Below are 1153433 nucleotides of genomic sequence, written 5' to 3' on the forward strand. Positions count from 1 at the left end.
TCCCACGTTTCTGGCTGGTACAACTAGCTGGTCAGTACATAGTTCATTCAGACAGGGAACACTGGACAAAGAAAAGGTGTGGGAGAAACTGTGTGTTCAGCCTTAGGTATGCTGAATTTGAGGTAAGACACTCAAGTGGAACTATCCAATAAGCAGTGGGGTATGCAGGTTTGAAGGTCAAAAGGGAGGTATGGCCTGGACATGACTATTTGGGAGTCGTATCCAGCACCAGTCTATCTACTAGGCATGGGTAGGCACATTCGTGCCCCAATACTCTTAGGGCTCCTCAAAAAAAAAATGCTTTAATCTCCTTTAAATTAGAAAAAAAGTTTATTTTATTTTATTTTTTTAAAGACACTTCTATTTCTGTTTTTTTTTTTTTTGGCTGCCTTGGGTCTTCGTTGCTGCGCGTGGGCTTTCTCTAGTTGCGGCAAGCGGGGGCTACTCTTCGTTGCGGTGTGCAGGCTTCTCACTGCGGTGGCTGCTCTTGTTGTGGAGCACAGGCTCTAGGTGGTGGGCTTCAGTAGTTGTGGCTCGCGGGCTCAGTAGTTGTGGCTCGCGGGCTCTAGAGCACAGGCTCAGTAGTTGTGGCTCATGGGCTTAGTTGCTCCGTGGCATGTGGGATCTTCCTGGACCAGGGCTTGAACCCGTGTCCCCTGCATAGGCAGGCAGATTGCCAACCACTGCACCACCAGGGAAATCCCAGAAAAAAAGTTTTAATAAAGATGTTTTAATAGATAATATTAATATATTCATCTTTACACCAATGCCGTCATAAAACATAATTTAAAAAGAAATTGTTCTTCTGTAGGAAGGGGCCCACAAAAGTCAAAATGCTGCCCTGGTTATATTAGTAAGGATGCTTTCCACCACAAAATATCAGAAAGCCCACTCTCAATAGCTTCAGCAGTGACAATATTTAATTTCCCTTGTTCAGCATTAGGGTGGCCTCCAGGGATGGCAGGGCACTCATGCCTTCAAGGACAAAGACTCCTTCCAGCTCTCCACTCTGCCATCCCTGCTGTTGGCTCCATTCTCAGCTTGGGAGCACACCAGCTGCAGTAGGTCCAGGACATATCCAGACTTGACAACATTCCCAGGAAGAGAGCCACTGGGAATGTCGCTTCCAGTGATTCTCTCCTAGGAGTGAGAAAACCTTTCCCAGAAGCCCCCCAGCAAATGTCCTCTTAGTCTCACTGGGTATAACCCCGTTCCTAAACCAGTTACTGGTAAGAAGGAAGGAATTTATACGATGGGCTCAGACTAATCATCTGGGGTGTGTCAGAGGTTAGGGAGTCAACCATAATGCCTTCTCTAGAAGTCTTCCTCCAGGAGGTGGGACCTGAAGCCAAAAGCAAGGATGAGCTCACCCAGGGAAGAGTGTTCAGAAAGAGAAGCACAGAGGACGTAGGAGCTTCAGCATTTCCATCTACTGAGGGCTAAAGCAGCAAAGGTTGAATCAGTCCCTGCTACAGAGGGACTTCCTGTTTAATGGAAGAGACGCATCATTAAACACAGTTGCAAATGGACTGGAATGTGAGAGCAGACTGGGTTGGAGACCCAGCTGTGTGTTAATACGTATGTGACTGGGTAGGTTTCTTAAGCTTTCTGCCTCAGTTTCCTTTTTGTATAGTACCCTACACATAGTAGATATCAAATAAACGCAGCCATCATTGTTTAATTATCACCCACATTATTATCATATATAGGCGGCAGGAAGCCATTGGAAGGGAATTAACGGGCAGATTTGTGTCTAGGTTAGACGGCTTAGGCAGGTTGTGCTCTGTCCCTGCTCTGGGTTTCCTCTTCACTAGGTCACTGTGAGCAACTCACTGAGTTTCCCTCTGGCTGCCCCCAAGGCTGAACCCCACCAGAAACCTCCAGGCCCCAGCAGCATCTCCATAAAATCTGTGTGTTGGTTTCAGCTGCACTCCTGTGCCTTGGAATCAGGATAAAATACTATCCCTCCTTTTACCCCTGTCTGCTTACATTGTTGCCACTCAAAGAAATTAATCAGGTTTATTAAGCATGACCTCTCTTTTGTAAGCCCTGCTCCGGGTTAGCTGATATGTACCTGTCTGCTGCTCTCCTAGTTTAGTTCCAGTTGGAGAGGCCTCAACCTTTCTCAGTGCTCTGGTGGGGGCACAGACAGGCAGCCGAGTGGCCACATCTTTTGTTATTTGCAGAGACTGATGTACTGGGCTGGATCGGACAAAGACAGGACGCTCTGCTGTAGTGAGCACAAGGCCCTTTGTTACCATGGCTGTGGAAGAAATAGGAACAAAAGGGATAAACGTTGCGTCCAAATATGCTAATAATTAACACTTAACACCATGGATATAAAAAGCATTTAATACTAAATTACTATGATCATAATAGCTATTCCTTATTCAGCCCTACTCCATATGGCATCATGACTTGGTAGTTAAGTACATGTGAACTGGAGCCTGACTGCCTGGGTCCAAATCCTGGCTCTGCTACTTACCAGTGTGGGCAAGTTACTCACGTTCTTTGAGTCTCAGTTTTGTATCTATAAAGCACGGACAATGGAAGTACACAACTCATAGGGTTATGTGAGTTCATATTATGCTTATAAAGCACTTAAACATGACCTACCACAAAATAAGCACTCAATAAATATTATATTTTTATATACATTGGTCAGCAAATTTAGACCTCAAAACAAACATATGATGTAGACATTATCATTATTATTATTATCCCTATTTATCAATTGAGGAAATCAAGACTCAGAGAGGTTGAGTAACTTTCCCAAGGTTACCCAGCAAGAAAGTAACAGAATCCAATTCTGACTGACCCTAAAGTCTTGTGCTTTCCACTGCACCAGGTCACTGTCTTCCATGAGCTCCTGGCAAGAGGTCCCACATCAATGTGATGGTACAGTATTGGTGACTTTCACAAGTTCCTCCTCCCTTTCGTCACAGTTGGAACAAACTAGGTATTTTCAAAATGAAGGAAAGAGGAATCCTGTGGACAAGGCAGCTTAATCAAGGTTTCTCTCCTCTCCGCCCCTGCTTTATGCCCAGATCCCCAGCCTTCCCTAGAATGTACAAGGCCCAGTTCTCTAGTGGAAGCTGGAAGGCCAGCTAGGGGAGAGCCGAGACATGGCCCAACTCTGGGTAAGGCTTGCTCAAGTACCACCCATCTGATGGCTTGGCTGGCAGAGTAGAGCCACAGGGAAGAACCTGGCCATGGGGTACCAGGCCATACCAGTGCCAGGGGCTGGCAGGTTTGAGGCCAAGATGATCCAGGACAGATCTTGCACCCTAAAAATCTTTGGACATCACCAATAAAATAAAGTAAAACAGAACAGCCCAAAGCACCTTCCTGCCAGAGAACTTAAAATTCTTGAAGGATGCCTGCATTTTGTTTTTTAATGTAAAGGAATCCCAGAGTCTGGCTTATCACACCTCCTGTGGAGCGGATATCTGGCTGCCAGACCAATAAGCGTTCATCAGGGCTCTGACCACTGCACAGCCTAGTCAGGCCTCTGCCCATTCTTCAACACAACCAAAGTCAGGCCTCTGCTCATGCTTCTACACAAGCAACTCTTGTTTTGTATTCAAAAGCAGTTCAATTCCTAAACAACCATCTGGGCAAAAATAAAACTCAGCCTTACAAATATCTCTGGGAAAGAGGGGCAGTTGGCTATCTCATTAATTGCAACCACTCACTGAGCCTAAACTCTGGGCGAGGCACTGTACTTACCATGACCCTTGTCACATCCCCACCCATCCCCCCACCCCTCACTTATCCCTTGAGTTTATGGCTAGCTCCTGATGGCCCCTCCCCTGTGCCTCTCTCATGTCCAGATGTCCATTTGCAATCAGATAAGACCTGGCTGGGTTCATCCTGGACTCTGGGAAACACAGCCCTGGCTTCTCGATGAATATACAGCCTGGTGTCAGGATGACAGCCTGTGAAGGGGCCTCCCTAGAGTCCCCAGGCTATGCCCACACCTAGTTCAAGACAGCAGAGACTTCTCTGATGTGGACAGGCAAGCTGTCAATGCTATGTGGATCCCCTACCCCCCACTCAGGCCCTGATCACAGACCCTCTTCCTCAACCCTTTCCACCCACACCTGCCTCTTGCCTCCTACTCACACTCCTGGGGCTCCCAAATGGTGACTAGAGAAGGAAGGAAATGGCCAGGCTAAAGATTCAGTGAAAATAGCTGAAGCTTTGTACTTGGACAGATAAGGGCTTGAATTTCACCGTATTACTTAACAGCTGCGTGACTTGGGCTGGTTACTTGAGTCTGGTCTCTTGAGTCTCAGTTTTCTAATCTCTGAAAGGAAAACAATCTTCTGTACTCTTAGGGTTTCTGTGAGGATTAGAAAAGATATGTATAAGTATGTTATGCCCAGAGGCACTGAATAAATGGTAGACATTGTCAGACATAAGTTGGTCTCTTTATATTCCTTTAAAGTATATATACTTTCTCTCCCTAAATTCTTACAACCACCAGGCTACAGGGTCAGCCCACCAGTGGTGTTGCTGCAAGGAGCTTGGCTGGGTTGGAGCCAGCTCTCCTGCTGGGCCTGGACCTTAGTCTAGTGCATTGGTGGGGGTTTCAACCCCTCTGTCCATGGTTCAGTGACCAATCCTCCTGATTTGCCTGGGATTGTCCCAGATTTATGACTAAAATTTCCACATCCTGGGAGCACAGGCAGTTCAGTCTTGGGAAAACTGGTATGATCGGTCACCCTATCAAGCCAGCTGACCCACAGCAGATGGAGAACGTGTCAGACCCAGGAAGTAGCTGGGCTTCCCATAACCTTTCCCAGTTTGCTGGATGGATGGGCCAGGCTGGGCATCAAATCTGCCCTTCCTTCTGGGTTCCCAGCCAAGACCTGGTTAAGTTGAGGCCAAGGGTGACACCCAGAGGTCATGTGAAAAACTGCAGTCTGGTAATCACCCACCTGGCCCTTGAGGCCTTGGCTTGTTCATTAGTAAATATTTATTGAGCTCTCAACACATGCCAACCCTTGTGTTAGGCACTGGGCATACGTCTCAGGGTCTTGGAAGGCATCCTCAAACAAGTTAAATTTATGCTGAGACCTACTTATTGAGAAGGTGTTTGCCAGGTCAAGGCAGGAGGGAAAGAGAGAGTATTCCAGGCAGGAACGAACAGCAAAGACAAAAACTCTGCGTGGGAAGGAGCATAAAACATTCAAGAAACTAATTACAATATGAAGGAGGGGGTTAGTAGTGACAACAGTTGGTGACTAACCATTGTTAGTGGTGACAACAGTTAGGTTGTCAAGGCCTAATCAGCCAGGGGAGATTTATTTGTCTTTACCCTAAGTGCAATCAGAACTTAGTGAAGGGTTTTAAGCAGGACTGTAACATAATCAGATCTGCATTTTTCAAAGCTCACTCTGGCTACAGGGTGGAGACTGGTTTGGAGAGTAGTAAGTCTAAAGCCAGGGAGGCAATTAGAAGGTCATTGCAGTGTGCAGGTGGTACACAGTGAGGACCTGGACTTGGGTAGTGTGGGGAGATGATGAGAGATGTGATGGTTTGAGAGATATTATGGAGAGAGAATGGGCAGGGACATGGTGACTGACTGGAGGTGAAGGTTGAGGGACAGTGAGGTTCAAAAATGACTTGCAGGTTTCTGGCTAGGACCACTGGACAGCAGTGGAACAGCTGCTGAGAAGGGAGCACCAGAAGGAGGAGGATGTTGGGCATGTTGAATCTGAGGTGCCTGTGGGACATGCACGTCAAGATGGCAAATAAGCAGGTGGATAAAGATTCGGAAGAAGGAAACAATGTGGGGGTCATCTGCATGCAGATGGTAACTGAAGCCCTAAGCAGCACCAACATTCACAAGTGGGCAGAGGAAGACCAGGCAAGTACGGTATTATAAAAGCCAGGGCAAGAGTGTTTCAGGAAGGAGAGAGCGGTCAACCTCTCCTTAGATCCTTTTAAAGTGAAGTGGTGGAGAGAAGCCAAGTTAGAGTGAGTTGTGCTGTAAGTAGGAGGTGAAGAGGTGGAGAAAGCAACTGTAGACAACTCTTTCAATAAATTTGGCTAAACTATCAAAGTTATCAGTGAGAGTGTAATTAGGTACAACTTTTTTGAATGGCAATTAGGCAGAATTTATGAAAATTAAAAATACACACAGCCTTTACCCCAACAATTCTACTTCCAAGAAGTTAGCCTACAAATGTACTTCACCCATGCACAAAGACTTACAGAGAGGATGTTTACTGTGGCATTTTATAAATAGCTAAAGTGAAATACAATTTGCATACTCATCAACAGGAGGCTGGTTAAATTAGATATAAAACAGCCACACAACAGGATACTATATATCTGTTAAAAAGAACATGCTGGGGGGTGGTGGTGGTGGGATGAATTGGGAGATTGGGATTGACATATATACACTAATGTATAAAATAGATAACTAATAAGAACCTGCTGTATAAAAAAAATAAATTAAATTAAATTAAAAAAAAATAACATGCTAGATTTACATGTATTGAAATGGATGCATCAAGACTGGATGCATCAGGACTTCCCTGGTGGTGCGGTGGTTGGGAGCCCGCCTGCCAGTGCAGGGGACACGGGTTCAAGCCCTGGTCCAGGAAGATCCCACATGCCGTGGAGCAACTAAGCCCGTGCGCCACAACTACTGAGCCTGCGCTCTAGAGCCCGCGAGCCACAACTACTGAGCCCAAGTGCCACAACTACTGAAGCCCACACGCCTAGAGCCCATGATCTGCAACAAGACAGGAAACCGCATTGAAAGGCCCGCGTGCCCCAATGAAGAGTGGTCCCCACCCGCCGCAGCTAGAGGGGGCCCGCATGCAGCAACAAAGACCCAATGCAGCCAAAAATAAAAATAAATAAAAAACAAATTAATAAAAAAAAAAAAGACTGGATGCATCAAGGAAAAAGGACAGCCATATATGCTTGTATAAATGCATAGAAAAGGCTTAAAAAGGATACACAAGAAACTCTTCACAGTGGTTATTTCTGCAGGGTAGTCAGCGTAAGGAGAATTTTACTTTTCATTTTATGTTTTTTCATGTTTGGATTTTTTTAAATATTTATTTATTTATTTATTTGGCTGTGCCGGGTCTTAGTTGCAGCATGCGGGATCTTCATTGTGGCATGTGGGGTTTTTAGTTGAGGCATGGGGGATCTCGTTCCCTGACCAGGGATCGACCCCAGGCCCCCTGCATTGGGAACGTGGAGTCTTAGCCACTGGACCACCAGAGAAGTCCCTATATGTTTGGATATTTATTGCAAGCATGTACAGTGAAATTTTACATAATTTATATGTCTTTAAAAACTAATTTTCGGGGCTTCCCTGGTGGCGCAGTGGTTGAGAATCTGCCTGCCAATGCAGGGGACATGGGTCCGAGCCCTGGTCTGGGAAGATCCCACATGCCGCGGAGCAACTGGGCCCGTGAGCCACAACTACTGAGCCTGCGCGTCTGGAGCCTGCGCTCTGCAACAAGAGAGGCCACGATAGTGAGAGGCCCGCGCACCGCGATGAAGAGTGGCCCCCGCTCACCGCAACTAGAGAAAGCCCTCGCACAGAAACGAAGACCCAACACAGCCAAGAATAAATAAATTAATTAATTTTTTTAAAAAAAACTAATTTTCAATGGGCAGAAGACCTAAATAGACATTTCTCCAAAGAAGACATACAGATGGTCAACAGGCACGTGAAAAGACACTCAACATCACTAATTATTATATAAATGCAAATCGAAACGACAATGAGGTACCACCTCACAATGGTCAAAAATCAAATCATCAAAAAGGCTACAAACAATAAATGCTGGAGAGGGTGTGGGGAAAAGGGAACCCTCCTACACTGTTGGTGGGAATGTAAATTGGTGCAGCCTCTATGGAAAACAGTATGGAGGTTCCTTAAAAAACTAAAAATAGAGCTACTGTATGATCCAGCAATCCCACTCCTGGGCATATATCCGGAAAAGATGAAAACGCTAATTCAAAAAGATACATGCAGGGAACTCCCTGGCAGTCCAGTGGTTAAGAAGGCACTTTTACTGCTGTGGGCCTGGCTTCAATCCCTGGCTGGGGAACTAAGATCCCACAAGCTGAGCGGCGCCAGCGGTGGGCGGGGAGCTAAGAGAATAAATGCACTATAATGGTTAAGAGACTAAAAATTTAAAAATAAGCCAGATTTGAAATTCCATCCTCTCCATTTACCAGCTGTCTGCCTTGTGCAAATTATTTAACTCTTCTTTGCCTCAGTCTCCCCATCTACAAAGTGGACATGATTATAGTATTTTTGTTTAATGAGTTAATGTATGTTAAGCATAGAAGTCTTTGTTCTTATTACAAATAGCCATTATCCATAATTAGATTAAAAGTAGGGGCAATGCCAAGTGTGTGTGTGTGTGTGTGTGTGTTCTTAGCAGATAGCAAAGTTCCCCATACATAGTATGAGTAAAACAAATATTTATTAAATAAATGAAATACTAGAAAGAAAAAAGTACTTGGAAAATCATTTTTTGTTCTCAGACACTCTTTTTTACTTTGTATATGTTAGTTCCATGAAATAAAATGTTAAATTTAAAAAAATCGTGGTATATGGGACTTCCCTGGTGGCGCAGTGGATAAGACTCCGTGCTCCCAATGCAGGAGCCCGGGTTTGATCCCTGGTCAGGGAACTAGATCCCACATGCATGCTGCAACTAAGGAGCCCTGGAGCCGCAATGAAGGAGCCTGCCTGCTGCAACTAAGACCTGGTGCAACCAAATAAATAAATATCTTTTTTAAAAAATGTGGTATATATATATATATAGTGGAATATTAGCCATAAAAAGAATGAAATATTGCCATTTGCAGCAACATGGGTGGACCTAGAGAATATCACACTAAGTGAAGTAAGTTAGAGAAAGACAAATATATATCACTTATATGTGGAATCTAAAATATAACACAAATGAACATGTATATACAAAACAGAAAGAGACTCACAGACATAGAAGACAAACTTATGGTTACCAAAGGGGAAAGGGACGGGGGTCAGTGGGAGAATAAATTAGGAGTGTGGGATTAACAGATACAAACTACTATACATAAGATAAATAAGCAACAAGAATTTACTGTATAGCACAGGGAACTATATTCAATATCTTGTAGTAACCTATGAAGGAAAATAATCTGAAAAAATATATATATATATATATAACTGAATCACTTTGCTGTATACATGAAACTAGCACAATATTGTAAATCAACTGTACTTTAATTGTTAAAAATTCTTATTTTTATAAGTTTGGCTGTGAAGGGTAAGAGAATTATACAAAAATAGTTGTAGAAGTAAGCAGGATAGAGGGAGGGTTTTTTGGTTTGTTTTGTTTTAAGATGAGAGAGACCTGATGACCTCTCTTAAAAGGGAGAGAATGAAGATATATAAGAGAGAGAGGAAAATCAGTAAAGCAAGCTCACTGATGATGTTGAGTGTTGGTGAGACCCAGAGCCCTGGTTAGTCTAACCCAGGTGGCATTCTTACTTCTTACTTCACAGTGACAGGGGAGGAGAGGGTGGTATCAGCAGGTCTTCAGAGCGCCTGTAGAGGCCCTGCCCTATGGAAATGAAAATACATCTCTTCCCCAGGAAGCTCCCAATCTAGGGGTTTAATGAGCTAACCCTTGAACAACGTGGTGGGGGGGTGGGTAGGGTTGGGGGCCAACCCCTGCACAGTTGCAAATCCCTGTAAAATCTGCATATAACTTTACAGTCAGCTCTCCACACCTGCAGTTCTGCATCCTCGGATTCAATGCACTACGAATGATGTACTACTGTAGTATGTATTTACTGAAAAAAACCCTGCATATGAGTGGACCCGCATGTAAGTTCAAACCCGTGTTATTCAAGGGTCAACTGGGACTTCCCTGGCAGTCCAGTGGTTAAGACTCCGCACTCCTACTGCAGGGGATGCGGGTTTGATCCCTGGTCTGAGAACTAATAAACTGCATGCTGCGCAGTGTGGCCAAAAAATTTCTTTTTAAAAAGGGTCAACTGTACTAACAATTGCCAATCAACTACACTTGCTCTCACCTCCACACCTTTGTATAAGCCGTGTCCTCCACCTGGAACACTTCACTCCCAACCTCCAACACATAAAGGTACCCCTCACCTTGTCAATTCCTACCCAAACTTCTGGTCTCAGATTCTCCTGGGAAGCCTTCCCTAGTCCTCCAGACAATGTTAGAAGCAACAGTCTCTTCACTGGCCTCCCCATTCTGCCCTTGCTCCCCTCCACCCTATTGTCAGCTCAGCAGCCAGCGAGGTTCAATAGAAATGTGGAGTCTGATCCGGTCACCCTTCAGCTTAAACCCTCCAGTGGCTTCCTATCGTGTTCAGAGTAAAAGCCAAAGTTTGCCTTATGGCTACTATTCCCCCTCCTCCCTATCCTATTCCAGCTGCACTGGCCTTTTGCTCCAATACACCAGCCCCATTCCTGCCTCAGGGCCTTTACATTTGTTCCTCTTGCCACCTCACTTCCTTCAGGAATTAACTCAAAAGTCACCTTCTCGCAATTCTGACATATACTACAACATGGATGAAACTTACAGGCATTATGCTAAGTGAAATAGGCCAGTCACATACACACACACACACACACACAAACACTGCACGATTTCACTTACATGAGGTACCTAGAGTAGTCAAAATCATAACAGAGATAGAAAATAGAACAGTGGTTGCCAGGGGCAGGGGGAGGGGAGAGTGGCGAGCTATCTAAAGGGTACAGTGTCAGCTGTGGAGGAAGGGTTCAGAGTATGGATGAGGTGATGGTTGCACGACATGAATGTACTTAATACCACTGAACTGTACCTTAAAAATGTAACGTGGTGAATATTATGTGTGTTTTACCACACACACACACACACACACAGAGTCACCTTCTCTGAGGTCTTCCAGGTCACTCATAAAAAGTCAAGGGCTCAAGGAGAAGAACGGAATCACATGGAGGTAGGGCAGGGACAAGGCCAGACAGGAGGGAGCATCCGCGGTCGCCTCCGGGATGGGGAGGGAGCTCCGGACGGGCGCGGCCAGAAAGGCGGGAGTTTCCGGGAGATGATTTCAGGGGAAGGAAGGAAGGAGGGAACTTGGGAGGGGCGGGGTCAGGTAAGGGAGGGGTGGGGAGGGGAGGGGAGAGGGGAGGAGAAGGGGAGGGGAAGGAGCGGGTTGGGAGGGGGGCGGGCGGGCAGGGGTCAGGATTTCTGCAGGGGCAGAGTGTGCCTCGGGTAGCCGCCGGCCTAGCCTGAGAGCTCTGAGAGTTCGATTCCTCCGCCCTCCACAGCCCTTGTCGTTGTAGAAGGCAGATGTATAGGAGAGGCGTCACCACCTAGCCTCTCGGACCCGCGCGCGCCCTCCAGTGGTATCGGCCGGTTCCCTCAGGTCTCGACCTGCGCGCCCACCCTCCTTATCAGTAGCGCCCACCCTCGTTATCAGTAGCTCCAGGAGGAGTGCAACCGCGGCCAGGCTCGGAGGACCCATCTTGGGAAAGTTCCGCAAGGTCCTGATCGCAGGAGGACACGAGTCTGATCCCAGGAGGTCACGGCCAAGACGCCAGCAGGGCTGCAGGAAGTAGAGTCTAGTTCTCTAACCCCAGCTGGTCTCCAGAGCCCAGTCTATGCACTGGGCCAAAGTCAAACACAGTGCCCTTGCAGGGCAGCGTGCCCCAGACAAGGTCACCCTTTTCTTTAAGACAACCCCCACTTAGCTTCTGGAAATCTACCCTCCCCCAGGTCAGAAGTGATTGGTCAGGGGTCCTGTTTCTGTTCCCTCTGTCCATACCTGGAGCCCTTGAGTGGAAATTCCTTCTCCCGGACCAAAGGCCTGGAAGCTGCTCCCTTGGGGCCCCAATCATGATAGCTGGGGCAGAGCATTGCCTTTTCTGTACCAGCCCACTCAGATCCCTATTCCCAGGGCCTCCTCCCCCAGAATCCACCACCAAAGCCAGAGCCCTCCCAGTGCCTTCCCAGTGCTCAGGACTACGGAGGAGTAGTCCTTTGTATGCCCTGACCCCACAGTCAGGCCCAGGTTCACAGGCTAAAACCTGGATCTCTTTTGCCAGGCTGCACCATATACTATTTCATTTAATCACAACAATCCCATGAAGTAGGTACTATTATTATTCCCATTTTTATAGATGATGAAACTAAGACTCAGAAGTTAAGCAATTTGCCCAAAGTTATACATGTGCTAGTAAGTGTTGGAGGTAGATTTTTAAACCCAGGTCTGTCTGGCTTTTGGAGCCCATGTTCTCAAATTCACTGGAGTGCAGAGTAGCACCAAGTGCCTTTCACCACTGCTGACCCGCTTCGGGTACTGCCTTCCTGGCTGTAGGCCTGAAACACCCAGCCAGGTGTTTTTCTAAGCCCTGTCCCCTCATCACATCCTTCTCCCTCCTGCCAATGAAACTCAACAGTAAGTCATCACACCAGGCTGCCTGACAAAGGAATCTCTTTTGCATTGTCTCAGACCACAGGCATCCATCCCAACTGTCTCCCCAACATTATGCTCCATTGCTCCTCTGAGGGTTTGGCTCACATTCCTCACTGAGCTTTTTCTTATGCCATTTGCCCTTCTTGGAATGCCCTTCCAAACCCTTCAAGAGCTACCAGGTGAAGTTCCAGACGACTCCTAATTTCCTCAATCCAGTGATCTCACACAGTTCTCAGTGGCAAGGCCAGAAATGCCCCCAGAAAGCTCCTCTGGCCTAATACTCAATCAGGGAGCTGGAAAGAGCAAAGAGGACTTATTCTAGTCCTAATAGAGTCAGGAGGGTGAGAAAGGATGCCCGTGCAGCTGTTCCTTTCAGATCCTGAGCCACTGTTTTTTTCTCCAAATCTTGTTTGGGACAAGGGGGTAAAAAATGTTAAGGGAAAAGTGGGGTTGAAAAGGAGCAGCTGAGAGATTTCCCAAAAGAGAGATGCATTTAGGAGCTATATAAATGGTCTATCTTCCTATAACATAAATTTCTCTGGACCATTTTGGGGAAAGAGTGAAAATCTGTAATTTAAAGCATTTTATTCTATTTTAAGTTTTAAAGGAACATTAGGAAATTAAAAGCAAAATTCTCCAAAAATTTTAAGCTAAAACATGAAATTGCTAAGAAAGTCCGTGCTTGTAGAGGGAAAATTCGGACTGTTCCCCCAACTAGGGCTGATTCCCTTTGCTCTGAGGTTGGGGCATGAGTGGGAACCCAGTGCCTGGCACCTAATGAAGGCAGCTATTGTGATCTCCAGGGTCCGGGGTTGGGAGGCTCAGTGCCCAAAGGTGTGTGGCCCAGCCAGAGGCCGTGGGAAGGTCAGTGCCCAAGAGTGAGGCCCAGCCAGAGGCCATGGGAAGGGTCAGTCCTGTGTCCCCGGTGTACTCTCGGCGACACAGGCTGAGCGAGAGGGTGGAGAGTGGCAGTCACTGGCTCCGCCCCCTCTCTCTCGCCCCACCCCTGCACTGGCTCCGCGTGGTTCTCTAGAGCCGCAGCTCAGACTCGGCGGTCTCCAGGCAGCTTCAGTTTGGCGTGGTTCGGCAGAGGGAACCGCAAGCCCCCAAGTGGTCCGTCTGTGGCTTCTCCCCGAAAAAGATCGAGGAACGCGGTCTGCCGGCAAAATTGGACTCCACCGGCTTCCGACGACAAGCCAGGGACTGACAGTCTCCGAGTCCCGAACGACAAGTGATTGTCCCCAGGGGAAGGACAGGCCGGGGTCGCCATCCAGACCGCCATGGCCGCGCCCGCCCGCCGTCTGTGCCATATCGCTTTCCACGTGCCCGCGGGGCTGCCCCTCGCCCAGGATCTGCAGCGCCTCTTCGGCTTCCAGCCCCTGGCGGTGCGGGAAGCAGACGGCTGGCGGCAGCTGGCTCTGCGGAGCGGGGACGCGGTCTTTTTGGTGAACGAGGGCGCGGGGTCCGGAGAGCCGCTGTACGGCCTGGACCCGCATCATGCGGTGCCCAGTGCCACGAACCTGTGCTTCGACGTGGCCGACGCGGGCGCCGCCGCCCGGGCGCTGGCGGCACTCGGCTGCAGCGTGCCGGTGCCCCCTGTCAGCATTCGGGATGAGCAGGGCGCCGCCACCTACGCCGTGGTCAGCTCGCCGGCCGGCAACCTCAGCCTGACGCTGCTGGAGCGCACTGGCTTCTGCGGGCCCTTCCTGCCCGGGTTTAGGCCTGTGCCCTCCGCACCTGGCCCGGGCTGGGTCAGCCACGTGGACCACCTGACCTTGGCCTGCACCCCCAGCAGCTCCCCAAAACTGATGCGCTGGTTCCACGACTGTCTAGGCTTTCACCACCTGCCACTGAGCCCAGGTGAGGATCCGGAGCTGGGCCTGGAGGTGGCAGCAGAGTCCGGGCGTGGGGGGCTGAGGCTCACCGCCCTGCAGGCCCCTACGGGTAGTGCTGTCCCTACCCTCGTGCTGGCTGAGTCCCTGCTGGGGGTCACCAGCCCACAGGACCAAGTGGAGCAGTTCCTGGCCCGGAACGGGGGACCTGGGCTGCAGCACGTGGGGCTATACACACCAAATATCACTGAAGCCACTGAGGGGGTGGCAGGGGCTGGGGGTCAGCTCCTGACTCCTCCTGAGGCCTACTACCAGCAGCCAGGCAAGGAGAAGCAGATCCTGGCTGCAGGGCATGAGCCTAGCCTGCTGGCCCGACAGGGGGTCTTGCTAGATGGTGACAGAGGCAAGTTTCTGCTTCAGGTCTTCACCAAGTCCCTCTTTGCAGAGGACACTTTCTTCCTGGAGCTGATTCAGAGGCAGGGGGCCACTGGATTTGGCCAGGGCAACATTCGGGCCCTGTGGCAGTCTGTGCAGGAGCAAGCTGCCAGGGTCCAGGAAGCCTGAGAAGGGCTGAAGCTGGGTGTAGCCGCCTGTCCTGGAGCACTGGGGAGTCCAGCACAGGGCCTGCTGGAACTCAGAGACACCCACAGAGGCCTGGAGTGAAAGGTTTTGTCTTTAGGGACCAGGTGTGGCCTCCATCTCATCGTGCCAGAAGTTGAATCTCACAGGGGTCCAAAGAGATGGGATTTTTTTTAAAACTGTGAAACGTTTCTCATATTGTCTATATCTAACATATATGCAAAGTGTAAAGAATAAAGGAATTACACAATTAGGAAATAGAACATAACCAATATTTCTGAACCCTCCTTGTGTCCTTCTCTGACCCCATTTCTCTCCACCACACCGCCAATATTATGATTAAAAACCCTCTGCTTTTCTGTATTGTTTCACTGCATATGTAATGTACCCCTAAATAAATGATTTATTATTTGAGGTAGGAGTCTAAGACAAAACAAATCCTCCTCTGTGATTCCCCTCTCCCTAGGGACCAGCCACTGCAGGTGGGAGGGGCTGAGTCAGGGCTGAGCTCAACCACCTGCTCTAGGGTGATAACACAACTCCAATCAGAGCTGACCAGAGACATGGACTGAGAGCGCTGGATGTCAGCCACTGGCAGGGGCTCCCTGCAGCTGCCTTCTTCTCTTCTGGGGCTGGAGGACACATCACTCAGGACAGAACACTCCCCTCCTCCATCTGCCCAGGGCTGGCTAGGAGCTCAGCAGTGGAAGTCAGGACCAAGCAGGACTCTACCACTTTCTGGGTCCCTCAGAGGTGAGGAGGGAGGGGGCTAAGGAGAAGGTGGAAAGTCTCCAGAATGACTACAAAAATCAGCACTTTATTAAACACGATTCTCAGGGGGTGGGGGCTTCCAGAGGCATCACTGTGTTGCACTGTTGAGGCTGGGTGCATCAGCAGGGGATGTGGGGCCGAAAGAAACTATCCAGGACTTGCTGGCCTGCGCTGGGCTTTTTCCGTCTGGACAGGGTGGACACCTGGGATCTTTTGGAACCCTGTGCAGAAGCCGAAGGAAGGAGGTACTGAGGGGGCAACAGAATCTTCTCCTTCCACCCCTCCCCCCACACCACTGATCTAGCTCAGATTCTAGCCTTAATATTGTAAAGCTTCCATCCTGTTACCAGTATCTAACTCTTCGATCAACTCTCTAAAAGGCAGCCTGAGGACTTCCCTGGTGGCGCAGTGGTTAAGAATCCGCTTGCCAAAGCCGGGGACATGGGTTCGAGCCCTGGTCCGGGAAGATCCCACATGCCACGGAGCAACTAAGCCCGTGCGCCACAACTACTGAGCCTGCGCTCTAGAGCCCGCGAGCCACAACTACTGAAGCCCGCACACCTAGAGCCCTACAGCCCGTGCTCCGAAACAAGAGAAGCCACTGCGATGAGAAGCCCGTGCGCGCACCGCAACGGAGAGTAGTCCCCGCGCGCTGCAACTAGAGAAAGCCCGCACGCAGCAACGAAGACCCAACGCAGCCAAAAGTAAATAATTAAAAACAAAAAACAACAAAAAAAACGCAGCCTGAGGCAGTCTTCCTAAGACGTAAAGATGACTCCTCTCTCCACCTAAAATGCTTCAGTGGCCTGGTGTTCACGTCCCTGACTGGCCTGGGCAGGCCCTGCTCACCGCTCCAACTAAACCAAATGCTCACAGCTCCTTGAGTGCTGCAGACTGTACTGTATCCCACCTTTGTTCACACTACTCTTGGGCCTGGAAAGAACATCTTTACAGCTGATTCCCCTTCCAAACCTGGAGAAAATAATTCATTTCTAGGACCCAGGTTACCAGCCACTCCTTCCAATCAGCCATTCCTGATTCTTGCCTCCCAGATAAAAATGATAGCTCCCCACTTCATATCCCACAAAATCTTGTACAAACATTTCACACACCTGTGACACTACTGTCTCCATCATTTGCTCTTGTCCCCTCTCTACCCTGGACCCAGATTGTGAAGCCTGGTCAAGAACTATTTCTCTCGCCCCAGTGAAGTCTGTCGTGGAGACTGTTCACCCAAACGTGTGTCATTTACCTCACTGAAAACCTGTGGATTTGGTCCTGGAGAGAGATGGCTGGGTGAGGGCCAAGACACTCACCTTGCAGGTCCCTGGCTGTTGGCCCTCGTACATGCGGAACACCTAGACAAGAAGAGAGTAGGAAAGTGCAGGGCTGGCATCTGACCCCAAAGAGCCCTCAACTTCATACCCCAGCACCTTTGTTTAAAATATGCTTTTTTGTTTGCTTACATAGTAACCGGTTCACTTAGAACATGTAGGAAACACAAAAAGTACAATGAAGACAACAAAGGTAGTGCCTTTTTCATGGCGGTGGAGACAGCAGCAGTGTGAAACTCCTCCCGGGTCAGCCAGCGAGCTCCAGGTGGTACGATGGTCTCTGGGGTCTGTTCTTCCAGGGCCAGACCGTATACTTGATATGTCAGCTTGATGTGAGAGAAGGTGTGGACCACCTGGGGGGAGCGCCAAGAGGCTGAAACAGACCTGTGGATGTGGCCACAGAAGCCATCATTCCTGGCCCCTCCCCTGCTCACTCACCTGTCCCAGGTGCCGAAGGCGGGTGGCCGGGAGGGGCCCAACCCAACTCTGCAGTTCCCGCAGCAGGGCCTTGCGCTGGTGCTGCCCTGAGGGCTCTGCGGTCACACATGGGAACTCCCACAGTCCTGCCAGCAGACCTGAGAGGGAGGGCAGCCAGGTATCGGTTAGGCTTTAGCTACTGATGCCTCTATTTCGTCCTTGTTGCTCATGCCACCTCCCTGCACTCCCAGGATCAAGGTACCTGAGTTGGGCCTCTGCACCAGCAGAATTCGGGCATCCCCAAGGGCCCTGGGCTGCTCCAGAACACAGGTGGCAGAGCACTCCTCCCTGGGGGGCCTGCGACTGACCTTTCTGGGAAAGTTGGCCACTCCCAGGGTCTGGTCCCAGGGCTCTGTGGGAGGCGCACACAGCTGGCACTGTCCAGTGTTGGGAGCTGGGAACAGAGATCCAAAAGCCCCACTCAGGCCAGGTGGGCTTAGGTGCCAAGCCCAGAGAGCAGGCCTTGGCCCAGCTCTGTAGAATCTTACTCAGACTGTAGAATGAAATGGAATGAGGCGGCTACAGGCAGCTCCTCGACAGTGCAGGGAAGGGCTAGGGCTGGCACTCACCACACTCCTCCACGTCACGACTGCCTGGCAGGCTCCGTGAGGCTGAGAGCTGCTCCCGCTCCACCTGAGAGGCATAGACAGGGCAGGATGTCACGGGGCAGGGGTCACTCCCTAGGACCCCTGACTGCCCCTTCCCCAGATGGCTCACCCTCTGGCGTGCCCGGCACAGGCTCTGCACAGGGCACTGGCTGCAGAGCGGGCGCTGTGGGGTGCACACTGTGGCCCCCAGCTCCATGGCTGCTTGATTAAAGTCCCCTGGCCGGGCTGGCTCCACCAGCTGCTGGGCTAGGCTCCTACAGGAAGGGAACGTTGCTGTGAGCCAAAGATCCTTTGGAGACAACTCTCCCAATCTCCCCCATTACTCCAATATCCTACCAGAGCTGCTGGGAAACAAGGGTGCTGCTGGGATCAGCACCAATGGCTCGGACACGGCATAGCACCCGTACTACGTTCCCATCCACCACACCGGTTGCCTGGCACAGAGGAGTCCAGGAGTCAGCCTGGTCTGGGAGGAAGGAAGGCGGGCACGCACAATATGGGGGTGGGCTATGGGCTCACCTGGCCAAAGGCAATGGAAGCAATGGCTCCGGATGTGTACCGCCCCACACCAGGCAGGAGCCGCTGCAGGGTCTCTGCTGTACGTGGCATGTGGCCCCCTAGCTCCTCTACCACCTGATTGGGATGGGAAGGCTCAAGGTTATAAGATACCTGAGGCCCTGGGGCTCCCACGCCCCCCGCCATCCTCTTACCTTCCGGGCTCCTTCCTGTAGCCGCCGGCCTCGAGAGTAATAGCCCAGGCCAGCCCAGAGCTGGTTTACCTCCTGTGGGTGGGGTCAGAGGTCAGAGGGATCAGAGGTCGGTCCTCGGTAGTCCCCATTCCCCCACCCTAGGGTGGCTCTCACCTCCAGGGAAGCACTGGCCAGGTCCTGCAGCGTTGGCCACTTCTACAGCCCGAAGGCAGGCAAAAAGAGATGAGGCCAAAGGTGAAGGAGGTGGAGGAAGCCTTCTTTATTCCCACCCCAAAGGAGTCATCTGGGGTCTGGACCATGACCCTCCCCTTCGTTCCCTGAAGTCACCTGCATCCATCGGGTATAATAGTTGATCACCGTGGCAACCTGGGTCTGCTGCAGCATGACCTCTGAGACCCACACTGGGGAAGAGGGGTTGGTATGAGGACACTGCTAACCAGCCCTGCTCCTAGCCCACAGACCCAGACCTGAGAGCGTCCAGGCAAAGCAGCCCTGCTCTCAGGAGATGTACTCACCAGCGTATGCCCGCCTGTCCAGGTCCACCTCACCCTCCACCTGCCAGTGAAATCCCAGATGGGCAGTTAGTGCAGAGGGGGCTGGGCACCAGCCTCCCCCACTCCACCGTCCCCGTCCCTCACCCACCTACCCACTTTCTCCAGGGTAGGTCCCGCTTCTCTCGGTCATACCAGCTCAGCAGGCTCTTCCGGAAGACTGTGACCTCAGCTGTGTCTCTGAATAGATGGTACGGGGAGACAGGGGCCTGCAATCTCACCTCCTCCTGCTGCCTGGCCAGGCCTGCTGGAGCCTCAGAAAACTCAGGGATCGTCCTTGCACAGGCTGTGCACCAGCAATCTGGGGCACTGTGGCCTGGTTTCAGTCTGTTCCACTTAAAGCTTCCCCCACCCCCAAGCCCTTGCTTGAGCTTGGGACCTGGAGCCTCTAGCCCTGGGTAGCCTTAGCCAAGTTTCTGGCCTTCATTTTCCCAGGGTGATACCCCTGGCTCCTTTGTCTCTGGGTCATAATGAAAATCCAAGTTTCAGCCAAGCACAATATATACCTGTGCAGGGCCTTCCCACTTACAAAACACTGACAGGCTGATAAACTCATTTGATCCCATGAGAGCCAAGTGAGGAAGGAAATGCACAGACTACTACGCCATGTCACTGGTAAGAAAGCAGCTATTCAGAGCAATTATCCCAAAGCCACAGAGCAAAGTCAGAATTAGAACCTTAATTAGTTCCTTAATGCCTTGATACATACCATGCTCCCTTCCCAGCCTGAATCTGTCCCCTTTCATGGCCAATTAAACCAGCCCCTGAGTCTCTAAGACCAAGCTCCTCACCGTCAGGTGCAGAGGGCTTGGCCTGGCTGCTGCTGAGGGCACGTTTCTCCCTTCCCTCCTGGCTGGATGCCTGCTTCCTGCAACGACTTCGACTTCCCACAGCTGCTCGTGGCTTCCTCATGATTGACTAGAATGGAAAGGCCCAGCCAAAGTAGTCAGTCGCCATGAGGCTGAATCTTAGGGCCCCGCAGAGGGTAAAGCTACCTCCCTCCCCACACCATTCATATAAAGTGTCTAGCTCTTCTCCAGGCACTCCCCAGATGCTCATGGGTTTGTTCTTGGCTGGCTGTGGCACTGAGGTATGACCAGTAGGGCTGAGGTTCTGCAAGTGGCCTCAGAGGGACCAGCATTAGTATAGTCTTGGAGACATAAACAAAATAAGAGGCCAGGGCTGGGCTGAGTCAAGGACAAAAGCCTCCTATGTGGGAGCACCTGTGTATCCCTGGGAGTACAGGTGTAGGTAGGAGGTTTATCTGCTTAGAGATGTAGCACATTTACACTGAAACAGCCTTTAGTAATCATCTAGTCCAAACCCTCATTCTATGGAAAGGAGAAACCTCTGTGATAATGATTTATAACATAAAATGCAAAGGGGGGGAAAAAAAAAAGGAGAAACCAAGGATCAGAGAGGGGAAAGATTTGCCTGAGAGAAGATGGCAAACTGGGGGGGGGGGGGGGGGGGGCGGGGCGGGGCGGGCACGGAGATGAGCTATTTTTATTCCTAATCTTCTCCTGATTTAGTAGATCATAGCCGCCTATCCATTAGTAATGAGAAAACACATCTGGTTGATCTTCACTCTTCCCTTACTGTTCTGGCTGCCTTTAATCTAATATCTAAAAGTAGCTAACAGTTAATGAGTGTTATATGTCAGACCCCATGCTAAGTGCTTTACCAGATTTCTCAATCTCCTGACAACTCCGTGAGGTATGTTCTAGGATTACCTCCATTTCAGTTATAAGGAAACAGGCTTGTGATTAAGCAACTTTTCGATTCAAACTCCGAAGGTGTGCCTGCAGAGTTTGCACCTGGCTATACTGCAGTCCCTGCTGAGCCTCTGGTTCAAACTCTCTCCTCAAACTTTTTAATTCACACCTCATTTTCATCAAAAGAGATTGCTTCCTCCTTCAGAGAAAAGAACGAATGTACAAACGTACCTCCATCTGCACTTTCCTTCTCGTTTATCCCATTATATGGAGGAATGTTCCCTCCTCCTCCTCCAATCCCTTCCACAAGACCCACCCCCTCCACTTCCTAGCCAAACTTCCTTAACCAAACTCGCTGACTTCCATCATTCATTCTACAATCCGTTCTCTGAAGACTAAAGCAATCTTTTAAGACATGGTCATGTCACTTTTTTACTTAAAACCTTCAACAGCTTCCCATTAACTCATTAAACAAATATTTATGGAGCAGTTTTAGGCACTTGGAATACTTCAGCAAATAAAACATCAAAGGTTCCTGGAGCTTATACTATTATTATTTTTTTAATTTTATTATTTGAAGTCTATAGACGGTTTGTTTTATTTTTTGGCCACACTGTGTGGCATGCAGGATCTTAGTTCCCCAACCGGGGATTGAACCCGTGTCCCCTGCATTAGGAGCATGGAATCTTAACCACTGGACCACCAGGCAAGTCCCAGAGCTTATGCTCTAATGGGAAATAAATAATGCATACAATCAGTAAATTATATAGGATGTTAGGTGATAAGTACTAGCATAAAGAGGAAAAGTAGAGCAGTGAAGGCGATGAGTGGGTAGGGGTTTGGGAGTGTTGCAATTTTAAAGAAGGTGCTCAAGGTGGGCCTTATTAAAGTGATATTTGACCAATGACTTAAAGCAGTTGAAGGAGTTAGCCATGTGAATGGATACCTGTGGGAAAGGCATCCTAAGAAGCTAGTGCAAAGGCCCTAAGGAGGCTGCCTGGTGTTTGTAGAACAATGAGGAAGCCAGCATGGTTAGAATGGAATGAGGAAGGGGGGAGGAGTTGATGAGGTCAGAGAGGTAAAGAAAGTGGAGAGCCTAGGACTACAAAGTACTATGTAGGCCACTGGGGAGGGCTTTGGCTGTCACACCCATTGCTCTTAGAAGCCAATCCTCTTAATATAAGCTTTGTAGGCTCCAACAAGCCCCATCCCCCTCGCTCACTATGCAACAGCCATGTTGTCCTGAAATAGTTGGTTCAAATTCCCCAAGTGTCTGTCCTCCTTGAGGCCTCACCCAATCCATTTCCTCTGCTTGGAGAGCTCTTCTATGTTTTACCTAACAGTTACTCATTTTTCAGGTCTTGACTTAAATGTCCAAATCAGATCCCCCCAGTCTTACCCTCTTGTGTACTTCTCCATTGTTGCTCTTATACCAATTTTAATTTCATATTTATTTGTGATTCTTTGATCAGTGTCTGCTTCCCCCACTTAACTGTAAAACTCCATGAAAGCAAGGACTGGGTATCTTTTGTTGGCTGTTGTGTCCCCAGAGCCGAGCACGGTGCCAGGCAAATTGTATATAATACTTGCTAAACTAATTTGGGATGAGGGATAGTAAAAGGAGGTTCCCCTTTTTCCAGAATGGGAAAAATCCAAACAATTCAGAATAATGAGAAGACTCAAGAGAAAGGTTGAAGATGAACTGGAAACAGCAAGTAAAGAGATAAAGGGCTGAATCCTTGGTGGGAAGCAGAGCCCTTGGGAAAGGGCTACTCTACGGTAGGGACAACTCTCACGGTAGCAGGAATCATGTCCAAAACCCCTCAAGGTCAACTACATCTCCTAATTACTTACAATCTGTCCCTGCCGGAGGCTTAATTCAAATCCTTATTATCACGCGCACGGATTGTTTCACAAGTGTTCCTGCTAGCCGGTCGCTCTCACCCTCCGCAGCCTCATCTCCTGTCTCCGTCCCGGCTTCTTTCACTTCCTGGAACGCCGTGAGCTCTCCACCCTCCCTGGCAGCTTGCCCCTTCCCAAATATCCTTCTTTCCCCTACAGTCCCCGGTCTTTGTATAACTCCTACGCGTGCTTTAAGCTTAGCTCAGGCAGCGCCACATCCTCTGGGGATCCCCACCCCGGGGCCGAATCGATGAAGACAAGGTAACGCGAAGGCCCACGGTCCCACTGCGTGGTACGCAAAGAAAAAATTACCTCCCGCGCGATCTCCAGCGCCCAGCTCCCTGACGAACTCCAGGGGGCGTGGCTCCGGCCAATCCGGGCGGTGAACCGGCCCCCGCCAGCCAATAGGCTCCTAGCGCGCGCCAGACTGGCTTCACCGCGCCAGACCCGGGAGGTCTGAACGGAAGTCCGACCAGTCGGCGACTCCGGGGGCGAAGCCCCACCCCGTCCCCGACTGCAGGAGCGGAGTGAGGAGACGAAGAGGAAGTCCTGCGTGCGCACTGACTATACAAGCGAGGGACCTCGGTGTCATGGCCGCCGACGGTGACGATGGCGCAGCCTCAGCTCCAGCCGTCTCTGACGGTGAGTGGCTTCCCAGGGGCCGCTTTAAAAGCCTGTGCGCTCCCGGGGCGGGGAGGGTCTCGGGCTCGTAGTTCTAAGAAACCGATCTCAAGTTTCAGAGGACTAGCGCCTTCTTTCTGAACCAGCCACGAGGAGACTACAAGTCCCGGTGTGCACCGCGGTTCCGCCTGCAAAAGCCTGGAGTCTTGGGCGCAGGGCATGTGGGGGCATGTCGGGAGTTGTAGTCTGGAGCTCATGGCTCTGTTAAGTGGGGGAGGTTGGGAGTTGTGGTCCACAGGAAGTGGGACGGATTGGGGCGTTATTTATCATGCTCTGGGGCATACTGGCTACTGCCGCCGCTTTCGGCCATGAACGGTAGTATAGAGCCTTTGAGATATTAAAGGAGCCGAAGTCCTCAAGCCTTGCAAAATATTTCCTGCAGGATGTGAGGAAAAGGAACCTCACAGATCATCTAGTCCTACCTTCCTCTTTTACAGGTTTTGATGCTGAGGGGGAAGAAATTTTCCCAGAGTCTCACATAAGCCACTGGAAGACCCAGGCTTTCTCTCCCCAAATTCAGGACACTGTTCACTCCAAGGCCTGTGTATAGAGCATATGTGATACGCTTGAGGAGAAAGCTGCCATTTCTTGCCTTGAGGGAAACTGCCCCTGCCCCCACCCCCAGCCATGGCCTAGCTTGGTATCTTTCCTCTTAGGCCCTTGCCTGAGCATTAACATCCATCACCCTCCTTATCCCCAGGTGGTGCCAGCCAAAGCACAAAATCTGGGGAGGAGCTAGTAGTCCAGGTTCCCGTGGTGGATGTGCAAAGTGACAACTTCAAGGAGATGTGGCCATCCCTCCTGCTGGCCATAAAGACGGCTAGCTTTGTGGCTGTGGACACGGTGAGAGTTGGGAGTTGGGAGAGCAGGTGGTTGTGAGAAGGGCTGGTACTGTGGACCTAACACAACTCTCCCTTTACTGCCCCATAGGAACTGAGTGGGCTTGGGGACAGGAAGAGTTTGCTGAACCAGTAAGTATAAGCCCTGATCTCTGTAGTCCTAGCCTTGGCAGGAGGGGCAGACCTCAACCCTGGAGTGGAGGTCACAGTCCTGGGTGGTTTGGGTCTTTCATGAAGCTAACTCCCAGCCACAGCCACCCCCAAACCCAACCCCAAGGTGCATCGAGGAACGTTACAAGGCCGTGTGTCATGCTGCCAGGACCCGTTCTATTCTCTCCCTGGGCCTCGCCTGCTTCAAGCAGCAGCCAGACAAGGTATGGGCTGATCTCACCTGCATCCCAGGTCTGTGGCTGGGGGGAGGAGGGTTGAGATCCTGGGGAACATCAGCTATGAGGTTTTTTTCTCCCAAGGCTGGATGTAGCAGAATCTCTTCCTCTCCCAGGGTGAACACTCATACCTGGCCCAGGTGTTCAATCTGACCCTGCTGTGCATGGAAGAGTATGTCATAGAACCAAAGTCTGTGCAGTTCCTGGTACAGCATGGCTTCAACTTCAACCAGCAGTACGCCCAGGGTATCCCCTACCACAAGGGCAATGACAAGGTAGGCCTCCAGCCTAGAGACTGCCCCTTCTGTGACTTCATTTCTTACTACTCTAGGCTGGGTGCATGGGGAGGATCTGCTTCTTGGGGAGTATGGGGAATCACTAGTGACAGAGCTAGGGAAACAAGACTGTTACACTGGTGAATAGCATTGAATTAGGTGAAAGCAAGGGAGAGCCTTCCAGGTGAGGGAGCCTGGGATAAGTGTCCTGCAAGGCTCCCTAGGGGACTCTGTCCTTCCTGATGACCCCTTTCTTTCCACCCAGGGTGATGAGAGCCAGAGCCAATCAGTGAGGACACTGTTCCTGGAGCTAATCCGGGCCCGCCGGCCCCTGGTACTACACAACGGTCTTATAGACTTGGTGTTCCTGTACCAGAACTTCTATGCACACCTGCCTGAGAGCTTGGGAACCTTTACTGCTGACCTATGTGAAATGTTCCCAGCTGGCATTTATGACACCAAATATGCTGCTGAGTTTCACGCCCGCTTCGTGGCCTCCTACCTAGAATATGCCTTCCGGAAATGGTGAGGAACTGGTTGAGAGAATGGGGTGGGGCTTGGTATAAATTTGACTATTTCATTCACTTAAGATATTTAGTGAGCACTTATCATGTGCCAGGCACTGTTTTAGGTGCTGAGGGTTCAGCAGTGAACAAAACAGACAGAAACCCTTACTCTCATGGAGCTTATATGCTAGTGAACCGATACCCTCTTGCGATGTTACAGTGAGCGGGAAAATGGGAAGCAGCGGGCAGCTGGCAGCCCACACCTCACCCTGGAGTTCTGCAGCTATCCTTCTAGCATGAGGGCCCATATTGACTACCGCTGCTGCATGCCCCCTGCAACCTACCGTATTCATTCCACCAGCATCTGTGACAACTTCTCGGTGAGAGCACCTGCCCATTTCCTGGGGGAGGGACGTTTGATGCCTGGAACCCCTCTCTAAGCTTTTTTCCTACCTCTAGGCCTATGGCTGGTGCCCCCTGGGACCACAGTGTCCTCGGTCCCATGACATTGACCTTATCATTGACACTGATGAAGCTGTGGTGGAGGACAAGAGGCGACGGCGACGACGTAGGGAGAAACGGCGGAGGTCTTTGTTGGGCCTGCCTGAGAAACAGACTTCTGGGGAAACTGAGGATGGTCCTCCCACCAAGCAGGTCTGTAGGGTTGGCCTCAAGCCTGAGGAAATTGAGCAGGAGGTGGCTGAGGATGAGACTGGGAACCAACCTGGCTCTGAGCAAGGTCACAAAAATGACTTGGAGATGGAGCAGAGAGCAGCAAGGCCTGACACAGCTGACATGGCCAGCTCGGAAGCTCCAGAGAGTCAAGTCAGTCCTAACCCAGTGCCTGGGGATGGACTGCATCGGGCTGGTTTCGATGCCTTTATGACGGGTTACGTGATGGCCTATGTGGGAGTGGGCCAAGGACCCCAGCCCTGTAACTCTGAACCATGGCTACCTGAATGCCACAACAAGGTATACCTGAGTGGCAAAGCTGTCCCCCTCACAGTGGCTAAGAGCCAGTTCTCCCGTTCTTCCAAAGCCCACAACCAGAAGATGAAGCTGGCTTGGGGCAGCAGCTGACCCAACTTCACTCAGCGCCCAGGAAGAGAAGCTGAGGGTGGAACAGAGGGGTCTGGATCCCTCTAGCCTGTGAGTGTCCTACTCCTAACTACTAGGGGGTGGGGACAGGGTCCTGGCAGAGATACTGCTGCATCACTCCTGGACCTTTGCCTTTATCCCAGAGGATGAGGAACAAGGATACAAGTAAGAAGGCTGACCAGCACCTGTAACACAGACTTTATTCATTTTTAAATCTCAAAGTGTCCTGGGAAAGTTAAAAAAAAAAAAAAATCAACAGAAACAAGATATGAAAATATTTGACCAGCTTCATCTTTGGTTATTTCTTATTGCGGCTCTATAAGGACAGACTCTTCCCATAGCTCCGGCTGTAGCAGAAAGGGAAGAAATCAGTCCACGTATAAACCATTTAACCAACTGGGTGTATCACGTGTTGACATATACATAGAGCAGGCCCTAGGGCCTACAAAACCAGCCCTACTCCCAACACAAAGTTGAAAGTTTTATAGGGCAGAACATTAAGACTCCTTCATAAATATGAAAATAGATTAATCAACTGGAAAAGATCTTTGAATAGGTTAGCTGAGAGCCATGACCACCACTCTGCCTTGCCCTCCCCTTGCATAGAAATGTAGTGACGTGGTCTGACCGTGCAGTAAGTGCAAACAGCAATTATTCAAGTGTCTTAAACATTCTGGCAAGAAGCACCCCAGTCTTCAGGTCTGAGAAATAGCCATGCCCTTTATGGTCTCCTGGTCAGCTCCAGGTTGCATCCATTTTAGCTTGTATGCCCCAGGAAAGGAAAGGAGACAGACCTGGGATAGGAGAAGAACCTGGGGTAATAGCTGCCTGCCAGTGCACACTAGAACTAGGAGTCCTCTGGTCCTATCTGGGGAAGTCTGGGTGAGGGCCAGAGCTCCTTGCTGTATTTCAGAGGCTTGGTATTAGCTGTTTGCCCTAACTAGGAAGGCGTCTCACTGCTGCCTCACCTCATACACAGCCATTGGGCACTGGGAACCCCAAAGTTGAGCCTGTCTTGGCTTAGCCTGCCTGCTCTGTGGGCCCCAGGGAAGAGTCAAGGCTCTGCAGCAAGGGGGCCCTGTGGCTTCAGCTGAAGGTCCATCCCCAAGGTGAGGTGGGGATTAACGCCCCTCACCCATCCTGCTCTCCCTGGGTTTTCAGGCCTATGCCTGAGACAGAAAAGGGGACTGGAGCCAAGTCTCTTGGCCTTTCTTCTACCTCCATCTCCTCAGAGGCACCTGCAAGGCATGGACTGGCCCCCTGAGACCTGGGCCCAAAACCGTTTTTTTCCTGGGGACTGGAGCAGTCCATGGCTTCATGGGCTGGAGCAGCTGGTAGGGCAGATGCTCGGAATGGTGGGATCTCCCTTACTCTGTACTTGTGACTACTGAGGCGTGGTAGGGGCCCATCAGATAGTGATTCTTCTCGGCCCATAAATGGACAAGCCTCTTGATGCAAGAACTCTGGTGAACTAGGCAAAGAACGCCACCGGCGAACCGGTGGGGCGAGGGGCTCCTGCCAATCAGCCATGGGCATAGTTCCAGGCCCTGGTGCATCCAGGTCAAATACCAGGGAGATGACAGACTTGCTGGGCAGGTCAAAGAACTTGACCTTGCCACCTTTGAGGTCCTGGCGAGCACTGAAAGGGTTGATTTTGGGGGCTCGGGCAGCATCACCTCGTTGTGGCTGGTAGTAGGGGTCCAAGACATTCACTGTACGTGGGGGCTTACTGGAGAAGATGTCTGACTGGCTTCGAGACAGCCAGATAGTACGTCTTGGGCGTGGGGACTTGGGAGGGATCTTGTCATCCAGTAAGCTCAGTCGCTTCACCCCAGGTCCTTTCTCCAAGAATCCTGAAGAATAGTGAGTCAAGTCAGGGTTACTCTCACTAGTCATAAAAAATAGAAGCAGCACTTCATACCACAAAGTGTCACCACTCAGGAAAGCAAAGTAAGTACCATTGCCCATTGCACCAATGAGAAAACAGACTCAGAAGGGAGGCAATATGCCAGCCCACAGCTCCAGGACTTTTTCAATCATCCCCTGCTCCTTTGCCTTTCTTCTGGACATGGGATCCTGTAATCACAGCCCTAGAGGGAAATCCCCCTCCCCCACCATCCTAATATCCTCCCTTGGGGTCAGGTTGGACACTCTGGTCTAATCTCTTACCTTTGGCTGTGGACTGCAGCTTCCCGTCCCTCTCCAGCTCTTCCTCCTGTAGGCGGCTCAGAAGTTCCTCCAAGATCTTCCCAATCTCCACAAAGGATGGGCGCAGTTTGGGGTCCATCTGTAGTCATCCACACCAGCCATTAGCCCTGCCCTCCCATCTTCCATCCCAAGGATGGCATTTGAGTCTGTCTGGCATCTTTTTGAGATTCAGATGTGCATCTAAGAGATCTTTTCTGAAGGCCCCAGACCACAAGAGTGAGTCCCAAAATTAAGGTCAGGGAAGATGCTATTGTCTAATATCCTCCCCTATCTCAGCAGCCTTTCTGTATATGTCTTATCCCCTTGTTTGGCAGAGAACCCTCCAAAAGGGTATGTTCACATTGGTTGGTTCTATTCTTTGTTGAGTTCTGCAGCTAACATGTTTCTGGAAGCTACCTGGACAAGGCCCAGCTACCCCCTTAGTCATAACAGGTAGGTCCAACCCCAGAGCTATATAAAATAAAGGCTAACAAGAGCTTTTCTCACGGGTCTTGGACCAGCTGGACACACAGTCCAACTAAAATCTGACCAGAGCTCCATCAATATCTAAGGCAAGGGGTGGTAGGTCTACACTACAAGCTGAGGACAGGATAATACAAAGCAATTTTCCTTTCCTTGGTCCAAGGCTCTGGACCAGAGTCTGGCAGGCCTAAAGGAGGGAATGTGGGCACTGTCACTCATCAGTGAAAAACAGGTCCCTGTAAGGCTAATTAGCAGCCTCTCCCTAAAGTCCTAACCAGGTGAACAGGGTTCAGCCAGCCCCAACCAAAGCCAGGAGGAAAAAGATACTCACATTACAACAGTTGAAGGTGAGCTGCAGAAAGTCTGGGGGACAGTCTCCCACCATGTGCTGGAAAGCGTCATAGTCCAGCCCGAAATTCTGTGGATGGGTATAGAGGGGAAGGACCAGGGGACATTGGTAGCCAGGTCATGAATCCCTCCACCCATCCTGGCCTGCTCAGGAGAGTCTGGGAACTGCCCCAGAGAAGTAACCACAGACTAAGTTCCAGCAACTCCACCCAAGAAAAAAACAATTCCATGGCCTCAAAAGCAGCCCCATCCCAGTGGCACTGATCCCCATCCTGGAGCTCACCTCTGTTCGGGGAAGATAGTCTGGATCAGCCTGTATGCGGGCGATGATCTCACAGAGGATGATACCATAAGAGAACACGTCCGCCTGGTGGGAATTGAGATCTCAGTTTCCCTCTCAATGGGGTGAGAGGTGGGGTTTCTGCCCCTCATGTCCACTAGCCCAGGCCTGGGCCCTATTGTCCATATTTCATTCAATTCATTCACTAGGCAGCTGACAGGTACCAGCCCTGTTTCTGGCACGAAGGATGTAGATCCTCACCCCATACGTGAAGTGTGACTCAGGACACTTTCTGCTAAGAATGGATTCTACAGAGAACCAGACCTTGGGGTCCCCAGACTCACCTTTTCATTGTAGGGCTCATCTCGGAGAACCTCGGGTGCCATCCAGAAGGGTGAGCCCACCACAGCCAGCTTCTCACTCCCCATGCTGTGGGGTGAGATTACATGGAAAATGAGCTTGCCACTGGCAGGTGCAATGAGATATCTGACCACTGGGAATTCCTCTCCCCCAAGGATGGGCACACACTAGAATTGACTGAATTTAGGGAGCTGAGGTTGGGCTGTGACCAAGTCCTGGCCGCTGAGGAGGAAGCTGGAGTCTTCCCTTTGCCTCAGTCCCTTCTGTGACCCCAGCACCCATTAAGGCTACCCACCTGACATCAGGGATCTTCTCAGCCAGGCCAAAGTCACCTACCACTGCAGAGTAACCATTCTCATCCCTCTTTATCAGGCAGTTCTAGGGTTCCCAAAAAAGAAGACAATGTGGCTCAGAAGTGGGACCAGCCAGCCATAGACTTTACCACCACCCCTCCCTGCCACAGGGCACCTTGTCCTCTGCTCCTTGGTGAAACCACACTCTTGGGCTGACCCCCGTGGTCAGACTTGGGGGCTCTGATAGCCATGTGAGATGAGTTAGGCCTGGATCTTTGGTGGCTGCCCTAGGACTATATCATGCTCCAAACAAATATTTATCTTACTTTCTATGTGCTAGGCATGGTTCTAAGTGTCTGAGATACCTCAATGAACAAAAACCCTTGTCCTCTTGGAGCTTACAATCTAGTGGAGGAAGACAGGCTATCATCAGGCCCCTGGCCTCCCTTCATCCTTCCCTCAGAACACAGAGACCCAAGGCCAGGTCTGATCTTGCCAAGTAATGTAAGCACAGGACAAGTGCCCAAGCCTACACCAACTTTCACTGCCCACAAGATCACAACCAACCTCTTCTCTGGCGTTAAAATTCCATGATCTCTGGGACTTCCCTGGTGGCGCAGTGGTTAAGAATCTGCCTGCCAATGCAGGGGACACAGGTTCGATCCCTGGTCCGGGAAGATCCCAAATGCTGTGGAGCAACTAAGCCCGTGAGCCGCAACTACTGAGCCCACGTGCTGCAACTACTGAAGCCCGCGCACCTAGAGCCTATGCTCCGCAACAAGAGAAGCCACCGCAATGAGAAGCCTGTGCACCACAACGAAGAGTAGCCCCTGCTCGTCACAACTAGAGAAAGCCCGTGCACAGCAACGAAGACCCAACGCAGCCAAAGAAAAAAATTCCATGATCTGGCTCTAACCAACCAGCTACCAACCTCCCCGTGCCTTGGTGCCCCTATGTACACATCTTCATCCAAACTTGTAACAGACAAGCTTGACTTGGAAAGCCTGAACAGGTCCTGCAAACCTTTGCCTTTGCTTATACTGTTCCCTTCCATTTGGAATGTTCTTCCAATTCTTTTCACCTCAGAAAATTTTGTGTTTTAAGACAAGCTTACCTTTCCAGTCCTGACCTCTCCAGCTCTCACCTTCATCTCTCTCTCATCTCAACTCCCTTAACCCCTCTGTGCCACTCCCTCTTACAGCCTAGCAGAGGCCATCAGCTCCTCAGGAGCAAGTTTAGGTTTGGGCCTGCCTTCCTCACAGTATTCAATTCATGAGAGAGGCTCAGGACAAGCTCATTGAACAAATGCTGCTGTCTCCAGAGAAAGGATGACCCACCCAAGTGACTTGAAAATAAACACAAAGCAGCAACAAACTCTCCCCAAATAGCTGTGTTCAAAATGGCCCTATACCACTCTGGCTCAGGAGGCAACTCACTCCACCCACCTTCCTCCAGAGGCAGCAGGGAGCAGGGATCCTTGGCTCCCATGGACATTTCTGGGGCCAGCAAGGCCCTATATCACCAAACCAGCCCTCCCTCTTCCTTGCCTTGGCGTCCAGTTGCCAAGGCATTGCCAAGTCACCTGCTTACTCCACATCAGGTACAAATTAGTCCCTTACTCTGGCTTTGATGTGATCACACTATTCTCTCTTTCCCTGAGTTGGAAGGGAAATGTGATTTCATGTAATGTGATTTCATTACATCCTCTCCTACCCTTGATTCCTGGCAGACATAAGTGTCTCTGGCTTCTAAGCAGGACCGTCCTTGTGCTTGTCCTGGCTTTGGCCCTCCCATCAGTCCACTGGCTCAGCACTCCGCCACCCCCACCCCAGCTCCCTGACTTTACTGTCTGTGAGAAGACGGGCTCTAGGCCAGCTTGTCTATTAGACAGTCAAAGCCTAGGCTGTTGGGCACTGGCTTGTGAGGCAGTGGCACCTCAGATCTGTCACTTGTTTTTCTCCCCTCCTCCTCCTCTTTCACCAGCAACTCAGGTTCCTGTCTCCAAGGCTCAGTCTGAAGTCCTATTTACTATTTGCTTTATAGCCCACAGAAACAACCCTGTTAAATTCAGCTTAGATTCAGCAAGTAAGGAACAGAACAGGACCACAGTATGCTGCCCTTGTCAAAGCTGTTCAGTTTCTGCCCCATCTTCACATTCATGGAGACCTCTTGTTCACTCATTATAAACCACCCATCCAGGAGGAAGTGACTTCATAGTAGCTTCTCTGAGCAGCTAAGAAATGACTACAGCAGGGATGATCAGGGCCCTACAACATGGGGCAAGCCTGCCTAGCCCGGTCTGCCTCTGGTCTGGAGTGTGACCACTGCCTCTCTTAAAGCTTCCCCACAGCCAACAGCTGGGCATTAGAGCCAAAGACAGAGACGGAATACTGAAAACCAAAAGAGCAAACTTTAGGAGTCTGTATCTGAGGCGAGAAGGAAAATGGAGAGCAACTCTGACCAGGATTAGTTCCTATAGGGTTTTTCAATAAACTCCTGAGCCTGCCTTTAGTGGGGTCTGGGCTAGTGAAGTTTGGCTGGCAACACTTGCTGTTTTTAGTTCCTTATCTCCCATTCCTTCCTCACTGGCTTCTGCTGGAAGTGTTCTCACTGAGGATCCCCATGAGTTCTGTGGCATTAAGCTCAGTAGACAAAATCAGTCCTTTTATTACTTGATCTTGCTGCTGTTGACATTGCTGCTTATTTTCTTCAGCACTTTTACATATGATTCAGGAATCATATTAGTACTGGGCATGCAGAGACTAAGCCGTTGCGGTCCTGGAGCTAACAGACTAGCCATTAGAGGCTAGTTACAGGCTATTCTTGTTCCTTTTGAATCTTCTCTCCTGGCTTCTGTGACACTATGGATTTCCTCCTCCACCTTTACACACTCCAATGCAGGCCCTAATGAGGATGATGGTCTCAGGGTTCTATCTTGGGCCTACAGCTTGTGCTCTATTGTGGAGGCTATTCCACATTTCTTTTCTAATTACCACCTCTGTGCTGATGACTCCCAAATGTATATCCTCAGCACTGACCTTTATCCTCAAGCTTCAGCTTTGCACATCTCATCTATTTCTGGACATCTCCTCCTGGATTATTCACACTGAACTCCATACATGCAAACTTGAACTCATTTTTTTTCCCCCAAAACTAAAACTCTAGCTATATTTTTATGTCAACTGGAACTGCCATTTTCCACCCAGTTTGCTAAGCTAGAAACTTGAGATTCAGCCTAGACTTTTTACTCTTACTCCAAGTAATTTTAGCTTCTAAATGTTTTTCAAATCGGTCCCTCCCTCTTCATCCCCACTACTATTACCCTAGTTCACATCCTCCCCTGAATACTGCAATATTCCAACTGGTCTCTGTGGCTTGGGCCAGGCTTGATCTCCATAATCCACCTTCCTCATTTCTGCCAGCATGATCTCTGTAAAATGCAAATCTGTGTTACTCCCCTACTTAAAAGCTGGCAATGACATATTGTATGATTCCATTATATGAAACGTCCAGAATAAGCAAATCCATAGAAACTGATAAAAGATTAGTGATTGCCAAATGCTGAAGGGAGAGGAGAACAGGGCATCGGGTTTTCCTTTTGGAGTGATGAAAAGTTTTGAAATTAGTTAGTGGTGATTACTGAATATACTAAAAACTACTGAAATGTATACTTTGCAAGGGTGAATTTTATTTTATGTAATATCTCAAAAAAGCTGTTACTTTAAAAAAGCCACAATGGTTCTTCATTTCCTATCTAGAAGATAAAATCCAATTAGATAGTATATGATCAGACTCCTCTCTTTTCAATTCTTATCCCCTACCACTTCAGCCTCACAGTCTGCACATCAGACCGTTTATGCCTCTATACCTTTGTTTATGCAGTCTGGTCTGGTCTGGAATATAACCCCCCTCCACACACACAATACTTACTAAGCAGAATTCAATTTTCAAGATTCAGCTCAAGCAGCACCTTCTCCAAGAAGTCTTCTCTGTACCCTCAGGCTGGGTTAAATATCCTTTTTCAAAGCACCCTATGCTTCTCCTCTCTCTAACCTTAGCAGTTGAGATATTATAATGAAAGTATCTGTTTCTATAGTCCCTTCCTACAGCTATAGACTGTAAGCTATAGACTATAAGCTTTAGCAAAGCAGGGATGTCTTAAGAGGGAAGTGGCCTAGAGGAAGTGGCCTAGAGAATATTTCCTAGCCCCTTGGGCAAGGGACAGATTGTCTACTTCTGTCTGTGTGGTACCTTACGAATTAAAAAACATTTTTCATAAACATAATCCAAGTGATTCAAACAACACTGTCAGGTAGGCAGATCTGAGATTTTTACATTTAAGATGAGAAAAGTGTAGCTTACAACTATAAGTGGTAAAGACGCAGGTCTCCTGATTCTAAAGGGATCCCTCCTAATGATTTTGGCCTCTCCAGAGGAACTGGCTGAAAAGCTTTCCACTAGAGACAGCAAGGCCATGGCAGGAACAATGTAGTCTTAAGATAGCAAAAGGGGGCTTCCCTGGTGGCGCAGTGGTTGAGAGTCTGCCTGCTGGTGCAGGGGACACGGGTTCGAGCCCTGGTCTGGGAAGATCCCACATGCCGCGGAGCAACTGGGCCCGTGAGCCACAACTACTGAGTCTGCGCGTCTGGAGCCTGTGCTCCGCAACAGGAGAGGCCATGATAGTGAGAGGCCCGCGCACCACGATGAGGAGTGGACCCCGCTTGCCGCAACTGGAGGGGGCCCTCGCACAGAAACTAAGACCCAACACAGCCAAAAATAAATTAATTAATTAAAAAAAAAAAAAAGATAGCAAAAGGGGCCAGGGCCCATGGAGAAGGCAGCACTGTTTGTGCAGGCAATACAATAAGACCCCTTCATCTGGGATGCTAGCCCCTACCTCCAACGTTGGTTAATCCAAGGGCACCTAGTGTAATGCTTGCATTTCTCACCCAACTTGGACATGGCCCCAGTACAGACTATTTGACTCCAGAGTACAAAATATGAAGCTCAGACCACTGTGGGGTTCTGAAGAAGCCAGACTAATTTTCAGGCTGTGTGGGATACAAAGTCCACTAAATAGAGGATGAAGAATGCTTTATTCAAAAGTATGCCTGGAATAAGCAGCAGACATAAGAAAGGCCCAGTCAGACTTCCCTGAGGCGACAGGTGACCTTTTCAGGTTCAAAGAGGGGCCCAGGCACTGCTGCTTCCTGGCTCCCATTCTTCTTTGTCCTACTCCTATTATAATACATCACACCGTAGCAGAGAGACTTACATGTTTGCCTCGTCAAGGGCAGGGAATGATCCCATTTATCTCTGTATCTCTAACCTAGCACAGACACACAGAAAGAACTTAGCAAAAGTTTGTTATATGAAAGCCTGGATAGATGACTGAAGCTTCTTTCAAAAGCAGGTGAAAAGGCATACACTAATCATACATTCGACTCTCCATAATGGGGACTGAGCTGACAAGACTCAAAAGGTGGCCATGAATGCATTTCTGGAAGCCAACACAAATCCTTCAGAACTGGGCCAGAGTAGACACCTAAGAGCAGATCCTGAGGTCTCCTAGAACAGCTGCACAGTCAGTATTGGCACTGAATAAAACCATCTGAGCGGAGAAATGCCAAGTCCATTTGTGAGTGTTAGCTCTAAGCTAAAGCTATTTCTAGAACAACAAAAAAAAGGCTTTCCATGTGCCAACACCTCTCTCCACTTACCATCAACAAATTCACCCATAAACCCACTTAGAAAGAAAGTACTGATTCTACATCTCAAGAAGGGTTAAAAGTTTCTTTTCATACCACAGGGAGATCAGAGACTGAATTGCCCTCCTAAATGTCCCAGAGACGGCTGCAGTCCAAGTCTCAAAAGATTATCTGGTTTGCTGTAATGTGTCCCATCCCTTCCCTTCCCCTGCATCCCACCATGTGATCCCTTCTCTTTTCTATAATTCTTGGGAAATAATCTACTCACATATCTGTCTCTCCAACTTGACTAAGAGCCCAGGGATGGTACAGATTGCATTCTAGTAATTTCTATGTCCTCTAGTAGCACAGTATAAATGGTTCCCAAAGGCTGTTGATGGTTCTCTTTATAAAAAATGACTACAGGGTGCCCTAATACACACTCTCTACCTCCCCCCAGCATTCAACTTTGTTTCTAATTCATGCTCTCTTCAGTCTCTGAAAATTGGCATTTTCTGTTCCTAGTTGTGGGGTTCCTAGCCTAAGACCACAGCTAGATAGGCTTTTCACTCTAGTGGAATGGCCAGAGTGGATTCTTTGGAGTTAAAAACAAAAAACAAAAAAACATTCCCACCCCCCAAAAAACCCAAAACAAACAAACTAACTAACAAAAACCCAGCAACCAAGAAGAGAGGTACAATTCATAATTCACACTCCTAGGGGAAATCCAAAAAGACTAGTGGTGCTTGCCTGATCCTGGGCAGTAACAGTATTAAGCAGAAAGAAACTGCTCTCCCAGCTGCCCCTAAGAGCCAAGGCTCACATACAGTTGTACCAGCCACTCCTAGCCTGTGTGTGGCTGTTGCCATTTCTTGATGGAGCTCAAGAATGGAATGTTTTTAAAGCCACACTGCATCACACTTGCTTCTAAGTAAATCATCAGCATCGCAATAATTACAAAATTAGACAGAACAGCTATATCTGACAGACTCTTCACTCTTGAAAACAGTATTGCAGTAACCACTGATGTGTGAATCCTACAAAGGCAATACTGCTTTCAATAGGCACTCTGATTGGAAACCAGTGATCCTCTTTGCCGCTACCATAGGCTCAGGATCAGTTGGAAAAAGGCATGTGCTTCTCTCTATCCTGGTATACCTACCTGGAACACGCTCCTACTACTTTAAATCCCTCCTGTTAGCTCTGGCCTGAAAAGCCCGGACTGATCACTCCTATGAGGTCAATAGACTGGGGACACTAAGGACCCAAGAGCACTGAGGTCATTTAAAGAGGTGGGACAAAACTGGGTGTGGGACTCAAAATCTCAGTTCTCAAGCAGATGTTTTGGCCTCTGTGCCATCAAGCACATTTTCTGAAAGAGGGCCAGGAAGCCCCTACTCTGACAGGCTCTATATGTTAGGTGCTAGGAATAAAAAGGTGAATATGAGCGGCATTTGAGAAACTCATGTGTTGGTGGGAGACACGGACACAATAGAACCATCAAATAATAGGAAGTGTACACGCTAGAATATAAGTAAACCTTTTATTGTCCTTAAAGAAATCAAACTCAGACCCAAGGTGGACAATAAGGAGATAATTTGGAAATTTCAAAGCCCTACTCTGTCCCTTTAGACTTCTCCCTTGGGCTTCTCATTCTTATGGTCACTGTCACCATCACACAGGTCTCCTGGGTGGGGCTGCTCTGGTCTAGGTGGGGACACACAAACTTCTCTTTAATCTCTGCAACACTATGAAGATAAAATATTTAGACAAAACTTTACCAAAAGCTCAGGGATGATAAAAAGGGCAATGAAGTTTTTCTTCAACTTGAGATTCCCTAGAGTGTACTTCCCAGCCTGTCTCCAGGTTGCAAAGTCATTTGTTCTCACCACGCCCTAAAGTTCAGACCCAAGAAAGTACAGCCCAGTGATACCAGGGAGTTCTTTCTCCTAAATCCCTAGTTTCTCATCTCAAGCCAACTGACATGGGAATACCCACTCCCTATTAGGAAAACCAAAGGACAGTGGTTTTACCCTATAGTTCCAAAAAGGTTAGTCATTTTTACAATACATACACTATGACAATCCCAGACAGAATCACACTTGGACACTAGCACAATGGGACAAAGTGTTTTGGGGGCACTGAAGAGAATATGATGAGTTCTTAGGAACTCATTGGTAGTGGAGGACTTTCCTCCAGAAAGCCTAGCTACCCTAGCCTAGTGATCTTTCTTTTGTCTGAAAACCTATAGTCTATAGCTGAACACTCAATTATAAAATGCTATGAACTATTCTTCAGTTATTTCCCAACAAGACTACCTCTGGTCAGAAATTATCTTTTTCAAATATCCCTTCATTCATGGTACCAGGGACCGGAGACACTCATGTAGGTGCACAGGAAATACCTGTGTGACTGACAGATAACTTGCCATGGCCTCCCTCCACCTTAGAAGAAATGATGCTCTCTGAGTAGGAAGCAACAATTTGATTTTTTTTTTATTTTTACTTATTTTATTTATTTATTTTTGGCTGCGTTGGGTCTTCGTTGCTGCACGCAGGCTTTCTCTAGTTGCAAGAAGCTGGGGCTACTCTTCGTTGCAGTGCACGGGCTTCTCATTGTGGTGGCTTCTCTTGTTGCAGAGCATGGGCTCTAGGCATGCAGGCTTCAGTAGTTGTGGCACGAGGGCTCAGCAGTTGTGGCTCCCGGGCTCTAGAGTGCAGGCTCAGTAGTTGTGGCGCACGGGCTTAGTTGCTCCGTGGCATGTGGGATCTTTCCGGACCAGGGCTCGAACCTGTGTCCCCTGCCTTGGCAGGCGGATTCTTAACCACTGCGCCACCAGGGAAGCCCCAGCAACTTGATTTTAGTTGCATGCCTAAGGTGAGAGTATACTACCAACTTAAGGCAGTATCTAAGTTGATACAACCCCACCCATTTGCCTGGAACAAGTGCAGTTTTCTAAGTTTTGAGTTTCTAAAACATTCTAAGGAAGGAGAAAAGTCTGAGGAAAGGAAATGATACCACCTTCCAGGTCCCAGCTGTCCAACTGTCCAGTCCTTGCTTATACCAATGAAGATAAAGGACTCCTCACAACTAGGTCTCAGCTGGTCACCAGATTCCACCTGCCAGTCTTAGTGCTCCTTCAGTAACAGTGCAGCTGACTACAAATGGCCCTGCCACACCTAGGGGCCCTACAAGCACCTCCCCAAAGCTATTTTCTGTGTAGTACTCACAAACCAATGGCCAGGGTCCCTCGGGGACAGTACTGCTGTTTGGAACACCAGAACCATTCTAATGTGAGGTAGCCAGGGACTCACTGCTCTAGGCCTTATTGGCTCTGACAGCACAGCCTGCTTTTGTTCCCTTCGCAAACTTTTTCTTGTAACAGGCTCCCATACCCCTCATCCATGACAGAAGGGCTGTAGGAGTATGGGTATGCATGTGCGTGTGTGTGCATATGTATGTGTTGAGGGTGCAGAATGAAATAACAGCTATTCTTGGGCAGGTACAAAACTTCTATAATACCTCCCTAGAAGACTTTAAATCAGCTCTTGGACAGAAGTTATATTAGATGATTTATAGTTCCCATATCAATGATCAAACAGTACTATTTTATATAAGCCTTGTCACGTGATGTCCTGTGCTACTTGGCCCTGAGGTGTCTGCCTTGTAGTATGGCCAACTTCCTCTAAAAGCAACTCTTTTCTAACCTGGTCACACAGCAATTTGGACAGCAAGAGAATACTACAGAGACCAGCTGACGCCAAAGAGGAACTGGCAGGATGGCAGAAACTCAATCACACAGAAAGAAAATGGGTCAGTACATTATGGCTTTCAAAACCTACACTCAAGTGACTAAAAATCACAGAACTCCTGCTGGAGGCCATGGGAGAAAACACTAAGAGACAGGCTCCCACATTACCTTGACTGCTGTCACTCCTATAGGGCAAGAACCTCTTAAGTGTCCTCATGCCATCTACTCCTGCAACACACATTCAGGACCTGAAGCCAAGAGTGAAGGTTCTCAAGATGTATGTGTTGCCAGACTCAGCAATGAAAGGTACCCGCTGTGAGCCGAGATTGGCTTTCTAAGGACTAGGTGTACATAGTAATAAGTTGTATCCTCTGTGACTGAATGTTGAATTTATAAGAGATCTCCATCATTCTCAAGCACATTAATGACTGGTTTCTTAACACAGTTTTCTTGGTAATGGAAGACAGTGTCTCAAAGAGTAGTGCATGTAAAGCCTTCGTACCTTAGATGTGAGGTCCCGATGGAAAATGCCTTTGAAGTGAAGGTAGCTGAGGCCCACTGCTATGTCATAAGCCAGTTTCACCCTCACAGTCCAGGGCAAATGCAGGTTACTGTCTAGCAACTGTTCCAGGTTTCCAGAGTTGATATACTGCAAAACAGAAGGAAAACCCAGCTACCATTTGTCAGGAATGCTTAGGGTGGTGGTGAAACCACTAGAGAGTAGACACCTAGAAGATAGAGACTGTATTTTTTTTTTTGAAGTTACTGAGGGCTTATTCTGCATCCAAGCACTATGGTAGGTGCTGCACCTTCCTTTGAGAAGATCACAATCTATTAAGGGATATAGACAAACAATATAACGTAGTAAATGCTAAAAGATGGCTTTATATAGGTACGACAGCACTGTGCAGCACAGAGGATAAAGTTACTAACTCAGTCTAGGCATGTCAGAGAAAGCTGCACAAAGGAAATAAAGGAGTCCAAAGGATGACTTGGGGGAGCAGGAAAGAAAGTCCACACAGAGGGAGCCGCATACGTAAAGTTATAGGTGAAGAGCATGGTGTATTCAGGAAACTAATTTACTCAATAGGTTCAGAGTGCATTAGAGGAGAGGCAGGTGAGGCTGATATGCTTTGCTAAGGTATATGGACTTTATCCTGTCTATAAGGAACAAAAGAAGCCTTTTAAGCAAAAGAGCAACATGTTCATATTTGTTTTTTAAAGAAAAGATTATTTTAGCAATGGTATGATACATGGATTAGAGTGGAGAATACGGAGAAGGGAAAATAGGTTAGGAAATTATTGCGATAATCCTGGTGAAAGAAGAATGCCTGAGTTAAGGCAATAGTGGAGGCACTGGAATAGAGCAAGATTCAAGATTTAGATGGCAAAGTCAAAAAAAACTTGATGAATGCTGGATGGGGGGGATAAGGGCAATGAAAAGCTCCTAGGTTGATCGCAGGCTACTGGTCCCTGGGTGCCATTATTAAATATCCAGAATACAGGGAGAGGAGCAGGTTTTTAGAAGAGGCAATGTTAAAAGATAGTGAGTTTAAGTAGGACATGTTGGGTTTAAGGGCATGTGGAGATGTCCTATACAGAGTCAGTTTGAAGTTTAGGAGCAAAGTCTGGGCTAGAGACTAACATTTAGGAGGCAATGACATTGAGCTGAAGTAGTCCCTGAGGCTAAGGAATGTATGGAACTGCCCAGGGGTTAACATGTAAGGTGGGAAATTACCAGAATCCCAAGCAACTGTAGCATTTAAAGGAGTAGGCAGAGGAAGAAGAAGCAAGCAAGAATGTCACCACAGAAGCCAAAGGAGGAAAACATTCCAAAGAGGAAATGACCAATAGTATCAAATGCTATAGATCAAGTAAGATGAGCCTGAAAAGTGTCTACTGAATTTGCAACTGAGAAGTCACTGGCAACCATGGCCAGAGCAGTTTCAGTAAAGTGGTTAAGACCAGAGTAAGATCAAAGTGAATTGAGGAGTGAGTAGGAGATAAGGCTAAGGGGAAACGACATGAAGATGTACTCTTTCAAGAAATTTGGCTGTTCGTCATTCCTACATACCCATGAAGAGCTGCTTTGCCCTTTTTTTTAAAGAGCAAATAAGCCTATTTATATAGAGATAATAAATAATAATAACAAAAATAGCAGCAGCAGCTGCAGCTAATATTTATTTACTTGGTACTTGCTTTGTGCCAGGCACTACTCTGAGAACTTTCCATTAATTACATCACTTAATCTTCATATAACCCTAAGGTAAGTGTACTATTATTCTCACTTTACAAAAGGCATTTAGAGGTTAAGCAGCTTGCTCAAGGTTACCCAATTATTAAGCAGCAGAGCCAGGGTTCAAACTCAGGCAGTCTGGCTCCAGAGTTCATGCTCTACCCTTACATTACATTGGAGAGCCATGGTGTCTGGGTACAGAGAGCCTCATGCAGTACAGGAGCTCAAAATTTTTTGCCAATTAAATTCATGAATTTATTCAAACCTTACATGATGTATTATCTCCCTCCTCTTTCCAAGGGAGAAAAAGGGGCAAATTCCTCTAAGCCTAAAATTAAGCTCTTAATACTTTTTTGGAGTGGGGGTGATATTGAATTTACAAAAGACTAGGGAACCTAATGGGATAGAAGGCAAGAAATCTGAATTTTAGGGACTTCCCTGGTGGCGCAGTGGATAAGACTCCACGCTCCCAACGCAGGGGGCCCGGGTTCTATCCCTGGTCAAGGAACTAGATCCCACGTGCCTGCCGCAACTAAGAGTTTGCATGCCACAGCTAAGGAGCCCGTGAGCTGCAACTAAGGAGCCCTGGAGCCACAACTAAGGAGCCCACCTGCCACAACTAAGACCCAGTGCAACCAAATAAATAAAAATAATATATATATATATATATATATATATATATATATATATATATATATATATGTACACACACACACACACATTTTAAAATCTGAATTTTAGTCCCAGTCTGCCTCAACAGCCATTTTACTTTGGACAAATCAACTAGTAAGGCTACCCTTCAGCTTTCCCACATAAAAAGTAGGTATGATAACCCATGATCCATATACCTCACAATGTTATTATAAGAATGGAATACAAATACATGAAAGTGCTAAGAAAAAAATATAAGTTCCATATAATGAGATCTTCTGATGTGGTAACATAAGCACCAAAAAGAACCAGTTGGGGGCAGCACGATGCAGCACTTCAGATCCTTGGATGAAGTGGATCAGGTCTGGCAAGGCAGAGAGAATGGCTAAAGATACGCCAAACTTCTCAAAAGGGAAACCTGTTGATCTGCTTCATCTTGCTTGATAATCCAGCTTTGGAAATCTCAAAACGAGGCATAACGACAGCATTAGCATAGTGCCCTCGTCTCTTCACTCTAGTTGAATCTGTTCACAGTTTATGTCTGAGGTGCTCATTTGCTAAAAAGAAACTGAACTTGCAAATTCCAAGCTATATGGGGGCAATGAAGCTGACAGCTAAACATGCAGACAAATTTCTTTAGCTCTGAGAGTGAAAAAGATATGAAGAGGTGGTGGTTCACTTCTTTGGCGTGGTGACAGTGTGACATGGAAGGCCTGACTTTGGGAGCCACTCAGGCTTCCTCCTGAGGGCCAGGCAGAAAAGACTGGTGAAAAGCCTGTATGTGTATTCTCTGTGGGCCAGGCTAAGCCAGAGACTCTTGATTCTGGTTCAGAGAAACACATGTTTATTACTCTGTCCAGTCATGTCTCTGAAAGCCTGAGAAATCCACAGACCAAGCCACAGGGTGGAGAGCAGAGGAGAGAGGTGAGACAAGGTGAGGAACCACACTGGCTAGTAGGCTCTGACTTTTCCTGGCAAGATGGAAAAAGCACAAACCAGATCCAGAGAGGGAAACCAAATGGAATTTATTGTTACAACCCACTTCTCTTGCCTGCCTTCGGTGAATACTTTGGTGGAGCTGATAAGCCTCTGGGCCCTCAGAAACCACAACTTCTCAATGTCTCAAGACCTTTGCATGTATGAGGAAAGGAAGTTTGAGATCTGCCAAGAAGGAAGATTTCTAAGTTGCTACACTGTGTGCCCATTAGTCGGAATGTCCACTTCCCTATAAGCAACTCCCTGTGCAGACTCAGCTGGTGTGTGTTCTGAACAAATCCCTCTGTGGGAAGCAGAGGCAAGAACAACTGTTCCAGCACATTCAGCTTTCCGGGCTGGGGATAACAGCTGCTTTGCTTTCATTTTCTTCCAGACCACTCCCTTGGGAGCTCTACAAAACCACCTAAGGCACCGGCAACACATTTAAATACCTACTAGAGAGAGAAGATTTTACAACTTTTATTGTTGTTCTTTTAAACTTTCAAGTTCAGAAAACTATAGTATCAGCCAATCAAATGTGTTATAGGTACTTCAATACCTCTAAGTGACTGTTCCCCAACTTTACCTACACCAAAACCTCTCCTCTTCATGGTCTAATAAAATGTTAGCATTTCTGCCATTTCATTTGTGTTTGATACTTGATTTCATTAAAGACTCTTTTCTTAGAAGGCACTCAGTAAACAAATGTGTGTTTGGTGACTAAACAATATTACTATGTATGTAAGAAATCATATGCCAACACCCTAGAAAATCATCAAAGGGACGGGTAAGTGGACACTTAATTCTCCACTCAGAAATATCAATTCAGGGAATTCCCTTGCCATCCAGTGGCACTTTCATTGCCATGGGCCCAGGTTCAATCCCTGGTTGCCGGGGAACTAAGATCCCGCAAGCCTCACGGTGTGGCCAAAAAAAAAAAAAGGAATATCAATTCAGGTTATTTCTACAAAGATTTATTAAGCGCTCCTCCCATTCTTGTCACCCCCTTATGAGAGTAAGAACCTGTCCATTTACATCAACATTATATCTCCCAGTGATTGGAAGAGTCCCAACCACATAGTAAATGTAGGTATGTAAACACTCAGTTTACACCTTAAAGAAGTTCAATGAAAGACACATAGGTAACTAAATAATACTAATAACCCTTTAGCAGAGGTAAATACTTGGGTATGAAAGTAGATACTGAGGAGTTTAGAAAGTTTCAGAGAAAAAGTAATACCTGAGTTGGATCCTAAAAAGATAGTTAAGAGTTGTCTAGGCTGAGAGATGGTTCTTCCGACATACACCCTATAGGCTCTGACAGTACCACTCAGACACAGACAGACACATAAACATGCCCATACAAAGAATATTCTGGAGCAGGACTAGGCAATACTTACTTCTCCCTGAAGTAACATTCACTACACCCAGGGCTCCTGTTCTCAATTCTTGCTGATTCTCACCATAACCTCACCCAATCATAACCAGTCAGAAGAACAAGGCAAACGGTTACCTTTTTTTTTTTTAACTTTGAATTATCAATGTACTGATACCTGTAATCAAACAAACATCTATGAACAGTGGTTCAAAGACGTATTTGGAGAGGTTCTGAAGAAAACATCAACTGTAAGAATTATTGTACCTTTTTTGAAGAATCTACCCAAATAGCCTAGAGCTAGGGCACTTACCCAAGGCAGATAAATGTGCTGCCATCCAACTAACAGAGATCATTTGCTGCCACTTAATTAGCACAGTTGTCCTGAGGTAGACCCATTCATCTATCCATCCACCTACACAAACACTGAAAACCTACTACATAAAAACATAAAACTAAGTGGGGCGAGTCCCTGCCCTTAGTTCACAGTCTAGTCTAGTCGAGTTCACAGTCCAGTAGAGATGACATATAATCAACTAACAATTTTTTTTCATACAGGACAATGATCAGACATGCTTCACAGAAATATCATTCTAACAGTAATAATGTAAAAACTGTACGGAAAGGTCAAGAATTGAGGCTGGGAGAACAGTTAGGAGGCTTCTGGAATCATCCAAGTGAGAAGTAACAAAGGCCTGAGAAAGACAATGGCAGCAAGAATGGAAAGGAGGTTAATATCTGAAGACATCTCAGAGGTAGAACCAATAGGATTTGGTATTTAATCAAAGGTAGGGAATAATTAAAAGAGATACGGTATACAAAGTATGTCTAGCACAGTGCTTAGCTCACAGTACACAACTCATTCTCCCCACTAGCAATATCTAATCATCATCATCCCTCCCCTAGGTTATGCCATTAGCTTTCTAACTAGTCTTCTTTTCCCCTTCTTTATTTTTTTTTTTAATATTTTCTGTACCTCTTAGGGTTGTGATTTTTTTTAAAAAATATTTATTTATTTATGGCTGTGTTGGGTCTTTGTTTCTGTGCGAGGGCTTTCTCTAGTTGTGGCAAGTGGGGGCCACTCTTCATCGCGGTGCACAGGCCTCTCACTATCGCGGCCTCTCTTGTTGCGGAGCACAGGCTCCAGACGCGCAGGCTCAGCAATTGTGGCTCACGGGCCCAGCCGCTCCGCGGCATGTGGGATCTTCCCAGACCAGGGCTCAAACCCGTGTCCCCTGCATTGGCAGGCAGATTCTCAACCACTGCGCCACCAGGGAAGCCCCTTTTCCCCTTCTTACATCTTGAACAGACTTAGCTCTCATTCCAATCCATTTTCCTTAATACAGCCAAGATTAACCTTCTAAAATGCCAACTGAAGCCACTCCCTTGTTAAAATTATTCACTGATGCCCTATTACTCTTAGGATAAAATCCACAATCCTTAGCATGGCATACAAAGTCTTTCACTCCTGCTTATAAGGGTCTGACCCCTCCTTACTTGCACGTTTGTGCACATTGCTGGTCCCTTTACCTGGAATACCTTCCCCCACATAGGCCTGGCTAACCACCCATTGAGGATTCAGTTCTGTTTCCTGGAAGCCCATATGTAGGGTTGGGAGTAAAAAAGACATTTTATGCATAAGGAACACAAAGATAAAGTGCAGAGATTAGTAGTTATTCCTTTTTGTTTTTCTTTCCCTGCATAAAATATAAGTAGGGGAGAAGGGATAAAGCTAAAAAGTAAAGCTGGGCAGTACATTATAGTGGTGAAGCCCACAAACTGCAGAGTTAGACTGCCTAGGATTGAATCTCATCTCTGACTAGCCGTGTGACCCTGGGTTAGTTACTCTTTAACATTCATCTATAAAATGGGAATAATAATAGAACCTAATCCATAGAATTATGAAGATTTAATGAACTGATGTGTAAAATGCTTAGAACAATGTCAAAGGAAGTTCTCAATATGTTAGTTGTTATTATTGCTATTATTATTATATTTATTGTTAGTGTAGAAGTTCTGTAACACCAAGATGAAACATCTATAGTTAATTTAGCAGATCATGGGGACCACTAAAGGTTTATAGGTAAAGGTATAATATAATCTATTGTGTGTTGAACTATGTCTCCCAAAAAGATAGGCTCAATTCCTAACCCCTGGTACCTGTGAATGTGACCTTATTTGAAAACAAGGTCTTTGCAGATGTAATCAAGTAAGATGAGGTCCTATTGGAGTAAGGTGGATCCTTAATCCAGTATCTTAACAAAAAGAGGAGAGGAGACACAGACATACAAGGAGAATGTTATGTATCGATGGAGGCAAAGGTTTGAGTGATGCATCTGTAAGCCAAGGAACACCAAGAGAAACTAGGAAGAAGCAAGGCAGGATCTTCCCCTAGAGCCTTCAGAGAAAGCAAGACCCTGCCAACATTTTGATTTCAGACTTCTAGCTTTCAGAACTATGAGGGAATAAATTTCTGTCTTTATAAGCCACTCACATTGTGGTGCTTTGTTATGGCAGCCCTAGGAAACTAATACATGACCAAAACTACATTTTAGAAAGCTCATGGTGGTAGCAGGATAGAGGAGGAGCTAGAGGGAGGTTTGAAGGGTACTGCATCAGTCCAGAAGAGAGACGACCAAATGCCTGACTTAGAATGCTATCATAGGCATGAAAAAGTGGGCTAGAGTTAGAATAAGCAGAGGTAGAATCTAAAGGATTCAGCAACTGAGTGGTAGATATGAGAACTGAGGAAAAAGAGTCAAAGGCAACTCAGAGATTCCAAATAGATGTGTTGAGAGAAACAAGGGGAAGAGATCCTACAATCTTATATACCAAAAGTAAGTCAGAAGCCCATCAGAAACCAGCATCAATGCCAAATAGCCAAATCAGTGGCTTGTCAAACCTCTTCTCTGGATGGGCCCTCTGCAGAGGAGGGCCTGGGCCCCGACCTAGTTTTCACTGAAGCCCAACAATGCCATTGTGCTGGCCACTGTATATTTGTTGGTTGGCTCCAAACACAAAGGCTAGCAGACATCCCATCCTGCTGGCTTGGTTTAAAGAAGAAAAGAAAGCTTTGTTACTGCCCTGGGTAATTCTGGGACAGGCATCCCAAGAGCGCCCTGTGGGAGGCTCATGCTCCAAAGGAGCCTCCTGTTCTCAGCTCGAGGTTCCACAGCCACTGCAAGTGCACATCCACACATCTGCCAAGGCCTGAGTTTGCCACGGTTCAGCCTCCACTCCAGGAGGTCCACCGGGACCTGCCTGACTCAAACAGTCAGTAGTAATGAACTGATTCAAAGAGAAAGGGAACCCAAAATGTGTTTCAGAATATTTAAATGTTTCACTCTCTCTGCCTTCATATATGTTTACTGCCCAGAATACTCTTCTTCCCCTTCACAGCTTTGCTAATTCTTATTCATCCTTCTAAACCCAGCTTGAGTCTCTTATTTTGGAAAGCATTTCCTGATACCCCATCCCATACTTTGTGCCACTTTTGTCCCCTGTATGTATTTCTACTATTGCTTATCATGTTGTACTATAACCTTGATGGCAGGGACCAGATCTTTCTCAACTCTGTAAGCCCAGTATCCAGTGACACAAACAATAAATTGTTGAATTAATAAATGAATGATTAAGTACATTTAAATAAATAGAGGCAGATTTTAAGTTCCCTCTTTTATTTGAAGCCCTCCCAATTCTGTCATTAATGTAACTTAAGATCAAAAAGAGAAATGTGCTTTTAGAGGAATTTTCTGATAAATATCATGCAAAACAAACATTTAATAATGCTTACTATATGGCAGATACTATGGTAGCAATGAATTTAAAGCAAAATACAAAACAGTGTGTTTGGCCACTCAGTAATATGAAATTAAGGATCCTTTGACACTGTCAGCAGATTCCTTAAAATGGTCAGAATCATATGGACTTAAAAAATATATCTAAGATCTCCTTTTGAAAATTATAGAGGGTATTTCTTTTATCAGTAGCTGAAAGCCAAGTAGAAGAGGCCATAAAGATATTGCCCCCTCTTTCCTCACACTTCCCACAGACACTTAGTATAACCCATTCACCACTTTAAGAACATGTTTGTTTAACGCACCTGAAGTAGTAAGAGTGTTTTTCTATGCACGTAAACTACCATAAACAACAAAATGACTGTTTACCCACAAGATTCAAAAAAGTATGACTGGGACATCCCTGGTGGTCCAGTGGTTAAGAACCCACCTTCCAATGCAGGGGACACAGGTTCGATCCCTGGTCGGAGAACTAAGATCCCACATGCCGAAGGACAACTAAGCCCTCGCGCCACAACTACTGAGCCCACGTGCCACAAATAGACAGCCAATGCACCACAACTAAAGACCCTGCATACCACAAAGAAAGACCCCGCATACCGCAACGAAGATCCTGTGTGCCCCAACTAAGACCCAACACAGACAAAAAAAAAAAAAAAAAAAAAAAGGAACGACTAAACTTTTCCCACAGATTTTTAATTCTTACAGCAAACATCTGATAATCAAAATCAAATTTGTTTAAATAAACATTAAAAGATAAATCTGTAAAACAAATCTTCTCAAAGAAATGAACTAAGATAACAATAAGACTATTTTCTTTGCCCCATAAAGCTCTACTAGCAATCGATGGTTTCAGACATGATTTACGATCAGCCCAGGGCTCCTGACTACTCCATCCAGCTTGCTTTCCTATCCCCAAATCCATAATATCTCTACCAGCAACATGGATATTAAGGTCATGTTTAAAAAACATTCTTCCCTCCAGCTTGCTACCCCACATCTACTACAACCCCACATTCTCCAGCTTCAGACAGGAACCTCTGACATTCACCTGGTGATTGGGCTCAGAGTTAACAAAGCAATCTATTAAGGAAGACAACACATCTTGCCTCCCCTTAGCAGATCTCAGGAGTAAGGGCTTGACAGTGGACAAAATGAAAAATGGAAACCAAAAGAGGTTAAGTTTCTAATTAAGGTGATTTATATCAAAGGAGACTCTGTCCTCAAATAAGCTAATCATTTCTTCTACCTCTTCTGCCCATATCAACACACTACTTGGTCTCTGGGTAAGGAAGAAGTCAAGCAAAAGTTAGAGGCAACTATAAGCTCAAATGGTATCTTCTAGTGGCAAACGGTAGGTAGGGGGGTAGAAAGGGAGGAAAGGTTTCCAATTTGCTATGTGGAAGACAACTTCCCAACCCAATAGTCACTCCAAGTACAGGCAGAAATCTCCTCTGAAGGCTAAGGGTCAGATAGGTAACTAATTACCCGCAAGTTCACAAAAATTCACAAAGACTAGTTGGAGTTATCAAAGGAAGGGGTGGAAACAGAGGACTCAGCCAGTTCTGGTTCTACTGCAGAGAAAACAGACTTGAGGTCTGGTGTATACATAAGTATCTACAGCTGTAAGGAAAAAGAGAGAGCCTTTTCTTTGGTTTCAGACCATCTCAAGTGTCAGAATGATGTGCCCTCTGTAATTCCCTGGCGGTCCAGTGGTTAGGACTCTGCGCTTCCAGTGCAGGGGGCATGGGTTCAATTCCTGGTTGGGGAACTAAGATCCTGCATACTGCATGGCCAAAAAAAAAAAAAAAAAAGAGAGAGAGTAAATGAGAAAAATCAGATGATTAATCTTGAGTGAAGTTAAGTCTAGATTTATTTTACCAACATGTTCCAAATTATCTTTCCTCTATCAGCCACTGGACTCTCTGGGAAGCAGCTAATGCTGGTCTAAGGCCAACTCTCAATTCAAACAAAGCAGCAGATCTGGATATCATGTCACTCAGAAGCGTTCTAGGGATGCTAAATTCTAAAACATTTTTCTAAATGACTAAAAGCAGAGAATGACCATATCACTGAATTCTAAACCCTTTGCAAATAAATTCAGGAAGTCCTAACGCACAATTAACTTCACTTCTTGAGTTCACCGAGAAGAGGTTCAATGCCATTCCTAGATCAGTGTCTAGCAGAATAAGCCCCAATAAATACTAATTGAATTAATGAAAGAATTAAGTGTCCCTAACTACATATAGAAATCCCTTCTACACTCTCCATGAATCAGCTCTCATCAGCTACCTCAGTCTTCAGACCTTAGGCCAGAAAGCTCTTGTCCAAGGAAGGGCTTTAAGATGTAGTGATGTGTTATCCCTGAAAAGCTCAAAGACTGAGTCTGGTCTTCCGTAGCGAAGAGACTATGCCGATTACAGTGTTATGTTAAAAAAAAAAAAAAAAAATCCCAGGTAATACACACACAGCTGAGGAAGTTCTCCAGCAGCACTCTCCAAGTTTTCCACATCTCAGTAAATGAAACAACCACCCACCTAGAAAATGGGCATCGTTTGATTCCTCACTCTTCTTTCTTACCTAAGTCACAAGACCTTGTCTTTCTATTTCTAAAACAGATCTTTAAAAATCTTCACAGATACCACCGCAATTCAAGCTACCCACATCTCTCATATAATCTATAAGTTTCTCCTCACTGGTCTCCTTGCCCTCACTTCTGTCCCTCTACAGTCAATTCTCCAGAGCAGCCAAAGTGCTATTTTAAAATGCAAATTGTATCCTACTACTCTCCTGTCTAAAATCCTTCAACTGCTTCCTGCTGTATTTAAAACAAAATTCAAAATCCTCACCATGGCCTATAAGGCCCTATGATGCAGCCTCTTTCTCTCTCTCAAATTTTTAATCTTCTTCTCCCTAATCTTCATGAATATCTCCTTTTCTTTTAGGTATTCTCAGAAAAGTATTTCTATGACCTTATGTACAGGATAAGCTAGTCAGTATCAACATATATACATTGTCCTTACTTATCTCATGGATGGATCAACAGTTTTTTCAAAGGTACATACTCATGAGGAAAATAATGCCCAAGGGTATGGAATAACAATATAATATGATGGGATAGACCTGAAAGGCAGTCCATTCTAAGCCCCACATCATACAATTGAAGTCCTTCTATAACATCCTTGCCAAGGGGCCAAAGTAACCCATATTAGCTTTATGAAGAGAATTGTTAGGGAAGAGAATAATCATACTAAACACAACTGTCCTCCTTAACTGTGGTGCCCTCTAACCAATACTCCAACTTTCCAACATCTAAGAATGTGGTCTTTAGCTTCCTGAGCTTAATGTAACGGCAGTGCCTGAGGAAGCCTGCTACTTCCTCCACCAACCCCAAGCTCTTCAATGACCTGTTACCTATTTGTTGCTAGTGGTAAACAAAACAGAACATGGTCCCAGTCCTACTGGAACTGACATATGAGAGAGACAATAAACAAACATTCAAATAAATGAAGAACTATATGTTATGAGATGTGCTACCATGAAAAAGGAAAGAGTGCTATCAAAGAGAATAATAATCTAAGTAAAGACCTAGATGGAGGGAGATCATTGGGAAAAGCCACTATAGTAAAGTGAAAATTTAAACTAAGACTTGAAAATTGAGTTAAGTAGGTAAAAATGGAAAAAGAGCTTTTCAGCTATTATTTAATCTAATCCTTAGCTTCTTTTTATATAAAATAGCAATCATAATAGCTATACCTCACAGGGTTGTCATAGGATGAAAAAAGAAAATGCATGCAAAACTTTACATTCCATATATATTAGCTATTTCTCTAACGAGCATGTATGATTTTATAATCAGAAAAAAGTTATTTTTTTAAAAAAGTGTCCCTGATACTGCCAAGTACAATAAATTATTGGTTAAAAAAATGAAATATTTTCTCATCCAAACACCTTAGTTGACTTAAAGACTTATCAGGTAAGTAACATGTCTGTTGTTTTATTTGTAAGTTAGTGCTCGGTTCTGTTCCTTCTGGGTGTACCAGAAATGTATGTTTGATTGACTAGCTAATCTGGGTAGAAAAGAAACTGTTGAGCAAATTAGTTACAGAGGAAAAGGATGACTATGCAAGAGGCCTTACAATTGAACAATGTAAGAGGCCATTTAGAAATTACTCCATTCATGAGGCAAGAGTTCCAGCCATTCATACAGGTACTAAAATGCATTGGAAAATTTACCTCAACTTCACTTTTTAGATAACATAAAATGTTTGTTGTTTGCTTCCTTTCTCCCTATCCAATCATTCAGCCAATGTCTATAAAAGAGTGTCCTAAACACAAGGTACTGCTGGGAGATTAGGAGCATACAGATAAGTAAGACACTATCCCTGCCATTATATAATAGCCAGCAACTGGTTTTACATAGCACTTTCACAGTTACCTCATTTGAACTTTGCAAGATCTTTAAACATTCTGTCATCCTTTTCTTTTTGTTCTTTTAATAAATTTATTTTATTTATTTATTTATTTTGGCTGTGTTGGGTCTTCGTTGCTGCGCGCGGGCTTTCTCTAGTTGCGGCGAGCGGGGGCTACTCTTCGTTGCGGTGCGCGGACTTCTTTTGTTGCCGAGCACAGGCTCTAGAGCGCGCAGGCTTCAGTAGTTGTGGTGCACGGGCTTAGTTGCTCCGCGGCAGGTGGGATGTTCCCAGAGCAGGGATCGAACCGTTTCCCCTGCATTGGCAGGCAGATTCTTAACCACTGCGCCACCAGGGAAGCCCTGTCATCCTTTTCTTATGAATGAGGAAATCAAGCCCAGAGATTTAAATAACTTGTCTATGGTTATTCAACTAGTAATGGTGGAACCTGGATTTGTACCCAAGTCTTTTGACCCTCAAGCCTGGGTTCCTCCTCTAATCTAGGAGCTTACACTTGTGCAGGGAAACTAAAGCAAAAATAACTTCAATATATGGCAAAATGTTTAATAAGAGGTGCCAAAAAAACTGTAAGAGAAGGTCGATGGAGGGAAACATTTTGACTACATAACGGAGAGGTAGGGAGGTTTAGCAGTGGCAGAGAATCAGGAAAGGTTTTATGGAGGAATAAGTGGACTTTGAGCCAAGTCTTGAAGGGAGGGAAGATTTCTATAGGATAAAGGGAAAGAGTGTATTCTGGGCTGAAGAAATAATATGAATAAAGAGGCAGGAAAACACACAGTGTTTAGTAAACACATTAAACCCAGTTTGCCTGAGTTACAGAGTACTTGTTAAAGAGGAGGAGAACTAGAAAAAAAAAAGGCAGGATGATGCTAGAGCACAGAGGACCGAATATCAGGCTAAGAGTTTATCCTGAGTTCCATGTTTTAACACTAGCTGTGCATCAAAATAACTTATGGCGCTTTATTAATTTATTTTTAAAAACAGATGCCTGGTCCTCACCTAAGACTTTAACCCAATAGGCCTTGTGTGAAGTCCTGGCATCTGCACTTTCTAAAAAGCTCTTAAGCAATTCTGGTAAGCAATTAAGGTTACAAAACTATACTGTAATCAGCCAGGAAATCACTGAATGCTTTTGAACCAGAAAATGCCACTGATTATTCATTTATTCATTCAATCAACAAATATGATAAGGGACTTCCCTGGTGGTCCAGTGGTTAAGACTCTGTGCTCCCAATGCAGGGGGCCCAGGTTCAATCCCTGGTCGGGGAACTAGATCCTGCATGCCACAACTAGAGATCCTGCATGCCGCAACAAAGATGCCACGTGCCACAACTAAACCTGGCACAACCCAAATTAATTAATTAATTAATTAAAAAATTTTAAAAGATGGTATTAAAAAATATATATGATAAGCAGCTATCATTGTCAGGCACTATGCAGGACCCAGTGGATGTCAATGCAAACAAAACAGCCCTTGCCCTCAAGGAATTTATAAACTACATACACAAGCAAACAGTGAATTAAAGTCAATGATAAATACTATTGTATTATGGGAGCATGTAGGAGGGGTACCTAACTAATCTTGGGAGATTAGAAAAGGCTTCCCAAAGATAGTAATAGCTAAGCTGAGTCCTGAAGGTTAAATAAGAGTTGGCCAGACCATTGGGAGATGGAAGGATTGTGTCCTAGGCAGAGGGAAGAGCTGGGGCAGAGACCCAGAGGTGGAAAGGGTCACATCCCATTTGTGGAACTGAAAGAGAAACAGGTTCAGTGCAGCTGTAGTGCACAACTGAGACAAGAACCAACAGGTCAGAGAAGAATGAGCAGTGAGGCCACAGAGATAAGGAGTACCAGGATTAGATGTTTTGACTTTACCCTGAGGGCAATGAGGAGCCATAGAAGGGTTTATGCAAGGAAAACAAAATTAGATTTGTATTAAACACTGTGGTGTTGGCAAAAAGACAGACATATAGACTAATGGAATAGAATAGAAAGCCCAGAAATACACCCTCATGTATCAAGGGGAAAGGATAGTCTCTGCAACAAATTAGAGATGGAGAAATGCAAATGAAAACCACAGTGAGATATCACCTCACACCCATTAGAATGCAACTATTAAAAAAAAAAAACAACCCAGGAAACAGCAAGTGTTGATAAGGATGTGGAGAAATTAGAACCCTTGTGCACTATTGGTGGGACTGTAAAATGGTATAATAGCTATGGAAAACAGTATGGTGGTTCCTCAAAAAATTAAAAATAGAACGATTATATCATTCAGCAATTCCACTTCTGGGTATATATGCAAAAAAACTGAAAACAGGGTCTCAGAGAGACATATGCACACCTATGTTCAAAGCAGTATCATTCACAATAGTCAAGAGGTAAAAGCAACCCAAATGTCCATCGACAGATGAATAGGTAAGTATAATATAGTACATATATACTTACAATGGAATATTATTCAGGCTTAAAAAGGATGGAAATCCTGTCACATGTTACAACATGGATGAACCTTTAGGACACTAAGCTAAGAAAAATGAGCCAGTCACAAAAAGACAAATACTGTGTGATTCCACTTTTCTGAGGTACCTAGAGTTGTCAGAATCATAGAAACAGAAAATAGAATAGTGGTTACCAGGGACTGGAGGAAGGGGGAAATGGGGAGTTGTTTAATAGTATAGAGTTTCCGGCTTCCCTGGTGGCACAGTGGTTGAGAATCTGCCTGCCAGTGCAGGGGACACGGGTTCGAGCCCTGGTTTGGGAAGATCCCACATGCCGCGGAGCAACTAGGCCCGTGAGCTACAATTACTGAGCCTGCGCGCCTGGAGCCTGTGCTCCGCAAAGGGAGAGGCCGCAATAGTGAGAGGCCCGCACACCGCGATGAAGAGTGGCCCCCACTTGCCACAACTAGAGAAAGCCCTCGCACAGACACGAAGACCCAACACAGCCATAAATAAATAAATAAATAAATAAAATGCAGTAATTAAAAAAAAAATAGTATAGAGTTTCATTTTGCAAGATGAAGAAGATCCAGAAATCTGTTGCACAACAATAAAAACATATTTAATACTAACTATTGAATTGTACACTTAAAAATTGCTAAGATGGTTAAAAAAGAGATCTGTATTTTAAAAGGACCACTCTGGCTCGCAATATGGACAGTATGGATTTAACGTGAGGAACAAAACTGACAGGGAGACTAGTTTAGAAGGTTGTGGCGAAAGAGATGGCAATGGCAGAAGGAACTGGCCTAAGGTAAATGCATTCAGGGTAGTAAGAGGTAAAATGGTCAGGTCATGGTGACTGATAAGATGTAGAAAATGGGAGAGGTCAGGGATGAAGGAAAAGAGAACTATCATTTGTAGAAAAGCTAAGCACTCAACTAATACTTTTACAAGTTAGTAATTCATTTAATAAACATGTATGAAGTAGCTACTTGTGCCAAGTACTACAGAAGACTTTAGACAACTTTTCTGCCCCTTCACAGGACAACTTCTCCTTTTTGAAGTTCACCTAAACTGGCCGTTGACACAAAGTGTCTGCTTAATAATTATTTGTTGAGTAGGAAGTAGACACAAGCAATTACTATGAGACGGTGAAATGAGCTAAAATGAGCATGTTGAGGAAAGAAAAGCTTATGATTCACTTTGGAAATCACTGATCTAAGAATTTACTATATAAGCAAGCAATGGTGACCATGATAACAAGAAAAGACCAACATAAAGAGCAAGTAAACACAGAAGGTACAGACAGTAATTAGGTATCAGGTGTAGGAATGCTGAAATGCCCTTGAATAGTAGGAATGTGTGAGAGGTATATTGGGAGACCACCCTCCCTCCATTGTCCTACTTGCTACAGAATCCAAAGCAGGAAAAGCTGTCAAGAGCCACCACAGACCCAATTCCTATGAATGATACCACTTACCAAGTCAAGAAAAACATACTTGTCAAAACGTCTGTTAGAAACAGGTTTAGCCGAAACTCACAAAGAGATCTATGAATTCAAATGCCACACTAGTTTCACAATCATGGGGAGGATTAAGAGAAATATTAGCTAGAAATCTCGTAAACCATTTTCTAAATCCTTCTCTGTCCTATCACTATCAACACTGTGAAAAGATTCATCAAATGGCTGGCCTAAACGACCTTGAAAGAGGCAGATGTCTTTGTGGCTAACAGTTTAACTGCTGGAAGCTCAAGTGTTGGGAAGCAGTTTTCATTCATTCATCCATTTGTCCATTCACCCAACTAACATTAATTGCATGCCTTTATGTGCCAGTTACTGAAGATTCAGCAGTGAACAAAATAGCCAGGATCAAGGAGCTTAAAGTCGAGTAAACTGGATTACAGTCAGGTGGAACTTGACTCAATCCCAGCTCCACTACTTAGCTAAGAGACCTCAGATAAATTAATTTCTCTCTGAGCCTCAGATTTCTCACCTGTAAAATGGGGAAAATAGCACATATTCCATGGGATTGTACGCTAATTTATCCCCACCCCCACCGCCAAGGGAGAGGCTTAGCAGGACCTGGCACACTGAAATAAGAAAAACGACTTAATGATTTTCATTATTATTACTTGGGAAGTAATACAGCAGTTGAAAAACGCCTCCTTCTAAATCAATAAAATATTTTCTAGTGAAAAAGCTGATAAACAGAAACAGGAATGTGCAGAAGGAGGGTATCATTCAGAGTACTCCCTGGAATCCCAATGCTCTATGAAGTTATCTCCACTTGGAGATAACTTGAACTTGAACAGGTTCAAACTCAACCTGTTCAAAACTGACCTCTTGATCATTTCCCATCTTGTACCTCCTGTAGTCTTCCCCATCTCCATTAACAGCAACTCTATCCTTCAGATGCTCAGGCCAAAAACTTTGGTTATCCTTGAGTTATTTCCTCTTCTCAAACCTCTCACCGAATGCATCAGGAAAGCCTGTTTTCTCTACTTTCAAAATAGATCCAGAATCACAAGGTCCACTGTTACCACTCTGGTCCAAGTTACCATCACCTCTCACTTTTTTTGGCATAGTCTCTATTTATTGCATGGACTCTGTTGCAATAGTCTCTCTTAACTAGTCTTCCTGCTTTCAACCTTGCCTCCTTTTCAGTCTATTCACCACAGAGTAGCCAGGGTGATTCTGTTAAGAGGTAAGTCAAAACATGTCACAACTCTACTCAAAAACCTCCAAAGACTTCTCAATTCATCCTGAGTAAAAGCTGAAACTCTTACAATGGTCTGTAAGACACTATGTGCTCTGGCCTATATTTTCTCTCTGACCTTCATCTACTACTATTCTTTTTTACTCCCTCTGCTGCGGCCACATCACCGGCTTTGGAGTTCTGCGATCACATTCAGCACCATGCATTTCTGCCTCTATGCCTTCGCACTTACTGTTCCCACTGCCTAGAACACTCTTTCCCCAGATATTCACATAGCTAGCTCCATTACCTCCTTAATTTTTATCTCTTCTGTGATACTTCCCCTATCCACATATTCAAAATTGCAAACCCCACAGCACATAATACCATATATATTACAGTTTGTTTTCCTGTTTAATCTAACTCCTCTGCCCACCCCCTGCTCATTACAATGTAATTTCCATGACGGTAGAGATCATTATTTCTTCATTATTATATTCCCAGTACCTGGAATAGTGCTGGACACATAGTGAGAGCCAGTAAATTTTTTTTTTTTTTTTTGAATGACTAAATGAGCTAGAGGCAAGCTAGCAAGTCAGGAGAAAACTTCTTTAAGAATAAAGTAAACTAAATGAACTCTTCTATTATTTGTGGGTTAAACTGCCAACCGCAAATTCTTATTTCTCAAATGTCTTAGGGAGTTACTAAAAATACGGGCAGGAAACATGTACCACAATTTATTTAGAGATTTTTTTATCACTAAATGACCAAACCAAAAAGTTAAACAAAAGCTACTTTTTTCAAAAGTAAAGAAGATGCCAACATGCATTAATAGGAATGCTTTAGCTATTTTTACAAGTATAAATGAAATAAACTTCTAATTGTGAAAGGACTTGAGATGTAACATTTCACACTATTTTTGACTTCTGGCTCTTTCCACTGGAGTTAATTCAGCTTTCTTATATTCACTATGGGCCCAGCCACACAGGGCATTATACAGACCCTATTTAAGAGACTGAGTTCCACTAGAGGGATTTGACATAACTTGGAAAGTGGAAGGGAGAAGAGAGACAAGGGCATCCCAGGTCCTGGAAGGCATATCTAAGGCCAGCATGTGTAGAAGACAGCAAAAAAACCCACCCAACTAAAGGGAGCGATTTGAATTCTGAAATCCAATTAGAGAGAGTCTAGAATGCTAAACAGAAGTTTTTAAACAGAAGCATCACATTATCAAAGTATGCCTAATGAAGATTACTCATGTAGTAGCATATCAAATTGAAGCAAAGACATATTAGGGACAGGAAAAGCAGCCACATGCTTGAAAGATACGGTATGGGTATGCTGCCAAAGTTAACCCAAGGCAGGCACCAGACAACTTTGCATTTGGCTCAAGGTAAATAAGGCCAGGAGAATACTCTGTACTGGGTCACACAAAAGCAAGAAAAGCAGCAGGCAAAACTAATGGCAATATCACTGCACACCAAGAAACTGGAATCGGGGTCTGGCTGCTCATTTTTATAAATAATGCATGAGTTTGGTCACTGAACCCACAGAGTTTCCTTTCATTGTAAGCTCTCTGATTATATAAGGCTTCTTACAAGTCTGACAGAAACCGACTCAGAAACAACACATATCAACCCACATAAACAAGGAGTTTCCAAAGTAACTCTTCTTTAAGAAAGAAGGTATAGAGTTGGGGTGGAAATGGTGAGTGAGAAGAGGATGAGGGCTATGTGACTTAAAAAATTCTCTTCAGCCACCTGCAGGGCTGACCATTCCCTCATGAGGGAAGAGCATTTCTTTCAGTACCAAGTATCTACCTGGCTGAGGTGACTTTGCTGCAAAGAGGCCAAGCAATTGCTCTGTTTATAGCTAAATAGTTCTCATTGCCACAGTGGAAAAAAGAAGTTTCTCCATGGCAGAAATGGCAAGAAAGACCCCAAAACATCCTACCCGCCAAGCAATTTTTTGCTGACTCCCTGGACCAGAGTATTGTCACTTGAGGACCCTGCCCCATAACCTTATACCCTACTCATCCCCCAAATTCCCAATCTTCTAGGCACTAAGAGGTTCTGCACAAAAAGGTTCCCCGAACGGTTTGATTATGAGGATATTTCCCTCTTTGTGCTTTTCTTAACAAACTAAAAAACAAGAATAAAAACAAAACAACAACAAAAACAAAAACCAAGCACAAAAAAACATTATGAGATGTCGTATAATCTGTCTGGAAGCATCTCTCTCTCCTCTCTTTCTTTGACAGCCCGTCCCCCATCTTGACTATAGAAGAGAAAACATATAGCATGTAAGTTGGTGGCAGCCACTTTTTGATTATGAATGACAGCCAACCTTAGGGTGAAGCTGACAATGTAAGCACAGAACAAAGAGATGGAAAGAGGTGGGGGGGGGGGTCCTCTGGATAACATCTATTTAGCTGTTGAATTAAACCAACCCCTAACCTAATAAACTGCTGGAATTCCAGTATACATGTCCTTTTGTTGTTTAAGGCCATTTAACTATTTTCTGTTACTTGTACCCAAATACATTCTAATATAACCAGTAACCAGAAAACAGCTTTCCCAAATAACCCAAAATATACAAAGTTAGTCAGAATCGAATTCTACAAATACTACACATGCTACACATACAAGAACCTGTGCTCAGCACTATGGGGAATACATACGTGAATTAAGGACATCATGTTGTAATGGAAACAGTACAGGCTATGAAGTCAGATGAACCTGGATCTAAATCCTACTTTGGGGAAATCATTTAATTTCTCTAAGCCTTAGTTTTTTCATCTATAAAACAGAGGAAATAGGACTGTAGAACTGTAAGAATTATAGCTAATATATAAAACACCAAGCATAGCACTTAGCCCATAGTGGGTGTTTAGTAACTGGTAGTTATGATTTTTAAAATGAGAGCAAGTCTTTACCCTCAAGTAGGGTAGAAAAGACAAATAATTATGATGTGCTGACTGGGATATTTATAGGGTATGGGAAATTGCAAACAAAGGTTCCAATTCTTCACCCCTTACTGAATCAAAGTCCTTTGACATGTAACTTTGCAGTATGCTCCCAGTGTGGACTCGGGCATGTGACTTGCTTTGTCCAATGGGATGTTGGCCAAGCAAACTTGAACATAAGCAGAATCATGAAAAGCACTTGTGCAAATGGGCTGGCATACTCTTGCTATTCTGGTTTCATCTTAAAAAGGACATGTCCAGGTTAGCCCACTGGTCCCAGAAGATAATGAGAAACAGCTGGAGCAAAGTGCCCCACAAAGCCCAGCCTAGAGCAGACCACCAGCTGACCTGCAGATGCATGAGTGAGCACAAGTGAGAGCAGCAGAACTGCCCAACTGGGCCCAGCTCAGCTTAGCTGAACCTGCAGAGGTATCAGAAATAAATGTTTATTGTTGCATGGTTTTGTGGCTGGATATTATACAGCAATAGCTAACTGACCATACGGTTATATTTTCTGTCTTTAAAAACCAAAGATTTCCACTTCCTTGATATTTGTGACCAAACGAAAGATAAGGTTAGGTCTTCTGAGTCAAAGACACACTTTTAGATTCTTTTTTTTTTTTCATGAACAGTTGGGTTTATTTCAACAGCAAGTTTGAAACTCTTGCTTCTGGCAAGAGTACTACAGTAATTATATTAGGAATAGACAATTTCCTACACTGTCAAATATATAAAAGTTCCTTCTGCATTTTCCTCAACACTGATCAACAAGCAGATTCAGTCCACATTTGCTTTCATCTACTGAGTGTACCCAAGCTTCTTCTTCAGAGATTCTGGCATCTCAGGTGGAGGAGGGCGAGGGAGCCTGAAGTAGACCTTCACGGAGTCATAGATGAACCACTGCAGCGCAGTCAGAGTACCGATCATGATGATACGGGCAAAGAGTCCCTTCCATACACCTCTAAATCCAAGTCTCTGGAGGACCAGAGACGCACTGCTACCCTTCTCTTTATTCAACACAGACACCACAGAATCAGCAGGGTGAGAAACAATGGCACAGAAGACTCCAGCTATGCAACCTGCCACAAATGTGACAACCAGCTACTCTGGCTTTGAACATTCACTTCGGGGTTTGGGAAGCACAAACTTGTACAATGCTTCAACAGTACGTTCAAAGCAGGCGAACTTCATCATGGTGTATGGTATCTGTCTCATCCAGAGAAGGGCAACCCCCTTGTAGAATGCCTTTAAGCCTTCTTCCTTACACATTTTGGGAGCTGCATCCCTCAAAGTGTTAGCATAGCCTGGTTGGGTTTGAATTCGAAACTTAGCAGCTTCCATAGGAGCCAGAGCAATGTCAGCAAAGAATTCAGCACTGGCAGAGGCAGCCAAATATAGTGATGTGCGCCAGAGACAGGCATTCTCCTCTCCAAGCACATTGCTATACAAAACTTTGAAGACTTCATAAAAGCCAAATTTGCAGAGCCCTTGCATAGAGTAGCCAATGAAAGTCGGAGCCCATCCTTTGGCCAAACCACGAACACCATCTTCTTTGAGTGTAATTGAGAATCCATTAAATATGCCCTTGTACTCTTGTGGGTCCACCTGCATACGGCATTTCACTAAATCCAGAGGAACAACAGCAGTGTGTGTCAGACCACAACTTAAGACCCCACCAAAGCCACACAGTGCGTAAAGCTTCGCAGAGCCATATTCACAACCGTACTCTTCCACAGCGGCGGCTGCCAGCTTGCGGGAGCAGCGGGGTGGGCCCGGGGGCCCGGCGGGGTTGCTGCGGGGGCCCGCAAGACCATCTTGCACCAGCTGCAGGTGGGGCGCGTTGAAGGGGTTCGCCCGCGCCAAGTGCGCCACGGACAAGAACATCTTCTCCCTAAGATGGCGAACACACCACCGCTCCCTCTGAAAGCCTGGGGCTCACAGAGCTAGATTCTTAATTCAATTTATTAAACTCAAAAGGTTCTACACCTAACCTTTTTTTTTTTTTTAAAGGGACATTTATTTAATTATTTTTTTTTGGCTGCGTTGGGTTCTTGTGGCTGCGCAGGCTTTCTCCAGTTGTGGTGAGCGGGGACTACTCTTTGTTGCAGCGCGCGGGCTTCTCATTGTGGTGGCTTCTCGTTGCGAAGCATGGGCTCTAGGCGTGCGGGGTTCAGTAGTTGTGGCACGCGGGCTTAGCTGGTCCGCGGCATGTGGTATCTCCCCAGACCAGGGATCAAACCCGTGTCCCCTGCATTGGCAGGCGGATTCTTAACCACTGCGGCACCAGGGAAGTCCCTCTACCTGATATCAACTTCCTTCTCTTTAACAAATACTCATTTGCTTAAAAACTTAGAAGTCTATCCTTACTAAAGGTAGTTTAAAAAAACACACCTAAATGTCTTACTGTTCCAAGTTCAATTAATGTCTACAATTACAACGAAGACTTGTGAAAATGGCTGAAGCCCAGAAAAGTCTATTATCACCATTGTATATGAGAAATATTCTTCTTAATAATATCAATACTTTATAGGCATTAATAAGACCTATGCTTGTCTACTGTAATTACTGGCAAACTATTTTAAGAGAAATAAGGAATGGTGCTCACATTACTGTGGAGGGCAGGCATTCTGCCAACCAAGAAATATTTACTAAATATCATCCAAGTTCCAAGCAGTATGCTTGATGTTATTAATAATTTATTTTTATGATACTTAGTGAAACCAATAGCTGTGCTGTCAAGTCAAATTATAAGGCAATTAAACCTAGGAGTCTCCAGAAATCTATGGCATGATGGCCTTTGCTGATCCCCTTCTGAAAACAAGCAAGAACATTTGGATATTTGGGCTTCACGGCCTTCAGCCTATTAACATCATAATAAAGATTATTAATATCATAAACTATATCAATATCTCATTAATGATACTGGAAATATACTCACAAAGCACTTACTATATGTTGTATATGGCTATAAACAAGCTAATAAGCAACAGAAAATATTCTTTAAGTGCAACATGGCCAAAAGAATGTTGCATTATGATCATACATTTCTGCCATTTCTACTACACCCACTTTTAAACTTGAGACATGATCAAAGATTTCAAAGCATGTTCTTCTTTGTCAGTAAAACCGACGCACAAGCCCTTCCAATGAACTCACATTTCAGAAAACAGTGATATAAACAGAGAGTGCAACAAATACTTTTACAAGTGTTTATTAGTTTATTAGTGCCAGAGCTTTGGTGGATAGAAGGCTTGAGAGGAGACAGTTTTGTCTTTGAGGAATTTATAGACTTACTTCTGAGAAAAGAAATACACAGAAAATGTTTCTTGATCCAGGATGCTGGTTATGGGTGTGTTCATTTGTGAAAACCTAGTGAGATGCACACTTTTCATGTGTGCTTTTCTGTTATGTTATACTTTGTAAAATTTTTTTAAAATTTAATGACATTAACAGCAGTACAGAACTAAGTACCAAATGAAAAATACAATTCAAGGAGCTCAGGAGGGACTAGTCATCGTTAATAAAAGCTGTAATACTTAAAATGTATTAAGCAATCACTACATGCCAGGTACTGTGTTAAATAAGCGTTTTACATTTCATCCTCACAATATCACTGTGAGGTCATGATCTAACCAACAGTTATTTGCCACAGTTACATAATTACTCCTTCCTCCTTGAAACCCCTTCCTTTCCATTCCAGGCCAACACACTCCTGGGTTTTCTTCCTATCTCCCTAGCTACTCTTCGATCTGCCTTTTACCCCAGACTTTTAAAATTCAAATACTTTAGGGCCCAGCTATAGTCCTCTTCCCTATCTAGATTCCCTGGGATAGGTACTACTATCATTATTCCCGTTTTACAAGTGAAAACATTGCAGCACAGGGAGATTCAAACCTAGGCAATCAATACTACAGAGCCCATGCTCTTCACTACCTCACTAACCCACTTTCTTTGGTCTTCCATACAAGAGGCAGGACATAGCTACACACATTTCACATTCCGGTATCCTCAGTAATTGAGAAAAAAGACATAGGGTAAGGCACACGGCACCCTCCTTGATAAGATATTAATGATTAATACCAGGTACCAAGCCAGCAGGAAACCAATGCTCTTGCAAATTCTGTTAAACAATTTTCCTTCCTAAATTTCTTCACTTTGTATTTTGGTACTTCTCAAGGAGAAATGTGAAAACATTCTAGAACATAGATTCTCAAATCTAGGTGCTCATTAGAATAATCTGAAGAGCTTTCAAGAATACATATGGGCCCTCTGAAGACCTACTAAACCTAGAGTATTCCAGGAATCTGTGTTTCTAAGAAGCACTCAAGCAAATTCTGAAGTTGGTAACCCAGTACCTGAATTTGGGAAGCCTTTGTTCCAGAGAGAATTCTCTGGTCCTCAGAGGCTAAGTAATGACTACCGCATATTTACCTGCCTATAAGAGGCTGAAAATGAAATGAGAATAAAGATGTAAATTCTCCAAGGAGTAGTTTCCTTCAATCAGGAAACTAGAGCAGCAACAGTGGAATTTTAGATCAGGACACCACAAATTTCTGGGTAGCCTGGGAATTTGTTGCCATGATAGAGTTTGCAGCCAGGTGATGCCATCCTTTAGTTTAGGAGGGGGTCATCTGGGCAGCAAGAACCAATATAATATTTGAGCACTCATTTCCTGAGAACTCACCACGTGTTATTAGGGAATCCAAGAGTATTAAGAGATATGGCCATTGTCCCCAGGCTACAGAAGAAAACATTGTTAACATGCCATTTTTGCATAACCATAAATGCACACATATTTTGCGTACATATGCGAGTAACAATTACAGTGGAACCATACATGCTGAAACTAAGGCAAAGAAGTCACTTCAACACGCGCATTGAAGTCTTACCTCTGTGAGTGCATGCAATTGTCCTTGATGTACACACACACCCATGAACCTACAAAACGAAACAGATTTTTTTTTAAACAAATGAAAAGGACATGAACATAACTAGTGTAGTTGCACATGCGAGACAATCCAATACCTGTGAAGTCTACTGGGTTCCTGTATAACAGCGGTCCCCAACCTTTTTGCCACCAGGAACGGGTTTCGTGGAAGACAATTTTCCCGGGAAGGGGGTGGGGTGGGGTGGGGAGGGGGGGAATGGTTCAGGTGGTAATGTGAGCAATGGGGAGTATTGGGCCGCGGCAGATGAAGCTTGGATCGCTCGCCTGCCGTTCACCTCCTGCTGTGCAGTTCCTAACAGGCCATAGACCGGTGCTGGTCCTCGGCCCATGGGTTGGGGACCCCTGCTGTATAACAAACCTTGATAGCACTCCTGTAACTTTCTAAGTTTATCATGAAACATCTGGTTACGGCAAGACCTAGTGGTAAAAAGCAATGGTAGAAGAGGGAGGGGAGCAAGCCTTTAAAAACAGCATGGTATAATGGAACAAGCACCAAACTGGAAGCAAAGAAACCTGGTGCTGGTTTAGCTCTGCCATTATCTGACTACGTGCTCACACACACAGAAAGGTCACTAACCCTATGGGGCTCAGTTTCCTCACCTAGAAAGTAAGTAGGTTGAACTACCCAATCTGATGGTCTGTAATTTACAAACAACAAACTGGGGTTGGGAGCACCCGCATTGGCTGGATGACAAAGGGCTAACTTCCTTGACATAAAAAGAACTCTTCTAAATATGTAATTTTAAAAAGAACCCAGTAGAAAAATAAGCAAAAGGTACGTGTATAACTCACACAAAAATAATAAAGGGCTAATAATATCAAAATGTACTTTAATTCTCTCATAATTAGAGAGATGTACACTAAAACAGGAGATACTACCTTTTAAATCTATCAATGAACAAAGGTTAAGAATGATAATGCTTGGCGAATTCCCTGGTGGTCCAGTGGTTAGGTTGAGTCCCTGGTCAGGGAACTAGGACCCCGTAAGCCGCGCGGCACAGCCAAAAAAAAAAAAAAAGAATGCTAATGCTCAGTGTTGTCCAGAAGGTAAGGAAACTGGGATAGAAAACACTGTTGAGCTCTTGGCACAACTATTTCAAAGGGTAATTAATTGATCACATCTAGCAAAAACTTTAATTGCTCCAACAATTCCACCTCTAGAATTTATCTTACAAGTATACTCAATTTGGATGAGCAAAAATTCACATAAAAGGACATCTACCTCACCGGTGTATGTGAATCTAAATACCCACCAATAAAAACTTGTTAAATATTTATGGTATAGGGCTTCTCTGGTGGCGCAGTGTTTAAGAATCCCCCTGCCAATTCAGGGGACACGGGTTTGAGCCCTGGTCCAGAAAGATCCCACATGCCGCGGAGCAACTAAGCCCATGTGCCACAACTACTGAGACTGTGCTCTAGAGCCCGTGGGCCACAACTTCTGAGCCCATGCAGCACAACTACTAAAGCCCACACGCCTAGAGCCCGTGCTCCACAGCAAGAGAAGCCACAGCAATGAGAAGCCCGTGCACCGCAACAAAGAGTAGCCCCTGCTCGCCCCAACTAGAGAAAGCCCACGCGCAGCAACGAAGACCCAACACAGCCAAAAATAAATAAATATTTTTTAAAATTTATGGTTTTATTCATAGATTGGAATACTATATAGCATTAAAAAGAATGAAGTAAACTTTATGCACTGACATGAGAACATACCCAAAATATACCATTAAATGAAAACATCGAGCTTTAAGATCCCATTTGTGCAAAAAAAATTTTGTATATTAATAGAAAATGTCTAGAAGCATTAATAAAAAATGGTACTGAGGGAGAAAAGGGTGATTTTTATTTTTTAGTGCACATACTTATGTCATATTTGAAGTTTTTTCAACCAACAGGCTACATTTATATATAAAAATAATTTTTAAATAAAAATCATAAATCAATTATTATGACTGATGATGATTATAAAGTAGGAGAAAATAAATGACATAAAGTCAGTGACACTTGGGGCTTGGGCTGTCAAGAAGGAAGTCTCATTAACAATACCCACAGGTCCCAAGTAAGCTCTAGTTTAGAAGGGCAAAGGAAAGGGAAGAGACTGACTAAAGTAAGAGTGAAGGCACAGCAGTAACTGTGCTGGAAAGGACCATAAAGTTCCAGGAAGGCAGAGTCCAGGTCATATTCTTCCCTGTGCTCAAGGACCTAACAGTGCCTAGCAAATAGTTTGCTCACTCAGTAAATAACTGTTGAGTGAAAAGAAAGTGAGGGAGAATGCCTGGTCGCTGTAACATCACAGCAGAGTTTTAAAGACGTGCTGCTTCAACCAAAATTACTAACGTGGAAATTTCAGAGTTTCTCCAAGAGGTGGTTTCTGGACCACTGGTTTTCTCTAAATGCATCCAGAGACACGGTGGGGACTTGAGAAAGGAAAGAACCCAAGGAAATATCTAGGTAGTACGGAAAATAGGATGCAGGTTCCAATGACTAGCTGAAACTTACCTCTGGCTTGGGAATAAATAGGAAGCGAAATAACAGAGTAGTTAAAAGAGCTTTAAAGTTAGATGGTGTGGGTTCAAATCCCACCTCCACTCTTTACTAGGCAAGCATTAGTTTCCCTCTCTGTAAAATAGGACAATAGTGTCCACAACGTAAGGTTGTTGGAAAGACTGAATGAAATAATGAATGTAAAGTTCATAGCACAGTGACTGGTACATAGTAAGAGTTCAAAAAATGTAAGCCATTTCCATAATTATAACTTAGAAGTGGACCAGGTAAGAATCCAATTTGGTCACAGGTGGCTGGGCAGAAGCTGGTTTCTACGTATGCCTACTCTCCCCTCCATTCCCCATCCTTTGTCCCTACCTCCATCCCCTGCTTTGTAAAAGTGGGACATTTAACTTTATTCATCTGTCAGTTTCTTTACTATGAAACTCACTACCTAATACAGAAGAGAATGAGGGGAGGAATGTGGGACAGGTAAAAGTCTAAAGAATAATGAACGTAAGTAACACAGAGTGCTGGAAGACTGAATCTGGACTCCTGAACGTTTCTGGCCAGCACAGTATAGCGTCTATAAGCTATGCAGATAGAGCATCTGAGAGTTTCAGTTAACATCAGAAACTAGTTGGGTAAGATAGGAAGCTGTACTAGAGCAAAGGAAATCCAGGCAAGATACATGAGAAAACAATCAGTCTAGGGGAGATGCAGTTGTAGAGGTATCTTCTTTTTTCTTATTAAAGACATTTTATTTTATTTTATTTTTTTGGTAATAACATTTTTATTGAAGTACAGTTGATTTACAATGTTGTCTTACTTTCAGGTGTACAGTAAAGTGATTCATATATATATATACTTTTTCAGATTTGTTTCCCTTATAGCTTATTACAAAATACTAAGTATAGTTCCCTGCGCCATATAGTAGGTCCTTCTTGGTTTTCTATTTTATATTTAGTAGTGTGTATATATTAATCCCAAACTCCTAATTTATCCTTCCCCCACACCCTTCTCTTTTGGTATCATAAGATTATTTTCTACGTCTGTGGGTCTATTTCTATTTTTGTATATAAGTTCATTTGTATCATTTTTTTTCACATTCCACATATAAGCGATATCATATGACATTTGTCTTTCTCTGTCTTCATTTAGTATGATAATCTCTAGGTCCATCCATGTTGCTGCAAATGGCATTATTTCATTCTTTTTTACGGCTGAGTAATATTCCATTGTGTATATATACCACATCTTCTTTATTGTAGAGGTATCTTAAAAATAGGTCACTGTTCTCTAAGTGTTCGTACAACTCCCCAATCACTGAAATTACGAGAGTCAGTATTCCATTCATTTATTCAACAACTATTTATTGAATGGCCACTAATTGTAAGGCATTAGGGACAGGACAGTGAATAAAACAAAGTCCCTTCTCTCACAGAATTTTCATTCTAGGGGTAATTCTGTTGGAAAGCAATTGTAATAAAAGGTTAAGTGGGTGTTTTGCAGAATGTGGTTAAATTGTATGCATAAATAGCGTTTCTAGGGACTTCCTTGGTGGCATAGTGGTTAAGAATCTGCTTGCCAAGATGGGAATAAAGACACAGACCTACTAAAGAATGGACTTGAGGATATGGGGAGGGGGAGGGGTGAGATGTGACAGGGTGAGAGAGTGTCATGGACATATATACACTACCAAATGTGAAATAGATAGCTAGTGGGAAGCAGCCGCATAGCACAGGGAGATCAGCTCGGTGCTTTGTGACCACCTAGAGGGGTGGGATAGGGAGGGTGGGAGGGAGGGAGATGCAAGAGGGAAGAGATATGGGAACATATGTATATGTATAACTGATTCACTTTGTTTTAAAGCAGAAACTAACACACCATTGTAAAGCAATTATACTTCAATAAAGATGTTAAAAAAAAAAAAAAGAAAAAAAAGAATCTGCTTGCCAATGCAGGGGTGACGGGTTCGATCCCTGGTCCAGGAAGATCCCACATGCTGTGGAGCAACTAAGTCCATGCGCCACAACTACTGAGCCTGCGCTCTAGAGCCCATGTGCTGCAACTACTGAGCCCATACACCGCAACTACTAAAGCCTGCGCACTCCAGGGCCCGCATGCCACAACTACTGAGCCCGTGTGCTGCAACCACTGAAGCCTGCACGCCTAGAACCCATGCTCCACAACAAGAGAAGCCACCACAATGAGAAGCCTGTGCACTGCAACAAAGAATAGCCCCCGCTTGCCGCAACTAGAGAAAGCCCGCGCGCAGCAACAAAGACCCAATGCAGCCAAAAATAAATAAAAATTTTTAAAAAATAGCTGTTTCTAGTGAACCTCTTACAGAAATGATGCTTCTCTGAGATTAAATGGTATTCCTACCTAAGGATAATTCTATTCTCATTACTCCTCCATAGCAAAAAGAGGTAAAGTAAAATACAATAAGCTATGTTTCTTCCTTCACTACAGCTTTCTAAACTATAATGGGCACTAACAGGGGTTAATAACTATGGCCTACTACTCGTTTTCATAAAGTTTTATTGGAACAGACATGGTATTTTCTATGGCTGCTTTTGTGCTACAACAGCAGAGTTGAATAGTTGTGACAGAGACTGTATGGCTTGCAAAGACTAAAACATTTACTATCTAGTCCTTTACAGAAAGAGTTTGCTCACCTTTACACTAGAGCATAGAAATCTATCCATATCCACCTAGGGGAACTTAAAACAAGTTACTTAACCTTTATAAATCTCCATTTCCTTATCTGAAAAAAATGGACCTGAAAATAACACTACCTTAAAGGATTGTTAGGAGGATTAAATGGATATTTCAGGGACAATGTTTAGCAATGTCTAGCCTATGATCAAATAAAGGTTAATTGTTTTTTATTTTGTTATTATTAATAATTCTAAATTATGCCATCCCTTACATGGCTATTAGCGTTACCTTTTCAAAACACGAAATATGTCATTTCCTTCTTTATAAACCTTCAATGGCTCCCTTCTGCCTATAGAATAATGTCAAAATTCCTTACCACAGCACTTGAAACTTTCCATGATTTGCTCCAACTTATCTTTGGAAGCTCACACTTTCCCATGAGCCTTATTCTTCACCCATCTCTCCCTTTCCTCTGGTTCTATCCTACAAATATATTTAAATTTACCCATCTTAAAAAATGCTTCCCTTGTCCCTCTCCCTAAAATATGATCCTAATACACTCTTTGCACTTGTGACCAAACTTTAAGGTTACATACACTATCTACATATCTTTAACCTTCCTTCGTTTCTAAATTCATTATAACCTGCCTTCTGCCCACATTACTCTTTTGTAACTTTCCTTACTGTGGAAGATTCAGAGTTTTATTTATCTCTGTATTTCTAGCACCTAGTATAGTACCTTGCACACAGTAAGGAAGCTCTCAGTAAAGATTTGTTGAAAGGCATGAATGATTTTTATGACCTGGAAACTTAAGTTAAAGCTCCTCCCTGAGCTGGAAGACTTCATTTACTTACTGAAAATTATCCTTCTAGGATCAGCTAAAATTTCATCTTCTCTACAACGATCTCCAGGATGCCCTCAGTAAACATTAGTACTCTTTCTCTCTCTTCCTGCCCCCCAGTACTGCTAACATCCTTCTTTGAAAGATTGCTCATTAGCATAAGTGAAGTAGTCCAGGGTGTGGAGTCAGACTACTTGGATTTGAATCCTGGCTCTGCCACTTACTGATGACCTCTCTGTATTTCAGGGTTTTCCACATGCAAAATGGGAATGTTAATATTACCTAACCTATATGGTTATTGTGAAGATAAAATGAGACAACTTGAGCTCCTGGAACATAGTAAGCACTAGAGAATGTTAGCTATTCTTCTCTTAACCTTTCTGACTTTTTCTCCAGACTGGAATATAAGAAAGGTTTTTAAGAGTACAGATCTCATCTAACTTATTTCTATATACAGTGCCTGACATACAATGCTTTGCACGTAAGATGCTAAACAAGCATTTCTTGAATGAAAAAGCAGTAATCACCAAATTAGCTTCACAATGTAAACTCGTTTTATAAGAAAGAACATTCAGAGGCAGGTACAAGGCTGGAAAGCCAAGAGGTGTTTACTTTATTTAATCAAATATTTATATAGAAGCTAGGCAATAGGATTCTACTAGCAAAACAATGGCTACATTCTAAAGTTATGGATCTCCTAGAAGCTGAAAGTATTTGGTTTGGGTGTGATACACCCTTGCTTCCCTTCCCCCCAGATCCACCGTCACTATGACCACATCATCCACAGAGATGTCACAGACGACACATTCAGGCAGGCACTGGCTTCATGTGACAGTCTTCCCCACTTCCTACTCACATCGCCACATCACAGTGGTGTCGCACAATTCTACCGTTATGTGAAACTTTTCTGCCAGACCTCCTCAACCTCACTTCTTTTCCAGCACCACACTTCCTACTCACACTTCCTACTCTCATCACCACATCACAGTGGTGTCGCACAATTCTACCTCTATGTGAAACTTTTCTGCCAGGCCTCCTCACCCTCACTTCCTCTCCACCACCACCATGTCGAAAATGCTGTTACAGAGCTGGCAAGCTGAGACAGGCATTAGCTTTATATTGGAAGAAGAGCTTGAGCAGAGTTAATCATTCCAGTTGCTATAAACAGAATATACTTTAAAAGGGCAATATTACTCATCCTTAACAGGGAAGTGATTTATGCCTAGAAAAGCATTTAATATCAACAATAAGTTTTTACTGAAATTTTTATTGCTTCTTTAATCAAAATCTAAACTGTGGCTGAAGCTTAAAATCACTTTTGGTAAGAGACAGGATCTAAAAAAAGTTACATTCTGATTGATTCTTATTCTCCACTACCACCACCCAAAATCATGCAGGATAAAATTACTTAGCTGGGGAAGGGAGCACTTTCTTAATGGATATGCTTGAGAGTGAGTGATTGATTACTCAACTTTGTTATTTTTAATTTCATATTACACACACATTCACGTTGCTTTTGATTTTTTAGACCAGTGCTTCCTAAATTTTAATGTGGAAACAGATCGCCTAGAAATCATGTAAACTGCAGACTTAGATTCTATAGGTCAGGGGGGACTTGAAATTCTGAATTTCTAAAAGCTCCCAGGTGATGCTAATGCTGCTTGGTCTATGGACTTATATGTTGAGTGGCAAGGCTCAGTGTAGACCAAGGATAGCTAGCTGATCACTACTCTAAAGTTAGTAAGACTACAACAGGAAACTCCCAACTCTGACACTACTGGTAAACTAGACTTTGACCAGAGACTTTGGCTCCCTCTAAGTAGAAGTATTTTTGACCGAGCATGCTTCTGAATTACCAAGGCACTCCATCAACACCACACTGCTACAGCATCATCATTTTCTACCTTTAACTGTTTTATAATATGCCTTATATCTCCCCTACTAGACTATAAGCTTCTTTTTTTTTTTAATAAATTTATTTATTTATTTATTATTTTTAGCTGTGTTGGGTCTTCGTTTCTGCGCGAGGGCTTTCTCTAGTTGCAGCGAGCGGGGGCCACTCTTCATTGCGCTGCGCGGGCCTCTCACTATCGTGGCCTCTCTTGTTGTGGAGCACAGGCTCCAGACGCGCAGGCTCAGTAGTTGTGGCTCACGGGCCCAGTTGCTCCGCGGCATGTGGGATCTTCCCAGACCAGGGCTCGAACCCGTGTGCCCTGCATTTGCAGGCAGACTCTCAACCACTGCGCCACCAGGGACTCCCGACTATAAGCTTCTTAATAGCATTCTCTTGCCTGGCATATGACAGTATATAAACACTTGCTGGATAATTTAAAACACAACTCTGACCACTCAAAAATTACTGAGTGCCACTGTGTGCCAGGCACTGGTAATGATCATAATAATTATGATAACAACTAACTCAAAGCGCGTTTACCATTGTTCTAAGCACTTTATGTTATATTCATCGTTGTAATAAATTTATTTATTTATTTATTTTTGGCTGTGTTGGGTCTTTGTTGCTGCACATGGGCTTTCTCTAGCTGCGGCGAGCGGTGGCTACTCTTTGCCTCGGTGCGCTTTCTCATTGCGGTGGCTTCTCTTGCTGTGGACCACGGGCTCTAGGTGCGTGGACTTCAGTAGTTGTGGCACACAGGCTCAGTAGTTGTGGCACACGGGCTTAGTTGCTCCGTGGCACGTGGGATCTTCCCGGACCAGGGTTCAAACCCGAGTCCCCTGCATTGGCAGGCGTATTCTTAACCACTGTGCCACCAGTTAAGTCCTACGTTGTATTCATTTAATTCTCACGATAACCCAATGAAGTAACATTTTTATTAACCTAATCATATAGATGAAGAAACAGGCTCAGAGAAATTAAGTAACTTGCCCAAAGTCATAACAGCTAATAAGTGGCAGAGCCAGGAGTCAAACCTAAACAGTGGGTTCCAAAGTCTGTGCTCTCTCTCTTTTTTTTTTGGCCACACCACGTGTCATGCGGGATCTTAGTTCCCCAAACGGGGCAAACCCGCACCCTGCAATGGAAGCGCGGAGTTTTAACCACTGGACCACTAGGGAATTCCCAAAGTCTGTGCTCTTTTTTTTTTTTTCCCAAAGTCTGTGCTCTTAACCACAATGTTATATTACCTCTCCATATAGTTATAAAAAGGATATAGGGGCTTCCCTGGTGGCGCAGTGGTTGAGAATCTGCCTGCCAATGCAGGGGACACGGGTTCGAGCCATGGTCTGGGAAGATCCCACATGCCGCGGAGTGACTAGGCCCGTGAGCCACAATTGCTGAGCCTGCGCGTCTGGAGCCTGTGCTCCGCAACAAGAGAGGCCGCGATAGTGAGATACCCGCGCACCGCAATGAAGAGTGGCCCCCACTTGCCGCAACTAGAGAAAGCCCTCACACAGAAACGAAGACCCAACACAGCCATAAATAAATAAATAAATAGATAGATAGATAGATAGAGAGATAGATAGGATATAAAAATGATTAAGACACAACCCCTCCACTTAAGAAGCTATTGGCTACTCAAAAAATTGTTGTGGCAGCTCACAGCCCCTGATCAAAGTCCAAATTCTTTAGCGTGTTATTCAAGAGTCTGAATGATCTGACCCCAACCTCTCTTACCTTATCTATTACATCGACCTGCATTCTCTACATTTTAGTTATATAACCTGCCTCTCCTAAATATGTCCTGAATTCTCCCACTTCCACTTTCATTTTGTTGCTAGAAGGAGTCCACTTTTCTAATCAAAATTAATCTTTCTCTTCCCTATACACTCATATCACTCCATTTAAACTTCTATTGTAACACTTATCAGGCCTGCCTTCTACATGTTTTAGCTATGTCCACCTCTTCCACTCAATCAGAGGATTCTTGAAGGCAGGGATGTTATGTATGGAAGGGAATGGCTACTTGTTCACTTCCTTTTTCCTCCTGAAGTAGACTACATTTCCTAGTTGGTTAAGACCATAACACTGAGTTCTGGCCAGCGGTATAGGGGCAGAAGGGATGATTTCCAGGCCTGTCCCATTAAAAACCTCAACACTGTCCTCCATACTTTCTTCCTTCATCTGCCAGCAGATGCAGAAGACCCAGTAGTGGAAACTGAGGCCCTGTCCTAGGTTAAAAAGAGCTCCCCTTCAACCTCCACGCAACATGCACTGGACTGGAACATGAGTAAGAAACAAGCTTTTGTGTCTCTATATATACTTTAAACACTGCCTTGTTCATAGTTACTGCTCAGTAAATATTTACTGAATTCAATTAAAAGTTAAAATTCTTATTCCAAGGCAGGACCTTTCAAGGCCCTACTATTAGCCAGCAGTCTCCAAAACTGGGGAATGAGCAAGACTGAAGTATGGAAAGAAAATTAGAATTTTTACTTTTTTTTAATATGAAAAAGAGAAATTAAGTTTTACTAATATTTAATAAGGGTTGATCGTAGCACCTGGGGATGTGCTCAAAAATGTTCTCCTAATGGGATACTATGGTAGACAGAAGATATCCAAAGATGTCCATGTCCTAATCCCTAGAACCTGTGAATATGTTATGTTGGTAGGCAAGTAGAATAAATTAAACTGCAGATGGAATTAAGACTGCTAATCAGCTCACTTTAAATTAGGGTGATCATCCTGGATTAGCAAAGTGGGTGCAATGTAATCACAAGAGGTATTCAAAGGTGGAAGAGGGAGGCAGAAGAGTCAGTATCAGAGGGATACAATGTGAAAAAGACTCAACTGGTCTTGGCTGGCTTTGAAGATGGAAGGGGTCTACAAGCCAAGGAATGCAAAACAGACTCTAGAAGCTGAAAAAAGTAAGAAAATAGATTCTCCCCTAGAGCCTCCAGAAAGGAACATAGCCCTCCTTGAATTTAGCCCAGTAAGACCCATCAGACTTCTGACCTACAGAACTGTAAGATAATACTTTTGTGTTGTTTTAAGCCATTAGGTTTGTGGCAATTTGCTACAGCAGCCATAGAAAACTAATAATAGATACATAATCAAAAAAATTTATGGGTCACTATTCTATGTTATAATGCTCACAGATCTATGATAGACTTTGGGATTTGACTCTTTCTAAACAAGCATAAGGAAAATAATAATGTTATTATGTTCCTTTGTGGCATTTACATCCAGTGGGTCAAATATTTATTGAACTCTCAGTTATGTATAAAGCTCAGAGTTAAACATTAAAGTTTAAATGTTATCCCTTCTCAAAAGTTTATTACCTAAACAGAAGAATGAGGGAGAGGTGTGATTACAGTCTAAAACACATCTATCTATCCTTATTCTGAAAAACAAAACACTGACACTACTATCAGACTTGGACCTCTTCAATTCTGCATAATAGGACCTAGTAAGAGGTCTGTGGCCATTGTATCAAAGCTGTCAAGAAAATTACTACTTATTGCTCACCTACAATATACCTGGAAACTGTGCTAGGTGTTTTATAGGTACTACCTGAGATGAAATTACCCCCATTTTAACATCAGGAAAATGAGGTTCAGAGTATTTAAGTGACTTGACAAAGATTAGAGGAGGTACTGGAATCTGGATCTATTAGGCTCCAAAGCCTATGCTTTGTTCTGTGACAATCAGTATGGAAGAAAAAGGCCAGTGGTTCAATAATAATTTCATTTTTGATTCATAAAAAACTATCTATCTGTAAACTAATGAAAATCTTACTGGTTAGCTTTATAAGCCTTTCTACTGCCAACTTTGAGCAATAAAAGCACCATCCATATTGTAAGAGTTCTTCTGACCTGTACTGGTCTTTCCAGAAAAATGTCTGACTCCAAAGTTTGGTAAAAAAACAATTAAGAGGCCTGAAATAAACCTATAGTAAAATATTAAAATGTGGGGCTTCCCTGGGGGCGCAGTGGTTGAGAATCCGCCTGCCAATGCAGGGGACACAGGTTCGAGCCCTGGTCCGGGAAGATCCCACGTGTCACGGAGCAACTAAACCCGTGCGCCACAACTACTGAGCCTGCGCTCTAGAGCCCGCGAGCCGCAACTACTGAGCCCGTGTGCTACAACTAATGAAGCCCGCGCACCTAGAACCCGTGCTCTGCAACAAGAGAAGCCACCACAATGAGAAGCCTGCGCACCACAACGAAGAGTAGCCCCTGCTCACCATAACTAGAGAAAGCCTGTGCGCAGCAACGAAGACCCAACACAGCCATAAATTAATTAATTAATTAATTAATTAATTAAAAGATAATAATAAAAAAATAAAATGAACTGCTTTGTATTTTACTCCCAAATAAAGCAAAGATACCAACGCTCTCTTAGACTAGAAAAAATTACCAATAACCAAAAAGGAGAAGAGAGGGAAATTGCTCAGAAGTCAAGTCCCAAAAGAGCTATGAATTTAGATCCATAAAAAAAGGAGTACTATCCTTGGGTAAGGCTTGCTGCAGTTCAAACGTGTTTTAGAGGTATTACATCATGGAAAACTGGTTGTGCGAGGTCATAGATACGAAAACTCATAAGGAAAACTCAGCTGAACAGACATTAACCACCAGAGCCTCACATCAGGTGACACTAAGCAGAGCTGGTTCAGTCTGTCTTTCTCTTTTCTCTCCATGGTTTTTATAGTCCAATTTTAAGATAACTAAAGGCAGAATAAACATTCCACAGCCATCACTAGATCATGTCAATAGCACTATATATAATAACAAAAGGACAAATCAAGTTCATGGTCAAATTTTACTTTTTCTTAGTGAAACAATACAAATATCTAAAAAGTTTAAATTAGATCTGCTTGCTTATAAATATTAAACCAGTTTAATAAATATAAAAATATCCTAGATTTCTGAGAGAAAAATATCCTCTATCTTGAATAACAACTGAAAGTAAAATGAGACTAAGAATGAATTCATTCTGTATTTTCTTTATTTCATAGAAAATTTTAAACCACATTGCTCAAAACTGCCATGCAAGCAGCAAAATACCAAGTCTCCTGACAAAGGCAGAACTATTAATACATATATGTGCAGTGACTTTAAATGGTCCCAAAATGCTTTTTTTTTTAAATCCAGGAAGTTCAGAAGAGAACTAAAATCCACAAACCCAAGTATATAGATTGTCTCCCCAAGCACTGAAAAAGCTTCTTCCCCCTTCCCAAATTTATCCTTTAGTCTACAATTACTCATAAACTCACACCAAAATAGCAAAATATAAACACAAACTTAAAATTCTGTGAGCATACTTCTGAAACACTCTCCCAAAGATTTATTTCTTCCCCAATTCAATCCAGCAAGCATGTATCAAGTAAATACTAAGTGCAAGGTTTGTACTCTCCATAGATTAACAGAACACTTAAATTTTTTTTTTACGACCTGTCACATATGTACTAAGCACAGTGCCTGGCAATGAGGATCAAGTGGGGGCCATAGAAATAAACATGATGGTTCCTTCTTTAAGGAGTTCACAAATAATGATAATAGTAGGTAACATTTACTGAGCACTTATAATGTGTCAGACACTGTTCTAAATACTTTATAGGAATTACCTCATTTAATCCTTATGAAGACATTATGTAATAGGTACTATTACTCACTCCGTTTTACAGATAATAAAACTGAAGACAGATTAAGTGGCTTCCCCCAGGTCACACAACTAGCAAATGGCAGTCAGGACTGGATCCTTAACTCTTTTTTTTGCTTAACACGTTATCTGTTTATTGTTGTTTGGATCCTTAACTCTTAAGCTTTATGCTATACAGCCTTATTATATGATGCTTCAGATGATTATAATAATAGCAGCATCAATAATAAAAATAATATCTAAGATTTAGTGCCTTGCATTGTGATAAGTTCTTTTTTAAAAAAATAAATTTATTTACTTTATTTTTGACTGCGTCGGGTCTTCGTTGCTGCGCGCAGGCTTTCTCTAGTGGTGGTGAGCGGGGGCTACTCTTCCTTGTGGTGAGGTGGCTTCTCTTGTGGAGCACGGGCTGTAGGTGCACGTGCTTCAGTAGTTGTGGTGCGCGGGCTCTAGAGGGCAGGCTCAGTAGTTGTGGCGCATGGGCTTAGTTGCTCTAGCAGCATGTGGGATCTTCCCCGACCAGGGCTTGAACCTGTGTTCTCTGCAATGGCAGGCGGATTCTTAACCACTGCGCCACCAGGGAAGCCCCATGATAAGTTCTTTATGTATGTTATTTCATTTAATCCTCCCAGTGAAACCGAGCAGGACCCTGTGGGGCTCCTTGGCACACAAGCCTTTCAAACATTTGCTGATCTGGGAAGGGAGAGGATGCAGAGACAAGGGAGGAGTAGTCAAGAAACAAAGTGCAGGGGACTTCCCCGGTGGTCCAGTGGTAAAGAATCATGCAGGGGACGCAGGTTCGATCTCTGGTTGGGAAACTAAATTCCCACATGCCGCGGAGCAACTAAGCCTGCACGCCTCAACTAGAGAGCCCCTGTACCACAACTAAGACCCAATGCAGCCAAAAATAAAAAATAACTAAAAATAAAAATAAAAAAACAAGATATTCGTTAAAAGAAAAGAAACAAAGTGCAGTGTTGCTGCCCGAGAACAAGACGGTCCTGCTGCGACAATGTCGTCTCAGTACAGCAGCCACTGGCCCCAGACAACAACAACTGTGAGGAAGGTGAACAGTCTCTGCCCCAACCAGCCGGCCTCAGCAGTTCCTGGGTGGAGCTCCCCATGAACAGCAGCAACGCCAACGACAATGGCAATGGGAAAAATGGGGGGCTAGAACGTGTACCCTCCTCATCCTCTATCCACAATGGAGATATGGAAGATTCTTTTGGATGCACAACATGAATCTGGACAGAGTAGTTCAAGAGGCAGTTCTCACTGAGATAGTCCTTCCCCACAAGAAGTTGGGCAGATCATGTTTGATGTGGAAATGCACACCAGCAGGGACCATAGCTCTCAGACAGAAAAAGAAATTGCAGAAGGAGAGAAAGAAGTGGATTCTTTGAAGAAAATCGTAGACTGGGTATCCGACTGGTTCAGTAGACCTGAAAACGTTCCACCTAAGGAGTTCCACTTCAGGCACCCTAAACATTCCATTTCCTTAAGCATGAGGAAAAGTGGAGCCATGAAAAAAGGGGGGATTTTCTCTGCAGAATTTCTTAAGGTGTTCATTCCATCTTTCTTCCTCTCCCATGTTTTGGCTTTGGGGCTAGGCATCTACACTGGAAAACGACTAAGCACACCTTCTGCCAGTACCTACTGAGGGAAAAGAAGAGCCCCTGGGAAAGAGTGTGACTTGTCAAGTGGTGTACTGTCACAGTAGTTTATTTGAACTTGAGACCATTGTAAGCATGACCCAACCTACACTCTATTTTTACATATCCAAGTTCCAGTAACTCTCAAATCCAGTATTTTATTCAAACTCTGTTGAGGCATTTTACTAACCTCATTCCCTTTTCGGCCCGTAAAACACTTTAGAATTTCCTAACAGAGTTTACTGTTGTTTAGAAATTTGCAAGGGCTTCTTTTCTGCAAATGCCACCAGCAGATTATTTTTAATTTTGTCAACAATGCTGTTGTCTCCTTTTAGTACCATCAGACTTAGACCTGCATCATTCATGGTATAAATTTTACTCTTGCAAGGTAACTCCCATCTTTCTCTTAAAATGAGACCAGGTTAGCAAATGATATAAAAGCTTTATTGTTTTGTTTTTCAAGACAAAGGCAAGCTTCTCTAAGCTTGAATTTACAGTTATTAAAAAAGAAAACAAAAACAAACAAACAAAATAAGACACTAGAAAAAAATACCCTGGGCAATAAAAAATTATTTTAAACCAAAAAAAAAAGAGAGAGAAAAACAAAGTGCAGCCTTGGGGCAGGGCCCTGGTTCCACCTCAAGGGATACACATAACAATATCTTTGAGCTCTTCTACAGAACTAAAACCCCCAACAAATGGAAGACGTTAGCATTCTTCATTCCAGAGAAGATCACAGTTCGATTAACCTCAAGAAGCTCATCAGGAGACCACCTAGGCCAGATTAAAGGCATGCAGGCCCTGTACACACCCTGATCCTTATCAGCAACCCCGCCCTTGAACCACTGCTATAAAACTCCTCACCAAATCTCCCCAGGTTGGGACACACAGTTTTTCAGGGCACAAGCCCGCTGTGTCCCCCTTTGCCTGGCAAAGCAATAAAGCTATTCCTTTTCACTTCACCCAAAACTCTGTCTCTGAGATTCGATTTGGCACCAGTGCAGGGAGGCCAAGTTTTCGGCATCACCATCAACCTGGTACAGTAGTACTATTATTATTCTCTACTTCACAGATGAGAAAACTGAGATTACAGAGGTTACATAACTTACCTAAGGTCCCCTAACTACTAAGAGACACAACCATCATGAACCTCTCCTCTGAATTCCAGACTTGTTTACCCAACTGTCAACTTGATATCTCCTGATCTCCCGTCCCCAAACCTGTCCCCTATTCAGTCTTCCCCAATGTAGTTACTGGCAATTCAATTCTCCCAGTCATTCAAGTCAAAAACCTAAATAAGAGTCATTCTAGATTCCTGCTTCCTTGTGCCAATATCCCACACCCAGTCCATTAGGAAATTCTATTGCCTCTACTTTCAAAAATATCCAGAATCCAATTACTTCTTTCCACCTACACTGCTACCCATAGTCCAAGCTCTCTCTAGATGACTGCAATTGCCTCCAAACTTAATTTTCCTCAGTTATAATTTACAAAGCTTCAAATAGGTATATAATGAAAATAGAACCCAGGGCTGCCCATATCACCACTGAATCCTACTCCCCTGAGTAAGTAACAATTCTTTTACTGTTTCTTCTATTTACCAACACAGCTCTAGCTAACTAACATACTTATACTGCTATTTCTGACCTTCTACTGACTTTCCAGTGTGGAAGCTGAGGTTTCCAACCCTCTTAAATTACTTCCTTTCCAATACTGGGTAAAAGACAATTTTGGGTAAAATCAATATTTAGGAGAAACAAAAACTCAGCATTTACATCATTATGACTGATTATAATCACTACTAAGCCAAGTAATATATTATGATTACATTTTATTTCTTGCACAATTTTTAATGTTTTGCCTAATTTTTCATGTGCTCAGTTACTATATGCCTACCATTAATTCTTCCCAAAGCCTCCAAGAGAATTGTAAAATTCTTCTGAATATGAATGTCCACCATGTCAAACACATCTGGAAATCCATGAATTCTTTCCTTAAACCCCACTCCTCAATATTTCTCCTGGAGTTCTTGATCCCCCCGCTCCAGTTTGCACTGCTTATTCTCTAGACTGTTGTCCAGCAGTCACCCTGGGTCTTGCTATCACCCTTCTTTCCAGATCTTACACATTCCTTTTTATTTTTACTTAGTTGTTTTGTTTACCCCCTTGTTTTTGATGGGACACATCCTCCAGAAGCTTCAAAAGAAAAGGCTCATGAGAGGCAAAGTTTTCAAAATGTTGCATGTCTGAAAATGTCTTTACTCTCATGCCTGACTGGTAGTTTGACTGGATATAGAATTCTAAGTAGGAAATAATTTTCTCTCAGAAAGCATTGTTCCGTCAGTAGAGCTTCCAGAGCTGGTGTTGAGAAGTCTGATACCATTTTAATTTTCAGTCTTTTATATGGCATCTCGTTCCCCCCCACCCCCACCCATGGAAGTGCTTAGAATCTTATTTTTATTGCCCATATTATAAAATTTCATAATCATATGCTCTGGGGTGGGTCTTTTTTTTCATTCATTGTGCTGGGCACTTGGTAGGACCTTTCACTTTGGAAGTTCATGCTCTTCAGTTGTAGAAAATGTTCTTGTATTAGTCAAAAACAGACTTCCTAGATTGATCCTTTAATTTTCTTATCTTTTCTCTCTTATTTTCCATCTTTGGCTTTTCTCCATTAATGGATGATCTCCTCACCTTTATCTCCTTGGCCTTCTAGTCAAATGGTTTAAATAAAACCATAAGTAAATAATCATATAGAACCATATATAAATAAATAATTATATTTTAAAATTTCCAAGAATCTTTGAGAATCTTTGTGGTTCTCTAATTATTACTATTTTATAGTATACCATTCTTGTTTCATAGATGCAGCTCCTTCTCTAACCTCTCCTGGAAGGATATATATTTAGAAGATAGTAATTAGAAGGTTTTTTGGTAGTTACATTTTAAAGTTTTCTTCTTTTACTTGGGGCTCTTCAATTTCTCCAAATCCACCGATTTCCTGGCAGGTGGTGGGGGTGTGGGTGGGAGGCAGATGATTCCTACCTGCTTAAGAGCCATGTGATAGAAGAGGACTAGAAGTCTCAAGAGCCTCACCATTCAGTATGCAGACAATCCCTTCATCTCCCTCTTCTCAGTATAACATTCCTTCCCCATCTGCTGTCATTTTAGATGCTTACCTAGTATGAAGGTAGGTAAGCATTCTAACATTCTGGTTCAATTTTTTCCCCAAAATAAAAATTCATTTCTTGTCGGGGTGGGTGAGACTTAACTGATTAGTTGCAAAGAATGGGGATGGTGACTTTTAGGCCCAGTTATCCCTGAAAAGACTTTCAATAGTCCTCCTATTTTCAGCCCAAGCCTGACATCCACCTTCAGATCCAGAGGTGAACTGTAAGTTTTGTAGGTTTCTGTGATGCAAACTGGCTTGCTTCTATGTAGTACCTGCTTCTATAGATACTATTTTATAGGCACTGGAAATATTGGGTTGGCTAAAAAGTTCATTCGGGTTTTCCATAAGATGTTACGGAAAAGCCCGAAAGAACTTTTTAGCTAACCCAATACAGTGGTGAACATTATAAAGTTCTACCCTCAGGGAGCTCACCCTACCCTGGAGGCTATAAACAATAAGTAAACAAATGAATAAATAAGATATTTTCAAAGATGATAAGAACTATAAAGACAAAGCAGAATGAGGGGATAAATAGTGATATCGGATGGCTATTTTAGACAGGCTAGCCAACAGAAGTCTCTATGAGGAGGGGATATGTCAGAAGAAGCATGCCAAATGATTCTGGGATAAAAACGTTACTATAGGAAATGGGAAAAGAAAGTACAAAGACTCTGAAGTAGGAAAGAGGTTGGTGTATTTGAGAAACAAAAAGGTCAGTAAGGGTGGTGGTTAGGATGGTGTAAGCTACAGGAAGAGTGATCAGAAATAAGGTCAGAGAGGCAGGAAGGACAAATTAAGGCCTTGTACATCAAAGCCCAGAGTTTAGATTTCATTTCAAGGGTGACAAAAAGTCACAGAAGGAAATTCAGCAGTGGGGGATGGTATGATCTGATTTACCTTTTTAAAGTTCAATCTGGCTACCATGGGGCAAGAGGGGAACTGAACTAGGATGCTGGCTTGTGGAGGTAGTAAGTAGTAGGCAGACAGGGCATATTTTAAAGATAATGCTAAACTACTTGAAGGTTTGAAGTAGGGTGCAAAGGAAAGATATTAAGGATGACACCTAGGTTTTTGGCCTAAGTAACAGATGAATGGCAATTCCATTTGCTGAGATGGGAGAGGTCTAGAAAGTAAAAAATGGGGGCGGGGTAGGAAAACGATCAACAGGGGTCCATAATATGTACTCAGTAAATGGTAGCCACTGTTCATATTAAAAATCATCTTCCATTATATGTCAATTATATCTCAATAAATTTTTTAAAAATCACCTTCTTTCTGGGGTTGTACTACTTCACTCTCCACAGACGATGACATAAACAGTATTGAAGCTTATTCCACATTTTATTTTACAGAAACTTTCTGGTTATATGAAATTAGAACTTAGACTCAATTCCTAAGTCATTAGACTTTCTACCTTAGTACAGAGAAGAGAAAACAATATTAAGACCCCCCCTTACCAATATGCTAGTATTATAAAATTTGCTTTGAGGGCTATATCGACACACTTTCACCTAGTTACTCACTAGGATTACAATGATAAAATCAAAAAGATGCACTTTAATCCATCGTTTTTATTTATTTATTTATTTAAAATACTTTTTAAAAATTTATTTATTTGGCTGAGCCGGGTCTTAGTTAAGGCATATGGGATCTTCGTTGCAACACACAGGGTCTTTCAGTTGCAACATGTGGAATCTTTAGTTGCGGCATGTGGGATCTAGTTCTCTGACCAGGGATTGAACCTGGGCCCCCTGCATTGGAAGCACAGAGTCTTAACCACTGGACCACCAGGGAAGTCCCAATCCATCATTTTTTTTTTTTTTTTTAATTTAGTTTTGGCTGTGTTGGGTCTTCGTTTCTGTGTGAGGGCTTTCTCTAGTTGCGGCGAGCGGGGGCCACTCTTCATCGCGGTGCGCGGGCCTCTCACTATCGTGGCCTCTCTTGTTGCGGAGCACAGGCTCCAGACGCGCAGGCTCAGTAGTTGTGGCTCACGGGCCCAGTTGCTCCGCGGCATGTGGGATCTTCCCAGACCAGGGCTCGAACCCGTGTCCCCTGCATTAGCAGGCGGATTCTCAACCACTGCGCCACCAGGGAAGCCCCCAATCCATCATTTTTAAATGCTTCCCATTTATTCTGAACAGCACACACACAGACACAGACACACACACACACACACACACATACTCTGAGATAATATATTTTTCAAGCCTGATCATTTAAAAATTATTCAAGGACTTCTCTGGTGGTCCAGTGGTTAAGACTCTGTGCTTCCAATGCAGGGGGCCTGGGTTCAATCCCTGGTCAGAGAACTAGATCCCACATGCATGCTGCAACTGAGACTGCATGCTGCAACTAAGAGTCCACATGCAGCAACAAAGATCCCACGTGCCATAACTAAGACCCAGGGCAGCCAAATAAATAAATAAATATTTTAAAAATAAAATAAAATAAAAAATAAAAATTATTCAACATGAACTCATTGTGATTTCTAACCTGGTCCATTCCCCTCTTTCAACAAAAGGAGAAACCAAAGCCCAGAGGTCAAATAACTTGTCCAAGAGAACACAATTAGGAAATCATGGAGTGGTGTTAAGTGCATAAGAGGAATATTTGAAGATAAGGCTGAAAAAACAGATCAGACATTAGCTGTCAGCCTAAAGAATTTTTGACTCAATTCTGAAATAAATGGGAGCCACAAAAGGTTTTTAAGAAATAAGCTATACAATTAGAGCTATGTATCAGGAAGAGTGAAAAGGTGGGCAAAAAGATAGGAAAAATAACTCACTCTAGGCAAAAGTGAAGAGGACTGAACTACAGATGCATAAAGGAAGGAACAGATGCAAAAGTCTTTGAAGATTTAGAATCAAGAGCTTAGCTTCTGATTAGAAGCAAGGAATAAAAAGAATAACCAAAGATGACTTTGGGATTTTCATAATGGGTAACTGGAAAGAGTGCTCTCTTAATAGCTGAGAGTGGGAAAATACCCTGCCGTATCCTCATAGCATTAGCGGATATTAATCTGTTTCTTAGATGTACAGTTTGCTTCCTCAGGAGACTGTTTGGAAGACAGCCCTCTACTTCTCTTCTATTCACCATGATATTACCTAGCACAGGGCTGGACTGAGTAGTTCCAAACAAATATTTGGTTATTTGAAAGCATATTCTTCATTTTAACAAAATGGCAATCATATTGTTGCAAATGGATTCTGAAGGGAAGCTCAAACAATTGTGAAAAAAATTGGTAGATAGGAAAATAAATTCAGAATGGGGCCTAAAGAAAAGTAAGCATGAGAATGTGAACAAGGAGTCTAAAAGAAATATTAAATTTCTCATGGCATGAAGAATAACAAAGAGGTATGAGAACAAATCTTGGTACAGGTCCTCAAAAAGGCCATTGGGGAGTGGAAGTGAGCAAGGCATGGTATTGGGTTACAGATCTTGAGCATAAGACTTCCTGGCATAAACAACCTTATTCACAAGAGGCCCAAACTATCAGTCCCTGCACTCAACAAAGCACTTCATTGTTCTTTTTTTTTAACTGATAAATTAGAGCAACTGATGATAAAACAACCAATCTTAACTGTATCCATGTATTAAAAAAAATACATACACACAAACAAAATATACACACCTACTTGCCTCTATGACTCATCAGGCCCACTCCTTTCCTTCCAACTAGAAATCTTAGGAGGGAGAAAGATAAAAGGAAAAGAGGAAGTAGGGAGGTTGGGGTCAAGAAAAAGAGAGAAATAAAACTGCAAAAATTCAGCTCACTCACTCCTGCTGGGCACAAAATAGCTGTGCCAGCAGAGGACCAAGCCATGCCCAGAGGATTAGATGCCCACCATCTGGCAGGTCATGCAGATACCCTTTTTTCCCAAGTAGGCCTTCAAAATCACTAATGCAGCAATTTTCAACGTTTTCTTTGTTTTTAAGTGGAGATCTTTTCTTCAAAATTCTTATATGGAAGTTCAATATAAAACAGATACAAAGTGAAGCTACTCTGGCTGGATGAAGCAAAAATGGAAACCGAAAGCCTCATCTGCTCAGCAACCTCCCTCCTGGGGTCAAGCCCCTGAGGAGGCATATCTGTGAAAATCCTAGGGTTCCAAGAGATGGATTCGTCCCAATTTAAATCTTATAATCTCAGTATGAGGGAAAACTTTGGTTCATACTTCTGCCTCAGCTTTTGCACCTATAAAAACTAACTAACCTATGCTAACAGCTTGAAAATAGACTAAGAGCCATACTAACAAACAGTAACAAAAAATTTGAATTATAAAAAATATAAAGTATTAACAATAAATTTCTAAGACAACTTGAAAAGCATTTAGGGAATAAAAATTCTAAGAATTTTGAGACTGGAACATAGTTATGCGTAGTTGATATTTAAGGCATCCTAGGGAAGTATAAAAAATGCTTCTACTGCTATAGTACTCCTCTGGGTAACAAAAGCCAAGAGGACTCTGCTTGCTCTAGGCCCCTGGTAGGATAATTTCCTTTTGTTGTATTCAAAACATACAATGAAAGTAAAGACACAAAAACATGAAAGATATAAACAACTAGAACTTCTTTAAAAAGGTAATCCATGTCCATGCTTTTAACTGCACTATATTTGAGACAGATGGCTTATGCAGAACAAAAAAAGTCACCATCAGAGTGCAAACCCACCATGGTTAACAATAATCATAATAATTTTCATGCTTACTGTGGATTATAACAGATCCATAGGCTTTACGTACATTATCTCATTTGTTGGTTTATTGTGAAGATCAAGATAGAATTAACACTACCTTTTACATATTAGAAAACTTAGCTGACAGCAAAAAATATGATTTTTTGTATAAAAGGGAACGGTGTGTCATTCCTGAGCAAAAGAGATAGGCTAAGAAAGTAGATCAAGGTGACATCAGAATAGGAATGGTATTCATCACACCACCACATTTCCAGGCTGAAACACATATATATTTAGTGAAACAAGAGCAAAGATGTACATGGACTGTAGGCCAGGATGTCCAATATAGTAGCCACTAAGCTTCATGGGGTAATTTAAATTTAGTTCGGTGTTTGTACTAGCCACATTTCAATGCTTATTAGCCACATGTGACTATTGGACAGCACAGATAAAGAACACTTCCATCATTTCAGAAAGTTCTATTCTATTCAACAGCATTACTCTAGCAGAAAACCCTTGAATGTATTAAAAACAGCTGCAGGACCTCCCTGGTGGTCCACGGGTAAGACTCTGCGCTCCCAATGCAGGGGGCCCGGGTTCGATCCCTGATCAGGGAACTAGATCCCTCATGCATGCTGCAAAAAAAATAAAAAACAGACCCCGCATGCCGCAATGAAGATCCTGAGTGCCGCAACTAAGATCCACGGCAGCCAAAATAAATGAATGAATAAATTTTTTAAAAAACAACAAAAAACAGCAGCAGACCCTCAACAAATGCTTGGTGAGTGAATGAATGATAAAAGACAGACGGGATGCAATGAGACATTTAAAAAACTAGCCAGAGGAAAAGAAACTAATAATAATAGCTAACATTTACTGGGCACTTAACACAAGCCAGGTGCTTTATATGGACTAAATTAATCCTCAATAACAACTCTATGAGGGATTTACTGTAATTTACCTCATTATAGATGGGAAAACTAAGGATCTCAGAGGTTAAGTAACTTTCCCAAGATCCACAATTTGAATCCAGGCAGCTTCATCTAGAATCTAGAGCCTCCATTTTTAATCATTATACTATACTATTCTACTTCTTATATAACAATTATATATATATATATTTTTTTTTTTTTAGATTTTTTTGACGTGGACCATTTTTAAAGTCTTTATTGAATTTGTTAAATATTGCTTCTGTTTCATATTTTGGTTTTTTGGCCATGAGGCATGTAGGATCTTACCTCCACCACCAGGGATTGAACCTGCACCCCCTGCATTGGAAGGCGAAGTCTTAACCACTGGATCACAAGGGAAGTCCCTATAACAACTATATTTTTAAATTTTGCTGTCATGGAATAAAATTTGTTTAAAGTCAATCTTCCCATGCAATCACCAGTCAAGTTCATAGTGAAGAGAATAAAAAAACAGAAGTGGTGAATAAAAAAGATGGGCAGGGGCTTCCCTGGTGGCGCAGTGGTTGAGAGTCTGCCTGCCAGTGCAGGGGACACGGGTTCGAGCCCTGGGCTGGGAGGATCCCACATGCCGCGGAGCAACTGGGCCCGTGAGCCACAATTGCTGAGCCTGCGCGTCTGGAGCCTGTGCTCCGCAACGAGAGAGGCCGCGATGGTGAGAGGCCCGCGCAGCGCGGTGAAGGGTGGCCCCCGCTCGCCGCAACTGGGGAAAGCCCTCGCACAGAAACGAAGACCCAACACAGCCAAAAATGAAATAAAATAAATAAATTAATTAAAAAAAAAAAAAAAAAAAAAAGATGGGCAGGAAATACACCAAATGTTTACACTAGTTTGATCCCTAGATGCTGAGATTAAGGAAAATTTTTATTTTCTGGTTTTTGCTAATTCTATTTTCTAAATGTTCCACAGTGATGCTGTATCCCTTCTGCAATAATAATAAAACAATAAAAATACTACTTTTTAAACAAGATGAAAATATAATCAGCTTAAGAATTCCTAAGCAGGGACTTCCCTGGTGGCGCAGTAGTTAAGAATCCGCCTGCCAATGCAGGGGACACGGGTTTGAACCCTGGTCCAGGAAGATCCCACATGCCGCAGAGCAACTAAGCCCATGCACCACAACTACTGAGTCTACGCTCTAGAACCCGTGAGCCACAACTACTGAGCCCACGTGCCACAACTAGTGAAGCCCACATGCCTAGAGCCCGTGCTCCACAACAAGAGAAGCCACCACAATGAGAAGCCTGCGCACCACAACGAAGAGTAGCCCCTGCTCGCCACAACTAGAGAAAGCCTGTGCGCAGAAACGAAGACCCAACGCAGCCAAAATTAATAAAATAAATAAATAAATAAAATTACTGGCTGAACGTTTTTGTAGTGGACTAGGAAGCCAATAATTCTATACAAAGGTATAAAGTTTCAAGTAAGCAGTATAATCTAATTCCATAATTTTCTACCACTGACCACACATGTAAGTCATACTTAAGTTATATGATTTCTCTTTAGTCCAATATAAATATTAGCCTTAAGCAACCCTAAGTAAATTGCACTTTTAACTTTTCCAACTCTCTTACACAGATGCCCTACTTTAATATATATTGACTTAAATTTTCTTATTTGGTTTCATTTAGAAATACACTCACCTCACTAAAAAGTCAAGATAGGGACTTCCCTGGTGGCGCAATGGTTAAGAATCCTCCTGCCAATGCAGGGGACACAGGTTGGAGCCGGGGTCTGGGAAGATCCCACATGCCGCGGAGCAACTAAGCCCTTGCGCCACAACTACTGAGCCTGCACTCTAGAGCCTGCATGCCTAGAGCCCGTGCTCCGCAACAAGAGAAGCCACCTCAATGAGAAGCCCGCGCACCGCAACGAAGAGTAGCCCCTACTCACCGCAACCAGAGAAAGCCTGCGCACGGCAAAGAGGACCCAATGCAGCCAAAATAAATAAATAAATTTATTTTTTTTAAAAAGTCAAGATAGAGTGAGAAAAATTCATATACAGTAACCCCTTGGTATCTGCAGGGCATTGGTTCTAGGACCACCCCACCCCCTACCCTGTGAGGATACCAAAATCCACAGATGCCCAGATTCCTTATATAAAAAGGCATAGTATTCACATATAACTACACACGTGCATATACTCCCATATACTTTAAATCATCTCTAGGTTACTTACAATACCTAATACAATGTAAATGTTATACAAATAGTTGTAAATACAATGTAAATGCTATGTAAACAGTTGCTAGGCACAGCAAATTCAAGTATTGCTTTTTGGAACTTTCTGGAATTTTTTTCCCAAATATTTTCAGGCTGTGATTGCTTGAATCTGTGGATGCAGAACCTGCCGATATGGAGAGCTGACTGTAGTGATTACTAGAAAGTAATGATTATATAACCTTATTATACATACGAATAATTCTCCTTTAAAAAGGTAAACTATGTCTCCTCAAGTGAGTGCTAACAGTTAAGAGTAGATAGCCTGGGACTTCCCTGGTGGCGCAGTGGTTAAGAATCCTCCTACCAATGCAGGGGACACGGGTTCGAGCCCTGGTCTGGGAAGATCCCACATGCCACGGAGCAACTAAGCCTGTGTGCCACAACTGCTGAGCCTGTGCTCTGGAGCCTGTGAGCCACAATTACTGAGCCCACGCGCCTAGAGCCCGTGCTCCACAACAAGAGAAGCCACCGCAATGAGAAGCCCACGCACCACAACGAAGAGTAGCCCCTGCTCACAACTAGAGAAAGCCCGCATGCAGCAACGAAGACCCTACGTAGCCAAAAATAAAATATAAATAAATAAATAAATTTTTTTTAAAAAGTAGATAGCCTGGGGGCATAATTTTATTTTTATTTTCACTGATTTAATTATGATTCCTCCTAAACCAATTTAAGAAAATTAAATAACCACTAAAATTATCTCTCTTGGATAAATTACTAATTCAGCAATAGGTAACAACTGTTCTAATGAGCTGCTACTAAGAGTAAAGCAATTTGAGAGACATAAGGAAGTTGCCTTATTTTTTAAAAATATTTTATTTATCTATTTGTTTGTTTGTTTATCTGGCTGCGCTGGGTCTTAGTTGCGGCACGCGGGATCTTTTAGTTGCGGCATGTGGGATCTTTTAGTTGTGGCATGCGGGATTTTTAGCTGTGGCATGCGAACTCTTAGTTGTGGCATGTGGGATCTAGTTCCCTGACCAGGGATCAAACCCGGGTCCCCTGCATTAGGGGTGTGGAGTCTTAGCCACTGGACCACCAGGGAAGTCGAAAGTTGCCCTATTAAATGCAGTTAATTACCAGAAAATTAAGTCTCAGTAGGTAGAAAAAGACCTAGAGCACAGCTAAATCCCAGCAAGACAGATTTAGCATGAAATCTTGAATCCCTCTTTTCAGCTTTTAATACTATTCTAACAAGTCTCCAATAATGTTTCGGCTTTCTCACTGATCCCCAGAAGGAAGGAAAAGCCATTACCTAAGGATGTTGGGATGGGAGAGTCTATTCATGAGCTGCACTTCTTTCAGCATGTTTGCACGGTTACTGCTCAACGTGTTCATCTTAAGAGCCATCACCTGGCCAGAAGCTCGGTGGCGCACCTAGAAAATAAAATGGGACAAAAAAAGAGGCTCAAGGGCGGCAGCTAAATATGAGGTCAAAGCCTCCACGTGTAGAACATGCCAAGATGTTTTACTGCCAATTTAGATAAAATAGACATGGTAAGGGATGTTTTTCTATAAACTCTGATTACATTAGGGTCTCACTTCCATTAACAAAGATAGATTTATTCCATCGAAGACCAAAATTGTTTCACATTAAGCTGGCTAGAAACACATTGTTAATAATACCTCAAGAAATCATGTCTTTAAAATTTAAAAAAAATACCTTAGGAAAAAATGGGGAAAATTTATTAGGTTGGTTTCTTAAGGCCAACATTGCTGAGTCTCAGCAAACTGAAAGGAAAAAGTCTCTTTTGTGGAATTTTAATTGTGCACAGAAAAGATTCATGCATAAGCCTTATATAACACATAATGAACGATAAAACTGTCTTTATAGGACACTAAACCCACATCCTCAAAATCTCCCCCAAGCACCATAAAATGTATATCTATAAGAAAAAAACGCATTGCATGTTAAATATAGAAAGAAGGCAGTGAATCCTTTGGAGCTAATACTGTAGTAACCCAACACAAAGTACCTTATAATTATTTATACACACTCAAGTCAGATATAAAAAACATGAGCCACACCACTCACACTATTACCCATATGCACAGAGCAAAGTCTACTTCTAAAACATTCATTCTCTGTAGATTCAATCTATTTTACATGTAAAAATATTATTTTATAATTTCAATGCACACTCAACAGGTTTAAAAAAAAACACAATACTTGCAAGAAAATTAACTATGTTTTCAGCCTCTAAATCTGGTGTCAGTAGTAGCAAAATGAGACTATCAGAGAAAATATTTTGCCTTACCCAAAAAAAGCTCAATTATTCACTTAGATATGTGTTTCCTACTGAGAAATTATGAATGAGGCAGTAGAACAGTTACGAAGTACCAAGGACCTCATTACTTTCTGGTTAAAAAAAATTCATTTCAGGGTTTCCCTGGTGGAGCAGTGATTAAGAATCCACCTGCCAATGCAGGGGACACGGGTTCAAGCCCTGGTCCGGGAAGATCCCACATGCTGCAGAGCAACTAAGCCCATGCGCCACGACTACTGAGCCTGCGCTCTAGAGCCCGCAAGCCACAACTACTGAGCCCGCGTGCCACAACTACTGAAGCCCACGTGCCTAGAGCCCGTGCTCCACAAAAGAGAAGCCACCGCAATGAGAAGCCTGCGCACGGCAACAAAGAGTAGCCCCCGCTTGCTGCAACTAGAGAAAGCCTGTGTGCAACAACAAAGACCCAACTCAGCCAAAAATAAAACAAATTTTAAAAAAAAAAGAATGATTAAAAAAAAATTCACTTCAGATCATGCACAACAGGCACTTGCTATGCAAAAATGTCATCATCCTATGGACTTTCAGAGTATTGTTTCAGTATATTATTTCCAGTTGACCAAGTGGAAATTCCAGTAGAAATCATGACAATCTACTTAATTCTTCAATCTCCAGAAATTCTTTGACATGACAATAGCCCCAGAAGTTTAGTATTAATATAGAACAGACATCACAGCTTATCTTAAAATTCAAAGAAACAATGCTTCAGAGTGGCCAGACACAAGAAGGGGAAGGAAGAAGCAAAACACTCAGAGCCACAGGAACCCTGATCAGAAGAACTGAGGCAGAACACTGGCTGTCTCTCCACTCTTCTAGATCACTTAGTGAGATTTGGAACCCAACTCTCTTCCTAGTGCATCAATGATTCTGTTGTCATGTACCTCGTGATTGATGAAATAGAAGTGGTTTTCCTTTTCAGATCCTGCATGGATAAGTTAAAAGAGACATTTATATACAAAGAACACACTGACAGTATTTTTCCAACTCTATTTACAGAAAACATCTGTGTTGTAATAAGGGCTCTCCATTCTGAAACTCACTCCTCTTTTTTTTTTTTTCATCATCTGAAAACTATCACTGAGTTTTTTTTTTTAAAAAGTCTGCTTTTAAGAAAGTTTAATATTGGGACTTCCCTGGTGGCACAGTGGATAAGACTCCACGTTCCCAATGCAGGGGCCCTGGGTTCGATCCCTGGTCAGGGAACTAGATCCCAAATGCATGCTGCAACTAAGAGTTCGCCTGCCACAACTAAGGATCCCATGTGCTGCAACTAAGGAGCCGGCGAGCTGCAACTAAGGAGCCCTGGAGCCTCAACTAAGGAGCCCGCCTGCCACAACTAAGACCCGGTGCAACCAAATAAATAAATAAATATACAAATAAAAGAAAGTTTAATATTAAAATAATGTGTGAAATTTAGGGATAAAAATCTGTTTCAAACTAATCATAAAAAACCTTACTTCCTTAAACAAGTGATGAACATGTCCATAACATTGTAGCTGTCTTTCATTTGCATAAAATATTTTTCTTCTTTCTTCTTAGCCCCTCAAATTCTACCTATCTTTGAAGGCCACACTCAAATATCCCCTTCCTCTCTGAAGTCTTCCTTGACTCTCTCTAGGAACTATTTGTGGTATCCCTCTTTATACTGCCTCAGAACAACATTCAGAACACCAGTATACCACTCATCACATAGTTCTGTACATAAATACCTCCTCGCTAGGCTATAAAGCATCTTGAGACCAGGCTCTATGTTGTATTAATCTTTGTCTTGCAGTGCATAGAAGGCCTGGCACATCATAAGGGCACAGTGAAAACAACAGGAACAACAGTTAGTTAAATGATACTTCTAATGTACTTTCTAAGGCCAGTGAATCATTTATTTATCCAGGTAATTTCTTTGGGGGGTGGTGCTTTTCTTTGTTTTTCTCTTTTTGGTGGCAGAGATTTGGGGGGAGGATGCAAACAGAAAAGTAGTGTAAGAATTGGCTTAAATTTTCTGGAGTTTACCATCTAGAAAGGGACAAACAATAAGCTATATGACTAGTCAGATTAGAAAGAGAATAAAGAATCAAATACAGCATGAGAGGTATTTATATGAATGTTGATGCACTTAGGGAAAAACTTCATAGCACTTCAGTGACACCTCCAAGAATTAATAGATTTGGACAGATTTTTTAAAGTACAGAACAGACTACAGGTGATAAAGAAAAAAGTACCATCAAATTTAGAGGTTCACAGAATATAGGGAACCTACCTAAATGCAGGAGGATCTTCAGTCCAAGTTGTCAAAACCACAAAAATTAATTAGCCCTCAAATCTACTTAGATTTTCAGATTAAAGGGAAGGCCTATTTCTGCCTAAGTTTGTCCTCTACACATAGATCATTGTTACTACTACTAAGAGGATTCCCAAGAGATTGATATCTTTAAATATCTTTAATTTTTTTTTTAATATATAGAATTGCCATATGATCCAGCAATTCTACTTCCAGGTATATATCCAAAATAATTGAAAACAGGGTCTTGAAAAAATATTTGTACACCCAAGTTCATAGCAGCATTATTTACAATAGCCAAAAGGCAAAACCAATCCATCCATCGACAGATGAACAGATAAACAAAATGTGGTATATACCATAATGGAATATTATTCAGCCTTACAAAGGAAGGAAATTCTGACACATGCTGCAACACGGATGAACCTTGAAGATATTATGCTACGTGAAGTAAGCCAGTCACAAAATGACAAATACTGTATGATTCCACTTATATGAGGTTCCTAGGGTAGTCAAACTCATACAGAAAGAATGTAGAATGGTGGTTGCTAAGGGTTGTGGGGAGGGGAGGAATTTGGAGTTGTTTAATTGGTACAGAATTTCAGCTTTGCAAGATGAAAAGAGCTCTGGAGAGTGTAGCACAAAAACGTGAACTGAACTATACACTTAAAAATGGTTAAGATGGTAAATTTTATGTTATATATACTTTATCACAATTATAAATAAAAGAAGGAAGGTAAGGAAGAAAAGAAAGGAGAGATGGAGAGAAAAGAGAAGAGGAGATGTGAGGAGGGAAGGGGAAGGGAGAGGATCACCAAGGTAAGGAAATTACTACCTCTCCTTGACTTTTAAACTCATCTGATGCTACCACAGGATCTTCAAATCCACTTTCTAAAGAAGAGCATAGCAGAGTGGTGAAGTACTCGAGCTTTGGAGATGAGCAGACCGAATCCAAGTTTTAACACTTAAACAATTAGAGTGACTTCTCATTGAAGTCTTCTGTTGTAAAATGAAGAGAATATTAGTCTCTGTCTCACATGGAGGATAAAATGATGTTGTTATGTTAGATAAACAAAATAATGTGTATAAAATACTTAACACAGTGCTTGTCACATAGTAAACATTCAAATAAATAGGTGTTGTTTTTAATAAAAATAAGAAACTATATGTTCATAAGAATTTAGCATATCAGGTGAGTTTGAGATGATATAGGAAATGTACACTTGTAATTTTAAGTAAAAATAGCAATATTCAAATCTGTATATGCCCCTGAGATTGTTTATTTATTACAAAGGGGAAAAGATACCTTTACAATGGAGAGGTCTGGCGGCTAGCACTTAACCAAGGGATCTTATTTAGCATTACCAAAAGTAAGACATGCAACATTATCGAAAGTAAGACATGCAACATTATCAACCTTCTGATACAATGTATTATACTTGCCAAAATGTTTAACTCAGATCTAATTATAAGAAAAAAATTAGACATATTCAGAATATCTAAAAGACAACTGGATGGTACTCTTCAAACAAACAAAGTGTGGGGGAATATTCCAGATTAAAAGAGATTAATAGTCATAAACACTGAAATGAAATGCATGAAACCTTGATTGGATTCTGGGTCAAAAAAAGCTGTAAAAGACTTTTTGGAGGCAAACAGGAAAAATTTTTTTTAATGGAATTATTTATTTATTTATTTATTTATTTAATTTTTTGCTGTGCCCTGCGGCTTGTGGGAATCTTAGCTTCCCAGCCAGGGATTGAACCCAGGCCCCAACAGTGAAAGTGCTGAGTTCTAACTACTAGACCACCAGGGAATTCCCAGGGAAATTTTTAATAGGGACTGTGTATTAAATTATTTTACTGAATTAAGGTTAATTGTCTAAGGTATAAATAGTGATACTGTGGCTTTGTAGGAGAATATATTCTTGGAAGATACATACTAAAGTATTTAAGTGTCATGATGTCTGCAATTTGCTTTCAAGTGGTTTGCCAGAAAAAATACAGAGAGGTAAAGCAATGTAACAAAATATTAATAATTGGTGATTGTAGTTGAAGGGACTTACAGAGGTTTATTGCATTAGTCTTTCAATTTTCTACAGATTTTAAAGGTTTCCATGGGACTTCCCTGGTGGCGCAGTGGTTAAGAATCCGCCTGCCAATGCAGGGGACATGGGTTCAAGCCCTGGTCTGGGAAGATCCCACGTGCCGTGGAGCAACTAAGTCCGTGGCAACAAAGCCACAACTGCTGAGTCCGAGTGCCACAACTACTGAAGCCCGTGCGCCTAGAGCCTGTGCTCCGCAACAAAAAGCCACTGCAATGAGAAGCCCACGCACCATATACCCTGAGAAAACCATAATTCAAAAAGAGTCATGGTTCAAATTCCAGTAGTGGGTCATCCTACAATGTATCTGACCTGTTGTCCTCAAAACAGTCAAGGTCATCAGAAACAAGGAAGGTCTGAGAAACTTTAATAGCAAAGAGGGGTCTAAGGAGACATGACAACTAATTATAATGTAGCATCCTGGACCAGAAAAAGACATTAGACAAAAACTAAGGAAATCTGAAACAACTAGGGACTATAGTTATTAATAATGTGTTGATGTTGATTCATTAATTATAACAAATGTACCACACTAATGTAATATGTTTGTAATAGGGGAAACTGGATATGAGGTATATGAGAACTCTCTGTACTATCCTCTCAATTTTTCTGTAAATTTTAAAATGTTCTAAAAAATAAAGTCGACTGAAAAAAAAAAAAAAAAAAAAAGAGTCATGTACCACAATGTTCATTGCAGCTCTATTTACAATAGCCAGGACATGGAAGCAACCTAAGTGTCCATTGACAGATGAATGGATAAAGAAGATGTGGCACATATATACAATGGACTATTACTCAGCCATAAAAAGAAACAAAATTGAGTTATTTGCAGTGAGGTGGATGGACCTAGAGTGAAGGTCCATACATACAGAGTGAAATAAGTCAGAAAGAGAAAAACAAATACCATATGCTGACACATATATATGAAATCTAAAAAAAAAAAAAAGGTTCTGAAGAACCTAGGGGCAGGAAGGAATAAAGACACAGACGTAGAGAATGGACTTGAGGACATGGGGAGGGGGAAGGGTAAGCTGGGACGAAGTGAGAGATTGGCATGGACATATATATACTACCAAATGTAAAATAGATAGCTAGTGGGAAGCACCTGCACAGCACAGGGAGATCAGCTCGGTGCTTTGTGTCCACCTAGAGGGGTGGGATAGGGAGGGTGGGAGGGAGATGCAAGAGGGAGGAGATATGGGGATATATGAATATGTATAGCTGATTCACTTTGTTATACAGCAGAAACTAACACACCATTGTAAAGCAATTATACTCCAATAAAGATGTTAAAAAAAAAAAAAAGAAGCAGCCCACGCACCGCAACGAAGAGTAGGCCCTGCTCACCTCAACCAGAGAAAGCCCGCGGGCAGCAACAAAGACCCAATGCAGCCAAAAACAAATAAATAAATAAAACTAGAGTTGAAGATGACTTCAAGGTCTACAAACAAAGGAACAAACCACAAACTAAAGGTCAGTCAAGTGGGTGCATGCAGCCTGTAAGTAACTGGAAGTAACTGATAATCTTTCATTAGACTTTTCAGCCACATTCAAATAATAGCAAATACTATCTATCATCTTCTATATACAAGGCACTGTGCTAGATGTTGAGAAGGCTCTTACAGATCAACATGAGACATCAGTCTGTCAGCTCTTCCAGCAATCTTTGCCCCCAAATTGCAAAGTTATCTTGTTGCTCTCCAGCTTAAAATTCTTCAATAGCTCACCACTACCTGGGGAATAAAGTCCAAACTCCTTAACAAAACTAAATCCATCTTCTGCTCCCTGTATATTCCCACCATCTTCTCCCCCTACCTTTAGTTATTACATACTAATATTTGTAATTCTTTCCAAAGGTATCACCCTCTCCACACTTACTTGCCTTGACACATGCTATTCTCAATGCCTTGATGTAATCTTAACCCCCTGAGCCCTATCCCAATCTCCCTTCCAAATTCCCTTCAATTATTCAAGATATAAGAAACATCGCTTTCCCTGGGAAAATCTTACTTTATTTCAAGAAAAGTTGGATGGCTCCACTCTGTTTTCTTAGTACTCTGTTCTTATTTATCTCTGTTACAGCACTTGCATATTGTATGCTGTTAGTCTACCTATCTATTTATCTCCAATATACCTAAGGGCAGTTCCAATTCAAGGTGGCAACTAGGAAGATCCTGAACTTACCTCCACCCTGAGACACAGAATCTACAACTGCATATGGAACAATTTCCTATATGCCTAAGAGCAAAGACTGCCTTATTCATTTCTTTATCCCCAGAATAGTTATTCAGCTCCCCCCCCTCCCCAAAACACACATTCTGACAAGCAGGACTTCTTCTCATATGGACAAATCTAGATTTTTGTCAAAAATTGTTAAAAGGTAAGCAGGAAAGAAAAGCATGGCAATTATTACATAACTATCAACAGACACTAGTAGACTCTGGAATAGAAAAAGCAGATTACAGGTTACATACAATCCTATGTCCATTAGCTACTACTCTATCCATTTTTATTCCATTCAAGTAAGCATATTAACATACAAATGAGAGTGACAGTAAATATAGGGGTGCCTCTAATTCAACTCTAATTTATATTTTTAAAATTAAATTATTTGCATATGTTGATAATTTAACCATTTTATTTTTTTTTATTTTTTTTTAAATTTATTTATTTATTTTTGGCTGTGTTGGGTCTTCGTTTCTGTGCGAGGGCTTTCTCTAGTTGCGGCAAGCGGGGACCACTCTTCATCGCGGTGCGCGGGCCTCTCACTATCGCGGCCTCTCTTGTTGGGAGCACAGGCTCCTGACGTGCAAGCTCAGTAGTTGTGGCTCACGGGCCTAGTTGCTCCGCGGCATGTGGGATCCTCCCAGACCAGGGCTCGAACCCGTGTCCCCTGCATTGGCAGGCAGACTCTCAACCACTGTGCCACCAGGGAAGCCCAATTTAACCATATTAAATAACAAATCACATGCAATAACTTCATCCTTTAGCAGTGTGGTATGAAACCAAACTGAGAATCTCTTCTCTGGCAAAGTGCCTAGTATTTAGTAGTTGACTGCTCAAAAAATGTTTGCTGAATTTAAATGGATAACTTGAGTCAGGATGGTTATTTTCTAGAGCGGGAGAAAAGCATAAACCTCTGACCAGCTCAGAGAAGTAATAAGGGGAGAATTAAATAACAAAAAAGGACAACAAGGTAAGAACTGTAACAAAGTAATTAATCATAAAATTAACTATTAGATGAGTGGCTTAGGACTTCGAGCCAAGAAGTCACAATGAGTGTACAATAAGTATACAGTAAGCTGGTATAGCAACATTAGTATTAGGCAAATAAAGTTTAAAGCAGTAGTTTTCAAAGGAGGCTGTAACATCTCACTTCAGAGGTGTCTTTGAAGTTTTCAGGTGAAGTGTTTTGGTTATAACAATGATTGGGGGCAGGGAGTGTTGCAGGCCTGAGATGCTAGACATCCTGCAGGTACAGGACGATACCGCACAAGGAAGCATTGTTCCATGTCCAGTATGAAATGCAAATGTCTTACCAGACATTCATGTAAATAAAGAACATATTTATTATTACCTAAGCTTGGATTCTAACTCCATTTTACATAAAAACAAAGTCATCTTGCATAGTTTTAAAATAAACTGAACTTCCTAGGAATGTAACTACCTGTAAATTGAGGAAAATTGCTTTTTTGTTTTGTTAAGAATATCATTAAGAATTGGTCAACATTTCAGAAGATCAGACCACCAATGGCAATGCTGCTTCTGAATCCCAATATAACACATCTGTATCAGAATCCATTTATAGTTTTTATATTCATGGTGATTTATTTAGCCTTTATTTAAAAAAATCAAATATATAAATACAAAGTGGGGAATCCTGGCGGTCCAGTGGTTAGGACTTGGCACTTTCACTGCCAGGGGCCCAGGTTCGATCCCTGGTCAGGGAACTAAGATCGCACACGTCGCATGGCCAACACGAAAGTACAACATGGATAAATAAGAAGTGTGTTTTTGCTTTGCCCACAAATAAAGTTATCAATGTGACTATTCTGCCAACTTTTTTTCCTGATGGAACATTCCGGTTAAATGAACATTTAGAAAGAAACACTCTGATAAAGTTGGCAAAGATATATTATACCTCCCTGTTTTCTCTCCTTAATCAATCTGTAGTTTGTCTTGGCAAGCTATTCCTATTTCAGCTGAAGTTACCTCTTTCCCTTACCACATACAAATAAGTCTGGCCTGTTATTACACTTTTATTCTAATATTCACTGGCATCTCTGCTCTTTAATTTTTCCCCTTTCGTGGAGTGGCTTCTGTCGTCTCTTAAAACTAAACCTGTCATGTTTAAGAAGGTAAAAGCATCTAACCACTTTACTATGTCTTCTAGCATTGTCAGGCCCCAAAATGTGTATATTGAAATCATTTTTACTAATTTAATTTTCTTCTACTTTTCGTTTATCATACAGTTAGGGTATCATGTCGATGTTATATAATTATAAAGCAATACCACCAAAGTTACCTATCGATTTCATTTCAGGGTAGTTAAGAGTTATGTTTTTAAAAATTGCTATAATAGCTAAATTTATAGCACTTGCTACATACTAGGTTCTGCTGTGTAACTGCTTTAGATGTATTAACTCAGTTAATTCTCAAAATAATTCTGTGAGATATGTATTATTAATATTTCCCATTTTACAGCTATGGAAACGGAGGCAAGGGGAGATTAAACGACTTTTTCAAGATGAGAGACCTAGTAAATGTCAGAGACAGAATTTGAACCCAGATCATGCAAAGAACATTCGGCCTGACAGGGTTGAAAACAAGTGGGCTAAGGAAAAAAGCACTGCGCGCACACTACATAATAATTATTTTGTCAAGAAATAATAATCATGATCTTGTATGTATCTAACAATGTACCCTTATAATATACCAAACAAAAACTGACAAAATAAAAGGCAAATTTGACAAATCCAGAATCTTCACAGGATATTTTAACATACCTCTCAGAAACTGAAAGCTTAAGCAGACAAAAAATGAGTATGGATATGGTATATTTTAATAACAAAACTGACATGCTTGATCTAATCTTGTCCCAACAAAGGCAAGTTTTGTTGATTTTTTCAAGTGTACGTGAAGCAATTTACCAAATGCATGGATACTACATCATAATGGTTGAATCACATTCTCAGACCACTATGAAATAAAATTAAAAGTCAAAAATAAAGAGATAATTAAAAATAAGCATAGTGGGCAATACTAATTGTTTACCCAACATCTATTTTCCCCTCTTCTTGACTGACATAACTCCAATTAGGTGGCATCGTGCTTAATTAAAACATTCAATCTGGCTATCTGCCTTGCAGCTAGGGTGGCCAGATGACAATAGTCCTAGTAAGGAGATGTAAGTGGGAATCGCTTGGTGGGGGATTCTGGGAATGCTAATGTTTTCCTGATGAAATTGTCCTTTTTATAGCCTGAAGCAAAGACGTGGTGCTTGCATCAAGAGCAGCTATATGTAACCAAAAGGACAAAAGCCGCACACTAAAGAGAGAGCTAGAGGAAGCCTGGATTGTTGATGACTTCCTCAAGCAGTTGTAAAGCACAGGAATTTCTCAAGATTTCCTGAAAAAAATTAATATATTATTGAAAAAGCCACTGTGTTCAGGTTTCTGTAGCATACTGCCAAAGACAATCCTAACTGATCTGTAAAAGGTTAAAAATAAATAATTTAGAGTTCAACTAAAGATTCTACGGAAAAAAAGTATAATAAAGATAAAAACAAAACATTAATGAAATAGAAAATGAAGAAACAATAAAGAGGTTCAACAAAACAAAAGTTGATTTGGGGGAGAAAAAAACTAATAAAATAACATATCTACAGAAATTTTTCATTTTCGGGTCCCTGCCTACTTCTCTAGACTCATCACAGGCTTGCCATTTCTTTCCATGCACCCACCAGACTTGAACCAAACCTAATTTCTCACTCACCATTCCGAGAATATTCCATGCTCTTATTCCTCTGTGCCTCTGCGAATGCTTTTCTTCATGCTTGAAATGCCCTTTCCCTGCTTGTCTATCTGACAAGCTCTTTCTACTCCTTCAAGAAAACTCAAGGGTGACCTCTGGGAAGCATTCTCTGACCCCTTCAAACAAGGTTTGTACTGGTGCCCCGTATTAAATCCCTTAGCACCCTATGCATACTTTCACACACTCAGCAACTATCTATTAAGCAATTTGAGGCTCTTGCTAAAGGTTCTGTTTCAGCAAATACTGTATTTTAAATACATTTCCTGTCTTCCACCCTAAGCAAAGAGCTCTTTTAGGGCGGGCTTTTATTTATTTCTCTATCCCTAGCACTAGCTCAATGTCCTACACCTAATGAGCATTAACTAAATATTTGCTGAGTAAATGAATGAATGATTAAGATAGCAAATGACTGAAATGTTTATTACATGCTAGAACAGAAGTATCAGCAGAGTGCTATGAGGTCTCAAAGGGGAAGCAACCAACCCTCTCACTTGCCTCACTGCAAAAATAATACACTCTAACATCAGCTTTTTATAATACCTCTCACATGCCTTCACATATATCATATCATCTACAGAAATACATCTATGCACTGAGTGAATCCAAGCTGTACATACAACTTGTGTGCTTCCAGTTTTTGTTTTTCCAGCTGGATTTTCAATTAAGGTAAAGGACCTTGGGAGATACTTTTGTATAGCAATATGCACAAAGTAAAATTTTCTACCTGATAAATTATCCCTTGATGTCACCTAGTGCTGAGCTCACCCCACAGACACATCTGCAAAATTCTTTACTAATTAGCAGCCCAACTTTCCACATCAGCTCTGGAGGAAATAGTAAATGTACTGAATATGGCCAAAAGCTACAATCATACACTACTGTGTGTAAACCTTAAGAACACATGTGATACAAATAATCTCCTTTAAAACACATCACTTCACTCCAAAAAACTGAACTTACCCATGACAGCTCCATCTCTGAAACCCCCTGTACCTCAAAGAGGTTGCAAAACCAGATAAATGCAACATGGAAAACAACAGGAAATTTAGCAAGAAGCAGTTTTGACAGACAAGGATATGCAATAAAGACCATTTCCAAGGTGCAGAGCCCTAAGAAGCCTTGGACTGCTATCATCCTCTTTCTCCCAGGCTTTTCAACGCTAAACTCCTTTTTAAAAGGTGGTGGGAGATGGGAAGGAAGTTCTTTCCTCTCTATTCTCTCTTTTGTACATCTCCGTAATATGGTGTCAGCCCCTTGAAATTTTTGTTTGGTAGATTTGGTAGCTTCCCTGATCTTTAGGAACCTGTCTCTAACTGCTGCCTGTCTCTTTTTTCTCCACATCCTCCCCAAGTAAAGGGACCTGTTTAGATTCAGTCCTTGCTGCTCTAGTCTTCTCTGTCCATACTCTTTTCCTTAACTGTTTCTGACATTGAAAACATTCTCTGATGATTAAAAATGTGCTCAATTCCTATAAAACACTGCATTCATGCCAGAGTAATATTGTACAATTAAGGGTTTTCTCTACATTCATTCTCCTTTAATTCCATTCTTTATATTGAAGGTTATATTAATTCTCTAACTACATGGGGTAGTTTAATTCTGAAACGGCTGGTTTGATATGAAGAGATAAACAGACACACACACACACACACACACACACACACACACACACACCCCACACACAAATCTTGCTCATGGAAGTTTTGGAGTTGAGGGTGATTCACATCACTCCCAGAACTCACTACTTTGTTCCCCAAATGGCCTTGGTATAAACTGACATCTCAGTCAGAGCAAAAACTCTGAAAACTGGTAACATCAGAAATACCTAATAGGCTTTCTCCTAACCTTCATCTTCAGGTAGAACATGTACTGCCTCACATCATCCTCACTGTCCAATTCTTAGTCATCTTACAAAAGCTGCCTTATACACCTCTAAGACTATAGAGCTTAACTCTTTTCTGATACAGTAATTATTAAAACATACAGGCACTGCATCTTATTAGAAGAGTCACACGCAGTACTGATGAAAACACCATTTACAGTGAGGTCTCAGAAAGGCATATAGAGAAGCACAAACACAACCGTGAAATAAAATATAAACAATCTGGGAGTTCCCTGGTAGCCTAGTGGATAGGATTCCGGACTTTTTCTGCTGTGGCATGGGTTCAATTCCTGGTCGGGGAACTGAGATCCCACAAGCCACGTGGCATGGCCAAAAAAAAGGATAAAATATAGACAGTCTGAGAAAAATCCTTAAGTACTTGTAGATTCAGATTGCAACATTTAAAAGAGAAGATTCACTCTCATGCAAATTTCACAAGTTATAGATTGAGAGGATAAAAAATTATAGTCACTTGGGGCACTGAGACCACAGCAGCAACACCAGCAATATTGAGATCCAGTATCTTACTTTTCAGACAAAGCAGACAAGGCTACCAGAGAACACAAAACCTTTACATTCCCAAGCACAAAAATAAAACATCCCAGAACAAAATAACATTCACATACTAAAATGTTTCCTTTACTTTCCATATACAACTGTTCACCCTACAGATTTAAAGTTTGCATGACAAACTCCATGTGCACTAAATAATAAATGTACAGCCATGAATGTGAAAAAATCCGTTTTTCAGTACCAAGCAGACGGCAGATATCTGGCTCTTCTTGTTTATAAGTTTACTAATCTTATGGCTTAGCATTTCTAGATACAGTGCTGTCAATTTCAGAAAATATACCAAGGATAGAAAGTGGGAACCTAAGCCTTTGTCTTATCCTTTTTTTAAAAAATTTATTTATTTTTAAATTTTTGACTGCGTTGGGTCTTTGTTGCTGCCCGCGGGCTTTTCTCTAGTTGCCGCAAGCGGGGGCTACTCTTTGTTGCAGTGCACGGGCTTCTCAGTGGGTGGCTTCTCTTGTTGCAGAGCACGGGTTCTAGGCGCGCGGGCTTCAGTAGTTGTGGCACTCAGGCTCAGTAGTTGTGTCTCACGGGCTTAGCTGCTCCGCAGCATGTGGGATCTTACCAGACCAGGGCTCGAACCCATGTCCCCTGCATTGGTAGGCATATTCTTAACCACTGCGCCACCAGGGAAGCCCTGTCTTATCTTTTATACCTCGTTATATATTATACTTGCCACATGAATTTAATCAGGTTGAACTCTATAAGAAACTCTTATTATATATGCTATCATAGTCCAGAAATATATCATAAATACATAAAAATTAATAATAAAATAATCTATTTCTTGTATACCAAATCAAAATTAGATGCAATAGTCCATTCATCAATTAGGTAGATAGGAATTCAAATCCTAGTTGTTCCATTTACTTGTTGTAATATATTTGGCAAGATGCTAAATATTTTTAACCTCAGTTTCCTCATTTATATAATGGAAGTCTAACTACTTATAGGATTGTTGTAGTCATTTTAAAAGATAACGTGTATGAGTTCTTAACACAGTACTTATCACAAAGAACTCAACAGATCTTAACTATATATAATAGAAATAGTAACTAGCCCTTATATAGGGTGTATTATGTGCTAGACATTATTCTAAGCATTTCATATATACTAGTTCATTATATCTTCTCAACAACACCACTATTATTATCTCCATTTTGCAAATGAGGAAACCAAGGCAAAAAAGTCAAGTAACTTGCCCAAGATCAGAAAGTTTATAAGTGGTAGAGCCAAGATTCAAACCAAGGCAGTCTAGCTCCAGTCTCTCAGCTACTTTGCCTCTTAATGTATTCTTATAATGTATATATATATTTTTTTCTCATGCAATGAATATTTAGTGAGTGCCCTCTATGTGGCAGTCTGCGTTAAACATACAGACATAAAAAACACAGGGAGTTTTGATCTAACAGAGAAAGGCAAACATGTAAACAAAAATGTATCATTGCTCTGATAAAGTCTGTACATGGTATATAGGAGGCATAAAGAAGGGAACACTCATTCATGCTATGAAAAATATGATACTAATGGTAAGAAAAGAAGGCATCTGATTTCATATAACCTTCAAAACTGAAATCACATCTAAAAAGTAGTAGGCTGATAAAAAAGAATGAAATAATGCCATTTGCAGCCACATGGATGGACCTAGAGATTATCATACTAAGTGAAGCAAGTCAGAGAAAGACAAGTATCATATTATAACACTTATTTGTGGAATCTTTAAAAAAAATGATACAAATCAACTTATTTTACAAAACAGTAACAGACTCACAGACACAGAAAACAATCATATGGTTACCAAAGGGAAAGGCGGGTGGAGGAGGGATAAATTAGAAGTTTTGGATTAACAAACTACAGATACACACTGCTATATATAAAATAGATAAACAACAAGGACCTACTATATAGCACAGGGAACTATATTCAATATCTTGTAATAACCTATAATAGTACAGAATCTGAAAGAAATATGTACGTATGTATAACTGAATCACTTTCCTGTATACCTGAAACTAACACAACATTGTAAATCAACTATACTTCAATAAAAAATTTTTAATAAAATAAAATTAAAAATAGTGGGCTGACCTAAGATCAAATTTGAACTGTTGTGTAAAACTGAAATTGAGAAAATAACAATATCAAAAATCTTAAAAGCTACTATTTGCTTGATGGACTAGGCATTGTACAAGGTGATCTACATATTTCATTTGATCCTTCCAACACTACAAGTTGGGCATTGTTATGCAGGGTACAGTGAAATGAACAAAAACTTTGTGTTCATCTTAGGTGTGAATTTCTTCATCAAGTCTCACTCTTCCACTCATTCTAACACACAGATACACACATACACACACTGCTTCTCTTATCTCTGTTGCTAGTCCTATTTAGACTCCTTTGCCAGCTCTTCCTTCCTCTACACAACCCTTAAATGTTGGAGTTCCTCAATGCTTGGTCCCAAGCCCTCTGTATAATCTCATTCATATCCATGGCTTCAGCTACTCTATGTAAATGGCTCTTAAATTTACATTTCCAAACAAGATCTATTCTCTGAGCCCTAGATCTTTATAAGAAACTGCTTATTGGGACTTCCTGGTGGTCCAGTGGTTAAGAATACACCTTCCAATGCAGGGGATGCGGGTTCGATCCCTGGTCAGGGAACTAAGATCCCACATGCCATGGGGCAACTAAACCCACACGCTCTAGAGCCCACGTGCCACAACTAGAGAGCCCTCATGCCTCAACTACTGAGCCCGCACGCTCTGGAGCCCATGCGCCACAACTAGAGAAAACCCCACATGGTGCAACGAAAGGCAGAGCATGCTGCAACAAAGATCCCACATGCCGCAACTAAGACCCGATGCAGCCAAATAAATAAGTATTTTTTAAAAAAAAAAGAAAGAAACTGCATATGGATCATTTCCACATATAGGTCTCATAAGCACCTCACACCAATCCAAATTTAAAATCATCAAATGTGCTCCTCCTTCAGGGCTCAAACATCCAGCTGCGCATACTTGAAATCATCTCTCTCTTTTTTTTTTTAATTAATTAATTTATTTATTTAATTTATTTTTGGCTGCATTGGGTCTTCGTTGCTGTGCACAGGCTTTCTCTAGTTGCGGCGAGCGGGAGCTACCCTTCGTTGCGGTGCGCGGGCTTCTCATTGAGGTGGCTTCCCTTGTTGTGGAGCACAGGCTCTAGGTGTGCAGGCTTCAGTAGTTGTGGCATGCGGGCTCAGTAGTTGTGGCTTGCGGGCTCTAGAGCGCAGGCTCAGTAGTTGTGACGCACGGGCTTAGTTGCTCTGCGGCATGTGGGATCTTCCCAGACCAGGGCTCGAACACGTGTCCCCTGCATTGGCAGGAGGATCCTTAACCACTGCGCCACCAGGGAAGTCCCATGAAATCATCTTTGATTCCTCCTTCCTCTCACTATCACATCCAATCATTCACCAAATGCTACAGATAATACCTTCTAAATCTCTCTCCATTTTTTTTACAAGCATACTTAAATTGGTAAATTAAAAAGCATGTCTAGTATTTCAAATCATTTCATTCTTCTCCACCCCCATTGCCACCACACAACACCTCCACCACAAGTTACACATTACATCTTTCACCTGGACCATTGCCAAACTGAATCCATTCTTACCCTCTCCAATTCATTTGATATTTGCAGCCAGTAATTTTTTATAATGCACATCAGAACATATTACACCCTTGAATAAAAGCAAGTTTCTTAAGATAAAATCCAAAATCCTTACCTTTTAGGACCTCTACAGATGATGAGGTCCTCAACAATAAACCTCTGCTTACATCTCTTACCAATCTCCCACTGACCCTCTGCTCTAGCCATTCTAGACTTCTCTCAAATCCTCAACTGCACCTCAGACTCCATTCACTGGCCTATGAATAGACTGTTCCTTCTCCTAGAAATGCTCATCTCCAACCTATTTCTTCACTTGGCTAGTTCCTACTCACCCTTCAGGTCTCAACTTAAACTTCACTTTTTCAAGAAGACCATCATCCCTCTTCAAATTAAGCGTATGGCTTTTTTGTAGCCCCACTGCAATCTGTGTGTGGCGACAGACTCTAGGTTGGACTCTATAATCCCCGCCTCCTGGTGTCATGCCATTATGTGATTCTGTCCCCTTGCCCCTGGGCAGGATCAGTGACTTACTCCTCACGAATTCAATATGGGAAAAGTGACTTTAATGTAAATTAAAACATTAAAGAAGAATTAACTGCAACCTAAATATAATGATGTTACATAAGACTGTTACCCACATCTTGCTCGGAGACTCTCTTGTTTGCTGGCTTCGAAGAATCAAGCTGCCATATGGAGAAGGAAACATAGCAAGGACCAGAAGCCCTCAATTCAGCAGCATGCCAGGAATTGAATGCTGCCAACAACCATGCAGGCTTAGCAGCAGATCCTTCCCCATTTGAGCCTCATGTAAAACGGCCGCCCCAGCTGACACCTTGATTTCAGCTTTGTGAGACTCTGAAGCAGGGCACCCAGCTAAGTCATACCTGGACTCTTGAACTACAGAAGCAGATATAATAATATGTGTTCTTTTAAACCACTGCATTGGTGGTAAACTTGTTATGCAACAATAAATAATATACTATGCTTCCCTTTATGTGGCAATTACCCTTGTAATTACTTAATGTAACTGCTTACCATTAGATTATAATTTCCACAAGGTCAGGATTAACAAGTTTTAATCATCACTGTATCTCAGCACTTTGCACAGTGCCTGGTATTTAGAAAGACCACAATATATTGAAGGAATGAATGGATGGATAGATGGATGAATGAATGCCTACTCTATTCTAGGCACAGTGCTATATCTTGGAGAAATGAAGGTAAATAGGACATGGTCCCTGTTCTCATGGAGCTTAAAGCTAAGTGGGACGACAAGACACTTTAAACAGATGATTTCAAAAGAATGTAATAAGGTAACATAGGTTTCTGTGAAGACACAGAATATGGGCATTTAACTCAGACTGCAAGGGTCCAGATATGGGAAAGGAGAAAATCTCCCAAAGAGTAGTAAGACAAACTAGGCTTTGGGGGGGATGATCAAATCAGTACTAAGAGTACCACTCTCTCAAGACTGACATCATTACCAATAACACCTTTAGAATATAATCTGGTTCCAAAATGACAAAGTATTTGATATGGTGGGCTTAAAAACAAGGAGCCATACCTCTTGTTATGTGAGAAGACACATTTTAACTGTATTAGTTAACAAGAAAAGCTGATTCCAAAGAAATTCAATTAATCTTCTAAAGGAATGTATGTTTGGGGATTGATTCTCAAGAGATCACTTATGCAATCAAGATTCATATTGATCAGGCAACATGATCTTGTATATAGAAAACTCTAAAAAAAAAAAAAAATCCACACTACAAAAACTATTAGAACTAATAGAAGAGTTCAGCCAGGTTACAGGATACAAGATAAATACATAAAAATCAATTGTATTTTTCTACACTAGCAATAAGCAATCTGAAAATGAAATTAAGAAAACAATTCCCCCAACAACAAAACTGCTAGAGGGACTTCCCTGGTGGTCCAATGGTTAAGACTCCACACTCCCAATGCCGGGGGCTGGGTTCGATCCCTGAACAGGGAACTAGATCCCGCATACCGCAACTAAGAGCCCGCATACTGCAACTAAAAGAGCCTACATGCCGCAACTAAAGATCTCGCATGTGGCAATGAAGATCCCACGTGCCGCAGCTAAGACCGGGTGCAGCCAAATAAATAAATAAATATTTCTTAAAAACTGCTAGAAACTAAGTCCTATCCTTAGAACCCAGGGTAGCTAGAGCATTCTCCTTACAGCACATAAAGTTCTCTTCTAGAGGAGGCAAAAAGATTGCAGCTCTGCCTGTGTTTTTCCCTACAGTATACCCTTCTGTCACTTTGGAAGACACCAGCTGGCTTTGGCCTGACATTGGCATTCTTAGTTTGATCTCAGCCACTGCATCCTTCCAACACTTCCACTGTTGAAGTTAAAGAAAGAGTCCTCATTGCATGAGAATAAGAATCCTCCCAAGCAAAACACCACTTTCTTAGTTTTCTTTTTAAAACCCCTTTCACTGTAGTCACTTTTGTTTTAAAAAAATATTCCTTTTTTTAAGACCCAGGAAGGAAGGAAGGGAGGGAGGGAGGGAGGGAGGGAGGGAGGAAGGAAGAAAGAGAGAAAGAAAAGAGAAGAAAAGAAGACAATTCCATTTACAACAGCACCAAAACTTAAGAGCTAAAACTACAGAATTCTTAGAAGAAAACATTAGGGAAAATCTTCATGACATTGAATTTGGCAACAATTTCATGGATATGACATCAAAAGCACAGACAACAAAAGGAAAACTAAAAATTGAATCTCAACAAAATTAAGAACTTTTCTGCATCAAAGGACACTACATAAAAAACTCCTACGACTCAACAAAAACAACCCAACTTAAAAATGGGCAGGGGACTTCCTTGGTGGCACAGTGGTTAAGAATCTGCCTGCCAATGCAGGGGACACGGGTTCGAGCCCTGGTCCGGGAAGATCTCACATGCCACGGAGCAACTAAGCCTGTGCACTACAACTACTGAGCCTGCGCTCTAGAGCCCGTGAGACACAACTATGGAGCCCATGTGCTGCAACTACTGACGCCTGCGCACCTAGAGCCCGTGCTCTGCAACAAGAGAAGCCACTGCAATGAGAAGCCCACGCACCGCAATGAAGAGTAGCCCTCACTTGCCACAACTAGAGAAAGCCCGTGCGCAGCAATGAAGACCCAACGCAGCCAAAAAATAATAAATAAATAAATAAAGTTCTCTTTAAAAAAAAAAAAAGGGGCAGGGAATTCCCTGGCGGTCCAGTGGTTAGGATGCCGTGCTTCCACTACAGGGGGAATGGGTTCAATCCCTGGTCAGGGAACTAAGATCCCGAGTGCCGCACGGCATGGCCAAAAACAAAAGAAGTTAAAAAGAAAATCGGCAAAGGCACAAAAACAGACATATGGATCAACAGAACAGAATAGAGAGCAGAGAAATAATGGGTTTATTTCTCTCACACCTATGGTCAATTAATATTTGTCAAAGGAGGGAAGAATAGGGAATTCCCTGGTGGTCCAGTGGTTAGGACTCGGGCGCTTTCACTGCCAGGGCCCGTGTTCAATCCCTGGTGGGGGAACTAAGATCCCACAAGCTGTGGGCCTGGCCAAATTAAAAAAAAAAAAAAAAAAAAGAGGGAAGAATATACAATGGAGAAAAGACAGTCTCTTCAGCAAGTAGTATTGGGAAAGCTGGACAGCCGCAGGTAAATCAATAAAATTAGAACACTTCCTCACACCATACACAAAAATAAACTCAAAATAGCTTACAGACTTAAATATAAAACATGATACCATAAAACTACTAGAAGAGAACATATGCAAAACATTCTCTGACATAAATCATACCAATGTTTTCTTAAGTCAGTCACCCAAGGTGATAGAAATAAAAGCAAAAATAAACAAATGGGGCCTAATCAAATGTAAAAGCTTTTGCACAGCAAAGGAAACCATAAACAAAACAAAAAGACAACCTATGGACTGGGAGAAAATATTTGCAAACAATGCTACCAACAAGGGCTTAATTTCCAAAATATACAAACAGCTCACACAACTCAATGACAAAAACACAAACAACCCAATCAGAAAATGGGCAGAAGACCTAAACAGACATTCCTCCAAAGAAGACATATAGATGACCAATAGGCATATGAAAAGATGCTCAACATCGCTAATTATTACAGAAATGCAAATCAAAACTACAATGAGATATCAACTCACACCAGTCAGAATGGCCATCATCCAAAAGTCTACAAATAACAAATGCTGGAGAGAGCGTGGAGAAAAGGGAACCCTCCTACATTGTGGGTGGGAATGTAAATTGTTACAGCCACTAAGGAAAACAGTATGGGGGTTCCTTAAAAAAACAAAAATAGAGTTGCCATATGATCCTGCAGTCCCACTCCTGAGCATATATATGGAGAAAACTCTAATTCGAAAAGATACATACACCCCAATGTTCATAGCAGCACCATTTTACAATAGCCAAGACATGGAAGCAACCTAAATGTCCATCAACAGATGAATGGATAAAGAAGATGTGGTATATACATGTACACACACACACACACACACACACACACACACAACAAACACAATGGAATACTATTCAGCCAAAAAAAGGAATAAAATTATGCCATTTGCAGCAACATGGATGAACCTACAGATTATCATACTAAGTGAAGGAAGTCACTTCACTTAGTGGGGAGGGATAAATTAGGAGTTTGGGATTAGCAGATACAAACTACTATATATAAAATAGATAAACAGGGAAGGGATTTCCCTGGTGGCACAGTGGTTAAGAATCTGCCTGCCAATACAGGGGACACGGGTTCGAGCCCTGCGCTGGGAAGATACCACATGCCATGGAGCAACTGGGCCCATGTGCCACAACTACTGAGCCTGCGCTCTAGAGCCCATGAGCCACAACTACTGAGCCCACGTGCCACAACTGCTGAAGCCCACACGCTTAGAGCCTGTGCTCCACAACAAAGAGAAGCCACTGCAATGAGAAGCCTGCACACAATGAAGAGCAGCCTCTGCTCGCCGCAACTACAGAAAGGCTGCATGCAGCAACGAAGACCTCCAACGCAGCCAAAAAAAAAAAAGACAACCTACTGAATGAGAAAATATTTGCAAATGACATGACTGATAAGGGGTTAATATACAACATTTGTAAACAGCTCATACAACTCAACATCAAAAAAACAAATACCCAATTTAAAAATGGACAGAAAACCTGAATAGACATTTTTCCAAAGAAGACATAATGTGGCCAACAGGCACATGAAAAGATGCTCAACATCACTAACCATCAGGGAAGTGAAAATTAAAACCACAAAGACATATCACCTCACACTTGTCAGAATGGCTGTCACCAAAAAGATCACAAATAACAAGTGTTGGCGAGGAAAAAGAGAAAAGGGAACCCTGTACACTGTTGGAAGGAATGTAAACTGGTACAGCCACTGTGGAAAACAGCATGGAGGTTCCTCAAAAAACTAAAAATAGAACTACTATGAGATCCAGCAATTCCACTCCTGGGTATATATCCGAAGAAAAGGATAACACTAATTCGAAAGAATACATGCACTCCCATGTTCATAGCAGCATTATTTACAATAGCCAAGATATGGAAGCAACCTAAGTGTCCATCAACAGACAAATGGATAAAGAAGATGTGGTATATATACATATACAATGGATTACTACTCATCCATAAAAAACAATGAAATTTACCATTTGCAACAACATGGATAAACCTGGAGGATATCACGCTTAGTGAAATAAGTCAGACAGAAAAAGACAAATACTATGTGTTATCACTTGTATGTGGAATCTAAAAAAAATAAAATTAGTGAATATAACAAAAAAGAAACAAACACAGATATAGAGAACAAACTAGTGGTTACCAATGGAGAAAGGGAAAGGGAAAGGGGCAATATAGGGGTAGGAGATTAAGAGGTACAACCTACTATGTATAAAAATAAGTTACAAGGATATATTGTATAGCACAGGGAATATAGTCAATTTTTATAATAACTATACATGGAGTATAACCTATAAAACTTTTGAATCACTATGTTGTATACCTGAAACTAATATAATATTGTAAATCAATTATTATCTAAAAAAAAAAAACCCACGAGATACTACTTCACATGCACTAGGGTAGTTATAATAATAAAAAAATTTTTAAATAATAAAGAGATAGAATAACAAATGTTGGTGAGTTTTACAGAAACTGGAACCCTTATACATTGCTGGTAGGAATGTAAAATGAAACAGCCACAGTGGAGAATAGTCTGGTAGTACCTCAAAAAGTACAATGAAATTACTATATGACCCAGTAATTCCACTTCTAGGTATATACTCAAAATAACTGAAAACAAGTACTCAAACAAATACTTGTACACAAATATTCATAGCTGCACTATTCACAATAACCAAAAGATGGGAACAATCCCAATATCTATCAACAAATGACTATATAAACAAAATGTGGTATTATCCATACATTGTAATATTACTGGGCCATAAAAAGGACTGAAATAGTGATACATGCTGTAACATGGATCAATGTTAAAAACATTATGCTGAGTAAAAGAAGTCAGTCATAAGGGTCACATATTGTATGATTCCATTTATATGAAATGTCCAGAAGAAGCAAGTCTATAGAGACATGAAGTAGAATACTAGTGGTTGCCTGGAGATGGGGGAAGGCAGGAATGGGCAGTGACTATTAATAAGTACAGGATTTCTGTTTAGGATGATAAAAATATTTTTAAATTAGACAGTGGTGAGGGATGTACAACCTTGTAAATATACTAAAAACCACTGAATTATGTATTTAAAAAAGGAGAATTTTACGGTATATGAATTATCTCTCAGTAAAGCTCTTATTAAAAAGAAAAGAAATCACATTGATACTTTGTTCTAGAATGGGATTCCAGGTTTTACAGGTTTCACAATACATACTAAAATAATTCTGTGTTTTAGTATCTCATGGGGTACTTTAGTTATCTCAAGAGACAGGAAAAGTCATCTTCCTAGAAATCTTCCTTCCAATTATATTCCCAAACAAAACAAGGACTAGTATAAAAAGAAAGTAAGTGCTTCCCTGGTGGCGCAGTGGTTGAGAATCCGCCTGCCAATGCAGGGGACACGGGTTCGAGCCCTGGCCCGGGAAGATCCCAACATGCCGCGGAGCAACAAAGCCCGTGCGCCACAACTACTGAGCCTATGCTCTAGAGCCCGCGAGCCACAACTACTGAAGCCCGTGTGCCACAACTACCGAAGCCCGCACGCCTAGAGCCCATGCTCCACAAGAGAAGCCACCACAATGAGAGCCCGCACACTGCAACTAAGAGTAGCCCCCGCTCGCCGCAACCAAAAAGAAAGCCCGCGCGTAGAAACAAAGACCCAACACAGCCAAAATGATAAAGAAATTAATTAATTAATTTTTAAAAAAAAAGAAATTAAGAGCCTTCTACTGTATCCTACCAGAAGCACTCTTAATTTAAAACACTGAACAGGTTGTCAGCCACTGCTACACTACAGCTGAATATATTTTCCACTTACCAGAAGGTAAGAGATTAGGGCCATTGTGCCATTTGGTTTTACATTCTTTTCTCTTACTTTACAAATGTACACACAAACACTCATGTCATCTCTTCTTACACATACCTCAGTTCTTCCCTAAATAGGTTTCACTAACATCCAAAATATTCTAAGTCATTTTCCTAGAAACAATGAAATTATCCTAATCTGTTTTATAGTTTTTAAAAACGTGAAAAAGAAAAGATTAACAATCAAAGGAAACTCTTTGAAGCTCACAAATGGTTTTAAATGTAAATCCAAACTGTTTTGTTTCTAAAAGTATATTTTTCCTAAATTCAGTAACAGATGTTATACTTTCATCTTTTTAGTGCTTTTAGGCCAGGGATTTATAACCTCAGCACTGTTAACATTTTGGGCCAGACAATTCTTTGTTGTGGAGGGCTATGCTGTGCATTGTAGAATGTTAATGGCATCACTGGCCTCTACCCACTAGATGCCAGTAGCACCCCCTGCCCAGTTGTGACAACCAAAAATATCTCCAGACATTGCAAAATATCTCTTAGGAGGGCAAAACTGACCCCAGTTGAGAACCACTGCCCTAGTTCATCAGTCTTAATTATTTCCTAAGAGAGCAAACTAGCTAAATTCATCATGAACCTTAAAAATAAACACACTGGGGCTTCCCTGGTGGCGCAGTGGATAAGAATCTACCTGCCAATGCAGGGGACACAGGTTCGATCCCTGGTCCAGGAAGATCCCACATGCTGCGGAGCAACTAAGCCCGTGCTCCACAACTACTGAGCCTGTGCTCTAGAGCCCGCGTGCCACAACTGCTGAAGCCCGCGCACCTGGAGCCACTGCTCCGCAACGGCAGAGGCCACTGCAGTGAGAGGCCCGTGCACCGCGGCGAGGAGAGGCCCCGCTCGCTGCAGCTAGAGAGGGCCCACGCACAGCAGCAAAGACCCAACGCAGCCAAAAATAAATAAATAAAATAATTAAAGAAAAAAAAAAAGAAGTTAGCAACTCATTAAAGAATAATACACCAGGAATGCAAAGATAACTCACTATTAGGCTACCTACTAATATAATTCACTTTACTAAGAGAGCAAAAGAGAAAAATACATGTATTACCATATGTATCAGAGTTCTTCAGAGAAACAGAACCAACAGGATATATACAGAGACAGAGAGATTTATTATAAGGAACTGGCTCACACAGTTATAGACTGAGAAGTCTCAAGAGCTCCAGTCAGTAAGCTGGAGACCCAGGAAAGCCACTGGTAATTTCAGTCTGAGTCTGAAGGCCTGAGAACCAGGAGAGCTGATGGTGTAAGTTCCAGTCCAAAAGCTGGCAGGCTCAAGGCCCAAGAAGAGCCAATATTTCAGTTCCAATCCAAAGGCAGGAAAATACGGATATCCCAGCTAAAGTAGTCAGGGAGGAGTTCCCTCTAATCATAGGAAGGTCGCCTTTTTGTTCTACTTGGGCCTTCAAATGATTGGATGAGGGCAACCCACATTAGGGAGGGCAATCTGCTTTACTCAGGCTACCGATTCAAATGATAATCTTATCCAAAACTTTCTCTCACAGACACACCCAGAATAAAATTTGACCATATATCTAGGCACCCCCGACCCAGTCAAGTTGACACATAAAATTAACAATCATACTACAGGCTTTGAAAAGACATACGGTAAAAATTCCACATCCATACTGCATAAAAATAATTACTCACAAAACAGGAGATTTTATGTTAAGATTTTGAAGATCCAATAGAAAAAGAGATATCTACTTCAGCCCCCAAACCATATCATGTTTAATTAGGAAACACTACAAGTATTCCCATTAAAGTCAGGAACAACACAAAGATGTCAAATATCACTATTATTTAACATTTTAGGAAGTATTAATCAATGCAATTTATTGAGAAAAAGATAAGTGAGATATAAAAATGGGAAATAAATTTATCTTCACAGATATGACTGTATGTCTGGAAAATCAAAGTGAATCAACTGAAAATCTATTGCAAACATTAAAAAACTCAGCATACTAGATGCACCAAAAATTAATATGTAAAAAATTAATAGTCCTCATATGCAAACAACAAACAGAAGATATAATGGAAGTAGAGTTCCCAATTACAACTGCAACAGAAAAAAGAAAAAACTAATACTAAACATCACAAGAAATGTGGAAGACTTTTTTAACTTTTTTTTTTTTTTTATAAATTTGTTTACTTTATTTATTTATTTTTGGCTGTGTTGGGTCTTCATTGCTGCGCGTGGGCTTTCTCTAGTTGCGGCGAGCAGGGGCTACTCTTTGTTGCTGTGTACAGGCTTCTCATTGCGGTGGCTTCTCTTGTTGCAGACCAGGGGCTCTAGGCACGCGGGCTTCAGTAGTTGTGGCTTGCAGTCTCAGTAGTTGTGGCTCACGGGCCCTAGAGCACAGGCTCAGGAGTTGTGGCGCATGGGCTTAGTTGCTCCACAGCATGCGGGATCTTCCTGGACCAGGGCTCAAACCCGTGTCCCCTGCATTGGCAGGCGGATTCTTAACCACTGCGCCACCAGGGAAGCCCTTTCTTTAACTTTTTAATGTCTACAAAGGGACACAAAATACTTGAACAGATGAAAAGGCACGCCATGTGCTTATATAAAAAGACTCAATATCATAAAGATAAAATTCTCTGTAAATTAATCTATAAATTTACTCAAATCTCAATAAAAATGGCAATAGTATATTTTTAGAAACTGGCAAACTCATTCTAAAACTCACATTAAAAATAAGGAAGAAATGCCAAGAAAATTCTGAAAAGGAATAATAATGATGGAGAACTAGACTAACCAGATATTAAAATAAAGCTGCAATGCTGGTATATGAATAGACAGTTCAATGCAATAGAATAAAGTCTAGAAAGAGACCAAAATACTTATGAAAATTCAGTATAGAATAAAGGTGTCATTTCCAATCAGTGAGAAAAATATTAAATATTGATATACACTAAATGTTGCTGGCAGAACTGAGTACACATCTTAAAAAATAAAAGATGGATCAAATATTTAAACATAAGTAGTAATACCATAAAAGTGATTAGAAAAAAATTATGTTATTTATAACAAAGGAGTGCAGACAGCCTTTCTAAATAATAAAAGAAACAGAAGTCATGACAGTAAAAAACAAAATGAACTATTTCTACATTGAAAAATTGTTAAAAACTAGCTTAAAAAGCACTACAATCTTGGAAAATATCTATAATTCATAGCACAGATATAAAGGAGTCCCACAAATCAGTAAGATACAAGAAAAATAACCTTGTAGAAAAATGGGTACTATGTACCAAATAGAATTCTAGGCACTGAGGATACAGCAGTGCACAGAGATAAAAAGAGATTAAAAAAAAAAAAATCCCTGGGACTTCCCTGGTGGCGCAGTGGTTAAGAATTCGCCTGCCAGGGCTTCCCTGGTGGCGCAGTGGTTGAGAATCTGCCTGCTAATGCAGGGGACATGGGTTCGAGCCCTGGTCTGGGAAGATCCCACATGCCACGGAGCAACTGGGCCTGTGAGCCACAACTGCTGAGCCTGTGCGTCTGGAGCCTGTGCCCCGCAACGGGAGGGGCCGCGATAGTGAGAGGCCCGCACACCGCGATGAAGAGTGGCCCCCGCACCACGATGAAGAGTGGCCCCTGCTTGCCACAACTAGAGAAAGCCCTCGCACGAAACGAAGACCCAACACAGCCAAAAATAAATAAATAAATAAAGTAGCTATTAAAAAAAAGAATCCGCCTGCCAATGCAGGGGACATGGGTTCGATCCCTGGTCCAGGAAGATCCCACATGCCATGGAGCAACTAAGCCTGTGCGCCACAACTACTGAGCCTGTGCTCTAGAGCCCGTGAGCCACAACTACTGAGCCCATGTGCCACGACTACTGAGGCCTGTGTGCCTAGTGCCCATGCTCCGCAACAAGAGAAGCCACTGCAATGAGAAGCCCACACACCACAACAAAGAGTAGGCCCCACTCGCCGCAACTAGAGAGAGCCCGTGTGCAGTAATGAAGACCCACTGCAGCCAAAAAAAAAACAAAGAAAAAAGAAACCATAGTCTTTAAAAAAAATACATAAATAAATGAAAAATAAAAAGGGTAACAACCAGACTAAGAATTAACTTATCAGCAACAATAGAGGTGAACTACAAAAAGAAGAAGAAAAAGGGGAAGAGTAATTTCAAAGTGCTGAGGAAAATAACTACTGTCCTAAATTCTATACTCATTAAATTACCATTTAAGAGTTTACTCAGTATAAAGACAGAAGCAATCACAATAAATGTAAACAGATTATAATCTCTCTCTTTATGGGCAAATTTAATTTTGGATCAAAAAAACTAAATATAAAACTGTTTCACAGGACACACATTAAAAATGTACTATCAGGGCTTCCCTGGTGGTGCAGTGGTTGAGAATCCGCCTGCCAATGCAGGGGACACGGGTTCGAGCCCTGGTCTGGGAAGATCCCACATGCCGCGGAGCAACTGGGCCCGTGAGCCACAACTACTGAGCCTGCGCATCTGGAGCCTGTGCTCCGCAACAGGAGAGGCCGCGATGGTGAGAGGCCCGCACACCGTGATGAAGAGTGGCCCCCGCTTGCCGCAACTAGAGAAAGCCCTCGCACAGAAACGAAGACCCAACACAGCCATAAATAAATAAATAAATAAATTTAAATTGTTTTAAAAAAAAATGTACTATCACAGACAGAATAAAAATAGAGATGGAAAAAGACATACTGGGAAATAATAACCAAAACAACAGACAAATGCATACAGTGAGGAAGAAGGTACACAATATTGATATCAGATAAAGTAGAAATCAAAGCTAAAAGCATAAGGTGGGATAAAAATAAAAAACTAGCATTTATAAAATATACAATCCATCTATAGCATACAATCCAATAATAATCATGAATTTCTATTAATATCTACTTCACAAAATGGCCTGTAAATAAATAACACGCTGAGAGAAATACAAGGAGAAATCTATAAACACATTAGGAACTATTAATAGAACTTTTTCAAAGAAATAGATTAGACTAAAATAAAGAAGGCCATATAACATCTGAATAACACAATACAAAAGCTTAATCTAACAGAGGTATATAGAACTTTATGCAAACAAATAGGAATTCATATTTGTTTCAAACACATTTGCAGCACTCAAAAAAATCTGATCATGCATTACACCAAAACAAAATCTAAGTTATACTCCAAAGCCAGACTTCATATAAGCCATTTTCTCTGATCATGATGCACTAAAATTAGAAATTAAATATCAAACAATTACCAAAAGAAAACTTACTGTGTGGAAATTTTAAAATCTCATTTTATATAATTCTTAGATTAAAAAGGAAATCAGGTGGGAAGGAGACACAAGAGGGAGGAGATATGGGGATATACGTATATGTATAGCTGATTCACTTTGTTATAAAGCAGAAAGTAACATACCATTGCAAAGCAATTATACTCCAATAAAGATGTTTAAAAAAAAAAAAAAGGAAATCAAACCAAATTACACTAGAAATGATGACAGCACATAGGGACTTCCCTGTGGTCCAGTGGTTAAGAATCCACCTTCCAATGCAGGGGACACAGGTTCGATCCCTGGTCAGGGAACTAAGATTCCACATGCCGTGGGACACCTAAGCCCGTGCACCACAACTACTGAGCCTGTGTTCTCTGGAGCCTGAGCACCACAACTAGAGAGAAGCCTGTGTGCTGCAATGAAAGATTCCACATGCCACAACGAAGATCCCACATGCCACAACTAAGACCTGAGGCAGCCAAATAAATTAATTCATTAATTAGTTTTTTAAAAACCTCCTGAAACTAATAAACAATTATAGTAAGATTGCAAGATACAAGGTTAGTACAAAAAAGCCCAATTACATTCCTATATACCAGCGATGAATAAGTAGAATTTAAAATTACAAATTACTATTTACATTAGCAACCCCCAAAATAAAATATTTAGGTGTAAATCTAACAAAATATGTACAAGATCTGTATGAAGAAAACTACAAAACTCTGATGAAAGATAACAAAGAAGAACTACATACATGGAGAGGTATTCCATGTTCATGGATAAGACTCAATATTGTCAAAATGTCAGTTTTCCCCATTTAATCTATAGACTCAATGCAATCCCAAAATCCCAGCAAGTTATCTTGTACATATCAACAAACTGATTCTAAAGTGTATATAGAGAGGCAAAAAACCCAGAATAGCCAACTCAGTGTTAAAGAAGAACAAATACTTGACCTCAATACATATTATAAAGCTACAGTAATCAAGACTTTGTTGTATTGATGAAAGAATAAACAAACAGATGAATGGAATAGAATAGAGAGCCTAGAAATCCACATAAATAGAGTCAACTGATCTTTGACAAAGAAGCAAAGGCAATAAAACGGAGCAAAAATAGTCTTTTCAGGAAATGGGGCTGGAAGAACTAGAGATTCACATACAAAAAAATGAATCTAGACATAGACTTCACACCTTCATAAAAATTAACTCAAAATGGATCACAGACCTAAATATAAAATGCAAAACTGTAAAACTCCTAGAAGATAACACAGAAGAAAACCTAGATGACCTTGGGTATGGCAATGACTTTTTTTTTTTAATAAATTTATTTATTTTATTTTTGGCTGCATTGGGTCTTCGTTGTGTGCGTGGGCTTTTCTCTCGTTGCGGCGAGCGGGGGCTACTCTTCGTTGTGGTGCACAGGCTTTTCATTGCGGTGGCTTCTCTTGTTGCAGAGCACGGGCTCTAGGTGTGTGGGCTTCAGTAGTTGTGGCACATGGGCTCCGTAGTTGTGGCTCGCAGGCTCTAGAGCGCAGGCTCAGTAGTTGTGGTGCACGAGCTTAGTTGCTCTGTGGCATGTGGGATCTTCCCAGACCAGGAATCAAACCCATGTCCCCTGCATTGGCAGGCGGATTCTTAACCACTGTGCCACCAGGGAAGTCCCTAAATAAATATTTTTTAAAATAAAATAAAATAAAAGCATTATCAACACTGGCACATATGATCAATTGATTTTCAACAGGGTACCAAGACCATTCAATGGGGAAAGAACAGTTTTTTTCAACAAATGGTGCTGGGAAAACTCAGGACCATTGAATGAATGAAGTTAGACCTTTCTTTTCACCACATACAAAAATTAACTTAAATGGATCAAAGACATAAATGTAAGAGCTAAAACTAAAAAACTCTTAGAAGAAATCACTGGGGAAAATAATGATATTGGATTTGGAAGTTATTTTGGGGCATGACACCAAAAGCACAGGCAACAAAAGAAAAAATAGGTAAACTAGACGTAATCAGAATTAAAAACTTGTGTGCATCAAAGGACACTATAAGACAGTAAAAAGACAACCCACAGAATAGGAGAAAATATTTTCAAATCATATATCTGATAAAGGATATGACCCTTACATATAAATAAAATCGAACTCAAAAATGGACAAAAGACTTGAATAGATATTTTTCCAAAGAAGATACACAAAAGGCCAATGCAAAGACGCTCAACATCACTAGTCATTAGAGAAATGCAAATCAAAGCCACATGAGAGGGACTTCCCTGGTGGCGCAGTGGTTAAGAATCTGCCTGCCAATGCAGGGGACACAGATTCGAGCCCTGGTCTGGGAAGATCCCACATGCCACGGAGCAACTAAACCCGTGAGCCACAGCTACTGAGCCTGCGCTCTAGAGCCCGCGATCCACAACTACTGAGCCCGTGTGCCACAACTACTGAAGCCCGAGCGCCTAGAGCCTATGCTCCACAACAAAAGAAGCCACTGCAATGAGAAGCCTGTGCACCACAACGAAGAGTAGCCCCACTTGCCGCAACTAGAGGAAGCCCGCGTGCAGCAACGAAGGCCCAACACAGCTAAAAATAAAAAGAAATAAAAGAAATAAATTAAAAAAAAAAAAAAAGCCACACGAGAGGGCTTCCCTGGTGGCGCAGTGGTTGAGAATCTGCCTGCCAATGCAGGAGACACAGGTTCGAGCCCTGGTCTGGGAAGATCCCACATGCTGCGGAGCAACTAGGCCCGTGAGCCACAACTACCGAGCCTGCGCGTCTGGAGCCTGTGCTCCGCAACGAGAGGCTGCAATAGTGAGAGGCCCGCGCACCGCGATGAAGAGTAGCCCCTGCTTGCCACAACTAGAGAAAGCCCTTGCACAGAAACGAAGACCCAACACAGCCAAAAATAAATACAAAAATAAATAAATAAATTTAAAAAAAAAATTCACTCCCTTTAAAAAAAAAAAAAAAAGCCACATGAGAGATCACTCCATACCCACCAGAATTGCTAATATCAGGAAGAAAGAAAGAAAGAAAGAAAGAAAGGAAGGAAGGAAGGAAGGAAGGAAGGAAGGAAGGAAGGAAGGAAGGAAGGAAGGAAGGAAGGAAGAAAGAAAGAAAGAAAAAGAAAGAAAGAAAGAAAGAAAGAACAAGTGTTAGTAAGAATATGGAGAAATGAGAACCACTGTACGTTGCTGGTGGGAATGTAAAATGGTACAACTCTACAGAAAATATTATGGTGGTTCCTTAAAAAGTAAAACAGAGACTAAGTGAAATAAGGTAATCACAAAAAGACAAAAACTACATGATTTCATTTATATAGGGTATCTAGAGTAGTCAAACTCATAGAAACAGAAAGTAGAATGGTTGTTGCCAGGAGCTGCGGGGAGAGGGAAGGGAAGAATTATTTAGTAGGTACAGAGTTTCAGTTTTGCAAGATGAAAAAGTTCTGAAGATTGGTTGCACAACAATGTGAATATACTTAAAACTGTACACTTAAAAATGGTTAAGATAGTGAATTTTATGTTATGTGTATTTTACCACAATTTCTTTAAAAAGCTAAACACAGAATTACTATATGACCCATCAGTTTCACTTATAGGTAAATACCCAAAAGAACTGAAAGCAGGGACTCAGTTACTTGTTCATCAGTGTTCATAGCAGCATTATTTACAATAATCAAAAGGAGGAAAAAAAAAAAAAAAAAAGGAGGAAACAACCCAAATGTCCATCAGCAGGTGAACGGATAAAGAAAATGTGGTATATACATACAATGGGATATTATTCAGACATAAAAAGAAATGAAATTCTTTTTTTTTTTTTTTTTGCCTTGCCGTGTGGCTTGCAGGATCTTAGTTCCCGGACCAGGGATCAAACCAGAGCCCCGGCAGTGACAGCACCAAGTCCTAATCACTGGACCGCCAGAGAATTCCAAAGAAATGAAATTCTGATATATGCTTCAACATGGATGAATCTTGAGGATATTATGCTAAGTGAAATAAGCCAGGCATAAAAGGACAAATATTGTATAATTCCATTAATATGAGATACCTAGAATAGACATATTCATAGAGACAGAAGGTAGAACAGACATTAACAGGGGCTAAGGGTAGTGGAGGGAGTTATTTTTTAATGGGTACAAAGTTTCCATTTGGGATGATGAAGAATTCTGGGGGAGTGGAAGAGGCTCCTATATTATTTTAATTTTTGATCAGCATGTAGTATTTTTATAATTAAAATAAATAAAATATCTTACAAGTTAATAGATAGCTCAAGAGGACAGTTTGTAACACTGCTCAAGATCCATAGCACCCTGACAAGCCAAAGCCTACGTCTTAATTAAACACAGCTGTCAACTCTGCAGTGAAACTGACCATCAACAAGACAATATGAGAAAAACTGATGCATCACTCACCTTGAACACTTCAGAGAAGAAGCCAGACCCTATTTTTTCACAGGTGAAGTCATCTAAACGTGTCAGTCTGGAAAAGGCACTTATAAGAGCTCGATATGAAGAGGGCCAAACTCTTCCCACCTGGGTCATGCTCCCATCCCCTCCACCACCTCCTTCAAAATCTTCAAGACGCTCCACACGTGGAGGAAATCCTGCAATTGAATTCCGTTTGCTCCGATCCATAGTCTCAATAATCACTTTTTTTCTTCTTTTAGGAATGAATTCCACACATAGTAAATTTCTGTTGAGTTTTACTTCTCTTCTGGCTTGTCACTAAATAAGAGATTAAAATGATATTTCATTAAAACCATTAATGAATAATAAATACAGGCAACAGTACACTATCAATGTAAAAATATTTCCTCTTTCATATTCTAGCTCCTGATTTTCAGATCTAAAAAACACTTTATGCTTTTACCTTCAAAAAGCGGTGATATATTATTCGTTGAGTACCTATTATCTAGGAAATATACTGTAAGAGTTATGCATATGTCATGTCATTTGATTCTCAAATAATCCATGATATAAGGATTATTATGTTCATTTCACAGAGAGGTCAAGCAATCATACAGTCACCAAATGGTACAGATAAAGTTAACATGCCAGATTGTCTGATTCAAAAGCCTGTGCTCCTGCCAATGCCCTTCACAGCCTCATATAATTTTCTATTCATTTGAAAAGTCATTAAGTCCAAATATATAAAACAAGGATGACAAATATTTTATACTATAAAATTGTATAATTTTAAAAGAAGAAAACTATATCCAAAAGCAATTTAAAATTCCACTCTTGATTAAACAACCCAGTCCAGCAGAAGTGACTACAGAAGGCTCCATCCCATCTGGTACCTAAGAATAAAAACAAAAGCCCACTTTTTCTTTTAGCCTGTCTCCCCTTACATCTACTTTTTCCACAAGAATCAATTATACTTAGGTCTCAAATCCATTTTTTTAAAAGATTTATTTATTATTTATTTATTTATTTTTGGCTGTGTCAGGTCTTAGTTGTGGCATGCGGAATCTTCATTGAGGCATGCGGGATCTTTCATTGCAGTGCTCAGGCTTCTCTCTAGTTGTGGCATGTGGGTTTTCTCTTCTCTAGTTGAGGCACGAGCTCAGTAGTTGTGGCGTGCGGGGCTTAGTTGTCCCGCAGCATGTGGGATCCTAGTTCCCTGACCAGGGATCGAACCCGCGCCCCCTTCATTGTAAGGTGGATTCTTTACCACTGGACCACCAGGGAAGTCCCTTTAATCCATTTTAAGTTTATTTTTGTGTACGGTGTTAAAAAGATGTTCTAATTTAATTTTTTTTTACATGTAGTTGTCCAGTTTTCCCAGCATCTATAAAACTCTTAGAAGGGACTTCCCTGGTGCTCCAGTGGGTAAGACTCCACGCTCCCAATGCAAGGGGCCCAGGTTCAATCCCTGAATAGACATATCCCTGAATAGACTAGATCCCGCGTGCATGCCGCAACTAAGAAGTCCGTATGCTGCAACTAAAGTTCCCACATGCCCCAACTAAGACCTGACACAGCCTAAACAAACAAACAAACAAATACTAAAAAAAAAAAAACTGTTAGAGGAGAATACAGGCAGAACACTCTTTCACATAAATTGCAATATCTTTTTTGATCTGTCTCCTAGAGTAATGGAAATAAAAACAAAAATAAACAACTGGGACCTAATTAAACTCAAAAGCTTTTGCATAGCAAAGGACGCCATAAACAAAACAAAAAGACAACCCACAAAATGGGAGAAAATATTTGCAAATGATGCAACTGATTTCCAAAATTTACAAACATATCATGCAGTTCAATATCAAAAAAACAAACAACCCAATCAAAAAATGGGCAGAAGACCTAAATAGATATTTCTCCAAAGAAGACACACAGATGGCCAACAGGCACATGAAAAGACGCTCAACACTGCTAATTATTAGAGAAACACAAATCAAAACTACAATGAGATATCACCTCACACCAGTCAGAATGGCCATCATCAAAAAATCTACAAACAATAAATGCTGGAGAGGGTGTGGAGAAAAGGGAACCCTCCTACACTGTTGGTGGGAATGTAAATTGGTACACCCACTATGGAGAACAGTATGGAGATTCCTTAAAATACTAAAAATAGAGCTACCATATGATCCAGCAATCCTGCTCCTGGGCATATATCCAGAGAAAACCATAATTTGAAACAATACCTGCACCCCAATGTTCATTGCAGCACTATTTACAATAGCCTGAACATGAAAGCAACCTTAATGTCCACCGACAGAAGAATGGATAAAGAAGATGTGGTACATATATACAATGGAATATTACTCAGCCATAAAAATGAACAAAATAATGCCATTTGCAGCAACATGGATGGATCTAGAGATTGTCATACTGAGTGAAGTAAGTCAGACAGAGAAAGACAAGTATCATATGATATCGCTTACATGTGGAATCTAAAAAAAAATGGTACAAATGAACTTACTTACAAAACAGAAATAGAGTCACACATGTAGAAAACAAACTTATAGTTCCCAGGAATATGGGGGGAGGATAAATTGGGAGACTGGGATTGACACATGCACACTTCCATATATAAAACAGATAACTAATGAGGACCTACTGTGTAGCACAGGGAACTCTGCTCAATAATCTGTAATCACCTAAATGGGAAAAGAATCTGAAAAAGAATAGATACATGTATATGTATATGTATATGTATAAATGAATCACTCTGCTGTACACCTGAAACTAACACAACATCATTAATCAACTATACTCCAATATAAAATAAAAGTTTTGGGACTTCCCTGGTGGCACAGTGGTTAAGACTCTGCGCTCCCAATGCAGGGACCCCAGGTTCAATCCCTGGTCAGAGAACTAGATCCCACATGCATGCCACAACTAAGAAGCCAGCAAGCCACAACTAAGGAGCCGGCGAGCAGCAACTAAGGAGTCCATGAGCCCCAACTAAGGAGCCCGCCTGCCACAACTAAGACCCAGTGCAACCAAATAAATAAATAAATAAAATATTTTTTAAATAAAAAAATTTTTTTAATAAAAATAAAATAAAATTAGTATTGAAAAAGATTTTTAAAAAAGAATCAATTATAAGAGTCCTATGCAAAATACAACATTGTGATTCTACAATTAGTGAAACACTTCCATAAATGTGATGAATACCCAACCCAGACTACCTCTATCACCTCCAATCATGGAGAATTAGCAGCAGGGCTTACAGGGCCATCCTTACAATATGACCCTGCTGTAGCCAAAGTTGGTAGCGTTCTACCCAATATGGACCAATCACATTTCCTTTCCGGGCAATTTGGAATTGGAATTAAGATATTCCAGCCTCAGTCTGGTTGCTTTCTAAAATGGAAACCATGTAAACTCAGGAGCTGTTGGCCATGGCGATTTTCTACCACGCAGGCTTGAAGGCAGAAAAAGCCAAGGAATTGAGGCAAATTTGCAGAGGAAAAAAAGGCACAGACAATCAAGAACTTCTTGATTTTCCTAATGTGCTCTAATCCCTGATTCCTGAGGCCTAACTGCATCCTGGCTTAAGGTTCCATGAGATATCACTGTATCTTTAAAACAAATTATTTTTGCTTAGCTAGTGTCACCAGTCTTCACAGAAGGAAGAATAATCCAAGTTCCTAAAGAATGAAACATTTGCAACTTTCCTCATGGTCCAGTGGTAAAGAATTCGCCTTCCAGTGCAGGGGACACGGGTTCAATCCCTGGTCGGAGAACTAAGGTCCCACGTGACACAGGGCAACTAAGCCCATGTGCCACAAGTACTGAGGCTTCAACAAGAGAGCCCGCATGCTGCAAAGTACAGAGCCCATGCACGCTGGAGCCCACGCGCCACAACTAGCGAGAGAACCCGCATGCCACAACTAGAGAGAAGTCTGCACGCCGCAACTAAGAGCCTGCATGCCACAACAAAAAAAAGATCCCACGTGCCGCAACTAAGACCTGACATGGCCAAAAAAAAGAAAAAAAGAATGAAACATTTAAGTACCTCTATTGAACCTCTGCCAAAAAGTGGCAACAGATCACCACATCAAAAATTTAGCATTATAAGACCAACATTTTTAAAATTTTACAGCCAGTAGACACCATGAAGTTCATTTTATATTTTAGGAAACACAAGGACCAGAAAGCGTAAATAATGTGCCCATAGCTATAAGGTATTTACTAGCAAAGTTAGACTTAGAACCAAGGATAATGCACTTCTAAAAGTGTGTCTGTTGATCAACTGCTTCAAAATTACCCAAGGACTTTATTTAAAACTCAGATTCTTGGGTCTCAACCTTGACCTACTAAATCAGAATCTCTTGGAGTGAGGCCTGGAAATTTTACCAAGTTTCCCAGTGATTCTTATGTACACTAAGAGTTGAAGATCCCCTATAGCAGGGAAGGGGAATATTAATAGCTTTAAAAAAAAAAACACCAAGAATTTCACGGGCACTTTCTCATTTAATCCTCAAAATATACCACCAAGGCAGGTATGGTCCCCATTTTACAGAAAAACAAATGTAGGCTCAGGAGGTTAAGTAACTTGTCTAAGGAAACAGAGCTGGTAGAACCAGAACTGGAACAAAGGTCCACCCAGCACCAAAGCTCAAGCTTTTTCCATTTCATTATTACTTAGTTCAGTGTTTTTCCACTATGAGAGTTGTAAGGAGTTAAGCTAGTCATGTGCATATAAAAGAGGATCAGGACTTGAGTGCAGAGGAAGGCCAGGCCAATTACAATTTGGACAGAGATGAAAAAGAAAAAGAAACTTTAGAAAAATACAGAATGGGAGAAAATGTAAAATAAAGCAACCAACTTAGTGTACAAAAATATTTGTAAAATAAAGCAACCAAACCAAGGGATTAATCTCCAAAATATACAAACAGCTCATGCAACTCAATATCAAAAAAGCAAACAACCCAATCAAAAAGTGGGCAGAAGACCTAAACAGACATTTCTCCAAAGAAGACATACAGACGGCCAACAGGCTCATGAAAAGATGCTCAATATCGCTAATTATTAGAGAAATGCAAATCAAAACTACAATGAGGTATCACCTCACGCCAATCAGAATGGCCATCATTAAAAAGTCTACAAACAATAAATGCTGGAGAAGTTGAGGAGAAAAGAAAACCCTCCTACACTGTTGGGGGGAATGTAAATTGGTAGAACCACTATGGAGAACAGTATGGAGTTTCCTTAAAAAACTAAAAATAGAACTACCACATGATCCTGCAATCCCACTCCTGGGCATATATCCAGAGAAAACTATAATTCGAAAAGATACATGCATCCCAACGTTCATTGCAGCACTATTTACAATAGCCAGGACATGGAAGCAACCTAAATGTCCACTGACAGAGGAATGGATAAAGAAGATGTGGTACATATATACAATGGAATATTACTCAGCCATAAAAAAAGAATGAAATAATGCCATTTGCAGTAACATGGATGGACCCAGAGATTACCATACTAAGTGAAGTAAGCCAGACAAAGACAAATATCATATGACATCACTTATATGTGGAATCTAAAAAGAAAAAAGAGAGAGATACAAATGAACTTATTTACAAAACAGAAATAGACCCACAGACATAGAAAACAAACTTATGGTTACCAAAGGGGAAGGGGGGGGAGGGATAAATTAGGAGCTTGGCATTAACAGATACACACTGCTACATATAAAATAGATAACAAACAAGGACCTACTGTATAGCACAAGGAACTATACTCAATATTTTTTAATAACCTATAAGGGAAAAGAATCTGAAAAAGAATATATACATATATATATATATATATGTGTGTGTGTGTGTGTTTATGTATAACTGAATCACTGTGCTGTATACCTGAAACTAACATGACATTGTAAATCAACTACATTTCAATAAAATTTGAAAAAGAAAAAAAAAGGATACATACACCCCAATGTTCATTGCAGCACTATTTACAACAGCCAAGACATGGAAGCAGCCTAAGTGTCCATCAACAGATGAATGGATAAAGACAATGTGGTATAATGTGGAATCTAAAAAAAGGTACAAATGAACTTATCTACAAAACAGAAATAGAGTCACAGATGTAGAAAACAACCTTATGGTTACCAGGGGGTAAAGAGGGAGAGGGATAAATTGGGAGATTTGGATTAACATAGGCACACTACTATATATAAAACAGATAACTAATAAGGACCTACTGTATAGCACAGGGAGCTCTACTCAATACTCTGTAATGACCTATATGGGAAAAGAATCTAAAAAAAGAGTGGATATATGTATATGTATAACTGATTCACTTTATTGTACAGCAGAAACTAACACAACACTGTAAATCAATTATACTCCAATAAAAATTTTTAAGAAAAGATGATGTGGGGCTTCCCTGGTGGCACAGCAGTTAAGAATCCGCCTGCCAAAGCAGGGGACACGGGTTCGAGCCCTGGTCCGGGAAGATCCCACGTGCCGCAGGGCAACTAAGCCTGTGCGCCACAACTACTGAGCCTGCTGCGCTCTAGAGCCTGCGAGCCACAGCTACTGAGCCCGTGCGCCACAACTAGAGAGAAGCCTGTGAGCCACAACGAAAGTTCCCGAGTGCCGCAACTAAGACCCGATGCAGCCCTAAATAAATAAATAATTTTTTTAAAAAACTGAATTCAAAGCAATTTTTAAGAAGTTACCAAAAAAACTGTAGGACCATCCTACAGGATGATACCATTTTAATTAAAAAATGTATTTTTTAAACATATACAATAACATACAGAGAGGCAGGACAGCATACTGATTAAAGGTATAGCCTCCAGAACAAATCTGGATTCAAATCCTTGCTCTGTAACTTGCAGCTATGTGAACCTGGTCAAGTTATTTCAGAACCTCTCTGTATCTCCAGTTCCCCATCTATAAAATGGAAATAAATTAGTACCTACATTATAACATTTTATATGTATTAACTCATTTAATGCTTACAATCACCATAGGGTATTGATTAAATGAACAGTGCCTGGCAAATAGTAAGCATTCAAGTACTGCTGCTTATTATGATTATTATATAAAGATATATATTTATAGTAAATGTCTAAAAGCATGAACTAGGGGGACTTCCCTGGCGGTGCAGTGGTTAAGACTCCGTGCTTCTGGGGCTTCCCTGGTGGCGCAGTGGTTAAGAATCCGCCTGCCAATTCAGGGGACACGGGTTCAAGCCCTGGTCTGGGAAGATCCCACATGCCGCAGAGCAACTAAGCCCGTGAGCCACAACTACTGAGCCTGCGCTCTACAGCCCGCGTGCCACAACTACCGAAGCCCGCGTGCCTAGAGCCCGTGCTCCGCAACAAGAGAAGCCACTGCAATGAGAAGCCCGTGCACCACAACCAAGAGTAGCCCCCGTGCACCACAACCAAGAGTAGCCCCCGCTCACCGCAACTAGAGAAAGCCCACGGGCAGCAACGAAGACCCAATCATCCAAAAATAAATAAATAAAATAACACATAAAAAAAAAAGACTCCGTGCTTCCAATGCAGGGGGCTCGGGTTGGATCCCTCATCAGGCAACTAAGATCCCACATGCCGCAAGGCGCAGCCAGAAATAAAAAAAGATAAAAGCATGAACTAGAAAGCCAGCCACTAAATTCACTGTAGTAGTTGCCTTGGTGGGAAAGAAGAAAAATGAGATAAGGAAGGGAAATAAAGGGGACTTCAACTATAACAATAATGTTTTGTTTCCTTTTATTAAAAAACAAACCTATAACAAACACAAAATGGTATGTTTGCTAATTTTCTTATTTTTTTCACTAATTAATATTTGTTAATTCTGGGTGGTATTATATTGTACTCTTTTCTATATTTAATTTTCCTAATAAAAAAAGAATTCTAACAGTTGTTTTCTTTTTTTTTAAGTCTATTGCCGATACAACAGCCATGCAGTATGCTCAGCCCAAAAAAACTGAAAACAATTTGGCAAATAAATAGCATCCCACTGTGCAAGCCAAGTCTCAAGATTCTCAAACTTCTTTTCTGCAATAGTTCGACTATAGTTTTTGGTCCAAGGAATATTTATATCTTAGCCTAAAAACTCAAAAGCATTGGGAGAATTTTTGGATAACCTTACTTATTCAAGTCCACAAACTTAAAATATAAAAGCACTCATGACAAACACTGATATTTAGTTGTAGAGCCCCTATTATATGCTAAAGCAATACTAATTACTAGACAGTTGAGGGATTAAAAAGTACAGTCCCCTTATGGGAGTAAGAACTTTATTAATCCATTTTGGAAAAGTGCTGAGCATGGGAAAACTTCCAAACCATGCCTTCTGCTCCCTTGGCCAGCATACTGAATGACCACATTTTAAATGAAACCAACCAAGTTACAAATAGCTTTCAATTTAATCTGATAAATTTTAATTAGCCATAAGAGGCAGCAAAGGTGTGTATGAACAGACTCTAAAACCATACCCTACTTTTTTTTAAATCTGAAAATAACTAATTTTAAAATCAGACAATACATTCTTTGAAACTTATGAGATTTTATGCTGTTTTCAGACTCTGGATTACCTCTCTTGGTCTCACTTATGGAATATTACCTTCTGATACAAATAGTGCCCTTTAAAGTATACATTTTGGGTGGAACAAAAAAACAACTACAATTACTCTCGCTGTAAGGAGGCTATTTGATTCAAGAGACTACACATTGTTGATCAAGAATTTTAAGCTTGTAAAAACTTGGAATTCCTAAATGGAAACTGATGATACTGTGAGCTGCTTCCCTAAAAATATCCCAGCGAGAGTCCCAGTGGTTCTCAATTAGGGTCATGTGAAGATTTAGGCAGAAGGAGGTTCTTGTCAGGGAGGAGCTATTGTCACAATGGTGGGGGTGTGGGGTGGGCACTATTGGCATTTTAGTGGGCAGGGGCCAGGGAAGCTAAATGTCCTACAATGCACAGAACAGTCCTGCACAACAAAGAACTGTCTTGCCCTAAATGCCAATAGTGCCCCCGTTAAGAAGCACTGTGTCAGAAAAGCTTAATCAGTTTTGTTCTTAAACCAGGAAACAGCCTTCAGTAGTCTTTCAAAAATGCCAAAATTATGTTGCTTACAAGGACACAAATAATTTTTTGGTAATTGTGTTCTCAATTTCAATATTTATAAACTGGAAAGTTCAAAACTTTTTTCCTTTCTTTTCTGCATAGGAAGGTTTGTCTTTTCAAAGGCTAATTTTCTCTTACACTGGGATTGATTTATTTTTCCCAAAGAAAGTACAATTAAAAGCTTTGATTGGAGAAATTTGAAAAGCTATCAATAAAAAAGTCAGTGAACTAAATATCCTATAACCAATATTATATATTTTATCTTTTCAAAGTAGGAATTCCACAAATCATTTTCCAGAGAATCAAGAAACTTTTTTAGGACTCCCAAGTAGACCATATGCCCATCTGAAATGCTTCTGGAAATAATAACAACTGCAGCCACCATTTACCATAGGCCATGCATTCTACCAAATGTTTTTGCGTTTTTGATAACCTTTATGACAACTCTGCAAGGTAGGTGTTATCATCTCCAATTTAAAGAGAAAGAAATTAAAACACTGAGAGATTAAACTCAAATTCAAACAACTAGTGACAGACTCTGGATTCAAATCAAGAGTTCCAAATCCAAACACTTCCCACTATGACATGTCTCCTCCAGAAAAACAGCTAAATTTCTGTGAAAAATTACAGCTTACTAGCTAGGTACAAAGCTACTACTATTCTCCTCCCTAATTTAACAACAGAGACTAAAGAGCATACAGATGATAGCTCCACCAGCCTCTGAAGCAAAAGCCTTTAGTCTCTTCATCACATTCTATAGATCAAAAAATTAGCATTGGGCTTCCCTGGTGGCACAGTGGTTAAGAATCCATCCGCCAATGCAGGGGACACGGGTTCAAGCCCTGGTCCAGGAAGATCCCACATGCCGCAACTAAGCCTGTGTGCCACAACTACTGAGCCTGCACTCTACAGCCTGCGAGCCACAACTACAGAGCCCACGTGCTGCAACTACTGAAGCCCGCACGCCTAGAGCCCGTGCTCCACAACAAGAGAAGCCACCGCAATGAGAAGCCCACACACTGCAACGAAGAGTAGCCCCCACTCGCCGCAACTAGAGAAGGCCCGCGCACAGCAACAAAGACCCAACGCAGCCAAAAACTAAATAAATAAATAAATTAGCATTGGTTTAAACAGACTATTTAAAGAATGGATGCCAAGCTGACAGGAAAGATATGCCAACCCCCAATCAGCCCTTCTTTTCCATTCTAATGTACAGTATTAGTTGTTTCTTACACTTTCATTCCACAGGAATGAAGCATATGAAACTTCACAACAACGTAGATGCAAATAAAATCCTGTAACGCACTGAACAGCTATCAACCAACAGGTAACAGGATATGGCAAAGTGTCAGCCAGCAACCATAATCTTCAACATCCCTCCAAATATGGAATCATGTGTGTACAGAGTTGGTAATGAAGTCCCACAAGTGAGTAAAAAGGATTTCTGAGAGTTCAGTGGACTTTTATACCCTGGGTATAAAGAGTAAAAAAAGAATGCAAACATAATATCCTAATATCCTAATCATACTTTGTTTTCTTTCTATCATCATAAAAATCCCCTTTCTAATTCAAAATAAAACAAGGATTCATTACTGGTAAGATGTAGCCCAGAAAACTGGCCATTTTCCTGAACAGGAATACTGATAAGTACATTAGCTGTATATCACGACCAACCACATGGCAAATCTACATCACAGTCTGCTCAGCTGCTGTCCTTTCTATGGACCAACATAGCAAATACAGACACATTTCAGGATGACTGCCTAATTAAAAATAAAAGCAACACTGCTGAACTTGCCATCCTGTTGTGAAATAATGAGTTGCAGTTTCCATTCAAACCAAAAGCAATCTAACATAAAAACTGGCATCCCCTATTTAATTAGCCATGAGTATACACAATGGCATACATTAGTGCCAGACAGATCAAAAGCCAGTTCTTAAAACTGTTATTATCTCTTTTGGATATGCATATTATATGCTGTTGTAACTACAATCCACCAGGCCCTAGGTCATGACATAAAACAGAAACTTAGGTTGAAAGTTGAAAAGGCATTTAGAGGTTAACTAGTCCAATCTTTTGGCCAATTCCAGAATCCCCTCTGTTAAAAAATCAAATGTTAATTGGGTTCCCACTAGGTACAGGGCATTACAAGTTTGTTTTCTTTTTTTAATATTTATTTATTTGGCTGTGCCGGGTCTTAGTTGCGGCATGTGGGATCTTTTTTTTTTAGTTGCAGCTTAGTTGCAGCATGCAGGATCTAGCTCCCTGACCAGGGATCGAACCCAGGCCCCCTGCATTGGGAGCACAGAGTCTTAACTGCTGGACCACCAAGGAAGTCCCAAAGAAGTGACTTTAGAAAGGTGAATAAAATGGGAATTCCCTGGCGGTGCAGTGGTTAGGACTCGGGGCTTTCACTGCCGTGGCCCAGGATCAATCCCTGGTTGGGGAACTAAGATCCACAAGCCTCGTGGTGCAGCAAAAAAAATTGAAAAGTAAAAAGAATAAATAAAAAATTTTTAAAAGGTGAGGAAAAACCCAAAGCAATCTACAGATTTAATGTGATCCCTATCATTACCCGTGACTTTTTTCACATAACTAGAACAAATAATCCTAAAATTTATATGGAAGCATAAAAGACCCAGAATTGCCAAAGCAATCCTGAGGGAAAAAAACCAAAGCAGGAGGCATAACCCTCCCAGACTTCAGACAATAGTACAAAGCTACAGTAATCAAAACAGTGTGGTATTGGCACAAAAACAGACATATGATTAATGGAACAGAATAGAAAGCCCAGAAATAAACCCACACACCTACAGTCAATTAATCTTTGACAAAGGAGGCAAGAATATACAATGGAGAAAAGACAGTCTCTTCAGCAAGTGATGTTAGGAAAAGTTGGACAGCTGCATAGAAATCAGTGAAGTTAGAACACTCTCTCACACCATACACAAAAATAAACTCAAAATGGTTTAAAGACTTAAATATAAGCCATGACACCATAAACCTAGAAGAGAACATAGGCAAAACATTCTCTGACATAAACTGTACCACTATTTTCTTAGGTCAGTCTCCCAAGGCAATAGAAATAAAAGCGAAAATAAACAAATGGGACTTAATCAAACTTACAAGCTTTTGCACAGCAAAAGGAAACCATAAACAAAATGAAAAGACAACCTACAGATTGGGAGAAAATATCTGCACACAATGCGACCAATGAGGGCTTAATTTCCAAAATATACAAACAGCTCATACAACTCAATAACAAAAAAAACAACCCAATCAAAAAATGGGCAGAAGGGCTTCCCTGGTGGCGCAGTGGTTGAGAATCTGCCTGCCAATGCAGGGGACACGGGTTCGAGCCCTTGTCTGGGAAGATCCCACATGCCGCGGAGCAACTAGGCCCGTGAGCCACAACTACTGAGCCTGCGCGTCTGGAGGCTGTGCTCTGCAACAAGAGAGGCCCGCGCACCGCGATGAAGAGTGGCCCCCGCTCGCCGCAACTAGAGAAAGCCCTCACACAGACACGAAGACCCAACACACCCAAAAATAAATAAATAAATTTATTAAAAAAAAAAAAAATGGGCAGAAGACTTAAATAGACATTTTTCCAAAGAAGACATACAGATGGCCAATGGGCAAATGAAAAGGTGCTCAACACTGTTAATTATTAGAGAAATGCAAAACACTGGTCAGAATGGCCATGATTAAAAAGTCTACAAATAAAAAGTGATGAAGAGGGTGTGGATAAAAGGGAACCCTCCTACACTGTTGATGGGAATGTAAATTGGTGCAGCCACTATGGAAAACAGTATGTAGGTTCCTTTAAAAACTAAAAATAGAGTTGCCATATGATCCAGCAATCCCACTCCTTGGCATATATGCAGACAAAACTCTAATTCAGAAAGGTACATGCAGACTTCCCTGGTGGTGCAGTGGTTAAGAATCGACCTGCCAATGCAGGGGACACAGGTTCGATCCCTGGTCCAGGAAGATCCCACACACCGCGGAATAACTAAGCTCATGCGCCACAACTACTGAGCCTGTGCTCTAGAGTCCGTGAGCCACAACTACTGAGCCCACATGCCACAAGTACTGAAGCCTGCGAGCCCTAGAGCCCACACACCTAAACTACTGAGCCCATGTGCCGCAACTACTGAAGCCTGTGCTCCCTAGGGCCCACGTGCCACAACTAGAGAAAGCCTGCATGCAGCAACGAAGATGCAACGCAGCCAAATTATTTATTTATTCAAAAAAAAAAAAAAAGAGGCCAAGGGAACATCAACATATAAAAGACAAAAAGAAACAATAGAGGTAAGAATAAAACCAAGAGGAAGTAAGTCACACAGGTCAAAGGTGGGAAAGACAGGGCTTCCCTGGTGGTGCAGTGGTTAAGGATCCACCTGCCAATGCAGGGGACACGGGTTCAAGCCCTGGTCCGGGAAGATCCCACATGCCGCGGAGCAGCTAAGCCCGTGAGCCACAACTACTGAGCCTGCACTCTAGAGCCCACAAGCCACAGCTACTGAAGCCCGTGTGCCTAGAGCCCGTGCTCCGCAACAAGGGAAGCCACCACAGTTGGAAGCCCATGCACCACAACAAAGAGTAGCCCCCAACTCGCCACAACTAGAGAAAAGCCTACACACAGCAATTAAGACCAAATGCAGCCAATAATAAATAAATAAATTTATTTTTAAAAAAAAGGTGGGAACGACAAACATATCAGATGTCACAAATCCATCAAATAATATGAAGAAAAGTGTCCACTGGATTGGACACTACAGAGGCCAGAGTTAACTCAGACTACTGAAACAACACCACGAACAACGAGCTCACTAATTCCTCCATGCCTGTTCTATTATTGAAAAGATCTGATCGTTACTAAGCTTCTTCTTTCCAAGGAAAGGAAAGCATAGAGAAAGCACAGTACTATATTCAAATTCTGACTCTGAAGGAGAATTAAGAATTTTAACAACTAAATACAAAAATGATACTTTATTGGATCTTGATTTGAACAAACTAGTTGTAAAAGAGAGCTGGGGAAATTTTAATAAGGACTACTATTAGCTGATAATAGAAAGTTCTATTAATTTAAGTGTGAAAATGATATTAAGATTGTATAAGACTTACTTTTGGAGATGCACACAGAAATAGAAGTGAAATATCATGTCTGTACTTGTGTTAAAATATATCAGAAAAAAAAGATGTAGTAAATTTTACAAAATGTTAATTGTTATATACAATTGTTATATGGGTAAATGGGTGTTTGTTACATTTTTCTCATAATAATAACAAAAAAGGCTTCAGAAACAAAAGATGATAAACTTTTTGTCAATTAAAAAAAAGAATCCTGAAAAACTGAAATCATTTCCACTAAGATCAGGAACAAGACAAGGTTGCCCACTCTCACCACTACTATTCAACATAGTTTTGGAAGTTTTAGCCACAGCAATCAGAGAGGAAAAAGAAAAGGAATCCAAATCGGAAAAGAAGAAGTAAAGCTGTCACTGTTTGCAGATGACATGATACTATACATAGAGAATCCTAAGGATGCTACCAGAAAACTACTAGAGCTAATCAATGAATTTGGTAAAGTAGCAGGATACAAAATTAATGCACAGAAATCTCTTGCATTCCTATACACTAATGATGAAAAATCTGAAAGTGAAATTAAGAAAACACTCCCATTTACTATTGCAACAAAAAGAATAAAATATCTAGGAATAAACCTACCTAAGGAGACAAAAGACCTGTATGCAGAAAATTATAAGACACTGATGAAAGAAATTAAAGATGATACAAATATATGGAGAGATATACCATGTTCTTGGATTGGAAGAATCAACATTGTGAAAATGACTCTACTACCCAAAGCAATCTACAGATTCAATGCAATCCCTATCAAACTACCACTGGCATTTTTCACAGAACTAGAACAAAAAATTTCACAATTTGTATGGAAACACAAAAGACCCCGAATAGCCAAAGCAATCTTGAGAACGAAAAATGGAGCTGGAGGAATCAGGCTCCCTGACTTCAGACTATATTACAAAGCTACAGTAATCAAGACAGTTTGGTACTGGTACAAAAACAGAAACATAGATCAATGGAAAAAGATAGAAAGCCCAGAGATAAACCCATGCACATATGGTCACCTTATCTTTGATAAAGGAGGCAAGCATATACAGTGGAGAAAAGACAGCCTCTTCAATAAGTGGTGCTGGGAAAACTGGACAGCTACATGTAAAAGAATGAAATTAGAACACTCCCTAACACCATACACAAAAATAAACTCAAAATGGATTAAAGACCTAAATGTAAGGCCAGACAGTATCAAACTCTTAGAGGAAGACATAGGCAGAACACTCTATGACATAAATCACAGCAAGATCCTTTTTGGCCAAACTCCTAGAGAAATGGAAATAAAAACAAACATAAGCAAATGGGACCTAATGAAACTTAAAAGCTTTTGCACAGCAAAGGAAACCATAAACAAGACCAAAAGACAACCCTCAGAATGGGAGAAAATATTTGCAAATGAAGCAACTGACAAAGGATTAATCTCCAAGATTTATAAGCAGTTCATGCAGCTCAATAACAAAAAGCAAACAACCCAATCCAAAAATGGGCAGAAGACCTAAATAGACATTTCTCCAAAGAAGATATACAGATTACCAACAAACACATGAAAAAATGCTCAACATCATTAATCATTAGAGAAATGCAAATTAAAACTACAATGAGGGGCTTCCCTGGTGGTGCAGTGGTTGAGAATCCGCCTGCCAATGCAGGGGACACGGGTTCGAGCCCTGGTCTGGGAAGATCCCACATGCCACAGAACAACTGGGCCCGTGAGCCACAATTACTGAGCCTGCGCGTCTGGAGCCTGTGCTCCGCAACAAGAGAGGCCGCAATAGTGAAAGGCCCATGCACTGCGATGAAGAGTGGCCCCCGCTCACCGCAACTAGAGAAAGCCCTGGCACAGAAACGAAGACCCAACACAGCCAAAAATAAATTAATTAATTAATTAATTTTTTTAAAAAGTTTGAAAAAAAAAAAACTACAATGAGATATCATCTCACACCAGTAAGAATGGCCATTATCAAAAAATCTACAAACAATAAAGGCTGGAGAGGGTGTGGAGAAAAGGGAACCCTCTTACACTGTTGGTGGGAATGTAAATTGATACAGCCACTATGGAGAACAGTATGGAGGTTCCTTGAAAAACTAAAAATAGAACTACCATACGACCCAGCAATCCCACTACTGGGCATATACCCTGAGAAAACCATAATTCAAAAAGAGTCATGTACCACAATGTTCATTGCAGCTCTATTTACAATAGCCAGGACATGGAAGCAACCTAAGTGAACATCGACAGATGAATGGATAAAGAAGATGTGGCACATATATACAATGGAATATTACTCAGCCATAAAAAGAAACGAAATTGAGTTATTTGTAGTGAGGTGGATGGACCTAGAGTCTGTCATACAGAGTGAAGTAAGTCAGAAAGAGAAAATCAAATACCATATGCTAACACATATATATGGAATCTAAAAAAAAAAAACAATGGTCATGGAAAACCTAGGGGCAGGACAGGAATAAAGACGCAGACCTACTAGAGAATGGACTTGAGGACACGGGGAGGGGGAAGGGTAAGATGGGACAAAGTAAGAGAGTGGCATGGACATATATACACTACCAAATGTAAAACCGATAGCTAGTGGGAAGCAGCCACATAGCACAGGGAGATCAGCTTGGGGCTTTGTGACCACTTACAGGGGTGGGATAGGGAGGGTGGGAGGGAGGGAGACGCAAGAGGGAAGAGATATGGGGATATATGTATATGTATAGCTGATTCACTTTGTTATAAAGCAGAAACTAACACACCATTGTAAAGCAATTATAACTCCAAGAAAGAGGTTAAAAAAAAAAGAATCCAGGGCTTCCCTGGTGGCACAGTGGTTAAGAATCCACCTACCAATGCAGGGGACACGGGTTCGAGCCCTGGTCCGGGAAGATCCCACATGCCACGGAGCAACTAAGCCCGTGTGCCACAACTACTGAGCCTGCGCTCTAGAGCCCGTGAGCCACAACTACTGAGCCCATGTGCCACAGCTACTGAAGTCCACACACCTAGAGCCCGTGCTCCTCAACAATAGAAGCCACTGCAATGAGAAGCCCGCGCACAGCAACGAATTGTAGCCCCCGCTCACCACAACTAGAGAAAGCCCGCATGCAGCAACGAAGACCCAATGCAGCCAAAAAATTAATTAATTAATTAATTTAAAAAAAAGAATCCAGCAAATGAATACAGCATAGAGCTCACAAACACCAATGACAGAAATGAAAAAACCAAATGGTCTTATGTTGTGTGAATGAGTACTTGTTGCTTGGAATAAAATTTCTAATAAGTAGCATATACATATTCAAAAAATACTCTTTCTGAAACAGCTTAGAGGACTTCCCTGGTGGCACAGTGGTTAAGAATCCACCTGCCAATGCAGAGGACACGGGTTCGATCCCTGGTCCAGGAAGATCCCACATGCCACGGAGCAACAAAGCCCATGCACCACAAATATTGAGCCTGCGCTCTAGAGCCCGCGAGCCACAACTACTGGAGCCCACCTGCCACAACTACTGAAGCCCTCGTGCCACATCTACTGAAGCCCGCACGCCTAGAGCCCATGATCCGCAACAAGATAAGCCCCAGCAATGACAAGCCCGTGCACTGCAATGAAGAGTAGCCCCCACTTGCGACAACTAGAGAAAGCCCACGCACAGCAATGAAGACCCAACGTAGCCATAAATAAATAAATAGCATCACAATTAAGTTAAAAATCTCAAGATCTACTAAAAAAAAAACTTGCTACAATAAAAAAATAAAAGAGCTTAGAGGGAAGAGCAGATGATATACCATGGCAAACTGTGCTAGATAATTCAGAAAAGATCTAGTGATGGCAAAGATACTGAGATGGAAAAAGCATGTAAAGACAGATAAAATTTCATGAAATGAGAGCAGAAAAAAAATTTTTCTAAAATAACACTGTTACATATTATTTAAAACATACGTATGTGACCAAAATAAATTAAACAAGACAAGTTTAAAAAATTCTGATTCCAGCTAAGTAGCTGAATCACCTTGGGCATGTTACTTAACTTCTCCCCTCATTTATAAAATAGAGGTAAATATTAACTGTATCTCACTGAGTTATAATGAGAATTAATGACACACACTAAAGAATTAAAGGATAAAAATGCATAAATGAAGCAAAAGGCAGGGTGCATAACACACAGTAAGCATTCAATAAAAATGAGTTCCCTTTCCTCTCTCTTCCCCAGCCCAACCTTAATCCTAGTTCTGGATGCTGCAAGTATACAACAAATTAAGTCTGGTTTTCTTCTTTATGATACCTTTTCAGTTACCAAGTTTTCTCCAGGGCAAATATACACAAGTCTTTCAAGTTTCCCATGAAACATGGCATCAAGAGCTCCCTGGTTATCTTCTTTAAAGTTTAGCCTTAATTGCCCTCCAAACTGTCAAAGCTCCTCTAAAACACAATAGCAAAAAAACGTACACAATATTACATATATGATCTAACTAGGACAGAATTGAGTAGGATTATTATTTCCCATAATCTGGATATAAAAAACATAGCTTCTGATCTTCTAAGTACACTAAATGTATCTAAAACTTTTTATGCTGGAACATGAAGCTTGACACAAGATCAACCGATTGATATTAGACACATTCAAATAAGCTGAGATGCTAAAGTACTAAGAGGATTATGAATTTCCAGGATAGGACTTCCCTAGTGGTCCAGTGGTTAAGAATCCACCTGCCAAGGCAGGGGACACGGGTTCGATCCCTGGTCCGGGAAGATCCCACATGCCGCGGAACAACTAAGCCCGTGTGCCACAACTACTGAGCCTGCACTCTAGAGCCCGCGGGCCGCAAGTACTGAAGCCCGCGTTCCTAGAGCCTGTGCACGACAGCAAGAGAAGCCACCACAATGAGAAGCCCACACACCTCAACGAAGAGTAGCCCCCATTTGCCACAACTAGAGAATGCCCACGCACAGCAACGAAGACCCAACACAGCCAAAAATAAATAAATAAAATAAATAGATAGCAATCCCACTACTGGGCATATACCCAGAGAAAACCGTAATTCAAAAAGACACATGCGGGCTTCCCTGGTGGCGCAGTGGTTGAGAATCCGCCTGCCAATGCAGGGGACACGGGTTCGAGCCCTGGTCTGGGAAGATCCCACATGCCACGGAGCAACTGGGCCCGTGAGCCACAATTGCTGAGCCTGCGCGTCTGGAGCCTGTGCTCCGCAACAAGAGAGGCCGCGATGGTGAGAGGCCTGCGCACCGCGATGAAGAGTGGTCCCCACTTGCCGCAACTAGAGAAAGCCCTCGCACAGAAACAAAGACTCAACACAGTCATAAATAAATAAATAAAAGAACGTGAATTTCTTAAAAAAAAAAAAAAATCCTGCTCCCCCACTGCAGACCAGTTGAAATCAGATCACTGGGGTAGGGCCCAGGCATCAGGGATTTAAAAAAAAAAAAAAAAAAAGACACATGCACCCAAATGTTCATTGCAGCACTATTTACAATAGCCAGGTCGTGGAAGCAACCTAAATGCCCATCAACAGACGAATGGATAAAGAAGTTGTGGTACATATATACAATGGAATATTACTCAGCCATAAAAAGGAACGAAATTGAGTCATTTGTTGAGAAGTGGATGGATCTAGAGACTGTCATACAGAGTGAAGTAAGTCAGAAAGAGAAAAACAAATATCGTATATTAACGCATGTATGTGGAACCTAGAAAAATGGTACAGATGAGCCGGTTTGCAGGGCAGAAGTTGAGACACAGATGTAGAGAACGGACATATGGACACCAAGGGGGGAAAACTGCAGTGGGGTGGGGATGGTGGTGTGCTGAATTGGGCGATTGGGATTGACATGTATACACTGATGTGTATAAAATTGATGCCTAATAAGAACCTGCAGTATAAAAAAACAAACAAACAAAACAACTAATACTAAACTTTCATTGGGTTATTTGTATGGAAATATGTTAATATAAATGTTTCAGACATTACATGAAATTTCTAAAAATCTTATATTTGTATTTGTATGGAAATATGTATGGAAATATGTTAATATAAGTGTTTCAGACATTACATGAAATTTCTAAAAATCTTATATGTTCTGGTATAATGTTATAAGTAATAATCCTAGTTATTACTTTAAAATGTATATCTCAGAAATAACTAATTTTCTTGTCAACTGCATTATTATGAACTTTCATCAAATCTTTAACTGTGGTCATTTTTAAGTCTTTTGTCATTTACAGACAGTTCTGGGTGTACTCTGATGCTTTTGCAAATATGTTCCTATAAAACGGTTTCATCTTCAAGAAATTCATGGAAAAGACTCTGACAAGTACAGGTTTCTGTACTGCTGAACTGAATGAATAAGCATTTTCAGAACTCTAATGAAAAACTGATGAACTCATAAAAGTGCTAACAAAAGATCAAGATAAAAAAAAAATTAATTACATGGGACTGAGTGAACTGATGAGGATGAGTATAATTTTTGTGACTTTCTGTCTGAATTAAAAAAAAAAAATCCCACAAGGACTCAGAGGCAAAGAATATACAAATCAATTTTCACTGCAAAGTAAAGGAGCTGTTAGAGTGGAGGATTACTGGACTGAATGTCAATATTATGACATAGTATGAGTGTGTTTCATGTTTGGTAATTGCAATCATTGTTGCTTTTGTTGTGGTCATCCATGTACAATGCTTGGTGTCAGTCTATTTATCTCTTGTAAAAATAAAATACAGTGTGTGTGTGTGAAAAAAAAAAATAGATAGATAAATAAATTTCCAGGATAATCTTTATTTTGATAAATTTTCCTATTTGATTTTAAGAAGACCACCTAGGTCAAATAGGCAACTCACCTCTTCTGATAAAGTGGTTAGAAGTCTATTTCAGAGGCTGGGAAAGAAAGCAATCAAGAGAAAAAGAAAGTTAGATTCCTGGGGTTAGGGTAGGCTCTTCTATAGTTTACATTACAAAGGTCAAAGGAGGAATCTGATAAAAGGCAAAACAAAATTAATAACATGAAGTATTGTCAAAAAATATTCACCAAAAAATATTTTTCAACCTTATTTCTCTCTCAAATGTATTATTTCCACTAAAGGGAATATTTTATAGCCATTAAAAGTGAGTTACTATAAGCAGACATAAGATAAATGTACAAGAATGTATTAACTTACATGTTGTCAGTAACAGAAAAAAACTGGAGACAATCCAAATGTCCATCAATAGGGTAGGTTAAATAAACTGGAGTACATCCAAATAATGTATTATATAGTCATTAAAAGAATGAGGTAAATTCTATATATACTAACATGGAGAGATGTCCAAGTTTCACTGTCAAGTGACGATACCAAGATATTGGTATCGTCACTTGACAGTGTCACTATTAGCAAAATAGAATGTATAGTGCAATCTTATTTTTATTTTTTAATATAATAGTAAACAGTATATATCTAAAAAAATAATTTAAAGGAATGCATATATTAAACTTTATCTTGGTGGAAGAGGTGATTATAAGAAAGACTCTTTTTTTTTTTTTTTTAATTTATTTTTGGCTGTGTTGGGTCTTCATTGCTGCATGCGGGTTTTCTCTAGTTGCAGCAAGCGGGGGCTACTCTTCCTTGCAGTGCGTGGGCTTCTCATTGCAGTGGCTTCTCTTGTTGTGGAGCACAGGCTCTAGGCACGCGGGCTTCAGCAGTTGTAGCATGTGGGCTCAGTAGTTGTAGTTCGCGGGCTCTAGAGCACAGGCTCAGTAGTTGTGGTGCATGGGCTTAGTTGCTCCCCAGCATGTGGGATCTTTCCGGACCAGGGCTCAAACCCATGTCCCCTGCATTGGCAGGTGGATTCTTAACCACTGTGCCACCAGGGAAGTCCCAAGACTCATTTTTTTATGGAATACATTTCTGTTCAGTTTTTTTACAATGATCTTGCATTACTTTTGTTTAAAAAATGAAGATTAAAAGCTTAGAACAACTAAAAATCACCCTTTCATCCCTCCCACTACAATAGCTTAGACTACATGAGATGAAATTTATATGTTAAGTGGGAAGAGGGAGGGGCAAAAATACAAAAATTGAATAATCAATGATGATAATTATATAAAAGTATGCACTGGAAAAAATAAAGGAATTATACCAAAGTGATAATGTTATTTTGGGTAGAAAATTTATGACTTATTCTTTACTCTTATTCTAAACTTTCTGTAATGTTATATTGACAATAAATATAGCAAACTGAACATAATTTCACAATCAATGTATAATGAACATGAGTCTCTTAAAGCATTTAATTATTAATATACAGAAATACAAATACAAAAGCTGAGCTGTAGTAATTCAACCAAATTCATATTAACTACAGCATACTCCCTGGCATTTCTTTAACTTTCTGGAAGGGGTTTGCTTCCTTAAAATGTTTTCTTTCTGATTTAAATTCAGGAAAAAAATTCCAATTCCAGTTAAAAATGTATTCTCTAATGTAACTATGGAGCTTTAAGAGGACTTTTAATGTGATTTCCTTATACTTTTTGTAAAGCTTCAACAAGACCAGAGCCTTACCATGCCAGAGAGTTATCTGGTCTTAAGAATCCAAAGGAAAGAGTACATAACTATTGTAAAAGGTATTTTCAAACAATGCCTATTTTCATAGTTCTTTAATATATATACACATATATACTTTTCAAATAAAGGGTCATATTCCAGTCTGAAATTTCACTTCTGTTTAAATACAATTGTCTTTGATAATATCTCTACTATTTCATAAGCATGAAAGATTTCAACATCATTTCAGACTAGTGGGAAGGAAGCAAACTGCAACCTGTAACAGTTCACATAACACACATGACAGTTAAAAAAAAATTCAATGGCAGCTTCCCTGGTGGCACAATGATTAAGAATCCGCCTGCCAATGCAGGAGACACGGGCTCAATCCCTGATCTGGGGAGATCCCACATGCTGCGGAGCAACTAAGCCCATGCACCACAACTACTGAGCCCGCGTGCCACAACTACTGAAGCCCGTGCGCCTGGAGCCCGTGCTCCGCAACAAGGGAAGCCACCACAATGAGAAGCCCGCGCACCGCAACGAAGAGTCGGCCCCGCTCGCCGCAACTAGAGAAAGCCCATATGCAGCAACGAAAACCCAATGCAGCCAAAAATAAAAATTAAAAAATTAAAAAAAAATTCAATGACATTTGTTGCATATAAAGTTCCTTAGCTTGGCATTCAAAGACTTTGCTCTACTAAAACTGGCCTAATCATTATCCCTCAGACTTAACCCTCCTTTCAAGCGTAGCTTTCCCCTCCTAACTTGGCTTAAGTGATGTTCATCTCATTCCAGCTGTTGTGCTTAATTAAAGTCTTCTTGGTCTTCCTACCTTCACTCTCACACCTCTCCCAATCTATTCTTCAAAATAAGTAAACTTTTGAGAACTTTTCATGTGTTATACAAAGGCTCTTTCTTATCTGGCTCCTGCCCACATCTCCAGCCTCATCTATCTCTATTCCTCTACCCACAGACACAGTCTGCTCCAAACATAGAGAACTACTTGTAGAGTCCTGCTCATACTTCAATACCTAGAAGGAATATTCCTTCTCCCTGGCATGTTCTTCTTGACCTCTTCTACATGGCTCTCCAGTGATCATCTCATATGGGAAGTGTTCTCTGACCCCTCAATCTCTTTTTTCTGTGTTTTGATAATGCCTTCCACAAAGCTCTGTTATTATAGTTATCACACAGTATTTTAATTGTTGCTTATCTGTCTCTTTCACTGGACTCTGAGCTCCGTGAGGGTTAGACTTGAACTTACTCACCTCCAAGTGAATTATGGCATACAAATTTTAATACTACTATATGAATCAAAATCTACAGTGGATAAAAAAATGAAAATAAATAAGACATTGAGATTCCATACTTCCTGTGTAAAAACATATTCATTCTTTCATTCACTCAGTCAACAAATATTTATTTAGCACCTACTAAGGGCCAGGCACTATGCCAAACCCTAGAGAGTTGGTAATGACAATACAAACACATACACAAAAAGAATCCTGAGAGCCCAAAATGTTAACATTGGCTATTAACTCTTTGAATCTTGGGGAGATTTGAATAATTTAAAATCATCTCTATTCCCCAATTCCTCCTTAATGAACATGCATTAATTTAATAATCTTACACACACACACAAAAGTGAGGGGTCCTCCCAAATTACAAATTCCTACCGATCAGTAGGAATACAATACCCAAAGTAAATAATGTGCAAATTTGTCAACCATAGCTAATGTGAAAGCAAAACAATTTTTGAGAAGTTTTAGTCAGATTCCAATTATACCTAATACAAAGAACAACAAAGACTAAAGTATGTAAAAATACTTCAGGATTTCCACTGTGCCTACTTTTGAAAAAGATCCCATGCAAACTGTCCAAGAAAAACACTGACCACAAGATCAATACCACCCTAGTTTCCCACACTGTAGAAAACAAAAATTTGTCATCCTATTCCATTTAATGCAGGAGAAGAGATGACAACCTCTATACAATTTGTTCAGAAGACAAATTAATAAGTAACACATTTCATCTGTATAATGATTTACAGTTTACAGTTCACAAAGCACTTTGACCTTCACAATAATTCTATTTTCTTGTTCCCACTGGATAGATTAAAAAACTAATGATTGAGATGAAGAAGGTCTTTCTAACTATGACTCAAAATCCAAAAGCCACAGAAGACAAGATTGATAAGTCTGTCTACATAAAAATCTAAAAGTTCTGCATGGGAATAAAAGAAGTCAGAAGACAAATGTCAAAGGAAAATATTTGCAATACATACCCCAGACATAAAAAATTTATCTTATCACATGTATATATGATATATATACATATATAAATACATATATATCAATACATAAATATATATATTTATATCATTATAAAAAGAGAGAGAAACTTAGAAATCAATAGGAAAGAGACCTATGACTCAAAAGAAAAACAGGTAAAGAATTTAAACACGTAGTTTACAGAAAAGGAAACATGAGTGATCAAACAATATAAAAAGATCCTTAATCTTAACGTAATATTTTAAAACTTAAAACTACTCTGAGGTATCATTTTTCTCTATCAGATTGGCAAAAATTCAAGTTTGATAACAGTAAAACATAATCTTAGTAACACCAATCCTGAAGCCAGAATACTTGGTTTGAATTTCTGCCACAGTAACTGTGTGATTTGGGCAAATCACTTAAAGTCTCTATTCCTCAAATTATTAATCTGAAAAACGGAGATAATAACAGTACCTACCTCAAAGGGATGTTATTAAGATAAAATGAAGTAATGTATATAAAGCACTTAGAACAGTATCTGGTACACAGTAAGTACCATGTAAGTATTAGCTATGATACAGCTAATGTTGGTGAGGGAACAGGCAACACACATTTTGGAGCAATCCCAAAGGGAAGCAATTTGGCAACATATTTCAGTTATAAATGCATATATCCTTTGACTTAGAAATCCCACTTTCTATAAAGTGATCCCACAAATATCCTTGCACACATGTAAAATGACACATGTTCAAGGGTCTCCATTACAGAATTGCTTATAATATCAAAAGAGTAGAAGCAACACACATGTACAACAATAAAGAACTAGTTAAATTATGATACATTCATTCAATGAAATACTGTGCAGATTTTTTGAAAAAAAGCAGAAACTCTCTATGTACTGATTTGGAAAGATCTCCAAGATACATTAAGTGAAAAAGCACTTTGGGGGTAATGGGTTGAAGGTGCAGAACAGTGGGGATTATGGACTAACTTTTGCATGAAAAGTAGGAAAAATACATTCATAATTGTAAGCGTTTGCCTAAAGAAAGTCTAAAAGAGTGTAAAGAAACCAGTAAAAGTGGTTGGGCAAGGGACATGGAACTGCGTGGATGAGGAATAGGCATAGGAGTGAGACTTTCACTGTTTATATAAAATATATAAATATGCAACTATTTATTAAACCATTTGAATGTATTACCTATTCAAAAATTAAATTAAAAAAAACTAACGCTCAGAGGATAAAAAATTTGCCTACAATCATATAGCTAATCATAACAGGGTTGATGACAGTTAGGACTTGCATTTTTTTCCTTATATCACACTGCCTTTCTGAAATTTTCAGGAATGTAAGATTTAAAAATTATCACAAGTAAGCCTTTCTCTGAAACAACCACTCCAAGTGCTCAGCAGAAATAACACCAGGGAGACCACATTGAAGTCATCTCCATATGATGACTTGGAAAACAGTATAATACTCATTGTTGGCCCAAAACATTCACCATCACCCACACTATACAATGTAATACTTGGGCTTCATTTACCAGAAGGAGACAAAATTCTCATAAAAGCCCTTATCATAGATTTCAAATTCCAACACAACATTCATTTTGCAGAAAGAGGAAATGTACGACACGAAGATTATATATATAAACACTTTCACATAGAGAAAAAATCATTAAAGCAACTCAGCTTCCTACTCTAAATAAGCCAGGGAATGAGTACATGAAAATATGTAAATGTGTAATTTACTTTTTACAAATAACGTTAAGTACAAAATGTCATTGGAGATACTGGGTTGGAGATTCCCTAGTCTAGCTTCTCAGCACATACACTTTTAAACAGAACTAAACAGGCCTATCATATTCCAAATCACAAAAGATCTGTGTTTGAGACCATCCCAAATAGACATCTGTTTGAGAGAATAATACATCATACATCCACGGCATCAAGTATTTGAGGATCTCGACATTAATTCACACACAAATATCTGTACCACCTAGTACTGCTTTTGAACAAGTGCCAAGGAATGTCCAACTCAATTCTGGGTCCCTTAGTTCTGAGCAGCCCCACATATAGGACCCAATATCTTCTCTGTTCCATTTCCCGCTTCATAGTGGGCAACTATGACATCCATATTGATGACATATCAATATCCTTTATAGCCCCTTAACCTCCCACTACTTCAATAATCTATACCTCTATTCCCCTTCAACAGCACTGAGACAGTTACACTCTGGTTTTTTTTTTTTAAAGTTTATTTATTTATTTATTCATTCATTCATTCATTCATTCATTTTGGCTGCATTGGGTCTTCGTTGCTGTGTGTGGGCTTTCTCTAGTTGCAGCAAGTGGGGGCTACTCCATTGTGGTGCGCAGTCTTCTCACTGCGGTGGTTTCTCGTGTTGCAGAGCATGGGCTCTTGGCATGCGGGCTTCAGTAGTTGTGGCTCACAGGCTCTAGAGAGCAGGCTCAGTAGTTGTGGCACACAGGCTTAGTTGCTCCGCAGCATGTGGGATCTTCCCAGACCAGGGCTCGAACCCGTGTCCCCTGCACTGGTGGGCGGATTCTTAACCACTGCGCCACCAGGGAAGTCCCTACACTGTTTTTTGTTTTACCTTGAAACTATTATTTATACTGAACTCTCAGCTTTCTCATTCTGTTTTTCTTACAAAACCTAGTCTTCAACCACATTTCTGACTGTCTCCTTATTCTCCAAGTACACCAGCCCCAATGAAGGTTTTATTTCTCACAGCCCCAGCTCTGACGCTCAAAGTGCATCATACCATCATACCTCCCACACTATCACTAGCAATGTGAAGTTACTCTCCATTTTACCTTTCTTTCTTGTAAATTCCAGTTCTGGATCAACCCAATCATCTTTTTTGCCCTCTTGCTCTTAGGCTGCTGGAGAAGTGGCAAATGCATGCTCCTGGGCCCCACTATAAATATATATTTCTAATTTTAACTGGGTTTAAATGTGTCAGCAAACTTTTTTATTTAATCCTTAATCCAGGGACTTCCCTCCCTGGTGGCGCAGTGCTTAAGAATACGCCTGCCGGGCTTCCCTGGTGGCGCAGTGGTTGAGAATCTGCCTGCCAATGCAGGGGACACGGGTTCGAGCCCTGGTCTGGGAGGATCCCACATGCCGCGGAGCAGCTAAGCCCGTGAGCCAAAACTACTGAGCCTGCGCGTCTGGAGCTTGTGCTCCGCAACAAGAGAGGCCGTGACAGTGAGAGGCCTGCGCACCGTGATGAAGAGTGGCCCCTGCTCGCCACAACTAGAGAAAGCCCTCGCACAGAAACGAAGACCTAACACAGCCAAAAATAAATAAATAAATAAATAAAAATTTAAAAAAAAAAAAAAAAAAAAAAAAAAAAAAAAAAGAATACGCCTGCCAATGCAGGGGACACAGGTTCGAGCCCTGGTCCGGGAAAATCCCACATGCCGCGGAGCAACTAAGCCTGTGCACCACAACTACTGAGCCTGCGAGCCACAACTACTGAGCCTGCACGCCTAGAGCCCGTGCTCCGCAACGAGAAGACACCACAATGAGAAGCCTGAACACTGCAATGAAGAGTAGCCCCCGCTCACCGCAACTAGAGAAAGCCCGCGTGCAGCAACGAAGACCCAATGCAGCCAAAAATAAAAATTAATTAATTAATTTAAAAAAGAATCCTTAATCCATTCCTCTTTCATTTTCCATTGAAGATTTCCACGGCCATAATACTCAAGCCAGAAACTCACCATAGTTCCCTCAGTCTCCAAAGATAATTGACGTCTCCACAGATAACTGATCACATCAACAAAATAAAACCATCTTTTAAACTCTCTCACCTTCTTTCCCTCCTACCACATTATTATCCATCTCGATGTCTATCCTTTTGGTGTCAAAGAATGAAATGCCCAACATATCTCCTAAATAAAATTTCCCCTCAACCTACCATACTAAAAAGAAAAACACACATGTGCCATAGTGGAAAGAACACAGGTTTCAGAGCTAGACAGACCTTTTTCAAATTCTTGCCTATAGCCTTCCCAACTGTAAAAGAGGGATACTGATACATAAACAAGGCTGTTGTGATCTATAACGCATCTTTATACCTGGCATATAGCATAACCTCAACAAAGGTGTTTCACTACTAACAGCTCTCCTTCACAACCACAGTTGTTGAAAGAGTAATTTTACTCCACTGTCTCACATTTGCTCCTCAATCCATCACGATCTGACTACTGCCATCATTCCTACCATCACGCTATCTAAAGTGTCTTTCAAAGAAAGCAAGTGATCTCCTAATTACTAAATTCAGTGGTTTCTTCCGAATTCTCATTCTACTGGTCATACACCACATCATACACTGATGGTCGCCCTCTCCCTTCTTAAAACCCTTTCTTCCTTTGGCTTCTATCATAATGCCATTCTGTTCTAATTCTTGTCCCACTGTTTTAACCTCTCTTTCTCAGTGTCTATTACCCTTCAAACAATGATATTCCTTCTGGTCCACAGCCCTTTTCTTCTCTTCTTTCAGTATTACCATCCCATACTAAGGCTTCAAATATCCCCCATATACTCTTGGTTGACTATCAAATATATGTATTCAGTTCCAAACTTTCTCCCAATTTTCAGACCCAAATTTCCATCTACCCACAATGATACCTGAAAAACACCTCAAACTAAACTTGTCCAAAACCACATTCATTACCTTCCCTCAAAATTGCTTCTTTATGTTCCCTATTTCAATTAACACTACCAATCCATCCCATCAGCCAAGTTAGAAATCCCCTAATTCTCTCAACTCTATTTTGAAACCTCATGGAACTGCATGCCATTCTCTTCATTTTCCTACCACTATTCCCCTCTGACCTGGATTAGCACACTACTTTCCTGCCTACCTAGGCTTTCTGCCTCCACGCTCTTCACTTTGAATTCTTCCTCCATATTTTCACCAGAGATAATCAACCATACCAAACTCCTGCTTAAGAGCTTCAATGGCTCCCCATACCTACAGAATAAAGTCCAAATTATTTAGCAAAGTTTTTTTCAGAGGGATACATTGAAAGGTTTTTAAATTCGACAAGCCCGGTTTCACTTCTAGCTAAATCTGAATACTGGCTTAGTCCAGAGTGTTCAAAGTGAAGGGTAAAAGGCAGAGGAGGGAAAAGGAAAGATGCGGAGAGGAGGGATGACAGGGGAGGAGGGAAAAAAAGGAGCCAGTAGTGTCTGAGGGGAGGGAAGTATCTTTCGAGGGTAGAAGTGGGTGTTTTCGAGGGTGTTACGTTTGAGAAAAGTGAAGGAGTCCAGATCTCTGAGCGAGCTGACAGGGTGGAGCTGGAGGTCTCAGAAACGGGAGTTCTCCAAGGGAATGAAGGAGTCCTGAGTCTCTGAAGTGGGGAAAGTGCCTGAGAGGAGTCGGGGACCAGGTCCCAGATATGAAGGAACTTCTACGAGTTCCGGGCCTCTAAGGTGGGGAGGGAGAGGCGCGGGGCGGGGGTGGGGGAGAGGAGCCGTCCCGGGACCCTGAGGGAAGTGAAAAGAGTAGAGGAAGGGGTCGAGGAGTGTCCCCAGCCGCTGAGAGAAGGCTCCGGGAAGCGAGGAGTCTTGCCAGTGCTAAAAGACCGAAGCACCAATGCTTCGAAGCCCAGGCGGGTGGCAGCCGCGCACGCGGGCCGGGGTGCCCCGGGTTAGTGCCCCACGCGCTCTCTTGGCGTTACCTGAGGCGGGACTGAGCAGCCAGAGGGATGCCTGCGCGGGCGGGAGGGGGAGGCGGAGGCAAAGAGGGAGCATAGTAGCCCTCACAGCTCGGAGGCGGCAGCGGCTCTTAGCCTGCGGAGGCGGTAGGGCTCCCTCGCGCAGAAGCCGGCGACTCGGCTAGGCCAGCGGCGGCGGAGGACGAGGAGGCTACTGCCATGACCCCGCAGTCGGGGCCGCTCCCTCCGCCTGTTCGGCGAGGCCAGGAGAATGATCCGGCCGGCGAGCCAAAGAGCGCAGCTGGAAGCGCCCTGGGCTGCCCGGCCGCGAGCGACTGAAACTCCTGCCCAGGCGGGCAGGGAAGCTAGGGGCGGGGTTTCAACAGTCACGCCCCCTTCTCAAGCCCTCCCTCAGAGCAGCCAATCAATCGTTAATCCTGGAAAAACGAGCTTGTGGAATTGCCCAATTAGCACTAGGAAGGCCACGTGGTATGAGGGTGGCCACAATGGGCGTTCAGAAAAGCCAATCATCAGCCCAAAGCGCCAACTCTGGAGGACGAAGGGAACCAATAGGAAGGAAGTAGAAGTAAAAACAGAAGAGGCAGTGTGCGGGAAAGGCGGAACCAAGGGCGGAACCAAGGAGGAGGGAATACACCTGGGGAAAACCCGAGCCCAGGAGCCTCTCAGAGGGCGGGACAGTAAACACAAAATGGGCCAACCAAAATGCCAAACATATAAGCGCTTAGTAATTGATAAAGGCAACAGAAAATGGATTCTACTGGCGCGGCTTTTGGCTTGGTGAAGATATAGCTGAATAAGGACTTGAGTAGGCAAAAGCCGTATGAACGCAGAGTCGGACAGGATTTCACTATAGTGTGGAGGGAAAACTGAAATAAACAATTATTAGCGACTTTAGATATTAAGAGCAATGGGTATAAATGCTGAGCGAGCAATACATCTAAACTAAGAGATTCGATTTGATGAAGCCTTCTTCCAGGAGGTTAACACTTGAGCTGGCTTGAAAACAGGGTAGGGAATAAGAATGCTATTCAGCTGTTCAACAGGCACATATTTCCTCATGCTTTCCATACGCCTGGACCTCATGCCATCAAGGCATGAGCCTTGATGATCTCATGCCTGAGCAGATTGAAGCTTGCAGGGCAAGAGCAGGCAAACAGTGGAGTATGGCCTTCCTGCACCCACGCTCCCTGGGGTTAGAGACCTCCTTTCTGCCACCTTTAGACTTGCCTCCTGTTGGAAGGGTCTTGACAGATGAGTGGGATTTGAACAGTTGGAGTATAGGTGGTGTGCATTTTTGGTGGCAAAGTTTAAGAAAGATGTGTGGTAAGAGATAGAATGGAGAGAGAAGAGGTTAAATGTGGGTTCAGCTTAAATGCCAAACTTGTCCTTCCTTTTGTATGCTGTGAGAATTATTAGAGGTTCTTTAGCAGGAGAGTAGCCTTTACAGGACACTGTTTTAGGAAGATTGATAGCTCACAGGATCTCTAAAGGGAGAAAAGAAGTCACCATCGCCCAGTCCCCTTGGCCCAAAGCCTTTTCTGTATCATTCTCCTGGCAACAAATCATGTGCTGCCACCTGGTGACAGTTCAAATACCATTGTTCCACATTGCTATTTAATGTTTCTGTTGGAGCCCTGGCACCCTTGCAAACCTGTCTTCCACAGACATTGATGCAAAGTAGTTGATAAATAAGTAGAGCACTGGTAGCAAGTAGATTAAATAGTGCCATTATGCCAGATATATCACCTGCCCAGTAACAGATGTAAAAGACAGGGGTTCCTTGTACCTGCTTCAGCAGGAAGATGAGCCTTGATGGGAACTTTTGGGTTTTGTTTTTTTGAACAGGTTCTGTTTGACCCAGGTCTCATCTCTACCATTCCATTCTCATCAATCTCCCTAATGCTGAGGGAGAAGAAAACATGAGGATTGCCTTATAGCTATTCAGGTGTCAAAGGCCCACCCTTCATGACCTGTCTGCTGATTAGGCCAGGGCCTTGAATGTACCCCAAAACAGGAAGTAGTTCCTGCCCTACTCACCCCAGCCTTTTATTATGCTTTTATTTCAGATAACTGTCTCCTCTTCCCAGCTAGACTGAGCTAAGAGATGGGAGTCCACCGCACATCTTAGCTTAGGACAAATATATACCAGGACTGGTATGTATTATGCTCAATAAACATCCACTTGGTGGATAAATGACATTATTTTTTGGGCTGTATTTAGCACTGGAAGAGACCTAATGAGACCTCAGTGACATGCTGCTACTTCTAGGAAAATCCTGGACTGCACTGTCTAGAATACAAAGCCCAGGTAAGGAAAAAGTAAAGCTTCCCTTAGTCTACCTAGGAAGGTATACTTCCAGAGAGCAACCAAGTGGTGGAAGGATCAGAACCAATAGCCACAAAGCATTTTAAAAAATATAATAGGAAATGTCAGAGTGCATAACTCTTAGTAAGAATAGTATTGAATCATAAAATTTGTTTCAGTTAATAAATACATAAATTTATATTTACTAGGCTACAGTGTAAACTGTATTTCTTACTGGAGGTCACAGTTAAAAAGCCCTGAACGCCATTGGACTAGAGATAGAGACTGAAAGAAGAGAGACTAAGGAGGAGACTGCTGCAGAAATGCAGCCTGGACTGCTGAGGATGAAGAAATATGGATGGGCCAGAGTGAGCCTCAAGAGGCAGAAGCTGAAAAAAAAAAGGAGGAACCCTTCTATTTGCCAGGTCAAGGGCCCACCAGAGTGTCTTGCCCTCCTCTGCATCCCCATAGCAGTACTGCCCCAGAGCATTGTCCTACCTGATTCTACCCACCAGAATGGGAGCTCTTCCTTCCAACGTCCACTGAGCACAGGGCTTGCACTCAGAAGATACAGTTATAAATGTCTATGAACTTGGATTTCAGAGAGAGAGGTGGCAGGAAGCAGTCAAGTCACAGGAAGAAGGAAAGGTACAGCTGAGTCTATCCCATGTGGGTGCTGATTCACAGAAAACACATCATGGAGAATTAAACCATTTTATTGCTTGTGGGTAAGGATGGACAGGCAGTGACAAGCCTCAGTAGGGAGGGCAAACACCAGCTAGATCAAGAGGGGAGGGGAAGGGGACCCAGAAACAGGACCTTGGAGGGGAAGGTGAGCAAAGAAGACATCATCCTACTGCCCTTACAAGTCCTTACAGTCACTCAGGAGCATCTTGGGGCCCTTAAAGTATAGGGCTCTGGGCCTGGAGCTGAAAGCTGCTGGGCTCCAGGTTAGAAAGGGTATGCCTCTGGAGATCTAAGAGGAAAGAAAGGGAAGAGAGAACAAATCATCAGCAAGCACTGTGATACATACAGACCTAGGCTGTGGGCCCTGATGGGGAGGGACATAAAGGCCTGACTTGGGATAAGGAGCAACAGAGGTTGATGGATTCACAAAGAAAGAGGCAGAGACTCCATTCTACCCAATGTCAAACAATTAGGCAGCTGGCATCCAGGCAACATTCAGATTCAGCTTCCCCCAGATCCATGCCTTACCCCCACCTAGCTACCTTAAAAGTTCCCAACTACTGTTACTGTCTGGAAGACTGACTTCAGAGCCAGATGAAGAAAGAGACATGGCGAAGGTGGCAGCCAGGGGCAGCTTAGACTGGAGGACGTGAACGGAAGTCCTGCAAAGGGGAAAGAATCAGAGGCAGAGATGGTGATGGTGGGTCAAGGGGGCCCTCCCAGCACAGAACTGTCCTCCTTCCTGAGGCTAGGACTCCAGTCCCCTCCCCCTTTATCCTCCAAATATATAGAAATACCTCGGTGACTCTGTGTCAAGTAAAGAATGCCCAGTACTGCCCGTATGGGCTGCAACCCCTACCATACCACCCCTACCAGCCCATTTCAAATCTAAGATAGCTGAACTTTGGTCCCTAGTGCCTGGTCTCTGTGAGACAAATCCCTTCCACTACCACAAGCACCCATACTCCCTGACCTGAGGAGGTCGTGCTCCCACCGGGCATCCTGGACCTGTCCTGGCAGCCTCCAGGGTGTGACTTTTGCCCTCCTGGCCACTTTCCAGCTGATCCAACATCTGCCAGACCATGGGCCCAGGTAGGACCAAACCTCTCCCTCTCCAGGAGCAGCTCCCCCTCCCCACAATTAGCCTCTTCAGCATACTTGGAACCCTCATGTGGACAAAGATAGTTTCTCATGGCCTGGAGCAGAGGGGTTGGGAAGAAGAGCTTTGGAGGCAGGTGGAGTCAGCACAGGGAAGAGAAGGAAAGAGATAGGGATAGGAGAGGGTATCCTGGCCCGCCTGCAAAACAGGATAGACATAGAAAGGAAGGGGCCTCTAAAGGGAGATGTGAACAGATAGGTCCGATCCTGGTCCTACCTTCCAGCTGTGGGCCTGAGCTTGCCGCCCCTCAGTCATCTGTTTCAGCAGCAGCTCCTGGTGCTGGCCTGTGGATAAGAGAAAATGTAAGGGGGATGTTCTCCAACTTCCTTCCTTCCCCTTCTCTGGCACTGAAAACTAGGACAGAAGCATTCTGGTCCAGCTGTTGAGAAGTTTCCAAGCTGACTGGGGAGACTAGACTCACACCATGAGAGGTTAAGACAAAATATTTGGCCAGATTTCTAGGAAGCTCAAGCAGTCGGAGCTAGGGTCATTTATTAGGAAAGCAAGAAGGCTTTCCAGAAAAGGGAACAGGTGACTTCATACCCACCCCCAATCTTTTACTCACTCAGCTGGTCCCGCAGCAACTTCAGTTCCTCCCGAAGAATCTCTGACTCCTCCCACAGCAGTTGCGGACTGCAGGGATGACAGCAGTGTCATTCTAAAGCCAATTAACAAGCCCAGAGGAGGCTACCAGAGTACCAGGAGTTCAGAGGCCTGAAGAAGGCGAGGTTTTGCCCATCACTTACTCATTCAGCAGCTCTTGGTGAAGGCCACTGGTAGCACTGCACTTTTGTGGTCCTGTTTGTATTTGGGCTCGGGCCTGTTCCTGTACCTGGCTTCGAAGGCCCTGCAGTTCCCTTCTCAGCCCCTCCAGGCGTTGCTCCAGGAGAAGGACCCTTTGCTCTGGGCCCCCTTGCAGCAACCTTAGTGATGCTGTAGTGGGACAAGTTGGGGATCAGCCCCTCTAAGAACTTCACACATGAGCCTAGAGACTCCACTTACAAATCAAGACACAAGCACACACACAACAGGAGTGAAACAAAATGTGTTCACACATATGAGGCTGTGTATATGAAGAGAAGAACTGATCAGATACCTTCTAGCGCAGAGATCTGGTACTTCTGCTGCTCTCGCTCTTCCAGCAGGCCCTGCACAGCCTGCCTTAGTGCCTCAGTCACCTACCCAGGCAGAAAAACCACATGAGCTACTGTGTAAGGGGCTCCCCCAACCCCTGGTATCCTCATCTCACGCAAACCCCAAACATACTCACCTAGGATTCCATGCCTCACCTGAGCCTGGGATCGAAGCTGGGATCGAAGAATAGTAATTTCATCCCAGAAAGAAGATGCACTACGGACCTCAGCCCAACTTAGTCTCTCTGGGACAATGGGAGTCTCTAGAGCCCAAGGTTGTTGAGCTTGGACTCCGGACTGGGGAGGCAAGTAATGAGGGGAAATCCAGGTCCCAGTCAGGTCTCCTGCTGAGGGAATAAGGAAGGGACAAGTGCAGAGCCTATTGGGGGGGGCGGGGGGGGGCAAAATGTTTGTTCAGGAAAAGAAAAAGCTGGAATTTGGAAGGAATAGTGGACGGCATAGGCACTGGAAAAAGGCAGATTCTGGAAAGAGAAAAGGCTGAGGGGTAGGTAGAAAAAGGGACAATACCCGCGGTGGAGACTCCAAGGGGATACAGCCTTTGCTACAAAAAAACAAATGCACAGGCCAATGAGTTCTGTCTTGCAGTCCCTTAACCCACATCCCCTAAACCAGAGGGCGGGGGACTCAGGCGCCCCCTCACCTTAATCCTGGCCACATTTCCGTCAGTAGCGTTGAGAAGCGCGTCGAGCTGCTCAGACCAGCTCAGGCTCCTACTCATAGCCTGCGGCAGGGGTCTGGCTCCCTGGCATCTTGTGCCCTTGCTCTCCCAACTGTGGACACCCAAGGCACAGCCCAGGAAAGACCACAACGTCAGATCTAAAGAGGTGAGTGGGGGATGCAATACTAAAGGTAAGGATGCAGTATCAGACCAAAACTGCGCCTCTGGGACTAGTCAGGGGAGCAGCGTCCTTGGGGAACTGGAGGAAAAGCGGGAGGCCCTGATATGCAGATATCAGGTGGGAGTTAAAAGGTACCGAATCTTGGTCGAGACCTTTCCAGACGCACGACACTTGCGCCATCACACCGAACCTGTGCCAGCGACTACTGCCGCCGCCCGGTTCAAACCTTACGGTAGGCCGGGAAAGCCCGACTGCGCACTGGCCTCCGCAGCGCCACTTGGGAAACTGAGTTCACCTCTGCTGGAGACAGCTGGCGATGCAGGCTACCGAACTACGTTTCCCTGGAAACAACACGCGCAGTCTCTCACACACACACACACACACACACACACACACACACTCACACACACACACCACCGTGAAGCTTGCCGGGAAACCGAGTCTTTCTGCTTCTATAGTGGCTGTCTCTAAGGACCGAATGAACTACGTGTCCCAGGATGCATCGCGCAGAGCCAACGAAGTCCCTCTGCCGATCCCAGTAGTTCTTGGGAAATGGAGTCCAAGCTGCCTCAAAGCTTAACGTCCCGAGTTACCTTGAGACTCCATTCCCCAGCAGGCTCAGCGTGTAGCGTGCGCTATGGAGCCGCAAGTCGCAGAGCTGAAGCAGAAGATTGAGGACACGTTGTGCCCTTTTGGCTTCGAGGTTTACCCCTTCCAGGTTGGTTTATCCCTACTGTGGTGCTAGGGCGAAGTGTATGGTTGGCTTCGGTGCCACCGGCGTGAGGCCCGGGAGTCCTCTGAACTTTCCCGAGCTCTTCTGGCCCCGTGTTCGTTTGACGTATCGGGACAGGGTCTCAACGGGCGCTTGGGTTAAACGGGTAGAGAACTGTTGCAGGATTGTCCTTTTACCCTCATACAATGCCGGATTGGTGAATAGGAGACACCATATGATCCAGTAACCCTGTGGCTTTGTCACCTACGTAATTTACAGGAAGAAAGGTACTGTGGGGCCAGAGTCATTTTGGAAGCTTCCCGAAGGAGTTGGGAGGAGGGCAAGGTCTGGAATGTTTGCATGGCTAGAATTTAGGTCAACTGATTAGCGAAGGGCATTCATGGTGTTGAACAACCAAACAATTGGCTGGGTTGTTCCATCTACCAATAAAAGGTTACATTCATGATGTTGCCAATCACCAGTGCTGGGCTGGGTATAGAAACTATACACTTGCCTGACACAGAAGTCTGGCATCACCACCTACCCTTGTTCACATAGGTCCATTTCCCCATATCCAGTGCCCCCTGCACTGAGCCCTGTGCTTGGAAACAAAGCTAAATCAACTCAGCTTGAGCCTTTTGCCTGATGCTTAAGAGGCAGCCCACGTCCACCCCTTCCACTGAGTGGCACACAGCAGTGCTGGGAGAGGATTATAGAGGAAGAGGTAGGTTGGATCTAGCCTCAGAGAGGCTTCCCTGGAAAAAATGGAGTTGAACTATATATGAAAAGAGAGATTGGAAGGTTATGTACATCCCAAATATCAGGAAGAGCTTGAGTAAAGATGTTGAAGTAGTAGTGGTGGATGGCAGGTATGGGGGAGAGTGGGGATGCCTAGCTGGTGCAATCAGGTAGGCCTGGATAGGGGGAGCTATGGTATTGAACAGTGCCATATACAGCCCTGCCAGTCATCCTAAGCTCCTCCTTCTCTCACCTCCCTAGCTCCACATACAATCAGCCACTGAGACCTTTAGCAATCTGTCTCCTAACTATCCCAGATCCATTCCCTTCCATTCAACCCATCTATGCTCTTGGTCCAGGCCACTATTTCTCATTTGAATTTCTGCAGTAACCTCCTTGCTGTCACTTTGCCTCCATTCCATCCTCCACACTGCAGCCAGACTGATCTAAAACTGATCATGTCAGTTTACTCCTTCAATCTTCAATGGCTAGCCCCTCATTGTCACCAAATTAGACCCATGTTCCTCAAATTGGTAGTATTTAAGGCCAGCCAGTCTTACTCCTACTGATCTCTCCAGCCTTCTCTCCCTCTGCTCCCCTCTACAGATGCTTCACTTCTGTCAAACTAGACAATTTGCTGTTCTCCAACTATGCCTTGCACTTTTTACCTCTTTGTTTATGCTGGGACCTATTTAAAACACACACCAGATTCTCCCTCTCCACGTCAGCCTGTAAGTTTCCTTCCTAGCCTTCAAGACTCAGCTTCCAAAAAGCCTTTTCTAATTTCAGAGGGCCTTCACTGGCCTTGTTATTGCACTAATCACAGTATAATCAATTTTTTTTTTGTTCTTAGTTGTTTATGAATTCTTTGCCTCTCTATTGTAACTCCCTGTCAGATTCAGATGCGTCCCCATAAACACACATCATACATCAGTAGAATTTCATTGATTAAGATGGAGGCTGGGCAAGATGCATGAAGCCTTGAATGCGAAGCTAAGGTATGGGCCTAGCTAAGGCCTAAGTTGGCCCTCTTGTGTGGCCTGAATTTTCTCTCTGTTCCAGGTGGCATGGTACAATGCACTCCTGCCTCCAGCCTTCCACCTGCCCCTGCCAGGACCTACCCTGGCCTTCCTGGTACTCAGCACACCTGCCATGTTTGACCGGGCCCTCAAGCCCTTCCTGCAGAGCTGCCACCTCCAACCACTGACTGACCCTGTGGACCAGTGTGTGGCCTACCACCTGGGCCGTGTTAGAGAGGTGAGCAAGGCTGGCTGTAGCCTTCCCCAGCTTCAAAACCTGCATCTGCTTCCAGCTCCTCGAAGCTTAGTGCAGGATCTAGACCTGCCTAGGGCTAGGAGCCACTTCCCGGGCAGAAGGGTATCCTAAAGCCAGCCTTGACAATGTGATCTCTCCCCATTCTGCCTTCTCACCCCAGGTTTGGCCACCTCCTCTAGCAACCCCCCAGGTCTGAAATCAGTCTCACTCACCCTTCACTGATGGACAACTATATGATCAGATTTCCCTTGGCCTCCAAGTGAAATGGGAATAAGCCCAACATTCCCCACGCATCTCTCACCTGTCTTTGCCCTAGACCTGAAAGCTTTATGCTGTCTTTGGGGTCTTTTGAGGACAGAATACTCCCCCACTACACACTTTACATGTATACATACACACGTACACATACACTGGGTCTCCCCAAAGCTGGGCCATGTCTTCCTCCACATTGGGCCTTTGGAGGGCAGAGCCAAGTCACCCCTCATAAAGGTTTCTGAACAAGACTTTGTGTATTTCCCTTCAAACATGGGCCCTCCTAGACACAATATCGTTTTCTTCATGCTGGAGCCCACAACCCCACTCCAAGTTTAAGGTCATGTTTCCCCTTTAAACATGACTTCTGAGGACAAGGCCGTGTTGACACAACTTAAGGCTCTGTTGGACATGGTCATGATTCCTCTTGTGCTAAAAGCTTGCATCTTGTTCTCTATCACAGAGCCTCCCAGAGATGCAAGTAGAAGTCATTGCTGACTATGAGGTACACCCGAACCGGCGCCCCAAGATTCTGGCCCAGACAGCAGCCCATGTGGCAGGGGCAGCTTATTACTACCAACGACAGGATGTGGAGTCTGACCCCTGGGGAACCCAGGTCAGAGGGCAAATATGAATAGGGGCTGAGAAAGAAAAGGAAAGGAAAATCCCTCAAGATTTCAAGTCCTAGGAGTTCCCTGGTGGCCTAGTGTTTAGGATTCCGGGGTTTCACTGCTGTGGCCCGGGTTCATTACCTGGTTGGGGAACTAAGAATCCTGCAAACCACGAGGCACAGCCAAAAGAAAAAAAAAAACATTGCAGGTGTCATTCTTCCACCTCCCCTGGGTAAAGGAATTGACGGGTACAATGCAGGACAAAGGTGCACCATGGTCAGGTGTCTGGTTCCTAGGGACACATGACGTCAGAGAACTAGTCTGTTTGCTCAGTCTTTGTGACAGAATGGAGGGGGCAGAGCTGTGATTAGACCAGTGGTGAGACTGGGAAGCTAAAGTTCAGCTTAAGGAACCTTTCCTTGTGGTCAGTGACTTCATGAAAAAAGTTGTCCAGGAGAGGGAATAGAGGAGTCCAGTCAAAGACTGACAGAGGCTCACATGTGGACTCAGAATGAGAAATGAGAAAGAGTAAGTGAACAAACCTAGCTTGCATTGCTGGTAGCTGGATTTGGTGCCAAGACGACCTCCATGACTTTTTTTTTTTACCCGCTCCCCAGCACATATCAGGTGTGTGCATACATCCCAGATTTGGGGGCTGGTTTGCCATCCGAGGGGCAGTGCTGCTGCGAGGAATAGAGGTGCCGGATCTGCCACCCACCAAGCCCCTCGACTGTGTACCTGCAAGAGCTGACCGGATCACCCTGCTTGAACGCTTCAACTTCCATTGGCGTGACTGGACTTACCGGGATGCTGTGCCACCTCAGGAGCGCTACTCAGAAGAGCAGAAGGCCTACTTTTCCACTCCGCCTGCCCAACGCTTGGCCTTATTGGGCTTGGCCCAGACCTCAGAGGAGCCTAGCTCTACATCCCAAGAGCTTCACTTTACCACATTCATACCCAGGAAGCCTCAGAGAGGAATCCCAGCAGAGGCTGGCTCAGCCCCAGGGTCTCACCACCTGCATCCCCTGGCCCTTGATACCCTCCCTCCCCTGTGGGATCCTCATTTATGACAGTGGCACCTGCTGGGACTTATTTGGCTAGATAAGATTTTACTGGGTACAAGATGATCATTTTTGATAAAGAATTATAATAGAGATCTTAAATGAAGATAACAAGGCTTAAAGAAGTTTGGTCAAAAGACCAAAGCAGATCCAGACTTGCCACCTGCCTTGGAATATGGGATTATTACCTGTTACCATTTCTCTGCAGTGCTTCAAGATGCTACTTGTTACAGGGCTTAAGAAGCAACTATCCCCTAAATAACGGTACCTGCCTCAGAGAGTTATTATGGAGACTGAATAAATACGAAATAGTGCCTGGCATATAATAAGCTATTATTAAAGGCCCCAGGAATCCTATACTGCTGCTCATACATAGTTCTTGCTTGTCTGAATACTGGAGGGGGTAGGTAGGCTGGGGTAGCCGTGTCTGGAAGGTGTCTAGAAGGGCACCACATGATATGCAGAAGGATTCTCAGTCCTGAATCTGCCCTAGCCTCAAGAGCCCAGGAGGAATCCACCTTTGCCCCACTGACAACCCTCCCTCAGGACAATGATATGAGGATAAGAACTACCCTTAAATCAAGGATAGAAACCCAGGGAAGCCAAGAGATGCTCAGCACTGTGCTTTTGACACAGAAAGCCTACCCTATGAACACCAGCACTGTGTTTGTCTCCCCCTCCCCCTTTTAGTTCCAAAGGTACTGAAGCCTCTAACTCTGATCTTTTTACAGAACCAGTACCAGGCATTTATCAGAAGAGGCCAAGCTTCAGGTTTTCATACAGCCCTCCCAGTAGTGTAAAAGTAAATGTCAGTAATCTCATTGGGCTCTTAACCTGCAATCCAGCCTATAGCATAAATTGCAGTGCCTTGGTCAGTACTGTAGTAGGCCTTGCTCTTCTCCAGATATGGTGAAAGGAAACACCTTGCTTCGAGGTCCATTCTCTGTATCTACTTGCATTTCCCCTCAATATAATTTCCTGATTCTGAGGCACTCTCACGCCTCATTTTCCCCTAAAGAGGGAAAGCAAAAAGTAAATTCCTCTTACACTCAAAGGCTAATGTCCCCCTAAAATGAAGAATCAACAAGGTCTCAGCTCAAGTTTAATAAAACTACAAAAGACCAAAAGTGATACCCTACTACTATACACGTCAGTTTGCCTGCCCCATAATACAGCTCAGGCCATTCCCTCCAGAGGAAGAAAGGCTGGCCTCCCCAACCCCTGCAGGAAAGGCCTGTCCTGTCCCACAGCACATCTGGGCTGAGTGTAAGGTCTTGTGTTTTAAGCATGACAATAGTACAAAAGAGGTTTTGTTCTCATGGCCACCTACTGCAGCCTGGCCCTAAAATGGCCCAGTGCTCACTTCTGCTTAGAGAAATATTCTTTGCTCTTCTGGACATCAGGCTTGATGGTATCACTGCCAGGCTTCCAGCCAGCTGGGCACACTGCAAGAGATAGGGTACTAATTAATAACCTGATCAGTGATGAGCTCCACCCTCCCAAGGACAATTGGATGCCTCAAAACCAAATCTGAGCCCTAAAAAGCTTCAACATTCAGGCACCAGGAAGCCTACCCTGCAGTCTGAGATCATTCAGCCTTTTAGTACAGAACTATAAATATGTAATTTAATCCTCACCGCAGACCTAATTACTATGATACCTAATTTGTTCACAGGGTAAATGAAATATAAAGAAATTAAGTAACAGCTTCAACTTTATGCTTTGTTCTAAAAATAATCTGTCTAAAGCATGTACAGCAAAATATTACTATTTTGTTAACAGTAGGTAGTAGGTAAATGGGTACTCATATGTTCTCTGTAATTTTATGTATGCTTCAAAAATGCACCTTTTGAAAAATAAACTTAAATGCTCTTCAACAGATGGTGCTGGAACAGCTGGATTTCCACATGTAAAACAATGAAATTGGACATCTATTCATACCATACACAAAAAATTTACTCGAAAATGGATCAACAGCCTATATATAAGAGCTAAAACCATAAACTCTGAAAAAAACACAGGGTGGTCAAACTTCATGACCTTGGATTGGGAAATGTATTCTTAGATATGATACTGAAAACACAAACAACAGTAAAAAACATAAGGTAAATTGGACTTGATCGACATTAAGGACTTTTGTAGATTAAAGGACATTATCAAGCGAGTGAAGACAACTCACAGAATGGGAAAAAATATTTATAAATCATATCTGATAAAGGATTAATAGCCAAAATTGAAATCCAGAACTCCCACAGCTCAACAGACAACCCAATTCAAAAATGGGCGAAGGACTTGAAAAAAGACATATCTCCAAAGATATACAAATGGTCAAATAAACACATGAAAATATGCCATCACTAGTCAAAACTACAATGAGATACCACTTCACATCCCCTAGGATGGCTACAGTTTAAAAAAAAAAAAAGGAAAGTAAATGTTGGGAAGGATGTAAAGAACCCTTGGTATTGCTGGTGGGAATGTAAAATGGTGCACGTGCTGTGGAAAAGTTTAGCAGTTCCTCAAGAATCTAAACATAGAATTACCATGTGACCCAGCAATTCTACTCCTATATATAGCCCCAAAGTAACTGGAAACAAGGATTCAGACACCAGTTCACCAATATTTTAGCAATATTATTCACAATAGCCAAAAGGTGGAAACAACCTGTTAACGGATGGATAGACAAAACTGTGTGTGTGTGTGTGTGTGTGTCGGAATATTATTCAGCCTTTAAAAAGAATAATGTTCTGATACATACTACAGCCTGGATAAACCTTGAAAACATTATGCTAGGTGAAAGAAACCAAACACAAATGGATAAATACTGTATGATTTCACTCACATGAAATACCTAGAATAGGCAAATTCATAGTCACAGAAAGTAGAAGTTACCAAAGGCTGGAGGGAAAGGGGAATGGTAAGTTATTGCTTCATGGTTACTACTGCCTGTTTGGGATGATGAAAAAGAGAAACAGTGGTGACAGATGTACAACACATTGAATGTAATGAATGCCACTGAATTATGCACTTAAAAAGGTAAATTATATATAACCACAATAAAAATTGATTAAAAAAAAACTTCAGTGACTTGCCCCCATACCCAAGAAAAATATAAGCTAAAAAATGACAAAGCTAGGACTGTGTAAACCCTAACGCTAAGCTGCTTCTTCCCTCTAGCAGCCCTTCAGAGATCTGAAAGCAGCAAGCAGTTCGCCTTCTCAGTGTTCCTTAACTCTGCCAAACAAGAATGCCTGAAATAAGGGGCAGGACCTCCACAGAAGGTCCTGCTTGTTTCACTAAGTAACTGTCTGCTATAGCTTGGTAAGCAAAAGGTCCAAGTTTGAATCTTTCGCATACTTTATGCAGAAAAGCATAACCTTTCAACCTTTCCAACGATCCTGAGTTAGCAATGCTCCTTGGGCAAACCTGAGGAAAGTGAGGCAAGGGAACCAATCTCTGATTTTCCACTCTATTTGCTGTTTAGTCTTCTAGGAAGCATGTAGTCACCAAAGTCCAGTAATGGAGCAGCAAAAATCTCACTTGCTCAGGTGAAAGAGGGGAAGCCCCTTTCAGTCCAAGGATATCACAGCCTCAGATGTCAGACACTGCAAACAGCAGTCTGGGAACAAGGTATGGATGGAACAAGCACTAAATGGCAAACCCAGCTGCTTTACAAAATCTCCATTTGATTGTTACACAGTCATTAGCTTTAGTGGCACCAAAGGATTAGAACACAGGTCCTAAGCATAAACAAGCTTCCAAGAATAAAAAGCAACATAAAAGCAGAGACCAGACCCAGAGCCACTCCGTAGTTTGCCAGCAGGGAAACCAAAGATTCTTCTGTCCAGGAATACAAATGATACAAAGATAGGAGGAATAATGAACCAGAAAGAAGGACCTTGACAATTTAGTCTCCTTGGCACTAAAGCCTCTTGGCACTTAAGACTGTACCAATAATTAATGACAGGACAGAAAGATCCACACTTGGATGTTTCACTCATACCCAACAGTGCTGGTTTTTCAGAATCAATATGGAGCCCAGAAGAACTGGCTGAGTCCCACATTTACCAGCTTTCAAGTGCAGCCGAAGTACCACAACTCTCGCCAACACAGAAGGCCCTAAACAATAACTTTTTCAGCATTTTAAATTACTTAAGAAAAGGAGGGCTTTGAATTTGGATCCCAGTTCCACCATTAACTATGAATATATGCTGTGTTTAAATATTGGTTTATTTGTCCTTAAAAATAAGAACGTAGGATTTTTTCAGTAAAAAATTTCTGTGGTATTTGTCAGTTCCACCCTTCTCTCTGCTAAAATGTAATGTAGTTCACTTAAAGACCCCTCCCCCCCAAAAAAGTATAAAATTCAAGATCAAAAAAATTTTTAGGTAAAAATAGGAACATAGGATATACAAATATAAGGTCATTATGTTGTACACCTGAAACTAATATAATGTTATATGTCAATTACATCTCAATTTTAAAAATAGGAATGCAGGGTTATTTGTCAAATAAACAGCACATGACAGCACCTCATATAGACTGCTTGGTTGGTATTTACATGCTCTCAAGCAGGAACTATCATATTATAAGCCATAAAAGGCTGCGCACAGAAAGCTGTGCCTGTTCTAATGGGATGGGAAGCAGCAGAGAACAATAGAGTGTGAAGAAGCAAGCTTCACAGAGTCATGAAAGCTTGGGTTCAAGAGTCTATGCAAGGTCCTACCAAAGTCCAGTAAAGGGCCGACTTGGCCACTCCACAGCTCCTTCCATCTTTGTACTGAACTTCATTCTCCACCAGGGGGCAGTCTCAGCAGCTGTCTGCTCCTTTGATCCAGAGTAAAGCCCACACAGGCTTCTGCAAATGGTGCCTTCTGATTCCCATTACCTATTAGCCTTCCACTCTAGTCAAGCTAGCACTTTTGGGTCCCCCAAACAAACACCACTAATCCAGACTCTTAACTTCCACCTCCTTTAACTCACAAGATCAGAGCTGAAATGAGCCTTAGAGAGCTAGTCGGAACTACTTATTTTCTAGAGAAAGAAAATGAGATGTAATAAGACAAGAAATTTGTTCAAGTCCACCTGTACACTTGATACCAGTAGCACTTGATCACAACCATCTTACCCTCAATTATATTAAGCTGGGGTGGGGGTGGGGTTCAAGATCCCCTTCCCCTACATACCCAGCACCTGCAGCAGTCTGAGGAGCTAAGTTCTTAAAACTCAACCCAGTTGGGATAAGGTTATCTCATTCCAAGCAACAACTACACTGGGCGGAGGTGGGGAGCTGTCAAAAGCTAAAGCCTTATAAACTCAAAGGCTGGGAGCACGTAGTTCAGGATTTTATCAAAACACTGCAATGAGAGAATATATAAGGAGAGAGGGGCTAGAGCAGTAAGAAGGACCTGCACTCTAGCAAATGCTAGATAAAAACCGTAAATTGAATCTACTCGGTCATGTTCAGACTCACAAAAACATCATCTTTCATCCTGAAACTTCTAACGAAGAACCTTGGTATTTCATCTCAAACCCTTCAGCCCTAACCCCTCCTTCCTTAAAAAAATTTTTATATTGAGCATATATATAGTTTGGTATTTGTTGATTATAAGTCTTACAAATACAACCACACTGCACCAACAGAATGGATTTTTAAAAGATAAAAATGTATTAACTGTTTCTACCTACTGTCTTTGGATAAGTTATCTTAGTCCTATCTTCATTTCCATTTTCCAAAACTGGTTGGACATTACCTTTTTAAAGATTTTTTTGTTTGATGTGGACTATTTTTTTTTTTTCACACACACTGTATTTTATTTTTACAAGAGATAAATAGACTGACACCAAGCATTGTACATGGATGACCACAACAAAAGCAACAATGATTGCAATTACCAAACATGAAACACACTCATACTATGTCATAATATTGACATTCAGTCCAGTAATCCTCCACTGTAACAGCTCCTTTACTTTGCAGTGAAAATTGATTTGTATATTCTTTGCCTCTGAGTCCTTGTGGGATTTTTTTTTTTTTAATTCAGACAGAAAGTCACAACAATTATACTCATCCTCATCAGTTCACTCAGAATGTGGACTATTTTTTAAGTCTTTATTGAATTTGTTACAACATTCCTTCTGTTTTATGTTTTGGTTTTTTTGGCCACAAGGCATGTGGGATCTTAGCTCCCCGACCAGGGATCGAACCCACATGCCCTGCACTGGAAGGCGAAGTGTTAACCACTGGACCGCCGGGGAAGTCCCTACCTTTATTTTTTAAAACCCCAATGAAACAAATATGGTCTACAGGGATTAAGCTCTCCCCCCAATAAACACTTGTCAAGAGCAGCATGGTTCATGTCTAGGTGTGATTCCCAGCCTTTTGTTTTGCCCTTAACATACCTATGCGATCCTCCTATACTCTTTTAATAAGTTGAATCTGTAGCAGTGAGTGATACTAAATGATCAGGGCAGAAGCTGGGAATACACGGTTGGAACAAGCAGCCTTTATATTCTCCTCCCTGGGCTTTTCCATTGCCCCACCCCCACAACCCACTATAATCCAGTGATGGCAACTTCTTGAAGAGACATAATCACCCTTTTCTTGTCTGGTAGACTTTGTTCCTACCATCTTTCCCACTCCGCTGTCCTGTCACCAGGGAGACTGACTTACCTTCCCCATGTTTGTCAGTAAACTGGAAGGCCTGAACTAGTCTCAGTGTCTCATCCACAGAACGGCCAACAGGAAGGTCATTTATGGTGATCTGTCTAAGGATACCTTTATCATCAATAATAAAAAGGCCCCTGGAAAAAAGTATTAAAGGTTTGAGAGAGACGGTACAGTTTTAGAAATTGCTTTCTTAGAATAGAGAAGAAATGGAAATAGTCTGGTCTCCCACACTTGCGCTGGCCTTCCCCTTAGGCCCTGCATAAAAAAATGAAATGAAACCATCATGCCATACACCTTAAACTTACACAGTGATGTCTATCAATTATTTCTCAATACAACAGGAAAAAAAATGAAATGAGAAAAGTCTCCACAGATCAGGGCTCTACCTTTCAAATAAAAGGTCCTCAGCCAATCAGATAATTCTCCTGATGACTGTCAGCCCCCCAGCAGGTATATACCTGAATGAGATGCCTTCATCGGCCTTTAAGACCCCATAGTCCTGAGCAATGGTGTGCTTGGGGTCTGATATCAAGGGAATGTTCATGGGTCCCAGTCCTCCTTGTTTCTTGGGTGTGTTGATCCTACAGCAAAAAGCACACATACAATCACATTCATTCGAATGCTTGTGTAGCAAAAGCATTAACTATAACTATTCCTTCTCCTGTCCAACATTCCTAATCTAACTCCCCAAAAAACTTCAAACTTTTTCCAGCAGTAAAATAACTGGCTGAGGACAGTTAAGGTCACCAGGGTACACTCAGCTGTAATCCAAGCTGCTTTTCCTCTGCTGCCAGGCAGTAAGAACAAGAGAAGTCAGAGCATTTGTACTCCTTCTATGAGGAGCCAGAAATCAATACTTGAGAAAGTCTATTGCCAAAGCCTCCCAGTCCCAGTTGCTGCTTAATTTAAAAGTCCATATGCCTGGACTTCCCTGGTGGTACAGTGGCTAAGACTCTGCGCGCTTCCACTGCAGGGGGCACAGGTTCCATCCCTGGTCGGGGAATTAAGACCCACATGCCACACAGTGCGGCCAAAAAAAAAAAATAATAGTAGTAATTTAAAAAAAAAAAACAAAAAAAAAACCTCCATGCCAAATGGACCAAGATGTTTACCATGCCAGGTGACAGAAGTGAGAATCCACAGAAGCACCAATCACTTGGCAGTTGAGTTTCTTAAATTCTTCTGCCCTATCACTGAAAGCAATGATCTCCGTGGGGCACACAAAGGTGAAGTCAAGAGGGTAAAAGAAGAACACAACATATTTTCCTGGGGGGAAAAAAAAGCCCAAGTTAGCCTTTGCAACAGACTTCCTGGGACTTCCCTGGTGGTGCAGTGGTTAAGAATCCACCTGCCAATGCAGGGGACACGGGTTTGAGCCCTGATCTGGGAAGATCCCACATGCCACAGAGCAACTAAGCCCATGTGCCACAACTACTCAAGCCCACACGCCTAGAGCCCGTGCTCGGCAACAAGAGAAGCCACCGCAATAAGCCCGTGCACCGCAACAGAGAGTAGTCCCCACTCGCTGCAACTAGAGAAAGCCCCGCGTGCAGCAACGAAAACCCAACGCAGCCATAAATAAGTAAATAAATGTATTTAAAAAAAAAAAGAAACAGACTTCCTTGCTTTATAGAGAATGTAAACCTGAAGACATTTTCCTATGGAAAAAAGGCTTTTTAAGTTGATGGCAGACACATTTGTTAAAATGCCAAGATGCTCAACAGAGAAGACTCCTTGCAGCTACTGTCAGAACCTCTTCCACAAGAAAAAGTTCTTCCAGTTTCCATGCTTTATTTTCCTGCCTCCATGTTAGCTGCCAACTACAGATAAACACTGTTCCATCTAATTTTGATCTTCTTTGGATAGTCAAAATCAGCACAAACACCAAGTTCTCCAGTGAAGAAAAAAAGCAAAGATGCAATTATCTACTGGACGGTCTAATGCCAATGCTTATATAATCAGTGCCCAGAAAGAGCTGAATTGCTGCATTCTCTAATGCAAGGCAATAAGACCAACAAGAGAAAGTCAGAACCTCTGCAATTCTTCCACAACGAACCACAGTAACGTGATGGGTAAGATTTGTTTATTTATTTATTTATTTAGGCTGCATTGGGTCTTCCTTGTGGCTTCCTTGCGGCACGAGGGATCTTCCTTGCAGTGTGCACGGGCTTCACTCTAGTTGCAGTGTGCAGGCTCTGTAGTTGTGGCGCACGGGCTTAGGTTGACCCGCAGCATGCCCGCAGCACGTGGCATCTTAGTTCCCCAACTGGAGATTGAACCCACGTCCCTTGCACTGGAAGGGGGACTCTTAACCACTGGACCACCAGAGAAGTCTCTGATGGCTAAGGTTTAAGTGATCACCTGAATAACCACAAACATGTTTCAAACAAGCCTGATAGGACAAGCAAAGAAAAAATTTATAAGGCAAAAGTTCTAACAATTCTCCTGGTAGGTAACAGAATTTCTAGTTGCAATTTTATGAAACTCATTCTGATTACCAATTGAAGTATTCTAGATCTTCAACCTGAGGGCAGCTTCTCACCATACCTAATGGGCTGAGCTATTTGGAACAATTCCAAATATTCACTTATTTCCAGATAGCAACAATGTTTGAAAGTCAAAAACAAGCAGGTCCTTTTGACATTCACTTTGAAAGCCAAAATCACTATAAACACACTCACCTAAACAACCTTCCTCAGGAGCTTTGCCTAACAAGCTCCAGCAGATCAAGCCCTGGAGGGCACAGAATAGCTCTTCCTAAACCTCATGCCTCTGCCCTTGGGCCAGGGTCACCTCCCTATGGTGCGCTACCTACCTTGTTTGCCAGGAGGAGCTTCTCTCCATAGGGCCCCACTTATCTGCTCTCATTCCAACCAATATGTGTAATTTGTTAAGAAACCTAGTCACAGGTTCTACCCAAAAGCTGACTCTAGGAACCGACTGCTACACCACCAAGAAAGGTATACTGGACACCTGAGTTTCAGGTTTGTATTCTAAGGAATTTGTATTTTCAATTGTCCCAGAAGACCCTGCTGCTCCAAGACTGCAAAGTAAAAAGAGCCTCATTAGAACTTGCTAGGTGTCTACTTGAAACTATTTAGCAGAAAGGAGAGTTATTCTAATTGTGACATCAATTTTTCTCTGGGGGCAAAATAGTCAAGGGAATGTGCCTAACCCCTTTACCTAATACAGCAATCATGACACACGTATTTCTTTTTTTTTTTTAATTATTTATTTATTTATTTTTGGCTGTGTTGGGTCTTTGTTTCTGTGCAAGGGCTTTTCTCTCGGTGCGCGGGCCTCTCACTATCGCAGCCTCTCTTGTTGCAGAGCACAGGCTCCAGACGCGCAGGCTCAGTAGCTGTGGCTCACGGGCCTAGTTGCTCCGTGGCATGTGGGATCTTCCCAGACCAGGGCTCGAACCCGTGTCCCCTGCATTGGCAGGCGGATTCTCAACCACTGCGCCACCAGGGAAGCCCAACACACATATTTTTTAAACTGAACTGAATATACAGTCTCACAGCTCCAAAGACTTGAGGTCTGAGACTTTAAATTGTTGAAGGCCTTTTATAACACAATAATGAGAATATCTCCAATAATATAATTGAGGAGCAATACTGGAAAGATAATAAAGATATATGTCCAGACTTAATGAAGCATGTGCTTTCTCCAGAAGCAGTTTGGCCTTAGGATATCTACCCTATGTTCACTGATGATAATCACCACTTCAATTCAATAGGAAGACAAAGCCTCTTACCCTAAAGACACAGGAGATATAAAAATCATTTTACAATCAAATATAACAAGAGATACAGAAAATGAACAAGCCATTCCTAGACTGTAACATAATTCCATATTAATGAACCTAACTACTCTTACCTTTGTAGTCAGATAGGCTGATATCTTTGAACTGACCATCTGGCATTACAGCAGTTGCTTTGAACTGGGGGGCATGGTGCCCAATTTTGGCATTTCCTGAAGACATATTGTGATCAGCTGGAAAAGATAAAAGAGGAAGTCAATTAGAAACAAGCCTTACCTTTCTAGATAACCAGCAACTTTCATCTACTTAGAGACTTAGCTGTAGAAAGTGTCCAGTGATGCTGAATATACAATAAATTTTATTTATACTTATTTGGCTGTGCCGGGTCTTCGTTGCAGAGTGCGGGATCTTTAGTTGCGGTATGCGGGATCTAGTTCCCTGACCAGGGATCAAACCCGGGCGCCCTGCATTGGGAGTGCGGAGTCTTAACCATTGGACCACCGGGGAAGTCCCTACATTAACTTTTATAATAGTAAGAAGCATGAACCAAGCTTTCCAACTTTTCAAACAAAAATATTACACATCTCTGAATCTCAGCTGTTTTCATTTTTTTTTGTGTTGTGCATTTGAAGTTTATTTTTGTTTTTACTTTTTTACCTTTTATTGGAGTACAGCTGATTTACAATGTTACGTTTTCATTTTTAAATGGAAATTTCTTTATCAATTGGAGTAAACTCTTACTGTTCCTGAACCATCATTTGTACAATTGCATTTTCTTCTGTACTTTCATTACACACATGCAGAGAGAGAAAGAGATGGAAACTCTCAAACCTGGACCCAAATGCACAATGCCATAAACACTGAGCATCTGACTCCCAGAAGCTGCCATGCTGCCCTTTCCCTGGACTGCACCTCCATCTGCCTTCAGAATGTGGTAAGCACACTTTGACCTTTCTCCAGGTAGATTTGCCCAAGACAGCACATACCCTAAAGCCAATCCAACTTTTTCAAGGCGCAAGACCAAGATTTATGGCGTCGGCTCTATTTCAAAATTCTAGGTGTTGTGTTTAAGGCCCAGAAGTCCTTTCAAAAGTGGGTTTCTTACCTCGGGGCCAAGATCCTGGGGCAGTAATAAGTAGAACAAGAGTCAATTTATTGCCAAAGAGTAATGTTACACTGGATTCACCCAGGTCAAGACCAAGATAATAAGTTAAGATTTAACCCAGTAAATCATCAGTTTGAAAGTGCCAAGAAACTAACTTTTCAAGTCCCACAGTTCTTGGTTCATAATACCACAACCAAAAGAAACGTTGTAAGCATCGATTGTCACAAACTTTTTACCGCTTAACACCTTTAATAGCAAACCAAAAAACCAACCAGCAAGGCACAAAGCAACTTGGCAACCAAACACAGGATGTGACCCTAACATAAATGGCTTTCTTGTCCAAACCTGATTTTCCAGGGGGGCCCCCATGACCACTAAAGCACAACCAATGGTGGGGAGGTGGGAAGCTGCTGGACTTCCAGTCGGTGTGTCCCCTTCAGGAAATCTCCCCTTGAACTTCCCTGGAGGAAGCCACTCCCCAAAAACTCACTTCAGGTACCCTCCCTGCCACTCCCATCATCACCCCCACCCTAGCACTTAAGAAAGCACCAGCAGAAGAGTGCGCAGTCTTCACCGAGGGCATTTAGGATCACCACAAACCCCATTCTGCAGATAGAGAACTAAAGACGGAGAACGGAATCTTAGTATCTGAAGCTCCACTGCTAGTCACAGCTCAGGACCGAGAACAGCATTTCCCCCTAATACGCGACAGACGGACAAGTATCCTCAGTTCCTAATCAGTTTGCAGATCCACTCTAGAAGCTTCCCGAACCTGCCCCCCCACCCCACCCGCAGGAGACCCCATCACCACCAAGCCACGGCAAGCCAATCAGCGCCCTCTGCTTTGGTTGCCGAGGGAAGAGGATACTCAAACCGCCGTTAGCCTCGGGTTTCAACCACGTTCCCGCACCCACAAGGGGGTCCAACATGAGGGCCACCTCGCCCGGCCACCTTCTCCGTCAGAGAACCCCAGTTGAGCTGAGCAGGCCCCGAGGAGGAGGAGGAGGAAAAGGCGACGAGCGGGGCGTGGGGCGCTGCGGTCCGCGGAGGCCGCGCTGCCCATATACTCACCACTCCTAACAAGCCACAAAAGACAGTCAGGAAGCACACACACAAAGCGTGCGCGGGGCGCTAGCCTTTATATCCTGTAAGGCTCTCGCGAGAGTCAGGGCGAGCCAGGGGTGCGAGCGGGGAAGAGGGAACGGGGGTGGTGGGGGGGAATCTGGCCCGAGCACCGCCCCGACCCAACGCGCCCAGCCAGTATGACTCAGCACTTTCCCTCGCTGGGGGCGGTCTCGCGGACTACCAATCCCCCCCCCCCGCGCCGCCGAGGTTTGAGGCGTTCTTTTGATCACTTCCAAACCCGAACGCCTCCGCCTTGCTCTTAAGGCCTGAACCAGAGTAAGGGTTCTAGCTGCTGCCCACGGAAGACCACGTCTAACCAAGCCCTAAGAACTATCTCTTCAAATATTTCTCAAATATTACCCCCCTACACCGATTCCCGCAGCCTCTGCTCTAGTGCTGATCCTCAGTAACCCTCATTGCTTAGAGAGCCTCCCTTTTATTGTTCTGATTAACAGGGTTGCTGCTCTCTATCTGCTATCCATGAGTTCCCATTCCATCCATTCCACGGCGGCTGGAGGGAATCTTTCCGAAATCTGATTTTGTCACTCACTCACTCACCCCTCTGATTTGTGGGTCATAAAAACTGGGGCTCTGTATTCCTGAGTTAAAACTCTTCATTGTTATTTTATGTGTGGCCTTCATAAAAGAGTCTTAATCCATTAACCTCACTTTTCTCGTCTGTAAAATGGGAATACTATTCTTTGTTGAAATCATCTCTGTAGTTTATTTAGCACAGTACCTAGTTCTTATTATACACTAGAAATGTTAGCCATTGTTACTACTGTAACTCTTCCTTGCTCCTATATTGTAACACCCAGAGCAGAGTGTAGCTGTTTTAAGACTTAAGGCTTTTGTTCAAGCATGAGGAACCCATTCTCTCTTATTTGACCTACAGAAAACATGTTTGAAGACTCAGCTGAAGCATTACTTCCTCTGAAATTCTTTCACTCATCCTCAGAATTGACCGTTCCCTCCTTTCTGCCCAAACAATAGACTGTATAGCAAAAAGAAAACTTTTAAGCTATTTTACTTGTTTATATGTCTATCTCTCCTTGTTAGACTGACTTTCTGGAGGGTAGGGTTTGGGTCACAACCATCTCTGTGTCCCCACGTCACAACGTAGCACCTGATATAAAATAGGAGTGTTTAATAAATAGTATTGTGTCCCCATTCTGCCCCCAACCCCCACTATCCTCCTAACTCCCTTGGACATTATAGCAGGATAAGAAATAGGGAAGTGCTGTGTCATGCTGGCTGAGCACCTCGAAATTTTTTGGCATTTATCATCCTACCATCCAACAGTAGTGATTTTTTTTTTCCTTCTCTGCCTGAGACTGAACAATTATTTGGCCATTACTCATCTTCTTCTTGAGGACTCAGGGGAGACAGACATTCAGAGCTTAATAGTGGATGGTTATTGCTGTGAGCAGGTTAAACCAACAACACACAGTCCTACTTCAGCCAGAAGAAAATTACCATTTATTGTATCTACCATGTGCCAGGCCCTGGGCTGGGCACTTGAGCTTATTTGTCTCATTTAAGAACCAAAAGAGTTATCCTGGCCCAGGGAAATATTAACATCCAATCCTCGTGGGAATATAAAAAAACAAAATAGCAGAACAATTATGACAAGAGAAGAAATCTGTTGAACACTTGTGTGATTAAGTGATCGTAGAATCTGTTTCCTCAGAGAACAGTAAAGACTTTGGAAATGGGGGCAGGGGAACTTTATCCTTCTACAGGACCTTTGTCCTCCCTTGTTCACCAAGGGAAGGATTTTATGTTTTATTTATATTTGTAGTACCAGAACTTGGCACACTAACTGGCCTAGGAGACGTGCTTCATTAATTTTGGAGTGTATTGCAGATTTTTGAGATGTGGAGTTAACCTACTTGAACCACATTTTAGGAAGATGATTCTAGCAGCTGTGTGATCAATGTAATGACTAGGAGACAACAGGCAAAGAGACCAACTGGGAGGCTACTGCAATGGTCCAGATTAGAGAAGTCTCAGAACTGTAAAATGACATTGGCAGCAGAAAGGGAAGAAGGAGAGAAAGAATATTTCTACAGGCTTTTGGATTGATTGCATTTAGGGTGAGATGAAAGAGGAAGTTCAATCTGATTCCTTGGTTTCATATCTTGGTGCCATGTGAGTAATGTCATTAACCAGTGATGTAGGAAACACTGGAGGAGGAGAAGTTTTGAGGTTAAAAATAGTGATGAGGGCTTCCCTGGTGGCGCAGTGGTTAAGAATCCACCTGCCAATCCAGAGGACACGGGTTCGAGCCCTGGTCCAGGAAGATCCCACATGCCACGGAGCAACTAAGTCCGTGAGCCACAACTACTGAGCCTGTGCTCTAGAGCCCGCTTGCCTAGAGCCTGTGCTCTGCAACAAGAGAAGCCACCGCAATGAGAGGCCTGCGCTCCACAACGAAGAGTAGCCCCTGCTCACTGCAACTAGAGAGAGCCCCACGCGCAGCAATGAAGACCCAACGCAGCCAAAAATAAATAAATAAATAAAATTTTTTTTAAAAATGATGAACATTTATCGAGCAGATAAATACTGCTATAATACTGCTAAAATACTACCTATTTTATAGATGAGATGCCTGATGCCCAAAGAATTTAATTATCTAAAGTAACAACTAATAGTGATACCAAGCAGGGCCCTGTGGGGCTTCTGGACACAAAGCCTTTCTGTGTCCCCCATTCCTTTGATTACAGGAAATAGCCTTCATTCAGCCTCCAGGACCTTCCCTGAGTTCCAATGGGCAGATTCAAGCAGTTTTTAATTAGGGAAGGGAGGGGATTCGACAAGGGAGAAACAAACAATCAAGAGAAACAATAATGCAGCCTTGGGGCAAGGTCCTGGTTCCCCCTCAAAGGATACACACAACAATGTCTTTGAGTTTTGCAGATTCTGAAACCCCCTCCAGGTGGGAGAAGTTTAACAATGGTATGCTGCCCACAGGCACATAGACCCCAGACCAGTTGGAACTTGAAGGTTGATGATGCTGACTCCTGCTTACCTCACCACCAACCAATCAGGAGAATGTCCACAAGCTGATCATGCCCTCGGTGAACCATTACTATAAAACTTCTCACTACCCTCTCCAAGTTGGGACACATGGTTTTGAGGGCATTAGCCCACTGTGGCCTCCTTTGCCTGGCAAAGCAATAAAGCTATTCTTTTCTATTTCACCCAAAATTCTGTCTCCGAGCTTTAATTTGGTGTCGGGGTACAGAGGCCGGATTCGGCTTCAATAGGTTTTGGAGCCAGATGCCATCCCAGGCCACAGAGTCATCATGTTGCACACTATGCAGGTGTCACATTTACATAGATTGGGACTTCCCTGGTGGTCCATTGGGTAAGACTCTGAGCTCCCAATGCAGGAGGCCCAGTTTCGATCCCTGGTCGGGGAACTAGATCCCACGTGCACTATGCAACTAAGAAGTCCGCATGCCGCAACTAAAGATCCCGCATGCCACAACGAAGATCCCACATGCCGCAACTAAGAGCTGGCACAGCCAAAATAAATAAATAAAATAAATAAATAAATATTTAAAATTTTTTTTACATAGACTATAATGGAGTTGTGCCTTATCGTGGTTTGGCCAGGCTGACTCTGGAGTCTAACTTATTACTGACTCCTCTCTTAAAGGAGAAGATAATCAGTTTGGTTTGAGGAAAACATCATTGAGATGCTCACAAGACATCCAGGTAGAGGTATCCAGAGGTCACTGTTGGAGATGTAGATTTGAAAATCAGCAGCACAGAGGTTTAGTTATATATTTATTGTTCTTCTATTTACAAGAGGCCTATTCTCTGCTAGGTACCAGACATGCAAAGATGAATAAAATACCAACTACTGAGGTGTTTTGAAGGATCACTAAAGAGTTAGCTAAGGAGAAGAAAAGTGTGGAAAGAGCTCCAGGCAGAGAAAACAGCAAAAGAAGTGGAAAACAATATATGTTTGGGGAAGTACAAAAAGTTGAATATTAGCAGAATGTAAATGCCAAAGACTAGAATGTAGAGACAAAGAACACAGATTGGTTATGATGTACCCCATAAGCTTGGCTGAGGGGTTTGAATTTTATCCCAGGGGGCAAAATTGAATATGGAAGTACAGAAAGAAAGTAAGAGTTTTGAATAGGAAAATGACATCAGGTTGTATTATTTATCATTCTGGCAGCTGCAGTGAAAATAGATTTAGGGGAGCAAGAAGATATAGGATAAGGAGACCAAGAAGGAAGCTACTGCCATGATTGGGGGAAAGAGGTCAAGAGCCTGAGTGAAGGCAGTAGTGCCAAGTGTGGAGAGATGGGATCAGATGGCAGAGTTTGTAAGATCTGGGCATCAGTTATGAGAATTGAAAGAGAGGAAGGAGTCGAGGATGAATCCCAGGGGAATTGGATGAAGATGGTGCAATTCACAGAAATGTAATGAAACAGATTTTGGAGGAGATAATAAGTCCACTTTGGGACATGCTGAATTTGAGATTCCAGCAGGAGATAGCCAGGAAGAAAGTTGGAAATGTGGAAACTTGAGTGTAAGCCTGTGGGAAGGCAGGGACCCTGCCTATCCTGTTCATCAAGTTATTACCCTAATACTTATCAGCATGGTTCCTGGCACATGATAGGTACAGTAGATATTTGTTTTTTGGTTTTTGGTTTTTCTTTTAGTTGCGGCATGAGGGATCTTTAGTTGCGGCACACAGGATCTTTTAGTTGTGGCATGTGGGCTTCTTAGTTGAAGCATGCAAGCTTCTTAGTTGCAGCATGCGGGCTTCTTAGTTGTGGCATGCATGCGGGATCTAGTTCCCCAACCCCCCTGCATTGGGAGCAAAGAGTCTCACCTGCTGGACCACCAGGGAAGTCCCTAGGTTTTTGTTTTGTTTTGTTTTGTTTTGGCTGCATTGGGTCTATCGTTGCTGCGCACGGGCTTTCTCTAGTTGCGGCGAGCGGGGGCTACTCTCCATTGCGGTGCGCGGGCTTCTCATTGCGGTGGCTTCTCTTTTTGCAGAGCACGGGCTCTAGGCGCGCGGGCTTTAGTAGTTGTGGCACGTGGGCTCGGTAGTTGTGGCTCGTTGGGCTCTAGAGTGCAGGCTCAGTAGTTGTGGTGCACGGGCTTGGTTGCTCCGCGGCATGTGGGATCTTCCCAGACCAGGGCTCGAACCCGTGTCTCCTGCATCAGCAGGCGGATTCTTAACCACTGCGCCACCAGGGAAGTCCAGTCCCTAGGTATTTGTCAAATAAATTAATGAATTATATTTTTTGACATCAGTTGTAATATCAAGGATACTTGAAACTGTAGGAATAAATGAAATCCCTGAGAAAGTGGAAAGAGGTGAGCCAAGACCAGAACCTCAAAGATTTTCTATAAGGGTAAGAGGAGGGACAAAAACAATTAAAGGCAACTCAAAAAAAACCCAAAAAACAAAACAAACAAAAACAAATAAACAGGGGCTTCCCTGGTGGCGCAGTGCTTGAGAGTCTGCCTGCCAATGTAGGGAACACGGGTTCGAGCCCTGGTCTGGGAGGATCCCACATGCCGCGGAGCAACTAGGCCCGTGAGCCACAATTACTGAGCCTGCGCGTCTGGAGCCTGCGCGTCTGGAGCCTGTGCTCCGCAACAAGAGAGGCCGCAATAATGAAAGGCCCGCACACCGCGATGAAGAGTGGCCCCCACTTGCCGCAACTAGAGAAAGTCCTCGCACAGAAACGAAGACCCAACACAGCCATAAATAAATAAATAAATAAATAAAAATTGTATAACTTAAAAAAAAAAAAACAGATTTAAAAAACAAATAAACAAAAAAACAAAACCAAAAACAAAACAGCAGTTTGTGGGCAAAGGGTCACTCATGAAGATGGACTGTTTCTACCCAGAATAATTTCCTTTGATCTCCACCATCAGCACTGAAGTTTATTGCACTTGGGAAAGGGTAACAAAAAAGTAAACAAAAATGGAATGAGTTAAGAAGTGAGTCAACTTGTAGATATATAAGCTGCCACCTGTGAGATTTACTACCGAGTTTTCTCTAAAATCCTTTAAATTAAAAAAAAAAAATTCATTACTAAGTTGCTGGTTGCTGAGGGCTTTCAGTGGGTACTTAATATTTTGATAGGTTACCCCGGGATGCAACATTGAATATAATTTAAAATACTGTTTCAAAAGAGGAAATAAAATACTGCTTCCTGAAAATGTTTTTCTTGTTAATCACTACTACACTTGCTGCTGATGAATTATTGCCAGTTGCAATATGCAAGATGAGTTTCATTCAAGCAATACCCTTCATGAATATGGTCCTAATACTGTTACAGTTCATCACCCCCTGGGTTCTACATACTTATACTTGCCAACACCTTGTGTTGATGACTCAGTTCTCCCACAACCTTTATCTGTTCAATCTAGCCATGAAACTTTGGTTCATACAGTGTTTTTTGACATCATCTCGCCCTCACTTAGCTTAAAGTGGTAGTTATATCACTGCACTGATTTGCTGTGGTAGACACAGTTAACTGACACACCTTCTTCATAACTAACTAGATGCAACAGGTAAGACAATTCAACGTGGGTATAAAGCAGATGTCCTAGAGCAATGATCATATTAACATTAGAACTTGCTAACCTAAGAGCAGCCTGTCATAAAATTATAAACCATTAAAGTTAAACCTATAAACCATTAAAGTTAAACCTATAAACTATTAAAGCTGAATGCTTTAATGTTATTGTAACAACAAATGCAATCATGGAAATAAAAATCCCAGGGCAGCATTCAGTTATGAGCGCATCCAGATGATTCAAAATAGGATTATGTTAATTTTTTAAGTTATCACTGAAAGAAAAACATTACATTTAACAGTTCTCAAAGAACACTTGAATCCTTTAATTTACAAAGAATTCAATTTATAAAATTATACTTGGGGCACACAAAGGCCTACAGATACCAACCGAAACACGGTTATCAAGGATGATGTCTGTTAGAATTGAATACAGCTGTAACTAACAGATTAAACTCAAATAACAAGCTCAACCAAATAGGGGATTAATTTTTCCCATTTAACAAGTAGGCAGTCCAAGGCTGCTATCAGGAACCCAGAGTTATAACTTTCTCTTCCCAAATCCCTAGCATGCAGCTTTTATTCTTACAACTACCTTATAGTCCCAAAATGTCTGCTCTACTTCCAACCTCATACCTATATTCCAGGCAGGGAGAAGGAAAAAGGCAGCCATAAGTATGTGGGAACTATAATGGGGAGGCAAAGCATTCCCAGAAACCCTCAGTTTACATAGCATTTGCCTAAGTATGTCACATGGCTGCTCCTAGCTGTAAGGGAGGCTGGAAATTGTGTCTATTAATTGGGCATACTACCAGTCCTAACAAAATTGAGAATCTGTCGGAAGGAAGGAAGGATGGAAGGATGGAAGGAAGGGGAAGGAAGAAAGGAAGGAAGAAAGGAAGGGTATTAGATAGGTAACTGACCTTGATGAATTTGAAAGGAGAAACTTAGGATTCTGACTGTGGCTGTGTAAGGATGTTGAAATGCTAGAAAAAGAGACTAAGTTATGTTTTTTTCCTACTCTGGCTACAGGTGGCAATTTGTTTTATTAAACTGCCCAATTCTACATTTTCAATCAGATTCCAAACCTTAAATTCAAGTATGATTTGGTATTTGTTATTTTTCCATCATTGTCCTGATATATATTTTTTTAAGCTGCGTTGGGTCTTCGTTGCTACGCGCGGGCTTTCTCTAGTTGCGGCGAGCGGGGGCTGCTCTTCCTTGCAGTGCACGGGCTTCTCATTGCGGTGGCTTCTCTTGTTGCGGAGCACCGGCTCTAGGCGTGCGGGTTTCAGCAGTTGTGGCTCGCAGGCTCTAGAGCGCAGGCTCAGTAGTTGTGGCACATGGGCTTAGTTGCTCCATGGCATGTGGGATCTTCCCAGAGGAGGGCTCGAACCCGTGTCCCCTGCATTGGCAGGCGGATTCTTAACCACTGCGCCACCAGGGAAGACCCATTGTCCTGTTTTATACTAAGCTGCTGTTCATAGTTAAATGAGGCATGTGTTTAGAATATCAAACTCTTGATTTTAGGCTCAAGTTTTCACCCCTCCACACCTAACTAAGGTGTTGATTTTCCTTCTCTTCTTCCATCTTCCTTCCCCTCCAATTTTAGGAGAGCTGGAATGAATGCACAGATACATCCAGACCAGAACAGTAAAGGGGAAGGAAGTGCCCAAGCTGGATCAACAATGGTATAGCTGTAAGCTAGACTAGCAGTGGACTTGCACCTTATGTTTACAGAATTAAACTTGGTTTTTACCTCTAGCCACCTCATGCCTTAGGTACTAATGCTCAAACCTTCATCCTCCCCACAACCAAATCTTTACAAACATAAGCATTTATCAGTTATTGCTCAACCTCAGTGCCATCAACATTTTGAGTCTGATAATTAGTTGTTGGAGGGAGGGGCTGTCCTGTGCATAATTGGATGTTTAGTAATATCCTACCCTCGAGATGCCAGTGGCACCCCCTCCAACACATTGCCAAATGTCCCCTGGGGGACGAAATTGCCTCAGGTTGAGAACCTCTCAGCTAGAGAAAGTCAGATAAATGACCTGAGGACTCCCAGCCTATCTAACCTTCTGGACCATTTGTCCTGGCTGGTAGGGTATTCTCTGCCTGGAAGCAGGGAAAAAAATCTTTTACTTCTTTCATGCATTCATATTTTACTCCTAGACATCTTGGCCAAATCTTCCAGAAAAGAGTGCCTCACTCATCAGAAGCACTGCAATTAGGAGAGCGATGATGTTGGGACCAGAAAGAGTCACACCCATTGTAATGACTCCTTGGCTTGTTCTTCTGAGGCCTACTCTGCCACTGACAGATGGGAGACAAAGGATAAAAGTCTCTGAGAAAGCACACAAATGGAAAAGGAGAGCTTTACCTCTGGGCAAGTCTTCACTGATTCATTCCTAGCCTCAACCACACCTCTAACCACAAGCTGGGATCTCGCCTTTCCTGGAGCCATTAGTCATGTTCCCTTGACCCTCTACAAGCCATAATTCTGCAACTAGAGGTATCTCCACAGTCTTTCCTACCACCTTCCCCAGAGGAACAGCAGGTCTGACAAGCGCACCGGAATCTGAGAACTCTAATCTAAGACCAGAGCTGGATAGGAGGCAGGGCCATCCCAAATGGTTGAACAGTTTGGGCCACCGACCTAATTGTCTAGCTAACCTGCTCATCATGCATGGTTTACCAAGCCAGGATAAAATTGGCCCTTTCTAATTCTGAAGTAACACATTCAAAAACTCTTCAAAACTCTTCTCTCCTGTCTTCTCAGTTCTTCAATTTAAGTAGCCCCACTTCCCTAACTGCTCCTTATGTGATATGATTTCCAACCCCCTTGCTGATATCTCCCCACAGTATTTAGCTTAGCAAGCGTTCAGCGTAATGTTCCATATCTTGACACACAGGCTCTCCACCTTGTCTCTCCTCCCTCACATACACTGCAAGCTGCTCGAACCATAAAGGACTGTGTGCAATCCTTAAGTATATCATGATGTTACTGATCTCCCACATCCTGTTTGCTGACTCTTCTTTGCCTGACTCCTGCTTGTCTCTCAAAATTAGGATAAAGTGTCAGCATTCTGGGATACCTTTCCTGACAACCTCTCCATTCTCAAACTGATTTTCAGTGTTCCCCCCTCTGTATTTCCACCATACTTTGTGATTATTTCTATCACAGCTAGCACTTATCACATCGTTCTGTAATTATTAATTTTTTTTCTCTTCCCCCAATGGACCATGATCTTAGTGAGTTAAGGTTACGGTGGTAGTAAGTACTTCATAGCATTGAAGAGATAACAGATTGAGAAGCAATGCATTGGACTGCCATTCCTTGAGGGCAGGGCCACATCTTCACCTCTGCATCTCCAGCATCCAGCACATGGTCTGTAAGCAGCTGGTGCTCAGTGAATGTGGAGTATGCATGAATGCCTCAGGTAGAGGGGAATTGCTCTCAGGTGGCTAGCCACACATTTGGTGATCTTATCTTTGAGTGTCATGAGGACACTCATGACAAGTTCCTTATTCATGTCAGGAGCAGAGAAACTGCTGAATGGGTACTTGCTGAGTTAGTCAATGTCTCAATTTCCCCATTTTTAAGAACTGAGGTTCCTGCTCCCCTCCACCATAGGCTAGCAAGATCAAATATAAAATAAAAAACAGCCTTCCTAAGTATTTAGTATTACTTTCTGAGTTCCCTGGGGGCAGAGAGGATTATGAATCAGCTCCATTAAAACTGAGCCAACCATAGCCACTCTGGTCTGGAGGATGGCCTGGAAAACTGACAGGATAGAGCTTTACTTTTATTTATTTATTTATTTTAATTGAGGGACTTCCCTGGTGGTCCAGTGGCTAAGATTCCACGCTCCCAATGCAGGGGGCCCAGGTTCCATCCCTGGTCAGGGTACTAGATCCTGTATGCCGCAACTAACAGCCCACATGCTGTAACTAAAGATCTTGCATGCCGCAATGAAGATCCTGCATGCAGCAATGAAGATCCTGCATGCAGCAGCAAAGATCCTGCATGCCGCAACTAAGATCTGGTGCAGCCAAATAAATAAATATATATTTTTTCAAAAAATTGAAATATTGTTGATATACAGCATTATGTTAGCGGACTTCCCTAGTGGTGCAGTGGTTAAGAATCCGCCTGCCAATGCAGGGGACATGGGTTTGAGCCCTGGCCTGGGAAGATCCCACATGCTGCAGAGCAACCAAGTTTGTGCACCACAACTACTGAAACCCACGTGCCTAGAGCCCGTGCTCCGCAACAAAAGAAGCCACCGCAATGAGAACCCTGTGCACTGCAATGAAGAGCAGCCCCTGCTCGCCACAGCTAGAGAAAGCCCGCATGCAGCAATGAAGACCCAATGCAGCCAAAATAATTAAATAATTAATTAATTAATTAATTAAAAATATTATGTTAGTTTCAGATGTACTACATAGTGATTTGACATTTGCATACATTATGAAATGGCTACCACGATGTCTAGTAACCATCTGTCCCCATACAAAATTATTACAATATTATTGACCATATTCCTTATGCTTCATATTACATCCCTGTGGCTTATTTATTTTCTAACTGGAGCTTTGTACCTCTTAATCCTCCTCACCTATTTCATCCCCCACTTCCCTTCTGGAAACCAGTTGTTCTCTGTATCTATGAGTCTGTTTTCATTTTGTTTATCTGTTTATTTTATTTCACTTTATTTTACTTTTATTTTATTTTACTTTATTTTTTGGCCGTGTTGCACAGGCACGTGGGATCTTATTTCCCCGACCAGAGACCGAACCTGCAGTGGAAGCGCAGAGTCCCAACCAGTGGACCGCCAGAGAAGTCCCTGTTTTATATTTTAGATTTCACATATAAGTAAGATCATACAGTATTTGTCTTTCTCTGTCTGACTTATTTCACTTAGCATAATACCCTCTAGATCCATCCATGTTCCTGCAAATTGCAAGATTTCATTTTTATGGCTCACATGTATCATGATATATTGAATATATACCACATATATCACGATATATATACCACATCTTTTTTTTTTTTTAAAGATTTATTGATTGATTGATTGATTACTATGTTGGGTCTTCGTTTCTGTGCTAGGGCCTTCTCTAGTTGCGGCAAGCGGGGGCCACTCTTCATCGCGGTGCACGGGCCTCTCACCATTGCGGCCCCTCTTGTTGCGGAGCACAGGCTCCAGATGCGCAGGCTCAGTAGTTGTGGCTCACGGGCCTAGTTGCTCCGCGGCACGTGGGATCCTCCCAGACCAGGGCTCGAACCCGTGTCCCCTGCATTAGCAGGCAGACTCTCAACCACTGCACCACCAGGGAAGCCCCTACCACATCTTCTTTATCCATTCATCTATCAATGGACATTCAGGTTGCTTCCATATCTTGACTATTGTAAATAACGCTGCGATGAATATCGGTGTGCATATGTCTTTTCGAATTCCTGTTTTGTTTTCTTCAGGCAGGAGGGAGATTTACTTGTATGGAATTAACCTGGGCCTGAGAATTGCGCTGTGACTTCTGTCCTCCTCCTTTCCAGAAAAAAAACTGCAGGCTTTTTTTTTAAGTGTATAAGAATTGGGCCCCTAGTACCTTAGATGGGAAAGGCCAATGTGGGGATTTTCACTGGAGAATGTTTTGATCAGTAAGTGTTATAAGCTGGATTTACTACATCAATTTCAAGAGGGTCTCCAGATGGGGCCTGGCCAGGGAGTCCCAGAGTTCTAATTAGCTACTAATTGGCCATTTACATAATAATAGCTTGGTTTGTCCAATGTTCAGATCCTGAAATATTTCATCTAATGAAACTATTTTGCTTCCTAGTATCTTACTGGAAATCCAGGCTTATGTGAAGCTTAATTAGTATTTATTGAGTGCCTACTCTTTTATTTCTGAGGACCCTGAAATCTTATGATCCTCTTATCCTCAGAAATGGACTCGAATACCTCTCCTCTAATAGAACACAACTAAGCAGCTTGGCTATAGTTGGTCTATGACTAAAAGGACAGCCTTATAGCAAAGGCTTATCTGCTAGATTCCCGAGAAAAAGGAAATCAGATTCCCAAAGTCCAGCACTAGCGGAGCTCAGAGAAGTCACCTTCTTGCCTAATGAAGGGCACCAGAATGTACCCAGAGTTTTAACCCTCATCCATATTCTGCCTGGAGAAGGAAATGCAGGCTCCAATGCAAGTATCTGGCTCCTAGGCTTTGTCATGGCTGTGGCAGAGCTGGAGAAGAAATGCCCATCCCCACCCCGGGCTCATGGCCAGCATCCTCCCTTACCTTGCACAACCTTGATCCAGAAGCAGGTGGTGGCACCCTGGCCTTTTGAGGCCCTAGGACTTTGATCTTTGAATCTGAATGAACTGAGCACAGCTAGTGCCCAACCTGCCTTCGATAACCTCCTTTTTGTTTTGTTTTTTCCTCCATTTAACAACATATCCTGGACACTTTTCTACTACAACAGTTACAGATCTACTTTTTCCTGTGGCTGTATCGCTTTTTTTTGGCTGCGTTGGGTTTTTCTCTAGTTGCGGTGAGCGGGGGCTACTCTTTGCTGCGGTGCGTGGGCTTCTCATTGAGGTGGCTTCTCTTGTAGTGGAGCACGGGCTCTAGAGCGCAGGCTCAGTAGTTGTGGCACACGGGCTTAGTTGCTCCGTGGCATGTGGGGTCTTCCCAGACCAAGTCTCGAACCCGTGTCCCCTGCATTGGCAGGCGGATTCTTAACTGCACCATCAGGGAAGCCCTGTATCACTTTTATTGTGTGGATGCACAATAATTTGTTTTACCAATTCCCTTCTTATGAACATTCGGGTAAATTTGCTTTCCTCTAAACAACACAATAAACAACCGTGTCACTTTTTTTATTATTTCCTTTGACTAAATTCCTTAAAATTCCTGGTTCAGAAGGAAAGTCGGAAGGGATGCACATTAAAAATTTTAATACATATTACCAAATTACCCTATAGAAAGATTATACTATTTTGCACTCCCATCAACAGTGTATGGGTAGGTCTCTTTTTTTACACTGTCCCCAACACTGGGGCTTGATCTTTTTAATTTTATCAATCTGACAGGGAAAGTGATTTGTATTTCTTTCATTGTTAGTGTATTTGAATAACCTTTTTTTAAAAAAATTATTTATTTATTATTTATTCTTGGTTGCATTGGGTCTTTGTTGCTGTGCACGGGCTTTCTCTACTTGCGGCGAGTGGAGGCTACTCTTCGTTGCGGTGCACAGGCTTCTCATTAGGGTGGCTTCTCTTGTTGTGGAGCACGGGCTCTAGGTGTGTAGGCTTCAGTAGTTGTGGCACGTGGGCTCAGTAGTTGTGGCTCGCAGGCTCTAGAGTGCAGGCTCAGTAATTGTGGTGCACGGGCTTAGTTGCTCCATGGCATTTGGGATCTTCCCGGACCAGGGATAGAACCCGTGTCCTCTGCATTGGCAGGCGGATTCTTAACCACTGCGCCACCAGGGAAGCCCCCATAGATTAGTTTCTACTGGTTTCATACTTTATAAAAATGGAATTATACAGTATATGTACTCTTTCATGTCTGCTTTATTTCACTCAACATTAAGTTTGGGAAATTTATTCACATTGTTGAGTGTAGGAGTAGTTAATTCCTTCCGCCACAAGGGAAGCCCTGAATAACCTTTTTATAGCCATTTTTCTTTCGTTTTTTATGAATTTATTTATTTTATTGATTTTTATTTTTGGCTGCATTGGGCCTTCATTCCTGCGGGCGGGCTTTCTCTAGTTGCGGCGAGTGGGGGCTACTCTTCGTTGCCGTGCGAGGGCTTCTCATTGCAGTGGCTTCTTTCGTTGCGGAGCACGGGCTCTAGGCGTGCGGGCTTCAGTAGTCGTGGCACGCGGGCTCTAGAGCGCAGGCACAGTAGTTGTGGCGCAGGGGCTTAGTTGCTCCACGGCATGCGAGATCTTCCCAGATCTGGGCTCGAACCCGTGTCCCCTGCATTGGCAGGCGGATTCTTAACCACTGCGCCACCAAGGAAGCCCCCATTTTTCTTTCTTATATTGAGAACCACATGTTAAGAATTTTTTGCCTATTTTTATCGAAATATTTTTCTTTTTAAAATTGATTTTCGGGGCTTCCCTGGAGGTGCAGTGGTTAAGAATCCGCCTGCCAATGCAGGGGACATGGGTTTGAGCCCTAGTCGGGAAGATCCCACATGCCGTGGAGCAACTAAGCCCGTGTGCCACAACTACTGTACCTGCGCTCTAGAGCCTGCATGCCACAATTACTGAAGCCCGCACGCCTAGAGCCCGTGCTCCACAAGGAGAAGCCACCACAATGAGAAGCCCTCGCACCGTAACGAAGAGTAGCCCCTGAGTGCGCAACTAGAGAAAGCCTGCGTGCAGCAACAAAGACCCAACTCAACCACAGATAAATAAATAAATAAATAAATTTATAAAATTGATTTTCCAGCAGTTCTTTACAAACTAATATTTGAACCCTTCAACCATTAAATATTGCAGACTCTTTTCCTACTGTGTCATTTGTCTTTTAATCTTGTTTATGTTGTCTTTTGCTGCACAATTTTCACTTTTATCTGTGAAAACTGTCAATATTTTCCTTTATACTTTCTAACTTTTGCTTTAAAGTTAAGGAAGCCCTTCTTCACCCCAAGATTGTACAAATATTCTATTTCTTCTTTTAGCATTTTAAAAATTTATTTATTTGATATTCAAACCTTTATTTATTTGTTTGTTTATTTATTTATTTGGCTGCACTGCGCGGCTTGCAGGATCTTAGTTCCCTGACCAGGGATTGAACAAGGGCCCCTGCAGTGAAAGCATGAAAGTGCTGAGTCCTAACCACTGGAACGCCAGGGAATTCCATATTCAAACCTTTAAACCTCCTGAAATTTACTTTTGTGTCTAGTACAAGGTAGGAGTCTAACCTTTATTTTTTTCCAAATGGTTTGTCAGTTAACCCAGACATTTTAATGTGGTAACTAAGGCTCTTTATGAACTGGACTCATCCTACCTCTCCAGTTTCATCTACCACTTTTCTCCCTGGAACTCTATGCTCTCTTTTTATCAAACCACATGTAGTTCCTGGAATGTAACATCCTACTTCATTCCTCCACAACTTCACACGTTAGTTCCTCTGCCCTGACTGCTCTTCCCTAGCTCCGTTTAGCTCCCTGACCAACAACTATTAATCCTTCCAGAAAATTCCTGGCATGTGGTAGGTATCATTAAGCATTTGTCAGTTGAATAAATAAATCAATTACTTCTACCCACTTTTAGCACGGGGCGGGCTCTGCGGGACACATGTGCAGTGGAAGGATGTAAAATTGGGAAGTGAAGTTGAGAGGGGAAATCCGCACTGCCATATGACAGGCCGTCTGCTTCCTGCCGTGGTTCTGCCCTTGCCTTGCCAGGCCTGCTCACAGCACTCCCTCCTCTTCCCCTCCCTTTTCCAGCCCCAGACCAATGGTTTCAGTTGCCTGCAGCCTCCTTCCCACCACTGTACTGCAGCATTGATCTTTGTGACTGTGAATCCTGCCCTGATACAAATACAGCTAGAGCTCTACATAAATGTGTGTGCACACAGGTGTGTGTCAGAGAGACAGAGAGAGAGAAGAGAGTGCAACCCTTCTGCAGAATCCTCTTCCATTTAGGAGTCCTGCTATCTCTCTTAGGTCTGGGGAGCAGTTTCAGCAGCTTCACTGGGTGGGGAGGGGACTGTTGTCACCCCTGCCTAGCTTGCAAACATGTCTACTCTGAATATAAACAATAATCAATCACAACTATTCACTAAATCCCTACTATGTGTACTGTGAGGCAATTTACATCCACTGTTTCATTTAATTCCAAAACATATCAGCAAGGTAGATATTAAAATCTCTATTTCACACATGAGGAAATGTGCCCAAGGTCACACAGCTACTAAGGGGTACAGCAAGGATTTAAACACAGTTGCATCTAAACAACACCTGTCCTGGTTGATTCACAATCCATCTAGTTGGGCAGCCTCAAGGTTGGAGGTTCAGGTCTGTGAGATTTCCAGTTCCCCAGCCTGACATTCCAGACACAGCAGTACACAGCTGTGTACACAGCTACTATCCAGCTTCTTGAGTGGTACACTTGTGTGCACATTCTCATTCACTGATTCAACAACCGTTGCTGATCTTGGTGAAACAGACACTCTTTTTGAAATTAGCCACATTTTTTTTTTTGGTCACACCAGGCGGCTTGCGGGATGTTAGTTCCCCAACCAGGGATCGAACCTGGGGCCCCAGCAATGAAAGCACGGAGTCCTACCAGTGGACTGCCAGGGAATTCCCTAGCCAAAATTCTTAATCCCGTCTTCACTACTCTATCATTTTAAGCAAGTTGCTAAGCCTCTCTGACACTCAATTTACCCCACTTTAAAGTAAGAATGATAGGACTTGCCTGGTGGTGCAGTGGTTAAGAATCCACCTGCCAGTGCAGGGGATACTGGTTCGATCCCGGGTCCGGGAAGGTCCCACACGCCCTGCAGCAACTAAGCCACTGCAACACAACTACTGAGCCCGCGTGCTGCAACTACTGGACCCCGGGCACCTAGAGCCCGTGCGCCACAACAAGAGAAGCCACCGCAATGAGAAGCCCGAGCATCGCAACAAAGAGTAGCCCCTGCTCACCGCAACTAGAGAAAGCCCGCTCGCAGCGAAGACCCAACGCAGACAAAATTAATTAATTAATTAATTTAATTTAATTTAATTTAATAAGGATGATAATACCAACATGCTGGATTACCGTGAGGATTAAATGAGATACTGGAGATCAGGAGGCATCAATCACTTTAAAAAGTATTTGTCAGGGGAATTCCCTGGCAGTCCAGTAGTTAGGACTCCATGCTTTCACTGCTGAGGGCCCAGGTTAAATCACTGGTAGGGGAACTAAGATCCCACAAGCCGTGCAGCGTGGCCAAAACCAAAAAGTATCTATCAGTCTGCCCTCCAATCTGAGGCAGACAGTCTATGCTCTCTTGCCTACTCAAGGATGTTGCCCCTGCAATTATTTTCTCTTTCTCCTGAATTGTCAATTTTCCTCACTCTGCTGGATCAGCACATAATCTACTATACTAATGTATCTGCCAATTCAGGCAGAAAAAAAATCCCACTTTTTTAAAAAAAATTAATTAATTAATTTATTTATGGCTGTGTTGTGTCTTCGTTTCTGTGCGAGGGCTTTCTCTAGTTGTGGCAAGTGGGGGCCACTCTTCATCGCGGTGCGCGGGCCTCTCACTATCGCGGCCTCCCTTGTTGCGGAGCACAGGCTCCAGACGCGCAGGCTCAGTAATTGTGGCTCACAGGCCCAGTTGCTCCGCAGCATGTGGGATCTTCCCAGACCAGGGCTCGAACCTGTGTCCCCTGCATTGGCAGGCGGATTCTCAACCACTGCGCCACCAGGGAATCCCCAAAATCCCACTTTTGACTTCATTACACATCCAACTACCATCCCATTTCACTATAGCAAAATTCCTAAACAGGTTGCTTATGTGCACTTTGTCCACTTCTTCGCCTCCAATTCTTTTTTTTTTTAATATTTTTTAAATTAATTTTTAAATTTATTTTTGGCTGTGTTGGGTCTTCGTTGCTGCACACGGGCTTTCTCTAGTTGTGGCGAGCAGGGACTACTCTTCGTTGCGGTGCACAGGCCTCTCATTGCGGTGGCTTCTCTTGTTGTGGAGCATGGGCTCTAGGTGCACAGTCTTCAGTAGTTGTGGCGCACGGGCTTAGTTGCTCTGCAGCATGTGGATCTTCCCGGACCAGGGCTCGAACACATGTCGCCTGCATTGGCAGGCGGATTCTTAACCACTGCACCACCAGGGAAGTCCCCACCTCCAATTCTTTCAATTCACTCTAAACAAGCTTTGTCTATACCACTTAAATGAAGCCTCTATTGTCAAGATCTCCAATGGCTGCCATTATGCCAAATCCAATAGGCAAGCCTTGTTTCTCATCTTACATGAGCTCTCGGCAGCATTTGTCCTTGATCATTCTCTCCCTGAAAAGCTGTCTCTACTTGGCTTCTGGGATTTTTCACTCTCCTAATTTTTCTTTTGTTTTATTGGTCGTTCTTTTCCTGGGTCCTTTTTCTGACTTCTGAGTTTTGCAGGGCCTTCCAGAACAAAGTCTTTGGTCTTCATTTCTCTTATGTCTCATTCATTCCCTAGGTGAGCTCCTCCAGGTTCAGGACCTCAGACATCATTTATACAGTCCATATAAATGGGACTGCTGGGCTCTGCACTCATATACCTAAAAGCCTATTTGGCTCCCCTCTTTTATGCCTTATAGACAGTTTAAATTCAACTTGTCCAAAAAGAACTCTTTTCTCCCTACCACTCACATACGGCTTTCTCAGTTTCCCCCATTTAGGAAAGGACACCAACATTTGCCCAGTTGCTTAGGTCAAAATACCAGGGGTCATCCTTTATTCCTCTCTCCCTCATACTCCTTATCTAATCCATCCTGTCAGCTCTCGCTTCAAAATGGATCCTGAATCTGACTGCTTTTCACCACCTTATTATCTTCACCCTTTTCTAAGTCACTGTCACCTCAAGTATGGTTTACTCTTAGAGCTTCCTAACTATTCCTCACACAGCAGCCAAGGATGCAGGCCTGATGCCTGGGCAAGACCTTACTTGATCACTGCAGCCCAGGGCCTAAGCCTCAACTCAACTTTTGTTAGGGAATCCTAACTCAGGGGAGCTTACTATCATTTACAAGCTCAAAAAGGACTGATATAGGGAATTCCTTGGCAGTCCAGTGGTTAAGACTCCGCACTTCCACCACAGGGGGTGTGGGTTTGATCCCTGGTTGGGGGGATGAAGATCCCTCATGCCATGGCTCATGGCATGGCCAAAAAAAAAAAACTGATATATAAATTAGAAAATCAATATATTAATTCACCATGGAAAGACTGCTTTTCAAGAATGGGTATGTTCCTGCCTGCCCTCCAGAACACTCTCTTCTTGGCATTAAGAAATATAGAAAGCAAAACGTTACTAAGAACTTTGCTTTGATGTATATGGAATTAGGGAAAAGGCAATAAAATGGTTCTAAGGACTAATTCACTCTGAGTTAAGGAAAGCCTAATGGGCTCTCAAGCCCATCATTCCTCCATCAGAGGTGCCTTACCCAATGACTCCCTCCCTTCCATAGTAATTTATAGCATTTCAATTCCTTTAGTCATTGTCATTAGAATGATGTTAATTAAGTTGTCTCCCTAGGTATACTATGACAGATTATAGTTTGTTAGAGTTTTAGCAGGAGTTTGTTATCCTGGTGGACTCAGGAGTTCTTCTTCCCTTTGACTTTGGAGGCAGGCAGGCATCATTCATCTTTTTTTTTTTTTAAAACTAATTTATTTATTTATTTATTTATTTATTTATTTTTGGCTGCATTGGGTCTTCGTTGCTGCGCGTGGACTTTCTCTAGTTGTGGTGAGTGGGGGCTACTCCATTTCAGTGCACGGGCTTCTCATTGCGGTGGCCTCTCTTGTTGCGGAGCACGGGCTCTAGGCGCGCGGGCTTCAGTAGATGCGGCTCGTGGGCTCGGTAGTTGTGGCTCACAGGCTCTAGAGCGCAGGCTCAGTAGTTGTGGCGCATGGGCTTAGTTGCTCCGTGGCATGTGGGGTCTTCCCGGACCAGGGCTCGAACCCGTGTCCCCTGCATTGGCAGGCGGATTCTTAACCACTGTGCCACCAGGGAAGCCCTACTTGTTTTTATATTTTCAAAAGTTGCAATGAAAATACGTACTAGTTTTATAAAGGAAATACACCAATTTTTTTTTAAAGAAACACAATACCTAAATGGCAAGTATCTTAGTTGGGGTCCCTCTAAAGTCAGACCCTGAGACTAGGGCTTAGGTATTGGTCATTTATTTGGGAGATGACCCTAGGAATTAGAAGGAAGGGTGTGGGGACATGAGACAGAAAAGGGGAAAAAGCCAATACAGTAACTGCTTAATACTATGGGCAACTGGAATCAATCCACCTAGGGAATCATATGAAAAACTATGAAAACCACACATCAGAATTGTCCCAGTGGAGGCTGGGGAGGCTGGAGCATTTACAGGGACAGGGACAGGATCCCTGTCCTTCCATTTTTTGAGGGTTTCCCCTGGAAACCTTAACTCTCTCACACTTCCAGATTGCAGGTGCACACAGCCGAGCAGCCTTTCATAGTGTGGAGAAAGCCCTGGAGCAGCAAAGCAAAGAAACATCATAGTACATGATTGATACTGTGAGTTACTGACCTCCACAGCAGTGTTAGAACAGGCAGGTTCATGCATCACACAAATCTCCTACAACAAGTAAGACAGAATAATTGTTGGGAAATTCTGTGCCCACTTCTATTTCCAGCTGATGGTACCTGTAGAAGCGCCTAGGGGTGTGTACCTCCCATAGGTGGTACTCTTGAGAACCACTGACCTACAAAGGCCTGACTCTAGTCACTACTAATCCCTACTAGTTTGTTACTCCTTTGAGTGCATGGACCATATGTGAAAACAATTTTCAGACGTTTATTCACTGAGCCCTTAGTATGAACCAAACATCATTCTTGGCCTCAGGGTCACAGAGATCAATAACCCACTAGGAAAGGCAAAGGGGTGTCCTGGAAAAAGCAAGGACTTTGGAGTCACAGATGTAGGTTGTAGTAGTTCCATTACTCTCTGACCCTGCATAAGTCATTTAGCCTCTTCTCAACTGCAAAAGGGGGATAATGGTCTCTACTTATAGGGTTGTTGTGGAGATTAAGTAAGGTAATTTCTATGAAATATTCAATACAGTGCCTGATGCATATAGAAAGAGCCCAATAAATACTAGCTATTGTTTTACTATTAAAAATGGTAGCTAGGAATACCCTGGTGGTCCAGTGCTTAGGACTAGGCTCTTTCACTGCCAGGGCCCGGGTTCCCTGGTCAGGGAACTAAGATCCCGCATGCCGTGTGGTGCGGCCAAATTTTTTAAAAAAATTTTTTAATTAAAAAAAAAAAAAGGGACTTCCCTGGTGGTCCAGTGGGTAAGATTCTAGGCTCCCATTGCAGGGAGAACTAAAGACCCAGCGCAGCCTAAATAAATAAATATTAAAAAAAAAAATGTAGCTAATGCATGTTTCCTAAACCAGTCTCTGGCCTCGAAGAGATGGTCCCAGTTCTATGGGTAACACAGGATAGAGCACACAATCTTAGCTCACAATGAAATATGGTACAGCGGAATCATGCACAGATGCAATGACATGCTGGGGAAATGAGGGGATTGGAGCTTGGATCTTGAATGATGAAGAAGCAGACGGCATGGCATAGTTCTCAGGGCCTGGTGCCAGCCTTGCTGGCCCTCAGCAGGCTCTTGAATTGGACCACAGGATCCAAGGGGCTGAGAAAGAGAGTGATGCCTCCATGCACAAACCCATGGACTCTCCCAATAGCTCCCCAGGCAGGGATTCTCACTCTTGGGGAAAATTAGTCGGGTCTCGTCAAGTTGGTATCATCCATTTGCTAGAAGATCCCGCATTCAAGGCTGGTTCTGAGCTGTCCAGGGTTTAGAAATAATTCTGCCCTTTAGGGACATTCATGGATTGGAAAGAATTCAGATTTTCCTTAAATGTGCTCCTGCCCTCTACTATTATGTCACTAGAGGGTCAGCTCATGAAGGCAAGATCTTGTTTAAGGTACCTCCAGCGCCTTAGCAGAATACCTAGCACACAGTAAGGGTTCAGTAGGTATTAGTTGAATGAATGACTACTGAATGAAAAGACACTCAGCCGTGAGCACCTGGAGGTGAGTCTAGATTTAAGGTCTCCCTCTCTTTCTGGGAATTTTGACTGACACTGACAAGGGGTTTGGATCCAAGGGTTTGAGAGGCCCTGCTGAGGGGCAGGCTGGAGGGTATGGACCTCTCCTCACTTTCTTGTCTCAGATTCCTTTCATCTAGGTAAAGTACATAGGCCCCTGCTTCTCCTGGCTGTAAGCTTCCAGAGTGGCCCATTTATTGCCTTGATTTGCACACGGGTCCTCTGAGAACTTGAACTTTGTTCTTGAATTCTCAGATACCCCAACCCAAAGTAAGCAGGAAGTGCCAGCAAATAAAACACCGGTATAGACTCAGAAACTTGGGAAGAGGACATTTCCTCATCCCTCTGACCTGACCACATTCCTCTCAGATTCTAGAAACTTCTCTCAAATGCTGAAATGCTCAGTGAAGCAGGGCTGAGAACTTGTCCCTCCCACCTAGTAGTCCAGAGGGGGACATGCCCTCCTCCTTCCTAGGAGACACCTATTACTTTCCAGCTTTTCATCTGTTTGAGCCTCTTCCCCCTGCATCCCAGGAAGCTGCCTCTGTGCACCCATCTCTGGGTCTGCATTCCACCTCTTCTACTTTAGCCCCTCTGGACTGTGAATGTTATAGCCCGAGGACAAGGCTGATCCATTTTTGTGTCCTTTTTTGCACCTAGAAAAAGGACTAGGTGCTATGGTCTGAATGTTTGCCTCTCTGCACACCCCCCCCCCACCATTAATATGTTGAAATCCTACTACCCAAGTTGATGGTATTAGTACATGTGGCATTTGGGAGGTGTATAAGTCATGAGGGTGGAACCATCATGAATGGGATTAGTGCCTTATAAAAGAGGCTCCTCCGGAGAGATCCCTTGCCCCTTCTGCCCTGTGAGGATACAATGAGTCTGTGACCTACAAGAGGGCCCTTAGCTGATCATGCTGGCACCCTGACCTCAGACTTCCAGCCTCCAGAATGGTTAGCAATAAATTTCTGCTGTTTATAAACCACCCAGTCTGTGGTATCCAAAGCAGCCCGAACAGACTAAGATACTAGTGCTTAGTAAATGCCCAGTAAATGTTAGCTGAAAGCATGATTCCCTCCATTATTCTCTCCCTTTTCTTAGCTCCAGTTTCTTCCACTGGACCCTTCCCCTTAGCACATGTTCACGTTCAAATTCCCCACATAGTGAAAAACTCTTCCTCCATCTGCTTTTCTCTCAAGCCACTAACCCATCACTTTCCTTCCCTTTACTATATTCTTGAGAAGTCTGCCCTCTGATTCTCCACATCTCTGTCTCCTCTTCACTCCTAAATCCAGGCCATCAGGCTCAGGATTAACCATTCCACTGAGCCAGCTCTCCAAAAAGTCACCAATGACCTTCATGTCAACCGAATCTAAAAGTTTCTGCTGTGGAGATTAGAAAGCATGAATATAGAGTATGGCAGATAGCATATGCTCAGTAAAATGGTAGTTGTTCTTATTTGTTTTAGTTTCCCTAACGTTACTCACTTACTTTTTATAAATTTATTTGTTAATTTATTTATTTATTGGATGCATTGGGTCTTCATTGCTGTGCGCGGGCTTTCTCTAGTTGTGGTGAGTGGGGGCCACTCTTTGCTGTGGTGTATGGGCTTCTCATTGCGGTGGCCTCTCTTGTTGCGGAGCACGGACTCTAGGCACGCGGGCTTCAGTAGTTGTGGCACGCAGGCTCTAGAGCGCAGGCTCAGTAGCTGTGGAGCACTGGCCTAGTTGTTCCGCAGCTTGTGGGATCTTCCTGGACCAGGGATTGAACCCGTGTCGCCTGCATTGGCAGGTGGATTCTTAACTACTGTGCCACCAGGGAAGTACCTGGTACCTCTTTTTTTTTTAAATTTTATTTATTTATTTATTTATGGCTGTGTTGGGTCTTCGTTTCTGTGCGAGGGCTTTCTCCAGTTGTGGCAAGTGGGGGCCACTCTTCATCGCAGTGCGCGGGCCTCTCACTATCGCGGCCCCTCTTGCCGCGGAGCACAGGCTCCAGACGCGCAGGCTCAGTAATTGTGGCTCACGGGCCCAGCTGCTCTGCGGCATGTGGGATCTTCCTGGACCAGGGCTCGAACCTGTGTCCCCTGCATTGGCAGGCAGACTCCCAACCACTGCGCCACCAGGGAAGCCCCCTGGTACCTCTTTTCAATCTTTTTTTTTTTTCTCTCCCTCCCTCCACTCATTATAAAGGTAATATAGTTTTTTTTTTAAATTTTTACTTATTTTTTTAAAGTATTTATTTATTTATGACTGTGTTGGGTGGGTCTTCGTTTCTGTGCGAGGGCTTTCTCTAGTTGTGGCAAGTGGGGGCCACTCTTCATCGCGGTGCGCGGGCCTCTCACTATCGTGGCCTCTCTTGTTGTGGAGCACAGGCTCCAGACGCGCAGGCTCAGTAGTTGTGGCTCATGGGCCTAGTTGCTCCGCGGCATGTGGGATCTTCCCGGACCAGGGCTCGAACCCGTGTCCCCTGCATTGGCAGGCAGATTCTCAACCACTGCGCCACCAGGGAAGCCCGGTAATATAGTTTTATACTAGCCTCTTTACCTAGAAAACCAGAGCTCAGAGCAAAATTTACATGCTAAGGCTTTATTGTGAGGTTCTACAAACAATATTCAGGACAAGAATGAGGGAAAAACAGAAAGGAAGGGAAAGAAAACAAAAGGTGAAGTGCCTCACAGATAGCCACAGCTTTATAAGAAGATACAGCTAATTGCTCAGTTATATAGGTCTGAGAAACCATATAAAATGACGATATGGTGTCTAGGAACCATTTACTGGGGAGAGGAAGAGAAAACTATCTGTTGGCTCTTTGCTTCTATCTCTCATTGGTCAATTTCCTTATACCGTATGAGATATTAACTCCCCTGTACTTCCAGGTTGTTTCCTGGCTCCTCAGTGCAGTCTTGGGAGATTGATCCCAATTACAGCAAGGGCTTCAGCTTACTCTGGAAGTGGTGTTAAGTGGCCAGATTCTCTGTGGGCCTGGTTAAGTCGGACCTGAGTGTCATAGCTGCTGCAGCTCCTGCTATAGCAGGTGCAATAGAGAAAATACAGAAGTCTGGTCCACACACTTGGGGAAGCTGAGGCAGACTACTGCATCAGGAGGTGGGTCAGTTCACAGTAGTGACTAGCTCTCCACAGAGTGGAGAGGCTGGAAGCAGGTAGGTCCAAGTGAGTCTGGAGAGATACTCAACTGGATTCAATAAAAGAGCTATGTTTCAAAAACTTGATAAATACAGAAGAAAAACAAAATAACCTATACATCCACTAATCAAATGCAACTATTGCAATTATTTTGGTGTGTTTCCGTCCAATCTCTTTCCTTATACATATAGGTTTTTCTTTTTTTTTTTTAATTTTTTTTTTTTAATTTTTTAATTTGACCACTGCACCACCAGGGAAGTCCCCATAGATTAGTTTTTACTGGTTTTATACTTCATAAATATGGAATTATACAGTATATGTACTCTTTCATGTCTGCTTTATTTCACTCAACAGTAAGTTTGGGAAATTTATTCATGTTGTTCCTTTTCACTGCTGTATAACATTCCAGTTCCAGAATTTCTATTTAGCACTTTTTTGAAACTGACTCTTTTTCTTTCATGCCATTGCATTCTTATCTTCTGACTCAGTTTGGATTTTGGAAGGCTAGAGAGAGTTTCTGATGGTCTTAGGGAAGGAGTGCCCCTCACTCATTTGAGAAAGCTCCCAGAAGTTATTGCTCTGGAGAATGTGGTAGCTGATATGAAGGCTACAAGTGTCATAATCATTTTGGCACCATAAAGAGGTCAACTTCAGGATGAATATGCGAGATTGGAAAGCAGAGAGAAGAAATAGAAAGAAACTGGGATCCTGATGACATTGTTGAGCTGCTGAATCAAACCAACCTTGAAGCCTGTTTATGTGAGTCCATAAATTTCCTCTATTGTCAAAGCCAGCTTAAATTAGGTTTTCTGTTAAGAGCAACACAGAGTCTTAACATATCTACGGGTCAGTACTAGAGGCTTTGGGAATACAGAAGAGGAGTACCTAACTCAGTCTGAGCCAGTAGGGAAGGCTTCTCCATAAAGATGTTTTGGGAGTAGAGGATATTTGAAGGAAAGTGTGTCCTAGGTAGGAACAGCACATGCAAAGACCCAAGGTGAGAGAAAAAATGGTGTGCTTAGGAAACCATTCACCATCCTCACATGTACTCAAGCTGGAAACCTAAGAGTCATTCCAGTGTTTTTGTTTTTTTTAATTGAAGTATAGTTGATTTACAATGGTGTGCCAGTCTCTGCTGTACAGCAAAGTGACTCAGTTATACACAGAGACATTTCTTTTTTATACTCTTTTCCATTATGGTTTATCACAGGATATTGAATATAGTTCCCTGTGCTGTGCATTAGGACCCTGTAGTTTATCCATTATAAATGTAATAGTTTGCATCTACCAACCCCGAACTCCCAGTCCATCTCTCTCCCTCCCCCCAACCCCACCTTGGCAACTACAAGTCTGTTCTCTATGTTTTTTTTTTTTTTAATCTCCTACATCTAGTGGATCACTGAGTGCTGCCAATTCTACTCCTAAATATTTCTAAAATTTGTGTCTGCTTCATGATGAGTGTGAGCTGCTGTCCTAGGACAGACCCTGGGAGAAACACACTCAACAGACAGAATGTGGGGCTTCCCTGGTGGCACAGTGGTTAAGAATCTGCCTGCCAATGCAGGGGACACAGGTTCGAGCCCTGGTCCGGGAAGATCCCACATGCCACGGATCAACTAAGCCCGTGCGCCACAACTACTGAGTCTGCGCTCTAGAGCCCATGAGCCACAACTACTGAGCCTGCGTTCCACAACTACTGAAGCCCACGTGCTTAGAGCCCGTGTTCCACAGCAAGAGAAGCCACCTCAATGAGAAGCCCACGCACCACAACGAAGAGTAGCCCCCGCTTGCCACTACTAGAGAAAGCCGCGCACATCAACGAAGACCCAACACAACCAATAAATAAATAAATAAATAATAAAATAAAATTTTTTTAAAATAAATAAATAAAATAGGACTTCCCTGGTGGCACAGTGGTTAAGAATCTGCCTGCCAAGGCAGGGGACATGGGTTCGAGCCCTGGTCCGGGAAGATCCCACATGCCGCGGAGCAGCCAAGCCCATGCACCACAACTACTGAGTCTGCAGGCCACAACTACTGAAGCCCACGCGCCTAGAGCCGGTGCTCCACAACAAGTGCAGCAAGAGAAGCCACTGCAATGAGAAGCCCGCGCACCGCAACAAAGAGTAGCCCCTGCTCGCCACAACTAGAGAAAGCCTGCACGTAGCAACGAAGACCCAACACAGCCAAAAATTAATTAATTAATTAATTAATTAATTAATTAATTTTTAAAAAAATAATAAATAAAATAAATATTTTAAGGGACCTCCATGGTGGTCCAGTGGTTAAGACTTCCTTCCAGTGTAGGTGGTACGGGTTCGATCCCTGGTCAGGGAGCTAAGATCCCCATGCCTCATGGCTAAAAAACCAAAACATAAAACAGAAGCAATATTGTAACAAATCCAATAAAGACTTTAAAAATGGTCCACATCAAAAAACTCTTTAAAAAAAAAAAATTTTTAAGAAAAACTTTTTTTACAATGAAATTTTCAATTGACTGAATGTACTATTTACTTATACTAAATTAAACACTTAATACATAAATGTGAGAAGTTTTATACATTGCTGTCAATTCATTTGCAGAGATATCTGCATCCTCATGTTCATTGCAGCACCATTCACAACAGCCAAGACATGGAAAAACACGTGCCATCAGCAAATGAATGGATAAAGATACACACACACACACACACACACACACACACACACTTTATTATCCAGATATCATGGATATCTGGATAATATCATATCACACACACACTTTATCATAATAATTATATCATAATTATATCATAATATCATATCACACACATACTTTATTATCCAGATATCACTTTATTATCCAGATATTATCCACATATCAAAAGTTCTGTGAGTCATGAATTTAGATAAGGCACAGCAGTGATAGTTTGTCTTTCATCCATGATTATCTGGACTTTATTATCCAGCCATGAAGAAAGAAGAAAATCCTGCAATTTGCAACATGGATGGACCTTGAGGGCATTACGTTAAGTGAAATAACACTGTCTGCAGAGAAAGACAAATACAGTATGGTATGATATCACTTACATGTGGAATCTTAAAAAGCCAAATTCAGAGACAGAGAGGGTAAAGGAGTGGTTACCAGGGGCCTGGAGTGTGGGGGAAATGAGAAGACATTGGTCAAAGGGTACAAATATCTAGTTGTAAGAGTAACAAGTTCTAGGGATCTAATGTACATCATGGTGGTTACAGCAAATAATACTGTATTATATACTTGAAGGTGGCTAAAAGAATAGATCTTAAATGTTCTCACCACAAAGAAAGAAATGGTAATTATATAACAGGACAGAGGTGTTAGCTAATGCTGTGATGGTAATCATTTTGAAATACAGTTGATCCTCAAACAATACAGGGGTTAGGGCACTGACCCTCGTGCAGTCAAAAATATGCTTATAACTTCACAATTGGCCCTCCCTGTCTGTGATTCTGCATCTACGGATTCAATCAATCTTGGATTGTGTCGTACTGTAGTATGCATTTACTGAAGAAAATCCACGTATAAACCTTGTTGTTCAAGGGTCCACTGTATGTAAGTGTAACAAATAAACATATTATTCACAATGTTGTATGCCAATTATATTTCAATAAAGCTGAAAAAAATTTCTACACACTAAGTTTCTGCGTTAAGCTTCTAAAGGAGTTTATCCTTGTTAATTCAACTGAGTCACAAATTATCCCCTAACTAAGCCATGTGAAATGACCATTTATCATGCTCAAAAGTTCTGTGAGTCATGAATTTAGATAAGGCACAGCAGTGATAGTTTGTCTTTCATCCATGATATCTGGAGCTTCAACTAGATGACATGAAATCTAGGTGCTAGACTCATATGAGTTCTTGTTCCCTCACAGTTCTACTGGTTGATAATGGCTATAAACTAGAATATTAGGTACTCTGCACACAGACTTTGCCATATGGGATCTCCATGTTGGCTAGTTTGGGATACTTCCTAGCATGATGACTGGGTTTCAAAGGTAGATGTCTCAAGAGAGGAATGGATGGCCAAGTGGAAATTGCATTGCCTTTGTTAGACTAGCCTGAAATCATACAGTCTAACCATACTATCTTCATTGAACAGTCACAAGTCCTTCCCAGTTTCAAGGAGAGGGGAAATATACCCTATCTCTTAAAGGGGGCTATCAATTTTCTGTCAGATGAACCAGAAATACTGCTGTGACCTTTTCCAGAAAATACAATCTTCCACATTCCACCCTCTAGCCACAACAATGAATTTTTTCCTGTATGCACAGTCCACTCACCTCTCCTTGGAGAACCTCCAAAGTCGCATCACATTAGGATATTTCAGGCGTAGACTGGAGGTCAAGAATCCTATCATCTAGGGACTTCCCTGGTGGCACAGTAGTTAAGAATCCGCCTGCCGGGACTTCCCTGGTGGTGCAGTGGTTAAGAATCTGCCTGCCAATGCAGGGGACATGGGTTCGATCCCTGGTCTGGGAAATCCCATATGCTGCAGAGCAACTAAGCCAGTGGGCCACAACTACTGAGCCTGCGCTCTAGAGCCCACGAGCCACAACTACTGAGCTCTCGCACCTAGAGCCCGTGCTCCACAACAAGAGAAGCCACCACAATGAGAAAGCCCGCGCACTGCAACGCAGAGTAGCCCCTGCTTGCAGCAACTAGAGAAAGCCCACATGCAGTAACAAAGACCCAATGCAGCCAAAAAATAAATTAATTAATTAATTAAAAAAAAATTCTATCATCTAGATCAGGCTAGCCTCATCTAGATAAGGCTCATTAAGTATAGTTTCCCTCTATGTGAAGACCTATGAACTTCTGCAGACTTTTCCTCCATAAACCCTACTGGGTGTTCACAAAAAATTGAGGAATATGCAGAAGCTTTTCTTGTTTTGGTGGAAGGGAACACCAGCTGCTGGGGAAATTTTCAGAGAACCGTCTTCCCCATCTTCCCTTCAGATAACAGATTTTATTTAGGCAGTACTCCAGCTCCAAGAGGGCGAGTAGGACATGTGAAGTGTCCACTATGGAGATGCAGGGACAGAGCTGAGGCCAAGACTGAGGTTAAATCAGAACATCAAAGAATGCTCCCACCTCACCTCGAGAATATTGTCTTAATATAGCATATTCTTATGTGTGAAAATTTTAAGTTATCATCCTTCTCTGCAGTCAAAACATATAATTTATATAATTTTAAGTTCTGTGATCATGTTTCTAAAAATTACAACTATTATTATTACACAGTTATCAAAGTAACATACAGTACAAGTTTTGATACTTATTAAACATAAAAATGAGATGGACTGGGGCTTTGTTCTTTTTTTCTTTTCTCCATTTAATTCTTGTACCTGTGGATGAATATTACTTATTTTCAGAATGAACAGAGTTCAACATCAATTCCATTTTTTTTTTTTATATAGATTTATTTATTTTCGGCTGGGTTGGGTCTTCATTGCTGTGCGTGGCTTTCTCTAGTTGTGATGAACGGGGGCTACTCTTCGTTGCGGTGTGCACGCTTCTCATTGCGGTGGCTTCTCTTGTTGTGGAGCACGGGCTTTAGGCGTGCGGACTTCAGTAGTTGTGGCACAGGGGCTCTAGAGCACAGGCTCAGTAGTTGTAGTGCACTGGCTTAGTTGCTCCGCGGCATGTGGGATCTTCCAGGACCAGGGCTTGAACCTGTGTCCCCTGCATTGGCTAGCTGATTCTTAACCACTGCACCACCAGGGAAGTCCCTCAATTCCATTCTTATTTTTCATTTTTATAGATACAAGCATTGAGATAACTTGTTCACAAAAATAAGTGGATGAAAATAGAAATATTTCTAAAGCAATGTCACTTAGCTGTTTTAACTCTTTCCAAGTTATACTCCAAAAATCACAAAATCTATCACCCAAAATTATTTTTAATGGTCTACCAGCTTTTACCAATAGTTTTCAAAACAAAGAATTGGAAATGACTTGCATAAGGGTTTATGATCCAGTCATTAGAGTCATCACTATTTCCAAAAGTTCCTTTGTTTAGTAGCCTCAATGCACACGCAGGCAATGCATCCTAGGAGCTGGCTGAAAGGTTTGTCTTTTTTAAAACGGAGGAGGAAGACTGTAAAAGGGATGGTGCATTCTCATGCCGATCTGTTTTAGAAGACAATATACCACCAACTTGATGACTACTGCTCTGAAAACTCTTGGAAGGCTAGTGTTGTGCCTTGCATGGAACAATCCCAGTGGCCAGAACTAACAGCAAAAGGCTCAGATCTGGGGAAGGAGGGGGCTGGGTTACAAAAATGACTCAACAGTTCATCAGTTGCAAGGCACCACTTGATTGTAGCCTTTTAAGAAGTCAGTCTCAAAAAAAAAAAAAAAAAAAAAGGAGGGAGTCCATTAGATGGGGCAGAAGATTGTGGATTGTGGGAGGGTCATTTTTGGCCTAAGCCATTTTGTGATCTAAGCCTGGCCACAGTGCTTGTCCTTGAACAGGTCTCAGTAATTAGTGATCTTAAGGTAACAAAATTATGCAAGAACAAACTGTTATCAGGCAAGAGGAGTAACAACAGCAAAGATAAGACTCCCTGTTCTGTTTTACAAAAAAAAGATTAGCCTTAATCACTCAACCACCAGATCAGTTAGAACGTAAGGGATGCTGATGTCGAGATTTTCTGACTTTTGTGACTTCAGTCAACTATAGCTTGGACTCTGTCGACCACCCAAGCCCTTTCATGAATATGCATGTGCCCTTAGCTTAAACGTTCCCATTTTTGCTGTCGGGGAGAATCTGCTTTGGGAAAGATCCCTGTTGTTCTCTTTACTTGTTGCAATAATGTTACTGAACAAAAGTTCATGTACCCCATGCACACTGAGGCCAAATAAACCTAAACATCAAACTTTGAAGCAGAGAAAGGTCTATTGCAAGACCAAGCAAGGAGAATGGGTGGCTCATGCTCAAAAACCCCGAACTTCCCGATGGTTCTTGGGGAAAGCTTTTTATAGGCAAAATTTGGGGTGAGGGCTGCAGGGTGTATGGCTTTCTTCTGATTGGTTGGTGGTGAGGTAACAAGGCGGTGCTCCAGGAATCTTGTGCTCAGCCTGACGTTGCTATCCTCTCCCTGGGTGGGGGCCTTAGTTCCTGCAGAAGATCTCAAAAATATTGTTATGTATATTCCTTGAGGAGGAACCAGGACCCTGCCCCAAGGCTGCATTAGTATTTCTTGATTGTTCCTCTGTTGTTTCTGCATTCCCTCTCTTCTCTGATTAGCAACTGTTTGAACCTGCCCTTTGGAACTTAGAGAAGGTCATGGAGGCTGAATGAAGCCTATTTCCTACAAACAAGAAATGGGGGACACAGAAAGGCTTTGTACCCGGGAATCCTACAGGGTCCTGCTAGGTTTCAATAATAAATTCTCCCTTCTCCTGATCTTTGGCTTGGTTGTGTCTTTTGGCTTGACACCCACCAAGAGATGAACCCAGTTTTTCTGGTAACAGTTCTCTTTCTCTGGGGACCCCCTGCCTTACCTGCTTATAATGGTCTTTGCTGGGCTAAGATGAACTTGAGAGATTCTAAATTCTGATCATATAACAGGGAAGAGCTAAATCGGACTCCATGTCTGATCTGTTTCATTGACTTTAACCTTTGCTTTTCGTTGCTTTTGTTATTATAATCATATATAATGGCCTGCCTCAGGTAACCATGCCCACCTGTGAATGGCTCCAAGAAAAAAGAAACTAACACATCCCCTCACGAGGTTGGTCATTCCAGGAGATGTTTTTCAAGACTGATGGCCCTTTTGCTTTACTTCCTCACTGCCTCTCCCTCTCTGATTCTATAAAAGAAACTGGCATCCAGACCCAGATAGGACGGTTTTTCAGAGACACTAGTCTGCCACCTTCTCCGTCTGCTGGCTTTCCGAATAAAGTGGTATTCCTTGCCTCAACACCTCGCCTCCGATTCATTGGCCTGTCGTGCGGCGAGCAGAGCAAGCTTGGACTCGGTAACAATCACATAAGCTGGAATCTGAGTGTCTTTATGAGGATAGATGGTGTGAAATGTCGGACATTTAGTCCATCAGGATACCACTCCTACTTGGGAGACAGTGGGTAGTAATCTGGGTGTAAAAACAGATGCGGAAGAGTGGCACTGGGGGAGTACAGATGGGTTGGGGAGTAGCTGAGGGGAGAAAAAGGCAGAGCTACACCAGGACAAATCCACTTCTTGCCCACTTCCACCAAGGAAAACATAAATTCAAGACACATCTCAGCCCAAATGGCAAACGGGATTTCAAATCTCAGAACTGTAACTTGGGACTTCCCTGGTGGCACAGTGGTTAAGAATCCGCCTGCCAATGCAGGGGACACGGGTTCAATCCCTGGTCTAGGAAGATCCCACATGCCGCAGAGCAACTAAGGCCGTGTGCCACAACTACTGAGCCCGCGCTCTAGAGCCCACGAGCCACAACTACTGAGCCCGTGTGCCACAACTACTGAAGCCCGTGCGCCTAGAGCCTGTGCTCCACAACAAGGAAAGCCACCGCAATGAGAAGCCTGTGCACCTCAACGAAGAGTAGCCCCCGCTCGCCGCAACTAGAGAAAGCCCGCACGCAGCAACGAAGACCCAACGCAGCCAAAGAAAAAAACCAAAAAAAACAAAAACAAAACTGTAACTTAATAGCTGTGTGACTCTGAGCAAGGTAAACCTTGCTGAGTCTGCAAAATCTGTAAAATGGAACTGAATACCTTCCTCACAGGAGGCTTCAAGTCTGCTGGTAACACTGTATATTCATCTGGACGGTGGTTATGTTGAAAAAAAAAATCAGAGTTGTACGTTTAAGATTTGTGCATTGTTCTGTCTGTATTGTCGATTAAAAAAAATATTCACAAACTAAAAGTTGAGAGTTATGTTTTATTTGGTGGCAATTTTTAGGATTTCAAGCCCAGAAGGCAGCTTCTCAAGTAACACTGAGAGAACTGCTCCAAGGAGGCGAGGGGGGAGCTAGGATACATAGGAGTTTTGCAACAAAGGGCAGGTAGTTGGAGATTACTGTTAAGATTACTGTTTTGTTTTTTTTTTTAAAAACTTTGTTCTCATAGAATTTTTTTTTTTTAATTTAATTTTTACTGTGTTGGGTCTTCGTTTCTGTGCGAGAGCTTTCTCCAGTTGCGGCGAGCGGGGGCCACTCTTCATCGCGGTGCGCGGGCCTCTCACTGTCGCGGCCTCTCCCGTTGCGGAGCACGGGCTCCAGACGCGCAGGCTCAGTAGCTGTGGCTCACGGGCTTAGTTGCTCCGCTGCATGTGGGATCCTCCCCGACCAGGGATCGAACCCGTGTCCCCTGCATTGGCAGGCAGACTCTCAACCACTGCGCCACCAGGGAAGCCCCCTAAGATTACTGTTAATTAAAGAAAACCAGAAATCCCAAATTAAGGAATTTAGCGCTTTTCTATGCATGGGAAGATGCAAGAAAGAGTCTGGGCTCACTGAAATCATGCCTTTGCTATGCACCTTAGCTATCTGGGGCCAGTATCCAGTGTTTTCATATCTTGAAATCAGGGCTCACCTTAGGGAGTGGCGGCAGTCTGATGGCTGCTAGATGGCAGGTATTCTTTGTTTCCTTCCTAAATTCCCTTAGGGCTCACCAGCTCACCTTCGGTGGTGGCTGCACGGCTTCAATCGCTGATGACTGTTACATCCTTTGTTTCCTGATATGGCAGGCAATATTCCATTTACCAGTATGCTATACTTCAATAAAAAGGCTTGCAGTAAATAAAATAAAAAAGAACATTCCACTTCCAGGATTGTTGTGAAGACTCAATAAATTAATGTTTATAAAGCCTAAATATACATAAAACATAAATGCGCTGCCAGGGTCCACAGTCCGGATACAGAGAGCACTAACTTTTACCTCTTGAAGCCTACAGTCCCAAGGTCTTCCCTGTTACTGTCAACCTCTGTGTTGCAGCTCTTCTCTGGACCTCAGTTTGCCTGACCAAATAATGGGACCAGCTTAGGTGTTTTCAGGGAACTTTGCCAACCCGGCTCTAAGGAAGAGAATAGATCAGAGCGGTGCCTGTAGTCCTTAGGGGGAGCCGACTGCAGAAGAAGCCGCCACGTGGCAGCCGGGCTCTCCTCCCTCTGGCAGCAGAACGAGCAGAAGTTGCCCAGAGCGGCCTGGCGGCGGCGCGCGGTGCAATATGGGCCAGGCAGAGGCGCCCCCTGGCCCCGCCTCCGGGGCCGCTTACTTGGCAGTCGGCGCAGGCTTCACTCACCCGGGAGTTCTCCAAATTCGCGCTGTGGCGTGTGCCCAAACTCCGCCAATCCACCCACCAGCATCCTGAGGAAGGGATGGTGCAGCCTCCCAGCTCAGGCATCCACTCCCCAACTTGTTTCTGGGGACAGGGGCGGGGTCCACCACTGCGCGTGATGTTGAATGCCCGGCCCCAGCCCCTCCTCTGGGAGGAGCTTCCTCATCACCGCCAGACTTAAGTCCCTGTCTCCAGTCTCAGGCCAGTTTCTTGCTGCCCACCAATCCCGGAAGCTGAGGTCCATTGGGTCGCTAGCAGGGCACAGGACTGAGCTGAAAAGCCATACATCCCTGTTAACGTCCTGTGCTCGTGCCGAGGTGAGTTTCTCTTCTGCTGCCCCATCTTTGTTGTAGTGGAGATGGCCTCGAATCTTCACTACAGATGTGTCCGCCCCCGGGTTAGAGCGAAGAGCAAATGCTGAGGAGGCGGCCCGACTTGGTTTCTGATTTGAGCTTCCTCTTATTCGCTGAGTGATCTTGGATAAGTTCTCAGTTTCTCTGGATCTCAGTTTTCTCAGCGGTAAAATCAGTTCCTACATCAGGACTGTATGTAACAAGAGTTAAGTGAGATAAAGCTCTTAAAGCTCCCGGCACATACTGTCAGTAAGTTTTGGTTGCCATCTTACTTTTGTTTACCCACGAACACGATTTTTTCAGGAACTCCGGCGTTAATGTGGAATTGCAGAGACGCTTCTCATAAGTGGCAGGAGGGGCGTGGGTTCGCTTGCTTAGGCACCTGCCTTGGGTTTGGGAAAGCCAGGGCATGTTTTTCTGTTGACCCAGTGCTCTGTTAAAGTGAGACTGGAATCTGAACCTTCACCGGCTGGGGTTAGTATAAACTCTCCCTTCAGCCTGTCCATACTCTGGGCTGCAGGACCTCCCTTAGAAGAGTCTTGATGATTCTGATCAGTCCTGTTACTTTCCCCAAGGTCTCAGTTTTCTTATCTGTAATACAAGAGCAATCCGAGTATCATCCTTTCTGGAGTCACTAGGATTTTTTTTTTTTTTTCTTTTTACCGAAGATGATGGTAAAATGCTTTGTTATTTTCCAGAGATGATTTTTTCCAGGTTATCCAAGAAGTAAAGGAAGAAGGTGATGGAGGCAGTGACTTTATCAAATGCCCCTCCCGCTGACAAGATCTCCCCCATTTGCCGCTGTGTGTGGGGTGGGGGGAGGGAGCAGGCACTCTAGCAGCTACAGGTTTAGGTAGATGACAGGCCCTGACCTCAAGGAGTACCAAGATTTGTGAGGGAAAATGAACAAACAAATGCAGTGATGTGCACAACTGTCAGGACATGGGAGGAGCCAGAAATTTAAACTGCTAGCTGAAGGGTGACCTGCAGTTAGCCAGGCAAGGGTGGGACTTGGGGAAGGAAAGTGTGCAGAGGCCTGGAGTCAAATATGGTGGTTGGTTCTGCAAAGTCTGGAATATGGAGTCTGAAATGAAGAGGTGGAGAGATGGGGGAGGTGGGAGCCAGGTTATAAAGGGTATTACCAGGGAGTTCTGGACATTATCCCGAGGGTAGGAGAGATCTACTGGAAGAGATCCTGGGAATCACATGGTCAGATTTGGGGACTGCTTTGTGGGGAGAGGGACACACTGGAAGCAGAGAGATCCCTGGTTCTGGGAGGGGTGGTCACAGCTAGAGCAGTGGCCCTGGAGTTGGACAGGGATGGGCTGGATAAAGATTTAGGAAGTATATATTCTTTTCACATACATCAAGAAGTCCAGGAAGTGTTATTGCAATCTTAGGTTTTACATTACAGTTTAGAGCAGTGTCTTTCGTAATATTTACAAGTATTTACAGGATTTTTTCATGCAGCCAGATAGACCAAATCGGCCACTGCTACATATTTAAGGTGGCTTTCCGTCCTGGCTTCTTCAAAACCAGAAGAAGAAGATAAACTCCCCGCCTCCCATCACCTGTCGAAACCCTAATCTGATAATAGTCAGAAATGCCTCAAACAAACTGAAATACATTAGATGGCTTTTTTAAGACCCCCATGGATTATACTGTAGACAAGTTGTCTGGTTTGCTTTAACACTTATCATCCAGGGCCTTGAGTCCCTGGTGAGATAGAGTATACAGAAAGAAGAACATGGTCAGGCACTGTGCAGAGTGCTTAAAATCTCTTTAGAATTGGGGAGCTGAGATTCAAGCCCAGGTCTGTGCCACCCCAGAGCTTGAAATCTGTGCTGTGTTGCTGGATTTGATAAGTATACTTTTGGACATGTTGAGTCTCACTTACCCGTAAGATATACAGGTGGAGATGTCCAGAGGGAGGTGAATATATAGAACTGGGGTGGGAAGAATTAGTGATTAAGGTGATCACTGAAGACTTGAGCTTGACTAGGGAGTGAGAAGGGATTGAGGATAGAACCCTGAGGGACATCAGTATTTATGGGGAGCAGAGAGGAAAGGCCCATCCAGCCAGGGAACACTCATGTGAATACTGCTTCCTCTTCTTCCTGTGTTTTCAAGTTTCCTGTATCAAGGCAGCTCTAGAGCCCTCCTCTGAGAAAGGAAGACTGAGCCCCAGAGAGAAGGAACCTAGGCACTGACCTGGGAATAATAAAACCTGAATCCTGATACTACCCTCACCCCCCTCTCCCCACACACCCAGCTTTTCTCTGTTTTAGAACCTCTCCCAAGATAACATGAGGGTTTCTGAATTCTGCCAGAGGTCCAGCTAGGCAGATGCTGACAAGCTCAGAGCCTTTTAATGTTGGGCTGGCTGAAAGGCTGTTGCACCAGGCAGAAGATGAGGAAGTCAGGAGCTGGTAGAGGATGACTTCCTGTCCTATAGGAAAACATCTGTCTTCTGCCTTCTGTTCTGTCCTTTGGAGCTCTTGTTCTTTGCAGATCTGTGTTTGCCGTTTCTACCTCTATGATCCCTGCCCCTTCAAGCCTTAGCCTTTTTTTTTTTTTAGAAACTGTTTATTTTCCGTCAACCTATTTCCATTTTAAGAGTTTGTGGAAGAACAGCTTAAGACCACTCAGTGGTTGTTCCTACCCACTCAGTGGCCTGAGCAGTGGGAGCTGTAGACCAGTCTTCAGTGGCAGGCTGAGCACTCCAGTCTTCAGGGGGGAACTGCTGAATAGGCACAGGGCACCTGCACGCCTTGGGACCAGTCTGCCACCTCAAGCCTTAGCCTTTTTGGTTTTCAGTTTCACAAGCAAAAGAAAGGGAGAGGCAAGCATGAGGTTTCTTCTTCCTTTTCCCCTGAGGCCAGGTTTTTGTTCACACTCTCAGCCCAGGTGTAATTTCAGAGCCATTCCTTGTGTTCTGGTAAATCTGGGAGAGGTCAACAGGTCATAGGTTGAAGATCAAGCCTAGGAAACCAGCCACAGACCCTGGTAGCAGCTAGCAGGTTAGTTCCTCCTGTGAAGTCCAGACATGTTTGCCTGATCCCTGGGCAGGTTAGTGCCCCTGGGAAGTTTGGTAATGAAGAGTATTGCCTTCAGTGGTCCGTGGTTTGCTGCCCAGGTTGAACGTTTTTGTTTGTTTTTGTTTTAGCAGAAAGGGTGGTCTCCATAAGGTTATGCTAGACTATAAAATTCTTCCTGAGTCAGAAGTATTAGGAAAGACAATTTTGGTGTGTTGGTTATAGTTACAACTTGTCCAATTACCTGCTCTACCATAATATTCTTTTTTTTTTAATAAGTTTATTTACTTATTTATTTATTTTTGGCTGAGTTGGGTTTTTGTCGCTGCGCACGGTCTTTTCTCTAGTTGCGGCGAACGGGGGCTACTCTTGCTTGCGGTGCGCGGGCTTCTCATTGCGGTGGCTTCTCTTGTTGCGGAGCATGGGCTCTAGGCATGCGGGCTTCAAGTAGTTGTGGCTCGCGGGCTCTAGAGTGCAGGCTTAGTAGTTGTGGTGCATGGGCTTAGTTGCTCCGTGGCATGTGGGATCTTCCTGGGCCAGGGATCGAAACCTTGTACCCTGCATTGGCAGGAGGATTCTTAACCACTGCGCCACCAGGGAAGTTCCCCATTTGGAGACTTCTGATTTTCATATCTCTCCAAACAGGGTTGCTCCAATCACCCACCTGCTTCGATCAGTTGGAAATTTTCATGTATCTGTAATTTACTGCTTTCTGCTGCATTGAAGTCCTGTGTCTAGTTCCTCTTCCTGGAAAGACTCTTACCCTTGACTCTTGGGACTGTCCCAACTCATTCTTAAAAGCCAGTGTCATTATTCCCTGGTTCTTGCCCTACAGAAGTAACTTGCTTTTCTGTAGCACAGTGTACATGCACATGTATTTTATAGGTCTGTGTTTACTTGCCTTTTCCCGCCTTTTCCATCAGCTCCTCCTTGAATAGTTGGCTCTGCCACTTAGCTGTTGATTTGGGGCAAATAATTTCACCTCTCTGAGCCTGTTTTTTTCATCTAAAAAATAGTATACTTTCCTTGTAAGACTGCACTCAGGCCTAGTAGCATGGCCAATCAGACCTCTGTAAGAGGGACTCAGAGTCTTTGTAGTTCTGACAACCTCCTGGGAACATTCATTTCATCCTTTGAAAAGGGACCCTTTCCTGAGCCAGTTCTGTCACCTGGTCTCACTTTTTCTCGTAAAGGCCTTTGCCTGTCTTACACTGGTTTGAGACCTCATGTAGTTAAGGCTGGGTACTTCTGGGAAGCCACCTCGCTTTTGTTTTTAGGTTTTAGAGCTCTTTAACCAGAGCTTTAGCCTGATGGAAGGAAGGGCAGCCAGGCTGGTGGTCCCGTTAGTTTTTGTCCAGGAGTTACTGGCTTTGCTTGGTTCCAGGCATCTTGTCTCAGCTGCCTCTGCTCACAGGCATATACACATGACTCTGTGTTTTTTCTCCTATCACCCCTGTGCCCACTTCCTGCTTTACAGGAGTCTTGATCAGTGGGCCCAAGCAGCAGCACTGACCCCACACCATTCTCTTCCCATCTGTGTTTCAGGGGACAATGGCGGCTTCCTGTATCCTCCTGCACACTGGACAGAAGATGCCCCTGATTGGACTGGGCACCTGGAAGAGTGAGCCTGGCCAGGTGAGGGATGGGAGATTAGGAGGAGGGCTTCTTGCTCCTCTGCTCGGGAAAAGGCACTATTCGGGAGAGGGTGTCTGTGTTTTTTCTAGCAGTCCCCCCCCACTATGCTTCACCTCAGGTGGGATGAGCCTGGAGGGCAGTGGGAAGAAACAAGGGAAGAAGGGACCAGCAGTGAGCACTTGGCTTCCACAGCTGATTCAGAGGAGTGGTTGAGGGGCCCAGCACGGCCTAGAGTGTAGGAAGGAGCGCTTTCCCTGACTGGATCTGCACTGCTGTGAAGACATGGGACCCCTCTGTGCCTGACCCTATGCTGACCCCTAATATGCCACTTATCACCCTGTGCTGTGATCATGTCTCCTGTTCCACGCTGGGTTCCTTGAGGCCAGAGGTAGGCACACAGCAGGTATCAGGGTTTAAGGAATAACTAGGTCAACTGTTTAGACTGAAGGTCAGCAAACTTTTTCTTAAAGAACGAGGTGGTTAATAATTTAGATTTTGTTAGACAACTTGCAAAATGGAGGTGATTATGTACTTATGTAACTATTTAAAAATATAAAAATCATTCTTAGCTCAACGGCCGAAAAAAAAACAAAAGAAAACTGCTAGAGTTTAGCAACCCCTGGTGTAGACCCTTCCAGCCCAGGGAGCCTGGGAGCGGAGACCTGTTTTCCTAGATTGACACAGGGAGAGATTCAGCTTACACCTGGGGTAGAGCATCTCCTCAGGGCTTGTTCCTTGTGCTTGGAATCTGAGTCAGAGTTTAGAGAAGTTTGGGAGGGACTCTGGCAAGGAGAATGGCCTCTTCTCTCTGGAATTTAGGCTGGGATTTGTGGTGTGGCTGGATGAACTCTGCCTTTTTTCCCTTTGCTTTCCTTCCTACAGCTGCCTAGGAGCCTGGTTCTGTAGGCAGGCACTTACATGGACTGGGACGAGTCCAGGAGCTAGATGAAGGCAGTTGGTGACAGCCAGAGCCAGGGCCAAGATTGGGGGCAGGGATGGAGGTGATGGGGAAGGGTATGGAGCAGCAGGAGTAGGGTCAGGTGTGAGGGACATATGTCTGGATTGTAAGAGCTACACATAAATGGGGATCTTGAGTGGCAGGGGCCTGGCACCCTTAGTTCTGCTCCTAATGCCATGTTAGTCTGGTTTTTAACAAATTGACTGACCTGTCCTCCTCCTTGGTGTCTGCTTTCTTCTCTTCTGGTGGGGGACTCTGAGCCCAGCTTCCATCTCACTTCTCTGCCTTCCTTCATTTTCTCCCCCCTCACCTCTTCTGCTCGCCTGAGCTCTCTTGGTCTACATGGCTTCCTAAGGGTCTCTCTCCACGTGGCCTTGCCCTGAGAACTATTTACCTGTGTATCATGTTTCCCTAACCAGCTCCCCAGGGCTGGGGACCTGTCTCCATGACTACACTTCTGCCTTCTGTCCTCTGTCAATGTATCCATCCACCTTCTGAGCATCTAGCTGAGAACACATTGTTTGTTTTAGCTGGGCCCTGCTGAGATTGCTTGGAAGGAACCTTGGAGGTTAGTGGGGTGGGGACAAAGGGTTTGGGGACTCTGAAGAGACTTCTGGTCCCCGAGACTAGAGCCATCTTCTCATTTCCACTGCATGGATGACTGCAGTGGTAAATTCCTGCCCCCTCCCCGCATCAGTGACTCTCAGGAGAGCAGTTTCTGGTCCAGACCAACAGAGCTAAAACTTCTGCTTTTCTCACCTGGCAGGTAAAAGCAGTTATTAAGTATGCCTTGAGTATAGGCTACCGCCACATTGACTGTGCTGCTATCTACGGCAACGAGACTGAGATTGGGGAGGCCCTGAAGGAGAATGTGGGACCTGGCAAGGTGAGGACTGGGGCTACAGAGGGGTGGGGTGAGAACTCAGAGGCTGGGGCTGAGACCTGGCGAGAGGGATCTGGCATCAGCTTCCTTCTAATTCCTCTCCCAGAGGTGAGGGTGGGTGAGATTGGGTGCCCTTGGCTCTTCTAACTATGGACCCTGCCCCCTGTACTAGTTGGTGCCTCGGGAGGAGCTGTTTGTGACTTCCAAGCTGTGGAACACGAAGCACCACCCCGAGGATGTGGAGCCTGCCCTCCAGAAGACACTCGCTGACCTCCAGCTGGAGTATTTGGACCTGTACCTGATGCACTGGCCTTATGCCTTTGAGTGAGCCTTGCCAGAGTCTTCATCCAGGGAATCGGGGGTTGGCGGAGTCATGTTAGTAACTTTTTGTAAGTCACAGTAGCAGAACAGGAGGGGAACACTCAGCCTTTTCTGCTACAGTTTAGCTACAAAAAAGGTGCAGCCTCACATGGTGTGTATCCTAGGGTGTACATGGGTGGTCCCTCCTGCTGCCTTTGTACATTCGGGAAATGTACTATCTTCTGCTGACCTAGGCCCTGGGGTTGCAGTAGAGTAAGCTCCCACAGAGGGTGTGAGAGGAGCCGACCATCAGCTCTGTGCTCTGTGCTTGAAGAAGGCTGCAGGGGCATGCAACTCCCCGAGGTGAAAGGAGTTAAGGAAGACTTTCCAGAGGAGAGGAGATATAATGTGTCTAGGAAGAAGAAGAGGGGGGATGGGCATTCCATATAGAGTTAACACTTGGGTTATGACCTGGAAAGGTGAAAAACCATGCTTATTTCTCATTCTTGGCCCTTTACCCTTTCTGGGCTTGGATTATGGGATGTAGCATGGCTAGACGGGCAGGTAAGCAGGAGCCTGGCGTTTGTGCCCACACCTTGGGGGCTGTCTTTCACTCAGGCGGGGAGACAACCCCTTTCCTAAGAATGCTGATGGGACTATACGCTATGACTCCACCCACTACAAGGAGACCTGGAAGGCTCTGGAGGCACTGGTGGCTAAGGGGCTGGTGCGGGCACTGGGCCTGTCCAACTTCAGCAGTCGGCAGATCGATGATGTGCTCAGTGTGGCCTCTGTGCGCCCAGCTGTCCTGCAGGTGAACACAGCAAAGATCAGTTGGTTTGGGGGCAGTGTGTGTGTGTGTGTGTATGTAAATGAGCATGAGTGAGCAGATGATAGGTCTACTTCAGAGAGACGGCTAGAAAGTTGTCAGAAGTGTGGTGCAGTAATCCTCTGCTTAAGGAAGGGCATTGAAGTGTGGGAAGAGAATGAAATAGTGGAAAACTGTCTAGAGAGTGAGAAAAGCAGGTTGAGGGGAAGCGGGGGGTCAGCGATGCAGGGTTGGTCAGGATGTGCATGTCTGGGTGGGGCCAGCAAGCTGGCTATGGCCACCTCATGATGATAGGTTGTTTCTTGGCTCAGGTGGAATGCCACCCATACCTGGCTCAGAATGAGCTGATTGCCCACTGCCAAGCACGTGGCCTGGAGGTGACTGCTTATAGCCCTCTGGGCTCCTCTGATCGTGCTTGGCGTGATCCTGCTGAGCCTGTCCTGCTTGAGGAGCCAGTGGTCCTGGCACTGGCTGAAGAGCATGGCCGCTCTCCAGCTCAGATCTTGCTCAGGTACGCAATCTTGGGGAAAGACAGTCAGGTTAGGGAGAAGGCTTCTGGGTTGGGAGACAAGGGTTGAGGGGTTCCTTATCCAAATGCCTGGATGAGGCTGAGAATCCTGCCGTGTCATCTGGGGAGAGGCCACTCTAAGGCATGTTCCCTATTCCAGTGAGGCTCAGGGGTTCCAGGAGCTCAGAGAAGGCTGCATGGAGGACCAAAAAAAAAAAAAAGTGCTTATGTGTACTGACTCCACTTCCTCATCTATACCTCAATCCCCAACTCAGGTGGCAGGTCCAGCGGAAAGTGAGCTGCATCCCCAAGAGTGTCACACCTTCCCATATCCTTCAGAACATCCAGGTACTTGGTGATGTGTCTGTCCTGTCTTCTTTAGTCCACTGGGACACAGTCTGGCCCTGACTCTGTTTGGCTAAGAAGGCATTATTCTGGAACCCCAACTTCCACTCGCAAAACTGGCTTTCCTGACCCCCCGCTCCCATCCCCAGGTGTTTGACTTCACTTTTAGCCTGGAGGAGATGAAGCAGCTGGATGCCCTGAATAAAAATTTGCGATTCATCGTGCCCATGCTTACGGTGAGTGTGTATCACCCATCAGAGTCAGGGAATATGAGATTTGAGGCAGGATTCTGGCCTAAGTCTGGCCTCAACCTTGCTGGCCACAGGCTTGACAGGATGTTGTTGTTGGTAGGATTGCTGTCCTGGACACAATGGGCTCTTTTTTCTTTGCTGAGCTCCGGGAAGTAGTCTGGGTGAGGGATAAGGCATGTAGCCTGTGAGTTCCAGTCCTGCATCTCGATACCTTGTAACCTAGAACAAGTTATTTAACTTCTCCAACCTTCAGCTTCCTATGTGTAAAAAGATCCCAGTTCCTGACACATAACAATTACTCAGTAAATGATATAAATGGGACATTCTCAACCTTGTTAGAGGTTTCCCTGTTGCACATAGGGAAATAAAGTGTTCCTTATCCCAGCTGAGACTGCAAACTCTTAGGGGCAGGGTCAGCCACGTACCAGGCTGTGGGTTTGGTGCTGGAATGCTCTTGGTACTGTGGCATTCTCTGAGGCCCTAGCCTAAGTCACTGCCATCTGTCATAGTGCTGTACACAGGTAAGGCTGTTGAGTAAGATTCTTGGGAAAAGACGTCCTGGGTCTTTGGAATGTCAGCTCCTGCTAATGGAGTCATCTGTCTCTCTTTCCAGGTGGATGGGAAGAGGGTCCCAAGAGATGCAGGTCACCCTCTGTACCCCTTCAACGACCCATATTGAGACCACAGCTTCCTGGCTTCCTTTTCATCTCTCCAGCTATAACGTCCTGCCATCCCCAGAAAGAATGAGTTAATAAAGCCATTGGAGTATCCATCCATGATACTTGCTTGTCTTATTTGTCTGGTCAGACCTGATATGGAAACAGTTTCTTTTAGGGATGCTGGGTGTGACCTGCCATGAGTCCGAACTCCCTTATCTTTCTTGATTCTGGAGAAACCAGTGTGTAGCTGAATTCCATGTCCGCCTTCATAAATTATAAGGTATATTAGTGGCGTCGCGCCACCTAGAGGCATCTCTTAGCACTACATGCCATCCCAGTGTAGTCTTAGTGAGAATGCCAAAAATTGGTCACTTACCGACTGAGATCAGGGCAGCGAGAATCCTGTGGTTTCTTTACACTTCTGGGCATGGGTCTTGAGTTCCTGCATCCCGCCCACCCATCTAGTCAGTGCCTAGATTTAAGAATATAAAGAGCCAACAAAACTTACATTCTGAAGTTTGGGAGTCCCAGCTTGGAAAATCAGGAAAGCTGGGGACAGGGTCTTTTTCTCTCAGACACTATAGTCAGTGTGCATAGGCTACCTGAAGGAGGCAGAGTCAGCACCAAAGTTTGTCACTGTACCTAAGGTCCTATCTTATATATTTTGTGGTCCCACCAGAGACTGAGATTTTGGGTTTTTAGCAGGGTTTTTGGAAAATCCCTCTAACCTCCGGTCACACAAAATTCATTTTAGTTTTCTAGTTGAACCATTGCTCTTCATTCAGAAAATATTTATGGAGTACTTAGGCACTATGTGAGACCCTGGGGATATAGCTATAATCAAGACACATAGGTCCCTACAGTTTACTTGAGACAGACTAAGTAATTGCGTAATTAGTTTAATTGCAGTTGGAAGAAGTGCTATGAAAAAGCGCAGAGTGAGAAGCTTACTGATATAATCAGCTGAGATCTGAAGGATGAGTAGGGAATAATTAGTTAAAAGAGGTGAGAGTGGTAATAGTGTTCCATGCAAATTGGATAGCCTTGAAACTGAAAGAAGTTGTAAAAACCTAAAGAAAGAAGTCTTTGTGACAAAGTGAGCAGGGGTGGAATGGCATGAAATAATGCTGGAATAAGGTAGGCACCTGGTGATGTAAGGCCTAGGAGACTGGGTTAAGACTTTAGGGTTTTAATTTCATTTATTTAATACATTTATTTATTTATTTATTTATGGCTGCGTTGGGTCTATGTTGCTGTGCGGGCTTGTCAGCGAGCGGGGTCTATTCTTCGTTGCAGTGCGCGGGCTTCTCATTGCGGTGGCTTCTCGTTGTGGAGCACGGGCTCTAAGGCGCGTGGGCTTCCGTAGCTATGGCTTGTGGGCTCTAGAGCGCAGGCTCAGTAGTTGTGGCGCACGGGGTTAGTTGCTCCGTGACATGTGGGATCTTCCCAGACCAGGACTCAAACCCATGTCCCCTGTATTGGCAGGTGGATTCTTAACCACTGCGCCACCAGGGAAGTCCAAGACTTTAGGCTTTTTAATCCTGAATGAAGCAGGAAGCCATGTAAGAGTTTTGAGCAGGAATAACATGGCATGATTTGTGTTTTAGAAATACAGTGCTGGTGCAGTGGGGAAAATGGATTAGTGGGATAAAAAGTGGTTGTAGGGAGGCATGTTGGAAGTTAGTCTTTTTATTTTATTTTATTTTATTTTATTTTATTTTATTGAAATATAGTTGATTTAGAATGTTGTGCCAGTCTCTGCTGTACAGCCAAGTGACTCAGTTATACACATACTATTTTTTTAAATATTCTTTTCCATTATGGTTTATCACAGGATATTTAATATAGTTCCCTGTGCTATACATTAGGACCTTGTTGTTTATCCATTCTAAATGTAATAGTTTGCAACTACCAACCCGAGAAGTTAGTCTTTTGTCTCTGGTCCTTTCTACCTGGAACAATCCACCTGTTAGCCTACTGTTGGATGAACATCTATTACTTAAACATTCAGTTTAGCTGTCACTTCCTCTGGGACATCTTTCCTGATCTCACCCTCCCCAGGTGGCTTGCTATATGATTCCATAGCTCCCTTATACCCTTTCACGATCCAACTTTCCACAGTTATAAGGCAGCATGAGTTTGAAATGTATTAGTTTGTTGGGGCTGCCATAACACTACCACAGAGTGGGTGATATAAACAACAGAAATTTGTTTTCTTACAGTTCTAGAAATTAGAAATCTGAGATCAAAGCATCAGCAGGATTGGTTCCTTCTGAGTGGTGTAAGGGAAGGGTTTGTTCCAGGCCTCTCTCCTTGGCTTGTAGATGGACATCTTCTCCCTGTGTCTTTACATTGTCTTCCCTCTGTGCACATCTGTGTCCAAATTTCTTTTTTTGTTTCTTTCTTTTGTTTTGTTTTTTGGCTGCACCACATTGCTTGCAGCATCTTAGTTCCCTGACCAGGGATTGAACCTGGGCCCTAGCAGTGAAAGCGTGGAGTCCTAACCACTGGACTGCTAGGGAATTCCCTGTGCCCAAATTTCTTACAAGGCGTCATATTGGATTAGGGCCCATCCTAATGATCTTATTTTAACTGAAGACCCTGTCTCCATATACAGTTACATTCTGAGGTACTAGGGGTTAGTACTTAAGTATATGATTTTGAGGAGGGAGGACACAATTCAGCTTATATCAGGAAGTGAAAGTTGTCATAACATCAAATTATTCACTAATAAGTTGACTACTTAGAAATTATTCTTAACCCAAACATCTCACCCTGCTTAACATTAGCATTTCTCTATTGACATCTTTGTCTAAATCACTGGGCAGTACAGTGCACATCCACTGAAAAGTGAAATTGCATTCAGAACTCTAATGAAAAACTGATGAACTCATAAAAGTGCTAACAAAAGATCAAGATGAAAAAAAAAATTAATTACATGGGACTGAGTGAACTGATGAGGATGAGTATAATTTTCGTGACTTTCTGTCTGAATTTAAAAAAAAAAAAAAAGTGAAATTGCAAATCTTGCAAAAGTTAACAGTACTTTATGAAGCAATGGAAGTGATGTTGGAAACTTAACACATCATACCCAAAGCTATTGAAAAGTGAGGATCTGACAGTTAATTGGGAAAGAAAATCAAAGATGAAGACACTAGATTTCAAAAGAGGATATTTGGCTTATCAAAGTATTAAGGAAGGCCTTTGGGAAAACTATGAAGTCCTTAAGTATTTTTGCAAAAAGGATTCTTTATATGATTGTTTTGAGTAAAAGACCACCAACTCAGATTTTAAAATGAGATTTGCCTTTATAAGACTACATTCTAGAGGAAGGGAGTGCTTACCAGCCAGAGGCTAGCACCACCACACTCCAGTTCCTTACATCAAAATTTTTTATACACAAGTACAATCTAAGACCCCTTTCAGAAACTGCCCTGCGGTCTGCAGGGAGGAGGGGATATCTCACAGTCAAGTAGGAAAAATGAGACCTTGTGACATTCTGTAGGAGAGAGAATATGAACCTTGTAGTCAAAGTCTGGCAAACTAACATAAACAACAAGGTCCTACTGTATAGCACAGGGAACTATGTTCAGTGTCCTGTGATAAACCATAATGGAAAAGAATGTAAAAAAAAGAATGTATATGTGTGTATAACTGAGTCATTTGCTGTACAGCAGAGATTGGCACACCATTGTAAATCAACTATACTAAAAAAAAAAAAAGTCTGGCAAACCAAAAAAGAATACTTGGTGAAAGGGGACTGATAACATACATATGAAAGAGGTCACAGTGTTTGTCCAGGAAAATGTGATCTATGAAGGAGTCCTGATATTTGTCCAAATAATTAAAACATTGAAAATCACTTCATTGGTTTGAGATGTTAACTTCTAGAATGTTAATGACAAGTTCTGTTGATTTTCCTCTTTGAGGATCATCTGCACTTTGACATCTGTATATTCATAAAACTATAAATATGCCTGTCCAGATGTGTCTTTGTTTTGTTTCACTACCTCTTGGGCCTTTGGCCTTTTGAGGTTTTTTTTTTTTTTAAAGGAACTCCTTTATTTATTTATTTTTGGCTGTGTTGGGTCTTCGTTTCTGTGCGAGGGCTTTCTGTACTTGCGGCAAGTGGGGGCCACTCTTTATCGCGGTGCGCGGGCCTCTCACCATCGCCGGCCTCTCTTGTTGCGGAGCACAGGCTCCAGATGCGCAGGCTCAGTAATTGTGGCTCACGGGCCCAGTTGCTCCGCGGCATGTGGGATCTTCCCAGACCAGGGCTCGAACCCGTGTCCCCTGCATTGGCAGGCAGATTCTCAACCACTGCGCCACCAGCGAAGCCCGGCCTTTTTGGGTTTTAATAGGTTTTATATAACATGACAAGCAAACCTGAGCTAGTATAATGAATACATGGAGAGCATATATTTTTGCCAGGATAATTAATCCACATTTAATTTACATTTAAATCTCATTCTGTTTCATTTCCCTACATCCAGGATCTATCTGAATTAATTAAACAGTTGTTTCTCTCTCAGTGGAGTGGAGAACCAAGATTGTTTCTTTAATTTTAGGGATGTTTCTTTCTAATTGACTTTATAGTTTAATAACTTGTGTTGACAACAGTGTAAACATCACCTTGAGCTATGATCATGAGGTCAAGAGCCATTCAATTCTGCCACAACAGAGGTAGATGATACTTCTATTTGTGGAGATCCAGGGTGTCATTTTTTTCATTAAAGCTTTACTCTAGTATTCCAGAGACATTAACATGACTTGTGCTGGCCAATGAAAAAAAAAAGTGATTGTGTGTTGGTTCTGGGTGAAAGTTTTAAGAGCAAGTGTGAGTTCCAACATATTCACTCTTACCCTCTGAAACAGTGACAAGCAATACTCTATATTATTTATGGTCGCTGTTCCATCAGCTTGAGACCCAGAATGAGGATGACACAGAACGAAGCTTCCAGCTGACCTGATATGAAAATATAGTAAGAGTGGAAACTGAATCTTATTGAATGAAACCATTGAAGTTTTGGGTTTACTTGCTACTGCAGCAAAATTTACCCTGTCTTTTTTTTTCTTAATTTAAAAAAAATTTTTTATTAATTAATTAATTTATTTATTTATTTTGGCTGCACCGGGTCTTAGTTGCAGCATTTGGGATTCTTAGCTGCGACATGCAAACTTCTTAGTTGCTGCGTGCATGTGGGATCTAGTTCCCTGACCAGGGGTGCAAACTGGGCCCCCTGCCTTGGAAGTGTGGCGTCTTACCCACTGGGCCACCAGGGAAGTCCCTACCCTGTCTTAATTAGTACAGTTAGCTAATATTTTATTTATGATGTATGCAGTGACATTCATAAGTGAAAGGGGCTTACAGTTTTATTTTTTATATTTTCCTATTTCTGGAATCAAGACTACATTACCTTTGGGAATTCCCTGGAGTTCCAGGGGTTAACACTCTGTGCTTCCTCTGCAGGGGCATGGGTTCAATCCCTGGTCAGGGAACTAAGATCCCATATGCTGTACTGCACGGCTTAAAAAAATAAAAAAATAAAAAAGACTACATTGGGACTTCCCTGGTGGTGCAGTGGTTAAGAATCCGCCTGCCAATGTAGGGAACATGGGTTCGAGCCCTGGTCCAGGAAGATCCCACATGCCGTGGAGCAACTAAGCCCACGTGCCACAACTACTGAGCCTGCACTCTAGAGCCCGTGTGCCACACTACTGAGCCCACATGCCGCAACTACTGAAGCCTGCATGCCTAGAGCCCGTGCTCTGCAACGAGAAGCCACTGCAATGAGAAGCCCGCGTACCCAAAGGAAGAATGGCCCCAGCTCGCCGAAGCTAGAGAAAGCCTGCGCGCTGCAACAAAGACCCAACACAGCCAAACATAAAATAAATCAAATAAATCAAAAAAAAAAAAAGATTTGGGGCTTCCCTGGTGGCGCAGTGGTTGAGAATCTGCCTGCCAATGCAGTGAACACGGGTTCGAGCCCTGGTCTGGGAAGATCCCACATGCCACGGAGCAACTGGGCCCGTGAGCCACAATTACTGAGCCTGCGCATCTGGAGCCTGTGCTCCGCAACAAGAGAGGCCGCGATAGTGAGAGGCCCGCGCACCGCGATGAAGAGTGGTCCCCGCTTGCCACAACTAGAGAAAGCCCTCGCACAGAGATGAAGACCCAACACAGCGATCAATCAATCAATCAATAAGAACGTGAATTTCTTTTAAAAAAAAAAGGCTACATTAACTTTTTTTTTTTGCTATACATAAATGTATGTGTTCAACCTACCATCTTTAACTAAAAGTCTTCCCTAAATCTTATTAATAAAAATCAGAGTTCTATTATTATCCTAGAAAAGTTTTTGCTTTTTTTCTACGTATGGAAATGTTTCTTGAAAATGTGTTAACCTCACCTATAAAACCATCTGGGCATTTGGGGGGAATGGTGGGATGTCTGACTACCATTTTCAAATGTTTATTATTTATTGATCTACTTAAGGTCTGTTTTTTCATGTGCCAATTTTGACACTTTGTTTATTTCTAGGATCACTCCATTAGGTTTTCAAATTTATTAGCATATAATTATTTTTTTCAATATTTATTTATTTATTTGTTTGCACTGGGTCTTAGTTGCGGCATGTATGTGGAATCTAGTTCACTGACCAGGGATCGAACCCCGGGCCCCCTGCATTGGGAGCACAGAGTCTTATCCACTGCACCAGCAGGGAAGTCCCAGCATATAATTATTCTTAATACAATTATCTTTCCATTGTGTCTATGGTTTCTGTAGTTATTTCTTCTGCATTTTCTTTTTTGCATTTGCTATCTATATTTTTCTCTATATATATTTTTATTTTTTCAAAGAACCAGTTTCTAGTTAATCTTTTATTTCTCTCTTGATTTCTGCCCTATCTTCCTTATGTCCTTCCCCTCTTGTTTGAGATTTCTCTCTTGCTCTTTTTCTAACTTCATGAGTTGAATTCTTTGAGCAATTTTTCTATTTGTTTCCTGATAAAATTTTTTGAAAGCTATAATTCATCAAAATACAGCTTTATCTGTGTCCTATGAATTTTTTTTTGTCCTATGAATTTTAACATGTAGTGTATTTATTGTCATTCAGCTGTAAGTATTTAACTTCCTTCATGATTTTTTAACCCAAGGGCTATTTATTTATACAATATATAAATGTTAATTTTCAGTGCAATAAAGCTTTGTGGTTAGAGAAGATGGTCTATATGAAAATGATAATGATACTTTAGAATGTATTGAGGCTTTCTTTGTGGCCTAATACTGGTCCATTTCTGTAAGTGATCTATGATGTTTGAATGTAATGCATATTTGCTGTTTTTTGGGCATAGATTTCTATATATTTAGTCACTAGAGCATATTAATAATATTAGTCATGTCTTCTCCATCTCTGCTTACTTTTTTGTCGCCTTGTTTCTGAGTGACATGAGTTAACAATTTCAGCTACAATTGTTGACTTATCTCTGTTTCTTCTGCAATTCTTATAGTTGTTGCTTGATATATGATGGATATATCTAAGAAGTTTATTTCACTCTTATATAACATTTTTGGAGTAAGCAGCCCAGAGCTTGTATGGTGGCTCCGTGATGCTAGGAACCTAGGCATCTTACTGATTTGTCATTCCTGGTGCATCGCCCTGATTGACTTGGTCCAAGTTAGTTCACCACCTCATCTTCTGAAAAGAGAAGCCCCTTCCCTTTGATGTTGCTATGTGGAAGATGCACACATTGCTTTTGTTCACTTTCCATTGACCAGAGTGTCATCATGTGAGCACTTCTAGTTCCAGGGGACCTTGACAATTTTGGTTTTTATTCTGGGGGTTATGCACTAAAATAAATGCATAAATAAATAAAAATCAGGGTTCTATTACTACTATAGGAGAGAAAAATCGATATTGGAAGACAACTAGGAGTCTATCACAAGATCTCAGTGTTTTGTGTGTAATCATTCATTTAATCCCTGTCTTTTCCATATACTTCTTCTACCCTCAACTTTCTCTCAGTTCAACCTCCTTTTTGTTTTACCCTCTCCAAAAAATAAACTTCCAGTTTTCCATTGCCCTGGGGAAGATGATTTAGAAGGTCTAACTGCTTCTTTTTATTTTTTTAAATTAACTTATTTATGTATTTATTTATTTTTGGCTGCGCTGCTGCACACGGGCTTTCTCTAGTTGCGGCAAGCGGGGGCTACTCTTCATTGCATTGCACGGGCTTCTCATTGTGGTGTCTTCTCTTGTTGTGGAGCACGGGCTCTAGGCACTCAGGCTTCAGTAGTTGTGGCACGCGGGCTCTAGAGCGCAGGCTCAGTAGCTGTGGCGTAGGGGCTTAGTTGCTCCGTGGCTTGCGGGATCTTCCCGGACCAGGGATCGAACCCGTGTCCCCTGCATTGGCAGGCGGATTCTTAACTGTGCCACCAGGAAAGCCCGCAGGTCCAGGCCTTTATCCCTAAAGATTTCAAACTGCCTGAGTCTTGACAGAATGGAATAAGAATCCTCCCCAAGAATCTTTCTCAGTATGTCTGAACCTGGACGGAAATAAAATTCCTGTTCTGACCTTTGTAGGCAAGGCCATGGTGGAAGGCAATGGATTATGCTCCAGATGTGAGGAAGTGCAGTTATCTGCCACTCAGCGAGTTGCAGGAAATGAGGCACACTGCTTCCCATAAATGACTTGTCTTGCAACCTTCTGAGCTAGTCATACCTTCTTTGAACCGTGGTTTCTATTTCTACCAAATGGGACGGATAACACCGTTGTCACTAGTAGCGTTGTTGTTAAGATTAAGTTAACAGCTAATAGCTTTAGAATGTCCAAGCACAGTGCCCCGGACATGGTGGACAAACTATAAACCGTAGCTTCGAAGGGACGGAAAGAGCTGGGCGCATTAAGCTAGTCAGATTTGGAGTCTGGGTAGGGCCTAAGAGGATGGCTTCAGCGGATTGGGCCAGCCGAAGGGAGCGGGTCCAGAGGGAGGAGCCAGCCGCGTCCCGCCGCAGCCCCCAGCTTTGAATCAAGCGCGGTAGATTCAGGCGGTGGCCAATCCTAGGACAGCATTTCCTTGCGTCAGTTGTTGCTGCGGTTCAGAGCCACGCGTCTCTCACCGATATCTGTTCTAGCCGTTGCTGGTTATACACGTGCTCGGCTCTTGCGTGTCCATCCGTTACGACTGAGCGGACCGACAGAAAGTCTCAGTTAACTTCCTGAGTATCCGGCCTGGAAAGAGACTCTCGGCTACTCGCTCCGAACATGTAGAGCAGCCCCAGCTTCCCCTTCTCTGGAAGTCGCTGGCCGCCGTCCAGTCAGGAGTTGTAGTACCAAGATTCTAGTTCTTCTTACGCGACTTGCTAGAGAAGCAAAAAGTTGCTTTTTTCGAGGAAGCCAGGGAGGAAAGTTATCGCCCAGAACCAGGTGGTGCGGGTGGGGGATGTCCTTGGGCAGGACTGGGGCTGGGTCCTGGCCCTTTAAACTCGAGGGGGAGGATCCGGAAGTGGATGGGCGGGGCGAAGGGCCCTGCTATATAAGAGGGCCCAGCCGCGCGGGGTCTCCAATCTGCCATTTTCTGTCCACGAATAAGTCTCTGGCTTTGGGAATTCTCTCTGTTTTTCTCACAGACACTATCCCGTCCGCTGGTCCACCACCTCAGGCGAGCGATGGCCGCAGAGTCCACAGCCACTGCCGCCATCACCGCGGAGCTGGTTTCCGCCGACAAGTAAGCTGGACCGTGGAGAGCTTGAGGCACTGGCCAGTCCGCAGGGAGGGGGTGGTGGACGGAGGCTCCCCGGGAGGGACAGACCGGAGGGTGGGAGGACTTTCCTTCTAGTGAACAACCGTCGCTGTTCGGGGAGGGCCGGACACTGGAGAAGCCCACTTCTTGCAGAGAGCCTCGCTCACTGGCAGTAACGCCGGTCGGCTGGCGCCCCCTGCCCCGCTTTTCGCGGTCGCCATCTTGCCGGGGGCAGCGGCGGCTGTCTCCATCGCCTGCCCCTCTCCTTCCTCCCCAGGCCCGGGGCTATCGGCGGGGAGGCGGGGCCCCGGCGAGGCAGTGTACCTTCACGTCCCTGCGGTCGCCGCACTCCTGGCGTGCGCCTCCGGTAGGATCCCCAAACACATCGGGAAAATAACCAACAGAGATTTGGCGCCAAAAAAAAAAAAAAAAAAAAAACCCTGCACGAGGGAGGAGGCTGGACCGGTGGGTCGGGATGGGCGGGGTCTCTCGGGGGCGGGGTCGTGCGCTTGTGCGTTCGCTTCCCTCCGCCGGCTCTGGAGCAGGGGGCGGGGCCCCGAGGAGGCGGGAAAACTCCATTGTTTGGGGCTGCGGCTCCCGAGCGCCTCGGACTTCCCCTGTGGGACGCGGTGAAGCTTGTTCCCCGCGGTCTCCTCGCTCACCTGGTATCCTCCTACCCCCAGCAAGGCCCGTTTCTTTTGTCTGTGGTGGAGAGCATCGTGGTTCTTTTAGATTTTGGGAACGTTGGCGGGGGACTTGGCTGCTTCTGGGGGATTTTATCGGGAGGCGAAGCATCTTCTAACGCTGCGTTGAGGTCTTTTCACTTCTAGCAGTGTTTGGTTGCTAGGAGAATGGGCAGTATTAAGCGCGAAGTGTAACAGAAGGACTGGAGGGAATGATAGAAGACATGATTGCTATGAAAACGGCACAGTGCCACTCAGACATAAAGATATTTTTTGAACAGTGAAGGGAAACAGGCCGTTATTCGAAGAAACAAGAAATAACCCAAATTATTAAGTGGCAGACTCTAGGTTAAACCCCAGTATTTCAAGTTTTTATTCCTTCATTACTCATCCTTTCCCCCATGCCCAAAGCTTGAGAGGAAATTGCATGAAAATCTAATTAGCTAGTTGGAGAGAACAATAAAGGCATCATTCCTTAGTTAAGTAAGTTCCTGGGGCAATTCAGGGGTAAAGCGTTTCAGGCGTTTAAGGGGGAGGGTAAAGAAAATGTACGTGAGTTTAATAGACAACTAAGAATGCACATTATAATTCCAGTATAACCATTGAAAGAATAAAAAACATGTTTAACTTCCAAACCAGCAGAGAGAGAAAATGGAATGAGAAATAAACCACAATTCAGAGTTGATTTTGATACCGCTTTTATTGCTTAAGTGGTGACTGTTGGGCTACAGTTTTGTCATCTGTAAAAAGCTACAATTTGGCTTCTGTCCCCTCATGCCATTAAACAACGTTGCTAAAGGTTATCAATGGTTGTCTAAATGTTAAATCAGTCTTTGTCCTTATTAGCTTTCTAAATAGTTCTAACTAGTTGTTAACGTTTTTGTTTATGTTACAAAAGAATATAGCAGTTTGTAATATAGTGGTAAGGAGGAATGAGAAAGCTTAGAAAGAGGAAGTCTTATGTGATGCATTGAATTTTACTTTAACGGTTTTATAATTTCTGAGCTACTTATTCGTACCTTTAGATGAGAGATGTCAAAGTAAAAATAAGTGGTTTAGCTCAGTAATCCTTAAAGTTCTGGGGTTTGTCGTTCCTATTTCCATAAGTGGAAGGTTCATCTGTGTTGTTGTGGAGCTTATTTTGGTGCTTAGTATTTGGCTGTTTAAAATGAGATGGATAGCCTCTTGTAAGTTAGCTTTATGGTGAATTAACGTCACTGTAATTAGAATATATTTGTGTGAAAGATTTAGCTAACGTACCTGTGTACCTATATATTGGTGGGGTGGAGGAGTTAGGTTCAATATATTAGCTACAATGTGTAAATGAGAAAAGAGTCTCTCTTGGTGGACCTGCAAAAAAAAAAGAACTATTTTCAGAAGATTTTTTTTGAAAAAAAAAAAAAAATTTTTTTTTTTTTCCCGGCTGTGCCACGCGGCATTATACAATCTTAGTTCCCCCCCAGGGATCGAACCCACACCCTCTGCATTGGAAGCACGGAGTCTTAACCACTGGACCACCAGGGAAGTCCCTGACCTTGTACTCTTACGACAATTTACTCATCATCACATCCATTAACCTTGGTAATCTTCATATGCGTGTCTGAAAGTATTTTTCACTTACCAGTTTAAAAAGCTGAGGTTCAGGGAGGGACTTCCCTGGTGGTCCAGCGGTTAAGACTCTGTGCTCCTAATGTAGAGGGCCCGGGTTCAATTCCTGGTCAGGGAACTAAGATACTGAAAGCCACACAGCCTGGCCAAAAAAAAAAATTGGTTAAAAAAAAAAACTGAGGGGTGGTGGTGGTGGGATGAATTGGGAGATTGGGAATGACATATATACACTAACATGTATAAAATAGATAACTAATAAGAACCTGCTGTATAAAAAAAAACTGAAAAAATATATACAGAGCAATGCAGAAATAAAAAGACAAATTCACAATTATAAAAAAAATAAAAATGCCAAAAAATAGTAAGATTAATTGCAATTTTACAATTTGGGCTTTAAACATACACTGTTTCTTGGGCTATGACAGTAGGGTAAAAATGACCCAGTTTGTATAAATCTTACGAGGCTTGATAAATGCACTTAATAATTGTCAGCTCATGACAAAATTAAATGACTCAATGAATGTTAATGTCTCCTTTCATATATCTAGATGCCTTGGGACAGTTTCAATATCTGGCATATGTACTGTAGTATGATCTTATTAATAACATGTGAATCAGGGAGAAGCAAAAGTCAAGGACAAATGTAATTTTTTTGAGATGCACATTATTTTTTAACGTCTAGCTGATTACTTTTGGATGCCAATTAAACATTACACCCCCTTCAAAAAAAAAAAGAGGTTCACCCTAAAGGTTCCACAAAAAAAATATATCTTATGTTCATCGATTGGAATACTTATTATTGTTAAGATGTTCATACTACCCAAAGAGATCTATGGATTCAACACAGTTTCTGTTAAAATGCCAATGGCATTTTTTGCGGAAGTAGAAAAATACATCCTAAAATTCATAAGAAATCTCAAGGGGTCCCAAATAGCCAAAACTGTTTCTTTTGTTTGTTTTTGGCCACGCCTCGAGGCTTGTGGGATTTTAGTTCCTTGACCAGGGATTGAACTGGGGTCCTAACCACTGGACCGCCAGGAAATTCCCTGCCAAAACAGTTTTGAAAAAGAACAAAGTGTAGGTCTCACTTCCTGATTTCAAAACACTGTGCTACTGGCATAAAGATAGACAAATAGAACAATGGAATGTAATAGAAAGCCCAAAAATAAATCCTTGCATATGGTCAAATGATCTTTGATAAGGATGCCAAGACCACTCAATGAAGAAAGGACATTCTTTTTTTCTTTTCTTTTTAAATTTATTTAATTTATTTATTTATGGCTGCATTGGGTCTTTGTTGCTGCACGCGGGCTTTCTCTGGGGCTTTCTCTGGTCGCTGTGCTCATTCAGGGGCTACTCCTTGTTGCAGTGGGCGGGCTTCTCATTGCGGTGGCTTCTCTTGTTGCGGAGCACGGGCTCTAGGTGTGCGGGCTTAGTTGTTCCGTGGCATGTGGGATCTTTCTGGACCAGGGCTCGAAGCCATGTCCCCTGCATTGGCAGGTGGATTCTTAACCACTGGGACACCGTATACAAAAATGAGCTGAAAATGGATTAAAGACCTAAATGTAAGACCTGAAACTATAAATCTCCCAGAAGAAAACATAAGGTAAAAAGCTCCATGAGAATTCCCTGACAGTCCAGTGGTTAGCACTCAGCGCTTTCATTTCCATGGCCCAGGTTCAGTCCCTGGTTGGGGAACTAAGATCCTGCAAGCCTCTCAGCCTGGCTAAAAAAAAAAAAAAATTCCCTGCCAGTTTTTCAGTACATTTTATTGAAGTACGGCATACTACAAAATGCACGAATGGTAAATGTACAGTTGAGTGAATTTTCACAAAGGGAAATTAGAAACAAAACATTATATGGAAACCTACCCCCCAACCTTTTTAGTCATACTCCTCCCATCAAGCCTAGCTCTTCTGACTTCTAACATTAGTGTCATAGGTGGATGTTGAACTTGTATTTATTTGTAAGGGTACCATAAAACTTTATAGGGAGGGACTTCCCTGGCGGTCCAGTGGTTAAGACTCCGCGCTTCCACTTCAGGGGGCGCAGGTTCGATCCTTGGTCGGGGAACTAAGATCCTGCATGCTGTGTGGCACAGCCTAAAAAAACCCAAAAAACTTTATAGGGAGGATGATAGATGATGCTAAATTTCTATGATGACTGAGAGCCAGGAAAACTGGGTTCTGTTTCTGGCTGCTGCGGTGGACCTCAGTTTTCCCATTTGTTAAATGGTGGCAGTGGTGGGGAGATTCTACAAGGAAATTTTCTTTCAGGAAAATTTTGTGAAGCAGTTTTCTTTCCTCCTACTTATTGGCATATTTTCCCTATATTTATTGAACATTGTCTTACCTAGTAGAGGCCCTGTGGTTAAGGAGACAGAAAAGATCTCTGCTTTCAAATGGAGCTTCGACTACTGGGATAGAGACCATGAATATATAGATTAGAGAATATCAGTGATAAAGTGCTATGCAAATAATTACCCTAGTTTTAAGGTGATGTGAGGTAACTGGGTGGTTATTTATTTTTAATTAATTAATTAATTTACTTATTTATTTTTGGCTGCACTGGGTCTTCGTTGCTGCGCACGGACTTTCTCTAGTTGCAAAGAGTAGGGGCTACTCTTCCGTTGCGGGGCGTGGCTTCTTACTGCGGTGGCTTCTCTTTGCGGAGCACGGGCTCTAGGCACACGGGCTCTAGGCACACAGGCTTCAGTAGTTGTGGCACACAGGCTTCAGTAGTTGTGGCTTGTGGGCTCTAGAGCGCAGGCTCAGTAGTTCTGGCACACGGACTCAGTAGTGGTGGCTCACAGGCTCTTGAGCACAGGCTCAGTAGTTGTGGCGCACGGGCTTAGTTGCTCCGCGGCATGTGGGATCTTCCCGGACCAAGGCTCGAACCTGTGTCCCCTGCATTTGCAGGCGGATTCTTAACCACTGCACCATCAGGGAAGCCCTGGGTGGTTATTTTAGATTGGGCTATCAGGGATGGCCACAATGAGATGAATGACAAGGGGTCAGCTATATGAAGTTTCTAACAGGGAAACTTCGTTCATGGAAATAGGGATAGCAGAGAATGTGGATACAGAGGCAAGCAGGTTGGTAGTTTTGGTGGTTGAGGAAGGGAGACTTCCTGTCTAATGGTTTCTATTTGCTCAATGAGGTGTGAAGCAAGATCTGCTTAGAAGTAAGGCAGAATGGAGTAGGGTGTAGGAGATTTGAGGAGAGATAGTAATTTTGGAGACCTGGAAGACATATTCTAGGGAATGTGGTAGGATTGCCAATGTTGTCCTTGTTTCAGATTTGGGGCCAAAAATTTAAAGAGTGCAGTCAATGCTGTTGTTTCTTAAATGTTCATTCAGCTTCTCTGCTGTAGCAGGCACAAAATAGACAGCTAGAGGGTTAAGACCTCTTGTGGAACTTAAAAGTTTGCCAGAAGAAAAGCCTTCTTCACAGGCTGAGGGTTTATGTTAAAGAAAAAAAAATCTTTAAGATTAAACAACTGGAGATTTGTGGGGTTTTTTTTCATGTCTGGTTGTCTGCCAGCAACTACCTATTTGGTCTCTTGGTGCTTCCTTTCCTTCCCCTTAGATAGCACCATCTCTGCATTCAAACGTCCCAAGAAGGGTGCTTTTAAAAACATTTTCTCTGATATGTGCGTTCAGTTGCTTTCTTTGCTTCTTCCCTTCATAGCCAGGCTTCTTTAGATAAGAGTCTGCATTTCTGGTGTCCATTTTTTTCCCCCTTCTGTTTGCTTAATCATTTAACAAATGTATTCAATATATATTTTAATACGTTAGGTTTTAGAGATACAAAGATGAATAAGGTATCAGTTGCTGGTCATCAGATCACAATCTAATTGGACAGGTGTGTTCTGAGAATATACACATTTGTTCAACCTGTCTCGATCTGGCTTCTTCATGTCATTTAAACAACATTGCTAAAGGTGATCATGGATTGTCTAAATGCTAAAATAGTCCTTATTCTTAGCTGTCTAATGAGTTCTTTTTGCTGCCTTTTTGGCACCTCTGTGCTACCTCTGATACCAGACACTCCCTCCTTAATTTTGTCTTCTTTTGATGCTGCCTCCTTTTCTTCCTATCTTTCTGTTCTTTCATTGTTAATGATTGCTAGAATCTGTTGATTCCTTATGTGCCAAGCATTGAACTAAGCACTTTGTGAACTTTCTCATTTAATTTTCGAAACAGATCTTGTGAGATAGGTACTGTTAATAGTTGAGGAAACTGAGGTACTTCACATGGTAAGTGGCAAAGTCACTTGTCGTTAATCCTACCCTAGTGATTCAGAATTGGTCACTTTAACAAATATTGATTAGATACCAGGTTTTGTGCTTGGTGCTAGGATACAGTTTAGGATAAGATAGACATGGTTTCTTAGATCTTAATCCTGATGGGGAATACAGAAAGTCAGTAGGCAGTTGGAGTACAGAATGAGTTATGATGGGGTCGTGTAACTGGGTAAGTTACTTCTCTGGAAAATAGGATATTGCCACCTGCCACAAGGTTTTTTGTGAGAGGATTAAATGAGAATGTAGTAGGCACTGCTATGTCTGACAGATGTTTGCTCTGAATTGCCTACTGAATGTTATCCATTTATTTATTTATTATTTTAAAAATATTATTTATTTGGCTGCGCCGGGTCTTAGTTGCGGCAGGCAGGATCTTTAGTTGCGGCATGTGGGATATAGTTCCCTGACCAGGGATCAAACCCGGGTCCCCTGCGTTGGGAGCCCAGAGTCTTAGCCACTGGACCACCAGGGAAGTCCCTGAATGCTATCCATTTAGGTGTTCCATAAGCACCTCAAAACCAACTCAGTATGTACCCCCCAATTTTCACTAATAATCTTGCTCTTGTACCTTATTTTGGTTGGATAGCGCTCAGTTTCCCAATCCCAGAAATAAAAATTCTAGATTCCCCCTCCTCCTTTTTCAATTTCTAAACAGTTACCAATATTTAGCAGTTTGGTAATCTGTAACAGGGCTTAGAAATGTAAAGCTTAGAGGGCCAGATAGGAAAAAGTGAAGTGATGGTGGGGATTGAAGTGAATTCTCCCTTAAAGGGCTAGGTCACTGTTCAGCTTCAGCTGATTGGGGAGAATGTATGCCATAGTGGCAGATATTTCCAATATTTAAAGAATATTGTAATTATTTCTTTGACTAGGAAATACATTCCTGGTTCAAAATCCAGAAGGGGAAGTACACAGTGAAATGTCCCTCCAACCCTTATTCCCTAATCACATAGGTTTTCTCCTCAGAGTCCACCAGTGTTAGTAATTTATTATGTATCCCTCAATGATACCTTATGCATATACGAGCAGATTGTATGTAGTTATTAATTCTATATTATTGTGTAAATGGTAGCACACTTGACACTTTCTGAGCACTTAGCAGTATATCTTGGAGATGATTCCTCATTAGGGCATAGTTTCTTTCTTTTTCTTTTTTTTTTAACGGCTGCATTGTATTCTATTTTGTGGCTGTCTCATAATGAGTTTCCTATTGATGGACATTTGAATTCTTTCCAGAATTTAATTGTTACAAATTGTGCTGTAGTGAATAACCTTGTAACCATGGACTCGTATATCTATAGGATAAATTTCTACAAGTGGAACTGCTGGATCAGAGAGTGTTCATTTGTTGTTTTTGATCGATATTGTCAAATAGACCTTCATAGAAGTTTTGTGAATTTAAACTTATATTAGCAATATATGCGAACACCTGTTACTCTTACATTCTTGTCTTTGACGATTTGATGGGTAAAAAATGCTTTCTCACTGTAATTTTGTGTTTCTCTGAAGAATCAGTGTGAGCATGTATTCAAATGTTTGAGCTATTTGTGTTTCATTTTCTGTGAATGTGTTTATATCCTTTAATCTTTTACTGTTGGACCTTTTTTCCTGTTGATTTAATATTCTGTATATATTCACTAAGTTAACCTTTTGTGAAATGAATTAGATGGAGTAGAATTTATCAGTCTTACATGATTTCTGAATATAAAAGGCCTTCTGATGAGTTACAATGTAATTTGCCTGTGGTTTTCTTTAATACTTTTCTGGTTTCAGAGTTTACATAATGATTTTTCAAGAGAAGCAGAAATCCAGATTTTTATGTGGTATCTTAATAGTTTTAAATGTAGTAACTACCATAATTAACATTAAAAAAATAATTGTGGATAAACATGTCTATGGCTCAGATAGGACATGAACATCAGTTTATAATTTTTTTTCTAACCTGGTGTTTGTTACAGTGTGGTCCCCAAACCAGCAGTAGCAGCATCACCTAGAAAGTTGTTAGAAATGCAAATTCCTGGACCTCATAATAGACCTACTGAACCAGAACTCTAGGGTTGGGGCTCAACAACGTGTTCTAACATGAGCTCCAAGTGATTCGTGTAGATTGAAGTTTGAGAACCACTGCTTTAATCCATCTTTTCTTCTGACTATGCTAGTACATGCCCTTTTTGTCTAGGCTACTAAATAAGAATGGAAGTAAGTTTATCACTGCTGAGTGCTTTACAGTGCTGTTTAATAGTATCTTCAACTGATATCCTTTTTTCCTCATTTTATCCACTTCAAACTTTTGTACCACTGAGTATATAAAAGGTAAATTTGATCATATTACACAGTGCCTCAACTTAAGGATAAAAATTCAAGGCCTTAGGTTGGCATCAAAACTGAACGATCTGGGACTTCCCTGGTAGTCCAGTGGTTAAAACTTTGCCTTCCAGTGCAGGGGGCATGGGTTCAGTCCCTCATTGGGGAACTAAGATCCCACGTGCTACACAGTGCGGCCAAAAATTCAAAACAACAACGACAACAACAAAACCTTAAGAAAAAACCTAAATGATGTGGTTCCAGCCTTGCTCCTAGGAAGTGGGGACATGGAAAGTGGGGTGAAGGAAAGTTACAATGGTAAAGTCCAGGGAATTCCCTGGCAGCCCAGTGGTTAGTACTCCGCACTTACACTGCAGGGGGCACGGGTTTGATCCTTTGTAGGGGAAGATCCCACATGCTGTGGGGCGTGGCCAAAAAAAAAAAAAGTAAATTCCAGTCTTGGAATTTACATTATAGTTTAAGGAGGTATTCTCCAAAGTAGAGAGGAATTAAGTTTTAATAACGATACAGAGATTGACACTATGACAGTTGCCTTATTTATGACATTATCAAGGAGCTTTTCCAAAACAAACATGGATTCTATCTCAAGTTTAACAAATAAAATCTCTAAGGGTGCAACCCAGGCATCTATCTTTTGGATAAGCTTTCTAGTGAATTAATTATTATGCTCACCTCCGGTTAAGAACCATGGTCACACCAAAATGGGGAAGTTACATGGAAGTACGTGTGAGCTCAATATAAAACTTAAAACTTTCAACTAGAATAACAACAAAATTGAAAATGGCAACCTTACAAAACAGAGATCTAAATCAGTAGAGGTATTCAAAGAAAGACTACTAGGTTAGCATTTGCCAGGCACGTTGTGTACTGAGTAAGGAGCAGAATTAAGTAACTTTCAATTCTAATATTTTAATCAAATGCAAAAAACCTGAAGATAACATTATCAGGACTCCATGGTTTAAATTACAGACTGGCTGATGGGAGTTATTTATTCTAGACCCTGTGTGATTTCCAAGGATTGTTTTGCCTATTCCTTTTCTGGGTTGTTCTTTCCCGGGTCTCAGTAGTTTTCTTATGCATAAGTTGATCAGCACTTAAACAAAGACTGGGGGGAAGCGTCTACAGATCTCTGAAGCTTGCTTTGTCTACAGCTCTCTCTCTAGTCTGTCCTGTAAATTCTAGCTACCTAGGCCACTCCAAACCTCAAATTCTGTCTTCTCAATTCTGTGAGATGGACTTTGTTCAGGGTCCTTCTCTGTCCTGTGGACAAATCTCTCCAGATAGTAACCTGGGGATACTCATAGGACTCACCTCATTTGTTTCCCTTCTCTCAGATTACTGTCTTGTGCTACTAGTGTAAAACTGGTGTTTCGTGTATTTTGGCTGTTTTTTTTTTTTTAGTAGTTTGAGTTGTTTGAATCTGGTGCCTGTTAACTTGCATTATGGCTAACCGTGAAAGTTTAATAGTATTGCACTTCATCTGTCACCTATGTGGGGTGCAAAACATTTTGTGTATTATTGTTGCTACTGGTGCCTGAATGTAGCATGTATGTACAGTGTTAACGTGTTTGTTTTTAGTACTCATACTCTGGACGTTTGTGTTACTACCACTTTTTGTGTGCCACAGACTGGTATTGGTTTGTGAACTGTTTGTTACTGGTCTACAAAGATAAAAGTATAGGGAATTCCCTGGTGGTCCAGTGGTTAGGACTCCACGCTTTCACTGCTATGGCCCCTGGTTCAGTCCCTGGTTGGGGAACTAAGATCCCACAAACCATGCTGTGTATATGTATAAAAATTGGGAGTAAGCATTTGGGAACAAAGAAATTTTTTTTAAAATTTATTTATTTTTGGCTGCTTTGGGTCTTCATTGCTGTGCGCAGGCTTTTCTTTAGTTGCGGTGAGCGGGGGCCACTCTTCTTGGGAACAAAGAAATTTGATGTTACTCTGACATTTCTGTTAATACTTTGTAAAAACCCATGTCTTACACATTGAAATTAAAAGTCTGGTCCTTCAATCACAGGTAATTTGAGAAGCTCTGTGCTAGAATTTGGCCAGAATAATCCCTTAGTTAAACTATTTGAACATAATTAGCTATGACAGGAGGTGTTTAGGAGATACGGATCCAAGGCCATTCCAGCGTTCTGGTCAGATCATCGGCTTGCTTACCTTGCAGCTGAAAGCATTTAAATTGTGCTTCATTTCTGTCACCCTGTGAAGTCTCTGATTATTTTCAACCCCATTTCCCTGCCTCCCCTCCCCCCAGGGCTTTTCATCAAATTTGTAGACCAGTATAACATTCTCAAAAGGATTAGGAGTTAGGAGCAAAGATTTTGGATCCTGCTGAAAGTAACTGACAACTTTTCATCTCTAAAGCATTTTCTAGGACTCAGACTCCAATATAGTTAGTCCCTGCCTGTCATTTAATCTCTTCTGCCTTTCTCAAGTTGTCCCCTCTGCTTTTTTTTTTTTTTAGCGGTGCCCTGCGCCTTGTGGGATTTTAGTTCCCCAACCCAGGCCTTCGGCAGTGAGAGTGAGGAGTCCTAACCACTGGACTGCCAGGGAATTCCCTGTCTCCTCTGCTTTAACTTTTGTTGGAGACTGTGTCCGATGCTTAGCATATAATGGGTACTAAAATGTCTATTGAATTTAATTTTTTGAATTAGTATATTTATTTATTGAATTGAGCAAGCTATTTTTTAATTGTTCATTTGTTTCATCCATACTGTGTATATTACACTGCTATTTTAATAAATTTGTTATCGCTAAACAGGAAGAAAGTCCAGGTGTGAAAAATTAGTTGACTCTGTTCTATTTATATGTATGTTTTAACCTTTGGAGGAGTTTTCAGTAATGTCTATATAGGAAAGCCTTTTTCTCTCCTACAGCTTCTTGTGTTCTCTCATACTTCTACGTTTCTTGCTGTACATACTTCAATTCTAATTTATTGCTCCTGAGGTGTTAGTACTCAGTAGCAAAGTTTCCTGTTTTCCCACTGTTCTTTCTTTTTTCCATTTCACCACAGCTAACAGCATTCTCAGCTCTCATGGTGTGCTTTGAGGGCACATTTATAAATGATGTATGTCTTCACGTCGCTGAATGTTGCCTTTGGCATACAGGTGAAAACTGATGATGGGGCAGGTAAAAGAGACAAGGATTTAAATTAATACCAAGTGAATGGTGTCAATATATAGGGTTCCTAAGTAATACGTCGACTCTGTCTTGAAAGGTATAACTTTATTGTTAAGACTTTATTGTCTTAAGGTATAACTTTATTGTAAAGAAAGGGTAAATTCTTTCCCATTATTTATCAATTTTCAAAATAATGCAGTGGTCTCCTATCAGTCTCTAAAAATGACTAACGAGTTTTTTGGTTTTTGTTTGTGTCATTGTGAACTCATGGATTTAAACACATTTGGAGTTTTTCAATCAATTGTAATTATTATCTTTAAAAATTTTTTAAATTTTATATTGGAGTATAGTTGATTAACAATGTTGTGTTGGTTTCAGGTGTACAGCAAAGTGATTCAGTTATACATATACATGTATCTATTGTTTTTCAAGTTCTTTTCCCATTTAGGTTATTACAGTATATTGAGCAGAGTTCCCTGTGCTATACAGTAGGTCCTTGTTGGTTATGCAGTTATTATCTTTGTTGATGCTCATATTGTCCCTTCTGGCCAGTGAGATTTTATTGGGGTTGGCTCCTAAGTGTGCTTTTGTAATATTTTTGTAAATATGAAACATCAAGTTTATAGAAAAGTGAAAAAATAGTACAAAGAACTCTTCCCATGCTTTACCCTGGATTCCCACCTTTCCTTTATAATTCCTTTTAGCATGACCATAAGTAGATATGACCCTAAATAATACTAGATATAGTTTTGTTGCTTTCTGGCATGAAATTGTCCCAGATTCACCTATGTACTTCCCCTGCCCTGGCTTAGAATCAATTATTTCTCAATGGAGTCTTGGTTATTTTTAGTGGGAAATGGATTTTCAGGAGCACAGTCTAGGTGCTAGGGGGGTTACTCATTGCTCCTGAGTTGGTCATTATTTTTAGACTTTATTAGTAAACACAACTATGAAATATTTTTAAGATATTTATTAGTACTTTTCAAAAAAATGAATGTTCTGGGAAACTGCTTCTTCCTTTTTTTAAAAAAAAAAACTTATTTTTAGTGAGCAGTTGCAGAATGTGAGATTTTCAGGATTGCACATACTGGGTTATAACAAATACTGCATTCTCTTCTGTCTGATCGTAAACTCAAATCTAGGATATAACTGTCTTGTTCACTGTAGTATACTTCATGTGTAGCAAATAAGCATACAACGGTTATTTGAATGAGTAAGGATTAAATGTGATAATGTAAATAAATATTATGTAAAACCTTAATATTTTGAGCATTTAATAAATCGCTCTTTTTTTATAAATTTATTTATTTTTATTTTTGGCTGCGTTGGGTCTTTGTTGCAGCGTGCGGGCTTCTCATTGCGGTGGCTTCTCTTGTTAGGGAGCACAGGCTCTAGGCACGTGGGCTCAGGAGCTGTGGCTCGCGGGCTCTAGAGCGCAGGCTCAGTAGCTGTGACACATGGGCTTAGTTGCTCCGCGGCATGTGGGATCTTCTCGGACCAGGGCTTGAACCCATGTCCCCTGCATTGGCAGGCGGATTCTTAACCACTGAGCCCCCAAGTAAGTCCCCTAAATCGCTCTTTTTATGGCTTTATATTTTCTTTTCTTTTTTATAAAGTTTATTTATTTTTGGCTGCATTGGGTCTTCGTTGCTGCGCGTGAGCTTTCTCTAATTGCGGCAAGCGGGGGCTACTCTTCATTGTGGTGTGCAGGCTTCTCATTGTGGTGGCTTCTCTTGTTGTGGAGCACGGGCTCTAAGCGCACGGACTTCAGTAGTTGTGGCACGAGGGCTCAGTAGTTGTGGCATGAGGGCTCAGTAGTTGTGGCTCACGGGCTCTAGAGCGCAGGCTCAGTAGTTGTGGCGCACGGGCTTAGCTGCTCCGTGGCATGTGGCATCTTCCTGGATCAGGGCTTGAACCCGTGTCCTCTGCATTGGCAGGCGGATTCTTAACCACTGCACCACCAGGGAAGTCCCCATATTTTCTTAATTTGTTTAATTTCTAGTCTTAAAATAGCCTTCATTTTTACTTTTTTCCCCTTAATTTTTTATTACAGAATTGAAGAAGATGTCCCTGCTCCTTCTACCTCTACAGATAAAGTGGAGAGGTAAGATTATTTACATGGTACAATTAGATTTATATCTGGAACATAGACTAAGAGCTATATAACTTGAGGGCAGTTTGTTTCATTATTTTCAATAGGTAACGAATAAGACTGAATGTTAAAGTACCTGTCTAATTTAAAGTATGGAGTCCTGACAATGATGTCGTCAGGTTTTTTTGTATTTGATTAAAATATTAGAATTGAAAAAATTGTTTAATTCTTCTTCTTACTTAGTACCCAACATGCCTGGCAAATGCTAACTTATTTTTCTGTTGTTGTTATGGCATGCAGGCTCAGTAGTTGTGGCTCGCGGGCTCTAGAGCGCAGACTCAGTAGCTGCGGCGCATGGGCTCAGTTTCTCTGCAGCATGTGGGATCTTCCCAGACCAGGGCTCGAACCCATGTCCCCTGCATTGGCAGGCGGATTCTTAACCACTGTGCCACCAGGGAAGTCCCTAACTTATTCTTTTCTTAAAAAATATTTTTTTAATTTATTTATTGGCTGTGTCGGATCTTAATTGCAGCGCAGACCTCTCTCTAGTTGTGGCGCACAGGTTACTCTGTAGTTGTGGCGTGCGGGCTCTCTAGTTGTGGCACATGGGCTTATTTGCCCCACAGCATGTGGGATCTTAGTTCCCCGACCAGGGATCGAGCCCGCGTCCCCTGCACTGGAAGGCAGATTCGTAGCCACTGGACCAGCAGGGAAGTCCCTAACTTATTCTTTCTTTGAATATTTCTACTGATTTAGATCTCTGTTTTGTAAGGTTGCCATTTTCAATTTTGTTGTTATTCTGGTTGAAAGTTTTAAATTTTATATTGAGCTCACACGTACTTCCATGTAACTTCCCCATCTGGATGTGACCGTGGTTTTTAACCAGAGGTAAGCATAATAATTAATTAACTAGAAAGCTTATCCAAAAGGTAAATGCCTGGGTTGCATTCCTACAGATTTCATTTGTTGAGTGTATGAGTGTTTTGGAAAAGCTTCCTGTTAAATCTTAAGCTCACTTAGGTTGAAAATTACTGTTCTAAATTTTGTTTAATCCTTTATGCAAAATATCTGCACCGTTTTTTTTTTTAAGAGTAAGTTTTTCATTTGTTTCATCATTTCACAGTGTGGTCTTAAATTCCATTGTTATCTTGGTTATTTAAACCGTGTCTTTTACAAATACTACCTACTGATTTGTGAGTCAGTCTCGTTTTTGGGTGGAAGGAGTACTGCTCAGGATCGGTCCTAAACACACATTTGCATAACCTTTTTAGAGTCTTGGTATATACCGTAGTATTAAATTTCTGGACTGAGAATAAGGTATAAATGTAGCTAGGCTACGTGACCCCTGGAACACTGCTGATATGTGATTATTTATATTCTAAGCATTGATGATCTTTTGAGGAGCATGATAATCTGATTCTCAGAGAAACTTGGAAGGATGGTTGGAAAAAACATGACTAGTCTCATAAATTTGTAACAGCTGATCTGAAATGGTTATTTAGTACTGCCTGGCAACTATAGCATGTTTCCCTGGCCAAGTTGTTCTCTCATTCTGCTGAGTAACTTCTTAACATTCAGTACCGTCACCTGTCTTCTTGCTCTTACTTGATGATTTTACTTTTTAAAAAAATTTGATTGGGGACTTCCTGCTGGCGCAGTGGTTAAGAATCCGCCTGCCAACGCAGGGGACACGGGTTCGAGCCCTGGTCCGGGAAAATCCCACATGCCGTGGAGCAACTAAGCCCGTGTGCCACAACTACTGAGCCGGCGCTCTAGAGCCTGTGAGCCACAACTACTGAGCCTGCGTGCCACAACTACTGAAGCCCACGTGGCTGAGCCCATGCTCCGCAACAAGAGGCCACTGCAATGAGAAGCCCATGCACCACAACGAAGAAGTTGCCTGCGTGCAACTTCTGAGAAAGCCTGCATGCAGCAATGAAGACCCAATGCAACCAAAAATAAATAAATTTATAAAAAATTTGATTGTTCAGTAATAAGCAGTAGGAAGAGGAATTTCTTAATCACTCTATCTTAAATCTGTACCCACACATTCTTTTCTTTCTTTTTTTTTTTTTTCTTTTTTATTTATTTGTTTGCTCTCGGCCTTAGTTGCAGCCGGCGGGCTCCTTAGTTGCGGTACGCGAACTCTTAGTTGCGGTACGCATGTGGGATCTAGTTCTCTGACCAGGGATCGAACCCGGGCCCCCTGCATTGGCTGCACAGAGTCTTATCCACTGCGCCACCAGGGAAGTCCCACATTCTTTTCTTTTGGATGTTGGTCCATGCTCTTATTCAGAGGTTCTCAAGGTGCAGTCTGTATGCCCCTGGGATCCCCAAGACCCTTTCAGAGATTCCACAAGGTCAAAATTTTTCGTAATTGGTAGACCATTTGCCGTTTTCACTGGTTGACATTGGCACTAATGGTGCAAAAGCAATGGTGGGTAAACCTGCTGGCCCTTTATTTAACATAGGTCAAGGCAGTACAAGTAGTTCACTTCCAGTTTCACTTCTATTGCTTCCATGATGAAGCAATAGAAACTAATAAATTTATTCTCAGTCCTTCAGTACATGGTTTTAGAATATTCTGTGTGACAAAATGGGAAATAGGAATGCTAATTCTGCACCCTGAAGTAGGTAGGTAAGATGGTTGTCTTTAGGAAAAGCATTTGTGTGACTGTTGGAATTAAGAATTAAATTTTTCATGGAATTCTGGATTTGAAAGGATGACCAACAGACTGATTACTCAGACTTGGGTATTTGGCAGACAGTTTCTCAAAAATTAATAAAGTGAGGCTGTCACTTTAAGGGAAGCAACTGAGAATATCTGTTGTCAGTGATAGAATTTGAGCTTTCAAATGAAAATTAAGATCTTAGAAGTTGTATTGACTACCTGAGCCTGACTCATGTAGTCCCAGTATTTCAAGACTCTTCTGATGAAATTGGTGGTTGTTGTTGTTGTTTTATATTGTGGTGTAATGCACATAACATAAAATTTACCATCATAGGGACTTCCCTGGTGGTCCAGTGGTTAAGAATCCGCTTTCCGATGCAGGGGACTCGGGTTCGATCCCTGGTCGGGGAACTAAGATCCCACATGCCACGGGGCAACAAAGTCCATGCGCTCTAGAGCCCGCGCTCTGCAGCGAAGATCCTGCGTGCCACAACTAAGACCTGATGCAGCCTAATAAATAAATAAACATTAAAAAAAATTACCATCATAACCATTTTTAAATGTACAGTTCAGTAATGTTAAGTACATGTACGTTGCTGTGGAGCCAGTCCGTTCTTGAAGAACTGAAACTCTCCACCATCCATCTCCAGAACATTTTCATCTTTCCAACTGAAACTCTACCCTTTAAACAACGTTCCATCTCTTCCCCCAGCCCCTGGCAGCCACCACCATCCTACTCTCTGTCTCTGTGAATTTGACTACTCTAGGTACCTTATATAAATGAAATCCTACATCGTTTGTCTTTTTATGACTGGCTTATTTAACTTAGCATAGTGTCTTCAGGGTTAATCCATGTTATAGCATCTGTCAGAGTTCTCTTTTTAAGGCTGAATAATATGCCATTGTATGTATAGACCACATTTTGTTTATCCATTCATCTATCAATGGATACTTGAGTTGATTCCACCTTTTGGCTATTGTGAATAATGCTGCTTATGTACATGAGTGTACAAAATCATTCATGAATAGGAGATCTGTTCAGAGTACAAGATAGACCAATGATTTTTATTTTATTTTAAATAAATAAATGTATTTATTTATTTATTTTTTGCTGCATTGGGTCTTCATTGCTGCGCGGGCTTTCTCTAGTTGCGGTGAGCGGGGGCTACTCTTCATTGCTGTGTGCAGGCTTCTCATAGCGGTGGCTTCTCTTGTTGCAGAGCACAGGCTCTATGCGTGCAGGCTTCAGTAGTTGTGGCACACGGGCTCAGTAGTTGTGGCTCGCAGGCTCTAGAGTGCAGGCTCAGTAGTTGTGGTGCATGGGCTTAGTTGCTCCGCGGCATGTGGGATCTTCCTGGACCAGGGCTCGAACCCCTGTCCCTTGCATTGGCAGGCAGATTCTTAACCACTGCACTACCAGGGAAGTCCCAGAACAATGATTTTTAATGTAGCAGTATGAAAAGTTCATCAGTACATCTTCAGATTCTGCAATGCAGATAACCTTTAAGGAACTACCACTCATTGAGTTTTGCTGTAGTATCAAAGAAGAATATCCACAGCCATTTACAAGATTATTCAAGGGAATTCCCTGGTGGTGCAGTGGTTAGGACTCCACGCTTCCACTGCCAGGGGTCTGGATTCGATCCCTGGTCGGGGAACTAAGATCCCACAAAAAAATTTAAAAAGGTTATTAAAGTACTCCCTTTTCCAAACAGGTATCAGTGTGAGGTCAGATATTTTATACTTCATTGGAAACAACAAATCCCAATGGGTTAAATGCAGAAAAGTGAATATGAAAATCCAGCTTTTCTATTAAGCCAGACATTGAAGAGATTTGCAAAAATGTTCAATAGTGCTTCTCACTAAATTTTTTATGTTTGGGAAATAGTCATTTTTCATAGAAGTCATGTTAACATGTAACATTTTAAAATATTTAAAACTTTTTTTAGTTTTAATTTCAATATGGTAAATACCAATAGATATTACTCACATACACAAAGGCTCTTCGAGGACCTTCTGTAATTTGATAGTGTAAAGAGTCTGGAGACCAAAAAGTTTGTGAGCCATTGCTCTTCTTTTTTTTTAATTAATTAATTTTTGTCTGTGTTGGGTCTTTGTTGCGGTGTGCGGGCTTCTCATTGCGGTGGCTTCTCTTGTTGCAGAGCACGGGCTCTAGGTGCGCGGGTTTCAGTAGTTGTGGCTCGTGGGCTCTAGAGTGCAGGCTCAGTAGCTGTGGCGCACGGGCTTAGTTGCTCTGCAGCATGTGGGATCTTCCTGGACCAGGCCTCGAACCTGTGTCCCCTGCATTGGCAGGTGGATTCTTAACCACTGCGCCACCAGGGAAGTCCCCATTGCTCTTATATAGAGACCAACATTTCCACTTGTTCAGTGGATCCCATCCTCAGTCATCTATCTACTCAAGAACAGAGCTCTTGTAGTTCTCTATCTAGCAGTACTACTCCATTCCTCTCCTATGAGGTTATTTGTACCAACCTACTAAGTATCGCATAGTCTTCCCTTGGTGTTCATGGGGGATTGGTTCCAGGATACCCCCGCCCCCTGCCCCCAGTACTAAAATCTGTGTATTCTCAAGTCCCTTATATAAAATGGCATAGTATTTGCATATAACCGAACACATACTCCTGTATACTTTAAAATTGTCTCTAGATTACTTATACTACCTAGTACAACGTAAATAGTTGTAAATATTATGAAAATGCTATGTAAATAGTTGGCCAATGTGCAGCAAATTCAAGTTTTGCTTTTTGGAACTTTCTGGAATTACCACACACCGCCCCCTCCCCCCCCGGAGTATTTTTAATCCTTGGTTGATGAGGAGGGCCAACTGTATTCCTGTTCTTAACCCTTCATTGATCCCCCACATCCCCTTCTACCTATTACTTCATTTCTGTTTCTTGGACAAGAAAACATGAAAGAGTTGTCGTTACTTTGTTTCTTTACTTCCCCTTTTTTATTTCCTGAACCTTCTTCAGGTTTTTCTTTCACCATTCTAAAATGGTCTTGCTTAATGGTCATTAATGCCATCTATATTATTCCTTAATCTAGTGATCAGTTAATCTTGTCAGTAACATTTGATCCAGTGGATCACTTCTTTCTTTACATGTCTTCATTTGGCTTCAGGGATACTATATTTTTTTCCCTTACTAGCTATTCTTTTTTCAGTAGGGGGAGTGACAGGGGCTTCTTGTTCTTCCCCATTTCCCCTGCCTCTGATGTAGGAATGCTCTCAGGGCTCAGTCCTATGACTTCTTTATTAATAGTCACTCCCTAGGTAATCTCCCCCAGTTTAGCTCAGGCCTGTGGCTTTAAGCGGATGACACCCCATTTGTATCTGTAGACCCTACATATTTCCTGAATCTCTTCCTTTCAATATCTTGGAGGTTCAGTAGGCATCTTCCAATTAACGTGTCCAAAACTAGATTACCCTGCCCCTCACCTGCTTTTCCCTCAGTTGGCTATCTCAGTAAATGGCAATGTTGTATAAATCTTGATCTAGATCGTCTAGATGATCTAGAGATCTAGATGGTCCCTGCCACTAATTCTCAGTTTTCACATCTGTAAAATGGAGATAATAAGTTACAGCCTTATGAAGTAGATACCAAGATTAAATGTAAATATAGGTATAATTATCACGTGGCACATAGTAAGTATCCATTGTTATTACAGTTGCCCAGGCCAGAAAGCATTGGCTTTATTACTTTTTCATTCAAGAAATTATGTATCCAGTACATTAGCAAATTCCAAAATAAGTATATTGAGAATCTCACCATTTCTACTATTTCCTTGGTCTTAGCCTAGATTCTTTCTAAGTAGTCTTCTCCTATTACTATTTTTTTTTTTGAAGGTTTTTTTTTTTTTTTTTTTTTTTTTGGTTGTGTTGGGTCTGTGTGTGGGCTTTTTCTAGTTGTGGCAAGTGGGGGCTGCTCTTCGTTGTGGTGCGCGGGCTTCTCATTGTGGTAGCTTCTCTTGTTGTGGGACACAGGCTGTAGGTGCACAGGCTTCAGTAGTTGTGGCATGTAGGCTCAGTAGTTGTGGTTTGCGGGCTCTAGAGTGCAGGCTCAGTATTTGTGACACACGAGCTTAGTTGCTCTGCGGCAAGTGGAATCTTCCCGGACCAGGGCTTGAACCCATGTCCGCTGCATTGGCAGGCGGATTCTTAACCGCTGCGCCACCATGGAAGTCCCCTAAACTGCACATTTTTGAAGTGAGCAATTTGATGAGCTTTTACATGTGTATATACCTGTAGACCAATATCATAAGATAATGACATATTTATCATCTCAAAATTTCTTTATGCTCCTTTGTACTTCATTCCCTCTCCAGGCAACCATTAATCTACTTTCTGTCGCTGTAGATGAGTTTGCATTTTGTAGAACATTATCTAAATCGAATCATACTGTATGTACTTTTTTTGGTATGGCATCTTTGATTCAGCATAATCAAGATTCATCCATGTTATGTGTTTCAACAGTTCATTCCTTTTTATTGATATTCCATATTGTGGATATATCACAATTTATCCATTTGGGTTTCTAGTTTTTAGCTACTACAGATAAAACTGCTATGAATATATGTGTACGTGTCTTTTTATGGGTATATACTTTCATTTCTCTTGGGTTAATTCCTAGGAATGGAATGGCTAGATATTATATGACGGGTATATATCTAACTTTTTAAGAAACTCGCCAGCTGTTTTCTAAAGTGACTCTCCCATTTTACATTCCTGTCAGCAGAGTATGAGAGTTCTAGTTGCTCTACATCTTTGCCAACACTTGATGTGGTCAGTCTTTACATTTTTGCCATTCTAGTGGGAGTATAATAGTATCTCATTATGAGTTTAATTTGCATTTCTCAAATGACTGATGTTGTTGAGCGTCTTTTCATGTGCTTATTTACCATTCATATATCTTAGTAGTGAGCTTTTTTAGTGATAGGTAAGTGTGGGTTAGCTAAGCCTTGCCAGAGTAGTTCAGAGGTTTAAAGAAATTAAAGAAAGTGTTATGGTTTAAATGTAGCAGGTATTCCAAAAATGTTGGTTCCAAAAGTATTTGACGTTTGAAAAAAATCTTTCTCTTGCAGTCTGGATGTGGATAGTGAAGCTAAGAAACTATTGGGTTTAGGACAGAAACATCTGGTGATGGGGGATATTCCAGCAGCTGTCAATGCCTTCCAGGAAGCAGCTAGTCTTTTGTAAGTACTGTGTTTTGCTATGATGGGCTATTGTGTTCCTAATAAACTTGAATCATAAAAAGTTGTTTAACGGGATAAAAAGAATAAAGAGCAAGAGTTTAAGAAGATTTGATTATTTTTCACGTGTAAATTTATTCCTATAACTATAAAACTTACGTATCACTGACCAATTTCAGCCTTTGATTTTCCTGAGTTAAGGTAATTTGTTTTCTGTTCATCACTAACTAACTAACTTGTCCTGGTTTTGGTTCAGGGTCATATTTGTCCATTTTTTTCCACAACCCTTACTCCCTCTAGAACAGAATCTTATTCCTGGATGTCTGCAATAATCTCGTCAGATTATTGGCCTCTGGCCTCTGGCCTCTTCATCATCACCTGAGTCTGAAGAGCTGAGGTTCTGGTATTCAGTGGTGTGCTAAGGGTAGGGCCCAGATTTCATCTGATGCTGAGTATTTAGGTATTTTTATATAAAAATGTGTGGTTATCTTACAATGAAAATGTTAAAATCTAAGTTTTTAAGATTAAGCACATAGAAACACGCTTCTTAGCTTATTCCTTATTCCTGGAAAGTTCAGTTTTCTCACTGTCCTGCCATTAAGGGTATTTAGGAGGAAAATTTGAGATACATTATTCTAATCTAGTAGGCTACCCTTAAACATGACCTTCATCACAATAGTTTCTTTGTTTAGTTGCTCTGTTTACTCTCACTAATCTCTTAGGCTATTAGTTGGCCTGACTTAGCATGATTTCTGCCAATCCTTTACCCCACGAAAGCTGGTCTCCTTACTCCACATAAAGTACCTCCTCCTTACCATTTATCACACTTGTGATTTTTTTTCCTCTTCTTCTTCCCTGTCTAGATATTAATAGCTTGAATTTGTATATATAGTGCTATCTGTATTTCTAAGCATTATTTTAAATGATTTTATATACATTAACTTAATTAGTTCTTGCAATAGCTCTGACCGGTTCTTAACATTTCCATTTTACAGATGAGAAAGCTAAGGTACTGTGAGATTAAGTAACTTGACTAAGGTTAAAAGTTAGAGGCAGGATTTGAACCTAGGCAGTCAGGCTCCAGAGAACATGCTCTTAACTCTTTATCATCATGCCTTTCCATGGACCTTATTCATGCTTTAGGTCCCAGCCAAAGGCCCTCTAACAATATTCTGGCCCATATTGACCCCTATCTTATACCAGGAGAAACGCCTATTAATGTAATTTGGCTCTTAGATTATATAGTATAACTGTAGCAAATGGATGTCTTTTAGAGTATATATTATATTCTAATTATATAATGTATATTATATATCTAAATTTGTAATTATATACTATATAGATGAAGAACAGGCAACATTAATTCATTCATTCTTAAAGTCCCTTGGACCTTGACTTCAAAGCAAGAGGAGTGGAGCATTGGTTTCCTAGAAGGATGTGTTACAGAAGAAATGTCATTTTATAGCTAAAGAACTAGGGGAAAAAAATTTTAGACTAGATGTTAATTAGCTGTTTATTCTCTTTGTAGAGGTAAGAAGTATGGAGAGACAGCTAATGAATGTGGAGAAGCCTTCTTTTTCTATGGGAAATCGCTTCTGGAGTTGGCAAGGTATGTCTTTCAAGCCAAGTTTTTAAGTAATATGTTTTGTATCATAGTAGTCTATTTAAAAACTTGTTTCTTTGTTTGCTAAGATTGTTTACTAGCTTTGAGATTTCACATGAGCTAAGTGAGACTGGCTTTACTGGGGGGGTTTAGAAGGAACATGAAAGATTGATGGAAGTTTTTTTAGGGGAGGGGGCGTGCCGTGGGCTTGTGGGATATTAGTTCCCCGACCAGGGATTGAACTCGTGCCCCCAGCAGTGAAAGCATGGAGTCCTAATCACTGGACGGCCAGAGAATTCACTTGATGGGAGTTTTGAAAGGCACTTGATACAAAGAGTGAAGTTATACTTAGGTTTTGACTTTTGCAGTAATTAGAAGCAGAGGTCTTTCCATTAGTGAATAGTCAGTAATTTATCAAAGTCCAATTTAGAGAGAGAACCTTTGAAAGCACTCTCAGCTAGCCCAAAACAGTCATCCATAAGAAGGACTGAATGAAGGACAATTTGAAAACACTGGCATGTGAAAATGTCTTAAGACTCACAAGTAGTCTTAACTGTTGGAAAGTTGTGTATTTTCCACCAGAATTTATTAATCAGAATAAAATATATTGAGGGTACACAGAGTAGCAAATGTTCTGTAATCTATTTTATCTTATTAGTTCTGCTAAGTTTTCTAATTTTGTAGAGCATTCTAAGGATTTGTCATGAAAACCTTGCCAGAATGTTTTTGGCCATCTAGAGAAATGTAGGTGGATGAGAAGTTTGGGAAATATGGCCCTTTTGATAAGAGTCATCAGTGCTTTTTCAGGTGGCTGGATAAAAAGGGTATGTTTATTTCTTTCAGTGCTCTTACAGCCTTAATTTATATTAGAAGTTTTGATCATTGCATTTCTTTCATGAGTGTTTAAAGTTTATATTCTCTGTACTTGCTTACTCTTCTGTTGCTTTTATAATACAGGACTACAGTTTCTGTCTTACAAAGACTGTTAGGTTCTAGCCATCATACCTTTAGTGCTTTCTCCTTTTGTTCTGCTAGAATGGAGAATGGTGTGTTGGGAAATGCCCTGGAAGGTGTGCATGTGGAAGAGGAGGAAGGAGAAAAAACAGAAGAAGAAACTCTGGTAGAAAATAATGATAACATAGATGGTATGTGGAGTTGCATGTGACATTCAAGAGATGCGACGTTTATTTCTTGTGTACAAGTGATGGAAATAGGGCTCTCCTTATCCTGAATGGTCTCTCCTGGGGTGACACCTGCATCTGGTGGAGACTGCAGGGGAGGTGGCTGATTACTGAAACTGATAGCAGGCTATTGTAAGGGGATAACTTAATTTCCCAAATAAATCTGGTTATTTAAATTGATGTTTTAAGTATTAAAACAACCTTAAATATTTTTCTGATGTGAATTTTAAAAAGCTTTGCAGCTCAGTTATTTTAATGGCTGTGCTTTTGGAGCCCTTTTACATTTTTTTGTGTCTAAGAAAATTAAATGTTAATTTCTAATTTGAGTTTGGCTGCTAGAATTTTACATATCAGATGGAGGTCTATATAGTGTTTAGAAGAGAATGTAAAGCTTGGCATCTCTTACCTAACTGATACCAGAATGCTCAAGTAAAATAATATCTAATTTAAGGAGCTTGGGTTTCTTTTGCAGTAAGTTGCTCTGCTAGCTGGGAGTTTCCCTTTGCTTTTCTCAAGGGGGCAGATAATTTGCAGGCCATCTGCTAAAACATAAGCCAGGCTGTTTGAGGGTTTAAAGGGAATGTATTTTTAGTTTCCATTTATGCCTTTATCATTAAACTCGAAGACATGTTTATGCTTCATGTTCTTTAACCATGTAGAGGAAGCAAGGGAAGAGTTGAGAGAACAGGTTTATGACGCCATGGGAGAAAAAGAAGCCAAAAAAACAGAAGACAAGTCTCTGGTAAAGCCTGAAACGGATAAGGAACAGGAAACTGATATGGAGAAGGGTGGAAGAGAAGATATGGATATAAGTGAGCCTGCAGGGGAACTACAGGAAAAAGTTGAATCAACTCCAGATCAGTTAACTGAAACCACTAAAGAGGGAAAAGGAACAGCAGCACCAGAAGGACTGAATGAAGCTGAAGTCACTTCTAAGAAGCCAGAACAGGAAACACCAGATGCTGAGGAAGGAAAATCAGTTTCTGGAACTGACGTCCAAGAAGAGTGCAGAGAAAAAGGAGGTCAGGGAGAAGTAATTGCGAGCATAGAGGAGAAACCAAAAGAAGCTTCAGAAGAGCAACCTGTTGTGACTCTAGAAAAGCAGGGCACTGCAGTGGAGATAGAAGCAGTCAAGCCAGTGGATGTGGGTGGGGATGAGCCAAAGGAGCAGGTAGCTGTCTCTGCAAGTGAGCCAGGAAAGGCTGTTCTTGAGCAGTTGGTAGGGCAAGAATTGCCTGCTGCTGAAGAGTCACCAGAGGTGACAGCACAGGCTGCAGAGGCCTCAGCTGCAGAAGCTGGATCAGAAGTCTCTGAGAAGCCTGGGCAGGAGGACCCAGTTCTCCCTAAGGATGGTGCAGTCAACGGACTATCAGCTGCAGGGGATCACACTCCCAGTGAACCGAAGACTGATGCAGAAGGGTGGACAGAAACAAAAGATGGCTCAGGACTAGAGGAGAAGGTCAGGGCAGAGTTGGTTCCTAGCCAGGAGGAGACTAAGCTGTCTATAGAAGAGTCTGAGGCAGCTGGAGATGGGGTTGAGACTAAGTTAGCCCAGGGGGCTACTGAGAAATCCCCTGAAGACAAAGTTAAGATAGCTGCTAATGAAGAAACACAAGACAAAGAAGAACAGATGAAAGAGGGTGAAGGTAACCGGGACATGCAAGAGCTGCAGTGGGTGGAGTACATTCTGGATTTGACTCACTAATCATGGGTAAAAAAGTCAGCCTTCCATTCAGGATTTTCCGTCTGCCTTTGGATTAGGAGAGGGCTAAGTGAAAATGGGGATAGTTTAAGAAGGTGGTGATAAGTTGAGCAAGTTAAAGCAAGTCTTCTTTAGCTGGCTTATAAACTAACGCTTTACTAACTGCAAAATAGGCCTTTCTGTGATATCTGAGACTTGGCTAGCTATCAGTAACTTGTTGTACCATACTAGCCAATAAAGGTGGGTGGGAAGTGGGGTAGATAGGGAAATAGTGGGCTAGGCTGGCAGAGAATGCTGAATGGATGTTCACTTGCATGCCTCTTGATTTTTAAATTTACTGTTCACTTGGTTCCTTTTTCTCTGCTTTAGGAATCAGAATTAGAGCAGTAGAATCCACTGAATTGATACACTTAAGCAGGCATGCCGTTTAAATGAAGGCAGTTAACCCTTGAATGGTCTATCGCCAGAGTGGAAGAACTCTGGTAATCTTTACTTTTAGTCTTCAGTAAGTGTTTAGAGGCTTATTCACATTAGTTAAATTAGCCCCCTCCAAAGATAACAGAAAACCTAACAGTTAAGCCCTCTTGCTGCTTTCCCCCCTCATTTCATGCTTGCTTTGGCTGCTAAACTGAATTTTTTGTTACTTAGAACATTATAAAGTGTGGATGCTTTATATAGTATTATTGGTCTAATTGTGATTCAGTTTCATCAAGATGTATAAGCCTCTAATTAGCAACTCCATAACTGGCACGTCTGACTTGAGTTATACTATCATTTGAGGATTCTACTGTCCATAAGATTTATCTAACGTTATTAATAACCATAGGTATATTCCAATTAATCATTATTACACATATATATTACTTACATAATTGACAGACTACTTCGAGTTCTCTTAAGTTTTAGATGTTCAAAGACCCATTATCAATATGTGTAGCTAATTCTGGTAAACTTCCTTCTACCTATGTGCAGGTCCCTGTACTCCAGCCAGCACAGGCATGGTAACCAGAAGTGAATTGGCTAAATGGTAGAACCATTGGGCTGCTTATTGGGCTTTAGGAGATATCTATGGAAAAAGCACAGAACTGAATTCCTCAATTTAAAAAAACCTCCCATGTCTTAATCTTTAATGATAATTAGCTAGAGTAGTAAAAAGCTCTGCTGGCTCTCTGAAGTTGGACTTTGAATAATAAGCTACAGTAGAGATGTCATATTTCTCCACAGTTCAAAAACTATTCAATTGAGTCTCACAAGTAACATTGTTAGAGCTCTCTCACATACATTACTTTTGATTCCAAAATACAGTACTGTGTAGTAGGTAGTATTACTCCAGTTATAGTGATGAGGAAGCTGAGGCTTAGGGGTTACGTGACTTGTTTAGGGTCAAACAGTACATCATAGTACTGGAATCTGACCCTAGATCTGATTTGAATGTATTGTTCTTCCCAAGATACCTCACACTGAGGAAGGCAACTTTCATCCCTTCCCTTAACCCACCTCTTGTCAGAAATTTACGTGGTAACACTAGCCTGCAGAAATCTTAAAAGAGGTTTTCTCTTAAAACCTCCATTTCCTGCCATCTCTTGGGCTCTCTATATCCCTAAAAAAAAAAAAAAAAGATAATAAGCCTATTCTTTTCTAATTGTCACCCTAGATATGATTGGTAAGTGAACAAAATTTTAATGTTGTAGGCATAAAGCTTGGCCATGCTCAGATAGACTGTACCGGTCAATTTGTAGTGTTTCCTGACTATCCTTTGGGAATGCTAGAATAACCAGAGAATCAGCAGATTGCCTTTACTTGGCCTTTGAGAGTCATTCTTCTGGTTTGCACAACTCTCTGCCGATACTGTTTTGAAGATGCTACAAGATCAGAGAAATGGTATGTTATAAAACATTGTTTCTTGTTTCCCTTTCTCTGAAGGATGGCATACCACAAAAAAGACTCCATTTTCAAAGAAGCTTAGAAAATATTTTAACAGATCTCTTTACTGAGGCCTTCATTGCATTCCTAGTAATATGTGGGTACGGGTTACCAGGTTGGAAAGTGTTATTTTAAAGTAATGGCTTTCTCATTAACCTAGCTCCCTCGCCACCATTCCATGAAGGTAGTGCAGATTCCTCAAGAGAAACCAATATTTTTCTCAGACCATTATAAGAATTTTAATTTAAAAATTTGATGTAAAACTCCAAATAACTAGATATTTTATGCCAAATTAGATGTCAACTTTTAGCATTTTGGTATGAGTGGAACAGATACCAGATAAATAAGAATATAGAATAACAACATTTTGTCAAATTTTCCTACAAATTGGGAAGGTAAGGCGTTTGGTTTTTTTAGTATTGTGAGAAATACAAAGATCTGCTTCACCTGTCATATATTCTGGTGGAGGATGGGCTTCATTGTCAGAATCAGTAAAACCACCCATCTAGTCTAACATCAGGGAACTAAGTACACCACTTCGAAATTTGGGCATGGAAAGATAATGGTGTATGGTGGTGTGGGTACTTATTTATATTTCAGAAGCACCAAATTACATAGTCAACAGGAGAAAAGGGAGGCACTTGATAAAACGGGGTTTGTTTGCTGTAGAGGTTAACTGTAATTAGCTTGTAACTTTAACTGGTTCTTAGAGGGCTTTAGTTTGTCCTTATAGGACTTTCCTGTGCCTATTCCCATCCTGAAGCAGTATTGTTAGATAAAAGTCCTTTAACCTGACTTCATGGCTCTAAGGCCTAGTTTTTAGTTAGGAGACAATATTTGAGTTTTTCTGCTGGTGTTAAATGCTTAATGAAAGATGGCAGAGATAGGCACATTATACACATTTCATGAATTGTGAACCCCCCAAAGGTTCACTTGTTAATCACTTGACATTTTGAACCTTAAGTGATGTGTAGAGCTATTTATCAGCAGCCTGTCCTTAACAGGGAGTTAACTTGTGAGTGTTTGTTAATATGGTGAAATATGGTGTTGATATGGCTGGAAATTTTAACATGGTACTGCTCCCTCAAATTCTGTACGTGCTAGAGCTGGCTGGAGTGTGTGGCATGCTCATTGGTGAGAGTTGGTAAGGGCTATGCTTTTCCCTCCACAGTTCTGTTGTGGGAAAGCTAGTCTCTTGAGTATTCTTGCTTTGAATGGACTGGAGTAATTTAACTTTTGGTATTTTCTTGGCCTTATTAGTATTAACTGACAATTGGCTTAAAGACCCCAGGAATACTGGCTGAGGCCTCCAACTGATTCTGGTTGAGTAGATGGGAGCTTCTAAGCCCATGAATAAAAGTCAGCTAATCTGTTTTGATCCGAACGGTCCAGGTTGACTTTTAGAAGAGAAACACAGCCTGTTGATCACTGAAGCTCTGAACCATAGACACTATAAGATTATACAATCTAAGTCTGGATTAGACTTGAATTAGACTGTTAACCACTGGCTTTTATTATTTATATCCAGTTCAGATGTTAACTGATTTGGCTTAGTATCTGGCCTGTCCTACCTCAGAATATAGGTTATTTGACAGATGTTTATTGGAATTTTTGACTTGTCAGATCCTTAGTATTCTCAATACTGAAGAATTTTTACTTGCAGAAACCGAGGGCTCGGAAGAGGAGGATAAAGAAAATGACAAGGCTGAAGAAACACCAAATGATTCAATTCTTGAAAACAAGGTGAATTATTTGTTCAGTATCATTGTCTACTTTCTTATTGTGGTACTTTGGTTTACTAGTGTAGGCATGATTATTATAGGTAGCTGTTTCTTGGTTAGGGATTGGGGACCCTTTATTCATGCTGGGAATAGACAGATCCATTTGAACCCAGGGGGTCCTGTCAGTTAGGGCATGACCCAACATATCACTGCTAACTATCACTGACATAAGGTGATATGGGGTAGACTTTGTAGGGGTCCATTCTGTAGGTTTAGGGAGAAAAATGTGAACTTTGAATCCTATATCAGTCTCTCCCCATCCCACGCCCCCAAGCTATACTAAATTATACATTTAGATTTGTAATCAAATGATGCCTGTCTTGTACTTCTGCCTAATACTAATGATTTGGATATACTTCAGTCTCTTCAAGAAAATGAAGAAGAGGAGATTGGGAACCTAGAGCTTGCCTGGGATATGCTGGATTTAGCAAAGATCATTTTTAAAAGGTAAAACTCTTGGTGCTTCTAGGCTTAGGTTGGGAGCTTGGTGGTTGAAAACAGAAAGCAGTTAGGGGTCGACAGATGCTATTAAGGTTTCTGACCATCTTTCCTTCTTTTAGGCAAGAGACGAAAGAAGCTCAGCTTTATGCTGCACAGGCACATCTTAAACTAGGAGAAGTTAGTGTTGAATCTGGTAATACATTTTCCATTTTACTCTCTTCTATAACACATCCCTTGCCCCTGCCTTAATCTTCCTCTAATTCCTTAAAATCCATCTCAATTGATCATAAATTGTGGGCAATTAGCTTTAAAAGGACAGTAGGTTTTTTGGGTTCTCTATGGGTCCTAGAACAACGAACAGTCTTTTAAATGGTACTCTAACTGAAAGTCTCTCAATAGGGTTGGTTTTTTTTTTCTTTTTGGCCGTATCGTGCAGCATGTGGGATCTTAGTTCCCCAGCCAGGGATTGAACCCGTGCCCCCTGCATTGGGAGTGCAGAGTTCTAACCACTGGACCGCCAGGGAAGTCCTTCTCAGTAGGGTTTTTTTTTGTTTGTTTGTTTTTTAATTTATGGCTGTGTTGGGTCTTCCTTGCTGTGCGCGGCTTTTTCTAGTTGGGGTGAGCGGGGGCCACCCTTCGTTGCGGTGTGCGGGCTTCTCATCGCGGTGGCTTCTCTTGTTGCGGAGAAGGGCTCTAGGCGCGCGGGCTTCAGTAGTTGTGGCTCACGGGCTCCAGAGCGCAGGCTCAGTAGTTGTGGCGCACGGGCTTAGTTGCTCCATGGCATGTGGGATCTTCCCGGACCAGGGCTCAAACCCGTGTCCCCTGCATTGGCAGGCAGATTCTTAACCACTGCGCCACCAGGGAAGCACCTCAGTAGGTTTTTAAAAGTCATTTTGATGGTTTTTAGTCAAGGGTCCTGGAGATGCTACAAAGAAAAATGAAATATAAGATGGGAGCACATTCCTGCAGCATGGTCTGAAATTTTAGAAGTACTATATATTAAATGTCCATTTGCTTGCTGTTTTTCTCTTTGTTAGAGAATTACATCCAAGCTGTGGAGGAGTTCCAGGCTTGCCTAAACCTGCAGGAGCAGTACCTGGAAGCCCATGATCGGCTCCTTGCAGAGACCCACTACCAGCTGGGCTTGGCCTATGGGTACAACTCTCAGTATGATGAAGCAGTGGCACAGTTCAGCAAATCTATTGAAGTCATTGAGAAGAGAATGGGTGAGTAAGCATCAGCTGTTTCCACAGTGATTTTGATGGATCCAGTATTGACAGTTTAAAAAAAAAAAAGGCTTCTTTTGTGTTATCTATCACTGATCACTTCAGCCTGTTCTTCCTAGCTGTACTTAATGAGCATATGAAGGAGGCCGAAGGATCACCTATTGAATATGAGAAAGAAATTGAGGAGCTGAAGGAGCTGCTACCTGAAATTAGAGAGAAGATAGAAGATGCAAAGGAGTCCCAGCGTAGTGGGAATGTAGCTGAATTGGCTCTGAAAGCAACTCTGGTTCGTTTGGTTTCCTTTTAAAGTTTTGATAATAGTATATTCGATATTGTTGAAGGCCCTTTATCACGGTATTAGCGTGCCATTTGCTTAGGAATTTTACTTATGACTTGGTTTCCAGGGAGTTGGAGGTCAGGGAATGTGAGAACTCATATACTGTTTCTCTCAAATAGTAAAAATGCTTAAGACAATATGCTCTGGAGCCAGACTGTGTGGGTTTGAATTCTGTCTCAGCTACTTACTATGTGTGACCACGGGTATGAGTAGAGGAGGTGAGTGATGTTGCTACTATATGGTGGCCACTAGTATTTGAGGTCTTAAACAGTTGCTTGTAGGTGGGTGACCTGGTGGGCTCTATCCTGGGACCCACTTGGGTTTGTCATCTCTCACACAGGTGGAGAGCTCTACTTCAGGTTTCACTCCTAGTGGAGGAGGCTCTTCAGTCTCCATGGTGGGTATTCAGGTGGTTTTTGTCACTTAATATTAGACCTCAGTGTTTGTCTAGGAGTACATTGCTAACAAAGGTTTCTTATTGCCAGATCGCCTGTAGAAAGCCAGCAGATGGTGCATCCTCATCAAATTGTGTGACTGATATTTCTCACCTTGTCAGAAAGAAGGTAAATCTATATGTGGTCATTTCTTTTCTGTCTTCTTCTCACTCTGCATTTTTTTTTCCCTCCAATGACACATGAGGACTACCTTTTCTATAAACACCCCTCATACTAGGTGCAGTAAGACATTCGTTTTGCAAAAACGGGCGAGGATTTGAATGAAGATCGGTCTTGAGTGAATATGTCTTCTAGCAAAACTTTCCTGGTTTTTAGCCCAAGGGCTATCAGGAAAGGTGATGAGGAGGACTGGTCAGATCAGCCCATCTTGGGAAGCTGGCAGGTTTACAGTACTCATTCAGCAGCAGATCTCTTGATACTTAAACTTGTGTGAGTCTGCCTTCTGCCTGTTGCAGTAATTTTTTTCTCTTGTGGAAGAGCCTGAACTCTTGCTTTGTTTCCTGACTCAAATGTAGGAATTCAAATTTGTGGGTTGGTTACTGTTCAGATCTATTCCTCATCCCCACCCCACTCTTCCATTAGAGAGGCTGACTTGGTATGTTTGGGCAGACCAATCTATTTTCTGCAGAGGACAGGTTGTGGCTAGGGAGACCCTTAGAGCTGTGAATCCTGGTGTTGGGATCTTTGCACCATAGGGAAGAGGGGGGCGTTAAGGAATTGTTTTACAGTTGTCCTTTTGAAAACATTAAGCACACTTGTGAAGCCTTCACAATTAATTATATCTTTAGAGAAAACCAGAGGAAGAGAGCCCCCGGAAAGATGATGCAAAGAAAGCCAAACAAGAGCCGGAGATGAATGGAGGCAGTGGGGATGCTGTCTCCAGTGGAACTGAAGTTTCGGAAAACATGGAGGAGGAGGTGGGCAGTTAAGCAGGGTTTGGACACTTGCCTCATTTCCCCTTGTTGTCAGGGCCTGGGGAAACAAGTCCTGCTAAGTGCATGTTCCCCAACTTGAGCCTGTTTGGATTACTTGAGTGCAACCCTCATAAAAACAATGAGGTCATACAGGAAACAGTTTGGTTACAAAATATAGGGCGTCTCATTGACAAATGGAACCTATATACATACCACCGGTCCCACTCTAATGAATGTATGAGAAGACACTTAATTGGCAAGACCATTCAGTCTTTTTTTGCTCCTCTTTCTAACATATGAACACTGGCTCTGTCAGCCCTGTTACAGAGAATTTAGGAAATGGCCTTATATCTTGCGGTCATTGCCCTTTTAGTGTAGAGAGCGAAGCAAAATTTAAGGGACCTGTGTTTATTTCCTCTGACTGAGGCCTGCTCAGTTGTGTAAGAAAGAATGGCTTAAAGTAGGGTCACTTATGCCCAGGCTCCCTGTTTATCTTCCAGGCTGAGAATCAGGCTGAAAGCCGGGCAGCAGTGGAGGGGACAGTGGAGGCTGGAGCTACAGTTGAAAGCACTGCATGTTAAGAGAGGGAGCAGAGCCTTCCTCCCAATGGAAAGTGTTTTTGTATATAATGTATTTTTTCACTTTTGGGGGATTCTTTTTGTATAACTTCAATAAAGATTGTAAGCAAAGGTTGAGGCTTTGATGATTTTTTTTTTTCCCCCTTAAATATTGGCTAAATGTGTGCCTTGGAGCACTCCGGGTTTTATATGGTGGCCAAAGGTTTTTGTGGGTTTTTGTTTCCTCCTCTGTGCCGATCTCTGTGTTGGAAGTTCTAAACCAGATTCCTGTCTGTCTAATGTGGAGGTGATGAAATCAAGTGTGGCTGTAGGCCCTTATCTTCCAGTGGTGCTATATTTTTTCCATCATAAATACTCTGAACCCAGCTGTCTTGCGAACTTTGAATGGTGCTCTCCCTGGACAGGGGCTATAAAAGACGTGGTGAAGATCTTGCTCTTTGGTGCTGATACTGTTTGATGGACTTTGACTGTGAACTGATAACAGCTTCTAAGCCAGGCCTTAGGTGGCACCTGTCTTATCCACCTCGTCTCCAACTGGGGCCATAATCCTGTCCTGGAAAAAAGAACTGAGGAAAACTTGGGGCTGGGGAGCGGGGAGTGACCCTTGAGGAAACTGGTGTGCTAATTGTAGAAAATTGAGCTTTCTGGTTTGAAAGTGACTAAAGGAGTGACTGACTGATGGACACTCTGGATGTGGTTGGAAGAAAGAATCTGTGGGGAGAACTGGCTGGTTGAGTTATATTTGTTATAACAGAAAATATCAACAGTTGGAATTGTTACTTGTCCACAGTTTTGACTTCTTAAATAAAGATGCTAAAAAGCTCTTGGTCTCTGGACTTGTGTTTAAAGATCTTAGAGTGGGATCCTGGGCTGCCTGGAGCGTTTCAGTGGGATGTGGGGTTGAAAGGTGGATAATGGCTCAGCAATTCTGGCTGCCCAGCGTAAGGGTGCTGGTGCTTAGGGCACTGTTACTAAAGCCATCCCATTGGGCCCTCACTGATGTCCAGGGTGCAGGGCTAGTGTGAGACCCGTGACTCGGCTGCCTCTGACCTGACCTTTAAGGAATTGCTATACACCAGGCAGTATTTGGATCTGAATTCCAAAACAGTGCCTGCCCTCTACTACCTAAGGGGTTTAGTAATTCCAGCATTCACAGGGCTACTTTGCTGCACTGTACAGACAGCAGGTTAGAACCTGCGGTTTGAATATCCAGTGTTGGAGGTGGAGGGAGCTCTTGACTACCAGGCCTTTGACCTTTGGCTGACACTGGGGTCTGGGGCCACGCCCAATATAACAATTCAGGTTTCACTTGTGACCATCCCCGCTGCCGGCAACTTGGGAGGAACATGACTGGGTTGTCTTTCTGTAATATACGGCTACAGGAGCTCCCTGTTTCATGGTGAGCTTGAGAACCTGGAAGGCTTCCTGGACGATGTCCTGAAGAAGCTTGGATTTGGATAAAGAAGTGGGCGGTAAGATGCTTTAGCAAAAAAAACAGGAATGAGTTCATCAAGTTCCTTTAGCTGGATGAAAGACTGTCTCCAAGTCACCTTTCAGAGAATTTTCTTACATGCCAGGCAATACTGTAAATACCTGACATACCTGTTTAATCCTCACATCAGTCTTTTTTACAAAAGGATAAGAAAGGCCAAGTACTTGTGGAAGGTGGTAGAGCTGTGATTGGAGCTCACGTTATGTGTTCACATCTGTATTTGCTTCCAGACCCTCTGTCAGAACACGGAGTAGTAAAGCTGCAGATGGGAGAACAGGCCTCAGTCTAGGCCCCAGTCCTGTGCTTGTGAAGCTACTCATACGCCCATTCTTCTGGACTCAGAAAGCCAGTGGGGGTGGGTCAAAGCTGTGCTGAGGGCCCAAACCCTCCTCTCTCTGCTTGACTCTGCCGCTGGTGGGGGTCTTCAGGAGGAGGGGGGTCAACAAAGCCAGCTGTTGGGGCCAGGGAGCTGGCCTCCAGTGAAGATGAGTTGGGCACCTGTGGAACAAGGAGAAGGTAGATCTTTAGCAAAAGGTTTATGTAGAGGTTAACAGCACAGGTTCTGGCGTCAGGCCACCTTAGAGTCAACTGCTTACTGTGAACCAAGTTAACCTTGTCCTCTGATTTTCTTATTTGTTTACACAGTAGTACATACCTAATAGGATATGTGAGGGTCACATGAGTTAATCCACAGAAAACATTTAGTAGTGGGTTGGCACATACATAGCGGTCAACAAATGCTGGTTATTAACCACATCAGCCACACCTGTGGGGTCCCCAGCTATAGTTGGGCCCTCACCAGAGGTGGGTACTGGTACTCGTGGGCACTTGCTGGATTGATCTCTGCCAGTGTCTGGACATCTGCATCTCTTGCATTCACCAGCCGCAGAAAGAGCTCGGCCTGACCTACCTGGGAAGAGGTGAAATGGTACTGCATCTGTACTGTGGAGGACCCAGTCCCCATCCTCCACACTCACCTGGGGAATCCCATTCAGCTGCCCAAGGCTAAGGCTGGGGTCCAGAGGAAGGGTCTGAAGTGGGAGACGCCAACGACCACTTAGCATCCTCTGATCCCGGTCAAATAGCACCAGTGAGGCCCAGGCTTTTGGCTGTGGTGCCTTAGCCCATGCCAGCCCCTGCCAGGCCTGCAGCTCACAGACCAAGGATACTGATGGTGAGGGTGGTAGTCTAGAGCAACCAAAAACAGGTGTCAGGAGCCAGAAGTGGCTCTGCTCCCTTCCTAGGACTTGGCCCTCAGGGCCAGTGGCCCAGTATACAGATGAGAAAATGTAGCAGAATGAGGGACAAGCCTCAATTGCGGCAAAAAGCACCAACATCATAAATCCCCACCTACTGACCTGGGTATAGGCTGCCTGCTGGCAAGGATGGCACAGTTGCCCATGGGCCCAGGAGCTGGAGGTGGGGGCAAGCAAAGGGCTGGGGGCAACGCTGTGGTCCCTCCTGTATCCTGTCCATCTCGGGCCAAGCCAGTCATTAGTTGCACCCAAATCCAAGAAGCCTCAAGGCCCCGCAGGAAGTCATAGAAAATGACAAGGCCAGCCCTAGGAAATACAGGCCTCAAGTGCACACACACCCAAGTCCTCTCACCCTCCCAACCCCCAGCCAGTCCCCCCACCCTAGCTGGCCCTAGTGGGTCTCCTTAACCAGCAGTGGTGACCAAGTCACAGAGGATGTCAAAGGAGGGAGCAGGCCTCACCCAGGGTCGTAGGGTGCAGGGCCCAGAACGTCAGTTGTGGGCAGGAGGAAGTGTGGATCCAGGCCCAGGTTCCTGGTCATGGTTCCAGAAAGCTGCGACTGCAGGGGAAGAGTCAATTCCTCCAGAAAGCCTCCTAGGTGTTCTATGCTCCCCCAACCACACAGAGCAGAACTGCCCCTGTCCCAACCCCTGGGTCCTCACAGCCTTTTCAGCGCCACCCAAGAATAGGATGCCTGTGGAGTGTGGAAGCGGCGGCAGCGGGGGAGCCACTGGAGGCGGGAGCCTTGGGGGATCTTCCCTCCTCAGGCGTGGGCTGGGATTGACCACAAGTCTCGGCTCCTCGTGCCCTAGGTGCAGGGGAAGAGTAGGGCGCCCTTGAGCAGGACGCGGCAAGTAACTGGGCTGAGGTACCCCTCCCCCAAGAGCCAAACAGACACCTGGAGATCGGCATGGACACGGACTGATGGGGCTCAGACACAGGTCTTATTCCCCGTGCATGGTGCCTCTGAGCCTGGCCTGCTGGGGAGGGCTAGGCGGGGTGGAATTGGGTGCTCACTGACCCCAGGGCACCCGGCCTGCACCCCTCTGCGTCTGCAAAGCCAGGATTTCTGCCTCCAGGCGCCGATTTTCAGCCTCCACTGCTAGAAGCTCCTTGAATGCGGCACCTGCCTGTCTTCCTGCGATTGAACAAGTTTGACCTGTCACCTCTGACAGCTGGTGACCAGCTGCTCTGAGCAGCTCTGCAGCCTTAGGACTCTCTGGACAAGGCTGGACTTGTCGGCTAACATTCCAGGCACCCCCGCAAAGACAGGTGTTCTACCTCGGGTTTTTTGCTCAAGTGGTTCCCAAGCCAAAGACGTCCTCCCTCATCGCCCTTTTCTCTCCCCAGGTCTAAGGCCCTCCTGGCTGGCCCCCTCATGTTCACCCCTGCGGGTCCGCGACCGCCGAAGCTCCAGAGCTGACGCCTCCACTTGTAACTGCCATATCCAGCCCAGAACGCCGGTGTCCCGGCCCCCGCCTCGAATGTAGGCCTCACGCAGGGCCCTAGGGAGTAGGGGACAAGAAGGCAGAAGCGCTTTTCCCGGATCGATCAGCGCTTTGCCCCGTGCCCGCCTCGGGGCTCGGATCTTACCCGATCTCCGCAGCCAGAGTCCCTGGGTTTGCCTGTAGCACTGGACCACAGAGTTCTGCCTCTCTTAAGGCGTTCAGCCGGGTCCTGGGGTGGAGGACGGCCGGCGCGGGGGCGGAATCAAGAACCTAGACCCAGGGCCTCCGGCAGCGCCGCCCCTTCCCGACCTCACTCGCGCGGCCTTCCAGCCGCGACCGGGCGCATACCTCGCGCGTCCAGCCGGGCCAGGCCCCGCCCCCCCGCTCCGGCCCCGCCCCCCCCGCCAGCCGGTGACTCGGAACTCCTGGGATCCGGCTCGTCGGCCTCACCCGGGGTTGGCCTGTAGCTGCTGAACGTGCGCCCCTAACTCCTCTAGAGCACCCCGCGTTCGCCCGGCCTCTGCCCGGAGTTCTCGGAGCTCCCGCTCCAGGCTGAATATGCGTGATTTCCCGTCCCGGGTCCAAGCCAAACCTTGGAGGTGCCGGCTCAGTTCTGAGGGGGTAAGAGATCAAATCAGAACGGGTCGGGCGACCTCAAGCCAAAGGGGAGGGTGGGCCCTTGTCCCCCTCTTTTCCCTTACCCTCGCCGCGTCGCTCGAGGGCACAGCTCTGTGCCTTGGTCTCTGCCAAGCGCCTTGCGCGAGTCCGGTGCAGCGCCCGCAGCCGCTCGCCGGGGCTCCCAGCAGCCTCGTAGTTGGGACCCTGAGTCGGTGCCTCTGACCGCCTCCAGGGCCCCTGTGACCCGCTGGGGACCTCTGTTATGCTGGGTCGCATTTCCTGCAGATACAGCCGCAGCCGCTGCACCTGGAGGTAACAGTAACCCGCAATCTCTACGTTGGGGTAATCTGACCCACACGTGATCTATAGGTTTTGGGGGGATGCTCAGTGGGGAAATCCAAGTGTACCTCATCTGTTAGCCTCTTCAGAGCCGATTTGCTGGCCTCCTGGTCTGGGAGGCCCTGGTGTTCTTGTGGCACAACCTGGGTACAGGGTGTGGGGTGAGGAATCCTCTGAGAGTTGCAATCACTTCAGTACCCTCTCATGGCCATGGAGGAGGCCCTTACCCTGGGTACCCGTGGTTCAGTGGCTATTGGGGGCTGTTCTCCAACTGTCAGCTCCTGGGGCTGACGGCCAATGCAGAAGCGCTGAGTGTGGGTGGCCAGCAGGGCCCAGGAACGGAAAACCATGTCACAGGACCCACAGGGCAGGAGCCCTGGTTCCCTGGAGTGGGAGGCCATGGGATGGGACTCCTTTCCTGATACCAGCCAAGACCTGCAGAAGACAGGACAGAGGGGCAGAGGAAAGGGAAAGGAGGATGAAACAGCCAAAGGCAGAGAGGAAAGGCCAGGTTTACCGGGTCGTTTATGTTTGGGGAGGAGCTAAAGCTCCCTGGGCAACAACCTCAGGTCTGGGCAGGTCTGGAGAGTGAGCGGGAAGGCTTGGTCACCTTAGGGAGGAGCCCCTGGCTTGAAAAAGATGTCATGAAATCTGTTTCACCTCATTGCATGAGTATGGGCAAGTCTCTAACACCACACCTTGGTTTTCTTGCCTATATTAATAAAGGGGAGCAAAGAGCTGCCTCCTAAACTAGCTGAGCCCATATCACATACTCCGTCTTGGTTATTTAATAGCCTCTGGCAGGGAGGTGTCATCTTGTTCGTTCTAGTTTTGCCCAACTGGACGTAACCCAAGTTAGTGTCATTCTCCATTCCAAGGAATACCTGAGAGAGGAGGCATTCTGCCTGGAAACCATGTCTTTCCCGTAGACCAAAAGCTTTTCCTTGCACGGTGCCTCTCTGGAAGTAACATCTTTTGCATAACCAAGTCACACCAAGGCTCCCTAACTCCTAGTTCCTGCCCCTAGGCGCCGCCCTGCCGCCCCTCCAAGATAATCAACACAGCCGAAGGAATGAAAGTTCTGGGAGAACACAATGAATCAGAAGAGGGAATCAAATACAGAAAGGTAGCTCTTCACTCAGGACTAGCCAGCGGCCACACAGGCCCCGTTCCTGCTGACCAGATTTCCCTGCCACCCCCCCAAATATATGAATCCAACAGACGCAGGAGCTCTGACCTAGCCCCATGTTTCTATACAAGGCAGGTAGTGGTGCCCCCGCTCCCAGGTATGTTAAGGCCAAGCTATGACTAGCAGCAGGTTACAAAGTGTTTCAGAGTATGTAATCTCAATTGTCCAGCTCAATTCCAAGTGGAAAAGAGGTACATTTTTAGAAATTTGTTCTGAGAAAGCTACTAAGTGGCAAGCCGAAGACCAAACATACAGGATATCTCTATGTCAACCTACTTCTCATTTCCAGTTTATAGTTCATTTTATAGTATTTCATTGATCCTACGATGCATTTTTTCATATTTTAACACTAAAATCAGGATTCACAATTAATGGAGTGTCATAACTGTCAAGTTTTCTAATTAGTACATAAAGTGTCTTAAAATAGATATACTCAATGAAATATGATATAGTTCTTTCTGTTCTATCTCAACCACCATTTCCACAGTTCACATGTGGACTGCTTATACTACTAGCAGGAGAGACTACAGCACGTTATGGCACATAAGGTCTCTGCCTTCCTAGCCTTCAGAATCTAGCAATTATCATGCTGGTTTCTCTACCTCTAGTCTCTACCCCTTCTGGAGCCTACACTACAAGTTAGTTTTACCCTTCTAACAAGTGGTCAGGCCTGTTACTCCTCTGCTTGTCTCCCATTACAGCATGATCTCAGGCCTCTATATCCACTAGGGACCATGTGCTGTAGGGCTGGCCGAAGAGTGCCAGTGTCAGTATCTGTTGTTTAGTTTAACTTCTAATTGTCCATCAGATCTTGGCCTAAGGTTCCATTTTTTATGTAACCCTACTGAGCTGGATGCTCCTTGCATTCCCAGGGCCTTGCACAATGCCCGGGACACGCTATGTTCTTATTTAGCAGAAAAATTGAGGCACAGACTTCCTTAAAGTAGGAACACTGGTAAATACATGGGCACTGAAAAACAGTTTCAGAAAGGAAACTTGGGTTTCTGATTTTATTACTGGTAGTTTATTGCACAGGTTTTTCTGCATCAAAAACATATCTGCTAAAAGGAGAAACAGGTGTGTCTGAATTCAGATTTTTTTTTTTTTTCCCCCTCAGACCTCTAAAAGTAGTATTTCCCCTAAAAAAGAATCCACTCATCTAATTTTAAAGAAAATATACTTCTTACACAAGACAATCCAAACTGATGCAAAATATTTATTCCAAGTTAGTTATTTTATGCAGTAGTTTTCCCCCTCAACAGACTTGTGATAACCACATCTTTTAAATCTGTAAATAATGTTATCAAAATAATCTTAATCTTTGAAATCTCACAAAAATGTATATTTTACAATCCACCCTGAATATCAAGGCTGCAAGAATAACACAACATTTCCTATATCCAAATATTTTACAGCTGTACCCAGAAAGAAAAAAAAAAAAAAAGTGAAAAAACCATATATGCTGGGTTAAGGGCTAATGTTACCCGAGCAGCCAGAAATAAAATAAAATATCCAAATTATTAGCATTAATTTAATACAATTATAACTTCAATAGTCACTTTGTCATTGACAATGATTGCTTGAGCACAGGGGTGAGTGCCCCAAGGGCTGGTAGTAGAAGCTGCTGCTGCAGACCAGTGTCTCCTCCTCTCTGCCCTGCCAGCTTCCACCTGTGCATCGCCCCATATACACTGTGTGTATGTGTGTGTGTTTTAAAAATCTTTCCCACCACACGAAGTTCTATTAAGCAGATAACAGGGAAGAACAACAACAAAAGCTTAACAAGCCAATCGCTCGCTCTCTCTTTGGGATATGATTATTTCCCTTGTGCATGAAGTATTCAACAACAACATAAGAAAAGGAAAAGGAAAAGAACGATTTCTTCTGTATAACCCCTAAACACACAAGCTGAGTTTACTGGGTCAGATTTAACAGTAAGCATTTATATGCCTACTTCCAGGCATCGTCATCAGATGTTTCACTGCTACTTGTTTCCGTGTCTGAGTCCTCAAACTCTGCTTTGTAAGTGTTTCTCCAAGGGGAGAATAGGCTAGAACTTCGGCTCTGCAAGAAGCCATTCTTCCCAAAGCCATTTCTTCTCAGCTGTGGTTGGCATGGGAAAGAAAGAAAAAGACAACTATCAGTAACTACACTGGCCCATGGGACCTGGGAAAGGCCAGGCCTCAATTCAATTCTAGGCAGAATGTAAAGGGGGACCCTTCTAAGAGACTGAAGATTCCTTACAGCAGTGCTTTTCAAACTGTAATGTGCCAATGAATCACCTAAGGATCTCTTCAAAATGCACACTGATTCAATATGTCTGGGGTACAGTTTGAGATTTCCTATTTCGACAAGTTCTCAGGTGATGGCAATGACAGGGGAACAGAGTTCTGAGTAGCAAAGTCTTTATGTCAACCTATACTTTTCTTTATAGGATTTTAACACCATTGTTATTTATGCTTTAAATATACACCACCAGAACGTAAGTTTCGTGACGGTTGTGGAGACCTGGCAGTGTTTTACTCAGAGAAAGAATCCAAGCATCTGTTGAAGAAATTCAGATAGGCTATTTGGCTTCTTGGCTCTGGCTGGAGTACCAGAGGTAAACCACAGCGCTGGAAGCAGAGGGTTAGCCTGCTTAGCCACAGACCAAGGGCTCAGCCCATAACCTTGGGAATACAGCCTTGTGGTTCTGATAAGGAGTTAGAGCTTCCAGGATGAAATAACATACTGCTTTCTGAAATCTGCTAACTACTGACCTGGTTTTTGTGTCCACCACTGGCCTGGGCAGAATGAGATGCCCCTCCGTATTTCTACAATGGCAACTTATTAAGTAACTTTTCTTTTTCAAGGTCTTTCTCACACCCTAACCTGGGGCTTCCTAAGGGCAATGATTGTCCTAACTCCTTTCTCTCCTAGTCATTAACTGGTCTCCAGCAAAAGTTTATGACATACCTCCTCTGTCTTCATGTGGAACTCTTTGAGCTCATCCTCTGTGAGGGGAAGGCAATTCTCATCATTTTCAGGATACTCCTGCCATCCCATCGCTTTCAATAACCTGGTGGAGGCAGGTCAGGCAAAGAAAATATACCTTTCAGCATAAGTGAGAAGTCCACAACTTCCCAGCCCAGGGGCAATGGTACCCACTTAGATGTTAGAGAAGAAACTTGGGTTTTTCTTTTCTTCCCAGTGGGACAAGCTTTAATTATGACTACTTAGGTGCTTGGAATTAGATGGAGGATCTCCGTAGTTGCTCTTTGGAGAGCGTAAGAGCTATAGAGAAGGGACGGTAGAAGTAGCAGTATAGAGTCAAACTATCCCACAGACGAAACAGAAGAAATCTCACTTTGTCTCCTGTGAGCAAATTAGCACATAGCCACATGTACCTAAGTTCTCTTTTAATTTCATGGCATTGTGGACTCCATAACCTTGTGATCTTGTTGACCCCTTTTAAAGTTCCTCTGGACAGGAGCCCCTTTTCAGGAAGGTACTTGGCAGGCCCCATCTGCCATCCAGTTGCCCACACAGCTTGGCTGGCTCTGTGTTCAAGGCCCTCATTTAAAGAACAAGCTCCATTACCTTTGGGCCTCATGAATCCCAAGGCCCCTTAAAGGGGTCTTGTGGTAACTGCTCACTTGGGCCAGGAGGGGCCAAGGGGCCACCACAACAGCACCAGGAAACAGGTCTCACCCCACCCCACCCCTTCCAACTGGAGCCTTAAACTGAGCCTAAAACTAAACTACAAGAAAGCCTTGGAGAGGAGGGTGTGAAAACGCTAGCTGAGTCTGTAAAGGAATACCCGGTGGGCAACAGGCCAACCTGCGGCACACAGAGAGAACAAGGTGTGGTGCTGGGGGCACTTCTCTCTGTACTGGACTCTGAAATGTCTTAAGTATGTTGAAACTCCTTGTAGGCCATACACAGCATGCCTTGTGATCTGATCCTCACTTACCTGTGCTCTGCTTCCAAAGAGTGAGAGAGGACCTCCCCTTCGTCTTCTACGGGGAGAGCAAGACCATTCTGATGACAGCCTTCCTCTCCATTTTCTTTTGGTTCAGGTGTGCTGTTGTCCTCTGACTGCAATAAGGAAAGGAAGGACATATTTGGTTTAATACTCCTTTGGGGCAAGATAAGCAATCTAAGAGATTAAGAAGTCAGAACCCAGGAAAATGCTTTCTAGAAGAGGATCTCAGCCAATAGTTTTTTCCCACTTAAAAACGAGAACTTGCTCACCTTGCTAGTAAGATTTCTAAAGAATACTAACTGGCTACCATCTTAACTTCAGGTTATGTCAACTGTGGCAGAAGCTACTAGATGCCTATGCAATATCAATTTTCTATTCTTCCTTACTGATTTGGACTAAGGAACCAATGCGCTTAGCTTTTAAAAAGTTCACTTTCCTAGGCTCCCTTGCAGCTAGGAGTGGGTATTTGACAGTTGGCCAATAAAATGTAAGTGGAAATTGCAGGGGTGGCTTTTAAGAAAGCATTTAAAAAAGGGACAGACATCCCTTTTCAGGTTTTTGGCTCTGTCCTTTCCCTAACTAGAATGTGGATGGGAGCACAACTACCCTAGTTCCAAGGCGACCAAAACTTACAAGTTTCCTGATAATACGAATGAGCTGCCATTACCCTCTTGGACAGGGAACTCTAACCTTCCTGTTGCAGGATACCAAAAAGAAACCCTCTTGTTTTACGGTGCTGTTTGTCAGATTTTCTTATATTAGAATTAAATATAATCCTTAAAGGGACTTCCCTGGTGGTCCCATGGGTAAGACTCCGTGCTCCCAATGCAGGGGGCCCGGGTTCAATCCCCGGTCAGGGAACTAGATCCTGCATGCATGCTGCAACTAAGAAGTCTGCATGCTGCAACTAAGAGTTTGCATGCCACAACTAAGACCTGGAGCAGCCAAAATAAATAAATAAATATTAATATATATACACACACACACATATATATATAAATATATATATAAATATATATTTATATTACATTATAATATACTATATATTATTATATTATATATATATAATATTATACATATATATAATCCTTAAAAAAGCTTCTATAATTTACCAACTTCAATTCAAGGCTTAAGCAGTGCTGCCCTGTTTAAGAGCACTAAGTCCCAAAGCAGCTATCATTGAAATGAGCCCTAATTTGAAATATGCTGAACAAAGAACTGAACTCACTTTATCACAGACTGTTACTCCTCCAGATAAATCTCTGTCATTTTAAAAATGTACCACATCTTTCTCCCTTAAGAACAAAAAGTACATGTATAACATAGAAAAACACTTATGTTGCCCCAGAAAAACCCTTTGCTCTTACATCCTCCAGCTTCTCACAGTCTCTGCTCTCTGAGAAGTCTCCATTCCGGTCATCCTTCAGAGTCTTCAGGAACTCGCTCTTCCTGTCAGTAGTTCGGCGGGTCAACTTGGTCAGACGAGAGGAGCTGATCTCAATTGGAGGAGTGGTGCTGGCGGGGCTCTGGGCAAATACCACAAATAGGTTGCTCTTGACAGCAAAGAGTAAGTACTGGGATTCTCTAGGCCACTTCTACATGGTACTGCTTTCCAGAATCTCGTAGCCTATTTATCACTCTTTTACCAAAAATAAACTATCCTTTTCATTTAAACAGACTTCAGCTCTGCAGAGTTCTTACAGTTAAAACCAGATGGTTTAAATAGCACCTCTCCGATCTTTCTCCAGACGCCAGCATAACGCCAGTCAAACACAGGCCAACCCTGGTTTACCAAAGGGCAATGACCCCACCCAGCTACTGCCCATCTTTGGATGCTAATGGGAATCACCAGTAAAAAAAATGACTTTGAGCTAAGCATAACTACAAAGGAAATGGAGTTAGAGCTGTACATGTCACAACACTTACCTCAGTTTAAGTAAATGGGAAATGGCAACTTTAGAAAAGGCTGCTTAGCTTTATTCTCACTCACCTCTTTGGGAGAGCTTAAAACTATACCACCAGCCAGTACTACTGGTTTGGTAACAGAGCTTGGACTGGTAAAAGCAGACTCCCGGCTAGAGGAAAGGGATCCTGATTTGTGTTCCATTCTGTTAGCTTTCCACGCACTGGGCTACATGGGAAGAAAGAACAAATCAGTCAGAACACCATGCAGACAGAAGCTCAGCCTGTAAGATCATAAAGAGTGAAATGTTATGTGCAAACATGAATTCCAAGAGTTCACCTGTCTCAACACGACTGGGAGGTATATAACCTTGAAGGAAAAAGGCAGACAGGAACCAGAAAAGCCATGGGATATTAACAGGTATTTCTCAAAAACAGAGCCCTAGTCCAATAAGCCTGGGAGATGCTAGGCTGAATATAGTTCAACAACAGGTTTCTTTTACTGTGCTGTTTCTCAAAGCACTTAACTATATATGTGAATTGAGAGGCAGATACACTACACAGCATTTTCTAAACTTATTTGACCCCCCCAACTGTTTTCTTTTATAGTGTGCTGTTAACCTCTGATGTAATCCTGACAACCCCCCACCCCTGCCGCCAAAGAGCACATCAGAAAAATGATGTTTTCTAGGAACACTGATGGCAGGAGGCTAGTTACAGGCCAGGGTGGGCAATATAAATGGCTGGACAATCCTGGTTTAGTCCAGAGGCCCTTCTTTTGCTCGGCCTTGTGGGGTCTGGGCCCATTCTGTCACTCTGGCCCTGACCCCAACTATGATGGCAGCATAGTGTAAATGGAATACTCCATTTTTCCTGAGTCAATCACTCTTGTCTGAGGCACATCAATGGAGTGAGGCTAAAGAAAGTAAAAAAGTCTGTTTTACCAAAATGAAACAATTAGAAGCAAGAGACCTCTAGGACAAAGGAAGGGTCTGAGTGAAAAGGATTTCTTTCTTGTTATTAAAGAAGATACTATAGGCTAAAGAAAGGAATAAACTTAACAGAGTTATCTACTATGTACCAGATGCCTGATCTATTTTATTTAATTCTTAACCCAATCAGGTATAATTATGTCAAATTTTTACAGAGAATTACACTAACATTAAGAAAGCTATGTAATTTGTCCAAGGTTACTCAACTAGGATACAATATTGTTTTCCACAATGCCCCCAAAAAGAGCATGCCCGCAGATAAAAGAGACAACGACCTAACTGGAATGGAAATTAATTTTTTTCTTGCACTGATGAAAATCTAAACATGGCTGCTTATTCAGGCTAAATATCAAAGACAATAGTTTCCCAGAGTTGCAGAAGGTCACCAGATGCCTTGTCCTTCTTTTAATATTGCCACCTCAGGGCGCAGAAACAGGTGAGTACGATACAGTAGTACGTAGTACAATAGTTTTACCAGACAGTGTTACGTGCAACAGGATACTGACATCTCTGTCCAGCTGTATTCAAACTTAATTTTCAGTAATTCAAACACTATATTATATAGTGTTTGGCTGCTCACTAGAGAAAACCATTATGCCCTGTACCCCCTTTATTAGAGGAATTATATATGTAGAAATCCACTAAGGTGAGGCACAAACCATTATGTATAAAATAAGCTACAAGGATATATTGTACACCAGGAGGAATAATGGAGTATAACCTTTAAAAATTATGAATCACTATATTGTACACCTGTAACTTATATATTGTACATCAACCACACTTCAGTCAATCAATCAATAAAGGAAGGAAAAAAAAGGAATCCACTAAAGTGAATCATATATCAGCTGCTGTTTTCTTTTTAAAATATCCTCTCCTTTTCTCCTAACTCCAAATCAACCTCAACTCTCCACCTCAAATGATCCTGTCTTCTCCTACTGGACTGACGTCAGAAGTCACTGGATCCGGGCCTTCCCTGGTGGCGCAGTGGTTAAGAATCCGCCTGCCAATGCGGGGTACGTGGGTTCGATCCCTGGCCTGGGAAGATCCCACATGCCATGGAGCAACTAAGCCCGTGTGCCACAACTGCTGAGCCTGCGCTCTAGAGCCCGTGAGCCACAACTACTGAAGCCCGCGCGCCTAGAGCCTGTGCTCCGCGACAAGAGAACCCACTGCAATGAGAAGCCTGCGCACCGCAAAGAGTAGCCCCTACTTGCCGCAACTAGAGAAAGCCCACGTGCAGCAATGAAGACCCGATGCAGCCAAAGATAAATTAAAAAATAAAATGAAGTTATAAAAAAAAAAAAAAATGTCGTCACTGGATCCAAACTCTCCCCAATTCTCTCCTTTGCATCTCAAGTTCCTTTGATAGGTCCCCCTCCCTTTCTACCATTCTACATCCATTTGTTCTCATTCCTTTATGAATTTATCAATTATTTCTCCTTTGTATCTTTAATCTCCTTCTCTCTAGTAAGTTCTTCCATTTTATCTACAAACATGCTAAGCCACCTTACTGAAGCTAAGGGGAAAACAACCAAAGATATATTCTCCCTTTTACTACAATCCTTTTATTTCCAAACTTTTCTGCATAAGTCAGTATCTGCTTTCACTTGTTCATTCTTACTATTTAATTCCCTGCAACACTCAACTCTATCCCCATTTTAATGAAACAGCTCTTTCAATAAATAAGCAAAAATCTTGTCTTCATATTACATTCAATGGTCAGCTTTAAAAAATCTGTTTTTGTAGAAGAAGAGATTACTTGTTACCTATCTTTTCTGAACCTGTCCCTCTTTCCCTTCTCAATTCCCTGATGCTTCATTCTCTTCTCGCCTCCTGAATTCCTTTCAGTCTATTCAGTGGATGTAGGCATACTCAGTGCTCTTCTACTGCAATCTGTTCCTAGGTGAACTTCATTAGAAAAACTAGTTATTTGTAATTGTTTAATCAAATTGTTAAAATCATGGAGCTAATATGACCCCTAAACTCTCACCTGAGCTTTTATAAAGACCTCCAACATTTGGCTTTAGTCTTACTTCTCCCCACCACTTCCCAACTACCAGCCATCCACTTGTCTTTTCCCAGACATGGCATGTTTTGCCTCCTTTTTTTTTTTTTTTTAATTAATTTTATTTTATTTATTTTTGGCTGTACTGGGTCTTCATTGCTGCGCGTGGGCTTTCTCTAGTTGCGGTGAGCGGGGGCTACTCTTCGGTGCAGTGCGCGGGCTTCTCACTGCAGTGGCTTCTCCTGTTGCGGAGCATGGGCTCTAGGCATGCGAGTTTCAGTAGGTGTGGCACGCGGGCTCAGTAGTCGTGGCTCGCAGGCTCTAGAGTGCAGGCTCAGTAGTTCTGGTGCACAGGCTTTGTTGCTCCGTGGCATGTGGGATCTTCCCAGACCAGGGCTCGAACCCGTGTCCCCTGCATTGGCAGGCGGATTCTTAACCACTGCGCACCAAGGAAGCCACCCCCCCGCTTTTTTTTGGGTAACAAATAGTTCCTCTGCCTGGAATGCCCCACCTACTTGCTCCCTAACAAACTCCTACTGGTTTTTCTTTTGGCTGCTCTGGGTCTTCGTTGCAGCGCGCAGGCTTCTCTCTAGTTGCTGCGCGTGGGCTTAGTTGCCCCGTGGCATGTGGGATCTTAGTTCCCCGACCATGGATCAAACCCGCATCCCCTGCACTGGAAGGCGGATTCCCAACCACTGGACCACCAGGGAAGTCCCTCTCCTACTGTTTTAAAACTACCATTTGTTGACTAGTTAGGATATGTCAGTACTATATTCCAAGTACTTAGAGTGGCATGAAGTCTGACTCTAAAACTAGAATTCTCATCCTCCTCTCTCCTTTTTATCCTTCAAGATGGGGAGCATTCTGGGGCAGTGGAAAGAGCCCTAGTTGAAGTTAGACAAACCTAGTTTTAGAGTCCCAAACTCCATAATTTTATTAGCAATGTAACCTCATATATGACATAATTTTCTACATCCTAGGATTAAGGTAAATGTTATACGTAAAAGGCCTAGTGAATGTCATGGAACATAGTAAGATGTCAACGAACGGTAGTTCTCTTTCCTTTGCCGCTTCAAAACCCAGTTCAGGGCTTCCCTGGTGGCGCAGTGGTTGAGAATCTGCCTGCCAATGCAGGGGACACGGGTTCGAGCCCTGGTCTGGGAAGATCCCACATGCCGTGGAGCAGCTAGGCCCGTGAGCCACAACTACTGAGCCTGCACATCTGGAGCTTGTGCTCCGCAACAAGAGAGGCTGCGACAGTGAGAGGCCTGCACACCGCGATGAAGAGTGGCCCCCACTCGCCGCAACTAGAGAAAGCCCTCACACAGAAATGAAGACCCAACACAGCCATAAACAAACAAACAAACAAATAAACAAATAAATAAATAAAATTAAAACAGACAAACAAAAAAACCCAGTTCAAATATGACCTCATCTGTAAAGGCTCTGAGGACCCTCTCCAGGCAGGGCAGTACAATTATTTTTTATATGTGTCTCTTTACTGGACAGCAACTCTTTGAGATTATTTTTCTGACTCTAGTGGCATACAGCTTTTAAAGACACAAATACTCGATGTTTAATAACTGTTGAATGCATAGAGAAAATGAATGAATGGATAAATCTACATCTGCCTACTAGTTATCTCATCTCTGCTTTCCTCTAACATCTCACATTCAAGGGTCCCAGAACCACTCTCATCAACTTTTCCTGAAAACTCTGCTTTCTCTCTTCTCTAACTTCAGTGAAATGGTGCCACAGTTATCCCAGTTTCCTGGGGATGAATGCTCAGTGTCCTGTTTTCCTCCTCTGATTTGCTTCCCACTGTGTGCCACCACCACCTCCCTTCTCTGCTCACTTGCATCATCCCTGTTCAGGCTTCACTACCTTTTGCAAGGATAGTTAACAGCAGACTTTACATTAGTTTTCCTATCTTCATTCTATCCTCAACTCAGTTCTACACAACAGGGCTAAACTGATCTTAAGCTCTGTGTTATGACTTTTATCCTTGTCACTTCTTCTCCCCCAAAAGACTTCTAAGATCCTTGAGGATATGACTTTGTCTCACTCATTATTATACTCTTCTTCTATCGCCTAACAGAATGCTTGCAGACATTTCACATGAAGTTAACACTTACGAAAACTTTATAAACTCTAAAGGAATGGAACAAACAAAAGGTATGCTGCCATGCTGATAATAATAGCCACCATTTATTACCACTTACAAGTACCTCATTTACTCCTCAAAAAACCCTTAAAAGACAGGCACTACTACCTCCATTTTATATGATGAAATTGAGACTCAGAACGTTAGAAACTTGTCCAGGGTTGTATCACAAAGAAGGAGCAAAGTGTCACATCTGTCTACTTCAAAGCCCTGCTGTTAATTTCCATGCTACAGTTTCTTTCTTTATAGGAGTTGCTCTCTTGACTGAATTCATATTCTTTTCCTTCTACATCAGAGGAACAAGTATCCTAAACCCCTTTCAAAAATAAGTCCACTTGTCAATCAGTTTATTCCCATTCATTTCTTCTTGGGCCATGATCCTTTAATGACCTTTCAAGTATATTTCAAGTTGTCCCCAGCGACTTCTTCCTACAGATTTTCTTCACCCTTTCACTTAACTTTACCACCACCTATATTCTGTTTCCTTTTACTGTCAAGTCTCAAAGGTGCCACTACCTCCACTTCCACTCACATAATTCCAGAATCCTCTGAAATCTTGTTTTTCAGCCTTACACTACTCTCCTAAAACCTCAACTCAAAGGTCACCAAAAACTTTCCAACTGCTAAGGTCCAAATCCCCTCTTTTCAGTTATTTCCCTCAACCTATTGGCAGCAACTGACAAGTGCTGACAACCCCGGCTGCCATCTTAAATTCACCCACCCAGATGTGTGATAGCACACGATTTTTTCTATGTCGGAATTACAATTTCTTAATCCTGTTGACTATGTTGTTATTTTCCTAATATTTATGAAATATTAAGTATTTCCCCAAGTCTTATTGTCCCATTCTTTACTCTTCTTCTATCCTCTTTCCCTCAGAGATCTTATCTACCCTGAAAGCTTCATTAACACTAGGATAATGACCCTCAGTCCTGATATTTTTCCAGTGCTACCAGGTAATCAGAATGGTTCATTCCCTATCCCTCATATATGCCCAGTGTTTTCTATTCTCAGAACATTTTATTTAACCACCTCTTCTAATCTGTAATACTCTCCAGACTTTCCCTGACTATCCAAATCTGGACCATCCTCCAAAGATCCGTTCAAATTAGTTTTTCAGTAAAATTTCCCTTGATGGTCATAGTCTAAGCTGAACCTTGCTCCTCTGAACTGTGTAAATAAATAAATAGTGTTTCATTAATTTAGTTATTCCAAATCTGTTTAAGATTTGTTTTTAGGATTTGTTGTTATTTTATTTCATACACAAACACATGACCTTATATTGTTATATCTTGTCATCCCTATTAGACTTTTAGCCCATGGAGGGTGAGGACCAATGTTGTACTTTGTGTTGCTCTTAAGCACCAAACAAGTGCTTGCACACACAGAAAAGTGAATTAATGCTCACTGTTTTTTTCTCTCAATAACACAGTAAATCTAATTGTTTCCTTACAGTGGCTAGAATTCATTCAAGCAATTATTGTGTGCTTTTGTGAGGGTGCTAGGGATACAAATATGAAAAAGACCTGAAGCCTTTAAGGAGATTACAACCAAATGAAGAAAGAGATGCAATAAATATTGTGATTAGAGACAGAGTGCTATTCAACCAGATACAAGGCTTAATTAGATCTTTAGATGTATGTGATAGAAAAGGATTCACAGAGAGGATGACATAAACATGAAGGAAAATCTCCCAGGTAAGAAAAGAAAGGGCAGTAAAAGACAGATTAGGCTTAGGCTATATAGAATTATACACACCAGTGCTCAGGAGTCTGGACACCGTATTATAACATCAGGGGTTGCTAAGTCATGACCCTTGGGCCAAAACTGGCCTGAGGCCTATTTTTGTATAGCCCATGAGCTAATAATGTTTTTTACATTTTTAAAGGGTTGAAAAAAAAAAAAGAAAAAGAATATATTACAAAAAGACCATATGTCATATGTGACCAACAAAGCCTAAAATACCTATCATCTGACCCTTTACAGATAAAGTTTACCAACCCCTGCTATACAGATGGTTTGAAATCACTAAAGGGACTTAATGGGAGGGGATGTGATATATTCAAACTGTTTTAGGATAATCATTCTGGCAGTTCTGTGGAAGATAAATACAGAGAAATGAGGAAATAGAAGGGTACACTACAACAGTAAATGTGAGATGACAAGGGCATATCATAGAGGAAAAAACTGACGAGGATTTTATAACTGCTTGGGAGAGGGGAATGAGTAAGGAGGAGGAAGAAAGCAGCAGCCATGATACTCAGCTACGTGACCAGATGAATGTTGGTGTTATTAACGAAAACAGCAAATCAAGGGAAGCAGGTTTATGAGATGAAGCTAATGAGTATGAGAGGCCTACTAAAAATGTAGTTGGCAGCAGAAGAGAGTTTGGAGACAGTAAAATACTATACATATAACTTAATGGCACCAAATGAATATCTGGTGAGTGACTCAACAGGAAAAAATAAATTTACTAAATTTTTTTCTTAGTTATTCTCCCACCTCTGCTGTATAAGGTTCTTACACTGATTCCAAATCATACCTTGGATGGGGGTGGTACAGGCTTAGGAACCAGGTTCTTATAGACACTTGGAACCATGGTTGACAATTTGTTTCCGTTTGCATGGTGAGATCCTGGTGAGGTGAATGCAGCAGAGAAGGCAGCAGCAGGATCTTCTTTGGAAACTTTTTTGATGACTAGCATTTTGGAGGGCTGCTTGGCACTAGGTGGGTTTTCTGTGAAATACAATAGTGGAGAGACAAAAGAATGTCAAACCTATTGGTTAACACGAAGCATAGTTCAAACAAAGGCCTCACTTTGAACAAAGAGCTGACAGTTGAGACTAAGTGACAAACATTTCCTGGTGTGCACTTAACAGATACTCTCAAAAGTGACAGTACCCAGGAACCGTAGGAAAAAAGGCAGCATAAGAAAACACTTGATTCTAAATTCATAATCAACCAAAAAGCCCAAAGATGTTAGAAGTCTTTCAGGGGTATAACATGTCTCATGCACGGTGTGATCACCCAGGCATAGACCAAACAAGAATATATCCAAGGGTAGCTACTCCTGTCAGCATTAGAACACAGAGAGATGAGGAAATTGGAGAAAGGAGTCTGCTATGGGACCTTCTGATGAGGCAAACTGGAGCAAAGCTATACATTAACAAAGGGGAAATGGTACAGCAATTGCCCTTAATCCTGTAACTCAAGATCCAAACCCAGTATTTAGATACACTAAAGCCTTCCTAATAAAATGCCTGGCTACTGAACATATCTAATGTAGGAACTAGGAGAGTACAATTTGTAAATGCTAAAGATCCCAATGCCACAGGATCAGGTTTCGTTTGAAATACACTGATTTGTCTATTAACTTTTTATAAGGGTAGTTATTAGAAACATATACATATAAATGTGTATATTTATAGGTTTCCCCCTGCCCTATACAACAAACATCATTGATAATTGCCAAAAACAAAAACAACACCCCACTCAGCTAACGGAACCTGGCTGAACAAAATGTTCTCTGGGACGTGGTATTATTTAGCCTTTCAAAGAACACTTTAGAAGAGTATTTAGTAATATGAAAGAATGGTTAGAATATAGTTATGTCTTCCAAATATTAAGGAGACAACTATAATACATTAAAATTCAATTTAATTGTTATAAGCAAATTAGCAACATTAAAAATTACTTCTTATGAGCATATTATATTATTCTCCCTTTGCTTAAAATCTGCTTTCAAATTCAGGGCTCTACAAGCTCTCAATTGTCTGTATTCTGACTCTACTACCATTACATCTCAATGGTATTTTGGGGGGCAGAGTAAGAGCTAGGCAGAGTTAGTTACCATGTGCAAATGGATGAGATGAGAAACCAGAGATAAAGAAACAAATAAAAAAACAGATAAAGAATTTTTTCTCCTCTCCCTGCTAAGAAAAATCTAAAGTTGTGCCTTTAAAAATGGCAAAATCTACCTACCCCACACTCCAGAAGGGGTCCCAATAGGTCTGCATGGCTGATTCTGTTTGCCAGCTTCTGGATTCAAAGAAGGCTAGGAAAAAAGGGGTATTAATGGTTGATACAGAAAACTAATCATTTCAGCACTTTTTGCAAAGTAGCATTCACCATGGAACCTACCAATTATTGATAACTATATATCAGCAGCACTCTAACACTGTATTCAGAATTAACAAATAAACAGACGATGTTGAAATGCAAAATCAATCTCAGGTTCTCTTGGCTTTCATTTCCTTTAATATAAGAGGATTAAAAAATTTTTTTTTAAATAAACAGAATAAGTGTGCGAGTTCTCATCTTCCTGTAGGATATGTATGCCAAATAAGGAGGCACAGAAAGCTGAATGAACAAGAAAGTGAATCACTTTTCTCAGATTTAAGGAGCATAATCTGGTCATTGAAATTTGAGTATTCATAGCATTTCTAATGAGACTGCTTTAGGGCAGAGGCACACCATGTGCTAGGAATACAAAGGCAATTAAGACAATTAAGAAGAATCCTTATCCCCACAAGGGTCACAGTCTTACTACAAAGATAAACTTGTAGACAAGTAAGTATAATAAAAGGTTATGGGGGGACTTCCCTGGCAGTCCAGTGGTTAAGACCTCACCTTCCAATGCAGGGGGTGCGGGTTTGATCCCTGGTCAGGGAGCTAAGATCCCACATGCCTCACGGCCAAAAAGCCAAAACATAAAACAGAAGCAATATTGTAACAAATTCAATAAAGACTTTAAAAATGGTCCGCATCAAAAAAAAAAAAAAAAAGATTAGAGGGACTATGATAAAAATTCACATTAGGGAAGAAGGAGTACTAAGGAAGGAATAGTCAATTCCACTAGAAAAAGAAGTGCTATCAGAAAAGGTTTCATTAAAGGAGACTAAGAAGAGTCCTTAATGATGAATTCCAAAGCTGGAAAATGGGTGATTCCAGGAACAGAATGCTGAATGAACACCAAGACAGGAAAAACATGAAAAAGAGATCTGCAAATAGTTCAGCATTAGTGCTAGGGAATGAGAGGACCTTTCTTTGGGGAAAGAGATATCTGGCAAAGTAGGTAGGAGCCAGATTGTGGAGTATTTTTAAGGGAGGTTGAATTTTATTCTTTAGGGATGGGACTCCATCTCTCATGCAGAGTTAACATGATCCAACCATTAGTTTACAAGTCTGGTAGCAGCTTGAAGGATGTATTTCAGGGCTATAAACAACTAGGAGACTATTAGGAGACCAGTTTCCTAGTACAGGAAAGTACAAAGGCGACAGGAGTAGAGGAAGAGATGATGGGAAGGATCGAGAAGTGTTAAGAGTAACAGACTTAATAACGAATTGTATGGGGGTGTGAGGATGACACTGGTGCCCAAACCCAAACTTTACAATCTGGTACAGAGCAGGAAAATGGCTTTTCAGCACAAATGACCATGGGACATTAAACAAGAAATAGAAAGATGCACAGACTCGACTGCAGCGCTTCTGAATCAAAACCTCTAGAAGTGGGGCCCCAGCAGGTGTATATTTTCAACCTGTCAAGAGGAGACCCACTAGCATAGAGCAAGCACGGATACAATCTGAAATATTAATTCAGTATACAAATGGACAAATCTGTGACAGAATATGGACAGGTAAATACACTCTTCTGGATGGAATAGTAAAGGCAAAAGAATTCTAGATGAATAAAGTGTGACAGAGTATAAAATCCTTGGCTCACATTTTCTTTGCTTGAGTATTCTAATTGTTACACCATTGACTTGTGTTATACAGCTTTTTTGTCAAATTGTGTCTGATTTTCTTTCTTTTATAAGTGACTTGTTCTTTATGTCTGGATGTCCGAAGGATATTTTTCTTCTAAGTGTTGGCTGTTCTGGCTGTCCTTTCAATTTGTAGTTTCAAGTCTTACTGTATTTCATGAAATTATTCTTGAATTATACTTTTTAGCACTTAAGCTGTTCGTTTTTGTTATTTTATATTATTATTATTATTTGCAGGGGAGATCTTTTGGATTTTTTTTTTGCCAAATTTCTGTATCTTTTTTTTCAATTCTTAATTTTAATCTATTTGTTTCTTCTTCATTGAAAAATCTGCCTTTGTCTAATTCTTGAAAAACACTAGTGTTTATTGTCTTGTGCTCTTTCTTGTTTAGTCTTCATTTTTCTGAAATCTTTTATTACTTCTTTCCCAAGTTCTAGCTCTGTGAAATTTTCTGCGTTATGTCGTTCTTGTACCATTTGTTCAATTTTTAAAATAACAGGTTATGGTTCTTATCCGTTTTGTGCACGTCTCACAGGTGTACTTTGCATTGTCTGTAGAAATGTTACTCTGTTCCTTATTCTCTTGATCCTTTTATGTTGTTCATTTTTATGTAATCAATTTTTGTGAAAGTGGATCAAGATAGCTTTCTAACATCACACTTTATAGCTCTCTTCTGTTGTCTTCATGGAGTGCTCAAAAAGATGGCACACTTTCTTTGATGTCCCAGCTCACCTCCTCCTCCCCATGCCTTGTACCTGAACCTTCTCTTCCCTTTGTCTCTATTGTCTCTGTCCCTGCGGCTCAGTCTGGATTCTATTTCCAACAGTTTTGTCCTCAGTGAGGGGCTTTATTCTGGATGGGAATATTGGCTAGTTAGTATTAAATGTGACAGAACTCTATGCTGAACTTTATTGCCTCTTAGTTCCAAAGTCATCCTTTCTGCTTGCTCTGTGTAAATGTATCTGGGCACTTTAAAAACTTTCCCTTTGGGGCTTCCCTGGTGGCGCAGTGGTTGAGAATCTGCCTGCTAATGCAGGGGACACGGGTTCGATCCCTGGTCTGGGAAGATCTCACATGCCACGGAGCAACTAGGCCCGTGAGCCACAACTACTGAGCCTGTGCGTCTGGAACCTGTGCTCCGCAACAAGAGAGACCACGATAGTGAGAGGCCTGCGCACAGCGATGAAGAGTGGCCCCCGCTTGCCGCAACTAGAGAAAGCCCTCGCACAGAAACGAAGACCCAACACAGCCAAAAATAAATAAATAAATAAATTTATTAAAAAAAAACCAAAAACTTTCCCTTTGTTAATTTGCTGGCATGTTAATTTTGTCAGTAGAGCGCAAGGAGAGACGTTTGCTTCTTGTTCCTGTGTGCTTACTCAGCAGGTTCCTGCAGCACTCTGCTCCTGCTAAGCCAGGTTCTGAAGTGCAAGTGGGCGCTGACTTGAGTGGTTTTGTAGCAGTGACATATCCCGTGAACAGCTTTACGAGGTACTCTAGAGGGCAGATTTCCAACATGTTCCCTGGAGAAGCACCTTAGCAACTGCTCTGCCATTCAGTGAGCCACAGCTAAGCCCTTTCCGATAAGATCTGGATCTCAATCCTGGGGTGGTGATGGGGCAACAGGGGACTCTTCCTTGGGCACTCTGTCTTAGCCCGAGGGTTAGTGGCTGCTCCTTGTATCTGCCAATTCTTTATAGAGTTTTTTAGAACTCTATATTCTTTATAAGTTCTTTATATTCTTCAGAGTTCTCTTTACTATTTACTACCTAATCACTCATTACCCCATCCTGTTACAGTTAATAATTCTTTATATTAACTTTCCTTGTTCGAATTATTGTGTGATTTCTCTCTACTGATTGGTCCAGTCAGACCCTTTATACCTTATCCCAGAACATCTCTGTATTTACTAGTTTTGGGAATATGGAAAACCACTCCTAATTTCTAGCTGCTCTTCTCAAATGTTCTCTAAGCTTTCTAGAACAATTACTGGCTCTTCTGGAAATCCTGGGGTTGTCAGATGCCCTGTTGCTTCCTTCAATTTCTCCTGCACAGCTGCTAACACAGTGCCAGTCAGGTCTTACAGCTTTTAGTGGTTTGTCTCTATGTTGTGATACCTCACTTTATTTTGTTGTAGATGACATCCATGGATTTTCTGAGTATAATTAAAAAAAAAAAAAATCTATCTATCTATCTTCTATCTACCTATCTACCTACTTACCTACTCTTTCATTTGGCTGTGTTGGGTCTTAATTGTAGCACACAGGATCTTTTGTTGTGGCTCACGGGCTCTTCGATGCAGTGCACGGGCTTCTCTCTAGTTGTGGTGTGCAGGCTCCAGAGCACACGGGCTCTCTAGTTGTGGCGCTCGGGCTTAGTTGCCCTGCAGCATGTGGCATCTTAGTTCCCTGACCAGGGATCGAACTGGCATCCCCTGCATTGCAAGACTGATTCTTAACCAATGGACCACCAGGGAAGTCCCTGTCCATGGATTTTTTTGGTTCTTCAATCCCAGTTGCTTTGTGTTCTTTCTTAACTTATTCCTTAATTTCAGACTTACAAAAAAGTTGAAAATATAATACAAAGAATTCCTGTATATCGTGCATCTACAGTCTCATGTCAACATTTTACCACATTTGTTCCACAATTCTCTGTAAATATATATTTTTCCTGAACTATCTGCAGGCTGAAGGACTTGAAGGATATTCTCTTACATAATCATAGTACAATTATAAAATTTAGAAATTAACATTAATAAATACTATTGCTAATACTAATATCTAATCTACAACTCTTATTCAAACTGTAACACTGATACTTTTACAGGAAAACAAAGTTTAAAATCACTGTTTTTCCCTCATCCAGTATCCAGTCTAGGTTTACATGTTGCCTTTAATTGTCCTATCTCTTTAGTCCTCTTTAATCTGGAACTTTTCCCACCATGTCCATAACTTTTAAAAAGAGTACTCAGCCTAGTTCTTTTGTAGAATCTTTTAAAATTCTTTTATAGAAACCTCAATTTGAGTTTGTGTGAATTTTCCTCATGGTTAGATTCAGGTTATGAATTATTGGAGGGCACTCCTCAGTGAATCACATCAGGAGGCTTGTGTTATGTTTGTTCCATGACCGGTGACATAAATCTATTTTTTAATCAAATAACATTTACGCACAATGAAATGCACCAAGTATACCATTCCATGAGTTTTGAAAAATACTTATACCCCCCGCGCCAAATCTACAAAGATAAAACTACTTTCTCCAACCAGAAAGTTTCCTAATGCCCTTCCCCAGTCAATCTCCACTCCACAAAGGCAACCACTGTTTTTCTTTCTCACCATAGATTATTTGCCTATTCTAGAATGTCATATAAATGGAATCATACAGTATGTACCTTATTGTGTAAAGCTTCACTGAGATTCATCATGTTGTTTTATCAGTCATTCTTTTTTATGACTGCATAAGTAGCCCATTACATGATTATACCACAATTTTTCTATTCCTGTTTTGATAGATATTTAAATTATTTCCTGGGAATTCCCTGGCGGTCCAGTGGTTAGGACTCTGTGCTTTCACTGCTGAGGGCCCGGGTTCAATCTCTGGTCAGGGAACTAAGATCCCACAAGCCATGCAGCACGGCGGCAAAAAAAAAAAAAAAAGAAAAAAAAAATCCCAGTTTTGGGTTACTATGAATAAAATTACAATAAATGTACACAGACTTTCATTTCTCTTTAGCAAATACCTAGAAGTGGAAGTACTGGGTCACAGGGTAAGGTTTATGCTTAGTTTTATAAGAAGCTGTCAGACCTTCCTTTTCGCAAAATGGTTGTACTACTACACACTCCTGCTAACAATGTATGAGACTTCCAAGTGCTCAAAAATGTCACCAAATTTAGTATTTTCGGACTTTTAAATATTAGCTATCCTGGTGGGTGTGTAGCAGTATCTCATAGTGGTCTTAATTTGAATTTCCACATTTCCCTTATGACTAATGACACTGACCATTTTTTTCATGTGCCTACTGGCCATTCATATATCTTCCTTTGTGAAGCATCTGTTCAAATCTTGTTTATGTTTTTAAAAAAATTGAGTTGTAGGAGTTATTCACATTAAGGGAACAGGTCCCTTTTCAAATCTATGTTCTGCAAATATTTTCTCTGAGTCTGTGAAATAAGCAGAAGTTTTAAATTTTGATGAAGCCTGATTTATCAATGTTTTCCCCTTTATGGTTATTGCTCCCTGGGTCCAAAGAAATCTTTTTTTCTTTTTAATCCCCTATGTGAGAAAGATATTCTCCTAAGTTTTCTTAGTTTCAGGCCTTACATTTAGGTCTATAATTCATCTCAAATTCATTTTTTTGTATGCTAGGTGGTAGGGGTAGAGAAGAGATACACACACACACACACACACACACACACACACACACACGAACACCTATTATCTATAGATATAGTTCCAGCACAGTTTGTTAAAAACACATTTCTTTCTCCATTAGCCTGCTTTGGTACCTTGGTTGAAAAATCAAATGATCATATAAATGTACGTTTATTTCTGGGCTCTCTATTCTGCCCTACTATCACTCTGTCCTCATAATAATGTCACATTATTTTGATTACTGTAGCTTTATACGAAGTCTTAAAGTTAGGGAGTATAAATCCTCCGACTGTTCTTTTTCAAGATTGCTTTAGATATTCTAGGTCTTTTCATTTCAATATAAATTTCAGAAAAAATGTCACTTTATGTAAGAAAGCATGCTTGTTGGGCTTGTGCAGAATCTATAAAATTGATGTCCTAATCATTGAGTCTTCCAATTCAAAGCCTTCCATTCAAAATGTATCTCTCCTTTAATTTAGATCTTTAATTTCTCTTGGCAATATTTTGCGGTTCAGTATTGATGTCTCTCACATCTTCTGTTAAACTTATTCCTAAGCAGTTTTTAAAAGATTTTTTAAAAAATTAATTAATTAATTTATTTATTTTTGGCTGTGTTGGGTCTTCGTTTCTGTGCGAGGACTTTCTCCAGTTGTGGTGAGCGGGGGCCACTCTTCATCATGGTGCGCGGGCCTCTGTTGCGGCCTCTCCTGTTGCGGAGCACAGGCTCCAGACGCACAGCCTCAGTAGTTGTGGCTCACAGGCTTAGTTGCTCCGCAGCATGTGGGATCTTCCCAGACCAGGGTTCAAACCCGTGTCCCCTGCACTGGCAGGCAGATTCTCAACAACTGCGCCACCAGGGAAGCCCTATCCCTTAAAAGATTTTTAAAAATTTTATAAAAAGCATTTTATAAAATGCTTATTTCTAGTACAGTTGACCATCAAACAATGCAGGGGTTAGGGGCGCCAACCCTCACTCAGCACAGTGGAAAATCCAAGTATAACTTACAGTAAGCCCTCTGTATACATATAAGTTGTTGGGTTCTGCATTTGTGGATTCAATCAACTGCAGATCATACTGTAGTATATACTACTAAAAAAAAAAATCTGCATACAAGTGGACATGCTCAGTTCAAACCCCTGAACAACATGTTGTTCAAGGGTCAACTGTATATAAAAACACAAGTGACTTTTTAAAAAATATTGACTTTGTATCCTAAAACCTTGTTAATTCTTTACAGAGTCCTTAGGATTTTCTATGTAAGCAATCATGTCACCTGTGAATAGAAACTTTTATTTCTTCCTTTTAATTTGTACATATTTTATTTCTTTTTCTTGCCTTATTGCACTTGCTAGGATCTCCAGTACAGTGCTAAACATAAGTAGTTAGAGTAAACATCCTAATACTGCTCCTGATATTTACCGGAGAACTTGGGAAGACTCAAAGCTATGGCTACACTGTTGCTACCTTTTCAGAATCCCTTCTCTCTACAAATTTCTTACTCCTCAGATTGCATACACATTAAAGCTTCAATCCTACAAGACTCTACCCTCACTCCTGGCTCCTCCTTCTCCAAGGAACAGTGTACCACTCATCACCAATTCATTCTCTAATTCTTGGGAGGGCATATCAAACTGACAAATACACAGCTCTCACCCACATTTAATAATAGCTACCATTTAAAAACCTATGTGTCATGGGACTTCCCTGGCAGTCCAGTGGTTAAGACTTCACCTTCCAATGCAGGGGGTGTTGGTTTGATCCCTGGTCGGGGAGCTAAGATCCCACATGCCTGACGGCCAAAAAACCAAAACATGAAATGAAGCAATACTGTGACAAATTCAATAAAGACTTCAAAAAAAAACCCCAAAAAACGAAAAACACACTTATGTGTCAGACTTCCCTGGTGGTCCAGTGGTTAAGACTACAGGGGGCTCAGGTTCAATCCCTGTTTGGGGAACTAGGATCCTGCATGCCTCCCAGAGTGGCCATTTAAAAAAAAAAAAAAAAAAAAAATTAAAAACCCTGGACTTCCCTGGTTCGTACAGTGGCTAAGACACCACGCTCCCAATGCAGGGGGCCCAGGTTCGATCCCTGGTCAGGGAACTAGATCCCACATGCCACAACTAAGAGTTCACATACCGCAACTAAAAAGAGCCTGCGTGCGGCAACTAAAGATCCCACGTGCCGCAACTAAGGCTCGGCAAAGTCAAATAAAAAACAAAAAACAACTCTGTCTGTCAAGGTCTGTGCTAAATGTTTCACATACATCATTCAACATATATGATCTTTTTTTAAAAAAATTAATTTATTTATTTATCTTTGGCTGTGTTGGGTCTTCATTGTTGTGCATGGGCTTTCTCTAGTTGTGGCGAGCGGGGGCTACTCTTCATTGCGGTCGCGGGCTTCTCATTTCGGTGGCTTCTCTTGTTGCGGAGCATGGGCTCTAGGCTCACAGGCTTCAGTAGTTGTGGCATACAGACTCAATAGTTGTGGCACACGGGCCTAGTTGCTCCGCGGCATGTGGGATCTTCCCAGATCAGGGATCGAACCTGTGTCCCCCACATCGGCAGGTGGATTCCCAACCACTGTGCCACCAGGAAGTCCCAACATATGTGATCTTTATTCCTTACTACAGTGTTGCAAGGTAGACATTACCATCCAACAACTCAGGGGAAATTAGGGTTATTACTTGTCCAAGGTACAAATATAGGACTGTTAATTACATTAAACTAATACTATTTTAAAACAAAAAATAACTTTCTAATTATACAATGTAGAGTATGGGGAAAAAACAAGAAACACAGAAAACCTACTGTAAACAATTAGGTCCTCAAATACCTTTTGTTATTTTTGACTAACTACTCTTTCTTGATACATTCCATTCTTTTTCAACCAATCACTTCTTAATCTCCCTTACTGCTATGCCACAGGTTCTGCTCTAAGCTTCCTCTCTGAATATATTACTTTCCTTGGGTGATTCTGTCCAATCATAAACCTCAACTACTATCTCTATTTCCATGTGCACACCTCTGGTTGATCTCACCCATCTCTTTGGTACCAAGACGTCTTTATCTTCTATCCTCCAATTCTGCTCCTCCTGTTTTTCCTTTTCAAATTAATTACTTATTATTCATCAATTCCCTTTGGATAAAAATCTTATTTTTGACCCTTCCTTCTCTAGTTACAATGCCATGGTTCCTATCCTTTAGATTTATCTCCAAAACAAGATCTTTAACAACCTAAATGTCTGTCAACAGGAAAATGGATAAATAAACCTAGTATATTCACACCACAGAATATTTACTATACAGCAGTGAGAAAGATATACAGCAGGGTTTCTCAACCATGGCACTACTGACATTTTGGGCTGGTTCTTTGTTATGGGGCTGTCCTGTGCATTGCAGGAAGTTTAGCAACATCTCTGATCTCTACATACTAGATGCTAATAGCACTATCCCCAGGTCTGACAACCAAAATTTCTCTAGATATTGCCAAATGTGCTCTGAAGGAGGCAAATTTGCTCCTAGATTGAGAACCACTGATCTAGTGCCCTATGTATCAATACAGACAAATCTCAAACAATTTTAAGCAAATAAAAGAGAACTACAATATGACAGTATTCATATAAAGATCAAAATCAGGCAGAATGATATTATAGATTGTCTATGGATACATTCATATAGTAAAAATTTATCAAAACATACATGAGGATGATAAAACATTAAAATCAAAATGGTGATTACCTCTAGGGGAATATTAGGAGAATATGATTAGGGAAGCTTTAACTGTATCTATGATATCTTGCCTCTTTTGTAAAAGAATGGTCTAGAGCATACTGGGCAAAATGTCAATATTTCACAAAGCTAGGTTGTGTGCATACTTGACTGTTTTCTCCAGACTTTTATGTACACTTAGAATATTTCATAAAAGCATAAACACAGGGCTTCCCTGGTGGTGCAGTGTTTGGGAGTCCACCTACCAATGCAGGAGACATGGGTTCGAGCCCTGTTCTGGGAAGATCCCACATGCTGCGGAGCAGCTAAGCTGGTGCACCACAACTAGTGAGTCTGTGCTCTCGAGCCCGTGAGCCACAACTACTGAAGCCCACGCGCCTAGAGCCCGTGTTCCGCAACAAGAGAAGCCACCGCAACAAGAAGCTTGTGCACTGCAACAAAGAGTAGCCCCCGCTCTCTGCAACTAGAGAAAGCCCGTGCGCAGCAACAAACACCCAACTTAGCCATAAATAAATAAATAAATAAATAAATTAAAAAAAAAGCATAAACACAAAATAAACTTGCCCTTAATGACCTTGTTCAGGTTTGATGTGACAGCAAACTTCCCTTTAGATCACTTAGCAGGTGGATAATGCTGCCTTAACATTTTTCTTTCCATTGTCAATTTCCCACTGGGAATGCCACCGAACTGATAACTTATAAGTTTATTGAATAAATAATCCATGTTATAATTTAGTGTTGTAGTCATTTTTGGACTACTGAGTACTTAGGACATTCTGGACAAATATTTAATATATTGGTGTATTACAGACTTTTCCATGAATAAAGTTTTAAAGGATAGGCACCTGGGGATAGGAATTTACTTTGATAAATGACATTTAAATTAAGAGCCGCCAGGTCATTTGCTAGACTTGGGAGAAGAGGGGCTGATGCCTAATTTTACTCTTTAGTTGGCTTTGATAACATAAAATGGCTGTCATAAAAGTGACTGGCTTATCTAATGTGCTACTTAAAAATAACGAGTTGCACTACCTAATAGGACTGCCACTAGCCACGTGTGGTTGCTGGGCACTTGGAACGTGTGCCGTCTGTATTAAGATGTGCTACAATTATAAAATGCACAAAGGATTTTGAAGATGTAGTACAACAAATAATGTTAATTATCTCATTAATTTGAAGATAATGACTACAGGTTAAAATAATAATAATTTGGACATATTTGGTTAAGTAAAATGTATTATTAAACTTTTTTAAGGTGCACAACAACTCTACTTTTGGTTTAGAGGTCAAAAGGCATATAATTCAACACACAATAGCATCAAGTTTTACTGAATGTACAGGCAACAGCTAAAATACTCCTAACTGCATGTTTCTGAACTTACCACAATTGTTTTATATAAGAGGGCAAAATCAAGACAAAAAACCCCCTCTTATGATAGTTGGAGAAAGCAATTTAACATTCAAGAATACAGTTTTACATAAATATATCTGAATACCGAACCTTATAAAGCTTAAAGAAAAATAAGAATTCCAAAGGCAAAAAGATGAAAAAATATGAAGATTTGCTAAAAGTTACACAGGAATTTTGGTCATCATCGTCATACTAACCAGCTCCTTCCTTGTCTTTCCTAAAAACACTAGAAGTCTAAACTTAGGGACTCCCTTTTTAGTACTTTCTGAAATGTTCTCATTACTAACACAGTTTTATATATAAGAATCATTTGTCAGGTTTTAGGTATACAACTAAATCTTCATACTTACAAAGTCGTCTTCTTCAAACTGCAACTTTTCCACCTTATCATCTTTCTTCTCTTCCCTAATCTCTGTAGGTGGCTTTTCCTGAAAGGCACAGCCTTTCCGAGAGTGGAAGCTGCCATTCCAGTGGCGATGGTTCCCTGTGCCACCCCCACTACGCTGGCTCATGCCATCGTGACCTCGGGAAGAGCCGTGCCAACCAGATAGGCTCCCTGTGATTCCAGCATATGCTCCCTTAGAGACACCAGAGTCCACGGAATCGTGCCGGAACAGGGAGGGCTGGTGCCAGGAATCTGAAATAGTAAGGAAAAGTAACACATTAGAGTCTTTGCTTTCTGAAAATTCAGAAACAACTGGGCCAGCTGCTTCCTGATATAATTTAAGGTATTGCCAAAGCCTTTCGGGGGACCTTTTTAATAAAAGAGTAAGTCCACGTACAAAAAAGGCACAAGATACAACTTTTTGTTTTAATGTAATTTCTATATGAGTTCTTCAACTGAATAAATGACTTAAGAGAACCTAAGAATGTTAGACTTAGAAAGCCAATATAGTTGAGTAATGACTACAGGAGGACCTAATTGAGTATTATGTTTACAAAAGATCATTATTCCAAGATTATGGACATGCACCCTCAGCTTGGGCTTGCTCTGAGTAGCTTATATAGAGTCATGGAAGTTGGGTATGTCTTACCTCCTGTCGTTCGTAGAGGTCCATTGTTAAAAAAGCCATCAGAGGAATTATGTCGACGACGGCTTACTCCAAATCTACCATCTCCTCGGGGCAGGTGCTCTCCGTGTTTTTCGAAGGTGGCTGTAGGTGACTAAGATGATAAAGTACAGAGAAGCAAACAGGTAAGTACATATCAGTCTCTTTCAGCATCTTAAGTTTTGCATCGGGTTTTTAGAAAACAGGTAATATTGATGGCAGAAGCCCCTATTTTGAGCATATGGGACACAGTTAAGGGTACTGCAGTCCTCTGAGTTAGAGAAGCCCTATGTTACATAGTCAATCATTAACTGAATTAATAGGGAGAAAAAGCAGCTACTTCAATTATTTGCATGAAAGAGGGGAAAAAAACCCTGTCAATATCCAAAAGAATAAGCTCCAAAACTTTACACTTAAAAATGTTGTTAATCTTGAAAGGAAAAGCAAGATGCTTGCTCTAAATAGATTTATTATTTGTGTAAATTACTCTCGAACTGAAGAGAAAGGAACAGTTAAATCCCACCTTGGCAGGCCATTAACAACCCCACAGGAGTTTTCATAGTTTTATAAAACACTTATTTCCAAACATTAATACTCATAACAAGACTATAATTTGGCATCATCCTTATTTTACTATTTCCATATGAGGAAAGAGGTCAGGGAGAATAAGTCTCTGAGGTTACACAACTAAAAAGCAGCACTTTGAGAAACACTATTATAGATGAATTCTGATGTCCCTTCCTATTCCAAATAGTTGCATTCTATAACAGTCTTTAGTCTCATATGATAGAAACCAAAGTCTAAAAAAACCATGAAAAGTATGGATACATCTGACAAGGGCTTACAGGAGAACTATAGGTTGGGGCAGAGACATCTTCACATCTATTTCCTTATTATTAATAACCTCACCAACACGTGGTCTGTCAGTCTTTTTTATTTCAGCCATTCTAGTGGGTTACAAAGATTTTCTTATTTCTTCTGAAAGTTTTATGGATTTCAGCTCTTTAATTTAGGTTATAATCCATTTCAAGTTAATTTTTATGTATGATACGAAGTAAAGGTTGAGGCTCTCCCTCCCACCCCCACATAGATACCCAGTTCTAGAACCACTTGTTAAAAAGACTATCACTTCTGCATTGAATTACCTTGGCACTTTGGTCAAAAATCGACTGACTATATGTATAGGACTATTTTTGAATTGTCTATCCTATTCCATTGCTTTATCTGTCTATCCTTATGCTAATACCACACAAATTTGCTTATTGTAAAATGGAAATATTTAAATCATATTTTCTAATTCTTTTTACTGAGTTCATTGTGCTAAATCAATTGTTCATTGTGCTAAATCAATTATCCTTTGCAGGTATAAGATGTGCACACTTTTTTTTTTTTTTAAAGATTTATTGATTTATTGATTGACTGAGTGATTGCTATGTTGGGTCTTCATTTCTGTGCTAGGGCCTTCTCTAGTTGTGGCAAGCGGGGGCCACTCTTCACCGCGGTGTGCGGGCCTCACACCACCGCGGCCTCTCTTGTTGCAGAGCACAGGCTCCAGACGCGCAGGCTCAGCAATTGTGGCTCACGGGCCTAGCTGCTCCACGGCACGTGGGATCCTCCCAGACCAGGGCTTGAACCCACGTCCCCTGCATTGGCAGGCAGACTCTCAACCACTGCGCCACCAGGGAAGCCCCAAGATGTGCATACTTTTAAACGCTTTCCTAGGATCCCACACCGAGTCCCTCAGGCCCACCACCCTCAACGCTTGGGTCAGATTATGTCAATTATGAGATTTGGGGAATTTCACAAGGGCAATTCAAAATAAAGATTAGAGCAAAGGGTTGTGGGTCTAGACAGACCAGGAACATCTTCCCAAAATACACATCTAAAAATAGGGAAGGTATGCTCTTTTTTCTGAGACTACCTATCAACTTTCTCCCTCCTCTATTAGTTGGCAAAATGGGAAGCAGTTTTAAGTTTACTAGCTTCCCAAAGGTTTCCTTTATCAATAATATATTCCATTTGTCTTTATCCTTAATGCAACATACATTTTCCCTGAAATCATTAAGTAGATTATTGTCTCTAAAAAAGAATTTCTAGGATTTAATCTGAGAGCCATGTAGTAGTCAGTCAATCACTGTCTATCTTTTTTCCTACTCATCTACTACTTTAGACAGATGTGCATTCATCCTGAAGATCCATTTCCCCCCAAACTGAAGTGTTCCCGCAGCTAATATATGAAGTCTTAAGTGTGCCACACGATGAGAAAAGCTTAACATGTAATGAAATAAACAGGACACCTGGCAGTAGCAGGGTACACACTGACTTGCACTGCCTAATTATTTATACCCTATTAAAAGAAAGGTAGTTAAGTTTATTGAAAATGTATGTAAAATCCCCAGGCAAGGCTGAATACACAAGAAAACAACTAGACTGTAAAACAGAGGCCACAGACAAGATGGGGATGAAAAGAACTGGTATTTGGATAATTACTAGAATGGAGAACAGTACCTTAGCTGACTGTGGTGTTGAGAAATTTAGCCAAGCAGGAACAAAGTCATGCTGCGCCATTTAGGTCCAGTGTCTCTTTTCAACAAGGTGAGGCATCCAACCTCATGGCCAGGATCTGAAAATGAGAAAACTGAAATCACTTATTCTTGCAAGAACCTGATATCAAGTAAAGAGTCTGTGATTACTTTAAGGTCCCCCTTTTACAGAAAGACTTGCTCTCTGAGCCTTTCTAGAGTACTCATCAGGCCCCATACATCAGAGAAGTTCTAAACAAAAACAACAGTCTGTGAATATATAACCATGAAAAACACAAACAGAAAAGTGGGTCACAGACCTGGAAGGTTATATGACAGAAGCTAATGAATTCTTGTGTTATAGCAGAAGAACCTTAAGAATAAACAACTATTTAAAACTATAGATACTTATGAAAAAAGATTAATCTGCTTCAGGTAACTTCAGGCAAAAGCAGCAGAAAAGATCTTCCTAGATAGAGAAGGAGGATACAACCTCTCAAGAGTTTTTCTATTTAGTTCACATTAATTTCTTCAAACATCACTTAGAATCAGTTTTCCTGAGAGATCCATCTGTTGGTGTCTCCAAACCACCCCACTGATAGTCTCCAAAGTATAATACATAAGAAAGCAGTAAATATTTTCCATGATACATATACATACACAGTCTTCTTCCAAGTTAGACATAGGAGAATACTCACCCCAGAGCGTAACCTCTGTGGTCCTGTTTCCTGAACTCCTTGAGTCTGCCAGCTGGATTTCCACGAGGTTCTCTTGTTAAAAGGGTACTTAAAATTAGGCTGGCCGGCAGCACACCTTATGATGAAGCACAAAGAAGCCAGGCTCTGTGTGGATCAATTTCTCAGTCCCCTCAACTGCTCATCTTAAACTATCTAGATCCTGACACGTTTCCAAAAGGGGAAAGGGGAAAGGGGAAGGGGGAGGGGAACATAAAAAGTATTTGTTACATTTAAAAATAGGGGGAAGGGGAAGGAGCTATATCAATGTTCACCTCATTCAACTTCCTTGAGTGATGGCCCTATGATGTTGCTTAAATAGATAATACATGGACATTTGCACATTGAATGCAAACACTGTTCACAAAAAGGTCATAGCTTAGAAAGACAGATGGACTTTTGTTTGGGCAAATAATGTCATTGAAGTGATAGATCAAAAATAAAACACTGAAGAGCTATAAAAGATCTTCTGAGTAGTCAACTCTAGTAGCAAAACATCCACATTACAAAGCCCTTAATTTACAAATCTCATTATTCTTACACAGCTGCTAAAAATAGTGTGCAGGTATGTATTTATACTTGACTTATCCTTCAAAATCTAAGGACATAAGAAACCTGTTTAAAAACAAAAAAAATCAGACAGGAACTTGATATGCTTTTCCCTCCGAAGAATAGCAGCTCTCAAGGCAAATTTCTTGGTATAAAGCTCTCAAATGTTTCTTCTATTTCTTTGGTCTTCACTATTTATAAATTCACAGCAAAATTAAAATAAGTAGAAAGATAGGGCTTAAGGAACAGTCACGGAGAAAGTTCCAAAGTAAGGTTTTCTTCTCTTCAGTTTTCTGTATTTCACTCGTTCTGCCCCTTCTTGAAGCCTAAACTGAGTTAATGGAAGGTAATAAGAATCTTCTGCTTCAGTAAAGAAGTCACTTTGCATCCATGTCCATCGTTATTCAATCATTTTAAAGGCCACAGGAATCTATCACTATAAATGAAAAAACAAAACAACATATATCACAAGAAGCAAAATTACTATATATAAATGCTAAAGTGAGACATGGTTAAATGATCGATCTTGGAGACAAAGGTCTAGGAGACAAAACTCTTAAGTCCAATTTAGACATTAATTTAATGTGTCACCAACTATAGCAACAATATAACTGGCTAAAATTATTTTAAAGATTTTTAAAGGATTTTAAAAAGTCATCTGAAAAAATATACTTTTTAAATAACAATTTCTCCAGTTAGCTATCAAAGGTAATTCAGACATGTAAATTAGAGTCTGTTAGATTTTCTCTCATATATGGAATAGCTTGCCATAAGTGGTCAAAGAGTCATAACTTACTGGTTTATTACCACAGTCAACTATCTAATTGTTTAGTACTAACCACAGCCAGATGCTTAAAAACAAGACATCCCGTCATAGCATTCCTCATGTATTTACATATTTTTAGATACCTACTTATCAATTAAGAGACTTAAGTGCTTATGCTCTGACTTAAAATATGCAGTAAGAGATGACACAAATACTTCTTTGGCAAATTCCCAACATTGTTCCAAAGGCTAGGAAGTTTTCTTTCTTTCTTTTTTGTAATAGATTTTTTAAAAAATATTTATTTATTTGGCTGTGTCAGGTCTTAGTTGCTGCACGCAGGATCTTCACTGCGGCATGTGGGATCTTTCGTTGCAGTGTGCGGGCTCTTCGCTGTGGCGCACCGGCTCCAGAGCGGGCTCAGTAGTTGCAGCACACAGGATTAGTTGCCCCGTGGCATGTGGGATCTTAGTTCCCTGACCAGGGATCAAACCCGTGTCCCCTGCATTGGAAGGTGGATTCTTAACCACTGGACCACAAGGGAAGTCCCTAGAAAGTTTTCTGATATGAGAAAATGCTTGCATCTGTGGGCAATTCTGGTGTACACTGGTAAATTCTAGTTTACAGAGTATTTCTCATATAATTAATTCATGTTTAAGAAATACTAAATTCAGAATAGTAAATACCTCTTTGGGGAAACAATGGGAAAGGAATCAAAAAAAAGTTCCGGAGGGCTTCAATTGTATCTGTAATACCTTATTAAGCTGAATGATGGGTATATGACTATTCACTTGTTCTCTACATTTTTTTATATACTTACAATACATACATATATATATACATATCAACCATGCAGAGTATATATATTCCTTCAGCACACATGGAATAGTTTTAAAAACTGACCTTATACTAGTTAAAAGAAATCTCAATTAGTTCCAAAGAAGAAAACAGTCTATGTTCTCTAACTATGCTATGTTAAATCAGGAAACGACTTTCTCTTGCAGTGCCCGCTTTCCTTCCCCTTCTTGAAGAAATCCTGTCCAAAGCCACTAGGTGAGGTCAGGCAAGGTAAAGTCCTCAAAGGGGGAGCTCAAGGCCAGAGCAGGGTGCTGGGGCATAACCAGGGTGCCTACACAGGGTGGAAGGATAGCAAAATGTGTGTATGGCAGCAGTCCTGTGCGGGATGTCAACCTCATTAGGCAATGTAAGGTGAGTGTCCCAGTACGAGGGCAGCCCAATGCAGAGTGTGAGAGCCTCAAGTGGAATGAGGAGGACACCCTGGCAGAGGGACACAGCCAAATAGGTTGAGGGCTTCCACGCAGCAAGGTGCCTTGCACAGTTGTTACAACTTAGATGTGGTTAGGAAGGAACACATGCAAGGGAAGAGGTGATAAATGGAGGCTGGTTACATACTGGGATTTGATCAAAAAGTAAGAAATATTAAGGAAAAATGGGAGTCAGATTTCTTACTGTGAGAGAAATGATACACTGATAAAGAAAAATTCAAAATCCTTAAACAGAATGACAAAAACCCCTAAGAATAAATTTGCACTGTAACAGCTACAGCAATACTTAATAGAAAATAAGCTTTAAAAACTTAAGAAAAAAAAAAGACTAAAACCAAACTGATCTTTATTGCTCTTTTCCCAACATTTTTATTATGATGGGAAGAGGGCAACAAAGCAAATCTAAAGAAACAGAAAGGAGAGAAGCAAGAAAAGGTCAGAAAAAATAGAGAAGATGTTTAAAAACGATAATTCTTTTGAAAAAGATTAATAAGAAACAAACTCACGGGACTTCCCTGGTGGCGCAGTGGTTAAGAATCCACCTGCCAATGCAGGGGACACGGGTTCGAGCCCTGGTCTGGGAAGATCCCACATGCCGCGGAGCAACTAAGCCCGTGCGCCACAAGTACTGAGCCTGCGCTCTAGAGCCCACGAGCCACAACTACTGAAGCCCGCGCGCCTAGAGCCCGTGCTCTGCAACAAGAGAAGCTATCGCAATGAGAAGCCCCAGAACAGCAACAAAGAGTAGCCCCTGCTTGCCACAACTAGAGAAAGCCCATGCACAGCAACGAAGACCCAACGCAGCCATAAATAAATAAATACATAAATAATAAAAAACTTATACATATATATATATATATATATATATATAAACAAAACACTCGTTTCACAGGCACTACTAGTCTCTTCCACCCTCTACCTCAGCCTCTACTCTTGGCTGCCAGATTTCTCTTCCAGAGTCCAGGTTCAAATTGTATCACTATCCTGCTCACAAGTTTTCTGGCTTCCTACAGTATAGGATTTAAGTTTCTTGTTCTGATAGTCAAGAAATAAGCCTTTCCCCACAAGTAAACTCCCTCTCTGAAATCCTCAAGGTACCTTAATTGTGCCTTCAAATTAAGTGTTAAGGAGCACTTAACACTTGCTCCTTCCAGGACAGTTATAAATGTTGATTCTAACTCCCAGCAGGCCCAAAACCTGTTGCTTCTAGAAAATCTTGCCTTGCCCTTCTTTGAAATTCACATAGCATCTAGCATGGTGCCTTGCACTCAGTAAAGATTCAAAGGTTTAATGAACTAATTTTTACAAATTATGATCAAGCAAGAATGCAGAGAAACTGTAACCCTCATACATTGCTGGTAGAAATATAAAATGGTGCAGATGCTGTGGAAAACAGTTGGTGGTTCCTCAAAAAGTTAAACACAGAGTTAGCATATGATCTAACATTTCTATTCCTAGGTATACAGCCAAGAGAAATGAAAACACATGTAAGTGAATGTTCACAGCAGCTTTATTCACAATAGCCACAAGAAGCAACTCAAATGCCCATCAACAGATGAACAGATAAGCAAAATATGGTATATCCATACAATAGAATATTATTCAGCTATAAAAAGGAATGAAGTACTGATACATGCTACAACAAGGATGACCCTTGGAAGCATTAAGCTAAGTGAAAGATGCCAAATATACAAAACAACACATATTACATGATTCCATTTATATGAAATATCCAACCCATAGAGAACAGATTAGGGGCTGGGGGGAAGTGTGGCTGCTTAATGCATTCGAGGTTTATGTTTGGGATAATGAAAAAGTTCTGGACAGTGATGATGGTTGCATAACACTGTGAGTGTACTTAATGCCACCAAACTGTACACTTAAAAATGGTTACAGTGGTAAATCTTATATGTATTTTGCTACAATTAAAAACAGTATTATAAAGCAGTTGTTAAGTCAATATAAACAGTCAATATTAAATATAAACAATGTTCTACATCATCCATTCTTTTTCAGGTTTTATCTAAGTGCTTTTGCTCTCTCCCTGCACATGTGTATCAGAACTGCCTATTTGAATACTTGATCCAACCATTCATTCATAAACATCTGTCAAATATCTTAGCTTTACAAATCCTATGACTTCCTGGCTACTCCACATATACCCAGCAATCTACAAGATAGTTCACAACATGGTCTAGTTTTTTTTTTTTAATTTTTTTTAAGTACATTTTTTAAAAATTAATTAATTAATTTATTTATTTTTGGCTGTGTTGGGTCTTCGCTTCTGTGCGAGGGCTTTCTCTAGTTGTGGCAAGTGGGGGCCACTCTTCATCGCGGTGCGCGGGCCTCTCACTATCACGGCCTCTCTTGTTGCGGAACGCAGGCTCAGTAGTTGTGGCTCACGGGCCCAGTCGCTCCGCGGCATGTGGGATCTTCCCAGACCAGGGCTCAAACCTGTGTCCCCTGCACTGGCAGGCGGATTCTCAACCACTGCGCCACCAGGGAAGCCCCCATGGTCTAGTTTTATACCTTGTAATTAAGCTGCTAGAGAGGATGTCCCTGCCAGGGACCTTACCTCAATCTCCTCTACTTCAGGCTCCCATTACCACTCCACATGTGTTCATGATCTCATTAACTTTCATTTTCTCCACAGTCCAATGGTGTCACCAGCTACTACTCCTGGTAACTCCAACCTCTAGCTATACTGGTTTCACTCAATTAACAAAAAAACCACAGCCACTTCTCCTCTGACTTAAAACAAAACCCCTTCCTCAAGTCTGAATATCCTTCTAGGTATTTAGGTTCATTTCCTTTCAGCTTTTTTTTTTTTTTACAATTAGTTTTTATTTATTTATTTATTTTCAATTTTTGGCTGCCTTGGGTCTTTGTTGTTGTGCGCGGGCTTTCTCTAGTTGTGGCGAGCGGGGGCTACTCTTCATTGCGGTGTGCAGGCTTCTCATTGTGGTGGCTTCTTTTGTTGTGGAGCACAGGCTCTAGGTGTGCGGCCTCAGTAGTTGTGGCACGCGAGCTCGGTAGTTGTGGCTCAGGGGCTCTAGAGCACAGGCTCAGTAGTTGTGGCACACGGGCTTAGCTGCTTCATGGCATGTTGGATCTTCCCGTACCAGGGCTCGAACCCATATGCCCTGCATTGGCAGGCGGATTCTTAACCACTGTACCACCAGGGAAGTCCCCCTCCCTTCAGTCTTAACAAAACTTCCACAGAGAGCAGTGTACTCCTAGTGTCTTCATTTTCTCACTCCCCCATTAATTTCTCAATCCACAGCAAATTTAATTTCCTCCCACAACTCCAAAGAACACTGATCTGTCCTTTTAATTCCAAAATTTGATGGGTAACTCCCAGGTTCTTTACCTCTAAAATGAAAGTTGTGCTACTTCACATGTTGAAGATTAATAAACCAACAAATATAAAAACGAGCACATTACTATTTTATTGATTCTTAATCAAAGAGTGGGTAAAACAATACAAAGCCAGATGGGTTATTTAGTCCTATTCTGGGAGAATTCTTAATTAAAACACTGATCTGTGCAACTCCTAACATACATTTTATCCTTCCTTCCTTCCTCCCACTGACACTGGGTTAGCCCTCCATTTCAGAGATTAACAACAAACAAAAGCTGAGGCAGGCTATAATATGTTAAGGGACTTATCCAAGGTAACACATCTAATAAGCAGCTGGGTGAGGCTGGAACACAAGTTTTCTTCACTGCTTTCTGAATTACACTGTGGTTGTTACTCTCTAGTCATGAAATGATTCCAATAGTTAGAAAAGTAGAACAAATTCCTTAAAATTTTATGGAGCAAGAAACTAAAGAGGGATGTTAATTTACACACACATTTTTTTTTTTTGCCTTTCTTTTTGTATTTCTCTCATTATTTGTTTATCTGTATTAGCCAAGACTGGCTGGCTTCCAGGCAAAACTGAAAGACTTGAAAAATTAAACCCTTCTGTGGTAAGAAAAAAAACTACAATAGAATGTGGCTAGTATGTACATGGTTCCTGATCTTAATAAAACTGCAATCTCATGTCCTTAGCCATGACAATACCTTAAAGAACATGACCATAAATCCAACTCCACCATAGGGAAAAATAATTCAGAACATGTACTGCTGAGCCATGAAGTTCCAAGGAGCTGTCATATCCACAGCTAGCCAAGGGAAAGAATGCAAAGAAGCCACAAGAGGTTCTTTCTGCAAAACGTTATCAGGCTTATACCAACTGATCTTGGCTAAAAGGGGTAAGTGGACATAGAGTTTGAAAGGAACTTCCCTACCTTCTACTTCCATATGCTGGCTTCTCTGAAACTGATCTGCATAAGAAGGCACCTGCGGTCAAGGTATCGTGTTAATTCTTCTTTCCCATGGATGGGTTCATAAGTGCCCTTCTCCTTCTCACCCATCTTACTATGGTGTGCTACCCCAAGTGGATTAAGAAGAAAAATTACAAGTCTTTTGATTCATGTCGGAGTGTTCTCATTATAGAATGTGGTGACAGGAGTGATGACAATTTTTGTTTAACAACCTCACTTTCTGGTCCCCTTACTAACATCAAAGAATACTTCTGTAAGCAAGTATGATGACAGCACAGAGGATGTGGGTAAGGTACAGAGCATTATTTCACCTAGGTGACAGAATCATAGCAATGTTCCTGGTAAAGCATTTTGGGAGATACCAATCTATTGTGAAGCTCAGTGAGGACTCATTCACTTGTGCCTAAGATCATGTCCTAGCTGCATTAAGAATGTGTGTCCCAGCTACATGCTTTGCACGATTCCAAGCTGTTGAGGGTGAAAAGGTCCTAAAAATTTACTTCCAAGAGATCAACACTACATCTTTGAATACACACATGTTGGGACTTACATTCTGTTGAATAGTTATTCAAGACATGAAGAAACATTTTAATTAACTTTTGCTGAGAGATTTGATACTATAAATCCATATTCATTTGTGCACTATCATACATCAGTATTTCACTGCACATTTACTCATTCCTAGATGGTAGGAATCTACTTATATTTGATTAATTTACGAACTCTTTAAGAGTTCTACTGCTTAAAAAAAAGTTCCTAGCAAAATAAATTGCACTCTTAAAAACAGAACACCTACATCTACATATTAGGTAATACAAATGTTCTTGAAATGCAATCTAGGATATAATGGCCTAAACTTATAAACAGCAAAACAAAAACAAAACAAACAAAAAAACTTCTTTCAATTCAAATAACTTCTCCCTGTCAGATGTTGACATGCCATTTTAATTCTGTCAAAAGCATAACCTTCAACCATGAAATGAAATTTCTATTCCATCTACACTACATACAACAATTCAAAAGTTACCTCTAATAATGCCACTGAGGTTTGGCTCTAATATTTTTTTAAATAACCTGTGGGAAAACCCCAAAATATGCAGTGTCTAATTTTTAGCCAATCTTGTTTAATTTTGGCTCCATAAAAAAAGTGCCTTTAAATACAAGAGTAATAGATATAATTTAGTCATTTGACAAGCCTTCTTTGATAAAGGCTTTTGGCATATCGCCTATAAAGTGAGAAATTCAATGACTAGGTAACATCATCTCATAAATTAGGTAGTTTACAATCTGTGTATACCACAGAATTGAAAAAGGATGTAACCTAGTTCTCAGCTAATAGATCATAAAAATAAGTTTTGATGATGGATTGATTAATGATTTTTGGTAAGTAACTCTAAAAGGATTCAAAGAACTGAGTGGCACTGATGTAAAAAACCGTACGTAGCATTTTTGGAACTTATATCCATAAAACTGAAAAACAGGAAGTGACATGATATTGAACTATTTTCATTCTGTTAAGTAACATTTTCCTATAGCAATGATCACCTATATAATTTATTTTTAACTGTCTCCCATTGAACCAAGGCACAAGGAACAGTCTTGTATAGTTGGTACTCAATACATATTTGCTGAATGAATGCATAAATAAATGAAGGAATTGCTGACTAATAGGTACTACATCTTCAACTTCACAAGGTAATGCCATATTGCTTTCCAATCAGGTCACCAGTTTATACCACCAGCAGTGGTTATTTTTAGATTTCCATCTGCTCCACACCCTCACAAAGTTAGGTATGGCCAGACTGGCAGTTATTCTTTGCTCTGCTGGTGGGTATAAAATGATGACTTAACGCAGTCTTTGTTTGCATCATTTAATCTATTTACCATCTCTTTGTGTTTCGTTTTTTGGTAAAACATCTATTCTTATCATTTTACCATTCTTTTGGTAGCTGATCTTTTGCTTATCTGAAGTAAGAGAATACAATAGACCCCAATCCTCTGATTATAGTGTTGCAAATATCTTTTCCAACTTCATGGCTTTTTTAAAAAAACATTTTTAATATTAATTAATTAATTAGTTTATTTTATTTAGGCTGCGCCTGGTCTTAGTTGCGGCATGCAGGATCTAGTTCCCCGACCAGGGAATCAAACCTGGGCCCTGCCCCCTGCATTGGGAGCATGGTGTTTTACCCACTGGACCACTAGGGAAGTCCCCGTCGTTTTTTTTTTTTTTGATGAACACAAGTTCTTACTTTAAATGTAGTCGATACACCTGAAACTAACACAACATTGTAAATCAACTACACTCCAATAAAATTTTTTAAAAAATGTAGTCAAAGCTGTTGATCATTTCCCTTTATGATTTTTTTTTTCCGGCTGCGTCACGTAGCATGTGGGATTTTAGTTCCCCAACCAAGGATCGAACCCGTGCCCCCTGCAGTAGAAGCGCGGCGTCTTACCACTGGACCGCCAGGGAAGTACCTATGATGCGTATTTTTGCATCTAATGTATATAAGCCTTTCTTCTCCAAGGTTCAAAGAAGTTACCTATATTATCTTCTTAGTTTTATAGTTTTGCTTTTCACATTTAAGACATCAATCAGTTGGAACTGATTTGTATCCGGTATGAGGTCCAGGTCCAATTTCATTTTTTACCACGTGAGTAACTAATTGTCCCAAACCATTCTTTCTCCACTGATTTATAAAGCCAGCTCAGGGAGTTCCCTGGTGGCCTAGTGGTTAGGATTCCGGGCTTTCACTGCCGTGGCCCGGGTGCAATCCCTGGTCGAGGAACTGAGACCCTATAAGCCACACCCCCCCTGCCCAAAAGGCCAGCTCAATTATAAATTGTTTCTATATACGTACGGGTCTGTTTCCAGACTTCTGTTCCCTTGGTCTATTTGTCTATTCCTATGCTACAACCATGTGTGTCTTAACTAAATTATGGCTTTATAATAATATCTTGATATATAGTATGGCAAAGCCTCCCCACAAACATACACCTTAAAGGCCTTGGCTATTTTGGCACTCTGCCCGTTCATATAAAATATAAAACAAGCACGTCAAACTGGGGATAGGAGGCTGTTATGACACTGCTTGGAATACCAATGAACCAATCTAGATCAATACAGGAGAATATTTTTCTGATAAATCTTCTAAATCATGAGCATGGTCAATATCCGACTTAGGTATTCTTTAACATCTTCGAATAAAGTTTAAAATATTTCTCCCTAACGACCTTACGTACCTTTTTTCGTAGGCTTACTCCTAAATACTTTATATATTTTATGCAATTGTGTTATTTCCTTTAAATGATAATACTGTTTACTATTGGTATAAATCATATCAAGCCATTTTGCTAAACTCTTAGGAATTCTACTAATTTGTAGATTCCACAAATAATGACGAAGAAACTCTTTTCGAACATGTTAACTTTTCAGTGCCTATCAGACATCTAAGTGGAGATGTTAACTAGGCAGCCAGATATGAATCTACAGTTCATGGTAGAGGTATACACTAGAAATAGAAACTTCATTTAAATCCATGGACCTAGATGAGATCACCAAAGAAATGAATGTAGACAGAGAGGAACTTTGGTGTATTATAACTTTAAAGAGAGTGTGGGGACTCAAGCTAAGCAGCAGAAATGTATTTCAAGAAAGTAGGAATGGGCTTCCCTGGTGGCGCAGTGGTTGAGAATCTGCCTGCTAATGCAGGGGACACGGGTTCGAGCCCTGGTCTGGGAGGATCCCACATGCCGCGGAGCAACTGGGCCCGTGAGCCACAACTACTGAGCCTGTGCGTCTGGAGCCTGTGCTCCACAACAAGAGAGGCCACGACAGTGAGAGGCCTGCGCACCGCGATGAAGAGTGGCCCCCGCTTGCCGCAACTAGAGAAAGCCCTCACGCAGAAACGAAGACCCAACACAGCCAAAAATAAATAAATAAATAAATAATTAATTAAAAAAAAAAAGAAAGTAGGAATGACCGGCTATATCAAAGGCCATTAAATGAGATGGAAGACTGAGAACTGACCACTGGATTTAGCAACATGAAAGTTCTCAGTGACCATGTTGGATAAGGGCAATAGTGAGAGCCTGGTTCGGGGGGTTTAAAAGGAAGGAATTGCAGACTGCAAGTACAGAAAATTCTTTTGAAGAGTGTTGCTACAGAACCAAGAAATGGGGTAGTGGCTAGAAGGAGATGTGTGGTCAAAAGAAAGAACTACTTTTGGTACACTGATGGGAATGACCCAGTAAAGAAGAAAAACCTGAAGCAGTTGATGATGCAGAAAACTGCTGAAACAATGTTCTTAAGGAGGTGAGAGGAGAGGGATCTGATGCATCAGCAGAGATCAGCTTTCAGTAGGTTTGCACATACTTCGTTTATGGTGTCAGTTGGGAAGGCAGAGTACCTGAGTACTGCTGCAATGAGAGCTTAGAATGTCTATTCTGATTGCTTTAATCTTCTCAAAGTAAAAAGTCTTCAGCTAAGAGTAACAATGGGTAGGTGAGGGAAGGGAGGGAGTTACAGGTTTGAGGAGAGTTAGGGTATGAAATGGGAGCTGCAGTCAATGAAAAAGGAGATATCATAGTTTCCCAGCACAATAAGGGTTCACACTTGTAAGTTATCATGAATTTAAAGTGAGACTAGTCTGCAGAGTTCTGTAGTTTAAATTACTCAGTCCATCACTGTAACTCCCTCAACTCTGGCTCTTCTCTCCATGACCTGTACCCAACTCCCAAAAGTCCCACCTCAGTTAAATCCAACCGTTGCTTATGCCGTTCATCACCCATGAAGCTGGTTGCGGTTGAAGAACACACAAAACCATGCTTTTAAACATTTTAGTTTTCTACAACAAAGAACCCTGACCAATATACTCTTAAAGGTTAGTAACTTATGAATCACCACCCACAATAGCTTACACTGTTTACATGTTCCTGGGCCAGTCCTATCTTAAAACCCTTCTCCTGGTTTCCATGACATTACATCATTAGAGCAGCAGTTTGCAGACTTGGACTGCATCAACTATAAAATTTCAAAATATGTTTCAAGGGCTGATACAGGTTGGCAATTTTATTTGGATAAGTAGAACATTAAAAAAAAAAATCCTAATACTATCATTTCATACGAGAAAAGGCAATAATGCCGTAAAAGAAAATCTTGAGAAAAAGGACAACTCATGTTTGGAAGGAAGGAAGGAGGGGAAAGAGGAAAGTTGGCATCCTTATACTGATAATATTCACAAAGGGCCGGTATAATCTTTGTCAGGGAGCAACAAGAGTGGTAACCATTGCATCAAGATATCCTGGTGATCTTCTTACCCTTGATTAATTCTTTTCTGACTCTTTTCTTTGGCTCTGTAAATATAACGGCTACCTAAACGCTTTGATGCAGCACTTTTGTTTCCTTGGAATCTCTTCACCACCTCATTCATTTTCAGGTCTTTAGTTCTCACATGGAATTTCTACTTCAAGAAGCATTATATCATGCACATACCTATACTCAAACATCCATCACAATGCATTATATTTACCTGTTTACATATTTATTTCCCCTATGCTTGGTAGGGATTAAATTAATAGCAAATGGGGTAATCTCTTACTACAGACAGGATGACCATTAAGTAATAATTTCTTTTCTTTTCTTTCTTTTTTTTTTCCCTAAATTTTATTTATTTTTGGCTGCGTTGGGTCTTCGTTGCTGCACGCGGACTTTCTCTAGTTGTGGTGAGTGGGGGCTACTTTTCGTTGCGGTGCGCAGGCTTCTCATTGCGGTGGCTTCCCTTGCTGCACAGCACAGGCCCTAGAGCACGTGGGCTCAGTAGTTGTGGCGCATGGGCTCTAGAGCGCAGGCTGAGTAGTTGTGGCGCACGGGCTTAGTTGCTCCGTGGCATGTGGGCTCTTCTTGGACCAGGGATCGAACCCGTGTCCCTTGCACTGGCAGGCGGATTCTTAACCACTGCACCACCAGGGAAGTCCCAAGTAATAATTTCTTTAAGAGATGTTGACAACTCTATCAATTAGTATCTCCTTTAACTGTTCCTAAGAGCTCTCCTTGAACATTCCTTATTCCTTTAACTGCAGAGTCCAAGATTATTAACTCTGGATAAATTCAGATATTCACTGGCCCTAAAATTTCCTTTCCAAATCTCATGATTTGAAAAGAATATTACTATGTCTATCACTTTCACTGCCTCTAAAGGACTGAGGAACCCTACAGTAATCTATACTCATTTCCTAACTGCGCATCAGTTTCCCTCCCAAGTCCTCAATAAGGAGAACTCCAGGGTTACTGGTGCCTTGCTTAGTTTATTTTTAACCTTCACACTGATACTTCATCACAGAAAAGAGCCCAAAGCCATATTCTACCTTGTTATTTATTTTAATTTCAGGAGATTAATTTGTACCTAAGAACTTCTAAAGGCTATGAAATTTGATGTCTTTCAATGAACCAAAAGAGGACATAATATACCTTTAAGATTTCTTCCACTACAATTCTTTCTATTAAGAAAACACTTAATATTACTCTGAATCACTCATAAACTCATACATACTTTTAAAACCTGAGTAAAATTATGAGATACTATTCCACACCCACCAAACTGGCAAAACCAAATCCTGAAACTATCAAGTGCTGATAAAAATATACAGCAACAGGGAATCCTCATATATTGCTGGTGTGAGCGTAAACTTATACAACCATTTTGGAAAACAGTTTGACAAATTACAAAGTTCAAGCTGTGAAACCGCCATGACCCACCAATCTTTCTTCTTTGTTTTCTGAAATTTTTTTAAACATCTTTATTGGAGTATAATTGCTTTACAATGTTGTGTTAGTTTCTGCTGTATAACAAAGTGAATCAGCTATACGTACACATATATCCCCATATCCCCTCCCTCTTGCATCTCCCTCCCACCTTTCTTATCCCACCCCTCTAGGTGGTCACAAAGCACTGAGCTGATCTCCTGAGCTGATCTCCCTGTGCTATGTGGCTGCTTCCCACTAGCTATCTATTTTACATTTGGTAGTATATATATGTCAATGCCACTCTCTCACTTTGTCCCAGCTTACCCTTCCCCATCCCCGTGTCCTCAAGTCCATTCTCTACGTCTGCATCTTTACTCCTGTCCTGCCCCTAGGTTCTTCAGAACCATTTTTTGTTTTTTAGATTCCATATATATGTGTTAGCATATGGTATTTGTTTTTCTCTGACTTACTTCACTCTGTATGACAGACTCTAGGTCCATCCACCTCACTATAAATAACTCAATTTCGTTTCTTTTTATGGCTGAGTAATATTCCATTGTATATATGTGCCACATCTTCTTTATTCATTCATCTGTTGATGGACACTTAGGTTGCTTCCATGTCCTGGCTATTGTAACTAGCGCTGCAATGAACATTGTGGTACATAACTCTTTTTGAATTATGGTTTTCTCAGGGTATATGCCCAGTAGTGGGACTGCTGTGACCCACCAATCTTAATCACACATGAAGGTAAGACAAAATATATAAGAATGTTTGCTACAGAATTGTATATAGTAGACAAAAAACTAAATTACCCAAATGTCCACCAATAGACTGATTAAATTGTGGTATATGTGTACAATGCTGTACAGCAGGAAATAATTAGAGATATGTATAAGCAAAATGGGTGACTCTCACAAAGTAGAACAAAATAGTTGTAAAAAAAGTTGTAAAAATTAAAAACTATACGATACAAGGTTTTAACAGATGAGTAACAATATTAGATAGTTTTGAGATATAGTCATATAAAACAAAATTATTTAAAAATGCAAGCGTATTATCAATACCAAATTCAGGATGAAAGACACAAAGACATGCAATTAAAAAGGAATATATAAAGGGCTTCAATTCTGCATACTGACATAAGGACAAACATAGAGATTAATGGAGCAGAACCAAGAATCCAAAAATAAAACCAGTAAGTATGGCCAACTGATTTTCAACAAAGAAGCCGAGATATATCAATGGGGAAAAAATGGTCTTTCTTTTCAAAAGATGGTGCCACGATCACTGGATGTCCACTCGCAACAACAATGAATGTGGACCATATTTTACACCACACACAAAAATTAACTCCAAGTGGATCAAAGGCCTTAGTGTAAGAGCTAGAAGTAAACACAGGAGTGATTTTAGGTTAGGCAATGGTAAATTAGACTTCATCATCAAAATAAAACATTTGTGCTCCAAAGGACACCATGAAGGAAGTGAAAGGACAACCCACACTGAGAGAAAAGATCTGCACGTTGTATACCTGATAAGGTAACTGTATTCAAAATAAAATCACAATGAGATATCACCTCACACCTGTTAGAATAGCTATTATCAAAAAGACAAGAAATAAGGGGCTTCCCTGGTGGCGCAGTGGTTGAGAATCTGCCTGCCAATGCAGGGGACACGGGTTCGAGCCCTGGTCTGGGAGGATCCCACATGCCGCGGGGCAACTGGGCCCGTGAGCCACAACTACTGAGCCTGCGCGTCTGGAGCCTGTGCTCCGCAACGGGAGAGGCCGCCGCGATAATGAGAGGCCTGCGCACCGCGATGAAGAGTGGCCCCCACTTGCCGCAACTAGAGAAAGCCCTTGCACAGAAACTAAGACCCAACACAGCCATAAATAAATAAATAAATAAATAAAAAGCTCCATGTAACATATGTCAAAAAACAAAACAAAAACAAAAACCTCAGTCTTCTGGGAATTCCCTGGCGGTCCAGTGGTTAGGACTCGGACTCGGCGCTTTCACTGCCGAGGGCCCAGGTTCATTCCCTGGTGGGGGAACTAAGATCCCACAAGGCTCGCAGCCAAAACACAAACAAGCAAACAAAACCTTGGCCTTCTGATGAAAACTTCTAAGACAGAAGGAATCCCTTGGAAAAAAAAAAAAAAAAAAAAAGACAAGAATTAAGTACTGGCGAGGATGCAGAGAAAAGGGAACCCCTGTGCACTGTTGGCATGAATGTAAATTGGTGCAGCCACTATGAAAAACAGTATGGAGGTTTCTCAAAAATTTTAAAATAGAATTAACATATAATCCAGCAATTCCACTTCAGGGTGTTTATCCAAAGCAAAGGAAAATACTAACTTGAAAAGATATATGCACTCCCACGTTCACTGAAACATTATTACAATAGCCAAGATATAGGAAGTGTCCACTGATGGATAAATGGATAAAGAAAATGTGGTGTGTATGTACACATACATACACACACACACACACTGGAATATTATTCAGCCATAAGAAAGAATGAATTCTTGCCATTTGCAATAATATGGATGAACCTTGAGGGTACTATGCTAAGTGAAATAAGACAGAGAAAGACAAACACCATATGATCTCATTGATACGTGCAATCTAAAAAAACACCAAGCTCATATACAGAGAAGAGAGTGGTGGTTGCCAGAGGCGGGGTGGGGTGGGCCAAATAGGTGAAGGGGGTCAAAAGGTACAAACTCCTGGTTATAAAATAAATAAGCTATGAGGATGTAAGGTGTAGCATGGTGACTACAGTTAATTATACTGTAGTGCATATTTCAAAGTTGCTGAGAGGAGATCTTAAAAGTTTTCATCACAAGAAAAAAAATTTCTGTAACTATATGGTGACAGATGTTAACAAGACTTACTGTGTTGATTATTTTGCAATATATGCTATAATTATCAAATTATTATCATATACACCTGAAACTAATAAGATGTATGTCGATTACAACTCAATTAAAAGAAAAAAAGAACCTGTACAACTCAATAATAAAAAGATAACCCAATTAAAAAGTGGGCAAAGGGACTTCCCTGGTGGTGCAGTGGTTAAGAATCCACCTGCTAATGAAGGGGACACGGGTTCAAGCCCTGGTCCAGGAAGATCCCACATGCCGCGGAGCAAAAAAGCCTGTGTGTCACAGCTACTGAGCCTGCGCTCTAGAGCCCGCGAGCCACAACTACTGAAGCCCACGTGCCTAGAGCCCGCGCTCCGCAACAACAGAAGCCACCACAATGAGACGCCTGCGTACCGCAATGAAGAGTAGCCCCCGCTCACGGCAACTAGAGAAAGCCCACGTGCAGGAACGAAGACCCAACGCAGCAATAATAAATAAATAAATAAATAAATGAATAAAGTGGGCAAAGGAATAGACATTTCTCTCAAGATACCCAAGAGACCAGTAAGTACAGGAAAAGATGCTTAACATCATCAGCCATGAGGGAAATGCAAATCAAAACCATAATAAGATACCATTTCACACCCACTAGGATGGTTATAATCAAAAGGCAGACAATAACAGGTGCTGCTGAGGATGTGGAGAAAATGACACCATCATACACTGACTACTGGTGGGAATGTATAATGATAGGGTCACTTCAGAAAATAGTTTCTTAAAAAGTTAAACAGTTAACCCTATGACCCAGCAATTCTACTCCTAGAAGGATCCAAGAAAGATGTAAACATATATCCACACAAAAACTTAGACATGAATGTTCACAGCAGCATTATTTTCTTAAAATTTATTTATTTGGCTGCACTGTGTCTTAAGTTGCGGCACGCGGGATCTTCCTTGTGGCACAAGGGATCTAGTTCCCTGACCAGGGATCGAACCTGGGTCCCCTGCATTGGGAGCACGGAGTCTTAACCACTGTGCCACCAGGGAAGTCCCAGCAGCATTATTAATAGCAGCTGCAAAGAGGTAACAATCCAAATGCCCATCAACTGATGAATGGAAAAACAAAATGTGGTATAACCATACAACAAAATATTATACGGCAAAAAGAAAAGTACTGAAACATACTACAACAGGTATGAACATTAAAAGCATTATGCTAAGTGAAGGAAGCCAGACACAAAAGACCACATACCGTATAATTATATTTATAGGTAATGTCCAGAATAGGCAAATCCACAGAGACAGAAAGGAGATTAGTGGCTGCCTAGGGTTGAGGAGGTGAGTGCTAACGGTTATGGAATTTCTTTTTGGGGTGATGAAAATGTTCTAAAACTAGACAGCAGCAATGGTTGTACAACTCTGTGAATAAACTAAAAAACAAAAAACAAAAAAACATTAAATTGTACATGTAAAGTGGGTGAATTTTATGTTATGTAAATTCTATCTCAATAAAGCTGTCTTTAAAAAAATTAGGCCAGTGATTGATAAGAAACTGGGAACGCAGTACAAAGTAGCACCATCCAAATTAACTTCTTGTTGCAAGGGGGGAAATCTTACTGTTTAATGTATGCACTCAGCTATCACCACCTTAATCCAAGGATCAACCTTAGCATTACTAAAGTAGGTCAACCAGGTATTATGTGCTTTATAACATGATGCAAAATGAGATAGAGCTAGGATGTATTCTCGACAAAGTATTTAGATATAAATCCATCAAACTTTTAGCTGTAAACTTTAGAGAAAAATACATGAATGAAAGAAACGAGCTAAGAGATACCACAAGAATGCAACTGTACAGAAGCATTCTCAGGACAACCAGTCCAGTCTCAAAGTCAGTGTCACTGAAAAATAAGTACAAAGCTAGATTAAAGAGACAAAAAGAGGGCTTCTCTGGTGGCACAGTGGTTAAGAATCCACCTGCCAATGCAGGGGACATGGGTTTGAGCCCTGGTCTGGGAAGATCCCACATGCTGTGGAGCAACTAAGCCCGTGCACCACAACTACTGAGCCTGCGCTCTAGAACCCGCGAGCCACAACTACTGAAGCCTGTGCACCTAGAGGCCATGCTCCACAACAAGAGAAGCCACCGCAATGAGAAGCCTGCGCACCTCAACGAAGAGTAGCCCCTGCTCACTGCAACTAGAGAAAGCCCGCGTGCATCAACGAAGACCCAAAGCAGCCAAAAAAAAAAAAAAAAAGAGACATAAAGAAATTAAACAAAGTGGGATTGATTGATTGCTGCAAGGCTTGCGGGATCTTAGTTCCCCAACCAGGGATTGAGTCCGGGCCACACAGTGAAAGCACTGAGTCCTAACCACTGGACTGCCAGGGAATTCCCAAAACAAAGTGTTATATGTGAAAAAGTCCTAGTTTAGATACTATCAACAGTTTGGATAGCCAGTGGTAACAAACATTTTTCTGGATCAGCTGGGGAAATTTGAATAATAGAACCTGCATACTAGAGGAAATGAACATGGACTGTGGGCATCACTGAGCAAAAAAAGCCAAGTTGTAAACTGATCTCATTTTAGTAAAATAAAAATAAAAACCTACACATATGTGCTTAGAGAAAGATCTGGGGGAAAAATGCACCAAAAGTTGTTAACAGTAGTGACTTCTGAATGATAGGAATGTCAGGTTTTTATTTTTGCATACCTGTACACTCTATCTACACATCACAACACTGTTTTTGTAATAATAAAAGAATTACTTAAAGACAGAATTACATGGGGAGCTTTAATAAACTAATGGTGCTCAGGTCTTAATTACCCCAGATATATTTTAAAAGGTTAAGAACTACTGCTTTTAAGAATTGGGAGTGGATAAAAGGAAAAATTCTTCTCTAAGTTTGTCTTTAAAAAAGACATTCATGGAAGTTTTTTTACTTCATGAGTTAGATCACCCTAAACAGAGGCAGTAACTAAATCTTTTCCAAGGAGCAAATTATATTAGTCAATTTTACAAATCAGGGTCCTTGGTTGAAAAAAATAAACTGTATTTAGGTAGATTAAGCAGAAAAGGAAATTTATCAGCAGGATATTGGGAGTTCAAAAAATGAATGATTTGGCAAACCTGTAAAAATTCAAGTAAAGCTAAGCAGTCAAAACCACCAACCAAGGTCACATCACAGGAACAGTCTCTCAGGAAACTGCCCACTAGCTAGCTCTGCCACTGCCACCAGACAATAGAATTAATTCTAAACTGTCCTTGCTCCTTTGTATCTCTCTCACTCCAGATTCAAGTCCCCAGTCAAGTGTATTTGATAGGCACAGCTTGGGTCACAGCTACCAGGGGCAGAAAGTATATGTGTGCATGCATACAAGTTAAGAGTTACATGTCCTTTCCAGCTTCCTCTCCCACTAAGATTCACAGAAAGGCAATATTGGAACAGGGTTAAAATGGTAAACAGACAAAAGAAACAACAAAGGATAACCTTAAAGCCCAATTAGTAGAATGTCCAACACAGGAATCTTGCCAGTCTCCCCATTAGTAATAAACTTTAATCATTGTGCCTTCTTCCGAGTCATTTTCAAAAAACATTTCCTGAAGCTAATTTCACAAAGTATAAAATTTTTGAAGACTAAAATTTATAAACTTTCTCAGGTAGTTATTGCCTTTCCAATATTTTGTCATTTAAAGGGGACAAGCACCTGCTGCAACCATACCTATATACTATCCCACTAACAGAAATGGAATTTACTTAAATCACAACAGTTCCAAATAAGCATAGTATGTTACAAGAGTACATTTATCACCTGATGCAATCTGACACATTAAATTCTGGCTGTAAGATTCATATAACTAAGTGGATTAGATTTATGAAAAGTAACTGAAACTATAAGATTTTAAAAACAGCAAAAATGTTTTTTATAGTATTTGCTCCAAAAGTCACTACTATCTGGGACTTCCTGGGCGGTCCAGTGGTTAGGACTCCATGGTCTCAATGCGGAGGGCCCGGGTTCAATCCCTGGTTAGGAAACTAAAATCCCACAAGCCGAGTGGCATGCCCACCACCCCCGCCCAAAAATCAAAAGTCACTGTATCAACTACACTACAGACAAGCCATTCAAGTAGTGACAACTTTTATCAAATATCTGCAGCTATGCTGACTCTGAAAGGCTTCAATTTCCTATGAATATAAGTAAATAGGCTATTTGTCACATTTAAAAAACTATACTTTTATAATTGAAACATTTAATAGTAGTGACTACTATATTACAAAACATATGTTTTACTTCAAGCACATTTTACTTACAAGCATATCTAGAAATCTCTTCTCAAGAATAAACTGTGCTTCTAATCCAAACATTACTTTTAAGTTAGAAGAGCAGACTCTGGATCTAGTTGGCTCTGCCATGTACTAGCTGTGTGACTTTGGAGAAGTCACTTCACCTTTTTTTTTTTTTTTTGGATCAATTCCCATACTTTATGTAGCTGCCAACAGAAAAGTAAATCCTCTCTCCAGGAAATCAATGTCATCCAGAGCCTCTAAAATTTTCCATACACAACATTGGGCACCTCTTTTTGCTTCAAATCATTACCTGTAATTTGGAGATTGTTGGAAAGTTGATTAAATGAGTGAATATATGCAAAGTGTTAAGAATAGTGCCTGGATATTTTTCCTAGGGAAAATAAAAAAAACAAGTGGGCAGGCATTGTATTAAAAACTTTACAAATATTATTTCATTTGTTTACCACAGAAACCCTATGAGAAGGTACTATTATCCCCATTTAACAGAGAAAGAAAAAGGCAGAAATCTTACTAAAACTCCACCAAGGTCTCAAAGCTGTAAGTGGCAATGCAGAGGTTCAAACCCAGGCTATAACGCTGGTGTCCTTAATTACCGTACCATGCTATCTCTCCACCATGATGTGGTGAAAACCCAGCTTTGGAATCGGAGAAAGCTGAGTCCCCACATCTCACTATGTTATATAAACCACTTAACTTCTTGGATCCTCTGTATACCCACTTATAGAAGAGTTAATATCAAGTATGTTAAACAAGTGTTTTAAGGAATAATGATTGGACTCTGTTACAAGTCTTTGGCTTATGAAGCCCACAATAAATGGTTCCTATTATCCTTCCACCATACCTGGTAAGACTAATTAAAAAGCAGAGTTAATAATTCATAAACACATAGCTGGAACACTGGAATAGCTCTACCTTTTAATTAACTAACCAAAGAACCCCCAAACCAACTTTTCAACATACTTGTAAACTTCAAGGATAGCAGTAATTCAGAAGAGAACTTTTTAATATAATGAAATTTAAACATATAATCAGCAGAAACAAGAGTCTGCAATATAAAGAAGAGCCAAACTTAAATTAATTCAATTTTTTCTTTAAAAAAAAACAAACAAACTTCTTCAACATAAACAGACCTGCTGCTCAGAAAAGTGCACTAAAACTTTGTTCATGCTGGTGATGCTCTAGCCTGACATCTGACTGATATATGGCAAAGTAGTTTTATTACAGAAAAGGAAGGTAAGCTTAATGAGTATGTTAAAAAATCAACTCCTTTAAGAATGACAGCTTTCTGTGTTGTTATCTTGTGAATATTTTTGTGCTTATCTGTTAAACTACTAAGTTCTCGGGTGGCAGAAATGTTTTATAGTCATCTAGGTATTCCTACTCCTTAACAGGCAGGAACAACAGTACAATAGTACAGCCTCTAGCATTTCTTAAAAGAAACTGTTTCTTAAAAGAATGATTGAACCATTTTGTCTGAAAAATGAAAAATAATTTTTCCAACAGATCAATTAAAGGCTGATTATCATTATTTATTTTAAAAATTATTTATTTATTTATTTTTGGCCGCCCTATGTGGGATGCAGAATCTTAGTTCCCCAACCAGGGATCGAAGCCACGCCCCCTGCAATGGAAATGCAACCTTAACCACTGGACCGCCAGGAAGTCTCAAAGGCTCCTTATTTGCGTTAGTAAAGAAAAACAACTATTAGACTCCTTTAAATATTTGCCTCGTATATTTTAAATCACCTACAAAAATTCAATTTACATAACATTAGCAATATTTTACCTCATTAATTAAGATATATACCTGTGGACAAAAGAAGTTCAGCTCATCTCACTGAACTATTTTTCAAGTTTGATTGTAGCCAGTTTTGTTTTGAGCAGACTTCAGTGGGAAATAAAAATCAGAGTCTGATTTTGAAGTGACTTGGTCAGCTAGCTCTCAGCAGAACCACGTATCAAATTGCAGACAATGGAAACTATAGTCAGTTATGAAGCAGCATGTTTTCTATGTATCACCTAGATATCCAATCCCACCCCAATTATTTGAAAAACCATAAATACATACACCAAAATTTGCCTTTTCCATGAACTACTTTTTCAGTTGGGATACTTAAAAAACTGTGTTGTGTCTCACCTTTCCAATAGTCTTATTTTTATTTTCATGGTTAAAGGTAGCAACCATAATGGTTAAGCACAGTGACTTGGAAACAGATTGCTTAGGTTTAAATACAGGGTCTGCGACCTACTAGCTGGATGAATCTCTGAACTTATTTTCCTTAACTAAAAAATGGGGATAAAACAATACCTATCTGACAGAAATAAACAAGTTAATAAATATAAAGCCCTTCGAGCAACTGTCAGCCTCTGGTACATTAGAGTTATTACTAAGTGCATACACTGAATCATAAAACAAAGATATGCAATCTGCTGAAGTATGATTCAGAATTGTAGGTTTTATCTTTAAGCATTTAAAAATGAATTATAAGCAGAAATGTGTCCCAGATTTCTTGTCATTCCAAACTTATTAAAATGGTTGCATGTGCTCTCCTCAGCCAAGCTACTAAACAGCCACTGATGAGAAAACTGGTAAGATGGAATTCATTCAAAAGAAAAATGGCTTCCTAACACCCTACCACCACCACCAAATTTCAAGAGCTCTGATAAGATACTATTCAGAATCAACTGAAAGAATATTTATATCAATATGTACAAACTGTTTTGAGTATCCTGAAAAAAAATTAGAGTAAGGTCTCACCCAAGTTTACAGGTCCAGTAGTCAACAACAGCAAAACACAAAGCAACTGACTTGTAATTTCTATAAAGCACTTTAAATGTTTGTCCTGTAAAACCACCAAAATAATTTAAGAACAACAACAAATCCTAGGGGAGGTGACAAAAGTAAACTTTTGTATTGAAAGAATGTAGAAAGGTAAATTGAAACTGACTCCCTAGGGAAGGAAGATGACACTTTATTTTACTATTAATTCCAACCTTCTCATTCACAATTAGCATTTTATTATTTTATCTTTTAGACAGATTGCAACTTGAAACTCAAGCATCTTCCCAAATACTGAAGTTAACTGTTTTTGGTTTCCATCCTATGCCTTTTTGTTTTCCGTTAAACTTCTGGATCTAAAGGTTTAAAAAAAAATAGGCAACAAACAAAAAGACAGCCTTTTGTTTGAAAGGGCACAACAATCAGGCACTCCACATATAAAATTTGTTTTCACTTGTTGTCTTACACTTTCCTAATAAATGTCCCAAACTTAACAGCACTCTGATTCTCTTTCAAGTATTACACATAAAAGACCTTAGAAAAGGCCAGCAATCGACCAAACTATAAATCTAAGTGTACTGAAGACTACCAATCACTTTACTTTTCGAAGGGATTTACAAAGAATGTGACTTCTAGTACTAAACTAAAACATGAGCCACCATAAACTTTGTTTATTCCAGATAAGCTATAAATATCAAAGTTAAGAGCAAGTATTTCAACAAATATGGCAAACCAATCTCAAAGCACAAACTTGGCTGATAAAATTAACACCACAGCACAATTTCAAAACTATAAGCAACTACCAAAAAAAAAAAAAAAAAAAAAACCACCCAAACCGCACCCACTCTTATGTAAACTTTCGGAGTAAGCAAACTACTTTAGCCTCACCTTTGTTTTCACCTAGCAAAGACTCTTCAACATAAGGCACAAACTGCAAAAAGATAAAAGATCCAGCTATTGTCCCCGTAGGAAAAACAACTAAGAATTTAAGACATGTTAACGTATTTAAGTTACCAAGCTCAGGGCACTTCCCCAAGCTACAGCCATTTTAGATTCAGCCTTTCTTTTGAATTTCACGGGGGTGGGGAGAGGCAGATGTAAAACAGAAAAAAAATCCTCACTAAAACTCTTCAGGATCGACCGGCCTTTTTTGTTTCCAGGGAGGGAGGGGTCAGTAGGTGCTGGATAGACAATCTAAATCAACGAAAACACCTCGCTACCAGGAGGAACCGGAACGCTGGGAACAGGGGTGGGGGATTAAAGCTCTTCTTTTCCCCTCAGATACCCCACATTTGACTTACACGCGTTTTTCCCTTAGACTTTCCATCACTGAAAAACAAAAGCCCTTGGATCTACTCTAAGAAGGAGAAAGAAAAACCCGTAAACCAAGCTACTCAACCACAAACAAGCCAGAACGCCTGGAGAGGAGCCAGAGAGCCGCAGGTGAGCGTTCCGACCCGAAGACCAAAGTTGAAGTAGGAGCGCTCCGGCAGAGTCGCGGCGACGCTCATGTGCAAAGCTCCACGCGCGGGGGAAGGTGCCCCGTCCGAACCACACGACCCGTGAGCTCTGCTCCCGGTCCCCGGCCCAACCTACACCCAACCACCTGTGTGAGAGCCTCCTTCAACTTGTTTCAACAGCCGGCCCGTCAGGCACCGGGCGGAGCCCTGCGCCGGACCCCTCAAGATCCCCTACCGCACCGTCGTCCGGAACTCCCACTCACCGGGCAGCGGCGGGGCTACAGCTAGAGACCAGTCGCGGCGTCTGAGGGCGCGTCCCCAGCTTCCTGATCCGGCAGAGGTGTAGAGCCCACAACCATAACAAAGCTCTTCCCAAAATGGCTGCCCGGCCCACACGGCCCAGGAGGGGCAGAGCGGGTGGAGGGGGAGGAGCGACGACCAGTCCGGCCCTCCCCCAATCTGACCCCGCCTCACACACGCCCACCCTCTCGCACCGCCCACAAGGGCGCACGCGCACGCGCGGGAGCCCTGTTCAGGTGACCCGTCCGACGCCCCAAGCTGCCAACGTTTAGCCGCGTGAACGGCGGTTATTCCCTGCCCTGCCCCCAGCTCCCTCCACTGCAGCTCGAGGCAGCGCATGGTCAACCCCCGCCCCTCTGCAGAGTTGAACACTGCCTTTCCTCGCGCCGCCTCAGAGGCGGAGACCAGCTGGGTTTGGTACTCCCCTTCACATCCCCTCTCCCGACACTAGGGCCTGGGCGCGTGTGAATGAGTGGGTGGGTATGTGTGTACCCGTTTTTCCCCGCCCCTTCATTCTGCACCCTCCCACACCCCACCTCTCGGCAAGCACGCGTCTCCAAACTACCTCTACAAGTACTAACAAACCGGTTTCGTAGGCTCGTGTGTTTTCCGACCCCTTCCCACCTTCGGCTCCTTCCTTCCTTCACGTGCACGCGCCGTTAAGACTCCAGCCCCCAACGGGCCGCACGGCCGGGCTCTGGAGGCCTGCGCGGCTGTTCCCGACGCGCTACACGCTGGGAGTGGTAGTTCCGCCCGACCGCTGGCGACACGCCCCTGCCCCAGCGCTGGGCGGATTTCTGGCCGGAGCCTGCTCCTGTGCCAGGGTGGATAAGCTGTTTCTCCGGCCCAGAGTCTCATTGGGTATCGCACAACGGGAAGGGGTGGCGCTGACATGGCAGAGAAGGAAATAAAAGTGAAAGCCTATCACGACTATAAGGTGTTACTACTAGGAAGAATTCTCAGAGCCCATTCTGCACGGGAGGCTAAACCATGTGATGGTCGGCAACCAGGAAGCTAGACTACCTAGAATCCTGAGGAATGGAGGAACTGGCTAGCGTTCCTGTTGTTTTCAGATAAACGCGCAAATTGCCTGATGGCGTTTCCTTTGATAGACTGTGAAATGGAGGCCCAGAGAAGGGAAGGGACTTGCTCAAGGTCACATAGCCCACAAACAAAAGTTAAAGCGGAGGGTGCCCCAAGGAATCTAACTTCCGGGTCACCCTAAAGGCTCTTACCCTCATACCTTTCATGGAAATGAAAGTCCTGCCCCTTGTGCTGTTTATTTCTTAACGAAGTTTCTAGTTACCAGCAAAGAGAATGAAGTGAAAACAGTTTTTTGTTTTTTCTTAAATAGTATTAGTTCAGGACCTTAATGAGGCGTGAGATGTGACCCGTCGCTCCTAGAAACCCTGTTATGCAAAGTAAAAAATGAGTTCCAGAGACGGCAAGCAATTTGGCCAAGTCATACTTGGCCTAGACTCCAAATCTCTCCTACCTTCCTCCACCACCATCACTCTGAGATGGTTTCAGTAGTTGCACTCTACCTTCCCGAACTCTGCGAGGCAGATTCTGCTGGTTGGGAAACCTGGAATACAAAGGCAAGGACCGTTCAGATACCCTACAGACTTCAAAAGCTGGCTTCCACTAGAACTAAGATTTTCCCCGGTAGGAACCAGTTAGCGCTGGTCAAGTCTGCACCCGGACTCATTTTTTTTCCGCTCTCAGGAAGTGGGGAGGGCTGTCTAACCCCACTTGCCGGAAGTGCTTTTCCACAGTACCAAGCTGTTCGTGCAGTTCAGCTTTCCACCTCCCCGCGCGACGCTGGCAAGTGAGTAGTAGGGCTGTTGTCACAGGTGCAGGTTGGGAAAGGGGGGCACCAAGGCTTTGGAGTTACCTGAAGCCGCGGGTACTATTGGGCAAAGTTTCCCGGGGATCGATGCGTCCAGACTTCGTCCCCTTTTCTCATGTCTGCTCTAAGGCTTGTAGTTTGCAACTCTTTTATTTGGCGCAGTGGAAATATTGAGCGTTCTCACTCAAATTGAGCGGATTAACCCTTGGGTCTTTGTCCTTAACCCCCTCACCAGTTGCCGTCCCCGGCCTTTAGGCTGTCACTTTTCTCTTTAATACTCTTGAGCTGGAAAGCACATGTCACAGTGCCTAGGGAGTTTGGAAGGTTGAGGGAGCGTTGAGCTTTTTGAAATCCCTTACGAAGGTGATTTTGAACAAAGGTGAGTGTGTGGGCCCTGCAGATATGTGTGTCTGGGAGTCAGTAGGTGGATGTGGGTGTCATCTAACATCTATTCAGAGACCCGGGATAACTTAACTCCCAACTTGCTTCCTTATACATATATACAGAATGAAGACACTGACGGGCTGGTATGCAGGATTTCTTGAACCAGCCCTAAGATCTGTAATCAAGAAATTAGTTCACTACGTTTTTAAATTAAGCAGCAACTGTGGGTTTTAGATTTTTAGACACCTTATTCTTTTGGTTAAGAATGGGACTTATGTAAACATGACAGATCTGGATTCATAATATTCTCACTCAGCCACTTACTGGTTGCTTACATTGTGTAAGGTGGGAATAATAGCTAGTAATTTTTGAGTGCCTACTTTGTGTTAGGGACAGTTCTCAGCTTTTTACATGTATTAACTTACTTAATTTTTACAACGACCCTATATAGTTATCATAAGCCTTATAGGTGAGTGAACTGCACCATAGCCAGGTTAAATAATTTGTCCAAAGTCACATAGCTAATACGTGGTGGAGCCAGGATTCCAACCCAGATTGTCTGACTCCAAAGTCTGCACTCTAACTTAACAGGCTATTACTGCCTTTCAGCACCAAGTTGATGAGGTTATTCAATAGTTACAGTAATTACATAGTTACAATGCCTGATTCACAGCTAATTGTATTGATTGCTACTATCATAACTTTAAGCTAAGTCCCAAAATAGATAACTAATAGACCAGACAAGCTATGACTTTCAGTGTTAAAGAAAGCTGGCACTTCAAGGAAGCAATTTACCCAAGGTCACAACAGCTGGGAAATGATGGAGGCATTTGTAAAAATCCAGATCTGTTGTCTCTGTGCATTACTCTTTCTGTTACACCAAACAGCAAAAGCTAAAAGAATGGTTCAGAGAAGAAAAGGATCTATTTACTTAATGTTACTGATTTTTTGAAAACATTAATTATTGTTTTCAAAGGAAACTGTTATATGGAAGAAATTATCACAAATTACAACTTTTTAAAAGTTATGTATAAAGTGAAGAAAATTAAATGACATCTTGTTTTGTACACAGCAACATGCTTCTGATTCAGATGCTCCACTGAGCTATAAAAATACATTAATCAGAACTGTGTGGCATCTTCCTAAGCAAGACTTTCAATGGGGCCCACTATGGTTTACTTCATCCAGAAGTTTTCTCGAGCATCTTCAAAGGTTGGTTTATTCAGCAAATATTTGAGCACTACTTTCCAGGCATTGCTTGGCTGGGCAATAGTGAAAAAGAAGACAAAAATCCTTATCCTCTTATATTCTGGTTGATTGGGGGAAGAGTAAAATATAAATAAGTGAAATTTAATATGTCAAGTGGTAAGTGCTGTGGAGGACTATAGAGCAGGGAAGAGGAACAGGGACAGTAGACTTAAGGATTTCATTTATAAATAGGGTGGTCAGAAGTGAGGCCATGAGCCATGCAGGTACCTCAGGGAAGAACATTCTAGACAAAAAGGAACAAAAAAACCCTCAAGATGGAATCATTCCTAGCATTTTGAGTAACCACCAAGATTCTTAAATAACTGTTTCATTTTTTTCTTTAATCCAACATTTTTTGAGTTAATGTTGATCTGCTTAACTGTTGAAGTATGGAATCTACTCACTAAAGCACAGAATCAGCAAGAGAGGTTATTGCTTTGGCCATGTACCATGAAAGGCACTGGGGATTTTTTTTTTTTTTTAAGGCAAATAAAAATATATGGTCCTGGCTCTCAAGTCTACTGAGGCAGACAAGTAAACACATGATTTTAATTCACTGTGAGAATTATGATGGAAGTGTGTATATGGTACTTATAGGAGGATTACATCAGATTGGAGAAAGCTTCAAGCCGAATTTTGAAAGATAAATTCCCTAGATAGAAAAATGGTAATCTAGAATTCTAGGCAGACATATGTAGAAAGGCGTGAAGCTATGAAAATTATGCAGTGTCTAAAACTTAATTTTCTCTACATGAAATAGCATTTCCACAGTAATTAGTGCTGCTTCTTTTGCAATTTATAAATAGAAGAGGCAGTTTAGAATGCCAAAAACTAAAGACCTAGTCTTTAGCTTTTCCTCCTTCAGATATTTCTTTCATGGGATAAGTTTAGTGGTAGGCCAAAATATATCACTGGTTTCTATTCAGTAGTTTCTTTTGTATGTTGTATAGCTGTTTAATAGTCTTTGCCAGCAATAATAACATCACCCTGTAGTCCAACCTTTCTTTAAGTTCGATGTGCTAACAGAAAGCAGGCGGTTTGTTTTTATATCGTCTCAGATTGGGACTAAAACATTTGGTGATTTCCTTTTTAAAAATCTGTTTTTTGTCTTCTCGTTCTGTTTTCCCTATAGATGCTGAAGTACCCTTCCACAATCAGACTAGGAGCCAGAAGGAGAATAGAAACATTTTCTCTCAAAACATGCCTCCAGCAGAACTTTTCCTCCTTGTTTCCAAGGCCTTGGCTTGTCTCATCATTTCCAGTGTGTATGAGCAAGACACAATATTATCACACTTCCCCATGCAGCTTTAAGAAGAAGCAAGAGCAAGCAGTACTTCCAGCCAGGCCACCACAAACCATCAGTTACCTGCCTGACAGCCCAAAGCCAGCATTATACATAACTCTGGCAGGACTAATCCCCTTCATTGCTCCACCACTGGTCATGGTGATGACAAAGACTTATATTCCCATATTAGCTTTTACTCAGATGGCTTATGGAGCCAGTTTCCTATCTTTCTTGGGAGGGATCAGATGGGGTTTTACTCTGCCACAAGGTAGTCCAGCCAAACCAGACTTCCTCAATTTAGCTAATAGTGCAGCTCCTGTTGTGTTTTCATGGCTTGCGTTCTTTGTTTCTGAAAGACTCAGTGAAGCTATAGTCACAGTAATAATAGGTTTGGGGATAGCATTACACACTGAACTTTTTCTCTTGCCACATTATCCCAATTGGTTCAAAGCCCTGAGGATAGTAGTCACTTTAGTGGCCTTTTTTTCATTTGTAATCACTTTACTAGTTAAAGATTTTTATCCAGAGAAGGGACCCAAGAGACTTAGGCAAGTAGAATAAATATAAAACTACTCTGTAGATGACGTTAGCATGTTGGCTAGAAGCCTTGTAAGGTTGTGTTTTGGCATCACCTTTTTCTGCCTCTCCAGTTTAGCTCTTTTTTCCCACCAATGGTGATTTATTCTTCCCAAATTATTTTTCATTTCTAGAAATCTTTATTTTATAAGGAATCACTGAGAAACAGCTTGAAAACCCTTAACAAGTCCTTTTCATGTTATATTAGGTTATAGTTCTCATTCAGTCTTTTTATGAACTTTATAGTCATCCACTTAAAATTTTCAATGTTTGAATTATTTTGAAAAATGTAAATTAAAAGATGAAAAACCTTTGTGCTAGAGCTTTAGGATCATTGAAAACACACACACACACACCCTCAGAGGAAAACTTCGTATCCATGAGTGTCTGAAAATAATACGTGGCTCTAGTGTGGAGTTTTCATTGCAGTTGCCCCTGGGAATTGCGTTTCCAAGCTCTTTTTACCTGGCACAACCTAGTTATTTGAACTGAAAGGATCTGTGGCTCTGAAGTCAGTAGGGAGCAGTGTCACGAGGGAAAACTATGTTCAAAGAAAAGCTAGACACATTTTCCAGGTTTTACCAGGATATTTGGCAGAGTATAGATGCAACTTATCTCCAAACATAACACCAGCTGGTCAAAAATAGTTAAATAGTTAAAAGAATAAAGCCTCTAGGACATACAAACTAGGAAAAGTCAAGCTGGAGACATCTTAATGTTCTATCTAGTTTTGCATGTCAACTCACACAAAAGCTTTTTTAAAACAGCAGAAGCAACACCTTGAATTCTAACATTAAAACTTAGTCTTTTGAGATGCTTAGTCTCATAAAAAAGGAGAAACATTTTCAATGTTGTAAGAATTTAAATCAGGAAATGGTATCATCCGGTATACGTTACCTTTGTATAAGTATTCGAGTATTAGGTAACTTAAATTTCATAAGTAAATTATATACATATAATTTTCACTTTAATGATTCTTGCTGTGGAAAGATCATAATCTAGAGTGGTAACTTGTTTACTTTGTTACACACCTGTTACAAGATTTTTTTATGAATTGTGTGTTCAAGTCCTAATCCACAGCATCTCAGAATGTGACCTTACTTGCAGATAGGGTCTTTACAGAGTTAATAAGGTTAAAATGAGATTATAAGGGTAGGTTGTAATGTAATATTACTGGTGTTCTTATAATAGAAAATGTAGAGATAAACACATATACAGAGAGAATACCATGTGAACATGAAGATCTACATGCCAAGGAGAGAAGCCTTGAACAGATCCCTCCTTCTTAGCCCTCAGAAGGAACCAACTCCACCAACACCTTGATTTCAGACTTCAGGCCTCCAAAATTGTGAGACAATAAATTCTGTTGTTTCGGGCTTCCCTGGTGGCGCGGTGGTTGAGAGTCTGCCTGCCAATGCAGGGGACACGGGTTCGAGCCCTGGCCTGGGAGGATCCCACATGCCGCGGAGCGGCTGGGCCCGTGAGCCACAGCTACTGAGCCTGCGTGTCTGGAGCCTGTGCTCCGCAACGGGGGAGGCCGCGATAGTGAGAGGCCCGCGCACCGCGATGAGGAGTGGCCCCCGCTTGCCGCAACTAGAGAGAGCCCTCACGCAGAGACGAAGACCCAACACAGCCAAAAATAAATAAATTAATTAATTAATTAAATTTAAAAAAAAATCTTAATAAAAAAAAATTCTGTTGTTTCAATTTCTGTGGTACTTTGTTAAAGCAGCCCTAGCAAACAAATATAACACTATAGAGCTAGAGCTTGTTCTGATCATTAAGAAGCTTACCAGTTAAAAGCCTGTGGCTGAAATCACCACACGATCCTTCTTTATTAATGTAAAGTTTACTACAGCCTGACACTGAAGGAAAGAAAGCTCATACTCTTCAGAAGATCCTTCTCAGATCCTACTCAGATTGTTTCAGTGAGGAAAATTACTTCTCTGCTTCTCTTAAATTGCATGAGGACTGCACAAACTTAAAACTTTTCTCTGATCTCAATCTTTCAGAATAGGGGCAAGTCATATTTTTAGGCTAACTGCCCACTTTTTTTTTTTTTGGCCGTGCCACAAAGCATGCGGGATCTTAGTTCCCCGACCGGGGATTGAATCTGTGCCCCCTGCAGTGGAAGCTCTGAGTCCTAACCACTGGACCACCAGGGAATTCTCTACAGTGTGCGATTTTTAAGTACATTGGACAGGATATTTAGAAGTACATTGAATTGTTAAATATTTTGAAGGAAGATCACATTAACAGTTGCTCAGAAAACAGACTTATATGTAAAACTAAATGTGCAAGTCCCTAAAGTTGAAACACTAAAAATCATGGGCAATCCTACTACACTTTGATAATCCAGGAATGCTGCTAATAAACTAAATTAATTAGTAATACAAGAAAAAGCAAAGAAATCAAGATACTTTATTAGTACATTCTTTTTAAAACAATCTGTCATTACCTAGGAAATAAGCATATTTATAGTTACTTATTTTCAGGCATCGTCTGGACCTATTAAGCCCAAACACTGATTGTGTGGACTACATTTCTGCCACAGCAGTACAAAATGCCTCCCTTCATAGTGCCATTTTAGGTTGGCATCAGGCAATAATGAAAATTAAATGATAGGAAAATTCGTAAATCTCTTGAAACAATGCAGATTCTCTTTAACTAGAAATATTAAAGGCACATGAGTTACAGCTTAAATAGTTTACATATTATCTTGATACTTCATTTCTTGACATTTTACAGATCCCAGCCAGGCATCTGTGACCCTTCAGACTTTCAGGGTACCCCAAAGAATGGGACACAGAGCTTTCTGTCTGCACTACGTAAGCTTTTCTTAATATATGCATATGGTTAAGTTATGAAGGAAAGTATCTTTGTGAGTCTATCCAAATATTTTGGATGTGAGTGCTGCCTGAGTCTTTAATGCTTACCAAAGGTTTTCTATCTAAATAAGCCACTAATGCCTATAATATACTGGAGGACTTTTGTACAGAAAACGGAAAATCAGGGATATACAAATCAAATCCTGGAACAGCTAGGTAAACCTAAATGTATAAGACCTTTAATATATATGGCTCCAACTGACTAGTAGAAATAATTTAAAAGTGATGATCATGTACACAAAGGATCTTCGTCTCAGAAATGGACAGAAAACAATTCTTTAGAATGCTTCTCAGGGAAAATGAGAAGTTTTGAGAAGCAGTTTTGGGTTAGAGGCCTTTCAGCGTACACTTACGAGTTAGTGTCTGTAAAAAGTTTTACAGGTACCTACAATTCCATCTTCTCCAAGCCAGGCAGTAGCTTTGTACTAAGCTCATATTTAGGCTTGCCCAAGTGTGAGTATGCTTTACAAAGCTTGATAATCTAATAAATTCCCTCTTCCCAAAGCTAAACGTATTTTTGGTGACTATTTAGAAAAAGGTGCATTCAACCTGCTGGGCTCTATCACCCATTACATCATCATATTGCAATAAAGGACTGTCACTAAGAACCTCCTATTAATTCCTCACCTGCATTCCAGCATCAAGACAAAACCATAAGCGAGCAAAAGCTTTTTTTATGCTGTTATCAACAGGTGAAAATTTATATATATAAATAGCTAGATATTTCCCACATGTCCCTCCCAGTTTTCCTGCTGTTAATAAAAAGTTTGGGACTAGTGAAAACTCCTGGAATAAAATAAAAGTAGGAAGTTGCTTCATTGGCTTTTCTCTGTAGGGTAAACTATGGCCATGGAAAATTGCACTCTGGATTGAATCATGAATGTATAGATACCTTTAAACTGTCTCATTGATATTCTTAAATCACATAATGGTCATGTTACAGCTTAACTGCACTGGAGAAGCAGCTAAAGGGACTATTTGCCAAGAAGCTTCTAGCAAATCATTTTTACAAATAGGACTCTACTCCCAATTGGACAATTCTAGAGCATAAACAGCATATCTACTGGTAAGCTTGGCAAATTTGTGTGAACTCTTTATTGATTTAGGATATATTCCATATCGCTTCTCACTCAAATTCTTTTAAAAAAATCATTTTTTACTCATTTATCTACCAAATTCACAGAAAACTCAACAGATAAAAGGGTCCTATCACCAAACACAAGTGTGATTTGCAAAAGGTGAGATCCTGTATTTTCAAAATGTTTCCTCTGCTCTCTTACGCTTTCTATTTCATAGTACAGCAACACCTCCTTCACAACGACTGGTGATCATGTTACCAATTTCTGTCCATGTATCTGAATGAGGGTTATAAACTTCAACTGAGTCCAAGGTACCTGGGGCCAAGAAATCGTGGCTGGAAGATCGACCTCCGGAAACATACAGAAGCCCGTTGACTGCCACAACACACATGCCTGCTCTAGGCACTTTCATTGAAGCAACTTCAACCCACTTTTCCTGGATAAGAGAAAAAAAGAAGTTAGCAGTGCCATAACATGGTAACAAAGAAAAGTGCTGAGAAATTAGATACTCTGGTTCTTTTTTAAAATTTTAATTTATTCTTTTAATATTCATTTTTATTTATTTATTTATTTAGGCTGTGCCGGGTCTTAATTTCGGCACGCAGGGATCTTCGTTGCAGCACTCGAGATCTTTTAGTTGCGGCATGCGAACTCTTAGTTGCGGCATGCATGTGGGATCTAGTTCCCCGACCAGGGATGGAACCTGGGCCCCCTGCATTGGGAGTACTGAGTCTTACCCACTGGACCACCACGGAAGTCCCTCTGGTTCTTTTTACATGTTTAAATTTCAAACTCACAATCCAGTCATATAAGTATACAGAACATTTTAAATTGAAGTTTTTAGTAGGTGTAGACTAGTGAATTTAGAGGAAAGTAATGAAAAATATATCTGTGACTAATTATAAATTATGGTCACCAGGAGATAATCTAGAAATTTACCAGGGAAGTCTGGAAGGACTTTTTAAGATCTTTAATATAATAGGTCTTATAAATCTCCAAGAGAACAATACAGTAAACAACACTGGCCAAATTTATTTGAACATGGATTCCTTTTTTCAAGGACCATCTAGTGCAGTTAGTGATTTGCAAAACATATTTTCAGAAAGGTAGTACAGATCAGGGATTGGAAACTAGGGCCTATTTTTGTAAGCCTACAAACTAAGAATGATCTTTCCATATTAAAAGGTTATTTAAGGGACTTCTCTGGTGGTCCAGTGGCTAAGACTCCGTGCTCCCAATGCAGGGGGCCCGGGTTTGATCCCTGGTCAGGGAACTAGATCCTACATGCCGCAACTAAGAGTTCGCATGCTGCAACTAAAATCCCGTGTGCCACAACTAAAGAACCTGCATGCCGCAACTAAAGATCCCGCATGCTGCAACTAAAGATCTTGCATGTAGCAACGAAGATCCCACGTGCCACAACTAAGACCCAAAGCAGCCAAATAAATAAATAAATAAATAAATAAATATTTTTTAAAAAGTTTATTAAAAAAAAACAATATGGCAAAAGAAGAGATTGTATGTGGTCCACAAGGCCTAAAATGTTTACTATCCGACCTTTTAATAGAAAGTTTGCTAACTCCTGGTATACATTATTCACTGAAGAAATTTCAATAAGCTGCTATATCCAAAATGACTGTAAAGTCTTACTCCAGGGAAAATGTCTATACCCAGAAAACAGGAAAGCTAATAAAGGTCCTGAGAAATAATCAAGAGAGAAAAGAAAAAGTTTCCAGATTAAAAAAAAAGAATCTGAAAATAAAGCATATGATGAACAAAGTTTATAAAGTCATAAAAGGTGAAAAAAGATTATTCATCAGTGCTAGAGAGTGAACTTTTTGAGGAGAGCAACTTAATGAGCTTCACATCCCGGTACCCAGTATAGAACCAGCACATTACAGATACTGATCTGAACTTAAATGAAATTCTGAAATACTAACACCAGGGACAATCCTTTGAAATTGAAGGACCATATTAAACTTGAAGGCTATTTGATTATATGAAATTATAGAATACATCACAAAGTTTTCACAGCTGAGAAAATACTCATTTTAAAAGATAGATATATTCACAAAAATACCTATAGCTGGTTAAGATAAATCAGGATGTTCGGTTTATGTTTATCATTAGGGAGAGCTAACCTTTGCTCCCCTACAAAAATGGCTCTGGACAAGAAGAGTAAGGGAATCATGGGGCTCATTCAGTAATGTTTCTCTTTCATTTCTATCAGTGTATTAACTACAATTTCCTTTTTATTTTGAGTCCCCTCAAAATAAACTCTGTAAAACCAGAAACATGTTTTACATTATCTTTAGGGTTTGAATCTATAATGTAGGACTTTAGTAGACAGTAAATAACAATAACACTTCAGATTTATGCATGAAAAACCAAGGTAACATTACTGATAAGCACTTAACTTTGGAATGAAAATCTATTCATTTCTAGCCATATAGAAACATTAGCAAGAGAAAGCACCCTCAGAAAGTTCACTTTCTCTATTCCCCCCATATAATAGAGACCACTTAGAAAGTGAAAGGAAACTGAAATATCACCAAAGTTTGAAACTTGTCACACATGATAATCAAAATTATGCTTTACAACAAAACAAAAATTCTACTTTTGCCATTTCTATTCAAGATTATACTGGAGGGTCTAGCCAGGGCAATTAGAAAATAAAATGAAATAAAAGCCATCCAGATTGGAAAGGAAAAAATAAAATGATCTCTAATTATAGATGACATGATCTTATACATAGAAAATGCTAAGGAATCCACAAAAACATATTAGAGTACAAGTGCTGCAAGGTTTCAGGATATAAGATGAATACACAAAAATCGATCAAATTATTATATACTAGGAATGAAAAAAGCTGAACATGAAGTTAAGAAAATTCAATTTACAATAGCATCAAACATAATAAAATATTTAGGAATAAGTTTAACCAACAAAATGCAAGATACTGAAAACTATAAAACAGTGTTGAAACAAATTGAAGACCTAAATAAATGGAAAGACATCCCATGTTCAAGATGAAAAGACCTAATATTGTTAAGATGGCAATACTCCCCAGATTGACCTCAGATTCAATGTAATCCCTATCAAAACCCTGCTGGCTTCTTGGTAGAAACTGACAAGCTGATCCTAAAATTCATATGGAATTCAAGGGACCCAGAACAGCCAAACCAACTTTTAAAAAGAAATTCCAAGTTGGAGGACTCACAATTTCTGATTTCAAACCACAGAGCTACAGTAACTAAGACAGTGTGGTACTGGCATAAGGATAAACATATAGATAAATGAATAGAATTAAGAGTCCAGAAATAAATCCTCACATTTATGGTCAACTGATTTTCAACAAAGATACCAAGACAATCAAACGGAAAAGAGTCTTTTCAACAAATGGTGCTGGGACAACTGGTTACCACATGCAAAAGAATGAAGGTGGACCTCTTCCTCACACCATATACAAAAATTAACTCAAAAATTAATTAAAGACCTAAATATAACTGTAAAACTTTAAAAAAAGAGTAGGCATAAATCTTCATGATCTTGAATTAAGCAATGGTTTCTTAGTTATAACACCAAAAGCACAAGCAACAAGTGAAAAAAATAAATTGGACATTAAAATTAAAAACTTTTGTGCTTCTAAGAATACCATCAAGAAAATGAGAAAACCATAGGATGGGAAAACAATTTTGCAAGTCATATATCTGGCAAAGGACTTGCATCTAGAATATATAAAGAACTCATATCTCAGTAATAAAAAGACAAATAATCCATTTTAAAATGGACAAAATTAGAACAGATTTTTCTTCAAAGAAGGATAAATGACCAATAAGCACATAAAAGATGCTCAACCTAATTAACCATCAGGAAAGTACAAGTCAAAACCACAATGAGATACCAATCCACACCTACTAGGTCAGATATAATAAAAAAGATAAATAATAAGCATTAGATGTAGAGAAATTAGAACCCTCATATACTGCTTGTGGTTATGTAAAATGGTATAGCCACTTTAGAAAACAACCTGGCAGTCCCCCAAAAGGTTAAACATAGAGTTACCATATGACCTAGCAATTCCACTCCTAGGTGTATACCCAAGAGAAATGAAAACATTCAGTCCACAAAAAAAACATGTACACAAATGTTCATAGCAGCACTGTTCATAATAGCCAAAACACTGAAACAACTCAAGTGTTTGGTTTGTGAATTATATTTCAATAAAAAAAATATAAAAATAAAAATCCTTTCTACTTAAAAAGAGAAAAAAGTAAATTTAAAAACCTTTAGGTTTTGAAGGTTTTAATAACTAAAACTAGTTTAAGAACCATAAAATTCAAATAACACTAATCCATATTTCATAAAATATGTTCCCTGAAACACTTTTCTCCCCCAAGATGTTTCACAAACAAAAGCAAGGGTTGTGTGGTCAATTAAATTTGAGAGACTTAGCATAAAGATTCATGAAGTACATTATTTAATAAATTGTGTAAAGAAGTCCTGTAAGAAACTTATTCAACTTTGTTTAATCCAACTTTCCCTAAGTATAATTGACCAGGGCAACTTGTGTTACCAAATTCCTATTAACAATGCAAAAAAATAGTATTCCATGGCAATTAATTTAGAAAAAATTTGTCTAACCTATAAGTCTATGGCATAACACACCTTGTACTTCCATTATCCCAGCACTTAATAAGCTGTAATGCAATTGTTTGTCTATTTATTTCTCTATATTCCCCACTAGAATGTAGGCTTCTTGAGAGCTGGGGCCTTATATATTTAGTTTGCCTTTGTTTCCCCAGGTCTGTAAGTATTTGTGAATGAATAAATGGACTAATAAACAAATGCATGGTAGAACAGTGACTCAATGAAGATACAACCTACTTTCTCTTCTTTTCCTAGCATAATTGCATCAACCTAGTAACTGAGGGCATGAGAGAATAATGGGGCGCTCATATGGGCAATGATAAGATGGGTAATATGCAGAGGTGGCAGGTGGAAAAGACAGCTAGTATGGTAGGTAGATTTGTTTCATTGAACAAATAAGTAAATAGAGAATACCAGGAGCCAAGTTTTTAACTGATAGAGAAGGTATTTACAAACATGGGAATGGCGAAGGCCTGAAAGAATCTGAGGTATACTGGAATTGGTGCTATCATTGTGAATTCATGGTTTTATAACATATACGCACAGATATAGAAATACTTATAAATAAATATGTGTGTGAATACATATACACACATATATACATTTACTGTTTACTGTTTATGTTTAGCTGTTTACTGAGAATGCATAGAAGTAGCAATACCCCAGTAGCAATGAGTACTCTGCCTAATCTTGGTTTCTAAATACTGTCCTTCACTAAGAGGAACTAATGCTTCTTGGAGAAATGACTGATTCCAGGGCCAGATCAGAGAAGTATAAGCTTTCTTGTACTTGAAATATTTTATTATGCCAGATAGTAAAGAAATGCTCAGTGAATGATGGAATCATGTTAAAAGGACGGAAACAGAATGGATTTCTACTTTCAGTCATGATAGAGTAATTGTTACCAAACTTGCCCTCCTGCCATAAAGACCTAGAAAACTCAACAAACTATATGAAATAAAGTTCTCAGACAATGGACAACAGGCAATGAAAAACTGTGATTCAGAAAAAGAAACAAACAAGGTGAGCTCCATGGTTGTCCAGGCTTTCTGCCTGGAGGGCTTTGTGAATAGCAGTACAGGGAAGGGAATCCCAAGCAGAGTATGACAGTCAGCTGATCTAGGAGACAGAAATCAGAGTTTAGAGAGGATGATGCAGTTGAGATTTGCAAGGAAGAGTGCTAGAGGATATAGGTTCCCCTGAGTCTGGCTGAATACCCCTAAACTATGCATGCATAAAATGAGACTCTATGAAAGAAAATAAAAATAATAAAAAATAAAAATAAAAACAACAAAGAAAAAGTTAAAAAAATTCTTTTTAAAGTGGAAAAAAAAGAAAATAAAATGAGACCCTATGAGAACAGTCAAAAAACAACTAATAGGAGGATGTGACATAGTTAGACATATATTTGGTCTCTGACTCCAGTTCTTGACACAGAGCTCCTAAATCCCTTGGAATTTCCTGGGTGATAGGAATGTCTCCTCCTTAATAAGGCAACTCTTGGTAGGATCCTGTATAACCTCAGGATGGGAGCCTTTTACCAGAAAGATCAAGCCCAGATTAGAAGCTTGGAATGTTCAGTCCATACCCTATCATCCAGGGAGGAGAGAGGGGCTGGAGGTTGAAATAATAATTGATCATGCCTATGTGATGAAGCCTCCATAAAAATCCCTAAACTATGGGGTTTGAAGAACTTCTGGTTTGATGACCACATCCCACATGCCAGGAAAGTGATACCCCAAACTTCACCGGGGCAGAAACCTGTAATCAAGACCCTTCTGGATCTTGCCGTATGTACCTCTTCATCTGGCTATTCATTTGTATCCTTTATAATAATATAGAATATAAAAATTATATATTCTATTATATTCTATATTATATTCTATTATTCTATATTTATAATAATATATAATATCCTTTATAATAAACTGGTAATAGTTAAGTAAAGTGTTTCCCTGAGTTCTGTGAGCCATTATGGTGAATTATTGAACCTGAGGAAGGGATCATGGGAACCCTTAATTTGTAAACAAGTCAGTGGTTAACCTGAGGACTGGTGTCTAAAGTGAGGGGCAGTCTTGTGGAACTGAGCCCTTAACCTGTGGGACAGTTAGTGTCAGAACTGAACTGACTTGTAGGACACTCAGTTGGTGGTGTCCACAGAGAATTGGAGAAGAGCTTGGTGTGGAAAACCCACACATTTGGTGTCAAAATATTGTGAGCAAAGAAACAGTTTTCCTTTAGAGGAGTTGTAAGCTTAACAATTCTCAGAGCTCACACAAGACTGGATGATATTCTAGTTGGTTTTTTTTATATCTTTATTGGAGTATAATTGCTTTACAATGTTGTGTTATTTTCTGCCGTACAACAAAGTGAATCAGCTATATGTATACATATATCTCCATATCCCCTCCCTCTTGTGCCTCCCTCCCACCCTCTCTATCCCAACCCTCTAGGTCATCACAAAGCATCGAGCTGATCTCCCTGTGCTATGCTGCAGCTTCCCACTAGCCATCCATTTTACATTTGGTAGTGTATATATGTCAATGATACTCTCTCACTTTGTCCCCGCTTCCCCTTCCCCACCGGAGTCCTCAAGTCCATTCTCTACGTCTGCGTCTTTATGACAACTACTGAAGCCCGCGCACCTAGAGCCTGTGCTTCGCAACAAGAGAAGCCACCACAATGAGAAGCCCGCGCACCGCAACAAAGAGTAGCCCCTGCTCACTGCAACTAGAGAAAGCCCATGTGCAGTAACGAAGACCCAATGCAGCCAAAATAAATAAATAAATAAATAAATACATACATACATACATAAAAATTCTTTAAAAAAAAAAAAGTGAAGTGGTAAATCAGAGAAATGCAGATCAAAACCACAATGAGGTATCACCTCACACCAGTCAGAACGCCCATCATCAAAAAACCTACAAACAATAAATGCTGGAGAGGGTGTGGGGAAAAGGGACCCTCTTGCACTGTTGGTGGGAATGTAAATTGATACAGCCACTATGGAGAACAGTATGGAGGTTCCTTAAAAAACTAAAAATAGAACTACCATACGACCCAGCAATCCCACTACTGGGCATATACCCTGAGAAAACCATAATTCAAAAAGATACATGTACCACAGTGTTCACTGCAGCACTATTTACAATGGCCATGACATGAAAGCAACCTAAATATCCATTGACAGATGACTGGATAAAGAAGATGTGGTACATATATACAATGGAATACCACTCAGCCATAAAAAGGAACAAAATTGAGTCATTTGTAGTGAGGTGGATGGAACTAGAGTCTGTCATACAGAGTGAAGTAAATCAGAAAGAGAAAAATACCATATGCTAACACATACATATGGAACCTAGAAAAATGGTACTGATGAACCTAGTGGCAGTGCAGGAATAGATACGCAGATGTAGAGAACGGACTTGTGGACACAGGGTGGGAAGGGGAAGCTGGGACGAATTGAGAGAGTAGCATTGACACATATACACTACCAACTGTAAAATAGATAGTGGGAATCTGCTGTATAGCACAGGGAGATCAGCTTGGTGCTATGTGATGACCTAGAGGGGTGGGATGGGGAGGGTGGGAGGAAGGCTCAAGAGGGAGGGGATATATGTATACATATAGCTGATTCACTTTGTTGTACAGCAGAAGCTAACACAACACTGTAAAGCAATTATAATCCAATAAAGATGTAAAAAAAAAAAAGTGAACTGGTATGATATTATTTGAATGTAGATGTAATGCATTAAAATACCTATTATATATAATGCAAACCCAAAAGCAACCACTAAGAAAAAGGGTGAAGAGATATAGTTAATTGGACAAAAGAAATAAAATGGAATACTAAAACAATAACAATATAAAGACAGAAAAGGGGACTTCTCTGGTTGTCCAGTGGTTAAGACTCTGTGCTTCCACTGCAGGGGACATGGGTTCAATCCCTGCTTGGGGAACTAAGATCCCAACATGCCGTGTGGTGCGGCCAAAAAAAAAGACAGAAAAGAGGAAAAAACAAGGATGGATTGTGTAAATAGAAAAACAGCAAAATAAGAGTCTAAAAACCAACTGTATCTATAATTACATTATATATAAATAGTAAAAATTCTAAAGACCCCATTTGAAAGTCAGAGATTGTCAAATTGTAGGAAAAAACAGACCTCAACTATGTGTTATCTTACAAGAGATGTAATTTTTAAAGACATAGATTTAAAGTAGAAAGAAAGAAAAAGATATACAATGCAAATACTAATCAAAAGATAGCTTGGCTACCTTACTATCAGACAAAATAGACTTCAGAGCAAAGAATACTGCCAGAGATAAAGAAAAACATTTCATGGCTATAAAAAGATCAATTCATCAAGAAGATATAATAATCAATGTATACACATTTAATAACAGATTCAAAATATGTGAAGCAAAACCTGACGGGAATGAAAGGAGAAACAGGCAAATTCATAATTACAGACAGAGATTTCAACACTTCTTCCTTAGTAATTGACAAAACAATTGAACAAATTAGAAAAACTAGGGAAGAGAATTCCCTGGTAGTCCAGTGGTTAGGACTCTGCACTTCCATTGCAGGGTGCATGGGTTCGATCCCTGGTCAGGGAACTAAGATCCCACAAGCCTCACCATGTGGCCAAAAAAGAAAAAGAAAGACTAGAGAAGACCTGAATGCTAACCAACTTGGCCTAACTGACATTTATAGAACACTATTCTCAACAACAGCAGAATACAAGTTCTTTTCAGGTGCACGTGAAACATTTACCAAGACAGAAATCACATAAAATATGCTCTTTGATCACAGTAGAATTATATTAAAGCAATAACATAAAGATATCTAGAGAATCCCCAAATATTTGGAAATTAAATAAAATACTTGTAACAACTCATTGGTCAAAGAAGAAATTACCAGGGAAATTAGAAGCTATTTTGAGGTAAATGCTAACTAAAATACAATATATCAAAATGTGTGGGATGCAGTTAAAGCAGTGCTTGAAAACAATTTATAGCTTTAAAGATTTATATTCTAGAAAAAGAAAGTTCTAAAAATCAATCATCTGAGTTTCTACTTTAAGAATCTAGAAAAAGAAGAGCAAATTGAACCCAAAACAAATAGAAGAAAGGAAAGAAATAGTAATAGTAACAGAAATCAATGAAATAGGAGGTGGACAATCAATAGAAAAAAATCAATGACACCAAAAGTTGATTCTTTGAAAAGAAAAAAAAAGAGGGAAAAAACCTATAAATAATATAATGAATGAAAGAATACACAGCACTACAGATCTTACAGACATTAAAAGAGTAACAGGACACTAAACAATTGAAATCATCCAACCTACCTCTTCAAAGGAATATTTTTCTACAGTGTGAAGAGCATCTTGTGTCTCATTCCACCCTCCAATAGAATAGATGCAGTCATCGAGTGCAGCCACCCCGAGATATGCTCTTCTGGTTCCCATTGGAGGAAGTGGAGACCAACGCTTGGAAAGTGGATCATAAACTTCAAAAGAACGAAGCTCTATTCCTTCATTGCTGATGCCCCCAATCACATAAATTAAACCTGGAAATGGAATATTTTTGCTCAGATGCTATAGAAAATAGGATACAAATAATTATAAAAAGTAATAATTGTGATTTAAGTTTGCTATCTGATATTATACTTAATGCAGGGCTTACAATATTCTTTCAAGAGAGAAAATTGACTTCTGTCTAGTTTATCACAGCTCTCATTTAAGCATGTTACAAAGAATTAGGGGTATGAATTTAAAGTGGCACTGAATTTTCAAAGAATTTAATGATGCTATAACAGAACAATTTGTCAGACAAGGATTTCCGATCTTATTGTTTGCTTAATGATCTCAAGTTCCAGATCCACTGCTACCACATATAGGTAAAAAAGGATGGGGAGAAGGATTTGTTCCCCCTTAAAAACTGTCATATGCTTAAACTGGGAATGACATGACCCTGTTGGTGACAACCTAACGGTTGCTCAGATGGACATAAAATGAATTTAAATTAGAATAGTTTATGGCTAGATTAAGGTATCAGATACTGTACAGTAGACTGTAATTCACAGAGTTCCTTATTAAATTTAACTTTAAAATAATGGTTCTGACAATCAACAATTATTTTTTTTGAGTGTCTACTGTTGTTCCTAGAGGTCTAAAGTGAGAAGTTATAAGGAATGGCATTCTTAAAAAATTTATTTATTTGGCTGCACAGGGTCTTACTTGCGGCACACAGGATCTTTGTTGCCGCGTGTGGGATCTTTGTTGTGGCATGCGGGATCTTTAGTTGCAGCATGCGGGATCTTTAGTTTCAGCATGCGGAATCTAGTTCCCTGACCAGGGATCGAACCCATGCCCCCTGCATTGGGAGTGCAGAGTCTTAACCACTGGACCACCAGGGAAGTCCCAAGGAATGGCATTTTAAGAAACATGAGCTACATGTTAGTAAACTTGGGTTCTAGCTCCAGCTTTGCTAGTAACCAACTATGAGAAAAGACAACTCACAGCCTCCTGATCTTCAGCTTCCTCATCTAAAAATAAAGCGGTTGAAATAGAGAATCTCCAAGATGCCTCTCTAGCTCTATGATTTTAGATGGGAAGATAAAAATAATAAATAAACAATTAGAGAACACTATAATATTAAACAATAGAACATAGTCTGCACCATGTAATTTGAGCATTTAGCTGCTAGCAGAAATCTGAGAAGGTACTCAGAAGGCAGAAAGAATTTCAGCTGGGAACACAGCAGGCTGAATTGTCACATAACAATGGGCAGACTGCTTCCTACTCTACAGGTACATGTAAATCTGTTCTCCAATTCTGGACAGAGAATCAGGTTCTATTTGAGAGTGCTTATTAATTACCTCTCAGTGTATAATAGACAATTACAATTAAAATAATATCTGTATACCACTTTAATATGTAGTACAACATTTTTCAAATCTGTGATAGCATTGTGTGTGTACTGAATCACAATGTACTCTATAAAAAAACACTGAAGAAGCCTATGACACTATGAAGATGGTTTTTGATAATCTCTCCCTACTTAGAAATACATACTAAGGCCTACAAGGGAGAGAAAATAACAATAATGGATGACAGTTCAAATGCTTATTTTGCTAATTAGGTATTTTTGCCCATCTGGAATTCTTAATTCTAGCTTTGTTTATTTTGGGAAAAAAATGATTATTTTGGCAATACAGAAATAAAGATATAAGAGGTTTAAAAATATAAGAGATTAGAAGCAGAATTTCCACAGTGTCAATTATTCAAAACTAACAGACATAAAATATACTTTTGTGAAAATAAAGCCTCAAGCTCAAACAGTTTTTAAAAAATATATATTTTCAGGAAAAATATTTTATAAAGCAATTACCTTGCATTTCACAACACCCAAAGTAGTAGCGTGACATAGCCATGTTGCCAACTACTTCCCATTTATTTTCATCGGGATCAAATCGTTCAATGGTGTTCCCTATCTCAGCTCCAACCCAACCACCTGAAACCAAACAGAAAAATATTATTTTTGGAATAAAGGAATTTTATTTATGAAAAACACCTTAGAGGGACCTCCCTGGCGGTCCAGTGGTTAAGTATCCGCCTTCTAATGCAGGGGATGCTGGTTCGATCCCTGGTCGGGGAACTAAGATCCCACATGCCGAGGGGCAACTAAGCCCGTGTGCTCTAGAGCCCGCGCGCTATAGGTAGAGAGAAGACGGCCGGACTAACGGAAGAGCCCGCGCACCGCAACGAAAAGATGCCGCATGCCGCAGCGAAGGTCCCGCGTGCCGCAACTAAGACCCGATGTAGCCAAATAAATAAATAAATACTTAAAAAGAAAAACACCTTAGAAAACATCTAATCTGACAACTTTATATTATGGATGATTCTCATATGGACCAGAGAGGTTATCTGTCCAAGATCACATGAAAAGTTAGACTTTGATTGCAAGTAGAACTTGGGTCTTTTAACTCCCTGCCTAGGTTTCACAAGAGATTTTTTTTTTTTTTAAATTTTTGGCTGCGTTGGGTCTTTGTTGCTGTGCGTGGGCTTTCTCTAGTTGCAGTGAGCAGGGGCTACTCTTCATTGCGGTACACGGATTTCTCATTGCAGTGGCTTCTCTTGTGGAGCATGGCCTCTAGGTGCACAGGCTTCAGTAGTTGTGGCACGTGGGCTCAGTAGTTGTGGTGCACAGGCTTAGTTGCTCTGCGGCATGTGGGATCTTCCCGGACCAGGGCTCGAACCCGTGTCCCCTGCATTGGCAGGAGGGTTCTTAACCACTGCGCCACCAGGGAAGCCCTCACAAGAGATTTTTAAAAAATAAAGCAAAACAAAACCAAAAACTTCAATCTATTGCATAGGAAATATGGTACTTGGCAAAACAACTTTTTGAAACAATGTCTGTGTATTCAGAATGGTTATCCTAACCATGAAATTTAACTAGTCAGCTAAAATGCTCCCCTAGACATCTCATCTATATTTTATGTCCATCTCCTTCTAAGAATTCCATACTTGACAATATCTCCCAAGTAATATAATTTTGAGAATAAGAACTTTTAAAGCTAAAAAGACACAAGTTTCTTATGGGAGGGAAGGAAAATTTCTAAAGTAAGCAGAATTTAACTAAGAATTTAAATAATATTAGATATCCTTAAATTGGAGAGTATAATTACCCAAAGCATAGATAGCCCCATAACACACACACACTCCCAAGCCACAGCGGGGGTGATTCATTGAAGCTACAGTTGTCCACTGTTTAGTAACTGGATCGTAGCATTCAGTACAGTCAAAAATCATTGAATCCTTTTCACCTGAGTTAAATAAAAGAGACACATATGAGAAGATTTAGTAATATTAATAGCCTAGAACCACAATACAATATTCAGCAGTGTTCTGTGTTGTCAGAAATTCAATTATTATGTCTAATTTTATACTATTCTTTAAAATTTATTTGCCCACCAAGTGTTATTTTGAATCCATAGCACTGTCATTTATTAAAGCCCACTTAATGAAGCAAAGTGGGCTATTATCTATTTCTAATTCTACCACCCAAACAATCCAATTTTTGAGGATACAATTTGCATTTTAACACTTCTATATTTTCATAGTTTAGATAGTTGGCTCTGCTACAATTTGAGGGTTTTTTCAATTAATTAATTAATTAATTATTTTTTGAATTTGAGTTTTAATGCAATGCTTATCTAGCAACAAATAGAAAATAAAAAAACATTTAAAATATCACTTAAAATAGAATTTTAAAATATACTATACCTAGGAGTAAATCTAATCAAAGATTTATAAGAACTTTATGGATATAATTTATAAATTTTATTTGATAAAGTTTTAAATTAAGGAATATCTAAATAAATGAAGAGATGTATCATGTTGATGAGTTACAAGTGTCAGTGTAAAGATGATTATTCCCAAAACGATTTATAGATTTAACGAAATCCCAGTTTTTAAAAAACCCTTTCTTTCTTTTTTATTGTATTTAAATACACATAACATAAAATGTACCATGTAAACCATTTTTAAGAATACAGTTCAGTGATGTTAAACACATTCATATTGTTGTACAGCCATCACAACCATCCATTCCCATAATCCTTTTCATCTTGTAAAACTGAAACTCTATACTCATTAAACAATAATTCCCCATTCTCTCCTTCGCCAGCCCCTGGCAACGACCATTATACTTTCTGTCTTTTTGGTTTTGACTACTCCAAGTATCTCATATAAGTGGAATCATACATTATTATTTTTAAAAACAGATTTGATGAACTAATTCTAACTTTTATATGGAAGTATGAAAGACCTAGAATAGCCAAGCACTCCCAAAAAGAATAATAAGGAAAGAGAAAATGCCCTATTAAATAAGCCTATCAGACTTAAAATAGAGCTTTAATAATTAAGATAGGAATAGACAGAGAGACCAGTGGGAAAGAAAGGAAATTCTAGAAACAGATCCACACATATATGATTACTTGGTATATGACATAGTTTGCATGACAGAGCAGTGGGGAAACAAAAACGCTGGGAATTGGTTATATATATAGAGGGGAAAAAATGAAACTGGTTCCTTACTAATACTATCTGTAAAAATTCAATTACAGGTGAATTATAGACATAAATGTAAATGGCAAAACTATAAAATTTTAGAAAACAATAAAGGTATATATCCTCATGATTTTCGAGTAGACAAAGGATTTCTTTAAAAAGATATAAGAAATACTAACCATAAAGGGAAAAAAATAATAGAGTTGGCTACATTAAAATTAAAAACATTCATTTATCAAAAGATACCATAAAAAGAGTAGAAGATGAAGCAGAGGAGTAGGAAAATATATTTGCAGCACATATAATCTTATGAGGGCCTAGAATCCTGAATGTATACAAAACTCTTACTGTGCAGAAAAGAGTCACCATCAGGCCTAAAACTGCCTATTGATAGAAAGGCTTGCTCGTAAGGTTGACCCTTGCCTGGAGTCTGGGAACATGGCTAGTAAACAGTTCCCTACACTCACATAAAAATTTCCCTAAATGATAACAGTGGCTTTTTGCAGTGGTGAAAATGTTCTGGAATTAGTGGTGATGGTTGCACAATTTTGTGAATATACTAAAAACCACTGAACTGTACACTTCAATGGTGAATTTTATGATATGTGAATTATATCTTAATTTTTAAATATAATACTTAGAATATTAACCCAGATATGAATGTATCTAAAAGGAAATAAACTATTGACTGTGATTATCTCTGGGTGGTATGATTATAGTATGGGTGATTTTTATTTTCTTTTTCATATGCTTCAGGTTTACCAAATTTTCTACAGCAAATCTGAATTACTTTGATAACAAACATTTATTTAAAAATTATATATTAAGTAATATGTTAAGATAGTAATGTTTATAGTATTAATAATGGCTAGTAAAGTCATAGCAGTTTTGACGGGCTCCCATTTGTACTTCTGTGGTATCAGGAAAGGGGATAAGTATATATGGAAGTGTCGCAAAGGACACTGTGACCCTAGGTTAAACAGGAGAGAGTTCACGCAATGCAACTGCCGAAATGTACATAAAAAGAACTACTAGATTTCTAGCCAAAGATTATATAGAGTTACAGTCTTTATACTGACAGATGGTTATTGCTCAAAACTCTAATTTCTTTGTTAGGATTTTCAGATGCACCATGACATTTATTGATTTAATAAACAGTTTCTGAGTGATGATTATGTTCCCTCCAAAAGATAAAAATCATATATTCCCTATATCTCTCTCATTTTAAACTGACGGTATCATAGTTGGAAAATAATAATATGATTTTTGATGTACAGCTTTCAGTATTTTAGAATGACCCATAGAAATAAAGCAAAAAAATTGGCTGTAAAGGTTAGAGATGATCTACCTAGGCTGGTTGCTATAAAGACAAATTATTCAGAAGTAAATATTGATATCAAAGGTGTTAGTATTTATTTCTCTTTAGATCCCTCTCTGATAATTATTTCTCTCCCACATTCAAATCCCCTTTTAATTTTATTAATTAATCATTTTAGAATTTATAATAATAGCTTCAGAAAACACAGTGATTTTAATCAAGAAATATATCCCAATGTCTAGCTGACATGGTTTCTATACATCCCACTGCCCAGATACTTGGTTAATTTAAAATGATTCATAATGCAGCTCTCAGAATTAAAAAAATTTTTATCACAAATGTTGATCTAAATTTTGGCGTCACATTTTCATAAACAACTTTTCATTAAAACCAAACCTAAGTATTTGCCTTGTAATAAATTACCGTGTCCCTCTGGTATGAAATATTCAATATCTTGTGTTTCCTTTTTCTTTCATTCATTTATTCAATAAATATTTATTAAGCACAACTGTATCTACATATACCCCATAGTATCTAGCAATATATATAAGGCATATAAGAATGCAGTCAACTTAGAGCTAGAGACTAATAAGGGAAATAAGACATTTTCATTATTACCTCCAATTGCGTAGACCATCCCTCCCAGAACTGCTACTCCCAGTCCACATCGAGCCTGATGAAGTGAAGACACAGTGGTCCAGTACTGGCTAAAGGTGTCAAAACGTTCTACACAACTGAGGGCTCTACTATCACTCCAACGACCCCCCTGCAACCGAGTATATCCACCTGAATAAAGGAAGGAAAGGAGGTACACAGCAAATCCCTTACTGCTAAATATGGAAATGGTAGTAACAAGAAAAATCTAGCCCTCTATATCTAGACATTCAATATAACTACTGCACAGTAAGGAATAAGTGCTTTAGAGTCTGCCATATATACATCTATTATTCTTAAATGTGCCAGGTCCTGAAAGATTATGGTTTAAATGCAATGAGGTCTACCACAATGTTCTACCACCTGGTCTTGGTTATAATCAAATGTTAGATAAAACATAAATCTAGGAACTGGTTATCTGTCTAGTTAGGAAGTTTCATTGTGACTTCTATTAATGTCTTTTTCAGTTAAATATAGTGAGTTGGGGCTTCCCTGGTGGTGCAGTGGTTCAGAATCCGCCTGCCAATGCAGGGGACACAGGTTCGAGCCCTGTCCCGGGAAGATCCCACGTGCCGCAGAGCAACTAAGCCCGTGCACCACAACTAATGAGCCTGAGCTCTAGAGCCTGCGAGCCACAACTACTGAGCCCACGTGCCACAACTACTGAAGCCCGCGTGCCTAGAGCCCGGGCTCTGCAATAGGAGAAGCCATGAGAATGAGAAGCCCACGCACTGCAATGAAGAGTAGCCCTCGCTCACCGCAATTAGAGAAAGCCCACGCACAGCAACGAAGACCCAACACAGCCAAAAGGTAAATTAATTAATTAATAATAAAAAAAAATAGTGAGTTGAAATCCTTGTTTGACTGCACATCCCATCATTAAAAAAGTTTAGCAAGCACTCAAAAATTACACATTTATATATTATAGTATATATAAAATTATACAATGACATACATACTAAAAATTATACTATACATAAAGTTTTTATATATAATAAATTATATTATGTATATAAATCTGGACAATCTGTTGACATATATATCAAATATTGATAAGGTTTAATGCTTTTTTTAAAAAAAAAAATGGAGGGAATTCTCTGGCGGCCAGTGGTTCCGACTTGGCACTTTCACTGCTGTGGCCTGGGTTCAATCCCTGGTCGGGGAACTAAGATCCCGCAAGCTGCGCGGGGTGGCCAAAAAACTACACAACACTACACTACACTACACTACAATAAAATAAAATAAAAATGGAAAGGTTCATACGATATTCCTATGGGTTATCCTGCATATCCACACTTTGGAGACCACTAGTTCCTATCATCCCTAATGACCATCTAAGATGATCAGCTGTGAATAGTTAAAATGTGTGAGATTTATTTTCCTATTTTCCTATTTCTCACTAGAATTCAAATATTTAATTTTTAAAGCAGTATATCTTAGGCAGTTATTTGATAATAATTGGGTATATAAGAACCCAAAGATTTAAATCACAGAATAACAGATGTCAAATAAATAGCTATTTATTCTTAGATGTGTCCACTGTACTATATAAATACAATTTCTAAATCTGTAGCCTGTATGTGAAATTAAATATGCCTATCTGACATACCTGCACATTCTGACATGTATGATAACAACAAAAATTTAAAAGGTTTTTATCCTGAAAATAAAGATAATTTCTATTACTTTTTAAAAGGTTCTCACCTACTGCATACAGGTACTTTCTTGCTTTCTTCCGAGGTCGAACCTTAGATGTCTGCAGAAAACTAGAAAATTTGTTCTCTTTGGGAGATTTGCACACCTCACAGTACTCTTTCAAAAGTGTTTGCAATGCAACACGAAGATTAAAATCGGATATTCCTAAAGCAATGTTGAAAAAGATAATGTTTTAATCAATTTTTAAATAATATTGAAAAGACATGTTTCCATGAAAATAAAATACATTTAACAATCAAAAAATGAAAACTCATCATCAAACAATGGAGTATGTTTCCAACAATACCAAGTATTATTTTTCTCACTGCTACTAAAGAATATATACTTTCCTTAAATCAAAGATTGTTTTAAAAAACATGCTTCATTAGATCCAATTTGAAAACACATGTATGAGGATCTCTAAACAAAGATGCCAGGTAAAACAGGGGCACAATTATCTAACAAAATGAAAAAATAAAATTGCCCAAAATTCTATACTTACAACCTGCTAAGAAAAGGATATAAAATTATGTCATATACTTTGAAAATGATAGTCAAAGCAAGAAACAGAAGATTCTGGTCGGATGAGGTCCATTTCCTAAAAAGACTTTGAGCATGATTGGGTAGGTTATTCTGCTCAAGGGTGCTTAGCTGAAAAGATGAATTGGGAACGAAAGCCAACCTGTGTCCCACTTGGCAAGCTATAAGAACTGGCCTCCGTGAAAGGGCACTATCTTCTAATTTGCACAAAAGCACCACATATGCTAGTAAGGGACTGTCTCTAAGCCTTGTCTCTATGTCCAAAAAGCAATATTGAGGAGAAAAGGTCAACTAACAAAATCTTGAGAAGTCTCACTAGTAACTTAAGAATTTGGAGAAAGGGCAAATAGCAGATAAAAAGCAGAACTGAGAAGTCAGAGAAAAAAACCATTAAAAGAAAAATCCTTTACAGGCCCATCAGTAAAGATAGAGAGGATCACCAGGATTTGCCATCTAACAGAGCTCAGTGGTAGCCAAAATCCACAGTAGTGAGATACATCCTTGGCTGGGTTAAGTAGGTCTTGATAACAGATCAATACAGTAGTAGGATCTTACAAGAGAGACCTCAGAGCCCAGGCCCCCAAGCAAGGACCTCAGCCTTAGCAGATCTCTATTCTTTCACTACCCTATGCCTCAGGCTAGAAAGATGTGGTGAGAACACAACACAGAGCCCTCAAATTTTAGATGGGAGAAACAAAGTAGTTACACTAAGGTAGAAAGAGTGTCAAAGAGAATTATCAGAGCAAGCAGGTTTGAACAGAGTTGCCCAAGTTAAGAATGAGCAATATATCATGAAAAGGCAATACAGCTATGTAAATATACCTCAGGAAAAAGAAGAGAAAGAGACTGAAGAATTCAGTCTGGAAGAAAACATTAGCCACAAACAGAAACAGACTCCCCATACACAGGATAGAATTATTTAAGAATACAGATCCTATATAAAAAAAAGAACTCAAAGGCAAAATGAGATGCATTGTGGGCTTCCCTGGTGGCGCAGTGGTTAAGAATCGCCTGCCATGGGCTTCCCTGGTGGCGCAGTGGTTGAGAATCTGCCTGCCAATGCAGGGGACACGGGTTCGAGCCCTGGTCTGGGAGGATCCCATATGCTGCGGAGCAACTAGGCCCGTGCGCCACAACTACTGAGCCTGCGTGTCTGGAGCCTGTGCTCTGCAACAAGAGAGGCCGCGATAGTGAGAGGCCCGCGCACCGTGATGAAGAGTGGCCCCCACTTGCTGCAACTAGAGAAAGCCCTTGCACAGAAACGAAGACCCAACACAGCCATAAAAAAATAAATAAAATAAATTAAAAAAAAAAAAAAAAAAAAGAATTGCCTGCCAGTGCAGGGGACACGGGTTCGAGGCCTGGTCCGGGAAGATCCCACATGCCGCAGAGCAACTAAGCCCGTGCACCACAACTACTAAGCCTGCACTCTAGAGCCTGCGAGCCACAACTACTGAGCCCACGTGCCACAACTACTGAAGCCCACGTGCCTAGAGCCCGTGCTCCACAACAAGAGAAGCCACCGCAAAGAGAAGCTCATGCACCGCAACAAAGAGTAGCCCCCACTCGCCGCAACTAGAGAAAGCCCATGTGCAGCAACAAAGACCCAATGCAGCCAAAAATTTAAAGATAATAATAAAATAAAATGAGACGCATTGTTGAGGAAACAAAGTGAGAACTGAAATGACAGTAGTGCAGACTTAATAAATTGGAAACAAGAAACTCATCAGAAAAAAATCAAATTAGCGATTTGGAGTAAAGACTTGAGAAAACTGTGAATATAGAGCAAAAGACCAAATATTTTAACATTAGAAGATAAATATGAAAGACAAAAAAGTTCCAGTGAAAGGATGAAGACTACCAAATGAAACATTAAAAGTGTTCAGGGGGCTTCCCTGGTGGCGCAGTGGTTGAGAATCTGCCTGCTAATGCAGGGGACACGGGTTCGAGCCCTGGTCTGGGAAGATCCCACATGCCACGGAGCAGCTGGGCCCGTGAGCCACAACTACTGAGCCTGCGCGTCTGGAGCCTGTGCCCCGCAACGGGAGGGGCCGCGATAGTGAAAGGCCCGCGCACCGCGATGAAGCGTGGCCCCCGCTTGCCGCAACTAGAGAAAGCCCTCGCACGAACCGAAGACCCAACACAGCCAAAAATAAATAAATAAATAAAGTAGCTATAAAATTAAAAAAAAAAAAGTGTTCAGGAATTTCATACAGGAAAAATTTCCCAAAATGAAATTAAAATTGAACCTTTAAAAGGAAAGGGCGGGACGTCCCTGCCGGTCCAGTGGTTGGGACTCCTAGTGTGGGGGCGTGGCTTTGATCCCTGGTTGGGGAACTAGGATCACGCAAGCCGAAAGGCTCAGCCAAAAAAAAAAAAGGAAAGGGTATATGATATAGTCTAAGGAAGAATGGCAAACTTTAACACAAATCAAGAATAATGGAAGATAATTCTTTAGGCATCCAAGCAGAAAGAGAAAGTCATAAAAAAAAAAAAAGAAAACCATGCCTTACAAACTTGGGGTGGTTTGGGGGAATCATCATAAATTAAGAATATTATGCCCACCCAAATTTCTGTTAAATTAAAAAGCAACAGGCAGAACTTCTCAGATGTGAGGGAAAAAAATCAGGAAATAACAGTTATCATGAGCCTTCTTTGAAAAAAATACTTAGTGATGAAATCCAACCAACCAAATGATGAATCAAAAAAGAAAGCTCAGGGAATTCCTTGGCGGTCCAGTGGTTAGGACTCGGTGCTTTCACTGCTGTGGCCTAGGTTCAATCCTTGGTCAAGGAACTAAGATCCCACAAGCCCTGCTGCGCCGCCAAAAAAAAAAAAAAGGTCAGGACTAAAAAGACTATCGTTAAAAAACTGGTAGAGAGCATTAAATACAAAACAAAAGCACAGAGCTAGGGGAATCATGATTGAAAAAAATCTATGTAAAGGCTGTGTAAAACTTGAGGGGGGTAGGGAGAAAAATAACAATGCTAATTACCTCATTTTTCTTAGCAGAGAGTCTAAACTTTAAAATTGAAACACAAAATGAAACTATGGTTTCACCTTTTAATGATTTTCATCTTTTGTTTTTAACTCTACAAAAACTTTTTAGAATGATTATTTCTTGGGATAAAGAAACATTTATCTGAAATTAGTTATTACTTTAGTTTCTTCTTTGTTAATTTTAGTGAGATTTAAATACATTTTTGTAGTATAAATAGTATGATAGAATGATTCTTATTCTTATAAATTTTTTTTTCTATCTATCCATGCAACCATACACCCACCTATCATCCATTCTCCTATACAGAGACATCTAGAATGATGTTTAATGAATGTTAATTATAACTGGCTATTTCTGGGTGATGGACTTTGGGTGATGTGTTGGGTTTTTTTATACTTTATTACCTAAACTTTTCATAAGAGTATGTACCATTTTTAAAAAGTAAAATCATTCTCTAAAATGCAAGAAAAATATGTTATACTAATAATATTAAATTGCCTGAATTATTCCTGTGGTAAATACAAAAAATATACACCAGGGGGAAAATCTACACATTTCACATAACATAATTTAACCATTTCAATTAAGTCTCTTGCTCCTTCACTGAATTTTGTGGTAGACTCTCATTATTTTTCTGTATGAATTGTCCATCTTTTCTCCAGTATGATCAAAGAGATAAAGTTTCAAAAATAGTGAAAAATATTAAGGTTACCTTTAAAAAAAATCCTCCATTTATTTCTCCCTTGCCTCCCTGCAGTTTTACTCCAGTGAAATATCTTTAAGGTGATAACTATTGGGCAGCGCAAGACTTAAACACTGTATTACAACACTAAAAAGCTGCAGGAAAACATGTCCCAATTCTAGGGAACTTTCCTTTGCTCCTAGCAGAGGAACTTTCCTTTAGCACTCTGTATCTGCGGCACTTGGGAAAAGCCAACTCAACCATGAAAGCCTTTGTCCCACTCCTAAATTCTCACATGATACATGCAAAAATGTGTCTGGATAATTTCTCTCTTCTTGTTTTACCATTTAAATACAGTCAGTCTTCATTTTTTGTGGATTCCTTACTTGTGACTACATCTACTCACTAAAATGGATTTGTAACCCAAATCAACATTCACAGCACTTTCCTGGTAGTTCACAGACATGCCACAGAGCGGCAAAAAATTTGAATCACCTAACATGCATGTTCCCAGGTGAGACTGAAAGAGGTGACATCCTGCCTTCTTGCTTCAGCTCTCACTATAAACAAGTGTCCTCTTCACACTCTATTTAGTGTCATGGTTTTCACATTTTTGTGTTTTTTGCTGTTTTTTTCACTGTTTAAAATAGACCCCAAGCATACTGCTAAAGTGCTGTCTAGTGTTTGTAAGTGCAAGAAGGCTGTGATGTGCCTTACAGAGAAAATACATGTGTTAGGCTTCATTCAGGCTTGAGTTATAGTGCTGCTGGCCATGAGTTTAATGAATCAACAACATATAATATTAAATGAGGTAGTTCTGACAGACACACACATAAAACAAAGTTATGTATTGATCAGCTGACAAAAATGTTGTAACCAGAGGCTTGTAAGAACTTACCCTGTATTTCCCTAGGAACAATGGCTCAGTATTTGTCAATTCAGTGTTCTTGGCAAATTTATAGAAGATAACTACCATGAATAATGAGAACTGACTATATATGAATAATGAGAATTAACTGCATATACATTAATACAAGATATCACTCAGAAAAACCTACAAAATTCTGTTAACACTGTTAAGAATGGGAAAAAACTAAAAATCCACATTAAATATAATTCCTTCACAGAATTACAACTTTAATGCTAATATTATATTTAATTCATAATAAAATATTTGTAATTCAGTCACATCCTAAATCTTCAGTGCATGACAAGAGTAAAATCTTCAAATCTTGAAACCAGGTCCAAGGTAGTTTTTAAAAATAAATTTAGTTATCATTTTTCCAATATAAAGATAAAATTTATTTTATACTATGGTGAAAAGTATTTTCAAAGTGTAGAACCTAAATATATTCAAAGGCTACATAGAAGCTATATTATATCAATATACAATTCATTTTATAATGATAGGAGTTATAAGATTTATTGAGTTTTGGTTTTGTGTTTAGCATATATGTTTTCCTCAAATGCTGGGTTTTGGTGAAGTTTTCAGTGGCAAGAAGAAACCTTACACTAAAATAATTAGTACTGCCTAAAATAGCACCAGTATTTTAACTCTGTCAGTAATTTTATCTCCCGTGGTACTTAATCTCAAGAAAGTATTTAAAGATTTGATTAAAATACTGGGTAGAAATACTGAAATACTGGGACTTCCCTGAAGGTGCATTGGTTAAGATTCCACACTCAATGCAGGGAGCACAGGTTCGATCCCTGGTCGGGGAACTAAGATCCCACATGACGCATGGCATGGCCAAAAGCTTAAAAAAAAAAAAGAAAGAAAGAAAGAAAGAAAAAAAAGAAATACTGAAATACTACTATCTACCCACAAAACACAGAAGTTGTATCTTGCATATAATAATCATTCAATAAACGTCTGCTTATTGAACTGAAAAACGAAAACACTATCACATTTCAAATAGAGGAAAGGTCACTGGATAATTAACTGACTAACTTAACATGGAACAAAAAAATTACCTTCTATATACTTTAAAAGCCTCTGAGGAGGTAATAAAGGGAATCGAATTGGGTCTAGCACTTCCACCACATGTTTTCTTCTCTTTCCGAGATCTTTCAGAATCCACTGCATTGCAGCTAAGAAGACCTGGTATTCATCCTCAATGCTAAGCTCTTCACTTCGCAAAATTTTGATCAGCTGATCTTTTGTAAGTGCCAGGAACTCTTCCCCACTATGAACCTCCAAGAAATGGACATGAATGTAGTTTTCTGTAAATTCCAAAAGATCATGGCAGGCAATCTGCTCAGAGAACTGAAAGATCCCAATGCAGTTCAGTGGATCAATTTGTCCTTTCAGAAATTCACAGCAAAGATTAACAACTTCAGTCAACTGTAGCATGTCTGCTGCAACAATCAGCTCTTGGACATTATTCACTCCTATGTTCACTATACCTAGGGAAGTAAGGAGACAAAATAACCAATAAAATAAAATAAACATTTGACTTATATTCAAAGACCATTATATTCAATACTTGATTCCACTGATAGCTTAGGCTTTGCCGAGTAGATACTAAGTATAAAGGCAACAAAGAACTTGTAGAAAGGTGCATAACTTAAATGATAATGGCACCCCACATTCATGTAACACTTAACAATGAACCAGGCACAGCATTAATTGCTTTATACATTCACTTAACCCTCGCTACAACCCCATATAATAGGGTTTTTCCCCCTTATTATTATTTTTTAATTAATTAATTAATTTATTTATTTATTTATTTTTGGCTGCATTGGGTCTTCGTTGCTGCACGCGGGCTTTCTAGTTGTACTGAGCAGGGGCTACTCTCTGTTGCAGTGTGCGGGCTTCTCATTGTGGTGGCTTCTCTTGCTGTGGAGCATGGGATCTAGGCGTGCAAGCTTCAGTAGTTGCAGCATGCAGGCTCAGTAGTTGTGGCTCGCAGGCTCTAGAGCATAGGCTCAGTAGTTGTGGTGCACCGGCTTCGTTGCTCTACGGCATGTGGGATCTTCCCGGACCAGGGCTCGAACCTGTGTCCCCTGCACTGGCAGGCGGATTCTTAATCACTATGCCACCAGGGAAGTCCCCACTTTCATGTATGTTTATAATGACTTTGGGAAGACATCAAATACTCAATCATATTTAGAAGGGAAAAAAAACACTGTAAGTCTACCTAATAAGGATAAACTCTCCATTCAATCTTATACTTTCCCTTTACCCCTTTAAAACATTCAACTAAACTATGTGTCTAAAGTTTGTATTCCCAAATAGATATATAAACTCTGTTGGGGCAAGGCTTGTCCTTTCTGTATTCCCAATGCCTAGCACACACTAGGTGCTCAAAAAATTTATTATATATGAATGAATGGCCAAAGACATTATGGTGAGAGGAAGACTATGGCTTGATGAATGCAAACAGGGGTTTTCTGAAAAGTATAGGAAATGGAATCCACCATGGGAATAAATGGTAGTGGCTGCAGAGAAAACTGAGATAAGACTTAATTGAATGAAATGAGAATTCACTACAAATTTGGAGAAGATAAGATCATGGGTTGTGATGGAAGGTAACTGAATGACTGCTACTGGATGAAACCAAGAGTTACTTGAAAGTACTAAAAAGAATGCCCTACAGCTTAATAAGGCTTTACAGATTATTAAAAGCACTTTTACAGCAACAAAAAAACTAACAACCCAATTGAAAAATTAGCAGAAGACCTAAATAGACATTTCTCCAAAGAAGACATACAGATAGCCATCAGGCACATGAAAAGATGCTCAACATTGCTAATTATTAGAGAAATTCAAATCAAAACTACAGTGAGATACCACCTCACACCAGTCTCAATGGCCATCATAAAAAACTCTACAAATAACAAAGGTTGGAGAGGGTGTGGAGGAAAAGGAACTCTCCTACGCTGTTGGTGGGAATATAAGTTGGTGCAGCCAGTATGGAAAACAGTATGCAGGTTCCTCAAAAAACTAAAAATAGAGTTGCCATATGATCCAGCAATTCCACTCCTGGGCATATATCGGGACAAACCTATAATTCAAAAAGATACAAGTACCTCTTTGTTCATGGCAGCACTATTCACAATAGCCAAGACCTGGAAACAACCTAAATGTCCGCTGACAGATGAATGGATATATATACAATGGAATACTACTCATCATAAAAAAAAAAAATGAAACAGGGACTTCCCTGGCAGTCCAGTGGTTAAGACTCTGTGCTTCCACTGCAAGGAGCACAGGTTCGATCCTTGGTCGTGGAACTAATATCCCTCATGCCTCGAGGCCAAAAATAAATAGATAAATAAATAAAAATAAAAAAGAATTAAAAAATTTCATTTGCAGCAACATGGATGGACCTACAGATTATCATACTCAGTCAGAAAGAGAAAGACATACCATATGATATCACTTATGCATGAAATCTAAAATATGACACAAATGAATTTACCTACAAAACAGAAACAGACTCACAGACATAGAGAACAGATTTGTGGTTGCCAAGGGGGTGGTGGGGGGGGGAGGGATGGATTGGGAGTTCGGGATTAGCAGATGCAAACTATTATATGCAGAATGGAAAAACAAGGTCCTACTGTATAGCACAGGGAACTATCAATATCTGCTGTACAGCAGAAATTAACACAACATTGTAAATCAACTATACTTCAATAAAATTAAAAAATAAAAATAAAAGAGTAAGCTACATGTAAAAGAATGAAATTAGAACATTTCCTAACACCATACACACAAATAAACTCAAAATGGATTAAAGACTTAAATGTAAGGCCAGACACTATAAAACTCTTAGAGGAAAACATAGGCAGAACACTCTATGACATAAATCACAGCAAGATCCTTTTTGATCCACCTCCTAGAGAAATGGAAATAAAAACAAAAATAAACAAATGGGACCTAATGTAACTTAAAAGCTTTTGCACAGCAAAGGAAACCCGACACAAGACAAAACAGCAACCCTCAGAATGGGAGAAAATATTTGTAAATGAAGCAATTGACAAAGGATTAATCTCCAAAATATACAAGCAGCTCATAAAGCTCAATATCAAAAAAACAAACAACCCAATCCAAAAATGGGTGGAAGACCTAAACAGACATTTCTCCAGAGAAGTTATACAGATTGCCAACAAACACGTGAAAGGATGCTCAACATCACTAATCATTAGAAAAATGCAAATCAAAACCACAATGAGGGGCTTCCCTGGTGGCGCAGTGGTTGAGAATCTGCCTGCCAATGCAGGGGACACGGGTTCGAGCCCTGGTCTGGGAAGATCCCACATGCCACGGAGCAACTGGGCCTGTAAGCCACAACTACTGAGCCTGCACGTCTGGAGCCTGTGCTCCGCAACAAGAGAGGCCGCGATGGTGAGAGGCCCGCGCACCGCGATGAAGAGTGGTCCCCACTTGCCACAATTAGAGAAAGCCCTCGCAGAGAAACGAAGACCCAACACAGCCATAAATAAATAAATAAATAAATAAATAAATAAACAAATAAAAGCTGTGAGGGACCCGAGCGATCCCCTCATTTAAAAAAAAAAAAAAAAAAAAACCACAATGAGGTATCACCTCACACTGGTCAGAATGGCCATCATCAAAAATCTACAAACAATAAATGCTGGAGAGGGTGTGGCAAAAAGGGAACCCTCTTGCACTGTTGGTGGGAATGCAAATTGATACAGCCACTATGGAGAACAGTATGGAAGTTCCTTATATAACTAAAAACAGAACTACCATATGACCCAGCAATCCCACTACTGGGCATATACCCTGAGGAAACCATAATTCAAAAAGAGATATGTACCACAATGTTCATTGCAGCACTAGTTACAATAGCCAGGACATGGAAGCAACCTAAGTGTCCACTGACAGATGAATGGATAAAGAAGATGTGGCACATATATACAATGGAATATTACTCAGCCATAAAAAAAACGAAATTGAGTTATTTGTAGTGAGGTGGATGGACCTAGAGTCTGTCATACAGAGTGAAGTAAGTCAGAAAGAGAAAAACAAATACCATATGCTAATACATATATATGGAATCTTAAAAAAAAAAAAAAAGGTTCTGATGAACCTAGGGGCAGGACAGGAATAAAGATGCAGATGTAGACAATGCACTCTTGAGGACACGGGGAGGGGGAAGGGTAAACTGGGACAAAGTGTGAGAGTAGCATTGACATATATACACTACCAAATGTAAAATAGATAGCTGGTGGGAAGCAGCTGCATCTCACGGGGAGATCAGCTCAGGGCTTTGTGACCACCTAGAGGGGTGGGATAGGGAGGGTGGGAGGGAGATGCAAGATGGAGGGGATATGGGGATGTATGTATACATATAGCTGATTCACTTTGTTATACAGCAGAAACTAACACAACACTGTAAAGCAATTATACTCCAAAAAAGATGTTAAAAATAAATAAATAAAATAAAATTCTAGCTCTACCCCAGCAGTATGACCTTCACCTTATGAAATCTAAATATACTTTCTGAGGGTTTAAAAAAAAAGTATTTTTACATTTATTAAAATTCATCTCATCTAACCTTCACATGAATTAAAAAGTGCTACTATCCCCAGTTTATGAATAAGGAGAATGAGGCTCTCACAAGCTCATTTCTATTTTTTAAGTACCTACTTTACATTACCTATAAAACTCTGTAAAGGCACAGGCCACACCTGTCTTGTTTACTATCATATCCCCAGTGCCTAGCTCAAAAAATACATTCACATATATATTGAAAGAATGAATGAATAATTGACTAAAGTTAAATGAAATGCTTTGTATCACACAGCTAGTTAGTGGCAGAGCTAGATCACAAACCCAGGTCATTTGATTTTAAGTGAAGTGCTTAAAAATCTATGGTGAGAAGAATCTGTTAAGACCTATTAGAATTGTGAACGGTTAATAAAGAATGTCCAGAGGAGGACTTCCCTGGTGGCGCAGTGGTTGGGAATCCGCCTGCCAATGCAGGGGACACAGGTTCGAGCCCTGGTCCGGGAAGATCCCACATGCCACGGAGCAAATAAGCCCATGCGCCACAGCTACTGAGCCTGTGCTCTAGAGCCCACAAGCCACAACTACTGAGCCCACGTGCCACAGCTACTGAAGCCCACACGCCTAGAGCCCGTGCTCCGCAACAAGAGAAGCCACCGCAATGAGAAGGCCGTGCACCGCAACGAAGAGTAGCTCCTGCTCCCCACAACTAGAGAAAGCCCGTGCACAGCAACGAAGACCCAATGCAGCTAAAAATAAATAAAAAATTAAATCTTTAAAAAAAACTAAAACAAAGAAACTTTAAGGCAGAAAAGCATAAAAATGAAAATCACACATTTTCCCATACACTGACATAACTTTTTTTTTTTCGGCCGCACTGCACTACTTGCGGGAAGTGTGGAGTCCTAATGACAGGACCGCCGGGAAATCCCTGTATTAACATTAATACTTTAGTGTATCTCTTTCAAATCTTTTTACCATGTATATTTATGTTACATATGACTTATGTTTTACACTATGGTTTTTGTTTACATTTTATGTCATTAAAACTCTTCAGAAACTTAAAAATAAAATTTTGTTTAAATTAATACATGCTGATTATAGACATTTTGAGGAAAAAACAAAAAAAAGGGAAAAATAAGAATCTTCCATATTCCATCATCTAGAGATAAACGCTTATAAATATTCTAGTCTTTTCCTGTGCACAAATACACAAATGAATTTTTTTTTTTACAAAATTGGGGTGATATTTATATACACATTTTTTTCCACTTAATATATTGCAAACATTCTTCCATGAGAATGTATATATGTGTGTGTGTACATATATACAAATATAATTTGTGAGAACTAAAAATTATTCCATTATATATACATGTACCATAGTTTATTTAACCATATAACGTACTGAGGGACAAACTGTATTCCATTATATACTATTATAAATAATGTTACAATAAATGTAAATATTTGCCTGCATCACTAATTAATTCCTTAGGATTCCCAGAAAAGGAATACTGGGTCAAAAGATATGAACTTTTTGTTTTGTTTTGATTTTTTTGGCCGTGCCATGCAGCATTCAGGGATCTTAGTTCCCCAACCAGGGACTGAACCCGCGCCCCCTGCAGTGGAAGGTGAAGTCTTAACAACTGGACCACCAGGGAAGTCCCGATATGAACTTTTTGAAGGTTCATAATAACATATTGTCAAATCATTTTCTATATGTTAGATCAAGTTATATTCCCATAGCAGAACGTGAGTGATTGCATCATTCTTCACTCAAAGCTACAAGTTCACTTAACATACCTGTGTAAATGAAATCTAGAAGTATTTGAAAGATTCCAGCTTCAATTCCTAGAATCTGTACAACATCTTTTGAGGACTCTTTCATTCCTCCAGTGAACAAAGCTGCAAAGTAAGGACTACTGGCAGCCAAAACCAGCCGATGAACTTTGAAAGTTTCCTTTCCAACTTGCAGCTGCACATCACAGAAATGCTGTCCATTTCTCATTTTATTGATCTGGGCCAAGATGAGTTGAGCATGTTTATCTGATGAAAAAGGACTATCACCAGCCTTGGCACAGCCCTCATTAGCCATGATGATGACAGATTAATTAAAAGGACTGTTGCCCATAATCTGGTCCTACCCTGAAAAAAAAAAACGAAAGAGACCAAACAATGTATTTTTGTGTTTAACATGTCTTCTATTCATACACGTATGAAACATTCCCTATCCTCAAGGAGCTTACAATCTATTTAGGGACATAAAACACATATGAAACAAATAAGGGCTAAATTGTGTGGTACTACTTCTAACAGGGTTTCAAAGAAGGGAATAAATAATGGGGCCTAAAATAATTAGATGGCGCTTCACAGCAGAAATGGAACCTGAACTGGACACTGAGTGACAGTGTATTAAGGTATGAGGAGAGGGCATAAACCCTTTCAGGTGGCGTAAAGAAAATGAGGAAAGGCACAAAGGTATAAAGATATTTTTGTACACTGCAGTAAGGACGCACACATGGCAGCCAAAATGAACTTTCAAAAAGCAATTGTGATCAGGCCAAGTGTCTGCTTAAAATCCTTCAATTTGTACACTTCCCTTAGCACACAAAGCCCTTCAAATTTCACCTCTACCTATCCAGTCCTACCTCCTATAATCCTCTTTGAACTTAATACTCCAACAAAACCTAACAATTTACAGTTCTCTAAACACATCTATTTCATGGCACCCTTCCCCCACCTTTTCTTTCTGGATCTTTGTTATAAATCAAGACTGTTCAAACTTATTTTCCTCCAGGAAATCTTCCCTGTTCCTCTCTCCTCTGGGTTTGGTGCTCACCCTAACCTTACCTATTTTACAGTATACTATCACATTCTACCTTGTCAGACATTTTACCACCCTACTCCCTAGACAGACACACAGACACACACAAACACACACACACTCTGAAAGTTCCCTGAAAGACAACTCCTTAGGGACTATCTTTCATAGCTGTAGCACCAGTATCTAACATATCTTGTTTTCAAATATTTGTGAAATAAATGGGCACAAAGAAATAACAATAATAGCTTAGGATGTTTTTGTTTAATTCTGATAACTTTTCCACACATTATGCCAATTGTAATTCTCACAATAATTAAGAGGCTGGAAGAAAAAGATATTGTTATTTGAAATAAGAGAAGGAAACACACGCTCAGTTTCCCAAGGTCACAGAGTTAGTATAATGACAGTCCTGGTATTTGAATCCAGGTCTTCTTACTCTAAATCCTTGGTTTTTCCCATCATATCATGTGCATATAGAGAAGGAGCTTTGAAACCCAAGCATAGCAATTTGAACATGAACCTTTACAGGTTTATCGAGAATAAACATGACAATAGTCATATTTCAGAACTGTTATTTGAGCTTTCAGGGGATGAGCTAAGAGGTAGCAAAGTCTTAGAAAACAGTCTTCCAGCTTTAACAATGAGAATCAAAGGGATAAATCCAAGTTACTTTTTGAATAAAGAAACCATGAGATCCAGTAATATAAGAGATAAGGAGATGAAGCACAGGGGAAATCTAAGATGACTAAGGTATTTAGGCATCAAGGAAAATTAGTAATAAGACTGACAGAAATGGTGTGACCTGATGTTAAGAAAAAGGGGGGGCTAAATTTATAGCATTCAAACTTATTAAAGTAAAAATAACTAAGCTGATTATCACGATTATCTAGGAATTAACTTATTGAGAAATTTTATTGAAAAGTTCCGAGGTAGCTGCTAAAACTTCACATGAGCTCCAACATAAATGTCAACATATTACATTTAACTGGCATATAAAAGCAAACAGTGTATTTGTCTCTACATAGAAATTTGACCTGCAGATATTATTAAACATGGCATGGCTGTCAGGCTTTCTTCTGTTTTAGATTTCTTCCTATCAGCAGATTTTGGACCCCACTGGTTTGCTTAATTACAAGGTACCTCCTCTGCCCCCAACTTCAGGGCATCAAGCACAGCTACTGAACTAAAATGCTGCCTCCTGCTACAAAAAAGTTACTGAATTATCCATCCACTCTGGCAGCCAACAGCAGAAATCCTACTCTATTACTACTACGCTTCTTAGTAACTGCTGATACTATCCCACTGCCACTGGAGTACTTCATTCCAAAAGGCGGCACGTGGTATGACCCTATTTCCAAAAGGAAAGAGCATAATTCAGGGACATCGCATACGGATGTAAGCGACGTGCCCCAAGAGACACAAACTTGAAAGGCAGATTATTTAGGAAACGGTGGAGACGCCCAGAGGAAGTAAAGAGGACCTATGTTTAGTGGCCTCGAAGTCACTGCTGCGAGGATCTGGAAGCTGCTTCATTCAGCAAAGCGTGTCAGAAAGAATCCCAGGACGAGCAAGCGTCAAAAAAAATGAGGCTCTTTGTGCTTGACTTGGGGGCTGGACCTGGAGAGCTAACCCTAAGCTGCTGCGACACTAAAGGCAGATAAACATTCCGGTGCTACTTAAACGGCGGGGAAGACATCTCAAATACTTCTGGTGACAACAGACGGGCCGGAGCTCGGCCTCGGATTCCCCAGTGGGGGCGGGGAGAAGAGAGGCAGGAAGGGACCGGACTAGACGACGTTCCGGGCGAAAACACTTCGATTATTAGAGGCACGCCTGAACGGCAGGAGGAAGCCGGTTCCAGAGGCTCCTCGCACTCTCCTCCTCAAGGGTCCCGAGAGCCGGAGAGAGCCGAGGAGGAAATTCCCAATCCCGTCATAGACGCCCCCGGGATGCAGGCCCTTCTTACCCGCCGCTTCCCCTTCCCGCTGGCGCCCGCTCAGGCTCTGCGTGCGCAGTCGCGATAAGCTAGCGCACAGACGGGGCGGGGAAAGTCCGGCGGGGTGACACGGCGCGGGTGACTGGGCAGTGCGGTCTGCTGAGGGCTTGAGGCGAGGCCCGGCCGGCTGAGAGGGCCTCTCCACTCCGCTGGCAGGGCGGGTCTGCGCGTGCGCACTGCTCTTTCGCTCACGGGGAGCGGCGGCTCTTGGTGCGGCGCTTCTGTGGCGCTGGGCTCGTGCTTGACTCCCGGCGGGCAAAGGCCTTTGGCCAGCTTAAGCTCCCGCCTTCTGGGGCTGGCCGGCTTGCCCTTTCCACGCCGCCTACCCTCTCTCGATTCTTGGGGCGTCTCAGGCAGCCAGCGAGCCTCAGTGCTAATGAAAGAGTCGGGATCTGCTCTCCTCACACAGCCTATGACGCTGCTCCCCAGGAAGTCAACAACTGGCTGGCTAAAGGGCTTGCAGTTTCCACCTCCAGGCCCATCCATCCTTCCAAAGCTCCTGAATGCCCCACGGAGGGAAAACACAGAGTAGAATTCAATGTTACCTACACCCAAGATCTGGACAAAGTCATTTCTGCAGTGAAAGGAATTGCAGGTGTATATGTCACGTCTTTTTCTGCTAGGTACAATATATTTTCCTCTTTTTTGTGTGTATTAATTTGTAAGAATCTTTCTTACAAATTCTGTAACACTGTTATTTAAGTTTACAACAAATCATTTTCCTAGGTCGGTTTACAAAGCAGCATACTTCTCATTTGCATGTGGGTCCCTGAGGAGGAGAACTATGGGATTTTTTCAAAACAAAGATGGTGAGTAACGCACACACAGACACACACACACAAACACCCCCACATCACCGCACCCCTCACGCGGGGCTGGGCGCTTCTCTATTCCTTACCATTCACTCAGATCGTTTTGAGTCTCTGCCTGACTGAGCCCCGCGCTATGAGTGGATGTCTACTTTGAGTGAAGGGACAACTCAAAACGTCCAGTTATTTAAACTGTTGAACCTCATAATATGGCACATTTAAAAATGGCTTTCAAACTTTCGGACCCCAGCTCACAGTGAACAAAAACATTCTACATCAAACCGGTTACCACATACCTACCACATAGATAGATATACACATCTGAAACAAAAATTTCACAAAACTCTTGTTGGGGAGGGGGAAATTTCCCCCTCTACTCATCTTGATTTCTTGTGGCTGGACTAATAATAAAATTGACACAAGACAGTTTAACAGGAAAAAAAGGAAAATTTAGTTGTTCACAAGGAAGACTCATAGAAAGGGGCTTAAGAAGTGGTCAAAGCAGACAGCTTTTATATTTTTAAACAGAGAAACAATTTATGAAGAATTGACAGGACAAAGAAACTAGGTTTTGGGAGTTCACTTAGCGAAAAATCTAAACAGAGTTTGGGCTTGGGGTAGTAAATGGGAGGAAGTAACAAGGTTTGTTTATACAGGCTTGTTGGCCTGAATTCCCTATCTCTGGAGATAAGAGTGTCCTTCTACCTCCAAAAGCAGGGAGTGCACCTTTCACGTGAGAGATTTATTTCCTGCTTTCAGGGAGATAGAAAGGAGGGTTAGAGTGTCTCTCTTGCGTTGGCCATCTCTTAAGTTACTTTAATGCAAGAAAATTGGGACTTCCCTGGTGGTGCAGTGGTTAAGAATCCGCCTGCCAATGCAGGGGACAGGGGTTCGAGCCCTGGTCCGGGAAGATCCCACATGCTGTTGAGCAACGAAGCCCGTGCGCCACAACTACTGAGCCTGTGTTCTAGAGCCCGTGAGCCACAACTACTGAGCCTGCGTGCCAAAACTACTGAAGCCTGTGCGCCTAGAGCAGGTGCTCCACAGCAAGAGAAGCCACTGCGATGAGAAGCCCACGCACTGCAGCGAAGAGTAGCCCCAGCTCACCTCAACTAGAGAAAGCCCACCTACAGCAACGAAGACCCAACGTGGCCAAAAATAAATAAATAAAATAAATTTATAAAAAAAAAAATCAATATGCCATTGAGGTACATTTTGGGGCAACCTACCCTGGGCCCCAACACTTATTTGCTACCAGCAATGCACTAAATTTCTATTGCTTCTTTTTGATTTCATTACCAAAAAAATGCTGAAAGGGAACTGTTGTAAGGAAAAATTGTCAAAGACTTGGAAATGAGCAAAAGAAATTACTTTTCAGTGTAAGCCTGGGCATTGTCTAGCAGACACTGGAAGGATTTGAATGCATAGGGATGTCTTTCTGTTGACTAAGATCTTTTTTTTTTTTTTTAAACAATTTTTATTTATTTATTTATTTTTATTTATGGCTGTGTTGGGTCCGTTTCTGTGTGAGGGCTTTTCTCTAGTTGCGGCAAGTGGGGGCCACTCTTCATCGCGGTGCGCGGGCCTCTCACTGTCGCGGCCTCTCTTGTTCCGGAGCACAGGCTCCAGATGCGCAGGCTCAGTAATTGTGGCTCACGGGCCTAGTTGCTCCACGGCATGTGGGATCTTCCCAAACCAGGGCTCGAACCCGTGTCCCCTGCATTGGCAGGCAGACTCTCAACCACTGCACCACCAGGGAAGCCCGACTAAGATCTTTTACAAGAAAACTGGTAATATTTAGAATAATTCTTGTCCACGTTGAAGAAAAGATACCCCCAAACATTACATTTTATTGACCTATAGGGTATTAAACCACTTTGCCTCTGTTAGGGAATTCATTTCAATATTCTTGTTTCTTAGCAAATTCGTACAACATTCCTGTAACGTTTTACTGGCTCACTCATTAATTAATGAGATAAATAACATTTTGACGTGTTTATTTTATATTTCTGTGAAAATCGTCAGTTTACCTTTCAGAAAATTATACCTCAGTACCACTAAAATTAATTTCACAATTTACTATTGTATTGCACCTAGCAATTTGAAAACTGGTGCTTTAGAGCATATACCTAGGAGCAGAATTGCTGGAACATAGGATATGTGCATCTTCAATTTCACTAGAAAATACTTATTTTCCAAACTCATTTTTCCAGTTTACATTTCCACCAGCAGCAAATGAGAGTTGCCTGGCTTCACATCCTTGCCAACATCTAGTATCATCAGATGTTTCAATTTTGTATGATCTGATGAGTGTAAAATAGTATTTTATTTTTATTATAACTTACATTCCCTGATTATTAATGAAATCAGGCAGTAAAAAGATGTTTATAAGCTGCTATGGACTGAATTTTGTCCCCCCACAATTTGTATGTTGAAGCCCTAACTCCCAATGTGATGATATTTAGAGATGGGGCTTGAGGGAGTTAATTAGGATTAGATGAGGTCATGAGGATGGGGCCCTCATGATGGGATTAGTGCCCTTATAAGAAGAGACACCAGAGCATGCTTGCTGTCCCTCACTCCACCCACACATGCATGATAGAAGACCACGTGAGTATCTAGTGAAAAGGTGGCCAACTAGCCCCCATTCGCATAAAGAAGCAGTCATAAGAGCACACAGGGAGATGATGGCTGCCTACCACCAAGCCGAGAGAGAGAAGCCGCAGAATGAAACCTACCTGGCTGGCAACTTGATCTTGGATTTTCCAGTTTCCAGAACTGTGAGAAATAAATTTCTGTTGTTTAAGCCAGGGGTCCGCAACCCCTGGTCTGCGGAGCGGTACTGGTCCACAGCCTGTTAGGAACCCGGCTGCACAGCAGGAGGTGGGTGCTGAGTGAGCAAAGCTTCATCTGCCGCTCCCTATCGCTCGCATTACCGCCTGAACCATCTCCCCTCCCACCCCCGTGGAAAAATTGTCTTCCACGAAACCAGTTCCTGGTGCCAAAAAGGTTAGAGACCACTGATTTAAGTGACCCAGTCTGTGGAATTTTGTTATGGCAGTCAAAGCAAACTAATACATAGGCCAGTTAAGTTTCCTTTTGCGTAAAATGGCTATACATGTGTTTCGCCCAGTTTTCCATTGAATTTTTAGTTTCTTATTGATATTTAGGATGTTTTATGATTATATGTGTTGCCAATTTTTTATTTATTATCTCTTTCTCTTTTTTTTTTTTGGCCACACCGTGCGGCTTGCGGGATCTTAGTTCCCTGACCAGGGATCGAACCTGTGCCCCCTGCAATGGAAGCACGGAGTCCTAACCACTGTACCACCAGGGAATTTCCTTCATTGTCTCTTTTAATGAACAAAAATTTATAATTTTACCAATGTATTAGTCTACTTATTTATGTTTTGCACTTTTGGTATATTGCCTAAGAAATTCTTCTCCTCCCCAATGTTATAAAGATATTATATTTTCTTCTAAAAGCGTTATAATGTCTCTTTTCACATTTACTTCTTTAAGTCACTAGGAATTAATTTTTGAGTATGGATTGGGATAGGGATCCAATTTTTTTCCCCATATGAATAACAAATTGTCACAACATTATTTACTGAATATTTCATATTTCCTCACTAATCTTCAATGCTAGCTCTCTCCCATTTTATGTTTCCTTTTGGGCTGGAATCAGTTCTCTGTTCAGTTACACTGGTCTATTCATACATGCCCTGCTGCTTTAATTACTATACTTTTGTAATGAGTCTTGATATCTGGTAGAATAAGTTTCCCTGTCTTGTTCTTCTTCAATGGTGTCTTGGCTATTCTTGGAACACCTGGTTCTTCCACATAGATTTTAGAACCAACCTGTCAAGTTTCACACACAAATACATACAAGGGAGGAAGGAGGGGTTCTACTAATATTTCAATAAACGTATAGGACAATTTGGAGAGAATTAACACCTTCATAATATTGAATACTTTTATCCATTAATAAAATTAAATTTTAGAAAAGTTTAAAGTTTTATATTTTTATTCATAAGGGTCTTATATATCTTTTATTAAATTTATTCCTGAGTACTTTGTACTATTATAAATAATATCTTTTTAAGAATTACATTTTATGTTTGTTGGGGTACTTCTGTGTGTTGATTTTATGGGCGACAACATTGCTTAATTCACTTATTAATTCAAAAATTATCCATAGGGGCTTTGGGATTTTTCTGTGTAAATAATCATATCATCTGCACATATGACAGTTTGTTTCTTTTTTTCCAAACCTTATACCTTATGTTTATTTTTCTTGTCTTACTCAGCTAGCTAAGATCTCCAGTGTGAGGTTGACTGCAGATGCAGAGTAGGGTAGGAATTAATGCATAGACTTTGGAGCCAAATGCCTAAGTACAAAATCTAGCCCTGCCACTCAGTCCTTAAGCAATCTATTTAACTTTTCTTGAAACTCAGATTTCTCAAGTTGAACTATGCCTAATTATTGTACTTCATATCGTCGTTGTAAGGATTAATTTAACTATATAAAGCAGTTAGTATCTGGCAACTGTTAGCACTTTAAAATTATTAATAAAACAAAAATAGTAATAATAGGGACTTCCCTGGTGGTCCAGTGGTTAAGAGTGCATGCTTGCATTGCAGGGGACTCAGGATCTATCCCTGTTCAGGGAACTAAGATCCCTCATGCCATGCGGTGTGGCCAAAAAATTAAAAACATTTTTTTTAATTTCAAAAAAAAAAGTAATAATAAATAAAGTATCCTTACACAGGTCCTGATTGTAAATGATATTTTACTGTTAAATATAATGTTTGCTGTAGGTTTTTTTTGGTAGGCATATTTTTATCAGGTAGTTCCCTTCAAATCCATCTACAACTACTACAGTTAGTACTACTACAACTGATAGCGATGATGATAATACTGAACACATATGGTATTTGTTATGCTTTTAACCCCTAAATTTATTGCATCTCCTGAGTATTTCATGAATTGACTTTTAGCAAACACTTTTTCTGTATCTTTTTTTAAAAACTGAAGTATAGTTGATTTACAACGTTGTGTTAGTTTAAGGTATACGGCAAAGTGATTCTTTCTATATATATTCTTTTTCAGATTCTTTTCCATTATAGGTTATTATGAGATATTGAATATAGTTCCCTGTGCTATACAGTAGATCCTTGTTATTTATCTATTTCATATATAGTAGTGTGTATTTGTTAATTCCAAACTCCTAATTTATCTCTCCCCCTGCCTTTCCCTTTTGGTAACCACAAGTTTACTTTCTATGTCTATGAGTCTGTTTCTTTTTTGTAAATAAGTTCATTTGTATCATTTTTTTTTAGATTCCACATATAAATAATATCATGTGATATTTGTCTTTCTCTGACTGACTTCACTTTATGATATAAAGTATGATAATTTCTAGGTCCATCCATGTTGCTGCAAATGACATTATTTCATTCTTTTTTATGGCTGAGTAATATTTCATATACATATAATGGAATATATATATACTCCATTGAAATATATAGATATATATATTACATCTTCTTTATCCATTCATCTGTTGATGGACACTTAGGTTGCTCCCATGTCTTGGCTATTGTAAATAGTGGTGCTATGAATTCTGTATCTGTTTAGATGATCATGTGATTTTTCTTCTTTAGCCCGTTAATGTGCTAAATTGCATTAATAGGTTTTTTAATGCTAAACTAATCTTCATTTCTGATGCAAATTTCACTTGGTCCTCATGTGTTTATCATTAATTTAACATTGCTGGATTTGCTTTGCTAACACTTTTTAAAAATATATTCATTTATTTATTTGGCTGTGCCAGGTCTTAGTTGCAGCATCTGGGATCTTTGTTGTGGCACGTGGACTCTTAGCTGCGGCATGCATGTGGGATCTAGTTCCCTGACCAGGAATCGAACCCAGGCCCCCTGCATTGGGAGCGCAGAGTCTTAACCATTGGACCACCAGAGAAGTCCTGCTGAGACTTTGCTTAGAATATGTGCATCAATATTCGTGAGTGAGCCTAACCTTTTATTTTCCTTTGTTATACTACTTTTTTCTGATTTAAGTATCAAGATTATACTAACTAACCCCCGACATGGTTTTAGGAGTGTTTTTCCTTTTTCTTTTTTTTTTTTCTCTGCATGAGTCTGAGTAAGATTGGAATTGAGTAAGACAGAAGCTGTTGAACTTGCCTGTAAAAATATATGGATCTGTTGTTTTCTTTGTGCAAAGATTTTTAACTGTTGATTCAATCTCTATCACATTTTTACTTTATTCTTGAGCAATTTTGCTAATTTATATTTTTCTATAAATTTGTTCTATTTAATTAAAATTTCAAATTCATTCACAGACAATGAAACAATGACGTTGTTAACAATATTCTCAAATTTTAATCTCTGCTATTATCTATAGTCATGGCTCCTTTTTTATTTTTAATATTTATTTATGACATCTTTTTTTCTTGATAAATCCTGCTACATGTTTCTCAGTCTTATTATTCTTTTCAAAGAACTGACTTTTGGCTTTGTTGATCCTCTCCACTTTATCTTTGTTTCCTACCTCATTATTTTCTGTTTTTATGTTTATTATTTCCTTATTTTAGCTTTCACTGAATTTATTCTTTTCCTCTTTATCAGTTTAAGTTTTTCAGTTGCTTAGTTCCTGACTTTTCAGTCTTTCTTATTTTAAAATATAGGTTTAAGGCTAAAAATTTCTGTCTAAATATCGCTTATAATGTAAGCATGAATGGTACCCCTGGGAGTTAGGTAACAAAGTAGCCCTGTTGGTTATAGATAGAAAAGAGGTAGAACTGACTACTGAAACATTATTAAATTTCCTGGCAGTAGTGCTTAAAAGCTCAGGCTCTGAAATCAGAATGTCTGAGTTGAAAACTTAGACTCTGACTCTTACTAGCTGTGTGACTTTTGGCTAGTTACTTAACTTCTCTATGTTTCAGTTTCTTCATTAGTAAAATGGAATGAATATCTATCTGCTTATGGTGGTGTTATAAGTATGAAATGAGTTAATGCATGTAAAGTGTTTATGCCATTTTCAGGAAGAAACATTAGCTCTTACTTTTCTTACATGTCTTTGTTGGTTGAAATGAGTGACCGTGAATTTAGAGTGGCATCAATCTACCCAACCTAATGATTTTTCTTCAGCAGTGCTCCACAACCTTTCTGGATGCAGAAAATCAACCATTTGAATTGATCTAGGGTTAAGGTTTTGCTATGTAGGTACCATGAAAAGAAAATCGGTCAAGGACCTTGAGAATTTTAATAAGATAGTGGTTGAATGGACTAGAAGAGTCCTTCTCAGAAGCCACAAGAAACTTGTTCATTGTAGCATGGCAACATACTCGAGGCCCCCAGATTAAGTCCTAGGTCTACCATTTGCGAAGATTCTCCTCTTGGTAATTTTCTATTTTTACTGAACTGAGGAAGGAAGAGAAAGGAGTCATGATAGCAAGCTTCACTTACTCATTTATTCAACTAGTACTTAATGAGAGTCCACAATGTGCCTGGCACTTCAGGTCATGGCGATATAGCACTGAACAAAACAAAGTTCTTGCTTTTGTGGGATTACATGCTAGCTGGGGAGGCAGAAAATAAACAAATAAATGAATAAATATGATATGTCAGGGGATGATAAGTGTTATGAACAAGAATAAAGAAGGATAAGAGAATAGAGAGTGACATATTGAGGAAGGGAGTGCTGTTCAAGACAATGTGATCAGGGACAGCCTTCTAAGAAGATAACATTTGATCAGAGGCCTGCATGGAGAGAGAGACCATGTAGAGGAGAATTCTAGGCAGATAGAAAAGTAACCACAAAGGTCCTATGGTGAGAATATGCTTAGAATGTTTAAGGAACAAGGAAGCCATTGTTACTAGAGGAACTTAGCAAGGGGGAAGAGGCTCATAGGATATGAAGGCAGATGGGTAGCTAGGAGCAGTATCATGTAGTGCTCTGTATGCCAGTAGAAGACCTTTGGCTTTTCTTCTGAGTGAAATAATTATTCTATTGTGTTTAGTTTTGTTGTTATTTGTTTTGTTTTGTTTTTTGAATGACAAATGGCTCTCACACATTTCTGTATATAAAACCCCAGTCAAGTTGTTTGACATCAGTCTTTTGAGTCCTTAAAGAACTAAGTGTGCCCAGAGATCTGATTGCTGGCAGTCAGTGGAGGGGACTATAAGGCCAGTTTCTCTGTCTAGCCTAGGTACTCTTCTCCCCTATGTCCAGATCTCTCACCTTTTCTTTTCTCATTGGTTGTAAACTTTAGTCATTATGTCAATTTTGTCTCCAACTAGCCCTGAGAGACCAGGACATACAGATTTGGGGAGTAACTGAGCAAGCAAATTGCAAGGCTAGGTGGATGTGGTCATTGTGAGATGTGTAATTTCAGCAGTTCTAGGCGGTGACCTGAGCCAGGATGAGATCTTGGAAACAGATGCTTGAAGTGGAGTGGAGAAGAAACAGGCATAACTCACCTACTCTTGATAAATGTTTAAAACTAACAACACTTTTTTAAAAAGTCAAGTTTATTGAGGTATAATTTATATACAATAAAATTCACTCTTTTTGACTGTATAGTTCTAAGTTTTCACAAATGTACTAGTCCAGGTTATCCTTAAAGCAGATGCCAATGTGAGATTAAACATACAAGGTTTTTTGGTTTTTTTGTTTTTTTTGCTGCAGTGTGCAGCATGTGGAACTTCCCCAGTCAGGGATCAAACCCATGCCCCCTGTGTTGGAAGTGCAGAATCTTAACCACTGGACCACCAGGGAAGTCCAAGGAGTTTTTGTTTTTTTTTAGGACAGTGCTTGTAATAGTAATGAGAAGGGAGCCAGGCAAGGGTGGGAGAGCTCTCTGATCACAATGCAAGCCTGATCCTGAGTGAAAAGAGAAGGAAAAGAGGTTGGGAGTGTCCTTGAATGCTAGGAAATCTAAGGAAAGATCAGTAAGCAAGGCCTTTGGGAGTCTTTGAGCTAAAGTTGACCTTCTAAGGACCTTTCCACAATAGACCTGCCTTAGTACCCTTACTGTGCCCAGTTGTCTGAGAATAGCCCATTGAAATGTAGCATTGGTTCAAATATGGTGATGGATTTCTGGGCCCAGCAGCTAGGGCTTTGGTCAATTATGTTCCCTGTTGTTGAAAGTGTGCGAGGCACACTCATGTGTCCATCACAAGTATAAAGTCATGTACCTGCCACAATCAAGATATTAACTATTTCCAACACCCCATAAACTGACATAACTTTTTTTTAAAAAAATTTTTTTTCTTTTAATTTTATTTGTTTATTTATTGGCTGTGTTGGGTCTTCGTTGCTGTGCGCGGGCTTTCTCTAGTTGCGGTGATTGGGGCTACTCTTCATTGCGGTGCGCGGGCCTCTCTTTGCAGTGGCTTCTCTTGTTGCAGAGCATGGGCTCTAGGTGTGCGGGCTTCAGTAGTTGCAGCACACAGACTCAGTAGTTGTGGTGCGTGGGCTTAGTTGCTCCACAGCATGTGGGATCTTCCTGGACCAGGGATTGAACCTGGGTCCTCTGCATTGGCAAGCAGATTCTTAACCACTGTGCCACCAGGGAAGTCCCTGACATAACTTTTGAAGTCTTGTTTTCCTTTATTTTCTAACCACAAGTATTTTCATTATCTCCAAAGTCCTTCAACAAATTGCTTGGTAAACTTCTGGGACCAGTTATCATAGTGGATCTCAACAGCTTAATATATGGTTTCCATTAATAACTGAATTCATCATGCCAAAGAGGCAGCTTTTCACTCCCACTGGGCAGTTCAAGGATCAGAATCTTAGTAATATATAATCCCTTTCGGTATGGTGAACAGGCTTTATACTCTCACACCAGTTAGTCATTGGCTTCCACAGGGATGAAAGTCATTTAACCTTCCAGACATCTCTGGATGAGGCAGCTAATGTCAATTGTCAAGAGAAGTGCAGATGTGGACTTCCCTGGTGGTGCAGTGGTTAAGAATCCGCCTGCCAATGAAGGGGACACGGGTTCGAACCCTGGTCCAGGAAGATCCCACATGCCACAGAGCAACTAAGCCCATGCACCACAACTACTGAGCCTGCGCTCTAGAGCCCACCTGACACAACTACTGAGCCTGTGTGCTGCAACTACTGAAGACCGTGCACCCTAGAGTCTGTGCTGTGCAACAGGAGAAGCCACCGCAATGAGAAGCTAGCGCACCGCAATGAAGAGTAGCTCCCGCTCGCCGCAACTAGAGAAAGCCCGCACGCAGCAACAAAGACCCAATGTAGCCAAAAATAAATTTAAAAAAAACAAAAAGAGAAGTGCAGATGTGAGCCATTATCAGCCAACAGCCACAGCAGTTGGGGGATGGTTGTACCAGCCTAGTAAAGAAGATCTGCAACATTATCTGCTGTGCCCAGTATCACATTCAATTGTCACGAGGTTCTGTCAATCCTATTCTCTCAATATCTCTTGTTATATTCTGATTACCATTGGGTTATCCCACCCTCTTTCATCATGTCTTGCCTGGAAAACTGCAAGCCATCATCATCTCTCACCTGGATTATCACAATAGCATCCTAACCAGTCTCCCTCTTTTAGATCTTGTTCAATTCCAATCCATTCTCTACAGAGCAAGTAAAATGATCCATTTAAAACATAAGGTACCTTTTCATGATAAAAACACACAATAAACTAGGAATAGAAGGGAACTCCACCTGTCTGATAAAGGGCATGTATAAAAACCCCCACAGCTAACAGCATTGATAGTGAAAGACTAAATACTTTCCTCTTAAGATCAGGAATAAGACAAGGATGTCTGCTCTCATCATTTCTATTCGACATTGTGTGGGAGGTTTAACCAGGGAAGTTAAGAAAGAAAAAGAAATAAAAGGCATCCAAATTGGAAAGGAAGAAGTAAACAGCTTCTATTTGCAGATGACATGATCTTGTATAGAAAATCCTACAGAATCCACACACATACACAAAAACTATTAGAACTAATAATTGAATTTGGTAAGGTTGCTGAATACAAGATCAATGTACAAAAATCAGTTGTATTTCCATGCACTAGAAATGAACAAAATTAAAAAAACAATTTCATTTATAATAGCATCAAGAATGATAAAATACTTAGGAGTAAATTTAACAAAAGAAATATGAATGTAACTGAAACTACAAAACATGGTTGAAAGAAATTGAAGGAGAACCAAATAAATGGAAAGACATCTGTGTTCATGGATCAAAAAACAATCTGTTAAGATAGCAATGCTCCCCAAATTGATCTCAGATTCAATGAAATCTCTCCAAAAAAAAACCCAGCTGGTTTCTTTGTAGAAACTGACAAGTTGATCCTAAAATTCATATGGAATTCAGGGGACCCAGAATAGCCAAACCAATTTTTAAAAAGAAAACAATGTTGGAGGACTTATGTTTACCAATTTCAAAACCTGCTACAAAGCTACAGTAACTAAGACAGTGTGGAGCTGGCATAAGGATAGACATATAGATAAATGAATAGAATTGAGAGTTCAGTAATAAACCCTCATGTCTATGGTCAATTGATTTTCTTTCTTTTTTTTTTCATTTTTTAATGACAATTATTTTTTTTGGCTGCGTTGGGTCTTCGTTGCCATGCGCAGGCTTTCTCTAGTTGTGGCGAGCAGGGGCTACTCTTCGTTGTGGTGCGTGGGCTTCTCATTGCGGTGGCCTCTCTTGTTGCAGAGCACAGGCTCTAGGCACACGGGCTTCAGTAGTTGCAACACGCAGGCTCAGTAGTTGTGGCTCGCGGGCTCTAGAGCTCAGGCTCGGTAATTGTGATGCACGAGTTTCATTGCTCCGTGGCATGTGGGATCTTCCCGGACCAGGGATCGAACCCGTGTCCCCTGCATTGGCAGGCGGATTCTTAACCACTGTGCCACCAGGGAAGTCCCTATTGTTTTCTTTCTAATTTTACAAGCAATATATGTTCACTGCAGACAACTAGAAATACATAAAAGCATAAAGTAAAAAATAACAATCACCCATAATCCTCACCCCCCCAGAGATAACCACCAAGCACTTTTTAAAAAAATTATTTATTTATTTTGGCTGCATGGGGTCTTAGTTGTGGCATGTGGGATCTTTAGTTGCAGCATGCAGACTCTTAGTTGCAGCACGCATGCAGGATCTAGTTCCCCGACCAGGGATTGGACCCGGGCCCCCTGCATTGGGAGTGAGGAGTCCTACCCACTGGACCACCAGGGAAGTCCCACCACCGTTAGTATTCTGATGCATATCCTCTCAGTGTCCATGCATTTTATTTTTAATTGAAGTATATTGTATGGTCAATTGATTTTCAACAGAGATGCCAGGACAATTCAAAGGGAAAAGCAGAGTCTTTTCAACAAATGGTGCAGGACAACTGGTTACTGCATGCAAAAGAATGAAGGTGGACCTCTCCCTCATACCATATACAAAAGTCAGCTCAAAATGGACCAAAGGCATAAATATGAGAGCCAAAACTATAACATCTTAAAAGAAAACATAGGGAATTCCTTGGCGGTCCAGTGGTTAGGACTCAGCGCTTTCAATGCTGGGGCCCAGGTTCAATTCCTGGTCACAGAACTAAGATCCTGCAAGCCGTGCAGCCAAAAAAAGAAGAAAGAAAGAAAGAAAACATAGGCACAAATTTTCATGACTTTGGGTTAGGTAATGGTTTCTTAGATACAACACCAATAGCAGAAGTGGCAAAATAAAAAATAGATAAATTGGACTCCATCAAAATTTAAAACTTTTGTGCTTCAAGTGACGCCGTTAAGAAAGTGAAAATAATTAGCAATGATGAGCTTTTCATGTGCCTTTTGGCCATCTGTATGCAAATGATGTATTATTGACAGTTTACATAATCCAGATCTATGCATCATCGTGGTGGGTCATGTGACCCCTTACAAGATCAAGAAGGAATGCTATCTTTTAAGGAGTTGTCTTGTTTATGCTAGGAGAATTTTGCTCTTTATGGTTGAATAAGTCTTTCTGTCATTGGGGGAGATTTGGTGATGCATAACGCAGGTACACAATGCACAGTGTAGGGAGAGAGGAGGCCGAAGTGCAGAGATTTTTTTGTTTAAATTTCTCTTGTCATGCCATAGAAATATGACTTTTATTTCACAGTACATTTTAGTATCATTATGAAATCATAGATTATATATTTGCTTTGGTTCAACTCATTGAAGTCATTCTTCTTTTCAATACTCAAATTATCCTATTTTTGGCTAGTGGGAATCCCTTTCTAGTTGGCTCCTGTATCATTTTGATGTACCACCAGTAGTCTTTGATAACTTTCTTGCTTTGGGGCACAACAAGATATTTCAGGCTCATCTTGACATTTCTTGTCCCAGGCCTGGGAATCAGCCACTTATCCAAGGACCTCTAGATCTTTATTTTTATTTATTTATTTATTTTGGCCATGCTGCACAGCTTGCAGGATCTTAATTCCCTGACCAGGGATCTAACCCACGCCCTCAGTAGTGAAAGAGCAGAGTCCTAACCACTGGACCACCAGGGAATTCCCTCTAGATCCTTTTTAATGAGAAATGGTATTTAGACACCACAATCTTGGTATCAGAGGGAACTAACTACTACTGTTAGAACATACCTCATTTTTAAAAAAGATCCTGAGTTGTTAGTACATGGTTTGGATAATATCACTGTTCTCCTCACATGGTTATGTTAAAGACTAGAGAATGGAGACTTTCCAATAAAGCAATCTATTTCACATAGCCTGAATTTATTAACCAGAAGCTCACTATTGTTTGTTTTTCTCTTTTTCATTTCTCCTGAGAAGTAAAAATTTGAGCTGGAAATGAGGAGTAGGGAAGAAAAGTGTTTTGATAAAAAAGCTTGCTTTTAGGTTTCAACAGAAAATTTATTGTAGAATTACCAGAGACAGAGACAAGATGGAATTTCTCATATTAGCCAAAGAAATACATAACCTTGAAATGCAGAGGAGATCGAAAACATCTCAGTGGTTCCTTCAGGAAGAGGGGTATGGAAGAAAAGGTGTGTCAGCAAGTTATAGGAAGTACCTACTACTTCATTTTGGTGCCCAGTCCAGAAGTGCTCAATTATTCTGCAGAGTCATTGTATATACTAATTTGGCAAGCAAATTAATAGAGAATAAAAGAACAGGTAAATAGCCTATTTACACATGAGAATAGAACTGAACTCAAAGTTCACAGTCCACCAGTGTCCTTACTTGCCTCAAAACTTAAAACTTCTTGAATCTTGGTTGAGGACTACTCTCCATCTAAAACATGCATTGGTTTTGACCTTTATCTAACACTCATGGATTTATTTTGGTTAAGAGAAGAGATGAATGCTGGCTGAACATTTTGTGATCTGGATTACATTTCCTCTAGGGGTCAGTTTCAGGGCTTCCAGGGAGTTGGGTTTAGCCAGAGAATCACACCTCAAACAGGATGTTTTTCCAACTGGGTCTTTTTTCACAAAGTACTTTTCAAAGACAGTTGCTTATCTCAAAGGCAGCAGTTCTCAACCTTGGCTGCTCATTAGAATAACCTGAGGAGTTTTTAAAATGATACCATGCCTGGGACTTCCCTGGTGGCGCAGTGGTAAAGAATCCGTCTGCCAATGCAGGGAACATGGGTTCGATTCCTGGTCCAGGAAGATCTCACATGCCGTGGAGCAACTAAGCTCGTGCGCCACAACTACTGAGCCTGCGCTCTAGAGCCTGTGCTCTGCAACAAGAGAAGCCACTGCAATGAGAAGCCCGCACACCACAACAGAGTAACCCCCGCTCAACGCAACTAGAGAAAGCCCGCTCGCAGCAACGAAGACCCAATGCAGCCAAAAAATAAATAAATTTAATAAATAAATAAAATAAAAAATAAAAATTAAAAACCCTTCCCCCAAAAGCCATTGGGGAGTTTGGGTCTTTAAAAATAATAATACAAAATAAATAAAACAATACTATGCCTAACCCCCAGAGATGCTGATTAAATTGTTTTGGGGTAGCGCACAGGCTTCTTAAGTTCTAAAAAGTCCCAGGTGATTCTAATGTGCAGCTAGGGATGAGAACTACTGTACTAAACAGAGTAAAAAACCTGAAGGATTTTGGGTTAAAAAAAAAGGTATCTTTGATAATAGGGCAAAAAAGATATACACAGAAGACAGTATATTCCAAACTGTTTGGTTATATACTCCATCAGTAAGATATTTTAAGTGCATTCCAAATATAGGTATATTTATTTTTGTGTCAATTATGTATAGCACAAACTATAAAATTAAAAGGTGATATGAATATGACAATTTTTTTTTAAAGTTTTCACTTCATTATGAATGGTATAAAAAACTCTTTAATTTCTTTCTATAGAGAGCAATGAAAGAGAGTAGGCTTAATTCTTCCTAAAAATCTTGACTGATTATCTTGTGCAACAGTAATTTGAAGATCTAGTTCTAAGTGTAATTCATTTATATACTTGATTTTAATGTATATTCTAGTTTAAAAAGTTAATTAGGAAAAGGATCCATGAGTCCTTTCAGTCCTGACACTAAAAGATGTGAATAACTAAGTGACTGTATTCGCTATCTGCTGCTATGTAACAATAGTGTCACGAATTTAGTAACTTAAAGCAACACACATTTATTATCTCATAGTCCCAGAGAATCAGGAACCAGGGCATGGCTTAGTTGGATCCTCTGTTTCAGGGTCTCACAAAGTTATAATTAGCTTGCTTACCAGGGCTGCCATCTCATCTGAGGCTTGACTGGATAGGGACTCACTTCCAAGCTCGTGTGGTTGTTGGCAGCATTCAGTTCCTTGCAGGCTGCTAGACTGAGGGCCTCTATTTCTGGCTGGCTGTCAACAGGAGGCCACCTCAGCTCTTTGCCAGGTGTACCTCTCCATATGGCAGCTCACAACATGGCAGCTTGTTTCTTTCAAGTCAACAAAGGAAAGATACTCTCCAAGTAAGACAGTTACAGTCTTAGGTAATGCAATCACGTACAGATAACCTTTGCCGTATTCTGTTGGTTAGTAGCAAGTTACAGGTCTACACGCACATTCAAAGGGAAGGGATCATATAAGAGGCAAGGATCATGGAGCCCACCTCAGAGTCTGTCCACCACAGTAACTAAATACCTAAATACACAAGTGAAAGAGGGAAAAGGGAAAGCTATTTTTCATGGTAACAGGTGTCGGCTGAAAAAAAATGCACAACCTAAAAGTTGAGAATTATGTTTTATTTGGTGGACTTTCTAAGGACCTCAACCCTGGGAGGCAGCCTCTCAGATAGCTCTGAGGGACTGCTCCCAAGAGGTAAGGGAGGAGCCAGGATATATAGGAGTTTTTGCAGCAATGACCAGGTAGTGAAAACATCAAAGATCACTGTTAATTAAAGAAAACCAGATATCTCAAGTAAATGAATTTAGCACTTTTCTATGTATGGGAAGATGCAAGAGTCTGGACTCACTGAAATCATTCCCCTGATAGTCACCTTAGCTATCTAGAGCTAATATCCTGTTCTTGCCCATCCTGAGTCCACTCAGGGTGCACCCCTGGGGTGGCTGTGGTGGCTGAGGGCTGGGCAGCAGGGAGCCTGTTTACCTCCATCCTGAGTTCCCACAGGGCTCACCTTCGGGGGTGGCTGCTGTGATGGCTGCAACATCCTTTGTTGACTGACAGGGTGGGCGACATTTTTCATTCACACAGGCCAACTTATCAACGTAGAAGGAATAGTAGACAGGAAATCATTATTTTCCAACCATCTTAGCAATAAATGATATAAACAAGAATAATCAATGGAATAAGCATATAAAAAGATGTTGGAGAACAGGACATTTACATAGTCTCAAAGTATCTCCTCATAGACTTCTGCTTCCAACCATAATTTACCCTCTGGCATAAAAAAAAATCTAAAAATCTGAAGAAAATATTTGAAACAACTTTCAGATGTTAGAAAACAGGCAGAACAGGAGAGTTATCCTTGAGAGAAAGGAAACAAATGTGGTGATTTCTATAATTGCCCCAACTTACTTCATGGAGTGCATTCCCTGCCACAGTTCAAGGAGGCAGAACCCAGAGTTCAGCGTTCTCCCTGAGTTGAGGAGACAAAGTTGAGAATTTGAGGAGGCCAAGTTGGACAGAATTTTCAGGGTAAAGTACCAGAGAGGAGAGAGCAGCACAAAGAAGAAAGAGCTGAAAAGGGTAAGCAATTTGGAGATCTTCAGAAGGTTCTCCGCATGTCTTAATCTGGGTACTGATCAGTACGTGTGCATAAGAAAACTATCCAAGTCTTGGGAAAGTAGGTGGAAAAATTCTGGCCTCACTTAGCCTAGAAACGTTTCATGTCCTCTAAAGCCAGAATACATCATCAGGTAGTGTACCCAGAAGAGTATTGCTTCACTTGTGTGGCAAAATTAGCCCTAGACTAAAAGTTGCTCTGGTCCCAAGTAACAAAGCTTAAAAGCAAGCCTTGAAAGGATCAAACTATTTCTTGGAAAAAAGCTCAAGAATATTTATAGGAATGCAAAAAATATCCAGCACCCAATAATTGACAAAGTTAAGGCATCCAACCAAAAATTACCAGTCATGTAAAGAAGCAAAGAATATAACCTATAATGAGGAGAAAAATCAATCAGTAAGCAACAGATCCAGAAATGACACAAATGATAGAATTAATAGACAAGGACATTAAAATTATTATAACTACATTTTGTATGTTCAAAAAAGTAGAAGGAAGCATGAGCATGTTAAAGAGAAACACGGAAGATATAAAAAAGTCCCAATAAACTTCTAGAGGCAAAAAAAGAATGAAATGGAAAAAAAATACATTAGATGAGATTAACAGCAGATATTGCAAATCAGTTGACCTGAAGACATTGCGATAGAAAATAGCCAAAAGGAAACACGGAGAGAAAAAAGGCTGGAGAAATAATGGCCACAAGCACAAGCTGGAGATCACAAGAATGCCTTGAAACCTGTGCCAGTTCTCATTGTCTCTGACCTTGATGGCATGTGTATCCTGCAGAAACCTTGAACAACACTGTCAACTCATTTGACCTAATTGACATTTATAGAACTCTAAACTCAACAGAATATAGATCAGCAGAATAGATATTGTTTTCAAGTGCACATAGAATATTTACCAAAGTAGACTATATTCTGGACTTTAAAACAAGTCTCAATAAATGTAAAATGGTTCTTATCATATGAAATATGTTCTCTGACCATAAATAAAATTAAATTAGAAATCAATAGAAGGAATCTAGAAAATTCTCTATTTGTTAATTAACACACTTCTAAGTAACACATTGTCCAAAGAACTCAAAAGGGGACTTCCCTGGTGGCGCAGTGGTTAAGAATCTGCCTGCCAATGCAGGGGACACGGGTTCGAGCCCTGGTCCGGGAAGATCCCACATGCTGCGGAGCAACTAAGCCCACGCGCCACAAGTACTGAGCCTGCGCTCTAGAGCCCGCGAGCCACAACTACTGAGCCCACCTGCCACAACTACTGAAGCCCGTGCACTGAGAGCCCATGCTCCACAACAAGAGAAGCCACTGCAATGAAAACCCTGCGCACCGCAACCAAGAGCAGCCCCCGGCTTGCGCACGCAGCAACAAAGACCCAACGCAGCCAAAAATCAATCAATAAATAAATCTACAAAAAAAAAAAAAAAAAGAACTCAAAAGGGAAATTAGAAAACAATTTGGACTTAATGAAAATGAAAACACAACATGTCAACATGATATCAATATGTGTGAGATACAGGTAAAGCAGTCCATATGGGGAAGTTTATAGCATAAATGTGTGTATTAGAAAGAGAAAAGCTCTCGATGACCCAGGCTTCCACCTTAAGAAAGTAGAAAAAAAACCACAAATGAAACCCAAAGTAAGCAGAAAAAAGGAAATAAGTAAAATAAGTGCATGTGGGACTTCCCGGGTGGTCCAGTGGTAAAGAATCTGTCTTACAATGCAGGGGACGTGGCTTTGATCCCTGTTCAGGGAACTAAGATCCCACATGCTGCAGGGCAACTAAGCCCGTGTGCCACAACTACTAAGCTCACATGCCTCAACTGGAGAGCCTGTGAGCCGCAAACTACAGAGCCCACACACCCTGGAGCCTGCGCGCCACAACTAGAGAAGAGCAAACCCGCACACCACAACTAGAGAGAAGCCCACGTGCTGAAATGAAGAGCCCGTTCACCGCAGTGAAAGATCCCACATGCCTCAATGAAGGTCCCGCGTGCTGCAACTAAGACCTGACGCAGCCAAAAATAAATAATAAAATTTAAAAATAATAATAAATAAATCTTAAAAAAGAGCATAAATCAATGAAATAAAAACAGATAAACTGTAGAAAACTGATGAAACTAGAACCGATTATTTAAGATCAGTAAAATTGATATGACTTTAGGCAAAGTGATCAGGAAAAAATAAGGTATAAATTACCAATATCAGGAATGAGAGAGAAGACATCATTACAGTTCTTTTTTTTTTTTTTTTTTAATAGCTACTTTATTTATTTATTTATTTTATTTTTTTTTGACTGTGTTGGGTCTTCGGTTCGTGCGAGGGCTTTCTCTAGTTGCGGCAAGTGGGGGCCACTCTTCATCGCGGTGCGGGGACCGCTCTTCATCGCGGTGCGCGGGCCTTTCACTATCGCGGCCCCTCCCGTTGCGGGGCACAGGCTCCAGACGCGCAGGCTCAGTAGCTGTGGCTCACGGGCCTAGTTGCTCCGCGGCATGTGGGATCCTCCCAGACCAGGGCTCGAACCCGTGTCCCCTGCATTAGCAGGCAGATTCTCAACCACTGCGCCACCAGGGAAGCCCTACAGTTCTTATAGACATTATAATCATAATACTGTATGGAGATAGTATGAACAACTTTATGCAAAATTTTTGACAACTTAGATGAAATGTATAAATTCTCTGAAACACATAAACTACCAAACCTCACTCAAAAAGAAACATAACACCATTCCATGGTGGTCCAGTGTTTAAGACTCCAGGCTTCCACTACAGGGGCCACAGATTGGACCCCTGGTCATGGAACTAAGATCCTGCATGCTGCTCGGCACTGCCAAAAAAAAAAAAAAAAGAAACCTGAATAGTTGTGTATCTATTAAAGAAACTCAACTTTTAGTTAAAAACCTTTCCCACAAAAGAAACTCCAGTCCCAAATGGCTTAACTTATAAATTCTACCAAACATTTAAAGAAGAAATAATACTAATTCACAAACAGTACACAAAGTCTTCAAGAAAATTCTTCCTAACTCAGTCTATGAGACCAGCATTATTACACTGATGCCCAGACTAGACACTCAATATGTCTCTTATAGCTGTGTTTGTTTTACCAAACCAATATTGCATCAAAGTTCATGCATTGGACTTGGTTATGCCTCTTTAGTGTATTCCTATCTAGAAAAATTCTTCTACCCTTTTTTTTCTCTCTCATGACATCAATTCTTTGAATAGACTCATTAGTTACCTCATAAATGTCCTATGTTCTGGGTTGTCTATTTGTGTCTTACTGGTGTAATTTATCTTGTTTGTTTGTTTGTTTGTTTTGGCCACCTTGTGTGGCTTGCGGGATCTTAGTTCCCTGACCAGGGATTGAACCTGCGCCCTGGGCAGTGAAAGCACAGAGTTCTAACCACTGGACCACCAGGGAATTCCCTATCTTGCTCTTATATTTCCTATATTTCCTGTAACTGAAAGTTAGGGCTGAAAATTTGCTTAAATTCAATTAAACATTTAGGCAAGAATATTTCATAGGTTTTGCTGTGCACTTCATACTGTATCGCATCATGAGGCTCATCATGCTAGTTTATTCCATTAATCGGGCTTGGTTAAGTTAATGACTCCCAGATCTCTAAATTGTCAAGATTCATTTTTCTCTGTGCAATTAGCAACAAGATAACTTGTGGGTGATACTTTGGCACAGTGCAAATATCTTGTTCCCCAAAAGCCTTTCACTCAATGATTCCAGCATCCATTGATTTCTTTTTCCATGCCTTAACCAATTATTCTACGAGGAGTAGAAAAATGGCAATTTCTTAATCCTATCAATATTATCTTTTTACATTTATTATTGACATTCCCTGTAAAGAAAGGCTCCCCCTCTTCCACTGGGGATTAAACATAGCTCCTCCTAAAAAGGCAGGGTAAATGCTTAATTTCATTTAGTTGCCAGTTTTCAGAATATTGTATATAAAAGCTTATTTTCAATTAGCTCTCTCTCTTTTTCTGTCTCTCTCTCAGAGTCACTATGGACTTTTTAATTTTATTTACTCAAATATTTAAAAATCACAGTCATTATTCTTTTTTAAAAATTTATTTTATTGGGACTTCCCTGGCGGTCCAGTGGTTAAGACTCCGTGCTTCCACTGCAGGAGCTCCGGGTTTGATCCTTGGTCGGGGAACTAAGATTCTACATGTCTGAGTGGTGCAGCAAAAAAAAAAAAAAAAAAAAATATATATATATATATATATATGCACATATATATATATTACTGAAGTATAGTTGATTTACAATGTTGTGTTAATTTCTGCTGTACAGCAAAGTGATTCAGTTATACATATATATATTCTTTTATGGTTTATTATATATATATACATATATATATTCTTTTTTGGTTTATTACAGGATATTGAATAAGTTCCTTATGCTATACAGTAGGACCTTGTTGTTTCACAGTCATTATTCTTTTTGATTCTCAAATAATCCCAAAGTTGGTCAATGAGAATTCCTTCAAACTGGCTCCTTGTGTTTATGATATGTCCCATTAGTCTTTGAGAGCTTCCTTGTTTTCTGGCATGATAAGATATCCTTGGTTCACCTTGTACTCTACCTGCCTCATACCTTTCGTAAGCTATTTCTTTAAGGAACTGTGGCTAGTTTTAGTGAAAAATAATAATTAGTGATCACAATACGGGCTGTACTGATTACTATCAGGGTTTTTCTTCATTTGGATTCCCCTGAAAGCAGACCCTGAGACAAGGGTTTGAGGTCAGGTAGTTTCTTTGGAAGATGATCCCCAGAAATACAAATCAGGAAGTGGGGAAATGAATCGGGGAAGGGAAAAAAGCCAATAAAGCGTGTATTAAAGAACAAATTACTACTGTGAGCAAATGGGGCTCAATCCTGCTGAGAACCCTCTGAGGAACGACCTAGAATGTGCCCCAGAACTGTCCCACCCAGGGACAGAAATGCTGGGTTATTTACCCACCAACTCTCATTCCTCACTGTTCTAAAACTATCCCTAGATTTTTAAATCCCAGCACTTTCATCAGGAGCTTGAGTTGATAAGTGTGTACTAGAACTATTCACTTCAGGTGAACTTAGAGCAGGTGTAAGAGGATGTGTGGGACAGGGCATTCATAGAATCTACTACAGGTTATTGCTTGCAGGTGCTTTCAAAAGACAGAGCTCGGGGCTTCCCTGGTGGCGCAGTGGTTGAGAGTCTGCCTGCTAATGCAGGGGACACGGGTTCGAGCCCTGGTCTGGGAGGATCCCACATGCCGCGGAGCAACTAGGCCTGAGAGCCACAATTACTGAGCCTGCGCGTCTGGAGCCTGTGCTCTACAACAAGAGAGGCGGCGATAGTGAGAGGCCCGCACACTGCAATGAAGAGTGGCCCCTGCTTGCCGCAACTGGAGAAAGCCCTCGCACAGAAACGAAGACCCAACACAGCCATAAATAAATAAATAAAATTAAAAAAAAAAAAAAGACAGAGCTGGAAAATACATTTTTAAAAAAAAAACTGAATTAATGTTAATATTTCCAATTCAAAATGAACATTGCATTTTTTCTTTACCTTAGAATTTAATATTGTATCCCCTTTCTCTTATACTGAAAATCTTGGTTCTTAATAATATTAACATTTACTTGTTTTATTCTATAATATACATTATTAAGATTTTTTTGCAGTTTTTTCATCCTTAGAATATAACCCCCTTTCTAATCAAAAGGTAGCATGCTTTATGCTTATTCTGTACCTTGCTTTTTTTCACTTAATATGTCATGGAGCTCACACCCTAAAGTATATTCTTTTTTTTTTATTGTGGTAAAATATACATAAAATGTACCATTTAAACTGTTTTAATGTGCACAGTTCAGTGGCATTAAGTTCATTCACATTGTTGTGCATCCACCTCCAGAACTTTTTAATCTTTTCCAGCTGAAACCTTGTACCCATTAAACAATAGCTCCCCATTCTCCTTTCCCCCCTAGCTCCTGCAACCACTATGCCACTTTCTGTCTCTATGAATTTGACTACTCTAGGTACCTTATTAAGTGGAATCATACAATATTTGTCCCTTTATGACTGGTTTATTTCACTTAGCATAATGTCATCAAGGTGCATCCATGTTGTAGCATGTGTCAGAATTTCCTTCCTTTTAAAGGCTGAATACAATTCCACTGTATGCACATACCATACTTTGTTTATCCACTCATCTGTCAGTGGACACTTGGGTTTCTTCCACTTTAGGTTGTCATGATTAATGCTGCTATGAAGACAGATCTACATACATCCATTCAAGTCCTTGCTTTCAATTCTTTTGAGTATATATCCAGAAGTGGAATTGGTAGATCATCCTCATTCTTTTTTTTTCTTTTTTTGCTATTAGGAATATTATCACCATGAAAATAACCTTGTGCACATGCTGTGCATATATAGTTTTATATTTTTAGAGGCATGTGGGTCACTGTTGGGTTGTTCATCATTCCAATCACCCTGACTCCTTTAGGTTCAGCTCTTTCATACCACTCTCATACTCTACTCAGGGACCCAGGATCATTCTATTGATCTCATAACTAGCTAGAAGCTCAAGAAACTTGGGATTCTCTGTAATCATTGAACACTTATATGCCACTCTTGGGAGCACAGGAATCTTGCTACTGCCCCTTGCTGCACTGAGGAGCAGGGAGCTCTGTGAGGTAGACTCAGATTTGTTTGCCCAGCTATACCACCCAGCCATCTCCACTCTGGGGCTTGCTGCCTTTGTGGTCTCTACCTAGCAAAGGTTGCAAGGTTTACCTTGTGCTTGGATTTTCTCTAAAGCTGAAGTTTCTGTCATAACCACACCTTATCAGTCAACTTCAGGTACAACATCTCCTGTATCCTCTTTTCTTCCCCTCAACTCTTTTGCCCAACTTCAACATACCCCAAGCTAGTCTTAGTCACAGGAAGCTTGCTTTTTATATCACATGCACTTGCAGCCTAAAGTTTTAACTCTCAAAAGCTAAGAAACAACTTTTTGGCCTGCTATGTCATTTTTTCCCTGAAGAACTAAGTGAAGCAGTAAGCCTGCTGAATGGTAGAAGAACAAAAAGTACAAAGAAATGCAGAGGAACAGACTCAATTCATTTATTCCTCCACCAATGAGGATTAATCTTTTTAGTAATCCAAGAATCTTCCTGGAGAAAATTGCTATTTTCATAGCCAGGAGTTAAGGGCATCCAGGTCTCCTTCTGAGGCTGAGGGGCTTGTACTTTGATTCCAGTGGAGGAGCCCTGGAGGCGTTTCTGCCTTCCTTCTCTGTGCCTGAGCTGAACCAGGCCCAGATGCATACTGGGCAAGGTTTCTAACACATCTGGACACATCCTAAGACATTCTGCTCCCAGGTCCCCTCTACCTCAGCTCACACAAGGTTCCCTGGGTGGATTGGCAGGAAGAGCATCATGTGGCTGAGCTGAGGACACTATCTGCTTAAGAACGACCAGGTTCTTGGGCTTTCTAGGGCCCAATAAAGTGGACCCTTGCTTTTCCAGGGGCCCCTGTATGTCTCCAGGAAGGGAGCAATGAGAAACCAATTGGAAAGGAAACAGAAGAGACAGAATTTTCTGGCTTTGGAGACAGACAAACCTGAATTCCAGTCCTAGCTGTGTCACTAACCAGTTACTGTATAACCACGGGAAAATCAGTTAACCTCTAAGCTTACATCGCTTCATCTATAAAACGGATATGACACTGTTTCCAAAAGGCCCGAATGAGGCTCAAATGAGATGATACCGTTAAAGGGCCTCATAAACTGTTTGTCCCTGTGCAAACACACGACACTGTTATTGTGAGGGCAATTGCTTCCTGTATGGCCAAAGTGGCTAGTGGATTTCCTGCACATGAAACACGCATCTACTCAGACGCTGGCTGCTGTGCTGGGTCCCAGGGAAACCAAACTGTGTTTCCGCCTTCATCCAGTTTGTTTTGTAACTTGGCCCTGCTTCAGCTTGGGCTGGCATTGAACACAGACTGTCCAGGAAGTTCTGCCTGGCCAATCTGGGCCTCCTGAGATAAGGGGTTAGAAAATCATTATCTGGATCCTGTACATCACAGAAAAGAGCTTCTCAGTTCTTGGCTCTTGGCTCTAGCTTTTGAGCTGCCCCATCCCACTCCTGTCCTCACTTCTCTCTGCTTTCTCTGTTTCCTGTCTCTGCTTCCCCTGTTCATGTTCACAAATGTGTTCTTTAGGCTCTGCCCTGGGCTGCGCCTGGCTGGACCATCAGTCATCTATTTAGCCCACCACTTAGTCTCTATAAGGCTGGCCCCAAGCACTTGCTCCTCTAATTTCTCCCGGATCCAGGATCACAGGGCAGCTTTGAAGGAGAGACCACTGGGCTTGGTACAAGTTGCAGAGGAGAACATGGCAATATTGGTACCACCCCTCCAACCTCACAGACTGACACACATGCCCACAGACATACAATAACACATGTACATTGCACACACATCATTTACATACACAGAGACATGCACATGGATGTGATCACATATATACATAAATAGACACTGACACAAATACCTTAGATCAGAAAGTCTAGGTAGGGTAGGGAAAGTGATTGACTCTGATTCCCTTTTACTCCCCAAAGTCTGAGACAGACAGGTAGAACTTTACACAAAGAAGGACTTGGCATTCTGAGGAATGTGCCTTTTCTGTCTTTGATGACCCCTTTTATTGACTGAGATCACAAAAGTAACAAAATTTGCCTTTTATTGAATGTGCCTCTGTGTTCAGTACTGCATTTGTATCGATATATGCCATCTCATGGAGTCTCCCCACTGTTCTATGCAACCTGAATATTCTAGGCCTCACCAGACTATGGGTTCAAAAGAAGCCATCTTAATATTAATGTCCAATCACAGTGGTGCTTAGCCAACCATTTGCCATACAGGACCTTAGTCCCCCTCAAAAGTCTCCTCGGACATTCCAAGGAGTACTCAGAGGTGTCTCACAGGTATTGAGGGAAGTTGTTTATATTCTTATCCTCCAAACAAACACCTCTTCAAGGAATCTTCCCATTGCCTGGTACCCTCTGCCAGAATTCTCCAGCAAGCATCCTCCAGCTCTGACCTTGGCACTGTAGTTTGTAGTAGAGGAGGGGAAAAAAGGGAATTATCAGCTCCCTACCTTTGCCACTGAGGCCCCAAAGCTTCCCCAAATGTACCCCAAGTCTCACAAAGACATGATGTATACCATGCTCCAGCCCTTTTGTGGCAGATTCTTTTGGTGCTCTGCCCTTCGCCTTAGGGCTTTATCACTAAGTGCTCGCTAACAAACTTCCACCTGCCTGCATCTGCATCTCTGCCTGAAGGTCACACAGCCCCTGTATCTGGCAGGCTGGAAATACAGTGGCAGGGGTGGCAGTGGAGGGAATTAATACTCCCTGGAGCAGTCCTCAACAAATGACTGATGGGAATTGGTGTATATAACCCCATTCTCTCACCCTTGACATGCAAACCCTGAGGCCTGTATTCGACACAGTTTCCCACAGTTTCTGCATGGCATTAAGCTCCAGTCACCTACAGTGATAGCTGGTTTGATCATTTGTTCATTATGGACCTCCCTCCCTTCCTTTCTCACTCCTCACTTCCCTTCTAGTGTTTCCTGCACCACCTAATAAACTACTTGCTCTTGAATCCCTGTCTCAGGGTCTGTTTCTAGGGGAATTCAAATTAAGGCACCCACTCCAAGGAGATCAGTACCTCTAGCATGTACAGGGACTGAGTCCCTGACAGTGCCTCCATTCATCTCCTCTTTCTCCCCAGGAACCTCCTCATGTGTGTTAACTCATGCATACACTAGCCCACTAATTCTACCACAATCTAGACTGAATTCAGTTTGCATTTAGCTAGGACATCATGCTATACCTGTAAGAGGAGGGAACTGAGCGTCAGAGAAGGAAAGTGACATGCGTCCTTTTGGCTGTATCTGTGCTGAGGTTTGGCATATATGGGCTTAATGGAGAGCTGAGGGGCTATTTATAGCTGCTCCTGGGTGGAAGCTTTGAATGTGGAAACATAGATGGGTTGCTGTTTCGCAATGCTACCCTTAATCCTAGCAGCATGGTGACGTGAGGCTGGGGCTTTCAAATAGAATTACTAAAGGCTTAGAGTTCCTTGGTGGCCTAGTGGTTAGGATTCCAGGCTTTCACTGCCGTGGCCTGGGTTCAGTCCCTGGTCGGGGAACTGAGATCCTGCAAGCCGCGCACGCCAAAAAAACAAACAAACAAAAAACCTGCTACATTAAAAACAACAAAAAAAAGACTTTACTAAAGGCTTGATGGTGACACAGGAAATAAATAGAGTAACATGATATTAGACCATCTATCTCACAAATAATAGTCTGTTTTCTTCACCCAAAGATATCCATTCCCATTCAAACTTTGAGCTCCCTCAATGCGGTGTTCTGAACATAATCTGTGCCTTCCTGACCTGCCTGAGGCTGGTCTACAGAGTTCCCATCTCCTGGATACTGAAGTGATTATGACTTACCAATGGGGTCACAGACTTACAGTCTCTATCAAAATATGTATTGACTTAATACAGTACATAGTCACAATTCACTAGAGATTTCCTTATATAAGATGAGACCTCAATCAGATGTCTGCTTTGCCTTTCTTGATCCAGCTTCTTTGTCAGCTCTGCATACAATGGCCAGGGGTCTCTAAGAGGCTACTCTGGCTATTCATTTGTCTTGCCTGCAGGTTTGTCTCAGTTTCTCCTCTCCGTCATTGACCAAATGCCTGGATTTTCTAAGCAAAGCTGTAATTGGCTCAGCATTCCTGCCTATTCTATCTTTCAATCACCCTGAGACTTTGAGGAGATTTTATTTTGTAGCACATGAAGATTACAGAGTAATCTTTTCTACCTGTATAAGGTTTTGACAGGTTAAAGATTTCACCCTAGAAGACATAACTGCATGGCTGGTCAACCAGTGCCATTTGTACTCTTTTCACATTCAGAGCAAGGGCAGGCTTGAGAGTCCACACTGAGTTCTGGGGAGATATCAGAGAGCGCTGAATGCCCTTTAAAAGCACCTGAGGGGCTTCCCTGGTGATGCAGTGGTTAAGAATCCACCTGCCAGTGCAGGGGACACGGGTTCGAGCCCCTGTCCAGGAAGATCCCACATGCCGTGGAGCCCGTGCGCCACAACTACTGAGCCTGCACTCTAGAGCCCGTGAACCACAACTACTGAGCCTGCGTGCCGCAACTACTGAAGCCCGTGTGCCTAGAGCCTGTGCTCCGCCACAAGAGAAGACACCGCAATGAGAAGCGCACGCACTGCATCGAAGAGTAGCCCCCACTCGCCGCAACTAGAGAAAGCCCGCGCACAGCAACCAAGACCCAACACAGCCAAAAATAAATATAAATAAAATAAATAAATTTATTAAAAAAAAAAAGCACCTGAGACCTCTTAACTCTTATCAGCTGTTATTACTCAGAAAGTATTGTGGCTGAGGAGTGGCTTACTCTAGCCTGGGAAAACTGAGTTTAAAACTTTCCCTGACAGCAGAATAGAACAGAGATGAGGAAGCCCAGGGAGACTATTTCTTTAGCTTCACTAAGAAGTCATAGTTCTCAGAGATACCCTTGAACAGTTGACCTTGCTATTGGGCCTACCTTGCTATTGCTACTGTTGGTAAGTTATAGAAAAAGAAAATTGCCCGAAAGAAAATGTTTAGCTGGTAAGGTCAGAACCATTCAGCCTTAGGCAAGTTGAGCACATATGTATACATGTGTGAAGTCAGTTATACTCCACCTCCAGGAAAAAACTCCAGCCATATCTTCTCTAAGTCCCTAATTGTTTATATAGTTTTATTAACTTATTTGTTTGATTGAAAAAAATGTCCTGTATTTCTCTTGTGACTGAGTCAGAAAAGGATGGGTCAGGACACCTGGAAACCACAGCTGGTAAGTCACACCTGCCTTATTCAGTGTTCTGAAGACCTGGGAGTCAGGAAAAGTCTGGAAGGACTCAATAGAAGGCTTTATCTGGTCAGGCTGACATTTGCAGATTCAACCCTCTGCAGGCCTTCCATTCTTAAAGTTTTTTTAAGGTGCCTAGCATAGTCCTGGTACATAGATGGTGTTCAATAAAATTATTTTTGAAGGAATGGGTGAATGAATTTCAAAAGTAAGTCTCTTTCAAAAAGCAAGTGAAGAAAATGGCCAGAGGAATTTGAAGAGTCAAGTCATTATTTGGTGAAGGAGGACTGGGAATGAGGGAAGTCAAACAAATGGGTGTGAGAATGTTTTGGAAGCCCTGAAGACCTAATAGTGGGAGCAGATCCACCCAGAGGTGCTGATTATCCAGTTCTCTGCATTATTTCAGAACAGGCCCAGCATTCAAGGCTTGGCAGAAGTGCATGCTGTCTCTTAACTGGAGTCTGTAAAGGCCCCTTAAGATCTTTGAATCTACGTCTTCAGGGCACAAGAAGGCCATCCTTAGAGTATAATGGTTAGAGTGTTAGAGGAGAGGTTTTCAAGGCAGACAATTGGCTCCAATACGCTTTAGCTCTGGTAACTAATGCTCTCGGCTGTCCGGTAAGCTTTTCTATTCCCTTTGCTCCTCTTGCCATAGGACATATTATTTGGCCATGGCCTGTCAGAGTATTCCATCTCTCTGGGTCAGTGATTGGTCCACAGGGGACAGGTGACACAAGTAAAGCTAATCAGAGTCCTTTTTTGGCTTTATATATAGGAGAGAAAACTTCTTTTTGGTGGCAGGTTCTTATCTGAGATAACGTAAGCTTGGGGCTGCCGGCTACCAGGTTTCCTACAGTGCAGAGAGCCTGACAGCTGTAGGAGAGAAACCAAGTGAGTGAAAGAGTACTGAATAATACAAGTACCTAGCACTTAACAGGTACTTTAAAAATGTTAGTTTCCCTTCACCATAAGCCTTGGAAATTCAGTCCTCAGTCAAAAATCTTTTAGGCCTTTAGCTTTTTGAATAGCAAATGGTCCTTCTTGGGCCTCTACTCTAACTATAGTCTCTATTTTTTATTCTCCCCAGCCAGGGAGCTCAGAGGAAATGTTGGCAGAGCAAGTCTAGCAGGGAAGTTTCATGCAACTGAAGACACAGAAATAATAAACAAGAAGACATAGACTCTGTCCTCAAGGAGTTGATACTTTAGGGAGGGAAAAAGTCACTAGCACAGATAATGACAACACAATACGCAAATGCAATGACAGAATTGTGCACTGGAGACTGTAGGTAAGATGGGTGAAACCTCATGGAGAGATGCAGGGCAGCAGAGTGAAACTGCAGTCTTCATGAGCTGTTGCTTCATCTACAGGGTCAGCACAGGTAAGTTCTCTAGGTAGCTGGTTCTGGTACTGCATGTAAGTGCCCAGCTTCTGTGCTGCAGTAAAGATTGCTGCAGTGTTGACTCCTGCTAATGGGGACTTCTGAACTTTCTCTACAAACACTGATTTGCCAGAAGACAGAGCTAGGAGACCTGGACAGCCCAGGACTTCTATCCTAAAAGAGCTATGGCTCCTAGGGAGGAGAGGAAGACTGGGGGATCTGGTGGCAGGGCTGAAAGTAGAACCAGGCAGGAGACAACAGTGGCTGGAGAGCAGGTGTGGGCAGCCTGGAAGAAATGCAGACATTTGTGCAACAGCTGCAGAGGCCCCATCCATTCATCTGTCCTATCAGTGGGGGAGAATCTTCACTATCTTCACTAAGGAGTATGAAAGAAACTGTGTACAGCTCTGCCCTGCCCAGAAGGACTAGTCTATAAACATCTGAGAAAATACTCAGCTTCAATAGTGATTAAAAAAACCCCACAAAATAAAACAACACTGAGATACCATGTTTTCTCTTTCAAATTGGTCTTCCTTTTCTTAGATGGATGAGGGCATGCAGGAACTCCCAGTCACTGCAGGTGAAAGTGTAGGTTGATGCTCTTTCTGGAAAGCAATTGGCCTTAAAATGCTCATATCATTTGACCTGATGATTTCACTTACCTGTCCATTCTAAGAAGAGAAATTGGCATATGGAGGCCATAATAGACATCCTTGGGGGTGTATTCTCAGCTCACAGTGATTCATCTCTGAGAACAGAGGGACCTATTCGTGTTATCACCCTCCTTAATTCAGCCTCAGAAGTGGGACCTTGATCCACTGGCCACTGTTCACTGGACCAGGGTAGACACCTGACCAAACTAGGTCAATTATATTGTCTTTCTTACTTAGGAATTCCGGTTTAGGCTGATATCTTGAATGGAAGTAGTGTAAAAATTCTGGAACTCTGTCAAGGCTATTCTCCTCCAGATGAACTGAAGAACAGAGAACACCACTCTGCAGAGAGAGGAGAATGAGGCAGAGCTGTGGAGAGAAGTAGAGATAAGAGACATAGACAAAACATTCCTGGACCATTACCTTGCACATTCTAGTTGCTTTCTGCATTCCTGCCTCTTTATTCTGAGAAACACGGTATTCTTATGACAGCTTATATATTTCCCTTAAGCTAACTAGGTGGGTTTTCAATTACTTGCATTCAAAAGCCTACTGTAGCTTTACAGTTAAGGGGATGGTTGAGTAAATGTACATTTTTTCTACAGTAGATTATCAAACTACCATTAAAACTGTTTTAGAGGACTATTTAATGACATGTAAAATGCTCAACTGACAATGATAAGTAAAACTATCAGGATATACAATTTTCTGTGCGTAGAAAAAAGTTTGCAAACACACAAAACTTTTAGCAGTGGTTACCCTGGAGTAAACTTTCATTTTTTACTTCATACACTTTGGTTTCATTTGAATTTATACTTGGAGCATTGCTTATATAATTAAGGTTATGTTAGAAGCATTTTCCATACTGCTATACAAATACTTTGTAAATGCTATTATTTTAATGGTTGTATAATATTGTGTTTTGAGAGGATATCATAGTTTATTAAATAAGTTCTCACTATTTATTGTTTTTAATAATTTTTACTATTTTAAGCACTGCTGTGGCAAGCATCTTTAATGCATAAAGTTTTTTTTTCCTATATTTTGGATTATTTGCCTAGAATCTTTTTTTTAATAAATTTATTTATTTATTTATTTATGTTTGGCTGCATTGGGTCTTTGTTGCTGTGCTTGGGCTTTCTCTAGTTGCGGCAAGCAGGGGCTACTCTTCGTTGTGGTGGGCGGGCTTCTCATTGCAGTGGCTTCTCTTGTTGCAGAGCACAGGCTCTAGGCGCGCAGGCTCAGTAGTTGTGACACACGGGCTTAGTTGCTCCGTGTCATGTGGGATCTTCCCAGAGCAGGGCTAGAACCCGTGTCCCCTGCATTGGCAGGCGGATTCTTAACCACTGCGCCACCAGGGAAGTCCCTGCCTAGGATCTTTTTTCAGAAGTGGAATCATTAGAGTGGAACATTTCTATGGTTCATGAATAATTTTGGTCACGATGCTTACTCTGAAGGCTGTGCCTACTTCCTTGCCATCTGAAACACAGGTGAATGCCCAGGTCTAACTAACATATTGCCTCTACAGCCAGCCTTCTTGCAAATCTAATGGGTTAAAAAAAATACTAGCACATCTCTTTGTTTTAATTTGCAGTTCTTTGGCTGCTAATAAGTTAGAACATTTTTCATGTTTGTTAATTCCTTTAATTTCATCCTTTGTGAATTATCTGTTCCCTGTCCTCTGCTCCTTCATTCATTGGAAATGCCGATATTCATATAGACTTGTATGGAATCTTTATGAAACTAAGGTAAAAATCTGGTGTTTAAAACCATGTGAAAATGTGTGCAGAGAAAAATCAACAGCATTCAGGCCAAAGTTACTCTTTATGATAACTCAATTTGAGTCAATCACCAATTCTTCTTTCCTATTTTTATAAATCTTTTTGACAAGAAACAAGAAACCTTGAAGTCATTCTCAGCCCCAAGTCAATCATCCCCCTGATTATTCCTTGAATCTCTCTTATATCTAACTCTGGTACCACCAGCCTAATTCAGTCTTTGTAGTAAACATCTACTGTTTTGTCTGTCAGACATTTTCTTTCTTGTGGGAATTGCCTCTCTTCCAATTCTATCCATGATTCCTGCTGGAGATTGCATGTTTATATTTGACCGTGCCCACCTGTTTGTGGTTGATTTGTCTAGGGGCAGTCACCTGGCCCAAACTAGGCCAATGAGTTTCTTCTTATCTTTTTATATTTAGAACCAAGAGAGTGAGGTTAATCTCTCTTCAGTGACTGTAGATATTTAATGTAAAACATGAGCTGTTGTTGGCCATATTTTCTGTCAGATGAATTGGGGAATAGAGAAAGCCAGATCAGAGCAAGAAAAGAATATTAATCAATACAGAGAAGAGTAATGAGATAAAGAGGGAAGATCTATAGTACTGCAGTTTCTTTCAAGAACAGTTTGTTGAACTCTAGTTCAGTCTGTATAATCTGAGTTACGTTAGGACTCTTCCAATACACCTTCTTTATCAGTTAGAGATGTAGGCAATTGCAAGTAATTAACATGGCTTAACCACATACAAATTTATTTTCCTCCAATAAAAAGGTGCTTGGAGATAGGCGTGCCAGGATAAGAGCAGCTGTTCCAGGTTACAAAATATCATAAAAGACCAGGCTCTTCTGTCTTTCTGTTCCATTGTCCTTAGTGTGAGGCAAGATAGTGACTGTACCTCCCAAGCAGAGTCTGCTTTCTTATCATGAAGAGAAGGAAAGGACAAAGGACAAAGGACTGAAGGAATAAGCATACCTCTGGAAGCCTAACTCTAAAACTTTCTTTTATTCTCTCATTGGCCAGAACTGGGTCATATGGCCGCCCCGAGTACATATTATCCCCACTTGCACTCTAGAAAGGTAAGAATTTTTAGCTACTTCTATATACACTGCTGCCCCGTACAAAACTGGGATTCTCTTAGTATGGAAGACAGAGGAATGAATATTAGATAGGCAACTAGCAGTGTGGTCCATGTTCCTTTTTGCTTATCTGGTTGACTTAGGTTTTGATCACTTACAATCAGATAAGTTTTGACTAATACAGTCTTCATTGTCTCTCTCCTGGATTACTGTATTAGGGTCCGCATTAGTCTCCCTGTCACCGATTTCCACTTTGTTTGAAATGATAATGCTAATGCAACCAGCCTTCCCAAAGCACATCTCTGAGCCTGGCTATTCCATTGCCTATGTAACTTACTGCTCCAGGAACTCTCTAGTCTCAGTATTCTCCTTTCTTGTCCTTTGATGGATGATTCAGTGGCATTAATTCTCATGGTTTATACACACTACTTAGATTCATTGTATCTGTCAGGGTCCTGTCAGAGAAATAGAGCCCATGCCAGTAGTTAAATAGAAGGAATTTCATATAGGTAACTAGTTACAAATGGGTCCAAAGTGAAACGGGATGGATAAGCAACTCATAAATTAGCAACAGCAGGAAACCTCTACCATCCGTAGGGCTGGAGGATCAGAGGAGGAGGTAGTGTTAACAGAGCCCACAAGCTGAGATCACTCAGTGGGAACTGAAACCATAGAAGGAAGGACAGCCCTCTGAAAGCTGAGATGGGAAGGAAGGGACTCTGGTGAGATGTGGAACCATGGAAAAGACACAGTCAATGTTGGAGATGCTGCCTGAAGCAGAGGTCCTCCAACATCCCTCCCACTAACCAAAAGTAAGTAGACTAGGAAATTTTAGAAAGATAATTTGCATGAGCTAATCCTCTGCAAGATAGAGCAAAGTAGAGGAAGGGCAAGAAATGGATTTGAGACTAACACAGTTAATGGTGGCTGAAGTTTACAAAGATGTTCCCAAGTCTGTTAGGATTTTTAAAAAAATCTAACTTCAAAAGTAAAAAACTTTAACAATAAAATAAGAAGTATCAAGGCCAAATAGATTTTCTTATCCTATTTACCATTAATTGCTACAATATAGACCATATTTTTAATTTGCTTCACCTTTGGGACATGGCTTTATGTTTTTCTGGAGATTCTAATAGCCTTTCTTTTTTCTTGTTGAATTAAGAAACTAGCTTCCCTGTTACTTCAGGGAAGTTTCTTTATAATATCAATGAGATTTTTCATCTTCATAAACATGTTATCATTTGAATGGAATTCATTCCATTTTAGCTTTTGACTTCTCATTCTATTTTGAACAATTGCATTTTAGGCCTACTGTATAACTAAATCTTGATATTTATTTTCATGTTACTTTTATATTACTCATCTGTTTCTTCCCATATCCTCCTCTTTCTGGGGGGGGGTGGAATTCCTTTATATTTTTTGCTAGAATACACACTTGCACTAAATTATATATATTTTTTCAAGAGAAGTACTTAAAAAAATTTCTGATTTATTACATATGTGTAAGTGTAGCTGATAAGAAATTTGATATTTGAGCTTGTTTTCTGAGGAAAATATATAGTTAAAATGAGGAGGGGGTAGCTAACAAGACTTTCCCCACCCAAATACCAAAATAAGAAGTCTAGAGCATGAACTCTCCTAGGCAGATTCTTCCGTTTATTCTCAGGATGTGTTTTAAAGTAACAGGGAAGCTAGTGTGTGCTTATGGAGAGAGAGAAGGATGCTAAGTAGTGCAGCTGTTCCCAGTGTTTCAATTAATATTTTGATCTCTGCTTCCATTCTCAGGTGCTTTCTGCTGCTGCTTACTCCAATTTAGAGATTCTTTCTCTTAGGAAGTCTGTTTTCACCTCCATTTTAGCCTTTTCCGTTCGTATTCTGGACTGTGGCTTTCTCAACTCTAGTTTATCTATCAATATGATCCTATATGTAAAAAAAAAAGGTTTTGTTTTTTAAAAATTATATTAGATACTGTATTTGTCAGGATAGGCTAGGCTAGAAAGTAACCCTAAAATCTTAGTGGCTTACAAAAACAAAGGTTTATTTCTTGCTCACTCTGATGAGTCCAGTCTGACTCTGTAGGTTGCTGTCTTCCACCTGATGACCCAACAATTCCAGCTGCTTCCCATGGGTCTCTACAATCACACACGGGGAGGGAGAACACAGCAAACTTACACTCCCTCTTTGAGACTTTGGTTTGAAAATTACATATCTCATTTCCTTTCATAGCCCATTGGTCAGTCCTGGTCATGTGATCCCACCTAACTGTGAAGAATGTTGGGAAATGTAGGTGCCAACATGTTTATTTAGTGAGCAATAAGTGTGTTTTGCACAGATACATGAAAAATAATATGTGTAACATATATGTAAGTTTGAAGCATAATAAAATAAACATCAGCAAATTTATCACCTAACCAAGTAACTAGAACATTATCAGGACCATTGACCTTGTCTGCTTTTGTTCTTGTGGGAATTTGTCACGAATTGGATTTCTTTATTTATTGTACAAATTCAGTGAGATTTTTGGAAGGAGAAATTGTCAAAACATGTGCTCAGTTTAATATAGTAAATAAAATCTCTTGACTTAATTTTTAAAAAAATATCCATGCCAAGGCACAGCATCATGAAATTTTTTTTTAGAAATTAATTAATTAATTATTTTTAGCAAAATTTTTTTGTTGTTTTAAGTTACTTATTTACTTTTGGCTGCGTTGGGTCTTTGTTGCTGCACGCGGGCTTTCTCTAGTTGCGGTGAGTGGGGGCTACTCTTTGTTGCAGTATGTGGGCTTCTCGTTGCGGTGGCTTCTCTTGCTGTGGAGCACGGGCTCTAGAGCGTAGGCTCAGTAGTTGTAGCGCACGGGCTTAGTTGCTCTGCGGCATGTGGGATCTTCCCGGACCAGGGCTCGAACCCCTGTCCCCTGCATTGGCAGGAGGATTCTTAACCACTGCGCCACCAGGGAAGCCCCTATTTTTTATTTATTTATTTTTGGCTGCGTTGGGTCTTCGTTGCTGCGTGGGGGCTCTCTCTAGTTGTGGCGAGTGGGGGCTGCTCTTCGTTGCTGTGCGCGGGCTTCTCATTGCGGTGGCTTCTCTTGTTGCGGAGCACGGGCTCTAGGCATGTGGGCTTCAGTAGTTGTGGCATGCGGGCTCAGTAGTTGTGGCTTGCTGGCTTAGTTGCTCTGCGGCACGTGGGATCTTCTTGGACCAGGGATCGAACCTGTGTCCCCTGCACTGGCAGGTGGATTCTTAATCACTGAGCCACAAGGGAAGTCCTTTGACTTACATTTTTAAAAAGCAAGTGCTGGACGAAGAGTAGATTGGAAAGGGCAAATAGAAATGGTAATATAATTAGAAGTTTATTTTGGCTGTACAAATGAAAGATGATAGTGACCTGGACTAGAGAGGTAGCAGTAAAGATGAGGAGTGGACAAATTGAGATTTTTCTCTATAGATAGATCCAAGAGGATTTGGCAATTAACTGCATGTAGGGGATATGGGAGTCAGTGGCATCCAGGATGACTCCCAGGTTTCTGGCTCAAGCAACTAGATAGATAGAAGTGCCATTTATCATGTTAGGTGAAAAAATATATCAAGAAGGAAGGAATGGGCTCATTCCAGGTTTGATGCAGAAAATACACAAGATAATCCTAGGACATTCTCTTTTCCAGAAAGCAAGGAAACTACCTAAGAATACTGGAATTTGTCAAAAGGATGAAAAGACACAGGAGCCAAACTAAAGTAGCCCCCATTGACCAAAAATGGGGTATGTTGAACATCTAAGAGTAATGACTAACATGGATTGAAACCATGAGCCCTTAACTAACTCCAGAAAACCTCCAAAACTCGCTGATTTCTTTGGAGATGGCAGGGCAGTCATTATTTTGAAAATTGGTGAGCAAAGAGAAAGATCAGGCACATACTTTGGCTTTTCCATGAAATGAAATATTAGACTTAGATCCCCTATTGAAATAACAGATTTAAGTAATGATTGTCACTGTCTGCTTAAAGCGTTAGGTGAATGGTTTATGAGAAAATCTATGATGGATAGATGAAGTTCACAGTATCTGAACCTACTCATCATTCTTATTATCGTCACTGAAAATGGAACCACAAGTTATTATGTGCCTCCTGATATGATGTAATGAGAATACACAGCACCACTTATGAAGTATTCTTGCCAAGAAAAATGAACCTGAATCTCATCAAGCCTCCAGATATAACTACCAATTTACAGGGAAACACTAGGGAATACTAGGGATCAGGGAATATAAGAATGACACCACAAGGATCCAATCAGCTAAAGGCAGAATGTGGGAAATTCTACAGGAAAAACCACCTAGTTTCTTCAGCAAAAAATGGCATAAAAAGGAGGGAGGGGCAACTGTTTTAGGTTAAATGAGACTTAGGAGTCATATCAACCAAATCAACAAATGGATGTTGCTTGGAAAGAATTTTCAAAACGAATGCAAAAAGATATTTTTGTGGCAAAAGGGGGAAATTGAACACAGACTGGATATTAGATGATATTAAGAAATTATGATTCATTTTGTTAGGTGCGATAATGTGATTATGGTTATGCTTTAAAAGTCCTTACCTGTAGAAATATGTATTGAAATTACAAGCTGTCTGGGGTTTCCTTTAAATTCTCCAGGAAAAAGAAAAAGGTATGGAGCATAAACAAAACAAGAATGGTAAGATGTTGATAATTATACAAACTGGGTGGTAGTGGTACGTGGGGGTTCATTATATGACTTTCTCTAAAAACAAAAGAAGTAGGAAGTGAGCAAATATATAAAATGCAACTGAGATATCAAATAAGATGAGAATTGATCAATGGGTTAAACAACATGGTAAATATTGAAAATATTGACCAGTGAAGTTTTGGTGGAGTGGTGGTAGGAGGAAGCTTAATTGGAGTGTATTTAAGAGAGAGTGGATAATCCAACTACATAAAGACATTTTGGAGACAATTTGAACAATTTCGATGTGGACCAGATATCAGGTAATTTTAAGGAATATTGTTAATTTTGTAAGAAGTGATAATGATATTGTGATTAAAGAAATTTTCCTATTTTTTTAGAAGTACGTATGAGTATTTAGAATTGAAATGACATACTATCAGGGATTTGCTCTAAAATACTACAGCAACAAAAAGAAATAAAAAAGATAAGAGGAAGCAAATATGGCAAATGTTCATAATTGTAGAATATTTTGATTGGTTACATGGGGATTCATTATATTATTCTCTCAATTTTTGTGTACGTTTGCAATTTTTATAATATACATTTTGATAATTTTATAATAAAAAGACTTAGGGACTTCCCTGGTGGTCCAGTGGTTAAGACTCCGTGCTTCCAATGCAGGGGGCATGGGTTTGATCCCTGGTGGGGGAACTAAGATCCCACATGCTGTGAAGAGCAGCCAAAAAAAAAAAAGACTTAAAAATAAGATGGAGGGGAGACTGGACAGAGCATATAGAGACAAATATTCTTAGAAATTTTGCTACACAGAGGAGCAAAAATTATTAGGAGTAGCTGGTGGCAGAAGTGAGGACAAGAGAAACTTTAAGTAATCTGATGGAATGATCCAGGAAAGAGAGGGAAATTTATGATATAGGACAGAGGGGGCAGCATTTCTGGAGTGATATTCTTGAATAAATGGCAGAAAATGGATTTATTGTACAAGCGGAGGGATTGACTTTAGATAGGGACATGGATAGTTCATCTATAATAACAGAAAGAAAAACAAAATATGTGAGTGCAGATGCTGGCAGGTGATGGTGGAATTCTGTGGAAACTGTCTCCTGAAGTAGAAAGCAAGTCTGTTACCTGAGCGTGAGAATGGGAGAGAGTGTACTGGGGTTTCGTAGGAAGTTATGAAATCATCATCTAGGAGAAGGGAGAGTGAATGAACTAGGGACATAACGGTGTGATTGTTGGGCAACAATAAGGCCCACTTGAAATTTACGGTTATGACTTTACCTCATGGTCTCATATTTTCTCCAGCTCTGTTCAGCTGCAACACTACATGCAAGGCAGAGGCACAGGGTGGGTTTAATCAGGGTTTCGGTTTTGCCAAATGAGTATACCAAAATGAAAGAGGGACAAAAGAGTGAATGGTATATGCGAGTGAGTGAATATGACTGACCGTGAAATTCAAGCTGAATAAGAAGGGAGAAAAGATCATTAAGGACATGTTTGTTAAATATGCCTGAGAGACAAAGTGAATATGTCAAGTAGGGAAGAGCTCAGAAAATAAATCTGAGCTAAAGTTATAAATTTGAAAGTCAACAGCATTATAGATGGCATTTTGTCACAGGAATTTATAAGATTACCTAAAGAAAATGTTTTGAGTAAGCAGAGTAGAAGATCCAAGGCCGACCTGTGAAGAATGCCAACAGTTAAGTCAGGTAGAGGAGGAGACATCATAAAGAGACCGAGAAGGAATGATCAGAGAGGTAGGAGGCAAACCCAGAATGTTAAAGCCAAGAGAAGAAAGTAACTTTTCATGAAAGAGAGAGTCAACCGTGTTAAGAATTGCTGACTGCTCTAGTAAAATGTTTAGAAAACTAGAGCTATGGACTACCCTGGCAGTCCAGTGGTTAAGACTCCACGCTTCCAATGCAGGGGGCATGGGTTTGATCCCTTGTCGGGGAACTAAGATCCCACATGCCACACGACACGGTCAAAACCCAAAAACATCATAAAGGAAATGATCAATAGCTTTGACTACATTTGGCATGGCTGAAAAACAAAAAACAAAACAAAACAAAACAAAAACACACACAACAACTACAAAAAAAACTAGAGAGAGACAAAGTGACACTACTGTTGGATAGAAAGCTGTACCTAACTTGAAAAATTGCATAGTGCAACAGTTGTCAAAACTGTCTGGTACTGGGTTATGAATTGAAGAATAGAAAGTAGAAATTAATAGAAATTCAAGACATAGACTTAAACCCTATAAAAGTTGAAATCTTCCCTTCAACTATAAATTCTCTGGGGCCAAGGATCATGTTCATCTCAGTTTGCTTAACAGAAATAAGTCCTGACATGTAGTAGGAACTTTGAATATTTGTTGAATGAATGAATTCAGAAATAAATGTAGGTAACACAGTAAAATATACAGAACGTGAGCTCTGGAGATATTCACCTGGCTAATGTCTACTCATCCATCAGATTAGCTTAAATGTGGTTTCTTCAGAGAGTCCGACCCAGCACAATACCTAAAATAAGAGAAACTCAATAAATTTGCATTTCTAAAAGTTCCCAGGTGATGTTGCTGTTGCTGCTACTCTAGAGCAGTGCTTCTCAACTGAGATTAAAAAACATTTTTTTATTGCCTAGACTGATATTTTTGTAAAATACGGTAAAAAAGCTAGAAAAAATGAAATAACACAAAGACACACAAAATTTTTTATTATTAGATTCACAGACATAAAATGACTCTGCCAAATTGCTATAAATGTTTTTTAAGAGCTTACTCTCGGTTTCTTTACTTAATCGCTTTATAGACCAATAGCAGTTTGCCAGCTGGCTCAGGTCCGAGGACCACACGTGGAGTAGCTCTGCTCCTGATGATCTCTAAATTTATTTTTGCACTGAAGAGTCAAGAATTTTTTTTTAAGATGATTACCTTTAAAAAAATGTTTACTATATGATTTATATTTGCTTTGTTTTATTTTGTGCATGTACCTTCTGCTAACTTGGAAGTTTGTAGTTAATTTTTGGTTCTTCCAGTGGTTACCTTTATAACTGTAACATTTCCTAATATTTCTTGAGACTTTACCTATTAACTCTCTGCTCTCAGCAATGACAAAATTACTATACTTCCACTTCTCACTTCTTTACCTTACCTTCCCCTTTAACATGTAATTTTAACGACAAACATTATTTTAAAAATTCTTCTGAAGATTACCTATATACCTTTAAAGAATCTTCAAATAAGTTTCTCTATTATTTATTAGCTTTATTGGGTCTTTTTTTCCCCCCCTTCTATTTATTTATTTATTTTTGGCTGCGTTGGGTCTTCATTGCTGCTTGAGGGCTTTCTCTAGTTGCAGCCAGCGGGGTCTACTCTTCCTTGCGGCGCGTGGGCTTCTCTTGTTGAGGAACATGGGCTCTAGGCACGCGGGCTTCAGTAGTTGTGGCACGTGGGCTCAGTAGTTGTGGCTCGCGGGCTTAGTTGCTCCGTGGCATGTGGGATCTTCCCAGGCCAGGGCTCGAACCCGTGTCCCCTGCATTGGCAGGCGGATTCTTAACCACTGTGGCACGAGGGAAGCCCTTATTTATTAGTTTTAAACAATATCTTTTGCTCTCTCAATAGTAAAAGATGAGGAAATCCAATTTCTTTACCTCTCTATTTCCCATCATCTATTATATATATATATTATTTCATGTTGCCACAGATTATAATATTTTTATTGTGCTCTGAATTTTTAATGCTCACAGTTTTTTTGTTTGTTTGTTTTGTTTTGTGTGTGTTTTTTTTTTTTTCTGCCGGGCTGCGTGGGCATGCGGGATCTTAGCTCCCTGACCAGGGATGGAACCCTTGCCCCCTGCAGCAGAAGCACAGAGTCTTAACCTCTGGACTGCCAGGGAAGTCCCCCTCACAGTTATTTCAGTCTGAAGCTGCCATATGTTTGCAATGATGGAGTTTAAGATGCTTTTAAGAGCTGTAGGCTTCCTCACTTTTCTCTAACCAACTTTTCATCCACTCTCTGTACCTTAAATATTTGGCTCCACCCTAGACTCTTTTAATCTTTTACTTCAGTCATATACTCTGAGTGTATATATCTATATATATCTATATCTATATATCTATATATATCTATATATATCTATATCTCCACAACTTCAATTTCCATCTATATGCTCCCGAATTTTTAAGTAACCCTTCGTGAATGAGGGAGGGCAACATGGCTTACTCTTTGCATGGAATCATATTTAGAGAAGTTCACAGTTCAGCAACCAAAAGTAACTTCAAAATGATGCAAGTCCTTTACAGGCATTGCTTGGGAACTGAGAAGAGAATTTGTAGCAATACTCTTTACAGCTCCTCTTCCTCTCCTACCTACTTCCCTTACACACCACAAAACAACTACTCCCACCTATCCATAGAGCTTTCTTTTCTTCTCTCTGCTTCCGTACCTGTATCTTCTACCTTCCTTCCTTTCCTCCCCTCTTACACCTCCTTCCCGTGTAGAGCAACTCAGCTTCTTGAACTAATTTCTACTTCTTTTTTCCCTTTAATTATTCTTCTTATTTATTATTCTCCTTGTTCTGCATCCCCAAGCCCAAAGAAGCAGTCTGGCATCTATAGAACTCTCTTGGCCAGGGGAAGACTCAGGGGCAGGAGAGAAAGTTGTGAGCATATGCCTGTTCGTAATTTTCATTCTGTATATGTATGTATATGCGTGTGTGTGTGTGTGTATATATACTGAGAGCATTCCCTGAACTTTAGACCCATACATCCATCTTGTTTATCTCATAGGCACCACAAAATCAACATGTCCCCAAATTGTACTTCTTTGAGTACATTTGTTCTTCTTCTGAATGCATTTGTTCAATATTTCTCTTCCATGGAAGTTTAAACAAATACTTGTTTAGTTTGTGAATAAATGAGTAAATGAAATTATGAAACTTGTTTTTCCTTCAGTATTCTCTAGGTCAGTGAAAGACACTATCATCCACCTGTTTATTTAAACCATAATCCTGAAGATTATCCCTGATTCATCCTATTTGCCCATTTCTCCTATCTGGCTATTCATCAAGCCCTGTAAATTGCACAGCTTTAATATTTCTTCAGTCTCTCCCTTTCTCTCTAACCCTACTACTATAAAACTCTGACAAGTACCTGTTACCTATTCCTTTGTAATAGACTCCTGAGGGGTTTCTGGTCTCCACTTTTATTCCTCTTCAATATATCTAAGACATGGTACTCATAGTTCCAGAGAAGTCCACCATCCCCCTTTATGGAAAATCATCTCTCCCATACCTCTGTCAAGGGATAATCCTATGCAATCATATTCTGTACCACATGACACCATCTTCCCAGTTCCTAGACATTGCTGATTAGACCAGGAAGGTACCCCTAACTAATGTGTAGGTTATCCAGCAGCTATTAAAGTACTTGACAGGTAAAGTTTGGCCAATTAGCTTCTCATCTTTAGGCAAATGAATTAGAAAGTAGGGAATGAATCAGACATTAGAAGCAAGGAAGTTTTTAAAATTGCATAAAGAAGCCAGTTAGTACAGAAGAGGCGGTGACCAAGACAAAATTTTGCCTAAGTAGAAAATATTGGTAGATAGAAGTGATGATATAAAGCAATAATACAGAACAGAGGGTAAATAAGCTGGTTAGTTCTGGGAGGAAACACAGAAAGACACATGCGAGACCAAGAGAGAAACTTAGTCATGGTAATGACAAGAGTATAGAGTAAAATGCCCTACACTCCTGCTGCTGAGGGTCCTAGAGATGCTTCCAGTTCCAAATTCCCTGAGGACAGCTGTACTTTTAGTCCTGAATTTCCCTGAGAGTCCTGTTTCCTTTATTGCCAAGTGTATCCTAATGTATTTAATAAGGCTTCAGTTTCCATCTGTAGCTGGTGCCCTGCCCAAGGTTACGTTTGGATCCATCAACTCTGCAAAACAGGTACTAGAAATCATCATATTAAGTGATAATGATGGAGGTTTAGTTACATGTAACAGACACCCCAAATTACAGTAACTTAAGGCAGAGGTATATTTCTCTCTCACATAATACTAGAGAGGGCAAGGATGGCAGCTCTGCTCCATGAGTTTATCTTGGCACTTTCTACATTGTTGCATTGCCATCCTTTAGATGTTTTCTCATACCTGTGGTCCAAGGTAGATTACTACCATGAGCACTTAACAAGCAACAGGTAGAACAAAGGAAAGACATGGCTTTTCCCTTTTAGAGCATTCTTCAAAAGTTGCTCTCATCACTCAAGCTCACAGCTCATGGTCAGAGCTTAGTTACATGGTTATATTTAGCTACAAAGAAGGCTGGAAATTTTGCTTTATTCTAGGTGGCATGTGTCCAATAATATGAAAAGGGAAGAATGGATACTGGGGGACAAGGATCTGTTTTTACCATAATTGTAATAAGGAATCCTTGAAGCTAACTCTTAGAAGAGTAATGTGGGCCCCTTCGAATCACCGAAGGAATCTTTCATAGAAGAGTAGAGAATGTTAGTATCACTGAAAGCAGGCTTTTCCAAGAGCGTATGTAATGATTCCTCAGCCCCCTAGAAACACTAAGAGTATCCTCCCTTCAGAGGATTAGCAAGCAATCATTGCCTAGGGAAAGGGGACATAATTAGACACTCTCTCTTTTGACTGTTTAAGAGGAAGAACTGCAGATCTCTAGGATGTGGGCTCCTTGGGAAACTTGTCCTGGGACTGCTTGTTTCCCTGGCAATTCACTGTGCTGTGTATGGAAACGGAAAACATACAGGACTAAGAGCTTCAATTGTGGGAACTGTGGCCTGGGCATATTTGGCTGAGCTGGGTACCAAGGGAATGGGATTGTCCTATCTCAAAAAACCTTCGCTGGATTGGGAGGACCTTGTTATGTGGTCTGTATTAGTCTGCTTGGGCTGCCATAACAAAATACCCTACGGGAATTCCCTGGTGGTCCAGTGGTTAGGACTTGGCACTTTCACTGCCGTGGGCCCGGGATGGATCCCTGGTGGGAAAATTAGGATCCTGCAAGCCGCCAAGGCGCAGCCAAAACAACAACAACAACAACAACAAAAACCTAGACTGGGTGGTGTAAACAACAGAAATTTATTTTCTCACAGTTCTGGAGGCTAAAAGTCCAAGATCAAGATTCTAGCTGCTTGGGTTTCTGGTGAGAGCTCTCTTCTTGTCTTGTAGGTAGCCACCTCTTTGCTAGTCACATGTCCTATTCTGCATATGTGCCTGGGGTGGGGGAGAGCAAACACCCCCTGGTGTCTCTTCTTACAAGGATAATAATCCTATTGGATCTAGGCCCCCTTATGACTTCATTTACCTTAATTATTTCCTTAGTGGCCCCATCTCCAAATATAGCCACATTGGAAGTTAGGACTTCAACATATGAATTTGGGGGGACACAGACATTCACTTCAAACATGATCCCAGGAGGCAATGATGCTCATGGACTAATTTAATTCTAGCTGGACTTGACTGTGGAAATTGTACTGATCTTCCTGGAGTAGATTTCAAAGATAGCTACACATTCTTCCCCTCTTTGAATCTATTACCCCTTGCCATGTAACTTTAGTTCCTTCCCACGTTGACTTGCTTTGGCAATGACTTGCTGTGTGATTTATGACTTGCTTTGGCAATGGCACAATTTGCAATGTGACACCAAAAAAGACTTGAAAAGTGCTTTCACATTGAGGCTTTTTTTTCTATTCTTGGGACCCCTATACTGCTGCCATGTGAAGAAATTCAAGCTAGCCTGCTGGATGATGAGAGATATGTGACTTTTTTGGCCCCATTGCTATGGCCAACAGCCTGAAAACTATCAGATGTCTGAGAAAGGCCATTCTAGATTATCTAGCCACCAGTCAATCCTCAGCTAACTGCAGATGCATTTGCAGACTTAAGAAGTGATCAGCTAAACTGTCCCAGGCCATAAGAACCAACCAGTTGACCCACAGAATTGTCAGATAAATAAATGCTTGTTGTTTTAATTCACAAATTTTGAGATGGTTTGTTATGTAACAATAGATAACTACCATACTTACCTTTTAGAATATATAGGAACATTGGAGTTCTTAGATAATTAAGGAGGAGATACTAGACTTCCTGATAATATGACATGAGGGGCCTGAGTGACTAACTAGAAAACAGAAAAGAGATGTCATAACATGTATAACCCCAAGATTATTGAACCGTTTATATTTGTCATACATCTAAATACTGGTAGCACTCAGTTCTGAATGCTAAACCAATTTAATCAATAGCTCACCCTACATCTTCACTTGGGTATGTCACTGGTACTTAAGAGAAAAAAAAAAAGAGCAAACACATCTGAACAATTAATCATAATCTCCTTCAAACTTCTTCTTCACTGTTCCCTATATCAGTTGTCCAAGCCAGAAACCTGGAAATCATTCTCAAATCTTCTCTCTTTCTCTCTACCCAGATGAGTCAACAGTTCCTGTTGTTTCTGCTTTCTGAGTCTCTCTAAAATTCATTCACTTTCTTTCATTACGACGATCACTTTCTTTCTACATGTCATCATCACCTCTCTCCCAGATAATTGTAAAATTCTCTTAATTTGCATAGAATTTGCTAGTGGAATGGATGTGAAGTGTGTGAGAAGGAAAAGATTCAACTATCATTCTGAGGTTTTGGCCTGAGCAACTGAAAAAAAATCGGCTTGTCATTTATTAACCTAGGGAAGATAGGAGCAAGAGGGGATTCAGGCCGGATTGTGTCACATGGCCACCTCTGGCCTGAGAAAGTGAGTATCTGGATGTATTAGTTTTCTATTCCTGTGTAATAACTTACCATAAACTTATCAGCTTAAAATAATATGCATTTATCTAACAATTTCTGTGGATCAGGAGTCCAGATATGGCTGGGCTATGTTCTCATCTGGAGATTCAACTGGAGAGGTTTGTTTCCAAGCTCACTCAGGTGTTGCAGAGGGAGGAACACTCCCAAACTTGTCCTATAAGGCCACCATCACCCTGATACCAAAACCAGACAAAGATACCACAAAAAAAGAAAATTACAGACCAATATCACTGATGAACACAGGCACAAAAATCCTCAACAAAATTCTAGCAAACAGAATCCAGTAACACATTAAAAGGATCATACACCATGATCAAGTGGGATTTATCCCAGTGATGCAAGGATTCTTCAATATATGCAAATCAATCAGTGTGATACACCATATTAACAAATTAAATAATAAAAACCATATGATCATCTCAATAGATGCAGAAAAAGCTTTTGACAAAATTCAACACCCATTTATGATGGAAACTCTCCAGAAAGTGGGCATAGAGGGAACCTACTTCAACATAATGAAGGCCACATACGACAAACCCACAGCAAACTTCATACTCAATGGTGAGAAACTGAAAGCATTTCCTCTAAGATCAGGAACAAGACAAGGATGTCCACTCTCACCACTATTATTCAACATAGTTTTGGAAGTCCTAGCCAGGGCAGTCAGAGAAGAAAAAGAAACAAAAGGAATACAAACTGGAAAAGAAGAAGTAAAACTGTCACTGTTTGCAGATGATATGATACTATACATAGAAAATCCTAAAGATGCCACCAGGAAACTACTAGAGCTAATCAATGAATTTGGTAAAGTTGCAGGATACGAAATTAATGCACAGAAATCTCTTGCATTCCTATACACTAATGAAAAATCAGAAAGAGAAATTAAGGAAACAATCCCATTTACCATCACAACAAAAAGAATACCTAGGAATAAACCTGCCTAAGGAGGCAAAAGACCTGTACTCAGAAAACTATAAAGCACTGATGAAAGAAATCAAAGATGATACAAACAGATGGAGAGATATACCATGTTCTTGGATTGGAAGAATCAATATTGTGAAAATGACTATACTATGCAAAGCAATCTACAGATTCAATGCAATCCCTATCAAATTGCCAATGGCATTTTTCACAGAATTAGGACAAAAATTTTTGCAATTTGTATGGAAACACAAAAGACCCTGAATAGCCAAAGCAATCTTGAGAAAGAAAAACGGAGCTGGAGGAATCAGGCTCCCTGACTTCAGACTATACTACAAAGCTACAGTAATCAAGACAGTATGGTACTGGCACAAAAACAGAAATATAGATCAATGGTACAGGATAGAAAGCCCAGAGATAAACCCATGCACCTATGGTCACCTAATTTATGACAAAGGAGGCAAGAATATACAATGGAGAAAAGACAGCCTCTTCAATAAGTGGTGCTGGGAAAACTGGACAGCTACATGTAAAAGAAGGAAATCAGAACACGACCTAACACCATACACAAAAATAAACTCAAAATGGATTAAAGACCTAAATGTAAGGCCAACACTATCAAACTCTTAGAGGAAAAAATAGGAAGAACACTCTTTGACATAAATCACAGCAAGATCTTTTTTGACCTACCTCCTAGAGTAATGAAAATAAAACCAAAAATAAACAAATGGGACCTAATGAAACTTAAAAGCTTTTGCACAGCAAAGGAAACCCGACACAAGATGTAAAGACAACCCTCAGAATGGGAGAAAATATTTGCAAATGAAGCAATGGACAAAGGATTAATCTCCAAAATATACAAACTGCTCATGGAGCTCAATATCAAAAAAACAAACAACTCAATCAAAAAATGGGCGGAAGACCTAAATAGACATTTCTCCAAAGAAGACATACAGATGGCCAAGAGGCACATGAAAAGATGCTCAACATCACTAGTTATTAGAGAAATGCAAATCAAAACCACAATGAGGTATCACCTCACACTGGTCAGAATGGCCATCATCAAAAAATCTACAAACAATAAATGCTGGAGAGGGCGTGGAGAAAAGAGAGCCCTCTTGCACTGTGGGAATGTAAATTGATACAGCCACTATGGAGAACAGTATGGACGTTCATTAAAAAACTAAAAATAGAACTACCATATGACCCAGCAATCCCACTAATGGGCATATACCCTGAGAAAGCCATAATTCAAAAAGACACATGTAACCCCAATGTTCATTGCAGCACTATTTACAATAGCCAGGACATGGAAACAACCTAAATGCCCATCGACAGATGAATGGAAAAAGAAGATGTGGTACATATATCCAATGGAATATTACGCAGCCATAAAAAGGAACGAAATTGAGTTATTTGTAGTGAGGTGGATGGACCTAGAGTCTGTCATACAGAGTGAAGTTAAATCAGAAAGAGAAAAACAAATATAGTATATTAGCACATATATGTGGAGTCTAGAAAAATGGTACGGATGAACCTATTTGTGCGGCAGGAATAGAGACGCAGATGTAGAGAATGTACATGTGGACACAGAGAGGGGAGAGGGAGGGTGGGACGAATTGGGAGATTAGGATTGACGTATATACACTACCATGCGTAAAAGAGATAGCTAGTGGGAACCTGCTGTATAGCACAGGGAGCTCAGCTTGGTGCTCTGTGATGACCTAGATGGGTGGGATGGTGGGGGGGTGGGAGGGAGGTCCAAGAGGGAGGGGAAATATGTATACATATAGCTTATTCACTTCATTGTACAGCAGAAACTAACACAACATTGTAAAGCAACTATACTACAAGAAAAAAATTTTTTTCTTGTGGTTGTTGGACTGAGTTTTTTGTTTGCTTTTTGGCTGGCTCTTGGGCCAGAGGCTGCCCATAGCTTCTAGAGGTTGCCTGCAATTTCCTGCCACATGACCCTCTCTACAGGCAGTTCAGAACATGGTAGCTTGGTTCTTCAAGGCCGTTAGGAGAATGAGAATGAGAGTGAGTCTGTTAGCAAGACAGAGTCTTATATAATGTAATGTAATCATGGAAGTGATACCACATCATTTTTGCTGTTTAGAAGCAAGTCACAGGTCCCACTCACCTCAAGGGGAGGAGATCACACAAAGGCATAAACACTGGAGAGGAGGTGGATCATGAGGGCAACCTTAGAGTCTATTTGCCACACTGACTTTCCTAGTCCCTATAGTGGAAGGCAAGAGGTTGAAATGGAGTTCTGGTCCCTAAGTTGCCAAGGCTGAGTCAGTGGATTCTCTTGCCAGAGACTGTGAATCTGGAATGGTGATGCAATTAGAGAGGAGAGAAGGTTAGAATCCCTTTGCACAGGTATGTGGCAGCAGCATAGCATATTGTCTGGTGGTGGTGTGGGAGTGGTGGTGACAGCACTGTCCTGAAATTGTCCCTAATGTGTACTCTGGAGAGACTCCTTGTTTCCTGCCAGTTTCATAAGCCTGATTTTCCAATCTCTGTTCTGTTCTGTGAGCCCCTCTGTATAGCCTTCTAATAATTCCCCCTTAGGCTTAGGATAATGAGTTTGTTTCTGTTGTTTGTAACCAAGAATGTGTCAGACCCTGTACATGCAGGGAACTATAAACAGCTGGCATAACTATAAATAATTGGCATAGCGGGGATTAATAGGTGAGGTAGACAGAGACCAGATTTCAGATGGCTTGCCAATCATAGTAAATTTAGTAGACCTCATCCTGAGGGTCATGGAAATCTATTTAACTGTTTTAAGCAAGGGAGTCACATGTTATATGAAGGTTCTTGTAAAGGCTTTTTGGAGGATGGGTTTGAAGAGAAAGGGACTGGTTGTAGGTGAATGATTTAGAAAGATTTCGCAGTCAAGTAGGTGAGAGAAGACAAGACTTGAGCTGAAGTAGTACAAGTGGGATGGAAAAAGGAGACAGATTGGAGAGATGGTAAGGTTATAGAAGCAGCACGACTTGTTCATTAATTGGGTGTGGGGGCAGGAGGGGAAGGAAGGAGTCTAGGATGACTTCCAGGTTTCTGGTTGAGGCAACTGGATGGATGGTGGTGAGGAACTGAAACAGGGAATACAGGAGCAGACTGATGATCGGCTGTAGAGTACACTGGTTGTGTGTGTAGGCTCTGGTATCTGACAGACCTTGGTTTGAATCCTGGCTCTGCACTTACTAGCTGTGTCATATTGAGCATGTTATGTAACTTGAACCTCAACTGTAAACTGGAAATAATATAACTTACCTCTTGTTTGCATATGTGTGAATTGAATGCACAGTGTCTGGTATCCAGTAGTTATGCTATAAGGTTAGCTATTATTACCTCTCAGAAAGAGTTTAGGGCGGAGGCCAAGCAAAAATGGGTGAACCCTTCAGTAAAGGCTTCTGTGAAAGAACTCCAGTCAAGACAAAAGAGGAAAAATATGGTGCTTTGGCAGACCAGCTAAAGCCAGAAGGAGGAGGCCAGACAGGGCTGAGCTACAGCCACGTTGCTGAGCAGATGAGTCACTGAAAGAGGCAGGCTGAGCTGCCCACCGCTGTGGCGAGGCTGGACTGGGCTATAACATGATGACTTCATTGTCAGTGGGGAATCATGGGGATGCCTTTTTGTCTTCGCCTTCCACTTGAAGGAATCCATCACTTCTTCCTCTTTTATAGGACTTTCCACACCCTGTCTTACTTTCTGGGAGCAACAGGAAACAGTGGAAAGGGGCAGAAAAGCCAGAATTTGAGTCCTGTCTAGTTTGCTCAGTGACCTGGGAATATTACTTCCCGTCGGTCCTCTTATCTGTAACAGGAGAATGAGCAGACCTGCCTTCAAAGTGTGATGTGAAGATCAGTTGACGGTAGGTTGGAAGGTGCTCAACAAAAAGGCAGGCATTAGTGTTCTGTTTACTGGTTGTCTATTTTGTCTCCTTGCTGCTCCTGGTCCCTCTCCACCTACTTCCTTGAGGACGCTGATCAGTTGTAATTCATTTTTGGATCCCCACCACTTAGCTTGGCCAGAAACACAATTTCATGAATGGATGAATGAATGAACGAATCAAGGAGCTTCCACGGCCGCAGCGGGCGCGTCGGGGCCCCGCCCCCTTCCGCTCTCCGCCCCCTCCCACCCCCACCACGTGGTGGGGCCAAGGGCGGGTCTCTCGCGACCGTTCGCTGGCGCGTGCGCGGGAGGCGGCGCGCGGCCAGAGGTGGCAGGCGGGCTCCCGGTGCGCGCGCGCGAAGGGAAGGGAGGGGCGGGGCCGGGCTACAGGCAAGCGGTTGGCGGCTGGCTCTGCAGCCGGCTGCGGCGGTGGAGGCGGCGGCGGCCGGTGGCCAGCCGAGCGTGTACCGGGTGGGAGAAGACGACGCTGCGGCGATGCTGCCGCCTCCGTAAGGAGCGCCGAGGAGGCCGCGGCTCTTGAGGCCCCAGAAAGCGCAGAGGAGGTGCTGGCTGTGGTCGGTGGCTTCGGGCGCCCGCCGGGCCATGGTGGCCGCGGGCGGTGGTTGGCGCGGTAGCGCCGCGGCCCGGGGCCGTGCGGGGCCGGGACAGTCGCTGCGCTGACGCCCAGGGCCCAGCCGCAGATATGAAGCGGAGCCGCTGCCGCGACCGACCGCAGCTGCCGCCGCCGCCGCCGGCCGCCTGCCGGGAGGATGGGGCTCAGCGGGCAGCGGAGCTGCCCCAGCCCCTGCCCTCGCGCCGGCGAGCGCCGCCCGGGAGGCAGCTACTGGAGGAGCGGGCGGGGCCCGCAGGGCCCGAAGTCAGGGAGCAGGTAGCGCTGGCCGGGGTCTCGGAGGGAAGGGATGGGGAGGGGGAGCCTGAAAGGGAGCGATGGGGGAGGGCGATCTCAGGCGGGAAGACTTGGGCTGGGGCGTTGAAGGGGTGGGGACTGAATATAGTTCGGCAGAAGGAATGGGAGGTCTGGAGAGGCAGAAAAATGGGGAGTGGAGAAGTGGATGAAGTGATGGTCTGGGGTTGAATAGGAAATGAGGGAGTAGGGATGAAAAATGGTCCTGTGGGGCCGTTTGAGGTTAGGGGTTCTGGATGGGAAGAAGGGACGCTAGAATGTGGGCTGGGAGTAAATGAAGTGCAAAGAATAGGCTTACTAAAGGGGTATGGAGGAATTATCCAGAGGGGCAAATAGTGTAAGGTAGGGACAGTCAATTATATAGTAAATGTTATCCTACTTTCTAGAGGTTTTGTTGGGTGTCATTCCTAAGCATTCTCTGATTTGGCCGTCGTTATAGTCTTGTAGGAATATGTTCCGAATCATTGTTAAAGTTTCTCTTCAGTAACGATTCATTTCACGAGAAAGCACTTTTTAAAACATGTGCTTTGGGGATGCATGTGTATAATCCCAAACCCAATACTGTGAACAGAGAATTCGTGGATATAGTCTCTGCGTTCTAGGAGTGTACCACTGAAAACACCTTAGTGGGAGAACACAGAAGTGTAAAAAGTTCATGGAGTTTCTGAGTGGAAAGGATATGTTTATATAATTTATTAATCAAGTGTAGGTGTATTTAGAAGTAGGGGATAAAGGTCAGTTTTATCAGGGAGGAGAAGTTTTCACTAGTAGCTGTAGGAAGTTCAGTGAAAGGAGAGTATGTGGTTCTTGATCTTGTGGGAGTTACAGAAAAATGTTCTGTAGTAATGAACTCTAGTGACAGCTTCCCTTTTGCACACTCTACTCTAGACCCTAGTGACTTCATCTTTGGATCTTTGAAGAGTTCTGTTAGGTCTCCTGCCTCTTTCCTGTATGTTAAATAAGTATTTTCCTTTGACATCATTCTTTATTATACAGTTTCAGTGATGCACATGTTAGCCCTTGGACTTTTCCCTCCTTTTTTTTTTTTTAATTCATTTATTTAATTTATTTATTTTTGGCTGCGTTGGGTCTTCGTTGCTGTGCGTGGGCTTTCTCTAGTTGCTGAGGGGGGGCTTTGTTGCGGTGCGCGGGCTTCTCATTGCAATGGCTCCTCTTGTTGAGGAGCACGGGCTCTAGGCCTGGGGGCTTCAGTAGTTGTGGCACGTGGGCTCAGTAGTTGTGGTGCACGGGCATAGCTGCTCCGCGGCATGTGGGATTTTCCCAGACCAGGCCTCGAACCCGTGTCCCCTGCATCAGCAGGCAGATTCTCAACCACTGTGCCACCAGGGAAGCCCCCCTCCTTTTGTTTTTTTATCTTGTATTCTCCACCCAGTCCTGAGTAGACTGTGCCATTTTTGCCCTTGCTTTCAGGCCACTGAGCATTGTCCTCTTACTGTAATTTCCCCCTTCATCCTTGTCTTTTATATTCTCTGCAGTTCCTATTTGAAACATTTAAAAATGTACTTAAAGCCCAGATCCTTTCCTGACTCAATTTACCTGGTCTAATTGACCTTATCACATGCTTCACTAAAGAGTTCAAGGTAACTTGATTTCTCCCTCTTCTCTATCTCAGGATTTCTGTGTTCTCTCATCTTTTAAATCTCAAAGAAGGAAGTATTCATCTTTTCCAAGGCTAATCCCTCTATGTTCTTGATTTCATTCCCTCTCATCTGCTGTAGGCCCTTGTTATGTATGTTATTTTCTCTTTGTCTTATACCTCAAATAAAAACAAAACAACATGATTTCCCTGAGTTTTGTAACCTACTTAAGCTACTTTGTAATTGCTTTACCAGCAACCTTCTTGAAAAATGAGTTTGTATTCACTGTCTCAGCTTCTTCACCTTGTATACATTCCTCATATTATGATTTGGCTTCTACACATAAATTCCTCCAAAGTGTTGTCTTCAAGGTCACCAGTAACTTTGTGTGTTTGTTTATTTACTTTTTAATTGAGATGTGACTTATCTACAGTGTGCAAATCAAAGGTTCGTTCAGCCCATGAATTTTTACAGAATGAATACACCTATGTGACCACTCCTCAGATCAGGATGTAGAACATTTCCAGTACCCTAGAGTGTTCCTTTGTGCTTTCTCCCAGGTATTACCCTTCTCCAGAGGTAACCACTCTCCCAAACTCTATCACCATGGATTAGTTTTGCCTCTTCTGAACTTCATGTAAATGGAATCGTACAGTTTGTACTCTTTTGTGACTAGATACTTTCATTCAAATTATGTCTGTGAGATTCATCTATGTTGTTGCTTTTAGAAAAAGCTTGTTCTTTTTCATTGCTGTGTAATTTTCCATTGTGTGATTATACCATGATGGATACTAAAACATTTCCTTTTTTTTTTAATTAAAAAATAATGTGTGTTGGGTCTTCCCTGGTGGTGCAGTGGTTAAGAATCACCTGCCAATGCAGGGGACACAGGTTTGAGACCTGGTCTGGGAAGATCCCACATACCGTGGAGCAACTAAGCCCGTGTGCCACAACTACTGAATCCCGTGCGCCTAGAGCCCATGCTCCGCAACAAGAGAAGCCACCGCAATGAGAAGCCTGAACACCGCAAAGAAGAGTAGACCCCGCTCGCAGCAACTAGAGAAAGCCCGTGCAGCCAAAAATTAAAAAAAAAAAAAAAAAAAGTATGGCTATTTGTGAAAAGTTTTCATTGTGAATTACACAGAGAGATGCAGCAGTCCCAGGGACCTTTAAATGATTAAATATGATAGCCTTCCCCCATTCCTCATCCTCTCTGACCTCTGTGAACTATTTGTCACTCTTGACCATGTGTTCCTTCTTTTTTTTGTTTTTTTGTTTTTTTTTTCTCTTTATTAGGTGCATTCAAGTGTACAATACAATTGTTAAACGTTTCTGGTGAAATAAACGTTGGTTATTTTATAGTGAGCTTTTATACTCCAATTATGCGTTTTTTAAGTGTCTTTTATCTGATATTAGTACGACTACCTCAGCTTTCTTTTGATTAATTTTTGCATGTGTTCCTTCTTGATATATTCTTCTCTTTTGTCATAATGTCCATTCTACTCTTGTTACTCTGACTTCTTCTTGGGTGTCTTATACTGTTTTCTATCTCTGTCCCCAATATGTTCCTTGAGGATATGTCCTCTGTCCTTAGCTTTTTTCTTTTTGGCCACACTGTGCGGCTTGGGGGATCTTAGTTCCCCCACTAGGGATTGAACCCAGACCCCCACAGTGAAAGCACCAAGTCCTAACCACCGGACTGCCAGGGAATTCCCAGCTTTTTTCTTAATTGTACTTTGTTTTTTAGCAGGCTTACCCTATTTGTGGCACGTGCTTAGGATGTATAATAGGGTCTGTAGTTCTCTTTGTTCATAGTATTGTGTCACAGAACCTCCTTGTAGAGTGATCTGACTCTCTAGGCCTGACCTCTTTCCTTAGCTCTACATTTCCATTTCTGGGCTTAATATTTCCACATTAGACTCTCGGCATTTGTGATCTTAACAGTTGTGATTTTCATAAACTGATAGTGTCCTTGAAAGTCCATAACTAGAAATTATTTGATGTTAAAAAGTTAAAAATTTCGGTTTCGTGTGTTATGAGGCTGGATGGATTATTGCATTCATTCAGGGAATAAGAACCTAGCTGATCACCAAGCATCTACCTTTCACAAATAACTTTGTTCTCCATTTCTCATGATATAGAATAATGCTTGTTATATGTTATACCATGCTGGTATTTAGGAATAATTTCTGAACAGGATGCAGAACTTGGATCTCTAGCTCAGTGGCTTACTGTATCATTGAAATAGAATCCATTATTTCTCCTTTGAAATGTGGTCTCCCCGTGTCTTTCCTTGTTCTTGTCATCAACTTGAAATTATATCCATGGTCTTTGACTTCTCCCTCTCCCTTGACCCCCTTATCCAGATTCTGCTGATTCTGTCTTCATAACATCTTTCGAATCTTTGTTCTCACTGTCATCACCTTAATTCAGCATTTATAAACTTTTGTCTTGGTTGTTGTAATATCTTAACTGCATTTACTCTGTTTTTAGTCTTTTAACCTCTAATTTATTCTGCATTCTAATTAAAAAAAGATTGGAACTCCTTGCCTACTTGAGTTCCAGTGATAAGTATTTGTTAAATGATCATTTTATTGCTTTATCTTCAGAAACTTTCATTAGCTTCTTGATACCATAGAATAAAGTTTGAAGACCTTGGCATTCAAGGTCTACTTGATACTTATCACTTTTTATTAGAATCAGAGTTAGAGGCCCCTTCTCTTGGTTCCTAAGACTTTGCTTTGTCTCCATTGTAGCATACATTATTGAAATAGTTTATCTCTCTCATAAGTAAGTTCTTTGAGGCCCAGACTCTTTCATTTACCTAGGGCCTAGTATGGTATTTGAAACATAGTTATTAGTCTGAATATTTATTAGAAACATAGATATGTGTGCTGGCACTTGAAACATGTATTTCCTCAGCAATATTCTGGTTGGCTGTCAGTCTCTCATCAGAGAAAAAACTCCTCAGAGGCTGTCTTATTCATCATTATACCAGCCTTTAGTGTTTTAACTGGTACATAATGGGCATTCAGTAAATATTTGTTTACTGCTTAGGCATTTTCATATGTATATATATTTTTAAAATTTATTTATTTAATTTATTTATTTTTGGCTGTCTTGGGTCTTCGTTGCTGCGTGTGGGCTTTCTCTAGTTGCAGCAAGCGGGGGCTACTCTTCGTTGCAGTGCACGTGCTTCTCATTGTGGTGGCTTCTCTTGTTGTAGAACATGGGCTCTAGGCGCATGGGCTTCAGTGGTTGTGGCACACAGGCTCAGTAGTTGTGGCTTGCGGGCTCTAGAACTCAGGCTGAGTAGTTGTGGTGCATGGGCTTAGTTGCTCCATGGCATGTGGGATCTTCCCGGACCAGGGATCGAACCTGTGTCCCCTGCATTGGCAGGCGGATTCTTAACCACTGTGCCACCAGGGAAGTCCCCATATATTTATTTTAATTAATCATCCATCTGAAAAGCTCTTTCTTCTCTGTCTTTGCCCATTAAAATTCTACTCAAGCTTCCAGGCCTAACTCATGCCACAGAAACTGTTCTGTGAAGTTGTTTTCCATGATTGGGCTGTAGTAAATAGCACTTCTATCCTTCTGTGTTCATTTTGTATTATTTCGTATCTGCTTTTAAGTTGTAAATTATTGAGGGTAGGAACTATATCATCATTTTATCTATCATAATGCATAGTCAAGGGCTTTGTCACAGTAGGTGTTAAGTAATTATTTGTTGACTGAATGAATTATTTGTGGACTGAATGAATAGAAAAAGATTCAAATATTTTGAATTTTGAATTCTCTTGGCACCATTAAGGAATTTTCAAAATTATTTTCATGGAAATCAGTATCTTCTCTTTATTCTGCACTATAATGTTAGTATATGGGCAAAAGCATGGGGCAGAAAACATACAGAGGGGAAGCTGCATATATTGTGTAGGGAACTGTAATCAATTTAGTATTGTTGGAAGTTGAACTTGAAGCCATAGATGATGAGTTAAGAGACTAAAGGAGCCTAGATTGTAGACGGTCTTTAGTATTATGTAAAAAGATAGTAAGTAGGGAAGCAGGGTGGTCTTTCTTGATTTTTAGCTGGATTACTCTGGCAGCTGTGTGAAGGATACAATGTAGGACATGGTGATTGAGACATGGGCATTTGAGAATTTTTCTGAGTTTTCAATACAGAATATCTATTTATTTATTTATTTAGTTAGGCTGTGCTGGGTCTTAGTTGGGGCACGCGGGATATTTAGTTGCAGCATGTGGGCTCTTAGTTGCTGCACACGGGCTTCTTAGTTGCTGCACACGGGCTTCTTAGTTGCCGCACACGAGCTTCTTAGTTGCCACACGTGGGCTTCTTAGTTGCGGCATGTGGATTCTTAGTTGTGGCATGCGGACGCTTATTGTGGTGTGCATGTGGAATCTGGTTCCCCGACCAGGGATCGAACCCGGGCTCCCTGCATTGGGAGCGTGGAGTCTTATTCACTGGACCACCAGGGAAGTCCCTCAATACAGAATGTTTATTAGCCCTCCCTCCCCTCTTGTCCAGAAGTAATATGAATAAGGGCCAGCTCCTGAAAACCTGTTACCTTTGGAAGATTTGATTTCGTCAGAGGTACTGGGAGCAGAGAGCCTGGGATGGTTGAAGCAGGTTGGACAGTGTTTCCTGATGAGGGTAGGACACATCTGCCTCCAGATTTTTCCCATCTTTGTTTTACTGGATGCCCTTAGCCTAAGATCAACCTAAAAGCTTTTTCCACCCCAGTTATTCATGGTGACCTATGATCAGGACTGTGAGAGGCAGCTTAATATTGCAATCATTATGCCTCCTTTATTGCTGGTCTTAGCTGCTTATGATTCTCTGCTAAATTTGCCACCTAGCTTTGTACTTTCTTGATAAAATCCCTATGGTACCTTGGTAATTATTACTTTTTATCAGCAGGTATTGGTTGTTTTTCTTCATTATATACATACTTGGGGTTCCAAAGAGTTTTGAAAACCAGGTTGTTGGGTCGAGGGCTAGCCCTGGGGGAAGGGGAAAAAGTCCTCAAGGGAGAGCAGAGACTAGACGTTATTGGCAGTAAGTACTTACACAAAATGCATTGTTAGTCAGACATAGTTGACCACCTTTTTGTTGTACCTCATTGTTAACTCCCAAACTCTTTTCTCTTCTCTGCACTACAGCCATGTGTACAGTGGAAGTACAGTAAATAATTGATGGGGAAAAGTGACATCAACCTGAGCCTCTTACTTGCATATTCATTAGGTACTTTTCATCTTTACCAAGAATTGTTCCGCCTCTAAAATCTTAGTTTTGAGGTTGCCAGACTCTGACCTTCACATCATCTTCTGTTTCTCTAGCTCACATTCATTTTAGGATTTCCTCTCCCAAAATTGTTCAAACTCTTTGGAACCTCTGGTCTGTTGATTTTTTTTTTAAAATAAATTTATTTATTTATTTATTTATGGCTACATTGGGTCTTCGTTGCTGCATGCGGGCTTTCTCTAGTTGCAGCGAGCAGGGCCTACTCTTCACTGCGGTGCACGGGTTTCTCTTTGCGGTGGCTTCTCTTGTTGCGGAGTATGGGTTCTAGGTGGGCTTCAGTAGTTGTGGCATGGGGGCTCGGTCGTTGTGGCTTGTGGGCTCTAGTGCGCAGGCTCAGTAGTTGTGGCGCATGGGCTTAGTTGCTCCGTGGCACGTGGGATCTTCCCAGACCAGGGCTCGAACCCGTGTCCCCTGCATTGGCAGGCAGATTCTTAACCACTGAGCCAGCAGGGAAGTCCAAACTACCTTTTCATTGTCAGTCACCTCATGCCTCTACTTTCCTCCTTGTCCAACTTAACATTTCATGGGCTATCATAATTACTCCTATGCGTGTACCTTCAGTACCTTTTATCATACCTGCTTGAGAAAATTCCAGCCATGATTAAACCAACTCTGCCTATTCTGCACTTGTGTCTAGGCAGCTGAATGTGGCTGGAGAAAAACACAACGATGCTGACATCTAAATTTGTGATCATGAACCTAAGGAGTCTTTCAGCAATGACAGTCAATCCTATGACATTCCCTAGTCCGTTCACTTTTTTTTTTGGCAGTGCCACACGGCTTGTGGGATCTTAGTTCCCGGACCAGGGATTGAACCCAGGCCCTCAGCAGTGAGAGCACGGATTCCTAACCACTGGACCACCAGGGAATTCCCTCCATTCACTCTTAAATGATAGTTTAATCGTTCTCCTCAAACTTCTAGCATTCTATTTGTCCTCTTTACTCTCAGTTGATGTCCTTGCTTCCTGTTTCACTGAAGAAAAAACAAAGATAATCCTACAAGCTCCCATTACAAGTCACCCAACCTACCTATATCTGTACCCGCATTCTTTTCCCTCTCTCTTATTGCTATGGATAATCTGTTCCTCTTCCCATCTAAGGCCAACCCCTACATCTAAATAAGAGTTTTATTCTTGGAATTATTCTTTCCTACTCCTGAATCATTAATTTTTTTTTTCTGTTGATGATTCTCATCAACATACAAGCATGCTACAATATTTTCCGTCTTGAAAAAACTTCATTAACCCTGCATTCCCCCTCATTCATTCATCCTTGGATTCAACAAGTTTTTTTTGTTCTGTTTTTGTTTTTTTTTTTTTTTTAATTTTTTGGTTACTGTTGGGATTATAGAAGTGAAAAAGGCAGATGAGAAACCCTGCTTTCAAAGTTTCTATTCTAGTAGAGGGAATCAGATAATAAAAGAAATAAGTAAAATATGTAGTATGCTATACGGTGATAAATACTACGAAGACAATAAAGCAGGGAAGGGGGATATAGAGTGATGGGGGATTTTATGGCTTAAATAGCATTATCAGGAAAGGCATCTCTTTGGAATGAGATGTTTGAGTAAAGACCTGAAGAATGTAAGAGATTGAGGCATTTAGATTATGTGGGGGGAAGAGTATACTTGGTAGAGGGAATAGGAAGCACCTTGGGGTAGAAGCATACCTCCAGCTCTAAAATTTGTGTTTGAGGAACACCAAGGAAGCCAAGTGTGCCTGGAGTAGAGTGAGTAAGAGGAGGAGTAGTAGGTGAACTCAGAGGGGAAAGGTGGGGAGAGGAGGGCTGAATTGTGGAGAGTTTCAGATTGGTAAGGGTCTTACAGGCAGCTCTGAGGATTTTGACTTTCATGTTGAACGAGATGAGAAACCATTGGAGAGTTTTGAGCATAAGAATCATGTGATCTAACATTCATTTTAATCCCACTTATTTGGCTACTTTAGTGAGCATTGACTAAATGGATATGTGGAACCAATTAAGAGGCTCTTGCAGTTATTCAGGCAAAAGAGCAAGGGATACGAAATAATTGTGAGTAGGAGAGTGCTCCTCTTTATAACAAAACTACTTGAAAGAGTTGTCTATATCTTCTTTCATTTCCTCTCCTCTTGAACCCATTCCAGTCAAGTCAGGCTTTAGTCTCCCATCATTCCACTGAAACACTCATGTCAAGGTCATCATTGGTCAAACCCAGTGGCCAGTTTTCAGTCTTCATCTCACTCAACCTGTTGCTTTTGACATGGTTGATCATTCCATCATTTGGCTTCTGGGACCATGCTGTCTTGGTTTTCTTCCAATCTCACTGGTGCTTGAGAGGGTTCAGTATTTAATCTGCTTTTGCAGTCTATTCTCTCTCCTGATGTAATCTCATCAGATTGTATTACTTTACATTCCATCTCTGTGCTGCTGATTCCCACATTTACTTCTCTAGTCTTGACCTTTCTTTTGAGCTCTCCTGTTTTCAGTTGTGTATGTAACATTTCTATTTGGGTAGCTAATAGACCTTTCAAACTTAATGGGTCCAAAGCTGAACCCTGTTTTTCACTTCCCATTCCACTTCTTCCCCAGTCTTTCCCATGTCAATAAATGGCACTATCATTCACTCATTTACTTAGAGCAAAACATGGAAGTTGTTTTTGATTCTTTTCTTAACCTCATATTCCACATTCAGCCCATCAGTTCTGGTTGGTGCTACATTCAAATTACATGAGACTTTTCCCCACTAATTCCATCACTACCCTAATCTTAGCCTCTATCATCTTTCATCTGGATTACTATAAAAGTCTCCAAACCTGTCTTCCTGATTCTTTTCTTTTACCTCCTCTCCCTCTGCCCCCATGAGAATTTGCACACAGCAAGATCGGTAGCATCCTGTAAAAGCTAAAATCAGAGTTTGTTACCATCCCCTACTCAAAAGTGGCTTTCCATCACAGTTGATCAAAATGGAAGGTGCTTGCTTTGTACTTAAGAGTCTACGTGATCTGCCTCTTGGCCTTCTCTAACCTCATTTCCTCCTACTCCTCTTGTTACTGAGCTCTGTTCACACTGGCTGCCTTGATGGTCTCCAAATATATTAAGCATGCTCCTGCATGAGGACATTTTAAAAATTATTATTTGAGGACTTCTATACTTGGTAGTTTTCTCTACCTGAGGTGTTCTTTTTCTGGATATATTTATATGACTGGCTTCCTCGTTTCATTTAGGTCTCTGTTCAGATAGAGGCCTTCCTTGACCAGCTTTTTTATTATTTTTATTTTTATTTTTAAAATAAATTTGTTTATTTTATTTATTTTTGGCTGCGTTGGGTCTTCATTGCTGCATGCAGGCTTTCTCTAGTTGCGGCAAGCGGGGGCTACTCTTCGTGGCGGTGTGTGGGCTTCTCATTGTGGTGGCTTCTCTTGTTGCAGAGCACGGCTCTAGGCGAGCGGGCTCAGTAGTTGTGGCGCACAGACTTAGTTGCTCCGTGGCATGTGGGATCTTCCCGGACCAGGACGCGAACCCGTTTCCCCTGCATTGGCAGGCGGATTCTTAACCACTGCGCCCCCAGGGAAGCCTGACCAGCCTTTTTAAAGTAGCACTCTTAGTCATTCTCTTCCCCTCTTTTTATTCATGTCCTTTATTCACCTGTTACTGTCACATATTTGTTATTTATTGTCATTCTCACACATTAGAATATATGGTTCATGAGGGTAGGAATTTGGGTTGGTTTTTCCTTACTGCTGTATCTCCAGCTTCTAGAATTGTATATAGGAGGTACTAAATAAATACTTCTTGAGTGAATGTATAGTGATTAAGTCATTCTCTGACCTCAGATTCCAGCTCTATGACTGATGCGAGTTACTTAAGTTCTTTAAGCCTTACTTATCCCATATATATGTAATGGACATACTATCATTACCAATTTCATAGGGTTATTGTTAGGATTTAATAAATTAATCCACGTAAAACACTTATTACAAAGCCTGATACCAGTGAGTGCTCAATAATGGTTAATTATTATATTTTTAGGGTAAGTGCATAGAATGTGTGAATATAGAGTTCATATTTTTCTGTGTTCTCATCTGGTTTTATAAAGAAATATAAGAAAAAGGTATGTCTTGACCTTTGATTTGTTGGTGTTATTGAACTCTTCTTTTACTTTGTTCAGCTTGAAAAGATGGCTTTAATTTGTGCGTTTTTCCCTTTAGGGAAACTTTTATGGATTTCTTTCTTAAGTAACTGGCTTAGAAGATATAGTCTCCCTAGATTTTAGAACATAATTAAGAGCAAATTCAGGCCAAGGAAACCGCATTTTAAAATTCTGTAATATCGTTTTAGTTGTACCAACTTTAATGTAACAAAATACTTTCTAAGAGTGAACCTGGGTAGCAGATGCACAAATCCTTTAACCTTTAATTTGTTGGGAGGTTAACAAGCCACATAGTTTCTCTGCCTGTATTTCAGCAAAGCAGAGGTAATATAGTACTGTCTGGCCTTCTAATTTTCATGACTATTTGAGATCTTCAAGAATATTTTAAAGACAAAAGAGTTTAAAAATAGTTGGCATTGGGAATTCCCTGACATTCCAGTGGTTAGGACTCTGTGCTTTCACTGCCACGGGCCCAGTTTCAATCCCTGGTCGGGGAACTAAGATCCTGCAAGGTGCACGGTACAGCCAAAAAAAAAAAAAAAGTTGGTATTAATTTTTTAAAAGTCCTTAAGTTGTTTCAAAAGGGTGTTACCAAGATGATTTTTTTTTTAGGTGACCCCAGGAAATCTGAGTCCTCCCTTTGACCAGTAAGAGAATGGGACATTTTACTACTAGCTCTCATGCTAGTAGTCTTCTCTCTCTCTCTCTCTCTATATATATATATTTTAATATTTATTTATTTGTTTAGGCTATGCTGGGTCTTAGTTGCGGCGCGCGGGATCTTCATTGCAGCATGCAGGATCTTTTTTTTTTTTTTTAGTTGCGACATGCGCACTTCTCAGTTGTGGCATGCGGACTTCTTAGTTGCGGCATGTGAACTCTTAGTTGCAGCATGCATTTGGGATCTAGTTCCCCAACCAGGGGTCGAACCTGGGCCCCCTGCATTGGGAGTGCAGAGTCTTACCCACTGGATCACCAGGGAAGTCCCAGTAGTCTTTTATATTTAAGAACATTAGTTGCTGTAAAAAATACATTCAAAAGAACCTAGACTAATGGAGGCTCTACCATTTTCTACACATGGCTTCCCAGGTCACCTGAGGCAAGTGGGGGAATCTTGTGGGAGTTGTTGATGGGCAGACCTGGAAATGGCTTAATCACTTCCACCCATATTCTGTTGCCAGAATTCAATCATAGGGCCATAGCTTGTGCCCAGCAGGAAGGTGAATCATGTTTGGTCAATATCTAGCTAGTCCTTGCCATAGCCCTCAAACCCTAATATGGTCCTCAGCTAGAACTATGTAGAAATCCTATTATTCTGCGTATAGACCACCTAGAACCTTCATTCCTTATCGGCCCACAGAGTTTTGGGTAATAACCGTTTTGAATGCGTGTAAAGGCCTTTTTGCAAGAATACCTAGGAGGTCTGGAAAAGCTTGTTTTCCTCCGTCTGTGGTAGAGCTAGTCTCTGGCAACCCCCACACTCTTTCAGGTCTTGGTGGCTAGTGATAGCCTTCTGTAGGCATTTCTCAGTTTGTCCGCCCAGCCATGTGGAAGAGAAAAAAGCCAGAAGGAAGCCAAGGGAAGCCAGAGAGGAAGGCGACTGAGTCTCAGCTATTTTCGCTTTAATAGGCTCCTGGAAGGAAGTGTGGCCCTAGACACCCTACCTCTACATGTGCTTTGACTTCTTAAATTGTGGTAAAATACACTTAACATACAATTTACGATTAGTGACATTCAGTACATTCAAATGTATAACCATCACCACTATCTTGTTCCAGAATATTTCCTCCTTCCCCCAGTCCCTGGCAACCACTAATCTGTTTTCTGTCTCTGTGAACTGTGAACATTTCATATAAAGGGAATCATACAATACATGGCCTTTTATGTCTGGCTTCTTTTACTTAACATAATGTTTTTGAGATTCATCCATATTGTAGCATATATCAGTATGTCATTCCTTTTTATGGCTGAGTAATATTCCATTATATGGATATACCACATTTGGTTTATTCAGTCATCAACTGATGGGCATTTGGGTGGTTTCTACCTTTTGGTGATTGTGGTAGTACCCCTATGAACATTTGTGTACAAGTTTCTGTTTGTACACCTGTTTTTCAACTTTTTGTTTCTATATACAGGAGTGGAATTGTTGGATCATATGATCATTCTATGTTTAAGTTTTTGAGGAATTGTCAAACTGTTTTCCACAGTGGGTGTATCATTTTAACATTCCCACCAGCAATTTACAAGGGTTCCAGTTTGTCTGTGACCTTGCTAGCACTTGTTATTTTCCATTTTTAAAAAATCTAGCTATCCTAGTGGATAGAAATGATATCTCATGCTTTTTAAAAAAAAAAATTTATTTATTTATTTGGCTGTGCTGGGTCTTAGTTGCGGCACACGGGATCTTTAGTTGTGGCATGCGGTGTCTAGTTCCCTGACCAAGGATTGAACCCGGGCCCCCTGCCTTGGGAGCGCAAGTCTTAACCGCTGGACAACCAGGGAAGTCCCTGTCTCTTTTTAATCTTTTCCTTTCATCTCTTCCTTTTCCTTAAAATCTGTAAGTTGAAAAACCTTGGGGCATTTGGCCTGTAGAGTTTCCCAAAGTCTAGATTGCATAGTTATGGTGCATTTCAAAATGTTTTATGTCCTGTTGTATTTCCTGCAAATTACAGCTGGATACAGAGGCTTAATCAGCCTCAGGTTCAATTCCTTTGGCAAGATTTTGGGTGGTAGTGTGTTCTTTCAACAGGAGGCATGTGATGTCTGCTTTTTGCTCTTTGATTGTAGCAGTTGCTGATGCTCAGTGCTGAGATTCGCTGATTGGGAGTTGCAAAGTAGTGATATAATTCTATCATTTTGTTTTCATTTATTAGGTGGCATAGCATTTTAAGGAGATGCTTCTCATCTACTGTTTGATTCCCAGTGGTATAGTTCATGTAAGAATGGCCTGATTCTTTCCTTTTATTTACCTAGTTTTTAAGGTAATAAATTGGTTCCCTGTCATCTTCAGATGGTGATCAGTTAGTTATTTTTTATTATCAGTGTGGAGTTGTACATTTAAATGTATTTGATGGGTTTCAACCCATATTTTATGTGTGTTTTTTTTTTTTACTGCTAATTGAAGCTCACATTGTCCTGTTGTTGTCTAGGAAGAGCCTCTTCAAATTGGTTCCTTAGTCTTTTTGACCCAATCCTAATAATTTTGGTAATTTTCTTGCTATCTCTTACGTTGAACTGTTCCAGGCTCATTTTCCACCTTAGACCTGGAATTAGCTGTTTCTCTAAGAACTCCTGGCTTCTTTTAATGGGAAATGGAATTTCAGAACACCTGCAGTCTAGATCCTAGGGATACTTATTGCTACTAGGTTGATCATTGTTCCTATGACTTTTCAGTGGATAGAGTTAGAAATATATATAATAAAAACTATCTTGGCAATCAACAGTGATATTGACAAAGGACTACAGAGTTTTTTTTTAAACTTAATCTCCCATTTATTACATTAGTATCTCCTTTCTTTCATACCAAGAATCATGTTCCCAAAGACTCAGGGGATGATAGAATTAGAATATCCAGGAATTACTAATTTGCTTTATCATATGTTAACTGTATAACAGTCTCTAGTGGCACTACTAATGTACTACCACCAATGATTAAGGAAAACTGTTAAAAAATTTTTGTGTGTATGCTGTCTCCACCTTCTCCCCTCATTTTTTGGTTGACCTATATCTACATTGTCAGATCATATAGCCATTATATACTATACTCTCTCCCTTTTAATGAACACTTATTTATAATTTTATAAATGACCATATATTTAATGCTAATCACCATATTGATATATCTCTAGTTTTTTTTTTTTAATTGAAGTATTGTTGATTTATAGTGTTGTGTTAGTTTCTGGTATACAGCAAAGTGATTCAGATATATATATATATTTATATATAGATATATGGATATATATATTCTTTTTCAAATTCTTTTCCATTATAGGTTATTACAAGTTCCCTGTGAATATAGTTCCCTGTGCTATGCAGTAGAACCTCGTCATTCTCGTTATTTTGATTGTATGAATCTTTTGTTTTTAAACATGTGTTTATTTTATTTAATTTTTTATTTTCTTTGGCCGCACCGTGTGGCATGTGGGATCTTAGCTCCCCGACCAGGGATCGAACCCATGCCCCCTGCAGTGGAAACGCAGAGTCTTAACCACTGGACTGCCAGGGAAGTCCTGATTGTATGAATCTTGTTCTCTAGTAGATTCCTTAGGAAGGACCTTTTGGAACAATATTCCCTGAGTTATTTTATATTGATAACATTTTGCCTGTGCCCTTTACCTTGAAGGTTAGTTTTCCTGGATATAAAATCCTGGGCTCATACTGCCTTTCTTTGAGTATCTTATATATGTAACCCTGTTTTTCTTCTGGCATAAAGAATTGTTGTCGGGACTTCCCTGGTGGCACAGTGGTTAAAACTCCACGCTCCCAATGCAGGGGGCCCGGGTTTGATCCCTGGTTAGGGAACTAGGTCCCACATGCCTGCCACAACTAAGGAGCCTGCGTTGCTGCAACTAAGATCCAGTGCAAATAAATAAATATTAAAAAAAAAATTGTTGTCATAGTCTGATGGTGATGCAGGTTTTTCTTATAGGTCATGTTTTTTTTTTTAATGCTGAAAGGATTTTTCTGTTAAAGTCCAGTTATTATACTAGAATATATCTTGGTGTTGGTTATTTTGGATTTATATGTCATGCACGTGGTGTGCTCTTCCAGGATGTAGTTTTCATATATATAGTTTTAATTTCAGCAAAGTTATTGAATTATAATTTTAGTATTGATATTTGTTCTGTTGCCTTGCTTTGATTTTCTTCTGCAGGGACTTCTATTTGCTGTATGTTGGATCTTCTTTGCCTCTCTTCAACATATCATCTTCTCTCAAACATTTTTTTTCCTCTTCATAAAAAAATCAAACAAACAAACAAACAGAAAAACCCAAAACATTTCATCTTCTGTGCCTCTTAAGGCATTATCTCTTGTTTGTATTCTCTCTTGTGTTCCTTCAAGTTTAGTCATTTCTTTTTTTTTTTTTTTTTACAATGGAATACTATAATGAAATAAATGAATGAACTCCAGCTACATGTATCAACATGGATAAAACTCAGGAAACCTAATACTGATTCAAAAAAGTCATGAAAGGGCTTCCCTGGTGGTGCAGTGGTTGAGAATCTGCCTGCCAATGCAGGGGACACGGGTTCGAGCCCTGGTCTGGGAAGATCCCACATGCTGCGGAGCAACTAGACCCATGAGCCACACCTACTGAGCCTGCGCGTCTGGAGCCTGTGCTCCACAACAAGAGAGGCCGCGACAGTGAGAGGCCCGCGCACCGCGATGAAGAGTGGCCCCCACTTGCCGCAACTAGAGAAAGCCCTCGCACAGAAACGAAGACCCAACACAGCCAAAAATAATAAAAAAAGTCATGAAAGAATATGTTTATATAAAGTTGAACAACATGCAAAATTTTACAATATATGGATGCAGTAATATGTTGTAAAACCATACAAAAAAGCAAGGCATGAAAAATGACACTGGTTACCTCAGGCAGGGGAAGGAGATGTGACTGGGGAGGGCTACATGGTGGGTTTTGTCATTCAGAAATGATTTGTTTTTGAAGCTGGTGATGGGTACAGGTACATAGGTATTTGTTTTATAATTTATTCAAACTGTACAGATATGTATATTATAAAATTTATAATGTATTATCATGAAAAAGAAATAAAATTTAAAAAACAGGAATAATTGGATAGAGTACTGGTGGGAGGGTAGATTGTTATAGGACCCTCCCTGAGGTTAGAGGGAATAAAACACTACCCCCCCCCCCTTCCTGCTGAAGTGGAGCTAGGTGTGTAGGCGATTTCCTTGTGAAACATGGCTGTGAATGGGAACAGAACCCAGAGAGCTAAGGTGATGGTAGGAGGAGGGGCAAAGAATGATTTTTCTAAGATGGGAGATACTAAACTATGCTTGTTTGCTGCTGGGAATGACCCAGAGACCATAAAGAAGGACCAGATGGGAACACAGAAGAGAAAGGGAATAATAGAAGGGAAGGGAGGGGTTCGGGTCTAGGACACTGGGCCTCAGAGAGAAGGAGAGGTCCTCAGGCCCTTCATGGTAACAGGAAGGAATGAGACAAAAGATGAACACAGATACTGGGAGGTTTAGAGATTCAGTGGTGGGAAGATGAAGGCCCTGGAACAATTCTCCCATGTCTGATGGCTTTTATTTTGTCACTGAAGCATGAGATAAGATCATTTTTCTTGGTTCAGCCGTCTTCCATCAGTCTGTAAGTGAGTCTTCACTGGAGCAGTGTGGCATGGTGGTCAAACATGTAGGCCTTGGAGGCAGGCAGGCTGGAATTTGATTTTTTGCACCCATTTAACAAACATTTGCTGAATCGTGCCTTGTACCAGTCGTGTCCTGGGTCCTGCTGAGGGCGCAAAGGTATATGGCCCCTAGTCTCAGGGAGTTCATTCTCCTTACGGAGTGGCTGGGAGGTGGGGCCCCGTCATTTCTTTTTTTTTTTTTTTTTTTCCCCGTCATTTCTTAACTGATCTTTTATTTCTAATTTTTTCTTAAGCTCTCTCACCTCACTGGTGAGTTTATTTGAATCTGATTCATGTTTTGTAGCATAAATGTCTTTAGTAAATTTTAAAATCGTATGTTACAGAAGGAAATGCTAATGTATTTATCTGCATTTTTTACTCACTGTGTTCTTTCTCTGTTCCTAAAGTTGCTTATTGTATTATTTCCTTTCTGTTTAGAGAACTTTCTTTAGCCATTCTTTTAGGATAGGTTTGCTGCCAATAAAGTCTCTTAATTATCCTTATTTCTGAAGGTCCTTTTCCCTGGTTATTGCTTCTGGGTTGACAGTTCTTTTCTTTCAACGCTGGAAAAATACTGTGCTGCCACTTTATTCTGGACTACATAGTTTCTGATGAGAAATCTGTCATTCAAACGTTTTTTTTTTCTTTTGTTTGTAATTTTTCAGAATTTTAATTATGATGTTTCCTGGCATATTTCTTTGGGTTTATTCTGCTTGGGGTTCACTCAGCTTCTTGAATCTGTAGGTTTATGTCTTCTTCACACATTTGGGAGGTTTTCAGCCATGATTTATTCTAGTACTTTTTCTTTTTCTCTTTGTCCTTTCCTTTTGGACTCCAATGACACAGACATTAGATCTTTAATTACAGAACCATAGGTCCCGAAGCCTCTGTTTACTGCTTTCACTTTGTTGTTCATGTTGAATAACTTCTGTTCTTCTGTCTTCCAGTTCACTGTTTCTTTATTCTGTCCTCTATGTTCTGCTGAAAAGCTTACTCACTCAGTTTTTTTATTTTGGTTATTATATATTTCAGTTCTAAAATATCCAGTTGGTTCTTCTTTATGTTTTATTTTTCCCTTTGATTCAAGTATGGATACCTTTGCTCATTGAAATATTTTTATCATGTATGTTTTATACCCTTTTGTCTCTCATTTCCTCTGTTACTGCCATCTTTTGTGTTTAGTTGAAAAATAATTTTTTTTTTGGTGTAATGAACCATGTTGATCCCCTTTCATTTCCTTTTGTGTGTGCTTTTTTTATATTTTCTTTTTGCTTTGCCACAGGGATTACACATAACATCCTAAATTTATAACAGTCTAGTTTGAATTGGTACCAACTTCAATAACATACAAAAACTCTGCTCCTATACACCTCTATTCTCCCACCCCCCTTTATGTTGTTCTCCCAAATTATATGTTCATACATTGTGTGCTCAGTAACATAGATCTATAATTATTTTTATGTATTTGTCTTTTAAATCATGTAGGAAATAAAAAGTGGAGTTATAAACCAAAAATATAATAATACTCACTTTTATATTTGCTCATGTAGTTACCTTTACTGGAGATATTTATATCTTCATATGACTTGAAGTTCCTGTTTTGTGTCTTTTCATTTCAACCTGAAGGATTCCTTTTAGGGCCAGTGTAGTGGTAATAGACTCCCTCAGCTTTTGTTTATCTGGGTAGAAATCTAAGTTGACAGTTTTTCCTGTCAGCACTTTAAATATGTCATTCCTTCTGGACTCCATAGTTCTGATGCAAAATTGGCTGTTAATCTGATTGGGGATCCCCTGTACATGATGAATTGCATCTCTCTTACTGTTTTGAATATCTTCTCCTTGTTGTTAGCTTCAACAGTTTGATTATGATATGTTTAGATGTGGGTCTGTTTGAGTTTAACCTACTTGAAGTTCATTGAGCTTCTGAACATGTAGGCTCGTGTCTCTCATCAAATTTGGGAAGTTTTCGGCAGTTATTTCTTCAGATATTCTTTCTTCCCCTTTCTCTCTTCTCCTTCTGGGATTCCCTTAATGCATATATTGTTTCTTTTGAAGATGTCCCTCTGGTCCCTTAGGCTCTCTTCACTTTTCTTCATTCTTTTTTTTTTCTTGTTCCTCAGACTGTATAGTTTTAATTATCTTGTCTTCGAGATTGCTGATTCTGTCTTTGTCTGCTCAAATTTGCTGTTGAACCCCCTACTGAATTTTTCACTTACTTATTGGTCTTTTTATCTCCTGAATTTCTGTTTGGTTCTTTTTTATAATTTCTGTCTTTTTGTTGATAGTCTTGTTTTGTTCATTGTTTTCTTGATTTTCTTTAGTTCTTTGTCCATGTTTTCCTTTACTGATATGAGCATATTTAAGACAATCAATTTAAAATTTACTGCTAAGTCCAGTGCTGGGCTTCCTCAGGGGTGGTTTCTGTTAATTTATTTTGATTCTTTGAGTGGGCCATACCTTCTTATTTCTTTATATGTCTTGTGATTTTTTGTTGTTGAAATTTGGACATTTGAATATTGGTAACTCTGGAATACAGCTTTTTCCCTTTCCCCAGGCTTTGCTGTTTTTTGATTGTTGAAGGCTGTAGTTGTCCATTTGTCTAGTGAGTTTTCCAACCTTTTTTGTAGAAACTGTATTTCTTGCTGTGTGTGATACTGAAGTCTCTGTTACTTAGCTTGTGTTTTGATGAAGATTTCCTGGATTGCCAGGAGCTAAGCAAACAAACAAACACACATCCTGGTCTTTGCAGATTGACTTTGTGCCCTCCTTTGGCCCTTAGCCAGACTTGTGCTGAGTCTAGGGATCAGCTTGAGATGAAAGCTTAAAATCTTTTTAGGTCTTTCCTGAGCATGCATTTCACCCTGGGCTTTCTAAATTTCCATATATACACAGGTGTTTTTGATTGCCCTAATTTCCCAAAGAAACTCTCCCTTTTCTCCCCCAGATCTCAGGCAGTCAGTTGAATGTCTCATTGTTAATCTTTTGCCCAAGTGGCTGTTGGTGTTTGGATCACCATACAGGGTTTTAAGCAATACTTGCTGCTTTTCCACCTTGAGAAGATTGTGAGTGAGGTGAAATAGAGAGGAGTGCCTTGTGTTAGTCCTTCAGGTAGTCTTCAGATAAGTTATAATAGGTATAAACGATAATTTGCAAGTAAGGTCTGTTCTGCTCCTTCTGGAACCAGGGGCCAGAGTCCCACACTTGGAACACCACCTGATGTCTTTAAGATTGCCTCCACATCAAGGAGTGGGTAGGGTGAGGGCAAGTAAAAATGCCACAAAGCTTTCCTACCATTTTTTTTTTAAAACTTTTTTAAAAAAAAATTAATTATTTATTTATGGCTGTGTTGGGTCTTCGTTTCTGTGGGAGGGCTTTCTCTAGTTGCGGCAAGTGGGGGCCACTCTTCATCGTGGTGCGCAGGCCTCTCATTATTGCGGCCTCTCTTGCTGTGTGGCTCACGGGCCTAGTTGCTCCATGGCATGTGGGATCTTCCCAGAACAGGGCTCGAACCCGTGTCCCCTGCATTGGCAGGCAGATTCTCAACCACTGCGCCACCAGGGAAGCCCCTCTCCTACCATTTTTAAGTTGACTTCTTGATTCAGCATTCTCTTGGTTGCCATAAACCTTTGACTATTTTCCAGAGTCTGACAAAGGTGGTTCTGACAGTTTCTGCTTGTTTTTTTTGTTTGTTTGTTTTCACATCCTTTATCTCATTTGATTTTCTTTTTTTTAAAAAATTTTTTCTTTAAATTTATTTTTTTAACATCTTTATTGGAGTATAATTGCTTTACAATGGCGTGTTAGTTTCTGCCTTATAACAAAGTGAATCAGCTATACATATACATACATCCCCATATCTCTTCCCTCTTGCGTCTCCCTCCCTCCTACCCTCCCTATCCCACCCCTCTGGGTGGTCACAATTTCTGCTTGTTTTTCAGTGTTTCTGTGGGGGAATGTTAGCTTGGAGCTGTGTACTCCACCATTTTGCTGATGTCATCTTTCACTTGATTTTAATCTTTGTTTCCCCAATGATAAATGATGTTGAGAATGGTTTCATGTGTTCATTTGCCATATTTGCCTCTTCTTTGCTGAAATGTCTGTTCAGTTTTCTTGCTCATGTTTTTTTATTGGCTTGTGTGTTTTCTTATTATTGAATTGTGAAAGATCTTTATATATACTGAATGCCAGTCTTTCTCAGATGTGTTTTGCAAATATTCTTCCTCCTGTGTGATTTGTTTTCATTTTTTAACAGTATCTTTTGAAGAGTAGTAGTTTTTAAATTTGATGAAGTCTATTTATAAATTTGTTCTCTTTAAACTTATGCTTTGTGTGTTATCTAAGAATGCTATCTAACTCAAAGTATAAAAATTTACTCTTGTATTTTCTTTTGAAGGTTTATACTTTTAGGTTTTATAGTTAGACTCATGATCCACTTAGAGTTAATTTTTATATATGTTGTCTTTGATATGCCTGAGGTATGGGTCAGGGTTCTTTTTTTTTGCATGTGCATATCAAGCAAAGGTTTTTTGATAAGGATTAAGAGAATGTACTTTGATTAGTGTGGCACCTGGGTTTGACTCTTGGCAAGGTAGGTCAGGAAGAATCTGCCATAGGGTATGGATTTTTCTTCACCTACTGAATTACCATTCATATGGGATAAGACAACTCCTATTGAGAGCCCAGGTTCTTAGCCTGATAGACAAGTTTTTAGTGCGTAGACTTCTGTTTTCAGCTGTGAGTCCTTTGCTTACTTCTAATCCTATCCTTAATAGCATGATACAGTATAAACACAACACTAGCCTTGTGGGTAAAGTTAGCCTGAGATTTGCTTTGATATTGTGGAGGAGGGAGATGATTCTGACCAAGAGAGGGAGGACTCTCTGTGAGGACTCCCAGAGCAATAGGCAAAATAGCCACAACTTAGTACTCTGAATTAAAAGAGAAAGCAATAAGCTCTTAGAGTTGGAAGGAGCATGTAGAAATTGGGTAGCCAGGCAATTTTCAACCTTTTTTTTGACAGTTGAAATTTACATGTCATATATTAGATATGTTATTGTTACAATAGATAAATACATGTTATATGTAATTTCTGGCATGCAGGCTGTAATTCTGCCTTTTAAAAAAATCTCACTTAAGAAAGAATGTTGTAATGTAAGTGAACTGACTTTATTTCATTGATAGTATTTACCAAGAACCTGCTTTCATTTAATTAAGAGAGTATACTGATTGCAAACTTGAGTACTTTAAGTCAATTTCAAATAATTTGTGACACGATCCTCACAATTGGTCAACATATATTTGTGTTGATGGCATCATATTGAAAGTTTTTTATTTAGTCTCGTGGTTCTCAAACTTTAGTATGCTTCACAATCACCTAGAGGGCTTGTTAAAACACGGATTGCTGCTCCCCTCCCCCAGAATTTCCTATTTAGTAGATCTGGGGTGGGGCCCTAGAATTTGCCTTTCTAACAAGTTCACAGGTGATGCTGATGCTGCTGGTCTGGGGACCACATTTTGAGAGTCACTGCTTAGGCCAACTTTCACCTTACTTTTTCAGTATCCTAAGGGCACAGTCCATTCCTTTTAAGACGGCCTTTTTTCACTGTTAGATGGTTCTTCCTATAATTAAACCTACTTCTCCTTCTGTTATTTTTATCCAGTATATCAAACTGGCCTCTGAAGTAAGAAGTTTACTCTCCTATAACAGAGGAGATAGCCCTCTTATAGTTGAAGAGAGTTATTCTTGTCTTCTTTGTTTTATTTCTTTCACGTTAAATGTTTATAGTTTCCCTAATAGTTATTGGAAGAGTACTGCAATTTGTAGTTATGTTAATATTGCCATAATAGTGTTTTATTTGTAATATTGTTTCTCTTGCTATATTCCCTGGGATACTATCCACGCCAGAAACCTGGAAGTCATCCTAGGCTCCTTCCCCTCCTTAACTCCCTATTTTGCTGAAGAATCATTTGATAGTAGAAATGATAGGAACCAGATAGAAATTTGATCCAATTAGAGCAGAAAGGAGGAGCTTACTATAAGGGTACAGCGGTATCCTGTTGAATCTGAAAACATGTGGTTTGGCTGGATCTCTCATAAGTGACTAGAAATGGGAACTAGAAAACTGCAAGAAGCAAATTAGTTTGGAAGTTAGAAAGGAAGTTCCTCTTCCCATGCCCTTTTTCTTTCTTGGGCTATGTGTGGTTCTGTTTTATTTGCTTCATTCTCTTTTCCTGTCTTTTAATGAATTCTTTGGTAAATTCAATAATGTTCTGCTGTTTTAAAAAGTGCAGTCTAGCTGAGCAAGAGCAGCAAGATATGGAACAGTTCATACAGTGTGATTCCATTTATCTAATATTCTGTTCGAAGCCTAGATAGTAGTTACCCTGGAGGGATAGTGTAGTGACTAGAAGGGTGCACAGGGGGCTTTCTGGAATGCTTGGTTATGTCTTTTTTTTTTTTTTTAAATCTTGATGCTGGTTCCATGGATATGTTTAACTTGCAAAATTTATTGAGTTATATGCTTAGGTATATGTACTTTTCTGAAATGAGTAATATACTTAAGTAAAAGTTAAAAAGACGTCCTGATTTAAAAGTTAAATTTCATTTCTCATTTATATTTCCTTCCCTTTGCAAAGTTTTGACAGGGGAGACTTGGAATAAGAAGGTGCATGATCTGCTTTCATTGTTCCTCTCCTCTGTTTTCTGGCTTCTTTACTTTGGTATGTTATGATAGGGAATAGGGAGATTGAAAAGGAAATGACTTTCTTTTGGGACTTCCCTGGTGGCGCAGTGGTTAAGAATCCGCCTGCCAGTGCAGGGGACACGGGTTCGATTCCTGGTCCGGGAGGATCCCATGTGCTGCGGAGCAACTAAGCCCTTGCGCCACAACTACTGAGCCTGTGCCCTAGAGCCCATGAGCCACAACTTTCTTTTAACTGGTGCTAATCTAGTCCTATCGGTTGTCGATCCTTTTATGGCTAAGACTAACTGTTCATCCATACAGTGTAGCAGGGATCCAAGTGCTGGCTCTCTCAAGTAGCTCATTTGTAAGGTATTTTTGGGATACCTTCCTTTGCATATTGCCTTCACGTAGGATATTCCTTCAGCATGATATCTTACAAGGCCTTCTCACTTCCCTCCACCCAAAGCTGCTTGCTGGGGTGTTGCTTCTGTGAGTGGCCAGCCCTTTTTGGTGGATTACCAGCATTAGTGCCCAGACCCTGCTTTCTTCATGGTTTCTACTTGATGCATAGGTACTGTTTCATCCTCGACACACCAGTTGGTGGGAATATAGGCTGTTCCCTTGCTGCCTTCTCTTTTTGCATTGACTACTCCTTCCAATTCCCCTTTCTCCCTGCTCATTCCTGTTAGAGTTGGATGGGCACATCAGGTGCTTTAATGGTACAGTGCCTAAATATCCCCCTTTATCCTTTTATCCATTTACTACCAATTTTTAAAAAAATATTTATTTTTATTTATTTATTTATTTGGCTATGCTGGGTCTTAGTTGCGGCACATGGGATCTTTGTTGCTGTGTGTGAGATCTTTGTTGTGGCCTACTGGATCTATCTTTTAGTTGCAACATGAGGGATCTTAGGTGCGGCATGCGGGATTTAGTTCCCTGACCAGGGATTGAACCCGCGTACCCTGCACTGGGAGCGTGGAGTCTTAACCACTGGACCACCAGGGAAGTCTCATTTACTACCAATTTTAAAAATACTTTTTCCTTGGGAATTCCCTGGTGGTCCAGTGGTTAGCATTCTGTGCTCTCACTGTCGAGAGCCCAGGTTCAATCCCTGGTTGGGGAACTAAAATCCCACAAGCCACGCTGTGCGGCCAAAAAAAAAAAAAACTCCAAAAACAAATGAAAAAAACCTTTTTCCTTTTCTCTTCAGTTATTTTTCATCAACTTCACTCTTCTTTTTATGCTGGGGTTTTGTAAATTACATTCTGGATGGCCACCACTAAGCAATGTTTGTACTTTCCTGTGTGTGAACTCACCGGTCACAGTATATGACCCTAGAGGCTTTATTTATTTTTTTATAAATTATTTATTTGGTTGTGCTGGGTCTTAGTTGCGGCAGGTGGACTCCTTAGTGGTGGCTCACTGACTCCTTAGTTGCAGCACGTTGGCTCCTTAGTTGCAGCTCGCTGGCTCCTTAGTTGTGGCATGCGAACTCTCAGTAGCGGCATACATGTGGGATCTAGTTCCCTGACTAGGGATCGAACCTGGGACCCCTGTATTGGGAGCACAGAGTCTTAACCACTGTGCCACCAGGGAAGTCCTCTCTAGAGGCTTTAAAAAAATCTTTTCTCAAGGAGGCAGGCATTTTTCCATTTATTTCCCACCCCCCTGCGGCTTTGAGTATTGCTATGGTACCAGTTGCTTGTGTCTTGTTTTTCAAATGGCAGGTAACATAGATTTCAGTTATTTCTCCTTATGCTTCTCATTTTGTCTTTGTACTGTCCAGGTCAGATTGATGTGCTACTTATCTGTGTTTGTTGTAGCTTCCTTCACTGAAATATAAAAGATAGGCCTCATTTGCCTTATTTTTAATTTTTTTACCCAGAATATTTTCTCGTTAATGCTGCTAATTAGGTGGGTGTTTGCTTTAAAATGTCTGCATCTTGATGATGCTGAGTGAGGAGGAAGTGGCATTGGGATGGGGTGGGATGGGTTAGACTAAAATAAAGGCAATGGGAAGGCACTGTCAATGCTTCATATTGTCTGTATTTCCTCCATTGTACTATTATAATTTTTCATTGAAAACATGAGTTTAGCTCCTATTAGAGACATAAAGAAGGCTCAAAGTTTTACTTTAGCATTAATTGAATGTTAGGGGTATTTCTAACTTTATATGACAGGTAAAGGAGGGTCTATTATTTATGATTTTTTGAAAACTAAAATATGCTTTTCTTTACTAGATACAGGAAGAGTGTGAATAAATGGAGAAAAGTAAATAAACATAAGTAGACATGTACTCATTATGAATAATATAGCCTGTCAAAGTGCCTTATTGTGTCACCTTGTGAAACTCATCCCCTATTTTTCCTTTGACATTTTATACTCAATGTCCCACATCATTCACAGCATACCCAAACAGCTGTCACTAAGAAATTTGTTTCTGGCTTTAGCTGTTGAACAGGAAATATAAAATGTTGTCACTTTTTAACTGTAATGAATGTTGTAGAGATATTTAATATAAAGTTAGTTCTTATACTTTCAGAAAAGACATTAAAGGCTTATGTTTTACTTTTTTCACTTTGAAGGATGTGATAACTGGACTTAGTCCCCTGCTCTTCAGGAAGCTCAGTAATCCTGACATATTTTCATCCACTGGAAAAGCTAAACTTCAACGACAACTTAGTCAGGATGACTCTAAGTTACGGAGAGGAAGCCTGGCCAGTTCTTTGTCAGGTAAGTATCTAATTTTGTTTTCTTTTAACAGTTGTGGGAATGGGGCTTCCCTGGTGGCACAGTGGTTAAGAATCCCCCTGCCAATGCAGGGGACACAGGTTCGAGCCCCGGTCCGGGAAGACCCCACATGCTGCGGAGCAACTAAGCCCATGCACCACAGCTACTGAGCCTGTGCTCTAGAGCCTGCGAACCACAACTACAGAGCCCACGTGCCACAACTACTGAAGCCCGTGTGCCTAGAGCTGGTGCTCCACAATAAGAGAAGCCACCGCAGTGAGAAGCCGGTGCACTGCAACGAAGAGTAGCCTCTGCTCACCGCAACTAGAGAAAGCCCACGCGCAGCAACGAAGACCCAATGCAGCCAAACAAACAAACAAACAAAAAAAAAACAAACAGAGTTGTGGGACTGTTTTGCCAATATTTAAGGGTGTATCAACTGACTTGGCCTCTTGACACCTTCTTCTGTGGTAATAGTGTTATATAGAACACTTGTGGGTAAGGCTGTCTTCCTTTCTTTACTGTTTCCTCATGGCATCTCAATGCTAACCTCCTGAACCTGCTGGGTATTTCTTGGTTGACCATTATCACTGGTTATTCCCTTTCAATATGAGTTGTGCTCTCTGCTTACTTCTGTAGACTTCACAAACTTTGCTTCTTTTTATTTTCTTTTTTCTCTTATTTCCAAAACTCATTCCAAAGCCCATAGTGCCTCCCCACCTCATCCACAGAAAAGTCTTAAAAAATTCAAGGGGAAAAATTAATACAAGGACGTCATGCCCAAATAGGAAGCAATTAAAATGTGGCATAGTTTTAAGCAATCAATAGAGTATGGAAGAAAGAGAATCCATTTGACTTTAGTTGAAGAAGCAAATGTAATCCTATTATATTCCTTGGCCTACTGTAAACAGTTTTCAGTTTCTTTTTATTTTTGTACCTTTTCAGGGCTATTCCCTTGGCTTTCTCTTCTCACTCTTCTATTGAAATTTTATTTTGTCAGTCATGCATTTAATCACATAGAGCTATTTCTTGTTTGTTTTTTTCCCATAGCATTCTGCTCTTCTTTTAAGGATGTATTTATCTTCTAATTCTCTATGAGTAAATGGATTTTTTATTTTTGGATTAAAATTTTCTTTTTTAAGTTTTCTTTTGTTTCTGAATCAACTTTTTTTCTTTTGAGCACCTAACAACCAGAATCCATTGCTTTGCTCTGAGATACTAATAAATCCCTTCTATCCTGTGAGGTAATTGTCTGGCTACTGGGTGGTACAATGTGGGAATGTGGTTGTGTTTGACTGTTCTGTCTATAGATTTTCAGTTACTCTGATTTCAGCCTTATGTCTTACTTTATGTCCTCTTAGGTATCTAAGTACTGAGTACTGAGCTTACCTGAGATTTTGCAGGGCAGCCTGATGCCCCATTTAACTACAAGCTCCACTAAGCTTATTATACCTCATGCCTTTCTTTGCCCAATTCCATTGGTTATGATTCATCTATATGCTTTAGATTTTCCCCAAATTTTGTTCATTCCCTCGTAGAGTGTCTATGTGTCTGTCTCTGTCTCTCTTTCTCTCTCTGGTGATAGCCTTTATTTATTTATTTTCTTTTTATTCTCTCTCTCTCTCTTTTTTTTGGCCATGTGGCGCCATGTGGCCATTTTGTGGGATCTTAGTTCCCCGACCAGGGATCGAACCCGGGCCCCTGGCAGTGAGAGTGCTGAGTCCTAACCACCGGACCGCCAGGGAATTCCCTCTTTATTCTCATTTCATGGAGTTTCCTGGGGGACAAAAATACAAGTATGTGCTCAGTTAGCCATCTTTAACTGGGAATATTTCTTAAAAATATCCTCAAATTATTGTAAGAATAATAATTAGAATTTTTAAGAAGTTTTCTTTTTTTCTGAGTTATTTGTTTACTAAAGGGCTAGTTGCTCCATTTGTTCATATTGTTCCTTCTGTTTTTAAGTTGTTTGTGTTCCTCAGATTCTTGGCAGTTCTTGGTATGCTTCAAGCCCTGACCAGTAGATGTCCAAATGGGTTTCTTCTGCTGTCGTGTAAGCCTCTTTCCCGAGTAGGCCCTTATTTTGAAGGGAGATAGAGTTGTGATACTAGCCTTTGTATATGTGGATGGGGGAAGTTAACAAACTAGCTTTCCTTTAGGTTATATAGATCCTCATCTATAGGCAGATCGCCTGGAGAGCTTGGCAACATTTGCAGAAGGAAGAAAATAAACCAGGCAGGCTCTACTCTGGGCTTGTGGAAGTTTTGAGTACAGAACCATTATTATTTTTTGTGGAGCATTTTATGGAAAGACTTCTCATTAAAGCATGCATTGGAGAGCAGACTTGAAAGATAACTAGATTTTTTTTTTTAAACTGTGTGTTTCTGATCAAAAATGTAAAATATGCCAGTTATAAAAAATTTGAGTACAATAACATGCATCATGTCAAAGTGAAGGGTCTTCTTAATCTTTACTTTCTTCTATTTTCCCTCCCTCCAAACCATTTATATGTATTCCATTATATTTAAATATACATTTAAAATCTTATATAAATATATATAAACTTTATTTTAAAAATCAAAATTGGGATCATATGCTATATGCTTCCTTCTAAAAAATTTTTTTTTATTTTTAATTTTTATTACATTTTGGCTGCGCTGTGTGGCATGTGGGATCTCAGTTCCCCGACCAGGGATTGAAGCCGTGCCCCCTGTGGTAGAAGCATGAAGTCTTAACCATTGGACTGCCAGGGAAGTCCCTATATGCTTCCTTTCTGCTATTTTCACTTAACAGGAAATGTTGAACATTTTTCTCTTGACTACATGTTCAGCTGCCTCATTATTTTTAATGGGTTCAGTATGTCTTTATGTGAAGATATTATAATTAACTGGTAATGATCATTTATCTTATTTCCAATTTTATTATGATGAGCATTGCTAGGGAGACGTTCTGGTCTACTTTTTTTCCTTAATTCCTACAAGTGGAATGCTGGGTCCAAGCATATTCAAATTAAAATTATAATAGGTTTTGCTAAATTGCCCTGCAAATAAGTTGCATCACACTTTGTTTGCAGTAAAAGGATATGTTATAGCAAAAACAAAACCCAAACCTCCTTTTGCTCATACCTCTTTATAAAGTGGGTATTTCCATGACAAATAGGATTTTGCCAGGAAAAAGAAGGGTTTTCAAGTGAATTGGTGATCAAGAGAAAGCCAGCTGAATATGCAGGGCAGAATATTTAAGTTGAATGAGTGAATGGGTTTGGAAAGAGTGGAAGGAGATGAGGCCAGGAAGATAATCTGGATTTACGGAGGATCTTTTTAGTGTTTTTTAGTGTTTTAAAAGTGTGGCTTAGGGGACTTTGCTGGTGGCTCAGTGGTTAAGAATCCTCCTGCCAGTGCAGGGGACACAGGTTCGAGCCCTGGTCCAGGAATATCCCACATGCCGCGGAGCAACTAGGCCCGTGTGCCACAACTGAGCCTGCACTCTGGAGCCCGTGAGCCACAGATACTGAACCTGCGTGCCACAACTACTGAAGCCCGCGCACCTAGAGCCCGTGCTCCGCAACAAGAGAAGCCACTGCAATGAGGAGTAGCCTCCACTTGCCACAACTAGAGAAAGCCCGCGTGCAGCAATGAAGACCCAACTCAGCCAAAATAAATAAATAAATTAAAAAAAAAAAAAAGTGTGGCTTAGGACTTCCCTGGTGGTCCAGTGGTTAAGACTCCGCCCTTCTCCTGCAGGGGGCGCAGGTTCCATTCCTGGTTAGGGAACTAAGATCCCACATGCTGCATGGCACTGCCAAAAACAAAACAAGCAAAAAGTGTGGCTTAATTCTTTAAATAGTAGGGAGTCATGAGAAGGGAATGACGTGACCATATTTGTTCTGATTAGATCACTAGCAGCAATGTGAAGAATGGTGTAAGGGAAGGAGTTGAAATGGGACTTGAACCTCAGGTAGAAAGTCATTGTAATTCTAGATGCTCAGTCTTTATAAGTGACTTTCTTGTAGTCTGTCAATGGGATTAAGGCAGTTGGTCAACCTGGACTGAACACATGGAGCCTGGCAAGAATAGTATATATTCAGTGTTTGTCTTCTGGAAACCTAAGGGCCAAATTTGTCTAGGAAAAGCTGTCAGCTCCACTCTTATTACATTGAGTTGGTGAGAAACTAGGTAGGATTGAAGGGACTAGAAAACTCCTAGCCTGCTAGGTTGGGTGTCAGGGTTGGGCCCTGGCATGGTGGTGGATATTACAGAGAATTTATTTTTTAAAATATTTATTTAATTTATTTTGGCTGCGCCAGGTCTTAGTTGCGGCATGCATGCGAAGTTCCCTGGTCAGGGATTGAACTCGGGCCCCCTGCTTTGGAAGCGTGGAGTCTTACCCATTGCACCACCAGGGAAGTCCCTACAGAGAATTTAAAATGGTCGTCAACTCAGTTCAGTATTCCACTTGGCATTTCTCACCACCACCAATATAGTTGGAATTTTTAGAGGGCTGCAGATTCTAAAATGGATGTGGAGGGACTTCACTTTGTTTTGGATCAATGTACTTTAAAAAAAAATTTTTCATTTATTTATTTGGCTATGCTGGGTCTTAGTTGCAGTATGTGGGATCTAGTTCCCTGACCAGGGATCGAACCCGGGCCCCCTGCATTGGGAGAGTGGAGTCTTAACCACTGGACCACCAGGGAAGTCCCTGGATCAATGTACTTGTAATCCACTTGATATCATTTTATTTTTTCATTTGTTAATTAATAATTTGTTAATTTTCCAAACCTTATTGTTGAAGGTAAGCAGCTGCTCCCCTTGTCCGGCAGTGTACATAGCAGTGTGGGACAGGTGACTTGGCAGTCTTCAGGAGAAGCATCAAACCTGGTTCGAATGAGGAATCAGTCCCTCGGACAGTCTGCACCTTCTCTTACTGCTGGCTTGGTAAGTGTTAGTACAGATGGTCCCTTGCTCCATGAACAAATTCTTGGTTGTCATTTGTCATTACTGCATCTATTATTTTCCTTTTTAAGGTTTGGCTAGTTTAATTTCTCAAAGTGAAGTATGGAAAAGAATGGAATTTAATAGACTGTATTCTGATTGCTCTCATGCTGTCACTGGTACTGATTATATAATGAGAGTCAAGAAGATGACTCAGTATGATTCTAACTTTAATGAATAAATTTCCTGAGAAAGAGCTTTCTTATAGAAATAATTCTAAATCTTGTTAAGTTGTGTTGCTTCTGTGTACAGCTCTGTGGTATACATATTTAGTACATGAAGATAGGGAACATGTTTTGCACATAGTAGGCAGTTCAGTATATATTGGGTGAAAAGAATGAGCCTTTTCTTTTCTAGACTTTGTATAGTAGACAGGACCTAACAGAGGTTAAGCTGTGTAGTCTGGGCAGGTTGTTTTCTGCCTGTTATTTCATCTTGTACCCTTTTACCCTCAGTGGCCCTGCCTCTTTACTTAGGGGACCCATTAACTTTCTGCTGATCTCACACTCTTCCCTCTAAATGTAGGACAAGGCACACAAGTAATTTGCAGGGTACAATAACAGAAGCTTGTTCCCGTTAAAATAATCTTATCTACTCTTTGGGACCATAAATCTTTTGGGTTCGCATATAGGGAGTAGAAAGTTTTGTCCATTTGTCCATCCTGGGAAGTGGGGATAGGGGAAGAAGTCTGTGACTTTTAGGCCACAGGGACCATCAGGGTCATTTGTGGAACTTCCCCAACTTTTTATCTTTTTTTTTTTTTAAATTTATTTATTTTATTTTTGGCTGCATTGGGTCTTTGTTGCTGCGTGTGGGCTTTTCTCTAGTTGCCGTGAGCAGGGGCTACTCTTCGTTGCTGTGCGCGGGCTTCTCATTGCGGTGGCTTCTCTTGTTGTGGAGCACGGGCTCTAGGCGCGCGGGCTAAAGTATTTGCAGCATGCGGGCTCAGTAGTTGTAGCACGTGGGCTTTAGAACGCAGGCTCAGTAGTTGTGGCGCATGGGCTTAGTTGCTCTGCGGCATGTGGGATCTTCCTGGACCAGGGCTCGAACCCATGTCCCCTGCATTGGCAGGCGGATTCTTAACCACTGTGCCACCCGGGAAGCCCCCAACTTTTTATCTTGAAAATATCAAACCTACAGAAAAATGGAAAGAATGGTGCAGTGTATACCCAATTAAGCTTTCTTAGATTGACCAATTTCGTTGTAACTTTACATTTTGCCACATTTTGTTTAATCTGTGTGTATGTATGTATTTTTTTCCTGAAGATTTCAAAGCAAGTAACAGACGTTATGCTACCTCCCCCTTAAGTATTTCTCCTAAGATCAAGGACAGTCTCCTAAATAACCACAATATATAGTGGACCCTTGAACACCACTGGTTTGAACTGGGTGGGCCCACTTATATGTGGATTTTTCCCAATAGTAAATACTAGTACTATAGGATCCATGGTTGGTTGAATCCTGGGATGCAGAACTGTGGATAGGGAGGGCCAACTGTAAGTTTATACTTGGATTTTCCACTGCATGGAGGGGTGGGGAGGGTTTGGGAGATGTCAGCACCTCTAACCCCTGCATTGTTCAAGGGTCACCTGTATTGTCAGATCCAAGAAGTTTAACATCAATTTAACATTTAAAAAAATATTCAAATTTCCCTACTTGTTTTCAGCATGTCTGTTAAAGCCCCACCTCTCCCCTCTTTAACATCTGGAACTTAAGAAAAAAAAAATCCATGTACCGTCATAGAGATTTTGATCCAGTGGGTCTGGGGTGGTCCCAGGCATCCGTATTTTCTTTAAAGCATTATACCTACTTCTAGATGCACTCTTTTGAGAACTACTGCCACTAAGGTAAAGCTGAATGTTTCATTTTAAGGTGGTTTGTTGCAGAGGAAATTCTTGGACTGAGTTTGCTGAATTCCTAGCTTAGGCCAACTGAAGTAGAATATTCCTGAATTAATTTTTTTTTTAAAGCTTATTGAGACATAATTCACATATGATAAAATTCACTCATTTAAACTGTACAATTCAATGATTTTTAGTATATTCATAGATACATGCAACCATCACTGGAGTCAATTTTAGAACATTTTCATCATTTCAGAAAGAATTCCTATACCCTTTAGCTATCACCTTCATATTTTCACATCTCCCTAGCCTTATGTAACCATTAATATACTTCCTGCCTCCATAGATTTACCTGTACTGTACATTTCTTATAAATTGAACCTTATACTATGTGACCTTTTGTAACTAGCTTCTTTCACTCAGATCGATGTTTTCAAGGTCCATCCATTGTGTAGCATGTATTAGTATGTCATTCCTTTTTTTTTTTTAATTTTTATTTAGTTATTTATTTATTTATGGCTGTGTTGGGTCTTCGTTTCTGTGCAAGGGCTTTCTCCAGTTGTGGCAAGCGGGGGCCACTCTTCATCGTGGTGCGCGGGCCTCTCACTATCGCGGCCTCTCTTGTTGCAGAGCACAGGCTCCAGACATGCAAGCTCAGTAATCGTGGCTCACGGGCCTAGTTGCTCCGCGGCATGTGGGATCTTCCCAGACCAGGGCTCGAACCCGTGTCCCCAGCATTGGCAGGCAGACTCTCAACCACTGCACCACCAGGGAAGCCCTGTCATTCCTTTTTACTCCTGAATAATATTCCATTGTATGGATATGCCATGTTTTGTCTCTCTGTTTGTCATTGGATGGACATTTGGGTTGTTTCTTCCTTTAGACTATTATGAATAATGCTGCTATGAACATTTGTTTACAATTTTCACATGGACAGTTTTCATTTTTCTTGTGAGTGGAATTGCTGGGTCGTATGGTAACTGTTTAAATGTAGCAGTGTGTGATAAACTGCAGTGTATGAGATTTTTGGTTTCTTCACATTGTCATCAACATTTGCTATTATTTGTCTTTGATTTTAGCCATCCTAGTGGGTCTGAAGTGGTATCTGTGGTTTTGATTTGTGTTTTCCTAATGACTAATGACATTGATCATCTTTTCATGTGATTATTGGCCCTTTGTATGTCTTCTTTGAAGAAGTGTCTATTCAGACTCTTTGCCCATTTAAAAAATTGGGTTATTTGTCTTTTTTATATACGGATTTGTAAAATCATTACTTCTTTGGACCTGAATCCAGTTACTTCTTTCCTCCCAGGGATCTGCCTTTTGTTTCCTCCTGTGCCTTTCTTTCCTGAGCTATTTGCTTACTTATAGTAACCTCAGGCTAGTTCCTCCCTTTCCATTCTCCTACTTAAGGATTCCAGTTGGGTATTTTATGTTTGGTGGCACATTTGATAGTATCGAATACTTTTCCTGCTTTGACTTACTTTACACTGAATATACCTCGATGCCACCCCAGCTTCTGGCTGTGGCTTTTCTGAAAAATCTGTCCTATAACGTATTCTTGTTGTTAATAGAGTTATGGCCCTATATAGTCCATAGACCCAGCCTCCAGAGAATTTTTGGTCAAAAAGATTCACATAATAACAACAAAAAATAATTTAAAAGTAACATAACAACACTTAATAGAATGTTAATTATGACTTAAAAGGAACTAAGGAGACAAGAATTGTGCTGTGTATAATTATTGGGGAGATAATTTGCAGGAGGTTAGATTTGACCAGACCCTGGAGAATGGATAGCCAGAAGCCTTAATGTAGCAAAATTTTCATTTTGACGACATCTAGGTGATTGTGTTTATGAGGAGACTTTTTTCTTCTCCCTTGTTTCCTAGTATCTATTGAGAAGATTTCTCTGAAGGCCCATTTTCCCCATATATATAGTGACAATGATTCCAATTAGTGGTTTCCAGAGCATGTATAAAATGGATCATACAATCATACTACTATACTGTATGTTACTAGGGATAGGGAAGAACTTAGATGACATCTTGTCCAAGATTAATTATTAATCTTAAGATATATGTACATACATATATGTTAGGGAACCGCTGACCAAAACCGCCCACCTTGGCCAGGCCCAATGATAACCACTTGCGTGAATTGTCTCACAACAGGAGGTTCTGATAAAGAACTAGGTGCTGCCACCTGAAAACTAACCAGGAGAATTCGGGAGGGGCCTAAAGGAGGGAGGACACACCAGCCCATAGTACGTCTTGTAAAACTAACCCAGAAGAATTCGGGAAGGGCCAAAAGGAGGAGGGAGGAGATGATATGTGCTGCCAGCCTCCCAGAAACCCACACACTGGGATCCATCTTGGCTGAGAGATGTGCGAGCCACCAGAAGGACCCTGAGTCAGACCAAATATGGGCCAAGCAAGATGATTGGCCAGGGACAACTGGAAGCTAACCCCATTGCTATAAAACCTGAGACTGTGAGCTATGTGGCAGAGCAGTTCTCCTGGGTTCCCTTATCCTGCTGTTCTCCGCCCGGGTGCCCCTTCCCAATAGAGTCTCTTGCTTTGTCAGCACATGTGTCTCCTCAGACAATTCATTTCCAAGTGTTAGAAGAGCCCACTCTCGGGCTCTGGAAGGGGTCCCCCTTCCTGCAATATATATACATATCCTTTTATGATGTAAATTATAATATATGATATATATAAGATATATACATATATATCTTAAAATACATATATAAGATTATATGTATATAATCTTTAACATAAGGTTAATTCCTTCTTTGCTTTCTCATGAATATGTCAAGTAGTATCTGCAACTTTGATCTTTGTCTGTGACTTGCTCCATCTGTTTATTTTTCCTCCTGTTCCCCTAAACCGATTCTTCGGTTGTTCCCTGTCTTGTTAAATAGCACCATGACCCACCGCCCCTCCCCGCCCCAGTAGTCGAAAGCTAGAGACCTAGAAGTCTGTTTTGACTCCTCCTCTGCCCTTACTCTATCCCCATCCAATCACCCATCAAGTCCTAGCTCCCAACATCTCTGAGTGGTCTACTTTTTTTCACGAGGGGTGTGGCCCAGTTTAAGCCACATTTGCAGTCTCTTGGATCATTGCTGGGGCCTCGTTACTGTTAACCCTGTATTCATTCTTCTTCCTTTCCAACCATTCTCCACTCTAAAGTCTATTCTTTCAAAACCACAAATCTGATATGTCTATTCTTACTTTTTTCTTTTAATTTTATCTTCTAAAATTTTCATTTGGTTAATATTTATCCAGCCGTAATGTTAAAATCTTTCCATAGCTTCCTATAACAATTATTATAAAATATAGTAATAAGTAATTACTTATTGAGTGGATGAGTTTTCATTGACATTAGCAAATTGGGAATGAGGCATTAGAGACAGAGACCACAGATGGAAAGATTAGGCTTGGATGCTTTTTCTCTGAAATCAGTCTATTGGATTCAAGTAATTTGGTACAATTCACTGGTTAGGTTGACCTAACCAGTGAATTGTACCAAATATTGACATTTTAATAGGAGGGCTGTAAATCCCAAGAATCTTTTAATTGATAGCGTTTGACTAATTCTCCAAATATACTTTTGGGATTCTTTCTTTACTTTATTGGCAGACATGGCCTTCACAGGAATGATGCCTTTATAGGACTGATCATTTGCAAGGAATGGCTCTTTCCATCATCATGTTCCTAGTTGACATGTAGCATTGTATCTCCTACATAGTAGGCAATGTATAATTACTTATTGAAGGAATAAAGGACTTTTGGAATACCTTTGCTAGTGTTATAGCTGGTTGGATTAATACTTGTTTGAAGTATAATGTCCACAAAAGAAGGTTGATTTAATGTGTCAGTACCAGCCTGAAATGATGTCACACAGACCTCTATTCTTGTCCTTGTCTTAATTCATTTTTTTTTTTTAAAAGGACAGTTTTTGGCAAGAGTCGTATTCTTATTTGTTTTTATTTGCATATTTTTATTTTTGGCTGTGTTGGGTCTTCGTTTCTGTGTGAGGGCTTCCTCTAGTTGCGGCAAGCGTGGGCCACTCTTCATCGCGGTGCGCGGCCCTCTCGCTATCGCGGGCTCTCTTGTTGCGGAGCACAGGCTCCAGACGCGCAGGCTCAGTAGTTGTGGCTCATGGGCCTAGTTGCTCTGTGGCATGTGGGATCTTCCCAGACCAGGGCTTGAACCCATGTCCCCTGCATTAGCAGGCAGATTCTCAACCACTGTGCCACCAGGGAAGCCCTGTCTTAATTCATTTTAATCAATATCTTGGATAAAGACACTGAAGAAATTGCTTATCACATATGCATCAGTATCACATGCTGATGACATGTTGAATGTTAAATTCAGTCAGAGCCTTACAAACAGAAATGATGGTTCAAGAAGAACCAGCAAAGTGAGATTTAACAGAGAGAAAAGTAACCTTTGAAAAGCCCAAAGCTCAAAACTGGATTGAAGTTTGAATTAAAGTCATGTTCCAAGACATTTTCATCACTGTAAAAGGAAAACCTTTATCCATTAAGCAGTCACTGTCCATTTTAACTTCATCCCAGCCCTGGTAACTACAAATCTGTGTTCTGTCTCCATTAACCTATTTTGGATATTTCTTATGAATGGAATCACACGGTATGTGATCTGTGTCTGGCTTCTTTTATTTAGCATAATGTTTTTGAGGTTTATCCATATTGTAGCACGTATCAGTACTTTGTTCCTTTTTATGGCTGAATATGATCCCATCGAATGGATATACCACATTGTGTTTATCCATTCATCAGTTGATGGACATTTGGGTTGTTTCCACCTTTTGGTTATTGTGAATAATGTTACTGTGAGCATTCATGTTCAAGTATTTCTTTGAGTTCCTGGTTTCAGTTCTTTGGAGTATATACCTTCCTTCCTGGGAGTAGCATTGCTGAGTCGTATGGTAATTCTGTTTATTTTTTTGAGGAACCAATAAGCTGTTTTCCACAGTGGATGCATCATTTGGCATCCCTATGTACAGTGTGTGAGGGTTCCATTTTTTCTATATATTTGCCAAAACATTTTATTTTTTATTTTTTAAAATTAATTAATTAATTAATTTACGGCTGCATTTAGTCTTCGTTGCTGCGTGCAGGCTTTCTTTAGTTGTGGTGAGCGGGGGCTACTCTTCGTTGTGGTGCCTGGGCTTCTCAATGTGGTGGCTTCTCTTGTGGAGCACTGACTCTAGGTGCGCGGGCTTCATTAGTTGTGGCTCGTGGGCTTCAGTAGTTGTGGCTTGTGGGCTGTAGAGCGCAGGCTCAGTAGTTGTGTCTCACAGGCTTAGTTGCTCTGTGGCATGTGGGATCTTCCTGGAGCAGGGCTTGAACCTGTGTCCTCTACATTGGCAGGTGGATTCTTAACCACTGCACCACCAGGGAAACCCCGCCAATACATTTTATTTTCTGTTTTTTTTGTTGTTGTTTTTTGTTTTTTTTTTAATTATAGCTATCCTAGTGGGTATTAAGTACTACCTCATTGTGGCTTTGAGTATTATTGTGTGGGGATTTTTTTTTTTGGCTGTGCTGCGCAGCATGTGGGATCTTAGTTCCCCAACCAGGGATTGAACCTGTGCCTCTTGCAGTGGAAACATGGAATCCTAACCACTGCTCTGCCAGGGAATTCCCTATTATTGTGTTTTTTTTAAAAAAAAAAAAATTAATTAATTAATTTATTGGCTGTGTTGGGTCTTCGTTTCTGTGCGAGGGCTTTCCCTAGTTGCGGCAAGTGGGGGCCACTCTTCATCGCGATGTGCGGGCCTCTCACTATCGCGGCCTCTCTTGTTGCGGAGCACAGGCTACAGACGCGCAGGCTCAGTAGTTGTGGCTCACGGGCCTAGTTGCTCTGTGGCATGTGGGATCTTCCCAGACCAGGGCTCGAACCCATGTCCCCTGCATTGGCAGGCAGATTCTCAACCACTGCGCCACCAGGGAAGCCCGCTATTATTGTATTTTTAAGGTAGTAATATTTCAGAAGTTTTTCGAAGTGACATATTTGGGGTATGCCTTTGAAGGAATTAAGAATCCAAGATACTACTTACAACCTTTTCCCATACTTCTTAACTCTTATGATTATTCTTTAATTTTGACGTATGAGTTCAAAGAGAAACACCATGGATATTTGTTTTGCCTACTTCTATGTTACAGAGATTCCAAACTCAGCAACTTCCCCTTTCAGGCTTACCTTTCTGCAGATGTAACTTTTTGCCTTTTCTACTGTGAAAGTTGGAGATATCTATATTTATCTCTTAATTAGGTTTATTGAGGTATAATTTACATAGAATAAAGTTCACCCATTTTAAGTGTGCAATTTGATGAGTTTTCATAGATGTATATGGTTGTGTCACTACCATCACTACCCATGATATAGATAAAGAAAATCATGGTATGGAAATTTCTGTCACCCTAAAATGTTCCCTTGTATCCCTTTGCAGTCTGTTCTTTCCCGAGTCCCAGCCCTTGGCAACCATTGACCTGCTTTATGTCACTGTGGTTTTTTTTGTCTTTTCCAGAATTTCATATAAATGGAATCATACAGTATGTAATCTTTTGTGTTTGACTTCTTTCACTTAGCATAATGGTTTTGAGATTCATCCACGCTGTTTTGAGTATCAGTAGTTCCTTTTTATTGCTGAAAGTGTTCCATTGGCCTGGGTATATCAGACTTTGTTTATCTGTTCACCACTTGATGATCATTTGGATTGTTTCTTGTTTTTGCCTATTATGGAGAAAGCTGCTATGAAAGTTTGTGTACAAGTATTTGTGTGGACTTAACGCTTTCATTTTTGCTGGATAAATACCTAGGAATGAGATTCCTGGGATGTATGATAAGTGTATGCTTATGTAAATGAGGAACTGGCATTTTTGTATTTCCGCCAGCAGTTGTTCCACATCCTTTTCAGTACTAGGTATTATCATTTTAATTTTAGCTGGTCTAATGGGTGTGTAGGGATATCTTATTGTGGTTTTAATTTGCATATCCCTGATGCCTAATGAGGTTGAATTGCTTTTTATGTGCTTGTTTGACATATATGTGTGTGTGTGTGTGTGTGTTTGTGTGTGTGTGTGTATATTCTATGGTGAATTACCTGTTCAAATCTTCTGTCCTTTAAAAAATTTTAGGTTGTTTGTCTTCTTATTATTGAGTCTTAAGAGTTCTTTGTATATTCTGAATACAAGTTATATATTTGATATACACTTTCTAAATATTTCTCCCTGTCTGTGGCTCATGTTTTCATTTTCTTATCACTGTTTTCCATCAAAATCTGTTTATAAAAATACGCAAAAATCATCTGTATTTCTCTATACTAACAATGAAATTGAAATTTAGAAATCATTACTATTTATAATAGCTTACAAATATGAAATAATTAAAGATAAATTTAAAAAAATTATTTGCAAGACCAGTACATTTTAAACTACAAAACATTACTGAGAGAAACTAAAGAATACTTAAATGAATGGAAAATATGATATGTTCTTGGATTGGAAGACTCAATATCATTAAGATATAAATTCTCCTATTGATCTATAGATTCAATTCAGTTCCAATCAAAACCCAAGCAGGACTTTTCAGAAAGTGAAAAGATGATTTCAAGTTTATATTGAAATGCAAAGGGCCTAAAATAACCAAAACAATATTGAAAAAGGCCAAAGTTGGAGGAATCGCCCCACCTGATTTTATGAGTGTCTGTAAGGGTACCAGTAATCAAGACATTATGATATTGGTGTAAAGATAGACACACAAATCATTGGAACAGAATAGAAAGTTCAGAAATAGACAAATATGCAAGGTAATTTAATGGGGAAAAAAATAATCATTTCAACAAATGGTGCTAGAACAGTTTACATGGAAAAAAAAATGAACCTTGATCCTTACCCCATGCTATATACAAAAATTAACTTGAAATGGATAATTACCCAAATGTAAGAGCTAAAGTTATAAAACATGTAAAGGAAAACTGGAGAAAATTTTTGTGATTTTGGGTGAGGCAAAGGTTTCTTAGAACACAAAAGGCACAAGCCATAAGAGGGAAGAATTTTCACTTTATCAAATAGTATAAAAGAGTGAAGTGTTCAATTTAGTAAGAAGTACAGGAGTTTAGGTTAAAAAAAGTGCATTCAGTGCCTATTAACTTGAGAATTGCTCTCCTTTCCACTCTTGGTTTCTTCTTTTTTGCAAGAGGAACGTGTTTCTAATGCCACCTAGTGTCTTTTCAAAGGTATGAGAATAATGTTTCATAAGAGATTTTGAAATAGTTGGGAGATTTTCATGAGATTGAACAGAATATTAGAAACCTAGTTGCTTGTTCTCAAGAACATCCTTAAGTGAGAAGCAAAAGAATAGGCTAATTATTTTGCCTGAACAAATTCAGAGATGAATTTTGTAAACATTTTTATCATATCTTTTTTGATAATTTGTAAAGAATTTAAGGTGTACAACTTTAGAAATAGTGGCTTCCATATTTAAAAAAATTTTTTTTCATCATTTTATCTGATTTTAAAATTATTTATTTATTTATTTTGGCCATACCACGCAGCATGTAGGATCTTAGTTCCCCATCCAGGCATTGAACCCATGCTCTTGCATTGGAAGCACAGAGTCTTAACCACTGGACCACCAGAGAAGCCCCCTTCCATATTTTAAAAAAGCATTTAAAATTTAAAAAATTTTTAGATAAATTGGTTGATTGATTAGGACTATTGAAAAACATCTTATTGAATTTGTTGAGGGTTAGAATACATGACATACATGACAATGTTTATGCAAGTTTTTCATTAAGAAAAAAAGATAGTGTTATTAAATCACCAGTTAAAAGTTATAGCTATAGGTTTTGTTCTGTTTTGTTTTTGTTTTAAATCTTTTACAGAAAGTCTTTTAATCGGACCGTTAATGTCGTATATTGCTATGTATAAGTGTAATTAACAGTGCTGAGGAAAGATTGCAAAGTATTGATATTGGTACATTCTGTCATGTAAACAAAATAGAAATCCTGGAGATATTTGAGTTGGGATAGAGAACTAATGTTTACTAGACCCTGTACCTAGGTTTTTTTTTTACGTATATTCTTCTTTATTTTCTCAGGAACATAAATTTTCTTTTTGTGAGGTAGACATAATTATCCTCTTCTACAGGTGAGGAAATTCAGGTCTGCAGAGTTTTATTCATTTGTGCATTCATTGCACAAATATTTATGAGGTACCCACTATGTATCACCACTGTACTGGGTGCTCAGAATACAACGATGAACAAAACAAAGTTAAGTACTTTGCTGTAGGATAGTGGGTGAATGTTAGAGTAGGGATTCAAAACCAGGTCTGACTCTGAGGTCTATTTCAAGACTTGTAAGTAAGTGGAGAGGCACGTCTTTAGCAAGTTGGGTGATTTGAATTGCACTTTTTTGCTGGACTTACTGATACTCAATTTTCTCAACTATTCAGATATTGAAGATTTTGATCAGGATTACATATAGGGAAAGTTTTACTTGGTTTTGATCATGTAAAAATTTCTCTTTGAGTTAAAAAGACTTTCTCATCTTTAGAGTATGCAAATAAGTTGAAAATACATTTAATTTTTTTCCACATAAAATGGTTTTGGCTGGAAAAAGAACAGACGAATTATGATATTATAATAAAGAGATATAGGCAGGATGTAGTGAAATGGCAACATGTACATAGTACTTTCTCCTTAATAATAACCTGGTGCTGTTACCAACCCTAGGCCTGAAAGGGTGAGGGGAAGAAGATCCTTGGAACTTGGAGACAGAGGAGGCTGTGTATAGAAAGTGACCTGACAGTTAGCATGACTTGTGGTAGTGTGATGCAGCCTGCCTAACACAACCCTGCAGCGACCAACCCAGGAGAATGAATCTCCTCCACTCTCTCCCTTACCCTCTCTTCTTTCTCCGACCTCTTGCTGGTGCTACCTATTGGCTGAACCCATCTGGACAGAAGAGGGCAAGGGAACCTTGTTGACATAGTTCATAATGAGCCTGCATTTGGGGTACAGTGAATGATCTGGAGGGGCAAATGGATGATATCCTGTACATCTTGCAAATATTTTAAACATTGAGCTTATTTATACATAGTTTTGAGTATGAATTATGTTAAATCATGTTGCAGTTTTATTCAAAGCACTGCTAATTCTTTTTTTTTCATAAACCTGTTTTTGAGAGTGTCTTCATCCCAGAAATCATCTCTTGTAGTTCAGAAATTCTGTCATTCTACAGTGCTCTGGTTCATTAAAATACATGTAAATATAGCATTTACTGTACCTTAATTTTGTTTGTGTATGTAAAAATATAAGTTCTTTTAAAAAATAATATATAGTAGCAAATAGCAGTTATTCTGTAAACTTGTCATTTAATAAATTCTGTTTTCAAATGGGAAATCAAAGTACTTGATATGACTCTTGGAACCTTATGTGGAATTGCATATATTGTTCCTTTTGCTTAGATTGTTCAGTCAACTTCTGTGCATCTTTTAAGATCCAGTTCAATGATTCCCTCCATTGTGAAGTCTTCTGTGACTCCCTCATCCTGAACTGAGTTGTTAAACTTTATTTGTACCACAATTAAACCTTATACAACCTTTATTACTATATATAGGTGGTAGACTCCAAGAGTGTGAATGAAGATTGAGTGCTTAAACTAGTTGCCACCATTAGAAGATGCATTGCTTTGTACAAATTACTTAAGTTCTCTGTAATGCTTTCCCTTTTGTAAAATGGGAATAAATATTATCTAAAATAGTTATTCTCTTTTTGTCTTAAATATTAAATGAATTTGTATGTGTAAAGTTCTTAGAACAATGCTTGGAAACTCTAGGAAATATTAGATGATATGATTATTGTGTAAATTTTCTCTCATCTGATAGTCTTTGAGCACGTGTTTCTCTTTACACCTGGACTGCAGAGCATAGCACAAAGCATAGCATGTAGTGGGTTCTCTGTAAACATGTGCAAAATGAATTGGTTTTGAGTATTGTGATATTCTTATTGTTTTTAACACAATCTCTAAAATTCTGAATAATTGTTTTACTGTAAGGGTTATGAAGATTGCTTTCAAAGTCCTTCTCTCCATGAACATGTCTATTTTCTTTTTTCTCATAGGGTTAACATTTGTAAATATTTGCTGGGAATCTTGGTAGAAGATCCCATCTATCACTAGATTATATACTTCTTGACAGCAAGGTTTGTTTCTTACAAAAATTTCCCCCCATTCACTGCTCCCTGCAACAGCCATCTAACATAATATTTGATGTTTGTATGTAATAGTTGAGTCCACAAACGTTAGGTGAAAATCACTTTTTCTAAAAATTATCTACTTATGGTGTGTGACTCAGGTCTTTTTTTTTTTTTTAAAGCTTCCAAGTGAGTTGTCATTCTGCATTTTTGCAGTGTGTCTTTTCTTATCTTAGAATATCTAGAGTACAGGGCTGGTTCAAGCATGTGCAGACTGGTAGCCTTGAAAGGGAGGAATGTTAAGAAAGAGTAGCGTGCAGAAAAGATTTAACAAGGCCTGAGACTGCTGTCCTTCCAAAAGCCTGCATGCAAGATTGGCCATTGGTTAGCATTTGGGAACTTGAATTGTAAACTGTTTCTTACACTGATAAAGCTTCCCCTAAATGATGAGAGTGACTGACTGTGTCTAGACTATACAAACAATGTGAATACCTGCTTTCCTGGAGGCCTGGAATTTTGGTATGTAGTAGGCAGAGTGTGCCTGTGTAAGCAGCTCCAATAAAAACTTAGAGCACTGAGTCTGATGAACTTCACTGGTAGATTGCATTCCATGTGTGTTATCAAAATTTGTTGCTGGAGGAATTGAGTGTGTCCTGTGTATCTCCACTGGGAGAGAACTCTTGAAAGCTTGCCTCTGGTTTCCTCTGAACTTCATCATGCCCCTTTTCCCTTTGCTGATTTTGTTTTGTTTCATTTTTCTGTAATAAATTTTAGTCAGGAGTACAAGTATATTGTTGAACCTGGGGGTGGCCTTGGGGGCCCCTGACAAAGGTAGCCACCTTTGAAGGGCTTGTGGAAATGGCCAAAGGTAGCTCCCCAGATTTACATTAATGGTTGGGGTTGAAGATTGTTTTACATGTAATTAACTTTAGGTCATTTCATAGCACCTGAGACTGAGCCATCTTTTCCTGTACCACTATTTGCCCCAGAACTGGCATTATTTGCTTTTTACCCTGAGGATGGCATTGTTTCTGCCATGTCCTCCGCTTTTTGTTTTTTTTTTTTTAGTATATAATTAATTCTTACCTCTTTGAATCTTGAGTCCTTTTCTTCTTTTTCATATTTATTTAATGTATTTATTTGGTTGTGCCGGGTCTTAGTTGTGGCAGGTGGGCTCCTTAGTTGTGGCACACAGGTTCCTTAGCTGTGGCATGCAAACTCTTAGTTGCGACATGCATGTGGGATCTAGTTCCCTGACCAGGGATTGAACCTGGGCCCCCTGCATTGGGAGCGTGGAGTCTTAACCACTGCACCACTAGGGAGGTTCCTGTCCTCCTGTTTTTTTATGGCACATAAAACAGATTGAAAGAGCTGGGCTCTCTTTTCTTGGTCTGTTACCTCTTTGCAGCATATCTTATTTTCATTATTTTTATTCAGTTAATTTTATATATATGGCCACTGTGTTGAAGTATTATGCTGGGAGCTGTGGCTGATAAAAAAGAATATGATACAGCTCTTAAGCTGCCTCTGTTTCTTTCTTTTTTTTCTGTACTTGCCCCAAGCTTAATATAACCCTTTTCTGTTTTTCCTTTGTTTGTCTCAGGATTTTCTGATTGATATTTTGTTTGTGAATACATTTAACAGTTTTCTTAGGCAGTTTAAAAAAAAACTGTCCTGGAATGTCCATCTTATATCCCCATACTTGCAAAATTGTTCTGTGCCACGTAAAATGACACGTTTTAGAGCCCATGGTTGTGTGTGTGAGTGTGTGTGTGTGTGTGTGTGTAATCATGATTTATTACTGTGTTAAGTGAGGGAGACTTGTAGGAAGAATTGTGACTTAAAATATTCCATCAGTGTTTAACTTATGAAATGCATATGTAATAAGCATGTTTATAACAATGCAAGCACTGATAGGTCAAACTGAACTTGTGTTAGTCCAATTGGTTCTGTGATCTATATGAAACTAATATGCATATTTCAGCCTAAGCTACTTATTACATAGAGGCATGTTTTCATCTGTTGTAGAACCTGTGAAATAATCTTGCTCTACAGAATGTTATAAAGTTAGAGGTAAATTGACCAAAGTACTCATTCTCTAGGCAGAGGGCTATAAAAGGGAGATAACATAATATAATTATAATTTTGAGGATAATATTTAGATTTGCCTTTAAATTAGGTTAATGGTATCTTTGGGCTTTTAGGGTCCCTTCCTAAATCTCATCTGGTTTAGGTTAGTGTTGAGAAATACTATATCCACATATTGTCTGGATTTTTATTCATTCAGCAAACATGTTTTTAGTACTCACGTGGTGTCAGGATTTGAGGTGAATGCTGGAGAAAATAAGATATAGAAGACATTGTCCTTGTTCTCAGAGAACTAAATAATAATTGCTGTATAATTGTTATAATAGAAAACTGTGTGAGGCATAGTTTGGACACAATAGGTAGTGATCAGTTCTGGATGTGGGTGGGAATTAAAAGCTTAATAATGATAATGCTTGAGCTGGATTTTAAAGGATGATTAGAAATGATCAAAGGATGGTAGAAGTTGTCTGTGATGCAATAAATAACTTTTTCTAGGGAATGAAAGAAAACTTCATGGAAGAGGTAGTGTTTGAGCTAGACCTGGATGGATAAGTAAGATTTAGAGATAAAAAGCTTTGGGCAGAGAGAAGACCTTTCTGGAGTACGGAACATGAAATAAAGGTATGGTTGTCTAAAATCCTAGAAATAGCAAATAGTTCATTTTGGCTGGAGTATAGAGCTTATGTACTCATACTATATGGCAGTCAGTGTGCCTTCTTCTGGCTGCATCTTATTAAATAAAACAGACATTGTCCCTGCCTTCATGGAGCCTAAGGGAAGGAGTGGAGTGGTAGATAAGGTTGTGAACAGTAGGCTGGGTAAATTGGATTAAAGAGCAAAGGAGTTTGGATGTTAAGGGAGGCATCAGGACCTCAGTTTTAAGTAGTGGGGAACCCTTGAGGATTAACAAACTGGTTGAGAATTTTGATTAGGGCACTGGAGAGAAATGGGGTGGAGGGGGTCTTTTGAGTAGAGGTGATTGTTTGCAAATAAAAAAAGTGGGAGGGTGGTTGATGAGGAGAGGGTTAGGGAGGGAGAGGGAGGGAGATCAGTGTAAAGTGCTCAGAGAGTGTTTTCTGACGGAATGAGGATCTTTGTATCTGCCCATGTTCTTTACTCTCTGTGTACATCTCTTGCTTTCCTCATCAGTTGTTTCTTTCACCTTTCCCCATTTTATTTACCCTTATTCTGACTCCTTTTCTTAATTGGCTTATTTATGAAATATGTTTCAGATTTTTTCTGAAACTAGAGATCTAATAGTTATCCTCTGCTTAGAAGCCTCCAATGATTATTAAAATTACAGAGACTTGATAGATCTCACAGAGTGATTTCATTAATCAAAAAAACCAAAAGAAACCAAAACCCCACAAGATTATGGGAGCCAGGGCAGACCTAGGGAGTGAAAAAAAGAGCTCGTTTGGCCATGTCTAACTTGAGGGATCTATTGCCAGTAAGAATTGTTTTTAGAGCTCAGGAAATTTGTGCTAGAGATAGAGCTTCAAGAGGCAAAGAATCATCAGTATGAAATGGTAGTTGAAGCTATGAATGTGGATGAGTTCACTTGAGAACACTGAAGGATTAAAAAAGAGACGGACCTTTAGGGGAACCACTCTTCTGTTAGCTGAGGATTGCCTTTAGGACAGGTATCATGTCTTTCTAAATTCAATAAACCTTTTTGACTCTTCTGTGCCAGTTTGTTGTGCCCGGTGCTGGGTGCACAGAGAAGAATGAGATACAGTCTTCGTGCTTAGCAGGATCCCAGGCTTTTAGGACAAAGAGAGATGTGTAGTGAACAGTGCAGAGCAGAAGGTGCTACAGAGGAGGGAGAGAAACTGCTGTTGAGCTTTGCGTTTTCAGTAACTATTCCATTATGTGTCACTCAGTGTGATTAGGAGGTTAAGTTTTTTGCTCTTTTTTAAAGCAGTGTAATTGATTTGTGAATGTTTTATATTGCTGTGTTTTAGAGAAGAAAACAACTAGTCCTTTCAACAGATTAGTTGCTTTATATGTATGTTGTCCTTGATTATAATTTTTCTATAGACTACTAGTATTAAATGGGGTAAAAAGATGCTTGCCACTATGCTTTCAATGAAAATGCCTGGAGAATTAATTATGAGCAGGAAGATTTATATCAAAACAAATCATATAATTTCTCTAAATGAGTGATAAGAATTGACTCCCCTTCCTCCTATTCATTTGGTAACCTTTAGGAAATACTTATTTAGTACTTCTTTCTAGCTTGTATGGAAGGTGTTGAATGTATAGGGGTGAAAACAATAGACATGGTTTTTGTCCTTGTGGAATCTAGACCCTCATGGGGGCTGATAGATATTAACAAATTTTTTAAGAAATATGTATATAATTATAAATCAGCATTGGTGCAGTTATATAGCTGTAAATGGCAATGAAAGATTAATGTTATTATCAACACTATCAAAGAACTGTAGTGTTTAAAATGTATTTTGCTACAAATGAATGAATCTGGGTGTTTTGTTTACCTGGTATGATTGTATGGAATTGTGGCCTGTGTCCTCTGTACTGTGACTTTTGATCTGCGTTTCAGAATGCTGGGATTAGGATCATCTCTGTCTAACAAAACTTTTTACAAGACATTTAGGTTCCTGATTATGAATGCAAATGTAAGTTGCTATATTGTGCCTATTAAAGGAATTGATGGGCATCTGATCTAGCCTTATCGTTCTGAACAATACTAGTTCTCATTATAAGCTTATGATGGCAGTCTGTTAGCTGCATTGTATTAAAGGGCCTCAGCTGTCTTCCTTCAGCAGCACAATTATTGATGTCAATGAGAAGCATGGCTCATTGGCATTTTAGGATATTAGTTTCATGGAGAAAAGAATAATACTTTGAACATAGGATGCAAAATCCTCTTTGTGCTTAAAATACATTAAAAAAACCTCTTTTAGATTCATACATGATGTTATTCTACTTGGTACTTGCCTACTTAGGTAAATAATCAGAGATTAGCTAAAGAATAGTCATATCCTTCCCATAGAAGTAACTTATGGGAGATATTAACTAGTATTTCCACATCAACTAGCATTTCTTATAGCAGGGCCAATTTTGAAGGGCTCATTTATTGCATGATTAAAAATAATAACATTTGTTGAATGCATCCTGTGTGCTGGGGACTACGCTGAGTATTTGAAATGGATTAGCTTTATTTAATCCTTATACCAACCCTATGAAATAGGCATGATTACTCAATCAGTGTGTAAATTGAGGAAGTGGAGGCTTAAAAGTGGGTAACTTGCCCAAGTTCACACAGATGGTTCATGATAGAAGTATGGTTTGAATCCAGATCTCTCTTTTTGTAGAATGAATGCTGTTAATCTCTCTGATGATGTTTCTTATTATTTTGTGATCACTATATTTGGGAACTTTCTCTCTTGGTTTCACATGAACCACTTTTGTTGAGAAATTATAGAGAAACCTCTCCTTCAGTGTTATCTAACAACTCCCTTTTCTCATCTAAAACCAGACAAAAAATCGAATGTTAGAGCAGGATAAATTTAACTGGACATTCTGCATTTTTATTTGCTAAACCTAGCAATCCTAAACAGGGAGGGACCTCAGAACAGTAGACTTCTTTTTTAACAGTTGTGGTATTGGTTCCCAAACTTTGCTGCACATCGAAATTATCTGGGAATCTTCAAAATACTCACACCTGGCTCCTGATCTCAGACATTCAAATATAATTGGTGTGGGATGTGACCTGGGGATCAGGATTTTCAAAAGCTCAGGTTGACTGTAATGTGGAGCAGAGTTTGGGAGGTTGATTGTAATGTGCAGCAGAGTTTGGGAACCACTGAGATGTGGGAAACTCAAGGTTTTAAGGGACTTCTAAAAATCCCTATACAATGTTTTTTCATCTTTTCCTCTCGGCAGATATTAAACATGCTGTAATAAATATCCATATTCATATATTCTTAAATATTGACGCTTCCCTCTCTCTAGAATAGATCCTCTAAAATGGAGTTGCTGGATCAAAGGTTATATGCATATTTTATTTTAATAGGTATTTTTGTTTTTAACAGTTTACTTTCTACCAGCAATATGTGAATATACCTGTTTTCTTGCATTTCTCTAAGTTATTAGATATTAAAACTCTTGTAATTTTTGCCACACTATGTTATTTATTTATTTTTAAAAAATTTATTTATTTATTTTTGGCTGCATTGGGTCTTCGTTGCTGTGCACGGGCTTTCTCTAGTTGCGGTGAGTGGGAGCTACTCTTCGTTGTGGTGTGCGGGCTTCTCATTGTGGTGGCTTCTCTTGTTGCGGAGCACAGGCTCTAGGCGCACGGGCTTCAGTAGTTGTAGCGCACGGGCTTAGTTGCTCCGTGGCACGTGGGATCTTCCCGGACCAGGGCTCGAACCCTTGTCCCCTGCATTGGCAGGCGGATTCTTAACCACTGTGCCACCAGGAAAGCCAGCATACTGTATTATTAACTCTGCTTTATAAATGAAGAAGCTGTGAGGTAGTATGAATATATCACTCAAGATGATTATTGTTAACAAGTAGTGGATTGGGATTCTTTTGTTTCTGATTCCAGTGTTTTCTCTGTTATATCACAAATGCCTATACAAAGTGTACTTTTCCTATTATTCTATTATTTCAAGAGAGTCTCAGAACATTCCTTGGCATCAGTTGGACAAGGTTATGTGATTATGATGATATTGGTATTTGCTACTGACTGGAATTTTCTAATTAGTTTATCTCTGTATAGGCAGCTTTTTTTCTTTCTTAATGAAGATGTTTTCAGTCCTTAGAGGCAGTGTTCAGAAGTTAGCGAATGAATCTAGGGAGGAGTCAAGACATCATGTAAAAGTGTAAAAAGGTAGGGTTTTTTTCCCCCTCAAAATCAGATTTCATTGGATAAAAATTCCAAATGATAGAGTGAGTATAAATGGGTTCTAAATATTGTATAAAATTCTAGTTATGCATGTTTTTCTGCTCTTGCCATGGGCTTGAGTCTTTGAAAGCGGAAAAGAAGATGATTTCATTTAGTAATGAAAAAGGCTATACAGTTTATTTAAGAGCTCACACTGCTAGAAAGACAGTTTCTTCACATTTTCACTCTGATGCTTAGGAAGCTCACAAAGTATTTCCCACCTTTCTTCATTCAGAAGCACCTAACACTGACTTTGTCAGTCAGCTCTCTAGACTGTGGTTTTAACATATGGAAGAGTTAGAAAGTAATACTCTTCTCAAGAAGAAAGTGGTGGTCGAGGTCCAACCTTCAACAATTTGAAGGTTGTTACTAGTGAGGGTGGAATGTAGGGAACCTTTATAACTCTTTAGAAGCAAATTAGTTAGGAGAATGGAATTTTAACATGTCAAAGTGATAGACTTGCTCCTTCTCTAGTATTCTTCATCTTATAAATGGTGCCAGAATCTTGGTAAAAGATGGCATCCTTGATTGTTTTATTTTTCCACCTCATGTTCAGTCCAAGAGCTAGTCTAGTTGGCTCTCTGTATGGAATACACTCTGAATCTGTGTATTTGCCTTCTCCCCACCCCGCCTGCCAAGCCTAATTGCTAGAACCCTAGTACAAGTCCCCACTTCTCTAGTCTGAACTGTTCCAGTAGCTTCTTATGTGATTTCTCTGCATTCCCTTGACCTCCTTACAAATCATTCTCCACAACGTAGTCAGTACATTAAGAAAAATTTTAAACAATTTTTTAAGAAAGTAGTACATTAAAAAAAATGTATATCAGATTATGTCATTCCCTTGCTTAAAATTACCCAGTGGCTTCCCATTATACAAACAATAAACTCTAAACTCCTTACCATGGCCTACCAAGTTACTATATGATCTGGTCCCTGCCTACTTCTCTGAACTCATCTTATGCAACAAACCCCTTCTTACTATATTCCATCAGTGTTAGTCTTCTTTCTACATAATGGACATGGCAAGCTTGTTCCCACCACAAAGCCTTTGCAGGTTATTTTCCCTATAGCTGTTATGCACTTTAGCCTGATCTTTTCATGACTGTATCTCTCTTTCAAATTTTATCTCAAATGTCATTATTCCTCCCCCATCACACATTGTTTTCTTCATGGCATTTAACAGTGTGTATGTATTTACCTGTTTATTTGAAAAAAATTCTTACTTGTTTTGTTTGCATCTTTACATTTGGAAACTAGTATAGGATCTTACTCTGGATTTGGGGAGCTTTTGAATTTTATATATTAAAGGCATTTTATTAAAATAATCTGTTTATGCAGACTATCATGGCATACTTGAGGATTTCTGATTTTTGCCTTGCTCACTAATATCCTGACAGCTCTGCTTGGTGCAAGGACAGATCAGAAGTGATGGGAGATTTTGTTCTTTATAATGTACAGTGCAAACTATCTTTGAGTCTTCCTTATTTTGAACATTTTGCAACACTTACTTTGGTTAAGCTTGGGATTTTAAAGACTTAGAACCATTCTGTAAGATGAATATTTTAATAGGTATTTTAATTAATTAAACTAATTAATAAATAAGATTTTAACTTAAGCTATTGGAACTGTTTTGGCTGCTCACATAATACTCATTAGATTAAACAATGTTTGAAAGTAATTTATGCTCCTTATAAAAATAACTCATGCAATAGGGTATCTTAAAATGAGGAGTGTAGGGATGGATGTCAGAATGCCAGTGTTAAAGAGTAAATAGAGAACTTTCAGCAATATGGCAGACCAACCTAAAGCTGAAGAGCCCTCCTCCTGGTCCAAATGTATATCCAATGCTGGATAAAATATACTTTAAACAAACAAACAAACAAACAAAAACCCACAGAAAACCACAGCTGAGCACAGATAAAAAAAAATAAAAGAAAAAGAAAACCTCATTTGCCAAAATCAGAAGGGAAATTGAAAGCCAGGGTTATAATTCTTCAGTAGTTCATGGTGTGTTTGGACATGAATATGAGCCTTAGAGTTTGGGGTTGGTTAAAAACATTTTTTTTGTGGTTTTGGTTATTTTTACACAAAATATGTGTTTTGTTTTTTGTTTCTTTGGCTGCGTCGGGTCTTAGTAGCGGCATGAGGCATCTTTCATTGTGGCATGCGGGCTTCTCTCTAGTTGTGGCGCACGGGCTTCTCTCTAGTTGTGGTGCAGGCTCCAGAGCGTGTGGGCTCAGTAGTTGTGGCGCACAGGCTTAGTTGCCCGGCGGCATGCGAGATCTTAGTTCCCTGACCAGGGATCGAACCCACGTCCCCTGTGTTGGAAGGCAGATTCTTAACCACTGGAACACCAGGGAAGTACCCCACAAAATACGTGTTTTAAAAATAATACTTTACTGTAGTATAATTGACATACAGTAGGTTGTACGTTTAAAATGTACAATTTTTTGGGGGGGGGCTGCATTGGGTCTTTGTTGCTATGCGTGGGCTTCCTCTAGTTGGGGCAAGTGGGGGCTACTCTTCGTTGCGGTGCATAAGCTTCTCATTGCGGTGGCTTCTGTTGTTGCGGAGCACAGGCTCTAGGCACACTGGCTTCAGTAGTTATGACACGTGGGCTAAGTAGTTGTGGCGTGCGGGCTCTAGGGAGTGCGGGCTTCAGCAGTTGTGGCACGCAGGCTCAGTAGTTGTGGCGTGCGGGCTCTAGAGTGCAGGCTCAGTAGTTGTGGCGCACGGGCTTAGTTGTTCCACAGCATGTGGGATCTTCCCGGACCAGAGATCGAACCCATGTCCCCTGCATTGGCAGGTGAATTCTTAAGCACTGTGCCGCCAGGGAAGTCCCTAAAGTATACAATTTAAGTTTTAACATATGTTAAAATAGATATTTAAAATATTTAAAATAGATATTTAACATATCTATGAAACCATTATCACAACCAAAATAATGAATATATTCATCGCATTCAAAAGTTTCCTTTTGTTCATATGTGAGCCTTCCCTTCTGTACTTCTCTCTCTCCTATCTCCATACCCAGGAAACCACTCATTAGCTTTCTGTCGCTGAAGATTAATTTGTATTTTCTAGGTTTTTATATAAGTAGAATTATCCAGTATGTATGTTGTATTAAAAAAAATCTTTGTCTAACCAAGATCACAAAGATTTTCTCTTTTTTTTTTTCTAGAATTCTTATAGGTTTTATGTCTAGGTCTATGATTTATTTTGAGTTAATTTTAATATATAATGTGAGATATGGATTTATGTTCATACTTTTTTGCTTGTCGACATCCGGTTGTTCCAACACTGTTGAAAGGACTGTCCTTTTTTACTAAATTGCTTTGCACCTTTGTCAAAAATCAATGGACCATATATGTGTGGGCCTCTTCCCAGATCTTTATTCTGTTCCACTGATCTATTTGTCTGTCTTGATGCCAGTATCACACTGTTTAATTATTGTAGCTTTATAATAAGTCTGGGAGCCAGGTAATATTAAGACCTACAACTTTGTTCTTTCTTATAGTTGATTTGGCAATTCTAGGTCCTTTACATTTCCATTTGAATTTTAGAATCAACTTGTAAATTTCTAAACAAACAAACAAAACAAAGCAAAACAAAACCCAAACCCCAAAAGCCCCAAAACCTGCTAGTATTTTGATTAGGACTGCATTGAATCTACAGATCAATTAGAAGAGAATTGACATCTCTTGTGATCCATGAACACAGTATTTCCATTTATATAAATCTTTTTTTTTCTGGGTAATGCTTTGTAGTTTTTGGTGTACAGGCCTTGTGCATCTCTTGTCAGATTTAGCCCTAAGTTTTTTGTATTTTTTGATGCTATTGTAAAATGTAATTGCTTTACAATTTTCAGTTTCTGATTGCTTGTTGTCAGTGTATAGAAATACAATGGATTTCTCAATATTGATCATGTATCCTGCAACCTTGTTAAACTCACTTTTCAGTTATAGTAGCTTTTTTTGTTCATTATATTAGATTCTTTTGTGTAGATGATCATGTCATCTGTGAATAAAGATAGTTTTATTTTTTATCCTTTCCAAGTTAGATGCAAATCCCATTTATTTATTTTTTCTTTGCTTTATTGCAATGGCTAGAAGTGCCAGTGCAGTGTTGAATAGAAGTGATAAGCAGGCATTATTGCCTTGTTTCCTATCTTAGGAGGAAAGCATTCAGTCTTTCACTGTTAAGTACAGTGCTAACTTTAGGTTTGTTGTAGATGGTCTCTATCAAGTTGAGGAAGTTCCCTTCTTTTCCCAGCTTGCTGAGAGTTTTAACAGGAATGGATGATGTATTTTTTCAAATGCTTTTTATGCATGTGTTGAGATGATAAGGTTTTTCTTTTTTAGTGTGGTAATCTGGAGAGTTATATTGATTTTTTTCATTGGTTGACTTTTAAGTGTTAAGCCAACCTTGCATTCCTGGCATAAACCCCACTTGGTCACAATGTATTGTCTTTTTAATATATTGCTGGATATGATTTGCTAAATTATTACATTTATTTTCATAAGGGATATATATGGTCTGTAGTTTTCTTTTCTTGTAATGTCTTTTGCCTGGTTTTGGAGTCAAGATAATGCTGATATTATAGAATATGTTGGGAAGTATTCCCTCCTTTTCAGTATTTGGAAAGAGTTTTTGTAGAATTTGTTTGTTTTTTTAAATGCTTGGTAGAATTTAGTAGTGAAGCCACCTGGATCTGTACTTTTATTTGTAGGAATATTTTTAAACTAAAAGTTCAGTTGCTTTACTAGATATAGGGACATGTATATTCATACTTTCTATATTTCTTTTTTTTTTTTTGACCATGCCATGCATCATGTGGAATCTTAGTTTCCCAACCAGGCCTTGAACCCGCACCCCCTGCATTGGAAGCGCAGAGTCTTAACCACTGGACCACCACGGAAGTCCCAATACTTTCTATATTTCTTGAGGGAGATTTGGTATTTTATGTCCTTTAAGCAGTTTATCCATTTCATCTAAATTGTGTAATTTATTGGTATCAAATTATAAATCTCTCATCCTGATCTTGGTAATTTTTTCCTTCATTTTTCTCTAATCAGTCTGAATAGTGATTTATTCATTTTCTCAAGATCTAGCTTTTGTTTAACTGATTTCTCTTATTATTGAATTTATGTATGTATATATGTATGTCTATACGTATGTTTTCTACTCTATGCTCTCATCTTTATTAATCTTTTTCTCTGCTTACTCTGGATTTTATTTACTCTTTCTAGTTTCTTGAGGTGGAAGCTGAGGTCATTTCTTTTCTAATATAGGTTATTAGTGGTAAACATTTCTCTCTGTATACTAAAGCTTTAGCTATATCCTACACATCTTTGATGTGTGTTTTTTTAATTTTCACTCAGTTCAAATTACTTTCTAATTTTCTTTTTAATTTCTTTGAGTGATGAGTTAGTCATGGGTATGTTATTTAGTTTTCAAATATTAGAGAATTTTTGCATATCTCTTTTGTTATTATTTTCTAGGTTATTTCCATTGTGGTCAGTCACATATACGACTTAAGTCTTAAAATTTATTGACTCATGTTTTATAGTGTTGAATATGGTCTACCTTGGTAAATGTTTGATGTGCACTTGAAAAGAATGTGTATTCTGCCATTGTTGTGTTAGTGCTCTACAAATGTCATTTAAGTTACATTGGTTGATAGTGTTGTTCAGGGTTTTTTTGGTCCTTACTGATTTTTGTCTGCTATATCAGTTCTTAAAGAGGGTTTTGGAATCTCAAGAGGGGCTGGAGGTCAATGCATGTGCTGTCTGTTATGTTTTTATTTTTTAAATCATTGATTTTCTAGCTTTGATTTTACACTAACTTAATTACTTTGGGCAGTTTTCACAGGGAAAATCATTTTAATTTTAAGTCATCTAAGCCTTTAAGGCAAGGGAGATATATGTATTTTAGGAATTAGAATTTAGTGATAGGATTTCTAGTTTCTATAAAAGTTTTGAATTATTTATGTCAGTGTTTGGATTGAAAGGAATCCTTTGTCTTGTGGCATGTCTGTTGGAATGTGAGTATGTATAGACTTTTAGTTTTATCCTTTAAAAAGTAATAGGGAAAACAGAACTTCTAAAAGCGGAATACAAAGGAATACAGAAGTGATTTTCTGCTTTTGAAAATTGTTGGAAAGTTTTCTGTTTTGATTTTGTAAAATTTACATTGTAGTAAGCAAAAGACATAAAAATGATGTTAATTGATTTTCCGCTCTGTGATTGCTTATAACTTTTGCCTAGATTTTTTTAAATGACAGTAATTTTTGCAGTTTCAGCCCACTTTTTTCCCCCATTTGACCTCTTAATTTTCAGACCCACATGAAATAAATTACCTGCACTGAGGGACTGAGACTGCTTCTGGCAAACACAATTAATGGACTGTTTTTCAAAAGGGGCACAAAACTCCAAACAGAAAGGTCCCTCAGATGTATGGGCATCTTGGGAACAAAGTAAAGTGCATTTATAGGATACAGTAAAATGAAAATGTAGAAATCAAGCAAGTTTCAGCTGGTTTATTTAACTTTTTATTTTGAAATAATGACAGTGATTTCCTATAAGGTTTGAGTGGAGAATCTTAACTGTGAACCCATGCATATTGTAAAATAGGGGGTATCAGTAAAATCATTCATTTTACCTTGAGGAGCATACTTTTCCTGTATAAAAAGGCCTATTTTGAAGGAATTTTATTTGACTGAGTTTCCATTTAAGCAGCAAATTAAAAAGAATCCTTTGTTGAGGACCTGTCATGAACCGAAGAGGTTCCAGGTTATGTGCTTTGTGTTGCGTGCAGTGCTGCATGCCTGGTGGAAAAAGGTCTCCTCTGAGACTACCTTCAGGACTTGGGTTTTACAACAAGTTAATTTTCTTGTTGGGCTTACCTTGGCTTGTTTACCATATAAAGCTCCTTATAGCTTTCCACATTGGGTTAATCATAAGATAATTTACTCACATTCGGATAAATGAAAGGATGATATTTGTTGAGAACATGCATGGATGCAACCTATTCTGAGAATTTATGTATTTAATTTTATTTATTTCTGCAGATGTCCTAGTTTTTACCTAGTCATTGCCAAATGGTCTTTTTAACACCAAATTAATGTATAGTAGAGAAGTTGATGAAAATGTTCTATTCGTCCTTCCTAGGACAGGAAACCTTCCTCCATTGTTCTATTTAGTTAAAGCTGCATGTTCTAGCAGAAACGTGAGTTCAAGTTCCTAGTATACAGTTTCTGATCAGGTTATATCCCCTTCTTGGGTCCTAATTTATCCAGGAATAAAATAAGGGATTTGGATTATATTATGACGACTGTTTATAAATCAGCTTTATTTGAAGTTCAGTATGAACTGTTAGGGTAATTTTTCTCAGCAGTCTTTATGTCTAAGCCCTTCCATTCCTGGCCGCTGTATTTACTAACCTCCCAATTATTCCTCCCCTTTTATGTTAGATACTATCGTCAGGCATAAGTCTTCCTACTCCTCCCAACTCCTACAGTTATCTTTATTATCTTTATCTTCAGCGACCGTGTGGATCCTTCCACAGTGAAGGATCCTGTCATCACAGTTACTTAACTTAATCATCATCATCATTTATAGTCCACTTACATACCCTCTTCAGGACCATACTCTGTGCCTTGGAATACCTCTGAAATGTTTCCCCACTAAAGTCATAATGCTGGATAACCTCCTCACCATGACCTAATAGATTTTCAGTTCCCTCATTTAATTATTCTTAGAGTATAACAGTTCTTAGTCTTATCAGCATCTCTATTAGATCCTTCTAATTTCTTCCTGTCCTTTAATCTTTTAGCTTAGATTCTGTGGTCCATTAACTCTTTAGCTCTTGCATCAGTGTCGTAAGTCTTTTGCCCCATTTTTTGTCAATCCATCTGGTAAATTGTCTGGTAAAACGTTTGCCTTTGTGTTACTGTAGTTTACTGAAGAAAGCCACACGTGGAGCAGATTGGTAGCTGGCCCTATACAATTATGATGAATAATGTCTGTCAGTCAGTTCTCAACATTGCTTGCCAGTCCTTTTTCTTTAACTCATCTTCTTGTTCTCTACATTATCTCTTTCAGATTCTCTTTGCTCTTCTCAAATTTCCAGTCTCTTTGCTGATTTCCTTCTTATTTCACAGAGAAAACAGCTATAATTTGGAAACTTTGTTAGCTTCTTTACCACTAAGATTAACAGATATTTTGTTACCTATACCTGCTTTTTCTTCTGTTACAATGGAAGAAATATTCCTCCTCCTATTTCTGTAAATGCCCTGAATCCTATCCATTCCTTTTCAAGAATAACTTCTTTAAAGAGATTTGGCTGTGAAGGATAGAAAAGAGTTAAGTGGAAGGTGGAAGAGTTGTCAAGATCTGCCATCTTTATTTCCTCATTTCCTGCTCACTCACAGAAGCACTCTGTGAGAGGGCTTCTGCTCCTCTCACCCATCTACCCCTGAAACTCTTCTTACAGAGGATACCAATGACTTCCAAGTCAGTAAATTCAGGGGTGTTCTTTAGAGATGGGTCTCTTGGCAGCATTTGTTACTGTTCAGCCCTCCCTGAACACTCTTTTCCTGGCTTCTTTGATAGCATTAACAGTCTTGATTTTCCTCCCACCTCTCTGGTTACTCTTCTTCAGTCTCCTACAATTTAATCAGCATTTGTAAATATTATTTTAGTATTAAAAATGAAAGTTTATTAGATTAGAGAGAAGAATGCAAAATTGGTATGAATTTTAAGAACAAAACATGAGGCTTTAAAGAAGCCAAGTTATGGCAGGAAATTTTGGGCAGGGTGCATTCTACACTGTCATTAGAAATACTGAAAAAGTTTAAGAAGCATTGGTATATGTTGTTTAAGTTATTCAACAGTCCTATAAGGTGTATGATTGTATTCCTGTTTAACCACAAAGAATATGAGATAGAGAAGAAGGATGGGATGTATTCAGGAAGCAGTGCATTGTTCTTTCTCATTGGAAGGCTAAGGTTGCAGCAAGGTAGTGGTGGAGATGAAATCTATTGTTCCTATGTTATAGCATGCCTTGAATGCCAAGGGAAGGAGTTTGTTACTTAATTTTTTGGTTAGTGAGGACTGGTTAAAGATTTTTAAGCTATGCATGCTTTAGGTAACGGCCAAGGTCTGATAATCCTATAAGGTTTGTTTCAGTGACCAGATGGCACTTGGCACTGGAAGCCTTTTTTGTAGATTTCCCAATGTAATGAATTGAGTCCTCTTTGTCATAATTCCCACAATGTATCATAATTACTTGTTTATTTGGCTTCCCCATTGGACTTGAGCTCTTCTAGAATGGAATTATTAGTTTATGGGTAATGTTAATCTTGGTAATCTTTCCCTACTGCCCATCTCAATGCTTGGCATAATAAATGATTCCTGAATTAGTAAATGAATGAAGAGTTTGAATTTTGAATGTCTGGCCTGAACAGTTTATCAGAATACACCATTTCTATTTCTACAGGGATAGATAGATTAGAGGCTCACTCCTACTTCCTCTCTGCTGATGTATGTGTTTTAGTTAATAAAATCTATTTTGATAGAGGTTCTGTAGCTTTAAAATCCTGTGACTTTGCAGATACTCATACAGAAGATAACACACCCTATGCAAATCAGCTGTCTGTTCAGGTCTTGTGTTTGTTTTCCCCATAGACATAATCCATCCATTAGTTGTTTAAAGCAGCAGATGGAAGGAGTCCATGGAGATGTGGATTTATTAGCTCTCACAATGAAAGACCACACTGGTTGTGCTAAAGATTAGAAGGTTTTTGCTGAATGAAAGAGAGATGGATCCTGCTTTGTGTGCAGTTTTCAGCAGTGTGGCTAGCTCTTGTGACTAGAGTCAGTTGTAAGAAGACCAGAAAAAGATTTTGTAAATAGACCTTCCTTCAAGCCCCAGACTGTTTGGTGCAGCTGCCATAATTATAGGAGGGGCAGCCTTTTCTCCTTGTTAGGTGCAGACTGAATCTGTCCTATAGTTATTGCTATATTTACTCCTTAGAGAGTATAACAGCCTGATTCAGGGTGCTTTATGCATAAGTTTATTTGTCAAATTAGGAAATTTGGATTAATATCTTCTGAAATTCTTTGGAGAGTGAATAATTTGTGCATGTCCTATAGTTTGAAGAACAGTGATTGTGAATTGGTAGATAATGTATTTAACCCTCTTCCTAAGAATATAGTGCTGCCTTTGCTAACAGTTCTTTTGTGACTTACTAGAAAAATCACTAACTTGCCTTGATTTTCTTTCCCTTGTGTTTACTAGGATTCTGGCAATTACTATAAAATTGGAAAGTTTGAAACATTGCTTATGGGATGTTTAAGTGACAAAATCACATCATGAGAGCTAACCTTTCACTCTCTCTCTCTCTCTCTCTCTCTCTCTCTCTCTATATATATATATATATATATATGTGTATGTTATAAATATATAAATTAAGAGTCTAGAAGCATCTGTAAACTTGGCTGAAGTCTTGCTTTGAAAATGACAACCAGTGACCAAAGAAACGATTCTGAGATTATTAAAGTCTGGGTAAAACTAGACTTTTTCATGCTGTGCCCTTTTAGAAGTCTGATGGAACGGGGAGCTTTTCCTGTGACAGTACTATCAGCAATGAATAGATGAATGAATTTGTCCATGCTCAGAACTTACCACACGTGTACAAGCCCCCTCCAGGACATAAAAGAGCAGGGAAACTGACCTTAGCAATGACCTAAGCTCCTGAAGAAAGAGGCTTTCCTGACTGTCCAAGAAGTGAAGACCAGCGTATCTAGAGATAAAGAAACAAAAGAGCCTGTCTCAGTATTGAAAGAATCTGACATTTGCTTTGTCTATACAAAGGATGAAAGGAATTTTGCCGACTTAGTCAAAACAATAACTGGTTTTATATCAGCCTAAGCTTAAAATATAGCGTCAGAATAATATGTTTTTCTTTGTATTTCTGAAGAATTATCTTTTTAAAAAATGTATGTGACGTGGTTTTGTTTTTGGAAAGGAAAACGTGACATGGATTTTATAAGCTTAGTAGCTGTAGGTGGAGACTGTCTTGTTTTGTTTGCCAAACCTTTTTAATAAGCAGTGAAGTCAGGATGTTAAAGATTGGAATTTTTTTCTGGGATCTTTGTCCTTTTCTTGGTACTTCAGATATTTTCAACCAAAGGGGTATGTATGCAAGAGAAAAACAAATATGAAAAATTTCCCCCTTTTTTGATGGTGATTCAGATGAGATCTATCTGGACTGCTGTGAAGAAAGACGTGGCTCTGGTGTGAGGCAGTGATTGTGTACTCACGCTGGACTGAGGGAGAGCTGGCTTAGTGGAGCAGTGGGCATAGCATGGAGAGCGGGCTTGATTGTTTGCCTCTTTACCCAGCGATAAGCAAGTAGGCACTAGTGGTTGACTAACTGGAGAGTGGCTTTTTTGGTCTGCTGTCTATTATGGATGATTCCAGTATTCTACAAAGGAGAGGGTTACAGGTGAGTAACAGAAAGCCTTTTTACTGATCTCCTTCCTCTTACTGCCTATTGAAAATGTACTGAACAGATAGCTTAAATTTTATTTAATTCATTTGAGGCAGGGTAGAATGGTACTAAGTTCCTCTATATTCTATTATGTATAGTTATAATTAGAGAAATCATCTAAGACCTTTCTACTTTGATAGAAAAAAAAGTGCTGCTTGGGTTTACTTATATTCTATTGAGTGGAGCAATTAAATCAGACCTATGCAGGATTCACACCTAATTTTGGACACCAGACATTATTGCTGACAGATTGTTTACAGTAAACATATTCTGTTTCTGACCACTGTGTCTGTCTCCCAACCCATCCCTCTGTTAATTAATTCACATATATGTGTGACCCTACACATAGTTTTATGAACTTTTCTAAATTATCACTTTGCATACATACATACAATATAGCCATATGTGATGGCCATGTATCTGACACCTGTTTTGGAAGCCTTCTCCTTAAGTCTTGGATAATTTGGTACATGAAGAGGTAAGTAAAATGTAACAATGAGGGGGAAATAGACTGGTAGACAACCTTCAACTGAGTTTTAATGAGTACCTTTAGCACTAAAAGAGTACATACTACAACTCTTTTAAATTTGATAATTAATTTTTTTATGCTTTGTAAAATAGATCATCCTGACTTAGTCTTATTAATAAAGAACAAACCAGATTCATTTAGTTCATCATCGAACGTTTTAAAGGATTGACATAGTAAAGATTTCGGTATAAAACACTGAGCTAATCAGTCAACCTGTGAAGTTCTTGTCATGAAATATAGCTATTTCTCTTGTTTTTATTTTGTTTGTTTGACATTTGTAAAGCACTTTTTGACAAAGCACCTAGGATCTTTTTAATCATCCTGAATTAACATTGTTTTGGTTTCTTTAAAGTGCTCAGAAAGAAAATGTATAGGATTGGTAAAATTTAAACAAATGATATTTGTAGCTCTTCTTATTTGTGCTTCTAGTTAATGGCATTGAAAACATTCAGAGCCTACTGGGAGCACCCACTGCATCTTCAGCAGTTGTCCAGGATGACTGGGCTTTCAAAGTCAAAGCCTTATTTTAATTTCTCCTGTTAGTACAATTGGTTCCATGAGATTTGTCATTTGATTTCCTGGGAGTATTTTGTGAAATTGTTATAAAGTACTCAGAAGACCTCTGATAAATAGTGTTGTGTGTTCAAGTAGCTGTTAATAGAAAATGGCCGGCTCTGCAAGCACATTTAATTGCATTGCCTATTTATCTCTTTATTTCTCTTTAGTTTCCAGGATTCAGAAAGGGAATTCTATTTGTTGAATGGGAAATATTTTTAGTTATTGTGCCTGTTTTGTGCTAAATCAATTAAATATTTTCTCCCTAGTGACTGAGTCAGTCTCTAGTATCTACTACCCTGTTTACTGATGCCCTTCCTTTCAAGTCTTTGTTTCTATCTAGCAGGAGTTCCAAATTGCCAGATTACATAGCACTGGAAAGTGTTTTCATATAGCCTCTTTTTTCCACCCCTTTTTTTTTTTTTCTAACTTTCGAGTTTATTCTCCAGAAGACTGCATTGGAACATGCCGAAATAGAAGTAATGCTTGAAAAGCAGAAGTTTAGATTATTTGTTTTAAACAGGTAAATTGTTAACGTAAAACTGTGAAAGTTGGTTTTAGATTTGTGTACATAAACACAAAAGCTAAAGTGTACCCAGTGGTACAGATAATCTACTGGGTTACCTCAGATTAGAAGATGAAAATTCAAATGAATATCTGGGCCTTACTAATAGCTTTTTGGTGAATAAGTTAGACTTCCTAAAAGTTTTCCAGAAAATCAGCCAAGATACACCCGATTTTGAACACCCAGCTTTCTTTGCTAGGTTTCCTGGGAGGTATCAGTATACTAAATAGTGCATTCATTGTGTGCCTGTTTTGTTTCCTTCATTGTTAGACTATACATCATCTCAGTCAATCATTATGACGTTGATGACAAGTAGGTGTTATCTGCATTTTCAGGTGTATCCGTAGGTTGGATGGGTTTCAGAGTTGGGTAATCTAGAGTCTTTTGCTCAGCTTCTCTGCTGTATATTGGCTTCTTTTTCAAACTGGCTTCCTACTTATTAGAAAAAGATCCGTAGTGGTTTCAGCCTGCACATTCACACACTACAGCATCCCTGGGTCCTTTTAGACCTCTGGGAGATTCTGTGAGCATGTTTCCTTAAAACTGGAGGAGTCTCCATCCTGTGTAGGGATTGACGACATCATTTTACTTGAAGAGCAGTTGAGGTTTGGGTCTTCCATATGGTAAAAATTGGCTCTCATCCTACTGCTACTTTTGGAGCATCTGCAGTGTGAGATATTTGAGACTGCAGTCCTTTGTGAATGGAAGAAGGTGCTTTTATATTTGCCCTATTTCCCAGTCAACTTTATGGGAGATTATTTTAACTTTGAAGGGTCACCTGACCACCATAAACAAACTCTTATTATCAGCTCTCTTAGCGCCATCATTTCTGCATTAAGTAAGTATTTGCCTATAAGGCAGACAAAGTAATTGGTCTTCATTGTATAGAGAGCCCAGATTCTGAACTGAGAATATGCTCTGCTGATAAAATTATTGCCTTCAGGCAAAAACTGTGCAATGTTTCTTCTCTGCTTCTCTGCCTTTGATGTTGAAAAGTGAAAGTGCTTAAAAGTGCCATCATTCAGGGGTACTTAATTATTATTTTGGAGAACATATGACAGCATAGTGCATACTGGGAAGTATTGTTGACAAAGCTTTCTTGGGATTTTTTTTTTAATTTTGAAAATTATGACTATCCTAATAAATTATGATCACCGTACAAGATGCAATTCAGTTTAGATTTTAGTCCTTAAAAACAGAATCTTGGGGACTTCCCTGGTGGTCCAGTGGTTAAGACTCTGTGCTCCCAATGCAGGGTCAGGGAACTAGATCACACATGCTGCACGTCGCGGCCAAAATGCAAAAATAAATAAATAAAACAGAAAATTAAAAAAAAAAAACCGAAAAGGCACGTGTGTATAATATTTATTAAAAACAAACTTCAAGAACCAGCTAGATTTCAAACATTCTTTTTGAAAGTTATTTCATTTTTAAAAAGATAACAACATATGAATAAGCATGTAACCTAATGATTTCCTCCTGATGCTCTAAATTTCGTTTTTGTTTGTTTGTTTGTTTTTGTTTTTTAATTTTTAGCCACACCCCGAGGCATGTGGGGTCTTAGTTCCCTGACCAGGGATAGGACCCGCGCCTCCTGCATTTGAAGGCAGAATCTGAACCATTGGACCGCTGGGGAAGTCCCCGTTATTCTTTTTGTGGGAAGTTTGATAAAATAAGAAAAATTGCAATTTGTACTCTTCAATTCTTAGTACCACTGAATATTTTCTTCTTCTCTTTTTTTTTTTTTTTAACATCTTTATTGGAGTATCATTGCTTTACAATGTTAGTTTCTGCTGTATAATAAAGTGAATCAGCTATATGTATACATATATCCCCATATCCTCTCCCTCTTGCGTCTCCCTCCCACCCTCCCTATTCCACCCCTCTAGGTGGTCACAAAGCACCAAGCTGATGAATATTTTCTTCATGTCAGTAAATTAGATGGCTTTAAAAATTGAGTGATTTATCTGTATACTTCCTTTTTTTCCTCTGTGCTCTATAGTATACTCCTATGTTACAGCCAAACCACACTTTTTTTTGGATTATTTTTTCCATATTCATTTATCTTCTCCAGAAGTTTCCCATTCTTGAATGTTGTTCTCTCCTTTCTTTACATATCAACCTCTGGTCGTCATCCCCATGTAACAACTAATGTCATCATGGATAATTTCAACATCTTTGCAGAAAAGGATAATCGAAGCAGCTTCAGATCTTTAGAGTTCTCTTTGCTCTTTTTTAACAGCATATTTTCCCTAAGCAGTGCTTATTTTTATACGTGGAGTTGTTTCACATAGAAATCTTATGATATTCTAAAATTACAACCTCTTATCATCTCTGAATTAAATTCTTGTATTCTCCTGTGTGAAGATCACAATTTGGAGGACTGTGAACCACTTCCTGTAGATGTGTTTTATTTAACTACTTTTGGAGATTTTAAGAAAAATTGACCAATACAGGCCTCACCAATCCTTTCTCATTTTATATTTTGTTGCTTCATACATTTACTCTATTTTATCATTTCTAAGGCTCCCATCTTTTTACTTTTTAACAGCTCTGAAGTTATAGTATGTTACTTTTGATGGTGTGTTATACTTTAACTGGCAGTGGTTATTTTGTTTTGCTTACAATTTTTTTTTTCTGATACCTAAAATAATGACATCCCTTGAAATTAGTAGTTTTTTCAGATTTGATGAAATATATTATATTACCTTACTGGCCTCTGAAAGTATTTGAGTTTGCAATATATATGTCTCAATTAAAGACCTCTGTCTTTCTTAGCTTTCCTCCTTTTCTTTTTCTAATGTCTTGAAGATCTCTGTTCCCTTGATTCTTTGCTTTTCTCTTAATAAGTTGGTCTACTAGTTTGATGTGTTTCCTTTCTGTATCATTTGAGATCTGTTTTGTTAGTTTTTCTAAGACCAATTATCCCAACCATTCCAATGTAGTTTTGCTTTTGGGGTGTCTGTTGCAAATGGCAATCAGTAAGTTACCACTACCCCCACCCCCCACCCCCTGGGCAAACTGGTGAATTTGTCTGTTTACATTTGTTATGAACTGTTTCTGCCATATTATTTCTTACATTCCATGTCCTGCATTTCCATGCCTTACAGCTCCTTTTCTTCTTTGCCATTTAAAAATATTGATAGAGTTTTTTGGCTTGTGTTCTTATTTGATTTTTCTGACTCTACTGGTGAATTAGAACAAATTCAGATTTTAACCCCCTCCTGAACAACACAAGGACTCCTTCCTTCTCATCACCCCCTCCAAACGTACATGCTATTTTTGTCCAGTATTTTAGTTCTTTTTTAAAAATTCCACAAGTTGGATATTTCTATTGTTATTTTATACAGTCAGTACTTAACTGAGATTTATGTATCTTTGCTAGTTTTCTTGGTCAATATTCATTTTTGGGTGTTAGACTTTCCTCCTGGGATCATTTTTCTTCTTCCTAAAGTATGTCATTTAGACATTAGTATAGTTACGTTAGTAGTAAATACTTATATCTATTTAAATGTCTGTTTTAAATACTTTTGACCTTGAAAGATGGTTTGTATAGGTACACAGTTTTGTGTTGATAGTCATTTTCTCTCACACTTGCACATATTATTCAGCTATCTTTTGGTTTCCATTATTGCTATTGAGAAATATATTGATACTCTAATTGTCATTCCACTGAAGGTTATGGATCTTATATTCTGTCTCTTAAGATTTATTTTTGTCTTTGGTGTTTTTCTTTCATTTTTTAAAAAATTAATTTATTTATTTTTGACTGCGTTGGGTCTTCATTGCTGCACGTGGGCTTTCTCTAGTTGCAGCAAGCAGGGGCTACTCTTTGTTGCGGTGCATAACTTGTTCTTCTCTTCTCTGAACAATCTGAAAGAAACCAATCTGAAAGAAACTAACTTCTCTTGTTGTGGAGAAGAAAGAAACTGGCTTCTCTTGTTGTGGAGCACGGGCTCTAGGTGCACGGGCTTCAGTAGCTGTGGCACGCAGGCTCAGTAGTTGTGGCGCACGGGCTTAGTTGCTTTGTGGCATGTGGGATCTTCCCAGACCAGGGCTTGGACCCGTGTCCCCTGCATTGGCAGGCGAACTCTTTTAACTACTGTGCCACCAGGGAAGTCCCTGGTGTTTTTCAATATTACTATCATTTACCTGGTCTAGATTTTTAAAAAACTAATCCTACTTGGGGTACATTATGCTTCCTATATATTGTGTATTCATTTCTATTATAAGTTTTGGGAATTTCTTAGCCATTATCTCTTCAGATATTGTTAACATCTGCATTTACTTTTTGCCTTCTGGGACTCGAACTGGGCATATGTTGAACACAAGTGCTAGACAGAGAAGAGTATATACTCTATATTCTGTGTAAAGAAAATGCCAAAACAGCAAAACTGACCTATAAAGTTTAGAAATCAAGAAGATGGTTTTCCTGGGGAGTGTAGGTAGTGACTGGAAGAGGGGACATGAGGATGCTTCTGGATTGATGATAATAATTCATTTTTTAAAAATCTGGCTGTTGGTTACACTAGTGTGTTCAGTTTGTGAAAATTTGAGTTGTATGCTTATGTGCATTTTTCTGTATTTATAATGTATTTCAACAAGAGTAAAAAAGTATTTGTTGTCTTCTTTCATCCAGTTGGTCACCAAAGTATAGGATGGTAGTTTCATCAGCAGTGGATTCTGAGTGGCCCCTAGAGTATTGTTCTCCACTCCTGCTCTCACCCCAAACAGTGTTATTTATATTAGGCACACTATATGGGTTTAATTACAAGTTCTATAAAGAGATATCTAGTCTTTCAGTTGTGGAGAATGCCCCCACCTCCCAACCCCTGCCTTGCTTTTATATGTTAGTTGAGAAGTTGTCTCCAAAACCCAACCCTCTATCCACTTCCAGTGGAGTGGAAGATTGAGTTATGTTTCTTAAAGGCTGTTAATTTCCTTTTCTGGGAAGAGTGCAGCTACTCAGTGGGAGAGGAATGAATGAATAAATAAATAAATATAAGTGAGAATTCAAATAGAAAATGTGGTGAGGGAGACTCAGTTTGGGAGCTGTCTCAGGCAGAGATAGTTTTAACCCACAGTCATCTCCATGCTGGTGGCTATTGATATAAAGGACAAACACCAGCCTTGTGACTCTTGGCTTGCATATTTACTTGTGGGGGTAGTGGTTGTTGCCTTTAGACACTTGGCCTTTGTCTTTTCTTTGGAAATATTTTATGGGTTTAGTCATTGTGAATAATGAGTAATGCATATAGATAGTGATTCCTCATGTGAAGAGCACCATCTTATTTTGTATGTAATACCTTTAGAAGTTTGTTTTGTGGACAAGTGAAAGGGAGTGAGTGGTTGTTTCTCTAGAATTTAGTATGTACAGCTTTCTTTGCAGCTTCAGAATATAGTTCAAGAAAAGAGAGATATATCATTTTCGGCAGACAGTGTCAAAATATGTCAACTTGAGGGATCCAACACAGTAATGAAAATTTTAGAGACTCTAAACAATATATCCTTGAGTTTTGGGAGCAGAGTCAGCAATTCATCCATTAGCGTTTAAACCTTGTTGGAGGTGGGTCAGATTAGAAAAATGCAACTTATTAGTATTAATGATAATCCAGACTGTCAAGTCCTAAGCTTCTTTTGGGGGGGTGGTTAAAGACCGTATTTTTTTTTTAGAGCAATTTTAGGTTTACAGCAAATTTGAGAGGAAGGTCAGATATTTCTCATATACTCCTTGCCCCCACACATGCATAGCCTCCCCCATTATCAATATCATTCACCAGAATGGTACTTTTTTTTTTTTTTTTTAACCAAGGATGAGCCTACATTGACACATCATAATCACCCAAAGGCCTTAGTTTACTTTAGGATTCACTCTTGGTGTTATATATTCTGTGGGTTGGGACAAATGTATAATGACATATATCCATAATTATAATATCGTACACAGTATTTTCACTGCCCTAAAAATCCTCTGTGGTCTGCCTGTTCATCTCCCCGTGCCCCCACCCCTGGCGACCACTGATCATTTTACTGTGTCCATAGTTTTACCTTTTCTAGAACATCATATAGTTGTAATCATACAGTATGTAGCCTTTTCAGATTGGTTTCTTTCATTTAGTAATACGCATTTAATTTTCCTTCATGCCTTTTCATGGCTCAATAGCTCATTTCTTTTTAGTGCTGAATAATATTCCATTGTCTAGATATACCACAGTTTATTTATCTGTTTATCTACTGAAGGACACCTTGATTGTTTCCAAGTTTTAGCAATTATAAATAAAGCTGCTACAAACATCTGTGTGCAAGTTTTTGTGTGGACATAAGTTTTCAGCTCCTAGTGCAATTGCTGGGTCATAAAATTAAGAGTATGTTTAGTTTTGTCAGGAGTTGCCAAACTGTCTTCCAAAGTGGCTGTACCATTTTGCATTCCCAGCAGCAGTGAATAAGAGTTCCTGTTGCTCCATATCCTCACCAGCATTTGGTGTTATAGTGTTCCAGATCTTGTCCATTCGTATAGGTGTGTAGTACTGTCTCATTATTTTGATTTGCATTTCTCTGATGGCATATGATATGGAGCATCTTTTTTATGAAAACCTTAAGCTTTTAAATGTGTTTTCTTATTGTAGCCTTGGAATAACTTTTATGAGATAGGCAAAATAGGTATTTTTATCTCAGTGTGCAGATAAGAAAAATTAGATTTAGAAAGGCTTAATGACTGACCAGGATTTATGAGCAAAGTAAACAGTAGAACTGTGTTTAAATATTTTTTTGACTCTGAGCCCTGAGTTCTTTATGCCATGTAGAAATATCCTGTTAGGATCATCAACCTCTTTTTACTGTTCTTCAAACTCATATGAGAACAACACATATCATCTGTGTCACAATTTATAGAATCAAATACTTTTGTATACATTGTTTTATTTGGCCTTTATAAACACTATGTCTGAGCTTTAGAGGTAGGTGAAATCCCAGGCCACAGAAGTTATATGTTATTGAGCCACAACATGAACCTAGTTTTCTTAACTTAAAATTTTGTGCTCTTTTCCATGTTTCTTAATATGATTTATAATGTAAATATTTTGTCATTGGAACCTGTTCTCAGGGTGAGGACATCTGAATTTAATGGAACAAGAGGAGTGAAATACATTAGAGTTTCAGAGGCGCACCATAGCTACATATACACTGATTTCCCCTTGGTCCCTGACCTCAAGATACACTCACACTCAAGTGTGAATAAGTGGAGCTAAAACATCATAATGCCCAGAGCAGTTGTAATGGTACATTTGCTACACAGGAAAGGGAGGTTTTTGTGCATCCCAGCAGAATGCTTGCTGCCAGAGCGGAGGAAAAGCTTGTATTTGGGAATAATGGTCCTTTTAAGGCCACTTAGTAAATGGTATAAAAGTGGGTTTCCTTGGTAGGTAATGGTTTTGTTTTGTTTGTTTGTTTGTTTCCCTCTCCTGAAAGCTTTAAAAAAACAAAACAAAACAAAAACGAACAGTGGAATAGCTACCATCCTGAAGACTGTCAGTAAATAATGTAAGTGATAGCAGAGTATATCCTTTCTCTAGTAAAGCCTCTTTTACTGACCTAATTGCAATTGACAGTTTTCATCAATATAACTCCAAATGAGCAAGACCCTATGTGAGCCTTATAATGATGATAGTGATAATAGTAAGTACCATTTACTTACGTTACTGATTCACTGATTTATTCATCAAATGTTCATTTGGTACTTACTAGGCCAGGTATTGTGCTGGGTGCTAGTAATGCCATTGTGAGCAAGAATGACCTCTCCTCCTCCAGCTAATAGTCAGTCTCAGAAAACAGACAATTAAGCAACTAATTATAGTAAAGTGTTGGAATTAAATAGAGGTAGGCTGGGGAAACTGTGTATAGGGAAATCTCAGAGGAAATGAGGTTTAAGCTAAGGTCCAAGAATGTATAAAAAGAGCAAAGGAAAAGTCAGAGAGAACAATAGCTGTGAAACCCTGAGGGTGAGAGAGAGAGTATGGTGTGTCTAAAAGATCAAAACTCCAACAAGCCTGGAGAATTGTGCAAATGATGCTAGAGAGGAAGGCAGTAGCAGCTAGGCAGTGCCCTATAGGCTACAGGAAGGATTTTAGACTTTATCCGGTAAGGGTTATTAAGGGTTTTTAAGAAGAGAAATCACCCAGTCAGTTCTGCATTTTAAAAAGATCTTTTTGACTGCATTATTTGTTTTGTTAAACTCATATATTACCACTTAGAAAATAGATACTTATTACATGATATTTACATTGATATAACATTAAGAATCAAGGGGAACAAAACTAAAGTGAGGTCGGTTAGGAGAATGTTACAGGATGATGCTGGCTTGGACTAGGAGACATAGCAGTGGAAGTAAAGTGAAATTGACTAAAGGTAGATATTTTGGAGGTAAAACTGGCAAGGCTTGATGAATAATTGGATGTGTAGTGTGAGAGAAAGTGAAGAATCAAGAATGACTCTGAGTTTGGTGGTACCATCACTGAAACGGAAAACAGAGAAGGAGCAAGTTTGCATAGAAAGATAAGTTGAGTTTTCAGACGTATTAAGGACAAGGTAGTTGTATATAAAACTATATACAACTGTATAGTTGGAGAGAGATCTGAGATGAAGATACAAATATTGACATCATCTGTAAAATGTGTGTAGAGAGGAGTTTCCAGGGAGAGCTTTAAGGACAATCAACATTTGAGCATCTGAGATGAAGGAAGTTGTTTAAGTAGTGATAAGAGGTAAAACAGGGGAGTGTGATTTCGTGGATAGAAAAGTCATTCGAAACAGAAGAATGAATGATACTGTCAGATGCTGCTGAGCAGTCAAGCCCAAAAAAGAAAAGGTAGACTAAAAATGCAGCAAAGGTTCTTTACATAGAGACCATTGGTAACCTGGCAAGAATGGCTTAAATGGGGTGGTAAGGTCTCGGGATATCTGCAGTGTGTTGAAGAAAATAGAAGGGGAGACACTGGAGACAGTGAATGTAGACAACTCATTCAAGAAGTGTGACTGTGAAGGGAAAAAAGAATTGATAAGGCAGTGGTTGAAGAGGGGTATGTAGTAATTAAGGGAAATTTTTTTCTTATCAGGTGGGATAGACTTGAACGTGTTCAGAATGCTAATCAGAACATCATGGAGATTACGGGGAGTCCAGAGATAACTAGTAGGTCAGAGAAGGTTGGATGGGACAGGCTTCACCTGATGTTGTAATGTATTGTCAGATATTACCATCCTACTTTCTAAGAGTAAGTGACGAGTCAGAGAATTTATGGTTATTTGCCTAAATGAATGCTCTTCTTACCTCAGCCAAATTTCCTGATTATGCAGCTTTCTTCCTCAGCCTGCTATGAATATAATCTGGGAAAGGGAGAACTGGGAAATCATTGTTCCTTGGACTACCTTTATCTGATTGGAGACCAGTTCTTCTTCCACTTTACCTTAGGCCTGTCTGTATGGTACTGGAAAGCTTGGCACAGAATGTACTGATCTGGATCCCTGGGCATCCATCTTGCAAATGTAGGCTTTTGTGTAGGTGCAAGAAGTGGGTAAGGAATGCAGAAGGGATGGATTTCCATGGATGCATTTCCTTGTTTAAAGAGGATTCAGAGATGCATTTTATAGAATTTTTGTTTATTGTTATTGCCCCCAAATATAAATCCACCTCATGTTACCTATTTAAGCTATTCAAGAAGCCAGAACTGTCATGTAGGTTCAAAGAATGATATTCCCAGTTTTACATAGGTTGTTTCAGAAAATAGAAGAAGAGGACACACTTTCCTAGCACATTTTATGAAGATAGTATAACCGTGAAGCCAAAACTGACAAGGACAATCTGAGAAGAAAAAGTACATAGGGCCAATCTTATTTATTAACATATAGGCAAAAAATCCTAAATAAAAGCCTCCAGACCCCAGATGGTTTTATTAGTGAAATAACACCAATCTTACACAAACTCTTTCAGAAAATAGAGGAGGCAGGAACACTTCACAGCCAGTTTTAGGAGGCTGGCATAATTGTTATACCAGAATCTGACAAAGGCATTATAATAAAAGAAAACTGGAGACCATTATCCCTTCTGAACATAGGTGTAAAAATCATTAATAAAATATTAGCAAAGAGGGCTTCCCTGGTGGCGCAGCGGTTGAGAATCTACCTGCCAATGCAGGGGACACGGGTTCGAGCCCTGGTCTGGGAAGATCCCACATGCCGCAGAGCAACTAGGCCCGTGAGCCACAATTACTGAGCCTGCATGTCTGGAGCTTGTGCTCCGCAACAAGAGAGGCCACGACAGTGAGAGGCCCGCGCACCGCGATGAAGAGTGGCGCCCGCTTGCCGCAACTAGAGAAAGCCCTTGCACAGAAACGAAGACCCAACACAGCCAAAAATAAATATAAATAAATAAAAATTAAAAAAAAAAGCTTTAAAAAAAAAAAACTTTAAAAAAAAAAGTATTAGCAAAGATAATCTAATGGTGTATTTGACAAAGTTGGGTTTAACCCAGAAATGCGAGATTAGTCTAATACTAGAAAATCAATCACTGTAATTCACCACATTAACAGAATAGAGGAGAAAAACCATATGATTATTTCAGCATATGCAGAGAAAGTACTTGGCAAAATCAATACTCATTACTGATAAAAACTCTAAACAAATTAGGAATAGAAAGGAACTTTATCAATTTGATCAAAGTGGCCTATGAAAAATCTACAGCTAACATCATATTTAGTAGTAAAATGTTGAACTCTTTCCCTCTACAATCAAATGAGAAACAAGGCAAGGATGTGTACCACAGACAATCCTAGAAAGTGGAAAGAAGTAAAACTATTTATAGAGAACATGCTTGTTTATATAGAAAAATCCTAGGGAATGTACAAAACAGTCATTACAACTATAATAATGAATTTAAGTTGTAATATATACAGTTAATATGTAAAAAATTGATTGCTTTCCCATACCAGAAGCAAGCAATTGGTAAGTGAAATAAAGATTTTATTTACAATAGCTTCAAAAATCATCTTAACTTTATACAATATTATATATACAACTTTATATAATATTATACAACAACTATACTTCAATTTAAAAAAATCTTCTTAGAGATAAACTTAGCAATAGAAGTACAAGATCTTTTTGCTGAAAACTGTAAAACATTGCTTAGAGTAATTAAAGCAGGTCTAAGTTAGTGGAGAAATACTGTGTTCATGGATATAAAGACTCAATATTAGGCTGTCACTGCTTTTCAAATTGGTCTGTAATCCCAGCAGGCCTTTTTTGGGTAAAAGTGAATAATCTGTTTCTAAAATTTATATGGAAATGCAAAGAATCTAGAATATCCGAAGCAATATTGAAAAAGAACAAAGTTAAAGCACCCCATGATCTGACTTCAATACTTGATATAAAGCTACATGATCAAGGAAGTGTGGTGCTGGCATAGGCTAGAAAAATAGATCAGTAGAGTGCAGTAGAGAGCCAGAAATAGCCCATTCTATTATAATTTGATTTTCAACAAAAGTGGCAAAGCAATCTGTTGAGAAAAAGATAGTGTTTTTAATACGTGGTGCTGGAATAAGTGGATAGCATATGGAAAAAAATTGAGCCTTAACCCCATCTCACATATTACCCCAAAATTAATTCAGAGGTGGATCATAAACATATGTGGACCTAAACATAAAGGCTAAAACCATAAAGCATATGGAAATAAAATGTAGGAAAATATTTTTGTGTCCCTGGCATGGGCAAAGTTTTCTTAGACAAGATACTAAAAGCATTAACCATTAAAAAAAATACTGACAAATTGACCTTCGTTAAAGTAAAAACTTTTGTTCATCAAAAGATGCCACTTATGGCGGGGGATGGTGGTGGTGTGATGAATTGGGAGATTGGGATTGACATATATACACTAATATGTATAAAATGGATAACTAATAAGAACCTGCAGTGTAAAAAAATAAATAAAATTCTAAAATTAAAAAAAAAAAAGAGGACAGAAGCATATTATCTAGAGAAATAGAGGTCAATCAGCAGAAGAATTAAAAAAAGAAGGTTAAAAGTAGCCTCGTGGAACTGAAGGTTGAGGAGAGAGGATGAAAGGATTCTGTTTGTTATATTCGAAGTTTTTCTATAGTGTTTGTGTGGTTTTTTTTAACCAGATGCTTGTGTCATTTTGATAAAAATGAAGTCAACTTCTCTCGCCCCTGTTATTCTCTGCTTGAGCACTGATCCCAACTTATAACTACTTTAGTTATGTGTGTGATGACTCAGTTATTGTCTTTCTTCCCGTTAGACTGTAAGCTCCATGAGGACAAGAAAAATCTGTCTTTTTCAAAAAAAAAAAAAAAAAAAGACGCCACTTATGGGAATTCCCTTGTGATCCAGTGGTTAGGACTCCACGCTTCCACTGCAGGGGGCACGGGTTTGTTCCCTGGTCGGGGAACCAAGATCCCACAAACCATGTGGCATTGCAAAAAAAAAAAAAAAGAAGACACCACTTATAACTTCACTAGGCAAGCCACAGGCTGGGAGAAAATACTCATCAAAATATCTAATAAAGGACTTGCATCTAGAATATATGAAGAACGCTTACAACTCAATAATAAAAAGATAAATAGTCCAGTTATAAAAGAGGCAAAATATTTTAAGGTAATTCATACAAGAATATGTACTGATGGCTAATAAGCACATGACAAGATGCTCAACATCATTATTCATCAGGAAAATGCAAACCCACAGTGAGATACCGCTACACACTCACAAGAATGGCTGAAATTTAAAATACTGATATCATATCTTGGCATGAATGTAGACCAATTCTTATATTATTAACGAGGGTAACCTATATTAGCTAGAATGTGGAGCAATTGAAACTCTCATACATTGTTAATGGAAGTGTAACATGGTATAATCACTTCAGAAAAAGATCTGGTAGTTTCTTATAAAACTAAACATACATCTATCCTATAACCCAGCAATTACACTCTTATTTACTCAAGACAAATGAGACATAGGCCTATTAAAAAGACTTGTACAGGAATGCTAATAGCTCAAAACTGGATATAACTCAAATGTCCATTAGTAGGAAAAGGATAAATAAACTGTGGTATATTAATATGTTTGGATATTGCGACTGTTATATACAACCACATGGATGAATTTCTGAAACACTATACTGAGTGAAAGAAGGGGTTATATAAAGAGGTTCATACTTGTATGATTCCATTGATATGAAGCTCTGGTGAAAAAAAATCTATGGTGAAAATATGGGAATAGTATTTGCTTGGGGCGAGGGAATAGTGGTTTGTTGGGGATTTACCAAGAAAGGACATGATGAAACTTTCTGAATTGATGGAAATATTCTGTATTTTGATAGGGATTTAGGTTATCTGAGCATATACATTTATCATACTTATTCATTGGTACACCTAAGGTTTGTGCAGTTCAGCGTTTATAAGTTTACCTTAAAAAAAAAACCCAACATGAAAAAGTTGTAAACAAATACTGAATTCTACTTAATGATATACATACTGAAGTGTGTACTGATGTCCACAGTCTACTTTGAGATGCATTAAAAAAAACCCCAAAACAAAATAACAACAACAACAAAAAAACAGGGACTTCCCTGGTGGTCCAGTGGGTAAGAATCCACACTCCCAGGCTTCCCTGGTGGTGCAGTGGTTAAGAATCCACCTGCCACTGCAGGGGACACGGGTTCGAGCCCTGGTCTGGGAAGATCCCACATGCTGCGGAACAACTAAGCCTGTGTGCCACAACTACTGAGCCTGTGCTCTAGAGCCCGTGAGCCACAACTACTGAAGCCTGTGCACCACAACTATGGAAGCCTGCACACCCTAGAGCCCATGCTCCTCAGCAAGAAAAGCCATTGCAATGAGAAGCCCACACACCGCAACGAAGAGTAGACCCCACTCGCTGCAACTAGAGAAAGCCCATGTGCAGCAGTGAAGACCCAACGCAGCCAAAAAAAAAAAAAAAAGACTCCTCGCTCCCAATGCAGAGGGCCCGGGTTTGATCCCTGGTCAGGGAACTAGATCCTGCATGCATGCTGCAAATAAGAGTTCGCATGCCGCAACTAAGAGTTCGCATGCCGCAACTAAGAAGTCTGCATGCCGCAACTAAGAGTCCGCGTGCTGCAGCGAATATCCCGCATGCTGCAACTAAGACCCAGCGCAGCCTAAATAAATAAATAAATAAATAAATAAATAAATAAATATTTTTAAAAAACCACATGGGTGGATAGATGGCTAAATATGTGACAAAGAAAATATCACAAAATGTTAACAGTTGCACAGTCTGGGTTGTGGGTGTGTATATGGCTGTTCGCTGTACAAATCTTTTAACTTTTCTGTTTCCTGTGTTTGAAAATTTTCATATTGTATTGGGAAGAAAATGGTGTTACTGGTGTAATGAAATACAACTCTTGATTTAGTTAAAAAATACACTATAATGGCAACAAGAAAATGTAAGCTATCTAGAAATAAATATAACAGAAGATTTGTATAATCTTTATGTCAAAATGTATCAAACTTTATTAAAACATATTAAAGAAGACCTAAATAAATGGAGAGATTTGCCATGTTCTTATATAGCAGTTGTCTGTATTATAAATGTGTCAGTTATCCTCTAGATTGAGTGCAGTGTCAAGTTTTAATCTACAACTTGATCCTAAAATTTATGTGGAAGAGCAGAGTCCCAAGAATAACTCCCATAATTTTGAGGACTAATAACAATGTGAGTGGACTTGCCTTACAAATATCAAGATTTATTGTCAAGCTATACCAATTAAACAGCGTGGTATAGGCACAGGGGCTGACAGCACAGTGGAATAGAATATAGTCAAGAAAGACACCCCTGTGTACATGGAAACTTAATATATGACAGAGCTGACATTGCATATCACTTAATAAATGGCTTGGGATAATTGATCACTCCTATAGAAAAAAATATAATGGGATTCCTATCTCCCACCATATGCAAAAATAAGTTCCAGGTATATTCACAAACTTAGTGTGAAAAGTAAACCTATAATCTTTTAGAAGAAAATATAAGTAAATGCATTCATGTCTCTGTGTGTCAGGGATGTATTTCTTAATATTTATTTATTTATTTAGGCTGCTCTGGGTCTTAGTTGAGGCATGCGAGCTCTTAGTTGCGGCATGTGTGTGGGATCTAGTTCCCCGACCAGGGATCGAACCCGGGTTCTCTGCATTGGGAGCGTGGAGTCTTAGGGATGTATTTCTTATATGTAAAAATAGATAATATAAAGGAGAATAATAGATTTGATGATATAAAAATTGAATTCTTTGGTGACTCCATTAAAAAAAAGTAAAAAGACTGAGAGAACATTTTCAGTGAATATAATCCACAAATAATTAGTATCCAGAATATATTAGGTAAATGCCTATAACTCAATAAGAAAAATGTTAGAAAACCTGATAGAAAAATAGGCCAGGGATATACACTTGACCCTGCGTCTTGGCGGACTCCCCAGCCGCAGATATGGAGGGCCAACTGTACTGTATGGCTCTGTTTTATCTAAGGGACTTGAACATCTGCAGGTACTAGTATCTGCCAGGACTTCTGAAACCAATCCCCCGCTGATACCAAGGGACGATTGTAAATAGGCAATTCACAGTTGAGGAAACCCTAATGGCCAGTGAACATATAAAACACTGTTTAGCTTCACTAGTAATTATGGGAAATGGCAATTAAACCCATACTGTGATATGATCACAGCCCTTAGATTGACAAAAATTAAACAGTCTAACAAATGCCAGGTATTGGCGAGTATGTGAAATCATTTGTTCAACAAATTTTTGAGCATCTACTACTTGCCAGTCACTGTTCTAAGTCGTTGAGGTACATTACTAAATAAAACAGACTAAGATCCCAGCACTCATGGAGCTTAGATTTTAGTGGGGAAAGACAGAAAACGAACAATAAACATTATAAACAAGTAAATTACGTAGTATGTTAGAAGTGGTAAGTGTATTGAAAGTGTATTGGTTATAAAAGCAGAGTGGAGTAAGAGTGTGATGGGGTGGAAAATACGTTGTAATGTTATATAGAGCTATCAGGGTAGTAGGCTTCATTAAGAACTCAGGTGAACATTGAGCCAAGAGATTTGAAAGCTGTAGGGGTCAGCCAAGGAAATATTTGGGGAAGAGGAGCATTCTAGGCAGAGTGCACAGATTAGCACAAGGCTTTAAGGCAGAAGAATACCGAATGTGTTTGACAAACAGTAAAGTCCAGTGTGGCTGGATCAAAATGTGCAAGTGTGCACGGGAGAGAGGAGGTACTCCTCCCACGGGAGAGAGGAGGTACTCCTCACTCCCCAGAGAGATACTGGGGAAGGGTGGTGGGTCACCCATCTAGGTCTTGACTTTTATTCTTGAATGAAATGGGGAGCCATTCCAGGATTTTGAGTAGGAGTGTTGTGATCTTACTGACCTTTAAAAGGATCACTGTTAAGAACAGACCATGTGGGTTAAGGATAGAAGAAGGAATGGGATACCAGTTGGAGACAGTTGTGAGGCTGGGAAGGTACCATGGTGGCTTAGATCATAATAGCAAAACCCAAGAGATTCTGTAACTCATTTAGCAGTGAAACCTGACCTAATTTGTACTCTTCTGGTGACAAAACTGAACTGAGACTCTTTAGAGTTTTTATCACATTTATTGTGGCTGTCATACATTTTACTGGAGAAATCTTAATGTTTTTGATGTATTTTGTTGGTGACCTAGTCTTTGTTGAGGGTGTTATATATTATATGTATATGTATGTGTGTGTGTGTGTGTGTATATATATATATACATATATATGTATATATATGTGTGTGTGTGTATATATACATATATATATATATGTATATATATATGCTATTACTTTAATTACCCACCCCCAATTCTGATTTCTAAAACATGACTAAATCCAAGGTTTTTGGTTAAGAGATTGTAAGCATGTAAGTCTTTGGACATAGTGAAAAATGGTTGTATTCTGGCTGTATTTTAAATTTAAAGCCATTAAGAATTCCTGTTGGATGGGATGTGGGGTGTGTTAAAAACAAGAGTCCAGATGTCCAGGGTTTTGGTCTGAACAACAGGAAGAATAGAATTACCATCATCTGAGATGGGGAAAGGCTATGGTTGGAGTCCGTTTTGGTGGAGAGAACACATTCAGTTTTGGACACTTTGGATTTGAGATGTTGAGAAGGCAATTGATTATAAGTGTCAGGAGTTTGGGAGACAGGTCTGGAAAGGAGAACTCTTAGGAAGTGTTGGAGGGGGAAGGTAAATTGGTACAGTCATTCTGGGAGCAATTTCTGATGCAGTTTCTGACTCAGTTCATGCCGCATCTAAGTGTATACTTCCAAGAAACTTTGTATACATGTGCATGAGGAAGCAAGTACAGCATGTTTATAGGAGCATTGTTTTTTTTCCCCCCATTTTTATTTATTTATTGTTTTTAATTTTTATTTTTTTTAACATCTTTATTGGAGTATAATTGCTTTACAATGGTGTGTTATTTTCTGCTTTATAACAAAGTGAATCAGCTATACATATACATGTGTTCCCATATCTCTTCCCTCTTGCGTCTCCCTCCCTCCCACCCTCCCTATCCCACCCCTCTAGGTGGTCACAAACCACCGAGCTGATCTCCCTGTGCTATGCGGCTGCTTCCCACTAGCTATCTATTTTACGTTTGGTAGTGTATATATGTCCATTCCACTCTCTCACTTTGTCACAGCTTACCCTTCCCCCTCCCCATATCCTCAAGTCCATTCTCTAGTAGGTCTGTGTCTTTATTCCCGTCTTACCCCTAGGTTCTTCATGACCTCTTTTTTTCTTTCTTAGATTCCATATATATGTGTTAGCATACGGTATTTGTTTTTCTCTTTCCGACCTACTTCACTCTGTATGACAGACTCTAGGTCCATCCACCTCACTACAAATAACTCAATTTCGTTTCTTTTTATGGCTGAGTAATATTCCATTGTATATATGTGCCACATCTTCTTTATCCATTCATCCGATGATGGACACTTAGGTTGCTTCCATGTCCTGGCTATTGTAAATAGAGCTGCAATGAACATTTTCGTACATGACTCTTTTTGAATAATGGTTTTCTCAGGGTATATGCCCAGTAGTGGGATTGCTGGGTCATATGGTAGTTCTATCTGTAGTTTTTTAAGGAACCTCCATACTGTTCTCCATAGTGGCTGTATCAATTTACATTCCCACCAACAGTGCAAGAGGGTTCCCTTTTCTCCACACCCTCTCCAGCATTTATTGTTTCTAGATTTTTTGATGATGGCCATTCTGACTGGTGTGAGATGATATCTCATTGTAGTTTTGATTTGCATTTCTCTAATGATTAATGATGTTGAGCATTCTTTCATGTGTTTGTTGGCAATCTGTATATCTTCTTTGGAGAAATGTCTATTTAGGTCTTCTGCCCATTTTTGGATTGGGTTGTTTGTTTTTTTGTTATTGAAGGAGCATTGTTTTGATGGAGAAGAAAAACATGGAAAGAAAATTAAATTTCCATTTACTGGAGAATGGATAAATAAATACTATAAAAATCTATAGACTGGACTACTGTACTATAGATACATGAACTAAAGTGAAATATATTCACATGGGTGAATCTCCTAATTATAATGTAGATTGATGTCAGCAGATTAATATATACAGTGTTTTAAGTATATAATTTAAAAATGTGTAAAACAATACTAATAATTTATGGATATATGTAATAAAAAATAAAGACCCTTATGGAAAAGATAAACAAAAAATTAAGAATAGTTGTTAAGTGGAAACTAGTGGGAGGTGGGACTTGATAAATTTAGAAAGCAAGTCACAGGGGCCCAACTGCTATTGCAAGGGTTATTTCTCATGCCAGTGGTGTGTATAGTCATCTCTTTGTGATATTATTTTCTGTACTTATTTATTTGTCAAAAATATTTTATAATTAAAGAAAATATTCCATTTCATTCCTTTCACATCACTGACTCTAATGATACGAGTCCTTTACAATTCATCAGCTGTTGATGGCTGGCCCAGTGAATACCTGGAATCTTCACTGGCCAGTTGGTTCCATCTAGTGGTGAAAGTGCTGCAAGTATTTCGTGAGACATTCCTTTTGGGAAGGAAGAATGAGGAGATGATAGATAGTTAACCAGACTGCTTATTATTTCACTAAAATTTGAGAGACAAAGAAAAAGGTTATTATTTAGAAATATTGAGTTTTTGCCATTATTAAGATGATGCTATAAATCTTCTAGGACATTTAGTACAGACCTGTAGGACTCAGATGGGTCCTTATTTCTCTCTAACTTATGTTTGTGTTTTGCTTTTCAGAAGGAGTTGAGCCTTCCAAGAAGAGGCAGCTTGTAAGTAGATGATGATTATGATTATGATTATGATATCCTGCTTAGGAATCCCTCCTGGGGACTGTTCTCAGTATCACTCAGAGGACTCTCATTCATGAGTGTTTTTTTCTGTGGACTCCTGTCTGGGCCAGTGAAACCAGTGGGCCAGCCAACTTCTCTCACTAGGTCAGCTCCTCCCCTCTCCCTCATCACTCCCCACCCCAAATCCTCTTCTCTGTGTCAATTTTTGCCTAGGGTCTGGGGGAAAGCTGCCACTTAAATATCCATCACAGTCTTATTCTTGTGTTTTGGGCTTTACCGAGTTTTAGTAGAGTCAAGCTTTTTTAGAATGTTAAAATTGAAACTCTTAGCATCTACATCTGTCCCATAGCATGGTACTAGGGAGAGGTCAACAAGTTGGGGCAAACAAAAGCTACGTTTGGGTTTACGGTTGGAATAGGGCTGTCATTTACCTGTTTGTTCTCTTCTGGCTTCAGGGCTGGGGAAATTCGTTAATAATCTTTGTCTCTGGATTTAAATTTCATAGGTTTTCTTGGCTTGCTTTTTCTCTAAGACTTCTGTTGGGGTAGTACTGCATATTTGGCTAATCAGAATCATCTAGAATGCTTATTTTTCAGATTAAAAACAAACATTTAAATAATAGAAGCAGTTAAAATGCAGATTCTGAGCTTGTTTAAACTAAAATCTCCATGTCGGGGCCTGGGAGCCTGTACTTTTGCACCTGCGAGCACAGCCACTGTGATTTTGCTAAGGAGCCAGATTTGGGAAACACGAAAGAAATAGGGCTGTGTTAAAACGATGGCTTTGAAAAGTCTCTCACAGACATGTATGAGACATGACTACAGAGAGGACACGACAGTATTCCTATTTATTTATTAAGTATACTTTATGTATGTATCATATGCATTTAAAAATGTGTGAAACACATGGTGTTTCTGTTACTGTCATCCTGGGATTTTGTTTTGTAAAAATGCTCCAATGATTAAATTGTCCTCTGAGATTCTTGTAAAATCCTTTTGGCTGCTTTATGAAAACTCACTGTGCTTTGATATAAAGAGACTGGAGTTATGAGTCAGCAAACTACTAGGGTTCAGTCTTGGCTATGTCACTTAATTAGCTTTGTAATGTAGAGGAATTGCTTCATCTCCGCAGTTGCCTTATCTATAAAATGATAAACCATGATACCTGTTTTTTTTTTTATATATATATATAGGTATTAGAAAGATCACTTAATATATGTGATAGTGCTTCATTTTTTAGTTTTAGTCTAAGATGTGTTAGTTTCAGAATTCTTGTAAATATATTAGGTTAAATTTGGATATATTTCATTATTTAAGAGTCACATTTCTGTCTTTAAATTAATTTCTAGCAGTGGATCTCAATTCTAGGTTCTCAAGTGTCCTGAGTCTTCTAAAAATTGGGCAAGGGCGCTACCAGGACTCTTAATGGAATGATACACTGAGTAGGTATACATAACTGAAGGAGAGTGGCTTTTCAGCATCACATTCAGCAAATATTTGTACTTGGTCACTTTCCTATTATTTCTGTCTTTTTTTTTTTTTTTCTTTTGGTTCCCTTTATTTGGAAGTTCTCTGAGATTTGCCTTTGCTTAAGGTTAGGTGAAATGAATTAAGGCCTGAGGCAGGTAGCTTCTTCCAGGAATGTGTGCAAATGAATAGAGTTTGCTGAGAAGGAAGGATATCCTGTGAAAATGATTTTTATTTGAAACTGGAGGAATTTTTGGGTCAATTTAGTTTTTTTTTATTATTGATTGAATTTTTTTTTTTTTTAACTTTTAATCTTTATTTATTTGGCTGTGTCAGGTCTTAGTTGCGGCACGGGCTCTAGAGCGTGTGGGCTTAGTTGCCTCACGGCATGTGGGGTCTTAGTTCCCCAGCCAGGGATGGATCCTGCGTCTCCTACATTGGAAGGCCGATTCTTAACTACTGGACCACCAGGGAAGTCCCAGGATCAATTTAGTTTTAAACTAGAGAAATTTCTTGGTTATTTATTGTAGATAAAGTTAGGCGTTTTCTAACTGCCTTTAAATATTTAATTAATAAAGATCAGAAGTACTTTTTTTTTCTTTTTTTGGCTGCACTGCGTGGCTTGCAGGATCTTATTTCCCCGACCAGGGATTGAACCCCGGCCCCAGCAGTGAAAGCACCCAGTCCTTAACCACTGGACCTCCAGGGGATTCGCCAGAAATACTTTTTAATAAAGTAACTCCCATTTAAACAATTGATCATTCAGTAAATACATACTAATACCTACTGTGTGTTGGGCACTGATCTAAGTTCTGAGGTTACAAGATTCAATTAGACACATTCCTCTATTTTGAAAACTTAGAGTTAAGTAAACCAGAAAAATACATATTTTTTATCTTTAGTATTAGAGTAGAAAGAGTTTTATTCTGGAAGGAATCTTGGAAACATGGATACTAACCTAGGCTTTGCCACTAACAAGTTATATGTGGTTTCAACAGGAACTATCATTTCTGGGCTTGAAATGCCTCACTTGTAAAATGAAGGGGCTGGCTTACCTGGGCTTACCTGATCTCTGTGCTTAGTCATCTCCCCAAATAATTGAAACTCCATGGTACCTCTTCTTCAGAGAGCTGGGCAAGTCTTCGTAGGGAGTATGCAGTAGGAGGCAGAACATGACTTAGCATCTGAAGTAGAGAAGACAGGAAATTAAGAACCACAAAGCGTAAGGTGTTTTGAATAAGTTTAATCAATACTTAAACATTTGTAGTAAGTGTGGAGAAACTGATGTTAATAAAACGAGTGACTTACCACTTAGCCCATTATTTCTTGTCCTTGTAGCCTAGTCTGGAAAGTTAAAAGTTATTATAATTGTCCTCTGAGTCTTGGTCAGAAGGAGAGGGGTATTGTACTTAGATCCCTGTTTGCTTCTGCCCCAGAATGGCTCTTGCAAGAGCAGAACCTACTGTATGCCCACCAGGTATAAAGGCCCATTTCCTTTGGCATGTTCTCACTAGTATACATTATGGGTGCAGAGAGATTTGGAGTTTGCAGCTGGTTTGGTGTTCTTGTCTTTAGAGAGGGAGTCAGATTCATTTAATTAGCATAATGTTAAAATAGCTGGGCAATATAAAATAAATGAAGTTCAGTCATTTTGGAGGCTGTTAATTGTTATGCTTTTCCATGTAATTTGGTAGTTGCATGAAAATGGACAGGAACTAAAAAATGGATTTCGAGATGTATGTGATATCTTGTCATTATACAAAATACACTTCCACCCAACAAGTAATTCCTCCAGTGTCTCCAAATTAGTAAGTGGAATTATAGCATAGAAGTAAAGATCCTGGGCTTCAGAGTCAGGCAGACCTAGGTTGAGTCTCTGCCCTACCATTTACTACATATTTTTTCATAAAACAAGTTACTACATTTCTGTTTGTCTTTTTGCTTCCATTTATTCGTTCATTTGTTCAAATTCATCCATCCATCCGTGCATCTATCATACTGTATTTATTCAGTTCTTGTTATGTGCAGGCACTGTTCTAAATACTGGAGATACAGTAGGTTTTAGCAAAGAGATGGACAGACAAAAGCATGTATGGTATGTCATGGTATTGAGTGCTATGAAGAAAAATAAAACCAGATAAAGAGATATGAGGGTATGTGTTTTTGTGGGGCAGGGGTTTAAATTTTTTTTTAATTAATTAATTAATTTATTTTTGGCTGCGTTGGGTCTTTGTTGCTGCTCGCAGGCTTTCTGTAGTTGCGGCGAGCGGGGGCTACTCTTCATTGCGGTGCGTGGGCTTCTCATTGCAGTGGCTTCTCTTGTGGTGGAGCACGGGCTCTAGGCACGCAGGCTTCAGTAGTTGTGGCACGCGGGCTCAGTAGTTGTGGCTCGCAGGCTCTAGAGTGCAGGCTCAGTAGTTGTGGTGCATGGGCTTAGTTGCTCCGTGGCATGTGAGATCTTCCCAGACCAGGGCTCGAACCCGTGTCTCCTGCATTGGCAGGCGGATTCTAAACCACCGTGCCACCAGGGAAGCCCAGGGGTTGAAATTTTAAATCATGTTTTCTAGGAATTTTCTCATTAAGATGATGTTTGAGTAGAGAACAGGAGTCTGGAATGAGTGATGTTGATGTATATACTGGGCAAGAGCATCCCAGGTAGGGATACAGCATGTGCCAAGGTCCTGAGGTGGGAACATGCTTGGCATGTAGAAAGGAGGCTGGAGTGGCTATTGCTGAGTGAACAATGGTGTTGGGGTGGGAGGGTGTAGAAGAACATGAGGCAGGAGCTGGATTTTATAATGCCTTGTGGGCCACAGAAAGGACTTTGCATTTTGTACTAGTTGGGACAGAAAGTCAGTGGGTAGTTTTAAGCAGAGAAATGATGTGATCTGTCAGAGAGTTTTGGGGGAAGGGCAATTTGTTTTATTGAAATATGATTTATTTAATTGAAATATGATTCACATACTGTATAATCACCATTTAAGAATACACAATTCACTGGTTTTTAACATATTCACAAGGTCTTACAATCATTACTACTTTCAATTAGAACATTTTCATCACCCAGAAAGAAACCCCCTACTCCTTTGCAATCACTCCCCCTAGCCCCTGGTAACCACTAATCTACATCTGTCTCTTTTTTTTTTTTTTTTGATGTGGACCATTTTTAAAGTCTTTATTGAATCTGTTACAACATTGCTTCTGTTTTATGTTTTGTTTTTTTGGCCGTGAGGCATGTGGGATCTTAGCTCCCCAACCAGGGATCGAACCCTCACCCCCTGCATTGGAAGGTGAAGTCTTAACCACGGGACTGCCAGGGAAGTCCCCCTAATCTACATCTGTCTTAATAGATTTGCCTATTCTGAACATTACATATAAATGGAATTATATAAAATGTGGCTTCTTGTGTCTGGTTTCTTTCACTCAGCATAACTTTTTCAAGATTCATCCATGTTTTAGCACATGTCAGTACTTCATTCCTTTTCAAGGCTAAATAATATTCCATTGTATGTATGTACCATATTTTGTTTATCCATTATCCATCAATGGACATTGTGAGTAATGCTGCTCTGAACATGGATGTACAAGTACCTATTTGAGTGCTTGCTTTCAGTTATTTTGGGTAGATACCTAGAAGTGGAATTGTTGGATCATATGACAGTTCTTTAGCTTTTTGAGGAACCACCATACTGCTTTCCATAGCAGCTGCACCATTTCTTACTCCTACCAGCAATACACCAGAATACACCAGGGTTCCAGTTTCTCCGCATCCTAGCTAACACTTGTTATTTTCCATTTTTAAAAGAATAGCCATCTTCACATGAAAAGATGCTCAATATCACTAATTATTAGAGAAATGCAAATCAAAACCACAGTGAGGTATCACCTCACACCTGTCAGAATGGCTATCATCAAAAAGTCTACAGATAGCAAATGTTGGAGAGGATGTGGAGAAATGGGAACCCTCGTACACTGTTGGTAAGAATGTAAATTGGTGCAGCCACTGTGGAAAACAGTATGGAGATTCCCACCAAAAACTAAAAATAGAACTACCATATGATCCAGCAATTCCACTCCTGGGTGTATATCTGGAAAAAATGACAACACTTATTAGAAAATATACATGCACCCCAATGTTCATAGCAACACTATTTGCAATAGCTAAGATATGGAAGCAACCCAAGTGTCCATCAACAGATGAATGGATAAAGAAGATGTTATATATATAAATACATATATGTATGTGTGCACAATGGAATATTACTCAGCCATAAAAAGAATGAAATTCTTCCATTTGCATCAACATGGGTAGACCTAGAGAATATTATGCTTAGTGAAATAAGTCAGACAGGAGAAAGACAAATACTATATGATATCACTTATATGTGAAATCTAAAAATAATACAAATGATTGTATATACAAAACAGAAACAGATTCACAGGCATAGAAAACAAACTTGTGGTTACCACAAGGGAGAGGGAAGTGGGGAGGGACAAATTAGGGGTACGGGATTAACAGGTACAAACTACTATATATAAAACAGATAAGCAACAAGAATTTACTGTATAACACAGGGAATTATTCCTATTATCTTGTAATAACCCATAATGGAGTATAATCTGCAAAAATACTGAATCACTATGCTGAAACTAACACAATATTGTAAATCAATTATGTGTTAATTTAAAAAAATAGCCATCTTAATATGTATGAAGTGGTGTCTCATTGTGGTTTCATTTTGCATTTTCCTAATTACTAGTGATGTTGAGCATCTTTTCATATGATTATTGTTCATTTGTAAATCTTCTCTGGAGAAATCAAGTTCTTTGTCCATTTTTTAATTGGTCTGTTGTTGAGTTGTAGGGATTCTCTCTATATTCTAGATATTAAGCTCTTATCAGGTATATGATTTGTATATATTTTCTTCCATTTTTTGGACTGTGTTTTCCCTTTCTTGATAGTGTCCTTGGTGCACAAAAGTTTTTAATTTTGATGAAGTTCAATTTATCTATTTTATCTTTTGTTGCTTGAGCTTTTGGTGTCATATCCAAGAAATCATTGCCAAATCCAGTGTCATAAAGATTTCCTCCGTATGTTTTCTTCTAAGAGTTTTAGCTCTCATAATTAGGCCTTTGATCACTTTTGAGTTAATTTTTCTTTATGATGTAAAGTAAGTATCTAACTTCATTCTTTTGCATATGAGTATCTAGTATTCTCAGGACCATTTGTTGAAAAGACTGTCCTTAACCCATTGAATGGTCTTGGCACCCTTGTCAAGTTTTTGACCATACATGTGAAGATTTATTTGGGGGCTCTATTCTATGCTGTGGTCTGTATTTCTGTCCTGTGCTAGTACCCCACTGTTTTGATTACTGTAGCTTTGTAATAAGTTTTGAAATCAAGAAGTGTGAAATCAAGAACCAACTTTGTTCTTCAAGATTGTTTCGGCTATTCAGGGTTCCTTGTGATTCCATATGAATGTTAGGATGAGTTTCTCTATTTCTGCTATAAAAAAAAGTTGTTGGGATTTTGATATAGATTGCATGGAATTTGTAGATTGATTTGGGTGATATTGTCAAACTTGACAATATTAAGTCTTCCAATCCATGAATATGGGATGTTTTTCCATTTAATTTCTTTCAGAAATGTTTTGTAGTTTTCAGTGTACAGGTCTTCTCTTCCTTAGTTAAATTTATTCCTAAATATTTTATTATTTATGATGCTATTATAAATGGAATTATTTCTTAAATTCTTTTTTAGATTCATTGTTCATTGCTAGTGTATAGATGCAACTGATTTTTACTGGTTGGTTTTGTATTCTCCAGCTTTGCTGAATTTGTTTCTCACTGTGGTTTTGATTTGCATTTCCCTAATGACCAATGATGTTGAGCATCTTTTTGTGTACTTGTTGGCTATTTGCATATCTTCTTTGGAGAAATGTTTATTCAAATCCTTTGCCCATTTTAAAATGTGAGTTGTCTTTTTATTGTTGAATTGTAAGAGTACTTTATTTATTTATTTATTTATGGCCACGCCATGTGGCATATGGGATCTTAGTTCCCCAACCCGCACCCCCCTGCAGTGGAAGCACGGAGTCTTAACAACTGGACCGCCAAGGAAGTCCCTGTAAGAGTATTTTATATATTCTATATACTAGACCCTTATCAGACACTTGGTTTGCAAATATTTTCTATTCTGTGGGTTGTTGTTTTACTTTCTTGATAGTCACCATTGATGCACAAAAGTTTGTAATTTTGATGAAGTCCAGTTTATCTGCTTTTTCATTGGTTGGGCTTTTGATATCATATCATATCTAAGAAACCATTGCCTAATTTAAGATCTGATTTGTTCCTGGGCTTTAAATTATGAAGGTAACTGATTGATGACACAAAGAGGCTAATGCTATTGAAAGAAGAATTTATTACTTACAGTTTCCTCAAGAGAAGGGGCATGCCATGCCATGCAGGGCCACATGGGGAAAGCACCAGGTTTGGTCAGGAGGCAGAAAGCTGCAAAGGGAAGCCAGAGAGCCTTTATTGGGGTTTCCACAGGAAAGGCAAAGCAGGGCAGGGTAAACAGTTTAGGACTGGCTACTTTGAATAATGTTGGCGGGTTCAGGGCTAGAGGGCTGGTCTTTAGTTGTTTGGTACTTGGCCCTGAGTGATATAGGGCAGATGAAATAATGGCTTGATGTCTTCGAGTTTGATAAAGGAGGTGGTTGGGAGTGTGGACTCAGGATTGATTGGAGGGTTTGTAATAGCAATTTTGCATACCTGCAAAAGCTGGATTACAGAGGAGATATGAATAAGTTTGGCTGTTAGTTTGGCTAGCAATTAATGGATGCCAAATAGACAAATACAGAATCTAAGAAAACGGTTAGAATGAGGTTATGATGATTTACTTCTGTTTCCTTTTAAGGGTTTTATGGTTTTAGCTCTTACTTTAGATCTTTGATTCCTCATTAGTTAATTTTTATATGTGGTATTATTTTTATATGTGGTATAATTTTTATATGTGATATCGGTAAGGGTCCGATTTCATTCCTTTGAATGTGCATAGCCGTTGTCCCAGCACCATTTGTTGAGAGAACTTTTCTTTCCCTAGTGAATAGTTGTCTTAGGTTTTAGCAAGGTCACTGGTTGGTCAGACTGTAGGGAGAGCAGGAGTGAAAGCTGGAAAGTAAGTGAGGAAACCATTACAAAATTCATTCAAGGTGATGATTGCTTAGACAGGGTGGTAGCAGCTTAGGTGGTGAGAAGTGATTGGATTCTGGATGTATTTTGAAAAGAGAGCTGACAGTATTTGTTGATAGTTATTAATTTTGGTATATGAGAGAAAGAGGAATTGAGGGTGATGGTAAGGTCTTAGGGCTGAGTAGGTAGATGGATATGGTTGCCATTTACTGAGCAAGTAGAGAATATTGTGAGCGGAGCAGGGTTTTTTTTTGTTGTTGTTATTTTTGCTCTTGGGAGGGGCAGGATAGGGGTTGTTGGAGGAACTTTGGTGCTTGCTTGACATCCAAGGAGTGTTGATAAAGCAATTGCATATATGAATCCTGGGGATCAAGGGTGAGATATGATCGGGAGATATACATTTAAGGATTGACAGCATATAGATGATATTTAAGCTATGGGATTGGATGAGATAAACTACTGAAATGCTACTTAAGTGTGGTCAGCTGACTGGTGATGATCAATGAACTGTTTGTTACCAGTTTGCCAGGAGTTAATAAGTACAGAAATTTAGAGTAAGCAATTTGACATTATTGTGACCTTCAGGCATTTGATCATTTTTCTGTTATTTCATATTTATTGTATTTTGCAATGGTTTGTGAATGGATGGAGATTTCACTTGGCCTGTCACCACAGCTAGCTTGAGAAGCACTGACCTGGTGAGTGAGTGAATCTAGATAGAAAAGTTATCTAAGGACTGAGCCCTGGGGCACTTCGTATTTACTTGTTAAGAGATAAGGAGAATCCATCAGTAAAGAAGACTGAGAAGGACCGTCTGAGTGAGGTTGCAACAAAACCAAGAGAAAGTGGTGCTTCCAAAGACACAAGAAGAAAGTGTGTCAAGGCTATGTAAGATGACCAACTAAGAATTGATCTTTGGGTTAGTAATAGGGAAGACCAAATTGGTGACCTTGGCAAGTGACATTGATCAGAGATGGGTCCAAAGCTTGATTTGAATGGGTTCAAGACAGAATAGGAGACAGTATTACCTATGTGTTATTTGTGTTAAAAAATGTTTAACCTCAATCTAATGAATGAGGAAACAGTCAGAGAAGTTCAAATTGAGGGGATAATCTGTAGAACTACTGGCCTGAACTCTTCAAAAATGTTGAAGTTGTAAAGGACCACAAACAAGCAAACACTAAGGATATGCTCTAGATTATTGGAGAAAAGAGACTTGGTGAATAAATGTAATTCTTGATTAATTTTTGGTTGGATCCTGGATTTTAAAAAATAGTTGGAGGACATTATTGGGACAGTTGAGGAAATTTGAATGTGGACTTTCGTTGGGTGAAAATGTGCCAGTGTTAAACTTCCTTAGTGTGACAATTGTGTGGTGGTTGTTCCTTGTTCTTAGGCCAATGACATTAATTGTGCAAGTATTTGAGAGGAGGTATTATGATGTTTACAGCTGACTTTCAGATGGTTCAGTTAACAAAACATAAGTGTGTATATGTGTGAGTGATTGAGTGTGTGTGTGTGTATGTTAGAGCAAGAGAGGGAGAGAATGAGAGGGAAAGAGAATGGAGAGAAAAAAGCAAATGTAACAAAATGTTAACAGTTGTTAAAGGTAAGTGAAGGGTATATAGTTTCATTGAATTACTCATGTTCCTCTTCTGATCATTTGGAGAGAAGGTAGTGAGTCTATACTATTGTTTCAAAGTAATTTGCTGAAAAGAGGATTTTAGAAATCAGGTGACACCTGGAAAGGTTATAGAGTTGAGTATTTTTTCCCTCTTTTTTTTTCTTTTTTATAAATTTATTTATTTTATTTTATTTATTTTTGGCTGCGTTGGGTCTTCGTTGCTGCACATGGGCTTCTCATTGTGGTGGCTTCTCTTGTTGCAGAGCACGGGCTCTAGGTGCGCGGGCTTCAGTAGTTGTGGCTTGCAGGCTCAGTAGTTGTGGCTCACGGGCTTCAGTAGTTGAGGTTTGTGGGCTCTAGAGCACAGGCTCATTAGTTGTGGGACATGGGCTTAGTTGCTTCACGGCATGTGGGATCTTCCCGGACCGGGGATCGAACCTGTGTCCCCTGCATTGGCAGGCGGGCAGATTCTTAACCACTGCGCCACCAAGGAAGTCCCTCCCTCTTTTTAAAACATAAATAGGAGATATTACATCTTGTTTGTATGTCAATGAAATTATCCACTAGTGAAGGAGAAGTTGATGCAGGAGAGGAGAGAACAACTGCTGGAATATTCTTGAGTAAGCAAAAATGGAGGCCATCTAGGTACATGTGGGGGTATTGGCCTTAGACAGGAGTGTTGACAGTTTGTCCACAGTAGCCTCAGGTACCTCACTTTATTTGTAAAAGATTATGCATGTAAAGTGTATGGCGTAGTGCCTTCAATTAAGCGCTCAACTATTTGTTATTGTTAAAGCATTTAGTGCAATGCCTATTACTAGCAGACTTTGAAAAAAATGGTAGTTGTTTTTTATTGTTCTTATTATTAGCAGTCCATAATTACCTGTTAGAAACTGTAAATGCTTCAGAAAAACAAATTAGTTAAGATCCTAAACCAAGTTAAAAGAACAATAGTGTGCCTTAGAAGAGCCACAGGATATTCATGGTTGGCTTTGGTCACATTAGAGAAGAGAGCAACTAAATTCCAATATTCGGAATGAGAACATCCAGGCCTGCAATGATAAGAGCTTTGTTGGGGCAAGATTGGTTATGAAAGTTCTTTTGGCCTGGCTCATACCATTTATTTTAGATGTAGCTTCCTGAAATTAAATTGTTTTCATTTTTAGAAAGCTATTTCATATTCAAACTCATCTGGGTATTTTTTAATGCATTAAAAAATCTAGTCTAGAATACCAGATGTAGAGGAGCTGATAACTTTGTTGACAGCGTACATATCTGTGGAAAAAAATTTGAAAGAAAATGAAGTTCTAAAGCTATTTATATTTGTTTACCCAAGCCAAAGGAGTATTGTATTTTGCTTTTTCTCAATCGAAACAGTTCTGAATGACTTCTCCCTCACCTGGCTCTGTGGAGGGGACCTCCTCTTGGCAATTCCTTTCACATAGGATTTTTTTGTTTATTTGTTTGTGAATTTCAGCACCAATACCTAGGCCCTACACTTAGGAGCTCAATGTAAATAGTGTTTATGTCTCTAGTTACCCAGAAAGTTAAGCTTTTCTAATACCTATTACAACTCAAGGTAATTGGCCTCATATTTCTTGAAATGTCTTTATTTCTTTGAGGCTGTGAGCAGTCAGTAGAGGTAAAGAATGGACTGTAGGAGTGAAGAAGTAGCTACAGCACCTGTCATGCTGTGTGTGTGTGTATGTGTGTGTGTGTGTGTGTGTGGGTGGGTGTGTGTGGGTGTGTGTGTTGCTATTGGTGGCCTTTATTAAACTTAAGAGTCCTTTAGGATAGTTACCTTTTTGCAGTGCTGGCTTACTCATTTGTTCAGTGGACTAGGACATCAGATATTGGATGAAAGTAAATGCCAGGTGTCTGCAATGATAGGCAGTGTGCAGAGAGGAGTTCCTGGGGCTCAAGGATTTGATGTATCAAGCTTTACCACTGTGAAACTGACATGTGAAACAGTGTCATGTACTTTCCCACTCTGATGCAACTTGATGGTATTTGCCTGGATGAATGCTTCTGGAGAATGTGCTAAAAAGAGATACCACCTGCTACACACAGTAAATCCTTTGTGTGGTGTCAGTGGTGCCTGATATAAGACTTTAGTTTCTGTGTGGACTTTGCAAATCAGGAAATTTTGGTACCTGTAAGGACTTTGAAGGCCAGAGTGATAGCTTTGTGTTACATCTAACAGTATTTTTTTTTTAATTGGGCTTATACAGGAAATGATCTTACATAGGTTCTCTACCTCTCCAGTGGGAAGGCAGGGATTGGCAGAGATTGGCAGGGATGAGCAATAGTTATTACTAATTTCCCAATAGGAACCATTTTGTTGTTAAAAAATGGACATGGTTTGTCAGTGAGCCATAAGTATGTGGACACAAGACCTGAAAATGGAGAATTCGTGAGAATCTGTTTTGTTACTGCTATGTTGAAAATAGCTATCATTATGCTGATCATCTGCACGTTTATATGTCTTGACCTTGCAACTACCAATTCACTATAATGTACTTGGATATCTCAGAGACAGCTCATCTTTAGCATTTATAAAACCAAAGGTAGGGACTTCCCTGGTGGCACAGTGGTTAGGAATCCACCTGCCAACACAGGGGACACAGGTTCGAGTCCTGGTCCGGGAAGGTCCCACATGCTGCGGAGCAACAAAGCCCGTGCACCGCAACTACTGAGCCTGTGCTCTAGAGCCCGCAAGCCACAACTACTGAGCCCACGTGCCACAACTATTGAAGCCTGCGTGCCTAGAGCCCCTGCTCCGCAACAAGAGAAGCTACTGCATTGAGAAGCCCGCACACCGCAAGGAAGAGTAGCCCCCCCTCGCCGCAACTAGAGAAAGCCCGTGCGCAGCAACAAAGACCCAACGCAGCCATAAATAAATAAATAAATAAATGTATAAAAACAAAAAACAAAAAAACCAAAGGTATTATCTTTCTCAGAAATCTACTCCTCTCTTATTCTCTAGCTTACTAAATGGTACCACTTCCTCAAGATAGAAAACTCAGTTATTCTTGTCACCTGTCTCTGCCTCACACCAACTCCTTTCTTTTATACCTCTAAATATCTCTTAAGTTCTTCTACTTCTTTCTACTACCACTGGTGTGTCCATATTGTCCAAGCCATTGTAATCTCTTGGCTCTGCTACTGCTGTAACTTTCTAACCAGTTTTTCTTTGTCTAGCATTGCTTACCCCCCAGTCCACCCATCCATTATAGAATAGCCAGAAAAAGTTTTTTAAAGTACGGATTTGATTATTAGATGTTTATTTAAACTCATTTAGTGCATTTTTTATTACTCTTAGGATCACATCTGAAAGTCTTGACATGGTCCATAAAACTGTCTGTACAATCTGATTCCTGCCTTTGTCTCTATATTTTGCACAGTGTGTTCTCTGTTCCTGGAATGTTCTTTTCTTCATCTATGCCTGGCTAGCTCCTACTTATTCTTTAAGTCTCAGCTTACATCTCACTTCCTTATGAAACGTTTTTCTGATCTCACCCATACCTTGCTGTCCCTAGGCTAAGTTGAGTTTCCCAGAACGTACTTTGATTAAACCCTGTACTTTCCCTTTATAGTTCTCACAGCAATTGTAAATAAGGAATTACTTGTCTGTCTTCTCCCATTGGATTGTCTATTAGTCTGCTTGGTCTGTCATAACAAAATACCAGGACTTCCCTGGTGGCGCAGTGGTTAAGAATCTGCCTGCCAATGCAGGGGACACGAGTTTGAGCCCTGGTCCAGGAACATCCCACATGCCGTGGAACAACTAAGCCTGTGCACCACAACTACTGAGCCTGCACTCTAGGGCCCGCATGCCACAACTACTGAGCCCGTGTGCTGCAACTACTGAAACCTGCGTGCCTAGAGCCCGTGCTCTGCAACAAGAGAAGCCACCACAATGAGAAGCCCGAGCACCGCAACAAAGAGTAGCCCCCACTCACCACAACTAGAGAAAGCCCGCGCACAGCAGCGAAGACCCAACGCAGCCAAAAATTATTAAAATTAAAAAAAAACAGAAACAAAGAACAACAAAATACCACAGGCTAGGGGCTTAAACAACAGAAATTAATTTTCTCATAGTTCTGGAGGCTAGATGTCCAAGATCAAGGTGCCAGTTGGTTTCTAAGGAGGGCTGTCTTCCTGGCTTGCAGATAGCCACCTTCTCACTGTGTGCTCACATGGCCTTTCCTCTGTGTGTGTGTGTGTGTGTGTAAGGGGGGGTGGAGAGAAAGAGAAAGGTTGAGGATCGAGATCTTCCTTCTCTTATAAGGTCACCAGGCCTATTGGATAAGCTCCATTCTTACGACCTCATTTAACCTTAATTAACCTCCTGAAGATCCTATCTCCAAGTACAGTCATTGGGGGTTAGAGCTTCAACATATGAATTTTGGGTGGGGGACACAATTCAGTCCATAGCAGATGGTAAGCTCCATGAGGTCAAGACCATGTTGTGTGGTACATGGGCCTAGGGCCTAGTATGGAGTTTAACACATAGTAGGCAGCCACTTAGGCCCATTCCTAACATTTGTGTGATCTGGGACAAGAATATAAATGGAGATATAAATGTTTAAGAATTTTAAGTAAAGCTAACAAACTGTAAAATAAAATATGTTCTACCCTCCTATCTTGAGAAATATAGTTTCATAATAACAAATTACAAAAAATATGGGTGAAACTATTGATTTTTAAAGTGCTAAATATTTTATTAATATTTAATTTAATATTATTAACTATTAATAACAATGAGTACCAGGCGGACGTTGCAGCCAATTCAAAGGAGAAGTGAAAAAAGTACAAATTTGTATGTAGTAAAGAAATGTTGACATAAATTTATAAATTGTTACAAACCTGGATTTTTCTGTGGGGAGAAGGGAAGTCAGCTGAACCTCCACTATACAGAATTTATTTGCATATCTATAGACAAGAGCTATTTTGTATTGCTATCAGTTATCTGTAACTTAGAGAGCTGTAAAATAGCACAAAGGCAATAAAAGACTAGAATCAAATAATTTAGTCTCTAAACAATATATAGTTTTCAATCTGAAGATTATTATTTTTTTCTTTACTTACACCAAGTTTTCTTACAGTCTCTCCCACCCTTTTTTTAAAAAAAATTTATTTATTTTATTTATTTATTTTTGGCTGCATTGGGTCTTCATTGCTGCGCGCGGGCTTTCTGTAGTTGCAGCGAGCAGGGCTGGGGACTACTCATCGTTGCAGTGTGCGGGCTTCTCATTGCGGTGGCTTCTCTTGTTGAGGAGCACGGGCTCTAGGCGCACAGGCTTCAGTAGTTGTGGCACACAAGCTCAGTAGTTGTGGCTCGCGGGCTCTAGAACGCAGGCTCAGTAGTTGTGGCGCGTGGGCTTAGTTGCTCCGCGGCACGTGGGATCTTCCCGGACCAGGGATCGAACCGGTGTCCCCTGCATTGGGGCGGGTGGATTCTTAACCACTGCGCCACCAGGGAAGTCCCTCTCCCACCCTTTTGATTAAAGCAATCTCAAATATTACTCTTGATCATAAAACAAGGTTGGTCTCATTAAATTTGGCCTAGTTTTTTACATAGGGGTAGCAATAAGGTTAATTTACTGTTTGGCCTTCTTAAGTTTGCTTTGCTGGGAATTGTATAAAGAATCTCAGATTGAACTTTTAAAAGCCACTGTTACTTGTATTTCAAGGCTAGAGAGCCAAGCTTAAGAAACTCTTTATCAGCGACTTCCCTGGTGGTGCAGTGGTTAAGAATCTGCCTGCCAGTGCAGGGGACACGTGTTCGAGCCCTGGTCCGGGAAGACCCCACAGGCCACGGAGCAACTAAGCCCGTGCACCACAACTACTGAAGGCTGCGCGCCTAGAGCCCGTGCTCTGCAACAAGAGAAGCCACCGCAGTGAGAAGCCCGCACACTGCAACGAAGAGTAGCTCCCACTCGCCGCAATTAGAGAAAGCCCACACGCAGCAACGAAGACCCAACACAGCCAAAAATAAAATTAATTAATTAATTTAAAAAAAGAAACTCTTTATCAGATTTCTTCTGTAGTACCTATAAATTTGGGTGGATTCTTCTGTTTTCAAGGTCCTTAAAAATGTCCTAAGGGTCTTGGGTCTGCCAGGAGGTGATCTGCTGGACCCTATAAAGCCAGGTACCAGGCCATTTTTCCTGGGAGGGTTTTGTATTTATTGGCTTCAAAAAGTCAACCTTAGTTCTTTAAAAGTGGTTTGTTATACCTGATTAAATAAGTAGCATTCTCAAATATGACATTTTGACAAACTTTTGGTTGCATAACCATTTTTTACAATTTTATTTTAAGGGGATTCAATAAGGAAATTTAGTAAGACTTTCGCAAGTCCCATTGGGGGTAGTCAGTGAGAATCAGATATGATTTAGAAATGTTTCCTTTTACAAAAGCAAATTATTAAGGATTTAGATAGCTTAAGAAGAAAGAGTAGGCTTCCTTATATATCCAGAAAATAGACTTTAAGACAGTATTCCAAACAAACTACAGTCATCCCTCATTAGTTCATTCAATTGTAGTGTAATTAATTTTCATTTCACTGGATCTTAGGTTGGTAGTCTGCTTCTTGACTAAAAAGAGCTCTGGAAATTCTGACTCAGTCCACTGGAATGGTCTGAAAGTTTTCCAGTTGTCCAAGTGATAGCATCAGAAGCCTGTACCCAAGAGTCTATTCTTTGAAGTGTCAAATAGTTTGAAATACCTGCTGCAGTCCTTTTCCGTGGGACTCAGACAATTGTTTGTTGAAAACACAGACTTTGGCTTCTAGTTGATTATAGAGCCTTCAAACTAGCATCAGTGTAAAACAAAATCTCTTCGTAAATGACAGAGACTTAAAAGAGCTGTGGTCAGTTTATTATGGACAGTTTTTAAATGTGAAAGGTCTGATGAGAGTTTATAACAAGAATAATGCAACTAACAGGGAATTAAGTTTTTCTGTAGCATGCAGAACAAGAATAATAAAACCAGTTCAAAAAAATATGGATGAACATAACTTTTACAGAGGAAAAATTCTGGATATATATATAACATAATAATCTTATGGCAGAGAACATACCAAGACCAAACTAAGGATATCAAGTAAAAAGATTTAGTAGGTCTGCAGTAAATGCTGGACGTTTATCAATATATTTTTATAAAATTCCATTGACCTAGAAGATGCTAGATTTAGATTTTAAAAGTAAGGCTTCTACCAAGTAAGCATTTTAAATGATAACTGAAATTAAGACTAAAAACACTAAACTATTATTTCCTAAAATCTGGCAAAATGCCATGAGGACTCATAAAACAGAAACACATTATGGGATAGCAAGGGCATTGGCAAATCTCTAGGAACGTCCCATAGTTATACAGTTTCTAGAATATTTATATTCATAGCATTTTAGCTGTACATATTTCAACTAGGGAAGGCTGAGCATCTTTTCTCATTTGACAACTTTTCCCATGAAACTCATCAATAGTAAAACATCAAATAAACCAAATTATCTCTGGCATCTCTCTAAAAATGTGAAAGAACACTTCTTTGTGATTTTTGCAGGAATGTTCTGGGATATCTCAAAGATATTTTTAGGTGGTAAGAATATACTGAAAGTTTTATTTTACTGTTTCTTATATTTAGGAACTGATTTGGGGAAGGCTAAACTGCAAAGAGTTGTCAGTGAAAACACAAAGATAAGAGTTTGGTGTTTGAGAAACAATACCTGGTTACTTAACCAAGGTGACAATAAAACATTTAAAAATAAACAGAGAAGGTAACACAATTTTGAATAACCTCAGCTTTTTCATGAGGAACCTTATTTTGCGTGTTTTCTTAAATAATTAAGGGCATAATAAGTCAGAATAAAGCAAAGAAAGTTATTCTATTAAGACACAAAATATTTGCTATCTGGGCATATTACATAGAAAAAAAGAATACACTTTAATAAGGTAGGTGAAGGCAATAAACAATAAACCAGGGAAACTGGCCCATCAAAATTGAGCAGACTTGGCTAAGATTTTAACCAGTTCATGGCTTTTCAGACTCACGGCATGGTATTATAAACCATGGCAAACAAAAATCACTTTCCTAATTTTGTTCTTTATTATTCTGCTTCATATTCTGGAACATATTTACACTTTACTTGAGGACAGTTCTTAGGGTGTTGTCAGATCAGATTTAATTTTATAGTAATACTGAGATGATATTAACATGTAATGTGTTTATCGTTGCTCTCTTCAAATGAATCAATAGATAAACATTTTTAAATGTCTGAGAGGTAATTAGATTTAGATGAAGTCCTGAGGGTAGGGTACCCATGATGGGATTAGTGTCCTTTTAAGAAGAGGGAGAGAGACCAGAAAGTACCTGTGGCTCTCCCCTTCCTCTGCCTCCCCCCTCCTCTCCCTTCCCCTCTCTCTCTCTGCCATGAGGACACAGTGAGAAGGTGACTGCTGGCTACAACCCAGGAAGTGGGCCCTACAAGGAACCAAATCTGCTAGCACCTTGATCTTGGACTTCCCAGCCTCCAGACTGTGAGAAATAAATGTCTGTTGTTTAAGCCAAACACACACATACAAAACCTTTCAGTTTCCATTTGTAGTACAGTTATTATTGATAGTTATTACCCATAGAAATAAGCTCTTTGGGGGTCCCCAAAAAGTTTTGCTTGATGAATTTTGAGAAATATATATGAAACTGCACAACTCAGATTGGGACTCGAACTTAGCCAGAATCCAGACCGGGACTTGAACCCATGGGGCAGGACTCGAACCTGGCCAGAACCCAGGTTGGGACTTGAACCCACTGTCTTTTAATTGAGATCACATACCTGGTCTCAGGACTTAATGAAACTCAGGTTCTGTATGTCTAGTTGCAGAAAGAATTCAATGAGAGACAAAGTGATAGGTAAGAAGTGGATTTATTTAGAGAGATAACACATTCCATAGACAGAATGCCGTCTGTCTCAAAAGGTAAGAGTAGCCCCAGGGCATGGGGCTATCTTGGAAAGTGAGAGCAGCCATGGGAGAAACACACTCCACAGACAGAGTGTGGGCCATCTCAGAGGCCCTGATATATGGGGTGGTTAGTTTTTGTGGACTGGGTAATTTCATAGGCTAACAAGTGGGAGGATTATTCCAACCATTTTGGAAAAGGGGCAGAGATTTATAGGAATTGGGCCACCGCCCACTTTTTGGCCTTTTATGGTCTGCCTCGAAACTGTCATGGCTCTGGCGGATGTGTCATTTAGCATATGCTAAGGTATTATGATGCTCATAATGTATTATGAGCATATAATGAAGCTCAAGATCTACAGGAAGTCGAATCTTCTGCCATCTTGGACCTAATTGGTTCTAACCAGTTTTTGTCATGTCCTTAAGGGCTATGTCATGCTTTTAGAGGTTGTACCCTGCCCATTTCCCTCCTGTTTCATATACACCATGCAATTACCACCACAACCAGGATATAGAACAGTTTTATTACCCCAAATATTGCCTGTGTAGTTTTGCAGTCAATTCTTCTTTCACCTCTTGGTCCCAGGCAATCACTGATCTGCTTTTTGGCACTCTAGATGAGTTTTGCCTGTGGCAGAATTTCATATAAGTGAAAATCATACAGTATCTACTCTTTTATATTTAGCTTCCGTGTTCCTGTTCATTTTAATACTTAGTATACCTTGTGTGAATAGACCACTCTTTGTTTGATGGATATTTGGGTTATTTCTGTTACTGAATTGAACTTGGGTATGCTTGCCCGCCACACAGCAAAGCCAGCCTACTGACACTGACTGGGTTGTGGTGAAGGAAAGTACAGCATTTATTGCAGGGCACCAAGCAAGGAGAATGGGCAGCTCATGTTCTAAAAACACAAACTCCATGATGGCTTTCAGGAAAGGACTTTTAAGGCAACATTAGGGGTGGGATTGCAGGGTGCATGGTCAACTCATGGACTGTCTTCTGATTGGTTGTTGGTGGTGAGGTAACAGGGTGATGTTTTGTTAATCTTAATCATCAACCTTCTGGTTCCGAGCAGTCTGAGGTCTACCTGCTTGTGCTCAGCATGTAGTCACCATCCTCCACTTGGGTGGGGGGGTCTTAGTTCCTGCAGAACAACTCAAAGATATGCATTGGATTGTTATGTATATCCCTTAAGAAGGAGCTAGGACTCTGTTTTATTGCTGAACTATTGTTTAAGCTATCATTACTTTTCTTACTTGACTGCTTTTCCTTTGTTTCTGCATTCCCTTACTTCCCTAATTAGTAACTGATTAAGTCTGCTCTTTGGAACTCAGGGAAGGCCTAGGAGACTAAAGCCTTTTTCTACAAACAAGAAACAGGGGACATGGAGAGGTCTGTCACCCAGAGGGCCCTACAGGGTCCTGCTTGTTTTCATTTACAGTTTTTGGATATCATGAATAAAAGTGCTATGATATTCATATACAAGTCTTTTTATGGACATATGTTTTCATTTCTCTTGGGTGTATAGCCAGGAGTGGTCAGACCATAAAAACAGTATCCCAGTCATTGCTACCACCAGTGGGAGTAACTTATCAGCCATAAACAAACCTAAAACAAAACCAAATTATATAGAGGAAAATTAAAATTAGAAAAGGAGAGACTAGGCCAACTTCAGATCGCCACTTCAGATTTACCTCTCAAATTCAAGAAGAGAAATGCCTGGGCAGTCCACATGAGATGCACTTCTTTCATGTGGCTCTGTGAGGTGAATCCATTGGACATTTTGGTGGAAGACTTCCAACACTGTTTAACAGGTAATTTTCCAAAAAAGATAAAATCATGGCTCTCATCCAGATATAAAATGAAAACATTTAAAGGTTAGAGAAACAGACAGATATTACAACCAATTATCAATTTTTCCATTATCAATTTTATATGATTGAAAGTTGGCAAAATATTAAAGATGATAATTGAATTAATACTGCACCCATCTAGGTGTTCATCTGTTTGAGCAGTAAAGGCAAGCAATTCATGTTATAAAAATGTCCATACTTTTCCTTGACTTTATTAGCAAAGCCACTATATTGTAATTAAGATTTTCTTATAAATTGTTTTGTTTTTATGTCAATTATATCACAAAGACTAGGGAAAAAGAATGTAAAGTGTGTTGTTAATAATTATATTGTTTACATATTGGAATATTTTGAATATACTAGGTTAAATATATTAAAATTTTAAAATTGTGTTTTTTTTTTTTGAATAGTAAATTTTTTTAATTTAAAAAATGTATATACACAGAAGAAACTCCAGAGAGTAGAAAATCAAATGTTTAAGAATATACAAGAAATAATTAGCAATAATTATCATTGGACAGGACATTTCATCTTGGCATACTTTATGTCCTTCAATACAAACTTTCATATAAAATTGTGTTATTTTGACAATACCAGCTTAATAGACTTTCTTGAGTCATTTTGTTTCTTAGTTTTTTTTTTTTTAATTAGAGGTTATTTGTTCTGCTGTAGCAGTAGAAATTGGAGTTGGCAAAAAAAAAATTCTTAAAAGCAATACATGGATTTAGAAATGAACCACGAACTTCACACATCAAACTTTGTAATGGAGTCTCATGATAAATTATTGTTGTCACAGAAGATATTAAGCAATATTTTAATATCACCTTATAAATTGCTGTCACTTATGTTGCAGTTTCACCATCTCTTAAAGCAGTAGCTAGGCAGCCGTATGACATGTCTTAAGATCTCCTTTGGGACTTCCCTGGTGGTCCAGTGGTTAAGACTCCACACTCCCAATGCAGGGGGCCCGGGTTCGATCCCTGGTCGGGGAACTAGATCCCTCATGCCTCAACTAGAGATCCTGCATGCCGCAACTAAGTCCCGGCGTGACCAAATAAATAAATAAATATTAAAAAAAAAAAAAGATCTTCTTTAATGTTTTCAGTGCTGGGATATTATAAAGAAAACCAAAAATAGCAGACTAAACCTTGATCTGTGATGGTCCTAATAAAGTAGTCTATAGAAATCAGTTTGGGGTTATTTTTTGGTGAATCTTCTTCATAGTCATGCATGATGAATGTACTCTAAAGTAGCCCCTGTAGTCTCCTCCTCCTGGTGTTCATTTTTTTGTGTAATCCTACTCCCTTTGAGTGTGGCAGTACCTGTGAATTGCTTCTAACCAATGAAACATAATAAAAGTGATAAGATGTCATTCATGTGGCTATATTATGGTATATAAGACTTTGTCTAGTTAGTAGACTTACCATAGAAACAGTCTGTACTGGCTTGGTGAAGTAGGCAGCTATGCTGGGAAAGCCCTTGTGACAAGGAACTATGGTAGCCTGTAGGAGCTGAGGTTGGCTTTCACTTGATATCCAGCAAGAAGCTAGGGCCCTCAGTCCCATAGCCACAAGGAAATTAATTCGGCTAACTACCTCATTGAGCTTAGAAGTGGATTCTTCCCTAGCCAAACTGCCATATAAGAATGCAACCTGGGTGACACATGATTGCAGCCTTGTGAGACCCTAAACAGAGGACCTAGATAAGCTGTGCTTGAATTCTTGACTGACAGAAACTGTGAAATAATAAATGTGTGTTGTCTTAAGTGGCTATGTTTGTGGTAATTGGTTATGCAACAGAAAATGAATACATCATGCAAACTTACTTTTTCCACTTTTTTGCTTTAATCTCATTATATTTTATTGCAGTGTTACTTTCATTGTATCTGCTATGTGGAATTTCTTTTGGCTAAAATATTTTTAACCTTTTAAAAAGTGAAAGAGCCAAATAGCCAAACTTAGATTTCTTTTTTTTTTTTTTGCCCTTCCCCCATCCTTGTCAAATGATAAATGATAACTGTATGTTTAGGTTTGTAAAAACCACCACATAATTTTCTGTGATGGTTGTACCATTTTATACTCCTACCAGTGATATTGAGAGCTCTAGTTGGCCCACATCTATACTAACAATTGTTATAGTAAGACGTTAAATTTTAAGGCCAATCTAAGTGGGTGGATAGTGTTATTCATTGTGGTTTTAACTTGCATTTCTTGGATGAAAAATGATGTTAATAATAACGACATAAAGCAACCAACATTTGTAACTAATTACTGTTTACTAGATTCTATTCTAAGCACTCTATGCATAATAACCAAATAGTCCTCATCACAGCCCTATGATATATGTGCTGTTATTCCGTTATTGTTGTTATTATTATTATTACTACTATTATTATTAAGTAGCCTGGGGTTGGGTATTGGCGAGTGGAGAATATTGAGTAGAAACTCAGGACCGTGGCCTTAACTGCATGGCCTCGGCTTGGGATGAGGATAGATCGCAGCTAGTCTGTTAGATGTGGAAGTGTGGGCTTCTGTGACTGACCCTCATATCATCACGAGACTTTCCCAAAGTGGGACCCAGTACTTGTTCAGAGGTGCTAGATTTCTGAGAGAGTGTTTCCATTTTCGTTATAGAGAACAGGGGATTCTGGAAAGGAGCTGTGAGAGCCAAATGATTGGGCTGGTACATGGAGAGGGAAAGTGAGTGTCTGTAGCTGCCGGGTGGGGTGGGTTTGCTTGGGTCATTAGAGCAGTGGCTTGCAAACTTTTTAGACTATGACCCTCAAAAGTAAATAGATTTTTACATTGTAACCCATGACACATGTTTATACTTGTATATTATACATATTTCAATAACAGTTGTCACAAACACACAAATTTCACTAAATAATTCTTATCCTTACTCTGTGTGAAGCACTTCAATATTTTCTTTTCTATTCTATTTCATTCTGTTTCTCTTTTAAGAAAATATTGGTCCCGACTTCCTAAATTGATCTCATGACTCACTAAAGAGTTGTGACCTGCAGTTAAAAAAGCACTGGTTGGAGTATGAATTAATCTTTTGAATGTTACCCTAGAAAAACAGTTTGACATACTTTGTCATCTAGGTGAATGAGAGGAGCCCGTCAGAGTTGGCAGGTGCTCTGAAGCAGGGGACCAAGACTTTTTGCTTAATCTCAGCTCCCTTAGCTGTCAGTGTTTATTAGCTCAGTAGTTTACTTGATCAATTGGCCAGGCTGCTTTTGTCAGATGGTTTCTTATGCGTTTGCACTTATCTTCTCCTTTAGATTGGGAGCTTGCCCTCCTGGGAGGACAAGACCTACAATAATAGCTAACAGTTCTGTAGCACTTCCTCTGTGCTAGGCAGTTTTCTGTTTTACATATATCAGTCTTTACCACAACATACCTCTTAGGTACCTTAGTAATTTTCATTCTACAGATGGGAAAACTGGAGCATGCAAAGGTTCAGTGGTTTACCCTTCTTTACAGTTCTTCTGCAGCTTACCTCACCTTACCTTGTATAACATCTGCCATATAAATTATTTCATTAATAGTTTCTGGATGAAATTAAACTAAATAGTTTCTAGGCTTATTTTTCTTAACTTTCCTTATGCCTTTTTTTTTCCTTTTTACCACAAGGTTATTTAAGTGATTGGAGAGTAATAGAAATTGAATTTAAAATGATGCTGGACTTAGTCTAAAGAAGGAGTACAGAGTTTACTTAAGTTGGTCAGATTCTGAATTTGAATAATGACTATGCCTTGAACCCCAACATTACAACTCTGTCATCCTCCATCAGGCCTGGGTTTGAGAATGAATAATGTTGCAGAAATGCCCACATATTCTTAGCTCATTATTTACTGATTTGGGATCCTTAATATGCTTTGTTCCATTCCCCTGCCCACTGCAACAGCTGTTCTAGTCTGGACCACGCCTCCTGAGTTAATAGTATTTCTGTCACAGTGTGAGTTTTCAAGTTGGTATGTGCAGTTTCTGCCAGAGTCTTTATTGTTGCCAGGTCTCAGGGTTGGAGATTGCAACTGATTTGTGGGGGAGGGGATTTGATGCTTGTCACTGAGGAGGAACAAGGTGCTCCCTGGGGCTCTGATTTGTTGCAGACTGAGTGTGAATGATGTCAGGCGGATCAGAGGACAGCTGATACATTTGGGATCTGGGACTCCTCACTCTGCCTCACTGCTGCGTTTTGTGCTCTTGGGTCTTTTTAAGGGGGGGTTCTGAAAATCATGTTTTTGAAGCAAAGTGCTTTAATTTTTCTCTTATATTTGGGAAGCCTTTGTAAGTTTCTTTTGGTTTATGACTGCATACCCCTTGTGTGAGAGAACTTCCTGCCAAGATTCCAAGTGTGAGAGGGCAAAAGCTTGAGTAGCCAGGAAAATCATGAAACGGAGGAGAGAGAGACTGGGAGCACCATGCCTGCGGATTCAGTAAGGAGGCTGGGGTCTCTGAGTGGAAACTGGCAGGTGTCAGGAAAAGAACTAATGCCAACTAACACGCCTTCATTTGCTTGGAAGAGACTCTGGTTTGGAGATGCCTGTCAGGAAGAGGGCTGAGCTGGCTTAATAGATTCAAGGTCAAAACAGTGATCCCTGGCAGAGGCATACGGGGTTTTCTAATTCTGAAAACTGAGTTAGATGTCTTTTAATGATTCTTAGGTACTTGGGAAGCTGGGTTAACAGTGAAGATCTTTTTTTCCTGTCTTGCAAGCAAATGTGTAAAGTTAGTGCCAAAGCCCCATGAATATGAGAAACAAATGGAAATGAAAGTATCTCTGCCTTTGACTAGAGAGGGTATTGTATTTCTGCCCTTGGCCTGTCAGCTCAGGACCTCAGATCTCTACCCTTGCAGATCCAAGCCTGAGTCTTTTAGGGTGTGACCTGAATTTTATTTCTATGTTGACCAATATAGAAATAATACTTAGGTAAGGATTTTGAAGCTGGGGAATGGAAGAAGACTTCCACTTCAGGGTAGCTTTCCCAAGAGCTGCTCAGGCTTATTTAATGAAGAAGTACTGAGTGAATTGATCAGCAAATTAGGGAACCAGGGAAAGAAGTGCCCTAGGGTCCATGCCACCTCAGCGATCTGTCTTGAACTGCCTTTGCTGTAACTCACAGGGCAGAGGGAGAGCACTTCAGATTTTCTTCCCCTGAAGGGTAGTGGTTACGTGGAGACAGCATAGCTACTCAAGTAGGCAGACTTTGTCAGTGGGCTTCCTTTGGGTTGTTGCCCTTCCGTGCTAGTGGATGCTCATTGATTGAACTGATGATTCTACCAGACCTTGGAAAATCAAACTTGTTTGGAGTATATAATTGGCAGGATTGGCACACTTTAAAAAAATGGTTTAGCCCCACATTAAAACTATGAAGTAAAAGACCACAATAGAGAAGCTTCATCAACTAAAGTGTCATTTAAAGTAAAGATAACTTGTGAGCAAAATTGGAAAAATTTCAATTAAGTTTGTAGTTTAAGAAAACATAAGGGGTTAAAAATCATGCTCACCGAACATTAGTGTACTGGTAATTGTAATCATTGTATCTGTTTTAGTGACTTTGAATTTGGGTTATGAAAACCCTCCCTGAGGATCTAGGAAGTAGTTTATCAATCACCTTTCCTTTTCCAAACAATCCTTTTTAGACTCTAGGCCCAGAGTCTAACCAGTTTGCAGAGTGGTAATTAAGAGCAAAAAAAGAATGAGATTTGGTTTTCATAGATTTTTTATAATCCTTATTATATATTCATCAAATGGCTAAGCCTCGTCTTACGTGATAAGATTTAAGACTCCAGAATTTTGTAAAAGCAATATTATTCAGGTTAACAAGAAAGGTGTCTTGTTGTATGTTCTGATTAGCTCTAGCTTATATATACTGTTGACCCTTGAACAACACACTTATACCGCAGATTTTTTTCAATAAATATGTCCTAGGGTACTACACAATCCACAGTTGGTTGAACCTGCAGATGCAGAACCTCAGATACGGAGTGCCGACTGTGAAGTAGGCGGATTTCCAACTGCGAGGGGAGTTGGCACTCCTAACCCCTGCGTTGGTCAAGGGTCACCTGTACTGGGGAGCTGATTTTTAAAATTCTTTAGATTTTTAAAATTATTTAGAGCTCTTTAGCAAAGTGAAAATTCTATTTGAAAGTGAAAAATTAATCAAAAATTAATATTTTGCTTGTAATTTAAAAAATATGTTGTATTTGTAGAAATTTGGATATGCATGTAATTTTAAATAGTTGTCTGCCATCCACTTTCCTATCCTATTATATCCTCATATTAAATACTCATCTGAGAAATATGCTGGAGCCAGCTAGGGATAATACATAGGAAGGTGAAGATTTCCTTTGAATATATGTAATTAAACACAAGCAGGATGTCACCAAATCCAAACAGGCAGCAATAACAATACAGGAAACGAATATCATTTTAAAACAGGTGCTTATGTGATACTTAATTTTTTTCCTATCTTGGAAATAAAATATTGTAGTTAAATGTGGTATTTGTATAGAAAGCTATGCCACTACTATAGCAAATTAAATGCTGTGCATCTGTCAGTTATTTTTCATCATCTGTGACAAGTCTATAAATGGTCAACAAAATAGAAATTCGTATTTACCATCTGTCCGTTTTCAGTCTAATGATCTCACTTAATAGTCTTCTTTAGGACTTAACATGTCAAGATGGATAGATTATTTTTAGGGGGAAAAAGTAAGCTGCAAAACGAAAATTTAAATAGAAGCAAAATTTATTATACAGAGTAAAGTAACGTTATTTGGTGTACTCCTTAGGCAGAAGTTAGCTAAGTAACTTGGTATTATTGTAAATGTAATCTAACAACTTAAAAACTATTAAGAATGTTTTACTTTTATTGACATACACATTTTTCTAGGAAATTTTAGTCATTGAACACAAAATATTATCTACTGCTTGCTAATTGATGAGTTACAGTAAATTTACAATATTTTCCCAGAAGCCAATCTAAATACTTTGAATATCCAAAGCTTAAATTTTTGGTTTTAATTCTGTGGATTAAGTTTTAGACTCAGTGGTCATTCTGTGCCAGCATTGGTACTGGGTATGATATTTGAGAATGGTTTTTGACCACTTACTTTTCTTGAGCCTCTTGCCTAAACTAACCCATCTTGAATGTTTCTTTTTGGCTGAGAAATTAAATTATCACTGACTCTGTCTTCTTCTACTGTGGTACCTTGTCAGAATCTCTGCTCTTTGTCGAGGATCTGAAGTAAACCGGCTCATACTTTCACCCACATCGGCTCCAACCCTATCCCTCACTAAAGTCCCATTTAGTGCTGATTGTCCTCTGGCTACTTCTCCTCTTGCCTTCTTCCTGAACACACAAGCCCACAGCAGTCCTGGCAGTCCCAGTTCCAGCCACTCACTGCAGTGGAGGTAAGAAACCTGCTGTGATAAACGTGGGCCTTGGTGATTGCTTCTGGCCTGATAGGTAAAACCTAGACCTTTCTCCTTAATAATGGGGAGAAATGGAATGAAAGTTATGGCCCTCTGTGAAAGGAATTTCACAGATCTCTGTTACATTCAAAATTAGGGAGAAAATAGTGTAGCATATCAGTAGTTAGATAATTGTGTGTCCATCTTAACTGATGGACAGCCTTGTAACCACCCCATAGGAGAAGCATAGCATGACAGGATGCTAGAGCTCTCTGAGGGTTAAATAGTCCAAACCCACATTTTACACAAAAGGAAAATTTGATTCCAAAACAGGTTAGGGGATTTGTTCACGTTGCTGAAAATAACCCCCTCTGCATTTCTTCCTGTCTTCCTTATGTTCAACGTTATTTGAGTACATACTATGTGCTGGGCACTGTTTTAAGCATGAAGGACCAAACCGTGATCACAAAGAGGTAAAGTCCCTGCCCTCAGGGAGCTTAGATTTTAGTGGAGGGAGGCAAACAAATTAGTGAGTAAATATTTAACAGATGGACATAAGTGATACTGAGAAAATAGAGTAGGCTAAGGGCAATAAGAAATGTGGGGCCCAGGGGTTGACATTTCATATAAGATGGCCAGGGAGGTCCTCAGTGATAAGTTGACATTTGAGTAAAGACCTGAAAGAAGTCACAGAGCCAGAATAGTGGTATCTGAAAGAAGAGTGTTTCAGACAGAGGCAACAGTAAGTGCCTAAGACCTGACCTAAGAGCTTGCTTTGTGTGTTCTTTGTGCAGCAGAGTCCAGTGAAGCTCGTGTGGAATGAGTTTGGTGGTGAGAGGTGGGAAATGAGGTCTGAGATGTAGTGGGAGCCAGAGATAGTAGAGCTTTAAAGCCATTATAAGGATTCTTACTTTTATGCTCAGCAAGATGAGAAGCTATTGACGGGTTTAAAGCAGAAGAATGTCATGATCTGACTTAGATGAAAAGAATCATTATGGTTATAGTTAGAAGGCTACTGTTATATTCTAGGTGAGAGACAGTGGTTTGAACCCACAATGGTGCAGGTGGTAAGAAGTGGTCAGATTTGCGGATCTATTTTGGAGGTAGAATTGATAGGATTTGTTGATGGATTAGATGCAGAATTTGAGAAGAAGATGAGTTAAGGATAACTGAAGGTTTGGGGCTGAACAGCTAGAAAATTGGAGTTATCATGAACTGAGACTGGGAAACTGCAAGAGATAGCTAATTAGACATTCAGTTAGAGATATGTGAGGTCTGGGCTAAAGAGCTGTAATTAGGAATTGTCAGTGTATAAGTGAAATGAATCATTAGGTTTGTGAGATCATCCAGTGAGTAGAGAAGGAGGAAATGTCAATGGATTGAGCCCTGGGGTGATCTGACTTTAAGAGGTTGGCCATTACCTTTATTACCTTCTTTGAAAAACCTCTGTTCCTCTTTTAGGCTTATGTCATTCCATTTTTTCTTTTATCCATGCTCATTGCTGTCATCCTCTAATTTAGTTTTGTTCTCTGAATTCACATTCAGAATCTAGGACAGAATCAGTTTTTAATGAACACAGTGATGAATCTAAATTCTGCAAAATCCTTACCACATACATGTGCCTAATGAACATGCTGTTATTTAGCAATTGAGCAAATACAGGTCGAAAGAAGAGAAAAATGATTCCAGTAAACAATGTGAATAAGTGAAGAAAATTCTAGAGCTACTGGCAGTGAATTTGACCTCTATTTAAAAATAGATGGGGCTTCCCTGGTGGCACAGTGGTTAAGAATCCGCCTGTCAATGCAGGGGACACGGGTTCGAGCCCTGGCCCGGGAAGATCCCACATGCCGCGGAGCAACTAAGCCCGTGCGCCATAACTACTGAGCCTGCGCTCTAGAGCCCCCGTGCCACAACTACTGAAGCCCGTGTGCCTAGAGCCCATGCTCTGCAACAATAGAAGCCACTGCAATGGGAAGCCTGCGCACTGCAACAAAGGGTAGCCCCTGCTCGCCGCAACTAGAGAAAGCTGCGCACAGCAACGAAGAACCAAAGCAGCCAAAAATAAATAAATAAAATAAACAAATTAAAAAAAAAAAATAGATGACCCAGGAAAGAGGGAACTAGGATCTACATACTGCCACCATACAGTGGCCATATTGGGATGTCTTTTATTTCCATGGAGTATAACTATTTTTACGGGCTGAATTGTGTCCCCCTAAAATTCATATGTTGAAGCTTTAACCCCCAGTACCTAGAATATGACTGTATTTGGAGACAGAGTCTTCACACAGGTAATTAAGGTTAAATATGGTCATTGGGGTAGGCTGTAATATGACTGGTGTACTTATAAGAAGAGTAGATTAGGTAGGACACAGACACAGAGGGAGAAGACAGCCATTTATAAGCCAAGGAGTGAGGCCTCAGAAGAAACTAACCCTGCTGACACCTTCTAGTCTCCAGAACTGGTAGGAAATAAATGTCTCTTGCTTAAGCCACCCAATCTGTGGTAGTTTGATATGGCAGCCCTAGCAAACTAACACAACTGTTGAGGCTTTTGGTTGCATTGCCGGAAAGGGCTAGAAATAGTAATTAGAACTGGCCCTGCTCAGAATCTTAACCCTTTTTATTGACTGCATCTTAGTGATGACTTAGGACCTTACAAGTTGTTGTCCATAGTAATTTGAAGGACAATCAAGACATGGTTTTAAAATGATGCCCACTTTAACTCTTATACTACATTTCCATTTTTTCCTTGATGAGAAGGGATGGGTCTGTTATAGACAGGCCTTGATGCTAGCTCTCAAGTGTCCTGGATGGGTATGATCAACCTTAAGAGGCATAATAAATATGATTGTGATTTGGGTTGAATTAATTAACCTTGAACATTTAGTCAACTTGTACATCTTCTAAGAATATGATTCTAGCCTGCTGATTGGTGCTGAGACATGGGTATGGCATTGTGGATATAACCCTATTTGAAGGAGTACTAGATATGGTCCTTGGTGTAATTGATGCCCCTAGAGAGAGGAGGCAGTTGTGTCTTTGGCCATTCATTGGAGCTGTAGACCTCCTGGGGATAGAAGTTTGGTCTTGGCAACTTCCTGGAACATAGAATGGCTTAGGTTTTGGTTCAGTTTTAAATTGCCATCATCTTTGTTGGCCCTAAAGTGCAGCAAGAAATCCTCATTAGAGTGAACTTTGTATTGGAAGGGTTCTGGCTGTAGCCTACTGCCTACTGCATAGGAATTCTTTTCATATAGTCTCTAGTGAAAAAGCTATTCTTTGGTTGAATATCTTCAGCAACAAGAAGTTCACTATTGAAGTTTGCAGCTGGGACTAATTCAGCCCGCTGTCCCCTCCTGTGTCACATGTGTGAGAAGCTTTCTGTAGACTTTTATGGCAAAGGACAGGTGTTCCTTTGGGCCTCCTCCAAAACTAGGCAGCCTTTGAAACCCTTTTTTGGTAGTGTCAAGATTGTCTCCTACCAAAGAGAAAGCACTATTTTCACTTTACCAACACCTGCTTGTCTTATCTGTCTTTTTTTAAACTGCTTTTCAAAGTAACTCTAAAAGAGGAACGTCTCCAGAACTTGTTCTTATCCTGGCCCTGTTGTAGGCAAATCACTTCACTTCTTTCTGTCTCAGTTTTCTACATTATTAAACTGGGGATGGTGATAGCACGTCAGGTGTTGCTGTCAGGATTAGATGAGTCAACACATGTAAAATTGTTCAGGATAACAATTATAGTTGCTATAGCAGTTATTTTGCTATTTTTGTTAGAAAATTCACATGTTGCTGATCCTCACACTTCATGTTGCTTCCATTAATTTTCCTTTGGCTTCCATTAGTTTTCTCATATTCTAATTTTCCCTTGAATAGCTGTAGGTATCACTTATCATTATGTCCTTCCCATGGAAGCTTTGTCATTGGCTAAGATAAGGCAGTGGCAGCTGGGTGCTCTCCTGCCCTCTTGCGCAGGCTCACTAATTATTGCAGCTAAAACTGACCTGTTGGGGCACACCAGGACATGGACTAAAACAAGAAACACTGAATTACATTCTTTTTTGGGCCATATTTTGGCAGTGGGAAAAGTCCATCAAAACAGGTTTCAAGGTGTTTCCCCCTCCCACCCCCTTCCCACCCCCCACACCCCCCTCTACCATGTAAGGGAAAGAACAGCTTGAGAGTATATTCAGATGTGATTCTCCTGTTAGGGAAGGGAAAGTACTTTTTCTTTTTTTAATGGAAAGGTGAAGTAATGAAGAATACTAGCCGTGATTTAACCTCAGGAAACTTTATATGGGAGAGAATTATTCATAGAGCCTGGCTTCAGTGACTCTGAATAAACATAATGGTTGTATTGGGCAAGATGTCAAAGGCTTGTTCTTGGATTAAGAGCAGGAAGCTGAAGGTTTCTAGGGTATTTCTGTTTCTGTTAGTAGGAAAATTTTGTTTTCTGGAAAACTTACTCTCTTTTTTAGACTTTGTATTATGGAAAATCTCCATAATATTCCAAAGTAGAGAGAGTAGTCTTACATCTCCAGTATCTATGTTATCAAGCCATGGTCAATATTATCTCATCTACATCCCACCTATTCCCCCCGCACTCAATTATTTTAAAGCAAATTCCATGTCATTTCATCTGTAAATATTTCAGTTTGTATCTCTAAAGGTAAGAACTCTTTAAAAACATAAGCATATTACCATTATCACACCTAAGACAATTAATAATAATTTATCAATATCATCAAATATCCAGTGTTCAAATGTTTTATGACGGTTTTTTTAAAATCAATATCCACATATGCCAACACAGTTCATTTGATTACTGTATCTCTTAGGTAGGGTGACCATATAATTTATTATGTAAACTAGGAAACTTTTAATAATGAAAGAGGACTCTATTAAGAGTTATACTGGGACAACAGACATAAACCTGGGTTGTCATGGACAAATTGGGATGTCTGGTCACTCTACTTTTTTTTTTTTATAAATTTATTTATTTTATTTTTGTCTGTGTTGGGTTCGAACCCGCGTCCCCTGCATTGGCAGGCGGATTCTTCACCACTGCACCACCAGGGAAGTCCAAGGTCAGTCTACTTTTTTTTTTTTTTTTTGGCTGCACTGGGTCTTTGTTGCTGCCTGTGGGCTTTCTCTAGTTGGGGCGAGTGAGGACTGCTCTTTGTTGTGGTTCACGGCCTTCTCATTGTGGTGGCTTCTCTTGTTGCAGAGCACGGGCTCTAGGCGCCTGGGCTTCCATAGTTGTGGCACGCGGGCTTAGTAGTTGGGGCTTGCGGGCTCTAGAGTGCAGGCTCAGTAGTTGTGGCGCATGGGCTCAGTTGCTCCGCGGCATGTGGGATCTTCCCAGACCAGGCATCGAACTCGTGTTTCCTGCATTGGCAGGCACACTCCCAACTACTGCACCACTAGGGAAGTCCCTGGTCATTCTACTTTTAAAAGTTTCTTTCAGTCTAGGTTTTCCCATTCTCTGTTTTTTTTTTTTTTTCTTCCCTGCGTTTCATTTGTTGAAGCAACCGAGTTGTTTGTCCTTATATACTTTCCCACATTCTGGATTTTGCTGATTGCATCCCTGAAAGGTATTTAACATGTTCTTATGACCTCTATATTTCCTGTAAACCTGGGGCTTGATCTGATTCTGGTTTGATTTGGGGGCCTGGGGAAGCATACTTAATACAGTAGTTGATGCAGTGTACAGCTATTAGGAGGCAGGTAATGTCAGGTTTCTCCCTTGTTTTGATAGTAGAGGCCATTGATAATTATTACTTAGATCGTTTATTTTATTAGGAGTTTGCAAAAAAGGTGATATTCCCATTCCTTTTCCATTTATTAGCTACAATACTTACATGAAAGGAATTTCCCCCTTGTTATGTATTTGTTACCCTAGGGTACAGTTAGGTACCCTTGCTCTTTTTTTAAATTTTTATTGGAGTATAGTTGATTTACAATGTTGTGTTAGTTTCTGCTCTACAGCAAAGTGAATCGATTATACATGTACATATATCCACTCTTTTTTAGATTCTTTTCCCATAAAGGTCATTACAGAGTACTGAGTAGAGTTCCCTGTGCTAAACAGTAGGTCCTTATTATCTATTTTATATATAGCAGTGTGTATATGTCAATCCCAGTCTCCCAATTTATCCCTCCCTTCTCTTTACCCCCGGTAACTATAAGATTGTTTTCTACATCTGTGATCCTATTAGGTACCCTTACTCTTTTTTTTTTTTGGCCTTGCTGCATGGCATGCGGGATCTGTTACCCGACCAAGGATCGAACCCATGCCCCCTGCAGTGGAAACACAGAGTCTTAACTACTGCACCGCCATGGAAGTCCCTGGGTACCCTTACTCTTGAGTCAACTTAATTAGACTCTTTCCTGGGCCTTCAACCTGACACCTGAGTGTCACCAGTTTCTTGGTAGGTGTTTTATAACTACTGCTTTGTAGTAAAGATTGTTTAGCCAGAGAAGTACAACTGGAGATTTTTGTCTGTGTGAAGGCCCTTGGGGCTTGCCATTTTAGTAGCTGCTGACTGAATGCTCAGCTGAGCAAAACCTTGGCTTCCTCTTTTGGCTCCTAGTAGTCATCCTGGGACAGGCACCTTGTCATACAGACTCTTGTTATGTAGGTGTTCTGAGAGGTAAAAACTGATCCAGGTAGCAGGAACCCAGGAGCCAGGCAGCTGCAGAAGATAAATGTTATTTGTTAAGTTTCTTTAGGAGGGCCACTTGTAGCGGCTTCTCTTTCATGCCTCTGGATGCTACAGGAGGAGGGGCCACTGCTTATCCTGACTGCCTCAGGGACTAGGGTCAGTCCCTTTCTCAGTCTTGATAGATAGGATAGGTTGGGGCTTAGAGAGTCCTTCTGTTGAGGAACTAGTACACTAGAGAAAGAGAAACACAAATAATTTTCAATGATCCTTGGCATATAAGAGTTAATTTTCATGGTGTATCTTCAGGATAAACTCCTAGAACTGGGGATGCTGAGTCGAAGAATAAATGCATATGTAGTTTTATTAGATATTGACCAGTTTCACTTTATAGTGGTTATATCATTTTGTATTTCCATCAGCAGTGTAAGAGAATGTCTATTTGCTCAGTGCCTTGTCAACAGAATGTATCATCAAGCTTTTGAATTTTTGCCAATCTGATGGGTGAGAAATGGTTTCTCAGAGTAGCTAGCTAAAAAAAGTCATGCTAAAACGTTCCTTAAGGATGAATAATTTATTTCCCAACCTTATGTGGAGGGAAGTAATTTTCCTTTTCTAGGAAATTGAAGTGGATGCACCCATTTTTCCATTCAACTGTATACTAGGCCCTCTGAGCAGGAGTATAGGTCCAAGTTGGCAGTAGGAAAGTTCCCAGCATGTGGTGGAGAAAGAGAGAATGCTTTTGATACAGAAAGCTTTCGGCCTTATTCATCTCCTTTACAACCATTCCCAGAACTTTTCAGGCGATTGCTCTGGACTTTAGCAGAAATATTTTTAAAAAATAATTTCAAAATTGCAAGGATAGTTCAAAGAACCCTCCAGCCCACAAACCAGTGGTCAGCAAACGCCATGGGCCAAATGCATTCTGCCACCTGTGTTTGTGTAGCCCATGCATGAGCTGAGAATGGATTTTACCATTGAAGGGATTTTTTTTTTTAAAGGACTATGTGACAGAGACCACATATGGCCCTCAAAGCCTAAAATACTTATTATCTGGCCCTTTTCAGAAAGAGTTTGCCAACCCTTGCCCTAACCCATTTGACAATCAGTTCCTGACATGCTATCCCATCACCCGAGAATACTTCAGAGTGTGCTACCACAGAGATTTTTTCATGATTACAATACAGCCATTAAAATCAGGAAATTAGCGTTGATAAATACCATCATCTAATTCACAGACTTAATTCATATTTTACCAAGTGTCCTAGTAATGTCTTTTATATTTTTTCCAGGATCGTGTGTTATAATTTTATTATTTCTTTTTGTCTCCTTCAATTTGGAACAATTCTGTGGTCTTTTCTCAACTTTTATGACCTTGACACTTTTGAAAATTACAGGCCAGTTATTTGATAGAGTGTCCCTTAATTTAGGCTTGTCTGATATTTCCTCAGTATTAGATTTGGGTAATGCATTGCTAGGGAGGAAAAACTTTTCTTCTACCCTCTTAATTCGGTGCCTGGGGGCCTGTGACAAAAGACAGATCAACAGGAGAAAAGGCATACAATTTTTATTAATATTTACATGCATGGGGGCTTCCCTGGTGGCGCAGTGGTTGAGAATCCGCCTGCCAATGCAGGGGGCACGGGTTCGAGCCCTGGTCTGGGAAGATCCCACATGCCGCAGAGCAACTGGGCCCGTGAGCCACAACTACTGAGCCTGCGCGTCTGGAGCCTGTGCTCCGCAACAAGAGAGGCCGCGATAGTGAGAGGCCCGCGCACCATGATGAAGAGTGGCCCCCACTTGCCACAACTAGAGAAAGCCCTCGCACAGAAGCGAAGACCCAACACAGCCAAAAAAATAAATAAATAATTAAATAATTTAAAAAAAACAAAAACAAAAAACAACAACAACCAAAAAAAAAAAAAAAAAAAAGACTAACTGGCCCACATCAGGGCAGTTTAAAAAAAAAAAAAAATTACATGCATGGGATTTCACAGAAAAGAAATTAAACTCAAAGAAGTGGTTAGACTCCGAAGCTTATATACCCTTTTAACAAAGGAAAGAAGGTTTGAGCTTCAAGGGATGATAAATCGTGGTGAAGTAACTAGGAAATATATGGGGAAACTAATGGAAGATAAGGTCTGTTTACACAAATGCATCATAGCTCTTCTCTACCTGGTACAAGGGACACCTTCCTCAAAGGAAAATTTGCTGGATTTTAGGCAGATAAGGGGAGGGCAGAGAATTCTTCCTGTATCTGTTGATTTTCACTTATCTTCAGCTTAAAATAATCCTTTTGCCAAAGTAGCATATTTTGGGGAGGCATATTCTGATCCCCTTCAGCATCTTTGACAGGAACATTACTATTCCTGAAAAAGGATGGTGTTTTTTCTTCTCCTTCAGTCCTATTAGGTGATACAGGCTTTCATTTTGTCTCATTACTGTGAAGTTAACTTTGATCACTGATTCAGGTGTGTCTGCTAGGTTTCTGTGCTGTAAAGTTACTCATTTTCCCTTTGTAATTAATAACTATTTTGTGGGAAGGTTCTTGAAATTATATAACTACCCCATTTCTCACCAAATTTTAACCCACTGTTTTTAACATCCATTTATATTTCTTGGCTGAGTTATTATACTGTGCTGGTTGCCAAATAGTATTTTTCTAATTCCAGCATCCTTTCTACACTCATCAGTTGAAATTGCACTGTAAAGAAAAGCTTTCTCCTCTCCCTGTTCATTTTTTCACTTATTTTATTATATCAGCATGAACTCAATGGGTTCTTATTTTATTTAATGGGTTATAATCTATTAATGTCATTATATATTTTGATGCTCAAATTGTACCATATTTGGTCAAGGGGAGTCTCTTCATACTGGCTTCTTTGTCTTTTTAACACGTCTCCATCATTATTTGGGAACTTGCTCTTTCTGGCCTGTCAAGATGATACTGGCTGGCTTATTTTGTGCCTCCCTGCCCTAGCCCTTGAATTAGTCATTTCTCCAAGGAACACGATTCCTTTTAAAAGCCAAGATATGGGTGGTAGGCATGGTTGCTGATATTCGGGTTCACTGTTCCCAGAGAATGTATACATGTAACATGTATATATCTTTCTAAATTTCTTGATCTCTATATATTGAGAACTATAAGCTAACATTGACATCTTTACTTCCAATTCTAGTTCATTCTAGTTTTTTCCATTTCCATATTTGTAACTCCTTTCTTTGATAGTGAGAAACCTGACTCCTGTTACCCTCTGTGTACTTACTTGATAACTTCTTCCCGTATGAAACCAGTCTGGCTTTGTAATCACTGACTTCCTGTGTATTTGCCCTCCTCAGCTTGCTGGATCTCCAATGCCCTATGCCAAACTGACACCACTGTTCTCTGCAAGCGGACAACCTCCTTACCCTCGTCAGTCTCTGACATCCCATGCCACGCACCGTCCCCCCAACCCCCAACTACTCAGCCATCATCATTATATAATGGTTTCTAGACTGAATTATTCAGGAAGGAAGCGGAGGAGGGAGGATTCTTAGGTTCACTAAGTACATCAGATGCACTCTCGGGAGCCTGCATAATTAAAAAAAAATAAGTTTACTGAGATATAATTTACATACTGTAAAATTCACCAATTGTAAGTTATCCAGTGGTTTTTACTAAATTTATAAAATTGTGCATCCATCACCAGAATCTAAATTCAGAACATTTCCATAATCCAAAATGTTTCCTTGTGCCCATTTGCAGTTAATCCTACTCTTTCTCCCAGCCTCAGGCAACCACTGATCTGATTTTGGTTATATAAATTTGCCATTCCTGAACATTTAATATAAATGGAATCATACTCCTTGTAGTTTTCTTGTTTCTGGCTTTTTACTTTTAGCGTAATGTTTTTGAGTTTTATCCATGTTGTAGCATGCATCAGTAGTTCATTCCTTTTGTTACTTAATAATGTTCCATTGTATGGATAGACCACATCTTGTTAGTTCATTCTTCAGTTGATGGACAGCTGGATTGTTTCCAGTTTGGGACTATTATGAGGAAATGTTGATGTGAACATGTGTGTACATGTCATTGTGTGGACATACGTTTTCATTTCTCTTGGGTAGAGTCCTAGGAATGGAATTGAGTTGTATGATTAGTTTATGCCTAACTTTTTTTAATACATATATATAAATTTATTAATTTTTATTTATTTATTATTTTTGGCTGTGTTGGGTCTTCGTTGCTCTGTGCGGGCTTTCTCTAGTTGCAGCAAGCGGGGGCTTCTCTTCGTTGCAGTGTGCGGGCTTCTCATTGTGGTGGCTTCTCTTGTTGCGGAGCACGGACTCTAAGCATGTGGGCTTCAGTAGCTGCGGCGCATGGGCTCAGTAGTTGTGGCTCGCGGGCTCTAGAGCACAGGCTCAGTAGTTGTGGCTCGCGGGCTTAGTTGCTCTGCAGCATGTGGGATCTTCCTGGACCAGGGCTCGAACCCATGTCCCCTGCATTGGCAGGCGGATTCTTAACCACTGTGCCAACAGGGAAACCCTAACATTTTAGAAAGTTGTATCATTTTATATTCCTACCAGTAATGTTTGAGGGACCATTTTTTTACATCTTCACCAACACTAGATATTCTTTTTGCTTGATTATAGGCAAAAATTTCTCTCGGCAGTATGTTGTAGTTTCCAGTGTACAAGTCTTACACTTCTTTTGTTAAATTTATTCCTAAGAATTTTATTCTTTCTAATGCTATTGTGAGTGGAAGTGTTTCTTAATTTCATTTTCAGGTTGTTGGTTGCTAGTATATAGAAATACAGTTAGCTTTTGTGTATTCATGTATCCTGTGATCTTGCCAAACTTGTTTATTGGTTTTAGCAGTCTTTTTTTTTAAATTCCTTGAGATTTTCCACATACAGGATCATTTTATCTGTGAATAATAACAGTTTTACTTCTTCTTTTCCATCCTGGATGATTTTATTTTTTATTTTTTACTTATTGTACTGGCAAGAAACTTCAGTACACTGTTGAATAGAATAAGCAAAAGCAGACATACTTGCCTTTTTCCTTCTCTTAGGGAAGAAAGCATTTTGTCTTTCACCATTAAATATGTTAGTTGTGAGGTTTTCATAGGTGCCCTTTATCAGGTTGAGGATGTTCCCTTAACTTTTCTGAGTTTGTTGAGAGCATTTATTGTGAATGTGTGTTGGACCTTTGTTAAAAAATGTGTTTTCTGCATCTATTGAGATGATCATATAGTTTTTGTCCTTTATTCTATTAATATGGTATAATATATTAATTGATTTTAAACCAACTTTGCAAAGGATAGATCCCATAGTTTAGAATCCTTTTGCTTTTTCTTTCCCTTCCCTTCTATTTTTCTTCTCTTTTAAAATGGTTTTTAAATTTTATTTTCATTTTTAACTGTGACTTAATATAAAGAGCATAAAATTTGTCATTTTAACTATTTTTAAGTGTATAGTTCTGTGGCATTAAGTACATTCACATTATTGTGCAGTGTCACTCCCATCCATTTCCAGAATATTTTCATCTTCCCAAACTGAAACCCTGTATCCATTAAACACTAATTCCCCATTCCTTCCTCTCCCAGCCCTTGGTAGCCACCATTCTACTTAACTTTCTTTATGAATTTGGCTACTCTAGACATCTCATGTAAGTGGAATCATAAAACGTTTGTTCTTTTGTGACTGGCTTATTTCACTTAGCATAATGTCTTTAAGGTCATTGCTGTTGTAGCATGCGTCAGAATTTCCTTCCTTTTTTAGGCTGAATAATATTCCATTGTGTGTATATACCACAATTTTCTTTATCCATTCATCTGTTGAGGACACTTGGGTAGCTTCCACCTTTTGACTATTGTGAATAATGCTACTCTGAACATGGTGTACAGATATCTGTTCGAGTCCTTGCTTTCAGTTCTTTTGGGCATGTGCCCAGAAGTGGAGTTGCTAGATCATACGGTAATTTTTTGTTTAATTTTTTGAGGAACCACCCTACTATTTTCCACAGCAGCTGCACTGTAGTGCATTCCCACCAGCAATGCATAAGTGTTCCAATTTCTGCACATCCTAGCCAGCACTTGTTATTTTCTGTTTTTATAGTTGTTGTTTATAATAGCCCTGATGAGTATGAAGTGGTATCTTATTGTGGTTTTGATTCGCATTTCCTTAATGATTAGTGACATGGAGCAGGTTTTCACGTGCTTGTTGGCCATTTGTATATCTTCTTTGGAGAAATGCCTATTTGTGTCATTTTAAAATGTGGTGTTGTTTATTGTTTTTGTTGTTGTTTTTTAGTTGTAGGACTTACTTATACATCCTGGATATTAAATTTTTATAGTATCTTTGTATAGATTTTGTGCTAGCTCCTTTTGAATTACTAATTATTTTTGAAAGAGGTATGTTCTTCCTAATCTACATGTTTACAAGAAGTTTGTGTAGAAGAAAGACCAGGACAGTGGATTAGACTGTTAAGTAGTATCTGTGGTTTACAGTGAAGCTCATTATATTGCAGGTTTTTTTCTCTCTAGCTGTAAGTCTGTCTTTAGGCCACTGCATTATGGTACTAAATAGGGTCCAGGAAATAAGCTCACACAGCCATCCATTCACTGCGTCTTGAATGGGTTCCTTAGTACTGTCTTTTTGATTGTGTTAAAGCTAGAGTTTACCTCATCTAATTGAGGTACAATTGACATAATATTATATTAGCTTCAGGTGTACACTGTATGATTCAATATTTGTATGTATTGCAAAATGATCACCCCAATAAGTCCAGTTAACATCCGTCACCATACACAGTTGTAATTTTTTTCTTGTGATGAGAACTTTCAAGATCCACTCCCTCTCCTAGCTACTTTCTAATATGTAGTACAGTTATTGTTAACTATAGTCATCATGCTTCCATTAAATCCCCATGACTTACTCATTTTATAACTGGAAATTTGTACCTTTCAACCCCCTTAACCCATTTTGCCCACCCCTTCACACTCCCTGCCTCAGGCAATCACCGATGATGTGTTCTCTATATCCATAAGCTCAGACATATTTGTTTCTTTGCTTTAGATTCCACGTAAAAGTGAGATTATATGCTATTTATCTTTTTCTGTCTGACTGTTTCACTTAGCATAATGCCCTCAAGGTCCATCCATGTTTTTACAAATGGCAAGACTTCATTCTTTTTTTTTTTTAATTGTTTTTCAATTTAAAAAAATTGAAGTAGAGTTGATTTACAATGTTGTGCCAATCTCTGCTGTACAACAAAGTGACTCAGTTACACACATAGAGACGTGCTTTTTTTAATATTCTTTGCCATTATGGTTTATCCCAGGATATTGAATATAGTTCCCTGTGCTATACATTAGGACCTTGTTGTTTATCCATTCTAAATGTAATAGTTTGCATCTACCAACCCCAAACTCCCAGTCCATCCCTCTCCCTCCCCCACTCCCCTTGGCAACCACAAGTCTGTTCACTATGTCTGAGTCTGTTTCTGTCCTGTAGATAGGTTCATTTGTGCCACATGTAAGTGATATCGTATGGTATTTGTCTTCCTTTTTCTGACTTATTTCACTTAGTATGATAATCTCTAATTGCAACCATTGCTGCAAATGGCATTATTTTGTTCTTTTTTATGGCTGAGTAGTATTCCATTGTATATATGTACCACATCTTCTTTATCCATTCATCTGTTGATGGACGTTTAGGTTGTTTCCATGTTTTGGCTATTATGAATAGTGCTGCTGTGAACATAGGGGTGCATATATCTTTTTGAATTATAGTTTTTAGACTTCATTCTTTTTCATGGCTGAACAATATTACTGTGTGTGTGTGTGTGTGTGTGTTTCTCTTTATCCATTCATCCATTCAGTATCTTATACTTCAGTATCTTACAATTTTTATTTATAAAACATTGAATTAAATTTTCCCATATTCAACTATTCTTGTTCCATTATTGCCAGTTTTGATTCATTAATTTTTTTTATTTTTTATGTTATTCATTTATACTTATGATGATCTAAAACATTCTGTATTTGCAAGTCTTTTTCAGATTTCTATTAATTGACTCCTATCCCATGGAAATTCATCTTCCCATTATTGATTTTATTGGCTGACTTTCTTACCATCAGATTTTTTTAAAGTGTTTTGGTTATTACTGTGACTGGTAATTTGTTTTCTGTGTAGTTATTGCTCACATAATGCAAGTACTGACAGTTTCATGTCTTTCCATCCTATCCTCAGCTTTTTGAGTTTTGTTTTTACTTTCATTGGCCAGAGCTTCTGGTATTAGGTTCAGGGGTAGCAATGAGAGCAGGCACCCTTGGTTTTTTTCCCTTGACCTTAAAAAGTAGTATATCTAAAGTCTCTCCCTTGAGTATAATAATTTTCTTTTAAATTTTGAGTAAAGGTCTTTTTTAAAATTAAGAAAATTTCTTAATTTTTCTTTAAAACTTTCTTTGAGTTTTTCTTTAAATCCTGTTAAACGTTATCAAATACCTTTTCTCTCTGAAATGTTGATACATTTCAATTATACAATATAAAAAAATCACATTTGCTAATTTTGCCATCACTCTCATCAGAAAAGTCTAAATATTAGGAAGCTGTCAAACTGATAAGTTTTTCAAAAATCTGATTTTTACTTAAAAGGTCGAATTTTATCGTTGGCAACAAATACTATCAGTTGTTTGTTAAAGTGATAGGCTTATTTTGTTCATTTCAAGAAAGTCTTTGCAGATACTTAAGTCTGAATTACTGTGAAATGATGTTCATGAAAAAAGTGGCTGACAGCTGAACCAACAGCACAAGTGGCTTCTTCAAGATAATCATTGTACTTTGATAATTCAGCAGTAAGTAGTGTTTTATGCATACTTCTTATTGTGTCACACAGAGTATTTAAAAAATAGTCAAGATTTATTAATTACTAATTTTTATTTCTGTGACAAATAATTCTGAGTCAATATAGATTTTTTTAAGATTTTTTTTTTTTTTAACTGCAAGTGAGTGGTGGCAAAAAATACAATTGACTATTAGAACTATTTTGGTTCCATTTGTGCTGAGGTGCCAGAAGTTTTGCCCACTATTGCTGCTGTAACATTGCTGCAAATGTCACCCAGTGAAAAAAGTAAATAATGTCTCAGTATTCTTATGAAAATAGATTTGACATTGCTGTCCTTCTGAAAGGGCCTCAGGATCCTTCAGGGGTTTGCAGACCAACCAACTTGATCATGATATTTTTTAAAATTAAACTTGCTAAAATTGTATAGAATTAAAACATGCATGCTTATAAAGGAAATAGACATATAATTTTCTTAGGCTGTTGTTATCCAGTTTTGAATCAAAGTTATACTAATGCCATAAAACAACTTAGGCAGCTTTCCAACTTATTCTGTTTTCTAGCACAACTTTATAATAAGACAAGGATTACTTGTTCCTTGGAAGTTTGTTAGTTATCTCATGTAGAGAGCTACCTGGCTTGTGGTAGGAGTTGTGTGGAGATGCCCAATAAATTCTATGATGGAAGGTTATACAAAATTCAGTGCTGGTGTATGGAAACCAGTCTTTAATTCTGCCCTGGAGAACTCAGTGAAGGCTTTAGAGAGAAGGAAGTTCGTGAGTTGAGAATAATTAACATAAATTTGTCAGGTAGTCATTTGAGACAAGGATATTTAAGGAGAAGCAATAGCATGTGCAAGGGAGGGGAGACATAACTGGGGTGTAGAGCATATAGAGAGTGGATTTGTGAGGAGGTGATGATGAGCAGGACAGATTGGCAAGGGGCTGGCCATATCATGAAGCGCCTTGAATAGCATGCTAATAACTAATTTAGATATTTATTTATTTGACATGTGAGGTGATCATTTACTAGTTTTCTTTAAACTACTGTAGCTTAGAATTGAACCATGGTTGTACCAATTAACATGCAATATAATTACTACTATTACATTACTGATTGCTACAAATTTATTTTCCTACTCCAGGCATCCCCCTCCTGTTCACTTTACATATGTGTAAGCCACCCACATTTTAAATTTAATTTTTATTTTGTTGAAGTAATATATGGACATAATTTCAAAAGTCAGTGACTTCTTTAAGGCTTGTAAAAGAAAACTAGATATTCTCTTACCCCACTCTTACCATCCTTAATTTTTCCTTCTCAAAAGTAAGCACTTTAAATTATTTCATGTTAGAAACAAAAAAAGAAGAAACCAAACAAAAAAAATTATTTCATCTATATCAGTGTCAATTATGACTTCATAACTATTATCCTAGTTCAAGCACTGTATGCTGTGATTATGTTTGTTTTCTTTTACAACTTTTTGTTTTCTTGAGGGTTATAATTACCTCACTTTTGCATTGCTTCATATTTTATGTAGAATTCATTTGTTCATCCCCAAATTTTCCATCAGAAGTGTAAAATGCAGTAGGTTACATTAAATGATCTAATGATCCTCCCCGTCACCCCCATCATTACTCCTAGAACCCTCTCATCTTCTGCTCCAGTCTATCTTGATTATTCTCTAGTCTTCTTGCATAGTTGCCATCATGGTATTACCAGTACCTCTTTCCACTGTGGCTTTTAATAAGTTCCCCAGATCTTCTGCCTTCCTCTTAGTCAAGTCCTTCATTTTGGTGGACCATAGACACCCAGATTCTTTTTTTTTTTTTTTTTAATACTTTTTCAGCTGCACTGCACAGCATGTGGGATCTTAGTTCCCTGACCAGGGATGGAACCTGCGCCCCCTGCATTGGAAGCTCAGAGACTTAACCACTGGACCGCCAGGGAAGTCCCGGCACCGGGATTCTTTTTTTTTTTTTTTTTTAAGTTTTATTGATCTATACTATTGTTTTCTTTGTTTACATTTCATTTATTTCTGCTTTGATCTTTATGATTTCTTTTCTTCTACTAACTTTGGGTTTTGTTTGTTCTTCTTCCTCTAGTTCCTTTAGGTATAAGGTTAGATTGTTTATTTGAGATTTTTCTTGTTTCTTGAGGTAGGATTGTATTGCTATAAACTTCCCTCTTAGAACTGCTTTTGCTGCATCCCATAGGTTTTGGATCGTCGTGTTTTTGTTGTCATTTGTCTCTAGGTATTTTCTGATTTCCTCTTTGATTTCTTCAGTGATCTCTTGGTTATTTAGTAACGTATTGTTTAGCCTCCATGTGTTTGTGTTTTTTACGTTTTTTTCCCTGTAATTTATTTCTAATCTCATAGCGTTGTGGTCAGAAAAGATGGTTGATATGATTTCAATTTTCTTAAATTTACTGAGGCTTGATTTGTGACCCAAGATGTGATCTATCCTGGAGAATGTTCCGTGTGCACTTGAGAAGAAAGTGTAATCTGCTGTTTTCAGATGGAATGTCCTATAAATATCAATTAAATATATCTGGTCTATTGTGTCATTTAAAGCTTGTGTTTCCTTATTAATTTTCTGTCTGGATGATCTGTCCATTGGTGTAGGTGAGGTGTTAAAGTCCCTCACTATTACTGTGTTACTGTTGATTTCCTCTTTTATAGCTGTTAGCATTTGCCTTATGTATTGAGGTGCTCCTGTGTTGGGTGCATATATACTTACAATTTTTATATCTTCCTCTTGGATTGATCCCTTGATCATTATGTAGTGTCCTTCCTTGTCTCTTATAACATTCTTTATTTTAAAGTCTATTTTATCTGATATGAGTATAGCTACTCCAGCTTTCTTTTGATTTCCATTTGCATGGAATATCTTTTTCCATCCCCTCACTTTCAGTCTGTATGTGTCCCTAGGTCTGAAGTGGATCTCTTGTAGACAGCATATATATGGGTCTTGTTTTTGTATCCATTCAGTGAGCCTGCGTCTTTGGTTGGAGCATTTAATCCATTCACATTTAAGGTAATTATCGATATGTATGTTCCTATGACCATTTTCTTAATTGTTTTGGGTTTGTTTTTGTAGGTCCTTTTCTTCTCTTGTGTTTCCCACTTAGAGGAGTTCCTTTAGCATTTGTTTTAGAGCTGGTTTGGTGGTGCTGAATTTTCTTAGCTTTTGCTTGTCTGTAAAGCTTTTGATTTCTCCGTCAAATCTGAGTGAGATCCTTGCCGGGTAGAGTAATCTTGGTTGTAGTTTCTTCCCTTTCATCACTTTAAATATATTGTACCACTCCCTTCTGGCTTGTAGAGTTTCTGCTGAGAAATCAGCTGTTAACCTTATGGGAGTTCCCTTGTATGTTATTTGTCGTTTTTCCCTTGTTGCTTTTAATAATTTTTCTTTGTCTTTAATTTTTGTCAATTTGATTACTGTGTGTCTCGGCGTGTTTCTCCTTGGGTTTATCCTGCCTGGGACTCTCTGTGCTTACTGGACTTGGATGGCTATTTCCTTTCCCGTGTTAGGGAAGTTTTCAACTATAATCTCTTCAAATATTTTCTCGGGTCTTTCTCTCTCTCTTCTCCTTCTGGGACCCCTATAATGCGAATGTTGTTGCGTTTAATGTTGTCCCAGAGGTCTCTTGGGCTGTCTTCATTTCTTTTCATTCTTTTTTCTTTATTCTGTTCCATGGCAGTGAATTCCACTGTTCTGTCTTCCAGGTCACTTATCCGTTCTTCTGCCTCAGTTATTCTGCTATTGATTCCTTCTAGTGTATTTTTCATTTCAGTTATTGTATTGTTCACCTCTGTTTGTTCTTTAATTCTTCTAGGTCTTTGTTAAACATTTCTTGCATCTTCTCAATCTTTGCCTCCATTCTTTTTCCGAGGTCCTGGATCATCTTCACTATCATTATTCTGAATTCTTTTTCTGGAAGGTTGCCTATCTCCACTTCATTTAGTTGTTTTTCTGGGGCTTTATCTTGTTCCTTCATCTGGTACATGGTCCTCTGCCTTTTCATTTTGTCTATCTTTCTGTGAATGTGGTTTTTGTTCCACAGCCTGCAGGATTGTAGTTCTTCTTGCTTCTGCTGTCTGCCCTCTGGTCCTGACACCCAGATTCTTAAAAGGCACCTATGTTCAGTATATATTGCCTGAGCTCTCTTCCCTCACATATCTAAGTTTCTTCAGCTGTGGGCCTCTGAAGGCCAAGGATTGATTACATTCATATATTTTAGTCCTTCCAGTGCCTGGCCTAGAACATTGAAATTAACTGTCACTAAAAATGACTGGGATATAGTGTTTGACTACTGAAAGTGGGGGCTTAGTTCTAAAAGTAGCCTCTGTATCCATAGCTGCCTCATAGAAACAGCCATGGATACAGAGGCTATCCTGTATAGATTAGAAGTGTTCTAATCTTCTCTATTATGGAAACTTGGGCACAGGCCAGACAGCTGGGCTATTTATTCAGGGAGGAGGCAGAAAAGAAGGGTTGTTACCAATTCAGGGTTTAACCTGGATATTGGACAAACATATGGAATGGTTACAAGATATTTTGTGTTTCCCTTTAACCACTGTCTCTCAGAGAAGCTGGTCTGGAAATGTAACCTGGGAGTGGGCTTATAAATTGGAACTTCCAAAGAAATCCGGAAGCCATGGGAACTAGTAAAGACAAACCAAATATACCACAACTTCCCAGACACTGTGTAATTAGGGATAGCCTTAGACTACTTCATTTTACCGAGGCCCATATTTGTAGTGGAAGTGTACTCCATTCAAAGAAAAAATCTCTAGTCTCATTGGCCACTTTCCTTTTATCACCAAGAAATGCACTGCTTTAAGAATGCATTACAGGACTATTCTCTCCCATTCATTAGTTATCCAAACAATAATAACTGTGTATCAGCCACTGTCCTGGGCACTGGAAATATAGACACACTTAGAATACACAAATTCTGAAGCATTGCCCACTCTAGGGCTTTTAAATTTCTCTGCCAGGTTTATTCAGTTAGAACTCTGGGAATGTGAACATCAACTACAGTCAGCAATGACAGAACTATCTAGTTTTCTAGGTGGTGAGCACAACTCTTTTTTCATCTTGAGACTGGGGTTGGGGACATGTTGCTGCTGCCCTGTTAGGGAAACTTCCCACTATGTCACATGATTCCGGGGAAGGAGATTGCGCTGGCTTACATTTAGCCAGTTACCCACTTTCCTCATGTTTTTTACTTTAAAACTTGATTCATTCCAAGCATTATGGGTCTGTTTAATCCATGGTGGTACCTTGGACATTGGCATTTGAGCTTTAGAGGTAAATTTATTTCTTTTCACTGTAAGTTAGTATTGTTGCAGGACCATGTTGCTGAGACTTTTAGGTCTGGCTATTATATTCTGCCAGGAGCTGAATCATGCTTCCTTTGCATTGTTGCTGGTCTTTTGTTCTATAACACAGTGAAGGGATTCAGGATTGGCCAGTGTAGAGATAATCTGTACCTCTTTGTATTTTGTCTGGATCAAGAGAGTTCTTTGCTGTACCTTGTTGATGTTGACAATGGTAGCCAAGATGGTCATGACTAAAGAATTTGGTGAGAGCATAGTCTTTGCTGAGTCTCTGCCATAGCCGGTCTCCTCTCCAGTATTTGTGGCTCTGTCAAAGTTCTGTTCCAATCCCTAAGGTAGTTTTTTTTTTTTCTTCCTTTTTTCCCAGCTTCATTGAGGTATAATTGACATTTAATATTGTGTAAGTTTAAGCTGTACAATGTGATGATTTGATACACATATATGTTGTGAAATGTTTACCACAATATGGTTAGTTAACACATCCTTCACCTCACATAATTATCATTTTGTTGTTATTATGGTGAGAAAATTAAAGCTCTACTCTCACAGCAGCTTTCAAGTATATGATACAGTATTGCCAATCATAGCCACCATGCTGTACGTTAGATGCCCGCCTAGGGTAGTTCTTAATAACCTATCTGTCCATCCATTTTCTCTCCCCTGAAGTTAGTCAAATTATGCTAAATGCCCTTGTTTTTCTGGATATGTGCCTTCTGAATCATCTTTAGGATGGAGACCCACATTAAGAAAGTCCTAGGGCAAAGAGAAAATAAGTTACATTAGGCTTTCAAAAATTATTGGTACGTTATTGTGACCTAGGGCAAGCTACTTAGCCTCTCTGTTTCAGGTTCCTTGTCTGTATAAAGTGGATTATAGTAGTACCTGCTTCATAGGGTGTGAGATACTACATGCAATGCTTTAAACAGTGCCCAGTTAGCACTTAATAAATGCTAGCTATTATGATTATTGTTTTAAATGCATAGCTAAATTCAGTAGAATGTGAGGAAAATCCCAAGTGACCTAAATCTAAGAGGGAAAACAACACCTCAACGGTGGGAATCAGTGTTGGGACTTCTAAGAAAGAGGGCCAGGGAGGAGGTATATTATATTAGTCTTGATATCCGTTAGGGGAAAAAGGATGAGGCCTTGGGCTTGTTTAGGGTAGGGAGACCCTAAGTTGGGGTAGAATTGAGACTCCACATATAATTAGGACACTCAAAGGACTTTACCCTCAGTGTAGGAATGCACTAGGAAAACAGTTTGCCCACTGACATGGAGAGATGAAAGGAAGTTCTTTAATCTCATCTAGGTTTTAAGTGGGCTCTTAATAAGAAATAAAAAAAGTCTCCTTGAGAATTTTAAACTATAGACCTTTATTCAACTGAATTTGAAGCCTGGAGTTTATACCACATGTATGGTCTTAAGAGCTGATTCTGGGCTGTAAATAACTCTGACAAATCTGTCAGAAACAAATTCAAAAAATTTTTAAAGACATATTTTCAAATCAGGTAGCACAAGATTCCCATAAAGCCACACTAAATAAAGGTGAGTTTACAGTACAAAACTATAGACCATACAAGGAAGCAGTCCACCACATGTGAAAATCAGAAGAAAAAAGAAACAGTAAGATTAGACCCTAAGAACTTTAGAAAGTAGCATTATGAATGAAAACTGTAAAATAAGTGTATGTAAAGTGAATAAAAATATAAATGGAGACAAAAATGCGAGAACAAAAGACATTTAATTTTAAAAGATCAGGCATATTTTGAAAAAAATGACAATTAGAATTCAAGGAATTAAATACATTGTAACATTGAATTTGAAAACTCAGTAGTCAGGTTATATAGTAGAGCTGTGGACAAAGCTAGTAAAATTTTATCTAAAGTGCAGCACAGAGATGGAAAGATGTAAAATATGAATGAGAACTAAGAAATATGGAGCATACAATAATAAGGTCCAACAGAATATAGAGAAATGGGGGAAAGGCAGTACTCATAGAAATAATGATTGAGACCTTCCAGAATTGATTAGAAACCAGAATAACATCATGGAGCACAATAGGTAAAAATAAATGTCCATCTAGGTACATTGCAGTAAAATTTCAGAACCAAAAAACAGAGGTCTTCAGAGGAACTAGAGAACCCTCAAGAATCCACAAAAGCTAAAAGAGCTCTAATGAATGAGTTCAGCAAGGAAGTTTACCTAAGAAAATTGAAAATATATTGTACACACAAATACACAAATATTCACAGCAACGTCATTTAAAATATCTAACGACAAACCAAATTGTCCATCAGTTTATGAATGGATAAATGAAATGTTGTATATTCTTCACACAATAGAATATTATTCAGCCATAAAAAGAAATGAAATACTGACAAATACTTCAACATGGATGAATCTTGAAAACATGCTAAGCGAAAGAAGCCAGGCTCAAGGCCACATGATATATGATTCCATTTATTTGAAATATCCAGAATAGGTGGAATCCATAGAGACAGAAAGTACTTTGGTGGTTGCCTGGGAAAGATGGGGATGGAGAGTGACTGCTTTATGGGTACAGGGGTTCTTTGGGGGATAATGAAAATGTTCTGGAATTAGCAGTGGCGGTTGCACAGCCTTGTGAGTGTACTAAAAACCACTAAATTATACACTTTAAAAGGTTGAATTCTATGGTATGTGAATATATCTAAAAAATTATGGTTTAAAAAAACAAAGCAGCAAGAGAGAAAAGAAAAATTAACTACAAAAGAACAGCAATCCTAAGAGCAGGCTTCTCAATAGCAATAGCAGGAGCCATAAGACAATGGAATAATATCTTTAAGATATTGAGAAAAAAGTTACTCCCAACAAGAGGTTGTAGAATTCCATACCTGTGTAGTTATCGTTGGAAGTCACTGAGAAAAATAAAGCCATTTTCAGACAAACAGTGAAATTGAGAAGGTTTATCAATATCAGATTCTCAGTGAAATAATCACTTAGAAAAGAAGAAAGAAAGACAAAAGTTGTGAGATCCAAGAGGGAATGCTGAGCAAAGAAATTGGAAAGTATGAGTAAATCAAAGCAAGCAATTATTGTATGAAACAATAAGAATTACTAATTTGGCATTATAAAAGCAAGATAGACCTGAACCACTGGACCAATTAGCATGTAAGTTGGAAGGGGTGGGGAGAATTGGAGTTAAGATCTAATTTTTAAAAAATTTATTTATTTTATTTATTTATTTTTGGCTGCGTTGGATCTTTGTTGCTGGGCGCGGGCTTTCTCCAGTTGCGGCGAGCGGGGACTACTCTTCCTTGCGGTGCACTGGCTTCTCATTGCGGTGGCTTCTGTTGTTGCAGAGCACAGGCTCTAGGCTCATGGGCTTCAGTAGTTGTAGCACGCAGGCTCAGTAGTTGTGGCACGTGGGCTCTAGAGTGAAGGCTCAGTAGTTGTGGCGCACAGGCTTAGTTGCTCCGCAGCATGTGGGATCTTCCCGGACCAGGGTTCGAACCTATGTCCCCTGTATTGGCATGCAGATTCTTAACCACTGTGCCACCAAAGAAGTCCCAAGATCTAATTTTGTTTAGAAGCGAGGGTTGAGATGCTAGCTAACCTTAGACCTAAGACTTAGACTCTTGTTAAGACAAGAATGCCTATTAAAAGCTTAATAACAATAACTACGTTTAAAAAAAAAACACAGGGGCTTCCCTGGTGGCACAGTGGTTGGGGGTCTGCCTGCCAATGCAGGGGACACGGGTTCGTGCCCTGGTCTGGGAAGATCCCACATGCCACGGAGCAACTGAGCCCGTGAGCCACAACTACTGAGCCTGCGTGTCCGGAGCCTGTGCTCCACAACGGGAGAGGCCGCGACAGTGAGAGGCCCACGCACCATGATGAGGAGTGGCCCCCGCTCGCCGCAACTGGAGAAAGCCCTTGCACAGCAACGAAGACCCAACACAGCCATAAATAAATAAATTTAAAAAAAAACAACACAACAATATATAATTTCCAAACCAATGGAGTAGAAGTTAAAAAATACTTCATTAATCCAAAGAGAGCTGCCATCCCCAAAAAAGGCAGAGTAAGGGGGATTCTCAGGGGCAGGTCACAGTGTTACATAGGGAAATGTGGAAGGTGACACGGAAGGAGGTATGGGATATTTGCCATTGTATAGGTGGGGAAGGGCATTCCAAGTGAAGGGAACAGTTAATGCATTGGTCCAAGTAGCTTGGTGTTTCTGTGTGAAATTAGCAGCCTTTGCAAGGTTTTAGGCAAATGAGTAAAATCATCTGGTTTATGCCTTAAAAGGATCACTGTGGCTGCTTGTGTTGAGAACAGACTGGCAATAGGAGACAGGAGTAAACCAGAGAGACTAGTTAGGAGGCTGTTGAAATAACCCAGGCAAAAAGACAAATAATGGATTTATCTCCAAGCAGCACCCTTTATTTACTGAGAGAACATGCATTTTCTCCCACTCTAGCTTCTCAGTCTTTACAGGGACATCATTCTGGTTGTTATTCTGAAATAACACCTGGAAGTGCTTGACCTTAAAATGGACCCAAATTCTTGTCTATTGTATTGATCACACTTAATGAAACAAAAGTGGTCTTTTCCTCATTCTGAATTCTGAAAGGAATAGCCAAGTGCAAGTCAATTCATTACCGAGTGCTTGGATTCCTAGGAGCAGTTGGACTTCTGGAATTGACAGATTGGAGATTAGCGACCCTGAGGGGTCTGCAACCATGCATCCTACCCCGAATTCTATATTCCTTCAGACTGGGAAACAGACTAACTAAATAAATTTACGGCAGCTCCTGCAGGGGCTCAAATTTGAGTACCTGCTAGTTGCTGGGGGAAGGGATTGTTGAAGGCTGGGAACTCTTCAAATATGGCCACAATTCAACAGTTTCACAGAGATTGCACAGGTGCTTTAGTCCTTGCTCCCACTATCCATGGAGGGGTGACCATGGTAAAGCAAGTAGGAAGATGAAATGCCAGGCCTTGCTCTGAGTGACCAAGTGACTGGCATGGTGGTGGGCAGCAGTCTAGTTTAACCCAGTCCTTGCAGTGGTTAGCAGAACATCAGCTCAGGGAGCTTCCAGGTTACCTTCCATCGGCTGAGAGTTAGTGTGGCTGACTCTGTAAACATCTGGTACTTTAATCTTCTGAAATGAAAAAATGAAGACCTGCCCTTTATCTTCTAGGATCCTGGGGGCAATGGCCAGTGCTTGTTGAAATGGAAAAATTAAGCAGTTCCTTGTCTTGGATCTCAGCTGAGTCGTGGCATCTGTACCAGGGTATCTGACCTTTTTTTCCCCTGGCAGCTGTTGCAGATTTGCCAAGTGAGATTATATGTACCTTCATACAAAGGCATGTGGCCTGGAAATATGATCTTTAGTGTTTTGTATTTAATTTAAATTTTAATAAGATCATGACAAATGAAATTAGAATCAATTATCTGTCCCTGCAGGGTTTTTTTTAAGCACAGTGATTCAATTATACATATACATGTATCCATTCTTTTTCAGATTCTTTTCCCATATAGGTTATTACAGACTATTGATCTTTCTGTTTTCTTTTTTTTTTAATTAATTAATTTATTTATTTTTGGCTGCCTTGGGTCTTCGTTGCTGCACGCGAGCTTTCTCTAGTTGTAGTGAGAGGGGGCTACTCTTGGTTGCGGTGCAAGGGCTTCTCATTGCGGTGGCTTCTCTGGTTGTGGAACATGGGCTCTAGGCGTGCAGGCTTCAGTAGTTGTGGCACACGGGCTCAGTAGTTGTGGCTCACGGGCTCTAGAGCACAGGCTCAGTAGTTGTGGCTCACGGGCTTAGTTGCTCAGTGACACGTGGGATCTTCCCGGACCAGGGCTCGAACCTGTGTCCCCTGCATTGGCAGGCGGATTCTTAACCACTGCACCACCAGGGAAGTCCTGTCCCTGCAGTTTTAAGAGATCTTAGTTTTTATACAAAAGGAGTTTAGACATAGTGGTTTGATATACCTTACAGGTGCCACATGTGCAAATATCCTCTTTTATTATAATTCTTGTAACAAATTACACTCATCCATTCATCCATTTAACAAATATTTATTGAGTCTGCCATGTGCCAGGCTGAATTCTAGGCACTGAGAAATACAGCAGTAAGCAAAGATTGTGCAAGCCCCTGATCTCATAGAGCTTAAGATTCTAATGGGAGGAGAGACAACAAACAGAATGAATGCAAAATCCATAGTATGTTAGATAACAGTAAGTGCTACTGAGAAAATATATCAGGAAAGAAGGAAAAGAGTGTTTGGGAGGGCCGGTGTTACCTTTTTAAATAGAATGGTCAAAGGAAAATCCATTCAGGAGATTGTACTTGAGCAAAGACCTGAAAGAGGTGAGGGAGCAAGCCATGAGGGAAACAGACAAAGGAAGCTTCCTTTGTAAAGGCCCTGAGGCAGTGGCATGCTTGGCATATTCTAAGAACAGTGCGGAGGCCCATGTGACTGGAGTAGAGTGAGTAGGAGGGAAAGAGGTAATGGAGATCCAGACCGCGTAAAGCTTGTCGGCCATTGTAAGAACGTTGACTTTTACTCTCAGTGAGACAGGGAGAATTTTAAGCAGAAGAGTGACTTTGATATTATTTATATTGAAAAAATTTTATAGCTTTATTTAAGTATGATTGAAATATAATAGACTGTACATGTTTAAAATGTACAATTTAGTGGGTCTTGATACATGTATGCATCTCTGAAACCATTAGTACAGTCAAGACAGTAAACATAACTATAACTCTCCCAAATTTCCTTATGCCTTGTTATAATACCTCCCCTGCCTCTGGTCAGGAACCACTAATCTTTTGTCTGTCACTCTAGATTAGTTAGTGTTTTCTTGAATTTTATATAAATGGAATTGTTCAGTATGTACTCTTTTATGTCTAGCTTCTTGGTTTTAGCATAATTATTTTGAGATTCATTTATTGTGTGAATCAATAGTTCATTCCTTTTTATTGATGAGTAGTAGTCCATTGTATGGATATATTATGATTTGTTTATCCTTCATCTATTAGTAGACATTTGAGGTGATTTCTAGTTTTTTGGCTGTCACAAGTAATAAACAACATATAGTTGGGTCCTGCTGTTTTATCCAATCTGACAGTCTTTGTCTTAATTAAATATGTATTTAGAACATTTACATTTTATGTGATTATTAGTGTAATTGGGTTAAAATCTGTTCTCTTGCTATCTGTTTTCTGTGTGGGCCAACTGTACTTGTTCTTACTTCTTTTTCTGCCTTCTTTTAGACTGAGTATTTTTTATGAGACCATTTTATTTCCTTTTTTTTGTTTGTTTTTCTTTTGTAGTAGTTGCATTAATGTTTATAATATAAAATTTTAACTTTTAGTTTATCTTCAAGTCGTATTATACCGCTTCATACTTAATGTAAGAGCCTCACAATAGTATACGTCCATTCTTCCCTTCCAGCCTTGCTGCTGTGGCTGACCTACATTTTATATCTACATATGTTGTAAACCCCACAGTAAATTATTATATTTCCTTTAAAATTCAAGAAGAGATTTTTTTTTTTTTTGGCTGCGCCACGCAACTTGCAGGATCTTAGTTTCCTGACCAGGAATTGAACCCGTGCCCCTTGCAGTGGAAGCGCAGAGTCTTAACCACTGGACCGCCAGGGAAGTCCCAAGAAGAGATTTTAAAAATAAAAACAAGTGATTTATATTTACCCACACATTTACCATTTTTGGTGCTTTTCTTTATGTGGATCCAGATTTCCATCTAGTATCATGTTCCTTCTGCCTGAAGGACTTGCCTGAGCATCTGGATGAATGGTGGTGCCATGTAATGAAATAGATAGGGAGGAGTTAGCAGGTTTTAGAGGGAAATTCACTAACTCTGTTGTTAAGTTTGAGATGCCTTTTAGACATCCAGTTAGAGATGTCAAGTAGGTATTTGGATATGAGTCTCACACTCAGAGGTAAGAGCACAGAGTTAGCAATAAAAAGCTGGGTATCATCAACATCATAGATTTAAAGTTATAATACAGGAAAAAATCATTTAGGGAGTGAGTGCAGGGAAAGAAGAAAAGATATTCCACATTTGAGCCCCAGAGTAGTACTACATGGTTTAGAGATCAGGAAGAGCAGGAACTAGCAAAGGGGAATGAAAAGTGAGCAGCTAGTGAGCTAGGAGGAAGACCAGGAAAGCCTCATGTCCTAGAAGCTAAATAAAGAAGTATCTCAAGAAAAGTTACACAGATGTTAGGTTGAACAAAAACAGTCAAACACAAAAAAATACATAGTGTATAATTCTACTTATAGGAAATCCAGCAAAACAAAATTAATTTATAGTGATAGAAGAAAGTAGTTGGGGGATTGACCGGAAGGGGCACATGGGGACTTTCTGGGGTAATAGAATTATTCTGACTTTTGTTTTGGATGTGTTATATGAATGTATACAGTTGTTCAAGGTTCATTGAACAGAACACTCAATTGAATAATTGAATATAAATTATATCCCAATTTGTTTTTTAGAAGAGGGAGTTATAACTGTCGAATGATGTTGAGAGGTTACGTAAGACAAGGACTGAGAATTGCCTGTTGTCAGTGGTGACCTTGATAACAGGCAAGAAAGATGAGGATGATTGTATAGTCTAGAGTGGGTTAAAGAGAGAATAGGAAATGAGGGTATGAAGATGACAAGTACAGAATCCCTGCATGGGATTTTTCCCAAACAGGGGAGCAAAGAAACAGGCAAGTTGGGAGAGGTCTATGAAAGTTTTTTTCTTATTTTCTTGAGATATGAGAAATGACAGCATATTTTTATGATGATGAGAATGATCCATTAGGAAGTAAAAATTCATAAAAGGAAGACAGTGCAGGTACAGACTTCTTGAATAGGGAGTTGGGGGAGTTGACTTTGATAGGAACATGGTCTTTCCTTCTGCTGTTACAGATGGGAAAGTACAGTATATGGACACAGATTTAGGATAATAGATTTTTAATGGCTACTTTTATATTTTTTGGCTGTGTTGGGTCTTCTTTGCTGCGCACAGGCTTTCTCTAGTTGCGGTGAGCGGGGGCTACTCTTCATTGCAGTGTGTGGGCTTCTCATTGCGGTGGCTTCTCTTGTTGTGGAGCACGGGCTCTAGGCGTGCGAACTTCAGTAGTTGTGGCTCGTAGGCTCTAGAGCGCAGGCTCAGTAGTTGTGACGCACTGGCTTAGTTGCTCCACGGCATGTGGGATCTTCTCAGGCCAGGGATCAAACCTGTGTCCCCTGCGTTGGCAGGCAGATTCTTAACCATTGTGCCACCAGGGAAGTCCCAGGCTAATGGATTTTTGTAGCAGAAATATGTAGTACTTCTTTTTGTGTTGATTGTTTTTACCCCTAGTTGAATAAAAAGCAAAGTCAGCAGATGAGGGTAGGATTTGGGGAAGGAGTGCTAGAGGTTTGGGGAGAATTTCTGAATTAGTTTTCTTGGAGAGAGAGCACGTTGCCTAGGTAGATGTAGTATGGACCCACTTTATATTTATCATCATAAACATAAAGAAACACCAGCCAGCATGATTTTGGATTTTTCTTCATTCACCTTTAGCTGCCCGAGTGCATTTGCAAAATAGATGGAAAGTTGGGTTTAAAAGGATTGGGATTTCACCAGGACTGTGGTGTCCTGGGGGATAGCAAGGTTTCAGTTAGAGCTAGAATTTAAACTGAATGTTGAGAAAAGAAGTTAAGGATATAGAGTTTGCTGATGACAGACTGAGTTCAGGGAGGCAGAGCGTAAGCTTTTTTTAAAGATCAAGGAGTAGAGACTGTATCAAATTAGAGATGGAAGTCTTGGGCATTTGATGGTAACGGGGGTAAGGAGGGGGTGTGAGACATGATTAGATTAGTCCTGATGGTATCTTAGGGAAAGTTGCTTATCATTTCTAATCATAATCTCTTGAGATTGATCACAGTCCTTCCAGCGGTTCCTTATCACATTTCCAGTGGTTCTTTGCAGTAGTCTACCAGCCCTACAGAGTCTGGCTGTGGCCTATACCCATAGTTTCTATAACCTACTTCTTTTCCTGTCATTCTCCCTTCCTGCCACCTACTTGTCTTCTTTGCTGTTTCTTAAACATTCTCTCTCTCTTTCTTCATAGCACTTTTCACTCCAGTTTGAGGACAGATAATTCCTCTTGTTCCCTACTACTTCCCTAGCACCTAGAATGGTGCCTGGTGCATAGTAGGTGTTCAGTAAATATTTGTTTGGATGAATATAAATGACAGGCTTCTTTAAGGCCTTTAAAAGATGGGCTGGGGACTTCCCTGGTGGTCCAGTGGCTAAGACTGCGCTCCCAATTCAGGGGGCCCAGGTTCAATCCCTGGTCAGGGAACTAGATTCCGCATGCTGCAACTAAGACCTGATGCAGCCAAATAAATAAATATTTTTAAAAAAGAAAGATGGGCTGACTTTCATATAAATTTATACACACTTTTTAATAGCAGGTACAGCATGAAATGGCCTTTCATCATGATTTGGCTTTCTCCAGTCTCAAGAAAAAGCCTCAGCCATTAACATGTAAAGGAAAACCAACTTTGTAGAAGGAACACAGGCCTGTTCTGAAATTTATGGTGAAATGAGAATATTACTTAATTTATGGTGAAATGAGAATGGATATGTAAATATCCATTGATTAAGCAGTTTTTAAAAGATAAGTTTTATAGATTAAGTTAATAGTTTCATTTTTATGGCAAGAACATTAATTTTTATGAGATATGAGAATATTTATGACTCATGTTTTTTGTTTTCTGAATCAAATTTGCAGTGGTCATTCTTCATTAGATACCATTTAAGACATGGTTGTTACGTTTAAGGAGCTCCTTGGGTATTTGCTTTTAGGAAGCAAAACCTACACGTTGGAAAAGTGCAGTGGCAATACAAGATAAAAGTCAAGACAGGGACAAAAGTTATTCCAAGATGGAACACAGTGAATTATGAAATCTCACTGTGCAAACAATAATTGCTGAGCCAGTTCAGTTTAAAGTATTATACTGCTCAGCTCATGGAATGATGTCACTCTTTTTTTCCTCGATAGCCATTCAAGTTCTCTGGGCCCATGATGCAACCCTGTTATAACTGACATTTGTGTTTTCATTGCAGTTGTCGGACAAGTAACCGCAAGAGTTTGATTGTGACCTCTAGCACATCACCTACACTACCACGGCCACACTCACCACTCCATGGCCACACAGGTGAGTGCTTGAAGATTAAGAAAGGTGGAATAAAAGAGTGGGCACAGATGCCCAATTTCTTTCCTACCTCTCACTTTGTGAGGTTCAGCGTACTACGTTGTCACTTCACGTGGCTGACTGAAGCATACAGGGCTCATGGGCATGCTTTCCATGGGAGAATGTGTTCAGTCTGTTTTTGACTCTTAGTTATTTCTTGCCTTGACCTGTCAACAGTCCTTTTGGTCTTGTACATATCCTGGGTCTACCGCCTTTGTTCTGGAGTGTTGAGAGTGTATTATGGCTCCAGTCATCTGGGGCCATGTGATGAGGGCTCCATTAACATTTTGTCCTATCATGCCCAAGAATTAGGGCTCACAGAGACGGTTTTCTGCCTTATGGGACTCCTAACAACTTTCCCTCTGTTACAACAGGAGTCAACAAAAGTGAGAGGACTGTTTGTTTCATGTTGACATTTGCTTCAATTCCAATATGTGAAATCAGTGATCTCATGCATTCAGACTTTGCTCCATCTGAATTATGGGCTCTTCCAGGCTGTGTAAGGACTGATTTACTTGCCTCTGACTAAGGAATATATAAAAATTATGAGGCAGAAGACCTCATTTGGGTTAGTCATGTATTTTGGTCTAGACATGTATTCTTAAATCCCAGGGGAGCCAGACCAGGGAACTCAGCTTTGTTGAAGGAGTTGTTGCTCTGCAACACTGTTCACTGCTATTCTGTTTACAGTGGAAGTTCCAGACCTGGAGATAATGGAAATAGAGCAGGCTTGGACCCATAGGACGCCATTGCTGCCCTTGGCTTTTAAAGCAAAGCTCTCGTTGTGCTTAGGTACTTCCCTCAGAATTGACTGGGTTAGGTGTTAGCTCAGATAGTGAATTCTAGTCATGAACTTTGTAAAAACTCAGCATATATCTGACTTGGCCTTTTTATCATATAGAAATTAATTTAGCATGTCTAGACCTTGAACATAGTTTCTCAACTGTATTGTGAGTGCTAGGTAGTAATTACTACTTGCAGCTTCTCTCTGAGATGCTATTTAGATTCCTGACAGAGTTTAGGACTAAAGCTTCCCTACTCAAGGGGCTTTGATTGAGAACATCATCTGGCTTTTTCAGCCTGCCTGGGTCTGTGGACTCTAGCCTTGTGTTAATACGTATAACATGCTTAGTACTCCATAAATGTTAGCTATCATCATCATCATCTCTCCTTAAATTAATACAGAAAATCTAGGCAGGCCTCAGATACAGGGAGGAAGAATTGATTTAAAAGCCCAATTCATGGCTGTAGACTCTATACTTAACCAGATGTTGAGAAAGGCAGCGTTAATTGTTCCATACAGATCAAACTTCATATCAGATTAATTCTAAAATTTATACATCCTGATATTTGGGTCCACAGGGTATTCTAAGACTCTTTATTTTCACTGTAAAGTCTGGAATATGTTGAATAATATGGGGCCTGTTGATTTGAAAGTAGGTTCATTTATTCCATACAGTTCAGTTCAATATTAAATGTTTACTATATATAATTAGATTATAACTACAGTAAGGTCAATTCAGTAGGCACTTACTTAGCCATTCTGGAAATGGAACCTTCCTAGTTTATTGTTTTTTTCTTTTAATTAATAAGCTGTTTTTTAGAGCAGTTTTAGATTCACGGCAAAATTGAGCAGAGAGTACAGAGTTCCCATATACCTGTCCCCACACATGTACAGCCTCCCCACTATCAGTATCCAGCACCAGAGTGGCACATTTGTTACAACTGATGAACCTACATTGATACATGATTATTACCCAAAACCCATAGTTTACATTAGGATTCACTCTTGGTGTACATTATATGGGTTTTGACAAATGTATTATGACATGTATCTATCATTGTAGTATCATACAGAGTAGTTTTACTGCCCTAAAAATCCCCTATGTCCTGTCTATTCATCAGTCCCTCCCCCAACCCCTGACATCCACTAGTCTTTTCACTGTCTCCGTAGTTTTGCCTTTTCCAAAATGTCATATAGTTAGAATCATACAGTATGTAGCCTTTTCAGATTGGCTTATTTCACTTAGTAATATACATTTAACTTTCCTCCATGTCTTATCATGGCTTGATAGCTCATTTCTTTTTAGTGCTGAATAATATTCCATTGTCTGGATATACCAGTTAACTTACTCACTGACCTACTGAAGCACATCTTGGTGACTTCCAGGTTTGGGCAGTTATGAATAAAGCTGCTATAAACATCTGTGTGCAAGTTTTTATGTGGGCATAAATTTTCAATTCATCTGATTAAATACCAAGGAGGGTCATTACTGGATTGTATGGTTAAGGGTAGTTTTATAAGAAACTGCCAAATTGTCTTCCAAAATGGCTGAACTATTTTGGCATTCCCACCAGCAACAAATGAGAGTTTCTGTTGCTCCACATACTTTCCAACTTTTGGTGTTGTCAGTGTTTTATAATTTGGCCATTCTAATAGTTTTGCAGTGGTATCTTATTGTTTCCATTTGCATATCCCTAGTGACATATGGTATTGAACATCTTTCTATATGCTTACTTCCCATCTGTATATCTTTGTTGATGAAGTGTCCAGATCTTTTGCTTGTTTTTTAATCAGGTTGTTTGTTTTCTTATTGTTGAGTTTTAAGTGGTTTTTTGTGTATTTTTGGATAACAGTCCTTTATCAGATGTCTCTTGCAAGTATTTCCCCTAGCCTGTGGCTTGTTTTCTCATTCTCTTTTGCAGAGCAGAAGTTTTTCATTTTAATGTAGACCAACTTATCAATTATTTCTTTCATGGATTGTGCATCTGGTATTGCATCTGAAATGTCATTGTCCTGCCGAAGGTCATCAAGGTTCAGTCCTATGTTATATTCTAGGAGTTTTATAGTTTTGTGTTTCATGATTAGGTTTGTGATCCATTTTGAGATAATTTTTATGAAGGTCTGTGTCTATTCTTTTTTTGCATGTGACTATACAGTCGTTGTAGCACTATTTGTTGGAAGGATTGTCTTTTTTCTATTGTATTACTTTTGCTCCTTTGTCAGACATCAGTTAAGTATATTTAACTGATGTGGGTTGTTTCTGGCTCTCTATTCTGTTTCTGTTCTGTTCCATTAATCTATTTGTTCTTTCTCTAATACCACACAGTTTTGATTACTGTAGCTTTATAGTAAGTCTTGAGTTGGGTAATAACAGTCTTACAACTCTGTTTTCTTCTTCAGTATTGAGTTGGCTATCCTGGATCTTTTACCTCTGCATATGAACTTTAGAATCAGTTTGTCCATCCACAGAATAATTTGTTGAGATTTTGATTTGGGATTGCGTCGAATCTATAGATCGAATGGGAAGAGCTGACATCTTGACAGTATTGAGTCTTCCTATCCATGAACATGGAATCTCTCTCCATTTATGTAGTTCTTCTTTGATATCTTTCATCAGAGTTTTGAAGTTTTCCTCATGTAGATCTTGTACATATATAATTTGTTAGATTTATACCTAAGTATTTCATTTTTGGGGTGCTAATGTGATTGGTAATGTTTTTAATTTCAAATTCCACTTGTTCATTGATGGTATAAAGTGTTGACTTCCGTACAGTAACCTTGAATCCTGCAACTTTGATATAATCACTTAAGAGTTTCAGAGGATTTTTGTTGATTTTTTTTTCCAGATTTTCTACATAGGCCATCATGTCATCTGCAAACAAAGACAGTTTATACCTCCTTCCTTCCCAATCTGTATACCTTTTAATTTCTTTTCTTATCTTATTGCATTAGCTGGAACTTCCAGTATGATGTTGGAAGACAATGGTAATGGAAAACATTCCATTTTCCTGATTTTGGCAGGAAAGCTTGAAGTTTCTCACCATTAAATATGATGTTAGCTGTAGTTTTTTTGTAGATGTTCTTTATCAAATTGAGGAACTTCCCTTCTATTCCTAATTTACTGAAAGTTTTTTTTTTCTTTAATGTGTTCTGGATTTTGTCAAATGCTTTTTCTGCATCTGTTGATATGATCATTTGATTTTGCTTCTTTAGCTGTTGATATGATGGATTACATTAATTGATTTTCAAATGTTGAACCAGCCTTGCATACCTGGGATTAAATCCTACTTAGTTATGGTGTATAATTCCTTTTATGCATTGTTGGATTGGATTTGCTAATATTTTGTTAAGGATTTTGTATCCATGTTCATGAGAGATACTGGTCTGTAGTTTTCTTTTCTTACAATGTCTTTGCCTGGTTTTGGTGTTAGGATAATGGCCTCATAGAATAAGTTAGGAAGTGTTCCCTCCACTTCTGTCTTCTGGAAGAGATTCTGGAGAGTTGGTATAATTTCTTTTTGAATGTTTGGTAGAATTCACAAGCGAACCTATCTGGGCCTGGTGCTTTCTGTTTTGGAAGATTATTCATTATTGATTAAATTTCTTTAATACATATAAGCCTATTCAGATTGTCTGTTTCTTCTTATGTGAGATTTGGCAGATTTTGTGTTAAAATAATTGGTGTGTTTAACCTGGGTATCAAATTTGTGGGCATAGAGTTGTTCATAATATTCCTTTATTATCCTTTTAATGCCTGTGGAATCTGTAGTGATATAGCATCTGTTCTGATGGTAGTGACTTGTGTCTTCTCTCTTTTTTCCCTTGGTTAGCCTGGCTAGAGGCATGTCCATTTTGTTGATCTTTTCAAAGAACCAGCTTTTGGTTTTGTTGATTTTCTCTATTGATTTCCTGTTTCCAATTTCATTGATTTCTGCTCTGCTATTGGTTATTTCTTTTCATCTGCTTATGTTAGATTTAATTTGCTCTTTTTCTGGTTTCTTAAGGTGAAGGCTTAGATGATTAATCTTAGATCTTCCTTAATTAATTAATATTCAATTTTTAAAAGTTACACTCCATTTACAGTTACTATAAAATATTGTCTATATTCCCATGTTGTACAATACATCCTTGTAGCCTATCTTTTTTTTTTTTGGCCATGCAGGATCTTAGTTCCCCAACCAGGGATCGAACCTGTGCTCCCTGCAGTGGAAGCACAGAGTCTTAACCACTGGACTGCCAGGGAAGTCCCCCTTGTAGCATGTCTTACACCCAGTAGTTTATATCTCCCACTCCCACTCCCCCACCCCTATATTGCCCATTCCACAAATTTTGATAAGCTACATTTTCATTTTCATTTAGTTAAAAATATTTTAAAATTTCTGTTGAGATTTCTTCTTTGACCCATATGTTATTTTGAACTGTGTTGTTTAATCTGCAAGTATTTTGGAGTTTTCCCAGTTGTCTTTCTGTTATTGATTACTAGTTTAATTCCATTGTGATCTGAAAGCAGGCGTATGAATTCTTTTCTCTTAAATTTGTTAAGGTGTGCCTTATGGCCCAGAATGTGGTCTGTATTGTTGAAAGTTCCATGTGAGCTTGAGAAGAGTGTGTATTCCACTGTTATTGGATGAAGTAGTCTATAGATGTCAATTATGTTTAGTTGATTGATGATGCCATAGACTTCAACTCTCTCCTTACTGATTTTCTACCTGCTGTATTTTTCAGTTTTGGATAGAGGAATGTTGAAGTCTCCAACTATAGTTGTGGATTCATCTATTTCTCCTTGCAGCTCTAACAGTTTTTTGCCTAATGTATTTTGAAGCTCTGTTGTTAGGCACATGCACATTAAGGATTATTATGATGTCTTGGAATACTGACCCCTCTATCATTATATGATGCCCCTCTTTATCTCAATAACTTTTATTCCTCTGAAGTCTGCTGTCTGAATTTAATGTACCTACTTCCACATTCTTTTGATTAGTGTTAGGATGATATCTCTTTTTCTATCCACGTGCTTTTAATTTACATGTGCCTTTATATTTTAAATGACTTCCTTGTAAACTACACTTAGTTGGGTCTTGTTTTTGTTTTTGTTTTAAGTCTATGTGACAATCTCTATCTTTTAATTTAGACCATAGATATTTAAGGTGATTATTGATATAGATAGATTAGTATCTACCATATTTGCTACTGTTTTCCATTGGTTGCGTGTGGTCTTTGTTCCTATTTTTGTCTTCTACTCTTTTGTGGTCTTAATGGAGCATTTTAGATGATTCCATACTCTCTCCTTGTTAGCGTATCAGCTGTATTTTCCTTTCCTTTGTGTGTGTGTGTGTGTGTGTGTTTGTTTTAGAGTTTGCAATATACATTTACAACTGATCCAAATCCACTTTAAAAAACGTTATACTGCTTCACAGTGGTGTAAATTCCTTATAATAATAAAATAATCCTAATTCCTCCCTCCAATCCTTTGTATCACTAAAGGCATTCATTTCACTTATCCATAAGCATATAAACACATAAGAATACATAATTGAATATATTTTTGCATTATTATTTTGAACAAACTGTTGTCTGTTAAATCAATGAAGAATGTAAAAGATCAAAATTTTAATTTTACCTTCACTTACTCCTTCTCTAATGCTATTCCTTTATATAGATCCAAGTTTCTGACCTATATCATTTTACTTCTCTTAGAACTTTTTTTTGGCCATGCCCTGCAGCTCGCAGGATCTTAGTTCCCTGACCAGGGATTGAACCTGGGCCACGGCAGTGAAAGCACCAAGTCCTAACCACTGGACCCTCAGGGAATTCCCTTAGAACTTCCAACATTCCTTGTAAGGCAGGTCTACTGGCAACAAATTCCCTCAATTTTTGATTGTCTGAGAAAACCCTAGTTTCTCCTTCACTTTTGAAGGATAGTACTGCAGGGCACAGAATTTTAGATTGGTAGAGGTTTTTTTTTCCTATCAACTCTCTTGTTTGCATGGTGTCTGAGAAGAAGGATATAATTCTTATCTTTTGCTCCTCTATAGGTAAGATGTTTTTACCCTCTGGTTTCTTTCAAGATTTTTTCATTATCTTTGATTTTTCCAAAGTTTGAATATGATGTGCCTAGGTGTGGTTTTTTTGGCATTTAATCCTGCTTTGTGTTCTCTGAGTTTCCTGCATCTGTGGTTTGGTGTCTGACATTAATTTGGGGAAATTCTCAGTCATTATTCTTTCAAATATTTCTTCTGTTTCTTCTCTGGTATTTCCATTACACAAGTCTTACACCTTTTGTAGTTGTCCCACAGTTCTTGGATATTCTGTTCTATTAATTTCAGTCTCTTTTTTTTTTTTTCTCTCTTTGCTTTTTAGTATTGGAAGTTTCTAGTATCATATCCTCAGGGTCAGAGATTCTTTTCTCACCTGTGTCAGTTCCACTAATGAGCCTTTCAAAGGCATTCTTAATTCTGTTACAGTGTTTTTGACATCTAGTATTTCTGATTCTTTCTTAGAATTTCCATCTCTCTGATTATATTATCCATCTGTCCTTCTTGTTGTCTACTTTTTCCATTAAAGCCCTTAGCATAGGGACTTCCCTGGTGGCGCAGTGGTTAAGAATCCGCCTGCCAATGCAGGGAACATGAGTTTGATCCCTTGTCTGGAAAGATCCCACATGCCATGGAGCAACTAAGCCCGTGCGCCACAACTACTGAGCTTGAGCTCTAGAGCCCACGAGCCACAACTGCTGAGCCCGCGTGCCACAGCTACTAAAGCCCGCACACCTAGAGCCCGTGCTTCGCAACAAGAGAAGCCACCGCAATGAGAAGCAGCACATGCACCGCAACAAAGAGTAGCCCCCACTCACCACCACACAAAGAGCAGCCCACGCTCGCCACAACTAGAGAAAGCCTGCACGTAGCAACGAAGACCCAACACAGGCAAAAACAAATAAATTTATTTATTTATTTATTTATTTATTTTTTTAAAGCCCTTAGCATATTAATCATAGTTTTAAAAAAATTCTTGTTCTGATAATTCCCACATTCCTATCATATCTGACTCTGGTTCTGATGCTTATTCAGTCTCTTCAGACTGTGTTTTTTGCCTTTTAGAGTGCCTTGTAATTTTTGGTTGAAAAGCAAACCTGATGTAAAAGGAATAAAAGGAATCACTATAAATAGGCCTTTAGTAATGTAGTAGTAAGGTGTCGGGAGAGGGGAAGTGTTCTGCAGTCCTCAGTCTTTTGGTGAGCCTGTGCCCTTGAACTGTGAACTTCACCAGTGCTTCTTAGTTCTCTCCCAACCTTAGATAGGATATGGCTGGAGGGTGCTGGAGTTAGGTATTTCCCCTCTCCCAGGTAGGTTAGGCTCTGATCAAACCTCAGAAGGCTAAGCTCTGGTAAAAATAGTTTCTCCTGTGAACAGACCTTGGTAAGAAGAACAGAATGCTCTGGCCTATTTCGAAATGGTTCCTTTACCCCTTCCCCTGCTGGAAGCTTGAGGGGATTTTTCTCAGATCTTCACTGTGAGAACCTGGTAGGACTCTTGTAGGTAAAACTCAAAATACTGTGGGGACCCCTCTGTGACTGCATCCCCTGGGAGTTTTTAACTCTCAAAGTTGTGCACACTGAGCCTCTAGCAACTCATCAATTACAGTTCAGGTTTTCCTACCTTGGCACTGGTTCCCAGGGAGGAACCAACAGGGGTTTCTGCTGTGTTAAGTTGTGATACTCTGTATCTGCCTGTCTCTCTCTCTCATTTTAGGGGCAGTGGTTTGCCCTGGGACTTCACTTCTCTGACAGAAGAGAAGAGCTGTTTGTTTGTTTGATTTGTTCAGCTTTTTACTTGTTAGGATGAAGCAGCAACCTCTAAACCCCTAACGTGCCAGACCATACATGGGAAGTTAGTTCATTTATTTTTATTGCCTATAGAGTATTCCATTATATAACCGTACAAAAATTACATATTAATTTTTTTATTGATGGACATTATATTAGTCTGGACCTAATCAGGAGACAGAAACCACACAGTGGTTTAAACAGGTGAAGTTGAATAGAATTATAAACTATGACAATAAAAGAAGGCCAGAGCTGGTCCATAGCCGCTGAGCAATCAGCAAAGCAGCCCTCCGGAGCACTAGCATGGCAACCAGTATCCAGGCCTGCACAGAGAGTGGGAGGCATAGTGCATATTATATCCCTCAGGAACAACATGGAAGACAAACCCTGGGGTGCAGGGAGTGGACCAGGCAAACAGAGGGAGTCAGGGCACTAGTGTGGGCATGCCTGGGGCATACAGTATCCTTGCAGGGAGGGCTGTGGAAAGGTGATCACCAGGTCAGGTCAGCGATGCCAGGTTGCGAGCATGTGACTAGGTCAGAGCACCCCTGCCTGTCCTCACTGACACACTACTGAGCCACACTACTGACTGAAGGCGCAGTTGCTGGGACTGCACCCAGAGCCTCTTCCTTCTACAGTGTCCCTCCAGCACCCTATACTGCGAAAGTTTAATATTATGTTCACTATAAAGGAAGTACCTAAAGGAATTCTCTCCTCTGTGGCAGAGCAGGTATTAAAGGATGAATTTGGAGTTGAGAGGTATTAAGTTGGTAACTAGCACAGACATTTAGATTGTTTTCAGTTTTTCACTGTTATGGTCAATGTTGCAACAAACATCCTTCCTTATGTTCTTCTTGTATATATGTATAAACACTGTCTAAAAATTATATGTAGGCGTGAACTTGCTGAGTCATATTTTCAAAATAAGATTAACAGGTCAGTGGGCATGCATGTTTATATGATGTTTGTTACATGTCATCTGATTTTAAACTAGTGTAATGGGACTAAAAGTGTGTCTTCCTTAAGCCTTCAGCCCCTATCTTCCAGGGTCAAGAGCAATCCCCAGTAATCCACTCCTCTTTACTCCCTAACACTTGCAGCCTCCTCACCTCTTATCAGTCTTGAATCCACTAGGACAAGTTTCATTATCCCTTATCCCTGTCAGTCACCACAGGAACCGCCAGGTATTTGCCCCTTCTGTCTCCTACACTCCTAGCTCCTATAAATCTCTGAACATTCCCTGCTCTGACCCTTTTTCTCATCCCTCTCTGACTCTTGAAACTCTTCCAATGTACCTTCTGGAATTCATAGTCCATCAGTCTTGTTCTAATGAAATCCTGGGGAAAAGGGAAGGGTTAGAACACTGGCTGTCTGCAGCCCTCTGAAGTGTTAGCTCTTACCGCTCCCATGGCCTCCTACCATTGGGCCTTGTCTTTTCATTATTCTCCCTCTCTTCTTCCTAATGCCCTAAAACTTTGAATCTTATGCCATTAAATTATATCACTCACTACCCATCATTGCAGCTGTAAATATCTTAGTTCTTGACTCACTATTACTCTTCAGTTCTAACTCCTCTGTTATTCTTGATAGTTTCAATACACTTATGTTGAGGATCTTTTCAGTTCTTAGGACTTTCAGTTCTTTGAACTCCTGTCTTCCAGTGAGCTTCTCCTCCATACTTCCTTGGTCACATATGCCCTATACCTATACTTTAGACCCTGTCTCCATAACTTTAGTTTCATTCTTCCTGCTCTCCAAGCACTAACCCAGTCCTTCTACCTTGTGCCATCTAGAAACCTCATCCCCCGAAAACCAATCATTTGATTCCAGGACCTCTGATCCTTGGAACCCTTAAATATTTTAAGTTTGAAATGCCTTTTAGACACTGGTATGGGCCAGTCAATATATTAGTCTTGATTTCAGGACAGAGAAGTAGGGCTGAAGAGTGCCTGGAAGAAAACATGAGGAGCTAGCAGGATACCTACCCCATATTTCGGCCCGGTGGTATACAAAGGGGTGTGTGAAAGCAAACAGTCATTACTTGAGAGAGCTGCAAGGAGAGCTGTGTCCACAGGGGACAGTCAAGTTTCACCTAATTTGTTAAAGGCTATACTAAATGTATGTCCAGGGTGCTTGGGAGTACAAAACTGGCATTTAGAAGACCAGTTCAGAGGCCCTGGCCATTGTCAAGATGTAAGGAAGTATTAGAAATGGAGAAAATATTTGAATATGGGAAAATTTATGAGATCAAATCAGCAGGGATTAGATTGTCTCCAGATTTCCTGTTTGGGTGATTAATGAGTGATGATACCCTTAACTTAAATAAGCAGTATTGAAGAGAAGAATATATTTAGGGAAAGGAGAAAGAAGATCCCAGAAACAAATCCATACATATATGGACACTTGATTTATGACAGAGGTGACACTGGGACAATTGGATGTTCATATGGAGAAATTGAAAGAATTAGCTCTTACTTCACAAAAATCAGTTCAGGTGAACTGTAGTGTTTTTTTTCAGCTTCAGTAAGGTATAATAGATAAATAAAATGGTAAGATATTTAAAGTATACACATGATGATTTCATATACGTGAATTGTAGATTTAAATGTGAAAGCCAAAACGCTAAACTTTTAGAAGGTATGCAGTAGAACATCTTCATTTTTTTAAAAGGACATAAAGGGAATTGGAAATACATAAAGGGAATTTTTTGTAAAGGACATAAAGGAAAAAGGTAATACATTTGAATACATTAGAATTTTTAGTCACCAAAAGGTACCATGAAAAGGCAAGCCACAAAGTGAGAGAAGATAATTATGACACTTAAAATTGACAAAGGGCTTGGATTCAGAACATTTAAAGGACTCCAGCAAATCAATAAAATAAAAAGATAGTATGATTGAAAAATGGCCAAGAGACTTGAACAGGCAGTTCACAGAAGCAATCCAAATGGCCAATAAGTACGTGAAAAGATACTTTAATCTCATTGGTAATTATGGAAATGCAAAATAAAATCACAGTGAAATGCCATTATATTACTGTCAAACATGGCTTAAATTTAAATGACAGAACAAAGTATAGATAAGTATATGAAACAGTGGGAACTCTTAAGCATCACTGGTGGAACTATAAATTGGTACATCCATTTTGCAAAAACAGTTTGGCATTTTCTTACGTAAAGTTTAAAAATAGACAAACTAGAGCACAAAAGGTCACATATTGTATGATTCCATTTTTATGAAATGTCCAGGATAGGCAATTCCATAGGAACAGAAAGTAGATTAGTGTTTGCCAGATTCTTGGGGGAGAGCAGAATCAGGAGTGACTATCAACAGGTACAGTTTCTTTTTTGAGTGATAAAAAATGTTCTGGAAGTAGATAGTGGTGATGGTTGCACAGCTTTGTGAATATACTAAAACTGCTACACTGTGCACTTTAAAAGGGTGAATTTTATGATATGTGACTTATCTCTTTTTTTTGGCCACTCCATGTGGCTTGTGGGATCTTAATTCCCCGAACAGGGATCGAACCTGGGGCCCCAGCAGTGGAAGTGCAGAGCCTAATCACTGGACCACTAGGGAATTCCCTACATATCAGTTTTTTAAATTGAGAAAAACTAAACTCAAGTATTTAGAGCTGCATATTTAGTTGGTAAAGCTATAAGGAAATGATTGCCATAAAAGTCAGGGTAATGTTTACCTTTAATGGGGATGGGGAGGGGTTTTGACTGGAAGGATTACGCAGAGGGATTTTGGAAGATGGCATTGTTAACCTGGATGGTATTTATGCAGGTGCTTGCTATATAATTATATTATTTTATAACTAGCTAAACTGTATAAATGAAACAACTGGTTCAAGGTCAACTGACTGTCAACTGAAAAAAATACACAACGTGAGAGTTGTGAGTTAAGTTTTATTGGGGGCAAAATGAGGACTATGGCCTTGGAGACAGCATTTCAGATAGCTCCGAGAAACTTCTCCAAAGAGGTGGGGGGGGAGGTCAGTGTATATGTGATTTTGATAAAGGGTGAGTACATGCAATCAAGCACATATTTTTGCAGAAGGTTTCTGCTAGTCTCTTGAAGGTTACTGTTAGTTACGAGGAGCAGGCGTCACCATGAAGGATTTTAGTGCTTTTCTAGATACGAATAGATGCAAGAATTGGGTTCATAAAATCTTCTCCTGAAAATATCTAACCATCTGAAAACCTGTTCTGCCAGTTTTTCCTAGAGCACAGAGTGCCTCATTCCTGAACTCCACCCTGAACTCCTTTCAGGGGGTGTTGATGGTCAGCAGCTGCATCGGCTAATTTGATCCTTGTAGAGGTAGATGGCAAGTGCCGGTTTGTAGGTGACAGATCCCAGTTGTTTGTTTATATGTTTTATTATAACTTGTTTTGCTGGGATGGATGATTACTTGTCTTTGACTATTTTTTCCAACTGCTAAACTGCTTGGTAAAGTTGAAAAAGCCTGCTTTCTGGGCTGCTGGATTTTCCATCAATTTTTTGTCCTGTTGAGCCATTTCTGGTTGTTTTTAAGGAAAAGTTCTTCTCAATGATGTGTTTTGTTTTTGTTTTTGTTTTTTTCTGGAGCCAGAACTGTGAATGTAATTCAGTAAGAAGGGTCAATTTAAATATTTTCTTCAAATGTTAACAGTCTAATATCTTGATCTTCCCTCAAAAGAAGACCAATTCAAATTATTGATTTTCTTCTGTCACAATCTTCATATTAGTAATTTTTGGCTGTTTGGCAAAATGAATATTGGAGAAGTAGAGAAAACACAGTAAGGTAGCACAAACTTTTTAGGCCTTAGCACCTGTATAATAAACAATTTCTACAGTTTTTATCCCAGGTTCCTGGCACAGAGCTTCTAAAAACCTTGGCATTTCCTGAGTGATAGAGTGTCTTTGTTATGCCAATGAGGTAACTCAGGGTGGCCCCCTAGATAGCTTCAGGATGGCAGCTGGTCATCAGGAAAACCAACCATATGATTAGAAAGTTAGGACTTTGGTCCAGACCAACCTCATGGGGAGGGGAAGGAGCTGGAGATTGAGTTCAATTGTGTAGCCAGTGATATAATCAGTTATGCCTGTGTAGTGAAACTCCATTGAAAACTGTAGACACCAAAGCTCAGAGCAGAGCTTCCTGGTTGGTGAACACATTTATGTGCTGGAAGGGGGACATACCCAGATTCCACAAGGAGAGGACACAGGAGTTCTGCATTCCTTCCCTGACTTCACCTGTGTACATCCTCTAAACTAAAACTGTAATAGTAAATATAATACTTTCGGAGTTCTGTGAGTTGTTCTAGTGAATTATTGCAGCTGGGGGAAGGCAAGGAAGGCAAGGAAACTTCCAAATTTATAGTCAGTGGGTCACAACTATAGGCACCTCCCTCCTCCCAAGATTTATGGCTGGTATAGGAAGTGAGGCAGTCTCGTTAAGGACTTTGCCCTAAACCTGTTGGGTCTGTGCTAACTGTGTGTGGTTGGTGTCAGAATGGAATTGCAGTACACCCAGTTAGTGTCAGAATAGTACCTTTTTTGAAAAGTGTATTGGAGCCTGGCCAGTTGGGAGGAATGCTTGTTATAATCTGTTTATTATTTCATCAGCTTCCAGGTGGTAGGAATCCATTGTTACTTACCCCTGAACCATAGATGCTTTTTGCCAAAGATTACAATCACATACATAGAGATCTGTTTTGGACTATGTCCTGGCAACTACCCCCATAACTTGCAAGCCATTTCCTTTCTGTGATGTTGGCAGTATTTGGAATATAAGATGTTGAATTGTGAACCAACTCTAAAATGTTCTAACGAACAAATGTATAAACCTTAATAACTGATAAATTAATAAGTACTTACTTCATTGACACTGGAATAAAGATGTACCATATGGTGCCCTTAATTCGGGTAAATGCCATCAGGGGTTCAAAAACAGGCAAGTAGGGACTTCTCTGGTGGCGCAGTGGTTAAGAATCCACCTGCCAATGCAGGGGACACGGGTTGGAGCCCTGGTCCGGGAAGATCCCACATTGCCGCGGAGCAACTAAGCCCATGAGCCACAATTACTGAGCCTGCGCTCTGGAGCCTGCGAGCCACAACTACTGAGCCTGCGTGCCACAGCTACTGAAGCCCGTGCGCCTAGAGCCCGTGCTCCGCAACAAGAGAAGCCACCACAATGAGAAGGCTGCGCACTGCAACGAAGAGGAGCCCCCGCTCGCTGCAACTAGAGAAGAGCCTGCATGCAGCAACAAAGACCCAATGCAGCCAAAAATAAAATAAACAAATAATAAATTTAAAAAATAATAAGCAAGCAGAGGAGAAAGAGGACATAGTTTAAAACTCAGAAAAAGCCTTTGATATAGAAGCTGTTGCAAACTAACTCTGGGTGAATACAGTCCGACTTTGGCTTTATGGAGGCCTTAATCATCTATCATTTGACTTATTGAAGAAACCCCTTAATTCCTTTTCTCTTTCTACTGAGTCCAGTCTAAAGTTTGAAGCTGGACATTTTTTGTGATATATCACTTTGTACCTGTCATTCTACTGCTTAGAATTTTCAAATAGCAGCATTCATCGAAGTGGTTCTCTAAAGGTGATCCCCTTGGGTATGGGGGAAAATATACAAACTTTTACTTTTCTTTTTTTTAAAATTTAATTAATTAATTAATTTTTGTACACTTGTAGAACGGTGTGGAGGGACTTTTGGAAAGTTTGTATAAGAAGGAAATTTACTGGTTGTAATATGCTGACTAGGAGGTATTTGCGGGGTGAGGGGAGGCAAATACTCCTATCCCTTCAGGGTGAAGGTGACATTTTAACAATGAGTGAAAAAGTAGCTACAGTTTGAAAGAAGTTTGTGCCACAGAGAGAGCATTTTGAAAATGGATGTTTTGAAATGTTCCCATCTATATGTGATTTTATTGACAAAAATGATGTCACCTATTGAAACAGGTAAATCTGCCACTTTTTAAAAAACATTGGAAATAGAATATTTCTTATCTTCCAAATGAAAAGTTCAATAGATTTTGAACCTATTTGTTAAGAATTAAAAAAACATTATAGGGACTTCCCTGGTGGTGCAGTGGTTAAGAATCCGCCTGCCAACCCCACGTACAGGGGTTCCATCCCTGGTCCGGGAAGATTCCACATGCTGAGGAGCAGCTAAGCCCGTGCACCACAACTACTGAACGCATGCCACAACTACTGAAGCCTGTGTGCCCTAGAGCCCGCGCACTGCACCTACTGAGCCCATGCACCGCAACTTCTGAAGCCCGCGTGCTCTAGGGCCCATGTTCCGCAACAAGAGAAGCCACCGCAATGAGAAGCCCGCACACCACAACGAAGAGTATTCCCCGCTCACTGCAACTAGAGAAAGCCCGCGTGCAGCAACGAAGACCCAATGCAGCCATAAATAAATAAATAAACTTTAAAAAAATTTATTAAATATTTCCATTAGTTTCCGAGAAAAACTGCTTGACGTCACAGAAGACAGAAGAAAGTTTTATCACCCTTTGAATAAAATTGAAATGATCTAATAAACAGAGCCAATAATGTACTGCTTTCATTGGGAGCTACATGTCTGTGAGGTTTATTTTCCACCTATAATAAAACCAATCACAAAATCTAAATTTAAAAACCGAACTGCAAAAGACCTAAGATTTCTAAAAATATGAACCATCTTCAGTCACACTGCACTTTTTTTAAAAAAGCAAACAATTGTGTAACATGAATAAAATAAATTTTAATTTTTAAAATATTTGTTTTAAGGCATACATTTTGATAACTTTTGACATACTTATACATCTGTGAAACTATCACCACCATCAAAATAGTGAATATATCCATCATGTCCAAAAGTTTCTGCAGTGTCCTTTTATAATTCCTTCCATCTCCAGGCAACCACCGATCTGCTTTCTGTCACTTATAGATTAGTATGAATTTTGTAGAATTTTTATCTAAGTGGAATCACATAGTATGTATTCTTTTTTTTGTCTGGCTTCTTGTCCTTTGCATTTCCATGTGAATTTTAAAAGCAGCTTATCCAAAAGGCAACTGGTGGGGAAGGTTGTGCATGAGTGAGGGCAGGGGATATATGGAAAATCTCTGTACTTTTGGCTCAATTTTGCTGTGAACCTAAAACTGCTCTTTAAAATAGTCTTTTTTTCTTTTTTAAGGCAGTTGGGATTTTGATTTTGATTATGCTAAACGTGTAGATCAGTTAGGGGAGAAGTGACTTCTTAATATTGACCCTTCTTACTCATGGGCTATTTCCCCATTTATTTAGGCTGTCTTTAATTTCTCTTAACACTTTTGTATAGCTCTTGTACATCTTTTGTCAAGTTTACCTCTTAAGTATTCCATATTTTTAATGCAGTAAATGGTATTGCTTTTATTTTCAATTTCTGATTGTTGCTAGTATATAGAAATATAGTAGATTTTTGTATATTGATCTTATATCCTGTAGCCTTGCTAAACTTGCTTATTATAAGTAGCTTTATTGTAGATTCTGTCAGATTTTCTACATAGACGATCATGTTGTCTATGAATAAATACAATTTTTTTTCTTCCTTTCTGATCTGGATACTTTTTAAAATTTCTCTTTATCGCCTATTTCACTCACTAGATCCTCCAGTACAGTTTTGAATGGAAATAGTGAGCATGGACGTCCTTACCTTATTTCCGATCCTAGACCATTTTGTCTTCACCATTAAGGAAATGTTAGCTATGGGTTTGTCATAGATGCCTTTTATCAATTTAAGAATGTTTCCTTCTATTCCTAGTTTGGAGAAAGTTTTTATGAAAAATGGTTGTTGGATATTTGCCAAATGCTTTTTCTGTGTCTAATGCAATGATATTACGGTTTTTCTTTTTTAGCCTATTATTATGGTGGGTTTTATTCATTGATTTTTCAGATTTTAAACCAACTTGTATTCCTGGGATGAACCCTACTTGGTCATAATGTATTATCCTTTTAATATATTGTTGGATTTGATTTGTTTAAATTTTGTTGAGAATGTACAATATATTCATCTTTGGCTGGTTTTAGTATTAAGAGTAATGGTAACTTCATACAATGAGTTGGGAAGGATTCCCTTCTCAGTGTTCTGGAAGAGTTTGTGTAGAATTGTTATTATTTCTTCCTTAAATGTTTGGTAGAATTCTCCAGTTAAGCCATCTTGGCCTGGAGTTTTCTTCGTGGGAAGGTTCTAAAGAATAAATTTAATTTGTTTAATAGATACAAGGCTATTCAGGTAATCTATTTCTGAATGAGCTTTGGTGGTTTGTATCTTTAATACAAATTTCAATGCCATCTAAGTTGTCAAATTAATTGACATAAGCTTGTTCATAATATTGCCTGATTATTCTTCTGATATCTGTACAATCTGTAGGATGTCACCTCTTTCATTCCTGATGTCAGTATTTTGTGTCTTCTCTCTTTTTTTCCTGATCAGTATGTCTATAGTTTATTGATCTTAAAAGATCTGTATATGGTTTTGCTAATTTTCTCTATTGTTTTTCTTTGTTTTTTAATTGATTTCTTCAGTTATCTTTGTGCTTTCCTTTATTCTGGGTTTCATTTGCTCTTTTTCTAATTTCTTAAGATAGAAGCTGAGGTCACTGAATTGAGTCATTCTTTTCTAATACAGGTATTTAGTGATATAATTTTCCTGCTATGGAATTGCTTTAACTGATATGATATGTTTTCATTTTTATTTAGTTTAAAATACTTTTCTAATTTCCCTTTTTGTTTCTGCTTTGACCCACAGATTATTGAGAAGTGTGTTGTTTAGTTTCCAAATATTTAGAGATTTTCCAAAGGTCTTTCTGTTACTGATTTCTAATTAAATATCATTGTGGTCAGAGAACATACTTTATATGTCTTGAATTCTTTTAAATTTATTGGATCTTGTTTTATGGACCAGAATATGATCCTTCTTAGTACATGTTCCATGTTCACTTGAAAAGAATGTATATTCTGCTGTTGTTTGGTATTTTTTCCTTAAGTGTTTGGTCAAATTTATCAGTGAAATATCTGAGACTGATCTTTTCTTTTTTGAATGATTATGAATATTGATACTTTCTTTAATAAGTTCTTTCTTTTTTTATCCAGTCTTACAATCTCTGTCTTTTAATTGGGGCTTTTAGACTATTTACATTTACTTACTATTGTTGTTGATATGGTTTGGTTTAAATCTGTCACCTTCCTATTTGTTTTCTAATTGTACCATCTGTTTTTTCTTCTTTGCTCTTTTGCTCTTTTATTTGGGGTTTAGTGGTTTTTATTCCATTTCATATCCTTTATTGGCTTATGAGCTATAACTCTTTGTTATTTAGTGGTTGGATTAGCATGTATAGTATATATCTTTATCACCATACTAAACCACTTCACATATAGCTAACTTTTCCAGTGCTCTTCATTCTTTTGTGTAGATCTATATTTCCTCCTAGTATTATTTTCCTTCTGCCTAAAGGAAATTTTAAAAATATTTCTTGTAGTGCAATCTTCTGTTGAGGATTTCGTTTGGCTTTTTTATCTGAAAATATCTTTATTTCACCTTTGTTTTTAAAAATATTTTAAAAATATTTTCACTGGTGCAATGACTTCTGACACTAACTGCCCAGAATTAGGCGAGACTTCTCAGGTTATGGGCACAGTCCTCCACAAAACTATCATTACTTTAGACATCCATGCTTGGTGATTCCCAGGCCACCCATAATTCTGACCAATTGGATACAAATTCAAGGGTTCCCACTACCTCCTCAGGTTTAGTAATTTGCTAGAATGACTTACAGAACTCAGGAAAGCACTATACTTACAAATACAGTTTTATTATAGCAAAAAGGGTACATTAAGAACCAGCCAGGGACTTCCCCGGTGGTCCAGTGGTTAAGAATCCGCCTTCCAACGTAGGGGACATGGATTTGATCCCTGGTCGGGGAACTAAGATCCCACATGCCATGGGGCAACTAAGCCAGCACGCTCTAGAGCCTGCTTACCACAACTGGAGAGCCCACACGCCACAACTACTGAGCCTGTGCACTCTGGAGCCCACGCGCCACAACTAGAGAGGCTGCGCACTACAAGTACTGAGCCTGTGCGCCACAACAAAGAGCCTGCGTGCACCACAACTAAGACCCAATGCAGCCAAATAAATAAAAGAATCAGCCAAAAAAAGAGACTTATAAGGTGAGGTCTGGGAGGGTCCCACGTGTGAAGCTTCCAGTGCCTTCTCTCCATGAAGTCTAGATGCATCAATCCCCCAGCACGCTGGTGTGTAACAGTACGCAGAGTATTATTAACCAGGAAAGCTCATCAAAGCTTTGGTGTCCAGAGTGCTTATTGGGGTTTCATTATGTAGATGTGATTGATTGATTCATTGGCTATGTGATTGAACTCAGTCTGTAGCACCCCTCCATTCCCTGGAGGTCAGAGTAATATCAGATGGCTTAAAGCCCCAGCCCTCTAGTCACATGATTGGTCATCTCATTTGCATAAACTGTCTGGCCCCACCATAAATAACAAAGACACTCCCATCACTTGGGAAATTGCAAAGATTTAGAGGCACATTCCCAGGAACTGGGGACAAATGCCACCAGATTCTTTATTACACAATAGCTGGTATAGAATTCTAGGTTGGTAGGATTTGTGGTTTTTTTCATTAATTTAAAGATGTTCCATTGCCTTCATGCATTGTTTTCAATGAGAAGTCTGCTATAATCCTTATCTTTGTTTCTCTGTATATAACATGTCTTTCTTACCCCCCTATCCACCTCCCAACTGCTTCTAAGATTTTTCTTTTTATCATGAGTTTTGAGCAATATGATTATAATGTGCTTTGGTATAGTTTTCTTCCTCTTTCTCTCAGGGTTCTTGGAGATTCTTAGATATGTGCGTTTATAGTTTTTTTCCACCAAATTTGGAAAACTGTCAGCCATTATTTCTTCAAATATGTTTTCTGCTCCCCCACTCTCTTCTCCTTTAAGGATTATTAGTCTGCTTGAAGTTGTCTCACAGCTCAGTGATGTGCTGGTTTTTATTATTGTTGTTGTTGTTGTTTACAGCTTTATTTCCTCTTAGTGTTAGTTATTTCTGACATATGTGTGTTCTGTGAATCCCTAGCTTTACTGTGAGCGCCTGGAAGATTCATGTTCTTCCCGATAACCATCACCACACCAGGTCCTTGGAAGGCTGGTCATTGTTTGTAGGATACTCATGTCCGGCGATTTCCTTGAGGCTTTAGCTGGGTGGTTTTGGGAACCAACAAAGGGCATCTAGTTTTACATGTCAGGGATCAAACTGAAGGTACTTTTTAATCTCTGAGATGACACTATTTAAAAAGAATAGGGATTTTTTTTTTTTAAGACCTTGATAATTCTGAGGAGGCCTGATTCTTTTTAAGTCCTGCCTAAGGAAACAGTTGTTCTAAATCACTTTTCTCACACCCTGGTGGCATGTGCCAGCCAGGAGGTGGGATAGATTGTAGGAGATAGCCCTAGACACATGGGAAACCCAGAGCTGGTACTAGGTTGAGAGCATAAGGTTGTACACCTCACTGGGGATCCCTGTCAAGGGAATGAGTGGAAGCTGAAAATGCCTCTTCTTCACTAGTTCTCCTAAAGTGAGCGCCTTTATATAATTGATACAGAGGTGCTGCATAGGGTTGGGGGGCATTGTTTGAGAGGCTGTTTTTTCCAAGATCAGTACAGAAAGGCAAGTGCTATCCACACCTGCTGAATGGAGATAATGAGAAACACCTGGACAGCTTCGTGGCACCTTGGAACAGTCATACCCTATACAGGAAATAAACTGCCAAGAAAAATCCAGGGCATGGTGAACTACCAGGTCCCTGGATAGCAGTTCCTCATAGCCAGTGTTGGTTCATAGAGGTGAGCACAGAAGTGGGGAGGTGGGCAGGGATTGGCAGAGTGGTTAGCACATCATAGAGTATGGTGCTTACTTCAACATGATTTTTGGGTAGAGACATGTTGGCAGTTCCTCCTAAATACCAGCCCCCAGCTGGAAGTTAGACCAAAGAAGTATGGCAGGCTTAGGTTTGAGAATTGTGGTCATAGTGCTAAGGTAAGCACACAGTTTTGTTCAAAGCTTCTGAGCTATAAGTTTACAAGTTATAAGGGACATGTGAAAACTAATAAAGAGATAGAGATAATTCCTACACTGTGAAGGGGTTGGGCATGCTTTGCAGACTTGGGGGCCTTGTGTATGGACTGTTTAAGGAGCACTGCTCTCCTGAGAACTTCATTTTCGCTTAAGCACACATATTTCTGGGTTAGCCCCTTGGATGCAGTGTGCAGAGATATATGTGCAAGAGACCTTCAGGCCAGGAGTCACGTTGCCCTTTGAGAAGTGTGAGCGTTTGGCCATGCTATCTGTACTGAATGAGTTCAAGCCTTTGGAAAGTTGGGTTAACTTGAATAGGCAGATTGGAACCTGAGGTGTTCCAAGGAGGGCAGGTTGCTGCTAGATCTAAAACAGATGTCTGAGAAGCATAGATGGTTACAGGCAACTTGGGAACAAGGGAGAAACCTCTGGGCTGCCAATTTTTGCAGAGAGAATCACTAAACTAATGGTGGACCTGGAAAAATAACCATATAATGCTAATTGCCGGTGCTAGGGGCTGATTTCTTCCCTGAAGGTTATTATCATCTCAACCCTCCTCAGAAGCAAACCTCACAGAGGATTTCTTTTACTTTCCTTGTCCACAGGTAACAGTCCTTTGGACAGCCCCCGGAATTTCTCTCCAAATGCACCTGCTCACTTTTCCTTTGTTCCTGCCCGTAGGTAAGTTGATAGAAAAACTCCTCTGTGACTAACGTGTGGCATTTGCATGAATGTCAGTTAAATATCAGCTTCCTCCTTTGAGGCACTGCCCTTCCAAGTGTGTTACCTTGGTCTACCAGCCATCAAAATTCCTTTCCTGCTTTCCTCGCCCAGGTCATAAACATCTTGTTCAAGCTTTGCTTTCCAAACACCATAGGTATTTGTGTTTGAATGTTCAAATGGGCAAGTAGATATTACAAGTGAATTTATTTTATAATCTTAAGCACAAGTCCCTGGTTTCCTGAGGGTATGTTCGAAAACATTATACTCTTGATTGAAAGCTATCCTACAGTGATCGATGAGAAAATGGGTTCTCCTCCCAGGAGGACCCAAAGTTATACTCTTATTCCTCTAACTCAGGTAGTTCCAGGGAACTAGAAGAGGCCATTTATGCCTCCCTCCTTGGGGATAAAGAGACTACCAGGTCTTCACTTATCCTCCCATGAATTTAGAAAGATTTGGTGTGTTGCAGAGCCGTGCTTGTATTCCTCACATTTCACTTATTTCTGGAAATGATATCAACTTATCCCTGGCCCATGGTAGCAATCCTGACAGTTCAGCCCATTGCCAGCGTATCACCTGGCCTCTGGAGAAGTACTGAGCTGATTGACATGAGTCAATCCATATACCAAGACTTCTTCTTTTTGTTTTTTTTTAAATACATTTATTTATTGTTTATTTTTGGCTGTGTTGGGTCTTCGTTGCTGCATGTGAGCTTTCTCTAGTTGCGGTGAGTGGGGGCTACTCTTCATTGTGGTGCGCGGGCTTCTCATTGTGGTGGCTTCTCTTGTTGCGGAGCACGGGCTCTAGGCGCACAGGCTTCAGTAGCTGTGGCACGCGGGCTCAGTAGTTGTGGCTCGCGGGCTCTGGAGCGCAGGCTCAGTAGTTGTGGCACGCGGGCTTAGTTGCTCCGCAGCATGTGGGATCTTCCCAAACCAGGGCTCGAACCCATGTCCCCTGCATTGGCAGGCAGATTCTTAACCACTGCGCCACCAGGGAAGTACCCCAAGACTTCTTATACAAATTATTTACTTTTCAGAACATCTCTAAAATTCTTTCTTGGCAGCATTCACGTTCTTTGACTTTATTTTTTATTTTTATTTTTAAAAATATTCTTGGTTAGAGTCAGTCTTTGGTATTAAGACCTCCAGAAAAATCATGGCTCCAGATTTGGAGCCTCTAATGGATGGAGAATGACATATACAGCTTGAGATCAGAGTTGTAGTAGTAGTACTCAGACTACTTTTTTAAAAGAGATAACAGAAAAAGAACAGATTCCTAATTTAACAGCATTAACTCACTGTTAAAATGGCAACCCAGAAGAAATCCACCCCCTCCAGGATTCTGTGAGCTGAAAAGGACGTGGACAGGTTGGGAGAAGTTTGATGGCTGACTTGGGTGCCCCTCCTGACCCAATTGCCTTACTCAAAGCAAGTATCGTCAGAGTTTGTTCCATGGACTCACCTCTCCTACCCTGTGTAACTTCGTTAGTTAACTAAGGATCCAGATAGGAACACTTACAGTATAGGTATATAATGGATGGGTGCATTTGCTTTCCAGCCCAGCTGAAAGTCTAACTTATCCCAGACTTCCTGCCTTGATTGTGTTTGAAATGTAGCCTCAGATTAGGTCTGAGCTGGGACAGTAGGACCTGTGACCTTTCTCTATCAATGGCATTGAGTCATTTCCCATTCATTCAATAAATGTTTACTGAGTACCCAGTAAGCCCAGGCACATGCTGGGTACTTAGTTATATAGTGGGAACCAGACAGACAGAGCCCTAACTTTCTAGAAACTTAGTAGACTTAGTAGAGTCTGTGCACTTGTTGTTCCCTTTGAGGGAATGCTGTTCCCTCAGGTCTTTGCTTAGTTAACTCCTTCTTGTCTTTCATTTCTCATCTTAAATGTCAACTCCCCAGAGAGGCCTTCCCTCACCATACAATATAAAGGAGCCCCCTCATCATTCTCCAGCAAACCATCCAGTTTTATTTCCAAACTAGTACTTTTCAATGCCTGATACAGTCACCCCTCGGTATCCGGAGGGGATTGGTTCCAGGACCCTGGTGGATACCAAAGTCTACAGGTGTTTAAATCCCTTATATAAAATGGCATAGTATTTGCATATAACCTATGCACATCCTCTTGTATACTTTAAATCATCTCTAGATTACTTATAATACCTAATGCAATGTAAATGCTATGTAAATAGTTTTAAATACAGTGTGAATAGTTGCTGGCACGGAGCACATTCAAGTTTGGCTTTGTGGAACTTTCTGGATTTTTTTTCCCCTGAATATTTTTGATTCAGTGTTGGTTGAATCTACAGATGCAGAACCCGTGGATAAGGAGGGCTGACTGTAGTTTCTTATTTGTTTTCTGTTTCCTCTCAACCAGAATCAAAGCACCTTTAATAGAGATGCCTTAATATGTTGAAAATATGTCTGCTAGTATATAATAAGCACTCAGTCGGTGCTTATTGATTGAATGAGTGGTGGGGAAGAATAACGAACAAGCAAACAAACAAATATATAGCTGTAACCTGTGATAAGCACCGTGAAGGGAAAGAACATGATGCTGCCTAAAAGAGTAGGAAAAGAATGAGGCTGGAGAGTCTGTACTGGGTGGTCATGTAAGGCCTCTCGGAAGGAGTGACTTTTAAGCCAACCTGAAGGATAAGAAGGAGCCTGCCATGTTGGGAGTGAGGATGCAGGTGTGTAGACCAATCCATGCAGAGGGAATAGCATGTTCCATTGGTGTCCTGTGTCTGCATCATTCCCTGGGCTTTAGGAGTAGGATCAGCCGGGGGCTTTGGGACCTGGTATTACCACTGAGATCCACACAGGTCTGTGCTAGGTGGCCTGAAGTCTGAGTCGTATGTGTGGAGGACAGAACCCCGGGCTGTCCCCTTACCAGACATAGTAGGAAAAGTAGCTAGGTATTGGTGGGGGAGGGGAGGAAGACTTCAACCCTGCGAAACAAGGTACTCAGGAATTGTGTTTCCTATCACTGAAGTTGGGCATGAGCTTTATAGCATCACATTAGTTTGGAATATCACACAAAAGGCAGATTTAATGAAACTCTAGGGATAGACCCATTAGTCACACAATTTCACTACTAACTTACACACATTCGTAAACAAAAGGTTTGTCTCTGCCAAGCTAGACCAAATGCCAAGCGTCAAACAGAGCAGTCTCTCTGGTTCCCTTTGATTCTCACTTTAATGTATGTCTTTTCACTACAGCCATGGCCACAGAGCAGACAGGTAATAGCGGACGTGATGGGGAGAGGGGCTGGGAAACTGCTATGCATGGCCAGACAGTATGGTTTGTGGTTTTATGCTTGGTGAGAACTGGCTGTGATGAGTCTTCTCTGACTGTGGGTATGAACATTTGGCCTTTCATTTCTATCAAAGAGGCCCTAAGGGAGCCCCCTCTACCTGCTGGAACCAAGGCTCCGTGCTCATATGTTTAGAAGGCAGGATTTGCTAAATATTTAGTTCCAAGCTTCTGAGCGTAGGGACAGGTCACCCTCATTCCCACAACTTTCCTCAATCACTCAGTGGGATGACCAGGCAGAGGAAATGGAGGCATCCTGTAGTGGCATTTCTGACTCTGGTGGTCCCTGCTCTTCAGTTTACAGAAAAATGGCTGCCATGCAGTTGGTTCCCATTTCTGTATGAAGGAGGAAAAATCACCTGTGGAGAAGTGTATCTGACAAAGGTTTGGGAAATGCCTCCCTGAGTTAGACTAGTCCCATCTTTGCTGAGCTCTGTTTTCCTGGAATTGACTTGCTTCCTTGTGTAGAGCTCTCAGGACCCAAAAGAGAGAGCAGAGAGAATATCATGTTTGAGCAGCCTCCTGGACATTTCTTTGCCTCAGAGACTAGGTTCCAGCAGGACCGGCTGCCTGGGTGGCATGAAGTTTGAGTCATGTGCATGTGGCATGGAACCCCCGGCTGTCCCCTTACAGAACATAGTAGGAAAAGCTGCTTGGTATTGGTGGGGGTGGAGAGGAGTGCTTCCAGAAGAGAAGCCCTGGCAAGATTGATTCCTTTTTTTCCTTCTTCCTCTCCATGCCTCCCCGCACCCACCTTTAACTGTGGAGCCTGGGACAATTCATCCAGATCTCTGGGTCTTAATGTTTTCTCTGAAGATTGAGAGTATTGAACTTAACTTCTAAAGGTCCTCCATTGCTAACGTTCTTAGGTTCTGTGGGTCACATCAAAGAAGTTTTTCTATAACTTCAACCAGAGCAGGCTGTACCCCTAAGCTCCACAAGAAAGAACATTTGTGTTACAACACGTCCTGTAGTCCAGGAAAGAATCACTTGTCCATGTTATAAAAGCTTCAAACCAGATACTTGCTTGATCTTTCTTCTCTAAAGCAAAGCAGATAACTGTGGTTCTCTGTGATGAGAGCTTCAGAGCACATCCTCTAAAGAGCAGCTAGAAGCCTGCCCCAAAGTCTCATATATGGCCAAGGCTATGCCACTTCACTCTTCTTTCATAAGGTTGCTGTCACTCTTTGGCAAACATTCTCAAAGATTGGATTTATGAGTCCTAATGGGTCCTGGGTAGCCTTTGACTATTTGCAATCTATTGATTCATACTCAGACCCAGGTGGTAGTTTCGCTTCTTCCCGGTTATCAACCCAGTGGCCTGGGGAACACCAAAGGACCCTTCGCATGGAGCCTTCAAAAAAGGAACTAGCATTTCAGTGGCAGTTCTCTCCTTGTGATGATGCCTTTAGCTGCAGTCCTCTGTCATTGCTTCTCTGTCATTGCTAAAAGTGAATAAGTTGAGAGTATAAAGATTTTTATTCCAAAACCATAGTATTGCATAACAGATATTCTTATTTAAAGTTATGGACTCCTTTATAGTCAGAGATGTCTGTCTTTGCAGTGGAAAACACACAACAATAGGCCCCTTGTAGGAAAGAGATATGAAAGCGTGTGCTGGACTGAGCAGTACTGTCTTGAGACAAGAAGAGCCTACCAGTGAATCAACTGCCCCAGAAAACCTGATGGAAAGACAGGCAGGTCCTGGGCTCAGGGTGGGGTTCGGTAGAAACTGCCTAACATTCTTTTCTTACATAGGACCGATGGACGGCGCTGGTCTTTGGCCTCTTTGCCTTCTTCAGGCTATGGAACCAACACTCCTAGTTCTACTGTCTCAGTAAGTAGCCAAATCTGTGGCCGTACCTCCTTCACCCTGAGGAAATACTTCCCTACAGGTATTGCTCCCTGTCCCTACAGTGTTGCAAAATGGTTCTCAACTTTTTCTCCAAAGCCCAACTCAAAGAGGTTGCTGAGGTCTGGTGGCCCTTAACAGCCATAGTCAGATCCATTAAGTGCCTTTGGAAAGAATTAACCAGCATGTTTCTGAGCGTCAGTTATTCCTAGTGGAGTCAGAAGAGGGCTTGAGGATGGACTTTTGCTTTGCCCACAAGGCCAGGCACAGGGACTCCTAAGCACGGTTCCCTTGCTCCCCTATTTTATTTGTAGAACTGCAACCAAGAGCAGATAACACCACCCCCCCGCCATGTCACAAAGGCCTGGTAGACCCTCCTCCAACTTTTTCACCTTTTCCTTTCAAAAAAGAAGGGGAGGATGAATGTGATTTGATATTCAAGTTTGATTGTATATCAGCAAAAAAAAAATATTGGGCCTGTCTCTAAAACTTCTAGTTATATCTCTTTTAGAGAAGATTTTAGCCTAAAACACAACAAATGTCCTAACTGCCACTATGCACAATTGACCCTAAAATGACTCTTCCTCATTGAGCGACATTTAATTGAAGCCAGGATGACAAGTTGTCAAACACGTTCTGTAAAGGGCACATATTTTAGGCTTTGTAGGCCACAGACTGGATGACCCGTTTCTCCATGTCTTCCACCATTCTTCAGGTCTTCTCAGCTCAGTTTGTATTCATAAATCCCAAGCAGGTAAAAGAAGTTATCATTTCCTCCCTTGACCTAGATATTACTCTATTTTAAAATTTTTTATTTATTATTTTTTTGGCTGCTCTGTGCTGCATGTGGGATCTTAGTTCCCCAACCAGGGATCGAACCCGTGCCCCCTGCAGTGAAAGCACGGAGTCTTAACCACTGGACCACCAGGAAAGTCCTAGATTTTACTCTTAAATTAATCCAAAGATCTCACTGGTCTTTTGGCAGCTGTTTAGTTTCAGATCTTTCCCTAGTGAATATCCCTTCCCCATAATCCTTTACTCAAACAGGTGATTTTTGAGACCCAAAGTAAGAGTCATGTATTTATTATATATATATATATTCCTGTTCAATAAGTTTTAATAGACTCAACCCATTGCTCCAGCTTATTTTATTGGAATACCTTAAAATACCAATTTTGCTTCATGTTAGTTGCATTTGGGTGAGAATACTTTTTGCAACTTCTATCCAAATCATTTATAAAAATGTGACCAAGACAGAGCCTCATGAAAACTTCCCACTAGCTGTTTACAACTTTATGTATTATAGGATTCCATGAGAGAAGTGTGCACTGTAAGTCAAAAAAAATTTTGATTTCTCACTTGGTATTAAGGCTTACATGTGGCAACAGAGTTTTCTTGGTGTGGCACTGCAGCTTTGAGTGTAAATGAATTTAGACATTTAACCCCAGATCCTTCATCAGTTGGTGAACAGAAATTGAGCCAATAGTGTTAGATTTGCTGCTGCTGTAGCCAGTCTTGTCAGGTAAGGGCGGGAGTTCACTGATCCAGGTGCTGACCGGGGCTGCCACGGCAATGGCTGCATTGGTGGGATGCCTGTAATAGCACAGCTCACTCCCTCAAATGGGCTCTTGTGATTGTGGAATCTCAGTCGTTGGGCCATGTTTAGAATTCTTAATTGTTTTCAGGTCAAGTCTAATCTTTGGGTTCTAGATCTAAAAATAATTTTCTTCCCTGCTGGATTTTCTTGCCTATTGGTGTCCCTAGAGCCTGGGCAAAGCCTTCACAGCTGCAGCAAAGCCAGTTGCCCTCTGGGTAACAGCCTAAAGGAAACATTGCTGAGCCATCCTGGGGCTCTCCCAAGGTGTTGTAGAAGGGGAAACTTATGGGATTGTCATTTGTAGGCTGGGCATACCTGGAACATTTCCTAATAAGCCAGGAAGCATGATTTATTAATTACTTTCCATTCTAACTAGCCAAAAGCTTCACTGAGGGCAAAGGGTCCACGTGGAAGAATCTGCTTTTTGCCACCTAAAGAGGCTCCCTAGGTAGTTGGGGAGCTGTCACACCTCATGAATGTCTGGGTCTGGCCCCCTGCAAGGCTCATGAAGGACAATAGTATCTTGGCTTCGTCAGAACTGAGAGCTCTGAAGGATAGAGATGAACGGGATCATGCACAGTGGAGGCTCAAGGGGGCGAGGGGAAGCATGCTGGCTGTGGGCTGACTTCAGGTTTACGTTGACTGGGGAGCCCCTGACCATTTTCAGTCCTTCTCCACTTCTAGACTGCCTTAGACATGTCTTTAATGCTTTTTAAAAATGTTGTCCCCTCTAGTCATCATGCTCCTCGCAGGAAAAGCTGCACCAGTTGCCCTTCCAGCCTACAGCCGATGAGCTGCACTTTCTGACGAAGCATTTCAGCACAGAGAGTGTACCCGATGAAGAAGGACGGCAGTCCCCGGCCCTGCGGCCCCGCTCCCGCAGCCTCAGGTGAGGGTGCTCTACACCCACTGCCCTGGTACCCGTGGAGTTCAGCTTGTCTGCACAGCCTAGGAGTCAACAAACTTATTCCATAAAGGGCAAGGTAGTAAATAATTCACACTTTGTAGGCCATATCATCTCTGGCAGCTACTTACTCTGCTGTTGTGCAGAATCATCCACAGACATTATGTAAACTTTATTTATAAAAGCAGCCGGCGGGCCAGATTTGGTCTGCGGGCCGTAGTTTGCCAACCCCTGGCCTAGCACATGGGCACAGCTCAAATGAGTCAAGTGCAGTGAAGCTCAAGCCCTTTGGTATTGGGTACAGCTCAACTCACCGTCACAAGAGGTGCCTGAAGATGCTGTCAAGGGGTCCCTCTTTTTCCCTTTGAAAGTAGTTGGCAGTAGAAATGTACTTTGGACTTCATTCAGTAAAAAGAGAGTAATAGTATCATCCATTCTGATGGTGACGGAACTGATGGTGATGGTGATGGGTTCCTCTGATGGAACCCAGAGGCCCAGCATATATAAACTAGGCCAACTAAGAAAGTTGCTTCTGAGGACACTTGTGGCTGACTCGGGGAAGAAGCCCATTGCAGAAGCAGAACTAAATGCCCATCTAAATCTATCTCATTTCCCTGAATCACCTGGGCTCATCAAACCAAACAAACCTTAACAGCTGATTTATCTTGTGTATTCCATAGATTAAATCAGCTCTTCTCTTTGGCATTAGGTGGTAAATCTGTGCCAGAATTCCAGGTTAAGGGAGAGGGTGGAGAATAAAATGATCATGGCTTTAAATGGTCGAGCTCATATTTCCAGGGTCCCTGGGAAATAAGAAGTTGGTTAACATGTTCAGGGTGGGGGCCCAGAGGAGCAGTGCCTTCCAGGAAGAATCCCCTCAGGTCATGTTGGCACTGCAAGTGCCAGTGAGCTGAGCCAGACCACAAAGACTGGTTCAAGTTCAGATTGGTGAGAATAATGACTGGGACTGCAGTGCAAAGGGTCAGACATACAACTGAAGGAGTGTGGAGTGTGGAGCCCAGTGTGTTTCTTTGTCTCATACAGAGGAACGTCTGAATCTTGGTGCTCTTCACACTCCACACAGAGGCAGGGGCGCCTTTTAGGCCATTTGAGACTGAGAGGACTACAGTACCTCTGGGAAATCCCTGAGGATTACTCTTAAAATGCTGGGTAATGTGCATTAATGTAGCAGGCAGACCATGGCCTACTGTAGGGAGGAAAGGCAGAAAAGAACAGTTCTGAACATAGCTCAGCTGGGATCACATGTCGGGCACCAAACTGGGCAGGACCCAAATAGCCATTCAGTTGTGTGGCTCAAACTCTGAAATCCTTTAAGAGGATGTAATCACACATGGGCCAAAGGGGAAGATTTAGATGACCCAGGTTTATAATTCACTCTGGGCTGGCTGGACTGGCCTCATTCATTTCCCAGGTGAGAGCTAAGTTAGCCCCATTAGATGCAGCTTGTTTAGAAAAGATACAGGTATACACTGTTCTTCCTTTGGTTGTTTTGGTGGTGGTTTGATTTGATTTGATTCCTAGAACATGCTGGGGTATGCCCAACCCCACTGGCCAAAGCAAAGAAGACCCAGAGAGTCCTGTTCTGGAGGAGATGATCCTAGAAGAACCACCAGTGGCCTCAAGAGTGGTCTCCTCCTGTCTGGGCCTTTTCAGGCCCTGGCAGAAGTCTTTGTGAAGGCCAGGCCTCTTACAGGAAGGTAGTCTAGCTCCAGATGGCACAATTTTGAGCTGAACAGTGCTGGCAGCTCCAGGAATAAGAAAGCCTCTGGAACTCAGCACTCCTTAAGGTGGGAGTGTGTGGGTGTTGCAGACAGTGGGTGGGCACGGGCTCTGGGGATGGGCATCTTTCTCCTTGAAGGTTCCCTGGCACTAAAGTAATACAGTTGTTTCTTTCTTATTTAGTCCTGGACGGTCACCAGTTTCCTTTGACAGTGAAATAATAATGATGAATCATGTGTACAAGGAAAGATTTCCCAAGGTAAGGATCCAGTTTAAAGGAGACTGGTAACGCCTCTGAGGATGCCACCTCCAGCCAGCCCCAGTGGGAAGACTGGGGGTGGGGGAGTCGCCAGAGGCAATCCGGAAGGAGAGCGGGGAGGCACCAGGAGGAGGAGGACACAAGCATGAGGGCTTTCAGACTGCTGGAGAAGAGGAAGGCAGCAGAGGACTTTGAGTTTGGGGATCGTACTTGCAGAGCCTCTATTTCTCCACTCCCCAGAGAAAGGGGTATCCAGAGGGAAATGTCGAAAACATATCCCACTGTACATTAGTGGGAAGGAAAGAGCAGAGACCTTGTTTCTAACCATGCACATCAGGATCCATGAGTCGGGGTCCCCCAGAAGGAGATTTGCCCTCTGAGAGCACCTTCATTTAATGCAGATTTCTAAAGCAGCACTCCCATTACCAAGCACAAACAGAGCTACGCTGGAAATTTCCTCTGGCAAGAAGTTGGCCAGAGAGAGCAGTGTAAGGTCTCAGAGTAAGACAGTAAGACAGCTCAGAGTTGCTATTCACATTTGGACTTGTGTTTTCAAGCAGGGAAATGCTGAGGGAGGAAGGTAGGTTACTGTCCTGAGATGGTTGAGAAATGGTCTTCACAACTGCAGTTTGACTGTAAACCTCCTTGTATGTAGAACGAGGACCTTGTTTCCCATTTGCATTTCTTTTGAACACCACATGCCTAAACACTCTGACCTGGCTTTCTAATGATAGGCCCTGTTCCTGCAGAACACAGCCAGTTCTGTCCGAGAGAGAATCAGGGCCTGACAGAGGCTCCCTCTCCATGACAACAGCAAGCATGGGGTCTTCAAGCCTCTTTCTTCATCCTCCATCCAGACCCCCGGCTCTACCTGTTCATCGGTATCTAGGGTCTACAGTGTGTGGTTCCCTGCTCCTCCAAGAGTGTCCTTTTTCGAGCCTCGAGTAGTCTCCTGGGCACACACGGGTGGCTTAGGGAAAAAGTGTGAAGCCCTTGTGCTTTCCCTCTTGACATTCACAGTGAAGCAGAGCAGTGAGGAGGAGCTCAGACTCTGGGACCAGGCCGACTGGGTTCAAGTTTGTTTCTACCATTTATTAGCCTCATGACCCTGGGCAGATTATTTAACTTCTCTGAGCTTCATTTGCCTCATCTGTAATCTGGGATAATAAGAGTATCTATCTCATAGGGAGTTTGTGAAGATTAGTGAACATTAAGCTTTTCTAACTGTGCCCAGGACATAGTAAGCACTCAGTAAGTGTTAGCTGTTATTTCTTTGCTGCCCTGTGGTCTGCACTTCCTAGCCTTCAAATGGGCACTGGAGAGTAAGAGCAAGGAAGAGGGGCAGAATGAACAGCTAGGAAATCATTCTGTTGTGCCTTGGTTCTTCATAAAAAAGTTTGGGTGTGTATAGTGTTTAGAAATGCATCTCACGTGTTTCCTCCTCCTCCTCCTTCTATATTAGGTGTTGTATTGTTATTCTAGCATTGCACATTTGTATGTAAGATGAACTCATGTTAGAAAAAGCATGTTAAGATTCCTTCCACTCCCTCTCCTCTTTCACCTCCCCTCCCCTGCCTCTCTCCCTACCACACCGCTACACCATAAATATATGTGTGTGTGTGTGTATGTGTGTATACACACACATATATATACAAACACCCACTTAAACACACACTGAAAATCAGAAATCACCACCTGGTGGCAGAGGAAAGAAAGCCAAGCCCTAGATAGGCAGTTAGGAACTTGTTAGCTGATGTATATTTGTCGTTTTGACATTCCTGTGCAGTTAGGTCCCCAAGAGGCTTCTGAGCCAGACCTCATGCTGCTCTGCTGGGGATCCAGGTCCGTGAGCAGGCAGGTTCACACCTTCAATAAACACTCTCTGAACATCTGCTTAGCTCAGTTGGGTCCTAAGTCCAAGTAAGAGGATCCTGAGATAAATCAAACTCCCACTGACTTGAAGAAGTTCCCAGTCTGGAAAAAGATTTAGAAACCAGGAGCGTCCACACACCAAGTTTATACAGTTGGGAGTCCAGTGGAAGCACAGAGGAAAGGAAACCCTAGTTTTCCTGGAGGAATCAAAGACTTCCCAGAGGAAAGGTGATGCTTGAACTGAGATTAGAAGGAGTAGTAGGAGTTTGCCAGGCAGGCTTGGCAGAAGAAAAAGCTACACACAGGGAACAGCATAAATGGACAGAGGCATGAGATAGCATGATAAAGGAACAACAGAACCTCAGTGTCCTTAGAGCAAAAGAATGTGCCCTTCAAGGAGTGGGGAGGTGGACAAGGCCAGGTGAGAGAGGGCCTTGATTGTAATGTTTTGACTTGACTTGAAGGTGACCTTTCACGTCTCCAGTCATCAGGTTCCCCAAATGCAACATCAGGAAACCAGGATCACAGAGCCCATCCTTAGGCTCTGACCAGGCCCTTCAGGCTTAGCTCCAGCCGAGCTGGATCAGAAGGGAAGAGTCACTTGTCCTGCTTTGATTTGCAGGCCACCGCACAAATGGAAGAGCATCTAGCAGAGTTCATTTCCTCCAACACTCCAGACAACGTGTTGCCCTTGGCAGACGGAACCTTGAGTTTTATTCATCATCAGGTGATTGAGATGGCCCGAGACTGCCTGGATAAATCTCGGAGTGGCCTCATTACCTCACACTACTTCTATGAACTTCAAGAGAATTTAGAGAAGCTTCTGCAAGATGTGAGTGTCCTTGTTCTGGAACTCTGGTGAATCCGTATAGTAGTGGTTTTTAGTCCCCAGCTAAGACTAAGGCAGTCATGGTGTTCCCAGCCTGCTTGCCACCTCCCTGCTGGTATGCGGGACCCACCCCACATGTGCTGCTGCTGCTGGGCTTTGGTTCCTCCTCAGTCCCCTGCATTTCACAGAGAAGCCTGTTCGGTGTCAGAACTCAGTGCTGTGAGTCCTTTCCTTTTCTAATACCAATTACTCTTCCCGAGGCTCCAACGTTGGTAGTGTTCATGAATATTTGCCTAGGAGATTTGTAACCCAGAGCCAAAAAGAGGCCCCAGTGGCTGTAGTGGGCTCTCTTTTGGTAGACATACTGGTGTAAGCAGAACCTTGAGACTGCTTCTCCTCAGTCGAGGGAAAACAGACCCGAGGACTGCACTACGGGTTTATCCATTTGCCGATATTCTGTTTGCGTAGCAGAAGTTCTCCAGTGGGGACTGATGTGTTTAGAGACCTGATCCTCCCCAGTGTAAAAAGTCTCTGGGCAAAGTAATCCAGAGACGATTGAGTTCTTCTCGCTGCTTCGTGCTCCGCTCTTCGCTTTCCTCTCTGCCTCTCCGATAGGGTGATCGGACGCCTTCCCACTCAGACTACAGTTGCCCATATCACACCATTAGTACAGCTTAGGGGAAAGGAGATGTGCTGTCTCCTCTTCATGTCACTAGAATATTTCCCAGTCCAGACCCCTGTTGCCTCCAGACATGTGCCTTCATGCTTTTGTAGGACCAACTGAGCTGAGAGCCCAGGCTAATGGGCTCAAACGACTCCGGTGTGTTAGTCCAGAAATTAGGAGCAGGAAGTTGTTTGTTTGTTTTTTTAATTTAGGAAACAGTTGAATCTAGAGAAAGGATGACTAAAGATGATCACGATTATTGCTGTCAAATATTAGGAGTTTTAGCATATGTAATATGTGGCAGTTTCTCTGTCCCCTAAAAGGCATACTAGCCCAGTGGACAAGAGTTACAGCGAGAAAGGTTTTGATTTAATGAAAAAGTTCTTCCTTCTACAAAAATGTCTTTTTCTGATTTCAAAAGTAATACTTAAATTTAAACATTGCAGAAATATGAGTTTAAAAAGCTGAAGTCCCATGAAACATCAGTGGCGGCTGTTTGTTTCTGTTCAAGAATAACTTTCTAACTCTTCTCCAACAATACGTAGGAATCAGGGATTGAGGCATCAGATAAATCAACTAGAGTGACTTCCAAGGTTGCTTGCACATCTAAGATGGATCTTCTGAAATGCTCAAGTCAGAGCTTTGCCCAAAACCTTCAGGCATTTCCCAGATGCATTGCCCCTGGCAGTGGGAAGAGCACTGAACATGGAGCCAGTGCATTCATATGTTCTCTCATTTGCTAGGCCCTGGGAATGCAGAGAAGAAGTTCAGTGCCGGTTCTGGCTCAAGGAATTTGCTGTTGACTGGGGTTTACAGACCCATCAATATGTATTACAGTAAAAATAATAACTATCGTTTATCAAAGTATACTGTATGCCACACACCACAGTGAGTGCTCTATATGAATTACCTCACTTTTGTTTATTATAGTAAGTGTGATTGATGAGCACTAAACAGAGATCAGTTCTGAGCACAGAGGAGGACGTGCTGACTCTGCATGGAGAGTTCAGGAAAAGCTGAGTCTTGATGAGTAGGTAGGAGTTCACTGGACCTAGAAAGCAGTATAAACAACCTTTCAGAGGTGTGGAGGAACTTGGTTCATTTCAGGAATTGCAGGTAAAGTAGTTTGGCATGACTAGAGTGAAGGATGTCTGCAGGGAAACCCTGGTAGATGAATTTGCTAGGCACTACATTGTCTAATTTAATCTTCACAACAACACTGTAAGGAAGGTATTATTATTATTCTCTAAATATGCAGATGAGGAAACCAAACCTTAAAAGGGCCAAGTTAGCCCAAGGTAACTCATTTCTTGAGTAGCAGAGCTAGCACCCAAACCCAGGTTACTTATTCCAGAGCCTAAGATCGTACACTTTCAAATACTTAGTCAATAAGCATTGACATCTGCTATATAAGAGGCACCTGTGCTAGGCGACATAGCCTCTCTACTCACAAGGCCCTACAGTGTACCTGTAGAGACAGACAATTAATTATAAAACAACATGCTAGTACCATGTGCTGTGAGCAAACAGCTAGGAAAACATAGAAAAAGGAGCCGTTACTTCTTGTTCTTCGCTTGTGTGTGTGTGTGTGTGTGTGTGTATGTGGGCAGGGGACTTAGATGAGGCTTCACAAAGTTGATATTTGAGCTGCGTGTTAAAAGAATGAACAAGATTTCATCAAGTGCCCAACCTCTCTTTTCATTGCATAACCAGTTTTTTTTAATGGTCTTCATTTGCTATATTTCCTTCCTTACAACCTGTTCACTATTCAGTCTCTTGCCTTCTACTTTCCCTTCCCATTATTCCACTGAAACATTTCAGGCAAAAGTCACCAAAGAACTAACTGGCCGGTTGCCAAATGCTGTGACCTCTTTCAGTCCTCACCTTCCTTCACCTGTCTACAGAGGCTTCCACAGTGAATACCTCTCTTTGATCTTTTCTCCCCCCCAGTTGTCATGACACTGTTCTCTCCAGTCTTGTGGTCTTGCTGCCCGTTCACAAGTTTTCTTAAATGCTGGTGTTTCGAGGGGCACCTTCCTGAGCATCCGTGCTCCTCATTCTCCTTTCTTCACTCTCTGATCGGCCCTGTCAGCTCCTGTGTCTTCACTTGTCATCTATCTGCTAAGGGCCCTTGCTCCCCACTGTTCTTCTGAGCTCCGGGTCAGTGGTCCCAGCTGCTGATTGGACTCCTCCACTGTACTTCCCACATCGGTTAGTATTCTTCGTTGCAAGTAGTAGAGAACCAACTCAGAGCAGTTTATGCAGGAAAGGGAAACTAATTATAAAGATTGAAAGGGTGTCTTAGAGAACTGAAGACAGGAATGCAACCAGGCCTTAAGAAGGGACCAGAACCAGAAACGAGAGCCTGTGGAAAGCCCAGGAACCATTCGTCTTCCTTCTCTCAGCTCTGTTTCTCTCTCTTTGGTAGGTATGGTCATCCTTTTCACCCAAGAGCGAATTATACAGTTCTGTCATGCTGATATTAATGGTTGTCGTTCCACCCATTTTTAAGTTCCTAGGGGAAAAAAAAGTGTAAAAGAAAAAGCGGGGGTTGGGGGGACTTCCCTGGTAGTCCAGTGGTTAAGACTCCATGCTCCCAATACAGGGGGCATGGGTTCAATCCCTGGTCAGGGAACTAAGATCTTGCATGCTGCATGGTATGGCCAAAAATTAAAAAAAAAAAAAAAGTAAGTTCCTAGGAAAGTAGTCCACTCTGGTCAGCTATTGGAGGTGGGAGGGAAAGTGCAGCCACACAATACAAATGTGGCTCCAGAAGTCAGAGCAGTTTCCAGGAAGAGAGAGTCTCCGGGGCTGAGCAAATACCTAAGAAAATATCTAGTATAGGTACCTCAAACTTTCCAAATCCAAAGCAGAACTTTTCCACCTACCTGCTTTCTCTTTAAAACCAAAGGGAAGGACTTCCCTGGTGGCGCAGTGGTTGAGAGTCTGCCTGCCAATGCAGGGGACACGGGTTCGAGCCCTGGTCTGGGAAGATCCCACATGCCGCGGAGCAACCAGGCCCGTGAGCCACAATTACTGAGCCTGCGCGTCTGGAGCCTGTGCTCCGCAACAAAAGAGGCCGCGATAGTGAGAGGCCCGCGCACCGCAATGAAGAGTGGCCCCCGCTTGCCGCAACTAGAGAAAGCCCTAGCACAGAAACGAAGACCCAACATAGCAATCACTCAATCAATCAATAAATCAATAAATCTTTAAAAAAAGAAAAAAACCAAAGGGAATATGTTCTCTACCTATCCTCACCTAAACTGTGTATTTTTTTATACTGTCTATTTCATTTATGGGTTCAATGGAATTTCCCTAAAATTGTCATTGTACTTACCATCTATTCCTGCCTCTTCCACCCCTCAGGGCTGCTCTGAGATGGCCCAGTCTGTCCATTTCCCTCCATTCTTACTGCCTTGACTTATGCCTTTTTCATCTGCACTATTGCAGTAGCCTGCTGGTGGGTTTCCCTGCTTTTAGGCTTGCCCTCCTTAGTACACCATCCACACTACAGCCAAAGTGATCTCTAAAATCCCTTCTGGTCACATCCCTCTCCTGCTTTGAGGTCTTTCTATTCCTTACAGTCTGTCTGTGGTGGAAAGTGAGCATCAGTGAAGGCTCCATTGGGAGTTACCCCTTGAGCTGGGGTCTGGAGGGTAAGTGAAGCCTGCTGGATGGAGCAGCAGGTAAAGCTGCGTGTCTTTGTGACATTCCTCGGCGTCATGTAGTGTTCCGCAGCTCATGTGGTTCCTGGTGAGCAGCCTGTCCCCCCTCACGGCCCACTGGCCCTCTCTAAGGTCTTTACTTTGCAGCACTCTCTGTACTACAAAGTGCTTCTCCCCGGAGTAGGCTCTGCCCAGCCCAGTCCTGCTTCACTCAGCCATGTTGGGCCGCTGGATTGCTTAAGCATCCTTTGTCTTCTCTACAGGCTCATGAGCGCTCAGAGAGTTCAGAAGTGGCTTTTGTGATGCAGCTGGTGAAAAAGCTGATGATTGTCATTGCCCGCCCTGCTCGTCTCCTGGAATGCCTGGTGAGTGGGATCTGGGAAGGTTGGAGGGGGGGTGGGGGTGGGGGAGGGGCGGCGGTGGCTGGAGGGGAGGGAACGGGGGCTGTAGAGGAAGTATTCTGCTAACAGCAGAACTGTGGGGGCACCCACTGCCATTTCTGCTGCTGAAGTCCTTATTTAAATATGACACGCAAGCAAGTCCCTGGGAGGAAAAGTGGATGCTCCTGAGGAGTGTGGCAGGGAGGGGTGCTCGTCTGCCCATCCCTCACCGAGCAGGCCCCAGGTCAATGGGGACCGTGGGGGTGAGGAGCACAGGCCAGTTTCGTTTGCACAAGTTGAGTCCACCCTTCATTTGATCATTCAGTGACACTTCACTGAGTACCTGCGTCATTCTAGACACTGGAGATACAGGCGTAAATAAAGCAAGAGTCCCTGATCCTACAATGCCTCCTCTGCAGCAGAGTTAGATTTCATCTTTTAGTGCCTTAGGTATGAGGCATGGAGACATGCAAATAATAATTATGATACTGGAAGAAGTTTGCAACCAAGGGAAGTACAAGGTGCAACGGGGACATGGGGAAGGAAGTGCTCTAGTCCTCCTCGGGATGCACAGAGATGGACATTCAGTGAAGGCTCCCTGGGGAATGTGAAGCTTAGTCAGCTACTTGAAGGATAATTATGAGTTTGCCAGGGGAGAGCCATCAGAAAAGGCATTTGATGGAGTACAGGGTGTGTCTGAAGTGTTGGTGAGGGATAAACCCGGGAGGTAGACCACGACAGGACCATGGAGAGTGTTGGGTTCTTGGCTCAGGAGTTTGCATTTATCCTTAAGGCTACTTGGAGCCATCAGAAAGTTTAGGTAAGAATATGACATGGTCAGATTTACTTTTATAAACTAATTTTATAGAGGTATAATTTACATACAATCAAATATATCCCATTTGAGTATACAGTTCAGTGAGTTTTAACAAATATACACCTGTCTAATCACTACCACAGTTAAGATGGAAAACATTTCTCCTGCCTTAGAAAATTCCCTTGTGCCCCTTTGCAGTCAGTCCCTTTCCCCTGCCCACCTTACCTCCCACTCCAGGCAACCACTTATCTGCTCTTTCACTATGGGTAAGTTTGCCTTTTGTACAGTTTCATATAAATTAAATCATATAGTATGTTCTGACTTCTTTCACTCAGCATAATTTTTTTGAGATTCATACATGTTATTGCATGTATCAGTAATTGGTTCCTATTTACTTCTGAGTAATACTCCATTAGATTTACTCCTAAGAAAGATAACGCTGGCTGCAGCATGGATAGTGAATTGGAAGAGAAGGCAGGATGAGCCAGGGACAGCCTTGCAGAGGCACTTAAAGCAGTTCATGTGAGAGAGAGGAGCGCCCAGAACTAGGACAATGGTGGGAGAACATAGCAGAAGAGTTGGGTAGAGGGGGGTTTCTGAAGTAGACATTCTGACTAGACAGGGACTGAGGATGAAGAAAAAGGTAAAAGGACTTCCAGTCTGGGTTAGATTGTATCCACATAGGTAGTGGGAGAGTTCTCCAAACCCGTGAGACCAGAGGTAAAGAAAGCAGTGGAGGCTGGGGTCGCGGTGAACAGAGGCCTCTCCCGCAAGGACATGAAGTCCGTGGTTAAACAGGGGCTTGGAGTTAGGCCTGGGTTTGTGTGCTGGTTTTCTCTTTCTTCCTACCTCTGTGGCCATGGTCAAGTCCATGCATCTCTGTGAGCCTTGATTTCCTCACCAAGGTCACAGAGGTGTGTCTTCAGGGTTTAGCCCATAGTGGCACTTAGTAGGCACTCAGTCAATGGGGCCCTCATTATTATGTGCTCCAGGCAGACAAGGACATCTGTGCTGTGTCCACAAGGCTCTCCAGCCCCCAGCACACAGGGGTTGCTCAGTAGATGTCTGAAGGCATGTGTGTGCACCGCCAGGGCTGTGAAGTGTGATTGAAGATGTGCCAGGACTGCCCCTCTTCACTGGGTGTGGGAACACACCGGACAGTGCCGTGTCTGGCTGGCACAAGGCTTTGGACCAGGCAAATAGGCAGAGCTCTCTGGAAACCAAATGCTCTGGTTCTTATTGCTGTAAAGACAGCAGATGCTTAGGATGTCCTATCTGGAGGTGACCTGTAAGACAGCTTTGTCCCCATTGGTTCCTGAATCATGATGTTTCTGGGGATTCAGGGGTAGGGGTGTCCATCACAAAGAAGAAGTCTTCTTGTTCATCCTACTCTGGGTATATGCCGTAAAGCCAAGGAGACCAGCAGCCTGCTCTTGTAGCCCTCACCACTGACTACCTCTCTCCCCGGTACAGGAGTTTGACCCTGAAGAGTTCTACCACCTGTTAGAAGCAGCTGAGGGCCACGCCAAAGAGGGACAAGGGATTAAATGTGACATTCCCCGCTACATCGTTAGCCAACTGGGCCTCACACGGGATCCCCTAGAGGGTGAGCATGCGGCCTGGTGGCTGCAAAGAGGCCCCACAGCCTACAAGCTCTAACAGCAGGGAAGCCACTTGGAGAAGAGGCTTAGTTGGACCGGGACACAACACAGCATCAGAGGCCCGAGGGCTATAGGAAAAACTCTGTGTTCTCTGTCATAAAACAACCCCTCCTTCAGGATTGTCCACATCTGCCTTATATAACCCAAGCTGGATTGCCTTGGGCCCACCTGCATTGGATTTAGAGCCTAAGATCAAAAAGTCATCACAGAGGACCACAATCACATTTTCAAAAATGGTCACCTCCTCTGCATGCTTGCCTCTCCTGCTGCCGCCTCACAAGTCCTCCTGTGTCTTTGGGGTGGTCCCAACTCAGGGCTTCAGAAGATAATGCCATTCTCTGGGCCTTCACACTGAGCCCCTCATGAACCATGGGCTTCCAAATCCCTAGTCTCTAGTCGTCCCACTCCTGCCTTTCCTGCTTCCCAACCTCATCTGGCAAAGCGGAGTCTTGACCAGCAGGATGGGGGCCAACTATCAGACAGCCCAGCTTTGGGCCCTGTTTTCAGGCATTGTCCCAAGTTTGAGGGAAGCTTTGTAGAATTTGCCAGGCCTTTTGAATGGCACTGGACTTCTAGAAATAGGAGTGGCAATATTATTTGACAAGCAAGTCCAAAAGCTGTGACTGCACTAAGGATAGAGCCACAGGACCACCTCCCAGCCTGATGCAGGAAGCATTAATGCCTTCCCTACATGCATCTGTCGTGTGATGTGAATGGACTGCTGAGATGTCTTGACATTGCCACGCACACTTTTCTCTTGTGTCCTTTCTTTGTTTCTAGAAATGGCCCAGTTGAGCAGCTATGACAGTCCTGACACTCCGGAGACAGATGATTCAGTCGAGGTAAAGACCCTGAGCTCCTGCCTCAATCCTGGAGCCGGGGCCCTGTGAAGCAAAGGGCTGTGAATTCTCTCTAAGAGACTTGTCTGAAGGAGGGATGGCCGAGTGGGCAGTTGCTTACACTGTCTGAGAGGTCATTCAGTTCCTGGGGAAGAATGGGCAGGAGGCTACGGCAGGGCTAAGAGCTGAGCAGATGCTGGGGCCACAGCTTCCCCAAAAATGTGAGCTCTGAGAAGCATTCCTGGCTCCTGCCTTTTCCCATGTCTTCCAGGGCCGTGGGGCATCTCTGACATCTAAAAAGACACCCTCTGAAGAGGACTTCGAAACCATTAAGCTCATCAGCAACGGCGCCTATGGGTAAAGGCAGGGGTCAGGGTGTGGCCGGGACTGGAGCTAAGTCGGCCCTGGGGCTCTTCCTTCCAGAAGTGAATGATGCCTAATCCTCTGAGCACCAGGTGCCTCAGGACGGACCCTGTCCCTCCCTGAAGCCTCCAGGAGAGGCAAGAGCCCAGTTTCCTCTGACATCTGAGTGTGGTTCCTTTCCCAGGAAAGATTCCCTCTCCTCTTGGTGGCACTCCTCCTCTCACTGAGCTCTGAGGAGGGGTTGAGCTGTGTCCTCAGGACTTGGTATATCAGGAAATTGAAGAGCTCCCTGGGCAGGGCTCAGATCCTTCTCATTGATAAGCACCCCCTGCTCCTTTGTTCTGTGCATTGATAAGGTGTGAGAGGAAACAGTTTGACCACCCAAGCTCAGCAGTGGAGGAGAGCACAGCTCAGGGGCTGAGGGCCGTGGGGTACAGATGGGCTTTGTTTCCAGGGCCGTATTCCTGGTGCGGCACAAGTCCACCCGGCAGCGCTTTGCCGTGAAGAAGATCAACAAGCAGAACCTGATCCTACGGAACCAGATCCAGCAGGCCTTTGTGGAGCGTGACATACTGACTTTTGCTGAGAACCCCTTTGTGGTCAGCATGTTCTGCTCCTTTGAGACCAAGCGCCACCTGTGCATGGTGATGGAGTATGTTGAAGGTACTGGGGGAAAGGTGGCCTGGCTTGGGGGCCACGGCATAATCTGAGACAGCCCTGAGCAGGGACCAACAGCTTGTGTAGGCGTGAAGTTTCAGGGCCCAGCTTCCCAACCTCTCTTTGGCCTTGGTTTCTGCCTTAGGATCTCAGAGACCATTTGGCCATGGTGGGCACAAGGTGCCGTGCCCCTCCCAGGGAGAGGCTTCTGGAGCAGTAGCTGCCATGAGGCTGCCCATGTCAGGACAGGATGTATCAGCCCCACAGCTACAAAGCCTGCACAGCCTGGCAGACCTGATGGCACCTGGCAGGAACAAAGCGGGTAGCAGAGCCACCAAAGCCCAGGGTCGGATGCTGGGAGGATTGCATCTGGGCCCTCAGAGGAGAGGAAAGCCACTGCCCTTGCGGATGGTTTTTGAAGGGGATGCCCCTTAAGACCCCACAAAATGCTCTGGGGATGGTGTAGGAGAGCACCATGGGGCACAGCTCTGGAGGGGGCAGCCGCTTTGCCAGTGGCCTTCCCTCTCCCTTCGTCAGGCCTGTGTACAGCTTCCAAAGATATTTTGCCTAAGTCTTGAAGTTGAAGCTGAACAGAACTCCGCTTTTCATTCTTTGGGTAGGTGCTGGCAGTTTACAGTGTTACTTTACTCAAAAAGTAAAGGACAGCCAGCAGGAAGGAAATAAATGAACAAATGCTGAAGTCTCAGCCAGATGTGTTTACAATAAACAGGATTCCCATCCTAAAATAACTTAGTCCTGTCCCAACGAGTCAGCTTACAGACATAGAGGCCCGGGTTCATTCCCTCTTTGTCCTGAACAATGGCCTTGACAGCCACTGGCCGACTCCTCTTACCTCCTGCTCCCCTCCACACTCTCCCACCCATGCCAGCAGCAGAGGGGCTAGAATCACAGTCTCTGGCACCAGGGTATTCTGTGGCACTATCTACTCTGGGGCCTCTGAGACCATCTAGAGCAGGGCACTGGACCCATCCTTCATGGTGTCCTGGGCTTGTTGCAGGAGGAGACTGTGCCACTCTGCTGAAGAACATCGGGGCCCTGCCCGTGGACATGGTGCGCCTGTACTTTGCGGAAACTGTGCTGGCCCTGGAGTACTTACACAACTATGGCATCGTGCACCGTGACCTCAAGCCTGACAAGTATGCCCACTATCCGAGTCCCTTGTTTAGGGTGTCCCTCTTGGGTCTCTAGATAAATGAACGCAGACACAGCATGTTTGAATCTATCCCAAATGGCTGCTAGGAAACACTGCTCATGTGGGTGTCCATCTAGGCTTGGTACTCTAGCCCCTGACTACCCCAAATGCAAAGAACATTGCCAGCAAGGTCTGGCAAGGGCACCGTAAGGCTTTAGTGACATCAGAGAATCACTGAGGAGCTCCACTCAAGAAACCAAGCAGGAACAAAAGAATCCACACATCTAGTAGATGGCTAAACAAGTGTCCTGACATTTACTGACATCTACTCTGTGTCAAGCACTATATTCTAGTCCCTGGCCTGTAGAGCTTAAATCTAGTGTGGGTGACAGAAATATCTTTGTATAGGCTGCTTCTTAGAAGGTATTAGTCAGGTGGGTGAAGGTGGGAGGAGCTTTCTCAAGCTGGGGAGCAGGATTTGCAAAGGCACGCACAGGTGTGGGGACGGGTCCCATTCAGGAAATACAAATAGTACCGTATGGCTGAAGCTGAGATTGTTAGTTGGTCAGAGTAGTAAGAGAGGAAGCTAGAGAGAGGGGCAGGGATTGGATCATCAAGGGGGCTTTTGTTAAGTTTGGGTTTAATTTTAAAGGGTCCTAGAGAGTCTCTGAAGGGCCTGTTAACCACAGGGTGACAGAGTGTCACACTCAGACTCTGATTTAGGTTTAGGAAGATCACTGCCCATGGAAAGAGGTGATGAGACCATGGCAGTAGTCTAGGCCCAAAACAACAGTGCCTGCACTGGAAGAGAGTCAGGATGGAGAAGAGAGGGATAGTGTTGGGAAGTGGAAGGGAAATGATAAGGCTGGGGTGAGAGAGCAGGAGTCTGGGATATCTTCCAGATTTCCACCTTGGTGCTGGTGGTGTTAAGCCTCTGTAGTGGAAAGCAGCTTTGACATTAGACAGACCTAAGTTCATAGAGCTCGTTAACTCTCTGAACTCCCGTCTGTTAATTAAACCTCTCTGAGCCTCCTGTTCCTCCTCTTGGGGATAATAATACCTACCTTTGTTGTGTTAGTTACTCTGTAAGACCTTTCATGAGCCAGAATATTTTGATAAATAATTGCTAAAGCACTTATCACAGAGCTCAGTAGGTAACAGAAACTACTGCTTTTCACTGAGAAGAGGACCAGTTAGGAGGCTTGACCTTGTTTTGGACAGGTTGAGTTCGTGTGCCTGTAGGACATCTGGGCAGTTTTTAGGCATGGAGCTCATGAAAGAAGTCAGGGCCAAAAAAAAAAAAAAGAAGTCAGGGCCAGAGATACAGATTTGGGAATAAAGGGGTAGTAGGGTGAAGCCTTTGGCACAAAATGGCTCAGGCAGAGTCTGTGAAGGGGAAGAGACAGTTCTCTGGGAGATCTTACTTCTAGTTCCTCCCAACCAGCCCTCCTAAAACTAGCCGTGGATGTGGAACGAGATCATTGTGCCCCTTTGCCCTCTCCCTGATTCGGGGTATTGTGAGCCACCTAGGTCAGGAGAGGGGACTGGGAATGGCTGGAGCCTTAGGATGAAGCTGATCGCTCGTGGAAGAAAGTCTGTTTCTCAGCTGGCTGATACTTGCCCTCAGTATAGAATACGGTTGAGGGCAGTAAACAAAAGTGAATTGGGGGAATGGGCAAAAGGCAGCTTAGTTGCTTGTGCAGAGTACAGTACTCATACAACCAGAGCTATTTATTCTTTCACAGCTGCCTGTCTCCCTGATGAAGCTACCCTGCTTATGTCCCACAGTAGACGCCTGAGTGGGAAAATTGAGCATATACTAAAATCAGCAATCTTGGAAGACCAGGAAATAACTTCAAACTTTTGTTTCTCTGGTTTCCCAGCCTGCTGATTACATCCATGGGGCACATCAAGCTCACTGACTTTGGCCTTTCTAAAATTGGCCTCATGAGTCTGACCACAAACTTGTACGAGGGCCACATTGAAAAGGATACTCGGGAGTTCCTGGACAAGCAGGTAATAAGAAGGATGGTTGAGACCTTGGGGGTTGAATCCAGGCCTCAGAGTAAGGACTGGAGGCCACATGCTTACCTTGCAGCTAGATGTTAAGACCGAGAGCTCCTGTCTTTTCCATCTTTTGGTTCCAGGGAGGCATTGAGATAGGTAGCACATTTGGAAAATAAGGTGACCCATGAGAATCACATGGATATAAAATCCAAAATCATCTTCCTCCTCAGGGTTTGAAGAAGATAGGTCACATAACCATTGACACTCTCAGAGACTGATAAGAGGTCAGTCCTGAGACTTCTAGCCTCAGTGAAGAGCAAAGCTCTCCTGGCACCTGTGTCCTTGGAACACAGCTCCAAGTTTCCACTGGGCTGCGTCCTGAGAGTAGCCGCGGGACGTTTCCTGATTTGACATTACAGGTTGTGACTGTTCACAAGTCCCTGTAGGAGTCATATGACTGTAGTGTCTGTTCTTTGGAGGCTGGAGGGCAGAGACCAATTTTGGGTACCACATGCCGAAAGGGAGTGGTGGTTCCAGGCTAGAACTAGATGTTTCGGTTAATTAGGAAATACATAAACTCACCCCACCAACAGCTCCACCTCTGGTACCCTGGGGCTCCTATTGCTCCTGCTCATTAACCAGAGTGAGCTGAGTCTTCATTCAGAGACTTTCTGCTCCAGAAGTGGGAGCACCCCAACCCCTCCAGACGCCATGCCAATTCACTGTCTCTGGATGCTGAGCCAGCCTGGCTTCTTTGTGCCCAGGTATGCGGGACCCCGGAGTACATTGCCCCTGAGGTGATCCTGCGTCAGGGCTATGGGAAACCAGTGGACTGGTGGGCCATGGGCATAATCCTGTATGAGTTCCTGGTGGGCTGCGTCCCTTTCTTCGGAGACACTCCAGAGGAGCTCTTTGGGCAAGTGATCAGTGGTAGGTACCATCCCCCTGGCCCACCAAGGGGACAGAATCTGGATCCACAAATATGACTTAACGCATGCATCTGCGAAGCTTACGAGTTCTTGTTCTGTGTTCATGTGTGTGTGTTTGGTATGCTTGCCTCAGGTGTGTGCACATGCAAACTCTGTGTGTCACCTAGCGCTTGTCCTGATTGTGTGCCTGGTCCCACATGAGTGCATGGGTGGTGTACCTGTGTTGGGTCTGTGCATACCCCGTGAGTGTGGGTTCTGTGTGTGTGTGAGTGTACATGTGTCTGGAGTGTAAAGGCAGGGTGAGCTGGAGATCAGACCAGGGGAAGTCACTGCTTTGCAGTGGCCACCCTGGATCAAAGAGCAAGCCATGGTCTAGGATGTGGGAGCCTCCCCTAGAAGGACAGGAACCTGTACAACTTAAAGGAAGTGGGTCCCAGGCAAGGCTTTCAGGGCTCTGGGCTGGGCCCTGTATGCCTCCCCACACGTATCCTATCACAGGACCCTCTTCTCCATCTCCCCACTCTGCCCACGACTTCTGAGACCTTCTCTAACCCACTCCTTTCCTTGTCACACCCAATGACTCTTCAGATGAGATTGTGTGGCCCGAGGGGGATGATGCGCTGCCGCCGGATGCCCAGGATCTCACCTCAAAACTGCTCCACCAGAACCCTCTGGAGAGACTGGGTACAGGTGGGACAGGCCCCACTAACCTTTCTCAGCACTTGGAGGAGTAGGGCTGATTCCATATAACTGGGAGGTTCAGGCTTCAGGTGTGGGCGGTGCCCCTGGATCCTGAACCTCTGCCCTGCTCCCTGTGGGCGGAAGAGGAAGGTGCTGGAAGCTGAGGCCTCCAGGCCCAGCCTTTCGAGGCCTAGGTTCTCACTGGACGTGCTGACCTGGACTCCACACAGCTCACCCCAGCCCCTTGCCCACGCCATCCCTGTCCACAGGCAGTGCCTATGAGGTGAAGCAGCACCCGTTCTTTATTGGTCTGGACTGGACAGGACTTCTTCGTCAGAAGGCTGAATTTATTCCTCAGCTGGAGTCAGAGGATGATACCAGCTACTTTGACAGTAAGGCCACTGGTGGGACGGGGAGGAGCAGGGATCCTACCTGTGTGCCCAGAAACACCTGTGCACCGTGAACTTGGTATCAGGAGCAACTTCTCCAGGCCCTCCTGAGGTCTGGTAGGGTTAAAGGAGGCCACCACCGTGGCCTCTGAAAGGCACTGTTCTGTGTGTCCCAGCCCGCTCAGAGCGATACCACCACATAGACTCAGAGGACGAGGAGGAAGTGAGTGAGGATGGCTACCTTGAGATTCGCCAGTTCTCTTCCTGTTCTCCAAGGTTCAGCAAGGTGCGACTGCGGTGGGCCCAGGCTGGAGAATTGGGAGAAGAGGACCTATTGAGGGACATCCCTGGGGCACACCTGGGGAGGAGGGGATGGGCTACCTCTGGGAAAAGAGCGGGAAAGGTCTGGGCCTGCATGTGACAGATGCCTCTAGATCTACTCAGGGCCCTGACATGTGAGATGCCGGGGTGCGGCCAGGTCAGACCAGCGGAATAGCTGTTTCCTCGAATATTCATCTGGTATATATGGGGGAAGGAAGAGGAGAACTGGCTCGAATTCCTGGGCTTCAGGCGCTGAGGATCCTTTTCGCTCCTTGGGAGGTGTGGTCGTTGGGCGTCCCGGCAGGTCTCCTGTGCCCACAGGTGTACAGCAGCATGGAAAGGCTCTCGCTGCTCGAGGAGCGCCGGATGCCGCCCCCCACCCAGCGCAGCCTGAGTGAGGAGAAGGAGGACCGCTCGGACAGCCTGGCGGGGCTGAGGGGCCGAGAGCGGAGCTGGGTGATCGGCTCCCCTGAGATGTGAGCACCCAGAGCTCGCCCAAGGGTGGGCGGCACAGCCATCTGCTGGTGGTCACGGATGGCAGGGAGGCATGTGGTGCGGTGAGGGGCCTTCGAGAGGATGGCTCCTGGAGAGAGGTTCTGTGACATGAGCCCCAGAGGAAGCCTGGGCTGGAGGAGGGAGGCCTCCGGGGCCACCTCACCCTAGGCCTTGTGTCCCACAGATTACGGAAGCGGCTGTCGGTGTCTGAGTCATCCCACACGGAGAGCGACTCCAGCCCTCCACTCACAGTGCGCCGCCACTGCTCGGGCCTCCTGGACGTGCCTCGCTTCCCTGAGGGCACTGAGGAGGCTGGCGGCCCCCCTAGGAGGCAGCAGCAGGAGGGTGCTTGGCTTCTGACACCCCCGTCTGGAGAGTGGGTATCCGGGCCTGCCCCTGAACGGCCAGCGGAACGGCGGCTGAAGCTGGATGAGGAGCCTCTTGGCCAGAGCAGCGCTTCCAGTCCAGGTGCGGCCCAGCGGGTGGCCAGAGGGCCTAGGCTGGGGATGCTGCAGGGGGCTGGGAGGGGAGGCTCAGCTGCACTGCAGGTCTCACTGGTCACTTGGTCCACAGCCGTGGAGACTCGAGGCCGCGGGACCCCACAGCTGGCTGAGGGAGCCACAGCCAAGGCCATCAGCGACCTGGCGGTGCGCAGGGCCCGCCACCGGCTGCTCTCTGGGGACTCTATAGAAAAGCGCACCGCTCGCCCCATCAACAAAGTGATCAAGTCCGCCTCAGCCACAGCCCTGTCCCTCCTCATTCCTGCGGGTGAGACCCCCGGGGAGCGAAGATAAAACTCATAGGAAGGGCCTTGGAACCTCTGTGGGCCCATGGCTGGGGTGTGCACGCAGCAGGTGTGTCTGTGTTCTGTGTGTTGAGGAGCAGGGATCCGAGAGGCTGTGTGTCACTGTGGCCCCTTTGTTAAGAGAGCAGGGGTCTCTAAAGGTGTGCGTTGGTCTGGGGTTGTGTGTGCGTGTTCCAGAAGGCAGATAGCACCGTGTAATGAGCGCAGGCTCTGAGGCAGAGAGCTCATGTTCAGATCCTGGTTCCATCACTGAAGAGCTCTTGATCTTGAAGAAGGTGCTTAATCCCTCTGAGCCTCAAGTTCCTCATCAAAAAATGTGGGTATTAATGATGGTCGCTCATAGGATAATTGTGACGTTCAAGTATGTATGAAGAGCTTATATGGTCCCTAATGCATATAAGTAAGCACTCAGTAAATGCGAGCCCGTCACCTCCTGGGGTCTGCGAGGGTCTGGGCACACGAAGGCGCTTTGCTGCTCAGAGGTTGCGGGGAAGACATACCTGGCTGGGGGCAGGCTCTGTGACTAGAGCTGTGTGGGATCAACAGCCCAGACGGGGGCCCGGCTCGAGCATGGACGCGCTAAGTCCCGGCTTCTCCTTCTCCAGAGCACCACACCTGCTCTCCACTGGCCAGCCCCATGTCCCCGCATTCCCAGTCATCCAACCCATCATCCAGGGACTCTTCTCCAAGCAGGGACTTCCTGCCAGCCCTCAGTAGCTCAAGGCCCCCCATCATCATCCACCGAGCCGGCAAGAAGTATGGCTTCACCCTGCGGGCCATCCGTGTCTACATGGGTGACTCGGACGTCTACACTGTGCACCACATGGTGTGGGTATGTCTGGCCATCCAGACCTGTTGTCTCCCAGCTTCATCACTCTTCTTCCTTCCCCTTACTAGGGCCTGTCTGTCCCTGCTTCTGTCCCCGCCCACATTACCCTCAGGGGTTAAAGAGTGGGGGGCAGGGGTCACAGCTCGATGAGCAGAGCTAGGCCCCACCCTTCATGCTCAGGCTCCAGGCTGAGGACTGTTCTCTCCCCGGGACAGCACGTGGAGGACGGAGGTCCAGCCAGTGAGGCGGGGCTCCGTCAGGGGGACCTCATCACACACGTCAACGGGGAGCCTGTGCACGGGCTGGTGCATACAGAGGTGGTGGAGCTGATCCTGAAGGTCAGTGCTGGGTGTGCCACCTGCTGCGGTCCCTGAATGACTCCAGCCTTATGAGTCTGTGACTGGCCATGGGGGGAGTGGGAGAGTTGGGCGCACACATACCTGACACTGAGGACAGATGCACATACACACGGAACTTGGGTGTGGCCATAGCAAAGGGTTTTCACTGGAAGGCGACACCCTCATTGACCAAGGCAGGGATCCTGCTGAGCTGTGGGTAGGACTGGAGGACAGGGCATGTGAGCCTCTTCTCTATCTTCCCAACCCCAAACCACTTGGGTTCCAGTGGAGCCATTTCCTAATCTGTGAAGAAGGAAGGTGGTCCCTGGCTCAGACATGGTGATGCAGGGGCAGAACCTCAAGCTGTGGGACAGCCGTACCCAGCGGGAGGGGCAGGGGCAGGAACACAGCCACGGCCTTAGCCTAGGCTCATGCTCTGATCCCTAGAGTGGAAACAAGGTGTCTATTTCAACAACTCCCCTGGAGAACACATCCATTAAAGTGGGGCCAGCTCGGAAGGACAGCTATAAGGCCAAGATGGCCCGAAGGAGCAAGCGGAGCCGGGGCAAGGATGGGCAAGAAAGGTGAGCCAGACTTAGCCCAGGGGATCTGCTCTCAGCCACCTAGGTGCTAGTGTGCGCTGGGGACCCTGGCCGTTGCCCCAGTGTGTGCTGTGCCCTGGGCACCAACTCAGACAGCCTCTGACCCCTGTCTCTGCAGCAGAAAAAGGAGCTCCCTGTTCCGGAAGATCACGAAGCAGGCATCCCTACTCCACACCAGCCGCAGCCTTTCTTCCCTTAACCGCTCTTTGTCATCAGGGGAGAGTGGGCCAGGCTCTCCCACACACAGCCACAGCCTTTCTCCCCGCTCTCCCACTCAGGGCTACAGGGTGACCCCTGAAGCTGTGCATTCAGGTATGAAGGGCTGGTTGCAGATACAGACCCTGGGAGGTAGCAGAGTCCTGGGCCCTCTGTGCTTCCCACTGGTCCCACTCTGAAGCTCTCATCCAACCCACCCCCTTAAGATCCAGCAGTCTTGGGGAGGAGGTGACAGAGGTGGAGGGTGACTTCATTTCTGTAGCCTGGGCTCTGGTTCACTGGTGGAGTAACCTTGATGATCCTGGGACATTCCAGGGCTAAGCCCTGTTTTGCCCCTCAGTCACTTCTTAGAGCTAACTGCTCTGCCTTTGTGTGTGTGTGTGTCTCTGTCTGTCTGTCTGTCTGTGCAAAGTGGGGGGAAATTCATCACAGAGCAGCTCCCCCAGCTCCAGCGTGCCCAGTTCTCCAGCCGGCTCTGGGCACACACGGCCCAGCTCCCTCCACGGTCTGGCACCTAAGCTCCAACGCCAGTACCGCTCTCCACGGCGCAAGTCAGCAGGCAGCATCCCACTGTCACCACTGGCCCACACCCCTTCTCCACCACCAGCAGCTTCACCCCAGCGTTCCCCATCACCCCTGTCTGGCCATGGAGCCCAGGCCTTCCCTACCAAGCTTCACTTGTCGCCTCCCCTAGGCCGGCAACTCTCACGGCCCAAGAGTGCGGAGCCACCCCGCTCACCACTACTTAAGAGGGTGCAGTCAGCTGAGAAACTGGCGGCTGCACTCGCTGCTTCTGAAAAGAAGCTAGCCACTTCTCGAAAACATAGCCTTGACCTGCCCTACCCTGAGCTAAAGAAGGAATTGCCACCCAGGGAAGTCAGCCCTCTGGAGGTAGTTGGGACCAGGAGTGTGCTGTCTGGGAAGGGAGCGCTGCCAGGGAAAGGGGTGCTGCAGGCTGCTTCCTCACGGGCCCTAGGAACCCTCCGCCAGGACCGGGCTGAACGACGAGAGTCGCTGCAGAAGCAGGAAGCCATCCGGGAGGTTGACTCTTCAGAAGATGACACTGATGAGGGGCCTGAGAACAGCCAAGGTGTACAGGAGCCAAGCTTGGTACCTAACCCAGAAGTGGGCCAGGATCCACTCCTCAGAGGAGCAGGAGCAGGAGAGGGTGAGGAAGAGGATGCCTTCTTGCCCAGGGATCCCAGGAGCCAGGGCCCAGTGGTCCCAGGCCTATTGACAGGGGTCACACTGGGATCTCCCAGAATAGAAGGCCCTAGTGTCCCCCAGAAGAGGCTTGGGATCCTACAAGCCTTTGAAGAGGCTGCCAGCTCCTCGTCATCAGCCCCCAACCTGGGTAGGGCTGGACCCACAGACCCCATCCCCCCTGAAGGCTGCTGGAAGGCCCAGCACCTCCACACCCAGGCACTAACAGCACTTTGTCCGAGCTCTTCAGGACTCATCCCCACCAGTTGCTCCACTGCCTCCACCTCTGGAGAGCTGGGCCTGTGGTCCTGGAAATTCATTGTTGAAGGCCCTGACAGGGCATCCCCAACCAGAAAGGCAACAATGTTAGATGGGCTGGCCAGCTCCCAGGATTTGGAAACTACAACTCCAGTCCACCCTGCAAACCTGTCTCCCAGACAGGAGGGGAAGTCATGGCCACCCAGTGCCCCTGGGCTGGCCCATCTACCTTGTGAGGTTCCCAGCCAGAGCTGGCTATGGGAGCCTGAGTGTACACAAAGAGAGGAAGAGGAGCCAGCCCTGGGTATCACCAAAGTGCCTGATGCCTCAGGTGACAGGAGGCAGGACATTCCATGCAAAAGCTGCCCCCTCACCCAGGAGCCTGGGCCCAGCCTGCTCCAGAAGGGCCAAGACCCAGGGGGCCCTCAGAAGCGTCAGGACTTGGCATTGGCACCCGATGAGCTTTTAAAGCAAACATAGAGGTTGTTTGCCATTTCTTGCACTCAGTCCTGTGTAATACACGCTCTTGGAAACTATCTTTATGTCTTTGGCTTTCTTCTTTCTTTCAGTCAATACAAATGTAACTTAAGGTCCTGTGTTGCTGCTGAGAATGTAGTGATAAATGAGACACTGTTGTGGGAGGGTGCCTAAGCCAGCTAGGCTTCCCAGAGACTAGGGCATCTGAGCTCAAACCTGGAGGACAGATGATAGGTAGTAGTTTGCTAGGTTAGAAGAGTGGGGATTAGTGTGAGAAAGAATGTCCAGACAGAGTACGGCGCTTGCCATACACCTGGCATGTTCAAAGAGCTGAAAGTAATTCAAACTGGAAATGGGTCTAGTGAGTTAGGCGAGGGCCATATCTAAGAGTCTTCTAGGAGTTTAGACTTTCTAAACTCCTAGAAGACTCTAGGAGTCTTCTAGGATGGGGAACCAGAGAAGGCCATGTAGCAAGTAATATTCCTGCTTTATAGAGAAGGGGACTCAGGTTTTCAGACATTAATGTGAGCGAGATCATACAGCTCTGGGCAGGGCTAGGATTAGAATCTAGGTCTCTCTTGACGCTAGAACCCACATTTATCTCCTAATTTGGAGTGCTCTTAGCCAGTAAATGAGAAAAAGAGGTAGAGGGAGGTGAAGGGTTGAACTTGGGATATATTTAATTTGAGGTACTTGTGGGACATCCAGAAGTTTGGGTGCATGGGTCTGGAACTCAGTAGGGAAATCTAGACTGAAGTTAGAAATCTGAGAGCCATCAATGTATCAGTAGTAATGCACTAGCATTTAAGGCAAAGAAAGAAGACATCGAGGAAGAGTCATAAAATCCAAAAGTAAAGAGATTTTAAATGGAACGAGAGCTTACTTGGTAAAATGCTGAGAGGCCAGGTGAAATAGAGAAACTGCCTTCCGTATTTAGTCATAAACCCTTAATGTTTGTAGCCAGTCAGCCCTTCTTGGGCTGTTGTCAGGTAGGCCTTAGCACTGGATATGGACATTGCTGACGTGGGCAGCCCCCAGTGGGTAGGACTGCAGTTGGTGAGTGGGTGGGTGGTGTGGAAGGGAGGGGGAGGACAGCTGTGGGACCATTGTTGTTGGAGGAGTCAGGAGATGGCATCCCAGGGACAGGGGGTAGGGCTGTGGTAGAGGGCCTCCATGGTGATGCAGGACTCGCCAAACTGCTGTCTTGCACTGACTGTTCCGTAATCCAGTGCCTAGGTCAGAAGGAGAGGCATCAAGAGGCCTAGAGACAGGAAAATGCCTCTGGGTACTGGCTGGGTGCGACATGCATCCTGCAGCTCCTCGTCACCCTGCGTGGGGAAGGCTGTGGCCGCCAGAGGGCGCACCCTGCCTGTGTTGGCAGATGTCTGGCCCCTCAGCCTTCCAGGCCCCTCTTGAACCTCCCTTCCTCCTTCCTTCAGTCATTCACTGACGGCAGATCCTTGGACAGCCTGTCCGGGACACTGGGAACACAGGTACCTAGTTGCCTGGGGCAACCCCCCATGTAGGTCAGGATCTGGTTAGAAGCACCATACCATAGGTGAAGGGGGAGGTGCGGGCACATCTTGCAGCAGTTCCTGGGAGGGAGGACCTGCCCCCCTAGGGGGTTGGAAATGGGAGGAAGGAAGGGGTTTGAGAAGAGTAGGCACAGAGATGCTAAGCATCCTGTAATGCTTAGGGCAGCTGCCCTAAGTGCCAGTGGTGCTCCCCTTGAGAAACACTGCCAGATTAGCCTGACAGGAGTGAGGAGCTTCTGGAAGGTAATTCTGGGAGTGGTATAATCAGATTTAGGTTTTAGGAAGATCACTGGCCGCAGTGTAGAGAGGCTCAAGTGGAGTAAGCCGACCAGAGAGAAAATGATGTAGTGACCCGTTGCGGTGGTCTAAACTAGGATGGCAACAATGAGGAGGTGTCCCCAGAAGGAGGGGAGGTGTAGGGAGCTGGACGCATAGATCTGGCAGCCATCAGCCAATAGGTGGTAATTAAAGCCATAGGAGAAGATAGGGATTGTACAGAGGACATGTGCAGAAGGAAAAAGGAAAAGGTCCAAGCCATTGGGATTAGCTGAGTGGAGGGAGCCAAATGAGTAACTGAAGTAGGGGATGAGATCCTGAACTTGGGAGAAGCCAGATGATTTTAAGAATTTTGTGATTTACCATAAGAGCAATTGAAAGTTATTTAATGGTTTTACACAAGTTCAGATTTGGGTGTTTTTTTTTTGTTTTTTTTTGTTTTTTTTAATATTTTGGCTGTGTTGGGTCTTCGTTGCTGCGTGGACTTTCTCTAGTTGCGGCGAGCAGGCTACTCTTCATTGTGGTGCACAGGCTTCTTATTGCTGTGGCTTCTCTTGTTGCGGAGCATGGGCTCTAAGCACATGGCTTCAGTAGTTGTAGCACACAGGCTCAGTAGTTGTGGCGCACGGGCTTAGTTGCTCCGTGGCATGTGGAATCTTCCCAGACCAGGGATTGAACCTGTGTCCCCTGCATTGGCAGGCAGATTCTTAACCACTGTGCCACAGGGAAGTCCCTTTTTGGTGTTTTTTTTGTTTTGTTTTGTTTGGAGTTTAGTTTTTTTGTTGTTGTTTTTGTTTTTTGTTTTTAGTTCCCTGACCAAGGATTGAACCTGGGCCCTGGCAGCGCAAGTCCGAGTCCTAACCACGGGACCACCAGGGAATTCCCCAGATTTCTATTTTGAAAAGATGACTCTGGTTGCTATAATGAAAATGAATTTGAGGGGGCAAGAATGATAAAAGGGAGGCCTTCCAGTATTGTTAGAGATAGTGAAACAGTGAAGTTGGAGAGAAGTTGGATATCTTTGCTATTTAGAAAGTAAAAATTGATATGGGTTGGTGGTGGGTTTTATGTAGACACAAAGCAAAGGTATCAAAGATGACTACATTCCTGACCTATATAACCAGATGAATTATGTATTTCCATTCACTGAAATATGAAATAATGAAAGAACCAGGGCTACGTGGTGACCCTGCATTCAATATGTTGCATGTGAGGTACCTTGCAACATAGGTCTGGGCAGGAGAAACAACAATGGGTATGATTGGCCTAGAGATGGTAGGTGAATTCATGGATGTGGATAAAACTGCCAGGGAAAAAGGCATAAGTGAGGTGGCCAGAGGCGCCCAAGAGACTTACTTAGAGTCCAGGAGAATTAAAAGGAACAGTCAGAGATGCAGGAGGAAAACGAGATGAATGATCATGGAGTCAATAGCAGAGTTTTTCAGAGTAGTCACAATGCTGGTTACTTAAGACATCAAGGAGAGCAATTTCAGGTAGTGGTGAGACCCGTACTGAAGAGCTTGAGGAGGTGAAGAAATAAAGACAAACTTAGATGTTTTTTTAAAAAGGTTAGGCTCTGAAGAGATAAAGGATTGAGTAGAGACTGAGCAAGTGGAGTGAGAGACAGCCAGCCACGTTTAAATGGATCATCCAGTTGAGAGGGAACAACAGAGAACTCACAGGAGATTCCTGAGAAGATGGGAGAAAACAGGACCCAAAATACACATGGAGAGACTAGCTTATAGTTGGAGGAGGGCTACCTTTTGTAATTTGACAGGTGAGAGGGAGAGGAGTTAGATGGATGCAGACCAGTTATGGGTTTGGTGGTAGGAACGTAAGGGAATTCATAGCCAAGCATATGTTTACTCATTAAGTAGACAAAAAGTTTGCAGTCCTGTGGGACACCCAAGGCCCCATTTGAGATATCTAGCCAGCAGGTGGAGTTCAGAAGAGAGGACTGGGCTGTAGATAGATAGAGGAGTTTGAGCATCCCATGCTGAAAGTGCGAAAAACTCTCGGAATTAGGGGAAATCATCCGTGGTTCCTAGCAGTGGCCTTGAGGGTGCTATGTAGCTAAGTGCACTGGGGAGGAAGGACGTAGGCAAGGTCATTTAGAACAACAGATTATTGCCCTTCAGTCTGATTTGTAATTCAGGACACACGTGAGTGGGGCCTGAGTGACAAGGATGAGAACTGCAGTGCCCTTTGCCCACAGTGCTGGTCACATGTTTGCTGATTATGTTCCCAACATGTAGGAACCTCAACGAAGTGTGGCAGGAGGGTGACGGCCGGGGGCAACAAGAGGACAGGCAGACTGTTAAGACAGCCCACACCCCTGCCCCCACAAAACAGCATGCAAACACACTGCTGGGCAGAGACAGGTATTAAGAATCAATTAAGTGGCCTTTCTAATAGGAATGGGGTGAGGACAAAAGGGCTCTCACGTTTAACTTTATCAGGGTTAGTTTCTGAGTCTCTGTGTGTCCTGTGTTGGTGGACAGGATTCTGGCATCATGCCTGACAGGCTTGACTTCCTCTTCAGGGGAAGAAGAGAGCCTCTGGTAACCCCAAATCAGCCCCAGGACTGATCTTGATCTTTTGGTGCCATGGCAGAGAAGGTTTGGGAGCTTCGGGGCTTTTCAATACCCCAGTCCTCTTCCTTTTGCCACCCCCCCGCCCAGCCCACCCCTCCATAGCATGAGAACAAAAAGGTGCTTTATTGCAATGTCTTTATTGCATTACTGGAGCAAGTTGGCCAGACTGTCCCCACTTGGGGAAGGTAAAAAACAAAAAGACCAAAAAGTATCTCCCCTCACCTTCCCCCCACCCTCCCCCACAACTGCACAGCAATGTCTGAACACACCTGGTGACAAGAACAATTTGCAAAAGTGGTCTAGGAACTACATTATGAATTGTCCCAACACAAGACATACAGTTGGCTTCCTTGTAAATCCGATATTTTTACGTAACTACATGAATTTTTTTGACTACACCAAAGACAACAGAAGAATAGGTTTTTCACGAGTAACAACAGGGCACCAAAGTCACATGCTGGAATTTGTAAGGAAACAAGGTTGTCTGTCACAAGTGGCTGGAGCTACAGCAAGGCTGAGCAGTTGACAGCAGAGGGCCCAGCCAGGCCCCCATCTGGACCCTCCGCTTTGAGGCCACTGAAGCCTCACACAGATCTACTAAGGAGTCTTAACTGGCAAGAGACCACCTTGAATAACCAGTAATTGCCCAGATGCAATTCTTGGCCCAAGAGGACCCATGAGGCTGGTTCCTTGCTGCAAGAGGAGACCGGTGGAAGACACCACATTGGCTCTCAGAGCTTCTGCAAAGCACTTGAGGGTCCAAAATAAGCGGGGATTCCATCGAGGCTTGGAGACAGAGTAGGGGCGGTAATCAGAAGTCCTCAAACTTGACCAAATCAGTGGTAAGGACACCACTAGCCTATACAGGCCTGAGGCATGGCCAAGGCTTAGTTAGCATCTATGGCCAGATGGAGACAGAGCATTGTTCTGTGATGAAAGCTCAACCTGGAAAAGATAGGCCTCTGACCGGTGTCCAGCCAGCCCCAAGCTGCTTCCGTGTTGGTGGCCAGCTTCTCTAGCCTGGAAAACAATGAGCCCCTCTGGTCTTGGTCCGTCTCTTTACCCTCTGCCTCACTGAGGCTGCAGTTAAGATGCCAAGAGAGAATCCCAGGGCCCAGATCATGGGATAACACACAGAGCTAGGTTCTGATGAAGGAGGCCAAGACCTGCTGCCAAGACCATGGAGTAAAAGAGCTGCATACTACCCCTCCAAGTGGTTAGCAGACTGGTCCCTATGCCATTTCCACTGGTCAAGATCAAGCAAATCACATGGCAACTACTCAGAAAAGATACTTTCCAACTTCTCAAATGATCCCTAGGTCTTAGTTCCCACAAAGCAACAAATTCAGTAATGAAAAACAGGGAAGAAAAAGTGAAGGAATGTATGACTTAAAAATGAGTAGCCCTTCTCCACTAGCCAGCCCAAGTGTAAATGGTAGATGGCGCTTGCGCTCTCCCTGCACACCCTTAATGCTGCCTGATAAGGAGCAACACATGGTTCATCCTCATTCTCCTTTTCGTTTATTTTAAGAGATATCCAGGACACACTAAATTTTAGTACCAGAAAGAAGGGATTCCTTGCACCCAATCTTGAGCATCTAGCTGCTTAAGCAGGTTCAACAATCTGGCAATATGGGGAAGGGATTTCAGCGGGCTATCAACTAGTTAAGGGCTTAGGTCAGAACAGAGACACTGGAGGGGGTTTCATTTGTCTGCCTCACCCAATCCTGAAACTGCAACGTAACCAAGGAAAAGCCAAAGAGATGCCCCTTTTCTTTCTATCTTCACTGTTAGTAACTCTGGAGGTTCTCCCCCAAATTGTTAATCTATGTCTATTTCTATGTCATGGTCCATTCTAGATCCTGTCACCAAGATAAGTGCTCAGGGAAAGCAAAATTTGTTTCTTTCATCCCCAAAACTGGAGTTTCCCTAGGTATAAACCTTATTTATTCACCAAGACTCAGATATTGACTTCTGTAGCTCAGCCAGGATGCCTGACTGCACAGCTTTGGGCTCAAACAGCTGACTCACTCGAGCCTATTATGGCTCTAGGATTGGCTCAGAGGCAGCTGGACTCTATTTGTCAAACGAGTGTTGACTGAGGAGGGTGGAGCACAATGGAGGTAGGAGTAGAGGCTGTCCAGCTCCATTTGCCCAGCTTCACTCAGCTGGAAGGCTTAAACCACATGAAGCAGAGGATTCCTGACCTAAAATCAGGGCCACTGGAGCATGAGGACACATCATCTTAACGGCAGGATCACAAAAAAGGCAAAGAAAAAAGCTTCCAGATGGCTTCGGCTAACAGTCTAAACTCCAAGCCATCCCTTCCTCTCCTTGCAAAAGTTTCAGAAACCACTGTATGGAAGCACATGGGTAATGTGGTATGACCCTCGCCCTGGAAACCAGAGCCCTTGGGCCTGTGATTTACTGAAGTCCCTGACCGCAATCTGGCTCCCTTCCAGCTACAGCCTTAGCCACCTATGGCTCCCCTGGGCCCTACCCAGCAAACGACAGGAGATGACGGGAAATTAAACCATGCTGACTATTTCTGCTGGGCATTTAAACTTGGGGAAGCACATATAAGAATGTTGTTCTACATCATTATTTGGTATATCAAGCCATCTAAAAGCACTGGATTGCACCTTTTCTTTACTCATACACACAAGTTACAAAGGTTTCAAACAACAGATCATTCTTTAGGCTAAGGAAACACCACACAAGTACCAACTTCATTTTATGATTGAAAGCTCACCAGCCCACAAAAAGAACACTATTCCTCATCTCAGAGAAACAAGGGCAGGGCAAAAGAGTTACACTGACCAATTTTAGTGTTTGCTAAAACTAACAAATTCTCTAGTTTTACTTTCAAGTTTTGGTACAGAAGTGTGCATTCAGATACTAGTGCCGCCTTCTTCCATCAGACCTTAGTCTGGCAACAATCGTTTTGCTGGGATCAATTTGGTTTCTAAACATAATGCTTCTTTAAAGGGAGGAGCTACTGAGATGCTGACGCCTAAACGATGTTGGTTAAGTACCTTCGGTTGAAAGTTTTTACCCATGGATTAAGATTCTTTAAATGAAATCCCAAGCCTCCCCATTTTCCTTTGGTTGTCTTTTTCACCAAATGCCATTCTACCACCGAACCAAAACCACTGCCTTGTTGGGAGGAAGAGAGAAGGGCCATGCCCCACCACACTCTCAGGGCGACATGGCCTCTCAGAAGAGGACATGGACTCCCCAGAGGCTTCCAGATATAACCCTCACCCCCACCAGGCCTAATGTGTTCTGTTGAGGGTGCCTGGCTAAATAAAACAAAAACCCCAAGGAAACAGACCTTCCAAAAAACAGCGTCTGCTCCCAGCTTCCTATGTCAGTGCAGCAGTGAGTCCCAGAGAACCCCAGGCCCCATATGCCCCCATTCTGGCCGGCTGCTGCTCGGCCTCTCCACTTCACATTCACAGAATCACTTCTTGTGCAAAACAAGCAGTCTACGTAGAAAGAATGCCCTCATAGTCTAATAAAAACTGTAGAAAAAATGCTAGAGAGCCACCGCTCTTCCCACTCCCTCTTTATCTGCAGAGCGAGGGCATCTGTGCGTGGACAGGGTAGGCAAGCCTGACGTTGAGGGAGTCATTGTGCTGGACGAGGGATGTCTGCTGGTAATGGAGCACCAGCTCCTTCAGTGAGCTGTACAGGTTGTAGGGCTCTGCAAAGCCATAGCCCCGAGCAGTGCTGTAGATCACGCAGTGCTTCACTTCCCCATCAGCACTGCAAAGATACAACACACAAACACCACAGGGAATTAAGGCAGATAGCAACAGATAAAGGGACCCTAAATGAACAGAAGTCTGAGAGCAGTTGTTCTGCAAAGGAGAAGCAGAAGCTTTTTGTCAATCAAAGCTTGTATGATATCACACCCATGTGTCCCCCCACCCCTACAGACTTGTCACAGAGATACCCTTCATTTCCCAAGACCTGGTAGCTAAAATGGATGGCTGCGTTTAATCACTCAGCTCCGGACCTCCATTAGGCAAGAATGCACTGCAGGGGGCAAAACAAACCAAAAAAAAAAAAAAAAATTAAGTGTGCAAATCAGTGGTTTTTAGAATATTCATAAGGTTGTGAAACAATCACCACTATCTCACTCCAGAATATTTTCATCACCCTAAAAAGAAACCATATATCCGTTAGTAGTCACTCTGTATTCCTCCCTCCCCCTAGACCCGGGCAACCACTAACCTACTGTCACTATGGATTTGCCTATTCTGGACATTTCATATAAATGGAATCATACAGTATCACTCAATCTTTTGTGTCTGGCTACTTTCACTTAATACACCATTTTCAAAGTTCTTCTGTGTGGTAGCATGTATTGATACTTCATTTCTCCTCATGGCTGAGTAATATTCTATTGTATGGATATGCCACAATTTGGTTGTCCATTCATCAATTGATGGGACACCTGGATTGTTAACACTTTTTGGCTATAGTGAATAGTCACATACAAGTTTTTGTATGGACACGGGTTTTCAGTTCTCTTGGATATATACCTAAGAGGGGAACTGTTGAGTCATAAGTTAAACTTCTTGGGAATTCCCCGGAGGGCCAGTGGTTAGGACTCAGTGCTTTCACCGCCATGGCCCTGGGTTCAATCCTGGTCGGGGAACTAAGATCCCACAAGCTGCGTGGCATGGCACCCCCCAACCCTGCCAAAAAGAAAGTTAAACTTTTTGAGAAACTGCCAAACTGTTTTCTGAAGCAGTTGCACCATTTTAAGTTCCTGCCAGCAGTGTACAAGGGCTCTAACTTCTCCACATCCCTGTCAACACTTGTTATTGTCCATCTCTGTGATTACTGTCATCCTTGTGGTATCTCATGGTGGTTTTGATTTACAGTTCCCTAATGACTAATGACATTGAGCATCTTTTCATATGCTTATTGACCATTTATATATCTTCTTTAAAGAAATGTCTACTTGAATCCTTTGCCCATTTTTAATTGGGGCACTTGTCTTTTTATTGTTAAGAGTTCTTTATATATTAGACACTAGTTGCTTAGATATATGATTTGCAAATATTTCCTCCCATTCTGTGGGTTGTCTTTTTTACTTTCTTGATAGTGTCCTTTGATGCACAAAGTCTTTAATTACGGTGAAGTCCAATTTATCTTTTTCTTTTGTCGTCTGCGTTTTTGATGTGTTAAGAGACCACTGCCTAATCCAAAGTCACAAAGATTTATACCTAATGTTTTCTCCTAAGTGTTTTACCTTTTAGCTCTTACATTTAGTTCTATGATACATTTTGGGTTTTTTAAAAAATATTTATTTATTTATTTTTGGCTGCGTCGGGTCTTAGATGCAGCACGCGGGATCTTTTCGTTGCAGTGCATGGGCTTCTCTCTAGTTGCAGCGTGCAGACTCTAGCTGTGGTGCATGGGCTTAGTTGCCCTGTGGCATGTGGGATCTTAGTTCCCCAACCAGGGATCGAACCCGCGTCCCCTGCATTGGAAGGTGGATTCTTAACCACTGGACCACCAGGGAAGTCCCTAAGATACACTTTGAGTTAATTTTTGTATATGGTGTGAGGTGGGGGTCCAACCTCATTCTTCTGCATGTGGCTCACCAGTTGTCCCAGCACCATGTGCTGAAATGACTATTTTTTCCCCTTTGAATGGTCTTGAGACCCTTGCTGAAAACCAACTGACCATAATTGTAAGAGTTTATTATTTCCTGGCTCTCATTTCTATTCATTGAGCTACATGTTTAATCTTATGTTAGTACCTCACAATTTTGATTACTACAGCTTTGTTGTAAGTTTTCAAATTGGGAGGTGTACTTCAACTCTTTTCTATTCTTTCAAGGTTATTTTAGCTGTTATGGATCCCTTGCATTTTCATACGAATTTTAAGATCATCTTGACATTTCTGTAAAAAGCCAGCTCGTACTGTTTATAGGGATTACACTGAACACATAGATCAATTTGGGAAGTACTGCCATCCATGAACACGGATGTTTTTCCACTTATTTAGGTTTTCTTTAAGTTCTTTCAATGATGTTTCATAGTTTTCACTGTATAGCTCTTGCACTTTTTTTTAAGCCTAGGCATTTTAGCATTTTTTATGCCATTATAAATAGACTGTCTTCATTTCATTTTCAGATTGTTCACTGCTAGTATATAGAAATACAACTGATTTTTGGTATCCTAATCTTTTAACCTGCAACCTTGCTGAACTCATTTACTAGCTCTAATAGTTTACTTCTTCCTTTCCAATCTGGATACCTTTTATTTCTTTTTCTTGCCTAAATGCCCTAGCTAGAACCTTCTGTACAATGATTAGGAGTGGTGAGAGCAGACATCCTTGTCTTCTTCCTGAGCTTAAGCATTCAGTCTTTTACCACTAAGTATGATATTAGCTGTGGGTTTTTCATACCTTTTATCAGGCTGAGGAAGTGCCCTCCTATTCCTAGTTTATTCAGTGTTTTTTAACATGTAAGAGTGTAAAACGCTTTTTCTGAGTCTACTGAAATAATCAGTAGATTATTGTCAGTTGATTTTTGTCCTTAATTCTATTAATATGGTTTATTACATTGATTTTTTAATGTTGAACCTCTTGGCATTCCTAAGATGAATTCTACTTAGTCATGGTTTATAATCCTTTTTATATGCTGCTGGAGTTGCTTTGCTAGTGTTTTGTTAAAGATTTTTATGTCTATATTCATAAGGAATATGCCTTCATAAAATGAATTAGGAAGTGTTCTCTCCTATTTTTTGGAAGAGTTTGTGAAGGACTTGTGTTAATTCCTTTTACATATTTGGTAGAATTCACCAGTGAAGCCAATTTCTTTACTCGTTAGAGTTCTATTCAGAATTTCTACTTCCTCTTAAGTCAGTTTTGGTAGTTTGTGTGCTTCCAGGAATTTGTCCATTTCATCTAGGTTGTTTAATTTGTTAGCATATAATTATTCATAGTATTCCATCATTTTTTTTTATTTCTGTAAGGACTACAAGTAGTGTCCCCTCTTTCATCCTGATTTTAGTAATTTGTGTCTTCTCTCTCTCCCGTGTGTGTATGTGTGTGTGTGCAAGACTTTAACTAGAAGTTATCGATTTTGTTCATCCCAATTTCTGGTTTCACTGATTTCCCCAATTGTTTCCTTTTTAAAAAAATTTTATTTATTTTATTTATTTATTTTTGGCTGCATTGGGTCTTTGTTGCCGTGCACGGGCTTTCTCTAGTTATGGCAAGCAGGGGCTACTCTTCGTTGCGGTGCGCAGGCTTCTCACTGCAGTGGCTTCTCTTGTTGCAGAGGTCGGGCTCTAGGCACGCGGGCTTCAGTAGTTGTGACACGTGGGCTCAGTAGTTGTGGTGCACAGGCTTAGTTGCTCTGCGGCATGTGGGATCTCCCTGGACCAGGGCTTGAACCCGTGTCCCCTGCATTGGCAGGCGGATTCTTAACCACTGCGCCACCAGGGAAGCCCTCCTCAATTGTTTTCTATTCTCTATTTTATTTACTTCTGTTCTAATCTTTATTATTCCCTTCCTTTTGCTCGATTGGGTTTAGTTTGCTCTTCTTTTTTTAGTTTCTTAAGGTGAAAGAAGGGTAGGTTATTGATTTGAGAGCTTTTTTAATATAAATGCTTACAGTTATAAATTTCCCTCTTAGCACCGCTTTAGCTGCATTCCATAAGTTTTGAATTTTGTGCTTCTCTTTTTAACTTGAAGTATTTTCTAATTTCCCTTGTTTTCTTTTTTTGATCTATTGCTATTTAGGAGTGTGTTATTTATTGTCCACATTTGTGAATTTCCCAAATTCCCTTATTTTTACTTTCTAATTTCTTTCCATTGTGGTTATAGACAACATATTTTGTATGACTTCAACCCTATTTATTGACACTTGTGGCCTAACCTGTAGTCTAGCCTGTATAATATTTCATGTGCACTTGAGAAGAACGTGTATTCTGCTGTTGTTAGATGAAGTGTTCTAGAGATGTCTGTTAGGTCTAGTTGTTTTATAGTGTTGTTCAAGTCTTCTGTTTCCTTGTTGATCTAACTGTTCTATCTCTAATCAAATTTCTTACCCCAAATAGCAATAACAATAAGGATCACAAGTGCTCACTACCTAACTAACTCCTTAACCTAGTGAAACACACATATTGTTGTTTCTAGCCTGAGAAGGCTTTAGAGTTAAGCAATTTCTTCTTAGGCTTCTTTATAATGTCATTTACAGAAATTAAAATGGAAAAACAAGTGAGTCTTATGCCTTGACTTCCTACTACATGATCATTTTAATTTTGCTATGAGAGTCTCCTTAAAAACTGAACTTATTCACATCCCTAACTTCAGCAAATGTCCTGAGTAAACTGAGAAATCACTGTAAGCAGGCTTTCTGTAGCTGGAGTGGCTAGCAAATAAGTGTAAGTCTGTGATGCCAGACTCTTTTGCTTCCAATCTCTCCAAAAGTGAACCCCAATATGATATATCACTGCAGCTGGTTTTCATAGGCAACAGAAATCCACACTGCTGTGGACTTGAGTCTGGTTAAGTCTGTGGCTAAAGGAAGGAGAAGGAGAAAAAGAATACAGCTCCCAAGATACTCAAGCTGCTCCTTGGTCTCCCAGGAATTAGCTGAGCTGCTGAGCAGCATTTTCCACCAGCCAAGTCTTTAACCCACAGGCTGCCACCCAACGACCTAGATAAGAGTGAGGGACTACTAATGCGCTGGGCTTATTGTCTTCCTTCTTTTTATTGTTCTTAAAAGATCTCAGATCCTGCAAGAGTCATATTCTCCTGCCATTTCCACTCAAATACACTTGAGTATCTGAGCCCAGGTCAGAGAGAAATGAAATGTTTCAAGTAGCTCTATCTTTGGATAATACTAATCCAATTCCTGCCTTACTTTTTGCCCATAGATGTCCCACTATTCAATATCCTTTCAAAGTCCAGCTCAAATGCCACCTCTTCCACAAAATCTCCCAACCCTCTTTGTCTAACAGAATTAGTTCTTCATGCACACAGCCTACTAGTGATACCTATGTCACAGTGATTTTATTTATCTTGGATATTTAACTGTGAAATGAAGAAAGTGTGGTGCAAAAGAAAAATGTGGGCTTTGAAACCAGGTAAAGTTGGATTCAAACTCTGACTGCATGACAGAGACAGACCACTAAGGACAAGATGATCATGTAAAGCACTAAGCATTCTGTTAATATGAGTGTCTTTTGTCTATCCTCACCACTTTGTCCTCTTTGAGGGCAAAATCATTTTGTCATCTTTGCTTGCCTTCTGGCATGTCCATCAGCAGCATCATTATCATAATAATATTAGTAGATAACATTTACTTATTATGTTCCAGCACTGATCAAAGTATATTAAATCACATATATTAACTCGAGTAATACTTTAAAAACCCTTAAGTAGATATTATTATTATCCTTATTTTACAAATAAGGAAACTAGGCAAAGAAAGTTTAAGTAACTTACCCTAGGTCACATATCTGGTAAGTGGTAGAGTCAGGATCTGAATCCTGTATATCTGGCCCCAAAGCTTGCTCTCATGACCATCATACTATACCTCCACTGTAGGTATGGTCTTTGTCAATGAAAACAGTTGCCTTTTTAAGGAATATATATATAACACTTTGGCAAAATCTCACTGAGGCATGATTAATTGTCCCCAGAATTTCACTTTCCATTAAAAGGAAAATAGGCTTTTCCAAACAAAGTCATAAAATCATCTTACAGAAAATATCCAACATTTTCTATCACTGCCTCAACAGAATACTATTTAAGTACAAATTTTAGATAGTTTTTCTTCTGAAGTAAAAACAGTTCTGTTTAATCAAGCCTTCCTTAATCTGACAATGAAGGCCTAGTTAGGCAAGCAGGAGACTACTAAAGAATTAAGTGATCTTTTCAATTGAAAATCTCAAATTACTTTTCAGAGATACCTAAAATCCAATAGCAACAATGCAGGGCCTAGTCTGCTTGCCATTTAAATTAAAATCCCCGAAATAATTTCAGATGGTATTTCTCTTAAAGCAACTAACTGTTTTCTTTGTACTAATATTAATGGTCTAAGCCATGGTTCCTCATTTTACTGTACTTCAACTAATTTGATCTGAACTTTAGGAGGCGTTGATTTTCTATTAATCAATGTGGAAGTTTTCAAAAGGTTATAACCCCAGAGAAGACTTACACCACAGAGCAAGCATAACATCCTTTCTTGCTACTCTCACGAATTAAGAATGCACCATCAGGTTTCCCATAAAGCAAGTCCTCTGCTTGTACTCGATTGATATCCTCAACAAACCAGGTTTTCTCATCATAATGGGGCAGGTTTTCATCTTCCTCATTGATAAAATAGGTCCTAAAAATTAAATGTTAAAATATTATTCTAACAATCAGTTTACTTATATCTAAAAGCAAATTCACGAATAAAACTCTCTTCTAAATCTTTAACCACAAAATGCCAAAGTGGAATTGCAATTAGTTGGATTTTTTTTTAACAACTTCATTATTTGCTATCATGCAGAAAGCACAGAATTCACATGTCTCATCCAATAACCTGACACATGAATGTGTGAATGAGCAATGCTTAAGCATCCAGGTTTCATATGGTTCAGCAGGTCTTTGAACTCAAGTGCCTATAGGGTATTCTTGAGGCAATTCAATTTAAAGAGGTGCAAAGTTCTTGATTCAAATGTCCTCAAATAACAAAGAGAACCAGCACGCAGTATGTATTAAGAAGTCCCATGTCTTATCCTGGAAACAAAGCCCTCTGACAGAAAGGTACAGAGAGAACTTACTCAGCAGCATCCTCATTCTTGATTCCCAGCCAGGCATTTAGGCGCTTCTGTCTTACTCCTTTGTGATTGAGCCACCTGCCAGAGGGAAGACACCAGTGTCAGTGTCTATGCAAACTCTGCCTGGACAAAGTAGACACGTCCAAGCCAACCAAACTTCCAGGGTCCAGGAACTTATTTTCCCCAGGCCCACTAAGAATGGCCAGAGATTTCCCTAAACTTGTTTCTCCATTACTTTTCCTTCAACTTTTTGCAAAAAGGCAGAGACACAGAAAGCTACTTGAAATTAGGCACTTCTCTCACTTTTCACTTTCCTTTTCTAAAAGGTTATATAACCACAAGCACACATATACTCGCACTCAAACACAATGGGACACTTGTTTCTGAAATCATTAGTTAGGCGAGCATGGTGTCACATTTGCAATCTCCACTAAGCCAGAGTATGCAATCCCTCACTGGCCTACTACACTGAGTTACATTCTAACACAGAATTTCAAGGTCTATTTTTGCACCTAAGTGAGCCACAAGAAATTCAGGGTGGCAATCTGAGTAATTAATACAAATCTACTTCATCACCAGGTAGATCACAGTATTTCAAAATATACCAACATTTTAGATGTAAAATGAAATAAACCATTTCATCTCGTTCCACTGAGATGGACGATGGCCTAAAACTTCAGTGGAGTATAAAAACTCTTTCATTCATCACCATCCTCCAACCAGGCCCCTGATCATTCAGGTGTCATCATAAACATCTCAGGGAAGACTACCCTAAATTGTCCCAACTAAGGCAGTCCACCAGTCACTCTACACTTTTATTTTATCATCTTCATAGTACTTGCCTGCAATTCATTTTTTTTAATGGTTTTTTTTGGCCACGCTGTGCGGCTTGGGGGATCTTAGTCCCCATCCAGGGACTGAACCCGGGCCACAGCAGTGAAAGCGCTGAGTCCTAACCACTGGACCACCAGGGAACTCCCTGAAATTCATTATTTTCACTTGGTTATGTTTGTCTCCCCAGCTAAAATGTAAGCTGCTTTAAAGAAAGGGATCTGTCCTGCTCATGGCTATTCCAAACGCTGAAAACAGTACCAGCACATGGTAGATATTCAATAAATAGTCAGTAAAAATCTGTAGGTGGGCCACTTTTAACAAAGTCTTCAGGGTCAACTCCAAGGTCATCTTGTACCTCCCTCTGACCCCAAGTACAGTAGATAACTTGGCATCACAACTAATTTTAAAGTTCTTTTAAGATAGATTACACAGCCTTTCTCAATAAGACATTAACCTGGAGTTCAGTTAACCTGGATTTCATTTTGTATGCTTAGTGAACCTGGATTTCATTTCAGTTAACCTGGATTTCATTTTGTATGCTTAGTGAAACTGGAAAACTGGAAAACAACTAACATATGATCTTGATAGAATTTATTTAGTAACAAACCCCATCCTACACTATCACTTCTCTTAGCAAAATATCCAGATGCCCTCCTCTAAACACTCTTAATATCCAAAGTTTTCTATCCTTGAAGAACTGATCTTTCCTTTATTAAATAAACTGATCTTTCTCTTTATTAAATAAAGAGACAAGCACACTGGGTAAAAGGCTTAAAATGAACAAACTGTACCACATTTTCTCTTGAGTCCCCATTTTCTTGTAAGCCACCAACCTCTGTAAACTGAGCCTCCTTTTCTGCCACAAGGAATGTTAAGACACCCAGGAAAATCCAGGCAAAAGAGAAGAATATTTTGGTTCACACTCTATCTATGATGGTCTCGGCCTTCTGACACAGGCAACTTTTCTAATCTCCCAAAAGTCCACTTCAAATACTACTATATAGTTCTGACTCCTTAAACATCTAATAACAATGCCAGGAACTGACTAGCTTCTAAAAATGATTTTTAAAAAGCTCAAGTAAATTTAGCATGTTAATTCATATTTAATTTACTGTTATTGAGTAATGCCACATATAAAACAGTACATTCTAGGGGAAAAACCTGAACAAAGCATCAAAGACCTAACATCCGGGGCTTCCCTGGTGGCGCAGTGGTTGAGAATCTGCCTGCCAATGCAGGGGACATGGGTTCGAGCCCTGGTCTGGGAGGATCCCACGTGCCGCAGAGCAGCTGGGCCCGTGAGCCACAGTTGCTGAGCCTGCGCGTCTGGAGCCTGTGCTCCGCAACAAGAGAGGCCGCGATAGTGAGAGGCCCGCGCACCGCGATGAAGAGTGGCCCCCGCTTGCCACAACTAGAGAAAGCCCTCGCACAGAAACGAAGACCCAACACAGCCATAAATTAATTAATTAATTAATTTTTTAAAAAAAAAGAAAAAGAAAGCTAAGAGACATTAAAAAAAAAAGAAAAAAAGACCTAACATCCAATTCTCATTGTGTCACTAACTGTGTGGTTTTTTTCTTTGTTTATTCTAAAAAAGATATGAAGTTGAAGTTACAACATAAATTCAGTGCACATAGGATGAACTTATTTTCTTTATGTTCAATTTCATCTTCAACATAAAATCCCTAATCAAACTATCATTTTGTTTACTGTGTACTATGACATTTCGTACTATGACATTTTGCCTAATTTGTATCAGTTAGGGCCTTGGCTAGAAGCAGAAGGCACAGTCAAACTGGTAGTTGAGGAGAGTTTACTGTTTACAAAGGTCTTGAGATGTTTTAGAGAAACTCCCTAGGGCTAGCAATAGTGGGAAGACATAACCTCTCCTAGAACTGAAGAATCAGTTGGAGACAGCAGTGACTTGAACCCAGAGAGTATTGTATGGAGAGTGCCACCTTTGGCAGAGAATGAGGACACAGCCAACTCACTGTGATCACACAGAGAGGAAGCCAGAAAATAAATATTCTTACTTCAATCTCCTCCTGCCCTCTCATCTCCTGCCAGTGCCTCCAAATGGCCAAAACTAATTAGAAGCCAGAGGGCAAATAGATCCGTTTTCTTAGGCACAGAGCAGGGTAGAGAAAGATGAAGAGTAGAAACTGTGAGGGCAAATGGAAAATTCCAGCACACCCTTTGAAATGGATTATCGGGTTTTTTTTGAAATGGATTAACTTTAAGTGGACTTTTTTTTCCAGGACCTATTATCCTCAGATAAAGAGATGGCTTCCTGTACTCAAGGAGTGTTTACCCAGCATAAGAGAATGGGACTTTTAATGGCTTATTTAGGATACATTTTAATGTAAGATTAAACTAACTTTTGTAGTCACAATGTGTACCTTTACTGAACAATTACTGACACAGTAATAATATCCTTCAGAATTCCTCATACACACGGCTGCCCCATCTTGCCTCTCCAATTTTACTTTCGGGAAGTTGATTTTTTGGAGCTATGTGTAAGATGACATTTATTCAAATTAAGTTTTATGATATTCAATTTGGATCATAGTTTCAGTCTCCTGAGATCTTTCTGGAGCCTGATATTTTATCATCTATCTATCTGATCAGGTACTTATCCCAGCTTTTTAAAATATGATCAGCTGCTAATGACGATCCAGTCACTGATAATAATGTTACTTTGGGTGTAGATGTGGATGGACTGACGCACACTACACAGAGCCTACTCTAGGGTGGCAATAAGTCATAGTTTATTAGTCAGGTTAGACTAAGTTGTGTTATGGCAAATTATTCTTTATTTTGAATTCAGGTTTATGAATACCAAGAAAAGTAAATGGTAATCATGAAAACTAGCTCCTGATGAAAAAGAATTGCAAATGAACTCCTTTTTTTGAAAAGGAATTTTAAAGGCTTTTAGGGAATTCCCTGGCGGTCCTGTGGTTAGGACTCCGCGCTCTCACTGCCGTGGGGCCTGGTTGGGGAACTAAGATCCCGCAAGCCACATGGCATGGCCAAAAAATAAAAATAAAGTAAAAATAAATAAAGGAGTTTATATTTAAGAAATATTTTATTCTATATTTAAGAAATGAAATTCTGCATTTAGGCATTCAAGAATATTCTAGAAACAGTACATTGGAATCTCAGCAGAAAATCTCAAAAAATCCTTATGGGCTATACAGTGGGAAGTCAGGGAAATGTCCACACGCAAAAGGGACCTGATAAACTAATGACAGTCTCTCGTTGGGTGCTGCAGAATTCCAACCAATTCCAACTTCAACACAGGACCAAAGAGAGATCATATTCAGTATCATGCAGCAATACAACCAGTCTCTTTCAGGACTGACTGTACAATTTCAGCATTAGAGCAGATCAAGCCTACCAATCCTAGTATTGTCTTTGTTAGAAACATCAAAGCACGGACTATGGGACAGTGGACTATCCTCCCTGAAGCAACACTTCCAAAAGAGGCAATGGTTTTCTGTGTCTCCCTAAACATCCTAGCAGGATACAAGCAGGTCATGGCTTATCATCCATGATAAATTCTAAATATAGAGCTAAATTCTCTTATATTTAGCTTACATAACTTGTTAAAGGAACTTTCAAGGTCTAGTTTGCCACCCTTAGTCATGCACCTAGGAATGGCAGGTTTCTTAATATCTCATCACTTTCCAGGGCAAAGAAGTGCTTCCAATCGTTCCTTTGGTCCATGGCACAGCCTTCTTGGGCCTTTCTTCGGCTTCATTATATGACCCAAACCATATAAGCATTCCAAGAGCAGACACATCCTGCTTTTACACAAGGGCACCTCCCTGCCTTGCTTCCAAAGCTCTTCTGTATGCTATGTGTACTTCCTTGACTCTTTTTTGGCCACAATAGCAAACTGAAAGATCTCTAGAGAGGAGTGCTACTAAAAACTACTCAGTATAGTGTAGTTATAATTGTTTGCTCCCAAAACAATCACCTTAAATTTTCCTCTACTGAAACTCAACAGCCAATGTTCCAACCTCTAAGCTTGCATTTTATCCCCTCCCTCTTTCTGACACAAACAAACCCTCAGAGGTCTTTACTCTGTCTCCTCCTGCCAAGAGTTTGAACTGAGTGTGTTACATGCATGAAAGTTACCCATAAACACATTACATAACAGTCTATTCATTACCTAGAACTAAACCTAATATATTTTCCTTTCTCATGGATTTTCTCCTTCTATGAATCAGTCATCTGGCCTAATACTCTTAATCCACACATCTTGTTCTGATAATATATCTTTCAATTTATATTTAGATAATATCCCTATATCTAGCTAAATCACTGTTTTCCATCACTCCTCAGGTGTGCCATTTTTCATACCTGCTATCAACAGTAATATTTCTATTACTTAAATATAGAATCTTATTTCTTAAATATAAAAACCCTTTAACGGACTATTCTGTATATTTCTTTGTAGGCCCCCACTATTAGTGTCCTTGCCTTTGAGGGGTAATTTCTGTTTCTATGGTTCTTCTACGTAGCCGAAGATTCTGGGTTTTGTGTTTTAGGCACACATTAATGAATCTGTACCTTTAAAACTCAACCACTTTGCTCATTTGTATGGATTACAGTCTTACCTTCTGATTGGCCCCACACGCTTGACTTCAGGTAGACTCTAATACCCCGGCTACTAACAGGACTGCTTTCCTAAATTCTTACAATCTCACTGGCCAGTTCTCAATGACAAATCTCTTCTTCTACCTCTAAGGTCTCTAGCCCAGTAGGAATCAGGTGGTGGTGGATCCCTCTCACATAGTCCCAGAATACTCACACAAGGTGCTGATCTCGGATCTTGCGCAGCTGGATCAGGTCAGGTTTGATACTGTTCATTTTTTTATCTATTTCCCGGTTGTCCAAAGCTTGTTTCTTCAAATCCTGCTCTAGACGCATTTTGCTATCATGAATCTCACCCAGACGTGATTTCAATTTGTCATAGTTCATCATAATTCTGTAAAAATATTTGACATATTAAGGTTAAAACACGAACCAAGCAGGAGCTTTCTACAGTATGAACACAGTCCTAACACCTGAAGTGTGGTGGACATCTGCTGTTTTTGCCTAGCACGCATCCATTCCTACTCTTCTGGGAACAGCACCCTCATGTTCCCTGCCCCCATCTCAGATTCACAGGTGAGCATCCACACCACCCAGCCTGGCCAATAAGAGTGTTCCATTCCTGGTGGTGCAGTGGTTAAGAATCCGCCTGCCAATGCAGAGGACATGGGTTTGAGCCCTGGTCCAGGAAGATCCCACATGCCCTGGAGCAACTAAGCCTGTGTGCCACAACTACGGAATCCTGCGTGCCACAGCTACTGAAGCCTGCGTGCCCTAGAGCCTGTGCTCAACAAGAGAAGCCACGGCAATAAGAAGCCCGCACACCACAATGAAGAGTAGACCCCGCTCGCCCAAACTAGAGAAAGCCCATGCGCAGTGACGAAGACCCAACGCAGCCGAAAATAAAATTAATTAAAAACACAAAAAACAAAAAGAGTGTTCCATTCCATCCTATCCCTGCCTCAGGCCACAATGACTTGTTCAGAAAGGGGAATAATACCCAAACTGACCCAATGAGCGTCAAATCTAGGACTCTTACTAGAAATACTGTAAACAGAGATTCTCTTTCCACTGGGACTAAGTTGTGAACATGTGGTTCTAGGACTCCCAGTAGCTAATATTGCTACCTCGTAGGGAAAGCCTGCCTGAGGATGAAGCCAACACAGAGAAAAACTGAGCCAAAAGACAGAGCATGAGGAGAATCCTGATGATCTTGTTTGGGCCCTGGATCCAGCCATGACTGAACAAGTAAAGCTGGGTTACTGTGTGAATTAATTGTGGTAATACATGTAAAAGGACTAAACTGTGCCTGGGACATCCTGGTAAGCACTCAGTAGATGATGGCCCTAAGCTTTTCCAGCACACAAAGTTTTGCTGTGCTCTGAACCCTAAGGCAACAACCGTCCACATTACTCATTTGTCACTCGGTAGTATGTAGTTTTATATTACTATTAAAACGTCATCATGATACTTTAACTCCCTTTGCAACTAAACTACAAGTTCTTTTCTATTTCTTCATTATTAGTAATAACTGTCACTTACTGATACCATATGTCAAGATACACACACACACACACACACACACACACACACCTTTCTCTGCCATAAATGTGTGTGTATCACTTAGTCCTCATAGCATTTCAACAAGGTTTTATCCACAGTTTTATGGAGGAAGAAACAGGCTCAGAGAGTTACGTAACTCACTCAAGGTCACACAGCTAGTAAATGGTTAATATAGCATTTAAGCCCACAGTTTTATTCATTAAGCTATACTGCCTCACAGCACTTAATACTATTCTTAGGCACAGAGAAGTTCACTAACACTTTGGTGCTAATATGAGAAATAATTTTGCTTTTCCCTTGCATGTGATTCATTTTTCTTTATTATCCACTTTTTCACTCCTCAACCCCATGTTATTTGGCTCATTTTCTAATACTCCACTAAATTTGCTTTGATAAAGGTTCCCAATATTCTTTTAGTTGCCAGATCCAGTACTCCTCATGCTTCTCACTCTCTGTGTAATCTCATGCTTAGCATCTACCATCACCTACAACACTTTGGCCTCCCAAATGCTTTCTGTACTGTGAGTTCCAAATCCAAATAACCAGCTGCCTGCCTCTCAGACAACTCCATTTGGGTTCTCACAGGAACCTCAAAACTCATTGGTTCCAACCCTGAACTCCCCTCATGTACTTCCTATTTTGGTGAATTACACATCCCTTAGTCACTAATATCAGAAATCTAGGAATAATCTTTGGCTTCTCCCACACCTGCCAGATCTGGTCAGACACCAAGTCCTCAGCATTTCTATTAACTCCCCCTCCTTTCGTGCCATTGCTCTGGTTCAGGCCTTCACCATCTTTTAACCTGATGACCACAAAGACGCAGTCAGTCACGTGCAACATGCAGGCTGGTCTTCCTGCCAATGGTTTTGTTCTGCCTTCAACTTACTCTCAGACTGCTGCCGCTGGTTTTCAGTTTAACAAATATTCCATGGGCACCACTATGTACTCTCAGGCACCATAAAACCTGCTGGAGCTATCAGAGAAAATAAGCCACCACCCTTACTCTCAACAAGCTCAAAATTCAGTGAGTGTGACTTTCAGTAAATGTTACACTAGGGATCAGGATAGATGCTGTAGGGCTGGGGATAAAAAGCCCCTAAACCAGTCTAGGGAATCAGGGAAAATTTTCCAGTAAGTTGTATCTAAACCGAGTCCTAAAGGATGAGCCAGGGTCAACAATTTTGGAGGACGGAGAAAGAACGCAGAAGAGAGAAGGTTCAGCTTGGTGCCGTTAGTGGGAACAGCAAGTAATTCCATATGGCAGGACTGCCAAGTCTGAGGGCGTAAAAGCAGACATGTCAGAGATTATTAGAGAAGAAAAGACGTCTCGGCTCACTGATGCACTTGGCGGTTATTAGGTAGATTTACCGTTCAATTTCCTTTTCATTCCCTTCTTTCCGAAATCGCTCAATATATTCTTTGCTATGTTGCTCTTGTGTATGACACTGCTCTTCAAATATTTTAATTGTTTCATTAAAAGCTTCAATTGCAGTCCTCTTCATCTGTATTTCCTATAAAAAAACACACACACTTCATTATCTTTGTATTTTTTGTAACCTTAGGCTTAAAACAAATCTTACAATTCTTGTTACGATTCCATATAATATCAAATTAAGGGGATCAAAACAAACCCTTCTACCCATATTACTTGTATATAAAATACATCATTCAAACCCTAAAATAAAAGAAAAATAACTATTACCTGAAATATAGCTGAGAAACACAGAAAGGCCTCTGAGTTGCTAAGAGAGATTAACCCTGAACATCTTGAAGACAAGGATAAAGTTCTGCCTTTGTAACTAATGTAGTGCTGACCCCCAAAAGGTGCTGAACGAGTGAAGAGACAGAGCAGAGGAGTTCATGCACCAACATGCAAAGCCTTATTTCCAGAAGAGCCCTATAGAGTCTACTTATACTTACTTTCATTTCTAAAGCATGGCGTTTTCTAAACAGATTCATTAGTAGATTAATCTGATTAGAAGCAGAAAATGCAAAGGGGAAGAATAGCTGCTAAAATGAGATGCAGAATACGATGAAAAGCTAAAAACTCCACAAAACAGAAGCCCAGGAGGCTAAGCCATTCACACTAGGGTAAGTGGTCCTCCGCATTCCAATGAGCTCTGAATGTATTTGTACACTTTAGCTTCTGAATCATGATTCTCCTAAAATCTTCAGAGAGGGTTAAATTTTGTTCAATTTACTTTAGAAAATCAAGAAATATGTGTAAAGGTCTAGAAAGATTGCAATCCTGAATGTTTACAATTTTAAAAGTTTTGGTGCTTATGGGATAATTCAACTATTTAGCACTGATTAATTTCAACAAATGATTATTGAGAATCCACTGTTTAGAAAGTACCACCTGGTGTTAAAGAGATTCATAAAACATGGGGCCTGCACTCCAGGATTCAGATTATACAGGCAAAATAGATTTCTGAACTCTTATAAGGTTTTGCTTCATGTCATGATAGAGGCAATAAAGTGGGGCAATAAAGTTACTTACTGCTTTACAGAGACTTCATGGACGAGGCAACATCTGAGCTAGGTCTTAACTGAGAAGAAAATTCAGCATTGCACATAGAAGGCATGGCATGACATATACATGAAATAATAGTGGATGTTAGGGATCAGCAATTGCTCGGTAGGGCTGGAACATAAGGGGATTAGCAGATATGGGACACTAGAATCTTGTGATGTTTCATACAGCTGAGGTTATATCATACATATCTCAAGTAGTATTGTAAACTTATTGCAATGCCCATATCTAAATATCTAGCTATAAATTCTATAACTCTCAAATTCTACAACTCTCAAATTATAGTCTTGGCTCCCTGGCAAGGTTAGAAATTACCTATTAAAATTTCTGGCCCTGTATCTTCAAAGTAAACACCAAAAATTTGACTTCACTGACACTGCTGTGTGTGTTGGTAGGTAGGGCAGCAAAGGAAAAGTATTTGGTGCCGCTGCCAAAGCAGCAGCTCCCCCACAAACATCGCCATTATACCTATCACCGAAACTGTAAACCTACCTTTATTTATACCTGCTCTCCTTTCTCTTCTCTTTTACCTACATGTGCTCTGGGTCTCACCTCCTTTTCCTTTCTCAGGCACTTCATCTCATCACATCAACTAGCCCCTCTTACAGCATTCACTCTCCCAGTTTAAGGTTCCTTCTCAACGGCATACACACAAGTTCTAGTAACACCACTTTGAAAAAAAAAAAAAAGTTACTTAACCCTAATTTCTCTTCCAGTCACAGTTAAGCTTCTTAAAAAAGTTGTTTATATGGGTTCTCTCTCTTTCCTCATCTCTCATTCATACTGCAACTCGCCCTATTCTGGCTTCTGTACTCACCATTCCACAGAGACTGCTCTTTCCAAGGTCACCAATGATCTCATTGCTGAATTCCTGTCTCTAATCCCAAACCATCGCTAAATCCTATCACTTTGCCTCCTAATTATATGTAATCCAGATGCCAAATATCCCCACATACAGCCTATTCTCACCCTGTGCCAACTCTGACTCAGGATACACCATCTCTTCCCATTCTCTGGGAAGAATTCGATTACATCAAAGCAATCTAGATTTTATCTAAGATTTCACAGAAAAAAACAGAGAAGGTCTATAACACTTAGAAACACTGTAACACAAACAGAGGTCAATTCTTTAATCTCCCTTTAACACTCATTGTCCCAGCACATCTTCTAAACTGCTAATCACTGGATCCCTTTGGATCCCTCCCTCTCTTCCCCTACCTCCCAAATCGTTAAGCCTCCAAGGCTCTTCTGGGCTCAGCCCCATCTCAGGTCTTGCTCTCAATTCTCACACAGAGGAATTAGCCCTCTTCTAGCTTTGACCTCATGGCTTTCTTGGTTGCTTCCATCCACCCCCATTCCCAGCTCCCCAACCAGGGATTCCAATTCCAGAACCCAGTCTCTTATCAGCTGCTCAGAACTCATATTCCGCTGTTAAAGCCCCCATATTACTGGGCATGTGTGCAGCATGTGGAGCTTTCTCTGCTTTCTCCAGTCACGACAAGAAAGCAGAAATGCAGCTCTACACAAACCAAAGCCATATGCAATAGTGGCCATTTTTTCTAGCCTCCATTCACAGGAGGGTTAGCCCTCCCCAAGATTCCAGGCCATACCATGAGTTTGACTTCACACCCTTGACAAGGGTGGAGTGCTTTGGTTCATTATCTTGCATAAATTCATTCAACAAATAATTGAACACTAACTATATGCCAGGCATTATTTGAAGCATTTGGGATATGTAAGTAAACAAACTTAAAGATTTCTGCCCTCCTGGAACTTATAGTTTAGGGGGTTATACAGACAATAAATAATAGAACAAGTAAATAAATTACATAGTTTGTTAGAAGGTAAGAAGTATTACGGAAAAAGAAAAGTAGAGTGGGAAAGGAGAAGTGAAATGTGAGCTGGAATTTCAAATAAAGTTGTCAAGTGAGCCTCGCTGAGAATGACAACATTTGAGCAAAGCCTTGTAGGAGGTGAGGTGGTTAGCCAGGTGACTATCTAGGGGGAAAGTGTTTCAGGCAAGGAAATCGCTGGTGCAAAGACTCAAAGATAGGCAGCAGGTCTAGTATATTCGAGGAGCCACAAGGAGGCTAGTATGGCTGGAGTACAGTGGGGAAGAGAGTTATAAGAAATGAGGTCAGAGAGGAAGAGGGACACAGATCATACTGGCATTGTAGAGAGAACTCTGGCTTTCACTCTACGTAAAACGTGGAACCAGAGGTGGGTCTCAAACAAAGGAGTGCTATGATCTTACCTATGTTTTACAAGTATCACCTAGCTGCTATGTTGAGAACTGACCAGGGCAAGGGGAGTATAGATAAGGGCAAGAAGACCAGTTGGGAGGTTTCTGTGATAAATGACTGATAGTGGCTTAGATCAAGGTATTAGCAATGGATGTGGTGAGAAGGAGTAGGATTCTGGGTATATTCTAAAGGTAAAGTCAACAGGAATGCCTGATGGACTGGACGCAACATGTAAAAGAAAGAGACTTCAGGACTTTTGACCTGAGTAAGAAGAATATTATAACTCTCAACTCAGATGGGGAAAGCAAAGGGTAAAACAGCCTTGACGTAGAATATCAGAGTTCAATTTTGGATATGTTAACCTTGAGATATCTACTTAAACATCCAAGTGAGGCTGTTGAATAGGCAGTTGAATATATGAGTCTAGAGTTAAAAGAAGTCAGAAGAACCAGAGATAGAAGTTTGGGAGTTACTGACATATAGGTGGTATGTAAAGGCATGAGACTCTTTGAGATCACACCAGAGAGTGAATGACTATCTAGAAAGGAGAACAGAACCATGGTCAAAGAGGAGAAATCAGCAAAGAAGACTGAGAAGGAACTACCAGGGAGGTCAAGCTCTCAGCTGTCTCTGCTTATTTCCAGATCCAAAAGTTCCATTTATGATTATTTATTATGGGTTTCTCTTCCACCTCTGATCTATAGAAATACTCACATTGTTTTTGCATACAGCCATGCGCTTTTAATGTTTATCATTTTTTAGCATGAGATATAACATAACAGTAAAGTACATAAAAAATACACAGCTTAACAAGTTATTATAAAATGAACATCCACTACCAGCACCCCAGAAATTCCCTGTGTATGCTTTCTGGATCACAACTCCCTGCCTTTTCCCACTCCACCTTCCCTGCCTTGGTGATAACATTATCCTGCTCTTTATGATGATCATTTCCTTGTTATTCTTTATGGTTTTACCACTTTATGCTCACAGCCAAAATTTAAAAGTTAACATTTGCTTGGTTTTGTACCTTATAGAATACACTCATATTATATATATATTCTTTTGAATCTTTTACTCAATGTTTTTGTGAGATTAAACATAGCGTTATACGTTGCCCTATAAATAAATATACACACACAATTATAGTAACCCATCACTGTTTTATTTGATGCAGAGAAAAGGGATTAAAGTATGCTATTTTGACTAATGCACATTATATTTAACAAATATTGTCAGAATACTTTGCACTTTTACAAAATAGGGCCTCATCTCTCCCTCTGTATTTCTAGAGTCAAATATAGTTTCATACCTAGACTAGGTATTCAATAAATGTTTTTGGATGGTTGTGCTAACCTTTTATACCTGATTCTCCCTCCCTCTCTCTCTCTCTCACAAACACACACTCACACTCAAATATAGCTGTAGTTGCCAGTATCTACATCTTATAGATGGGAACTTGAAGCATGGACAAGTGATGTCTCTCACGGGACATCACTAGTTTTTAACATAACCAGGATTAGAAAATAAATCTCCTAAATTCCAATTCAGTTCATTTTATATTTTTTAAAAAGGTAATACATGTACAGAGAAAAAAATAAATCAAACAATATAAAAGAATAGTAAAGATTAAGTTCCCTACTCCTGCGCCCTCACTGCCTTAATTATCTTCCCCAGAGAGTATATCAGTTTTTGACCAGAGATATTCTGAGTACATATAAATATATAACACCTTCCAAATTCTTTTTTTAACCATAAATGACAGTATACCACATATATTTTTCTTTTTTAAAATAATTAATTTATTTATTTGGCTGCATCGGGTCTTAGTTGCCAGCGGGATCTTCATTGCAGCATGTGGGATCTTCCGTTGCAGCGCACGGGCTTCTCTCTACCACATATATTTTTCTGTACCTCACTTTTTTTTTTTTTTTTTACTTAATATGTCTTAGAAACCACTCAAAATCAGTAAATGTAGACTGCCTTATTCTTTTTGATGGTTATAGAATAATTTCATTTCATTTTGGTTTGGGTTTTTTTTTGTTTTTTTTTAACATCTTTATTGGAGTATAATTGCTTTACAATGGTGTTAGTTTCTGCTTTATAACAAAGTGAATCAGTTATACATATACGTATGTCCCCATATCTCTTCCCTCTTGCATCTCCCTCCCTCCCACCCTCCCTATCCCACCCCTCTAGGTGGTCACAAAGCACCAAGCTGATCTCCCTGTGCTATGCAGCTGCTTCCCACTAGCTATCTATTTTATGTTTGGTAGTGTTCATTTTGTTTTAAAAAGAAGAAATGCCATTTTTGTTATAGAATAATACATGCATATTATTATTTTTATTATTTCCTTCTTTCTATTTTAACTGTATTTTCCCCAAATCTCTCTAATTCTATCCCCAAAACATCCCAGCATATTGTTATAAAGTCTTCTCCCTTCAGGTGAGTAGGTACACCCACAGCTGAAATCATGTACACACAATTCTAAATGCTGTCTCCTTTACCTGAAACTACATCATTAGCATTTCTCAGGTCATCAGGAATTCCTAAGAAGCACTTAATAGTAGCAGTTGCCTCTGGGAAATGAGGACTTTTACTTTGTGTGATATAATTAATAGAATTCAGCAACATTTATATTGAATTTAACATACATATTTATATAACATTTTCACTTTTTAAAAATCAAGAAGTTTTAAAATAATTTCTGAAAACTATTCTAATAGCTGTATAACCTTCTATTATATGTATGATAATTTCACCATCCCCTAATGTTGACCACGTATGTTGATTCCTCAGTAACTTTTTCCCCATTCTAACTCAAACACTAGCCTCATCACAGATAATGCACCTAGAAGAGGTAAAGGAATACAGAAAAGCTGAAATCTGCAGTGTAAAAAAAGCATACACACACAGGCACACCACAGATACAACACAAGTATCAGAAAAGGGAAAAAAAGTTATTAAAATCATTCTGAATAACTAATTAACTAATAAAAGAAAACCTGAAAATAAAATGAAATCAAACATCTCACATAGAAAAATGGACCATTAGGGCAATTCTGGCCACTGTAATCCCACACCTTTCCTCAATCAGCACTATATCTCATACCTAACCTATAATCTTCACAGGCCAATATCCCCTAATAAACTCCTCCAGTCCTGAGGTTCCTGGTGCAGTCTCTACCTTTACACTGTCCACCACAGACACTAGCTTAGAAATAAGATCAAGGGCTTTGGGGCTGAGAAATCAAGAACATTAATTCTAGGGTCAAAACAAGGTACCATGAAGCACAGTAATACTGGAATACCCTTCACAGTTAACAATTATAAACTATAGACAAAGATATAAAAAAACAAGTATTTCACATTATAGTCAAATTGTCAAAGCACAACGAGAGAATTTTGAAAGCAGCAAGAGAGAAGCAACCTGTCATATACAAATGACCCCCAATAAAATTAATAGCTGATTTCTCATCTGAAACATAGAGGCCAGAAGGCAGTGGGTAGGCATATTTAAAGCCCTGAAAGAAAAAAAAAACTGTCAACCAAGAATTCTATAACCAGCAGTACTGTCCTTCAAGAATGAAGGAGGAGAAATTAAGATATGCCCAGATAAACAAAAGTTGAAGGAGTCTGTTACCACTAGACCTGCCCTACAAGAAATGCTCAAGAGACTCCTTCAGGGTGAAATGAAAGGACACTAGACAGTAACTCAAAGCTACATGAAGAGGGACTTCCCTGATGGTCCAGTGGCTAAGACTCCGAGTTCCCAGTGCAGGGAGCCCAGGTTTGATCCCTGGTCAGGGAACTAGATCCCATGTGCTGCAACTAAGATCCCACATGCGGCAACAAAGATCCCGCGTGCCACAACTAAGACCTGGTGCAGCCAAATAAATATTAAAAAAAAAAAAAAAGCTACATGAAGAAATAAAGAATACTGGTAAAGGTAACTGGATAAGTAAATATAAAAGCCTATATGATTTAAAGGACAAATGCATAAAACAATAATTATAAATCTATGCTAATTGGCAATGTATAAAAATGTAATCAGTGGCAGTAACAATATAAAGGGGGAGGAATAAAGATGTACAGGAGCACAGTGTTTATACCCTATTGAAAACTTATTCAATAATAAGTTGGTATTATTCAAACTAGTTTATTTGATACTAAAAGATATTAATATGAAAAAGAATATGTACGTATATGTATAACTGAATCACTTTGCTATACACCAGAAACTAATACAACATTGTAAATCAGGGATACTTCAATTAAAAACAAAAAGAAATTAAGACAGCTTAAACAACAAGGTCCTACTGTATAGCACAGGGAACTATATTCAATATCTTGTAATAACCTATAATGGAAAAGAATCTGAAAAATAATTTATATATATAAATATATATATTTAAGAATTTTTATATGTAAATCAACTATACATCAATAAAAAATAAAAATAAATTAAAATTTTTTTAAAATTAAAAAAAGATATTAAGACAGCTAAAGATTGTCAGGTGAATAATAGAAAATTATAAAATTATAGAAAATCTGATATAACTATAATACTTACTGCATACTTATTGGCCTGAACAACAAAAAATATACTAACCTGGGATGTTCTGGTATATTCTTCATATAGCCTGTCATACTCTTTACTCTTTTCCTGATACTGAGAGTGATACTCTTGCAGTTTTTTACCTACTGCATCAATGTTATCTTCTTTTACCAACTGATCCTATACAGGTAAACAAAAGAAATAAAGAATAGGAAACATAAACAGAAGTATTTTTATATAAAGTTAATAAACACATGCAACAAAGTTATTAAGGAATAGTAGCCACAAAATAAGTTCTAAAAATATCTTAAATCTTAAGTAGGAAATTTTAAACGTCTAGATTTCTTTTTTTTTTCTAACTGATAAGCCTGGTAAGTTAGAATCAAATGATGTTGTTAAATAATGACTTGCCGATTAGCTATCAAGAGCTTCTGTAATCATGGGGCTTCCCTGGCGGTCCAGTGGTTAAGACTCCACACTTCCACTGAAGGGGGCACGGGTTCGATCCCTGGTGGGGGAACTAAGATCCTGCATGCTGCGCGGCACGGCCAAAAAAAAAATTGTGTAATCATACCTGTTGGTATCTGGACACTGGGTACATCAGCTTCACATCAAGTTTGGGATTGTACTGAGCAAGAGATTCATGATGATAGTGGCTAATGAGCTCCACCACAGAATTAAATGTCAGAGGATCAGAAAAGCCATATTTACCATCTCGATGATAGATCTTTATTAGCTTATTATTGCCTCCCTTCCTGTGAACAACAAGACAACAACTGTAGATTTTTTCCCCAAAAAATTCTATTGAAGTACTACTTTCACATGGAGATATGAAAGCTTGGTGTCACATTATAAACAAGTTTTTACTATGTTAATGAAACTGGAATGGGTAAAAAGGCACATGTTATGTGTGTAGAAGTATACATAATATCATATTCTTTTTACAACTATTTCTTTTGTCTATAAAATATCTTGGCTACTAAAGGTCAGCATACTTACACAGCTTCCAGTATCAACAAATTTAGCAAAAATAATCACTAAAAAAAAAAAAAAAACAAGTAAATTGTATCTTTTGTTTATTTTCTGAATGAATTTTTTAAATTAAGTTCTATATCAGGAAGAACAGGGACAATCTCTTTGGGATCTAAAGATACGTGGTTGTGTGTCTGTGGAGGGAAGCAGAAGCAATCTCTACATGAAGGGGGATGATAACCATTTGTCACACATACACCAACACAGCACTCAAGGTTTTATTGTTAATGCACAAACATAATTAAGCTCCTTGAATGATTTATAACTCAGTAATTAATCTAGCACCTTACATTATTTTGTCTTTTATATTTGCTTATAATTCTTGGAAATGACTATTTATTTAAGCTATCACAATATGTAAATGATTCAACTGTCATTCAACTGTTTTACAAAGTACAGCTTTTGAAGAGTCATTTATATTAGATGGATGTAATCTGATGCTTGAATAGTTTAGACCACTTTTGCTTACTGAATCATATCCAATGGTCCCTTAAAAGATAATTTATAACCAAAGCTTAAAATGGCAATGTTTTACAAGTCCCATAAGGTATAATCTAAAACCAGAGCAGATTTATTCATTATATCATAGCAAAATACTGCACCATTCCCACTCAACTGTTCTTATAGCAGAATGCAGACTTAATGGGGAAAAAACATGCTTCTGTATCTCTTTATGCCATGCCATTACACATGATAAATGAACCACTGGGATTTGTGAAAGGTCAAACACAATTGGTTTGAATCTGTGGATTGATTTAAATTTAATGCTCAGAAGGTGAGTATTTAGATGGATGAAGAACTATTCCTGTAAAATGTACATTAGAAGGACCACCTAATCATACGCAGTTTCTATAGGTGTATATACCCACACATATACCCACAGTAAATGCAAGCTGGTCTTTCTGCTAGAGAAAAGCTAAAAAGCACTCATTCATTCAAAAAAACTTATTGAACATCTACTATGTGCCAGGAACTGTATGAGGCACAGTGGACATAATGATAAGCAGGCCAGATATAGTACATGCTCTCACAGAACTTCCAGTTTAGGAGCATGAGGAATGTATCTCCATCTTTACAAAGAGGATAAAGAATTTTTCATTAAGATAGAACATATAAAATAAACAACTAGATATATCAACTGGTATTAAGTCCTTTGGGAAAAAAATAAAGCAGAATAAAGGGAAGAGATCATTCTGGGGGGTGGAGAGATTGCTATTTTATACATGTTACACAAGGAAAACCACTCTGTTCAGGTGACATTTAGCAGAGTCCTAAATGAAGTGAGGGCGCTAGCACAGCAGATATCTGGGGGAGAAGTTTTCCAGACAGAGGGAACGGCAAGTGCAAAGCCCCTTAGGTAGAAGCAAGCTTGGCATGTTCCAGGCACAGCAATGAGGCCAGTGATGCTGGGGCTGAATGAGCAAAAAGGAGAGTAGTGGGAGACAAAGTAAAAGATATAAAAGGAGCTTAGATCATTTAATAGCCTATGGGGTCATCGTAATGGCTTTGGATTTTGCTGAGTAAGATAGGGAAACACAAGAGGGTCTGAGCAGAATGATATCATCTATTTCGTGTTTTAAAAGGCTCATTCTAGCTGCTAGGTTGAGATGAGACCATTCAAAGTGGGAAGGGGTAGAGTGGAAAGATAATCTAAGCAAGACATGATGGTGTCTTGGACAAGGGTAGTAGCAGTGGAGACACTGAGAAATGGTGGGATTCTGAATATATGTTGAAGAGAGAGCTGACAGGATATGCTGTGGCCTGGATATGGATATGAGAGAAAGAGACAAGGTAAAGATGATTTCAAGGTTTTTATCTTAAGTAGTCAGAACGGAATTGTCATTTATTGGAGTGAAGAAGGATATATAAAAGGAACATGTTTAAAGAGGAAAAAACATTTTGGTTTTAGACATGTTACATTTGAGATGCCTAGTGAACATCCAAGAGCAGAGGATCCTGCAGCCTATGTGAAGAATCTAAAGTTCAGGAGAAAGTTCTGGGCTAGATGTATAAAATCAGGAATTGTCAGCCTATAGATGTTATTTGAAGATGAACATAGTTGAATAAGAGAAAAGGTCCGAGGTCTAAGTCCTGGGGTACACCAATGTTTAGTGGTCAGGGAGATGACAAAGAACCAGCAAAGGAAACCAAGAGGGGAATTAATGAAGTAAATGGTATCCAAAAAAACAATTTAAAAAAAAAGCATTTCAACAAAGAGGAAATAATCAACTGGGTAAATGATCTTGGGGCTTGGCAAAGTAGAGAATCACTAAGTGATCTTGACAAAATGGTTTCAGTGGAATGGTAAGGATGGAAGCCTGACTGGAATGGATTAAAGAGAATGAAAGAAGAGATAGAAGAAATGCCTATAGAGAACTGTCTTGAGGAATACTGCTGTAAATGGGAGCAGAGAAATAGGGAAATAGCTGGAAAGAGAGAGTCAAGGGAGTATTCTTTATTTACTATTCCTAAGTGAGAGACAGTATAGCATATTTATATACTGATGGGAACGGCTCAGTAGAGAGACAAAAACTGTTGATACAAAAGAAAGGACAAGATAATTCCTAGGGTGATGTCCTTGAGTAGGTTAGAGGGATGGGATGGGATCCAGTCCACAACGGGATCTTGGACAAGGACATGAATGGAACAGGAAAAAGGCAGAGTATTCACATTCATGTTGACAGCTATAGCAACAGGAGCATGATGGAATTATGTCTTCTAACTGCTTCCATGTCCTCAGAGAAACAGGAAGCAGCTTGTTAAAAGGGAAGGAGGTGGGTTGTTGGTCTGAAGAGAAAAAAAAGAATATGTGAAACTATCATCTAGGAAAAGTGAGAGAGCAAATGGATTGCGGAAATGCAAATTCAGCTGGGCAGTGCTAAATGCCCACTTAAGATTGGCAGTCACAAAGTTAATGTGAGACCAATCAGCATGATGTATTTTTCTCCACATTCAGCTGCCCAGGTATAAGCAAAAAATAGACGGAGAGTTGAATTTAACAAGTGTTGGAATATAGTTAGATGACTACTATGAAGGGAGAGAGGAGCAAGTTTGGAGAGAGGATATATTCACAAGGGTAATTTTAACAGTGGACCATGGACTCTAAACAGAGGAGGAGGGAAGTAAAGACATGAAGGAATTGTGGAATGGTGGATTTTTTTTTAAATTTATTATTTATTTATTTATTTATGGCTGTGTTGGGTCTTCATTTCTGTGCGAGGGCTTTCTCTAGTTGTGGCAAGCGGGGGCCACTCTTCATCGCGGTGCGCGGGCCTCTAACTATCGCGGCCTCTCTTGTTGCGGAGCACAGGCTCCAGGCACGCAGTCTCAGTAATTGTGGCTCATGGGCCCAGTTGCTCCGCGGCATGTGGGATCTTCCCAGACCAGGGCTCGAACCCGTGTCCCCTGCATTGGTAGGCAGATTCTCAACCACTGCACCACCAGGGAAGCCCGGTGGATTTTTAATTATGCCTCTCCTTCACTGTAATCTTCTTGAACAGAAGAATCATGCTATTCCTTCTTATATCCTAGCACCTGGCCCAATGCCTGGCATATATCAGATTCCTAAAGATTTGTTAACTATCCAGATTTTCTACAATAAATACTATTTGCTGATTTTTTAAATGGTTACTGAATTGAAAAACCTCTACTTTCTCATCACCTACTCTCTGCAGTCTGACTTCACTCTCATTCCTCTCATTTGAGGGTCACCAACGACTTTTACCAAATTCAGACTCTGCTCACTTCCTCTATCCCAGGCTCAATTCTTTGCAGTGACTGAAATTTCCCTACTCCCTTCCTTCCCTCCGTCCCCACTTCCTTCTTAATATTTCATACTCCCATGACCTCTAGGACATTACTCTTTTCTCTCAACCTCTTAGACTGCTCTTTCTCTGCCTCCATCCTGCGGCTAAACACAGTTATTCCCTAAAAAAATTTGCCTTCAGCCACTACCCATTTTTTCCAAAATAAACTCTTTCTTTAAAATTCCAATTATTCTATATAGATGGTACCTGAATCTTTTTCTGGCCCTATACTCTCTCCTAAGCATTAAACCTAAATTTCTAGCCATAGTCTAGATATATTTTTACCTGGAAGTTCTGAAGCAGCTAAAAATCAACTGCTCCTGGCTCTCCTATTTCTATAAATGGCACATTCATTCTAAGTCCCACAAGGTCAAACCACAGTCACTTTTAACTCCTCCTCAACCTCATATCTTTTCTATTATCAAATTCTTTTAGCTCTTAGCTCCACATTGCCTCTTACTTTGATTCCTCAACTCCATTCCTAGAGCCACCATCCTAGGTAATAGTTTATTTAATTTTTCAATCATGTCATTTTCCTGCTTAAAACCTTTTATTAATTTTTTTTGCACTTAGAAATAAAGGTCAAATTCCCTACCATGGCTCATCAGGCTCTCTGCATTAGGCTCTTTCCCACTTTCAGCTTCATCTCCTACCACTCTGTGGTTCACACTGGAAGCCAGGCACAGCGGTCTCTGCATTCATTGGATCTAACAAATCTTTCCAAAATCAGTGTCTTTGCATTTTCTGTTCCCTCTCCCTGGAACACTTTTCTGGCTGGCTCTTTCTAATCCTTCAGTTTTCCAAAGTCATATCCTCAGAGAGGCCCTCCTGAAAACTATGTGAAATTCCCTTTCCTCATATTCTGTTATCAGATAACCTTATGTATTCCCTATATAGCACTTCATACACTGTGAAATTATCTTTTCTCTTTTTTTTATTGAACTAAGTTGATTTACAATATTGTGTTAGTTTCAGGTGTACAACAAAGTGATTCAGGCTCATTTCTTTTTTCGCTGTGCCTCGCAGCTTGCGGGATCTTAGTTCCCCAACCAGGGATTGAACCCAGGGCCACGCCAAGTCCTAACCACTGGACTGCCAGGGAACGCCCTCATTTCTTTTTTATGTGTTTATTTTGTCTCCCTCTCCCCCACTAATACCCCTTCCCAAATATAAACACTATAGACAAGAGACCATGTCTGGCTTGTCCATCATTTTCTTTTCCTAGAACAATGTGGTCACTCAATAATATTAAATGATTAAAGAATAAATCTAATTCTGGATGATCATTCCCTCTCAGTTAATAATAGCCTTCTAACTCTTTACTAGTTTCTATCCTCTTTTATTTTTTTATATTCAAATAGGGTCTGATCATATAACTTCCCTATTTAAAAAATGAAATGGTTCCCCCGCCTCCCTATGATAATAAACACAAACCCCAAATTTTAGAATTCAAGGCCCTCTTCAACATGATCCTTTTCCAACCTTCTATCCCCTACTGCTTTTTCCTCTTTTCAAATGTTACCCTCTAGCCAAATGGGATTGCATCTCACAGAACAGGACTCTATAATTCCTCACCTTCATATCTTTGTTCCTATTGTTACCTAATCCTGCAAACCTCCTCTCCCAACTTTCTACATATCCAAATCTGTTAGGAGATAACTATGAAATATAAGCAAGAAGATGGTGGCTTAGATTTGGATGGTAGAGAAGTGTGAAGAGATTATGGATGTAGATTTGGAGGTAGAGTTGGCAGGACTTGTTTAATGATGGATTGGATATGAGGCTGAGGGAAAGGGAGGAAAAAAAGATTTGTGGCTCTAGTAACTGTAGAGATGGTGGTTCTGCTTCTGAAAAAAGTAAAGACTAGAAGAGAAACAGTCTGGGTAGAGGAGATGCACTAGAAATCAAGAATTCTGCTTTGAGGAGATGCATTAGAAATCAAGAATTCTGCTTTGACTATATTAAAATTAGTATGTCCTCTAGTTATCTAAGTAGCAACTGGATATATGCATCTGGAATTCAGGAGGTCAGAGCTGGAGATAAGGTTTATGAATCATCACCACGAAGCTGTATATTAAAGCCATGGGAGAGGACAAGCTCACCTTGGGAGAATGAATACAGAGGAGAAAAGGAGGCCCAATTCTGAGCCCTGGGATACTGAGCAAAGGAGTTAGGAAGAAAATTAGGAGAGAGTGACGTCACAACAGCCAAGACAATAAACTTTCTAAGAAGAAGTGTCTATGACTAATGCTGCTAAGAGGTCAGGTAAGGTAAGAGAGAAGTGGCCATTGGTTTAGCTGTCCGTGTAGAGTAGTAGAGACAGAAGCCTGACTGGAATGGGAAAAAATTATGTTGAATGAATCACTGTAGAACACTAATTATTCCTCAGCACAACTGAAGTCCTAAGGTATTAATGTCTTTACCAGAAACTGATATAAACCCCAAATTTCTAGCATAAAATATGGGATTATTTTTCCTAAAGATACTAGGTTGGAAAGGCAGCAAAGAGACAGATAAGTCTGGATTTGAACTCATCCTCTGCCACTTACAAGCTAAGTGTTTTTAGGACAAGTTTCTTAACCAAGTTAAGCTTCAGTTACTTCATCTATAAAATGGAAATATTAATAATACCTACCTCATAAGGTTGTTTTGATAAATAGATATTGAATGTAAAATGCTTAGTACAAGGAAGTTGTTATTGTCACTATTGTTATCGTTCTTCTTTTCTTTAGATATTCCTTTTTTTAAAAAAAAAAAATATCACAAGACTTTATTGCCCTTAGGCTATGTTAATTGTTAAAACTAAATGTGGAAATATCTAATACAGTATTCCTAACCTATTTAAATACACATCCCATCTGGGCTTCCCTGGTGGCGCAGTGGTTAAGAATCCGCCTGCCAATGCAGGGGACACGAGTTCGAGCCCTGGTCCGGGAAGATCCCACATGCCACAGAGCAACAAAGCCCATGCGTCACAACTACTAAGACTGCGCTCTAGAGGCCGCGAGCCACAACTACTGACGCCCGCGTGCCTAGAGCCCATGCTCCACAACAAGAGAAGCCACCGCAATGAGAAGCCTGCACACCGCAAAGAAGAGTAGCCCCCACTCGCCACAGCTAGAGAAAGTCCATGCACAGCAACAAAGATCCAATGCAGCCAAAAATTAATTAATTAAAAATATATCTATAAAAAAAGTTTTTTATAAATATATAACATCCCATCTTTGTAAATATAAATAATGATACATTCACATTATGAGATTCTAATATGCCCACATGGATGGCATGATATAGGCTGAGAATTGCTTTATCTTCTACATATCCTCATCAGCCTAAATTATGTTGAGTTTTACTCTCTGAAGTCTGTATTAAGGAAAACAGTAGTTATTGAAGGGGTGGATTCCCAGCACATCATTAATAACCTTAGGCTGTGCCCATGACTTCTCTCCTTCACTCATAAGGTCAACAGTATATTTCTTACTTCATTACATTTAGGGATTTTAAGCCTTTTTGTTTTATTGCTACATAAAAATAAAAACTGTTGGGCTTCCCTGGTGGCACAGTGGTTGAGAATCTGCCTGCCAATGCAGGGGACACGGGTTCGAGCCCTGGTCTGGGAAGATCCCGCATGCTGCGGAACAACTAGGCCCGTGAGTCACAATTACTGAGCCTGCGCGTCTGAAGCCTGTGCTCCGCAACGAGAGAGGCTGCGATAGGGAGAGGCCCGCGCACCGCGATGAGGAGTGGCCCCTACTTGCCGCAACTAGAGAAAGCCCTCGCACAGAAACGAAGACCCAACACAGCCATAAATAAATAAATAAATAAATAAATAAATAAATAATTTTTAAATTAAAAAAATTAAAAAAAAAAAAACTGTTGCCTTTTTAATATTACATTTAAATATTTAAATGTGTAGAAAAAGAACAGTTAGCCAAACTAAAAATTATGTATCTAAATTAAATAAAAATATGAAAAAATTTGTATGTAAAGATTTAAATAAAATACAGGAATCTTTGTATACCCATAAATAAATAATCCTAGTAGAGCCCTAGCCAAAATGCTGAAAAATACTCACCGCAAAGTCAAAGTGTAATCTCCCTGCATTTTTGTTGAGGCATCTCTGACCAAGAAGGTACCATCTGGCATGTCCCGTAATTTGTCATTTACCTCCTCCCTGAAGAACAGAATTATAGGAAAAACGAAAAAAATGTAAGTGTTGGTTGTTCTTTTCACATATTATCACTAAGACTAGTTGGGAGGTGGGTACATCTAAGGTTATAGAATCATGGGGGCTGCCAGAGGTCATTTAGTTCCTCCCCCTAGGTATTTCTTTCTGTTTTGATTTTTGGTGTTATGCAATCTAAGGAAGGGTATTTGATTTTTAAACTCTTCCAGGTTTCAACTGTCTGTAGGGAATAGTGTTTCCATTAAGCCTTTAGGGCTTCCTTAGGCAGGTATGAACTTGTAGAGTTTCAGAAAAAAACAACAGCTGTTTAGGAAGAAGATTAAGTTTAAGCAACAGTGGCAGCTGGGTCAGATCAGAGTGGGGATAATTTACTCAGTTCACAACCTTTAATATAATATTCTCCAATTTGCATTTATACTGATAACAAATTCCTTCTGCAGAGTTGGTTTAGGACTTTAAGGAACAACACTAAAAGACTCAAAGAAAATGGCAGGGCATAAAAGAACCTTGAATTATAGAACCACATGGTCTTAAAATATAAATTAAGTAGTATTTAAATATAACAGATCCTTTTATTGTACACTGCTAAAATTTAAATTTTCTGATCAATTTGAATATGAAATATATTAAGTCTTCCTTAAAAAATTAAATAAGGAATTACCATATGACCCAGAAATTCCACTTCTGGGTATACACCCAAAGAACTGAAAGCAGAAACTTGAACAAACATTTATACACCAATGTTCATAGCAACATTATTCACAATTGCCCAAAGCTGTAAACAATCCAAATATTCACCAAAGCCAAATGTCCAGATGAATGAATAAATAAAAATGTGGTATATACATATAATGGAATAATATTCAGCCTTAAAAAGGAAATTCTGACACATGCTACAACATGGATGAACCTTTAAGACATTATGCTAAGTGAAATAAGCCAAACACAAAAGGACAAATGTTATATGATTCCACTTATATGAGGTACCTAGAATAGTCAAATTCATAGAAAGAGAAGGCAGGATGGTGCTTGCCAGGGGCTGGGGAGAACAGGAGGAAAGGGGAGTTAGTGTTTAATTGGTACAGAGCTTCACTTTGGGAAGATGAGAGTTCCAGAGATGGATGGTGGTGATGGTTGAATGATAATGTGAATGTACTTTATGCCACTGAACTGTATATTTAAAGATGGTTAAAATGATAAGGAAAAAAAAAAGAAATGAGTGCTACTTTGTAATGGGAGAGAACAGACAAGAGAAAGAGAAGGACAAGCATATAGAGCAATATAGAAGCAACCTGGAATCTGACTTGGCAGAAATGGATAGGAATTTTTAAAAACAAGAAAATACAATGTTCAAATTTTAAAATATATATACATATATATTTTTTCCTTCTGCAAGTTCAAAGCTTTCCAAAACCACATTTTACCCAAAAAGCAAATCTATCCTAGAGTCCTGTTTCTCAAAAGGAGGCGTGTGAAGGGTGCATAAAAATCACCTGGGGAGGTTATAAATGCAGATTCCTGGACCCTACCCCATGATGCTTGTGCATGCAAAGATTGTGGAACCATTGCCTTAGAAACAGAAAAGTAAGGAAAATTAAGTACAGATAAATATCTTTTATCCTAAAACACATGCACCTAACCTAAATGTATAGGTTTCATTTATTCAGAAGTCTATCCTCAATACAGTATTAAAAGTAATAATCACAGCCATAATTGAAAGATTTTCTTGTCACTTTTTTTGTGGGAAGAAAAGCATTCAGAAAATTTGAAAGGTTCTTTAAATGACAACTTGTGGGGCATTAAAAATGTTTTATTTTAACTCTTAATCTCAAAATTATTTTTCTAAACTTCATTCAATTATAGTACCCTTCTAGTTACCTTGAAATATCTCCCCAGTACCATTCTGCATCCTGAAGAGAAACAGAACCATCCTTCATTCCATTTGTAATGGCTGAAGTCATTGGCTTCGGTGGCTTTGGTGGAAGAGCTAGAAGAGAAATGAATATTATTATTTTGTAGATGTAAATTATTATTTGTTTTCTAATTTCCTCAAACACAGCTCATTAACCAATGTACATTATGATTCAAATAATTATAAATCAAATTATGAGTTATTTTATGTTAAATGTTAAACATTAGCCAAAGAAATAATCCTTTTAGAACTCTACCAATAATTGCCTGAAAAAATGAAATATTTGAGCTATTTGCGTTTTCTTCCTTCTTATAAAATACTAACTTTTCATTGGATTCCTTTCTCCTAGACCAGGGGTGGGGAATAGAGAACGTCTGTGCCACCATTCTTTCAAGGTGGCATTGTGAATGAGCGGCACTCCTTTCCTCCATGCCAGGAATTGGTCTCAAAATCCACGTCATTTTTTCTTTATGCAGTTTTTTTTTTTTGCCCCACCGCGTGGCCTGCGGGGATCTTAGTTGCCCAACCAGTGATTGAAACCGTGACGCCTGCAGTGGAAGCGCGGAGTCTTAACCACTGGACTGCCAAGGAAGTCCCCCAAAATCTGTGCCATTCATGCTTCCAGGCATCCATTACCAGTCCATCAGAGTGAGATGAAGTCTGTTTGTCATCCCTGCCTTAGGCAGAGGAGTGAATGAATTGCATGAATAGACACCACCCAAAATGGCTTTGAAAGCAGTGAGCTGATTCAGCTCAGTTCCCTGGTTCCCAGAAATACCTATTAAATGTCTATCATGTGCAAGAAAGTGCTAAGAAGTGGGGATACAGACTTGAGTAAGCCACCGTCCCTGGCCTTGAAGAGTTTACAGCTTTGTGAAAATGTTTGCCGTGATGTTCGTAATTAGACTGTCCATCTGGAGCATGCCCACTTTTGTCAGGCGCACTGGGGCTCCCTGGCCTTCCTGCCTCTCCAGTCCTGGCCCAATCTGCTCCCCACTTTATGATTTACTGACAATTATCATGAACCAGCTCTTCTCTAAATTTGAACATCACATCCTATGGTTTTGGTTTTTTGTTTTTCACAGTATGCTCTTTCTCACTACTTTCCATAGTCTTCTCTGTACTTCATTTTTCAGAAAAGGATGATATGAGATCTGCTTTATTTAAAAATACTGACTAGGCACCACAGCCTCTGTAGCTGAGGGCTCAGGAGCTTGATCCCATGAAAAGGAGGAGCAAGGCCAGGCAAGTGGGTATTGGGAGAGAAGTAAGCTGTTCACGTGTGCATTTCTACCTATGCTTTTAACACACTTCCATAAAAAGCATTAATAAAGAAATGGACATTGAGACACTAGTCCTGACTAAAAATCAGTTGATTCTGCCTTTGTGATAACTATCAAAGGGTATGTTTCATTCACATAAGAGTACTTATTTTTCATTTTCTGGTGTTAAGAACACAATATAAAATACACACCAATTGACACAGACTGACTTCTGCACTTGACATAACCATTTACATCCATTCCTTACAGGAGACAGATTAAGTGTAAAAGATGGTCAATTTTGAGTTGCAAAAGTTGCAGAAATGACTTTGGTAGGGTTGGGTAGTGCTTTGTCAAATGGATGTCATAGTTTATTACTAGTAAAGAGAAGGGTAACATAGTTTGCATTTCTAAAAAAAAACTTAATAGGGGCTCTATATTTAGTGGTCATATTAGGAAAAATGATAATCTGTAGAATGAATAGTTATGTTTTGTTACAACTAATACTTTCTTTGTTAAAAAGGTTGTATTGGCCATAAAAAGGAATGAAATTGGGTCATTTGTAGAGACGTGGATGGATCCAGAGACTGTCATACAGAGTGAAGTGAGTCAGAAAGAGAAAAACAAATATCGTATATTAACACATATATGTGGAACCTAGAAAAATGGTACAGATGAACCAGTTTGCAGGGCAGAAATAGAAACACAGATGTACAGAACAAACGTATGGACACCAAGGGGGGAAAGTGGTAGGGTGGTGGTGGTGTGATGAATTGGGAGATCAGGATTGACATATACACACTAATACGTATCAAATGGATAACTAATAAGAACCTGCTATATAAAAAAATAAATAAAATTCAAAAATTCAAAAAAAAAGGCTAAAAAAATATATGTATATTTGTATACACACACACAATAAATTAAGTAATTTAAAAAATAATAAAAAGCTTGTATTGGGACTTCCCTGGTGGTGCAGTGGTTAAGAATCCGCCTGCCAATGCAGGGGATACGGGTTTGAGCCCTGGTCCGGGAAGATCCCACATGCTGTGGAGCAACTAAGCCCATGCACCACAACTGCTGAAGCCCACACACCTAGAGCCCGTGCTCCGCAACAAGAGAAGCCACCACAATGAGAAACCCAGGCACCACAATGAAGAGTAGCCCCTGTTTGCTGCAACTAGAGAAAGCCCACGCGTAGCAACGACGACCCAATGTAGCCATAAATAAATAAATTTATTTTTTTAAAAAGGGTTGATTTGAGTCTTCAATTTCAAGCGTGGGAATGTAAATTGATACAGCCACTATGGAGAACAATATGGAGGTTCCTTAAAAAACTAAAAATAGAATTACCATATGACCCAGCAATCCCACTACTGGGCATGTACCCAGAGAAAACCGTAATTCAAAAAGACACATGCACCCGAATGTTCATTGCAGCACTATTTACAATAGCCAGGTCATGGAACCAACCTAAATGCCCATCAACAGACGAATGGATAAAGAAGATGTGGTACATATATACAATGGAATATTACCCAGCCTTAAAAAGGAACGAAATTGAGTCATTTGTTGAGAAGCGGATGGATCTACAGACTGTCATACAGAGTGAAGTAAGTCAGAAAGAGAAAAACAAATATCATATATTAATGTGTGTATGTGGAACCTAGAAAAATGGTACAGATGAGCCGGTTTGCAGGGCAGAAGTTGAGACACAGATGTAGAGAATGGACATATGGACACCAAGGGGGGAAAACTGCGGTGGGGTGGGGATGGTGGTGTGCTGAATTGGGCGATTGGGATTGACATGTATACACTGATGTGTATAAAATTGATGCCTAATAAGAACCTGCAGTATAAAAAAACAAACAAAACAACTAATACTAAACTTTCATTGGGTTATTTGTACGGAAATATGTTAATATAAATGTTTCAGACATTACATGAAATTTCTAAAAATCTTATATGTTCTGGTATAATGTTATAAGGAATAATCCTAGTTATTACTTTAAAATGTATATCTCAGAAATAACTAATTTTCTTGTCAACTGCATTATTATGAACTTTCATCAAATCTTTAACAGTGGTCATTTTTAAGTCTTTTGTCATTTACAGACAGTTCTGGGTGTACTCTGATGCTTTTGCAAATATGTTCCTATAAAAGGCTTTCATCTTCAAGAAATTCGTGGAAAAGACTCTGACAAGTACAGGTTTCTGGTAACTGACTATACTGCTGAACTGAATGAATAAGCATTTTCAGAACTCTAATGAAAAACTGATGAACTCATAAAAGTGCTAACAAAAGATCAAGATGAAAAAAAAAAATTAATTACATGGGACTGAGTGAACTGATGAGGATGAGTATAATTTTTGTGACTTTCTGTCTGAATTATTAAAAAAAAAAAATCCCACAAGGACTCAGAGGCAAAGAATATACAAATCAATTTTCACTGCAAAGTAAAGGAGCTGTTACAGTGGAGGATTACTGGACTGAATGTCAATATTATGACATAGTATGAGTGTGTTTCACGTTTGGTAATTGCAATCATTGGTGCTTTTGTTGTGGTCATCCATGTACAATGCTTGGTGTCAGTCTATTTATCTCTTGTAAAAATAAAATACAGTGTGTGTGTGTGAAAAAAAAAAAGTGCTCTGAGCTAAGATGAAGAAAGAATTTTGTCAAAATAATACAAAATAGTAAGACTATCTCATGGTAAAAAAAAAAAAAAAAAAAAAAAGGGTTGATTTGAGTCTTCAATTTCAAGCGTGGCTTAAAATGTAAATATATCACATGATGCATTTAAATACAATGATACCTTTGAAGCAGTCAAACAGCATTCGTTTTGTGTTTAGAACTACAGAAGGAAATCTCTTCAAATAAAATAGTTCTAAATTAGAAAAAAAATAAACTTTTAATTCTAAACAGATGTCCAAAAAACTTCTCTCTCAAAAGACAACATGAAGCCCCTTCACAAACAATTCAGTCCAAAAGCCATTAAGGGAGAGCTGGTCATGATGGCCAAGAGCTGGTGTCAGAGCCCAAAGCAGGTGAGGGAGGACTATGTCCATGCTTGAGGGCAGCTGCACAACAAGGATCTCAGAGCTCCAGCAGGGTGAGGAGGGAATCCTCAAGAGGGCAACTTGGCGTGGGGTGTTGAAGGTGAGTGAAGAAGAAGGGCAGTGGCCTGGGGCCCAGGTGGCACAGAGTGTTGGAGACCAAGCTAACAAGGACACGGTCCTAGGAGGTGGGCATCCCAACACAGTGGGGCAAAGCCAGATTAGGATGCAAAGAGTTTCTAATTGGGCAGGGGATGTGAGGGAGTAGGCAGAATGTAGCAATAACTATGAAAGACTGGGTAATATAGAGAAATGGATCAAATAAGTAAAACTACTATAGATAATAGGAGCTGGGGTTCTCACAGTCTAAAAAGGAAGTTACAAATATGGAAAGGTAGAGAAATAGAATGAACCCTCTGGTTTGGACTGCAATTGCAGCTATTGATGTGAACCCATGGACTTCAACAGATAGATAGATAGATAGATAGATAGATAGATAGATAGATAGATAGATATAAATGTCTGTACTTATAGAAAATACAACTATTCCCTAGTTCTGTCCCCTGAGAGGTCTTGGGATCAGCAAAATCCTAATACGCACACCTAGCACCCAGATCTTGGTTTCTAATGCCATTCTCTACTAAAAGGAACCAGGGCTCTTTGGAGAAATGGTTGAGGTGGGGCAGAGCAAGTACCAAATGAACCTGGAACATTATGTTGTGCTAAAAAGTAACCAAGTACTCAAAGAATGAGGGGCCATGACAAAAGAACAAAGAAGCCAGCTTGAAGGGGCTCCCACTACCAAATCTGGGATAACTGGAGCATCAATACAAATAACAATAGTAAGGGAATATAAGCCATTCAACAAAATAGGAATCTATGTGTCCACACAGATATAAATAAATAAATGAAACAATTGAAAGATTAATGAGGAGGAAGACATACAATTTCGAAGGCCTTCCCACAAATGCTTATTAATCACAAAAGTATTGAAAAAGACTAATATAATAGTGGAGAAACCTGGCAAATACACCTTAATCAAGTAATCAAGGTTACTACCAACAGTAATGGTGAGATCACGGGCCCCCAACAGGATATATCACGAAGGACACAACATCACTTCTGCCAAATACCTGCCATATATGCATAAACTGAATCTAATCATGAGGAAATCAGACAAACCACAGACAAATCATCAGACAAACCACAACTGAAAGACATTCTACAAAATAACTGGCTTGGTGCTTCCCTGGTGGTGCAGTGGTTAAGAATCCGCCTGCCAATGCAGGGGACACGGTTCGAGCACTGGTCCAGGAAGATCCCACATGCCACGGAGCAACTAAGCCCGTGCACCACACACCCAGAGCCTGTGCTCCGCAACAAGAGAAGCCACCGCAATGAGAAGCCCATGCACCTCAACGAAGAGTAGCCCCCGCTAGCCGCAACTAGAGAAAGCCCGCATGCAGCAACAAAGACCCAACACAGCCAAAAATAAATAAATAAAATAAATAAATTTATTAAAAGAAAAAAAAAGATTCTCTCTAAAAAAAAAAAAAAAAACTGGCTTGGAATCTTCAAAAATGTTAAGGTCGTGAAAGTCAAGAAAGACTGAGGGACTGTTCCAGATTGAAGAAGACTAGAGAATCATGACAATTAAATACAATGTGTGAGTCTGGACTGGCTCCTTTTGTTATAAAAGACATTACTGGGACAATGGCAAAACCTGAATGGGATCTGAGGATGAGATGGTAGTAATGCATCAATGTTAATTTTCTGATTTTGATAGTTGTATTGTGGTTACATTGGAGAATGTTCTCATTGGTGGGAAATACACACAAACATGGTCATCATGGACTATCATGTCGGCAACCTACTCTGAATGGTTCAAGAAATCAAGTTCTTTGTATCGTACTTGCAACTTTTCTTTAAGTTTTAGATTGTTTCAAAAAAACTTCTTTTTTAATTAACAAAAAAGTTATAGATAATACTGTGGGGAAAGGGGAACGATGTGAATATAGGAATGCAGTTGGTCCCCTATCTCACACCATATATGCAAAAATTAACTCAAAATGGATCAAAGACCTAAATGTTAAGAGCCAAATGATATACCTGACAAAAAATTGTATCTAGAACACATAAAAAACCTTGCAACTTAAAAGAAAAAAAAGTGACTAAAATTAAAAATGGGCAAAGGATCTGAATAGACATCTCTCCAAAGAAGATATACAAATGGCCCACAAGCACATGAAAAGATATTCAATATCATTAGGCATCACGGAAATGAAAATCAAACTGCAATGAGATACCATTTCATACCCACTAGGATGACTATAATCAAAGAGTCAGATAATAACAAGTGTTGGTGAGAATGTGGAGAAATTGGAACTTTCATACACTGCTGATGAAAATGTAAAATGATGCAACTGGTTGGAAAACAGTCTAGTAGTTCCTCAAAAGGTTCAACGTACAGTCACCATATAACCCAGCAATTTCAATCCTATCTGTATATTTCAAGAGAAATGGAACATACAACCATATAAAAACTAGTATATAAATGTTCATAGCTGTATTATTTATAATAGCCAAAAAGTGGAAACAACCCAAATGAATAAATAAAATGTTGTGTGTGTGAATACATATACATATAATTAAATATTATATTTAGTATTTAATTATAAATTAAAAGGCAGTAAAAAGGAATAAAACATGTTGTAACATGGATGAACCATGAAAACATTAGACTAAGTGAAAAAACAGTCATGAAAGACCACATATTATATGATTCCATTGTCCAGAACATAAAAATCTATAGAAGACAAAGTAGAATAATGGTTGCCTAGGGTTGAGTTGAAGGGGAAAAGGGAATGACAGTTAATGTATGCAGTTACGTATGCAGGTTTCTTTGGGGGGAATGAAAATGTTCCAAAATTGCTTGTGGTGATGGCTGCACAACTCTGTGAATATATTAAACACTACTGAATCATATACTTTTTAAGTGGATGAATTGTATGGTATGTGAATTATATCTCAATAAAGCTGTTTTTAAAAAAAAAAATCAGACTTCTGAAATCACTAGATGGGGGAGAGCTTGCTATAATCCATACTTTTTTTTCTAATTGGCTACTTATTTATACCTATCTTCTTTGAAAAGGATGTGGCTTATAAAAGTAGCAACAGTTGGAACTATAATTTTGTAGAATTTAAAATTCTTCTACGTATAAGGATTAACAGTTTAAACGTGTGCTATACAAAAGCACTTTGCTATCACTATGAAAGGTACAAAGACAAGGCACTCAAAAGAACAAATCTAGAGGGAATGACACTTAGAAACACCTAACCATAATTCTCAGCAGAATGAGGTAAATAACTATAATAAAAGTAAAGTAAGGTGCAATGAAAACCCAGCAAAAGGAACAATTGATCCTCTCCTGGGGAAACTTCAAGTTCAAACACTGGGCTTCTCAAACCTAGTCCTTACTGAACTGAATGCCATGACCAGGAGGGCCCAACAAGAACCAATTCGCCTCCTTCAATCAGCAGGTAGGTTACAACCTAATCACCAAAAGGAGCCACAGAGACTTGCTGCTGTCTATATTCCTTCTCTGGGGGAGCTCTATACTGAACTGAGTTGACCAGCAGCATGGGGAATCTGCTATTTATGGATAATGACAGTTTACTGATAGCTCCACCACCACCAAACAGATAATGACCACGTCACATGTATTACAGAGGGCTCCCATAGCCTCCTTATAACTTGCTTTTCTCATCTGCAGAAATATAAGAAGAATGAAATGATTATAAAGCTGTTCCTACATAAAGTTGCTAAAAGAACACAATTAAGAATGAATGAAATACTGGCCTATTTCTACATTCTCATCTATCATCACTCCATACATATATTAAACAAGTATTTACTGAATACCTTCTATGTTCTAAAAGCTGGGAATATAGCAATGAACTAGACAGACACAGTCTTTATACTTATGAACTTTATAATCCAAAAGGATAAACTTCAAGATAATTCATCATTCTTAAAATCATGAGTATGTTCAAATTTAGTTCAACTAAATTGAGTCTTCAAACTAAATGTTTTGTTTTCTCTAGCAGTTGATCTCCCTCCCATGTAAATTATAGAATTTACTGGACAAAAGTAAGTAAAAATTTACCTTACATAACCTTCTTATTACATGGAGATAAGCATATTTTTATCTATATGTCACTTCCAGATTATGATATTATAAATAAAGGGAAAAATTACAAATCACATACATTTTAAGTAGGTCAAGTGGAACACATAAAGGGAGAAGCTAATTAGGGTACATTAATTACCTTTCAACCCCTTGACAAAGTGATTCTTGCACTGAGTAAGCACTGCAGTGCTGAGTGATAAATTATATGCTCCTGAGCAAATATTGGGCTGGCCAAAAAATTTGTTCAGGTTTTTTCATAAGATCTTACAGGAAAACCCAAAAGAACTTTTTGGTCAACCCAATACCTTCCTACATAAGTATCCATAAAATACCTAGCACTTTTGTTTCTATCTAGTAGACAATGAACAGTACTTCTCTTCCCATTTTGAAAAAGTATATTACAAGTTTTAAAATATTAGCAATACATAAAGATGTTCCAAATCCAGTTTTTAATATGTAGACATAAGAACAAACATATACACATATATGTTTGTGTGTATGTATATACATGCATAAAAACATCTGGAAGAATACACAAACTGCTAATAGTGTATACAACAGGAATGTTGGGAGCAACACAGGAGAGCACTTTACCTATATATGCATGCTTTATTTACGTATGTTTTAAAAAAACAAAAACAAAAATGGTTATGAATAATTTTTCATTTTAATTTGTTGTGTTTTCTGACTTTTTTAAAAAACTTTCAAATATTCACTTTGATTTTTTTAATTAAAGAAAGTGTTCAGGGGCTACAATGCTGTAAAAAAATTATTTCTTTGGTCATAATCTACAAATAATGTACAAATAGGAGATTAAAGTATTGTATCAAAGTTAAATGTACTGGGCTTCCCTGGTGGCACAGTGGTTAAGAATCTGCCTGCCAATGCAGGAGACACGGGTTCAAGCCCTGGTCTGGGAAGATCCCACATGCCGCAGAGCAGCTAAGCCTGTGCACCACAACTACTGAGCCTGTGCTCTAGAGCCCACATGCCACAACTACTGAAGCCCATGCACCTAGAGCCCGTGCTCCGCAACGAGAAGCCACCGCAATGAGAAACCCACACACTGCAATGAAGAATAGTCCCCGCTCGCTGCAACTAGAGAAAGCCTGCATGCAGCAATGAAGACCCAACACAGCCAAAAATAAATTAATTAATTAAAAAAAAAACTACTAGAGCTAATAAATAAGTTTGGCAAAGTTGTAGTGGTCCAAGATCAACACATAAAAGTCAGTTATATTTCTATAAACCAGCAATGAACAATCTGAAAGAAAATTAAGAAAACAATTCCATAAATAAGTGGAAACACATCCCAGGTTCACAGATGGACAAAAGCAATCTACAGATCCAATGTAATCCCTATCAAAATTGCAATAGGCTTTTTGTAGGACTAGAAAAAGCAATCAAATTCATATGGAATTAAAAGGGACCCTGAATAACCAAAATAATCTTGAAAAAGAAGAACAAGGTTAGAAGATTCACACTTCCCTGTTTTAAAACTTACTATAAAGCTACAGTAATCAAAACAGGATGATACTGGCAGAAGGACAGACACACAGACTAATGGAACAGAACTGACAAATCAGAAATAAACCTTCATATGTATATGGTAAACTGCTTTAGGACAAGAGTCCAAAGACCATCTTTGGGAAAGTCTTTACAACATATGGGGCTGGGGAAACTGTATATTCATATGCAAAATAATGCAGTTAAACTCCTACCTCACGCTATAAAAAAAAAAATTAATACAAACTATATAAAGTTCTAAATGTAAGAGCCAAAACTATAAATATCTTAGAAGAAAATATATAGGGAAATCTTCACAACATTAGATTTGGTAATAATTTCTTCGATTTGACACCAAAAACACAGGCAAAAGGGAAAAAATAAACTGGAATTCATCAAAATTTAAAACTTTTAGGGACCTCCCAGGCAGTCCAGTGGTTAGGAGTCCACGCTCCCACTTCAGGGGGCATGGGTTCGATCCCTGGTTAGGGAACTAGATCCCGCATGCTGCGAGGTGTGGCCAAAAAATGAAGTTAAAAAAAATTTTTTTAACCTTTGTGCATCAAAGGACACCATCAAAAAAGTGAAAAAGACAACTCACAGAATGGGAGGAAGTATTTGCAAATCATAGATCTACAAGGGTTTAATATCCAGAATACATAAAGAACAAATCAACCAAAAACAAACAACTGAATTTAAAAAATGGGCAAAGGACTTGAATAGTATTTCTCCAAAGCAGATATACGAAAGGCCAATAGCACATGAAAAGATTATTATTAGTTATTAGAGAACTGCAAATCAAAACCACAATGAGTTATCACTTCATACCCATTAGGAGGGCTATTATCAAAATAACAGAAAATAGCAAATGATGGCAAACATCTGAAGAAATTGGAACCCTGGTGCATTGGTGCTGGGAATGTAAAAATGGTACAGATGCTGTGAAAACAATTTGGTGGTTCCTTAAAAAGTTAAACATAAAATTACCAGATTATCCAGCAATTTCACTTGTAGGTATACACTCAAATGAATTAAAAGCAATGACTCAAACAGATACTTGTACACCAGTGTTCATAGCAGCATTATTCACAATAGCCAAAGGCAGAAACAAACCAACGTCCATCAACAGAAGAACAGACAAATAAAATGTGGTATACACATACAAAGGAATATTATTCAGCCTTAAAAAAGAATGAAATTCTGATACAGGTTACAACATGAATAAATCCTGAATGCATAATGCTAAGTGAAATAAGCCAGACAAAAAAGGATAAATACTGTATATCTATCTCAACTTATATGAAGTACCCAGAATAGGCAAATTAATAGAGACAGAAAGTAGAATAGAGGTTACCAGGAACTGTGGGGTGGGGAGAACGGAGGAATTATTGTCTAATAGGTACTAAGTTTCTGTTAGTGATGATGAAAAATTCTGGAAATTGATAGTGGTACTGGTTGCACAACATTATGAATTTACTTAATGCCACTGAATTACACACTTAAAACGGTTAAAATTATAAATTTTATATTCTGTATATATTAGAAAAATTTTTTAAAATTGCACAACCAGAATCTTTTCTTTTTGTCTCCCTACACAATACCAAATAAATGGCTAAGGTGATTTCTACTAAAATGGTCATGACAGGGGCTTCCCTGGTGGCGCAGTGGTTAAGAATCCACCTGCCAATGCAGGGGACATGGGTTCAGGCCCTGGTCCAGGAAGATCCCATGTGCCATGAAGCAACTAAGCCCATGCACCACAACTACTGAGCCTGCACTCTAGAGCCTGTGAGCCGCAACTACTGAGCCCACAAGCCACAACTACTGAAGCCCACGCGCCTAGAGCCCATGCTCTGCAACAAGAGAAGCCACTGCAATGAGAAGCCCACGCACCGCAACAAAGAGTAGCCCCCGCTCACCGCAACTAGAGGAAGCCCGCACAGAGCAACGATGACCCAATACACTCAAAAAATAAATAAATAAAATTTTTAAAAAGCTTTAAAAATAAATAAAATAGGGCTTCCCTGGTGGCACAGTGGTTGAGAATCTGCCTGCCAATGCAGGGGACACGGGTTCGAGCCCTGGTCTGGGAAGATCCCACATGCCGCGGAGCAGCTAGGCCCGTGAGCCACAATTACGGAGCCTGTGCATCTGGAGCCTGTGCTCCGCAACAAGAGAGGCCGCAATAGTGAGAGGCCCGCGCACCGCGATGAAGAGTGGCCCCCGCTTGCCACAACTGGAGAAAGCCCTCGCACAGAAACGAAGACCCAACACAGCCATAAATAAATAAATAAATAAAAATTAAAAAATAAAAATAAAAATAATAAATAAATAAATAAATAAATAAAATTAAAAAATAAAATGGTCGTGACATAGACAAAGCACTCTTCTCTTGATAATGGTGCAACAGTTCTCAAAGTGTGATCCACAAACCCTCGAGAGCCCCTGAGGCTTTTTCAGGGAATATACAAGGTCAAAACTATTTTCATATTAATATTTCCTTTTTCACTTAATTATGGTTCACTGATAGTGTATAAGCATCTTGGATAAAAGATAAATCAAAGCAGTGGAAGCAGACTGTACTATTTCATCAGTCTAGTCACTCTGTTCTTCACTATCACACACCTGAGTTTAAAAAAAAAGTCAGTTGGACTTAAAAATGTCCAACATAAAGCAGTAAAAAATTTTATTACACCTCTAGCTTTATTTTATTAAAATATATATCCTTAAAATTTTAATAAACCTTGACCCTTGAGTACACATCTTTTTAATATTCTGTGTGACAAAATGAAAAATACATATAAAGCAGTTCTGCACAATGCAATGACAGTTATCTTGAAGAAAAACACTTAAGAGATTGACTTGCAAGCTACTTTCTCCATAGAACTCTATTTTTAACTTTATAAGTGGCTAACAAACTATAATTATTCAGACTTGGGTATTTGGCAGACATTTTTCCTAAAAATAAATAAAGCTTCTCACTTTACAGAAAACTACGGACAGTATTTGTTGCCATTGATAAAACAGAGTTTTCAAAAGAATATTACAATTTTTGTAAAACTTGAAAACTTCCCAATAACTTTAAAACTTTTCTGCTGAGGTCAACAGTGATATTAATATTACTTAATATTGCAGAATGCAATGTGAAAACACCTGGAAGACCTACATATTTCAGTCAACCAATATTTTCAAAAAGACTGCTATAGGCTGAATGTTTGTATCTTATATGACCAGGCCACCAAAGACAGCTGTTTTCCTGCTCTCTGTACATCCCCTGCTCCACCAGTCCCTGCTTCACCTACACCTACACACGTGACTGACCTTCCTTCTTTTTTTTTTTTTTTAATATATTTATTTATTTATTTTTATTTTTGGCTGTGTTGGGTCTTTGTTGCTGCATGCGGGCTGAGCGGTGAGCAGGGGCTACTCTTCGTTGTGGTGCACAGGCTTCTCACTGCGGTGGCTTCTCTTGTTGCAGAGCACGGGCTCTAGGCACGCGGGCTTCAGTAGTTGTGGCTCGTGGGCTCAATAGTTGTGGATCACGGGCTCTAGAGCTCAGGCTTAGTAGTTGTGGTGCACGAGCTTAGTTGCTCCGCGGCATGTGGGATGTTCCCAGAGCAGGGCTCGAACCCGTGTCCCCTGCATTGGCAGGAGGATTCTTTACCACCACACCACCAGGGAAGCCCCTGACCTTCCCTTTTAATCATAGAATCTAGGCAATCACCTGCTCCGCACCAGCTAGTGACTGTTTTAATCTTTAGATCAGAACTATCTCCACTATGACAGTTTATCAAAGGTGTGTGCGCCTCTGTTGGTTCCCTGGTAACCAATGAGCCAACCTGATGTGAATCATTCCGCTCCCCCTCCTCTGGTAGCCGTCTGCTGTTTGTGTAGGATTCACCCACTTATGAAACCACTGATATCCCTATCGCTGACTCCAGGCTCTGTCTTCAGTCTTGAGGTAGAGCAAGTACAGGCAGGGCTTGCAAGCCTGCAGGGTGCAGCCCAGCATATCTCCACAAAATTCTTATGTTAAACCCTAACTCCCAACATGATGGTATTTGGAGGTGTGGGTCTCTGGGAGGTCATTAGGTCATGAGGGTGGAGCCTTCATGAATGGGATTAGTATCCTTATGAAAGAGACCCAAGAGACCTCCCTTGCCCCTTCCACCATGTGAGGACACAGGGAGAACAGACACCTATGAATGTGAAAGTGGGTTCTCACCAGATACCAAATCTGACTGAGCCTTGATTGTAGATTTCTCAGCCTCCAGAACTGTGAACAATAAATTTCTGCTGTTGATAAGCCACTCCATCTAAAGTATTTTCATTATAGCAGCCCAAATGGACTACAACAATTCATGATGTTATAAAATCATACATGGGTAAGAAATCCATTAAAGTACAAGATAGACCAATGGATTGTAATATAACAGAGTTTGAAAAGTTCTTTGATATGGTTCTTGATTCCACATTTCAACTAATCTTTAAGAAACTATCAGAGTTTTGGTAAAGTGTCAAGGAAGACCTTAAACACTAATATTAATTATATTAAAATATCCCTCCCTTTTGCAACTACCTATCTGTGTAAGACTAGACTTTTCTTCATAGACTTCAACCAAAACATATCACACTTCGCAAAGAAGTAAAGGGACTTCCCTGGTGGCACAGTGGTTAAGAATCCACCTGCCAATGCAGGGGACACGGGTTCGAGCCCTGGTCTGGGAAGATCCCACATGCTTCGGAGCAACTAAGCCCATGCACCACAACTACTGAGCCTGCGCTCTAGAGCCCGTGTGCCACAACTACTGAAGCCCACACGCCTGGAGCCCGTGCTCTGCAACAAGAAAAGCCACCACAATGAGAAGCCCGCACACTGCAATGATGAGTAGCCCCTGCTCGCCGCAACTACAGAAAGCCCGCATGCAGCAACGAAGACCCAACATAGCCAAAAAATAAATAAAATTTTAAAAAAGGAGTAAATATGAGAATCAATCTGCCTTTTATTAACCAGAGATTAAAGAGATTCGAAAAAAAAATGTAAACCAATGCCATTCTTCTAACTAAATTTGTTTGGAAATTATTTTTCATTTAAAATGTCATTTATGTTACATGTAATGGTTTTGTTATTGCTATTTTTGTTATTTTTTAAAATTCATTAATTTATTTATTTTGGCTGCGCCGTGTCTTAGTTGCGGCACACAGGATCTTCATTGCAGCATGTGGGATCTTTTAGTTGCAGCATGCGGACTCTTAGTTGCGGCATGCGGACTTCTTAGTTGCAGCATGCAGAATTCTTAGTTGCGGCATGTGGATTCTTAGGTGCAGCATGCATGCAGGATCTAGTTCCCCGACCAGGGATTGAACCCAGGCCCCCTGCGTTGGGTGTGCAGAGTCTTACCCACTGGACCACCAGGGAAGTCCCTGTTATTGTTATTTTTAAATGAATAAGGTAAACATTTTCAAATTTTCTCAGTTTTAATTTCTAATACAGTAACAATAGACATAACTCCCATAAACCAAAATGCTTTAGGATCTTCAATAGTGTTTAAGGTGTAAAGGGTCCCAAATCAAAAAGTTCAAGAACTGCTAATCTAATCAGGCCTGTGTTCAAATCAAAAAGGAATTTTTTTCACTACCACTTTTTGTTCATGTACAAAAGGTTTTATATATAGCTGAATTGTACCCTGAAACCAAAAAAACGAGCTAGGATAAAGAAGAGGCTCAGGTTCCAATCCTCCAACCTATTCAGAAGGCCATATGTGTTACAGAATAAAACATGCCTCAGCGAAGGGGATCAGAATATACCACCCCAAAGTATGCCACTTTGGCATGAGGATTATTTTGAGCTGAAGGCCATTAAGAAACAGCAGACACAAAAGGAACTCTCTGCCCTCCCCTTTTCTGTCTAAAGGCAGGGCATATATTTCTATTTGTAAAGACATCTCCCTCTCCCATACCAGGAAGAGGAGAATGACTCGATCACCAGAAATGACTTTTATCACAGGAGACAGCAGCAACTGGAGTCTGCATAAACAAACCTTACTAAAACGACCCTTATCTTCCATTAATTTCCCCATATATTTACCTTCCCACAATTTACTACCCCTAGAATCCCAAATCCTTTTAACTTTGTCTAGTCACTTCTCCACAATTTATCACCCTTTCTTAAAATGGTATACAAGCTCTCACTGGTTTTTCAAAAAGATTTTTAAAACAGACAAATATTTAGCTAGACTTACCAAGAAAAAAAGAGAGAGGACTCAAATAAAATCAGAAATGAAAGGGAAGACATTAGCACTGATACCACAGAAATACAAAGGATCATAAGAGACCACTATGAATAATTACATGTCAAAAAACTGGACAACCCAGAAGATATGGAAACATTCCTAGAAACATACAACCTACCAAGACTGAATCATGAAGAAATAGAAAATATGAACAGACCAGTTACTAGCAAGGAGATTGAATCAGTATCAAAAATCACCCCAACAAACAGAAGTCCAGGGCCAGATGGCTCCACTAGTGAGTTCCACCAAACATTTTAAAAAGAATTAATACCAATCCTTCTCAAACTCTTACAAATAATAGAAGAGGAAGGGACACTTCCAAACTCATTTTTGTGAGGTCAGCATTACCTTAAAACCAAAACTAAACAAGGATACTTCCAGAAAATTAAAGGCCAATATCTCCAATGAACACAGATGTAAAAATCATCACCAAAATATTAGCCAACTGAATTCAACAATACATTAACAGGATCATACATCATGATCAAGTGGGATTTATTCCAGGAATGCAAAGATGGTTCAACATCCACAAAGCACCATGTTGTGATATACCACATTAACAAAATGAAGGATAAAAGTTATATGGTCATCTCAATAGATGCAGAAAAAGCATTTGACAAAACTGAACATCTATTAATGATTAAAAACTCTCAACAAGGTGGGTACAGAGGGGGGACTTCCCTGGTGGTCCAGTGGCTAAGACTCTGCGCTCCCAATGCAGGGGGCCCAGGTTTGATCCCTGGTCAGGGAACTAGATCTCACATGCTGCAACTAAGAGTTCAATGCCACAACTAAAAATCCTGCATGCTGCAACTAAAGATCCCACATGCCACAACTGAAAGATCCTGCATGACGCAACTAAAGGTCCCGCATGCCACAACGAAGATCCCACATGCCACAACTAAGACCTGAGGCAGCCAAATAAATAAATGTTTTTTTAAAAAAAGGTGGGTACAAAGGGAACATACCTCAACACAATAAAGACCATATATGATAAGCCCACAGCTAACATCATATGCAATAATAAAAAGCTGAAAGCTTTTTTAAGGAACAAGACTTTTTAATTAATTAATTAATTTATTTATTTATTTATTTACTTATTTTTGGTTGCATTGGGTCTTGTGCCGTGCGCAGGCTTTCTCTAGTTGTGGCGAGCAGGGGCTACTCTTCGTTGCGGTGTGCGGGCTTCTCATTGTGGTGGCTTCTCTTGTTGTGGAGCACACGCTATAGGCAAACGGGCTTCAGTAGTTGCGGCACACAGGCTCAGTAGTTGTGAATCACGGGCTCTAGAGTGCAGGCTCAGTAGTTGTGGCGCACGGGCTTAGTTGCTCTGCGGCATGTGGGATTTTCCTGGAGCAGGGTTCGAACCCGTGTCCCCTGCATTGGCAGGCGGGTTCTTAACCACTGTGCCACCAGGGAAGCCCAACAAGACAACTTTTATTCACCACTTTTATTCAAAGCAGTTTTGAAAGTCCTAGCCAGGGCAATTAGGCAAAAAAAAAAAAGAAAAGGCATCCAAATTGGACAGGAAGAAGTAAAATTATCTCTATTTGCAGATGACGATATATTACACATAGAAAACCCTAAGGACTCCACCAAAAAAACTGTTAGAACTAATAAACAAACTCAGTATAGCAGCAAGATACAAAATCAATATATAAAAACCAATTGCATTTCTATACTAATAATGAGCCATAAGAAAGAGAAATTAAGAAAACAATCCCATTTACAACTGGATCAAAAAGAATAAAATACCTAAGAATAAATTTAACCAAGGAGGTGAAAGATCTCTACACTGAAAACTATAAGGCACTGATGAAAGAAACTGAAGAAGACACAACTAAATGGAAAGATATTCCACGCTCATGGATTGGAAGAAAAACTGTTAAAATGTTCATACTACCCAAAGCAATCTACAGATTCAATGCAATCCCTATCCAAATTCCGATGGCGTTTTTCACAGAAATAGAAGAAACAATCCTAAAACTGGCACGGAACTACAAAAGACCCCAAATAGTCAAAGCAATCTTGAGAAGGAATAACAAAGCGGGAGGCTTCAAACTTCCTGAACACAAACTATATTACAAAGCTAAAGCAATCAAAACAGTATGGTATTTAGCATAAAAACAGACATATGTGTCAATGGAATGAAATAGCCCAGAAATAAACCCACACACAAGGTCAATTAATTTATGTCAAAAGAGCCAAGGACATACAAAGGGGAAAGGACAGCGTCTTCAATAAATGGTGTGGAGAAAACTGGACAGCCACATGCAAAAGAGTGAAACTGGACCACCATCTTACACCATACACAAAAATCAACTCAAAATGGATTAAACGCTCAAATATAAGAGCTGAAACCATAAAATTCCTAGAAGAAAACAGAAGGTAACTCCTTGACATTAGTCTTGGCGATGGTTTTCTGGATTTGACACCAAAACCAAAGGCAACAAAAGCAAAAATCAACAAGTGGGACTACATCAAACTAAAAAGCTTCTGTACAGCAAAGGAAGCCATCAACAAAATGAAAAAGCAACCTACCAAATGGGAGAAAATATTTGCAAATCATATATCTGATGAGACAGTAATACCTAAAATATATTAGGGACTTCCCTGGTGGTCCAATGGTTAAGACTCTGCGCTCCCAATGCAGGGGGCCCGGGTTCGATCCCTGGTCAGAGAACTAGATCCTGCATGCCGCAACTAAGATCCCGTGTGCCACAACTAAAGATCCCTCATGCCACAATGAAGATCCCACACACGGCAACAAAGATCCTGTGTGCTGCAACTAAGACCCAGGACAGCCAAATAAATAAACAAATAATTTAAAAAATAAAAAATAAATAAAATATATTTTAAAACTTATGCAACTCAATAGCAAAAAAATCTGATAAAAAATGGGCAGAGGGGACTTCCCTGGCGGGACAGTGGTTAAGAATCCACCTGCCAATGCAGGGGACATGGGTTCGAGCCCCGGTCTGGGAAGATCCCACATGCCGCGGAGCAACTAAGCCCGGGCGCCACAACTACAGAAGCCCGCGTACTCTAGGGCCCACGTGCTGCAACTACTGAGACCGTGTGCTGCAACTACTGAAGCCTGCGCGCCTAGGGCCCATGTTCCGTGACAAGAGAAGCCACCGCAATGAGAAGGCCGTGCACAGCAACGAAGACCCAATGTGGCCCAAAAATAAATTAATTTAAAAAAATGGGCAGAGGATCTGAATAGCCATTTTTCCAAAAAGACATCCAGATGGCCAACTGTTACATGAAAAGGTGTTCAACATCACTAATTATCAGGAAAATCCAAATCAAAACTACGAGATATCACGTCACACCTGTTACGATGGCTACTATCAAAAAGACAAGAAGGGTTTCCCTGGTGGTGCAGTGGTTAAGAATCCGCCTGCCAATGCAGGGGACATGGGTTCGAGCCCTGGTCTGGGAAGATCCCACATGTCTTGGAGTAACTAAGCCCGTGCATCACGACTACTGAGCCTCCGCTCTAGAGCCCATGCGCCACAACTACTGAGCCCATGTGCCACAGCTACTGAAGCCCGCGCACCTAGAGCCCGTGCTCCACACGAGAAGCCACCACAATGAGAAGCCCGTACAACACAACGAAGAGTAGACCCCGCTCGCCACAACTAGGGAAAGCCCGCACGCAGCAACGTATACCCAACGCAGTCAAAAATTAAAAAATTGTAAAAAGACAAGAAATAACAAGTGTTGGCAAGGATGTGAAGAAAAGAAAACCCTTGTGTATTGTCAGTGGGAATGTAAATTGGTACAACAACTTTGGAAAACAGTATGAAGGCTCCTCAAAAAATTAAAAATAGAATTAATGTATGAACCAGCAACTCCACTTCTGGGTATTTATCCCCCAAAAATGAAAACACTGACTCAAAAAGATATATGCACCCCCATGTTCATTGCAGCATTATTTACAGTAGCCAAGATATGGAAACAACCTAAGTGTCCACTGATGGATGAATGGATAAAGAAAATATATACAATGGAGGGAATTCCCTGGAAGTCCAGTGGTTAGGACTCGGTGCTTTCAGGCTTTCACTGCTGTGGCCCAGGTTCGATCCCTGGTTGGGGAACTAATATCCCGGCAAGCCGTGCGGCTCGGCCAAAAAAAAAAAACAGAAAGAAAAAGAAAATATATACAATGGAATATTATTCAGTCATAAAAAGAAGATAATCCTGTCATTTGTGACAACATGGATGGACCTTGAGGGCATTATGTTAAGTGAAATAAGACAGAGAAAGACAAATACTGTATGATCTCACTTATACATAGAATCTGAAAAAAAAAGAAAAAGAATGAAGAAAACAGAACTCATAGAGAGAACAGATTGGTGATTGCCAGAGGAAAGGGATGAGAGATGGGTGAAATGGGTAAAGGTGGCAAAAAGATACAAACTTCCAGTTATAAAATTAATAAGTCCTAGGGATATAATGTACAGCATGGTGACCATTGTTAATAATACTATATTGTATATTTGAAAGTTGCTAAGAGAATATATCTTAAAAGTTCCCATCATGAGAAAAAAAATTGTAACTATATGTGATGATAGATGTTAACTAGACTTGTGATCACTTCACAATATATACATATATCAAATCATTATGTTGTAGACCTGAAACTAATATAACGTTATATATCAATTATAGTCCAATTTAAAAGAAAAGAAAATAAAAAAATATGGCATACAAGCTCTCAAGCCTAACTGCTTCTTTGGGTTTTCACTTCTTTTCTGTGACATTCCTGTGTATATATGAGGAGTAAACCTTCTCTTTTGTTAATCTGGCATTTGTCAATTTAATTAGCAATCCCCAGTAACTAAACCTATGAGGGTAGAGAAAAAGGGTTTTTCTCCCCCAAAGGTGATATAGTAGGTACCAAAAATATTTATTAGGCATTCACAAGATATTTCAGTTATCACTAAACCAGACCTAAGTAACATGTGCAGAACCAAAAGGCAAACATAAAAGCAGTCATATCTGTACTAGGGAAAAAGTCCTTAGCACCTCTGGCTTAGTCAGCTGTTACTGGTAGTTTAGTATAACTAGAGATGGCAAACTAGTAGATCAGATATTGTTTTTATTTTCATAAAGAAAAAGAAAAAATAAACTACTAATTCATGTTTACTCTTTACAGTTAATTCGTTTAAGCCATATTTAGATACTGGTTCTGATCAATCAACTAAAAGTAAAAAAGGAATTTGCAATGCTCTCTTAAAATCTTTCTGTATCAACCTCTTACATTTGTTTTTTTTTTTTAATTCTTAATATTTACCCTCTAAATAGTAAATCTTATCTTCTACAAATATCCTTGACATAAAAATTCTGTTTAAGAAAAGTGTTTCATTCATATAAACCTTTGCTGTATGGTACTGAGGGTACTGTGTTTAAGTACTAAGTAAATAAAGAAATTATCCTGTTAAGTGTTGTCAAAGGCAAATGATGTTATCAAGTACACACAACAAACCTGAAGTATTTCATCAGATGATAAATTCTGACTACCTGAATAGAAAGTGTTATCCATGGTACTTTAAAGAACCATTTTATTAAAAAAGTACTCTGAATTTCTGGAGACATCAAACCAGCTGTTACTAACCACTGCTAAGGAACCAGGGAACAAGAGAAAAATTCCCAGTACATATATTTGTGAATAATCTGAAATTATACAAGGTTTTAAACACGAAAGTTATAAAACTAAATAATTCTATTAAAATACAGTTCTAAACTCATGAACCTATTTCATTTTAGAGAAATTTTTTAAAAAGAATTAGAACTACTCTGGATGTTGATATAATCTTAGATATAGAAAAATGCTTAGAAAAGAACGACTGGTTGATCAGGCTATCCAGAGGAAAAAAACAACTATATTCAGAGGGAAGGAAAACTTTTCCTTAAATTAAATCTTCAGCTTTTTGAAAACCTAAAAATAAAATTATGGAAACATGAGGAGAGAAAGAAACAAAAACAACATTTCATCCTTCTAAAAGAAAAACAACTGACACCTTTAACCAACCTCTTTTTCAAGGATAATGATTAAAACAAAATTTTGCCCCCAGCACCAGTGACCTGCCACATTCAAATCCAGACTTCACAGAGGTCCAGTGGCATACAACAATGAATTACAGAACAATTTTGTTCACATATGGACAAATGCTATTTTTCTCCACTGAAATTATTTCTCTGTAGTATGCTCATTAGTAACACTGACCCTTTCCTATGTCCCAATAACCAACCTGCTTTGTGAGCTAAATCCCAATCTCAAATCAGATGTTGCTGGCAAAACTAATCTCTGAATGAAAACAGTACATAAGCCAGTCACAACACAGAATTTGGTTTGTATGTTACTGACACTGAGACAGAAAACTGCAATTTCCAGCAGGTATTTTTAGTTGAGATTCTTGGCTCAGCAAAACTGAAGTTATGATTTTATCTTTAGAAACATATATGTTATTTTCTTAAAATTATATTGCTGATTTTTTCTTTGAAAATATATGTTTCTAAAAGACTGTCTCACAACCAAAAAAATGATTTTAACAATTGGTAGAAGTAACATTTAATTAATAATTCAAGGTTAAAACACTTAGATTGAAATAGTAATGTGATTTCCCCTCCCTTTGTGCCTTTCCCCAAGCTAGAGACAGAGTTCCTTCTGATTTCAATTTTTTTTTTTAAGATTGATTGATTGATTGATTGATTTTAGGCTGTGCTGGGTCTTAGTTGTGGCACACAGGATCTTTCATTGCAGCGTGCGGGCTTCTCTCTAGTTGTGGCGTGTGGGTTTTCTCTCTCTAGTTGTAGCGTGGGCTCCAGAGCACATGGGCTAGGTAGTTTGCGGCACGTGGGCTCTAGTTGTGGCGCGAGCTCAATACTTGTGGTGTGTGGGCTTAGTTGCCCCGTGGCATGTGGGATCTTAGTTCGCTGACCAGGGATCAAACCCGCGTCCCCTGCATTGGAAGGCAGATGCTTTACCACTGGACCACCAGGGAAGTCCCTCAATTTATTTTGACACTGCCTTTTTTTGTCCACTCACATGATATAATTTAGGTAAACAGCAGTTTCTTCAGTTAAAGTTAACTGCTTTGAAGATTCTAATAATAATAATAATAATAATATCATCTTCCTGATAGCAATGAATTCATTATATTTTCAAAGACTTCTCCAATTGAAAAATACGATGATTACAATATGATAAGTTTTAGATATATTTCATTCAAATAAATAGAATACTGTTTCTTAGTATTGCTCACAAACACACAGAAAACTACTGGTCTAAAATAAAATCTCCAGACTTGGCCATAACCCAGCAATGTAACTTTGAACAATCCTCTTAAACTCTCTTGTCTTCTTATCTATAAAATGTTTGATTACGTCTAAATAGTTCCTCCTGTCCTTGTATTCGGCTATCCAAAAGAGACAGTATCTTAGGCAGATTTCATTTAAAGTTTGCTGTGTACCATGAGTCATATTCCCAACTGGTAAGCTAAATGCAATTATGAAGACTATATTTCTAGGTGTTCATAAAAAGAACAACAAGAACCAAAAATATAGCATTAATATTTTTTAAAGTGAACAACAGAACTGAAGAAAACTAGGATTAGACTTTAGGGGGAGAGAGGGATTAGCAAAACAGAAGCAGGAACTCCTTCCAACTCATTGTATGAGGCCAGTATAACTCTGATACCAATACCAGAAAAAGACAACACAAGAGAAGAAAACTATAGACCCAATATCCCTTAGGAACACAGATACAAAAATCCTCTAGTAAATACTAGCAAACCAACTCCAGCAACACATAAAAAGGCTTATATACCATAACCAAGTGAGATTTGTTCCAGGAATGCAAGGTTGGTTCAACAAAAAAAATCAATCAATGTAATACACCATATTAACAGAATAAGAATAAAGGTTTGGTCATCACAGTAGATGCAGAAAAAGCATTTGACAATATCAAACACCCTTTCAAGATAAAAACACTCAACAAACTAGGAGTAGACGGGATTTTCCTCAACCTGATAAAGGGCATCTACGAAAAAACGCACAGCTAACGTGATACTTAATGGTGAAAGACTGAATGCTTTCCCCTAAATCAGGAACAATACAAGGATGTTTTTTCTTGCCATTTCTATTTAATACTACTGGAGGTTCTCACCAGAGCAATTAGGGAAATAAAATATATAAAAGGCATCCAGATTGTAAAGGAAGAAGTAAAACTATGTCTATTTGCATACAGAAAATTACAAGAAATACACCAAAAAAAACACTATTAGAGCTAACAAACAAGCTCAGCAAGATTGCAGGACACAAGATCAACATACAAAAATCAATTGAGGGGACTTCCCTGGTGGCGCAGTGGTTAGGAATCCACCTGCCAATGCAGGGACATGGGTTCGAGCCCTGGTCCAGGAAAATCCCACATGCTACGGAGCAACTAAGCCCATGCGCCATAACTACTGAGCCTGCGTTCTAGAGCCCACAAGCCACAACTACTGAGCCCACGTGCCACAACTACTGAAGCCCATGTGCCTAGAGCCCGTGCTCCGCAACAAGAGAAGCCATCGCAATGAGAAGCCCATGCACCGCAACGAAGAGTAGCCCCCACTCACCGCAACTACAGAAAGCCCGTGCACAGCAACAAAAGACCCAACGCAGCCAAAATAAATAAATAAATAAATAATAAAATAAATAAATTTATGAAAAAATTAAAAATAGAAATACCATTTGAGGGACTTCTCTGTCAGTCCAGTGGTTAAGATTCTGTGCTTCCACTGCAGGGGGCACGGGTTTGATCCCTGGTTAGGGAACTAAGATCCTGCATGACGCACAGTGTGGCCAAAAATAAATTAAAAATTAAAATAAAAAAAAAGAAATACCATTTGATCCAACAATCCCAATTTGGATATATACTCACATATCCAAAAGAAATGATAGCAGGGTCTCAAAGAGACACTGGATACCTATGTCCACAGCAGCACTATTCACAATAGCCACCAGTGAAAACAACCCAAATGTCCCCTGACAGATGCATGGATAAATAAAATGTGGCATATACATACAGTGGAATATTACTCAGCCTTAAAAAGGAAGGAAAGGGGCTTCCCTGGTGGTGGAGTGGTTGAGAATCTGCCTGCCAATGCAGGGAACACGGGTTCGAGCCCTGGTCTAGGAAGATCCCACATGCCGCGGAGCAACTGGGCCTGTGAGCCACAATTACTGAGCCTGCACGTCTGAAGCCTGTGCTCCGCAACAACAGAGGCTGCGATATTGAGAGGCCCGCGCACCGTGATGAAGAGTGGTCCCTACTTGCCACAACTAGAGAAAGCCCTCGCACAGAAACGAAGACCCAAGACAGCCATTAATTAATTAATTAATTAATTAATTAAAAACAAAAAAAAAAGGAAGGAAAACCTGTCACAGGCTACAATATAGATGAATCTTAAGGATATTACATGAAGTGAAATAAGCAGTCACAAAAAGACAGAGACTATATGATTTTTCTTATATGAGGTATCTAAAGTAGTCAAATTCATAGAAACACAAAGTAGAATGGTGGTCACCGGGTACTAAGGGGAGGAGGAAAAGGGAGTTGTTGTTTAACTGGTACAGCATTTCAGATTTGCAAGATGAAAAAGTTCTGGAGATATGTTCTATAACAATGTGAGTATGTTTAACTCTACTGAATTACACATTTAAAAAGGCTTAAGCTGGTAAATTTTATTTTTTTTTAAATCATGGTTTTTAAAACTATATGGACCTGGAATCGTTTCAGTAGGTAGATTTTTTTAATCACTAATTCAATTTCTTTTATGGTTAAAAGACTATATAAAGATTTTTAATTTCTTCTCAAGTCAGTATTGGTAAGTCATTGTTAGTTGTTTTTAAACTGTGCTTTCCCTATTGAAGCTACATTTTCACAGCTCATTAAATTGTCTGTTTTATCCTTATTTTTTGTAGTTACCAGATGAGCCCTATTAAAAAGTATCAAGTACTCATTTGAAGCCATAATCTATTACATACGGACTTGATCTACAAATGAGACAGATTACAATGGTGACTACTTCTTGTAGAAATTTACAGATGGCAATTATAGGCATCTCCAAACATAAAACCTGATAAATAACAAATCCACACAGAGCAAACCCTACTTTATGAGTAATGTGAGATCATACTTACTAAATTCCTTCTGATATGTTCTTGAAGATTCCTTAATGTAAAATATTCTACATTCAAATGTTTCTTCCACTAAAACCACAGAAGGAAAGTGTCAAGACTGGGGAAAAAGGAAATTTAAACTACTACCCTTAAAAAGTCCTTATTTCTGCCCGTTTCAATTCAGCATGAAAGAACTAATTTTCAGTGGCCTTTTCATTGTTGTTTCAAATGAAGTGTTTTCTTTTGTTAACCATAGTAAAAATAATACCCAAATATAAGTGACTGTGTAAAGAGAAAAATAACTTAAGATCAATATACAGATAAACAGATTGATTTATATTTATATTTGAAATCTATTCTAGAAGGCCTACCAAGGAATTCATGAATCAACTAGCAAAGCTGATTGGAAGCCATTATTTCTTCCATTCCTTCCAAAGGAGTCTCAAATGTGATGTACTCAAGATCTGGATATTATGCTGAGTCTCTTATGACATCTATAGATAGCCTTGGTCTCTTCATTAAAAATAAGCAAAAATAATATTTTTTTTTAGCTGAGCAAAAGGCTCCAGAAACATGATATACTAGACTATTATAGAGATCCTTTTTTTAACGTGGAAAATGTAAATCAAAGAGACCCACTGCAAAAAAAAAGACTATCCTACCTATCCTTCATAGTCCAAGTTCAAACACCATCATCTCCAAAGTCCTTCCTTCCATTCTAGCCCACAATCCCCCCACTTCCCTTGAATTTCTAAAAGCACTTGTTGGTATCACATTTTGATAGTTATCTATTGCTCATATTATTACTCTTCGCTGAGTCTGTTTCTTTAACTGAGAAATGAAAATTAGAGCAATATCAGAGGAAAATATTAAATAAGACTACTTAAGTAGAACAATGCTTAACTACCCAATAAGTACTATAATAGTTATTACTCTGCCATTTATCAAATCTATGACTCTGAACAGTCACCTTTGCTAAATCTCATTTTCTTCACCTGTAAAGCAGACATGATAATCCCTGTCGAATGACTGTCTGTGTGTGAAAAGGGACAACCAATACTCTTTTGGTTTTGAGAGTATTTATTCATCATTAAGCCTAAGACAACCCCTAGAGTATTACAGTTGATCATTACTAAACCTTTGTGCAACATACAGCACTCTTATTACCTTAATACTATAAAATAAGCATTTTATAAACACAAATTTTAATAGCTGCAAAAGAGTTTTTTGCATGAATGTGTCATAATTCACTTAACTATGCCCTCAGTGTTGAGCATCAACCACTCTTATTGATATCTCTACCCAGCTCCTTGTTGTTCTTTTGCCACACCAGCCCAGTACATCTCTCAATCATGGGGAATTATCCAACCACCTGCTTCCTCTGTTTCCATACCACAGTGCTGAGTGCTGCTGAAGAAAAGCACAACGAGCATGGAATTTGTGCCACTGCAAATTTGCAAGTCTCTAATCTTCACTGTCATTAACTATCTTATTAGTAATTCATTTATATATCAGTGGCCCTTTCCATCCCACACAGCAATCACTCTACACACCTTTTCTTTCACAATTGCCTTCTACCAGAAAAAAGAAGTCTGACCTCACCCAATTTTCCAACCTACATTGTGCTTCAAACCCATCTCCTTCCTTCTAAGTGTTAGACAAAGGTATCTTTCCTCCTCCCCTGGGATAATAATTCCTCTCACCTCCAAACACATCACTTTCCTGTTCCATCAAATCACACCCCTCACCCAAATATTCAACCTTATCTCTGCTTTATTATCTCCACCAAAATATAACAGGTGTTCAACTTTTCTGTCTTTAAAAAAAAAAAAATTCTGTTTCTCAGATCTATGTCTCTCTTTTGCTCTCACTTTTCCTTCAGAGCAAGTTTTCTAAGAGTGGTCTATATATTTATAGTCTATGCTCTCACCTCTCATCCACTCTTCAACTTACTGTAATTTGATTTCTTCTCAATAACAAGGTCCAGCAGAAACTTTTCTATCTTTATTTCACAAAATCACTTCAGGTTTTACAATGTAAGCCATTTTTAAAAATTTATTTATTTTTGGCTGCGTTGGGTCTTCATTGCTGTGCACGGGCTTTCTCTAGTTGCGGCGAGTGGGGGCTACTCCTCGTAGCGGTGCGCGGACTTCTCATTGCGGTGGCTTCTCTTGTTGCAGAGCACAGGCTCTAGGGGCGCAGGCTTTGGTAGTTGTGGCACGCAGGCTCGGTAGTTGTGGCTCATGGGCTCTAGAGCACAGGCTTAGTAGTTGTGGCACATGGGCTTAGTTGCTCCGCGGCATGTGGGATCTTCCCAGAGCAGGGCTTGAACCCATATCCCCTGCACTGGCAGGCGGATCCTTAACCACTGCGCCACCAGGGAAGTCCCTGTAAGCCATTTTTTCCTTCTTGAAAATCTGCCCCTGAGCTTCCCAGAGACCAATCTTCTTCTCTTCCTACCTGCCCTGTTACTTTTGAGTCTTGAATCTAATCATGTTGCTTTAGCATACTATGTTTCAGGAGTTCTGTACTACCTGTAAGATAAAGTCCAAATTCTTCAGTGTGGAATATAAGGCCCTTCAGGGCCTGGCCCTGCTTACTTTTCTAAGCTCATTTTCTTATTATTTTCCCACAGGCACCTTTCACCCTAGCCACACCTAAACACCCACAGCTCATCCAAACACACAACACCCTCTCATGCCTTTGTACATATGGTTCCCTGTACCGCAAAGAATGCCCATTCCTCTCTTTTTCTTTCTCCCTCTCTCTCTCTCTCCTCCTCTCTCCTCCTCCCCCCTCTTCTTCTCCTTCTTCTCTCTCGCTCTTCCTCTCTCTCTCTCACCACACTCTCCTTCCACCTACTTTTTTTTTTAAGACTCAGGTCATACATAGTTTTATCCATGAAACCTTCCCTCACATTTTTAGGCCTAGGTAAGCACTATCTCCTCTTTGATTCCATAGAGCTTTGCTGAACATTCTAATATAAAGCTTACTGATTATAGTATAGCTATTTACCTGTCTTTGTACTGAAACTGGAGCTCCTTGAGGACACACCTTTTCTTATTTATCTTCGTGTCTCCAGTGCTGAGTGTCTCACTGATAGAAGGCACTTGATAAATATTTGTTGAATTAATGTATGAGATGATCAGCACTTAGGCTTACCATAGAGAAAAAGAGAAGATCCAAGAATAATTACGCTGAAAGAACAGCAGTAGACTTTTATTGAAGGCAGAAAAAGAAAAAAAGGTCAGCCTGAAGACAGAAAAACATTTTTGAAATTTCCCATAGAAAAAGGTAAAATGAGCCATAAAAAAAGAATAATGATCAGTGACACTTGCTATAAATACTAACCCACTGTTTCTCTTGTCCCAAAAGTTTACCCATCCTGACATTAGAGCCAAGCACACACTAGAGTCAGGCAGCTTCTAGCAACTGAGATGTGCAGCTGCCTCTAGCAAAGCTTCCAGCACAAGCCCCTCACCTTAACCTCTCTAACATTTCCCTATCAGTATATCACAAAAGCACTGACCTTCAAGAAGAGTACCTGCTATATGCCAGATACTAAGCTAAGTATTATTTCATTATATGTATATATATATTTGTGTATGTGTGTATATATATAATTCTTATAAAAATCTTTGTGAATTAAGTACGACTACTCCCATTTCACAGATGAAGACTGTTCAATGTCACACAGTTGTTATGCAGACCAAATTCAAACCAGTCTTCTAAAAAAGCACAATCCTCTTTCTCTCAAGCCATCAACTACATGAAATAGGACTTAAAAGTTCCCAGCAATCTTTCAGGTACTCCTCACATCATGTGTAAGGCTAACTCTAAGCTATCCCTCTATGGCAGATGTTGTAGAATATTCAAAATTAAGATAAGACATTCACCAAGCTCCTTCTCTGCTAATGAGGGCCCTCTCTCTTTTATCTATACTTCTAATTCCTCATTCATCAAACCCTAAGAAACAGGATTAAGTGAAATTTTTATTCTCAAATTTAGAGTCTGCAGTAGATAGAATAACGGCCCTCCAAGGATGTAGACATCCCTAGAATGTTCCTGGAACCTGTGAATATGTTACATTACATGGCAAAAGGGACTTTGTAGATGTGATTCTGTTAAGAATATTGCGATGGGAAGATCATCTTGGATTATCCAAGTGAGCTAAAGAAATCACAAACGTCCTCATAAGAGGAAGGCAAGAATATCAGAGTCAGAGAAGGCGATATGACAACAGAAGCAGAGGTCAGAGAGAGAGAGAGTTTTGAAGACGCAATGCTACTGGCTTTGAAATAGAGTAAGGGGCCAAGAGTCAAGGAACGCAGGCACCTCCTAGAAGGTGGAAAAAACAAGAAAATGGATTCTTCTCTAGTGCCTCTGAAAGGAATACAGCCTGCCAACACCTTGATTTTAGAACTTTTGATTTCCAGAACTGCAAGATAATAATGTTTTAAGCCACTAAGTTTATGGTAACTGGTTATGGTAGCAATAGGAAACTAATACAGAGTTTCTACGTATTAATGCCTGAGAGTAAGAGGCAGCTCCGAGATTATCTTTCTGAAGATTAATTTTTTTAACTTAACTGTAGTATCTACTTGCATATCTTTTCTCTTTTTAAATGTACTTTTAACATTGTTTTTGATATATAATAACAAATCTAGGACAAAAATTATCCACAATCCCATCATTAAATTATTCTTTTCATTTGATCGTATGCTAGTTCTCTTCCTTCACCATACTCCATTTTTACGTATTTGTAGTAATAGCAAGGAATGGATTTTATAGTCTACATTTTTACTAGGAACACTCCATGAGTTTTTGGGGGGGTTTTTGTTTTAATTAATTAATTAATTTATTTATTTATTTATTTATTTAGGCTGCATTGGGTCTTTGTTGCTGCGCGGGGTTTCTCTAGTTGCGGCGAGCGGGGGTTACCCTTCGTTGCGGTGCACAGGCTTCTCACTGCAGTGGCTTCTCTTGTTGCGGAGCACGGGCTCTAGACACGTGGGTTTCAGTAGTTGTGGCTTGTGGGCTCAGCAGTTGTGGATTGCGGGCTCTAGAGCTCAGGCTCAGTAGTTGTGGTGCACGGGCTTAGTTGCTCCGTGGCACATGGGATCTTCCCGGACCAGAGCTTGAACTTGTGTCCCTTGCACTGGCAGGTGGATTCTTAACCACTGTGCCACCAGGGAAGCCCCATGAGTTGTTGGGTTTTTTTTTCATTTTGCTTCATTTTTTTCTGAGATCCTCCTACCCCTCTCTCTTCCAACCTCAGGTAAGCATCCTTTGCTGCTCCTACAACATTTCAAAAATACTCCTGCCTCAGGGTCTTTGTATGTTATTGTTGCTCACTCTACCTGTAATACTCTTCATTCAGCTAACCCCATGGCTCACTCATTCATTTCCTTTAGGTCTCTGCTCAGAATGTCACCTTAAGAGAAAATATCTGCAATACATGTACAATAATAAACAAGGACTAACACCCATATCTATAATTCCTACAAATCTAAGAAAAAGAAAAAATAGGGGACTTCCCTGGTGGTGCAGTGGATAAGACTCCATGCTCCCAATGCAGGGGGCCCAGGTTCGATCCCTGGTAAGGGAACTAGATCCCACATGCATGCCACAACTAAGGAGTCCTAGAGTCACAACTAAGGAGCCCACCTGCTGCAACTAAGACCCAGTGCAACCAAATAAATAAGTAAATAAATATTTTTAAAAACAGACAATCCAACAGAAAAACAGGCAAAAGACATGAAAAGGCATTTTATAAGAAGATAACCAAATGGCCTACATACGAAAAGATTATCAACCTCATTAGGAATAAGGAAAATGCAAATGAATTTAAACCACAATGAGATACCACTACACACTTATGAGATTTACAAAAATGTAAATGTCTGACAATACCGAGGGTTAAAGTAACATACACTGTTACAAAAGGAAATAGTTCGGCATTCTCTAGAAGGGCTGAGATACACATATTCTATAAACCAGAATTCTGAATCCTAGATATACCCTACAAAAATGTACTGATGTAAAACAGGGCATGTGTGCAAAAATGTTCATAGCAGCACTGTCCATAATAGACAAAATAGAAACTACCCAAATATCTATCAACAGTAGGAATAAACTGTGATACACAATGAAATACCATATAATAAAAAAAGAAGAAACTACAGCTAGGTCAAAACAATATAGATGACTTAATGCTGAACAAAAACCACAAGAGAATACATATGGTATAATTCCACATATCTGAAACTCAAAAGAAAGGCAAAACTAAAATATATCATTTAAGAACAGGGAATTCCCTGGAGGTCCAGTGGTTAAGACTTGGTGCTCTCACTGCCAGGGGCCTGGGTTCGATCCCTGGTCAGGGAAATAAAATCTCACAAGCCGCGCAGCGCAGACAAAAAAAAAAAAAGAAAAGAAAAGAAAGAAAACAAGGAAGTAATTGCATAAAATGTCAAGTCAATGGCTACCTTTGGTGGGAAGAAGAGAAGGGGGATATTAATTGGAGAGGGGCATGCTTTTGGCTTCTGGGAAGCTATCTTCAACATCTTTATCTAAGTGGTGGTTACAAGGTTGTTCACTTTATATGAAGTCAGTAAACTGTACATTTATGATTTATATACTTATTAATATGTATTTTATGTCACAATAAGGTTAAATCACCGTATCAGTGAGGCCTTCTCTGACTACCCAAAATAAAACAGTAATTCCTTCTCTGACTTCCATCTCCCTGAGCCAGTAGCTTTCTTTTGTTTTGTTTTTTCCTTTTTTTTTGGATGTGTCACATGGCTTGTGGGATTTTAGTTCCCCAACCAGGGATTGAATCCGAGCCCTCCACAGTGAGAGTGTGTGTAGTTATTATAACCACTGGACCACCAGGGAATTCCTAAGCCAGGAGTTTTTTTTCCTCTATAGACTTTGTCTTCACCTAACATAACTATGTATTTACTTCTTAATTTGTTTACTGTCATATCTCCTCCTGCATAAACAAGCACTTTGTTTTGTTCATTGCTATATTCCCAGCCATTAGAAGAGTACCTAGAATAAAATACACCTTTACACTTTCCTCCATATGATCCAAACCTGTCCTTCCTATTTAAATTGTGTCTCTTAGTTTATGGTACCACCATCTCCCAAGCCAGAAAACTAAAAATCATTCTAGAGTCTTTGATTTTTCTCAAGATAGTCTCTAAGCCCCATCAATTCTACTTTTTAAATAACTCTCCTATTCATTCTCTCTGCTACTACCTTACTTTAGGTTTTTTTTTTTTTTTGGGCGGGGGGCAGGTAATTTCCACTTATTTTTTTTTAAATGATTAGAAGTTAAAACAGAAACATAATCTCTGGTTACAAATATAAAGTGGGTATGTATGTAGAACTATGCGTCAGTAGTTAAGATTGGCTAAAGCAGTCTCTGCTGCTAAAACAAAATTAAATTATAGTAAAAATCTCCATGAGTCCACATGAATTCTTATGCACAGGGTCTCCCCCCAATCTCCATATTGTTCTTTTTTTTTTTTTTCCATTTACCTTAGGCTTTCATAACATCTTTCATCTGTACTGAAATAGCCTCCTAGAGAGTTTACTTTCTTCAATCTGGCTTTCCTCCAATCTGTTTTTCACTTTGCAGCCAATATACTCTTTTCCCTACTTGAAACCAATCAGTCAGTGGCTCCCCAACTGCCCACAGGAAAAAATCCAGCCTCTAATGTAGCATTCAGGGCCTTTCATCAATTGGCCCTCACCTATCTCTCCAGGCTCATTTACCACCACTTCCTACCTCACACTTGTTTCAACAAAACTGAATTAGTTACAGTTCCCAAATACACCAAGTTGTGTGCATTTACCCAGGCTGTTACCTCTCTACTACCCCACCAGTAAACCAATCATTCCCTCTTCTGTTTATACATTTTTCTATTACTATACTTAAAACATTCATTCAATCAATATTTACTGAGTATCTCTATGTGCCAGAGACAGTGCTAGGTACTGGAAACCCAGCAGTTAATTATGGACTCAGCCCTTATCCTGATGGAATTGATAATCTAATAAGGATTAAAGATGCTAAACAACTAATTATAACAGTGGTTAAGGATTATAAAGTGGGTAATACAGTATACAATGGAAATGTATGTTAGATGATAGACATGAGAAAGGGAGGAAGTTATAAAGAGAAGTACTACATGCATTTGTTTGCATGTGGGTACTCCTTAATTACAGTCTGAGCTCCTTAAGGACAGGGATTATGCCATCTTTATATCACTAGTCAGGACAGTAAATAGTAACATATAGTAATGTGCATTGACTATATTACAAAGATCACTGCCCTGTTAACTCCTAGGCTAATCCCCCTGGCCAGGCAAATGCAGTGATCTTATTGGCCAGGCCTGGGTCATGTGCCTACCCTTAAAGCCAATGGCTTAGATCAATTCTACCTAAGCCACACTGATTGCAAATAGGGGAGGAATGGTTCCAAGATAAAAATGAGGAAGCTGTTACCCAAATAAGAGGGAAGGAAAAACAAGAAAAAAAAAGAGGGAAGGGAAGCTGGACAGGCAAAAAACAGCAAGCAGTCCTCTCTTTAGTGGACACTGTAATTATCTCCTCAAAACCTATCTTGTTCCTTCTCCACACTGGTAAGGAGTTTATGTGGGACTGACCCCTTCCCCAGCTCCAGGAGTAGGCCCTGATTCCACACAGCAGTAGTTCTCAAAGTGTGGTTTGCAGACCAGCCAAATCAGTAACATCTGTTACAAATACAAATTTTTAGAACCCAAACCTACTGAATCAGAAACTCTGGGGGTAAGGCCTAGCAATCTGTGTTTTTACAAGTCCTCCAGGTGGTTCTGATGCACTCTCAAGTTTACCAGACAGAGAAAGCTACAATTAATAGTTCAAGGAATCCAGATTTTAAGACAGTGATCCTTTGAGACACAGGAATAGTCTAAGTAGTGACAAACTCAGGATTTCTGTGTTATATTTGTGGGAAACATCCTTTTTTCCCACCCAGAATTGAGGAAACATGTAGTCCCAGGAGCCACAGGCAGTCATCTTATACTACCAGGGAAGCCAGCCTGAGAAAAAAGCTGATATAGGGGAGAGCCAAGAGAAATGCAGAAAAACAGGGCCAAAGCCTGACAGTCTTGATCAAACCCAGCCAGGGACCCCCATTCCCCTTTTTTTTTTTTTTAACTGAAGTATAGTTGATTTACAAAGTTGTGCTAATTTCTGCTGTACAGCAAAGTGACTCAGTTATACACATATATACATTCTTTTTTTACATTCTTTTCCATTATGGTTTATCCCAGGAGATTGGATATAGTTCCCTGTGCTATACAGTACAACCCTGTTTATTCCCTCATTCCCTTTCAACTTTTCAACTACACAAACCCATAAATTCTCTTCGCTTACACCAATTTGAGTTGGACTTCTTGCTACTGAGACTAAAAAATCCTGATATCCATTACAACAAGTTACATGTCTATCCCTACACATCTATCTCCATGGGGAGAATGTACTAGGAAATAGTGTCTATTCAACTCTCCAGCCTCTCTCTAAATTAGGCTTGGCAAATTTAGCAAATAAAAATACAAGACACCCAGTTAAATTTGAATTTCAGATAAACAATGAATAACTTTCTAGTATAAATATGTCCCAAATTTTGCATGGGACATACTGAATGTATATTATCTGGCAACTCTACTCTAAATGCCCATTGTTGATCCCTAGGAATCAAAAGAGAGGCCCACGTCAACCTCAGTCAGACAAAAGTGATAACTTCTCTCACACAGTTCATGACTACTAGGAAAAAGACTAAATTCCCAAGTCCTGAGCTAACATCCTACAACAGGTCTGAACTACCTGATTGTCTTAAGCAAACTTCTTTCTAAAAGTCAAACATGTTCTATGGCAGAGAAGTGTGACAAAATGAAATATGTTGCTATATGAGTATTCATAGCTTCTTTTCTTTACTCCCTTGGTTCCTGGCCCTTATTATACAGATCAGAGTAATGAAATAGGCAAAGGAGAGAGCTGAAAGGGAAACAGGTACTCCTGGAAGAGAAACTAATAAGTCTGAGAAAGGGAGGAAAGAAACAAAAACAATGAGACTGTTCAAGTCGCCATAGAGAGTCTGGCAAGTTTTAAAAGAGAGAAAGAAGTTTGGGATTAACCGTGCAAAGATACTGATCAAAAATGGAGAAATCAGGGACTTCCCTGGTGGTCCAGTGGTTGAGACTCCGAGCTCCCAATGCAGGGGGCCTGGGTTCCATCCCTGGTCGGGGAACTAGGATCCCACATACCACAACTAAGCCCATGTGCCACAACTACTGAGCCCACGCACCGCAACCAGAGAGCCCACATGCCGCAACTACTGGGCCCACGCACTCTAGAGCCCACATGCTGCAACTAGCAAAGCCCACATGCTGCAACTAGAGAGCCCGTGCACTGCACCTAGAGAAGCCTGCGCGCTGCAACTAGAGAAGCCCATGTGCTGCAACTACTGAGCCCGTAGGCTCTAGAGCCTGTGCACCACAACTAGAGAAGCCCATGTGCCGCAACTAGAGAAGCCCATGTGCCACGATGAAGACCCAGTGCAGACATAATTAATTAATTAATTATTTTTAAAAAGATACTCTTAAAAAAAAAAAAGGAGAAATCAGATTTTAAGTAGTAATGCAATATGGTATGAATGTAATCCCCTTTGGCATTTTTGAGAAGCTGGAATAAAGATTTAAATTACTTTTCAATTCAATTTAAATGTTAGGCTGGTGCTTCCTCTGAATGGAAGAGAGGAGATATGTCACAAAGCATCCCAGCTTAATAATAAAAATAATAACAACAACAGATACTGCTCTAAGTGTCTAACATGTACTAATTCATCTAATTGTCACAACAACCCTACAATGGGGTTAATATTCTTCTCCCTGCTATACAGATTAGGAAACTGTCCAGGGTCACAAACCAGAAGTAGACAGGGCTAGAACCGGAAATCCAAGCAGCCCAAGTTCAGAGCTCCTAAACACTGAGCAACACTTCCCTATTTCAAAACAATGTCTATACTCAAGCACTTAAGCATTCCACTAATAAGCAAAAACACATAAATATAGTTTAATTATTCTAAAACACTAACAACTTTAGCACGTAAAGTAAAATGACACATACATGGCATGGCTTCCTTCTCTTTAATTTCTTCTCCCCTTCAAAGCCCACCATAGAAACTTAGAACTTTAAGATAATTTTCTTTTCAAAGTTACTTTTGAAAGTAAATTATAGTACAGTCTAGATTTATACAGTAATGTTTATCAAAGCAACTTATGAGTAAGCCTTCATCAAATAACTAAGGCCACATATTATGCTGCTTTGCACTCAGATGGCAGAGATTAGAAATCATAACACTTCAAAAAAGAGAAAAATCCATCCAAAATATATAGTTTTGACATAATTTTAAAAGCTAAATCTTTTAATTACTAAAGCATACTTAAAGCTAAGAAATTAGAAAATAAAGTAATTAAGTCAGTTTAGAAATGACAAGCTACATAACTGGTCATAATATTCAGAATCCAACTACTTTCACCACCTCCTCAGCGTCCACCCTTGCCCAAGCCACCACCATCCCTCAGCTTGTTTATTGCAGTAGCTTCCTAACCAGTTTCTCCACTTCCACCAGCAGCCAGAATCATACTTTTAAGCCAGGAATCATAATACATCACTGTTCAATACCCTTGGATGGCTTCTCATCACAGTCAAGTTTTTTTTTTTAATTGAAGTATAAGTTGATGTACAAGTTACAGGTGTACAGAATAGTGATTCACAATTTTTAAAGGTTATATTCCATTTATAGTTATAAAATATTGGTTATATTCCTCAGTCAAGTTTTAAAAGCCAAAGTTCTTACAATGTCCTACATGGTCTTCCCCACCATCCACACCATTACTTGTCTTTAAATCTTACTACTTTCCCCTCATTCCACTCCAACCACACTAGCCTCGTAGATGATCCCTGAATACATGACACACACGCTCCTCCCTCAGAGTAAGTCATATGGTATCCCCTCTACCAGGCACACTCCCCCGCCCTCTCAGCTCCCATATATCTACCTGGCTAGCCCCCTCAATTCCTTTAGGTCAGGCCCTCCCTGTCCTATTATTTAAAATAGCAGGTCCCCCACCCAGCACTCTATTTTTGTTCTCTGCTTTTTCTCCATATCATTTATCACCATCACTATATATTTCACTTATGAATTTGTTTATTCTTTGCTCTCTCCCTTCCCTTAAAAATGTATACTCCATGAATACAGGGAGCTTTGCTGTTCTGTTCACTGCTATACCTAGAACACTATCTGGCAATCAAATATATGTTGAAAAACATGAATTAATCAATACACATGAACAAAAACATTTTTGGATGCTTAATATGGTCTGGGCATGTTAGTTGCTTTACAGTTGTTAACTCACTAAATTCTCACAACAATCCTACTGAAGTAGGGACCATCATCATCCCCATTTTTTAGGTGAGGAAACCAAAACACAGAAAACATAAGTAAATTGCTCAATGACATATGCTAGGAAGTGGCAGAGGCACAATCTGAACTCAGGCAATCTGATTCCAGAAACCTCTCTCTTAATAGCCCCACTATATTGCCTCTAAATTTCTAATTAATACATTTTAATTGAAAGATATGATCTATGGGTTATTTTAAGTGTCCTAATTTTTAACATCAGTCATTCAAATCATAAATCATTCTACAAGTCCAAGGCTTCATATACCAAACTTACTTATTAATTTATTAAACTTTGAAATTTGGAGTTTACAGTTTTACAAAATTCTCTCTTCACAGTCATTTACTTGATATACTAATATACTCTATTCCAACACCTACATGACTCAAATAAGGAAACTGTCAACCAGAGAAGTTAGCTTCCTCATCTTCTAGAAAGCAATTGGTAAGATAGGAAAAGGCCTGTCTTACATTTAACTCTCAATACTATGTGACCCTGTGAATTCCAATTTGTAAAATGAAAATGGGTTTCATAATACATCACTATACTAATTAGATTTTAGTTTTGAAAAAGAAAAAAAAATTAACTCGTTAATTCTTTTCATTTCCAAACACAGAGAGGAGAACTTTGAAAGAGCTATGGTTCTCCAAATTACTTTCCAGATTGGCTACTGTTGTTTGCCTACCTAGAATTCATCCCCTCCTTCTTCCTTCCTAATAGAATCCTTCCCCAGTATAATGCCTCAGGGGAAGTCAACACCACTCCAGATTCAGGCACGAACTCGGTTAGTTTGATAGTAATCACTATTGAACCATTCCTGATGGGTTCAGAAATGGACATACTACCCAATTCTGGCCAAAAAGGTCTGAAAGAAGCCTGCTAGAGGCTTTTGGAGAAAGTTTCCTCTCTCTGTAAACAGAGGCACAGGAAGAGACATCTTCCTTCTTTTAGAAGTTGTGCGTATGGATGTGATGCCTGTAAGCCTATCCCATGGAGAGCAGCAGAATTGAGCAATGGAAAGAATATGGGTTTTTACTGAATTGTTGAATTTCTGTAATCAACCAATGCTGAAGCCTATTATATGAGAAGATAAAATTTCTTATTTCTTAAGCCATGTTGAATTAGGTTCTGCTGCTTACAGCTGAAAACATACTAACTACATACTTTTTTATGAAACATATCCCAGGACTAACCTCAGGAAAAAAAAGTTTGTGGTTAAATAGAATTAGTTCAATAAATATGCTATATCCCTACAATTGAATACAATCCTATTATTTTAAATGATGTTAACATGAATAGTTATTGTCATGGGAAAGTGTTCATGACAAATTAAGTGAAAAAACAGCAGGTGTTGGGCTTCCCTGGTGGCGCAGTGGTTAAGCACCCACCTGCCAATGCAGGGGACACGGGTTCAATCCCTGGTCTGGGAAGATCCCACATGCCACAGAGCAACTAAGTCCGTGCACCACACTACTGAGCCTGCGCTCTAGAGTCCATGAGCCACAACTACTGAGCCCATGCACCACAGCTACTGAAGCCCACACGCCTAGAGCCCATGCTCTGCAACAGGAGAGGTCACCACAATGAGAAGCCCTTGTACCGCAACGAAGAGAAGCCCCGGCTTGCCCCAACTAGAGAAAGCCCGCGCGCCGCAACTAGAGAAAGCCCGCGCGTAGCAATGAAGACCCAACACAGTCAAAAATAAAAATAAATAAATTAAAAAAAAAAAAAAGGTGTTTAACTGGGTGAAAGGTATATGGGAATTCTCTGTACTACTTTGCAACTTTTCTGTAAATCTAAAACTATTCTCAAATGTGAAAGTCTGTATAAATACCTTAAAAAGCAGATATTTACAGTACTGTCTCATTTGAAATGAGAAATACACACGTGAAAGAATACATCTGAAGGTGATCACAGTGGTTATTCTGTGTGGTAGGATCGGGAGCTCTTACTTTCTTCTTTTTACTTATCTGTATTTTCTATCTTTTCTACAATGACTATGTAGTACTTTTGTAGTGCTTTTAATAAGAAAAATAAATAAAATTTATCTTAAATTATCTTTAAAAAAAGGTTTGTGGCTAATTCTACAAATGCATATTAGAAGTTCAACATGAATTATACCACACTGAGTGACTCAGCTGCAGAGTTAGAAAGTTAAAAAGGATACATGTGAAAGAACGAACTCTAAAGCAGTATTCTTCTAGCACAATCATTTCAATAAGGCCTTCTCCAAAACAACTTATACACAAATTATAAATTTTGACTCATGATTGAATTTATTTTTTCTTAAGTTTAAAAAAAAAAACTAGGGAATTCCCTGGCGGTCCAGTGATTAGTACTCGGCGCTTTCACTGCCATGGCCCGGGTTCAATCCCCGGTTGGGGAACTAAGATCCTGCAAGCCACGTGGCACAGCCAAAAAAAAAAAAAAAGAAACTATAACAATACGTATTTAAGATTACATAGCTACATGCTCTGGATTTGTTGCCCTATACCCTTACAGACGGGTAGACAACTGATCTGGTCCACAAACAGAACATCAGACAGGAAATCCAAGGCTGGATAATGGCAGATGGTATGACATCATGGTGTTGACTTTGGCTTTGTGTTGGCTCATATTCACAGGGCACAGGGCAGTTTTTATATTGACATGGGACATGCAAAATGGTATGATCTGGCAGGCTGGACCTAGCCTACTGCCTCTTTTATTAAAAAAATTAGATAACCCTCTTACTTTATATGAACTTACAAATAATATACAAGGAACAAAAAATATACCATATATGGGCAAACAATTTGGAAACTGATCTTATAAGGCTCTATGTTTGACCTTACCTTGTTATCCCAAGTCAAGTCCTACACAATCTAAATTTAATTGGTATAGTAACACATTAAGTAAATTAAATCTACATTTAACCCAATACTGTGTTAAAACTAGCCTAACAAACTTTCAAAAACTTACTACTCACTTTAATTCTTCCAAATTTCAAATGTGACTTTTATGCGAAACCATAAAATTTTGCTGATAACATTAAGTATTGTATTTTTTCATTATTTCTTTCGTTAGAATAAATTATCTTTATAAGTTTAAAGGTCACATGTTGATAATAAATAATATCAACATTTTGAAACAAGTCACAAATGAAGCTGGCTGAGTCCACAGGTCTAAGATTTAACAAAATATTTGGACACTGGGTATTTAGAGAAAAAAATAGATACAAAAGAAATATGACAGCTTGACCTCAAGAAGCGTACCTTGTTGGGGAGATAAGTTATATTCACAAAATAATTAATGCCATAATATAACATGATTTTGTGTCAAAATAACAGACCTTAGCCCTAGATAATTAAGGGGTTCAGTGCTAGAATTTTCAGAGGAAGAAAAAAAGGAAGAAGGACTTGCAAAGGATCCTGATTTGAAGATGGGGTGGGGTGGGCATAATCTAACACAAGAAGTGGCATAACCAAAAGGCTGGAGATGGAAATAAGCAAGGTATATTGAGGGGATAAGCAAGGAATTGGGCAAGATGAGAAATGAGAATAGAGGATTAGTAATTAAGTTGGAAATGTAAATTGGTACCATATTACTAAAGACTATGTAAGCCAAGTTTAAGAATACAGCCTCTGCTTAAAAGAAATGGAGAGCTGCTGATTATTTCTAAATAGAGCAGTAAGACAATGAAAATAACATTTCAGTAGGATTAACCTGGCTGAAGAATTCAGGATGAATTTATGGGGGAGGGGAAAAAAATTAGAAACAAAGCAATCACTTAGGAGGCACTGATTAAGAACTTGGGCATTAGAGTCAGGCAGACAGACCTGCTCTGCTACTTGCTGGCTGTGAGGCACTGAATAATTTACTAAACACATTTATGCCTCAGTTTCCTGTCTGTAAAGTGGGATACTAGTAGTGCTTATTTTATAAGGTTGTTGTATGGCTAAAAGAAATACTACATATGAAAGCATTTAACATAGTGCTTGTTCTGTAATAACTACTCAACAAATGTTGCCAACAATTACCGTATTACAAACCATTTCAAATGCGAGGTGATGAGGAACAATGGCAATAGAAACTAAAAAGAAAGAATGACTTGAGTCGTATTTCCATAGACTCATGAGATGTTATAACTAGAAAAGACCCTAGAGAATTCTTCCAAAAACAAAACGGCCCCAGTTTAAATGTCAAGGATGAGACAAGAATGGAGCAAGATAGCTCAAAAGGTTTTGACTGCAAGAGTGTCCAAAGCAGTAGAGTTAAGATGATTAAATATTATCAGTATGCTTTAAGAGGGACTTTCCTGGCGGTCCAGTGGTTGAGACTTCGCCTTCTGGTGCAGGGGGTGAGGGAGCTAGGATCCCATGCCTCACAGCCAGAAAACCAAAACATAAAAACATTGTAACAAATTCAATAGAGACTTTGAAGGTGGTCCACATCAAAAAAAAAAAAAAAGAAAAATCTTTAAACAAAAATATGCTTTAAAATATAAGCTACAATGAACTGAGTATATAACATGTGCCAAACACTGTGCTAGATTATGATATAGTACTTCTAATTCCCAGAACAACTGTGAAAGGTACGTATTAGTTCAATTTTACAAAAGAGAAAATGGATGCTCACAGAGGTTAAGCACTAGGCACGTAACCTTGGGCAGAATAAGAAGCAAAGCTAGGTTTGGGACCCATACCATCTGTTTCCAAAGCCTGTGTTCTTTCTACTACATTCAGGCTGCATCCCCCTTTAATATCAATAAAAATTATATCATATCACACCGACATATTTGTAATTATTTTTCTACTTTGTTAAATATGGTGACCATAAACATGTCCAATCTTTTCTACATTCTAAGATAAATATAAAAAATGAGAATAAATTTTAAAAGCATTATAAAATGAAGACTTACCATATTTCTAATGAAACATAGTTGGAATACTATAAACTATAATATATTAAATGAAAGCAGTGACTAATCTTTTTCAATAAGAACATACAGAAAAAGTTGGCATGGCTTTTTACATCATTTGATGATATTAACATTTGTCCCATACTACAGCATCATTAAAAAGCGACACCTAGCTCATAAAAGAAATACCTTACTACACATAGGAGAAGCATTTTACATAAGATGAATCCATCAAATGTTCAGAGTTATAAAGAAAAATTACACCACAGAAGCAGAATGCCCAATCTGCTAATAGTAAAGACCACATGGTGGCAGGTGACCTATTTCTTCAGTGTTGTTTCTCAGCAGATATTTCCTTCAACCACAGGGTCAGTATGCTAGTTCTCCACCAGAATGTTACTTAATCTAAATTTTACCAGGATGAAAATACCAAGTATGCCAAAGCAAGAAAGTTTCCTGAAACAACCTTTTCATTTGGCTTCAAAAAAGTCAGAAGATACTTTACTGGGTTGGCCATCAAATTATGTAGTCAAGTAACTACTAAACCAGTACTTCTCAAAGTGTAGTCCAGAGACCAATGAGTCCCCAAGACCTTTTCAGAGGGTCCAACAGGTCAAAAATATTTTCAGAATGTCACTAAGACATTACTTGCCTTCTGTACTCTCATTCTTTCACAACTGTGTAGTGGAGTTTTCCAGAGGCTATGACCTGTGGTATCTCAACAGACTGAATAGAGGAGCAGACTTAGGAATTTACATGTCTTCCATTTAAGCCAGACATTAAAGATTAAAAAGCCAGACATTAAAGTTATTTGCAAAAACATAAAATTATGCCACTCTTCCCACTTTTTTTGTTTGTTTTTTGGGAAATATAGCTATTTTCTCATTTTAAAGTTATGTTAACATGTAATGCTTTATTATTTCTAAATGAATTAAATAAATATTTTTTGACTTCTCAGTTTTATTCTAATATAGTAAATTTCAATAGATATAACCCACTTAAACAGAAACTCTTTGGGATCCTCAATAATTTTTAAGAGTATAAAAGGGGTACTGAGATTAAAAAAAAAAATGAGAACCACTTTTCTAGACCTTCCTGTATTTATGTTTTGCCAAACAATTAAATTTTTAATTTCCTAGTGACCACTGAGGAGATGTTGCTGCCGTACAGATTATTTCAGAAATTTGTCTTGATAAGAACAAAAAAGTCTACAGACAATCTTAAAAAGAATTGTATCCATTAGTCTAAAAAATAAATCATTTATTACATCTCCTCAAAATAAATACAGTAACAATGTCAAAACTAAAGTGCAAGCTAATAGACCACTATCTATAAGCTCTGGGCATGAGTTTATGATCACTTATGTACTGGTAATCCTCCAATAGCTCCTATACCAAAAACAGGGCTCTTTGAGAGGTCTATCCAGCAACTGTTCTGTTATGGAATAATCCTGATTCCCAAATCACAACAGGACTAACTGAGATGCTTAAAAGCAATTCTCTGTACCATAATCTTAACATCTCCAAAATAAAAAGTTTTGTTTAATCTAAACAGTTCAATATTTCCCAGTATTTCTGGGAAATACATAAACATTAAGACATCAAAGTCCCATCTGGATCCAATCCTTACGTTGTCAATAAATTGTAATAGATGTAGCAATCCGTGCAGTTATTAGATACCTTCAGGATGCATGGTAATGGTAGTTTTTGAAAATACAGGCTGGAGGGAAACACCTTTCAATACTAGTTTTTGAGGCTGCTGGAAGCAATAACAGATAAAAACTTCACATTTATGCTTCAGTCTAAAATTAAAATGAAAGCCATATTTTGAAAACTGTAATATGAATATTATAGTTAAGGAACCTAAGTCAACAACTGTGTAATTTGAAAGTTACTTAACCCTAGGCTATTGCAATAGCCAAGAAATGAGGTGACCAAAGACCTTAAGTAGAAAAGCACTTAAAGGCTAGAAAGAAATGATGCTCCTTAGGTATTCATTAATTCACATATTTATTAAATTGTCTACTACTTGCAAGACCTTGAGCAAGCTAAGAAGCTCATAAGCTGGTGGGAAGATAATTCCAAAGGGGGAAGTATACATAAATAAATGCAGAAGCTATTCTAGACAGAATGGAAGAAGTTCTATCTGAGAAGTGCTAGAAGAGGGAGGGAAGGATGTTTCCTAACAGAAAGGATCATGGAACATACATTCTGGCATAGAAGGCATCTCACCAGGGCCCTTAACATATATAAGATTCCAACCCAAAGTGAAAGGCATCCCAGGAAGAGGAAAACACACACAGTAAGGAACAGCAAGTATAAAATAGCTTCCACAGAACTTGTGATGGACTCCAGGAGGGGAAAAGACTGGAATATTAGGCTGGAAGCAAAAATAAAGGGACTTACATGACAGGATAAGCAAGACAGGGCTTTTTTTCAGTAGGCAAAGGGAAGCCTTTGGACGGTTTTTAAAGTCATCGGAAGATTTACCACTGGAAGGTAAATCATCAGATGATACTTTAATAATACTGTGGATTGGACAGAGTAGAAACGGAGAGAACAGTCAGTGCACTATCACACCAGTCCAGGCAGGAAATAATAAGAGCTTGATCTGGGACAGGAACTAGGAAAAAGGCAGATACAAGACATGCTGCAACCTCTTCACTAAAAATTAACTTAGTTTTAAATGTTTCGAAACTTAATTTACCACACAAAACAAGGTTGTTCACATTATTTACATTAAAAACCATTGGGGCTTCCCTGGTGGCTCAGTGGTTGAGAGTCTGCCTGCCAGTGCGGAGGACGCGGGTTCGAGCCCTGGTCTGGGAGGATCCCACATGCCGCGGAGCAACGAGGCCCGTGAGCCACAATTACTGAGCCTGCGCGTCTGGAGCCTGTGCTCCGCAACAAGAGAGACCGCGATAGTGAGAGGCCCGCGCACCGCGATGAAGAGTGGCCCCCGCTTGCCACAACTAGAGAAAGCCCTCGCACAGAAACGAAGACCCAACACAGCCATAAATAAATAAAATAAAATGTGCAAGTCAACCTTTTAAAAAAAAAAACACAAAAAAAAAACCCACAAAAAACCCATTCACTTCATAGGCAATACTTCAGCATACTCAAGTGTGCTTCCTTTTAAAAAAGCTGTTAGGAATAACTAACTGTATTCTACATTAAGACTATAAAATGGGTAATAAAGAGCAGCATAACCATACTTTCAATATTCTGACTAGAATCACAGTATGCAAAATTTCTTTTAAAGATGAACATTTTAAACTCAAAAGTTTATTTCCATGGAATACACAAAGTTTGGACCAGAATTTTCTATACAATCTTGTAAGACCCACATTACTACATAATTATAATAGTTCACTTTTCTTAAAATCATTTCTGGATAACTCAACTCAACTTGGTCTACACTTCTACCAGGCCCATATTTTTCAAATATTAGTGCCTTCTTCATTTTCTCCGCTCCTCCCCACTCACCTCTCCGCCCAACAAATTCCCTTTGTATGTCTGCAAGGCAAGATACTATATGATACAGTATGATTCTAAGGCAGTTCGAATATATAATTCTTATAGTAACAGAAATCTACAATTATTAACCTTACTTTTCACAGGAGAGGAACCAATGATGTACTAAATTTCCATTTATGTGAATGATAAATGCATCTAATAGAAATGATACTTTACCATTAGGGGGAAACAAAGGGAGAAATACACACAATAGATGGGTGGCAAATCTCACAAACTTTGCAAAATACAAAAAAAAGCTGCATCTGGATTGCAGTCACAATTATAAAAGCAAATAAAGAAGGCTCCAAAATGAAGGGAAAAGAAAAAATTCTAAGAGATCATTAAGAGTGAAAAAGGTTGATTCAATATTAGTACTAGTTTTTAATATAACATCATTTAACACTCTATCTCTCTATGACTAATTGAAAAAAAAACAAAGAGGACAATTCACTGTTCACAAGGACACAGGAAATAATTTCTACATACATGCTGTAAGACAGTTATACTTCATTACACTTTCATGGGCTCAAATCCTTTCAAAGGCTTCCAAAAACACATAGTCTTATGATAACTGAGATTCCCCAATGACACACAATTTTTTCTGTAGGCTTAGCTATAACACATTTTTTAAAGACATAACGAATTCATCCTCAACAAAAATAGTCACAAAGGCCCTCTACTTATTCAAAAATCATTACATAAAGCACTGTCTATAACTGCAAACAGGGTTTGAAAATCTGACAGCTAATAATCATAAAATGGGGTAGACTTTAAAGAAAAAAAATTACCCAACTTTTCCATTTTTCCTTCCTTTTCCTTTCCTACCAGATACACAAAATGTCTGTAAGGATCTCAGACAAAGCTCTAAAGTAAAAATACAGTGTATGTATACTTTACATTATGTATACTCAAACCTATCTCATATATGTACACATCACATATATTCACACAAAAAAGGTTTCTCCTTTTTTTACGCTAAGAATTGAAGTTACGTTAAATCCGATCCCATAAATGAAGTTAAATCACCATAAATTAAAGAGTAATAAAATAGGGCACGTAGATCTGAGTGACTATATTCTGAAAAGAAAAACCTCAGACTAAGGCCATGACTGAATAAAAACGCCCTATCCCTGAAAATCCCTAACCGGCATTCGGCTTCCGTGAGAGAAAAAGGGGGTCTTAAAACGAACCATCACATAGGTAACCCAGTTTCAGAAGTTAACGAACGTAAAACAGCGAACCAAACAAGACAAACGTACGAAATGACAAGCTTTAAAGAATTTCCCCAAAGGGAAAGACTGACTTCAAGACTGGGATATAAAGCATCCTTTGCAGGTAGAAGAATCTTTAATTGAAAAAGAAAAAAAAGGGGGGGGGGGCGGTGGTGAAGGGTACGACAAAAAACCGAACGACAAGCAAAGGCAAAGAAGTAAAAGAAACGGGTCTCTCCTCCCATCCCCCACCCCAGCCCCCACCCCCACTCTCACAGGACAATAGGATCGGGGTCCTAACTGCAAACTTTAAACGTGTAAACCAGAAGCAGTTTTACTGCAGCTCTAACTGCAAATCTGCCCCTCATCCCGAACCTAGTTCACCCAAGAATACTTCTGCCCTGAAAACATCACCAAGGTTTTGTTAAACACAAATCAGACCCATCACAAGATTCTTTTTTTTTCTCCCAAGTACCTGGAGGATCCATTTCAATATAAAATATCAGTTCTGTCGAATAGGGCATCATCACCTCCCTCCAGTCTGCGTCATCGCGGTCCATACTCCACACCGTATTGTACATCGCGCTGTCAGGGGCAGGTCGTCAGGAAATATATAGAAAGCATATATATTTTTTATCTGCTATTTAAAAATCTAAAAATATATATCTGTAAAAGTCCCACTCGGAAATGTACTTCGGGGTTTCCAACGGCCGGTACAAGTCCAGCCAACTACCAGGACAAGGACGGGGTCCTCCTCCCCTCTCCTGCTCTGGCAGCCAGCAAAATGCCCCCGAACGTTCAATCTACGGGCTTTTCTCCTCGAAGGGGTACAGAAAGGCTTGGGGGGCGGAGGGCAGAAGTGTTAAAAAGCGGCTTCCCCAAAAATCCCTCCTACACAGTCGTTCTCCAAAGAGAAAAGCTCCCACCGCCTTCAAATTTTTCCGCGGAAGCCACTTTTGTGTCCTTCAGGAGAGGGAGAATAGAGGGGGGGCGGGGGAAAGAACGCGCTGGGATAAAGGTGGGTAAGTGACAAAGGAAGGCATAAAAAGGAGGCTGGGTATTGCGTTCAAGTTTCAGGGTCCCACTGGTCTGCGGGGAGAAATCCCCTCAGGGGCCAGGACTCGGGCTCCGTTCCGGTCGGGCTCGGAACCGAAGCTGCTGCAGCCTGGGGATGGGGGCCCGTCCGAGAGTCCAGTTAGCTCTGCTTGGCCGTGCGCTCCCGCCCGGCTGCAAGCAAGCTCGCCAGCGCCGGCTCCCCTCACGCTCTGCCCTAACTCAAGCCACTAGAGTTTCATTTTAACGGCGCGGAGGGGGGACACCCTCCCCGCCCCCAAGCTCTCCCGCTGAGGCGCCACCCAACCGCGCCGAGCAGGGGGGATGGCCAGCATCGCCACTGCCCCTTCCACTCTATTCCGCCTCGAAGTGTTGGGGCTTCTGTCAGGTGCCTGAGAGACTGTTCAGGAAGCTGTCCTCCGCCTCGGCTATCAACTCTCCCCACCGCTCCCTAGGCCTCGGCTCCTTAACCCTCCAACCTCTCTCCCCCCAGCCTCAATCAGAATGGTAGGGCCCGGGCGCTGGCCGCTCGCCAGGAGTCAGTGCCGGGAGCACGCGAGCCGCGCGGGGAGGGAGAGGCGAGAGGGGAGGTGGGGTGGGGGGGAAATGAGAGGATGAAGTGGCTGGTGATTGGCTGAGCCAGGTTGCCGGAGCCCGGAGCCTGCGTCTTTTGTCTGCCTTGCTCCAGCTGAGGAGCGGGAGACGGCTGCGCGCCCCAAGCGAGCCAATCAGGAGCCAGCCGGCGCCGGCCGGTGAGGCGGCGATTGGTCGCAGCCCAGTTACTAAGCGGGACAAAGGCAGAAGGGGGAAAGAAAAGAGGAGGAAAAAAAAAAGAAGAAAGAAAGAAAGAAAGCGCAAACGGCGGTTACTGACAGGCTCGGCGAGCGCTCAGGGGCTCAAGCTGCCCGGAGACAGGCGGGGCTCCTGCTGAGGCTCGGTCCGCCCGGACGAGTAGGAGAGGGGGAGGACGGGCTGGCGCGAGACACCTCTGCCCAGAAACTGGCCGCGGGGGAGGGGAGCGTACAGAGAGGGCGCGTGCTGTCACTTGGCGGGACGCGCGCTCTTCTGGTCCTTAGGAGGTCCCCGGTTAGAGTCCCTCCCCACGGACCTCTTCTCCGAGCTGAGACAGCTCGCCCCACCCCCCATGATAAGTTGTCAAATAAAGCAAAGGTCCACAAACCCACTTGCAGGACCGTGCTGCTAAGTGAGAGGATGTGCCCATGGGCCCCGTGCAGCCGTCCCCGGCCGCTACCTGAGCCCAGCCGCGACTTCTCCCCTTGAGAAGTGAGGCACTTCTTAAGCAGGCATTTCGCGGTTACCCTGCGCTTTCCACCCCAGGATTTTTGAACCCAGAGGGAACTGCCCACCCCTGAAATAAATGGTAGAGGGCCACAGCAGGCCCTTCAGCTCTAGTGCTCAAGCCGGAAAAAATGCCTTGCAATTACAGCGCGTGTGTGATTTTTGAGATAAATCACAGGTGTTGGAATCCCTCGCCAAAAGGGCTCTATTCTGTTTCCCCGACAGACGCCTTTCCACATACACCCAATCCCTACACCCATTCTTAAAATGCTGAATATTTCCACGCATTTCAGGAACTGCTAATTAACTTGCTGGAGGGACACTGAATAGCCAAAAGCAGATTTGTGTCTCGTGAAGCTTGTGCCTGGAATTGCCATTCTGCATACACTGCAATACAGTCTGGGGAGGCCAAAAACTGCTCTCTTTCCTCTTTACACAGGAGTAACGAAGCCCATTGTGTTTGGGTTGACAACCTGATTAAAGCCCTAGCAAAACCTCCTACCATGAGTGGCTCTGCTATATTGACATGCCTGTGGAAAAGTTGCCACGTTTCATCCTCAACCTCCTAAAGTGGTTCTGCCTTCCTTAAAGGTGCTCTGAGTTGAGACAGTTCCTGGGAGCAGTCAAAATGTGTATAGACTGGGTGTAAAGTCATGGGTTAAAAAGAGCCAGGAAGAATGAATGGACAGGGTTGAGCTGAGAAAACATATCAGGATTCTTATATGCTTGCTTGCTTACATTTCTGAAATCCAAATGTGATTCTGGAGCCAAATCAACCTGGGACAGGTCACATTAATTTGAATGTCCTGAACCATTCCTCCAGGTAGAAGATACTGGAAGATCAACCCTAATTTGTGGCTGGTTTCCCAGCAGGCTCTTTACTTCACTGTATCTGGGAGCCAGAAGTACTCACATTTGATAACTCAAAAAGCAGAACAATCAGTCAAGGGCAAGTTGGTTTATTTTTGTTCACGGGTGTCCCTGTGCATTCCCAAACAAAATGAAGGTGAAGAGAGGAAGTGTGGAAAAGATAATAGCTTTCAGATTTCCATAGCAGCTTTTGCCTGGACCACTTCTCATGATTTAGTGGTGGGGATTCAATTTCCAATGCACGGAGCAATCACCCAGGCCTTCCCCACAGCTAAGGCTTTGGGAGATGTAGTGAAGAAACAGCACAGTATATCATGTGTGCTCAAAACTGACACATTGAGTAAAGTTATGTGATTCAACCTTGCCACCTAAAATCATATGACCCAACTGTCCAACAAATAAAGGAGGCCTCCAAAGAATAACAGTGATGCAAGAGGCAACGATGAATCAAGGGGAAGCACACTTCCTTCAGATGGGCTTGAACCAGTGCCCTGCCATGGTGGGAAGTGCCTGTCATATGATGTTGGCTTTACTTTCTTTCAGTTGAGAAATAGAAGTGAGGTTCTGACTGCTTGTCACCAAACCGCCTCAGGCTCTTTGGCAAAGGTAGACAATGTTAGCTCTGGTGCCCTGGATCATTTCCATCCTGGAGAATTATATTTGGCCTGGGTGTGGAGTAAATTCAGCTGTAAGAGCTCAAACTCCTGGGTCACAACCTGCTACTTTGGGAGTTGTTTTTTCCCCTTTGCCTCCTGCCTTTTTAAAATTTAAAGTAGTCTTAGGTAAATCACAAAATCTGCCTTCATTTATATATCTGTGAAATTGGAGATTACCTTCAGATTTATGCAAGCTACTTAGTTTATTGTGAAACACTCTGAGAATGAAAAAAAAAATGCCACTTAAGTACTTAGAATTAATAGTACCTTTCTGTAACTCCAAACAGACAGAGTGTCCTTCACTTTTCACCCTGCTCTTGTCTTGCTATGAAACAGTTCAAATATGCTCCGTTTCCCCCTCTTTATTTCAGAGATGGGTGAAATATTTCTTCTGTGCACTGAATATAGAGTATGATCTCAGACCTCTCTGTGCCAGCAGAATCAGCCTGGAACTCAGCCAAAAGTTCTTCGTGATTAAAGGTGCCATCTGAGCACACGATATTTTTTTTAAGGCCTTGCAAAATGGAGACATACTTTTATTATTTTTTTAAGGTCACTGGCTTTAACACAGAACTGGCTTTAGGCTTTGCAGAGGATCACTGGACTCAATCCCCCTCTTTTTTTCCTTTCTCATTATCTTCCCTTTGCCACTTGTCTTGTGATAAGGCCAAGTCCGTGCAGCTAAATAAACTCATTTAATAAATGGGATTCCAAGAAAACTCTACAAATTATCAGTTGCAGATTTTAGGACCTTCCCAGCCACATGCCTTATAAGTTGGGGGTATATCAAGTTTTTATGGAAAAGTTTGCCTTTACAATGTAAAAAAAGCAATGCTAGTGGATCTTCTAGAAAGACATCTCCCCTGGGGATGGATAGTCATCTCTTACGATACCAGTGTCTAACATCTTGGTTTTCCATTTTTTTCAGAATGATACCCCTTTTATTTGGCATTTGTAATTTTTTATTTCTCCTCTACATCTTTCTTGAAACTTGGAAAACCATGGTAGGGTTAATCCTATCAGCCCAAGGCACTGAGAAATTATGACATTAGATGAATGAGCAGTTTTCATAGGAGTGGCATTTCTCCAGATGCTGCTAAATTCCTGGGCTTATAGGGCTCTGTTTGAGGGCTTCCTCAGACCCTTCAGCACATGATATAGATCTTCTCCCCACTTTGGGTCCTCCTTCAGCTTTGGAGATCACCAAAAATGCAGGTCTCTCTCTCTCTAGCCTAACATGTTCCCCTCTTTTTGGTATCTGCCCTTTTAGCAACACAAGGGCCACCTGGATGGTATGTTATGCAAACTTCCCCTCCATCAAGGCAACAGCTTTCAACTCAGCTCTCACCGGGAGAGAGAGAGAGCAAATGAGATCCAAATGACAGGAACAATAGCCCAGGCTGTTTCACAAGGGCAGGGCACAAACAGGGCAGCTGGTGAGCTCTGCTACCTCATTTAATCTCCATAACCCTGAGGAAGTTTGTATTTTTATTCTCCTTTTACAGATGAGGAAATTGAGACCCAGAGCAGTGAGGAGACTTGTTCAAAGTCATGCAGCCACTCAGTAGCACAGCCAGCATTAGAGCCCCAGGTCCTGATGCCTTTCCCACTACACCACACAGCTTCCCACCCCTTCATTCACTTAGCGAATGTTTATTGATGCTTCCAAACACTGGGGATACAAAAATGAATAAGACAAAGTGCCTAACATTGAGTCCAGAGTCCGTAGAGGAGGAGTCCAATTATATGCTATAATAGAGAAACTGACAAAGTGCTATATGAGCCCCCAAAACAGTAATGACCTCTGCCCACAATGCAGCTGAGTAAAGGCTTCCTTGAAGAGGTGATATTTGGCCTGCCCCAAACTTATATTCACCTGCTTTAAACATGTGGTCTCTTTACTTCTCAGTTTGTCCAATCCATATGATTAGCTCCAAGCCTGAAAAGGTTTCACTGAAAGCTGACCCAAAGATCAGATCACCAGAGTCTTTCATTATCTTTAATCAGGCTGCAACAGCCTCCTCATAATCTCCCTGCCTTGCTTCTTCCAGTTCATACTCTACAAAGTTAGAGTGATGGCTCTAAATAAAAAAATCTGGGCATGTCACTCCCTTGCAGAAACTGCACGGTAATCCCGTTTGCCCTCAGGATAAGGTTTCAGTCTCTTAGCCTGGCATTCAAGGCTTTGATGGTCTAACCCTTGCCTCCCTCTCCAGTCTTTTCTCACACATTTCTTCCTGTCACTCCTAAGAACTAGCTATACTGAAGTACTACATTTCTCAGAAAATTTCTCCTCCACACAATGCCCTCCACTAGAAACTTGCAAACTCCCACTTATGTGCATCCGATTTCGAAGATTGTGCTCACTCAACCCCCTGCACTGGCCTCTGTACAGCGCTTAGCACACCGTGTTCAAAGTGTCTGTTTCCAGGTCTAACTGTCCCCTCCTGCTCTTGGAGCTCTTCATGGGTGGAAAGCACGTCCTCAGACCATCAGTGCTCAGCATCAGGCCTGGTGCACAGTGGGTAGTCGATGAATATTCTTTGAGTGAATAAACAAAAGTCACAAGAAGAAATGAAACTCTCCAAGAAAGTTCTGGGGCAGTCTAAGTTCAGGTTACCCTGATAATCCTTTCTGTAGTTCCTCAGCTGATTCCCATTTATTTAAAAGGACAAAAAGAAAATTTTTTAACTGTACAGTTTTTGGTTACAGACGTGCGAGGGGCACACAATGACATTTCTCTCCTGCTGGGTGCCTCTCGGGTCTTCACCACAGACACTCAGTTCCACTACCCTTTTATTTTATCAGCTGTGAATTGTTAGCAAAATTCCAAGCAGCTTGTAGAAAATTCAGAAAAACTCAGCAGTGAGAAGAGAAGCTGGTTTCATTTTCCAGGCCAGCTCATTTCTGAAATGTAACACCATATAGGGCTTTAAAGTACGCTCACTTCCTGTGGTCATTATTTCAATAGTTTGGAACAATTTGTAGTTCATGCCCCCTTTCTGGAATGTACAATAATCTCCCTGTAATTCCAGGGTCTCAAATCTAAAAACTGTCTTATATGTTTCATTGTAGAGGGCAAAATCAGTCCAGTTCCCATATTGGACAATTTTGGTTAAAAAAAAAAAACTAATAGCATTTTTCATTGTTTCTATGAATAATAAAATCACAAACATCCTTTAGAAATATTCTATAAAATCTATGCATTAAAAGAAAAGGCGGGACTTCCCTGGTGGTCCAGTGGTTAAGACTCCACGCTTCCACTACAGGGGGCACAGGTTCGATCCCTGGTGGGGGAACTAAGATCCCGCAGGGTGCAGGGAAGGCGGGAAGGAGGGAAGGAAGGAAGGAAGGGAGGGAGGGAGGGAGGGCGAGCCTCTTGCAGCCTCCCCAGACACCTCTGCATGGGCATCCTTGAAATCTGGGAAAATGGTGCAACCTCTAGGGCTTAAAGATCACCATTTGAATAAGAAAAGTACAGGTATGGAATGTAAAAGGCTTGGTCATCTGTGTCTTCAGATCTGAGAATTTGTTTGAAAAAAATGATACACCCACAGTGACTTTTTTTTTAATTCCAGGGTAGAGACTACCTTGTATTCTGCTCATCTTACGCTTCTTGCAAAGGAAACGCTCTGCAAAGATCACTATTATTCCCCAAACTTCATCCAGGATCCTGTTGCTCCCCTCTCAGTACCAATATGTGAAATTCTAAATTATGCAATGTTAGGGCTAAGTAAAGGCACCTAAGGTCCTGATAGTAGAAGTAAAACACCTTAGGTACTCCTAGCATAAGGAACTGGGAGTTCTAAAGCAATATATTTTCATATAGTGAACAAAAAAAATTTAACTGGTCATCACATATATCAAAAATGTAATACGATAATTGCACCTAAAGTAGATTTATTAAATGTTAAAGGTGGAAGGGAAGAACAATCCAAAATGACAAGCTCTTTCAGTTCAACTGAACCCCTTTCACGATCTACAGTTTATGCTGAGTACTCAGTAAGATGCTATTTCTGTCCTTGTTGAGCCCATCATCTAGTAAGGGAGACTCATGTGAACAAGCAATAATAGTTTCACTGACCTTTGTGCTTTGTTTTTTTTTAATTGAAGTATAGTTGATTTACAATGTTTCAGGTGTACTGCAAAGTGATTCAGGTATACATTCTTTTTCAGATTCTTTTCTACCATAGGTTATTACAGGATATTGAGTATAGTCCCCTGTGCTATACAGTAGGTCCTTGTTGTTTACCTATTTTATATACACTAGTGTGTATCTGTTAATCCCAAACTCCCAATTTATCCCTCCCCCACAGTCCTTGTGCTTTTAAACTGTCTAACTCTCTTGAGGCCAAAAGATCAGGGCAAGGCAGCCTCTATTTACCCTCTCCATCTTCTTCTCCAATAGCGCTACTGTTTCTTAGCCTCTTTCTCATCTCCTCGACTGCTATCTTAACGTCACACTCCTCACTGATTCTGTTCTTGCAGCACTGACTTCTGGCTGTGTTCCCTAACCACAGCTCAAATGTGTCCCTTGTCTTCTTTTTCAGGGCAATGGAGGAATCTAGCTCTGTATCCTACCCTGATATAGGGCCTTGTGGTTAGTGTTTCTCCTGAGTTCTCCCAGGACCCTGCAAACAAGAACCAGACAATATTATACCCATGAATTGCTCCTTCTCTGAAATCTCAACTCAAACAGATAACTCTCTCCCACCCTCCTTGACCTTTTTTTTTTTTTTTTTGCCAAGCATAGGCGTTGGAGGAAAATGATTACCATCTCATACCACTGTAGTAAATAGTGGTCCCCAAAAAAGATCTGTCTAAGTCCTAACCCTTCAGAAGCTCTGAATGTGATCTTATTTGGAAAAAGGGTCTTTGCAGTTATAAAGATCTTAAAATGAGATCATCCTGGATTTAGGGTGAGTCCTAGATCCAAAGGCAGGTGTCCATATGGAAAAAGGCAGAGGGGATTTGAGACACAGACAGAGGGGAAGGCAATGTGAAGCAGACGCAGAAACTGGAGTAATGCATGTCCAAGCCAAGGAACACCAAGAATTGCCTACAACCACCAAAAGCTAGGAGAGAGGCATAGAACAGATTCTCCTTCAGAGTCTTTAGAAAGAATCAGTCCTGCCAACAACTTGATTTCAGACGTCTAACCTCCAAAATTGTGAGAGAATAAATTTTTGTTGTTTTAATTCACCCAGTTTGTGGTAGTTCATTATGCTAGCCCTACAAAACTAATACATTGCCTGATAATTTAATAATTAAAGACATTTTAATATCAAGACATAGAAAGAAAGAAAGAAAAAAGATATAGAAAGAATATAACTTCAAACTAAAGGATCATCCTTCCCAAGAAATGACCTTAAGTCACTTTAAATATAGTGTTCAAACTGATGAAACATTGTCATAGACTAGCCCCAGTACTCGGAACCTCAGGCCTAACCCAAGGTGTATCTTTTTAACAATTTTCTCACAATACCTTCAACTTTGTCTCCCGTGTCCTTCCAAAAAAGTCACCCTGCTGAAGCCAAATCCCAGACCAAAACAAGAGTCCTGCTTCTGCTCTTACACTCAGGCAGCTGGGGCTTAGGTAAAGAAAAATCAGGTTTACCAAGTTCGCTCTGGGCTGGTCTCTGGTCATAATTGGGCTTCCTTCCTTCCGACGTTCCAAACCTTCACCACTTATCTCAAATGACTACGTCCCACCCTCAGATCGGTAAATATAACCTGGCCTTTTACTTCACAGAGACCATCAGGCATAACGCCCCCCCTGCTTACATCCCCTCCAGAGCCTATAAACTTCTACCATCCTTGCTTCCTTGCCTCCCTCTGAGGCAGCACGTCTTTCCTCCAACTGAAAGCTGATCACCCATTCTGATCTCTGGTAGCACCCTCATCAACCTCCTAAAGCATCCCTTCTCCTGTCTACCCAAATGCCTACTGGATAGCCCCAAAACACCTCAAAATCATCATATCTAAGCTGGTTCCTTTTCTAGTTGGGTGACAGGGCCGTATGGGAATATAGGCCCACAAGGAAAAGAGCATGTGCAGATGCCCAGAGGAGAGCATGTGTCTCTTGGGGACACTGGAAATAGTGCCATAAAGGATGTAGAGGATGGTGAGGGATGAAGCTGCAGGGCGAAGAGCCTTGTAAACCAAGATAAGGAATGCATTCTTTTTTCCTTTTTTGGCCACACCACTCGGCTTGCAGGATCTTAGTTTCCCGACCAGGGATTGAACCTGGGCCCTCAGCAGTGAAAGCGCAGAGTGCTAGCCACTGGACTGCCGGGGAATTCCCAGGAATGCATTCTTTATGCTCAGAGCAATGAGGGCAGATCTGTATTTGAGAATCATTACAGATTGCAGAGTGAACTGAAGGGACAAACTGAAGACCATTTGAAGACAAAACATTGTTAAAACAATGTAGGCAAAAGATGGAGAGCCCTGGGTAGATTTGAGAAATGTTTAAGAGGTAGGAAAGGCAACAATTGGTGGTATTAGGTAACCAGCACATCCCCAACCTAAAAAATGGCTCACTGCAAAATGAGATTACAACTTTTCTGGTTGAGAATCTTTCTCTTTATTGGTAGTATTTTCCTCCTCTGCTTTTCTAGGTGATACACTCACTTCTGGGACCTCACTGGGTGGATTAACCAGCCCCGAGAATACTGTTTATGGGTTAAGGCTTGAGGGTGTGAGTGGATTGATGACCCAGACTGGTTGGTCAGTTGTCCCATTGTAGTAGACACCTTTTAATACCTCTGGCCAGTTCACCATGACATTTCTCTTCTCAGTTTGTACATGACCTTGCTGCTGGCCATAGTTGATGGGACACAGACTGAGTTAAATTTTCTGTCACAAATATTTGCAAACAGTAGCCAACACAAGAACTGGTCTCTCCAGGGGTTTGGACGTGTAGCATGGAATCTCTGGAGCTGGCCAGTGTTCAGAAAGCCAAAGAAGGATGAAGAAAATGCTCTGAAAGGAGCAGGGATGAAGAATAGAAAGGACCTAAGCAGTAGTCAACTTTTTTTTTTTTGGCCGCTCAGCACGGTATACAGGATCTTAGTTCCCTGACCAGGGATCGAACTTGTGCCCCCTGCAGTGGAAGCACAGAGTCTTAACCACTGAACTGACAGGAAAGTCCCCCAGTAGTCAATTTCTTCAGTCTATAGCCTCCTAATGCCCAGCTTTGTCCCTGTTCTAAGGTCAGGCCCACCTCCAACATTTGCAGAGCCCAGGATGATAATATAAATAGAAGCACACATACCATATGTCAAAATACTTAAAAGTTATAAATCAAAGGAACAACCATTAAGTAAAGTATATTCAATCCTCCTATCTTGCTAAATATACCTTCATGTAAACCTGGAAGACTAGGTTCAAATTTAGAATTCATGGATTCTTAGAGTTCTGACTCCCATCTCTTTTCACCCCTGGCTTCATCCTGCACTGTGAAGGGGACCCTTGTGCACATGTCCAAGCCCCTTCCATCCATTCTGCTATAAATAGCTGTCGCTTGACCACCCCTTGGGTCTAAAGGTACTGACATTGACAATGCTGTCTGTCCTTAGGAGAACAGATCCAGGGAAAAGGCCCAGTGCAGTCCTGGAAACAGGCTTGGGGTCATTTGGGTGAAGAACTCCAAAAGCATGGTCTAGAAGAAGGAACCGAAGCCTCTGGGTGGGTAAGTTCCCTTGGCTCTACTGATTTTTCATCCTATGAGGAGAGGTGGGCTCAGGACCCTCTAGACCCTGTCCTGGGCCCCTCTTTCTCAGATCTAATAGGGGCTGCTTATATGAGTTCTTTGTTTATTTAAGTAGGCTCCAACTAGATTCTTTTATTTGCAACCCAAGAATCCTAAATAAGACTGATGTCTTTACCCTCTCAACCACCGTCCAATTTTCTCTCTCTGTTCCCCATGGGACCTCTAGTAGTGCCTGGGGGAGGGTTTCCTCATGAACCCTAATGCCTACCAAGTGGGCCAGAATAAAGGAGGGTTCCCCCATCAGTGGTAAGTTATTTTGGTCAAGCACTGTGACTGTCCTCTCCCACTCTCAGGCTATATGTTATACCTCCAATTAGCTATTTTGAGCTTAATGGGCAGCCCCAAATCCTAAAATAGCACTTTATTTCATTCTTGCATCTTTTGGCACCATACTCAACATCATATCAGAGTTTATGGACCCCGCCTCCCACCTGATTTGGGAGTCCTCCAGAACGGAAGGGCGTTCAGATGCCAGATGGCCAAAAATGTCAAATGTTTGGTACTATGCTATTAATCAGGTCTTGAAGCCATCTCTATTGGAGGATGCTCTGGTCCTATTCCTTGGGAAGTTTTGAGTATTTTCTTTGGAGAGAACCCACACACACACTCGGCTTGGGTCCTGCCTATCATTCCTCTCTCCAACTCTACACTCACATTGAGGATAGTAATGGTCTGCCCTGGACCACACAGTCAAATGCCACTGTGATCACGGTGTCCAAGTCCTGTGTCAAAGCCTGATTCTCAGTGGCCCGTGAGTATAGACAGTGAAGAAAAACCACCGGCATGCTTACAGATCAATAAGAGTCAGGTACCAGAAGAAACCAACTTAGCACTGGGAAACACATGGGCAAATGAGATGTAGTCTAGCACCTGACACATCTGCTCTCTCTCTCAGAATTTACCTGTGATTTCCCACTTTTGATCCAGAAACTCTATTTTTTTTTTAAGTTTTTAAAATATTTATTTACTTCTCTGGCTAGCCGGGTCTTAGTTGTGGCATGTGGGATCTAGTTCCCTGACCAGGGATTGAACCCGGACCCCCTGCATCAGGAGCACAGAGTCTTAGCCACTGGACCGTCAGGGAAGTCCCCAGAAACTCTATTTTTTAAGTAGTGTTGCACCTCACTATCAGACAGACTTGATAACAAAAACTATAAACCTTCTCTCTTCTTCATTTTTTCAACATAATACTTACTTAAATGCCCTCAAAACTGACATCAGCGTGGGTCAGCAATTGCTAGGACAATCCTGAGCTAAGGAGCTCAGCAAACTTACCAAGGCCTTGAACTCTCACAAGGGAGTGAAGGATTTGACTTCCTTCTGGATTTTAAGCTGACTTATGAATTGGTGAGCTGGGTCTGTACTGATAATGCCACGTTAGAATACAAGTGAATTCTGCAATCTTGGAAGAACTTTTCATAAACATTATGAATATTTCTAGTTTTTCATAGTTGATGGGGCAGAACTAGTTGTTAATAGAGATCTTTTCGTGGCCTGTTCTTACCCCCGTGTGACATTGCATGTCATCCTCTTTTACTGAGATCAAGCAAAATTACTTGAGTTGTAAAGTCTCCCAAGCGGTCTAGTATCACTATTGTATTAGTGTGACTTTTTCGGATGTAAGTGACAGAAAACTAGCTTAAGCCAAATAAACATACCTAAGCAGAGGTGCTCAAATAATGCTAGCAGGAACTAGATTCATTCTCAGTTCTCCTTCCCTCTGATGTTCCCCCAAATGGTGACAAGGAAAGCTTCCAGCAGCCCCAGGCCTACATTCCACATACTTAGCAACTCCATCTAACAAAGTGCAAGTTTCTCCATACAGTTACAGAAAAATTCTGAGGGTTGAGTCTCATTGGCCTACCTTGGATCACATGCTCACCCCTGAACCAATCACTGAGCCTAGTTAGATGGAATGTTCTAATTGGACAGTTCTAGGTCATGTGGCACTCCTGGAAGCAGAGTATGGGGTCAGCTGCACCCACCGTAGAATTGGGGATTGAGAATTGGGGAGGGCAGTTTCTCAAAGAAAATCTGGGCAAACAAACAAAAAAAAATGTTTACTACTCTTTTTTTTTTTTCCTGGCTGTGTTGGGTCTTATTTGCGGCACACGGGATCTTTGTTGTGGCATGCAGAATCTTTCATTGAGGCGCGCGGGCTTCTCTCTAGCTGTGGTGCTCGGGCTCTAGAGTGCCCGAGCTCGGTAGTTGTGGCACGCGGGCCCAGTTGCCCTGCAGCATGTGAGATCCTAGTTCCCTGACCAGGGGTCAAACCTGCATCTCCTGCATTGGAAGGTGGACTCCCAACCACTGGACCACCAGGGAAGTCCCCATGTTCACTACTCTTGAAGAGCCATTCTTCATGCTTTTCCAAGGTTTCGGAGAACATGAATATATGTGTATATATATAAATAATGAATATATAAATATTACATATAAATGAATAAATAAACACTTCCAGATAAATTCAAATGACCAATCACTTTCTCCAGTAACCTCGGAACAGTAACGGGGTTTCCTGAAACCCCAATTCCTTCATATTGGTAGACCTACACAAGACAGATAAAATCTACCCTGTTAACGTCCTCTGTAGTCATAGGGATTTTATAATACTTGCTCTGACATCCAATTCTGGAAACAACTGACTCCATAGTAAGTGGCTAAGCCATCCTGTATAAGGAACACAGTATGCTGGACTATTTTAGACTGTCTATTCAGAGCCAGGAAATCCACACAAACCCAGAATTTACTTGATCTTTTTCTCTTCACTATCACAAAAGGGAATCTGTGGGATATGGAATCCAGAGATGATGCAGTTAATCAGTAGGTCTTTAAGGTGATCTAAAAGATCATCCCTTTCAGACAATATAGACTTCCTGCACTATTTTCTAAAGAGTCTGGGTTTCCAACTTCAAGCTTATGCTACTTCCCCTAAGCCCAGTCACAGTCCCTTCTTAAAGAGAGAAAACTATTCTTGGTTTGGGCCTTCCATGACACCTTCTATTTCCACCTTTTGAATTTTAGGAATCCCCCAAATTAAAGCTTAACATAGAGGACCCAGAATGGAAAAAGGGAGGATGGGAATTTGGGCCTCTTCCTTGCCTTGATTTTCCTGTGGCTTCCATTCCTGCATGAGGGTTGAACACCACTGCATGCTTTCAGTAGACACTTTAAAGGGTCTGGACTTGATCCCTATAAAGTACCTACTTTTCTTGAGCACTTCCAGGGTCCAACATATAACCACAGATTTTTCACTCCTTCCATCATCTCCACAAGTCCTGTAGGAAACTCAAGCTTCACAATCAGTACTAAAACAAAACCACATCTGACCCATTCTTTTTTTTTTTTTAATAGATTTTAATGAGTTATTTTATTTATATTATATTTTTGGCTGCGTTGGGTCTTCATTGCTGCATTCAGGCTTTCTCTAGTTGCAGTGAGTGCACAGGCTTCTCATTGTGGTGGCTTCTGTTGTTGCGGAGCACAGGCTCTAAGCACGTGGGCTCAGTCGTTGTGGCACACAGGCTCAGTAGTTGTGGCGCATGGGCTTAGTTGCTCTGCGGCATGTGGGATCTTCCCGGACCAGGGGTCGAACCCGTGTCCCCTGCATTGGCAGGCAGATTCTTAACCACTGTGCAACCAGGGAAGCCCAGACCCATTCTATTTTCATCAAGGGGAATGGCTTGCGTGCTTGCTACTTGTGAATTCACCATCAAGCCGTGCTTAGTACTTGGTGCTTTTCTTGGCTGCTCCTCTTCCTAGTATTTTTCCCTCCACAAGACAAAGATGGGCTCTTCACCTGGCAGGGGATCCTCTTGTGAGGGTTGAAGAGAGCTCAAACTCCAGGCCCATCTCCACTCCCTTTCCCTGATGCTCTTCAACCTTAGGAATGCTATAGCTGGGATTTCTTCTTGACCTGGAGCCTCCTCACCCCTCCAGTGTTCTGCCTTTTAGGGGCTCTGAACTGTCCACACTCATAACTCTTTCCCCAAACCTAGAAGGCCATCATTAGGGCTCTCATCTGTACTGTGAAGTCCTTCTGTATAGTAGTCATTGGAGTCCTTGCTGCATATCTACAATCACCTCAATTGATGGAGTTTCCTTCATTCCATGACTTGAGCTGCCTCCCTTCCTCCTTTTCCTGTGTTAATTTCAATAATTGGAAGAACCTAAAAGACTACTCTGGGTCTGGCAGCTGAAATTTTCCCCAAAGGCTTAATTTAGGATAGCCCTAGTCCTTGCCTGTTACACAGGGGACTTGATTCACACTGTTTAGAACTTTGGCTCCTGTTTCCTCTGCCTCCTATAAGTGTGTCTCCAGCCCCAATTCAAAAGTAGACATCTTTTCAACATCACTAATTATTAGAGAAATGCAAATCAAAACTACAATGAGGTATCACCTCACACGGGTCAGAATGGCCATCATCAAAAAAATCTACAAACAGGGACTTCCCTGGTGGTGTAGTGGTCAAGAATCCGCCTGCCAGTGCAGGGGACACAGGTTCGATCCCTGGTCTGGGAAGATCCCACATGCCACGGAGCAACTAAGCCCGTGTGCCACAACTACTGAAGCCTGCGCACCTAGAGCCCGTGCTCCGTAACAAAAGAAGCCACTTCAATGAGAAGCCTGCGCACTGCAGCGAAGAGTATCCCCTGCTCACCGCAACTAGAGAAAGACCCAGTGCAGCCCAAAAAAAAAAAAAAAAAAAAAATCTACAAACACTAAATGCTGGAAAGGATATGGAGAAAAGGGAACCCTCCTACACTGTTGGTGAGAATGTAAATTGGTACAGCCACTATGGAGAACAGTATGGAGGTTCCTCAAAAAACTAAAAATAGAAATACCATATGACCCAGCAATCCCACTCCTGGGCATATACCCAGAGAAAACCATAACTCAAAAAGATACATGCACCCCAATGTTCATTGTAGCATGATTTATAACCAGGACATGGAAGCAACCTAAATGTCCATCGACAGAGAAATGGATAAAGAAGATGTGGTACATATATACAATGGAATATTATTCAGCCATAAAAAGGAACAAAATAGTGCCATTTGCAGAGACATGGATAGACCTAGAGACTGTCATACAGAGTGAAGTAAGTCAGAAAGAGAAAAACAGATATTGTATAACATTGCTTGTATATAGAATCTAGAAAAATAGTACAGATGAATTTATTTGCAAAGCAGAAAAAGAGACACAGATGTAGAGAACAAACTTATAGATACCAAGGGGGGTAGGGGGATGAGATTAATTGGGAGATTGGGATTGACATATATACACTATTATGTATAAAATAGATAACTAATGAAAACCTACTGTAGAGCACAGGGAACTCTACTCAGTGCTCTGTGGTGACCTAAATGGGGAGGAAATCTAAAAAAGAGGGGATCTATTTATATGTATAACTGATTCACTTTGCTGTACAGCAGAAACTAACACAACATTGTAAAGCAACTATACTCCAATACAAATTTAAAACAAACAAACAAAAAGTAGGCATCTTTAAAAAATAAAGTAAGCATCTTTTCTCACAGCCTCCAATAGAGCAGAGAAAAATATCTGAACAACCCTATGGTTATAAACCCTACCAACTGCTAAAGTGGTCAGAGTATTTGGCACTCAGGCAACTGACACTGAGACCTTGATAGCCTTGAAAACTCCCTTTGCCAGACTCAGAGGTTCTGCTCTCACTTCTCCACTACTGGTATCCACTTGTAGTATCTCAGTAGAATGCCCAACCAAAAGCACACTTTCCTCATACCAGGGGTGGCCTTCCCCTCAAATACTCTCAACTTTGGATCTCATAAATCTCTAACTGGAAGGCCTTTCCTTCCCCCTGTCCCCAGTAACTAGGCCAATGATTCTGGTGGCAGTTGGAACTATCTATTTTCATGTAGGAGAACTTCTAACCATATCCAACACTGAAACTCTGTTCCCTGGTATCTCCCTGGGACTTCAGACTAGTTAACATCTTTAGAAACTTGAGTAAGGCTGTGTTCTCTCCCCTCCTGAAGACCTTGCTGGGCCCAGGGACCTAACAGAAGTTTGCACACCTGTTCAATTTCAGGTTTTCCATAGTTCTTTTGAATCCCACAAGTCATAGAGATTTCTGGAAGTCTACATCTACCACTATGCACAAATTTTCTAATGTTTTCTTGGCCATTATCCTAAACATTTATTGGCTTTATTTCTAGAATTAGTGGTGAGTTCATGGTACGGATATAAACTTTTGGTACAGATATAGACTTCAATAAGATTCATAAAAATTCCAGGTGGAACCCCCTCCAAAATATAACCCACATATCCTCAGCCTCATTTGCCTCCAACTACCAAATGAGATTATATTATTTAATAACCTTTTATACCTAAGTTATTCTAGCATGAACACACACTTCCCTATTTGTAGGAATTAACCCCATGTCAGCTATTTCGGAGACTCTCTCCAGGGCCTCTTGAGTCCTCAAGAATAAATTCTTCAATGGCTGGTCATCTTGCCACCATACTGCTCTTTCAGCTTGTGTCAGATGACTCCCAGGAGCTTTAATTGGGCTATGGGATTTGCCCAAAACCACAGATGTTTCAGTGTTCTTTCAGCACCTTCACACTATCTGAATTGTCAACTCTGTCACCCTCCAACTTTCATCCAAGATTTTCACCAAAACATTAGCTTTGGGTTTTAAATATTTCACAATTCTGAATGTGTTCAACATGACAGAACACTCATTAGACACATAACTGTTTAAAAAGAATTCACCTTTAGGAATTTTATTTAAAATGTGAGATTGAACAGTGTGATGTTAGCAAAAAGGTAGACACATAGATCAATGGAACAGAACAGAGAGCCCAGAAATAGTCCCACACATATATCCTAAGCTGACTTTTGACAAAAGTGCAAAGGCAGTTCAACGGAGAAAGGATAGTCTTTTCAACAAATAGTGCTGAAACAATTAGATACCCACATGCAAAAAAAGAAAAAAAAACAACAACACAACATACCTCACATCTTATACAAAAATTAATTCAAAATGGATCATAGATCTAAATGTAGAACCTAAAACTATAAAACTTCTAAAAGAAAACACAGGAAAAAATCTTTGTGACCTTGGGTTAGGCAAAGATTTCTTAGATATGACATAACAGAGCAATCCATAAAAGAAAAAAATTGATAAACTGGACTTCCTCAAAATTAAAAACATCTGCTTGCAAAAGATCCTGTTAAGAGAATAAAAGAAAGGTACAGACTGAGAGAAAATATTTGCAAATCACATATCCAACAAAGGACTTGTATCCAGAATATACAAAGAACTTAGTTACAAAGAACTTAGTAACAAATCACCTAATAAAAAATGGGCAAGAGATATGAACACTTCACCAACAAAGATATACAGGTAGCACATTAAAATGTGCTTAACACCACTAATCAGTAGGGAAATGCAAATTAAAACCACAATGAAATACCACTACGCACCTATTAGAATGGCTTAAAGAAACATACCCCGACAATACCAAGTGCTGGTGAGAATGTGGAACAAATGGAACGCTCATACATGGCTGGTGGGAATTTAAAATCATACGGCCACTTTGGAAAACAATTTGGCAGTTTACTATAAAATTAAACATACAATTACCATATGGTCCCTAAATTCCACTCCTAGGTATTTACCTAATAAAATTGAAGGTTTTGGGGCTTCCCTGGTGGCGCAGTGGTTGAGAATCTGCCTGCCAATGCAGGGGACACGGGTTCGAGCCCTGGTCTGGGAGGATCCCACATGCCGCGGAGCGGCTGGGCCCGTGAATCACAATTACTGAGCCTGCGCGTCTGGAGAGGCCGCGATAGTGAGAGGCCCCGCGCACCGCGTTGAAGAATGGCCCCCGCTTGCCGCAGCTAGAGAAAGCCCTCGCACAGAAACGAAGACCCAACACAGCCATAAATAAATAAAATAGTGTTTAAATAAATAAAAATTAAAAAAAAATAAAAAATAAAAAAAGCCAGCTTGTACATCACCTGCTCTTTAAAAAAAAAAAAAAAAAATTGAAGGTTTTTTTAAAAGTATTTATTTATTTTACTTTGGCTGCGCTGGGTCTTAGTTGTGGCACACGGGATCTTTTTTTTTTTTAATATTTATTTATTTGTTTATTTTGGCCATGCTGGGTCTTAGTTGTGGCACATGGAATCTTCGTTGTGGCATGCATTATCTTTAGTTGCGGCATCGGACTTCTTAGTTGCGGCATGTGTGCGGGATCTAGTTCCTCGACCAGGGATCGAACCCAGGCCCCCTGTATTGGGAGCCCGGAGTCTTACCCACTGGACCACCGGGGAAGTCCCAGAAAAATGAAGATTTACATTCAGACAAAAACCTGCACACAAATGTTCAAAGCAATTTCATCCATAATCACAAAAAACGGGAAACAACACAAATATCTTTTAACTGGTGAACGGATAAACTACGATATGTCCATAAAATTGAATATTACTCAGCAATAAAAAGGAATGAATTACTGATACACTCAACAACATGAATGAATCTCAAATGCATTATGCTAAGCAAAAGAAGTCAAACTCATGCCTTATGATTCTATTTATGTATTATTCTGGAAAAGACAAAATTATAGAAACAGAAAACAGTGACTGCCAGGGATTGGGATGGAGGGGGGTGTTGACTACAGAGGTGCAGTATGAGGGACTTTTTTAGGATAATAGGACTATTCTGTCTCTTGATGGTTGTGGTAGTGAACTGACTGTATGCATTTGTCTAAACCAGTGGTGCTCAACAGGAGGCGATTCTGCTCCCTAGAGGATATTAGACAATGTCTGGAGACATTTTTGGTTGTCACAACGCAGAGGAGGGGGTGCCATTGGCATCTACTGGGTAGAGACCAAGGATGCTGCTAAACACTTTACAATGCAGCAGGACAGCCTCCACAGCAAAGAATTATCTGCCCTGAAATGTCAATATTGCCAAGGTTGAGAAATCCTGGTCTGAATCACAGGTCAGAAAACTACAGCCCAAGGGCCAAATTCAGCTCATCACCTATCTTTGTATTGCCCACAAGCTAAGAATGTTTTTTAGATTTTTTTCATGATTGCAGAAAAACATCAAAAGAAAAAGAGTATTTCATGAAAATTATATAAATCAAATTTCAGTGTTCATAAATAAAGTCATGCTCATTCATTTATGTATTATCTGTAGATGTACTGGTGCTCCAAAGGCAGAGTTGAGTATTTATGACAGACTGTATGCCCACAAAGCCTAAAATATTTCCTATGCAGCTCTTTACAGTTAAGTCTAAACCCATAGAAATGTACACAAAAAATAGTATATTTTACTTACATAAAAATTTTAAGGTGAATTTTATTTTATTTTATTTTGGCCGCCCCTCAAGGCATGCAGGATCTTTGTTCCCCCACCAAGGATCGAACCCATGTCCCCTGCAGTGGAAGCACAGAGTCTTAACCACTGAACCACCAGGGAAGCCCCTAAGGTGAATTTTAAAATGCGAAATTATAGATGTCTACACTGAATTACTACAAGCTGTGCTGAAACACACTCATTTCTGTAAATGTGCTTGTCTTTTCTGGTTTTCCTTATAGAAAATAAATAGTAAATAATAGGAATTCATCACTGGCTGGGCTCTGATGTGAAAGTTTCCTATTTAAAAAATCATATGCGACATCTCTGACCGCGAAGAATTTCATTCAGTCTCCTGGACACAGAGACAGTTCTCCAGAGCAGTCATCTGTGGTGAAGCAGCTAATATCCCGTGCACTTGTCATCAGATCAGTAACAGGGTCTGACTGGGTTTCTCTGACTGTGACTGCCCCTGGACTGAATGGGGCATTTAGCACACTGTCTTGGAAAAACCAGCTGACCATCACTCGCATGGGCCCAAGAGCCTGTCAATTAGCTCCTGTCCATTAGTCCCTGTCCAAACACTCAAATGTCCTGGCCCTATTACTGCAGTCACGTTATCAGTCCCCTCCAGACCCTGAAAGCGTGATCAGGCATGAGCTCCCTGTCTCCTACCATCCCTCATTTCTACTTGGACAAACTGTCAGTTAATTAGCTAATGTGGGTAAAAATGCTTGAAGCTTAAAAATGCTCAGCTGGGCTGTTATGATAATCATCTGCTGGGCCCCCTCCCTCCACTCCAAAGTCAGCCCACAGGACTCCTTGCTGCCCATCAGTGGGAAAGCTCCACAGGAGGTGGCTGAGTGGTCATTCATGTTCAAGGACAGAGCCTCCCCAATCTCCTAATATTGATGCTATGGATTCAGCCAACTAGTATCGTAAATCCTGAAGCTCAGGGACTGCATTGGCTTTCTTCTTTTAGAGGAACTGGCAGCATGGCAGATCTGGGTTCCCCCAAATTATCAAATTTTAGTTATCTTTGATTTCTTTCTTCAGCTAGATAGACCATTTAGAAAGTCAAAACAGCCTTTGAAAAGATTATGTGGGAATCACAGCATTATTTGCTCCAAGATTACAGAGCTTTATACCTGACATTTCCAGGGCCAAAACTCAATTCTCCATCTCTCAGTTCAAGCCGCTCTGGGAGCCAGGAGAAATCCCTGTTCAGAAAGTTGATCCCTGCAGGACAGAGTAATGGCTAGAGTACCCTAACCTGCTGAAGTTTCGTGCAGTTTTCAAATGCCAAAACAGGAAGGTTCCCAGGGCAGACACATGTTACTCCTGTCCATCTCCCTTTCCTGAAAGGTATTTCCGTGGAGTGGGACTGAAAATAGTTGACCTCAATCTCCCAAAGCACAATTTCAGAAGAGTTGAGAGCACAGTTTCATTGTAGTCATATCTGGGCAATTCCTATATGTTCCCTGATGATCCTAAGAGAGGAGTTAGAGCATCTTGTTTCACCCTGAATTTCTATCATCCTTCCTCTCCATCTCCATTCCAAAGGCCTCATCGGTACTCATCAGGGCAGTTGTTACAGCCTCCTCGTTTGGTATTCCCATCACCCTCTTTGTCCCTGCTGACCCTCAGCTCTCCTCCTCTGCAGCCAGACAGAGCATTCAAAAACACAATTGTGACTATATCATTCCCTAAAAGTATTTGATGGGTCTCTACAATTTACAGAGTAAGTCCAAAACCCGCAACTTGACAATCAAGTCCCTTCAAAATCTTGTCCCCACTTCCAACACATTAGGCTTGTCCCATATCAGGCAATTTCCCCTTCCCCACCTGAGACTTGAGCATGCCAGTCTCTTTGCCCATGCTCACACCTTTTTTTTTTTCCTCCTGGAATGGCCTCTCCACCTCATCTCCATTCGTGAAAAGCCTTTCCTCAAAATCAGCCTAAATGCTCCCTCTCCAGGAAGCTTTCCATGAGCTTACCTTTGAACTCCCAGAGCACTTTGCTAGTTATTCTCTTGGGCCTGCTTTTTATGATGGCTGTTAATGTACAGATGCACTCTCTGTACATTATGTATTATCTGTAGATGTTCTGGTGCTCCAAAGGCAGAGTTGAGTATTTATGACAGACTGTATGTCCACAAAGCCTAAAATATTTCCTATCCAGCTCTTTATAGCTAAGTCTAAACCCATAGAAATGTACACAAAAAATAGTATATTTTACTTACATAAAAATTTTAAGGTGAATTTTATTTTATTTTATTTTGGCCGCCCCTCAAGGCATGCAGGATCTTAGTTCCCCCACCAAGGATCGAACCCGAGTTCGATCCCTCATGGGATAGTAGGCATCTTAAGAAAATCCTATAACTAAGTGTGCAGCATATAGTAGGTGCTGTTAATTATTAGTGACTGATGAACCAACTGCAGCAGAAAGATGATAGACTAATGAGAGCATGAATCAGAGGAAGAGAACTGGGATGGCGGGAGAACCACAAATCATTATCAAAAAAGAATGGTCAACAAGGTCAAAGACTTAGCTGTCATCTTAGTGACAAAAGCTTACAAGGCCTGGGCCTTGTGCTAAGCGTTATCACGTTTACTCATCATATCTACTCTGTGATATAGGTACTATTATCATCTGTATTATTAATTTTATTTATTTTTAAAATTTATTTATTTATTTATTTTTGGCTGCTTTGGGTCTTTTGCTGCGCGCAGGCTTTCTCTAGTTGGGGCGAGCTGGGGCTACTCTTCATTGTGGTGCGCGGGCTTCTCATTGCGGTGGCTTCTCTTGTTGCGGAGCACAGGCTCTAGGTGCGAGGGCTTCAGTAGTTGTGGCACATGGACTTAGTTGCTCCGCAGCACGTGGGATCTCCCCAGACCAGGGCTCAAACCCGTGTCCCTTGCATTGGCAGGCAGATTCTTAACCACTGTGCCACCAGGGAAGCCCTATATTATTTAGATGGGAAATTGAGGCTCGGAGAGGGCAGATTCATTGTTTCAGCCACCGGCCTCCTTGTTGGTCTATAAACACATCTCACATACTCCCACCTCAGAGCCTTCACACTTGCTCTTCCCTCACCTGAAACATTCTTCCCCCAAGTATAGGCAGGGTTTGTTGCCTCTCTTCTTGTAGGTCTCTGATCAAATATCACATTATCAATTAGGCCTCCTCTGTCCACCTTATAAAAGGTGGCAAATAACTAACCCCCTGGCATTTCATCTCCCTCTCACTTGCTTTATCTCCATACCACTTATCTCTATCCATCATACTACGTTTTATTTTATTTTTTTTTGGCTGTACCACATGGCATGTGGGATCTTAGTTCCCCAACCAGGGATCGAACCTATGCGCCCTGTAGTGGAAGCGTGGAGTCTTAACCACTAGACCACCAGGGAAGTCCCTACATATTTTATTTATTTGTTTATTTTCAATTTCTTCCCACTAGATTATAAATTTCACAGTCACACAGCTGGTCAGGGGCAAAGCCCAAATTCAAACCCAGTTCTGACTCCAAAGCCAGATGACAAAGTTACAGTCTGGTGGGGCAAAGGAAGTAGCCTTGTTCTTCATGGCTCCCAAAGGCAAATGCCTTTGATCATGGGGGAAGCATTAAGGAGGTTGATTTCATCTTAATATGAGTACAATAGAGTTGTTAGCTGGTGTTCTCTCTGCCTCTTAAGAACCAGATAAGGGAATTCCCTGGTGGTCCAGTGGTTAGGACTGCTGAGGGCCTGGGTTTGATCCCTGGTCAGGGAACTAAGATCCCACAAGCCACACAGTGCAGCCAAAACGGAACAAAACAAAACAAAAAACAGATAATATTGGTCAAACCCCCATTCCCAAAAATTCCCAGAAACATTCCCAAAGATTATTGAAAATCCCCAGGGCAATTACACACACATTGTCATAATAACCTCTGTCTCTGCCTCCCTGCTTCCACTATCTGAATTTAGCTTATGGACTGCCTCACATCCCCTGTGTGTTATCCCTGTCCTGTACCTGGTCCTCAATCCTTTGTCATCAAAAACGGTCGCTCACCCAGAAGCTTTGTTACCAAACTTGGGACAGAGAGAACTTATTATAACCACGGAAAACCTCCGAAATTTAGTATTAGACATTACTGTTCTTCAAAGCCTTTCTGCTACTATGCCATATTATTTGACTTTCCTTTCTCTTCTTCTTTCTCTCCAGCCCTCGCTTCCTGGCCCCCTAATTCTCAAAAGCAAAAACAAACAAACAAAACACCCATTATCTTATTCAAACCATTTAACCTCTTTCCTGCCCAAACTCAGCTCTCTTTAACCTCTTCCTTTCTAAAGCCAAGGATTTGGCCAAAATACTTGGGTCATCAGATTAGATCCTACCCATCTTTTGTCTTCGTTTCAGTCATGGGGAGTAATTTAGTTCTTCCAGTTCATGAGAAAAAAAAACTTCCCTTCGATGTTGACTTTCCAATGATGGTGACCTTGGGTGGCCTCGACCTGCAGGCTTGATGCAGGATCTCAGTTCCCCAGCCAGAGATTGAAGTCAGGCCACGGCAGTGATAGCACTGAATCCTAGCCACTAGACCACAAGGGCCAGTGGCCAGTGACAAGACCCCGGCTTGTCTGCTTTGTAGAAATAAATTTCAACAAAGAGACGAAAAGTAGTGAAACAAGTAAAGGGTGTATTGGGAGGAAAAAAGTACGTGTGAATAGACACACACGGGTGGGTTCAGAGAGAGAGTCGTGCCTTCGTGGTAGTTTAAATCACTTATATGGGGCATTTCTTCTGGGTTTCCTCTGGCCAGTCATCTTGCTTACCTGGCTCTGAGTCTGTATTTGGTATAATTCAAGGTGCTCCCCTGTGTGCGCGTGCATCTCTTAGCCAAGATGGATTCTAGCACAGAGGCCTATGGAAAGGTTGACATCACCTGCTATGGGGTGGTGCCCCCTCCCTTTTTGGCCCCTGAGGAGTCTTTCTGCGCATACATGTGTAGTCAGGAAGGTTTCCTTGACCTTGAGAATGAGAAATATGTGGTCTCTTTATCTTTTATCTGGGCAGGGCTCAGCTCCTCCCTGCTCCTGCCATTATCTTATCTTGGAGTATCTGCCCACGGGGGTGGTGGGGGGACAGACGTCAGCTGCTCAGCCTGGGGCCCATCTATCTCCTGACTCAATGGGACAGATTACCTTTGAAGGTAGTGAGTACTCCATCCTTGGAATTATGCAAGCAAAGGCTGGACTAATACCTGACTAAAACACTTGGAGATTTGCATATAGAACATGAATGAAGAACACAGTGAAGATCCTTCAACCTTCAGAACCTATGATTCTGTAACAATTTAGGCACCTTTGCCTTTTCTGAACACCATGCAAAAACCATAGAACTTTTTCAATTGCATATAACAGAAACCTAGTTCAAACTACCTTTAAGGGGGAGGGGGGGTTGTGTTTGTTGCCTCATGTAAATGAAAAGCCAGACAGCTGAATCCAGGGGCTCAGACAAAGTCTCCAGGTATATCTTCTCCATTTCTGGGCACCACTTATCTAGTATTAGCTTCTGTCTTAGGCGGGCTCTCCCCTTGAGTGGCAAAGTCAGCCACCAGCCAGTTCCAGGCCTGCATTCTTTTTACATATATATATATTTGTATTTGGTCAGTTTCAATTATGTATACACACATACATCCATTGCTTCAGGAACTTATAAAATTGCTTTGTTAAAAATTATAATATTCCATTTGCTAAAAGAGGAATAGTGACATTAGGAGAGTTGGAGGAAAGAACGAAGGAAATGAATCATTTGAATATATAAATTATCTGGAAATGCAGGACTGCATTCTTTAGCTTCACTTTCTCTATCCCCAATCCCCTAATAGGAGAGATGGCCTCTATCCCCCAGGTGTTCCAGCAAAAGGCCATCATTGCCCCACTTGCGTGAAATGTCCATTACTAAACCAATCACTGTGATGACTGGCCAGGCCAGGGTCTCAATGCCCATCCCTGGAATTCGGGGGGTGAAGAAGGCCCACTTGAATCACAGGGACCAAAATGGAGGAGGAAATTTCCCAAAGGAAAACTGGGAGACTGTAACCACAAGGAGAAGAGAACTCCAGGCAGGTAAAAACAATAGATACCCACAACAATGGCCAACCCCCACCAACTTAGTGAAGGAGACAGTCTGACCTGTAGAAGAATTTACCGGTGAGACTGGACCAAATCTTTGACCTAATAGACCCCTGCCACTCTGGCCTCCAAGAAACTATTCAGCAACAACAACAACAAAAATGAGATTCCAGTTTTTACTTATCAAATTAGAAGAATTTTTTTATGGTAATACTCAGTGTTATACCATAAGACAGGTACATTTATATCAGGGTGATGGGGTGTAACTGGCACAACCTTTCTGGAAAGCATTTTGGCAATTCATATCAAGATCCTTAGTATAGCACAGGGAACTATCCTGTAATATATATCCTGTAATAAACCATAATGGAAAAGAACATGAAAAAGAATACGTATATACATATGTATAACTGAATCACTTTGCTGTACACCAGAAACTAACACAACATTGTAAATCAACTATACTTCAATTTTAAAAAGATCCTTAAAAATATTTTGACCCTCTGACCCAGTAATTCCACTTCCAGAAAAAAATTATAAGAAAATAACCCAAAATATGGACAAAGATATATGTACAAAGATTTTCATCACAGCATTTTTATAATAGAAAGAAAAAAAGAAAGAAGTAAAGGAAGGAAGGAAGGAAGAAAGAGGGAAAGAAAGAAAGGGCCTATACGTCTAAGGATGGGGGGAGTGGTAAAATGAAATATGGTAACTCCATATACTAGAAGATTATGTAGTCATTAAAACATTTTTTTAACAGTTTTAAATCATATGAGATAGTTCTTATAATTTTGTTGAATAAGAAAGCAAGACACAGGATTTCCCCGGTGGTGCGGTTGTGAAAAATCCGCCTGCCAATGCAGGGGACACGGGTTCAAGCCCTGGTCCGGGAAGATCCCACAGGCCACGGAGCAACTAAGCCCGTGCACCACACACCTAGAGCCTGTGCTTTGCAACAAGAGAAGCCACCACAATGAGAAGCCCAAGCACCGCAGCAAAGAGTAGCCCCTGCTGGCTGCAACTAGAGGAAGCCTGCGCACAGCAATGAAGACCCAACGCGGGCATAAATAAATAAATAAAAGAAAGCAAGACACAAAATTATCTATGCAGTATATTAACCATGTAAAAGAAAACCAGAAATGCCCAGAAATGAAAAAAAAGGAAATACTTTAAAATGTTAGCAGTATTTCTCTCTTAATGGATGCTTTATTTTTTTATTTTCTTTTTACTTGTATTTTCTACAATGATCAAATATTACTTAAACATTGTTTGGGAAAGTTACCCCTTCTCAGCTCCTAAAATGCAGCCACCCCCTCACCATGGCAGTTATTTGGACACCTAGAAAAAAACACTTAATGAGTGACAGATGAAGGTTAGCAATGTTTTTTTGTATCTTAAAACTTTTCCCCAATCATCCACAGAAAAATCAGTTTTTCTTGTAATTGTCAGTCCTCCCTTAGAAATAACCCATCACTTCATCACACGATTTTTTTTTTTAAATAAAACAAAGCCTGGGAACAGAACAGAAACCTGTGCTGAACCCTGATATGAAAATGAATAGGCACTGGGATTCCAGCTGCCAGTGAAGTGCCTGTGCAGAAGGGATGCTCAGGTTGACGGATGCCAGAGACCGAGGTAGAAGTGCCTCCATTTCAGGCCTGAAATGCCTGCAGGAATTGCAGCCTGCCACTTTCTGGGCTCTGTGGACACATTCTACCTAGAGGTCCCTCAGATGACAAGGTCTCCCTCACGGCAGGCAACGGCTGATTGTCAATGATTGCTGGCTGGGAAGACAGAAAACAAGATTGCGCTTCTATGATCTCACAAATTGCACCACCTCCAGGAAGCTTTTCCTGCCTCCTCCCCCAATCCCCCTTACCCTCTCTAGATTGCATTTCTCCCCCAAGGAGCCATGGCTCTGGTGCTTTCCCTGCCCCTCTTAGAACAAATGTCACCATTGATGATGCGGCAGCTGGAACTGTGAGAAGACAGCACACAGACCTTTGTTCACTTCCAGTGACCTTTGTTCTGCCACTCAATTTCTGAGCCTCAGTTTCCTGAGCTATAAAATTGACACAGTAATCTCCACAGCACAGAGCACTGGCACCCTCCAGGGACTCTCTTTGGGAACGATCAGACAACTCAGTCCTTGAGCTCCTATAACATGACTGTGCCCAAAGAAACTGCCTAGCAATCCAGAACCACAAAGGAACACTCGCCAGACCCAGCCCAGTGGTAGCAGCACCCCCAGCCCAGCCTCCCCACGCAGACCTCCAGCCAGCCGCAGCCAGGGAACAGCCAGCCAGCAGTGCTAATGATACCCCTCCCATCTTATGGACAGAGGAATTGCCAGGTGGGACGACAGGACCCCAGTTATTGAGGGTCTGTCCAGGGGTGTGGTCAAAGGCATGTCCAACACTGAACTCAGCTTCCCCTCAAATGTTTTACTCTTCCCAATCCCTGTCTCAGAGAATAGCAGCACCCTGGGAACCCTAGTTAGAAATCAAGATATGCCTCTTATTCATTCTATCACCAAGTCCTGTCGCTCCTGCCTCTCCCAAATCCATCCACTTCTTTCCACCCCAGGGCTGCCGCAGAGTTCGTGCCATTATCCTCCTCCTCACAGGTCTCTTTGTGCACACACTGCCCCAGTGGGAGCCTATCTCCTCCTGCCTCCGATGAAAACTCAACAGCTCTCAGAAGGGAAACCGGCCTCCGTAACTTTGAGCCCCACCTTGCCCCAGTCTGGCCCCAGCTCACCTTTCTAATCTCATCTCTTTCCACTGCCTGCCTCATGCCTCCCCGTTTCCCGCAAATTCACTGTCCTGTTTCTCCCTGCCTGTTTTTACTCATGCTGTCCCCTCTGTCATTAACATTCTTCTCTTCTCCCTCTTCCACTGACAAGCTGCTACTCATATTCTAAGACTCAGCTCCGATTTCCACTCTTCCAGAAGCCTTTTTGTTCCCCATCCCCACCCTCACCTCCAAACTAGGCTAAGTAGCTTTCATTGCTACCACTTGCTGAACACTGTTCTAAGCACCTTTGCTGTCCTAACTCATTTAATCCTCAAACATATCCACAAACCCTGGGCCTAGGTTCTCCTATTATTATTTTACAGATAAGAAAAGGTTTGCAGAAGTTAAAGCAAATTTTCCAAGGCCAAACAGTAAGTGGCTTAGCAGGGCTGAAAACTAGGTCTATTTACTTTTTTTTTTTTTTTAAATAAAAAGAGCTGTCGTGTCCTTTTCTGGTTATAAAAGTAACAAGAAAAAAGCGAAGACGCACTCCTCTTTTTGTCAATTTGTTGAATATCCTTGGTGTGGCATGCAGTATGCACTCAATAGATGCCATCTCCCTATGCCTATACATACATGCTGATTTGGCTAGCGTTTCCTTATAAACTGCTCACACCATTCCTGCAGGTCTGCTTCCTGAAGCTGGAGCCCCAGCACCCAGCAAGCCTACTCCCGCCTGTCCTCTCCTCCACCCTCCTCCCAGTAGTGTCAAGGCTCTCAGGCCTCCGAGGTGTTAACTCCAGCTTCGGCTTCCCTGCCAGGCTTGGGGCGGCCCCTCACAGGCCCGGGTATTCGCCCTCGTCTTCCACCCCACGATCTCCAGCGCTATACACGCTCCCCAGCCCTAAACCTTCATATCTCTCCACCAAAAACCTCAGGCCCGGACCTGAGTTCAGCCTGCCCAAGCTGCTCCCCATCCCCTACACTCCTAGTTAGGTTCTTGCTGGTCTTCCAGACCACCGCTTCCGGCTCCACACCCGGCGTTCCGGCGGGTTAATTACAGCCCCGCCCCCAGGCCGGAGCCGCCGCGGCCCAGCACCCATACTCCCAACACCACCCCTATCCCCGGGCTAGCGGGGAAGGCACCCCCGCCCAGTTCTAGGCCGTGGCGCCCTTGGGTCACGGCCGGGGGAGGCACGTCCAGCCAAGCTCTGGCGCCGGGCGCGTCCAGCTTTACGGAAGAACGTCCGGGAATAAATCCGGAGCGGATTTGCATCACAGCAGCACTGGGAGGGCTCGAAGCAGCCAAAGCCCTAAAGCCGAGGACGTCCCTCTCCCGTCCACCACCCCGCCCGCAGTGGCGGGATCGGGAAGCTGCTGAAGGGAGGAGGTGTGCGCATTGGCCGGCAAACCTGGGGCGGGAAGGCAGCTACTGGGGTGTAATCTTCTCCCCTTAGCTGGGCCCGACCTCACGCTGGGCCTGGGTCCTGTCGAGGGAGGTCAGGGCAGAGCCTACATAGATCAATGGAACAGGATAGAAAGCCCAGAGATAAACCCACGCACATATGGTCACCTTATCTTTGATAAAGGAGGCAAGCATATACAGTGGAGAAAAGACAGCCTCTTCAATAAGTGGTGCTGGGAAAACTGGACAGGTACATGTAAAAGTATGAAATTAGAACACTCCCTAACACCATACACAAAAATAAACTCAAAATGGATTAAAGACCTAAATGTAAGGCCAGACACTATCAAACTCTTAGAGGAAAACATAGGCAGAACACTCTATGACATAAATCACAGCAAGATCCTTTTTGACCCAGCTCCTAGAGAAATGGAAATAAAAACAAAAATAAACAAATGGGACCTAATGAAACTTAAAAGCTTTTGCACAGCAAAGGAAACCGTAAACAAGACCAAAAGACAACCCTCAGAATGGGAGAAAATATTTGCAAATGAAGCAACTGACAAAGGATTAATCTCCAAAATTTACAAGCAGCTCATGCAGCTCAATAACAAAAAAACAAACAACCCAATCCAAAAATGGGCAGAAGATCTAAATAGACATTTCTCCAAAGAAGATATACAGATTGCCAACAAACACATGAAAGAATGCTCAACGTCACTAATCATTAGAGAAATGCAAATCAAAATTACAATGAGATATCATCTCACACCGGTCAGAACGGCCATCATCAAAAAATCTAGAAACAATAAATGCTGGAGAGGGTGTGGAGAAAAGGGAACACTCTTGCACTGTTGGTGGGAATGTAAATTGATACAGCCACTATGGAGAACAGTATGGAGTTTCCTTAAAAAACTAAAAATAGAATTACCATATGACCCAGCAATCCCACTACTGGGCATATACCCTGAGAAAACCATAGTTCAAAAAGAGTCATGTACCAAAATGTTCATTGCAGCTCTATTTACAATAGCCAGGACATGGAAGTAACCTAAGTGTCCATCATTGGATGAATGGATAAAGAAGATGTGGCACATATATACAATGGAATATTACTCAGCCATAAAAGGAAACGAAATGGAGGTATTTGTAGTGAGGTGGATGGAGTTAGAGTCTGTCATACAGAGTGAAGTAAGTCAGAAAGAAAAACAAATACAGTATGCTAACACATACATATGGAATCTAAGGGAAAAAAAAAAAAGGTCATGAAGAACCTAGTGGCAAGATGGGAATAAAGACACAGACCTACTAGAGAATGGACTTGAGGATATGGGGAGGGGGAAGGGTAAGATGTGACAGGGTGAGAGAGTGTCATGGACATATATACACTACCAAATGTAAAATAGATAGCTAGTGGGAAGCAGCCGCATAGCACAGGGAGATCAGCTCGGTGCTTTGTGACCACCTAGAGGGGTGGGATAGGGAGGGTGGGAGGGAGGGAGACGCAAGAGGGAAGAGATATGGGAACATATGTATATGTATAAGTGATTCACTTTGTTATAAAGCAGAAACTAACACACCATTGTAAAGCAATTATACTCCAATAAAGATGTTAAAAAAAAAAAAAGATTGGAGGAAACAGACTGGGCCCTGGGGTGGTAGTCCAGCAGACCCCACCCCTGCTGCTAAGACTCTCCCAGCCCTGGTCTTCCTCAGACTGCCGTACCAACCGCCTCGGGGCCCTGGATCCCTGCGGCCTCCACCTCTGTGACTTCTCACAGAGCACAGACAGTCCTGACCTCAAGTCCTAACCCTGGCTTATACTACTGCCCATCAGACTTCTATTCCAACCACATGGGCTAGCCTTGTAGGGCAATTTATTCATCCCACATAGCCAATCAGTGCCCCCTCTGGGCCGTTGTTCATGGTGTTTCTCAGCCAGGAAGTCTTTTATCCCTTTGCATCAGCTAAAAAGTTGTCCTTTCTTTAAGTCCAGCTTTAAAACCACATATACATTTTTGCTGAAGCCTTTAGGGGTCTGTGCCCCTGCCTCTCTAAGCTCCCAGTATACAAAGTCTGAACCTCTCTTTTAGCCCTGACATCTCTCTTGGTGTGTCTACCAAGCAATCTTTGGCAAGTCCTGTTCTCTTTCTGGACCTCAAACTCTTTCCTCACCCTTACAGTGAAGGATCTGGAAGAGATGACTGCCCTCCCCCGCCCCCCGCCGGGGTGCCTCCAGTCCTGACCCTGTGAGACAGTGACTTCCTGATTTCCCAGCCCCCTGTGATGACCCAACCTTGGACAGGGCAGGGGTTACCTAACCCCATCTGAAATCCTTCCACTTCCTTTGAGCCAGTTAACAGAGGCAGCTGTGCAAGGTTGCTGAGTCTTAGGGATCCAGAAGGTGCTGGGACCCTCAAGGCAGTGAGACTAGTGCCAACACACCATGCTATCCCAGCTGGAAAGTCCCCTGCTCCAGGCCCCAAAGGCCCGTCGAACAGCTCCAGCTTCAGGTGGCAGAGGCTAGCCCATCCCAGAAAGGGAAGAAGCCCACGTTCACAGACCCTCCCCAACATGCACACACTATCTCCAGGAACAGTGACAGCAGCCTCTCAACACCCTAAAGATCAGACCAGGACCACCCCACTCTCCAACCCAACCTCCTCACACTCAACCCAGCCCAGCTATCTCCAGTCTGAGCTGAGGATACCCAGGGGTTCCCAAGAGAAGGAGCCTCAGTTCACCTTTTTTCACAGCATGAGCTGTCAGTCCTTACTGCAAACTTTTCTTCTTTTTTTTTAATAAATTTATTTATTTATTTATTTTTGCCAGTGTTGGGTCTTCGTTGCTGCGTGCAGGCTTTCGTGGCGAGCGGGGGCTACTCTTCGTTGCGGTGTGCGGGCTTCTCATTGCGGTGGCTTCTCTTGTTGTGGAGCACGGGCTCTAGGCGCGTGGGCTCAGTAGTTGTGGCTCGCGGGCTCTAGAGCGCAGGCTCAGTAGTTGTGGCGCATGGGCTTAGTTGCTCCGCGGCACGTGGGATCTTCCTGGACCAGGGCTCAAACCCGTGTCCCCTGCAGTGGCAGGCGGATTCTTAACCACCGCACCACCAGGGAAGCCCTGCAAACTTTTCTAAGTGCAACTCATCACCTTTCAGATCCAGCCAGAGAGACCAGTTCTCCCTAAACTCCCATCCATGGGCTTTCCTTTTACCTATGGAAGCCGCATGAAATAATGCTAATCTGAAACCACAGCACTCAGAATTAAGACAGACCTGGTTGAGATTCCGCTTCTGTTGCTCCCTACTGAATGATTTGAGGCATGTTATTTACCCTCCCTGAACCTCAGTTCCTTCATCTATAAAATGGGAGAAATGATTTATATACACAGGGTGGTTGTGGGCATTGTATAAGATTTATAAAAACAATCATCATGGACACTGACACATATAGCATGTCAAATGTGAGCATTATTTCTATTCCCTATTCCCTGCATTCTCCCCTGACGCTGCCAGACACTTTCTCTGGAAGCTGAGAATGGAGATATCTGAAGTTGAAACTGATCTGGACAAAAGCGGGACTATAAAGGACTAAAAGCTTCACTTAGGACCCAATTATAGACTTCAAAAAAGAGCAAAGGAGGTTTGGGGCCTAGAGAGGGGACAGCATTTGCCAAAGGTCACACAGCAGGTATAGGTAGGTAGAACAGAAGGCAGGCAGGGAGAGGGAGGCAAATGGGGGTGTGGGTAGAGGTCGAGGCTGAGGTTTTGAACCGAATCCAAGGACAGGCAGCCGAGCAAGAGGATCTCCAGCTGACATTGCCCCATTTCCCATGCGCAGCAGGTCCTGGCATTTGCCTTTCTCTGGAGCTGCTCCTTCTGGGCTCCTGAGTTTTCACTAGTTTCCCAGAAATGCTAAGTAAATATCCCTGTTGTTTACTGAGTAACCAACCCCATAATCAGACAAGGGTCCCCATACAAAGTGCTGCCTCGAACTTGGCTCCTTCCATAGAGATGCCCGCCCCCAACAGACACCACCCCAGACAGATGCCCTCCACAAGGCCGCCTACCAGGGCCTTGCTGGGGGCTCTGAACCCCACCCCACAAGCTGGCTTTGGTGCACACCATGTTGCTCCAGGTTCAGCACCCCTTTGGAGAGAGGCTGCTCCTGCCAGCAGCCCCAAGAAAAGTGTAGTATATAGATTTGTTTCTGTTTGGTACCTTTCTGACCAAACACAAAAGCCAGGCATGGGTCACCATTCTAATGTGATAAAGAGTCTTACTAACCTACTAACCTTTGAAAATGTCCTGGGCTGATGTTAACCCCAATCCTGTGGAAGTTGGATGCATTAAGGCCGGAGTATTGTGCTACTTGATGATTTTTTTCTTCAGGTTACATTTTCTTTGTTTATAGAGTTCCCTTCTCTCTCCTCACTGCCACCCCACTCCCCTCATCCTCAGGAACCAGGAATGTGTCCTTATGAAACAGGTCTGTCTTCTGTCTGGTTTACTGCAGTTGTGTTACCTCACCCTAACTAAGCTCATGTGTCCCAGGCTCTGCCTCCTCCTTCGTGTTCATGTGAGAACTCCTGTGCGCATCCCCAGTGGGGAATCCCCTGGTTTAGACATCCACCCTTTACTAATTGACTTCTCAAGACTTCCATCTCAAGGATATGCTAATCTTGTCATCTGGGACTCAGTGATGCCAGAATTCTGTATTTCTAAGATTCTGTAACTCAGATTGCACCATGCTAGAATTCTGTGATGCTAAGATTCTGCGACTATGGATTCTATGCATCCAGAATTTTATGATTTTTGTGTTTCATGAATTTGTCATTGACATGGTGACAACAGTCAGGATTCACTTGGCCTGGATTTCTGTGTTTGTTCTCCAGAGGATGCAAGTCTCAGCTCTAGGCTCTTTTCTCTGAATTCGCTGAAGGCAGAGGAAGAAGATGGCTGGATAGGTGAAGGGTAGCACTGCTACCTCCCCTGGGCCTGCCCGGGGCGGGATATGCCCAGGGCAGCCCAGTCTTAGGCCCGTGCATTCAGTCCACCTGCCTCCCCCAAGCCCCTTATTTAGGCTCCACTATCTGAGGGTAGCAGGAAAAGCAGCCTCCTTTACAGCCCTCCCACCCAGCTTCCTTTCCTCCCTGGACTGCCTGCGGGTCCAGGAAAAGAAAGTTGACTGGGAGACTGGCCTGGCCAAATGGGCAGAGGGGGAGGGTTAAGCACAGGGCAGGGAGCCAGTGGAGGAGATATGGGAGATTCCCTAGGGAGCCCTGCAGCTTTCCCTGAAGGTGAGGAAGGAACAGAGGCCGGAAGTGGGGGTGGGGGTGAGGGCACTGGTAAGGGTGGGGTGACCGGTATTGCATTGTGGGGCTGGAGCTGGGCTTCCGGCCATTGATCCATTGGTGACAAGGGACCTCCAGCCTGGCGCCCTAGAGGCTGTCTGGTCAGCCCCTACCCACTGGCTTTGTGTTCCTGTGCCTAAGTCAGACTCCCAGGAAAACACGGAGGGCAGGAGTTGGGGGTGGGGAAACTGATCCTCCAGAGCTCCTTTCCGGAAGGGCCCACTGAGGCCAAGAAAGGGGGCAGGACTTTCTAAGGATCACACCGGGGTCTGGGGCAAAACAATGACTGAAACTCTGGGCTCCTCACTTCAGCCCAGAGCTATTTTCCACATACTCCAAAGGGCCCCAGTGTTATAAAATGCTCCCGCGATGAGACCATTTGGCCATACTCCATGCTAGAGGATGGGCCCACCTCCAGGCCACCTCCCAGGTGTGGTCTGGACCACTCCTCCAGTCCTGCGGGTTAGCTGAAGCTGCCAAACCCGATTTTCCAGCAGTTGCCCTGGCTGGGTAGAGCAGGAAGCCCTCCTCCAGGCACGAGCCCCTCAGGCTGCAGTCCTCCCCTCTCCCACCTCCTGACCTCATCCCTGCTCCTTCTACACCAGTGCCACCACCACTTCCTCCTCCACCTGCCTGCCGTCTCGCCTGGGCTGCTCCCTGGGCATTGAGGAATGTGGTCCAGCACTACCCCTCTCTGGTCCTCAGTTTTCTCATCTATAGATGGGAAACACTGGACTGCTTCCTGGGGATCGACTGTAGGGAAGCTCCAAAGAAAAGAGAGACACAAATAGTGGTGGGCCACCACTTGGATGGTGGGCTGGTGCAGTGCTGGGAGCAGAGAGTGGGGTGTGAGAAGGAAGCAGTACTCTGTGGGATTCTGGAGGTGTGGTTGTTGGGGTGCGAGGTGCAAGGTAAAGGGAGTGCCCCTCTGGTTCCCTCAGGTCACCTCTGTGAGAGACAGAGACCATCATCCCAGACTAAATCCCCTCGTTACCAATTTTCAGAGCCCTCGCTGCGGTCCAGTGCGGTGCCTGTGTGCTCTGTTTCATGTCTGTCTCCCACCGAGCCATAACTCCAGCCAGGAAGAACGCCCACTGTCATGCTCACTGCTCTGTCCCCAGAACTTGGCATCCTCCCTGGCACACAGCAGGCACTACTGACCAAGACACAGTTTCAGATTGAAAAGCAGAAGGAGAGGCGCCCTAGGGGCTGGAGATCAGCCAGGTCAGCTCACCTAACCCAGGCCCCTTCTCTGGGCTGCCAGACTGCCCAAGCCTCCTCCTCTGGCCTGGGAGCCCGGTGTTCTCAGCTTCCAGGGAGCTAGGGCTGGGGTGAGAGGGAATGAACTGTATTCGGTCATCCAGGGGGTCACCTAGACTGGGATGGTGGGTGCCCACTGGCTGCGGCTGCCTCTGGGAGCCTGAAGGGGGAGGAGAGATGGGAACCTGGGAGGGGGAGGGGCAGTGAAGCAGCCATCATTGCAGAGGGAGCTAAAAATAGCCAGAAGAGCTGATGTCATCGGGTTCCCACAGCTCAGCACCCCGCTCACTCACACACACACACACACAAATGCACACACACTCTCACAGACCCAGATACACACAGACACAAGTGTGGGCATGCATGCATGCATGCGCTTGCACACAAACACACACAGACACTCATATAGGGGAGGGAGTCTTTTCTGGGTCCCAGGGCCGCAGGGGCAGGGAAGTCTGGTGAGTGTGTTTGCATGTATGTGTGTGTGTACCTGGGTTTTCATGAGTGTGATTGCAAGTGTCTGTCTATATGCTTGTGTGCTGTGTCTAGGAGCATGCATGTTTGTGTGTGTGTGTCCTCATTTGTAGGCATGTGTATGTGTTGTTACATGTGTCATGTGGAGAGGTTTATATGCATTTGCGTCAGTGCATATATCTGTTTATAGGCATCTACTTGTATGCATGTGTGAATCTGTTGCATTGTGTATCTGTGAATCCAGTTGTATTTACATGTCTGCATGTGTTCCTGTCATGTGTCTTTATATGTGTGGGCCCCCCTGTGGGCCTTGGGCACTAGCCTAGCTAGCTTCCAGCTCTGACTGGGGTTCAGCACCTTCCCCCTAAACCCTGAGAAGCCTCATCCTCCGCCAGTGCCGTCTGGGCATGATGTGTCAGTGAATTCTCTGCTCCCCTCCTCCTCTCAGGGTCCCAGTCTCTGGCAAGCCTTGGAGTGGATGAAAGCAGACAGAATTCATTTTCTCCTCACAGGCTTCCCAGGGGCCCAGGCCAAAGGTCTCAGTGTTCACTCCCACCCCCAACCCTCAAGGAAGGGAGCCCTGGAACTGGAGCCAGACCTCAGGACATTGGGACACACACTAACTTGTGCATAAAGTGACACCTTAGAGACACAGTCCCTCACAATGTTTCCTGCCACTGAGACACAACTCCATGGAGACACACCTCACGTAAACCCAGTTACACCCGATGACACATGGGCGCACATGCGGAAATCCAAGTGGAAAATCCCCAGGCCTGAGAGCTTAGCACCCTCCCACTTTCTGGCCTCTAACTCAGTCTCACCCCACCCCCAAACACCCCAGCTAAGCTGTTAGTCCTGGAAAATACCAACCTCAGAGAATGGCTGGGGGGCTGAAGATGGTACACCCCCGTCAGAAGCTGACGCTCTCCTCCTTCCGGCCGCCCGCACCCGCCTCCTGACCTTCATTCATTCCTCTTCGTGGAGATGATGTCTCTCTCTCTGACCCACTCATACGCTCACAAACACACCTTGACACACACAGCTGGCAACATTGGCACATTCTTTGCAAAGGTACGTTCAGCCACATGTCTGCTTAGATCCCCATTCTCTTGGTCTCACAAACACTGACCATAACAGGCACACAGAGCCACATACACCTCTCACTCAGTCACTCATGGTTTACACTGGAGCAGTGAAATCTGTCTTTCATGCTATCCTTTTCTGATCTGTGCCTCTACCTCCCTCTCCAAGGATCTGGCTTCTTATACCTTCCAAGATGTTTCCGGAGATCTTTTTCCCTGTGCAGATGGGAGTGCAAGGCAGGAACTTCCCCTACCTCGTAGGGCAGATCAAAAGCTGAGGCCAAAGACGGTGTGTGTTGCTGATCTTGTTCTGTCCTTCCACTGTCTTACTGTGAGGGCTGCTGCTGTCGCTGAAGCCTATCCCTGGGAGCATTCAGTCCCAACCCTGCCCTCATACCCTACATAGTCAGCTGGAAACACCTTGGAGTGGAGTAAAGCAGTTGGAGCAGAAAGGATTGTTATTTGTCTGCTGTTTACCACCCGTGGCCCTTAGGAGATGCAGGTCCGGAGCCAGCCAAGCTTCTGGACTAGTTTCTGGGCATTTCTAGAGGATCAGAAAGCTGCCAGGTTGACAAAGGTGCCTGAGTACTGAGGAGAGGAAGGAGAGGGAAGAGTGTGAGGAAAGCAGAAGTTCTGGAAGCTCCACTGCTCTTAGATTCTCCCGTTTCCCCAGGCCCTCCACTTCCAGCCAATACATCCTCCGTTAAGGCTCTCAGCCTTTGGGATGCCTGCCATCAAGACCCCACCATACCTTTGGGGTGATAATTCACAGAAGGTGTGTCCCCTACAGTGCCTGCACAAGGCTAATGTGGGGAAAACTTGAGTGGCCCTGTTTTTCCCACCCCCCACCCTGGCTCAGGGCCCTCGGCTAAACTTGCGGTGCAAGGATCCACACCCTGGTGGTGGCAGCGTGGGTGTCGTTGATATCCGTGGCCATGGTGGCAAGATTGGTGGCTGCAGTGGTGGCAGCTGGGCCTTGGGATTTCTGCCGGTACCTTCTGTGGCTACACTTGAACATCCTGGGAAACCGGAGCCGAGGCCAGCCTATACCTGGCCTCCGGTAGGGGGAAATTAAGCCCCGTGGCCAGGCTTCCCTGATGGCGCAGTGGTTGGGAGTCCGCCTGCCAATGCAGGGGACACGGGTTCAAGCCCTGGTCGGGGAGGATCCCACATGCCACGGAACAGCTGGGCCCGTGCGCCACAACTACTGAAGCCCGCGTGCCTAGAGCCTGTGAGCCACAACTACTGAGCCCACGTGCCACAGCTGCTGGAGCCCGTGCGCCTAGAGCCCAAGGCCCGCAGCAGGAGAGGCCACCGCAGTGAGAGGCCCACTCACCGCAACGGGGAGTGGCCCCCGCTCGCCACAACTAGAGAAAGCGCATGCGCAGAAACAAAGACCCAACGCAGCCAAAAATAAATAATAAATAAATAACAAGCCCCCGGGGCCGAGGGGCACAGACAAGCTGAGAAGGCCCCTTGGGCGCAGGGAACTTCTGTCACGTGCCTGATGGTGCTACTGGCCAGCGCAGCTGAGGCCTCTATGACATACAGAGTCTGTGTAAGAGTGATGCTCTTTATTACAGGTCCTGATCCCCAGCCCCTCCCTTAGGGGTCAGGCTCCCTCACAGTTCTCTCCATGGGTCCAGCCGAAGAGCCAGAAAACCTCAGCTTGGCCCCTTGGAAAAAGGAACTCTGAGTAAAAAAATCACTCCCTGATTTTCTCACTCATCCACGTTAACAACATTAACAATGTTTATTGAGTACTTACTATGTGCCAAACACAGTGCCAAGTCCTTTGCAAACATAATCTCATCTAATCCCACAACAGCCCTACAAGGAGATTCTGTCATTATTCCTATTTCATATACAGTCGATTCTTGTTATTCGTGGTAGTTAGCCCTAATAAAGTCACCACAAACACTGTATTAGCAAATATTGAGCCAATGCTCCCAGGAGAAATACAGGATTAGATTCATACTAACCTCTGGTCACAGCATTTTGTCAACTGAACAATAACCTAGTTTATTTGTGTTTCTGTTAAAGCCACTTCATTTAAAATATATTGATGTCAATAACATTGAACTCACGGCCAACAAATGGCCAACGTTTGCCTGAATGAAGTTTATCTAACACGTGTATTTTCTTCATAAGGCACATCACAGCCTTCTTGCACTTAGGAACACTAGAGAGCACTTCAGCACTACGCTGGAGGGAGTCTTTAATAGCAAAGTCACCAACAAAAAGCACAAAAATGCAAAAAACATGACGGACACTAAATAGGCCGCAAAAAGAACACTTGTTTACATTGTGAGAGCTGAAACAAGAAGGCAGAGCATCCCCTTGTTCAACCTCAGCTGAGAACAAGCATGGTAGACAACTCAAATTTTTTGCAGCTCTGCACATGTCCATGAATGACCACAAAAGTGCTGTGAGTATTGGTTTGGAGTTATAAATCATTTTTAGTGAGTGGGTAAATTCACTCAGTTAGGCTCACACAATTAGAGGCAGGCAGGGATTCAAATCTGGGATGGCCAAGGTCCAAAGCCCAGACGTTTAACTCCTGCTATTCTTCAAGCATTCATTCATTCAGAAATGTGCACTTAACCTTCTGTGCCTCTCTTTCCCCATATTTAAAAAGCAGACGAAAAGAGAATCTTGTATCTTAAGATTGTTGTGAAAGGGGAAAAAAGACTTACTATATAAGTTATGCATTTAAAGCATGATACGTACAAATGTTAGTGTTAACAGCCTTCCTCTCTCTCCTGTCTCTTCAACTGCCTCCTCCCATTATAAAAACAAAACAAATTTAAAAATCTTCCATCCCACACCCCCTCTGGCTGTGACTCTCCTTATTCTGAACTTTTCACTCTGTGGTCATTCCCTTATGTCCCAGAATGGGAAGAAAAATCTCATTTTAAATCTCACTTGAAAACCCCATAACTATTCTGTTATACAGACCAGGAAACAGAGGCTTAAACCCAAGTCTAAGAAATGCCCCTAGGGTCACACAGCTAATAAGCAACAGAACCAGGATTCGAGCACTTGGTTTGAGTGACTTAAAAGCCAGAACTTTCCCAGCACCTCGACATCAGGACCAGCAGCCCCGGAAGGACTGACGATGATGGGGATTACCGAGCTGTAGAACTTGGTGGGGAGGGGTCGGGGGAGGAAGGGGGGCAGTGCTTTTGTGGGACCATGGTGCCCCCTGCTGGCAGGAATGGAAGGGGTGTATGCAGAGTGCTGAGAGAGGACTGAGGAGAGAAAAAGGGTGGGAAGGGAGAAGAGTGAGGAGGAAAGACTCAGGGAGGAGAAAGATGGGTTGAAGGTTTGTTTTTTTTTAAAACATTTTTATTGGAGTATAATTGCTTTACAATGGTGTGGGGTTGAAGTTTGTGGAGAGAAAAAGACTAGAAGATTAGGAGTCGTTTGCCACTGAGAGGAGGGGGCAGAAAACTCCAAGCCTTGGCCGTTTCCTTGAAAGCACGTGTGGGCATGCCTGCGTGAGAGAGTGTGTGTGTGTGTGTGTGTGTGTGTGTGTGTGCGCGAGAGAGTGTTTCAGTACGTACCTCAGATGTTGCTCTATTGATTGTTGCTGGGAGTCAGTCCACACAGTTCAGAGTGTGTGTGTGCGTGTGTGAGTGCGCATTTGAAAGCACTAGGAGGTGTTTGTGTGTGTGTGTGTGTGAATATACAGCTTGGGCAGATGTGCGTGCCTTGAGCATGCAGGGTGTGTACGACAGTAGCAGCAGGTGCAGGGTAGGAAGCGTCTGTGCACTGCTGTGGTGGAGGGCACACAGCTCTGGGGGGCCACTTGCCCCACCCCCAGACCTCTCTCTTCTTCAGGTCAGGAGGGGTGTTGCCCGTGGCTGACGTTGCCAGGAGGAGCCCCGAGGAGGCTGGGGCTGTGAGGACGGAGCGCCAGGCAGCAGGGGGACAGCAGGGGCAGGAGGAGCCAGACTGGCTGTGGGTGGGGTAGATGGGCGGGCAGAAGGAGGCCTTTAAAGCACCTGCCCTGCCCACAGGTGAGTAGTGCTGTGTGAGAGCCAAGCTCCCTCTCCCCGCCTGCCCACTCAGTGGCAGTTCCCCGGAGCTGCAGTCCCCTCTGGAGCCTCAGCAGATCCCTCTTTCAGAACTCACTACCAAGAACCCTGAACAGGTGATGGCATAGGATAGAGACTATCCCGTGAAGTGAAATCAATCTGGAAACAGGTTTGGGGAGCTGGAAGGGCCATGGGGAGGGTCTTGGAAGAGTCTAGGATTGGTTCAGGGGGAGTGGAAAGCCCAGGATACACAGGTGCCAGGGAAGGGCATGGAGTGACCCTGTAGCGTGGGAGTCAGGCTTGGGGTGCCAGTGGAGGAACCTGGGATGTTAGGATTTCAGAGTGCCAGGTGTTGGTAGAGGCCCTGGGCAGTACAGAGGGATAGGGGCATCAGGATGGGAATTGGGAAAAGTCCTGAGGTGTCAGAGTCCAGATGCAGGAGAAGCTTGGTGATTATATGAGTCCAGGATGCTGGAGTCGGTATGTCAGCCCAGGTTGGGGGTGGGGGCAGGGAGCGAGGTCCTAACACACACATCTGCCTCCCAGGAGCCACCATGCAGTGCTTCAGCTTCATTAAGACCATGATGATCCTCTTCAATATGCTCATCTTTGTAAGTGTGGGGGTTATGGGCTCCTTGGGGTTCCCTATAGGAGTGGGTCTTAACCTGAGCAGAGCCCGAACTGGGGAAGAGGAGATTGCTATGCCCAGACTCTTCCTGCAAGTTGAGGAGGTGCAGAAGTCTCCCCAAATGCTGAGTCCTGGTCCCAGTAGCAGCCTGGCTGCCACATAGTTGGGGTGGAGAAGGTTAGGGGCATCCTCTCCTTTCCAGGAAGCTTCAGCTCAGGCAGGCTTACAGCAGGGCAGGGTAGGCTAACAGGCTGGGGCCCCAGTGAGGGGAAGGGGTTTGCCCAAGGTCACCTAGTGTGGAAGGAAATTCAGTGGCCTCTGTACGATGGGGAACCAAAAGCACAGAAGGCCCAGAGACATCAGAGCAGAGTGTCAGCTGCAAGCGGCCCTTATTCATTCAACCAACACACTGCCTAAGACTCTGTGCTGAGTGCTGGCGTGACAGGTGAGCAAGCCCTTTCTCTGCCCTTGGGGATCTCAGGTCCAACAGGCCAGATAGGCAGACAGTTTCGACATAGTATACATGGTCTTAGCACAGGGGCCCATAGGAGGGGCTTGAACCCTGCTTGGTCAGAGAAGACTTCTAGGAGGAAATAGCTGAGGCTAGGAATTTGCACTGAGTGAGGGGGTTGGTAAAGCATGCAGAAAGGCCCAAAGGCAATGAAATCAGATATTGTTCAGAAACCCAGGAACAGATTATATAGGGCATGTTTGAGGAAGCTGAGCAATGAGGCATGAACCCTAGAGATGGGGAGAAATGGACAAAGTGGACAAAGGACAAAGCCCTTGGATGGTGGCTGAGGGATGGAAGAAGGGGCAAGGGAGACATCATCTTGGAGATGATGACCACGTCTCTGGCAAGAACAACCTAGGGGATATCTCACAGGCAGCTGTGTACCCAGTGGGGTTGCAGCTCATGATCTTTGAAAGTCATGTGCCCATAGGTGGTCGTTGAAGCCATGGGAGGGGTGAGAGCACTCAGGGAGAGTGAACTCCAGGAAACTCAGCTTACAAGGGATAAACAGACAAATGGCCACCAGGAAGCAAATGAAGAAAAAGCAGCAGGAAGCAAACCAGGAGAGCGAGGTATCAGGGAGGTCAAGGAGGATATGCCCATGACTAAGCACAGGATGTCACCAGAGACCTTGGAGCCACATGAGAGTGGGTTAGAGTGAGTAAATGGGGAGGAAATGGAGACATGAAGTATAGATGAATTTAGAGGAATTGGGCTGGGGGTGAGTAAACTGACTCCGATGTGGTCTGTGCCTTGGGCTTCCTCTGGTTTCAGGAAACTAGACTTTATCCATGTATCTGAAAAAGGCAACAGGACTGCAGGGATTTGGAGAGCAGGGGCTCTGGCCCGAGGGGGTTAAAGGCAAATCTGGTTTGGTTTCTGCCTCTGTTGCCCTTGCCTTGCCAGACTGGGCAGGGCAGGCCTCAAACTCCTTGAAATTTGACCCTGTAGGCTAAAAGCCCAGCTTTCTGTCCTTGGGTAAACATGCCTGGGATCCATCCACAATCTGCCACCTCACTCCTGGTTTCCATAGCCAGAAAGCGGGGACTGGACACCTAGGCAGTGTCAGGCTGATTTATCCACTGAAGCTCTGGATCAGCAAGGCTTTGCTCTAAGAGCTGTGGGAACTGGGCAGTGCCCTCCTCCCCAGTCTAGGCTTCAGGATTCCCTCTGAGCTGGGGGTTGAGCCAGAGAGCCTCTAAGAGCTCTGGCTGTACTCCCTCTCTGGTGCCTCAGTTTCCACTTGGGTGGCAAGGAGAGGTCTAGGCTGGTTCTGGAGGGGAGCCAAATGGGGCCTTGGGGTGGGTATCCCTTCTCACCACCGCCCTCTCCAATGTTGGTAGCAGGTGTAAACCTCAGCCATGCCTCTGTTGCTATGGTGACTGTGGAGACTGCTCAAGGCTCCCACCCCCCTGTTTCCACCTATCAGAGGCCATAGTTGTTCCAGGCACCTGGAGGGGGGAATGGTGGGGGGGCGGGGGGGTGCGGAAGCTGCTGGGGGGGGATGTTCACCTGCTTTTTTTCACCCCTAGCTATGTGGCATGACCCTGGTAGCAGTGAGGGAAAGCCTTGCCCCTCCCCCCACCCTTCAGCTATTTCTGGAATCCCTGATCCCATTTATATCTGCCTAGGTGTTCAGCCTGGTGCTGGCTATGGATGTTCCAGCTCCCGCCTTTCTGGCTCTAAAGGATGTTTTCCACCCTACAGGATGAGTTTTTAGACTCCATAGTCAATAAAGGGGGAAGTTTCTCATCTCCCATCTCCCTAACTCAATTGTGTGGTAGGGAGCTGCTTGATAGCACTGTTTCAAGGTCTGCCTCTCTGTCTCCAGCTGTGTGGTGTGGCCCTGTTGGCAGTGGGCATCTGGGTGTCAGTCGACGGACCATCCTTCATGAAGATCTTCGGGCCACTATCATCCACTGCCATGCAGATTGTCAACGTGGGCTACTTCCTCATCGCAGCTGGCGCTGTGCTCTTCGCTCTTGGTTTCCTGGGCTGCTATGGTGCCCAGACTGAGAACAAGTGTGCCCTCATGATGGTGTGTCAAACCCAGCTCCACAGGCCCGTAACCAAGGCCCAGGGTCCCTCACCCTTGACACCAGGCCCTGGGGATCCCCAAGCCCTGCTCTGGACTCCAGGGGCCTCAGCCAGTGGGGCCCCTGACTTGTTTTCATGTGGGGGTGGGTTAGGGCAAGGAATGCATGAGGGACTGTCTCTCCCTAAAACTCAAGATCCCTGTTCTCCACTCAGTTCTTCTTCATCCTCCTCGTCATCTTCATTGCTGAGGTTGCAGCTGCTGTGGTTGCCTTGATGTACACCACAACGGTGAGGAGCGGGGATGGGGCAAGGGGGGGACAACTGGGCAAAGCACTGCGAATGGCCACCCTCCCTACCAGGCCCTAAACACTGACCTTCCCCACCCAGGCTGAGAACTTCCTGACGTCGATGGTAGTGCCCACCATCAAGAAAGAGTACGGTTCCCAAAAAGACTACACCCAAGTGTGGAACTCCACCATGGAAGGGGTAAGGTGGGCTGGGGGAGATTTTGGGGTGAGGAGAAATAAGCAAGGCCCCACTGACCACCTCTTCTCCTCATCTTCAGCTCAAGTGCTGTGGCTTCAACAACTACACAGATTTTGAGGACTCTCCCTATGTAAAAGAGAACCACGTCTTTCCCCAATACTGTTGCTTTGACCATGACAATGGCACATTAGTGGAACCCTGCACTAGTGTCGAGGCCCAGAACCAGAAAGTAGAGGTATAGGTTGGCCTGGGAGGTTGGGCTGCTTTAATGGCCTCGGAGTGCTGAATGTGCGTGGGGGCAGCTGCTGACTACAGATGCTCTCTCCCCTCCAAGGGTTGCTTCAATCAGCTTCTGTATGACATCAAAACCAATGCAGTTACCGTGGGTGGTGTGGCAGCCGGAATTGCGGGCTTGGAGGTAAGGAGGGGAGGAGGTTGGGGCAGGATATTCCCATGGGCTCAGGGCTGCTTGACCCATGTCTGAGGCCTTTCTGGAAGAGACAGACTTCTAACAAAGCTTTATGTCGAATGTCTAGTGGGCAGGGGACTAGAGCTTAAGGACCCTGATCATGTTTCTTCCTCTCTGCCTGTTCCTTTCTCACCAGCTGGCTGCCATGATTGTGTCCATGTATCTGTACTGCAATCTGAAATAAGTCGGCTTCTGCCTCCGCCACTGCTGCTGCCATATAGGAACTGGGAAGAGGCACCCCGGCACCGCCAAGAGGCAGTGATCAGCGTGGGGACAGGATCTAACAGTGTCACTTGGGCCGGAGTGGGCCTGGGGCCAAATAGGCACCACCCCCTTCAACCTGTGCCAGACTTGTCCTTCCACTGGTGGGGTTGGGGTCCACCTATTTCAGAGCCTCTAAGGTGGCCAATCCTCTTGCCCATTCCTCCAGTCTGCTTCTTAAACCCTTGATACCCTCTCAGGCCAGGGGGTGGGGTGCTCTTGGTGATCCCAGTACTCCACAGGGGGGATTAAAGGCACTGCACCGATAGCATGAGCATATGCAAAATCAGCAGTCACCAGGCAGATGTGTAGAAAGCACTTCAGAACTCAAAAACCCATTAAAATGTTTCCATTTGGACTCTTTTTGTGTATCCTTCAGGAGAGGGACCCACCATGCCTAAACTGGCCTCAAATTCCTGTGGGGCTATTGACTCAGAAGGCTCCTAGAAATGTAGCAGAATGGAAGTAGCACGGAGGTGGGTGGCTATTTCTCACCTTCATTTGGATGCCAGGCCTGGGAGGGAGCCTAACAAGGATGGCCAAGAGGACACTGAGGGAGGAAGCAGGGGCCAGGCCAGTCTGCAGTCCTATAATGTGGCAGGACTTTGGCCTGAAACTGCCGTCTCCTGGGTAGGAGCACTGGGCTGGAAAGCTATGAAAATAAAAAGCTTGTGCCCAAGTGGGGGCAGGGAGACCAGAAATACTGCCAGGGCGATGGAAGAGGGTCATTCCTTAGGCTCTGGGAAGCCCTCCAGAAGTCCCCATCAGGGGACCCAAGCTGCCTACCCTTCTCATGCAGGCACAGCCCCCCACCTGTCCCTGCTTTGGGGATTTCAGAAAGAATTTCATTTACTCTCGGTCTTGGTTGCCCAGTGCTCTACAGATTTGACCTCTTATTTAGTCTTAACCACCCCCATGTTCCAGAAACTGGGCCTAGAAAGGCCAAGTGACTTGTTCCAGGCCCACAACCTCCCATGAAGAGCTGAGCCTGGATTTGGGTCCATGACATCTGACTCCAGAGCCAGGTGGGATCCTGGCTGACATGGGAACATGATTTACTTTTAGGCCAGAATGTCCCAGACATGGATCTGATTGCTGCTGCAGGAGATATAGCACTAAGGTGGGAGGCTGTGGCCAGAGGATATGGTGTCTACTACCAAGCAAAGCCCAGCCTGGCAAACCAGTCCTCCTTGCTTGCCTCTGAGCCCTGGATTCCTCTTCCCAGGTTTTACTAGGGCAACCCAGAACCATCACCCCTCGTGAATCCAAAAAGGAACTGCGACCTAGCCAGTGCAACGCAGTGCCTGAGAGCTGGTCTGTGAGGCCCAGATCAGCAGCCTGCTGGGGGGATGGGCAGGTAGAGCACTTAGCCCCCCTCCCACCTTCACCACCTTTCTATGCCTCTCACACTACCCCACCCCCAGGTGCCTATATAGAGGCTACAAGGGATTTGTCTGCCCTGGGTGGGCCTCCTCCACCTCATTATGAGCTAATTGTTCCTCAACCTGACTGTTGTGGCACCTCAAGCGCTATCTCTACCTCCAGCAAACACTGAAGCCACACACCACCCGTGCCATCGCCGAGCAGGGCTCCAGGCACTGCTTGGAGAGGTAGGGGCAGAGAGCTGGTGACAGGGCAGAGTTCCAGCCAGCTCCTGCCTCCCTGGCCAAGGCTCTATTTAAGGAGCTCATGAGGCTCACTTTGCAAGGGCTCTGCAGGCAGACCCCTTCTCCAAGTGTCCTACACTTACTCTCTTGAACCTAAGTCCTTCACAGATTCCTTAAATGTCATGCCCTCTGCTTTGGGCTATCTCAACCACTTCCTCTGGACAATCTCATCCATTTTCTGGTGCTAGCATGACTAACTTAGTATCTTCCTGACTTCTTTGGATCACTGGTTGGGTGGTCTGATGAAAATGATGGCTTTTCTCCAGAAAAATGCCCAGATATGGAATGTGCATACAAAGTACCCTAAGGGCCATAGACATCCTTGTTCCTGTGTCTCCACCTGCAGCCCAGTCCTCACTTCCTGATGATGCCCATTCAGCTCTGTCTCATCCACTTCCTTCCCACCTCCACTATACTCACCTGCTCTCTATCACCCCCTCATCCCCAGGTATCCCTTTTTGCTCTCTCTTGCTCCATTTTTGGGGACAGGTGCCCTGGCCCAGACACAAGCTAGGCAGGAAACAGCCTGATGGTTAATTAAACAGTGGGAATGGGGTATAGAGTGGCCGCTCTGAGCTCAGCCCCAAGTAGGGTGGGGCAAAGGTCAGACTCTGTTGTTCTAGGGTAAAAATCTTGGAGTTTGAGACTTGGGAGTCCCCTGCTGGCCAAATGGCCCCAAATGGAAGATAAACCTGTGGAGGACAGTAAAGAAAACTCATCATCCATCATGACCATCCTCTCTCCCACCCATCTCTCTCTCTTTCTCTGTCTCTCTCTGTCTCTGTGTGTCTCTCTCTCTCTCTCTCTCTCTCTCTCTCTCTCTCTCTCACACACACACACACACACACAGAGTCACAAGACAATCCCCAGAGCTTTTCTCCTTTTTTAATCAATGACCACCTCATCCAGCTTTGGAAATCTGGACAAAGAGGAGGCTGAGAAGAGGCCTGGTTCAGTGTCTGAGGGTCTCTGAGTGAGTCTGCATCAGCAGGTGGGCCCCTGCTGGGCCTGTCCATGGGTTGGGCACAGCAGTTTCCTGAGTAAGAGCCTGCCCCACCCTCAGGGCAGCACCCCAGTCCAAAAAAAAAATCAAGGCCCTCCAGGCTTCCGCCTGTTTCCAAGGCCCTCAGGACAGTCAATAAATAGGTTAGATTCTGAGCCAGGCCTGGGAGGAGGGAGTATACAAAGGGCAGGATCAGCTGCCCAGGGATCCCAAAGATTCCCAGGTACTATCCTGCCCTCTCCCGACAAGGAAGTAAATAAATAAACCTCCAACTCAGGAACAGGGATGTTGGAGCAGGGGAACCCTCCCCTGGGAGTTAGTAATTAAGTCTCATGTTAAAAACAAACCAGCCCCAGCCCCTGAGAGTGTCTACAAAATCCTACAGGATTGGGTGAAGGGCTAGCCTGCCTGGGGGTACACAGTACCCAGCCCTGCAGGGTCCTGGAGGAGGTCTCATGTCTGTTCTACAGCTCCTGGGGCTCCCTCCTCCTTTGGGGGTGGCTCCAAGAAAATTGGGGTGATTGATGGTGGCTTCTTCATTCTGGGAAGATAACAGGAAAACGAATAGGGAGGAGGTCATTAGCTACGTCCCCTAACCCCACTAGTCTTCCATTTCCAAGGACAGAATAGAGTCACTCACGAGTAGGGGGAGGCTGGGACCCCCACCACCAGGAAGTGGTTCCTCTTCCGAAACAATCTCCACAGGCCCCGGTGGTTGCCACGTACATCCAGGTCCCAGATATGGAGGCACTGGTGGGGGTGGGGTGGGGCAAAGGCAAGGGTTGGAGAGCTGTGGGGTGGGTCCTTAGCCTCCCTCTCCTCAGCAGCCTCCTCAGTTTGCAAGAGGTAGCATCCTCAAGAACATGGATTTGTAAAGGGGCTTAGAAGAGAGGCTCTGAGAGTATGAAGAGAAGGTTCTGAGGTGGAAGATTCCAGAAAGGCTCCCTGTATCTTGGGGAGGGGTATTGCTGGGGTAGATGTGGTATTGAGGCACCTTGGCAAGCTGGGTCCAGGTGGTGAAGTCATCATCCTTCTCCATTCGGATAAAGGCCACATAGGTGTGGCCCTCTGTGTCCGGCAGGAAAGAGTCTTCACAAGGGTTTTTGCTGTGGTCCAGAACCTCAGCTTCACTGTAGCAGGGAGTGGGGGAGAAAGGCCAAGACAGGGCCCACCTCATGAGTGTGTCACACAAGCAGTGTGCTTTTAATGCTCTACTGCTGCCATCTTGGAATTCTTAACATTTGTTGTTTTTTGGCGTTTTTTGGCCGCGGCACATGAGATCTTAGTTCCCCAACCAGGGATCAAACCCGTGCCCCCTGCATTGGAAGTGTGGAGTCTTAACCACTGGACCGCCAGGGAAGTCCCACTTAATAATGTTTGAACAAGGGACCCTGGTTTTCATTTTGCAGTCGGCCGCACAAATTATGGGGCCAAGACTCCCAGTATTTGACTTCTCCTTACCCCCTGCCTCATACCCCACACTGCCCTAGGCCATACCTGAGCAGTCTGTGAACTTCCACTTCATACGCTTCTTTCTTCAGACTAAAGGAGAGGGAGAAATGGGTCAGGGGAGGGAGTAGCCCCTCAAGGGATGACATGGAGATTGGGGGGCAGTAGGGCTGGGGTAAACACACAGACCACAGGGCTAGTAGGGCCTGTCAGGCACTGGTTATCAAGGCCCCTAAGTATCCTCCCCTTGGCCGTCCCCAGCCCCCACCTGTCCACGTTCCTCAGCTGGACACCTGGAACCGTGTTGAACTTGTGCTTCTTGAAGTAGGCCTCCTGGAATGGATGTGAAGGTGAAAATCAGGGCGTTACACTGTCTGGCCCACACCTGCCCGCTGACCCACCACATATCCACGAGGCCCACAAATGAAGTCCTAGACCTATAAAGGTCCCTCTGATTTCCTCCCGTCTTCCCCATCCTCTTGGCAGCAGGCTTGGCAGACTCTTCTTAGCTTTAATCTGGCTCCACCATTGCCAGAGAGCTCATGCTCATACTGGCATCTCATGCTACTGACCCCTGAGCTAGTCCTTGTCCCCAGTGGCTCTCCCTGGGCCTGCTGTTCTAGGGCCACAGAAGCCAGGAACGGCCCCTGCAAAGGGACAGGCTTGACTGGGAGGGAGAAAACTGCTATGACTAAGGTCCTAAGGGTGAGGGACATGAGGTCACTCCCCGTCCCTCTCGGAGATGAGTGGGGGTCTTGTAGTAATCAGCCTCTGAAGGCCCTTCTGGCTTCTAGGAGGTTCCAAGCTGGAAACTCTCCATTCTTTAAACTGGGTTGTCTCAAGGCCTCCCTGGCTATAACTGGGGAGTGGCCCTTTGGACACAGCGATGAAGGGGTGGGGACCTGGGGCCCTCTCTGTTCACTTCAGGCTGAGGCTTAGGCCTCAGCACTTGCAAGGACAGGAGAGGGCAGTTTGCTGGGCTGGATGAGTGCGTGGCAGCAGAAATATCCTCCCCACACCCACAGTCTAGTGCTAAGAATAGTAATGATAAAAATAATACCAGCTAATCCTTATATAATGTTTACAGTCCAAAGCATATTATACATATTAACTCATTTAAACCTCATAACTTCACAACCCTATGAGATAGGAGTATTTTTATCCTCATTTCACAAATAAAGAAACTGAGGCAAAAGAAGGTAAGTAATTTCCCTAAGGCTACATGGCTAGTGAGTGGCAGAGCTGCGGTTGCTCGAGTCCATGTTCTTGCCCCATCTACCACACTGTGCCCTATGCCCCAACACCCCTGCCTTCCACTCACATGGAAGTAGCCATTCATGTTGAGGCCAACGATGCCAAAGTGGTAGGATCGGGAAATGTCAGGGATGATGCACTCTCGGCCTCGGCGTTGTTCCGGCATCCGCATCCACATATCCCAGTCCCAGAGCTGGGGGCATGGAAGACTCTGAGAGTTATGAGGTTTCGAGCTGGTAGGGGACTTCAGTCCACTCACCCTACCCTGCCAGGGTACCTTTTCCGGTGTGGGCCACTTGGGCTCAAGCTCCTCCTTGTACAAGGACTTCCTGAGCACCCATCCCAGCCCAGGCATGGTCTCCACACGGTACAGCAGTGCTGGGTCCTCAGCCGTGTGTTCATACCCCTGGGGACAGGGGGCCATAATGGGAGGTATTAGCTCGGGGCCTCTACCAACTCCACAGCTGATCCTAGGCCACTCAGCCTACCTGGTCATTCCAGGCAGAGATACAGTACAGGCTGTCGTCCTCCTCCAGCAGGTGGATGGATTGGCTCAGGAAACTGAGAGGCAGGGTCCAGGGGTTCAGGGAGGGGCAAGGACAAACCCAGTCACACAGTGATGCTGGAAGAGCTGGAGATGGGACTCAGGAGTCATGCCTCCTTCCCTCAAAGCCCCACTGTCGCCATTCATCCTTTCTACTCTCTACTCCAGCCCCAACCCCCGCCAGCCTACCTTTGCTCAGGCATTTTCCCCACCTTGGAGCTTGCTTCCTCCGGAAACCTTTCCAAGACCCCTCATTGCCTTCCTCCCTGGAGACCCAGTCAAGCAAAGAGGCCCTACGCAGCTTGGAGCTGTATGGAGGGACACTTCCCTCACCTGAAAAAATCCACAGCGATGTCCAGATCCTCTTCCAGAACCACAGCAAACTTGGCTTCCTGTAGTGGGTGGGGGACAACATGATCCCAAGGGCGACTTTCTCATCCCCTGTCTCTTCCACCTCCATCCCACTTCTCAGGCAGCACTACCTCCATTTGCCACATCAGGAGGATGAGACCCAGAGAGAGGAAGAGCTTGCTATATAATAAGACCAGACTAATGCCCATGTTTCCCCTCTCTAGGTCCAAGAGTTTTGTCTTTACTACTCACCGGAAACAGGTTGAAAGTGGCAGTGAGGCTGGCCTTGTAGTGCTGGGTGGGGAGTAGGAATAGGGCACATGAGCTTTGGGGTGGACAGTGGGGCCAGGTGTCCACCCCTTCCATCCTTGCCTAGGCAGTACCTGAGACACACGGGCGTTCTTGATGCTGATGGGAGTGTGCTGGATGCCCCTCAGACCAAACAGCGCCACCACATCCATCGGCTCCTAAGGGGCATGGCCGCTGGTCATCATGTGAGCCACCCACCCCCTGCCCACCTCTGCAGGCTCTGACACGCCAAGCCCTGCACATTTCACGGCCCTTGCCCAGGCTGTCTCCCTTGCCAGTCCTCTGTGATCATTGCTACTCAGCACCAGCAACCCTGCACTCTGCTCCGCCCAAAGCCCCCAAGCCCCACTCACCTCATAGTAGCCATCGATGAAAACTGTTATCATCTGGGGAGACACCCCCTGGGCTGAGAGTAGAGAGCGCAGCATCCTGGGGAGCCCAGGGTTGGATTAGGCCTTTTTGTCCCCCCAAATCAGGACTCCCCTGTGCTTACAGATGGGCCCAGATTCCCCATGTTCACCCCCAAAGGTGAATGGACCTAGAATCTGTTGCTGTTCCGCCCACCTCAAGAGTTCCCCCTGCAGGTACATGAGCCTCGGGTTCCCACCACTGAGCACCTCCTGTTCAGAGATGGATGCAGCCCCCTCCCAGGCTCACCGGTACAGGTAATTGGGCCGGTTCCCCGCAATGACAGCTACAGGCACATTGAAGACCTTGTTGTCTGGGAGCTGAGGGAGAAATAGTGTTCAGCTCTTGCCTCACTCTCTTCAAACTGGGATCCCCACATGGGGAAGAGTCTTGAGGGAGAGGGAGACTCAAGGGAAAAGGCAGAGGGTCTTCCCTGTCCTGGCCCCTCCACACACTCAGTCCAACTCCAACTCTAGGCCTTTGCTCACATGGCCTGCTCCTTCCCCACAACCAAGACGCCCCGTCTTTCAGAGCTCAGTATAAATCCTCAGCTCCTGGTTCCCTCCCAGGCTGGGGTAGGCAAAGCCCAACCTGGACCTTTCCTGGGGCCCCTTGCCAAGCTGGGAAGGAGTCCGGGCCTCGCTGCCCAAGGCCCCACTCACTGGGTCAGGGCTGAACTCGATGGGTGTGGGGTCCTTGCAGCTGCACACACTCCCATAGCCCTCGACTTTGCTGCAGAAGCGGTGGCGGCGACGGTTCAGCTCTGTGTCTGCCCAGTGGCACTCTGCTTCTGAGGGAGGGATGAGGTCAACAGGATGAGGGCATGAGGTCAGTGTGGTCTGGAGAACACCAGGCACCCAGTCAAGAATAGAGCCCTGTAAAGAGAACCCAAATGCCTATCCCCAGCCCAGGCACTGCCCTGGAGCCCAGCGCCTGCTAACCCCACCTTCAGCTGAGCTCAGCGGCACATCTGTCTTCAGTAGGACTGGATCGCCCCAGGAGGAGAGGGCAGGTGACTTAGAATGTTTCTCCCCGAGGACAGGACCTGGCAGGGGGCAGAAATGAGGGGCAATGGGGGCCCAGGCTGCAGTTCTGGAGCTTCTTCCCATCTCCCTGCCCACTTTCATCCAGCCTACCACCACCGACTCCTATCTGCCCCCCAGCCCACCCCATCTCCTGCAGTTCTGCTCCTCCCAGCCCCTTAATACTACAGGGTGGATGGCCTATGGTGCTGGCACCTCCTTTTCGTCCCACGAAGGCCCAGGTGTCCCTCCAGCCCAGGGCAGGGCCGGCCTGGCTGCCTAGGCTCCTCAGCAGAGCCTTGGCTGTGTCCTTGAGGTGGAAGGAGCCCTCATCCTGGGAGACCAGAAAAGGTGGTCAGCCTGACTGGCACAGCTCCAGCAGACCTAGCCTCAGGGAACACTAACTACATGTCAAGCACCATGTAAAACCTTTTACTTAAATTAGCTCATTAAACTATCACAACAACCCTTTGTGGTTACTATCATTTCACAGATAACTAAAGCTTAGACAGATTCTGAGAATCACCCAAGGTCACTAGGCTAATTAGTCCTTAACATGATCCCACACAGTCTGCACCTCTGTCCCCTGCTACCTCCCTGCCCTCTTCCCACCACCCTTCTCCTCCCCTCCCTTATTCTGCTCCAGCTCCACTGGCAGCCCGGCTGTTCCTCAAGCACACCAAGCACCTTCCCAATTCAGGGCCTTTGCACTTGCCATTCTTTCTATCTAGAATGCTCTTCCTCCAGATATTCACATGGCTCACTCACTTCCTCCAGCTTTCTGTGCACAGGTCATGTCCTTACAGAGGCCTCCCCTTTCTAAAATGCACCCCCCATCACCCTGTCTCCCTTGCTTAATTTTCTTCTTCATACAAGTTATCTTTTCCTGACATTGTAGATTTATTTGGCTGCTTTTTGTTGATCTTGCCCTATTGGTGTAAACTCCATAATGGTAGGGACTCTGTCTTGCTTTCCATTGACAAGGATAGGATTGGAACCTGGTCACCTTCCTTCAGAGGCTCTTGCCACTATGCCATATTAAGGGCACAGAACCCAGGGCCATGAGCAGGGCTGGAGCTAGGGGTGTTGGGAACAGGGCCAAGGCAGAGTCACTGACCTTGACAGTGCAGATGAGCACTCGGCCAGGTGCCACCATGTTGAGGAACAGCACCATGGCCTCATCCTCATGAGGCGAGTACGTGTCAAACACCCGCTTTGCCATCACATGGCCCTGGCAGGAGACACACCTCTCATGAGTTAGTGTCACCAGCAAGGAGGGCTCAGCTTTGGCCCTCTAGGTCCCCTACCCCTAGAACCTCACCGTGGCCTGGTTGAGGACGATGACATGGATGCCCCGGCCCTGCTCCCGGGCCTCATCCTCCAGCACCTACAGGGTAGCAGAGACAAGGTCAAACTCTTCACTCTGGCATTTGAGGTCTGTCTTATGGGCACTTAAAAAAAACAGCTGCATGAAACAAAACCTCCCCTCCTTCCTCTGCTTCTGTTCACACAGTTCTCTTCCAACCCAGCCTGAAGGCCATCTCTTCCAGGAAGCCTCCATAGCACCCCCATCAAAAGAGATCCCATCTTTCTACAACACCCCGACCCCCTGCCAGCTTTCATGACTCTTAGAGCCCTTGACTATCTCTGCCTCATGCTGGAGGTATCACCGTCTAACAGATGGAGCCCCTCAAAGTAGGGCCAGGGCTGACTACCTCCAGGTTCCCAGTGTCCAGGACAAGGACAAGGCCGAGGCCAAAGAAGGGACCAGGAAATAAATAAATAAATGGGACCACGAAATAAATAGATCACTGAATTAACTGCCTACTAATACTAATGATCACTTTTGATAATATCACACTACATATAATACATTTCACATACCTTACATTTAATCCTGACAAGCAGAAATCATTAGTCCCAGTCTACAGATGAGGAACTGAGGCCTCCAAAGTCACACAGCTAGAAACTGGCAGAGCTGCAGTTCCCACTCAGGCAGTGGACCCAGAGCCAGCGGACCACACCCTAAGTAGAATGGAGTGACCGTACACTAGACACCAGCCCACTCACCGTAGTGCCGTCCACTGCCACGTACACTTTGCTGCGGCTTGAGTATACCTCCACATCCAGGACCCGTCGGGGACCACTGCCTCTGCGCCGTGGGGACTCCAGTCGGCCCAGGGCCTCATCTGTGGGTGTGTGACAGGTCATGGAGGTAGTCCCTCCAGTAGTGTCTCACCCCTTGGGATCTGCCCACCATTTCAGCCACAGGATCCCAGGGGACACCCCCTCCACCACCAATCCCATCCTCAGTCTGGTCCTACCATAGTCTTTTTCTGGCTCCGGGTCTTCATTGGCCTCGCTGATTGCTCTCCGCGTGTCCAGGATCAACTTGATGTTGACAATGACGGTCACCAGTAGGAAAAGCACAGCTCCTGTCTGAGGGGAGGGGTGGGGACAACTAAAGAGGGGCACCCCCTCCAGATCACTGCAGGTCTTCCTGAAAGAGGGCTCTGGCTGAAGCAATGACACAGGGAGAACCTGGGTTTTGCCTCTCTTCCCTCTGTCTGACCAGCTCTACTCCCCCAGACCTGGGTTCAGTTTCACGACCACCTCCTTCAGGGACCCTCCCCTGACCCTTCCCCCTTCATCAGGGTGCTCCCTACCCAGAACTCCTGTATTCTTCCATTTGAGCCTTGATTCCCTTGGTTCCTCCACAATTAGTTCCTAGAGATGGAGCCAGTCCCAGAGAACCATGCTGGGGATCAGAAGACCTGGGTCCTAGCCCTGACTGCCTGACAGGTGTGGGCCCTGGGCAAAGCCTTCCTGATCCAACTTCAGGTTTGTCAGAAGCCTAGGAGGTTGTACTTGGGTTCTGATTCCAGAACTGTGGACCCAACCCACTACCTGGTAGGGACATGAGACAAAGAGGTTTCCCACCCTGCTTGCAGGGTGGGGGCAGCCAAGGTAGGTCCCAGTGCCCATAGTCTAGGCTGCGGTAAAGCTGGGAGGGAGCCCCTGGGAGGTATGGGACACCTCTATACCTGACAGAATCTCCGCAGGGCCCGCTGGTTGGTCAGTTTATACTTCCAGGTAAGATACCAGCTCCGCTTTTTCCGAGCCCCAAAGGGCTTGATGAGGGGGCTGGGCTTCCAATCGTCCATGCCGGATTGGGGGGTCACCACTGTCCTGGCCAACCCATGCCTTCAGGAATCTGAGGAGACCAGAGGGTCACGTGGGGTAAGGTTTTCCTCCCAAAGTCTGATGCTTTCTTGGGGAGATGAGGGAGGACCCCCCAGTAACTCTTCCTTGCAGCATCCATGCTGCGTGACCTGGGAACAGTGGCTCAACTTCTCTGGAAAGGAAACCTTCAGAGGGGTCAGATCACCTGGAAACTCCCCTGGGGCTGGGGAAACTGACAGGACTGCCCATTGTCCCAAGGCTGGAGGCCAAATAATCGGCTCTCAAGGCTCATCAGTCCCTATAAGAACCAAGCCCCAGGCCTTCCTAGTCCTAGGGTGAGCGAAGGGCAGCGACCCCCCCCCCCATTAGCCACCCCCTTCTGCCCTCGCCCCCTCCTATCTGGCCCCGCTCTTCTCCTCCCGGGCCTTGGGCCGTCCCAGCACTCGGGGACACGGCCCGGCCATGCCACCCCTCCCGGAACCCCGCCCAGAGACACTCACGGCTCAGGGGGCCCGGGCCCCGCTCGGGCCCCGCTCGGGCCCGCACTGCTCGGCCGGGCGCGCCGCGGCCTCCGCCTCCTCCATGCCGCTCGCGGCCCCGCCCCGGCCCGGGCAGCCCGCCTCCCCGCTTCCGCCGCCGCCGCCGCCGCCGCCGCCGCCGCGGGGTGAGAGGGTGGCGGGCGGCGCTTAGGGCGGCGGCTGGTGTCTGCCCGCAGCGAGTGCCGCTAGTGCTCGGTCCCTCGGCTGCCTTGCAGCTGGCTGGCCGGGTGGGCGGCTGGGGGAGAACAGGTTCCCCACTCCCAACACTGCGTGGTGGCAAACCCGATTGGGGTCGGAGTCCTAGAGCCTTGGAGTAGACCGCAGGGCACGCCAGGGTCAGAGGGGCTACAGGCCTCGGACCCAGATGCCCCTCCCTTTGCTTGGGCAAGGCTGCACCCAGGTCTAGAGCATGCGAGGCCACTGAAGACTACGGGGGAATTAAAAACCTGGTTTTACCACCCACCTAGACCTTGGGCAAGTCACTTCACGTCTCAGCCTAGGTTCCCTTCTCTGTGAAATGAGGATGACCTCATATGACGCTTACTCTATGGCAGTCACTGTTCTAAGTAAGCATCTTACTATATTAACTCATTTAATTCCACAACAACTCCATGAGGTAGGTACTGTTACTATCCTAATCTTTTAGACAAAGAAAATGAGGCCCAATATCACGAAGTTGGTAAAGCTAGAATTCAAACCCAGGCAGCCTGGCTCCAGATTCCACTCTTAACCCCTCACTATACTGACAATAATAACACTTATAGAGTTTAACACATGCAAAGCACTTAGCTTAACACAGTGGTTCTCAAACTTTAGCTTGCATCAGAATCACTTGGAGGACTTGTTAAAACAGATTGCTGGGCCCCATTCTTAGAGTTTTTGATTCAGGAGTCTGGGGCAGAGCAGAATACTGCATTTCGAAAAAGTTTCTAGGTGATGGTGATGCTTATTTGAAGTGAGTGGGTAGCCGTGGCACAGTTTTAGGCAGGGAAGCAACATAATCCAATTTAAGAGAACATTTACTGTTTTGTGGATAACAGATGAAAGGGAGACAGAAGAAGCCAGAAGATCGGTTAGATTTTTTTTGAGCTCTCCATATTCCATCTGCTTCCTGAAATGGTAGGATGGTATCCCCAAAATGTTAACAGTGCTTGTCTCAGTAGTTGAGGCAATCAGTGATTTCTCCTAATAAGCATGTGTTAGAATAGAAGAAATCCCAACACATTTTAAAAAGGCATTTTAGAAAGGTGTCCCACAGGGTTCCTCCCTGACCCTCTTCTCTCCTCAAACTCACTCTCCACGGAAGATCTCATCCACTCTCATGAGCTCTCCGACCATCTAGATTCCTAAACTCATATCTGCAGACTTAGCCTTTCTTCTGAGCTCCAGGTGGACCTGTGTTCAACTACTGGCTGGACATTCTCATAGGTCCCTCCAATTCAACATAACTCCTGCTAGAATCAACTCTTCTCACTCCCAGTCCTCTTCTTGTGTTCCCTTCCTTCATGAATGGCATCAGATCAAACAGCTGGGAGTCACCCTCGATTCCTTGTCTCTCTCCAGCAACCAGTCCAGGTCTGTTTGCTCACCATTGTATTCTTTGTACCACATACAATGGCTAGAACATAGGAGAGTCTCCATAATATTTTTTGAAATCATTCGTTTTCTGAACAAATATTTATCAAATGCCAGTATAAACAAATGAATGTTACTGGTCACCAAGTCTTGTCAATCTTACCTCCTAAAGAGTCCTCCTCCATTCAGGTCTAATTCTTTTCCAACCTTACCACCAGCCCCTGTCCAGGCCATTTTAGTTTCTTGTCTTCTAGCTGGTCTCCATGACTCCAGATTTTTACCCCTTTAATTCTTTCTCCTTGCAAAATCCAGAGTATTTTTTCAAAAAGGCAAATCTGTTTTGTAAACCTCTGATTTAAAACCCTTCCATGGTTCAAGGCATACTAAGGAACAGTATGTTACTTAAAATTACAAAGGTAACAAGCTAAAAAATAATGATAGAAATGTATAGGGCCAATGGAAGAAGGAAGTACAGAGTGTGAGGTAAATCTTATTTATCATAATAGGAAGTCAGTAGACAATATTTAAAATTAAGACATAGTGGTATAAGTCTATTGTGGAGTTATGAGTATAAACACCAGGAAAAAATAGCTGAAAGTGGTTGCCTCTGGGAGTGGGACTAGAGGTGGGAAAGAATAGGTTGCGGTAACTATCTTTTCATTATAAATCCTTCTGTAACCATGGGCTGGAATTACTTGGATTAAAAACCAAAATCAAGCCAAAGCATAAAATGTTTTTTAGGGATCATCATTGCCCATAGAATAAAATCCCAGCACCTTAGAACCATCTTTTATAACCTTGTTACTCAAAGTGTGGTCCCTGGACCAGCAGCATGGCCATCAGCAGAATCTGTTAGAAATGCAGAATCTCAGGCCCCACTCCAGATTTACAGAATTGTAATCTGCATTTTAACAATTCGCAGATAATTCATGTATGCGGAGTCAAGTTTAAGAAGCATCAGTTTACAAGATCAAGCATGATGTAGCCCTCTTCAGCTTCAATACTGGTTGCTCCTTTAGTCTAAATGTAGTGGCTACACTGGATGTGTGTGTGTATCAGTGGCTAGCTAAATTCCAAGCACTGTTTTAGATCCAGCTCCTCTACTCCAGGAAGCCTTCCAAAACCCTCTGTAGTTCTGTTGCCAATGTTCCTTAAAATCCCACATCCCTAACTGAGGATGCTTAACCTCATTCAGCAAACATTCACTGGGCGCCTGCTGAGTGCCTGGCTGGACTCAGTGCCAGAGTCAGGAGAAGGCACTGAGCTCTTTCAGGTGCATATCCAGCATCGCCCAGCCTCACCCATTCCGGAGCCAGAGTCAGGAGAAGGCGCTGAGCTCTTTCAGGTGCATATCCAGCATCGCCCAGCCTCACCCATTCCGGAGCCAGAGGTTGTGCGCAGCACTCGAATGTACACACACACCCTCTGCGCGGCTTTTCTGAGTGTTACGGCGCCCTCCTCCTGCCCCCACACAGCGCGGGCGGGGACCCACCGGTTCCGCTCTGCACTAGCTGCTGTGAAAGCAGGACCCCCAGGAGCGGGATCCCGGCGTCCGGTCGCCCAACCCTGTTCAGGCTTAGGCCCGCATGGAGGGGACTGCGGAGTCCCAGACGCCTGACCTGCGAGACGTGGAGGGCAAGGTGGGCAGGAAGACCCCTGAAGGGCTGCTCCGCGGGCTGCGAGGCGAGTGGGAGACGGGAACCTCTGGCGCCCTGCTGCTCCCGGGGGCGCCTAGCACGGGCCACAGCCTGGGGGACAAGATCATGGCGCTGAGGATGGAGCTGGTGAGTGTGGGCTACACGGGCCAGGGGCACGGAGTCTCCAGCATGGGGCCGGAAGGGATGGACTCGCGTCCCCAGAATTGGGCTGGAGAGGAGGGAGTTAAAATCCCCCGCCTAAGTCCTCAGGATTCCGATCAGATCTATCTTTAAGCCCTGGGGTCCATTAATTGCATTCCCCACGAAGGGTGAGTGGAGTATTGATGGGCCCTGAGCACTCGGGGTGGGAGGCTCAGGGTTTTTTCAGTTGGTGTTTTTTTGTTTTTTTTTTTTTTTGGCCAAATAATTGGGAGGGGAGAGGTGAGGATTAGGAAGCACTGAGAACCTAGCACAGCACAAATCTTCCCCCTCTCCCCTCACTTTGGGGCTACCTCTGCCCCCAGCCACCATTATAGGGCAACCAGTTTTTTCTCCTCTTGCAAACTGGGCCCAGGGTTTGTTCCTCAGAGGCTCCAGTATCCACCACAAGACTCAGCACAGAAGAGATTTGGGTGAAAACTGCCTGGGCTAGGGCCACTAAAAACATCCTCTTTCCCCAACATTCCCCCACACCCACTTAAAATATTTGAAAGTTCCTAGAACCTTAGCAGACACAGAGTAGCAGCACCTGCAGTGTTGGTCCCATCACTGCAGACTCAGTCTCCTTCCTACCAACCCCCAAGTACACTGGATATTTGCATCGCATCTGCACTTCCTTGGGGAGAAGAGGAGAAAGCAGGCACCCAACCCCTTCCCTGTTGCTGCTGGTCTAGATTCAGAGCCAAAAGGGCAGTTGGAGCCTCCCAGGCTCCCTAGCGCCCTGGTTCTGTTGAAGGGGGTGATTTACACCTGCCACCACTTTGCGGCCAATTCTAGGGAACTGAGGAATTGCCAGCCACTTTCTGGCCCACAACCAGGAGCCCACAGTGAGTGTGTCAACTAACAGGTCTTCCTGGAGCCCCACTGTGCCCAGCTCTGTGCCAGGCTGAGCTGTGTGTGTGTGTGTGTGTATGGAGGGGGTGCCTTTGGGAGGGAGGTCATGGGCGCTACCTGACAGCCTGAGAGGCTGGGAGGAGAGATTTGTGGGCAAAGCAATCAGGAAAGGCTCCCTGGGGGAAGGATTTGAATGCCATATGTGCACTTGGCCTTGAAGTTTGGAAGCTATTGCCAAATTCTCCAGAGTAGGGCTGTAACTGTGCCCACCTAAGGGAGGGGTCTGGCTTTGCCTCAGTGTACAAACTTTAGCTCAGGGCCCAGAAAGAGCTAACTTAGAATGTCTTGCTTTGGAAACTAACTTTCACCAAGTGCATGTGCCAGGTATCATGCTGAACATTTTACAAGATATTCTTTTAGTCCTCACAGAGATTTATTAGGTAGGTGATATTTTACAGATGAAGAAACTGAGGCACAGAGAGGCTAAGTAACTGCCCAAGTCATACAGAAAGTAAAAAGCAGAGCCAGGCTTTGAACCCAGGTGATTTGCCTACACTTTACATCTTCACCATTGAGACCAGCTTTGTGCCAGATGCATTAAATGCCTTTCATGTCATTGGAGTGAGAAAAGCAGTCATTATTTTCCCATTTCACAGAGCAAACATGCTTGCAGGTGTTAAGGGCCTTGCCTGAGCTAATACTGGGAGGAGCCATGCCTAGTCTCTCTGGCTCTCTTTTCTGTCTTTGGTGGAGATTACCTGTTCATAAACTTTAAGGGGTACGTTTTACTTTTGATTGGGTCTCTCTGCATTCCTGACCTAGCCTGGCTTGGGGCCCAAGGCTGCCCACACAGAACTCAAGGGAGGGAGCCTTCTGGGGTCCAGCACAGGGAGAGGCTCCCTATGTGCCCCAAGGATTCCTACTCCATTTCTTTCTCCCTCCTCGGCAGAGGTATCTTAGGTTTCTTTATGCACTCTGCCCTACCCACTGGGTGGCACCCAGGGGGACAAGGGTGGGGCAGGGGGGTTTCCCCTGGAGCCGCTTGTGGCAGAACTAGTCCAAGCCCTCTAAGTACTGTCCTTCAACTGTCCCTCACTCAGCTTTCCTGCAGGGAGGGGGCAGGCCTGCCCTTGAGGCCAAGGTCATCAGTGCCTCTAGGCCTCTCCCTCCCCTACTCAAAAGTTGACTGAACCAGACAGACTCCGGGATTTGTGGGAAGGGGAAACAATGGCAACTTCCCCTACTTAATCCTCCCACCCAGAGAACTGTTGCTATGACAACCCACCCCCACAGAGCACTTTGAGAAAAAGCTTTAGGCAAGGAGAGAGAAGGCATGGGTTCAAGTCCTGACTCTGCTCCTGAATGATTTTGTGATCTTGAGCAGAGCCCTGACTCTCTTGGCCTCAGTTTTTCTACCTCCTGGGGGAGGGGGCGAGGGGAAAGAGGGGTAACAATAGTCTGGGAATCTCATTCTAAAACCAGGGAGCTAGGACTGAGATCTGTAGGCTTTTATCCCAGGGCTTGATTTAGATTGAGCCATGAGTGAGCCATACTTGTGATCTTAGGGCTGGTCAGAGGGTTTGATGTGTACATGTTAAGGGGAAGAATGGGGAACCTGAATCCCCCTGGGGAGAGAATTGGGTTGGAGTGGCCTCTGAGGCTGCATCTCTCCTGAGCTGTTTATCCCCTTTCTGTTTCCAAAGAGATGGTGTGAAATGACTGTTTCTTTTTCTGGCAAGAAAGCCTTGCTTTCTTCTATTCTGGGCAGTGATGCTGTCACAGTCAGGGAATCCCACTGTCACAGGCCTATAGAATCTGGTCCTCAGATTCATTTGCCACCAACATGATAAAACCCAGCCCCCTGAACCCTAGGACCAGCAGAGGGACCAAGGATAGTAAAGGCAAGAGAATCATAGAACTGAATCTGACCTACCCAATCCTAGGCTAAGCACCATAAACGAACTGGGCAGGACCTGCTGCTCTCAGGGAGCTCATAGTCTGGGTTAGGGAAGAGAGAGACAGACTAGCCACTCTGGCACAGGTGCTGTTGGAACTCAGGGAGGACTTCCTGGAAGAGTCTTCATTATAGAGTGACATGGTCAGATTTGTGCTCTGGAAAGGCACAACTGAACTGGAGAAGACAAGCTGTTTCTTCTGGTTGGAATGACTCTCCATGGCTTTGTCTGGCTAAGTCCCACTTGACCTTCAAGTCTCAGCTCATGTCCTTTATTCTAGGAAGCATTTCCTTACTCCTCTGGTTATGGTCCTCTAGGTACCCACAGCTCTCTGTGCAGCGTTTGCATCCCCTGGCATTTTCTGCACTGAATTTTAAGTGCTTGTGTCATTGTCTTATTGTCTTACCCACTAGACTGTGAACTCTCTGAGGGCAAGAAAGGTGTCTTTTCTTGCTTTATCTACACAATGCCATGCCTATAAGAAACACTCAATAAATATTGTTCCATGACTGAATGGCTTAATTCCACCTTAAGGAAGTGTAGGGAAGACTTCCTAGAGGAGGTGGCATTTGAGTTGTGCCTTGAATAAAGTCAGTGGGAATTCCAGTTCAAGATGGCACATTAAACACATGTATTTACCTCCATTCCCCCCTGAAACTCCACTAAAAGCCAGGAGAAAGATTATTTTTAAAGCCATGAAGCCATTATGACAAGAACAGGAGAGAATATGATAGGAACAAAATTTTGGATGCTGAAAGCAGAAGGAAGAGTAGTAACTAACTTAGTATACTTGAAAAAAGCTGAATTCCAAGCCAGCAATGAGGAAAGTTGAAAAGAAACCCATTTTGCACCTCAAAGGTCTCAGGAGTTGGTCTCAGATATTTCTAGATCTGAGTGTGCAAATAGAGCTGAATACAAAAGGGTTGATGAATGTCTGTTTAAGAATCATACTCGGGGGCTACCCTGGTGGTGCAGTGGTTGAGAGTCTGCCTGCCAATGCAGGGGACACGGGTTCGAGCCCTGGTCTGGGAAGATCCCACATGCTGCGGAGCAACTAGGCCCGTGAGCCACAATTACTGAGCCTGCACGTCTGGAGCCTGTGCTCCACAACAAGAGAGGCTGCGATAACGAAAGGCCCGCCCACCGCGATGAAGAGTGGCCCCCACTTGCCGCAACTAGAGAAAGCCCTCGCACAGAAACAAAGACCCAACACAGCCATAAATAAATAAATAAACCCAAAGTTTAAAAAAAAAAAAAAAAAGAATCATACTCGGGGGCTTCCCTAGTGGTGCAGTGGTTGGGAATCCGCCTGCCAATGCAGGGGACATGGGTTTGAGCCCTGGTCCAGGAAGGTCCCACGTGCTGCAGAGCAACTAAGCCTGTGTGCCACAACTACTGAGCCTGTGCTCTAGGGCCCGCGAGCCACAACTACTGAGCCCATGCGGCTAGAGCCTGTGCTCCGCAACAAGAGAAGCCACCGCAATGAGAAGCCCACACACCACAACGAAGAGTAGCCCCCACTCACCGAAACCCGAGAAAGCCCGCGTGCAGCAATGAAGACCTAACGCAGCCAAAAATAAATAAATTTAAAAAAAATACTGGTTTTCATTTATATTAGTGATATAAAATTGGGAAAAAAAAAAGAATCCTACTCAGGGGACTTCCCTGGTGGTCCAGTGGTAAAGAATCCACCTTACAATGCAGGGGACGTAGGTTCAATCCCTGCTCAGGGAACTAAGATCCTACATGCCACGGGGCAACTAAGCCCGTGCACCACGACTACTGAGCTCACGCACCTCAACGAGAGAGCCCACGTGCTGCAAACTACAGAGCCCACGCGCTCTGGAGCCCACGCACCACAACTAGAGAGAGAAAACCCACGTGCAACAGCTAGAGAGAAGCCTGCACGCCGCAACGAAGAGCCCACGTGCTGCAACTAAAGACCTGATGCAGGCAAAAATAAATTAAATAAACAAATAAAAAATCTTAAAAAAAAAAAGAAAATATTAAAAAAAAAAAAAAAAGGGACTTCCCTGGTGGCAGAGTGGCTAAAAATCCACCTGCCAATGCAGGGGACACGGGTTTGATCTCTGATCCGGGAAGATCCGACATGCCGCAGAACAGCTAAGGCCGTGCGCCACAGCTATGGAACCTGCGCTCTAGAGCCCGCGAGCCACAACTGCTGAAGCCTACATGCCTAGAGACCATGCTCTGCAACAAGAGAAGCCACCGCAATGAGAACCCTGCGCACTGCAACGAAGAGTAGCCCCCACTAGCCGCAACTAGAGAAAGCCTGTGTGCAGCAACGAAGACCCAACGCAGCCATAAATAAATAAATAAATAAATAAATAAATAAATAAACAAATAAATAAATAAAATTTATTAAAAAAAATAAAAGAATCATACTTGGGACTTCCCTGGTGTTCCAGTGGTTGAGAATCCATCTTGCAATGCAGAGGACGCCAGTTCAATCCCTGATCCGGGAACTAAGATCCCACATGCTGCGGGGCAACTAAGCCCGCGCACCACAACTAGAGAGCCTATGTGCTATGGAGCCTGCGCGCCACAGCTAGAGAGAAACCCACACACTGCAACGAAGAGCCCGCGCCGCAATGAAAGATCCTGGCGTGCCACATCTAACACCCAACGCAGCCAAAAACTAAATAAATAAATTACTAAAAAAAAAAAAGAATCGTACTCTAAGAATCCCTCCCCAACTGGGCAACCAAGTGCCCACAACTCCTTTATCATCGCAGAAGACTGGAAATGTAAGTTTTGGAAAGAATAGAACAGAAGGAAGGGAGGAAGGGGAAGGGAAGAAGACTGGAAGGCAGGAAGGAAGAGAAGGAGGGAAGGAAGGAGGAAAGAGGAAAGGAAGGGGGGAGAAAACAAAGCAGGAGAAGCATTTTTAGTATGAAAAGTTTTGTTTAATACATTTAGTTTGGTCATGGACTACATGGTTTCATTGTTAATAAATTTGTCCCCAGCACGAAATAATTGAAGATAATCTCTTTTATCCTGTGTCATTAATAGTCTGTGCAGTCTGTGGTACTTGAGTTATTTATGTCCACATCTCCTTACTGAAACTGTAAGCTTCTGTTAAGCAGGGAGAGTTTCTCCATTATCTTTGTAATTATTAGAAAATCCAGGTACCCAATAATCATTTGTTTAATTGAATTCAACAAATATTCTTCCAAACGTTGTGATGTTCTTCCAAAAACACAAATAATTTCAGGTAGAAAATTTTCTGTGCTTATGCCATAGTAGATAAGTTAACCATAGTAATATGTAAAGCCAAATAGCTACCATTTATTGATTAGTGAATACTTGTCAGGCAGTATGCTATGCCTGTTAATGATCCTTCTATTTCTGAAAATAAACCTTTAATTAGATAGTATCCTCTTTTTACAATGAAGAAATGATGGTTTAAAGGGAAAAAAATATTCCAATTTCATATGACTCATTAATGGCAAAACTGGAACTTGAATCCAGGTCTGTTTAATTCCAGTGCCTATATTTTTCTCAGTGTACAAATACTTAGTCTGATTTCTGGCTTATCATTGTAGGTGTGACTAAAGCAGTTATTTCCTGAATAATTCAATAAACATTTATCAAGTAATATATATTTAAAAAATAATAGAACCAAAGGTCTCCAGGTTGGGAGACACCAAGCAGAGTTTGAGAGCAAGAGGGATTAAATTAAAATATACTAAATGCGGGCTTCCCTGGTGGTGCAGTGGTTGAGAATCCGCCTGCCAATGCAGGGGACACGGGTTCGAGCCCTGATCCGGGAAGATCCCACATGCCGTGAAGCAACTAAGCCCGTGCAACACAACTACTGAGCCTGCGCGTCTGGAGCCTGTGCTCCGCAACAAGAGAGGCCACGATAGTGAGAGGCCCGCGCACCGCGATGAAGAGTGGCCCCTGCTCGCGGCAACTAGAGAAAGCCCTCGCACAGAAACGAAGACCCAACACAGCTAAAAATAAATAAATAAATAAATAAATTTATTTATTTAAAAAAAAAAATACTAAATGCTATTTAATACCCCTCCCAGCCTTTGCCTTACTTGGCTCCCATAACATTGGCAGCTTTGCTTACATTATACTCTCTAGATGGGTATAATATAATGAATGTGATGAACCCAAGAAAAAAAAAACACACATGCAAGGTACTACCTACAGGCCTTACCCAATCAAACATCCTAGCAAAATAACCCTTAGTGAGGTTCAGAGCTGGCAAGCCTCAGGCACAGAGAGTTTCCAATCAGCTTTTTAGAGACCACGCTGAAGTATGAGCAGCAGCTAAAGATTATAAAACATCTGATGAAGCCCTTTAACTATATAGACCTATACAAACAGAAAAAAGCAACTTGAATAAAATGGAGATAATTCAGGAAGATAAGAACTTAAACAATCATTAATTATATCCTTAAAGAGATGAGATAATATTGCAGCCATGAACAAAAACAGGAAGTTATTAAAAAACATTCAGAGAACTAGAAACAACTCTTGGAAATAAAAACATGATAGGAAAAAAATGAAAAACTCAGTAGAAGGGTTGATAATGTTGAAATATTTCACAAACTAGAATACATATAGGGAGAGATGAAAGAGAAAAAAAATAGAGGATACTTTCAGGGTGCCCTCTATCTAAATAATGGTATTTCCAGAAAGAACAAAAAAACATATATTGGAGAAGAAATAATCATCAATGAAATAATTGAAGAAAATCTCCAGAACTGAAGCTCTGAGTTTACAGATTAAAAGAGCCCAACAAGTGATGAATTCAGTGGATGAAAACAGAATCACACCATGGCAAATTACTGTGATAATTTAGAAAACTGGGCACCAAGAGAAGATCCTAAGAACTTCTAGAAAGAGTGGCAAGGTGGTCACATACAAAAAGTCAGAAATCAGAATGGCATCAGACTTTTTAAGTGTAACACTGAAAATTAGAAGACAATGGAACAATGGTCTAAATTCTGAAGAAAAATTATTTTCAACCTAGATTTCTATACTCAGCTAAACAGTCAACAGTGTGAGGAGCAAATAACATTTTAAAGGCATGTGAAGCTTCAACAAATATACCTCCTATGCAGGTATAGTCTATGCAGACTTTCTCAGGAAGCTACTGGAGGAAAAGCACCACACACATGAAGGAGTAATCAATAAAGAAGATCTGGGATCCAGGAAACAGGGATCCAGCTCAGGAGAGAGGCAAAGTTGAATCCCCAAGGTGATAGTGAAGGGAGATCTCTGGAGGACAGTTGTGCAGCAGGGACAGATTGGAGCAGATCAGAAGGCTCCTAAAGAGCTGCCTGTAAGAAGATGGAATAGATAGAACATATGTTGTGTTTAAAAGCCTTGAGATGGAAATTCAGACAACAGGGAGAGAGTTTAGGGAAGACTTACTGATAATGATATACCAAACTAAGCAAAATAGTAGCAGTAGTAATAATTATTATTATCTAAAAAGGAAAGCTTAAAGTTGTAAGAAAGGAAAAGTAACCATAGTAAACCGTATGGCTTAGCTGTGAATAGCATTTCCAAATCCTAATGAGGTAAATGCTGAATAATTAATTTTATTGCATATATTGGGCATATGGGGAGATGGGAAGGGTATGAGTATGGCAGAGGAGTAGGGAGTAGGATGAAAGAGTTAAATCCTTAAACTTCTATTGTGTGTGAAGTCAATAGAAAATACCTAAAACTTAAAAATCAATAAGTAGTTATTTGGAAATTAGAAGGTAAGTACCAAAATAAACAGCTAAAAAAGCGATAGTAGCTGTCTTTGGAAAGTGGGATTTAGGACTAGGATGGGGGAACTGTTACTTTTCATAATAAATCTTTGAGAAGTGTTTGCTTCTTTAATCTATGTACATCTATCACTTTTATTAAAAGTAAAGCTAGGGAATTCCCTGGTGTCGCAATGGATAGGCCTCTGCACTCCCAATGCAGGGGGCCCAGGTTCGATCCCTGGTCAGGGAACTAGATCCCACATGCATGGTGCAACTAAGAGTTCACATGCCACAACTAAGGAGCCTGCATGCTGCAGCTAAGGAGCTGGCAAGCCTCAACTAAGGGGCTGGCAAGCCACGACTAAGGAGCCCGTGAGCCACAACTAAGGAGCCTGCCTGCTGCAACTAAGACCTGGTGCAACCAAATAAATAAATAAATATTTAAAAAAAAAAAGTAAACCTAGGACTTCCCTGGCGGTCCAGTGGTTGACACTCCATGCTTCCACTACGGAGGCTGCAGGTTTGGTCTCTGGTCGGGGAGCTGGGATCCCACATGCTGCACAGTGCAGCCAAAAAAAAAAAAGTAAAGCTAAATAAAATGAAATTTTAAAAGTTGTGTGTGGCAGGACCTGGGGTTCCCACAGAAATATGCTAGAGGTGAAGTTAGAGGGATGGGCAAGAGCTGTATTACGACAGGCTTTTGAATACCTGCTGCTAAAGTGCTTAGATTTTATTCTCTAAGAGCAGTGCAAAGCCCGAAAAGGTTCTTGAGCAAGGGAGGGACAAGTTCACACTTGTGCTTGGGGAAGACAACTCAGTGCATCTGAGCTAGAAGGGACCCTAGAGATTACCCAGTAAGTCAAACTTACTCCCAGTGCAGACAAGGAGACTGGTGTATAGTGGAGGGAAGCCCCGAATCCCCAGCCAGTGAGATTCTGACCCTTTGAAGCTCTAGCCAACCCTTCCCTCCCACAGCAGCTGCTACCAACAGCCTGAAGAAGGACCAGGTTAGCGCCTTCTTTACCCCCCCAGCTCCTGCCTCATTTTGGCCCAGTCTACTTCCCAATTAACACTTGGCCGCCTATCAGGCTACTCTTTGGATGACTGCTTCTAAGTCTTACTGGTGAATCTGGACTGGTTCAATAGTTAATACCCTATCTGTGAAGTTCAAATCTCAGTAGGATTGGATTTTAATACTTAACACTTACCGAGATTTTACTCTGTACCAGGCACAGTGCTCAGTGCCTAAAAGACAACATCACAAAATTCTCTCAGCCACCCTGTGCAGTGAGTGACCTAACCCTATTTCACAAACAAGGAAACCCAGGCTCAAAGAAGGTAAGAAAGTTGCCCACAGTCATATAGCTAATCAGTTGTAGAGCTGAGATTTTAAACAGCAGTCTCTCTGCTTCTAAAGCCTATACTCCAAACCATTCTATTTCCATGCTTCTTGAAAGTGAAGCATAGTTGGTTAGATCACAAGGTAGAGGCCTCTAGAAACATTGGGGAAACCTGTGGCCCAGAACCTGGAACTGATTCCTTCTCCCACTCCCCTAGGCTTACCTGCGAGCCATCGACGTGAAGATCCTACAGCAGCTGGTGACCTTGAACGAGGGCATTGAGGCAGTGCGCTGGCTGTTGGAGGAGCGGGGGACGTTGACCAGCCACTGCAGCAGCCTCACCAGCAGCCAATATAGCCTGACAGGCGGGAGCCCAGGCCGTTCAAGGCGAGGCAGCTGGGACAGCCTGCCAGACACCAGCTCCACTGACCGGCTGGACAGTGTCTCCATTGGCAGCTTCCTGGACACAGTGGCCCCCAGCGAGCTGGATGAACAGGGCCCCCCCGGGGCTCCCCGTCCCGAGATGGACTGGGCAAAGGCTATACCCGGTGGGGAGAGGGCCAGGACTGAGGTGGACCTGACAGCCACCAGGCTAGGAAGCTTGAGGGCTGTGTGGAAGCCCCCAGGGGAGGGGCTCCAAGGTGGACCTTCTGAGCCACCAGAGGATGAGAGTACCAAGCTGGGCTTTGAGACCCACTGGTACTGGGGCCAGTGCCAGGATGATGTGACCTTCCTGTAACAACTCTTCCACCCTTTTGTTCTCCTATGGCTCTTTCATCGCTAGGCCCTGGTCTCCCTCAAATTTATTCTCCCTCAATCTGGGATTAGGAAGAGGCTGCATTGAGATCAGTTACCATGGAAACCTGGCCTCACCATCTCTCTGGTCCCTGGGGAGGCTCTGCCTTTATCCTTCAATTATTGGGTCCCTAGAGCTATTTTCATGGATACATTGACTCTAGAGGCTTGACCTGTGGCTCCAGGTGTGATGGTATCTCTTCCCCTTTCCTCCCAACTGGGATTTGATGGTTTAGCATCCCTGCGAGATCACTGATGAAGAGATGGGGGTATAATTGCCTCACCCAACATCTAGGAGCCTTGGCTCCCCTCTTGGCCAGGATGGAGGATTGTGGAGGGACATGGACATTCAAGGCCAACCCTCTATGGATTGGCCCTCCCAGAAGCCTTTGGGGTTGGTAGAGCCACCCCTTCCTGCCTGGTGAGTGATGTCATTTCCTGCCAGGATGGATTAGCCTTTCCTCTGTACCAGTCTTTTAGTGATGATAGGTCAGTATAGGGGTGTCTGAGCCCCTGCTGCTAAGTGAGACCATATCACTTATTCTCCCTACCATTACTTCTTGTGAATGGGAACATACCACCCTCCTCGCAGGAAAGTTTCTCAGTCAGATGTTTGTACTTCTTCTCAGAGAGGTTCTTAGTATTTAAACAGGGAGTTCTCATTTTATCCTAGGGATTCTCACTTCCTCTCTGACCACACGCCTGTCTGCTGCCAGCATTCCTATATCTGTGCTTTTAGGGAGGAAACTGGCAGGAGCCTCCAACTACAGCTCTCAAAAGTCTGTTTGGCCTGCCCTGCCACAGTCCCCTGTCTTACTCTGTCCCTGGGTTGCCCCCATTCTTGTATTCTGGCTCCAAATCTGTCTGTCAGGAGGTTCAGCCTTTGTGTTTCCACACCTTCTCGGTTTCCACTTTGGGCCTCATACCTTTTATATGCAGATGAGTCCCTCAGCCTTCTCTCTCCAAGGCTGATGGGAGCCAGAGGGAGGAGAAGCTTGGGGTGTACCAGAATCTCCGAAAGGGGGAGGTATCTTCTCAGATCCTGTGATTCCCCTGCCCCCATCCTGCCCCAGACCTTCCACCATTGGTTACTAGGATGCCTGCCTGAGGCCAGGACACAACGAATCCCCTTGTCTGGGTTACAATGGGGGGTGTGGCAGAGAAAGACAGAGGCTCTTTGGTCCTAGGGCCCACATCCTGGGAGGGGGGAGAGTAGGAGGGAAAGGCTGCTTTCCTTCCTCCCTTAGAGCAAGCTTTAGACTCCCGGGACCTGCAGAGGGAGCAGGGCACTGGCTCTGGGCCTGGGTCCCAGGGCCCTAGTGAATTACACCAAAGGAGGGACTCAGGGAACCTGCCAACCTGGGGCTCAGGGAGGAGACAGGCCCAGAGAGAGGGTGGGGACAAAGGCTGTGGCTGATGTCAGAGTATGAATTATTGGAGATTAACTCTTTGAACCCCAGGTAACTGCCCCTATGTTGGTCCCTGTCTTTCCTGGGCCCTGAAACTAGATTATTGGAAGGCAAAAAGGAGAAAAAAGGATGTCAGGTAATCCTTGCCTATTTGCTGTGCCCTCGTGAGTTGGAGGAGTCTTCCTCAAATCCTGGAATAACTCCTGCAGTTTCTCTACTTTTCATTCTATGCTGAGGAAGGGACGGAAGCCAAGTTGATTATCTCCAGTTCCCCTAAACTCCTCAAGTCTGGTTCTGCAACCCCCCACCCCAATCCTTTTGGGGCAATACATTTCCTCCTCTCCTCTCAAAGTGATTGAAATCTCTAAAGAATATCCGTTAAGTCTCTTCTTTGCTGCCCACCAGCCCTCTCCTTACCCCTCTGGGTCTTGGGGCTCCTGAGCTCCCCTCAGGCTGGGAATTCAAATATCCTTTCCCAATACCCTGACTCTGTTGCCATTTTGTGGTGACTTATGGGTAACTACCTTTCCACGTGGAACCCTTGTATTCCTTTTCGAAGCTTTCTTATTCATTTAATCTACAAACTTCTGAGCTGAAGAGGTTGTCCGCCCTCTTGTGACCATTATGCACCATTGCTGGAATAGCTGGGTGAAACCTTCAGGCTCAAATATAACCTTAAAGAAGACCAGCCCTCTCATTGCACAGACAGGTTAGAGAGACAGGCCTACAGAAGGCAGAGACTTGACCAGTGTCACCCATGGTAAATCTGTGACAACGCTCAGGTTAAAGAACCCAGATCGCCTGCCTGCCAGCCTGTCCACCCACAATTCCATCACTTGACCAGACTGTTTCCCCACCCCACCCTGTCACCACCCAAGCCCAAAGGATCTGAAAGCAATTTTCTCCCTGTTTTAATAGGTTCTTACCCCACCCTAGAGAGGCAGCTCGGTATTTAGAGAAAGAGCCACAGGCTCTGAGGAAAGAGACCCTGGACCAGGACTGGGTAAAGGGTGCATTAATATGGACCACAGATATAAGGAAGATCAATCTTGGACCAACTATTTTTCTGGGAAGGTAGGGCGAGTAGGCCCAGACATCATGGGGGCAGAACTCAACATTCCAGACCTGGACGTGAGAAGCAGGGGATAGCGGTGGGAGATGAGAGAGAAATCCAGTTGGGTCTTGTGGAGTCGGGGAGCTCCAAAGTCAGGGGATTACAGCTCAGCTGGACTGGCATCTGAGGGTATTGAGGGGTTGCAGAGGTGGGTGAGTGGGGCTGCCTGGGAACTCCAGGTAGCCTAGACATCCCGTCTCAATACCTTAAACTCCATTTCACTACTAGAGAAGCCCAGGAACCCTGGTAAGCACACATTCTTGGTCCCTCCTACCTGCCTCTGGACTGACTTTAAGGCTTAGCTCTCCTGTTAGTTTAGACCTTTCCGGGTTATGAGGAGGACCTGTTTAGGAGCTCAAAGAAGAAAAGGGTGAAAAGGGAGAGAGATGCAGAGAGACAAAAGAGAATGGGATGAAAACGGAGGCTTGAAGATATGATCAGAGGGAGCATATTATCCTCCAAGTGGGCTGGGGACTTGTCAGGGCTCGGGGTAAAGGCAGAGATGACAGAGCTCTTGGCAGCTGCAGAAACAGTGCCTGGGAGTATAAGGGGTGGTGCTGGCTGGGACTAGTCCACCAAGGAGACGAGACCATGTGAATGGGCAAGTGTAAGAGCCTGCATTTAGGATGGGGTGGTGAACTTGAGCACTGGACTGACTGGAAGCTCAGTGGCAGCTTAGGTGAGAAATGCTTGGATCTTGCATTGGATGCAGGCTCACTCTGTGCATGGTGCCAGGCACATACTGGATGTTCAGTGACACCTGTTGAATGGAGGAATGAATGTAAACCCACGAAGAGATGTGACTTATAGTTTAAAAAGTGGTTAATTAGGTAGTAATAGGTAATTTAAAGTATTATTCCATTTAATTCTTAGCAACACTGTAAACAATGCATTATTAACAGATCATAAGTGAACTACGGTAGGAACCTACGTCAGTCTGACTGCAGGGGCTTCCAGGAAGTCTTCTCTGATTCCCCACTCCCCTCTCTCACAGACCTTACGCTTCTAGGAGAACAGGTTATGCTGCCCAGCAGCAGGGCCACTGTACATGTTTCCTATTGCTGCTGTGACAAACTACCACAAACTTAACAGCTTAAAACAACACAAATGTGTTATCTTACAGTTCTGGAGGTCACAAGTCCGAAATCAATTTCATTGGGTTAAGTTAAAAGTTAAGGTGTTGGCAGGCCTCTTCTGGAGAGTCTCTCCTGGAGACTCTAGGGGGCAATCCATTTATTTGCCTTTTCTAGCTTCTGGAGGCTGTTTGCATTCCTTGGCTCATGGCCCCTTCCTCCATCTTCAAAGCTAGCAGCATAGTATTTCTTCTCTCTGACCTCTGCTTCCATTCTTACATCTTTCTCTAATTCTGTCTCCTCTTAGGAGGATTACTTTGTGATTACATATCCTTGTGCTTACATTGGGCCCACTGGGATAATCCAGGATCATCTCCCCATCTCAAGATCCCTAATTTAACCATATCTTCCAAGTCCTTTTTGCCATATAAAGTAAAATATTCTCAGATTCTGGGGATGAGGACTTGAACATCTTTGGAGGAAGGACCACTATTCAGCCTTCCACAAGCAGAGATGGAGGGTGGGCAGGAGGATGCATCCACACCCAGAAGGAGCCTCTATGCTTTGTCTAGCCTCCTTAGGCCTGGAGTGAGAGGTGGTGCCAAGGGGAGCTAGCCAGGCCCAGGCCCCATGTCTGGAGAATGGCAAGTGCCTCCTGCATCTTCACTACCAAGGAGAGCTGAGAGTGAAGGTCAGACTCGGGAGAAATTCTGTTTAGGGAACTTTTCAGGCCTGAGACGTCCCTGGTGAACATGGTGGAGGGTTCTAACAGGCTCTGTCTTCAACACTGCCTCCTCTCCACGACCATTCTGTGCTCCCCCTCAAGGCAGAAGATAATTACCAGCTAACTAGCCTGGGCTCTCTCTAGAAAGGGTAGATTAGTTGTCTCTCTTTTAAATTATTATCTTTTTATTCCTTAATAGTTAAACCATGCTCCTCAGAGCGGGGTGAACTCTCATCATCTGTTGATACTAAGTCTCTTTTTGTTTGATCTTTTTTTAATCCCTGATCCCTATCGTCATTCCTCTCCCTGACCCAGGCATACACGTTAATGTGTTCAGTATGTGTTTGGATATGTATGTATCTTTGAAAATATAAATAATTATGTGCTTATGTGTTTTAATATATATAAATAGCAAGCCAACCTTTATAATGAATTGCCCCATATTACAGTAATTTAACACAATAAAGATTTATTTTTCACTTACACAGGAGCACAGGTATTCTTGGTTGCACGGCTCTCCTTCACTGCCCATTTCAGGTCCCAGGCTCCTTCCATTTTCAGGTGGTGATAGCCTGATCCTGCATCATAAAGTTCCCTGTCAACTTTTCACCAAATTGTTTTACCATCCATTAATGACCATTTTATTAATTGGTTATTTCACTAGCAATTAAAAAATGATGATTTCCTAATGCTATTATTTTTTCTCTTATTAGTTCTAATTTTGTACAGAAAAACATTTTCACATCCTCCGGGACCATCTGGTTACCCTGAAATAAAGTTCAGACCAGAATGGCAAGATAAATGCTTAAATCTCTTCCCTTATTTATCCCTTTCAAAGTAGTAAGTTGATGTCCTAGCAACTTGGTGTTCAATGATTTTGTTTTGTTTTGCTTTCTCTTTAAATTATTGTTGTGAACTTACAGCTTTTATTTAATGTCTTTTAATCATTTGTAGTTATTTTTGTTTTCTATTATAAAAAATCTTGAGTGTAAACAATAGTAGAGAAGATAGTATAATGAATTTCCATGCATCCATCACCCAGCTTCAGTAATTATCAACTCTGGCCAATCTTGGTTTATTTATTCCCTCAGCTACTCTCCCCCAACCAAGATTATTTTGAAGCAAAACTAGATATGATTCCAGTTCATTTGTAATGTTTTAGTTTGTACCTCTAAAAGATAAGGAATTTTATTACCATTATGGCACCTGAAATTAGTAATTCCTCAATATAATAAAGTATAACTATTCAATTTTCTGATAAACTTTTTAAAAAAATTAGTATCAGGATTATGCTGGCCCCTTAAAAGAAGTTAGGAAGTGTTTCCTCCTTCTTTGTCTTCTGAAAGCATCTGTGTAAGATTGGTAGCATTGTTCAGTATTTGATAGAATTCATCGGTGAAATAATACGGGCTTGGAGTTTTCCTTGTGGGGGAGGTTTTTGATAACAAATTCAATTTCTGTGATACATATAGAGCTATTCCAACTTTTAATTTCATTTTGAGTTAGTTTTGGTAAGTTGTGTTTTTCAAAGAATTTGTTTCAATTAAGTTGTTGAATTTATTGGCATGAATTGGTTCGTAACACTGCCTTGCTATTCTTTTTTTTTTTTTTTTTTGTACATGGATCATCAAAAAATATGGAACGCTTCACAAATTTGCGTGTCATCCTTGTGCAGGGGCCATGCTAATCTTCTCTGTATCGTTCCAGTTTTAGTATATGTGCTGCCAAAGCGAGCACCTTGCTATTCTTTTAAAAAGTATTCATTGTAAAATAAAGCACAAGTGTAGAAAACACACAAAACAAATGTAAGGCTTAATGAATTATTCTAAGGCAAACACTCCTATAACCACTGCCATGTTAAGAACTAGAACCCACCCAGAAGTCCTGTCCATGTGCCTCATCCCAATTATAATCCCCTTCCTCTGCTGATAAGCAATCATTTCCTGATTACAGTATCCACTTCTTTGTATTTTATTTTATATCTTTATCATCCAAATGGACATCCTTAGATACTATAGTCTTGTCCACTTGAAAACATTTAATGTCTTTTTATTTTATTTTATCGGAGTGTAGTTGATTTACAATGTCATGTTAGTTTCAGGTGTACAGCAAAGTGATTCAGTTATACATATACATATATTTATTCTTTTTCAGATTCTTTTCTCATATAGCTGATCACAGAATACTGAGTAGAGTTCCCTGTGCTATACAGTGGGTCTTTGTTAGTTGTCTATCTTAGACAACCAACATAGTATGTATATGTTAATCCCAAGCTCCTGATTTACCCCTCCCCCACACGTCTCCCCTTTGGTAACCATAAGTTTGTTTTCGATATCTGTAAGTCTGTTTGTTTTATAAATAAGTTCACTTGTGTCATTTTTTAAAAAATTAGATTCCAAATGAGTGATATCATATGATATTTGTCTTTCTCTGTCTGACTTACTTCACTTAGTACATTTGATGTCTTTTTAAATCTCTTAAAGTCCCCCCTTCATCCCTTTCTTAATTCCTTACAATTTATTTGTTGAACAACCTGGGCCATTTGAAGTGTAGAGTTTACCACAGTCTGGATTTTGCTGATTACGTACTCATAATGCAGTTCTGAATGTTCCTGTGTTCTCAATATTTCCTGCAAGTTGGCAGCTGGATCCAGAGGCTGAATCAGACTCAGATTTGATCACTTCGGCAAGACTCTAAGAAGCACATAAATCCAGTCTCTATGCCTACAATTTTTTTCAGGTGTTGATGTTTATTGCCTGTAGCCATTAATTCGTTGAGGATGCCATTAATTCTATAATTTTATTTATTCATTGAAATACTTTCATAAAGAGAAACATCCTCTTATCTGCTATTTGGTTTCTGAGGGTACGGTTCACATAGGAAAGGCAGAATAAATGTTTGATTCTTTTTTCACCAGTTTTGAAGATAATGAATTGAATCCCTATCATCCTCCAAAGTTGACCACTTTAAAAAATACCACTATGAAAAAAATATATATCATTATGAACCTATGGATTTATATATATTTGATGGGTTTCAATCATCAATTAGAATTGTTGTCATTATTGAACTGCCAAGTGCCCCAACTTTGGCCAGTGGAGTCTCATTAAGCTGGCTCCTTGGTTCTTTTGACGTGACTCTAGTAATCTTTTTTTTTTTTTTTTTTGGCTGCGTTGGGTCTTCTTTGCTGCGCGTGGGCTCTTGGGCTTTCTCTAGTTGCAGCGAGCGGGGGCTACGCCTTGTTGCGGTGCATGGGCTTCTCATTGCGGTGGCTTCTCTTGCTGCGGAGCATGGGCTCTACAGCACCGGCTCAGTAGTTGTGGCGCACGGGCTTAGCTGCTGCCAGGGATCAAACTCATGTCCCCTGCATTGGCAGGCAGATTTTTTTTTTTTAATGTATTTTTTGGCTGCATTGGGTCTTCGATGCTGCCCGCGGGCCTTCTCTAGTTGCGGTGAGCTGGGGCTACTCTTTGTTGTGGTGCGCGGGCTTCTCATTGCGGTGGCTTCTCTTGTTGCGGAGCATGGGCTCCAGGTGAGCGGGCTTCAGTAGTTGTAGCACGTGGGCTAAGTAGTTGTGGCTTGTGGGCTCTAGAGTGCAGGCTCAGTAGTTGTGGCGCATGGGCTTAGTTGCTCTGCGGCATGTGGGATCTTCCCAGACCAGGGCTCGAACCCGTGTCCCCTGCATTGGCAGGCAGATTCTTAACCACTGTGCCACCAGGGAGGTCCCGACTCTAGTAATCTTTGATAGCTTTCCTTACTGTTTGGTTTGACAAAATATTCCTGGGTCATCTTCTATACTTCTTGCCCCAGACCGCAATCAACCATTTCTCTAAGAAGCCTTCAGTTTTTTAAGTAAGAAATTATATTTCAAGACCACCACCAGGCCTTTTCAGTGGACAGAACTACAGATTCAGTGGATAGACTATATATATAGTACACACACATACACACACTAAAATAATTCAGGAGTACATAGTGATACTTTCAATTCAAATTAAAGACTCAAGAACTTTTACTTAATCTCTTCTCTGGCTCCTTTCTTCCATACTGAGAATCTTAGTTTTTAAGGACACAGCAGATGATAGAATTAGAATATTCCATAATTACTCATTTCTTTTATCTCATACACAAAGCACTCTCAGAATAACAATATTAATACTACCACCAATATGATTACTGAAAACATTAAAAAAGTATTTTGCAAATGCACTTCCCATTCTCCACCTCATTAAACAACTTTGTAGTGAATCTACATTGTCAGGGCATATAGTCATGATATGCTATACTCTTTTTTCTTCTTAGCCCCTATGTAGTTTTAGTTCTACAAGTAATCTTTAGTTCTACAAGTAATATTCACCTTCAGTCCTTAAGTCACTCTACTCATTTTGGTTGCCTGAAGTTGGTTTTCTACTAGATTCCCCAGGAAGAGCCCTTGGGAACAGTATTCTCTGAGATCTTACATGTTAGGTCTGTGCCCTTTATACTTATTAAGTCTTTTGCTAGGTTCACACTTTACTTTCTTGAGTCTCTTAAATATGTTACTTCATTCATAAAGTATTTGAAAAGTCTAATGATAATCTAATCTTCCCTTCTAAGTCATGTGTTGTGTGTGTATTTTTTTAGATGCCCAAAGTATTTTTTTCTTTAAAGTTCAGTCATTTTATTAGAATGTCTTGGTGCTGGTCATTTGGGGACTATATTCTCAGCTTTGAAGTATGATCTTTGAATGTGCAGCTTCAAATTTTTCTTTATTTCAGGAAAATTTTCTTCAATGGTTTTTAGTGTTTGTTCTGTTCCCTTGTTTTTGTTTTCTTCTTCAGGGACTCTATCTATCTATCTATCTATCTATCTATCTATCTATCTATCTATCAACTGTCTATCTATCTATATTTTAGTCTTCTTTGCCTATTTTCAGTATTGGTCATTGTCTTTCAAATCCTTTTTACCTTTCTTCATTTCTTTTTGATTTAAAATTTTTTCTTTTCCGTTTTATTTATTTAAGGCATTATCTATTGTGTTTATTTGCTGTTGTGTACTTTCTAGTTTGGTCTTCATTTCTAAAATGATTTTTTTTCTTTCATTTCTAATTCTCTCCTGAGACCTGTCACCTCATTTCTGAGTTTTTCTTTTTTTTTTAATTATATGAAACATATATTGTTATTTATCAACATTTTAAAAAGGACATGATATAGAGCAAGTATTGTTTTCCAAACTTATTTGAGCACACAGTTATACTAATATATCACAAATAAATGGTTCTATAGGAGGAATAAATGAGAGCTCATGTGCAAGAACTAGGGAAAGGTATTAAAGAGAGACGTATTTTCAAGAGTGTGACCATCAGTAGCTTCAACTAATCATGTCTTAAACTTGACCAGTTGATTGGAATCCCCTGGCTTAGATAATAACTGATTTTTTTCTTGAGTCCAGTATAGGCAGCCCCTGAGCAGATGGCAACGTATCTTAGGAATATACAGTTTGGTGCTGAAAACAAGATACACATACATTTGAAAAAAAAAAAATATCATCTGAATGGGATGGGGACTAAGTTTGGAAAGAATTTCTCAGGGAGACCTGATTTGTGCATTTGGCTAGGAACAATTGGCCAAGAGGGTAGGGACACCATAGGATACATAAAATGGCCTTGGAAGCAAGGAATGGTGGGATTTAAAAAAAGCATACTGGCTTGCTTAAAGTGGGGGCACTAAAGTAAAGACATTTTAAGATTGAAGGAAGATCAAATTTTAGATTTGATAGGAAAGGCACTAGGACCACTGTCAATTTTTTAGTATGCTGGGTGAGGCAAGAGATTCAGGTCAAAAGATTTCAACGGGGACTTCCCTGGTGGCACAGTGGTTAAGAATCCAACTGCCAATGCAGGGCACACGGATTCGAGCCCTGGTCTGGGAAGATCCCACATGCTGCAGAGCAACTAAGCCTGTGTGCCACGACTACTGAGCCTGTGCTCTAGAGCCCGCGAGCCACAACTACTGAGCCCACGTGCCACAACTACTGAAGCCCGCGTGCCTAGAGCCTGTGCTCCACAGCAAGAGAAGCCGCAATGAGAAGCCCACGCACCAGAACGAAGACCCAACGCAGCCAATAATAAATAAATAAATTTATTTTTTTAAAAAAAAGAAGATTTGAACGTTATTTGCCTGAGATAGTGCTGAGTTTTTCTCTTTTCTTTTTTTTTAACATCTTTTTTTTAAAAAATAAATTTATTTATTTATTTGTTTGTTTATTTATTTATTTATTTATGGCTGTGTTGGGCCTTCGTTTCTGTGCGAGGGCTTTCTCCAGTTGCGGCGAGCAGGGGCCACTCTTCATCGCGGTGCATGGGCCTCTCGCTATCGCGGCCTCTCTTGTTGCGGAGCACAGGCTCCAGACGTGCAGGCTCAGTAGTTGTGGCTCACGGGCCCAGTTGCTCCGCGGCATGTGGGATCTTCCCAGACCAGGGCTCGAACCCGTGTCCCCTGCATTGGCAGGCAGATTCTTAACCACTGTGCCACCAGGGAAGCCCTTTTTTTTTTTTTTTAATTAATTTATTTATTTATGGCTGAGTTGGGTCTTTGTTGCTGCATGTGGGCTTTCTCTAGCTGTGGCAAGCGGGGGCCACTCTTCGTTGCGGTGCACAGGTTTCTCATTGTGGTGGCTTCTCCTGATGCGGAGCACGGGCTCTAGGCACACAGGCTTCAGCAGTTGCGGCACGTGGGCTCAGCAGTTGTGGCTCGCAGGCTCTAGAGCACAGGCTCAATAGTTGTGGTGCATGGGCTTAGTTGCTCCGTGGCATGTGGGATCTTCCCGGACCAGGACTCAAACCCGTGTCCCCTGCATTGGCAGGCAGACTCCCAACCACTGCACCACCAGGGAAGCCCTTTTTTTTAACATCTTTATTGGAGTATAATTGCTTTACAATGGTGTGTTAGTTTCTGCTTTATAACAAAGTGAATCAGCTATACATATGCATATATCCCCATATCTCCTCCCTCTTGCGTCTCCCTCCCACCCTCCCTATCCCACCCCTCTAGGTGGTCACAAAGCACTGAGCTGATCTCCCTGTGCTATGCAGCTGCTTCCCACTAGCTATCGGTTTTACATTTGGTAGTGTATGTATGTCCATGCCAGTCTCTCACTTCGTCCCAGCTTACCCTTCTCCCTCCCCGTGTCCTCAAGTACATTCTCTACGTCTGCGTCTTTATTCCTGTCCTGCTCCTAAGTTCTTCAAGTGCTGAGTTTTTCTAATTGGGATTTATGGTGTTCATTCATATATCATTTTCTTAGTGTCTTTTAGTTTGTTTTCAAATAGTAGGTTGCAGTTTTGATCTGTTTTCTGGCACATCTTTGTGATGTGCTTTCACTGACTATATTAATGTTATTCTTACAATTTTTTAATAATAACTTTATATGGGATTTGACCTTGATACTTTCCTATTGCTCAAAATTAGTTTTCTTGAAATTAAAGAATGAGTCAGGGTTCAGAAAAGCTTTTATAACATCACAGAGCTCCTTCTTCTGTTATTTTGTCTGGCTTGCTTCCTGGGATTTCCTGGCTCTGTTCCCCTCCTCTATGTTGGTATCCATCTTCTCTTTCTTTGTCTCTGTTGTCCCTATCCTACTATACTTGGATTCCATTCCCAGCAATTTCTCCTCAGGGCTTACTAGAAGGAAGCCCTGATGGGCTGGTTTTGACAGTTCATAGGCGCCAGACCTGCTCCAGCCCCTTAGTCCTTCTCACTGCGGGCCCCTTGCACTCACCTGCTATTTTAGACCACAGATCCCTCCTAAGTTTCATTTACTATTCTCAATTGGCCTCTCTTGATTCCAGTAAGCACCTCTTGACTCTTTTGGGGTTCTCCTGTTCTTATTCTCTTAGATACTATCCCTTTGGTTCCTTCTTTCTCCTTGCACAGATGCTAAACCCATTTAGGTCTGGTGACTATTGGTGGTTTGTCCCCACTTGCTTGTAATTTGGGGTTGTGGAGATAACTTGTCACCAAATTTTGTTGTAAATGTTGTCCATGTTTTTAAAAATTTGACTCTCCAGTTGTTGGGTCAGCTTTTACGTGGAGATCTGAAGAGACTGAAAAACTGTGCGCCATCATAACTATCATCTTCTCAGAATCCCCTCACTTTTATCCTTTGATGTCTGTAGGATTTGTAGTGACATCTTCTCTTTCATTCCTGATATGTATAATTTGTGCTGCTCCACTTTATTTTTTTTTTAAAGGCTACCATTATTATTATTTTTTAATAAATTTATTTATTTTATTTTATTTTTTGGCTGCGTTGGGTCTTCGTTGCTGCGCACGGGCTTTCTCCAGTTGCGGTGAGCGGGGGCTACTCTTTGTTGCAGTTCGTGGGCTTCTCATTGCGGTGGCTTCTCTTGTTGTGGAGCATGGGCTCTAGACATGCCAGCTCAGTAGTTGTGGTGCATGGGCTTAGTTGCTCTGCAGCATGTGGGATCTTCCCGGACCAGGGCTCAAACTTGTGTCCCCTGCATTGGCAGGCGAATTCTTAACCACTGCGCCACCAGGGAAGCCCCATTTTATTCTTTTTTCAAAATTTATATTTATATTTATTTTTGGCCGCACGGCATGTGGGATCTTATTTCCCCAACCAGGGACTGAACCCGTGCCTCCTGTAGTGCAAGCACAGAGCCCTAACCACTAGACCGCCAGGGAATTCCCCTGCTCCATTTTATTCTTGATTAATAGACTCTTGCTCAGAGTTTATCCATTTTGTTAATCTTTTTAAAGAACCAAATTTTGGCCTTATTAATTTTCTCTATTGTTTGTTTTCTATTTCATCAAATTTTACTCTAATCTTTATTATTTTTTTACCTTCTACTTTAATTTGCTCATCTTTCTCTAGCTTCTTGGGTGGAAACTTAGATCATTGATTTTAAGCCTCTATTTTTTTAATAATATAAGCTGTAAATTTCTCTCTAAGCACTGCTTTACCTACATCTCATACATTTTTTTATGTTGTATTTTATTATTCAGTTAAATATGTTTTATGATTTCCTTTGCTATTTCTTCTTTGGCCCATAAGTTAATTAGGAGTATATTGCTTAACTACCAAATATTTGGGGCTTTATAGAGAGCTTATTTTTATTGATCTTTAATTTAATTCCAGGTAATATACTCTGTATGAATTCAATTTTTTAAAATTATTGAGATTTGCTTTATGGCCCAGAAGATGGCTTATCTAGATGAATGTTCCATGTCCCCTTGAAAATAACATGCATTCTGCAGTTGTTAGGTATAATGTTTTATAAGTGTCAATTAGGTTAAGGTGGCTGATAGTATTGGTCAAGTCTTCTATCTCCTTGGTGAATTTTTATCCACTTGGTCTATCAATAGATGAAACAAATAGAAAATAAATAGCAAATGGCAGTCTTAAGTCCAAACTTATCAATAATTACATTAAATGTAAGTGCACTAAATACTGCAATTAAAAAACAGAGGCTGTCAAATCTGAATAAAAAAGCAAGATCCAACTGTTGCTCTCCACAAGAGATGTACTTAAATACAAAGATAAAAATAAGTTGAAAGTAAAAGTTTGGGAAAAATAAAGCATGCAAAGACTGATCCAAGGAATTTGGAAATTAATATCAGGCAAAATAAACTTCAAGACAAGGAGTATTACCAGAGAAAAAGAGGGACATTTTATAATGATAAAAGGATCAATACATGATGACTTAAAATTTTTAAATGTGTATGGGAATTCGCTGGTGGTCCAGTGGTTAGGACTCTACACTTCCACTGCCCAGGGCCCGGGTTTGATCCCTGGTCAGGGAACTAAGATCTTGCAAGCCGCCTGGTGTGGCAAAAAAAGAAAAAAATTAAAATGCGTATGTACCTAATAAAATGAGCTTTCAAATTACATGAAGAAAAAATTGGCAGAACTAAAGGGAAAAAAACCAAGCCCACAATCATAGTTGGAGATTTTAACACTCTTCCTTACTGATGATAGAACAAGTATTGTACTACTTCACATAAAATACAGGAATCTTGCAACAGTATAGTTCCATTTTCCCCCTCTGGCCCAATCCTTTGAGCTACTGTTGTCAGCTGTACTATACCTATATATGTCATAAACCCCAGAATATAGTTTATAATGTTTGTTTTTAATTTATTTATTATATTTTAATTTATTTTTGGCTGTGTTGGGTCTTTGTTGCTGTGCGCGGGTTTTCTCTAGTTGTGGTGAGTGGGGGGCTACTCTTTGTTGCGGTGCGTGGGCTTATTGTGCTGGCTTCTCTCGTTGCGGAGCACGGGCTCTAGGTGTGTGGGCTTCAGTAGTTGTGGCTCGCGGGCTCTAGAGCACAGGCTCAGTAGCTGTGGCACATGGGCTTAGTTGCTCCGTGGCATGTGGGATCTTCCTGGACCAGGGCTTGAGCTCGTGTCCCCTGCGTTGGCAGGCGGATTCTTAACCACTGCGCCACCAGGGAAGCCCTATAATGTTTGTTTTAACATTTTAAGCCAGACTTTTATAATAACCAACAGTATTAGTTTCCTATGGCCACTGTAACAAATGACCAAGTTTAATGGTGTAACACAACAGAAATTTGTTACCAAACTTAGTGGCGTAAAACAACACAAACTTATTACCTTACAGTTTTGGAGGTCAGAGGTCTGAAATGGGTCTCATTAGGCTAACGTCAAGGTGCCAGAAGGGTTGCATTCTTTTCTGGAGGCTCTAGGGCAGAATCTGTTCCCTTGCATTTTCCAGCTTCTAGAGGCCATCTGCTCTCTGACACTGACTCTTCTGCCTCCTTCTTCCACTTATAAGGACATCTGTGACTACATTGGGTCACATAATCCAGGATAATCTCTCCATCTCAAGGTCAGCTGATCAGCAACCTTAATTCCATCTTCAATCTTAATTCTCCTTTGTAACCTATCATATTCATAGATTCTGGAGTTTAGGTCAGGGATGTCTTTAATGGGTCATTATTCCTCCTACAATACTGACATATTTATTATTTTTGATGATCTCCCTTCCTGTGGATTATTTGGTGTCATTTTCCTTTAGTCTGAAGAACTTTCCTTAGCATTTCTTGTAGTACAGATCTGGTGGTGATGATTTTCTGTTTTTATTGATCTGAAATTGTCTTTATTTTGCTTTTTTTAAATTAAAATAAACTTTATTGAGATATAATTTGCATATAAGTAAATGAAACCATTTTAAGTTAGTTTGATGAGTTTTGAAAATGTATACACTCATGTAATCATCATTACAATCAATACATAGAATATTATTTTCATCACCTCAAAAATTTATCTCATGACCCTTTGCAGTCAGTCTCTCTACTGCCCTGGCTGCAAGCAACCATAGATCTGCTTTGTGTCAATGAAGATTAGTATTTTGTTTTAGAATTTCATGTAAGTAGGATAATACAACATGTACTTTTTTTATGTGTGGCTTTTTTTGTTCAGCATCATGTTTTTGAGGTTCATACATATTTTATGGATCAGAAGTTTGTTACTGGGGCTTCCCTGGTGGCGCAGTGGTTAAGACCCCACACTCCCAATGCAGGGGGCCCAGGTTCAATCCCTGGTACGGGAACTAGATCCCACATGCATGCCGCAACTAAGAGTTTGCACGCCACAACTAAGAAGCTGGCGAGCTGCAACTAAGGAGCCTGTGAGCCGCAACTAAGGAGCCCGCCTGCCGCAACTAAGACCTGACACAGCCAAATAAATAAATAAAGATTAAAAAAAAAAAACTTAAAAAAAAAGTTTGTTACTTGTAATTGCTGAGTAGTATTCCACTGTATGAATATACCACAATTTGTTAATCCATTCACCTATTGATGTACATTTGTGTTGTTTTCAGTTTGGGGCTCTTATGAATTAAGATTCTGTGAACATTCATGTACAGGCTATTTTGTAAACATTTGTTTCTCAAATAAAAGCTCTTTTGGATAAATATAGGAGTGGGATGGATAGGTCATGTGGTAAGTATAATTTTATAAGAAACTACCAACACTTTTCTGAAAATGCTTATACCATTTTACACTCCAACCAGCAATGTATATGAGTGCCAGTTGCTCTACATCCTCACCAACACTTAACATATTGTCTGTCTTTTTAATTTTAGCTATTTTAGTAGCTATGTAGTGGTATTTCGTTTGCATACATTTTCTTTATGTCTTTGAAACTTAATAACAGCTGAATTAAATTAACATCTGAGTCATCTTGGGGATTTTGTTGACTGACCTATAACATTTCCTGTTTCTTCACTTGCCCACTATTTTTGTTAGATACTGGACATTAAGAATGATATGTCCCAGGATTCTAGATTCTGTTATGTTCCTTTGAAGAATGGTTTTTGTTCTTGCAGGAAGCTACCTTGGCTAGACTTCAACTCCGAATCCTCTCTCTAGCAGGCAAAAGCTGATATCCTTACCCAGTTCTTTCACCTTCTAGCTGCTGCCTTTTTTTTTTTTTTTTTTTTAAACTGGGCTGCCTGGTGTTAACCCTATGCATGTGTAGGTTAGCAGTCAAACAAGGATTGGGGGGGATTATTTTATGCAAATGTTGGGGATCCCCCCCTGCTATTCTCTGCTTTCCAGGATTTCTCCTCTAACACTGGTTGTTCTGCCAGCCCCAAACTCTAATCTCTAACACCTCAAGGCAGTAAAGCTGTGTCTTTTGCCCACCAGAGCTGCTTGCAGGTTGGGGAATGCTCTCAGCAAAACGCCACAGATTCACAAATCTCACCAGTTACAGTTGTTTTCCAAGGTTACTTACCTCCAGTTTTGCTTACTTTTGGTCACTCTCCAGTGCCTTCAAATAATTTAAAAAAAAATTTTCCCCAAATTTTGTAATTGTTATTCATGAAAGGTTAGTCTGACTGAACTTACCTGCCATCACTGGAAACCAGAACCAGAAATACTTCATTTGGCTGTGGCAAAGCAAAAATCTATGTTTTCCAAGTGCCTGAAACCTTCTTTACCTGCTCAGGGAGCCTCTTCTCCTTTACGAACCTTTGACTCCACATTGAGCACCCCTGGGCCCCCCTGAGCTACTACAGCACCCCCTTTTTCACAAGTAGTGGAACTCCCTGTTTTTCAATGGGCACAAGGCCATCTGGAATAAAGACTATATTTCCCAGCTTCTGCATTTATATGTGGCTGAGGTAATGTAATATAGGTTTTTCAGGTTGAGTTCTTCGGAGTCAGAAGCTGAGAAGGAATTTGGGGTGCTAAATACTCATTACAAATGAACAGCTATGAGAAGAAGGGTGCAGAAACAGGACTGGGCAGAGAAAGAAGTCAAACTGTGAAGCCACAGGCAACTCAGTGGGGAGCTCTGTATCACTTACTGCCTGTCAGAGTGTACCTTGTTGGGCCCAAATTGTTGGGCCTTTATAGTCCCACTCTCTCAGTCACCTGATGCAAGCTACTATGGGATAGTATGACCCCAAGTAAAGTGGATCTGTGCAGCATGAAGGAGCCAACTGCCAGAGGCTGTTTGATAATAACCACATTCTCTACAGATGAGCAGTGCATTAGGGTTCTCCAAAGAAACAGAACCAATAGAATATCTGTATCTAGATATATATATTCATATACCTATCTCTATATCTATATCTATCTATCTATCTATCTATCTATCTATCTATCTATCTATCTATCTATAGAGAGAGATTTATTATAAGGAATTGGCTCACACTATTATGGAGGCTGACAAGTCCCAAGATCTGCAAGGCAAATTGACAAGCTGGAGACCCAGGAGAGCCAATGATGTAGTTCCAATCTGAAGGCTGGCAGGCTCAAGACCCAGGAAGATCTGATGTTTCAGTTTAAGTCTGAAGGCAGAAAAAAACAGATGTCCCAGTTTGAAGGCAGTCAGGCAGAATGAATTCTCTCTTAGTCAGGGGAGGGTCAGCCTTTTGGGTCTAGTCAGGCTTTCAACTGATTGGATGAGGCCCTCCCACATTAGGAGGGCAATCTGCTTTATTCAATCAACTGATTCAAATGTTAATCACCTCCAAAACACCCTCACAGATACATTCAGAATGTTTGACCAAATATCGGGGCACCATGTGGTCTAGTCAAGTTGATACATAAAATTAGCCATCACAGGCAGCAAGTCATTTCTTACATCATCCCTGTGTCTACCTTGATGGGCAACATCCAGAAAGTTTTCTTAAAGGGTGGAAAGTCCAATTCTTTGTCCTTTCCTCTTTCCCGCTGGTTTAAATGCAGGCAGAATATCTGGAAATTTAGCAGGAAATTTTGACTGTGAGGTGGAAGTCACATGCTGAAGATGGGGAAGAAAAAAGAAGCTGACAACTTTGTAAAACCCACACTACCAGCCTTGAATTGCCTGTCTCTGGCCTTTTCTGCGAAGGAGAAATAAACTTATCTTTTGTAAGGTATTGTTATTTTGGATTTTCTACAACTTACAGCCAAACCTAATTGTAATTAATATAGCTCCTTTCTCCCTGAAGGACTAGAGTTTATTTATAAATTCATAAATAAGGTAGGTTATAATATTCATGAAGATAGAGACTATATCTTATTCAACACTCTTTCCCCAGTGCCTGACATCAGAGTGCCTGGCACATGATAATGGTAGTGACCACATCTGGCACTTTTATATGTATCAGGCATTGTCCTAAGTGTTTTATATACATAACATGTAATTATGAGTCTTAGGTATGAGGTGGCTATTATTACTCCATTACTATGTTCATTTAGGTTCAGAGAGGTTAAGGAACATAATATATGCCAAGGTTATAAAGGTAATAAGTGGACAGCTGAGATTTGAACCCAGGCAGTCTAGCTTTTTTTTTTTTTCTTTTGTGCCCGCGCCATGTGGCATGTGGCATGAGAGATCTTAGTTCCCTGACCAGGGATTGAACCCACACCCCCTGCATTGGGAGTGCGGAGTCTTAACCACTGGATCGGCAGGGAATTCCCCAGGCAATCTAGCTCTTAACTACTACTCCATCCCGCTTCTCATAGATGCCTGTTTAGTGAGTAGGTATTCAATAAATACTTGTGAAATGAATGGAAACCCCCAGGCTTCCACACCTGTGGCCTGAAGGGAGCTGAAGCCGTATGTGGGGCTAAAGTGTGTGCAGGCCCAATCATTTCTAGTATCTGGGGCTGCCTAGAGGGGTCTCAGCAGCTGGGCTGCCCCTGGTCTGTGGTGGCACATGTCACTGAGTGAAAGACGTGCACTGGTCTCTCCCTGAGCTTCAATTTCTTCAATTATAAAATAAGGATAGGGCTTCTCTGGTGGCGCAGTGGTTAAGAATCTGCTTGCCAATGCTGGGGATGCGGGTTCCAGCCCTGGTCCAGGAAGATCCCACATGCCACAGAGCAAATAAGCCTGTGCGCCACAACTACTAAGCCTGCGCTCTAGAGCCCCTGAGCCACAACTACTGAAGCCTGTGTGCCTACAGCTGGTGCTCCGCAACAAGAGAAGGCACCGCAATGAGAAGCCCGCGCACTGCAACAAAGAGTAGCCCCCGCTTGCCCCAACTAAAGTAGCCCCCAACTAAAGACCGCGTGCAGTAACGAAGATCCAATGCAGCCAAAAATAATAAATAAATAAAATAAATAAATTTAAATAAATAAAATAAGGATAACAATACCTACCAACAGGGTTTTTGTAAGAATTAAATAATATGTAGGAAGTGCTTGGGAAAGTGCCAGGCATATGGTAAATGCTGACTAAAAGTCAGCTAAGAGTATTATCATGATTTTAATGTAATTGTGGTTATTAGTTCATCTTTTTGTTTTTAAAAATGGCTTTATTGGGATATAATTCATATACCATACAATTCACTTGTTTAAAGTGTACAAGTCAATGGTTTTTAGTACATTCACAGAGTTGGGCAACCGTCATCACAATCAATCTCAGAGCATCTTCATCACATGAACATGAAACCCAGTACTCATAAGCAGTCCTACTCTTCCCTGCCTCCCTCCTATACCCAGGCAACCACTAATCTACTTTCTGTCTCTATAGATTTGCCTATTCTGATTATTTCATGTAAAGGGAAATCATAAAATGTGTGCCTTTGGTTTCTGGCTTCCTTCACTTAGCGTAATGTTTTCAAGGTTCATCCATGTTGTAATGTGCATCAGTACTTCATTTCTTTTTACTGTTGAATACTATTCCATAGTATTTTATTTATCCACTCATCAGTTGATGGACATTTGGCATAAGTTCAGCTTTAATCCTCACAATAGCCCTGTGAAGCTGGCTGCTCAGGAATTACCATTATTTCCATCTTATAGATGAGGAAGTTGAGACCCAGAAAGAGAAAATGATGTGCTCAAGGTCACACATCAAGTTAGAGGCAGTCTTCTGACTACTGGTCAGTTTCCAGTGGCCCACAGATGCAATGATGAAGTACAGGCTTGTGGCTTATGTATGTATATGGATGTACCAGGCTTTTGAGAGGGGAAGGAGAGAGATCATGGTCCAGCAGTTCTGGCCTGGCTCCAGTCCGCAGCTCAGCTCAGCTGGCTCCGGTCCGTCAGCTCAGGGTCCACCAGCTCAGCTCCTGGGAGGCAGGAGCCTCCATCAGGCTTCCTTTCTGTGTCTAGGGCAGATAAGAAGCCCTTTAAGAATCCAGATTTTGGGACTTACCTGGTGGCACAGTGGTTAAGATTCTGCCCTCCCAATGCAGGGGGCCCAGGTTCGATCCCTGCTCTATGAACTAGATCCCACATGCATGCTGCAACTAAGAGTTTGCATGCCACAACTAAGGAGCCCGCCTGCCGCAACTAAGGAGCTCATCTCCAGCAACTAAGACCTGGTGCAACCAAATAAATAAATTAATAATAATAATAATTAAAAAAAAAAAGAATCCAGATTTCACTTGGCTGTCTCATTGCCAGATTTTACCTCCTGGGGCCCCTACTGGAGGTCAGCCACACAAGATAAGAGAATGGGGATAGAATATGGAGGATGCAAAGCAGGCTGAGACCCTTAGCTCAATAGGAAGGCTTTCCCCAGTGTGACCTTTCCCTACTCTTCAGTCTCCTGCTCTCACCAAGGCCATGCATCCCAGCTTTCAGTTTCATACACCTGTGCTCTAATACACACTGATCCTTCTCTCTGAGATTCTGCTCTCTGCCAGTTGTATTAATTAATTATTCCTCCTTTTATTTTTTACAACCTAGCTCAAACGTCATTTAAAGGTAATAATAATAGGAACTTCTGCTACTGGGAATATGGGAGTAGATGTATTTTTCCCTATTCCTCCCACTAAGTACAACTAAAAATCCTGGACTTTATATATAAAACAAAAATAAGAAGACTCTGAAAGATAGAGAGAGGAGAGACTGGCTAGGAATCTTGGGATTCCTAGGAATTCCTGAGGAATGACATGGTGGTGAGTTCCCTGAGTTTTCTTAGAGCTGAAGAAACTGGCAACCAGAAATGCCAACGAGTACAGACCAAAAGAGCCCCATAAAAGCCTGTTTTCTCTAGCCAAAGGACCAAGAAAAAGAGGCAGCTCAGCAAGGAGAAAATCGTCTAGACAATAAGTGCCCTGGCCTAGCTAAACAACACAGAAAAAAACTGTAATACTACCTTACCCATGTCAGCAAAGGCCAAGTGTGCAGCCTAGATTTCCTGCTTTTGGGGGTACCCCAACATCCCCACTTGGGAGGTGTCAGAAAAGGTCAAGCAGGGTGCTGCACTCACATTTCTGCCCAGCAGTAAGGAGAAGTCCCCCTCCTCAGGTATCAATGGAAGCTGTGTAAGGAACCTGGACTTCTACCTATACCTGGCAGTAACTTGGCACAGCCCTCACTTCTCTTGCCTGAACAGTGTCCAAAAAAAAAAAAAAGCCAGCCAAAACAGAAGGTTTAAATAAGATCTAGAGTCTCATAACATTCAGGAAAATATCCAGGTTACAAAAAACAAAAAAGACACTTGCCATATTTTCTATTTTTCGAGAGAAAAGGAAATCCAACAGATGCCGATACCACAATAACAGAGATATTAGAATTATCTGGCAAAGATTTTAAAGCAGCCATAATAAAAGTTCTGTGAGCCATTACAAACATGCTTGAAATAAATGCAAAAGAATAGAAAGTCTCAGCATGGAAACAGAAAGTCCAGTGAAGACATAGAAGATATAAAGAACCAATTCTAAGTTTGGGACTAAAAATACAATAACTTTTGATTTAAAAAACTCAATGGATGGTATCAACAGAAGAATGGACAGAGCGGACATAGGAAAGTATCTGTGAACACAAAGGTACAACAGAAATTCTCCAATCTGAACAGGGAGAGAAAAAAAAGGCTCAAGGACTGGTGGGACTAGAGCAAAAGATATGACATTCATGTCAGAGTCCCAGAAGGACAGGAGAAAGAGGGAGGGGGTGAAAAGGTACTGGGAGAAACAGTAGCTGAAAATCTCCAAAATTTGTCACGAAACATAAACCTACAAATTCAAGAAACTGAGCAAACTCCAAATACGATAAACCCGAAGAAATCCATATCAAGACACATCATAAACTTCTGACAATGACAAAGAAAACATCTTAAAAGCAGCCAGACCAAAAAAAGAAAAAAAACACCTTACCTATAGGTGAAAAATAATTAGAATGACAACGATTTCTCATCAGAACCATGGAGGTCAGAAGGAAGTAGCACAATATTTTTCAAGTGCTGCCAATCCAGAATCCTATACCCAGTAAAAACGTCATTCTTGAATGAAGGGGACATTGAGACATTCTCAGATAATGGAAAACTAAGAAAATTTATCACCAGCAGACATACCTAAAAAATAGCTAAAGGAAGTTCTCTAAGCAGAAAGAAAACAATATAAAAGAAGGAACCCTAGAACATCAGGAAAGGAGAAAGAATACAGTAAGAAAAAATGTGGGTAAACACAATAGGATTTCATTCTCCTCTTAAGTTTTCTAAATTATGATAATTGAAGCAAAAATTACAACACTTTCTGATATTGTCCTAAGTGTTTGTAGAGGAAATATTTAAGGCAATTATAATAAATGGGGGAGAGTCAAAGGAGGTAAGGACAGTTAAAGATTCTATACTTGAACTAGTAAAATGATGACACCAGTAGACTGGGACAAATTATGGATAAAATGTAATACCTAGAGCAACTACTAAAAAAAAGCTATACAAAGACATACATTCAAAAGCACTATAGGACTTCCCAGGTGGCACAGTGGTTAAGAATCCACCTGCCAATGCAGGGGACACGAATTTGATCCCTGGTCTGGGAAGATCCCACATGCTGCAGAGCAACTAAGCCCGTGCACCACAACTACTGAGCCTGCACTCTAGAGCCCACATGCCACAACTACTGAAGCCCGCACACCTAGAGCCTGTGCTCTGTAACAAGAGAAGCCACCTCAATGAGAAGCCTGTGCACCGCAACAAAGAGTAGCCCCCACTTGCCACAACTAGACAAAGCCTGCGCGCAGCAACAAAGACCCAACACAGGCAAAAATAAAAATAAATACATTTATACAAAAGCACTATAAATAAATCAAAATGAAATGCTAAAAATGTTCCCATAGGGAGCAAGTAATGCAGGCAAAAGGAAACAGAGAAATGAAAAACAGAGAACAAACAGAAAGCAAAACAAAACAAAATGGCAGACTTAAGCATTAAGCCCTAACATAGCCACAATTATAGTTGGAGACCTCAGTATCCTTCTCACAGCAATTAAAAGAACAACTCGACACACAACCAGCAAAAATATAGACATCTACAATAACACCATCAACTAACAAATCTAATGAATATTACATAACACTCCACCAAACAACAGCAGAATACACATTCTTTTTGAGTGCTCACTGAACATATACCAAGATAGAGCATATCCTCAATAACAAAACAAATCTCAACAACAACCAAAAAGAGTTGAAATCATATAGAGTGTGTTCTCTAGCCACAATGGAATCACTACACATCAATAACTGAAAGATAACAAGAAAATTTCTTAATACTTGGAACTAAAGAATACACTTCTAAATAATCCATTGGTCAAAGAGGAAGTTTCAAGGGAAAAAATACATTGAACTGGATGAAAATGAAAATACAACAAAATTTGTGGGACACAGCTACAGCAGTGTGGAGAGGAAAATTTGTAGCATATGTTAAAAAAGAGGAAAAATGTCAAATCAATAATGTAATCTCCTACCTCAAGAATCTAGAAAAAGAAGAGCAAAATAAACCCAAAGCAAGCAAAAGGAAGGGAAAAATGAAGACAAGAGCAGAAATCAATGAAATTGAAAATTGATTAACAGGTCTCAGTTGATCACTGACTGAATGATGATATAGAGAAGTTAATGCCACTGAAAGAAAAGTTTAATGTTACTACTCACAGTTCCCCTACAGAGGGGAGGCATAGCACACTATGCAAGACCATGGGGGAAGCACCAGTATTGGTCAGGAGGCAGAAAGGAGTGAGGGGCACAATCTTTATTGGGGTTTCCACAGGAAAGACACAGCAGGGCAGGAAAACAGTTTAGGATTGGCTAATTTGAATAATTCTAGTGGGCTTTGGTCTGTTCCTGGTCATCTGGTACTTGGCCCTGGGTGATTTAGGGCAGGGAAAATATTGGCTTGGAGTATGAGGGTTAAATAAAGGAAGTGGTTGGCATATAGACTTGGGATTGGTTGAACAGTCTGTAATATGATTTTCACATGCCTGCAAAAGCTAGGTTGCAAGGGAGATGTAAACAACTTTAATCATTAGTTTGTCCCTGTGATTAATGGGTGCCAAATAGACAAATGTAAAATCTAAGAAAACATAGTAAGAACAAAAGCAGAAAAGCAATAGAGAAAATCAGTGAAACAAAGAGCTGATTGTTTGAAAAGATCAATCTGATAAATCTCTCATAAGACTGCCAAGAAAAAAGAGAGAAGACACAAATTACTATGGATGAAATAAGGAATATCACTACAGATGCTCAGACATCAAAAAAATAGTAGGGGAACACTATAAGTTCTACACACATAAATTTAACAACTGGAACAAAATGGACCAATTCCTCAAAAAAATACAAACTACCACAACTTATCCAATATGAAATAGATAATTTGAATAGTTCTATAACTATTAAGGAAATTGAATTCCTACTTTCAAATCCCATAAAAGAAATCTCCAGGCATAGATGATTTCACTAGAGAATTCCACCAAACATTTAAAGAAAAATTAATACTAATTCTACACAATAGCTTCTAGAAAATAGAAGAGAAGGAAACACTTCCTAATTCATTTTATGAAGTTAGTATTACCCTGATACCAAAACCAGACAAAACAGTACAAAAAAAAGAAACTATAGATTAATATCCCTCATGAATGTAGATTCAAAAATTCTTAACAAAATATTAGCAGATAGAATTCAACAATCTATAAAAAGAATCATATACTATAACCATCCAGGGTTTATTTCAGGGATGCAAAGCCAGTTCAATATTCAAATATCAATTAATGTAATCCACCATATTAGCAGGCTAAAGAAGCAAAGTCACATGATCTTATCAATTGATACAGAAAAAGCTTTTGACAAAATTCAACAGCTATTCATGATAAAACTTCCCAGAAAAATGGGAATAGAGGGGAACTCCTCAATTTGTTAATGAACATCAACAAAAAACCTACTGCTAATGTTACACATAATGGTGAAAGACAATGTTTTCCCCTATGATTGGAACAAGACAGGATGTCTTCTTTTGTCACTCTCACTCAACATAGTGCGGGAAGTTCTAGCCAGTGCAATAAGGCAAGAAAAGTAAATAAAAGGCATACACACTAGAAAGAGAAATAAAAGTGTCCCTAAATGCAGATGACGTGATTGTTTACGGAGAAAATCCCAAGGAATCTACCAAAAAGCCTCTTAGAACTAATAAGTGAGTTCATCAAGGTCACAGAATACAAAATAAACATACAAAAATCAATTGCATTTCAATATACTAGCAATGAACACGAGGAAAACAAAAATAAAAATACAATACCATTAACAATCACTCAAAAAAAAAAAACTTAGGTGTAAATCTGAAAAAGCATGTACTGTACAGGATTTGTATACTGAAAACTACCCAATGCTGGTGAATGAAATAAAACAAAATCTAAATAAATGGAGAGACATACTGTGTTCACAGACTGGTAGATTCAACACAGTAAACATGTCAATTCTTTCCAAATTGATAAACAGGTTTAATGAAATTCCTATCAAAATCACAGCAAGAGTTTTTTGTAAACATAGATAAGATTATTCTCAAATTTATTCAGAAAGGCAAAGGAACTAGAATAGCTAAAACAAATTTGAAAAAGAAAATAAAGTGGGAGGGATCAGTCTACCCAATTTCAAGACAAATACCTACAGTTATCAAGACTGTGTAGGGGCTTCCCTGGTGGCACAGTGGTTAAGAATCCACCTGCCAATGCAGGGGACACAGGTTCAAGCCCTGGTCCAGGAAGATCCCACATGCTGCAGAGCAACTAAGCCTGTGTGCCATAACTACTGAGCCTGTGCTCTAGAGCCCGCGAGCCACAACTACTGAGCCTGTGTGCCGTAACTACTGAAGCCCGTGTGCCTAGAGCCCGTGCTCCGCAACAAGAGAAGCCACTGCAATGAGAAGCCCGCACACCACAACGAAGAGTAGTCCCCGCTCACCACAACTAGAGAAAGCCCACATGCAGCAAGGAAGACCCAACACAGCCATAAATAAATACATAAAGAAAATAAATTTATAAAAAAAAAAAAAGACTGTGTAGTACTGGTGGAGGAATAGACACATAGATCAATGAAACAGAATAGAGATCCCAGAAATGTACCCACAAATATGCCCAATTGATTTTTGACAGAGGTACAAGAGCAATTCAATGAAGGAGAGATAGCCTTTTCAACAAATGGTTGTTGAAATAAATGTCTAGGCCCAAATGGAGCCACTCCTGCTCGTGGTGACACAGAAATTTAGATAACCTTCATGTCCCCGTAGATGTTCCACTTCAACAGAAACACACTATATCATCAGCCAATCCCCAAATGTCAAGCCAGCTCTGGGCTCTATACTTATTTCCTGTTCCTTCTCACCCCAAATGGGGTTGACTATGTGGCCCCAGTCAATCAGATATTTTCTATTTTTCTCTTCCTGTTCATTATTCTTTATCTTATAAAAGCTTCCTGTCTTTTGCTCCATTTAGCAGTTTTCTGAATGGCTACTGTCTGCTTCATGAAGTGTTAAATTAAGTTTGTATCACCTAAATTATCTTCTTTAATCGTTTTTTAACATGGTGCTAGAGCAATTGAACATCGATAGGCAAAGCAATGAGTCTCTACCTAAATATAACACATTATACAAAAATTAACTCAAAATGGATCACATATTTGAATGCAAAACATAAAACTTAAAACTTTTATGAAAAAACATAGGAGAAAATCTTTGGGATCTAGGGTTAGGTCAAGTGTTCTTATTTTTTTTATTTTAAACCTTTTTTTTTTTTTTTTGGCCACGCCATGCACCTTGCAGGATCATAGTTCCCTGACCAGGCATGGAACCCGGGTCCCTGCAGTGAGAGCACTAAGTCCTAACCACTGGACCATCAGGGAACTCCCAGGTCAAGTGTTCTTAAAGTTGACACCAAAATCATGATCCATAAAAAGGAAAAACTGGGGACTTCCCTGGTGGCACAGTGGTCAAGAATCAGCCTGCCAACGCAGGGGATACAGGTTCGATCCCTGGTCCAGGAAGATCCCACATGCCGCAGAGCAACTAAGCCCGTGGGCCACAACTACTGAGCCTGCACGCCCCAACTACTGAAGCCCGTGCACCCTAGAGCCCGTGTGCTGCAACAAGAGAAGCCACCGCAATGAAAAGCCCGCACACCAAAACAAAGAGTAGCCCCCACTCGCCGCAACTAGAGAATGCCCATACGCCGCAACTAGAGAATGCCCACGCGCAGCAACAAAGACACAGCGCGGCCAAAAAAAAAAAAAAAAAAAGTTCAATGTCATTAGCAACTAGAGGAATGCAAGTTAAAATCACAACAATATATCACTTGACACTTACCAGAACAGCTAAAGTAAAAAATAGTGACAACACCAAATTTGCGAGGATGCGGAAAAACTGGATCACTCAAACATTGTTGGTGGGAATGCAAAATGATACAGCCACTCTGGAAAACAATTTGTGAGTTTTTTAAAAAAAAACTAAACATACAAATACTCTACAGCCTAGCAATTGCACTCCTGGGCATTTATCCCAGAGAATAGACTTATGTTTACACAAAAATCTGCAAATGAATGCTTGTAGCAGTTCATAATAGCAAACACTGGAAACAACCTAGATGTCCTTCAACCTGTGACTAGCTAAATAAACTGAGGTACATCCACACCACAGAATACCATTTAGCAATATTAAGAAACATATTGATATACATACGCTCAACAATCTAGATGAATCTCTGGAGAATCATGCTGAGTGAAAAAAGCCAATTTTAGAAAGTTACTATTATATGATTCCATTTATATAACATTCTTGAAATGACAAAGCTATAGAAATGGAGAATAGATTACTAGTTACCAGGGATTAAGGAAGGGGTAGAAGTGAGAGGGAGAAGGAAATGCGTGTGGCTATGAAAGGGCAACATGAGGGATTCTCAGGAGGTGATGGAAATGTTCAGTATCTTGACTGCATTTTTGTCAATAACCTGGTCTTGATGTCATACTATAGTTCTGCAAAATGTTACCATTAGGGGAAAAGGAGTAAAGGGTAAAGGGTACATGGGATCTCTCTGTATTATTTCTTACAATTGCATGTGAATCTGCAATTATCTTAAAAATTTAATAATATAATTAAAAAATCAGTAAGAAATTATCCCCTGCCCCACCCCAGGCAAATAATAATAGTTATCATCAGAGGCAGATTTACCATAAAGCTAAAGGTAAGCTTCAGGGCCGACCTGCACAGACCCTGGGGGTCCCAGAAGTTACTGGGGATTTGTAATCAGTGTTCTAATTGGGGAGAAGCCAGATTGCAACAGGAAGACTTTCTGATAAATTGCCTAGAGGTTTCAGAATAAAGGGACCTAAATTTCCAAGATTCTGTAATTTTAAAAATCTCATTCTAAATAAATATTAATGTGTACCTAATTTTAGAAGGTCTCAATAAGTACTTACAAAAGCTTCAGTCCCCACAAAACTTGGCTCAGCCCCTCCTTACCATGCCATGGTGACTAAGAACAGGGACTCTAAATTCAGATCCTGGGTATTCTCACTAGGTGTGTGACCTTAGATTAGTGTCTCTGAGCATTTCTTCATCTGTAAAATAGGGATGATAAATGGAATATTGCCTGCCATATCAGTAAACAAAGGGTGTAACAGTCATCAGCGATTGCAGCCATGCAGCCAACACCGAAGGGGGTGAGCCCTGAGGGAACTCAGGAAGGAAACAAAGAATACCTGCCATCTAGCAGCCTTCAGACTGCAGCCCCTCCCTAAGGTGAGCCCTGAGGAAACTCAGGATGTGAAAGCACAGGATACTGGACCCAGATAGCTAAGGTGCATATCAAAGGAATGATTTCATTGAGCCCAGAATCTTACATCTTCCCATATATAGAAAAGTGCTAAATTCCTTAACTTGCGATTTCTGGTTTTCTTTTATTAGTAGTAATCTTTTGATGTTCCAGACTACCTGCCCTTTGTTGCAAAACTCCTATGCATCCTAGCTCCCCCCTCGCCTCCTCAGAGCAGTTCTCTCAGGGTTACTTGAGATGCTGCCTCCTGGGCTTGAAGTCCTAAAAATTCCCGCCAAATAAAACATAACTCTCAACTTTTTGGTTGTGAATGATTTTTAGCCCACAGGGACAATGATAAACTTACCTTACCGTTGTGAGCATTAAATGAATTATTATAACTAAGAAGCTTAGAAGTGCCTGGCAGTAAATGCTATGTGTATACCCTTACTATTATTAGTGAGCACCTGGGTTGTGCCTGGCATTATACTGAGAATTTTAAGCACATTAATTTAATTCTCAGAATAGCCAAAGTACTAACATAATGTACATTTTCGGTATGAAGTAATTGACGTTTTGAGAGACTGAGTCTACAGGTAGACTGAGTGTATAGGATTAGGCCTGACTCCAAAACCACACTACCACCAACACGGTTTTCCCTAGGAAAGGAAGGTAGCTTCCTACAAGACACCCCAGACCTTAAATTCACGTCCCCTGGGGGCTTTCACTGCCTTAGCCGACCACGTAGTAGGGAGTCCAGGCGGAAAAACTCCCTCCACCCGCGGCGGGGGAGGTGGGAAGAAGAGGGCCGGGAGGAGCGACATCTGACTCCAACCTCGACCTCCTCTCCAGGTCCGGCACAAACACACACACAGACACACACAGACACACACACACACACGCACGCACACGTGCCTCCTTCCTCAGCCTTCCGCACACAGGGGCAGGTCCTCCGCTGCCCCGTCGGAGGTAAACTGTCACTTCAGCTGCCGTCCGGGAAGCTCACCGGCCTCCCGCAAACGGCAGTGGACCGGAGCCGGAGTCCAGCCCGCGGGTGCAAAAACCCTGCGGGCGCGGTCGCCCCGCCCACTTCGCCCAACGGCTCCCGCCACTGCAGGCCCCGCCCTACCTCTTAAGTCCCTCCTCCTCGCTCGTCCGTTTAGCCTACCCAGCTCCAGAGTCCAGGCCTCTCAGCGACCACAGCGCTAGGCCTGCCCCCGTCCTTGGGTCGCGAGCGCCGAAGTCATCGAACACAGCCAATGGATGGTGCGGTGGCGGCACCGCGGGAGGTTCGATTGACCGGGCCTGGCGGGTCCCGGGAGTCCTGGCGGCTGTTAACGCGCGCTTTGGGAAGAGGAAGGTTGAGGCGGAGTGCTTGGGCTGAGGTTCAGCCTCGCCGCTCTTTCCAGCCTCGCCTGGGATAACCCTCCCAAGGCCGGGTCTTCTACTTGTCCTGCCTGGACCCCTGCTCGGCCTCCCTCAGTCCGGCATCCGCACTCCTTCTCCGGACTCGCCCTCCCCAGGCCTCGAATTTTCACCGTAGCCTCTCTCCTGACCTGTGATTACCCTTTCCCTCCCGCAGCTACCCCCTGCCTTCACGTCCACCTGGGACCATTATCTCGACTCCACTCCACTCAGTCTGGCAGCCTACCTTGCCTCTTTGCCCCATCCCAGACCTCTACTCATTTCTGCTTGGGTATTTCCTTTTTTGCCTTCTCTTCCGCCTCGGCTGCCTCGGCTAACTGGAGACCGACACTTTCACAGTTTGGGCCCAAACCTCAGCCCCTGGCTGTATTCCCTCCATCCATGCTCCCTCTTTAATTAGCCCATGCTCTCAGTAATGTAGCAGCCCGCTCTTTACCAGGCTGGTTCTGCGTTCTCAGCTGTTGGGTGCCTTTGACCTTTGGCTGATGGGTGCTTGACATTTTATGTTCCTGGGCCCAGAATGGTAAATATGGGCCTAGGGGAGGCTGTGGCTAGTCGTATGGCGGTGTCTAATGGGCTCACTTTCCGTCCTCTCCTTACAGAGGAGGAGCTTAGCTCCCAGTCAGCTGGCCAAGAGAAAACCGGAAGGCGGACCCTGTGATGAGGAAGACTGGCGTCCTGGAGCAGTGGTGAGTCCTCTGCCCTCAAGGGGATGGGGGAGGTGGGGGTGCAGGCTGTTGAGGCAGAAAGGAACCCTAGACCCTGGTTTCTGGGGATACATGGAGTGAACCCCGTCACCTCCAGAAGCCTCTTTCAGTAAACTTCAGTAAGTGCTTACTATGTGTCAGGCATTGAACCACATAAATAAAATCTTTGTCCTCAAGGTGCTCATTAGAAGCTAATATGCCTCAATTTTCCTGGTTAGGAAGGGGCATTCCAAAGCAAAGAGCTGATTGGGTTGGGCCCTTTGGCTCCCTTGGAAAAAAAAGGGGGGGTCCCCAACAGCAACTAGCATCCCGCTCTTTTGCTCTTTGTCACCTGCCCAATGTCACAGAACAGTAGAGTGTACTGGGCCTACCTTAGAGTCTGAGCTCACTTGGGCCTAGATTGGAGGGGTAATGCCCCTCCAGTCCCTGCAAATACTCAAGGGCACTATGTTCGACTTTGGACTGGGCTCTGCCTTGGAGGTTTTCTGGGGCTGGCTGTGGGCAGGACCTATGTAACCAAAATCAGTAGGAAGATGTAGTATGTACTTCAGAGAGAGCAATTCAAGAAGCAATGTTTGGCCACTGGAACTTTGGAGGAAGAGATAGCTAAGGAACTTCTCAAAGGCAGTTTTGGGCGGGGTTAGTGAGTGAGTAAGTAAAAGCCTGTAGAGAGAGCGGAAGGGGCCTGGTGTTCTGTTTCAGGTATGCCTTATAGCTTCAAATACCTTGGCAATCTGGTACAAGTGGGTTCTTGCCTGATGGCTCAGTGGGGCTTACTCTGTAGTTGTACTGCTGGTGTGCAGGCGGCTCCTCTACCTGTGAGGGAGACACATTGGCTGCCCCTTGCCACTTACATGGGTCTCAGACTTGAACTTGGGGCAGTACTTGGTGCTGTCTGCTACTGGTTGCTCCAGAAAATGCTTTCAGTGCTGGTGTTCTCACTGCCGTGGTGTGGATGGTTGAGAGTGGTCTCAGAGGCCTGGGAGTTGGGAGCAGCTGTACTCTTGCCCTGCATTGGTAAACTCAGGGAGGGAAGTAAAGGGTCACTCAGTATTCCTTGGGGCTTTTAGAGTGAAGATTTGCGGGCAGCATGACTCTGTGCTACTGATGGACTTGCCCTTCACAGGCCCACTTCATTTACCTCTTCCAGTGCCCCTCAGATTAGGCAAGTTCTTTAACCTCATTAAGCTCCAGTTTTCTCACCTGTTAAATCAGGATATAAACGTGTATTTTAGGATTACTGTGAAGATGATACACGATAATATTGTACATGTGAAGAGTTTAGCACAGTGCCTGGCACTTAATAAGCATTTTAAATGTTAGTTGCCATTGTGGTGAACTCTGTATCTTCCAGACTTCACCTTCCCCAATTCTCTCTCCTAGACTCCTAAGAAACGGAAATCCAGCAGTGAGACCCAGAGCCAGGAGTGTTTCCTGTCTCCTTTTCGGAAACCTTTGACTCAACTAACGAATCGACCACCGTGTCTGGACAGCAGTCAACATGTAAGCCCTAACTGCAACCTGCCAATGTCTGTGTGTGCCCTGTTTTGTCTAGGGAGGCTCCCTCGGTCCTCACACAGTAGCCAGCAGATGCTTTAGTGGGGGCTTTGGGCCTGCCCACAGCTCCTGGGGCCTGGAAAAGGCCTGACCTCTTTCCTTAGAGATTGTGTGCCTGACTTGGAATTCCCCTTGTTTATAGCTACTTGGGCACCAGATCTCAGGTGGCTCAGATTGCTGAGGACAAGAGGGTGCAGGAGAGTGAAGGCTATGGCAGGGTGTTGGAACCTGTCAGAGAACTGTCTCTGACTCTGCATATAGCTTCTAAGAAGTACCAGAGTCCTACAGCTTTCATGTGTATCCTCTAGTAAAATCAAAGGTAATCATCAAGTGGCAGGTTCTGTGCATTATCTCATGTAACTCTCATTTTTTAAGATGAGGAAGCTGAGTCTCAGAGAAGTTAAGTAATTTGCTCAAAGTTACAGAGGTGTCAAATCTGCCTAGCTCCATCCAAAGCTTTTTCCTCCAAACTTTCTGAGGGACAGAGTGACACTGAGCTCCAAAAACCCTTGGAATGTGATAAGAGTGATAAAAGTGTCTTCTGTTATTCCTAACAAACCCCTTTCAGCCACACCTGAATTTGCTAATGAGATGACTTTGTAAAGCACTTAACTTTGGGGCTGGTTGCCCGGGGAACCAAACTACCAATGGCCAATGTTTAATCAGTCCTACTCTTTACAAACCCAAAAGGTATGGGAGGGTTTGGAGAACTTCCTGGTTGGTGACTTGGTGAGCAGGAAGTCGGGAAGGGGCACACCCGAAACTCCCCTGGGACAGAAGCTCCTGTGTTCACCACCCTTCCAGACCTCCCTCTGTGTGTCTCTTCATCTGGCTATTCATTCATATCTTTTAATATACTTTGTGATAAATCAGTAATCTAGTAAGTAAACTGTATCTGAGTTCTGTGAGCCACCTAGCGAATTAATCGAACCCAAGGAGGGGGTTGTGGGAACATTTGATTTATAGCTTGTGGTCAGAAGCACAGGTAACCACACGGAATTGAGATTTGCATCTGAAGCAGTGGGGAAGGCAGTCACGTGGGGCTGAACCCTTTAGGATCTGATGCTTTCTCCTGGAAGATAGTGTTGGAATTAAGTTGTAGGGCACCCACGCGGAGCCGAAGATTTGCTTCATGTATGGAAAACCCACACATCTGGTGTCAGAAGAAGTGTAGTATTGAGAGTAGAGGAGACACAGGATCGTGTTTTTCCTTTACAGGGACATTTTGAAGGAAAAATGGGAGTATGTTGATGGGAACGTGTAGTGGAGGTTAGTTATTTGTGCATTCAGCAAATGCTTAAAATCATTTTTACATAATATTTGATGAATATGAAAACATATATGTATAATGTTTATAAAATATAAAACAAAATAAACACCTGTGAACCCACCATCCGGGACTAGAACATCATCAAATTCATAAACCCTTTTCTCATTCCCAGAGGTAGCCACTATCCTGAATTATATTCATCATCCCTTGCTTTTTGTGATAGTTTTACCATATATATATAATTCACTAAGTAATACATTGTTTAATCGTTTTCTTGAGCTTTAAAAAGTGGTGTGTAGTCCTCCGGGACTGTTTTCATTCGGGATTCATTTTATTGTCCTCTAGAACTATATGACATAAGTGCAGATGTGGTGGGAGTATGCAAACAGGGGGCCTAACAGTCTGGAGGCTGGTGGAGACCCGAATCTGAGGGACATGCTGATTAGGTTGAGTTCTGAAGGATGCGAGGAGTTTGCCAGGTGAAGAGAACAGGAAGTGTTCTAGATAGAGGGAACAGCCTGTTTGAAAGCTGTGGAGGAAGGGTCCCCAAAGGCAAAAATGCTTCAGGACCACAAAAGTCAGTGCAGCTCTGGAGATGAAGACTTTAGCCTTAGACACAATCAGTTTTAAGTCCTGTAGGATGTCTGGGTTTGCAGATGTGGGTGTGGTACCTAGGAGGGAGTTATGGAGTGGAAATAGATTTGGGGTGATTGGCATAGAGTTTGTTTGACACCTACAAAGTGTATTGGAGTGTCCATGTGAATGTACAGTTAGAAGAGCTTAGGGCTGAGCCCTGAGGAACACTGACTTTTAAAGGGATTGGGCAGAGGAAGAAGAGCGCACTAGGGCACTGAGCATGAGGTCCCAGAAAGGCAAAATAGTGGGAGAGTGGTGTCATGGAAGTCAAAAGCAGAGAATATTTGAGAGGAAGGAGTGGCCAGCTTTGTCTGGTAAGATAGGGTAGAAACATACCCCTTGGAGTTAAGGTCTTGTAGGCCATTGGTGACCTTGGCCAGAATCACTTCAGAAGAGTGGAAGGGGCAGAAGATAGATAGGAGGAGTGAGAGATAAGGAAGGGGAGACAGACTGCTCTTTCTAGAAGTTTGAAGGGGAGGAGATAAGTCAAAGGACATTTTGTTTTTGAGATAGGAGAGAGTTAAGCATGTTTTAAATGCTGGTGAGAAAGAGCTAGTAGGGAGAAGTTGAGACAACAGGAGAGATCAGGCAGACCTGATAGAGTGACTCTCTGTGGAAGAGGGAAGCTTTGACCTTGGGTTGGGGGAGGGATGTTCTTCTCCCTCTTCTATCATCAGAAGGAAAGGGTGGTATGAATTTTCAGTAACTAAATAAAGTGAGAGCATGGTTTCTCCTCTGTCTCTGTCAGCGTCTAGTGAGTACTACTACCAGACCAGATTCTTGGAGGCTGGCCATTGCAAGTCTTGCAGGCTCTGCCTTCAGATGTTTTTGGCCATGGGTCCTCACCTTCTTCCACAGTAGTTGCACGAGCCTGCACTTCTACCTGCAGAACTTGTGGCTCCTGGGTTTTACTGAAAGTCTTTTTAAATTTGGAGCATAAATTCTTGGCTACGTAGAGCTTCAATACTAGCCTCTTATATTGACAGTCTTGAAAATAATAGTTTCAGAATTAAAAGCAGAATTGACGCCAAGTTAGGAAAGAAATTAGAGTCCATTTCTTTCCTTTTCCTCTCCTTTGACTTAAAGGTAGCTTTTTGTTAGCATGTTCTATATATGAGTTTCTCATCATTGCTATGGTAATTAAACATAGTCAAAAGATTTTACTCAGCTGCAAAGAAATATGCAAATAAAGAATTTGGGCCTTTCTCCAACCCTGGGCTTGTCACGTTACTTAGTGTGGTGATGAAGTTCAGTTCTCCACATTCCTTTTCTGTCTTCCAATAGATTGCCAAATATATTCATTACATTTTTCCTATTTAAAGTACCTTGAGTTTCTAGAATTTAATTTATAATCTGTATAGAAGTGAGTCAGAATAAAAAGGTAAGAATTGCAGGGCAAGACAGGCTTGCTTTTTTCCCTATTAAAATACCTTATTGCTAGAAGGGAGTATTTTTCATTACTTCTTTTTCCACTAATGTATTCCACTAAGACTACCCTTAGGGTTTCTGGTCTTGTTTTTACCTTGCTCTCTTGGGTTCTAGCTCTTATTTTGTTGAGGTTTACAGGCTATTGTAATTCCCTGAGGGCTCAGGTACATATAGATCAGAACTTTGATGGGAGTTTTCAGTTAGCTCAGGCGTTGGCATTGTGGACTCCCCTGCCTCCTCCTGCCCCAGCCCCGTAGCTCAGTGCTGATTCCAGGCCGAAGTGATGACACAGAGACTTCCTGTCACCCTTGTCCCTTGCTTTTTCTTGGTGATTGGCTTCCCCTCTCTCTCATGTCCTCTTTCTCATGTTTTTCCCTCTCTTGTGCCTTCCCATGGCAGGAAGCTGCTGACTCTGGGCTGATCCACATGGCTATACTCAAACAGGTTGGATTAGGAAACCATATTGCCCAGTAGTTACAAGTAAGGGCCTGGAATCAGGAAAGTCCTGCAAATGTCATGGCTGTGTGACTTGGGAAACGACTCAGCCTCAATTTGCTCCTCTGTAAAATGGGGATGCCAGTAATATATGGACCTCATAGGACTGTTAATGAGGATTAAATGGTAACATGAATGCGAGGGCTTAGCACTGCATCTGGCATACATTGTTAATCATCATTATTGTTGTCACTTTTGCTGTTGTCAACATTATTTTACTAACACTATCGCTCCTTTTACTCCTGCTACCACTACTCTTTGAAGGGCTGTTTAGTTCCCAAGGAGGCTGATGTGAGAGTTGATATGGAAATTGGATGCAGTAGGCAGAACTGATATGACAAAAGAAATGTGCGCTATGCTTGGAAAGATGTAACCCTGTGGGACAGTGGTTGAATCCAGACATTGGAGTTCTGTTAGTACTGGGATTGGGTGAGTTTGTGGTGCTTTCTTCTTAGGGCGCTGTAGCCTAGGGAATAGTTAGGTGTCCTTACTTGGCATGGTCTTTCATGAGCTAAAGGCTCTGAGCCTTGTGGTTGACCAAGGCTAGGTATTTGCTTTGGCACTCTCTTGTCCCTGGCGATTTGTGGAACGTTATGCAAAGCCTCAAAGGTAAAAGCCATTGTACAAAACCTAATAATCTAATATGGAGCACATCTGCTTCTGTTCTAGATGCATCTGAATGAAACGTAATCAAAATACAATGCTCTGAATGTATTACGATGCTTAAACAGGCATTTTAGACTGCATTTGTAAAAATATTATCCCATAACATCTCCAATCAGTCCTGAATCCCTGTTTCTTCTCTTTTTAGGAAGCATTTATTCGAAGCATTTTGTCAAAGCCTTTCAAAATCCCCATTCCAAATTATCAAGGTAAAAATGGAGACTTTTCTATTTCTTAAATTAGTCACGTGTGAATATGCCTGAATAGATTAAAACCTCTGCTTTTGTAAGTACAAGCTTACCTTGGAATTAAAGATGCCAGTCCAGTGGTGACTGTGTATGGGGTGACTTTCCTGGGGCCTGCGTGAAGTCTGTGTTTGACAGCTTCAGCAAAGGCTACCAAGACTAACTGCCCCTCATCTTCTTGGTGGGGATATGTCAGTGTTCAGGAAGCTCCTGGTGGGCCAGGGTGGCTGATGGACCCAGGCTACATTCAGTCCAAGTGAGTTCAGTAGCATTTCCTTTATGAAGTTGGCTCTATCAGAGGCCTAGGTTCTATAGGGTTTCCCCCTGCCTTATGTAGGGCATAGAATTGTGCTAAAACTGGGGCCTGGGAGGGAGGAGGCGAACTCTCAAGACCTCTCAGTCTTGAAAGGCCCCTTTAGGGTTTCAGACCTTTCCAGGATTGATTTGATGTAAGATGAACGAGACCTGGCCCCCCAGAAGTTTGTAGTTGAATGGGAGAAGTCATATGGGGAAAACTCTGATCTGAGGCAGACTTGGGTAATGGTCAGGCAGAGGTGCCCAAACTGCTTTTGGAGAGGTTTTTGGGAGAGGGGGTCATATGGAAGCTTAAGAAAGTTTATATGAAGGATAGGCATTTGAGCTGGGCCTGCTGGAGCTCCTCAACTTAGAGACTTAGGTGACAAATTGTTGGTTTCTAGGTCCTCTGGGCTCTCGGGCATTGGGCCTCAAAAGGGCTGGGGTCCGCCGGGCCCTCCATGACCCTCTGGAAGAAGGTGCCTTGGTTCTGTACGAGCCTCCCTCGCTGAGCGCCCACGACCAGCTGAAGCTTGACAAGTATGTGCACTGGTATTTCTTGAGCAGTTCTGGTCCTCTAAGTGCACAAACCTGGAGGGCAGAGGGCATTTTCGTGTGATTTCACCTTGGGACCTGCATATGTTTTCAGAGTGCTGTCATGACTACTGTACCATCCAGAGTGAGTAGGTGGGGAAGGAGAGTGCCTGGGGAAGAACATGTGGACATGTCCAGTTGGTGGGGTTTCCTCATCCATTCCTACCAGGCTCACTCAGGGGCACGGGGAGGGTTAAGGTGATGGCATAGGGAACCCATCTCCGTCTCCTAACTTTCTCACCCTGGAGAGGAATTTGCTATGGTTTGATTGCACCAGGCCAAGGAGGTCCTCTCTTAGGCAGCTGCCTCTGAATCAACAGGACACAACTTTCTGAGGGTGTGCCCTTGCCCGTGTCTGAACTCCGTGTTTTCTTTGTTGTGTTTTCTCAGGGAAAAACTCCCTGTCCATGTGGTCGTTGATCCTATTCTCAGTAAGGTCTTGAGGCCTCATCAGAGAGAGGTAAATGGGGGTGGGGGGGTGAGTTTGGGCTAGGGTAGGGGCTGCACCTGAGGGGCTGTCATCCCTGGGGCAGCAGCAGTGTGGATGCCAAAGTGGGCTGAGTGCTGTTATTCCCCAGGGAGTGAAGTTCCTGTGGGAGTGTGTCACCAGTCGGCGCATCCCTGGTAGCCATGGCTGCATCATGGCTGATGAGATGGGCCTGGGCAAGACGCTGCAATGCATCACATTGATGTGGACGCTTTTGCGCCAGAGTCCAGAATGCAAGCCAGAAATTGACAAGGCAGTGGTGGTGTCGCCCTCCAGCCTAGTGAAGAACTGGTACAATGAAGTTGGGAAATGGCTTGGAGGGAGGATCCAACCTCTAGCCATCGACGGAGGCTCTAAGGACGAGATAGACCAAAAGCTGGGTAGGAGCCTTAACAAACATGGCCGCATTTCTCCATACAACCTGCTCCTGTCTTAAGTGTATCCTCACTGATGGCCAGGGTTGAGGGCAGGGAGGGGGTGGCAGAAAGTAGAATTCCCGTGGAAAGAGTTGAAATAGTTATTTCCAGGCTAAATTAAAGAATCGTCAAACTGGCTTTTTCTTTATGATATTCTCAGATTTGTTCCCTTGACACCTTTTTTGTCGTAGAAGGATTTATGAACCAGCGTGGAGCCAGAGTGCCTTCTCCCATCCTCATCATTTCCTATGAGACTTTCCGCCTTCATGTCGGAGTCCTCCGGAGAGGGAGTGTTGGACTGGTCATATGTGATGAGGTACTTGACACTCGGCTGTCTGGGTGGTAGGAGGAAGCCTGTCGATGTCTTCTCACTGAGAACTGCCATCCAAGGGCTGTGCTGGTTACTGGGGGATGTAGAGGACAGAACATACTGCCTTGAAGGAGGCAAATGGGAGGGAGAGCCCGTGGTACCAATTTGCTGAAAGAGGGGTTAAGCAGAGCTTGGAATGCCGAGGAGAGTGAGGTGCTGTGGGCTGATTGGTTTTGTTGCCTCTAGACAGTTTTCCTAGACCAGAGGACTTTGAAGGGTGGGAGGGATTTGGATGGGTGGAGAGACATGGTACAGTGTTCAGGGGAACAGGTTCTAGGGTCAGAGAGATCTTCGTTCAAATCCTGGCTCTGCCACTTAATCAGAGTAAGTGGTAAGTTACTTAACCACCCAAGCCTCTTTTTCTGTGTCAATAAAATGGGGTGATAACATCTGCCTTATGGGATTATTGTGAGGATTAAATGAAGGAAAGCTTTTATCACAGTGCCTGGTATGTCATAAGACCTTGGTACATGTCAGCTCTGGGTGTTTTTTTGTTTTTGTTTTGTTTTTTGTTGTTGTTGGTTTTTTAAAAATAATTCACCTTTAAAAATAATTAATTAATTATTTTAAATTCTGTTTTATTTTTTGGGTGCACCACATGGCATGTGGGATCTAGTTCCCTGACCAGGGCTCGAACCCATGCCCACTGTAGTGGAAGCGCAGAGTCTTAACCAGTGGACCGCCAGGGAAGTCCCTTATTTATCTGTCTATCTCACGCAGGGCCATTTATTGATTGATTGATTGATTGATTGATTGGCTGTGTAGGGTCTTTGTTGCTGTGTGTGGGCTTTCTCTAGCTGTGGTGAGTGGGGGCTACTCTTCGTTGTGGTGCGTGGGCTTCTCCTTGTGGTGGCTTCTCATTGAGCACAGGCTCTAGGTGCGTGGGCTTCAGTAGTTGCAGCACACGGGCTCAGTAGTTGTGGCTCATGGGCTCTAGAGCGCAGGCTCAGTAGTTGTGGCTCATGGGCTTAGTTGCTCCGTGGCACGTGGGATCTTCCCGGACTAGGGCTCGAACCTGTGTCCCCTGCATCGGCGGGCAGATTCTTAACCACTGCGCCACCAGGGAAGTCCCTTAATTTATTATGTACGTATGTACTTATTTATTTAATTAATTAATTTTTTTGGCTGCGTCGGGTCTTGGTTGCAGCACGCAGGATCTTCGTTGAGGCATGTGGGATCTTTCATTGTGGCGTGTGGGCTTCTCTCTAATTGTGGCGTGTGGGTTTTCTCTCCTCTAGTTGTGGCATGCAGGTTCCAGAGTGCGTGGGCTCTGTAGTTTGCGGCGCACAGGCTCTCTAGTTGAGGTGCATGAGCTCAGTAGTTGTGGTGTGCGGGCCTATTTGCCCTGCGGCTTTTGGGAACCTAGTTCCCCGACCAAGAATCCAACGCACGTCCCCTGCATTGGAAAGCGGTTTCTTTACCACTGGACCACCAGGGCAGTCCCCTCAGCTTTGGTTTTTATTCTAGGTTGAGAGGACTCATGTGAACAGAAGCACGGAGATAGGAAAGTCCAGTGTGGATAGTCCATACACCTTGTGAGTCTGTGTTGACTCTCTGGGACTAAGGAAAATACGGCAGTTGTTACTCTCTGGCCTTTTCCAGCACTGTGCATGAAGGGTGGTAGGGATGCAACTACTTGGAAAGCAGTGAGGGTGGCTGGGAGCTTCCCAGTATAAAGAATTTCCCACGTCTTTAGGGGGCTTGGCTACCCTGAGCCTGCTGCCATTGTTTACATCTTGGGGAAAGTAAGGTCACTTTGCACACCCTGGGGACTTTAGTGTAGAGGTGGCTGAAAGACTTGGACCCATCTGTCAACTGATTGGCAGGCTTGACTGTGCTCTGGGGACTATAGATTACCCTGTATCTGAGGGTCTTTTGGGAGAGGACAGAGAAGAAAAGCTTACTTTGGGGTACCATGCTTGCTAGTAGTGAGCTGTTTCCCAGTTGAGCTTTTGTCCTTATGAAGAGTCTGGCATGTCTGCCAACTTCTGATACGCTGATGGGCCATTCCCTGGTAGGAGTAAGGGATTTAGCAGATTGAGATGGGGTATGCACGTGGCCACTGCCCAGGACTCTGGCATTTGCTTCATCACCATGGAGGGGGACTGTGCCAGGAGCCTGGTCTAGAGGCCAGGGCATTGGGGAAGGGAAGGGAAGGCAGGCTGTTGAGCCCTTGAGGACTGGGGAGCATCTAGATTTTCTTCTCCTCTATAGTGTTTCGTTTCTTCCTCATCCTCTCCTGTTTTCTGAGCTGACTGGCATGAGGGACCAGGCTGCCTCTTGCCACACTGCAGGGTCCTGGCCCTCCCTTCTGCTCTTCTACCTTTTATTTATTTATGTTTTTTTTTCTTTTTTTCTACCTTTTATTTGTCAGCAGTGTGTTAATTGTCAGAGACCTGAGGAAGCCAAAGTCCTGAAAGATAGTCAGCCTACTCTAGGAGAAGTTTGTCCTGTTTGGATCTGGGAAAGAGAAGGTTCTGCCCCAGGCTTTCATGTTCCCAGCTTCCTCCCAGCTGATGCTTTTCTCTGGAACACAGAAATAATAACGTAATAATAGCATAATAACTGTACAAAATCTTGATCCACATTGTAATCTGAGTTAGGGCAAGTCAGAACACTTGGGATCAGCGTTGGCTTTGCCACTTGTAAGCATGACTGCAGATGAGACTGCTCTGAGACTGTAGAGTAGGTAGCACATGGTATACCTGAAAGGGACATGATACAGATCAAGAAAGAGGATATAGGGAAGCGTTTTGTAAGGTGTATGAACAGGGGAGGGACTGACATCATAATCATCATCATCTCAGTTTTGGAGATGAGGAGACTGAAGCTCAGAGAAGTGCTGGGACTTGAATCCAGGTCTGAGATTTTAAGTCCTGACTCTTTCTTCTCTCTTAATGCCTTGGTTGTAACCAAAGCTTGGTGTAGGGAGAAGCTTGGCTTGGTTATGGAAGGACTGTCCCTGTATGCCTCATCTGGACCCATGTATGTTCCTTTACAAGTGCTAGAACACAAAGCAAGTCAGATGCTGGGAAATGCATTAAAAACAAGAATCTACTCATGGGGCTCATGTTTCAGAGAGACAAGTGGTGGTATTTAATCTTGGTATCATTTTTTGCTTTTAAAAGGATAAGCTGAGAATTCTGCCAGAACAGAAGTTCAGCAGCAGCTTATAAATAAGAACTCTGACAACTTTTCATCTGGCCAAACATTTGATTTGCTGAGATGCCAGCATTTGGGTTTTAAATCCGTGGCCGATGGTGGCAGGAGCCAGGTCTGGAGCCAGGAAGGTCCCACAGGAGCTGGGGTTGGCTTTCCCTTTCACAGAGACCCACAGGGGTAGTGCATCAGTTCAGTTCATTAATTGAGTTATGAAGTACCTGTTATGTGTCAGGCCCTGGGGATCTCATGATTGCCAGCCGTCAGGGAGCTTCAGTTTAGAGGGATCCAATTGTTTAGAGGGATCCAATGGATGCCCATTTCCCCAGGGCCTTTTGGGTAATTTCTTCACAAGTTTCAAGTCTTATTTCCCTCTTCAGCTCAGAAGTCTTAGCCTTTTGTTTCAGGGCTGTTGCTTGGATCCTCCAGTCACTTTTAAGTTTATTTTCTTTGTTTAGGATGTCTTTAAAATTTTTTTTTAAAACAGATATAATTGACATATAGTGTTTTCATTTTAGGTATACAACATCCAGTCATTTTTTTTTTAAATTAAAATTCTATGGGCGTCTGTCTGATTCTTCAATAGCAATGTTGCTTATTCATTCATTCTTCAGCAAGCATTCACTGAGCAGTGTTCTGCGTGGGGCTCTGTCCTGTGCACTGTTACAAAGGCAAATCTGACGTGGTCTCTGCCTTTAAAAGTTCCTGCCTTGGTGAGGAGATAAAGTACAATCGAATGTGATTAGTATATATAGCAGTAGATAAGAGGCAGAGTAGTATAGTGCCCGGACTTCAGAATCTCACACACCTGAGTTCAAATCTCAGTTCTGCTACTTGATACTAGCATGATTTTGGATAACTGTTCACCTCTCTGAACCTCATTTTCTCTAAAAGGGTATTGTAATTTCCTCTCATCTGATCGTTATCTGGGTTTTAGAAGAGAATATAGGTAAAGTGCTTAGTATAGTGCCTGGCACATTAAAAGGATTCAGTGCACAGCTGTTATGTACAGAGTGCCATAAGAGCCAGAGGTGAGAGACCCCAACAGCCTGGGGTCATTGAGGAAGGCTTTGCATAGGAGGTGACATTTGAGGAATTTGCCTGTGGAAGCAAATTGTGGGCAGAGGAATGGCATGGGCAATGAGACCTAAGGAGATCCAGCATTAGGAGTGGTGAGTTGTAGTTTCCTGGACTGTGACAAGCTGTGGAGAGTGTCAAAGAAGTCAGCTGGGTCCTTAACTGAGAAGTACTAAGCTAACGAGCTTGGACTTGATCCCACAGATGGGAGAATCAGTGGAGGGTCTGTGTTTAATTGCACTGTGAAAGGCTGGCTTATTTGTTCATTCTTTCACTGGTGGTTGTGTTTTGTGTGCCCTGCCCAGTGTGGGGCTGAAAGGGGCTGGGGGTAGAAAAGGCGCAGGCCTGACCGTGCCCGTGTGATTCTTGGGGAGAGAGGAAAGTTGATAGGGTCCTTTACCGTTTTGTTGAAAAAGGCTTAAAAGAGAGAAGTAACAGGTGTGTATTGGGGTGGGTGATATAGGGATTGGGGAAGAGATGCAAAGAGAGGCAGAGAGAGGCTCTTTCTTTAGATTTCTGAGCTGGCTGGATTCTGTGGAAAGAGGAGAGGAGGAGCCTGGACCAAGTCCCCTTAGCACTGATAGCTGGGAGACTAATACAGAAGGCATCTGGCTCAGGAGGTTCTGGGATGGTTGGGCTAGTGCAGAGGGAGGATTCCCTGAAAGCACGGGTCTCTAACATGTCTGAATGATCTCTGAAGAGGATAGGCAGGCTACTATGGCTCTGGAGGTTGGGGCAGGGAAGAGGAGGGGAAGAAATAGAGAATCCATGCTTTATGGATATAGCATTGGTCTAGAAGCTGAAGGTCTGTCTCTTGAGCCTGGCATTTCTCCCCAAGAGAGTGGGTAAACTCTCGCTTTTGCTGCCCCCTGCCCAGTTCCCAAGGCCTCAGGACCTGTAATGCTCATGATTCCTCTTTGCCTGTCTATACAAGATTTTGCTACTGTTAGGGAGGCCACATTGTGCCCATGCCTAAGTGAGAATTAATTTCCTTGCAGGGGCACAGGCTCAAGAACTCTGAGAATCAGACTTACCAGGCCCTGGACAGCTTGAACACCAGCCGACGGGTCCTCATCTCCGGGACTCCCATCCAGAATGATCTCCTTGAGTATTTCAGCCTGGTACATTTTGTTAATTCGGGAATCCTGGGTAAGAATCTTGGCCTTGTCTGATATACTGGAGAGGAGCCTTGCCTTAGCCTTGGGATTGTAACGCTAGCTGAGGAGAGAGAGGAGAGACCACTAGTTATATGTGGGTCACTAGGCACTCTTCTAGGAAGACTTCTCATGTCAAGGAGTAGCAAAGCCATTGGGAGACCTTGGCTCTGCTGAGCAACTCAGCAAGGCCCACTCTGGTCTTTTTTTCCACTGCAGAGGTGGCAGGGGCTATGCAGGGCATTGTCTCTGTGAGCTGGGGATGGAACTACTATCCCCAGGCATTTTTGCTCATCACATCCTAGCCGCCTCTCAAGAGCTTTGGCCTCAGAGCAGACTCTGTATTAGGCAGTTTTGTTTTGTTTTTAATCATTTTTTAGTGTGCAACTTAGTGTCATTAAGTACGTTCACATTGTTGTGCAACCATCACCACCAACCATCTCCAGAACTTTTTTCATCTTGCAAAAGTGAAACTCTACCCATTAAGCAGCAATTCCCCATTTCCCACTCCCCCCAGCCCCTGGCAACCATAGCTTGGGCAATTCTTACACATAGATATCTGTGGAAGGGTTTATTAGTGCCCATTTTTGAACTTTAAAGAATCATATAGCATATTTTCCTTTGCATCTGGATTCTTTTGTTCAGTATTATGTGTATGAGATTCATGCATGTTGTTGCCTATAGCAGTAGTTTGTTTTTCACTTTAGTATACTATTCCATTTTATGAATATACCAGAATTTATTAGTTCTACTGTTGATAGACAATTGAATTGTTTCCAGTTTTTTATTATTTTGAATAATGATCCTGTGAACGTTCTTGTACATTTTTTTACCTGAGCATAGTATGCGTTCCTCTGTCATAAGAGTGGAATTGCTGGGTCATATGTTATGCATGTGTTTAACCCTAGTAGATACTCCAGTTTTCCAGAGCGATTGTACCGGCAGTATATGAAAATTCCAGTGTCTCTACATCAGGGGCCAGCAAATTTTTTCTTAAAAGGGTAGATAGTGGGCTTCCCTGGCGGTCCAGTGGTTAAGACTCTGTGCTCCCAATGCAGGGGGCATAGGTTTGATCCTTGGTCGGGGAACTAAGATCCCGCATGCTGCACAGTGTGGCCAAAAAAAAAAGGCTAGATAGTTATTTTAGGCTCGTAGGCCATACTGTCTCTGTCACAGCTACTCAGCTCTGCTATTGCACTATGAAAGCAGCCATAAAATGTAAATGAATGAGCATGGATGTGTTCTAATAAAACTATTTATAGAAACAGGTGGCTGGCCCATGGTTATAGTTTGCTGGCCTCTGCTTTATAGCATCACCAATGTTTATCTTTAGAACACATTTTAAAAAAAATTTTAGTCATTCTGGATGGGTGTTTAGTGATATTTCATTGCATTTATTTAATGTTGAATAAAACTCAAACACCTTTGGGCCTTCCCTGGTGGTCCAGTGTTTAAGACTCCGCGCTCCCAGTGCAGGGGGCCTGGGTTCGATCCTTGGTCAGGGAACTAGATCCCACATGTGTACAGCAGCTAAGAGTCCACGTGCCGCAACTAAAGATCCTGCACGTGGCAACGAAGATCCTGCGTGCCACAGCTAAGATCCGGCGCAGCCAAATAAATAAATAATATTTAAAAAAAAAAAAAAAAGATTGTTTTAAAAAAAAAAGTTGAGCACCTTTTAATATGTTCATTGGCCATTTGGAGATCCTCTTTTGTGAGGTACCTGACCTTTTACATTCCTGGCCAAAACAAAACCCTATACTCATTAAACAGTTGCTCCCTATCCTCACTTACCCCCAACCCCTATCAACTACCAATCTGCTTTCTGTCTCTATGGACTTGCCTGTTCTGAATCTTTCCTATAAATGGAATCATATAATATGGAACCTTTTGTGTTTGGCTTCTTATACTTAGCATAATGTTTTGAAGCTTCATCCATACTGTAGCATGTATCAGTACAGATCTTCCTCAACTTATGATGGGGTTCTGTGCCGCTAAACCCATTGTAAGTTGAAAATATTTTGAGTCAAAAATGCATTTAAGGGACTTCCCTGGTGGTCCAGTGGTTAAGACTCCACGCTTCTACTGCAGGGGTGCAGGTTTGACCCCTGGTTGGGGAACTAAGATCCTGCATGCCATGTGGCACAGCACCCCAACCAAAAAAAAATCATAAAATAAAGTGGTATGTGGCATATAAAATAATTATACACCTTTAAGGAAAAAAAGCATTTAATGTCAAACATCATAACTTAGCCTAGCCTACCTGAAATGTGCTCAGAACACTTAAATTAGCCTACAGTTGGGTAAAAGCATTTCACACAAAGCCTATTTTATAAAAAGTGCTGAATATCTCATGTAATTTATTGAATACTATACTGTAAGTGAAAAACAGAATGATTGTATGGGCATAGAATGGTTATAAGTATATCGGTTGTTAACCCTCATGATCACGTGGCTGACTGGGAGCTGTGGCTCGCTGTTGCTGCCCAATATCATCAAGGGAGAGTATGGTATTTCATATTGCTAGCCTGGGAAAAGATCAAAATTAAAAATTTGAAGTATAGGGCTTCCCTGGTGGCACAGTGGTTGAGAGTCTGCCTGCCAATGCAGGGGACACGGGTTCGAGCCCTGGTCTGGGAAGATCCCAGATGCCGCAGAGCAGCTGGGCCCGTGAGCCACAGTTACGGAGCCTGCGCGTCTGGAGCCTGTGCTCCGCAACAAGTGAGGCCGCGGTGGTGAGAGGCCCGTGCGCCGTGATGAAGAGTGGCCCCCGCTTGCCACAACTAGAGAAAGCCCACGCACAAGAAACAAGGACCCAACACAGCCATAAATAAATTAATTAATTAATAAAAAAAATTTGAAGTATAGTTTCTACTGAATACATATTGCTTCCACACAATCATAAAGTCGAAAATTCATAAGTCAAACCATCATAATAAGTTGAGGACTGTCTTTTTTTGTTTGTTTTTTGTTTGTTTTTTGTTGTTTTGGCTGCGCTGCATGGCATGTGGGATCTTAGTTGCCCGACCTGTGCCCTCTGCAGTGGAAGCGTGGAGTCTTAACCACTGGACCACCAGGGAAGTCCCAGTTGAGGACTGTCTTGTACTTCATTGTACATGCTATTTCATCGCTTATAAGCAGTATATAGGTGGGCTATTAAAAAAAAAAAATCCAGTCTGACAATTGGATTATTTGGTCCATTTACATTTAATGTAATTAGTTATATATTTGGGTTTTGATCTACTTGCTATCTTATTATTTGGCCTTTCAAGTCTTTTCTGCTTTGGTAGCTCTCTGATCCATTCAAACAGAAATTGCCTATAATTTGTTCAGCTTTGTTGTTCTCAATAGAAGGTTGGTCTGTGACAAAGTAGTCTGCTGTTACTGGCAGTGGGAAAGTCATTACTTTTCTATATTCTTTAATGCCTTTTCTCCTATGCTTAGGAACTGCCCAGGAGTTCAAGAAGCATTTTGAATTGCCAATTTTGAAGGGTCGAGATGCAGCTGCCAGTGAGGAAGATAGGCATCTAGGAGAGGAGCGACTGCGGGAGCTCATCAGCATTGTGAATAGGTAATGGGGGGGTGGGCTAGACAGTAGTACCTCCCTTTGGGTCCCCCCACATTAGGTCATCAGAATTGCCTCCTTAGCCATCCAAAGCCAATCCTTTGTGGCCTTGGCCTTGAGGTCTGGGATTCTCCTAAGAGAGTGGGATTGTGCCCTGACAGTAGTCACTGAATAAATGAAGGGGTCTTGCAGGCTGATTCCCTGCTTTCTCCCTGACCTTGGGCCCTGTGGTCTGGTTTGGTGCCGCTTAGCATCCTGCTGAGGAAGCTTTTTTCTGTTGCTAGACTTCCTGAGCAAAATATCCCTTGGAGCATTGTTAGTACTTCAGAAGTTTCCTCTCAGTCAGTCTCACACCTAAAGCATCAGGCGTCCCTTCCCACGTCCCATAGCTTTCTGTGACAGGTAGTAGATCTGAAGGATGGGTATGGCTCCCAGGCTGACAAGGCTCTCTCCAGGGGGGCCACATAGCTCAAGGGGCAGGTACATTCTGGAGTCCTCTGTTGTAGTTATGTATACTTGATGATCTGCTTCCTGAAGAGTCTTCCTTTTGCCAACAGGCACCTCCCTCCCAGGTTAAATGGCAGGAAGGAGAGTCAGTGTGCTCTTAGGAGCTGCTGCTTAGGTGCCTGATCCTGTCCTTCCTGGTCTGCCAGGTAGTATGGGCATACTTTCATTGAACCTCGGGCCGTGTGGCAGCAGGCATTTGGGCAAATGCAAGCAGAAACTCCCATAAGGGCTCAGTGGTTTACAGCTTACTTCCCCTGTCAGAGCACCAGGCTTAGTAGGAGACCTCTGCCTTCTTTTGAAAGGCAGCTGACCTTTTTTTTTTTTTTTTTTTTTAATTTTTATTTATTTATTTATTTATTTTATTTTTGGCTGTGTTGGGTCTTCGTTTCTGTGCGAGGGCTTTCTCTAGTTGCGGCGAGCGGGGGCCACTCTTCATCGCGGTGCGCGGGCCTCTCACTATCGCGGCCTCTCTTGTTGCGGAGCACAGGCTCCAGACGCGCGGGCTCAGTAGTTGTGGCTCACAGGCCTAGTTGCTCCGCGGCACGTGGGATCTTCCCAGACCAGGGCTCGAACCCGTGTCCCCTGCATTGGCAGGCAGATTCTCAACCACTGCACCACCAGGGAAGCCCCAGCTGACCTTTTGAAGGGGAAGAGAGAGTTGTCCGTCTGAGCTAGACTGTTTGAAAGGGTCTCTGTTCCCGTGACTGAGACCCTGGTATAGATATCTTTGCCATAGGGCTGATGGGTTTCTGACATTTGATACTACAAAAGAAAATCAGTCTTGGTCCTTTGGGTGGCAGTTTTATCAGCCCCTTGTCTTTTTATCTTGTTCTCCCAGGTGCCTGATACGGAGGACATCTGATATCCTTTCTAAATATCTGCCTGTGAAGATCGAGCAGGTGGTTTGTTGTAGGTACTGAACTCAACTGAGGGGTGTGGAGTGAGTGGGTAAAAGCTCAGTCCCTGAGGTATGGCTGGGCTCTCAGTGTGTCCTTGGAGGGCAGAAGTGTGGTCCAGCATTTCCTGCTGACCCAGCTCCTTTTTTTTTTTTTCTTTTTCAGGCTGACACCCCTTCAGACTGAATTATACAAGAGGTTTCTGAGACAGGCCAAGCCAGCAGAAGAGTTGCGTGAGGGCAATATGAGTGTGTCATCCCTTTCTTCCATCACTTCACTAAAGAAACTATGTAATCGTGAGTTGGATCCGTGCGCTGGGGTCCTCTGTGAGAGTGAGCAAGGAAGGTAGTTCAACCACCTTCACTAAAACTTGTCCATAGTCCTCATAGAGGCCACATGTAATTCTGTGCCTCCACAAGGCATGAGCTCATGTATTGTGTACTCTAAACCAGACCCTTTGCTTTGGAAAATTTAGCTTATCCTTTGCCTGACCCATGCTTGGTGCTTGGAATATATAGGACTGTGCGTGAGAGTGTGTGCGCACACACATATGCATAAAAAATATTGGACAGGGGGAAAAATAACAAACTTTGCCCTGTCTGGTATAGCTCGCCTCTTGTTGGGAGAACACAGAACACACTAGTGAGCAAAATTGTCCACTCATGATCCCAGGTGGCACTGATTGCACACTGGGATTTGGAAACAAGCAAATCTGGTGGTGAGGAAGGTCTGGGTAGGCTTCTAGAGGGCGTTCTAACGAGCATTGAAGTGGAAACTTCTGAAAGCAATGTAGCTGGCATTTTGGAGTTTTTTTCAGATCCAGCTCTAATCTATGACAAGTGTGTGGAGGAAGAGGATGGCTTTGAAGGTACCTTGGACATATTTCCCCCTGGTTATAGCTCCAAGGCTCTAGAGCCTCAGCTGTCAGGTGAGTCCTTTCCTACCAGTCTTTGGGCTCCTCTGGGAAGAGGGGTGGGAGGTTGTCTCTTTGTGCTAGATCTGTTCTGTCTCATGGCAGAATATCATGAGTAAGAATCCTGGGCCATTGGGATGGCCCATTGGGTGCTGATGGTTGTTGATCTTCCCAGGTAAGATGCTGGTCCTTGATTACATTCTGGCGGTGACCCGAAGTTGCAGCAGTGACAAAGTAGTGCTGGTGTCCAATTACACTCAGACATTGGACCTCTTTGAGAAACTCTGCCGGGCCCGAAGGTAGGGAAGAGCTGTCAAAGGGGTACCTCTCCTACTGTACCCCTAGGAAAAGTAGGTGTTCTGATTGGTGGATATGGACCAAGATGTGGGAGCAGGAGGGACTTTCCAGAAGATGTCTGTTTCCTTATTGCTGCAATGGCCATAACTCCATCTCCAAGCAGAATAGTTCTTTGTCCTTCTGGTACTCCACAGGACAGTCCTAGCCCTTAGCTCCCTGCCACTCCCTTTGGGAGTTCAGGGTTTCAGGCTGTATATGAACAGCATTCAAGCATGGTTGGTTCAGTCCCTTCAGTAGCTCTGGCTCCAAGGGGGCTCTGCTTCCTTCTTGATTTGATCTTTGGATTCCCCTTCAGGTACTTATATGTTCGCTTGGATGGCACAATGTCCATTAAGAAGCGAGCCAAGGTTGTGGAGCGCTTCAACAATCCATCCGTAAGTGCACAGCTCCTGTCCCCACACCACTAATGCAATAACATCAGAACTAAGGGTTGACAGAATCTACAAAGGGGCTCTGCTTTAGGTCTCTCTTGACTTTTTTTTTTCTGGTGGGTGTGGTAGGGTTAGGCTGATTGGTTGGTGATGGCTGTACTGGGAACTGACCTTGTGGGCTGGTAAATTGGCTGGTAGGTAGGCAAACTGGTGGTCCTCACAATTGGTCTGCACATGAGAGAACAGTTGGCTGGGCTGAGCAAGATTCTTAGTTTGGGCTGTAAGTGGTTCTTTTTCTACTTCTTCTCTTTCCAGAGTCCTGACTTTGTCTTCATGCTGAGCAGCAAAGCTGGGGGCTGTGGCCTCAATCTCATTGGGGCTAACCGACTGGTCATGTTTGACCCTGACTGGAACCCAGCCAATGATGAACAAGCCATGGCCCGGGTCTGGCGTGACGGTCAAAAGAAGACCTGCTATATCTATCGCCTGCTCTCTGTAAGGATGGTGATAATGGTCAGCGTAGGTGTGGGTCATGGAATAAGACTTTCAGGACCACCTTGGTTTGTTTCTCATTGCCTCTCTTTGGCCCCTCTGCCCGTAACAGTGGCCAGGCTATGGGCTTAGCCTGGAGCTCTTTATTCTTCTTTTCTTTCCCTCTCTCACCACCCTGTTCCTCAGATCCTTCTTACTATGCCCTCTGGATGCCTGTGCAGTAGTTAACAAACTCCCCTGTGGCCTCATCCTTTTCACAGGACACTTGCTTTCTCTTACACCTGATTTCTTCTGTACCGCTTGCCTTGTAGTCTTCTCATACTCCATGTCCCACGGGGCTAAGAAGTGGTATTGGCATTCTCCAAGTTCTCAGTGATCAGTCAGACCATCCATCGTATAGTACCTCTTTTGAAGCTCATGTTGTCTTGACTACCCTCTTTTCTTCCTTGCTACAGTCATCTACCTTCTGCTGTTTACCTAATTCATCAATAACTTTGGACACCAGTTCAGTCTTCATTTCTTCCCCAAATCCAGCTATCATCCTGGCTGACTTCAAGGACCTGCAATTTTCCAGCACTCTGGCCTTCACGTTTCCTTGACTTCATCTCTAATGACCTCCTTAACTCCCCCTTTTTTAAAAAAAAAAAATTTTATTTTTTATTTATTTATTTTTGGCGGCCTTGGGTCTTTGTCGCTGCATGCGGGCTTTCTCTAGTTGTGTCGAGCGGGGGCTACTCTTCGTTGCGTTGCGCTGCGCGGGCTTCTTATTGCAATGGCTTCTCTTGTTGCGGAGCACAAGCTCTAGGTGCGTGGGCTTCAGTAGTTGTGGCACACGGGCTCAGTAGTTGTGGCTCCCGGGCTCTAGAGCACAGGCTCAGTAATTGTGGTGCACGGGCTTAGTTGTTCCACAGCATGTGGGATCTTCCTGGACCAAGGCTCGAACCCGTGTCCCCTGCATTGGCAGGCAGATTCCCAACCACCGCGCCACCAGGGAAGTCCCTTTTTTTAAAAAAAAATAATAAATTTATTCATTTATTTTTGGCTGCATTGGGTCTTCGTTGTTGGGTCTTCATTGCTGCTCATGGGCTTTCTCTAGTTGCTGTGAGTGGGGCCTGCTCTTCGTTGTGGTGCACAGGCTTCTCATTGCGGTGGCTTCTCTTGTTTCGGAGCTCAGCTCTAGGCATGCAGACTCAGTAGTTGTGGCTCGCGAGCTCTAGAGCTCAGGCTCAGTAGTTGTAGCGCACGGGCTTAGTTGCTCCGTGGCGTGTGGGATCTTCCCGGACCAGGGCTCAAACCCATGTCCCCTGCATTGGCAGGCGGATTCTTAACCACTGCGCCACCAGGGAAGTCCTCCCCCTCATTTTTTTACTCGCGTTATTCCCAAGGCCACAGTATGGAACTTGTAACAGTACCAAAACTACACAGTACCCAGAACTTTAATACCTATCATTCTACTCTCATTTCCTGTCCTTCCAGCTTTCTCATACCTCCTATATCTGTTTCAACCTAATGTCCCTAGTTACCCCCGCCCCAGCTCCTCCCAGTCTGGCTTCCCTTTCTATTCAGCCTGATCCTCATTGTGCATCCTTTCAGCCACTCTTCCCCTAATACCTACTCCATGTGGATCCTTATAGCTATTCTCAGCTTCAGCTTCTGTGCCAGATACAGCTTGCATTTACAGATTGGCACTACCACAGATTCATTCTCCATTTTGAGCAGGGCCATATCTCATTTCCTTCACCAGCTACTTCAAGCCTTCACCACTTTCCTCAAGCTTCCTACCTGGCCCTGTCTTTCCTTCTTTCTGGAGAGACTTTGTCTTCTACTTCACAGAGAAAATGTAGGCTACCAAGCTTGAATTCTCTTGCCTAACTTCCTCTCTTCTGTCAGTCTTTACACCTGCTCTTCCCTTCCATTCTCAAAGGAAAATCATTTCCTTCCTCTCTGTTCGAGGCTTATCATTCCAGCTCTGCTCTAGACCCCTTTCCTATCCTTTCCTTTCTTAGTTGATCAGTTTCTCCTTTATTCCCCTGAAGTCTGTAAACGTTGTCAAGTAGCTCTCACCTTAAAAACAAGTTTCTCAACCCTCTGTCCTATTGCAGTGACTACCTTGGGTTACTTTTCATTCATTCACTGTCAGATTTTTCCAAAGCCTACAGATTTACTTCATCTCATCTCCTATTCACTCATCTCACCAGTTATGCCACTGAACCTGCTTTCGATGTATTGGCTTCCTAATTGCTAAAACAAGAGACTCTTGATTTTTCTTCTTTGTATATCTGACACAGTTGGCTACAAATCTTAAAATTCTTTTCTCTTTGGAAACTCCACTCTGGTTTTCCTACCACTGTGATTATATGCACTCATTATATTGACAAGTCTGTAAGTAACTTTTTAGCCCAGATCTCTTACCTGAGTTCTAGACCCATATTTCCATCACCTACTGTATATTTCTACTTAAATGTCTTATGAGTATCCCCTTCTGAATTTTGTCATTTAATGGCTCTGTTATCCACCCAACCCAAATCTGGGTATCATCCTACTGGACCATTCTCTGTCTCCTAACCAGATTCTAATTATACCATTGATTTTACCTTCTCAAAATTCCTTAATCTAACCTTCCTCTCCATCCCATACTAAAATCACAGTCATCTGACTTCCTAATTCTTTACCTTTGGTCTTATCATAACCCATTCTTCACAACTACTTCCGGAATGAGCTTTCCAAAAATTCTAATTTTGCTTTTCACTTCCAAGACAAGGTCAAGCTTTTTAGCCTGGCATCCAAGTTTCTCCAGTATGGGGCTTTCTCAGTCCCAGCTCTTACGTACTATACTCCTACCATCCTCTAGACAGGCCAAACTCCTCACAGTCCTCTAGTAGGCCAGGCTTATTGATTTTGTTCTTATACGTGGAATGCCTTCTCTCTTTCCTTGTAAACCATCTATTCATTTTTCAAGATTCAGTTCAATGATAATCCTTACTTTCAAGCTTTTCAACATTATTCCATTCCACCATCCCTCTTGTGGGTCCCTGGGTATCCTATACAGATTTCTATCATTGTACCGAGTATATGTCTCTCTCTCCCCCAGTAGTCTATGAGTTTAAGAATAGGGATCATATTTGATTCTTCTTTGTATCCTGGCATTAGCACAGGGCCTGGCATAGGATACCCAAATGACATTTACTGGAGTGAGATTTGGACTTGGTGTGGAGATCTGCTGTTGCAGACAAACCTCAGCCCACCCTGAAGAAATTTAGCGAGGCCCTGGAATCCTCCATCAGTACAGATAATATCCTGGGTGGGCAGACATGCACAAGTCATATTCCCAAAAGATAGACTGGGAAAATGGGCTTAGATCAGGGGTCCCCAACCCTTGGGCCGGGGACTGGAACTGGTCCACGGCCTGTTAGGAACTGGGCCGCACAGCAGGAGGTGAGCAGCAAGCGAGCAAAGCTTCATCTGGGGCTCCCCATTGCTCGTGTTACCACCTGAGCCATTCCCCACCACCCACCCACCCACCCGTCACCAGTCTGTATAAAAATTGTCTTCCACAAAACCACCGGTCCCTGGTGCCAAAAAGGTTGCGGACCGCTGGCTTAGATGAACAGAGGTATTGCTGCAAGACTCTTCTCATTCATCTCCCCTTCTCTTGGGTGGCTATAGTTTCAACCCCTGGGTTTTCCTGCCCCCTGTGTTTGGAGGTGACTTAGCCCTGGCCTCCACCCCTACCCCCACCCCCCCAAGGCAGGAACCATTGAGGAGAAGATCTTTCAGCGTCAGAGCCACAAGAAGGCACTGAGCAGCTGTGTGGTGGATGAGGAGCAGGATGTGGAGCGGCACTTCTCTCTAGGCGAGTTGAAGGAGCTGTTTACCCTGGATGAGGCTAGCCTCAGTGACACACATGACAGGTGGGTGGAGTGCCCCGGCTGGCCATTACCTCTGAACACCCTACACAGCATGGAGATGGGATCTACAGTAACCACAGCTCTGTCCTCTGCCCGCAGGTTGCGCTGCCGCCGCTGTGTCAACAACCACCAGGTCTGGCCACCCCCTGATGGTTCTGACTGCACCTCAGACCTGGCTCAATGGAACCATAGCACTGATAAGTGGGGGCTCAAGGATGAGGTACTCCAGGCTGCCTGGGATGCTGCTTCCACTGCCATCACCTTCGTCTTCCACCAGCATTCCCATGAGGAGCAGCGGGGCCTCCACTGATAACCAGCTGGTCTGGTGTGTAGCTGTTAGAGGAAGGAGTTGGGGAAAGGGGGCTCCCCGCCCCATAGGGCACTGTTGAATTTTGTTCTCTGAGAGAAAATCATCAAGAAGGGCTGCATGATGTTTGCCCAAAATTTATTTTATAAGAAAAACTTTTTTGGTTAAAAAAAAAGAAAGGAATAAAGGTATGAAAGGGACTGAGGCCTGGGAGCAGCATGGTGAGCCCAGTAGAGGAGAGGCCTGGTAGTGGGCACTCCTACACTTCACTAAAGCCTGGGTAACTGCTTGAGGAGGGAAAGCAGGAACCCCGGGGCAGGGAAGGGGGTGGGGGCTGTCCTCAGTGATTAATGACCACTGTGACCTCCTGGCCCTGGGTACTGAGTAAGGAGCCCAAAGGCTCTAAACCCAGTTGTGGGAATGCCTTTGCTGGGCCCCATCAAGGCCTCCAAGACCTCAGTGCAAGGGAAAAAGGAAAAAAGAGAAAAAAGGTGACAGAAAGAGAAAGATAGAATTGGTGGTTGGGAGTTCTGGGCAGCCCATGCCTCAGCCCCTGCAAGCTGATGGTACTGAGCATGGGCCTGTGAGGCATGGGCCCATCACATGGTGCTGACATAATCTGCGAAGGCTTGGGATGAGTCCCACGAGTCGCTAACCACATGGCAGGTGGCCCGGAGCCGTCGGATGGCTTCCCTGGCTGTGACTGCATCCTGGTCCAGCCAGTTCTGGAAGAGGCGCAGGTGACCAAAGGCCCCACGGCCCCAGCGCTCCAGCCGCTTGGCAAACTCCAGAAGCCCATCTGGCTTGATGCAGTTGGAACTGGTAGGGGTGAGAAGGATTAGACACCCAGGAGTCAACTAATCCCTGGTCTGTGTCCCTGCAGCTCCATCCCTTGTCGTTGCCCTCCCCTCACCTTCCCCACGCCCACATGTACCTGATATCCAGCTGACACAGAGAGGAGGATGAATCTTCTGAGAATACATCTGCCAGGGCTAGTAGGCCAGCATTCCCTGGGGAGAAGGGGAGAACTACTCATCACCTCTACCCAAGAACAGGGAACAAGGGTATTCCAACCCAGTTCTGGCTGGGGAGAAGCCCAGACTCCTAAAGCCCCAGCACAACTATATCCCAACCCCCGTCTTCCCAGTGGAGAGGTGTATGCCTTCACCCACTGAGTTTCTAGGTCAAAGGACTGGCTCCTTCCCCCTCTCCCTCCTCAGGGCCCTGCCCCCACCCAGGCGGTTCCCCGGCAGCCGGAGGCCCTTCAGTGTGGAGTTGCCCTTCATAGCAGCAACCATCTCAGGCAGAAATTGGGCCGGGCGCTTCTCAAACAGACGGCAGAAGGAGAAGGTAATCTCTGTCAAGAGAAAGTGGAATAAGTTCTGATGGCAGCATGAGAACTGGTGCTGCCCCTCTGGCCCCAGGGCCTTAGCAAGAGGTATGAACATTTTACAGAGTCCCAGAAAGAGAAAATAATTTGTCCAAAACCCCAAGCAAGGCTGCAACTAAGTCAGTATTCAAACCAGAGATTGAGCCTACAGGGGAGGCTCTCTGCACAGACGGTTCTCCATACACTTCCTTCTATGCAGGGGTGGGCATTAGCTACAAGTCTATGAGGGGGCGCCTGGCAGCACATTTATCCCTTCCCACCACCATCATTTGTCAGCCACTGGAAGGTAAGAAAAATTTTTAGGTGAGGCACTCTCCAAGTGAGTAATTTCCCATGTTTAGTATAGGAAGAGTTGAGTAGGGGACCCTTTAGAAGGAAGGTGATGCAGGTTCTGTGATCATTTTATAGTTGACATAAGGCCAAGAAAAGAACAGTGGCTTGCTCACTCAGTGAGACCGTGGCAGATCTGCAGTGAGGACCTGCGAATGCCCCAGGCTCTGGATGAAGAACTTACCTTGAAGAGTCAGATTCTGTAGCAAAAACAGCACCTCACTCTGACAGTCAGCCAGATTCATGTCGTGGAAGCTCAGCCTCTTCAGAGCTAGGTTGTACTCTGGATCGGGAAAGTTCATGGATCTTAGTGTTCTCAAACAACAATGCAAAGTCCCCTTCTATTCTCCCTTTACCATTCTAACTGGGTCCTACCTTTGAGTGTCTGCAACACAAGCCCAAAATCTTGGGGAGAGGCAAAGGTGGCACTATCCAGGGACAGCTGCTGCAGAGAACCTGAGGCCTTCAGTACAGAGCACAGTAGTGGGGCTGGCTGGGCTCCCCGTGGAAATCCCATCTCCAGCTGTTCCAGGCAGTTTTCTGGATATGGTAGGGAGAGAAGATTACAGCTGGCCATTGCTACTTCACTTCCATTGCAGGTCCCATCCTGTCCTTAAAGGATTCACTGAAAAATCATTTATTCATCGACTTGTCCTTGAGTGCCTACTATATGCGAGGCAGTATGCTAATATTTTACTTAGTCCTTGTCCTTAACGGTGCTTTTAATCCAAGAAGACAACTAATCAGACACGAGTAGCGTATGCAGAATGGTGGGATATAAGACATGCAGGAACTAAGGGAACATACAGCATGGGGACCCAATCTAGTCTAACAGTCAGGTCTGTTCTTGGTTCAGACCCCTTTCTGGAGACAGATCTGCCATAGTCACTCCCTACGGGGCTAGTGTTGGTCTGGGATTTATCCAACCCATGGTTATCTTTAAGAACAGGCTCTAAAGGCAACAAATTACAGATAAGTCAGGAATGTGTGGTGACAGGCCTGGATTAGAGATCTTTTGCGTCCCCACACAAATACACCTGCACACTTCTGTAGAGATAGACACACGCACATAGTACTTCACCTGGTATCTCCTCATCCCCAATTATGTGGCTAGGGGGCCCTGCATTCCCTGGTACTGCAGGGTTGTCCCTCTGGCTAGGGTGGTCGACACGAATAGAGAGGACCCGCAAGAGGGGCAGGGCTCGCACAATGGCACGTGTCAGCTCCAGGATGGGCAGTGGTGAGAACAGGTCACTGAGATGCAGGGCACGGAGGCGGCATCCAGCCTGGCTTGACAGGGCCCGCAGGCTATCTAGCAGGCGGAAGATATTAGAGCCCAGGCCTATGGCAGGAAAGAGATTGGGTCAGTCATGTGGGAGTATCAGTAGGGGTAATATTCAGAGACAACTCCAAATATTTCTGTTGATAACTACCAAATCTGAGCTTTGGATCAGATTATTTTAAATCATTCTCAACTATTCATCCGTTGTCTTGCTTTTTCCTCAGGTAACCAGCTTACTGATGTCTCTTCTACTGGGCCATGCCCTCAAACATCAGTCAGGGCAGAGTCACAAAACAGAAGATAGGATGTGGTGGGACAGCATGTGGCTGCTAGCTGAATGATGGGCCCAGACAGCAGCAGAGATCTCTGGACTTTTCCTATAGGTCATGGGGAACATCTGAAAACTAAGGAGGAGAGTGACAGTGATCCAATAGGGAATACTTTTAAATTCATTGGGTGGGAATAGGGCAGAAAACATCCCACAGAAGGGAGTAGGATCCAGAAAGGTTAGGGCAGTTGCTTAATGCCACAGAGCAAATAATTCCTTGGAAGCCACACCTTTATCTCTCCTTGGACTGAGCAGGCTCCTTTTGATTCATTCATTCAACTAAACCTTACCCATGGTAAGCACCTGGTAAGCATGTTTTTTTGCTAGATAGTCATGAGCAGCAGATCTTGTTCCTGCCTATACAGCCTGATAACAAAAGCATATGATGGGAACTGGGGAAGTAGAGTGCTGTGGAAGTAAAAGGATGGGTACTTAACACCCAGTTTAGCTTTCATCAGTAAAGACTCTCTCTGGCTGAGTCCTAAAGAACATAAAAGAGACAGGCTAAAAGGAGGAAGAGTGACTGGCAGAGTGAACTTGGCATATATCAAGACCTGAAGGAGAAAGAGTGGCAGGTTCCAAGAACAGAAATACTCAATGTGGCTGGTGTGTAAAGTATAAGGGAGGGAAGTGTTGACGATTCAACTATAGAGGTAAGCAGGGTAGGAACATGAATGGCCCTCGAAGTAAAACAGACATACAGTGACAAGAAGCCATTGAATTTTTAGGTGATTGACAGATTTGCACTTTTGAAAATGCTTGGGTTGTGGTGTAAAAAATGAGTTGTATGGTGTGTGTGGAGTCAGGAGGAACTGCTGAAATAATGAATCCAGGTGAGAGGTAATGGTAGTCTGAATTAAGAATGTGGAGATAAATGAATCTGAGAGACTGTACAACCTGGTAACCAAATACATGTGGAGTAAGAGAATCCAGGTTTCTTTTGAACAACTGAATCGTCTGTGATGTCATTGAGAACAGAAGGAAGGTCTGTTTAGAAGGAAGAAGATGCATTCAGGTTAGGGAGTGTGGTTTATGAATCCTGTGATATCTAGTTGTCGGATAAATAGGTCTGGAGTTTAGGAGGAAGGTCTGGAGTTTAGGAGGAAGATCTGGGCTAATGTCATAAAATGGGGGTGTCTTCAGCATAGTTGGTCTTTGAAACCAAGTCCAGGAAGCATGTGTAAAGTGGGTGAGCTTTGAGTCTCTCTGAACATTAAGAGAGAAGTAATATCCAGAAAGGGAGGAGAAAAAAAATCAGAAAATTTTGACGTAGTAGAAATGAGACTATTTCATGAAGAAGACAATACTTAATAGCAGATGATGCCGAGAATTAATTTAAGATGAGGACTGAAAGGTATATATTGGACTTAGCAACAAGGATGACCTTGGTCACCTCGGGGTCCTCAATGCAGTAGATGGGGTGTAAGCAAGGCTGGAGTGGCTGTGAGAGAAGAGGGCACAGATGACTCTTAAGGTTGTCTCTGAAGGGCATGAAAGAATAAGACAGTAGTTAATAAATGGAATAGATGGAGGTGGTGGTGGTAGTTTTTGGTGGATACCTGATTGAGAGAAGAGAGGCAGCATTAAGTGGTTTATAAGTATGAGTTCTGGAGCCAGGTTACCTGGCTTTGAATTCTAGCTCTACAATTTACTAACTTATCCTGGGCAAGTCACTTGACCTCAGAATTGTAAGGATTAAATTAGTTAAAGAATATTTAAAATATGCCAGATGCATAGTAGGCAGTATATAAAAGTTAGAGCTCTTATTAAGGCATTTGAAAAATGTGCTTTCCTCAGGCGGTAAGAGGGTATGTATCCAGAGCACAGGCAGAAGAGTTAGCCTTAGATAGGGCAGCCATTTCTCCCATTGTGATGGAGGAAGAAAGGAAGAGTGCAGGTGTAGGAGTTTATAGGTTGGTTAACAATAAGTTGAAGGAGTTATGTGTGATGGCGTCTATTTTCTCTGTAAAGTAGGTAGTCATCTGCTGAGAGGAAAAGAAGGGTTTGAAGTGGTAGGGTAGGAATGGAGCTGATATTGCAAACAGGGTTCATATGAGGTTGATGACCATGAATGTATATAGTAGCACCAATCTGCAGTTGTGTGACTTTCTCTAGCAGTGTTCAGCAACCTGGGCAGATTGCTGGATTTAGCCAGAACTGAAATTTGGCTAGCTGGGCACAACCAGATAGGAAAGAACTGAGGGCTGTTTTGTAGGTGGCTGGTCTGATTTTTTTAAAAAAAGGTGTCCCACACCTTTTTGTATAGCTGCTTTGATATGACTGGTGAGATCCAACCTCAGCCCTGGTTGGTCCTGTATACACTATATTCTCCCACCTGTCCTTGGTTTGCCTACCATATCTAAGGTAGACTCATTCTTCAGATTCTCACTGTCCCTCAGGAACCCCTGCTTCCAACTAGATCAAGCCTGTAGACCTTGTGTTCATCTTCTCGAGCACCGACAGTCTGCCACTATTTCATGTGTGTGCCTTCTGCCTCCCGTGAAGTGGGTAGGGCCACATCTCCAGCTTCCTGATCATACCCCCTATTCCCCTCCACAGGGTTGGGCACACAGCTGGTGCTGCTGGGAGACCCAACCCCTGCCCCTCCAGGGCACTCACCATTATAGGAGAGTGTGAGGCTCTCCAGAGACACCCAGGAGCTCAGCAGGTGGCACAGTGTCAGAGCCGCCTCTGTGGAGAGTGGAACTGTGAAGAGCTCCAAGGTGGAAATGCTGCGGAATCTTTGGGAGGCCTCCAGTGCTGGAAGCCCCAGGCAACTGGGATCTGATCCATCCAATGCTCCACAAGCCACTTCCCCGATCTCCATCTCTTCCCCATCCTCTTTCTCACCCGCCACAATGAAAACAAAGTCATATAGGTCTTCAGATTCAGCACCAGACCCCTGACGGGTGCGAGCACCCTTCTTCCCTGCAGCTCGCTTAAAACGCTTTAGGGGCTTAGGCTGTGGGGCTGAGCTAGCTGGAGCCCGTTTAGATGAGGATGTGGAAGAAGAGGAAGCAGAGGCAGAGGAGGTGGTGGCTGGAGCAGAGGGTGGGCGTTTGGTGCCAGGAGCCTCATGGGAAGTGGCTGGAGGGAGCGGCTCCCTCTTAGGGTCTGTCCCGCCTGCTGTCAGGCTCTCCTGTGTGCTCCGGCGTGTTACCCGAGCGGCAGGTGCGGCTCTGGCCGTCTGCTTGGCTTCACTCTTCCGCCGGGAGGCCATCAGGGCTGCAGCACATCGCTCAGCAGCATCCCGGCGAGGCCGGCGTGAGCCCAGCAGGAGGGACCCTTCATCTCGGGATGGGGCCCGGCCTCGGGAGGCCTCTCCACAGAGGCGGCAGGGTGGGCCACCAGGGCCTGGCTGCCAGAAGCCAGCACTCATGGTGAGGATAAGAATGAAAAGGGCTGACTCAGGTACAGGCCAGGAGTACAGCGACACCTGGCTGACAGCCCCATGGTGAATAAGCTGATGCAACAGCTGCCGAAGTGACTGCTGAGCAGCCACATCAGAAAACAGCAGGTGGCGGAACTTGAGGGTGTGCAGGGAACTGGCCAGGGTCTCCAGAACCCTGCGGTTGGGCTCAGCCACCAGCTCAGTTGCACCCTGCAGCATGTTGCAGATGGTGAGCTGCCGGACATGGCGGGAGCTATGCAGGAGAGGTGAGAAGCGCTGGTCACAAAGACGCCTGTCAGAAGACACATCAATGGTCCCACGTAGAACATGGGAAAAAAAGGCCTCCATAAACTTGGCTCGCCAACAGGTCACGCTCTGAAAGCAGAGAACATTCCAGACAGCTGTGATACTAAGTGCTACCCATGGAACCCAGTTTCCTTCCTTCCAATAGCTAGCTGTTTACTGAGCCAGGTAATGTTCTAAATAATGTATGCAAATTCATTTAATCCTCACATCTTTGAGGTATATATTACTATTAGATCCATTTTACAGGTAAGAAAACCAAGGCACAAATGTTATTGCCTGTGGTTACACAGTTAAGGGGCAGGATTAGGATCTGAACCCAGGAGGGAATTCCCTGGTGATCCAGTGGTTAGGACTCTGAGCTCTCACTTCTGAGGGCCCAGGTTCAATCCCTGGTCGGGGAACTAAGATCCCACAAGCTGCACGGCGTAGCCAAAAAAAAAAAAAAAAGATTTAAACCCAGGAAATTTGGTTCCAGAGACTATTGCTATAGTGCCTCCCAAGTGAAACACTCAACCCTGTAAGTTCTTCCACACTTGTTTTTAGAACCTGACCCTAACTTTCCATTCTTAACACTACCACCTTTGTTCAGACCCTTATCACCTAACACCTGGCTACTTCATTAGCTTCCTGATTCCTCTGCTTGCTCCCCTTCCCAAACTTTTGCACAAGTCCACTGGGTTCATCTTTGTATTAAAAAACAAAACTCTCTGATTACATTATTCTCCTTTAAAACCCCTAATGTCTCCCCACTGCTTAGGGGATCAGTGCTGCAGCACATTTGAAGTTCCTCAGGCTGGCAGGGAAAGCTGTCCACAATATAGCCTCTGCCTACCTGAGAAGCTTTATCTGCCACATCTTGCTCATGAATGCTTTGCTCTGGCGAAACTGGTCACCTCACTGACCCAAACGTGCCTTCTTTTTCCTTTCCTACCTCTGCCAGAAATGCTCTCCATTGCCAGATCAAATAGACTTCATGAAAGGACCTACGAACATTTTGCTCTTTGAGGCTGTTCGTCTCATTGACTGTCTGCCCCACTTTCTACCCCTCCCCCTACCTCTCTTGTTGGAACTCTGATACTGACTACTCAGGTTTTAGACATTGGTAGATATGTCTCATGGTGTTGAGTCTCTGCCTGTATACACATCTCATCCCAACCAGATTAGAAATTCCTGGAGAGGAGGCAGCAAGTCTTAGTTTTCTCCAAGGCAATACTTTGCTTTGATGGGTATGAGATTTCATCAGGCTATTCTGATACATTTAGAAGAACTGAACACAAGTGATTTTTAAGCTTTGATATACATCAGAATTTACTGTGGAGCTTTTTCCCAAAATTCATATGCCATGTACCCAGACTTGGTGATTATGTTACATCTGAGGTAAGGTCCAGGCATCTTTTATTTTTTAAACCTTCCCCGGATGATTCTGATGTATATATCAGAGATTAGGAATTACTGCTACCTACCCCAAAAGGACACATTGAGACAAATACTGATATTTCTCTAAGTCCCCATTCTTTCCTAAGGTGCATAGACAGTCTGATGACTTTGATAAAAGTGCCACCTCTGCCACTATACTCTGGACCTCTTTAAACCTCTTTCTTCATCTGTAAAATGTGGATAATATCACCTGCTTCACCGGTTTGTTGTGAAGATCAAATGAGACAGTGCAAGTTTAAAGCACCTTGTAAACTGTAAAATACAAAATGTAACTTCTGTTGTTAATGATGATAATTACCCCACATGGGAAATGGGAAATGGGCTGGATGGAGGCAGAGCCTGTTAAGCAAGGTGCTTATTCAGCCTGAAGGTAGTGGGGCCCGAGGTTCCCAAAGGCTAAAAATAAGATACTTCCTTTGGTATCTACCCTGCCTCCGTGCATTCCCTCGTACCAGATTGACCCTCAGTTTATATGAGGTTCTTGGCAGGAAGTGGGCCCCTATTCTCAGGCAAAAGTGTCATTCCCTTTGCCCTAGCTATACCCCAAGACCCTGCTGTGGTAATAATTAGGAACGACTTCATGTTTAAGCTAACTGCATAGCAGCAACAAGTGAGAAAGGCCCCTCCAGCAGCAGTGTGGGGGCCTGAGGGCAGCAGGAAAAAAATACCTGGCAACCAAATCTCTACTCAGCCTTAAGTGGAAGCAAAGAGGCTATTCCTGAATCCTTTAATCCTGCCTCATTCTAGCACTTTTTTCACACATTTGCTGGCCCACACAGCCTTGAAAAATACTTGCAGATATCCCTAGCAAGGCTTCAACTTCACAAGTGAAATAGATGGTTACCATGAGATCTGGGCCTAAAATATGGACAAAGATGTGAACATGAACCAAGATATTGTGGCTGTTTCCGACTATAAGGCATGTGGAATATGAACTTTAGATAACTAAATGCTTGGGTTTTTCAGACATTTTATTGGTTTACAAAGACAATAGGAGAGAATATTTGAAATTGGAACACCCCAGACCTGTGATAACCACAGTGAAAGCAGCATGACATAGTGATTAAGAGCATGCACTCCAGAGGCAGACTGCCTCAACTTGAATCTCAGGTCTGCCATTCGTGAACTGTCACCTTAGGTAAGTCACTTTTCCTCTTTCTGCCTCAGTTTCATCATCTGTACACTGAGGAAGATAACTATACCTACATGACAGAGTTGTTGTGAAAATTAAATGAGTATGTAAAATTAGTTGACGACTATTGCAATGGCTTCTTTCTCATGAATTAATGCATAAGCAGGTATCAATTCACTGTATTTTATTCCATTACCACCTTGTAGAAGACTCTATGCTAAAACTTAAAAGCTGAAAAATACCTGAGAGATCTAGTCCAAGCCACTCATTTTGTGGACTCGTACACTATAGTTCAGACAATGCAAAGTGATTTAAATACTTTCTTTTGGGGGAGAGTAGGGGAAACGAGGCACCACCAAAGAGGTGACATGACATTTGCTTACCAACACAATTAGTCCTTGGCCCATCCACAACGGGCTGGCAGCTCAGGTACTGGTAGGAAGGAAGAAGTGTGTACAAACTAGGGAGAGCTAAATATTTTCTTGTACTAAACTGTTAGAGCCTGCAAATGCTCATAAACTATATATCGTCCACTGTTTTTCTGATAACAGAAATATTGTTTGTGGAACTATAAGGAAGCAAATCAAAAATCATGTGTAAACCAACTTTTTGGAGTGCATATGTATATGTGATGAGCTATAAGTATTTGTGTTTTTAACACTGAGACAATTCTGAACAGTTTCAAATGCTGGGCTTTTTTTTTAAACATTACATATCACCACATCATTAAACATTTTTACCACCACGTATTTAAATATTTTTAGAATGACTTTATTAATACTTTGAAAATATGGATGTACTATATTTAATAATTTCTATATTATTGAATACTTAAATTGTTTCTAGCTTTTTATATTAAACTTTGCTGTAATGAACATCTGGAAATAAATCTTCATGAGTATCTCAATTTTATATACCATAAGATATATACTTCTTAAAATTTCTAGTTGAAGAATTTGAATATTTTAAAGACTCTTGACAATTATCACCAGATTGCCCACCAAGAAAGTTGTAACATTTCTGCTCCCACCAACAGCATATTAAAATGCAAGTCCTACCCATCCCTGGAATTATCTTTTAAAACAAAACCAAATTAAAACAAGACTTCACTAATTTAAGAGGTATAATTTTACTTTCCCATTTTTTTTATTATTAATGAGATTGAACATTTTTTACTTTATTGGAGATTTTTGTATATTTTGAAACTTGTCCAAATCTATATTCATTTTATTCTACTGTTCGCCTCTGTCTTATCTTCTGTATCCTTTTATTTTGCAAATATTGTTGCAAACATTCTTTTACGTACTTTTTAAATTGTATTTATAGTGGTTTTTTTTTTACATACCTTTTAAATTGTATTTATAGTGTTGGCATTTTATGTGGCCAGATGTGTCCATATTTTCTTTTTTGGTTCTGCCTATTTACTAGCACTCTCCACCCTGAGATTAGATAACCAGTCACCTTTATTCTTTTTTAAAATTGTTTTGTGCTTTTACTTTTTACAATGTAATCTTTAATCTATATAGAAATTGAGTATACTGTAAAGTGAGGCACTAACTTTATTTTTTCCAAATGGTTAACCAGTTACTAGAGAATCATTGACTGAATAATCCTTCATTTCCCCATTGCTTTTTCTCCAGAATATCTATTTTATTCTGCAGATCTCTTAATAAACATATACACTAGTACTACACAGTTTGAAATACTATTGCTCTATGAGCAATCAGGTGCTCTGTCTATCTTGCTCACCACTGTATACCTAGAACCTAGCGTAGTGCCTGGAACTGAATAGTCACTCAATAACTGTTTGAATTATGAATGAAGTGAAGGTTACTGTTATGCAAAAGTGGGAAGTGGAAGCAGACACCGTCTGGAATGGATATGCTCCAAGTCAGGACTTGTGTGTAGGTGACTGTTAGGCCACCAGGCCTGGGGCATCCTATATATTCTGAAATACTCTGAGACAAGGAAACAGATAACAAATAGACATTCCTTCCCAGGAAGCTTGAGATAATGGTGGAAAAAGCTTTCTCAAAGAGAAAGATATTACAGTCTCCATCACCTGCTAGTCAACCATGCTACTTGGGAGACACTGTGACAAAGTGAATCTCATGTTTCTTTAAAGGTTGCAGGAAGCTGTTGCCGTTTCTCAACATTCTTGTGTCCACTTCTCTTCCTCATGAGGCCTAACTCCTGTACATAATGCCTGATAATTTCATTGGGCCTCAATGTCATTATGCTGAGCTCCAGGGGTTGCATCTAGATCTGGAAGTGGAAATGGAGCTGAATGTTACCGAACCCAGTATATCCCCACAAAATAAATCTCCAATTTCTGATAAGAGCTTGTTCTCTTGTCATTTGGCCTCATTCACTATATAAAGCCCAGTTCAAATACTACTTCCTAGGAAAGACTTTCTTACTCCCTTTTCCTTCAACCTCCTCGCTACACTCGATCATACCACTTGCCCTACCATACATGATGTATTTGTTTGCAGATTTCCCCACTAAACTGATAGTTCCTCAAGATTAGGGATTGTGTCTATACCTTTAATATTCAGCATAAGACGTGGTATGTGGTAAGTTTGAGTAAATGTTTATTGAACTCAATGTGTCCTGTCACCTAATTATGGAGCAGCAAAAGGAATTCTGTTTAAATGAGAGCTCCAGTGAGTTATATATGAACCAATGAATAATAGAATCTTATTATTCTAAGGGCTAAGAGGACCCCTAAAAGTCATCTTGTCCAATATCTCCAACAATGCCGAACTTCTTCTATTGATACATTACCCTTGTGTCAGGTGGTCATCCAGACCCTATTAAACACTTAGTGATGGGAAGCTTATTACCTCTGGAATTAGCTTGTTTCATCACCAATAACCTTAGAGTTTAAAAATTCTACAGTTTAGCAAAAATTTATCCTCCTTTAGCTTCCACCCAGAACAAGTCTGTTAATCCCTCTTTCAAATATTTCAAGACAGTTCATGTTCCCCAAGTCTTCTCTTTTTCAGGAAAAACATCTCCAGTCTTCCAAATGTGACTCACATGATGTGGCTTTGACTTCTTTCTCCATACTCCAGGGATAGCCTGACCACTGAAGAGTCAAGCAGGTCTATCATCCCCCTTGTCTTTCAGTCTACGTTATAGTTACATTAGTTCACACAGCTCAGGATACAGTCATTATATGAGTGGCTTCAGCACAATGTAGACTAAACCCTCTTAATCTTTTTTATACTAGCTGCTGCTAAGCCAGACCCCTCCACCCACTACCCTGATGTCATGCAATTAGAATTTTTAGACTCAAGTGGAGAGTTGGTTTATTCTGCTAAATTTCATCTTGTTAGGTTTGACCATTGCTCCAGCCCTGTCAAGACCTGAATCCAGGTTCTGCCATCCATTGTGATCACTACCTTTCCCTGTTTTGTGTCACCTGCAAACATGGTGAACAAGCAAGTCAGTGACAAATGTCAAATGAAAAGAACTTTGTGACAAGCCATCAGAGACCTCTTCCCAAATTCATTCCATGCCTGCCCCTGCACTTTACCAGTACCCAGCTTGTGTTTGTGTGCTATTCCTGCTTTCACTGTGCAAAGTCAGGCCAGAGTTCTACCTGGTGCCTTAACTTACTTCCAAACTGGAAGGCCTTGTCTTCATCAGCTCATCCCATAGTCGGCGCCAAATGGCCTGAGTGGAGAGGCCTGTAGAGAGAAATATCACATTTACTTGGCTGCCCCTTGGTCTCCATGAGTGAAGTACATCAGCCTTTTAATGTCCTTTTCTAGGTTCACAGGAGCAACACGGCAGAGTGGTAAAGAGCACTGGCTCTAACGACAGACTGCCTGGCTTTAAATATCAGCAAACCATAGTCTAGCAGTGTAACCCTGGGCAAGTTACTTAATTTTTCTGTACCTCAGTTTCCTTATCTATAAAATGTAGTTAATAATAGCAATTTCACAGAGTTGTTGAAAATATTAAATGAGTTTCTCCAGGTAAAGTGCCTAAGACAGTGCTTGGAACAGGGTTAGTTAGATGAATGTTAGCTGTTAACAGATGTGTCCAATGAGGGGTTTGGGAGGCAGCTTGAAAAATTAGAAAAACTAAGATTCAAAAGATCTGGGTTCGGGACTTCCCTGGTGCTCCAGTGGTAAAGAATCCTCCTTACAATGCAAGGGACCCAGGTTCGATCCCTGTTCAGGGAACTAAGTTCCCACATGCCGTGGGGCAACTAAGCCCACATGCCACAACTACTGAGCTCGCGCGCCTCAACTAGAGGGCCCGCATGCTGCAAACTACAGAGCCCACGTGCTCTGGAACCTGCACGCCACAACTATGGAGCCCATGCGCCCTGGAGCCTGCATGCCACAACTAGAGAAGAGAAAACCCACATGCCACAACTAGAGAGAAGCCCGGGCACCGCAATGAAAGATTCTGCATGCCTCAACGAAGATCCCGCATGCTGCAACTAAGACTCAATGCAGCCAAAAATAAATAAAATAAATAAAAAATGAATAAAAAAAAAAAAAACATTGTAACTGAAGCTTATTTAAAAAAAAAAAAGATCTGGGGCTTCCCTGGTGGCGCAGTGGTTAAGAATCCGCCTGCCAATGCAGGGGACACAGGGTTCGAGCCCTGGTCTGGGAAGATCCCACATGGTGCAGAGCAATTAAGCCCATGCGCCACAACTACTGAGTCTACGCTCTAGAGCCCACGAGCCACAACTACTGAGCCCGTGAGCTACAACTACTGAAGCCCATGTGCCTAGAGCCCATGCTCTGTAACAAGAGAAGCCACTGCAATGAGAAGCCCGCGCACCGCAACTAGAGAAAGCCCATGTGCAGCAACGAAGACCCAATGCAGCCAAAAATAAATAAATTAATTTTAAAAAAATAACTTAAAAAAAAAAGATCTGTGTTCAGGAATTCCCTGGCTGTCCAGTGGTTAGGACTTGGTGTTTTCACTGCCGGGGCCTGGGTTCAATCCCTGGTCGGGGAACTAAGATCCCGCAAAAGATCTGGGTTCTATTTGGCTTTGCTATTAATCGCTGTGTGCCTGTGGTTTCTTTTTTATTAGTATAATAGGGATCACATACTTGTTTTGTGTTTCACAGGACATTGAGAAATCAGATAAGAAAATAGGTGTGAGGGTACTTTTTGAAAAGCATGAAGTTCTATGCAGGTATCAGTTGTAATATTTACCTGAAGAACATCATGGTGCCTTGCTTACAATCAGTGACTGAAAATAAGACAGAAAAACACTCACCTTTCTTGAGGGCAGTTTCCTCAATCCTCTCCAAGTAATATATATTGAGCAGAGGTAAGATGCTTTGAAGTATTGGGCCTGGGAGGGCTACAAAAACCAAACATAAAATTTACTTTTTTCTCCCAGAGTTGCAAGCATTATTTATCCTACTGGAAAGGAAAACAGAAGGGCAGACTTCTCACTTGACAAGTGGAACTTATAGAAGCTAACCTAAGTTTAATTCAAACTCTGGTCCACTTATCTTCAGCCACTTAGTTGGCAGCTGGAATTTCAGGGGCATGCATGTCTTCAAGGGTGAGATAATCCCACAAAGCAAGCTGATAGGCTCATTTAGGAGCTGGCAGTTCACTTCTGCCCAAGTCTAATGGACCATTCCGCATTTAAAATGTTCTTTTGAATATGTGTGATTAAAAAAAAAGTCCTTCATAATCTGGGCCCTACTAACTTCTCCAGCTCCCTGCTTTGCCTCCTACACTTCAGCCATACTAAACTACTTCTTTCAGTTACCTAACTCCCTGCTTTCTGCCTGTGCCTTTGTCATGCTGTTCTCTCCACTGGGAATGTTCTTGCCATTTTCAGCATATCAATTACTCATCTTTCACGTATCACATGCCCTTTATTAAGCCTTTCCTGAATTCCCTTCCCACTCTTCCAAACTGGCCACTTCCATCCTTTGGGCTCCCACTATACCCTGAACTAGCACTTTCCTATGAAGAATAGAAATAATTAGGCTCTATACTCTTAATTCAATATATCTTAAAAACAAAACTTGCTCTTGCTAACTTCCCTAGATCTGAGAGGCATTACAGTATTGTGGCTAAATGGTTTAGTCTCTAGATTGGACAAAACTGGGTGAAATCCTGATTGTACCACTTAATTATGAATTCATGGACAAATTAATGTCTTTGAGCCTCAGTTTCCTCAATTTTAAAATTGAGATAATAATAACTACCTCTTAAGATTATTATTCTTATCCTGTCAAAAGCATCTCTGTCCTGCCAAGAACAAGTCTTAAGATCTTGATACTTGAGAAAATTCTTTCAAAACTTACATTCCAGGATCTCCTTTTATCTTTACTTATGCAATAACTGAGTCTAGATATCCAAGAGCTTAGTACAATTCTTTCTACATAGTAGGTACTCAATGTACCTGCTGAAGAAAAGCATCAATTCCCTATGCTATTATACTAATGTAGTCACTCTACTGCATTCAAGATAAAGTCCAAGTTCCATATCCTGGCATTCAAGGTATAACATACCTATTCTATTCCTCATTATATCCTTTCCTGCTGCCTTCACTCATTTTCCCCTCCTCTCTCTCTACACAAAGAAATGCTAGTGCACTACTTCCAGGAAGGCTTTCCTGGCTGTTAGCCCACACTGAGACCTTCCTCCAAAATAGCATTGCTTAGCAGGCCTCTTACTTGGCCCTTCTAAGAGACCTAGCTTGATTCTGTGTGACTGTCCACCTGGGCTAGGCCCATAGGAGCTCTTCCTCCTCTGTCCATAATGCTCCCCTGTTTAGCCATCCCCTCTCACAGCCACAGGGATTCTCATCCCGTTATTCACAAACTCCTCTGTACCTTTCTCCATTCTTCTTAAGCCAGGCTCTTCCTTGCTTCTTTTCAGCCCACATCTTCAATGCTTCCCCTTCCCAACTTCGGGCCTCCACCCCCAGTCCTCTGCCCTCGTAGCCAGGTTTAGTATTCTGGAAGGTCCAGGCTGACACAGCCAGATCCACTGTACCTTCTTCCACATTCCCCAGGATTTTTCTGAGCCTCCTGCACAGATCCGCTGAGACTTTTCTCCCATTGCCCATGAGTCAGCCTGACCCTACTCTTTTTAGCTGTTGGTCCAGGGCCTCCACAATCCCCTCCCCCTCACTAGGCCTGAGGACTTCTAACAGTTTTCCCCCGGCAGACAAGGCACTTGGGCCTATTCAGGATCCGTCCCCACCACCACCACCACCACCACCACCAGGGCCTTCCTCCATCCCTGGACCTCCTTAACCACTCCACAGCTTTGGGGCTCATTCCTGGAGGCCCAACCCCCCAAACGCCAGAGCCTTTTCTCCACATCGGCCTCCTCACGCGTGTAACCCAAACCCCCCCATCCCAGGACATCAAGCCCCCACTCCTGACCTTACACGGGCCTTCCTCCTCGCAAAGACACCACCACCACCATTCCTGAGGCCTACTCTAGACACCCACCCCCCACCCCCCACCCCGCAGGCCCAGGGCCTCCTCTCCTGCCACCCCCTCCCCCTCCCCGGGCCCTCGGCCTGGCCTGCCATCTCCTCACCCAACTTCAGCCCTGGCCTCCGGGCCCCACCCCCTCACACCAGCAGTCAGTCAGGCCCAAGGCCTCCCTCCGCCCCGTGCGGGCAGGCCTACCCCCAGAGCTCTCACTTTCCTCTCTTTCACTCTCACCGTCGGTGCCCAGGTCGCCCACCCGCGCTTTCCTCCTCAGCTGCCAGACTACGACCAGCGGTACCCACCCCACGGCCCGGCCTCCTCGTGCCAATCCGCCTGCAGACCTCCCTCCTCCGTTACTCGGCCCACCCCGCCGCCGTACTCCCAGGCCCCCCAGCCGGGCTAGTCGGTTCACCCTCCCAGGCCCTCATCCCAGCGCCCTAGGCCGCCCGCCTCTGCTCCTCAGCCTGGGCGCCCTCAACCCAGGCCGGGCCTGGCGGTCTCGGCCGCTCTCAGGCCCGGGCCTCCTTTCATTCCACTCGGACCCAGGCCTCCTAGCGGCGCCGCACCCCCTCCCAGTTCGGGATCCCCGGGCAGTCGCCCCGCCTGGGGCCTCCGTGGCCCTTCCCGCCTGTCCGTCATTCGCGCCTCCGTCGATTGCTGATCTTCTCCCGGCCTCCCTTCACCCGCTCTCTGGCCCTTCCTCGCCGCTCCGGCCAATCCGAGCGGCCTCCGGCGCTCCGTGCCCTGCCCGTCAGTCCGTCGCTCAGTCAGTTTGGCATCCGAGGCCCTGGCCGTCTGTTCGCTCCCTCCAGCCCCGGGCCGTCAGACAGGCCTCGGCGCCCCAAGCCTTTCGGCCTCGCCGGCAGCCCCATCCCCTCGCTCTCCAGTCCACTGGCTGCCCTCGCCCAGCGGCTTGGCCTCCGGAGTCTCGGCCCCCGCGGTCTGTCAGGCAGACGCCGGAGGCCCCGCGCCGTCAGTCTGGTTAGGTAGCCCCGGGCCTGGCCTCCCGGCCTCCGTCCGGGCCTCGGAACCTCGGCCCCCGCCCCCAAGCAGACGGGCCATCCCTGACCGTCCGTTCGACATCCGAGACTCCGCAGCCCGGCCCAGCCCGAGTGTCACTTCGGTGCCCACAGCCCGGCTAGTCAGTCCTGCCTCTGTCGCCCGGCCCGCTTCGCCCCAGACCGGGCCTCCTGGCCTCGCCCCCCGCGCCCCCCGGCCAGGCCGCGGTGCGGGTCCACCTGCCGGTTTGGTCTCCGCCTTTACTGTACCCAGTCCTGTCAGTCACGGAATTCATGCTCCAACCCAACGGTCTGGCTTCCAGTGCCCCGGGCTGGGCCTTGCTCCAGGCCTCCCGGCCTCGCCCCCCGCGCCCCCCGGCCGCTGGGCCGTCTCCGCTCGTTGCCAGAGGTAGCCCCTCACCCCGCGACTTACCCCACACCCCGCTTTCCAGAACCCCCATATGGGCGCTCACCGCCCGCCCGCACAGCTCGAACAGGGCGGGGGGAGCGCTGGGGCCCGAGGCCGAGCTCTTCGCTGGCGCCGCCTCCCGGGACGTGGCCTCCATGGTCGTTGCCGCCGCTACCTCACAGAACCAGCAACTCCGGGCGCGCCAGGCCTCGGGCGCCGCCATCTTGGGGAGGTGCGCGAGCCCGAGAGTAGCATTCGCGGGCCACCATCTTGAAAAGGTCAGCAGTTAGGACGGTTCCATCAGCGATGTGGGGAAGACTGGGAATTGCGCTAAAGGAACATCGAATACTTCTGCATACCTTCCAAGTCTCTTAGAAGCCAATATTTCAAGTAAATTCCCAGGGTCAATATGTTTGGGTCTGGCGTGACTAAGGGGATAATTCCTTCGCAAATCCTCCTCTGGTGCAAATACCAGCTACCCCTATTCCCTGCCTCTGAGCAGTAGTACATGCCAATCGGAGCGTGTGTTCGCGACCACGACTAGTCTGCCGCACTTCCGGCCAGATCGCCGGATATCCGTTGAGTGACCCTTACAAGTCCTTCTTGATCCTGAAGTGGAATAGGTGCCGCTGTTGCTGCTCGTGTTGAATCCACCACAGCAGTCGGACATGGTGCTGGAGGAAGAGCAAAGGATGCTGGCCGGGTCCGGAGATCCCAATGAGGTAAGACCAGGCGAGCAACTCGACCCTCTTCGTAGCCCTGAGGCTCAGGACCTAGCCCGCCAAGAAACGTTTCCCGCATAGAGTTTGCAGGGTCGGGAGAGCTGGTTCCCCCTACCCTTCCCTGGGGTTCGTCGAGTGACCTTGGGCAAGTAGATGACTAGGCTTTCTCTGGGCCTTGGCTTCCCCATTCTATAAATGTGGTGAAGGTTTAACGAGAGCGAAAATGCTGTGTGGACTAAACTTTGGTAAAAGCAGTGCCTGTATTTTTAGTCAGTCAGGTGTTCAGAGCCCCTAGTTTTGTCGGGTTTGGGGAGCAAGCGGACCAACCCAGCTCTCGCCTCAGCTCGGGTCGGGAATCCTGCCATATCTTCTGTGGAGGTTCCGGGCAGCTGGCCTTAACGCTAGTTTCTATGAAAACGTGTTTTCTTTTTCTTTGGGTGGAGGGAGGGGGGGGTGTCTTTGGGGACAGTGTGGGGATGTGCGGTATAATTCTGTGATAAAAGAGGGAGCTCTTTCCCTGACTGAGAATGCCAATGTAATAATAATTTATCGGCTGCTTAACGATTCCAAGTGCTTTGTATGTACTAAATCATTTAAGCCACACAATAGTCCTGTGAGGTAAGTATTAGGTACCCTCAGTGTTGCCATTTTACAGATGAGGAAACAAGCATAGAGAGGTTAAATATCTTGTCTGAGGACACACAGCTAGTAAATATTGGAGCCAGGAATTGAACCCAAGCAGCATGGTTCCAGAGCCAAGACTTAGCCACAGTGTTACACAGTTTTACAGAAACCAGCTAGTTTTTTGTTTCCCATCACATTTCCTGTCTTTTCTTTGTTCTCTGGTCACTTCCCGACAGCTGTGGGTTCAGAATAGTTGGAAACTAGTTTATCCCATAATTTTTTTTAGTCTTATTATCAGAAAGAGGACCAGAAAGAAACGGAGCCAGCCTCAGGAAGTTCAGCTAGAAGTATACCAGAAAGTTAAGTAGGGCTCACCACAGCAGTAGATGAGGGAAAAGGAAGTAAACAAGTAGTCAATTTTAAAATAAGAAAACTGAAGTTTGTTATGAAGAAGCTGTTCCTCTTGGAGATTGAATCTTTTTATGTAGTGTGACCTTGGTTTTTCTCACTGACATGAAGTTTTACATGAAGTAGTCCATATTCAGACTTGTATTTGGATTTGTTTTCCCAAAACATGCCATGATACTTTTGACACAAAGTTAGCAAAGACATAAAATGATCAGTGTAGTAGCATTGCTAATAGGGAAAGGATATAAAGGTCTTGCTTCTAGGATGCTAATTTCCGGTTTCTAACTCAGGCAGAATGTGATTTCAGTTTTCTGGAAAAACTTTATTCAGGATGAATTTTTTTTAAGAGCAACGTTAAGAAACCTTGTTTAATGGAAAACTAGAATTTTACCTCCTAAGTAACATCTTCATGTTTAGAAGACACCTTTGCTAATTGTAAGAATAAATAGCCTGGGTTACAGTTGAACCTGCCCTACCCCTCACTCGCAGCTTTGATGAGCTTTGGTCCCTTCACTGAAGGTCATGGTAGAGAATGGGGCAGATTGTATTGGAATTTTGAAAACACAGTGAAGGATCTCTGAGCTAGTTCTTTTTTTCTGTATGTATGCCTTTTCTTTCCCTTCCCCCAAATGTGGACACATGCATGCACGGTCAGGCAAATGCCTTACTTTTGACAGGTTGAGTTGCTAAGCCACAGATTTAGGCCTATGCTGTTGCTCCCAAGGGGAATTTTTTTTACACTGCTCCTCTTGGAAGGTTGTGCACCTGAATCAGGAGTAACAGGTAGCGCCTGATGTTTTCAAGCTTGTGAATGGAGTTGTGTAGACCTTTGGTGCACTTAATGTTGGTAGTCTACTTAGTGTCCTGGGAGCTCAGCAAGCCAAAAAGCAGCGACTGAAACTATCTTTAGTTAAACTTTGGCTAAAGTAGAGTTTAGGTTTGGCCATTTTCATGTTCCCAATTTAGGTTCAGAGCCTAGGAAAAAAAAAAAATGTTAGCTTTCTTCCTAACTTGGTTTGGGGTGTGAGGATTAAATTTAGCTATTTCTGGTAATACTGGGACCTACCAGAATTTAGAATAAAATACTTAAGTTATGCAGATTCCATATGAACATCTGACAGCTTGAATCTTTTTTTTTTTTTCAGAAAAAATTAAAACATTTAATGGGCATTAATATATTACATATACACTACAGATACAGTTAGGTATTAAATATAGCATAGTATTTGCAAAATCTATACATTAAAATTGATATGGCAGTTTTAATATGACAGCTTGAATCTATATCAGAAAATGTTTAATTAGTGTTTGTTATTCCTAAACTGGGAGCCCCTTAAGGGACTGTTGTGATTAATCAAATCATTACAGATATGAAAGTGCTTATAAACGTTAGAGTGTTGTGCACGCTTAAGTTTGTTGCTGATGAACGTGAAATTGTGTGTCCTTGTTGAAATATACCCAGGACTTGTTTTAGTCAGGTAGGGTAAGGTTACAAAAATGGAGACAACTTTTTTTTTTAATTTAAACTACTTTATAATTTATTAAAAAATAATTTAAATTGTATAATTGGTAAAAAGTTGTTTATATAAGTGGCCCTGTCTAGAATGATATTTATCACCCTTCTTCAAAGCATAACTAAGATGAGATAACTGTTTTTGAAAGAAAAGTTTATTACTTATAGTTCCCAAGAGAAGGGGGCCGGCCATACCACCCAGGGCCACATGGGGAAGTGCTTGGATCAATCAGGAGCAGAAGGAAAAAGGAATGAGTGAGGCAGGATAGGTGTGCTCTAGCAAGTTTAAGATTGGATAATTTCGTGGTGGGCTCTGGGCTTTGGGCTGGTCCCTGTTTGTTTGACACTTAGCCCTGATGTGATTAGTGCAGGGGCAATCATTGGTTTAGTGTAGGAGAGTTAGAGAAAGGTGGTTGGTGAGAAGGGTTTTGGTTTGGTTGGTTTGCATACGAGATGCGTGCCCCCAGGCAAGTTGTTTCCTAACTCTAGAAATTAGCCAGTCCTGGGAGGGGCTGTCTCCAGGATTAGCAAGTCTCCTAAAACATCAAATCATCATAAAATACAGAAAATTTAAAAAGATTAATAATGTGTATCCTCAGTGATTACAACATCAATGTGATTGGGAATATACGTGTTATAAAATTGCTGCTGACATTAATTTTGTTTTCGTTTTGTAGGAAGAAGAGGAGGAGGAGGAATTAGTGGTAAGAGCTGTCTCAGGTTTGGAACCTTCTCAGTAAAAGAAAGTTTGAGTTTCATGAAACTCTAAGGGCAATTTAAGGATTCTTGACACCTTAGAGAGAATGGGAGTGGAAAAATCCTTTAATACCTCCTGTACAGTGTTTGGGGGGCGTGTGGGCCTGGGAAGCTGAGTCTTTTCTGTGTTTGGGGCTTCTCCAGTCATGGTATCAGGGAGCAGAGTAGCATCTTGAAGGCCTGGTACTCGATCATATGCTATTTGTGGTTTAATAAAAATTCTAGAAGGAACCTTTCTTAGATTGTCCTTCTCCACGTAACATTGCCTTTCTAGCTGGGCAGCTGGGGTGCATAGGCCTGGTTGTCAGACGAGGGGAATTGAAATTCACAGACATTACATATCCCAAAATGCTGTGTTAACAAGTAAGGCCTCCTATAGATCTACTTCAAGTTTGGCCAGGTTTCCTTTACCACCTTGTTTTTCAGATAGGACTGAGGCTTTCAGTGCATACTGGCAACCCTGGAAGGCAGGAATGTGAAACTTTCCCCTACTACTTAGCATCAGAATTGAATGGGAGACCCCATTCTGCCATTTCTGGCGGCAGTGTGGCTCTGCCAGCTGGCCTTCTGCACGGTAATTCAGAGGCAGCACCTTGGTTTGGTGGTTGTATTAATCAAAGCTTATGATTTGTGGGTTTCCTAAAACCCCCATTTTGGTTTTCTGTGTGTGTGTGTTTCTCATTCAGGATCCCCTAACAACAGTGAGAGAGCAATGCGAGCAGCTGGAGAAATGTGTAAAGGCTCGGGAGCAGCTAGAGCTCTGTGATGAGCGTGTATCCTCCAGGTCACAGACAGAGGATTGCACAGAGGAGCTCTTTGACTTCTTGCATGCAAGGGACCACTGCGTAAGTCAGCCTAAGGTCAGGAAGGGGAAAGCTTACAGTGGCCAGGGAAGACTTGGTGCTGACCACCTTTTCATCCTAGAGGCAGGACAGTGCTGAAACTGAGGCTCAGAGAAGAGAAGTGATGTTCTAATTTACACTGCTAAACAGTGGGGAAACTGGATTTTGTATTTTTAAGTACGAAAGGCTACTCTTTAAAATAATTTATATCCTCCGGTGTGTCTTGTACATAATAGTTGGTACAAAAGTTGTTTGTTTGTTTTTTTTTTTAAGTAAACTTGTGTTTGACTCCCTTACATATAACAGTAAGGTATTTTAATAAACGACAGGGTAGGCAAAGTTCAATATGATTGTTTATGTTAAAACTGATTGGGTGGCTAATAAGCATATGAAAAGATGCTTAACACCATTAGCTCTTAGGGAAATGCAAATAAAAACTACAATGAGATACCACTTCATACCACAAGAATGGCTATAATCAAAAAGATAGGGAGAAATGGGTGAAGGGGGTCAATAAATCAATAAACAACTCCCCACTAGTTCATAGTTTAATAGTTTAAATAACTATTAAAATAGTTAATGATCTCCACTCAGGCAACTTTCATAATTTATGCTTCAGCAATCCCAATTTAGGTATTTTGTTTTAATTCTATAATAAATATACAATGCAAACACACAAATGTACATATATACATACTCATACACAGGCTCATATTAAACACATTGTGATAGTTAAGGAAAAAATTTTTTTTGTTTGGTTTTTTTTCTGGCTGCACCACGTGGCTTGCAGAATCTTAGTTCTCCGACCAGGAATTGAACCTATGCCCCCTGCAGTGGAAGCACGGAGTACTAATCACTGGACTACCAGGGAATTCCCTGGAAAATTTTTTTTATAAAGACAAAAATCCAACTGAAATCATACTGTCTAGAGATTACCACGTTTTCTGGTATAATACTATCAGATTTTTAAACAAATATGAAATCATAATAAACACATTTACATGCAAAATATTATGAAGAGGCATTATATTCCTTTCCATTGATGTATGTTCATATTTTATCCATCCTCTGGTTTATATACAATTATTCATACAACTTTTTTTTTCAACATGATTTTAGTGGAAAGAGGGAACATTTATATACAATTCTCCATATCATGAAAAAAAATGTGTTGGTGATGTGGAGAAACTGGAAGCCTCCTATACACTGCTTATGGGAATGTAAATTGGTACAGCCCTATGGAAAAGTCTGGCAGTTCTTCAAAAGGTTAAACTTAGAGTTAACATATGACCTGGCAATTCCACTCGTAGTTATATACCCAAGAGAAATGAAAACATCTCTACACAAACTTATATACAGATATTCATAGAAGCATTATTTGTAATAGCCATAATTGGAAACAAAACAACTGATAAATGGATATATAAAATGTGATTTATCCATATAAAGGAATATTATTTGGCAATAAAAAGAAATAAGTACTTTACTCAAAAAATTAAACATAGTACCATATGATCCAGCAATTCCACTTCTTGGTTTACACCCAAAAGAATTGAGACTCTGTTCAGGGACTTGAATAGATATTTGTGCATACATGTTCATATTCATAGCATTCACAATAGCCAAAAGGTGGGTGCAACCCAAGTGTCCATTGGTGGGCTGGATAAACAAAATGTGGTATACACATATAATGGAATATTATTGAGCCTTAAAATGGAAGGAAACTGACACATGCTATAACATGGGTGAACCTTGAAAACATGCTAAGTGAAATAAACCAAACACAAAAGAACAAATATCATTCCATTTATATGAGGCATCTAGAGTAGTCAGATTGATTGAGACAGAAAATTGAATAGTAGTTGCCAGGGGTTGGAGGGAGAGGGAAATGGGAATTATTATTTAATGGGTAAGGAGTTTCAGTTGGGAAAAATGAAAAAGTTCTGGAAGTTGATGGTTGCAGAACAATGTGAATTACTTAATGCCACAGAAATGGATAATTTACAATGGCTAAAATGGTAAATGTTATGTTATTTAAATACTTTTATGAGGCAACACTAGCTTAAGATCTGGGAATGAGACAAGCATAGTCCCGTTCTACACTGAGTTATAAGCCAGCAGAGACAGAAGTAGAACAGTTAGTAAACTGGTAAATCTCTTGGGTGTAACCTCAGGATGGCCTTTACTGGCCCTTCTATTTAAAGTTGCTATTCCCTCCCCCTGCCCCTATTTTATTTTCCTCATAGCATTTATCACTACAAGAAGTATATATATATTATATTTCTCATTGTTTGCTAAGTTCCAGAGGAGACAGCGATATTGTCTTGTTTACTGTTGTGACTCACTCAGCACCTAGAACAGTATCTGGCATATAGTAGATGTTTTATAAATATTTGTTGAATTAATAAGCACTGTGATATGGGAGGCATAAGTTTATGTGGGGAAAACAGGAGGGACAGGAGCTTGTTAGAGACAGCTTGCAGGAAATAACATGTAAGTTTAGATTTTGAAGGAAAATTAAAAGATGAAAGAGTTCTGGTTAGAAGGGAGCTAGGATTCAGGTAATTGAAAGGAGTTCACTAGGGCTCACGAAGAGTGTGGGGGTGTCAGAAGGCAAGTGGTGGGAGGAGAGGCAGTACTGTTCCAGGTTATGAAGGCCCTTGGAACTCATGACATTAGAGATGCGAGTTGATGACATGCTTTTCTTTCCCCCATCTAGGTGGCCCACAAACTCTTTAACAGCTTGAAGTAAGTGTGCAGATTCGTTCACCCCAGGCTTCATCACCCAGGCTTCGGGATATTTCCTTATGGTTTGGAACATGCCATTTGTTTCTTATTTGTGTAACTAAGTTCATGTGAACCTCAAGGATTTTTGGCTTAGGCTGGTAGCTTCTGTGTAATTATCAATGATTCCATCTTAATAAAGTCCAGTGATCAGCAGTCTTGCCTTCTGTCCTTTTTTTTTTTTTTTAATTTAAAATTTTCAAGGCTCGGCCCCCAGACTTGCCATTTGTAGCTGCGCTGGAGGCTGCGTTCGGCAGGCGCTGCGAAGACGTGTGCAGGAGTGCGCCCCCCCGGACGCTGCAGCCCCTCGCTGCTGCGGTCACCTCGCTTCTCCGCGCCTCGGCTGGGACCCGGCCAGCCCGGGCGCCGCGCTGCCGCCGGGACCGGCCCTCCAGCAGCTCCCGGCGCCCGGGACCCCCGCCCGGCCGCTCGCCCGCAGCCCGCCGGCCGCACAAGTCCCCGGAGCCGGGCCTAGGGCGGGCGGCGGCTCGGCGTGGCCGGGCTGGGCTCGGCGGCGTCCATGGCCGCGGCCGGCTGGCGGGACGGCTCCGGCCAAGAGAAGTACCGGCTCGTGGTGGTCGGTGGGGGCGGCGTGGGCAAGTCGGCGCTCACCATCCAGTTCATCCAGTCCTATTTTGTAACGGATTATGAGGAAATATATTAATATAAATGTTTCAGACATTACATGAAATTTCTAAAAATCTTATATGTTCTGGTATAATGTTATAAGTCATAATCCTAGTTATTACTTTAAAATGCATATCTCAGAAATAACTAATTTTCTTGTCAACTGCATTATTATGAACTTTCATCAAATCTTTAACAGTGGTCATTTTTAAGTCTTTTGTCATTTACAGACAGTTCTGGGTGTACTCTGATGCTTTTGCAAATATGTTCCTATAAAAGGCTTTCATCTTCAAGAAATTCATGGAAAAGACTCTGACAAGTACAGGTTTCTGGTAACTGTACTGCTGAACTGAATGAATAAGCATTTTCAGAACTCTAATGAAAAACTGATGAACTCATAAAAGTGCTAACAAAAGATCAAGATGAAAAAAAATTTAATTACATGGGACTGAGTGAACTGATGAGGATGAGTATAATTTTTGTGACTTTCTGTCTGAATTAAAAAAAAAAAATCCCACAAGGACTCAGAGGCAAAGAATATACAAATCAATTTTCACTGCAAAGTAAAGGAGCTGTTAGAGTGGAGGATTACTGGACTGAATGTCAATATTATGACATAGTATGAGTGTGTTTCATGTTTGGTAATTGCAATCATTGTTGCTTTTGTTGTGGTCATCCATGTACAATGCTTGGTGTCAGTCTATTTATCTCTTGTAAAAATAAAATACAGTGTGTGTGTGTGAAAAAAAAAAAAATTTTTCAAGCATAAGAATAGACAGAATAATAATTAACCCCCATGTACCCATTACCTAGCAAGTATATCTCTCTTAATGATAAGGACTTAAAAATTTTACCTTGATGCCATTATCACACTTTAAATTAACAGTAATTGCTTAATATCATTAAATACTCAGTTCATGTGAACGTTTCTTTTATCTCAAAATTGTCTTTTGACAGTTTTTGGTCTCAGTGTCCAACAAGATTGCTTTTCTTCCTTCCTTCTTTCTCCCCACCCCTCCCCTCCCTTTCCCCTTTTTCTTTTTTATTATTTGAAATCTATAGATGGTTCATTTCATTTCATTTTTTGGCTGCACCATGAGGCGTGTGGGATCTTTGTTCCCCTACCAGGGATTGAACCTGTGCCCCCTGCATTGGGAGCGCAGAGTCTTAACCACTGGACCACCAGGGATAGCCCCAAGATTGCTTTTCTTTAAAAATATTTTTTGGGGGGCTTCCCTGGTGGCGCAGTGGTTAAGAATCCACCTGCCAATGCAGGGGACACAGGTTCGAGCCCTGGTCCGGGAAGATCCCACATGCCGTGGAGCAACTAAGCCCGTGCGCCACAACTACTGAGCCTGTGCTCTAGGGCCTGTGTGCCACAGCTGCTGAAGCCCGTGTGCCTGGAGTCCATGCTCCGCAACAAGAGAAACCACGGCAATGAGAAGCCCACACACCGCAACGAAAAGTAGCCCCAGCTCGCCACAACTAGAGAAAGCCTGCGTGCAGCAATGAAGACCGAAAGCGGCCAAAATAAATTCATTAAAACAAAAAAAAATTTTTTTAAGGGGGAGGGGAGAGGGGTACTGGAGTCAAAGCAGGGTGAGAAAAGAGCGCCTGGCTAGGCGGTGCTGAAAATGGAAGATTTGTTACATACATACACGGGGAATTGATCCAATAAGTAAATATATTGAAGATAATGAGAGCTAGCAGAGAATGGAGTTACAAATATAGGAAAGGATAAAACCAGAATGAAGCCTGCAGTGTTGTTTGTATGAACTAAATAAATACAGGTTTCAATTTTAGTAAATACAGATGCCAATTTGTGTATGTGGGGAATATATACATTCCCTACCTTGGCCCACAAAGAGGGCTTCATTCTCCAGTAAAAGGAACCAGGGCTTCTTGGAGAAATGGGTGATTCCAGGGCTGGGATGGGGAAAGTATAAGATGATGAACATTTGTTCCAGAAAGAAGGAAGTGCTCAAAGAATGATAGGGACATACCAAGAGTATAGCCAAATCTGGGACGATTTGAGCATCAAAATATATAATGAAAGTACTGGATTATAACTCACTGAATAAAACAAATCCATGAGCCATACTAATAAATGAATCAACTGAAAGTTCGGTGAGAAGGGGATACATATTAATCACAAAAGAAGAAAGTACACTGTAGAAGACACGCAGACAGCTTAGATGAAAGCTGGCATCACCAATAACGGGACAAATAATATAGGAAGAACAGCATCACCGGGATTTCTGCGAGAAATAGATAAGATGAATCCAACCAAGGTAAATCAAATTGAGGGACATTCTATAAAATTGTTCACTGTACAAAATAATCCTTAACTTGTGTCGAGGGTGTGACAGTCAAGGAAAGACTGCAGAACCATTTCAGATAGAAGGAGACAAGACATGCAACATGTGATTCTAAACTGGATCCTTTTGTCGTTAAGGATTATTGAGACAATTGGTTAAAACTTAAATGGGGTCTGAAAGATATCAATGATGTATCAATGTTAAAGTTTGAAATTATTAAAAATAAACCACAGTAAGTCCCAAACGTGTAGAACAGAGGCCAGTTTCAGACTTAAAGCAACAGCTAGTGCTGTGAGCCATCCATAAGCTTATGTCTAGTGTTAGGACATGGCATATTTCCCCATAAAAACAGTAAATAGTGATGAGGCTCTGAAGTATCACTAATAAGGTATGTTGCCCAAGGGATAGGAAAAATGTTGCCTGTTCTAACTGGGGAGACAGGCTAGGTCAGCACTCTCCAATAGAACAGTGTGCAATGATGGCTAAGTTCTATTCTGTATTGTCCAATATGCTAATGTGGCTAATGAGACTGAGGTACTGAGTTTTAAATTTTATTTAATTATAATTAAATTTGAATTAATTTATATTCAATAGTCTTGTGTGGCTAGTGGTTATCATATTAGACAGCGGAGGACTAGGAGTTGCAAACAACTACCTGAGTGATAACTGAGGGAAGCAGGCCCTGCAGACATTGGAAAATTGCCTTTTCACTGCAGTCAACTGTTGCTATGTGGAAATGCACAGCCACTGTTGCCAGATCAGTTGTTTTATGTGAAATCTCCCAATTTTTAAATGTGGACAACCAACTTTTTGAAAACATTAGGCCAAATAAAATACATCTATGGGCTGGCTTTGGCTCACTAGTTTGCAATCTCTGGTTGCACATGAGAAAGACCTATATGTAAACAGTCATACACAGAAAGTGAGCCATGCCAGAAATGAATGCCTTGTGCTTCAGAAGTAATCAGCATACTGATATTCAATATAGCCTGCAAGACTGAGGCTTCATAGACAAACGTGGCAATGGAGCGTCTGAGAATCTGAAGGATTATGTTTGTAAAAATGGGGCAAAGGTCCACTTTAACCTAGAAGCTCTTTCAACCTATTGTCCTAGCTACAGGGATGGCCAGCATTTTCCAGCCATTTCTGACTTAGAACCCATTTCACGGTGATGTATAATCCTCACAAATACCTATATACAGGGTGCTATTATATTTGTTGTATGTAATCTGATCATTTTCAAACATCTATTAAATTTTCAAACATACAGCAAAGCTGAAATTTTACAGTTAACAGCCCTAAACTCATTACTCAGATTTTAGTGAATATTTAGCAAAGTGTTGCTAGTTTTATCATAAAGAGGAGGGAATTACCAGAGAGAAAGCTCTGAATTCTGTTTAGAGGATGCTTAAGTCTGTTGCTGAATACTAAGCTGCAAATGAATAGAATGAAACTCCATGTAGCCAGGCAAAGAACTACTGGGTAGCTGTAAACTGAATAATTCCCAAAGCTGTAAGCAGAGGGCTAGGAGATGTTTGAGGTTTTTTTTTTTTTTTTTTTTAATTCTATTTATTTATTTATTTATTTATTTTTGGCTGCGTTGCATTTTCCTTGCTGCACGCGGGCTTTCTCTAGTTGTGGCGAGCGAGGGCTACTGTTTGTTGCGGTGCGTGGGCTTCTCGTTGTGGTGGCCTCTCTTGTTGCGGACCACGGGCTCTAGGCGCGCGGGCTTCAGTAGTTGTGGCTGGCGGGCTCAGCAGTTGTGGTTTGTGGGCTTAGTTGCTCTGCAGCATGTGGGATCCTCCCAGACCAGGGATCGAACCTGTGACCCCTGCATTCGCAGGCAGACTCCTAACCACTGTGCCACAGGGAAGTCCCCGAGATGTTTGAGTTTGACCAGCTAGAATTCCTGTTGAACTTGCACCTCAGCAGTAGGGCTAAAACTAGCCATAGAGAGAGGCCACTCAAGATAGGCTATAACTAATCTTAAAAAAAGGAACCTTAAAAGGATCAAGCTGATTCACAAACAAACAAACAAACAAACAAAACCCTGACTGCCTGCCAGAACAAACTCCAAGACATTTTAAAGAAGACAACAAAATCCAGCCTTTAACAATGTAAATTTCACAATACCGAGCGCTCAGTAAAAAAAACTGCTTGACATGCAAAGAAGCAGGTAAATGTGACCAGGAAAAAAAATAGTCAATAAACAGACTCCTGGGCATATAGCCAGAGAAAACTATAATTCATTTATATTTTATTTTTGGCTGCGTTGGGTCTTTGTTGCTGCATGCAGGCTTTCTCTAGTTGTGGCGAGCAGGGCTTCTCTTGTGGAGCACGGGCTCTAGGTGCACGGGCTTCAGTAGTTGTGGCACGCGGGCTCAGTAGTTGTGGCGCACGGGCTTAGTTGCTCCGCGGCACGTGGGATCTTCCCAGACCAGGGCTCGAACCCATGTCCCCTGCATTAGCAGGCGGATTCTTAACCACTGTGCCACCAGGGAAGTCCCGAAAACTATAATTCAAAAAGATACATGCACCTCAGTGTTCACTGCAGCACTATTTACAATAGCCAAGACATGGAAGTAACCTAAATGTCCATCAACAAGTGAATGGATAAAGAAAATGTGGTATATATGTATACAACAGAATATTACTCAGCCACAAAAAAGAATGAAATAACGCCATTTGCAGCAACATGGATAGACCTAGAGATTATCATACTAAATGAAGTAAGACAGACAGAGAAAGACAAATACCATGTGATATCGCTTATATGTGAAATCTAAAAAAAAAAAAAAAGAGAGAGTGATACAAATGAACTTATTTACAAAACAGAAATAGACCCACAGACATGGAAAACAAACTTATGGTTACCAAAGCGGGGGAGGGATAAATTAGGAGTTTGGGATTAACATGTACACACTACTATATATAAAATAGATAACCAACAAGGACCTACTATATAGCACAGGGAAATATACTCAATATTTTGTAATAACCTATAAGGGAAAAGAATCTGAAAAAGAATATATATATATGTGTGTGTGTGTATATATATATATATATATCTGACTCATGGTGCTATACACCTGAAACTAACACAACATTGTAAATCAATTATACTTCAATGAAAAATAAAAAAAGCAAATAAACAGACCCAGAACGACAGAGATGATAAAATAGTAGACGAGGACATTGAAATTGCCATTACAAATATGCTCAAGGATTTAATGGCAATCAACATAATGAGAAGTAGAAAATATAAAAATGAATCAAATAGAATTTCTAAAGCTTAAAAATATCTGAAATAAAAAATTCATTGGACAAGATTAACGAAAGATTAGACACTGATAAAGAAGGAAAAATTAGTGTACTGGAATGTTCTTGAAGACAGTAACAGAAACTATAAAAACTGAAGGACAGGAGAAAAAAACACTAAAAATAAATGAACAGGGATTTTCCTGGTGGTGCAGTGGTTAAGAATCCGCCTGCCAATGCAAGGGACACAGGTTCGAGCCCTGGTCCAGGAAGATCCCACATGTCGTGGAGCAATTAAGCCCGTGAGCCACAACTACTGAGCCTGCGCTCTAGAGCCCTCGAGCCACAACTACTGAGCCCACATGCCACAACTACTGAAGGCCACGCACCTAGAGCCCGTGCTCTGCAACAAGAGAAGCCACTACAATGAGAAGCCCGTGCACCGCAACCAAGAGTAGCCCCCGCTCGCTGCAACTAGAGAAAGCCTGTGCGCAGCAACGAAGACCCAATGCAGCCAAAAATAAAAATAAATAAATAAAATAATAATAATAATAAAAATAAATGACCAAAGGAAAAGTAAGCTGAGGGACAATATCGAATGGCCCAGGAAAGAGAGGAAGAGGGGGAGGGGGTTAGTGGAGGGGAGAGAACAAATATTTGAAGCAGCAATGATTATAATTTTCCAAATTTAATGAAAATTATAAACCCGCAGTTCCCAGAAGCTCAACAGACCCCAACCTGAATAAACACAAAGGAAACCACAAGTCACTTATTTTCAACTTTTTGAAAACCAGTGATGAAAACCTTAAACAGAAAATATGTATTACAGGGACTTCCCTGGTGGCACAGTGGTTAAGAATCCGCCTGCCAATGCAGGGGACACGGGTTCGAGCCCTGGTCCGGGAGGATCCCGCATGCCGCGGAGCAACTAAGCCTGTGCGCCACAACTACTGAGCCTGTGCTCTAGAGCCCACGAGCCACAACTACTGAGCTCGAGTGCCACAACTACAGAAGCCCGCGTGTCTAGAGCCCGTGCTCCACAACAAGAGAAGTCACCGCAATGAGAAGCCTGCACACCACAATGAAGAGCAGCCCCTGCTCGCTCTCCGCAACTAGAGAAAGCCTGTGTGCAGAAACAAAGACCCAATGCAGCCAAAAATTAAAAAAAAAAAAAAAAAAAGATCCTGCATGCTGCAGCTAAGACCTGGCAGAGCCAAATAAATATTAAAACAAACAAATAGAAACCACTACAGCTAACATCAGGTATAATGGTGAAATACTGAATGCGTTCCCCCTAAGAATGGAAGCAAGGTAAGATGTCTTGTCTACTACTGCTACTTGTGTTCAACAGTGTACTGTAAGTTGTAACCAGTGGAGTAAGACAAAGGAAAAAAAAGGTATACAGATTTGAAAAAAGAAGTAAAAGTGACCTCATAAAAGACACGACTTTGTGCACAGAAAATCTGAAAAGGTTTCAGAAAAAGTTACCAAAACAAAATTGCATTTAACAAGGTTTCAAGATACAAGATCTGTTGACAAAAATCAATTGTATTTTAATATGCTAGCATTTTCCTGAAAAGTAAACAAAGTAAGCTTGCCACTTCAAGGAAAACAATTGACAGTATCTGTTGCCAAAGATAAAATCGGCGTTTTCAATGAAAAATTAGGATTTTGAAAAACTTGTATGCGCCACTGTGAGTTTAAAAGCTGCCTAACATTTAAAGACTTTTCTGATGAGATCAGTAGTGATATTAACAAATGTGATTTGTAAAAAATATATATTGTATAATGAATGTGAAAACATTAGGAAGATCCAGGACTTCCCTGGTGGCGCAGTGATTGAGAATCCGCCTGCCAATACAGGGAACATGGGTTCGATCCCTGGTCTGGGAAGATCCCACTTGCTGCGGAACAACAAAGCTTGTGCACCATAACTACTGAAACCCGCTCGCCTAGAGCTGGTGCTCCGCAACAAGAGAAGTCACCGCAATGAGAAGCCAAAACGAAGAGTAGCCCCTGCTCGCTGCAACTAGAGAAAGCCCACATGCAGCAACGAAGACCCAACACAGCCAGAAAAAAAAAAAAAAAAAAAAAGGAAGATCTGCATAACTCAGTGAACCAACAATTTCCAAATAACCACTGTTTAAGATCTGACAAAATTATGCGTTATAGACCAACAGATCTTAATGTAACAGACTATGAAAAGTTCTTTGATATGATTTCAGATTCTACACTGCCACTAACCTTGAAGGAAGCTATCACTTGTCAAATTTTGGTGTAGTATCAAAGAATATTCACAGTTACCTATAAAGGTTATAAAAATACCCCTCTCTTTTCTAACTACATATCTGTGTGAGGCTGGATTTTCTACATATACTGCAACTAGAACAACATATTACAACACATTGAAGAAGAATATCTGAGAATCTAGCTTTATTAAGCCAGACATTAATTTGCAAGAGATTTGTAAAACAATGCCACTCTTCTGACTAAATTTCTTTTAGGAAAATATAATTATTTTTCATAAAGATATTTATGTTAGCATGTAATGGGCTTATTATTGTTATTTTTAATGAATAAATATTTTTAAAAATTTCTCAGTTTTAATTTCTAAGCTGGTAAATATTGATAGACAAAATAAACATCTCAATAATTCTCAGTAATTTTTAAGATTTTAAAGAGGTCGCAAGACCAAAACATTTGAGAATCATTGATCTAGTCCAACCCTCTCTCCCTTGTTCCCCCAATTTCTAGATGGGTAAACTGAGGTTTGGAGTGGGAAGGGGCCCTTCCCAGGGAGATTGTGGCTGTGGTTCTGACACTCCATATTTGGTGTAAGCCTTTGAAAACAGGTGTGTCTGGGATGCCTCCTCTCTAGTGTATTGACTCTTTCTTCACTGGATCCTTATCTGGATTTAAATGTCTTTTTTTTTAATTTAACTTTTATTTTATATTATAGTTAATTTACAATGTTGCATTACTTTCAGGTGTACAGCAAAGTGATTTAGTTACACATATATCCATTCTTTTTCAAATTCTTTTCCCATATAGGTTATTACTATGAGCTTTTTATTTTTATTTTTTAATTTTTTTATAGATTTATTTCATTTATTTATTTTTGGCTGCGTTGGGTCTTTGTTGCCGTGCGCGGGCTTTAGTTGCGGTGAGCAGGGGTTACTCTTTGTTGCAGTGCACAGGCTTCTTGTTGTGGTGGCTTCTCTTGTTGTGGAGCACGGGCTCTAGGCAAGTGGCTTGAGTAGCTGTGGTGCGCGGGCTTCAGTAGTTGTGGCGCATGGGCTTAGTTGCTCCGTGGCATGTGGGATCTTCCCCGACCAGGGCTCGAACCCGTGTCCCCTGCATTGGCAGGCGGATTCTTAACCACTGCGCCACCAGGGAAACCCTGAGTTTTTTTTTAAAAAAGGCCTTTCTCTATACATGTACCTCCCTCCACCTTACAACTGCTAGGTCCCTGTAACAAACTTCTCAAAGAAATTGTTTACACTCACATCTCTTTCTCATTTTTCACTCCCTCATTCAATAAATATTTATTGAGAGCCAACGATGTATCATATACAGTTCTAGGTGCTGATAATTCAACAATGAATCAAACAAAATTCTTGCTCTTTAAATATTACATCCTAGTGAGGGGAGACAAATCCAGAAAAATTGTCCAGAACTTGTAAATGGGCAGAAGAGGATTACTGGGTGATCTTTTATTGTAGTGCTGGGGTATACCTTTGATTGACTTTACATTGACTAGGCTATCTTACAACTTTGTAGGGGTAGAGGTTAACTTGTAGAAAACTGATGGCAATGCAAATCTTGTCTGAGAGCAATGCAAATAATTCCTATCCATAGAAATGCAAATGAATTTTTGTCCAGTAGAGATGGAATTTAATTCTCTCTGGTAAAAGATAATCCCCAACATTATAGTTTATTGCTTAATAGGATATTAATGTTTTTGCAACTATTAGCAAATTCATTTCAGCATTCCTTTGGCTGATAATCTAAATCTCTGAAACTCAAATTCTCATTTGAACAAGTCTTACCATCTCACTGGTTCCCTCATTATTTAGGATAATAATGGATAAGCAGTTTATTATGATGAATAAAATCTTTGGCATGTGTTCATTTTATATTTTTATAAGTTATGTTTTTAACCTTTTGAAAATTATTATTTAGCACACTATAAGAAAATAAATACATATCAGGTGATAATAAGTCAGAAGAATAAAAGCAGGGTAAGAGGACAGCTATTGACTGGTGGTGTAGTATATACTAGTGTAGATAGGGTCAATCAGTCAACAAGGCCTGTACTTCTTTCTCTGAACTGTAAGGGGAATCCATCTTCTTCTCTCCATCTTCACTGCCACCACACTAATCCAGACCATGGTCTTCTCTCATCTGATCTCCCTGCCCTACTCCCACCTACTCCGATCGCTGGCTATCAGATGTTCATTTGTAAAAACAATTATCTGATCATGACCCTCCTTTCCACTGGCTCCTGTGGTGGAGTCAAGTTCTGTGGAAGCTTAAAAAATTTGGGAGACCCTCTTTAAGAAAAATAATACAAAAATTAGGTACGAGCCTTGAAAAGGGCAGTGCAAATGACAGGTCCTGAAACTTAAGCTTAATTAGCTTCACTATAAAACCGCCTCTGCCTAGAAGTCTAGCCTCGTTTTTCTATACCTCAGGATCTCTCTCTGTACTTCTGCCTAGAAGGCTCTTCTCGCTCCATTTTGCCTAACTAACTCCTTCAGTATTCAACTGTCAGCTACCAGTCCTCCCTGATCCCCCAGCTGGGTTAGGGGACTTTACAGAGTCTGTACAAGCATCCAAACGGAGCCACCACTCTCCGCGAAAAATTCTTCTTTTCCAGACCCTCAAAAGATCCCTACGCTGGGCTGGGTTTGCATCTGCGACGTATCGGTGGGCGGAGCCCCAGGAAAGAGGCGTAACTCTCTCCCCTTTTCGTCCGCAGTGGGACGCACCACCTCTCCGGAACCTGCGCGTCTCCCTTAGCGGTTCCGGTCGGAATTACCCGGCAGCGCACGCCGACATGGCTGCGCTGGTAGGGAAAGGTGTGCGCGACATGCTGAAGCGTGCGGACTTCATGACGGTCCCGCGGAGACAACGACATAAGAAGAAATGGGTGAGGTCCCGTGGCAGCAGTGTCTCGCCACCACCCCTCGGGAAACTTCTCCAGCCCTCCCACTTCCCGCACCCCCAGTTAGGCTCGCTACTCCCGCGCCTCTGGAACGCCTTGGGCCTCCTTCCCCCGCCCCTCAGGGGGCGTGACTAGGCGCCTCCCGCTCACATCTGTTACGTCATCGCCTCTGTCCGCCCTTTTATTTCGTCAGAAGTCTTCGGCTTTCCCTCTTAAGTCTGCAGACTCCAGACTCCGCCCCTCTATGTTACGTCATCACCTCCGTCCTCCTTCTTTCAGTTCTGCAACGCCTCTTGTTTCCCGGCTCTTGGTTACCTTCCCCTGGGCCCCCACTAACCCTTCCGCTTCCCTTCCTCCCTCCCCCCTCCCCCTTTTTCCTCCTCCCTCTCCCCTCCCACCCCCCGCATGACCTCTTCTCCTCCTTTCCTCCTAAACCTTCCAGCCCGGCCTCTCTCACCCCTAGGAAGGTGACATAGCGACTTCCCCTTCCCTCCTTCCGCTGCCCTCCGGAAAAGGATTCAACCCCTTCCTCAGCCTCGAGCCGTCTCTGGTGCCCAGGAAGTTACAGTAGCCACCCTCCCGGCCTTTCCCCAAACCCAGGCAAAAGGTGCAGCAACTCCTCTCACCCCATGGGCTCTCCCCACTTATCCAGAGATCCTTTCTCTGGCCTCACTTGTAGCCCTGGAATTTCTTCCATAACCGGCCAGCCCCCCTCCCTACCCCGAGCTATTCCTTCCCCGCCCCCACCGCCCCTCTCCCCACCCCCACAGACTCCCCTGCGCCCAGGAAGATGTTCTTTCGAACCCTGTTCTCCACTCCTAGGAAGGCCCTACTGCCGGGAGCCTATCCTCTCGGGTTCGTCCTCTCCAAGTCCTTGTGTTGACCGGTTCCGCCTTGTGGCGTCACCCCCTGCCCGTCCGCGGAGCCCTTATTTCAGCTGGATCAGTCCCCTGAGAACACCATGTCCCTGTCCCCGAGGCCCTTACATTGACCAACACACTTATGGCTGTTACTGTGGTGGATACCCTTCAGCTCCAGTAACCAACCCGGTGACCTCCCCTCCCCTCACTCATGTGCCTTTGGAAACTGGCCCCATGATTTCACCTTCCATCACTCCTGGGACCCAGGGAACTTGCCCCATGATTTCACCTCCTCATGCTCACTGGCCCATGGAAACTAGACCTATAATTTCCCCACCCCTTTCTCACAGGGTTTTGGAAACTGGGCCCATGACCTCCACTCTGCTCTCTTCCTGGTCCTCAGGGAGAAGTTATAATGATCCTCCTCTTTCCCCAGCATCTTCCCCACCCACTGGCAGCTTTTACCATGGCCACGTTAAGCATCTAGACGCTTGTGAACCTAAACCACAGCTTGACGCCCCTCTTGGGAAAAATTACTGTGGCTCCCCACTTTCTTCTCAGGCAGGCACATCTTCTTGTCCCAGCTCACCTCAGGAGGGCTCTCATCACTATTCCCATCTTCCCCCAGATGCCCGCATACCTGCCCCTGGGAGCCCTTACTGTGCCATCCGCCTACCCCCTGGGAGTACTGGCTCTCCTTGCTCGCCCCAGTCCCAGGTTTCCAGGAAGCCTTGCTTTGAGTCCATTTACTCTTGGGAGACTGGTGGGAGCTCTTATTTCTGCATAACCCCAGGCACTACAATTTCTGGTGCACCCTGTCCCCAGGAACCACCTCTTCCCCTGTCCTCCCACTGTCCTTGTTCTGCCTTCTTTCCTTCACCTCCAGGCAACCAGTTTATGTCTCCACCCCAGGCACCCCACTGCAGAAGCTATAAGGAACCCCCTCTCCCTACCCCAGTTTGCCCCCAAGCAAAGTCTCCCAAATCCTCAGAGTTAAAACAGCCATGTGCTCCTCACAGATGTCACTCCCTGGTCACCCAGCACACTCCTCCTGACCGGCCCATGTCCCCTAAGCCCAGCACCCCTCCTCCACCTCCCTCCTGCCCTCCTGGTCTCTCTGGTCCTTCTTGTATGGTGACATCCATCAAAACTTGCTCAAATTCCTGCCCCAAAGAACTTCCCCAAGGGACTACCGCACCTACTGTGGTCCCTAGAACCCTCAAAACAGTTATCCCCACTTCCCTTCCCCTTCGCCTTCCTTGTGATCCTGTCTTACCCAATAGTTATGCTCAGACCAGCCCCCGAGGACCCCCCATTGGACCCCCCTGCAGTACCCATGTATATTCTGTGGTTTCCCCCACCCGCCGCGATCCCTGCCTACTCTCTGGTTCCCTCAATCAATCCGCAGGTCCCCTTCAGTGTCATAACCAGCCCGTGGCGCCCCCCTGTGGCACCTATAGCACTCCCAGGGGCCCACCCCAACCTCATCGCCAGCCTGTGGCGCCTCCTTGTTCTACGCATATCTATTCTTTTATCCCTTTGAGAACACCCTTTGACCCCCCAAATTTACCCATTGCCCCCCGAGCCTGGGGCCATCTTGATACTAGGCCCTGTGGCCTCCATGTCTACTCTGTGGCTTCTCGAGACTGCCGCAAGGAGTCTCCCCAGATCCCCTACAGCTGTCCTTTGTCTTCATCCAAGAGTTCCAGCTGTAGTACTAATGCGAACTGTAGTTCGACTGTTGTTATTAGTGAATGCCAGAGTAGTGACAGCCAGAGCAAGAACACCCTCCAAAGCACAAGTTGGAGCCAGAGTGAGAGTACCCATAGCCCTAGCACAAATTGGAGTCAAAGAAAGAGTTTCCATCTTAGTAGAAGTCTGAGTGGGAGCAATAGTACCCATCAAAGCGTAAATCAGGAACAGAGTGAGAGTCCTCAACTTTTTGAAAGTCAGGGCCAGAGCGAAAGTACCCAACACAGCAAAAGTCAGGGCCCGATCAAGAGTGCCCTCCATAACAGAAGTTGGAGCCGAAGCAAGAGTCCTCGCCGTGGCAAAAGTCGTGGCCAGAGCAAGAGTCCCCACCGTAGCAGAAGTCAAGGTCGGAGCAAGAGTCCCCACCATGACAAGAAATGAGGGCAGAGAAAGAGTTCTGACCAAAAATCCAGGCTAAAGCAAAATTCATAGACAGTAACAGGGCTGCCAGCCATAGCAAGCATCCCAGCTGTGGCAACCAGGACCAACTTGTGGACTCCTCAGCTGAGGCCTTTTTTACCTTTCAGTCTACTTCTGTGCTCTTCAAGCCTGACTCATACCCTTCTCTGCTACCCTCATAGCAGTCATCCTGTAAGTCCCCACTTTTGTTCACACCTCGAGGTTTCTGTGAGCTCTCCTCATCCCACCTTCCTGGAGTCTGGGGACTTTCCCCAAATGACCCTCAGCCCTGTGATTCTGAGCATTGTGGTGTCAGTCACTGCATGACCTTAGGTAAGTTACCCTCATCTCTCCATCAAATGTAGAAGGTTGATATTTTTTGTGTCCCACTGCGCTATCTCTTGTGGTGCTCACCTAAACTAGGAGACATGAAAGTGCTTTAGAAAATGGAAGGACTGTTCAGAAAGAAAGCATCTTCTATTTTTAAGCTTGATGCTTCACCCAGGGCCTACATAGTTTCTACCAACCTTCTGTAGACTCTTCTCAAGAGTCCTCTCCAAGGCCTCAAAGGAGTACCCTCTTTATTGGTGACCCCCACATGCTATTGTGAGAGCTATAGCTTACTTTCACAACACTGAGACAGAAAGGCTGGTTCCCCACTGCTTGTCTCTCACACACTTCTTTGGCAGGCAGAGGCAGGATGCAAAGACAGAATGCAAAGACAGGAGTGGGCACTAGCTGGATCCACGTTTGCCCCAGCGCTCTGAGGTACTGGTGGGGTCAGGCAGTAGGGGATAGAGGCAAGACTGGAAGACCAATAGGCCTGTTCTCGTTCTTTTAGGCTGCCACAGAGCCCAAATTTCCTGCCACTCGACTGGCTCTGCAGAATTTTGACATGACCTACAGTGTGCAATTTGGGGATCTTTGGCCATCGATCCGGGTCAGTCTCCTCTCAGAGCAGAAGTATGGTGCACTGGTCAATAACTTTGCTGCCTGGGATCGTGTGAGTGCTGAGCTGGAGCAGCTGAGTGCCAGGGACTTCGTGAATGAAGCTATCTTCCATGGGGAACCAGAACCTGAGAATGGCCAAACTGCAGCTCCACCCCCTGCCTCCTGGGCCTGCAGTCCAAACCTTCGATGCTTCACTTTCGCCAGAGGGGATGTCAGCCGTTTCCCTCCTGCCAGGTAGGATCTGGAGTTGTGTCTGGGGCTGTCCTGAGTGTCTGCTGGAAGTAGACAGGAAGAGACGCAGCTCCTGTCCTGTTTAATAGGGATCTTAATATTGCTAATATTTACTGAGTACTTATACATGCTGGGCATTATCTCCTTTTGTTCTGTCAACAGCCCTCTGAGGTGGGTAATATTATTGTTTTTCTTTTACATTTGAGGAAACTGAGGTGCAGAGAAGTTAAGGTACTTACTTGCTTTAGGTCCCTTAGATAGTAAGTGGTGAAGCTAGTAAGTGGTGAAGCTAGTATTTAGACCCAGGCAATCTGACCTCAGAACCTGCACTTTGAACCTGCTTAAGTGCCCCACTTCTACTTCCTAAGTAAGAAAAAAAACAAAAAACTAAAAACCTTTTTACATGAGCACCCTCTCCAGTTAAAATGTGTGTTATTTACAACTGCTTTCTCACTTGCCCCCATCAAAGTGAGTAGGACAAGTAACCTCATGATACCAAATAAGAGGTGGGACTTGCCTAGGAAATAGGGCTTGCTTAGGGACACAAAGTTAGTACCAGACCAGACTGGGGTAAAAAAAAGGAGACCTTCCAGTCATCTTATCCAATGCTCAGATGTATATGAAGTTGAATGAAAAAAGACTCTGTAATAAAATGCTAAATTGAGAAAAGGAGAGCTCAGTGTTAGCTGTAGGAGGTGGGAATTGATCTTTGAAGGACTGATTCATTCATTCAACAAATATTTATTGTCTACCAAATGCTAGGCACTCTTAAGTGCACAAGTCCTCATGGAGCTTGCAGCCTAGTGAGGGAGATAACTGTTGAAAAACTATTTATGGTTGTGATAAGTGCTACAGAAAAAAAGTACAAGATGCTATGAAGTCTTATAGTTAGGAGATCTAATGCTGAGGAAGTGAAATTTAAGCTAAGACCTGAAAGCTGAGTAGGAATTAAAGCTGGTGGCATGGGAGTGGGGATGGGAGTGTGATGTGAGGCTACAGAAGAGGGCTGGAGCCAGATTTTGAAGGTTTTACAGGCCTTATGGGATCATGGACTTTTTCTCTAAAAGGAAGAGGGAGCCATGAAAGGTTTGTTTGTTTGTTTTGTTGGTGGTGGTTTTTTGTTTGTTTTTGGCCACACCATGTGGCATGCAGGATCTTAGTTTCCTGACCAGGGGTAGAATCTGTGCTCCCTGCAGTGGAAGCTCAGAGTCTTTTTTTTTTTTTTAAATATTTATTTATTTTTGGCTGTGTTGGGTCTTCGTTTCTGTGTGAGGGCTTTCTCTAGTTGCGGCAAGCGGGGGCCACTCTTCATTGCGGTGCGCGGGCCTCTCACTATCGCGGCCTCTCTTATTGCGGAGCACAGGCTCCAGACGCGTGGGCTCAGTAGTTGTGGCTCACGGGCCTAGTTGCTCCGCGGCATGTGAGATCTTCCCAGACCAGGGCTCGAACCCGTGTCCCCTGCATTGGCAGGCAGATTCTCAACCACTGCGCCACCAGGGAAGCCCGGAAGCTCAGAGTCTTAATCACTGGACATCCAGGGAAGTCCCAGCCATGAAAGGTTTTAAGCTGGGGAATAACATGATCAGATCTGAATTTTTTTTTTTTTTTTTTTTTTTAATTAATTAATTTATTTATTTATTTACTTATGGCTGTGTTGGGTCTTCGTTTCTGTGCGAGGGCTTTCTCTAGTTGCGGCAAGTGGGGGCCACTCTTCATCGCGGTGCGCGGGCCTCTCACTATCATGGCCTCTCTTGTTGCAGAGCACAGGCTCCAGACGCGCAGGCTCAGTAGTTGTGGCTCACGGGCCCAGTTGCTCCGCGGCATGTGGGATCTTCCCAGACCAGGGCTCGAACCCGTGTCCCCTGCATTGGCAGGCGGATTCTCAAGCACTGCGCCACCAGGGAAGCCCTGAATTTTTTAAATATCATTCTGGCTGCTGTGTGGAAAATAGATTGGAGAGGGGCAAGGCTAGAAATGGGGTTGTAAATTAGGAGGCTTTTGCAATTGTCCTAGCTGCGGGTTTGAGGGAAGGCTGTATGCTTAAGAGAAGTAAGAGATGAGGTTGGAAAAGTACATGGGGGCCATGTGTGGGAATCTTGACTGTCAGGAGCTTGCAGGTTCGGGGAAGGGGATTTTCCTGGTGGTCCAGGGTTGCTTATAAATGGCTGGAATTACGAGGGCTGGGTAGCTTCAGAGATGTGCCTTTTAATTCATATTGCTGTAATTGCAATATGTTCATCTGTTCTAGAGAACCACTGAAGAGGGTTTCTGAGTAGAGGAAAGGTAATGTACAGTGGTTAAGAAAACCTAGGTTTGGATCCTGTCTTCACCACTTATTAGACATGTGGCATTGGATAACTGAGCCTTGGTTTCCTTATCAGGAAAATAATCTGGAAAGTAATGGTAGTAATAGCTGACAGTATAGCTCACTATGTGCCAGCTACTGTTCTAAGTACTTGTCTTCTATTACTTCCTTTAATTCTTACACTAATCCTATCTGATAGGTACTGTTATTACAGATGAGGAAACTGAGGCACAGGGAAGTTGAGTAACTTGCAGAAGGTCACACAACTGATGAGCAACTGGGCTGGATTTGAGATCCAGGCAGTCTGGCTCTAGAATCTGGGTTCTCCTGCCTCACAGGGTTGTGGTGAGGATTAAAGGAAATGATGTGTATTAAACACCTAGTATAGTACCTGCAATATAGCACTCATAAATAGTATCTCTTACTATTGATGTTATTCCCATCAAGGTTGTGCTTCAGGAAGATCATTTTAGTCACTGTGAGGAGGGCATAGATTGGAGCAGGATTAGAGACCAATTTGGAGGCACTGGCTTTAGGCAGATCCATGGAGTAAGACCCATGTGGTTTCCTAAGTTGCCTGAGGACACCCGGAGAGTAGTGGGGGAAGCAGCCCTCTATGTTTAAGTTTTTTTCCTTCTTGTCTTGATGGGCTCCCTGTAAATCAAGGGGATCTTAATCTCTTGGGAGTTCAAGGATGTATTTAGGGAGTCCAGGAACCTTCTGAAATTGAGAAATTGTTGTGCTGCTTTTTTTTTTTTTTTAGTTTATTTATTTTTTATTTATTTATTTTTGGCTGTGTTGGGTCTTTGTTGCTGCGCGCAGGCTTTCTCTAGTTGCGGCGAGCAGGGGCTACTCTTCTTTGTGGTGCGCGGGCTTATTGCGGTGTCTTCTCTTGTCGCGGAGCACAGGCTCTAGGCGCGCGGGCTTCAGTAGTTGTGGTGTGTAGGCTCAGTAGTTGCGGCACAAAGTGTGATTTGACTTTGAAAATATCCTATCACGGCCTGAGCCCATTTGTGAACGCCAGAGGTGTTGTGACCTCAAGACTGGGGATTGTAGGTCTTGTAGCTGATTCTCAGTGGTGCTCTGTCTTATATCTTGTCACATCTTTCTTCCAGAGCCTTCCTGTCAGGTCAGCAAGGACCAAGTTTCTGCCTCCTTGAGGCTGTCGCCAAAGGCTGTCCGTGCTGAACCGTGTCTCAGGCTGAATGGCTGCACCACAGTTGCCCTTATGACAAGTGGGTTGGGAGTGAGAAGGCCTTCTGTGACAACAACCTGTCTGTTGTCCCTCTCTCTCTACCCACATGGGTGCTGCCTCTCTCCATGCCTTATTAGCTCTCATTTGGACTCTTTTTTCTTTTTTAATTAATTAATTTATTTTATTTATTTATTTTGGCTGTGTTGGGTCTGTGTTGCTGCGCGCGGGCTTTCTGTAATTGCGGCAAGCGGGGGCTACTCTTCATTGCAGTGCGCGGGCTTCTCATTGCGGTGGCTTCTCTTGCTGCAGAGCATGGGCTCTAGGCGCGTGGGCTTCAGTAGTTGCAGCGTGTGGGCTCAGTAGTTGTGGCTCACGGGCTCTAGAGCACAGTCTCAGTAGTTGTGGCGCACGAGCTTAGTTGCTCCGTGGCATGTGGGATCTTCACAGACCAGGGATCGAACCCGTGTTCCCTGCACTGGCAGGCGGATTCTCAACCACTGCGCCACCAGGGAAGCCCCTTTCATTTGGACTCTTGTAACAGCTTTCCCACTGGTGTCTCTGTTTCTAATTTGTTCTTTGTAGCCCACCTAGCTTTCTAAAACTCTAACTAGCCGAACATGTCATTTTCTTTAAAAACTTTTGGTAACTGCCTACAGGTTATAGTCCAAACTCCTTAGCATAGGGTTTAAGACCTTTTACAGCCTTGGCCTCTATCTGCTTTCCAACTTCAATCTCATGTACCTTGTATTTCTAACACACCAGATTTCTCACTGTGTCTGAAAGAAGGTATGAGTTTGCATGCATCTGTGCCTTTGCTTTTTCTTTTTACTTCTGCTTGGAATGCTCCTCTTCCCTTTTTTTTTTTAACCGAATGAAGACCCATTCCTTCATCAGATCTAACTCAGGTAACTGACTCTGACAGGCACAGTGGATGGCACTCTTTTCTGAACCCACAAAGCACTTTGTATCTCAATATGTAACCTAATAAAACTGAGTTCCTACTACATGCCATTCACTGTTTCAGGTGTTGGGGATGTTATAATGAACAAAGCAAGACAAAGTCCCTACCTTCGTTCTAATAGGGAGAGAGAGAAGGGGTAAAATACACACAAACCTATACATATAAAGTGAATAATAAATACTTTAAAGAAAAAGAATGCAAGATAGATAGATGGGAGTAGGGGGCTGCTACTTTTAGATGGAGTAGTCAGGGTATGCCAGTGCCTCTTTGATGAGGTAACTTTTGAGGAGGACCTGAAAGAAGTGAGGAAGCAAATGAGGGATATTTGGAGGAAGAGTGTTGTAGGCAGAAAGCACAACAACTACAAAAGCCTGAGACAGGAGTATGCGTGGCTTAATTAAGGAATAGCAAGATGGCTGGTGTGGCTGAAATAGAGTGAGTTGATCTATGTTTTAAAAGGCTGCTCTGGTTGCTATGTAGATGAATGAGTGAGTAAGCACACAACTGAGTGTGGGTCTGAGAAATGAGTTTTTGCTGAGTAGAGCTCACTAGCCCCTGAGGGCATGGACTTGTGACCTTGACTTCCAGTGGGTCTCCTGACTTGGAATTTGACTCTAAGGTGGTCTCCTCTCTTCTAGGCTTGGCAGCCTGGGTGTCATGGATTACTACCTGATGGATGCTGCCTCCTTGCTGCCTGTCCTGGCCCTCGGCCTGCAGCCTGGTGACACCGTGCTTGACCTGTGTGCCGCCCCTGGGGGAAAGACACTAGCATTGCTTCAGACTGGCTGTTGCCGTAAGTCAGAGGGCTGGTGTCTTGGCAGGGAGGGCTCCCGACCTCACCCAGTCAAGGGCACACTAAATATGATGGGCTTCTGGTCCGGGTCACAGGTAGGATAGTGCTTGCTTGCTAAGCTGGTGTGTTTTTTCTGTTTGCAATGATTTTCTCTCTTTCTCCGTTAGTTGGCCAGGGAAGACTGCTGAGCAGAGCAAGGTCTCTGAAGGCAGATTAAAACAGAGCCCTGATTAATCTACCACATGACACTTTCATCCCTCTGCATCTGTTTACTTTGTGTCTAAGATTAAGTTCCATTTCCTTAGCCTGCCAGCTAAAGTGATAAGATCTGGCTGCAGCAGCCTGTTATAGCTTTATTTTCATTTTTTAATAAATTTATTTATTTTTGGCTGCGTTGGGTCTTTGTTGCTGCGCGTGGGCTTTCTCTAGTTGCGGTGAGTGGGCTTCTCACTGCAGTGGCTTCTCTTGTTGCGGAGCACAGGCTCTAGGTGCGCGGGCTTCAGTAGTTGTGACTCACAGGCTCTAGAGCGCAGGCTCAGTAGTTGTGGCGCACGGGCTTAGTTGCTCCAGGCATGTGGAATCTTCCTGGACCAGGGCTCGAACCCATGTCCCCTGCATTGGCAGGTGGATTCTTAACCACTGCGCCACCAGGGAAGTCCCCCGTTATAGCTTTACTGTGTCATTCTGCCCCAGGCTTTGTGTGTTTCTGCCAAAACCTGCTACTCTCTGTTGCCCGAATAAGCCTCCAACTTTGCCATGTTATGGATTCTCTCTGGAATACCCCCACTTTATCACAGCTGGCCTGTCAACGCCCTTTAAGCTTTCCAGCCTCAGCTTAAGTGTGCCACCTCCTGGAAATCTTCCCTCATGATCTCTGCTGGCCAGTTGAGAAGTGCTGCCTCTGTCTCCTGTGCTCCCACACCATGGGCATCACCTTTGCAACTGTTAGCACATTAGCCTTGCATCAGAGCTTTACTGGGTATGCATCTTCTTCCTCCTCAAGATTATAAATTCCTTGAGGACAGGCCCAAGTCTTACTCAGTAGTATAGGCCAGGCTGGGCCTTGTACATTGTAAGTGTTCACTTCAGCCATCCATTGGCCGACATCCTGCCTTAAATAGGCAGTATTTTTATCTTGAGAAATATCCACAAAGGGGCTGTATTTTTCACACTGATCCTGGAGCTCAGCCAAGCTTAACTTGCCGTATGCCCTAGCCTTTTTGTTGGGCCTGGATCCTTCTTTTCCAGTTCTCATTAGCCAACTTGCACAGTTTGAGTTAGCTTCCAGCCTCAAGGTAGGTCCTACAGGTGATTCAGAGAGGTACCACATTTGATCACTAGCTTCTGGCAGTCCAGAGAGAATGGAGAAGAAATGTTGATATGGTTTAATGGGTCCAATTCAAGGGAGCCCAGCCTGTGTACTGGGCTGTGTTAATCTGACTGAGTGCTGTGAGAATCCATCAGAAGGGGGAATGGATAAGGTAGGGTTACTTGGATGAGGAGGGACTGGAACTCAGAAGAGGAAGAAGGGCCAAGGAGAAGTAACTGAGAGTTGCTTTTCTAAGGTATGCTGAATCACCAACACCCCACCCTTATCCCAGCTCCTCACTCAAGTGACTCTGTGATCCCAAGGAGATAGGAATTACAGGGTAAGAAGGGACCAGCCCTCATATTTTATGGAGGGGGAAATTGAGCTCTAGAGAGATTAAATAACTTGAATCTTTTACATGAGTTGGAGGTAGAGGCAGAAGTGGAACCCAGCTTTTCTTTTCTCAGTTGATATCCTGCTGCAAATTCCTCTTGAGCAGAGAATCCAATTTTGACTTCTTTGAGTGCCCTCAAAAATTGGGACATATTTCTTTGTGGGAAGACTAAGCTGGTTCACCATTGGATAAGGTATGTGTTCTCTAGTTCTTCACCACAGTGCCCACTGCTCCCTTTCACTCCTTGACTTTGAGGCCAGGTGTCAATTGCCATTTATCATTAAGCTTGCAGTAATAGTATTTCTTATAGTAGAGCCAAGAGCAAAGTGAGATATTTCTTGAACTCATGGCTATCACAAAAGGGAAAATGAAAGGAAGATGATGAATCATTTAGGATTAGGTTTGGTCATATACAATAGAAAACTCAACTAACCGGCTTAAAGAAGAAATGTTTATTTCTCTCTTACATAAGAGAGCTGGGATATAGGCAGTCCAGGGCTGGTATGGAGACCCCACAATTATCAGGGGACTTGGGCTTCTTTTTTCTTTTTTGCAACCTATTTTATTGCTGGCTTCCATCCCCAGGATTGCCTCATGGTCCTCATGACTGCTGGAACTCCAGTCATCACATTCAAATTCCAGGCAGGAAGAAAAGACTGGACAAAAGGGACACATCTCCTGATTGTATCAGCTCCTTTTAAACGTTTTCCCGGAAGTCCCACACAATAATTCTGCCTACAACTCATTGACCAAAACTTAGTCATTGAGTCTTACTTAGTTGTCAAAGGAGGCTGGGAAATGTAGTCTTTTGGGGAATATTGCTTCCCCCTCCCTCAAATAAAATTGGAGTTCTATTACTAAGGAATAAGAGGAGAATAAATTTTGGGTAAATAATGTGTAGTATCTACCAAAGATGAAGAGAGACACATATTTCAAGAAAAGTGGGAGAGAATGTATTTCTTTAGAAATAAATGTTTTAACCTGGTCTGCTTTATTTATTTACATAACCTTTCTGGCCTATGTCGGTGTTTGCCTTTGCAGCCCCCACTCCAGAGTGTCTAGTACTGTGCTGTGCATGTAGTAAACGTTTCTCCTCCACCTGCCCCTGCCCCTGGGGTCTGCATTGATTGGCTATGCCTGAGAATTGGTCTGACTCTCCATTAACACCATTGCTGGTGGGATATTTTCTTTTGCTGTGGCCTCTGAAGTTGCTTTATTCCTGTGGGCATTAGATGTTCATACTACCCAAAACATCTATAGATTCAGTGCAATCCCTGTCAAGATTCCAATGGCATTTTTTACAGAAGTAGAAAAAACAATCCTAAAATTTATGCTCCCACAGGCAATCTCGCTGCCAATGATCTCTCCACTTCACGAGCAGGCAGACTACAGAAGGTCCTTCACAGCTATGTGCCTCAAGATGTCAGGGATAGGAATCGAGTTCGAGTCACATCATGGGATGGCAGGAAGTGGGGAGAACTGGAGGGGGACATCTATGACCGGGTGAGTGCTTCCTGACCTGGGACATCCAGCTAGCCAAATCTGGCATCCCCATCCTGGCTCTAGGCCCTGAGGGGGTAAGATCTAGCCATATATATTTGAGGATGTACGGCTGACTGTGGACCTGGCCAACTCTCCATGGATGATTTGGTGAAAACAGCCATCTGTAGAATTGTTAGTTCAGTTTAGATAACTGGCTACTATCTTCATTAGAGGCAGTTAGCAAAAAGAGTTTGAACCTGTCTGACTGGAAAAAAAATTATTAGGCTTATTTTATTTTGCAACTCACTTTGGTTACACAGTAACCCTCATTAAATTAATATGAATTATCTCATTTATTTTTGAATATTAATACAGTACATGGTACAAAATGCAGAAGGCACAGCATGGTATCCAGGGAAAAGTATGTTTCCCTCTTACTCCTGTCTCACAGCCATCTACTTCCTCTCCCTACAGATGACTATTGTCTATATTTTCTACTGTATCCTCTTAAAATATTTTCTTTGTGTATATACAAATATAAATGTGTATTTTAAATCTACGAACAATAAATGCTGGAGAGGGTGTGGAGAAAAGGGAACGCTTCCACACTGTTGGTGGGACTGTAAATTGATGCAGCCACTATGGAGAACAGTATGGAGGTTCCTTAAAAAACTAAAAATAGAACTACCATATGACCCAGCAATCCCACTGCTGGACATATACCCTGAGAAAACCATAATTCAGAAAGAGTCATGTACCATAATATTCATTGCAGCTCTATTTACAATAGCCAGGACATGGAAGCAACCTAAGTGTCCACTGACAGATGAATGGATAAAGAAGATGTGGCACATATATACAATGGAATATTACTCACTCATAAAAAGAAACGAAATTGAGTTATTTGTAGTGAGGTGGATGGACCTAGAGTCTGTCATACAGAGTGAAGTAAGTCAGAAAGAGAAAAACAAATACCTTTTGCTAGAGAAAAACAAATACCGTATGCTAACACATATATCTGAAATCTGAAAATTAAAAAATGGTTCTGATGAACCTAGGGGCAAGACAGGAATAAAGACGCAGACGTAGAGAATGGACTTGAGGACACAGGAAGGGGGAAAGGTAAGCTGGGACTAAGTGAGAGAGTAGCATTGGCATATATACACCACCAAGTGTAAAATAGATAGCTAGTGGGAAGCAGCTGCATCGCACAGGGAGATCAGCTCCGTGCTTTGTGACCACATGGAGGGGTGGGATAGGGAGGGTGGGAGGGAGATACAAGAGGGAGGGGATGTGGGGATATATGTATACATATAGCTGATTCACTTTGTTATACAGCAGAAACTAACACAACATTGTAAAGCAATTATACTCCAATAAAGATGTTTTGAAGAAAAAAAAGGAATGATAGTATATTATGTTTACTGTTCTGAACTTTGTATGTTTTTAAATTTAATAATGTGCCTTGGGCTCCCCTGGTGGCGCAGTGGTTGAGAATCTGCCTGCCAATGCAGGGGACACGGGTTCGAGCCCTGGTCTGGGAAGATCCCACATGCCGCGGAGCAGCTGGGCCCGTGAGCCACAATTACTGAGCCTGCGCGTCTGGAGCCTGTGCTCCGCAACAAGAGAGGCCGCGATGGTGAGAGGCCCGCGCGCCGCGATGAAGAGTGGTCCCCACTTGCCGCAACTAGAGAAAGCCCTCGCACAGAAACGAAGACTCAACACAGTCATAAATAAATAAATAAATAAATAAATAAATAAATAAATAAATAAATAAATAAATAAAAAAGAACGTGAATTTCAAAAATAATAATAATAATAATAATGTGCCTTGGGCTTCCCTGGTGGCGCAGTGGTTGAGAATCTGCCTGCCAATGCAGGGGACACGGGTTTGAGCCCTGGTCTGGGAAGATCCCACATGCCGCGGAGCAACTAGGCCCGTGAGCCACAATTACTGAGCCTGCGCATCTGGAGCCTGTGCTCCCCAACAAGAGAGGCCGTGACAGTGAAAGGCCCGCGCACCGCGATGAAGAGTGGTCTCCACTTGCCACAACTAGAGAAAGCCTTCGCACAGAAACGAAGACCTAACACAGCCATAAATTAAATAAATAAATAAATAATTTAAAATTAAAAAAAAATAATAATAATGTGCCTTGAAGTTCAAGCTTTTGTTTTTGTTTTTGTTTTTGGAGTATAATTGCTGTATAACAGTTTATATGTACTTAGGATATTGACAGAGGTTACTAAATCACTCCCTATGGAGGCCAAATCAGTTTCATTTCTACTGGCAATGAATAAGAGTACTGTTTCCTCATATCCTGCCACCACTGATGTCCAACTTTTTGGTGTTTGCCAAACTGAAGCATCTAATTTGCATTCTGTTATGAATGAAGTTGAAAGTCATTTCATATATGTTTTTAATTTTAAAAATTTATTTATTTTATTTTATTTATTTTTGGCTGCATTGAGTCTTTGTTGCTGTGCGCAGGTTTTTTCTCTAGTTGCGGCGAGTGGGGGCTACTCTTGGTTGCGGTGTGCAGGCTTCTTATTGCAGTGGCTTCTCTTGTTGCGGGGCACGGGCTCTAGGCACATGGGCTTCAGTAGTTGTGGCTCGTGAGCTCTAGAGTGCAGGCTCAGTAGTTGTAGTGCATGGGCTTAGTTGCTCTGCGGCATGTGGGATCTTCCCGGATCAGGGCTCGAACCCGCGTCCCCTGCATTGGCAGGCGGATTCTTAACCACTGCGCCACCACGGAAGCCCCTCATTTCATATTTTTAAGTTATTTGTATTTTCTTTTAATTGGCACATTCTAAAAACATTTACTTAAAACATATACTTCTAAAAATGTAAAAAATATATAGCTATTGTCTCTGTGTTGTCATCTGACACATTTGTCCAGTCTGTCCAGTTCTTGCCATCTTGCCTCAGCCACTCTAAAAAATTGAAAGAAAGACCAAGGCTTATAGAATCTTGGATACCTTGAGAGACCTGCTTCCCACCTGTGTAGGAATCCCCTATTCAGCTTTTTTGGTATGGGGGCAGCAGATTGGAGAGAGCATGACCTCTGCTGTCGGCCTAACTTGTTTCTGTATCACAAGGTTGCCACTTACCTACTTTGGGAAAGCTGCTTGATCTCGCTGAACTTCAACCTCTTCATTTGTAAAATAGGAAATACTGCTATGTAAGATTATTATGAGGATTCATAATGAGCATATCCAGGGAAAGTGCTTAGTACATCATCTGGCCGTGAAGATTAGGCAGGTAGTAACTATCATCGTTATTCAGCCTGTGCTTTCACACTTTCATTGACAGGGGCTCACTGAGGTTTGGTGGTTGAACACCTCTGCTGTTAGAAAATTCTTCCTCTTATTGAATTAAAATGTGTAGATTTTGTGGTATATGGTTGAGTACAGGGATTCTAGAGTCAGACTGCTTGGATCGGAGTCCTGGCTCTATCACTTAACAGCCAGAGAAGTTTGGGCAAGTTAACCTTTCAGTTTAAGTTTTAGTTTCTTCATCTGTAAAATAAGGATAATAGTAGTGCCTATCCCATAGGTGAAGATTAAATAAGAATGCATTTAGCATAGCTCCTGGTATATAGAAAGCATTTAATAATATTGTCATCACAATCCTTATTATGTTTATTATTTCCATTCATCGGTCCTAGCTATGCCTTTTAGAACAATGAGCTGCCTCCCATTTCACATGAAAGTGCTTCAAACATTTGAAAACAGCTTTAATGTCCTGAAGATGTCTTTGTTAATTTATTTGTTGAACAAATAGTTGTGCATACTATAACATAGTAACACATACTACATGTTAGGCAAGGGTGAAGCACTTTAGATGCAAAGAAGAATACTATCTCAGGGCTCCATACACTCTTGATAACTCTTATCTCTCCCCCAACTCTACCTGGCCATCAGCTGGAGTGCCAGAGCTCTGCATTTTTATGGCAAGATACCTACCTGCCTCCCCACTCACAGCTTTCTTTTTATAGGTGTTGCAGTTATACCTTTACCCATCTCTTTATTTTTAGCCTTGTTGAATCACTTCCTTTTAGATATGTCTCTTATATACTGCATGGAGTTGGGTTTTGCTTTGTGAACCAATCTGTAAATTTTATTCTTTTAAAACAGTTGTCACTGATATATTCGGTTTCGGCTCTGTCAGATTATTTACTGTGTTTGTTTTACTTACTTTATCTAGGAAGGTGTATATATATATATATATATATATATATATATATATATATATATATATATATAATTAATTATTTATTTTTGGCTGCATTGGGTCTTCGTTGCTGTGCACGAGCTTTCTCTAGTTGGGGTGAGTGGCGGCTACTCTCGTTTGCGGTGCACGGACCTCTCATTGCGGTGGCTTCTCTTGTTGCGGAGCACGGGCTCTAGGCACATGGGCTTCAGTAGTTGTGGCTCACGAGCTCTAGAGCACAGGCTCAGTAGTTGTGGTGCACGAGCTCAGTTGCTCCGTGGCATGTGGGATCTTCCCAGATCAGGGTTCGAACCCATGTCCCCTGCATTGGCAGGCAGATTCTTAACCACTGTGCCACCAGGGAAGTCCCAGGAAGGTTTATATTTTAATTCTACATTAGATAATTTCAATATGAAAACTCTTTGGGGGTTTAATTCTACTGGTGGTTGTTTCTGCTAACGCTTGCTCAAGGAGGCTTGTTTCCCTTTAAATTTTGTGGCCATTTTTATCACCTTTCATAATTTTCTAATAATTTTTCTGTTGGAGTATAACACAGAAGTGATCAAATCATCAATATGCTGCTTAAAGAATGATCTTATAGTGAAATATATTATTACTATCCTTTCAAGAACTATGATACTACCAGCATCCCGGAAACTCTCTTATGCCCCTTTCTGTCTTCCTAGAGGTGATCACTATTCTGACTTATAAAACCATGGATGTACTTCATATAAATGTAATCATATAGTATGTACTCTTGTCTGACTTTTTTCTCTCATTATGTTTGTGAGATTCATCCATGTTGTTGACCCTGGCAGTGGTTTATTCATTGTTGTTGCTGTATTATATATTATGGTGTATATACAGAATTTATAGTCCATTCTATTCGTAATAGACATTTGGGTCACTTCCAGTTTGGGGCTATTACAAACAACACTGCTGCGAACATTCCTGTAAATGTGTTTTGTTGCACTATGTACACATTTCTGTTGAATTTCTGAATCATAGAGTATGTGTATGTTCAGTTTTAGTCAATACTGTCAGAGTTTTCCAAGTGATTGTGCGAGTTTACATTCCTACCTACAGTGCATGAAAATTCCTGGTGTTCCACAACCTTATCAACATACTATTTTGGGACTTCCCTGGTGGTCCAGTGGTTAAGACTCTGTGCTTCCACTGCAGGGCACACGGGTTTGATCTGCGGTGGGGAACTAATATCCTGCGTCCCGCGTGCTGTGTGTGTGTGTATGTATGTGTGTGTGTGTGTGTGTGTGTGTGTATATATATATATATATATATATATACACACACACTATTTTTTCCTCATTTTAGCCATTTTGGTGGGTGTGTAATGGTATTTGCATTGTGATGTTAATTTTTGTTTCACTGATGACTAATGAGTTTGGACACCTTTTCATGTGTTGATTGGCTATTTTTTTTTGAAGTGAGAATTCAAGTCTTTTGCCTGTTTTTCCTATTGTCTGTCTCTTTTTAATGTGTCTATTTTTATTTATTTATTTTTAAATTTTATTTACTTTTTATTTTATTTATTTATTTGGCCACACCACGGGGCTTGTGGGATCTTAGTTCCCTGACCAGGGTTTGAACCCGTTCCCTCACATTCCCTCAGCAGTGAAAGTGTGGAGTCCTAACCACTGGACCGCCAGGGAATTCCCTGCCTGTCTTTAAGGATTTACTTCTTATTTACTTATTTATTTTTGGTTGCGTCGGGTCTCAGTTGCAGCACGCGGGATCTTTCGTTGTGGTACATGGGCTCTTCGTGCGGCATGCGGGCTTCTCTCTAGTTGTTGCACGTGGGCTCCAGAGCTCGCAGGCTCAATAGTTGTGGCGTGGGCTCCAGAGCGTGTGGTCCCTATAGTTGCGGCATGCGGGCTCTCTAGTTGCGGTGCATGGGCTTAGTTGCCCCACGGCATGTGGGATCTTAGTTCCCCGACCAGGGATTGAACCCGTGTTGCCTGAATTGGAAGGTGGATTCTTAACCACTGGACTACCAGGGAAGTCCCCTTGTTTGTCTCTTTTTAATGTGTGAGTGTTCCTTTATGTATTCTGGATATGAGTCCTTTATTGAATATATATGTATTATAAATATCTTCTTCCACTCTGTAACTTATCTTTTCACCCTCTTAGGATGAAACAGAAGTTCTTAATGTAGTCTAATTTATCACAATGGTTAATGCTTTTGGGTCTTATTTTTTTAAATTTATTTTATTGAAGTATAGTTGATTTACAATGTTGTGTTAATTTCTGCTGTACAGCACAGTGATTCAGTTATACAAATATATATACAGTCTTTTTCACATTCTTTTCCATTATAGTTTATCACAGGATATTGAATATAGTTTCCTGTGTTATACAGTAGGACCTTGTTTATACATTCTATATATGATAGTTTGCGCCTGCTAATCCCAAACTCCCAGTCCATCCCTCCCCCAACCCCACTCCCCTTTGGCAACCACAAATCTGTTCTCTATGTCTGTGAGTCTGTTTCTATTTTGTATATAAGTTCATTTGTGTCATATTTTAGATTCCACATATAAGTGATATCATATGGTATTTGTCTCTCTCTTTCTGACTTACTTCACTTATTATGATAATCTCTAGGTCCATCCATGTTGCTGCAAATGGCATTATTTCATTCTTTTTTGTGGCTGACTAGTATACCATTGTATATATGTACCATATCTTCTTTATCCATTCATGTGTCAGTGGACATTTAGGTTGTTTCCTTGGCTTGGCTATTGTGAATAGTGCTGCTAGGAACATAGGGGTGCATGTATCTCTTTGACTTATAGTTTTGTCTGGATATATGCCCAGGAGTGGGATAGCTGGATCATAGGGCAACTGTATTTTAGTTTTTTGAGGAACCTCTGTACTGTTTTCCGTAATGGCTGCACCAATTTACACTCCCACCAACAGTGTAGGAGGGTTCCCTTTTCTTCACATTAGGTCTTATTTAAGATACCTTTGCCTACCCTAAGGTAATAAAGATATTCTAGTATTACCTTCTAGAAACTTTTTTGTTTTACCTTTGTCACTTGGATTTACAGTCCATTTGGAACTGATTTTTATGTGTAGTGAACAAAGTTAGGATACTAAAAGTGGTATTTAGTTGACCCAGTATCAATTATTGAAAAGATTATTCATTTTCCACAGCTCTGCCTTGTCACCTTTGTCATAAATCAAGTATCCATATATATGTGGGTCTGTTTCTGGACTCTATTCTGTTCTATTGACCTATTTATCTTGCTTTTCAAGAAACTATACTGTCTTCATTGCTGTGGCTTTATAGTAAGTCTTTAATATCTGGTATACTAAATCCTCTAACTTTATCTTTGAATTTCTCTTGGCTCTTCTTGGTTCTTTTGTATTTTCATAAATTTTGTCAATTTACACAACAAGACTTTCAGGGCTTTTGCCAGGAATTACATTGAGTCTAAAAACCATATTTGAAAGATAATTTCACTGGACATAGAATTCTATATTGGTAATTGTTTCCTTTTAGCATTTTGAAGGTCTTATTTTTTTATTTTTTAAAATATTTATTTATTTATTTGGCTGTGCTGGGTCTTAGTTGCGGCATGTGGGATCTTTGTTGTGGTGTGCAGGATCTTTAGTTGCGGCATGTGGGATCTAGTTCCCTGACCAGGTATCGAACCTGGGCCCCCTGCATTGGGAGCATGGAGTCTTAGCCACTGGACCACCAGGGAAGTCCCTGAAGATCTTATTTATTTTGCTATTCATTGTTTCTGTTGAGAAGTCAACTCGAAGTCTTATTAAAACTCCTTGAGGGGAATTTCCTGGCAGTCCAGTGGTTAGGACTCAGTGCTTTCACTGCTGGGGCCTGGGTTCAATCCTTGGTCAGAGAACTAAAATCCCACAAGCCATGAGGCGTGGCCCCCCCCAAAAAAAACGACCTTTAAAGGTGGTGTGTATATCTCCTGCCGGAGGTTCATAGTGCCTCCTGAATCTGTGGTTTGATTTTCTCATCAGTTTTAGAAAATTCTCAGTCATTATCTCTTTTTTTTTCTTTTAATAAATTTATTTATTTTATTTATTTATTTTTGTCTGTGTTGGGTCTTCGCTGCTGTGCACGGGCTTTCTCTAGTTGTGGCGAGTGGGGGCTACTCTTCATTGCAGTGCGCAGGCTTCTCATTGTGGTGGCTTCTCATTGCGGAGCACGCGTGGGCTCTAGGCGCACGGGCTTCAGTAGTTGTGGCACGTGGGCTCAGTAGTTGTGGCTCACGGGCTCTAGAGCACAGGCTCAGTAGTTGTGGCGCATGGGCTTTGTTGCTCCACGGCATGTGGGATCTCCCCAGACCAGGGCTCGAACCCATGTCCCCTGCATTGACAGGTGGATTCTCAACCACTGTGCCACCAGGGAAGCCCCCAGTCATTATCTCTTCATATAATTTTTTTGCTTCATTTTTTCTCATAATTTTGGGACTTTAATTACATGTATGTTCGGCTTTTTCACCATGTCCCGTATAAATTTTATATTCTTTCCTATATTTCTCTCCTTTTTTCCATCATGATTCAATCTGGATGCCATGTTTGACCTGATTCACCAGTCCTTTCTTACCTGTGTCCAATAAGCTGTTAAATACATCTGTTGAGGTCTTTTTAAAAATTGAGAAATAATTGACATATATATTAATATTGTATTAGTTTTAGGTGTACAACATAATGATTTGATATATGTATATATTGTGAGATGATTATCACAATAAGTTTAGCTAATTAACATCTATCACCACACATAGTTAACACATTTTTTTCTTTTTTTTTTGGCTGCCATGCGGCATGTGGGATCTCAGTTCCCTGACCAGGGATCGAACCCGTGCCCCCTGCAGTGGAAGCGCGGAGTCTTAACCACTGGACCACCAGGGAAGTCCCACAAATTTTTTTCTTATCATGAGAACCCTTTTTTCTGGCTGCACCACGCAGCTTGTGGGATCTCAGTTCCCTGACCAGGGACTGAACCTGGGCTACAGCAGTGAAAGTTCGGAATCCTAACCAATAGACCACCAGGGAACTTCTGAGAACTTTTAAAATCTACTCTCTTAGCAACTTTCAATATATAATACAGTATTGCTAACTATAGTCATCATGTTGTACATTATATCCCCAGGACTTATTTCTTTTATAACTGGAAGTTTGTACCTTTTAATCACCTTCACCCATTGCACCCACCCTCCACTCCCTGCCTCAGGTAACCACTACTCTGTTCTCTGTATCTACTAGTTCTTTCTTTCTTTTACATTTTGCATATAAGTGAGATCATACAGTATTTGTCTTTCTCTGTCTGACTTATTTCACTTAGCATAATGCCCTCAAGGTCCATCCATATTGTCTCAAATGGAAGAATTTCCTTCTCTCTTATGGCTCAGTAATATTCAGTTGTATATATATTCCACATTTTCTTTATCCATTCATCTGTTGATGGGCACTTAGGTTGTTTCCATGTCTTGGCTACTGTAAATAATGCTGCAGTGATCGTGGGGGTGCAGATAGCTTTTCAAAGTAGAGTTTTTGTTTTCTTCAGATAAATACCTAGAAGTAGAATTTCTGGATTATATGATAGTTCTATTTTTAATTTTTTGAGGAACCACCATACTGTTTTCCATAGTGGCTGCAGTAACTTATATTCTCACTGCAACTATTGAGTTCTTGATTTCAGTTATTATATTTTCCAGTTTTAGAATTTCCAGCTGATTATTTTAAAAAAAATTCTAGTTCTATAGAAATTAGAAATGAAAAATTTTATGTCTTTTCATCTAACTTCTTGAACATATGCATGATTTTTTCAAATACTATGATAATTCTAATATTTGGATCTCATGGGTCAGCTTCTGTGATCTGTTTTTTCTCTTGGTTTTTGGTCATTTGGTTTTGTCTCCTGGTATTAGTAATTTTTTTGTTAGAATGCCAGACATTTTGTGTGAAAAATTGCAGGGATAATCTGAGGCTCTAGAAAGGATTTGATTTTCCTCAGGCTGACAGTTAACATCAGAGCAGATCATCTTAATTAAGCCAGAAATTAGGCTGATTCAAAGCTGGAATTTGTGAGGGCTGTTCTTTTTCCAGTTTACCTTTATACCTAGGGTATTTAATTTCAGCACTCTAGCTCAAGGCATGAGGTGTTTCTTTACTAGGACCCTCTACTCCTTGGTGTGGACTCTGAACTCCAGTTTTTGTCCCCACAGTTCCATAAGACTGCTGAAAGTTCTGTTCATCTTCTCAACCCCTTATTTGTCACAGTAGAGCTGAATGCTTCTGGCTTACCTACCTGTACTTTTTCCTCTCTAGGATCTTAGCCCCTCAGTTCTTGGTTCTTTAGTAGATCTCTAATGATTTCAGATAGATATTTTAAATATTTTGTCAAGCATTTCTAATTGTTCCACCAGGAGCGTTGGTTTACAAGCTATTCTGCTTTTACTAGAAGTGTAAAACCTGATTTTGTTTATTGTCAGCTTATGATCATTGCCTAGTTAATTATAAGAGCCCTGGTTTAATGGTTGATTTTCATTCCTCCAGAAAGGAACCTGCATTTGCCTTGCCAGGTGTTTGGGGGATCACTCAATCCAGGACCATTTATTGCTCTACAGGGGGTTTTCTGGATCATGCAGGCATCATGAGTTCGAACCTCCTATCTGAGTGGTTACAAATTCTCAGGGAGACTTTTTTTTCTTTTTGCCTAGAGTTAAAGCCAAAACAGACAAGTTCTCTTGTCTTCTGTTGTGTCTGATTTTTCTTTTTTTGGCTGTGCCACGTGGCATGTGGGATCTTAGTTCCCCATCCAGGGATTGAACCTGTGCCCCCTGCATTGGATGCACAGAGTCTTAACCACTGGACTGCCAGGGAAGTCCCATTGTGGCTGATTCTTTTTTCCCCCTAGTTCATACTTTGATTGAGCATGTAGCCCTTTAAGGATTTTGACTTTTCTATGGATTTCCATTCCACTTCTGTACCTCAAGTGCCCTGTTTTCTGCCCTCCAAGGCTTTGGGTTACTAGGGATTGATAAAAGATAGAAGCCACCTCCAATGGGCACATGAAAAGATGACCAACATTGCTAATTATTAGAGAAATGCAAATCAAAACTACAACGTGGGGACTTCCCTGGTGGCGCAGTGGTTAAGAATCCACCTGCCAATGCAGGGGACACGGGTTCAAACCCTGGTCCAGGAAGATCCCACATGCCGCGGAGCAACTAAGCCTGTGCACCACAACTACTGAGCCTGTTCTCTAGAGCCCACGAGCCACAACTACTGAGCCTGTGTGCCACAACTACTGAAAGTGGTGCACCTAGAGCCCGTGCTCCGCAACAAGAGAAGCCACGGCAATGAGAAGCCCACACACCTCAATGAAGAGTAGCCCCTGCTCGCTGCAACTAGAGAAAGCCCGTGCACAGCAACGAAGACCCAACACAGCCAAAAATAAATAAATAAACAAATTAATTTTAAAAAAAAAGAATCCGCCTGCCAATGCAGGGGACATGGGTTCAATCCCTGGTCCAAGAAGATCCCACATGCCATGGAGCAACTAATCCTGTGTGCCACAACTACTGAGCCTGTGCTCTAGAGCCTGCGAGCCACAACTACTGAGCCTGTGTGCCACAACTACTGAAGCCTGTACGCCTAGCACCCGTGCTCCGCAACAAGAGAAGTCACCGCAATGAGAAGCCCGCGCACTGCAACGAAGAGTAGCCCCCACTTGCCGCAACTAGAGAAAGCCCACGCGCAACAATGAAGACCCAACGCAGCCAAAAAAAAAAAAAAAGATACTACAATGTGGTATCACCTCACACCAGTCAGATTGGCATTCATTAAAAAGTCTACAAATAATAAACACTGGAGAGGGTGTGGAGAAAAGAGAACCCTCTTACACGGTTGGTGGGAATGTAAATTGGTGCGGCCACTATGGAAAATGGTATGGAGGTTTCTCAAAAAACTAAAAATAGAGTTGCCATATGATGCAGCTATCCCACTCTTTGACAGATGTCCAGACAAAACTATAATTCAAAGAGATACATGCACCCCTATGTTCATAGCAGTATTATTTACAAGGGCCAAGACTTGGAAGCAATCTAAATGTCTATTGACAGATGAATGGATAAAGAAGATGCGGTACATATATACAGTGGAATACTACTCAGCCACAAAAAAGAATGAAATAATGCCTTTTGCAGAAACATGGATGGACCTAGAGATTATCATACTAAATGAAGTAAGTCAGACAGAGACAGACAAATATCACAGATCACTTACATGTGGAATCTAAAAAAAAGATACGAACGAACTTATTTACAAAACAGAAACAGATTCACAGACATAGAAAACAAACTTATGGTTACCAAAGGGGAAGGGGGGAGGGATAAATTAGGAGTTTTAGGATTAGCAGGTACAAACTACTGTATATAAAACAGATAAACAACAAGGTCCTGGGAGTTCCCTGGTGGCCTAGTGGGAAGTGTGCTATAGGGAATATAGTTCCCTATAGCACAGGGAACTGTATTCAGTATCTTGTAATAAACTACAAAGAAAAGAATCTGAAAAATAATATATATAATATCTACATGTAAATATATATATTTACTGAATCTCTTCGCTGTATACCAGAAACTAATACAACATTGTAAGTCAACTATACTTCAATTTAAAAAAATTAAAAAAAATAGAAGGCATCGACTTCAGCTCTGGAATCCCTCCCTGGATTTGTGCTCCTGGTTTTTCTTTGGCTTCTGAGGATTTCTCTAATTCTCTATGAGCTATGCATTTAAAAGTATTTTAAAAATATATTTTATCTGGCCTTTTTAGATATTTTGTATCACAAGGGTTTCAAGATACCTAGTTTACTACGTTCCTGGAAACAGAAGGTATTAATTTCTTCTATCGTGTGGTTTCTAAACATCACAGTGGCCCTTCTCTGAGCATTCCTATGCCCTTCTCTGAGCATTCCTATTTAGTTAATGTCTCTTTTTCCTGTGAACGCTAGCCGCATCACATTTCTTGAGTTACGACCTGACCAGAATAGAAGGTAGTCATTATTTCTCTTACTCTGTGTACACTGTATCAATTCATTCAGCCTAGGAGTACATCAGAATATTGAACACTGGGTCATTACTAATTTACTCAGAATTTCTGCTTGACTGAAAATTTACAGATCTTTTCCACAGATGATTTTACTTTTTTTTTTTTAATAAATTTTATTTATTTTATTTTATTTATTTTTTAGCTGCATTGGGTCTTCATTGCTGCACGCGGGCTTTCTCTAGTTGGGGCAAGCGGGGACTACTCTTCATTGCGGTGCATGTGCTTCTCATTGCGGTGTCTTCTCTTGTTGTAGAGCACATGCTCTAGGCATGTGGGCTTCAGTAGTTGTGGCTCGCAGGCTCTAGAGCGCAGGCTCAGTAGTTGTGGCGCACAGGCTTAATTGCTCTGTGGCATGTGGGATCTTCCCAGGCCAAGGCTGGAATCCATGTCCCCTGCACTGGCAGGTGGATTCTTAACTACTGCACCACTAGAGAAGTCCTGATTTTACTTTTTTGAAATGTAAATACAGCACTGTTTTTTTTTGGGGGGGTGGGTAGGTTTTTTTTTTTTTTTTTTTTTTTTTTTTTGGTCTTTAGTGCCCATCACAGAGTAGGCTCTTAGTAAATAAATGAATGACTTTATTTATTTATTTATTTTTGGCGGCATTGCGCAGCTTGTGGGATCTTTGTTCCCTGACCAGGCATCGAACCCAGGCCCTCAGCAGTGAAAGCGTGGAGTCCTAACCACTGGACCACTGGGGAATTCTTCAATAAATGAATGACTTTACATCTCTCACTTTAAAACTTTTCCATATTGGATATGACATTGTTTTAGCATAAGATAATTTTGAATCCTGATCCTGTTATTCAATATATTAGCTACCCTTTGGGTATTATATCATCTGTAAATTGGATGTTTTCATTCAAATAGCTAGGGACAGAGCCCTGAAGCACTGAAGACTTCTTTTTAGGTTGATATCAATTACTTAATTCAGTTTTTTGTATGTTGGTTTTGGTTTTTTGACCAGCCATGAGTATACTTAGATGTACTATTTTCCCACTGATTATTTCACAGTTGTCCACCAGGTTAAAGTGAGAAGCTTTGTCAGATACTCTGCAGTGGGGGGATGGGCCAGGGAAGCACTCTGCAGAACCCTCCAGGTCAAGGGCCTAAAACACCCCTGGCCTAAGGAAGAGGAGCCTGTAAGGAACCCTAATACTTTACCCTTTAACACTCCTGGGCAGGTGCTGGTGGATGTGCCCTGTACGACAGACCGCCACTCCCTTCGTGAGGAGGAGAACAACATCTTTCAGCGTTCAAGGAAGAAGGAGCGGCAGATGTTGCCTGTGTTGCAGGTGCAGCTTCTTGCGTGAGTAATAGATTTACAGAAACTCAGGACTTCGGGCCAGAGTGCTGTCGGGGGGTCTGGTCACCTGGGGGGCTTGGAGGCTAGAAGCTGTTGCCAAGACCATTACCCGTAGAAGGGTCTTCTGGCTGGGAATCTGCCTGGAGGAGACAGTCATCACTGGATGGTCTTTCTCTGGGACATAAGGACTCTATGTGGAGATTGGTTCAAGATGGCGTAGTAGAAGGACGTGCGCTCACTCCCTCTTGCGAGAGCACTGGAATCACAGCTAACTGATGAACAGTCATCAACAGGAAGGCACTGGCACTCAACAAAAGCGATACCCCACATCCAAAGACAAAGGAGAAGCCACAATGAGATGGTAGGAGGGGCACAATCACAATAAAATCAAATCCCGTAACCGCTGGGTGGGTGACTCACAAACTGGAGTGAAGGTTCTGAGCCCCACGTCAGGCTTCCCAACCTGGAGATCTGGCAATGGGAGGAGGAATTCCCAGAGAATCAGACTTTGAAGGCTGGTGGGATTTGATTGCAGGACTTTGACAGGACTGGGGGAAACAGACTCCACTCTTGGAGGGCACACACAAATTAGTGTGCACATCAGGACCCAGGGGGAAGGAGCAGTGACCCCATAGGAGACTGAATCAGACCTACCTGCTAGTGTTGGAAGGTCTCCTGCAGAAGCGGCAGGGACAAGGACACTGGCGGCAGAAGTTCTGGGACGTACTCCTTGGCATGAGCCCTCCCGGAGTCCGCCATTAGCCCCACCAAAGAGTCTCTAGGCTCCAGTGCTGGGTCACCTCAGGCCAAACAACCAACAGGGAGGGAGCTCAGCCCCACCATCAGCAGACAAGCCGATTAAAGTTTTACTGAGCTCTGCCCACCAGAGCAACACCCAGCTCTACCCACCACCAATCCTTCCCATCAGAAAGCTTGCACAAGCCTCTTAGATAGCCTCATCCACCAGAGGGCAGACAGCAGAAGCAAGAAGAACTACAGTCCTGCAGCCTGCGGAACGAAAACCACATTCACAGAAACATAGACAAAATGAAAAGGTAGAGGACTACATACCAGATGAAGGAACAAGATAAAATCCCAGAAAAACAACTAAATGAAGTGGAGATAAGCAACCTTCCAGAAAAAGAATTCAGAATAATGATAGTGAAGATGATCCAGGACCTCAGAAAAAGAATGGAGGCAAAGATTGAGAAGATGCAAAAAATGTTTAACAAAGACCTAGAAGAATTAAAGAACAAACAAACAGAGGTGAACAATACAATAACTGAAATGAAAAATAACACTAGAAGGAATCAATAGCAGAATAATTGAGGCAGAAGAACAGATAAGTGATCTGGAAGACAGAATGGTGGAATTCACTGCCGCAGACCATGATAAAGAAAAAAGAATGAAAAGAAATGAAGACATCTTAAGAGACCTCTGGGACAACATTAAACGCACCAACATTTGCATTATAGGGGTCCCAGAAGGAGAAGAGAGAGACAAAGGACCCAAGAAAATATTTGAAGAGATTATAGTTGAAAAATTCCCTAACATGGGAAAGGAAATAGCCACCCAAGTGCAGGTAGCGCAGAGAGTCCCAGGCAGGATAAACCCAAGGAGAAACATGCCGAGATACATAATAAATTGACAAATATTAAAGACAAAGAAAAATTATTGAAAGCAACAAGGGAAAAATGACAAATAACATACAAGGGAACTCCCATAAGGTTAACAGCTGATTTCTCAGCAGAAACTCTACAAGCCAGAAGGGAGTGGCATGATATATTTAAAGTGATGAAAGGGAAGAACCTACAACCAAGATTACTCTACCCAACAAGGATCTCATTCAGGTTCGATGGAGAAATCAAACGCTTTACAGACAAGCAAAAGCTAAGAGAATTCAGCACCACCAAACCAGCTCTACAACAAATGCTAAAGAAACTTCTCTAAGTGGGAGATACAGGAGAAGAAAAGGACCTACTAGAACAAACCCAGAATAATAAAGAAAATGGTAATAGGAACATACATATTGATAATTACCTTAAATGTGAATGGATTAAATGCTCCAACCAAAAGACACAGGCTCACTGAATGGATACAAAGACAAGACCCACATATATTCTGTCTACAAGAGACCCACTTCAGACCTAGGGACACATACAGATTGAAAGTGAGAGGATGGAAAAAGATATTCCATGCAAATGGAAATCAAAAGAAAGCTGGGGGACTTCTCTGGTGGCGCAGTGGTTAAGAATCCACCTGTCAATGCAGGGGACATGGGTTCGAGCCCTGGTCCAGGAAGATCCCACATGCCAGTTGCAGAGCAACTAAGCCCATGCACCACAACTACTGAGGCTGTGTCCTAGAGCCCGTGAACCACAACGATTGAGCCTGCGTGCCACAACTACTGAAGCCCGTGCGCCTAGAGCCTGTGCTCCGCAGCAAGAGAAGCCACTTCCATGAGAAGCGTGCGCACCGCGATGAAGAGTAACCCCCGCTTGCCACAACAAAAGAAAGCCCGTGCACAGCAACGAAGACCCAACACAGCCAAAAATAAATAAATAAATAAAATTTATAAAAAAAAGAAAGCTGGAGTAGCAGTACTCATATCAGATAAAATGACTTTAAAATAAAGAATTTTATAAGAGACAAGGAAGCCACTACATAATGATCAAGGGATCAATCCAAGAAGATGATATAACGATTATATATGCACCCAACCTAGGTAGGAGCACCTCAATACATAAGGCAAATGCTAACAGCTATAAAAGAGGAAATCAACAGTAACACAATAATAGTGGGGGACTTTAACACCTCACTTACACCAATGGACAGATAATCCAGACAGAAAACTAATAAGGAAACACAAGCTTTAAATGACACAGTAGACCAGATAGATTTAATTGATATTTATAGGACACTCCATCCGTAAACAGCAGATTACACTTTCTTCTCAAGTGCACATGGAACATTCTCCATGATAGATGACATCTTGGGTCACAAATCAAGCCTTGGTAAATTTAAGAAAATTGAGTCAAGCATCTTTTCCAACCACAACGCTATGAGATTAGAAATCAATTACAGGGAAAAAAACCGTAAAAAACACAAACACATGGAGGCTAAGCAATATGTTACTAAATAACCAAGAGATCACTGAAGAAATCAAAGAGGAAATAAAAAAATACCTAGAGACAAATGACAACGAAAACATGACGATCCAAACCTGTGGGATGCAGCAAAAGCAGTTCTAAGAAGGAAGTTTATAGCAGCGCAATCCTACCTCAAGAAACAAGAAAAGTCTCAAATAAACAATCTAACCTTACACCTAAAGGAACTAGAGAAAGAAAAACAAACAAAACCCAAAGTTAGTAGAAGGAAAGAAATCATAAAGATCAGAGCAGAAATAAATGAAATAGAAACAAAGAAAACAATAGCAAAGATCAATAAAACTAAAAGCTGGTTCTTTGAGAAGATAAACAAAATTGATAAACCTGTAGCCAGACTCATCAAGAAAAAGAGGGAGAGGACTCAAATCAATAAAATTAGAAATGAAAAAGGAGAAGTTGCAATGGACACTGCAGAAATACAAAGCATCCTAAGAGACTACTACAAGCAACTCTATGCCAATAAAATGGACAACCTGGAAGAAATGGACAAATTCTTAGAAAGGTATAACCTTCCAAGACTGAACCAGGAAGAAATAGAAAACATGAACAGACCAATCACAAGTAATGAAATTGAAACTGTGATTAAAAATCCTCCAACAGGGACTTCCCTGGTGGAGCAGTGGTTAAGAATCTGCCTGCCAATGCAGGGGACACAAGTTCGAGCCCTGGTCTGGGAAGATCCCACATGCTGCGGAGCAACTAAGCCCGTGTGCCACAACTACTGAGCCTGCGCTCTAGAGCCCACGAGCCACAACTACTGAGCCTGTGTGCCACAGCTACTGAAGCCTGTGCGCCTAAAGCCTGTGCTCTGCACCAAGAGAAGCCACCATAATGAGAAGCCTGTGCACTGCAATGAAGAGTAGCCCCCGCTTGCCGCAACTAGAGAAAGCCCACGCACAGCAACGAAGACCCAACGCAGCCAAAAAAATAAATTAAATAAATTAATTTTAAAAAGAAACAAACGAGCAGAAGTCCAGGACCAGATGGCTTCACAGGTGAATTGTATCAAACATTTAGAGAAGAGCTAACGCCCATCCTTCTCAAACTCTTCCAAAAAATTGCAGAGGAAGGAACACTCCCAAACTCATTCTACGAGGCCACCATCACCCTGATACCAAAACCAGACAAAGATACTACAAAAAAAGAAAATTACAGACCAATATCACTGTTGAATATAGATGCAAAAATCCTCAACAAAATACTAGCAAACAGAATCCAATGACACATTAAAAGGATCATACACCACGATCAAGTGGGATTTATCCCAGGGATGCAAAGATTCTTCAGTATACGCAAATCGATCAATGTGATACACCATATTAACAAATTGAAGAAGAAAAACCATATGATTATCTCAATAGATGCAGATAAAGCTTTTGACAAAATTCAACGCCCATTTATCATAAAAACTCTCCAGAAAGTGGGCATAGAGGGAACCTACCTCAACATAATAAAGGCCATATACCACAAACCCACAGCAAACATCATTCTCAGTGGTGAAAAACTGAAAGCATTTCCTCTAAGATCAGGAACAAGACAAGGATGTCCACTCTCACCACTATTATTCAACATAGTTTTGGAAGTCCTAGCCACAGCAGTCAGAGAAGAAAAAGAAATAAGGGAATACAAATTGGAAAAGAAGAAGTAAAACTGTCACTGTTTGCAGATGACATGATACTATACATAGATCATCCTAAAGATGCCATCAGAAAACTACTAGAGCTAATCAATGAATTTGGTAAAGTTGCAGGATGCAAAATTAATGCACAGAAATCTCTTGCATTCCTATACACTAACATCAAAAGATCAGAAGGAGAAATTAAGGAAACAATCCCATTCACCATTGCAACAAAAAGAATAAAATACCTAGGAATAAACCTACCTAAGGAGGTAAAAGACCTGTACTCAGAAAACTATAAGACACTGATGAAAGAAACCAAAGATGACACAAGGAGAGATATACCATGTTCTTGGATTGGAAGAATCAATATTGTGAAAATGACTATACTACCCAAAGCAATCTACAGATTCAATGCAATCCCTATCAAATTACCAATGCCATTTTTTACAGAACTAGAACAAAAAAATCTTAAAATTTGTATGGAGACACAAAAGACCCTGAATAGCCAAAGCAATCTTTTTTCTTGAGGGAAAAAAGCGGAGCTGGAGGAATCAGACTCCCTGACTCCAGACTATACTACAAAGCTACAGTAATCAAGAGAATATGGTGCTGGCACAAAAACAGAAATATAGATCAATGGAACAGGATAGAAAGCCCAGAGATAAACCCATGCATCTATGGTCAACTAATCTATGACAAAGGAGGCAAGGATATACAATGGAGAAAAGACAGTGTCTTCAATAAGTGGTGCTGGGAAAACTGGACAGCTACATGTAAAAGAATGAAATTAGAACACTTTCTAACACCATACACAAAAATAAACTCAAAATGAATTAAAGACTTAAGTGTAAGGCCAGACACTATAAAACTCTTAGAGGGAAACATAGGAACACTCTTTGACATAAATCACAGCAAGATCTTTTTTGACCCACCTCCTAGAGTAACGAAAATAAAACGAAAAATAAACAAATGGGACCTAATGAAACTTAAAAGCTTTTGCACAGCAAAGGAAACTATAAACAAGACAAAAAGACAACCCACAGAATTGGAGAAAATATTTGCAAATGAATCAACAAAGGATTAATCTCCAAAATATATAAACAGCTCATGCAGTTCAATATTAAAAAAAAACCCAATCCAAAAATGGGCAGAAGACCTAAATAGACATTTCTTCAAAGAAGACATACAGATGGCTAAGAGACACATGAAAAGCTGCTCCACATCACTAATTATTAGAGAAATGCAAGTCAAAACTACAGTGAGGTATCACCTCACACCGGTCAGAATGGGCATCGTCAGAAAATCTACAAACAGCAAATGCTGGAGAGGGTGTGGAGAAAAGGGAACCCTCTTGCACTGTTGGTGGGAATGTAAACTGATACAGCCAATATGGAGATCAGTATGGACGTTCATTAAAAAACTAAAAATAGAATTACCATATGACCCAGCAATCCCACTGCTGGGCATATACCCAGAGAAAACCATAATTCAAAAAGACACATGCACCCCAGTGTTCATTGCAGCACTATTTACAATAGCCAGGTCATGGAAGCAACCTAAATGCTGACAGATGAGTGGATAAAGAAGATGTGATACATATATACAATGGAGTATTAGCCATAAAAAGGATCGAAATTGGGTCATTTGTGGAGACATAGATGGACCTAGAGCCTGTCATACAGAGTGAAGTAAGTCAGAAAGAGAAAAACAATATATGTGTATATTAACTCATATGTGTGGAATCTAGAAAAATGGTACAGGTGAACTGGTTTGCAAGGCAGAAATAGAGACACAGATGTAGATAACAAACGTACGGACACCAAGTGGGGAAAGTGACGGGGAGGGTGGTGGTGGTGATACGATGAATTAGGAGACTGGGATTGACATATATACACTAATATGTATAAAACAGATAACTAATAAGAACCTTCTGTATAAAAAATAAATAAATAAAATTTAAAAAAAAGAAAAGACTGTGTGGTAGGACATGCATAGCAGGATGGGCTGCACAGATTCACTTTTACCTCTATGCTAGTCCCCATGTCAGTGAGTAGCACAGCTTTGAAAAATAGTTACTGAGGTTAAGGCTCTGTAGAGCTGGGGTAAGGACTCAGTCTATATGCAGCACCAGGGTTTGGTTTACAACCAGAGTCAAAGATCAGGGGACCATTTCAAGAGGACTTTTGGAGGAGAGCCCATGGAGTAAGGTTGGGTTGCTCTCAGCTTTGAGAACAACTTTCAGGTGGTGTCAGTGTGGAAGGCACTTCAGAGGCTAACACAGCTACCCATCCCACAATACACTCCCCTATCCTTCCAGCTTCTTCTGATGCGCTTCTACTTCTGGGAAGCTTACTAGTCACTGCTACTCTCTCTTTCTGGTTACAGGGCTGGACTCCTTGCTACCAAACCAGGAGGCCACGTTGTCTATTCCACCTGCTCACTCTCACACTTACAGAATGAGTATGTGGTGCAAGGCACCATCGAGCTCCTGGCCAATCAATATGGCATCAAGGTTCATGTGGAAGACCTGACTCACTTCCGAAAGCTTTTCATGGACACATTTGCTTTCTTCCCATCCTGCCAGGTTGGGGAGCTGGTAATCCCAAACCTCATGGCCAATTTTGGGCCTATGTACTTTTGCAAAATGTGTAGAATGACGTAGCATCACCCTGTTCCTGAAGTCCTGTTGTAGGAAGACAAAGGGTGTACTCTTGTGAAGACCAGTGGCAGAGATGCACTCTGGCCTATCTCCATCCCATTCAAGTCTTTCTATAGACAGTTTTCAGCAGTAGGAAGTAAGAGTTTTTCTGTCCTGCTGTCCAATTGTGGAGCATCAGCACGTTTCTAACTCACTTATTACACTCCACTTCCAACCCCTACTCCCCATCTCTGAGCCTGTGCTAAAGGTTCCTGCCCCATTAGGGGCTTAGGAGGAGGAACCTGTGAGCAGGGCCACTCTTTAAGCTGTAAACTTGGGAAGAAGCATTTAGCCAATAAAATTGTTGAAGCTCCATGGAGCTGGGACTGTAGTTGGGGGGCCTCACGTCACTCCAAGTAGTGTTAGTTCCTTTTGTACCCAGGTACCCAAAGCGCAGGACCTCAGCCTGGTTACAGAGCCCATCTCACACTTGAGGTGAGAGTTCTGCATGATAAGTCTTGACCAAGTTTCTCCATATGTCCCATGATCTAATTTAAGAAACAAGTAACTAAAATGTTAAGCCACTGCATAATAATCTGCTTACTTACTTTGAGAAAGCTCCTTGAGCTGAATAATTCCAGCCATTCCTCCTGCTGTCAACAGCACTGCTTCCCAAATGTGGCTGGGAAGAGGTCTAGTGGCTCCAGTGGCTCCTGTGCTCTAGAGCCTGCGAGCCACAACTACTGAGCCCACGTGCCACAACTACTGAAGCCCATGTGCCTAGAGCCCATGCTCCACAACAAGAGAAGCCACCGCAATGAGAAGCCCGCGCACCGCAATGAAGAGTGGCCCCCACTTGCTGCAACTAGAAAAAGCCCATGCGAAGCAGCAAAGACCCAACGCAGCCAAAAATAAATAAATTTTAAAAAACTAAAAAAAAAAATTAAAAAAAAAAAGAATGTTCATAGCAGCCCTGGTCACAAAAGCAAACCCAAATGCCTATGAGAGTGGACAAATAAAATGGAATATTCACACAATGGAATATTATACAGGTGTCAAAACAAATGAGCTACAATAACACATAACAATATGAATGATTCTTAGCAAAAATATATTAAATGAAAAGTTTAGTCCCAAAGATTAAATGTAGCATGATGCCCTTTAGAAATAAAACTTTATTCTTTTTTGTTATTATTTACATATGATATAATGTATCAATTTTAAATGTACCATTTAAATGAATTTTGATAATTCATTCTAATAGTGTAGCCATCATCACCATCAAAATATAGAAAATAATTCCATCTTCTAAAAAGTTTCCTTGTGCTCCTTTGCACTTAATCCCCTTCTCCCACTCCTGGTCCCAGGTAATCACTAATCTGCTTTCTGTCACTATAGTTTTGCCTATTCTAGAATTTCACATTATGGAAGAGAGAGTTGATTTACAGCTGGATTGCAAAGGCTGTGTCTTTATCTGGATGTCTGTTTTTTCACTCTTGGCCGAGGTAAGGGCATTGGTATTTCTAATGTGCTATTTAAATCTGAAGCTCCCCTGGTGACTCCCAAGGTCACTTTATTTACTGACGGTTTACAGCTGGCCTAACTGGTTACATGTGTGTGGCTTGACTACATGCCCAGAGTAGCATAAAAAAGATCTGAGCTCTCCCACAGCCAAGATTCCCCACACAGATCATGGAGATTCAATGCAAAGATAGAGTACTTTGCTTCACATCCTTGCTAATACTTGGTATTATAAATTTTAAACTTCACATCCTGCCCCAATGCATTATGGCTTTGCCACTTCCTTCACCAAGACACAGTGTCTCTTTCCTCACCCCTTGAATCTGGGCTGACTGTAGGATTTGCTTTGACCATTTAAATTTGGTGGAATGAATGTTGTGTAAGTTCTAAGCTTAGGCCTCAAGAGGACTTGCAGCTTTCACTCTCACCTTGGAACTTTTCTACTGCCATGTGAAGAAGCCCAGGCTAGCAGCTGGAGACATGTGACGGACACCAAGCTAAGACCTTCTAACCTCAATTAAGTGGTTAAATGACCCAAACTGCATGAGTGACTCCAGTCAAGACCAGCTTAGCTTGCTGATTCCCAGAATCATGAGTAAATAAAATGGTTGTTTTTAAACCACTAAGCTTTGGGGGTGGTTTGTTACACAGCAACAAATAATTGACACGTGTGGAAAACCCAAATCTGACTGTCATTTACCTGCTTACTATCCTTTGTTCTCTCTGCATTGCCTGCAGGATCAAGTCCAAACTCTGCCCTGGCCCCTGGTTGTTGATTCTATCTCTGCTATCCCCCAGTGCTCCCTTCTCTCACAAGTTCTTTGTGTATCCCAAGCATAACCTGTCCCCTGGTGCCTCTGTATCATGATGCATTGTCTTCTCTGTCTAAATGCCCTTTTCTCTCTGTTCTTGCTAGCCCAGATTTCCACCCCCTCCAGGAGGCTTTCTCTGATTTTCTAAAGGAGACTGAGTTGTTCCCTTTTCTGTGCTTCCCCAGCCCTCTGTATATATTATGAATATAACACTTCCCTTGTGTGCTTTCTCTCCTCACCCCATCCCCAAACTGGGAATTATTCGGGGCAGGAAGCTAGTATCTTGCATCTCTAACCCCCCAGCACCAATATGTTTGGTACATAAAAGGCATGAGTACAGACTGAGTATCTCATATGTGCTAGGCCTCATCCAAGATACTAGAGAGGGGTGATCAGAATGCACAAGGTCTTTGTTCTCAAGGGATGTACAATCTAGTGGGAAAGATAGATAAGAAATTATAGATGAATTACAACTAAATTACAAGTGAGCAAAGTACTGAGAGAAGTGTACAGTGCGTATACCTGGGAGGCCTAACGTAGCCTGGAGGAAGACGTGTTCAAACAGACCTGGGGATGAGGAGGAGTTAGATTAGTAAGGCACAGGAGGAGGTTGTGTGTGTGTGAGGGCTGTCCTCCAGCAGAGATAACAGGCCGTGTGACTGAAGCTCCTGAGGCTGGAGAGATATATTCCGGGACCTGAAAGAGGTCTAGTATGTTGCAACGCAGAGAGAAGGGGACGCTTGTGAAATATGAGGTCAGAGAACAGGCGGAGAAGCCAACTGCACCAGGGCTGGCAGGCTCTGAAGGAGTGAGTACTTGGAGTAATTGGAAGCCATTGCAGGAGTTTTAAGCTGCAAAGTGACCTGATCAGATTTCCATGGGCCTCCCACTGGGAGTATGGTTATCAATAGTATTTGCTGAATGAGGAAGTTAAATAACTGATTCAACAGAAAATGCTTCTGAAGGTCAGTCCAATACTTAAGCTTCCTCAGCCCTCCCCTCTCTGAGTAAAGGGAGCTGCTGAATTCCCTGCTGTTCAGACTGAAGTTTGAGGTGACCCACTAGGAGGCACACTGGCAAAGTCAGGTGTACCTGGGAGAGTGACCAGGATGGAGAGGAAACTGAAAGTTCCATCCTGGGAAGAAGAACTTGGGAGCATTAAGCCAGGAGACAGCTGTTCTCTTGCTCTCTATACATCCCCTGCTCGACCAGTGCCTGCTTCACCTGCACCCTACTCATCTGACTGACCTTCCTACATGCTTGCCCCAGGCCCCAGCTAATGATTGTTCTAACTTTAGCCACCGTGATAGCTTATCATAGGGGTAGTGAGAGGTGTGCCCTTCTGCTAGTTTCCCTGGTAACCAATATGCCAACCTAACATCAATTCCCCCTATAACTGGTAACCTACACCTACCCCTGGGAGTGAAGACTGCCACCAAGTCCGGCCCCGCCAAGTCCAGCCCCGCTGCAGAGGGGTGTCGCTCCAGGACCTTGCACAGACATGTAAGCTCCCTCTATCCATTAAACCGCTGATGTCTCTGTTGCTGAAAAAAAGAGAGAGAGTGAGAGAATGAGAGATGCCTGTATCTAAATAGGACTGTTCTGAGGCAGGGGGTGCAGGTGTGTTTTGAGTGTCTCCAGGGTCAGTAGGGCTGGGGTCAGTAGAAGAAAGTTGTAGTGAGCCGGATTGCAGATCAATAGAAAACCTTTAAACTAGTGCTTTCTGGACTGTGGTTCACAACCATAATTCATTCGTGGTCATGGAATCAATTTTTTGCGTATGGTAGGCATTAGGATTTTTCAGAGATAGCTAGTTACTCCTCTTCCTGAAGGAAAGGTTACTCCTCTTCCTCAGAAGGGTTGCCTTCCCCACTCCCTCTGCAGTTGGGCATGGCTATGTGACTTGCTTTATGAAATATTAGTAGAAGTGGTGTCTTTCTTCCACATTTCTGGATGGAAGCGTTGAGAGTGAACATCAGGTTTGCCGTGTCATTCCCACCACAGTGACCATGGAAACATATGTTGAGATGGAACTTACATCAGCCTGAGTGCCCAAGTGACTCTGTTGAGCAGAACCCCCTGTGGACCTGCATTAGACACGGGGCGAGAGTGAAAAATAACTGTCATGTTCAGCCTCTGAGATTTTGTGTTGTTACTGAAGTATAACTTGGTCTCTCTCTCTCTCTTTTTTTTTTTTGGCTGCGCGGCTTGTGGGAACTTAGTTCCTCCACCAGGGGTTGAATCCAGGCCCTCAGCAGTGAGAGCACGGAGTCCTAACCACTGGACCGCCAGGGAAGTCCCTACCTTGGTCTCTTTTGACCTATCCAGCGGGCATGGATCAGCTTATTTTTTTTCTTATTGATTTTTTTTTAATCAAAGTATAGTTGATTTACGATCTTGTGTTAGTTTCACATATACAGCAAAGTGATTCAGATGTATATATATACACACATATATGTACATAATACTTTTTTTGATTATTTTTCATTATAGGTTATTATAAGATATTGAATATAGTTTCCTGTACTATACAGTAAATCCTTGTTGCTTATCTATTTTATGTATATTTTTAACAAAAGAGAATAGAATAGAAAATATCAGATGCAAACCAATCTATAGTGACAGCAGATCAGTGGTTGCCTAGGGAAAGGCTAGATTACACAGGACCATGAGGAAACTTTTGGGGATGATGGATGTCTTGATGGTGGTAATGATTTTACATGTATATACATATGTAAAAAACTCATGACACTGTATACTTTAAATATGTGCAGTTTATTATGCACCAGTTTTATCTCAATAAAGCTATAAGATATATGCATAGAAAACAACACATTTTAAAAGATCATATACAAACAAAAAGATAGGCATTAAATTATGAGTTGCTTATGGGTGGAGGGAGGATAAGATTGGGGAGCAAAGATAAAAAATAAACAGATAGTATATGAGAGGGGCTTGGATGGATCAATGATGATAATGTTCTGTGAACTGAGGGGTATGATGAATTCAATCCCTCTGCTTCTGATGGCATAAATGGATGAATGAACAAACTATTAGTCAAGAAACGTGGCTGGTGGTATGCCTTTCTTCTTGAGTTGTGTTGGTCTTACCTCCCAGGAGTCTTTTCCCCTGACTCAGAGGGTTAACTGGTCAGGAGAGGGAATGTGACCAAGAAGTGGGCAGGTAGGCTGGGACTCCTACAATGTCACTGTCCCTTTTTCTTTTTTCCCTTCCTTGTCTGTTCTAGGGGACCAGAGTCACACAGTTCCTCTTTGTTCTGTTCCTCGCAAGCCCTGATTCCCTTAGTGGTTGCCCTTCCCAAACTGGGGCACTTCATTTAGAGAGTATTTCATCACACTCGAACCTGGACTGTTATTTTATTTATTGAAGGGGCAGGGAACAGCCCCAAAGTCACAGCAGTTCCAAAACAGTACTCTGTATATTCCCAAGACTGTCCTCACTGCCCATTCCTGCTTGGACCCTCCCCAGGTCTTTCCTGGGGAAGACCCTGGCTCCCTCTGGGGTCTTAGACTACTTCTCCTTCTTCTTCAATTTGATATCACCTGCTTTCTATCTTCTAAGAATTTTACTTTTTGGGGGGTTTGTTTGTTTACCAATAATGCCTCTGTTATTCTTTTTGTTATTGTTATTCTTTCAAAAATATGTTTTTCTGTTATTTTAATGAAGAAGGTAAATGCATGTGCTTCATCTGCAAAATGCATGTGCTTCATCTGCCGTCTGGAACCTGAGGCCTCTGAATTGGGTCTTGAAGGATGAATAGAAGTTTGCCAGGCAGTGTGTTGCAGGGTTGGGGTGAAGATTTTGGAGGAACATTGGACATTAGAGGCCAAGGGAAGTGTGTTCAAAGGCACAGAATAATACTGGGACCTAAAGTGTTTGAGGAAGGCCGAGAAATGAGTTAGGACCTTCCTTTGTACATATGCTCATTCTGACAGTCTGCCAGAGTCGTTAGATACTGAGTTTTAACTCTACCCGTGTGTTCCCCCAACTTACAGAACCAGATGAGGGCATCCACTAGAACTGTGGGCTCTGTCTCTCTTAGATGCCCCTGTTTGTGAAGGAAGTTGTAAGCAGGTTGTCGCCAGCTTGAGCAGAAGCCAGAGAGCTTGGTAGCTGAATATCCACACTGTCAGCATAGTGACATCAGAGTCACTGAGGACAATGGCCCCACACCTTCTGGTTTCAAAGGGACTCACCTTGGTAGAGCCAGGAATTGCAAAAATTCCAGTCCTAGAGAGCCAAGGGCAAGAGGCCTCTTTGGGTGGTATCAGGATTCAGTAGCAGGCAGCCCTAGAGAGGACCAGAGTCACCTGAGGGAACCTTGGGCGGGCAGATTTGTTTTAGACACAAAGAAGTTCTGTCTACCTCTAGTCAAAATTCTGAATGTCCCTCAAAGGTATACTGATTTTACAAAAGCCATCCTCACTTTGCAGAATGGTTCCCCAGATGAGTTCTTTAAATAAGATAGATTTATGTTAAGATTTGATTTATACACAACCTACCAAGAATATACCCTCTGTGAAGTACGAGGTAAATATGTAATGATGTCCTACCGATGCTTCTTGAGAAGGGAGGCATGTGCTTTTCTGCATGTCTGGTTTTCAAAAACTGGTTTGCCACCCACGAGATGTTTTCTTCCACACTGTCTTGGATACAAAGGTTATGGCATACAAGCTGACTCAGTACTCATATTGATGTCACCAGAGCCAAGTGAATAATATGTAGCTCTCAGGATCAAAATTAAAATGTTTCCCTAATAAAATTGCTATTGCTATGGCTCATTTTTAGTCACATTATTTTATTCTATTATTTTATTTTATATAGCCCTTGCTATATATATGTCAGGCACTGTTCTAAATACTTTACTAAAATTAACTCATTTAATTCTCAATAACAAATGAGGTAGTACAATACCTCCATTTTACAGATGAGGAAACTCAGGGGCAGAATGGTGAAGAAACTTACCCCACAGTTTCAAATAAATTTAGGAGGGAGAAAACATTTTGTGTATATCCAAAGGATGACATGGGTTAAAACAGGTTGAGGAAAACAGATTAAGTGTGAGATGTGGTTGGTGTGTTTCCAGGCTAACGACTAGGAACTTTTTTTTTTTAATACAAGAAATTTTTTTTAAATTCTTTTTTTAATTTGTTTTTTAAGATTTTTGGCTGTGTTGGGTCTTTGTTGCTGCGCCCGGGCTTTTTCTAGTTGCGGCGAGCGGGGGCTACTCTTCCTTGCGGTGTGCGGGCTTCTCGTTGTTATGGCTTCTCTTGCTGCGGAGCACGGGCTCTAGGCGCACAGGCTTCACTAGTTGTGGCATGTGGGTTCAGTAGTTGTGGCTTGCGGGCTCTAGAGCGCAGGCTCAGTAGTTGTGGCTCTCGGGCTTAGTTGCCCTGCGGCATGTGGGATCTTCCGAGGCCAGGGCTCGAACCCGTGTCCCCTGCATTGGCAGGTGGATTCTTAACCACTGTGCCGCCAGGGAAGCCCAGGAACTTTTAATAGCAGTTCTAAAGTCTAGATGTGTGTATCCCTGTTAAAGAAGTAGCAGTGAGTCTCAAAGATCCAGGTCTGACTCACAGTGGGCCCTCATTCACTATGGAGTATTAAGCAAGTCCCTGGTTGTCTGTGGGCCTCAGTTATTCATCTGGGCCATGGGGATTGGGAGGTATGTCAATTAGCTATTGCTTTGTAATAAACCAACCCCAAAATTAGTGATTTAAACAACCATTAAACAAATAACAAATAAATTTAAACAACCATTTATTATTCTGAGTCTGTTGGTTGGCTAGGTTCACTCATGTATCTGCATTCAAGTGGCTCTGCTCATCTTGGCTGGGTTCTCACCTGTGTAAGGGCCTGAGCGGGGACAACTGGCTGAGGTTCTACTCCACATGGCCTCATCTTCTGGAAGGCTAGCTTGGACTTCTTCTCATGGCAGTGGCAGGGTTCCAGGAGAGAGAAAGAAAACAATTCTCCTGCAGCTTAGGCTCAGAACTAACACAACATCCCGTGCACTGCATTCTGATCGTTAAAACAAGTCACAAAGTTCAGCCCAGATTTACAGGGGTGGGGAAATAGCTCCCTTCTGAAGGGAGGAGCTCTTTGCAAAGAGCGGAGACATAGAAAGCTGTGGTATTGGAATCGTTTGCCATAGGAGACAAACTCTCCCCTCCCTCTGGGGAGAGTGTAAGAGTAGGGGGCCTCTGAGGTGGTTGGGGAGCTCAGTCAGCTGAGGTCAAAGACCTGTCAGTGCTTTGAAAATTATAAACTGCCCCACAGGTAGTGCTTCTGAGTGCGGTATCCTGTGTCACTTGTGGAACTGTGAGTTCCTTGGAGCCAGGCTGTGCCCTGCCCCTGCCCTCCCCTTCTGTATTGAGGAAAGGCTCACAGAAGTGAAAGAAAACAAAGCAGAGCAGTTACTGAGAACGGGGGCACACTCCCTCTTCTCACCCCCAGAACAAAGACAGGCTTCAAACCCTCTGGAATCTGAGAAGCTTCCTCCCCTTCTGCATGCTCTACCCCTCATCCTTTCTGCCCTGCCCCTGCCTCCAACCGAACTTGGCAAGGTATTTACCTGTCTTCCCACTTGACAGCTGAGGATACAGAAGGATGACTTGCTCAAGGTCACCAGCTAGTGGGGGAGGACCCTGATACTGCTCAGGAAACCCACCAGGGCCTGCTTGAGCGACTGCAAATACAAGTAACTAGTTTACACGCACCACCTGAGGGCAGGCACGTGCTGTTTTGTCTCACGGAATGGTGTGGTGTTGAATTACAGATGCTTTTCTAGTAACACAGGTGGAGCCCTGGAAACCCAGCCCCACTGGATTCTCACATCCGCCTGCTCTTCCATTCCATGGTCTCTGCCTCCAGCTTTCCTCTGCCCGTCCTCCTCCACATTGCCTTTCCAAAACATTTGTGTCACATCTCTGTTTAAAATAATGAGTCAATGTTTATTGAGCTCTTACAATGGACCGGGTGCTGTTCTAACCTCATTTAATTAGCTGAATTAACTCTTTTGAATTAACTTCCCTTGAATTAACTCATTTAATCTTCACAATTCTATGAAGCAGTCACTATGATTATCTCCCATTTTGCAGATAAGGAAACTGAGGCACAAGAGGTTAAAGTGACTTACTGAAGGTTACACAGTAAGTGGCAAAGTTAGAATTTGAACTCAGAGAGTCTGGTTCCTGAGCTTGGGCTTCCCAGGTCAGAAAACCCCTCTCTGTAGGTCTCTAATAATAACAACAACAATAATATACTGATTAACATGCATGGATTGCTTTCTATAGGCTAGTCCCAGTTCTGGCTGCATTTCATGTATTAGCTCATTTGGTTCTTAAAATAGTACTAGAGAATTGGCCGGGGGTCGGGGGTACTATTATCCTCATTTTACAGGTAAGGAAACTGGGGCACAGTCGCACAACAAGGATGGGTTACCAGACACTCCAGCTCTAGAGGCAAACTTTAAACCACTGTGCTATCTGGCTTTCCCAAGGGCTATTCAGCCCAAGGGCCCAGCATCCAAGGCTCTTTGGATTCATGCCACATGATCTCTGCATTTCCACCAAAGCATGTCTTTTGTTTCTTGGTCTATGCATGTTTTTTCCTTCTCAACCAGACCTTGAGCTCCATAAGGCCTGATTGAAGATCTGGTACCCCCTTCAGTTTCCCCAGCTCACAGCAAGGATGTCACAGATTCCTCCTAACAATCTTGCGAGGTAGGCATTCATCCTTTTACAGGAAAAGGCACGGATTCAAAGAGGTAAAGACAGAACTGGATGGACAGCAGTGTTTCAGCAGACAGAGTTTTCCAGCCACAAAGCACTTTCCCGCATCCCATCCCACGAAGCCTCACTTCCAGGGGCAGTAATGGTAGTACTGCTTGATGGTTAAGAGCAATGGTTTAGGATCAGACCTGAGTTTGAATCCCCACTCAACCACCTCTGTGACCCACAGAAGTCATTTAACCCCTCTTGTCCTCAGTTACCTCATCTGTAAATGAGGATAATAAAAATGCTTTCCTCATAGGTCTGTTGGGAGGACAAATGAAATAAAGCACATAAAGTCCTGTGAGAGAGGCCTAGATGGGAGAAGTATTATGTGTGTGTATATATAATCCACCCACCCCCCTAATGAAGGGTGTCAGGTCCCCAGACAGAAGCAGTTCTTTCTGTTTCCTGAGTGTGAAATCCAGGAGGGCCCAGGACTGGAAAAGAGTGACGCTGGGAAGGCCAGTCTGTGGGAGGTGGCTGAGCAAAAGGACAAGTGATGGGTGCTCTGGCCATGAAGAAGAGCCCAGGGAGGGAGACACCAGGTCCCAGGGTGGGGGAGGAGAGGGGGCAGCAGGTGGGCTCCCTGAGAGGAACATCCTGTGGCCATCTCTGCCTGGCACCCCAAAGCCCCACGCAGGGGAGAGGTGGGTGCCCTGTGATGCACGGCCCAACCCAAGGTTCTCCAAGGAAGATGCTGCTAAACTGTTTGCGGGGATTAAACAGGTCCGGGAGCTCAATCTATCGCTGCTCTCCGTCCTATTTTCCGCAGGGGCTCTGGCTGGACCGCTCTTCCGGGAGTTGGGGCTCTCGGGTGCGCCGGGCAGAGGTCGGGCCGGATGGGGGCGCCGAACCGCTGCTACGCTCGAGCTTCCGAGGGCGCCCAAGGGAATCGGGTGCTCCTCCCACTCCGCCTGGCCCAGTGCGTAAGGACTGGGGAGCAGTCTTAGCCGAGCTGCCGCGCTTGACCTTGACGGTTGCGCTTTACCGGCATCTGGCCGGCTGCCAGGCAACAGCGCGCCGCCCCGCGGGTCTGCGGCTGCGGCACCGCCACTCCCTCCCTCCAGCGCAGGCGGGCGCTGGATCCCAGGTTGATCCAGGCCGGGTTTTGCGGCGAAGTCCGCGCGTGCTGATTCCTCATCGGTTGCCCTCGGCAGCGGTTGGCGGCGGGAGACCATGGTGCTGGATGAACTCTGGGACGCGCTCTCTGGGCCCTCCGGGGCTACCCTGGCTTGCTTCTTGGTGGCGGCGGCCTTGGCCCTGCACTGGTCCAGTCACCGGACGGCGCGGGGCGCGGCGGCCCGGGCACGACAGAGGCAGCAAGCGGCCCTGGAGACCATGGACAAGGCGGCGCAGCGCTTCCGTCTCCAGGTGATGGCCGGGGTTGGAATCGGGGTCTGGGGGAGGGCCTGGGGTGGTGGCAGCACTTTCAGCCGCCCGGGCGCGCGGAGGGGCGGGCGGCGGGCAGCGCAGGTGTGTGGGCAGCGAAGGTTCGTAACTCTCCGAAACTCCTCTCGCCGTAATGCATTCCGTACTCTTTCTGAGCCAGGTGGGGCCTAGGGGAGGAAGGGAAACGAAAGGGACAGGGCAGGTTGTCGAAGGCTGTCGCCGCACTGGGTCAAAGAGGAGCTTTGCTCTGGTGCCAAAGAATCTCAAGATCACTGACTATTAGGACGCTAAAACGCAAGTGTGAGAACCAATAGGATGCTCGGGTTTAGGACTTTGGAATCATAAGGTGATGGCCAAGGGCATCTGGAGAGCTTACAGTTCAAACTCACTGATTTGTGCTTGAGGATGCTAAGAGGGAGCTGGGGAGGGACTTGCCCAAGTCCACAGGGAGTTACTGGCGGAGCTGGACCCCTGCCACCTAGGCTGTCGAGTATGATGGGTTATAATCCCTTTGCATGAATAGGTTTAGGTGGGTGATCTGTCAACAAGATTTTATCCTCTGGATCAGCTCAGTGTGTGTATGGGGGCGAGGGAGAGGCCTAGAAAGGGAGGCTTTTCCTCCAGGTGTATGACACACTGGACCCAGTTCCAAGTCAAAATGCTGAACTCAGTTCTTATGTGCTGAGGGAGGGAAGACCTGCCCCGAGTGTTTGATAGGATTTGGATCTGACAGGTGGGAAGGCATTCCGGATAATGGGACAGCACAAGGCAGGAGCTGGAACTAGAACCCAGATGCCTGGTGGGACCATCCAGCCTCATTCCACTGGAGAGGAGCAGGGGAGAAAGATTAGGAAGAGAGACCCTGGCCTTGAATGCCAGGCCCTGGGTATGGCCTTGATGGCCATGAGGTTTTAGCTGGATGTAACGGTATGGATTTACTCCACACCATTCCTGGACCAGGAAATGTCATATTTGTTTATTTATTGAAATAAAAATGTATCTGGTTCCAGCCTTCACTCATCAAGCTGGCTGAAAAGTACACAATCAGTCAGTTTTTAGGTATTCAATCCAAACTGGTCACGTTCCCTACTTGAGCACAGGTTTATCACTGTCTGATCCTCCTTCTCTGGCTGGCCTCCTTGGTGCCCCGCTCAGGGATCCTTGCAGTGATCCCAGGCTCAGCCTAGAGACCCTCGGCTGCTCCCGAGGCTCCAGCTCCTGTGCAGCTGGCTAGCTGAGTTCTGCCAGCACCGAGGGCTGTATGGAGGCAGCTGTAAGAATCTGCCCACAGTTCGTGCCTACAGGACTCCCGTCCTGGTTGCAAGGAACCCACCAGCTGGTAGGGGTGTGGGGTGGTAGAAGGGTGGGTCTTCCCTCACTTCAACTCCAAGCATCAGCATCTACACAGTTTCCTTCTGGAGCAACAGCCTTTCATTATTTTTAAGAACCGACTCTTCCAGGGTAGAAGCTTTGGCCCTGAAATACCAAAAGCTGTTGAAACAGCCTCCGTGGGGCAGAGCCTGGCCTCGGAACACCAAAACTTGGCTCTTGCAGATGGGAAAGCAGGGAAATCACCTTTTGGCTTTCCAGTGACTGGGAGAAGAAAGGGAGAACTATCTTAGGAGCCTCAATGTGCTGAGCAATCAGCAAAGAGGTGAGGTCTTTGTGACAGAAGCTTTGGGAATGGGTAGGAGGTGGGCAGTTTAGCTGAGCTCATCCAGGGCCTTGGGACGGGGCCCGAGGTTAGCAGGGCCCTGGATGAATACAGCAGCCTGTAGTACAGCTCCTGCCTGATAGACCGCAGGAAAGCTAGTTGGGACCCAGATACCTCCTGTGTCCCGAGGCGTTGCTGGAGGAGGGGGCGTACTAAGCACCTTCTGAACATCGCAAGATGGTTCATCTTTCTCTGGACTCTAGAGCAACTTTAGAGTGAGGCGTATTTCTTGTATTCTCTGTTGACCGTGTGAGGCTTAACCTGTAACATGCCCATTTGTTGCATTTGTTTCCACCTTGCCCCCTGAATGAGTTTCAATATCCTTTCTGGACTGAAGAGAGGGCCCACCATTGACAGAATATTATGGCTGGGAGAGCCATCCCAGAACACCTGCTTATCCCTCTGTGCCTCTGCACCTGTAGTTTTATCCTGAATGCCCTTCCCACACATCCCTTACAAGCCCTTTTGTCAAAATCCCACTGGATTACAAATGCCACTTCCTTCAACTAGATCTGACCTGTAGTTCCATCTCCTGGTGTCTCCAAGACCAACTTGAAGCTGATTTTAAAACAAAACAATTCAATGAATGACTTGAAGAACAGTATGGTTTTTGTTTCGATCAGTTATCAGTGGCCTACATGATCAAATGGAAGAGATATCTTGAAATAGGACAAAAGCATTTTAAAAAAACCCCATGAGTGAAAATAAAAAAGACTTCGAGGACAATCTAGGATACCTGAAATTAGGACAGTAGGTGGTTCAGAAGGAGAAAAACAGATGGAGGAGGGGCAGTGATTCAATGATAGCTATAGTATCCTTTGCTTGAAAAAGTAGGCATACAGATGGCCACATGCTTGGTGAGACGTTATTTGTGCACTTCCCTGCATTCTCCGTACTAATTTTTTTTTTAATTTATTTATTTTATTTATTTATTTTTGGCTGCGTTGGGTCTTCATTGCTGCGCGCGAGCTTTCTGTAGTTGCGGCGAGCGGGGGCTACTCTTCGTTGCAGTGCATGGGCTTCTCACTGCGGTGGCTTCTCTTGTTGTGGAGCACAGGCTCTAGGCGCGAGGGCTTCAGTAGTTGTGGCACACGGGCTTCGTTGCTCCGCGGCATGTGGGATCTTCCCAGACCAGGGTTTGAACCCGTGTCCCCTGCATTGGCAGGTGGATTCTCAACCACTGCGCCACCAGGGAAGCCCCACATTGTGGGTTTTTCACAGACATTTTTTTTTTTCCTGTGAGGTTTCATCAGAAACTGTTAACTATGGTTTCCTTTTCAGAAGAGGGACTGGGCAGGGTAGTCCTAGAGGTGGGGGGAAATGTTCACTTTTCATTCTGTATACCTTTAAAAAAATACGTCACTAGGGGTTGTCTCGTGTGTTGGTGGGGAGATCATGGATCCATTTTTCTTTCTTTCCTTCCTTGTAGCTCCCTGTATTATTTAAAAAAAAAAAAAAATCCCAAGTGAGTGTTGTATCCACTTAACAAATTCAGGGAAGAGGTAGAGTGTTCCTGATATTGAGGCCGGGCTTCAAAGGCTGTGTGGTGGGCGTTCAGCTCTGGGCGTGTGGTGGGTGTGAGGGGGCCATGTTGCATTGAGGGGGTTCAGGGGAGTCTGACAGCACCACGGCCTGGAAGCATCTCCTGGAGCTTGTGGTGTGAAGGGGACTTTAAGGGGAGAGGCAAGGTGGGCTTGGACATTGCCCTATCTGGCCTGGCCGCAAAGCTTGGGCGGGGCAGCCGGTTGGGTGGCCCCTGTCTGACCCAGGAGAGAAAGAATGTGCACTGGCAAGGGTTTTGGTAGAGGGGACAGAGAGATAGCCATTTGCCAGAGCTACTTAGGGGGCTTGGTGACTGGATGTGGGTGGGAAGGAGAGGGGGGGAGTCGAAGATGGAGGGCAGCGTCCTTCCCTGAGGGAAGAGGAGCCAGTGGAGAGGGGTGGGGAGGCACCGAGCTCAGGGGAACGACACAGGGACAGAGGGAGAAAAGGGAGTAGCCCAGCGAGTAGGTCTGAGCTTAGTTGGGTCAGTCGAAGGACATGATCTGGAGGCTGTGAGATAGGCAGAGGGCCTGGAGTGGAAGCCATGAGAAGGAGTGTCTTCTCCCAGCATCAGAGAAGGAAGAAGAGGTGCCAGAGGAACCTCCAGGAGCCTCTGTCTCTCCCCGCGTCTGGCTCCTTCTCAGGCTTCAAATCACATCTGAAATGTCACCGCCACCTACCCAGCCCATCTGAATCATTCCTCTGTTCTTTCTGTCACAGACTCCGTTTATCCTTTCTCACACTTGCCGTGGTCTGTCCATTCTTTGTTAACTTGTTTTCTTTCTTAAAAAAATTTTTTTTTCTTTTATTCTTTTTCAAATTCTTTTCTCAATTAACTTGTTTGTTTTCTTGAAGGTAAGCTCTGAAAGCAGAGACTTGTCTGTCTTGGTTATCTCTAAATTCACAGCCCTAGCTAGTCCTCAGCACATAGTAGATGCTCAGAACATGTGTGTTGACTGAATGAGCGGATGACAGAAGTAGCGGAGAGGTGGGAGGGAACCCCGGGGAAGGGGGTATGTCTGTGCCCAGAGGAAACTGAAGCGAGCCCTCTGAATGCTTCCATGAGACTTGGAGCAGAATGAACAGAGTCAAGTGTTTGTTGTATTCGGCAACAAGGAAGTCCCTGGTGACTTTGGCAGGAGCAGAGGAGGGTAGAGATGAGATGTGGTGCCTGCAACTCAGATGTCCTCCTAGCCCTATTTACTAATTAGCCCAATACCCTCGAGGGGGAAGCCAGCGGATGTTTGCAGGCAGGGGCTGACCCCAGAGACTCTGGGGGACTTCGAGGCCTGGCAGTAGGTGTCTGATCAAACATCTCTTCTCCTTCAAAGAGCTCTTCCCTGACCACCCTCTTCCTGTGTGCCGCCCACTCACTGCATCCATTTTATTTTCTTTATTTCTTGCTATCTAAAATTCTTATTTACTTATGAATTATCTGCTCACCCCCAACTCTGCACCTTGTGTAAGCTCCCCCAAAGCCTGGATGTGACTTTTTTGTTCACTGCTGTATCCACTTGCCTAGCATGGTGCCTGGTACGGAGTAGGTGCCTAATGCATATCTATGGAATGAACAAAAATACCCTCTCTTTTGGATGTGGCTCCAGCTCCAACCCTAACCACCCAGGACAGGGTTTTCTTATTTCTGCCCTCCCCTGACAAGGTGTTGAGTAGTTAGGTGCAGGTGGACAGCCAGTGGGCAGCCCATGCTGAATGGGTAGAGAACTATAGTTTATCTGTAAGTCCTAGGCAAGGCACTTCCCCTTGCTGAGCCTCAGTTTCTTTAGCTGTGCAATGGGAATGGTAGTAAGATTTAATCCAAACATGGAGCACATTGGCATGGTGCCTGGCACACAGTAGGTAGTCATTGGTGGTCCCTGTTAGTAATGGTCTAATGATCAGCCTGGGCATGGCCTCTCCCTGGACCCCCCTCAGGTAAGCTTCTTGAAGAGATAGATCTGTATTGTCCACAGGTGGCAAGGGCCTGCCCAGGCTGGACCACATTTGTGGTGTCAGAGCTGCGGGTGGGCACATCTGTCACGGGTTGGCATGTGACAGTGAGCACGTGCTTGGTAGGTGTGGGGATTTGGGGGCATGGGCCACTGGCATCTGCTGCAGGCACATGGGGCCTGCGGGGAGTGGGGGACTGATCCGAGTTGTCTCCCCAGAACCCTGACCTGGACTCGGAGGCACTGCTGGCCCTACCTCTGCCTCAACTGGTACAGAAACTACACGGTGGGGAGCTGTCTCCGGAGGCTTCACTCTTCACCTACTTGGGAAAGGTAAAGCCTGGGAGTGACCCTGCTCCTTCCTCCCCTTTCTCTGCAAGGCTGGGGGGAAAACCTGGCCTGGACTTTGTCCCACTGAGGGCCGTGTTGGGATCACAGTGCCAGGGAGGTAGGGAGGGAGCCAGAGCTCTGTGTGTGTGTGTGTGTGTGTGTGTGTGTATGTGTGTGTGTGTGAGAGAGAGAGAGAGAGAGAGAGAGAGAGAGAGAGAGAGAGAGAAGAGAGAGAGAAGTGAGAGAATGGCTCTGTGTGTGTATGCGGGGAGGCGGGGTGGGACGGGGGTGGGGGGGGGCACTGAGCATGTTGTCTTAGCTAGAAACCTGGCTTTTAGCCCAGACTTCCCTCTCTCTCCCGCCCCCACCCCATCAGTCACCAAGTCTCGTCTGTTCCCTTCCTATAGCTGTCTCTAGTCCATCCCCTTGTCTCCCCCTCTTCAGCCACCCTGGTCCTCCACCACCATCTCCCTCTGGGACCAAGCGCCAGCCTCCCGGCCAGGTGCCCTCTCAGCTCTTCAGCATCCTCTCTGGCCAAGGCCTTCTGTAGCTTGGGGCACCAGTGGCTCAGCCGCTGGCAGTTCCCTGGCACCCAGCGCCTGCACTGGCTCGAGTGGGGCTCCTTGTACCGGTGAGGCTCTTCTCCTTCTTGCCCCGCTCAGTGCAACAGGCTCCCCCGGAAGAGTCTTCAGGGCTCAGAGAGGAATCTCTGGAGTCTTCCAGGAAGCCTCCCATGACCCTCCTCCCCTCCCAGCCTGAGTTAGGGTTTCCTCTTCAGTGTTCACTTTCTAACAGCACATTTCTCGTCACACTGTAGGGCTTGCCTTGTCTTTCTCTTTCCCAAGGCAAATGTGGGCTTTTGGTGGACAGAGTCTTATTTGTCTTTGCACCTTAGTGCTGAACGCTATGTCTTTTATATAGTAAGTGCTCAAGAAATGTGTTTGAAACGAAATGAAAGAAGGAATTGTGCTTTGTGAGTGTGACTTGTCTATATATGCCATAGCATTTTTTTAAAACATCTTTACTGGAGTATAATTGCTTTACAATACAATGTTGTGTTAGTTTCTGCTGTATAACAAAGTGAATCAGTAATGTATACATATATCCCCATATCCCCTCCCTCTTGCGTCTCTCTTGCGTCTCCCTCCCACCCTCCCTATCCCGCCCCTCGACGTGGTCACAAAGCACCAAGCTGATCTCCCTGTGCCATGCGGCTGCTTCCCAGTAGCTATCAATTTTACATTTGGTAGTGTATATATGTCCATGCCACTCTCTCACTTCATCCCAGCTTACCCTTCCCCCTCCCTGTGTCCTCAAGTCTATTCTCTATGTCTGCGTCTTTATTCCTGTCCTACCCCTAGGTTCATCAGAACCATTTTTTCTTTAAGATTCTATATATATGTGTTAGCATATGGTATTTGTTTTTCTTTTTCTGACTTACTTCTATGAGTGTGACTTGTATCTGATATGATTTCTTGGAAGAGAGCATGTGGTAGTGAGTGGGACCCCTAAGCAGGTGGACATGAGTGCCAGGGGGACTGACGGGTGTGCATGAGAGTGGTGTGAGTGACTGCAGCTGAGAGGGGGGCAGAGAGGGACTGTAGAGAAAGGACTGGACACCCCTGGGCCGGGTGCACTGAGAGGACATAGTCTCAACAGCCGGGGTTGCTTCTAACGAATCAATGTCCCTGAAAAAGCTCCTGCCCCTCTTAATCATCCACAGAGAGCATTCTGGCTATAGATTGGCCTCCTCTCTTTCTGCCCGGGGCAGGAGACAGATTACATGTACCTGAGTGTGGCAGTAGGGCCACACCCATGTTCCTGTCAGTTGCTGTCAGTCAGCCACTCCTCCGTGACACTTGATTATCAGCTTCAAGGGTTCCTGGGGGAGGGGAGGCTTCACCTGGGCCTGCCTGGGGCAGAGGAGCTGGGAGGCTCCCTGGGAGGCTGTAGCCTGGGTCTAGACCTGCCCTGCACTGACTCCCAGTGTGACCTGACACGGGGATCTGCCGGCCTCACTGGGCAGAGGGTGCGTCTTGGAGGAGGATGGGGGTGGGGTGGCCAAGGGTCATCCTCCTCCCAGCTCGGCCTCTGGGGGGCATCTGAGGTCAGTATCTTGCCCCTTTGAGTTCCCTGGTTGTGCCCTGGCCCTGGGAGTACTCTCTCTCTGTCCGTTTTGGAGTTGAAGGCCAGAGACAGCCAGGGTGAGGCCGGAGCCACATGTCCCTAGTGAGGCGAGTGCTGGGCCTAGGTTATCTTCTGTGCCCCTGGGTCATGTTTCTGGTTACCCTTCTCCTGGGTGGTAAGGGAATTTTAACACAACTGAAAAAAAAACCAAAAAAGCCAGCCTCACTTTGTCTTGTATCCACATCTCTCTCCCCCAGGCCTGGGAAGTGAACAAAGGGACTAACTGTGTGACTACCTACCTGGCAGACTGTGAGACTCAGCTGTGCCAGGTCCCAAGGCAGGGCCTGCTCTACGGCATCCCTGTGAGCCTCAAGGAGTGCTTCAGCTACAAGGTGTGCCCTGCCCCAGTCCCTGCCAGCCAGCTCTGTGTCCTGGGTCACCCTGGGCCCTCAGAGGAAGTACCAGGTCCAAAGGCCTTGAGAGGGCACCATGGGTATGCCCTACCTTGGCCTGTGGGGTGGTGGTGGGAACAGACCCTGTGCTGCTGAGGCGCCCCTGGCTCGTCAGCCACGCCCCTCTCGCCCATCCCTCCTTCTAGGGCCAGGACTCGACACTGGGCTTGAGCCTGAACGAGGGGGCGCCAGCAGAGTGTGACAGCGTGGTGGTGCAGGTGCTGAAGCGGCAGGGGGCCTTGCCCTTCGTGTACACCAATGTCCCCCAGTCCATGTTCAGGTTGTGTCTCGGGTGCGGGGTGGGGGCAGGGGCACCGGTGCCAGTGTGACATGGGCTGACCCCTTTCTGCTTCCTCCAGCTATGACTGTGGTAACCCCCTCTTTGGCCAGACCGTGAACCCGTGGAAGTCTTCCAAGAGCCCAGGTGGCTCCTCAGGGGGTGAGGGGGCCCTCATTGCGGCTGGGGGCTCCCCACTGGGCTTAGGCACCGACATCGGAGGGAGCATCCGCTTTCCCTCTGCCTTCTGTGGCATCTGCGGCCTCAAACCCACAGGGAACCGCATCAGGTATGGTGTAGCTGGTCGGGGGAGGGAGCTTTTGAGTCTCTTGCTGTGTGACCTTGGCCTAGCTTCCCACCTCTCTGGGCTCCAGGCAGGGATTCCCTGACTGGGGTTTTGCTGGGAGGTAGTGTCACAGCACCACAGTCCTTGGTTCCTAGTTTCCAAAGAGGTGAGAGAGTTGGGAGCTGCTGTATGGATGTGGGGTTGGGCAGAGGATGGCCATTTTCCATTTCCAACATCTTGTGTTTCTTATCCAGCAAGAGTGGCCTGAAGGGCTGTGTCTATGGACAGGTAGCAGGTGAGGTCTGTGGTTCCCTCTATGCCCTGGAGGAGGGGGGTCTGCCTCATCCGCCTCTGCCCCTGCTTCTCCTTGGGGCAGTGTTGGGCCCCCAGGCCACTCTAGGTCTGAGTTCCTACGCCTTGTCCCTGCTCACACTCCTGGGCCACGGCCCAGCCCTTGCCTGGACCCGGCCCCAGAGCCCCTTGGGGCTGGGTGATCTCTCTTTCCTCCCCATCCTGCCCCACAGTACAGCTCTCAGTCGGCCCCATGGCCCGGGACGTGGAGAGCCTGGCGCTGTGCCTGCGAGCGCTGCTGTGTGAGGACATGTTCCACCTGGACCCCACCGTGCCCCCCCTGCCCTTCAGGGAGGAGGTGAGCCGGGGTGGGGGTGGGCATAGGGTGGATTCAGGTCTCACTGGTGCTCCTGAGCCCAGAGAGCAGCCGCCGCACTGCAGCAGGACTTGGAGGTCCTGTCTCCTGAAAACCACCCCCGCGGGGCGCGGGGGTGGGGGGGGACGGGGGTGAGGGGGGATGGGGGGGCGGTGTCTGAGGCCAGCAGCAGCGCCTCTGCAGACAGCCACCAGATGGCGCCCTTGCCTGCATTTGGAAACCCTGAGGCTTTCAAATTGGTGGGCTGGGAGCAAGAGCTGAGGAAAGGCCCACCTTCCGGCCCAGCCTGGGGGCTGTCACTGCGGAACAGGAGTGGCCTCGAGGCTAAGAACAGCTTGAGAGAGCACTCCTGTACCTTATCTGTGTTTGATCCCCAGTAATTAGGAGCCTTTCCTACAGTATTCATGTCCCTATCCCCAGCCTCCAGAGGGATGCTTGGCGCGTAGGCTGAGTGAGTTAAGGACAGTTAAAAGCGGAGCTGTCTCCCTCCCAGAGAAAGCTGGGATCTGTGGGCAGTGGCAGATGCTGGCTCCCCAAAATATCATCAAAACAGCCTGTTGATCAGATAAGGCTGAGTTTAATGCTTTCTGTGGTGAGGGGGAGTGCTGCCTCCACAGAGCCTTAGCAGCATGGGGGAGGGGCGCGAAGTTAGGATATTGAAGTTGGTTTCAGGTGGATATTTCAGTGTGGGCCACTGGTTAGGATTGGCTACAGATCACGATGTAATAGGTTAGGACTGGTGGATACAGCAAGGTGAGGATTCTGAGGAGAGGGGTTCAAGGAGTCTTAGAGGATAAGCCGTCATTTGGTGCTTCTATTGAAGAGTTGATGGGTCTTTTAAGAATGACTGATAAAGTTATCTGTACTTTATGTACAACACATTCAGGAGTAGTCAAGTTAGATCGATGTGGGCAGTGGAATAGTAAAGCCATGTTAATGTAGACAGTAAGCTGTGTGATGTAAGCGCCATTTCTCAGCAGTCTGGCATTTCTCCCTACAGACCTCTTGCCTCACCCAGCCCGGGTTGCCTTGGAAGGGCTGAAGGCCCTGGGGCAGACAGGAGATCTGGGCTGGGGGTGGGGTGAGCTACCCCTCCTCAGCAGAGGAGATGTTCTAAGTGAAACCACTCGTTCAAGAGCCCCTTCCTGAGCGGAGGTGAGGAGGTGAGGCTCCTGTCCTGAGGTCTGGAACAATCTATTATGGGAGCCAGGACTAGCATTCTCGAAACAGGCCGTGGAGAGCCTCGGCTCAGGACGCAGGATACCTGGCTTCCCGACCTAGTGTTGTAGCTCTGCCCTGACAAGTGGCCTTGGCTGAGTCCCAGCCCCACTCTGGGCCTATCTCCCTATCTAGACCTGAGGCCTCAGTTTCCTCGTAGGACCAGTGGGAATCCTCATTCTTGCTCTGCCCACCTGCGAAGTCATTGTGAAGGAGTCAGATGCAGAAGGGGCTGGCCTCGCTGGCAGTCAGTTTTCGGGGGATCTAGGGTGCAGCCTCAAAGCTGCGTCTGGGGCTGAGTAGCTGCTCTGAGCTCTGGGAGCCCTGCTTGGGGCCACCCTCTCCTGACCTGACTCTGACTCCTGTGTGTTGCCCCCAGGTCTACACAAGCTCTCAGCCCCTGCGTGTGGGGTATTATGAGACTGACAACTATACCATGCCCACCCCGGCCATGACACGGGCCCTGCTGGAGACCAAGAAGAGACTCGAAGCTGCTGGCCACACGGTATGGAGGTGGGAGCCCACAAGTCCTGGCATCGCCCCTCTTTCAGGGAAGCCTTCCTGGTACCCATGGCTGCCACCCATCCCTGGCATCCTTCCACCCTGATTGTTTTGTGGTTGGGGATGGGAATTCAGTCCCTGAGGGACCAGTAAAAAGGGACTGATCAGAAGTATTGGGGTACATGATTGATGGTGAGCTCACCCCTGTGCTGGGGATGTGTGAGCTGCATCGGGAGGGCCTCGTCGACCACAGACAGGGGTGCACAGCTGTCCAGAGGTTCCTGGGGCCCTGAGATGGCAGGTTTGGGGATGTTCATCTGAGACAGGCTTATATGTGGCTCCAGAGTTCTCTCCTGATGTGCATCTTACAGGGAGTTATCACGGGCCAACAAGGCCACCGTTGCGGCTCCAGTGAGGGTACCGTGAAGGCAGGGTTGGTCCAGTCCATGCTCGGGGCTGCCTGGGTAGCATGGGGGTGGTGGGACCCAAGGGTTTCTAGGTCTGGGAGTCTTACACTCCTCAGTCCCTGCAGCTGGTTCCCTTCCTGCCAAGCAACATACCCCATGCTCTGGAGACCCTGTCGACGGGTGGGCTGTTCAGTGACGGTGGCAAGAGCTTCCTACAGAACTTGTGAGTGATGTTGGGTTTGGAGGTCTGTGGTGGGATCAGGACATGGGGAGACCCAGGAAGAGCAGCTGGGTGCTGTAACCCCGGGGACAGGCCAGGCTGGGGGAAGATGGAGGACAGGCCTCGGCTGAACGTGAAGAAGGTCTGAGCATTCTGGGTAGGGACCTTGCCACCCCTCTGATGGCAGGCTGAGCCTGGCACTACCTTGCCAGGGAGTCTTTGGAAAGGTGCCAGCGCAGGGGGAGGCTGGATTAAGCGTCGTGGCCTCATCCTGAGCTGAGCTGGCTGGGAGGTAGGAGGTAGACAGGGAGTTGCCTATCTGTTTGGGAAAGATTGAGAGACAAGGGTAGGGTCAAATAGGAAGGCAGGGGTGTAGACGTCATTCTGTGACTCCGGGCTCTTCTGACTTGAGCCACGTCTTTCTCTTTTGAGTAGGACCTGAGTTTTCTTGTCTGTAAAGTCAGTAGTTTGGACCAGACCAGCTTTAATGGACTTCGCAGAGCTCACGTTTAGAGAAGCTGGTTCCACTTGGGTGTTTTCAGTCCTTAAAGGTTGACACGGGCAGAGGACAGGCCTGTGAAGGTGCCTCCTGGGGACATGCCCAGACTGACTGGACTTCCCCCAGTAGCTAAGTGTGGTCCAGGCTTCAGCGGAAGGCTACCCCTCACTCTGGCCCTGGGAATGAGGCTCCAGGATCAGCCGCCTGAGACCTTTCCCTGAGACCTAGAGCAGAGACAGCCTCAGAGACAAGGATCACAGTGCCCACTCAAGATCGCGCCACTCGTGCCTCCAGGCCAGTATCCGCATCCATGGGGGGAATGCCCTCAGTATCACGCCCTGGCCAGGGAGATGCTGCCTGTAGTTCTTATTGCTTTAAGCTGAGTTTGCCAGGCAGGGAGACAGGGAGTCCTGCCTTGGGGAGCTCCATTGGGTGTGGGTGGAGCCCAGGCATCCCAGAGGGTCTGCAGACACAAGCCACATATTGGAAAGGAGAGGCTGAGATGAAGGGGCTGGAGAGCGTGGTTACTGGAGTCTGGTGAGGAGGGAGGTAGACAGAGTCACTGAGTAGAGACTGGGGGATGCAGTAGGTGGGGGTGAGCCAGGACAGATGCCTGGGGTGGATGTGTCTGGACTGGACCCTTTGTCTCCCAGCAAAGGTGATTTCGTGGACCCCTGCTTGGGAGACCTGATCTCAATTCTGAGGCTGCCCAGATGGCTTAAAGGACTGCTGGCTTTCATGCTGAGGCCTCTGGTGAGGGCACAAGGAATAGAAGGGGTGGGGTGGGCTGGGCGGGAGCCTCTAGGGCTCTTCCCCCCTCCCCTTAGCCTCCTCTTTTTCTCAGCCCTCACCCAGTCTCTTCTCCTCCCCCCATGCCCTTTGATCTTCAGCTAACATGCATGCTGAAAGGGGTGCTGACCCAGGACATGGGGGGAGGGACAGAGGGAGGAAGCACGGGCAGCTTGGCCTGAGGAAGATTATTGCCACACCTGGCCCAAAGCTGAGTCACTGACTGTGTCTGTCCTTCTGCAGCTCCCAAGGTTGTCAGCCTTTCTCAACAGCATGAAATCTCGGTAAGAATGTTTCCCATGCCCAGATGCTTGCCCCCCTTTTCCCCTGACCTGGGTCCAAGTGCTTTCCAACAGGAAAAGATGAGAGAAGTAGCTTCTGAGGCTGGAAAGGGCCCAGGCAGGGTGGCAACCTCTGTGGCTTTCAAGGAGGATCTTGAGGATGTCTTAGCAAGGTCCAGGAAGGCCTGGAGAGCAAGGACCTGAGGGAGAGCACAGGATGGGAGAGGGTGGAGAGGAGAAGACTGTCCTGGCTGGGCATGGGTGGAAAGGCCCGGGAGGGAGCTGGCAGGCGGCAGGAGCGGGGGATGCTGGGAACCCATGAGGGGTGCTACTCTTTTAGAGATCAGACTACACTGCGCCCTCTCCTGCCTGCCCCTCAGTGGCTCACGCCGGAAAGGCTGGGAATAAATTGCCCCATTCTCAGGCCCTGACATCTTGTGGACTTGCTCCTTCTGTTACCACCAGGCATTTAGGACCTTGGGTGGCCTTGGCCTCTCCTGTGTCCTGAGGGTAGCTAGGAGTCAGGCCTAAGTCCCTCTTGGGGACTCAGTGGGACATGAACTTAGGGATTAGAACTTCTGCCCTGCACTACTTTCCTCTCAGAGTGCCCTGGAATTGAGAAGGGTCCAAGGAGGAATGAGATCTGGGAGGTGTTGAGAGTAGGGGTCTGATGTTGCTAATCCCCGTGGCTGTGATCATCATGGTCGGTGACCTCACTCCCTCTGTCCAGGTCAGCTGGAAAGCTCTGGGAACTGCACCACGAGATTGAGGTGAGGCCAGAGCCTCTAGACTAGAGTAGGGCGGGTGGGGGGTGGAGTTGGACAGGGCACCTGTGTTGGGGTCTCTCGGCCACTGGTCCCACTGGTCCCCTGGAGTGGCCCATCGTTCTCCCTTCCACTCCCTGGATTGGGCCGCTTGGGGACTGCTGTCAGACCCTCACTTGCCCAGAGACCCATCTTAGGGGCCTGGGTCAGCCTGGGGCTCCTGTCCTGGATACCTCTTTGCCACTCTGGTGCTGCCTGTAGCCAGCACTCCACGGCCCTGCCCTGGTAGGAAGAGTGGTGTCTGTGGTTCTGTGGAGCAGTTGATGCCCCCTGAGAGCAGCCCTGTCTGAATACCCCGAGGTCCTCCATCCCACTGTGGTTCAGTTCACATCCGGGGCAGGTGCAGGGCTAGAGTCACCCCAGCCACAGTGCCTGCGTTGGAGAGTCCATGTAATGGACTGGGTCTGAGTGCTTCACCTGGTGTACGGGTGTCCTCCCCAGGTGTACCGTCACTCTGTGATTGCCCAGTGGAGAGCAGTGGAGCTGGATGTGCTGCTCACCCCCATGCTGGGCCCTGCTCTAGACTTGAATGGCCCAGGCAAGGCCACAGGTGAGGCTTGCAGCCCCATCACAGCCCTGTCACCTGTCTCTTCTCTTCTATGAGTTCAGCACTTTGCCTGGTGGGGCTGCTGGGAGGTAGAAGAAGAGGAGCCCTGCGGTGGGTTGCACCCCTGGGGGAGGACTCCACCCTTGAGAGGGTCACAGTCTGGTTGGCTGGAGAGATGGGAGTCATGTGGGATGCCTTGGGAGGGAACGAGCTCCCTCTCCTCAGCACTATTCAAGTTGGAGATCTTGTTACAGAGTCTATGGTTTTGGGAGGTGGCATTTGAAGTCCAGGTGGGATTTAGATAAACCAGGAAAACAGCAACAACAGTCCAGGTGGGGGGAAGCTGCAGGGCAGAGGCACAGGGCAAGCTCGTCAGCGGGCTCTCCAGCCTGCCCTGAATCTGGATTCCTGGGCTCTGTCACTCTCACTCAAGTCTCAGCCCTAGGAGAGAACCTCTCCCTATCTGTGGAGGCAGGGTGCCATTTCACAGGGTGGAAGACTGGGGCTCAGAGAGGACAGTTGTCATGGAAGGTCACCCAACCTGCTCCAGCCACATGTGCTGTGTCTCAGGGGCCGTCAGCTATACTCTGCTCTACAACTGCCTGGACTTCCCTGCGGGGGTAGTGCCTGTCACCACGGTGACCGCCGAGGACGAGGCCCAGATGGAGCATTACAAGGGCTACTTTGGGGATATCTGGGACAAGACGCTGCAGAAGGTAAGTCCCTTTTCCCCTGGACTCACACCTGCTCCCCTTCCTCTAGTGGAGGAGACAGTATAAACACGAGTATCCTTGTCTGTCTGTCTTGAGAGCTTGTTTGGAGGTTCTAGCAGGGGAGCGCAGCTACTCGTATACCCTTGACCGAAGAACAGTCCTCCTCTATCGGGGAAGGTCGTCCTCTTCGACGGGGCGCGCAGCTTCGGGAGGGACGCACGTGGAGCGGTGAGGGAGGAAGGGGACACCCGCCTAGCCAGCCAGATCAGCCAAATCAACCCTGGCGATCAATGGGGTGACAGATGTCACAGCCAGATCGCCCTCACATCCTCTTGTCTGTCTTTCTTAACGCAAGACCCCTAAAGACTGCGGGCTGGCCCTGCTGTGCTGCCCCTCCTCTCCAGCTGGGATGCTTCCTGGGCCCAGGGTGGGGTCCTGCCTCGACACCTCCCATCCTGATGCCTGTGTCCCCTGCAGGCCGTGAAGAAGAGCGTGGGCCTGCCTGTGGCTGTGCAGTGCGTGGCTCTGCCCTGGCAGGAAGAGCTGTGTCTGCGGTTCATGCGGGAGGTGGAGCGACTGATGACCCCTGAGAGGCAGCCATGCTGACTACCGCCGCCTGGCCCTAGAGGGCCTGAGACCCACTGGAGCCACGCCCAGTGTAGTCAGGGCACAGCTGCCATCCTGGAGGAAGTGTTCAGCCTGGGGCAGAGGCTTCCAAGTCCCTCCCCCTCGCCCCTGCAAGAAGCCCAAACCCGCTGAGTCTGGACCTCGCTCCCTCCCCCGTTCCCCTCCCTGCCCTGACACCCCCAACGTGGCAGCCAGTGGGCATGACATGGGCGAAGGCCCACTAACAGTCAAGAATCGGTTCCTGGTCTGTGTCCTTTCTGGAAGTCATCGTTAGGGCACTGGGGGTTGGAGACCCGACCTTCTAGAACCTGACTCCAGCCACGTCAGTCTCCTGCTCCAAAACCTCCTCTGGTTCCTGTCACTCGCAGGATGGACACAGGCTTCTCAGGATGGGCGATGCAGCCCCAGCACTTCACACCCACCCCTCCCACCCCCCTTAGACTAAGCCCTACTTTGTTAGACACTGTCTTTTCTCTTCTCCTTGCCTCTGCTGGGAATGCCCTTTCTGCTCCCCTACCATTAAATCCTCTGAGGCCCAGCTCAGATCCCTCTTTCTCCTTCTGAGCCCTGGAGTAGGTGGGCTGTTTCCTCCCAGTCTGCCCTGTGTGGTGGGCATCCGCGGGTGGGTCGCCGCCCTTAGCACACTGGCTCTCCTTGACGGCAGGGATACTATTTCTACATCTTTGTCCTCAGTGGCCAGCACAGGGCTGGGCACAGGGCAGCGGGGAGTCTGGGATGCTGCTGGGGAGAGGACCCCGCAGGACTGAGGAGGCGAGCACAAGACAAGGTGATCTGGCAGAGAGTGCTCACAGGGCCAGCCCAGGACTGGAATGTTCTGGGAAGGCTTCCTGAAGGAGGAGTACCTGTGTTGAGTATAGAAGGTCCCCAGGGCTGAGATAGGGGACGAGGACATCCCATGGAGAAGGAACAGTAGTACACCCAGAATGGGCACAGGAGGAGCAGCGGAGATGTAGGTGGGGGTCAGATCAAGGTGGACTTGGAGGGCCAGTTCAGGAACTTGAATCCAGTCTCAAGGGCAATGGGTCGCTCTCGAAGGATCAGACAGGTGTGGCGAGGAGAGTAGGCTGGAGGGGCAGAGCCTGGAGAGGGTAACGAGGCTGCTCCTTGATCCTAATATGGGGAAGGGGGCCTGGGGCCTGAGCTAGGGCCCTGGCCCAGGTAGAGAGAGAGGTGGTTTGGGAATTGACAGTTGGGGGGTGGAAGTGAGCTGTCTCAGCTCAGGCTCAGCTCTGCCCAGTTTGCCAGCTCACCTCTTGCTGGACTGCTTTGCCTGGTGGGTGGAGGGTTAGCTCATCTGGATGACTGGGGCCTTCTTGGGTCCACCAGCACAGCTGCCTCCCTCCTCCCTGGCTCCAACCCTAACTCGCCCGCTTGCTGTCGGAGATGTTTCTGGCCTGAGCCCTCGGGCAGGGTGGGCCCCTGGCTCCCACCTGACCTACTTCATATTCTTTTCAGGGCAAGCTGCTTTCCCAAGGCTCCCTTCTCCACCGAGATTTTCCTGCTTCTCCAGTGGTGCTTTCCCCTCCAAGTCACGTGCCCAGTGGCACCTGTACTTTCTGCCAGTGGCGTCCCTGCCTCAGTGGGGCAAGTCTCAGGGCAGACATGAGGCCCTACCTTGGGGCTGACTAGAAGCCCCGACCCACATGGATGCCTAGATTGGGGTGACCAGGCAGCTGCTGCACTTTGCCCTGATTTCTCTTAACTGCTGCGTCATTTTGCCTCATATCCTTGCATAAAACCACGTGCCATCTGCCCCAGCTTTCTGCCCCATTTCTCTCTTAGGTTAATGATAGCCTCGTGCTTTCAGACACGAGGCTGCCGTGGGGGGCCACCTCTCCTCCATTCCTTCCCTGGTTTATTGATGTCACCCTTGGACCCAAGCAGGGCCATGCCCAGCCCCGTGCTTAGTGGTGCCGGAGTTCCGCCAAGCCTGGCTCCCATCCCTGAGAGGCTCCTGGGCCTGTGTGTGTGGAGGATGTTGGCACAAGCACGTTGGCTCTCTTGTGATCAGGGCCGGGGGAAAGGGTAGATGACGGGGCCAAATGCTGCTGAGGGCGGCGGAGGTGGTCAGTGAGGAAGCGAGTACCCCCTGCGTTCCACCTCCACCTCTACACTGTGGTCCAAGCCACCTGCCTCTCACCTGGACACTAGTAACTGAACTGGGCTCCCTGCTTCCTTCCTCACCTGTCCGCCAATCCATTCTCCATACAGCAGCCAGAGTGATCATTTAAAAGTGTATATCAGATCGAGTCACCTCTCTCCTTAAGACCTTGCAGTGGCTTCCCAATCACCCGCAAATAAAATCCAGTCTCCTCCTCGAGTCCTGTGAGGCCCCACGTGACGTGGGCCTTGCCCACCCCCCTGCCTCCTCCTGGATGTCTCTTCCTCTCGTTCATCGTGCGTGCTCCAGCCACATGAGCACCCTTTGGTCTCTCGATCATCTCAAGCTGGTCCCTGCTCCAGAGCTTCTGTGTTAGCTGTCCCTCTGTTTGGAACACTTGGCGCCAATGTCACCTTCCCTGATCACCCACTTGGCAAACAGTTCCCCTTGACACCTTCTAACATGCCACCCTTTGTACTTTATAGCATTATCACTATCTGGAATCATACTTCTTTTTTTGTCTCCACTCAGGCAAGCTTCCTGAGAGCTGCATTTTGTCGTGCTCAGCCTGATACTCAGCATGTGGAACAGTGCCTAGAAGGTGCTTAGTTAATTTAGTGAACATTAACTGAGCATCTACTAGGCACCAGGCGCTGTATTGGATGCTGGGACTGCAGTGATGAATGCGGCAGACTAGGGTCTTGTCCTCTCGAAGCTGCATTCTGGAGGATATTTGTTGACTGAAAGGAGGCAGGGAGGCAGGCAGGTGTGATAGTAAAGACCTACGTATTTAATGCATGAAGTGATAAGGTGACTTTTAATCAGGACAAGGGGGGAAGGACATTCTGAATCTGAGCCATCTACCTTCTGGGCACTTTATAGTCATCATGTCATTTTATCCTATTAACCCTGTTGTGGGTGTTTGTGTCCCTATTTTACAGAAAGGTCCCACAGCTAGAAGCAAGGGAGTTAGAATCGGTATCTGATTCATTCTATGTCAGAGCCTCTGCCTGGTGTCCCATGATGCTGAGGCACAGAGGAGTGACAGCATAAGCCAGCCGCTGCCTCTTCCTGTCTGACCAGTCCAGTGGCCTCAATACCCTCTAAGTCACGTGGCTACTTCCTGGTCTCAGCTTTTCCCCTACTCCCCGGTCCACTGCCATAGCTTCTTGCCTGGCCTCCCCTCTTCAGACTGGTCTTCTCCAACTGTCTTTCAGAGGGCAGATGAGTGACCTTTCTAAAAACAAATCTCATCATGCATAAAACCTTGTGCTCAGTCCAGACTCCTGGCTCTGACCCACAAGGCCACGCTTCACCTGGCCGTGCAACTGACCACTCTGGATTCCTCCCCTTCCTTGGGGCCCTGAGATGGTGCCCAGGGCACTGCACACCTCCCACCTCCATGCCCTTTGCTCACTGTGCTTGCTCTGCCTGGAATGCTCTTCCTCATGTCTCCACCTGAAGATCCCCGCCCCCCCCCCGTCCCACTATTCCAAGGTAAGGGTGGTCATCCTCTTACAACTGTCAGGCTGTGTTGAAAGGGCTTCTTGGTGCTTCTGTTCATGCTCGAAAGCAGGGGCTGTGTCTTAATAATAGAATCCAATATTGATTAGGTTGTGGAGTTGATAATCCATTATCTCATTGGAAAAAGTAGGCATTATTACTTCCATTTTATAGATGAGGGAACTGAAGTTCACAAAGTGTTGCTGATTTGTCCAAGGACAAAGACTTGAACAGAGAAGAGTTGAATCCACATGCCCGACTCCAAACTTAGTGTACTTTCCTTGTCTGTGCAATCATCCCTAGAATAGGCAGTAAACACCCTCTGGGTGCCAGGTTCTGTGCTAAGTGACCACAACACTGGAGACAGAAGCCACGTCCAGGCACTGTGCTCCTCTGCTGGTGTCTGTTTACAGAAGGGTTGTGATATTGGAGTTTAGGACATACAGAGAACCTGCCACTTGTCCCTAAAAGGCACCATCTTTTAGGGTCATCCCAGAGCTCCAGCTTGTTGAGAGCCTTTGGGATCCTGGCTCTGTTGCCCACTCTTTCTGCTCTGCCTCCTAGCTTTGTCCATCCACAAATCTGAGCAATGGACCTCTCCAACCTCATCCAAGTCGCCAATAAACAATCAATCAGATCAGAGCCGTGGAAAGAGCCGTGGGGTGTGTCACCCCAGACCACCTGCTCAGACAACCTGGGCATAAGAGATTACCACATAATTAAGTCTCATCAAGTCCTGAGCGTCCCAGCCAGCCTTGGCGAGACCTCCCAGGTTTCCTACACATAGATGGGGAGTGGCGGCCCTGTGCACCTGAGGCAGATGAAGTCACCTCGGGTCAGGGCTGTGTGGGGTCTGCCCTTGCATGTCCGGCACCCAGCACGGCGCCTGGTACTCAGTGGGTACCCAGTGAAGGCTTGTTGAATGGAGGAGTGGGTGACTTGTTATTAGTGAACCCTTTTGGCCCCACCTCTTACTTCCTTCTCTCATCCTAAACAGAATGTCCTGGTCAGCCCCTGTCCTCAGCCCTTTTCACATTTATCTTTCTACTGCTGTGACCTTGATTTGTGCCCATAAGGACAAATAGCTCCCAGTATATATTCAACCTGTGACTTTCTCCTTGTCTGCAAGTCTTCATCCATCCAGTTCCCCATCTCTATACCCCCTTCATCTCCATCCATCCAATAAACGTATTGAACTCCTCCCACAGGAATTACTTCAGGGTAACCAATCAGAAATAGTCCCTGCCTGAATGGAGCTTTCATTCTCCTAGCAAACAGACACCAAGTGCACAATCACATAAAAACACTTGTTAGAACTGCAGTAAAGCAGAAGCACTACTTTATCAGAGTAAACTAAGTGGTACCTGGTTCATCCTGGGGGTGTGTGTGTGTGTGTGTGTGCGTCAGGGAATGCTTCTGGAAGGAAGTGACATTTAAGCCAAGAGCTGCATTGTCACAAAAGCCAAGGAGTGAGTGTATTTCAAGAAGGGTGGAGGCAATGGCTTCACATGCTGCTGAATTAACTTCAGGGAGATTGTTGAGATGATTTGGCATAAACCAGACTGGACTGGGTGGAGGAGTGAGTGAAAGATGAGGAAGTAAAGGCAGCAAGTGTAGATAACTTGAGAAACTTGGCTGGGAGTGGAGGAAAGATGTCAGGGTGGTAGCTATGAAGGATGTAGATCTGAGAGAATCTTTGAAAAAATTTTAAATTATTTTTTTAAGATGGGAGAGACTTAAGCGCGTTAAATGCTGCTATAAAGGAGCCATAGAGGTAATAGAGGAGCTACATCGAGATAAAGGCGGGAAGGGAGGGTTCGACCCATCTATCATTCCTCCACTTAAGAAATATTACTGAGCAGCTGTCGTGTGCCAGGCACTTTGAAAAAGGCTGACAAGGTACTTACTTTTATGGAACTTATTTTTTTTAGGGAGGAAGGCAAGAAATAAGTAAATAAGATAATTTCAGCAAATGGTAAGTGTGATAAGGAGATAAAATGGGGTGATGTAATGGAGGGGTGCAGTCAGGAAAGGGTGATGTAACAAGGCCCCAGGTGCTGCAGGGGTGCTACAGCTGCCAGATGGCCTGGGGGAGCTGAGCCGTCAGGGGAAGCCAGGGTTCAGTGAGGGGGGTGGGTGTGGACAAGGGAATGGTGGGGGAAGAGGAGGAAGGACGCGGGGAGTTTGCTGATGAAGAGGGCTAGTTCCAGAGGCCCCTGGGAGACGATGAAGAGTGTTAGAGGGTGGATGACCTTGGGGTTACCCTGTAGGTCATGACTCCACATCCGGCCCTGGGTGACCCTGGGTGCTCAGACTCAACATTACGAACCACAAACCCATCTCCTTCCCACCAAATCTGCTTCTGACTTCCCAGTCTTGAGGGTGCCGCCACCATTCTCCTGTTCACCGGTGACTGGCAGCCTGAGATGTGACAGACTGCTCCCCTCTCCTCCTCTGATACAGAGGACTGGGCCCAAACAGACAAGAGTGAAAGGGCTCCCAAATCAAGTCCCTCCTGCTCTACTGCTGCACGTCTTCCCCGTCTTTCCTGCCCCTCGTCCAGGAGGTTACCTCCATCCCCTCACCCCAACCCCACCCCGCAGATTCCTTCTCTGCACGCTCTCCCTGCTGGTAGGGAGCTCCTAGTCCAATGAGGAAATGGGACATGAGTCTGGAAGGGACAACCAGTAGACTGGGGAGGCTGGAATCCCAGGGGCAGCAGTGTGGCCTTGCTTTGGGAATCAGGAATGAAAGTCTAGCTGGGCTGGCTGGGGCAGGGGTGAGGGCTATGCCTGCCTGCCTCAGTCCTCACTTCCTTACATCATGTCCCCTGGGATGGATGCCTTCTGAGCTCTGCCTGCCCCCCAAGTGTCCCTTCCTTTCTTCTCTGCCTGAGCCCCAGACACCCGCAGAGTGAGCTGCTAACTCTGGGCGGCCGTGGGCTGTTCAGTCCTTCTCCCTGTGACCTATGAGCCATGTTAAGGGAGTTGGCGATTATCCTTCAAGCCACAGGCAACCCCATCCAGAACTGGTGCGGGTCAGATTAGGGTGCTGGTGGGGTGTCTGATGGGTGGGATGGGGGAGGAGGACGTGAAGGAGGTGTGATCAGAGCCTGGTCACCTGCCCACCTGCAGTCTTGGGCTCCTCTTCAGGCTAGTTTCTGCCAAAGCCCCTTCTTCTGCATGGCCTGAGGAACAGGGGACTTTGTCCAGATAGGGGATAAGTCCAGATGGGAGTAAGAATTGGCTGGGAGGAGGTTGGGTTCTGTCAACACCTGGGATCGTGGCTCCTGCCTCTTTGGAGAACAGGCGTGGGAGTGTGCTCTGGCTGCATAGCTGACAAATAAGGCAGCGCTCTTGAGGAAGCAGATGGTGCATCCGCACGATGCCTGTGGCGGCTTGGCTGTCTTACTCGCTGGTGGTGCAGCAGGCTCCAGCCCTGAGCAAGATCCCAGGGCGCAGAGCGCAGAGAGGGGGCGCTGCAGCAGATGGCAGCCCTGGCACAACGTCTCCGGCAGCAGGTGAGCGGACATTGACCCCTGAGGCCCCCAGCCCTCAGTCCCAGTAGTGGGTCCCACCTCAGGACAGGGCCCCTCCTGTTGCCCCATCTCCTTCAGAAGACAGGGAGCAGCACCCCCCTCAGCTCCCCACCCTGGCTCCTTGTGTCCCTGTCAGTTCCTCCTCCATCTGTGTCCTTTGAGCCCCTTGAGGTTGGGGGCGGGGTATTTTCTCTTTCTCCCAGTGCCCAGCACAGGGCTCAGCAGCATTGTGGGTGTTTACCTGGGCTATTTGTTGAAATAAAATAAACTGATGGAGGTGATTGGAGGTAGGAGGCCAGGGCCCTTTCAGCCCCTGAGCACCCCCAGACCCCACTGGGACAGGACCGTGGTCTACACATTCTGCCTCTCTCCCCCCCCACCCCCCGCCAGCACGGGGCTCTGCAAATGTTTGCTGAGCACATGACAGGTGCAAAGCACATGGGGTCACTGGAGATGGGATCCTCCCAGGAAGCTATGTTTCTTAAAAGGGGGCTTGGACAGCTTGGCTGGGGATAGTGCAAGGCACTGAGGCAAGTCACTGTGGCTGGGCTGGGCCTCGCAGTGAAGCGGTTGAGCTGCGGGTAAGTCAGCAAAGCCTTCCCAGAGCGGCAGAGGGAGCGGGAGAAGGAGGGGCATGGAGACAACTTTGCACCATGCCTGTGGTTTGCCGTGTGGCCTGCAGGATGTGACAGTCCCTTTCTGGGCCTTGGGCTCCCCAACTGCCCCAGGAGGGGTGGGCTGGTGATGTCTTGTGTGATAGTGGCGGCCTCCCTCTGGGAGCCCTAGGAGCGGGGGTTGGGGTAGTGCCTGAGGTGCTGTCCCCGTGCTCTGGAGTTCCTGAGTGTCCTCTGCTGTCCCCTGGACGGTGATTGATGGCCCAGGCAGCTTCTCTGCCCGAGCTGCTGCAGTTCCTGAGAATGTGTATTAATATTAATTGGGGCTAATTAGTTGGATAAATCAATCTGCCCCCAGAGAGCAGCTACCCCTCCCTGGTTGATGAGGAGGAAATCTGGGCTAATGGGGTTGCTGTGGCGAATCCGTGTGATGGAGAAGATTCCTGTGTGCGTGGGGAGGCCGCATCTGTGTGCAGTGGTGGGTTTAGGTTCCTTTACTGCAAACACCAGGGTCTGCTTGTGTGTGCCTCCTGCTGGCGTTTTATTGTGTGCTGGATGGGTGTGTGTCTGGCTGTACGCTGCTTGGGTTTGGTTACGGGCCTTGGTGTATGTGCCTGGCTGGGTGTGTACGTGTTACTAACTGGCATGTATTCATCTAGGTATGTACGGCTGGCTTGGGTCTGCATGTCTGGCTGAGTGTGTACACATGGGGCCGTGTGTCTGATGTGTGAGGAAGTCTGAGTCTGAGTGTGTCTGGGCATCTGGTTGGTGTATGTGTGGGTGTCTGGGATAGGTAGTTATTGGCTGGGTACCTGGAGGGGCTTGTCTGATTGGCTGGAGGAGTGTAAAGGGTTTGGGGTGAGGTTACCCACGGTGTCTCCAGCCTTCCCTCAAGGCCTCTTGGCTCTCAGCACCTTATTCTTTTCCCAACATAGCTACACATGTCTGTCCTGGGCACCTTCCCAATCAGGTTACTCCTCTGCCAGGGTTACCCTCAAGGCCTCAGATGACCAGCTTTCTGACCCAGGCAGGTGGGAGGCTGAAACACAGGTCAAACCCTCACAGGATTCAAACAAATCCAATTCATTTCCATTTAGGAAAATTTCACAAAGGATTCCCCTGGGTCTTGCCTCTGCTGGACCCTGGGGACAGATTCATTATACAGATGCTGAATACAGAAACAGAGCTGTGCAGACCACGAGGGGAGGCAGCTCAGCTGAGGGTGGAGAAGGCCAGATGCCCAGGGAGCTGTGGGGCTCAGCAGGAGGGGTGATCTCTTCTGTCTGGAGAGGGCTGGTGGGGAAGGCTTCACAGAGAGGTGGTGTTGGAACTAAGCCTTGCAGGATGTGTAGGAGTTTTCCAAAAGGAGGAAGGAACCGGAAAGGCAGTACCAGAGAGAGAAAAGCCTGAGATAAGGCAGTGTTTCTATAGAATACTTAGAAAATAATATTTGTAGGGTCCACTGGCTGAAGGCTGCTGCCTAGGAGGCTCTGGTCACCTCAGGTGGAAACTGGCCACCCTGAGGGTTGAGGGGTTTTATGACATTAAACATATTTAACAACCACTTTGGAAATATGAATAATAAATCAATCTACTAAAAACTTCAAAATATATTTTCTTTGATTTTCAAATGACACGTGGAGGCAGGACGAGCTGAGCGTGGAGAAGGCCCGACGTCCCTGGACCTGCGGGGCTCGGCAGGATGGGGTGATTTCTTCTACGCTATTGGGCGGGCCAAAAAGTGCCTTCAGTTTTTTAAGTAAAAATAAAAGCCACATTTTTCATTTTCACCAGGAACTTTATTGAACGACGTATTCACCCTTTTGTTCCCCTACCTTCTGCCATTTTTCAGGCAACTTCATAATTCCATCTTCCCAAAACTTTTTATCTTTTTGAGCAAAGAACTGTTCCATGTGTCTTTTACAGTCCTCCAGGGAATTGAAATTTTTTCCACTAAGAGAATTTTGTGAAGACCAAAATAAATGGAAATCCGAAGGTGCAATGTCTGGTGAATACGGCGGATGAATCAGAACTTCCCAGCCAAGCTGTAACAGTTTTTGCCTGGTCATCAAAGAAACATGCGGTCTTGGGCTTCCCTGGTGGCGCAGTGGTTAAGAATCCGCCGGCCAGTGCAGGGGACACGGGTTCGAGCCCTGGTCTGGGAAGATCCCACGTTGCCGCGGAGCAACTAAGCCCGAGCGCCACAACTACTGAGCCTGCGCTCTGGAACCCTCGAGCCACAACTACTGAGCCCGCATGCCTAGAGCCCGTGTTCTGCAGCAAGAGACGCCACTGCAATGAGAAGCCTGCGCACCACAACAAAGAGGAGCCCCCACTCGCCACAACTAGAGAAAGTCCGCACACAGCAACGAAGACCCAACGCAGCCAAAAATAAATAAATAAAATAATAAATTTATTTAAAAAAAAAACGAAACATGCGGTCTGGCATTATCCTGATGGAAGATTATGCGTTTTCTGTTGACTAATTCTGGATGCTTTTCGTTGAGTGCCGCTTTCAGTTGGTCTAGTTGGGAGCAGTACTTGTTGGAATGAATCGTTTGGTTTTCCGGAAGGAGCTCACAATAGAGGACACCCTTCCAATCCCACCATATACACAACATCACCTTCTTTGGTTGAAGACTGGCCTTTGGTGTGGTTGGTGTTGGTTCATTTTGCTTGCCCCATGATCTCTTCTGTTCCACATTATTGTACAGTATACACTTTTCATTGCCCGTCACAATTCGTTTTTTTTAATAAATTTATTTATTTATTCATGGCTGTGTTGGGTCTTCATTGCTGAGCGTGGGCTTTCTCTAGTTGTGGCGAATGGAATCTTCTCATTGTCGTGGCCTCTCGTTGCGGAGCATGGGCTCTAGGCGCGCAGGCTTCAGTAGTTGTGGCACGTGGGCTCAGTAGTTGTGGCTCGCGGGCTCTAGAGCTCAGGCTCAGTAGTTGTGGCGCACGGGCTTAGTTGCTCTGTGGCATGTGGGATCTTCCCCGGGCCAGGGATCGAACCCGTGTCCCTTGCATTGGCAGGCGGATTCTTAACCACTGTGCCAGCAGGGAAGCCCCCACAATTCGTTTTAAAAACAGAACATTTTCATTACGTTTCAGTAGAGACGCGCATGTGGAAATATGGTCAAGAAAGGTTTTTTCGCTTAACTTATGTCAACCCAAACGTCAAAACAATGAAATAACCAAACTGGTGCAAATGATTTTCAACGCTTAATTTGGATAGTTTGAGTATGTTGGCTCTCTCCCGCGTGGTATAGCGTTGACTGTTCTCAATTATTGTTTCGATTTGATCGTCATCGACTTCAACTGGTCTACCCGACCGTGGAGCATCGTCCAGCGAGAAATCTCCAGCACGAAACTTCGCAAACCACTTTTGACACGTTCGATCAGTCACAGCACCTTCTCCATACGCTGCACAAATCTTTTTGTGTGTTTCAGTTGCATTTTTACCTTTCTTGAAATAATAAAACATAATATTGCCGAAAATGTTGCTTTTTTTCTTCCATCTTCAATATTAAAATGGCTACACAAAAAATTCACCAATTTTGATAAGTCTTTTTTTTAAATGCAGGATGATATGACAGCTGTCACATACAATCTAACAAAATTGTTTCCAATGAAGTTAAAGGCAACTAAGTGCTACTAGAGCCATCTTACAGAAAAAAACGAACGAACATTTTGGCCCACCCAGTCTATACTAAAATGGCTTAAAAGCAATATAAGTTGAGGCTCAGTTCTTTCATCAGATTGTTCTAATAATTTCCAAATAATCTGTTGATTTTTAGAAAAGTTGTGGGGATTGTCTGATGTGGCTATCACCTTTTGAAGATGCCCCTATCTTTCAAAGCTCTCTCAATAAACTGAGTCATTAGGTGACTTGCAGTCTCATTAAGTAGAGACTTTCTCTCAACATCAATGCATCCATTCTCGGGCTGAGTCTCGCTCAGCTTCTGCTGAAGCAGTAGCAGTGACACTCACAATTCCTAGGTCTTCTAATGCCCTCCGAGATTTTATATAGTCAAGCGTCTCTATTGTCAACTAAGTCATAAAACTGTTATTAGAATGTCATATAAATTACATCGAACCTGATCTTACAGGCCTCGGGAGAACGTGTGTAACATGGTGGTTAAGAGTGTGGTAGTTGGGCTTCCCTGGTGGTGCAGTGGTTGAGAATCTGCCTGCTAATGCAGCGGACACGGGTTCGAGCCCTGGTTTGGGAAGATCCCACATGCCGCAGAGCAACTAGGCCCGTGAGCCACAACTACTGAGCCTGCGCGTCTGGAGCCTGTGCTCCGCAACAAGAGAGGCCACGATAGTGAGAGGTCCGCGCACCGCGATGAAGAGTGGCCCCTGCTTGCTGCAACTAGAGGAAGCCCTCGCACAGAAACGAAGACCCAACACAGCCCAAAAAATAAATAAATAAATAAATAATAATTAAAGGTGCTAATAATTAAAAAAAAAAAAAAAAAAGAAAAAAGAGTGTGGTAGTTAAGAGAGTGCTGGGCTGCCTGTGTTCGAATCCTGACTCTGATGTTTACATTTAAAATAATTTCTCTGTGCCTTAACCTCCTCATCTCTACAATGGGGTGATGATTATAATTATAGTACACAAGTAAGTTAATAAATGTTTACAGTGGGTATACAGCAAGTATTATCTAAGTGATAGCTCTCATTTTAGCAATAAAACTAATGTTGTCCTTGCTGAGTGGGCTTCTAGTGAGTTTCAGTGAATTTATTCTAGTAGATTTGTTCCATTCATCAGGGTTGGTGAAAAGCTTCCTCGGGCCCTTGAAAGCCCCCCACCCCAGCACTGGCAGAGGAGCAGTGCCAGCAGAGGCCTGCAGGGCCCCCATTTGTGTCTCCTGGCCTGCTCTCCCCACCTCTCCCCAGCTTCCCGAGAGGCTGCCATTTTCTCCAGTGGCCATGCAAGGACAGCTGCAGGGGAACGCTAGCCTCAGGGGTCCAGATGGACGCTGGGCACTTGCCCGCAGGGTGCCAGCAGGGGTGCCACCTCTCCAGGTAGCTATGTGGGAATCGGGGTTGGCGTTCAGTCTTGGTGGAGTGCCCGTGGACCGGCGGGTGCTGGGTGGTCCCTGGTGGGCCTGGTGGGGCTCCTCAGGACTGGGGAGAGAAGGACAAGGGATGAGCACAGGCTGGCCCTCCATGGCCCCCGAGGGAGTCAGAGGCTGTGCCTAGAGGAGCCCTTTACTTGCTGGGCCATGAAGAGAGGATGCAATCCCAGGGGAGTGCTCAGGGCAGTGGCTCTTTGCTAAGAGACTCAGAAGGATTTCAATATTTTTAGGCACGGAGGGTGCAGCTGTTGAGGTGCATTCTAGCCAAATGCTCGCCCTGTCCAGGATGATGCATATCCGGGCCCTCCTGAAAGTCCTTGTGTTACTGACTAGGGTTCTTGGCCTTCCCCAATCAATAGAAATTGACTAGAGGCCAGACAAGAAATGCAGGCAAGGCTTTATTGGGGCCTCTGCTGCAGTGAGGGGGGCGAGAACAAACAACAGGCTCCCTTGCTTGCTCGCTCCCTGAAGGGGGGCAAGCTTGTTTCTTATATGGGGTGAGCGTAAGGGTGTGTCCCAGGGTCGGGCTGGAGGGGTGGCTTAGGTGTTTTGCCCACCCCTTAGGTGGCGTTGTGTGCAGGGGGCATGCGCAGCACCCTGATTTTGCTCCCGACACCCTGTTTTTGCTCCCGACACCCTGTTTTTGCTCCAGGTTCTTCAAAAGTGGCAGTTGGGTTTTTGGTCTCTTTGTATCTTTTGGGTCCAGAATTTGCCCCAACTGTGCATGTATGCAGTCATTTTTAGTCCCATACAGTTTCTTTGTATTTTGTTGCTGGAGGAGAAGTGTGTCCAGGTGCAAGCACTGTGGCACAGCAGCAAAGGGGCCCAGGTCCCAGCAAAGGGGCCCAGGTCCCAGCCTGTCTCACTTGTGGCAAAACAGGCTGGGGAGCTCTGAGCTGAGGCACAGAGATGGCAAAATGGCACGGTGAATAGAAGGATTGGGCAGCAGTATACGGGAGGGGAATAGGCAAGAAGAGGCTGGTGAGATGGGCCCACCGGGACCCAGGCAGAGAAAGGGCCTAGTGCAGTGCCTGGCACCCAGGAAGTGCTTCATCAGAAAAGCTCCCCTCCCAAGAGCCATCAGAGGGTAGCGGTGAAGCTACAGATGACTTGGGCTTAAGTGTCCCCACCTTTATGACCTGGGGCAAGAAAGTTAACCTCTGTGTCCCAGTTGCCTTCATTGGTGAAATGGAAATGATAATAAAAACACCCATTTAGGGCTTCCCTGGTGGCGCAGTGGTTAAGAATCCGTCTGCCAATGCAGGGGATATGGGTTCGAGCCCTGGTCTGGGAAGATTCCACATGCCAAGGAGCAACTAAGCCCGTGTGCCACAACTACTGAGCCTGCGCTCTAGAGCCTGTGAGCCACAACTACTGAGCCCGTGTGCCACAACTACTGAGCCCACGTGCCACAACTACTGAAGCCCGCGTTCCTAGAGCCAGTGCTCCGCAACAAGAGAAGCAGCCGCAATGAGAAGCCCACGCACCGCAATGAAGAGTAGCCCCTGCTCGCTGCAACTAGAGAAAGCCCGCACGGCAACGAAGACCCAACGCAGCCAAAAATAAATAAATAAAATAAATAAATTTATTAAAAAAAAAAAAAGCACCCATTTAAGGGTTTTGGTGAAGATTTAATGAAATGGGACAGGCAGAGTGCTTGACGTGTTCCTAGTGCAGTAAGTACTGGGTAACTGCGAATATTGGTGTATCTATGTGTGAACACGTTATATGTTTATGGTGAAAGGCTTATAAACCATCCTGAAGAGAATGGTGTTGCAACTTTATTCTGAGGGCAACTGGGACCTGTAGTCAGATTTGGGTTTTATAAGTTCTGGAAAGGATCACCCAGGCTGTAGTGAAGAGGCTGAGCTGGAGGGGTAGAGTCTAGAGGCAGGGAGGCCAGTGAGGAGGCTGTAAGAAAACTGAGAGACAGAGAAGGTTCTAGGCAGGAAGGAGTCTGAGGAGTCAGAGGTGGGAGATTTGAAGGAGGCAGGACCACCTACTGGCATTGTGTGTGGATAAGAGAATGGTCACTGGGGCTGCACAGGCCGGTGTGAATCCAGGTCCTTGGGTAAACAGCTCTCTGTGCTTCAGTATCTTCTGCTGTAAAATAAGAAAATAACATGACCTACCTCCTAGGGTTGTTGTGAGGAGTAATATGAACTATTATATGTAAAATGCTTGGAATGGGGCCTGGCACGTATGAAGTGTTGTAACACATCTATCTTACATGTGATTGTGTTAGCATTTATCAATCCATGGTCAGAACTTGGGTCTGTCAATATTATGACATAGTATGAGTGTGTTTTGTGTTTGGTAATTGCAATCATTGTTGCTTTTGTTGTGGTCATCCATTTACAATGCTTGGTGTCAGTTTATTTATCTCTTGTAAAAATAAAATACAGTGTGTGTGTGTGAAAAAAAAAGAACTTGGGTCTGAGGATCCAGGGTGATCTTGAGGTTCAATGCGTTGGTGACACAAGTATCATCAGTTGGGAATCTCATGAAGAAGAACAGGTTTGACAGAAAAATGATGAGTCCTGGATGACTGTGGGTCCGTGGGTGGGTAAATGGGTCTGAGGCCTGGTGGGAGGTGGGCCTGGACTGGAGAAATGGGGAGATCTGGGCACTGTGGGGTCCATGTGGCCACTGAGGTTGCCCAGGGAAGGTGGACAGGTAAGGAGAGAGGAGGGCCAGAGGAGACTGAGCAGGAATTGCTGGAGAACAGGGGAAAGTCAGGGGAGTTGAGGGCAGGGAGAGTTTCCAGAAGGAAGGTGTCTCAGAGTCAGAGGCTGCAGAGGAGAGTAAGGTGAGGACTAGGAAGAATCCAAGAAGACTTGGAGCCCCCAACCTCCCAAGAAAACCCCTTTGTCTCCCCCTGCTCCCCTCCAGGACCAAGAGAGCTCCACCCAACCCACACTCCAGCTTGCCAGCGTCAGGGTCTCAGCTGGGACCATGGAGGGCAAAGGGAGACAGCTTCGCCTTCTTGAGTGCCCGCTGTGTGCTAGGTCCTTGTCACCTCACCCTTGCCCCTGACCGGAGTCCTGAGGGCTGGTTCAGGCCCTCCCTCACACCCTGAAGGGCTGAGCTTAGAGCAGCTGGGGGGCTTGTCTGTGCTCACCTGCATGACTGACTCCTGATTGACTTCTGGTCCTTTCCTCTCTGAGGAGACCTAGGCCATGGGAGGGGAGCTGACCAGTGCTGTGGTCAAGGCTGGCTCCCAGCTCTCCTGCCACTCACGCTGGATCTTGCCTTTCCCCAAGGTCAGACCAGCAGGGGTGGGAGGACTGGAGAAGAAGGAAATGTGGGATGCCGGGCTGAGCCCTGAAGGCAAACCTCACAGAACTGAGCCTCACTTTCCTTAACCCCTGTGTCCCAAGATGTGCATGTAGAGTCACTCCCACTCCACTGGTGTCCCTGCTGGATAGCGGTACAAGGAGGGGGGCAGGCCTTCTCTGTGCCGGACCCTGGGCTGGACTCTGGGGAGGCAGACACAGAAGAGGACACCTGTGTCCCTGTAGGGCTTTCATGACAACCGGGAGACAGACCAGGAGACGTTTTTAATGCTAAGGATGAGCACAGGAACATGTGCTGAGCACACTGTGTCCACTGGAGTAAGTGGGCGTGATGTTGAGTGTGTGGGGGGCCCTGAGTGGAGCAGTATGACATCTGCCTGCCCCCCAACTCCACAGGAGCCAGAGCTGGACCCCAAGCCCATTCTTGGAGCTGCCCCAGGAGAGGCTGGCCCAGAAGCTTCGGGCTAACAAGCTGAGTCTGGAGAGCGTCCTCTGCAGCTACCTAGAGGGGGTGGCGATCGGGGTCAGGGCCCAACCCCGGGGCTCTGGGTGGAGTGGGGGATGTCACCCATCGTTGTTCTGCTTAGAGGAGTTGGGGGACAGGTGTGACCCTGTGGCGCTGCAGCCAGCTTGGGAGGTGACTCGTGCCACAGTCATCTGTCACTTCTGCTCTGAGTCAGGGTGGGCAGAGGGGATGGGGTGACTCAGTGCCCTGTGCCTTGCCACCCCCTGAGCCCCGCTCTGGTCTCCCTCAGTGCTGCTCAGGCACTGAAAGTGCACCAGGAGGTGAACTGCCTGACAGATGTCCTGGGAGAATGTGAGGAACAACTGCAGGCATTGAAGAAAATGAAGAAGAGGGAGCGAGGCCTTCTCTACGGGGTCCCCATCAGCCTCAAGGATACCTATGACTGCATGGTGAGCCCTGGGGGTACACGTGCATGTATACACATGAGCATCTGAGTGTGTGACATTGGGCAAGTTACTTAATCGAGGCTGTACAGTTAGAAAGTGGCCAACTGGGAAACCGAACCAGCGGTCGGGCTCCCAAACCCCATCTCTTAACCACCGTGCTCTTCTGCCATCTGTGAATCCTTCTAAGGGTGCAGCACTTGTGTCTCAGAGGGCAAGAGAATGCATGTGAGTGTGAGCGGAGTGGGGATGAGAGTCTGTCCACTGGCTGATTCCACCCTGACCCCCAGGGGCTGGAGCTCATGTCACTTCCCTGCAGGGTCATGACTCGACGTGTGGCCTGGCCCAGTTCCCGGAGAAGCCGGTGGCCAAGGACGGGGTCATTGTGAAAGGGTTCAAGGCCTGGGTAGCTATTCCCTTTGTTAAGACCAACATCCCCCAGACACTGCTCAGTTCTCTGCAACAGGCAGGCCGGGGCCGGGGCTGGGCCCAGGACGAAGAAGCAGCTGAAAGTCCAGACTCAGGGCCGAGGGTGAAGTGAGGGCCGGTCACGCAGACCTTGGGACCCAGGTTCTTGGGCAAGTCTTCTCTGCCCTCTGAGCCTCAACTTCCTCATCTGACAACGTGTGGGTGGACTCCATGCTCCCTAAGGGCCTTCAGGTCCCAAGGTTCTGAAAAGTTACATCTCTGTTTCTATTGCAGCTTCTCTCTAATTGTTCTTATTCTCTATTCTCCTCCCCTCCCCTGCACCCCACTCAGCTGTTGGTGTATCTATTTCTATCTGTTTCTGGAACCTGTTCCCAATTCTGATAGCAGAGCTGTGGGCTCCTTGATCCTTATTTGAGGAGTCGTGGTTGGTCTCTCTTGCAGCAGCAGCCCCTCCCCTCAGCTGAAGGGACACCAGGAGGTTTCCAGCCCCCCCGGGTGGAGCTCACCAGCCCTGGGGGTGACTCTGAGGGAGGTCGGCCTCTCTATGGGTAGGCCAGTCTTCTCCAGTTAAACCTTCCCCTCCCAGCCCCTTTTCTTCTGCTTCCCTCAGCTTTGATTGCAGCAACCCCACCCATGCACAGATTCAACCCTTTGAACTTAAAGAAGACACCTGGGGGCTCCTCAGGGGGTGAGGGAGCTCTCCTGGCAGGAGGGAGTTCCATCCTGAGCATGGGTACCAACGCTGGTGGCAGCGTCTGCATTCCAGCCAGGTTTTGTGGTGTCTGTGGCCTCGGGACCACAGGATACCGCCTCAGGCACTCCGTGGTGGGTTCCTCCAGCCCAGCCTGGAGGAACTAGGGGTCTGGTCCACACATCAACTCTCATTAGCTCAGTACTAGGGGAAGTGGGTGAAGGTAGGAGGGCTTCAAATAACTCCTGCCTCAGCCACAGCTAAACACACCATGTTTGGTATGGATGGCAGTGGAATAGACTGTCCACTCATTCATTACTTCATTAATTCATTCATCTGTATATGCATCCATCTACCTACCCTTCCCCTTACTCATACATCAACCCATCCATTTATCCATCTATAACAATTCCTCATCCATTCATCCACCCATGCAGTCATCATCCCAGTCTCTATCCATCAAGCAATTTCACCATTCATCTGCCATTTAATTTATTGGACAGACACTGGACTAGGTACTTGGGATGCAACAGTGAATAAAATGGACAAATATCCCAGCCCTTGAAGAACTTACACACATCCTTCCTTCCATTCGTTCATTCATTCATTCATTCATTCATCCATTTATCTCTCCATCCATCCACTCAACTGGCCATCAATCAATCCATATTTGCCTCCATTCATCCATCCACCCACCTCTCCATACGTATTTCCATTAATCTTTCCATCTATCTTGCATTCATCCATACATCTATCCACCCCTCCACCTATCTTTCAACCCCACTCTGAGTACCTACACTGTGTGGGCCCTGTAATGGGGACACAGAACACTCTCAGACCTAGCCCCTGGCCCTACTGTGCTCTTAGACATCCAAATGGCTTAGTCAGCAAGTGACCGAGACTCTAAGAGAGGGTCAAATCTTGTGGGAACTTACAGGATGAAGCTGACATTTTCTTCAACAGAGATTTATTAAAAGCCTAGATTTGAAACTTTCAGAGGCAGGTCAAAGGCAGGGAAGGCGTCCTGGAGGAGGCAGCATTTGAGCTTGGATTTTTAAAATTAATTAATTAATTAATTAATTAATTTATTTATGGCTGCGTTCGGTCTTCGTTGCTGCACGCGGGCTTTCCAGCTGCGGCGAGCGCAGGCCATTCTTTGTTGCTGTGCGCAGGCTCCTCATTGCAGTGGCCTCTCCCGTTGCGGAGCACGGGCCCTAGGCGCATGGGCTTCAGTAGTTGTGGCACATGGGCTCAGTAGCTGTGGCTCGTGGACTCCAGAGCACAGGCTCAGCAGCTGTGGTGCACAGGCTTACTTGCTCCGCAGCACGTGGGATCCTCCTGGACCAGGGATCGAACCCGTGTCCCCTGCATTGGCAGGCGGATTCTTAACGACTGCGCCACCAGGGAAGTCCCTTGAGCTTGGTTTTGAAGGATGGACATGCAGAGCTGGAGTGGCATCTAGAAGGCTGTAATTCTGTAAGCAGCCTATTTTGCCTGGAGCAATATGGGTGTGTGGAAAGGCTAGAAGGGGAAGTTATGGAAGGAGTTGATATTTTAGAGCCTTGAAGGGCAGTCAAAGAGCTCAGATTTATGCTGTGGGCAGTAGAAAGTCATGGGAGGGTTTGAAGTAGCTCCCATTCTTGTGTGCTGGGTCCCGGGGGAGTGCACTGGCTGGGTGCTCAAGCCTCTTTGTCACCCAAGTCCTTCCCTTCAGGTGCTGAGCTGGGCTCTGGGTGGGCGGCGTTTTGCAGCTACTCCAGAGTTGCCTCTACTGTCAAGGGCAGGAAATCAGGTGAGGTCTTCTCCGCCTCTGGCCACATCCATTCAAAGGCAAACCTGCCTGCCTTTCTCCAAGGACATTTCACTTGTCCTGTATCTCAGACAGACTGGCCCCACTGGTGATCAAGGAATCTGGGAGAAGGTTCTGCATGGCTCCCTAGTCTAGTGACTCTTGCCCCACTGAGAGGTGCTTCCTGTTCTTTAGCTTTAACCTCTCCTACCGGTCTCTTGATGTTCTGCCCCAGATGAGGGTCTCCTTTCAGGCACCAGAGTCGCTTTAGCCAGTCTGCCGACTCCACCCGTCCCCAACCCCTGACCCAGGTTGGCCCCAGGGCCTCTTCCTTTTGCCCTGATCATGGCCCTGGGCCCCACCCTCCGAGGCCAGACAGTGGGGGTCCCCAGAGCAGAAAGGATGCGGTGTATCTGCCTTCCTCAGCTCCCTCTATGCAGTGACCACAGCAGCTGGCCCCATGGCCCGGGACGTGGAGAACCTGGTGCTGTGCCGACGAGAGCTGCTGATTGAAGACGTGCACCCACTGGACCCCACCGTGCCCCCTGCCCTTCAGGGAGGAGGTGAGCCAGGTGGGGAGCAGGCCTGGAGGGCTCCCTCCCCCCGCCCCTCATTCCTCATTGGCGGGTCTGCTGTCTGACCATCCCCTGTGAAGCCCTCCTTTCTCAGCCCAGGGTGCAGTGCGCAGGAAGCCCACACGCTCGATCAGTCAGCTGGATGCCAGCTGCTTTGGCTTCTCTGCCGCCCTGAGCCGTAGAAGATATTACCCCCAGAGAGGGATCTCAGCGTCATATACCCAACACAAACAGACAGCGTACTCAGCAAGTGTGGTTTAGAGAGCCTGGTATCGAGTGAAGCTGGGCCTTTAGGCCTCTAGGTAACCCTGGCCAAGTCACGTCTCTTCTCTAGGCCTCAAGTCTCCACACTGGTACAATGAAGAGGTTGGACCAGAGGACTGATGGGGTGGAGGTGGGAGCAGGGTGGGCCCCACCCTGTGAGGAAGGCATCCCCCTTCAGTGGTGGGGACTCTGGGGCTCACGCCTATGATTCCCATAGCCGGGGTTTCTGTTGCCTCCATCAAATGGCTGTAAGGGGCGCTCTGTCCTCGAAATCCCCCCTCCCCGACCTCCCATGCCCCAGTGGCTCCTCCCTGCCCTGCCTCCCCTTTGAGAATTGCCGGGCCAGTCTCTTCACCCTCGTGAGTCTCAGGTTTCTACCACACCGGGTGGCTGTGAAGGTTAAATGAGCTCACAGTAAAGCATTTGGCAAGGGGCTGGGTCACAGTTAATCAGGCAGCTCGAATTCTGTCTCATCTCTGTGTGGGGTGAGGGAGTGGGCATGGCACAAAGGCTTCTCACGCCCTGCTGAGGGGCTGAGGTGGATGGAGATGAGGGGTGATGTGGTATCCTCTCTCTAAATCCTGAGGGATACAGAGAGAACACAGGGCAGAGCAGGAGGAGCTCCAGGCCCTGACTCGGCCTCTGTCTCCCCAGGTCATCCCCTTCTCTATCCCCCCGTGCAGTGTATGCCTTCTTACACCTGTACGGCAGGGGTCTGTTTGCTGATTGGAGGGGCCACACTTCTGGAGAAGCTGTACGTCTGCTGGGACTCAGATATGGGGCATGGTGGAAATGGGGAGGGGGCTGGTGGCAACTTGAGCCCTAGGAGGGGAGCTGCAGGCCTGGGCTGGTGGGATGCCTCTGGCTAATTGTGTGACCTTATGCAGCGAGTCACCCACTCAGGCCCCGTCTTCAGGATGCACACATTCTGGGGGTGGTGCTGGTGGGAACAGAGTGTTTCTTTGGGTCTGACCTCCCTCCGTGGCTTATCTACCGAGGGGAAGCTGGGCGGTGGGAGCCAGCTGGTGGCTGAAGGCTGTAACTGACCAGCTCTGTGTCTGTGGTTCCTCAGTAAGGGGGACCCCAACATGAAGGACATGGTCAGCCAGCTCCGCCTGCCAGACCCACTCAAGTGTTTCTTGGCCTGGTTCCTGAAGTACACAGTGAGTGTGGGCCCAGAGCGGGAGGGACTGGGGGGAAGGGGCCCAGAGAGGACAGGGGCTCAGAAAGGGGAGGGGGCTCCCAGGGGGGTGAGGTCGGGTCAGAGAGGAAGAGGAGGCCCAGAGAATGTGGTGGTTCAGAGAAGGGCTCAACGGAGAGGAACTGAAAGAGGGGGGATGGGGCCAAAATAGAGGAGTGCTCTCAGAGAGGGGAGGGGGCTTCAGAGAGGCTCAGCGAGGGGGAGTTTCAGTGAGAGGGAAGGGGATTTAGAGCGGGTGGGACCTAGAGGGGGCCCAGGGCTTGGTGCGGTGGTCAGGGGCTTAGGGAGGAGCAGAGCAGAGCTGCTCTTCCTGGACCCCCGTCCCGGGCAGGCTGGTGTTGCCCTGTGGTTTCTGAATTCGGTCTCCCCCTCTCTCCCCTCCTCCGGGAGCCCCGGTCTGGCCAGAATTTGGAAGAGATTCGTGGAGTGGGGTGGGTAGTCGAGTCTCCTCGGGTCCAGCTCACAAGGGTTTTCCATGGGAATTGGATGAGGGTCACGTGGCTGGGGAGGGCTTGTCTGCTGGGGGCAGGGCTGTTTAGACTTTGGGATCTAATTAGGGTTTTAGAGTCATGCCTGACATGGGGTTAAATTTAGACTTTTGGGTGTGGTTGGGACCGGGGCTGGGGTTAGATTTGGAGTTGAGCTCTGAGTGCATGCTAGAATTGGGTTAAGTTGGGATAAAGGTTGGGCCTGAGTTGAGGTTAGGTTTGGGTTTGGGTTGGGGTTAAGGTTGGAACTGGGGTGGGTATGTGTTTGGGAGAGGAGGCTGGTTTGGGCTTGGTTTGCTGTTGGGGTTGGCCTGGTGTGCTTGGAGTTGAGGTGCTGTTTGGAATTGGGGCTGGAGCAGCCTGAGGGCTGACATGGGGCCTCGCAGTTTAGGGGAAGGGACCTGTGGTTTTGAGGGGGACTGTAGGTCCCTTTGGCTAGTTGTGGTGGTAGGGCTCTGATCAGGGGATGTGTACTCTTGGGAACATTGGACAGGCAAGGTGTCTTGGCCAAGGGACAAGATACAGGGTGATTCCCAGCCTGCCAGCTGATATGCAGCCAGCATTGAGGCCAGACCCTGCTTCCTGGGTGTCATGTCCCCATTTGTATGAAAAGGAGTCCTCCCGTGCTGACCTTTGGACTTCTCAGTCTTCCCCATTCCCCAAGGACACCCAAGAAACTGTGGGAGCAGCACACAGCAGTGGAGGCGATGTATGCCTGGGGAGACCTTGAGGGACTGCCGGAACAGGGGCAGCAGACACCTGAGTGATGACAGGAGTAGCCCAACAGGGGGTAGATCTCTGTCTTGGCCGGCAGGGCGTGCCCAGCTGCACCTGGATGGTGACCTAGGAGGTTAATGTAGTCTGCCTCCCTGGGGCCAGGTTGATGCATTGTCCCCAGATCACTGTAGCTTCAGACTCCCTTTCCCATCCCTTCGCCTTGGCCCCTGGGAAGACCCTGACATCTCCCCGTCCTGCCCCCATCTCAGTCTGCATCTCACAGCCTGGGAATTCTTCCTGGTGTTTAAGCTGACTCTGCCTGGCAGCACCTGACCTTGTCCTGAAAACACTGACCTCTGCCAGTCTTACCCCTCCTGCCCACCACTATCCCTGCAGGAATATCAGCAAGAGTTCATAGCCAAGTGAATGTCCCTGGACCTGGACGTGTTGCTGGCACCAGCTCTGGAGACCCTGTCTTCTATATCGGCTATCCTGCCATGGCATCAAGTGAGAGGGCACTGAGTCTTGGTGGGGGTGGGGTGGTTTGAGACTAGGAGTCCAGGACTTTTGAGTCCTGCCACAGCCTCTGTGGCCTTGACCTCTGATGCTCTTCAGTATTTTTAAAATTTTTCTTGAGAAAAAATTCAGATTACTTAAATTCAGCATTTAAAGCATACAACTCAGTGGTTTTTAGTACATTCAGAATGTCATGCAACCACCACCACTATCTAGTTCCAGAACATTTTCATCATCCTGAAAAGAAACCCTGTACCTGTTAGCATTCACTCCCAATTTCCATTCACTTTTTTTTTCTGTTTTCTTTTGGCCGCGTCCTGCAGCTTGTGGGGTCTTAGTTCCCGGACCATGGATTGAACCCGTGGCCTCTGCAGTGGAAGCATGGAGTCCTAACCACTGGACCACCAGGGAATTCCCTCCATTCAGTTTTTAAATGAACTTTATTGGAGTATAATTTACATGCAATAAAATTCACCAATTTTGAGTAACTTGATGAATTTTAACAAATGTATATATACATGTATAACCACCACCATAATCAAAATATAGACTATTTCTATCATCCTCCAAATTTCCCTCATGTCCTGTTGCAGTTCACCCCACCCCTACCTTCAGCAACCACTGGTCTACCTTCCATCACTATGGTTTTGCCTGTTCTAGGATTTCATATAAATGGAATCATAAGGTATGAGGCTTGGGGGTCTGACTTCTTTCTCTTTGCATATCCATTCACTCTTTTTTTTTTTTAAATATTACATTTAAAATATTTATTTATTTATTTATTTAGGCTGCGCTGGGTCTTAGTTGCAGCACGTGGGTGGGATCTTCCTTGTGGCATGTGGGATCTTTAGTTGTGGCATGCAGGATCTTTTAGTTGCAGCATGCAGACTTCTTAGTTGCGGCATGCATGTGGGATCTAGTTCCCTGACCAGGGATCAAACCCGGGCTCCCTGCATTGGGAACGCAGAGTCTCACCCATTGGACCACCAGGGAAATCCCCAAATGTTACGTTTTTATTTTTATTTATTTTTTGGCCCTATGGCATTTGGGATCTTAGTTTCCTGACCAGGGATTGAATCCGCGCCCCTTGCAGTGGAAGCGCAGAGTCTTAACCACTGGACCGCCAGGGAAGTCCCCCCCCATTCACTCTTAACATGCTTTCTGCTGCCTCACTTCCAAAGGTGGCCTCAGCCCAGCCCACCTGCAAATGCAAGCCTCAGCACAGGGCAGCAACCCATCCCCAGCGCAGGTGCAGGTCTCAGAGGTGATACCATGCAGAACGCAAACCCACCTCAAGCCTGGACTCCTCTCCTCTGGGTTCCGCCACGTGGCTGCCCAGAGGCACATCCCACACCTGGCTCTGCTCTAGTGCCCTCTGTCTACCTCACTGCTGCTTTGATGCTCACTCCCTGCACACAGGTGGCTGCTGGGAGGAGCTGCCTTTTCAACTCAGGATTGCATTGCGCACTCCAGCCCTCTTGGAGCCCCGTGTACTGGAGGGCATGGCTGAATCCTCTGCCGCCCACTAGCTGTGTACCTGTGCACCTGTCTGCCATCTTGGTTTCCCATTTGTACATGCGGGATAGTAATCCCCATCTCATGGGGTGGAGAGGAGTCAAGGACTCAGCAACACAGAGAGGGGAGCACAGTGCCTGGCACCTGAGTAAGGCTTTGCAGAGCGGATTCTTTTTTTTTTAATTTTTATTGGAGTACAGTTGATTTCAATGTTGTGTTAGTTTCAGGTGCACAGCAAAGTGAATCAGTTATATATATATAATAATAATCAGTTATATATATATCCACTCTTAGATCCTTTTCCCATATAGGCCATTACAGAGTATTGAATAGAGTTCTCTGTGCTATACAGCAGGTTCTTATTAGTTATCTATTTTATATATAGTAGTGTGTATATGTCAATCCCAATCTCCCAGTTTATCCCTGCCCACCCATCCCCTGGTGACCATAAGTTTGTTTTCTACATTCGTGACTGTACTTCTGTTTTGTAGATAAGTTCATTTGTATCTTTTTTTTTTTTTAAGATTCCACATATAAACGATATCATATGATGTCTTTCTGTATCTGACTTACCTCACTCAGTATGACAGTCTCTATCTAGGTCCATCCATGTTGCTACAAATGGCATTATTTCATTCTTTTTATGGCTGAGTAATATTCCATTGTATATATGTACCACATCTTCTTTATCCATTCCTCTGTTGATGGACACTTAGGTTGCTTCCATGTCCTGGCTATTGTAAATAGTGCTGCAATGAACATTGGGGTGCATGTATCTTTTTGAATTATGGTTTTCTCAGGGTATATGCCCAGTAGTGGGATTGTTGGGTCGTATCGTAGTTCTATTTTTAGTTTTTAAAGGACCCTCCATACTGTTCTCCATAGTGGCTATACCAATTTACATTCTCACCAACAGTGCAAGAGGGTTCTCTTTTCTCCACACCCTCTCCAGCATTTATTGTTTGTAGATTTTTTAATGATGGCCATTCTGACTGGTGTGAGGTGATACCTCATTGTAGTTTTGACTTGCATTTCTCTAATAATTAGTGATGTTGGGCATCTTTTCATGTGCTTTTTGGCCATCTGTGCAGAGCAGATTCTGATTTTCTCCTTCATTCCACTGTGGGGAGCAGGAGACAGCTGTCAGGCCGACTCCCTGCACTGAACTGGCTATTGCAAGCAGAGGGCTGCAGTTCCAAGAAGGACCCTGAGGGAGTGCTCACCCACATTCTTTCCCACTGAGTCTTTTCTGAGCAGATAATTTCCTGGGCTTACCTGGATCTTCCTACAGGTAGCTCTTCCTACTTGGCCCTGTACAGCATCCTGAATTTCCCTGCCGGTGTGGTGCCCGTCACCACCGTGATGCTACAGGATGAGGAGGAACTGGCCTTCTACAGGGGCTACTACAGAGATCGTTCCGACAAAAATTTCCAGGAGGTCAGTTTCCCTCTCTGCCTCTCTCCCTGTTGGGGTGGGGCCGTTCATTCCTGGTGTTTACCCTTTACCACTTCGGATGCAGTTTCACCCCATCCCTGAGGACACACTATCTGACCTCCAAGTCAACCTCTGTCCTTGTCAGGGGAGAATACTTTGCAAAAGCAGTGGTTTCCTTAACACTTCTGTAGGGAAAGTCGATCCCAGAGGCAGGGTAAGTGGAGCAGGGCGAAGGTCCCTGGTTAGGAGCTTACTGTGTAACTGAACTGGACACTGCCCCTCTCTGGGCCTCAGTTTCTTCTCCGGGAAAACGGGATTTAAAACATCTACCTTGCGGGTTTGTGCTAAAGTTTAAATGGAAAAAGAGTGAAGCAATTAACATAATGCCTTGTATGTAAGAAGTGTTCAATAAATGCTACTATTACTAATTCAGAGAGGGCTTCACAAAGGAAATATTTCCATGGACCTATTTAATTCATGGTCTAAAATAACAACCCTGACTTGGGTGAGAGAGAGGAAGAGAGAGAGGGAAAGAGAGAGACTGGCTCTGAAAAGTATGCATGTGTCTGAGTCAGACATTAAGTAACTTATTTTTTCTGGAAATTGATTTTAGTGCTAGAGTTACCCAGTGGAACTGCTGACCTGAATTCTGAGAAGATAACAATAATGATACTATCTAATGTGTCTTGAGCTCTTACTCTGTTCCAAGAGCTGTTTAAAAGTGCTGTATATATATTAAATCATTAAAGCCCGTAACTGTCCTGTGAGGTTTTGCAAATGAGGAAATGGAAGCACAGACAAGTTAAGGGACTTGACCAAAGCCACACACCCAGCTGAAGAGAAGGAGCCAGGACTTGAAGCCATGTGACCTGGCTCCAGAGACAAAGGCAAATAAGGGCTTATATGATAGCATCATAAAGCAATGAAAACATGTTTGAATGCCTACAAGTATGCCTGGATTTCGTGGCAGGGACTCAGGCTCAGCCCCTATGTTCCTGGGCCTGTGTTTGGGGTCAAGGCACCCCTTTCAGTGTAATGAGAAGTGTGATGAGACTCTGGGTCAGGGATTTGCACATTCTTCTTTCCTTTGCTGAGAACACTGGGGTGGATACTCGGTTTTATATTGCATCCTTGTATTCAGCTCTCTACACAGGGAGCAAGTTTTATATCTTAACCCTGGAGAATTGTAGCCAAAGCAGAACTGTTTTCCCAGGTTTTGCTGAGAGCTGAGGAAGCCTGGAAATCTAAGATCCAGGACATCTCTACCTTAATATAGACAGGGGGTGAGATATTTGGATTAATGCACACCTAAAGGTGGTGAGGAAGGCTGGACAAGGGCTCTGTGAGCAGGAAGCAGGCTTTGAGTCCACAGACCCTCTCTCTATGCAGGTGGTGAGAGGATCTGTGGGGCTTTCAGCGGCTGTGCAGTGCACCGCTTTGCCATGAGAAGAGGAACTGTGTCCCCGGTTCATGAAGGAGGTGGAGGCCTTGGTCAAGAAGCACAGAGAATCCAAGTGACAAGACACTCCTTCTCCTGGAGGCCTTTCTACATCCTCATCTAAGTCTGCTCTTGACGTCCCTTCCTTCTCATGAATACCAGATCTGCCTCATTTCTCCTCCTCCTGGAAGCCCACCAGACTTTTTCTTTGTTGTCCCTCTGCATGTCTGCTCAACACAGACGCCCCAGATTATCCCAAGATAGGGAGCAGGATGAAGTGCTTAATAAACACTTTGACTGGCCAGCCTCGTGATCTCTGGTCTAGGTGGGGAGGTGGGGCTGTAGCCTCCTGGTTGTCTCCTGCCCCCAGCTTCTCTCCTCCAGCTCAGTCCCCAAGATGCTGTCCCACATTGCAGCAGAGGGGAAAGAGCCCCAAACTGAGGGGTTGGAGACCTGGGTCCGAGTCTTGGCTCTGCTACTGGCTTGCTGTGCAATGCTAGGTAAGTCACTTCCCCTCTCTGGACCTCAGTTTTCTCATCTACAAATTGAGGGGGTTAGATTTGATGAGGTCTATGGTACCTGCCAGTACTTGACTATTAGTGAGCTGTGATTCCTAGGCATTTCTTTGATCAAGAACTTGCCATGGCTCCCACTGCTTTCTAGAGAAAGTTCCATAGAGCAAGGCCAAGGGAGTGAAGCCGAGTCAGAACATACCCTGTGTTGGGACCTAAACCCTGCTCACAGTCCAGCTGCTAATTAAAAAAAAAATTTTTTTATTTATTTAATTTATTTTTTTTGGCTGCATTGGGTCTTTGTTGCTGCGTGCGGGCTTTCTCTAGTTGTGGGGAGCAGGGGCTACTCTTAGTTGCGTTGCGCGGGCTTCTCATTGCGGTGGCTTCTCTTGCTGCGGAGCACAGGTTCTAGGCATGCGGGCGCCAGTAGTTGTGGCGCGTGGGCTCAGTAGTTGTGGTGCACGGGCTTAGTTGCTCCGCACGGCATGTGGGATCCTCCCAGACGAGGGCTCGAACCTGTCTCCCCTGCATCGGCAGGCAGATTGTTAACCACTGCGCCACCAGGGAAGTCCCCCAGCTGCTGATTTTTTGGCCTGACACCCAGCACCTCCTGAGGGCCTCCACAGCCTCCTATGGCATGGCTCCACCACAGCACAGCCTCCCTCCATCCCCTCAAATGGGAGCCTTCTTGCCAGCACAAAGGGTGCTTCTGCCTCTGTGCCTCTGTTCATACTGTTCTCTTTACATAAACATCATCACTGTTTTCTCTGCCCTTCAAGCCCTGTTTCAAATGCCACTTCCTCCAGGAAGCCTTATTTGAGCCCTCCAACTCCCCCATGATCTTCCCTTCACCTGAACTCTCTTGAGGTTCTCCCCAATCAAAACTTCCCCTTCCTCTATCCCGTTCCTCTTTGTAGCCCTACTTCCAATCAACCAGGCAAACTAATGAACTCATTCCTCCCTGCGTTTGATAGCCCAGACTTCCTGGAGATAATATCTCAATGCAGATGAATGGAATTCATCTAACCATCCATCCATCCATCTATCTTACATTTGCTGAGTACCTCCTCTGAACACAAATGATGGAATTTTAGGCAGAAAAAGCCCTGAGTTTAACTAAGATGGAGACCCCAGGAATCACACCAGAAAGGCAGCCCTGACTCCACTTACAATAGAAGGAATCATTTGGGTTGTTCAGGTGCAGGCTGGACAGGGCTATTGCTGACCTCACCATGGCCTCCACCTCTCTCCAGGCTCTACTGCAGAGTCTGAGATCTCTGCTGGAGAAGGATCCTCATGGTTTCCCCTCAGTCAGGGTTCATAGGGCTGGCTCCTACTCTGTCCTTCCTCCCCCATAAGAGGGAGGTCTAAGAGGCTCAGAGATGTGGGGGGCAGAGAGGTTTTCTATCTCAAGTGCCTCCTGCCTCCTCCGGACGCAGGGAATGCGTCCCGCTGGCTGCACCAGTCTGGGCACCAGGGGGCAGCATTGAGCTTCACACAGTCCAGACATTACCTGGCCTTCTCCCCTGTCATCAGGTCTTTCCCAGGCTTAACTCCATTGCGCAGATCGCAAATCAGGAAACTAGCGGGTGGAGATGAGATTGCAGGACCAGGAATAAGCCAGGTGCATTTGCAGATTTTAGGAGATGGGGGCAGAATCCTATTTTTGGCTGAAATCAGCCTGGGGAAAGGGAGTGGCAGATACCAGCCCAAGGGGCAAAGTAAGTGGGAAACCTCATCCTGGGCAAGACTCCCCTACAGGCTGGGCTTCTCTCATTTCTCTTGAGCTGACATTTGGGGTCAACAATTGCCTTTCTCCCCAGTCCCAGCTCCATCTCCTGTGCTGACCTCTAATCTCTCACTTCCTGCCAGCACCGTCTTCAGCTGAAATCACTCCCTGGTCTGTGTGACTGTGGGCAGGTCATTGGCTTCCTCAGATCCTTTCTTCATAGCGGCTTCTCTGAGGCCTGCGTGGGTGCATATGGGACCTCCAGGGACAGGGCATCGGCTCCCTCTCCTCTTCCCACTCCATCAATACTTCCATCGTGGAGGGCTTCATCTGAGTGTCCACATGTCCAGGTTCCGGCTCTGCCTCCTCCGAGGCCTTGGGCAAGTCTCCCAGCTTCTCTGAGCCTCAGTTTCTTCTGTAAGATGGAAGTAATGATTACATATGACACGGCCTCAGGATGAGACATCCACAGAAGGTGAAGGCCAGGTGGAAGAGGACATGGGCTGCCCCTCCTCAGCCTGGGAGTCACAATGGGGTAGAGGCTGGTTCAGGTCAGGGAGTCTGTGTCCAGAATTCCCAGGGAAGAGCCAGCTCCTCCTGGGGAAGCCAGTCTGAGAGCCTGAGGTTGGTTCACTCATGGGGAGGAGTTTTGCTCAGTAACAGGAAATTTCCCGGGGGGTGGTTGGTTCTACAAAGGCTGGGACTGAGGTCCCTGACTAGGACCCTTTGAGTTCTGGTCCAGTTTCTGCACTGTGGGATGCAGATAAGACCTATCTCCTTTCTGGGCCTCAGTTTCCCCTTTGGCTGCAAGGGGAAGGGGTGTCCGTCCCCTCCCCATTCAGTTCCAAGGCTCTGACGGTCAGCCTCGCTTAGCTGCCCAGCGGCTGTCCGGGCCTCTGCGCCCCACCCACCGCGATCGGGTATATCCCCGCGCCAGGTCTCCCGTGGGCCGGACAGACAGACCCGGCGGAGGCGGCCCTCCCCGCCCGCACATTGACGGACAGACGGCCGGACGCAACCCGCCCCGAGTCCGGCTGGCTCCCCGGCCGCTCCGCCGCTCGCAGCTCTGCGCACTGGCCGCCCCGCCCGCAGCCCTCCCCGGGCGCCCGCATTAAAGCGCATATGCAAGCCATGAATTATCAACTGAAAGGAGTCAATTACCGGCTCTAAAAACGAGTGTCTGCGCCCGGAGCGCCCGGGGCCATCCGCCTATTTACGGAGCGATTTCCCCCGCCCGGCCTCGGGAGGGAGAGACTGGAGAGACGGGGCCCGAGACCGGGAGGGAGAGAGTGACGACGGGGAGAGAGGCTGGGAGAAAGAGATCCAGAGACCCGCAGAGACAGGGAGAGAGAAACTGGGACGGGAGGGCGAGACGGAAAGCCTGAGATCTAGAGAAACGCGCGGAGTATCAGACAGGAAAAGGCATCTTGGTTCCTTCTCCCCTGAGCGGGGGCGGGAGAGGTGAAGCCCCAGGACCGCCGAGGCCCGTTCCCTCTCCCCCAGGGTCCAATTCTCCTGTGCTGGGGGAGGCTGGACTCCTGGGGCCCTGGGGATAGATCTGGGGCTCAGAGCGTGACAGGGTGAGGAGCACAGTTTGCAGAGGGGCCTGTCCTGGCAGGACACTGTGTTGTCAGGTGACCAGGAGTGAGTGAAGAACAGGGACAAAGTGAGGACAGAGCCTGCTGCGCGGGTGTCTGTGCGGCCTCTCAGCATTGAAAGAGAAGAGGTGAAACCAACCCCAGTGGGCTCAGGAAGTCTTGTCTGCCTCCCAGGTTCTCACCCAAGCGGTTCCCTCTCTGGAAATGCTTTTCCTACTGGGCTCCTACTCATTCTTTGGCTCCAGGCCTCCCCAGCTGCTCTGCCTGCCTTAGCCTCAGCACACACCCCATTCTATTCCATGATCCAGGTGTGACTTTTCCATGTGATCAGTAAGTACCATAAGGGCAGGTCCTTGGTTAGTATTGTGCCCTGTGACGGGAGAGACATAAGTATTTGCTGAATGAATGGATCAAGGAGTGAGCTGGGCTAGAGGGGACCTTGGTCTGGCCTGAGGATGTGACCAAGGACCAGAGTTTGGATGGGAAAGGCCAAGTGTAAAGCACTCTGTTCTGATCACATGGAAGGCTTCAAGCAACCTTGGTGCTAGTGTGAGTTCACAGTAACTGAGTCCAGCCCTTGCTGTGCAGAGGGTGAGTGAGAGGAGGGCAGGAGCAGTGGCAGGGAGGGGAGGGGTTGGGGGCAGGAGACCTGAGACCTGGCTCACCAACACCAGCAAATTGCTGCCAGAGCCCCCAGGGCTCTGCCTTTAGCGCTTCAGGTCCTCTTCTTCTGCAGTGGGTGGGGACAAGGAACCCCCAGGAAGGAGGAAGGAGCAGGGTCTAAACGGCAGAGGGAAAAGTCTAGGCTTGGGAATCAAGCAGAGCCTTTTTCTTCTAGCTGTGTGGCCTCTGATAGCCTCTTAACTTCTGAGCCTCAGGTTCCTTACCTATAAAATGGGGACAGTGCAATCACTTTTACACTGAGTGTAAAATGAGTGTTCTCACATCTGCATAGCACTTTCCCTCAGAGGAAAAGACCCTGCCTAGAGTAAGAATAGCTACCATCTATTGAGGCTTAGAGGTGCCAAGTGCTGTGACTAGTGGGTTATCTTTCTCTTCTTCTCAACAGCTTTCTGAGGTTGTGAAGTCACTTTGCAGACAAGGAAATTCAAAGAAGGGCAGGGTTTGGGAAGTGGTAGCCTCGAGTTTTGAAGTCAGGTCTGACTCCAGAGCCTCCTTAACCCTCGTACCACGGGGCCTCCTAGACTTGGCCCGTGTACCCCTGTCCTGTTTCTTCAGCCCTTCCAGTCTGACTGAGCCCAGGTCTACTGAGGGGGCCACAGCAAGTTGGGCAGGATAGCTCACGTCCAGCAGAGGCGGCCTGTGGGGTCTTGTTCCCACCACGGTGTGCATGGGCCGGCTTCCGGCCTGATGAGTCTGCAGCCCCGCCGTGCCATTAGCTGGCAGCCAGAGGGGGTGTCTGCAAGCGCCAACGCTGGGGTTCCTGCGGCTGCTCGCCTATTAATGGCTGGTGGCTTCCCAGTGATTTATTAGGGCTTCTTCATTTCCCCTTGGTCCGCTATAAACATATTTATACCACCAGAGTGACCGATAAATTTCCCTTATGAATCCCGTTATCTCCCCCATTAACCATCCGTCACCTTTTATGCGGCCACAATGGGCTGGGCCAGGGCACGGGGGGGGGGGGGGGGGCGCTGGGTGGGAGGCCCTCGGCCTGCAGCCCTTGTGCCTAGTGAACTCTTCACCTCCCCCACTGCTCCCCAGACAGAGCAACCGCTGCTGCCTTGGAGCTGCCTCTAGGACGAGGGCACAGGCCTCAGAACAGACTGGACCAGGCGGGCCCGTTGAAATGTGGCCTCCTCCAGGGTCTTAGAATAGGGAGGTCCCTCTTGGGGCTACCCTGAGTCTCTCCCACTGTAGCTCTGGCTGCTCTTCCTCCTCTCCCCACCCTCAGCTCTCACCCTCATCCCTCTAAGTGCAGCAGAAAGCTAAGACACAGTTAGATGTGGTACTGGGGGCCAGATGCCAGCTGGCATTTGCCAAGCACCTCCTCTGTGCCAGTCACTTTACATTCATGATTTCATGTGATCGTCATCACAATCCTGGGGCCAGACATTTATATCTCCATTTGCCAGATGAGGAAGTAAGGCTCAGAGACATTAAATGAAGAGCCCAAGGTCACCCAGCCAGAGGGCAGAGAGGTGATTAGGGGACTTTCTGGCCCTAAAGCTTATGCTTTCAACTACTGCACTCTACCATCTCTTCAGATGCCCTGGTCTAGGAGGGATTAATCCAAGAAAGTTTTACAGCAGAGAGGGCTACAGAGCAGAGGAGGAAGGAGAAGAGAGGGGAGGGAAAGGGGCCTCAGTGTAAGGCTGGCAGGGAGAAGGGGGCAGGGCCGTGGGAGTGGGGAGTGATCCTCACTTTGGGGAAACCTGGACCCCTGTTCAGAGTTAGGCCCCAAGCTGCTGGGAATGGGGGCAAGGTCTCTCAGAGCCCTAAGGCACCTGTCCTGCCCACATCCGGCAGGGCAAGGGGCCTGGTGCATGGCCTGGGCTAGTAGACTAGGGCTTGGCTTAGACCTTCTCAGCTGTGTGACCTCAGCCTTCTGTCTATACCTGGGCATGGAGGATTCTGCCCTTGGAGTACCTGATATGTCGGCTGCCTTGGGAGATGGCTGGGTTTTTGTGGTGGGGGGCTGCCTGGGAGTCATGTCTCCTCCACCTTTCCCCCCAAAGTCAGCCAGAACTGCTGAGAGCGTCTCTAGAGCTAAGATGACCCACAATCTCCAATGGAGAAGAATCTCTAGACTTAGGTAGACCAAAGTCCACCCTGAGCCTTGGCACTGCTTCTCTGGCCCAAGGAGGATGGGCATAGGCATTTTACGGATGAGGAAGCTTCAGCCCAGAGAAGGAAGGAATCTGAGCAAAGAGCTGAGCCCAGGGTTAAGGTCTGGTGACTGGGAGGGGACTCAGCAGCATCAGAGCCAGGAGGTAGCAGAATGGAGCTGAGGATGGGACTGGAGTGTAGCCTGCTGGGTCTGGGTGGCCATGGGATGGGGGTGCAGTTCTATGAAGGCTGTCTAATTACTCCTGTCTCCAGCAGTGCCAGCCTGAGTGGTCTAGGTGTGGCTAGGGCAGAGGGGATTAGGGGCTTAACACCCCAAGGAAACAGATTCTCCTCTGACTTCAAGAGGATGTGGGCAGGTCTTTCTTTTTTCTTTTTGATTTTTCTTTTGGCCAAGTGGCATGTAGGCTCTTACTTCCCCGATCAGGAGGGATCGAACCCGTGCCCCCTGCAGTGGGAGTGTGGAGTCTTAACCACTGGACCGGGGAAGTCCCTGTGGGCAGGTCATTCTGGCCATTCTCCTGCCTCCCATGGTCCACAGGGAGGACATGTTGGGGGTGTTCACAAGAGCTAGTCCATCTACTTCCTGCTCCCCTCACCCCAGCACCCGAGTGGGGAAAACAGCCATGCTAGGAAGAAGGAGGCCTGCTGGAGCACGTTCTGGCCCTTTCTGAGCCTCAACCCTAAAAATCTCCAGCTTGGACTCCAGACTCCTTGCTGCCATATGCCATGGGGACACCCCTGCCCTCAGATGAGAGCTCCTGAAGTGGGGACCAGGCCAGAGAGAAGCAGGCACCACAGCCAGATACTCTGGTTGTCTCTCCCACAGCGGTCCTCAGCCTCGCTGTCTCCTGGTCTCCCTCGCTCTTCTTCCCCCTCCTTCCCTTTGCCTTCCCTGTCCTACCCCTACCCACTGTCTGTCTGTCTGTCTGCCTGTCTGTCTCTGGGCTGGCAGCTCTCTCCCCCATGTCCTCTCCTCTCTGCAAGGTTGGAGGGAGGGGTAGGGCAGGAGTGTGCCTGTGTGTGTGTGTGTGTGTGTGTGTGTGTGTGTGTGTTTGAGAGAGCGCAAGCGCTCCCTCTCTCTCCCTTCCCACCCCCCTACGCTATCCTTCTCCCACACTCACACACACACTCTCTCTCTCAGTCATTTTCAATGTCATAAATTTCCACGTCTCTCTCCTCCACTCGGCTATTACCTGCGCCTCCGTCACTGGCCGCGCTCTCGCTCCCAGATGGGCTAGGCCATCTCCGCTCTGCAAATGACTCAGGGAGAGAGAGGCAGGGAAGGAGGGAGAGAAAGGAGCGGAGAGACACCAGGAGAGATTGAGAGCTTGAGAGAGAAAGCGAGTGAGCAGAAGACAAGAGACTGAAGCAGAGAGGGGGAGAGAAGCAGCCCCGAGAGACCTCAGCCCCCTCTTACTGCCCCCTCCAAAAAAAGTCGCCACCAACAGGGAGCCTGTGGCGGGGAGGGGGGCCCATCTCGGCACCGGGGCAGGAGGCGTGGTGCTGGCTCTGGGGGTGGAGTCAGGCCACCTAGCTCTGCTCCCCGCCCCACCCCCTGGGACTTGCTGCAAGTCCTTCCCCTCCACTCAGGTTTCCCGTGGGCCTCCACATGCCAGCGCTGTGCTAGTGGGGAATCAGACACCTGGTATTCCTCCCTCCAGCGGCTCCCAGCCTAGGGGGCAGACAGACTGGGGGCTGTTCCCTGGGTGGTACAAATCTGCTAGAACCCCGTGGGGACACTTGCGGATGGGGGGTGGTGGTGTTCAGAGTTCCCACAGCTGAGAGTGGGCTGCCTGGGAGCTGTGCCTCGACCTTCAGAATTGGAGGCTCTCCTAGATCTGGGCTTCTCACCGTCAGTGTGAGACCCCCTCCTCCCCTCCTGCTATCTTCATAGCAGCTTTTAGATTTCCCAGTCCTGGTCTTTGGAAGAGAGAAGGGCCAGGAAGACTCAGGGGGTTTGGGGGAGAGAGCATTTCCAGGAGACCCCATAGGATGAAGAGTGAAGCAGAGGGTGTCCGGGCAGTGGTGTAGTGGCAGGACCCGGGAGAGTGTGGGGACCCAAGTCCCTCAGATGCTGCCGGGAGGGCCTCAGTGAAGCACCAGCTGGTGGTATTAATGATGGTGCCTGTGGGAGCTGCTGGCGGTGCTGGGAGGACATGTTTCCTGGGCCTGGTGCTGATACCAGAACCTCCTGGAAGTTTCCTGCTTTTACTCTCAACACCTCCAATTTCTTTTAAAATGCAGATATGATCATACCACTCTCTTCGTTCACCCCTCCAATGACTCCACGTCCCACCGAAAAGAAAACCTAAACTCCTCACCGTGGCTTCCTAGGCCTAGTCTCTTCTGACCCCACCCTCCCCTCCTGCATCTCCCCTGACTTCTCTCTCCTGACAGGGGCTAGAATGTGCCCAGGGTCTTTGCACTCACTGTTCTCTTTCCACCCGGCTGGCTCCTCATCCCGCAGCTCGAATGTCACCTGCACGGAGGGGCCAATCCTGACCACTCCATCTAATGATGGGTTGATCACCCTGTTAACTCTGTTGTGGTCTTCTGAATATTTATTTTGTGGCCCTTTTTACACTCTGTCATTATTCGTTTACTTATCTCTTTGCTTGTTTAGTGTCTATCTCTTCTGATGGATTGTACCTTCCACGAAGTCAGAATCATGTTTGTCCTGTTCCCCAAAGATAGTAACTGCCATATCACAAATCCTCAAGAAGTACTTATTGAATGAATGAATGAATGAATGAATGATGTTGATGTAGGTGAATCCTCCTCACCTTGGTGTGTTGGGACTGATGTTTGAATGGATGTTGAGGCTGGACTGATGATCTCAGGGTTGCTGTCCGTCTGGCAAATTTGGAATCCCAGTGGGATAGATTTCAGTCCAACAGGGAAAGGCATCTTGCCCTGATGTTGGGAATTTAGCCTGTGATTAGGATCAGGCCTCATAAAAGAGTTTTCCTTGACTGAAGCCCACATACAGGAGTCCTTCCACCTGTGGGTAAGCATATATACACAGGCACACACACACGCACACACACACACTCTTACCAAAGGCTTACTCAGAGCCCTGCACAGAGTGGCCTAAGTTAAGGCACACTCACATGCATACACAGAATCCCCATAGATGCCTGTACACACCAAGGCACACACAGGGACAAGCCCAGTACCCATATTCCTACATATGCCAGACAACCTCACGGGTATATTCGTGGACAGGTGTACACATATACACACACATGTACAAATACTACAAGTACTTATGTGTGCAGACACAGTCATAAAACAACATAATTAAACATTAAAAATGACATCAATGGACAAGACACCTGTTCCCTTGCTTACTGACTCAGGAGTCCACACCATGGAGTGACTAACTGGGCTCTGAGCTGCCCTCCAGCAGGGGATGCACTACGCTGAGTGGTCCACACTCTCCTGTCTCATCCCTGCACCTCCCCCTGCTCCACTGCCCCAGCCCTCATGGTCTTGTGAGAGGCCCAGGCTCCGGCAGACTCAGTCAGGGGCCAGAGACAGGGCTCAGCTAGAACCAGGGTCAGGGCTTGGTCTGTGGCCAAGGTCAAGGTTCACTGGGTGACTGGGGTCAGGCTCATCTGGGAACAAGGTCAAAGGTCAGTCAGGGGCTGAGATTTCCTTGATGCCCGGGTCTCTGCACACAGGTTTACCCACATGTGTGCCATCCCAAGGAGCTGCTGGTGGGAAAGAGACGTAGGGTCCTTACCGTGTGTGGGCCTCTGTGGCTGGTGGAGGGGGGGGAAGGGGGGCCCGGCCGGGCAGATAGCTGTGAGGTACGTTTCCATCTCCGCGGGTCGGGCGGGCGAAGCCATTTCCAATCTGCTCTCTATCATTTTCAATATCATTAATCCCAGACACTCTATTTTCCATGCCTGCGCAGCCAGGCCCCCGAGTGTGCGCCGTGTAAAGTGACACATATTCATCACCGGCTCGTGGCGCCGGCGCCGACGCTGATACAATATTAGTGTTGCCCCCCCGCTCAGGGCGCGCTCTGCCCGGCTCCCCGATGGCACGAATCCATCACCTGGAGCCCGTGTCACTTTCCCCAGCAGCCACATTTGTTTGGGCACTTAGGAGGTAATTGTGGCACATTAGCCGGGGCGGGCAAGGGCGCTGGGTCCCAGGGAGGAGGGGAGGCTGAAGCGTCTTCTTCCATAGCCCGAGCCCACCCTGGCCTGGTGCCACTCCTGGGCTCATGCTGGGGTCCCAGAAATCTGGGTTCTTGCTCAGCCTTGGAGGGGGTGGCTCGAAGAAGCCAGGCCCCATCAGGAAGTCTCAGAAGGGTGCCCCAGCTCCCCTGTGAGCCCCAACATTGGGGCTTAGTCTAGATGGGGCCCCAAGCTTGGAGGTGATGGCTTTGAAACCATTCCAGCCATATCTCAGCACCGAAACTTAAGATGTGGCAACGCCAGCCCTCCTGGCTCCATTTCAAGTCCCATATGGGAGAGGGAAGTGGAAGGGAGGCGGGAGGGAGGGGACACTGTGCAGCCCTTGGAAGCCCAACAGTGAGGGAAAAGTTGGCCCTGCCCTGGGAACCTGAGTCTGAGAGGGGAGGCCACTAGTCTTAGAAGGGTGACATGGCCCAGCCCTCAGGAGCCCTGTCTGAGTCCAGGTGGAAGGAATGTCACCCAGCCTGAGCAGTAGTTCATGGCCCAGGGCAGGGTACTTTTGGGAAGACTGCCTGGAGGTGGTGAGCCAGACACAGGGACAGCCTCCGGCCAGTGGGAGGCCCAGAGTGGCTGCAGTGGACGGAGGAGCAGCAGCCGGGGTCATTGATCCGGGCAGAGGCCAGGCTGTGCGGGGGCAGGGGTTCTCCCTCCTCAGTCCGCAGGGCTAACACCCATTAACCTCGTCAGCAGACAAATTGCCCGTCTTGTCAAATTCCCATTTAAAATGCAAACTCGATTTGACAGAGTAAACTGAGCGGAGGTGGGAGCGGATAATCCAGTGGAAGCTCATTAGCAGGGCCCAATGAGAGGGCCTGCCGGGATGGCCTAACGAACCTGCCGTGATGAACCTCCCAGCCTTTTAACATCCCACCACCCGCTCGATACTCACTGGCCCTACTGCCCGCCCCCATCAAGGAGCCTGGGGACCCCAGCTGCCTGCCACCACCTTCGGGCAGGTGCATCTGAGAGCTTTGGAAGCAGACAGAGCTGGGAACCAGCCTCTGCCCTCTGCCTGCCCACTCAGTGGCCTTGGGTGGCGACAACAGCAATTGTGTCTCCCCACTCCACACCGGGGTTCCCACTGGGACACTGTGTGTCTATTTGCTGAAGGCGGCCTGTGAGTTGGCATTATTAACTCATTTACAAATGAGAAGCTTGGGACCCAGCTCGAAATCAGCGGGCAGAGCTTGGATGTGAACCCCAACCCGTCAGACTGCCACAGTTACACTTGTAACCACTGCGCCGCTTTGCCTTCCTGGATTGTAGATGGCCGTCCTCTCCTCTCTGCTTCCCTGGTTTCTGCGCTGTCACTGGCTGTGTGGGTCTAGGAAAAGGGACTTCCCTTTGAGCCTCATTTTTCTCATCTGTAAAAAATGGGCAAACAACAGCCTCCCAGCCCAAGGGATACGGTAAGGAGAATTTTAGTAAGTACCTGGTTTAACGAATACTAATAACCATCCAAGAAATATCTGCAGACAACTTAGCCTGGGATGGGGTGGGGAAGGGGGGTGTGAAGGGGAGAGAGGGGAACTGGGTTTTCCCAGGAAGTAGCTCATGAGCAGACATGGGCCCCTCCTGGCTTCCAGGACCTGGGCACCCCTGGACACACACCCTCTCCTGCCTTCCCAGCTCCCTGCCTGGGCCCCTCTCAGAGGAAAGAAGCCTGTGTGTGGTCGCTCTCACAAGCCTGGAGTGGGGTTGACGGGTCTCCCACCCCCTAGAGGGAGGTGTCCTGGGGCAGGTGAAGGTCCTGCTCACTCAGCCACTCCTTCTGTCCTGTGTTGCAGTCAGGCTGCTGCTACCTGATTCGAATAACTGCAATAATGGACAGTTAAGAGCCCTGGTTGGGCAGCCGCCAACAGCCGATGGGCTGTCGCTCCATCTCGCCTCCCCAGGGCACCCCCAGCTATTCCTTCAAAGGTGCACGCGGAGCCCCTGAACCGGGCTGGGGCTGCACTTGCCCCTGCCACCACACGGGGCGCTGTGCTGTCCCACCGCAGTGGGAGCTGGTGCTGGGTGACCTTGGGCAGTGGGCCTCTTTGGGTCTCATTACCTGTCACTGGCATTGCAAGAGCCTTCTCACCCCCAGTCTCTACCCCTCTCCCTGAGTCCTTCACAGGCACCAAAGCAGTTGCTCTGAATATTACCACTTCCCCACCGTGACTCCTTACTCTTCCCAAGGTAAAGCCCAAATTCCTCAGCTGGTGGAATTCGAGGACCTACACAATCTGGCCTCTGTTTGGCCTTCCAGCCTCTCACATGACACAGAGGGTCCTGAACTCTCCTGTCCCTCTGTCGCTGCCGGGCCGTGATTACCCTCATATCCTTGTCCACACCACCTCCAGACTCCGCACCTCCCCTAGGGGAGCCTCTTCAGACCCTCTCTGCACCCCTCCTCGTCTGGCTTTAGCTGGAAGAGACCCCTATGAGACCCTGGGCCCTGGCTACACGGGGTGGGCTGCAGAGGAGGAGAGGCGGGGTGGGTTCTCAGCCTCCCCCCAGTTGTCTGCAGAGCCGTCCTCTGAGGCTGGCCTAATTCCCTTCAGAGCCTGGCTCCCATCTTCAGGGTGGTGCTTAGGGAGCTGAGAGCCCAACGTTAATGCCTGAGAAAGTCGTGGGTGGATTAGAAAGCGAGGCGGATTAGGGCCAGAGCTGGTGGCTGATGCAGGAGCAGAACCCCTCCTCCTGAGGAAGAGGAGGCTAATCCTGCTTAGCGACTGAGGAGCCGGCAGTGCTGAGGGTAGGGGGGCTTCTTCCCATCCACCCGGGGTGCTCAGACCTGCCCGGCCCACCAGGCCCAGCCTGGGCCCAGGCCAGAGCAGCATACAGAAGACCCCTGCCCGTCCTCCAAACTTTTGGTCCACTGGGGTCCCCCAACCACTTCTGCCTTGTCCCCAACACTGCCCTAGCCCTTCATGTGAGCCCAAACCTCATCCTGCTGTGCCCAGCTGAACTGCCCTGTATAGCCATGGCGCCTGATTTTCATAGCTACCCGCATGTCCACGAACTGAGCCATCCCACTGAGACTCCTGGTGCCCCATCGATCCGTGCTGCCCAGAGAGCCAATAGTGGATGCTGCAGTGCTGCCCAGATCCTCCCTGAGGGCCAAGGCACTCATTCCTGCAGCCGCTGGAGTGTTGGCTGCTGAGGGCTCATGGTCAAGTTCCTCCCTGGGGTATTGCTCTCAGCTGCCTCCCCCAAGGTTATGCCCTCTCCCTGGAGACAGTCCACAGGATGGCTGGTCAATGCAGGAGTACAAAGCTCTGGCCCCTTTACCTCCATCTGGGGCGACTCTGAAAGGCCATCCCAGCACCAGAGTTTTCTGCGGGATTGGCTGAGGCCGCCGCTGCAACTGCATCACAGCTCAACCTCTCCCTCTGCCCAGTCCTGTCCCACACTGCTTTGTGGGCTTTGCTCCCCAGAGCACTCCCCATAAGCCCCCATCTCTGTGAGAAGTCTCACCCTTCACTTTCCTTTTTAAGTCTCAAGGTCAGGGAGAGAAGATTAGGTTGATCAGTGAAGGGCCTAGATTCCGGAGCTCCTGACCTAGATGCCTGCAGCCCAGCCGGGTGAGGACCGGCAGTCCTTTCCCCGGGGATTAATCCTTGGCCCCTTTGGTTTCAATGGTGTAGGCATCCTGTGGACTGAGTGGGGAGAGAGGTCCTGCCCTGGAGACCCAGTCTGGGATCCTGGCCTGAAAGAGGAGCCAGATTCTGTCTAGGGAGCTGATTGAGGAGAAAGCACCTGGTCTGAGAGCTTAATCTGAGGGAGGAGGCAGGTCACTTCCTATGAACCTGGTCTGAGAGGAGCAGCAGAATTCTGCTTGGGGAGCCTAGTCTGTGGGGCAAGAAAGGACGCTCCTTAGGAGCTGAGTCTGAGGAAGCAGACCAGGCTCTGGACCAATAGAAAAGGCAGACCCTACCCAGACTGTCTGCCCCAGGACCCTCCACCCCACCCTCTGTCCAGGTCCTCCACTGCCAGGCTTGGCTTGCTCTCCCAAGGGTCAGCCAGTCACTGTGATGCCTGAACGTGGGAGGACTGGGTTTCTAAGTTAATGATGGGGTGTGTGTGAGAAGAATAGGAGGGACACCCACTATGGGTCCTTGTTCCATTAGGCTGGAAGCTGTGGCACATGGGGACAGAGATCGTCCTGGATGTAAGCAAGGTCTCTGAGAAATTCTGGTCCTCCGGTAACTTGAGAGCAGGGCTAGGGGACTGGACGGATTGACCTTTGAGAGTCAGTTTGGGAGGCAGGGGTCAGTTGAGGGGGACCACTCCCCTCTGTTCCCTACCTTTGATGGACAAATGCTAATGACATTACCAGCGATTGACCAGAAACAAATAAATAATTCAGTCTGGCTTGAAAATGGGAGAAAAGTACTTAAATGCTATTGACAAGCCAGTCCCTGGCCTCATTACCCATGCAGACGCAGGCTTCCACATCGACCATGCCCCTCCAACCCCCATTCCTTCAAACCCCACTGCGGGCAGCCTCAGGCTTCCCTCCCACCAAGCTGGCCCAGGCTGAGTGTGGAGGGTGACCTGAGGAGACCAGATGGAGGGTTGGGCTGTGTGGCTAGAGGTACCCCCAGGAGGGACAGCAGTCCCAACATCCTTCCCCCTTTCCCAGACCCTCCCAGTGGCCTCTGTTCCTGGGAAGGGTGTTCCTGGCCAGTCCCTCTCCAGCCCAGCCCCAGATGTGCATACACGGGGCACAGGCGTGCACGCACACGCACACACAGAGCCCAGCAGCTGCTGCATCCTCTTCCAGGACAAGAAGAGTGGTGACCCCCGGGGCGGCTGTCAGTCACCGTGCTCTCGGGGAATACAAACTCATTAAATGTTTCCCTGCCTTGTTACAGGGGCCCAAGTCCCCGAGTCAGGCCTGAGGAGGAGGAGGAGGAGGAGAAGGAAACAAATGTGCAGCTGATCCTTTAAAAGCACATCCTGTATTCCTGACCCCTGGAGAAGAGGGATTATCGAGGGTGGGGATTACCCACGGAAGGGCCTCACCGTGGGTTCCTCTGGAGTCAGGAGTTGGGATTTCCAGTTCCTGTGGCACATGGAGCTCCCCCAGGCAGCTATTCTGCAAAACAAAACCTTTCTATGCTAAGGGTCTCCCTCTCTCTTCCTTAGTTGCCTGGGCCTGACTCCCCTTCACGGTGCCTCCGCTGGCATCAGCTGGTCTCTTTAGGGAGAACTAGAGGTGCCATCCTTCCTCTGGCCTCTTCCCTGCTGGCAATACGTTTACGCCAGAGTCATGGAGCCTCCCTAAGCTTCCACAGTCAGAAGCCAACAATGCCTACTGGTTAGAGAATGGGGAGCCTCAGAGACCCTTCAGCCCAGCGGGCAAGTTGTCTCTTTGCTGGACGGCTCCTGAGCTGGACTCAGTGGTGGGGAATCTGGGAGGGAGCACTGTAACGTGGGCCTGGAGGTGCAGGATGCTCCGGTGGGTATGAAGGGCCCACTTCAGCCCAGCCCAGGAAATAGTTCTAAAAGGGACCCCATCCCTTTGTGAGCCAAATAACCTGCTCCTGGATGTGGGCCGAGGCCCTGGTGGCACCCCCATTGCCTATCACTGGTGGCCAGACTTATCTCCTCACTCCCTTTGGAGACCAGACCCCCACCCTGCAGTCTGGAGGGTTTGGGCTGGGCTCACCAGTCCTGGCTTCTCTCCTGGTGCCCTCTCTGCTGCCTGCCCAGATCCTGCTCCCACGAGGGCTTGGCCCCAGAACCTCCCAGAACCAGCCTCTCCCTTCCACTTCCCCCACCCCACAGAAGTGCAAGGACTCTTCCACTTTCCCATGCACGCCCCACCCCCCCTCAGCGTGGGCTAAAAAGCTCTGCGCTCCTGCTCATCATCCGTAAGGCCCTTCCTCCTCTGTGTCTCTTCCCACCCTAGAGTCCCACGGGGAGTCATTTATCCGGATAGACTGGCTCTCCTCAGTGCAAACATTCACAGGAGCATTAACAGGCCTAAAACCCAATTAGCCTTCAATTACTCAGGCCTCAGCCAGATTTTCTGTGATGGGGACAGGGGTAAGGAATGTGTTTGGGCCTGCCTGACGGTAGCTCCCCTCCATTCCTCCCCCACCAGGCTCCGCTACTCCCGTCGGGGCCAGTCTGCTCCCTGCCGCGCTCCCTCCTGCTCTTCCTTCCTTCCCTCCTTCCCTAGCACTCTTCTCTCTTGCCCTCCCTTCCTTCCACATCCCTCTTAAAAAAAAGCAGTATTCTTAAATATTATTAGTACATAACTAACACATGGTTTGAAAAAACCTTATTGTAAAAGCGTAATGCAAAAGAATGCAAAGTGAAAAGCTAAATCCCCACCCTACCTCCCGCCCCATAAATCCCAGTCAGTAATCGGGGGTTCTCTTTACTTTCAGACATTTGATTCTATACATTTACACATACACACCACACGTAGTTTTAAATGTTCTTTTTTTTTTAAACATTTCAGATTGGGACCCTACTATTCATATTGGTGTTTAATTAATTTGGCTGCGCCGGGTCTCAGTAGTGGCACTCGGGATCTTCGTTGCTGCGTGCAGGCTCTTAGTTGTGGTATGCGGGATCTAGTTCCCTGACCGGGGATTGAACCGGGGGCCCCCTGCATTGGGAGCGTGGAGTCTTAACCACTGGACCACCAGGGAAGTCCCCATATTGTTTAATGACCTACTGTATTCACTGAACAATATATCATATCGGCTGCATCTCTCCATGTCAGCGCACAGAGCTCTTCCTTCTTCTGGGTGCATAGTAATCCACCACGTGGCTGCTCCATGATATACTTGGTCAGTCCTTTCTTGATGGACATTGAGTTGCTTCCGAGGTTTGGGATGACAAGCATCATTGCAGCGACCACCTCTGTCCCTATATGGCTGTGCACAGAGGCCAGTGTTTCTGTGGGACAGATACCTAGAAGTGGAATTGTTTGGCCCCAGGGGATGCATATTTAAAACGCTGATAATTATTGTCAAAATGCTCTCCATCTCCAGAACCTCCAAGATTATGCCAATTTGTACTCTCAATTCTCCATTTCCTCTGCTCTCATCAACACTGGGTATTATCTTTTAAAATTTATTTTTCAACCAAATAGGGAAAGTGACATCTGATTTAATTTGTACTTCTCTTCTTCCCATCTACTATCTCCCTTCACCTCTCCTTTACTTCCGTGTCCCACTCCCTCCCCTTCCTCAATCCCATCCAGCCTGCCTTTCCTCTCTCTCTCTCTCCCCCCCATCCCCATCAGGTCCTCTTTTTCCTTGCCTCCTTCTCCCCTTCCGCTCCTTCTTTCCACTCTCTTCCCCACATCTTCTCACCCCTTTGCCTTCCCTCTCTCCTCCCTCCTCCCCTGGGTACTACAATCCTGGGGGGAGGGGCATCCAGAGAAGCTATTAGCTCTGCCCCCCTAATACTCTGAGTCCTGCTCGCCTCTTAACACCTCCCTGAGCCTGGGCCTCTAAGCCCCATCTCACTCGCGTCTCCCTCTAATCACTAAGGCTTATTTCTGATTTTCTGAAGTGACAAGGAGCTGGGTTTGGGGGAGGGAGGGCTGTCAGCCAGCATCCTCCAGGATTGAGGGAGGGAAGATGCAGGGAGGGAGGCCTGGCTCATGGGATGTGGCGGTGGGGACTCCAGCTAGGCCCTCCTCACTCTATAGGCCCAGATTCTCCAGCCCCTTCTGCCTCGGCTTATGGTGTATATACTTTCACCCTCAGGGTGTTCTTTTAGGCTGTTTTCTCTGGTTTCTTTTGTGAAAAGGAAAGTGACTCCCCCTTCCCCCAGGGAGCTCCCGTGGACAGTCTCAGTCCTCCACTGTGCCCCCTCTTCTCCCTCCCCTGCTGCCACCATCTCCCTCTGCCCCAGCCCTCTGATCCCCAAGGTGGGAAATGCCTCCATGCAGAGCATCCCTCACCTCCATCTCCTGCTTCTTACCCGTGGACATCCCGGTCTCCCCTCTCCTGCCCCAAATCCACTCCTCCAAAAGCTCAGTGAATTGGCATAAATTTAACTAAGGACAGCAAGCAAATCTCTTGTCATTATAATGACATTTAAGGTTTAAAATATGTGCCTAGAGTAGAGGTCTCAAGAGAGGTAGGATGAGGGAACCAGAACAAATTTCAGGGAGTTACACTTGAGCCCCAGTTCTAGCCCCACTGTGTGACCCTGGAGGCTCCCCTGGCGTCTCTGAGCCTTTCCGTATCAGTCCCCCAGAACCCCTAAGAGGCCCAGCAGGAGTACCTTACTCCTGCCTGGAAGTGTTCTCCCTGCACTAATTTAATTACGTGGCCTAACTGGGCCCAGGCTGGGGAGGTGGTTAATGGCAGCTGCAGAGACAGTGGGTAATCAAGAATTAATTAAGCGTTTCTGGGGATTCCCGAGTCTGGGCCAGGGATTTCTGGGAGCTTGGCTATGGCTGCGCAGGGGGCCGGAGGGGGGGCCCCTCCAGCTTCCCCTGTGCCCTGCCCCTGCTCCTGCTTTCTCAGGAGTTGGGGGAAGCAGCAGGCCCTAGCTCCAGAGAGGCTCTGGGTGCAGGGCTCCCCACTGAGGCAGTCTCTGATCAGTGGGATGTGGAAGCACACAGGGGCCAGCACCTACCGGCCAATCCAGGAGCCAGCAGTGGAGTGGGCAGCGTGGAGCTGGACGGGTGCCTGTGCGAGTGGGTCTGGACATTGCTGTTAAGGGCTCAGCCCAGCAGAGCGCTGCCCTTAGAAGGTGTGCCCGGAAGGAAGAGGCCTCTCTGACTGAACCTGTTTCCTCACCTGTCAAATGGGGGATATTCACACTCTGCAGACTCTCAGGTCGTGAGGGGGATTTAGAGCCCGGACTCGGGAAGCGCTGAGCACCGCGCCGGCCCAGAGCTCGCCGCGATGGCGGTCACGACGTGATCAACTTCATCAGCGCCGTCCTTGCCACCGTCATCATCACGGGCGAATTTCCTGCCCCACCTCCCGGCTCCGAGCCCCGCCGGCTGCGGGGTGGAAGGCGCCCGCCGGGGTTGGGGCCTCGCCAGGCCAGGCCGGCAGACCCGCCGCGGGCCCCGCTCCTTCCCAGGCGCCCCCGCGCCGCCGGCGCTTTGAAGTCCCAATCCGGCAAATAGAGTCAATCAATTATGAAGGGAACAATCTGGCGGCCCCTCGGGGAGCGGCGGCCGAGCGATCCCGGGGGATTAGGCCGCAAATCGCGCTGAGCCTCCCTAAGTGACAGCGAGAGAATCGCACGCGGCGGCGGCGGCGGGAGCGGGAGGGAGCGCGGCCGCTAACCCGATTATGCAGATCCGCGGGGGGCGCGGATTAGGCCGCGGGGGCGGCTTCGCCCTAAGCGGCTCGGGGATTTGGGAAAAGTTTACTCGGGCGGAGGGGGCGGGGCCTCCCCCGGGCGGGCTGCCCACCGCTCCCAGCTGGGTGGGTGGAGGCCGCAGGGCCGCAGAAGAGCCCGAGGTGGGGCGCACCTGAGACGCCGGCACGGCAGCACCTTTCCAGGCACAAGCTCACACACACACACACACACACACGCGCAAAGAGTTACACACGATAACCCTACGTACATAAGCCCACAAACCCACACATCCTGGCTCGCCATCACCCTTCCAAGTTGCAAAAGCACGTGAGAACACACAGAGGCGTGCACACATGCCCCCAGGCTCAGCGTCCCACGTAAGCCGTAAGCCGGGCCTATGATCGCTCACACACTCACACAGCAGTGGCTCACGGTCACACGAGCGTTCACGTACACACTCGCAGACACAGGCAGACGCTCTACCATTCACAGACACACCATCCTGCATTCAGATGTGGTGCCTCCCTGCCGCCCCAGCAGACACCCCCAACACAGGTGGAGATGTCAGCCACAGGATGGCCCATGCAGACATGTGGTCAGGGGCATAGTCCCCCTGGAAGGACCCTGAGGACAAGCATGTGCCAGTGTCTGTGAGCGTGAGTGTTTTTGAGTGTAAGCCTGCCAGGATGGCCCATATTTCTGGAGTCTGGGCCTACTCTTGGGCTTCTGCAACGGGGTGGAAGGGACTGAGGCATGACACTGAGTCCCCTTGGTGACTCTGGCTGGGGGTCCTCTCTGCAGGCTGGGGGTCCAAGACTTTCCTCACCAGGTCCTCTGGGCCTGCTGCTTCCCTGAGGTGCAGTCAGGGAGGAGGTTGGGGAAAGAGGGCAGTAGCTTCCCCCTACCCATCCGGGAAAAGGGCACAGAACCCAGCTCCAAGACAACGGAAGGCAGGCTGTCAGGAGTGTCTCAGCCACTTTTCATGTGTAAAGTGTTCAGTGTGTATGACTGGGGTATGTGCAGGGAACACACATGCTTTCATGCTCAGTGTATGTCCATGTATGCTTTTGCGGTTGCCGGTATGTATATCCTTAGCCTCACACCCCTCACACAAACATCACAGCCACATATAATGACTGAGGGCACACAGTGACCACAGACAGGCCCTCATTTTGGACACACGAAATGACCATGGACACATATTCATAACACACACACACACACACACACACACATACAGCACGCCTCTGAGAGAGGCCAATCCTTTGCATGGGCAGACAGTGAACACTAAATGGAGTCACCTTCTCAGTCCCCACAGCTGCTGTCAAGGTGGCAGAGGGCAATTACTGTGGCATGGAGGACACCCCACCCCATGCCCTAGGCAGTGATAGAGTGATCCTGTGGCTGACTCGATCAATGGGGAAGAGGGGTCAGGGTTAATGAGTCTTTAGCAAGCATGGCACTGGCTGCTGCCTCCAGCCCCTGTGCTGTGTGCACGTGTGCCTGTGTCCATCACACACACCATTGCTGTCACTGGAAAGAGGGTATATGTGTGTGTGTGTGTGTGTGTATGAGAGAGAGAGAGAGGGTTATTTTCAGAATCTGGGATCCACCTTAGAGTGGTCTGGGCTTACCCCTGGACCCTGGTCAGTGGGGGAGGGGTTCTACGGTGGGGTGAAGATGTGCTCTGGTGTCTCAGGCTGCTGGGCATGGTAGGCGGAGAGTCCCCTCCCTATGTAACTACAGCCAGGCCCTGATGCTGTCTGGGCTTGGTTCCCTCATTGGCCTTCCCTCCTGCAACCTTTCTGGTCCTGAATCCCTTGGAGGTGAAGCTGGAGGAATCAGACCTTCAAGAAGAAATTCTCTTGGGTATCCCTGACCTACTGGACAGGACCTGTAGGTCCAGTTGGCCAGCCCCTCACACCTAAAGTGCCTGGCCCCCCATGGGGCAGTCAGGCCTGATTTCATGCTCAGGAAGGATTCCTCTGGCTGCCAATGGGGCAGATATGATTAGCTGGCTGCAGGGAGGGCTGAGTCACAATTAATCAGCAGCCAGGCTGTGGGGAGGGGCCGCCCAGGCAGGAGCCCACCACAGGGGTACACAGGGGGAGGCCTGCAGGATTAAAGGGAATGAGGGTGGGAAAAGCACCCCCTACACACACCCAGTGTTCCTCCAGGGGGAGCTCAGTGGCATCTCAGTGGTCCTTAGCTGGGTTGGGCCCTCCTTCCCCCCAGCCTGCCCTGATCCAAATCCTGCTGCACCACTTGATGGATATGTATCCTTGGGTAAGGTACTTCATCTCTGTATGCCTCAGGCCCCATCTTTAAAATGGGGATAAGATAATCCCTTCCTCATAGGATCTATATAAAGGAAATGTGAAGCATGTGGCAGAGTGGCTAGCAGAGAGTAGGTGCTCAAGCTGTGGGAACTTCTGTTATTGTTACTACAATATTATAATTAGTTTAGAAGAGGCAGACCACAGAAAAAAATCCAACAGCCGCTGAAATCTGACACCCCCTCCCCCAAAGGAGGGAGGCTGGGGAGAAGGGAGACCCCTTGGGATCCACGACAATTTCCCCTCCCGCATTCAGGTTTATTACCTAGGAGAGCACACACGGGTCGGGGGGAACTAGTCTGGGCAGTCTGCCCTGAGGGGAGGCAGACAGAACCCCCCTCCCTCCAGCCCCCAAGTACAAGTGTGTGAGGAGTGGGTGGGGAGAGGGAGGCCAATCTGAAGTGGCTCAGCGGCTCAGTTGTTTCAGGCCAGAAGCCATTACCTTCCTGGAGAGAGAAGCCCATGGCCCATCTGAGGCTGGGGGCAGGGGTGAGCAGGGTGAAGATTGGAGTGAGACCCCATGTCTGCCTGGGGCCTTCTTGCTGTATTTTCTCTTCTCTGACCAGGTGAAGAGGCAAAGTCCAACTCACTCTCCTCCAGTTTGGGCATGTTCCACGCTGGCCCTGGGGGTGAGGGTGGGGACCAGCAAGGAGGAAGGGGTCCCTGCCCACAGTGCCTCGAAAATTGATTGCACCTACTGTGTGCAAGACCCCTAAGCATCTCCTGTTTACTTTGTACCCTCGACACAGCTGGAAACCAGCAGGGATATTCGAAAGAAAGGCATCCAATTATCTAGCCTGGGGGGCAAGACTCGGCAGCAGGAATCAGAGGATTTCCATATAGGGGTTGCAGAGGTGGCCAACAAGAGGGAAGGGGGATGCTCAAGACCCTGCCTGCTGGGTTTGCACAGCAAGTGTGCTGTTTTATGAAGATGGCTTGCCTGCTTGGGGTGGCTTGGTGCTGATGATTGAGGAAAGGGCTAAAACTTCAAGCTCAGGGAAAACATTCTACTAAATTTCAGGCCTGGAACCCACTCAAGCTCAACGTGGCAATTTCTTGAGTCACCCCCAAGGTGGGTAAAGGGGGACAGAGATGGCAGTGGCAACTTGTGATGGGCCCTGGAAAAATAAAAGACCAGTTCTTATCTGTAAAGGACAAGAGGGGACCTTGTGTGTCTCTAGGGGAAAAGTGTGTCCCTAAAGAGCAAGGCTGTCTCAGTACCATGGACAGCAAGATCCTTCCTCCCCTTCCAGCCCCAAGTAGAGTTTATCTGTCCATTTATTCACTGGTGTTGGGTGTGTGTTGTGGGGTGGAGGACTGGAGAAGAAATGGGACAAGGAGAGGAATGAGGCTGTGTCCCTGCCACTTACAGGCTGTCAGTAGGTTGAGAAGACAGACTTCTAAGTAGCCAAATGGGGGGACTGTGTCTGTGCTGATGCATCTGTCCTCAGCCCAACTGTTTGTGAGGTAGAAGGTGTCTTTCCACATCAGAAGCTCTCAGAATGCTAAAAGGGTGTTTAAACCATACTAGGCGTCCTGGGTGAACTGAGAAGTCAGCTTTGCAAAGCACATCTTGCAGGCTCCAGCCAACCTTAAATTCTAGCTGGCACCTGAATAGCTTCGTAGCAATTTAAATTTCTTTGTCTGTCCTTTCCAGATCTGGCCACATGAACAGGTCTGAATCACTGGGAACATTCACACCTCTCAAGGCACAGAGCCTAGGGAAGGCAGAAGCAAGACTCTGTTCTGGGTAGGCTGTGAGTAGCAGTGCTGAGAATCTGGTGGTGGTTGAGATTGGCATGGGGCTGATGATCGTGGAGACGGAGACAGCCATGGAGGTAGTGGTGATGGTACTAATGTGCTGACAGAGTGTGGCAGAGAGCTGGGGTGCTGATATGGTGGAGGTGATGGGGAAGTATTGGCAACAGTCAGAAGGTGGCAATACTGTAGGCAAAGAAGTAGGCCCTAATGGGAGATAGCTTGGCATAGTAGATAAGAACTCAGCCTGGGACTTACCTGGTGGTGCAGTGGTTAAGAATCTGCCTGCCAATGTAGGGGACACGGGTTCGAGCCCTGGTCCGGGAAGATCCCACATGCCGCAGAGCAACTAAGCCCGTGCGCCACAACTCCTGAGCCTGTGATCTAGAGCTCGCGAGCCACAATTACTGAGCCCATGTGCCACAACTACTGAAGGCCACATGCCTAGAGCCTGTGCTCTGCAACAAGAGAAGCCAATGCAATGAGAAGCCCGCGCACCACAACAAAGAGTAGCCCCTGCTTGCTGCAACTAGAGACAGCCCGCGTGCAGCAACGAAGACCCAATGCAGCCAATAAATAATTAAATAAATAAATAATAAATTCTAAAAAAAAAAAGAACTCAGCCTGGGTTCGACTTCTGCTTTTGACATTTGCTAGCTGTGTGACCTTAGGCAAGTTATTTTAACTTTTCTGTGCCTCAGTTTCCTCATCTGATAATAATAGTGCCTACCTCATAGAGTTGTCATAAGGACGAAATTAGTTAATATATGTAAAATACTTAGAACAATGCCTGGAACCTGGTGAATACTATGTAAGTGATAGCTGCTAATACTATTAAGGAAGGCAGTGGAGGTGGTGATGATGAGGGTGGTAATGAAATTGATAATGGTGAGAACAGGGATTATAATGACAACAACACTATTTACGGAGTACTAACTATGTGCCTTGCGCTATTCTAAGCTCTTTGTATGTAGGAACTTGTTTAATCATTTTAACCCTATGAGCTAGCTCATATTATCCCCATTTTAAAGATGATGAAGGTAACACAGCTAGTAATTGGAGGAGCTCTAGAGCCTGTGCACTTAACCACTTGCTGAGTGGCAACAATGATGGAGTGGGGCACAGCGATAGCGAGTGCTGTGTACTGTGGATGGTGGTAATGGAGCGGGCCTGGGCAGTGGTGGTGGTCCTGTAGGAGGTGCAGGGGCAGTGAAGTCACCTATAGGAGCATCCACTAGCCAAGTTCCCAGTAGTGCTTTCGGCTGCTGAGAGGAGGCTCTGCCAGGTTTCCCTCGTGCTGTGTGTGTGTGTGTGTGTGTGTGTGTGTTACTGACCTTTTGTATGGTTCCGCTCTGAAAGCAGGTAGGATAGCAAGGACCTTCCTTTCTGTTCAGCAGCAGGGGCTCTGGGTCCCCGGCAGTGAAGTAGGATGCAAACAGGCAGACTCTCCGGACACAGTGTGGCGAAGCCGTGGGCTGGGGCTTCCCATTTGTCCTCCACCCGCTTCCTGGGATTTGGCATCCTCTGACCCCATCACTGCCCAGGCCTTGAGCTGCCTGCCAATGCCTGGCCTGCACTGATGGAGCAGACAGCAGCAGAGGCAAGCTGCCCAGCCCATCACGGAACTCTCTCGGCCTCGCCTGCCCAGCACTGGCTCTGGCCTGCCTCCCGCTTGCTGCAGCGCTGAGGGGGGAAGCCTTAATAGAGAATCCGCCTCTGCGCCGCCGCTCCCGCCCGCCAGCCTGTCCCTATTATCAGCACCATCAACGGCGGCAAATGACACTCGCGGAATCTTGACTCCAATCTGATGCCTGGTCCCCGGGGCCGCAGAGAGGCGCAGGCTGGCCAGGCTGGGGGGCTGAGGAGGGGCTGCACTGTAATAGGATGTGGCCGAGGATGGTCTATTAGCAGCGCCGCAACTGATGATGAGCCCCCTCCCCAGGCCCTTGGCGTCCCCATCCTCCCATGCCCCCCCAGCCAGGCATACAGGAGGCTTGTGGAGGCAGGGGAGCTCGGGGAGGGGGCTGTTGCAGGGGTTGGGCTGGGGCATCTTTAAGCCTGGACACCAGGCTCCCTTGGGGAACCTGGGGGTTGGGGGAGGGAAGTTGGAGAAATGAGGCCCCACAGACTCTCCTTCTGACCACGTTCTGGGGAGGAAGAGGAGTAGGGAGCAAGGGGTCCCTACTGAGGGAGGGTGACTTTTTCCATTCCTACCTGGGAGCATCCGGGGCTCCAGGTCTGGAAGGATTCTCAAGAGCATCCCATCCAGCCTCCTTCTCCAGCCTCTTCTTGAACTCTCTGAGACATGGGAAGCTCAGCACCTCCCTGGCCACCTGTCTCATTGCTTCGTGCTTCCTCATTTGGAGTCGTGAGTGGCCTTTCTTTCTTTGTACCAGGGCCCTGAGACCCCTAGGGGTACTCACCCCACAACCAAGAAAACCTCATAGGATGTGGAGACAGAAGGTGGGTCTCAAGTCTGCTTCCCCGGGCCCCTACCCCTCCTCATGGCCACAGATCTTCTGGCCTTTGTGTAATGTGTGTGTGGAAAAGTTCTAAGACGCTGGGGGGCAGATGCATGAACCCACCACAGGGCCCTGGATAACGCAGGACAGGCAGGTCCTAGCCCAGCTCATCTGCTGGGCGACCATGGGAGAGCTACACACTGTCCACCCTAGTCTGCCTCCCTCTCCCCTCCAAAAGGCCCTTGCTGAGAGAGGGAGGTAACGAAGCGGGCTTTTCTCCCACAGGGGACGGGGCGGGTAAGCGCTTTGGGAGGCAGGAATCATGGATTTGCGGTGGGACAATCTGTAAGTATGGTCTCCTTAACACCCCCTCCACCCGTGCATATACAACTGCAAAGGGGTGGAGGAAGACGAGGCTGAGAGTAGAGTGTGAGCTTGCCCCTTCTCTTCTTTGGGCCTGGCTGTTGGTGCTGGGGGCATAGTGTCTGTGTTGGGGGGGCGGTGGTGCTGGGAGGCAGGGTCAGAACACAGGGCTCTGTCCTGCCCTGAATGGGACCTGGCAGGCTGGAAGCCTGGGCGCTCTGGACTCCAGCCCAGCTGGACAGGGCTCCCTTCCGAGCTTTGCAACAGGAAGGAGGGGCTGGGCCTGCCTGTGCGAGGACCCCTGGGGCCTGGCTCACAACCATAGCCCCCCGACCCCACCTCCAGGTCTGGACCTCTGACCACAGCACTGAACTCAATCTGTTCTGCCCACTGCCTCCACCATGCCCCGTAGTCCAGAAGCTACAGAAGTCCAAGCTGTTTGCCTCTGCTGAGTGCCTGCCCTCAGTGCCCCAGCGGGGGCCTGGCCATCAGTCACAGGGCTGGCTGGACACGCAGGGCCGGATGTGCACCAGTGGATGGCAGGCGGCAGGGGGCACTGACTCCTGCTCGTGAGCCCCTTGGTGGCCTCCATTCACTCTGCACCTTCCCTGCGCCATTTGCTCTTGCCAAGATCACCTGTGCCCTCACCTGTGCCCTCACCTGTGCACATCCTTCTTTCTCCATCACCTGTGTCCACCTCACCTGTCCTGTTCACTATGTCCTCTCACCTGTGCCCCTCTGCTCTGTCCCCTCTCTCCTCCCTCATCAGATTCCTCTCCCCTGTCCCCTCCTCCCTAGTCTCTGGGCCACAGTCTTCCCCTCTCTTAGCCAGTTTCCTGTGTTAGTCTCTCCACCCACTTAGCCCCTTAGGGGCTAAAAAAGCCAAGATTCAGCCTGTGACATTCCATTTCCCCGATAACTGCTCCTACTTCAGCCAGGCCCTCCCCTTTTCCAATCAGCTACCAGTAGGGAATTGGGACCCCCAAGGCAGGATAGGTTCTTTGACCCAACTGGTGGTACAGGTCAGAGGAGGAGACCTTGTGTGATTTTGGGGGAGAGGGGTCACTTGGCCCCGGGCACCCTGGGGAGAGGGTGCAGTTCTGGAGGTCCAGCAGCAGGGGGCGCCCAATCCTTTCTCTATTCTCAGACCCCACAGCTGTAATTGCCCAGAGCGGAAATAGCCCACAGGGGTGAGTGTTGAGTACACTGTGGGTTGGAACCCTAGAGGGCCCTCAGGAGAGTGTGAGCTTTGTACAAGTCTGAATTTGGCCTTGTCTTGTTTGCTTTTTAAAGAAACTCTTACCTGTTTCCCAGAATAACTTCTCTATTTGAACTCCTATGAAGGATGAATGAGCTTGGCCTTAGACCTCCGGGGTAGAGGGAGGTGGAAGAGGTGCTGTCGTTCCTCTGGGGAGGACCACCTCCACTGTCCTCAACCCTGGAGACTGGCATTCTGCCTCTCAAATCGTCCCATCTGGGGGAGATAAGGAGTAAGAGTCTCCCCTCGGCTTCCCTAAGGTTGCTCCCTTCTCATCTACAGGCAGTGTCCTCCCTCCACTGGACTAACACCTACACCAGCTGGGGAAGGAGCATGCCCAAGCCAAGCCCCGACAGACCTGTCTGGTGCCCAGTGGTACGGAGGAGAGGAAGGGGGCTGGGAGGTGTGGGCCTTCCCTGTGTGACAGTGTGACCATGTCTGTGACACACTAATAAATAGTGTGTGCAAGTGTGTGCACAGGTGTGTGTGTGTGTGTGTGTGTGACAGAGAGACACAGAGAGAGAGAGAGACAGAGAGGGAGAAAACAAGGTTTGTTCTGTTCTTTTCACAGCAAAACCTGAGACAGGTGCTACAGTGCACCCCCTTCCCCCTCCACACACACTTTGGGAAGGGGCTGAGCCTGGGTGTGAGGTCAAAGCAAGTGAGTGTGACATTGACTCCAACTAGGTGGAGCAGCCCCTTGGGGCATGCCACCAACCTCCTTGTCCTCAGTGCCTAAAAGCTCACCACTAAAGTTTTGATCTTTCGGAAGGAAGGAAGGCACTGCCCCAGGCTTGCATAATATCATAATAGTCATGGCTCTGGGATGGGACAGCATGAGGGGCCCAGAAGTGACTTGGAGACAGAGTGTGGCAGGGGACACTTGCTGAAGAAGGCTAAACTTGATGGGGAGGGGTCTCCCATAGCCCTGTGACCTGGGGCAGGCAGGAGGGAGGGCCTGGTGCATGCAGTCACTTCAGGCCCATAAACACCTTTCTGGGCCTCCCATTTTGCTGGGAACTGGAACTGAGATCCTCAGTGTAACACCCCCCTCTGCCCCAAGCAGGCCATGGGAGGTTGGTAAATATCGTAATCAGATTAGTGAGTGGAGACGGCAGAGGCTACGGTGGGAAAATGCTCTGGGTTAGCCTGGCCCCCACCCCTCTCCTGGGAATCCAACCCTCTTGCCCTGCCCAACCCCTCCCCTGTGGGCCCCAAAGCCATCTTGGCTCTTCAGTGGCCTCTGCTGGCCTGGGTGATCCTACCTATCACCTGGCTCTCTCTGGGTTTGGTGGAGATTTCTGCATCCTGGGTCTCCTCAGGCCAGGGGAGAGAGGGGGCAGCAGAAAGCCCAGCCCTGCTGACACCCCTCCCCTCCGCTGGGCTGCTTTTCTCAGACCACTGAGCCCAGGAGGGACCCCGGCCCCTTCTTCTGGTCATGATGATGTGCTCACCTGTGAGACTGGGATGAAGCCTCAGGATTCCAGGGTGATCACAGCTGGAGGGAGTGTCTGGTGGGAGGCGTGGGTTTAATCAGGGTTGAGTCAGAATCACTTCCCTCCTCAGTCTTCTCCATGAGAAGGTGAGTACAGGTCTGGGCACAAGGGGCACAGGAAGCCTGGCCAGACGGGATGGAATGGGGCAGAGATAGCCAGGTATATCCCGGGGGAACAGTAGGAACATCAGGTCAGACCAGGAGGGGAGGGGCTGAGAGAACAGGGGTTGGTGTGCTGTGGAGGCTGGAGAGCTGGGAGACTGGAGAATTAAGGATTGGGGGCTGAGAATCTAGAGAGTGGAGATTGGGAAGCCAAGAGGTTGGGAGCTGGGGGTTGGAACTGGGGTTGCAAAATTAGGAGACAGAAGACTGGACCTAAAGGATTTGGGTCTGGGATTCTGAGGATTGGGATATTGGGGGGCTGAGGATTTGAGGTATTGGGGAATTTAGGGGCTGAAGGTTAAGAACCAGGGTGTTGGGGGACTAAAGGATCAGGACCTCAAAAGAGGTTGAGGCGTTTGGGGCTGAGGAATGAGGGGGCCCGTGGAGCTGAACGTGGAGAGAGAGGAAGTAGAAAAACGAACATCCTCACGGGCAGGGAGAGGTGTCCATGGCTGGGTGGGAGAAAGTGCTGAAGGTCCCAGGCCAGGCCCCCCTCAGCCTCTAAGGCCGAGCTGGGGCCACTGGGGCGGGCAGCGGGCCTCTCCTTTTCGGGCTGTCAGAGCGGGTTAGGCTCCAGGAATTGGTTCTCTGGATCATCTCCCGGGAGCCAGCCCCTCCTGGCAGCTTTGTTTGGCGAAAGCGCAGGGATTAGCGGGGCTGCCCCCCACACCACCTCCCGGCCGCCAGCTCCTGGCGCTTTCATCCCTGAAGGTCGCTAAAGCCGCAGTGCTTTGAGATTAGGTCCCACAAAGGGGCCCCTTGTGCTCCAGCCAAGCCTTGGGGGCAGGAAGGGGAGGGGGTCCCGAGAACTCAGTGCAGACTGAGCCCCTGAGACAAACCCTTCTCTCCTTCCCTGGCGCATCACGAAGGTCTCCCTGGCCAAAGGCCGAAGACCCCTCCCATCTCCCTGCCCCCAGCTCAGAGACTGCGTCTTCAGTGGAGCCTGGTGAAGGGCATTTCAGGGCAGTTAGAGGTGACTCCCAGGCATGGCCTGCCCGCCCCCGCCCCTCCCCCCCCAGCATATCAGCATCCACCTGTGGTCATCTCAGGGTGGGGAGGGCTAAGGGCACCCAGCGTAGAGGCCAGAGTGGGTCTAGACCATAGACTGAGAAAGAACATCTGTCCCACCTGCTCACTGAGTGGACGGGGAGACCAACCAGGGCTGGAGAGAGGAAGGGGCTTGTCTTGAGTCATACCACATTGCAGGCACAGCTGGGGCAGGAATGTGGTGAGCTCCCCCCTTCGCCCAGGCTAGCAGTCGGCAGGCCTTCTTGATGAGGTGGGGACAGTTTTGTGCTTCCTGCATGGAAGAGAGTAATATTTAAAAATGTGGCTTCCAGCATAAAGTTGCCAGCTATTAATTTGTCCATATAAGGGCACTGAGAGAAAACTAGCAACTGCTGTCAGAATGATTTCATAAAAGAAAGGATATTTTCATGTCAAAAAAGTTGAAAAGACATAATCCCAAATAGAGAGGATAGAGCTTCATATTGAATAGACAGCTTTAGGAACAATTTCCTACAAAAATCTTATTTTTCTCTTTTCTTGGTGTTTGGGTGAAAGGTCTTGGGACTCTTACACCAGGTGACCTCAGAGGGAGTGCCTGCCCCAAGGGGCTGAGGGTCTTAGGTCCTATGCATCCAGGTCCCCTAGATCCAGGTCTTCCCACCCCTCCATGCCAGGGGTTGGGGGGCAGCAGCTGTTTCGGGTCTGGCCCTGGGGAAGTTGGAGGAAGAGGCCCTCAGATTGGGCTGCTCCTTAGGGGCTCCGCTGAGAGGGCAGTCTTCGCCTTGTCCCCCTCCTTGCCAAGGAGACACATGAAGAGGAGGGGAAGGGAGCAGGTTTGACTGCAGGTCGATAGAGGAAAATTTCTTCCTGTCCTCTCGCTCATAAAATGTTTGTGGCCAACATATTGCACAACATTCCCAGAGAGGCCACAAAAGGCAGTACTGGGCTGGCGGGGTCAAATAGAGCTCGTGGAGCCCAGCCCCCTGCCTAGCCCCCCACCAGGGTAATTGGGGTGCTGGTGGTGGGGATATGGGGTTAGTCTGAGGAACACTGAAGGTGCTCAATAAATCCCTTGTGAGAAAGAGCCCACAGGCTGCAATGAGAGGTAGGAACTGACAGTATTAGCCAATACTTATGTGCCATTTACCACTTACCAGGTACTACGCTAAATGTTAACTCATTTAATGTTAACTCATTTAATGTTAAATGTTAACTCATTTGATCCTCACAGCAGCCCAAGGGGTAAGTACTAGTATTTCCCTCATTTTACAAGTAAGAAGACTGAGGCATGGAGTTAAGTGGCTTGCTCAAGGTCACACAGTTACTCAGTGGCTGAGGCTAGATTTGAACCCAGACGGTCTGGCTCCAGGGTCCATGCATTTAATTACTGTGCATGTGATACTGCTCTACTGCAGTCCTGAGCGAGGGTTACCTCTGAGTCCCCACGATCGCCTGGCCATGCCCTCCCCACTTCAGGATGCTCCACGGTTTTTCTAGGGTTTGGAGCCATCAAGAGGTGCTTGTCATTTTGCAGACACTGGGTAGAACGGAAGTGTCCCCTTGCCTAGTTGTGGTAGTTTAAACAATATGTCCACCAAGTTTTCAATACTTCTTCCTTTGAGTGGTAGAGCTTAATTCTCCTCACTTTGAGTATGGGTTGGATTTAGTGACTTGCTTATAATGACTGAAACTTAGCAGAAGTGATGTCACTTTCAAGATTAGGTTACAGCTTCAAATAGAAGACTACAGCTTCTATTTGACCTTTCTCTCTCTCGGATCCCACCATACAAAGAAGTCCAAGCTAGCCTGTTGAAGAGACCACATGGAGGAGAACTGAGACACACCAGCTGAGAGCCAGCACCAACCGCCAGTCCTGTGAATGAGCCTTCTTGGAAGAGGACCCTCCAGCCCTAACAAGACTTCAGATGAAGTAGCCCTAACCAGTGTAACTGCAACCCATGAAAGACCCCAGGCCAGAACCACCCAGCTAAGCTGCTCCTGGATTCCTGACTCTCAGAAACTGTGACATAATCAATGTTTGTTTTAAGCCACTTAAGTTTAGGGGTAATTTGTTATTCAGCAATAGATAACTGATACACTTGGTCAACCTCACTGTCTGGAATCTCACCATTAGAGCTTCACCTATGGGTGGGTTAAGTCACTGTCACCTCCATGTCTCTCCCCAACCCTGAGATAAATAACAACTGGCTGATGCTGATTTGCTGACTCAGATAACGGCTAGAGGACACCTCCAATCTGGCTAGGGGATGTCATTCTGGGAATGGTATGTGGCCACTTAATCATTCTGAACCCACCCAGGACAGGGGTGGTCACCAATGAGCAGCTTTGACAGAGTTGTATGACTTCACAGCTTTCGTATGCGGTAGCTTCCAGAAAAACCACCCCCTGCTTTAGCTGACAGCAAAGGGGCAGGGCTGTCATGGGGATGAGGGCTTGAGGAGAGCTGAGCTCTGACAGGAGTAAGGCCCAGGTTCCACAGATTCCTGACATTCCTGGGCTCTCTCCATTCCTTGTCCAGTAGTGGCCAGAGCTGCATTCATGAGACCCCTCTCAGCGTCTTCCAACCTGCTTCAGAATCCCCACCCTTGGCTGGCCACTGGTCAGAAGTTAGCACAATGTGACTGTGCACATCTTAGTGTCATGGTATGTAGGGCATGAGGTGGAAGATATTTGTGTGCAGAAGCATGTGCTGGTGGGAAGCATGCATTTGTGCACGTGTGCATTTGATTTGTGGGTTTCTGGGTGGGAAGGAGTGTGTATGCTGCTGTATTTTTGTGTGTACCTGTGAGAGTTTTTGTATACATCTATAAGAATCAGTGTATCTGCATGATGGCTTTATTGGAGTGGGGGCCTGTGCACTTCAGTCTGTGTGCCTGTCTTTGCTGCAGTTGGGATGCGTGTCTATGTGTCTGGCTTTCCACAGGCAGGTACCAGCGCTAGGAGAGCCTGGGCTGTGGTCCTTCAAGGGTTAAGAGAAACAGGCACCGCCATAACTCTTAATCATAGCTTTGCAAGCTTAGCCAGTGCCCCTGTTGAAAAATGTTTCAAAAAGCAAAATAAATGATCTTTTAGTTACAGAAGTATTGATTTTGCCCACATCTAGTAATAAAGAGCAAGTCACCTGTAGCTAAAACTCTTGTAAAATATATTTTATACTCTAATAGTCTGCAGATAGAGTCACCCGCTGAGCACAGATGACAAATCTCCCCAGCGCGGCCTGCGCCCCCCATATTTCACGTCAGGGACGCAGTGGTGGTGCAGGCAGCGACACAGCTGGGCCTCCCTGGGGGTGAAGACACAGCGGCCTGGTTGGCCAGAGGAAAAGAAAAAGCCGGCTTCCCGGCACCAGGTCCATTCCCCGGGCCCCAACCTCCAAGCTCAGCACCAACCTGGCTCACGGTGGAGGTTCCAGACCACCTGCCCTGCAGAAAGAGCTCCCCTCCTAGATCCGGATCCCGCAGAAGCAGCTCCCCCAGGCTCTCAGAGCAGGGCTCTGGCTCTCCTCACTGCCTACCTGCAGAAGCTGACAGTTTGGGAGTGTTGAGGCTGGATCTAAGAGAAGAGTGAACAAGGGAGTGGGGACTCCTTCCTGGTTTGAAGCCCAGTTACCCTAGGTGTGCACACACACGTTCACACAGGTGCCACACGCTGCCCCTCCCAGGCCCCCATGTACACACAAAGGCACACACTTAGCCCCCAGTGTACACATACACAGAGAAACTCTCCGTACGTTCAGAGGGACCCCACCCTGTGCAAGTACACACATGGACACTTGGCTTTATCCATGTACCCAGACACACACCCAGGAGCTCATCCAGGGCATGTCCAGTTCCCCCACACAGTCCTGCCGTGTATCTAAAGAACCAGACTGCGTCCACTCTACCCAGAGAGTTCTTTCAAGAAATAGACTTGTCTGAAATGACCAAATAGTTACTTTGCTTTTGGAGATCGCTCCTTTCCTTCATTATCTATGTTATATCCAGATAAATCTGGTCCCGCACACACCCACATATAACTCTCCACACCCCTCTCTGCAGGTGGGAGGGCAGTTGCTTAGTGAGGGCACCCTGGTCTCTTGGCCTCTTTTACTTCCCAGAGCGGTGCAGCCAGGGATGAAGCCCAGGCCTCGGAGGCCACACACCTGGTTCCAGTCCCTCTTCTGCCCTGATCTGCTGTGTGGCCCTCAGCAAGTTTCTGCATCTCTCCGAGCCTCTGTTTGGATGGTGCCCAACATTTCCCCCCAGCCTTCATGGCCTCCCTCAGAGAAAGTCCACCGGACTCACCATGTCCCTGGTCAGGGTACTCTTGGAGAAGTCACAGTGTCCTCCCACCTCCATAGCCATCCAGCCGGCTTTGGGCCACCTCACCCCCGACAGTAAGATCACCTGGAGCAAGAGAGGTCAGAGGAAACTCAAAGACACGGCAGGAGAACCCCTCCTCGCAAAGCTGGGAATAAACAGCGTTTTCCAATCCCTGATGGCAACGGGGTGGGTAGAGGAGGTGAGGAGGGTGGAGAGTAGAGGGAACCTCTGGGAGTGAGAAGGTGAGGGGCGAAGTCAGCACTGAGGCAAGGCTGAGAGATGGTGGGAAGGGGCCAGGAGCTTGTGGGGGATTTGGGGACTGGTTGGGGGGCAGGAGCTGATGGGGGGAGGGGGCCCCAACAGGTAGCGCTACCCCAGCTAGGGGAGAAGGAACTCGCGCGGGGCAACTAAGAGGGTGTGTGTGTGGGGGGGGGACGCTTTGGGGTGGTCGGAGAGCGCCAGGAATCCACAGGGGTATCTTTGAGCGGTGAGGGCCAGCAGCCGGGTGGAGGGAGGGAACAGAGCAGGTAGCTGCCCCGCGCTGGGCTGGGGGCGGGGGAAGGGCTCTTTAAGCGGCGGCCGCGCTAATAACCTGTCCAGGAGATGGCTCGTGGCAAATTGCTTTGTTAGTCTTGTCAGCGCGGCCGGGGCCGCAGTCAGCGCGCGCCATGGATCACGATGATGAATCGCCGCGGATCGCGCAGATGCGGGCGGCCCGCGGCCCTGCCCGGGGCTGGGGGTGGGGGTGGGGGTGGGGTGGGGGGCGGGGCCGCGGGGGGCCGGGCCGCCGCCGCCATTAGCTCTCGAATTAGCTCTAAGCCGCCCACCCCCCAGCCACGGGGGAGCGCCAGCCGTGGGGGTGGGAGCGGGCCAGGACGGGGAGTGGCACCGGGGCCCCCACCCCGCCAACCCCGAGCCCGGATGAGGCCTCCGAATCCCGGCAGATCCGGACGCAGAGAGTGGGCCTCCGGGAAGGAGCGCCGGGCGGCACGGTCTCCAGCCTCCCCGGCGAGCCTCCGACATCGCAGCCGGGTGTTCCCGCAATTCGAGGGTATCCTCTGCCCGTCTGGGGCGCCTAGAGAGTGGCCGCATCCGGGCATCCGCCCCCTCCCCTCTGGTGCTGAGTGGGCCTCTCCTTCAGAGTGTGTGTACGTGCGGGGGATTAGGGGGGGTTGGGTTTGGCACTGCTGCTCTAAACCGAGTTCAGAAATGGCAGGGCTGGGGTCTGCCCTGGGACTTTCGGGGAACCTCGGATTCTCACTCAGTTCCCAGATCTTTTTGCACAGACGTCTGGCACCCGGGCGCCTCGGTTTCCAGGCTGCCCGAAGCTCTGTGAGCACCCACTTTTCCAAAGTTCCTAAGTTAACCCCTCCCTTGCCTACCCACCACCTTGGTCCAATTTAGAAACATCTCCCCACACACTCATGCGCGCAGCCCACAAAGGCACAGTCTGCATCCATATGTTACATATTTAAACCTGTACACACATATGTTACATACAAATATAGGAATATATACCTGCAACTACAACATACGCATAACTCACGGGATAATGAATACACAAAACACACAACACCTCCCAAAATGCACGGCCGCCTCCACTCCCAGCCCCAGTAGCCCCCAGAAAGTCTGTTGGGGGGCGGGTCCCCAACCAGTCTGGGATGCCTTCCTTTTAAGCCCTTTGAAGGTGTCAGCCACAGCCTTGGGGCGGTGGGTGGGGAGGCTCTAGTAACACGCTAGGGAGGGAGGCCCTGAATCATTTCCATTTCTTAGCTCCTGTCTAGACGGTGGCACCTGCGGAATCATTTTGGTAAATCAGTAAAACCCACCCACATTGTGGCATGCCAAGCTCTCCACCGCCCCAGACCTCCCCAAAGGCACCTTCCCCTTAGCCCTCCTACCCTGTTTTCCTCTCTGACTTTCTGTCCCAGCACATGCCAGGGATTTTGTGCACCCCTCCCCACAAGAATCCACAATCAACTCAGAGCCCAGCACTTTGCCACCATGTCTCTGGAAGTGCACAGGGGTGGGAGTGTGAATGAGCAGCCCATGGTGTCCCCTTGTGTAGAGGACCAGTGTGTACCCTGAGGCTCTAGGCATACTGGCCACCCAGCCACCACCTCCAGACCTCTAGGACTGGGACAGCTGGCACTGGCCAGGGCCTGGGTAGGAGGCAAGCAAGGGTTTCCCCAGCTGGGCCCAGAGTCTGTGTGGCAGACATGTCCCTTCAAAGAGCAGGTGTCTAGTTGAGCCCCATGACCCACCGCCTGGAGCCCTCAGTAGCCCTCAGCTCACCAGCAGAACCTGTGCTCTCCCTAACGGTCTGCTTCCCAAGTCTGGGCCTGGCCCCAAGTCTGGCCTAAGCGAGGTTGGAGTCCTCACCCCCAAGTCTGCCCAGCAGCCCCTGTCCTGTCTGAGGAGGGTACTAGGGAGGGATAGGTTGGAGTTGGGTCCCCGGGCAAAGAAAGATGATGCTCCCTCCTGCTGGAAAGGGAGACCCAGTTGCAGCCAGGATTCCTCTTGTGGGGAGTGCGCGCAGCAAACCTCCCCTGGGACTACCAAGTAGGGATGGCTAGGGGCAGGGAGGGACTCCACATCTGTGCTACCATGGGAGGGACTTTGGTGACCCCCCCTTCATTTGTGTGTCTCTAAATGTGACCCTCTGCACGTGCACCTGTATCCAGGTCTGCGTGTGTGACTGAATGACTAGTGTGCGTAGGAGGTGATAATTTTCTCGAGGATGATCTGTGTGCGTGTGTTCGTGTGTGGAGGGCAGCCAGCTGGGGGCGCAGCGTCCCACCATTTCTCCAGCGCGTGGAGCGAGCACCTGGCCGCTGTCCCAATTACCTAGGCCAAAAAGTCAGCCTGGGCTCCCCTTCCTTGCCCTTCCCTTCCCTCTTCTCCTCTCCCCTCCCTCACAGGGCCAGATCCCTGAAGGGAAATTAAAAGGTTATTTAAAGCCCCCGCCTCCACCTTTCTTGTCCCTTTAAATGGAGCCTAAACGGTTTTGCTTTGGCAGAAGAAATCTTTTCTGGAGCTTGGGGGTGGGGGATCCTGGTGGGAGGGAAGGGTCTAAACGGCCTAATCCTCTTACCGCCCCCTCCTCTCCCCTCCCTTCTGAGGCCCACCGCTCCCCACCCCCCTCTGAGGCACTCAGTCCCTAACTCTGCCTGGGGATCGACCCTCAAATCTTTCTGTGGCCCCTTCTGGCCTGCCCAGGCCAAAATTCCTGACCTCCTCCACCCAGGCCAGGACTCTAAAATCTACTGGCAGCATCGGCCAGTCAGTATCTCCTGCCTCTCCATGCCTTTGCCCCTAAGGAAACAGCCAGCTTCCAGGAGCTAGACCCAGAAGCATCACAGACCAGAGGGAATGCCAAAACCAGGGCCCAGCTGCCCAACCCTGAGCGTAAAACCCGCGTGCCTGCCCTGTGTCCGTCCTGCACTCAGCCACCTGGATTCACAACCACGCTTGAACTCACAGTTGCACAAGGATTGGTTACACACACAAAAAGGACTTATGGCCATATGAGGCTCTGCAGTTACACGTGGACTTGTGGTCACGGGAGCATGGGTCACAAGGACACACTCCACATGTGACTCACAGTCGCTACCACTGTCCTAAAGGCAGGCCACACAGAATCCCACTAAACAGGGACACACACCATACGCACCCCACAGCCTACCCACCCTTGGCCAAGCACCTCTACAGTCATAGAGCAGCCACACACGGAGCTTCAGTACAGTCCTTTGCCACTCCAGCCGCACCAGCAGTGTGGGCGTTAACCTGCCCCTCTGGCACACAGACACCTTTCAGGAGGCCAGCCTTCGTCATTGCCAGGCCCCAGAGCCAGCTCGAGAACACGTCTTCCTGCGAACAGGTCCTGCTTGGAGGGAGTGGGGCACTGGTAGGAACGGGGAGGATCCCAGGCCCGAGGTTTTCCCCATGTAGGCCAGGCGGCAGGTGTCTGTCCCCCTTGAGACAGGTGCGTGTGCTTCGTGTGAAGCTGAGTCCCAGGCCAGCAGCCTCTCCAAGAGGCCTCCAACTGCCAGACAGGTGACCGGCTGCTAGGAGCACCCTCCTGTGTATGGGCTGAGTGTGTGTGGGGTGAGCTCTGACGGCTGGTGATGGAATGGTGTGGTGGCACTGGGCTGACAGGGCTGCGGGTGGTGTGGGACTGATAGGGAGTGTGTGTGTGTGTGTGTGTGTGTGTGTGTGTGTGTGTGTAGCTCTGGACCGATCTCAAAGAGGGACGGTGGGCGTGGGAGTCAGTCAGGGCGCTCCCACGCCATCGCTTGCTGACCCTGGTGCTAAGCGCCCAGCTGTGGGTGAGGCTTTGGGAGGGGACGGTTTCTCAAGACCCCCCTCGCCCTAGGGATTGGCCTATGGCTTCTGCAGACCCGAGAGAGGCAGAGATCCGGGGACCGGGAGGCCGAGACACGGAGATTCGGAGTAAGTGACGGACGCTGATCGGGCCCACAGACCCACGGACTGTCGAACCGGGGCAGCCTAGGCCGAGAGCCGCTTTGCCTCACCGGCGGGGCGGGGCGGGGGCGGGAGAGGCGCGTGATTGGCAGCCACCCGGGCCATTAGGGAGCGCGTGGGCCCGCGCGGGGCGCCCGGGAAACGCCGTTTAAAACTCCAGCCCCCGCCAAGGCGCGCATAGATGGCAGCGGTGGCGGTGGCGGCGGCGGCGGCGGCGGCGGCGGCGCGGGCCGGGGAGACCAGGTGCGAGCGGGCGGGGCCGGCAGGACCGAGACGGGACGGGGAGGACGCAGGCCGAGAGCTCTGGGGACCGCCACCCCTCTAGTGGTCCTGCAATCCCGGACCCGCTAGGAGGACCGGAAAGTTTGCTTGGGGCCAGGGACTTGGAGACAGACAAACAGACTGCGTAGGGACAGAGGAAGGAGGAAAAGGCCAGGGAGACAGAGTCTGGGAGAGACCGGGAGGCAAGCAGGGTGAGACGGAGGGAGGGATACCCAAGGCTGACAACGGAGTCAGAGAGAGGGAGCAGCCCAAGGAGCCAGAAAGAGCGCAGAACTCGAAATTCCGAGGCAGAAAGAGAGAAGAGAGAGCCGTGGGCAGAAACGCGCCGAGGCAGAGACGGAAGCCTCGGCCCGCGGAGACGCAGGCACCCGCAGAGAAAGCTTCGGATCCGTCACGGTTTTGCCTCATTTGGAAGATATTACTTCGTCTCTGAAAAAAAAAAAAAATACAAAAAAGGTTTGGATATTAAGCGGAGACAAATCTTTCTCAGTTTGGAGGGGGCGGGGAGGAGGTGGCCGGGGGTAATGCGGAACAGATGCGGCCCCGGGCTTCGCGGAGCCCGGGGCCGGGGCTGGGGAGGGGGTGCGGCCCGCAGCCCAGGACCCCGCCCTGGGAGCGCAGGGGCCGCCCGCGCCTCCCCAGCTTCCGCATCCACGCCGCCCGGCGACCCCCACGGTGACCCGGGCATTACCAGGGGTCTCGCATTGGTCCGGCCCGCGCAGCTCCGGCTCAAACTCCACCGGCGGCGAGTGAGCCTTTTCTCTCGGGATTGCGATTCTGCACGAATTCTCCGGTCGGGGGTGGTTCAGCGCTCAGCCAGCTTCTGTCCTCGTAAATGCAGCCTCGGGCTGGAGTTCCCCAGGTGGGTGTTTGGGGCGCAACGGGCCTAGACCCCTGGAATTCGTTTTGCCTCCCGCGGCCTCGGCTGGCATGGGTCGGGTGAGCTGCGTGTGGAACCGCAGGCTGGGGCCAGCCCCCGGAGCCTCTTCATGGTGCTTCGGGTGGAGCGGTCAAGGGGCTGGGGGCACTGCCAGGGACTCTCCTCTCTGGGCCTCCTAAACCGGGTAGCTGTGACCCGGTTCTGGACGGGGACAAGCGGTGTCCCGGACTCTGCCGGCTGAACTTTCTCGTCCATCACAAGTTTCCGGGCTCTGAGCCGGGGCCGCGGCAGCCCTGGTGGTGCGCGTAGGGGGCCCGAGCGGAACCTCTCCTCCTCCAAATTCGCCCCGGATCTGGGGCCCGAACTTTCCCTGATTCCGGTGTGTGTGTGTGTGTGTGTTCCTCATGCTAGTGATTTGTCCGATGAGGGAGTCCGGGATCGAGGGGTGGGAGGAGGCCGGGATCCGCGCCCTTTCCGCCCTTTTTCAGTGTTTCGAATCCCCCAAGCAGGGAGCCCGCGCAGCCTCTTGCGCAGCCTCAGCGCCAGTCCGCCCAGGGCGCGGGACGATCTTTTTCCTTTTAGAAAAGTCTGCAGAGGCAAGGGGTCGATCGGGCTAGTGCTGGTTTTCGAAGGCGGCTCCGGGTTAAGGACGTCGGGGAGAGAGGAGGGCTTTACTGCCTCGATCGGCCTTGCGTGTTGGGGGTTGGGCGGGGTACTGTTGGCCTCGCGGCGGCTGTTTGCGCCGCAGCCGCGAAATTGTGCTGTTCCCAGTTTGCAGCCGCGACGGCCGGGTGGCCGGGTCTTTCCCACTCGAGCTCGGGATCCTGTGCGCTGCAGGCGGGTTGGCTGGGCCCGGCCTCTTACTAGGAGGTCCTGTCGTCTATTAGTTTTAGGTGGGGTGGAGTGAGAGTTGTTTTCAATTTTGCAGGGATTCGTCTTTCACTTCTCTTCATCCTCAGTCTTTCCCCAAAAGAGAAGGCAGCCTGACCAAAGGGTCGGTGAATTTAGTCCCTACCTCCCCTCTCTGCAAACCAGCTGGGCTAATGTTTGTGTAGGCGGTCAGAAAAAAATCGAATTTGCTGCCCAGTGAGAGCAAATTATCCGGACAACTGGCTCAAATCTCTCTCCTCCGTGGCCGGGGTAGATACAGTCTTTGGACAAGAGGCAGAGAATCGCTACTCAGGATGGGGGTAAACACCTTCCCCCACCCACTCGGACCTTATGGGCGCCGACTCTTGCTGCGAAGCGGGAACCTGTGCGGCCAGACGCACAGATGCCGCGTAGAAAGTGGAACAGAAGGGCAAAGGTGCAGAGGAGTGGAAACCCGCCCCGGGCGAAGGCAACCTCGAAGGTGAGCACCCAGGCCTCCGATGGGCTCCACCCGACCTCGGGCTGGCGAGTCAACTTCAAGGGCAATGGGTGAGTTTTTGGAGGACCCCTGCACTGGTCCCCACCACTTTCACACGCAGGATCCTGTGTAGCCGTTTCTCTGCTCCGATGCAAACATAACTTGCTCTGGAGACCCAGCCCCGCAAAGCCCCTCAAACGCAGCTTAGTGGATCTTTAGGAAACAAAAGTTTTCAGAGGACCCCGAGCTGACAGTACTGTGGCCCTCTCAGGCCTGGAATGGGGGATCAGCCCACTGCCCTCCCCTCCGAGCCCGCTGCCCTGAAACCTGGGTTCTGAGGGAATGCCCGATTGAGTTTGGTGATTAGAGCACTTGGACTTGCCCGTAGGTTGCAGAACCTGACCTAGGGGCAGAGACCCCTCCCTCCCCAATCTCTGAGCTAGTCCTGTACACCCACACATTTTGGGGCCATCCAGATGGACAGACACATAGGGATACACACACATACACACGCTGACCGCCACACAGAGTCAGAGGCATGGGTTAGAGTTACCTGGGCTATGGGTGGCTCACTCAGACACATACAGGTGAGAAGTCACACAGGTAGAGGAACACACACATAGGGGCACACAGGCAGATCTGCTGGACACATAGAACTCCTTAGACAGATACCAAATACACAGGTTGAACGCACACGGACACTCACGCATATCACACAAGACACCCCCAGGGCACCCATCAGAGTCCCAACAGCGCCACTTCTCCCCCTCACCCGGTTCAGCCCAAGGGTCCCCCGGCCCACAACTCCCGCCCCGCCTCTGCTCCCCTGATTCCCACCACTAGCCTGAGGCCTCAATGCTCACTCCGATGCTTACTCCCCCTGTCAGGTCTCTGGTCCTTGAGGAGCTAACCCCCACTTCTCCCTTGTTCCCAGTCCCCCCCATCCCCTATCCCCCAGTCCCGCTCGGCCGCCCCGCGGTGCCCATGTAAATGACAGCAATAAATATCTAATCAAGGCCGCGGGCGACGACGCCCGTCGCCCGCCAAAGCCCATTACCGAGCAGGCGGGCGGGTTAGGGAGGGGTGCTGGGGGGACGGTGAGTGGCAAGCCGAGCATGTGGTCCGTTCTGGACCTTCGTTCTGCACTGAGTACCCATCATCTCTGACCTTGGGCGAGTCATTGCTCCTCTCTGCGCCTCAGTTTCCCCTTGGGTAAGACGGGTGCTGAGCTGGGCTCTCCGTTATCCTGGCCTGCCCTCCCACCATCCAGCGATCTCTCTTTCCGCTTAGTCACCTCTCTGTTCTTCGGACAACTTATTTGACTCGGCCCAGTGCTGCCAGATGGGCGGGCATCCCAGCTCGCAAAGACCGAGGATCTCAGCTCTGGCCCCGCCTGTTCTTCCAACTTCAGCTGGGTTTCCGGCAGCGGCAGCGGCGGGGAAGAGTGCCCTGGATCTGCGGTCACCAGGCCGAGTGCATTTCCGGGACGGGGTTACTTCTTGAGACCAGTCTACCGCCACTGCAGGCGCTGCTTCAGTGTGTCCCCAGGTCACTGGAGCCCACTGGGTCTCGCGGCCCCTTCCAGCCCCCACGGGTCTGTGCCCCAGGGTTGTTTGCTTCCCCATGGCCGCGCGTCCCTGTATCTATCCATACTTCTGTCCGAGCACGGGGGCATCCGGGGTCTCCGAGTCAGCACGACACACCCCTCCAGCAGCCCGAGGCCCACACCTGGGCCAGGAGCAGGGACTTGCTGTCCCTGTTTCATGCCTGGCCAGGCCTGGGTCTGGATGATCCTGGGGCGACCCAGCTGGTACCTGCGGGACTCCGGGCCAGGGCAAACCCGGCGAGTGAGGCCGCCTCCTCCGTACGGGTGTGAGGCGGGAATGCTGGTGGCCCACCCTGCCCTGCTCCACTCCAGCTCGGTCCAGGTCTCCTCGGTCTTCTCTGGCTCTCCAGCTGCATCTCTACTGGAAAGGAAGAGGAGAATCAAGCAATTATCCTGACAGTTCGATTCCCAGGGCCTGCGGTCAGACCTCCCCCGAGCCAGCCTGTCCTCCAGAGCAAACGCTGGATGGGATTCGAGAAAAAAACAACAAAAATTGGCCTTTCTCATTTTCTCATCCTTCCCCCGCCGCATTTCCCTGCCTTAAAAAAAAAAAAAAAATTAACTCCAGCCGCCTGATTTCTTTGCACGCCCCCCCCCCCAACATTGAGCACATCAGAAAAACTGAGAACAGTAGGTGGAAGGGCCTCCCTCAGTCTCGGCCCATTAGCCTGCGGGGGGCTAATTACCCCAATTAGCGGCTGATTTATAATTAATGGCTCGGACCGAGGGATAATTGGATGTTAATGGATAACAGTTTGTGTAGGGAACTAAGCGCCTGGGCTCCTCAAGAGGGCCCCGGGGCCGGGGTCTGTCCTGAGACCCACCCGGAACTCTGGGGATCTCTGCGCTGGCGCTCCTCTTCCTCCCCCCTCTGTTCCCATCCCTAAGCCAAGAGGCTAGGTGAGAATCTCCTTTGAGAAACTAATGAGTTGTAGGTGCCTGGAGACCAGCACCCCATCTGACTTGACCCTTGCAAAGCCACACACCCTGAAGCCCACCATCTGAGGTCCTTGGCTCCAACTTTAGGACCACTTCGGGGGCCCTCAGCTGAGCTGGAAGGGGGATGCTGGAGGACAGCCCATTACCTCACCACATGGATCAAGCACATTAATCAAGGGGTTAATGGTAGCAATGTGCTAATCATGGTGCCTGTATCAAATGCCACTGGGGGGTGGGGCATGGCCAAGACGAGAGCAGTGGCCAGGGCTTGGTGTGGGACAGGGTCAGGGCTCAGTCTGTGGCAAAGTCAGGGCCGAAGGAAGCTATGGCCAGGAGGTGGCTTGGCTTCTGGTGGGGACATGGAGTCTTCCCTGCTGGGTAGGGCAGGGCAGGCGGGTGAGGAGACTCTGGACCTTGGCTCCCTCAGTTCTGGGTTTTGCTGCCCTTCTCACATCTCCCAGAGCTTCACCCAGGGCATTTGACCATCTGACCATTCTGCTAGAATTTGAGCCCCTGGAGCGGGAACTCATTGCATTACCCCAGAGTTCATTGCCTGACAAACAGTGGCTCTATCTTTACTTGTGGGATGAATGCCTCATGTCTCCTGTGCTGGGTAGTGAGTACTTGCTCTGGAGCCAGACCCTGCCTGGCAGGAGCCCCAGATTGGTGAGGTTAAGGGCTCTTGGTGAGCACTGAGTTCACGCTTTGGAGTTAGACTCCATGGATACCATCTTGGCTAAGTTGAGTAGCTGTGTGGCTTTGGGCTCTGTCTCTGGGTTGCAGCTTGCTTACCAGTCAAATGGGATGAGATTGTTGTGAGGATTAAATGAGATGCTGCCTGTCTCAGGATGGCTGGTAAAAAATAGTTATTATGATATCTTGGGTGAAGGGCAGGCAAATGGGCAACTGCAGTTTGGTGAGGTAATGCTATGATGGAGAGTTCAAGAAGTCACCTGACCCAGCCTGGCCTATCAGGGGAGGCTTCCTGGAGAAGGGGGTGCGTAAGTCTAGTGTGAGGGATCAGGAGTTCTCCACATAATGCTGGTGGAGGGACAGTGTTCCTAGAGGAGGAGGCATGGTGACTGTGGGGAGCTGTGTCTCAGTGGGTGGGAGGGTGCTGGTGCAGAGGGTTAGGAGGGAGCAGGGTGGGGAAGTGGAAATGACAAATATGTGTGTCTCTAGAATGTGTCCTTGGCTGTTCTCTGTGGTTTTGCTGGCCATATCGAGTCGCTGAATTGTGGGCGCCCTGGCTCACCCTGCTGGGAAGTGAGGCATGGCTGAGGGGAATCTGGTGCCTGGCAAGGGGAGAAAGAGGCTGGTTCCTGGGCTTTCTGCACTTTGGCGTGCCTGACACTGACAGTGGAGATTCGGGGATCTTGGAGGGTTCGGCAGTGACCTGAGAATTGATCTGGAAAATAAACAACATCTGAGAGGGAGCAGCTGGGTGTATCCTCATCTCAGGTCTGCCCTTAGCCCTGGCGCCTGCAGGGTCCTTGGTCAGGGTAAGGTCGCGGTTTCGGTGTCCTCTTGTATCATATGCTCCCATTGCTGATTCCTGGCAACTCAGAACAGATGTGGGAATAGGGGTGCTTACTGGGATGGCGGCTCAGGCTTTCCAGTTCCCAAACAGGTCAGCCAAGGGTGACTCACCTTCTCTGAGCCTCAATTCCTCATCTGTAAAGTGGGAATAATAATAGTGCCTCCCTCAGAGAGTTGGGGTAAGAAATTAATGAGGTTACCATGGCTGAGTATCTGGCATGTTCCGGGCACAGAGCTTCTCTTAAAGTCCTGTAAACTAACACAACATTGTAAATCAACTATACTTCAATTAATTAATTAATTATTCTGGCTGGGGCGTAGCTTGCAGGATCATCTTAGTTCCCTGACCAGGGATTGAACCCAGGCCCTGGCAGTGAAAGCGCTGAGTCCTAACCACTGGATGGCCAGGGAATTCCCAACTATACTTTAATTAAAAAAAATGTTTTGAATAAAAAAAAAAATCCTGTACCCACTAACTCAGAGCTGGAAGGCGTCTGGGTCATCTTGGTCAGCTACCCCCTACCCACTCACACACATTCATGTGCACACACGCACATTCATGTGCACACACGCACACACACGAAGGACTCTCTCCTCCTCAGCTTCCTCAGGTGGCTGGCCGACGCTGGGTTACACACTTCTCCCGACCAACCAAGATTTCTCTCCCTCCTGGGGCAGCCGTTGGGTCAATGTTGTAACAGAAGAGGTCAGGGATGGTAGGGTCCTAGCCAGGGTCAATAGCAGCCTGGGGTTGGGGCAGGAGCCCTGGTCTGGAGCTCCCGGGTTCATGTGTTCGTGTTCTTCTACCTGCCTAGCTAAAGTCTTTTGGTCTCCAAACTACTCGGTAGGAGGAAAGGCAGCAGGGGCCTCTTCCCCCAGAGGGTCACTGGGGAGCCTCCAGGGCTGAAGGGGTGGTAGCATTTCTCAGGGCAGGAAGTCCAGGGCAGCAGGCCCCCTACAGTCCCTCCCACTGCTGTTGGCACCCAGGGCTAGTCCTCACCAGTGCCTAGCTCTCGGTCACACTCTGGAAATAAATACCAGGTAGATCCTCGGCAACCAGGGTTCCTGTTCTGCCTCTACCCCTTGGTAACTGTGGGGCCTCGGGCAGGTGACTTTACCTCTCTCAGCCTCAGTTTTCTCACTCCTATAGTGGGGGTAATAAGTCCTACCTAGTAGGGTTGTGTTGAAGCTTGTTAACGTGAGCAGAAGAGGGTTTGGCTCACGGTAAATGTTCAGTAAGAGGTAGCTGTCATTGGTAGTGAGATAATGTGTCTGACCATGCTTGGAACAGAGGAGGCAAATTGCTCAGAGAATTTTGGTTCCTCCCCTCCTGCATTCTTTCCTTTCCTTTAAACAAATTTGTTCTGCTTGGTTCTCCACTGTGTGGGGAAATGAGAAGAAATGGAGGGGGAATTAAAAGTTCAGAAAAGGAGAGGCAGAGGCGAAGAGAGATGGGGTAGCTCTGTGGGGTGGCTGAGCCGGGTGTGGCTGAAGGAAGGGTCCACTTTCCTTTTAATCAAAGATGCCTTACGTGTGGTTTCCTAGCAGTGCTGCCGTTAATTTATAAAAAATGCCCCCTAATAAAATTCTGCTTGATTCTTCGATTGGCTGGGTATTAGGCCGCAGCCAGCAGCGACGCGGGGACATAACGGATGCATTTGCAGATTTGGAAAATTAAAGCCATCTATATGGTGCCTGTGGTGGGACATCCGCCGATCTGCTTGCTTAATGAAATATAAAGATTCTTTTAACCAATGTAAGCACAATTCGACAGCTTGTGAAACACGGCCGCTCCATGATGGATGGCTCTCCTGGCTCGCCAGGAATTGCGGGGTGGCACCTTTTAAATATAGAATTGATTCTGTTTGGAGTGTGCAGTGGGCTGAGCCCGTGCACAGCCCGGCCTGGGGCCAGGGGTGCAGGGCCCTGTTTAGAGGCTCCGACTAGCCCTGCAGGACTCCAGCCTGGGCGGCTCTTGGCCTCACCCTAGGACCCACAGCACTCAGAACTGGATGTGGATGGGGCTCTAGCTGCTGGGCCTGGCTGAGGACCCCGGGGGACAGGTCTGGGCTGCCCCTTGGCTGGAAAAGTGCCTACCGGGCAGGGTTCCCCCCAGTCCCAGACTTACAGTCCTGCGGAGAGAGAAGGTGGTGGTAGCAGGGCCTGAGGACCATACTGGGCTGTGCTGGCCCTGCCTCCCCTACCATCTCTTAGCTGGTGAGTCTTTCTCATGCATGCAAGATTTATTCTTTACTAAGCACTGGCTGTGTACCAGGCTCTGTGCGAGGTGGTACAGAAACCCAAAGTGGGTAAAACAAATCTATTTATTTTCTCTGTGTTGATCTGTCTTGCTCTCTGCATCAGCTCCATCTCTTTGCTTTTTTTTCTTTCTTTCTTTCTCTTTGTGTTTCTCTCTCAGACCCTGCTCAGGGCCACATGACTTCTGAGGGTACCATTTAGCGTACGTTCCTCTGGTCATACACACACACACACGTTCACACACACCAGCCCACAGACATATAGATGCCCACAGACACCCACCTAAACACAGATGCGTACACAGTCGTGTGCCTGGTCACAGTCGGGCTGCGTACACACATGGCCACACGTGATCACTGAAATGAGCTGCAGGCCTGTGGCCGTGTGGTACCACGTCTGTGCAGCTTGGATGGTAAGCAGCAGCATCAGTCAGGGGCCCCTCTGTGGCCTCAGAGGAGACCTGGGGCCCTGATGTCCATCTGGAGAAGGAAGAGAGTGTGAGGCTGGGGGGAGAGGCGCTCAGCTGGGAGGATTCAGGCTTGCACAGCCTCATCTCACGACATACACACGCTCACATGTGCACACACGTGCATGTATGAGCGCACACGCACTGGGGGAAGGTGCTTTTGCTCTGCTGTCGTCCTATTGCCTTGGATCAAACCAGAGATGCTAGAAGTCAGGGAACGGAACATGCCGGAGTAAGAACCTGTGAGTGGGGTTAGGAAACACCAGCTGGTGGGAGGAACATCACCTCACCTGTGGAAACTTGTTCTACCACTTCCTAGGTGCGTGGCCTTTAACAAATTATCCGATCATTCTCACCTTCCGTTTCCGCATCTGTGAGATGGGGGTGATAACAGTCCCTACCTCCTAGGGCGTTGGGAGGATGGATGGGGATGTCTGATGTATCTGGGGCACTTAACAAATAGTTGTTATTATTAATTCATTCATCCGATCCTCATCTCCTGAGCCCTGCCTCTGTGCCAGACCCTGCGACTGGGCTGAGGTAGGGAATCCAGAAATGCATGAGATACACTTTCTGCCCTCAAGGAGCTCAGTCTAGTGGGGGAGATAGAAGTGTCATCACACTACTGGTCCAGGGCTAGAATTAAGAAAAGCCACGTAAAGTGCTTTGTGTGGTGCCTCGCCCAGTGTGTTCAGTAAATGGTAGCTGTTGTTGTTACCATCATTTCTGTGACCTGAGCTTAGTTATGTGCAGGCTGAAGAGGGGAGAGATGCCTTCTCAGGGGCGGGTGGGGAGTGCCCCATTTCTGAGGAGCAGGTGTCAGCTGAGTAGCCTTGTCAGGTCAGTGGGAGGAAGGGCAATGATGTTTCAGGTGGAGGCCCAGCAGGAGCAAAGGCATGGAAGTGACACGTGGGAGTGGCAGGTAATCTGGTATTGCTGGGTACCAGGGAGGGGGAGGGCATCAGGCTGGAGGGGAGGGGGTGGGCAGACGCCAGACTGCGAAGGTTCCGGAGGCCGTCAGAGGGCCAGTGGGCTGGGGCGGTTTTGGGGCCGCGAGAGGCACTGCTCCTGGCATCCGTTAATAAAGACTTGTCGTGCATCAAAAACTGTGAGGTCAGCAATAATTAAGTCAATTAAAATGTCACTTACCACATTAACAACAGTGGAGTTTTAAGGCCACAAATCCCCTGAGTTTGGTGGGGGAGGGGCATTCCAGCCCAACCGGGGTGGGGGATGAATAAAATTACTTCTAAACTCTGTTCCCTCTTCCCCACATGGCCCCTGTGACACGTTTTGGAGCCTGGCTCCATCCCCACATCCCTTGGCACACAAAGATAACCCTCCCCCCACCCCCACCCTCAAAAAGGAAAGAAAGAAGGAATATAAACGTGAAGATCACCTGTAATCCCATCTGCTATCTCCGAGAGATAACCTCTGTTAACATTTCAGGGTATAACCTTCCGGACTTTTTTCCTATGCATATTTATACATACATTACAGAAATGGGATCACATCATGCATACTGTTACCGATTTCTTCCACTCAACAGTATATTGTGAGCATCAGCACATACAGATACACATCATTGTTTTAAACTGTGGCACCGTCTTGCATTGCGGGCATGACTGTTCCCTCATTTACTGAACTAATCCTCTCTTGATGGACAGTGAGGGTTCCAATTGTTTGCCATCATAAGCAAAGCTGTCATAAATATTCCTATATCCATACCTCTGCATACTTGAAGGATAAATTTCTAGAAATGGAATTGTTGAGTCCAATGATGCTCTCTCTAAAACCTTTTGATGCAGGGAGTAAAGAGCTCTTTTGTCAGTGAGGTAGGAGAAGGACCATTTCCTACTCCCCTCAATAACCCTGGGTAATAATTTTTCTTCATATTTGCTAATCTGATTGGTGAAATTCTTATTTTATTGTTTCTATTTTTATTTCTTTGGTGACAAGGAAGGCTGAGCATTTTTTGGTCATATGTCAGACGGCTATTTGTTTTTCTTCCTTAATAAGTTGTCTCCGGAATTCCCTAGTGGCCAGTGGTTAACACTCTACACTCTCATCGCCAAGGGCCCGGGTTCAGTCACTGGTCAGGGAATGCAGATCCCGCCAGTGAGGCGCGGCCAAAACCAAACAAACAAAGTTGTCTCTTCATTTACTTAGCCCATCTTTTATTAAGGTGACCGTCTTTTTGTTTCTATATAAGAGCTCTTTGTATGTTATGGGTATTGTCTTTTATTTTTATTTGTGCTATTTTTTAAATCAATTTTGCTATGTTATGTATGGTAAATATTTTCCCAGGTTTGGTGTTTGCCTTTTAGATTTCTTTATGGTACATTCTATTATACAAATGCTTAAACACTTTATGTCGCCGTGTCCATCACTCTTTTCTCTTAGATCTCTGCCTTTGGGGTCATGTTTATGGTACATAGAGTGGGATTCTGTAAGTAAGTGTTGTTGGTAGGTGTCATGTGTGAGTGTCGACTCAGAAATCTGTAAATCCAGCCCTCAGCTCCCAACTTGTATATCCAGCTACCAATTTAACATTCTTTTTTTCTTTTTTTTTTTGGCCACGCCGTATGGCTTTCGGGATCTTAGTTCCCCGACCAGGGATCGAACCCGTGCCCCCTGCAGTGGAAGCACGGAGTTTTAACCACTGGACTGCCAGGGAAGTCCCCCCAACTTAACATTCTTACTTGGAAGTCAGATCCATATTTCACACTTACCATGTCCCCAAAAAGCCGTGATTTTCATTCCCCTGCTCCTACTTCCCAGAGCCGCTTCTCCCCTAGAGCTCCCGATTCAGGAAAAGACCCATCTTCACTCAGTGGCCCAGGCCAAAAACTAGAGTAATCTTTTTTTGCCCTCTTCCCCTCACATCTTATAACTGACCTATCAGCAGTCATGTCAATTCTACCTTCAAACTATGTCCTGATTCTGACCACTTCTCCCCCCTCCACCCGTGCCACCCTAGTGGAAGGCACCTCGGTCGCTGGCCTGGGCTTCTGCAGTGGCCTGGTCTCTTCGCTTCTCTTCTTGACCCTCTGCAGTCTGTTCTCCATACAGCAGCTGAAGTGAGCTTTTAACAACAAATCGTCATGGTCCTCACCTATTCAAGACCATCCAGGAGCTTCCCATCACACTCAGGATAGAATTCAAACTCCTTACAATGGGCCATGAAACCCCCTGGGATCTGGCCCCCTCCTCTCCCTCCCACCTCACCTCCCCCACTTGCCCCCTCCCCCTCTGTGCTCAAGCCACCCTGGTTTCCTTGCCATTTCACACACACACCAAGCTTATTCATGCCTCAGGGCCTTTGTCCTTGCTGTTCCTTCTGCCTGGAAAATCTGCCCCCCCCCCACCCCGAGTCCCCCGACCCCTGAGATTCACACGGCTTACTTCAAACATCATAGTGCCCTTTCCTGACCACATGTTCTAAAACAGCCTCACCTTGCCTCTTGTTATGCTCTTCCTCTGCCTTATTTTTCTTCAGGGCACTTATTCCTGTCTGACTTTATTACATACGTTTATTTGTTGTTTTATAGCCTTCCTCCCTTCGAAGGTAAATTCCATGAAGGCAAGGACTTTGGTACTTAGTATGTGGGTGCTTAATGAATATTTGTTGAATGAATATGTGTAATACATGAATGTGTATGAGTATCATGTTTGTGTGTAGATACATCTGCTGCGTGGATAGGTATCTGTGAGAACATCTATGTGTGGAACTGTGGAAGTAATGACATTGTGTTTGTGAATGTTGATGAATCTGTGTGCAAATTTGACTGCTTACGTGAATGCTTTGCTGAGAATGTCTGCGTATATGTATTTGTGCATGAACTGTGTGTATGCCCGTGTGTGCATGTATGTGCTGTGGATGTTTGGTGATGTGTCCACTTCAGTGAGGGTGGGGAGCTGAGACATCTGGACATGTTCTTCCTCTTATCAAATGGACCACATTCCAAAAGTGACGTTTCAGGCCGATACATGGTGGGCACTCAGATGAGGACTGCAACGGTCTGGAGGAGCCCTGGGGCTGGTGGGGCCCCGGCAGCCTCAGGCTGATGCGAGCCATCTCAGCAGAAGGGATGTGCTCTCTGATGCGCTGGCCACCAAAGAATGAGGCTGAAGCAATGTGGGGCAGAGCAGGCCTTGCACAGGCTATGTGGCCTCAACATGTCACTGCTCTTTCTCCAAGCCCCAGTAGACTCATCGGTAAATGGGGTTCATTGCTCTTGGCCTGCTTGCTTCTTGGGGATACGGTGAGAATAGAGGGAGGCAATGGCAGTGTGTGTATCACAGTCATAGTAATAGTGTTCTTAAAGCTGTGCAGCATATGAGGGTTGTAATCCACTATCTCATCAGAGCGAATGCCTCAGTGTTCCCAGGCCAGCTCTGGACCTGGCCCCGTGTGAGCCTCAGTGGCTGTTTGTTGAATAAATAATAGGTGTGCGAGCAAAATAATGATGTACAAGTGAGTAAGTGCCTGGGTGATTAAATGAAGAGATGACTGCATGAAGCAGCAAACGGATTGATGAATCCCAATGAGTAACATGTTTGAGCACACGCTACGTGCCAGACCCTATTGTAAAGGCTTCTCTTAATCCATGCAACAACCCCATGAGATAAGTACTATTACTAACCCCATTTTGCAGATGGAGAGACTGAAGGTCAGAGAAGTTAAGTGACTTACTCAAAGCCACAAAGCTCCCAGGTGGCAGAGTGGAGATTCCAGCCCAGGCAGGCTGACTCCAGAGCCCAGAGCACTAAACCCTACACAAGTCCTGCTGCGTGAATCGATGAATGAGTGGGTGAATGAATAAATACATGCAGGAGCCCTCTTGCTCTTAGCTGTGGGCAAGGCAGGCCACTTTCTGACGGGGAAGCAGAATCTCTCAGGGGTGAGGTGGGCATCCAAGGCCCGGACCTTGGGTGGTGTCTCTGCCAGGGTAGAGTGTGACCGCATGGCCTCACTCACGTCCCCTCCCTCTCCCTGGTCTGCAGGCACATGCCGCGATGCAGCACTACGGGGTGAACGGGTACTCACTGCACGCCATGAACTCGCTCAGCGCCATGTACAACCTGCACCAGCAGGCGGCCCAGCAAGCCCAGCACGCCCCTGACTACCGGCCCTCGGTGCACGCGCTTACCCTGGCCGAGCGCCTGGCTGGTAAGGGCCGTTTGTGGGGACGGGGGCTTGGGGGTGGAGGAGAGATCTGGGGGAAGAGGCTCTGGAAGGTGAAGACAGGAGGAAGTACTGGGAACGTTTACTCTGGGAGACTCAGGAAGACGTCAATTCAAAATCTATGTGTGAGTGTCCAGAGCACCCTTGTTTGCCAGCACTGTGCTGGGCCCTGGAGCTGCCCTATGCCTTCAGATTCCCTTAACCACCCTGTGAGGGAGGGATTCATTAGCCTGTCTCACAGATGGAGAGACTGAGGTAGGAGGTAAGGGACTAGCCCAGAGCATTCCAGCTAGGAAGTGGCTGGAGTGCCCAGGGAGTCCCATCTGTAACAGCTCCCATGTTTTGATCACTGACTGTATGCCAGGCACTGTGTGAGGCGCACTCTCTCTCTCTGTGCGTCTAACCATTCAACTCGAGTAAAGGGAGGTTATTATGTCCATTTTATGGACAAGGAAATGGAGGCTCAGAGAGGTTAACTCTAGGCAGGGCCGGGGTAGGAGATTAGAATGTGACATTATGGCTAAAAATCTGAGCTTTGAAGTTACAGACTTGCAGTCATTGTAGGGTCTGCCCACTCACCTCTCTTCTCTGAGCCTCAGCTTCCCCCTTTATAAACAGGGAACATGCTGGAATGTTCCCATAGGATGGTTGGGATGTTATTTGAGATAACATACTCAAGGTATTCAGTAAGGGCTTGTAGGTGCTCAGAGGAAATTATTACCCAGGTCCCAAGCGAAGTGCCCATGAGGGAGCCGTAGCCTGGTCCCCCCTCCCCCAGTTCAACTGATTGTTGCCCTGCCCTGGCAGCCCCTCAGTGAGCGTGGGAAGGATTTGGTGGCATAGGTGGGGAACGTGATTTCCTGGGAGGTGAAGCCACCCACCCCATCCTGTCCCAGGGCAAACCTCAAGCAGCTGGTGAATTGCTCTGGCCCTGGGCCAGGTGGTCCTCAGAGGGCTTTAGGGCACTCCCAGGGAGACCAGGTGCCCAGAGACCCATGAGAGGGCACGGCAGAAAGAATGTGGCCAGGATCAAATGGTGGGGCAGACCAGAGAAGCATGATCAGCTGATGCAGTCAGGGAGGGCTTCCTGGAGGCCATGGAGCAGGAGTCAGGCCTTAAGAGGGCAAGGAAGGGGGACTAGCATGAGTAAAGGCACAGAAATGGGATGGGATACGAGGCCTGGGTAGGGGTTCCGGTCTGGCAGGGAGGGTGAGGCAGCCGCTTCTACTCCTCTAGACCCTGCCAGGCTCTGGGAAGGGCTCAGTGGATAAAATGGAGCCCCTGGTCACCTTCTGTAGATTAGCATGGGGTCATCAGTCTCCAGTATGGGAATGTGGGTGCAGTCCTGCCTGGGCTATGGCTGCTTCTCTGGTTTGGAGTGAATTCCCTGTGCCCAAGCTGCTGGTGACCTTTGATCCTTACCATGTTCCAGGGCTCACAGAGGAAGAGTCAGGGACAGAGGCTCACCTCTGCTGGTGGGGACAGAGGAAGTGGAGTATTCAGTGCTCCCACCAATTCTCTAGTCTTAGGAAGGAGGGATATGAGCTCCAGGCGGGCCTTTGTATGGAGGCCTCGCCTTCCAGCAGGAGGTTTTGCTGATGGTACAGAGAGCCTGGCCTCCCAGGCTGTGACTCCCTGCCACCTTTGTAGTCCCTGGAGCCAGGAGCAGAAGGCTGACCTGTTGCTCCCACACCCAGTGTTCTACTGAGAGGGGTCCTCACTCCTTCCCCTTCCACAGCGTGACCAGCGTGAGCTCAGGGCTCGGTCCAGGCTGGGATTAGTGCCAGTTTGTAAGAGGTTCAGGGCTCCCTCTTTACACTGAAAAAGGAGCAGCCCAAAGTCTGAGGCTTCCTGGATACCCAGTTTCCTCATACTTCCTCGTTCAGAGTGTGGCGTTGACTCCCCAGTCCCTGGAGTGCAGGGGAAGGACCTTGGCAGCCCTGTGCAGAGGTTGACACAGCTTGGGTTCCCTTCAGCATAGATAGTCCAGGGTCCACTTATGGGTGATGGTAGGCGGGGAGAGAGAGGTTAACTGTCCATCCTCCAGGGACTGGTCAAGCAGAAGGGTTGGAGGCTAGACAGCAACCCCAGACAGACATCTATGCTGGGAGGTTCATGTTCCCAGCACGTGGGCAGGACTGTGGACTCTGTGGTCCACCAGGCCTGTCTCCCCTCCAAGCCTGTGGTGGTTAGTACCTGCTCTCTTTGTCCTTCCCTCCTGGAGGAAGCAGCTAGAAGGGTCAAGACCACACGCAAGAAGCCTTTCCTGTGTTCTGAGGGCCCTGCCAGAGCCAGGGTTTCTGTTGAGGAGACATAAGAGCAGGAGCCTCAGGTCCTGCCATCAGAGATTCATAGGCCAACGGGGACGATGAGATTCATACCCAGAGGACATAGGATCAAGTGCCAGTGAATTCCATCTACTCAGTCAGACCTCTCCTAACTGTACCTTGCAGATAAGTCATGGCCTGGCTTCTCATGGTCGGGACAGTATTCTGTTGGTATCTAGAATCTAAGGGTCATAGGCTATTAGAAGCTTTGTGACATGGACTTCCAAATTATTAGCATCATGTACTCTCAGAATATTATACCCTTATTATTCTGGGACTTTAAGGATTTTAGGGCAATGCCCACCCACCTACCTACCCACCCACCCCAAACCAAATAAGGAAGATCCCCCTCAGTCATATTCCTGACAGCCATTCATAGAGATGAGCTAGACCTCAGTGGTCCTGATAGTGAATGATGGGGTGGAGCGATCTTGAAAATCCAGCCACATGGAGAGGAGATGGGTGATTTCCAAGGGGGAAGGACCAGGGTCTAGCTCTGGCAGGAACACAGTGGGTCAGAGCAGGGTAAGATTCAAACTCTATTTCCCATAATTAAATGGGCCCCCTCTCCTTGCCCTCCAACGGCTGTACATTTCAAGACATCATCTTGGAGGCCCGCTATGGCTCCCAGCACCGCAAACAGCGTCGCAGCCGCACGGCGTTCACGGCTCAGCAGCTCGAGGCCCTGGAAAAGACCTTCCAGAAGACTCACTACCCGGATGTGGTGATGCGTGAGAGGCTGGCCATGTGCACCAACCTACCTGAGGCCCGGGTACAGGTAGGACCCAGCTCCTCTAGCTAGACCTTGCAGGCAAGCACCAGCCCATCAATCTGGCTTCCTGCTGTCCAGGAGCCAGCACTTCAGCCCTCGGTGCCAAACTGCAACTGGTGTCTCCATGAATGCCTTCAGTGACAGGGAGGGTGGGCTGGAAAGGATTGTGGGTGTGTGTTTGCTACAGGGCGGGGGCAACCTTGTCACTCACATTCCCTGCGGGAGCACCCTGCTCCGCAACTCTGCTGCTCCCCCTCCACTCCTGCTGCTCCCCCTCCACTCCTGCTGCTCCCCTCCCACTCCTGCTGCTCCCCCCCACTCCTGCTGCTCCCCTCCACTCCTGCTGCTCCCCTCCCACTCCTGCTGCTCCCCCCCACTCCTGCTGCTCCCCTCCCACTCCTGCTGCTCCCCCCACTCCTGCTGCTCCCCTCCCACTCCTGCTGCTCCCCTCCCACTCCTGCTGCTCCCCCCACTCCTGCTGCTCCCCTCCCACTCCTGCTGCTCCCCCTCCACTCATACTGCTCCCCCTCCACTCATGCTGCTCCCCCCCCACTCCTGCTGCTCCCCTCCACTCCTGCTGCTCCCCTCCCACTCCTGCTGCTCCCCCCCACTCCTGCTGCTCCCCTCCACTCCTGCTGCTCCCCCTCCACTCATACTGCTCCCCCTCCACTCATGCTGCTCCCCCCCCACTCCTGCTGCTCCCCTCCACTCCTGCTGCTCCCCTCCCACTCCTGCTGCTCCCCCTCCACTCCTGCTGCTCCCCTCCCACTCCTGCTGCTCCCCTCCCACTCCTGCTGCTCCCCTTCCCACTCCTGCTGCTCCCCCTCCACTCCTGCTGCTCCCCCTCCACTCATGCTGCTCCCCCTCCACTCCTGCTGCTCCCCCCCACTCCTGCTGCTCCCCTCCACTCCTGCTGCTCCCCTCCCACTCCTGCTGCTCCCCTCCCACTCCTGCTGCTCCCCCTCCACTCATGCTGCTCCCCCTCCACTCATGCTGCTCCCCCCCCACTCCTGCTGCTCCCCTCCCACTCCTGCTGCTCCCCTCCCACTCCTGCTGCTCCCCTCCCACTCCTGCTGCTCCCCCCCACTCCTGCTGCTCCCCTCCCACTCCTGCTGCTCCCCTCCCACTCCTGCTGCTCCCCTTCCCACTCCTGCTGCTCCCCCTCCACTCCTGCTGCTCCTCCTCCACTCCTGCTGCTCCCCCTCCCACTCCTGCTGCTCCCCTCCACTCCTGCTGCTCCCCTCCTACTCCTGCTGCTCCCCTCCACTCCTGCTGCTCCTCACCCTGTTCCCAGGTGTGGTTCAAGAACCGCAGGGCCAAGTTCCGGAAGAAGCAGCGCAGCCTGCAGAAAGAGCAGCTCCAGAAGCAGAAGGAGGCTGAGGGCTCCCACGGGGAAGGAAAGACTGAGGCCCCGATTCCAGACACCCAGTTGGAGACTGACCAGCCCCCCAGCCTGCCCAGCGGCGACCCCCCTGCTGAGCTTCACCTGAGCCTATCTGAGCAGTCAGCCAGTGAGTCAGCCCCTGAAGACCAGCTCGACCGGGAGGAAGACCCCCGGGCAGGGGCTGCGGATCCCCAAACTGAGAAGAGCCCTGGGGCTGAGAGCAAGGGGCTGGGCTGCAAGAGGGGCAGCCCCAAGGCAGGTGAGGCTCGGCAGCAGCTGTGCATGGGCCGGGGCCCAGCCTAGGGAGGACAACCAGGTCTAGTAGCACGGGGGCCTGGCTACGCGAGGGGGGTCAGAGCAGTGGTAGAATTAGCCTTTGTGGCACTGGACCTGACCCAGAGAAAGGACTTGGCCATAGCAGGCCTGTTCCAGGTGGTCACCCTTTAGTTGCTGAATCCTGGAAAGGTCCAGGGAATTCGGGGGGTCGGGGGAGAGGCTCTGTGGCAGGGGAGGGGTACTTGGGGAGCTCAGGGCAAAAGCTATTTATCACGCATTGTGGAAATTTTCCAGTATTTTAACAACCAGTACAGATGTACCAGTGCATATTGGGTGAGTACCATATGGGTACCAGAGAGTCCCACATGCAGCAGAGACTCAGAGCTGTGTTTTTGAAGGAACAGAGCTCTGGCAGGAGGCATAGCTCAGACACAAACCCTGGGCTCAGGCAGGGAGGGGATGGGGCTGTGAGCTGAGAACTGGAGGGGAAGGGGAGCCACAGACAGGAGAGGGGAAGGGGAGGTGACCGCCCTTGAAAAGAAAAGGAGTCTTTGGGAGGGACATTTCTGTGCTACCTGATTTGCTTATGGCTCAGCCATTCCCCATGTCAATCTGTGATTCTGTTGTGACGATTTCAAGAGTAAATAAAACTCTTTTGTCCCACCAAAACCAAACAACGACAACAACAAAAAGAAAGAAAGAAAAGAAAAGGAGTCTCCCTAAGAAGTCAGACATGGGGGCCTTGGCAGAGTCTGGTGCTCCTCCAGGAAGCTTGGGTCCCTCCCTCCCGGGATTCTGGGGGATGCTCAGCCCTGGCTGAGATGGGTGGATATGGTTTCAGCCAAAGCCTGTCCTGTCTGCAGCTCCAAGGGGGTGGCAAGGCCGAGGCAGCCCCTCCTGGCAGACCAGTGCCCTGTCCTGAGTCCTCGATTCTTGGTTCTCTGCTTGCAGATTCCCCGGGCAGCCTGGCCCTGGCCCCTGCAGCCCCCGGGGGCGGCCTCCTGGGCCCCTCCCACTCTTACTCCTCATCCCCGCTGAGCCTCTTCCGTCTGCAGGAGCAATTCCGCCAGCACATGGCCGCCACCAACAACCTGGTGCACTACTCTTCCTTCGAAGTGGGGGGCCCGGCCCCTGCTGCTGCTGCGGCTGCCGCCGCCGCTGTGCCCTACCTGGGCGTCAACATGGCCCCTCTGGGCTCACTGCACTGCCAGTCCTACTACCAGTCGCTGTCAGCGGCCGCTGCTGCCCACCAGGGCGTATGGGGGTCTCCACTGCTGCCCGCACCCCCCGCAGGCCTGGCACCTGCCTCGGCCGCCCTGAACAGTAAAACCACGAGCATCGAGAACCTGCGGCTTCGGGCCAAGCAGCACGCGGCCTCCCTGGGACTCGATATGCTGCCCAACTGACTGCTGGCCTCCCACCCAGCCAGGGCTCTTGGGTGCCCCCAGCCCAGCCCCATGGTTATCCCAAGACGGCTTTCAGGGAGTTAACTCCAGGAGCCCAGGGACCCCGGAGCCTTGGAGTCCCGCTTCCTATCCCTCTCCCCCTCCCCCCACCAGAGCTCCAGCCCTCGGTGAAGCCCACACCTACGCCCTCTGCATGGCCCTGCTTGGATCCCACGGAGGCTGAATGGGGAGGAGGTGAGAGGCTGGTGCCCCCAGCTTTCCTTGGGGAGTGAGAAGCTCTCGCTGGCTAGATCCCCGCCTCAGCGTCACCTCCTCCCATCCCTCCCTTCCTCCCCTTCTGTCCCTAGTAAGTTTGTGTGTGGAATGTGAGATATATAAAGCTATATTTTCAGGCACCTGCCTGCCCCAGGCCCCCTGCCCCGCTCCATCTCTTCTCCTCTGCTGCTCCTGCCTCCACCTGCAGCTTCCGCATCTCACTCTGGCCTTCCCTTCTCTCTGTCTCTCTGTCTCCCCCTTCCTTCTTCCCTGACCGCTCTCTCCCTGTCTCTGTCCAATTCCCCACCCCTTCTCTCCCCAGCCTCTGTCTTCCCCTACTCTGGATCTTCCCCCATGTCTCTCCTCCCTGCCCCTGCTTTCTTTCTTCGGTGCTGGCTGTGTTGGTGTCGTCAATTCCCAAGCTATGTTTTGTTTGGGGTTGTGGCTTTTTAGTTTTAGTAATTTTGCTTCTTCCTGTTCCTCTCCTTTTGCTTCTTTCCTGCCTGTCTCCTCCCCGCCGGCACCCTCTTGAGGCAGCTGTTCCTTTGCATCCCCAGTAGAGGTGATACGGCCCTCGCTGGAGACCCTGGAACCACTGGAGCTGCAGGCAGGAGGGGGCACTAATTGCCCCCCTCCCCCTAGCCCAGAGTCTAGAAGGGCATGTTCTCTTCTCTCTCTTTTCTAGCTTTGAGGCCCCCCCAATACCCCTGATTGAGGAGGAAGGGAGTGGAGGCAGGAGTCAGAGTGGGGCGGGCAGTAGAATGGCAAGGCAGCATCTCTGGCTGCAACAGCGTTCATCCAGGCCTGATCACAGGGCTCTAGACGTCTCTTTGGTGAGACTTCCCTGGGTGGAGGGAGGCAGCAGGGAATGGGTGCTCTCAGAGAAGAGTCTTCAGAGGAATGCGGTCCCACGCCCTGGGCCTCCAGGTTCAAAGTTAGTGTCCAGGGCAGGGGTGTGGCTAAGCCAGGAGGGAAGGTCGGACTCCAGCTCCTGATCACCGTAAGCGCAAACCATGCAGCAGTGCGGAGTCTCAGGCTTCTGCTGGCGTCCTGTCCCAGAGCCAGCTGTCGAAGTAAGGGCTTCTGTCCAGGTAGTCACTGGCTCGGAAAGGTATGCTCCTGCTTATGGCCAGGAACCCAGCCCAGCAAACTCCCTCTCCAGGTGGAGTGACCTTGAGTCAGCCCATAGCCTCTCTGGGCCCATTTCTCCACCTGGATTAGATGGCCTATAACGTCCTGTCCAGCTCTAACATTCCGCACGTCTGTGCTTACAACCTTGCGGGGCAGAATTTTTTAGTTAAATTAATAACAACCACGAAAAGGCTCTCAAAAGCACAATGTATGAATTAGAAAATGACTGTTGCCTTGCTGTGGAGCACTGGGTGTCGCACGCACAAGCCCCTCCATGGGTACAGCCACAGTCTCTGCATCTCAGTTTCCCCAGTAAGTATAATGGGTCCTTTCAAGTTGAGACAATCTGGATTTGATCCTGTTTTTCTTGAGTTTTAGTCCAGCCTCTGTGGTCACCCCATCTCTAAGCCTTCACATGGTCTCAGGGGCTCAGGGTAAGGGGAAGGAAATGGCTTGCACAGATTCTGGGTCATGATGCCCAACCCTGTGCAGCTCACCACTGAAGCCTCCACACCCTGCCTAGGGAAGTTGCATCTGAAAACCAGGGTAAAGATTCCTAAGGCTTACCTCCTCTCCCAGTGGGAAGAGAGGGGGGTCTACTGGCAGGATTGCTTTGCAGAGTAGTCGATGCCCATGACCCTTGGGGAGTTCGTCTGGGCTAGGGCAGATGGAGAAGGCTTTGGATGGGAGCAAAGTGAGGGGGATGGTAGCTTGGGCCAAGAAAGCTGTTTGAACAAAGCAGTGGAGTGAGACTTTGTGGATGATCGGGAAATGGTGGCTGGCTTCATGAGAGGTGGGGCTGAGGGTCTTGAACCCAAGATCTCACCTGGATGTGGCAGGGACCAAGGCAGGCAGGTGAGGGTTTCTGAACAGGGGGATCAGTTGAGCCAGGATCAGGTATCTGAGATTTGGAAGGTGAATCCAACAGCCACAGGAGATCAGAGGAGAGACTTGGGCAGGGAGACAGGAGGGTAGCAGAGACTCTAGGAGACAATAGGGATTTCTGGTTTATCCTCTGCGATCAGCTCCAGGAAGTTCTGTTTCTGAAATGAAAGCAATCTCATCTAGCCCAGGCATGGGGACTGAAGCTTTTTGCCTGTCCCTGGAGGCAAATGACTGTCACTGGACCTTGGAATCCAATAGCTCTAGACATTACCACCTCCTCCAGGAAGCCTCCCCTGACTTTCCAAGGAGCAAGTCCACCCTGGAGTCATGTTCTCTTATGGCAGAACCAGGCCCACCTCCAGCTCAGCCCGTCTTCCCTCAGAGCTTTGTCAATACTTCCTCATTCAATTGACCCAATTCCACCAGCCCAGAGAAGGCAAGGAAAGTATATGTCGTCCCCTTCCCCGGGCAGATCTCAACGTAGCTTAGGGGACCAGCCTCAGTGACTGAAAGCAGCTAGAGAGCAAGAGGGGAGAGTACTTGTAAGCGGTACCCTGCATCTCCTATGAGCTTGGGGCAGGCCCACCACACCTGAGACTGAGGCTGAAGTCTCTCCCAGGTTGGCCCGGTCATCTCAAGGCTGAGAGCCAGAGGCTCTGACTGTTCCTTCCAGGAAGGCCTCATTCCTCTCCTCTCCCTCCTGTTTGAGGTCTCCATTTCCCTGCTTCCTCACTTCCCCAGAGCATGATCCAGGGGCCTGGGCCCCCACCCCGACTCCGCAACAGCGGGCTGTACAGACTGCTTTCCAAACCAGCTGTTTTGTGACCTTTTGTGCTTAGAGGTCGTGCCAGCCCGTGGCAAAACCACTGTGTACCATATTTATTTATTCTGTTAGTTGAAAAAACAAGACTCAAATGCCCCTCCCCTGCTCCACCCCCTGCGTAGTACAGCATGACACTCTGTCCTGTGTATCCCTCCGTCTGTCTGTCTGACTTCCTGTGACGTTGTGACCTGTTCTTTGTCCTACTTGGCTAATAAAAGAGAATCTGGCAGCACAGCCCTCAGTCCAGGTTCATTCCCAGAGATGCCCGTGGTGGGCTGAGCAGATGTCGTCTGCCTCAAGGTCTGCTCACGGTGATCCAGCGCTGTGGCCAGTGGTCACAGTGGTCTAGCACTGTGGCCAGTGGGGGAGGAAGGCAGGACTGCCTTGTGATTGGCCACTCCCTCCAGGGCCCTCACCAGTCTGTGGCTGGTGTGCCACTCTGGGGAGGTCATGGGGAGCAGAGGGACCAGGGCGGGGAAGGGTTCCACCATCTTCTTGGGCTGCTTGGTCCTCACCCAAGCCTGTGTGGCCGGGCTGCTGGGGGCTAGGGCCAGCTGAGGGTATTCGGGGTAGTCTGGGGGATGGGTATGTAGGACGGAGAGGGGCGGGGGTTCTGTGGGAATGACAGGAAGGCACACTGGATCTAAAGCCAGAGCTGCTCTCCAATGGGATAGGCAGCTTGTGGAGGGAGGGAGCCCTTTGTCCTCAGAGGTGAGGAAGCAGAGGAGGAAGAGGGACTCTGCTGTGGTGGCTGGATGGATTGGAGATTTATGAAGCTCCTTTTAAGAAAAAGACGACTGGCAATTTCCCCTACTCAGCCGTCATGGCCCTTCCCCGGGGTTCTGCACAGAGGGTCTGCATAGGGCCCCTGAGCCAGAAGGGGTGGTGCAGGCTCGGGGTTGGGGTTTGGGGGTGAGAGTCCCCTCTGGGGGTTTCCTGGGAGGAGAACACCGGCAGACCTGACTAGTGTGCAGGGAGCTGCTTGCTGGGCTTCCCAGGGAAGGCGCCTCAGGCCAGAGGGACCCGTGGGGCCCTGAGCCCCCCATTTCCCATGTTGCTGCTGGACTCTAGGAGGCACATTCCTCTCTCCCCAGTGGGGCTGAGGATTAGGGCAGGGAGCACCCCCTTCACCTTGCCTTCCCACCTCCCTGGGAGGGGCTGGCTGATCAAATGTCTGCCCCAAATCTCCTACTGCCCCTCCCGGACCTGAGCCCCGCCTGCCCCTACATACCTCTGCCCCAGGTATACACCTTCCCTGGTGGAGAGGGCGCCCCGGGAACTCTGCAGTTCAAATCACTCATGCACTCAGCACTTACTGAGCACCTGCTGTATGCCTGGCCCTGTGCTGGGTACATAGAAACGAGTAAGGAAAACATGGTCCCTTCTCTCAAGACAGTACAAAACAGGGTTATTTGAGGTTCAAAAAATAGAGAACCATGGGAGTTCAGAAGAGGGGTCCCTAGCTCAGCCCAGGGAGGTCAGGAAGGCCCCTTGGGAGGGGGACTTTTGAGCTGAGTCCCATAGGTCCAGTGTTCACTAGGAGGGCAAGAGAGAAGAGTATCCTGGGAGGCACAGCACACACAGGGCTGCAGGACCTACGGCTGGTGAGCCCTGAGCCCTGGGGGAGCCAGGGCCTGTCCAGGTGGGGCTTGAGAAAGGTGGGGGTAGTGTCAGGGGCTGACGAGGGAAAGGGAAGCTGGGAGCTTGGACTCAAGCCCAAGGGGCATTGGGAGCTATTCCCGGTGGGGTAGTGGGGTGATCAGATCTGCATCTTAGAAAATCCTGACCCCCCCCCATACCTTTGCTGCACGGTGGCTCGGGAGGAGGTAAGGAGACGGGAGAGGAGGCCACTGTCACGTCCTGGTGGGAGGAGGGTGGCATCAATGTGGACTAGGGGAGGAGGGGTCAGACTGATGAGAGATTTAGGAAGTAGAATTACTATGGTTACTGCAGGCTTGGGAGGGGTCAAGGGTGCTCCTGAGTCTCTGGCTTGGTGGATGGGGACCCTTGGGCTGGCGTGAGGGGAATGAGCCCGAGTTAGACTGGTCTTTGGGGCACCTTTAATTTATTCAAGGGAAGATGTTGGGATGTACTAGATCAGGGCGCAAAAGAGGGGTCTGTCTGCGCTGCTTAGACTTTATTTAATAAGTACTTACATAACACTTTCTCCGTGACTGGCACCTCACAGATATTGTCATTTAATACTCACATAACGCTATGTGGTATTATTATCCCCATTTAACAGATAAAGAAACTGAGGCACAGAGAGGTTAAATAACTTGCCCGTGACCACACAGCTAAGTATTGGGCAAACCAAGGTATGAACCTGGCTAACCTCAGAATCCATGCACTTCACCTTGGTGGTTGTCAACAGAGAATGAAACCATGTCACTAAGTAAGATCACACAGGGGACTCTGAGGATGGGACCTCAGCGAAACACTGACTACAAAGCAAAGAAGATTCTGTTATGGAGTTGGGACAAGCTGTTCCTGGCTTGCTGTTGACTTTGGGCAAATAACTGCCCCTTTCTAGTCCTCTGTTTCCTTTTCTGTTGACTGGGAATCATTAACTATGTCCAGCCTGCTTCCTGGGAGGCTTAGGTGAAACCAAGAGGAGAAGGGTCTGGAGGAGGCCGAGGGGCTAAGTGGCCTGTGCCTGGCATGCAGTAGGTGCTCAGACAGCCCACGGTGGGTGAGACGAGAAAGGCATAGGGGCTCCCTGGAGCTTCTCCCTGAATCCTCGTTTCCTTAGACCTTGGCCCCTGTTTTCCTTCGGTCCAGGGTTCCTTGGGGGCCCTGTGGAAGGGGCACCATCTGAGAGGGTCCTGGGGGATTGACCCCTTTAGGGCGGGGTGGGGCAGGGTCCGCCCCTCCCCCATTTCCCACAGAGCTGCCGGGCCTGGAGCTCCCCCACCTCCACCCCGCCCCGTCTCTCATTCTCTGCTCCCTTCTGGGAAAGCCGATTAGGAAGCAGCCTCCTGCCCGCCCCCCTGACAAGTTTGTCTGAACTTCCAACAAAGGCCCTCAGAGGGCTACAGAGGGAGGGCCGGGCACCAGGAACCTGACACCACTGGCCCAGGATCACCCGGGCAGCCTAGGAGGCAGCTGTGCAGCTCTGCTCACCCTATGCAGGCAGGAAGGTCTCCCAGAGGGGACCTGGCCCCTCCAAGGCCTGGGGGCTGGCAGGCTGGGAGACATCTCCCCCTGGGAGCCCCTCCTAACAGGGACAGGGCCAGCCCCAGGAGGACAGGTGGGGATCTGCATACATTCTCACCCACAGTCACACACACACACTCCCAACTCCCAGGGACACTTGTACCCTCCCCTGCTCACAACCACACACACACTCACACACGTATCCTCTCTGTGATACACACGGGACGTGCTGACTTCTGCATTGCACCACACAGTCTCAGGGTGTCTGTGTGTCTGTCTCTGCTACGCTTGCACACACCACCCATACAAGCCCTCAGCCTCGCCTGGAGGTTGCACACTTGCCCCACTCCCAGATGTGTACTCTTTCTGGCTTACACTCCGGACAGCATCCCACCAATGCTGGGATAGTGTCTCCAACTCCCCCCTACACACAGGCCTCCAAGCCACACTGCCAGTTTGGTGCCTGGAGATACTCCACGATTGCTGCCCTGGGCCTGCTGAAGACACTGCCCAGATACCCGCACGAGAGTCAGACCCGGGCCCGAGCTGCTGTTTAACACCCTCGTTCCCTGACTCCATGCATCCATCCTCACACGCCATCTGCTCTCTTGAGGACACCTTGGGGACACATAGGCCCCTGGGCTCAAGCGCTGTATTGTTCTGATGTCTCCATTTCAAAATCCTTAACTTTTAAACAAAGGACCCTGCATTTTCATATTGCCCCGGACTCCACCAATTATGTAGCGGCTCTCACTCCCTCATCACAATCTCCCTCAGTCTGACTCGCTCGGCCCTTCTGAGGCTTTAGAAACTCAGAGTCTCCAGAAAGCTCTCAACTTCTCCCACCTGCCCGAATGCCTCCACTTCGTCTTACAGCTGAGCCTTCCCTGTCCACCCCCATCCCTCACCAGGCAGCTGAGTGTGATGGGTGGAGGGAACCACTAAGAATATACTACACTTCTGTATACCTCCTCCTAGTGCGATCTTGGGGCTCAGTGTCCTCATCTGTAAAACAACCTAATGATAACACTGACTTCGGGGTTCTTTGTGAGGTTTAAATAAAATCTGTAAAACAGCACAAAGCCTGGCATTTAGTAAATACTCAATAAATACTTGTTATTATTGCTATGATTACATTCTTACAAGTGCTGGCGAACAAAACTAGACTGGCCCTATGATTGTCTAGTGGGTAAAATAGAGATTACTCGAATAATCACACATACATAAATGCGAAGTAGCAGCAGTGAATGAGGAGCATAGGTCTCTAACCTCGTGAGGTTTACAGCTAACAGGAGAGGCAATCTGAGGCAAGGATCAAGGATTGGTCTGGAACAGGGCCAGGAATAAGTCTGAGGCTAGAATCAGGGATCAGCCCGGGGCATATCGCTTAGGGGACAGAGGTGGGGCTCAGAATGGGGCCAGGGTCAAAGCTTTGTGTGTGGCTGGGATCAGGGATCATTTGGGGCTGGGGGTAGGGCTCAGTCTAGGGCAAATCACAGCTCAATTAGAGGTCAGAGTTGGGGCTCAGAATGGGGCCAGGGCAGAGCTCAATTCGGGGCAGGGCTGAGCTAAGTCTGTCACTGGAACCAAGTCAATTTCATTTCTAGCAGTGACTCACTGTGGGGCTGTTTTAATAAGCTGCTAGGCTTCTGTGAACCTCTGTTTTATCATCTGTAAAATGGGGAGATCTCTGTCTACCCCCCAGCCCGTGGGAATCCAGTGAGCTAATAATGGAAGCGGAGGATTAAACCACTGCCACAGCTGCTAATGGTTCTAAGCCTGGCCCCCTGGGGTGCTCCTCCCCCTGCCAGGATGGGGAGGCTGTGCCATCCTCACCTAAGTCCCCAGCTGTGGGGAAATCGCCACCCCAGCCTGGGATCCGTTCCAAGAGGAGTCTGGAGATTTCACAAAGCCCTTTGAACAACAAAGGCCACAGGAGCGATATTTCCTCCTGGGGGCTGACTGCCCAGTGGTTCCTTTATCTTGGCAACCAGGGTTGAAGAGCCATTCTTGGAAAGAGCTCGTGTGGGGCGTGTGCGGGTGCGTGTGAGTGTGAGCATGTGCTTACAAAGCTGCTCTTTGTTGCCGTCCCCACCTGAGCGGCTGCAGACCTGGAAGCCTGGGTCCTTCAGAGTTCAGTCCATCCATCCTTCGCCTCCACACAGATGTGCTGGGCAGCCAGGAGGGCGGGAACACTTTCTTTTTTACCTTAAGATTTTCCCGGAGGAGAGAACGCCAAGAAACAGGAGCCCTAGTGTCTCAGGAAAAATGCAGGCTAGGCTGAGGTGGATGCTTGACAACATGGGACAGATGAAAGGGAGTTTTGGTTCTTTTAGCAGGTGCAGGGCATCCTCGGCCCTGGGGTCCCTCCCCAGCATACACGGCCCCTCTGGAGGCAGGGCCGACAAGATGCCCGAGAGGCTTGCCTCATTCAGACTTACCTTCAGTCTGCTCTTGGTAAGCCACCTAGAGAGAGACTGTGCAGCCAGCAAGCCCCGACCTGCCTTGGCACAGGCTTTAGCTCCCTCCTCTCCGTCTTGAGCCCCAGTGCCCACACTTTAGGGACCACCCGCCACCAGTATTTGTGAGGTGGATAGGAGGGGCCTCAGTCAACTAATGTTTACTGAGCACCATCTATGTGCCAGACACAGCCTGGGAACTGGGGATGCAGTGCTAAACGAGACTGTCCCTGCTCCCAAGGCACTCATTGCTGGTGGGGAGACAGACAACAGGTAGATAGGTGCTGAAACAAATATGTTTGGGGTGTTGATTAAAGGTTATGAAGAAACTCAAATACAGAGTGGGGTCAGGGTGCAGCTGAGGAGACGGATGGAAGGAGCAGACCAAGAGTGAGGCCAGAGAGGACCAGACAGATCAGATCGACAGCCAGGTGGACAGCTGGTGAGGAAAGAGGCTGGCGCAGGCCTGGAGGCGCCACTGAAGGCTCCACTGAAGGCTCTGGGGGAGAAGGGGTTGGGGGTGGTGGTGGGATCTATTAAGCTGATGACTCCAGGCCCTAATCCTGTGCCAGGCCTAGGCAGGTAGTGTGTGTGGGGGGGAGGGGAGCACCCCCACTGGGGTGTAATTTCACGCTGAAGGGCCTGATGGGGCGTCCCAGGGACTGATCCTTTCTGGATCAGAAAACTCACTTCCCTTTGTCGCATGCAGGGCGATTAATGCCTTAACCCTTTGTGGGCTGGCCTAGGGCCAGCCCCGCCCCCCCTCCAGCCCCTTGGGACCTAGCCCAGAGCCCTTCGCCTCCAGCCCCGTCAGCTCCTGGACCTGGTCCTGTCTGCAGAGAGGGAGAAGCTGTGACTGAGGACACCAGGAGACAGCTTTCCAAGCAGCTTTTCCATGTCCCTGTTCGCTGGAATGCAGCTGCCCAGGCCCTGTGCCCCCCAGAGACGTGAACTCCCCACCCCTATCTGCAGGTTCTCTTGTAGCTCAGTTCAAGTCCAGTCTCCTTCAGGAAGCCTAGGGTCTAGTCCACAGGCCACCACAGCCTTCCCACATGTCCTGCGAAGGGGCGCCCACTCTCTCCCGGGGGTGCCCCTCCCAGCGGCCATAAGCAATACAGCCATAACCGCCTAGTCCCGCTGACCTCGCAGCGAGGAATGAACACTGCTCCGCCCCACACCCCCAGAAGGCCAGGTCCCCTGACCCTCAGAGTCCACGCCTCCAGTAGCACCCCAGGGATAGCCCTGGCCTTTCTGTCCAATGGTGGCATTACAGGCCTGGGCAGCTCACCACCGGCAGCCCCTGCCTCTCCGCCCGCTCGAGATCGCGGCCCCCCTCTCTCCCCGTCTCTGTTCAAAGCCCCACCAGGAAGTTGTCGCACCTTCTTTGGCCCCTCCCCTCGCTCCTCGCAGCGTAACTTCGCCGCATCCCGGGGCAGCCCCGGCGGGTCGCCCCTCCCAAGCTCCCCTGGGGTGGGGGCAGAAGGGCAGGGACCCGGCCTGGGACTCCCCTAAGCTCCCCGGGTCTCTGAAACCCCAGCCCCGTTAAAAGAAAGCCCCTAAATGTTATTTACACTTCGGAGTCTTAAAAACCATTAACAAAAGCCACTTAATTCAATTATCTTCCCGGCTGGCTCGGTTCTCAGAGCTGAGCGCGGGCCTCCCCTTGCCGCCCCCCCTCGCCATACCCCCCCCCCACTGTCATTGTGTCGGGCTAATGAGGTAAACTGAAGCGAGCCCTGTCCCCCCTGACAGGTTTATGAGAATTTAATAAAGCGTGGCCGGGACCAAATGAGTTGCCTCAGCCTGGGAGAGCTCATTGTCTTCGGCGTCAGCGTTTTTGACTCGAGCCGCCCCTCCCCCGCCCCGGCTCCCGCCTGGCTCGGCCCCCACCCCCGCGCCAGTGCCGCCCAAGGTGAGCCTGGGGAGGGCCTGGCAGAGGCCCGCTCGGGCCGCAGGGCCGAGGCTCCCCGGGCCGGCCCTGACCTGGGCAGTGTGCCCTGCGGAGGGGCTGCGTGGTGCCTCGCGGACCTGCCTGTCCTCACACACACACCAGACCCCGGGAGGGAACGGGGACCTCCGGGACTCCTCCTTCCCGCCTCCCTGCTCCTGTCTCACCCGCCACTGCCAACCTGAGGCTGAGGCCTGGCTGGAGCCGCCTTGAGCGTGATTCACTTTCTCTTGCTTGTCTGCAGCGACTGGCCAGAGTGAGGGGGCTTCTCTTCCCGCCAGGGTACACGGTGGGGACACGGGGCCCTCAGTCATGACCTGGTCACCTTCTCCCTTTTGCCCTGAAAGGTAACGAGGGGTGGAGCACAGCCCAATGAGTGGAAGGGACTTGCCCAGGTTTCAGCGGGAGTCAGAAGTGCAGATGAGAGAGGCGCCCAGGCTGGGGGCCCCCAGACGCACAGGCAGGCGGGCAGGCCTCACCGGAGCTCCAGGGGTATCTGGAGAAGGCCCAGCTGTCCTTCGTCCCTCATGTCCCGGACAGCCTAGAACCGGCCTTTCTCTGTCTGGCCTCTCAGGGATGCAATGTCTAGGAGTTTCCGGACCATTCAGAGATCCAGAATTCCTTCTTTCCCCTTCCAAAGTGTTTCCAGAAGTTACTTCCTTCTGGGGCTGAAGCCTGGCTGAGAACCTCATCTGGAAAGTCCTGAAGTCAATGGGGTGTGTGGGAGCCAGTCTTAGGGATCAAGGCTCAGTCTGTGACCATGAGGAAAGCTCAGTCTTAGTTCAGGGTCAGCATTCAGTGTATTGATTAGGGTCAGAGTTCAGGTTGGGACCAGATTCAGGGCTCTGTGACCAGCGTCAGGCTCAACCTGTTACTAGAATCAGGCCTTAGTGCATGCATCAGGGTCAGGGCTCAGTCTGTGACCAGAAAAAGGGCTTAATGTTTGTCCATGACCAAGACTCAGTCTGTGCACAGATCAGGGTTCAATTTTTGATAAAGGTCAGGGTTCAAGTCAGAGCTCAGTCTAAGATCAGGATCAGTGTTCACTGTATGGCCCAGGCAGGGTCAAGGCTCAGAATGTGATCAGGCTCAAGCTCAGGTCAGGACTTAGTCTAAAATCAGAGTGAGGGCTCAGTCTAGGACCAGACCCAGGACTTACCTGTGTCCTTGATAAAGGATGTCTGTGTCCAGCATCAGGCCTCCCTCTGTGGTAAGGTCAGGTTCCAGGGACGGAGGTGTCACTTAGTGAATCTGGGTGACTTTAACACCCACCCCCTTCGTGCACACCCAACTCCCTACTCCCCACCTCCTCAGAAGAGGAAAAGGCAAAGTTGTGCAGTCTGGCTGGGCTGTCACCTCTATCCCCTGTCATGTGCCCAGGGTGCCCTCTGGTGGTACTCCCTAGCAGTGCCGGTTTCCTCAGTCTTAGCCCATCCTTCTGGCCATCTCCTGCGTAGGGGAGCCTGGCCCTCAGGTGCATCCATTAATGCCCATCTAGCCAGCTCTATATTCCTGCGTCATCCCACCTCCCCGCAAAGCAGAAAACAAGAACTGACCAGGAGAACTCCCACACGCATAAGGAGCTTTTCTCCCTTCCTGTCCAGAATCAGGCATCTTGATAAATCCCTATTTCCGGTGGCCCAGAACCTTAGCTGTGTGATAACATTCACACCCTTTACTCATTCAGTCATTTGACAAATATTTATGGGGCACCTACCTTGTGCCAGGTAGGCACTGAGTGCACAGCTGTGAATAAGCCAGAAGTCCCAACCTCTTCGAGCTCACATTCTACTCACTTCTCCCTGATCCCCAACTCCTAGTGCACAGTCCTCACCAGAAAGGCACTGGCATCAGCAGAAGGTTGGGCAAGATTCAGAACTGGGCAACTTCAAGTCCCTTCTCTCCCCTAGAGTCAGAGGCTGCACTACTCTAGGTTCTGGTTCCTGGTCTTCATCTCTCCTCATACGCCTCATCTGGACTCATGGCTTCACCACCACCCACAGGTCAATGGCTTCTGCATCTGCCTCCCCAGGGCTCTCCATCTGGAACTCGGGCCTGCGGCTCCAGCTCCTACAGGACAGCTCCACTGGGTTTACAGACCTTTCATCTGACCACAGCCCTTGCTTTTCCTCCACCATATGCCCAGCTGCTCAAACCAAAATTCTAGAACTTCCTTCCAGATTCCTCTCTTTCACTCCCTTAAACTCCCCTGACAGGGAGATCTCAAAAATGGGTGTCGAATTGGCCCAGCTCACAGCCACCCCTCTGGTCCTGACTCCCAGAGTTTCCCACTGCAATGACCTCCTAACCTGGCCCCTCTTTTCCCTTGTGTCCCTCAACATCTATTTTCCACATAGCAGGCAGAGTGAGCTGTGCAATCATAAATCAGATCATGTCACTTCCCTGCTTAAAACCCGCCAGTGGCTCCCATCTCACGGAGAATAAAATCCCAGCTCCTCACCCTGCTTACTAAGCTTTACAGGAGCTGAGCACTACGCCCGCTCCCACCTTCTCCACTTTCATCTCCCACCCATGTCTCTACAGCCCTTCTTTCTTGGTCTGACACATGGAAGCCAAGTTCATTCTCACCTTAGGGTTGCACTGGCCATTTTCCTGAGCTTGAAATGTTCTTGCTCTAGACCCATGCGTGGCTAACTCTTGTCAGTCAGAGCTCAGCTTAAATGTCACCTCTCAGAGAAGACCTCTCCAGCCATCGAAGTCCCTCTGTCACACCTTCCTATTGTGATTTTCTGCAAAGCACTACCAACTAGCTAGTATTTTTTGTCTTGTTTGCTTACTTATTTAATTCTTCAATTCTCCCCCAAGTAGAACGTAAGCTCCTCCAGAGCTTGTTTACCAAGCTATGGGTTCATAGTAGGGCTCAGGAATTATTTGTTGAATTAATCAGTAAAAAATGGTCCTAAGTGGCCGCCCTCATTTCTTCTAGTGGGAAGAGAGGGAGAGGATCCGAGTTCCCGGCCCTTAGTGGGCTCCCTTGTCTTGGCCCTCTGGGAGGTGGCCTCACTGTGCCACCCCTGAGCTCCCCCAGGCCCCAGGCGGCACCCCTCCTTTCAGAAGGACCAGCTATGTGTCCTCCACTGCAGCCCCTGGACCTCTGAGGACATACCCTGGTGCCTCAGTTCTGAATCTCAGGGCCAGGAGTGGGAGTGGGAGGGCTTAGCCTTCATCCCAGGACCCCTCGGCAGTGTCCCAGGGGGAGGTGCCAGTCCCTGCTCAGATTCCTCAAGGTCAGGGAGCTTGCTGCCTCTGTGCCGTCAGAATCACCTCCTCTCCTTCCACAGAAACCTGCTCCCCACCCGGTGGCCCCCTGGAGCCCCTCTCTGCCCTCAGGGCCTGGAGCCTGCCCTGGAGGGGCCCGCAGACGTGTGGGGACAGGGCAATCCTCCAGCCTCCTTGTGTGTGGGAGACTGCGGCTGCCCTTGGGCCTCGCTGGCTCCACGGTGGATGCACTGCCCTAGGGGGGCCTGAAGGGATATGAGGGGAAGGGTCCCCGGGTGTGGCAGGCCTGGAGGGATACTGGGGGGCTTTGCTAGGGCTGGCTGATTGGAAAGTGGGTCCTGGGGTATAGAGCATATCTCCTGGTGTGCCTGGGGAGGGAGAGGAGGCACAGACGGGACAAAAGATGACCTTCAGCTGGCGGTGACAATGGAAGGGAGACTCCAAGGAGCCATGCCCCACAACTCGCCCTCTGCTGCCACCTTGATCCCATTCTATTCACTCACACCGTCGATCTGTGGCCCACTTCCTTGAACCCTATCACATGCTCACTCTCCTCCCCAGCAGCCAGGCTCCAAGACAGGATCTGCAAGTCTTCTTGTAGAAGAGGAAGAAACCCTGATGGTGCAACTCCAGGCCTCTGCCAGCAGGAGGGAGAGTGGTTTGGGCTGGGCCCGGCATTCCTGGGCTAGAATCTGGGGTGCCTCTTCTTAAGAAGGTGGTGGGAGAAGGGTGGTCCACACCCCAAGGCGGCATCAGCAGTGGCATCAGCAGTGGCCCTTCTCACCTCTTACTCTTCCAAGGCAGCAGGTGGCGTCTGAGGCTGCCAGTGGACCAGAAGAGACAGGCCTGGAGCCTGGGGAGGTGGCCTTCCTTACACACACACACATATGCATGCAGGTGGGGGTGGGGAAGTACTCTGAGAAGAGGTCATCAGCTCCAGGGGCCAGATGCTTCAAAGGTTAGGACCATCGACCCGTGCTAATTAATAGAGATGACTTGCTCAGCGCCCACTGAGAGGGAGTCACTCTTCTTCAGGTCAGTGGGAGGGAGACAGCAGGAGAGGCAGAGGCAGAGAAGGGGTCAGAGGAAGGGAGGAAGAGCCCCAGAGCTGGTGGAAAGTGCCTGGGCCGGGGCAGAAGAGCAGCAGAACCCAGCCTGGAAAGAGAAAGGGAGGCTGATGAAGCCAAGGGCAGCCAGCCAGGGGTGGTGGGCCAGTGCGTGCCACCATCACTGGGCACTGCTTGCCTGGGTCCCTGAAGTGAGAGGAGGGGCTGTCCCAGGGTTGCAGTGTCTTCCCCCCAGCCCCCAGCCCCCTTGCTTCTTCTTGCAGGGCAGCCTGCATTTCTCTACCAGGCACTCTCACGCACGTGGACAGAAGACAGGCTGAGCCCAGACTGCAAGCTCAGCCAGGCCAGGAGAGAGGTGTAGGCTTTGCAAGACCTGGGGAGCCCTTCTTGCGTCACCATCCCTGCTGGGTGACCCAGCCCTCAACCACCAACACACACACACACACACACACACACACGCACGCTCCCACACAGGTGTGATGTCAGACAGTGTCACCCAAAATACTCCCACTCGCCATCTCATGCACGTAGCCAGGCTGTCTCACCCACAGTCACACTCATATACTCATCCAGCCCCCCATCCGACACCCTGTTTCCACAGACGTTCACAGGCACCCACAGTCTCAGACAATCTTTTGTTCACAGTCACGCGCTCCTCTCCCTGGGGCTCCCTTCCAGGTCTCCAAGGGGGGCTGGTGCTGGGATGATGAAGCACTCCGCCGCAGGGTGGGAGGGCCGGAGACTCCAGGGTGCTGGGTCAGAGGCCCCGCAGTCCGCTCCTCCCTCCTGCGCTGCACAAGGGCTGAGGACGACTCCAAAGGTGATTTATTAAGGAGCCAGCGAGGTACAGCGGGAATACACGGTGCGGTTCACACAGAGATCTTCAGGGTGGGAGGAGCCCCCCCCCCCCCCACTGCTCCCTGTCGGCCCCAGCTCAGCTCCCCCGGCTCTAGTCAGGCAGAAAGGGTGGAGTGTGCTCAACACAGCTCCATCTTAGGGATGATCTGGCTCAGATCAGATCCTCCCCCATTCATCCCAAAAGGTCATGTTGGGGTAGAGACAAGGAGGGCGGGGAGGGACAGAAGGGGAGCGGGCAGCCTTTCACAGCAGGCGGGGACAGGAGACAGCCCAGGCTGAACCCCTCCTTTTTCCCCTCTTCCTCCCACCTCTTGGGGGCGCGGGCCTCGCTGAGAGCCCCTCAGAGTGGCTCTGCTCACAGTGCCCAGGCAGGGAAGGTCCAGCAGCCCCGTTTCCGGACGTCTGGGGAGTGAGGTAGACTAGGGCCCAGCAGACCCCACCCTTGGAGGGCCGTGCCTGGACGCCATCGTCACACTCCCCCCTCCCTCCCCCGGAAGTTCCAGAGATGGGACAGAGAAGGCCACCTGTGCCCCAGCACCGGGCCCGTATGAAAATCTTCTTTTTCTTGTCTCTCCTCCTCCCTCTCTTTTTTCCTAATGGCACTGATGGGAGGGAACCGGGACAGGGGAGTCAGGGCCGGGGACCCGGGCGGCTAGGGGGCGACGCGCTCCCGGGGCAGGTCGCGCCGCACCCCGTCGGCGCGCGGCGCGTAGACTGCTGAGGGCGCGGGGGCGTCCAGGGCGAAGGGGCCGGGGCTGGGGCTTGAGCGGCCCGACGACGCGGCCGAGGCGGCGGGGCTGAGCTGCACGGCCGTGGTGTCCTGCGCCGTGCGCTCGCTGCTCTCCATCTCCAGCGCCACCCGCCCGCCGCCCCCGCCCTGGCAGGGACCCGCGGCCGCCGTCGAGCGCGAACGGGGCGCGGGCCCGCGGCGGCGGCTACACACGCAGCAGGCCGCGAAGAAGCCGAGCGCCAGCACGAGCAGCGCCGGCCCCGCGATGAGCGGCGCGTTGTGCCCCGGGACGAAAGAGGCGAAGGCGCCCACCAGCGTCACGTTCACGCCCGCCAGCAGCACGCACAGGCCGCAGGCGCAGAACAGCGCGGGGGACGGCGGGCCGGGCAGCCGGCCTTGAGCGCGGCCCGCGGGCGCCCGGGCCGGGGGGCCCTGGCTCTTCTCCGGGGGCGGCATCGGCCTGGGGACTCCGGGCACTCATCCAGCTCCCTCCTGCCGCCGGCCCCGGCCAGCCCACATGTCAGGGGCTCAGCTCACAGTAGTCCTGTGGGCACAGAGCAAGGGAGAGGTCAGCAGGGCATCTGGGCTTCCAGCCCCACTTTCGGTTCTGTGGTTACATTCAGTGCCTGGGAGTGCAGAGGCCATGCCGTCTTGGCCAGCCCCTGTCTCTGCCTCTGCCTTTGGGAAGCAACGGCTCACCCCCCATGGGAAGAGTCCCTTATCCCACCAGGTCCCTGGAGTTCCTCGTGGCTAATCTTGCCATCTTCCCTCCCTCCCCACTTCCTTATGTCCTCCAGACAGTCACAGGTCCTCCACCTCCTCTCCTCCAGGAAGCCTTCTTGGGCTAATTAAGTGAGTAAATAGGTGTAAAGTCCTCGGCACAGTGCCTGGGTGCTCACTGAGTGATAATCATGATCAGTAGTTCTAATCAGAGGCCAGGTGGCAGCTCTTGGGACTTAGCTTCCTCCCTTGAGTGGTGGAGGCCCTAGAAATCATCTGCTCTAGCCCCAGCTCGTCCAGAAGAAGAAACTGAAGCTCAGAGAGATCTAGTGATTTACCCAATATCCGGGACCGGGACCTCATGACCTGCTGCCTGGCCTGGGCGTCACTACCCTAGGCTCTGATAGGCATAGCAATGACATTAACTTTCCTGAATATCAGATGAGGCCCTGGAGTGAGTGACCACATGAGAGTGAGGAACTCCTGAAGTTTTAGATGGTCAGTGAGAAGAGACAGTCCCTACATGGGTTGGGCTGGAGCAGACCCAAGGCCCCGGGTCCTTCCCAGACTGGGCATTCTATTAGATTCCACTCCTACCCCCATCCCATCCCCCAGGAGTCTAGTGTTGAACCTGGACTCAAAAGCCCAATCACTGGGTACTAGGATCCCTTTCTAGGATTTTCTCCGTTGTATCTGGTTGTGGGATCTATCACTGGATTCTGTAATTCTGGGAATGCATACAGAAGCAAGGGTAATGTCACCAGAGTCTGGGGAGTTTAAGACTTCTATTTGAGAATTCTGCTCTATAACATGAAATCACAGGTATTAAGGCCCTCGAAGGATGAGATCATAGCCATGGAGCTGTGTTAGAATTGTGAAAAAGTGTTGGAAAAGGGCTCTGAGTTGGGGTGGGAGGGGAGTAATTAGATGGGACTACTGGTTGGCATGGAGCATGCTGGATGAGTAACGGAGCATGACCTGGACAAGTGGCCTAACTCTCTGTGCTTCAGTGTTAACACCTGTAATGTGGGGCTAATAAGAGAACCTACCTGATAGGGTGTGGTGATAACTAAATGCTGTAAGCTAAATCAAGTGCTTAGAACAGTGCAGGACATAGTGAGATTTCCATGTTAGTCATGTCGTAGTGGTGGCTGATAAAGAAGGGGCTCTAAGGTCTCAGATCTGGGGGGGGTCAGTCATGTCAAGTTTGGAAACAGAACTGTTAGTCTGTCCCTCAGAGGGAAGTGCCTCAGGGACAGGCCCTAAATTATTCTTCCTGAGTCCAAAGCCTGTACACAGAGGAGTTGGAGAGAATTTGATGATGGGGTGTGTGAAAACGAGGACTAGTGCTGGGGAGGGGCAGCTCAGGTTGTCACTCTGGACACAGGTAGGAATCAGCTTGGCCCAAGCAGGTCAGAGGGTCTGGAGGCCACCTCCGGGCCTGCCCAATGTGATGACTCCAGGGCTTCCTCCCCTGGCATCACAGTGGGAGGTGACACCAGGGGAGGTGACAGCTCTCCTGCGACTCCAGCAAGAAGCTCCTGGCTGACACACTAAGCTGGCAGGAATTCAGAAATCCCCAAATCCTGGCAAAGAAAGCATGTGTTGACCCTTGAGGGCATCTACCAACCACAGGTTCCTCAGGAAGCTCCATATTTGCATGAACCATCTTTGATCTGCAGCTGTTGGTTCTGCCAGGCAGCAATAGCAGCCGCTGAAGGGGTACAATTTACTGTTTTTAAAGCAGCTTCACATCCATGACATCACTGAATGATACACTTGCTTGATACTTATTAACAGCCACATCTTACAACTGAGGAAATGGAGGCTCAGAGAGGGAAGTTGATCTGGGTCTAGTGGCTGGACTAAAAGGAAGACCAGAATCAGAGAACACATGGTCTAGTTCACACCGTATGCAATCGTGCTTCATTTTAAAGAGAAGGTTTTGATCCCGTTGGTGTTGATGTGGAGGTAAATCTCAACACTTTCTTCCTGTTGCCCTCAGGAGGGGCTGTGAGATTCCCAAATTTTACCCCTTCTGTACCTCATCATTATCTGACATTGTCCTTCCTATGGGGAAGGCTCTGTCTGAGGCTGATGGAGGGAGCCCCTGATGGAGGGGATAGTGTCTGGCCTTTCACCTTATCTCACAGCAGACTCCTGAAAGCTGACACTGGACAAGGGTCGGGGGGCGGGGCGGGGAGGCCTAGGTGGCTAGAGGATCCAAGGCTCTCCTTTCTTTTCCCTTATAGAGAAGACTCTTTATCTTTGGGTTTTGGCAGTTTTACTATGATGTGCCAAGGTGAGATTTTCTTTGTATTTATCCTTTGTGGGCCTCCTGATGCTTCTGCAATCTGTGGCTTGATTTTTGCCCGTTTTGGAAAATTTTCAGCCATTATCTTTCCCCCTATTCTCTCTCTTCTCTCCTTCTGGAAACCTAATTGCATACATGTTCAACCATTTGACATTGTCCCACACATCTCTTATACTCTATTCTGTATTTTCTAGCCTTCCCCCCCCGCCGCCCCCCGACCCCAGTTCTCTCTGGCTATTTTTCTACCGATCTGTCATCCAGTTCACTAATCCTCTCTTCACCTGTGTCTTCTCTGCTGTAAAATCTGTCTATTCAGTTCTTAATTTCAGTTGTTATAACTTTTCAGTTCTAGTATTGCCACTTGATTCTTTTTCATAGATTTCAGTTTTCTACTGAAAAACTCTCTCTTATGTATTTTCTTGAACATATTAAACTCTTTGAAGTCCATGTCTGAAAACTCCAACATCTGGATCTCTTGTTTCTATTGTCCGTTTTATTGCTTTTGGTTTTGGGTCATTAAGTCTTATCTCCTGTAATGCCAGATCATTTTTTTATTAAACGCCCAACATTGTAGAGATAGCTTGAGGCCTTGGATGATGTTGTCTTCCTTTAGAGAAGATTTACTTTTGCTTCTGACATGCAGCTGAAGAAGGGACAGGCCCAATCTAGGACTGCACTGACTGGGAGCTGTGTTTCAGTCTTCCTGAGTCTGGTCTATATCTGGTTAACCAGTACTACCAGAGGATAGCCTTTTGGGGCCCCCAACTAAAAGCTGGAGGTGTTTAACAGGGCCTTTCCCCTTTTTAAGTCCTAAATTCCAATTTTGACTTCTCAACTCCATGGCCACTGCCCCCTACAAACTGGAAAATGCCTTAAGGGAAAGAGTGAAATAAAATATTACTTCTCTTCTCTCCAAGATCTTGGCCCCTCAAGTCCTTACTGCCTTGGTAGCTCTCCCATGCCTTTAAACAGATTTCTTAAATGTTTAATCCAGCCTTTTTAGTTACCCTCAGTGAGTGAGTTGGTCTGATACAAGCTAGTCTTTCTTAGCCATAAACAAGTCTAGATGAGAATCTGAAATTAGCTCTTTCAGATTGCTAACGAAGTTAGTTGTGTTATGTTGAGCACTTTGCAATAACATCTAATTTAATTTTCACAGCATGAGATTAAGTATTATTGTCATATCCCCATTTTATATATGAGGATATTGAGGCACAGAAAGATTCAAGTTTCCCAAGACGATTGAGTGGCAGTGGTGGTGCCAGGACTTGAAAACTGGTGTCTTGACACCAAAGCCTGAGTTCTCAACCCAGTATAGCGCTAGGTTTGCTAAGTGCTTGTTGAATGACAGAAGCACAGGGCACAGGCTTCTGTAGATAAGCTCCTGTAATCAGCACTTATGCTGCTCAAATACCAACAGCAGAGGAGGACAGGGTGTGTTTTGTGTGTCTCTTAAGGAAGGTAAACTCACTTTGCTCCTTCCTTGGCTTAGCACACTCAGTTCAACTAAAGCAAATACCTGCCCAAGGGCTGAGCTTCCAGGGGCTAATTGCCAACGAATGATTCTTACCTGCTCCTGGGAGGCAGAACTGACTCTGGAATACAGACTACTCCCAGAGTCTCCACCCCAGGCAGAGAAGAGGCTAAGGGCCGATTCCTGAAGTTGCCTCCACCTTGGTTAATTGGGATCTGGAGCACGCAGGGGTGAGGTGTTGAGGTCGTTCAGCTATTGCAATTCAGTCTGCAGCACCATTTCCATCTGGTGGACTGTGGCCCTCCAGCTGGGGCTGTTGGATACTGTTTTGTAGCGAGTGCTCTGGCTTGCTCTGCTCTGGGTGTCGTTGGTGCTGTTCACCAAATCTTTTTGGTACTCCCGCCTTCTGAACACATGTTATGATTGCACTTTCTGGCCAGTTTGTGATTAGGTGGGGCTGTGTGACTAGTTCTGGCCAATGAATTGTGACATTCGTCACTTCCAGGATGGAGTATTTCATTTCAGAAGCAGGACCCTCCGAGTTGGTTTTATTGCTATCCCTTCAAATATCCCTTCAAACCCTTTCTACCTCATCCAAAGGCCAGTCTTCAACCCCATTGCCTGAGCAGGAGGGAAGGTCATTGCTCTGAATCTTAAGTTTTAGAATTGGAACCTTCTCTTTAGTGAGCACCCCAAGCTGCTGAACCTGTAAAGATCATCTCGTTCAATTCCTTCATCTACAGAGGGGGGACACTGAGGCTAGGTGTGAGGAAGTTCAGGGAGGGAGTCTGTGGCCAAGCCAGACCAGAACCTGGCCTTTTCCCACAAAGCCAGGGCGCTGACCATTGCCATTCAGCTGCGCATGACCCTGGTCAGGCAGCCAGAGTCCCCCCCTGCCCTGCCTTGGCCTGGGAGACCGTGTGGACTCTATTTGGGAGTCCAGGCCATAAGGCAGTTTGGGGCAGAGGCAGACACTAGGGGCTGGGCCTCAGATAACCAGGGTTCTTGACTCTGGTCTAGTTGGGCAACTTGGGAGGGCCAGGGGCCCTCTCTGGGCCTCAGCTGCTGAATGTAAAGGGAAAGATTTAACCAGATTATTGTCTCTGAATCTGTCCTCCTGCTGCTGGTGGTTTGTGAAGGTGGACGTGGAAACCAATCAGAAATTACTGCCAATATATCAGAAGATCTCAAAAAAACAGTACATTATCTGTAATATGGCTGTTCTTTGCTTTGGGCTGGGATTAAGTCATTCCCCTCACCCTGCCCTGCAGAAATAACCTGCTGCTCTGCTGTTCAGGGTGGGGGTAGGGTGGGGGGTGGCTCTGATTTTGGGGAGAGGGGCACTCACGTCGAACAGCAACTCTGTGCTAAGCACTTTCCCTGCACTAACACATTTAATCTTTCCTATGACCCCGTGAGCTGTTGCCATCCTGAACCCAGTTCACAGTGAGAAACTGAGGCTGGGAGAGGTGAAGAACATTCCCTGGTTTACTCAGTTGTGATAGGTAAAGCTGGGATTTGAACCCAGTTCTGTCAGATTGAAAAGCCATGTTGTTTCTGCTACACCAGAATTTCTACTTACAGAAGGTATAGAGATATTTGATTATTTTAAAAATTAGTAATTGATTATTACTATCCAGCCAATCATCAACAAGCTTGGGGCCCAGGGAGGATGGTCCTCATAGGTGGATGCAGAGCTCCTAGAGAGGGGGTCTCCGTCTGAAGCCCCTCAGGTCAGCCTGCCCCACCCAGTCCCTGAATCTGGGATGTCTGTGTTGTTCTAGAGCAGTTACTTGACCAGGGGCAGTTGCCAGGCCTCCTGGTCCCAGGTTCCTGCTGCAAGGGTCCAAGAGCCTCTGGGCAGGGGGGCTGGGGCTTCCGTCCAAGCATCAGGCACTGGTCCCAGCACCCTGTCTTCCATATGAGATTGAGTCCCTTATTTGCTCAGTCTGAGCCCTTTCCCCTCACTGTGAACCCCTCTGTTTTCCTTAGCTTTGGCCCTTCTGTTCCCCTTCAGTCCCAGAAAGTCTGGGCCAGCTCCCTCCCCTGGCCTCCCCATCCACCCCCCTCCATCCCACCCCCATCCTCAGGGAACCTCCCACATCACCATTACTCAGTGCCAGCTTATTAACTACTCTGGAAACTCTCAGCTTCTGCCAACTGAATTCTGCCTCCTGGGAGCCCCCAAAGCTGCCACCACCCCCACCCTAGCCAATCCCACTGCTCCCCTACTTCTGCCCAGGCAATAGACATGCGAGAGAGTGCGTGCGTGTGCGCGCGCGCGCGCGCACACACACACACACACACACACACACGCACAAGGCTCACCCAGATTCTCCAGGCTGGAAACAAGAGAATGAAGAGAATGAAATCTGGAGGTGTGGCTTCCCAGCTCCTGCGTCCGACACCTGGGCCCCATGATCCTCATCCCTGAGTGCATGTGCACACACACACATCACACGTGTACACTCAGTGGCCAGACATATCCAGAAACACACACACAGATGCATTACACACTGAGAGCTGCAAACACAGGCCAACACATAGCCACACAGAAAGACACTCTGAGTTGCCTGCCTATCTGGTAGAAAGAAGCTGTTGCCCAGCAGAGGTACCTCTGGAGACTTCTCTTTGCCTGGGAGTGTGGAGGTGGACTGCAGGTTGGCTGCAGTGGAACTGCCCTTCCTGCCCACCTCCTTCCAAGGCTTTGGGAGGCGCTCTTTCTCCTCCAGCCCAAGTCCCCTGAGGGACTTCAGCATCCTTTGCACAACTGCCCCACCCTGCACCCTCTTAGTTCCTTGGCTCCTCATTTCCAACGCCCAATTCCTCCGTTCCACCCCAACTATGCTCCCCCCCGTTACCCCAAGGACCTCATCACCCCTGTCATTACCCTGAATCCTTCCACCTCTGAGAAACCCAGCCATCCTACTCTTGACTAAACCCCATTGCTACCACTATAGAAACACCTGTACAGCACCTACTATGTGCCAAACACTGTTTTAAGCCCTTTATATTATTAACTCACTTAAGCCCTATGACAACCCTATAGATAGATGCTATTGCCATCTCCAATTTTGGATGGGGACAAAGAGGCTCAGAGAGGTTGAATCACTTGACCAGGGTCACAGACATGGTGATAATATGTGGCAGAGCTGGGATTCAGACCTAGGCTGTGTGTCTTCTAAATCTGTGTTCTTCACCACGACTCCACAGCCTCTTGCTGTTAACAGTGCTCTGATCTAATGCAATCCTGGAACTCTCTACATTTTCTCCGTGAGCCTCTTGCCTCTGCTTCTTTCTGCTTCCACGCGAGAACCCCCACTGCCTTACTTCGCTTACCCTCTTGCAGTTTACCTTGTCTTGCCACTTGTTCCTTTGTCCTTCTGCCAAAGCTGCCCAGTGATGCCTCGACCCTGCATCAGTCCAGCTTTCTGTCTCCTCCACGTTTGTGCCCAAACTGCTAAGCTTTGTAGGTGAAAAGAAAATCACCAGCTGGGCGGCAGGGCCCTCGTGCATCCCTGTCTCTGGCGCGACTCAGGGCCTCAAGGCTCCGGGGGAACGTCCCCCATCCTAGTCGGTGCTCAGCCCTTCTCACTGCGCCTGCACCTCCTGGAGGCACTCGAGCCTCTCCTTCTTGAAACCAAACAAAGCCCCCACCTCCCCCACACCTGCCTGCATCTTGAGAGCACTGTCTGCGCTCCCTACTGTACCTCCTTCTCAGAGGTCAGTCCACTCCCATCGCGCTTCTGTGCCACCGCGCTCCGAACCTGCTTGCTCCAAGGCCGCCAGTCACCTCCTCGGTGCTGAATTCAGTGAGGACGGTTCAGTCCTTAGCTAACTTGACATCTCCACAGCTTTGGACCCCTGAACCCTCCCTCCTGGGAACATTCTCTTCCTCTTGGAAACAAGCCCATTAAACTTCACCTTCTCCCACAAAGCCCAGACTCCCAGCCGGAAACCTGGCTTCATCCTTGCTCCTCCTCCTCCCTCAGGCTTTCCCCCCCACAGTTCCAATCTAGTCCGTCACCAGCCCTGCAGATTCTTCCCTCCAGGGATCTAGAACCCATCCCTTCCTCTCTAGTCTCACTGCTACCCCACTCCACTCTCCTCCCCCATCGCTCCCTGCTGAAACCCCTCCTGGGCTCTCCCAGCCCTGGCTCCCTCCAGGCAGCCCTCTAGATTTTGCTGGAGCGGAGCAGAACTCGCCAGGTGTGGTCAGGTGGCCACGCTGCTCCTGTTGCCTCTACTTTCACCTGGCTAACTCCAGCTCAACCGTCAGAGCGCAGCTGGGACATTGCTTCCTTCAGGAAGCCTTCCTTTGCCTCCGTGATTGGGAACTGCTGTGTCCAGGTCTGTCTCCCCCACTGGTCTACCTTGAGGACCAGGATTATATCCACCTTGTTTGCTGCCACATCCCCACTGGAGTGTCTGGGTCTTCTCAGGTGCCCAGGAAATATTGGTTAGACAAATGATTAAGGTCAGAGGGGCCACTGCGGCCTGCCTTTATCTGTCTCTTGGTTTTGCAGTCGCTCTGTGCCCGCTTCTCCCTATTCCCTCCTCACTTTGGGTCTTGAGAGGGTGTGGTGGACAGCTGGGTGGGGACTGGAGGTGAATTCTAGGGCAGATTCTCACTGAGTTAAAGACCAGGGAGGGATCAGGGTAAAGCAGAGGGGCCCAAGGCAGCCTCTCCATGCCGTGTGTCCCCCTTCTGTTTCCCCCTCTGTCGTTCTCATCTCTTTTCAGAGAACTGTGCTCAAGGCTACAGGTGCTTGACCTCTTGTCTGGGCACTACTCAGTTCCCCTGGGGTTTAGGGCTGGATAGAGTATCTCCTCCAATCCTAAAGCTACCCTCCCCATCGTCTCCCTTCTCCTTTCATCCCCTTGCCCTCCCTCCAGCCTCCCCCAACGCCTGTAGCTTGCACTTGCCTGAGCCGGTCCAGTGGACACTTCTCTGCCGGTCCTGCCCCGGGAACCCCCAGGGGAGGAAGGATCCCTAGAGAGGAGGGCAGCCAGGGGGGCGCCGACTTGGAGGGGGTTGCTTGGGGGAGCGGCGGCTGGCCCCCCTCACTCACCCGGCTGGCGGCTTGCAGATCCCGGGCTTAGCGGGTGGGCGGGGGCGTGAGGGCGGAGGGGCTCCAGGGAGCAGCTCCCGGGGACCCCGAGGTGCCGGGAGGGCCCTGGCTGTGGGCTGCGCCGGTTCGGAGCGCCCATCTCAGCTTCCTTGCGGCCCCTCGGCTCCCTTGGACCCCCCACGGATCAGCGTTCCCACCAAGTCTCTCCTCTTTGGCTCCAGCTCCGCACCGCCCTTCTCCCCTCCCCGCCTCTAGGTCTTAAGCTTTTCAAGCGCCTGGCAATGAACCTCCAGCCGCCCACACACTCTCCAGTCCGGACTTCGTGAGTCCGGGACGGACACATTGCCGTTCACTCTAGAGCGAGGGGTGTAGGTCTCACCGGCTCTGTCTTCAGTTTCTGGCGGATTCCCAACCCTGGGCGGGGGTGGGGCTTGGGGGGCGGATGGGAGGAGGATGGAGCCGTGGGAGCAGGAAGATTTTTCCAGGGATGGGGCTTGTTTTCAGCAACCCTTCTCCAATCACCCTCCACAAATCCTGCATCCTAGAAAGAGGTGTGGCCACGAGCCCCTTATACAGCTCCTGGTGGGATTTGGTGGGATTTGTAAGGGTTTCTTTGGGGGTGGGAGCGGGGAGGGAGTGCTTGGCCTGCCTCCAGGCTGGACTGTGTTGGCGAGGACTGGGTGGGAGCCTGAGGTGCTGATTTTCCAGGACCTGGGGGAGTTCAGCTGGAGGAGCATCTCCAGCCCCCCCTTCATTCATTCACTCGTCCATTCATAAATCCGCCCTGATGTGAACCACGTGCCAGGCAACCTTCATCCTGACAGTGGCCTGGGAGGGACCACTCATCTTCCATCTGCAGATGAAGAAACTGAGGCTCGAGGCCTCACAGTCTGTTGCCCAGGCCCTGGAGGGGGGAGGGGGGTTGCTGAACCAGTATGTGAGCCTTATCCCTAGCCTCCAGCTCCAGCCTGGTCAGTCCTCCAGGTTGGCCCAGTGGGGATGTGACTTGCAGGGGGCTGCCTGGACCAAGCACTCCCCACCTTTGGTATAGTCTCAGCACCCAGCCCAAGGCTGGCTAGGCACACCCACAGTTGAGGTCAGAACAGGGCTATTGGATAGAACTGATTTCATTTATTGAACAGACCGCTGTCCTATAACCTGTCCCTGTCCCCCAACCCCCAACACTGAATGGAGGGTTCCGGACCTGCTCAGAGGGGAGAGGGCGCTTTCCCCTAACACTACCCACCGCACCACCCCTGTCTGCTTGGCCCAAACTCAGCTTCTTCCAAAGCATGGATGGGGAGAAGTCACGTGTCTCCACGCGGCCACTACTGGGACCAGGTGAAGGGGGTGGGGGTCAGGAGTAGAGATGCAGTTGGGGAGGAGGTATCCGGACACTCACCTGGACTGGGGGAAGGGAGTTCTCAGGAAGCCCATGGCAGGGGAAAGAGAGGAAACAGGCCCAGGCCTTGAGAACTCCCAGAGTTTCAAGGGTCCTTGGAGCCCCACCCAGTTCTTCCCCAAAGGACATAGCTCTTGCCTTTTCACGTGTTCATTTCCTAATTTAATCCACTCTGATGCCCAATGCTGCTCTGTGCCTGGCCCTGCCAGGCATCTGGGATACCATAGCCCTGCCTGGGGGAGATCATGGCTGGGAAGGGTTGATGGTGGGTGAGGGGGGGACCACAATCCCTACAGCTCAGGCACCACCTTCCCCACTTCCACCCCATCCACCCCTAGGCATCTCTTTGGGGTGCTGCTGGTGAGGAGGAAGATGGACCGGAGGAAGCGTTTCCTTACTGATCAAGGAAACCAAGCCTGAGTTATTGTTGATGACGATGATGTTGAGGAAAAGGAGAAGGGAGAGGGAGCAGGCGGGAGGGAAATGCAAGGAGGGGAACACTGACTTCCCTCGGGCTGGAGGAACCAAAGTCTCCCCAGCCCACCAGCATTTGTGAAATTTGTTCCATCCATGGAGGTCTGTCCCACTGTGGTCAGGGAGCTGGTCCCTGGGGCCTGTGCAGAGGGCAGCAGAGGGTAGAGCCATGGGTGGGGAGAGAGAAGAGGCCTGGATGCGAGGTTTGGGGCAGTCTCTCACCATGGGACTTGATGAGTCCTTTTCCTGCAGGGCCTCAGCTTTCCCATCTGTACAATGGGGTGCTCTCTCCTGCTTTTGGTGTGGTTTTCCAACATCCACTGGGTACCTTCCATGTGCCTGGCCCTCAGCGCCCCCACTCTCGTGAGGGGGAAATAGAGGCCACTCAGAGTGCTGGGGGCTGTGATGGAGGGGAGCCCTGGGGCTGTGGGAGCACAGAGAAGTCAGGGAAGGCTTCCAAGAGGAGGTGTCATCTGCACTGATCCTTGAAGAATGAGACTCTTCCTAGCTTGTCTTTTGCTCACCGACCAGGACAGAGGCCACATGGAGAAGATGTCTCCATAGAGGTCATACAACTCTGCTTCACCCTGAGGTCGCAAGTGTATGAGGAGTGGCATGGAGGGAGGAGCAATGTTTCCTGTACAGCCTGGCTCCAAACCCTGTACATATGTGGAGCCTTGAAGTGGCTCTCCCGGGAAAGCCTAGGGAATTATTTTTCCACTAAATTTAAGCCATTTAACATTTATTGAGCACTTACTGTGCACCCTGATGGTAACTGGAAAAGGGCAATAGACAGTAGGTTTAAACAGGATTAGTAACTGTTTTGTGAAAAAGAAGACTTCAACCTGCCTGGAGGGTGTCGAGAGAGGGAGACAGAGGCTGGTGGAAGAGGATGAGGAGGGCACTGTGGTTAAGGGGACACTTAGAAGGAGGCCTTTGAGGGTGGGGGATTTGATAGGCAGAGAGGAGCAGAGTGGGGGGCATCCAGGAGAACAGAAGCCAAGGCTTGGGGGCTGGAACGTGTTTAGATGGTTCCGGAGCAGTGAGAGGGTGGGGAGAAGAGGAAGGCTGGAGGTCTTGTTTGCAGTCAGATCATGAAAAGCCTTAAATAGTGGAGTCAAACCCCAAGAGTCTCAGCGCAGGGCTCAGCTCAGGAGACACCTCCTCCTGGAAGCCTCCAGGTCCGTGCGTCACCTGGGCTCCTGTCAAGGCAGCGACCATTTTGTTTTTCTAGGCTATGCCGCTGTCTGGTTCACTGCTGCTCAGGGCCCGTTCCTGAGGAGCTGCCTGGAGCCTTTGATATTCAGGGGAGTCTGGTCCAGGCCCTCCATGCAGCCCGTGAGCTCCTGAGGCCCAGGGCCAGGCCCAGACCTGGTGTGGTTCCTGTGAGCCTGCGGTTCACTTCCCTGGCCAGGCTGGAGCAAGAGACTGGGGTATCACTGGGCCCCAAATTCCAGAAGATCCAGCCAGTAGATCAAAAAGGGAAGAAAGCTGAGCTGCAGTTCAGAGAGAAAATCCAGGTCAAGAGCCTGAAACCAGAGACACCGTGGTCTAGGCCCCACCCCACCACAGGGAATCCATTTCCAATGGCCTTGGTGAAAGCAGGTCTGGCATCTCCAGGACCTGGTTCATCTCTGGTTTGGACCCAGGCAGGCTCTGAGATTGGGGTAGCGGGTGGGAAGAGAGGGCAGGGCAGGGGGCAGCCCGTCAGCCCCTGCCTCAGCCCTCCCCAGCTCCCCGGCCCCCTGGCTTCAGCTTCTCCAGGGTTCTGCTCACGGTGGACAGGCTGCTGCGGGCTCCTGCGGGAGAGGCCAGGACAGGGCTTGCTGAGTAGACAGGTCCCGGGTCAGAGCCACCCAGAGGGACCCGGGGTCAGAGAGGGCTAGAATGGGGAGGGAGGGAGGCGCGGGTGGTCAGAGTGGCCCTTCTGGAGGACAGCAGCATGGTGTGGGTGTTAGAGGCAGGACTCGGGGCTGAAGGCCTGGTTTCTGGACGCACCACTTCCCGGCTGCCTCACGTAACCTCCCTGTGCCTCAGTTGCCCCATATATAAAGTGGGGCTAATTATAGCACCTGCCTCATATGGCTGTTCTGAGAATGAAACAAATTAACATATGTAAAGTGCTTGGCACGGTGTCTGGAATGGAACCTTCTGCTGAGTACTAGGCACTACCACTGGCAGCGGACCCTGAGGGTGGAGGCATCTTTGAGAAACTCTTGCTCTGGCATCTTCCAGTGTGTGGGGATGAGGGAGGAGGGAGATGCCCAGTTTCAGGTACCAGGTCTCAGGTCTGAGAGTTGGATTCCACAATGGGAGAGGAGAGTGAGAAAATAAGCGGGCCTAGGGGAGGGAAGGGGGCAGTGTGGTGCCATGCTGGGCCTGACAAGAGAAACCCTGGGGACCAGAGGAGCTGAGCTCAGCTGGGAGCAAGAAGGGTTTTGACTAAGCTCATGGAAGAAATACCCAGTGCTGCTGCCTCCCTGTGATTGGAGAAGTCCCCTCTGCACTTCCCTCAAGGTTTCTCTGGGGCCCCACAGAGCTGTGCACCCAGAGGGGGAAGATGGCAGATGGACTCTGGGATTTCTGGAACTTACCTTCTTTATTACCATTGGCGCTGGATCTTCCTTCCCCGTGGTCTGGCCGTGGCTGGGGGTGGATTCTCAGGCTCCCTGTAGGATGAGACCACCCCAAGCCCCCTGGTTACCAAGCCATTCTCAAATCAAGTCCAGCTTTGGGAAGGGAAGTCCTTCTTGTTGTCTACTCTCCATCCCTGCTGCTGTCTTTGCTCCACTACATTCCTTTACGTCTCCCACATGATCTGAGCTGATCTGGGGAGAGGAGCGAAGGTGGGAGAAATGGGCCCTGGAAGGAGAAGGTGGCAGATTTTTAAGGAGGTGGGGGTCCCGGGGAGACCCAGGGATACGTAGCCCCACAGGATTGATGGAGATGGGAGCACATATGTGGGGAGCTGAGAAGAGGAGGAGAGCTGTACAAGGGTCCTAAGGTCTCACACACAGCCAGTACCAGTGACACACGTGGGCTCGGCTCCACTGCAGAGTGGGCCACAGACTTACAAACAAAGTGTCTCACACAGCCCTTGTCAGGGAGTCTGCTGGGGGCCGGGGAGAGGACTCACCTATCGTAGGCAGGATGTGGTCCAGGTTGAACCGAGCCTTCAGGAAGGGGTAGGCAAAGATGAGGAGCCCTGAGAAGAGAGACACAGAGGGGTTCCGTGATGGGGAGGGAGCCTGTTTAGTTTGAGCTGCATGAAGCTGTGGGCTATGAGCCTGGGGGTGGATTATGGCTGAGCATGGGAGGAACCCGAGTGGCAGGGTTGGGACTGTGGGTGTGTAAATGCAGCCTGTGAGTGTGTGCGTCGGGGGTTCCCCAATACCCGGCCCCAGGAGGGGTTGGGGAGCAGTGCCGTCTGCAGAAGGGGCTACAGGCTGGGAAGGCCCAGGCCCCTGGCTCCACACCGCCCAGGTGATGAGCAGGTGGCTTTCCTCCTTCCCAGCTGGCTGGAAATGGGCCCATTGACACTCCCCAACTCTCTGATGCCCCCCTCCTAGGGCCCCCAGGGCAGGACTGGGGGTGCTCCTCAGTGTGCTTCTTTTAGCCCAGACCTGGGGAGGGGGTAGCAGAAGAGCGAGTCCTGCTCTGCCCACTCCCAAGGGTCTGTGGCCCTTGGCCTGAGTTCACAGGTACAGATGCCCAGAGCCCACCAACCTCGTGCTTCTGGTTCTGCTTGTGGCCCAGGGTGGTGGAGTGGGGCGAGGGATGGTACCCAACACCGCTGTGGGGAGGTGAGTGGGACTGGCCCAGATAGACGGATAGATGCCTGGACAGACATACCTGCTGCTGCGACATTTGGGAAAAGGAAAGGAAGCCCTCTCTCTGAGCTGGATCCTGTCCTGGCTCAAGGAGGGCCCCACAGAGAACTCTGTCCTCTTCCACCTGCCCCCCATCAACTCAGCCCCAACAGGCTTATGAGTCCCAACACTAACCCAAGAGCCCAGGGCTTGGGACTGGGAGCCGGAGCTCGAGCAGCCCAAGAGGGGTGGTCGCCAGCTCCTCCTCCACATCTCCTGGCCCCTGCAGCGTGCTGTGGGAATCTCACCCCAATCTCCCTCTCCCTCCCCGTACCCCTGATGGCTGCCTTGCTCACACCTCTCGCTTCCATCCTCCCCAACCAAATTCCTGATGACCCAGCTCTTCCCTCCATTTCTCGTTCACCTGACCATGGCCCCAGCTCCCTCTCCGAGCCCAGCACCTGCTCACCCAGAGCAGCGGCACCAATAAAGATTCCGCCCACGGCAGCTGCAGCTTTGGACACGGAGACACCAATGATGATGCTGCCGGCCACCAGGCCGAGGGCCACGCAGGCCAGCTGCAGGCAGCGGAAGTCTCTGCTGCTGATGGGGATGTCCATGCAGGCCCACCCGGCCAGCGGAGCCTTTTCCCCTGAAGAGCCCTGGAGGTCTCAGTCCTCTCGGATGTCTCCTTGCTGGAGCTCCACCTTTAGGGAGGGAGTTTCTGGGCAGTAAGTTTCTGGGCTGGTAACCCTTGGCTTATCTGCAACCCTATCCGACAATAGTCTTAGCTAGGATCTCTCCCAGGTCGCCCCAGCTTACTCTTCCTCCCCTAAAGGCCCCTGAAGCTGGAAGCCACTCTCGGGACTTCTGCCTGGGCACATCCTGCCTTGGCTGCCAGAGTTCTGGAGAGCTGGGACTGCCCCACGGGGTCCTCCCCTGCCAGCCTCCTCTCGGGAGAGCTCAGCCCGAGCTCCCCTGCCCAGGACCTCCTGCCCCAGCTCCCTGGAGCCTACTCAGCTGCCACTGAGCCTCGGCCTATTAAAGTTTAAAGCAATGGAGGTGGGAGGGGCGGTGGTCCAGAGGACGTGGCTTCCTCAGAGATGCAGGCAGCAGGAGGTGCTGAGTTATTTATGAGGTCGCAATGTGATCTGCTGCCCACAGGCCCACTAGGGCAGTCAGCCCAGGTGCCACTGTTGGTCCTGGACGGGGCAGGATGAGCGGGTAGCTTCACAAGCGGCTCGGCAGCCAGAGATGTGAGGAGACTCCTTGGCCACATGCTCAAGACCCACTCTGCTGTCCCTTTGGTTGGAGGTGCACCTGGGGGCCTCTGCTTGGGGACTCAGAGACGGAGGCATGGAAGGAGACCTGGACGAGGCTCAGGAGACAGGAACAGCGACAGGGACAGGAGGAGGAGTGGGAGAGGGTCCTTCCAAGTCCCCTCGCTAACCCCGCCTCTCCCCCCTCCTCCCCCCTCCCATCAACCTCTGGGCCCCCAGGCAGGGCTGAGAGGTCCCAGTTTGAGGACGATCTCAGGCGACCCTCTTCTCCTCAGGTAGGCTTCCTTGCAGTTGCCAGTGGGCTGAGAAGGTGAGCCCTTCCATCTGCCCTGGGATCCCTGGCGGGGGGCTGACAGGGAAGAGCAGTGGTGGGTGCAGGGGTGGGAGGAAACACATGCAAGCTAGGGGGCTAGGGCTGGAAAGAGGAACTGGCAGGGGCTGGGTGTCAGCAGTCGGGGTCAGGAGACGGGGACAAGGCTGGCGCCTCCTGACCTCTGGGCTGAGCTCTGCCCAGCCTGTCTGACCTACTTGCAGAAGCCACCAAGTCAAGGCCGGGCAGCGGTAACCCAGCCCAGCCCGGCCCCGCACCCCAGTGCCAGCCCTCATCACTAATTGCATTCTCTGGCCCTTAATGAATCAGCACAGTTCCCAGGGTCCCATCACCAGCCCCACTGGCCTCTCTTTGGATCTCCCATCTCTCCCCTCCATGTCTGCCGTCCGATGCAGCCAGGCCCAAGGCCTCTGGCCTCCACCTGCCTCCACAGCTCCTCCTGCCACACCCCACCCCCCCTCCCCCACCTGGGCCTTCTCCTCTGTGGCCCTTCTGCTGAGTGTGTACCTGGCCTCTGCCATCTGGAGAACTCTCATTCTGCAGGACCCTGCTTGGGCAGCCCCAACTCTGCAGAACCATTCCTGATGGCACCTGAGTGGCTGCATCCCCACACTGAAGTGCCTGCCACCTGTCCCTACGCTCTGTCTCCTCTGTAGACAGTGAGCCCCCTGAGGGCAGGTTCAGGGAGTGAGCACCACTGAATGGATAGAGGGCACCTGGGCTGGGCTTCTGGACACAAGGACAGAGCTCGGGGAGGGCTTGGACCTGTACGACCACCTCGGGTTGGCAAAGAGGAGGGCCGCGGGCACCATGGGACCTCTGTCTCTAACAGGAGGCTTTCCTGGGTGGGGGTAGGGGTCTGGGAAGGCCAGGGTCATCTGACTGAGCTTCAGCTGAAGGAAGGCCCTGTCAGGAAGCTGGAGTGAGGCCTGGGCGGGGACACGTATGAACTCAAAGGTGTGAAGAGAGGAGGGGTGACCGCAGAGCACCGATGGGCCCCAGGGCCATGTTCCCGGCCCCATACGAGGAAGGCCCTGGAGGTGGGCATCCCAGCCACAGCTGCTGCTGCCAACATCCCTTGTGCCTCTCGCCAGGATGAGGTCTGATTATTCCTCTAATTAGGCATCAAATGACAACCCATGTCTCTGTCACACATAATTTATCCCCCACTGACTAGTTTTAGAAGGAGCCATCAAAATAGTTGTCCATGAAAACGTGTTCCTGAGACATGAAGCTTTGGGAACCTGAACACCCTCCACAACGCCCCCGGCCCCTATTAAGTGTCTGCGTAACTCTGGCCGGGCAGGGCCTGTGCCGGCTCCTCTCCTGCTGTCAGGCTGAGGGCGACGCTCCCAAACCATCAGCAAGACAGAGGCTCCCCGGCCACATCTCCGAGGTGGGAACCTTGCACTGTGGGCCTCACTTTGCTCATCTGGTGAATGGGGATGGGGATGGCAGGGGCCACAGTCAGGGATGCCTGTGCATTGTGAGTTTCAGATTCCAGACACCCTGACCTCTAAAAGCTGGAGACAAATTCTAAATTAGAGTTTCCTTTGACACTGTAAATCTCTCAGGGCACAGAGGCAGAGCAGAGCATATGGAGGAGAGACACATTAAGCCACCGTCAGTTACAAGATCACAGAACCTCCTAGCTCCTTTCCAGAACAGATGGGGAAACCGAGACATGGGGAGGTGGAAGGACGGCTTCAGAGTCCATAATGGAACCCAACGTCCAGATTCCCCGCTCAGCTGGGAAGTACGCTAGCACATCTCTAAATTATCTTATTTGAGGTGGGAGGAATTGGCAACCCCATCATCAGAGGGAGACATGGTGTTCAGAAGAATCAGTCAAGGCCTGCGTCGTTCCCGCATTGACAGGAGTGTCACTAAAGGCTACTGGAAACTTGTGACACCTGCTCCTCTGTTGATTACAAATGTAGAGAGGGAGACTTGCCAATTCTTTCCTCAATACTGGCCGTACCAGCTCTGAAAAAGAAAGTGCATGCTTGCCCTTGGGTGATGAGCTTACTGTCACAGGTGGATGAGATGGGAGCCCAAGGCTCTAGAGCCTGACCACCCCACACTTCCCCATCCCCAAGCTCAGAGCCCTCCTAGCTAAAACCTCGGCCCTCCAGGCCCCCGGATCCAGAGTGTGGCTAGGCCGTGAGTCACTGCTGAATTCTGTCACAAAATCTCTTTGACAGGGAGGCCAGGGCTGGAGGGTGCCTGCCTATGCTCTTTCCTTCCCGGAAGCACCAAGTCCAAGGGTGGCATGGGGGTGGGGAGGAAGAGTGGGTGAAAAGGCCTCAGCTTGGTTTAGTTCTGTTTATTTTCCTTGAGGGATGAGGACCCTGGAAAAGAGTTTGATTAATTCACCGATCCCCTGGGGGACAGGCAGCTTTCCCGGACTGTTTGGAAGCTGAAGTCGGGGAAGTGGCTTCCAAGGCAACTGCTACCATGGCAACAAGAGTGCCAGCCGTTGGGGGGACCTTGTTTCTCGCTGCTCCCCTCAGACCTCAGCAGCTGGAGCAGTTGGCGTGGGACTAGGGCACTGCTGTTCACCGAGCTGGATCTGGAGAGGGGCAGTCAGCCAGAAGGGAGGAGGGGCCCTCAGAGCTCAGGCAGGTGGACACTTGGAGGGAGAAAGACTCCATCCCTGTACCTGAGCCCCCAGACGGAGCTCAGACAGGAGTCCTCAGGGTCCACTTGAATCAGGACAGGCTGGGGCCGAGGCCTGCTGAGACTGGATTTGAGGCAAGAAGCCTGAGGTCCAGGACACTCCAGCCCTCTCCTAAGGGCAGCCCGCACGTGAGCCCTAGAGCTGGGGCTCTGGCTGCCACAGTTCCAGGCCCCAGAGCCTCCCTCAGCATGTCTGCCTCTGCCCAGCACAGCCAGGCACATGGCCTGGTCCCCAGAAAGGGCAAGGGACTTCCCAAGGTCACCTAGTGAACAGCGGTAGAGGAAGGACTAGGACCCAGGGCCCCAGCCCCCAACCTGGCTCTTCCCGTGGCATAACAGCTGCCCCGTGGGGACAGGGACCCCCGTCAAGAGGGACAGAGCAGCCTGCCAGCAGGAGGATCCCACAAAGGGTCAGAGGCCAGCCCCACGTGGAAAGGCCAGACACATCTCCACCCACACAAGCCAAGAAAAAGGTTTCTTCATCTCCATCACTGGGGCCCAGTTGAGCAATTCTGCCCCAGGAGACAACAATAAAAGTAAGTACAACCATCACGGCTACCGTAATATTTATTGAGCACTTACTATGTGTGCTTGGAACTGCTCTAAACACTTTACATTTATTAATTTGTAACTTTCACAGTAGCACCACGAGGTAAGCACTAGCCTCCCCAATTTTTGGTTTAAGAAACTGAGACCCTCAGAGATTGTGTAACTTGCCCAGGGCCCAAGGCCAGTAAGTGGAAGAGCTGGGATTTGAACCCAGGTAGCACAGCTCTGGGTATCAGGTCTCTCTGGGAAGAATTCCAGTTCTACCTTCCTAGCTCTACAGCTGTGGGCAAGCTACTTTTTTCCTTTTTCTGCTTGGTTTTTCATGTTAAGTGGGGTAAAATAGCACCTTACCTCATATAACTGCTCTGAGAATTAAATGAGATAATGCCTGTGAGCTTCTCAGAAAGTACTTGTTACTGAGTAAGTGCACAATAATGCCAGCAAAACTGAAGTAGGCACAGTAGCATTTAAGCAGAGCTGTGGATGAGAGAGGCCTTGCCAGGTGGACCTGGGGAGTGGGATGGGTGGAATACTCGGTCCAGGAAGCTCCTGTAAGTCACATCCCTGCTGGGCCAACCTGGAGGATTGACCAGGGTGGGGTTGGAGTCCAGAGACAAAAGTCACACCCTGGTTCCCAGTCCCCAGGGACAGGGAGACTTTGGGTCAAAAGGCTCAGATTCTGCAGGCCAATTTATCCAGCCCATCCCACACCGGGTAGATGAAGAAGGGACGTGAGGATGTTAAGGGTTCCTGCAAAGGAAGGACCATCAACAAAAAGTATGTCCTCGTTGACATGGAGGATTCACAGTGTAGAACACCTGGCAGCCTGGCCCATGACCTGCCCCCACAGGGAAGAGCCCCGCTCCCCATCTCGGCTCTCTGCTCCCCCAGGGAGCAAAGCTGGCAGCAGCGCCCAGTCTTCTGCTCTGACACTCAGAGCTCCCTCTGCCACCTCCTTGGGAATTTCTAAAGGCGCTCCCCATACAGTGCTCTGAGTCTGGTTCTGAGGATTACTAAGGCAACGCGCACAGAAGCCTTCTGCTCGAAGAACATGAGGACTGTGGATCGAGGCGCCATCTTTCTTTGTTGCCAACTCTGGCAGGACAACCACAGTCCCAGGCACACGATGGAGCCTCAAGAAAGGCTTAGTGCTGCTTCAGACAGACGGGACTCTGCTCCACTTGGGTGGGTGGGCTGGGCTGGGTACAGGGCACGCCTGTTAAAGCTGCTTTTTGAAGCCAGCTTGCGTGATGGTTGCTGACACGGCCTCTTCCACTGGATAGGGAGAGCCTAAAAGGCAGAGGCTGTTTCCCACTTATCGCTGGGTCCTGGCACAGAAAAGGAGATCGACAAATGTTTGATGAATTTCATTTCCTCACCTAAAAAAGAGAAGCAATGATCTCTCCCTCACCTTGTGTTATGGATCCTCTGAAGTGCTATATTCAGAGGTCTCGACAAGGGGTGCCCCCACTCGGCTGGACCCAGCCCCTCTCTTGCAGGCCTGTCTCCTCCTCAGGGTTGCAGGTAAAGAAAGGACCACCAGGAAGGCACTAGAATTTAAAACAGTTTTATTAAAATAAGCACAATGCATAATAGCATCCTTGTGTTGTAAAAACATCTGACATATGCAAATCGATTTTCTTAGATAACTAAGCAGCTCGGCTGATGCTCAGCTATCAGCTCCCCAGCAGAAGGCACCACATGGCTCAGACCAGGGTGGCTGGGCAGCCTCCGGACTGGCTCCACATCAGGCACAGAGCTCCTCAGTGCCCCAGACCTGCGCTGCCCTCCACGCCGGGCTCGAGGAAGGAAGCAGCAGACACACTGGTCTCTAAGTCACTCATCATCTGAACAGCTTAAAACCAGTTAGAGTAATAGGAAATAGCTCATTAAAACCTTCCAAATGCATGGAAATTCAGGAGAGAAGAGTGAACCCTAAGAGCTCTGGAAAGTCCATGGGCTCACAGTGGGAGTTTAAAGTCTCATCTTTGTCGGAAGAGCACGGTTAGAAAAAATGCCAAACATTGTAAAAAAACGAAATAATACTGACTTTAGCAGCAATCCCAAACAAGGAAGAGGATGATAAATGACGAACACATTTTGGTCATGGCAAAGAAAGATTATGTGCTTCTCTGCGCTATCGACTGGAAGACTGATCTGGCTTCCTGAATGCAGAAGGCTCCCTGCCCTTCCCTGAACTGAGGGGATGGCTTCGCTCAGCCAAGGGGGAGGACGTCCGGAGGACAGAGGAAGGTGGAAGGACCGCCAGAGGGGGGTGACAGTGCAGAGAGAGGGAAGAGCCTCTGTCAACTGACGCTTCTCAAGGCTGGCTCCCTGAAGGCCGCAGCCCCAGCCAGTGAGAGCGGGCTGGATCCTCGATCCGCAGGCGGGTGAGCAGGTGGGCAGGAGCCCAGTAAAGAGATGTCCCTGCCGCAGGCGATTATGCAAAGTGACAAGTGATAGTTTCCCTTTCAAAGACAACCCCTTCGGAAAAAGCTTTTTCCTTGAGGACTCTGGGGAAAGGAGGACGAGAGCCTCCGTGGATGAAAAGGCCTGGATGGAGCCGCAGAGCAGGCCCCTCACAGGTTTCCAGTGGGGCAAGGCCTGGGGCCCGGAGTGGGTCAGAGCGCTGTGGGTGTCGGGCTCGGTTGCGTGTCCCCACTGCGGCCTGCCTGGGCCAGCGCCCTCCGGCGGGCCAGGCGTGACTTGGAGGGAGGGGAAAGCTTCACGGAGCAGAGGCCCTCAGCCAGCACCTCTGACTCCTTCGCCAGTTCATTCTCCTCGTGCTGAGACAGCTGGCGGTTAAGGGCGATGGCCTCGGCCGCAAAGAGCGTCAGGTCCATTGTGCTGCTATTTCTGCAGGGATCGGGGGAGCAGAGAAGAGAGGGAGGCAGGGCTCAGTGGGGTCCGCCAGCCAGCTCCTCGACACCCGCACCAGTTGCTGCGGTTCTATGCTCCCACTGGATTTTTCTGAGCTGGCACAGGCTGCTCTCTGAAGAAGTTCTTGCATGGGTTTGGAATCTGACTTCACTGGGGCTGGAAAGGCTTTGAGCCTCAAGGACAGTCTCTGGACTTAAGAGTTGGGACAAACGCCGCCTTCCATACAGAGCCCCCTCTTCTGAGCCCTGCACACGCTCTACCAGAGGAAGGGTCACGGCACTTGAAACTCACCCATGTACATCCCTCTCCCCCGTCAGGACAGGGGGCTCCAAGAGCAGGGGCTGTGCCTTTACGTCTGTGTCCCCAGAACCCAGCTCAGGGCTAGCATGTAACGGGCACTCTGGGTTTGCTGAATCAGTTTTCTCAGGCGGATCTGAGGTTTGGAGCCTCAAGGCATCTGGATGCAGCTCTAGAGAATCAGGGAGGAACCCAAGCTGGGCCCAAATGAACTGTGACTATAAAGGTGTAATACTTCCCTGTTTAACTCCCAGAAACTGGCCAGGAGGTTGGTTCCCAGAGGGCTTCCCATGAGGCTTTACTTAGCCCTGGCCCTTGGGGAATAGGGAGTGCTCACTGGGAACATGATCTAGTGTTAAAAGGCACTAGAGTCAAACACATCTGGGTTCAAAGTCCCACTCCCTAGGCTACTGTGTAGCCTTGAGTAAGTTAACTTGATTTATCTATTCCTCAGTTTTCTCATCTATAAAATGGGGCAATAGGAGCACCTCTCTTTTAAATGTATCGTAAAGCTTATGAGATTCAATATATGTAAAGCCCTTAGTACGATACCTGGCGGGTGGTTAAGTATTTCCTGTACAGTGGCCATTATTATTGTTTGTCTAGTAGTGTATATGACACTTGGTCCCTCTGCCTTACAAGGCCCCAGGTTCCTGCTACTTTCACCAACCCGCAGCAGTAGAAGGAAACCTTGGTATGCTTCGGGCTGTAAATAGTGATTTCCAGTTAGGATTCATGTGGATCCACAAAACAGGTTTTCCTCCTGCAAATAGCCTAAGGCGGGATCTTAAAGATGCTGGGGCAGGGGAAGCCATCCAGGTGGAAGAAGAGAAGAGAGGGAGCCAGACCTAGTGTAGAGGAAGACAAGGAAGAGGAGCGAGGAGACGGAGGCCAGGAGCCCATTCAGGAAGAGGATACCTGAGCCTAGAGATGGGCTCCCCGTCCCCCACGGGGGGATGGGCCCCAGTGTGGCTGAGAGCTTGAGGGGAAAGTCAAAGCCAAGTGAGGAAGGGCGTGGAGTGCAGCAGGAGCATTTACCTCTGGAGGACTTGCGGCGTGGGGAGTCCCCTTTCTGGAGCTTGCTAGAACGGGAAGGACAGATGTGTGGGTAAGCGCTGCTCCCTCTTTCGAGAGCTGCCCCAACCCAACCAAGCCAGCGGAGTGGGTAGGCTACTAGAGGCTCGGCCCAGCACAGGGACTTGCCCATGCGTGCTTGCAGGGTCAGACCTTCCAAGGAGACAGAAAGCAAGGTACAGCCCCCAATCCAGCTGCCTCTGCATGGAGAGCCCTCTCTTTACCTGGCAAAGTCCTAATCACCCTCCGAGACCCAGCTCCAGGGTCACTTCCCCCATGAGACAGTCCCCCTTCCTTGCTGCCCCCCAACCCCTGTCCCAAGCAGAGGTGGGTCCTTGTCCTTTGGTGCCCTGAACACTTTTGATAACACCTTTGTCGTACTATCCTATCATTCATTCCCTTGGTTCCCTCTCCCCATCAGAACATGAAGACAGGGCTTGGTTCTCGCTCCTCCCACTACTGCCAGTGTCTGGCATGCGGTAAGCGCTCAGTGGTGCAGCACTTGGGTGGCTGCAGCAGCTCTTGGGTGGCTGGGAATCAGCCACTTGGAGACCCACGGATTGGGTTCCCACCTGTAACGGGCTGGCAACGCTTGCTTCCTTCCACTGTCAGGGCCACTGAGGCTGGCTAGGGACTGGCAGACCAAGGAGACACAGTAAATCACAGGAGGTCTGGCAGACCCCTTGGAGGGACAGAGGTCTGGTATCATGATTAACTGAGGAGGATGGTTAAAAATGTTTTCTAGTGAAGACTTGGAGCCTTCCTTTGGGGAAAACACCAGCCTTTGCCTTTCAGGAAAGCTGCAGCCAGACCCCAGCAGCACAAGGGGAACCTATGAGCCCCCAATGCAGCTGCACAGCAAGCAGGGTGGGAAGGCCTTGTTTCTGCGCGCTCTCAGCTAACGAAATTTCTGTATTAGGGGATGGTGCTACCATCCAGGCTGCTCCCTCTGCTGTGTGCCTCTGCCAATAGTGGGACGCACACGGAGAATCTCCCAGAGGCCTCTTCCATTCCAAAGGGGCATGGGCTGCCTGGGGCTTAGTCTGTGGCCAAGGTTAGAGCCGAGTCAGTGATATCTGTAAGGCGCTCGGTGTGGGGTTAGGTCAGGGGTCAGTTCAGTTCTACGTGCACAGGGGTTGAAGCTGCCATCCAGCTCCCTCCAGTTGAGATCAGTCCCTGGGGTGTGAGAGCTTCCTCATGCCTTGCTGCAGCCCTGAAGAGGTGGACGCCCCCACCCCCCCAACCAGTCACTCACCCCCTGCACCCACGGGTGCTGCAGAACTTGGGCGGCACTCAGTCTCTGTTTCGCGTCTCGAACCAGGAGCTTGGAGATGAGGTCTTTGGCCTCGTTGGAGATATGAGCCCAGTCCTTGTCAGGAAACTCATACTTGCCTTCCTGGATGCTCTCAAACAGCTTGTTCTAGGTAAAGAAGATTCCTAGTGAGGCCACACTGGCCAGGGGATGGGCAGGATGTGCCTGTCATGGTCTGATCACGTGGGTCCAATCGACCTCAGCTGCACCTGCAGCTAGTGGCCTGGGTATTTCCCAGACTAGGGCCCCTTCCCCAACCCCCACCCTCCCCTAAATCATCCAACCACACAGAACGCCCTGGGTGGGTGGGATGGCGATGCTACTTGGAGGGCCAGGTGGGTGATGAGTGAGGAATGTCCACTAGAGAACAATGCCCAATTCCTCGGCCCTTCATCCAGATAACCGGGCTCATCTCCCGCCACCAGCATCCTTATCCTTCCTCTTCCTCCCTCGACATACACCGCTGTTTCAAACCTCCTATCTTTGCTCGTGCTGTTCCTTCTACTTGCATTTCTTGCATCTCTTCCCCTCCTGGAGGGGGCCAGACTCCTCCTTTGAGACTCACTCAGCTCAGGAATGATCTTCTCTAACAATCCTCCCCTGAACTCCTCTCTGGGCTGAGGGCCTGATGATCTCCATCTCACCTGGTGGCTGCTCTTGGACTGAGAGGGAAGGGCACGATACACCCCATTCCAGATCAGGCACAATCACCAAGCCCAGTCCTGCTTGGCCTCCCCCAGCCGCCTGACCTCCCAGCAGGCCCTGTGCTCACCTGGCACACTGTGCAGACCTCTCCCCGGTCCCAGCCACAGTCGGCTCCGCAGTGACCCACAAAGGGCGGGTAGCCACTCAGCATGATGTAGAGGACCACACCCAGGCTCCACAGGTCACAGCGCTTGTCGTAAAAAGTGGCCTCATCCGTGAAGACTTCTACCACCTCAGGGGCCATATATTCTGCAGAGCCACACTGGGTGGGGCCAGAGGTGGAGAGGGGGAAATGGCAGAGAAGAGAGAGGCTTAGTCACAGGCAGGGGACCGTAACGGGACTTGAGCAAGAGGATGGAGTTGCAGAGTAAGAAGCTGTCGAGAAAGTGAGCCAGAGAGCTTGACTGGTGCCACGCAGGCACTTAGAAAAGCTGGGCCACTGGACATTTGTAAACTGAGTCCTATCATTCCCCACAATCCACAGGACGAGTTAGTTCCAGGTCACCTTCTTATCTTCTCAGGTCCTTCTCCAGTAGGCAGAGACCCTTGGTCAAGAAGCTCCAGGAATCTCTCCCTGCCCTGGCTCTCTGTAAACAGTCACTCAATGAGCAGGTACTTCAATGTACCAGGAGCACAGCTCTTGGGAGGAGATCCAGTTCCATAAAGCAAGGATTTCTTTCTTTTTTTAAAAAATTTATTATTTATTTATTTTTGGCCGAGTTGGGTCTTTGTTGCTGCGCACGGGCTTTTCTCTAGTTGCGGCGAGTGGGGGCTACTCTTGGTTGAGGTGCGCGGGCTTCTCATTGCAGTGGCTTCTCTTGTTGCGGAGCACAGGCTCCAGGCATGTGGGCTTCAGTACTTGTGGCTCACGGGCTCTAGAGCACAGGCTCAGTAGTTGTGGCACACGGGCTTAGTTGCTCTGTGGCATGTGGGATCTTCCTGGACCAGGGATCAAACCTGTGTCCCCTGCACTGGCAGGTGGATTCTTAACCACTGCGCCACCAGGGAAGCCCAGCAAGGATTTCTTAAAGTGAAGTCCTGCCAAGCTTCCCTGCTAGCTTTGAGCATGGAAGAATAAGAATTTAGAATTAAGAGATCATCAAAGCTAGGAGAGCTCTTAGAACAAAGCTGATTTCCTCACTTCTCCCATTTATGGATGGGAAAACCAAGGACTAGAATGGGACAGGGATTTGTTCAAGCACATCCATGGCAAACCCAGGTCAAGAATCCAGGATTCCTTCCTCCCATACTTGCATGGAAGACTGCTGATAAAAACAAAACAAACTCTTTTTGCTTCCCTCTTCATTATTTCAGGCTCACCAGGAGGCAACCCTCCCCCCAGCCCTGCAACATACACAACTAATTGGATGGGAAGATGGTGAGTGGAGAAAGGACATTTTCTTTGTTATTGGCAATTAGAGTTAATGACTTTGAGAATAAGGTAGCTCAGTGTAGTAGAAGCTAATACAGAGACATCTCTAATAATGTTGCTTAGAATGAGACATGGGCATATTTAAAAACGTCTTAAAAAAAGATTATTAGGGACTTCCCTGGTGGCGCAGTGGTTAAGAATCCGCCTGCCAATGCAGGGGACATGGGTTTGAGCCCTGGTCCAGGAAGATCCCACATGTCGCAGAGCAACTAAGCTCGTGCGCCGCAACTGCTGAGCCTGCGTGCTGCGACTACTGAGCCTGCGTGCTGCAACGAAGAGTAGCCCCTGGCTTGTCGCAACTTGAGAAAGCCCGCGCACAGCAACGAAGGCCCAATTCAGCCAAAAAAAAATTAGGAAAACTCACTTCTGAAGCGTGCAAATCTCAAAAGAATTATAATAATTATAGTATATCCAGTATGTACAGGAGATGTCTTAGGAAGAAATAGCTCCCAGCAGCACCATCTGAGCAGGAAATGGGAAGTGAGAGAAGCAACAGGATAACTCAGCCAGGCCCTTACGTGCAAAGACCTCTCAGTTCTTGCCACAGAGGCCACACTCCTAACCTTCACCGTAAGGTGGACGCGCCCCGACTCCGCCATGGGAATGGGAGCCGTCCACACGCTCATATGCAAAAGCGTGGGCCTGAGAGTAGTGTCTGTCTTCACCTGGGTCAGGAGTCAGGGCTCAGCCTGTTATTATGGATATAATTTGTCTCCTCATGAGCAGTGGACCCACCCCAAACTGAAAGCTCTAATGTCAGTTCCACTAGCACCTAAGCAGGGGTGGGGTGGGGGATGGGGGTGGTTGTCAAGATAGGAAGTGAGGCCAAACAACAACTCAGGCAGCAGCAGATACACTCGGTTTCCCTTCCTTAGCTCTCTGTTCTGGTCTGCAGAGCATTAGGGACAGGAGCTCAGAAGGAGAGGGCACAGGTGCCCAGCCATACATACTGGAGTGGTCAGCTCTGGTGTGGTTATGGGGGTGCAGGAGTTGTTCAGTTTCACCCCACTGCCCAAGTCAAAGTCACAGATTTTCACCGGAGACACCTGAAAAGGAAAGCAGGAAGCAAAGTTACAAATAGGAGCAGCCAAAGGGCGTGAGGAGACAGCGTGACTATGTGGGTACACTGCCACAGTGTGGCTGCCACACTGAAGCCCAGCTTTACCTGGCAGTCATGTTCCCTCTTCTTGAGTGAACTAGAAATCACCTGAGGATTTGTCCTAAGGTGTCCTCTTCTCCATGCTCCTTCCTTATTTCCTGACTAGGAGAAAATGTGTGCACTACATGGGGTCAGACTGTGGTTGTGAACTTCGTATAAGACAAGGAGCAAACCTATGGAACTCTTGCCAACAATGTAGGTTGCAACTCAGAAGTTAGAGAAGTTAGCACGTATTCCTGAAAGACTCCTTGTAGCTCACTCACTGCAGGGCAAAGGAGTTTTGCATAAAACCCTTGAGCACCTCAGGTGGCTTAGGGTGACCAACCTGTCTTTGCTTACTTGGGGTTTTGTTGGGTTTAAGCACCGAAAAGTCCTGCATTCCAGGAAATCCCTTAGGCCCGAGCAAACTGGGATAGCTGGTCACTCTAGGCAGCATCAACATAGCAGCCCAGTCCACTGGGACTAGATGCTGCACCCGAGACTGCAGAGAGCGTGAGTCATCTCTGGAGCCGAGCGGGAGGCGCTGTGTGCATGCATGAGAACGGCCTGCGTGGTGGAGTAGCACAGCGAGCGAGTCAGAAGTGCTAGTCCCCATTCGCCATTTACCTGCTGCAGCTCCCACCTCTGTTTCTTTCCTCCCTCCCTTTTCTCTGCCTTACATTCTAGCTTTCTTCTTCTCTTTTTCACTTAGCTTCTCTTTTTCATTGTGGTTAAAATACATATAACATAAACAAGCCATTTTAACCATTTTCAAGTGTACAATTCAGTAGCATTATTACATTCATACTGTTGGGCAACCATTACCAGTATTTTTCCAAAACTGTCACATCACATCGAACAGAAACTCTACCCATTAAGCAATAACTCCCCATTCCCCTGCTCTCCAGCCCCAGTAACATTTAATCTACTTTTTGTCTCTATGAATTTGCCTATTCCAGATATTGCATATAAGTGGAATCACACAAAATTTGTCCTTTTGTGTCTGGCTTATTTCATTTAGCATACTGGTTTCAAGGTTCATCCATGTGGTAGCACGCGTCAGAACTTCATTCTGTTTTACGGCTGAACAATATTCCATTATATGGATATACCACATTTTGCTCACCCATTCATCTGCTGATGGACACTTGGGCTGTTTCCAGCTTTGGCTATTATGACTAGTGCTGCTATGAACACTGACGTTCAGGTCTCTGTCTTCAACTCTTTTGGGTATATACACAGGTGTGGAATTGCTGAGTGCTATGGTAATGCTATGCTTAGCTTTTTGAGGAACTGCCAAACTGTCTTCCACAGTGGCTGAACCGTTTTACATTCCCACCAGTGATGGGGAAGAGTCCCAATTTCCCCACATCCTCATCAACACTTTTTATTTTCTATTTTCTGTATTGTAACTATCCCAGTAGGTGTGACATGGTATCTCACTGTGGTTTTGATTTGCATTTCCCTGATGACTAAGGATGTTGAGCATCTTTTCGTGTTCTTACTGGCCATTTGCATACCTTCTTTGGAGAAATGTCTTTTCAAGCCCTGTGCCCATTTTTAAGTTAAGTTGTCTTTTTGATATTGAGTTTTAGAAGTTCTTTATATATTTTGGATATTAAACCCTTATCAGACATATGATTTGCAAATATTTTCTCCCATTCTGTGGGTTGTTTTTTCACTTTCTTGATGATGCCTTTTTACACTCAGTCTCTCTTAATTTTAACGTCAGCCATAAAAAGGGGGAACAAATCTGTGTCATGAAGATCAAATGAAACAAAGGACATGAAAGTACACTGTAAACCAGAGACACTATGACAGAGTAGTTCAGAGCACCAGTGGAGTCTGGGGTCAGACTACCTTAGTTTTAATCTCTACTACTTATCAGCTGAGTGACTTTGGGCAAGTTTCTAAATCTATCTAAGCTTCAGTTTCCTTATCCCCATAAAATGAATATAATAATAGTGTCCACCTCATGAGATTTTATAAATACTAGATAAAAGAAGTGTAAGTGCCTGGTACAATGTTAAGTGCTCAAGAAATGTTAAACATAATTATTAATAATAACCATAGTGATAATCATGATAAATTATAAAGTTTTATGCCAGAGCCACTGACAGGAAGTCACAAGATTTATTTGAGTGAATACATTTCTATTCCCCACAAAAGCATTGTAAGTAGCAGGCTGACTCACATGTTCCCTCACAGCCACTCCTTATTTATGAGCTCTCCCCTAATCCAGACCAAGACACGTGTGTCATGTATATGCACATGTATACACACACAGCTAGGAATGTGGGCCATCAAAACCACCTGGGCCTAAGTCCCTCCTAACAAACAAAGACTTTGTCAAATTCATACATGCTATGAAGATGCAAACACTTCCATTTACTAGTAGATTAAGATAAAGATTAAAATAGGTTGCATTTGTTCAACACCAAGTAAAAATGTCTTCTTTTTAATGGGCACCTTTGGAAATAAAAATGGAAGCAGAAACCCTTTTCAAGAACTTGCTTCCTAATTATCACTTCTAGTGGTGGACACCAGCAGGCATATATACCATAACATAAACATCATTTACAGGCAGAGATTTGCTTGATGTAAGATGGAGTTGCTGTCTGACTAACATCTACTGCTCTAAAGGATTGGATTAGAAAACATTCATTTTGTGCAGGTCTCATATATTTTACAAACACTCAGGTTTAAGCCAATCTGCTGATAAAGAGCACAGAAGGGCCAAGGATTAGCCCTACTTGGGATGTAGAAACACTACACGTTAGGTATAATATTCTCATGTGCCTATAATAATCAGTTCAACTTGGTACCTGAGGCCGAGAGAGCTGCTAATGATTTACATTTAAAGTAAGGGTGGCTTCCCTGAGTCAGTATGAACTGTGACATCCCAAATCAGGCCCTAAGTACCTTTTCTGGAGATTCACACAATATATTTTCTGGCTTCAGATCACGGTGAGCAATGCCTGAAATGACAAAGAGCAAAGAAACGGTTAACATATGCGCTTGATTATCAAACATTCCACACACAATTAATTTTTTCCAAATGCTGTTGTTCGCAGATTAATTCCCAATTATGGTACATTAAAAAATCAACGAGCTGCAGGAGGCAGAAGTAACCAGAAACACAAACCAAAAGCACAGTTGATTCTGCAAGTTCTTTTGAAGCGGAAGCTTTAGAAGTCAGTCAGGGATAAGAAGGGCTAAATGAATCCCAGCCAGCCTACCTCTCAGCACTGCACTGACAACCCAGAATAAGCAGCCTAATACGAAGCACAGCAAAGAGCCCTGCAAACAGCGATGCTTGGAACAGCAATGAAGAAATAATTAGTGCCTTGTTTAAGAGCATCTCAGGGGGCTGGGACTGCTCTACCTCATTTCTTCTTGTGTGGCCGATTCAAAAAAAAATGATTCCTTCCGTGGGACTCCCTGAATGTTCAGAGGATCAAGCGTTAGTTAACAAGTCTCCCAAAGCTTGTCTGGTTCCCTTCTCACCTGCTCTGCATGTCCAAGACAGTCCTGCCAGAAGCTCAGCAAGGACTGCTTTGGCCCGAGGGTGCTGTTCTTAAGAGAAACCTCTCCTGTATTTTGGTCAGACCTCCTTGAAGGAGACTGTGGATTTACAGCCTACCCCGTGAGGCATTAAAAGTTGCTGACCTGGCCAAGAAGGCACCTGGGGGCAAACCCCTTCTAACCAAAGACAGGGACAAAGAACCAACTCATGGCCATGGTGTTCTAGTGGTGGACACAGAAATCTCCCATTCCTTTTTCCTCCTGCAGAGTGTACGGCGCAGAGATAGAGGGCTGTAAAGTCAAGCAAAAGCCAAACGGCTACTGCTTGGAAGTACTGGGAAGCAGCAGAGGATTCGTGGAATAATGGGGAAAAGCAGACTCTGCTTCATTACAACTCCCTTGCTGATCAACTTCTCAGGCAGCCCTCTAGATCCCCAGCAGGAGGCACTTCACTAGGGAAGAAGAACCTGAGCTCCAGCAGGCTAAGTAACTTCATCAGTCACCTAATTGAATGAGAACCCAGAGCGACTATGTCCAGGCTGCACAAATTGAGCTGGGCTGCAGCTCGCCGCGCTAAAAGTGAAAGATATTTTCCATTACAGCAAGTGCTCCCACAGAAGGGTCGCGAGCCACACGTGGAGCCTTACTCTCCAAATAGGTGCCGATGGCCCCGTTGTCCCCCGGCCTGCGAACTGAGAGCCAGGCCGTAATAGTGGGCCTGCCTCAGTGAGCACACCAGCCATCGAACTGCTCCAGTTCACGTCCCAGAGGTTGAGCTGCAGTATGTCCAGTATTTAAAAGTATGGAACTTGTTTCAGGCTGACCCATTCTAACCCAATTCATCTTTCCAGCATGAAGTTATTTAGAAAACAGCCAAATTCAGCTGCAAATTGTTTTTCATCACCTCCAACTTCTAGTCACATGGGCAGCTGGCCAGCTAGATGTTAACTAGCACTTCAGAACTCCTAAGACACCACCAGCCTCTGTTCCCTGTAGTGCATTCTGGTAAAAAAAAACACACGCAAAAAAACCCGCCTTTACCCCCCTCCAAGGTATGGATCTTATAAAAAGCGTGACCCAGTTTTGCAATCTACAGAGGCGGCTTGGGGAGCAGTTGTAAATCTCTGTCAGGCAGGTGTTAGGTACATGCATCCCAGCTTTCAGAAACAGAACTACTGCTATTCATCATGCTGTGCAAAGTACAGACACTCCCTTCTAGGAATTTTCATCCCATGTGCAAGTCAGGCCCCCAACCTGGGCAGCGTCAGCATGGAGCGCTCTCCTCAGCCACCGGAGGAAGCGAGGTGGACTGGTGAACCTCCCCTCCGGCACATGCCTCACCAGTCTGCACGGTTATCCCTGGCACATAGCGGGATGCGGGATGCGGGATGCGGGATGCGGGAGCAGCATGCCTGCAAGTGGACCTGAGCGCTCACAACCGATGAGGCTGGCCAACGTCCATGGAAGTGAAGGGAGCAGAACTAAGCCTCAGGGCATGTGCTCCACCCCCATGCCCGCCAGGCAGAGTGCGTAATTTTAAGGGAATCAGTATGCAGAGTAAAAATGCCTTCTGCCTGGCGGGGGAGGAGGGTGGAGGAAATGTTACTGAAGAACCACTATGTGCCGGGCACTATGCTCCACCTATATATGTATATGTTATAAGTATACAACACATACGCAAGAGACACACAATTATGTAAGCGAATCAATATATATAAAAGGCCCAGGATAGTGCCTGGCACATAACAAGCGCTACGTAAGTGTTAGCTACTGTTGATGATGTCATTATTATCTCTCTTAATTCTCACCATAGCTCTAGGAGGTAGGCATTGTTACTGAGAGAGCACACAGCTGGTAAAAAGGTGAAGCTAGAATTCATTTTTGCCATGGCACTGCTGTTAGGCAAATTTTAAAAACATATGTAATAGTCAAACATATTTCAAGAAATGCAAAAACATATCATTTGCAAAAATATTTAATTTACTACAAAAGTTCTAGCTAAGGAACTGTAAACTGAAGTGTAATTCAAACAATAGCACCTTGCTATTTACACAATGTTCAACAGATACCTCAAACTCACCATGTTAACAGAAAAATGCATTTCCCATTTATTGTGAACAAGATATAAAACTACACGTATACTACCATGCCAATTTTGAAAAGAGAGATACAGGTGATATATTTTAAAAGACTAGACTGAATAATACCCAAATATTTATACTAGAGTCTAGGTCATATTATGCATGATTTTTGCATTCTTCATTAGTAAAGGAAAAGATCATTCACATACACACACTCAGACATACCTTGTTCAACATGAGATTCATTTTTTTTTACTCCTTGCTCTTTCTCCTGTATCCCTATCCTGCTTAATAGCTCCACATCTACCCACCATTCACATCAGAGATCTAGAAGCCACCCTGGCCTGCCCCCTCACCCTCCTGGGTGGGCCTGCTATCTGTACCAGCTCCTGGCCCAGCCCTCTACCTGGCCTGCCCCTCTCTCTTGGTCCTCAGAGGCAACCAGCCCAATCCACCCACCACGGCCAAGGCCTGGCTAACCTTTGGTATGCAGGAAGTCAAGGGCTGCGGCGACATCCTGCACCACTCGGCTGGCTTCTCGCTCGTTGAAGTGCTTTTGCTTCTGGATGTGGGTCAGGATGGAGCCTGGAGAGCAGAGGGACACAGAAGAATGCCTTTCAGGCTCTAGTAAGTGTAACTTCTCAGAGGCCAAGTTTTCAAAAGTTTGGGGTGGGGACATAGGCTTATTCATCGCTAAATGTCCAGCACCAGTGTGGTACCTGGCACAGAGCAGGTACCAGCACAAAACTGGACCAAACAGAACTGGAAGCCTATCTTCTGTACCTGTCTATGATGAGCACAGAAGGGAGAGAGAATACCATTTAAGTGACCAAAAAATATTAATGCCACTGGGGCAGATTCGGCTTCTGAAATCGAAAAGAACTAAAAGTGAATCCACACGGGGTTGGGGGCCTCTCTAGAGGAACTTTTCCTCCCTTGCATCTGATCTCAGTCCAAACAAAAGCACATGCCTTCAAATGGAAAAGCCACACCTTTACGCGTTATGTAAAGGTCTAGTAAAAGGGAAAAAAATGGCTTTCCCCCCGAACTTTCCCATTTATTATTATTATTGTTTATTATTATTATTTTGTTGGCAATGGCTAACATTTACTGGGTAGTTAACTATATACCAAGCACTATGTGATACTCTTTAAATAGATTATCTTATCCTCACTGCAATTGTACAAGATGTACAAAATAGAGTCATCCCCATTACACAGCTATAGATGGGGAACCTGAAGCCAAAAAAGGTTAAGGAACTTGCTCAAGATCATACACCAGGAAGTGGTGGCATCATCAGGACCCAAGCCCAGTAAGTCAGGTCTCGGAGCCTGTGCAGACTTCTCCTCCTCAACAGGACCTATGGTCTGACTCCTGGGGGGATGGGTTTTCCTGAGCCAACCACACACTCTCTTTACCCGCTGAGTCTGCCCTCAGTAGAGCTGCACTCTAACGGATATAGTTACTGATGACCCTGGCTGCATCAAGCATCTCAGATAGGTAATTCACGGTGCTAGTGTGGTTGGGAGGGGTGGGGTAGACACAGGCACAAACATATGGCTTGGCTCCATGTGGTCTGTGCTCACCACTGGAAGCCAGTATTTTTGGGCAGAAGGTGTCATCTCTGTATCCTAAAAATGGCACATGTTTACTTATTATCTCTGGTTTTTGTCATGGGGAGGGGATGAAAGATCTTTCACTTGCCAGATTAAACAATCAAAGGATCCCAACACGCTGTGGAACATTCTGAGAAAACTGGCTCTTGGCTAGGTCTCAGGCTTGCTCTACTGTAGTGAGTCTCTTATTTTCAAATTTGTTAAAAGGGAGAGTGGCGAGTAATACTCTACACACTTCTAAGATAGCCCCCAGCATACCCAATTGTTACAGCTGACATTTATTGAACCCTTAGCGCCTACGGGGCACTGACCTAAGCATTTCACATGAATTATCTCATTTAATCTTCACAGTGTCCCAGTGCTGTCATTATCCTTATTTACAGATATAGAGAATACTGTTGGGAAAGATTATGTGACTTGCTCAAGGTCACACAGCTAGTAAGTGATGGAGCTCCCTTAACCACCAAACCCCTCCGTGTAGCCCTCCACTAGGCTCCAGACATCCTCCCTAACCTTCACCTTGCAAATGCTTCCTAGGGCTGGGTGAGTGATGGGGAGAGAAAGGGCTTCTCTATGTCAGAAAAGCAACTTAAATATATATTCCGGTGATCATGTGTGTGGGTGATGGTGGTGATGGTCGAGAATGGCATCTGTCCATCTGAAGGATGGCACCTTCTGGTGAGCCTTTTTAGACTTCACAATGAATGCAAGAGCTCCCACCCCATAATTAACTTCATTAAATAGTGAATGTGTCAAAACAATGGACTGATAAATTGATGACTAAATGTATCTATATATGAGTCCTATTATAATGAGAAGGCATTTATAGAAGTCCACACAGGTGACATTCTGAGTTCTACAAAATGCTAATTACATCCTTCCCTCCGGCCTCCCTTCTCCCAAATCAAGGGCAGTTTTAAGTCCTTCATCCTTTTTATTAGCTTGACTCGTTTTAGAAGTCTCTGGGATTCATGATGGATGATCACTGCCCTGGGTCTTAATCAGAAGTCCAAACACATACTCAACAGTAAGTACCTCCTTGCAATTTCTCAAAGACCAAGTAAAACCTTGTGTCGTCTTCAAAGAACTCAATCAGCTCCAAAATGTTCCTTAAATAGGGAAAATAGTATTATATATTGAAGCCCACTTACAAATACACAATGAAAAAAAAAAAAAAACAAAAACCAATGCCCTGTAACAGGGCAGAAATCAACTTGAAATCAGAATGCTTATTAAAGCCCCATGTTTGAGAAGTAGCCAATGGTGTTAGCAAGATTCAGGTCACCTTATCTTTCCATAATGTTTAGTCTCTGGTGTTTTCACCAAGTCTGTGCTGTCAAACCCCAACCCTAAAACCCACTAGGTAGAGTTATAAAAAAGTCCCGGTCACATTAAACTGAATAAAATCTGCAGCCGACTGGAAGCAATTGCGGCTAATAACACTGAATAGTAGGTGTGTGTCCTGGAGGCAAGCAGCAAATAATTACCTGCCCTCCCTCTTGCCCATAAATCACGGGGCAGTATTTACATTGCCTGGAGAAAATGGAAACATCTGTCAAATAGACTTGGGGCCTAACGTGGGCACCGCTAGACCCTAACTGCTAAGCGCTACTTAATGAAACGGCCGCGTTCCCGGCCACTGTAGCACTTGTGGCCTTCCCCGGTGAGCACTCTCTGCCTGCCTGAGCATTACTGCGCTCTGCCAACAAGGTCGTCTTGTAACTCAGTAGGGAAGCCACCAGCCTGGATATTGGAGGTGTTGGGGGCTTTTTTTCTTTTAAAGAACGAAATAAACCAAGTAGAGTCTGTAATGCTGAACTCAGAAGCTTCAGGGCTGAAAATAAAAATCTGTCCCTCATAAAAAATGCTGACCGTTTTGGGAGACATCGGGCGTTTACTAGCAAAAAGGTGTCCGAATAAGATGGCCAAATGGCCTAATTTGAAAGAAGATTGTAGAGGCAGTGCCTGGAGTTAAATCAACAGCAGCCCCCTTCCTCCAAGCTTAATGACAAAGCCATCAATACTGGCCACTGGCTCCCTGCTGACCCTGCCATGGAGGGAGAGAGAGGGGGGAGCAGAGTCTTAGAGGTCACCCTGATTTAAAGCCACAGTGGGAGAGCCATTCATTTGGAGAGGGTGGTGAGTAGACTAAGACGGGGCTAGAGACCACCTTGGCCCAGTTATCAAGCAACGAGTGTTAAACAAGGTTTCAGGACCCTTAGTAGAAGCTGCACGTATGTAAATATGCGAGGAGCAGAAAACAGCGCAAACAGTCTTAACAGTTCTCATCATCCTCATCTATTAACTAAAGCAGGTCCCTACAGATTTCTACTAGGCAACACTCAGTCAGCCTGCTTTCCACAGGCGCTTGAAAGAAATAAACCCCCATTTTTTCCCAAGCAGCCACTGATTCAGATTGCTTGCTCTTCTAACTTGCATAAATTCCTGATATGTACAGTATTTCAGCCTAAATAGAAGACAGCTTCTTTGCTGCTGCTGCTTCTCCTCTCTCTTTCTCTCTCTAAACATTGAAAGATGGAAGGAGTTATACACAGTTGTGGGGGAAAGAGTGAGAGCTAACTGCTGGGGTCAGGAGATGGTAAGAATAACTTCCTTTTCTGCAGCCAAGCATCCCCCCAGAGAAGCAGCAAGTAACCCAACACTATACTCACTTGTTTCCTTGACACTGATACAGCGTCTCCACCTCCCGAAATACCCTACTCCGACTGTGTCCTGCATGTTTTTCAATGATCTGTGTGAAAAATAAAATCTGTCATATACACCCACCTGGTCAAAACACCCCTCAGCGGGTGCCCTCTGGGAGAGTGCAAGGCCAAATTCAGCCCAAATCCAGTTTCAAGCGCAAGTCTGGAGTAGGCCTTGTGGCTCTGTCAGCAAAGCAACCGACAGGCCCCAGGGCTTTCTAGCCCACCTGGGCTTGTTTGGCTCTGGCCAAGTACATCACCATCGAAGCCTGTGAAGTTGCTACCCGCAGCCGCCCAGGGGAGACCGAGGCAGCCAGCAAGACAAAGAACCAGCTCTGCCAAGCTCCTACCCTGAAGGCATCTCTCTCTGCTTTAAGGGTAAGAATTTACAAGCTCTACTAAAGGATCTTCTAGTGCTGGAGGAAGAGCAAGGGGAATAAGGGATACAGTGAAGAGGAACTAAAGCCCCAAGGCCCAGCTCAGATGCCACCTCTGCAATTCTTCTGAGAATCTACCTTTGGCAGGTACCGTATTAAGTCATTTAGGTACATAATCTCAGTTAATCCTTAATCCTTACAATCCTGAAAGATAGGCAGAGGTAAAACGTTTTGCCCCCATCTCTGGTAAGTGGCAGGGCGGCAATTCAAGCCCAGAGCTGCCTCCAAAGCCCTTGCTGTCCTATACCTGCTTATATCCTACACAGCTTTTTCTCACAGAACCTAGAGGCTCTGTCTCTCCTATGATATTGTGGGCTGCTCCCCCTCCCCACCTGTACCTGGAGATGCTTGGCAAGTACTGACTGAAGGAATGGGGGAGCCAACAGCTGAGCAGGTGGTTTACACAGGGACTGGCTGACCGTGCACATCTCTACAGACCCATCCAGAGCCCCAAACCGTTGCTAGTAGAGCCTGTGGGCAAGTCTTCTGCAGAGCTGGCTCTGCCTTATAGTCCCATGTGTGGAGTGGGCAGACATCCGGTTCCTTCATTCCAAGACTGCTGTCAAGGACACTTCACACTTCTCCAATATGCAGCAGCACAGACATCCACAATCGACTAATTTTCTAAATAAGTACACGTCTGTTAGTAGACCACTGGACCCATTTTCTGAGCTGTCAGAGAGGTGAGGTGCTGGGGCACAGAAGCTATTCAGCTCTTTGTTCACCAAGCAGATCAAAGTCAGGAAGAACTTTCTAGCAGGCAACTATTCAGCAATGGCATAATTTTCTCTGAGGAGGTAATGAGCTCCTGCTACCAGGGATGGGGGTGGCGGGTGCCAAACACGGAAAACTATGTGAAGAGTTACAGGGGAGGCTGAGGACCAGATTACCTTGAAATTCCATTCCAACCGTGAGACTCTAGGACTCATCAGTTGGATGCCTGTAGGGAAAGTCCTAATAAAACCAAGTACTGTGGAGTCAGGGTGGAGAAGTAGCCCACGTCTGGGGAGCTTTCAAAGAACAGAAGAGACGTGAGACATGGGCAGAACTGCTGAAACCAAAGAATTGCCAAGACCAGGTCTGGTGTTTGCCCAAAGATGCCACGGAGCATGAAGGAAGGGCAGCCTTGAAGAAATAGCTCTGTCATCCATAAATGTATTCACATCTTTGAAAATCAATTTACATTTGTGGTTTTTACCACACTTAGGCATATTTTTTAAAAAAAATTACTTGTAATTTATACTGATCTGTTTCCAACAAGGAATCGAGATAATGCTTTTGTTACCATATGAAGCAACACTCCAGCAAAAAGGGACATGGCTTAGCAGAAGCGTTCTCCTTTATAAATCCAGCTGGGACTAGGACTATGACCAGTTGGTTAAAAGAAGAAACATTTCTTTCAGGAGCCAGTTTGGCTGGGTTTGCCCATATGAGGCAGCACTTAGACCTGGTGGCTCCGGCAGATGATTTGAAAACTTTGCTGGATACCAGAATCACCCGGACAGCTTGTTAAAATTAATGTTGCTGGGGCCTACCCCTAGTTTCTGATTCAGGAGGTCTGGGATAGGGCCAGGTAATTTGTATCTCTAACAAGTTCCCAGGCCATGCCGGTACTGCTGGTGCAGGGACCACACTTTGAGAACCACTGCTCTAGATCCATCTCTTCTTCCATGTAGAGTCAGCAAACGGAAGCACAGAGGGATATGGTGAGCCACTCCACGGTCATGCATCTGGAAGTCACCTCTCCTGCCACAAAGCCGAGTGCTCGGTCCTCATCACCACATTGCTGTACATCACTTGTAGAGCATCTTGTAATTTATAAAATGTTTCTACTTCTACCAGTTCATTTTTGTTTTCATCTTCATAACTACTCCATGAGACAGGAAGGACAGGTATTATCATCTTCATTCTAGAGATGCGGGAACTGAGGCTGAAAGAGGTTCAGAGACTTGCCCCAAGTCAAACAGTAGTAGTTTGTCAAAAGAGAGATTCAGATAGGCCCTCTAATTCCAAATCTGACTGTCTGCTCCCTGAAGCTAACTTCATTCATTAGAGGCACTTATTAACTTTACACATATTAACTTATTTAATCCTCATGACAATACTATATAGGTTCTGTTATTACACTCATTATACAGATGAGGAAACTGAAGGACAAAGAGGTTAAGTAACTTGCCCAATGTTACACGGCAAGTAAGCAGAGAAACCAGTGAATCCAGCTTCAGAGCTCCCATTCTTATTAAGCCACTATATCACAGAATATAAAATTTATCTGGTTTAGGACAAGCTAAGACTGACTACCTGCAAAGTAAAGCCTGGCATCCAGATGAGACACTCACTTTGACAGCATACTCCTTGCCATTCTGCAGGCTCACGGCACCCTGAACTTTGGCATAGGCTCCCTCTCCAAGCAGCTCAGAGGTCAGTTTGTATGTATCTAGAGGTGAAATGGGTGAGAAGAATAACAGGATGAGTCACCCCTTGGCATAGAAGGAAAGAAGAGCTGTGTCACTTGGCTTCCCCAGTCTGACAGCGCAGGCGCACGAGGACTCCGCAGCTCTCAATGACGAGAGAGGCTAGTGCTCCCAGCCGCCTCGGGACTCGGCTTCACAACAACCAGGCCACATCGCTGAAGGATCTTGTTCCTCATTTTAGAGATGAGGTCAGTGAAAGAGGTTCAATTCGGCACATGCTTCCCGAGTACCTACTATGTGCCAGACGACGTATTAGACTCACGATAGGGACACAGCAAGGAATAAAGTATAGTCCCTGCCCTTTGAGAGTCACGATCCAGTGGGGAAGACAGACACATACACAAGTGACCCCAGAATAAACCAGGCAGTGGTCAGCACTCTACTATCACAGAGGGACAAGACACAGTAAAAAAGAGTGGGGGAAGGGAAAGGTTAAATCTGTTCAGGGAGTCTGGGGGATCCTCACAGAAGGGGTGTGATTTGAATGGACATCATTCATTCATTTACTCATTTGTTGAGCACCTGCTATGTGCCCAGCTCTGTGCTAGGAACTGGTGATACAAAGGAGAATAAAGCACTGTTTTATTTTATACCACACACAATGGAAGTCGGAGGTTTTTGAGACATTTTCAGAAATCACCGAGAGGAAATAGGAGACAGAAGTAAGATGCAAACGGATGCCTTGAGGTTTTTAGGGTGCTGAGTCAGAGCGGTTCTAACACAGCAATAGGCTTGGGTGAAAGTATATTTAGGTGGCCTGCCCAAGGCCCGCTCCTCACAAAGAGCACAAGCTCTCTGACCCCCTTCCAAGGGAAGCCATAGCTCTATCATGGTCTCTGCCGAGGCCTCTCCTCCCTTGGTCTCCATTCGTCAGCTTTTTCCTCTTGAGGCAGCCTAGCATTTAAACCCACAGACTACTGAGCAGAATACTTTTAACCGTGAAATTAGATTTTATCACTCTTAGTCATGAGAAACCCCATAACTGCACAAGCCATCCTTGAATAACAGGAAATACTCTCGTGTTCATTGAAAGAGAAAGATCTGTTGATTTGGAAACTATTCTAAAAAACCTTGGGACTTTTGTTCATTCCCCAACCCCCTCTGCCATACACATACATCTACTGTTAAAGACAAACAGACAAAACCTACACTAAGCACCTTGTTGGTTCCATCAAGGTTTGGTCTCACAGCTGTTTGTAAGAAAGCACGCTGTTGCTTGTAAGTATTTTAAATGACGTGCTTCTCTTACAATGGACACTTGGGTATTAGCCTTTGCATGTGTCAGGATAGGTTGGTGGCTGGAGGTCCAATATTCCTGACTCATAAAGGGCTTGTTTTTAGGACCACTCTACAAAACAGTCAATTCACTAGTATGTCTGCAGTGTTGGAAAGAGGGACCGTAAAGAGAAGCTATTTCAAGTTTCACAATGAAAGAAACAAAATAGATGATGGGGGCTCGGTCACTCCTAGGAGTAGCTACTTATCCTTTCAGTCCTTCGCAGGAGTGTCCAGTGAGTCACTTCATCCCATCTGGTGCCCAGTGATAACAGGACCAGCACTGAGCCTGGTGCCTCACACACACTGTTCAAAATGTTTGACGACTCAACATCGTGTCCCCTGAACACAACATGCACTATTAAAACAGAGTCAAACTCATCCAGCACAAGTAGTTGCAATCTCTATAAGCTGAATTCTCTGCTTATAGAAGATTGAAGTTTCTTTCCTTCTTTCTTTCTTTCCTCCTTCCTTCTTCCCTCCCTGCCTCCCTCCCTCCCTCTTTCTCTCTCTCTTTCTTTCTTTCTGCCGCGCCACGTGGTTTGCAGGATCTTAGTTCCCCAATCAGGGATTGAACCCTGGCGACGGCAGTGAAAGCACAGAGTCCTAACCACTGGACTGTAAGGGAATTCCCTAGAAGATTTCAGTTTTGTTTGCAGCCATGGCCCTTGATGTGCCCTCTTCCTCTGACATGGCTGTTCTGCCTCTCGGCAGCTCCTCCAGGGCAAGCTGAGGGAAAGATCACATCTGAAAAGCGGCTGAAACATTCCAGGCGATCTCACTCCATGTGCAACTGTGACACATTGGCCTTTCTGTTCCCTGATGAAATGCTCAGACCATTCGGAGGAGGCTTGTGCACCATCCAAGAGCTGTTCCCATCCCTGCACTCTATCACCTCTTTCTGTAAACTCTCTCACCCCTAACTTTCACGCCTATCACACGGAGAACCATGAAGCTGGCTCTAAGATGATGCATCCTATGACCTTTACCCCTGGGCTACCAGGACACTCCTCCCATGTCTGGGAAGCCACCAACCCAGCTCTAAGAGATCAAAGAGAGTGACCAACCTTCAAACTTTCCTGGCAAGGAGTCAGTGGCCCGGGCTTTCCGCTTCTTCTTCTTCCTCTTGTCACTTTCTGCAATGGGAACGGGTTCACTGCTGCCCATCTCTGGGAGAAAAGAGGAGATGGAAGGGAAATATCACTGGGCTGATCAAGCGATAAGTTCACCCAAAAGGAAAAAAAGGAGGGGGGGGACCCAGGAGCTTTACACTCACGTTTTTAAAATATCTATGAGGGAAAAAAAAAAAAAAATCTATGAGGGCTATTTATCTGTTTTGACCCAAGAGGCAAAACTAAAAGCAAAACCATTATAGATCATTAACTGTGGAAAGGAACTCAGACAGATAGGCTAGATTAAAAGAGGATAGCAGAAGCCTGCTGTAACCAAGCTCATTAGCACATGGATTTAGATCTGCTCCCAAACTGAACAATGAATCCTTAAGCAGAATCCCACATGTGACATCCTCCTTCAGCCTCAGCACCAGAAAGGCAGGACCCAGGGAGCTTAAGCAGGAAGGGAGGTGGGTTTGTGGGGGCGGGGGGGGGTCCATGCAAATGAAATCACATGCTGCTCAATAACATCCCTGTGGATGTGCATAGGGACTCAAAAGGCCCTCAGTGGAGGCTGCCTCTGTGACGGTACAACAGGGCAGGGGGTGGGTTTGAGGATGGCCCTAAATTCCTTCATGTCCAAGAGCACAGACTTGAGTGCCTGGGAGGCCAGCGCATACTCTCCCTCCTCAGCTCCTTATTTGAGAGGAGGCGGTAGGGTCCATTCAGAAGCCTGCAGTTGACGGGTCTACACCGGGTTGCTGGATGCAGTCATTTATTGCAAAAACATTATTATCTCCCTGGCAAGCACCTGGCTCCCCACCTTAAAGGGAGGATTTGTGAGGCAGACATTCAGACATTGGACAGATTGGGCAGGAAAGGGTGGGGACAGAAAGAATAAGCATGAAGACTGAGAGGGGGAAAGAGAAAAGGAGGAATAATGAACCAGCAGCCAACCATAGTCCTGTTTCTAAGACACTCGAGTAAGGGCCTTCCCATGTTAAAGATAAATTACTTATAGAACATGTCATGCCCTTGATCCAGAGTGGAGCCTTAATACTCTTCGCCTGCAGTTAGAAATAATAAGATTTCTCTGAAGTCTCTGGGTCTAAATCCCCACCAGGGTGATTAAACCTTTACATCCTTCTAAAATAGAGGCGGTCGAGCACTGATGGGGCATACAATGTGAGAGACTTTTAGACCAACCTTCAATAAACACAGGCTCTGGGTTGCTGGATTTTTTTTTCTGAGATTTTGAAATGGAAGCTGGCTCTTTGCCCACTGAAGGGAAAGGCCCACTCTCTTCTCAGAGGACCCCAGCTGAACATGATCAGAAAAATGGCAAGTCTGCTCAGGAAGATTGATTAGAGCCTATGCATGTCTACTGCACACTGTTCTCAGAAGCAAGTACACACAACCATTAGGAGAAAGCACACAGAACAATGGCATGTTTCAATACCCCAATCCAGAACCTGGTTAAGCAGCCAAGTGTCTGACAGCTCAATTGAGGTGCATTCTTCCTCCCAGACTTTCATTTACACTTTAGAGAAGATAAACATGTGGAGAAAAGGAATCCACAGAGGATCTCAAAGTATTACTCTAGCCAACAGCTTCAAGCACAAGATATACCTGGGGACTGCAACATGCTATGAATTCAAAGAACTGAACTTAAACATCAGCAGCCAAAGATCCACCCTCACCAAGGGAAATTAAAAGGAAAAGAGCTGCCCAACATAGTGAGAAATTCTACAGAAATAAAACACAGGGTCACTCATCTCCAGCCCCCCAGGAAAGGGGTACTGGCCACTGGGACAGCAGGCTGAGAAGGAGGGACCACTGTCCCTCTTGCCCTGCCCTTGAGTGCAGTCCAGTGGCACCCCTCCCCACCCCATCTATTTTCTCACCAGCACTGCGAGCTGAGTGCAGAGAGGACAGATTTGGGATTCACTTCTCTTCCTCCTTCCCCTGCGCACACTCTGAAGGAGGGCCGAAGGACGAGCAAAACAGCCCAAAGGCAGCAATGGAGAGGAGCAGCAAGACAGCTGGCGGTGTTACAGTTCATGGGGGACGCTCAGACATACTTATGACTCTAGCTAGAAAACCCCGTTAGCTGCAATTTATACTTGGTTTTCACCACAGCAGGGCTGAGGGAGCCTCTCGTGGAAGAAGCATACCTCTGAGCACTGAAGCATACACGATATTAGATTTTATGGCTTCACACACAAAAAGATCTAGTACCTGGTCTATTCTGCATGGATTTCAATGGAAGAGGGTGCGCCAGAAGGGACAAATGGTTAAGACTTTCCTTGGAAACAGAACTTGTTGAAGGAGAGTTGTTTTTGAAACTAGGAAGAAAAAAATGTAGGAAGACAGTGAAGTGAAAAAACATGCTTAACTTCCCTGTTTACAGCAGGGGAGTGGGATGGAGATGTGTCATAATCTTACCAAAGGGCTGAAAGCTCTTCACCTGGTGCCTGTCCATACACTCTATTGGGACCTTAGTTTATTATGCACGCAATCATTTGAGAAAGGCTTCCTCAGGGTGCGAGGCTCCACAATCAAGCTGGCTTACCTCCTTCCCTTGGACTAAGAACTCCTCTCAGCCATCAAAACCCAGCTCAAAAGTCTCCCCACCTTAGAGTAAGTTAAGGTTTGCACAAACACTTTTGAAATCTATGCAAATAGATGGCGTTACTGCACAGAACTCGAATCCGGTGCTCCATCCTCTGTTCCCAAACACCCTGCTAGCAGCTATACTAGAGCACTGGTTTTATTTGGCCTTGAGCTCTCTCTACTGTTCCTAAAGGCCAGGGCTATCCTTGCCTGTTCATCTCTGCGTCTCCTATAAGTCGTGGTGTGGTGTCAGACATGTATCAGGCATCAGAAAACGTGCACTGAAATGAGAATGATATGAGAGGACGCACATCCTCGGGGTTAGGTGCAGGCCTATCACCCAGGCCCTCTAAGTAACGAGTGCACACACTGAAAGAAACGTAGGTACACCTTTGCCCTGCAGGCAGCACAGAGTAAGACTTTACTCAGTCTATGAATTCCCTGATAAACTCCCTCTCAACAAAACCCTATGACTCAAAAGGTCCTTAACTTTCTAGCAAGAAGCCTGGTCTTTGCTATAGGATTGGGTGATGTGTCTGCTATTTCAGAGGAGGGAGTGAGCACTTCCTTCATGTCTGTAGACAGACCTCAGCTGGCGAGGAGGCTCCCAGCACTTCACTGCCTCCAGCCCTTGCTTTCCTCTTGGGCCAGGCTTGGCGGTCGGTCCACTACTTGTGTATCCGCGGAGGAAGAGCTGGAGAGGAAGCACACTGCTGACAGGGAAGGCTCGTGGGCTTGGCATCAGGATACCTAAGTGAAAGTCCGGTTCAGATATTACCAGACGTAGCACCCAAACCAAGTTACTTTGCCTCTTAGAGTCTCCGTTTCCTCATCTACAGGTTAGGTTTAAAAATAACACCTGCCCTTTCCAGCAATGCTGTGAGGACCCAGTGAGCTACTTATATAAATGCACTTCAAAAAAAATATATGTATGCATAAGTCTGTATGCTCACACAACAGAGTAGAAAGATTGGACAGAAATACACAAAATTGTTAAACTACTACAATCTGAAAGAGTGCCTATTATGTGCCAAGCACAGGTATTTTACATACATTATCTCTAATTCTTACACTAATCTCCAAAGTAAATATTTCACCATATTTCAAGTGAGGAAGCTGAGGCTCAGAGGTTAAATTATCTACCGAACACCAAACATCTAGTTAGTGATTTAACTTGGATTCAAACACATTGCTGCCCTTTCAAGTCCAGGTCACATCTGATCTACAGTAGTTTTCTCTGTGTGATAGGTGATTTTTATTTTCTTCTTTATATTTTTCAGTATTCTCCAAATTGTGTACAATGATGTTTATTACTTTTTTAAAGTGCTATTATTGTTTCAGTCAATTTTCATTTTTCAACAAAATACACAGTAACATTTCTCCAATGCACACTGGAATTTAGAGTCTGATTGTACAGTTTTACAAATTATACCTAGATTTCTTTATATTGAAATTCAACCGTAGGTAAAGAAAAAATATTTCAGGAATACTGGGGCCCTGATTTTTTATAATCTTGGAAAAACAACAAATGGCATTTTAACTTTTATCTTTATAAATGCTATTTTTTAAAAGGAAAAACTTTGTGAAAAAACCCTCAAATAACGCATTGAACATCTGCACCTGAGATACACCCTTTTAAATCCTGGTCTTCACACTGTGTGAGCTTTGGCAAGTTGCTTAGCTTCTCTGAGTATCAGTTTCTTCATATACAAAATAAGGTCAGAGTAAGGCCTGGCCTCCCTAGATCACAAGGCTTTTGTGAGGATCAAATAAGAAAGGAGAAGTGAAAGCACTGCTGACTTACTCATTCAACAAATACTGTTTTTTATTTGGCTCCTACTGATTGTCCAGTGCTAGACAGTGAGAACACAAGAGAAGACACAGTCTCTGCCCTTATGGAATTTAAATCCACTGACATGTAAAACGATTTCAATTCAGTGGGACAAGTGCTATGACAGGGGTACCAGGTGCTGTGGAGCAAAAGACAGGCGGCTAACTCACTATAGGTCACTAGTGACTAGTTTGGTCACTAGAAGAAGGGACAGCTAAGCTGACATCTGAAGGATGAGCAGGAACCAGCCAGGGTAGGGGCTGGGGAGAGAGACAGAGGAGGTGCATGAGCTAAGGCCTGAAGGAGAGGCAGCGTGGCCGGCTAGCGCCACTGCAAATTGTTCAGGCTGGCTGGAGCACAGAGTATGTGGCGAATGATGACAAGTCAGCTGAAGGGGTGAGCAAGGGCAGATCATATGCAGCTTCACCCCCACAGTATCATCACCATCATCACTATTATGTGTTTCTATTCCTAGGCATAAGTTTATCTCGTTTTCTCCATTAAAATAAGTGTAGGGATGCATATTCTCCTTTCTTTGTAAAACAGGTATTCACTGGAGGCGTAGTAGGTGCTAAAGATACAGATCCAACCACCAACCTGGCTCCTGCATGGGGAGAGGGCCCAGAGGACTCACAGAGCAGATGAGGAGCGGCTGAGGGGTCTCACCCGGTGGGACTACAAGAGCCACAGATATTCCTAACATGCCAGTACCGAGCCACTGTTCAGCCCACAAGCTGACCTCAAGGCCCCCCTTCTGAAAGAACTGTGTCATTTCTCCATGAGGTCTTATGAGCCACATCGCCCCCAAAGGCACCAGATCTGTTCTCCACCTTTTGGTAGAGCTTAGAGAGAACTAACCAGCTCTAACATCTGGTATGTCACACCAAAGACGATCCTTCTTCCCCAAGAACATGACTTTGCTGGCTAACTCAGCTTGACAAACTTAGCTCATGCTCCTCTCCCAACCACCCTAGAGTTCTTTTCAAGATCTATGATTCACTTCTCAACCTGTGAGAGCTAGTTCCCTCAGTCGCTAGAGCTTTCTAGAGAAGGAATAGCGGTGACAGTAAGCTGATGAGGGTAATTATCAATTCATCTGCCTTCTCAGTCATCAGCTGGCTGAGGGCCCCCAAACAAATGGAGAACTGAGAAAATGAAAGGAAACTGAGGAAATGAAAGGAAGGGGGATGGACACTCCTAAGGAAGAGGCCAAGACTACGAAATCTGAGCAGAGGAGGAGGCAGTGAGGAGGAATGGGGAGACTAGTCCGGGACACTTACCTCTCTGAAGCAGTAGTAATAGTAGTGGTAGTACACACACTTACATGGTGCTTACCCCATGCCAGGCAATGTTCTAAGCATTTTACAAGTACCACAATTTTACATATACTGACTTACTTAACCTTCACAACTCTATGAGGTAAGTATAATTATTATCCACATTTTACAGATGAAGAAATTGGGTGCAAAAAGATTAAGTAAGTTGCCACAATCACATTGCTGGTTAAGTGGCAGAGCTGAGATTTAAATCTAAACAGTCTGGCTCAGAATTCAAGCTTTTAACTATTACAGCATACTTAAACATTAATGCTGAAAGGTAGAAGGGGACAGCCAGTCAGAGTTAGTGAGGCACCAACAAGAATGCTTTAATTTAGAAACCTTAGCACAGAGCCTCCCCACTGATGTGCTGTGAGTGAGATATTGATCCTCTCACCAGGCTGAACAGCATCATTTTCTCTGTGTGCTACGATGTCCAAAAGGTTGGGTGGCACTGCTCCAGCTTAAACACAAGGGCATTACGACCACATTATCACTATTATATTAATCTAAAATCTAATTTATCAGAAGTTTCCTCTCCTTGCTCTGAGATAGCTTTGTATTTTGTGTTTTGGCCCGTTTTGTAGGATGAGCTACAAGCCAGTCCAACCACATTATTCCATGGCAGTTCTGGTATCAGGACAAGGCTACTGTATTCTTCTTCTGTCTGACCTATTAGCTGGTTGATTTGGTTTCTGATGGTATCATCACCACGTAGGGGACAAGGTCAAGGGTACACTCAAATGGAAACTAGTCAAATTTAACACACGGTGGTTGAAAGGAGCCCCCTGTGAAATCAGCTTGTCCTGATCAAAGGACGGTCTGTTAATGTGATTCCAAGGGGCTAAGGTATTTCACAGGTTTGCTGCAGAGTCCAGTGTGTAGTGGGGCTGGGCAGCATTACACAGATTGCAGTCTCTCACTCAACTACAGTGAAAGCAGCTTGAGGCCCACTAAGGTGCCAGAGGGGTGGTGATTCACAACAGGCCTCAAACAGGGCTGGGATGGTAAGATTCCCAGGGGCAACAGGTCTAGCTTCAGGCCCATATTCTTCCTCGGTTCTGATTCTGGGATCATATGCAGCCTTCAGAGCTGTCACTGCATCACCTGGTGGAAGGAATGAGAACAGGAAAGGTGGAGGGGGTAAAGGGAGTGTGTACTTAAGAAATAGCAAGCAGGAAAACAGAACTACCATATGACGTAGCAATTCCACATCTGGGTAATTTTCTGAAGAAAATGAAAGCAACTAACCTGAAAAGATATCTGCTCCCCCATGTCCACAGCAGCATTATTTACAATGGCAAAGATAAGTAAACAACCTAAATGTCCACTGATGAATGAGCAGATACAGAGTGGGAGATACACACGCACATACACATATACATACAATGGAATAGTATTCAGCCATAAAAAAGAATGATATCTTGCAGTCTGCAACAGTATGGATGGTCCTTGAGGATATCAGGCTAAGTGAAATAAGTCAGACAGAGAAAGACAAATACTATATGATCCGTAGGATTTCACTTATATGTGAAATCTTAAAAACAAAACCAAAAAACAAGCTTATAGATACAGAGAACAGACTGGTGATTCCTGGAGGTGGCAGGTGGAGGGTAGGTGAGATTGGGGGTAAAAGGGGTCAAAAGGTACAAAATTCCAGTCATAAAATAAATAAGTCATGGGATGAATGTACAGCATGGCAACTACAGTTAATAATACTGTACTGCATATTTGAAAGTTGCTAAGACAGTAGATCTTAAAAGTTCTCATCACACACACAAAAATTCTGTAACTATGTATGGTGATAGATGCTAATGAGACTTATTGTGGTGATCATTTCACAAACATCAAATCATTATGTTGTACACTTGAAACTAATATCATGTTGTTATGTCAATTATACCTTAATTTAAAAAAAAAAGAAAAAGAAATAGCAAGTAGGAGTAAAGAACTGGATTTGTGTGAGCAGGACAGTATAAAAAGCTGAAAAAGGCTGAAGTCAGCTCATCCAAGCTTATTAATACGGCCTACAAGGCCCTCCAACATCCAGTGCCTGTCTACTTTCTAGCCTCACTAACCATCAGTCAGTCATTCTTTCAAGGAAAAATGAAAATAGTAGATAGTTCAGCTTGCAGTTCAGCTTCACAACCTCACAAGTGCTTTTCCTTGAGACAAGCGCTGTGCTTTGGTATGCAGCAGGAGTGCTTTCGAGCATTTCCACTGTGTCACGCAGAACATTAAAAAGATGTGGGGCTTCCCTGGTGGCGCAGTGGTTGAGAATCCGCCTGCCAATGCAGGGGACACGGGTTCGAGCCCTGGTCTGGGAAGATCCCACATGCTGCGGAGCAACTAAGCCTGTGTGCCACAATAACTGAGCCTGCGCGTCTGAAGCCTGTGCTCTGCAACAAGAGAGGCCACGATAGTGAGAGACCCACGCACCGTGATGAAGAGTGGCCCCCGCTCGCCGCAACTAGAGAAAGCCCTCGCACAGAAACGAAGACCCAACACAGTCAAAAATAAATATAAAAATAAATAAATTAAAAAAAGAGCCTTCCCTAAAAAATTAAAAAAAAAAAAAAAAGATGTGTACTCAAGGGCTGAGATTCAATAAAATTAATAATTTTTACTGCTTCATCAAGGACATACTTAAATGAAAACGGCATTTTTTAAAAACTGTGAGTGCATAGCAATAAGAATACAATGACTGCTGGTGCAGTTCAGCGCCACTGCCTTGATTTGCGCTAAGGCATCAGCAGTTTTGCCCACTGTTGTTTTGCAACAACAAATAGCATCTTGGCACTATTATGAAAGTAGTTTTGACCTTGCAGATACCTGAACGGTTTTCAAGGATCCCCAGGGTCTGTCGAGCACACTTGTGAACCACTATTTTAGGCAATGGGGAGGGACTGGGCCCCACTGGAGCTATGCTTTAGGGCCATCAAACCAGCTGTGATGGCAGAACAAACTGGAGGCTGGAGGGGGACTAGAGGGCAGAGCGAGGCTGTGGCAACACCCCGGAGGAAGGCAGGGAAGGTGTGTGGCTGAGGTGGGGATAGAAAGGAAGAGGAAGAGGTGAGGGGTGTGATGGGGAGAGGGAATGAAGCCAGAGAGGCAAAGCTGTTCCTGGTCCTGCCCAATGACTGGAGATGGTGGAGGAGTCCAAGACCACTATCCTCCTTGAAGGGAAGGCACAGAGTCTAATTTCTCTCTATCCCCACTGCCCTGTATGGAACCAGGCACAGAGGGGGACCTCGATATATGTTTATTAACCAAAATCAGGTAACTGTAAGAGCAGTAGTACCATCAAAGAAGGGGAGAATTCAGGAAGGGAAGCTGGTTGGGGATGGGGAGCAGGGGAAGACTGTGCCCCTGGAAAGCTTCAGTTGAAGGAGGGTGACATAGCAGCAAAGTCTGAAAACTCTCAGAACAGGCTAAAGCCATTCTCACCTAGCCCTCATCTGAAACAATCTACAAATGAGGCATTGTTTGTAACACACCAGGCATGATGAGACCTCAGGATAGTGTGTCATATAGAACACTTCAAAATGTCCTCAGATATGTCACAAATTTTTAAACCCTGGAAAGATACATCTCAAGCCATTATTAACAATAGTTACTTTGGGAGAATGAAATTGAGTGGGTACAGAATTTTACTTTTTATACTTTTGTTGTATTTGATTTTGTTTTGCTATGATACAGTCGTTTTACCTTTATAATTAAAAGGGAATAAATATGTTTTCCTTACTGCATAGTTTTCCTTATGACCCTCTCTGCCAGTTTATTCTGGTAGAAATGTGCTCCACCCTACTGAGTAACTGTCTTAGGCATGCCAGAAAGCCCAGCTAATCCTAGCTGCCCAACTGAACACTGGAGTCTCTGACTCACCCCTTCCTCTGGAAATATCAGACACAGGTCTCCCAATTTTCGGAAAGTTCGCTTCACACCACTTTGCTTTTATGAAAGACCTACATTAGTATGTACCTGTTTTCAAGACATACTAAGAGGATTTTCATATTTATGAGAAAGGGTGAAAAGTGAAAATAGGGTTCAGCATTTGTCTTCCAGTGAACATTACAGAGGCACCATGCACCACGAGCAGTGAGAGTGGCACTGCCAAGCTCCTTCCCCAGGAACTACACTCAGCATCAAGCTGACAGAGCTTGGAACTGTGTCTGTGAGCATCTGCGCTTGACCTCCGTTTATTTTGTGCATCTGTTAGCAAGAAGTGTCCTAAGATAATTGCTTTACACCATTTCTGCTTAAGAAAGGTTTCATGGGAACACTACTTTCAGATAGTGGGGGAACCTGCAATTTCAACCTGATGCAATCTAAAAGGTTAAATAAAATGTGCATCAATCTTACCTATAGGTCTGCCCAACTTTGCGAAGCAGACCCTCTGTAAACTTGAAATTCCAAATGCAATAATGCTCCTGTCAGGGGGCTGCTGTCTTCCAGCTGCAGCAAGTGTTTCAATGGCCTCTGTACATAGCAGACATTCTTCAGTTTTCCATTGGCCTCTGCTTCATCATACCTGGCATGAAAATCTTCAGAAAGCAGAAACAGAAAGGATGTAAAAATGCTGACTTAAAAAAAATGACCAGAGAAGATAAAGATCAACTTGTGTTCCCCAAATCTATGTGTTACACCAGTAAGTAAGTAATCACAAGGCAATCACAGATTTCCCCAGTCTTTAAAATTGGAGCATTTAAAGTGCTGACACAAAGCATTTGAAGATTTAACAAAGGTCTGGGTAAAAGTTTTCAGATTATGCTTCCATTGTGAGATTCCAGAACCAAAAAGATGTAACTGGACCTGAATAACAGATATGGGCACCTCTGTTCACTGAGGAGACTCACACGGAACGTAAAAGCTGCCACTTTTCTGTTGTCCACTTTTTTAGAGATGAATGAGCTCCGGTTTCACCTCCTAGTGGTTAGGTCCAAGACTCACAGGCAGGAGGCACCAGAGTCAGAAAGGTAAAGTAGATGCTGAGAGCAGCAGGTGGCATGAACAAGAACAAGGTTTTATGCCAAATGCATAACTATTGCTAGTTTTCCATCTGTTGACTTCATTTTCTGTATGTCCACTGCTATTTTTAATCTCATGGCTCTAGTTACCATGTGTCAATGTTGATTTGTCAATTTCTCTACTCAATGAATATGTATTTCCCCTTTTCCCAATGGAAAAGCTCTAAAAATGTAGTTTAAATCCGAATTCTAGGCCCTGGAAGCCAGATGTGTTTCACCATTACCTCAAATCACATGTCCCAAACTGGACTTATCCCCAACCCCCTTCTATCACTTCCTTCCTCCTTCCTCTTCATCTCTATCAGATTATATCATTCTGCCAGTCACCCAGCCACAGAACCTTTAAATCATTTCTAATGTTGCTTTCTCCTCCAACCTCATAAACTCTATATATTCCCACTGGCAGGCTCTCCCTCAGCCTGGTATATAGTTCCTTGCAAACAACACCTATTCATCCTTCCAGGCCTATCATAAATTACTGAAAGTTGTCCCACAAATTACAGGAATAGTCCCTCTTTTTTCTACTTCATTCTGCATTTAATTGAAACCACATCTAAATACTATTGTAATGCTTAGAGTTGGCTATACTCATGCACATGTGGCTCTCCCATTAGGCCATAACCTCCTCAAAGGCAAGGACATGTCTTTTTCATCTTTGTATTTCCAGCACCTAATGTAGTATCTGGCACAAAAAAGGGCTCCAGTAAATATCTGAATGAATTACTTCATCCACAAAATATTTCTTTATTGTTCAAAAGAGAATGTTAGCACATAGAATTATCCTTCATATTGTGCTTTTTATTCCCAAACAAATCTCTGTGGCCCAACGAAACCATTTCCAGGGCCCAAAGAAGCTCAGGTTGCGTTCCCTCTCCCTATGGCCACAATGCTTCCAGGGACAAACTTGAACACCTTGACTTTAACTCTTTGCCTTCAGTCTTGCCACAGGTTTAAACCCCTTGGTCCCTTCTTGTTGCCTATAGTAAAGGTCGGCAATTTGTTTTCTGTAAAGGGCCAGACAGTCAATATCTTATACTTTGTGTGTCACATGGTCTCTGTCACAACTACTCAATTTTGCCTTTGCAGAGTGAAAGCAGCCAGAGATGATACGAAAATGAGTGATTGTGGCTATATTTCAATAAAACTTTATTTATGGATGCTGAAATTTTAATTTCATATGATTTTTGTGTCACAAAATATTAATTTCTCTTGAATTTTCCCCAGCCATTTAAAAATGCAAATGGCTTGCAGTCCAGACAAAAACAGGTGGTGAGCCAGATATGGCCTGTAGGCCATAGTGCGCCAACCCAGCTTATTTACTTTCTTCACCAACTCCATTCCGCTACACACACACACACACCTCTAGTAGGCCTACAGTAAAAACAACCTTCACAATTCCTCTATGGACTTTGTTAGTTTGCTGTTTGGAGCCACTCTAGGGCTGGGGAGGTAGAAAATGCATGGGCTTTTGAGGCCTAGATTTAGAGTCTGGCCTTACCATATACTAATGCGGTAGCCTTGGACATAATATTTAACCTCTCTGTGCTTCACTGTCATCATCTATAAAATGGGGGCAGTAACACCTACATGACAGGGATTTTGTGAGAATTAAACGAGCTAATGTGTATCAAGTTCATGGCACAGTGCCTGGTTTATAATAGGCACTCGATAAACAGTAATTATTACTCTAGCTTGGGATATGGCTTCCCCAGATCAGCTGTGACCCTGGAAAGCAATCCAGACACTCTGTAAACCACAATTGGGCAGCAGGAGAGAATGAACTGAGAGCAAAGTACAAAGGCAGGGATAGAATTTGGAGGTTTTCAGACACATGACCCAGGATTCTAAGTGCCTGGTTTGCCCCGATTCCTTCTGACACCATTCCAAATTCCACTGGGCCTCTTTTCCTCCTCAGAAAGAACTTCTGACTCTCACACTACCTGAATCTCCTTAGCATTCCTTACCAAATACCCATATGAGCCCTGGAACCCTCTCCTCATTCTTGCACCTCCTTCCTCGTATAGGGCTGGGAAAGGGTGAATGCGGCCAGACCAAACCTCACAGACTGGCCTGCCACTGGGTCTTAAATAGGCCAGGCACCCAACTCTCTCTCAATTATTCATGAATTTCCTGCTGTACAGAGAATGAACTTTTTTCAGAGGTCAAGAACTAGTCTCTCTCTACAGAAGTTTTAGAGCAAAAAAAAAAAACCAAGTATACAAACAAGGGTTCCCCCCATAAAACATCAGCAGTGGACAGACAGGACAGATAAGCTTGTGGTATCTCTGTCCTTGGTACAAAAAGCCAGATTTGAGCCTGGTACTTCCTTGCTCCAACACATCTAATGGGGGTCTACTGCCTCTGGAATGACCAAGCTCCTGTGCTGTCACTCAGGGCCTCCACAATCTTGCCCTAACCCACCCCTCCTGCATTATATCTTACCACTCCTCTATAGAAGTCCTCACCTATAGCCCAGGCAAAACGGACAGTATCTACCTAACTACCCTAAACAATTTCTAGCTTCCCACATTTGTGCATAACTCAATCATAGCACCTGTAACATTTTACTGCACATCTCCCCTTAGACTGTGAGCTAGCAACAGGGCAGACTGTGTCTGATTCATCTCTGGGTCCCCTACACCTAGCACAGTGCCTGACATGGGGAAAACATCCAATAAATGTTAATGAATGAATGAAAACACCTGAAATTATTCCTCCCTTAAACTGTTTTAGTTGGACTCTTATTAGCAGCTAAGCGCAGTCTGGGTCACTGCCAAGAAGTAGAAAGACCTAAGAAAAAGAAAAGAAGCATGACCAATGTGATCCAAGCAACGGAAAATAGGTTTTAAGAGTGAAGTAAAAGAAACCAAGGCTGTTTAGCCTGCAGAAGAGAAGATGAGGCCCAACTCGATTCTGGCTTTAAGTCTACAAAAGGTCCTCATGAGAAAACCTTGATTTCATCCTCCCTTTATAATCAGAGGGAACTTTTCCATATTCATGGAAAATGGAACAAGAAGAAATAGCTTAAGTTAAGGCCAGAGGGGCTTAAGCTAAAGAGAAAGAAGAACCAAATTAGGCACCACTTTTCCAAAGATACTGTTATTGTACTTTTTGACGAGTGAATTGGCGGGGTTTTGCTGAAAACTTTTTTTTTTTTTTTGGCCACATTGTGTGGCTTGTGGGATCTTAGTTCCCGGACCAGGGATTGAACCTGGGCTCTCGGCAGTGAGAACACAGAGTCCGAACCACTGGACCGCCAGGGAATTCCCGCTGAGCACTTTTGTTGAAGGCTGTGCAAAAGGAAATGAATATGCTGCTCTGTTCCTGTTTGCTGTGGAGACCAGGTGGGTGAAAACACAAGTCGGGTAAGATTTTCTAATAAGCCACTGACTTTTTTTTTTTTTAAACATCTTTATTGAAGTATAATTGCTTTACAATGGTGTGTTAGTTTCTGCTTTATAACAAAGTGAATCAGTTATACATATACATATGTTCCCATCTCTCTTCCCTCTTGCGTCTCACTCCCTCCCACCCTCCCTATCCCACCCCTCTAGGTGGTCACAAAGCACCGAGATGATCTCCCTGTGCTATGCGGCTGCTTCCCACTAGCTATCTATTTTACATTTGGTAGTGTATATATGTCCATGACACTCTCTCATCCTGTCACATCTCACCCCTCCCCCTCCCCATATCCTTTTAATTGACCCTTTTTTCTATAGGCACTTTCTGTCATGTCATGTTTTGCAGTCCTGTGATGGAACAACCTAGTATAGGCATACCTCAGAGATACTGCAGGTTCAGTTCCAGACCACCATAATAAAAAAATTACAGCAAAAAAGCAAGTCACACAAATTTTTCAGTTTCTTGGTGCATATAAGAGTTATATCTACCCTATACAGTAGTCTATTAAGAACGCAATAGCATTATGTCTAAAAAACCCAATGTATATACCTTAATTTAAAAATATTGCTAAAAAATGTTAACCATCATCTGACAATGCAGGGTTGCCACAAACCTTCAATTTGTAAAAGACGTGATAATTGCGAAGTGCAATAAAATGGGGTATGGCTGTATTTCAAATTTTCCTGAAGGGACAATGGAAAGAAAGAGAAGGCAACAATGTCAGAATAAGATAGTAGGGAAAATGGCCCTAAAAAAATACTTTCTATAAAAACAATATCTAACTGGATATTAATAATAATTTTTAATAGTATTACTATTAAAGCTAACATCCACTGAGCACCTACTATGTGCCAGGCACTGTGCTAAGTGTTTAACATAAGCTATCTCAATCCTCATAACAACCCCATAAGGTAGGTTATATATGTAGCCCCATTTTACAGGTGAAGAAACTGAGACCCAGGAAGGTTATATAACTTGCCCAAGTCACACAGCTAGGAAGTGTCAGAGCCAGGACTCAAACCCAGGTAGTTCAACGTACAGTCTACTAACTACTGTCTCCCTGTAAGAAGGGTGATCGGCTGGAATTTAAACCTTAGCCCCTCTGAATCCAAGTGCATATTCTCAGCTACTTCCTTATGCTGCCCCAAGCCAGGAAGAACAAAGCAACACATGACATCAGCAAGAGAAGAGATCTCAGATGTGAACCAAACACACCCCCCATATTCCAGAGAAAGAAGCTAAGATGTGAGGATTCACAGATGCTAATGAGCACAACCAGGACTTGAATGCCAGCCTCTTGACTGCAAGTGGAGTCCTCTTCCCTCCATTATAGATTCTTGTTGAATTTGAGGGTGAGAAAATGAAGGAACAGTATGTGCCAAATGGGCTCCCTCCCCAGGCACTATTGTAATGAACTGCTAAACTCACATTAGAACGTGTGCCTGAAATACCAAGGCACCAGCAGCCTCTGTAGACTGACTCTAAGATTCTAGTAGTTGAGATGGCCATGAACTGATTAATGGTACTAGAGGAGCTGCCAAAATGCTCACATAGTAAACTCATCAAGCAGACCTAGACCAGGCAGCTACCATACTAAGTCAGTGGCTCACAGTTTAAGCCTGGACTGAACTATTCCAACAGCTTCCTTGTTGATGTCCCCATTCTCGGACTTCCTTTGCCCCAGACTAGCCTCCATTCTGCAGCCAGAATAAACAGAGCCCCAGTCACGGCATTTAGAGTCTTGCAGCATAATGAAAAGAACATGGATCTCTGAACCCAACACTCATAGGTTTGGACCAAGCTCTGTCACTTACTAGCTACATGACCTTGGGCAAATCACTTTAATCTTTCTGAGGTCCAGTTTCTTCATCTTTAAATTGGGGCTAAATATCTCCTTGTTACAGGATTCTGAGGATTAAATAAATTATAGTGCATCTAATATACTCTTGGCCACAAAGCAGAGTAGAGACTGGATAAATGTTAGCGTTCTTCTTCCCACACCCCTCTCTACATTTTGGCCACAATCAATCATTTCAGCTTATTTCCCTTCCTCACCAACTCCATTCCTCTTCCCCAACACACACACACACACACACACACACACACGCACACACCCCACCTCTAGACCCCTGCTCAAGCTGTTCTTTCTCACAGGAATGAACCTCCTCTAAGGCCCAACATAAATTTTCCACCTTCAGGAATCCTTTCTAGACCCTCTTTGGTCGTGTTGGGATTGATTTCTCCTTTTCCCAAACTCCCACTTTGTTTACATTCTTTACTACATTTACTATAGTCAGTCTGATTTCAGTTATTTATGTACTTACCTATCTTGCCAACCACACTGGAGGGAGAAGGCTCTAAGAAGAGAATTACTGGGGGTGGTGGTGGTGGGATGAATTGGGAGATTGGGATTGACATATATACACTAATAAGTATAAAATAGATAACTAATAAAAAAAATGAATGTGCATTGGAAAAAGAAGAGAACTACTTATAGGAAGGCAGGAAATGCATTGTTCTCCTCTGTGTATATTTCTCAACACTTGGGTCTTGTACATAGCAAGAGCTCAATATGTGTTTACTAAACTGAATCTTGCCACCATTGACTGGGCATCTTTATAGAAAGATCCTGGACTGAGTTTACTCTAAAATTCTGCTTTCACTGCCTGACTTGATCAACATGCAATTTTTAAAGTATACTAATATTCCTAAACTAAGAGCTACCAATACTCATGTTGGTTTGCTTCATTCTTTCATCCTTTCTTTCAACACACTCTGGACTCCTCTCAAGACATCTCTTCAGGATACAGGGAGACGTGGCTGGGAGGACGTCTCTCACTCATGGAAGTAGGGTGACCCTGGAGAACTGTTCCACCCCACTGGTTAGGAGACGACAGTCATTAAAACCATATTAAAAAGCAGAGTTGGGGAACCTGAAAATAGATCTGAATGATTTCTAGCTGTCTCAGTTTCTAAGTCTGTAAAATATAGAGTTTTGAGATGTTACATAAAAAGCGCTTAAAACAGTATCTGCCGCATAGTAAGTACTCAATAAATGTTAGAATTTTATTATAATGTAGTAGACAGGAAAAAACAGAGTCAGGACTTTTCACTTCTAGTACTATCTCCACCACTGACTGATGTCTCGTCCAATCTTGATCAAGTCCTTTCCCCTCTCTGGGCCTCTCCCCATCTGTAAAACTAAAGTAGAACCAGACGGTTCCCAAGCTCCTTCTACCTTTAACGAGGTATATTTTTCTATGATCAACAAACAGCCTTCTGTTCCAGATGCTGAAGCTGATGGCAAGGAAAAATTGTAGCTGCTGGCTCCCAGAGGAGAGGGGCCAAGACCAAGGCAAGGCCAGGACAATTGATTAGTAAACCACCTGTGTACCACCTTCCCCTGTGTGAACTATAACACATTCAGCGCAGGTTCCTGAACAGAGCACCACCTCCCTGCCAACAAAACTCACAGCAAAGGCAAGACAAGAGCCTGAAAACAGTAGCAGCAATGAAGAATCCTGCCTTGTGCAGAATTCCTGCACTTTCTTACCTTTGATGCCTGTAATTAGGGCACCATCAGTCTAAACTAGGGCCCTCCTTAGGCACAAAGAGAAAGAAGAACACAAAGGCCCACTCTGAACATGAAAGCTCATAAAACAAAGACCAAAGCGAGTAAATAAAAAATGTCACTGACTCATTCGACTGCACACACTGCAGAGGCCTACTATGTGCTAGGCAGAGGAGGTATGAAACAGACATGATCCCTTTCCACCACTGTAGTCAGAGTACATATGGGGTGACACATCCCAAAGCAGACTGTAATAAGAGCTATATTTGAGGTGTAGCCTCTGCTATGGAAGATGGGAAGGGGGCAACTAATCCAGTAGGGGGGACCAGAGAAGCTTCAATGACAAGCTACATGAGACACAGGCCTTGAAAGATGGGGAGGTGGGAACCTCAGGAAGACGGAATATAGGCAAAGGAACATGCAGGGAGTACTTGAGAAAAAAAAAAAAAAAAAGTAGTTTATTTTGCCTGGGCCACAGGGTGCAGGTTTGGGAGAACAAAGGGAAACAGGGCAGGAGAGAGATTTGGGAACAGATTATGGAGGGACTCATCCATGAGGCTGAAGAGTCCGAAGTCTATATGGCAGGCAACGAGGCCCACCAAGGTTTCTGAGCAGAGATATAACATGATGAGAACACTGTCTCAGGAAGATCACATGGGCACCCATGAAAAGGTTGCAAAAGGAACCAAATTACTAGATTACTACGGGAAGCTTCATAAGTATGTGCCAGAATCCAACAGCTCCTGTTCACAGAGCTTCTCACTGCCCAGGTTCAGCTTCATGTAATCTGAGTTTAAGAGGTGTTCCCTTGCCAGGCCCTTTAACCATCAAAATCCGCTAGCATAACAGGCCTTCCAGACAAAGTCAAAAACCCAATTAACCCTATGGATCATAGAACAGGAAGAGCTGATGTGGGAGAAGTTGGGGAGGGAGCACCAAAGTCTCCAGCTGGCCCAGCTCCACATAAAAAACCAACCCTGGATCTCCTCTTTACATCACTTCCAGCCAAGCCTTCTTTACAGGGGCTGAAGCTAAGTACAGTGGGGCTGAAAGCACTTGGTCAGAGGCTGAGGATCTAGTGAAACAATATATATGAAATGCTCAGCACGGTGCTGGGCACACGGGCACTGGTCAGTAAGCACTGACCCAATCTGCAAGGTCAGTTCCACCTATAAATCCCACTAAGGCTTCAAGACCTAAGTCACCTTAACTCTTCCCCCAAGGCCTCTCTAAAGTACCCCAGTCCAAAATGACCTAATTCCTAGATATCACACCCATTTCATGCGCCAAATATTCAGCACCCAATTCATGACAGGTGCCATACAAGGTGACTCATGTAATCCCATTCAACCTTCACAGTGACTCTCCTAAGCTCTTTTAATACAGGAGAAACTAAAGCTCTGAGAGGGGAAATGACTTTCCCGAGAACACACAGCTAGGAAGTGGCAGAGGTGAGATCTGAACCCAGGACTGCCTGACCCAAACTCAAGCACTTCCAACACTTCAATCCTGTCAGCAGCGATGGTCTCTGATCTGCTACTGACCATCTGACAGGTAGCCTGGAAACTCCCTAAGGAGAGAGACGCTACCTGACACTATTCTCTCTCCTCACTGTACAGCGACCCACTTATGTCAGGAGCTTTTAAATGAAAACATCTAACTTTAAAATAATGGAGTACACAGATATGATAAATTCCTCACATGAAAAACTATTCATGACGTTGGACTGCCTGAGCCCTGAGCCCAGCCATATAGCCTGATAGGGACTGAGTCTCAAGCTGGCCGCAGGCTGAACTCCGACCTCAGACACCTGTCACAACCCAAGCCTCGACCCTAGGCACAGGCTGAGCCCGGACCGGAAGCACACGCTGCACCCACAGCTCGTCCCAGACGGAGCCCTGTCAAAGGAGAGCCCTAAAGAAGCGTCCCCTTCGGCTGTCCCTGCCCCCCCCCCGCCCCCCGCAGCAGAATCTGGTCGTGACCTCGGGCAGTTCTGAAAGCCCCGACTGCTCCGTCCCAGGCACACGACTCATTCACAAACCCCCCCGCCCCTCCCCGCACCATTTCACTGGCAGGGAAACCTCGCTGTCTGGACTTTACCTCAGCTTACTCCCGGCAGGGCCTGTCGCACACTCCCAGCCAGCAGCTCGCTCAGCCAAGAACACGGAAGAGGCGCTCTTAGCCCCGAGGGGGTGGGCCCGACGGCGTGTAGGGAGGAGCTGCGCCTGCGCCCTGATGGCTACGCCCAGCGAGAGTGTGTGGGGGGGGGCTAAGCAAACTGCGCAGGCGTGACGGGAGAAGGGCGGGGAGGTTGCTGGGATAGGGGGCGGGGCTTAGCTCCTTCTGGCAGTACCTTTTTTGCGTGGAGGTCGGGAAAGCCGGGAAGCGCCAGGAGGGCGGCGGCCCGGCAGCAGCAGGTATAATTATATTTACCGAGCACTTCTGCATGCCGGGAAGGAATTTTTAAAATCCCTTTTACATATGGGGAAATGCTGCCAGTCTTTTTAAAAACGAGAACGAATTCTGTAAAATTTCTTAAAAGGTTTGCGTGCCTGTAATTTCACCGTGAGAGTTTCTCCTTGAGTAAAGTATTACCCCCAGTGGGTAATGGTGGTTTAAAATAAAAAAACGTAAAAAGTTCATTTCTTGCAGAAAACTACCTGCAAATAAATTAATATTTCAACCAGCCCCCGACCCTCCCCCAGGCTGCAAGTGTGATGAGGGAGTGAGAGTGCTGACTTGGGGTTAAGTCAGGCCCTAACTGAGTGTGTTTCCTCCGTTGTGAAATGGAAGTAAACATCCCTTCCCTGCCTGTCTCAGGATTGCTGTGAGGGTCTGGCGAGCAATGCTCGTGAAAGAGCCTCTTGGACTTCCTTCCCATCATCCACCCGACCAATGTTCGTTCCCTTTCCCTTATTGGGCTCAGTCTTCTCATCTGTATGATGGAAGGAGGTCTGGAGGTCTGGAACAATAGGGAACATTCAAGGCTTTGCTAGATTTCCCAGTCTGGGTGACGGCTGGAGTGGGGGCGGGTTCTCCCAAGCTTCTGTATTAAGTAAATCACTTCCAGAAACTCTCAGTTCAACCTGAAAGCCCCTGTGTAAGTTGACCTCCCCCACCATCGCCTTCCAGGCCCATCCAAGCTTCAAGTCCTCAGAGGCCGCGCTGGCCTGTTCCCATCTCTGTTCCCTGAATGTCTCAATAGCTAGATGATCCTTAGGTCTGTGTTCCAACCCAAGTTCTCAAAATTGCTGTGTTCCCTGCATGGCAACCAAGTTCAGCTAACAGCAGAATGAGGGCTCTGGGGGGCTCAGAGGAAGAATGGCTTAAGGAAGGGCTCCCCAAATCAGATGGAGCTCCAGCCATGCCTGTGGCTCCCTTCACCACACACCCCACACAGCTCCTGATGATGGGGCAGTGGGAGTGGCAGCAGGAAACTTCCAAGAGGCTGCAAGTGTTCCTGGGGGCCAAGGGTGGTGCGGCATCTTTTACTCAGCAGGTGAATGCTCTGCTCCAAGGTGGGGAGAATGGCTGGGCAGCTAGGCTGCAGACGGCTTTGTTTTCCTGTTGGCTCAAGAGCCGTAAAAATATTTGGAGCAGGGAATGAGGAAGGGAGCCAAACTATCCCGCTACCTTCAATACATTGCCTCTCCCAGGATCCTCTCCTGCCAAGTTTTGCCCTATGGGGGGCTCTTTTCTCTGTGTAGCTGAGGCCTCAGCTCTCTCTTTTATCTTCTCCTTTCTCTGTCTAGTCTTCTCCAAGCATCTGTCTCTGAATTTCTCAAAATAGTTTTGTGAGGGCTTCCTGATGTATTCAGACATTGTCATGTAAGGTGCAGGCCTTGGCCACACAGTTCTGAGATAAGTCTACACTCATATGGTGTATTCCAGAACAACTATGATCCCAGAGCCTGAAGTTTCTAAGAGTCTAAGCTGTCCAGTAATTGAGGAAGTAGTCCGTGACCTGTCATAGGAGGTATGCAAGCAGAGCCACCTTTTAGAATGCTGGACAGGGGCCTCCTCTGGTAAGCCAGAAGAAGGGGCTGCACAGTGCAGGGCCTTACAGATCCTACAGCAATGAAAGGAGGGATACCGGGCACCAGGAAGGGAGCTAGGCAACTAGCCAAAGACAAACGATTCAACAAGCTATTATATGTCAAGCGTCTAGAGCTGTACCTAACACATAGTATTAGTTATTATTGTGAATGATCCACAGACTGTAATGAAGGAGCTTAGAGATCAGTAAGTCCCTCACTCCCACACCTGATCATGAAGTACATGCCAGAGTACCTTGGGGGCTGGGCTGGGGCTGGAACCCAGGTCTCTGTCTCCCAGGAGAGGCACTGCACAAAGCCAGGCTGTCTCCTCAGGTAGAAGGAAGAGCTCTAGGTGGGCCTTTGCTGACTCTTAGGAACCAAGCTGGTTTTCAACTCTTGGCTGGGCAGTTGAGGGTAAGGGGCAGTGGACTGATGGCAAGACCTGAGCTAAGAGCATCAGGTGTCTCCTGGGGAAGAAGCTCAGGCGTCAGCCCCATGTCTTGCCACCACTTGGAGCTCTAGCCAGCACCCGACAGACAGCCTTCTTTTGAGAAGCGTTTCCTCTACTGTGATTACAGTTAGGGCTGTATTTCTGCCCTGTTCCTTAACCCATTAGCTCCAATAAACCACCCAGATTAAGGAGGTGGAGTGAGAGTAGCCAGTGCCAGGTGACCTGAGCTGAAACAGGAAAGACTTTCCCAGGAGACTTAGTTCCCCGAAGGTAAGGGCCAGCCCTCCCCACTCTGAGGTTCCTAGCCTAGCCCAGGAATTCTGGGTCTAGGATTCTCAGAGCCCTGGGAAAACCTTGGTGACTCCACCCTGGAGAGCTGGGCCAGACATGACCACATCAGCCAGGCCTCCACATGGCCCAGGATCTCTGGACAAAAAGCCCTCCCTGCCCCATTCTGGCCCAGTTCCTTCCACAGCCTGCCCAGGAGCCATGTGGCACCCAGACCACAGCTTCCCACCAGGGCCTTTAGTTTGCCTCCTTTATTTTACCAAAAATAACAACAATAAAATTTCCCTGTTTCACAAAAAAATACACCCCCCTGCCCCCTGCCGCGTAATCAGCACTGGCCATAGCCTAGACTCCATCTTCCAATCCACAGTCCTCCTTGGCAGAATCTTTGACACCCCCCCCCCCGCCCCCCTCACACCAGAGCTTCTGGCAAAGCTGCTGGGCCAGTGCTTCCCTCGGGAACTTCTCTGGAGGCAGCTGTCCCAGGTCCAGCTGGCTGGACCCAGGAGCCCCATCTGCTTCCCCAGAGATCCGGCAGCTGCGGGGCCATGGAGAGGGGCATGATTTTGGAGGTTTAGGCTCAGCAGACAACCCCAGCAGACCACAGGGGTGGTGGGGCACTCTGACATCAGGCTAGAAATCCTTGCTCAAAGCAGGAACAGTTGTATCCTGGAGAGGGGCTGTCAAACCCTCCTTTGGAGTGCATCTCATCTCCCTGTGTAGCAATCCACAGGCCTGGGGTGGGAGTCAGAACCCCTGGTTTCCATTCCAGCTCCACAAAAGCTTTGCTGGGAGGCCTTGGACAGTTTCTCCCGCCTCTCCTCTGGCTTCAGTTTTCTCTCATGTACGTGGATAATTCTGTGAGTGAGACTGGATGATCCTCAGATTCCTTCTGGCTCTCCATCCTGGCCCCCCAGCCTGGAGTCTCCAGGAGAGGAGGGCCTTGTCCCTGCCTCAGTTTCCCCACCTGTGGGTCTGGGCACAGGGCTGGGCATGGCAGTACTGAGTAATAAGTGCTGAATGGACATGCCAGTTTCTCTGTGGATAGCTACGCTCTGAGATCCAACCAGCTGGAATGTTTCAGGGATGGTTGGGAAGGAGGCAGGTACTTGCAGGATGGGGGCTCTTCAAGCCTGGAAGAGTCCATTCACAGCTATGTGGTCCTCAATGTCCCAGGCAGGAGATAAGGCTCTGGAGCTTCCCAATTCAAGCTCACTGGCTTTGTGGGTTGGAGGATTATCTTGTGCCGGGCTTCAGATCCTCACAACCACATCTGGAGATTCAGGAAGCTAGATTGGAGTGTATGTTTCCTGATTTAAGGACTGGGGATCTTTGTGGACATGAAGAATCACCCCCGACGCCCACGAGGCTATCTATAATCAGGCCTCCTGGAGGCAGAGGGATGAAGGAAATGACAGCTCCTGGGCATCTCTAGCTGAGCAAATCAGAACCTATGGTGGGCCAGGATTTTAGTCAGGGCAGGGCCCCCCTTCCTACCTGCCCCCATCAGTAGCTCCCCAGAACTCATGCTGATGGAAGATGGTAACCTGGAAGATTCAGACATGGAGCTACATGTACAACCACAGTTCGTGCACTTACACACATAGTCAGACACACCAAATGGGAAGACTGACTTGTCATCATTCCTAAGTGGTCATGGTCCGATGGCCCTAATCCCTACTTCCTTCCTTCCTTCCTCCCTTCCATCCATCCATTCATCCATCCATCAATTTACCTAACATTTATGGAGGGCCTGCTATGTGCCAGGAGCAGTCTAAGGCAGGTAGCTCTCACAGACACACCCCACAGTCAAAATCATACACATACACACCGATATACACATGTCATCCGTGTCCACTCACACATAGGCTGCTCATGCTCTTGCATCTTTCTTGCCGTCACTTCAGCCACATCCACGTTCCCCAAACAGGCTTGGCAACCACCGTGGAAGGGTCAAGTGTCAGAGCAGACTAGACTTCACGCTAAGGGTTTAGCTGCTCCTTTTCACCTGTCTGCCCACCTTTAAGCTCTTCCCTGCTCCACTCACAAACAGTCAGGGGGACATGTGGGCAGACTCCTGAGAACCAGAAGTCCAGGGGCTTTGTGTGTGTGGAGGGGCCCCAGGGCCTTCAGGTCCCTCTGCTACCAGACTTCTGAGGGTCCCCTCCCTGGCCACTCTGTGTTCAGATGGTCCATCTGATGGGCAACAAGGTCCAGGTCTGGGCTCAGTGACAGATCCGCTCTGTCATCTCCCTCTGCAGAGACACAAGGTGGGGAGGGGTCAGTCAGAGCTCAACCTGCCAGGCAGCCCATTTCCAAACCACAGGGCCTGGCTACTCTTCTGCCTGAGCCTGGCCCCTTCCCGCCACCACCGCCTCCCAACTCCAGGCTGCAGATCTGTGTTTGTAAACTGATACTTGAATGAAGTCGCTATTAAAGTACAAAATCCATTGTTAAATGAATTGCGGTCCCCTAACATATCCACTTGGATATTGGATTTTCTTAAAGCAGGTAGCCTTCGGATCTGAAAACTCAGACGCTAGCCCTGGTGGGGGAGGGCAGTGGGGGCTTGGCCTCACCAGTGGCTCCAGCTCCCGCTGGTCCACCAGGCTGAACTCGCGGATGAAGTAATAGAAGTGCTTGTAACAGGTGTTGACGTGCGCCTCGGCTCCCATGCTGAGAATGCTGTCGAAGTGGTGGATGTAGACATGCACAAAGACGCGGAAAAGGCGGGTCAGGATCTTGGTGCAGACCTGCTGGAAGTTCTTGGGGAAGGGAACTCCTAGGGGGCGGGATGGGCAGATACGGGGCATCAGCAATCTGATGATGAAACTCTGCCCAACCCTGCCCTCCCCCGCACAGGCAGCCTTTGCCCAAGATGGCCTCTTCCCTAGCACACTTCCCTGTGGGAAACAGAGATCAAGGTTTGCTTTCTCCCATACTTCCCTTTTTAATGAAGCACTGTGCCTCTCCTCTGCTGAAATACAAATCGTCTTCTGATTTTCCCATCACCCTGAACAGGACTCTGCAACTTTGTTGGGTCACTGACCAACCCTTCTTAGACTATAATGGAAGTTATGCCAAAACTCTCCCCAGAAACATGTGCATCTGTAGGTGCTCGCACACAACACCCTTGGATGCAATTCCAAGGGGAGTTCATCAATATCTGGGGTCCATTTTTAAAAATATGGGCCTTCAGGATTGAGTCCTAACTTCCCAGCATGGTGCCTGCTCAAGGCTTTTCATGATCTGATCCTGACTTGCCTCTCCAGCCCTACCGACTCCTTCCCCTTCGCAACATTCACACGGCAGGCCCCAGACGCCAGTCCTGAGAATTACTAAATCTTCATGAACAAGTTCGTATATCTCTCAGTCCTTCAAATAGTCAATAAGACTTAGAAGAACCTTCCATCTGTGAGCCAGGCCCTGTGCTGGGTCCTTTGCACCTTTAGCCTGGTATGATAATGGGTATGGCAGCCATTCTAGATATGATAAAACAGAGGTGCATAAATGTGGAACCACTTGCCCAAGGCCACACAACTATTAATTAGTACAGACTGGAGGTAGGATTCAAGCCCTCTTTGCACTGCACTGCAGCACCCCTCAGGGAAAAATGCCACAGACCCTGCCAGAGAGAAGGTCCAGGACCTGTGAAAAAGGCACAATTTCTGTACAGTCCCCCATGCTCACGGTGGAGATCTTGGTGGCTACACCCTCTTCTCTGCTGTGGCAGAGCCATCCCAGGATTAAGGCACAGGCACCTGGGATCTCACAGGTCTGGGGGTGAAGGCTAGAAGGGAACAAGCGCTCAGACGCAGGCCCACACTGACTCACCCCACTCCATGAGGCCCTTCCCCTTCCTCACTGCTCTCGGGTGGGGCTGAGCCCTGTCTCCCTGTGAGCCCTTCCAGGCCCAGCCCAAGTCCCTCAGACTTGTCCTGTCCACCTAGACATGGGACCCTGGGCCTCAAGAGACCTGAGCTGGTTCTGAGTCCCTCCTGATTCAGTGCACTGTCCCTCTCTCGGCCTGTTTCCTCTCATGTGAAATGAAGATACCCATGTTGGACATGATAGTGCAGGAAATGGAAGGCCACCGACTAGGGAGGGGCGTGGGCACTGATTTGTGACTCAAGGCCCTCAGCATTCAGACTTCTCCCCTCTGGGCCTGACCACCCTGCCCCGCCCATCTCTGATTCCCATAGCCTTAACACAGATGAACAGGAGGCCAGGTGGGGCGGGGCTGCTGTGAAGAACACAGGGTCATGCCTGCTCAGCTCCTGAGCCAATACCATCTCTTGCTGCCCTTGGGTGGGGAAGCTGGGCCAGGATGACATCATTCATCTCCTCTCCCCACCCTCCCCTGCCCAGGCTGCACAGCTGAGAAAAGAAAAGGCTCCATGGGTTGGGCTTGACAAGGGAAAATTCTGCCTTCAGAGCCCACTGAGGAGGAGATGCCGTCTGGCCCCCATGGGGCCCCACCCCCTTCCCTTTCCTGAGGCCAGGAATCAGAGGGGACTCCCAGGAGGCAGCAAGTCAGATCAGCCCAAGCAGGGCGCCCTGCTAGGAGCACCTTGAGGCACTTGTTCTGGAAGGTTTTGAGAATCATAGTGGTCTTACCAGGGTGTTCCCTGGAGGGACACTCAAGCTTCAGACAAAAAGAGGCCCCAAACTGGGAGCCAGGCCGCCCTAGCTCAAGATGCCTGATCTTGAGCAGACACGATCTCCCTGAGCCTCCATTTCCTCTTCTACAACATGGCTGTATCAAGCTAAATGCCTCATCTGTGCGATGGGCCCCGCTGGCTCCCTTCCTCCTTGGCCAGGCCTGACCTGCCTGCCAGGCGGCACTCACCCACGCGCGTGGGAAAGACATCCTCGTCGTTGATGAGTCCCTCGATCCAGTCCATGAGCAACGCCATGTAACGCGGCGCCGAGAGCTTGGCCGGCCGTCGGTACTGGCGCTCGTCCTGCCAGCGGTACTCGTAGCGGGGCCCACCGGCCATGACCGGGCAGCTGGTCTCGCTGCAGCGCTCGGCCATGGTACCGTAGATGAGGTTGATGCGGTTGAAGAAGTCCACCACGTGCACGGCGATCCAGTCGTCGATGTTCTCACCCGGTGGCAGCCTCACCACACTGCGCAGGTCCAGACCCGACTTGAGCGACGCCTGCGCTTTCTTATACAGTTCAAAGCGCTGTGTGCCCGGCTCGAAGCGCTTCCGCGGCCTGAACGTCTTGTCCTTGGCGAACACCTGCTTCAGGCACAGCGCCATGGCCAGGATGGGTCGAGGGCCAGGGGGCCAGGGGCAGGCCCTACGGATGCCCTGCCAGGGCCAAGGGCATGGGGGAGCACGGTGGTCAGGTCCTTACCAAACGGGCTTGACTTACCAACACATCATTTCCCTCCCACCTCTCGGCTTTTGGCCTGGAATTCTCTGCCTGGAATCTAAATCCTCCTCATCCCCACAGTCCAGCATCCTGCCTTATTTCCAGATACCCTAGCTCCCCCTGCCAAGCGTCCACAGCCCTCCCATCTTGTTTAGTTTCCTCTCCACTTTCATTGTGTCTCAGAGAGGGCTGGGCCTGGGCTCCGGACAGGTGCTCCTCAGACTTGCTGTGAACCATTAGAGAGCTGGCAGAGGCTTCCTGCAGGCAGAGGCCCCTGCAGGAGGCAGGGGCCTGCACAAGATGACCTCTGGGGATCCCATGGGCTAGTTGGTACAGCGTGGGAGAGCCGGCCTGCATTGTCCTGGGGGTAGGGGGAGAGCCCCCGCCCTCGGCTTCCTCTGAGATATCCCACAGTCCATCCGGCCACCGGGGATTCCCAGGGAGCAGGAGGGACTTTTCTACCAAAAATGTCCTTTCCTTTTATTACCCTGAAAGGAAAGAGCTCTCATATGGCCAGCTGGGTGGCCTCTGAGTGTGGCTGCAGGCACTGGAGGGAGGGGGAGCTGGCAGGTCTAGAAGGGCACCACTTCCTCCAGCAGTGGCTGGAGATCCTTCCTCCCAAGCTAACCTCCTCCAGCCTGAAACACAAACCAGAACAGCACTGGCCCCTCCCACTGCACCTGACATTCAGTAGACATTCCTAGAGCACATACTATGTGCCCGGCACTGGAAGGTAGGAAAATGCAGTCAAATCACCCAGCTGGGCCCATCCAGAATTCAGAAGAATTTGCTTTGCCTCTTAGAATTGAAGGATCTCAGTCTCCGAACAGACTTTGGGGACAGTGATGGGGACAGCCCCAGGCTTTGAGGCTGGAGACCTGGGTTCTAGTCTCATCCACCACTGCTGGGTGACCCCTGCAGCAGGTATGGATTGGACCATACAACTTCCTCGGTCACTCACAGGCCAAGTTCCTGGGACTTCCAGGGTAGTCACCTCATCTCCCCTGTGAGTGTGTGAGCTCTTGGGAAATGCAGAGCCAAGTACCCACTGGAATTTAGCCACATGAGCACTGATCCTGACCCCAGACTGAGCACTAAGGCTGAGTGTAGGCTAAACACTGAGCTTTTTGGCTGCAGGCTGAACTCTGACCTGGCCCTGACCCTGGTCAATTTGAGTCCTAGATTCTGACCCTAGACTGAGGCTTGAATACAGCCACAAAGCCTGGCCTTGACCTCAGAGCTGACACTGGAGTATTTTCCTTTCTCACATCTCTAGAAATACTGGGACAGGTTTGGGGAAGGGAGGGTGGGAACAAGGTGACAACTGGGTGCAACCAAAGGTACATGTGGGTCATCGTGTCAGACAAGTCAAGCTAGTGGAGAAGTCTGAAACACACAACACACAGGCCAAGAAGGGAAAGTCAAGTAAAATGAGAGGAGTTTGGAGAGTAGGGGCAGGTCTCCCAGCAGGATCTTGTCCTCTTGAAAAAACCTCAAAGATGTGGTAGGTCATCCATCCCCTACCGCTCAACTTCTCACCCAAAGAAGTCCCCAGTGTGGGACTTCCTGATCCAAGAGGAGATTTCCATGCTTGAATTGCAGCCTGCACTCTAAACTCTGCTTGGGGCAGGAGCTTCCAAAATCATTCACACTGCAATTAGGTTGGGTCCTTGGGCTCTCCACCTTTGCACAGCCCCCCTCAGTGACAGCTACCAACAGACCCTCACCCTGGCATTCAACACCTCACCCTAGCTTTCCTGCCTCACTTCCCTACAGAAACCACCCTGGGCTTCTTCCTGATCCCTGAACACGCCCCCAACTCCTGCTTCTGTGTGTTTTCTTACACTGGTCCCTTGGCTTGACTCACACTGTCAGGTTGAATGCTACCTCCTCCCACAGCCCCTCTACTGAACCCAGATCTCTTTGTCCTTGGGTGGAGATTACTCTTTGGCCATTGGTCCCCCACCAGCCCCACACCCTAGCCTCGGTCAAGGCCTGGCACATAGCGGATGCTCAGGCTTTAAGGAAAGCTCAAAATCAAGAATCATAGGGTTGAAATAGCCCTGAGAAATCAACTGGCCCAACCCACTTCTTGTATGGATGGGGAAACTGAGGCCCACTAAGGGGACTTGAGGAGACTGCATTCACACAGCAAGTTACAGGCAGGGGATCTCCAGTGGCAGAACTGGACACTGGGATAAGGTGGGGCATGACAACTAGTAAAGGGCCATTTTCCTGCACTGGCTGGTCGCTGGTCTGGTGGAGATAAGGGGAAAGGAGGGGAGTGGAGGGAAAGGGGAAGCATCTTCCCATCAACTAGACCAACCTAATTCCTGTTCCCCCAGCACACTGAGCCTTCCCCACACCCCACAGCAACTTTGGTGTCCTAACCAGTGAGCTAGAGTCCCACCTTCCTGCTGCAGAATTTCAAGGCCTGGGTCTTTCCCCAGGAAAATGAAAGCTTGGGGGTGGGGGGGATGGATAGATGCCCTTGTATCCATGCCACTTGTCTGTCTTCACTTCCCACTCCCATCCCTTTACTGAGTTTCTAACTCTCACAGAATCTCTGTCCCCTCCCTGAACTTCCGAACCATGGCCATTCCCCCTCTCGGCCCCCGTTTCCTAACTCTGGCTGTCCTTTCACTCCTGAAGTGGCTAGTGATGGCTCGCTCCCTGGGTGAGCATCTGGGTTTCCCAAATGAAGACCACCGAGGGGCCCTGCCTGCTTCTGATGCTCAGCCACACCTGCCACTCCCCCAGGCCTGACCCAGGGTCTTGGCCCCAGTCTGAAACCAGAATCCAGCCTAGAGTAGTGCGTGTGTGTGTGTGTGTGTGTGGGGGGGGGTATGTGTGTGTGTTGTGTGTGTGTTTTGGGGTGTGTGTTGTGTGTGTTGGGGTGTGGGGTGTGTGTGTGTTGGTGTGTGTGTTGTGTGTGTGTGTTGGGGTGTGTGTTGTGTGTGTTGGGGTGTGGGGTGTGTGTGTGTTGGTGTGTGTGGTGTGTGTGTGTGTTGGGGTGTGTGTGTGTTGGTGTGTGTGTGTGGTGTGTGTGTTGGTGTGTGTGTGTGGTGTGTATGTGTTGTGTGTGTGTGTGGTGTATGTGTGGTGTGTGTGTGTGTGTTGGTGTGTGTGTGTGTGTGTGTTGGTGTGTTGGGGGTGGGGGCAGGCGGGAGGGCGGAGGGCAAAGATCCAAGAGAAAAGTAGAGGCGAGGACTCCCAGCTCTTCCCCGCGGCGCTTGGCCACCTACGACCACTCCTCGGCCTCTCCCAGGAGCCCTGACGCCCCTCCCTCCCCAGCCCAGCTGCCAGGACAGACGGGTCGTAGGACCCAGAGGAGCAGGCCTGAAATTTCCGCCTCCGAAGACACGCCCTCCTCAACCGACTCGCCTCAACCTCAGCCCCGACTTTCCAGCCCAGAGCTTCGGACCCGGACCGAGGGCTGTGGCCAGCCTGCTTGGGCACAGGTTGCCTCGGGACGGTGCCACGCCGGGACGGCCGGAGAAATGAAAGTGGAAACGAGGCTGGGCCGTGTGCGCGGCGGGGCGCGAGAGGCACTCACTCACGGGGTCCGCCGGGTGGGCTAGCGCGAGTCCTGTCTGGCCGCGAGGTCACATCCCCAGCAGGCGGTCCCCTCCTTTTGCTCGTCGCCGGCCGCGCCGGTCCTCTCGCCAGTCTGCCTGCCGAGCCCGCGTCGCCCTCCCGCCCCCAGGCGACGCCAACTCCGCCCCGGCCCTCCCTGCCTGGCCACGCTGCGGCCAGGGGGCGGGGAAGGGGCGGGGAGAGGGGACCCCCCCCAACCCCAATACCCCCGCCTTTCCGGAAAGTCTGTATCGCTCCCCGCTTCCCAGGGGCAAAGGACTAAGAGCTGGCCCTCTCAGGAGGGCCAAGGAGGCAGCCTCAACTTCTTCGACTGTAAAATGGGGACAAGCCCAGCTTCTGTCTGGAGCTGGATAGTGGTGGTTTCCTTGCCCTCCTAGAATCTTCTGTGTCTCGAGTGTCCCTGAGCTCGAGATCACTATACACTCCCATACCCTCAGCTCCTGGCATAGTGCCTGGCACATAGCAGGCACTTAATGAATGAATGCCTTGGGTACAATGAGCTGAGTCCCTTACCCCAGCACTGAAAGGACTGGCCCTCAAGAGTGCTCAAATCACAGACTTTCACCTCCCCCACCAGGGCTGGGGTCTTGGCTCAGGCTGGGCAGATTCTCCTCACTCCTGGGCGGAAGTCACCCCATTTCCCCCCACCACATTTTTGTTCCAGCTGTTCCCACTTTGGGATATCTTCTTTCCTTCCTTTCTTCCAGCCAAATCCAAAGCCTTCAAGACCTGATTTGCTTTTGCTACTTTTCTACTTGGGTTCTTCCCCTGAGGGCAGACAAATATTCTGCAGCAGCACAAAATGCACACGGTGCGCCCCAGGCCCAGGGACCAGTTGGCTGGCTCTGCCCTAGGGTGGTAGGGAAGGTTTGAGGCCTTCTAGGGTGGGAGAGCCAAGGCAGACAGATGGGCTACAGAAGTCACCTTGGAGGGGTATGAGAGGTGAGCAGGCAGGGATAAGGGAGAGCTCGAGGCAGGAGATGGGCATGTACATGGCACAGAAGCCCCACTGGGCTCCCCTTGTGGCTGGATCTTCTGCTTGCTGGATGGCATGAGAACACACTGGATCCTTAAAAATCTTAGCTCATAGAACTGAAGATTCTTTCTTTTGTTGAATACCTATTTTTATCCCGGTCTAAAGCTCTCTTTTTTTTGATGTCTGAGTCTTAACTCAGCCCCAGATCCTCTATAGGCCAACATTTGCATGCTCTAGTGTGTGCAGAAGGAATTCAAACCTAGTCCTTCATTTGTTTGATATCCTAATTAATACCCTTTATTGAGCATGGCTGTGCACTGAGAGCAGGGGATCAGGTGACGGAGCTGACCCAGTTGCTGACCTCAGGTGCTGACAGGTCAGCTGGGGGGTCAACACACAGAGATAACACAAGGTCAAAGCTTAGTCATCCAGTTGTGAGAACATGGCTATGGACTGACAGCGGGCACTTGGTAAGTGTGGAGTTATCGGCGTGAAACACATGGAATACCCAAAGTGGGTGCTTTGAGGAGAGTTTAAAGAAAGCAGTATTTAGAGGTATAGACAGGGTGTAGGGAAACCACAGGGATAGCTTATCACCAAAGGACTAGTAGCCCTTTGCTGTCTATCCTAGGCTGGAGGGAGGGGAAAAAGTGGGAGCCATGAGGATGGCACTACTGACCAGAGCTGTGGCCCGAGCCCGAGGGACATACCCAGCCCACAGCAATCATACTGCAAAGGACTGGGGGTAAAAAGGGGCCCCACTTCCCTCCCTCTGATTTCTGGCAAGATTTCCCCATTGGCCAAATCCTACCAGAAGCCAAGGACAAGGGAACCAGTTGATGCAGCCCATAGAGCTCGGCCTCCTGGGACCTAGAGCTTGGAGGAGGAGGTTGGAGTGCATCTGGAGGGGCAGCGGAAGATACTCAGCACGTGGGCCCAGGGACTTTGACTTCACAAAGGAAGTAGAAACTGCTTGTGCTTTCCTTATCATTCAGTTCTAAGTATTTCATAATTTCATTGTCATTTCCTCTTTAACCCAAGGATGATTTAGAAGTGTTTAGTTTCTCAACCTGTGGGAGGTTTATATCTCTTGTTGACTTCTAATTGTATTTCATTGTGGTCAGAGATCATGGACTGTAAGATTCTTTGGAATGTGATGTGACTCCCTCTGTGGCTTTGTACATGGTCATTTGCTGTACCTCTGAGCTGGGTTTTATAAGATAGGCAGGAGTTTGCTTGCTGAAGAGTGAAAAGCATGGAATCTTACACTGTGGGAAATTTAGATGATCCATTTTGAAGAAACTTCAGAAGTTCCCAGCTTATCAACAGAGCCCCTGGGTGTCTGCCTCAATACAAGCTGACAGGCTGGCATGTGGGATGGGAGGCAGGTGGAAGGGTTGGGAGAAGCCAGAGATAGCTCAGATCCTACAAACATCTGTACCCCCTTCCTGTGACTCTCAATCTGGGCTAGAGAGACTGTGTTCTTCCAGGAGGCTCTGTTGGGGCTGAGAAGACCCAGACCTTGGAGAACAAGGTCCGGGCTTTACCATGTATTAGCTGTGTGTCCTTGGGTTACTCCTGCCCTCTCTGATGGCATGCTGTAATACCATAGTACTGCATACCTACACAGGACAGGCACTGTTTCCTGACACTGTGTCCTCAGTATGATAAGTGCTCACATAAGGCCATCTCTGAAGCTTGGCAGGAGTCACCAAGGACCTAGTTGAAGATGTACCCTCTCCCACTGCACAGCCCAGGCTCCTTGATGGGAGAGCCAAGTGGCAGTGGAGTGGTGTCCAGACCTGGGCTCCTGCCCTGCTCTGTGTCTCTGGGAAAGCCTCTGCCCCTCTCTGGGCCTCACTTTTCCCCATCTGTACCACAAAACATCTTCCAGCCATACCATTCCAAGTGCCTTATCAAGACCAGCTTCCTGCTCCTGCTTCTGTGGGCCTGGACCCAGTGACTCCACTGATACGGAGTGACCTCTCCCTGGGAACTCCCCAGCCCCTCCAATGCCAGGAAAGGCCCCCCAATCCCAAACTTCTCCCAGAATGAGCAACAGTAGTCCCAGCTCACCCCACCAGGCATCTGGCTGCTCCTGTAGTCTGATGGGGCCCACCTTCTCCTCACTCGCCCAAGAAAAGGTTTCTATTTCAGTTTCTGCCACTCCCTGCCCAGAAGGCAGGATCTCCCATCCTGGGTCTTCCATCCTAGCACACTGAGGAAAAACAAAGGACACCCTCATGGCAGTAAGAGGAATTAAGGTTGGACTTCCTTTAGCTTGAAGAAGACAAGTTTCAAGGGAATGTGACAGGGGAAGGCAAGGTTGAGAAGCATGTACATCAAAGACCTCTCTGAGCCTATTTCCGCTTCTGTAATACAGAAACAAAAACAACTGGGACTTCCCTGGGGGTCCAGTGGTTAAGACTCCACGTGCCCACTGCAGGGGACATGGGTTCGATCCCTGGTTGGGGAACTAAGATCCCACATGCCGAGTGGCATGGCAAAACAAAACAAAACAAAACAAAACAAAGAAACAACAACAATAATAGTAATGATAAGCCTCCCATGGAAGAGCTGTGAGGACCAGATGTGCTAGTCCTCGTAAACAGCAGAAGGCTGCAGCCAGTCTTTCTGGGGGTGCTGCCTTCAAGCACCCTGCAGGCTTTTGTGTAGAAGAGGGATTGCACTTATTTCTGTGGTCCTGGCGGGCACAGGGCAGAGACCAGGATAACACGAGGAGACACTTGGCACATCAGAGCTCTCCAACCATGCAGCCTGGATGGCTACACTCACTTCTCCGGGGGGAAGTGTGCAAGCGAAAATGGCACAGCTCCCCTGTGACATGGGCTTCAGAGGGTTTCAGTCCCTTTGAAGAGCAGGAGTGCCCTCTTGACCCTGAGAACCTTGCCCATGCTCCAAGGTCCTCCTCCCTCTCAGCTCCCCATCCACCTCTTGAGTTGGAGGCAAGGAGACCTCTAGAGGCTGTGGTGGAAGCCTGGGGTGCATAAGGGCCTTAGGACAATTTCACAGCCCCCCGACCTGACCCCCAACATGGCCCTGCTAGGCACTGCCCCCTCCCCCAGGTGCACGCCCTCCAAACACTTGGGTTTGTTCTCAGCTCAGAAGTGTCCCAGGAGTGGAGGTGATAGCCGGGTGGGGGGAGGTTCACCAGTGTCCCAGGCTCAGCCTCCCATAGAACCCACCACGAAGCCTGCACAGGACGTTCTGTCCAACCCTAACCCCTCCTCTGCCACAGTGGTGCCTCACATTCAGCTTCTGAAGTGGCCTGCCTGGAGCACCACCCCAGTCCAAAGCCCTTCTCCTACAGGCAAGCCTCCGCAGACTGCCCCAGTCCCCATGGCATTTTCTTCCTTCCTCCGCAGTATCCTTTGGCCAAGTGTGTTCAGTAACATGTGCCTCAGAGTTTCCAGTGGGGATGGAGGTTCCTTACAGAGAACCATCTGATTCTGACTAGGCCTGGAAATCTAACTATCAGTTATATGAAGGACTGGGAATAGAGGAACAAGTGAAATGACACTGGGGATGAAATCAGCAAAATCCGGAATGAGGAAAATTCTCTAGGATAGATTCTCAATAAATAAATAGCAAGAAAACAAAAGAGATGAGGGGACACCTATTAGTTAAAAGTGACAATATGGAATATTACTCAGCAATACAAACAAATCAACTATTGATATTTGTAACAACTTGGATGGTTTCAAGGGCATTATGCTGAGTGAAAAAATTCAACCTTAAAAGGTAATATACTATATGATTTCATTTATATAAATTCTGAAAATAACAAAATTATAGTGATGGAGAGCAGATCAGTGGTTGCCAGAAGGAAGAGTTGGCAAGGTGCATGCAACTGTAAAGACATAGCACATACACCATAATGGAAAAGACTATGAAAAAGAATATATATACATATATATATATGTGTGTATATATATGTGGATCACTTTGCTGTACAGTAGAAATTAACACAACATTGTAAATCAACTACACTTCAATAAAATAAATTTTAAAAAAAGGACATAGCACAGAGGACTTTGTGGGTGACAGTTCTGTATCCTGCCAGTTCTGTATCCTGACAAAGCTATGCATGTGATAAAATTTCATAGACTTATATAAAAAAGGAAAAAAATGAAAAATGAGTACATATAAAAACTGGTAAAATCCAAATAAAGTCTGTAGTTTTGATAGTATTGTACTGCTGCCAATTTCCTGGTTTTGATAATTCTACTATGGTTATGTAAGGCTATCATTGGAGGAGGCTGGGTAAAGGGTACACAGGGATTCTGTATCATTTTTGCAACCTTTATGTGAGTCTAAAATTATTAAAAAATAAGAGTTTAAAAAAACTGACTTAAAAGACTATCCAGTTGCAAGGTATGGATCTTATTTGGATCCTGATTTGAACAAACCAACTGTAAAAAGAAAAGTTATAGGACTAACAGATACACACTACTATATGTAAAATAGATAAACAGCAAGGACCTTCTGTATAGCACAGGGAACTATATTCAATATCTTCTAATAACCTCTAATGGAAAAGAAACTGAAAAAAAATATATATATATCTCAATCATTTTGCTGTACATCAGAAACTAGCACAGCATGGTAAATCAACTATACTTAAATTTTTTTAAAAAACCACCAAAAAATTAGGAACACTATTAATAAAATTCATCATTAATAAATCTAGGGTGAAAATCAAATTATCATCTCCATATGTATTGGAAAAACATTTGACAAAATCAACACTTGATTTTTAAAGGTAACTCTATAAGATAGAAATCAAGGACATTTTTCCTAACATGATAAAATATATGTTTTTCAGAGCCAAACGGAGTAGTTATGGTACTAATATTTATTTTTTTAAAAACTGCTAATTGTTAAGCGGTAATTCAAGAATCATTTCTACTAAAGTCACAAACAAGATGAGGATGCCCACGTCTATTATTTAACATTATATTGGAGGTAATAGCCAATGCAATTAGGTAAGAGAAAGACATTAGAAGTGTAAAAATGGAAAAGAAGGAAAATGCTATTATTTGCAGACAATAAGGTTGTCTCCCTAGAAAACGCAAGAAGTCAACTAAAAATTTACTATAAACAATAAGAGAACTCAGTAAGGTAGCAGAGTACAAAAGTATACATAAATTAATAGCTTTCATATATTCAAACTACAGCTAGCTAGAAAATATAATGGAAAAAGAAAGTCCCACTTACAATGGCAACAAAAAATAACTAATAATAAATCTAACAAGAGATGCAAACCTACATGAAATAACTTTAACACTGATGGATACAAAATAAGATGAGCAAATGGAAAGATAGCATTCTCAGATAGAAACACTGTCATTATTAAAGATGTTGGGACTTCCCTTGTGGCGCAGTAAAGAGGCCGCCTGCCAATTCAGGGGACACTGGTTCGAGCCCTGGTCCAGGAAGATCCCACATGCTGCGAGCAACTCAGCCTGTGCGCCACAACTACTGAGCCTGCACTCTAGAGCCCAAGCTCCACAACTTCTGAAGCCCAGGCGCCTAGAGCCCGTGCTCTGCAACAAGAGAAGCCACCGCAATGAGAAGCCCACGCGCTGCAAGGAAGAGTAGCTCCCGCTCGCCACAACTAGAGAAAGCCCGCTCACAGCAACGAAGACCCAACACAGCCAAAATATTAATTAATTAAAAAAAAAAGATGTTGATTTTCCCCTAAGTTAATGAATAAATTTAATCTGATTTCAATAAAAATTCCTATAATGTTAAAAACAGTTATGAGACAATTGGGGAAATTTGAATATGACTGCACTTTTGATAGTATTAAGGAATTATTGTTATTTATTTTAGGAATTTTTAAAAAGTACTTGTCTTTTAGAAATATAAATGGAAGTATATATGGATGAAACAATATGATATCCAGGATTTGGAGGGAAAGTGGCTGGGGATATAAATGAAACCAGATTGTCATGTGTTGAAATTTTTAAATGTTGGATCATAGGGACCTGGGTTCATGCTATTATTGGCTCAATGTTTGAACGTTTCAACAATAAAATGTTTAAAAAAGGAACCACACTAAGGGCAGATTTCTGGGCCTCTTCTCATAAAGATTTTGTTTCAGTGTCTCTGGGGTGAGCCCATGAATCTGCCATTTAGCAAGCGCCCCAGTGGTGTTTATATAGAAGACTAAGGTTTGAGAACCTCTATTATGGACTGAATGCTTGTGTCCCCCCAGATTCATATGTTGAAACCTAACCCCCACTGTGATGGTATTTGGAGATGAAGTCTTTGGAAGGTGATCAGGCCATGAGGATAGGGCCCTCAGGAATGGGATTAGTGCCCATATAAAAGAGACCCCAGGGAATTCCCTTCCCCCTTCTACCATGTGAGGACACAGTGAGATGACAGCTGTTTATGAACCAGGAAGGAGGTCCTCACCAGACACTGAATCTGTGGATGCCTTCATCTTGGACTCCCCAGCCTCCAGAACTATGAAAAATCAATTTCTGTTGTTTATAAGCCACCCCATCTATGGTATTCTGTTATAGCAGCCTGATGGACTAAGATAACCTCTTCCTGTTCCCCATACTATTGGTACTTGTGGGGTGGGGTAAAAATGGGGGACTTCCAAGAGGGCTAGGGTGATGTCTTCTAATAATAAAAGTGGTAAATTAGTATAGTTTTAACATCTTACAGAGGCAGCATGGTGGGGTGGAAACAATATATCTATTTCATTCATTTGTTCATTCATTCATTTATTCCGTAAGTATTTACTGAGGGCTCATTAGATGGCAGGCACTGTACTGGGGCCAGGTGCAGATATTGTCCTTGCTTTGTAGGTGATGACAAAGCCTCAGTCTTCTGAGGAACTTCCACTAGGTCCAGGTGTCCCACTTCATAGCTCATAAGACTGAGGCTGCAGAAGATGCTTAGTAAGCAGCCGGTCAGAGAGGGGGTGGTTCTTAAAGGGGAAGGGTCCTTGGCTATCACTCAGTCTAATCTCAACAGAGTACATGAGAAAACTGAGGAGCAGGGAGCAAAAGGGATCAGCCCACAGATAAATACTGATGATGATAGACATTCTCTGAACCTTCTCTACACCTGTGCTGGAGATGCATTTTCTCTTTTCTTCCTCTCATCAACCCTGGGAAGGAGGGAGATTTGTCTTTCTGTAGCTGTTAAGTTGTCCTTCCCTCCAGAGGGAGGGATGGAGGGGCATGAAAGAGAGAAAGACAATCCCCCTAAGGGGGAAGAACGCCTTGGACATGTTAGGATGACACCCCAAACTCTGCCCTGCAGTTCTCTTTGGGAGAACCCCTAGGTGCCATCGTGGCTTCATTTCCTGGAAGTGGGAAAACTGTGTCCCCCACATCCAGCAAGCAGCAATTCAGGCAGTGGGCAGGAACTACTTCTTGGTGGAGACCCACACTGCACTCCGTGGAGTCTGGATTCCATGGCAAGTACAGCCTGTGACTTCCCGAAGTTGTTATCCAGCTGGTCATGGGCTGAATTTGGGCCTTTTTCAAGAAGCATCTGTAGGAGCACAGCATTGCCCAAGGCTAAGAGAACTAAGGGCGTGTGCTCTTCTCTTCCAGGAAGTCTTCCTGCCTTATGCCAGCTGCCTGGAACCAACCCTCCTCAGGGGGGAGCCCTTGGCACAGAAAGTTCTTAGTGTTTTGCAGAAATGCTCCTTGCTTAAGCCCATGAGATTATTGTCTTCCCTTTGGATTGTAAACCCTTAAAAGTGGGTTCTTATTTATTTTACCTTCTCCCCTGGAACACTGTAGCAATAACTGACTGTTGTATGGAATTTTCTGGTTTACAAAGTGCTTTCATCACTCCAGGTTTTGAGTCCTGCAACAACCATGGGAGGAGAGTATTGGCAGCAAAAGGTGAAATGACTTGGCCAAGGGGCACAGCCTGAAAGTGGCAGAGTTGGGACTCAAACCCACGCCTCCCAACTCCATTCATGGTCCACCCCCTTGCCCAACATTGCCTGAGCGCTTAGCAGATGTAGTCACATGACCCGCCCTGTAAGTTAGGGAAAGGAGAACAAATTTGAAAGGGGGTAGGCACTTTTCTAAAAGTGTTCTTCTGGGAAAGTAGATGAACGCAGACATTTGTACCTGGATCCGTGTTAATGCAATTAACAGTATTAAGATCATCAACCATCCTCAGTAACCTTGACACCACCTTAGATTTCTTGCTTACTCTTTGATACCCTGGCAAAATCTGCTGGGACAGGTCATACTCCATACAGATAGCACCCAAGAAAGAACGTCATTTAGTGTGAGCCGAGGGTAGAAAAGGAGAAGGAGATAGGAAGGAGACCAAGTACAGAGAGAAGGGGTTCAGGAAACAGAAGGCTACTGGAGGGTCACTTGGCTTCTAGGGTGGAGGGTCGCCTGCCTCTGGGAATAAGGCACGTGGTAGATCACCTCTGAGATACCCAGAGCTTCCTTGACCTTGAGAGCAATTCCTTCTCCACCCGGGCACCCAGAGGACACAGTGCAGGCTGTTGTCTCTGAGAAAAAGTGAGAAGGGCGAGAAAGTTCCAGCCAATCAATCCCAGCTCCAGTGGGATGTGAGTCTCCCAGCTGAGCTTTGTAGCTGAGTTTCCATCCATTCTCCATCATTGCTGCCTGCCCAGCTCTCCATACATCATCCGCCTCTGCTCCCTCACCACAGGCGAGAGCAAATGCACATACGATGGATGGAGAGCTTCAGCCTACACAGGCAACACACAATTCTCCATGCAGCTGCAGGGGCCAGGCACAATAATCCAGTGCAACAGATAATCCAGCATTGGGCTCCAGGGGTCATGGGCCTGGGGAATTCTCAGCTCTCACAACTGAACGAGGAAGCTATCTGGACTTCAAGAGTCAGAAGGCCTCTGCTTTCCTCTGTTGTCCCTCAAGGTCCTCACCCAAGACATGCTAGGAACAGCTAGCCTCTTCCCAGAAATTGTCCCTAGAAGCAGACAATAATCAAATCCTTATTTTTCATATATCTTCCACTTGTGTTGCCTGGGATGAAAGTGCAGAGAAAATTTGCAACAAAAGGATGGAAGGAATGTTGCTACCAATACCCTGTATGATGTAGGGGAAGTCATTTCACCTGGTTTGGGGTCTTTTTCCTCAGCTATAAAATCACTAATTTTTGCAGGGGTTCCCAAACCAGGCTGAGCCTCAGAATTACCTAGAGTTTTAAAAAAATTGTTTTCCAGGCCCCACCCAGACCAAAAAAATCCATATTTCAGTGGTGGGGCCCAAGAATCGACATCTTTGGCAAGTTCTTCAGGTGTTTCTGATGCCCAGCCAGGTGGGTAAATTACAGGCTTTGGTCTCTTTAAGCTGTAAACTGTTACGTGCAGTGAGTCAACAAGGAATTAAGTAAGTAGTGGTCTGTAATCAGGAGTAACTTGGTCTGATAAGCCAAATAATCTGGCAGGCCCTGCACCTTGGCCTGGAACTTCAAGTGCCACCTGGCTCCTGACCCAGATGTCAGCTCCCGGGCTCTGAGTCCTGCATTCACGCCTCCCTTTCTTTGTCCAGGTATGGGCACTGGGTCCAGCCAGCTGGTGGTTAAGGAGAGAGAAATAGTGGTCACTCCAACCTGTATGCTCTGGTCTGGGCTTAACCCAGCCTTCCCCTCCTTGCTCCCGCCCGCCAGCTTGTGAATCCAGCCTTGAGATTCCCCAATTCCTAATGTCATGCTCTCTGGCATGATTACTATTGCTCAAGCCTCTTTAAATTCTTGGAAGAGAATTTCTGAAAATGGCAATACAGTGCAGGAAAAATAGCACAACAGAAACTTGTGTTCTAGAAGTAGAAGATCTATGTTCCAGAAGCAGAAGTTCCCACCTCGTCTATATAGGAGACGTGTGCCTTGAAAAGGTAAAGTACTTAATCTAACAGCTACTACTCTGCACTTTTATTATGTGTGAAGTATAGAGCTAAGTACTTTACATATATCATTTAATTCTTTCTTAAATTTGAGATAGGACCATTAATTTTTAAATTTACAGGAGAGAATACAAAGGCTCAGAGAGGACTTCCCTGGTGGCTCAGTGGTTAAGAATCCGCCTGCCAATGCAAGGGACACGGGTTTGAGCCCTGGTCCGGGAAGATCCCACATGCCTCGGAGCAACTAAGCCCGTGCGCCACAACTACTGAGCCTGCACTCTAGAGCCTGTGTGCCACAACTACTGAAGCCCGCGCGCCTAGAGCCCATGCTCTGCAACAAGAGAAGCCACTGCAATGAGAAGCCCCTGCATTGCAACGAAGAGTAGCCTCCACTCTCCACAACTAGAGAAAGCCCGCCTGCAGCAACGAAGACCAAACAGATCCAAAAAATAAATACATAAATTTATTTTTAAAAAAAGGCTCAGAGAGATTGAGTAATTTGTCCAAAGGCAGAGCTGAGATTCTAATTTAGTCCTTACTCTTAACATCTACGATGCTGTCTCCCCAGTGTCCTCATTTGTAAGATGAGAGTAATGTTATCCTCATAGTATTGTTGAAAAACATCAAATGGAAGAAACTTAGGTAGTGGAAGCAAATATCTCAGTCTTTTGGAAGTCATGCACCAAGTGAGACTCAGGAAAACACCTCTGTGCTTCCTCTTTTCCCCTGCGAAATCAGTGTCAAAATATAAGATCTGTCAGCTTCTTCCCACCTGACCAGAGGCAGGGCCAAAATGCGAAAATAAATGTAGATTGAAGAAATAAGAATGCAAGGTGGGGATTCACACCAAATCATGAATATCGGAACAATAACAACAAAAGTGATCTGGGGATCACAATGGACCAAAAGTCAAACATGACCCAGTAATGATGCTTCAAACCAAGGCAAGGATTTTTGTGTGTGTGTGGGGGGAGGGGGTGGAGTAGGTGAAACACTTGAGGGGACACCTCTGATTACCTCTGATTACTGCCATGGCAGATGTAGAAGAGCACCAAGGAAAAGCGAGTATCACATCTGTAGGGAGGGACACGGGTTCCGGGCAACAGGCAAGGTTCAAGTCAAGATGTGATGGGAATGCTGGGCTGAAACCAGCCAGATGAAATGATATAGGGATAAGTGTAGAGACCCAAAAGTCAAGAGTTCCAGGTAGGAAAAGCCATGTTTGACAGCAGATCCTGGGAAGACAGCTGAGGGTGGAAGTGGGGATGAGGGTGAGGGGAGGGCACGGTGGAGAGGCAAAGTGGAGAGGTGACTTTGGAGTGGGCCAGGCCAACTCCCAAAGGACTTCCATCCTAAATCCACTCTGGTCACCCCACAAGATTATCTTTGGCTTAACTCCAGGCCCCAATGGTGAGGCAGACACTGGTGAGTTGGTCCAGAAGCAGGGGCTGGGGTTTTGGGTCATATAAGGAAAGACAGAAGTTTGCTCCATCTGCTGAAAAGACTCCAAGGCAACTTGAGAGCTATCTTCACACATCAGCAGGAGATGCTGTGGGGTAGAAAAGCCAACAGACTTTTCTGGGAGGCTCCAGCTATGTGGGGCAGAACAAAGCCCAGTGAGGGGAGGGAGAGATGGTTAGATTTCAGTGCATGGTGGGGACAAACTTGCAATCACTCAGAGCTGTCTCTGCAGGGCCCAGGTCAGCTAGCAGGGTAGAGAGCCTGCAGTCCCTGGAAGTTTTCGAACAGTTGCCCAATGGCTTGGAGATGCTGTAGGCAGGGCTGCTGTGGTGGGTGGGAGGTTAAACTTGACCAGGTTTTTTTCGGTCTTTCTTGGAAACGGTTTCTTCAAATGACAGCTTATGGGAAGCCCAGTAAAACAAAAACAAAAACAAAAACCTTGCTTCTCTCTGGTTGAGTTGGGGATAAGGACCAGGCTCCCGGGATCCCCACCTCTAGGAACTGTTGGGATGTTCTTGAAGGACAGTTGAAAACTAGTTACTAGAGAGCGTATGAGATCTTTTGAATGCTAAGCCCTGGTAAGCCAAGACAGGAGCTTGAATGTGCCAGGCTGGTAAAAATAATTGTTTTGCTCCCCAAGTTTGTTCGCTGTCTCAGTTCCTTCTGCTTACAAACCCTGGACCGGCTGCCTCCTCTGATGGCTCCTTGGCTTTGTTTTCACATGCAGCCTCTGCAGTAAGAACAAGCGAAATGGCCACTGCCTGGGGCTGGCCTGGGGCATAATCACGATGGGTTTGCCAGGACCGGGTCTCATTGTACAAGGATGTTTGTGGACACAGGTGGTCTGAGCTGAGCAGTCATCCAAGAGGAATTTATTCAACAGTCACTGGTATCTTCTCTCTCTGTGCTGGGCTTCATGCTGGACCCTGGGAATACAATGTCCAGTAAGACATGATCTGTGTCTCTGAGGAGTGTCCAGTCTATGGGAGAGACAGCCTTGTAAAGGCAGAGCACAAAATGCTGGGGAAGCTCAGGGGAGTACACAACCAGGTGGGGACAGCGTAGAGGGGGTTAAGTGCCAGGGAAGGCTCTGGTAGAGATGCTTCAGTGGAGCTTTGAAAAACAAATAAGAATTAACTTGATGAAGGGGGAAAAGCTGGCAACGTCTATGCTAAGATCAGAGCAGAGGGAAGAACAGCACAGTGTATTTGGGGAACTGCCGTCATGCGGACTGACTGGAGCTAAGGGAGTCAGAGGGGCCTAGCAATAGATGCGCCTGGAGAAGTCACCAGAGACCAGTTCTTAAAGCTCTTGTGAGGTGATCCAAAGGGACTTTGTTCTGAAAGCTCTAGGCAGCTTGGGAGGACGCATAAGTCGTATGAACTGATTTTGTTGTAGCTCTTGCAGTCCCTGGGGCCCAGAGGGCTCAGAAGTTGCCCTGTGGATTTGAGGGATGAGCCTGCTCTGTGGGCGTGACAAAGGATACCGTGAAGTCTGGAGCACGGCCTTCTATTCCTGGCTTGGTTCCTCATGCAGCGACCTTCAGGTCATCTCTTGTCTTTTCGTGCACCAAGTCTCTCCTTTAGCAGAAAAGGGGTAAAAATGCTGCCACCACCCTGCCACATTAAGAGAATTGCCAAGACCAAAATGTTCCATGTGGTATGAAACAGAGCACAAAAAGGTCCTCCTTTAGGTAGAACATGATGTCCCTTGAAAGAAAGTTTGGATGAATCAGAAATGTATAATGAGTGCATTCTGTTCCTAAGTTGTTGGCAGGATAACTGGCACACCTGTTTCTCAGAGCAAGGGCTTGTTCAAGAGACACCCATGACTTCTTAAGGCCTGAGCTGGCTATTGGAGCTGGGGTTTGGGGTGATTGGGAAGCTGCCCTCTTTTCTGAGCTGGAGGTAGGGGAAGGCAGGGGGTGCAAGGAGAGCAGCAGCACATCCCACCAACCAGCAGGTTCCTGCTGATCTCATTGGGTTTTTGGAAGGACTGAGACAATCCAAGTAAAGGGCTCAGTACCATGCCTGGCTCATGATAAGCCCCCAATAATAGATGTTAGTGGTATTGTTAACGTGTATATATTTTGAGACCAACTCTGAACTCAGAGCGCCTCCTGTCTCTTGGATGGAATATATATTCTTTGAGATTTTAATATCATCTACCTTTTATTCCCTGTTAAGCCATGGGTGCTTCAGGGCAGGTACCATGGTCTAGCAAGATTTGCATTCCCCACAGCACCCAGTAGTGTTCTCTAACCCTCCTTGCCCCTCTTCTGAGATGGCACTGGTCAGTTTGCCTTGTATTGTAGTTAGTATTCATGTCAGTGTCTTGCCTCACTGAACTCTGAGCTCATCAACGCTGGACTGAACCTTTAAATCTGTGCCCAGAAACAAGCATGCTTAGCTTGGCCCTGCTTCAAGGCCTCAGCACTTGCTGATCTCTTTACCTGGTACTTTCCCCAGCTCAAGCATCAGCTGTCAGCTCTGCAGAGATGGTGTCCCTGACCATTAAGTTATTGCCTTCACTCCACATTCTATCATATTTTAAAATTTTCAGTATTTGAAATAATCTTGTTGGTTTATTCATTTGTCTTCTCCACAAGAATATAAGCTCCATGAGAATAGGGGCCTTAGTTGTCCCCTTCACTGCTGTATTCCCCAGTTTCTTATAATTGTGCTTGGCATATAATAGGTGCTCCATAAATACTAATGAATGCTGAATTGATTCTAAATTAAATGGCTGGGGGAGTGGGCCTTTGTACTTCTTCTCCAAGACTGAACAACAGGTCAGTATTGCAGAGATTGCAAAAAACAGACCATGTGGCTCCTGCTTCCCAACTGCTTGGGGAAGAAAGAAACAGTAGTATAAACATCATCAGAACAAGACAAGGCAAACTCTTATGAGGCGCTAGATGTGAGGCACAGAATCACAGGCAAGAGACACAGGTGGTGGCTGGCTGGAACACAGCCTGAGTGCAGGGATCATCGTACTCACTCCACTGTGTCAGCACCTAACTCAGAGGCTGTAGAGGAAGTGCTCTGTGAGCGACTATTGAATTGCACTGAGTAGACAGCCCACCAAAGAAGTGCAGGAGGTTAGCTGAGATACAGAGAATTTGTGTTTAACTTGCTATCTTCCTACTCAGTTAAGTTTTCGACCTTTGTGTGTCAAGAGAGCCTCTTAAATTCAAACTACTTAAATATAAGCATATACAGAACAAGATAATGTTTTGGCTAAAGTCCATGTCATTTATTTATTCAACAAAAACCTGAGTATCTTCTCTGTTCCAGACCATGTCCTTGGTGCTGAGAATGGAGATAAACCCTGGCCCTCAAGGAGCTCACAGTCTGGGGGAAAGATACATACATGAGTAAATATAAGGTAGCGTATGCCGAGGGGACCCCTACAGGAGGCAAAGAGCAGAGGCACCGGATTCTACGGTTCATGTCCACAGGAACGAGAGACCTGGCTAATGGGTATTTTTTGTGAAGAACAGATAAGGTAGTGGTCCTCAGAGTGTGGCTGGCTAATTATCTACATCAGAATCATCTGGAGCACATATTAAAATGCAGATTCCCAGCACTTCAGCAGGTTGGGCTTTGGGACCTGGGAGTCTGCATTCTAAAGTGCTCTAGGTAATTCCACTGCAACTTAAAGTTTGAGAACCTGTGAGATAAGGTTTGCTTATGAAACTGGAATGAAGAATGATCTGCACATCTGAAATGCTAATTTGTGTTGGCCTTCGGTGAGAGGTAGGGCAAGAAGGGAGGAAGAAAGGAGTTGACATTTATTAAGCTCTATATAGTCTCTATATAAGTTAATTTAATTCTCACAATAATCCTGTGAGGTAGATATTATTACTCTCATTTTACAGATAAAGAAACAGAATTAGAGAGCTTAAATAATTTGTTCAACATTTGGAGCTAATGAATCCCAACACTGAACCTAGATTCACTTAACCGTAAAGCCTGTCCACTTTCTATAACACCATGTTGTACCAGGGGACTGATTAATGTAACAATTTTCTTTTAGCTCTTTGCCAGATCTTGCTAGGTAAATATAAAGAACAGCCAGATGGTACTCTGATCATGTCCAATGTAACTGGCCATGGATACATCCTTCTTTGGCGAGTGGGGGATTCAGGGCAAACTGGGAGGAACAATAAAATGAGCAGCCAGTTCTGACTTCTTTCCCCATCGTTTTCTCACCTTCTGGTGGAGGTGTTATGAAAGGTACTATGGCTAAAGCCTGGGTCCATCTGGAGGGAAAAGGAAACATATCCATGAAAGTAACTCTACCTGATATCAAAGATTCCTGGGACTCCAAACATCCAGACTGAAGTTTCTCAAAAAAAATTAACTGTCAGGAACAGAGGCCTGAATTTGCATTAGGAAACAGCTCAGCCTTAAGAGAAATTGTGAAAGACCAGCAACTTTTCCAGGTTAAACAAACACTATCTGTCTCTTTCTACACACAGACTCAGAAGTACAGCAAAATAAACACAGCTCAGAAAATAATGGGAAGTCCAACCCCATTTAAAGGACTTGGGGACAAGCCCAACTTATAAAAAGTCTCCTGTAATAAAGAAAACACACACACAAACTGCAAATCCTGGTTACATTCCCACTCACCATATTTTGTCATTCGCCACACCATAGGCAGGAGCAGCAAAGTGAAGCATGTTAGATGAAGAAAAGGAAAGGTATTATAATCGAGGCGGCTGACAACAATACCGGGGGCGGGGACACGCTCTGGGGCCTCAAGTTCAGAAGGCTGGTGTGTAACCGCCACCCGCTTCTATCGCTGAGCTTGGAGCCACAACAGTGGCACTACTAACCAAACCTGAGTTTCCTCCGCTGGAGAGCTTCTTTCTTATTTCTGGCATTTCAAGCAACTGCTGAGTCCAAAGATGAGTTTTGATGAAATCAGCCCACAGTACTGACGCTATGGATAGCACACAGCATAAATTTCACTCTTTAGTGTAACAAAGATTATAAGCCAGACTTTATTTTATTGCTACCACACCCAATATGGGTACATTTGCTTCTGCCAACCTTTCCTATAATACTGGCGTGGTTTAGAGTTGTTAAAAAAAAAAAAAAGCAAATCTGGATTCATCCTCTCTTTACAAAAGTGTTGATTTATTTATACTGCACTTGATTCAGCCCCTCCAAATACACAGCTTCCAACAGGCAGAGTTAGAGAAGCAGGTGCCACAAGCCATAGTTTAAAAATATGCAGGCAGCAGGCACTGTACCCGTTTAACTATAACTGAAATCTGCTGATACTTCAAACCAGCTACACTAAAGCCATCTCTGGGGGCATCTAGACGGAGTCTTAATCCTGATGGCAATATCTGGTTGTTCTAGAGTCTAACAGGCTATCTGGGTTATGCCTTTGGCCAGCCAAGTGGGAAGAGTATGTAAAGCCCACATCTAACTACAGCAGGTCTTCAAGCTTATTATCCTGTCACAGTTTATAAAGATGAGGAACTAATCATTTGGGAGCTGTGCAGTCAAAATGTCCAGAAAACAAATATACTATTACAGTGTGTAAAATCAAGTCAACCATCTCGTGGATCCTTGGCTGTCTCTGGTTATGACCTCAAACACTTAAAAAGGAAACCTCAAGTATGCTGGGAGATAATGATCAGAATGCTTGGGTACCTCTGTTTCTGACAATCAAGTAACGGGGCTCACCTCCATGTTACTTCTTGCAATAGGCATACAGGGCAGCTCCTTAGAGACTGCTCATTATAGATGCTGAGCTCCCGAGAGGTCAAGGGGTGGGTAGGCTCAGGACTATCCAGGGCTGAGCAGACTCTGTAAACCAACCTTACAGCTCTAAGTCTTATCCTGGTTCTGAGAACATTTCAGTTCTGCTCCAAGTCCGCTTTGTTCCAATTCAGCGATGACAGACATATATTTGAACTCATTTGGTCTGAAGTTAAAGGTCTCCACTAACCCGTAGGTTTCTCTTCGATCAGTGGCATAGAAGAGCTGAACTTGGTTGGCAATGCACTGTGCCTCAGCAACATTCTGAAAGGTAAAAAGAACAGTCAGGTCCTTTCCAGCACAGGGCCATGAAGCTCTGTGTCTAAGTCCTATGACAGTTGGGGGCCCTCACCCAGGAGTCACTGCTTGCAGAAAGCTTCCCTGACATCCCAAGTCTTGGTGAGGTGCCCCTTTTCTGTGTATTCAAATTACCCTACACGTCCCTCTAACATAGTATGTATCATACTGTATTGTATCTGTCCTTTTTTTTCCTCTTTTTCTTTTTTGTCTGTCTTCCTTTGTGTGAATTTCTCAAAGTATGTGCTTCTTTTACATCCGGCACCCAGTGAAATTTGGTGAATGTTTGCTAATAAATTAATGCATATGTTAAAAATTTCCCTCTTCATTCAGTTCTTTAGTAACTGTTAAGTTTATCTCAAGGGGGAAAAAAATA

At 43.8% G+C, this 1153433-nt stretch overlaps 31 protein-coding genes, 2 long non-coding RNA genes, 2 other non-coding genes and 2 pseudogenes across 67 annotated transcripts in view; 18 read left to right on the forward strand and 19 right to left on the reverse strand.

Moving 5' to 3' along the window:
- Positions 1-389: 389 nt before the first annotated feature.
- Positions 390-11061, reverse strand: LOC137761037 (uncharacterized). Of its 2 annotated transcripts, XR_011073385.1 has the most exons (5): positions 4126-4205; positions 2819-2988; positions 2075-2263; positions 1371-1484; positions 390-683 (listed from the first exon to the last, which is right to left on the reverse strand). It is a non-coding gene; the product is annotated as an uncharacterized lncRNA (long non-coding RNA). The 2 variants fall into 2 exon arrangements; XR_011073386.1 differs by lacking the exons at positions 2819-2988; positions 4126-4205 and adding an exon at positions 10923-11061.
- A 2421-nt stretch (positions 11062-13482) lies between these two features.
- HPDL (4-hydroxyphenylpyruvate dioxygenase like) lies at positions 13483-15268 on the forward strand. Its single transcript, XM_068539767.1, has one exon. It carries the CDS (start codon positions 13752-13754, stop codon positions 14865-14867), a length of 1116 nt encoding a protein of 371 aa, XP_068395868.1. The 5' UTR covers positions 13483-13751; the 3' UTR covers positions 14868-15268.
- Positions 15269-15679: 411 nt separating this feature from the next.
- On the reverse strand, positions 15680-23238 carry MUTYH (mutY DNA glycosylase). Its single transcript, XM_068539764.1, is given in 17 exon segments — positions 15680-15780; positions 15782-15874; positions 16970-17011; positions 17188-17340; positions 17426-17562; positions 17667-17858; positions 18034-18097; positions 18182-18326; positions 18409-18506; positions 18592-18705; positions 18783-18854; positions 18936-18977; positions 19110-19183; positions 19298-19337; positions 19429-19577; positions 20125-20251; positions 22903-23238. Coding segments are annotated over 16 exon segments (1575 nt in total). The 5' UTR covers positions 20246-20251; positions 22903-23238; the 3' UTR covers positions 15680-15741.
- Positions 23239-23388: 150 nt separating this feature from the next.
- Positions 23389-27020, forward strand: TOE1 (target of EGR1, exonuclease). The gene is made up of 8 exons (XM_068539765.1): positions 23389-23592; positions 24332-24474; positions 24562-24602; positions 24748-24844; positions 24973-25131; positions 25397-25656; positions 25858-26017; positions 26097-27020. Exons 1-8 carry the CDS (start codon positions 23541-23543, stop codon positions 26715-26717), a joined length of 1533 nt encoding a protein of 510 aa, XP_068395866.1. The 5' UTR covers positions 23389-23540; the 3' UTR covers positions 26718-27020.
- TESK2 (testis associated actin remodelling kinase 2) lies at positions 26927-160077 on the reverse strand. Its single transcript, XM_068539763.1, has 11 exons — positions 159753-160077; positions 128967-129278; positions 94134-94255; positions 66586-66634; positions 40627-40773; positions 30689-30771; positions 30378-30462; positions 30037-30120; positions 29737-29823; positions 28905-29022; positions 26927-28588 (listed from the first exon to the last, which is right to left on the reverse strand). Exons 2-11 carry the CDS (start codon positions 129186-129188, stop codon positions 27867-27869), a joined length of 1719 nt encoding a protein of 572 aa, XP_068395864.1. The 5' UTR covers positions 129189-129278; positions 159753-160077; the 3' UTR covers positions 26927-27866.
- Positions 62363-63617, reverse strand: LOC137761038 (solute carrier family 25 member 3 pseudogene; annotated as a pseudogene).
- LOC137761039 (BCL2/adenovirus E1B 19 kDa protein-interacting protein 3-like pseudogene) lies at positions 81297-81849 on the forward strand (annotated as a pseudogene).
- Positions 160078-162769: 2692 nt separating the features above from the next.
- Positions 162770-170110, reverse strand: CCDC163 (CCDC163 homolog). 2 transcript variants are annotated; one of them, XM_068539770.1, is made up of 9 exons: positions 165695-170110; positions 165562-165595; positions 165190-165380; positions 164997-165078; positions 164647-164833; positions 164466-164533; positions 164117-164184; positions 163325-163403; positions 162967-163030 (listed from the first exon to the last, which is right to left on the reverse strand). In XM_068539770.1, exons 1-8 carry the CDS (start codon positions 165770-165772, stop codon positions 163377-163379), a joined length of 735 nt encoding a protein of 244 aa, XP_068395871.1. In that variant the 5' UTR covers positions 165773-170110; the 3' UTR covers positions 162967-163030; positions 163325-163376. The 2 variants fall into 2 exon arrangements, with proteins under 2 accessions (XP_068395870.1, XP_068395871.1); XM_068539769.1 differs by lacking the exon at positions 163325-163403 and having other exon boundaries at positions 162770-163030.
- Positions 166514-171501, forward strand: MMACHC (metabolism of cobalamin associated C). The gene is given in 5 exon segments (XM_068539768.1): positions 166514-166611; positions 168406-168600; positions 169334-169486; positions 170099-170449; positions 170452-171501. Coding segments are annotated over 5 exon segments (846 nt in total). The 5' UTR covers positions 166514-166530; the 3' UTR covers positions 170518-171501.
- Positions 171502-171631: 130 nt separating this feature from the next.
- Positions 171632-183274, reverse strand: PRDX1 (peroxiredoxin 1). The gene is made up of 6 exons (XM_068539771.1): positions 183152-183274; positions 181092-181208; positions 178325-178478; positions 177671-177793; positions 177216-177346; positions 171632-171987 (listed from the first exon to the last, which is right to left on the reverse strand). The coding sequence occupies exons 2-6, from the start codon at positions 181195-181197 to the stop codon at positions 171902-171904; spliced, it is 600 nt and encodes a 199-aa protein (XP_068395872.1). The 5' UTR covers positions 181198-181208; positions 183152-183274; the 3' UTR covers positions 171632-171901.
- Positions 183275-219166: 35892 nt separating this feature from the next.
- Positions 219167-228933, forward strand: AKR1A1 (aldo-keto reductase family 1 member A1). The gene is made up of 9 exons (XM_068539772.1): positions 219167-219374; positions 223991-224080; positions 225805-225924; positions 226094-226245; positions 226840-227035; positions 227362-227561; positions 227834-227906; positions 228053-228139; positions 228768-228933. The coding sequence occupies exons 1-9, from the start codon at positions 219183-219185 to the stop codon at positions 228831-228833; spliced, it is 1176 nt and encodes a 391-aa protein (XP_068395873.1). The 5' UTR covers positions 219167-219182; the 3' UTR covers positions 228834-228933.
- A 9434-nt stretch (positions 228934-238367) lies between these two features.
- On the forward strand, positions 238368-272833 carry NASP (nuclear autoantigenic sperm protein). 2 transcript variants are annotated; one of them, XM_068539773.1, is made up of 15 exons: positions 238368-238542; positions 252664-252714; positions 260474-260584; positions 262110-262190; positions 263220-263329; positions 264025-265011; positions 268654-268733; positions 269133-269218; positions 269332-269405; positions 270250-270438; positions 270558-270724; positions 271116-271172; positions 271261-271338; positions 272019-272147; positions 272645-272833. In XM_068539773.1, the coding sequence occupies exons 1-15, from the start codon at positions 238484-238486 to the stop codon at positions 272723-272725; spliced, it is 2340 nt and encodes a 779-aa protein (XP_068395874.1). In that variant the 5' UTR covers positions 238368-238483; the 3' UTR covers positions 272726-272833. The 2 variants fall into 2 exon arrangements, with proteins under 2 accessions (XP_068395874.1, XP_068395876.1); XM_068539775.1 differs by lacking the exon at positions 264025-265011 and having other exon boundaries at positions 238371-238542.
- On the forward strand, positions 240894-240966 carry TRNAR-CCU (transfer RNA arginine (anticodon CCU)). Its single transcript has one exon. It is a non-coding gene; the product is annotated as a tRNA-Arg (tRNA).
- A 613-nt stretch (positions 272834-273446) lies between the features above and the next one.
- CCDC17 (coiled-coil domain containing 17) lies at positions 273447-278276 on the reverse strand. 2 transcript variants are annotated; one of them, XM_068539777.1, is made up of 13 exons: positions 278112-278276; positions 277944-278048; positions 277620-277815; positions 277369-277531; positions 277064-277147; positions 276857-276975; positions 276492-276608; positions 276133-276278; positions 275932-276023; positions 275573-275776; positions 275192-275402; positions 275014-275124; positions 273447-274712 (listed from the first exon to the last, which is right to left on the reverse strand). In XM_068539777.1, exons 1-13 carry the CDS (start codon positions 278274-278276, stop codon positions 274575-274577), a joined length of 1851 nt encoding a protein of 616 aa, XP_068395878.1. In that variant the 3' UTR covers positions 273447-274574. The 2 variants fall into 2 exon arrangements, with proteins under 2 accessions (XP_068395878.1, XP_068395877.1); XM_068539776.1 differs by having other exon boundaries at positions 277620-277842.
- Positions 278277-280266: 1990 nt separating this feature from the next.
- Positions 280267-336710, reverse strand: GPBP1L1 (GC-rich promoter binding protein 1 like 1). Of its 4 annotated transcripts, none has more exons than XM_068539781.1 (12): positions 336567-336710; positions 309644-310664; positions 308932-309046; positions 306409-306538; positions 305725-306011; positions 294076-294148; positions 292637-292830; positions 285019-285159; positions 284396-284554; positions 283017-283141; positions 282020-282122; positions 280267-281167 (listed from the first exon to the last, which is right to left on the reverse strand). In XM_068539781.1, the coding sequence occupies exons 3-12, from the start codon at positions 308989-308991 to the stop codon at positions 281015-281017; spliced, it is 1425 nt and encodes a 474-aa protein (XP_068395882.1). In that variant the 5' UTR covers positions 308992-309046; positions 309644-310664; positions 336567-336710; the 3' UTR covers positions 280267-281014. The 4 variants fall into 4 exon arrangements, with proteins under 4 accessions (XP_068395882.1, XP_068395881.1, XP_068395880.1 ...); XM_068539780.1 differs by lacking the exon at positions 336567-336710 and adding an exon at positions 335696-335840; XM_068539779.1 differs by lacking the exon at positions 336567-336710 and adding an exon at positions 335657-335840.
- Positions 336711-336827: 117 nt separating this feature from the next.
- Positions 336828-342120, forward strand: TMEM69 (transmembrane protein 69). Its single transcript, XM_068539792.1, has 3 exons — positions 336828-336899; positions 338377-338516; positions 339685-342120. The coding sequence occupies exons 2-3, from the start codon at positions 338463-338465 to the stop codon at positions 340396-340398; spliced, it is 768 nt and encodes a 255-aa protein (XP_068395893.1). The 5' UTR covers positions 336828-336899; positions 338377-338462; the 3' UTR covers positions 340399-342120.
- A 725-nt stretch (positions 342121-342845) lies between these two features.
- Positions 342846-378482, reverse strand: IPP (intracisternal A particle-promoted polypeptide). The gene is made up of 9 exons (XM_068539791.1): positions 378274-378482; positions 375287-375628; positions 368971-369402; positions 362783-362938; positions 361043-361210; positions 357723-357860; positions 356426-356548; positions 354382-354602; positions 342846-344816 (listed from the first exon to the last, which is right to left on the reverse strand). Exons 2-9 carry the CDS (start codon positions 375576-375578, stop codon positions 344592-344594), a joined length of 1755 nt encoding a protein of 584 aa, XP_068395892.1. The 5' UTR covers positions 375579-375628; positions 378274-378482; the 3' UTR covers positions 342846-344591.
- On the forward strand, positions 378335-382494 carry LOC137762222 (uncharacterized). 2 transcript variants are annotated; one of them, XR_011073526.1, is made up of 3 exons: positions 378335-378926; positions 379030-379112; positions 382389-382494. It is a non-coding gene; the product is annotated as an uncharacterized lncRNA (long non-coding RNA). The 2 variants fall into 2 exon arrangements; XR_011073525.1 differs by having other exon boundaries at positions 378345-378926; positions 382377-382494.
- Positions 382495-384984: 2490 nt separating this feature from the next.
- On the forward strand, positions 384985-632324 carry MAST2 (microtubule associated serine/threonine kinase 2). 8 transcript variants are annotated; one of them, XM_068539790.1, is made up of 30 exons: positions 384985-385137; positions 459200-459347; positions 464139-464281; positions 517011-517042; positions 577550-577641; positions 600014-600089; positions 603370-603390; positions 605222-605300; positions 607647-607801; positions 609740-609815; positions 612310-612519; positions 617109-617210; positions 619516-619648; positions 620484-620545; positions 620814-620899; positions 621360-621568; positions 622581-622719; positions 624599-624731; positions 625487-625652; positions 626240-626341; positions 626602-626724; positions 626898-627007; positions 627364-627518; positions 627722-628005; positions 628111-628305; positions 628948-629174; positions 629387-629509; positions 629957-630093; positions 630230-630423; positions 630740-632324. In XM_068539790.1, exons 3-30 carry the CDS (start codon positions 464231-464233, stop codon positions 632266-632268), a joined length of 5001 nt encoding a protein of 1666 aa, XP_068395891.1. In that variant the 5' UTR covers positions 384985-385137; positions 459200-459347; positions 464139-464230; the 3' UTR covers positions 632269-632324. The 8 variants fall into 8 exon arrangements, with proteins under 8 accessions (XP_068395891.1, XP_068395883.1, XP_068395886.1 ...); XM_068539782.1 differs by lacking the exon at positions 384985-385137 and adding an exon at positions 431955-432468; XM_068539785.1 differs by lacking the exon at positions 384985-385137 and adding an exon at positions 431955-432468 and having other exon boundaries at positions 630233-630423.
- A 4600-nt stretch (positions 632325-636924) lies between these two features.
- Positions 636925-723969, reverse strand: PIK3R3 (phosphoinositide-3-kinase regulatory subunit 3). Of its 2 annotated transcripts, none has more exons than XM_068539795.1 (10): positions 723846-723969; positions 674709-674817; positions 672720-672818; positions 664381-664561; positions 663861-663986; positions 655840-655973; positions 653123-653299; positions 647476-647550; positions 646866-647036; positions 636925-640438 (listed from the first exon to the last, which is right to left on the reverse strand). In XM_068539795.1, the coding sequence occupies exons 1-10, from the start codon at positions 723949-723951 to the stop codon at positions 640240-640242; spliced, it is 1377 nt and encodes a 458-aa protein (XP_068395896.1). In that variant the 5' UTR covers positions 723952-723969; the 3' UTR covers positions 636925-640239. The 2 variants fall into 2 exon arrangements, with proteins under 2 accessions (XP_068395896.1, XP_068395895.1); XM_068539794.1 differs by having other exon boundaries at positions 655840-655982.
- Positions 723970-763682: 39713 nt separating this feature from the next.
- Positions 763683-766011, reverse strand: P3R3URF (PIK3R3 upstream open reading frame). The gene is made up of 2 exons (XM_068537530.1): positions 765947-766011; positions 763683-763935 (listed from the first exon to the last, which is right to left on the reverse strand). Exons 1-2 carry the CDS (start codon positions 766009-766011, stop codon positions 763683-763685), a joined length of 318 nt encoding a protein of 105 aa, XP_068393631.1.
- Positions 766012-766863: 852 nt separating this feature from the next.
- TSPAN1 (tetraspanin 1) lies at positions 766864-771267 on the forward strand. Its single transcript, XM_068537943.1, has 8 exons — positions 766864-766970; positions 767401-767465; positions 769828-770034; positions 770247-770321; positions 770421-770519; positions 770599-770754; positions 770854-770937; positions 771125-771267. Exons 2-8 carry the CDS (start codon positions 767409-767411, stop codon positions 771170-771172), a joined length of 726 nt encoding a protein of 241 aa, XP_068394044.1. The 5' UTR covers positions 766864-766970; positions 767401-767408; the 3' UTR covers positions 771173-771267.
- Positions 771268-773785: 2518 nt separating this feature from the next.
- POMGNT1 (protein O-linked mannose N-acetylglucosaminyltransferase 1 (beta 1,2-)) lies at positions 773786-783033 on the reverse strand. Its single transcript, XM_068539796.1, has 22 exons — positions 782940-783033; positions 782301-782470; positions 781581-781695; positions 781327-781445; positions 780578-780643; positions 780374-780487; positions 779473-779590; positions 779181-779279; positions 778897-779024; positions 778484-778554; positions 778180-778255; positions 777901-777984; positions 777770-777811; positions 777500-777558; positions 777111-777183; positions 776900-777028; positions 776690-776815; positions 775637-775701; positions 775417-775461; positions 774914-775049; positions 774560-774669; positions 773786-774460 (listed from the first exon to the last, which is right to left on the reverse strand). The coding sequence occupies exons 2-22, from the start codon at positions 782418-782420 to the stop codon at positions 774373-774375; spliced, it is 1983 nt and encodes a 660-aa protein (XP_068395897.1). The 5' UTR covers positions 782421-782470; positions 782940-783033; the 3' UTR covers positions 773786-774372.
- Positions 783034-786139: 3106 nt separating this feature from the next.
- On the forward strand, positions 786140-797015 carry LURAP1 (leucine rich adaptor protein 1). The gene is made up of 2 exons (XM_068537944.1): positions 786140-786337; positions 796494-797015. Exons 1-2 carry the CDS (start codon positions 786140-786142, stop codon positions 797013-797015), a joined length of 720 nt encoding a protein of 239 aa, XP_068394045.1.
- Positions 797016-803021: 6006 nt separating this feature from the next.
- On the reverse strand, positions 803022-803128 carry LOC137763251 (U6 spliceosomal RNA). The gene has a single exon (XR_011073794.1). It is a non-coding gene; the product is annotated as a U6 spliceosomal RNA (small nuclear RNA).
- Positions 803129-828124: 24996 nt separating this feature from the next.
- On the forward strand, positions 828125-854362 carry RAD54L (RAD54 like). 3 transcript variants are annotated; one of them, XM_068539798.1, is made up of 18 exons: positions 828125-828165; positions 828904-828990; positions 830392-830511; positions 835206-835266; positions 836001-836136; positions 836581-836650; positions 836769-837057; positions 837285-837409; positions 842698-842848; positions 846298-846424; positions 847764-847838; positions 847987-848117; positions 848639-848749; positions 848910-849033; positions 849387-849465; positions 849778-849957; positions 853702-853865; positions 853962-854362. In XM_068539798.1, the coding sequence occupies exons 1-18, from the start codon at positions 828136-828138 to the stop codon at positions 854170-854172; spliced, it is 2271 nt and encodes a 756-aa protein (XP_068395899.1). In that variant the 5' UTR covers positions 828125-828135; the 3' UTR covers positions 854173-854362. The 3 variants fall into 3 exon arrangements, with proteins under 3 accessions (XP_068395899.1, XP_068395901.1, XP_068395900.1); XM_068539800.1 differs by lacking the exon at positions 828125-828165 and adding an exon at positions 828210-828824; XM_068539799.1 differs by lacking the exon at positions 828125-828165 and having other exon boundaries at positions 828836-828990; positions 837288-837409.
- On the reverse strand, positions 854291-873041 carry LRRC41 (leucine rich repeat containing 41). The gene is made up of 10 exons (XM_068539797.1): positions 872647-873041; positions 869022-869108; positions 867390-867460; positions 860119-861265; positions 856971-857231; positions 856265-856429; positions 856074-856172; positions 855404-855526; positions 855104-855179; positions 854291-854988 (listed from the first exon to the last, which is right to left on the reverse strand). The coding sequence occupies exons 1-10, from the start codon at positions 872843-872845 to the stop codon at positions 854769-854771; spliced, it is 2448 nt and encodes an 815-aa protein (XP_068395898.1). The 5' UTR covers positions 872846-873041; the 3' UTR covers positions 854291-854768.
- A 129-nt stretch (positions 873042-873170) lies between these two features.
- Positions 873171-880427, forward strand: UQCRH (ubiquinol-cytochrome c reductase hinge protein). Of its 4 annotated transcripts, none has more exons than XR_011073527.1 (5): positions 873172-873344; positions 876567-876593; positions 877072-877219; positions 877332-877505; positions 880207-880427. XR_011073527.1 is itself a non-coding variant. In XM_068539804.1 (5 exons), exons 3-5 carry the CDS (start codon positions 877157-877159, stop codon positions 880237-880239), a joined length of 255 nt encoding a protein of 84 aa, XP_068395905.1. In that variant the 5' UTR covers positions 873206-873344; positions 876567-876593; positions 877072-877156; the 3' UTR covers positions 880240-880427. The 4 variants fall into 4 exon arrangements, 3 of the variants coding, with proteins under 3 accessions (XP_068395903.1, XP_068395904.1, XP_068395905.1); XM_068539804.1 differs by having other exon boundaries at positions 873206-873344; positions 877332-877490; XM_068539802.1 differs by lacking the exon at positions 877072-877219 and having other exon boundaries at positions 873171-873344.
- An 11037-nt stretch (positions 880428-891464) lies between these two features.
- NSUN4 (NOP2/Sun RNA methyltransferase 4) lies at positions 891465-928473 on the forward strand. Its single transcript, XM_068539805.1, has 6 exons — positions 891465-891626; positions 895494-895837; positions 900934-901088; positions 904134-904294; positions 918779-918903; positions 926074-928473. The coding sequence occupies exons 1-6, from the start codon at positions 891534-891536 to the stop codon at positions 926348-926350; spliced, it is 1155 nt and encodes a 384-aa protein (XP_068395906.1). The 5' UTR covers positions 891465-891533; the 3' UTR covers positions 926351-928473.
- LOC137761692 (sperm head and tail associated protein-like) lies at positions 892271-894634 on the forward strand. Its single transcript, XM_068538596.1, has 2 exons — positions 892271-894409; positions 894503-894634. The coding sequence occupies exons 1-2, from the start codon at positions 892271-892273 to the stop codon at positions 894632-894634; spliced, it is 2271 nt and encodes a 756-aa protein (XP_068394697.1).
- An 8924-nt stretch (positions 928474-937397) lies between the features above and the next one.
- FAAH (fatty acid amide hydrolase) lies at positions 937398-957018 on the forward strand. 2 transcript variants are annotated; one of them, XM_068539806.1, is made up of 15 exons: positions 937398-937826; positions 943266-943379; positions 945761-945895; positions 946102-946235; positions 946315-946521; positions 946773-946813; positions 947043-947167; positions 948783-948908; positions 949437-949534; positions 950684-950783; positions 951063-951103; positions 951831-951870; positions 952366-952474; positions 953042-953187; positions 953662-957018. In XM_068539806.1, the coding sequence occupies exons 1-15, from the start codon at positions 937632-937634 to the stop codon at positions 953788-953790; spliced, it is 1740 nt and encodes a 579-aa protein (XP_068395907.1). In that variant the 5' UTR covers positions 937398-937631; the 3' UTR covers positions 953791-957018. The 2 variants fall into 2 exon arrangements, with proteins under 2 accessions (XP_068395907.1, XP_068395908.1); XM_068539807.1 differs by lacking the exons at positions 951831-951870; positions 952366-952474.
- A 79037-nt stretch (positions 957019-1036055) lies between these two features.
- Positions 1036056-1042398, forward strand: DMBX1 (diencephalon/mesencephalon homeobox 1). Of its 2 annotated transcripts, none has more exons than XM_068537947.1 (4): positions 1036056-1036218; positions 1039160-1039338; positions 1040627-1040975; positions 1041944-1042398. In XM_068537947.1, exons 1-4 carry the CDS (start codon positions 1036065-1036067, stop codon positions 1042396-1042398), a joined length of 1137 nt encoding a protein of 378 aa, XP_068394048.1. In that variant the 5' UTR covers positions 1036056-1036064. The 2 variants fall into 2 exon arrangements, with proteins under 2 accessions (XP_068394048.1, XP_068394046.1); XM_068537945.1 differs by having other exon boundaries at positions 1036065-1036216; positions 1039143-1039338.
- A 16474-nt stretch (positions 1042399-1058872) lies between these two features.
- Positions 1058873-1059406, reverse strand: TMEM275 (transmembrane protein 275). Its single transcript, XM_068537948.1, has one exon. The coding sequence runs from the start codon at positions 1059404-1059406 to the stop codon at positions 1058873-1058875; it is 534 nt and encodes a 177-aa protein (XP_068394049.1).
- A 12719-nt stretch (positions 1059407-1072125) lies between these two features.
- KNCN (kinocilin) lies at positions 1072126-1074835 on the reverse strand. Its single transcript, XM_068537949.1, has 3 exons — positions 1074685-1074835; positions 1073001-1073075; positions 1072126-1072205 (listed from the first exon to the last, which is right to left on the reverse strand). The coding sequence occupies exons 1-3, from the start codon at positions 1074833-1074835 to the stop codon at positions 1072126-1072128; spliced, it is 306 nt and encodes a 101-aa protein (XP_068394050.1).
- A 4221-nt stretch (positions 1074836-1079056) lies between these two features.
- Positions 1079057-1123086, reverse strand: MKNK1 (MAPK interacting serine/threonine kinase 1). Of its 8 annotated transcripts, XM_068539811.1 has the most exons (14): positions 1122978-1123086; positions 1113240-1113421; positions 1103073-1103174; positions 1100596-1100693; positions 1097787-1097866; positions 1096150-1096223; positions 1093979-1094083; positions 1090815-1090870; positions 1087705-1087800; positions 1085390-1085584; positions 1084561-1084725; positions 1083270-1083313; positions 1080466-1080604; positions 1079057-1080382 (listed from the first exon to the last, which is right to left on the reverse strand). In XM_068539811.1, exons 3-13 carry the CDS (start codon positions 1103170-1103172, stop codon positions 1080472-1080474), a joined length of 1146 nt encoding a protein of 381 aa, XP_068395912.1. In that variant the 5' UTR covers positions 1103173-1103174; positions 1113240-1113421; positions 1122978-1123086; the 3' UTR covers positions 1079057-1080382; positions 1080466-1080471. The 8 variants fall into 8 exon arrangements, with proteins under 8 accessions (XP_068395912.1, XP_068395913.1, XP_068395909.1 ...); XM_068539812.1 differs by lacking the exon at positions 1083270-1083313; XM_068539808.1 differs by lacking the exons at positions 1079057-1080382; positions 1080466-1080604 and adding an exon at positions 1080606-1081910 and having other exon boundaries at positions 1122978-1123085.
- Positions 1123087-1127791: 4705 nt separating this feature from the next.
- Positions 1127792-1134728, reverse strand: MOB3C (MOB kinase activator 3C). Of its 3 annotated transcripts, none has more exons than XM_068539819.1 (4): positions 1134596-1134728; positions 1130503-1130971; positions 1128233-1128435; positions 1127792-1127908 (listed from the first exon to the last, which is right to left on the reverse strand). In XM_068539819.1, the coding sequence occupies exons 2-4, from the start codon at positions 1130918-1130920 to the stop codon at positions 1127879-1127881; spliced, it is 651 nt and encodes a 216-aa protein (XP_068395920.1). In that variant the 5' UTR covers positions 1130921-1130971; positions 1134596-1134728; the 3' UTR covers positions 1127792-1127878. The 3 variants fall into 3 exon arrangements, with proteins under 3 accessions (XP_068395920.1, XP_068395918.1, XP_068395919.1); XM_068539817.1 differs by having other exon boundaries at positions 1134592-1134728; XM_068539818.1 differs by lacking the exon at positions 1134596-1134728 and having other exon boundaries at positions 1130503-1134584.
- A 17245-nt stretch (positions 1134729-1151973) lies between these two features.
- Positions 1151974-1153433, reverse strand: part of ATPAF1 (ATP synthase mitochondrial F1 complex assembly factor 1) — a 25317-nt gene continuing 23857 nt past the window's right edge. The window contains exon 9 of the mRNA XM_068539825.1: positions 1151974-1153024. Coding sequence (XP_068395926.1) covers positions 1152830-1153024 — 195 coding nt within the window. The 3' untranslated portion in view covers positions 1151974-1152829. The remainder of the gene's footprint in view (positions 1153025-1153433) is intronic.

The sequence above is a fragment of the Eschrichtius robustus genome, chromosome 3, assembly GCF_028021215.1.
Source record: "Eschrichtius robustus isolate mEscRob2 chromosome 3, mEscRob2.pri, whole genome shotgun sequence".
Classification (NCBI taxonomy): domain Eukaryota; kingdom Metazoa; phylum Chordata; class Mammalia; order Artiodactyla; family Eschrichtiidae; genus Eschrichtius; species Eschrichtius robustus.

What these genes read in the sequence shown, in the direction of transcription:
- LRRC41 (XM_068539797.1), bottom strand. Translation starts at nt 872,845, where the DNA reads ATGGCGGCGCCCGAGGCCTGGCGCGCCCGGAGTTGCTGGTTCTGTGAG. An exon ending in CCTCACACTCTCCTATAATG is followed by an intron (nt 857,232 to 860,118) that starts GTGAGTGCCCTG and finishes TTCCTGCCATAG; the next exon opens with GCCTGGGCTCTAATATCTTC. An exon ending in ACAGAATCTGACTCTTCAAG is followed by an intron (nt 855,527 to 856,073) that starts GTAAGTTCTTCA and finishes TTCTCTTGACAG; the next exon opens with AGATTACCTTCTCCTTCTGC.
- POMGNT1 (XM_068539796.1), bottom strand. Translation starts at nt 782,420, where the DNA reads ATGGACGATTGGAAGCCCAGCCCCCTCATCAAGCCCTTTGGGGCTCGG. An exon ending in TCATCGATGGCTACTATGAG is followed by an intron (nt 777,985 to 778,179) that starts GTGAGTGGGGCT and finishes CATGCCCCTTAG; the next exon opens with GAGCCGATGGATGTGGTGGC. An exon ending in AGAACGCCCGTGTGTCTCAG is followed by an intron (nt 777,812 to 777,900) that starts GTACTGCCTAGG and finishes CTCCCCACCCAG; the next exon opens with CACTACAAGGCCAGCCTCAC.
- TESK2 (XM_068539763.1), bottom strand. Translation starts at nt 129,188, where the DNA reads ATGGATCGGAGCAAACGGAATTCAATTGCAGGATTTCCTCCACGTGTG. An exon ending in TCTTCTCTGAAGTGTTCAAG is followed by an intron (nt 94,256 to 128,966) that starts GTGAGTGATGCA and finishes TTTATTTTCTAG; the next exon opens with GTGCGCCACCGAGCTTCTGG. An exon ending in ACTATCTTCCCCGAACAGAG is followed by an intron (nt 29,824 to 30,036) that starts GTGAGCTCCAGG and finishes ACCCATCCACAG; the next exon opens with AATTTCGGGCTGGACTATGA.
- UQCRH (XM_068539802.1), top strand. Translation starts at nt 873,291, where the DNA reads ATGGTGCTGGAGGAAGAGCAAAGGATGCTGGCCGGGTCCGGAGATCCC. An exon ending in GGTCCGGAGATCCCAATGAG is followed by an intron (nt 873,345 to 876,566) that starts GTAAGACCAGGC and finishes TTCGTTTTGTAG; the next exon opens with GAAGAAGAGGAGGAGGAGGA. An exon ending in ACTGCGTAAGTCAGCCTAAG is followed by an intron (nt 877,506 to 880,206) that starts GTCAGGAAGGGG and finishes TCCCCCATCTAG; the next exon opens with GTGGCCCACAAACTCTTTAA.
- CCDC163 (XM_068539769.1), bottom strand. Translation starts at nt 165,772, where the DNA reads ATGAGTAGGAGCCTGAGCTGGTCTGAGCAGCTCGACGCGCTTCTCAAC. An exon ending in CCTTGGAGTCTCCACCGCGG is followed by an intron (nt 165,381 to 165,561) that starts GTATTGTCCCTT and finishes TTATTCCCTCAG; the next exon opens with CAGGAGACCTGACTGGGACC. An exon ending in CTCAGGCCCACAGCTGGAAG is followed by an intron (nt 163,031 to 164,116) that starts GTAGGACCAGGA and finishes CTTTCCTCTTAG; the next exon opens with ATCTCCAGAGGCATACCCTT.
- MOB3C (XM_068539819.1), bottom strand. Translation starts at nt 1,130,920, where the DNA reads ATGGCGCTGTGCCTGAAGCAGGTGTTCGCCAAGGACAAGACGTTCAGG. An exon ending in TGTCTTTCCCACGCGCGTGG is followed by an intron (nt 1,128,436 to 1,130,502) that starts GTGAGTGCCGCC and finishes CCCGCCCCCTAG; the next exon opens with GAGTTCCCTTCCCCAAGAAC. An exon ending in AGCGGGAGCTGGAGCCACTG is followed by an intron (nt 1,127,909 to 1,128,232) that starts GTGAGGCCAAGC and finishes GTGTCTCTGCAG; the next exon opens with AGGGAGATGACAGAGCGGAT.
- AKR1A1 (XM_068539772.1), top strand. Translation starts at nt 219,183, where the DNA reads ATGCCCGGCCCCAGCCCCTCCTCTGGGAGGAGCTTCCTCATCACCGCC. An exon ending in GGAAGAGTGAGCCTGGCCAG is followed by an intron (nt 224,081 to 225,804) that starts GTGAGGGATGGG and finishes CTCACCTGGCAG; the next exon opens with GTAAAAGCAGTTATTAAGTA. An exon ending in TGCGCCCAGCTGTCCTGCAG is followed by an intron (nt 227,036 to 227,361) that starts GTGAACACAGCA and finishes TTCTTGGCTCAG; the next exon opens with GTGGAATGCCACCCATACCT.
- CCDC17 (XM_068539776.1), bottom strand. Translation starts at nt 278,276, where the DNA reads ATGGCCTCCCACTCCAGGGAACCAGGGCTCCTGCCCTGTGGGTCCTGT. An exon ending in CAGCTACAGGCCAACCCCGG is followed by an intron (nt 277,148 to 277,368) that starts GTGAGGCCGACG and finishes CCTCCACCCCAG; the next exon opens with GACCCGGCTGAACGCCTTAA. An exon ending in AGTACCAGTACCCACCTCTG is followed by an intron (nt 274,713 to 275,013) that starts GTGAGGGCCCAA and finishes CTTGTTCCACAG; the next exon opens with GTGCCCAACTCATCTTCACT.
- TOE1 (XM_068539765.1), top strand. Translation starts at nt 23,541, where the DNA reads ATGGCCGCCGACGGTGACGATGGCGCAGCCTCAGCTCCAGCCGTCTCT. An exon ending in AGCTCCAGCCGTCTCTGACG is followed by an intron (nt 23,593 to 24,331) that starts GTGAGTGGCTTC and finishes CCTTATCCCCAG; the next exon opens with GTGGTGCCAGCCAAAGCACA. An exon ending in GAATATGCCTTCCGGAAATG is followed by an intron (nt 25,657 to 25,857) that starts GTGAGGAACTGG and finishes GCGATGTTACAG; the next exon opens with TGAGCGGGAAAATGGGAAGC.
- FAAH (XM_068539806.1), top strand. Translation starts at nt 937,632, where the DNA reads ATGGTGCTGGATGAACTCTGGGACGCGCTCTCTGGGCCCTCCGGGGCT. An exon ending in AGGAGTGCTTCAGCTACAAG is followed by an intron (nt 945,896 to 946,101) that starts GTGTGCCCTGCC and finishes CCCTCCTTCTAG; the next exon opens with GGCCAGGACTCGACACTGGG. An exon ending in CCCACAGGGAACCGCATCAG is followed by an intron (nt 946,522 to 946,772) that starts GTATGGTGTAGC and finishes TTTCTTATCCAG; the next exon opens with CAAGAGTGGCCTGAAGGGCT.
- NASP (XM_068539773.1), top strand. Translation starts at nt 238,484, where the DNA reads ATGGCCGCAGAGTCCACAGCCACTGCCGCCATCACCGCGGAGCTGGTT. An exon ending in TGGCTCTGAAAGCAACTCTG is followed by an intron (nt 270,725 to 271,115) that starts GTTCGTTTGGTT and finishes TCTCTCACACAG; the next exon opens with GTGGAGAGCTCTACTTCAGG. An exon ending in GAGGCTCTTCAGTCTCCATG is followed by an intron (nt 271,173 to 271,260) that starts GTGGGTATTCAG and finishes TCTTATTGCCAG; the next exon opens with ATCGCCTGTAGAAAGCCAGC.
- PIK3R3 (XM_068539794.1), bottom strand. Translation starts at nt 723,951, where the DNA reads ATGTACAATACGGTGTGGAGTATGGACCGCGATGACGCAGACTGGAGG. An exon ending in TATTGAAATGGATCCTCCAG is followed by an intron (nt 674,818 to 723,845) that starts GTACTTGGGAGA and finishes TTTCTCTTCTAG; the next exon opens with CTCTTCCACCAAAGCCACCG. An exon ending in GATTACACTTTGACTTTGCG is followed by an intron (nt 664,562 to 672,719) that starts GTGAGTATTTTT and finishes TGTTGTTCACAG; the next exon opens with GAAGGGAGGCAATAATAAGC.
- TMEM69 (XM_068539792.1), top strand. Translation starts at nt 338,463, where the DNA reads ATGGGGCCCACTATGGTTTACTTCATCCAGAAGTTTTCTCGAGCATCT. An exon ending in TTTCTCGAGCATCTTCAAAG is followed by an intron (nt 338,517 to 339,684) that starts GTTGGTTTATTC and finishes TTTTCCCTATAG; the next exon opens with ATGCTGAAGTACCCTTCCAC.
- GPBP1L1 (XM_068539781.1), bottom strand. Translation starts at nt 308,991, where the DNA reads ATGGCGCAGCATGACTTTGTTCCTGCTTGGCTAAATTTCTCAACACCA. An exon ending in AGTTTGAAGAAGACGACTTT is followed by an intron (nt 294,149 to 305,724) that starts GTAAGTATGAAG and finishes CTTTTTTCCTAG; the next exon opens with CCTTCTTTGAATCCAGAAGC. An exon ending in ACTGTGAGAAGCTGGAGGAT is followed by an intron (nt 283,142 to 284,395) that starts GTAAGAGCAAAG and finishes TCCTTATTGCAG; the next exon opens with TCAGAGGACAACAGCACACC.
- RAD54L (XM_068539798.1), top strand. Translation starts at nt 828,136, where the DNA reads ATGGATGGTGCGGTGGCGGCACCGCGGGAG. An exon ending in CCCCATTCCAAATTATCAAG is followed by an intron (nt 835,267 to 836,000) that starts GTAAAAATGGAG and finishes GTTGGTTTCTAG; the next exon opens with GTCCTCTGGGCTCTCGGGCA. An exon ending in TGAGGCCTCATCAGAGAGAG is followed by an intron (nt 836,651 to 836,768) that starts GTAAATGGGGGT and finishes GTTATTCCCCAG; the next exon opens with GGAGTGAAGTTCCTGTGGGA.
- TSPAN1 (XM_068537943.1), top strand. Translation starts at nt 767,409, where the DNA reads ATGCAGTGCTTCAGCTTCATTAAGACCATGATGATCCTCTTCAATATG. An exon ending in TCTTCAATATGCTCATCTTT is followed by an intron (nt 767,466 to 769,827) that starts GTAAGTGTGGGG and finishes CTCTGTCTCCAG; the next exon opens with CTGTGTGGTGTGGCCCTGTT. An exon ending in CCTTGATGTACACCACAACG is followed by an intron (nt 770,322 to 770,420) that starts GTGAGGAGCGGG and finishes TTCCCCACCCAG; the next exon opens with GCTGAGAACTTCCTGACGTC.
- LURAP1 (XM_068537944.1), top strand. Translation starts at nt 786,140, where the DNA reads ATGGAGGGGACTGCGGAGTCCCAGACGCCTGACCTGCGAGACGTGGAG. An exon ending in TGGCGCTGAGGATGGAGCTG is followed by an intron (nt 786,338 to 796,493) that starts GTGAGTGTGGGC and finishes CCACTCCCCTAG; the next exon opens with GCTTACCTGCGAGCCATCGA.
- MAST2 (XM_068539782.1), top strand. Translation starts at nt 432,280, where the DNA reads ATGAAGCGGAGCCGCTGCCGCGACCGACCGCAGCTGCCGCCGCCGCCG. An exon ending in CCCCGCTCCCGCAGCCTCAG is followed by an intron (nt 607,802 to 609,739) that starts GTGAGGGTGCTC and finishes TTTCTTATTTAG; the next exon opens with TCCTGGACGGTCACCAGTTT. An exon ending in AGACAGATGATTCAGTCGAG is followed by an intron (nt 620,546 to 620,813) that starts GTAAAGACCCTG and finishes CATGTCTTCCAG; the next exon opens with GGCCGTGGGGCATCTCTGAC.
- HPDL (XM_068539767.1), top strand. Translation starts at nt 13,752, where the DNA reads ATGGCCGCGCCCGCCCGCCGTCTGTGCCATATCGCTTTCCACGTGCCC.
- KNCN (XM_068537949.1), bottom strand. Translation starts at nt 1,074,835, where the DNA reads ATGGACATCCCCATCAGCAGCAGAGACTTCCGCTGCCTGCAGCTGGCC. An exon ending in TATTGGTGCCGCTGCTCTGG is followed by an intron (nt 1,073,076 to 1,074,684) that starts GTGAGCAGGTGC and finishes CTCATCCTACAG; the next exon opens with GGAGCCTGAGAATCCACCCC. An exon ending in CGCCAATGGTAATAAAGAAG is followed by an intron (nt 1,072,206 to 1,073,000) that starts GTAAGTTCCAGA and finishes CCTCTCCCGCAG; the next exon opens with GAGCCCGCAGCAGCCTGTCC.
- TMEM275 (XM_068537948.1), bottom strand. Translation starts at nt 1,059,406, where the DNA reads ATGCCGCCCCCGGAGAAGAGCCAGGGCCCCCCGGCCCGGGCGCCCGCG.
- PRDX1 (XM_068539771.1), bottom strand. Translation starts at nt 181,197, where the DNA reads ATGTCTTCAGGAAATGCCAAAATTGGGCACCATGCCCCCCAGTTCAAA. An exon ending in CACTTCTGTCACCTGGCATG is followed by an intron (nt 177,794 to 178,324) that starts GTAAACATCTTG and finishes TTTTTGCTGTAG; the next exon opens with GATCAACACACCCAAGAAAC. An exon ending in GATGAAGGCATCTCATTCAG is followed by an intron (nt 177,347 to 177,670) that starts GTATATACCTGC and finishes ACTTTTTTCCAG; the next exon opens with GGGCCTTTTTATTATTGATG.
- LOC137761692 (XM_068538596.1), top strand. Translation starts at nt 892,271, where the DNA reads ATGGGCTCTCCCCACTTATCCAGAGATCCTTTCTCTGGCCTCACTTGT. An exon ending in GCAATAGTACCCATCAAAGC is followed by an intron (nt 894,410 to 894,502) that starts GTAAATCAGGAA and finishes GGCCCGATCAAG; the next exon opens with AGTGCCCTCCATAACAGAAG.
- DMBX1 (XM_068537945.1), top strand. Translation starts at nt 1,036,065, where the DNA reads ATGCAGCACTACGGGGTGAACGGGTACTCACTGCACGCCATGAACTCG. An exon ending in ACCCTGGCCGAGCGCCTGGC is followed by an intron (nt 1,036,217 to 1,039,142) that starts TGGTAAGGGCCG and finishes CTTGCCCTCCAA; the next exon opens with CGGCTGTACATTTCAAGACA. An exon ending in TACCTGAGGCCCGGGTACAG is followed by an intron (nt 1,039,339 to 1,040,626) that starts GTAGGACCCAGC and finishes CCCTGTTCCCAG; the next exon opens with GTGTGGTTCAAGAACCGCAG.
- IPP (XM_068539791.1), bottom strand. Translation starts at nt 375,578, where the DNA reads ATGGCTAATGAGGGCTGTGCCAAGGCTGGTGATAGTCCTTTTTCATCA. An exon ending in GATGGTCTACGCAATTGGAG is followed by an intron (nt 357,861 to 361,042) that starts GTAATAATGAAA and finishes TATTTAACTCAG; the next exon opens with GTGAAAAGGATTCAATGATT. An exon ending in AAAAATATTCCTTTGAAGAG is followed by an intron (nt 344,817 to 354,381) that starts GTAGGTTGGATG and finishes TCTCTTATCCAG; the next exon opens with GAAAAGTGGGTTGAAGTTGC.
- NSUN4 (XM_068539805.1), top strand. Translation starts at nt 891,534, where the DNA reads ATGGCTGCGCTGGTAGGGAAAGGTGTGCGCGACATGCTGAAGCGTGCG. An exon ending in AACGACATAAGAAGAAATGG is followed by an intron (nt 891,627 to 895,493) that starts GTGAGGTCCCGT and finishes TCGTTCTTTTAG; the next exon opens with GCTGCCACAGAGCCCAAATT. An exon ending in TTGCAGGTGCAGCTTCTTGC is followed by an intron (nt 918,904 to 926,073) that starts GTGAGTAATAGA and finishes TTCTGGTTACAG; the next exon opens with GGCTGGACTCCTTGCTACCA.
- MKNK1 (XM_068539808.1), bottom strand. Translation starts at nt 1,103,172, where the DNA reads ATGGGCAGCAGTGAACCCGTTCCCATTGCAGAAAGTGACAAGAGGAAG. An exon ending in TATCAGTGTCAAGGAAACAA is followed by an intron (nt 1,096,224 to 1,097,786) that starts GTGAGTATAGTG and finishes TCCCTATTTAAG; the next exon opens with GAACATTTTGGAGCTGATTG. An exon ending in CTTTGAGAAATTGCAAGGAG is followed by an intron (nt 1,094,084 to 1,096,149) that starts GTACTTACTGTT and finishes TCTGCTCTCCAG; the next exon opens with GCTCCATCCTGACCCACATC.
- P3R3URF (XM_068537530.1), bottom strand. Translation starts at nt 766,011, where the DNA reads ATGGTCCCACAAAAGCACTGCCCCCCTTCCTCCCCCGACCCCTCCCCA. An exon ending in CCACCAAGTTCTACAGCTCG is followed by an intron (nt 763,936 to 765,946) that starts GTAATCCCCATC and finishes CTGCATTGGCAG; the next exon opens with GCGGACTCCCAACCACTGCG.